This window comes from Pongo pygmaeus, chromosome 16 (genome assembly GCF_028885625.2).
Source record: "Pongo pygmaeus isolate AG05252 chromosome 16, NHGRI_mPonPyg2-v2.0_pri, whole genome shotgun sequence".
Classification (NCBI taxonomy): Eukaryota; Metazoa; Chordata; class Mammalia; order Primates; family Hominidae; genus Pongo; species Pongo pygmaeus.
Window position 1 is genome coordinate 52169509 of NC_072389.2, and position 1153433 is coordinate 53322941.

Below are 1153433 nucleotides of genomic sequence, written 5' to 3' on the forward strand. Positions count from 1 at the left end.
TGCCACAATTTCAAAGCCTGTTATTGGTCTATTCAGAGATTCAACTTCTTCCTGGTTTAGTCTTAGGAGGGTGTATGTGTCGAGGAATTTATCCATTTCTTCTAGATTTTCTAGTTTATTTGCATAGAGGTGTTTGTAATATTCTCTGATGGTAGTTTGTATTTCTGTGGGATCGGTGGTGATATCCCCTTTATCATTTTTTATTGCGTCTATTTGATTCTTCTCTCTTTTCTTCTTTATTAGTCTGGCTAGTGGTCTATCAATTTTGTTGATCCTTTCAAAAAACCAGCTCCTGGATTCATTAATTTTTTGAAGGGTTTTTTGTGTCTCTATTTCCTTCAGTTCTGCTCTGATTGTAGTTATTTCTTGCCTTCTGCTAGCTTTTGAATGTGTTTGCTCTTGCTTTTCTAGTTCTTTTAATTGTGATGTTAGGGTGTCAATTTTGGATCTTTCCTGCTTTCTCTTGTGGGCATTTAGTGCTATAAATTTCCCTCTACACACTGCTTTGAATGTGTCCCAGAGATTCTGGTATGTTGTGTCTTTGTTCTCGTTGGTTTCAAAGAACATCTTTATTTCTGCCTTCATTTCGTTATGTACCCAGTAGTCATTCAGGAGCAGGTTGTTCAGTTTCCATGTAGTTGAGCAGTTTTGAGTGTGTTTCTTAATCCTGAGTTCTAGTTTGATTGCACTGTGGTCTGAGAGACAGTTTGTTATAATCTCTGTTCTTTTACATTTGCTGAGGAGAGCTTTACTTCCAACTATGTGGTCAATTTTGGAATAGGTGTGGTGTGGTGCTGAAAAAAATGTATATTCTGTTGATTTGGGGTGGAGAGTTCTGTAGATGTCTATTAGGTCCGCTTGGTGCAGAGCTGAGTTCAATTCCTGGGTATCCTTGTTAACTTCCTGTCTCGTTGATCTGTCTAATGTTGACAGTGGGATGTTAAAGTCTCCCATTATTATTGTGTGGGAGTCTAAGTCTCTTTGTAGGTCACTCAGGACTTGCTTTATGAATCTGGGTGCTCCTGTATTGGGTGCATATATATTTTGGATAGTTAGCTCTTCTTGTTGAATTGATCCCTTTACCCTTATGTACTGGCCTTCTTTGTCTCTTTTGATCTTTGTTGGTTTAAAGTCTGTTTTATCAGAGACTAGGATTGCAACCCCTGCCTTTTTTTGTTTTCCATTTGCTTGGTAGATCTTCCTCCATCCTTTTATTTTGAGCCTATATGTGTCTCTGCACGTGAGATGGGTTTCCTGAATACAGCACACTGATGGGTCTTGAGTCTTTATCCAATTTGCCAGTCTGTGTCTTTTAATTGGAGCATTTAGTCCATTTACATTTAAAGTTAATATTGTTATGTGTGAATTTCATCCTGTCATTATGATGTTAGCTGGTTATTTTGCTCATTAGTTGATGCAGTTTCTTCCTAGCCTTGATGGTCTTTACAATCTGGCATGATTTTGCAGTGGCTGGTACCGGTTGTGCCTTTCCATGTTTAGTGCTTCCTTCAGGAGCTCTTTTAGGGCAGGCCTGGTGGTGACAAAATCTCTCAGCATTTGCTTGTCTGTAAAGTATTTTATTTCTCCTTCACTTATGAAGCTTAGTTTGGCTGGATATGAAATTCTGGGTTGAAACTTCTTTTCTTTAAGAATGTTGAATATCGGCCCCCACTCTCTTCTGGCTTGTAGAGTTTCTGCCGAGAGATCCGCTGTTAGTCTGATGGGCTTCCCTTTGATGGTAACCCGACCTTTCTCTCTGGCTGCCCTTAACATTTTTTCCTTCATTTCAACTTTGGTGAATCTGATAATTATGTGTCTTGGAGTTGCTCTTCTCGAGGAGTATCTTTGTGGCGTTCTCTGTATTTCCTGAATCTGAACATTGGTCTGTCTTGCTAGATTGGGGAAGTTCTCCTGGATAATATCCTGCAGAGTGTTTTCCAACTTGGTTCCATTCTCCCTGTCACTTTCAGGTACAGCATTCAGATGTAGATTTGGTCTTTTCATATACTCCCATATTTCTTGGAGGCTTTGTTTGTTTCTTTTTATTCTTTTTTCTCTAAACTTCCCTTCTCGCTTCATTTCATTCATTTCATCTTCCATCACTGATACCCTTTCTTCCAGTTGATTGCATCAGCTCCTGAGGCTTCTGCATTCTTCACATTGTTCTCAAGCCTTGGCTTTCAGCTGCATCAGCTCCTTTAAGCACTTCTCTGTATTGGTTATTCTAGTTATACATTCGTATAAATTTTTTTCAAAGTTTTCAACTTCTTTGCCTTTGGTTTGAATTTCCTCCTGTAGCTCGGAGTAGTTTGATCATCTGAAGCCTTCTTCTCTCAACTCGTCAAAGTCATTCTCCGTCCAGCTTTGTTCCATTGCTGGTGAGGAACTGCATTCCTTTGGAGGAGGAGAGGTGCTCTGCTTTTTAGAGTTTCCAGTTTTTCTGCTCTGTTTTTTCCCCATCTTTGTGGTTTTATCTACTTTTGGTCTTTGATGATGGTGATGTAGAGATGGGTTTTTGGTGTGGATGTCCTTTCTGTTTGTTAGTTTTCCTTCTAACAGACAGGACCCTCAGCTGCAGGTCTGTTGAAGTTTGCTAAAGGTCCACTCCAGACTCTGTTTGCCTGGGTATCAGCAGCAGTGGCTGCAGAACAGTGGATTTTCATGAACCACAAATGCTGCTGTCTGATCGTTCCCCTGGAAGTTTTGTCTCAGAGGAGTACCCATCCTTGTGAGGTATCAGTCTGCCCCTACTGGGGGGTGCCTCCCAGTTAGGCTGCTTAGGGGTCGGGGTCAGGGACCCACTTGAGGAGGCAGTCTGCTGCCTCCAGATCTCCAGCTGCATGCTGGGAGAACCACTGCCCTCTTCAAAGCTGTCAGACAGGGACATTTAAGTCTGCAGAGGTTACTGCTGTCTTTTTGTTTGTCTGTGCCCTGCCCCCAGAGGTGGAGCCTACAGAGGCAAGCAGGCCTCCTTGAGCTGTGGTGGGCTCCACCAAGTTCGAGCTTTCTGGCTGCTTTATTTACCTAAACAAGCCTGGGCAATGGTGGGCGCCCCTCCCCTAGCCTTGCTGCCGCCTTGCAGTTTGATCTCTGACTGCTGTGCTAGTAATCAGCGAGACTCCATGGGCATAGGACCCTCCGAGTCAGGTGCGGGATATATTCTCCTGTTGCGCCGTTTTTTAAGCCTGCCGGAAAAGTGCAGTATTAGGGTGGGAGTGACCCGATTTTCCAGGTGCCATCAGTCACCCCTTTCTGTGACTAGGAAAGGGAACTCCCTGACCCCTTGCACTTCCCGAGTGAGGCAATGCCTTGCCCTGCTTCAGCTCATGCACTGTGTGCTGCACCCACTGTCCTGCGCCCACTGTCTGGCACTCCCTAGTGAGATGAACCCGGTACCTCAGATGGAAATGCAGAAATCACCCATCTTCTGCATCACTCACGCTGGGAGCTGTAGACCAGAGCTGTTCCTATTTGGCCATCTTGGCTGCCAGACCTCCAGCTATATTTCAAAGGATGTCACGAACAGCTTGGGATACCAGGTAAAGACTTGTTACAGGGGCAGAGCCACTGCAGAACACCCTGATTAGGGCAATGACAAGCAAAATTGTGGGGCCTGGAGCCACCACATACAGGCCCAATTAGGGCAATGCCTCATGGAGCTGTGGGAGTGGGGCCACTCTCTAGACCCCAAAACTGTAGAGCTACTAACTTGCAGCATCATCCTGGGAGAGCTGCAGGCCTGGGATTTCAACTCATGAGAGCTATTGTGTGGACTGAGTCCAGCATAGCCGTGGCGGTAGAACTTCCTGAGGCCTTGGGACTCTCAAACTCATTAAAATGTGAGCAGGATGCGTGATAGGGAATCAACAAAGATGACTTTCCAGCTTTCAGGCTTTAGTGTTGTGCACCTTATCAGGATTTGGACTTACTTTGGACCTGTGACTCCTTTTGTTTTGCCTATTTCTCCCTTTGGAATGGGAATGTCTATTCTATGCTTGTCACACCATTGTATTTGAGAAGTATTAACTTGTTAATTTCACAGGCTCACAGCAGAAGAGGAATTTGCCTCAGGATGAATCATGCCTCCAATCTAACATGTGTCTCATTGGATAAATCTGAACTTTGAACTTTTGGTTGATGCTGGAATGATGTAAGACTTTTGGAATTATTGAGATGGATTAAATGTCATTTGCATTTAAATAAATACAAAGAACATAAATTTGGGTGACCAGGGAAAGAATGCTATAGTTTGAATGTGTCTCCCAAAGTTCTTGTGTTGGAAAGTGATACCTAATAAAAGGTGATTAGGTCATGAATGCTCTACCCTTATAAATGGGTATGATAGTTAATACTTAGTGTCAACTTCATTGGATTGAAAGATGCAAAGTATTGATCTTGGGTGTGTCTGTGAGGGTGTTGCCAAAGGAGATTAACATTTGAGTCAGTGGGCTGGGAAAGACAGACCCACTCTTAATCTGGGTGGGCATCATCTAATCAGCTGCCAGCAGAGCTGGAATATAAAGCAGGCAGAAAAATGTGAAAAGGCTAGACTGGCCTAGCCTCCCAGCCTACATCTTTCTCCCATGCTGGATGCATCCTGCCATCAAACATCAGACTCCAAAGTTCTTCAGTTTTGGGACTCAGACTTGCTCTCCTTGCTTCCCAGCTTGCAGATGGCTTATTGTGGGACCTTATGATCATGTGAGTTAATACTTAATAAACTCCCCTTTACATATATATAATAGGATATATATATATCCTATTTTTAATAAACTCTACATGTATATATAGATGTTTATTAATAATAGGATATATATAATATCCTATTATTTCTGTCCCTCTAGAGAACTCTAATACAATGGGTTAATGTCATTGCTATTGGAGCAGGTTAATTATCACAAAAGTGGATTTGTTATAAAAATGAGTTTGACCCCCTCTTTCTCTCTTGCTTTTTCATAATCCCTTTCTCTTTTATGCTCTCTTGCTCCTCCACTTTCTACCATTGTATGACACTGCATGATAGCCCTTTCCAGATGACAATACCTTGATATTGAACTTCCCAGGCTCTAGAAGTATGAGAAAAAATTTATTTTCTTTAAAAATTACCCAGTTTCAGATATTCTGTTGTAGCAGTAGAAAACAGACTAAGAGAGTATCCATCAAAAACATATCTCAAATGACATATAAAGCTCACTAAAATGCCTATAAGCAAATGATGGCACTTCATAAAATATCACCCACATACCCATTGTTAGAAACATGTGACAAAATATCATGGGGGAGGAGAGGTTGAGACATCACAGAAACAAACTTCAGGTCATCTAAATATTAGAGTTTCAAATTGGCACTTTAAACTAATTCTGATTAATATATTAGAATAAATTACAAGTGGGAAATTGTATCAAAGGACTCATACTGATAAAGAATAGCAAATATAAATTTTAAAACCTAAAATTACTACAAATGAAAATGACAATGTAGTATATCAGATTAAAAACAGATGAAATTCAGCAGATAAAAGCATTAGTGAATTGATGATAATTCAATAGAATATATTCAGACTGAAGTACAGAGATAGCAAGGTATGACCAATAAAGACAAGACAGAAAAAGACATGTGGGTTACAGGCAGAAAATTGAGAAGACTTGTAGAAGTTTCAAAAAGATAGAAAAAAAAATAATGGGTTAAAAACAATACATGAAAATATACTGTCCAAGAATTTTCCAAAATTGATGGAAAAAAACAGACATTTAGAATTTTACGTAGCTCAGTGAATTGTATTAGGTTGGTGCAAATGTAATTGCAACTTTTGCCATTACTTTCAATGGCAAAAACACAATTACATTTGCACCAACCTAACAACAACAACAACAACAAAGTACAAAGAAAACCAAAACGAGGCAAAGAGCCAACCTGCTGAAAACTAAATATAGTTTTATTGTAAGCAGCCAGTGAGAAAAAAATACAGACATATAAACTTCAAAGAACAACAATCAACTCATCGTTTACTTTCCAACAAAAATGACGGATGCCAGAAAAATAAAAAGCCATTTCTTCTAAGTGCCAGAAGAAAAACACTGCCAAACTAGAATTCTATATGCAGTGATATTATTCTACAAAAATTAATGTACAACAAAGATATTGACAGCAAAAAGGAACACTGGAAGAATTTATTCCCTGCTGAACCCTCCTAACTAGAAGACTTACTAAATAAAGGAACAAAGTAAATTCTTTTGGCAAAAGGGTAATGATGTCCAATGGAAATTTAAAAATAAATGATGAACAAAGAAAATGGTATATATGTGGTTAAACATAAATATTGACTGTATTACACTATGATATTATTTAATTTAATATAATATAATATAACATTGGTGTATGACTAGAACATATGCCCCAAAGCACTTTAGTAGACAGATAAATGGACTTAAGTATTCTAAGTTTCTTGCTTTGACAAAAAAGATGTAAATGTTCAATTTATTTTAAGCTTTAATTAGTGAAGGATTCATGCTATAATACCTTGGGTAACCATTGTGAAAATAATTTTAAAATTTATAACTACAAAGTCAACAGTGTAGAAATACAGAAATGGATTAATAATTTATTAATCCTAAAAGAAAACAAGAGGGGAAAAAAAAGGAAAGATGGTGCAATGAAAAATAGTATGACGACAGATTTAAATTCAAATATATCTGTAATCATATGTAAGTAGATTAAATTCTCAAATTAGATTTTAAAACTATATTGCATAAATTTAAGAACACAGAAAAGTGGAAGATAATATAATGAAAAACATATTGGATGAAAAAACTAATCAAATAAAAGCTGATATTGCTGTACTAATATTAGTCACAGGACACTTTAACATAAAAACCTTATTAGGTATGACAAGAATATTCATTATTAAGTATAAAAGTGAATAATGAAAGGTTGCTTTATCCAGAAAGGTATTATAATCTTTATGTACCTAATAACCTAATTTCAGTAGTAAAAAGAGATATAGGGAAATTCAAAATCATAGGGAAAGATTTTCACACGTATTATTTAGTATTTAATAAAAAGAAAAAATGTGTTGATAAAACTCAATTCAATTGACACATATGGAATATTGCACCCAACAAAGGCAGAGTACATATTCTTTTCACGTGCACACAGAATATTTACCAAATATAACCAGGTACTTAAACATAAGAAAATGCTCGATGTTGCTTTCTGACCAAAGTAGAATTGAACTAAAAATTTGTAAAAAAAAAAAAAAAAAAGTACATATATATATATATACACACACACACATATGCATATAGATAGATAGATAGATATAGATATAGATATCTAGATATATCTTCAGAAAAACCTCAAGGTGTGTGTGTGTGTGTGTGTGTGTGTGTAACCAGAAAAACCTCAGATGTATGGATTTTTTTTACGTGGTTGTTTTTTTAGAGACAAAGTCTTGATCTATTTTCCAGGCTTGAGTACAGTGGTATGATCATAGAAGCCAGATAATTATTCTTTTTCTAAACTATTATTTTAGGTCCAGGGTACATGTGCAGGTTTGTTATATAAGTAAACTTAGGTCATGAGGGTTTTTTGTACAGATTGCTTCACCACCCAGGTACTAAGCCTAATACACAATATTTATCTTTCCTAATGTTCTCCCACCTTTCACCCTCTGCCCTCAAGTAGGCCACAGTTTTCTGTCCTTCCCCTCTTTGTGTCCATGTATTTTCATCATTAAGCTCCCACTTATAAATGAGAACATGTGGTATTTGGTTTTCTATTTCTGCATTAGTTTGCTAAGGGTAATGGTTTTCAGCTCTATCCATGTTTCTGCAGAGGACATGCTCTCATTCTCTTTTATGGCTGCATAGTATTCCATGGTGTATATATACCACATTTTCTTTATCCAATCTTCCATTGATGGCTATTTAGGTTGATTCCATATCTGTGCTATTGTGATTAGTGCTGCAATAAACATGTGCATGTGTCTTTATAGCAAGATGACTTATATTCCTTTGGATATATACCTAGTAACGAGATTGCTGAGTGAAATGGCATTTCTGTTTTCAGCTCTTTGAGGAGTTACCACACTGCTTTCCATAATGGTTGAACTAATTTCCATTCCCACCAAGAATGTGTAAGAATGTCTGTTATTTTTTGACAGTTTAGTAGTAGCCATTCTGACTGGTGTGAGATGGTATCTCATTGTGGTTTTGACTTACATTTCTCTGATGATCACTGATGTTGAGCTTTTTTTAATATGCTTGTTGGCCTCATGTATGTCTTCTTTTGAAAAGTGTCTGTTCATATCCTTTGCCCATTTTTTAATTGGGTTTTTTTTTCTTGTAAATTTGTTTACGTTTCATATAGATGCTGGATATTAGACCTTTGTCAGATGCATAGCTTGTAAGTGTTTTTTTCCCACTCTATAAATTGTTTAAGCAAGGTTAGTTCAACATATGAAAATCAATAAACATAATTCATCAAATAAACAGAACTAAAGACAAAAACCACATCATTATCTCAATAGATGCAGAAAAGGCTTTTGATAAAATTCAACATCCATTTATGTTAAAAACTCTCAATAAACTAGGTACTGTAGGAACAGACCTCAAAATGACAAACCCACAGCCAACATCATATTGAATGGGCAAACCTGGAAGAATTAGCCCTGAAATCCAGCACAAGACAAAGGTGTCATCTCTCACTACTCCTGTTCAGCATATTATCAGAAGTCCTGGCCAGAGCAATCAGGCAAGAGAAAGAAATAAAGGGCATCCAAATAGGAAGAGAGGAAGTCAAACTATTTTTGTTTTCAGATGACATGACTTTATATCTAGAAAACCCCATAGCCTCAGCCCAACAGCTCCTTTAGGTGATAAACAACTTCAACAAAGTTTTAGGATACAAAATCAAGGTATAAAGTTACTAGCATTTCTATATACCAAAAACAGCCAACCCAAGAGCCAAATTAGAAATGCAATCCCAATCACAACTGCCACAAAAAGAATAAAATACCTAGTAATACAGCTAACCAAGGAGGTAAAAATCTCTACAATGAGAATTAAAAACACTGCTCAAATAAATCAAAGATGATGCAAACAAATATATTAGGTTTCTGTAAAAGTAATTGTGGTTTTGCCATTACTTTTAATTGTTTTAATAAAAACATTCCATGCTTATGAATAGAAAAAATCAATATCATTAAAACAGCCATACTGCCCAAAGCAATTTATAAATTCAATGCTATTCCTATCAAACTACCAATGACATTCTTCTCAGAACCAGAAAAAGACTATTTTAAAATTTATATGGAACCAAAAAGGAGCCCAAGTAACCAAGGCAATCCTAAGCAAAAAGAACAAAGCTAGAGGTATCATGTTAACCGACTTCAACTATACTAAATGGCTACAGTAACAAAAACAGCATAGTACTGGTACAAAGACATATAGACCAATGGGACAGAATAGAGAGCCCAGAAATAAGGTGACACAATTACAACCATCTGATCTTTGATGATGCTGACAAAAACAAGCAATGGAAACAGGTCTCCCTACTCAATAAATGGTGCTGGGACAACTGGCTAATCATATGCAGGAGTTGAAACTGGACCTCGTTCCTCAAATCATATATTAATATAAACATCAACTCAAGGTGGATTGAAGATTTAGATGTAAAACGCAAAAACTAAAATAACCCTGGGAGACAACCTAGGCAACACCATTCTGGACATAGGAACTGGCAAGAATTTCATGATGATAACACCAAAAGCCACTGCAACTGTTTTACTCAGGTCCATTTATCAAGTGACTTGAAAGGCTGCCAGTTTTGAGTGGGGTCCAGAACAGAAGAAGGCTCTGCAACAGGTCCAGGCTGCTGTGCAAGCTGGTCTGCCACTTGGGCCATATGACCCAACAGATCCAATGTTGCTTGAGGTGTCAGTGACAGATAGAGATGTTGTTTGGAGCCTTTGACAGGCCCCCATAGGTGAATCACAGTGGAGGTCTCTAGGATTTTGAATCAATGCCCTGCCATCTTCTGCAGACAACTACTCTCCTTTTAAGAAACAGCTCTCGGCCTGTTATCGAGCTCTGGTGGAAACTGAACATTTATCTATGGGTCATCAAGTCACCATGTGACCTGAACTGCCTACTGTGAACTGGGTGCTTTCTGACATATCTGGCCATAAAGTGTGATGTGCACACCAGCATTTCATCATCAAATGGAAGTGGTTTATATATGATTGGGCTCCAGCAGGTCCTGAGGGCACAAGTAAGTTACATGAGTAAGTGACTCAAATGCCCATGGTCCCCACTCCTGCCATCCTGCCTTCTCTTCCCCAGCCTGCACCGATGGCCTCATGAGGCATTCCCTATGATCCGTTGACAGAGGAAAAGAAGACAAGGGCCTGGTTTACCGATGTCTTTGCATGATATGAAGGCACCATCCAAAACCGGACAGCTGCAGAACTACAGCCCCTTTCTAGGACATCCCTGAAGGACAGTGGTGAAGAATAATCTTCCCAGTGGGTAGACCTTCAAGCAGTGCACCTTGTTGTGCACTTTTTTTGGAAGGAGAAATTGCCAGATGTGCAATTATATACTGATTCATGAGCTATAATCAATGGTTTGGCCAAATGGTCAGGGACTTGAAAGAAGCATGATTGGAAAATTGGTGACAAAGAAATCTGGAAAAGAGATATGTGGATGGACCTCTCAGAGTGGTCAAAAACTGTGAAGATATTTGTATCCCATGTGAGTACTCAGCAGAGAATTTTAATAATTGGATAGGATGACCTGTTCTTGGACACCATTCAGCCTCTTTCCCCAGCCATCCCTGTCATTGCCCAATGGGCAAATGAACAAAGAGGCCATGGTGGCAGGGATGGAGGTTACACTTGGGCTTAGCAACATGAACTTCCACTCACCAAGGCTTACCTGGCTAAGGCCACTGCTGAGTGCCCAATTTGCCAGCAGCAGAGACCAACACTGAGCCCTCAGTATGGCACCATTCCTCAGGGTAATCAGCCAGCTACCTGGTGACAGGTTGATTATATTGGACCTCTTCCATCATGGAAAGGGCAGTGGTTTGTCCTCACCGGCATAGACACTTACTCTGGATATGTGTTTGCCTATCCTGCACGCAATGCTTCTGCCAAGACTACCAGCCATGGACTCATGGACTGCCTTATCTATTGTCATGGTATTCCACATAGCTTTGCCTCTGACCAAGGCACTCACTTTATGGCTAAAGAAGTGTAGCAATGGGCTCATGCTGATGGAATTCACTGGTCTTACCATGTTCCCCATCATCCTGAAGCAGCTGGATTGATAGAATGGTGGAATGGCCTTTTGAAGTCTCAATTACAATGCCAACTAGGTGACAATACTTTGCAGGGCTGGGGAAAAGTTCTCCAGAAGTCTGTGTATGCTCTGAATCAGCATCCAATATATGGTACTGTTTCTCCCATAGCCAGGATTCATGCGTTCAGGAATCAAGGGGTGGAAGTGGAAGTGGCACCACTTACCATCACCCCTAATGACCCACTAGCAAAACTTTTGCTTCCTGTTCCTGTGACATTATGTTCTGCTGGCCTAGAGGTCTCAGCTCCAGAAGGAAGAACACTGCCATCAGGAGACAAAATGGTTCCATAAACTGGAAGTTAAAATTGTCACCTGGCCATTTTGGGCTCCTTTTACCTCTAAGTCAACAGGGTAAGAAGGGAGTTACAGTATTGACTGGGGTAACTGACCCAGAATATCAAGATGCAATCAGTCTACTACTCCACAACGGAGGTAAGGAAGAGTATGTTTGGAATACAGGGGTTCCCTTAGGGCGTCTCTTATTATTACCATGCCCTGTGACTAAGGTCAATGGGAAACTATGACAGCCCAATCCAGGCAGGACTACAAATGGCCTAGACCCTTCAGGAATGAAGGTTTGGGTCACTCTACCAGGTAAAAAACCATGATTTGCTGAGGTGTTTGCTGAAGGCAAAGGGAATACAGAATGGGTAGCTATTATCAGGTGACCAGTTGCAGAACTGAGGATTGTAATTGTCATGAGTATTTCCTCCTTATTTTGTTAAGAACATGTTTGTGCATATATACACTTGTACTAAGAAAATATCTTCATCTTATTCCCTTTATTTTTCCTTTATCATGTGACATAAGATTTATTGACTTTATATCAACATTTAAGTGTTGTTAACTTTATGTAATAGCATTGGAGTTGGGGACTGGTGCATTTCTGGTTATATAAAGGATAGCTGTATTATGTTAGGCACAATTATGACCTAAATATTGTCTTTATTTGAAGTTTATATATGATTTCAGGAGATGTGTATGGGTTCAAGTTAACAAGGGGTGGACTTGTGATGGTTAATATTGAGTGTCAACTTGATTGGATTGAAGGATACAAAGTATTGTTCCTGGGTGTGTCTCTGAGGGTGTTGCTAAAGGAGATTAATGTTTGAGTCAGTGAAGTGAGAAAGGCAGACCCACCCTCAATCTGGGTGGGCACCACTTAATCAGCTGCCAGTGCAGCCAGAATAAAAGGCAGACAGAAGAACATGAAGAGACTAAACTGACTTAGTCTTCCACCCACCTCTTTCTCCTGTGCTGGATGCTCCCTGCCCTGAACATTGGACTCCAAATTCTTCACTTTGGGACTCTTGGATCTTCAACCACAGACTGATGGCTGCACTGTTGGCTTTCCTACTTTTGAGGTTTTGAGACTCATACTGGCTTTCTTGCTCCTCAGCTTGCAGATGACCTATTGTGAGACCTCACCTTGTGATCCTTTGAGTTAATACTCCTTAATAAACTCCCCTTTATATATACATCTATCCTATTAGTTATGTCCCTCTAGAGAACCCTGGCTAATCCAGCAACAAAAGCAAATATTGACAAATAGGATCTAATTAAACTTAAGCCATATACTTTTAAATAACACAATAGCTTAAGAAGATAACAAAAAGGCATTAGAAAATACATTAATTGAATGATAATTGAAATGTTACATAAAAATAGAAAAACTTTGAGCTACACAGCTAAATCAGTGCTTAGAAATATAGAAGTTAAAATGCATAAAATAAATAAAGTGTAGAAATTAATATAAGAATCCATTTCAAAAAGTTCCTCAATAACAGCAAAATTTTTTGAATTTTCAAAGAAAATTCATAAATTGAAATAGGAAAATGACTGAAGCTATGAATAAAAAAGATAAATGTACAATTGGGAAAGTAGTAACAAATGCTTGGTCTTTGAGAAGACCAATACAATTGATAAATCCACAGCAAGGCTAATAAAAAGAAGAAATCACAGATGATGAGTATCAAGAATTTTTTCACAAGAGAAATCCCTGCAGATTCTAAAGACATGAAAACAATAATAAAAGTAATCTTTCAGGAAAAGTAGCCAATAAATTGGACTAATTCACTTTACTACAGAAAACTGGCTTAGGAAGAAAATCTAACCCTATTTTATTAAATAAATCAAAATCACACATAAAATGTTTTTACAAATAGAGCATAAGGCCCAGATGGCTGCCTTTTAAGTTCTTCCGAAGTTTTTAAAATTAAATAGTGTAAACCTTCTAAAACTTCAGAATACACATACATATACACACATTTAAAAAAACATATTATACACACATTAAAAAAAGACAACACTTCCCAACCCATTTTATGTGGCCAGCATGAATTTGATGTCAAAAGCTGACAATAATGTGAAAAGAAGCAAAAATTTCACACTAATCTCCCATTATTAACACAAATTCTACTTCAAATAATAGTAAATTGAATTTTATAATATATTTAAAATATGAACATTTGAGTTATTCCATGAGTGCTAGTTTGGTCCAACATCAAGAAATAATACTACATAATACAACTCACTGTATTATCAGCAGAAAACAAATCATGAAACCATTTCAACATACACCATAAAACTCTTCATCTATTTCAGCATCTGTAATACAAACTCTTAGCAAACTATGGAGGAAAGGAACTTGCTTATACTGATAGAGTTCCCACAAAATATGTTATACTTAATGGTAAAAAATGGAATTTAATCCCTCTGAGACAGTGAACCACACAAGAATAACTTGCTATCACCACTTCTATTTAATATTGTATAAGAGATAATAGCAAGTGCAGCAGGTTAAGTAATAAAAATTATAGGTAGACATGTGAAGCAGTTTTGAACCCAAATGTCATCCAGGAGATGACTGCAGCTGATCTCAGCCAAGCCTAAAAGAACTATAGCCTACTTGCACATCCACGAGAAGGAATTAATGCTCATTGTGGCAAACAAGTAAGTATTGGATTATTTTTATGTAACATTATTTCAACTGAAACCTGAACAATACAGCTTTCAAAGATTTAATGGACAAATGGGTAATTCTTAACTTAAACCTGTAAACTCATAAGGCCTTTGAGAAATTGAGCTAGAAATCATAAAAAGACAGGAAAATAATACTGGACAGTTAATGTAAAATTATAGTATTTTAAATTAATTAATATATTTCTATTGCACGTCATTGTTCTATAATTTTTCACAATTTTTTTTCTTTTTCAAAAAAATTTACTTTAAGTTCTGGATACACGTGCAAAACATGCAAGTTTGTTACAGAGGTATACGTGTGTCATGGTGGTTTGCTGCACCTATTGATCCATGCTCTAAATTCTTTCCCCTAGCCCCCAGCCCCCAACAGGCCCTGATGTGTGTTGTTCCTCTCACTGTGTCCATGTGTTCTCATTGTTCAACTCCCACTTATGAGTGAGAACATGTGGTGTTTGGTTTTCTGTTCCTGTGCTACTTTGCTGAGGATGATGGCTTCCAGCTTCATCCATGTCCCTGCAAAGGACATGATCTCATTCCTTTTAATGGCTGTGTAGTATTCCATGGTGAACATGTACCACATTTTCTTTATGCAGTCTATCACTGATGGGCATTTGGGTTGGTTCCATGAATTTGCTATTGTAAATAGTGCTGCAATAAACATATGTGTGCATGTGTGTTTAGAGAAGAATGATTTACATTCCTTTGAGTATATACTCAGTAATAGGATTGCTGGGTCAAAAGATATTTCTGGTTCTAGAACCTTGAGGAATCACCATACTGTCTTTCAAAATGGTTGAACTAATTTACATTCCCACTAACAGTGTAAAAGCATTCCTATTTCTCCACAGCCTCGCCAGCATCTGTTGTTTCCCGACTTTTTAACAGACGCCATTCTTACTGGCATGAGATGGTATATCATCGTGATTTTGATTTGCATTTCTCTAATGATCAGTGATGTTGAACTTTTTTTTCATTTGTTTGCTGGCTTTGTCAATGTCTTCTATTGAGAAGTGTCTGTTCATATCATTTGCCCATTTTTTGATGGGGTTGTTTTTTTCTTGTAGGTTTGTTCAAGTTCCTTGTAAATTAGACCTTTGTCAGATGGGTAGATTACAAAAATTTTCTCCCTTTCTGTAGGTTCTCTGTTCACTCTATTGATAGTTTCTTTTGCTGTGCAGAAGCTCTTTAGTTTAATTAGATCTCATTTGTCAATTTTGGCTTTTGTTGCAATTGGTTTTGGCATTTTCCTCATGAAGTCTTTGCCCAAACTTGTGTCCTGCATGGTATTGCTTAGGTTTTATTCTAGGGTTTTTGTAGTTTTGAGTTTTACATTTAGATCTTTAATCCATCTTGAGTTAATTATTGTATAAGGTGTAAGGAAGGAGTCCAGTTTCTGTTTTCTGCATATGGCTAGCCAGTTTCCCAGCACCATTTATTGAACAGGAGATCCTTTCCCCATTGCTTGTTTTTGTCAGGTTTGTCAAATATCAGATGGTTGTAGATGTGTGGCATCATTTCTGAGATCTCTGTTCTGTTTCATTGGTCTATATGTCTGTTTTGGTATGAGTACCATGCTGTTTTGGTTACTGTAGCCATGTAGTATAGTGTGAAGTCAGGTACCATGAGGCCTCCAGCTTTGGCCTTTTTCCTTAGGAGTGTCTTAGCTATACAGGCTCTTTGATTCCCTTTGAAATTTAAAGTAGTTTTTTTCCAATTCTGTGAAGAATGTCAATGGTAATTTGATGGGAATAGTATTTAATCTATAAATTATTTTGGGCAGTATGGTCACTTTTATAATATTAATTGCTTCTATCCATGAGGATGGAATGTTTTTCCACTTGTGTATGTCCTCTCTTCTTTCCTTGGGCAGTAGTTCTCCTTGAAGTAGTAATCTATTCTTTCACTTGAAGTAGTTCTCCTTGAAGAGGTCCTTCATGTCTCTTATAAGTTGTATTCCTAGGTATTTTATTTTCTTTGTAGCACTTGTGAATGGAAGTTCATTTGTGATTTGGCTCTCTGCTTGTCTATTGCTGATGTAAAGAAATGCTTGTGATTTTTGCACATTGATTTTGTACCCTGAGACCTTGCTGAAGTTGGTTATCAGTTTAAGGAGTTTTGGAGCTGAGGTTGTGGGGTTTTATAAATAAAAAGTTATGTCATCTGCAAACAGAGACAGCTTGACTTCCTCTCTTCCTATCTGAATACCATCTATTTCTTTCTCTTGTCTGATTGCCCTGGCCAGAACTTCCGATACTATGTTGAATAGGAGTGGTGAGAGAGAACATCCTTGTTTTCAAAGGGAATGCTTCCAGCTTTTGCCTATTCAATATGATATTGGCTGTGGGTCTGTCATAAATAGCTCTTATTATTTTGAGATATGTTCCATCAATACCTAGTTTATTGAGAGTTTTTAACATGAAGGAATGTTGAATTTTATTGAAGTCCTTTTCGGCGTCTATTGAAATAATCATATGGTTTTAATCTTTGATTCTGTTTATGTGATGGATTTTGTTTATTGATTTTTGTATGTTGAACTAACCTTGTATCCCAGGGATGAAGTCAACTTGTTCATGATGCATAAGGTTTTTGATGTGCTGCTGGAATTGGTTTGCCAGTATTTTATTAATGATTGTCACATAAATATTCATCAGAGATATTGGCCAAACATTTTTTTTTATTGTGTCTCTGTCAGGTTTTGGTATCTGGCTTCATAAAAATGAGTGAAGGAGGAGTCTCTCCTTTTCAGTTGTTTGGAATAATTTCAGAAGGAATGGCACCACCTCCTCCTTGTACCTCTGTTAGAATTTGGCTTGAATCTGTCTGGTCCTGGGCTTTTTTTGGTTAGTAGGCTATTGATAACTGCCTCAATTTCAAAATCTGTTTCTATTCAAAAATTTGACTTCCTCCTGGTTTAGTCTTGGGAGCGTTAATGTGTCCAGGAATGTATCCATTTCTTCTAGATGTTCCAGTTTATTTGCATAGAGATGTTTATAGTATTCTCTGATGGTAGTTTGTATTTCTGTGCAGTCAATGGTAATATCCCTTTTTGTTTTTTATTGCATCTATTTAATTCTTCTCTCTTTTCTTCTTTATTGGTATAGCTAGCGGTCTATCTATTTTGCTAATTTTTTCAAAAAGCCAGCTGCTGGATTCATTGGTTCTTTTGGAGGTTTGTGTGTTTCTTTGTCTGTTTTTGTCTCTATCTTCTTCAATTCTGATCTGATCTTAGTTATTTCTTGTCTTCTGTTAGCTTTTGGATCAGTTTGCTCTTGCTTCTCTAGCCCTTTTAATTGTGATGTTAGGGTGCCAATTTGAGATCTTTCTACCTTTCTGACGTGAGCATTTAGTGCTATAAATTTCCCTCTTAACACTGCTTTAGCTGTGTCCTAGAGATTCTGGTACATTGTCTCTTTGTTCTCATTGGTTTCAAAGAACTTCATTATTTCTGCCTTAATTTTGTTTTTTACCCAGGAGTCATTCAGGAGCAGGTTGTTCAACTTTTATGCAGTTGTTTGGCTTTGAGTGAGTGTGGTTGTTGTTTGGTTTTAATCCTGAGTTCTAATTTGATTGCATTGTGGTATGAGAGATTGTTTGTTATGATTCCTGTTCTTTTGCATTTGCTGAGGAGTGTTTTATACCCAATTATATGGTCAATTTTAGAATAAGTGTCATGTGGCACTGAGAAGAATGTATATTCTCTTGATTTGGGGTGGAGAGTTCTGTAGATGTCTATTAGGTCCACTTGATCCAGAGCTGAGTTCAAGTCCTGAATATTCTTATTAAATTTCTGTCTCATTGATCTGTCTAATATTGACAGTGGGGTGTTAAAGTTAAAGACTCCCACTATTATTGTGTGGGAGTCTAAGTCTCTTTGCAGGTCTCTAAGAACTTGTTTTATGAATCTGTGTGCTCCTGTATTGGGTACATATATATTTAGGATAGTTAGCTCACCTTGTTGAATTGATCCCTTTACCATTATGTAATACCCTTCTTTATCTTTTTTGATCTTTGCTGGTTTAAAGTCTGTTTTGTCAGAGACTAGGATTGCAACCCCTGCTTTTTTTTGCTTTCCATTTGCTTGGTAAAGTTTCCTCCATCCCTTTATTTTGAGCCTATGTGTGTCTTTGAAGGTGAGATGGGTCTCCTTAATAAAACACACTGATGGGTCTTGGCTCTATCCAATTTGCCACTCTGTGACTTTTAATTGGGGCATTTAAATGTAAATAGAGGTAGCCCATTTACATCTAAGGTTAGTATTGTTATGTGTAAATTTTACCCGGTAATCATGATTCTATCTAGTTAGTTTGCACAATAGTTGATGCAGTTTCTTCATAGTATCATTGGTCTTTATATTTTGGTGTATTTTTGCCATGGCTGGTACTGCTTTTTACTTTCCATATTTAGCGCTTCCTTCAGGAACTCTTGCAAGGCAAGCCCAGTGGTGACAAAATATCTTAGCATTTACTTGTCTGGAGAGGATTTTATTTCTCCTTGCTTATGAAGCTTAGTTTGGCTGGATATGAAATTCTGGGTTGAAAATTCTTTTCTTTAAGAATGTTGAATATTGGTTCCCAATTTCTGCTGGCTTGTAGGGTTCCTGCTGAAAGGTCTGCTGTTAGTCTGATGGGCTTCCCTTTTAGGTTACCTGGCCCTTCTCTCTGGCTGCCCTTAACATTTTTTCCTTCATTTCAATCTTGGAGAATCTGATGATTACGTGTCTTGGGGTTGATCATCTTGTGGAGTATCTTAGTGGTGTTCTCTGTATTTTCTGAACTTGCATGTTGGCCTGTCTTGCTAGGTTGGGGGAAGTCTTCCTGGATAATATCCTGAAGTGTGTTTTCCAGCTTGTTTCCATTCTCCCCATCTCCTTCAGGTACTCCAACGAATCGTAGGTTTGGTCTTTTTACATAGTCCCATATTTCTTGGAGGCTTTGTTCGTTCCTTTTTATTCATTTTTCTCTAATCTTGTCTGCATGCCTTATTTCAACAAGGTGGTCTTCGAACTCTGATATCCTTTCTTCTGCTTGGTTGATTCTGCTATTGGTATTGTATATGCTTCATGATGTCTTCGTGCCATGTTTTTCAGCTCCATCGGGTCATTTATGTTCCTCTCTAAACTGCTTATTCTAGTTTGCTGCTCCTCTAACCTTTTATCAAGGTTCTTGGCTTCTTTGTATTGGGTTACAACATGCTTCTTTAGCTCAGTAGTTTTTTATTACCCATCTTCTGAAGCCTACATCTACCAATTCAACCATCTCATCCTCCATCCAGTTCTGTGCCCTTACCAGGGACGCATTGTGACCATTTGGAGGAGAAGAGGCACTCTGGCCTTTTGGGTTTTCAGCTTTTGTCAATTCTTTCTCATCTTCATGAGTTTGTCTAGTTTCAATCTTTGAGGCTGCTGACCCTTAGATGGGGTTTTGGTGGGGGCTTTTTGTTGTTGTTGATGCTGTTGTTGTTGCTTTCTGTTTGTTTGTTTTTCTTTCAATAGTCAGGTCCCTCTTCTGTAGGGCTGCTGCAGTTTGCTGGGGGTCCACTTCAGGCCCTATTCATCTGGTTCGCTCCCATGCCTGGGTGCCTGGAGGTGTCATTCAAGGAGGCTAGAGGACAGCAAAGATGGGTGCCTGCTCCTTCTTCCAGTATCTCTGACCTCAAGGGGCACAAATCTGATGCAGGTAGGATTGCTCCTGTATAAGGTGTCTAAAAACCCCTGTTCAAGGGTCTCACCAGGTTGGGTTCATGGAGAACAGGACCCATTTAATGAAGCACTTTGTCCCTTGGTAGAGAAGGTGTGCGACAGTTGGGGGAGGCCCACTCGTCTGGGCTGCCCAGATTCCTCAGAACTACCAGGAGGAAAGGCTAAGTCTGCTGGTTCACAGAGACTGTAGCCACCCCTCCCCCTAGGGTCTCAGGCCCACAGAGATCAGCTTTCTGTCCCTGAGCCTCTGACTGGAGTTGTTGGAGTTCCTGCAGGGAGGCCCCACCCAGTGAGGAAGGATGAGTCAGGGTCAGGCCTGAAGAGACGCTCTGGCTGCAGTCTGCCACAGCCGGAGTTTTGGGCTGTAGGGGACACCTCTTGAGACCAAGCTGTCCAGCCTCCCTGGCTCCAGCAGGGAAAAAGCACAGTCTGGAGCTATAGAGATGGATGCTGCCCTTCCCTCGCCCAGGGAGCTTAGTGTGTTAGGCAGTTATGAGTCCCAGTGCTGGCTGCTGCCACTCCCACAAGAGCTCAAAAGGCTTAGACAGCAGGTAGCTACAGCTGTAGTGCTAGTCTCCCCTCCTCCCAGGAGCTCCGCAGGCTTAAGTAATTCTAGCTGAGGGACTGTTGAGAATCTACCCTGCTCCAGGGTTGGGACCCTAGGCCCTGGTGGCATGGGTTTGCAAGTGGGATCTTCTGATCAGTGGGTTGCATAGTTCCATGGAAAAAGCAGTTTCCTGAGCTGGGTAGCATGCTCCCTCACTGCCTCCCTTGGGTGGGGGTTTGGGGGTCCCCAGCCCCATGTGGTTCTCAGGGGGGCCGCCACACCACACTGCTCTTCCTTCCTTTCTGTGGGTCATGCCAGCCAAGTAGTCAGTTCTGATGAGAGAACCTGGATACCTTGGTAGCTGGTGCAGGATTCACAGGGTATTATGGTTCTTTTTAATGGAAGCCTCTGTTTACCACTGCTTCTAGCCAGCCATCTTGGCCCTGTCCCCCTTTTTGCAGTATTTCAGTGCATTGACACATAGAAATATATGTGTGATTGGGGAGTGGAGTATTTTCCTTCAGTAGAATGAATGCAAAACTTCCCTTTTTCCCTAGTGGATGATGAAAACATTGACACGATTCTTTTGCTTCTGGTGACATTTTGACTCCATCCCTCTCTTGTGCTAAGTATACACAGAGATTGCAAGAAAGTGCATGAAGAGCCTGAGAACAGATATAAGAACTGAGATCTGTGCTTTTCTTTGGAAGTGTATGGAACAACACAAGCTACATTTTCAGCACGCACACATATGCACACATATCTATGACTCTGCCATAGCCTTCAGTCTAATTGCATGATTTTCACAATTATGTTTCTTTTCACATGTAGTCCAAGATACAAAGTGCCAGTTTTTTCCAGCTGGGAGATCCCCAGAATTATATCCACCAGAACTGCTGCACAGATATATTTTTATTACCTCTTCCTCTCAGTGCTGCCAGTAGCAAATGATGTAGTAAATCCATTCCAGGCTTTCACAAAAAAAGTCCCTTAGCATTTTGCAAGGCCGAAACACAGATGGGCACTATTTTTAATTTAAAAGTACAGTCAGATATTGAAAAGAAAAAGGGCTATTCTTATAAAAGGATCAAATAAATATATTATTTTAAAAACTACTTATTTTTTCTTTGTCCCAACTTATAAAAACCATTCTTATTTGTAAATATTGTCTTAATCATGATTATCTACATTCTTGTTTCATGCATTTTTTTTTGACAGAGTGTTACTCTGTCACCTTGCTCTGCACCTGGAGTGCAGTAGCATGACGTCAACTCACTGCAACCTCCACCTCCCGGGTTCCAGCAATCCTCCTGCCTCAGCCGCCTGAGTAGCTGGGATTACAGGAACCCACCACCTTGCCCAGCTAATTTTTATATCTTTAGTAGAGACAGGGTTTCACCATATTGATCAAGGTGGTCTCAAACTCCTGACCTCAGGTGATCCACTCGCCTTGGCCTCCCAAAGTGCTGGGATTATAGGCGTGAACCACTGTGCCCAGCCTATGCAGATTTTTACACTTATTTTGTTACACAAATATGGGAATCACCACACATTCCTGCTATAGAGCTTCCTAATAAGATGTCAACTGAAAGAAAAACAGACTTCTGCTAATGCCAGATACTTAAGGGGTCTACAGAAACAAAAAAAAACTTTTATAACATTTAATATTTGTAAGTATACAAATGTTTTTAACATCTTTAAACATAGGAAATCCTGCATATCCAAATGTATCTCTTGTAGTTGTAAATAATTATGACATTCATTCATATAATCAATACCCAATCACAGTATATCCTTGGTAATCTCGTGGCTCTGTATTTTATTCTGTTGAGAAGATGAAATTAGGGATACTTTGAGGTTTTCTTTAATTAAAAAATCCAACAGATGTAAGTAGGACATGCTTTTTTTCAAATTAAACCTTTTATTTTAAGATACTCATAGCTGCACATGCTATTGTAAAAAATAATACAGAGAAATCCCATGTACACTTTACCATTTCCCCAAAAAAGAATCTTGCAAAACCATAGTATACTTTCACAACCTGGATCCTGGCATTGATACACCCAAGATAGAGAATACTACATTATCACAACCAGGATCCTGGCATTGATACAATCAAAATAGAGAATACTACACTATTACAACCCAGATCCTGGCATTGATACAATCAAGATAGAGAATACTACAGTATCACAACCTAGATCCTGGCATTGATACAATCAAGATACAGAACACCTCTATCACCACAATCTTTCCTCATGCATTTTTTTTTTTAAGAGATGAGGTTTCTGTTGCCCAAGCTGGAATGCAGTGGCACAATCATAGCTCACTGCAGCCTCAAACTCCTGGGCTCCAGTGATCCTCTACTTCAGCTTCCCAAGTAACTGGGACTACAGGAGCGCACCACTACCCTGGCTAATTTTATTTTTTTAGAGACAAAGCCTGGCTATGTTGTTCAGGCTGGTTTTGAACTGTCAGCCTCAAGCAATCTTCGCACTTCAGCTTCCCAAGTAGCTGGGATTACAGGCATGATCCTCTTGCATTTTGTAACCACACCCACTTTCATCCACATCCACCTTTTCTTCAACCCCAGGCAAAATCATTAATGTGTTCTTTATTTCTATAATGTTACCATTTAAAAAATGTTATTATAAATAGAATCACGCAATATGGAACTCTTCAGGATTGGCTTTCTTTCCCCCTTTTAATTCTCTGGAGATGCATCCAGGTTGTTGCATGTATCTAATTTGTTCCTTTTTGCTGCAGAGTGGTATTTCGTAGTGTGGATATACCATACTGTGTTTAACCATTTACATTCTGAAAGACATCTCATTCTTTTTCCAGTTTAAGCTATTATGAATGAAACTGTTAAAAAGATTCTTGTACAGATTTTTGTGTAAACATGTAAGTCTTTATTTCCCTGGGGTAAATGCTTAGGAATACAATGCTAGGTAATAAGGTAATCACATATTTCATTTTTAAAGAGATTGCCAAATGATTTTCCAGAATGAAATCAGCTTTTCATCCCTGAAATAAACCTAACATGTTCATAGGGTACAATCTTTTTTATATATTATTAGATTTCATTTGCTAAAATTTTAAGGAGTTTTGTTTCTATATTTATGAGGGATATTAGTCTGTAATTTTTTTTTTTTGGCATTGGTTCTGCCTGGTTTTGAAATCAAGGTAATACCAGCTCCTAAAAATGAGTTGAGAAATCTTCTTTATTATTTTTTGAAAGACACAATGTAAAATTTGTTTTACTTATTTTTAACATTTGGTATATTTCTTTGGTAAAACCAGTGAAACTCACTATGGTCCCAGAACCAAGCTGGGTCTGACTGTTTTTTCTTGAGGCCCAATAACAAGAAGCAGAAAAACTAGGAAAGAAGGGAATTCATTGCTGTAACTGGATACAGGGAGAAGGCTGGAGATAATTCCACCAGACCAACTCAAAGTTGTGCAATTTTCTTAGTGCTTATATTGGTTAGCGTTATGTGCCTAAGTACAGTATAGCATTTGCCTAAGTCTACTGGCAACTAATTTTGTTTCAACTAGAAGGTCAGAGGCTTGCTAAGTTTGATTAAGCTGGGAGAGCCTCAGTACCTTTAAGGCCTGTCTATTGTGTTACTGGGGTGACTATTTCTATCTTATCTCTTTTACAGCTTGGTCTGGAGAGCTGCCTTAGACTCTCCAGTGAATTTATTCCAACAGTTGCCTTTGTGCTGCTGTGTTTTGCTTATCTAGGAGAGAGAGTTTCTGTGTCTGTTCCCAGACATCTTCTTGCAGCTGCAGGCATTCCAGCCCCCCAGTCCCCTTACCCCCGTGTCCACTTCTAGCTTCCCTATACTGTTAGTCTGTGCTGCTCTGTGGAAATTTGTCTGTGTAACTGAAGTGCTACGCAGGCCTGTCTGTGTGATTGTCATGCAGGCCTGTTTGTGTGGTTATTAGGGAGAATTGGCCTGCCACAACTGAGCTTGTAGATTTTTTTTTCCATTGGTATTTCTTAAATTATAAATTTTTTAATAGTGATAAGGCAATTAAAATTATCTATTTCAAAATAATGAGTTTTGTAGTTTGTATTTTTAAAGGATTTTTAGTATCTAAGTTGTAAAATTTTGTATGTGGAGAGTTGTTTGTAGTATTCCCTTATTATCCTTTTGCTGTTTACAGACTCTAGTGATATTTCCTTCCATTCCTGATATTGTCAATGGTGCTTTCTTGTTTTCTGTGTAATTCTTGTTAGAGGTTTGTCAATTTTATTATTGTTTTTGAAGAACCAGTTCTCTGTTTCATTGCCCTTCTCTATTATTTCTTTTCAATAACGTTGTTTTATGGTATTTTATTTTCATTAATTATTATTATTATTAATTTCCTTATGTTAGCGTTGGATTTGGTTTGTCCATGTTTGTTTTGGTTGTCTGTGCTTGTGGGATATTACTCAAGACATCTTTGCCTAGACCAATGTCCTGGAGAGTTTCCCCAATGTATTATTTTAGTAGTTTCATAGATTGAGGTCTTAGATTTAAATCTTTAATCTATTTTTATTTAAATTTTGTATATGATGAGAGATAGGGGTCTAGTTTCATTCTTCTGTATACGGATATACAGTTTTCCCAGCACAATTTATTAAAGAGGTTGTGATTCCCCCATTGTATGTTCTTGGCTTCTTTTTCAAAAGTGACTTCATTGTAGATGTGTGGATTTCTTACTGGGTTCTGTATTCTGTTCCGTTGGTCTATGTTTGTTTTTATGCCGATACCATGCTGTTTTGGTTACTATGCCTTTGTAGTATAATTTGAAGTCTAGTACGGTTGTTCCTCCAGTTTTGTTCTTTTAGCTCAGTATCGATTTGGCAATTGTGGGTCTTCATAGTGGTTTGATATAAATTGTAGAATTATTTCTTCTATTTTTATGAAGATTAAAATGGTATTTTGATAAGATTGCATAGAATCTGTAGATTGCTTTTAGTAGTATAAATATTTTAACAATGTTAATTCTTCCAATTCATGAAGATGGAATATCTTTCCATTTTTTGTGTCCTCATCAATTTCTTGCATCAATGTTTTATAGTTATCATTATAGAGATCTTTCACATCTTTGGTTAAGTTTATTCCTAGGTATATTATTTATTTGTAGCTATTGTAAATGGGGTTATGTTTAAAATTTCTTTTTCAGATTGTTTACTCTTGGCATATAAAAATGCTACTGATTACTGTATGTTGAATTTGTACCCTTTAATTTTACTGAATTTGTTTATCAGTTCTAACAGTTTTGGGTGGAATCTTAAGATTTTCTAAATATTAAGATCATATCATCTGAAAACAAGGATAATTTGACTTATTTTATTCCAATTTAGATGTCTATTTCTTTCTCTTATCTGGTTCCTGTAGCTATGACTTGTAGTACTGTGTCAAATAACCATGGTGGAAGTGGGCATCATAATTTTCCAGATCTTAGAGAAAAGGCTTTCAGTTTTTCCGCATTCATTATGATACCAGCTTTGGGTTTGTCATATATGGCTTTTATTGTGTTCAGGTATGTTTCTTGTATTCTCAGGTTTTTAGAGTTTTTATCATGAAGGGATGTTGAAATTTAACAAATGCTTTTTCAGTATCAATTGAAATTATCATATGTTTTTGTCATTCATTCTGTTGATAGAAATCACATTGATTAATTTGCATATGTTGAACCATCCTTGCATCACTGGGAAAATCCTACTTGGTCATAATAAATGATCATATTAATGTGCTGTGGAATTTGGTTTGTTTGTATTTTGTTGAGGATTTCTGCGTCAATGTTCATCAGGGATATTGGCCTTCAGTTTTGTTTTTTTGCTTTGTTTTGTTTACTTTAAGTTCCGTGATACATTGTGCTGAACGTGCAGGTTTGTTACATAGGTATACATGTGCCATGGTGGTTTGCTGCATCTATCAACACATCATCTATGTTTTAAGCCCTGCGTTAGATATTTGTCCTGATGTCTTTCCTCCCCTTGCCTCTACCCGCTGACAGGCCCCGGTGTGTGATGTTCCCCTCCTTGTGTCCATGTGTTCTCATTATGCAAGTCTCACTTATGAGTAAAAACATGCAGTGTTTGGTTTTCTATTCCTGTGTTAGTTTGCTGAGGATGATGGTTTCTGGCTTCATCCATGTCCCTGCAAAAGATATGAACTCATTCTTTTTTATAGCTGCATAGTATTCTATGGTGTATATGTGCCACATTTTCTTTATGCAGTCTATCATTGATGGGCATTTAGGTTGGTTCCAAGTCTTTGCTATTGTAAATAGTGCTGCAATAAACATACATGCACATGTGTCTTTACAGTAAATGATGTATAATCCTTTGCGTAACGGGATTGCTGGGTCAAATGCTATTTCTTGTTCTAGATCCTTGAGGAATCACCACACTGCCTTCCAAAATGGTTGAACTAATTTACACTCCCACCAACAGTGTAAAAGCATTCCTATTTTTCCACACACTCACCAGCATCTGTTGTTTCCAGACTTTTTAATGATTGCCATTCTAACTGGTGTGAGATGTTATCTCACTGTGGTTTTGATTTGCATTTCTCTAGTGACCAGTGATGATTAACTTTTTTTTTCATATGTTTGTTGGCTGCATAAATGTCTTCTTTTGAGAAGTGTCTGTTCATATCTTTTACCCACTTTTTGATGGGGTTGTTTGTTGTATTCTTGTAAATTGGTTTAAGTTCCTTGTAGGTGCTGGATGTTAGACCTTTGTCAGATGGATAGATTGCAAAAATTGTCTCCCATTCTGTAGGTTGCCTGTTCACTCTGATGATAGTTTATTTTGCTGAGCAGAAGATCTTTCATTTAATCAGATCCCATTTGTCAATTTTGGCTTTTGTTTCCATTGCTTTTGGTGTTTTAGACATGAAGTCCTTGCCCATGCCTATGTCCTGAATGGTATTGCCTAGGTTTTCTTCTAGGGTTTTTATGGTTTTAGGTCTAACATTTAAGTCTTTAATCCATCTTGAATTAATTTTTGTATAAGGTGTAAAGAAGGGATCCAGTTTCAGCTTTCTACGTATTGCTAGCCAGTTTTCCCAGCACCATTTATCAAATAGGGAATCCTTTCCCCATTGCTTGTTTTTCTCAGGTTTGTCAAAGATCAGATAGTTGTAGATATGCGGCATTATTTCTGATGGCTCTGTTCTGTTCCATTGGTCCATATATCTGTTTTGGTACCACTACCATGCTGTTTGGTTACTGTAGCCTTGTAGTATAGTTTGAAGTCAGGTAGCGTGATGCCTCCAGCATTGTTCTTTTTGTTTAGGATTGTCTTGGTTATATGGGCTCTTTTTTGGGTCCGTATGAAATTTAAAGTTTTTTCTAGCTATGTGAAGAAAGTCAACGTAATTTGATGGGAATACCATTGAATCTATAAATTACTTTGGGCAATATGGCAATTTCCATGATATTGATTCTTCCTATCCATGAGCATGGAAAGTTTTTCCATTTGTTTGTGTCCTCTCTTATTTCCTTGAGCAATGGTTTGTAGTTCTCCTTGAAGAGGTCCTTCACATCCCTTGTAAGTTGTATTCCTCTGTATTTTATTCTTAATGTAGCAATTGTGAATGGGAGTTGACTCATGATTTGGCTCTCTGCTGCTTGTCTATTATTGGTGTTTAGGAATGCTTGTGATTTTTGCACATCGATTTTGTATCCTGAGACTTTGTTGAAGTTGTTTATCAGCTTGAGGAGTTTTTGGGCTGAGACGATGGTGTTTTCTTGAAATCCATTTGTGATATAAGTCAAGCTACTCTTGCTCTTTGTTGATTTCTATTTGAGTGGAGTATCTTTTTCCACCCTTCAGTTCTGCTCTGATATTAGTTATTTCTTGTCTTCTGCTAACTGCTGAATTTGTTTGCTCTTGCTCCTCTAGTAGTTCTTTTAATTGTGATGTTAGTGTGTTGAGATCTTTCCCACTTTATAATGTGAGCATTTAGTGCTATAAATTTCCCTATTAACACTGCTTTAGCTGTGTCCCAGAGATTCTGGTACATTGTCTCTTTGTTCTCATTGGTTTCAAAGTACTTCATTATTTCTGCCTTAATTTTGATTTTTAACCCAGTAGTCATTCAGGAGCAGGTTCTTCAGTTTTCATGTAGTTGTGCAGTTTTGAGTGAGTGTCTTAATCCTGAGTTCTAATTTGATTGCACTGTGGTCTGAGAGACTGTTATGATTTCTGTTCTTTCCCATTTGCTGAGGAGTGTTTTGCTTCCGATTATGTGGTTGATTTTAGAATAAATGCTATGTGGTGCTGAGAAGAATGTATATTCTGTTGATTTGGGGCAGAGAGTTCTGTAGATGTCTATCAAGTCCATTTGGTCCAGAGCTGAGTTCAAGTCCTAAATATCTTTGTTAATTTTCTGTCTCATTGATCTGCCTAATGTTGACAGTGGGATATTAAAGTCTCCCACTATTATTGTGTGGGAGTCTAAGTATCTTTGTAGGTCTCTAAGAACTTGTTTTACTAATCTGTGTGCTCCTGTATTGGGTGCATATATTTTTAAGATAGTTAGCTCTTCTTGTTGCATTGATCCCTTTACCATTACGTAATGTCCTTTATCTTTTTTGATCTTTGTTGGTTTAAAGTCTGTTTTGTCGAAGACTAGGATTGCAACCACTGTTTTTTTGTTGTTTTTGTTTGTTTGTTTTTTGCTTTCCATTTTCTTGGTAAGTATTCCTCCATCCCTTTATTTTGAGCCCATGTGTGACTGTATGTGTGAAATGGGTCTCCTGAATACAACACACCAATGGGTCTTGACTCTTTATCCAATTTGCCAGTCTGTGTCTTTCAATTGAGGTGTTTAGCTCATTTACATGTAAGGTTAATATTGTTATGTGTGAATTTTTTTGGTATCAGGGTAATACTGACCTCATGGAATGAGTTTGAAAGTAATCCTTTGTCTTCTCTTTTTCAGAATAGTTTTGGTAGAATTAGTATTAGCTCTTCCTTAAATGTTTGGTAAAATTCAGCAGTGGAGCCATTGGGTCCTGAGCTTTTCTTTCTGAAATATTTTTTATTATGTCTTTGATCTCACTGCTTTTTTAAAAAAATCTTTTAACTTAGGTTCCATGGTACATTGCAGATTTGTTATATATCATATAACAGAAATATTAGATTTGTTATATTTGTATATATATTTGTTATATAGTTAACCTTGTGTCATGAAGATTTGTTGCACAGATTATCCACAACCCAGGTACTAATCCTAGTTCCCAATAGTTATTTTTCTGTTCCTCTCCCTCCTCCCACCCTCCATCTTCAAGTAGACCCCAGTGTCTGTTGTCTCCTTCTTTGTGTCCATGAGTTCTCACCTTTTAATCCCCACTTACAAATGGAAAATATTGCATTCGGTTTTCTATTCTTGCATTAGTGCGGTAAGGACAATGGCCTCCAGCTGCATCCATGTTCCCACAAAAGACATGATCTTTCTTTTTATGGCTGCATAGTATTCCACATTTTCTTTATCCAATTTGTCATTGATGGGCATTTAGGTTGACTTCATGTCTTCGTTATTGTGAAAAGTTCTGCAATGGTCTAATTACTTCTTTTTGGTCAGTTGGGATTTTGTGTTTCTTTATGGTTCAATTTTGGTAGGTTATATGTGTCTAGGACTTTATTTTTTCTAGGTCTTCCAATTTATTGGCATACGGTTGCTCATAGTAGCCTCTAATATTCTATTGACTTTTTGTAATATCAGTTGTAGTATGTCCCTTTCATCTCTCATTGTATTTATTTGAATCTTCTCTCTTTTTTTCAGTTAGTTGGACTAAAGATTTGCAAATTTTATCTTTTCAAAAAAACAACTTTTCATTTCATGGATTTTGTTATTGTTACTTTTTGTTTCAATTTCACTTATTCTGACATTAATTATTTTTCTTCTACTGATTTTAGCTTTAGTTTGCTCTTGCATTTCTGGTTCTTTATGTGCATTGTTAGGTTGTTTACTTAAAGTTTTTCTACTTCTTTTATGTAGGTGCTTATTGCTATAATTTTTTGCTATTAGTACTGCTTTTGCTGTATCCCATAGATTTTAGTATGTTGTGTTTCAATTTTCAATTATTTCCACAAATTTTGAAATTACCTTCCTAATTTCTTCATTGACCCACTGGTTATTCAGGAGTATATTGTTTAATTTCCATGCACTGGTAGGTTTCCAAAATTCCTCTTGTTATTGATGTCTAATTTCCTTCAACTGTAGTTAGAGAAGATACTTGATATAATTTTAATATTATTTAGTATTATTTTGTAATTTAGTATTATTTTGTAATTATTTAGAACTTGTTTTGTGGCCTAACATAAGGTCTACCCTTGAGAATCACCCATGTGCTGAGGACAAGAAGGTGTATTCTGCAGTTCTTGGATGAAATATTCTGTAAATATATATTAGGTCCATTTTGTCTACAATGCAGGTTAAGTCCAAAGTTTCTTTGTTGATTTTCTGTGTGGATGATCTGCCCAATGCTGAAAGTCAGTGTTTAAGTCTCCAGCTCTTATTGAATTGGAGTATATCTCTCTCTTTGTTCTAATAATATTTGCTTTGTATATCTGGGTGCTCCAATGTTGGCTGCATATATATTTATAATTGTTATATCCTCCTGTTTAATTTATTCCTTTGTCATTATAAAATGACCTTTTGGTTGCTTTTTACAGTTTTTGTCTTGAAATCTATTTTGTGTGATATAAGTCAAGCTACTCTTGCTCTTTGCTGATTTCCATTTGAGTGGAATATCTTTTTCCATCCCTTTATTTTCCATCCATGTGTGTCTTTATAGCTAAACTGTGTTTCTTCTAGGCAGCAGATCAATGGGTCTTGTTTGTCTATCCATTTAGCCACATTCTATGTCCTTTAATTGAAGAGTTTGGTCCATTCCTCTTCAATATTATTATTGATAAGAAATAACTCACCCCTCCCATTTTGTTATTAATTTCCTGTTTTATTTTTTGTGGTCTTTTCTTCCTTCTCTTACTTTCTGTTTTTCTTTTTGTAAAGTTGATTTTATTCAGTGTTGTGTTTTAATTTCTTGCTTTTTGTTTTTTGTGTGTCTCTTGTAGATTTTTTATTTGAAGTTACTATGAGGCCTACAAATAGCATCTTAAAACCTGTTATTTCAATCTGATGCAAACTTAACACTGATTGCATAAACAAACTCGCAAACAAGCAAAGAGAAAACTTATACAAATTCTGCACTTTAACTTCATCCCCTAGCTTTTTAACTTTTTGTTGTTTCTATTCTATACTATTATAGTATCTATGTCTTGAAAAGTTGTTGTAATTTTTATTTTTGTTAGGTTTATCTTTTAGTCTTTCTACTCAAGATATTCGTGGTTTACACACCACAATTACAGTGTCATAATGTTCTGTGTTTTCTGTGTTTTTCTGTCTACTTACCATTGTCAGTGAGTTTTGTACCTCCAGGTAGTGTCTTTATTGCTCTTTAATGTCATTTTCTTTTCAGACTGAGGAATTTCCTTTAGCATTTCTTGTAGGACAGGTCTGGTGTTGCTGAAATTCTTTAGCTTTAGTTTAAGAAATATATTTCTCCTTCATGTTTGAAGGATATTTTTGTGCTATATTATTCTAGCATAAAAGGAGATTTTTCCATCATCAATTTAAATATGTCATGCTACTAATTCCTGGCTTGTAAAGTTTCCACTGAGAAGTCTGCTGCCAGATGCATTGGAGCTCCTTTGTATGTTTTTCTTGTTTCTTTTCTCTTGCTGCTTTTAGAATCCTTTTTATATCCTTGACTATTAAAAGTCTTGAGGTAATCTTATTTCTACTTGGTGTTCAATAATATTTTTCCTTTTTTTTTTTTTTTTCTGATAGAGTCTCATCTGTCACCCAGGCTGGAGTGCAGTGGCACCATCTCAGGTCGCTGTAACCTCCACCTCTCAGGTTCAAGCGATTCTCCTGCCTCAGCCTCTGGAGTAGCTAAGTTTTGTATTTTTAGTAGAGACAGGATTTCACTATGTTGGCCAGGCTGGTCTTGAACACCTGGCCTCAAGTGATCCACCTACCTTGGCCTCCCAAAGTGCTGGGATTACAGGCATGAGCCACCATGCCTGGCCCAAACCTTTTCTACTTGAATATTCATGTTATTCTCTAGGTTTGGGAAGTTATCTGTTATTATACAGTTGAACAAATTTTGTACCTTGATCTCTCTCTCTACCTCCTCCTTAAGGCCAATAACTCTTAGATTTGCCATTTTGAGACTATTTTCCAGATATTATATCCATGTTTTATTCTTTATTCTTCTTTTGTATCTTCTCACTGTGTATTTTCAAATAGTCTTTCTTCAAGTTCACTAATTCTTTCTTCTACTTGATCAATTCTACTATTAAAAGTCTCTGATGCATATTTCTGCAGGTCAATTACATTTTTCAGCTCAAGAGTTACTGCTTGATTCTTTTTAATTATTTCATTAGCTTTGTTAAATTTATCTGATAGGATTCCAATTCCTTCTGTGTGCTATCTTGAATTTCATTAATTTTCCTTAAAACAGCTACATTAAATTCTGTGTTAGAAAGGTCACATATAGAGCTTTGTCTCTCCAGGATTGGCACCTGTTGCCTTATTTAGTTCATATGATGATATCAGGTTTTCCTAGATATTGTAGATGTTTGCAGATGCTTCTCAGTGTCTGAGCATTGAAGCGTAGGTATTTATTGTAGTCTTCACAGTCTGAGCTTGTTTTGTGCCCGCTCTTCTAAAGAAGGCTTTCCAGGTATTCAAGGGGATTTGAGTATTGTGATATAAGTCTTTTATCTCTGCAGCAATATCTGCATTAGGGGGTACCTGAAGCCCAGTAACTGTGTGGCTTTTGCAGTCTCATAAAACTATTGCCTTGGTGTTTAGGGGTAATATCCAGAATTCCCCCACATGACCAGGCAGAGACTCTTGTTCTCTTCCCTACTTTCCCCCAAACACAGTCTCACTGTCCTGAGCTTCCTGGAGCTGGGGGAAGGGTGATGCAAGCACCCCTCTGGCCACCACTTCTAGGACTGCACTGGATCTCACCCAAGGCCCACAGTGACTACTGCCTGGCTACCACCTATGTTCACTCAAGGCCCAAGTGCTATGTAGTCAGCAAACAGTGAATCCAGCTAGGCTTGTGTCCTTCCATTCAGGGAAGCAAGTTCTCCCTGGCCCCAGGCAGTTCCAAAGATGCTTTCCAGAAGCCATGGTCTGGAATCAGAAACCCTAGGAATCTACCTAGTGCTCTATTCTATTGCATCTGAGCAGGCACCCAAGTAACAAGACAAAGTTGTTCCCACTCTTCATTCCCCTTTTCTCAAGCAGAGAAGTGTCTCCCTATCGCCACCAACACCCCAGTTTCATAGCAAGTACTGCCTGGCTACCACCAATGTTCATTCAAGTCCCAAGGGCTCTGTAGTCAGCTAATGGTGAATGCTGCTAGTCCCAAGTCTCTCCCTTCAGGGCAGTGGAATACTACCTGGTCAAGGGCAGTCCAGAAGTGCTGTCCAGGAGCCAGATCCTGGAATCAGGGAACCCAGGAACCTTCTCTACCCCACAGTGACCAAGCTGGTACCTAAGCTTGAAGACAAAATAACCTTTACTCTTTCCTCCACTTTTCTCAAGTGGAAGGAGACTCTCTCCACAGCCACTATAGCTGGGAATGTGCTGGATCACACTTGAGGCCAACATGGCTTTGAGTCTAACCCAAGGTCCATGACAAGGACTGCATAACTACCACCGCTGATTTTTCAGGGTCCAAGGGCTCCTTAGTAAACAGACAATAAATCCTTACAGGGCTGGGTCCTTGCCTTCAAGGTAATGGGTTCCCTTCTGGCCTAGAGTGTGTCTAGACATATCATCCTGGAGCTAGGGCCTGGAATGGGGGACTCAGAACTTTGCCTGATGCCCTATTATACTGTGGCTGAGCTGGTATCCAAGTTATAAGAACAAAGTCCTTTTAATCTCCCCATCTCCTCTCCTCAAGCAGAAGGAAGAAGTCTTTCCTGGAGCTGCAAGCTGCATGTCCTGGGGTTGGAAGAGGAGTGATGTAAGCACTCCATTGGCTGCTCCAGCTGGCTGGTATCTTAGTAGGTTACATGTACCCCAAGTCCACTGGTTCCAAGCCCAACACAGCATCAGGACTTGCCCAAGAGTTGCAGTCTTGGTGGCTTAGATTGCCTTTTAGGATTATTTAGGACCCCAGAGCTCTTCAGTCCATGGTGGTGGAGCTTGCCAGAACCCAGATTCTAACTACTGGTATGGAGGATTCACCTCTGGCTAGGGGTGGTCTAAGTGTTCCTCACTGTCACCAGCTGAAGTCTGCCTTGTGTTACATTATACCGTGACAGGGCAGCACTGTGTTCCAATGCAAAATTCTACAATCACTGTGCTCTCCCTCCCACACATGCACCAGATTATCTCTTCATGCCACACGTCCACTGTCAATATTGTTGCAGACAAAGTGAGCTCACATCAGAATTGGAAAATACTAAAATTTCCCTTTTGTTTCTTAATACTTTTAGACAATTTACTTACCTTTTATGGGCCTAGTGACTATAGTGATGATACATACTACACAATCTTTTGTCCTTGGGTTTCATACATAACATAAAAATATATATTTCTTTATTTTGCAGACTCCTCAAATTCACCTGTAAAATGTGAAAGCTTGTCATAATAAATAAATCCTAAAATAGAAAAGGGAGGTTTTTGCCCACAAACTCCCACAACTAGTAGCATGGATTATGAAAAACGAGAGGTTGCAACAGAAAATATGATCGGTAGTATGGTTTACATATTACTTGCTTTGCTTTTATAAAATAATCAATAATATAAAAATAAACATAAGAAAATAATCAGGGAGAAAATATCCTTTTTGTATGTATATTATCTTCTTTTGAGAATTGTCTATTCATGTTTTTAGCCCATTTTTTGATGGATTTGTTTATTTATTTTTTTTCTTGCTGATTTGTTTGAGTTCCTTGGAGTGTCTGGATATTAGTCCTTTGTCAGACGGAGAGTTTGCAAAGATTTTCTGCCACTATGTGGGTTGCTTCTTTACTCTGCTGATTATTTCTTTTCCTGCACAGAAGTTTGTAGTTTAATTAGATCCCATATATTTATCTTTGCTTTTGTTGTATTTGCTATAATTAAGAAATCAAAAAATAATAGATGTTGGCATAGATTTGGTGAAAAAGGAACACTTTTACACTGCTGGTGAGAATGTAAACTAGTACAACCACTATGGAAAACAGTATGGAGTTTCCTTAAAGAACTAAAAGTAGAACTACCATTTGATCCAGCAGTCCCACTACTGGGTATTTACCCAGGAGAAAAGAAGTTATTATAAGAAAAGATACTTGCATACACATATTTATAGGAGCACAATTCACAATTGCAAAAATATGGAACAGCCTAAATGCCCATCCACCAACAAGTAAAGAAAACGTGGTATACATAGAGCATGGAATACTACTCTGCCATAAAAAAGAATGAAATAATGGCATTCACAGCAACCTGGATGGAGTTGAAGACCATTATTCTAAGAGTAACATAGGAATGGAAAACCAAACATCATATGTGCTCACTTATAAGTGGAAGCTAAGCTATAAGGACTCGAAGCCTAAGAATTATACAATGGACTTTGAAAACTTGGGGAAGAGGGTGGGAGAGGGGTGGGGGATAAGAGAAAACACATTGGGTACTGTGTACACTGCTCGGCTGACAGGTGCACCAAAATCTCAGAAGTCACTACTAAAAAACTTATCAAAAAAGAAAGAAAGAAAGAAAGCTGCTCATATATATACATATATACACATGTGTATATATGTATATATATATGCAACTTTACAGGATTTCATTGGGACAACTTTCCCTATTATTAGTGAGTACATTTTTTATGACTTATTTATCTATATATTTTGTGGGGGTTTTGTGTGTTTGTGTGTACACACGCTGTTTCTCTTCTGTTTTTATCATGGGAAGACGAGAGATAGCAGCTGCACATAGATACAATTTTTTTTAGGGAAGTCATTTGAAGAATTCTTTTTAGTGTTATGGGTATATAACTGTGTAAAGCAAATATTCGCAAACCTTATTTATTAAGGCATTCTGACATGTTGAATTCCTAAAGATCTGTAAAGAAATCTTCACTTTCTTCCATTCTGTTTTAATAATCTTAGCTAATAAGAGGAGGAACAGAAATAGTGCCCATGATCTCATCTTACCAAGATATCTGCTAAGAAACAATCATGTGATCATCTGTTTGGCTATCTAACAAAATGAGATTTTGTTTGAATTTATAAATTTAAAGAAGATAAATGTTAGTTAATGGAAAGTATGTGAGGTTGGGGGAGGCTAAAGGAGGGAACTGGCATTTATATCTCCTGACTTCTAGGCACTGAGTTAGAAATTAATCACTTACTCACTTTTTTCTTATTTACATTTTAAAGGTAAGTTGAAGAAGGAAGTAAACAACCTGGCCCAATATTGCACAGCTAGTAAAAGAGACTTGCCTGAAAAGCTCATGATTATTCCTTCTTTTTAATATACATATAAGCCATTTGGGACGTGTGATGTTTAATTTTATGTTTCAGCTTGAATGGATCATGGGGTCTCAGATATTTGACTAAACATTATTTCTGGTTGTGTCTGTGAGGGTGTTTCTAGATGAGGTAAGCATTTGAATCAGTTGACTCTCTAAAGCAGAGTGCCTTTCTAGTGTGGCTGGGCATCACTCAAGCTGCTGCATAGAACAAAAGGCCATGGGAGACAGCTCAAGGCGATAGGCAGAAGGGGTACAGAAGGCTGTTCATAGAACTACCCAAAGCTCAGGCCAACAAAAAATATAAACATTGCTATGCATCCCAAAAGGTTGAAGAAGGAAAGATAAAATCTCAGAAGGAAAAAGGAAAGGGACATTGCTTCAGAGGGCCTCCAAAGTCAGGGCCAACGAATCTTTGTTTAAGACACTTTACTAGCTATGTGACTATGGGAAAATTGCTTAACTTTTCTGAGTCTGCCTTCTCATCTGCAAAATTGACTCTCCTAAGAACTGAATGAGATGTTAAAATATCATAATGTGGTATGCTGTGAGCACTCAGTAAATGTTTATTATTGATCAAGAACAGCTTGTTGAAGACTATAAATGTGTGATCTGGACAGCAATGTGATTCTGTTGAGTGCATCCCTGCTTCCTTTGTCTCTTCATATACTGCAGTCAGTGCTATGAGCAATGTCCAAAGCTTCTGTAAAAACAGGGTTGCGATGCTGCTGGCAATATAGTCAGTCCTCTGTCTACTTGGGTTCTTCATCCACAGATTCAACCAACCATGGATCAAAAATATTTGAGAAAAAAACAATAAAAAATAACATACAACAATAAAAATGTAATACAGATGAAAACCAATACAATATAACAACTATTTACATAGCCTTCACATTGTATTAGGTACCATAAGTAACCTAGAGATGATTTAAGCTATACCGGAGGATGTGGGTAGGTTATATGCAAATACTATGCCATTTACACAAGGAACATGAGCATCCTCAGATTTCGGTACTAGGGAAGGTCTTGGAACCAATTCCCTGATGTATCTTAGGGACAACTGTACCTAGATGCAAAATACGTCTGGCAAGAATAGGAATGTCCAGGGCTGATCAAATTTCTCCAGGCTTTCTCCCCAGTGATGACATATCCTATTGCTGGGCCTCCAAAACATGGTATTTGAAGCCAAAACACAGTAATTGAAGCTACCACATCCTCCCACACCTGCAAATTACATTTTCACTTGAGGAAAGAGTGTTTACATGTGAAAAAGTTGGAAAATAAGTGATCATCAGGGACAGTTTTGATGTTGCTGCTACTCTGACTTGTGACTGTTGGTCAAATTTTGAAATTTATGTCCTCCATCAAATTTGCAAAAATGCAAACTTGGCAAAAATATATATCTCTAAAATAACATTCTGAAAAAAATGTACGATAGAAATGATAACCAAAGAAAATCTCTTGGAAAGGGAAGAATGAAAGTAATATAGCCATGTGTTACATAGCAATGTTTTGGTCAATGAGGGACCATATATATGAAAGTGTTCCACAGAATTATAATATTGCATTTTTACTGTACCTTTTATATGTTTAGCTATATGTAGATTTAAAAGTACCATTGTATTACAACTGTCTACAGTATTCAGTACAGTAATATGCTGTCAAGGTTTGTAGCCTAGGAGTAATAGGCTCTACCATATAGCCTAGATGTGCATGCAGTAGGCTATCAGTATGTAGGTTTATGTATGTACACTCTACGATGCTCAAGCAAAGACAAAATTGTCTAACAACTCATTTCTCAGAATGTGTCCCCATTGTTAAGTGATGTATGACTGTACCTATTGATATTTCTAATAGTATAAGATACTCAAAACAACATACAATGAGTATTTCTATTCTGTTTTAAAGATGTGGAAAGTGAAGTTGAAAAGTAAGACACTATCCAAAGCACATAGCTAATAAATGGCATAAAATGAATCAAACTAAGTTTATTGTTTTAGAAAACCTCAAAAGTGCACAAGAAGTTATTTACTAGAGAAAAACTTCAAAAATAAGTAAATAGAAGAAAATAATCACTCCCAAGTAAAATAACCATTTAAACATCTTCATGTATAGTTTCTGTTTTACTATCTCTCTCTCTCTCTATATATATATATGTATGTATGTATGTATGTATGTATGTATGTAAATAAAAATTGAATATATATTCAATTTTTCAATTATATATATATATATATTCTATTTTTATTTCCATAGATTTTTGTGGAATAGGTGGTATTTGGTTATATGAGTTAGTTCTTTAGGGGTGATTTGTGAGATTTTGGTGCATCCATCACCCAATTTGTAGCCAATTATCCCTCATCCTCCTGCCACCCTTTTCCCCAAGTCCTGAAAGTTTATTGTATCATTCTTATGTCTTTGCATCCTCATAGCTTAGCTCCACATACAAGTGAGAATACTTGATGTTTGGTTTTCTATTTCTGAGTTACTTCAGTTAGAATAAGTCTCCAGTTCCATCCAGGTTGCTGCGAATGCCACTAATTCATTCTTTTTTATGGCTGAGTAGTATTCTATCGTATATATACACCACAATTTCTTTATTCATTCATTAATTGATGGACATTTGGGCTGGTTCCATATTTTTGCACCTGAGAATTGTGCTGCTATAAACATGTATGTGCAAGTATGTAATGACTTCTTTTCCTCTGAGTAGATACCCAGTAGTGGGATTGCTGGATTGCATGGTAATTCTACTTTTCATTTTTTAAGCAACCTCCACACTATTTTCCATAGTGGTTGTACCAGTTTACATTCCTACCAGCAGTGTAAAACTGTTCCCTTTTCATCGCATCCACATCAACATCAACATCTCTTATTTTTTAATTGTTTTTATGTTGGCCCTTGTTGCAAAAGTAAGTTGGTATCGCATTGCGGTTTTGATCTGCATTTCTCTGATTATTAGTGATGTTGAGCATTTTTTCATGCTTGTTGCTTATTTGTATATCTGCTTTTGATAATTGCCTTCATGTCCTAAACCCACTTTTTGATGGGATTGTTTGCTTTTTTCTTGCTAATTTATCTGAGTTCCTTGTAGATTTTGGATATCAGTCCTTTGTCAGATGGATAGATTGTGAAGACTTTCTCCCACTCTGTGCGTTGTCTGCTTACTCTGCCGACTGTTACTTTGCTGTGCAAAATCTCTTTAGTTTAATTAAGTCCAACCTATTTATCTTTGTTTTTGTTTTTAATAAAATATATATTATAAGTAGGTTTTTAAAATGTATTTCTTCACTTAATATTTTAAGGCAAGACAAGTATATCATATCAGCAAATGCATTTCAAAGCACCACTTTAAATATCTATATAGAATTATCTTGTTTCATTTTACCAATTCCCCATTTTTCTACTGTAAATAACACTCTGATGAACATCTTTATAGCCAAATACTTGGTAAAATTTCACTTCTGTTCCAGAAATGTATTATGTTGAAATACGTGAAGACATAAGGCAAAGCAATAGGCAACTGTATATATAATATTTTTAATTCTTGGTACCAAATTATCTTCTTTATTATATTAATTTTATATTAATATTATATGCTATTATGCCAGTACAATACCAATTTTTATCAGTATATAAAAGTATATTTTTTTAAGATGGCCGAATAGGAACAGCTCCGGTCTACAGCTCCCAGCGCGAGCGACACAGAAGACGGGTGATTTCTGCATTTCCATCTGAGGTACCGTGTTCATCTCACTAGGGAGTGCCAGACAGTGGGCGCAGGTCAGTGGGTGAGCGCACCGTGCGCCAGCCGAAGCAGGGGCGAGGCATTGCCTCACTCGGGAAGCGCAAGGGGTCAGGGAGTTCCCCTTCCAGAGGTGACAGCCGGCACCTGGAAAATCGGGCCACTCCCACCCGAATACTGTGCTTTTCCGACGGGCTTAGGAAACGGTGCCCCAGGAGAGTATAGCCCGCACCTGGCTCAGAGGGTCCTACGCCCACGGAGTCTCCCTGATTGCTAGCACAGCAGTCTGAGATCAAGCAGCAAGTCGGCAGCGAGGCTGGGGGAGGGGCGCCCGCCATTGCCCAGGCTCGCTTAGGTAAACAAAGCAGCCTGGAAGCTTGAACTGGGTGGAGCCCACCACAGCTCAAGGAGGCCTGCCTGCCTCTGTAGGCTCCACCTCTGGGGGCAGGGCACAGACAAACAAAAAGACAGCAGTAACCTCTGCAGACTTAAATGTCCCTGTCTGACAGCTGTGAGGAGAGCAGTGGTTCTCCCAGCACTCAGCTGGAGATCTGAGAACGGGCTGACTGCCTCCTCAAGTGGGTCCCTGACCCCTGACCCCCGAGCAGCCTAACTGGGAGGCACCCCCCAGCAGGGGCAGACTGACACCTCACACGGCCGGCCAGGTACTCCAACAGACCTGCAGCTGAGGGTTCTGTCTGTTAGAAGGAAAACTAACAGAAAGGACATCCACACCAAAAACCCATCTGTACATCACCATCATCAAAGACCACAAGTAGATAAAACCACAAAGATGGGGAAAAAACAGAGCAGAAAAACTGGAAACTCTAAAAACCAGAGTACCTCTCCTCCTCCAAAGGAACGCAGTTCCTCACCAGCAATGGAACAAAGCTGGACAGAGAATGACTTTGACGAGCTGAGAGAAGAAGGCTTCAGACGATCAAATTACTCCGAGCTATGGGAGGATATTCAATCCAAAGGCAAAGAAGTTGAAAACTTTGAAAAAAATTTAGAAGAATGTATAACTAGAATAACCAATACAGAGAAGTGCTTAAAGGAGCTGATGGAGCTGAAAACCAAGGCTCGAGAACTACGTGAGGAATGCAGAAGCCTCAGGAGCCGATGCGATCAAATGGAAGAAAGGGTATCAGCCCTGGAAGATGAAATGAATGAAATGAAGCGAGAAGGGAAGTTTAGAGAAAAAAGAATAAAAAGAAACGAGCAAAGCCTCCAAGAAATGTGGGACTATGTGAAAAGACCAAATCTACGTCTGATTGGTGTACCTGAAAGTGATGGGGAGAATGGAAACAAGTTGGAAAACACTCTGCAGGATATTATCCAGGAGAACTTCCCCAATCTAGCAAGGCAGGCCAACATTCAGATTCAGGAAATACAGAGAACGCCACAAAGATACTCTTCGAGAAGAGCAACTCCAAGACACATAATTGTCAGATTCACCAAAGTTGAAATGAAGGAAAAAATGTTAAGGGCAGCCAGAGAGAAAGGACGGGTTACCATCAAAGGGAAGCCCATCAGACTAACAGCGGATCTCTCGGCAGAAACCCTACAAGCCAGAAGAGAGTGGGGGCCAATATTCAACATTCTTAAAGAAAAGAATTTTCAACCCAGAATTTCATATCCTGCCAAACTAAGCTTCATAAGTGAAGGAGAAATAAAATACTTTACAGACAAGCAAATGCTGAGAGATTTTGTCACCACCAGGCCTGCCCTAAAAGAGCTCTTGAAGGAAGCGCTAAACATGGAAAGGCACAACCGGTACCAGCCACTGCAAAATCATACCGAAATGTAAAGACCATTGAGACTAGGAAGAGACTGCATCAACTAACGAGCAAAACATCGAGCTAACATCATAATGACAGGATCAAATTCACACATAACAATATTAACTTTAAATGTAAATGGACTAAATGCTCCAATTAAAAGACACAGACTGGCAAATTGGATAAAGACTCAAGACCCATCAGTGTGCTGTATTCAGGAAACCCATCTCACGTGCAGAGACACACATAGGTTCAAAATAAAAGGATGGAGGAAGATCTACCAAGCAAATGGAAAACAAAAAAAGGCAGGGGTTGCAATCCTAGTCTCTGATAAAACAGACTTTAAACCAACAAAGATCAAAAGAGACAAAGAAGGCCATTACATAATGGTAAAGGGATTAATTCAACAAGAAGAGCTAACTATCCTAAATATATATGCACCCAATACAGGAGCACCCAGATTCATAAAGCAAGTCCTGAGTGACCTACAAAGAGACTTAGACTCCCACACATTAATAATGGGAGACTTTAACACCCCACTGTCAACATTAGACAGATCAACGAGACAGAAAGTCAACAAGGATACCCAGGAATTGAACTCAGCTCTGCACCAAGCAGACCTAATAGACATCTACAGAACTCTCCACCCCAAATCAACAGAATATACATTTTTTTCAGCACCACACCACACCTATTCCAAAATTGACCATATCCTTGGAAGTAAAGCTCTCCTCAATAAATGTAAAAGAACAGAAATTGTAACAAACTGTCTCTCAGATCACAGTGCAATCAAGCTAGAACTCAGGATTAAGAATCTCACTCAAAACCGCTCAACTACGTGGAAACTGAACAACCTGCTCCTGAATGACTACTGGGTACATAACGAAATGAAGGCAGAAATAAAGATGTTCTTTGAAACCAATGAGAACCAAGACACAACATACCAGAATCTCTGGGATGCATTCAAAGCAGTGTGTAGAGGGAAATTTATAGCACTAAATGCCCACAAGAGAAAGCAGGAAAGATCCAAAATTGACACCCTAACATCACAATTAAAAGAACTAGAAAAGCAAGAGCAAACACATTCAAAAGCTAGCAGAAGGCAAGAAATAACTAAAATCAGAGCAGAACTGAAGGAAATAGAGACACAAAAAACCCTTCAAAAAATAAATGAATCCAGGAGCTGGTTTTTTGAAAGGATCAACAAAATTGATAGACCGCTAGCAAGATTAATAAAGAAAAAAAGAGAGAAGAATCAAATAGATGCAATAAAAAATGATAAAGGGGATATCACCACTGATCCCACAGAAATACAAACTACCATCAGAGAATATTACAAATACCTCTATGCAAATAAACTAGAAAATCTAGAAGAAATGGATAAATTCCTCAACACATACACCCTCCCAAGACTAAACCAAGAAGAAGTTGAATCTCTGAATAGACCAATAACAGGAGCTGAAATTATGGCAATAATCAATAGCTTACCAACCAAAAAAAGTCCAGGACCAGATGGGTTCACAGCCGAATTCTACCAGAGGTACAAGGAGGAGCTGGTACCATTCCTTCTGAAACTATTCCAATCAATAGAAAAAGAGGGAATCCTCCCTAACTCATTTTATGAGGCCAGCATCATCCTGATACCAAAGCCTGGCAGAGACACAACAAAAAAAGAGAATTTTAGACCAATATCCTTGATGAACATTGATGCAAAAATCCTCAATAAAATACTGGCAAACAGAATCCAGCAGCACATCAAAAAGCTCATCCACCATGATCAAGTGGGCTTCATCCCTGGGATGCAAGGCTGGTTCAATATACGCAAATCAATAAATGTAATCCAGCATATAAACAGAACCAAAGACAAAAACCACATGATTATCTCAATAGATGCAGAAAAGGCCTTTGACAAAATTCAACAACGCTTCATGCTAAAAACTCTCAATAAATTAGGAATTGATGGGACGTATCTCAAAATAATAAGAGCTATTTATGACAAACCCACAGCCAATATCATACTGAATGGGCAAAAACTGAAAGCATTCCCTTTGAAAACTGGCACAAGACAGGGATGCCCTCTCTCGCCACTTCTATTCAACATAGTGTTGGAAGTTCTGGCCAGGGCAATTAGGCAGGAGAAGGAAATCAAGGGTATTCAATTAGGAAAAGAGGAAGTCAAATTGTCCCTGTTTGCAGATGACATGATAGTATATCTAGAAAACCCCATTGTCTCAGCCCAAAATCTCCTTAAGCTGATAAGCAACTTCAGCAAAGTCTCAGGATACAAAATCAATGTGCAAAAATCACAAGCATTCTTATACATCAATAACAGACAAACAGAGAGCCAAATCATGAGTGAACTCCCATTCACAATTGCTTCAAAGAGAATAAAATACCTAGGAATCCAACTTACAAGGGATGTGAAAGACCTCTTCAAGGAGAACTACAAACCACTGCTCAAGGAAATAAAAGAGGATACAAACAAATGGAAGAACATTCCATGCTCATGGGTAGGAAGAATCAATATCATGAAAATGGCCATCCTTCCCAAGGTAATTTACAGATTCAATGCCATCCCCATCAAGCTACCAATGACTTTCTTCACAGAATTGGAAAAAACTACTTTAAAGTTCATATGGAACCAAAAAAGAGCCCGCATCGCCAAGTCAATCCTAAGCCAAAAGAACAAAGCTGGAGGCATCACGCTACCTGACTTCAAACTATACTACAAGGCTACAGTAACCAAAACAGCATGGTACTGGTACCAAAACAGAGATATAGATCAATGGAACAGAACAGAGCCGTCAGAAATAATGCCACATATCTACAACCATCTGATCTTTGACAAACCTGACAAAAACAAGAAATGGGGAAAGGATTCCCTATTTAATAAATGGTGCTGGGAAAACTGGCTAGCCATATGTAGAAAGCTGAAACTGGATCCCTTCCTTACACCTTATACAAAAATCAATTCAAGATGGATTAAAGACTTAAATGTTAGACCTAAAACCATAAAAACCCTAGAAGAAAACCTAGGCAATACCATTCAGGACATAGGCATGGGCAAGGACTTCATGTCTAAAACACCAAAAGCAATGGCAACAAAAGCCAAAATTGACAAATGGGATCTAATTAAACTAAAGAGCTTCTGCACAGCAAAGGAAACTACCATCAGAGTGAACAGGCAACCTACAAAATGGGAGAAAATTTTCGCAACCTACTCATCTGAAAAAGGGCTAATATCCAGAATCTACAATGAACTCCAACAAATTTACAAGAAAAAAACAAACAACCCCATCAAAAAGTGGGCGAAGGACATGAACAGACACTTCTCAAAAGAAGACATTTATGCAGCCAAAAGACACATGAAAAAATGCTCACCATCACTGGCCATCAGAGAAATGCAAATCAAAACCACAATGAGATACCATCTCACACCAGTTAGAATGGCGATCATTAAAAAGTCAGGAAACAACAGGTGCTGGAGAGGATGTGGAGAAATAGGAACACTTTTACACTGTTGGTGGGACTGTAAACTAGTTCAACCCTTGTGGAAGTCAGTGTGGCGATTCCTCAGGGATCTAGAACTAGAAATTCCATTCGACCCAGCCATCCCATTACTGGGTATATACCCAAAGGACTATAAATCATGCTGCTATAAAGACACATGCACACGTATGTTTATTGCCGCATTATTCACAATAGCAAAGACTTGGAACCAACCCAAATGTCCAACGATGATAGACTGGATTAAGAAAATGTGGCACATCTACACCATGGAATACTATGCAGCCATAAGAAATGATGAGTTCATGTCCTTTGTAGGGACATGGATGAAATTGGAAATCATCATTCTCAGTAAACTATCGCAAGAACAAAAAACCAAACACCGCATATTCTCACTCATAGGTGGGAATTGAACAATGAGAACACATGGACACAGGAAGGGGAACATCACACTTCAGGGACTGTTGTGGGTTGGGGGGAGGGGGGAGGGATAACATTGGGAGATATACCTAATGCTAGATGACGAGTTGGTGGGTGCAGTGCACCAGCATGGCACATGTATACATATGTAACTTACCTGCACATTGGGCACATGTACCATAAAACCTAAAGTATAATAATAATAATAATAATAATAATTACAATAAAAGAAAAAAAAAGAAAAAAAAACTTAAATCATTGGGTTGAATTTATAGTAAATGACTGATAAAAATGTAAATTCATACATATATACAACAACAACAACAAAAAAAAAGTATATTTTTTACAAATGGTAAGAAGGGAATTGTTTTTAAACAAGTTTTAGCAATTTGACCGTGAAATATATAAATACACATTTTAACTGGTATTTTCATTCTCAGAAAAAATATGATTTTAAAATATGTTTTCTGGCCAATTACATTTTTCCTTAATGAATTTCTTACTTATATCATATGTAGATTTTCTATTAGGTTGATTTTTATTTTCCTAATTAACTTATTCATAATATATTTATTTATAATTTTAATTTTTTTCTTATGTAGTCAAATAATCTTTATTTTGCATGACTTCTCTACTTGATCTCTTTCTTTTAGGATTCCTCTTCATAGTTAAATGACGCAAATAGTTATCCTTATGCTCATTTCTCTGTGTTTTCCATGCTTAAACCTTTCATACATTTTGAATTTCTTTCATCATAAGATGTAAGATAACAACATAATCCTAAATTTAAGTCACCTGGCTGTCACATTTTAAATAATCCACCCATTTGTCATTAATTTAAAATTCCAATTTAATCATATATTTAATTCCTGTCATTTAAGCTTATATGTCTATTTTAATTATTATAGCTTTATAATGAGTGATGCCCAGATAATTTAGTTTTTTACAACCTTTGAGACCAGCTGATAGAGATGCTACTCTTTACCCCAACTATGCCAGCAAGAACTCATTTCACTTGGGTACCTGATGACTGTTGAAACAGTTCTATCCCTCTTCCTTCCCTTTGTCTCCTCTATTAGATGTGTTTAAAGTAATGGAACACCCTAAAAATTAACTTCCATCAATGACTAGATATCTTCCTCCTCCTTCACCCACTAGTTTATAAAGACCAGTGACAGTACTAAAATATACTCATGCTTTATCAAAACTTTTCATGTCTCCATTCTCTGTGAAAGTATTCAAGTTAAGAAATAAAGTTAACATCTAAAACAAAAAAGTTGGTTCTTATGCAAATGCTCACTTTCACTACCATTTTTTTAGGAAGAATTTCCAGACAATTTGATAAAACTGATCCTCATGCAATTTCTTATTCAGTGTAAGACTCTTCCTTTAGATTGTAATTTCTCTGTGGGCAGGGTCTTGTCTATCTTGTTATCCACTGTCCCTAGTACCTCACATAAGAACTGTAATAAAAAGATACTCAGTAACTATTTTCATTCATTATGCTTTACTATTTGATTGGGGATTTTTTTTGCCTTCATGAGATGTTATTTAATCAAGTTCCCCTAAAAATTAACTATGTAGTTTTAATTGAAAATACTATAAATTTATTCATGTGCTTTGTTGAAAGAATCAAAATCTTTAAAATCTTGACTCTTTCCATTTGGGGAAATGGGATATGAGTGTCTATCCACTGAGGTCTCATTTAATGTATTTCATAAATATTTATCTTTCCTTTCATGTAGTTTGTTCACAGTTGTTGTTACATTTAAATCTAAGTAGTTTATAATTTGTGTTGCTATTGTGAATGAGACTTTTTCTTTCATTATCTTAGCATTTGTAATCAATGTAAATTATAAAACATTATTATAATAAAATAATAATTGTATGTATTTATATGGTAACTGACCATATAACTGAAATCTCTTTTTAGTTCTAGTATTTATACAACTTTTTCCCTTCAAGTTCCTAGAAATACAATTACATAATCTGCAAATGATATTATTTTTATATGTCTAAAAACTAGTATAGTAGTAAGTACTTAGGAAATATTGCTGAAAAATGTGTAATACTTATATGTTGGTTAAATATTTGTTAAATGAATTAATAAATGATTGAATACATATTAAAGTATAATCAAAAGGAGAATATTAAAATTATACTAAGAGAAGTACATTGTTATTTTGCGTTATATTTTGCATTTGTTTTATTCCTCTGATTCGCTAGGTTACATGTACAAACACTAGTTAAAAGTAACTGGAGGGGATCAAGTAACAAGCGAAGTTCTGCTTCCACATAGAATGCAAATTCTTGAAGAAAACATCATACTAACAGTGAGAATGTTCCAAATAATAGACAAAATATTCAGTGCATCAGAGTATTGAGATGATTAAGATTCTAGAGTGAGAAACTATTCTAGTGAGAGGTAGATCACTCATCTCTTTTCCATTTGACATAGCATAAAAAAAAGTAGCTGTCAAAAATAAGGTAAAAACATAATACCTGAATTTTTGACAAATTCGTGAGTCCATTATGGCCTAGCATGAAAATTTAAAATCACTGAAAGCCTCAGATACATAGTTCACAAAAATTCATCAGATTTTTTTCCAAGAGCCTTCCCATCAGAAGCTCATAAAGAATTGATGTCAAGGCAGGAGGCCTGATAGAACCTTCCTCGAGGTCATAGTCACCCACTCATATCCTCCCACATCAACAAGAATTCTGTACCCAACCACAGACAAAAATCTCTTTGTGGGAACCCTTTAGATTCAAGTAGGAGGTTGGGATATTTCAGTGAGCCCAAGACCTAGAAGGGTCATTTTGAAACCCACACCCAGGTGGCTGACTCACTGATTGTGGTCTCAGCTTCAGACCTAGAAACAACCCTGTTCCCCAAAAGGCATGGCTACAGCCTGTTTGGCCTTGAGCCTGCTACCAATATCATCCTTCATGGAGTCTGGAAGGAATAACACGTTCTAGTACCTTGGCAGACAGGCTCATCTACCTGCCAACATCAATTTCAGCAGTGGACCTGAAAATTAGTCTATGACTTAGTAGTCTGGGAACTGTCCTTCCTGCATAGAGATCTGCTTGGAGTCTCACCCTTGGTACCATTGGGTTGAGCTTGCCAACACAAGTCTCATAGAAGACTTTTAAATAACCATGAAGCTCAGTTTCAGCCCCTCCAAGAAGTGGACTGGGAGTGTTTATACCCACCTGGAGACCTGGAGGGAGATACACCGAGGAGTGCCCCTGAAGGCTGATGCCCTGACCTCAGTCACATTATGCATTTTAAAATAACTCATAGCCTTTCTCAGCTGCAGTCTGAAAGCATAACTGCTCACCCAGGAAACTGGAAAACACACCTATCTGTGACACTAAAGACAGTCCTGAAGACCTTGGTGTCAGCTGTGGATGCTAAAATGACCTCATGTTTCAGTTCCAGTCTGTCTCAGCAACAGACTAGGGCAGTACAGTGCCAGCCCAGGGGCCCATCCGGTGATACAATGGGATCTCTCCCAGAGACCTAGAGGAAGCCACACCCATTAGAACACCTGGTAAAAGGCCTGCCATATGTAAGCCCTGAAAAAGATCCTCATCCCAGGGCCAGCACCACAGACCAAGGTCCTGTAGACAGTCCAATACACCTAGGGACCAAATAGTACCCACACCCACTAAAGTCTCTGGTACCAGCCCTGCAAAACTTTCTCTCCAGTATGGACCTAGCATCAACTACAAGACCCTTATCCAGCCCTAAGTTATTGTGATCCCACAGGCAACTTCATCAGCCCAGAAACCTAACAGGAGAAGAATTTAACATGCCAAAAAACTCATCTGTGAAGATGGAAAGATGGGTTTTCCCCTTAAAATGCAGAGATCCAATGTAAGGTTATACAAACTACAATAAATTAGACAAACATGACACCACCAAAGCAAATTAGTAAACTCCAATAACTGACCCTAAGTTACTGGAGATATGTAAATTGCCTGAAAAAGAATTCAAAATAGTCATCCACAAGGAGCTAATGAGATGTAAGAAAATACAGGTAGACAACTAAATAAAATTAGAAAGACACGAACAAAATGCTGAGCAAAATGCATAAACAAAATGTGAAGTATAGGAGAAAATAAAAACCATAAAAAACTAATGAAGAATCCTAGATCTGAAGAATATAATGACAGAACTGAAAATCTCAATGGTTTCAACAACAGACTTAATCATGTAAAAGAAAGAATTAGCAAATTTAAAGACAGGCCATTTGAAGCCAACCAATTAAAGAAACAAAAAAAAAAGAGAGAGAGAGAGAGAGAAAGAGTAAATAAAGCTGCCAGGTGCGGTGGCTCATGCCTGTAATCCCAGCACTTTGGGAGACTGAGGCTGGTGGATCACCTGAGGTCTGGAGTTTGAGACCAGCCTGGCCAACATGGTGAAACCCCATCTCTACTAAAAATATAGAAAATTAGCTGGGCATGGTTGTAGGCACCTGTAATCCCAGCTACTCAGCAGACTGGGGCAGGAGAATCACTTGAATCCAGGAGGCGGTGGTTGCAGTGAGCCAAGATCACGCCATTGCACTCCAGCCTGGGTGACAAGAGTGGAACTCCAACTCAAAAAAAAAAAAAATGAATAAAGCATAAGAGACTTATGAAACACTATCAAATATGTAAACATATGAATTATGAGAAGTCAGATGGAGAAAAAAAGAAAAGGGCAGAAAGCTTATTTATAGAAATATCTGAAAACTTCCCAAATCTTAGGAGAAATATGGACAAAGAAATTCAGAAAACTCAAAGAATCTCCAGCAAGATCAACTCAAAAAAGAATATTCTGAGACATGTTACAATCGAGTTTTCAAAAGCTGAAGACAAATAAGTAATTTTAAAGGCAGCAAGAGAGAAAAACTTAAAACATATAAAATACATCCCATAGGCTATCAGCAGACTTCTCAACAGAAAATGCAAACAAGATGGGAATGGAATGACATACTCAAAATGCTAAAGGAAAAACAAAAATGCCAAGCAAAAATACTATACCGAGCAAATTTGTGCTTCAAAAATATAAAGAGATAAAGATGTTCCAAAACAAACAAAAGCTGAGGAAGTTCGTCACCATGAGACTAACCTTATAAGACATGCTAAAGAGAGTTCTTCAAGTTGAAATGAAAGAAAGGGCTGGGCGCGGTGGCTCATGCCTATAATCCCAGCACTTTGGGAAGCCGAGGCGGGCAAATCAGGAGGTCAGGAGATCGAGATCATCCTGGCTAACACTGTGAAACCCTGTCTCTATCAAAAAAAAAAAATTAGCTGGGTGTGGTGGTGGGCGCCTGTACTCCCAGCTATTCGGGAGGCTGAGGCAGGAGAATGGCATGAACCCGGGAGGCAGAGCTTACAGTGAGCTGAGATCACGCCACTGCACTCTGGCCTGGGCAACAGAGTGAGACTCCATCTCAAAAAAAATTAAAAATAAAAAAAAGAAAGATAAGTAACAATATAAAAACACAAAAGTGTAAAACTCACTGGTAAGGGAAATATATAGTCAAAACCAGAATATTGTCATACTGTAGAAGCACTGTGTAATTCACTTTTAGTATCAGAGTTAGACAAATATATTAAAAACAACTATAATTGTAAACAATGAACAGATACAAAATATAAATAGATGTAAAGTGTGACATCAAAAGCATAAAATGTGGGATTGAAGTATAAATTTAGAATCTCTGTATATGATTGAAGATAAGGTACTTCAAACTGAAATTAGGAAATTTAAGCTATAAAAGCTATTTTATATAAGCCTCTTGGTAACCACAAAGAAAAAAAACTTCTAGTAGTCATACAAAAGATAGAGAAAAAGAAAGCATACCACTAAAAAGTACAACATATCACAAAGAAAGACACTAGGATTATAAGGAACAAAATAACTATAAAACAATCAGTAAAAAATCATCAAAATGCCAGTAGTAAGTCCTTACCTATTAATAATTCCTTTAAATGTAAATTAATTATCCAATCAAAATACCTGAGTAGTTAAATGGATATAAAAACAAACAAGATCCAGCAATATACTGCCTAAAGACACTCACTTTAGCCTTAAGGACTCACAAACACTGAGTGAAGAGATGATAAAATATATTCCACACACATAGAAACCAGAAGAGACCCAGGTGACTATACTTTTAACAAATAAAATAGACTTTAAGTCAAAAATGGTTTTAAAAATGTTTTAAAAGGTTATTTTATAATAATAAAGGGGTCAATTCATCAAAAAGATAGAACATTTTTAACATATACGTACCTAACATTGGAACATCTAAATATGCAAAACAAATATTAATAGATCCAAGAGTGAGATAGACTGCAATACATAACAGTAGAGTACTTTTGATAATGGATGGATCAACCAAACAGAAAATCAGAGGGAAACAGTGGACTTTAATAACATTTTAGAACTAAAAGGCCTAACTGACATACACAAAACATTCCATCCAATGGCAGCAGAATACACATTCTTCTCAAGCACACATAGTCCTTTCTCTAGGATAGATGATATATTAAGACAAAAAACAAGTCTTAACAAATTTAAAAAGATTGAAATTATATCACATGTCTTTTCAGCATACTAGAATTAAACTAGGAAACAATAATGGGAATTATTTTGGAAAATTAACAAATACGTGGGAAATTAATCAACATGATCCTGAACAACCAATGGGTCAAGACAAATTTTAAAGAAAAATTTAAAAAAAAATTGAGACAAATTAAAACTAAAACACAAAATTCCAAAACATGATATGCAACCATAGCGATTCCCAGGTCATAGTCGCTGTGGTTTGTTTGTTCCCACCAAATCTCATTTTGAAATTTGATCCCCAGTATGGCTGTGTTACAAGGTAGGATCTAGTGGCAGATATTTTGGTCATGGTAGAAGATTCTTTATGAATGACTTGGGGGCAGTTTCATTGTAGCGAATGAGTTCTCATTCTTTTGAGGCTGCATTGGTTCTCGAGGAAACGGATTAGTTCCCAAGAAAGTGGGTTGTTATAAAGAAGGAAACCTCTGGATTTTGTCCCTCCTCACACATGCCCACTTCCCCGTTGACTTTCTTCACCATGTTTTGATTCAGCACAAAAGCCCCTACCAGAAGCCATGCAGATACTGGTACCATGTTTCTTTCACAGCCTGCAGAACCATAAGATAAATAAAGCTCCTTTCTTTATAATAAATTACCCAGCCTCAGGTATTCCTATATAACAACAATAACAGACAAAGGCAGAAGTTTGTAGAAATAATTGCCTATATCAAAAAAGAAGAAAGATTTCAAACAAATGACATTCCACCTCAAGGAATTAAACAATAAAGAGCAAACTAAGACCAAAGTCAGAAAAAGGAAGACAGTAATAAAAATCAGAACATAAATAACTGAAATAAATCCTAAAAAGATAATATAAAAGATCAACAAAATGAAGAGTTCATTTTTTAAAAAGAAAAATAAAATCAATAAACTTTTAGTCAAGGAAAAAAGAGACTAAGACTTAAATAAAATTAGAAAAGAAAGAGCAGACATTATAATTGATAAGACAGACATACAAATGAGTTTAAGAAACCACTATGAACAATTCTATACCTACAAATTGGACAACCTAGAAGAAATGGATAAATTTGTAGACACATAAACCTCAAAGTCTGATTCAAGAAGAAATAGAAGATCTGAACAGTCAGAGTAAGGAGGGTGACTCAATAGTATAACAATCTCCCATCAAAGACAAAAGTCCTGGACCAGATAGCTTCACAGAAGACTTCCACAAACGTTTAAAGAATAACTAATACAAATGTTTCTCAAACCTTTTCCAAAAAATCAAAGACTATGAAATACTTCCAGACTCATATTTTGAGGCCAACATTGTCCTAATACCAAAGCCAGAGAAAGATACTACAAGAAAATAAAAATTATAGGCCAATATCACTGATGAACATAGATGCAAAAATCCTGAACAAAGTAATAGCAAAACAAATTCAACAACAATTTAAAAGGATCATTCGCTGTGATCAAGGGTGGTTTATCCCTGGGATACAAGGATGGTTCAATGTCTGCAAATAAATAAATTTGATAACCACATTAATGGAATGAAGGACAAAAACATTACAGTCATCAAAATAAAAAGAAAAAGCATTTGACAAAATTCAAAATGCTTTTATGTTAAAAACTCTAAAGAAATTAGACATAGAAGGAATCTATATACAATAAGGGCTATAAATGAAAAGTCCATAGCTAAACTCCCACTCAGTAACAGATAATTAAAAGCTTTTCTTCTAAGATCAGAAACAAAACAAGGATGCCTACTCAACTATTCAACATATTAATGGAAGTTCTAGCCAGGGCAATAAACAAGAAAAAGAAATAGAAACATTCAAATAGGAATGGAAGAAATAAAATTCTCTGTTAATGACATGATCTCCTATACAGAAAATTCTAACGATTCTACCAAAAAACTATTAGAATTGACAAATTAATTCAGTAAAGTTGCAAAATACAATATAAACACACACAAATTAGAAGATTTATTTACATTTTCTTAATCCAGTCTATCATTGTTGGACATTTGGGTTGGTTCCAGGTCTTTGCTATTGTGAATAGTGCTGCAATAAACATACATGTGCATGTGTCTTTATAGCAGCATGATTTATAATCCTTTGGGTATATACCCAGTAATGGGATGGCTGGGTCAAATGGTATTTCTAGTTCTAGATCCCTGAGGAATCACCACACTGTCTTCCACAATGGTTGAACCAGTTTACAGTCCCACCAACAGTGTAAAAGCATTCCTATTTCTCCACATCCTCTCCAGCACCTATTGTTTCTTGACTTTTTAATGATCACCATTCTAACTGGTGTGAGATGGTATCTCATTGTGGTTTTGATTTGCATTTCTCTGATGGCCATATAATAAAAAAAAAAGAAAAAAAAAGAAGATTTATTTACACTAACAACAAACTATCTTTAAAAAAAGAAATCAATACAATTCACAATAGCATTTAAACATGAAATACTTTGGAGTAAACTGAAACAAAGAAATGAAAAATCTGTATATGAAAAGCTATAAAATATTTATGAAAAAAATAGTAGACAGAAATAAATGGAAAAACATCTCACATTTATGTATTAGAAGAATTAATATTGCTAAAATGGCCATACCACTCAAAAAGAACCACAGATTTAATGTAATCCCTATCAAAAATTCAAAAACAATTCTAAAATTCATCTGGCACCACGAAGACTGCAAATAGCCAAAACATCTTAAGCAAAAAGAACAAATTTGGAGGCATTATACTTGCTGCCTTCAAGCTCTATGTCAACCATTTAGTTATCAAAACAGAAATGGTACTGGCATAAAAACAGACACATTGGCCAATCAAACAGGATAATGAGCCCAGAAATGAACCCAGGCATTTATGGTCAATTGATTTTCAACAAAAATGCCAAGAACATGTAATGGAGAAAGGAAAGTGTTGGTAATAAATGCTGTTGAGAAACCTAGATATCCACAGGCAGAAGAATGAAATTCAATTCTCATTTTACACTGTATACCAAAATCAACTTAAAATGGATTAAAGACTTAAATGTAACACTAAGGCCAGGCACAGTGGCTCACTCCTATAATCCGAGCACCTTGGGAGGCAGAGGCGGGTGGATCACTTGAGGCCAGGAGTTTGAGACCATCCTGGCCAACATGATAAAACCCCATCTCTACCAAAAATACAAAAATTGGCCATGAGTGGTGGCATGTGCCTGTAATCCCAGCTACTTGGGAGGCTGAGGCAGGAGAAACACTTGAACTCAGGAGGCAGAGGTTGCAGTGAGCCAAGATTGCACTACTGCACTCCAGCCTGGGCGACAGAGTAAGACTCCATCTCAAAAAAAAAAAAAAAAAAAGTAATACTATACTAGAATAAATCATAGTGAAAATCCTCCACAACACTGTTGAGGCAAAAATTTCTTTGGTATGATACAAAAAGCATAAGCAGCAAAAACAAAAATAAACAAATGAGACTGCATCAAACTAAAAAGCATTTGCACAGCAAAGTAAGCAATTTATAGAGTGAAGAGACAACCCTCAGGAAAAAATAATTTTCACATTGTAGACTTGATAAGTAGTGAATATCCAAAATACACAAAGAATTTGAACTTAATAGCAAGAAGAAAAAAAATTTGCAAAATGGGCAAAAGATCCAAATAGATATTTCTCAAAATAAGACATACAAATGACCAACAAATATATATTTTTAAATACTCAACATCACTCATCATTAGGGAAATAAAAATTCAAAGTACAATGATATATCACCTAACACCTATTAGAATGGCTATTATTTCAAAAACAAAACAAAACAAAAAAAAAACACGGCCAGGGTGGTGCCTCACACTTGTAATTCCAGCACTTTAGCAGGCCGAGGTGGGTGGATCACCTGAGGTCAGGAGTTCAAGACCAGCCTAGGCAATATGGTGAAACCCCGTCTGTACTAAAAATACAAAAATTAGCTGGGCACAGTGGTGCGTGCCTGTAATCCCAGCTATTCCGGAAATGAGGCAGGAGAATCATTTGAGCCTGGGAGGCGGAGGTTGTAGTGAGCTGAAATTGTGCCATTGCACTCCAGCCTGGACGACAGAGCAAGACTCCATCTCAAACAAATAAACAAACAAACACAAAAAACCACACACACAAAAATTTACAAATGTTGTTGAGGATGTGAAGAAAAAGAAAACCTTATATACTGCAGATGAGAATATAAATTAATACAGCCATTATGGAAGTAGTATGCAGGTTCCTTAGAAAACATAATAAAATTACCATATAATTCAGCAATCTCACGGCTGGGTGTATATCCAAAAAAAAAAAAAAAAGTGGAATCAGTATGCTGAAGAGTTGTTTCCACTTCTATGTTCATTGCAGCATTCATCACAATTACCAAGTTGTGGATTCAACCTAAGTGCCATCAGCAAAAGAAAGAAGGACACACAATTTCAAGATGGTTGACTAGAAGTGGCTAGTGTGCACTGCTTTCATGGATAGGAAACAAAGTGGTGAGTAAATACTGACTCTTCAGGTGGATCACCTAAGAAACCATGTCAGGATGTATCAAGGGAGTGAGGGGACACACAGAGAACAAAGAAGAGCAGAGCTGGGCAGCCATGTACCTGGGACCAGCATGGAGCCAGGGGAAGCTACCTGACACAAAGAAAGGGTGAGAGAGTAAGAGCCAAATGGGATCCACACTTCCCTTGGGGATCTGTGCAATCCTGGGAAAAAGAAAACCTTCCTGACTTGCCTGGGTATCTACACTGATACAAAGAGCCACACACAGTTTTTGCAGAGGCACTGCTCAAGACTGTGGGGAGCCCCACAAGACTTGGATCCCTGAGGAGCCTGGCACCAGCTGCCATAATACCAATAGAGGCTGCAATCATGGTGACAGGGTGCCATAAGATCACTCCACGTATTTCCAGGAAAGACCTGAGTCTTGCTTACAGCCCAGTGACGCTGCTCATGTCTGAAGTCTGGCGGCATTGCAAAGAGATGCATTCCCCCAAGAAACCCCTAGATGCCTGACCAGGTGACTCCAGGCACCACTGCTGCTCCTAATCAGGCCGGACTCACTGGCTTGGCCTGCCAGCACAGTGGCCCCACCAATTTCTGTGTTTCTCCAAGAAAAACCTATACAGTGAACCAGATGAGTCTCCCCACCCACACTTCGTCTAGCCAGGCAAGCCTCACTGGGTTGGGCAATGTCCAAGCAGGGCAGGAGTCTCCACTCTCAGAACACTGAGAGGAGTGAGATACCTGTAATCATGGGCCCATAGGGGAATGAGGCATGCCTCACTCCACAGGGCCAATTCAGGAAGGATGTGACCTGCCTGCCAGTCACAGCTTCTGCCTGAGGGAGCCCCATAGCTTGAAATACCTAACAAAGGAAACACAGGCATGGCACCAGTGATCAGAAGGGACTTCTCCAAGGCGCAGGAGTAAACCCAGTAAGGGGATCATCACTGTCCTCCTCCACAGAGCACTACTGTGAATTTGCTGAAATACAAAAGAATGCTACCACTAAGGAGCCCATCTGCCAGCCATCACTCTTCAGTGCCATCTACTGGATTACAGCCCAAACAATGACACCAAAAATTTGCCAGTAAATAGTATCTGTGAAATCTAAGGCAAAAATTCAACCATAAATGAAGATCCTATATGAGACCTGTCCCCCTTAAAGTACCCAGAAATGAAGTCAACTGATCATACTCATCTTACATCACAGTCAAAGAAACATCAGCCCTCTCAGATAAGAAAGAATCAGAACAAGAATTTTAGCAATTTAAAAAACAACAATGTCCCCTTACTTCAAATGAATACACTAGCCCCGCAGCAACTGTTCTTAACCAGACTGAAATGATAGATATAAAATTCAGAATCTGGATGGCATGGAAGCTCATTGAGAGCCAAGAGAAAGTTGAAAAACAATCCAAGGTATCCAGTAAAATAATCCAAGAGCTAAAAGACAAAATAGCCATTTTAAGAAAGAATCAAACTGGGCTGGGTATGGTGGCTCACACCTGTAATCCCAGCACTTTGGGAGGCTGAGGTGGGTGGATCACTTCAGGTCAGGAGTTCAAGACCAGCCTGGCCAACATGGTGAAATTCTGTCTCTACTAAAAATACAAAAAATAAAAAATAAAAAAATAAAAAAATAAAAATTAGCCAGGCCTGGTGTGGCAGGTGCCTGTAATCCCAGCTACTCTGGAGGCTGAGGCAGGAGAATCGCTTGAAGCTGGGAGGCAGAGGTTGCAATGAGCTGAGACTGCACTATTGCACTCTGGCCTGGATGACAAGAGCAAAACTCCATCTCAAAAAATAAAATAAAATAAAAAGAACCAAACTGAATTTCTAGAATTGAATAATTCACTATAAGAATTTCTGATATAGTCAGAAGCATTAATAGCAGAATAGCCCAAGCTGAGGAAAAAATCTCAGAGCTCGAAAACTGGTTCTTCAAGTCAACTCAGTCAGAGAAAAATAAAGAAAAAAGAATTTTAAAAAATGAACAAGACCCCCAACAAATATGGGATTATGTAAAGACACTAAATCTATGACTCATCGGCATTCCAGAGACAATGAGAGTAAGGAACTCAGAAAACATATTTGAAGATATAGTCCATGAAAATTTCCCCAATCTTGCTAGAGAGGTGGAGATGCAAATTTGAGAAATACAGAGAACCCTGTGTGATACTATATAAGACAACTATCCCCAAAGCACATAGCCATCATATTCACCAAGGGCAATGCAAAAAATAAGATCTTAAAGGCAGCTAGAAAAATGGTCAGGTCACTTACAAAGAAAATCCCATCAAAGCAGCAGCAGACCCCTCAAGAGAAACTTTCCAAGCCAGAAGAAATTGGGGGCCTATGTTCAGCATCCTCAAAATAGAAATTCCAGCCAAGAATTCATATCCTGAGAAACTAAGCTTCATAAATAAAGGTGAAATAAAATCCTTTTCAGACAAGCAAACACTAAGGGAATTCACTAACACCAGACCAGCCTTTCAAGAGGTCCTTAATGGAGTAATAAACCTGCTACCACAAAAACACACTCAAGCATATAGCCTGCAGACAATATAAAGCAATTACACAAACAAGTCTACCAAACAGCCAGCTGGTATGATGACAGGTATGGTATGATGATGGTATGGTACAACACAGGACTAAAACATCACATATCAATACTAACACTGAATGTAAATGGTCTAAATGTCCACATAAAAGGTATAGAGTGGCGAGCTGGATAAAAAGACAAGACTCAACTCACTGCTGGCTTCAAGAGACTGAATTAACATATAATGACACCCACAGGCTTAAAGTAAAGAGATAGAGAAAGATTTACCATATAAATGGAAAATAAAAAAGACATGTAGTTGCCATTCTTATATCAGATAAAACAGACTTTAAACCAACAACAATCAGGAAGGACAAAGAAAGAAGGGCATTACATAAAGGTAAGGGTTTCAATACAACAAGAATACAGCTATCCTAAATATATATGCACCCAAAATTGGAGCACCAAGATTCATAAAGCAAGTTCTTCTTGACCTACCAAAAGACTTAGTCATGCAATAATAGTGGGAGACTGCAACAGTCCACTGACAGCATTAGACAGATCATCAAGGCAGAAAACTAACAAAGAAATTTTGGACTTAAGCTCTACACTTGACCAAATGGGTCTAATAGACATCTATAGGATATTCCATCCAACAAACACAGGATATACATTCTTCTCATCCACACATGGAACATATTCTTAGATTAACCACATGCTCAGTCATAAAGGAAGTCCCAATAAATTCAAAAATAAAATAAAATCATACCAAGCATACTCTCAGACCACAGTACAATAAAGGTGGAAATCAATACCCAGAAGTTCTCTCAAAACTACACAAAAACATGGAAAATTTTAAAACTTCCTCCTAAATAACTCTTGTTGAACAATGAAATTAAGGCAGAAATGAAAATTAAATTCTTTGAAATCAATGAAATTATAGAAACAGCTTACCAAAATCTTTGGGATTTGGCTAAAGCACTGTTAAAGGAAAGTTTGTAGCACTAAATGCCTTTATCAAAAAGTTAGAAAGATCTCAAATTAACAATTTCACATTGCACCTAGAGACACTAGAAAAAAATTAAAAACAAACCACAAGCTATCAGAAGATAAGAAATAACTATAATCAGAGAAGAACTGAATAAAATTGAGAAACAAAAGTCCATACAAGGGGTCAATGAAACCAAGAGTTGATTCTCCAAAATAATAAACAAGATTGGTTGACCATCAGCTACATAACAAGGAGAAAAAGAGAAGATCCAGATTAGCACAATCAGAAATGATAAAGATGACATTAAAACCAATGCCACAGAAATACAAAGGATCCTCAGAGACTATTATGAACACCACTATGCATAAAAATTTGAAATCTAAAGGAAATAGATACATTTCAAGAAAACACGACATCTTAACATTGAACCAGGAAGAATGTGAAAACCTGAACAAACCAATAACAAATTCTGAAATTGAATCAGTAAAAATTAAACTACCAAACAAAGAAAGCCCTGCACCAGATGAATTCACAGCTAAATTCTCCCAGACATACAACAAAAACCTGGTACCAATCCTATTGAAACTATTCCCAAAAAAATCAAGAAGGAAGAGCTTCTCCCTAATTCATTGCGTGAAGCCATCATCATCCTGATACCAAATTCTGGCAGAGCACACTGAACAAAGAAAACTTCAGGCCAATATCTCTGGTGAACTTAGATGTAAAAATCCTCAAGAAAATACTAGCAAACTGAATCCAGTAGCATATCAAAAAGTTAATTCACCACAATCAAGTAGGCTTTCTTTCTGGGTTACAAGTTTGGTTCAAACGCACACAAATCAATAAATGTGATTCATGATATGAACATAATTAAAAACAAAAATGACATGATCATTTCAATAGATACAGAAAAAAGCCTTTGATAACATTCAACATCCCTCATGATAAAAACCCTCAACAGGCTAGGCATCAAAGGAACTTACCTCAAAATAATAAGAGTTATCTATGACAAAACCACAGCCAACATCAAACTGAATGGGAAAAAGCTGGAAACATGAGAACTGGAACAAGACAAGAATGCCCACTTTTACCACTCCTATTCAACATAGTACTGGAAGAGCTAGCCAGAGCAATCAGGTAAAGGAAAAAAAATTCAAATAGAAAAAGAGGAAGTCAAACTATCTTTCTTTGCTAATGATATGATTCAAGGCATAGAAAGCCCTAAAGACCCCTGGAACTTTAAAAGGCTGCTGGAACTGAGAAATGACTTCAGTAAAGTTTCAGGTTAAAGAAAAAAATGTAAAATATCAGTAGCATTTTCATACACCAATAATATTCTAGCTGAGAGCCAAATTAAGCCACAATCCCGTTTACAATAGACAGACGCAAAAATGAAATACCTAAGAATACATCTAAGCAAGGAGGTAAAATATCTGTACAAGGAGAACTATAAAACACTACTGAAATAAATCATATATAACAAAAATAAATAGAAAAACATTCCATGCTGATGGATAGGAAGTTAATATAGTTAAAATGTTCATACTTCCGAAAACAATTTACAGATTCCATGCTATGTCTATCAAAATACCAAGATCGTTTTAGACAGAAGTAGAAAAAACTACTCTGAAATGCACCCAGAACTAAAAAAAAAAAGAGCCCAAATAGACAAAGCAATTTTAAACAAAAAGAACAAAGCCAGAGGCATCACATTACTCAACTTCAAATTATATTATAAGGCTACAGTAATCAAAACAGCATGGTACTGGGACAAAAGCAGACACAGAGACTAATGGAATACAATACAGCACCCAGAAATAAAGCTACACAGCTACAACTATCTGATCTTTGACAAAGTTGACACAAATAAGCAATCAGGAAAGGACTCCCTATTCAATAAATAGTGTTAAGAAAACTGGCTAGCCATATGCAAAAGAATAAAACTAGACCCCTACTTTTCACCATATACAAAACTTAACTCAAGATGGATTAAAAGATGTAAATGTAAGAGCTAAAAGAAAAAAAAATCCTAGAAGAAAACCTAGGAAATACCCATATTGACATCAGCTTTGGCAAAGAATTCATGGCTACATCCCCAAAAGCAATAGCAACAACAACAACAAAAAAACATGGACAAGTGGGACCTAATCAAACTAAAGAGCTCTGCACAGCAAAAGAAAATATCAACAGAGTAAACACGCCCATTACAGAATGGGAGAAAATATTCACAAACTATGCATGCAACAAAGGTCTGGTAATCACCATTTTGAACATTTTTGTACTTAATATATAAGTGAGATCATGTGGCATTTGTTTTATTGTTCCTGGATTATTTCACTTAACATAATGCCCTCCAGGTTAAGTCATATTGTCATAAATAACAAGATTTGCTTCCTTTTTCAAGCCAAATAGTATTCTATTCCATATATATACACCACATTTGCTTTATCTATTCATTTATTGATGGTACTTAGGTTGATTTTATAACTTTCTATTTTGAATAATGTTGCAGTGAACAGGGATTGCAGATATTTCTTCAGTGTAATGATTTTGATTTGAACTATTTTGGATAGAATGGCAAAGTGGAATTGCCAGGTAATATGTTAATTATATTTTTTAACTTTTTAAGAAACCTCCATACTATTTCATAATGATGGTACCAACTTACTTTCTAATCATCAGTGTACAAAGTTTCCCTTTTCTCTACATTCTCACTGGTACTTGTTATCTTTTGTCTTTTCAATAATAGCCATTCTAACAGATGTAAGGTGATATCTCATTGTAGTTATGATTTGCCTTTCCCTGATGATTAGTGATACTGAGTATTTTTCACATAACTTTTGGTATGTATATGTATTCTTTTTTGAAATATATATTCAAGGCCTTTGCCCACTTTCTAACTGGGGTCTTTGTTTATTTGCTGTTGAGTTGTTTGAAGGTCTTACATATTTTGCATATTAATTCTTTATCAGATGTATGGTTTGTAAACATATTCTTACATTCTGTAGGTTGTAGATTGTCTGTACTCTGTTGATTTTTTTCTTTTTCTGTGCAGGAGCTTTTCAGTTTGACACAATCTCATTTGTCTGTTTTTGTTTGTATGTCCAAAAATATCTTTACCTTGACCGATATCATGGAGTTTTTCCTCCTACGTTTTCCTCTAGCATTTTTTAGTTTCAGGTCTTATACTTAAATCTTTAATCCATTTTGAGTTGGTTTTTATAGATGGTGTGAGATTAAGGTCTAATTTCATTTTTCTTCATGTAGATATCTGGTTTTCCAGCACTATTTATTAAAGAGACTGTCCTTTTCCCCATTTTATGTTTTTGGCATCTTTATTGAAAACAAATTGATCATAAATGCATGGATTTATTTCTGGGCTCTCTATACTATTCTGTGTGTCTATGTGTCTGTTATTATACCAAAAATATGCAAAAAAACACTTAACAACTCAAATATAAGAAAACCAACAACCTGCCTTAAAAATAAGCCAAAGACCTTAAGAGACATCTCACCAAAGAGCATAATAGAGGACAAATAAGTATATGAAAAGGCATTTCACATCATATGTCATTAGGGAAATGTAAATTTAAACAACAGTGAGATATAAGTACAGTCTTATTAGCATAGCTAACATTCAGAACACTGACAACAACAAATGCAAAGACGTGGAGCAACAGGTACTCTCATCCATCACTGGTGGGAATGCGAAATGATGTAGTCCTTTAGCAGGACACTGGCAGTTTCTTATAAAACTAAACATACTTTCACCATACGATTTAGCAATTGCACTCTTTGGTGTTTACACAAAGGAGTTAAAAATGACCACACAAAAACCTGCACTAAGATTTTTATAGCAGGAGAGGTATGAACTGGCCGAGCACAGAAGATTTTTGGGGCAGCAAAATCACTCTGTATGATAATACAATGATGGACACATGTGATTACACATTTGGTCAAATCCATACAACACCAAGAGTGAACCCTAATATAGACTTTGCATGAGAATGATGTGTCAATGTAGGTTCATCAGTTGTAACAAATCTACCACTGTAATGGGAATATTGATCATGGAGGAGATGATGCAACTGTAGGGGCAGGGTATATATGGGAAATCTTTGTACCTTCCATTCAATTTTGCTGTGAAACTAAAACTGCTCTAAAAAATAGTCTACTAATAAAAAAAAGTCACACAGATTCTACCTCAGTAGCTCTGAGGTGGCATCCTGAAATCAACATTTTAACAGGCATTCCATATGACTCTGATGCATGTGATCTATGGATTTCACTTATAGAAGCAACTAAGCTGCAACTCTAATGAATTTTCATAGAGTAGGCATATTTTGCTGATTCAATGATAGTTTGTACTTTCTCAATTATTTATACCAAAACCAAGTACCACCAGGTTGAGTTGGTAGAAGTCATGAAAATGGCAACTGTGGTCTAGAAGACATGACTCTTCTGGAATATAGTGGAAAAATCTCACCAACCCCACCTCTAAATTGAGAGTTAAACAACAAATATCTACTACTACAATACTAGTGTATACTAACCAAAGACTCACAGCTAAAAACTCGTAATAAAGGTTTTTTATTAAGTGGTAGTGGTAGAATCTAAGGTGCCCTGAAAGCTCAGTGGGTAAAGCTATTTTTAGGCAGGCTGTCTTTATACTGTTAGGCAAGTTGTATTTCATGGGGATCTACATATTTGTCAAGTTGATCTTGATTACTCTATCTTACTGGCACTAAACAAAATTAAACAGAGCTTAAAAACCACCAAATTTCTATCAGCAAGCTACTGCAATCTAAGAAGATGCTAGAGATGAGAGTAAATGCAATGAGATACATGGCATTAAATTACTAGTATTTTATTTTATTTTACTTTATTTTATTTTATTTTTTATTATGAGACAGAGTCTCGCTCCGTCTCCCAGGCTGGAGTGCAGTGGCACAATCTCAGCTCACTGCAACCTCCGCCCTCGGGTTCAAGCAATTCTCCTGCCTCAGCCTCCCAAGTAGCTGGGATTACAGGAGCACGCTGCCATGCTTGGCTAAATTTTTGTATTTTAGTAGAAATGAGGTTTCACCGTGTTGCCCAGGCTGGTTTCGAACTTCTAAGCTCAGGAAATCCGCCTACCTCAGCCTCCCAAAGTACTAGGATTACAGTCGTGAGCCACCGTGCCCGACTACAGTCTTTTATATCCTCTTTCCCAATCATATTCTTTATAATGAAATTTGTCATCTACTTGATTTTAAATATTTTCTATCTTTGTAGCTGCATATTTTTCAGCCTGCTAAACAATGAATACACAAGAGAGCTCTGAGTATAAATTTCTTTGTTTTGAATGACAGTTTGCATCTTTTTAGTAACACATACTTAAATAACACAGCATTATCTATCCTAGGAGAATTTTCCTTGTAGCTATTTCCTATATTGTGTGAGAAAATTTGCAAACTGAATGCCACATTAACATATTCATTTAATAAGGTCATGAGATAATGTGTAAAGCACTGTCTGCCCCTTCTCTTTCAAATGTTTAAATGGAAAAATTTCCTTTTCAAATTCCAACTTTCAGGTTTTCAGGCAAATGACATCATGCAGCAATTTAAGAGTAGACTTGGTATTAGCAATAATGCTGCTTTGTCATCTCACCTTTCCCTCAGCACTGGCAAGTCAGGTTCTGCAGCTGAAAGGACTGAATGACTCTTGAGTCACAACTTTTTTTTTTTTTTTTTGGTAAAGAAAATAACATTGGCTTTATGATGATTCAGAACTACAAAGCAAATAATGTCCATCTTGTAGAGTCCTGTTCTGTACCACTTGACTTTCAGAAGCAACCATTTCATAAAAGTCCTGTTTACTTTTCCTTTAATTTACAATTATTGAAATTTTCATAAGGATTTTGCAACAGCACTAGACATCACATCCTGCCAGGAAAGAATTATAAGTTTGTTGAAGCCTGAACTGACAGCTAACTCATAAAAATGAATGACATTCTATATCATAACATCTCATAGGCTGTTCAGAATTTTAATGGCTTACTTCATCTTTCTTTAGCATAATGAGGCAGACAGTATAACAATATTCAACATGAAAATGAAGATCAAGAAAATATGAATTGAGGCAGGAAAGTAACATTTAATAAGATTCAGACAACATTCAGATTAAAAGTTTCAATCAGCAAGCTTTTTATCACAAAAAAGCTTTGTTACCCAAGACCAATTACTATTTTGAAAAATGTTTATCTGTAGACACACTTAGCTCTTCAGTCTCTGTTTCTAATATGTCCCAAAGTTTCTTATCCAATTCAGCACTGCAAGATTCATTGAATCAGATGAAACTATAACAGGTCATTGAGCTAAAATGATTATAAAATATATTTTAGACATGTAACTGAGGTAATATTTATGTCTGTGAAAATGGTTCTCTAATCCAGAAGCCTTGTATTTCTACATTTTAAAAAATTCTGCAGTTTGTATTTGGATTGAACTTATTCAAAAGACAGTTGAGGGCATGTGAATTTAAATATATGTATTATATAAATATGTCTTATATAAATGTATGTTTATAAATATATAAAATATTGTTTTAATATTTTTATGTATTTATCATTTTGAATGAAAAGAGCAATAACCACAAAGAATGGATGAAATAAAGTCAGATTCTCATAGTAGCATATAAATGAAACAAAGTCAGATTCTTATAGTAGCATATAAAACTTGAAACTGGTCACTCATCTTTGCAAAATTGTACTACAATTTGCACCTAAACAGGGTATTTGGGGTTTTTGTATTTTTATATAGAATCAGCCTAGTTAGAGATATTTAGTTTGTCATCTTTCTATATATTTGATGTATCAATACAACAAATTCTTAGTTAGTTATGATGCCTGAACTGACCAAATGAAGTAGACAGAAAGAGAAAGTGGTTAAGGTCAGCATCAGATGGGGCAAATGTGAATTCTGAAGCTGAATACAAATTGAGGGAGGTGAAAGTGACTAGGGACAAGTTAGCTGTGCCTGATATACTGCCTATGAGACAATGAGTAAGAAAATAATAATGTAACATATTTGAGTGTTGCCATATCTCCTATATAACTTATTCATGGTGTCAGAAGACACCAAAATAATAGAAAACAAAAATGTGTTCTTCACATTTTAAAATAACGAGATTTATTGTAGTCTAATTAAATTTTGCTCCTCACTTTTCAAAATGTTAGATCACTGCCAAAACCCTTTAATGAGTTCTGTATCATTAGTAGTGATTTAAGACTTCTAGAAACTTGTGTGTTTAGTTATATTCTTTAAATTTATCTTTATAATTCTTCTTTAATTTGGATGACATCTAGTTTTTTTTTAGATAAGTGCAGTTTCTTGACTATACCAACTAAACTTTTTTGTTGTTGTTTTTCTGAGTCAATGCTAATTGCACATGTGTTTTCATGTATTACCTAACTGTCTCAAGGTCTTCAAATTACAGCTTGAATTTTCACTCAGTGCTTCAATTACTATGGACTCTTATGGGTATATTACAAATTTTTTAGTGGAATTACTAAATAGTTGTAGATTTAATGATTTGTTGAATTCTTTGAATTTATCATATTGTGTTAATTTTATCTTGGAAGGTTTTCCTATATTTATCCATTGTATCTAATATTTGTTCCATTAATAATTATAAATTCTGGTATGGGTAACTTCTAATTATAAATAAAAGTAATAATTACTTCAATTTTCTTTCCTTTTCATGATTGCCCTAGTTTTTTAGACCAGGAGCCACATTGTGTTTGTTTTGGATCCTAATCTTAGGAAATCAAAGTTTATGCTTTTTTTTTTTTTTTTTTTTGATGCAGAGTCTTGCTTGTTGCCCAGGCTGGAGCGCAGGGGCAAGGTCTCCGCTCACTGCAACCTCTGCCTCCCAGGTTCAAGCAATTCTCCTGCCTCAGCCTCCCAAGTAGCTGGGATTACAGGCACCCGCCATCACGCCCAGCTAATTTTTGTATTTTTATTAGAGACAGGAGTTCACCATGTTGGCCAGGTTGGTCTCAAACTCCTGACCTTAGGTGATCTGCCCACCTCGGCCTCCCAAAGTGCTGGGATTACAGACATGAGCCACTGCGCTGGGCCTGTTTATGCTTTCTTTTTAGAGATGAGGATCTCTGAACTTTATCTTTTTCTACAGTGTTTTAAGTGAGACTTGCTGTTGTTAAATAGTGTATCTTTGAGATCATGCAATTTAGTGTTTCTTTTCACAAGGTCAAGAAAACATATTTTGAAAGGATTATAAAGCAAAGGAGAGACTGGGCCTCTTTTCTGGCCCTAGTTGTCATTCATGATACCTATATAAGTGGTTTAATATTCCTGCATATGAACTTGTCTCAGAAACAAAATGGACAGATTCTTTGTTTTACTTTTTCACTTAGGTTGATCCATTTTTCTTCTTTTTTGTCCAATTGAAGCAAAGTCTTTAAACTTACCAAATTTCAAAAGAGTAAAGCAACTTTCAGGAATGGTATAAGCCAAATCAAGGAGCGCAGATGCTATAAAAGGGTGGTGCAACCATTTGAGTTAACAGCCCAGAAACAATAAGGAGCTAAATTCTCAGGATGACCCAGAAGTGCATTCAACATCCTGGTTATGGCATGGGTTTTAAAAATCATAGTTATAATACAGATTTGAATCACATTTACAGTGCAGCTTTTGACCTATTAACTCTTACTTCTTTGTGCCTTTTTTTCCATAAACATAATAGGAATAGCAAAACCTGCTTCTGAATGTTGACATAAGAAGTAAATAAAATAATGAAGGAATGTGATCATCACAGTATTTAGCAAATAATGGGAATGTTAAATAGTAAGCTATTTGTATTCATTTGTACTGGCCTTCATTACTTTGATATTTCATGAAAAGATAGTATGAAACAAGCAAAACCTACCCTGGCAGTATAAGCAAAAAGTGACCTTTCTGTTTCAGAATATTTTAGTGAATTTTCTCTCCATATTTAAGAGACAAGCATTTATGTAAAATTCAAACAACTCACATAAGAAATAGCTCAAATTAACCCTTGTGAAAAATGCTCCTTTCTGGAAGAAACCGCTTTGAAGATGATAAATGTACAGCTGTCTACATGTGCAAATCTAGATGTGCAGTTTTCTGATGCAACTGCAGAATTAATCTGGTAAAATAACACTATAAATCATGGCAAACGTGCACTGTGTAAGTTCTAAAAATTAAATTGACATTCTTGTCTGAGTTGTGAAAATTATGTATTATGGTTTAAGTTATGTCATGTAGTAAATGTTTCTGGTGGAGTACAGGAAGGAAAGGCATAAATCAAATATTTTTGATTAATGATTTAAATAAAGGTATAATTTGATTTAATATGAATTTCATTTATTCTAACTCTAGTCAATTTCTGATTAGCTGCAAGTATAGATGCACAAGACAAACAATTCAAGTAGTTTAGGAACTGATGTAGCAACTGATGTCATGTCAGTCAAGGAGCCTCTAGTCTTCTGTTCATTGAAAAGAAATAAATTGGGTACATATTGGAAATTATGGACTAACTTTGGTGGGATTCCAGAGACATCTCCATAGGTAATGACAAATTAGACTTATCAATTAAATGAATGAGTCATAGGCAGGTCTATGAGAAGAAAAGAACTTTGCTAGCTTATGAAATAAAAGTTTTTTTAAAAAAGCACTTAAGAATTCATAGATATACAATCTAGAGAAAACTGTGTTGGGCTGCATTCTGGTTTGCAGAAATACTCCCTGGCATTGGAACCAGTCCAAACTAGGTTTCAATCCTGATACAGTCACTTATTAGCTAAGCTATATTAACCAACTCACTTAACTTATCTGAGCATCAGCTTGGTCATCAATAACAATAAGTAGGAATAATAACACTTTATTTAGATTGTAAAAAGGATTGAAGAATATATATGCAAACCAAATAGTAAGTGTTAAGTAAATGGTAGTTATTACTATAAATTGATGATGATGATGATGATGATGATTACCCCTTGCTTGCCTACAAATTGCCCATTTTTGAGAACCCTTATAATTGTTTTCACCTAGGAAGGTGTCCTTGATGTTTGTTTTAAGCAGATTTCACTTACCTGTAAATAAATGGAAGGAGAAAAGAATGTAATCTGAATTTCTAGAACCTCATATTTTTACTCTTATCCCTCAGCCCCTACCCAGGTTGGTACTATAAAAAGGGTAGGAATCTGCTTAGTACATTTCCACTTTCAGTAAGAAGCCATCCAAGAACAGAGAAACCAAACCTTGATGGCTATATCCTACAAAAGAATAGAATAAAGTGAACATATTTAGATATGACAAAGTATTTTCCATCTTATAACCACAAAACAAGGTCATCTTATTTGTCAGTCCTTAAGTGACAATGACTCAAGTTCCCATCTCTCTACTCTATAGTAAGTACATTTCTTCTTTCTTTCTTTCTCTTTCCTTCTTTCTTTCCTTCCCTCTTTCCTTCTTTTTCTTTCTTTCTCTTTCCTTCTTTCTTTCCTTCCCTCTTTCCTTCTTTCTCTTTCTTTCTTTCTTCTTTCTTTCTTTCTATTCTTTTTCTTTCTTTCCTCCTTTCCTTTCCTTTCCTTTTCAGTTTTTTTGATTTGTTCATTCATCTTACTTCCTCAAATACTTTTTGGATTCCCCAGAACAGGCTTATATATTTCACACATCTGTAATGATGTCTCTTGTGGCTCAACCATCCATTTGGCTGGCTCCACTGCTGACCACTTCAACAGTTTCTGAAGTACTTATGTACAGACTAAAAATCTAAGATTACTTTTGTTCCATATGAGGGGACAAACACTTTCCCTAATTTTCAACAATGATAGCTGGAACAGTTTTCCATATTTAAACAATTTTTGCAAAAGTTCAAGAATAACGGAAGAAATATAAGTACAGCACAGGTAGTAAAGTGCTGCTAGATGTGATCAGCCCACATGCATGTAGATTTAAATCCAGACTCATTCACAGATCAAATAGGGTATCCTTGTCCAGGTCCCTGACAACTGCTCTGAAGCAGGGGGTGAATTACTTCTGTAGAATGATGTATACTCTATTTGGAATCCAAGGTGATAACCACAAATTCAGAGAGAGGGGGAAAAACCCCTCATCACCAGAGTGCAAGATTTTCCTTTTTAGCCCATGTTTTTTGTCCTCTCTTCCAAGAATGATTTATGGTGGGTATTTCCAAAGCTTTCAGAACACCCACTTATCCTCACATCCTCAGACAATCTTGATTGATGAGCATCCATGGAGTAATCCAGCAGCACATAATTGCATGATAGGAGCATCTTCCCTAAGCCTGGGTATTCAGTCATGCCTGAGGCACCATCAGACTGCTCCAAGTTAAGCCTCAGTGGTCCAGGCCAGTCCTTTTTACTATCTTATCCACTGCCTTGGGATGAAAATTGGGCTTGCACATTTTTTTTCTGTAATCTCTGTGAGACTACTTGCCTACCTAATAAAATAACTAGTTGAAAAAGATTAAACACAGGCATTCCCTCCAGGATTAAGGGATGATTTTCAGAGATAGCAAAGTCTAAATCCTTACATGAAAAAAATAAACCATTAGCTGACCTCAAAACAGAATATCAGCATATATGGACACCCATTCACATTTACCGACCATATATATATGCAGTAAAAGGATTACCACAATTGAGCTAATTAATGTATCATCACCTCATAATTACATGTGTGTGTGTGTGTGTCTGTTGAGAACACTTAAGATCTATCCTCTTAGCAAATTATAGTAAACAATACGATATTAACTATAATCACCATGATGTACTTTAGAACTCTAGAACTTACTGATTCTGAATAATTAAAAGTTTAAATCCTTTGACAAACATCTCCCCATTTCCTCCTCCCCGTCCCCCTCCAGCAACGTTCATTCTATTTTCTGCTTCTATGAGTTCAACTACTTAAGATTCTTTATGTGAGTGGGATCATGCAGCATTTGTCATCCTGTGCCTAATTTCTTTCACTCAGCATTTCTTCAAGATTCACTTGTGTTGTTAGCAAATGACATAACTTCTTTCTTTTTTCTTTTTTTTTGAGACGGAGTCTCACACGATTGCCCAGGCTGGAGTGCAGTGGCGTGATCTTGGCTCAGTGCAACCTCCACCTTCTGGGTTCAAGCAATTCTCCTCCCTCAGCCTCCCAAGTAGCTGGGATTACAGGCACCTTCCACCACACCCAGCTAATTTTTTGTATTTTTAGTAGAGATGGGGTTTCACTATGTTGGCCAGGCTTGTCTCAAACTCCTGACCTTGTGATCTGCCTGCCTCAGCCTCCTAGAGTGCTGGGGTTACAGGTGTGAGCCACCGTGCCCAGCCAACTTCTTTCTTTTTAATGCTGATTAATATTGTCTATATATACAACATTTTCTTTATTCATTCATCCATCAGTGGACCTTAGGTTGATTGCATATCTTGGCTATTGTGAATATTGCTACAATAAACTTGAGTGTGCAGATATTTCTTTGACATACTGATTTTAATTCCTTTTGATACATACCCAGACATGGGATTGCTGGGTAATATGCTAATTCTATTTTCAATTTTTTGAGGAACCTCCACACTGTTTTTCATAATGGCTGTACCAATTTACATTCCCACTAACAGTGTATAAGAGTTCCCTTTTCTCCACATCCTCATCTATACTTGTTATTTTTTATCATTTTGGCAATAGCCATTCTAAAAGGTGTAAGGTGATATCTTGTGGTTTTGATTTGCATTTCCTTGATGATTAGTGATGTTGAGCATTTTTTTCACATACCTATTAGCCATTTCTATGTCTTCTTAAAAAGATTCTTTTTAATGTAGCACATGCTTTTCCCTGGAATAATGGGTGAATACTCATATATGCATAATTAAATGACTTTTTTTGCTCTTTTTCAGAAAAAAAGGGAAAACGTCAAAGGCAAACTCATGTGACAACCTCCTTGGAACAGAAATTTGCCCAAAATTTTGAATTTACTGTCTTTCCATTTAAGTTTTAGAAATTAAAAAAGAGCGCAGCACCATATGTAAATGTATTTAAGAATCTTTATAAAAATATGCTATTCATTACAAACACTCATGTCTGTAAGGGCAGACCCTTTGAAATGACATGCAGCTATCCCAAATAGCTTTCTTGATGGACTTGGAGAAAGACAGACTCTCCAGGTATATACCCTCCTCAAGCTCATAGCTTACCTCACCTAAGTATTCTTTATAAAATTAGAAAACGAGGTTCATTATCTGCTGCAAACTGCTTTCCAGCAGTCCCAGTTCAGTGTCCGGAGTTGGAGAGCACAGCATTAGTGTGATTGTGCTCCACTTTCCCCATTGATGGGCATCCTCATAGAAGATGCAACCTGTAAAACCTTATGCAGTGGCTTTGCATCAGGACAGCAGGTATAATTGTGGCATCATGTATGTTATTGGGGATCTCTAAAACTTATTTCTCCAAAGCTAGAGATTACACTTTTAGGTTCCTACTTATAATAAAGTATATTTATTATGTTAATTTAGAATTTTGTGTAAGTAGTATGACCATATTAAATTACTTTTTAATCAAAATAATTGGCTTCCTTCAAATTCAAATTCTGAATTAGACATTAACCCAGAGTTCAAGGCTAGAAGCAGATGGTGAGAGGGCACTAATAGGAAGGAAAATCAAATTTATCCACTAATTGCCAGAGACTTTCATCATTACAAAAATTGTAGAGAGCAAGAGAAGCATGGGGGGGCGGGTGTGGTGGCTCATGCCTGTAATCCCAGCTTTTTGTGAGGCCAAGCCGGGTGTATCACCTGAGGTCAGGAGTTCGAGACCAGCTTGACCAACATGGAGAAACCCCATCTCTACTAAAAATACAAAATTAGCCGGGCATGGTGGCACATGCCTGTAATCCCAGCTGCTCAGTAGGCTGAGACTGGAGAATTGCTTGAAGCCGGGAGGCGGAGGTGGTGGTGAGCCGAGATTGCGCCATTGCACTCCAGCCTGGACAACAAGAGCAAAACTCCGTCTCAAAAAAAAAAAGAAGAAGCATAACTGAAAACAATCAAATTTTCTTTAACAGAAGAATAAACGAATTGTTGTTTATTCATACAATAAAATACTATTGTAAACCAAAAATAAAATTCTAAGGTCCCCCAACCATCTGAATGGATTCCCTCCTCAGCCAGGGCACTCTACAATTTAACCTGAAAGACTGGTTGGAGCCGTGATGGAAAGTGGAGGTCAAACACGCCTCATTATCATACCCCGGCAGCATTAACATCAACAGAGACCTTAAGTCTCATAAGAAATATTTATGATCTATTTTCTCTGAAGCCTGCTACCTGGAGGCTTCATCTGCATGATAAACCTCTAGTCTCTACAACCTTTTATTGCAACCCAGACATCTTTTTCTATTGATAATAACTCTTTCAACCAATTGCCAATCAGAAAATGTTGAAGTCTCCCTATAACCTGGAAGCCCCCTCTTCCTTTGAGTTGTCCCACCTTCTGGACCAAACCAATGTAGTTCTTAAATGTATTTGATTGATATCTCACATCTCCTTTATTAAAAGAAAAACTTTAGCCAAGTTAAAGGAGTTCAATTGAGCAATCAATGATTCACAAAGACGGCAGTCCCCAGAATCACAGCAGACTCAGATACACTCCAGTGCAGCCACATGGTGGAAGAAGATTTATAGACAAAAAAAGGGAAATGAGGCACAAAAAAAGGAAAGTGAGGTATAGAAACAAGTAGATTGGTTACAGCTCAGTGTTTGTCTTATTTGAACACAGTTCGAACACTTGGCAGTGTAAGAGTGGTTGAAGTATGGCTGCTGGGATTGGCCAAGACTCAGCTATTGTTACAGATGCCTACTTCCAAATTAGGTTTTCAATCTTGTCTACCTATAAATCAGGTTGCAGTTCATCCAGAAGGACTCAAATATAGGAGTATGGAGTCCTCAGGCCATATTTAGTTCGCTTTAACAATTCCCTCCTTTTGGCCACTTTCTCAATTTTAAGAGATTGACCAAAACTTTAGCCATTGATGTAACTGTTACCATTGCAAATGTACTTATTTGGTCTTAAAACCCACTGGGAAAGAGTAGAACAGTGAGTTTTGTTAAGGTAGGAACAAGGACTGAGTAAAGGGTAACTCCCTTATGCTGGAACGTCCTGTTTATAGGGAAAAACAAAACCTGGTCTGTTCTAGGATCTATGTGTTTCCTTAAAGAGTTAGTTTGATTATGGCATATTTAGCACGAGTGACTCCATTTTGATTTGGTTTGGTCATTTGGGGTATAATGTATGAGCTCAGTCTAAAACAATGCCATCTCACAATTTTGTTTAAAAACGAAGTCCCCGTTTTTGGCCAGTTTCTCACTTAGGTGAGAGTGTGACCAAAACTTCGGGCCTTAGTGCCACTCTTAGTTACCATCATTTTGGTTTTCCAGTCTCATTATGTCAATCATAGGTTATGGTGCCCTCATGGTTGTACATTTCTTTCAGCTCTTGTCATTACAGTTGAAGAGACACCACCATGGCTGTATGCAAACATTTAAAACCTTTGATGGAATATAGCACACAAAAGAGACTGTTATTGTAACTATCGGGAGGATAATACCAAGAGTTTGGAGTATGCTTTTTACCCAGGGTCCCAATAATCCTTACAGCATTTAGCAGACCTAATATCTGAACTAATTTAGACCAGATATCTTTATTTTATCAATAATTCTTAAAGCCGTTTTTATTTCCCAAAGATTACTAGTTACGTGAATTAAAAGACATTAGACTTTTTTTCTTTCAAAATATTTAAGTGCTTAGTTTTCTTTAAGCCGATTAATTAGAGCTCTTTTATATAAACATTATACATAAAACACATATATAACTATACAGACAGAAGAAGAACCAGTAGTTGTAGAATTTTTCATTTGCCAGTTTCTTAATTGGCTTACTGGCCTCAGGGTGGAGCCCTTCGAGAAACAAAGCTAGGAAAACATGCAGTTTATAGGGACTAATAAGCAGGCACAGCTGGAAGACAAAAACAGATCCCTAAAATTAAGGGTCTCATTTTTATATCAGATCTTAGATCCCCCCAAAGAGGGAAATGTTATAGGAGAAGACAGTACAATGCTTTTACCATGCATTTTATTGCACAGCTACCCAAAACCAATTAGCCTGTTTTTTTGCACATAGCCCATCCCCCATGGGAGTCTTATTTTTCTTTGGGGGTAGGGATGTCACCACACCTTGCAGGTGGCTAACAGCATGTTTCTCTGATTCAAACATGGAGTCCCATAATCCCCCCATAACTGCCATTAGCCATCACTAAAGGTATATTTAGCCTTAGATTTTCAGAGGGATCTATCCACCTCCCATTCCTGGAGTTTCATGAGGAAAACAGAGGTTTTTTTCCAAAACGGAATCTGTGGTGCCTCCTGTTTCTGCCAAGGAGTCCCAGGCTATTAGAGCTTGAATATCCACTTTCAGTTAAGCTGCCTTGTAACCATAGTGCTCTTTTAAAATGTCCTTTTAAATTTATTACTGGACTATAGCCATGCCAAACTGCCAATATTTCTGGCTTTTGAAGTTTACCAAAGGTACCCTCCTAGGTGCTCAAAGAAAAATTCAAGATGGTTTGTGGAGGGGAAGAGAATCAACAAATGGAAAAGATTACACAGATATCGAACCAGAAAGGACTCATTCCCTAAGTCAGAAAAGACACATCCCTTAAGCTGGGAATTGAACCCTGGCCACCGGTGTGAAAAAACAAAACCTTAGCTACTGAGCTATGGCACTTGGCAGTCTCCACTGCCCTTCCTGGAAGGAGTCTAGAGTAGTTATTTTTGAGCTTGCAAAGGCTTTTAACTACTCAAGATAATTTTTAGAGCTAACTATGACATTAAACCCTAAAATTCGTGTTCCCTGGAAGGCAGAGACCAAGAGAAAGTACTGCCACATGGTTACAAGGCCAAACTCCCTAAGACATAAAACAAGATGGAGACCTCATCCAGTTTTTTTGCTTGTTTGCTTCAGGGAACTGCAGCAAAGTTTGTTACTTACCAGCTTGCTGGGCCATCTTCCACAGTGAGCTTATGGGATCCTAAGCCCATGTTCTATCCTAAGGTACCCCTCTTCATGACAGAACAACACAGAAAGACAAATTCATAGCACAAAATACACCAGATTTGCTACAGCTCAAGACTAGCCTCAGAATTATTTTTTGCATTAATCAAAACTTTACAGAAGAGATAAACAGTGATTGTTACAATTCATTTAACTGGTTTGCACAGAGAGACACCAGAAGTCTAACTGGTAGGAAATTCTTACCCTTTTGCTGGCATGTCAGATTTCTGGTTTCCCCTTCCCTGAGTGGCCCTAGCGATCCTGCTCTCCACATAATAGCTCCAGGGGCCAAGCTGCATCACAAAGGAAAATGATGGAACCATAGGCAAAATCCTCTCATTTTTGCAAGATGCTGCCCAAGAGTTTGCATGGAGTAACCAAATTAACATTCTCCATTCTGGCCAGAGCAAAATACATGTGACAAAACACAGACATTAGCCACTCTGCTTAGCACCAATTATTGAACTGGTAAGGCTCAACTTGCTTCCTGTTGAGCCACATCATCGTTAATCCACTTTTAACCAAGAGAGACTTTACTGAGGGGAGGGCCGCTAAACCAATCCCTTCCTTTACTCAGGTAACATGTACCCCATTACTTAACTAACATCAGCCAATTCGTGCTGCAGTCTATTTCCTTTGGATCAAAATAGTAACTAAGCTAAAGGGCAGGCAGATTTAATTTTTAATCAATTAGTCACTTAAGTTTTTTATTTGCCTTTCATAAAGTCTTTAAATAAAAATATTGAAACCCTTTTAGAAGCTTCTGCATATCAATAGGCATCCCTAGACGACACTAATGTGAAAGTCCTCATTCTTAAAAAAATGCACTTCAGTGCATTGTTGTTCATCTGGAATGTTCCACTGTAAGTTATCTTTAGTAAGATTGGGCCATTTCTGTAAGACTTTGCTGCCTCCTAGGCCTAATGAATAAGATGGAAGGAACTCAGACTTTCAAAAATTAAGAAATCCCATTTTTACCTAAAATATTGGCTTTACTCTTAGGTTCCCTTGATTGACTTAGCCAATAATTTTTTTCTACCTAAGTGCACAAGAAAAATGAAATGAAGGGGTAGAACTCAAAAATCCCTGTGCATTTCTAAAAGCCAAATTTTACAACCACTGCAATATTACCATTTACTAATAGTTTCTTTATGACTCAGCCAAAGGTAAAGAGGCCTCTTACTGGGACAGGCATGGTGGCTCACATCTGTAATCCCAGCAATTCGGGAGGCCTAGGTGGGTAGATCACTTGAGGTCAGGAGTTCAAGACGAGCCTGACCAACATGGTGAAACTGTGTCTCAACTAAAAATACAAAAATTAGCTGGGTATGGTGGTGGGCACCTGTAATCCCAGCTCCTCAGGAGGCTGAGATGGTAGACTTGCTTGAACCCAGGAGGCAGAGGTTGCAGTTAGCCTAGATCACGCCCCTCTACTCCAGCCTGGGTGATAGAGCAAGACTCCATCTCAAAAAAAAAAAAAAAAAGAGAGAGAGAGAGAGAGAGTCCTCCAGCTGGATCCAAATCAGTTAATTACCAGACCAAATACGATCCTAGACCCAGTTCAGTTTCTGTCCTGACTTTCAAACTGTTTGGATCACAAATTTGTTCAAAGAAACTCGGAGAGTTCCAAATAAAAATCCATGGAGTTCTGAAATCTGAGAGAACTTACCCATGATCCCCAGCCACTTTGAGAGATCAAGGGACAAAAGTAGGTCCTTGCAGGTACCTTGCTTGTTCACTCAGCACTCCTGGGAATTGTTAAGGTGCCACTTCAGATCTCACTTCTGACACCATCTGTTAAAAGAAAAACTCCAGCTGAATTAAATTTAAAGAAGTTTAATTCAGCAATCAACAATTCGTGAATACGGCAGTCCCTGGAATCACAGCAGTTTCAGAGAAATTCCAGCACAGCCACATGGTGAAAGATTTATAGACATAAAAAGGGAAATGAGGTACAGAAATTGGAGGTGAGGTACAGAAACAACTGAATTGGTTACAGCTTAGCATTTGCCTTAGTTGAACACAGTTTGAACACTCAGTAGTGTAAGAGTGGTTGAAGTACATCTGCTGGGATTGGCCAACACTCAGCTATTGTTACAGGTGCATACTCCTAAGTTAGGTTTTTCAATCTTGTCTACCTATTAAGTTAGGTTGCAGTTTGTCCACAAAGATTCAAATATAGAAGTATGGAGTCCTTCTCAGGCCATATTTAGTTTGTTTTAACACTCTAAAATGTAGAAAATCAACCTGAACCCCAACCACCTTGGGAACATTTTCTCAGGGTCTCCTGAGGAGGGCTGTGTCACAGACCATGGTCATTCATATTTGGCTCAGAATAAATCTCTTCAAATATTTTACAGAGTTTGACTCTTAGTCAACACTGTTCAGTAACAAAAGATAACCAACTATCAAGACACAGAGCAACAGACAAATTTCCAAAACTTTACACTGAGTGAAAGAAGCTAGACCCAAAGATTACATGTGCTATGGTTTCATTTATATGAAGTTCAAGAATTGGCAGAACTAACCTATGGTGATAGAAACCAAATCACCAGTTGCCTTATGTTGCCACAACGTTGACTGGAAAGGGGCATGAGAGAAGTTCATGAGGTGAAATAAATGTTTTGTGTTCAGATTAAGATGTGCGTCACATGGGTGTATAACTTTAATATGTGTATATTTCACTCTATACATTTAATTCCTCATAAAATAAAACAAAAAAACTGAAGAGAAGTAACTAAGAGTACAATGTCTTTATGCTACTCCAAAGAGAAGGTTTGCCTCCAAAAGCGAAGCACGAGAGGTTTGCTTTGAACTACAACAAAAATAAGGTTTCTGAAGAAAGAAGATATATCAGACAGAAAGTGGTTTCTCTAGGAATTAAAAAAGCAGAAATAGATTTAAAAAATTATTCTTGTGAATTTAGTGCATAGCAAAGTATTACTGCTTTTAGTGCTGATTCTCTTTTCCCCTAAAACCTGGATATGCTGTATTCTTTAAACCAATTTCAAGAAATAAGTGAAAAATCTCATAGGAAGAAAGAAAGGAAAATCTCTCTTTGAGTATACACTAAAACCTGAATGTACAAATGGTACTTATCAGTGTGCTAGGGAAAATATACAACACACTTAAGTTGTTTAATTTAAATAGTATATAATAAAAGAGCAATTTAAAAGCTGTGGATAGAGTATAGATAAACCAAAAGGGATAATTCTCTATGTACCCTGCAACTGTTACCTTCTCTAGGCCTGAAGGGATGAAGGGCAGTATTAGTTATCAAAACTTGAAGACAAAAAGTCCGTGTGGAAATAACCACCTTTAAGACAGTGACCCAGGACATTGGTGAGAGATAAAAGCATATGGCTCAGAGAGGAAAGTTATAGAAAGATTATTAGTGGAGACAAGACAAGCCAGTGGGGAAGAAAAATGGTGAAAACAAAGAGCAGGGAAGAGGACAATAGTATGTACGATGTGTCCAATCAGGCACTGGGGACAGGGAAGTGGGTGTGATTTTATTTTATTTAACAACAAAATAGATAGAGAAATGAAAGGCAGTGAAGTGCACACGAATAAGCTGGTTTCTACTGTGTGCAGCTAGGGTTCAGTCATGCTGGAGACTGTGAAAGATGTAGAACACACCTTTATAATTGGCCACCTGAGGAATGAAGGAGCTGTGTACATAGTAATTTCCTGATTTTATCTATGGACTAAAGGTTGTATTAATAGCAAAACCCACAATTAATTTTGCACCAACCTAGTACCTTGAACCATTAACTTCCTAGCATTTCTTGTCTGCTAGGAAGAATACTCAGAGAGTGGCCTCAGGCTGAGAGATGTTGAGATAGAAAGCTCTTTGGAATATATGAGAACCATCAACTGAAGTTGCAGGTGATTTCCAGAGCAGCCTTTAGAGATAGGAGTGAAGAATGCATAGCTTCTGTTACAGGTAGTAATCAAGATACACAAGCTCTTCTGCGGACTTCTAAGGTGTGGGAGTTGATAATTTCTGAGAGCAAAGAAAAATGACACAAAAATAAAACAGAAGGTGATAAGGAATGACTAGAGGATAGGCTGTAGGAAAGAAGGAGAAAGAGGAAAGGTCAGTTTAGGTTCAGTTATTTAAGAACGTCTCTTTGAGGAGTAGTAATTTGAAACCAGTTCTGCAGAAACCTAGGGGTAGAACATTCCAAACAGAGCAAAATAGAAGAACAAAGACTCACAGGCAGGCTCAATCTTGGCAATAAGCTCAACAATCAGGAAAAAAAAAAAAAAGCAGAATAATGAGGGGATACAGAGTGATAGGAGATGAAATTGGAGAAGGGGTCAGATTACATGAATTTTATAGGACTTGGTGATTTAGATTTCATTCTAATATGTTGAGAATCCACAGATCATTTTAAGCAAAAAAAAAAAAAGGGCATGATCTCATTCATATTTTAAAAGTCAGTTGGGTTTCTCTGTATAATACAAATTTTTACGGGGCAAGAAGGAAGGGAGTTGTTACAGGTACTGGAGAGGAAAGATGATGTTTGCTTGACTAGGTCGGTAGCAATAGAGGTGGGAAAAAGCAAGCAGATCAGAATAACTTTTTGATCTTCAGTTCACTTAAAGTGTTGATACATTGGAGCATAAAAGATAAATATTTTACTTTTCATCCCTAAAAGGCAGAAAAATATAGGGGCAAAAAATAGAATGTTGGAAGTTTAGGAAATATGGTTTTTGACTTGACCTTAAAATGTTCTAGCTGTATATGATCTTAGGGCAATCACACAGCTGTTTTGGCTGCGGCTTCTTCATTTCTGAAATGGCATTAATAATAACACTCCTATGGCCGAGGTGTTAAAGATTAAAACTGTAGAGGTAAAGCAGTCTTGAAAATTTCAATGTAATACCTAAATTTAAGCTATTATAGGGATGCCCTAAGTTGCTTTTAAAAAATGCTATGTTATTACATGCTACTCTTTAATAACATTTTATTTATGATAATTAATGTAATTAGTGTGCTAATTTTCTACAGTTGCACCCTGGGGCAATCGTGCAACAGTTGTAATTTTAAAAATTGGGCAAATAAGTAAATGTCAATCTGTAATAAAATCCAAATGAGTCCATGATGAATGTTGATGGTGACTGGTAATTTACCTGATAAAATATTGTAACTGCCCAGTTACCTTGGAATAGCTGATTTCATAAAGTAATTACCATGTTCTGCATAGTGAAGTGTCATCAGAGCAAATTTTAACACACGGTGATCATTTTTAATTTGGTGATTTAAATATCATATTGATTAATGAAATAGTAGTATTTTAATTCAGACTGTTAAGTCAAAAGAGAGAGATGTTTATCACATACTATACAGTGTACTGTTGTGTAATAATCGCTCATTTCTTACCTGTTTTTAACTACTATTTAAAAAATATCATTCCTTCTGATAAAGATGAAATCTTACTGGAGTGAAAGTTAAAAAGCACTTGGACCCAGTCTCCTACCTAGAACCTGATCACTCTTAAGCCTAGGACGTCTTTAAGAAGTCATCTTTACCTTGCTGTTTTCTGAGAGTCGTATGTTATGATTTCATTAGATCCTCAAGCAAACAACAGAAGCATACTACTAGTATGGTATTCTAACATTTGGCATGATATTGTTCATCAAATTGTTAACTTTTGGTTAACTATGTGTTTCTTTGTTTGCTTTGCTTTCCAAGAATATGTTTCACAGACACTATTAGTTCAAGAAAGCTGGGGGGAAAAAAAAGTTAAGATCCTGACTAGAGAATGAATTAGAGAAAGCCAAAGTAATTGCCTGGAAAACATATGTGGGAGGTTGGGTCAAGTTTAAAGGTTCAGAAGTAGACTTTGAGACATGCATTTTTCTGGATATTTTGAATTATTTCCTAAAGATATTATTCTTTGAGATATGACCAAAAACATATAGCCAAAGATAAATTTTGTTTTGGCAAATCCAGTCCAAGAAAATAAGTTCTCTAAAGGCTCAGAAGTGCTTTGTCCTAGTAATCAGTAATCAGAACTCTGTACCAATTATTGGTAAGTAATATATGTAGATTATCAGATACTGCAGTTTCTGCCAGTTTGTCTGAATTAACCCTTTCAGTGTTTTGTGAACTTCAGTTGTAAAATATTAGCAGAATATAAAGTAATTTTAAATTTTTAAAATTTTAAAGTAGGAAAAGATTTGAGCAAACACTTAACTAAAGAAGACATACAAATGGCCAGTAAGCATAGGAAATGATCAACATTATTATTCACTAGAAAAATGTAAATTAAATCCACAATGAGATGCCCCTACACATATAACTAAATTGGCTAAAATTTAAAAATTGTAGACAACTGAAAGTATCAAGTGATAGTGAGGATGTGGACCACAAAACTCTCAGTTTGCTAGCGGGATGCAAAATGATACTTTGGAAAACAGGTTGGCAGTTTCTTATCGTTTTAAAATATTATCTTACATACAACCTAGAAATTCCTCTCTTAAGAATTTACCCCCAAAAAAGGGAGCAGGGGAAGTTCATGTAAATCCCTATATGCAAATATTTATAGCAGCATTATTCACAATACCTTAAACCTGGAAACAACTCAAATGTACATCAATCAGCTAGTGATAAACAAAGTTTTCTATATACAGATAGTAGGTTAATATTAGCAATTTAAAAGGAAGGAACTTAAAATCCATGAAAGAACATAATTTTGCAAAAGACATGAAAGGCAATACACTGTTTCATTCCATTTATATGATATTCTGGTAAAGGCAAAACTATAGAAACAGATCAGTGGTTGCAGGATATATAAGTAGGATTTGGAGACTTAGTACAAAGGAAATTGAGGGAATCTATGGGGATGATGAGAGTATTCTGTATCTTAATTGCGGTGGTAGTTATATGATTATACACATTAATCAATAATCATCAAACTGTATATCTAAGAAGGGTAAATTCTAATGAATGTAATTTATCAATAATCATCAAACTGGATATCTAAGAAGAGTAAATTCTAATGAATGTAAATTATACATCAATACATGTGATTTTTAAAAATTTAAGGGTATGAACAAATTTTGGCAACAATTTGAAAATTTAGGAAAAAATGAACAAATTCTAAGAAAAATACTACTTACTAAAGCAGACACTGGAAAAAAAGAAAATGTGAGTAATCTGATTTATATTAATGAAATTAAATATTTAACATATTCAATTTTGGAATAGTCCATGCCAGGATTTGCCTGCAAATTCTTCTAAAGATTTAATAATGGAATAGTAATTTTTTTATAACACTTAGAGTTCTATAACACTTAGTTTCTATAATTGCAGAAACCCTTTCCAACACATTTTGTGATGGCCACATTATCTTGATAGGAAATCTTCCAGGGCAGTACACGAAAGAAAAACAAAATCCAGGCTTCATATACAAATTGATGTAAAAATCTTATGCAAATTTTTAAACAAATTCAGTAGCATATTTTAAAAGTTTAATGTAGACTAACAAACTTCCTTTAATTCCAGAAATGCAAGGATGTTTTAACATTAAAAAATCAATGAGTAAACTTTTTTGATTTTGATAATTATACTTTGGTTATAGGGAGATGTCCTTTTTTTAGAAAGTCAAATTGATTCATTTGGAGGTATGTATCAGTCAGTTTTCATGCTGCTGATAAAGATATACCCAAGACTGGCCAATTTGCAAAAGAAAAGAGGTTTAATAGACTCAAAGTTCCACATGGCTAGGGAAGCCTCACAATCACAGCAGAAGGTGAAAGCCACGTCTCGCATGGTGGCAGACAAGAAAAGAGAGTTTGTGCAGGGAAATTCCCCTGTATAAAATCATCAGATCTTTTGAGACTTATTTGCTATCATGAGAACAGCATGGGAAAAACGTGCCCCCAAGATTCAATTACCTCCTACTGGGTCCCTCCCACACATGTGGGAATTCAAGGTGAGATTTGGGTGGGGACACAGCCAACCCTAACAGGGTAGAAGGGCAAATTTGACATATTAGTCTTAAATAATTTAAAAAAAGAGAAGAATGAGAGAGGAGGAAAAATCATAAATAAATGGAGCAAAACATAAACAACTGGTGAATCTGAAAATCTCAGTAAAAATATTCTGTGGTTTCTTATACTTTTCTTGCAACTTTTGTGTTTGAAAGGTTATCCTCCTTCTGCTCAAATTTGCCAAAAACATTTAAAAGTCTATTAGTGCAATTTACTTCTGAATAAAAAGAAAAATCAGATGTTTGTCTAAAATCTCTGATAATAGTATTTTTTAGAATTGAAAACCTCAGCAAACTGTAGCATTTTAATTTGATAAACATAATCTTCAAAAAAAAAGAAAAAAATCTGCAGCAAAATCCTTCTTAATGTGAAATGTTAAACATTTTGTCTGCAAGATAAAATATGAGCCTAGATAACTTATTCTCATTAGTCCATCCTACTTTATTTTAATCAATTCATAGCCAGTGCAAGAGGTCAAGGAGTAAAGACTAAAGACCAGAAAGGTAAAATGCCACTCCCATTTTCACACTATACATTTGTGTTTATGAAATGTCCAAGATAATTTTCTACTTAATTATTAGAATTAATATCACAGTTTTGTTTGGTTTCTGATATAAGGCCAATATTTTTAAAATTGTATTTCTTTATACAATAAATAGAAGATTAAAATATAAAAAATGATACCCGTTTGAATAGCATCAAAACATCAAATACTTTAGATAAGTTTAATCAAATATATGCAAAATCTCTACAGAACTATATAACTTTATTGGGTAATATTGAATGAAACCTAAATAAATGAAGAGATAGAATGTGTTCATAAATTGAAAACTTAAATTTATAAAGATGTCCATTTTCCTAAATTCATCTGTTGATTACAATATCAATCACAGTTCCAAGAGGCTTCTTTATCTTCAAAAATTGACATGTAGATTCTAGAATTTAGATGACAATGCAAATTGCTAAGAACAGCTAACATCTCAAAAAAGAACAAAGTACTTACAGTCCCAGATATCAAGGCTATAACATAAACCATAGTAATGAAGAAAGGTAAATATCACAAGCATAGATAGACCAATATAACAGTATAGAATCCTGTATCAGTATGGAAAAAGAAATCTAGATTTTTATCTCACTTCATTCACAAAACCATTTCGTTCATGTAGATCTAAATGGGAATGGAAAAGCAATAATTTTATAAGATAATAAAGAATATCTTCAGGGCCTTGGAAGGCAAAGATTTCCTAAGCAGGATATGAAAAACATTAATGATTTGAACTGTATTAAAATTAAGTGTTTTCTTCTCTAAAAAGGCACCAGTAAGAGAGCAAAAGCAAGTGAAACTAGATTATTTGCGGTTTATATAATTGACAAATGGCTTATATGCAGAATACATAAAAATTCCAACATTAAAAAGAGAGGCAACCCAATAGGAAAATGGGCAAGTATGTTGAAAAAGCAGTTTACAAAAGAGATTATACAAATATCTAATAAACGTTTTAAAAGACGTTCAACCTCACTTGTCCTTAAATAATAATTAAGTCCATCGGGAAAAATACTATACATTCACCAGAAAAGTTAAAAGATAGGAAACAATTTAAAGTGTTGATGTGGTTTTGAGGCAACTGGAAATCTCTTACAATGCTATCAGATGAATTTCAAACAACCACTTTGGAAACAGGTTTCATATTATCTACAACATTTGAACACATGAGTCCTGTATGATCTAAGAATTTTATTTCTGGGTATGCATTCAACAGAAACGTATGCACATATGTAGTCATAGAAACTTATAACAATGTTCACAAATCGATTATTTAGCCACAGAAGGAAAGCAATGTCCAGCGAGACAGGAAAGAATATGGTATATGAATAGATTGTGCTACTTTACATCTATCAAAATGAATATTATAAAGATACACACAATAACATCTGTGAATCTTGATCATAATTTTGAACAAGAGGAACAAATACAAACACTTTCTGTATTAGTCTATTTATAGGGGGTAAATTATTCTTTGCCATTTGGCATTAGGACAGGGGTTACATTTTGGGAGAAGGGAGAGGGAAGTAATGTGGTTGGGGCATGAGGAGCCTCCTATGTCCTTTGAGTGTTTCTTGACCCAGGTTGGTAGTTTCATGGGTGTGTTCACTCTGAACTAATTCCTTGAGCTATACAATTATGATTTGCACAATTCAATTATATTATATTTCAGTGGAAGCTTAAGAAAGAGAAACATTGCTGCTAAAATTCATTAAGTGAAGGCTTATGGGGAAGTAGACCTTCATAGCATCCCATACTTGCAAAAGGGGCAATCTAACTGAAGGATGATATCAGTATCAGATATCAGATATCACACAAACCAATGATCACTCTTACTGTCTCAACTGTAGGTCAACCTGAGATTACAAATTTTCTGATGTAGTACTACATGAGGTACAAAATTTCACCTGTGATTTATCTAGTCAAGCATGTTTAACTGGCAGCCATTAAGGTATTAGGTGTAAATTTAGACACAGAAAGCAATCAAGCAAAGCCCTAAGGTATGCCATTTTGTAGGTAAATTGGCCTCATTCCTTTAACAAGTCAGTACCACTTAAAAAGGGGGGTAATTCTAGATTTTAAAAAAATTAAGGGACGGACAATTAGATATAATGTGCAGGACTGCACTGAGACTGGTTTAAAGAAATCAGCCCTAAAGAAAAATGTTTAATTAATTAAAATCATCTAAATACAGCATGGATATTATATATAATGAAAAGAAAAATGTGAAAATTATTGATTGAAAAACAGGTTACAAAGTGTATATTTGATGAAAAATAACATGTAAGGCTAGAGGCAAAGGTACTAACAATGGTGGTTTCTTGTTTATAGGACTATTTCAACACATTTTTCTCCTCCACATTTAAAAACTTTTCTCTGATGCACATATACTGTTTCTGTAATGATAAAATTATTTTTAAATGATTCAACATTTCTGAATAGCAAATTACTATATATGTATACTTTAAAATAGACAATTTATAGGGCTATACCCAACTGTGGCTGTGCACTGTCCAGTTACTATACATGTACTTCTTACCCTCCTTTTAAGATCTAATTATAAAATTCTGAATTCATTGAGGGCTATTAGCACAGCTACAATTGTTTATGCTTTGATATTTGTATGGTATTTTTAAAATTATATATTATGAACTTTTTATATATATTTGGGTATTTTGATATTTTAACTATAAAAATATACAATGTTTACTGAACAAAATAATAGAATCATTATTTTTAAAAATGTAGAAATTAACAATTGCAGGCAATATCACTTCCCAGAAATAATTTCCAGTTTGATTACATTGTCATCATAGACTAAATTATACACTATTTTTACTTTTTGGAGTATGCTAAGGTTTTCATTGAGGCCCAATACTTTGTCCACTTTGGCTATTATTCCATGAGTATTTGAATAAATATGCACATATTAGTTATCCTCCATTAATTGCTTATGTCCTCCTAAATCTCACTTATGTTTTCTCACTTGATCTTCCATCAGCTGAAAAATAGCATCATAAATTGTCTTTTAAAAAATGTTTCTGAAGTTTGTGCTTTCTGAATTTTGCATACATATTTAATAAATATTTATGACAGTTACTTATTTATATTGACCTCTTTATTGATACAAAGTGCCTTTGTCCTACTTCGTATTTTTTACCAATCATGAATAAAACCTATTTGTTCTAAATATTGTGATCTTTGCTTTTTTTTTTATAATTTCCATTTGCCTGTAATTCGTTTGCCCAAAGCTTCACTTTCAAGCTTTTGAGTTAATTTTTATTAGAGTTGCTGCTTGTATGCAATAAATCATTGGCTTTGTTACTGAATGTAATCCTGGAAGGAATTATGATTCCTCTCAGAGTTTCCACTGTCAAGAACCTAAAGAGTCTGTTTACAGAGATGTAGCTAGGGTTAAAAAAATAAGAGAGAGAGAGAGAGATGCAGAGGAACAAAGACACCAACCACAGGAAGCCATAAAGGGACAAGAGAAAAGATAGTATTACCAGAGCTAAGTGAGTTCTGGAGCTGCAAGGAAAGGTCACATAGCAGGAGTTCTAGCTATGGAGAGATGCAGCCCCTGGCAGAAGCACAGAACCAAAGCAGAGGGAATCGGGGAAGAAATAACCCATTCTCCTCTCCACCTAACTTGAACCCTACAGGAGCCTCCCACTGAGTGCCTTCTGCTGAAATTCAGGCTACGAAGGAATTTGGATGATGTTGACTGCATGGCTCTGCATCCATGAGCACAGAGCAAGTTAGACAAAGGAAGAAAATAAATCCATGAAGTCAATAGAAACTTACCAGAACATTACTCCGACTTCGCATTCATTCTTGCCTCTTGCTTAGATTAAGAAAATTGGATCCCCATTACAGGGAGACCACAGTCCTAGCATAATTTAAATTGTGGCAGGGTGTCAGCAATTCAGTCTTATTCCCAACTGGATTATAAATGTTAATGTCACCCACTATCAGTACTCTTTATATGAGATAGCAAGGAGAGTGAGGGGAAAGAAATATTCAGTTAACATAAATATGTAAATTAGCTACTACTGTTTTCACTTTTCGTCATAAGGTTAAATTTTATCATCATAATTTCCTTTTTCTACCATCCATCCCATTTTCAACCAACACTTTACTACTTCTGTAGTACAGGAATTACTGTCTCATGGGATGACCCAAATCCTCATTTCATAGGATCAAAGTCCCTAGTGATCCTGTCTTTATTTGGTGGCTCTTTATGGGACATATAAGTGCTAAAAGACTCCACAGCAGATCTCCTGGATTCCAACTAGGCCTACTTGCCTAATTTTCCTTTGTTAATCAGAATTAATCAATCCACTCAGTATAATTAAACTCTGTATTGCCAGTTAGGTCAATGGTATTAGGAGGTAAAAATAGCAAGGGTGCAATTTCAGGTCCAAATTTAAAGGAAACATAGCTATATTTCTTGAAAGAAATGTTCCTTCCTTGGAAAAGAGAACCTCCAAAGCTACCAAATACAAGTTTCCAGGAAGGGAAACAAAATTCCATAAATAGAATATTAGGCAAAATAATTCTACTTCTTAGTTCCTGATCCTACATATTCTGGCCTTTGGAAATATGGCTTATATATTGGCTAATAGTTTAATCTGTTAGGCCAGCACCACAATTTCAAACAATATTGTGTCACAGCTGGCATTGAAACTGAGCCTTTAGGAAGCCATTCCATCATTCTATCAGGCCAGCTGCTTACTGGTGATGGGACACGTGGGGAAACATGAATTTCATGGGCATGGATCTTTTGTGACAATTGTTTTGCTACAAAATGAGTTTCCTTGTCAAAGGCAATGTAGTATGGGATGTTACGGCAATGAATAAAGCATTCTATAAGGTGACATACAGTGACACTGGTAGAAGCATTGAGGGCAGAGAAGAGAAACACTTTTCTAGAATATATATTTGGTTTTATGTGGACAAATGATTGCTTACTCCACAATGTAAAGGATTCACTGTAATCACCCTGGCACCAGGTGACTGGTCGGTGTCCCTATGAAATGGTGTCCTATGAGGAACACATTGGCCGTTGGTATTAACAAGTTAGACATTCAGTGATAGTAGACAGATCAGGGTTGCTAAAGGGTAGTCCACTGTGTTGAGTTCCTGCATATTTACCGTCCATGCAACTGTGATTACTTTTTGCATGGTTCCACTAAGTAAGCACCAGTATCACTGGGAGAAAGCTTGATAGACATCCACAGGAAAGATCAGACACCTAATCTACCTGATTGTTGAGCACCTTCTCTTTAGGGGATTCCCGTGTTGAATATGAATGAGAGTTGAGGAAAATTTGATAACTAAGCAGGAATAGCTAACAAAGGTCTGAACCACCTGCTCGTTCAATATACTTGTGACTCCCCTTCCTGTTCAGCCTTAATGTCACCCATATCAATTCCATTATATAATAACCTGCTAATTTTCAAGCACAATTTTAAGATTTGATAACTTGGATAGCACCCAGTTGATGGTGAACACTTCAAATCACATAGTTACATGGTGACAAGCCAGACTTCTTAAATAGATAAAAATATTTGGCAGAAGGAGACATAGTTTTGTTTCAAAATCATTAGTTAGGTGAACTGTGATTGTCTTCTAGGGGTTACTTAGAAGCTTCAAACAGCATTACTCTAAGCCAGATACTTAGATCTACTGAGTCCAAATACCCACACAGCAGAGGAGCCTACAGCACAGACTGAACCTGCTGCAAAGAGCTCTTTGTTCTAAATGGGTAGACTTGTGAGTTAGCCTGTAAATAGGTTTGAATACACACAAATGTAGTAATGTTACTTCCAAAATCCAGAGGAGCCTCTCAGTCACTCTGCTCTTTCTGTGTGGTAGGCAGTACAAGGTATAGCTACCTGTTATTCCCTAAGAAAGAGATATTCTTACATACCCCATTTTGTAATAGCTTCTACATTAATTGGGACCCTTGTATAAAACAGAAATCTGCTTCAGGCTTGGTATGGCGGCTCACACCTGTAATCCCAGCATTTTGGGAGGCCAAGGAGGGAGATCACTTGAGCCTAGGAGTTCGAGACCATCCTGGGCAACACAGTGACCCTTCACTATTATTAAAAAAAGAAAGAAAGAAAAGAAAAAGAAATCTGCTTCAATAGTCCACAATAGACACTTTGGTGAATGGACTACTTACCTCAGTTAGAGCAGGATTTAAAACCCCAGCAAAGGATTCTGTAATACTCTGACACCAGGAACAGTGAAACACTGTTACCATCCCTAGACCTAAAGGGACAAGGTGTATAACTTGCATTATTGAAGCCTAGGAAGAGCTGGTGCTGTGGAGAAGAGTTATCTGGTAGAAACTATATTCATGCAGAATTAGGAAGAAAGTAGGGAATAGATATCAGGATTTCTCTCTCTCTCTCTCCTTCTGCCATCTGACCCACTGCCAGTGCCTTACATTAATCCAGTTCAACAATGAGCTAGCTGGCAGAGGAACCTGAATGATAAAGTCTTAGGAGTTCACCTCCTGGAGCACAGAACAAAGTACCGAAAGTCGGATAAAGGATTTGGGTGGAGCTAACAGAATTATCAACACATTTTTTCTTGTCCAACATAAGTCTTTTGCTTTAATTATTAATTTTATTTCATTACATATAACAGTGAAGATATGTTTAGTTTGAGTTTTGTCATCTTATGTAATGATCTCTGCTTTGAATGTTTTCTTTTTTCACCTTTTCCTATAACATGTTCTTTGTGTATATGTTTGCATTTGCCTTCCATAAGATTTTGTTTGTATATATGTGCATGTGTATCAGTTATGATGATACACAGCAGAAAAAATATTTTTAAATCTGCAAATATATATAAAGTAGAGAAGCACCAAATAAATATTTGGCCGAACACTGAAAGGCTGAGTATCAACATCATTATTCACCTGAAGCTGAATATTACCATCGTAGAATGAATCCAAAGTGTTATGAAATTCAATTTTGATTGCAATATTTGCTACTGAAATTTTGGTAATCAAAAATTTAAAGCTTGACATTATTGAAGGACAGTAATTTCTTGGCATTGTCAGCTGCAAGATTGTTCCTGTGATCATCATAGCACAGGCAGATGCTAATTTGTCTACCTTCCTATATCATACATTGGAAGAAATTCCCACCAAACTATTACACTTTGTTCCTCTATAATATTAAAAAATAAAGTATATCTATGAAGATTGTGGATCCTGAAAATGTAGTTGATGGTGATGATGCAGCTTCATTGAAGCAATCCACCAGCAACCGCAGCTTTGCACACTGACTATTTTTAGAAGCGGAATTAGAATTGATGCCTTGAAATACATATTTTATTCTTCTATTTTCCTGCACTTGTTCCATAATTACTTGAGAATATTTCTCTATAAACCTTAACTTTTAAATGTGGCAATGGAAAAGTGAAAATAGCTTTTAAGATAAAACAATTGTCTCTGAATTTTCAGCTGCATCTAAACTTCCATGATGCAAGCCAATTTCAGTACGTTCTCCAGTTTAGGATGACATGAAGAGTTTTACCACAGGTATCTTATAAGAAATATGTGCATTCTTATGGCATATTGTATTGGTGATTTCCTCAACAAATTATAGCAAACAAACTAATTTCTCTTTAAGCAACCACTGGATCTTAGTAAGTCCTGAGATGGAAGCTGTGCCATTAAGGTTTGTTCAAGCAGCCACTTTAATATGTGACCACTGCCAATTTACCTTGTATAGGTTCATAACAAAGCAGTTCCAAAATTGTATGCCTGTCATGTAGTATATCTTTAGCTGAAGGTTTTAAGATTTCACCTTGGTTAATTAACCCTTGAAAGTAAATACTCAGATATTAATAATAAATCTAAAGGATCATGAGGTGATTGATCCCATATAAGCTTAGGGATGCCAGAAATGTGGATGGATTAGATCAGTTTTCTAATCTGAACTCCCAAAATATGAGGCAAAACTAAAGGTGAATGGAGAACTGGGCTAATCCAGAGGGTAAACATGCACACACGTGAGTGCAAGTGTGTGCTTGCATGAGATATGTACCCTCCGGGGCTCTGAGAAAGTAGTGGCAGAGATAGACTTCTCAGGGACACCTGGGCACTGCCCCTGCCTTTACACATTTGTCAGGTATATCAGCTCATGGGCTCATTCTCTTTATCAGAGAAAGACTACAGGTTTCTAATATAAACACCAAAAGATCAGGTGATATATTATTGAAAGTTCACTGCCTATTATAGCCTGAGTAATATAACAAAATAATGGCATATGGATTGTCTGATGGCAATATTAGTTTCTTCTACTAAGTAGGGAAGGAGGTGCCTTTCTCTTTTTGTGAATCTGGGCCTTTGTTGTAAATCAGGAGTTGACATATTTCTGGAACTTAATGGAAAACCACATCCAACCAGAGCCTAACCTTTTAGTCCATCCAAGAGTTTACCTAATTCACTCAATTAAAATATGGATTCTCTACAATACCTATTCATAATCTCTTTAGTCCATATTTTCTCCATTATGTCCAACTCCCACCATTCAGCTGTTGATTTACAGTGAGAGCTATTTTTAAGTATGTAGAATTAATTACTGAAAATATGCACTCCTTAACTCTACAGACTCATAAAATCCATATTCACCTCTACATTCCAGTGACCAGAAAAAATATGGGGCATATTTCCAAATATAATTCCTTCACTGCCTCTTTTCAACAGAGCATAACAGAGTGACAGAATTGAAGGAAGAGGGCAGATAATTTAAAAATATTATATAGGGGGCCACCTCTTGAAAAGGAAGTCTAATGTTCTACAGGAAGGCTCTGGCCCTAGGTTTTCATCTGTAAATCATAGTTACTCTAACTCTTCTAGTTACCAGAAGGAAAATTTTCTTTATTCATGTTGTTATGTTGTTCATCCTGGAAAGGGAAAGTAAGAGCTTTGTAATAACACCTAAGATAATAATGGCCTCACAGATTACTGTGATCATACAGGACAGTATGTTTTATAGTTTTAGATTTCTTAAAATCTGGGCCACAAACAGAAAATATTTCATGTAAAGAGTAGAAACCAATCTAAGAATAAGAGCAAAGAAAAGCAACTAAAGATGCTTAGCTTGAAAGAAAGAGGACTTAAGGCAACATTAGAGTTGTTATCAAATATTTGAAGGCTTGCCAGTGAATGACCAAGAGACAAATTTTATACAGCCATTAAGGGTGAAGAAAGAAATGGTGGATACAAGTTTTAGGATGGCATATGTAAACTACTATAAGGAATTAATAATTATTATCATACATGAATTGTTTTAAGGGATGGGGGACACAAACAGAAGGGTCAAAACAGATTCTTATGGTTAGAAATACTTTAGAGAAAATATGGCCATTGAATGGGGAGTTAGACTAATTAAGCTGTATAGACCTTTTCAATTGTAATTAAAATTGTATGAGTTATATGAAATTGTATGAGATAGTACTGATATTTAAGGATTATTGTATTATTTTCCTATTTGTCAGGCTAACAAGAGTGAAGGCAATGCATGATAAATGTGGTATAGTGATGATTACTAAATTTGGAGTTGGAAACATGGAGCTTGAATTCAGAATTCAAGCTAGTAAATTAAACACTAGTAAATTAGAATAAATAATTAACTTATCTGAGACCCAATTCATTTATTAAACATAATGATAACTATACTATATACCTCACAAGATTATTATATGACTTAAATTAGGTAGCATGTATTCAGTATAACGAACCCTTAGAAATGGCCTAATATGTGCACTTGCAACTGTGACAAGCTGAGTTACAAAGATGAGAAAGTGGCAGTTGCAGCCTAAAATTTTGCAAGGTTTTTATAACACATACAGAGATAGCTATAATTCAACAGGGTAAATGCTATAACAGAGGTGAATTTAAAAGCATCTTATGAACAAATGAAGTTGGGAAAGGTTAATTTTGGAGATGAATTAGAAAAACATGCAAAAAAGAAGTGCCATAAATCTTGCAAGACAAACAGTATTTAGGAAGTATGTAAAAATATACCAGAAATAGTCAACATGAGCAAATGCATAGATATTGAATAAAAATCTGCCTAAGCCCTCTCTCTGAAAAAAAATATAAAATGTAAGCCCTTCATGGGGAACAACAAATAGTAAAAGCTGACTTGACTATGTATTTGAACACACCTGGTATGGTACATGGAAGATAGCAGGTACACAATATGTGCTTTTTTAAAAAACAGAGTGCTTGACTTCTGGTTCTGGCCATAATAAAATAATGGATTTCAGACTGATTCTTCTGCTGTAAACAACTATAAAACTAGACAAAATGTACGATGTGCCCATTTTAAAGCAATGTACAACACACAGCATAGAGTCGTGATCCTTGAAGTGAACTCCAAATTTAAAGCTGGCCTTTTATATAAGGCTACTTCCAAAACTGCAGAAAAGGAAAGAGGAGCCTAAATAGATAGTAGCAATTTTTCTTAATGGAGAAACAGATTGTAGGATGCAGCTGAGGTGGCTGGAATTTATGAAGAAGATTCCAGAGAAGAAAGAGTCAAACTGAGAAGGAGATCTAAAAATCTACAAATGAAGTCTTCTTGAATTTTTTGAGTGAACAACATACTACGCATGTACAGAGTAAGATTTCAGAAGGCCACACAGAGAACAGTTTCTGAGAGGCAATGAGCTGAACGAGGATTTCACTGGTTCAACAATGTTAAGAGCCATTAGAGTTTCAACTACCCAAAGTGAAAAGACTCACTAAGCATCTCCCAGTGTTTAAATAAGAATTCAGGAAAGTCAGCTTCCAAAGTAGGGCTCATCTACTCCTATCAGAAGAAATACTCTAAAATCAGCCTTAAAAACTTAAAAATAAACACCAACTGGATCAAACTAATGTGCCAGTAAATTAACTGTCTGCTCAAAATAAAATTCAACACACTTCTACCAAAGACAGAAGTCTAGAATCTAAATAATATAATATGAAAAATGTCAAATATAAAATAAAAACAATTATTAAACATGCATAAATAGTGGAAAACTATGAGAAAATTAGGAGAAAAATAAGCAATAGAAACAGACCTAAGATAGCCAGGATGTTGTTAAGAATAAAAACAAGCATTATTAAGCCGGTATTAAAATATGTCCAAGGATTTAGAAGAAAAGATGGAAGACAGTGGAGAGATGTAGAATATCAACAAAATAATACAATTCAAAATTCTTAATTGTAGGCAGGAGAAATGGCACATAATAGAAAAGGGAATAATGGTAAAAAATACTTCTGACTTCTCATCAGAACAAATGTAAGCTAAATGAAAATCTAAAAATTATTTAAAGTATAGAGAAGAAATAATAAGTCATTTCAGAATTATATATCCAGTGAAAATAATCTTCAAAAGGCAAAATTAACACTTTAATAAGGTTAAAATAATAGGTGAAAGAATTCGTTACCACCAGAAAAGCACTATAAGAAATGTTAAAGCATGCTCTTCAAGCAGAAGAGTAGTGATAAAAAATGTAAACTCTGTCTTGTGCCAGTTTTCAAAGGGAATGCTTCCAGTTTTTGTCCATTCAGTATGATATTGGCTGTGGGTTTGTCATAGATAGCTCTTATTATTTTGAGATACGTCCCATCAATACCTAATTTATTGAGAGTTTTTAGCATGAAGCATTGTTGAATTTTGTCAAAGGCCTTTTCTGCATCTATTGAGATAATCATGTGGTTTTTGTCTTTGGTTCTGTTTATATGTTGGATTACATTTATTGATTTTTGTATGTTGAACCAGCCTTGCATCCCGGGGATGAAGCCCACTTGATCATGGTGGATAAGCTTTTTGATGTGTTGCTGGATTCGAAGGATGCCCTCTCTCACCACTCCTACTCAACATAGTATTGGAAGTTCTGGCCAGGGCAATCAGGCAGGAGAAGGAAATAAAAGGCATTCAATTAGGAAAAGAGGAAGTCAAATTGTCCCTGTTTGCAGATGACATGATTGTATATCTAGAAAATCCCATCGTCTCAGCCCAAAATCTCCTCAAGCTGATAAGCAACTTCAGCAAAGTCTCAGGATACAAAATCAATGTACAAAAATCAATCACAAGCATTCTTATACACCAATAACAGACAAACAGAGAGCCAAATCATGAGTGAACTCCCATTCACAATTGCTTCAAAGAGAATAAAATACCTAGGAATCCAACTTACAAGGGATGTGAAGGACCTCTTCAAGGAGAACTACAAACCACTGCTCAATGAAATAAAAGAAGATACAAACAAATGGAAGAACATTCCATGCTCATGGGTAGGAAGAATCAATATCATGAAAATGGCCATACTGCCCAAGGTAATTTACATATTCAATGCCATCCCCATCAAGCTACCAATGACTTTCTTCACAGAATTGGAAAAAACTACTTTAAAGTTCCAATGGAACCAAAAAAGAGCCCGCATTGCCAAGTCAATCCTAAGCCAAAAGAACAAAGCCAGAGGCATCACGCTACCTGACTTCAAACTATGCTATAAGGCTAGAGTAACCAAAACAGCATGGTACTGGTACCAAAACAGAGATGTAAACCAATGGATCAGAACAGAGCCCTCAGAAATAATGCTGCATATCTACAAGTATCTGATCTTTGACAAACCTGACAAAAACAAGAAATGGGGAAAGGATTCCCTATTTAATAAATGGTGCTGGGAAAACTGGCTAGCCATATGTAGAAAGCTGAAACTGGATCCGTTCTTTACACCTTATACAAAAATTAATTCAAGATGGATTAAAGACTTAAATGTTAGACGTAAAACCATAAAAACCCTAGAAGAAAACCTAGGCAATACCATTCAGGACACAGGCATGGGCAAGGTCTTCATGTCTAAAACACCAAAAGCAATGGCAACAAAAGCCAAAATTGATAAATGGGACCTGATTAAACTAAAGAGCTTCTGCACAGCAAAAGAAACCACCATCAGAGTGAACAGGCAACCTACAGAATGGGAGAAAATTTTTGCAACCTACTCATCTGACAAAGGGCTAATATCCAGAATCTACAATGAACTCAAACAAATTTGCAGGAAAAAACAAACAACCCCATCAAAAAGTGGGTGAAGGATATGAGCAGACACTTCTCAAAAGAAGACATTTATGCAGCCAAAAAACACACGAAAAAATGCTCATCATCACTGACCATCAGAGAAATGCAAATCAAAACCACAATGAGATACCATCTTACACCAGTTAGAATGGCAATCATTAAAAAGTCAGGAAACACCAGGTGCTGGAGAGGATGTGGAGAAATAGGAACACTTTTACACTGTTGGTGGGACTGTAAACTAGTTGAACCATTGTGGAAGTCAGTGTGGCAATTCCTCAGAGATCTAGAACTAGAAATACCGTTTGACCCAGCCATCCCATTACTGGGTATATACCCAAAGGATTATAAATCATGCTGCTATAAAGACACATGCACATGTATGTTTTTGCAGCACTATTCACAATAGCAAAGACTTGGAACCAACCCAAATGTCTAACAATGATAGATTGGATTAACAAAATATGGCACATATACACCATGGAATACTATGCAGCCATAAAAAATGATGAGTTCATGTCCTTTGTAGGGACATGGATGAAGCTGGAAACCATCATTCTCAGCAAACTATCACAAGGACAAAAAAACCAAACACCACATGTTCTCACTCGTAGGTGGTAATTGAACAATGAGAACACATGGACACAGGAAGGGGAACATCACACACCGGGGACTGTTGTTGGGTGGGGGGAGGGGGGAGGGATAGCATTAGGAGATATACCTAATGCTAAATGATGAGTTAATGGGTGCAGCACACCAACATGGCACATGTATACATATGTAACAAACCTGCACATTGTGCACATGTATCCTAAAACTTAAAGTATAATAATAATAATAATAAAAAAGCTCAAAAAAAAATGTAAACTCATGTCTACCAAAGATGTGGAGTGCTAGTGGGGCACAAGGACAGATAGGTTTTCCTTAAGGAACAATGACAGCAACAAAGAATCTAAAGTTTCAACAGCAAAATACATAATTGTTGTTATCCTGAGATGATAGTTTTAGGTTAATATCCTGATTTAGTAATTGTCGTATCTGATTGTCTTTGTCAGAAAAACTAACATATTCAAGTTTTTTAACCCCAAAATATGAAGTCTTTTTATCATTTTATTGAGTCACGAGTGCTATGGTTAACAAGAGAAAAGATTTTGGAGCCCAAAGACTTCTCAGGCTTATTTTTCTCTCCATTTCTTACTTCTGTGCCTTTAAAGGTATTACAAAGGAATTAAGAGCACCCATTGTAGGGCAAAAGTGAAGAAAAAAATTAACTGTGGGTATGTTATGATAAATTGCTTGTATTCATTATGAAGCCAGGTATCTACAAGAATGTCCTTATCCAAACAACTGTACTTAGCATAAAAAATCCTGGAAAAGTGGCTTATCAATTTCAAAAACTTATCTCTGTAAATATTATATAATGGAATTTGTTTTCCAGTATCTTATATAGCAATGTCATCAAGTTTGTAAACTGGATAATCTGCTAATTATTTTATGAGAATGGCAGAAGTCATTTAAAGTGGCCACATTTAACTCTGAGTGTATATGTGCATATGCCCATCAAAATACAAGCAGGGCTCAATAGGTAGTTTATGTTTGTGGGCAGGTAATCTTAAAAAATATTTACCTAAAAATCAATATGACTGCTTAAATAAATAAATTGTACATTATTCTAAGAATACATGTTATGAAATATTGTCAAGCCTAGCAGTAATAAAGATAACAGTATAATTATTCTCGATAACCCCAAACTGAAGAGAACTCAAAGGCCCCTAAAATTGGAGAATGGATTGTAAAAAGCTGTGATATAGTCAAATAATTGAAAACTACTCAAAAGTACTACAAAAAAAGACACAAAAAGTATGTATTGTATGATCACATCCATATAAAGTTTCAGAATGGGCAAGATCAATCTGTAGTGACAGAAACAAGAATAATGGCTGGAGGGTGACAGGAATTGACTGGCACGTGGCATGAGAAATTTCTGGGGTAATGTCGATGTTCTGTGGGCTGTGGGTTGCTCAATCATATATTTTTATCAGAAGTCACTGAATAATGACTTAAAATCTGTGCATTTCACCATATCTAAAGTATACCACAATTAAAAACAAGCAAAAAATACTATCAAAAAATATGGAAAAGTAAACTTTTGCACATTAGTCTCAAAAACCAATGATTTCTGATATTCTTTTTACTCTATCAACATGTTTTTCGTTTTGAATCATCTAGGTTTTTCTGTATTATTGTGCTTCAGCTCAGAGAGTTAATATTTAACAAAATGCAGAGTATGAATTTCAGTGAAGTAATGGCCAAAAAATAGGCCATAAACAGATTATTGCGAGATTAGTATTTGTGGTATGCGCAGTAGCCTCCCAAAGATGTCCACATCCTCATTCCTGGAATCTGTGAATATAGCAAAATGGACTTTGTAGCTGTAACTAAGGTTATAAACCTTAAAATAGGGCGAGCAGCTTTAAGTATCCAGGTGAACCCAATCTAATCATATGACCCTTTAAGAGCAGAGAACATTCTTCAGCTGGAGAAAGAGAGGCTTGGCAGAGGGAGAAATTAGAAAGATTCCACCTGAGAAAGTTCGGAGGCGTCATTGCTGGTTTTGGGATGTAGAGGCTCACATAGGAAGTCTGGAGACAGGTTACTAGGAGCTGACACCAGCAACCACCAGTTGACACAGGCAAGAAAACAATGACCTACAACTGTACAAGATACTGGGAATGGTGATACAACTGCAGACAACTAAATTCTGCCAACAACCTTAATAAACCTGGAAATGTACTCCTACCAGAACTTCCCAATAAGATCCCTGTTGATTGTCACCTTCGTTTGGACCTTGCCAGATGTTGAACCAGGGGAGCTGGTTGAGCCCACTCAGACTTTGGACCTACAGAAGTGTGAGGTAATACTTTATGTTGCTGAAGCCATTAATTTTGTTGAAATTGTCATGGTGTCAATATAAAATAAATACATTATTTTAGAATGAGACTGGATCATGAAGGGCTTGTGTTGATTTTCAAGGAGATTGAAAAATATATCTCATAAATCTAGTGAAAACATGAAAGTTCTGGGGAGGATAAAATTGATAATATCTTTTCCGTTTGTATTAGTCCGTTTTTGCACTGCTATCAAGAACTGCCTGAGACTGGGTAGTTTATGACGGAAAGAGGTTTAATTGACTCACAGTTCTGCATGGCTGGGGAGGCCTCAGGAAGCTGACAATCACCGCGGAAGGCGAAGGAGAAGCAGGCAGCTTCTTCACAAGGTGGCAGGAGAGAGAGAAGCAGGAGCACAGGAAAAAGTTGCCTCTTTTAAAACCAAAAGATTTCATGAGACTCACTCACTATCACGAGAACAGCATGGGAGAAACCACCTGCCCATAATCCCATCACTTTCCGCCCTCAACACGTGGGAATGGGTGGGGACACAGAACCAAAGCATATCAGCCTTTATGTTAATTCTGCTGCATCATTCCTGTTAGACCATCTCTCTCTGTTTTGTTTTCCTAGAATATCCCATTGCTTGTATTAAAATCATTTCTAGGTATAAACTTTATTCTCAGTAAAACCTTGAGAATGTGAATATACTTGGCATTTTTACTTCATCAACATATAGGAAAATTCTGTACAAAGCCAAAATTCTTCTTTTGATTGCCCTAGTAATATAGGAAAAAAATGATGGAAATATAAATATTTTATATGAAAACTAAAATCTTCTGATATGGCCTCAAGGCATGTTGGTCAACCTCATCCCTTTCACAAACTGGCATCAGTGACTGTTGCTCTCAGTTTCCTTCCTTGTTTCCTCACATATACTCTCCCTATTCCTCCCCCAAAATCATTACTTCTAGTTAAAATAGATCTTTCTTTCCATTTTTCATTCTTGTCACCATTTTCAGGAAGGAACTATTACCCCTTTCTTTGATCAAAAGCAACTCCCCAAGTACAATGTTTTTTTCTTGCCTGGGAAGGTTATTTATTTTCATGTTGGAAAGAAATGAAAGATTAAAAACCAAACCACACACAATCTTGCATACTGCAGTCACCAAGGAGGTAACTTTCCACCATTACCTGAGACAAATGTGTGTGTGTGTTTTTAATCTAGTCTGATCTCAGAGCCTCTAAATAGATGAAGAAATACATGTGTAATTGAAAAAAAAAAAAAACTGTTCTCTCGGCCATTATTCAAAAGACAGTAGCTCAAATAACAAATCTTAAAGCTCTTTAAAATGGAAAAACATTTTCTTGGTAGAACATCAAATGATAGCTTATTCACATTAAAATCCATAATTACAACAAGCCCCAGTGAACAGGTCTGGCTATTTTTCATTGAAAACAAACAAGTATAACAATCGTAGAACACCTGAATTTATTGGCTTTAATTAAATGTGTTTGTTCTAAACTGATGTAATTTAAGCACAATCCATAGAAAAGAAAATCTATTGTATAGTCAGTACCGATTTGCCTGTCCACATAAGAATATTTATAGTCTAGTGAAAATTAGCCTGATGTTATATACAGAAAAATATAAAACCTCTAATAACATTATTTTTTTCATTTAAAGGCAAAGGTTTAAAATAAACTTTATATATTATAAAGTCAGCTAAAGTTATTTTTATTTCTCTTAACTAAATACATTGAGATTTTAGAAGCAAAAATATAAATTTCTGAAATTGTATACATTATCAAAACAATTTCACTGAAGATTGGGGTTTAGATCAGGAATCAGAGTGTTTCTAAGAAGCCTATTGATTACTTTCCTCCACCTATTGTAAGTAACTAATAAACTTTTTGTTGCTATGTTTGAAATATTAAACTAATATTAAACATAACTGAACCAACTCAATGGACGAACTCTAGCACTGAGGTAGGTCTATGTAACATATTTGTGATTATAGCAATAAAAGAAATGCATTTCAATTTTTTTTCAATTTCTACTATATACTAGCTAATGGATTAGCTTTGTAGTAGTAAGTTGAAGAATGGGAAGCAGAAATAGAGTAGAAAAAATAAATGACATTTATTAAGTCCATGCAGTGGACTAGGTGTATGATGGACTTTCTGTATATATTTATTTATATAAGAATCTTATAAATTAAAAATTATCCTCACTTAATATATAAGAAAATTGAGACTTAGACAAGTAAAATAACTCATTCAAGGATACATAAGTGGGCTTTCAATCCTTATTCATCTAGTTCCAGTGCCCATGACCTGGTTGTCTGGAAAGGAAACAAACTGAGGAAGAGAAAAAGTAAAATAAGCAATGAAGGCAGAAATTGCTAAACTCTGTAGTGCTATCAGGAGCACATAGGCATCTTCCTGGAACTAGCACTGCAAGAATGTAGCCCTCTCCCTACATCAACACCATTTCTTTGTAGCGAGCTATAGAGAAACTTAGAAGGCAAAACCTCGACTGCCTAAGTGGACATAAATGTAAAATTTTTAGGTCTTGTGCAGGTCCAGACTCAGAGTGAAGAACATGAAGACCTTGCTGCCTCAGGTGAGAAACTTAAATGGATGTCAAATAAACTCAGTAATCAAGGTAAATGATAATGTAATATTTTATTAAACCAAAACTAATGCAGAAAATCCATGATGAACAACATATTAACATTGTAAATTAAGACAAAATCAATATCACTGAGGTTCTCTTTTGCTTCATGCTTCCATGTGGCTTGGCAATGGTGCTGTGCTGTTACTGATCCTATTAGACCGCTGAGCATCTGCTAGAGATGGTAACAAAAAGAGTCAAAGGGTGAGTCAAAGAGTGCATGCATTTAAAATTCAGATAATAATCATATTTAATGACTACAGCTTGAGATTTTAAAATTTCTTCATATCTGTAGGTGTACTATCTTTTTCTATTTTAAAAATTTTCTTCCTTCTTTCTATTTTTTTTGGAAATTGTCAAAAGTGTATTGTATTGGCCTTTTCAAATATCATACTTTGAAAATATTTATCATGTACTCCTATATTTTTTGTTTTTTATTTAATAATTTTATGCTCATCAATTCCACCTATATCTTTTCTTCCAGTTAGTCTACACATTAGTTTTCGACCAGAAGTCCTTCTCTAAATGTCCAAGTCCTCTCACATTTTGTATGCATATTATAGTTTTTCATATTCTATTTGTGTTGAAAACTCTTATTCCAAGAGCCTTTACTCAGTAATTCTGGATGATGGATAAATTGTGTTGTGGGTGTTCCCATGGATTTTCTTTTGCATATGTGAGTTCCCTATTCCTCTGGGGAGTGTGTAGCTATGTATGTTAATAAACAAAAAGATTCAAGTCATTATAAACAAGACAATACGTGAAGAGTGCAGGCAATATCTTTAATAAGAATAATTGGCACTGACATTGATAACTCAAATTGGAATAAAAGAGAATTAAAATTTCACTATCATGTAGTGATTCCTTAAAACAAGGAAGGATTTGGATATAGATTTATAGGGGAAACATGCTACTGGGACATTCTTAAGAAAATAAGAGGATGGCTGAAAAAAATTATGTAAAACCAAAATGGTCATTCAAGCAACAAATAGACATAAAAGGTCTCAGATAACATCACCGCAAAAATCTAGCCAAAGAATGGGCCAAAATAAGGATAAAGTAAATAGAGACATTTTATGAAATGACAGATGAACAATAAGTCCTATAAGTACAGCACAAAGATTAAGCAACTAAAGAAAACTTCTTGCAGACTATAGAATAAAAAGCATAAATTTTGGTAAAATAAGAATAATGCAAGTTACAAAACTCCAGAGGTTGCAGAAGAGAATTAAAAAAAAAACTGTCCTGACAACATGATCTGTTATAAAAAGATGTAGACAAGCAGTCTAAAAGTAAAATCTGAAGGTAAAATAGAAACCACAGGAACTTCTACCAGTAACTGCAGATTTGTAATTGATATCAACTCTCCCATGGAACACAACAACAAAATTTTCTTCAAGACACTAAGTGTTAACAAAGCAATGGAAAATTGCAAAGCCCAGATACAATAGATGAGCTTGGCATTGAGCATCACTTTTCAGCTCAAGATTTTTACTGATTCTAGGAAGTTAAAAAATAGATTGCAAAACTAAGGAATACTTTTGGCAGCCAAATGCATGTAACTGTGTTAACTGTGTGAGTGTGCAAGGGAATGTGGTGGGGAGAATTGGAGTACAGTACCCTCCAGGCTTTGAGTTGGGGGCAAGGACTACACTCGATAAAGACCAGCCCACTCAGGGACATAAAACTAGTGTCCAATTATCTGTACACTTATGGGTGCATTAAAGTAACCTGCTAGTGCCTTTAGCTTACTGCAAAGAGCAAATGTAATTCCTCTCTAGAGAATGTTAACATTTCCAGGGCCTCAAATTACTTTCAGTTTTTTATATATAATGCCTAGTACTCAATTTAAAAGTACATGTAAATAAATACATGATGAGATATGATGAAGAAATTATTGAAAAAAAATGAGGATGATATGGTTTGGCACTGTGTCCCTGCCCAAATCTCATCTCTAATTGTAATCTCTATGTGTTGAAGGAAGGACTTGGTGGGAAGTAATTGGATCATGGGGGTGGTTTTTTCCATGCTATTCTGGTGATAGTGAGGGAGTTGTCATGAGATCTGATGGCTTTAAAAGTGGCAGCTTTGTCCAGTGCAGTGGCTCATACCTGTAATCCCAGCACTTAGGGAGGCTGAGGTGGGTGGATCACTTCAGATTAGGAGTTCAAAACCAGCTGGCCAACATGGCAAAACCCCATCTTTACTAAAAATATAGAAAATTAGCTGGGTGTAGTGGCACACACCTGTAATCTCAGCTACTCGGGAGGCTGAGACACAGAATCACTTGAACCCGGGAGGCAGGGGTTGCAGTGAGCCGAGATCACACCACTGCACTCCAGTCTGGGCTACACAGCAAGACTGTCTCAAAAAAAAAAAAAAAGTGGCAGTTTTTCCTGCTTTCTCTCCTGCTGCCATATAAGATATGCCTTGCTTCTCCTTTACCTTCTGCCATGATTGTATGTTTCCTGAGGCCTCTCCAGCCATGCAGAACTGTGAATCAAGTAAATCATTTTAATTTATAAATTACCCAGTCTGAGGTAGTATTTTTATAGTAATTTGAAAACTGACTAATACAGCAGACATATAAGAGAAAAATCACCACCAAAAATGTTTTTCCTGGAAAAAAATAATGAATCTCTTTATAATTACCTAATTATAGTACAGAGGTTCCTCAACTTATGATAGGGTTACATCCTGATAAGCCCAATATAAATTGAAGATATCATAAGTAGAACATGCATTTAATATGCCTAACTTGCCAAACATCATAGCTTAGCCTAGCCTACCTTAAACATGTTCAGAGCACTAACATTAGCCTACAGTTGGGCAAAATTATCTAACAGAAAGCCTATTTTATAAGAAAGTGTTGAATCTCTCATGTAATGTATTGAATATGGTACATTATGTTGAAATTGTGATTGTTTTGCAGCATTGTAAAGTTGAAAAATTGTAAATCAAATCATCATTAAGTCAAGGACTATCTGTATATTTAAATTATTTTATACAGACACACACACACATACATACATACACATGGAGAAAGAGGAGAAGAGAGTGACAGAAAGATAAACAGTGAGACAGAAAGAGAGACCAGAAATTACCAGTGTGAGAAATTAACAAAAGAGAGGACATCACTACAATTTCTATAGACATCAAAGGAAGTATAAAAGATTTCTAGTGGCCCCAGCTAGTGTGATAAGGCAATTAAAAGAAGTTAAATTTGTAAATATTGCAAAGGAAAGGTAAATGCTATTTTGCAGGTACAAATGTCAAAAATTATCTACAAACAGTTAGAAATAAAAGCCAGTTTAGTAAAGTGACTGGATTTATAACAAATGTATAAAAAGCAAAAATCAATTGCATACCTATTACACTTTTTGTTTGATAAGGTAGAAATAATGCATCACAATCAAGGACAGAAAGGAAAGGGAATAAATACATCCTTAAACTGTGTACCCTAGATGCCTCTCTTGCTTCACACTAGTCTCAGTTCTGATGAAAACAGCTCATTATTTGTTAGAGAAATTTAAATTGAAACTGTAATGACATACCATTCTACACATACTAGTTTGTCTAACATTAAAAGACTAACAATAACAATTACAAATGAAGATACAGAACAAGGGAAATTCTCATAGACTGCTAGAGAAAAAGTAAATGGATGCAGCTACTCACTTACATATTTATACCACAAGATACAAGCAAGGATGTTCATAGCAGCATTATTTGTTTTTTAAAAAAAGGATGAATTTTAAAAATTGCCTACTGAATACTATTCAGCAATGAAAATGAACAAATTAGAACTACATGTAACAACATATGTCAATCTCACATGCATAATGTTAAGCAATAAAAGAAAATAAAACTGTGTGTATTTGTTTCCTGGGGCTGTTGTGACAACTTATCACAAACTTGGTGATTTAAAACAAGAGAAATTTATTCTCTCTCAGTTAAAGAGACCAGAAGTGCAACATTCGTTTCACTGACCTAAAGTCAAGGTGGCAGAAGGGCTGTATTCTCACTGGAGACTCCAAAAGATAATCCGTTCATGGCCTTTTCCATCCTGTGGGCCTTCCTCCATTTTCAAAGCCTGCATCACAGCATCTTCAAACTTCTCCGTTTCCATTGTCCTATTGCCTTCTTTTTTTTTAATAGTCTAATTTAATAACTTTATTGTTTTTTATCTTTTTTTTATTTATTATTATTGTACTTTAGGTTTTAGGGTACATGTGCGCAATGTGCAGGTTAGTTACATATGTATACATGTGCCATGCTGGTGCGCTGCACCCACTAACTCGTCATCTAGCATTAGGTATATCTCCCAGTGCTATCCCTCCCCCCTCCCCCCACCCCACAACAGTCCCCAGAGTGTGATGTTCCCCTTCTTGTGTCCATGTGTTCTCATTGTTCAATTCCCACCTATAAGTGAGAATATGCGGTGTTTGGCTTTTTGTTCTTGCAATAGTTTACTGAGAATGATGATTTCCAATTTCATCCATGTCCCTACAAAGGACATGAACTCATCATTTTTTATGGCTGCATAGTATTCCATGGTGTACATGTGCCACATTTTCTTAATCCAGTCTATCATTGTTGGACATTTGGGTTGGTTCCAAGTCTTTGCTATTGTGAATAGTGCCGCAATAAACATACATGTGCATGTGTCTTTATAGCAGCATGTTTGTAGTCCTTTGGGTATATACCCAGTAATGGGATGGCTGGGTCAAATGGTATTTCTAGTTCTAGATCCCTGAGGAATTGCCACACTGACTTCCTCAATGGTTGAACTAGTTTACAGTCCCACCAACAGTGTAAAAGTGTTCCTATTTCTCCACATCCTCTCCAGCACCTGTTGTTTCCTGACTTTTTAATGATTGCCATTCTAACTGGTGTGAGATGGTATCTCATTGTGGTTTTGATTTGCATTTCTCTGATGGCCAGTGATGGTGAGCATTTTTTCATGTGTTTTTTGGCTGCATAAATGTCTTCTTTTGAGAAGTGTCTGTTCATGTCCTTCGCCCACTTTTTGATGGGGTTCTTTGTTTTTTTCTTGTAAATTTGTTTGAGTTCATTGTAGATTCTGGATATTAGCCCTTTGTCAGATGAGTAGGTTGCGAAACTTTTCTCGCATTTTGTAGGTTGCCTGTTCACTCTGATGGTAGTTTCTTTTGCTGTGCAGAAGCTCTTTAGTTTAATTAGATCCCATTTGTCAATTTTGTCTTTTGTTGCCATTGCTTTTGGTGTTTTAGACATGAAGTCCTTGTCCATGCCTGTGTCCTGAATGGTAATGCCTAGGTTTTCTTCTAGGGTTTTTGCCCATTCAGTATGATATTGGCTATGGGTTTGTCATAGATAGCTCTTATTATTTTGAGATACGTCCCATCAATACCTAATTTATTGAGAGTTTTTAGCATGAAGCATTGTTGAATTTTGTCAAAGGCCTTTTCTGCATCTATTGAGATAATCATGTGGTTTTTGTCTTTGGTTCTGTTTATATGCTGGATTACATTTATTGATTTGTGTATATTGAACCAGCCTTGCATCCCAGGGATGAAGCCCACTTGATCATGGTGGATAAGCTTTTTGATGTGCTGCTAGGTCCCATTGCCTTCTGCTCCCTCTGTCTCCTTTTTACAAGGACACTTGTGATGGCATTTAGGGCTCACTCAGATAACGCAGGATGATCTCCTCTCAAATTTCTTTCTTCTTCTTTTTTTTTTTTTTTCTTTTTTGAGACAGAGTCTTGCTCTGTCACCCAGGCTGGAGTGCAATGGTGTGATCTTGGCTCACTGCAACCTCCACTTCCTGTGTTCAAGTGATTCTCCCTGCCTCAGCCTCTCGAGTAGCTGGGATTACAGGTGCCACCACCATGCCCGGCTAACTTTTGTATTTTTGGTAGAGACAGGGTTTTCATCATGTTGGCCAGGCTGGTCTCGAACTCCTGACCTCAGGTGAATCCACCTGCCTCGGCCTCTCAAAGTGCTGGGATTACAGATGTGAGCCACTGTGCCCGGCCTCAAATTTCTTAACTACATCTGCAAATGTCCTACTTCAAAGAAGGTCAGGCTCCATGGATTAAGACACCGAAATGCCTTTAGAAGGCATTATTGGCCTGCCACAGAGTGGGTATATAAATATCAAAACATTAAGAAAAGTAAACTCCAAATAGTGGGTATCTTTGAAGGCAAATAAAGGAGAAGTAATCTATGTTGCGAAAAAAAACCAAAAAATATTATTCTGAGTGGTAGTTGTGGAGGTATTTGTTTTGCAGTAATTCCTTAAGGTATATAAATTTTCTTAGGACTTGACCTTACATATATATGTTTATGCACAAATTATTCATAGATATATATATAATTAAAATTTAAGAAAGAAATTATAATGACTTAATCTTCTAATATTTTTAAAATTTTTTTAAATGTGACCTTTTAGGAAATAATGAAGTCACATAAATAAATTTAATACTTCCAGTTAAAAAAACAGATACAGTATTCTTTTATTATAAAATTATTTTTTATCTATTCTGCTAGCTCTCTCTCTCAATATACATATAGTTATGTATCTTCTATCTATATCCAAACTTTGGAGTATGAAATTTAAAACACATATAACTATTTTATAGCTATTATAATAATTGTATATGCTTATTCCTTTTAAACTTGAATAGTACCAAAAAGTGCAAAGAAGAAACAAAAAAAATTCACCCAAATGAATTCCACTAACTGTTAACATTGGTTGTTTCTGAAAATTTGGGGTGATTTATTTTGTTTTCTTTGTACTCTTTGGCATGAAGTATTTTTATAAAATAAGCAAAGTCATTACTATAAAAATCACTGAAATAAAACCTATGCAGAAATTGTAATAATGAAGATAACAGAGGAATCACTGCTTACATAGCCATTTATTTAGTGCTTACCATCTACTATGTATTATTCAGTGTGTATTACATTTTGTTTTTCATCATCACAATAATTTTTCAAGATATATACATATATATAAAAAACAGAATATTGTATCTGTATTCATTATAGATGATAAAACAGAGGTGCTTTGTGAGTTTAAGTGACAGCCAGCAAACAATATTGCTTCGTTATGGTACCCAAGAGTTCTGGCTTCAGTGTGAAAAGAAATATTCAATGTTTTCCACTGCCACTCAGGATGATTCTAATTCAATTATGACTGAATCAGATGGGTGTATTGACATTTCAGAAGTGCACATTATTCAATGAAACCATGTACGTGTACATGTTTGTTTTCTCCTCAAATCTTGCTCTCCTTCCTCGTTCTTCCAACCAACACCTAATACCTCCCTGAAAACACACAATACACACAAACACAACTAATGCCTTGAGAGCTGAGGCCATAGCTGACACATATTTCAACACCAGAGTCTAACACAGAATCTAGCACTAAAAGTCACTTCCAGAATGTTTACTATAAATAAATTAGTGATGAGAGACTGCAGCTTAAATCCATGACCATCAACTCTGCTGCCACACTTCCAAGCAAGAGTTAGGTTCCTCACTGAAGCTATGTAGCTGTCATTTATGCAAAAGCTTTGTAAAGAAAACCAGAGCTTGGGTAGCAGGTAGCAGTAATCTCTTCTCAACTTCCCCTATGAAGAGAAAAACTCATTGCAGTCTATAGCTACCAAACGCAGAGGTCACAAGATTTCTGTGACAAGAACTCCCATTGCTATGGTCTTCCACAAATAATGCTAACAGAAACAGAGAGGAAAAACAATTATCAAACAGAATCAAATAAATGTCTGACTGCATGCTCTCTTTCAAGATTTTGCATCTGAGGATATCAGAAAGGAAAGCAATTCAGAGGTAATCACATGCCTAATGCAAATCAATAACATGCTGGTCTAAGGCTCGATTTCATGAGATTGCTGTTATATAAATGTAGGGAAAAGCAAATAATCAGGAGCCAAAATTGTCTCTTATCAGGGAAAGTTCATAATTAGTTTGCATTTTCACAAAATTCCAAATAGTACTGATTAATTAAGCCAATATGTATTCCAAGCAGCAACAGCTACAATAGTCAGCCTGTGTGGGGAGAAGCATAAATCCAATGAACTCAAATTTAATACCCCTAATTGTACCAATGTAAGTAACAGTCAATGACTGAGCATAAAGCCCTTTCCCTAGACAATCTCTAAAATAGCTTTTAACTGAATTTTGTGAACAGTATGTAGAGAAAATCTAAGGAAAAAAACCACAGTGAAGGCAAGAATTCCCAAAATGCAAATCAGAAAACATTAAAATAACATTATGAAAGCTTGGTTTTCACAATTAGGGTATTTTTCAAGTTCAATTCACATTCTCATTGTTGTATTTTTCTTTTAATTTTTCAATTTCTAGACATATAAAATTATTTGTAAATCTGTCTAAATTCTAGAAAAAAATTTGCCCATTTGAATGTCATAGAAACAGAAATATAAAAACAATTTTAAGATATAAATATTCTTGAGGATTTATAACCAAATATTTTTATTCCTTATTCAACTAAAAATATTCCCTTATATCTGTGCCCCAATTAAAATAAAATTGAATAAAATGAATATTTTAAGATACTGGTTTTCAGCATTTTCTTACTTTTTTGTAAATGGCACAAAACTAAGTAACTAGTTCTCCTTTGCATAAAGAACTGCTCACCACTCTCCAAGAACAGCTGTTTAATTCTGACAAATAAGAAAATAATACAGATACACCTTTCACTCCTCCAGAACAAAGCAAAGAGAAAGAGATCAGATTGACAGAGAGTGGGAAGAGAGATGATTTGTTCTTGAAGACAGACATGAAAGGTCAAGATATGAATTTTAGATAGACAGGGTAAGAACTTGAACAAGTGAAAAGAGAATCAACTTTGTGATCTGTTATATACTTGCAATGTCAGAAAAAATAAGATATTATGCTTCAACTTCAAAGTATCAAGTATAGTACTGTGGTTGATGCAAGGGATGTAGGTTTTAGGAAGAACAAAGAGACCATGAGCCAGACTTGACTGCCCTTCTGCCAGGTGTTTTTTTGTCATCTTGATCAAACTAAGGCTCCTGTATTTTTGGGATTCATTGCTAGAAGTTTAATTTGCCCCGTTGTTGCCTTTCATCTGCTTCTTTGTTGCCTGAGAAGTAGATTGATTTATCGATTTTGATTTTTAAGTTCAAGAAGGATGTTTTAGTGCCAAGCAAAAGTACCTAATTTATAAGGTGCTGAAAATGTGTGAAGATGCCACCTTTCCACTGAGTTTCTAAAGAACTTAATTGGCCTACTAAAATAACAGGCTTGATTTTGAGTCCTGCCTGGCAGGTTACAAAGTGCTGGCTGGCTCAGATCTGTCCCTTTCAAGCTTAATGAACAGTCTTTGTTCAACTTCCAAACATTCCATATGGTTAGTGCTTGATGGAACACAATATTTTCACCAAGAATGAGAAGTTCAATACATTTACTCATAACTGCTAACTAAATAGCCTATATAGAGTCAAAATTTAGCCTACGTGTCTCTAATTATATATATATATAATTTATATATATAATATATTATATATAATTTATATAAACTATATATAATATATTATATAATAATTATATATCTAATATATATAAATTATATAAAAATTATAATATATATAAATTATATATATAATATATATATGGAGAAGTTCTATGTTCATATATTATATATATATATATTTGGAGAAGTTCTATGTTCACTAGCTACTGTACTCTGGGGAACTTATATAAAATGGGCTGCCAGAACACGCATGATTGATTTCGTTTTGTTGCTGATACCCACAAAATCTTGATTCCCCTTGACTTTCTACTCAGCAAGCTAGTAAATAAATTTATTAGTGGCAATATCATAGCACTTTTCTCTGATGAGCTCTAAGTATTTTCCAAGCATCTCCTCATTAATCCTTACAATATTTCTATGAAGTTAACTAGCAGAGATATATCTATTTTAAGGTAGAGATCAAATTGTTTTATGGATAGGTGAGTTGTCCAGAATTGTATAGATTATTACTGGGGAAGAAGGAAGAAAATTAGGTTTCCCATATCTCAGATAACCACATAATTTATTCTGCAAACTAGGAAACTTCTGAAAGTGATAGGGACACTATTAATAATGATGCCAGGAGAACACTGACAAACTGAGAATACAACCATGCTACCTATATCCTACTGAATGGAATAGGAAGAAAATCACAATGCCTAGTTGAAAGTTGTAAGCCAAAGGATTTGTTTCATTATTTTGAGTTGCTGTAAAATAAAATTCTACTACAAATAGTTTGTTGCATTTACTTCCATTATTTTAATATGTAATTTTTCAAACATACTTGGGATTATAACTTACATGTAATTTTTTATTCAGGATTTTTAATTGGACTCTTCAAATTGTTTTGCTAATATACTAACAATGCTTTATAAACATTTACAAATTGCCACATTATGTTAACATATATGGATTTACCTTAATCAACATAACCATAGCCCAGTTATTATTTATAATTATTTAGATTTATGAATAGTGCTCCAATGAGATTTTTAGCATACATTTTTCATATAGCTTTAACAATCTCCTTAGGATATATATTTTTTTGATTGCCTCCAGTTATATTTTTAATCTTTATTTACAATTTATTCTAATTTTTAGGCTTGAAGTTTACCTTTTGGGGGAATTTATTCTTTAACCTTGTTAGAACTTGTTTTGGTGACTGGTAGACGGGAACAATCATGAATGGTGTCATTATTTGTCTTAGTCAGCTCGAACTGCCATCACAAAATACCACAGACTGAGTGGTTTAAACAGAAATGTATTTTCTTACACATCTGGAGGCTGAAAAGTCCAAGATCAGGCTCTGTGAAGGTTTGCTATCTGGTGAGCGTTCTCTTGCAGACAGTCAAGTTCTCTCACTCTGTCCTCACATTGCAGGGAAAGAGAGAAAGCCCTCTGGTGTCTATGTTATAAGGGAACTAATTCCATCATGAGAACCCTGCCCTCATGACATCATCTAAACCTTGTTACTTCCCAAAGGCCCTGTATCCAAACATCATCACATAAATTCTGAATTTTGGGTTAAATTACATCTATCTCATTATAATACTATTTTATTAATATTATTTAATTGGTAATATATGTTGAAGTTTCTGGAGATTATTGTTTTTCTATTAACATGATAAATTATAGTAAACTATTTCCTAATGGTCATCCATTATTGCTTACTAACGTGAACACTACTTGATTATGAAGTATGATTTTAATGTGATTGCAACTTTTAATTGTAAAGTATGGTTTTAGAATATTTGCATTAATATTTATTAGTGAAATAGGCCTGTATTTTATTGTGTGTAATGTATATGAGAGAGATGAAGGGAAAGGGATGGGAAGAGAACACATGTGTTCAGCTTTGGTCAATTTTATTATAAATACAATATTTATTCATAAATATATATTTGTAAGTATTTTTATTTTCTGTACATGGAAACATTTAAAGCTATAGATTTCTCCTCTCCCTCTCACTGTCACTCTCGCTCTTTTTGTGTGTGTGTGCACGCGCATGTGTGTGCATTACATGCATCATTTAGCCCTGCTGACTGATATGCCTGGTTGTTTATGATCAAAAGCCAGACATTGACCTAAGAGAAAAAGTCTTTAGATGGAATCTCCCTCCAAAGAAGTTGTAGTTTTCTTCTGGCTTAGAGGTAGATCCTCTTGGTCCAATCAGACTGAAATGCCTTGAGGCTAGATTTCAGTTTTTGTGGCAGCTGGTGCATTTCTAGGTTGCCTTTTCAGCTAGGGATTAGCTTTTTAGGGGTCTCAATGCCTAGGGAGATTTCTAGGTCCTCTGTTCCTTGTTGAACTCCAATTTTGTCTATCCTTTTGCTGAGAGGTCTGCTTAACTTCCTTTTAGTCGGGTACCTCTATTTTATGCTAAGCTTCTTAGTTGCTCACCTTCTGCAACTAAAGAATCAGAAAATGCTGTGAAGGAAAAACAAAACAAAATTGTTTTGTTTCTACTGGCCCTTTATCAAGCCCTGGCCACCATGATAGTCATGAATTCTAATTTTTGTCTATGCAGGCCTATCAGATTTCTAAAATCTCTGAGCTACCATTTTCTTCTTAGCTATCTGCTCAGCAAATGCATCCAAATGAAAGGTTGTGGAGAATGCTGAAATCACTTCAATGTGTTTCTCTTCTTTCTGGGAGCTTAGACACTCAAGTTCTGGATGCTTTGATTGCTATCGGAAGCCCTTAAATAGCTACTTATTTTTAATTAATTTTATCCAGCTTTCATAATTGTTCTTGCCAGGTGGGATGGCTTGATACAAATTAACTTGTCATAGCTAGAATTAGAAGTGGAAAACTTTAAATAGCATTGAGTTATCAGTACTTTCATGTCTTGATACATTTCTCCTTGAAAATGTTCATGCCTGCTGATTTGTCTGTTTGTTGAGAGGAGAATGTTCAGAATTTTATATCTTCAACATCTTTTTCTGCATTAATAAGATACTGAGATTTTATAACTCTTGTAGTCATTTTGGTCACTTATATTTTCATATGGAAAAAAATCATATAATCCAGGGTTTCCAATATATTTGTGTAAAATTTAAAAAATGATCTTATCTAATTACTTGATCAATATCTGTGATTATATTTTCATTGCCTTACAATTTTAATATTTATTCTCTATTCCTTCTTTATCTGGATTGAGGTTCTGATTAATTATTTTAATGTTGCAATTGTTTTCACTTTTTCCATAAAGTGAGTTCTTGAGTTTATTTCTTTACTGCATCATTCTATTTTCAAGTCATGAACTTCTGCTTCAATTAAAAAAAAAACCTCACCATTTCTATGAAATTGTTTTGTTCATATTTTATTTTTTATTTACTGTATAATTCAGTATGGAATATATAATATTATAAAATGTGTAATCATAATAGGATAAAAAATAAGATATAAAAAGTAAGGGGTGTCAGTTTACAAAATTATACTTGCTGATATGGTGAAGTAACTCTGACCAAACTAACCTTCCAGCAATAAAAACAAACTTGGAAAACTGGATAAAATATACATGGTAACATATGTTAGGTCAGCTTTGTCTGTCTTCAAACAACTATAAATATTGTTCTACCCTTGTTATTTATTTATTCTTTTCATTTTGTTTTGCTCAATTTTTTTCTTACACATGATTTATTTGAGTAAGTTTTGAAAATATCTGTTCTTCATTTTTGCTGTTTCTAGTGTGGTATATATTTCTCAGATAAAATATATTTATTTTCTCTTTTATCTTTTCCTAAGCTCACGCTACATATATTGCATTTATCTTATATCTGCTTTAAAACCTATTTATGTCTTTTTAGGTCACTTACATCAGAGGAGTTGTATTGGTGCGGGTAGGGGAGTTTGATTTAATGAAACAATGCATTAAAAATTTGTATTCACTTTGTGACTCAATGATAGTCAATGTGGCATGTAATTTTTTTCTGTGTTTTAATGTTATATTGTCTTTTTTGCTTTTCTCTAACATCAAATATATGTTACACAGGCACAGTGCTGGTATCTTTTCTATTATTATCTTTGAATGGGACTCATTATTGTCTGAGCTATTTATTAAAATGGTGAAGGAAAAGATCAGTAAAGTAAATTATGTCAATAGGCAGTATCAGTTTGGATCTGTTTTCCATGAATATTTTCTCAGCAACTGTGGTGTTATGATATATATTGGTTTTCATCCACAGTTCCTGGTTTACAACTCCCCTAGCCCTTGTTACAGTCTTTTGTTATAATATTGGGTGTGTTAGGTCCCAGGAGCAGGACTCTCACCTTCTCATGGCCTTTTTTCATTTTTATCTTCCTGCCTTTCTGGTTGTGGGTCTTAAGACCATCTCAGGAGAGAGTCCCACCCTATACCCTGGAGGAAGGAATGCTGATATCATGAAACTTCCATGAAAATCCAGGAGGACAGGGTTCAGTGAGCTTCTGGATAGCTGAACACATGGATGTTCCTGGAGGGTGCCCACCCAGGGATGGCATGGAAGCTCTGCTCCCTCCCTCCATGCATTGCTCTAAGTGTCTCTTCGTCTATATCCTTTGTAATATCCTTTATAATACACCAGTAAATGTAAGTGTTTCCCTGAGTTCTGTGAGCCACTCCAACAAATTAATCAAACCCAAAGAGGGGGTCATGAGAACCCCAACTTGAAGCCAGTAGGTCAGAAGTTCAGAGGCCTGGACTTGTGGCTGGTAGGTTGAGGGTGGGCAGTCTTGGGAACTGACCTGTGAGATATGACACTATCTCCAGGTAGACAGTGTAGTGTCAGAACTGAATTAGAGGACACTCAGCTGGTGTCTGCTCCTTGGTGTATGTATGGAGGAAAAAACCCACATATTTGGTCACAGAAGTCTTCTGTGTTGCTGATTGATCTTTGTGGTGTGAGACTAGAGAAAAAACACAGAGAGAGTTTTCTCTACACAGCAATTATATAATCTGTGGGAACATCTCTTTTTACACCTAGCCCTACATCTGTCTAGCTACAGTCATTTATCTGGCCTTGGGAAATGTGACCACAGAATCAGATAAACATATGAGATTAAATAATAAATTTGTATGTCATTCAAATATCTAGAAAAGTTATGACTTCACCAAGTATGAAGAATATAAAAAGAACTCTGTCAAGAATCATACAGTAAATAGATTTTTGAAATTAATCTAGTATCTAAACAATCAGAGTAGGGAGGTTAGATATTAAAATCAGGCTAAAGATATAGGCAACATGGATCTAGAAAACATGGATTGCATGGCCATCTCACTTAGAGTTCGTGGGCTTGGAATGTCTATTAACTTTTACAGCGTTAGAATTTGTTCCCATATTAATGAGGGAAAAACAAACAATTACCCTGAGTATCTGAAGCTCCAGATCTCATTTTCCAGTCAAAATCTCTGATGGGTAAACAACCTGAAAAAGTAGCCACAACTCACTGAGGTGATAACCCCATTTGCTTAAGAGAATGTAATTGTTTTTATAATTTTTTTTTATCCCAGGGAAACATTGAAAAAAAGTTTAGAGATGATGAAGTATATCAAAACTATAATATTTATACTTTAGAGATGTGATATTTATTCATAATTGTATTAGTATTTAAATATAGATTAGCATTTTACATTCCAATTTTAAGTGTGTAACAGAATATTTTAGATACTATTTTTTTTAGTTGAAATTATAAGCAGTTTTACCAAGTTGCCAGTAGTGGTTTAACATTTAAGATAATTTAAGATTCATGATTTTGTGAGTTTAATTTATTAGCTCTATAAGGGTTGTTTAAGTACTCTGAAAGGTTTTGTTAGTCCAATAATTAAAATGTTCACAAAGATAACTGAACATATTAAATTTATAAATGTAGTTTAAAATCTTTAAGGGAGTTTAATTAACTAAGTCATAAATGGAAGCAAACATTAATCAAAGTCCCCCTTAAAAATAATTTTAAATGTGCTAGATTTATAAATAGAACAATAAGATTTCTAATTTAAACTCAAAACTTTAAAAATTGGTTAAAAAATTTAACATAATATGCTGCACATTAATTCAAAATATGAAATCTTGTAAATAGTCCTTTTTACATTCAATAATCACATTGATAAACATCACAAAATGCCCACTGGTAACCACTATGAAACTCTTTAAGCGATAGGTCCTGTATGAATTTTATTCCTCATTATTTGAAGATTATGCATAAATTCATTCTTCTTGTTATTTTGTTTCCAATTTAGTCTTTACATAGACAAAACTCCTATAACAGAAAAACTTAAAGCAAAGAGGGTGTGTTCCTTCGCTTGCTTTCTGAGGACGCCCTACCCTAAAAGGCAGTAGCTTTCAATAAACTGTCTTCTTCTCATTGTACTCTGTGACGCACGTTGAATTCTTTCTTGTGTGAGGCCCAAGAATACTCTCTTGAAGTCTGGATCAGGACCCCTTTTTCCAGTAACACTAGTACTGTTATAATTAGGTAAATGTTACTCACACCTGAAACATGGAGCATAAATGATTGAATTTCATTTCTACACAACATTTTTTTCCCTTAAACTGACAATTTTTTAAAATTTTTGTTTTGTTTGGTTTTCTATGTACGTATCAAAGTACTAACTCCAAATTCTACCCCAGTTTTCTAATGAGTCTCATAATGCATTCAGAAGCATTAGACATTTTATCAGATTTATCTTTTTGAAAAATTTTTTTCTAGACAGCTCTAATTTACACAGATTGCTGTGTACACATACCATACATCTAACAACCAAGAGATTCCCTGTACTTTATACCCTACTCTTTCCTCATTTACTTCCTCATTTTACTGAAACTCTTCTCCAGTAAATTCCTGAGATAGGATGTATTGGATGTAGAGTTTTAGAATCTTGTCATGCTGTAAATGTTTATTATTGTTTCCTCCTATCTGATTTATGGTTTGGTTGGGCATACTATTCTGCATTAGAAATAATTTGTTTTGCAATTTATAAGGCTTTGCTTGTCTTCTAGTGACCATTTTTATTTTTCTTCTCTAGAAATTTGAAGTATCTTTTTTTTTTTTCCGGAATGTGCTGATTTGTGTGTGTGTGTGTGTGTGTGTGTGTGTGTGTGTGTGTGTGTATTGGTCTAGGTCTATTTTCACCACTGGCTTGAATTCTGGTGGACACATTCAATCTGAAATTCATACACTTTAACTCATATCCATTTCAAAAAATTATTTATAAATATCATACTTCATTGTATTTTTTTCTTTTCCCAAATGCCTGTATTTTGTTGCCGGCCCTATAAGACCAATTATTTAATTCATTAAACTGTCCCTTTCTCATTCCCAGCTCTGTTTACACTAACTTTTCCAGGAGATGCAGTCAGCTTTACCTTCTAAATCTCCCATTAAGTTATACATTTCTGCAATAAATTTCTTAATTTTTAAGAATGCTATTTTTTTGAATATCCATTTTATTTCACACCTTGTTCTTGTTTTATTATCTTATCTTCCCTCTCTAAGGAAATTAATAATTACTTTTTTCCCACACTGTATAGACTCTGTTTACTTCCAGTTGTTTCATTTATTTTTTGTTTCTGTGTTTGTTATTGGCTGTACCTAGAATCTCATGGTTGTTGGTTATCTGTTTGTGTTCAAGAGCAATACAATAAACGTTTATGGTAAGCTTCAGGTTCTTAGGTAATAATTCTCAACTGTGGCTTCCAGATAGGGCAATCAGGTCGAGAAGTTTTCCCAGAAAAGCCCCTCATGACATACCCATTGGTCTATTCCTTTGGGCTGATCATGATCTTCCAACTAGAGTCTTCCAGTCTTCTCTGAGGATATAAGACTAATAGACTGTTATGTTTTGAATCTAGATAGAGGTGAAAATTGGGGAGATCTAGCTTTCAGTAGCTACTGTTCATTTTGCCCCCCTAATTTATGTATAACCAATGAAGTTGATATTGCCAGTACAAAGATTCCCTGTTACCTCTCTAGACAGCAAATGTCTACTTTTCCACAAGCAGAACCTAGAGGCATTCACGAGGCTTGATGCAGTGGGCATTGGAAACAGTCTTCCAACCAATCTTCCTGGGTTTTAGCCCTACCTTTACTTCTACTTTCACAGGTATCCCGTGCAACCAATTTATGAACATTTTGCAGAATCAGATTTCCCCGCTACTTACAATTTTGTACTTTTTGGTAAGATAAGTCAGTTACCAGCCATTTATGGACTTCCTATTTTCAAAACTGTTGCTGTTTTCTTTTTATATCACTTCAGTAAGCCATTTGCCATCATGTTATAGTTTCAGGTGGGAAAATAAGTCTCTGTATGTGTTTCACATGCCATATTTGCTCAGGTGTCTGCATCTACTCTCACCACATTTTGAAGAGAGGCTAAATTGTTATAGCAGTAACAACTAGTCTTCAAAGTTTGGTTTAGAATTTTTAATGGTGTTTATTTTTAACAAAATTGGTGGAGTTTTTTTTCTTTGTACATTGATTTTTCTTTTGGTTTTCAGTTGTTTTAAGAAATAAATGGAGGGAGAGATATGCTTCCTTTGCTCCCATTAACCAAAAGAATAGTTTGAACAACACAGGAATTAACTTTTCCATTAAGTTTAAGAGGACCTGCTTGAGACACAGCTGGGCTTTGAGCTTTTAAAGGTGCTATAACTTTATACCTGTTTCATTTTTTTCTATTGTTGGTATCTTCAAATGTTCTCATTTCCCTAGATTTATTTTTATAGTTAAATTTTCCGTAAAAAATTAACCTCTTCATATATATTTTCAAATATAATGACCAAAAGGTACATACTGCATTCTTTTGAAACTTTTCAATTATCCAGTTTTCCATTTTTCTTGTTATATTTTAATATGCTCTCGCTTTTTTGTCATCTAATTTATTTGTCTTTTCAAAGAAACAATTGTTTGGATTTATTGAAAAATTCCATTGCTGTTGGGATGGGAGAAGATTAAATCCTTTAAATAATAGGCCAGGGATGGTGGCTCACAACTGTAACCCCAGCACTTTGGGAGGCCGAGGTGGGTGGATCACTTGAGGCCAGGGGTTCAAGGCCAGCCTGGCCGATATGGTGAAACCCCTTCTCTACTAAAAATACAAAAATACAAAAATTAGCCAGGCATTGTGGTACGTGCCTGTATTCTCAGCTACTTGGGAAACTGAGGCACAAGAAATCACTCAAACCCGGGAGGCGGAGGTTGTAGTGAACGAAGATTGTGCCACTGCACTCCAGCCTGGGTGACAGAGCAAGACTCTGTCTCAAAAAAAAAAAAAAAAATCTTTAAATAATAGTATATTGTTTTGCAGATTATAAGATCAATAGACATTTATTGTAGAATGCACAAACAGTGCAACCTTTCTTAAAGTAGACAGTGAAATATTTCATGTTGCCATGTTTCTCCAAGAGGTACTATTGGGCCTTCATATTAAGCAATTCTTCCTTACATAGGACTGTTTGTCTCAATGCTCTGTTTGACCCAATGCATGCTGCTTGTGAGCTCTACCCTCTGCTTGGTAAATGCTTGTCATGTCCCCATCATTGATACAACCAAAAATAACCTACATTTCCAAAATCACTCCAAAGGAATGGTCCTGAGAAAGAGTCGAAAATTCTCAACTCCTCAGATTAGATCTCTATTAAATAATTGAACAAGTGTGCTAACTAATATTTGTAAAACTGTTCATTATACAAGTTTATAAAAAAGTGCAAAGATGGTAATGTCTTAAATTTTCAATAGATATGTTTTATAAAAATAATGGTAAAAATTAAGATTTTATAGTCATTTTAAATGATGGAAACATGTCCAATGTATTTTCGAATAAAATATCAGGTAACTACAAATCATAATTAGCATAATCCAATTTTTTAAAGAGGTACACATATGCCTTTTATGAGTGAAAGTATTTGAGTTCTAATTAAATTTTTGTTGGTGGATTTCTAAGGAATAGAGGAAATGGTGAGGCAAGTGGGATTGTAGAGAGAGGGAGATTTCAATTCACATTTAATTCACTCCTGGAGTGTTTGAGTTTTTGTAATAAAACATTATAAAATGTTATATCATTTACAGTATGATCACTTATAAACTTTCATTTCAATTAAAAGGAAAATTTTAAAAATAGGAGTACCAAATAACTACTGCAGCCATCGTAGTTTCATAAATGACTTTTTCCTTCCTTCATGTTGTGTTAATGGGTGCCTACTAGGTCAAGACCCAGATTTGACACTGTGTACAGTCAGGATATAAGTATCAAAACAGAAGATTTCCTATCTGGGTACCCTAGCTTCCCCATTCCTGAGCAAGCTGGGAAGCCATAGGGTCCAACTCTCTTTATATGTACTACTGAAACAGAGATACTTTTGTCAGAGGATATTCTTCTTGATGGTAAAAATATTAGCTAACATTTGTTAGCTGACAAAAATGAAGTATATTAAATATGCTAAGGGAAACTGTGGTTCAAGTGATAGATATTTTTAATTCTTTTTGAGATCATGTAATTATACCCATGATACAAGGTAAGTTTGATTCAGAATAATTTCTGCCAAAATAAAGGATGCTGTTGATGGCCTGCTCGTCCGCTGCCTATTGACTGTTATTCTCAAACTAAAACAAAATGAATTTTTAAATAACAGGATAAGAAATATGAATAAGCTCTGCCTTTTATGGGACAGGTTGAAAGTACTGAAGAAATTCAGAAAGGATATAGTCAGGAATAGATGAGAAAAGAAAAATATATATTATGTTGGCCATTGATATGGTTTGGCTCTGTGTCCCCACTCAAATCTCATCTCGAATTGTAATCCCCACATGTAAAGGAAGGAACCTGGTAGGAGGTGATTGGATCATGGGAGCAGCTTCCCCCATGCTGTTCTCATGATAATGAGTAAGTTCTTCCTTCTTCACATGCTTTCTTTCTCCCTTGCTGTCGCCATATAAGACATGTCTGCTTCCCCTCCCACCATCATTGTAAGTTTCCTAAGGCCTCTCCAACATGCAGAACTGTGAGTCAATTAAACCTTTTTCCTTTATAAATTACCCAGTCTCAGGAAAGTCTTTTATGGCACTGTGAAAACGGACTAATACGGCCATGAAAAATGAATAATGGTTAAATGGCAGGAAGAAGAAAGAACATTCTTGGCCTAGAGAGTACAAAAGGAAAACCATGGGGTTGGACCTAAGAAGAATACAAAGGAAGAGGAGAGAAGAGTTACTCATTGTGCTCAGGAGCTGAATTGGGAAATTTTTTACAAAACCAAGAAATACCAAACTTAGTGAACTATTGTGGGACCAGTGAATAAAGAAATATTAAAGCGATGAAAAATAATTTAAGTAAATATAATGAGAAGAAAAATTAAGAATATCTATATATTTTTCATCAAAGGATGTAATGATTAAAGTTACATTATAAATCATTCTATCTATGGAATTATGGATTGAAAAGAATAAAAGTCAGACAAACTATAAACTTCTCTCATTCTTTATTTTGGAACTTAAAGAACTTGTGTATCTAAGTTAATGAGATATTTTTATGTTATTTTTACAAAAGTACCTATGCATTAATTTAGAAAGATTTTTATTGCATGTTTTCTATAAAAATAAAGTGTAAGATTTTACTACTTCAGATAACATTTGTTATAAGTCAATCTATCTCTTCCAAGAAAATCTCTTGGTCAGGGCTCATACTTCACCATGTTTCAGGTTTGATTTCTTTTCAGAGAGGTAAGATTTGTTACTGTGTCCCCTTAAATTGAAATAGACGTAATTAATGTGGCTATAGTGAGATTCATCTTCAATATAGTAATTGTGTTCTGAAACATTCATCTTAAAATGAAATATTTTCTCCTCTAACTGGAATCTTTCATTTACAATTAACTTAAACTTTTAGTCTTTACACTGGAGACTCTTCTTTAAAGAAGATGTGACTATTATGTTCTCATAGAAGCTAGACTCGTGGAAAAGACAGAAACTGCAATGGCAGGAAGATTAATGTGGGTCCTAGAGTCTAGAAAGTTGTCTAGAGACTATTTAAAACGGTTACTGCAAGAAAGCTCAAAAAGAGAATAATCATTCAGAATAGGAAGAGATAGAAACCCTTAAACAATTAAAATAACAACACTAGGTGTGTATAGTCAGAGGAAGAGATTTTGCCCGTATTATTCTGGGGAAAGAAAGAAAATATTTTTGTATAATATCATAGAAATGTAAATGGAGATGTTTTAACTTCTCCAATGGGTAGTTTGAGAAAATTTTTAAAAATTGAAGTTATTTTTTTTTTTTTGAGATGGAGTCTTGCTCTGTCACCCAGGCTGAAGTGCAGTAGTGCCATCTTGGCTCACTGCAAGCTCCACCTCCTGGGTTCATGCCATTCTCCTGCCTCAGCCTCCCAAGTAGTGGGACTACAGGTGCCCACCACCACGCCTGGCTAATTTTTTTTTTTTTGTATTTTTATTAGACACGGGGTTTCACTGTGTTAGCCAGGATGGTCTCAATCTTCTGACCTCATGATCTGCCTGCCTCAGCCTCCCAAAGGGCTGGGATTACAGGCACGAGCCACCACACCCAGCCAAGATTATTGTTTTAAAGTGTGAAAATTAATATTGAATTATTGTGTTTATATAATATGGTGTCCCATAATTTCTGTTTGGAATATAAAATCAGCAACTAATATGTATTTTCAAAACATTATAAATAAAGAGTGCTAAGTAAGTGACTTCAGTGTGAAATGTAGTCATACAAAGAATATAATAATTCTACTGGATTCTTTTTAAATGGACTGTCTAACATTATATTAAAAGGTTTCCCCAGTAATCCATTATATCAAAATGGTCCAGGCCAGGTGTGGTGGCTTACGCCTGTAATCCCAGCACTTTGGGAGGCCGAGGCGGGCGGATTACTTGAGGTCAGGTGTTCGAGACCAGCCTGGCCAACATGGTGAAACCCCGTCTCTAATAAAAATACAAAAAATTAGCTGGGTGTGGTGGTGGGCAACTGTAATCTCAGCTAATCAGGAGGCTGAGGCAGGAGAATTGCTTGAACTTGGAAGGCAGAGGTTGCAGTGTGCCAAGATCATGCCACCCCACTCCGGCCCGGCCTGGGTGATAGAGCAAGACTCAATCTCAAGAAAAAAAAAAAGCTCGAAAAATGTTTGCTTATTTTGGTAAAATTATTCATTGACTATGCTCAGAAATCAAGCAAACTGTCCATATTTCATTTTTAGAAATTACGTATTAAAGATCTAAAACAAAGGATAAAATATATGCAAAAATATTTGTATTTCTGGATAAATTAGTTTCCTGAGTTAACTCCTTGACTGTTGACATTGAATCTATTTTAAATTAAACAAGGTGCTGATAAAACAAAAGACAAAGAAAGAAATTCAAAATAAAATTGAAAGATGAAATCAGAGCTTATCTGAGATAAAATTTCCTCTACAGTGTAAAAGAGATCTTCATACAAAAAGCAGAATTTATATAGTCTCTTTCCAAAAGACCATAAAACCAATCAGTTAATAGTTGATTTCTATGTGAAAAAAAGAGAGTATAAAAGAAAAAATAATGACACCAAAATCCCTTTTAAATTCAAAGAGTCACAAAGTTTCAAAAATGTAATTTAGATAAGAAATTAATGTCAGCTACATTCCTCCACAGTAAAGGTCTGCATCAACTTTTCACCTAACAGTTTTAGCATTCATTATAAAACTTGCTTCAACCATTATATTACTAGGTGTTATAAGAGAGTACTACATTCTTTCATTTTTTACTTCATTTATTAGCTGGAATAATTTTTAAAAGAACATTTCCTCCCAAATGTGTATTGATTACACCAAAACACAGTTTGGACGGGAAAAGCAAGATAAATAGACAAATGCTTGATTTTTATTCCCCTCCCTACTTTTCACAGTAATGAATTAGTGCTTCAACAAACTTTAATAGTGATTAAAAGCTTATTTCCCATAATACAAATTTTAAATATTTGTAAGTAAATGATAAATAATAATTTACCCAGTATTTCATGAGTACCTATAATCAGCCAGGATCCATTCTCCAACAATGCGGGGAAAGGAGCCCAGCTTAAAATTCCTGTCAGGACACCAGCAAGATGATGAAATAGAAAGCCTCAAAGCCCCTCCACCCCACTCCACCCCCAAGGAGACACCAGCTTGACAATAATACACAGATAAATCCCCTTTGTGAAAAGTACAGAAACGAATTTAAAGACTCTGGATTCCCTGGTAGGCTTCAAGCCAGGCACATCTAAACCAGCAGATAAATTTGTGGCACTCACTCATCCTCCCTCAACAGTACAACGCAACAGAGAGAAAGCTTCAAACTCCCAGCTTATCTCTAGGGAGAGAAAGAAAAGTCTAGACCATATGTCGAACATTTTGACTTTTTGGGAGGGTAGGGCTGCCCAAGGAACTAGCACCTATCTACCCTGAATTTAAGTGCTAACAGGAAAGGATGCCAGATTGCATGCCTGCTGATAAAGCCACAGTTTGGACTGTCACTCAGTCACCATCATTCCTCCTGTGACTCAGTATAACAAGATTGGGAGAATACTCTACAGTTCCTGATTCCCCCAAAGGACTGAAAGAGAATACTGAAACACACATTCAATGTTCAGACTTCAGGGGAGTTGCCAAGTGATTGTTTTCTGTCTTGCCTGAATTTAAGTGCTAACAGGAAAGATTTGCAGGTTGGGGATATTAAGAACAAATGAGTTGAGGCAGTTTGGGTTAGCATACATTCACTTATCATACTCTCCTTCCCTGGATCAATATGCAATGAGTGGGAGAAAACCCTCAACTCCTGGCTTCTCCTTGGAGAAGGAAAAAGCTGGAGTGTGCACCCAGAATTCCAACTTTTCCCAGTCAGCCTGAGGGACTGTTTTCTGTCTGACCTGATACTCTTGATGTCTGAGGACTGCTGAGAACAAAAGAGAGCTAGGGGGTTACAGCAACTCCAAAGAACCTACAGTACTACAGATGGATAACAAAGAGGGCAAGAGATTACAAGCGCCTGAAGAAAGACCTGCAAATTTTTCTAAGAATTTGCACACAATTCCGGAGACAATACATTCACAGAACAGATTTGACACACCTCAGAATCTCTAACTGGACTGACTGGCGAAAGAATTTCCTAGTGCAAAACCAGTCTGTAAAGACAGGGAGAAATGATTATTTTTTTCAAATCCTAGAATCGCAACACAAAATTAAAAGGCACACAAGGAAACAGGGAAACATGGCCCAATAAAAGGAACAAAATAAGTTTCCAAATATCAACCCTTCAAAAATGGAGGTATATAAATTATCTGGCAAAGTGACATACCCTGACACATTCTCCAGGATAGAGCACATGTTAGGTCATAAAACAAGTCTTAACAAATTTAAGACAAAGGAAATCAAGAATCTGTTTTGACCAAAAATAGGATGAAGCAAAAATTCAATAGTAGAAGGAAAACTGAAACATTTACAAACATATGGAAATTAAACAACATACTATTGAACAACCAATGAGTCAAAGAAGAAATCAAAAAGAATGTCACAAAACAAGCTGACAAAAAAAAACCCACACACAACATAGCAAAACTTAGAAATGCAGCAAAGGCAGTACTAAAGAGGGAAATTTATAGCAATAAATGCCTACCTTAAAAAAGAAGAAAGATCTCAAATAAACAACCTAACTTTACAACTCAAGGAACTAAAAAAAGAAGAACTAAGCCCAAACCCAGCAAAAGGAAGGAAATAATAAAGATTAATGCAAATAAAGGATATTTTCACACACATACTTTCATTATAACCAGAAAGTAGAACCAATGCAAGTGAATAGATAAAAAAAACTGTGGTATTACTATACAATGGAATATGGCAGTTAAAAAGAGAAAAGACTCAACCAAATAAAATTAAAAATGAAAAAGTAGACATTGCAATTGATGCCACAGAAATAAAAAAGATTATAAGAGACTGCTGCGAATGATTATGGTAGTAATTGGATAACCTAGAAAAATATCAAATTACTGGAAATATACAACTTACAACACTGAATCAAGAAGAAATACAAAATATGAACAAATCTATAGCTAGCAAGGTGTTTAAATCAGTAATCAAAAATCTTTCAGAAAAGAAAATCTCAGGTGCAGATGACTTTACTAGAGAATTCTGCCAACATTTAAGGAAGAATTAATGCCAATATTTCTCAAACATTCATAAAAAACTAAAGAAGAACAACTCTAAACTCTTTTTGTGAAGCTAGCATAACCCTAATATCAAAACCAGACAATGGCACTACAAGAAAAAAATTAAATATTCCTAATGAATGTAGATGCAAAATCCTCAACAAATACCAGCAAATTGAATTCAACAGCCCTTTAAAGTATCATCCACCGTAATTATGATGGATTTATTCCTGGAATGCAAGAAGGGTTCAACATGTGAAAATCAATACAATATGCCATGTTAACAAAACAATTAAAATCACATGTTCATCTCCATAGATGGAGAAAGAGCATTTGATGAAATTCAACATTCTTTCCTTAGAAAAACACTTGAAAAAATAGGAACAGAAGGAAATTATTCCTACAGAATAAAGGCCACATGTAAAAACCCACAGCTCACATCATATTAATGAAGAAAAACTGAAATCTCTTTTTCTAAGATCAGGATCAGGAACAAGGCAAGGATGCCTTTATGAAGTACATAAAGTCCTAGCTAAAATAATTAAGCAAGAAAAAGATATAAAAGGCATCCAAATTGGAAAGGAAGAAGTAAAATTTTTTCTATTCACAGAAAACATCATCTTATATCTAAAAAGACCCTAAAGATTCAACAAAAAGTTCTTAGAACTAATAAAATGAATTCAACAAAGTTGCAGGATTCAAAGCAAAGATTCAAAAAAACACAAACAGCAAACATTCTGAAAAGGAAATTAAGAAAGCAATCCATTTGCTTGCAATGGCATCAAAATGAATAAAATAATTGGGAATATACTTAGCCGGTGGGAGGCGGGGAGCACGGGAGACTTGTACACTGAATACTGCAAAACATTGCTGAAATAAATTAAGGAAGACACAAGTAAATGGAAAGACATCTCATTTTAATAAATTGAAAGAATATTTTTTATTTATTTATTATTATTATTATTATTATACTTTAGGTTTTATGGTACATGTGCGCAATGTGCAGGTAAGTTACATATGTACACATGTGCCATGCTGGTGCACTGCACCCACTAACTTGTCATCTAGCATTAGGTATATCTCCCAATGCTATCCCTCCCCCTTCCCTCCACCCCACAACAGTCCCTGAAGTGTGATGTTCCCCCTCCTGTGTTCATGTGTTCTCATTGTTCAATTCCCACCTATGAGTGAGAATATGCGGTGTTTGGTTTTTTGTTCTTGCGATAATTTACTGAGAATGATAATTTCCAATTTCATCCATGTCCCTACAAAGGACATGAACTCATCATTTTTTATGGCTGCATAGTATTCCATGGTGTATATGTGCCACATTTTCTTAATCCAGTCTATCATTGTTGGACATTTGGGTTGGTTCCAAGTCTTTGCTATTGTGAATAATGCTGCAATAAACATAGGTGTGCATGTGTCTTTATAGCAGCATGATTTATAGTCCTTTGGGTATATACCCAGTAATGGGATGGCTGGGTCAAATGGAATTTCTAGTTCTAGATCCCTGAGGAATCGCCACACTGACTTCCTCAATGGTTGAACTAGTTTACAGTCCCACCAACAGTGTAAAAGTGTTCCTATTTCTCCACATCCTCTCCAGCACCTGTTGTTTCCTGACGTTTTAATGATTGCCATTCTAACTGGTGTGAGATGGCATCTCATTGTGGTTTTGATTTGCATTTCTCTGATGGCCAGTGATGGTGAGCATTTTTTCATGTGTTTTTTGGTTGCATAAATGTCTTCTTTTGAGAAGTGTCTGTTCATGTCCTTTGCCCACTTTTTGATGGGGTTGTTTGTTTTTTTCTTGTAAATTTGTTGGAGTTCATTGTAGATTCTGGATATTAGCCCTTTGTCAGATGAGTAGGTTGCGAAAATTTTCTCCCATTTTGTAGGTTGCCTGTTCATTCTGATGGTAGTTTCCTTTGCTGTGCAGAAGCTCTTTAGTTTAATTAGATCCCATTTGTCAATTTTGTCTTTTGTTGCCATTGCTTTTGGTGTTTTAGACATGAAGTCCTTGCCCATGCCTATGTCCTGAATGGTAATGCCTAGGTTTTCTTCTAGGGTTTTTATGGTTTTAGGTCTAACATTTAAGTCTTTAATCCATCTTGAATTGATTTTTGTATAAGGTGTAAGGAAGGGATCCAGTTTCAGCTTTCTGCATATGGCTAGCCAGTTTTCCCAGCACCATTTATTAAATAGGGAATCCTTTCCCCATTTCTTGTTTTTGTCAGGTTTGTCAAAGATCAGATAGTTGTAGATATGTGGCATTATTTCTGACGGCTCTGTTCTGTTCCATTGATGTATATCTCTGTTTTGGTACCAGTACCATGCTGTTTTGGTTACTGTAGCCTTGTAGTATAGTTTGAAGTCAGGTAGTGTGATGCCTCCAGCTTTGTTCTTTTGGCTTAGGATTGACTTGGCGATGCGGGCTCTTTTTTGGTTCCATATGAACTTTAAAGTAGTTTTTTCCAATTCTGTGAAGAAAGTCATTGGTAGCTTGATGGGGATGGCATTGAATCTGTAAATTACCTTGGGAAGGATGGCCATTTTCACGATATTGATTCTTCCTACCCATGAGCATGGAATGTTCTTCCATTTGTTTGTATCCTCTTTTATTTCCTTGAGCAGTAGTTTGTAGTTCTCCTTGAAGAGCTCCTTCACATCCCTTGTAAGTTGGATTCCTAGGTATTTTATTCTCTTTGAAGCAATTGTGAATGGGAGTTCACTCATGATTTGACTCTCTGTTTGTCTGTTATTGGTGTATAAGAATGCTTGTGATTTTTGTACATTGATTTTGTATCCTGAGACTTTGCTGAAGTTGCTTATCAGCTTAAGGAGATTTTGGGCTGAGACAATGGGGTTTTCTAGATATACAATCATGTCATCTGCAAACAGGGACAATTTGAGTTCCTCTTTTCCTAATTGAATACCCTTGATTTCCTTCTCCTGCCTAATTGCCCTGGCCAGAACTTCCAACACTATCTTGAATAGAAGTGGTGAGAGAGGGCATCCCTGTCTTGTGCCAGTTTTCAAAGAGAATGCTTCCAGTTTTTGCCCATTCAGTATGATATTGGCTGTGGGTTTGTCATAGATAGCTCTTATTATTTTGAGATACGTCCCATCAATATCTAATTTATTGAGAGTTTTTAGCATGAAGGTTGTTGAATTTTGTCAAAGGCCTTTTCTGCATCTATTGAGATAATCATGTGGCTTTTGTCTTTGGTTCTGTTTATATGCTGGATTACATTTATTGATTTGCGTATATTGAACCAGCCTTGCATCCCAGGGATGAAGCCCACTTGATCATGGTGGATAAGCTTTCTGATGTGCTGCTGGATTCTGTTTGCCAGTATTTTATTGAGGATTTTTGCATCAATGTTCATCAAGGATATTGGTCTAAAATTCTCTTTTTTGGTTGTGTCTCTGCCCGGCTTTGGTATCAGGATGATGCTGGCCTCATAAAATGAGTTAGGGAGGATTCCCTCTTTTTCTATTGATTGGAATAGTTTCAGAAGGAATGGTACCAGCTCCTCCTTGTACCTCTGGTAGAATTCGGCTGTGAACCCATCTGGTCCTGGACTTTTTTTGGTTGGTAAGCTATTGATTATTGCCACGATTTCAGCTCCTGTTATTGGTCTATTCAGAGATTCAACTTCTTCCTGGTTTAGTCTTGGGAGGGTGTATGTGTTGAGGAATTTATCCATTTCTTCTAGATTTTCTAGTTTATTTGCGTAGAGGTGTTTGTAATATTCTCTAATGGTAGTTTGTATTTCTGTGGGATCGGTGGTGATATCCCCTTTATCATTTTTTATTGCATCTATTTGATTCTTCTCTCTTTTTTTCTTTATTAATCTTGCTAGCGGTCTATCAATTTTGTTGATCGTTTCAAAAAACCAGCTCCTGGATTCATTTATTTTTTGAAGGGATTTTGTGTCTCTATTTCCTTCAGTTCTGCTCTGATTTTAGTTATTTCTTGCCTTCTGCTAGCTTTTGAATGAGTTTACTCTTGCTTTTCTAGTTCTTTTAATTGTGATGTTAGGGTGTCAATTTTGGATCTTTCCTGCTTTCTCTTTTGGGCATTTAGTGCTATAAATTTCCCTCTACACACTGCTTTGAATGCATCCCAGAGATTCTGGTATGTTGTGTCTTGATTCTCGTTGGTTTCAAAGAACATCTTTATTTCTTCCTTCATTTCATTATGTACCCAGTAGTCATTCAGGAGCAGGTTGTTCAGTTTCCACGTAGTTGAGCGGTTTTGAGTGAGTTTCTTAATCCTGAGTTCTAGCTTGATTGCACTGTGATCTGAGAGATAGTTTGTTATAATTTCTGTTCTTTTACATTTGCTGAGGAGAGCTTTACTTCCAACTATGTGGTCAATTTTGGAATAGGTGTGGTGTGGTGCTGAAAAAAATGTATATTCTGTTGATTTGGGGTGGATAGTTCTGTAGATGGCTATTAGGTCTGCTTGGTGCAGAGCTGAGTTCAATTCCTGGGTATCCTTGTTGACTTTCTGTCTCGTTGATCTGTCTAATGTTGACAGTGGGGTGTTAAAGTCTCCCATTATTAATGTGTGGGAGTCTAAGTCTCTTTGTAGGTCACTCAGGACTTGCTTTATGAATCTGGGTGCTCCTGTATTGGGTGCATATATATTTAGGATAGTTAGCTCTTCTTGTTGAATTGATCCCTTTACCATTATGTAATGGCCTTCTTTGTCTCTTTTGATCTTTGTTGGTTTAAAGTCTCTTTTATCAGAGACTAGGATTGCAACCCCTGCCTTTTTTTGTTTTCCATTTGCTTGGCAGATCTTCCTCCATCCTTTTATTTTGAGCCTATGTGTGTCTCTGCATGTGAGATGGGTTTCCTGAATACAGCACACTGATGGGTCTTGAGTCTTTATCCAATTTGCCAGTCTGTGTCTTTTAATTGGAGCATTTAGTCCATTTACATTTAAAGTTAATATTGTTATGTGTGAATTTGATCCTGTCATTATGATGTTAGCTGGTTGTTTTGCTCGTTAGTTGATGCAGTCTCTTCCTAGTCTCGATGGTCTTTACATTTTGGCATGATTTTGCAGTGGCTGGTACCAGTTGTGCCTTTCCATGTTTAGTGCTTCCTTCAGGAGCTCTTTTAGGGCAGGCCTGGTGGTGACAAAATCTCTCAGCATTTGCTTGTCTGTAAAGTATTTTATTTCTCCTTCACTTATGAAGCTTAGTTTGGCTGGATATGAAATTCTGGGTTGAAAATTCTTTTCTTTAAGAATGTTGAATATTGGCCCCCACTCTCTTCTGGCTTGTAGGGTTTCTGCCGAGAGATCCGCTATTAGTCTGATGGGCTTCCCTTTGTGGGTAACCCGACCTTTTTCTCTGGCTGCCCTTAACATTTTTTCCTTCATTTCAACTTTGGTGAATCTGACAATTATGTGTCTTGGAGTTGCTCTTCTCGAGGAGTATCTTTGTGGTGTTCTCTGTATTTCCTGAATCTGAATGTTGGCCTGCCTTGCTAGATTGGGGAAGTTCTCCTGGATAATATCCTGCAGAGTGTTTTCCAACTTGGTTCCATTCTCCCCGTCACTTTCAGGTACACCAATCAGACGTAGATTTGGTCTTTTCACATAGTCCCACATTTCTTGGAGGCTTTGCTCGTTTCTTTTTATTCTTTTTTCTCTAAACTTCCCTTCTCACTTCATTTCATTCATTTCATCTTCCAGGGCTGATACCCTTTCTTCCATTTGATCGCATTGGCTCCTGAGGCTTCTGCATTCTTCATGTAGTTCTCGAGCCTTGGTTTTCAGCTCCATCAGCTCCTTTAAGCACTTCTCTGTATTGATTATTCTAGTTATACATTCTTCTAAATTTTTTCAAAGTTTTCAACTTCTTTGCCTTTGGTTTGAATATCCTCCCATAGCTCGGAGTAATTTGATCGTCTGAAGCCTTCTTCTCTCAGCTCGTCAAAGTTATTCTCCATCCAGCTTTGTTCCGTTGCTGGTGAGGAACTGCGTTCCTTTGGAGGAGGAGAGGTACTCTGCTTTTTAGAGTTTCCAGTTTTTCTGCTCTGTTTTTTCCCCATCTTTGTGGTTTTATCTACTTTTGGTCTTTGATGATGGTGATGTACAGATGGGTTTTTGGTGTGGATGTCCTTTCTGTTAGTTTTCCTTCTAACAGACAGGACCCTCAGCTGCAGGTCTGTTGGAGTACCTGGCCGGCCGTGTGAGGTGTCAGTCTGCCCCTGCTGGGGGGTGCCTCCCAGTTAGGCTGCTTGGGGGTCAGGGGTCAGGGACCCACTTGAGGAGGCAGTCTGCCCATTCTCAGATCTCCAGCTGCGTGCTGGGAGAACCACTGCTCTCCTCAAAGCTGTCAGACAGGGACACTTAAGTCTGCAGAGGTTACTGCTGTCTTTTTGTTTGTCTGTGCCCTGCCCCCAGAGGTGGAGCCTACAGAGGCAGGCAGGCCTCCTTGAGCTGTGGTGGGCTCCACCCAGTTCAAGCTTCCCAGCTGCTTTGTTTACCGAAGCGAGCCTGGGCAATGGCGGGCGCCCCTCCCCCAGCCTCGCTGCCAACTTGCTGTTTGATCTCAGACCGCTGTGCTAGCAATCAGCGAGACTCTGTGGGCGTAGGACCCTCTAAGCCAGGTGCGGGCTATACTCTCTTGGGGCACCGTTTCCTAAGCCCGTCAGAAAAGCACAGTATTCGGGTGGGAGTGGCCCGATTTTCCAGGTGCCGTCTGTCACCCATGGAAAGGGAACTCCCTGACCCCTTGTGCTTCCCGAGTGAGGCAATGCCTCGCCCCTGCTTCGGCTGGCGCACGGTGCACTCACCCACTGACCTGCACCCACTGTCTGGCACTCCCTAGTGAGATGAACACGGTACCTCAGATGGAAATGCAGAAATCACCCGTCTTCTGCATCGCTCACGCTGGGAGCTGTAGACCGGAGCTGTTCCTATTCGGCCATCTTGGCTGAGCTTTCCCAAGAATATTTTTAAATTCTAATACTAGCCAAAACAATTTACAGATTTCATGTAATCCCATAAAAATTCCAATGATAATTTTAGAGAAATAGAAAGGACAATTCTAAAATCCATATGGAACCACAACGGACCCTGAATATCCAAAACAATCCTAATAAAGGAAAACAAAGTTAGAGGCCTCACACTTTCTGCCTTTGAAATGTACTACAAAGCTACAGCAATCCCAATAGTGTCATATTAACATAAAATTGGTCATATAGATGAATGGAACAGAATAGATTAGCGGAACAGAATAGAAAGTCCATTGGGAGGCCAAGGCAGGCAGATCACCTAAGGTCAGGAGTTCAAGACCAGCCTGGCTAACATGGTGAAACCCCGTCTCTGTGAAAAAAACACAAAAATTAGCTGGGCGTGGTTGTGGGCGCCTGTAATCCCAGCTACTTGGGAGGCTGAGGTAGGAGAATCGCTTGAACCCAGGAGGAAGAGGTTGCAGTGAGCCAAGATCACACCACTGCACTCCCACCTGGGTGACAGAGCAAGACTTCATCTCAAAAAAAAAAAAAGAAAGAAAGCCCAGAAATAAACCCACATGCATATAGTCAGATGATCTTTGATGAGGGTGCTGAAACTATACAATGGAGAAAGGATAATTTCTTCAACAAATATTGTTGGGAAAACTGGATATCCATATGCAAAAGAATGAAAGTGAATCCTTATCTTACACTGTTCACAAATGTTAACTCCAAATGGATTGAAGACTTAAATGTAATACCTAAAGCTGTAAAACTCCTACAAGAAAACATAAAGAAAGTCTTTATCACATTGGTCGTGGCAATAATTCCTTGGATTCGACACCAAAAGCACAGGCAACCAAAGCAAAAATACGTTAGAGTGATTACATCAAGATAAAATGCTTCTGTGCCAAAAAGGAAACAACAGAGTGAACAGGCAGCCTACAGAATTGGAGAAAATATTTGAAAACCATACATGTGCTAAGGGCTTAATATCCAAAATATATAAGAAACACCTATAACGCAAAAGCAAATAAACAGATAACCCAATTTTAAAATGGCCAAGTTCTTAAATAGATATTTTTCAGGAAGACATGCAAATGACCAACAGGGATATGAAAAGATACTCAACATCATTAATCATCAGGGAAATGCTAATTAAAATCACAATAGGATTTATCACCTCATAACTGTATGACAATTTTTAAAAAAAGAAAGTAGCAAGTATTGATGAAGATGTGGAGAAATTGAATTGGAACCCTATGTACTGTCAGTAGGAATGTAAAATGATAGAGCCATTATGGAAAACAGTATGGAGGGTCCTCAAAGCATTAAAAAATAGACCTACCATATGATGCAGCAATCCCACTTGTGGGCATTTTTCCAAAATAATTGAAAACAAGATCTTCAAGTGATATTTGCATTCCCATGTTCATTGCAGAATTATTCACAATAGCCACAAAGTAGAAACAATCTAAATGTCCATCATCAAATGAACAGATAAAGAAAATGTGGTGTATATATATATATATATATATATACACACACACACACACACACACACACACACACACAATGGAATATTATTCAGCCTTCAAAAAGGAAATTCTGTCATGTTTCAATATATATCAATCTTAAGGATATTGTGCTAAGTGAAATAAGCCAGACACAAAGACAAATATCTCGACATTCCATTTATATGAGGTATTGAAAGTAGCCAAACACATGGAAACAAGATAAAATGGTAGTTGTCAGGGCCTGGAGGAAACAGGAAATCTGGAGTTGCTGTTCACCAGCTATGGAGTTTCAGTCAAGCAAGATAAAAACATTCTAGATTTCTGCTGTACAACAATATGTATGTCATTAACAAAATGTTCTGCAAACTTAAAATTTTGTTAAGATGGTAGATTTTTTGTTATGTGTTTTTTAATTACAAAAATTTCTGTCTGTATTTAGTTTACATTTTAATAAGGAAAGACAAATAAGCTGATAAATGGTAATGATAAATGCTGTAAGGATATGTAGAGCAATAAAAGAAGTTATGGATATGGGAGTATAATTTTAGATAGTGAAGATTTCTATATTAAAATGCCATATGGAAAAAGGACTAAGGGGAATGAGGAGATGAGTCATATGGAATGCCCAAGACACAGAACAAGGCAGGCAGAGAACATAACAACGCTACAGACACTGAAGTGAAATCATGCTTGCTATATTTCAAAACAATAGCAAGGACACTAGTGTGACAGAGCAGGAGTGACCAATGGGAGGTTGGAGATTTTGTCAGATATATAGTCAAGGCTCAGGATCATACAGGGACCTGTAAGCCTAGAAAGCACTTTGAATTTTATTCAGAATGAGATGAGAAGCCATTGAAAAGTTTTTAAGCAGATGAGTAAAATAATCCACCTTGTATTTTAAGAGGAACGTTCTACCTGCTCCGTGGAATAGAGAGGTGGAAGGGCAAAGCTTGAAACAGAGAGAGCAGTGAAGAGTGTACTGTAATATCATGCGAGAAATAGTGGAGGGAATGAGAGGTGGTCAGCCTTAAACTGCCATTTGCTCTCTGTATCAGGGCTCAGGGACTTTCAGACTCTCCAGGGATTCCTTACAGTTTTTACATTTGTTTCTCAGTTGCAAATATAATCTCTTCACTCTATGAGAACTCTAGATCTGAATCCTTGTTATGAGTCAGGAGTCCACTCTAGTTTACCCTCTTGTCAGTAACTAGACTTGAAATGTTTTGATATTAATTGATATAGTAATAAGATTGGTTAGAGAAATAGTGAAGAGAGAGCGTCCCCATCCTATGACCATATCAGCACCAGAAGAGAAAAACACATCTACACAGTTTTTCCATTGGCATAGGCCCTGGTATTCTGTTAGGGAACAGGTTATAAAGGAAATACAAAGGGTCTTTGTAATTACTCTCAGAATGTATTTTCTTTATCATGAAAAGAATCCAAGGCCTTTTCGTTTCTAATTGCTTCTTGTGTATCTACTACCATCCCTTGCTAAATTATTGACACGTTTCCTCAAATCTCGGCATGATGTCCTACATTCCAAATTTTCAATAGCTGAAAATTTCACCTTTTCAGTGCCTTCATGTTTATCTTAGTAAAAAGTTGAGAAAGACTGTAATAGAGTTATTTAATCAGATTTTTTTCATCTGCCATAATTTTTGAATAAGGAAAAATGTCAACACTTTTTCTCCTTACTTGGCAAATAATTTCCATAGAGAAAGACTGTAATAGAGTTATTTAATCAGATTTTTTTTTCATCTACCATAATTTTTGAATAAGGAAAAACATCAACACTTTTTCACCTTACTTGGCAAATAATTTCCATAGAGAGGAAAAAAACAATCAAAACAGGTACAAAACATTACAAAACCAAAGGACCATGTGAGGTGAAATTTAAAATGAGAAAAATGTCCAGATTACTTTGTGCAATGCAACTCCTGGGAAATAGTAACTCAGCACTGGAGAGCTAAATAATTCTACAGGACTAAATATATATTCTGGTATTCAGAGGGAAAATGACATCATAGAGAGGTTAGGTCTATTAAAACATATTTGTAGATGTGTCGGTATAAAAATTGCTTTTAGAGCTGGGAAGAGAAAAAAAAACTCATTTGTTTAACAAGTTCTGTTGGGTGCTTTTCACTAAAAGAGAAACATCATATGTTTATAACAGTGAGGATGTAAATTGCAGTACATTTCAAATTACATGAGAAACTAAAGAAAATATCTGTTTCAGGTCACTGAATAATGCATCCTTATTTAGTGTTTGTCCCTAATTTCTGTGATTTTATGAATAATTCAGAGCAATGATTTTACGTTTCTCTACAGCTGTATTTGGCAAATTTCCACATCATTTTTGTTGCAAAGATGCAGCCAAGTTTCTTATAATAGGAACAATGTTTAGAATGCATTTTTTCCATAATGAAAAATATTATGGAAGGGGCAACTAAGATATAGCTTACAGGGTTCTCTATTGTGATAACTAAAACAGACTTAGCCTCAAGTAAAACTGATATCTTGATAACTGTTGGTGGTGAAGGAGAAAAAAGACAACATTGAGCCAGACTGGGGAAAGATGAATTCAAATTAGTTAGAGATTTGTCACCCAAAGCAAAACAAATTCAAGCTTGAACTGAGTTGACATTGATAGTTATTATGAACCGCAAATCCCTCAAATTCGTATGTTGAAATCCTAACTCTCAATGTGTTGGTATTAGGAGGTAATCCTTTGGGAGGTAATTAGGTCATGAAGATGAAACCCTCATCAAAGGAAAGTAGTGCCCTTCTAAGAAGAGATACAAGAGAGATTTTTCTCTCCTCCTTGTGAGGATAAAATAAGACAGCCATCTGTAAACCAGGAAGACAGCCTTCACCAAGAACCCAACCATGTTGACTCCCTGATTTCAGATTTACAGCCTACAGATCTGTGAAAACCAAATGTTGGTTGTTTTATCCACTCAATCTATGTTTTCTGTTATAGCAGCCCACATTGACTAAGAAAATACTAAACCCTTTATTTGATAGATGAAGATAGTATCAGACAAGGTATCATATGAGTAAAAACCTAAGATTTATGTGTGATCATTTTACACTGGAGCAGCTACTGAAACTTGAGACCAAAACCACTAGCTAACATCAGTATGTCAACCCAAAACATTTGGGACAGTAATGAAGATACAGCAAATGAATTGTTTTAATATATAATCAAGGCAAAGTTATCATCAGAATTATAGAAAAAAATCCACTAAATTTGGTTTATGAGAAATTCATGATTCATTGTACACCTTGATACTGGGCTTAAAGCAGCAATCCTAATTCCAGATCTACCTTCAAGTCTGAGTCAGTGTTCTCAAACACTGCCAGTTTCATGTCAGGACTGGCTTAATATTGAAGGTAACTGAGCATTGCTAATGTCTGACTGAAGCTGAAAGAGGTCAAAAGCAGGGTTATAACTTTGGAAAAACTGACCTGGTGTTAACTTCCATCCCTTTCATTTCAAATGGGAAGGTATCACAATTATAAGCTATTAGCAGTATTTATCTAATAACTTGTGGATAATTCCTTTTTTTTCTTTTTTTAAGAGTCAGGGTCTCACTCTGTCACCTAGGCTGGAGTGCAGTGGTGCAATTGTTACAGAATCTTTGGGGTGTCGATTTTCTGGTTGGAAACCTCTGTGGTTGGTGGCATCTTTGCCCGAGTTCTTGTCCTGCATCCAGGAAGAATGGTGTAGGTAGACAAGTGAAGGGTGAAAGAAGAGGAGCTTTATTAAGTGTTAGAACAGCTCCGAGGAGACCCATAGTGGGTAGCTCCTCTCTGTAGGTTGTTCTGTCGAGTGTTCAGCTCTCATCAGACAGGGAAGCCCTGGAGAGGGTTGCTCCTGTCTGCAGCTGGTAGTTCCCAGGCATCTCTGCAGGTCTCTGAAGCATTCAGCAGAGAAAGTAGCTGGCCCTCTCATTGTCTCCAGCTATTAGAAGAAAGGATAGCTCCTTTCTGCATCTAGTCTTCCCTCCTCTGTCTTCTGCCCTGTTCTGGCTGAGTCCTGGGCTTTTATGGATGTCAGAGGGGAGGAAGTGTATGCCCATTAGTCCATGGGCAGCCATGGGCGGGCCCAGGAAAAGCACCACGAGTTTCCCCTCCAGTCTGCAGGACTGGCAGCCTAGCCTGCAGGTGGGGCTTCACTGGGGACCCACCCCTTTCCACCCAGGAGCCTGTCTGCCTCCCACAGCCATCCATGGCACCTAGGCTGCTGGCATCAAGGGGCACTTGCAGGCCAGTGCCTAGCCACCCTCAGACCCCCTCAGCTTCCCCTCCCATGCTCCTGCTCCTCAGTGTTCAAAGTTCAGAGGGGGCTGAGGTGGCAGGGGGCTGGCATATCATCACTGGTCCCAGTGTGTGCACACCTGGCTGGACTGTGACAGTGCCCTGCTGGGTCCCAACCCCACTCTGAGATCAGAGCACAGAGCCAGGAGCTGGGAGAGACCAGGCAGCAGGAGGAGGCACCTCCAAGACTGCAAGGGGCAAGGGGGGTGTTCCCAGGCTCCCCAAGAGTGCAGGGATGCCTGAGTCTGCAGCATTGGTTTGGGTGGCTGGGTGGTGGGCTGGGGCGAGGGCAGTGTAGGGGAGTTGGATAAACTCCTGTCTGCTCCATGAAGTGGGAGGTCCAGGTCTACAGCTACAGCTGCAGTTTGGGCAGCTGCAGCAGCACCCAGGGAGCTCCCATTCCAACTCGGAAGGGGCAGGGCTCCCACTTGTCGTCGTCCTGCCAACTCCAGGGAGCATACAACCCCGGCCGCACCTCCCCCCTGCAGCTGGCATGATGGCAGCAGCCGCTGCCATCACAATCACAGCTTATTGTAGCCTCAAACTCCTGGGCCCAAGTGATCTTTTTACCTCAGTCTCCCCAATAGCTGGGGCCACACGCATGTGCCACAATGCCCATCTAATTGTTTTTTATTTTTTGTAGAGAGGGTGGTCTGGCTATATTGCCCAGGTTCATCTCTAATTCCTGGCCTTAAGCAATCTTCCTGCGTCATCCTCCTAAACGGCTGGGATTACAGGCATGAGCAACTGTGCCCAGCTCCTGATAAATCCTTTCTTAATCAAAGTCTTCAACAGCAGCCTTACTTACCACAATCTTCCCAGATGATCTCAAGTATCCAAAGAAGTTAAAGGTAGCTTCTGCTGACAAAACTGTTGGGTTCCCTGATATTGTGTGAGAATAAAATTATGCTAGGTCTTCCGTTAGCTAGCTCTTCTGTAACAGTCTCTTTCTATGTATGAATCAAAACTGATGAAACTTTTTAAAGAAATATTCCTAGAAACTTTCTCCCTTCCCAGTCAGAATTAATGTATTATTTATCCATTTAAAGACTATATAAGTAGGACATGGTTTGGGTATATCACAGCACTTATGGCCATTTACTTTGTGGTTCAGTGATTTCTGTGTGCTTCTGACTTGTATATACTTTCAGCCCTTGTAGATGTAGTGGTTGTAGTTTTCCCAACTTAAATCTATCTTTATCATCCACCTTTATCCACAGTTCTCCTCATGATTAGCACATTGTCAAGAAATATTTATTAAGCTGAACCAAAAGTTTTTATTGTGCATAAATACTAAGATGTCCATGTCCATGGTCATGCAGGACAGCAGAAGATAATTTTTTTTACCAGTGTTTCTATTGCTAACAATTGCTTCAAGGTCAGGAGCCAACTCATGTATTAGACATGTAAATCTTGTGAAAATATTCATACTGGAAACGGCATGTAGCAAGTGCAAACAGAACTAAATAAATCCTTTAATTTATCACAGTCCCCTCAAAGTATGAATTCTTCTTCTAGCATTACATCCAAATTTGATAAAATCCAAAAATATTTTATCTCAATGTTTTAAAAGTGTTGATGCTGTATACATTGAGTTATTATACAATTGAATGGAACCCACATTCAAAGTTTTTCCTCAATGTTAAAATTAAATGGTTCTCTCTGTGATTCTTTCTGTTTGCAGTTCTTTTCATTTCATTGTTAGAATTTGCCTCTACTAATGTAATTCATTTGGCATTCCAGATGTTCTGCTCTTTTCAAATGTGTATTTTGACAGGTGCCTCAAACATTCATCCTTGGTTTGTGCTATGGGCTGAAAGTTTATATCTCTCCAAAATTCATATATTGAAATATAATTCCCAATATGTTGGTGTTAAGATGTGAGGCCAGGCTGGACACAGTGGCTCACACCTGTAATCCCAGCACTTTGGGAGGCTGAAGTGGACAGATCACAAGTTCAGGAGTTCAAGACCAGCCTGGCCAACATGGCGAAACCCCATCTCTACTAAAAATACAAAAATTAGCCAGGCGTGGTGGCACATGCCTGTAATCCCAGCTACTCAGGAGACTGAGGCAGGAGAATTGCTTGAACCCGGGAAGCAGAGGTTGTAGTGAGCTGAGATTGTGCCACTGCACTCCAGCCTGGGCAACAGAGCAAGACTCCATCTTAAATAAATAAATAAATAAATAAATAAATAGGGGAGGTCTTTGGGATGTGAGTAGGTTATGGGGGGTGGGGAGCCCTTATGAATGGGTTAGTCCCCTTATAAAAGAACCCTTAGGGAGCTACTTTGCCCCTTTTGCCCTTATGCTGCATGAAGATGCAGCAGTAAGTTTGAGAAACAAACCTCACCAGATAACAACTCTGCTGGCACCTTGATCTTGGACTTCCCAACCCCCAGAACTGAGAACAACAAATTCTGTTTATAAATTACCCAGTCTAAGATAATTTGTTACAGCAGTCCAAATGGACTCAAACAGGTTGTAAACACTTGAAAAAAGTGAGTATCTGTATTGAATCACATATTTTAACCGAAGTTTGCTTGTAGGAATACAGCCTATGGCCAAAGAATTAATAGCTGACTCTCATTTGAATGGCCAAGATTTGTTCTCTATTTCCAATATTTTATTTTTGTGCCTGTGTGTTGGACATAGGCAAATTTTTACAAAACAAACCAGAAAAGTTCAATAGTCTTTCATTCTTTTTCACTAACTTCTTTTAAGTATATTTCAACAATTATCTTAATATTGTCACCAGTAGATTAAGTTTACTGTTATAAACACTCTATTTCTATTTATTCAAAGCTTGAATTGAGCTAGCTGCTAATAACATTTTTTGATTAGCTTTGCAACCATATTCACCTACCGTATTTTTCCCTCTCCTTTGATTTCTGGGCCATTACTCACTTTCACAATTTGTATGTGACTCACCATTCTATACCTACTTTTGCCTTACCTTAAAATATTTTTTGATTTAATACATTTACATTTTTTCTCCTTTTGCTTTTGGAATTGTATTACTGTCATGGGGGGTTTTCTTTTCCTTTTTCAAGAATTTCTCAAAATTCTTGACCAAAGCCCTATCCCCTGAAGTGAGTAATATTCTTCACTAAATTACTGCATCACATGTTTACATCTGGCTAAAGTAAGAAACACTAATCGTATTCTGTAGCTAATTGATAATTGTTAAGATAAATTTAATAATTTATTATAATAAATTATAGAAAATGATCATTTTTAGGTTCCTTATACTTGTAATATTTGTAAATAATATGAGTTATCACCTCTTTCTGTAGTTAATTGTATAGGGAGCACATGCAATTAGTGGCATGTTTCTTAACACATTTCTCATATCAAGAATAATAAATACAATGCAGTGGCGAGTGGAGAAAAGAATTAAGTGTGGCTACATCTGCAAGTAACAATTGGAGCCACTTTGTCAAGGGTAAAACAATCATCAATGAGCTATACAGATTGTTTGTCACCAGAATAACTGAATCAAGAGGTTCCAACTCATTAATTTTTTTCATTCCCATATGCCTGAACATCTGGGACATGAAGAAATAGTGTATATTTGTTAATAGGCAAAGCTGTAGTAATGACTTCTATCTATCAGAAGCAGTTATCTATTTTCCTGTTACTATCTAATTTTTACACAAAAATACTTCAGATGAATCTTGACAGAAACTCAGAAAGAAATATGGCGTAAACTAATATAAAGGTAATGTAGTAATGGCAGAAAGTTAAGAGTTTTAAAGTTTTTACAATGGGAAGATTATTGTAATAATGGGAGCCATGTATAAGTTTGTTCTGAAATGGTAATGTACAGCTAAAAGAGTATAATGCTCAAATTTTTGTATATGTAGTTTTCGTAATTCAACAAGTAGGGTTAAAAGACAATAAGAATTATACAGAATGTTGGATTTTATTTCATGTCTGTTCCTCTTGTCAGACATTGCCATCTTTCCCGTGTTTCATCTGGTGTTCAGTAAGTTAACAACATTCACTCTGTGAAAATTACCACATGATTTATTGTATAAATATAGTTGGAAATACACTGCGGTTCCTCATATTCTGAAGCTTATAATTCAGTTTGGAGACTACACTATATAAATGTAGAAATGCCATAATTATGCTTATAAATTAACTTTTTAAAACATGCAAATTAATATGGTAGAAACTGAATACGTAAGTATGGGGGTGCCATATAAAGTAATGATCAATGCCAGTGGGATTAATCAAGGCAAGTTTCTTGGGGAAGTGAATTCTAAACAGAATTTGATATATTTGTTTATTTAGCACTCATTTTATGTTTTCTAATTATAAATATAATGTATTCTCATATTCTCAAGGTAATAAATTTGCAAATTTTAAATTAGTAGGAAGAGTAAAAGGAACTAAGATCCCACTGTCCAAAGGTAATCATTATTCAGGTTCTGCTCTTTTCCTTCCGTTTGGTTCTCTGATATTTTCTTCATGGTTGCCATTATATCACATATTCAATATTACAACCCACTTTGTGTTTCAGTCAGTGTCTATACATACAGACTTTGAATGATACAAATGTCTCCCAGAAACTAAGTTTAATCAAATCAAGAAACTAAGTTTAATGCCAATCTATATCAATGTACCGTTTCCTTCTAGCTAAATATTTAGGCTTTTCCAAATTTTGTTAACATAAATAACTCCAAAAATATTTTTGTTAACATTTTTTCTTAGTGTTAATTTCCTAAGGTAGACTTTAACAATTTACTATAATAAATTATAGAAAATGATCATTTTAAGGTTCCTTATACTTGTAATATTTGTAAATAATATGAGTTATCACCTCTTTCTAGTTATTTCTGCTTGATATTTTATTGCATTGATCAGAATTCCCAGAATTGTAACATAACACTAATTATTAAATCTTACATTCCTTCTCATGTTAATCGTTATTATTTTGTAAATATGATGCTATTAGCAATTTTTAGATTGGCATCCTTAATATATTAGTTAGATATTAGTAATTCTACTTTTTCCTATAACTGTATTTTTCTTTTTAATCAGAAATCAATCTTGAATTTTGTTCAATAATTTTATGATATTTATTCTGATTTTTATATTACTTTCTATTAATATATTGGTAAGGTTTTCTAAGATTTTCCATATGTTTATCTGAAAGCAGTTCTGTAATTTTCTTCACTGTTGCCATTATCAGATTATATATCAGATTTACAAAAGTTTTGTTAAAAATTTGGTTTCCCACCCATTTTTCTATGTCATTGAACATTTTGTTGACATTTCACATTTCTTGATTATTGAAGGAAATATATAAGTCCATTGCTTGTAAAGGTTTTTTTGGAGGAAAGTTACTCTTTTTTAGTATGTACTACTTTGTTATTGCTATATTCATCTATTAAAGTTAAATTATCTACTTTATTAAGACTTAAAATATTAACATATCATAGTATTAACTTATAATGTAAATATCTTCACGTCTGTTGTTATATGCTTTATTTCTACTTTTTAAATGTGTAGTTTATCTTGATTAAATTTTATTGAAACTTATCTATTTTATTATTGTTTCTTTTTTAAACAAGCCAGTCAGGATTTCGCAATCATATTTTTTCTGATTTATGATTTTATTGTTATTGTTAACCTCATATATCTTGCTTTTTTAAATAAATTTTTATAACTTCTTAAATTTGATGCTGTTTATTTGCTTCTTTTTTTTTAAGTATACATTTACCTATTCTTTCTTCACCCACTTACGTTTGAGTCACCTGCAATGTGTCAGCTTCTACATTCCCTGATCTTCCTTGCTGCCCTCCTTTATTTCTTCCTACAATCCAGGTACGATGATCTTCCAGTCGGCTCTCATGGCACCCTACACTTCTGTTAGCACAGCACATGCTATTCTATTGTGCAAATGGATGGGCAACTAAGAGCACTTTCAAGACTTTATCATAATATTGCAAAGTCATATTTTTTTAAAGAGACAGGATTGTGCTCTATCACCTAGCCTGGGGGAGTGCAGTGGTGTAATCATGGTTCCCTGCAGCCTTGAACTCCTGGATTCAAACAATCCTCCCACCTCAGCCTCTAGAATAGCTCGGACTGCAAGGGTGTGCTGCCACACCCAGCTAATTTTTTGCTTTTTATTTTTGTAGAGATGAAGTCTCACTCTGTTGACCATGCTGGTCTTGACCTCCTGGCCTCGAGTGATCTTCCCACGTTGGCCTCCCAAAGTACTGAAATTACAGGCCTGAGCCACCACAACTGGTCTGAAAATTCTTAAATCCACGCATGGGCTATCTTCTAACTGTTCCCTTCCTCTATTTATGTCTCCAGTAAATTTCAACTCATTCTTCAAATCTGGCTTCTGAGTGACCTTTTCAGAGATTCTCCAGTGTATCCAAGTAAATAAAATAACTGCCTTCTATGTTTTTCCATTTTATTTTATGATTAAATCTCAAAATGTTGAAATAAACAATATATCCTAAGTAGTTTTTGTTTCTATCTCAAGTTCTAGATTTTGAGGCCTTTGAAGATAGAAACAATGGAGCCAGTTCCTTGAACACAGGAGTTAATCAGTAAGCATTTGTTGAATAAACAATAACAGGACATCTTTCCACTTCCCTAAAACTCACCAAAGAATTGTTACTCATTCTGATCCATGTTCCCTTATGATGAGACCAAACCACTCACTGTGGTCAACGGCATTCAAAAATAAAAAGTGGGGGATTTCCAGAGGTAAAATTGTAGACAAAACTATTTGAAATATTCATGTACTTATGAATTTATTCATTAAAAAATTCTCACTATTAATATTTGGTAAATGCCTACACATCATTAGGGACTGTAAGTATAGCAGAGAACAAAACAGAAAAATTTTCTGGCCACGTGAAATCTATATTCTAGAGGACAGAAGAAATGGTCTGATAAGAATCAGGAAAGAACAAGGTATGTCCAGATTAAATCATAACCTTTATGTAGAATAAGAGTGAAATCACTGTAAGCTATGTTGATATTTGACCAGGCTACTTGAACACTTTTAGATAGATAAGTGCTTTAAAGCCATTGGTGGCTTTTGAACAAGGAACTGCTGTGGTCACTGAATTTCATGACAGAGTGCAATAGAATGGAAAATGTACAATAAATATTCTCAGGCCCCAATGTGCCATATCATGGAAACTTTGCAGTTTTCCAGATGACAGAGAATAGAAATATGAGACGTGACAATGGAAGTTATAATAAAAGGATGAATGCTAAATACATTGCAGAGGAGTAAGAACTGGCAAGAATTGACAAATGATGAGTTAAGCAAGGTATGAAAAAATGAGTCAGGTGAGTAAGAAGGGAGGGGGAATAAAATCATGCATCACCTAATAACAGATACTTTCTGAAAAATGCATTGTTAGGCAATTTCATTTTCCTGCACACATCATGGAGTGTACTTACACAATCCTAAATTGTAGCCCACTACTACACAACTAGGCAATATGGTATAGCCTATTGCTCCTAGGCTACAAAACTTTATAGCATGTTACTTTAGTGAATACTGTAGGCAATTGTAACACAATGATAGATATTTGTGTTTCTGAACAAACATCAGCATAGAAAAGGTACAGTAAAATACAGTAAGATAGTCTTATGGATCTACCATTGTATATACAAGTCTGTCGTTGACCAAACATTGTTACTTGGTGCATGACTGTAATATGGTATCATGTTGAGCAGAAAGTCTCAACCTTCACAGTTGAGGCACACTGATAAAAACTATAATAAGAAATGTATTACTGGTTACAAAATCTCATAATTATGAGTAATTTGTTCTTTCATAAATTTAAGAGAATTCCTCCAGAATAACAACACTCACTTTCATTTCTGTATGCTTGTTTTTAAAAATAGAAAGAAAAGTTGGTAAAAGTATGGCTAAAGTTGGAACTTCTCTCTCTTCTACCCTGGCTGCAGCATTAGTGAATAAGTACAATTTTTATGACTGTAACAATTAAATATTTCTCTTTCTGGACTTTACTTTTCCAGAAGGAGAATCTTCGGAGGAAAAGCTGATCTGTGAGGCAATAAAGGAAAAGTGATAACGTTTATGCCATATGTACCTTTAGAAGGAAGTCATTTTTTGACGGAAGCTTGCTTGTATCAATGCATCCATGCACGGAAAGAAATATTCTCTTCAACATCCCCATGTCTTTTGTATGCTGTTCTATTCCACCAGCCCTGTATTTGTGCTTTTGCTCTGCAGCTAACTCTCTCAAGTTCCTCTTTCTGAAGTCCGAATCTCTCTCTTGAATGTTTCTGGCCTCAGTACCTACCCTGTAAACACACTAAACCTGATCCATTTACAGACTAGATAGTTTTTTGGTCCAAAAGATAATTCATGGAATTTCCCTAATAAATGTATATTAATTTGTATTACTTTAACAATTGATTTTCATTGATCCTGATGAGGATTGGCTATTAGTTCATTACTATGTGTATTTTATAAAGATATACATGGCTGGCAGAAAAGAAGATATTTTAGGCCATAAAATATTATGAGACAATTTTTTAAAAATAAGACTATGTTTTTCCTGAAACATGCTATTTCTATAAACATATGCTTTCATGAAATTTTATTTCTCATGATTTTATTTCTTTATGATTACCTTGTTGTATGCTGACTATATTATATTGTTTTATTTCTTTATGATTACCTCGTTGTATGCTGACTATATTAATAAAGTTAGAGATTCTATGAAGTTTCAAGAGATTTTCTCTCTTTTATTTTTTTTTCTTTAAGTTCTGGGACAGAACATGTGCAGAACATGAAGGTTTGTTACATAGGTACACATGTGCCATGGTGTTTGCTGCACCTATCAACCCATCATCTAGGTTTTAAGCCCCACATACATTAGGTATTTATTCTAATGCTCTCCCTCCCCTTGCTCCACACCCCCCGACAGGGCCCCGTGTGTGATGTTCCCCTCCTTGTGTCCTTGTGTTCTCATTGTTCAACTCCCATTTATGAATGAGAAAATGCAGTGTTTGGTTTTCTGTTCCTGTGTTAGTTTGCTGAGAATGGTGGCTTCCAGCTTCATCCATGTCCCTGCAAAGGACACGTACTCATTCTTTTTTATGGCTGCATAGTATTGCATGGTGTATATGTGCCACATTTTCTTTATCCAGTCTATCATTGATGGGCATTTGGATTGGTTCCAAGTCTTTGCTATTGTAAATAGTGCTGCAATAAGCATATGTGTGTATGTGTCTTTATAGTAGAATGATTTATAATGTATTGGTATATACCCCATAATGAAATGGCTGGGTCAAATGGTATTTCTGGCCCTAGATTCTTGACGAATTGCCACACTGTCTTCCACAATGGTTGAACTAATTTACACTCCCACCAACAGTGTAAAAGCATTCCTATTTCTCCACAGCCTTGCCAGAATCTGTTGTTTCCTGACATTTTAATAATCATCATTCTAACTGGTGTGAGATGGTATCTCACTGTGGTTTTGATTTGTATTTCTCTAATGACCAGTGATGATGAGTGTTTTTTCATATGTTTATTGGCCGCATAAATGCCCTCTATTTTTTTTGAATCGGATTTTCACTCTTGTTGCCCAAACTGGAGTAGTAACGGCACGATCTCGGCTCACTGCAACCTCCGCCTCCTGGGTTCAAGTGATTCTCCTGCCTCAGCCTCCCAAGTAGCTGGCATTACAGGCATGCATCACCATGCCCAGCTAATTTTTTGTATTTTTAGTTGAAATGGGGTTTCACCATGTTAGCCAGGCTGGTCTTGAACTCCTGACCTCAGGTGATCCGCCCACCCTGGCCTCCCAAAGTGCTGGGATTACAGGCATGAGTCACCATGCCCAGCCCTAAATGTCTTCTTTTGAGAAGTATCTGCTTATATCCTTAGCCCACTTTTTGATGGGTTTTTTTTCTTGTAAATTTGTTTAAGTTCCTTGCAGATTCTGGATATTAGACCTTTGTCCAATGGGTAGATTGCAAAAATGTTCTCCCATTCCATAGGTTGCCAATTCACACTGATGATAGTTGCTTTTGCTGTGCAGAAGCTTTTTAGTTTAATTAGATTCCATTTGTCAATTTTGGCTTTTGTTGCAATTTCTTTTGGTATTTTAGTCATGAAGTCTGCTCATGCCTACATCCTGAATGATATTGGCTAGGCTTTCTTCTAGGGTTTTTGTGGTTTTAAGTCTTTAATCTGTCTCGAGTTAATTTTTGTATAAGGTGTAAGGAAGGGGTCCAGTTTCTGTTTTCTGCATATGGCTAGCCAGTTTTCCCAGCACCATTTATGAAATAAGGAATCCTTTCCCCGTTGCTTGTTTTTGTGAGGTTTGTCGAAGACCAGATGGTTGTAGATGGGTGGTGTTATTTTTGAGGTCTCTGTTCTGTTCCATTGGTATATATATTTATTTGGTACCAGAACCATGCTGTTTTGGTTACCGTAGCTTTGTAGTATGGTTTGAAGTCAGGTAGTGTGATGCCTCCAACTTTGTTCTTTTTGCTTAGGATTGTCTTGGCTATATGGGCTCTTTTTTGGTTCCATATGGAATTTAAAGTGGTTTTTTTCTAATTCTGCGAAGAAAGTCAATGGTAGCTTGATAGGAACAGCATTGAATCTATAAATTATGTTGAGCAGTATGTCCATTTTCATTATATTGATTCTTCCTATCCATGAGTATGGATTTTTTTTCCATTTGTTTGTGTCCTCTCTTATTTTCTTGAGCAGTGGTTTGTAGTTCTCCTTGAAGAGGTCCTTCACTTCCCTTGTAAGTTCTATTCCTAGGTAATTTATTCTGTTTATAGCAATTGTGAATGGGAATTGACTCATTATTTGGCTCTCTGCTTGTCTATTATTGGTGTATAAGAATACTTGCGATTTTTTCCCATTGATTTTGCATCCTGATACTTTGCTGAAGTTGCAGCTTAAACAGTTTTGGGGCTGAGATGATGGGGTTTTCTACATATACGGCCATGCCATCTGCAAACAGAGACAATGTGACTTCCTCTCTTCCTATTGGATACCTTTTATTTCTTTCTCTTGCCTGATTGCCCTGGCCATAACTTCCAATCCTATATTGAACAGGAGTGGTGACAGAGGGCATCATTGTCATGTGCCAGTTTTCAAAGGGAATGCTTCCAGCTTTTGCAATAAGTGTTTATTGTGTTGAAGTTTTGTGAAAATAGTAGATTAGGTTTTTCTACTGGTTGGGTATCTTAAAAAATCATTTAGTACTCAGTTTTTAAGCTTTAAGTAAATGAGATCACAAGTGACTAATTAAAATAATAATGAGAGTACTATAAGTATTCCAAAATAGTTGTTTCTAGTGGTAATATTTAGGGTGTATATTTGATTTGGATTTTGTGCATATGTATTTCTAAGTTATCTACAGTGAATACGTTTGTGGTGTAATTTTAAAAGATCACTTTATTTACATCAAACACTCTATGTTTCTTTTTTTGTGATAGCTTGTGCCTGACCTAATTCTAGTGAACAGATTGAAGAAGTGAAGAGACATCAGACAGATATAGACACTTCGCCAAGGAGTCCCCCTGCAGTGCCACAGGGGCAGTAGGCTCACTTATTCCATATCCTTGGCATTTGCAGGGATAGACATACACAGGGAGGCACAGGGAGCTCCTGAGGAGCAAGGGCAGATGGTCAAAAAAATCTGGTGGGAAAAAGTTGCAGTGCCATAGACCCTCTTTTTTTTAATGGAAACTCAGGGATGGATAGTCTGGCCATAAACTATTAATAGTACCTCTGGGAAATAATAATACTCAATACAGGGCCCATCAAAACTGTTTCTCAAATCTAAAAGAGCCACAGGGTTGCAGAACAGGGACTTAGAAATAGTAGAGGCAATTATATTTAAAATGATGGTCACAAAACCCTGATTCTGGGTTAGTATGGTTTGCCTCCTCAGTAAATAAGACACGGAATCATAGCAGTAAAAATATTTTGAGCCTTGCATCTTACACATAGAAATGTGAATCCATTTTTACATTTAAAAAATGCAAATCAATAGAAAATATGTGGTTTTATACATGGGATTTTGGTTTAAGGACTATATTTTAGTGCACAGTCTTCTACATAACAAAATACATCTGCATTCAAAACAAATTATCTGCTATGAAGCAAAGAGTGAAATTTATCAGGGTCTTAATATTGTAAGTTAAATTTTATATTTTGAGGTTCTTACCCTGGTTTGGATTTTGTACATTTACACACCACCTTATAGAAGTGGTTTTCAAACTGTAATATGGGACAACTGAGTGTCCACAAACTCAAAACTATTTTTATAATAAAGCTAGGACTGTGCAAGTATAGAGCAGAATTTTGCAAAGGCTATATATGTGTATTATCAGAACAGATTGAATGCAGACACAGATATGAGATTCCCATTGTCTTTATTTAAGCCAAACATTAAGGGCATTTGCAAAAATATAAAGCACTAATCTTTTAACTAATTTTTTGCTTTGGGAAATATATTTTTAATGAAAATGTCATTTATTTTAATACGTAATAAGTTAATTTTATGAATTAGTATTTTTAAGAATTAATTTTGTTTTTAATTTTGAATATGATAAATATAGACAGATATAACCAATATATATTAAAGTTTTTTCATTGTAAAGAGGTCCTGACATCAAAATGTTTGAGATTCCATCTACACCTCCAAGGTTGTATCTGTTGTTCATATAATTAAACACCAATTGACAAGACTATTCATTTCTTATTTTTGTAATATTAGATCCTTTCTTTAGACCAGGGATCAGCAAACTTTTTGTAAAGGGCCGTATGGGTCTGTAAGTATTTAGTTTTCATGGGCCATACAGTCTCTGTTGCAACTAGTCAATTCTATCATTATAGTGCAAAAGCAACTGTAGGTAATATGTAAGCAAATGAGTGTGGCTGTGTTCAAATAAAACTTTACTTACAAAAACAGAGGGTGGGCCAGATTTATTTCACAGGCTCTAAATTGCCAATTCTTGCCCTAATTCCAGCTCTTTCCCTGGTCCCAAATGTGTGCTTCAGAGTGTGTGTGTGTGTGTACATGTGCACATGCACATGGGGAGGAGGGAGTTACAAAGAAAATTAATATTTATTGATCATCTATTATGTGTTTGGAATTTACCAACAACTATATACTTTATATATTATTTAAATAGTTACATTTTTGTGTATTCATTTTAAACAGTAATATTAAACCTCATTTTACAGATAAGGAAACTTGATATAAAAATGTGACACACACTAAATAGTGACACACATTTAGCAGAACAGTAATTTAGGTTTGTATTCCAGTGTGTCTGTCTTCCAGGATGCCATAAGGCTTGTCACCACTATGAGCACAAGCAGCAGCAAAAGCAACAGCAACCACTCACATGTTCATAGTACATTTTAGAACACAAAGTACATTCACATTGATTACCTCATTTGATTTTCACCCTCAACCCCAGAAAAAAACCTCCAGAAAGACCAGATAATAGTATCCTCAATTCATAGATCAAGAAAATAGGATTCAGATTATGTGATTTGCAATTATTAAGTAGCAGAGCTTCAATTCTGACCAGTATTTTTTGATTCTCAATCCAAATGTCCTGTTTTTCCAGAGGACTTTGTAGAGTTTGCCAATTTTATGATTCCTGATAATCAAACATTTCTCTTTCTTTGTCCCTAATCTCTAAGCACGTCACTTCAAAGTTATAAAATTTTTACTTGTCCAATAGAGATGTACAGAATGGAACACAGAGTGGAAATATGCATTTTATCTCCATCACTATGAAATAAAACTTGTGCTGAATCAATGGGGAAGCATCAAAGGTCAAAGAAATGAAAAAGACCTTAGTTCAGAATTAGTAACATTTTCAAAGATATATTCTTCTTTGAAGCAGAAAGTAATGGAGCTACTAGGCTACTTGAATGACCCAGAATTACAGTAGCTTTCTTATCTTTACATCTACAATAAATGAAAGTAGAAACTATAGCTTCCCAAAGAACCTTGACAATAAACTGTGAACCTCTTCTTGACCATTTATAAGTCCCACAGTTACAAGTGGACTCACCTCTTGGTGAGAAGTTAATGTTTTCTACATGATAAGAGTTAAAGATCTGATATGAGTAAATATTTACTTCAAGAAAGAATAGTTTACAAACATATACGTTGAAATATAGTTAATAATTTTTTTCTTGAGCAACGATAGTTAATGCAAGAAAAAATTAAACCAAACAGTGTAAAACCCAAATTGACGGTAAGCTTTAAAAGAAAAGTAGCCAATATCCCATTTGGTAATAATGCAACTGATAAAGGAACTATTCGAGGTTCCAAGTTTCCCCAGAATATACCCCTCTGGGATCAACTTTAGCTAAAAATGTCTTTAGAAGCTTTCTTTCACTATTTCCTGTACTAAACATTCCCATGCTGCCCATCAGCCATGCAGACATTCTTCACTGTCTAGATTATTCCTCCTCTCATTTTATCTCACGTGCATCCCCTGCCAGCTCCAAGCAGGCCTTTTGGTATAATGGCAGTGGGGAAGCATGACAGCTCACTTCTAACTTTTATCACTTCTTCTGACATCAGAGACCAAGAGAAGACAATTTAATGAAAAGCTGGCTTATATCACTGGAGTCTGTAGAGGGAAACATAAGGGAAAGAAAAGTTAATTTACATCTCCAGCAGATCTTTGATCCTACAATAACTATTTGATTGTGGAAGACTCAGTCAAAAGAAAAACGAAAGTCAAATTGCTTGAAGCCCTGAACTCAGCAAAACACTCAACAACGTACCACAGTGGCCAACATCTCTCTGGCAGGGCTGAAGCCTAGGTGGTCTACTATGTGTTTTGCATCATAATTTTCATGTTTCTCTGATAATTACAACTTTGATTTCTTGCTATGTTATTATCTTCATTCTGAGAAACTACTTAGAATTCTTAAGTGAAAGCCTGTAGCAATCAAGCCGAAAGGACTGTGAAAGGAAATGGTGAATGCTGAGATATTCAGCCACTTGTGATTATTTTATTTAAAGCCAGATATTAACTGAAATTTTTTGACTGGTTGTCATTGCGGTGTTTTAATAATTCCTCTCACAGAATTTCAAATTGAAGACAAACATAACTTTAGAAATGGTGCAAATAGACAATGAAAATGCAGTAGCTGATTTCTTAAGCTGATTTCTACTCCAAGAGTGAAATCCTTGGTGCAGAAGAGTTCAACTTAACAGCCTATCTGGCAACCACGTAACGGACCTGCCTCAAAGTTCAAAACACCCTTAAAATGAGATAACTTGAGACAACTCCATCACCTCAGAAGAATTCCAGTATTAGACTTCTTATGACAATTTCTGCTTTAGAAAGCTTTGGTTTTCAAAGTCCACCATGCCTAAAAATTACCTGGCTTCAAAAATAATATGCTAAGGGACAGAAACCGGAAACAAAAGTTTTCTTACTATAGGTTCCATTTTTATGAGGCTCAGGAACGGAAATAACCAATGTATGCTGAGAAAAGTTAAAAATTCACTTAGCATAGTTGGTATATCGAGGGGAGTTGACTAGAAAGGGGCAGAGGAACTTTCTAGAATGATGGAAATGCTTTATATCTTGGTCTGGGTATCCATCACACATTATCTTCTACATGTAATTATGTTTCCATGAAATATTATTTTTAAAATAATCCACTGGATACCCTGTTAGCAATACAAATTCCTGAAAGGCAACTTCAGAGATTCTGAGTTAAGAGATTTAAGGGATTGGGTCCCAGAATCTACAATTTAATTTCAAACCAGATAATCCTTGGATCACACTTTGAAGTTTGCTAATAAAGTGAATAGTGCTTTAGTTTTAGATAGAGCTGGTCTGGGACATTCCTGAAGCATATTGGAGATTTCTGTTCAGCTTCAGGAGGTTATACTAAGTTCTCTTCCTTCATTTCTGCATTAAAATTAGGTGGATCGTTCTGCTGCTACCTCTAGTCTCCTGGGGGTAATTTAGGTGGAATAATCATTCCTGTCTACTGTCTCGCTGATGTATGTCTTTAGTTGTGGGTTCTCAAATGGACTGCTCCTACAGTTGAATTCTAATTTTGATGGCTTACACCAGAGATGCTGCATTTCTTGTTTTCAAGCTGCTAGAGTAATTGGCTGAGTTGTCAAGGGTCATGAGAAGATGATGAAATTTTGGAATATTGAAGATTATATATGTATGTGCGTGCACATATGCATATATACACATATAAATGGAATTATTATTTTCTTTTTGCAACAGAAACTTCTGTTATCTGGAGGCTAACAAATTTTAAAGGGAAGGCTGAAAAGATAACCATTATAATGACATAATGTTTTTCATTTATTTTTTAAGATTTTATGTATTTAAAATGATAAAAATGCTTTTTATATGTATTTTAAACAAAAAAGCAATTTCACGGTAATTTGTTAAGTGTTTGAGACTAATTACCAAAATAATTATTACCAAATACTATGCATGCATGAAACAAGAAAGCTTTATATAGAATTTAAGACTCTAAAATTTTATAAAGAAATTATCTAATTTAATCAAATCATGAAAATATGGCTTTTAATAATAGCATTAATAATTAGCATTTTACTGCAATTTTAAAAATTATTTATTTTTTGTCTTTTTTATTTTTGTATTTTAAATTTCGGTGGGTACATAATAGGCATATGTATTTATGGAGTGAATGAGTTGTTTTGATACAGGCATGCCATGCATAATAATCGCATCACGGAAAATGGAGTACCTATCCCCTCAAACATTTATCCTTTGTGTTATAAACAAACCAATTATATTCTTTTAGTTATTTTAGAATATACAATTAAATTATTGTTGACTATAGTCATCCTGTTATGTTATCAAATACTAGTTCTTATTCATTCTTTCCAACTATTTTTTTTGTACCCATTAACCATCCCACCTCCCCTCTCACACTCCCACTACCCTTCATAGACTCTGGTAACCATCCTTCTCTCCCCTATGTCCATGAGTTCAATTATTTTGATTTTTAGATTTCACAAATAGTGAGAATATGTGATGTTTGTCTTTCTGTGCCTGGCTTATTTCACCTAACATAATCACCTCTAGCTTCATCCATGTTGTTGCAACTGATAGGAACTGATGCTTTCTTATGGCTGAATAATACTCCATTGCATATAAAGTACATTTTCTTTATCCATTTATTTGCTGATGGACACTTACGTTTCTTCCAAATCTTAGTGGTTGTAAACAGTACTGCAACAAACATGGTAGTGTACAGATTGCTTCAATATACTGATTTCTTTTCTTTCGAGTATATACCCAGCAGTGGGTCTGCTGGATCATATGGCAGCTCAATTTTTAGTTTTTTGAGGAACTTCCAAACTGTTCTCCATAGTGGTTCTACTAATTTACATTCCCCCCAACAGTGTATGAGGGTTCCCTTTTCTCCACATCCTCACCAGCATTTGTTGCTGTGTCTTTTGAATATAAGCCATTTTAATTGGGGTGAGATGATATCTCACTGTAGTTTTGATTTGCATTTCTCTGATGATCAATGATGTTAAGCACCTTTTCATACGCCTATTTGCCATTTGTATGTCTTCTTTCGAGAAATATCTATTCAAATATTTTGCTTGTTTTTTTAGTTGGGTTATCAGAATTTTTTTCCTATACAGTTGTTTGAGCTCCTTATATATTTGAGTTATTAATCCCTTATCAGATGGATAGTTTGCAAACATTGTTTCCCATTCTGTTTGTTGCCTCTTCACTTTGTTGATTGTTTCCTTTGCTAGGCAGAAGCTTTTTAACTTGATATGATCCCATTTGTCCTTGTCTTTTTTGCTTTGGTTGCCTGTGTTTGTGGGGCTATTACTCAGGAAATTTTTGCCCTGACCAATGTCCTAGAGAGTTTCCTTAAAGTTTTCTTATAGTGGTTTCATAGTTTGGGGTCCTACATTTAAGTCTGCAATCCATTTTGATTTGATTTTTTGTGTGTCATGAGAGATAGAGGTCTAGTTTCACTCTTCTGCATATGGATATTCTGTTTTTCCAGAACTGTTTATTGAAGAAACTGTCATTTCCCCAGTGTATATTCCTGGCACCTTTGGCAAAAATGGGTTCACTGTAGGTGTGTGGATTTCTTTCTAGGTTCTCTATTCTGTTCCACTGTTCTATGTGTCTGTTTGTATGACAATACCATGCTGTTTTGGTTACTATGCCTCTGTAGTATATATCAATATTTTATTTATTTATTTATTTATTTTTTGAGACAGTGTCTCGCTCTATCACCCAGGTTGGAGTGCAGTGGCGCGATCTCAGCTCACTGCATGCTCCATCTCCCGGGTTCACGCCATTCTCCTGCCTCAGCCTCCTGAGTAGCTGGGACTACAGGCGCCCGCCACCATGCCCGGCTAATTTTTTTTTTTTTTAAGTTGAGACGAGGTTTCACTGTGTTAGCCAGGGTGGTCTCAATCTCCTGACCTCGTGATCCACCTGCCTAGGCCTCCCAAAGTGCTGGGATTACAGGCGTGAGCCACCGCGCCCAGCCATTTCCCTGATTTATCAGTGTGGAATAAACCAAAAGAAAAAATTATATCATTTTCTTCTTCCAAAAGTCTTCTTTTTTCCCTCTGATCAGACCTGTCTACGCCATTCCTGTGATGAACCTGATCTCAGAGTGATTATCACAGATGTATGTTCTGTACGTATTAAAATGGATTGTAGAGGATTCTGGGAAGACTGGGCTAGGAAGTACCAGAAATCTGTCTCCCTACCTGGAAAACAATTACACTGGTAGAATATTTCTGATGTAACGATTTTGGAACTCTGGAATCTATTGAAGGCTTGTAACTTCTGGGGAAGGCTTAAATAATACATTGTAGTTAATGTCAGTCGATTTCAGTTTTTAGTATAGTAGCAGCTACCCATCCTCCACTCTTCACTCCTATGGTAAGCATCTGTGCAAATGTTCTTGGAACACCTTGCCCACAGCTTGCAGGAGCTAGGGTAGGCGAAAAGTACCCTATTCTCCAAATATCAGGTATCTGTGCTCTGATTGCTGATTGCTACTTCTGATCACAGAGGTGCAGAGCAAAAAGGCAGCAGCCATTGTTGTAACACCGTCCTTCTTTGTTGTAAGCCCTGCTCCATAAAGCTGACTTGATTTCAGGGGATTTAAAGGGCTGGCACCTTTTTGCTGCCCCATCATTTTTCTCTTTTTCTCCTTTTGTAAGCCAGACATTTAAGACTAGGACATTCAAAATCAGCTTCATGTACAGGAGGAATTATAAAGTTACCACTTATGCCAGGGTAAGGTACAGGCTAAGAAAAGACCTGAGAAGGTTTTAATACCTCAGATGGGTCCTTGGCACAGAAAAAATCTAAAGCAAATTTTTAAAAAATAAAAAGAAAACAGCAAACTCTGGGTAAGGGGGAGAATCTGATATCCAGAGAAAACACATTATTAGATGTATAGTATAGTTTAAATGTATTAAATGTATAGTTTTCAAGGAAAAATAATCATAAGGCACACAAAGAAATAAAAAGTTATTGTTCATTTAAAGAAAAACACCTAAAACTGTCCCTGAAAAAAATCTAATGACAGATATATTAGACAAAGTCATTAAAAGTACTGGCTTAAAGATGCTCAAAGAATTAAAGGAAGTCATGGAGAAAACCAGTAGCATGATGTATGATCAAAATGGAAATACAAGTAAAGAGATAGAAAACCTAAAAAGAAACCAAAAAGAAATTCTGGAGCTGAAAAGTACAACAACTAAAATGAAAAATTCAGAGGATTCCGAAGGCAGATATGAGCACATAGTGTAAAAATCTAGTGAAATTGAAGGTAAAACAATATAAATTATTGAGACTGATGAATAGAAAAAAACATAAAGAAAAATGAACAAACCCTAAGGGACCCATAGGAAACCATCAAGTGGACCAACATATGCATTGCAGTTATGTAAAAAAGAGAAGAGAAAGAGAAAGGAACTAAGAGAACATTTTTAGAAATAATGTCTGACAATTTCCCAAATTTGATGAAAGACATGAATATAAACATCCAGAAAGCTCAACAAAATCCAAATATGCTAAATCAAAGCGACCCATTCCAAGACACGTAATAATGAAACTGTCTAAAACCAACGGTAGAGACTTTTGAACACAGAAAGAAACAACTCATCACATATAAGGGAGTCTCAATAAATTTAGCACATAAACTAGAAAATCTAGAGGAGATGGATAAATTCCTGAAAATATACAATCCTCCTAGATTAAACCAGGAAGATATAGAAACTGTAATCAGACCAATAACAAGAACCAAGATTGAAAGGATAATGAAAAAGTTAGCAACAAAAAAAAGTCCAGGACCAAAGTGATTCACAGCTGAATTCTATCAGACATTCAAAGAAAAATTGGTACCAATATTATTGACAGTATTCCAAAAGATAGAGAAAGAAGGAATCCTCCCTAAATCATTCTCTAAAGCCAGCATCACCCTAATACCAAAACCAGGAAAGGATAAACACAAAAAGAAAACTACAAACAAATATCTCTGGTGAACATGGATGCAAAAATCCTCAACAAAATACTAGTGAATTGAATCCAACAGCATATCAAAAAGATAATCGTGGGTTTCATACCCGGGATTCAGGGATGGTTTAACATATGCAAGTCAATAAACACGATACACCATATAAACAGAATTAATAACAAAAATCACATAATCATCTTGATAGATGCAGATAAAGCATTTGACAAAATACGGCATCCCTTTGATTTAACCCTCAACAAAATTGGCATAGAAGGGACATACCTTAAGGTAATAGAAACCGTCTATGACAAACCCACAGCCAACATTATACTGAATGAGAAAAAGTTGAAAGCATTTCCCCTGAGAACTGGAACAAGACAAAGATGCCCAGTTCCATCACTTCTGTTCAGCATAGTACTGGAAGTTCTAACAAAGCAATCAGGCAAGAAAAAGAAATGAAGGACCATCCAAATCAGTAAAGAGGAAGTCATACAGTAACTGTTTGCTGATGATGTAGTTGTATTCATAGAATACCCTACAGACTCATCCAAAAAGCTCCTAGAACTGATAAACGAATTCAGCAAAGTTTCAGGATACAAAATTAATATACACAAACCAGTAGCTCTGTTATAAACCAATAGTGACCAAGCTCCTGGGTGCAGTGGCTCATGCCTGTAATCCTGGCACTTTGGGAGGCCGAGGCAGGCAGATCACTTGTGGTCAGGAGTATGAGACCAGCTTGGCCAACATGGTGAAACCCTGTTTCTACCAAAAATACAAAAATTAGCTGGGCATGGTGGTGGGTGCCTGTAATCCCAGCTACTTGGGAGGCTGAGGCACAAGAATCACTTGAACCCAGGAGGTAGAGGTTGCGGTGAGCCGAGATGGCACCACTGCACTCCAGCCTGGGAGATAAAGCAAGACTCAGTCTCAAAAAAATAAAATAATAGTAATAATAATAATACTTCCAATATTATGTTGAACAGAAGTGGTGACAGTGCATATCCTTGCCTTGTACTGGATCTTAGCAGGAAGGTCTTTAGTTTTTCTCCATTGATCATCATATTAGCTGTGGGTTATTTATAAATGGCCCTTCTTATGTTGAGAAAATTTCATTCTATACCTAAATTGTTAAGAGATCTCTATCAAGAAAAAATGCTGCATCTTGTTAAATACTTTTTCTGCATCAATTGAGATGATGTTTTCATCTTCCAGTATGCCATTATGAGATATCACATGGTTGATAAGTGTATTTTAATCCAGACTTGCATGCCAGGGATATATACACTTGCCCATAGCATATAATCTTTTGAAGTGTTGTTGAATTTGGTTTGCTAATATTTTATTGAGAAATTTTGCATCAATGTTTATTTGGTTTCTTTCCTTGTGATTTCTTTGTCCAGCTTTAGTATCAAAGTGATGCTGGCCCTATAAAATGTGTTTGGATGTGTTTTCTTTACCTCTATATTTTGAAAGCATTCAAGAAGTATTGGTAATAATTATTTGAATGTTTGGTAGAATTCAGCCTGAATTCATCTAAGCCATCTGGTCCTGATATTTTCTTTGTTGGAACATTTTTAATTACTTCTAATTTCTTTTATTTCTTATCAATCTGTTCAAGATTTCTATTTCTTCTTGATTCAATCTTGGTAGGCTAAATTTTTCTAAAAATTTATTCATTTTCTCCAGGTTATCCAATTTGTTGGCATATTAATGTTCATAATAGTCCCTTATGGTTTTTTTAAATTTCAGAGGCATCTGTTGTAGTGTGTCCACTTTCACTTCTTATTTTATTTTTTCCAGTCATCTGTCTTTCTCTCTCAGTCTAGCTAGACATATGTCAATTTGTTTATTTTGTCAAAAAATTTCCTAGTTTTATTCATTTTTTTCTGTGGGTTTTTTTATTCTCTGATTATTTCTGTACTTTAATCTGCTAAATTTGGTCTCATCTTATTTTTCTTATTCTAGCTTTTTGGGACATAATGTTAGGCTATTTATTTAGCATTAGTCTTTTTTTAATGAGGCATTTATTTTTATAAAATTTTTCCTTTAGAACTACTTTGACTGCATTCCATAGGTTTTGATATATTGTGTTTCCATCATTGGCTCAAGATATTTTAAATTTTTTCATATGAATTCTTATTTGACCCATCAGTAGTTCAGAAGCATGTCGTTTAATTTCCATATACTTACACATTTTTCAAGGTTCCTCCTATTATCAATTTCTAGTTTCATATCGTTGTGGTTGGAAACAATACTAGCTATGATTTCAATCTTAAATTTGTAAAGACTTGTTTTGTAGCCTAACATACGGTCTGTCCTGGAGAATGTTCCATGTGCACTAGAGAAGAACGTATATTCTGCTGCTGTACAATGGAGAGTTTTATACATGCCTGTTAGTTCCATTTAGGTTAAAGTGCGGTTCAAATCTAATATTTCCATGTTGATTTTCTGTCTGGTTGATCTATCTATTTTTGAACGTGTATCGTATTCTCCTGCTATTATTGTATTGGTACCTATTTCTTCCTTCATGTCTATTAATATTTACTTTATATATTTAGGTGCTTCAATGTTGAGTGCATATGTATCTACCACTGTTATAGTCTCTTGATAAATTGATCCATTTATCAATAAATAATTATCTTCTTTGTCTCTTGCAACAGCTTTTGACTTGAAGTCTGTTTTATCAGATACATAAGTATTGCCACCTCTGATCTCTTTTGATTATTATTTACATGGAATATCTTCCTCCTTCTTTTCCTTTTGACATACGTGTGTCCTTAAAGCTTAAACGGATCTCTTGTAGGCAGCATGTAGTTAAATATTGTTTTTTAATCCATTTAGTCACTTTGTCTTTTGCTTGGAGAATTTCATTCATTTATATTCAAGGTTATTTTTGATAGGTAACAACTCACCACAGCCTTTTTTGTTTATTTCTGATTGTTTTGCATCTCCTTTGTTCCTTTCTTCCTCTCTTATCATCTTCATTTGTGATTTGATAATTTTTTGTAGTCCTTAGCTTTAATTCCCTTCTCTTAATAATTTGTATATCTGCTGTCCGGTTTTTGTTTGTTTGTTTGTTTTGTGCTTACAATGAGCTTAACAAAAAGCCTCATATTAGAGATATGTATGATTTACATACTGTCATTACAATATTGGAGTATTCAGCATTTGACAATGTATTTACCTCTACCAGTGAATGTTATACTTTCATATGTATTCATTGTAGTACAAATGATCCATGTCTTATAATGGTGATACATCCCAGTAAACCCATTTTAAGTTGAAAATCCTGTAAGTAGAAAATGCATTTAATACCCCTAACCTACCCAACATCATAGCTTAGCCTAACATACCTTAAATGTGCTTATAACACTTAATGTTAGCCTACAGTTAGGCAACATTATTTATAAAAAGCATATTTTTATAATAAAATATGGAATATCCCATCCTGTCTTTTCACTTTGTTTCTTGTTTCCTTTGCTGTACATAAGCTTTTTAACTTGATGTGATCCCACTTGTCCATGTTTGCTTTGGTTGCCTGTGCTTATCGGATATTGCTCAAGACATGTTTGCTCAGACCAATGTCCTGATTTCCCCAATGTTTTCTTATAGTAGTTTGAGTTTTCATAGTTTGAGGTCTTAGATTTCAGTCTGTAATCTATTTTGATTTGGCTTTTGTATATGGTGAGAGATAGGGGTCTAGTTTCATTCTTCTGCATATGGATATCCAGTTTTCTCAACACCATTTATCGAAGAGACTGTCTTTTCCTCAGTGTATGTGCTTGGCACATTTGTCAAAAATGAGTTCACTGTAGGTGTGTGGATTTGTTTCTCGGTTCTCTATTCTGTTTTGTTAGTCTATGTGTCTGTTTTTACACCAGTACCATGCTGTTTTGGGGTACTATAGCTCTACAGTATAATTTGAAGTCAGGCAATGTGATCCCACCAGTTCTTTTTACTTAGGATAGCTTTGCCTATTCTGGGTGTTTCATGGTTCCATATAAATTCTAGGATTGTTTTTTGTATTTCTCTGAAAAATGACATTGGTATTTTGACAGAGATTGCATTGAATCTGTAGGTTGCTTTGGGTAGTATGGATATTTTAACAATATTGATTCTTCCAATCCATGAACATAAAATATTTTTCCACTTTATTCTTCCAATCCATGGACATAGAATGTTTTTCCTTTTTTTGTGTGTGTCCTCTTCTGTTTCTTTCATCAGTGTGTTACTTTTTTCATCATAGAGATCTTTAACTTCTTTGATTAATTCCTAGATACTTAATTTTATGTGTGGCTATTGTAAGTGAGGTTACTTTTTATTAATTTTTCAGATTGTTACCTGTTGGCATATAGAAACGTTATTGATTGTTGTTTGTTGACTTTGTATCCTGCAACTTTCCTGAGTTTATCAGTTATAGTAGTTTTCTTTTGGAGTCTTTAGGTTTTTCCAAATATACAATCTTATCATCTGCAAACAAGGATAACTTAACATCTTCCTTTCCAATTTGGATGTCTTTTTTATTTTTCTCTTGTCTGATTGCTCTAGCTAGGTCTTTCAATAATAGTGATTACAGTTGGCATCCTTATTGGGTTCCAGATCTTAGAGAAAAGGCTTTAAGCTTTTCCCCATTCAGTGTAATACTAGCTGTGGGTCTGTCATATGTGGCTTTTATCATCTTGAGATATATTCCTCCTATCCTCAGTTTTTGAGGTTTTTTTTTTAATCATGAAGGGATGTTGAATTTTATCCAATATTTTTTCAGCATCAGTTGAAATTATCATAGGGTTTTCATCCTTCATTCTGTAGATATGATGTATCAAGTTGATTGAATCAATATCACATTTTGAACCATCCTTGCATCCCAGGGAGAAATCCCACTTGTTCATGATGAATAAGCTTCCTAATGTATTGTTGCATTCAATTTCCTAGTATTTCATCGAGGAGTTTTGGATTAATATTCATCAAAGATACTGATTCATAATTTTCTCTTTTTGATGTGTCTTTGCTTTGATATCAGGGTAATACTGGCCTTGAAGAATGAGTTCAGAGGTATTTCCCCCTCCTCTATTTTTCAGAATAGTTCGGATATGATTGGTATTAGTTCTTTAAATGTGTGATACAATTCAGCAGTGAAGCTATTGAGTCCCAGGATGTTTCCTTTTTCATTTCTGATTTTGTTTATTTGGATTTTCTCTTTTTTTTCTTATTCTGGCTAAAGGTTTGTCAATTTTGTTTAACTTGTCAAAAATGCAACTTTTGGTTTCATTCATCTTTTGTATTTTTTTATTTCAATTTCATTTATTTCTGCTCTGAATTTTATTGTTTCTTTTCTTCTATTAATTTTGGGTTTGCTCTTGCTTTTCTGGTTATTTAAGATTCACTGTTAGGTTTTCATTTGGAATTTTTCCTCTTTTTTTAATGTAGGCACTTATAAACTTTCTTCTTATTACTGCTTTTGCTATATCTCACGAATTTTGGTATGTTGTGTTTTTATTATCCTTGATTTTAAGAAATTTTTCCATTTTCTTCTTAATTTTTTTGATCCAGTGATCATTCAGGAGAATATTGTTTAACTTTTATGTATTTGTATATTTTCCAAAATTCTGCTTGTTATTAATTTCTAGTTTTATTTCATTGTGGTCAGAGAAGTTTCTTAATTTCATTTCAATTTTTTGAATGTTTTAAGACTCATTTTATGACCTATCCTCTGGTCTATCCTTGAGAATAATCCATGGGCTGAGGAAAAGAATGTATATTCTGTAGCTCTTGGATGAAATGTTCTGTAAATATATATTCAATCCATTTGATCTATAGAGTAGATGAAGTCTGATGTTTCTTTGTTGATTTTCTGTTTGGAAGATCTGTTCAATGCTGAAAGTGGGGTGTTGAAGTCTCCAGCTATTATAGTATTGGGGCCTATCTCTCACTTTAACTCTGATAATATTTCCTATATATATATGTCAGTGCTCCAGTGTTGGGTGCATGTATTTGTATGATTCTTATATCCTCTTGCTGAATTGACCCCTTTATCATTATATAGTGACCTTCTTTGTCTCTTCTTATAGTTTTTTTCTTGAAATGTATTTTTTCTGATGTAAGTATAGTGACTCCTGCTCTCTTTTGGTTTCCATTGGCATGGAATATCTTGTTTCCATTCCTTTAGTTTCAGTCTATGTGCGTCTTTACAGATGAAGTGTGTTTCTTGTAGGCAACAGATTAGTGTATCTTGTTTTTCATCTCTCCAGCCACTTTGTGTCTTTCAATTGCAGAATTTAGTCTATTTACATTTAATGTTATTATTGATAAGTATGGCCTTTTTTTCTGGTTGTTTTGTGGTCTTCTCTTCCTCTGTCTTTCCTTCCTATCTTCCTTTAGTGAAGGTGATTTTCTCTAGTGATATGCATTAGGTTCTTGATTTTAATTTTTTTCTGTATTCATTGTACAGTTTTTAGTTTGAGGTTACCTTGAGGCTTGTAAATACTATAACACATTATTTTAACCTGATAACAAGTTAACACTATTAGAATAAACAAACAAAAATAAATAAAAACTCTACATCTTAACTTTGTTCCTCATTTTGTAACTTTTTAAACTTGTTATTTCTATTATATCTTATTGTACTAACTATGTCTTGAAAAGTTGTTGTAGTTATTATTGTTGATTGGTTTATCATTTAATCTTTCCACTTAGGATAAGAGCAGTTTACACACCACAGTTACAGTGTTATAATATTTTGTGTTTTGCTGTGTACTTACTATTATCAGTGTGTTTTGTACCTTCAGGTGATTATTTTTGCTCACTAAAATCCTTTTATTTCTGATTGAAGTAGTACATTTTGCGTTTACTTGTAGAATAGGTCTGGTATATGAAATCCCTCAGCCTTTGTTTGCCTGGGAAAGTCTTTATTTCTCCTACATGTTTGAAGGATATTTTCACCAGATATGCTATTCTAGGGTAAAACTGTTTTTCTTCAGCAACTTAAATACTTCATGCCACTCTCCTGTGGCCTGTAAGGATTACACTGAAAAGTTTGCTGCCAGATGAATTGGAGCTCCATTGTATGTTATTTATTTCTTTTCTTTTGTTGCTTTTAGAATCCTTTCTTTATCCTTGAATGTTGGGAGTTGGGTTATTAAATGCCTTGAGGTAGTCTTCTTTGGGTTAAGTCTGCTTGGTGTTCTATAACCTTCTTGTACTTGGATACTGATATCTTTCTCTAGTCTTGGGAAGTTCTCTGTTATATCCCTTTAAATAAACTTTCTTCTCCTATCTCTTTCTCCACCTCCTCTTTAAGGCCAATAGCTCTTAGATTTGCCTTTTTGAGGCTTCTCTAGAACCTGTAGGTGTGCTTCATTGTTTTTTATTCTTTTTTCTTTTGTCTCCTTTGACTGTATATTTTGAAATAGCCTGTCTTCAAGCTCACTAATTCTTTTTTCTGCTTGATCAGTTCGGCTATTAAAAGACTCTGATGCATTCTTTAGTATGCCAATTGCATTTTTCAGCTCCAGAATTTTTTTTAATTATTTCAATCTCTTTGTTAAGTTTATCTGATAGAATTCTGAATTCCTTCTCTGTGTTAACCTGAATTTCTTTGAGTTTCCTCAACACAGCTACTTTGAATTCTGCCTGAAAGGTCACATATCTCTGCTTCTCCAGGACTAGTCCCTGATGCTTTTTTTAGTTAATTTGGTGAGGTAATGTTTTCTTGGATGGTGTTAATGCTAATAGGCATTCTTTCATATATGGGCATTAAAGAGTTAGGTATTTATTGTAGTCTTCACTGTCTGGGCTTATTTGTAGCTGTCTTTCTTGGGAAGAACTTTTCAGATCTGTGAAAGGACTTGGGTGTTGTGATCTAAACTGTATCTGCCTTAGGGTGCAACTGAAGCTCGGTAGTGCTGTGGTTCTTGCAGACTCACAGAGGTACCACCTTTATTGTACTGAACAAGATCCAGGAAACTCTCTGGATTACCAGACAGAGACACTTGTTCTCTTCCTTTACTTTCTCCCAAACACACGGAGTGTCTGTCTCTGTTCTGAGCCACCTAAAGCTGGAGTGGAGTGACACAAGTACCCTTGTGGACTCTACCACTATGACTCCACTGGGTCAGACCTAAAGTCAGCACAGCACTGAGTCTCATTCAAAGCCTGCTTTAACCACTCCCTCGTTACTGCCTATGTTTGCTCAAGGCCTTGGGGTTTACAATCAGCAGATGGCAAAGCCAGCCAGGCCTGTGTTCTTCTCTTCAGAGAAGTGAGGTCCTCCAGGTCCCAGATAGGTCCAGAAATGCTGTCCAGGAGTCAGAAACTGAAGTGAAAAACCTTAGAAGTTTACCCCGTGTTCTACTGTGTTGCAGCTGAGCTGGCACTTAAACCACAAGACACAGACCTTCCCACTCTTCTCTCCCCTTTCCAAAGGCATAGGAGCCTCACCCCATAACCATCACCATCCCAAGCCATCACCAATGTTCCCTTAAAGCCCAAGGTCTCTTAAGTCAGTTTGTTATGAATGCTACCTGGCCTGGGACTCACCCTTCAGGGCAGTGGGTTCCCCTCTGGCCCAGGGCAGGCCCACAAATGCCATCCAAGAGTCAACTCCTAGAATCGTGGACCCCAAGAGCCTATCTGGTGCTCTGTCCCTGTGGCCATGCTGGTACCTAATGTGCAAGACAAAGTCCTTTTTTCCTCTTCTTTTCTCAAGCAGAAGAAGTTTTTCCTATAGCTACCACAACTAGTTATGTGCCGAGTCCCACCTGAAGTCACAAGTCTCAGAGGCTCACTAAGACCCTTGATGTAGTACCTGGGTATTGCTGCTGGTTATTCTAGGCCCAAGGGCTCTTCAGTTAGCAGGTGATTCATGCAGCCAGGATGGTTCCTTTCCTTCAAGGCAGCAGTCTCCTTTACGGCCCAGAATGTATCTAGACATGTCATCTTGGAGCTAGAGCCTGGAATGGGGGCCTCATGACTCTGACTGGTGCCCTATCCTGCTGTGGCTGGGTTGGTATCCTAGATGAAAGACAGAGTCTTCACACTCTTCCCTCTGCTCTCCTCAAGTGGAAGGAAGGAGTCTCTTTTGGAGCCGAGAGCTGTCCAGCCTGGGGGTAGGGAAGGTTCAAGCGATTCTCCCACCTCAGCCTCCTGAGTAGCTGGGACTACAGGTGCATGCCATCACATTCGGCTAATTTTTGTATTTTTAGTAGAGACAGGGTTTCACTGTGTTGGCCAGGCCGGTCTCGAACTGACCCCGTGATCCGTCCCCTTTGGCCTCTCAAAGTGCTGGGATTACAGGCATGTGCCACCGCATCTGGCCTTTTTTTTTTCCTGTTAGATACTTGTTAATTTGGTGTCTTTGCTGGGGGTGGGTGGTGAGAATCAGTGGAATTTTCTATTCCACTATCCTGCTTGCACAAACTCTCCCATAATCAAAACCAGGAGTTCTCAGCAGACTCCCTGAATTGAGGAACTGGAGTTTAGAGTCCAGGGAAAACAAGGCCTATTATAGGAGTTCACAAGAAAATGTACGAAAGAGGAGACAATAGCTCAGAGAGAGAACTCAAGAAATTGGCAGAGAGTCCCCTCGAGTATTTAGCACAACACTGATTAGTGCATGTGTGTAAGAAAACCAACCAACACTGGGGAAAGAACCACCCAAAAGGATTAAAACAGTGCCCATACTAACACAGAGCAAGAAATAGGTCTGTTCCCACAAGCCAAACCAGAAAACTTGTAGATTCACAGAACATTGATTGGATATGGTGAGAGAAAATGTTAAAAAGCAATAGAATCTACCCAAAAGGAAACAGAGAAAAGAAAATATCACCTCTTCCCAATAATGAATGAAAAATCAAAGATCACTGGAACAACTTGAAGCAGCCTAATATGTGTATAACTGAAGTTCCCCATGGAAAAGAGAGAAGTAAAGGAGAAAATATTTAACAAAATAACCAAAAATTGTCCACGTGTGATGAAAAGTCAAATCAAAGAAGCTCAACAAACTCAAAAGGGACATTAAAAAAAATCTATGTACATGGCAATCAAATTGTTTAAAATCAGTGACTTTAGATTTTTAAACATTAAAAGCAAAAAAGAAAAAAACACATGTAATGTACATAGTAACAAAGATCAGGATGACAACAAATTTCTCACCAGAAACAATGCAGGTAAGAAGATAGTGGAAAAAATTGTCAACCCACACACTGAATGAAAATATCTTTCAAAAATGAAGAGGAAATAAAGACTATTTAAAATATACAAAATGTGAAAGAATTAAATACCAGCAGAACTGCAGTACCAAAAAAAGGGATAAAAATAAAGTATTTGAGGCAGAAAGAAAATGATATCAAATGGAAATATGGGTTTTTGCAACACACAGCACCAAACACTGTAACTACATCATAAATATATTTTTCTTAATATTTAAAATTGTTTAATGATAATTGACCATGAAATGAGAAAATTGTAAAAGTACTGTAGAGATGTTTATAGCATATGCATAAGAAAAATATGTTACAATTCTAGAATAAATGTTGGGTAGGAAGAAATGAAAGTAGATTATAGGATGTTTCTAATACTATAGGTGAAGTGATATAATATAACTTGAGATAGACTATAGTAGGTTAAAAATTTATACTCTGAATCCTACAGCAACCATTAAAAAAACAAAATGAAGAGTTATAACTACTAATAAGACAAAAAAAGATGAAATAGGACTATAAGGTACTCAGTAATTCTAAATAAAGGAGGCAACAAAGGAGAGATGGGAGAAATGGAAAAGAAATAGCAAGACAATAAATCTAACCTGACCATACCAATCACTGTGTTGCATGTGAGTGGTCTGCATACCCTAATTAAAAGGCATAAATTGGCAGACTGGATAGAAAGATAAGACTTAATTATGTGCTGGCTACAATGTAAACTCACTTACATGTAGAGACCAATAAGGCTAAAGTAAAAGGATGGAAAGAGTCCTACTATGTTAACACTTACCTATAGAAATTTGGAAAGGCTATATTATATCAGAGAAAGTATATTTAAGAGCAAAAAAATTCTAGCAGGGGTAAAAATGCCACTTGATAATGATACAGAGGTCAATTCATCAACAGAAAATTACAGTTCAAGCATTTATGCACCTAATATCAGGGATTCAAAATACACGAAGTAAAAACTGAGAGAATAGGATGTGAATATTCACCAAAAGTGGAAAACAAACAGGCACTAGCACTTAGAAAAGTCACAGTTAGATTTATTCTTAGCCAAGTTTGAGGACTTAAGCCCAGGAACACAGATTCAGTATAGACTGAGACTATGTCCCAAAGTAGGCTGCATGAGGCACTGTATATATACATTTTCTAACAGGGCACAGTAAGTTTTTTTAAACTTTAATTTGGTTCTGGATATTTAATAATATATTAATAGCCATTATATGATCTGCTCCATGTTTTCCCCTATAAAGTAAATTTGAAAACTTGGTATAGATATCAATATATAAAACTCTAGTAACGCTATCAGATTTGGTATAGATATCAATATATGAAACTCTAGGAACTCTATCTTATTCTAAGGTCTATCTTTTCTAAATATATTCCCATAGCAAAGTAACCACATAATCACACATTTACAACTAAACACTCATGTAAGTTAAAGGGGTATTTTTCCCCTGGAAGTCATAATGATATATTGCATTAGGCAATTACAGATTTGAAGAACAGATAGTGCCCCATTCAGAGTGGTTACTTAGGACATTATAATGGGAGTGTCACATTTATCATGGCATATAGGAGACACGATGCTTAAATACAATGGAAAGGCCATTAATGTAGAAAGGTTTTAAAACTGTCATCAGATCCATTAGAGTTGATACCAGTATTTTACATAAAAATTGCCTGCTGTGAGGATAAAGGTATCTGAGATCAGATCACTTGAAGAAAATCAAATAAGATACTTGATTGCTAGATGACGTGGCTGTTAAAAGAACAGACACAAATATATATGAATAGAAGCTTAATGCACTGAAGACAGAATGTCAAGAGAAAAACTTCCTTAAAAGTAGGCTGATTCTTTGGTTAGAAGCCAAAATAAAATGGAGATTCTCTTTTCCAGAATAGTCTTGGGGATAATGCTTTTTGTCTATAATAAAAGAATATTCATCAACATATTCAAACACTGTGGGCTCAGTCAAGTAATCCAGTCAAGTATATCATCAAAGTGATCTTTGGTGTCTTCTTTCTTAAATCTTAATGTGGAAAAAAATGCCACTAAAAAGTTCTTTAAACTTTTAGTATCTCTGTGCTTCAAAATCAATATTAGATTTATCTTTGTATATTCTGACATTGACTAAGGTGTGTATTTGGATAAAGATTCAATATAAACAGATTAGTGCACCTACTCTTCAATTTTTAGTAATGAGGAGGTTATCAGAAGGACTTCTGTCTAATACAAAATCACACACAACTAGTGTCAGTCTGAAAGTAATCAGCTTTTTGAAGTTCTGAAATGAGTTTTATCTTCGGGGTTATATTCAGTGTTAGTGGAATTGTTAGGCAACTACTTTTCTTATGCTTACAAACTAATTGACATTTTGTAAGACGGCAACTGAAAGAAGAAGAAAAGTTCTGCCTAATGGGTTAACATGATAGGATTTTAATATATTTATGGCACGACTGTGACCCAATCTGAATAGTTCTTGAGTCATCCTCCAACCTACTTGAAATTTTATTCAGACGTCCTCTGCGTTTTGCATTACTAACCAAAATGAAGGCAAAATCCCATGAGGAGCTCAAGGATCCTCACTTAAACAGCTAGAATCTAAATGCCCAACACATGAAAATGAAAATATAATGAAATTGGAAAGGAGTGTGCCAAGAAAGCATTCTTGCCTAGAAAAGCAATGTAGCTGGGTTTAACAAGGTCTAATAATGGTCCAAGTTATGCCTTCTTGTCCCTGTGCCTTCCCCTCAATTAAGAATGCTGGCAGTACATAGGGTGGCTCACAAGTGCTCCCCTCAATTTGCAGTAACAAAGTGCTGACACCCCCTGTGCCCTTCTCCAACCCTGTGGTCATTTATGGTATATGTGTGGATTTACACTTAATCACACTTGTCTGTATTTAACCAACAGAGTAATCATATGAAGATATTTCTCAGAGGCATTCAAGCCACTTAGCATATCAAAATGTTCATCACTGAGGGAAAAGATCCCAAGTCGTTCTTTCTTTTTTCTACTTTACTTCATTTTCAGAATATTTCAAATAAGCTGGATTTATTCTAAAAGAGAAAAAGTTAAAGGAAACTTTAAAATAAGGTGCATCTCCTTTTACACTGTTGGTGGGACTGTAAACTAGTTCAACCATTGTGGAAGTCAGTGTGGCGATTCCTCAGGGATCTAGAACTAGAAATACCATTTGACCCAGCCATCCCATTACTGGGTATATACCCAAAGGAATATAAATCATGCTGCTATAAAGACACATGCACACCTATGTTTATTGCAGCACTATTCACAATAGCAAAGACTTGGAACCAACCCAAATGTCCAACAATGATAGACTGGATTAAGAAAATGTGGCACATATACACCATGGAATACTATGCAGCCATAAAAAATGACGAGTTCATGTCCTTTGTAGGGACATGGATGAAATTGGAAATCATCATTCTCAGTAAACTATCACAAGGACGAAAAATCAAACACCGCATGTTCTCACTCATAGATGGGAATTGAACAATGAGAACACATGGACACAGGAAGGGGAACATGACACTCTGGGGACTGTTGTGGGGTGGGGGGAGGTGGGAGGGATAGCATTAGGAGATATACCTAATGCTAAATGACGAGTTAATGGGTGCAGCACACCAGCATGGCACATGTATACATATGTAACTAACCTGCACATTGTGCACATGTACCCTAAAACTTGAAGTATAATAATAATAATAAAAGAAGAAGCCAAAAATAAATAAATAAATAAAATAAGGTGCATCTCAAATCAGAGTAAACTCCTTTTAGATTAATAAAGCCATAAAACAAGCAACGTCGCTCATCAAAGGGAAATTTCTAAACAGACATCATACGTCTTTTCTAAGACTATTTGTGTGCATCCTGACACAAAATAGGAAGAGGAATGACCTATGTCTGACTAATTGCTACAGTCTTCCAGTAAATATCTCTAGTTTAGGTCATTGTTTCCTAATTTATTATTTTATGTAAATCAAATCTCTTTTACTTCATATTCGTTTGAAAGAAGGAGGAAACCTAGATTTCAGTTTGTAACAGTTTTTGCTGCAGACTGTTTTGCTTTTGTGGTCATTCTTGGGTACAGTCTCATGAGCCAGCTGGTATTAGTATGAGATAGTGCACACTAATGAGACGGCAGAATCCTCTTGATAGGTTTAGCCTGTGATAACCTTCGCCTTAATTCTGTTTTGTGGTCTGGAAACTATTTTGAACATATGCTACTTTGGGAATTTTACTCTCTCCAAACCATTTTCAGTTTGACATTTTATATTAGAAAATTGCTATGGGTCATTTATTAATAAAATCTTATTAGGATTACACAGTTCTTAGACTCATGTGGTCATTAATGGCACCAAATAAATTATGATCCATCCTTACTTCGATTATGATGGTGAAATAAGATGTAACTTTTGTTCTATTTTAAAGTTAAGTTCATAATAGGAACAGTTTGATTTTGCACACACAGATTGTGTGTGTGTGTCTGTGTGTGTGTGTGTGTGTGTGTATTTGTGTGTTGTGGAATAATGGGTAACTTAATTATATCCATTTATTTTGTTTTAACTATCTTTATTCTCTTACTATTATACTTTAATGCCCATTTAAGCTATCATTTCTAAATAGTCAGTTGGTATTAAAATCTCAAATGATGCATACTTCAATTAGGAGTGAAGATTCCTTTGATTTGTTCATTAAAAATACTTTTAAAAATGTAACAAAAATACGAACTTCCTGTCTTTTACATTTTGGTAAATTTTTCATTAGCTTATAGCCATTTGCATTTCTATTCTTCTGCCAAAGCTGAAAATACTTCTATTGAAAAAAAAAAGAAAAACACCTGTTTTGGGTCTAATTATGAATTGCAGAGAACTATCATTCCTAATTACTAAATAGCTACAGAATTCCCATTTAAGTCAAATCAACTACACTTGAAAATAAACCTAGAATTTAAATGTTATCATCATTTATAATTTATTCTACTTCTGCACAGAAAAAGAAGGCTCAATTCAAAAGAAAGCCTTGGATAGATGTGTGCTTTATAAACCTTGCTTGGTGGTTTTAACACAGATGACACCAAATTTTGAAAAATTTAATGAGAAGCAGCTTTTTTTTCTTAAAGCACATTTTGCAAATTAATCTTAACTTATTCTTGATAGCTTCTTCACCTCCCACCCAAGAAAAGACAACCTGCAATAATTCTAAAAATATTTTTATATTACCATTTAAATCTTCTAAAAACACCAATATGAAGCCATATTTAAGAAAATTTTGCACATAAAATAACTACTTTTAATTCAAGATAATAAGTATAATTAGATCTCAAAGACTGAAACAGATAACATCTACTACTCTATACATTAGTAGAATCAATGACCCAAAGAAATCCAATGCTAATTTCTCAGGCAAAATTACTGAGAGTATGACTCTTAGACCTCAAATGCAGTTATAATTCTCCTAGGGAAGACTAAATTCTCCCAGCATCCATCTTTAATTTGTAGACATAGTTCAGTTTCCTCCTGGATACTACCAATCAGTACCCCCAATGTAGGGAGCATTTATGTTGATTTTAAGTCATTTTAGGCATTAATTCATGCCATATATCATAATGCATATATTATAATTATATATTTCTTTAAAAAGGCATTTAAATATGAGAACAATATAGCTGCTAGAAGAAATTCTAAGGGAAGAAACCAATAGCCACTTTGCTTAGCTCTGTTTTGTTAGCCAAGCCTTCTTCTGTAGGTTATTTTAGACATGTTTGTTTATGGCTACTTCAAATATGGTCACAAATAACCTTGCTGATTCTCTTTCTCTAAAAATCACATGATATAGCACATATTCTGACAAAAGCACACATTGCAGTATTGATTTACAGAGGAATATGACAACAGTCCAGGTTAGGTCGATGGCAAGGTTTAGCATTCTCTTAGGATTTTATGTGCAAATGATGATTCACAATCAGTTGAGTGCATCTTAAAATATATGTGCATCAACAATAAAACCATAAATTGCTGTGTTGTGATTTTTTTTCACTTTACACATCCTTTGTTTTTCTTCTTTTGGAGTTTTCATGTAAGGTAGTATTGGTTTTAATCCCACAAAGAAAGATAATGGAATCTGTAAGCCTGTTTTGGGAATCAGGATAATTCTAGAAACCCTCACTAATCCTTGGTAGAGATAAAACAATACCACCTCTGTATTTTTCTCACATACAGCTCTGGGAAGGAAGGAGCTCAGTATATATACTTTATTTCTAACTCTTTCTCTAATAGTAAAGAAATTGTTCAAACACAGACTTTGGAATTGGGAGAACTATATTTGAGTTCTGGCATTTTCACTCACTAAGTGTGTGACTTTGGGCAAGTCACTTACATCTTTACATCTCCATGATATCCCCGACAAGAATGGGGATAAAAATTGTATCAAACTCTTAGTGTACATAAGATAATTTGGTGAAACAGTACATGTAAAGAAATTAACAGCTGATCCAATGTGCAATAAATGTTACTGTTACTATTATTTTTGAAAGTCATAATTTTTTGTCAGCTTTATTACAATAAAATTCACCCATGAATTTTTATCATATGTACAGTAGCCTAACCACGGCCACAGTCATGAAATTGAACATATCCATCATCCTAAAATGTTATCACAGTCATAGACTTTTAAGACTTGAATAAAATTTAGTACCATCTAGTCTAATTTTTATTTTATATGTAAGAAAACTAAGGTTTTTCTGAGGTGCAGAAAATTGTTCATACTCACTTATCTCAGCAGTATCAAAGTTCATTAAATATTTTGTTTCTTTCCTCTGGACTCAGTTCTCTGCTCCTTCATCACACTGGCTCTTTTGTGGTCAAAAGTTTTCTGGGTGTGGTAGAACAGGCTACTATGCAGAGTAGAGATTTCACGGAAGGATAGGAATGAGAGAGAGATTTCCAAAGAAATAGAGAAACATGTGGGCAATGCATGAGTGACCAATAAAATGCTGTCTGCTTCCAAATTTGAGTGTGTGAAAGATTATTCGCTCTTTCAGTCAAGACGCATTCACAAAATTTTCTTTATCATTGGAATTCAGAAATTTCAATAGTGTATCCGAAGTACAATGTAGTAAAGGGAAAATAATATGCACATTAAACAAATAAACTATAAAATTTGGGAGTGAGGTGGGTGTGTGATAGAATAAGAAGACTGTATTAGAGAAACAAGAAGGACTTCACCCACCATGGAAACAAAACAAAAATAATATGGACATTTAAAAAAATATATATAAAACTCTGTTCTTCTTGGGAGGATCTGATGATTTTTTGTTGCAGACTTTAGTTTATTTTACACCAAGTTATGATGGCCTTGTGTCCTAGCTCTGATTGCGCTTTTTAAGCATTATAGAGTTTGTCATTCAGAATCACAGAATTTCAGCAATTCCGGTTCTCTTGAGATAAAAGGGCCTCACACCTCCTGCCATCTTTCTCTTATCAAAAGCCTGGGTAAGAGAAATGATACCTACATACAGTAGATAAAAATAGTGGCTTTCTAACATTTTATCATTAGATACTCTAAAACAATTTTGAAAACTATGAATCATCTTGTACATTTGAAGTTGACATCTAAAATTTTCCATCATTTTAACTTTAGTTTCAAAGAATACATAAAAGCTGTTTTTTAAATTAACACTTTAAAATAATACTGGTAGATCACTATTTGAAACATTTTCAATAAAATGTGATTGTTACCATGATTTCATACCCACCATTATTCATTAAAGGAAAATATGAACAAGGTATTTTCACAAATCTAATGTCATTCCATTTTGATCTTGATGTTTTTTTATTCCCCCTCAACATATAATCTTATTCTTGTAAAATATATTTTATGTTATGAAAATATTTTCTAGATTACACTATACTATTTAATGGCAGCAAATACACACACATATAAATAAACATCAATTTTAAAATCATTTTCTATAGGCATCTATGTTGACCAACAGAAAATCCATTTATTACAAATTTTGATAAGTAATCATTAAGGACAATAAGTAAAATGGCATTAGAAATGTATTTTTTAATGAAATAAATTAAGCTCTTGTTTCATTTGAGTTTGTGTACCCTCCTTGAAAATAAAACAGGGTTCACATACGTTCTCACTCCTGCATGGAAGCTAAAATAGTTGATCTCATATAAAACAGTAGTATATTGGTTACTAGAGGCTGGGAAAGTGGGTAGGAAAATAGAGGTTGGTTAATGGATACAAAATTTCAGCTAGATAGAATAAATAAGTTCCAGGATTCTATAGCACTGTATGGTGACTATAGCTAAAAATAATTTATTGCATGTTTTCAAAAAGCTAAAAGAAAGGCTTTTGAATGTTTCCAACACAAAGAAATAAATGTTTGAGGTGTTGGGTATGCTAATAACCTAGTTTTGATCATTACACATTGTACACATGTATCAAAATATCACTCTGTATCCCATAAATATAAAAAAAAGTCAATTGAAAAAAATTTAAAAACTAATTAATTTTTAAAATGAAACAGGATTCAGATCAATTATAGACATATGCATCAAGATAAATTGTCATATGTAAGTAGATTGGAATTAAGAGTTTTGTTATAGCAGTGAAACTCAATTCATTAAACTCCTTTCAAATTGTAAGACAAAAATTGATTTTCATTAAAATTTATCTATAATAATCCAATTGCTAGAGTAGTTCTTCATTCAATTTTATTGAGAAGGAAGAATTAGAACCCAGATGATTGTCAAAATAACTTATTTCCCAGTCATTGCTATCATTTAAATTATCCCTTTTATTGGGCCCTCACCCACAGGTAAGGTATCATGTACGATTTCCTTTGTGTGAAATCTATGGCTTTCGTTTGTAAAGTGAGAAAAAAATTATGAGAGGGAAATTAGTTAAAGAGAATAAATGGGAAGCCTCTAGCGTAGTTGACCACTGGAAAATTGCCATGCAAATCAATTCTAGGAAACTACACATTTGGCAGTTTAAGATTTGGAAATGGATTTTCTTAAAACTGTTCTGCCAGGGTGCCTAGTGGAAAGTGTAAATGGACCCCCTCAGGGGAAGGCATATTCCAGTATAAACAGCACTGAAGTAAGAAACCTAAGACTAATTTTACCTATGAAATTTTTCTTATGTTGCTCTTTAGACCTCTACTAAGTTACATCATCAGAAAACTACATGCATCCTCAGTGAGAAACATTCCCACTGAGATATAAGATAGTCTTGATATTTTTGAAGGCTGAAAGAGTGAAAAAAACATATGCCATTAGCTAGAAATAAGATTAACTCAAGACTGCACTTGTGGGCTTATAGAAAAAAATTATTTCAAGATAACTTTAGGGTTTCCAGTTTCTGGCCTGACACATAAGGACCTTAGAAGTTGCTGCTCCCTCATAATAACAAGTAAAATTTGAAAAAAAAAAAACTGAAAAAAGAAGTTAGATCTATAAGAGAAGTGAGGTCACAGGGAAAAGCTCCCAAAATTAAAGAGATGGGCAAATGGATACATAGAATCACAATTTAACTGGGGCAGAAATCTTCTCAAGGAACATTACCTGAGTAAGAAAACCTGAACTTTAATTGATGAATTTTTGGAGGCTCAGAGTGGACAATTCTGAAAGTTAAAAATTCAAGAGGGAGTAATGTCAGACCTCAGCAAGACAGTAGAATAGGAGGTCCCAGCCTTCAATAACCCCTGAAGAAATGCACAGACACCAAAACAAGGACACAAGGATTACAATGAGAAACTAAGAAAACTCCAAGACTGGGCCCTAAAGAAACAGATATCTGTGAAATTACAAGCAAATAATTTGAATAATCCTTGTAAAGAAATCCAATTAACTGTAAGAATATACAGATTTTAAAAATAAACATTTGGAAAACAGTACACAAAGAAAATTAAAAGTTTGACCAAGACATATTAATAATAAAAAATGAAAAATCTAGGCATGAAGAACACAAGGCTAAACTGAAAAAAAATGCAATAGAAATATTTAATGGAAGGCTTAATAATCTGAAAAAAAATAAGTGAGCTTGAAGACACAACATATGAAAGTATAGTCTGAGGAGCAAAAAGAAAAAATAATAAGAAAGAATGAAGAAAGCCTACAGGAATTATGGGACATCATAATGAGACCTAACTTCACATAATAGAAATTCTACAAGGAAAAGAAAGAGAAAAAGGATCAGATAAAATATTTGAAGAAATTAATGACTTCCCTAATCTGGGGAAAGATGTCAACATCCCAGTACAGAAAGCACAGAGGCCCTCAAACAAATTTCAACTGTAAGAAATTTTACCAAGACATATAATAATCAAACTATCAAAAATCAAAGGCAAAGAAAAAATTCTGAGAGTAGCAATAGGTAAGAAACACATTACATACCAAAAGTCCTAATACAACTATCCATGGTTTGCTCAACAGAAACCCTGCAGGCCAGGAGACAGTTGGAGTATATATTCAAAGTGCTGAAGGAACAATAATTATCAGCCAAGAATATTTTACCCAGCAAATCTGTTAATCATAAATGACGGAGAAATAAAACCTTTCCCAGACACACAAAGACTAAGGGAATTTATTACCACCAGGCTTGCCTTACAGAAATTGTTAAAGAAAGTGCTTTTAGCAGAAGAAAATAAGACTAATAACAAAACTTAAGAAAGACAAAACTTAATGGCATAAGACAGAGCTATATTGGGATTACTCTAGGTCTATAACAGTGCGGTGTAAAGCAATTTTATCTATAGTGTGAAGGTTAAAATACAAAACTATTACCAACAACTATTGCTAAAATAAAGTGTCAAGGGATACATATAATAAAATTATGTCAATTCTGACATCAAAATGTGCATGGGAGGAAAAAATCATACAGTGGTATGTAAAGTTAAGCTGTTATCAGCTTGAAAAATACTGTTATAAGTATGAGATGTTTTAATGTAAGCCTCATGATAATCACAAAGCAAAAATCTATGCTAGAAGCACAAAACAAAATTAGAAAGAGTTCAAAGCACACCATGACAGAAAACCATCAAACCACAAAGGAAGACAGCAAAAGAGGAAGAAATATTTACAAATAAAACAGAAGACAGTTAACAAAATGGCAGTAGACAGACTTTACCTATCAAATAATTACCTTGACTACAAATGGATTAAATTATCTAACAAAATGGTAGAGTGATTGCATGGATAAAGAAATCAAGACCCAACTATATGCTGCCTATAAGAACCTTAGCTCACTTTTAAGGACAAACATAGATAGAAAGTAAAGGGATATATTTCACACAAATGAAAACCAAAAGAGAGCGGAGGTAGCTATGCTTATATCAGACAAAATTGACATTACATCAAAACCTATAAGTAGAGATGAAGAGGGATATTATATAATAATAAAGGGGTCAGTTTATCAAGAGGATACAACAATTATAAATCTATGCACACCCAACATTGGAGCACCAAAATATAGATTACAATACAATAATAGTAGGGGGACTTCAGTATCCCACTTTCAACAACAGAGAGATAATCCAGGCAGAAAATTAATAGAGAAACATTATTATTTTCTTGAGACTTGAGAAACACTTTAGACCAAACGGACCTAATAGACATATGCAGAACATTCCCTCCAATAGTAACAGGATGTCTGTTCTTCTTAAGCACACATGGTGCATTCTTCAGAATAGATTATATGTTAGGCCACAGTAGAAATATTAGCAAATAGAAGAAGATTGAAATCATATAAAGTAGCTTTTTGACCACAATTTTATGAAACTAGATATTAATAACACATGAGATTTAGGAAAACTCATAAATATATGAAAATTAAGGAACATGCTCCTAATCAACCAATGGGACAATAAAGAAATAAAAACAAAAATTTCAACATATATTGAGACAAATGAAAATGAAAACACAATATTTTAAAACTTATAGAATGCAGCAAAAGCAGTTTTAAGAGAAAGTTTACAGCAATACATACCTACATCAAAAAAAAAAAAGATATAAAACAACTTAATGTTAAGCCCCAAGGAAACAAAGAAAGAACACACTAGGCCCAAAGTTAGCAGAGGAAATAAAAACAATAAAGACAAGAACAGAAATGAATGAAGCAAGGACTAGAAAAATAATACACAGGAGAAAGAGAACTAAGAGTTGTTTTTTGAAAAGATAAAATTGAAAAAGGAAGAAAGACTCAAATAAATAAAATCAGAAATGAAACAGAAGACATGATAACTCCTCTTATAATAGAAAAGATCAAAACAGACTATTATGAATAACTACATGCCAATAAATTGGATAACCTGGAAAAAATGGGTAAATTTCTAGATACATACAATCTACCAAGACTGAATCATAAAGAAATAGAAAATCTGAATATGCCAGTAATAAGTAAGGAGATTAAATCAGCAATAAAATGTCTTCCATCCAAGAAAAGCTTAGGACCCAATGCATTCACCATTGAATTCTAACAAACATTTAAAGAAGAACTAATACCAATACTTCACAAACTGTTCCGAAAGAAGCAAAGTGGAGAGAATACATCCACACTCCTTCCACAAGGCTACCATTACCCTGGTACCAAAGGCAGACAAAAATATCACAAGAAAACAAAATTACAGGCCAATAACCTTGATGAAGACAAACGCAAAAATCCTCAAAAAATAATAGCAAACTAAATTCAACAACACATTAAAATGATAATTTGTCATGCTCAAGTGAGATTTATCCCTGGGATGCAAGGATGGTTCAATATATGCAAATCGTAAATGTGAAACATCACATTAACCATCTGATTCTCTCATTAGATGCAGAAAAAGCATTTGACAAAATTAAACATCCTTTTATCATAAAAACATCCATGCATGCAAATTCTATTTTACATAGTATTGAAAGTCTGCCAGAGAAATTAGGCAGACAGTAATAAAAGGGCAAAAAAAAAGAACTAAAAAGAAAAAAATTTTAAAAAATTCATATAGAATAAAGAAACACAGGATGTCCAAGGTAATCAGGAGCAAAAAGAACAAAGCTAGAGACATCACATTAACTAATTTCAAACTTTTCTACAAAGCAATAAGCAATTATGCCAGTACAATGTAATACTGGCATAAAAATAGATACATCAACCAAGGGAAAAGAATAGAGAGCTCGGAAATCAATCCACACATGTATGATCAATTGATTTCTGACTAAGGTGCCAAGAATGCGCAATGGGAAAAGGACAGTATCTTCAATAAATGATTTTGGAAAAACTAGATATCTATATGCAAAAGAATGAAATTGGACCCTTATCTCACACCATCACACCATATACAAAATCAATTCCAATTGAATTAAAGACTGAAATATAAGACATGAAACACTAAAACTATTAGAAGAAAACAGCAAAAAAAGACATGACGTTGTTCTGGGTAATGATTTTTTAGATTTCACCCCAAAAGTACAGGCAACAAAAAGAAAAATAGACAAATGGGATTACAGCAACCCAGAAGTCTTCTGCACAATAAAGGAAACCATAAAGATAAAATTGGAGAATATTATGCTAAGCAACATAAACCAGGCATGGAAAGACAAGTACCAACAGTTCTCAAAGATGTCAGATGCTATTTCATTATTTCATTGTGGTTTTAACTTGCATTTTCCTCATGATTAGTGATACTGAGAATTTTTTCATATATCAATTTTTTTTTAATTTTAAAAGAAGCTAGAGGTAAAGAAAACAACTTACTTATGAGTTCAGCATTATCCTAATACCAAAACCAAAGATGTTACACAAAAACTAAAAATCAATATCTTTGGTTAACATAGGTATAAAAATCCTCATGACAATATCAGCAAATTGAAACCAACAATGTATAAAAAGAATTATAGACCATGACCAAGTAGATTTTATCTCAGGTATGTAAAGCGTGTTTAACATTTGAAAGTCAATTAATGTAATTCCTCGTATCAACAAGCTACTGTAAAGAAAAATCACATGGTCATATCCATAGAAACAAAAAAAGAGAGCATTTGATATATATTCAACTTTCAGTTTAAAAAAAAAAGGAATATAGGAACTTTGTCAACTTGATAAAGAGTATCTGCAGAAAGCCTACAGCAAACAACATACTTAATGGTGATAAACTCAAAGCTTTTCTGCTAAGGTCAGGAATGAAGCAATGATGTCCCCTCTTACAATATCATACTGGGGGTCCTAGCTAATACAATCAGATAAAAAGCAAACAAAACATATAGATTGGGAAGGAAAAAATGAAACTGATTTTGTTCACTGATGATATGATCTACATAAAAATCTGAAAAAAATTGACAAAAAAGCATTGGGAACTAAAAAGTGATTACAGCAATTTTGCAGGATACAAGGTTAATACACAAAGGTCAGTCGTTCTCCTATATACCAGCAATAAATAAATGGAATTTGAAATTAAAAACCTATTATTGTTTATATTAGCATCTTCAAAAATTAAATAGTTATAAGTCTAACACAACATGTGCAAGAGGTACATGAGGAAAGCTACAGAACTCTAATCAAAGACTAACTAAATAAATATATGCTCCATGTTCTTAGAAAGGAAGACCCAATATTGTTAAGATATCAGTTCTTTCCAACTTGGTTTACAGATTCAAATAGATTCAATTTAATTCCAATTGAAATCCCAATAACTTGTGTTTATATCAACAAACTAATTCTAAATTTTATGTGGAGAGTCAAAAGACCCAGAATAGTTAACTCAATATTGAAGGAGAAAAAACAAAGTCAGAAGACTGAAACTACCCAACTTCAAGACCCACTATAAAGTTACAGTAATCATGACATTGCAGTGTTGGTGAAACAGTAGACAAGTAGAACAGTAGAACAAAATGGAGAGTCCACAATTAGACCCACAGAAATATAGTCAACTAGTCTTTGACAAGTGAACAAAGTTAATAAAATGGGACAAAAACAGTCTTTTCAACAAATGATGCTGAGACAACTGAACATTCACGTGCAAAAATAAAAAGAATCTAGACACAGATATTAAATCCTTCACCAATATTAACTCAAAATGATAATAGAGCTAAATTAAAACATAAAACTATAAAATTTTTAGAAGACAACATAGAAAAAAAATCTACGTGACATTGGATATGTCAATGACTTTTGTGATACAATACCAAAAGCATAATCCATTAAATAAATAATTGATAATTTGGATTTCATTAAAATTAAAAACTTCTGCTCTGCAAAAGACAATGTCAAGATAATGAGAGGACAAGCCATTGGCTAGGAGAAAATATTTGCAAAAGACAAAACTCTTAGGAGGAGAAGAGAAGGAGGGAGTGATGAGGAAATAGGAAATATTTGAAGAGATAATGGCCAAAAATTTTTCCAAAATTAAGATGACGGTAATCCATAGACCCAAGAAGTACAATGAATGCCAACATAATAAATATTAAGAAAAATACTCTTAGAGATATAATAGTGAAAATGCTAAGATCTAAAGATAAACAGAAAATTTTGAGGGCAGCCATGGGTGAAGGGGGACATTGCAGTGGAACAAAGCTGAAATTATGCCTCAATGCATCTTTGAAACCCTGGTCACAGGAGCAGCTCTCACCTTTTATATCCTATTTAATACCTTAGGAGTTTCTAACACACTACGAGGCTAAGCTGAACCTTCAGACACCAACGATTTTAGCACCACAAGAGTCACCATTGACAAACGTTTCCATCACTGGTATAAACTTCTATTTCCACTGGAATCACCTTCGTGTTTGTAAAATGCCTGTACAGAGCCTCAAGAGAATGAGAAAACAAACAAGATACTGGGAAAAAATATTTGCAAAAGACTTATCTGATAAAGGACTGTGAGGCAAAATTTACCAAGAACACTTAAAACTCAAATATAAGAAAACAAAATGGGCCAACGACCTTGACAGATACCTTACCAAAGATGATATACAGATAGCAAATAAACATGTGGAAAAATATTTTATAAGTCATCAGAGAAATAGAAATTAAAACAATGAGATACCACTACACACCTATTAGAATGGCCAAAATACAGAACACTAACAATACCAAATGCTGGAGAGGATCTGCAGCAGCAAGAACTCTCATTTATTGCCACTGACAATGCAAAATGGTCCAACCACTCTGAAAAACAGTTTCACAATTTCTTACAAAACTAAGCGTAGTCTTACCATAGTATTCAGCAATCCCTGGATCCTGCTCCTTGGTGTTTACGCAAGGAGTTGAATGTCCACACAAAAACCTGCACAGGGATGTATCCAGCAGTTTTATTCTTAATTATTAGAACTTCAAGGCAACCAAAGCAAGATGTCCTTCAGTAGGTGAATGAATAAATAAACTAGGGTACTTCCAGACAATGGAATATTACTCAGTGTTAACAAAAATGAGCAATCAAGCCACGAAAAGACGTGGAAAAAAAAAACTAAATTCAGATTACTAAGTGAAAGAAGTCCATATGAAAAGGTAACACTATATGATTCCAAACAGGTGACATTCTGAAAAAGACAAAACTATGGATATAGTAAGAAGATCAGTGGTTGCTGTAGTTATAGGGGAAAGAGAGATGAAGAAGGAGAGCCCAGAGTATTTGTAGGGTAGTGAAACTATTACGTATGATACTACAGTGGTGGATACATGTCATTATATCTTTTTCAAAACCTTCAAAATATACACCAAGTGAGAACCTTAATGTAAACAGTGGACTTTGTGTGATAAGGATGTGTCAATGTAGATTCATCATTGTGACAAATGTATCCTGACTGTGGTTGCTGGTTGAGAAGGGTATGCATGATTGGGGTCAGTGGGTATGTGGAAACTCTCTGCATTTCCACTCAATTTTTCTGTGAATCTACATCTACTCTAAAAAGTAGTTTATTAATTTTAAAAACCAAGGGTACCTTGAGCATTTGCTGTAAAGTTGTTACTGGAAAAATTCACTTATGCTTCTTTTATTAAAGCCTCTTACATTAAATTCTTTAGTCATTGGTACTAGGAAAACTTTGTCAATATTCAATAACAAATATATTTTATTTTGCTATGGAAAAAGGACTATATGACATTTTGTGATTCTACTTTTTCCTTGACTGTTAGTATACTCAGAGTCCAATTTAATGTTAATTCACTGTCTATATTCCTTAACTATAAAATACACTTACCTTATTTTATGGTTTTATAAGTGTTTCAGCAATCTTATTACCTATATGCAGTTTACTTAAATCATCTAAGTCTTTTCTTTCAAGATTTAGAGTATAGGTAGAAGGATGAATTACTTAAAATATAAATAATTAAAATATCCACAGTCTAGCTATTTAGCTGGTGTGTTAGTTGTTCTTGCATTGCTACAAAGAAATACCTGAGACTGGATAATTTATAAGAAAAGAGGTTTAATTGGCTCAGAGTTCTGCAGAGTGTACAAGGAAGCATAGCACTGGCTTCTGGGGAGGCTTCTGGAAGCTTACAATCATGGCAGAAATTGAAGGTGGAGCTTACACATCACATGCTGAAAGCAAAAGCAGGAGGGGTGAAGGGGAGGTGCCACTCACTTTTACACAACTAGATCTCATGAGAATTCACTCATTATTGGAGGACAGCACCAAGCCATGAGGGATTGTCCCCCATGACCCAAACACCTCCCACCAGGCTCCAGGCTCCACCTACAACACTGGGGATTAAATTCAACATGAGATTTGGCGGGGACATATATTCAAACTGTATCAGCTGGAGAGGCTAAAATTTGTTCTCATGACAGTTACTTTCTGTTCTGAAATTTGTAGTTTATCTTGTTTGTCAAATTATTGTGTATAGCTTTCATGTGCTCATTAGATAAGCAGGAGACTGCTTTTCCATATACGGCCAGTCCTCCATATCCATCCAGCTCTGCATACCAGGACTAGTGTTATTTTCCATTCTCAGTTGTTTGAATACATGGATGTGTAACTGGCTGATACAAAGAACTGACTGTACTTCATCTATAGAGTTGATGCTTTTCTGTAAGCTTATAACTTATCTAATCCTAGTTATAAACATCTACTGGTCTCTGATTGGAACAGTTACCAGAACTGCTAACAGGACTCAGAGCAACAAGACTAAACACAGCTGGAAACAACAATGATAGAGAGGTCACATTGCCTTGCAGCTATTTCCCACCAATATTGAAAGAAAAAGTCTGCTACCTTTGTCTAATTCACATGGTTGTCAAGGTGTGAAGTGATCATCTTTGGCATTATCCTTCATTAAGGATATATCATAATTTATTGCTTTTTAAAAATGTGAATTTGAAGACTCAAAAGCCCAAGGTAGAGCCTTGAGTCTGTCATTCAGATCTCATCAATGGGTTCTCAAATTCCAGGTTCTATATTATGGCCCATTTAAAAAATAGCTAGATATATCAGATTAAATATCCATTCATAGTGTGTTTTAGGTAACAGGCTTTGAGCCAGTCGAAATTCAGTAACTAATTAATTATTTTTCTAGTGTATTAACAGATTTCTGAATGGGTACTAATAGTACTAATTGGAAAACAACTATTACCACATTTATTATGGCTCTAGTTGTGCATCTAACAAGAAAGATGGTTGGTTACAGATTGGGTGTAAACATACTCACTAAGTGCAACTTTATGGGGAAAATATTTTTAATTTAGGTTAATAAGAAAATTAAAGACCTTGAATTTAGACATAACTTGTGAAAAATAATTTTTTAATTGATACATAACTCTGGGTTTTAAACCATTAGAGATCTGAGTTCAAATAAACAAGGATTATAATTTACAATACAAGAATAAATGTAGTGTTAATTAGTGAGTTGGCTTACAGCCTACTCCCAGACTAATGTCCTGCTTATTTCTTTAGTCCTATTAGACATATTGTGCACAAAAACGCCTCAAAAAATGTCATAGCCTATATAGACCATATGATCTCAACTCTGCTCTAAAAAAGTGCCAGTGTACATGTGTGTATGTGAAAATATTGGAAGACCACACTGATATAAAATATTAGTGGGTAATAATACAGTAAATTTTTATTTTTATTTTGTGCTTTTCTGTATTTTACAAATGTGCTATGTATACATAATTGTCATTTAACATCAAAGAATAAAAATAGACAAATATTTTTAAATAATAACAAGATTTTAACTGACAATTTTTTGTAGAAGTCAAAGGCATGGAATTGACTGTAGTTTAAGTTCCGACTCTACCATTTGTGGCTATATGTTTCATAGGATGTTGCTTTATTACAATGTCCTTTTGCAATACTGGGAGGATGCATTGTAGGAGAAGTGGCTGTGTGCCCCTTCAGGATCTTCTGTATGGAGTTTCACTTCTGCAATGGGCTGCATGCTTATGGGTTACATATAAGATAAAGCATTTCATGCCCAACCTGTCCCCCTGTCTCTCCAGTCTCCTTGCTATTGATTTGAGTGTCCTTTCTCTAGAACATGCAAAATATGCAATTATACCAATGAGCAGGAAAGTAATTAACTGGAAAATAAATATGCCCAGAGTCCATTTTAGATGAAGATTTATCCCAAGAATTCAATTAGTTGAGAGTAACGAGGAAGGAGATAAGTAGGCCTCTAGACAGTCTAATAAGGTAAAAACAGCCAGGACAACCTCCTTATAACACAATAGGAACAAATACAATTATGATAAAGTCATCCTGGGATATTCAAGTTTAGATGATAATTTTAGCAAGTCAAACTCTGGGGCCACCTTTAAATCCTGCTAGGCCTGGGATATTTGAGAAGGTCCTGTCTCTAATCTCTGCCCCTGGTAACAGATGTTACACTGTTAAATAAGTGCACTAATCTCCAGAGAGAACACAAAACAACCTCACAATATGAATACTAGCTCAGGTGGTCATGACTTGTATAACAACATAGATAATCAAATTCTTAAAAGTGTGTATAAGAGTATAACTTTTCTAATTGATTATCTCAAATCTGTTATCCATTCATACATTTGTTCATTCATTCATTTACTAAACATGCATAGAGCACTTTTCAGGTGTGAGGTACAATTGAGAGTTTTGAGGAATAATTTTAGAAAGCCAAGAATTTTGAGTTTGGCAAATTTTGAATTTGAATTCTGGTTCCGACATAAATGAGTTTTATGGGGCAGATCCAAGTATGTGGAGCCTGAAGTATATATAACTTCTGGGGTCTTCTTTAAGAAAAAGAATACAAAATTTTGATGACAGGCTTATGCAATTGAGGATCCCAGAAGCTTAAGCTTTATCAACTTCATAGAAATTCATGTCTGTAGTTGGGTTTGACCTTGAGCTTCAGTGTGATATGACCTTAAACAAGTTATTTAACTTTCTTGAGACTGTTTTCTCCTATGTAAAATGAGGATAAAAAATGTCCCTTACATGATTGTTGTGACAGTTAGACGGGACTATCAATGTATGTAAGTGCCTGGCACAGAGTGAACTCATGCTAAATGGTAGCTGATGGTGCCGTCAGACAGCAGGCCGCAAGGTCAGCCTTCTGAGTAATTTATATAGACCACAACAGTCAGTAGCTGCTTCCTATATTTTTCATCCCCCAGAAGAGTGCACATGCTCAGTTGATTTGCCAGAAGCCCAGACAAATGCTGGAATGACCAAGCAAGTTTAAACAATACAGCAACTCTCTGGGAGGGAATAGCAGAGTATACCTGGCTTTAGGGAGTCTTTACTGCTCAATTAATTGGATTCACTGAACTGGCTTTCACAATGACGAAAAGCAAATGTTTAGGATAGAAAACTTTCCTCAGTGGAGCAGAGCACCAACATTTCAAATAAATATTTTGATCCAACATTTCATCACATAGATCCTGTTTGCCCACAAAAACGCTTCTGCACCCATGTGCACTGGTTTTCTTCTTCTCCAAATATTTGCTTGCCATTTTCTGGACAAAGAATGAGAGCATCCCCACCCCTGCCCCCCAAAAATAACACCCAAAAATCTAAACAAAAAAACTTTTTCTTTTATTTTTTGTCTCTCTTTTTTTAACCATGAATTATCCAGACTCACCATCATTGCTTAATAATGTTTTTAGTATTTATTTGATTAAGGCCAATGGTACATGATGAGAAATATTTCACCCTGAGTATATAAAACACACTTTTAATTATGACCTCTGGTTTACTTTCTTACTTTCTTGCTTGAAACTCATGTTCTGTCTCCTTCCTCCAATGCTCAGGCCCAAGTTCTGCATCCATATCTGCCTTTTTCATAGGTTTCATCGTCTTGATTCTCTTATCTATTCAATAAAACTATTTTCTACATAGTGTTTTAGACCCAAAAATAGAAAAACAAATTAGCTAGAGTCTCTTCTCTCAAGCTGCACAAAGCTTAGTAGAAGAGATTAACAAAAGAGTAATGATTTCACTATATTATGAAAAATTCTGTCATAGAGACACACCCTGCATCTTAAGGAAGTACGGGACAAAAAGTGCTTCAATGTACCAGGGAATCGAATAAGGTCAGAAGGGATCAGGACAAAAAAAAAAAATAACAGTGAAGCCAAGTTTTAGGTAGTAGATAGTCTTATTAAGAGAGTACAAATGGCCATTAATTGCCAAGACGGAAGAAAATGCAGAAATCTCCCAGCAAGAAAGTGCATCAGAGGAAGTAGAAAGAGCTTGGTAAAGCTGAAGCATGAGGTGTGCACGGGGCTAGAAAAATAGACTGTGTCTGGATTTTTAAGACTTTTATGTCATGCTGAGTTTAGTTTTTATTCTTTAGAAAATTAGGTAACTTTGGCCGGGTGCGGTGGCTTACGCCTGTAATCCCAGCACTTTGGGAGGCCAAGGCGGGAGGATCATGAGGTCAGGAGATCGAGACCATCCTGGCTAACATGGTGAAACCCCATCTCTACGAAAAATACAAAAAAATTGCAGGGCTTGGTGGCGGGCGACTATAGTCCCAGCTGCTTGGGAGGCTGAGGCAGGAGAATGGCATGAACCCGGGAGGCGGAGCTTGCAGTGAGCCGAGATCGCGCCACTGCACTCCAACCTGGGCAACAGAGCGAGACTCAGTCTCAAAAAAAAAAAAAAGAAAGAAAAATAACAGAAAATTAGGTAACTTTTAAACATATTGAGGTGGGATTTGTGTTTTGAAAGATCAGCCTGGCTACAAATTCTGTGGAGGTTGAATTGGCACAGAAAGAGACAGGACAGGAAAACCCCTTGTAAAGCTAACATAGTAGAGAAAAGATGAGAGTTTGAGCCAAGGTAAACAAGATGAGAATGAGGGAGAAAAAAGAATAAATGCAAATGTTACCTAGGAAGCAGAAGGAAGAAAAATGAGAGACGGCAAGTGCTAGTTGATTTCTGGGTTTCTACTTCTTTGTGTGAGTCTTATAGGGAAATTGGACACATACGTAAATTACATGACTCTTAAAATACACTGGGTGTATACATTGCACTAAGAATTCCTAAGCAAATTACATCAAGTGTGTTTAACCATTTACAAATGTGTTATTAATATTTTATTATTCTATTCTCAATAGAACATGAAGCAAGAAAGTGTCACGGCAATTTTCAGAAAATCCTAATTTTTACAAATTTTTTACCCCATAAGAAAGTTGCCAAGGTCTATTAATTTCTTGAGAAGTTGTTCATATATGAAATTTTAGTCCAGCCATTATACGAAGTAGGACTACAGCTTAATATTTTCCCATTTCTTTTCATTACAATGTTATTAGTGTGTTGATTTTAAATTGTTTTATTAATTCTTAAATATATGCAAAATTATATTTATAATATATTGAAGGCAAAAGCAATAATAATAAAATGAGTAGCCATATAATCCCTTATTCAGCTCTAGAAATGGAACATGACTAACACTTTGAAACCCCTGGGTTCTCCCCACTTATCCCATCCCATCTTCCCTGCACCCACCTCACTCTCAGGTGACTTACAAATCTGTTTATTTGGAGTTAGTTGTCTTCTTATCTTTAATCTCCAGTTTAACTGCATATATATCCTTAATCAATCATGATCATTTTGCATATAAATTAAAGCCTACTTGTGCACTCATGGATATTTATACTTTTTGCCAAACAATATATTCCTGAGATTCATCCATGGTGATGTATACAGCTGCGTTCATTCCGTGACTCTGATGAGGAGTATTCATTATGAACATATCCTGATTTGTTTATTCATTCTCCTATTTCCCAGCCTACTAGGAATATCCCTGCTTTAAACATTTTGGGGCATGTCTTCTAATGCATATGGTACATAGAAATCCTAATCAGCTGTTTTTTGCTTGAATTCCAATTATTTCTTTTTTTATCATTCGACTTTCAAAGATTTGAGAGTCCTTCTATTTCAAGGATATATCTTATTAACTATACATATACAATGCTTCTCAGTCCATGTATCCCAAACTTATATAAATATATATTTTATATTGTCTATTAACTGACAAGTTTATTAACTCCTGGAAGAAAAAAACTGCTATCAACCAGAATTGGAGAGTTGATGCTATGAGAAGAAATGAAAGGTGATGCTACATTTAGGGAAAACAATTCAACTTGATTAACATGAGATTTATACTCAGAAACAAGTAAGGGTCACTAGGAAGAAGCAGAGTATAAGCAGGAATAGTTTGTGTGGAAATGGTAGCATTGATTTAAAACGCAGTGGTTGCTGGGAGGAATCAGAGCCTTATCTGGAGGAAGAAGGAAAGGAGGTGCCATAAATAGGGCCCATACTTTTCTGGAAAAGGCTTGCTAGGGAAGAATGCACTTTTCCTGGAAGACTGCACAGGAATGCATCCAGGGTAATAGAATGTGACAATGGACATACAACTGTACACTGGCCTAATAATGTATTGGATCCTAAGATTAAGTGAAAATTGCCATAATCGTGAGTCAATAACACCTCCGAAGATTCTAGGAGGTTGTGAACATGGACTGGTCTAGAAAAATTTGTGAAGTAGAAGTGTCTTTCTTTGCCAGCATCACCTTTCTTCTTCCTTTGTGACTGTCCATTCTCAGGGCCTTCATGCTGCCTGCTGGCTGTACAGGACCCTTATATCTCAGCCAACCAACTACACATCCTTCCATCGAGCAGACGCTTTCATTTTTCAATTTTCATAGCAAACTTGCCCATCATCCAAAATTAGAAATTTTCCATCTGTGTACCACCAATTTTGATCAAAGTGTAGAATTTATTCTCATAGACAAACTCCTCTCACACTGACTTCTGAGAGATGCAACATTGTGTTGCATAGTTTGTGAAAGGTAGAGAGAACAAGGAAAAAGAAGTAAGCATGGCACAGTGAAGTCAAGCTGAGACCAGTGAAAGATAGGATGTTCATTGGATCACATGAAAACATTGTCTCTTGATGATAAAACAGAGCTTAGTCCAGAGATTAAACAGTTTTCAGAAAACAGAGGCATGGTGCTAATGAATTTTTGTGATAATCATAAGCACTTTTATAGACAGTCAGTTTTACATTGTGGCAGTGATTGCGTTATGAACATTTAAAATTATTTTAGGCTACCAAAAATTCCAGCATTTGCAAGTTTATTGCAAGTAGCAGATGACTGAGGACCTCAGGAGTAGATGTAAATTCTGTTAGGGTGGTGACCGTGTCCAACATATTAAACGAAGGCACACAGGCAGCGCTAGATAGTTTTCTGTTGAATGAATGAATGAATGCTGTCTCTTCCCACGTTTTCTACTAGGGCCTATCTGATAAACATATTTGAGGTAACTTGTTAAGGCTGATAAAAGGTGATAATGTTTAACTAATAGTTAAACATTGAACAGAAACTTGCAAAGCCTTATTACAAAGAATCCTATTTAGATTGTGTGGAATTGCAGACAAAGGTACAAAATCTGCAGGGAAACAACCAGGAAATGGGATAATACAGAAATTCAACCCAATTCCTAAACAATGAAAATCAAGGACATGAGATTAGAAAGAAAAATATGCAGCAGAACTAATTTATCAATTCCTTAAATACATATTAATGCATACTAAGGGCAGACACTCTGACTTAATAGGAGGATACAGATAATAAATATAAGTAAACAAGGAAATTTTATAATATGTTAGAAGATATTAAATGCTGTAAAAATATTTAGAGTGAGGAAAAGGAGTTCAAGACAGCAAAAAAAAAAGTGAAAAACCCATTCATTCATTAATTCATTCATTTAGCCACTCAGCCAGCAATTCCTAAGCATCTTTGTCTTCAACACTTGGAATCTAAAGACAAATTAGACATGGCCCTGCTTAGCGTAGTCGACATACATGAACAATAGAAAGAGGCAAGCTCTTGTTTTGTAAATGCTGTAATAAAAAATGGGTGCTTTGGGGACTTACAATAATGGCTAGCAATTCAGGGGAGGCTTTAGAGAACAGAAAACATTTTCATTGGATCTTAAGAACTTGTTATGATTTAATCAGTGAACAGGAGAGAAAGGACATTTCAGGTGGCAGAAACAGCTAATGCAATAGTATGCAGTTATGAAAGAGGATAGCGATTCAAGGCGAGGTGAAAAGTTTTGTAGCTAAAGTATAATTACAACAAAAGGCAAACTAGGGATGTGTGTTGGGGACTGGTGGGGGTGAGCAAGTAGCTTTGCAGGAGATGAACCTGGAAAGAAGCCAATCTCTCCAGCACACATTAACAGTTTCTACATACACTGAATACATTTTTATGCTGCCCTATATTTTGATCCTACGAAACAGCGGGCTTAAAAGTGCTGTGGGACAAAGCAGTATACTTTTGTTTTTACCACGGGTATGCTTGACTTTAACTAGACCCAGAGTGCAAAAATCCAAATTTACAAAACAGATAAAATAGAATGTGATTATTTTGTGAACAAAGGGATTCTTAACTCTATACAAAGATTTACGTTCTTTGTTCTCAAATCAAAACTAGTGCCTGAACTTGCCAACTCCCGGGATGTGTCAGGATTCTCCCATAATGGAGCTATTCCTGACACACTTCTGACTCTTCAGTAGGATTAATTTTTCTCCTGCTTTGTCTTTAAAGTTCTGTATATTCAGAACTTAAAACCAATTATTTATGAGACATGAATTTGTATTTCTACTGTGGTTTTGGTAAATACTGTGAGGTTAACTTCCACCCAGCACACCTCCCCTTCCTTATAGATAAACAAATTGAAAGGCAGAAAGAAAAAGGAATCATTTATATAACTCTCATGGGGCCAAATCAGAACAACCCAGATCTGGGACTGGTGGAGAGGTGACACATGAAACTCATAAAGGGGATGTGTGCCCCTGAATCCATAGCGGGCAGGAATGGGGCCACTGGCACTGTGTGTGACAACTGACACCAAAGATTCCTGGTAACACATGGGGATTGGGGCACAGGCAACATGAGGATAGGAATGTCAGAATCTTGATCTTCTTGTTTGGAGCAAATGGGATAGTGAAGATCTCCTAAGGGGCATATGATGCCCCCAAATCTCATAAATGGCACCTGTATTTTGAAGATAAGCTTACCAAGGACATTAGAATAGTCGTATTTCCCGGGATGATAGCATTGTAAGTCCATGTCTTTATCAATTGTTACTCTTTCCTATTTAAACTTTTAGTGAACCAGTGTGTTTTTTTTCTATAAAAATAAGACACAAAAAGTGTGGGAAATGACCTTTTCCAGATACTCTTACTACCACACTTCTCGTGACAGTAGGCTTAATGACTGAGTTTGTTAAAGTTTAGTATTTGAGCTTAAAGATATTATTATCTGAAAATTAATATTCCAATATATTAAGAAGTGTTCAAATACACAAATCATTTACCTTACTGGCCAAAACTCTACGTTTTCCATAACATTAAAATGCACATATTTGAGTGTGTGTGTATTTTGAATATCTAAAGCTAACATACTTAATGGCAAAAGACTGAATGTTTGCCCCTTAATGCTGGGAAAGGAGACAAAGATGTCTACTCTTAAAACTTCTAATGATATTGTACCACAGTTCTTAGCCAGTGCAGTAAAGCAAGAAAAAAAGGACAAAAGATCAAAGCAAGTTGTTCTTTATCCATAAATTATATGAATGTCTATATAGAAAATCCTAAGTGGTATTTTTAAAAATCCTTCTAGCAAAGTAAGTAAATTCAGCAAGATTGCAGAATACAAAGTTGATATTTAAAGTCAGTTGCATTCTTATATTTATACATATTAGCAACAAACAATTGGAAACTAAAACTTTAAAAAGACATTCTCAGGACTGTAATCCCAGCATGCTGGGAGGCCGAGGCGGGCGAATCATGAGGTCAGGAGTTCGAGACCAGCCTGGCCAACATGGTGAAACCCTGTCTCTACTAAAAATACAAAAACTTAGCTGGGTGTGGTGGTGGGCACCTGTAATCCCAGCTACTAGGGTGGTTGAGGCAGGAGAATCTCTTGAGCCCGGGAGGCAGAGGTTGCAGTAAGCCGAGATTGCACCACTGCACTCCAACCCCAGGCGACAGTGTGAGACTCCATCTCAAAAAATAAAAAATGCATTTATAATAGCATCACAGATTTAAATATTTAGGAATAAATTTAATATAGCAAGAACAAGGCCTCTATATTTAAAACTAAAGAGTATTGTTGGAAGACATTAAAAGAATATGTAAATATACAGAAAGATAAGCCATTTTCAAGAATTGTAAGACTCAAAACTGTTAAAATGTTAATTCTCCCCAAATTGATCAATATATTCAGTGAAATTTTAATCAAAATTCCCGCAAGCATTTTTGATCAAAATTGATAAGATCATTCTAAAATTTATACAGGAAAATCAAAAGCAAGTTAGTTACTTCCAAGATACAATAGGGGTACAGGCATTGGATAAATGCTCCCATTCCAAATGGGAGAAATTGGCCAAAACAAAAGGGCCAGAGGCCCCATCCAAGTTCAAAATCCAACAGGGTAGTTATTAAATGTTAAAGTTTCAAAATGATCTCCTTTGACTCCATTTGTAAAATCTGTAAAGGATCTAGAATAGTCAAAACCATTTTGAAATAGAAGAAAGTTGGAGGATGGACACTACCTGATTTCAAGACTTACTATAAAGCTACAATAATGATAGCATTATATTGAAATAAAGGTAAACCAACAGATCAATAAAAGAGTGTAGCGATTCTATAAATAGACCCATAAATATGGTCAAATAATTTTTGACAAAAGAATCAACTCAATTCAATGAGGGAAAAAGGCTTTTCAACAAATGTGCTAAAACAACTGGATATCTTTATTGAAATAAATGAACCTCAACCCAACATCACTTTGCACACAAAATTTAATTGGAAATGAACCATAAACCAAAATAGAACAGCTAAACACTAAACTTTTAGCAGAAATAGAAAAGAGAAAAACTTCATGACTCCAGATTAGCCAAATATTTATTAGATAAGATGTAAAAAAAAAAAAAAAAAAAAACTATCTATTGATGAAAAAGGGATAACAATTTTCTTCAAAGTTAATATCTACTTATCTCCTGTATTAGTCCATTTTCACAGTGCTATAAAGACATACCTGAGGTTGGATAATTTATAAAGAAAAGAGGTTTAATTGACTCACAGTTCCACATGGCTGGGGAGGCGTCAGGAAACTTACAATCATGGTGAAAGGGGAAGAGGCATGTCTTACATGGCAGCAGGCCATCTTGAATTGTAGTTCCCATAATCTTCAAATGTCATGGCAAGGACCCGATGGGAGGTAATTTAATCATAGGGGCAGTTACCCTCATGCTGCTCCTGTGATAGTGAGTGAGTTCTCACAAGATCTGATGGTTTTATAAGGAGCTTTCCCCTCTTTTGCTTGGCACTTCTTGCTGCCGCCATATGAAGAAGGATGTGTTTACTTCTCCTTCTGCCATGATTGTAAGTTTCCTGAGGCCTTCCCAGACATGCTGAACTGTGAATCAATTAAACCTCTTTCCTTTATAAATTGCCCAGTCTTGGATATGTCTTTATTAGTAGCATGAGAATGAACTAATACAGATAACAATAGACACCAGAGATTATTTGATAAGGGAAGTTAGAAGGAGGATGAGCATGGAAAAACTACCTATTGGGTACTATGCTCATTACCTGGGAGATGAAATCATTTTTATACAAAACCCCAGCAACGTGCAATCTGCCCATGTAAATAAACCTGCACAGGTCCTCCCTGAACCTGAAATAAAAGTTGGGGTAAAAAATCTACTTATTTGGAAAAAGCAATGAAAAGTACTTTTTTTTTTTTTTTAAAGCAATTAGAGTAGTAGACATTGAATTAAGCAAGGAAGACTTCCTGGAAGAGCTGATCTTTGTAAAACAAACTCATGGTCTAGGGTAGAGAGCTTACCATGGGCCAGACATTGTGCCAGCATTTAATAGTAGACTCAGGACAAGTGCTGGTAAGTTATTCTCTGTGAAAACACCTGTGCTAGAGCTCCTGCCACACAGTCTTCTGATGACTTATCATGGCCCTTCATCCCATTGCGAGCTCCTTGGAGTCAGGGGCTATATCTTGTTCCTTTCTGTATCTTAAGCACAAGACTTGGCACTTGGTAGGTATAAACTGAAGTCTGTGACAATTAACAGAACACTTAAAAACAAACGAAAGGTTAAGGTTTATTGGGGAAAAAGAAGGTTGAACAATTGTTTAGAAAGAAAACTTATTAGTGCTGGCAGTGTCTTAAAGTTGGTGAGTTCTGATAGATGAATGTTAGTAGTTGTGAAGCAGGATTTATAATCTTGGAGTTATGGTTAGGAATTTTTAGTTTTGGATTGGGTTCATGAGAGAGTTTTTGAAAGAGGCAAGTGTTTTTGTAAAACATCTAGCTAGATTGTTTTGTGTTGTTAGTACTTTGACATCAACATAATCTGAGCCCTTGGTTTTTCATCATAATTATATTTGGTGGTAAGAATTCAGTGATATGACATCAGCAAAATCCAGTGGAGTGGAGGCAGAGAAGCCCCACAAATAAAGGTAATAAAGTTTTAATGTTCATTCTGCTGCTGTACATACCCACCCCATTACAGTGTTATCATTTAGTTTTATGGCATCACAATCATATAAATGCTTATTGCAGTGATTCATGGTTTTTGTTCAATCCAGAAAATTTCCCAGTGCTATTCATTGAAGAGCAGACTGATTCCATACCAAACCCAACAGAACTGGGTTGGGAAATTTACATGGACTTACCCAAATAGACTGACAAAAAATGCAATCTCTTTACTGGATAAAGAAAAATATGCATATAATTATTATATTACTTTATTTGAACATTAAATTTAATTAGAACATAATTATTGGATTACTGTTTTATTATACAGGTAAGTGATGTCTATTAAATCAAGCCTCTTAAATGCCATTCGTGCTTGCATAATACTAAGTTCTTGCTAGTCTTAACAGAAAAAAAATGCTATACATAGACACATTCCTGACTTTTAATGATAAAAAAGTCAGGAAACTTTTTTATCCTGATAAAATGATAAAAAAATCAGGAAACTGTCATTAAAAAGTCAGGAAACAACAGGTGCTGGAGAGGATGTGGAGAAATAGGAACACTTTTACACTGTTGGTGGGACTGTAAACTAGTTCAACCATTGAGGAAGTCAGTGTGGCAATTCCCCGGGGATCTAGAACTAGAAATACCATTTGACCCAGCCATCCCATTACTGGGTATATACCCAAAGGAATATAAATCATGCTGCTATAAAGACACACGCACACATATGTTTATTGCGGCACTATTCACAATAGCAAAGACTTGGAACCAACCCAAATGTCCAACAATGATAGACTGGATTAAGAAAATGTGGCACATATACACCATGGAATACTATGCAGCCATAAAAAATGATGAGCTCATGTCCTTTGTAGGGACATGGATGAAATTGGAAATCATCATTCTCAGTAAACTATCGCAAGGACAAAAAACCAAACACCGCATGTTCTCACTCATAGGTGGGAATTGAACAATAAGAACACATGGACACAGGAAGGGGAACATCACACTCTGGGGACTGTTGTGGGGTGGGGGGTGGGGGGAGGTGGGAGGGATAGCATTAGGAGATATACCTAATGCTAAATGACAGGTTAATGGGTGCAGCACACCAGCATGGCACATGTATACATATGTAACTAACCTGCACATTGTGCACATGTACCCTAAAACTTAAAGTATAATAATAATAAAATATAAATAAATAAATAAATAAATAGACACATTTCAAATTACGCCAAAAACCACCCTCAAATTTATAAACTACATCATTACAAGTGAATCAACTGTATTTCTGTTGATGTTCCAAGCTTAAACTTACTTTTTCTGATTATGAAAGTAATATGTGCTCATAAAAAAGGGTATGCAAAGTATAAAAGAGAAAAATTTTCACTTAATTAAATGATTCAAAAGAAATCATTTTTTAAATTTTCAATGCTACTTTCCATCATTTTTTTTCAGTAACTTTTTGGTGATACATTTGAGATCATGTGGTAGATAAATTTATTTATGCTACCTTTTCTATTTGCCAATATATAAGTAATATATTTTAATACCTATTTTATTCTAATTTTAGAATTATCTTGTGAAACTTTTTAAACAATACAGAAAATTATAAAGACAAAAATAAAAATCTATATATTCCCACAGCCAAAAGATGAATTTTATTGTACACTGTTGTATTTCTATTTTTTTCTGTGCTTTTTATAGCTATTTCATGTATGTATGAAGTTTTACATCCTGAACTAATTTAATTTTGTAACTATAGTGTAAGAAAATACATATTTTATCACATCCCTTACCAGGACTGGGCATTATAATTTTTAAAGCCCCTATCAATTTTATTGGTGATACATAGCTTCTGTGTGATATTTCCATTTTTGTGTTTTCAGTGAGGTTAGGCATATTTTCAAATGTTTTTTGGTATTTTCCAGTGGGGTTTGATGACTTTCCTTAATAATTTATAACATTTACTTAGAAATTAAGGATGTTAACCTTTGTCATATTAGGTGTAAATTTTTTCCCACTTTGCCTTTTAATATGCCCTGTCTTTATTCATAGGTTTTAAAATGCTTTAAATGATTAGACAATTCAGCAGGTCTTCTGCTCTGTAATTTCATCTGTTGCTTTCATGTTTAGAAAGCCCTTACATATCCAGCCCTTTGTTGATATTCACTTATATTTCCTCCTAATTTGTTATACAATTAAACATTTTAAAATCTCACTAAGTCTGTTTTACATTGCATTTTGATACTCCATAACATATGTTAAGATTTACATGTATTAGCATCCATTTTGATGCTATCTGTTCTACTCCATTTATCTAATTTCCAGTTCTGATACACAGAAAATAATACTTTAATTATTGTGATTCTATAAGACCCTAAAATATGTACTAGAGTAAATTCTTTATTGTTAATATTCATAGCTACACTTATCTGTTCACTTTTGTCAAAGACTCACAGAATTATTATTTTTTCTATTGCCAAAAAATCCATTTGGGTTTATAGAAATTGTTTTAAAGTATAAATTAATTTGAAATGGCCGAAACATCTTTACAATATGGAAGAATGTGGTTTGGGTTGCATTACATGCAACCATGTAATCTAAACATGATTGTATTGAAAGCCATTATATCGTTTCAAATTTTAAGCCATCCTTGCATTCCTGGGGAGGAGTCCTGTGTAATTTGGGTTAAGTGTGCTACTAAATATGGGTTCTTCATATGTTATTTTTAAGCTTTGAATCTTTATCATCACTGGGATTGCTGTATACTTGTGTTCTCTTGGACTTTTTGTGTTTCACTCTGAAGGTAGCTTAACAAAATAGTTTGGTTTGTTTTTCAGGTATTTTTTAAGCTCTGAAATATTTCATATATAACACTATGATTATCTGTTTTTTGCAAACTCAGAAAAAGCTTACTTGTAAAACTTTCTTGACCAGATATTTTATAGCTACATATATAATAAACATTTCAATTTGTTCTACTCTGATTTATATTTTTGCACAAAATTAGGATTACCTTATATATTTTTATTCAGCCATGCATTTTTTTTATGTAAAGTAAAATATCTTCCATACAGGTTTTTACATTTACTTTATTTTTATAAATTGATTTTTTAAAATAATTATGTTTCCCAGAGGTGTCCATGAAAAAAATTCTTACAAATCTCTATCTATTCACTCTATTTTTTTTTTTCAGTTTACACACAATTCACTCCTTTTTCCTGCTTGGGTTGCCTTCTTTAAATATCTCTGACTTCTTTTAAAAAGGACAGTTTTAAGTTCACAGCAGAATTGAGAGGAAAGTCCAGTGATATCCTCTATGTCCCGTTCCCCCACAAATGCATGCCTTTCCCATTATTAACATCCCTCCCCAGAGGGTATATTCATATAGTTGATGAACACTGACACATCGTAATCCTCTAAAATCCATAGTTTATCTTAGGTTTCACTCTTGACATTGTACATTCTATAGGTGTAGACAAATGTATCCATCATTATAGTATTATACAGAATATTTTCACTGGCCTAAGAATCCTCTGTATTCTACCTATTCACCCTTTCCCCTTCCTAGTTAATTGTTTTTATGTCAAATTATTTCTAACATTGTGTTGCTATGTTTTGTGTGTGTGAAAATGTATTACTGTTATCTTTCCATTATAGATTTTATCAACAGAATTGCCCACTCAGCCACTTAATGTTTTCCCCCCTTGAGTTCCTTTTTGATATTATTGTGACCTCTGTTTACACGTCTTTCTTTCTTTCTTTTTTGCTAATAGGAATTTTAACTCACACATAAATGTCACAGTCAATATATTTAACTTTAATTCTATATTTTTGTTGACATTTTATTTTTTTGTTTCCCAGCTACTTTGGATTTCTGTATTTTGCCTTGTAGGCTTTGTTTTCTTTGCTTTGTTTTTATTCTATCCTTGTCAACTAGAAATTTTTTGTTTTACTGTAAGTTGTCCTTAAATTTGTCAAATATTTAAACATATATCTTATTTTTTAAGGTAATTGCTTAGAAATGTGCATTTAATTAAAATGAAGTTATTTAATCTGAAACAAAAATTCTGCTGTACAGAGTTGAGATAGGGCAAAGTATAATGTATGGATGACACATTTCAGTAAAAAAAACTGGAAAATGCAACAAATTATTATGAAAATAAGTATTTGGTTTGTAAATAAAATATTCGTTATCACTGTCACTTTATTAGTATTCTTAGAAGGAACAAATAATCAAAATTATAATTTTCTTGCCATAATTTCCCAACAAAATGTTACATATTCTCTTTAGGACCATGCTGCAAAGGCACCAGCTTTATTTCAACTCACACATTCAAAATATATTTTATGATTTCTTATTACATGTTAGGCAGCCATGAAAAAAATCAGACATGGTTCCTGTCATCATGGAACATACAGCCAAGTTGGAGAAATAGATAATAAACAAGTAGATAAGGAATGCACACATGCATGCACCCACATCCCTCCTGACTTTTGATCACTTTTCGGATGTATTTTAATGAGGCAGGAGGAGATATAGCCACAGCAAGTAAGCCCATATATTAACATGGAAGTTCTGATATAAATTTTGTCTTCAGTGATGCTTAATCTACAATGCTTAACTTCCAACCAGTTAAGATTCTTAATATATTCACTTCAAATTTCCCTGACCTAGAATTTCTGCTAATACTTTAATACTTTGTATTTTACAAAGAATGAGACAGCTTAAAGGGACCTTAGAGCTTAATTAGCCCTAGGGTGGTAAATACAAGCATCAATGTCATATTCCCACCTCCTGTGCACACTGCAGACATTGTCAATCAATCTCAATAACTATTTATTTTAAAGCTGGAAATAGCTCCAGAAATCATTCTCATTCTCATGGCAGCATTTTGGTTTGCAGTAATCACCTGAAGTTTTTTAATATGAGAGGTCTGTTGGAAAAAATTTGTGTCTTAGAATGAGGAAAATTATTGCCAACTAAAACTTAAAAATATACAATTCTTAGAAGATCCATATTTTAAAAAATTCCTCTGAATAATAACTTAATAAGTTGGGATTTTGAAATACAAGTTAAATTTAAAGGGAAGAAAATAAAAATTTATTCGGTCATACTGCTCATTCCTAGCCCAATTCCTTTCCCAACTCTGACAAGTTTTAGGACTATTGGGAGATCTTGAACTAGACCTGTGGCATTAAGCATATGTTTCCTACGTATATTAGCTCAGAATAACATTTTCTTTTGGTGCAGACTCTTCCTCTATTTTTTTAACACAACTTACTATTCACTTCTCATTAGACATGATGCTGTCTTGTAACTACATAATGCAAAAGCTGAACATCAATGTAGTCATTGAAGAATTATTTAAGAATAGATGTTGCACAATTGACAGCTGTATTAATTTATTCAACAAATACGTATTGAGTGTCTTCTAAGTACTAGGCAATGTAATAGGCTTTCGAGATACGTCAATTAACAAAACAGAAAAAAAGATTTCAGGCCCTTATAAGAGTTTCTAGTTGAAGAGGGCAGAGATGGAGATAACAATTAAGGTGACAGTAATTTATGTTGTATATTAGAAGGTGATTTTTGTTATACAAATGGAAAAGGAGATGAGAAATATAGGGAACCCTGAGAATGATGATGGGGTACAATTTGAAATAGTGCCTTACAGAGAAGGTGACATTAGAGCAAATATTTGAGAGAGGTAAGAGAGTTAGCCTTAGCCATGCATACAGCTGGGGAAGGATGTTCCAGGAACTGGGATCAGCAAGGAAAAAACTCTTTTTTTAGACAGAGTCTTGCTCTAACACCAGGCTGGAGTGCAGTGGCGCAATTTTGGCTCACTGCAACCTCCACCTCCTGGGTTCAAGCGATTCCCCTGCCTTAGCCTCCCGAGTAGCTGGGACTACAGGTGTGCGCCACCATGCCCAGCTAATTTTTTGTATTTTAGTAGAGATGGGGTTTCACCATGTTGGCCAGGATGGTCTCAATCTCCTGACCTTGTGATCCACAGGCCTCAGCCTCCCAAATTGCTGGGATTACAGGCGTGAGCCACCATGCCCGGCCGGAAAAAAAAAATCTTAAATCAGGAGTGGTCCTTATGTATTTGAGGGACAGCAAGGATGCCACTGTGGCTTGGGCAGGGAGCACAAGAAAGAATACCAACAGGAGATGACAGAGAAGGGGAAGGGCATATAATTTAGTGCATGTCGCTTTGCACAGGCAACCAAAATTTTATACAACAGTTAAATAAATATTAAATATGTTAATGTAATTCATATATGTGATTTAGTTAAGTATATTTAGTTAGGTTTTAGGCCAAAGACAGCAGGAATCTAATTACCTACAGGAATCCCCTCTCACTTTTGAACCCTTTAAAAATGTTCCCCAGGGCTCACTTAATAAAACAATAGATCTCTATTTATAAAATTTTGATTTCCCCAGTCTTTACAAACCATCTGAGCCCTGCCCACCACTTTTCTAAATGCAACCTACAGAACACATTTTCACATTCAGAATTTGTGTTTTTCGACATCAAACATAATTACCTGTGAACTATTTTGTGATATTTCTGCAAAATAAATTATATTACAATGCATTTTGGACTCCATTAACTACATAAAACAATTTATTTGAGTATATTGCATCCTTAGCATGGTGATATAAACTGAAATAGATGTTATTATAAATGCTAAAGGTGCCTTATGTGTACCCTTCAGGCTTCTCTAGTGGTGCTGAAATGAGGTGATGATTCCATAAAAACTCAACTAGCAACCAGAGTATCTTTATACATCTCCTGCATTCATTACAAGAAGAATGGATTTCAATTCTCAGGGAGGCAGAGTCATACCTGAAGATTTAACTGACATGAGGCGGACACAGCCTCTTTCCCACCACCCTCCAGTGACAGTCCTGTTCCAGCCTAGCTTCAGTGGACAAAGCATCCAGTCACAACATGTGCAACCATTGTATGCCACAAGGACGCTTCCTTGTGCTGTGGAGGATACACAAAGGTAAGGCAGTTCTTACATATTGAACATTCAGAGTGTTTTATAAATTTCAAATCACACTCATGGTTATATGTAAGAAAGCTGCAGAAAATGTTGCTTTTTTTCTAATTGGAAATAATTGAAGAGGCAAAGCTTAAATATGTAAAATAGAGAATAATCAGGTTCCAAACTATGCAGCCCCAGCCATAATCTCATTCTCCCAGTGTGAAGGCTTCCTAACTCGTTTCAAATACTGATTCTAACTAGCTAGTTAGAACTAGTTTCAAATACTAATTCAAATACTAATTCAACATACCACTTAATAAATCCATGACTCTGGATAAATTGCTAAAACTTCTTGTGCTTCAATTTCCCTATCTGTAACATTAGGATATTAAAAACACCTTTTCATTCGTATGAGGATTAAATTAGATAATCCTTGTAAAGCATGCACCCAAGTGTCTACGTCAATAAATATTACAACTAATATTATTATTCTATATCAGCCATTTTCTATTTCTGTGAGTAACAGGAAGTGGGCAGGTTTCCCTCAGAGAAACTCTATTTATCTGTAATAAAACTGATGAATATTTTTCTTCTTTTTAGATCACTATCTGCTTTTAACTCAACTATGAGAATATGCTAGCTAGTAACAAAAATGAAACCTGAAATAGAAAAGTGAATATGACAAAAATGTGAAAAAAATGAGATTCCATCTTTAAATGACATTCTTTATTTGAAAGAATACTCCCCAGCTAAATAAAATTGCTTCTTTAGGCATTGACTGCTGGGGAACATCAGGAGGAGATGGAGCAAAAATGCAGTTCAGATAGTGCCTTAATCTGCTCAGGCTGCTATAATAGAATCCACAGACCAGGTGGCTTAAACAACAGATATTTATTTCTCATGGTTCTGGAGGCTGGGAAGTCCAAGATCAAGGTACTGGCAAATTAGGCTTCGGGAGAGGGCCCTCTTCCTGGCTTGCAGACAGCCACCATATTGCTGTGTGCTCACATGGCCTTTTCTCAGTGGATGCAAGTGGAAAGAGAGAAAAAAGAACTCTCTTGTCTTTTCCTCTTATAATAGCACTAAACCCATCATGAGGGCACCACCCTCTGATGACCTCATCTAAACCTTATTATCTTCCAATGGCTCCACCTCTAAATACCATCACTCTGGGAGTTAGAGCTTCAACATTGTGACTTTTGGGTGGCAGGGAGAAACAAACATTCAGCCATCACAAATCATGTGCTGTATTTTTGACTTAGCAAGTCAGCGATTAAGACAATGATGTGCCCAAGTGAGCCACACTTATTGATAGTCACAGTCTTGTGAATTTATATCCTATATTAACACTGGGCTTAGCCATGCTACTTAGTTTCACTAATTGAAAGTTAGCCAGAATAATGCATTGAGATACTTAATAAGTGTTTGCACGTTACAGCTTGTTTCTTTTGGAAGCAAGCCACCATGTTGCACAGAAGCTCAGGCTGGGCAACAGGATAATGAGAGGCCAGATAGAGGGAGGTCTACACAATGAGACCATCTTGGACATCTTGGACATTCCAGCCACAATAGATCTCCCAGCTGGATGTAGTTACCAGAGTGATCTCAGCTACACTATGGGGAACAAAAGACCTACTGATCTGCTCCTAGCAAATCCATGGAATTGTGAGAAAAAATAAATCATTGTTGTTTTCAGCTACTAAGTTTTGGAGTGATTTTTAGCTACAATTGATAACTGAAACAGTCAACATATCATTTTAACGAAATATTTAAGCCACTTAGATTTCACTTCTGCAACAGATTTTTATTATACTCATTTGGATGATAGCATATCAAGGCGAAAAGAGGTCTATGACTGGATCTGAGAATGGATACAGGAATGAGGTGAAATGAGGTTAATGACAAAAATAAATTATTAGTATCTTGCAGTAGAATTTCTCCTGGTTTCAGAATTGCATTTGTTTAGAAAAAAGAAAAATCCTTAGTAAGTGTATCAAGTTGGATTAAGTCTGGCCGCATGCAATAGAAAAAAACAACAACATAATAATGTCAGTAGCTTAAATGACATAGATGTTTATTTTCCTTGTGTTTATAAGGAAAATCAAAGACAGACAGTCCGGGGCTGCTAAGGTCTTCCTGTGATTTTCTGGGACCCAGGTCCCTTTTATGTTGATGCTTTACCATCAAATGGTATTGTTCCATGGTCTGTGATAGCTGGTCAAGCTCCGGAATTCAGGTCTGTATTCTAATCAGCAGGAATAAAGGGAAGGTGCAGAGGGAGAAAAAGACTGTACCAAACTTCTGCTTACATCTCATGGAGAGAGTTAAATCAAAAGGCCACACATAGCTAAAAGAATGAAGAAGTCTTCTATATTGCTAGGTAACATGTGATGTGAGCACTAAATATGGTCAATAGGTCTTAATAAAGACTACTTTATTTAAATTACTTTTGTGAAAGGATTGTGTGTGTGTGTGTGGGTGTGTGTGTGTATGTAAGTAATTTGCTGAATAGCTGAGAGTCATGTATGGAAAAATGTCTGAAACAGTGGCATTAATGTGAAAGATCCCTGAAGTAGAAGTGACAAAGACAAGGTAATCCTCTTGGAGTTTTTTGAACAAATTTTAGGGAGGACTTTATACTTCAGCAGATTGCAAAACAAAGATTCAAGCCAATCATGTCTTTCTTTACTTTTTATTATTTAAAATGTAAAGCACACACAAGATCAGAATTAATGATATAATGAAGCCCCACCTAGCCATCACCCAGTTTCAAAAATTTCAACACAGAGTTAATATTGTTTCATTTGTACACCACTGACTTTTCTCTGTCTCCAACACTGGATTATTTTGAAGCAAATACCAGACATATCACAAGCTAATCTTTCTTAGATCACAAAGGATCAAAGACCCTGAAAGCCTCTGGATTAAATGTGGGAAAATGTATAAAGTCAATCACTGTAGGGTCAAAGAGCAAGATTTGGATAGATTTAGAGAAAATGGTAGATAGTATAAGCAGTTTAGAATTGAATAAAAATAAAATATGTAAAGAGCTACAAGATGATTAAGTAAGCCAAACATGAGAAAGATGGAATGACAACATAGAGAGTGGTAGTGGATTTGTGAAATAGCTAAACATATGCAAAGGAAAAGAGGAGAAAATTATGCAGGTTACAGAACCTTCAAGGAGTTGCCAATGGATAAATAACAAACCACAACTTACAAGATGAAGATGAAAGGAAAAGTGAAGAGGTCAATGGCAAACACCGCTGGCTATTTGGCTAATATCCCTTCTAATTGTTTGCCTTAGTAATAGACCCCAGTTGTATTCATCTAGTAATGCATCCTGCTAAAAGAAAATTCCTAGCCTCTCCTTGCACATAGAGTAGGTGAAATTCATTGAATAGGACAAGGCTCTTTAAAGGAGACCGATTCAGCTGGAGAAGCTCACTTTTTATCCGTTACTTTCTATTTCCAGTTCCTAAAGTCATGATTCCTGGAGTCTCAACAGCCATCACGGGCTAAAACCAGTGCAGGGTGTTGAAGTTTGTATCACCTTGCATTAATGACTGTGGTGACACCACATTAGCTGTGGCCAGCTGAACTCTGCACTGCTGATACAGGAGACAAAGAAGAGCCACTTGTGCTGAGAAGAGTGGGGATCTCTATTAAATGTGGCCAGACTAATTTAATTGACATAGGTATCGTAAAAGAGATAGAGTAAAAAGTATTTGAAGGATGAATGGGAATTTTTACTGAGCAAAACTGGATGAATGAAACATTTTCCATTGATCAATAGATGTTGCTGTTCTGTAGACAGTGTCTCTCTCAATTGAATTTTTGGATAAAAAAGACAAAGACTCAAACATTTCTGGCAGAGCAGCTCTCCAAAGCTGAGCCAGAATCAAAGACTCAGTGGTGTCGCCCATTATTACTTATTAATTATTACTGTTAGTACTAACCTCTTAAAATTCTACTATACTTTGTCAATTTTACAGCACTTTCATATAAATTACCTTATATCCATTCATTCATTCATTCATTCATTTAACTAAGATGTTTTGAGCTCTTATGTGTAAATCCTCATAGTAGGCATGCCTGGGGGATAAAGCACTGCATGGAATCATAGCAGGTGAGGCCCCAAACATTGTTGCCATATAGTGATTGAGTACTCTATGCTGAACATTTTACAAGGTTTATGGTCTATTTCTACAGAGGAGGAAACTAAGTCTCAAATAACTTAGTGATTTCCTTGACTTTGTCCCTCTCGTATTTCCAATACAGGCCACATAAATTATTATCATCTCTGCCTTTGCCCTTTTGTACACTTACTATACATCTTGCTGCCAGCAGTTATGGGGGAAAGGGTACAAAGGGGCAGAACTATTTACTTACTGCTGGCCAGAACTATTGTACTAAATTCAAAAAACTGAATGGGGTTAAAGTAGTTCAAAAGGAAAAATACGTTTCCATCCTAATCTGATCTACTGTTTGTATGTTAAATAGTGGCATGCTGAACATTTGGTATAACCTAATGGGAAATCCCTCATGGGCAGAATAGACTTAGACTCTGTGAATACATCTTAAGAGAAGTCACATCATACCCTCTTTTCTGCTATGTAAGCAAGGCACCACCAGCCCTAGACCAGTAGTGAGGGGTTAAATCTCGTTTCAGCCCTGCTTTAAGTGAACATACATTAATCCCAGTGAAGGCTTGGGGAGAAGGGATAAAATGGGAAAGGCATGAGCATTTGAAAAATCAAAAATAGGGTTGTCAGTATATCAAATAAAAATACAAAGTACCTACTTAAACTTGAATTTCAGATAAATAATGAATGACTCCTCAGTATAGGTATGTTCCCAAATCCCATCGATTGCATGGTCAACAACAGGTTGCAAAATAGAGGCAATTTATTGTCTGAATATTGCATGGCACATGGACTCATTCTGAAACTGTTTATCTGTAATTTGTATTTAACTGGATGTAATTTGTATTTAACTGGATGTAATTTGTATTAACTGGATATTTTATCTGGTGGTCCCAGTTAAAAACAAATATAATACCTTTATCAAGGTTCTTAATTTAACATACTAGAGCATCTCAGAGGTCAAGAGAGCCTGAATTACATTCTAGAAGAATTTATATATTTTTTCATTTTACAAATTAACACTTTTAACTATAATGAATAATGCATATGTTCACTAGATAATTATAGCATACATATTTAAAATTAAACCAGATATTGATTTTTTATATTTTATTTTATTGTGGTAAGAACACTTAAAGGAGATCTTACCCTCTTAAATTTTTAAGTGTATAATACATCATTGTTGCCTATAGGTACGATGCTGTACAGCAGATCTCTGGTGCTTGTCCATCTCACTTGACTGAAACTTTATGTCTGTTGATTAGTAATGCCTCCTTCTTACTTACTAGCAGTAGGGTAGTTCTGGCACTATTATACAAGGATACTAAAATCCTAAATAAAATATTAGTAAATTTAAAAAATTGTAAACTATCATGTACTTTAGGCAATATGGTTGGGCAGTGAGCAACAAATTTAAATTTTCAAGTCTACTTTAAATCATATAAGTATATCCCAGTTATTGTATGTATTTATTATTTGGAGATAATGGCAAAGTCTAGATTGGAAGGCTTTTATATAATATGCTGAGAGCTAAATGTTCCTTTCTGCTCCTCCTTCCCTCCCCACAAATGATTGGCTTCATTGGCCCCAGAAGAGAAAATTGACCAATTGCTTGAAATATCTTTTTATTTCATCCCCAGGTATTGAAAGTCATCTTCCAGATTTGGAAACTGTATTTTCATTTCCTTTGGCTGTTGTAACAAATTACCACAAACTTGGTGATTTAAAACGATATACACTTATTTCTGTACAGTTCTGGAGGCCAGAAGTCCAAAATCACTTTCACCGGACAGAAATCAATATGTAAGCAGGACTGTACTTCCTTGAGAAGCTCTTGGAGAGAATTCCTTCTTTGCCTCTTCCAGCTTCTGGTGGCTGCTGCCATTCATTGGCTTGTGACTGCATCATTCCAATCTTTGTCTCTGTGGTCACATTCCCTTTTCCTCTTCTGTGTCTCAAATTTCCTTCTGTCTCCTACTTAAAAGGACCTATGATTGCACTTAAGGCCCACCCTGATAATCCAGGATAATCTCCCCTTCTCAGGATTCTTAATTTCATCACATCTGCAAAATCCATTTTCTTCCATATAAAGTAACAGAGTTTCTAGGGGATTAGAACATGGATATCTGTGGGGGCCATTATTTAACCTGCCACAGGAACTGACATTGCTCACTGCTGGGTCCCTGAAGAACACAAATTGGCTTGTTGGTGGGCTTGGCCAGGAATCGGTTTAGCTGGAGATGCCTTTCACTGATTGTGAAGGAGGTCCTAGAACCCAAACGTGAAGGCTCAGTGATCTGTCATGCACACCTGATGTCATGAGCATGGACCATGTCCCTCTCATGTTTCAAATACAGGCCACAAGGCAGGGTCCATAGTCCCACCACAGAAAGCAGTTCTTGTGGTACTGAGGTCAATTATATGTCCTCAAAAACCTGAAGTTCTACCCATTTCATTACTGTCTCTTTTTCCTGCTATGATGCTAAGTGTGGATGGGTAAACATTCATTATTTTTAAAATGCTCATTAACATGTATTAGGTGCCAGAGATTATGGTAGGCCATTTAAAGCATGGTGGTCGAGGGAGCAGCCTCTGAAGCAGATTGCCAGGGATCCAATTTCTGCTCCACTAATTACTGGCTATGTGATATACCTCTATGCCTCTGTTCCCCATCTATAAAATAGGCTCTATCTCACAAGGATGTTGAGGATTAAATGAGCTATTATGTGTTAATGCTTGGACCAATAGCTGGCTGCTACCTGATCTTTGGTCTCTCTAACTTAACAAATGTTAACTACTATTTATTTGAATGGAGAAACCAAAGAGATATGGAGCACTGTGTGAGACACAGGGATAGCTAAGGCAAGATATGTGCATAAAAGTAATTTTAAGTTTAGGAGTTAAGACAATAAGTTTAACAAGAGGCCTGAGCATTGAGAGGTGTTTGTTTATTGTTTTTTAGAACTCTGACTTAAGGGAGTCAAGCAAGAGAAGAGAAAGAGGGAGGGAAAAATAAATGCTATTTTTGGAGGAAAGATGGTTGGGTAAGCTCTCTGTGGTACTGGTAGGCAGGTTTTGCATGTGGCTAGGTAGCTGGGCAGTCAAGTGCTGCATTAACGCCAGCCTGATGCAGCTTGGGCTGGTGTGAAGAACCATGGGATCTCTAAGGCTTAGGGGTCTTCACATTTAGTGATCACCAAGTTACCAACCTGAGTATCATCTTAGAAAAAGTGAGTAATATTTACAAGGAAGACTTGTTTCAAGGATTAAAGGAACATATGAGCAATCATCCAGCTAACTCCAAAATGCTTTGTTTTCCACAGGACCAATTATATGGGATACAGGCCAAGCATACAAATTGAAGTCTTCCTTCCTTTAAATACCACATAAAACCACCAAAGCTTGCCTCATATTTAATGCACATTCACTCCTTGAACATTGTTTGGATACGTACTGTATGCCAAGGACCACACTAGGAGCTGTTGACAAAGTTATGAATATGAGTATGAATTATTTCTGCCTGGAGAAACTTACAGACCAAAAGTTCTGCCTAGAGAAACTTAAAGACCAGTAGTAGAGGAAGTAATCCAAACAGGAAAATGTCACATGAGTGATAGGTATTATCATGAAACTAAGAACAGAATGCTGAGGGAAGCCCTTAGGAACTTCTCATTGTCTGCAGAAACAGGGAAAAGTAAATATAAAAATATTTCCATAACAATAACAGTGAGGAAGGGGGCTCATTAGAAAATGGCACGTTTGGCTTGGATTGGGCTAAAGAGGGTGTTCTGGAACTTTGTGGGCCTTTTTGCATATGGAGAAAGCTGGGCTGACAGTCTAACTCCAAAGGCCACTGAACAGCGGTTAGATGATTAACACCTGGGAATACATTTCTACAATATTAAAAGTGATATGTAGCTCATTTAAAGAAATACATCTTAATATGCAGTACACAATATATCTAAACCATCGCAACGACAAAATCAAACCAAGGTCCTTTGCACCGAAGGGCCTGGGGAGATGTGGGCGAAGACCCCAGGACCTTTCCCCTGCTCAGAGACCAAAGGGTTTTCAGAGCGGAGGTGGGGGCTCCCGGCAGGGGAAGTTAGAGCGAGGGAGCGGCAGGAGCACGTGGGCTGAGTGGGGGTGGGAGGACGCAGACGGCGGAGTAACCGGTGGAAGTGTCAAAGAGGAAGGAGTGGAGGGCTGCTGAGGTGACAGGGTGTGGTCTGTGAGGGAGCGGACGAACCCGGAGAAGAGAGCAGAGAGACCCACCAGGACTAGGAGGCAGTGGGGAGCGTGCCTGCGTCGCTCGGAGCGGTGACAGCAAGGAGCGCAGCGCGGGGGCCGGGCGGCAAGGGGAGTTTCCAGTCCTCGATAAGTGGAGTCCCTGCTCTGCGCTGCGTCAGCGCCTTCCGCCTGGGCCCGCGGTGCCAGACACCTGCCGAGTGCGAAGCGGGAGTGAGGCTGAGCCTTCGGCCCCCAAGTAAGTCTTCCCTTTTCTCTCCATTTCTCCTCCGTCGCCTCTACTTTATCTGCGAAGCGAGGAGCTGCAGACGGAGGTTCTGCGCGAAAAGCGCACCGGGGAGCTCTGGCGGCGTCCAGGATGCTCCAGCCTCCGGGCACGCCGCGGCCGGCGCAGGGACTTGACTGCGAGGCCCGCCGCCCGGTTCCCGTGCGCAGCATGGCCCGAGGCGGCGGCGGAGTTGTTGGCACTGATAAGACCCGTCTTTTGTGTCTTGCCCGATCCCAGAGCTGTGCCAGGCCGGGGGGAGGGAGCGGAAGCCACTTTATGGCTCCTGGCCCCACCTCTTGCCCCCACCCCAAATCCTCCGGGATTTCAAAATGCCGCGGACTCGGGCGCAAGTGAGCGCCAAACCCGCAAGCTGGGCGAGTTGAATCCGGGTGGGCAGCCGGCTGAACCGCCACGCCGCCCCGCTTTTTTTATTTTGTTTTTAGATACGGCATCTAATTGGTGGGTGCTGGGAGGCAGGGCTGGCTGGGTGAGCACGAGTACCTGGGTGTAGGGAACGACCTACCTTCTTGCTTTCCTTGGGGTTTAGAGGGGAAGGGGTGGGGGCACCCAGAGCCCCAAGCCCGGAGCGTCCCGCGCTAGCGGGCTTGCGCGCGGCCGGCGAGCAGGCGTTCGCTGGGTGGGTCCCTTGTCTGGCTCATTGTTCGCGGTGACTGTTCTTGGGGCCAGGCTGAGCGACACAGACACCGCTCACCGGGCTGTAAATAAAAGTGACGACTTGGAGGAGTCGGGGTCAAGGCTGCCGGGAGGGAAAAGGCTTGCCCATTTTAGAAACCCACTTCGAGCTCGGAAGAGCAAACGTAGTCGACAGAGAAAACCGCTCCTGAGTGCGAAACTTAGATCTGACTCTAATTCACAGAGACAGCCTAGTAAATTAAACCCTCAGAAACAGGGCACGGTATTTCCCCCATTGAAATTGTTTTCAGAGTAACGAAGATGGAGTTTTAAGTGTTATTGACAGCTGGCCGCTTTCTCTTGCTAGCACCTGTTTCCTTTAAAGATTCCTGGGTGGGGTTTATTTCTTCGCCCCCTCCCTCCTTTTTTTAGAATGTGCATTTATTCCATTTGTGCCTTCAGCTAGTCGAATTGCATGGTGCTGGGAGGAGAATCCATTTTTGAAAGCAAAGTGCAATTTCCACTCTACAAATGGCCAAACACTGGTGTAGACGTCCATTGCTCCCCCACCCTGGCCGCATGCTAACATTCATGGAGGCAGACATGTGTGCCCAGAATCAGAGGGAGCCGGTTATCCTTAGTTGGAGATCCCAAAAGACTTCTGCATACAGTTCCTTTCGTTGGATGCTAGATACTCTTATTTGACTTTCTTCTGTTCTTTAAATTACAGTGGTATCACCTGTTCATGGTGCCTATTCCTTAGCCCACTACAAAGGAGGATGCATTTTGCTGGGAAAAAATGCTCTTTTTCTGAGGTCCGTGGGTAGAATTCAGAATAAGCTCTTGACGAGAAATTATTAAATTATTATGATTTCATATATATGTGTGTATATATAAATATATATGTACACGTTTACAATATTGTCTACAAATATACAATATTTGTATATATATGTGTGTATATATGTATGTATGTGTGTATGTATATATATGTGCGCATATATATATATACACACATATATAGTATTTGTAGCTGGTTGTAAATCCCCGTAGTTACTAATGCATCCAACTGACCTGGTTATATTTCACTTTGACATTCCTGATGGACCTGCTAAGTGTATCAATCTGATGAAGCCTGGAGTTCCAGCCCTCAAGAGAAGTACTTAACATGAACACCTCTCTGTGACGGCAGTCTGATTCTACAGGGAAAAACCATGCAGTGGGAGTGTTGTTTAGGGTATGGAAAGCTGTATGATTTATTCCAAGGAGAGAAGAGAGAGTTAGGTAGAAGAAAATAAAAATGGAAACTGGGTAGGCATCCAGACCATACTCACGGTTCGACAAATATGTATGTGGGAAAGTGTATTTATTGTGTTCACTCGCTCTCTTTTATCATAATGTTTATAACCTTAATGCTTTCGTAGCAGCATTTGTACCTCTTGTTTTTTTTTTCTTTGGCTTAAAAACCATTATATTTTCAACTCTATTATTTTACATTTTCAATGCCATTCGTTCCCACTGAATGCATTGAATTATCTTTTCAATTGTTCTTTTGTCTACTTGTATACCATGTCCAACTTAGTACAGGACCACATGAGCAATGAATCAACCAGGTTCTAATGAAGAGTATTCACAGCTATGTATAAACTGTATACACATTTAACCATCTTCCCACATGACCAATTTTAGCTAGTAGCTTGTTCATCTTCTGAAGTCTCCAGACTCCAAATTCTTACCCAGATTGATTACTGCACTAAATCTTGATTGTGCAAAAACAGAACTTAATTATTTTGGTCTCATTTATCAGTCAGCAGTATTTAGTGTTGCCAAGATAATTATATCATTGAAGTTTGCATGACTTTAAAATATGTTGAAAAAGGTCTTTCTAAACTTGTTCATAAAGAAAAAAAAAAGTCCTTGTGAAGCCATAATTTCACTGCTGTAGGCCCCCTGGTCATTCGCGTTTATTGAGTTTACTCTTCCACATGAAGAATGAACCATTGTTTTGTTGTCTAGGAACTGAAGGAAGATGGAAAGGGGGCATAGAAAATGAAGCACTTGTAAATGTTATTATTTTCTGTATTTGGAAAATAAATATTTTTAAGTAAATAACGATTATCTTCTTAAAGATACACTAAAACCTTATTAAGGGATCTGAGAAAAAAATTTTCAAAATAGAAATGCTAGCTGCTTCTAAATATTCATAAAAGGTTGGTGTTTACAAACACATGTATTTTTGAACCAATCTCAAGATTTTTATGTCTTTCTATGGAATTATGAAGTATTATTCAATTATTGTTATTAAAACATTGAAATCTCATCAAAACTTATATTTAAACGTACTGTCTTTTTGCAAGTGCTTTAATTGTAATAGCCTGTTTGTTGAGATTAAAAAGAACATCATTGATGTCATGGTGTGCTTTGCATTTTAAAATAGTAGCTAATGAATTACAAACATTCATTACTCAACAACCACTTGCTGAAATTTCTCAGGACCCCCAAATAGAGATTTATTTGTACTATATACTATCATTCATGCCCTTGCTGAGTTTATGTTGATACCCTTTTCTTCTTCAAAATTAATTGCCTTTTAAATTAATACTATGTTGGGTCTGACTCTTTTGTTATTTTTCTCCTATGTCATAAATTTATGTGCAAATATCTCTAGCATTGTCTGGTTAGAGAACTTACTGTTGAAAACATGTGGGAATTAGTGGGGGGAGGGGTGAAGAGAGAAGGAGAACAACTTTTATTAAACCTGGAGTCAGGACTTAAGACAGGAAAAGAAGGGCAAGTTTCATTTAATAAAATTCACTGACGAATTTGTCTTTGACCTTTAAAAGTCCGAGCTGTGTAGTACATAATATACATTTGGGTAAATCAGGCACTAACTTCATATAGCATAAGGCAAAATAAGAGAGTTTCATGGTGCCTTTGCTTTGTTACATTTGAATGGTGGCTTTAATTCCACTCACTTTTTTATTTTTGGGGGATGCTGTTCTATTTATGTAAAAATGGAAATCGTCAATGTTTATTTTGGGAACATTTTATTTTAAAAGCTTGGTTTCTTCTATGAGTTTAGCTCTTATTAAATGTTTACTAAGATGATGTTTGATTCAGTTTTCCTAACTAAATGCAACTAGAAACACATTGATTAAGTGATTCAAATGAGCCCATTTAAATACTAAATTTAGTCTTCTCTTTCACAAGCCATTGTGAAGAAAATGTTTTGAATTATATTTTTATTTTAATAACCAATATTCATTTATATTTCCTGTAACGTGAAGACTAACATTAATGGGTAATAAAAATGAAACATTTGTGAAATGAGGAGATATAAGACAATGCAAATTAGTAATTGTGTGTACTCTTGATACCTAGCTTTTTTTCTGATAAATTAGTATTTTTAATCTCAGGGGTAATGTAGATTTCTTAACTGATCACATTTTCTTTTTGCTTTAGGCACAAGAAAGCTCAGAGCCCACAGGAGATTTAATTTATTAGTCATATAAGACTCCTTGGAATGAATATATGTGTTATCTTTCCAAATGACCTTACTTTATTCTACTTACATATACAATTTCTCTGTCGTAATGTCTTATTTTGTTTTTCTTTTTCAATTGTGGAAGAAGGCAGATCATCAAAGTTGTTATGAATAAGTGTTTAGAAGTACAATCAAGCCTGCAAGTAGTTATTGAGGTCTAATATTGCAAATGCTGAGGGGACATGAGACAAAGGAGGCATGATTTCTGATCTAAAGATACTTGTATTCTGGCTGGGTGGAGAAGCCATAAACTCCTAAGGAATTAGCTCAAAGTAAGTCAACATGTGCATACATCTGTTGCACCAAACCCTGACTTTAATGACATTCAGTTTCTAGAAAAACACTATTATAGCACCAATCAGAAAAGCCAAGTAACCAAATCTTTTAATTTTCTGGGCACACTAAAACTTAAGTAGTCTGAGGATATCAGGGTGGAAATAAATGTGGAAAAAGTTATTGTTATTCCATGGTAGTGGAAACTCCCATACACTTCTGTTTCCCTTTCTCTTTCTTTTTTCCTCTCTTCTCTTTCTTGATTCCTCTGTCTCTCTATCATTGGCTTTCTCCTTGCTACCCTGGCAGACCTGATTGACAGGTGTGACAATTCCCATGGCAAGCTAATCCCACCAGGCTGCCAGCTTTTGAAATTTCTGTCTATGTAAATACAGTATTTGTTCTAAGTACCACACTTAAATACAGTAGTTAACGTTTAAGCACCCACAGGTTGTTTCTCTTTGTACTTGAATCAACAACCATTTTCAGCTCTTAGAAGAAGGGACCACCCACAAAACTGTATTTTTTGACTGTAGAAAAACTCAGGGAGAAAAAAAAACAAAATAAAATAAAATGAAGCAAAAAGTTAAGAGAAAAAAAAAAGCCAAAAACCACAAAACTAAATTATCACTAAATTATTGACCCAAGGAGGCATGGTTAGGCTAAGGCCAAAAACTGTGAATTAAACTTCCACATCTAACCAGCTACCTCTAGATGTAAACCTGATTTTCATCTTCTCTGTCACCCACATAGACATGACTTTTTTTTCAGACATCTTGATTACAGTTAATGTTAAAATAGCTTCAAGTCTAAAATGCAGATGTGTTGTCTTGAACTGAAACGAACTATCAAACAGACAATGATAAATAATGATCATTTAAACTTGGCCTTTTAGAAAGCACATTGGATACAATAAAAATCAGTGTATTAGTACACTAAATGTGCTTCCAGTTAAGATATAAATAGTGCATAAAGCTTTAACATTTTCATCAAATTAGTGTATCACTGACATGCAAATTAACTACTGACATCTATTGTGTATGCCATGTGATGATTTCTAATTGGCAAGTGAACCTCGGAGGATTATTTATAGATTACATTGCAACAAAGTGCTGGAGTAAATTCGCATTGTGCAGCTCAATTCAAATTGGTGTTTGAGCTTTGATTCTCTTCACTTTTTCACACCCCTTTTGATCTCCAAAGGCTCTCAGAAATAAGCTAGCTAAGGTGCTAAATATCTAATTAATAACATTTGGGCAGAGAATTTGTCTTCAAATGATCCCTAAGAGATTTGGAGACCAGTTAATATCCCTCACTAGCTTGTTCAGGTATGAATAACTCTTGAGGCTGTTGAGTTTGAACTCCAAGATTTGGTAACATCCATTTCCATCCAAAGCACGTAAGATAAATGTTCACACAGGAAAAGTGAAGAGGAAACTTGAAAATTTACCAAGTGAATTAATTTTTAAGAATAGCTGCTTCTAAGGATCTAAGTGGAAATCCTATTTTATTCTCTAATGGCAATTGAGGCTTCTTTTATCTTTACTTTCCATTACAATTTGTGTATGAAGAATGCAGTGAGAGAATTACAATGTATCTGCAATTCCCATACTATGTTATTAGCTCCAAGTTTGGCCTTTCTTTATTCCATGTCTGTGTCTCCCTAAAGGTAGAATGACCAAATAAAAAATGAAGAAGTAAGTCCATTTATTCTGAACATTTTCATTTATTATGTATTTTATACATAACCTCATGAGGCAAAGATACATTAGTGTAAATTCCTGCTTACAAAGATCTAACTTATTAAATAACTTTATAATGTATTAACCTTTTCAATATTTTCTTCATGCTATATCCCATCCTGGAAGGTACAACTTAGCCTACCAAATTGGTTAAATGTCTATCTTTTCTTTAAGATTTGTTAAAAAGAAACTCTCTTCTTGAAGGAATCTCCATAGCTGGGTTTAAACTTGACATCCTTGATTGGGTGAGGTGGCTCACACCTGTAATTGCAGAACTTTGGGAGGCTGAGATGAGAGGACTGTTTGAGCCCAGGAGTTCCAAACCAGCTCTGGCAACATATGGAGACCCTGTATCTATAAATAATAATAGTAATAATAGCTGGGTGCAGTCATGCACGCCTGTACTCCCCGCAACTTGAGAGGCTGAAGTGGGAGCAACTCTCCAGGCCTGGGAGCTTGAGGCTGCAGAGAGCCATGATTGTACCACTGCACTCTAGCCTGGGCAATAGAGTGATACCCTGTCTCAAAACATATATATATATGTATATACTTGATATTCTTTTTGTAAGAGCTTGTGTTTGTGGTGTGTTTTATAGTTTATATTGAAATCATGAAAATATTTAGACAATCTAAAAAAATATACAAATACAGTATTTATTATAAGTATTACTATCATCCTAAAGCTGAGGAGATAAACTAAATATTGGATACAAGCAACACATGGAAGTAAATACTTGTGTTATTTTTAACACTTTTGAATAATTTTTTCTTAGGCCTGTTACCTTTTATGGAAAGGTGCCTTCGCTAGTAATGAGGCTATGGCATGGGTATGATCAAGGCAACTTGATTTCTTGCTGATAAAGGTTTATAAGGAAATTTATCTTTTGATTAGGAAACCTCACTTAATTTCATTAATAAACATTGAGTGAGGACTTACCATGTCCCAAGTATTGAAATAAGAAATAAGTATTAAAAAGAAAAGGTCCCTGCTCTGAAGGTATTTAGAATACAATGAAAAATTAAAGGTATCAAATAAATGTGTAGATGAAGTCATACATATTACAGGGTGTTGGGGGAGCTATAATGAAGGGTGTATGTCTCAATTTAGGAGATGGTATAGAAAAGCTTAATGGGAGAATTGAAGCTAAAAGTCAGGTATAAATTTTGCAGATGAAGAAGCAGTAGATAGTAGTCTCTGTTATAGAGTTGCTAGAGAGAAGGCAGAAAAGTGAGGCACAGATGGAGAATCAAGAAAGTCCAGCAGGAAGTATCATATATTAGGCTAAGGTTATCATAGCATTCTGGACCAGAGATGAAGATTTAGAAGTATAATCCTGAATCCAACGTTCTTATACTTTGCCTACATCCATGAAGCTGAACATACCTAAGGGAAATACACAACCATGGTGTCATTTCATACTCATTAATCTTAAGTATGTTCTTAAGGTTATCAGATGATCTTACTGTGCTTCCTGAGTCTATATGATACTTTCTCCTCTCTCCTTAAACACTCAGTGCCTCTGTCTACACCCTCACTCTCAGATGAAGGCCATGCTTCCTATTCACTGATAAAATGGAGAACATCAGAAAGGAACTTCCATTGACACTCACTGCCACATCTATCCATCTACCAGCACCTGCTCCCACATAATCTACCTTCTTGCAAGTTTTCTCACAGAGCCCTGGTGGAATTTTAACAGTTGTATCTTAGTAGAATGCAATGTAGAAATGGGTAAATGCAATTTGCCAATGAAAAAGACTATTCCCTTAGACCTAGAACTTCTATTTTTATTTGTTTAACCTTAGGAAATAATCTGGGTTTCAGTCAAAAATTTATATAAAGAAAGTTTCTTAGAATAACGTAAAATTGGAAACAATACATCTGCCCAAAGATGGGAAAAAAGCATGTTTATCATCATTAAAAAGCATTATTTTCAAAGAATAACTATTGATAAGGTAAAAATGAATGATACAGTGTAAAAAGAAAAATAATACCGTACATAGTATATCTTACAATTTTTTGATTGTACATAGAAATGACCAGAAAAATGAACATTTTGGAAGGCTGCCCTATCAGATGTTGAAATGGAAATTGTTCTCTGTAGCAAATCTATTGAAGATACACTTATCTTGGAAGAGATAACTTGATGGGAAGATTCTGGCCACACAGAAAATGTCTACTGAATAAACACAATAGAAAAATCACAATAGAGAAAACCTTTGTCCTGTTTCCAGCAGGCATTTCTCTTACCTAGCATATCCAATCCACCAAGTTTCATAGAATTAACTGCTAAAAGACATGACAAATTAACTTAATTCTTGACATCTCCACTGCTATCCTTCTGGTGTAAGAAACCATCATTTTGGGCCTGGATCGTTGCCTTACCTCCCAGCAGTTTCCTCTCATGCATGCCCTTGCAGAAACAAAGATCTGAGAGGCCATATTGCATGGTGTTTGAAGCATGGACCCCATGGATGGGCTGCCTGAGTACAAGTCCCAGAGCTGCCCCTTAATAGCTGTGAGACTTGGGGCAGGTTACTTCTCTTCCATTTTCCCATAAATAAAATTGACGATATTAATACATATTTTGTAAGGTTGTTATGAGGATCAAATGAGTATCCCTGATATGAAAATACAAAATACGAAATGCTCCAAAATCTACAACTTTTTGAGAACAGACATGGTACTCACAGGAAATGCTCATTGGAGCATTTTGGATTTCAGATTTTCAGATTAGGGATGCTGAACTTGTAAGTCTACTGCAAATATTCCAAAATCACCACAAAAAGCTCTAAAATCTGAAACACTTCTAATCTCAGGAATAAGGAATACTGAATCTTATGTTTTAGCTGTTTGTCAAGGCCAAAATTAGATTATACTCTTCTCTGCTTAAAACCATCCAAAGGCTTCTCATTACACTTTGAATGGAATCCTTATAATCACATACATCAACTTCAATTCTCGCCACTTTCTGCTTCCTTGATATTTCTATGGAAAAACAAAAAACAAAAAACTCTTGTTCTGTCACAGGGCCTTTGTGCATGCTGTTCCCTTTATCTGGGACACTTTTATCGACTCTTCATAACTTCTTCCTGCCCTTCATGTCTCTAGCTCTGCCTTCTTGAAAAGCCTGTCCGTGACTTCTATTAATCTACAGAATATCTCTTACTCTTTTTATTCACTCTTTATTCCTTATTGTCTCTTTAATAGACCTTATCTCAATTTGAGCTTTTCTTTTGTTTGGTTAACTCTTTTCCCCTCTATTTCATGACTAGATTTTAAATTCTGTGAAACAAGGATAATGTCTGTTGTGATTACATTTGTTTCCCTTAATACTTAACAGAGAGTACAGCATATGGTAGACAACTAAATAAATATTGGGTGAGTGGGTAGGTGGATGGATGGATGGATGGATGGATGGGTGGGTGGATGGATGATTGGTTTGGTTGGCTGGCTGAGATTCTTACTATTAAGATCATGGAATTGTATTTCTGAGAGAAGCTAACAATATTTACAAGGTCAAATATATATGTCATATATATGTCACTAAGGAGATACAGAAGGTTAGGTTATTAACACTCCTTATCATTTATTTCTGGCACCTAATGTCTTAAAAACACTTGTCAAAACACAGGTGCATTTTGAAAGAGTTAGAGAGTTTGAGAGGGAGAGGGGGGAGGTAAGTGGAATGGGGGACTAGACTTGAAGATACTTCAGGCCAGGGCAGACCTATGGAAACTGCAGTGTGGGGGCTAGGGAGTGGGCTGGGTTGAGGTGGAAGTATTAAGGTGTTGATAGTCCAGGCATTCAAGAGGAAGTATCACATCAGCATTTCACAAAGAACCAGATCAAAAATACTAAAGTAACTTCTTAACTTCTTAGCTTTAGAGAATGTTCAGTAGGGCCTTGCACACACAGTACCAAAATATGTGAATGAAAGATTTGTCTAGGAAATTACACTAGTTACCTGATGTCATGACATAAAAACAAAACTGTTGTCTTTCTTTGACTCAGCCAGTTTTTAAAATGGCAGTCAGTCAACTGCAGTATGTGTGTATGTGAGTGTATCTATCTTTACAGACAAACTTTTTGTTCCACATAGGAAGATACTTCATATGGAAGATGTTTTCATGTACTGCTTTTTATCATAAAAGTATAAAGGCATGGAAAGTTTTGTGTTGAACGATGTTCTCTTTGTCTTACCAGGAGGTGTCACTACAGCTCACTCAAACTTAACTAGTGCATTCTGTAGGGACCAACCGGTGTCAGCACTTACCAGAATAGCATTACCTGCCTACCAAGTTCTCCACCAAGTTATATAAAGGAAATTTGATGAAAAAAGAATCATTTCCAGATGCCTATTTCTCCTTCATACAAATATTCTCATCATTAATTACCTGAAACTTAAAAACTTGTTTAATATTCTAGAAACAAATAGCATTTTTACTTTCCTTTGAGTGTTGAGTGGGGACAGTGGAGAAAAAAACAAAGAGCAGAATGAAAAGAGGAAAGATGGACACAGAGAAACATGAAAAGAAGGGTAAAACAGAAGTGTTTCCAGTGACAATGTGCTGCGTGAAGACCCCAGAGCACATTGCTTTCTCACCTGTCTTACTTGGACTGCATCATCCGTTCCCTGCCCTTTATCTCTGCCCAGATAAGTCTAACTTTCTCTGCCAGAGCTGGGATAATTAGAACAAAAATGATTATCTGATGTTGAGCTAATATACTATCACAGATCTTTGACATATATAATTTTCTATCTCCCCTGATAACATTATAAAATAGGTATTAATACAAAAATTTTCCAGGGGAAGAAAATGAAAATCAGAAAGTTTGCATGATTTGTGGTTATAATTGTGTATTTCACCATGGACTTACCAGATGTCAAAACCACACTCTTGTTCTTTTCATGATGCCTCTAAAGGATCACTCTCACGGGAGACTTTCCTAATGTCCTTTAACTCCTGACCCTGACCAATTTAGGTATCTCTTCTCGGGGTTGTGTGAACACTCATCATGAATGAGCACAGCCTTCTATTTTCTTGTCTACCTCTTCGTCCAGAGTCTGAGCACTTTGAGGGTGGACACGATGTCTTGTTGAAAGAACAGAATGTGAGACCCCCCATTAACTGGATGGGTGAGTAAGAGGAAAGGCTCACCTACATTTGGGGATTCAACGTGGGTGAGGGTATGGATGAAGGACAGCAGGGAAAGCAAGGACCCCCCAGGCCACCTGCCTTCACCCACCGCCACTGGCCCCAGGTGCTTCACAGCAACTTATCAATAAAGAGGAAAGTTTCAGATTTTTTTTTTTTTTTTTTTTTTTGGAGACGTGAGAACAGGGTTAACTACCCAAGAATCAGGCGATATTCATCCAGCATAGCCCACGCATTGTAGGTCCACTAGGACTGGAGGGAAGTAACTGGCATCTGAGGAGCTGTGTGTTCTGCTCTCCTCCAGGTGGCAGCATGGCCCAGCTGTTGGAGACGAGCTCAGTTCTTGGACATCCCTAATGCTGCCAGACTCAGAACTGTTCTCAGGGCGTTTAGTGCCCTGGGAATGATTAATGGCTCTGCCCGTTCACTGCACCCGGAGGGTAATTGAGCCTGCAATATTTTGGAGGCTGCAGAGAGGCTTTCTGAGCCACTGTCTGATAGAAGGGGCTGCAACATTTTGGACATTATATCCCTTGGGAGACCTCCTGGAGGACATTTGTGTGCCAAAAGAGATCTTTGGCAGAACTCTTTAAAGAGGAAAAAAGACAGCCCCCCTAAAATATGGGGAAATTGAGCAGTTTTAATGTTTTTTCAGAAATTTGGTTTGCTATATGTTCCATATTCTTTTTTCCTTCTTTGGTTCTGAAATAATATTCCTTTCCACCTGACTTAAAGCAAATCCTTTGGAAGGTAGCTTATGTTAATTGACTGAGTATTTTGAAAGCATGCAGGCAGAGCTATGTAAAATGTCTTAATTTAAATCAGCGCTAAGTCTTTTCATATTGTAAGCTGAGGTATTTAAAAGTAAGATGATTGGAAATTTCTAAAGTTGCACACGATTCAAGAGAATGCGAAACATGTTAGAAGGAGCTACTGGCACGAGGCTACAGCATCCATTTATTCTCAATATACACATAATATCAATTATAGAAGACAACCAACAAAAGATCTTAAGCTTGTCGGGTTGGGTTTGTGTGACTGCTTCTTTTCATTAGAATTTTGAGTAACTGGGAAAAATGCCAGATTCTGAATGGTTTCTTGAACAGGATGTACTAGGAGATCTTAGCACTGTTAAGAAAAAAAATCACGTATAAATTCAGAAAACCTTTGCTCATCTATGTGGCCAAATGGGGAATCTAACCCTTCTCGTTTCTGTAGTTTGGATTTAAGTACCTGTGGTGGTGGTTTTGTAGCTTCTTCTGTGGATTCTTTAATATCACTTTGGTACTTTTAAGAACAGTTGTTCTTCCCTAACCTATGAGATTTTACTCTCCATCATAGAAGAGTCTCTCCTGGTAGCCTGTGATGATTTGAAGCTGTACCCTGTATAAGAGGTTATCTTCCAGATGTTTAGAGAGCCAAACTTAACTGGTTCTCTGTGTGCCAACACTTTTAAGTTTTCACAGGCAGTGAGTTTAAGGTCTTTAAATCACTGGAATAGAGTAGAAAATCAGAAGAACAATTAGGATGGCCTCTCAAATTCTGTTTTTAAATTAGATTACAGATGTGCATAGACTGCTATTCTATCTTGCCTTGCTTTGTTAAATTTATCTGAAAGATTGAACTTGCAAGTGTCTTTTTTTTTTTGTAATGAAGACCTAGGCTAAAGATTGAAAGAAAGGAGTGGAGAGGGGGAATTAATTGAAATAAACCCACAATAGTTCATTCATAGCCTCTAATTTAACTACCACAACAAAATTAGTGGGGAAAAAAAATCCTAGCATTAAGTCTTGTTTGGTGATTCATGACTCACTGAAGGGCTTTTCTCAGCCTACCAGTTTCTTTGGCTGTTTTGGATAATTTATCAGAAATGTCCTGAAATGACCTCTTGATGTGGAGATCTGTATTCCCATGCCGTCATTAATTATTGCACTGTTTAATATATACACACTACGGAGTACTCTAAGTATTATTGTTTATATTTCTTATCTTTTCGCTAATTTTTCAAAATACATTACAAATTTCTTTCTGTGTCATATTTTTAAACTAATAATAATTTTTGGATATATTTAAATCATTTCCTTGGGGAGTCAAAAGGCTTACTGTCCTAGAAAAGGACAGAGTTGGTATTACCTGACACATGTAACATAATGCTCTCCAACTTCATCTGTGTTGTTGCGAATTACAGATTTTCCTTATTTTTTTTGTGGCTGAATGGCACTCCATTGTGTATATACCTCATGATCTCACTCACATGTGGAATGTAAAAAAATTGATCTCATAGATGTAGAGAGTTGGATGGTGGTTACCAGGGGTTGGTGCAGAGGGTGGGAAGATCTTGGTCAAAGGATATAAAATTTCAGTTAGACAGGAGGAATAGGTTCAAGAAATCTATTGTACAAATGGTGACGTTAGTTAATATACTGTATTCTTGAAAATTGCTGAGGGTGGATTTTAAGTGTTCTCACTACAAAATATGACAACTCTGTGAGGTGATGCATATGTTGGTTGGCTTGATTATACCATTCAAAGTATATATTTTTCAGGATTTGATATTGTGCAATATAAATATATACAATTTTATCTGTCAATTAAAAAAATAAAATAAGATATGGATCCCATTGTGTCTAGGATCATGTTGTTTCCTAAAGACAGAGCTCTAAGGAAGTGGATTAGGTGAAAACAATAACAGCTTGGCCTCCTTCTCTGCTTAGAAGGGCTCCTGTGTTGTTTAACTCCCAAATGAATCTTTCACACCGAGGGTCGACCAAGCAGGGACCTGGATTCACACTTGCAATTGGATGAGATTTTTTTTTTCTCTTTTCTTTGGGGAGGATAAGGGTTAATTAGCAAGAGAACCAGGATTCAAATTTAACTTTTTCTAAACCCAAAGCCCAAAATTTTCATTCTACTTCCTTGACACCAATATTTTTGACGAACTGTTCATAGCAAAGGATCACAAAATTATACAGTGACAGGAGGGAGGACACGTATACGTCAATATGTTTTTGTGCTTCTCTGAAACACCTTAAGGGAAGAGATTTCAATGGGTACAGTTTGGAGTCCTTTCCTGGGAAGGAACTTCCCTTAAAAAGCATCAGTCTGAGGACTAAACAGGAAAAAGGAAGATGTGGAAGAGAAAAACATTGACAACTACTTTACACTTTTCCCCTACTGGTTTTGCCTTTGTGCCTCAGCATCAGCAGTAAGTAATTGGGCTTTAAGATCATTAAAAGTTTCTGTATGTAAGTCCACTTGTTTGTTTGTTTATCTGTTTTTGTCTCATTATTTCTAATCTTTCCACAAAATATTTCAGGAAGCAAATCTGTTAGGATAGTTAAATAGACCTATTGGCTAATGAAGAGGTTTATATTAAGGTGGAGAAGAAAGTTATGAAAACAGATGGTTTCAGCTGCTCTCATTACCAGCCATGAATTATACCACCTGGAGAACTCTGCAATTCCTGTGAATTCACAATACATTTCCAGCAAAGTGTTTTGCTAAGTAGTCTTGCTGGGTGGAGTAGGTTTTGTGGTTGAGTAAGGCAAAGGTATAAGCAAGCCACTTAGAACTCTGTACTCTGGGAAGAGTGTGTGTCTCCCCTACAACGGCAGAAAATAAAAACATTCCTGTTTTACTTGGAATATGTTTTAGAATGAATATTTAAATATCTAAGTGGATATGTACGTGGGTCCTTGTGTATGTGTGTGATATTTCTGCAATTCCTTCCAAAAAAATGATGTAGTCCCATTATGAAAACCTAACTACAGAAGAGCTAGAAATTTATTTATTCCATCTTGACCTGTGCTCAACTTTTCCGTGATAAAACACTCCTCAAGCCTTCCTTTGCAAGAACAACTTACTAAACTAAAATATATCTCTCCTCTCTCCTGCCTTCTCAGCACCAAAGTGTAGGATTTATTCTAGAGTATATATGTGTGTGTGTGTGTGTGTGAACTGAGATGTCTAATAATACAAATAAATGGCATTTACCAAATTCATGCTGTGCATCTTGCAGTGAGCTAGGTTAGCTAGTTACATACATTATTTCATGTAGTTCTCATTATGAAAGTTACTATTATTAATACTGTTTGACAGATTTAAAAAAACAGAATCTTTGAGAGGCCAAGTAGCATGCCTAGATTTCAGCCAGTTGCGGTAGAACTGAGGTCATCCTCAGAGAACACACTTTTATGATGTATATCTATATGTCTTTGTCTATATACTCCATATCACTAGGTTCTGCTCAAACCAAAAGCAAGATTACCCAATGAAGGAACACTGAAGATTATCTGTGTACTTAAGTTGCCCTGAAATAAGAGAAAGGGCGAAAGGGCTGTGGAAATCACAAGACTCCAGTTTTGATTTAGGTCCCCCTGCTTCCTCGCTCTATATCTGATGTGCTGATCTTATTAGCTTGTTGGGAAGAAGACCAACTACATTTGTGAAAAGTGTTATAAGACTGTAAAGGACTAGGAAACAAGGTACAACTAATCAGATAAACAAATTTAAGTGGTACTTGTTTGAGGGAGAGTTGGCAACCCTTCTTTGGGGTCGAAAAATTATATTTTATAAAATTCACATATCGGGAACAAAATGTGTACTCAAAAGCATAAAATAAGCCTGGAATAAATTCAAGTGCCACTTTTAACTATAATTCTTAGCATTTTAGTCAATGTTAATTATTACTATTTTATTCTAGTGAATTACTAAAATAAAGAAATATTAATTATGCACTATTCTAACCAGCTTTAAATTTATGTAGTAAAGTCATTAAAAATTTCTATCTGGTACTAGGATAAAAGTACACATACAATTTCACTCTTTTACTAAGGCTGACATTTTGAGGTTGAGTTAAAACTGCAGGGCAGTTTTCAAAAAATTGCCCTACAAACATCATATAAATACATTTTACACATTTATAGGTAGAAAAAGAAAGATATTTCCAAAAGTTAACCTAGAATGCTTCCCCAGCATTTCCTGATTTCTATGCTTAACAAAATCATTCTTCATTGATTTAGAAAGTTACCAAAACAATATGATGACTTAAGGATTTCTTGTTTCACCAGAGCTGCATGGTTTCTTTGAGCGTGCTTTAAGAGAGAGGGAGAAGCCAGGGTGGGCATGAAGAGCCAGTATGTAAGCTGTATTCAAGGTGGTCTCTGTCTTTTTAGAGCTAAGGGAAACTGTCTTTTGCCTTGTCTTATTCATCTATTTAGTAGAAAGCTCATGTGTGTTTTGTATCTTGGAATATTCAGTCTTTTAAATTTACTTCCAAATAATTTGTTTCTACATTATGCTGCTTTGTTTGTAGAGAACAATACTTACACAAGTGTTTTATGAAGTAAAATGAACCAACACTGCACTCTACAAAGAGAATTTCAAAATAAAAACCATTACGGATGAATGGCATACATTACAGACATCTCTACCATATGTCTTAATGGGTCTGTTGTACTGAGCTCATTTACAAAATTCATAGGCAGTAATTTATCTAAGAAATAGAGTGATAATGCTTTCAAGACAAAGACAGAAGTAGAAATGTGGTAAATATAAAAGACACATTAATAATTTTTCCTATGACCCTGATTTCTGTCTTTTCTTTTAAATTATTCAGAGTCATATCAGAAGGATAGTTTTAATAATACAGACATTATTCAATATCAGTAGAAGTTTGGCAACATTACTTCCTAGAGTAGGTGGTTTTGAGACAGAGTAGGGACAGGGCTTGGCTTCACCCCCACTAGAGCATTCTTTTATGCAGTCTCACTGATCACAAAACCTATACCACTGCCTTACTGAAGCCATAATGTTTAACCATACCTTTTACTTAATTCCAGAAACTGGCCTTAAGAGATCCAAATATTAAACCAAGATTGTGGAGTGTCCCACCTCAGGAAGGAATGCTGAACAATTGATTTACAGCCTGTTGCCGGTGGTCAGACCACCAGTTGGTCCTTTATTGAAGATAATTTCTATACCCTACTCCTCACATACTTTGCCCAGCCCAGATGACATACCTTATTCCTGATATCAGTTCCCACACTTTGCCTAATAAAAAAACCTCTGCTGGCTTTTTTGGGGGGTCAGCTGGAGGATCCTTGAGCTTATGCTGTCTTCCTTATGCTTGAGCACAAGCCCCAAAATAAAAGCTGTGTTCGGGAAATTGCTTGGCTTCATGTTAAAATGTTCATTACATGGGGAGCCACAAGCCTGTGGTCTGTAACAGATTCAGAGGATGGGAGAACTTCCGACACCATTATGATACAGTAGGTAGCTAGTCAGGAATGAGCAGGTCAGGAGAGGGCCTCCCTGACCCCACCAGGAGTGTTAGGCAACCATCAGGTGATTGTCAGGAAGTTGTTACACTGCATCTCTAAAATAATAATTGGTCACAGCCAGTACCTGAGAAAGGCGGTCTCCCAATAAATAGATACACCTGAAACTGGTGATCAGCGGCTTCCTGATAAGATCTCAGGAGCTGGGCGGGTGGCCTCAAGCAGACACATTAAGAGGCAAAATGACAGAGTTTAACTGATGTATGATCTTCCAGGGACATTCGACTGGTAAGGGAAGAATGCCTCAAGTGAGCATGTGTACAACTCCAGTAGACACACTGTACATGCTCACCTCCCAAGCACTAGCAGGCCACTGCACATATAGACAGCATGCCTCCTCCCAAGGAAAGAATCAGGAGAGAAGAGATGCAAGACCCTGGAAGTATGTCAGCATACAAAACCCCAAGTCAAACGGTCAAACCATGCACTTGATCTCTCAAGTCACCTTCGTGGCCCTCTTCCAAGTATACTTTACTTCCTTTCATTGCTGTTCTAAAGCTTTTTAATAAACTTTCACTCCTGCTCTAAAACTTGCCTCAGTTTCTCTTTCTGCCTTACGCCCCTCAGTTGAATTCTTTCTTCTGAGAAGGCAAGAATTGAGGTTGCTTCAGACCCTTACAGATTTGCAGCTGGTAACAATTACACTTCTAAGAGCAAAAAAATGACAAAGTGTAGGAAATTCTGTAATGAAGGAATTTCTGAGATGTAGACTCTATCCACCATGGTGTATAAAATATATCTGAGAGATATCTCTCTCCAACAACATCTCTTTCCTTCCTTTTAGTGAAAACAAAGAATGCAAAATATTTATATAATTAGATCCTTAATTGTTTTTTAAAAAGTTATTTTCAAAAAGAGTCTGAACTGTTGTTTCTTCACCTTCCTTTTCTGGATCTGCCTGTTTGAACTGACTCAGTTGATACCACCTTTCACTATTAAAAGTTTTGGGGCTCAGAAGGCAATACCCCTAAACTGGCACTTTGACATGTTGAGAGGTCTTAGAAGCTGCCTCAGAATCAAGTTCCCTCTAACCTTGTCCTATTCCCCCACCCCCAATTGCATGGAGGGACTCTTTCTGGAATTTCTTATCTGACTAAGAAAGCTTCTTTCCAAAAGAAAGGCAATTGTCTTAAGATCCTCTCCCTAGGAATCTCATCAAATAGCTAGGAAAGATCAATCACTGGAAAAGAGAAGAGACTGGAAGTCCATCACCACACCCAGGCAGATTTTTCATCTGTTCTTCTGAGGGCAGCTCTGAGAGATTGTCTAGGAGACTTTATATGTCTAAGAACAAGACAACCTTTAACCTTTGTTCCTGTGCCTTTCCACCCTTACAGGCCAATCCATTCCCCCATTTTTCTCTTCCCTATGAAGAGGTCATTTAAGCTTCAACCATCTGGCCCATCTTTGAGCTCATACTTTATAGGACTGCCATGCTCATGTGTGTATGTAAAACATTTGTTATGCTTTTCTCTAGGTAACCTGTTTTTGTAATAAGAGTGTCGACCTTGACCCTTTATGATAGGGAGGAAAAGGATCATCACCTTCTTTCTGCCCCTGCAAAAGGAAAATACTTTGGGCATGTTAAGAGTTACTGAATGAATCTAATTGTTTTGTGGACATGAAAATCCACACATTCCTATTTGTTAATTTAAGAGACTGAAAATTTTATAAATCAGTGCTGTGTACCAGTATGTTTACATAGAAGTTAATTATTTTAAACAGAAAATATTCATGGCATAGATAATACAAAATAATTTGACAATAAAATATTTAGCAGTAACCATAAGCTATTAATTGCAAACCTCCTTTGACTTGAGAAGAGAGTGGTGGACACTGGACTGCTGGAACTCAGAGCAGCTGCAGAGAAGGAAGAGTCGAATTATTACAACAATTCAGTTTCTATTCTTATAGGTGGCCACACAAGGTGATTTGTGAGGAACTATCACTCTGGCTACAGTTCCATCAGTGATCATCCTAAGCTATTCAAAAGCATTGAAGCCAAATTCAGTGAAAAATTTAACCTCCTGTGGTGCGCTTGTCTTCCAAATACAGTATTTGGAAGACTGTATTTGGAAGACAACGGAGACTTGGTACTTTTCCACTGTGAGGTATATAAAAGTCTTCTGTCTCAAAAAATAAATAAAAGGTAAATTCTCTCACTATGGACTATTCAGTTTGTGTGGAAGATCATTAATGAGACACTATAAAATATGTGGCCAGAGGTTACTGTTTACAATAAAATTGAGGTTATATCTTCATACTATTTCATTAAGTTAATCGCTGGAAAGGGTGACTGGTTAATAACGACCATGTTTAATCACCTGGTCAGTTGAGGTCTGGGTTGAATTGACAGATTTGACTACTTATTTGTAGGTTTTGGACCTTTCTCTGGAGTTGGGACACTAGGAAAATGCAATATAGAATCAAAGGGGAGTTTAGAGATTAGCTAGATAGAAATCTCAACACGTGTCAGCTCTGTGACCTTGGTTATATAACATCTCTGATAAATTATAGAACTTCTATAATAAACGGAGATCAAGTAGATCATATATGAATTAAATGAAATAATATATGTGAATCATCTATTGTGTACAGCATATTTTAAGTGCTCAATTAATGATGTTTATGGTTGTTTTTAGGGAGGATTATAATTGGAGAATGATTAAACTTGTTAAAGTATGGGCCTATGTAGAATTTTTCAGGTAAAGGGATTTGAACCCAAAAAAGTTAGTAGACAACCTTGGGGGGAAAAGAGAAAGAAGCTGTAAAAATGTCAGATTTATTTAGCACCTACTATGCTTTGGACACTGTAGTAGGCATGTGGTTGAAGAGAAAGCTGTATAAGAGGACATAAGAACATCAAAATTAATATTTACCTGATTATAGTTCTTCCCAATTCCTTTGCAAAAGTTTCTGCCTCTGAAAAGAATCTGAGTTGCAATTTAAAAGTCGTTTGCTAATTTGTGGCCTGGATTACAAAACCAGTTCCAATCATTGTAGATACCTAGTATATTTTGTTGAAAGTATGCTACTAAGGAAAAATAATGAACTATTTATTGTCTTCTCCTTTTTGCTCTTATGAATTTTGGAATTTGATGTGATTAACAGTTTCCACGTGTGTCCTTCTATATATTTCTCTCTTTGAGAAAGTGAACCCTCAAAGGAAGGTATACTTCGTATAGCGAGGTTCTAACATATTGTCATTACATAGTTGTGCATGGTGACAAATTTGGAATTAATGAGTGAGAGTCAGTTAACAAATAAGTAAACCTTCAGGTTAAGATCAGTGGTTTAGTGAGCAGGGTCAAAAGCATATTTGCCAGACACATCAATGTCACTCTGCCAAGTTCTGAAATGCATAAAATATTATATTATAAAAATGATTACTGTCAAATATAGGGAGGTTCTGGTAAAAAAATGCTGTGTACATTATTTGCTGATGGCATTATAAATTGAGAAACCCTTTAGAAAGCCACAGATATATTTATATGCATGCCATTATATATTCTCTTATGAAAACATTTGAATAGACCATAATAAGCTAAAAATTAAAAATATTTTATTTTAATCAATATTAATAGCAAAAAGAGATACAAGTCCAGCAAAGTAATTATTTTATGTTATAGTTTATCAACACATATACTGCAACAATATAAATATAGCATGCATGCATAGGTCATATGCATAAATAAAAATAGTAGTTGGATAAGTGACTTTTGCATTTGAGCAACATTTATTTATCTTATTTTGCCTTTCAATACACTTCTAAAATTATCCCATTTTAATGTCATCAATAGATAACGTAGACACAACTGTACCTTTTCTTCTGATAATTCAGTATCTTTAAAGGCTCATCATTAGTTTCCTTCATTTCAGTATCCTTATACTAAAATTTTGGAATACATGGATGACTGGGTTAAGTGGGTATAATATTATTAACTTCAAGCCACATGCCTTGAAGGTTGTTTTAACAAATAAATATCCAATATGTATTAATGTTCATATATAGTTCCTTTTACTTACTAAAAATCAATATAAGGTAAAAAGTCAAAGGCCGACATGTATATGTGTCTTTTTTGGCATGTATATGGAATCTGTTGGCAGCACAATATAATGAAACAGAACTCATGGCCAACAGGTTGGTCGTGTTGATTTTACAGATGAGAGAACCCTGGGAGACAGAGAAATGAAGTGGTTTGTTCAGGGTTACAACACCAGTTGAAGGCAGAGCCAGGATTAGCATTTACAGGTTCTGAGTAAGTTCAAAACTTTTTTATTCACCCCTTAGGCAGAATGCTTTTCCCATCACCCTGAAATGAACTCTTAGCTTCCTTCCAGCCTCAGAGCCCGTGAAGATTTTTCTCTACCTGCAGTGTCGCATTTGCACTACATTTCCATGTCTAAGGAAAACAGGAGCTTCCATCCTAGCCAGCAGTTACTATGTTGTGCACAATTACACAGACATAATAAATGCATGGTTCTCGGGTGGTCATGTGTGCATGTTCTCATTGGCTGCATCTTCTCAAAATCAGGAGTTCTGCTCCTCAGCTCTACAGTATGAATGTGTTCACTTAGCCAGCGGCATTCCTATCTGTCACAACAGCGTTTCTGCAGCCCTCTCCCCACCATCCGCAGGCAGAAATCCTGGTCACAGCAAGCTGCTCCCACTGGGGTAGCTTCCAAAAACCAACAAAAGCAAATTAGTGTTCCTGATTTGCTTCAGAAACAAACAGCAAAGAAGCCTCTCCAAAAATGCCTTAAAAAACAAAAAATGAGAGAGAGAAAATAACTTCAAGGGAAAACCTACCACTACTCATGAAGGAGGCTCCAGGATAAAACTTCAAAAAAGATAAATGGTTGCTGAGGACTGTTTGCCCATTAGCCTGTGGTGGGCAATTAGGCAGCAGTGGAAGAGAGAAGGAGTGGCTCAGTTCACTTGAGGGTCCTAGGGAACCAGCCTCGAAAGAATTTTAAAAAGAATACAGTCGCTTGATTTAATTAATATGATGAAATGAACGTTGGTTATATTTAATCTCTCCATTGACTTGCAGTTTTCCCATCATTTATACATGGCTTCCTCCTTTGCTCCATTTGTGCTTGACCTTCTTATTTCCTCCTTTGTGCCAGTATGGTGAAGAAGCCCTCCTGCTATATCTCCCATTTACAATGCGGTGAGAGAATTTCTGGGTTTTAAAAAATCATGAGGGCAGTAGGCAATTATCAGTCAGAAAACTCTTCTGAGTCTCTTTGGAAAACCATTATTTTATTACCCTTTTCCAATAATACTGACCTAGAAACCTAGACAGTAAATATTAACTGAGAACCTATTTATGAATCAGGCACAAGTCTAGCCATCATGGGAGGTCCAAGTCTAAGTAGTGCTTTGTCCTTGTCCTCAAGAATTTCATGGTTTGAGAAGGGAATGTGAAGATTTGCTGGTAAGGTTCCAATTTAGCAAATCTGCCCGGCTACCCTATTTGTCTTTTCTCCTCTTCTGGCTCCTTGCACCCAGGCCATATTTTTGATGAAAAAGGCAGTCCTCTAAGAGAAAGGGCTCTAAATTGTGGCTCCCAAACACGGGTCCTTAGAGCAGTACCTCCAGAATAACCACTGTGCTTTCTGAAACTACTTAATCTAGTACAAGATCGGAGTACCCTGGAGAGAGGACTAAGATGTCCATTTTGCAGATGCCTTCTAGGGAATTCTGGTACTTCACCAGGTTGGGAAATCAGCATCAGAGGTACCAATAATGTACAGGAGGGAATGACTGTGGAAACAGGTACAGTAGCCACCAGCAGACACACACACACACACACACACACAAAATACTGTAATGGTTAAAGACTTTCAGCTGTGGAGTCAGATTACCTAGGTTTAAATTCTCTCTGCCACTTAGAGCTGTGAGATTTGGGGCATGTTTTAAAACCAACTGATCTTTAGTTTCCACATTTTTTTTAAATGAGAAAAATAATATGACCCACCTCATGGGATTATTATACTGATTAAATTAGTTAACATATTAAAACCATTTAGAATAGTGCTAGAGATATAGAAAACACCCAATAAGTATTACCTATCTTTATTATCACTATAATAAGGAAGTTTATGCTTAGAGTCTTATGAAAATACAGATGAGATACATCTCTATTTAGTCCTCTGTATTAAATAAAGCATTAAAAACCTGCTGATACAAGAGACCTTCTAAATACTAGGTGATTTTTGAATTGTGTTTCAGAAGAGGCTTGTAGGCTGTTTTGTGTTTTCTGTGTTCAGCAGATGGTGATAACTAGCCACTACCCTCATCATTACACTATACTGCTATACATTCTATTGCTTTCCATTTCTTCAATATAAAGATCTCAGGAACAATCAAAATTATAAAGCATAGAAGAACATTAAACAGTTTTTAAATCCCATTAATTGTCCATTTCTCATCATGGTCTTAAGTGAGCCCCAGAGTAATAATGTTCAGTTATATTTGAGTCAATCAAAAATATTAATATTTCTGCTTATCATTGGGCAGAAGTTGGTATTCTCATTCCAGGACTGTTTCTGACTACCAGGTTGGTCTTGGGCATGTCCTGTAACATCTTTGGGCTTAGTATTTTCACTGATAAATAAGATTGGGTTGACCTCTTGGGATAACTAGAGTCCCTCATACTGCCTGTGGTTTCTTTCACTCTGCTGTTTGTCCAAATTTGAGTAACAATAAAGGAAGACTCTTCACTAATAAGAAGGAGTTCAGTTTCAGGATGTTGATTGGACCACATGCGTAGCTTGTAGATCCCTCCTTTTTACTCTTTGAGATATTCTTTGTTTTCTGCAATAGCTAGACCCAAGGCCATTCCATTATTTCTAATAGGTAGGATAATCTCATGTTTCAAAAGTATCACCTATATATAGTATAGTTCAATAAAATATTAATACATGGGGAATAAAATATTCAATAAAATATTAGTACATGGGGAAATATTTCCATGATAATGAAAGATGGAGACATGCCATGTTAAATTGAAACTGGTTCTTTTTTTATCTACTTAGAATCTGAACATGTGAATGTACACTGAATTACCAATAGGAGAATATAGTATAAAATGCTTCCAAAATATTTTGATCACGGAACCCTAACTTTCGAGAAATATTCCATGGGATCAACATTTCAAAGAGTACAGTTTTGCAAATGCTAGAGGAGTTTTGACCGTTTTTGACTTTCTAAACAAGTATCAACCATCCAATAATCTAGTTTTCTACCTGAAGTTCAGTGAAAAGTAATGCCCAAAGAATCATTCATCAAAAATGGCAGATTGAAAAACTTTATATTAATTTATTCACTGCTACACTGTAATATATTCCACTGTTTCAGTTCAGAGATCTCAAGAGTAATGTAAATTTTCTGAATATTTCATTTAAGAATGTATACAAATGTCAGATGTGAGGAAGAAATCTTAAGCTGAAATCATTCCCTGGTCCCCGTTGCCTCTCCAGGTCTGCTGTGTTGATCCTCAGTAATGCTCATATGCCAAACAAGGCTTAACTTCCTTGTTTCTAAGGAAGTTTCTCAAATGTTGCCAATCCTAACTTAGTCTTTATGTATAAAAAGGAAAAGATTGAAATTCTTATGAATGCTTTTGATTCATTGGGCCAAAGGAGCAATTGCCAAGGCCCTATGAAGCCCTTAAAGTGGAATGACCAACAGTTCCTGTACCAGTGTGAATGTTAGGTTTTTGTCCTAAATAAAAGAAAACTACTACATTTTCTTCTTAAAAAGGGAATGGGATAAAGAAAATGATATAAGAAGTCTTTACTTCCAATAGATGTCCTATTTCTGGAAAGATGTTAGGCCTTTTACCCAATGACCTACCCTTTAAGTTTCAAACTTCAGTTTTTAAAAATATGTTTAACTGATTAAATCCCATACCATTTTCTTAAAATAAAGGGACTTTTCACTAGCTTTTACTGTATGTGGACTTTAGTGGAACCCTGAATGGGTTCAAATAATAATTCATCCAAGCCAAGATTTCTTTTTCTGCACATTTCTATTTCTATTTTGAGGCCAGGGGAACACACAAAAGAAGGTGGGGTTTCTGGAAGTCATCATAAATAAATAGAGGTTGTTATATGACCTCCCTTTCTTAGAAGATACAAGCTGCGATATTTTTTTAGGTTAGATATACTTGGCCACTTGATATTTCTTTGATCAATTTATGTGCCGAAACCAGAATTGCTCTATTTTTGTTTTAAGACATCTATTTAAAAATCCAGGCCGGGCCGGGCGCAGTGGCTCACGCCTGTAATCCCAGCACTTTGGGAGGCTGAGGCGGGCGGATCACGAGATCAAGACCATCCTGGCCAACGTAGTGAAACCCCGTCTCTAATAAAAATACAAAAATTCGTGGGGTGTGGTGGCACATGCCTATAGTCCCAGCTACTGGGAAGGCTGAGACAGCAGAATCTCTTGAACCTGGGAGGTGGATGTTGCAGTGAGCCGAGATAGCGCCACTGCACTCGGCCTGGTGACAGAGTGAGACTCCGTCTCAAAAAAAAAAAAAAGAAAAAAAAAATTCCAGCCATTGGCAATGTGAATTTGGCTGAGAAAATGATGATCCAGTTAAACCTTTCATCGGTAATACTAAAAGTCCTTTAAACATAACACATACTGTGGTTTTTGCTTTTAATATGGTGTTTTTTTGTTTGTTTGTTTCCAGAGACGTAGGAAAACAATAGTGGATATAATGTCAATGCTCATATATTGGCTGATAATTTTTTTAAAGTAACACATGTATATAATTAGAAATTTTAAATTGTACATAAGTACAAAATAAATTATAAATATCTTGCTACTGTACCCTCTGTAGATGTAACTGCTACTAACAGTTTTGTGTGTGTGATGCCTAATGATGCCAGTAATAGTATAATAATGATTGCCATCATCTATCTATACTCTCTCTATGTTTTTTTATCTTTCAGTTTGAAAGTCATTCAAATTTACAGTTTTCTGAAAAAAATTATATAGCATGCATACACTTGTATACCTGGCCATTTTCACATAACTATATAGCTTGCATCTCTTTCCACACTAATAATTATGGATTTACTTCATTCTCTTTAATGGCTACATAATGTTCTGCTATAAGATCTATCATAAATTAATCAATGGGGACAGTTTATAAAGCTACTTTATGCACAAAATAAGGATATATTTTCCTGATCTTGTTTTAGTCCATTGCTAAGACAAAGCAGTATATTTCCAATAATGTATTTCCTTTTATTAAAGTACAAATATATCCTTTAGATGCATGATCCTAAACTGACAGTTTTTTGAAATGTCTGTAGCCTAAGTATACTGTGGCATAAATAATAATTAGACACTATCTGAAAGTCAGAAGTGTCAGTTATTCTCCAAGGCCATATTTATATAAGATTTGGAATCAAAAATTTAAAATTCTATCATGACCTTTTATCAAAGAGGAAAACATTTGGCCAAATTTACTTATAATCACAACTTAATATTGAAATTACTGTCAAGAAGGTTAGACTAGGAAAGGAAAGAAAAGAAACAGATAATTATTAAGTGGGTTTTATGTGCCAAGGATTGGGTTAGATGGTAACATACATTATCTTTAATTAAAGATTATCATTATTGATTATTTAATAATTAGCTCCCCTGAAGTTATTTCCAGCCACCGTGAGATAAATACTTCAGAGAGTCAAATCTTTATTACTCCCTTAAATGTCCTCCTATTGTAACAATTCTGCCCTTATGAATGATAATGAAAACTGCTAAGAAGGAGATAATATTAAGGAGGCCAAGGTGGACTGAGATTCCTTCTAATATTAACAATAAACTGACAGGTCACCCACAAAAATGTAAAAGGTACATTAAAATTAAGTAATTCACCCAGTCCCTAGCAAATTTCAGTGATAGCCTTGAGAATAATTGTGGTCACCAGCTACAAAGCTTAGGAAAAATTTAGGACATATGCAAGGATAATTAAGAAATAGGCAAGTTAAAATTGAAATGATGATTTATGACAATGACAACGCATCTCTTCACTGACTGCTATTGGGTGGTATCTATTCCCTCATCACTTTGTTGTGTATACCTATGAGAAACCTTTGAGAAATTTCACTTCAGACGAAAAGAAAGAGGTTAATGAGTCAGACCTTTCTGCTTTTCCCAACTGTTATTTTATCTCTGACGGTGACGTTCTCGCCTGAAATTTGGCGAGTGGGTGATTATGAGCATGACGTATTGAGCACAGGAAGAATTCAATAAATGATTGCTATTGTTAGGATGATCACTATTACTACAATTTTAGTTATGGCAATTCAAGCATTTCCAGCTTCTCTTAATAATAAAACTATCAATTATCCACTCTCTGTAATTCTATTTCAAGTCTATACTGTTTCTCAAAGCAACACATTTTCTGTTTGCTGTCCAAAACATAAAGTAGCATTTCCTTTCTTTTTGCATGTCTTAATGACATGACACCTCCTTGTTATCTCTTTTCTGATGAGACGAAGGTGACTGTATGACTATCATGATATAGAGGCATGGAAAGAGGTGTCAGGAAGATGTGGATTCAAATCTTTTCCTGCCTCTGCTGTTAGATGAATAGCAGTTCCTGAGGCTGTGAAGGTGAAGTGACGTTACACATGTAAAGCAGGTAACAGAGTGCCTGGCAGATAACACATAGTCAGGAAATCGTATTTTTCCACTCTAGCACTATCCCTGTCTCACGTATTCTTCCTTTCCCTCCTTTTCAGACCCCACATAAGGGATCCCTTAGTTCTAGAGAAGCGCTATCCAAGAGAACTTTCTGAAGTGTTGGCAATGTTCTTACCTATGTAGCCATTAGCCATGTATGGCTATTTAAATTTAAATTCAACTTAATCAGAATTACATTACATTGAAATTTCAGCTTCTCAGTTACATTTCTAGTGCTCAATAGCCATGTGGCTAGTGGCTGTGTATTTTGGACCGCACAAATGCAGAATACTTCTATCACTGCATAAAGTTCTGTCGGACAGCATTGCTCTTAAACAATAGGTTACAAATGAGGTTTAGTGTGGCTACAGAGGTGAATTTTTACATTTTATTCATTTTAATTAATCATAACCTAAATTGAAATAACCACAAATGGCCAGTGCTACCACATTGGACAGCACAGTTCTAGAGTGTGCCACAACTGCCTTGCAGGTTTTAATTGGCATTTTACAGTTTTATCTGAAGCCAGTGATTCTGAGGAATGGGTGGATGATTCCGCAACTCCAAGTATTTGTAAAGCATTTTGGTTCCCTCTCCTCCACTATGACTAGGCTAAATCAACCCAAATCTGATGGTCTTACATGCTTAGCTATCCCCAGGTTTTTTATTTGAAAACTCTTGTATATCCCATTGGATTTTACTAGCCTCACTTATTTTATTTTACTACAAAATCAATAAAAGATGTTTTGTGGTGTGCCTGACATTGTTTGGTGAATGACAAGGTTTGGAGGAAGTATATGGGAAAATGACAGCCTGTAGCAGAAGGTCTTAACCACAGAGACTCAACACATTGAGGTGCTGTGATCATTTCTGAGGTGTGTGGCGAGTAATTTGTTGCTATTGATAAAGTGTCAACATTTGCAAATTATTCCCTCTTTTTATTTTAAGAAATTAAAAGTTTTGACCACTGAGATAATAATGTTCCATTATTCATTTACATTTTGGTGTGCTCACTTCAATGAGAAAAGTGATGTGGGGTTGCGTCTGGTATGCTGGTGGTGGCTCGCAGACCTGGGCTCATTTATGAGATTGGGTCATTGATCAGAATGTCATCCATGTGTGTCAGCATGGAGAAAACTGTTAAAAGCACCATGAGCAATAAGATGTCAAGCGATACATTATACTGATGCCTGGTCATGGAGACTAACCATATCTCTCTCACTGCCTGAATCTTGGTTAAAAAATTAGATGGTAGGGATTTAGTAATTAGACTGTTTAAATGTAAAAAGTACGACTTAAACGTGTTTTCAAGGTGATACAGGGTCAAGGATTCATCTTGTTGACAGAGAGAAGGGAAAGGTGATGCAGTGGAAGGGGTATTAGCAGGGATTAGGACAAAGTGGAAAAGCACAGTCTGGAAGGCTTCACAAGCAAAGAGAGATTTAAACATTTAATGGAAAAGGAGGAAAAGGTCACACAAAGACACGTCTGAAGGTCAGGAAGTAATATAATAATGCTAACAGCATGCAGAATGATTATTTAACTGAGTTCCGTGAATGTGTTCAGGTTTTTGTTTGTAGATTCTGAAGACACTTGTGTTTAGAATACACATAATGAGGGAATTTGGCATCTGTTCTTGTCTGCTTCCTTTGCTTTACTTATGGGCAGAAGAAAATTGTTATGCCACGTTAGAAATTCTCTTTGGACTCTCTAATCTTTCTGCCCTGATACAAATAAATAACCATCTACAAAAAAATGTTTTATCCTGAGGGAAATTGTAATCACTTCTAATTCACCTTGTTATTAAGTAAACTTAAAAATTGTTTTAAGGTATAAATCAGAAAATGTATACCTGTACTTACCAGTTTTCTTAGGATAGAGTCTGAGTTTATTCTAGAAAATGGCAGATGGGCACAAAGACCACATCAGAACTTCTAACGTTGGAGAAGAGTGAGTTTGGCTAATATAGTATCATCTGCACATTTAGTTTGTTCTTTCTTTGCTGACAGTTACATGGATTTAAAAGCCTATTAAGAATGATCATGATCTGTCTATAAGCAGTGGAAGCACATGATCTGATGACTGTTCTATAAACAGACCTAAGCTTCATTCTAGACAGAAATAGATTTTCACTTATTTTGAGGTTAATTATAAATTGGAATGGTATTCTTTTTGATGGACAATTCAATTGCATTTAAATTCAAACAAACATCTGCTGTTTATACTTTATATCGTGCAATCTACCTGAATCTAAACAGAAGCTATTAAAGATCTGTGGCTAGAGAATCTTTGTTCTCTGAAGACTTTAACGGAAAAAAGAGCATTCTCTAAACTCTCATTATTGGAACCAGGTTATAGTTGCCCTTGAACATCAAGGATGCTTTTCTTTGTCCACAGTTATATTAAAAGGGGTTGTGCACAGTTACCACAAACACATTTTGCTATGCAGGGATCTGTTAAAAATGTTGGGCATTTTTCAAATAATATATGTGTTTTAAATGACTAACACAAATATGCTATTAATATATTTTTGTTCAGATACTGTTTTATATATGACTTTAGCTCATATATATTTACAAGAACATTTAAATTCATAGATATATTAATTCTGTTAATACGGGAATTCATTCATAGCTACACCTGATATATATGAGACACATATTCATACATGGTAATATTTATGGAGAGATGGATATATATATATGTATATAATAAATCAGTTTCACAAAATTTCAAAACTGATGAGAAATAATTAGCTACAGCTTCTACTTTTGGATGTTATTCTTTATTCTAAACAAATCTCGCTCACCTATAGAACACCTGATAATATTATAGATTACATGGGGACTGAGTACTCACGTGTTGCCAAATGCTTGAAGAATGTTTGTGGTTTTCACCTGAGAAGCATGTGAAGTACAGTGACAGAGAGGTAGAGGAGCAGTGCCCAAGGATCATTACAAAGCTGTGGTCAAAGACATATAATATTTATAAGTGTTAATTTTTTTAAATTATAGAATCAGACAACTGGCATTTTCCTCACAAATATTTAGGCTAAATTTGTAAAATGACAGGCAGTTCTTATGAAATGATACTCTGTCTAAATTAGTCCTGATGTGTAACTTACAACTTTGAAGAGGCAACTGATACTATTGAATGGTTCTTTTTTTCTTTTAAAAATACTACTAGGATGATATACCTTGTTATTTGAGAAGATTTTCATGTTAAATCTGCATAAAATTATAAAAACATTTTTTATGAGCATGTAGCTTTAAGTAACACTTCAAGTTCTTCACATTATTAAAGTATTTATTTACTAATTATTTGTTTGACAGACTGTAGTTTTGAAGCAGCAAAATGTGTAATCTATGTTAACTCAAATTAAAGATTCAAAAACAAACACGCACAAGCATAGATAATACTTGGTAGTATATTTAAAGCCGTTTGCCAATGTATCCCTTCACAAAAGAAAATATAACGTTATACATGTTACGCATCCCAGAATATGCCTAATAGCATAACCAGAACATGTTCTTTTCCAAGCCAATTTAAGAGGAAGCCAAACTGTAATCAGAAATTTGCTTTAAAAGGTGAAATTGAAGTCAAAGAAATTGCTGCTTTGTGAAAAATGTTTCTTAAGAAAATAATATGCAATACACATGAAAAACAAAGAGTCAGTTCCTTAATTTTCAAAGAGCTTGTAGAAATCAATAAGAAAAACCTAAAACATCAATGGAAAAATGGACAAAAAAGATAAATACTTGAAAAATAAAAACAATTCACATAAGTTCAAATGACCAGTAGAGATATAAAAAATATTAAACATCAAATATAACTAAAGAGATGAAAATCAGAATAAGATGCAATTTTTAATCTATGAGTTTGGCAAAAAAAAATTAGAAATTTGCTAATACTTCTCATTGGTTAGGATGTGAAGAAAGAAGCTGCAATGATCTGAATATTTGTGTCCCCCTAAATTCATTTATTGAAATCCTGACCCCCAGATAACGGTATTAGAAAGTGGGAGCTTTGGGAAGTGATTAGGTCATGAGACCCAGAAGATACCTCTTCCATATAAAAACACAGCAATAAGGCACCCTCTACAGTCTAAGAGGCAGCAGGCCCTCACCAGACCTGAATCTGCCTGGATCTTGATTTGGACTTCTCAGCCTCTGAAGATGTGAGAAATCATTCCTGTTGTTTATAAGTCAACCCGTGAATGGTATTTTGTTATAGCAGCCCAAACAGACTAAGACAGAAGCCATGTCAGACATTATGAGTGGAGCTATAAATTGGCACAATGTTTCTGAAGGAAATTGGCATGATTAATCAATATTTTAAATTCATAGTACCATTAACCCAACAATCTCACAGCTCAGGATTTACCCCAGTAACATGCTTGCAAAAGTTTTCTAAGATATTTGAACCAGGTATACCTTGTAATAGCAAACAACTGGAAAACAAAACAATTCCTATCAACAGGAAACTGTAGGGAAATTGAGTTTTAATGTATTGAACTAAATACTCTGCATCTGTGAAAAGAATGGGTTAGCTGTTGTTGCTGATGTAGAAAGAGTTCTAAGATGTATTATTAAGTGAAATACAAAGCACACGTGCGCGCGCGCGCGCGTGTGTGTGTGTGTGTGTGTGTGTGTGTGTGTAATCCTCTGGGAGTATATGTAATAGTCATATGTATTTTACTAAAGATACAGACAAAATTACAGGTCGTGTGAGATGTTTAGCTTTCATTTTACACCTTCCTGTACTATTTGAAAAATGTTATGCCGTTTTCCTGGATTTCACTTAATTAAAGTTAAATGTATTAAAAAATATATATTTAAATATATCATGCGTATGTGTATATGTTTGTATATACACATACACACAAATACATGCATATACACACACACCCCTGCTTCCTGCTTGCATGTGCACACACACACACACACACACACACACTTTTATAAAGTATCCCTTAGCTAAATAACCTGAAGGGCTTCTCTCCACTATAAGGAAGGTATCACTTTGAAGTCTATATTAGCGGAAATTTTGTTTTCTGAGCACTTCTTGATTGGGTCACTGACTTACTTAATTCAAAATCCTCTTCTGCTTTTGGTATTGCTTGTTATGTGACTTTGGACCAATTAATTAACCTTTTAGAGCTTCTAGGTTGTTATCGTTATTGTTTGTTTTTATTGGAAAAATGAAGGAAATGCCTGTTTCAGAGATGCTGTAAGAATTGTATAATAAAACGATTATGCACATAGTTCAATGCCTGGACCCTAAAGAATGCACCATAGCTGTTGGATTGTTGCACACATCCAGTTCTGTTTTTGTCTTTTTTCCACAACACCTCTTCTCCTGGTCTTCATTTGCCTGTCTCTTCTACCACATGAGGCTCTGCTTCTGGAACCCAGAGTTAAAATGCTTCAGTCAACCGTATTGTGGGTTGAATATACTCTTCCGAGGTGGCTTGAGAATCTAACCACCATCTATAAAATTGTTTCCAGAAAGTGACTCACACATTAAGTTTTGGAACACAGTCTGTTGGAAATTGGAAGGTACCTGGACTGTGACTAACAGCATCAAACAAAGATGCATTATTCCTCCATTTTGCTTATTGTCTACAACTCAGTCATGCTTTTCACTGCCTTCAAAGGGTGTGATTGAGCTCTTGATAAAACCCTTTCAATTCAAATGCTATGGTAGCCAAAGTAAAGTATTCATGGAGATTATGCTTTGCCTTCAACATAGGGAACTAGAAATGTAAATTTATTAATTCTTGCTCTGTGCCAGACACTGTGTCAATTGTCTGATACGTGTTGTCTAATGGTCACAGTAACTCTAGGAGGCAAATATTCTTCTCTCCATCTTGGAAAACAGGTAAGAGGCTCAGGGAGGTTAAGTAACATAGACAAGGTCATGTAGCTTGTTAAGTGGCAGAATCAAAGTTAAATCCAAGTCATCCATATGATGCCAAACCCATGTTTCTTCTGTCGGTTGCTAACTAATTGAGGTTTTCTACTCCAGTGACTTCTATATCTTATTTCCAAAGCTGTTCTTTATATTTTTCTGACTGTTGGCATTGGCATTGCAACATTTAATCCATTGATGGTCCTCCTATATAGCTTTAAACTTGGTACTTGAAGAAGTAAATCTTTTTGACCCTGGTAGAGTAATTTTTCAGTGACCATCTTATAGAATACCTTTTTGGTTGTCAAGATCCATTATTGTTTGGATGGCTGCCATGCACTTGTTAAAGAAGCTGGATGGAGTTGGGAGTGGACTTTCACTGTCTCAACATGCTCACTACTCTTCTCCATAACTGCGAGAGATGGACCATGGATCCTGAGATGCCATTCACAGAAGCACATTCAATAAAATTCTTTTAGGTGGTTACAGCTACCAGGTCATAAGTACTATTTCTCTAACATGGCTAAATACAAGATTTTAGGAAATACAGGATCCTTAAGAATGGGTTTCTTACTGCTTTTTTCTCTTAAAGACTGTGATTCCCATCCTCCTGATATGTTGTACCTGGGTCTCTGTTTACTTCATTAGCACTCCCAAACACAAATGTGAAGAGTTCAGAGTTGATTTTTTAATGCCGTGTTCATTCTCTACTTCCTGTCAAAATCCCTTCATTTTTCAAATAAGAAACATGGTGTTTTTTAACCTTCTCTTTCTTCTTTTTTTTAAAATTATTATTACACTTTAAGTTTTAGGGTACATGTGCACAATGTGCAGGTTAGTTACATATGTATACATGTGCCATGCTGGTGTGCTGCACCCATTAACTCGCCATTTAGCATTAGGTATATCTCCTAATGCTATCCCTCCCCCCTCCCCCCACCCCACAACAGTCCCCAGAGTGTGAGAAACTTGGTGTTTTTATGCTACCCACCTTCCTTACTGTATTATTTGATAAACTGGGGCTAGATAGAATTATATTCTGTACTTTATCAATTAGCTATTGCTACATAACAAACCACCCTCAAAAGCGATGTTTGAAAATATCATCCATGTATTTAGCTCATAATTATGTGAATCAGCAATATAAGCTCCGATCAGCTGACTACTTTTTCTGGTCTTGGCTAGACTTCTTTATGAATTCATGGTCAGCTATAGGTCAGTTGTAGACCAGCTTTAGCGATCTTAGTTGAGCTCTCACGTGTCTAGGGCCCTGGGTGGGATAAATGGTGTGGCTTGGCTCTAATCCACGTAGTGTCTCATCCTGCAGCAGGCTCACACAGGCTTGTTCACGGCAGCTGGGCAGTGTTCTAAGAGAGTGAACAGATGCAGGCAAGGTCTCTTGATACCTAGGCTCAGGATGAGCACACTGTCATCTCCACTATATTCTGTTGGCCAAAACAAGTTGCAGGGCCATTCTAGCCAGAGGAAGTGGAGAAATACACTCTGCACCTTACAGAGAGGAGCTGCAAAGCCACTTTGCAAATGGTATGAACACAGGAAGAAGTGGAGAATTGGAGCCCTTTCTGCAAGCGATAAACCAAAACTTCCTCTTTATTGCTGTTCTCTATCTCTTGCCAAAGTGACTTTTAGTTCTTCATTAATCGTGCCAAGGTGCTGTTGTCGTGAGCTAGGGGATTATAGTAACAGATATACAATGGTTTATTTGTAATGTTTAAAAGATGTATTTTGAAAGAATTTGTGGTTAGAGTGGCTACCACAAGCCTTTCGACAGTGGAAAGGCTGCAGAACATGCTTATCTGCACAGGAGTCCAGCTAATCATTTGTTGTTTCTGAACTGCTGGTCTGAGGAGTTTGGAGTTCCTGAGCTAAGCATGAGGGGGAATGGGCTCGCTAAACTGCTACAATGAAATGGACTCTTTCTCAAATTATCTTATTAAAAAACAGTAAATTATTAAGGTCGTATAGACATTTTCCTTCCACATGTTTATTCTCAACTCTCACTGCTGCCTAATAATTATAGCTGCTCCAGAAGTTAGGTCTTTCTGGTCTCTCACAGGTATTTGCTAACTAACGTGCTATCCTGGCTAGACAGCTAAATCACTTGATGCAGGTAAAATACACATCTCTAGAAAATTCTAAAGAAGCATTTGCAACTTTTGTTTTACAGAAGATTAATCCTCTTTGTTGTTCCTTGAAAAATTGATTTTGAGATGATAGATTTGATAAACCCTCCTTATTAAATTAATCATTAATACTTGCATTCAATAACCACAATGTTAATATATTAAAATGTCTGGGAAAACCTGCCCTAAAAAGCCATAGCTACTTAATGGACTAATTTTTCTGCTGTTCTTTCCCACACTAATCCTGAGATCTGCTTTCCACCCTCTGTGCACTTCTGTAGGTCCCCTGGAATCTAACCCCTGTGCAACACATCCAAGCTCTGTGCCCCCTGATTTTTTATTGGGTTTGGCCAATAGAAGATAACCTGTAGAAGATAAAAGAACAGGAGGAAAATAGATTTTCCTTCCCTGCATTTTTCCTGCTTTGGTGCCAATTCACCTACAGTAGCTGGGCTCCTCTATGAATATAGCTCTTGCAGGGCAGGCCCTCGCCATGGCTCCAGCTCCCCCTGGGCTGTAAGAAACAATATTTCTTCTTCGCCCACTTCAGCATCAGGGATGTTAAAGGCTTCCCTGTTATTGCAGCTCCCTCGGGGTTTCTCCAACCCTTGATTATTTCATTAAACCTGCGGGCACTTCTTTAAGCAGTTCCTTCATCAAAGTCTGTTCCTAGGAGTTTTATCCTGGGGTCCAAGGACCCCAATGACATCTGTAAATGGAAAAGGGCTAGTGAACTTGGATAGGAAAAAAAATAAACTGTGAACTTGTGTAGTTAAAAAAAATTTACTCCTTTATTTTCGCTAACTTCTAAAATAAATTTAGCACTTCCTTCAGTTATGAATGTAAATAAAAGACAGTGGCAGTATCTCTGATTTTGTCATCAACAGGTATCGCAGGTATTTTCATGTCATATTACAGATTTGTAGACATCTTGAAATACTGTTTAATCGTTATTACTATTTTGAAACTGTGTTAGTAATGAGGCCCAATGTTAGATCACATTATTTAAATGGATTAATAAAGAAAGCACATTTATTCCTATACTAGAAATTTGTCTTTAAAATATTTTGTTAACTGAGTTTCAATTTAATTTGTATCCTTTTGCAATCTTCATGCATTTTATTTTATATATTTTCTGAAATGGGGTCCATAGGCTTCACCAAACTCCCAAAAGCTTCATCACACATGCACAAGCAAGCACACACACACGCACACACACACGCATGCACACACACACGCACACAAGTGATTAAGAACTCCTGAACCAACTGAGTGGATTATAATTCTGCAAGGCCATGACTGATATAATACAAGTTCCCAGTCTATTTGACCAGGGAATCCATTTTTTATGTTTGTGGATTAGGATTTTATGGGACTAGTCTTTCACAAAATACACTTAGGAATAGACATCCTACAGAAATGACCCATCATATGAGATGTCCAGAAATGGAGCAAGCAGTCATGGAGCTATCTGGTCAGAAAGGGACTGTTGCTTCCTGAGTCCCACTGGGTACAGGACTTGTGCTTCTCAGACCTTCTTTGCCTCTTATTTTTTCTCCCAACCTGTTTTCTTTCCAGATACCACAAATCTTTTTCTTAGGTTCACTACTCTTGCCATCCACCACTTTTCCCTTCATAGCCCCTGGTTGAAATTGTCTCCCAATGTCCTGAATCCTATTTCATAAATCGTCTGTGTTTATTCCCATGGTGAGAAAAGACTTATGGGGTATAATATTTGACTACAGGCAATCACACCAAAACAAAACAGTGATTCTGTACCATCAAGAAGGTACAATATCCATTTTCCACCTGGGAAAAATCTCACAGCTTCTCTGCATTTGTCACTGGAAATATGATTTAGTCCTGTCAGGGTAGTCAAACACATCTTTTTATTATTTATCTCTGGTTCCCTACTAATTAACCATGCAGAACTGGAGATGACCGCAATTGTGCTATTAACAAATGCCCAGTCTCTTCCATTAACTGTGCTCTTCGAGAGTGACATTTTCCTTTTATTTATTTTAGTATTCTCAGGTCCTAATACCAGGAGCTCAATTATGCTTATTGGATGAATAAATGAGATGCAAATGTAAGCTGGGGCAAGAAGGGTTTGCTTTGTCAACAGATTTAGTGACTAAAAAACTACACTGAAGGAAACTTAAGGACAGCATTCATATTTTATTCATCATTAGACCCACTAAGGACCATGGGCATAGTGTTGGCTGCTTACTGACTGGGCCATGATCCCAGGTTCCATCTTATACTCCTGAGAGGCAGAGCCAGAGTTAACACATTTAGCCTTTAGAAAGACACACCATAGTGCTGACCATTCTCCCTGAAGATTTTGGTTTTCTGCAGATATTTACAAAATCTTCACAAGGATTGTGACAATCTTCTTTGATTTTTTTGGTCCCATCAGTGCCAAAACTTATCAATCTATGTTAATAATATATGCAATTTTAGGTATATGTATTCAAAAGTCTTACTAAAACAATTACTCTTTGAGGAGTATTTTCTACTTTTCGTCGGTTTTCTCTGTTTTAAACCTGTAACTTTTCTGTCGAAGAGATTTGTAGTCTTTTTTTTCCGAAAGGTTTTTAAGGGTCTTCCTGAAGTTTGAGTTCTCTTCACGTTTTCTCCCTTTGATTTTTATTTTTTGTCACCTGTGGCAGTACTTTTTAAGGATTTTTTTTTTTATTGAAGTCACCATTTTGAACTGTGCTTCATATGGCCAGTTTTCTGACATCAAGCTTGCGTGTTGTCATCTTATGTCAGCTGGCTCCAAGTTAGCCTTCAGCTTTGAAGAGGAGGCTTAAAATCAGCTTCCTGTGCATGAACTTTAGCAGTTGATAAGTCGATCATGTACCCCTGTCTTGCCAGCTTTGGTCATCACTAACTTTATCGTAAAGCTCAAATTTGGTCTGGTAAGTAAAACTGTAGAGAACTTGGGAAGAGATATTGTCATGCAAAATGTTAATTCTTGAATTTATAAATGTTACATACATTTATTTGAATTCCTCTTTTTATTTCTTTGGTTACATTCTCTTACTCTATGCTTCTGCTTTATCTTTTGAAATAATGTCTATTATAATTTGTGAATCTTAGCAATAACTACAGATTCTTTTTTAATGTTTGCTATATGGTTGTTATTAAAATGACAAAGCATTTTAATTCAGGACAACTTCAGTGTTAACAGAAGAAAAGATGAAATACTGTTTGCTATTAAATTTACATTGTTTTCACTCTTTTCGTGACTCTGACTTCAAAGACCAGGTTGAGTGTTATGTCTTTGGTGAATCCCTTCTTATACTTTTTACCACTGGAATCGATTCTTTTTCTGTCCTCTGTGCTATGGATGTAATCATAATAATGATAATCGCACCCATTGGGCACTTAATGTTTGCCAGGCACTGTGCTAAGTACTTTTCATATAATAGCTAACTTAATTTTAACAATAACCCTGTGAGATAAGTATTACACTATTCTTGTCTCCATTTTACATATAGGGAAACTGAAATGTAGACTGTGAAAATGACGTTTTATCTCAGATCTCTTTAACTTCAAAACCCTAGCAACCACTCAGCACTGTTGCCTTAAAAGAAAACTATACCTTATACCTCCTTTCATTCCAAGTCACCAAACTTCTTGTCACACAGTAGATGCTCAATAAATATTTGTTGAATAAGTGACTATGAAAGAAAATTCTTCACATCAATGACAGTTATTCAGTTGAACTATAAGTAGAAGTCTGGAACCTGTTAACATCCACAACTCATCAAAAATTTGCTCTTTTATTCTCCATTACTCCCATCTTGATCTCCTACTTCCTGTCACTCTAAACCAATCATTTTACCTTCCCTAACTTCTACTTGGTTGTTCCCTCTCCTTCCTTGCTGCTCAGTGAAGACATGAGAATGGCAGAGGGAACCCTGCTTGGTTTGTGTAATAGCAGCAGATCCTTGTTCTGATATCTGAGGTCATGAATACCCACTTTTTTCCTCCCTGTTGCGCCCTGGAGAGCCCCTGGCATTTCCCAATCTTGAGCAGAGTAGAACATCAACCCTCAGTCTTATGGTCTTCTCAGATTTGGTAGATCTGCCGTTTATCACTGTGAATGTCACCAACTCTGGAGACTTGAGGAAGAAGATACAAAGCTATTTCATATACACCCTGCCCCCTCCATGTGCTTCTTACTATATGGTAAGAGTATGTTTTGTTTTGTCAGAAACTGTCAAACTGTCTTCAAGGTGGCTGTATCATTTTATGTTTGCACCAGTGAATGAGAGTTCCTGTTGCTCTACATTCTCACCAGCATTTGGTGTTGTCAGTGTCCTAGATTTTAGTCATTCTAGTAAGAGTGTTGTGGGATCCCATTGCTGTTTTAATTTATGTTCCCTGATGATACATGATGTGGAGCATCTATTCATATGCTTATTTGCCATCCATATGTCATTCTTGGTGAGGTGTCTGTTGAGGTCTTTGGCCCATTTTTTAATCGGGTGTTTTTTTCTTGTTGAGGGTTTTTTTTTTCTTTTTTTTTTTTTTTTTTAGACGGGGTTTTGCTCTGGTTGCCCAGGCTGGAGTGCAGTGGCGCGACCTTGGCTCACTGCAACCTCCACCTCCCAGGTTCAAGTGATTCTCCTGCGTCAGCCTTCCCAAGTATCTGGGATTATAGGCCTGCACCACCAAGCCTGGCTAATTTTGTATTTTTTTAGTAGAGATGGGGTTTCTCCGTGTGGGTCAGGCTGGTCTTGAACTCCCGAACTCAGGTAATCCGCCCACCTTGGCCTCCCAAAGTGCTGGGATTACAGGCATGAGCCATCATGCCTGGCCTTCTTGTTGAGTTTTAAGAATTCTTTAACTGTTTGGTATAACAGTACTTTATTGGGTATGTTCTTTTCAGAATATACACACAGACATACACACATATAGTAACACAATAATGTTGCTATACGAATTGAAATGTGTCTTTCTAAAAGATATTGAAGTCCTAATCCCCAGTACTTGTGACTGTGATCTTGTTTAGAAACAGGGACTTTACAGATGACCAAGTTAAGATGAGGTCATTGGGATGGAGCCTAATCCAGTAGAACCACATCTTTATAAAAGAACACAATTTGGATAAAGAAACACATGTACGAAAATAAAGGTAGCTATTAAGGTAATGCATCTTCAATTTGAGGAATGTTAAAGATTTCCAGCAAACCACCAGAAGCTAGGAAAACACCATGGAACAGATTTTCCCTTCACAGACCTGAGAAGGAACTGCCTTGCCAACATCTTGATCTCAGATTTCTAGCCTCTATAACTGTGAGACGATAAATTTCTGTTGTGTGAGCCATCCAGTTTGTGGTACTTTGTTATGGAAGACCTAGAAAACTAATGCAATTATCTATGCAGATTTAGCCATCTCCCCATCTAAAACATAAACACAGACATCAACCAAGAAGGTATCTGAGTAGTGACAATAGATGCCATAGAGGTCACAGACGCAAAGTCTAATACTTTGTTATCAATAGGCATGCATGCAGAGCCTTTTCATTCCTTTTAAATTTCCAATTCTATCAACTATCTTTCTGCTTTTGAAATCCATAAATCCATAGCTGCAATGGATGAGTCAAGGACCAAGAAGAGTTTCTGTATAGACACTGATTGGAAGGTACCAATCACTGATAAGATAGCAGGAGAGGATCAAAGAACCTGCGAATAGTAAATAGTGTCAGAAACAATCAAGACATATGCCTGCTTGCGAAGAAGCCACAAGAAGAACAAGATGAGCAGGGTCTGGCTCTTCAGCTGTAGACTTTGCCCTGGAGTCTCCCTGTTTCTGCATCCCCAGAACCCATTCCTTCATCTCATTCCACATCTCTGCTTTGGTTCACATCAGATATTATGCCAACTTCTTTCATCGCTTTATTTTTCTAATTGTCTTTCATGGCTCAATCATGTTATTCATTCTGAATTTTGAACTTGGTAAGCCTGTTGGTTCAATATGTGTCCTATTCCCAAACAAGCTTTTCCTCCAAGCTCCTCCTGCCAGCCAAAGGTGTAATAGGACGAATTTGTTAAAATGTCAAAGACCACAAAAAGCAAAGTGATCAGGAGCTCATTAGCGTAGAGGCATACACACATTAGCGTAGAGGCTTGAACACATGATTATCATCAGGGCATCATTGTATTATGAAAGTACAATATGATTATTTCATTGACTCTGAGCCATAAAAATGTCAAGGAAACAGCTACACATAAAATAATACAGCTTAGAAAAGCTCCTACTTTTGTTGTACAAGTTGTTAAAAGCTTAGTTGCTTTAAAGTCATGATTGTCCAGATTAACTCCTTATGATTATTGGAGAGCTATTTCTGGGTTGCTCTGATTTGTGATCTGTCTCTTCCTTTTCCCTTCCTTTCCTCTTTCTCTTCTCTTCTACCTTACATCTTTTTTCTTTTTCTTTCTTTCTTTTTTTCTTTCTTTCTTTCTTTCTTTTTCTTTCTTTCTCTTCTTCTCTTTCTTTCTTCCTCTCTCCTCTTCCTCTCTCTCTGTCTCTCTCACACACACACATACACACACAAACACATGCATGCATACATCTTCTTCTAAAAATGTGAGGCCAGCAGTGCGTGTGTAAAAGGTAGCTATCTGCACTCAAGATGCAATTTCAGGACTGAAACAGGCCCACCTGACAAAAGAATCCCTACATCCACCTTGTAGCCCTTGAGTACTTTGCAACCTTCTTTTCTACTATAATTCTAATGATATTTGACATTGTATGAATAGGAAAGCATGTTGGAATGAAGTCACTGAAACTGACATTAAAAAGAAATTGAATCCATACATTATATATTTTATATATATAAGAATTCATATATGTAAATTCTTATATATATAAAATATATATATAAAACCTTTTGTTACTTATTGATGGATATGTCATACAAGTGATTGAGTCGTACCAGCAGCCTGGAACCATGCCTGTAGATCAGCCGCTTTATCAGGAAGAACATTGGTTTTGTATGAAGACAAATCTAGATTACTCCAGGCACTGGTACTTTTGACCTGGGGCAAGTTTACTGCTTATTTCTTTCCTTGGGTTAATCTATGAGGACTTAATAAACTATTGTCGGAAAATGGTTGCACAGATCAAATAAGATGTTACATGATAGCTCTGTCCCAGAACCAGTAAGCCTTGGTAAATGTTTATTTATTTATCTCTTTTATTTGTTACATCTCAGTCAGTTTCTAGTTGAAGTCACTCATATGTAGAGAAAAAATAACTGATGTTCACTGTTACATTGCAGGTAACTCAGATGTAGCTTCCTCCTTTTTAGTTTAGGGCTTTGACATATTTGAGTTTGTCAGATGAATTAATTGTCACCCTGGAAGACTGAGACCAGGACGCCCTACTGAATTACAGACAAGTGGAGTTTCTTTAAGGGGACTTAGAAAAGAGAGTAAAATAAATATAGAAGAGAGGCAGGAGACTGGCTATAACAAATCCTGGCAGTCTGAGTTCACGCAGCCAGAGACTAGCCCTCTATGGAGTGCCAAAGTGGGTCCCTGTATGTAAGGATGAGGTTTCACCTAGTGACAAATAAATGACCATGAATAAATTATTCTCTCTGTATCCATCACAGCTCCTAGAAAATTGCCTTGCATATGGCAGTTCTCAGTATTTAATGAGTGAATGATTTATTCAATTAATCACTGAATTTTAAATGGAAGGGCCCTGAGAGGTCATATAATCCCAAACTGTTACTTTACACCTAGGAAACTGAAGCTTACTTACTGTCTTACTGAGAGTATACTAAAGAGACTAGACTTGGGTCTACTGACTCCAACATGAGGCTCTATGCTACTGCTTTGGGGATACAGGATGTACAGAACCTTCATTTCAAACTAGAATCAGATAAAGAGTTGACTTCTTCCAGCTGCTGCCTTTTTCTTTCTCCATAGATACAAATTCCCAGGTATCTTTTTCATGGCTCTAGGACTAAAGATCTATTTATTTTCTAATTAAAAACACTCCAAGCATCAGATGCTATTTCTTTGTCTTAAGGGCTCAGAATATCTAGGTGCCCTGTGGTGTGCTATGCTTTTAGGTCTCTCCATGTGGTCTTAAAAAAATGGGGGATGCAGTTTACAGTCATGGATACATATTGAAATTTGACAAGGGTCAGTAATTATGCCCCAAGATGCCTTGTGCTATACAGGTTGTGAGGGTGTGCTGGTGTGCAGATATTGGCTCAGTCTGTCACAGCCTATCTCCTTTATTTCCCATTTGTCTGCTATCATTTGTCCAGACTCTACACTTTATATGCATGCTGTTCACTTCTTCTGCGTACCTTTGGTACTAGCTTTTGGCTAATCAAATCCTAAGATGTCTGCAGGACTAGCTGAAGTCATATTTGCTGGATGATGAAGCTCCTGTTCCTTGACAATTACAGTCATATTGGTCTCCTTCTCCACTGCATTCTTAAAACCTTTGCAGTTTGACCATCCTTTATTCTTTATTATGTGTGGGACAGAATATGTTCTATGCTTCTGTCTTCTCTAGAAGACTGACAACATATTAAATGTTCATTGAATGTTTGGTCAAAGTCTGCTTTGGTTAGCGTTGCCAGATAAAATATAGAACACTTGGAACACTTAGTTAAATTTGAATTTCAGATAAAGAATGAAAAGCTTTTTAGTATAAACCTGTTCCAAATAGTGCATGAAACTTTATTGTATTAAAATTCATTGTTTATTATCTGAAATTCAAATTTAACTGAAGTTTTATTTTTATTTGCTAATTTTGGCAACTCTCTTGGAAGTGTTTTTACTTCAGGCCTCTCTTAGAAAAATTCTTCTTTGTGGCAAAGAATATTTGAGGATTAAGCAATCTACAAAACTTTTATCATAACCTATAAAGCATAGGTCTGCCAGGATTTTTTGATTAATCTGCTCCAGTTTTTGCCTTTGTAATCCTCACACTCTCATTTAATAAAATTTATTGTAACATAAGTTTTATTTTTCTTATACAGAATATAATCTATGTAAAGTTGTATATCTTGAATATACAAATACTTTTCATGAATGCTAGATTTCCATGGTTACATATAAGAATAATTAGCATGTAGAATTCAAACAAGAAAGCACCACCAATAACTGACATATAAATGCATAAACATCACTATAGTGTCAGTTGTGTGAGAGTAATGATTTGCCTGTGTTTCCTTCTGTCTCCCATCTCCAGTACCTAACACAAGTGGTAGGTGCCCTATAAGTAGCTGGCTCTTACTCTTACTTCTGTATCTCATCCATCCTTCTATAGACATTGGAGTCACAGGTCACCAGGATTTCTTCCTTTATACTCTGCTTTCTAAGTCAGTGGTTCTCAAAGTGTCATCAGTCCCTTGGCCAGCAACTGTTGGCCACACCTGAGAACTTGTAACAAATGCACATTCTTAGGCCCCATTCCTGAGAAAGGGATGAGAAACTGCCTGAGAAACACTAGGGATGAGGCCAACAATCTAGGTTTTAACAAGCACTGCAGGTGGTTCTGATGCACTCTTAAAGAACCACTAGGAGAACCAATGGTTCCCTGTGTTTTTATATATAAAATACAGATAACGGATGTGTAGGTAATGATCACACTGCTGAAATGAACTTGATACAAATAAATCTTAGTCACTAGTGAGACTTTAACAGGCCTTTCCTCTGTTTTACTTTTTATCCCTCTTTCCTCCCCTTTGTCTTTGTCCTCACAATCTAAGGCCTTGTTTCTTCACTTTTACCAAGTAGTATGTTGAAAAGAAAAGGCCTGGCCATTCGTCTCCTCCTCCCCTCTTCCTCCTCCTCTTTGCCTTCCTTGTTCCCTTCCTCCTCTGCTTTCCTCTTTTCTCCCGTCTCTTTTTCTCTCTATTTTATTTGGCTTGAATGTCGAATTTAGCCGTTGAAATCCTTCAACAGGCAGTTCTCTCATCCTGTCTGTCACTCACATAAATGAGCCTGGACTAGCATTGTCTTGACTGATCCTAAAATTTTATTTTCAACACACCTAAACGGTTACTCTGACCAGCTTTTCATATCCGCCTTCTTGATTCTTTAGCTTCTAAACAGTTGTCTCTTCATCCATTCCTCTTTCTTAATCTTTCAGATCTCTGCTGTTACTTGCTATTCTTGAAGGTCATTACCCAAAGAGCACGCCCCATTTGATGTATGCATTACCTTCACTAAAATCCACTTTTCTCCGCCATTCCTCCCACTCTTTGCAGGCAGGGGTGCTTTTCAATACACACGCATATTTGAGGAAATGAAATTTGTTGCGTATACTTTCCAGAATTGGCCATTTATTAAGATTCTATGTATCTAATTCATAATTACTTTTGTTTCTTGCATAGGACAATTCTTCTATTTCTTATTACATAAAACTGTGCCCCAGCAGTTTATCCCTTCAGGAGATGGCAATTAGGAGAAGAAATATTTTCTACTTCTTACCCTGCTTTCATTGTTTCTAAAAAATCTGTCTGAGGGTAATCCATAGGCTAAACAGAAATTATAAACTCTCTTTGAAAATTGATTCTTTTTTTAACATAAAATTCACATAACATAAAATTTATCATTTTAACAATTTTAAAGTATGAATAATTCAGTGGCTTTTAGTACATTCAGAATATTGTGCAAACATCACCACTGTCTAATTCCAGAACATTTCCATCACCCCCAAATAACTCCCATACCTGTGAGTAGTCAATCCCAATTTCCTTCTACTTTCAGCCCCTGTAAACCACCGATCTACTTAGTGTCTCTACAGAATTTCCTTTTTTGGAGATTTTATTTAAATGGAATCATAGAATATGCAGCCTTTTGTGTCTGGCTACTTTCAACTAACATAGTGTTTTGAAGGTTTTTCCATGTTGCAGTATGATCAATACTTCAGTCTCTCATATGACTGCATCATAGCCCACTGTAAGGATATACCACATATTATTCATTCATCAGTCAATAAACATTTAGGTTGTTTCCGCCTTTTGGCAACAGTGAATAGTGCTGTAATAAACATTTGTGGTGAATTTTTTGTGTGAATGGTTATCTTAGTTTTTATATACCTGGGAGTGGAATTGCTGGGTCATATGGTAACTCCATGTTGAAATTTTTGAGGAACTGTCAAAAGTGTTTTCTACAGTAGCCGTAGCAGTTAACATTCCCATCAGCAAGGTGTGAGGCCTGGAATTTCTCCATATCCTTTCTAGCTCTTGTTATTCTATGCGGGGAGGGTGTGTGTGTGTGTGTATTTTATTACAGCCAAGGTAGTGGGTATAAAATGGTATTTCATTATGGCTTTAATTGGCATTTCTCTAATGAATAGTAATTTTGAGCATTTTTAAAAATTTATTTTTTTCACACTATTGCTGGCTTGAAGATTGAACATCTTTTCATGTGCTTATTTTCCATTCATATACTTTGTTTGAAAAAATGACTGTTCAAACTCTGCACGTTTTTAAATTAGGTTTTTAGTATGATTATTGTTGAGCTGTAAGGGCTATTATATATTTTGGGTACTAGACCATCATCAGATATATGAAGTGCAGATATTTTCTTCCATTATGTGGGTTGTCTATCTACCTTCATAGTGTTCTTGGACACACACACACACACACACACACAAATTAATTATTATGAAGTTAAACTTGGTAATGTTTTTGTTTGCTGATTGTACGTTTGGTGTCATATTTAAGAAACCATTGCTTGATCTAATGTCATAAATATTTATACCTGAATTTCCTTCTAAGAATTTTATTATGCTCTCAGCTTTTGCATTTAGGTAATTAATCAATTTTGAGTTAATTTTTGTATATGCTTGAGTCTGGGGTCCAAATTCAAAGTTTTGCATGTGAATATCCAGTTGTTCCAGCAGCATTTGTTGAAAAGACTATTCTTTCTCAATTAAATGGTCTTGACATATTTCATTGAGAATCAGTTGATCGTAGGCATGGGTTTACTTCTGGGCTCTATTCCACTGATCTCTATGTCTGCTTTTATGCCTATATCACAGTATTTTGATTACTGTACTTTCACAATAAGTTTTGAAATCAAGAAATGTAAGTCCTTTAAACTTATTCTTTCTTTTCAAGATCATTTTGGCTATTTGGGAATTTTGAATTTTCATATGAATTTTAGAATTAGCTTGCCAATTTATGCAAAACAGCAATTAGCATTTCAGTAATGATTGCATTGTATCTGTCAATTTGGAGAGTGAGGCCATCTTAATGATATTGAGTCTTCCAGTGTATGAATGTGGGATGTCTTTCCATTTCTTTAATTTATTTCTACAACTTTTTTTGTAATTTTCAGTATTTAAATCTTTTACTTCATTACTTAAGTTTGTTCCTGGGTATTTTATTCTTTTTGATACTATTGTAAATGGGATCATTTTCTTAATTTTCTTTTCAAATAGTTTGTTGTTAGCTTATAGAAAAGCAGCTGATTTTGTATGTCGATTTTGTATCTTACAACTTTATTGAATTTATTTATTTATTAGCTTTAACAACTATATGGCGTTTTTGGGATTGTCTATATATATAAGATCAAGTCATTCACAGACAGATACTTTTACCTCTTCTTTTTCAATCTGCATGTCTTTTATTTCCTTTTCTTGTCGTATTGCATTAGCTAGGAACTCCAGTACAATGTTGAATACACGTGGTGAGAGAGGACATTCTTGCTGTGTCTCTGATCTTGCAGGGAAAGTTTCCAGGCCTGTTCTAGTGTCTGCTGCCTGAGAAAATGGATAACAGTTGGGACAAACAATATACCAACCAAAACTCTTGGGAGGAAAGGCTGGGAATGAGATGTTTTGGGAATAAGGGTTTTGAAAATGTCTGACGTATTTCTGGGATCTCAGTGGTCAAATGCAGTCCCAGACGCTCAGGAAAGACCTAAGAAGACCCAAAGCAATCACCTCTGGCAGACCTCTAGGCTCTGTGAAACCAGGATGCAAAGTCTAAGGCAGGGACTAATGCATTTATGCTTGTAAATATTATACATACATATATAAAAATATATATTATTTTAACATGTATTATTTCAGTAGCTTTTGGGATACAAATAGTTTTTGGTTACATGGATGAACCGTATAGTGTTGAAGCCTGAGATTTTTGTATACTTGCTGCTTGAGCAGTGTACATTGTACTCAATGTGTAATCTTTTTATTCCTCAGTCCTCTTTCACCCTTCCCCTTCATGAGTCTCCAATGTCTGTTATACCACTCTGTATGACTTTGCATACGCATAGCTTAGCTCCCACGTATAAGTGAGAACATATGGTATTTGATTGTTCATTCCTGAATTACTTCACTTGGAATAATGGCCTCCAGCTCCATCCAAGTTGCTGCAAAAGACATTAGTTCATTCTTTTTGTGGCTGATTAGTATTCCATGGTGTATATATTATCACATTTTCTTTATCCACTCATCAGTTGATGGGCACTTAGGTTGGCTCCGTATCTTTGCAATTGTGAATTGTGCTGCCATAAACATTCATGTGCAGGTGCATTTTTGATATAATGATTTATTTTCCTTTGGGTGGATACCCAGTAGTGGGATTGCTGAATTGAATGACAGATCTACTTTTAGTTCTTTGAGAAAACTCCAAACTGTTTTCCATAGAGATCAGATTAATTTACATTCCCACCAGCAGTGTGTAAGTGTTCCCTTTTCACCACATCCACCCAACATCTACTGTTTTTTGACTTTTTAATAATGACCATTCTGATTGGGATAAGGTGGTATCTCATTGTGGTTTAAATTGCATTTCCCTGATTAGTGATGTTGTACATTTTTCTCGTGTTTGTTAGCCATTTATATATCTTTTGAGAAATGTCTATTCATGTAATTTGCCCACTTTTTATGGGATTACTTGTTTTTCTCTTGCTGACTTGTTTGAGTTTCTTGTGGATTCTGGATATCAGTCCTTTGTCAGATACATAATTTGCAAATATTTTCTTCCATTTTGTGAGTTGTCTGTTTACTCTGTTGATTTTTTTTATTATGTAGCTTTTTAGTTTAATTAGGTCCCATTAATTTTTTTTTATTATGTTGCATTTGCTTTTGGGGTCTTAGTAATAAACTCTTTGCCTAGGCCAGTGTCCAGAAGTGTTTCCCCTAGGTTTTATTCTAAAATTTTTATGCTTTTGGGTCTTAAAGTCTTTGATCCATCTTCAGTTGATTTTTATAGATAGTGAGAGATGAGAATCCAGTTTCATTCTTCTACATGTGGCTATTCAATTTTCCCAGCATTATTTATTGGATTGGGTGTTCTTTCTCCGATTTATGTTTTCCTATGTTTTGTTGAAGATCAGTTGGTTGTAAGTATTTGTTTTTATTTCTGAGCTCTCTATTCTGTTCCGTTGATCTATGTATCCACCTTTATGTCAGTACCATGCTGTTTTGGTTACTATAACTTTGTAGTATAATTTGAAGTCAGGTAATGTGATACCTCCAGATTTGTTCTTTTTGCTTAGGATTTATGCTTGTAAATTGCTTTTGACAATGTTCCCTGGGGTAACAGCTCTAGTACTAGGCAATTTCCCAGTCAGGTTGATAAATACTGGCCTTTTGAGTGGGTCTTCCAGGGAATCATTACTACATAAGAATTCTTTGTTACTTTGTTACATTCTGCTCCCTCAGATATTGGTACCTGGAATGATGACTGTTATTTTCAAGACTGCTGTTGAGCTGGGTAGCAAGGGATAGGACTAGGGTAAATCAAAACACAAATTCCTGCTTCTTACAGAGAGTTAGCCAGTTTTTAGTTTGCATGCTTGTGTTAAAAATGTTATCTGGATTGCATCAATCTTTTGGTTAGATTCCAGAGTTCTGAAAAGGTTGATTCCAATAGTTTTGGCCAGATTTTTTTATTATTTTCAGGGAGGATCCTGTTCTTAGAGTCTTTTAATCTGCCATTTTCTATAACATCTTGGAATTGATTATTGAAGAACAAGATCTCCCCTTTCCTGGATAGCTTGATAAATGGATCACACCCACTGGGCATGTTTAGTCTGGCCAGAAGAAAGAGGATTCATGTCAGATTCTCTCTACCCCCATGTTGCCATATTTTTCCAGAGTCAATATAATAGAATTCTAAGTATTTAATATTATGACTCGTAGCATTTTATGTAACCAATATCAGTAATAATGCAATTAAAAAACGAATGCTAAATTTATACAGCAGTTTTAAAATGGTAACAATGGGGATGTATATTATCAGTTTATTTTTCTCCCTACCATACTGTGTAAGAGGGGTTTTTATTAACCTTCTAACATAAAGGATGAACAAAATTATGAGTAAATAATTCTGACTGTCTTCAAATGAATTCTGCTGTTGCTAGAGGTTATCAGAAAGAATAATTGATTGAGTGCATCCACTATAGATGTGGTTAGGCTAAGGGTCAATCACTTTCTATAAAAGGTAATAAGAAAATGCTGAGGAATTCTTTGCCTATCTTGGATATCAGCTAACATTTCCTTTAGGAAGGGGAAGAACATAGATTATGAAGCAACTTGGGCAAATAGCACTGGACTGGGATTCAAGATATAGTTCAAATCACTAATTCTATGTATAGCCTCTAAGGCTCTCTAAAGCTTAATTTTCGTATAATTTCTGAAGGGATTTGTTTAGGCCTAGGTTGCAAGCAAGTGACAATGACATTGCATCCTCCTGCTGGATAATGCTTGTGTTCTGTTGAATCAAATGGACACATACACAACAAGATTATCACCGACTTTTAGAATTTTTGTGTTCTTGAACAAGGTTTATCAGAGTTATTCAATGGCATTGGGTAGAATTAGCACCACCAATAGGAAGAAGGTTGAACTAGAAATAAGTCTAGCTGTACTATACAAAATCCTGGTCAAGTTCTCACTGTGGTCATACTTATTTTGGACTGCCAGAGCTAATGGAATTCCATACAAGGAATTTTATAAGTTCTATTACAGGTCTAAGAACATGGATAAGACATCTTGAGGCTCGCCATTTTACTTTACTGGTTCAATATGCAATAGTTATTCCACTTAAATGATCACACTGTGATTTTAGGATTGTCTGGCAAACCCCAGAGGAGTTCTATTTTGCCACGTTGGAAATGAGACTGTCATGATAAATGTTTCTAGTAATTTTTTTTCACTTATTCTTCTCTCAAATTGCACTATGTAGAGAGGCAAGAAGTAGTGTACAATGAGCAATGCACTATGACCGAAGGGATATGAGTGTTATTTTCAACTCTGCCTCTAACTCGGTGGCCTTAGCTACTTGAATTGGCTTGGTTGTCTGGGTCCTCCTCTATGAAATGGATTGGATCAGTGGCTTTGCAAGTGTGATGTGCAGAATTCAAAGGGCTCTGTGAAGTTGCTTTGGGCTGCTCTAGGGTGTGAGAGTAGGTCTGTATAGGTAGGACTCTACACCCCCTTTTAACTATGACCATTTTAATTGTTTGTTTTATATATTTGAGCCTCTGAGCACAAAAATCTTTGAGGGAAGATTCTGAGGCCCTGAAGATCTGTTTCTGGAAGACTGCTTCTACAAATCTCTTTTGCCCATTGTCACTGAACTCCATGTTTCTGACTTAAGCACAGCAAAACTGTACAACTTTAAAATTAATGCGAGTTCAACAAGTAGCAACCAAAGAACTAGCAGCACTCTTTAAGAAAGGTCAGTGGTTACAGGGAATTGTGGGATGGTACAGTGTATGGAGCATCCTTGTCAAGTGCGCATTTATTGGTAATGATGATGACACAAGTATTCTGACAGTAGCTAGATATTTTTGGTATATACATGTTCTTTTTCACTGTAGTGCATTTTTATTTTTGTCATATTTTGCCAAACAATAAATAATGACATCATTAATATTCATGAGAGGTTGCAGGAAGAAAATGTTGAGTTTGTTTTGCTTTCTGGGACACAAACCACTGAAGAGAATATGCTGTAAACTCGTCATTGGAGAATAAAATAGCAACAACAACAATAATGATCTACCTAATTCTCCAGGGCACACTAAAAGCACACAGAGTTGCGTAAACTCATTTATGAAAGTGAAACACATTGTAAGGCCCCATATTTCACCTTTATGTGCTTTGATTTGACCCCCCACCCCCCAGAGTATTCCTGAACCCATTCTAATTTTCTCACATATAGCAGAAACTTAAACTTAGATACAGAGCCAAAAGGGCTCCTTGGTACTATAATAGGAATTATATTTTGCTGCCAATATTTGTATTTTATCCAATAGATTGTGCTTTCCTTGGGGCCAAGGAATCTGTGTTCCCAAGAGTACCTAGCACAGTATTTTGCCCATAGTTGAAATTCAATACGTGATTGTCAAAGTGAAAAGTTAAGGGACGTTTAGACAAAAAAAAAAAAATCTAGGTCACAAAGGCATTTTTGCAGAACCCATGTAGATTTTCTGGCCTGAGTTTGCTGGCAGCCATGCTTAGGCTGGGACCAGTGGAAATGGGTCTAGAGCCTGCCTCAGAGTGGCCGACAAGTCATTTGAAGAATCAAGATGAGAACTTCCATTTCAAGCAACAGGGAAGGTGCTCCTCTCCTCCTTAAGGATTCATTGACACTTAGGAATAAATATGCAACTCAACTGAAACCTCCTTCAGTTTGCATACATGAGAAAATGATCACATTCTTCAGTACAACGATCTGTAAGCCACAGGCCATAGGCTGTTACTGCGCCACAGACCAGGTACCTGGCCACATAGCAGGAGGTGAGCGGAGGTCAAGGAGCTAGTGAAGGTTCATCTGTATTTACAGCCACTTCCCATTGCTCACATTACTGCCTGAGCTCTGCCTCCTGTCAGATCACATGTGGCATTGGAGTCTCATAGGAGCGTGAACCCTATTGTGAACTGCGCATGCAAGGGATCAAGGTCGTGGGCTCCTTATGAGAATCTAATGCCTGATGATCTGTCACTGTCTCCTGTCACCCCTAGATGGGACCGTGTAGTTGCAGGAAAACAAGCTCAGAGGTCGCACTTATTCTACATTATGGTAAGTTTATAATTATTTCATTATATATTACAATGTTATAAAAACAGAAATAAAGTGCACAGTAAATGTAATGCACTTGAATAATTCCAAAACCATCCCCCAACCCCACAATTTTTTCATGGTCTGTGGAAAAATTGTCTTCTACAAAACCAGTTCCCTGGTGCCAAAAATATTGGGGACAACTGCTTTAATAGAAATCTGACTTCCCAAATGCTTCCCTTATTATTCTAAAGAGCAGACAGGATTGAGAAACATGAAGATCTGGAAAGAATATGGGCTTTGGAGTCCAAGTCTTAGGTTCAAATCCTTCTGTGTCCACTGGCTGTCTCCATCATACTGAGTGTAGAGCAGTGCGTAAGAGCCTGGCTGGCTCTGTTACCATTGCATTGTGTGATTTTAGAGCTCTCTCTATATCAGTTTCCCATATGGTAGATGGGTGTAATACTAATACTTGCCTTATAGGGTTGTTGTGATGATTACAGAAGTTGTATGTGTAACACACGAGTAATATGTGATCAAGGACTTAGTTCCTGTCTCATTGTAAATTCTATACAAGTAATTTGTATTATTGTTGTTGTTATCTACCCAACTAAGCTTCAGTTACATCATCTGTAAATGGGGTGGTAATATTTATCTTTAAAAGTTATGTGAAGGTATAAAATGACATTTTAGAAGTCCTTGATATATCATAAATATTCAATAAATTTGAGCTTTTATTTGTATAACATGATTATTATCTATTTGGATCTCAGTAGTTGATAAAAGCCTGTTCTATACATACAGTAATTGGTCATCCTAAAAGAGAGGCACACAAGTGGTCTTACTATTCCCCAGTTGTCTATGTACCAGCTTTCTACCATGAATTGTTTCTCTCAGAAAGAAAAATTTGTTGGTCAGCTTGTTGGCATTTTACTACTGAATATAGGATTTAGGCTCAAGTAGACTTATAGGTTTTTGGCTTGATCTCTGAACGAGGACCTCTGATACAGAATCTGGAGTTTGATCATAATCATATCACTGAGAAAGGGTAAATTATTTTACTTCCCTGGCTTTCAGATTATTTTTAGGTAAAATGAAGGAACTATAATGGAGCTATGATGAAGATTGAATACCTGGTGCAGTAAAGCACTTAGTACAATACCTCTGGTTGCTTAGGAAATTTTATTTTCCTCCTTTCTTCATCTATAAAGTCAAGCCTTTTCACTAGATTTCCTTTTTAAGATCATTTCCAACTTCAGCATTTAGTCTCAATATGATTTTATACATCATGTGTTGGGATCTCCATGGAATTTTTGCATCTTGATATCTTATGTCATTAGAGGAATTTTAGTGCAACAAAACAGTACTCTAATGCTGTTGAATATTAACATTTATTTTCTTATGATTAGTTAAAATTAGATTGCCTTGACTATGCAGAAAAGGGCAAATATTTGAATCATGTACATAATGATTGGTATTTGCCAAAAATTCAAATTCATTGATTAATCAAGGCCAAACATTTTGAGATCATCCAAGGATCTAGAGAAATTAATCCCATTATATGAATATGTTTTCTTTGTAAATCCTACTGATGACTGTTTGGGGAAAATAGTATATTAAAACATAAATATGGTTCAGAGAGAAGTCTTTTAAGCCAAAACATTCTAAAAGGTTTTGCTATAGTGTCCATCCAGACATTCTGAAAGGCAGGTTAGATGTGTCATCCTTGTTTAACCACTGAGGAAATTAAAACACCAAAAAGAATGAGAGCTTCATCTATCTACTAGCAAGGAAGGGACCAAGCTGAGATTAGAATGCAAATGGCACTATTATCTAGACTTAAATAAAACAATGTGTAACCCAAAATATGTATTTACAAAATATTTCTAGAGTTAAATGACTCTATTGGAGTGTATTTTCCCACTTACTATTCAATATTCCATTCGCATTTAACTCTAGGAGACACTGTAAGAACCACAGAGTGTTAAACTTGGGGCTTGGGAATCAGAGTCCATCCTTGAATTTCACAAAAGAAACGACTGAAATCAAAAGAAGGCAAGATACAGGTGTTCGCATTTGCAGACCTGTGTGTAAGTGGTCACCACCTATGTGGTACAGAATGCGACATGTTTTTGTTGTTGTTGTTGTTTCGTTTTTGGTTTTTTTTTTTTTTTTTTTTTTTTCTTTTTCTTTTATTATTATTATTATTATTATTATACTTTAGGTTTTATGGTACATGTGCGCAATGTGCAGGTAAGTTACATATGTATACAAGTGCCATGCTGGTGCGCTGCACCCACCAACTCGTCATCTAGCATTAGGTATATCTCCCAATGCTATCCCTCCCCCCTCCCCCCACCCCACAACAGTCCCCAAAGTGTGATGTTCCCCTTCCTGTGTCCATGTGTTCTCATTGTTCAATTCCCACCTATGAGTGAGAATATGCGGTGTTTGGTTTTTTGTTCTTGCGATAGTTTACTGAGAATGATGATTTCCAATTTCATCCATGTCCCTACAAAGGACGTGAACTCATCATTTTTTATGGCTGCATAGTATTCCATGGTGTATATGTGCCACATTTTCTTAATCCAGTCTATCATTGTTGGACATTTGGGTTGGTTCCAAGTCTTTGCTATTGTGAATAATGCCGCAATAAACATACGTGTGCATGTGTCTTTATAGCAGCATGATTTATAGTCCTTTGGGTATATACCCAGTAATGGGATGGCTGGGTCGAATGGAATTTCTAGTTCTAGATCCCTGAGGAATCGCCACACTGACTTCCACAAGGGTTGAACTAGTTTACAGTCCCACCAACAGTGTAAAAGTGTTCCTATTTCTCCACATCCTCTCCAGCACCTGTTGTTTCCTGACTTTTTAATGATTGCCATTCTAACTGGTGTGAGATGGTATCTCATTGTGGTTTTGATTTGCATTTCTCTGATGGCCAGTGATGGTGAGCATTTTTTCATGTGTTTTTTGGCTGCATAAATGTCTTCTTTTGAGAAGTGTCTGTTCATGTCCTTCGCCCACTTTTTGATGGGGTTGTTTGTTTTTTTCTTGTAAATTTGTTGGAGTTCATTGTAGATTCTGGATATTAGCCCTTTGTCAGATGAGTAGGTTGCGAAAATTTTCTCCCATTTTGTAGGTTGCCTGTTCACTCTGATGGTAGTTTCTTTTGCTGTGCAGAAGCTCTTGAGTTTAATTAGATCCCATTTGTCAATTTTGGCTTTTGTTGCCATTGCTTTTGGTGTTTTAGACATGAAGTGCTTGCCCATGCCTATGTCCTGAATGGTAATACCTAGGTTTTCTTCTAGGGTTTTTATGGTTTTAGGTCTAACATTTAAGTCTTTAATCCATCTTGAATCGTTTTTGGTTTTGTTTTTTAACTCTGGAAGCTTGATTTTGTTTGCCTGGAGCCACAGTAGGGTTTGTTCTCTTCATCTCCTCCTCCCCTTTCTCTCCCCTAGCTGATTTCCATGCATTCTGGTTCCAAATACATTCTAAGGCCAAGTACATTGAAGAGAAATAATGCATACATGACCCAGAGTGGAGCTTAACTTAGATTGTCAAACCAACAGGGAGAGGAGAAAGAGAGGTAGGAAGTCAGGGAAGGAGGGAAGAAGAAAATGGTGGAAAAAAAAAAAACCTCTTAAAAATCAACCTGTGAAACAAAACACTGCTTGCCAAATATGTGTCTGGCTCCTGTGGACTTTCTAGTTCTGCCTGATTACACATTTCCCCAGTAGATTCCTGAATCTAAAAGAATTTACCTAGCTGAATGTAGGGGCAGGTTGGATAGAAAATTATGTTTAACACATGAATTTCCCTCCCTGTATTTCTGGCCCTTGTCCTTTGAGTTTCCTGGCAGAGTCAGGATTACCCAATCTGTACAAGCTTTGTGTAAAGGAAGGAACTTGAGTCTGGAGTAAGGCAGTCATGGGTATGAATTCCGGTTTTGCTATTTAGGACTTGTGTGGCCTTGGACAAGTCATTCGATCACTCTGGAATTTGAAACCCACCTTTAACATGGAATAAAGATAATTTCTTTTTTACAGTGTTCTGACTATAACAGATAATCTGTATAATGCCCTGAATCAAGGGCTATTCCAGATTAGGTACTTCATATTTACAAGGGATTACTATTAGTTGGTACAAAAGTAATTGCGGTTTTTGCCATTAAAAGTAATGGCAAAAATCACTATTTTAATATTTTTTTTAAAAACATGCACTTGGCTATTTTGAGGTATCAACCCATTTTTGCCTGATTATCTGAAATTACTGTCAGTAGTTTCTTTACCAAGGTTTTAAATGCAGAACAGCCACAGGATCCTCAAAGCTGAGCTGCTTAATCTGAATTTTCCTCCCAGTTGTTCCTTTGTGTTCTGCATAATACTTTGTAGACCTGGGTCAGGCTCAATCAAGTAAAACTTCATGCTAATGACTTAGGGTTGGTATGTGATGAAGAAGGAGCCATAGGGCATATGCATATGTATGAAAACTTGGGGGTCAGGCTTTTGTTAAATCTGCAAAAAACAGATATTGCATTAAACTACAAACTAATGACAGTTTGCTCAGGGGGTTGAAGGAGAAAATGTTATTGGTATCCTTATGGTCAACTATATGCAGGATTGGAAATATATCTCTTTTTAAATAATATTATTTCTGATTATAAAAGCAACCCCTGATCATTATACAAAATCTGGAAATTTTAAACAAGTAGAGGTGACTCTCATTAACAGGAGAATACATTACATTTTAGTACATAACTAGGTGAATGTACTATGCATAGTATAGATGTATACCTACTATGTAAACATTTCTTAGAGAACTGAGGTTAACCCCTATTATTAAACAGCTGTGGTCTATTACTAAAGCTGTTGGTCATAGTTTGTTTGAGGATGTACTAGCTCTATATTACATTCTTGAAACTTCACCGTGTATATGTTCAGCATCCTGGAAACACACACAATCATTTATATATATTCACAAAGCTATACTGAGCACTATTGCTTTGTGGGCTGCCTGAGAAGTTGGAATCTCCAAACCTAGTGGGTTTGGAATTTGAGAAGCCAACCAGTGAGAAATACAATTTTAGTACAAAAGGTGGAAGAGGATTTGAAGTAGAAGAAATAGCAAACAGTAAAACCTAGACTAGGAAAGTTCACTGTTGCGCATACCCAGACTTCACTCTCAAAATCTCCTTGCATCTCACAGCATCAACCCATGAACTGGTTATTTGTGTCCCAATATAACTTCTTACATCATCATTATCTGTGTTAGATTTTAAGAGCCCAGGAGGCAAGAATTGGGGCAATTTGACTTTTTCATAATACCATGCAGAAATTGAAAAAAAATGGCTTGTAATGATTTTATCGGAACCCAGCCCTTTGGGGAGTATTGATTTTAACTTGAATAGTTACGTGGTAGGAAGATAATGGAAGTTTTCATTAGGCAAATTCAAGTCAGTATTGTTTTGTTCAATATAAAACAGACAATAATAATTAGGATTTAAGACACACCAGGAAATAAGAAAAAGTGGCAGAAAGTGTTTTTACTGCTCTGTGTACAATGCCTTGATATGGAAAACGATTTTAAATGGCAGAGCATAATAAAGTGGAGATCTCTGGTGTGTGAGTTTTAAGCTCTAGCAACTGGTGTTTTCTTGGGAAAAGAAAGCAATAGATATGTTGAGTGTTCTTGTTGAGTGCACTTGTCCAGTACTTGTAGAAGGACAGAATTTCATTAATCTGCTCATTCATTTATTTTTCATGAAAATGATTGTTGAACACCTACCATGTTCTAGACTGCATTCTACATGCTATGGATATAGCAATGGACAAAATTTGGCAACAGTCCTTGCATGGAGTTTACAATCTCAGTGGGGAAGGTGGAAAATAAACTAAATATATAATATGATATCAGGTAGTGATAAGTGGTATAAATAAAAATAAGGCAGGGAAAAGGTTGGAGAGTATGTGGTTGTGCTAGTTTAGATAGCATATTTGAATGAAGGAGAGAGAAGAGTCAACAGTAACCTAAGGAAAATGAACCTTGGGGGCACTGACCAAACATTGGGAAGGGCCATAAGAAGAGCTGAGGAACTTTGTGCTCAGAATAGAAAGGTCACAGCATGGGGGAGTATGAGTGGCATGGACTTTAGAATCAGGTAGATCTGTATTTGAATCTTTTCCATTGAGCAAGAACTTTGTGACTTAGGCCAAATTAGTTAAACTCTGTGAGTCTCTGTTTCATCATTTGCAAAGAAGAATATCTTTTCTTCAGGGCTACTAAGGATTAGTCATGCATCAAAATGGATAAGCTTAGTTTTCATTCTAATATCCTCAGCCCATTTCTTGATTATAAGCATGCATTATAAAGTACCTTACAGATATGATCTCATTTAACCCTCAGAACAATGTTGTGATAAATAGTATTATTACTCTCTTTATACAGATGTGTGAAAACTTAGGCACAGAGAAGTAAAGTTACTTGTCCAGGTTTGTACAGTTAAGTGATAGTGTCATGTTTAAATGCCCAAGGAACCTGACCCTGTCATCCAAGCCTTTAGGCACTAAACCTGCCTGCCTACCTGCCACAGCATTTTATTTTTAATAACTTCAACTTTTATTTTAGATTCAGGGGGTATATGTGCATGTTTGATACGTGGGTATATTGCATGATGCTGAGATTGAGGATACAAATGATTCTGTCACCAGATAGTGAGAATAGTACTCAACAGTTAATTTTTCAACCCTCTACCCACTCCCGTCATCCCCCTCGCAGTAGTTCCAGTATCTGTTGTTGCTATCTTTATGCCCATGAGTAACCAATGTTTGGCTCCCACCTATAAAAGAGAACATGCAATATTTGGTTTTCTGTTTCTGCAATAATTCGCTTAGGATAATAGCCTCCACCTCTATCCATGTTGCTGCAAAGGACATGATTTTGTTTTTTTTTTTTTTTTGATGGCTATGTGGTATTCCATGGTATATACTTACCACATTTTGTTTATCCAATCCAATATTGATGGGCACCTAGGTTGATTCCATGTTTTTGTGAATGTGTATAGTACTGCAATCAATATACAAGTGCATGTGTCTTTTTTGTGGAGTAATTTATTTTTCTTTCGGTATATACTCAATAATTGGGTTTCCGGGTCAAATGGTAGTTATGTCTTAAGTTCTTTGAGAAATCTTCAAACTGCTTTCTACAGTGGCTGAGCTAATTTACAATCCCTCCAACAGTGTATAAATGTTCCCTTTTCTCCATAGCCTTTTTAATAGTAGCCATCCTGATGGACTTTACTGTCCTCAGTTATGAAGTGAAGGCACTGGAAGAGATGGTCCCTCAATACCATCCATTCTTGTGTTCTCTGATCTATGGGCACAGTGAGGAAGAAGTAGGTGTTATCTGAGAAGCAAGTCAGAACTCTCAGATGGGGCCAGAATATAGTTATTTGTAAATGTCAGCTTCTGGCTACAGCACAGAATGATCTAGAGCATCTGGACATCTGTGCTAGTAAGGAAGATGTTCTACTGTTATGTATCCGTTTTATTATTCACAATCTCTTTCATGAACCTGCCAATTTTCTGCATGCTAAAACATGGAGTATAGTTTGGTGTGGACAAATTGGTGATCTTTGTGATGCTTATTCTGAAATTTTGATCCTCTTGTTTTCAGAGATCTGTTTGTATCCTGAATATTAAATACAAAAAGGTGAGAGAGGATTCTAAGCATAAGAAATTGCAAACACAGAGAGTAAATATCCATCAAGAAAAAAATACTTGTGTACAGATAGCAGTAGTGGAATGGTGTGAGTGGAGAGGATAAGGACACAGGGACATCACAGAATTTAAAAAATCATAAACATGCTTCGTGGGAATGGAAAAGTCATGAGAATCTGAAGCTTCTTTCAGGGGTCAGATGGTTTCTCACCACCTTTCCCCTGTCTTTCGGATATATGCTCCTCTCTCAAGTATACATGAACTTTTAGCAGCCTTTTATAATGCTTTAAAGAAACAAGGCTGCCCTAGTCTGGGTCCTAGCAGGGAACAAATTTACCCCAGACTGTTAAAATAAAAAATGTATAGTGAGTGACTACTAGCAGAGGTGTTGGCAGCATTAAGTGAATAAGCAAGGGATAGAGATGCTTCCAGAAACAAGCAACTAGTGGGGAGCCATGGGTGTCTCTGAGAGTGAAGGGGTAAAGAGAGAAAACGTAGGATTATTAGAGCCTAGTTGGAGCTGGATGCTTGAAGGAGGAAGATTCAGCCAGTGGGAGCTAAAGCATGAGGGACACAAGTACAGCCTACAGTACAGGGCTGAAGGAGGGAGGGATCAGGGAAGAAATCCACCCATTATCTTATATCTTTGTAGACTAGAAGTTCAACATAGTCATAGCCAAGGTGTCCAACAGGGTTGCATTCCTTTCTGATGATTCCAGGGGAGAATCCATTTCCTTGCTTTTCCAACTTCCGGAAACTACTTACATTCCTTGACACATGGCCCTTTCCTACATCTTCGTAGCCAGCCATGCAATAGAGTTGAGTCCTCTGACCCTTCTCCCATCATTGCGTCTCTTTCTCTGACCACAGCTGGGAGATGTTCTCTACTTTTAAGATTGCATGTAAGTACCTTGGGTCCACCCAGATAATCTAGGAAAATCTCCCTAACTCGGTATTCTTAACTCTAATCACATCTGCAAAGTTGCTTTTGCCATTCTGAGAATCAGGGCATGGACATCTTTTGTGGGCCGTTATTCTGCCTACTATTGCAGTCTCCTTGTGAGGGGATTTCCTCACGAGGCACATAGTAGGACAGACAGGGAGAAAACGGGTCTGGGTTTGTGGTGGCCAAATGACGAATAGCCAGCACAAAGGCAATTTGACATCTATTTCTCATCTCTAAAATGTACAAATAGGTTGAACTTGGTTAATTTTAATGTTATCAATCTATTGACTTTCATATTTATTCAGTTGTTACTTGACCACCTATTATATAACTAGACCTTTGCTAACTGCAAGTAGAAAAACTACACTAGAAATATAAGATCCAGTCTTTAGTCTGAGAAGTGTGTATCATCTAACTAGGTCAAGGGCTGTTAGACCTGAAATGACTAATAAGAGATTGAGGCCTGAGGTATTGGAGGAATGAGGAGGAATGAGGAGAAAAGGGAGACGAGAAAGTTCTGTGGGAATCATGGAAGGTATTTCATGCAGGTTATTTAAATTCATCTGAATCCTGAAGCACGATTAGGATTTGGGTTGTCAGAAGGGAGAAAACATTCTGACAATCTAGAAAAAGAAAGCAAAAAATGCTGGAATGAAAGTATGAAATTTGCATATATTGTTCCTCCTATATAGCAAAAGTGAAAAAAAAACCTGTCATCCATTAAATGGCAGTCATGCTCATAAAAATGTATAGGAGCCTACGGAGTATCATTAAGTTTAAGAAAATATGATTTTACATGAATTACTTAGGAATTATATTGAATATTCACTTCAGCTGACAGTGGAACTATAATAGTCATCACTGATAAACATACTCTTATTTGTTTTTTTATCTATCTTCTATAAATCCATAAATACTGGCTTTTTTTCTTTGTCTCATTTGACAGTGCTTAATTTCTTCTAGTTCCCAAACTTCTAGTCTTTGTGCATGTGTGTGTGTCATATTTGATTCTAAATATATGAGAAAAAATAGTCTAACTCTAAAAATTCCATCAGTCACTTTACCATTTGTGAGATTATCAGACCGTGTGGGGTCAACTAGTTTTTAATAACCCAGAATGTTTGCAGAGGGTAGTGAGCTGGAAACTGTGTCAGACTTGAGGGTCAAAAGGCAAGGGAAGGATTTTTAGTCCCCTCCATTGACTGTGGGGATGTGGACCTCCTAACCTCAGGTTCAAATCTATAAAACATGTAAAATAATGACAGAATTAATATGAGAAGGAAGTGGTTCACAGTAATGACATTACTCCAAAAAATTCAAAGTACCTTATAAATATATGGTAGTCAGCCAACTGAAGCATCATTACCTAAACATAGCCATGAACCCAGTGGAACCCAAAAATAGTTGTCAAAATATCAGCCCAATGAAAATCAGAGACAATTCATTCTTATTTATTCTTAAATCAAAAAAAAGCTAAGTTCCCCATTTTCTAAGCTTTATCAACTTAGAAGCAAAAAAATTAAAAACTATTCAGGAAAGACAACAGCTGTTATCCAACAAAGCATTGTATCTCATTATCAGGAAACAAATGAGAAAAACATTAATGAAGAAAACACGCAAAAGTAATGAAAGACAGATACCTGTGGGATTAGGGAAAACCCAGCATTCATGGTCATTCCCTGTCCTACAGAAAGCCCAATTTACCCCAAAGTGCCCAGAAGACAGCACTGTTTATATGTACTGGAATAATGAATATTTGTAAAGATTACATTAAATTACACAGAACGGTTAAATTATGTTTGCTATAATTTGCCTAAGACAACAGAGATATACCTAATATATTCTAAAGAGATATTAATTCTAAATGATTAAAATTTTAATGACATTGGGAGTCTTCTGCCGTTTTTTGGAAAACTTAGCTCTCAGATACTTAGAGTTTTATTATATTATTCCACTGATTTACAATGTAGAATATCAGACATGACAACCATTCGTGTGCCTGACACCCTAATAATTACAGAGTTGAGTAAGAGATAACAGTGGCCTCCAAATTCTAGGGATCCTGTCACTTCTCTTGGACCATTTTGGCTGGCTTTGGCTTTAGAACTGGGGAACCTCAGTGGCATTACCAAAGTTGAGCAGCTTTATCACATGGACGCTTAATAACAGTTACCAACTTCTGAAGCTTCAGTTAACAGTGGACTAGGCCAGGCATGGTGGCTCACGCCTGTAATCCTAGCACTTTGGGAGGCTGAGGCGGGTGGATCACCTGAGGTCAGGGGTTCAAGACCAACGTGGCCAATATGATGAAACCCCATCTCTACTAAAAATACAAAAATTAGCCGGGCATGGTGGTGCATGCCTGTAATCCCAGCTACTTAGGTGGCTGAGGCAGGAGAATCATTTGAGCCCAGGAGGCAGAGGTTGCAGTGAGCCAAGATCACGCAACTGCACTCTAGCCTGGGTGAGAGAGTGAGACTCCGTCTCAAAAACAAACAAACGAACAAACAAAACCAGTGGACTAGCTGTGCTCTAGGACCTTATAGTTGGCATGCCTCATGACAGTTCACCTGTATTACTTATAGTTCATTTGCACTCTTATTAAATATTCATGAGTGCCTAGTCTCTGCAGGGCTCCGTGTTAGGCCCTGGGGATGCAAAAATGAATGGTGGGATAACCTGAAAACAAAATCATGTTTTTTTTTCTGTGAATTCCTCATCAACCACCCCCCTACTCTCAACCCACCCCCCATGCTCCAAGAAGTTAAGGGAGATGGGAGTGTCCTGGGTTCTAGGGTTTCTTATGTTCTAAGAAAAGGTTCAAATACTTGTGATTCAAGGAAGCACAAGGATAGGCTGTGGACTAGGAGCCTAAGTGTGCTGAATCTATTTCCCAGAAGGTGAAGGAACCAGAGAAAGGATGTGGGAAGAGGCAGCATAGAATAGGTGGTGGCTAATCTTGAGAAACATGGTGAATAAAGGTCCTTAGCTAAAGGAAGCATGGGGAAAAATATTCTGTGAGAAGATGGGTTCTTGCCTTTTCTAGGACTGTTTGAATTTGGTTAATAAACCTCTCAGCTACAAGCTCAGAGGAGTAAAAACAGACCACTTCCCACATTTCCAGACAGTCTAACATCTTGGGACTATCAAACAATTCTGGGCCAGTGACAGTCTCGGCAGGCACCTAGTGAGGATTTGGAAGAAGATTTAATTTGAATTTAAAACACAAAATAAGGTGGTATTTCATCTACCTCAGAGTTATGAAACAGATTCATGTTCATTACAAGTGACCAGGTCATGGATCCTGCTCTAGAGGAGCTTGTGGTCTACAAGGATCATTTCTACAAAATAAAACTAATCACTCTGTCAGACTTTTACTGGCAGGTTTTCTAACGTTCACAATAATCCTGAAACACAGGAATGATTGTCTGTATTTTGTAACTAAAGGAACATCCACTATGATATATCTATTAATGGGAATGGATACAAGTCACAGAAGTAGCACAGAACAAGACACGACATACTGTGCCATGGAGCAACCTAACTCTCTGGGATGTCTAAACTTAGAGCATTAAAAGAGAGAGAGAGAGAAAGAGAGGGAGAGGGAGGGAAGGAGAGAGAGAGAAAGAGAAAAAGAGAAAGAAAAAGAAAGAGAGAGAGAAAAGAAAGAAAGAAAGAACCTTTAGCAAATCCTGAAAGAAAACACCTTTGATTGCTATTGTGGAGGAATGACTCTATTGTGTATATTTGTTTAAAAACTTTCTTTACGTAATTTTTCGAACATTTGGAAATTGTATAAAATGAGTGACAGCTCCTTTAAATAGCAATTGCTATCACTAGCCCTCAGTTTAACTGAATGTTATCTTTAAGAAGTGAAAGGAGTAAACAGTTTCTGCTGTGACTGAAAGGTCTGCCGTGGAAAGTGGAATGAACCACCCCAGATTGAGAGCTGAGGACCAGAGGGGACAAAGGTCACTGCGTGGGGCTCTCTTCTGTCACATGCCGAGTGCTATTTGACGCAGTTGTGGAAACTCTAGCATGAATAGTTGCCATGTTTTCACCTTAGAAATTTTCCAGTTACATTTTCAAAAAGTTGGAAGGGTGACATGCAGCGAATCCTTTATCTGGTTCATAATGTAGAAAGATACGATTTTAAATAATTAATGCATTAAAAGGTTTTGGCACCTTGCTTCACATTTGCTTTTTATTTCCATCTTGAAGCATCAGATCAAAGCTACCTAAGATCTGTCTTTGAGAGAGCAGTTCCCAGAGGTAGCAGGTACAAAGGGATAGGTCAAAAGGTGCCAGAAACCCCCAATACAAGAAAAATTGCAAATAAAAGTAGTCAGAAACCTTTCCTTTATGAAAAACAGATTTCTGTAAGATAGACTATAGCAGTTCACAATTCTAGCCTCCTTCTGAACTGTAGCCATCCTTTCTACAATGTTCCTAACATAAAGGTTTTCCTGCCTCTGCTTGAACTCATCCTTTGTGAGGCAGATTCGTCATCAGGAAATCTGTATCTGTCGCCATGTAAGTTCTACTTATGAGTCTTGTTTCTAGAGCATAGCTATAATATCTACTCTAACTTCTATATGAAAGCCCTTAAATAATTTAAAGATGACTGTGATCCTTGTTCCCAAATACTTTAATTTAGGTTTCCTCAAACATGTCATATTGGCTGTTCTCTTCTGGATGTGCTACCATTTCCAATTTCCATCCTAAATCATGTATAAGGGACTCAAGATCTCTGACTCAGTTAGTATAGTAGAATTATTGCTTATTTTGTTATTTATTTTTATTTTCAAATTAATGACTGATCTTTTGAATAACACATTATGAAAGTTCAAGTCATCCAAATAAATACAAAGAAAATAGCAACAACTGTACCTATAAAATATATCTCAGCAATGTCTACTTATTTTCTTCTGTATTTGTTATTATAGCTATTCTGATAGGTAGGTAGTTTTATTTTGGTTTAAATTTGCATTTCCCTGATTATTAAAGATATTGAACCTCTGTTCATGTGTTTATTAATATTTGCCATTTGTATATCTTCTTCAGTAAGTATCTGTTCATATATTTTATTCACTTTCTAATTGGATTTAAAAAAATTATTATTGAGTGTTGGGATTTCTTCATTTTAATTTTAATTTTGTTTATAATTGACATAATAATTGTATATGTTTATGCTATATAGTATGATGTTTCAATACATGTGGACATTGTAAAGTAAGCAAATCAGGGCAGTTAGCGTGTCCATCACCTCAGACCTTTATCATCTCTTTGTGGTGATAACTTTCATGATTTACTTTTCTAACTATCCTAAAATACACAACATACTGTTATGAGCTATACTCACCCTACTATGCAATAAAACGTTAGAACTTACTCTTCCTATCTAACTGTTACTTTGTACCCATTGACTTACCTCCTTTACTCCCCTCTCTCCACCCCTCCGCAGCCTTTAGTAACCACCACTCTACTCTGTAGTTGCATAAGATCAACTTTCCTAGATTCCATATGTATGTGAGATCATACAATTTTGGTCTTTCCGTGTCTGACTTATTTCACTTAACATTATGTCCTCTGGGTTTATCCATGTTATCACAAATGACAGGATTTCACACCCTTGTATAGCTGAATAGTATTCCATTGTGTATATATGCCACATTTTCTTTATCCATTCATTCATTCATGGACACTTGTTGATTTCATCTCTTTGCTGTTGTGAATAGTGCTGCAATAAATATGGGAATGCAGGTATCTTTATGACACACTGATTTCAAATCCTTTGGATATATATGCAGTAGCAGAATTACTGGGTCATATAGTAGTTCTATTTTTAATTTTTTTTTAGGAATCTCCATACTGTTTTCCATAATGGCTGTATTAATCTACATTCCCACACCAACAGTCAAGGATTCCTCTTTCTCCACTTCCTCACCAGCATCCTTTATTCCCTGACTTTATGATAATACCCATTCTAACTGGGGTGAGGTGATATTTCACTGTTTTGATTTGTATTTACCTAATGATTAGTGATTTGTATTTGTATTTACCTAATGATTAGTGATTTACCTAATGATTATTTACCTAGCGATCAGTGATTTTGCTATTGAGCTTTTTGAGGTCCTTATACATGCTGCATGTTAAACTCTGTCAGATGCATAGTTTGCAAATATTTTCTCCCATTTTGTAGGTTGTCTCTTTGCTTTGTTTATTGTTTCCTTTGCTATGCAGAAGCTTTTTGCTTTGATGTAATCCCATTTGTCTCTTTTTGCTTTTGTGGCCTGTGCTTTTGTGTTCCTATTCAAAACAATACTCACCCAAGGAAATGCCATGAAGCGTTTCCCAAGTGTTTTCTTTCAGTAGTTTTATAGTTTCAAGTCTTACATTTAAATATGTAATTGATTTTGAGTTGATTTTTGTATACGGTAAGAAATAAGGGTCTAGTTTCCTTCTTTTGCATGTGGATATCCAGTTTTCCCAGCACCATTTATTGAAAAGACTGTCTTTTCCCCAGCATATGTTCTTGGCACCTTTGTCAAAAATAATTTGGCTGTGGATTTTTCTGAGTTCTCTATTCTATCCTGTTGGTCTGTGTGTCTGATTTTTTTGTGCCAGTACTATGCTGTTTGGGTTACTGTTGCTTTCTAGTATATTCTGAAGTCAAGTAGTGTGATTCCTACAGCTTTTTTCTTTTGTTCAAGATTGCTTTGGCTATCCGAGGTCTTTTGTGCTTCCATACGAATTTTAGGAGTGTTTTTCCCATATCTGTAAAGAATGTCGTTGATACTTTGACAGCAAATGCACTGGATCTGTACATCACTTTGGGTAGTATGGACATTTTAATGATATTAATTCTTTCAATCATTGAACATTGAATATCTTTCTATTTCCTTATGTCCTCTTCAATTTCTTCCTTCAGTGTTTAATAGTCCATGGTTAAATTTATTACTAGGGTATTTTTTTTATGTGTGTAGCTATTGGAATTACTTTTATTTCTTTTTGGGCTGTTTCATTATTGGTGTTTAGAAATGCTACTGATTTGTGTATGTTGATTTTGTATTCTGCCACTTTCTTGAATTCATTTATTAGTTATAATAGTTTTTGGTGAAGTCTTTGAGATTATATATATATACACACATATATAAGTGTGTATATATAGATGTGTATATATATGTATATATGTGTGTGTGTATATCTGTCTATCTATCTATCTATCTATGATTGTATTGTCTTAAAACAGGAACAGTTTTACTTTCTCCTTTCCCATTTGGATGCCCTTTATTTCTTCCTCTTGCCTAATTGCTCCGGCTGGCACTTCCAGTACTATGTTGAATGAAAGTGGTAAGAATGGACATCCTCATCTTGTTCTAGATCTAAAGGGAAAAGCTAAAATCTTTTGATATTAGTTGTGTGTTTGTCATATGTGAACTTTATTGTGTTGAGGTGTATGCTCCTTCTGTACCTAATTTGTTGAGTGTTTTTGTAGTGAAAGATGTTGAATTTCATTGAATGCTTTTTCTGCATCTATTAAAGTGATCGTATGGTTTTTGCTTTGATTCTGTGAATGTGATGTATCATGTTTACTGATTTGCCCATTTTGAATCATCTTTGCATCTCTGGGATGAATCCCACTTGGCTGTGGTGAATAATCTTTTTAATGTGCTGTTGGATTTGATTTGCTAGTATTTTGTTGAGGATTTTTATGTCTGTGTTCATCAGGGATATTGACCTGTGGTTTTGTGTGTGTGTGTGTCCTTGTCTAGTTTTGGTACCAGTGTAATGCTAGCCTTGTAGAATGAGTTTTGAAGTATTCCCTCTTCTTGATCTTTTTGGAAAAGCTTAAGAAGAATTTGTATTAATTCTTCTTTAAATGTTTGGTAGAACTCAGTAGATATGTACCATCAGGTTCTTGGCTTCTATTTGATGGGAGAATCTTGATAACTGCTTCAATCTTGTCACTTGTTATTGCTCTATTCAAGTTTTTTATTTCTTTATGATTCAATCTTGGTAGGTTGTATGTGCCAAGGAACTTACCAGTTTTTTCTAGATTTTCCAATTTGTTGATATACAGTTGTTCATAATAGTCTCTTGTGATCGTTGTATTACTGTGGTGTCAGTTTTAATGTTTCCTTTTTCACCTTTAATTTTGTAAATTTGAGTCTTCTCTCTTTTTTTCTTAGTGTAGCTAAAAGATGTGTCAATTTTACTTATTTTTTTTAAAAAAACTCTTTGTTTCATTGATCTTTATTTTTTTAAATCCCTATTTTGTTTATTTTTGCTTTGATCTTTGCTATTTTTCTCCTTGTACTAATTTTGGATTTAGCTTGTTCTTGTTTTTCCAGTTCCTTGAGACATAACATTAGGTTATTAGAGACCTTTCTACTTTTTTGATATAGGAGATTTCTTTATATATTTTGATATTAGTCATCATATATGTGTATTGTAATTATTTTCTTCCAGTCTGTAGTTTGTCTTTTTATCCTCTCAATGTGATTTTTCACAGAGAAAAAGATTATTAAAAATTTATCAAAATAGTTTTTAATTGTATCACTTTTTCTCTTTATGGATTATTCATTAAGTGTAAAGTATAAAAATTCTTTGAATAGCCCTAAATCTCAAAGTTTATATTGTGCTTATCTCTAAAAGTGTTATAATTTTGTTTTACGTACATGTCTGTAATCTATTTCAAGTTAATTTTTCTGTAAAGTTTGAGGTTTTGATTGAGGTTCATAATGAACCTGTTACCAATGGATATCCAGTTGCTCCGGCAGCCATTTATTGAAAAGGCTATCTTTGCTCTCTTGAATTGCTTTTTCACCACTCTAAAATATGAGTGGAGCATTTTTTGTATAGGTCTATTTCTGAGTTTCTTAGTCTGTTCCATTAATCTATGTGTCTGTTTCTCTACTAACACCATAATATCTTGATTACTGTAGCTATATAATAAGCCTTAATATTGGGTAGAGTTATTCTTTTCACATTATTCCTCTCTGTCAAAATTGTTTTAGCTATTTTAGGGCAGGGGTCTTACCATATACATTTTAAAATAACCTTGTCTCTTACTAAAAGAAAAAAAATTTCAAAAATGTACTGAGATTTTGATAGAAGTTGCATTAAACCTGTAGATCAACTTAGGGAGTATGGACATACTATGTTGAGCTTTCCGATCCATGAATATGGTATGCCTTTCAGTTTATTCATGTTCTCTTTCTTTTATTATCAGTTTGTAATTTTCTGTATACAGGTCTCATAACAGTTTTGTTAAGTGTATACTTATGTACTACATATTCTTTGGAGCAGTTACAATTTTTCAAAAATTACACTTTCCATGTGCACATTTTTAGTATATAGAAATTCTGTTGATTAATGTGCTGATCTTGTATTTTGTGACCTTACTGAAAGCATTTAATAATTCTAGGCCAGGTGCGGTGGCTCACACCTGTAATCTCAGCACTTTGGGAGGCCGAGGTGGGCAGATCACGAAGTCAGGAGTTCAAGACCAGCCTTACCAACATGGTAAAACCCTGTCTGTACTAAAAATACAAAAATTAGCCGGGCTTGGTGGTGCATGCCTATAATCCCAGCTACTCAGGAGGCTGAGGCAGGAGAATCGCTTGAACCCGGGAGGCAGAGGTTGCAGTGAGCTGAGATTGTGCCATTGCACTCCAGCCTGGGTGACAAAGTGAGACTCTGTCCCAAAAAATAAAAATAAAATGAAAAATTCTAAAATGTTGTGTATACATTTATTTGAAGTTTCTATGTATTACATCATGTCATTTGCAAATCAGAACAACGTGATTGTCTTTCCAATCAATATGATTTTATTTATATTTCTTACCTTGTTATACTGTCTTGACCTTTCAGTATTAGGTAGAATAACAGTGAGGAGAACAGAATTCTTTTTTTTTTTTTGAGACAGAGTCTCACTCTGTCACCCAGGCTGGAGTGCAGTGGTGCAATCTCAGCTCACTGGAAGCTCTGCCTCCCGGGTTCATGCCATTCTCCTGCCTCAGCCTCCCAAGTAGCTGGGACTACAGGTGCCCACCACCACGCCCAGCTAATTTTTTGTATTTTTAGTAGAGACAGGGTTTTACCATGTTAGCCAGGATGGTCTCCATCTCTTGACTTCGTGATCCACCCGCCTTGGCCTCCCAAAGTGCTGGGATTACAGGCGTGAGCTACCATGCTCAGCCAATTCTTTCCTTTTTCTTTAGGTAGGAACTTCAATTATTGATTTGAAACTTTCCTCATTTCTAATGTAAGCCTTTTGTGTTACCAGTTTCCCTCTCAGCACTGCTTAAGATACATATCACATATTTTGATATGTTCTATTTTCATTTGAACTCAGTTATATGTGTATTCAATAGACTTTTTCTTTGAACTATAGATTATTTAGAAGTGTGTTGTTTAGAGGTTTTCCTGTTGTCTTTCTGTCATTGGTTTCTAGTTTGATTCCATTAAGGCTGGGGAACACAATTTGTATGATTTCAATTCTTTTAAATTTGTGAAATGTGTTTTTTTAGGATAGGATATGGGTCTATTTTGGTAAATGTTACATGAGAACTTGAAAAAAAAATCCTGTGTCCTCGGCAGTTTGGAAGTGGATTGTTCTATTTATGTCAGTTAGATTCTGTTGGTTGATTGTGTTCTTCAGATCATCTGATTTTTCTGCTGAAGAAGAGTGTTAATGTTCCCAACTATAATTGTAGATTTGTCTGTTTCTCCTTTCAGCTTATCAGTTTATGCTTAATGTATTTTGAAGTTATGTTTTTTAGTGTATACACATTTAGAATCATTATATTTTTATTGATTAATCATTTTATTATATTTATCTCTAATAAATTTCTTTCCTCTGTAGCCTACTTTATTGGATATTAATACAGCCACTTGAGCATTTTTGATTAATGTTTATATATCTTTCGCCATCTTTTTGATTTGAAGTAAGCTTTCCATGCTTCACTTAGGGTGGGAAATTTTAAATATCAGAGCTTTCTTTGTTAGCAGCATATAGTTATGCAATTTATTTAAATCTGCAATGCCAATCTTTTTTTGATGGATGTGCTTAGACCACACATTTAAGATAATTATTAATATGTTAGAACCGAATGTGTTTTGATGATTAGTTTTTATGTGTCAATTTGACTGAATTAAGAGATGCCCAGATAGGTGGTTAAAACATTATTTCTGGGTGTGTTTGTGAGGTTGTTTCCAGAAAAGGCTAGCATTTGAATCAGCAGACTGAGTAAAGAAGATAAAGATAATACTCGTCATGTGTACAGGCATCATCCAATCTGCTCAGGACCCAAATAGAACAAAAAGGTGGAGGAAGAGTGAATTATGTCTCCCTCCTTGAGCTGGGACAGCCATCTTTTCATGCCCTCAGATATCAGATCTCCTGGATCTCAGTACTTTGGTCTCTAAGACTTATAGTAGTATTATCACATGCCCTACCCTGTCTGACCCCCTCTCCAGTTCTCAGGCGTTTGGACTCTGACTGAACTGTGCCACCAAGTTTTCCTTGCCCTCCAGCTTGCAGACAGCAGATGGTGGTGGGGCTTCTCTGCTCCGTAATTGTGTGATCCAATTTCCGTAATAAATATCATACATATTTATTATCATATACATACACTTGGCTCTGTTTCTCTGGGGACTCCTGACTAATATATATTTTTATATTTTTAATGTCATTTTATTATTTGTTTTCTGCTTGTTTCCTTTCATTCTTCCTCTGTTTTTCTTTCTTGCCTTCTGTGTATTACTTAACACTTTTTAAGAATTTCATCTTTATTTATTTAATGTTTTTGAGTGTATATTTTTGTAGAGTTTTTGTAGGGGTAACCCCCTGGGTATTACAGTATACATAGGTGATTTACTCTATGCATATGAACGTTTTACCACTTAAAGTGAAATGTGGGAAGCTTTCTTTGGTTTATGTCTTTCTCAGTTTTAAATATCATTTTGTTGAGTGTCAGATGAAGTTATAACCTTTATTTCAGTCATCAAATCTGATTTACAAAAAATAATGAAAGAAGGATAGTCTATTGGATGTACCCATACTTCTGCTCTTCCCATTGTTCATTCTTCCTTCCCAATGCTACAAGATTCCTTTATTTATGATTACCTTTTTGTTTAAAGAAGTTCTTTTAGTGAGTATTTAAGGATATGTCTGCTCATGACAAATTGACAGATTTTTTACACTTCTTTAATGTCTGAGGAGGTCATTGTTTCCTTTACTTTTCTGAAGGATAATTTTGCCAGATATAAAATTTATAGTTGAGAGTTCTTTTTTTTTCCAGCACTTGAAAAATGTGGTGCCACTTTCTTCTGGCCTCTCTGGTTTCTGATGAGAAATCCAACTGTCATTCAAATGGTTTTCCCCCAATAGGTAGTGTGTCATTTCTCTGTAGCTGCTTTCAAAATTTGTTCTTTGTCTTAGAGTTTTCAGAAGTTTAATGATGATATTTCTTGGTATGTATTTCTCTGGATTTATCTTATTTGGCATTACCAGAGTCTTGAATCTGTACATTGGGTTTTTTACCCAAATTTGGGAACTTTTCAGCTGCAATATATGCAAATATTCTTACAACTCCATTCTGATTCTCCTTTTCGTACATATTGATGATATGAATGTTGGATTTTTTGTCGTTGTCCCATAGGTCCCAAAGGCTGTGATTTTTTTTTTTAAATAGATTATTTTCTCTTTGTTGTTCAGATGGGGTAAACTGAGTAAATTATATTGATCTCTCCTCAAGTTCATTGATTCTCTCCTGTCATCTCTATTGTATTATTGAGCCCATTGAGCATGTTTTTTTTTTTTTTTCCATTTTGGTTATTGTATTTCCAGTTCTATAATTTCTATTTGGTTCTTTTTATAAAATTTATATTTCTTTGCTGATATTTTCTATTTTCTATTTGTTTCAAGAGAGTTTATAATTGATTTTTTTAAATATTATACCTTCAAAATCCATCTCAGATAATTTCAACTCCAGATTCATCTCATCTTGGTGCTGTGTCAGTGCTTGTCTTTTCTCATTCAAGTTGGAATTTTCTGATTCTTGGTATGGGGTAATTTTCTGTTGCATCATGGACATTTTGTCTCTTATGTTAGAAAGCTCTGCATCTTATTTAAATTTTTATTTTAGCAAGTAGTCATCTTGTATAGGTTTAACATGCAGATTCTGGTCTATTTTGTGGGTTTTGGTTCCAATCATACCTTAATTTTCATGGTCTTTGTGATATTATTTAGGCCCTCTTGGTTTAGTTGGTGTACTGCGGACCCCACTGATCCATGCTAGTACTGCCTGAGGTGGTAGAAGTTCTTTCCCCACCAGCAATCCCAGTGTCTTCTGGAGGAGAAAAGAAGTCTCAAAGAGATTTCTGTGATGTGATAGGATTTTTCTGCCTGTGTTATTCATTCAGTCATTGTGATGTCTCCGTACAGGTTGGAGGGATCTCAGGCCCATTGGGCAAAAAAGGCTACCATGCTGAGCCACTTGTGGAAACGTCTGTCTTGCTTGTGTTGGTGATTGTCCTGGTATTTCTTAGAGGGGAGGGATGGAATGGGGGAATTTAAAACCTGGGAGGGAAAAATAGTGCTTTCCTTGGACACTTACCAATAGCAAGACTCCTGATTGATCCCTCTTGCTAGTGGTGCCAGTCTCATCTGGTGTTATCAGAGGGACAGTAAGCCTAACTGGCTACCTTTTATTGCAGTTTCGCATCAGAAAATACTGAGGGTGGGTAGGCTTTTTCTGTTGGGAGGAGGGACCTAAGGTACTGTATTGCTTTGCTGTTCCTTTATTTCTGCTGTCCCAAACGATTTACCTTCTTATCATTTTTTATAGTTATCCTTTGGTGGCCTCTGGATATTATTTCCAGGGTTTATAATTGTACACAGCAATGAGGAACAGGGAGAAATAAGTCTATGCCAGAAGTCCAGCTAGTGCTATTTTTAATTGGCTGTGTGGCTTATTTTACTAACCGAGTTTTGCCTTGTTTGTTCACTCATGTGTTTGATTATTGTCTAGTGCTCCCCATTTTATTAAAAACCTGAGATAGAAGGAACCACATCTGTTTTGCTCTCTATTGTATTGGTAGCACCTGTAACCCGACCTGCCAGGTTAGGTGAATATTACTAAAAATTATTTCATTTGCTTTCCTCTTGGTTTGTGCTTCTGATTTCCTTTTTAAAAGCCAGGCTTTCTTTTTAAAAGTGCATTATTTTCCTTTTCTTTAGAAACTATAATTTTCTGAGGTAGGTAGAATTTTTAGTATTTAAATGCATTTGGTCTCAGCTCTTTTTTATTTGATTTTGCTTTTTAATGTCTTCATTGATATATACATCACCCATTTAAAGTGTATAATTTAATAATTTTAAGTGTATTGACAAATATGTCCAACCATAACCACAGTCGATTTGAAAACATTTTCATCAACTCCTAAAGGAAACCTATACCCTTTAGCTATCACCTATTGACCTCCTTATTTCCTCCTCCCCAGTTCTAAGAAACTAATGAATTCCTTTCTGTTTCTATGGATCTGCCTATTTTTTACATTTCATGTAAATAGAATAATATAATAGTAGTGTGTTTTCTGATTATCTTCTTTCACTTAGCATAAAGTTTTTGAGGTTAATTCATGTTGTTGTATACATCAGTACTTCATTCCTTTTTATGGCTGAATAATTTTTCATTATATGAATATACCATATTTTGCCTGTTGTTTGTCTATTCATCAGGTGGTGTACATTTGAGTTTTCACCCTCTTGTGACTATGAATAATGATACTATAAACAATCTTATACAGCATCAGTGTACAAAAATCACTAACATTCCTATACACAGAAAACAGTCAAGCTGAGAACCAAATCAGACACGAATTCCCATTCACAATTGCCACAAAAATAATGAAATATCTAGGAATACAGCTAACTAGGGAGGTACAAAAAATCTGTACAAGGAGAACGACAAACCACTGCTCAAAGAAATCAGAGATGACACAAACAAATGGAAAAATATTTCATGCTCATGCATAGGAAGAATCAATATTGTTAAAATGGCCGTATTACCCAAAGCAATTTATAGGTTCAATGTTATGCCTATTAAACTACGTATTAGTCTGTTCTCACACTGCTATGAAGAAATACTTGAGATTGAGCAATTTATAAAGAAAAGAGGTTTAATTGGCTCACAGTTCCATATGGCTGGCGAGGCCTCAGGAAATTTACAATCATGGTTGAAGGCATATCTTCACAGGGAGGCAGGAGAGAGAATGAGGGCTGAGCAAAGGGGGAAGCCCCTTATAAAACCATCAGATCACATGAGAACTCACTCATAATCACAAGAATAGCATGGGGGAAATGGCCCTCATGATTCAGTTATCTCCACCTAGTCTCACTCTTGACACATGGGGATTACTACAACTTAAGGTGAGATTTGTATGCAGACACAGGGCCACACCATATCAAACTACCATTGGCATTCTTCACAGAACTGGAGAAAACTATTTTAAAATTCATAAGGAACCACAAAAGAGCCCTAATAGCCAAGACAATCCTAAGCAAAAAGAACAAAGCTGGAGGCATCACACTACCCGACTTCAAACTATGCTACAGAGCTACAGTAATCAAAACAGCATGGTATGGGTACAAAAACAGACACATAGACAAATGGAAGAAAATAGCAAACTCAGAAATAAGGTCATACACCTACAACTATCTGATCTTTGAATAACCTGAGAAAAACAAGCAATAGGGAAAGGATTCCCTATTCAATAAATGGTGCTGGGATATCTAGCTAGCTGTATGCAGAAGATTAAAACTAGACCCCTTTTTTACATCATATACAAAAATCAACTCCAGGTGGATTAAAGATAAATGTAAAACCCAAAACTATAAAAACCCTGGAAGATAACCTAGGCAATACCGTTCAGGACATAGGGATTGGCAAAGATTTTATGATGAAGATGCCAAAAGCAGTTGCAACAAAAACAAAAATTAACAAATGGATTCTAATTAAACTAAACAGCTTCTGCACAGCAAAAGAAACTATCAACAGTGTAAACAGACAACCTACAGAATGGGAGGAAATGTTTGCAAACTATGCATCTGACAAAGGTCTAATATCCTGCATCTATAAGGAATTTAAAGAAATTTACAAGAATAAAAAACACAATCCCATAAAAAAGTGGGCAAAGGACATGAAAAGACACTTTTCAGAAGAAGGTATACATGAGGCCAACAATCATCTGGAAAAAAGGCTCATTACTGATTCATCAGAGAAGTGCAAATCAAAACCACAATGAGATACCATCTTATACCAGTCAGAATGACTATTATTAAAAAATAAAAAAATAACAGATTCTGGCAAGGCTGTGGAGAAAAAGGAGCACGTATACACTGCTGGTGGGAGTGTAAATTAGTTCAACCATGGCGGAAGATAGTCAACCATTGAGGAAGATAGTGTGGCGATTCCCCGAAGACCTAATGGTTGACTATCTTCCACAATGGTCTCCCGCTCCATCCATGTTGCTGCAAAGGACATGACCTTGTTCTTTTTTATGGCCACATAACATTCTATATTGTAGATGTATGACATATTCTTTATCCAATTTGTCATTGATGGGCATTAAGGTTGATGGGATCCATTACTAGGTATATACCCAAAGGAATATAAATCATTCTGTTACAAAGATACATGAATGCGTCTATTCATTGCAACACTATTCACAATAGCAAAGACATGGAATCAACCTTAATGCCCATCAATGACAAATTGGATAAAGAATATGTCATACAACTACAATATAGAATACTATGTGGCTATAAAAAAGAACAAGGTCATGTCCTTTGCAGCAACATGGACGGAGCTGGAGACCATTATCCTTAGCAACCTAACACAGAAACAAAAAAGCAAATACTGCGTGTTCTCACTTAAAGTGGGAGCTAAATGATGAGGACACGTGGACACATAGAGGGCAACAACACACACTGGGTCCTATTGAAAGGGTGGCAGGAAGGAGAAGATCAGGGAAAATAATTAATGGATCCTAGGCTTAATATCTGGGTGATGAAATAATCTGTACAACAAACCCCATGACACAAGTTTACTTATGTAATAAACCTGCTCATTTACCCCTGAATTTAAAAGGTTTCTTTTAAAAAAATCTTGTGCAAGGTTTTTGGGGGACTTGTATTTTAATTTCTCTTGAGCACATACCTTAGTAATTGAATTGCTGGGTTATATGCTAACTTCACGTTTAATCATTGCAGAGGTGACAGAATAATATTCAAAGTAGTTGTACCATCTTACATTCCTATCAGCAGGGTACGAGAATTCTCTCTCTTTATATCCTCTTCAACAGTTGTCATTGTATATATGTGTATGTGTACATGTTTTATCATAATCATTCTTGTTGTGTTTCCCTGGCTAGAACTTCCAGTACAATATTAAATAGAAATAGCAAGAGTGGATACATTTGGTTTCTTTCTTTTTTTAGAGTGAAAGCATCTAGTCTTTTACCATTAAATATGATGCTACCTGTGGGTTTTTCATTAATGTTCTTTATCAAGTTGAAGAAGTTCTCTTCTATTCCTAGTTTGTTATGTATTTTTGAAAAAGTATGTCATAAAAAAGTATTGGATTTTGTTAAATACTTTTTCTGTGATTTTTGAGATAATCTTTAAAAAATTTTTCTCTATGGATTTAGCATGATGTATTGCTTTAACTGATTTTTGGGAGTTAACACAGCTTTGAATTCATGGAATAAATCTCATTTGATCGTGATGCACAATTCTTTAATATGTTGCTGGATTCTGTTTGCTAGAATCTTCTTGAGGATTTTATATCCACGTGCATAAGAGATACCGGTCTGTAGTTTCCTTTTCTTGTGATGTCTTTGATTTTGGTATCAGAGTGACACAGGCCTAAAGGAGTTAGCTGGGATGTGTTCTCTTCTCTTCTATTTTTTGGAAGATTTTGTAAATAACTGGTATTAATTCTTCTTTAAATATTGTGTATTACTACAATAAAATGGGGAAGCCATCTAGGCCTCGACTTTTATTTCTGGGTGGTTTTTTTATTGATAATAAATCTCTTCATTCATTATAGTTTATTCATATTATTTCTCTTGAGTCAGTTTTGGGAGTTTGTGTCTCTCTATGATTGTATCCATTTTATTTAAGTTATCTAATTTATATTTCAGTTATTGTACTTTGCAATTATAGAAGGCCAATGTGTTTAAAAATAATTTATATTTCTTTATTAATATTCTCCACTTGGTGTGAAATTGTCCTCATACCTTTTTTTTTATTTTAATTATGGTTTCCTTTAGTTCTTTGGACATACTTATGATGGCTACTTTAAAATCTTCTCTGTTAAATCTAACATCTGTTTACTCTCATGGGAAGTTTTTGTTAACTTATTTTTCTTTGTATTTTTTTTCTTTTCAATGTATAAATTGTAGTTTCCAGTTTCTTTGCATGCCTCTCAATTTTTTTTGTTGGAAACTAGACATTTTAGATAATAAATTATAGCCATTTGGGGTACCTATTCCCCCCACTGTGGGGATTGCTATTTTTTACGTGCTTGTTTACTTATTTAGAGACTGGCTGGATTATTTTAGTGACATCTATATCCCACAGTGTTAATCCTCTGCTCTTGCTCCTCAGAGGGTGCAACCTTTGTTGTAACCATAGTCACGTTGGGATGACAGTGGTTTTATCAGGTCTCTCTGTCGCTGTTTCTTTCCTTAAACAGACTCAGTCTTGAAGCTCCACTACTTGCTGGCTGATTCTTCTATTGTCTGGAAATGTCCTAAGGCATAAGGTTCTCAGCAAACTGATGTAATCAAATGCAGTCTCTTTTGGGGGAGTAATTCTTGAGGTCAGTTTTTGAGACTGGATCTGATCCCAGCAGGGCTCTTCCCTGTTGTCACTTTTCCCCATTCTATCTGACAATCTGCTCCACAGTTTTGCCTGTCTCTCCGATGAATCTCCTAATTTACTGCCAGTTGTCTTTTTTTTGCCAGTTATCTCTTTGACTACACTTTTTTTTTCCAGAGCCCTTTAGACTTGAACTTCTTCACACCGTGTTGCAAATGAAGTCTGCTCCTTTGAAAAGAGATTAGTAACTGTCTGTTTTAGGACTGCTCTTCCTCTTGGACAAAATCTCTAGATTTTGCCAAGGCTCTAGAACTGTTGGTGGAGACAGTGCTTTCCTGAAGTTCTTTTCTCTAAGTGACAACTTTGTTTTTGGAACTGAATACTTGGTGGGATGGAGTGGGCAAAAGCCTTAAATCTTTTTTGGTTTGCCTTTTCCAACATGGAACCACTGCCTTATAAGCCGTGATGAGGGCAGTTGGGGCCCCAGTATTCTCGGCAACACCATGCTTAAGACAGACCTACCATCCCACAAATTGGGGCTGGGCAGAAGAAGGGAACCCCTATTTCTCATCCACATTTGCCCAGGGCTTAGCCTGAGCAACAAGTAGATGGTCCAGGATAAGAAATACTGATATTCTGCCCCTCCCAGGAAGATAACCATCTAGGAGCTGAGGGATGTGGGAGCCTATGTTCTTAGACATGCATGGTCTGGATTGGAATTTCTACCATGCTGAGCTGGAAAGGGAAATGGAAGGAGCAGATTCTTGTTCAAATACCGTAGATTTTTGTTGTCCTGTCAATTTTAGTAGATTTTTGAATAAATGTTTTCTCATTTTCTCTATGCACTTAGGACTACTTCTAGAGACTTTAAATGTCGTTTTAAAACAATTTTCATCTGTTTCACTGGGAAGCTGATTTATGGAGCTCCTGTCTGTGTCATGCCAAAAGCAGAAACATCTCCAGTAATTCTACTGGGACTTTCTTTATTTCTGAGTTCCTCATTTTGCTTTACGCCTTGGTTGCTGGCATATCGTCACTGAATCATTTGTTTCTTTCAAGAAGAATTCTTGAAGATTCTCTGAGTTTCTTAATGATCAAAAATATCTACGTAGTACTTTTGCACTTGAATGAGATTGGACACTTCAAATATTCTTGATATATACTTTTGTTTTATTTAAAACTTTGTAGACCTGTTTCCATTGTCCTTGTCATTAAAGGCTGTTTTGGGGAAGTCTCTTTTTTTTTCTCTTTCTACTTGGAAGTAACTTCATGTTTTTTTTCCTGTACCTTTTTTTCTTTATCCTCAAAATTAAGTAACTTATTAAGGATATATATTAACTTTGACTGCTTTGCATCCTGGTCTATGTTGTGTCTTTTCAAGCTACATATGTATTTATTTTTTCTTCATTTAAGAGTACATTTCCCATATGTCTCTGAATGTATTTTCTGGTCTACTTATGGGATTCTTTAATTTTTAGACACCAGTTATCCAGATTGAATTATCTGTATTCTTTGTATCTATTTTTTGACTTACATTTTTTTTTCTTTGCACAGATATTTCACAATTCTAATCTGGTTTTTGTTGTTAAAAGAATTTTAGATATCTGTATTTTGGTTCTTCATCTTTTCTTCTTAGCTTGGCATTCTCTCTTTTCATCTTTTTATCTGTTGTTTTATCATCTTCTTTTTGAACTTTTACTCCATTCAAATTCTTACTAAGTTCGAGAGCACATAGCACTTTTCCAGATTCTGCTATTCTTAGATTGGATTTTCTTTACAGAGGGATTATTTGACCACCTTTGATTTTACGTTACTTATCTTTTTTTGTTTGCTTTTTTTCTATTAAAGAAACATAACTGCATAATTTCTATGCTTTTCTCTTTGTATTTTTCTCAAGTTTTCATCATCAGTTCTGTCTAGGCCCTTGCTACCCATAGTGCAGTCTTCAAACCAGATATACTGGTGTTACCTGGAAGCTTATTAGGATTACAGAATCAAAGACCCCACCCAAGACCTACTGAAACAGAAACAGCAGTTTAACGAGGTCCCCAGGTGATCTTTATGCACATTAATGTCTGACAGGCACTGCTGAAACTTTATTGCACATTGAAATAACATAGGGGAGTTTAAAGAATACTAATGCCTGAGATTCTCACTTAATTGCACTGAGATATGGCCTAGGCCTGAGAATTATTCTAAAATGCAGCAAAGTGTGAGAACCACTGACCTAGACCTTCCATTTACTGCTAATATTATGTAAATCACTTCTTTTTGTCCTTTTTATTATTTCATTCATTTTCTTAATTTCTTTAGTTTTGTCATCTGTCCCTTCCATTCTGCCCTCCTTTGTGCACACCCAACAAAGAATATTGCCTTCTATTTATTCTGTAATCTGCAAGTGAGTGTTAGGAGGGCAGAGGTGGTAAGCAAGGAGGGAAAGTTAGCTGTGAATGGTAGTAGTGGGTTCATATCTTTCTTTTGAGATTCCATTAAATGTCTGACCTCACCAGCCAAGGATGCATCCCACCTCTGTGTATGTTGTCCTTGGAAATGGCCAGCGCTTATGCCCATCTTCTTGGAATGCTACTAGCTTGCTCTCTTAAATATTGTTCCTTTCCTTATCCCATGACTGCCCATGCAACTTGGACCTGCTTCTCCTTTAGTGAACAATTCTTAGGATTTGTGGACTTTCTTTTCTTAATACCAATTTTGTGGGTTGATGGTGGGGCCAGGAGTAATTTTAAGCCATTTCATAACTGAATTTTCCGCTTTGAGTAATTATGTCTCAAGATTGCCTACCACCCTACCCTTTTATTGCTGATGAATTTTTGCTTTTTTTCCCTTTACTTTAATAGGGGCTTGATTAGAGAGGCCTTGCTTAATTTTGCTATTAATCTAGATGTTACATGGCTATTCACACAAACTAAATTTGTATTAGTATTTTCAGCAAAAACAGCTGACATTTGGGGCATACATTGAGTAGTAAGCTCTAGACTGTAGTCAGAATTGCCTTAAATCCCAGCCATTTTATATATGATTCTGAGAAGTTTTATATTATGTTTTTATGTGTGCTTTATTTTTTTAAATGTTAGTTTACTCAAGAAATGTAGGCCTGTTTTCCAATTTATAAATAATGTATGCCTGTGTATGCTCTGTAGTAAATATGTAAAAATAATCTGTGTTTCAGAAAGGGCTACTTATATATTTAGGAGTGTTTATATTAATCCTATTTTCAGTGCACCAGATGAGCTCTATCCAAGCACCAACAAGTCTTATTTAGAACTTAAGTAACAATGTAGCTCATTAGAAAAAAAAGAATTATAGTTAAAAAATGTAGCTCAATGTAAGGTAAAGAAGCTAAACATACTGATTTTTTAAAAGCAAAGCAAATTTTATTACACATAAAATTAATATATCAATATACAATAAGTTACAGTTTTATCTTACTGTACATTAATTCAAGAGGCTGTTTTTACTTTATCTTTAATCCCACTTCTATTTTTAATTATATCCGTTTGATATTTTATAAATTAAATTGTTTTTAGCTTTTGGTAAAGTTTTTCTGGGGTTAGCAGGGTTTATCAGCTGCATTTCTAATGAGTAAATGTTTAGTAATGTATCTGAGGTCACTGACAAGACATATGGAAATAGATGACACGAGATACTTCATTCATTCCATGTTGTTTCTAATAAGGTAATTCATTGCTTTAATTGCGTTTTATAATATCAGCAGATTAGATAAATCCTTTCAAGTAAAAGCTAGATTTTAAACATCTCCAAAGTTTTTCACAATATGAATTAGCTCATATGTACATTTTAATGTATCTTTATTTTATTTTTGCCATCATAAGTCTGAGGTCACTTGAAATTTAGTTGCAACTACAAGTCAGTTTGAGGAGAATTAACATCATAATAATATTGAGTTAGATAAATTTATTTAGATCTTTAGTTCTCTCAGATACATTTCATAGTTTCTAGATTACAGAGTTCAAACATCTTTCATTGTATTTATTGTAGTTTTATATTTGTTACATTTTATTTAACATATTTATTTATTAAATAATATATATAATAAAATATGTTATCAATATATTTATTATAGTTATTTATTATATTTTATTATATATGTTATATTTATATTTGTATGTATATGTATATATGTATTTGATTTTGTCAATGCCATGTAAATGCTATTTTAAGAATTTCATTTTCTAATATTTATGATAGTATATAAAATTATATTTAATATTCATATATTGACCTTCTATCCTATAACCTGGCCAAGTACACTACTGCTAGTAATTGCTTTATAAATTCTTCAGGATTTTCTACATAGATAATCATAGCATCTGACAATTAAAATAGTTTTCTTTAAATCTCAATCTTCATGCCTTTTCCTTCTTTTTTTTTCTTATGGCACTGGCCTCCAGTAAAAATTTGAATAGAATGATGATGTAACAGAAGATATTCTTGCCTTCTTCTCAGTCTTAGTGGAAAAAAATTTAATATTTTGCCATTAACTTTGATGTGAACACCAATAAACTAACCATGTAGACTCTGTAATTAGTCTTTTACTATATTTGCTTTATCACAAACTATTTAGCAATTCATCTATGAATGGATCAACCCATCTTTTTAAAAAATATATATTACAGGCCGAGCACGGTGGCTCATGCCCGTAATCCTAGCACTTTGGGAGGCCAAGGCAGGCAGATTGCCTGAGGTCAGGAGTTCAAGACCAGCCTGGCCAACATGGTGAAACCCCATCTCTACTAAAAATACAAAAAAAAAAGCTGGATGTGGTGGCGGGTGCCTGTAATCCCAGCTACTCAGGAGGCCGAGGCAGGAGAATTGCTTGAACCCGGGCAACAGAGCAAGACTTCATCTCAAAAAAAAAAATATATATATATATATATATATATAAAAAACAAAGTAAGTTACAGACATCTAATACCTCACTCCAAACAGCTAAGTGTACAAAGCATTAACTATGTATGGTTCATTGCTTATTTACAGTCCTTATTTTGTCTTTTGTGGTAAAATCTATATTTAATGAAATACACAAACCGGAATTGTATTATTTCATGATTTTTTGACAACTCCATACACCTCCATGTAATCCAAACTCTATTGTGAAAGACAAAAATGCAGTGGAAGATTAAGGAGATGATTTTATTTAGGCTGTTACAATAGGGAAAACATTAATTAATGAGAAACATTTCAAAGAAAAGGAAGTGGGCCAGGTAGGTAAACAAGGAGGTCATCCACAAGTCTTATGAGAGCCATGAGGACGGACAGGGCTGGGTCTTACCTGGGAATATGCAAGGGAAGGGTGGTCACTGGCAGTTAGCTGTGTCTAGGTAAATAAAAGTGTGTGTGTGTGTTGGGGGGTTCTTAACCATCTCTGTGTTTTGGGAACATAGGGCTCAGGTAAAGTTCAACATTATCAGCCCACACTTTTGTTTAAGAAGAATGTTATTTGTTGCTGTACAGCTCAGAGAAGATAATAAACATCCTGAGTGTGGCAAAGAAGGGTCTGAGAAATAGTCTCAGAAACAACTCTTGTTGGTGCTGTTCCTGTATAATCAGTTAAAGTCATCTTTTGAGAATTGGTGGCAAAGGTCAGTTGTTTTAGAGCCCCCCAAATCAGGCATGTTTTAAAGAGGGATGGCAGAACTGAAAAAGAGAAAATATTAATATAAAAGGTTGTATTAAAGAACCAGGAGTGAGACTGGTGGTTATCAGTCTAGTGGATTCCAAGAGGTCAGTGGAGGAAAATATTTTCATTACACAGCACTGCTCTTGCTTTCAAGCTGGAATATTGATGCATTTGATAATGTTCACATTCTTATGTAGGGGTTTGTATGACCCAAGCATTTCACTAGACTTTCTTTCCAGGAAGTGTTTTGGATCATCCATCATCTTCTGTTGTGGTGAGTCTTTTCAAGGCTATATCAAGTTTCCAGAATTCAGCTCACAAGCCTTCTTCAGATCCCAAGTAAAAGGGCCAAACACAAAGCTGCTTAGAGCCAAGTTAGAGATCTGGGCAGTTGGATTTTAGGTGTCTGATGATGAGCCAGAAAGGAGAGAGAAAAATGGAAAAGTTAGTTTGGAGACATGTTGCCAGATACTGAAGAAAACTGGAATAAATGAAAATTTGGTAAGGACTTTTAAGTTTTACAAGTAACAGAATTCAAGGCAACTTACAACTAAGTACTAAAACTATATTTTTCCCATAGTGGGGGAGAAGTCAATTAAATCTCTACTCAAAAAGATGGACTTTGCCTGTGTATCTCTTACCTGCAATTTAAAGGGTTGTAAAATAGCACAAAGACATTGAACAAGGCAGATTCTGATCACTCAGAAGAGTGTGCTATAGATGGTTCATAGTTTTGCATTGTAGTACAACACCTCTCTACAGTCACCCTGCTTTTGATCAAAAGTAATATCAAAGAAAAATCATTCTTGATCACAGAATAAGGCTTATCACATTACATTTGGCTTGATTATTTACATAGATGCAACAAGAATGGTAATTTACAGATGTGAGGGTGATCTGGCTGCAACATCTGTCACCTCATTGATTGCCAGGGTTGATTCGGCTGATCTGGCTGGCTAGGCGGCTGTCCCCTTCTTCCCTCATTGCTCCATGTGCATCCCTCCCGAAGCTGTGCATTCAGTGGAGGAGGACGAACATCCCCAATAGAGGAAGACCAATAGAGAGTATACGAGTAGCTGTGCTCCCCTGCTAGAACCTCCAAACAAGCTCTCAAGAATGGTGATTTACCATGTAGACCTTAAATTTGCTTTGCTGGAAATTTTTGTGAGGAATTTCAGATTGGACTTTTAAAAGCCTCTTAAGGATAGGAGGACAAGCCAAAGATTTGCCATCTAATTTCACCTGTAATACCTGTAAGTTTGCAGGAATTTCTTCCCAAGATCCCCTCAATTTCCTAAGTTTCCAGAGCCTCCTAGGACATGACCTTCTTTACTCGCCTGTAAGGTTGGGAACCCTGTAAGTTTATTCTTATTTGTGCTATTGTTTGTTTCACTACTTTGTGGCTACACCATTTGTTGTGGATCTTTTAGGGAATTCTAAGGCAAGATGTGCTCTTAGTTTTGCCTTTTGTTTCTAATGTTGATGCCCCAAGAGTGAGATATCCCTTCTGAAGTGGGAGCCTTCTTTTGTCTTGCCTTAAAGAAAATAGGACCACAGAAGTCTTTTGTACTTACAGTGCCCAAGCCAGTTGCCCAGACAACAACATCTGTACTCTTCCCCAACAACATTAATTTTAATAGAGACTACCTGGGTTTGGGTACTTAAAACTTGTGTTAAGAGGACCTGAGAAAGGATAGAAATCAATAGTCTCTGCTGTCCCCGTTGAATAAAAGCTTTTGATAGTGCTAATAGCTATATGAAAGGCAAAAATCCTCACTTAAATGATCAGTTGGGCTTGAAAATAACACTGAATCAACATAGATAATTTCTATTTGTTAATTTTTTGCAGTCTTTAGCCAGAATTCTATCCTTAGCCAGAAAATATGTTAGTCTCCACATCAAATAATAAGCCTGCTATAATTCCAAACCACTTAGCAACCTTTTCTGTGTCATTCAGGTGTAAATTAGTGAATGTTATATTTCCTAATCCGAGTTGCTATCATGATGTATTAGCAGGGAAAGCTAATTGAATAGCAGAATTCTTTGTGTGAAGCAGCTCTTTCAATTGGCACTGGCTTACCATATCATGGCAGTATTTCATTAAATCTTCATAAAGTACAACTTTATTTAAAATGTAATAATTGACTGTCAGTGGAAAATAAGTGGTAGGCATAGTGGGGAGTAAGAGAAACTTCTGCCAGTGACTATTCTACCTGCTGCTTTTTCTCACAGTCAGAACATCTCTTTGGTATGGGAGAGACAGAAACTGAAATGTACCGACTTCTTTGTAGAGCTTGGGGGTATGGACGTAAAGGCTTCAGAGAAACACAGCACATGCTGAGCAGCCCACAAAGCCCCCATTATTGCTGTGTGGGCAACTCCGTTTGCATCTCATTGAAAATGTTGTCTTGCACATCAACATACGCAATTAAAAAATAAAAGAGGAAAAACATCCGCCTGCTTGTTTAAGATGCTCAGCAAAAGAAGGAAAGCTTGAGATTTGAGAGAAAAGGGAAGGTTTGTAGTATCAAACTTCCATCCTCACCCCCCTACTGAAACTTGCCTGTAAAGCTACTTTTTAAAAAGCCTTGAAAAGAAGAGGAGAGAAAAGCTCTGAAAGAAGCTTTCATGTCTGCCAAAATGTAGGTTCATTAACCAGTATATAAAGAAATGAAATTTTGGTTCACTTGCTGTAATATTAACTTAAAAATAAATTGAATACAATGTATTTAATTTCTCATGCTGTTCCTCCAGGGCACAAGCACTATTTGTGAGCTCAATAAATACATAGTAAAAATCTGGATTGATAGAGAAATCGAAATAAAAGCTAAGAAAAGTTGAAAAGGAATCAGAGAATTAGGGAAAGGAGGTAGACTGTGTGAAAAGAAAACAGAGGAGAAATTAGGGAATGAAACCTCTATGAGGTTTTCAGAAGTTGTATGTAAAGTGTTGCAGTAAGGGAAAGTATCTTAGATGTTGCCTTCACTCTCTGCCTCACCTCTTCTGCCTCTGCCTCTCCAGCTTTGGGTAACTGAGTTCCCTGATGTTCTATCACACCTCCCTCTCCAGGGGCTGTTCATCTCAGCCTCCTGGACCATTCATATCAATCAGGAAGTTTGATGGTCCACTCTTTCAGCAGGTGAATTTGTCTATGAAGATAGGGAATCATTACCTGAACTCCACCTAATTTCTGCTAGAGGGCAAGTTCTACAAATGAGCCTATGGATGTGTTCTACCCACTTGCTCTGAAGCTGCAATTTAGATTTATTGGGGAAGGTGAGAATGGATGAAAATGAAGAAGATGACATATGCTGGATGCAGTTGACTGAGAGTAGGAAAATAGAGAAAGGAACTGTTAACAGAATCATTGATATCCAACCCTGGAAATGATGGCAGTGGTGGTCCAGTGGGAAGAAACAACACTAACAGATTTTGTATTTGGAAATAGGGTGTCATATTTAGCTTCATGATTGCCTGCATTTTCTGTGATCAAGAGATGCAATTGCCTTGAAAAATACAGTTATAATCACAACACAAATATAGAATACATATGTGCTGACTGAGAAAGGAAAAAGAATAAAATTAACATTATTAGCAGTCACTGTTAGTATAAGGATACCTTATCTTACTGCACTCACTTTATTGCACTTTGCAGATGTTGCATTTTTTACAAATTGAAGGCAACCCTGTGTTGAACAAGTTTATCAGTGCAATTTTTCCAACATGTGCTCACTTCATATCTGTGTGTCACATTTTTGGTAATTCTCACAATATTTCAGTCTTTTTCATTATTATTATATTTGTTTTGGTGATCTGTGATCAGTGATCTTTGATGTTACTATTGTAATTGCTTTGGGGCATCATAAACTGTGCCCATATTAGGTGGCAAACTAATTGATAAAGTTTGTATGTGGTCTGACTGCTCCACCAACCTGCTATTCTCCCTTCTCTCTCTCCTCGGGCCTCCCTGTTCCCTGAGACAAAACAATTTTGAAATTAGGCCAGTTAGTAACCCTACAGTGGCCTCTAAGTATTCAAGTGATAGGAAGAATCATGTATCTCTCACTTTACATAGAAAGTTAGAAGTGATTAAGCTGAGTAAGTCCTATCAGAAGCCAAGACAGGCCAAAAGCAAGCCCTCTTGTACCAGTTAATCAAGTGTCAAAAGCAAAGGAAAAGTTCTTGAAGGAAATTAAAAGTTCTACTCCATTGAACACATGAATGATATGAAAGTGAAACATTTTTACTGCTGATATTCAGAAAGTTTCAGTGGTCTAGATAGAAGTTCAAACCAGCCACAGCATTCCCCTGAACCAGAATCAAATCCAGAGCAAGTCCATGAATCTCTTTGATTCTATGAAGGCTGAGAGAGGTGAAGAAGCTAAGAAGAAAAGTTTGAAGCTAGCAGAGGTTGGCTCATGAGCGTTAAAGAACCTCTGTAACATAACATAAAAGGTCTCCATAACATAAAATGTCAAAGTGAAGCAGCAAATGCCCATGGAGAAACATCAGCAAGTTATCCAGAAGATCTAGCTAAGATCGTGGAAGAGGGTGGCTACTCTAAAAAACAGATTTTCAATGTAGCTGAAATGGCTTTGTATTGGAAGAAGATGTCACGTTGGATTTTCACAGGTAGAGAGGAGAAGTTCAAGTCTGGATTCAAAGCTTCGAAGGACAGCCCAACTCTCTTGTTAGGGGCTGATGCAGCTGCTGACTTTAAGTTGAAGCCAATGCTCATTTGCCATTCCAAAAATCCTAGGAGTCTTTGAGAATTATGCTGACTCTACTCTGCTTGTGCTCTATAAATGGAAAAATAAAGGCTGGATGACACTACATCTGTTTACTGCATGGTTTTAGTGAATATTTTAAGACTATTGTTAAGACCTACTGCTCAGAAAAAAAGATTCACTTCAAAATATTACTGTTCATTGACAATGCTCCTAGTCACCCAAGAGCTCAGATGGAAATGTACAAGGAGGTTAATGTTTTCATGCCTGCTAACAAAACATTCATTCTGTGGCCCATGGATCAAGGAGTAATTTCAACTTATAAGTGTTATTCTTTAGTAAATAATTTTGTAAGGTTATAGCTGCCTTAGACAGTTATTCCTATGATGGATCTGGGCAAAGTAAAGTGAAAACCTTCAGGTAAGGATTCACCATTATAGATGGCATAAAGAGCATTCATGATTCGTGGGAGGAGGTCAAGTTACCAACATTAACAGATGTTTCAATGAAATTGATTCCAACTCTCATGGATGACCTTGAGGGGCTTAATACTTTAGTGGAGGAAATAACTGTAGATGTGGTGGATATAGCAATAGAACTAGAATTATTAATAGACATGAAGCCTGAAGCTGAGACTGAATTGCTGCAATTTCATGATATCATGTTAATGGATGAGGAGTTGCTTCTTATGGGTAAGCAAAGAAAGTGATTTCTTGAGATGGACTCTACTCCTGGTGAAGATGTTGTGAACATTGTTGAAATGACAACGAAAGATCTAGACTAGTACTCAAATGCAGTTAACAAAGTAGTGGCAGATTTGAGAAGATTGATTCCAATTTTGAAAGGAGTCATACTGTGGGTAGAATGCTATCAAATTACATCACATGCTACATAGAAATCTTTCATGAAAGTGAGAGTCAATCCATGCAGCAAACTTCATTGTTGTCTTATTTCAAGAAATTGGCACAGCCACCCTGGCCTTTAGCAAATCATCGCCCTGATCATCAACAGAGAGGCAACCATCAGCAGAGAGGGAAGACCATCTGCCAGCAGAAAGATTGTGACTCAGTGCAGACTCAGATGGCCATTAGCATTTTTAGAAGTAAAGCATTTTTAAATTAAGGTATGTATATTATGTCTGTGCATCTAATAGAGCACAGTATAGTGTTAACATAAATTTTATTTTTGATGGAAAACCAAAATATTCATGTGAATTTACTGCAATCTTTGCTTTATTGTAACATTCTGGAACCAAACCCACAGCATTTTTGAGATATGCACATTCTTATTATTTTTCATTTCTTTATATTTCCACGATACACCTAAATATAGATATTTTATCCCAATTTTACAAATAAGGATATTAAAGCATATATAGGTTTAACCTAATTATAGAACTAGCAAGTAGCTGAATCATTTAATTCAGCTTAGTTTTACACTATACCCTATCCTTCCTCCATTACAATACTATACTGCCTGGCATGGAAGAGTAAGAACTGTCCTTATTACTGTAAATTATGTGATAATAATGTGCTTAGTGTCCTACTCTCTAAACATAAAGAATTCATGTGTGCATATACATGTATAGGTACTCACTGAAAACAGGACATTGGCTAATTTTGACATAAAAATTATTGTTAGGAACATTATCAACTCCACTTTGTCATGATCCCTACCCTATCCCCACCAACAATAACCACTTTAATGACTTCTAGTAGCATAGATGCTTTTCATCTGTTTCTGAATTTTGTGTAAACGGCTTTATGCAGCATGTGCTCTTTGTGTCTGGCTTCTTTTGCTCAACATTAGGCTTGTGATATTAATCCTCATTTTCACAATAGAATACTATACAGCAGGGAGAATAAATACTCATGGTATCCTATTATGTTTTAACATAAGTTATCTATTCTACTGTTGATGAGCATTTTGGTAATTTTCAGGTGCCTACTATCATGAGTACTGCTTCTACAAACACTCTTGTAATAGTATTTTGGTAAATGAGTGGACACATTTCTGTTGGATATATGCCTGCAAGAGTATGCATATATTCAGTTTTTTTAGCATTTTTTAAATGTCTGGAACAGTGTAGACTATTGTATTTCAAAGTCACTCAAGGAAATTGTACAGAACAGAAGGTGATAGCACATTTGAGGGTCAGTTATGTGTGGGACACTCTACTGGAGGCTTTTCTGGCTACTTTTAATGTAGATGATGCTATGATGCCTTGTCTGTATCTTTCCTTTGCCATTGTTCCTGAAATCAGCCCCGAGGTTCAAACCATCTTTTCCCTTTTCTAGGTAGACGCTTACCAGCACTGTTGGGCAGCAAAGTATGCTTTTTATGTGACCTCTCTCCCAACATTCTCATACCACTTCTCTGACTGCTGTGCCCCCTCTCCCCTGCCAGCCAAGCTCCTTCATGTCCTCACTCTCCTATCCTCCTTTTTTTTTCACTATGATTTCCTGATGTTGAGCTTAATAGGAGCTAGCATTTCTAGACTCCAGAGAGACTTTTAGTCCTGGTTTCTCAAAGGCCAGACTGTTGGAAAGCCCTTCACAGTGGTTTCCTTTCTGTCATTTGAGACACAGTGGTGTCCCCTATTCCACCCCACCCTCATCTTCCTCTTTTTTAAATTCCTAAGCCCTCTAAACCCCAAAGTGGCAGGACCTAGAATGTGGTTGTTTGGCAGACACACCAGGCACAATCAGCAGAAGGAAAAGTATATGCGTACGTGTGTGTGTGCATGCACGCATGCATGTGTGCGTATTTGTTTTTTCACTCAAGCACATGCCCTATCCTGAATCATTAAATTTAAACACTCATGGAGGCTGTGACACCACAAGCTGTTTGGCATTGCGAACTCTAGGCACATACTGATTAATTGGTTGAATTGTACTTTGACTTTCCGTTGGAGGTTTTGGTGTTTACTTACAGCTTACATCTGTCTCCTCTCACTCAATTCCTGCCACTTTTCTTTCCAAACTCTCATTTTCTTTTCCTACAAATCTCTTACACTGGCAGTTTTCACATTCTACCCAAGGTGGCCTGAGGAACACTTGAGCCTTTTCGACTTCAGAAAGAGAGCCAGGCCTCATCAGTAGTGGGTGGGCTGAAGCTCGGGTTGTTGCCTCTACTTTCCCACCATGCTAAGAGAAATGTCCAGCTGGAGACAATTTGAGGCTACACCAGAAACACAGCAAGCACACCAGCTTAACACTTCTTATATGTGTGAGCCTGTCTCAACCCTGTGTTTAATCATAGCCCACCTACCCACCCTTGCCACAGCTGCCACAGGCAAACCATTCACAGACAGCAGGAGCTCCAGGCTGTTGCACAGACAGGGTCCTGATCACATCTGCTGCCGCTGTTGCCCATACCTCACTCGGATAGGAAGTCCTGGGTCTATAACCTCCATTTCTATTTGACCTTCTACTTTAACTCCCTTTCTTGGTTTAGTGGGCTTTGGCTTCCTTTTTCTGTCATCACCTCTACCCACTGCTTTTGGTTCACTTGAAGAGCCAAGATCCTAGGAATCCCACAAAACTAGCCATTGCCACCAAAAGTGTCTCCCTTACACACAACACATCCAATTCAGGAAGGTTCAGACAGGAGTCCTTTTTAAAAAAAACTCCATAAGCAAGAGGCATACCTCAAATAGATCACATAGTATCACAGATTTGAAGATGTTTGAGCATCTGCCAGAAGATGTGCTTTAACCTGTTGTTTATATGGTGACAGTTAAACACTTGTTATCACTCACATCATATAATTTTTAAAAGAGAACTTTAAGTCACAAAGTGTAATAGAAAGAACACTGGGTTACACTGAGTCTACAGTTGTGGTCCTGTGTCACTGGGCCCCTGTTTCTTAACCACTAACATGTTTATTATGATGGTTGATTCCTAAGGTCCTTTCTAGGTTTTTAAGTCAGCTGTACTATGAGTCTATTAGTAAATGATTGTGCTGCATGATCTAGGTTGTACTGTAAATTTGAGATTCCACTGTAAATTTTCTGAATTCTCTTCTCAGTTTCCCTAGAATTAGAAAAGAATAAGACCAGTTTTCTAAGATAATTACAAAAACTATGTCCTAGTGAATGTGCTACAGAGTTATGAAGAGTTCTGAAGCACTGTCTGCCATGACATTCTATTGTCGGTTTTGCATTATTTTCCATATCTTCTTTTTAACTCAATTTCTTATATTTTCTAACAGAAATGGGACAAGGTTTCTTAAAGTATAACAACCATGATTTCCTTTATCATTCTGTGCTTTAGAACTTTGCTTCAGGTACTTTTAAATGAGCAGACCCGAAATCTTGAAATTAAACTGCCAGTTATTAGAGATGATATTTCATGCCTCACATGGGGTGCACCTCCTTTTCATATTGCATTTGTGATAGACAGTTTCTTGCATGAATAATAGAATGGCCCTGAATGAATTCACGTCAGCTCTGCCTCAGGGAGAAACGCAAGGTGAGCTCCATGACTCCTAGTGTGATCCTTTGCCTGTTGACATTACTTTTAAACTTTTCTTCCTAAGGCTGCAGCCATGTGTATTAAATAAATGATAAACACCATTTCTCTCACAAGGCTGGCTCACCATTTGAGCTACAGAGAATGCTTTGCAGGTAGTTGAGAGGTTAATATGGCTGAATTATTTATTCTGTGTAGTTTAAACATTCCTATTTTCTGCCTTTCCTCCACTCTCTCTCTCTGTCTCTCTGTCTTTCTCTTTTTTTTTTTTTTTTAACTGTTCTAGTGGCTGATTCAGAGTAGAGGAAATATATAATCTCCAGCAAGGACAGATCACAAAGATGGCCTCTGTCTTTGGTTGAAAAGAAAAAGAAGATGGGTAACAAACCTTGTTTCTTACTTTATTGGAGAGGAGTTCACAGTTTGTTTGTTTGTTTGTTTGTTTCTACAAGAAAACAGTTTGAAGAATATAGATGTTTGAAAAAGAAAAAAAAAAGGGAAGGAGAAAGTAATAGGTGATCCTACTACACGGACAGACCCTGAAACTGTGCAGATCTCCTGAAACCCCTGTTGTTTATCACCTACATCCAGTCTGCTATTGCATTTTTTGTATAATTCAGATGAAAAGTGGATGAACTGAACGAGGACATTCCTGAAGGGTAGACAAAGAGAAGAAGAACTGCAAAAAACATCACTTACCATGAGGAATGAAGTTGCCAGGTGACCACTCCAGAAATGTCTTGACACACTTGTAGAAGTCCTTCAAGCATCCCTAAGTTTGCAAATGAGAAAATCATTGCACAGGTTCCCACCTTTTTCTCTAGTCTCATTTCTATCCTGACTTCATACTTCAGGTTATACTCTTCTTTTTAACTTTTACTTTTACAAACATTACTTTTACTAACTTACTAACTTATTACTAACATTTTATTGGATATTGGATGATTTTTTTTAAAGCAAAGGTTCTCTGATAACTTTTATGAGTGATAATTAACTAAGAACAACCAAGCTAGGCTTATTCGCCATCTTAATCATTCCATCCCATGTGTTGACTCTATGCCTCATTCAGGATGCAGGTTCTTAAGAGGACGTGTCTGAACTTTAGGACTCTGGATTGGACCTGTCTAGCCTTCATGGTGCCTTATCTCCTCGGTCTCTGAAACCACTTGTCTGACCTACAGAGAAATGGGAACTTAAATTCTGAGTAGATTCTTCCAGTCTACAGAGATTCTGAAGCCCCATTTCCCAGAATGAACTTGCCCAGTGTGCAGAGGGTCTTAGGGCTGTATGGCTGACTTGAATTGGTCTGGAAAGTTCTCAAACTTTTGGTCTCAGTACACCTTTACACTCTTAAAAATTATGTTTACAGGACTTCTATCAATACCATATTAGATGTCAAATTTCAGATTATAAAATATGTATTGATTCATTTAAAACAATAATAAACACATTAATATGTAATGTATTATTGTGAAAAATAGCTATTTTCCAAAACAAAAATATTCCATGTGAGGAGTGGCATTGTTTTACAATTTTTTTGCCAATTTCTTTCATATTAATATTTGATTTAATAGAAGACAGCTAGATTCTAATATCTTCCTCTTCAGTTTAATCTACTGCAATATGTTGTGTTATGTGAAGTACATAAAATTTGGCCTCCCACAGATAGGCATTTGGAAAACGGAAGACTTCATGAGTGACCTGAAATGGTCTTGGAGGTCTCTAGAGGTTCTAATCTCTCACTTTGAAAACTGCTGGTCTCTTAGGGAATATCCTCTAGCTCTCAATGGGCCAGCTATCTTTTTTGTCATCTGAACCCCTCCCTTATATTCACTGTCCTAACCATTAAAGTGGCTCATACCCTATCTTCTGCATGAACCAATGTGATATTAAAGAGATTTAAGCCACCTGTTTCAAAAATGGAGCTATTCAACCCATCAAGGTGTCTAATGGAAGACATTTCTAGTGTTCTCTGACATACACTTCTCCCCCTCTTCCAAGCACATGGAAGAGTGTAGCTCTCAGACTCTGTCTAATGAGCAGGGCCATGTGAGTTAGTTCTGATAAACAAGCTCTAGGGAAACGTATGTGTAATTTTAGGACTTAGGCAATGAAAGTTCATGTGTCTGTCTCCCCTGATGTGGGAAGAATAAAAGATCTGTGTCCCAGGTGGTGCATTTAAGAGATGGTGGAGTCCCTATCAATTGCATCATTGAGTTCCTGTGTACAGAAGAGCTCCCCAACCTGCACTGGACATGTAGTAAGAGCAAGAAATAAGCCTTTGTTAGGCTAAGGCAATGGTATGTAGTGGCTGATTAGTTACTGCAGCATAACCTAGCTCATACTTAAAAATACATATAGTCTTTGAAGGAAAGTAATCCTTAAAAAGAGTTTATAAAACCAATGCTAAATCTTTGAATGTCAGAGTTCTAGCTCATTTGAGCAGCCTAGATTCTAATAACTCCAGCTGACTCCATCTATTTCTTCACCTGCCCCTGCTGTCTCCATTGTTCTAGGTAGCTGGGTTCCATAGCAGAGTAGAAAAAGGCAAATGGAAGTCAAAGTGATGGTCTTCATTGTTATACCCCAGAATCAGCTCTGGTCCCTATACTTACACCTAAATTGTTCCACATCCACAAAGTAACTTCCCTTCCTTGGTTGCTAATTTCTCAATGACACCACCATTCTCTGAGATCATCTAAGCTTAAAACATCAGAGGCACTTTGACAATTTTCACTTATTCACATTCACCTCATTCTGTTCATTTTTTCTGGAAAACCATTGGTTAGGCCATTCTTGCATTGCTATGAAGAAGTGCCTGAGACTGGGTAATATATAGAAAAGAGGTTTAATTGGCTCATGGCTCTGCATGCTTTACAGGAAGCATGATGCCGGCATCTCCTTGGCTTCCAAGGAGGCCTCAGGAAGCTTATCATCATGGTGGGAGACAAAGGGGGAGACGGTTTTTCGCGTGACAAAAGCAGGAGCAAGAGAGAGAGACAGAGAGAGAGAGTGCAGGGGGGTGGGGGCACACGCTTTAAAATGACCAGATCTTTTGTGAAGTCAGAGGGAGAGTTCACTTATCACCAAGGGTATGGCCCAAGCCATTTATGAGGGATCTGCCCCCATGATCCAAACACTTTTACATTTCAACAGGCGATTTGGGCGGGGACATCAATTCAGACTATATTAACAAGTCTCAAGTCTGTCCATTCCTCTCAATTTCTACTGCTGAGATTCCATTTCTATCTTGGCTTGCTGCTTGAAATATGGCTCCATGTCCCAAACTAGTTAATGCACCATCAGCATGTCTCTCACATTCCAGTGCCCTGTGGTAGAGGGGAAAGGGGACTAACTGAAGATCTAACCTGGGCAGTGACTATAGTAGTTGTTTTGCTTGCTCTGTTTTACTTAATCCTCACAATATCTCTTTAAGGTAGATATTGGTAATTTGATTTTACCAATGTTGAAATTAAGACTTGGAAAGTTTAAGAAACTTATCTCAGTATCACAGTGCTAGTAAATAGTGGAGCTAGAATTGAAACCAAAGTCTGATTTATCCCTCCTCAGAATTTCTATAATGGCCTTTTGCCATTCAATAAATACTGAATGGGTAAGTGAGTGAGTTAGTGAATGAATGCATGAATTCATGCATGAATACATGAATGAGAGGAGTAGTGGGCAAAAGACTTATAATATGATTTTGTGCACTTTTGCAAGCAGAGGACAGTTACTTTTATGGCTGTAGTAGCTGCTGTCACCACTGCTGTGAATATTCCATCTTCATGTCTGTGACCGTCCTTCTACCTGTACACTCCACAGCCCACACTCTTACTTAGGACAGCCGAGCATAACTTAATCAGCTAGTATTGAAATAATTCTGATTAGGAGCATACTAATACTTCCTTCAATTAGTTTCCTCCAGAGTTAATCCCATTTACTTTTCCTGTTTGGGCAACCAGCTGTTTAAGGTTGCTGGGCAACCCAGAGTTGAAGGGCAGGAGGGTGGAGAGAGATTGAGGCCCAGAAGCTTCAACCAAGGTGAAGATTAAATGAGACTCTAATGTCAGAGAGGATTTATTTTAAGGCACCAACCGATTATTCCAAAATGAACATTGAAAAGGTGAGCTAACACGCCTGTAATCCCAGCAATTTGGGAGGCCGAGGCAGGTGAATCACAAGGTCAGGAGTTCAAGACCAGCCTAACCAACATGGTGAAACCCTGTCTCTACTAATTTAGTAGAGACAAAATTAGCCAGGTGTGGTGGCATACACCTGTAATCTCAGCTACTCAGGAGGCCAAGGCAGGAGAATCGCTCGAACCTGGGAGGCAGAGGTTGCAGTGGGCCAAGATCGTGCCACTGCACTCCAGCCTGGGTGACAGAGCAAAACTCCGTTTCAAAAAAAAAAAAAAAAAATGAGCTAAATTTAGTTCAGCACATTTGTTTTTCAGTATTTATAATCTTAAGGTAATCTAATTTTTCTTCTGAAACAGTGTAGCAACAAAGAGCCAAAGGGATTTGATTTTGAGTGAAAGGCAAAAAGTGAGGCTTCAGGGAAAGCAAGAGTGGTTGTGAAATGGCAGCTTTCCTCTGGGATGGCTGTGTTGTTTCTATAGAAGTGGATTAAACAATGGAGTGTGTTCAGCCCTGCAGAAACTTCCCTAGCACAAAGCAGGGGGCCGGATATTACAGAAAATACTAATATTGTAGAGAGGCAGAAAGAAAAAAATCACAGGGGTGAGAAAATCTTAGGGCATTATGAGCAGACACTAAAGATCAGAGAGGAAATGGAATGTGAGCACTCAGCCCCAGCCTTATGCATTCTAGGTCGCCATCTGCAACCATGACAGTCCTGGGAGTGTTGCTGGTGGCAGGCTGATGCTTGAGGGGTGGGGAGTGCGCCACTGTAACTTCATCCTGGGAGGACTGAAATAATTGCTGGGCTCCTTTCAGATGCACTGGGTGAATGTAAAAAAGAAGAGCTGTTCAGTAATCTAAAAGTAAAGAAAAACTTCCAGGTGATCTTGAGGAAAAAAATGTCCTTCTCTTTAAAGCCTCTGCAATACTTCTGCAGCATACTGCCTATGGGACAGAATTATTTTTCATCTAAGAAATACAAGGATACATTCACATCTCTGGTTTAAGGCCTATACATAACAGAAATTGAAGGGATCGCTGTGAAGGTTTCAACGAAAGCTAAAATTCCAAATCCCACTGGAGTCATTATGCCACCTTTGGCAAATCAGTTACTAAACCCAGATTTGAAAACAATGCAACATTTTTTTTTTTCCTGAAACTAAAGTAAGAATGTTTCATTTAGCATCCAGTCTCACATTCGCAGAGGGCAATTATTTCTAACACTTTCATGGGAATTAAACTGAAATGAGAGAGGAAGAGAGAGATTGAGAAACTGGGAGATGAAGAATTGTTCAGTTCTGTGTAAGTAGAAGAATGACATGGCTGAAAGAAGCAGACATGTTTTTTAATAAAATAATCATTGAAACATTTTAAAATCCAAACTTTAAATACATATAAATCATTTTATATATGTATATCACTGGAAATGATTTATATTAATTACAAATATATAACATAACATCAATTTAATTATATATATATACACACATATATTCAAATTTAGAGTGACATCCTTTCTATTACACTAGTGTCATATCAATTATTTGAACAGTAACTGAGACATCAAGATGAGGCAATAAAAATGACCACAGTCTCGTGAATGAACACTTTCTGTTAGTCTTCTCTCCAATACGTACAGCCAATATGTGGGACCAGAAAAACAAAAACTTAACCATTTGCATGGGTGCATAGAGTAAGTAAAACATTTATTGCATGAGGTTATTTAAGAAATTTGTAGCCAGATAACAGAGTTGTATAATTCAGGTTCCTCTACAAAGACATGGAAATAGCCCTCTTATACAGAACCATTTATGCGATACCATCTCTTGTAATGAATTTGTGTTTTGGCAAATACAGTCTTTCAGTGATGTATAGCTAGGCTAATCCATTACGTTTCAGGTCTTCATTCAGAGTAATAGAAGAAAGATCCACAGCATAATATTCCTCATATCCAACTTGGATACTTAATTGCAGGCAAATTAATGGAGACAAAAAGCCCCAAGTCTAAGATGGAAACTGTTGGAAGGGCCATGAAAATTTGAATGATCCTATTTGGAGTTCCTCAGTGCTATAAGGGCAAAAAGGTCTCCTTTTCGATATAAGATTACTAAACATGTATTGCCTTTGTGTTCACATGTTGTAACTGGAGAAGAAACTTGGATGATGCCTGAGGTTGTAAGTCTGTTATCTGAGTTTCTCTACCTCCCTCCCTCACGTTCAGAAAACTGTCTCAGGAAAAAGGGGACTGAGGATAAAGCCTTAGAACTCCAGCACTGGACTCTCACCTGCAGATGACATCTAGGATCTGACTGAAAATGATGACTGGAGCCTTTATTAAGCCCATGTTGTTGTCTGTCTTTCCCTCTCTTCCCTTCCTAACCAGCTGCCTTGATTTGAAGCATTTGTCTCAGTTTTCTATGGGAATTCTAGGGAATGGGACCACGTCCTTTTAAACTGGTACCAACTTCACTCCCAGGTATTTCTCCACTCTTCCCTACATATGCCGCTGTGTTGTCCCGCTATTATCTATAATGCTTTGATTTTTCTCTCTAAACCTCCTTCTAGCACTCATATCTTCAGCATTGTTACAGAAAGTTATTTTTATCATTATAATGTTTTGATAATACCATAACACTGTGATAGGCCTTTTGTTGTGTTTGGTTGTCTATCTAATCTATATCTGTCTTCAGCTGTTCTTTCTTTCTCTGTCTCTGTCTCTCTCTCTCAAGTCAGAGTATACAGCAGTAAGCAAAGTTTGGCCTCTGTTCTCTCATGAAATCAAGTTAACATGCTCCACCTGTTGATATGTTTGTAAGAGAAATCTCGTGTATATGCACATATGCAGAATTTCTGCTCTTTGCTTTTCAGGAAATCTCTTTTCTCCAATGTAGGAAGAACACATTAAAATGAATAAGTCATGTTATTTTTAGAAAACAGAAAAGCAAATAAATGTGTGAATAGAATATGCACTTTCTCTTCTTGAAACATTGAACATTGAATATTGATTGAAAGGCCACCATGAACTTTGAAAGACCACTGTGTTCAGAGAACTGTGATAGAAACTAAAAGAGTATAAAAAGATGTGATACTTTCATTTTCAGAGGTTTACAGTGGGATGCAGAAAAAAAGAAACCTGTAAATGTGAATGGCAGGTATTTGGTTAGTACCTACTGGCTATATAAAATTGCTTTTGGATGTGTTTCACGATTCCTTATAAAACGAAGACTTAATAAGTTTACTTGGCAGCTGATGGGCAAAGTTTAAAAAAAAATCAAATGAATTTTTTGTTTTCCTTTAAGCAGTTCCTGGCAATGCTTTTTTTTTTTATTTCAAACAGATCAGTTTTTAAAACAATGATTGCATTTAGAACCTTCAAGAAAGCTTGTTAACCGTAGATTTGATGAGCTGGGTCCTGAGATCTGAACTGGGAGCTAGCTTGGTGCACACATGGCAGGGCCAAGGAGGTCTTGGATTTCCATGTAAGGGATACACAGACAAATGAACATGATAAGGGCAAATGTTAGCCTTGCACCCTTTGAATAGCAAATCACAGCGTATGTTGTGTAGTCCGTGAAGGCTGGTGTCATCCATCCCAGGGCCTGGGTACTGTGTACAGGGTGAACAATGACTTAGATGGAGAAAATATTTATCATTTGTTTTGATCGCTTTTTCATTGCAACCACATTTCCTAAGGGAATGGGTATACCAGTTCAAATATTTGCTCTTCATTTCATGCTGCTTGGCAGTCTTTGCATCCTTTGCTCTCTGACTTGTTCGCCTGTCTGTGCAGTCTGTTTCCCAAGAGTGCTCTTGATGAGATATTTTGTCTTTATCAGGAAATTGATTTCTTGCATCTTTTTCTGAGATTACTGAATCCAATATTAGAGTAGAATGACTCAATTCTTGGGAAAATGTCTAATTTGGGACTCTGGTGGTTGATTTTTTTTCCAGAGGGTCAAAGCCGAATTTGAGCATGTTGGTGGGAGAGGCAGAGGAGATGCCTTGCGGCCCACCTGGTTCTTCCTTGCATGAAGCTCTCATCCTCCTCCAGCAGTGTGCCTCATCACACCGCGCTCTGGGTGCATCTTGCTTCCACTGGAGAGAGCATCCTGCTCCAGTGTAGCTTTTCACTGTTTCCCTAGTTCTAAATCTTGACTGAGGTTTCTTGGTCTTATTCTTTAGTTCCTTAAGCATCCTGGCAGTTCCTTACTGGGCTGTCTGCCTTTACAATTGTGCATTGTTGCGTTTTTGGTGAGATTAGCCTAAATTCACCACTCTTCCTTGGTGTCAAGAGGTGGCTTAGTGGCCTAAGCTTTGGGTTAATAAAGGCTGGACTCTTGAGTCCAGGACTAGCACAGCTGTTTGCACTCTGTGTCTTCCCATAAGAGATGCACCAAGCAGTTTTATTATGTGTAAGGGCCTTTGCCATGATACTTTTGAGAAGGGCGATGTGTATATTTATATTTCACCTTGATGTTTTATTCATGACCAATACTTGTTTAGTCTATGATGGCAGTAGGAAGTAGGAAAGCAGTCTGTGTGTCTGAGTCTGGTTCATTTAGGTCTTAAACTCAGAACTGGTTTAATGCAGCACGTGTATGTAGTTATAAACAATGATGGCAGGAATGCACAATTTTCTGCAATTAAAATGCCCAGTATATTCAATTCACTGGATTTTACCCTGTGACCACTGTGCTGTTTCTCTCTATGTGAAGAAATGTACTCAGTTAAGTCTTGCATAATGTGAGCTTTGTCACTCCAAAAAATTTTTTCAAGTTGCTTGTGGTGTCATTGGTATTTATTCTGCAACGTCAGCAGTGCTTGCGGGCCAAATGCAGAGTGCAGGCTGTGGTTGAAGCAACTTTTTTTTGTTGTTGTTCACATTCCAACATTCTTAAGAACTGCCTGAAAAGAAATGTTGGAACTGCTTTCTAAAAGTACTTTTCAGAGCCGTGCACTATTGGAGAAGTTAAGAACCTTACAGTTCCGAAGGAAAAAAAAGAAAGACTGTGGGAATCTCTTTTATTCCTACTTTGTGACAATGCTAGTTTATTTAAATCTCTCTCTCTTTTCTTTTTCTTGGAGTCTTTCTCTGTTGCCCAGTGCAGTGGTGCGATCTCAGCTCACTGCAACCTCTACCTCTCAGGTTCAAGCGATTCTCCTGCCTCAGCTTCCCAAGTAGCTGGGATTACAGGTGCATGCCGCCATGCCCAGCTAATTTTTGTATTTTTAGCAGAGACAGGATTTCAACATGTTGGCCAGGCTGATCTCAAATTCCTGACTTTGTGCTTTGCCCACCTTGGCCTCCCAAAGTGTTGGGATTACAGGCGTGAGCCACTGTGCCCAGACTTAAATCTCTTTCTCAAACCTAAGAAATAAAATTTAAAATGTTACAAAAAGCGTTTCCGTGTTCTCATTTTCTGACTTCCTCCTGAGGTAGGAAAAGAATAACTCTTGTAAATAATGAAATGATTCTGTCTTGCACAGAACACAAAACAAAACATTCCAGTGCACTCTTGATAGCATGCCTCTGGGTCCCTTCCTGCAGGATTCTCCTTCTGTACTTTCCAGAGACCTTCGTTTTTTCCCTACCTACAATTGAAAGGCTACCTATAAGGTGAAATGTATATGTTGTTTAAATGTTTATTCTTTTCAGCTTTGGCCAACAATTGACAAAGGTGGAGATGAGAAGCAACAATCTTAATATTTGAGTGTTCATTCTCTTTTTCTCTGCCCAGTCTGGAACAAAATCTGAAGCATTTAGTTCTCTTGTGCAATATTTCCTTTGTCCTAGCTGCCTCTGAAAGGAATCATTAATACCCTTTTAGCCTTAGCTTAGCCCTAGGCTTTAACAGAGTAGGGAGAGCCAAAAGAAGGAGAAATACAATAGGCTGGCAAGAGGGGGCATCAGGTTTGAAGTCCCCGTTGCTCACTTCTCACTAGCTGAAAGGCCTGTGTTTGTTCTCTGCAGCACATTTGTCAGCTATAAAACAAAGGTAAATACAAGTACTTATGTATCTTATATGGAAGATATTTGTTTATATTTTTTAGTCTTTGTTGTATCTTTGCAGGTTTAAGAGCATCAAGTGAGCTCATGTTTGAGAAGTTATTTTTGAAAATTATAGATTAGATAAACATAAATTATTAATCTTATTTTTCCAACTTCAGCGGGAGCCAGGATTCCACAGTTTGAAAAATGAAGACACTCTCCTTCGACTCTTCTTTTCCTCTCTGTAAAGTAACAGTGGGTTAGCATGAGAAGTTTGGTCCTTTTCAAGGCCTAATTTTACTGTGAGTTTATAGAACCAAACTTCTTAAAGAACTATGAGTAGATCTTTAGGAGATTACACTCCTAAAGAGATAGCAAGACCTATCCAGAGAAATAACCACTGTGGTGTGAAGGAGGAAAGAAAGCCCCTGTGGCAGGGAAGTGGAGATCTTTAAAGCAATGATTTGGGAATTGTATTTAAAAAAAAGATACAGAATGTTCCTTTATGGTAATGTGAAAACTTCAATGTTAGAATTAAGCACAGAGTTAAAATGAGATACAAACATAATCAGAGTTACATTTAAAATTTGCTTTGACATATAGTTGGCCCCACAGTTAAAAGCCATTTAGTTGGGAGCCAAACCAAATGCCAGAAGAGCTTGTTTCTCCTGAATTTAGCTAAGAGATTTTTCTTAGTCTTTCAAACTCACCTGTCACAAATAGGTTCCATTTTTAGCTCCATCTCTGAAACATTCTGTGATTCAGGTGCCCAGTGCTGCCTCCATGACTAGCCTGTTGCTCTTCTGCCACTCCCAGAGCCAGAAATTTGGTGGTGCTTTTTCTTGGGTACATTCACAGAATCTCCCTTGGCCTCAAAGGGCCCAAGTGTCAGTTTTCTGATGTAATCAGAATATAAGTCATGTATCAAGTTTCTAGTTTAATTAAAGACTTGCATTTCAAATTGAGTTCCTTTCCTCTACCTTCCAACCCAACCCCATTTTCTTTACCTGGTTGTTTATGTGTAGGAAGACTTGCTATCCAATGTAGGAGGTCACAACAGTTACAGACAGGAATAATCTGATGATGGGTTTTAGAGAGATGAATGGAGAATGGTGAATGTGTGGATATAGTAATTGGCCTAACTTCATCACAGCATGCCTGCTTTTAGAAATAGCAGTTGCCACCATCTTGCCCCCTTTTCAATAGATACTTGCTTTATGACATTATGAAAAATCAATACAACATAAGTGTGGCATGCTGAAAATTAAACAGTCACAAAAACCCATGGCTGTGTGTGCAACTGAGCCTGTCCAGATAACCAGCTGACATTTATACATTTTCTTATTCATTGAAGCCTGTGTAGGTGAAACAGAAAATAAAGCAAAGGGGAATGTTAACTGAAAAACAGTTTATATGCCTGAACATATTTTATAACAACATAAAAGTGAAGAACCAGATACACTGTTTTAACTGGGGATTCCTTCAGAAAGGTGGAATATAATCTGGTGAGCGTTTTATCAAGATATGAGACTTGTAATAGAAAAATACTCTTTCTTTTGTGGATGAGCAAACTCTGCCATAAATATTCACACAATTGCTTACCAAATATAATTTAGGGCCATGTTTGAGGAATATTTTCCATATGAATATGTTTCAACACCTGCATCTCTTTAAAGCTCACTGTTCAGTAAGGGGAGTTGGTAGGCACGTGGCTGGGTGGAAAAGGAGAGAAGCAAATGGAATTCTAAACATCATCTTTACATTTCTGTCTGTAAAAAAGAAAATAAAATGGCTGTAATTATAACACAGCCCTTTCCTCCCCCTGCAAAACAGTTCTCAAGCCCATTTTGAGAATTTCTTTCCACTTGCAAAATGAATCATCAGAGAGAGGATATTTTGTCTTATTCAAGGGCACACAAACCTCAGCCAGAATTCCCCATTGCAAGCCAGTTTGGTGAACAGATTACCATCAGTTGATGTATAGTGGAATGCCGAGTCAGATTCTTTGAAAAGCAATAAATAATAAATTTAAAAATATATTTAAAAATATATTTGTCTTGGACTATTTAGGCCCTAAAGGCATAAGACATTTTTATGATTTCTCAATTGCTTTATAAAACAGACATTTCAACTACAGATGTCTGTTAGTCCTCGGTTTGGTTTTTTGCACAGGATTTCAGAAACTCTCATTTAAGCCACTGGTATCAGGTGATTTAGCCCTCGTCAGTTTGTCTAGCCTTTTCATATAACCCATTACTTTTTTTCCTCTCACTGTGATCTGTGCGATACTATTTCTCCCCCCACAAAAATGTTCATAAAGAGATCATGAGCATAATTATCAAATGACATGCTGTTTTGCCTAAAATGGAAAACCTTGAAGGAAGCATTTATTTACTCATTCGTTGAATACTTAATTCATGTTTACTCAATTCCAGGCACTGGCCCAGGTGCTATGGCCACAGCAGGGACTTACAGGTTTCTCTCCGCAAACAACTACAGTTATTACAAAATAAGGAAATAAATACACAAAATGAGTGCCCATTGTGATAAACACTCTAAGGCTGACTATAATACTGATGAGGTAGAGAGTTACTAAGGGTGTTAGCTAAGGGTTCCTTTGTGTAGTGTGATCAAGGGAGCCGCTCTGTGAAGGGGTCATTTAAGGTGAATACAAGGATCCAGGGGAGGGGGCAATGGGGTGATAGTTTCATGCAGAGAGGAAAGCCAACACAAATGAGAAAGGAAGGAGGTTGGCATCTTGCAAGGACAGAAGGTAAATCATTGTGGGGCTGAAATGAGGGATAGAGGAGTTGTGGATGAGTTTGGAGATGTGAAGAAGGACCAGAACATTCTGATCCTTATAGCCTACAGTAAGAGTTTTGGATTTTACTCTAAAGTGTAACGGTTCTGTGTAAGTAAAATGACATGATCTGATTTATACTCTAACAGGGTCACTTTAAAAGGGAACAACTAATGACTAAGGCAGTATTGGTAAGTAATGGGAATGATGTAGTGAGAAGAAACTCATGGAGATGTGACCAGAAGCCCACCAGGGTTAGGGCGGAGCTTGCACTGGGAATAAGACTGTGCCTGCACTGCCATCTCCTAGCCCTGTGGAGCCCCCAGGTCTGGTTGTCAGTGACCGACTTGTAACTTTCTAAGCTCAGCTCAATATAGACAAAATGGGTTTTTTGTCTTTTTTTTTTTTCTTTTCTCATTGAGCATACACACCTATATTCTAAACATCAATAAGGGGGAAGTCAAAAATACCAAAAACATTTAGGACAGCTTGCAGCATGAGTCTACCTACAGGAAACAACTGTTTGATATGGAATAAAATGGCATATAGAGTTCCCAGCAGTGTGACTTAATGACTGAACTGTGTCCACTGGATGGAACATTCACCCCAAGCCTTTCATATAAGTCATTGTGTTCTTATTCGCCCAGTGATAAAATGACCCATTATGTCTGTGCAATGCTCCATCAACTCTGTTTTCACATCTGCCGTCCAGTAGGCTGCAGGGGTGGTGAGAGTGCCAGTTTACGGTTGTGTGTTAAGCCTCGGTCTGTTGTCTCTCCTCCTGTTGCAAGGGCTTCCTTAGCTCCTTCTGCAATAACCAACTCTTCTGACCCAGCTCTGGGCCCAGCTTCTCCAGCATGTTGCTACTACTTTGCTCCTTACTTTTTGCCAATTTGTGAAGAGGATAATGAAGATAATAATATTAACTTATATTAATTGAGTCTTTACCTTGCTTTAGACATTGTGCTGCTTTACCTACATTGTCTCATTTATTCTTTAGGGCATCCCTAAAGGTGTTCTCCATTATCCCCATTTTAATAGTGAAACTGAGTATCAGTAAGATTGTGACTTGTCCAAGGCCATGGAATAGGTAAGGAAGCAAAGAAGTCCAGAGAAGAGACAAGGATGTAAGCAGAAGGTGCAGCGGGAAGGCTGGGATGGCAGATGTCAAGGTGACTGCTGGGTGGGTGGGCATCAGGTGAACATATGGGTTAGTCTAGCCACAGTGACATGCAAATGAATCATAAATGAATCAGTTGGTCCTTAGAGACCAAACCGACCAGACACACCATTGCTTTCCAACTAATCCTTTCAATTTCCTGTGTTGGTCCACACAAAACAACCAGTTTGGGACAAAATTCAGTTTGCTTGGAATAATTTCAGTCATTTAGGAACCTCCGACCTACTTTATAAGCCAAATTTGCCTCACAGCACATAACCTTCGAAGACTGTTTTTATCCAAATTAAAACACAAATGGTGCTCATCCAAATTTTCATTCAGTGTAATTTTGGATTCCTTTTGGGTATTTACCTTTGGCAGGGAAAGTAAAGCTGATCTGCTCGGCCAATAAACAACAGTTGTTTCAGCAGGGACTGCAGGAGGGCTTTCAGTTAAATGAAGATGAACATTTTAAAAGTAAATTCAGCATACGTGGAGCTGCTTCAAAATATGGACTGGTAAGGAAATAATTAATGAGGCTGACATAAATCAGAATATGTGTATTGTTATTCTTGATGACAAACTACCCTGGGTGGAATCTATTAAATACACTTGAGTAACCTACATCCATCAAAAAGCTGTTTTTCCCTTAGAAGCTACTGTCTACCAGAAGCCATCTTGCAACATAATAAGATCCTGTACGTACTTGATGAAAAATTGCAGGCACATATGTGTGAGCACTAAAAACAATACAGAATTAGTGTGGAGAATTATTAAAAACATTTCCATTAGTTTTCTTCTTAAGAAACCCTAGCAATTGTACAGAGGAGCCAGTCTCCTCAGCTAATGACTGTGGGGCGTATACATTAACAGATTAGCATAAATTTATCCTTGATGTAGCTATTAGTTGGGTGTTAAGGAGCCTCAGAATATTTGGAGAGTCTGATTAATCTGAGCAAACTTGGAGAATAATGGGATGGTCAGATCACTGGGAGCAGCTTTTTCCCGCCTGGTGGGTGCCCTCCGCACCTCGGCTGCAGTGCTTTCCTCCTCCTCACGCTGAGGACTTTCTGCAGCAAGTGGTTTTAATGTCTGTTTTTCCCGTCTTCAGGGCATTTCATTCTTGGCTGATTGCTCTTGTATTGTCTGTAGTACCAAGTGAACCTGGGCCACTTGAAAACTTATGAAAAAGGGAAATGGAGAGTTTTACCCATTTTAGGTCAGTATAAAAGAATGCAGTCAAGTTTAAAACAGGTATTGAGTGCCTGTTATGTGTACTGCACAGTGTTGAGTCCTGGGGGGGTGGGCCGTGTTGGGGGAGGCACGATCATAAATAGTAGAAAAAATAAAAACGTGAATAAAACGTGTCCCTGCCATTAAGCTATACACAAGCTTATGTCCTACAATCCTTTTTCTTCTTATATAGCTAGGTGCTTTTTTAACAGAACAGATAGATTTGACATTTTAAAGGATTTCCTTTGAGGCTCCTATTCTGGTACTCATAGGTTTTAATTTGTTAATCAGTAATAGGGATTGTTTGGGAACATGGAAATTATGGATCCATTTTTAAAGAGGTTCAGGGAACATGTGGACTTGCATTTCCCCTGGTCACTCAGCAACTTTTCCTTCTGCCACCCATCTGCCTTCTGTGCAGTCCCCAAAGGCTAGGCTTAGGCCAACACAGCTGTTGTATGTCATGTAGCCACCAAGCTCAGTCCATGATGCTGCATCTTAAATATGGTATTGTCTCTGACCATCCTTGCCATTGCCCTAAACCACCTGCAGAGGACTGCTGCATCTTATTGCCTGCAAGAAAATAATTTTAATACTAAATTCTGGAAATAACATGCTACTCACCTGCTTCCTCCATGGAAAAATTATATCTTGAGATACAAGGACAAGCAGCATAGACTGTGGGTATAGAATTCGGCTGAGGCTGCATGAGAAAAAAAGTTATTGGGAGCTAGACAAAACGGGGTTCCAGTTCTTGTCTTTGGGAAAATTGCTGTCTCTTTCTAGGCCTTCATTTCCCTTTTTTAGGTGGTTGGAATCAGCGATTTCTAAGACATAAATCGAACATTCAGTGGCTCCATGATTCAAGTCAGCAAAGGTCAGAAAGGCAAATAGTGTAAATAGTGACAGCTAGACCTCCATTCCCCTCAAGAGTGAACATGCGTCAGGACATGCTAGAGGGAGCAGAGGCTCCTCAGTCTATGCCATCCAGACTATCTACTGTCAGAAACTAGACATACAGAATCTGTAGTGTTGGGGCATCTGGGGCTTAACACCAGGATAAGAGATGGACTTGAGGCTTATCAGAAATGGAGCAGAAGCGACAACAAGTAGCTACTGCTCTTCCCTCCACCTTGGCCGTTTGTGAAGAGGCAGGTGGCCCTGAAGGTCAGTAGGCAGATGTCCAGCTGCCCTGGGGGAAGCCTGATTTTGAGTGTTGCTGCTCACCTGATCTAAGCTCATTGCTGCCTTTAGCAGGAGGCAGGAGCTGTGGCTGCTGGGCCACAGCCTTTCTCTGCACTGACAGCTGCTGCTGCCACTCTCTGCCAGGTGATTTTCCCTCTTAGCAACAGCTGTGAGAGGGAGGAAAAGAGAGGGGCAGTGACCATAGGGCAATTCTCTTAAAAATAACTCCAGGGTTTGTGCCACAGCATACTGATTTGGCCTTTGGGTGGATTCAATTTGCGTAGCGAGTTCAAGAGTCCCCCAAACTCTGAAGGAGAGAAAAACAGCAATATTTATTTGGGTCAAATGCAATATATAAGACTAACCTGTATAGAAAATATTTTAAAATCTAGGCTTTTATTCAGAGACTAGGGGAAGTAGAAAGCAAGTGAAAGAAAAAAGTTGACAATCACAAAAACAGCAACAACAGTAACAACCAAGTAAATGCTCAATATGCACCAGCCCCATGTTAGCCCCTACTGCATACAGTTTATCCTCTTAATTCTTATAAAATCCCTGAAAGGTTAAAGAAACTGAGGCTCAGAGTGGTTAGTTAATTTGCTCCAATTTACACGTTATGAGAATGTGTCCTAGGTGCTGTGATTGACTTAATTCTTCCACTATTTCGTTCTTTTTAAGATCCTATAGTCGTTTGCTGCCCTTTTAGGGTTATATTATCCTAGAAAATAGTTTTTATTCTAATAATTGTCCATATGTAAGCCCTTTTCTGTCTCTTGCAAGTTTTGCAGTGACTAATGCAAACTTTTCTTATACAATTTAGATCAGATCCTGAAAAATGAAAAAAGAAAAGCAAAAAACAAGAGAAAAGCATACTTACTGTGGGAAGCAGAATAATGTCCCCAAAATATGTCCACATCTTAATCCACAGAACCTATAAATATGTTGCCGTACATGGGATGAGGGACTTTGCAGATGTGATTAAGTAGGGATTTGAAGGATATTCTGGATGAGTGGGTGGATCCATGTAATTTTAAGGATTTTTACCAGCGGAGAAGGGAAAGGGAAGAGAGTCACCAGTGAGAGAAGGGAATGTGATTACAGAAGCAACGCCAGAGAGATACAGTAGGAGAAGGATTCAACTTGTCTTCGATAGATTTGAAGATGAAGGAAGAAGGCAATGAACAAAGAGATGGGGGTAGCCTCTGGAAGCAGGAAAAAGCAAGAAAATGGATCCTACAGAAAGTAATGCGGCCCTGTCATTGGAGCTTGATTTTAGCTTGGAGAGACCCATGTTATACTTCCGACCTACAGAGCTGTAAGAGACTACATTGGTGTTTTAAGCCACTGAGTACACAGTACTTTATTATAGCAGCCACAGAAAGGTAGTACACTAACCAAGAATAGGCAGTGTAATTTACCAGAGGAATTCATGGCAAGGACACACCACTCTGCCAACTGAGCTGGGCTTGGGCCTGTGCTGCTTGTTTTAGGGCAGACTGAAGATTCTGATTTAATTCGTCTTACTTCTCCAGATACATGTGGGAAATAGCCTTTTCTTTTAGAAAAAGGGAGAACAGGAACAAAAGTATGCCTAACAAGATGTCTAAAGATACGTAGAAACAGACCTTCATCACCGCCTTGTTCCCCAAAAGTCTAAGACAACTGGTGAACTTGTGGAAATATTGAAAGCACATTTCTTGACAAAACAATCTGATATTATGCATAGGTTTCAATTTCGAGGTAGGTGTTGGTGCCTGTATGGCAATGACTTGGATGCTATATTTCTAAAGATCTCTCATGGTCTCTGCATTTACTGTTCCAGTTTCTGGAATGTTCTTTCCCATGACTTTTACATGGTTTACTTCCTCACTTCTTCAAGTCTTTGCCTAAACATCACCTTCGTAGTGGGGCTCCTCCTCATCAACCTATTTAAAATCATGCACCCTTTCTTGTTTTGCCTTCCTCTGTGGATCACCATTGGATGTAGTAAATGTCTGACATTAATTTTCTTGGCTACTTCTGTCCTCCCATTAAAATATATGCTTTATATGGGCAGGATTTTCATCTGTTTGGTTTGCTGAGGTATTTCCAGCAGTGTCTGGCATTTAGTGGAAATTCATTCTATATTTATTGAGTGAATAAAGAATTGTTAGACTTGGAGGGAGTGTTGGTGAAGTGTAAACCTTCCCTGAATGATGGCACCAGTATATAAGTTTATACTCAGTGTTGATGATGGCACTGTTTCTTCAGTTCCAGGAATGGCCAGTCAGTTCTAGGAAAGGCCAAATAATGAGGCTCTGAACTGTGCTTATGCCTGAGAGCTCAGATTAGATTTTGCTGTCTCTCCTGATGACAAAATAAGTTTCCCACCCTCTCCCAGATCTGCCTCTCACCCCTTCATCACTGTCTAGTCAGAACACATGGATAACTACATAGGTTACAAGTCTGATCAAATGTGGAGGGTGTTCATTTAAATACACCATATTAGGGATTCAGATTAGTTAGAGTGTTTTAGCATGAGTTGTATACCATTATGCATACATTTTTTCTCCAGAAAGGGGTTGTCATGTTATCTTAGTTATACTATAAGTAGCACCTCTGGTAATTCTGTGTATAAAAGTTTCTCAGCCGGGCACAGTGGCTCATACCTGTAATCCCAGCACTTTGGGAGGCCAAAGTGGGAGTTCAAGACCAGCCTGGCCAACATAGTGAAACCCTGTCTCTACTGAAAATACAAAAAAATTAGCCTGGCATGGTGGCGGGTGCCTGTAACCCAAGCTACTCAGGAGTCTGAGGCAGGAGAATAGCTTAAACCTGGGAGGCGGAGGATGCAGTGAGCTGAGATCATGCCACTGCACTCCAGCCTGAACCTTCTATCTAAAGAAAAAAAAAAAATTCTCTTAGTGTAAAGGCACCTATTCTTTCATAAAAAGGAGCCAGAAAACAGACACAAAGAAATAAAAATGACCACAAGCACTTTAATATTGGTAAAACTACTCCAGGTCTTGTCCGTATTAGGAATGTCCCAAGATGATCCAAAATATTCCAAATTTCATTTAAACTGTTGCTATACAAGTTAATATTTCTTATATACCCATTACTTGTAAAACTCAAATTGCTAGAAAGTCTCTTGTTCTGAGGATTGATGTATATTTTTTTCCTAAATTGCATTGAGTTGAAATTATGAACAGGATTCTTATCTGAGCTACCACCTCACATAGGCTGCTGTGGTGACTAACATTGGACTGATTATGTGAAATATAGGAGAATTTGCCTACAAGACCTGCCAAGTTTGCAATCACTCAAATATATTCAACAACAATATTCAGTCCTCCTGAATTATTAATGAAGCAAAGCTGAAAGACTCACCCTGACCATCTCTATTCATACTTAGATGAGAAATTATTAGGGAAACAAAAATATATGCTGAGTGTTGTTGTATTGCACCTGTTTTTCATTTATGTCTTCCATAAAGATTAGAAATAATCATCTGGGTTTCTTATGAAAAATGTAAATTCACGGGCCTCTCTCCAGACCAACTAAATCAAATTATCTAAGAGTAGGGCCCAGAGAATCTGCACTTTTAAACAAGTTTTCCAGGTGATTATTATGTCTTTTAAAATTTGGCCAACTGACTTAGAATATAGTGTGACTCTCTTCCACTATAATCACTCTCCTTGGGTTGGTGATTGGTGAAGTAGATAGAGTGGTGTGGCATTGCCATGTTACTGTTATGAGTGTGGCCCATGGGATGACCTGGTGATCAAGAAATGATCAGGAATATCTATATAGCAATGTGGCATTGACTACTTAACTCCATCTCCTGAGCTGAACCAAAGCTTCTTTGTGAAAGAAGCCATGATCCCTCATGGCCATTGCCCTAGTATTAACACCATCTGGAAAAAGAGAGCAAGAAGAGCATTCCTTTCCTTGGTTACCAGACTGTGTTCACTAAGAATAAGGCTGTTTTCTATTGTAGAATGCTATAACTCAGAGCTGCTTGTTTTGTCTCATCTAAATTTTTGCATTTTTATACTACAGTCAATTAAGTAGAATTAGTTTAAGGTAGTATTTTTTTCTTCTGAAGCACATGTTAATGAAGAATGTCCCTATCTTGCCAATTGTGCTGTCACACAGTGAAAAAACATTGCATGTTCTGACGTTTTCTGACCACATGGCAGTTCTGGCTTTTGGACCACAGGCCAGGATACCTCTGTGAAGGTTGAGATGCCAGCAAGGCAGCCAAGATAAGTTCTTCACCCACGAAGTAGATCTTCTCATATTGGCCAGAGCCTCCTTTGATCCAAAGATAAGTTCTTCACCCACGAAGTAGATCTTCTCATATTGGCCAGAGCCTCCTTTGATCCAGGCCTTCACAGATTTTACATTCTCAGTGCTAGCACCTGCTATTGGCCTTCTTTCCTACTTTGTATCACAATAAATAATAAGAGGTTTAATGGTAACTCATCTTTTTTTTTTTTTTTTTTTTTTTTGAGATGGAGTCTTGCTCTGTTGCCAGGCTAGAGTGCGGTGGCACGATTTTGGCTCACTGCAACCTCTGCCTTCTGGGTTCAAGTGATTCTCCTGTCTCAGCCTCCCCAGTAGCTGGGACTATAGGCACACACCACCATGCCCAACTAATTTTTTTTGTATTTTTTAGTAGAGATGGGGTTTCACCATGTTGGCCAGGATCGTCTCAATGTCTTGACCTTGTGATCTGCCCACCTTGGCCTCTCAAATTGCTGGGATTATAGGCATGAGCCACCGCGCCTGGCCCAATGGTAACTCATCTTCTAGCTGGCTCTGGTGTTAAGGGGCTTTGCAAGGAATTTTTTTTCTTTCCTCTTTTATAATGTTTTAATTACAGAATTAATATGTATTCATTGTGAAAATAAATAGAAAATACAGTTAAAAGCAAGTAAACATAAGTTGATGGCCAGGCATGGTGGCTTATGCCTGTAATCCCAGCACTTTGAGAGGCTGAGGCGGGCAGATCACCTGAGGTCAGCAGTTCAGGACCAGCCTGGCCAACATGGCAAAACCCTGTCTCTACTAAAAGTACAAATGGGTGTGGTGGCACATGCCTGTAATCCCAGCTACTCAGGAGGCTGAGGCATGAGAATCACTTGAACCTGGGCAGTGGAGTTTGCAGTGAGCTGAGATCGTGCCACTGCACTCCATCTTGGGCCACATAGTGAGACTCTGTCTCAAAATAAAATAAAACAAAACCATATATTGATACAAATAAACAATGAGGTCAATCATAATCTCACCAAGTAGAGCTATCACTAACATTTTCATTTCTAACAAATTATATACATATCCTTCTTAATATAATTTTTAGAAGATCTGCAACTCTTCAACTCAATATAGGTATGCATATCTTCATTTTGAAAAATGTTTTTTTGACAAAGCAGCTTATATATGTGCATATGCCACTTCGCTAGTGGCAATGTATTTTAGTATTTAAGTACACAAGCATGACATTATAGTTTTTACATACACAACCCAAATGCCTGTGTTTGAATCCTGGTTTCACCTAAGGTAGTAATTTAAATTCTCTGTGCTTCATTTCCTCATCTGTTTAATGGGGATAATAATAGCATTTATCTTATTGGGCTGTTGTGAGGATTAATAAGATAATCAATTTTCTGTTGATCACTTAGAATAATGCTTTACACATAGAGAACAGTCAATAAAATGTTATCTGTTACTATTAACAAATTCCTTGTTGTTACTGCACATTCATATTAAAGAGTTTATTAACTGCAAATTTATGATATCATTTGGGCAAACCAAACCTCTTAGAATTAGTCTCATCACTTTTTTGCTAGGAGCTGAAAAACCATCAAATGACAGGGAACCTGGAAAAAGATTAAAAATGTATCCATTTGATACACACTTGAGGAATGAGTGGTGATGAAATGGGTGGTAATTCTCAGATTTTTCTTTGCCTTGACAGGTCCTTCTTTTTTCAGGCCTAAGGAAAAATATGAATTTTCTCAGCCCAATTAACAGATGATTTTTCCCTAATTTCTGCAGGAAGCTCACAGATGTACTAATCTGACAAAGGTAATGGCCAGACTTCAGAACGTAAAGCGGGGAATTCAGTGACCATCACTAGGAGCAGTGTTCATTCTAGGCTATGTCTGATATGAGCTGAAGTTAGTGAAAGGGGGATACAATGAGGAAAAGAAAGCAATTTTAATGGTTTTCGTCTATATCTTCCCTTCATTTTCTAAATGTCTTTTAGTTTCCTTGCAAGTGAAATACAATGACTGACTGTTACTTGCAAAATAGCAATTATACTAATTATGCTTCATTACTTAAAACCATATTCTCAAAGATATTTACAAGAATTACATAAAAGAGATTTGTATGCCGTGACATACTTGTTTGATCAGAGTGTATTTTGTTTACCAATTTAATCAAGAATCTTATGATGCCCAGAGAAATTCTGGTGATTTTTTACATGTTTATTGCCTGCAAAAATTTCAGAATTTGGCCTTGCAATTTTTTTTTTTTTTACAGATAGTTGAGAGGTAAGCCACTTGACACTAAGTCTTTACATTTCAGGGTATATTTTATAAAAAAGGAAGCATCTTCCAATATTTAAAAGAACAATCTTCCAATATTTAAGTACTGGCCCAACTGTAGCCTTTTTTCTCTGGTGTACATATTCTACATAGGTGAAAAGACCCTCTGTTCAAATTCCAGCTCTGCCACATAGTTGCCACATGGTCATTGTATGTTGTTGGATAAATTACCCTTCTTTCCAGGCCTCAGTTTCCTTACATGCCAAATGGGAATGGGCCATCTAGAAGTTAAATGAGAATAATATATACTGCATCTGGCATAACTTCAGGTATATAGTAAACATTCAATAAACATTAAAGCATTACCCTTCTTTATCTTTGGAGTACTAAAGTATTATACTTTACCTATAATCTCTAAAATAAGTGAATATTTGAGTAGAACCTTCTTAAGTAAGCCAAGAAAATCCCCTTGAAATCTTCAGAACGAATCCCCTAAGACACAGATAGGTCCAAAGGCTCTTTGGCAGAAGAGTTTCTCAGAGAAACCTTTGGAAAAATGGCCCAATGCTCTTACAGAACAAGGTTGACAATGTCGTGAAGAGTTGTGTTGGGCTCTTCATGCATCTCTGTAAAAGAACTATAATGATCACTGACAGAAAGTTGAAATCAAAATGTTGCCCATTTCCCCTGTAACTTTAGAAGGAGGGTTCATGGGAGAAATTACATGAGTGCTAACTCATCTCTCTTAGGTTGGAACTATTTTGGACAGTAGCTAAAATCAAATAAGTGAAGCTACTCTAGTTACTTAAAAGCTCTACAACTAACCCATTTGAACATTTTTATTTTCTTTTCTGTCAGTTATTGATTTGGCATCATATGGAGTAAACAAAGTTAAAACACACAGCTGCCAAGTCTCTTAACATCTTCCAAGGTGAACACTTAAGTTGTGTCTCCAGCATTACTGTAGGATTGACATTTATTTTTAGAGATGTGCTTATAATTACAAAGTGCAGATATTTCTTGGCTTACAATAGGATTATATCCCAATGAACCCACTGTACATTTAAAATAAGTTGAAAATACATTTAATACAGTAGTCCCCCCCATCAGTGGTTTTGCTTTTCACAGTTTCAGTTTCCCCATGTCAGTCACCATTTGGAAATATTAACTGGAAATTCCAGAAATAAACAATTAATGTTTTAAATTTCACACCATTCTGAGTAGCGTGATGAAATCTCATGCTGTCCTCCATCCTGTTCTGTCCCACCTGGGATGTGAATCTTCCTTTTGTCCATTGTATCCCTGCTGTGGACATTGCCTTAGTCACTTAGCCGTCATCTGGAATATCTGATCAACTGTTGAGGTATCACGGTGATTGTGTTCAAGTAACCCTCATTTTACTTAATAATGGTCCCAATGCACAAGAGTAGTGATACTGGAAATTTGGAAATGCCAAAGAGAAGCCATAAAGTGCTTCCTTTATGGGAAAAGGTGAAAACTCTCAATTTAACATGGAAAAGACACAGTGTATTTAGGATGTTTTACTATCCATGGTTTTGTCTATCTACTGGGGTCTTGGAACATGTGAACATATTGCCCTTGTGTAAGGGGAACTACTGTACACCTGACACGATGTACATCTTAGCTTAACCTAGCCTACCTTAAGCATGCTCAGAACACTTATATTAGCCTACAGTGGGCAGACTCAACTAACACAAAGTCTGTTTCATAATAAAGCGTTGAATATCTCACGTAATTTATTGACTACTGTACTGAATGGGAAAACAATGGTTGGATGCATACTCAAAGTATGCTTTCTACAGAATGTGTACTGCTTTCACACCATGGTAAAGTAACAAAACCCTAAGTTGAACCATTGTTAAGTTGGGGACCGTCTGGATATCATTCTTGAGGAGAAAGTAGGGCCATACTTCTCAGAAGATAGCCTTGACTGGCTGTACAAGAAAAGGGAACATGGTTCATCTTCTCACTCATTTTCAGCTTTCTCACTATAAATTCTAAATTTCTGGTTCTGTGTGGTGTGAGAAAGATTCTTGTGAACAAGTCTTTTCAGGTTTGTGGCAGGTGGAAAAGATAGATGAAGTGCATCTTTTTCATGTGTTAAGTGTTTACTCAGCACCAACAAAACTACATACCCAACACTTAGCAATGAAAGGGCTGTAAGCTCAGCTTGGGTTTAGAAACTATATGCCCCATCACGTTATGAACTGAAAGGTAAAAGCAGCCAGTTTCAGAGGCTGTGGGATGGGGCAGGAGCTATGGCGCTAATAATGGGAAAGATGTTAGATTTCTAGTCCAGGTTGTTTTAAGCTATTGTTTGTAGAGTAGATATGACTTATTTTAAATAGTCATTACTTATTTGCAATGAGCCAATTGCTCTTTTCACGTTTGTTCCCGTGGTTTGTTCAACTTGTAGGCTACTTTGGAGGAGTTTATAAAGTCCTGAAGGAATTGCATGGGGACAAAATTAATGCTGTCAATATATTCAAATATAGTTCATGATTTTTTTAACTTAAACTTAAGTACCTTTTATATAGTGGTAGTGTTATTGTTATGGATATCTGGGTACTAGAAATTTTTGTCTTGCTTAATTCTCACAACAGTCATATGAAAGAAGGAGTATTTTCTGTATATTATCCATGAGAAAACTAGAGCCATACACAGCTCTTTCCAAATGTTACACTATATCATAGTCTATGGGAGTACTCAGGTCAAAACAGAAGGAAAGAAATATCTGAGTATTATCTGCAAAAAGTAGACATGTAAGTTCTAGTTCCTTCATTGTGCCGTTTCTTAACAAATTCATGCAAGATTTATGGTCATAGTTTAACACAGGATTTCTTGTTTGATTAGGATCAATTATATACTGCCTAATTTCTTGGCCAAAACTGAACAAAAGTACAACACAATTCATACTTGGTAGGTAAAAATTCCAAACTAAGCCTGATATTACTTCAATTTGGGATTTCAATCAAAGCTCGATCATTAAAGCCTCATTGTCCTCCTACTGCCTGTTCAAGATATTTTATCAACAGAACGTGAGACAGATCAACCCAAGGAGATTGACTTTTGTTGCATCTTTCTACACATGCAGTTACTTGATCTGTTTATTTAGGCAGCAAGAATGATGTATTATATGTTCTCTTCCATAAAAGTTTATATAGGTAAAGTAGGATTCGGTTGCCCATACACTCAAACTGAGACCCTTTGTGAGAGCTCACATCAGGTTTTCTTTTAAGGATTCAGGAGTTATTAATGTAATTGCTGTCTCAGAGACACAGCAGTCGTTTTAATACCCTTATTTGTCAAGTGTTTTCACCTCTTGATTCTTGAATATAATCTACTTTAGAGCCAACAGGGGATCATGGGAGGACACTGAACGTAATGCCCGCCAGAGGGGTTATGTGGATTTTTTTTTACATATATTTTGATATATTCAGTTCCAGAATCAGGTCATTTTGTAGATTAGCAGAGTGATATTTACCCTGAAGTAAAGGGTGTATTTCCATTTCTTTCACAAATTAAAAGTTATCTTTTGCATTTGAAAATTTTAGATTTGAAAATCTTTTTACTTTAACTTTGGGTCTCATTAAAATTACAGAAACAGGAATGAAGAAAATCTATATATAGCTTTTTCTTCCACACAGCAGTTAACAACAAAAGTCAAGGAGTACCCTGGGCTGTTCCTATTTCGTCCTTGCCTATGGGAAATCTCTTTCGGTGGGTTTTATCCTGTGTCTACATGAGGCAAACGAAATGTCTGTAGCAGCTAAAAGCCACGGGGGGCAGTTCCTGGCAATTGGTCTTAATTATGGAGCTATCTTCAGTGACCTTGCCATTTCCTGAAGCTCTGTGTAAGGAGACTTTCCAGTTTGCCATCTTCAGCAGTTTTTATACAGTAAAGCACCTTACTGGTATTAGCTAGGGCAGAGGCAAGGTATGGCTTCACTTCTCCGGTGCCTCAGCTCTGACTGTGATGTTGGCCTGACCACTCCAGTGATGGGCTAAGGTTTAAATTGCAGTTGCAATTGACAGCACTCATTTTTGCTTAGGCATCTTTCTAGGGTTTTTCTTTTTTTTTTTTTCCCCATTACCATTGTCCTCACCTAAAACACTTCATTTTGCTGCTGGACGACAGCTATAGCTCTTTCTGTCTTGTGTTTAGTCTCTCCCTGTCTCCATCATGTGAATTTACGGTTCTTCCTAAAACAGTGTTCTCACTCCGATATTGCCCTTCCTAGTTGCTCTGTGTATTCCACTGCATATATGATTGAGCATAATCTTTCCTTATTCTCTATAATTGAATTCCTTTCTTTTTACATGTTTATCTTTATGCACATCTGCTCCAGTCAGGCTGTTTTCCTCTCCATGACCTGTCAAAATGATAATTAGTCATTTCTTTATGGATTCTGCCTTCTCAGTTTCTTGTGTTAATCCCTGAAGAACCTCCGGACATGTGCCTGGACTGTGCTTGCTTCCCCTCTTTACATTCTTAACCTTGCCATAGTGTTAAGGGTGGAGTCTTTAGATCAGCGCTATCCAACAGAAACACAACACAAGCTGCATAGGTCATTACATGTGCAATTTTAACTTCTCTAATATCTATATTAAAAAGATAAATTAAAACAGGAGAAAATAATTTAAACAATATTTTTATATAACCCAGTATATCTAGTGTATTATTTAAATGTATACTCAGTATAAAAATTATTAGTGTGATATTTTACTTTTGTTTATAAATCCAAAGACTTTTTTTTATAAGGTATATTTATACACTTATAGCACATCTCAATTCAGATTAGTCACATTTCAAGTACTCAGTTGCCACATGGGATTGGACAGCAGAACTTTAGACCATTTTAGGCCAAATATTTTCTCCTTTTTATAGACTTTATTTTTTAGAGCAGTTTTAGGTTCACAGCAAAATTGGTAGGAAAATACAGAGATTTCCCATGTACCCCCAGCCCCACACATGCATAGCCTCCCCCATTGTCAACATCTCCACAAGAATGGTACGTTTGTTTCAGCTGATGAATCTGCATTGACACATCATAATTGCCCAAAGTCCATAGTTTATGTTAGGTTTCTCTGTGCTACTACTGTACATTCTGTGGGTTTGGAGAAATGTATACGGGCATTTATTTATAGTATCATACAGAGTATTTTCAGTGCCCTAAAAATCTTCTGTGCTTTGCCTTTTTATCCTTCTCTCCACCTTTACCTGATGGCAACCACTGATCTTTTTACTGTCTCCATAGTTTTGCCTTTTCCAAATGTCATGTAGTAAGAATCATACAGTATGTAACCTTTTCACATTGGCTTCTTTCATTTAGTAATATGCATTTAAGCTTCCTCCATGTATTTTCATAGCTTGATAGCTATTTTTTTTAGTGCTGAATATTATTCTATTATTTGAATATACTGTAGTTTATGTATCCATTTACCTATTGAAGGATATCTTGGTTGCTTCCAAGTTTTAGCAATTATGTTTGTTTATTTATTTGTTTATTTAAAGCCAGTGTCTGTCTCTGTTGCCTAGGCTGGAGTGCAGTGACACCATCGTAGCTCATTGTAATATCAAATTCCTGGGCTCAAGCAGTCCTCCCATCTCAGCCTTCCATGTAGCTGATACTAAAGGCGAACACCACCATACTCAGCTAAAAACTGGCTGAGTATAGTGAGAGAGTGCTGCTGTGTTGTGCGGGCTGCTCTCAAACTCTTGGCTTCAAGCAATCTTCCTGCCTTGGCCTCTCAAAATGCTAGGATTATAGGTGCAAGCCACCATGCCAGGCCCAAATTTTGGCATTTATGAATAAAGATGCTATAAACATGCTTGTTCAGGTTTTTGTGTAGACTTAAGTTTTCAGCTCTTTTGGGTGAATACCAAGAAATGTGATTGCTGGTTTGTATAGTAAGAATATATTTGGTTTGGTAAGAAACTGTCAAACTGTCTTTCAAAGTGGCTGTACATTTTTTATTCCCACTAGCAATGAATGACAGTTTCTGCTGCTCCATATGCTTTTCAGCATTTGGTGTTTTCAGTGTTCCAGATTTTGGTCATTCTAATAGGTGTGTAGTGGTATATCATCTTAATTTTCCTTTATCTGATGACATATGATGTGGACCTTCTTTTCATATGATTATTTGCTAGCTATATGTCTTCTTTGGTGAGGTGTCTGCTAAGATCATTGGGCCATTTTTTAATTGAGTTGTATGTTTTCCTATTAGTGTTAAGAATTCTTTGTATATTTTGGATAACAGTTTTTAATCAGATACGTCTTTTGCAAATATTTTCTTCCAGCCTGTGGCTTGTCTTTGCAGTCTCTTGACATGGCCTTTCATAGAGCAGACATTTTTAATTTTAATGAAGTGCCAATTATCAATTATTATCTCATGGATCCTGCCTTTGGTGTTGTATCTAAACAGTCATCATCAAACCCAAATCATCTAGGCTTTCTTAATTGTTATTTTCTAGGAGTTTTATAATTTTACATTTTATGTACAGATTATGTTTGCATTTTTTACATTTTGCATTTTGAGTTAATTCTTGTAAAAGGTGTAAGATTTGTGTCTAGATTCATTTATTTTGCATGTGGATGTCCAGTTGTTTCAGCACCATTTGTTGAACAGACTATCTTTGCTCCACTGTATTGCCTTTGCTCTTTTGTCAAAGACCAGCTGACTACATTTACGGGGGTCTATTTCTGGGCTCTCTGTCCTCTTCCATTAATCTATTTGTCTGTTCTTTCACCAATACCACACTGTCTTCATGATTGTATCTTTTCACAGTAAGTCTAGAAGTTGGTCGGTGTAAGTCCTCCAATTTTGTTCTTTTCCTTCAATATTATGTTGTTTATTCTTGGTCTTTTGCCTTTCCATATAAACTTTATAATTAGTTTGTCAACATCTACAAAATAACTTGAAGGGATTTTTATTGGGTTTGTGTTGAATCTGTAGATCAAGTTGGGAATAACTGACATCTTGATAATACTGAGTCTTTCTGTCCTTGAACATGAAATGTTTCTCTATTCATTTAGTTCTTTTTTGACTTCGTATGAGAGTTTTTAGTTTTACTCTTATAGATCTTGTGTATATTTTGTTAAATTTTTACCTAGGTATTTCATTTTGGAGGGTGCTCATTTAAATAGTATTGCATTTTTAATTTTAAATTTCACTTGTTCATTGCTGGTATATAGGAGAATAATCAACTTTTGTATATTAATCTGTGTCCTGAAACCTTCCTGTATCCTTAGTATGATAGCTTATTGGTTTTGGGAGGGGTTTTTTTTGTGTGTGATTTTCTACATATATGATCATGGCATCTGTAAACAAGGACAGTTTTATTTCTTCCTTCCCAATCAGTATGCCATTTATTTCCTTTTTTTTTTTTTTTTTTTTTTTTTTTGAGACAGAGTCTTGTTCTGTCACCCAGGCTGGAGTGCAGTGGTGTGATCTCTGCTCACTGCAACCTCCTGGGTTCAAGCAATTCTCCTGCCTCAGCCTCCCGAGTAGCTGGGATTACAGGCACCCACTACTACGCCTGGCTAATTGTTGTATTTTTTTAGTGGAGACAGGGTTTCACCATGTTGGCCAGGCTGGTCTCGAACTCCTGACCTCAGATGATCCACCTGCCTCGGCCTCCCAAAGTGCTGGGATTACATGCTTGAGCCACCGCAACTGGCCTCCTTTTCTTATCTTATTGCATGAGCTACTACTTCCAGTATAGTGTTTAAAAGCAGTAGTGAGAGGGGACATCTTGCCTTGTTCCTCATCTTAGTGGGAAGGCTTTAAGTTTCTCACAATTAAGTATGATGTTAGCTATAGGATTTTTTGCGGGGGGTTGTAGATTTTCATTATCAAGTTGAGGAAGTTCTCTATTCCTGGTTTACTGAGAGGTTTTTTTTTTATCATAAATGGTTATTGGATGTTGCCAATTTTTTTTTCTGTATCTGCTGATATGGTCATCGATTTCTTTTTTAGCTTGGTGATGTGTAGATCACATTGATTGATTTTCAGATGTTGAAATTGGACCAGCCTTGCATAGTTAGGATAAATCTCACTTGGTTGTGGTTGGTTTTTATACATTGTTGGATTCTATTTGTTAATATTTTGTTGAAGTTTTTGCATTTATGTTTATAAGAGATACTAGTCTGTATTTTTCTTTTCTTGTAACATCTTCGGTTCGGGGACAAAGGAGAATGCTGGCCTTATATAACATGTTTAGGAAGTAGACCCTCTGCTCTAACTTTTGAAAGAGATTGCAGAGAATTGGTATGAATTCTTTCTTAAACACTTGGTAGAATTCACCAGTGAATCTGTCTGGGCTTGGTGCTTTCTGTTTTGGAAGGTTATTAGTTAATCAATTTCTTTATAGATATAGGCCTGTATGATGGTCTATTTTTTCTTGTGCAAGTTTTGGCAAATTGTGTCTTTCAGAGAACTGGCCCATTTTATCTAAGTTACCAAACTTGTGGGCATGAAGTTGTTCATGGTATTCCTTTATTATTCTTTTAATGTCTTTGGGACTGGAGTTGTGGCCCCTCTTTCATTTTTGATATAGTAATTTATGATGTCTCTTTCCCTCTATTTTCTTTTCCAGTTTGTCTGGCTGGAAGCTTGTCTTTTTTACTGATCTTTTCAAAGAACTAGCATTTTGTTTTTTCCTCTGTTGCCTGTTAGATCAATTAAGAATAAGAAAAATAATGTTTTTAGTTCTACTTTCACTTATCCTTCTCTAGTGGTCTTCCTTTCTTTATGTAGATTCACATTTTTGATCTATATCATTTTGGTTTACTCTGAAGAACTTTTAGCATTTCTTACAAGGCAGGTCTACTGGGAAAAAGTTCCATCCATTTTTGTTTGAGTAAGTTTTTATTTCTCTTACACTTTTGAAGAATAATTTTGCAGGGTACAGAATTCTAAGGTGGTTGGTCCCCTGTTCCCAACTCAACACTGTAAATATTTCCTTCCATTCTCATATTGCTCGCATGGTTTCTGAGAAGTCAGATATGATTCTTATCTTTGTTACTTTTTAAGGGTAAGGTGTTTTTTCTCTCCGGCTACTTTCAAAATTTTTTCTTTATCTTTCTTTTTCTGTAGTTTGAAATGTATCTGCCCAGGTGTAGTGTTTTAGGCACTTATGTTGTTTGCTTTTCTCCGAGCTTTTGGGATCTATAATTTTGAGTTTGTCATTAATTGGAGAAATTCTCATCCTTATTTTTGTCACATATTTCTTCTGTTCTTTTGTCTTTTTCTTCCCCTTTGGCATTCCCACTTTATGCTTACGTTACTCTTATTGCATTTGTCCCACAGTTCTTTGATATAGTTTTCTTTTCTTTTTTTTTCAGTTTTATTTCTCTTTGCTTTTCAGTTTTTGAAGTTTCTATCAACATATCCTCAAGCTCAAAGATTGTTTCCTCAGCCATGTCCAGCCTACTAGTAAGCGCCTAGAAGGAATTTCATTTTGGTTCTTTCTTAAGATTTCCATCTCTCTGCTTACATTGACCATAAGTTCTTGAATGTTGTCTACTTTATTCATTGAAGCCCTTAGCATATTAATCATAGTTGTTTTAAATTTCCAGTCTTATAATTCAAACATTTCTGCTGTATCCCGTTCTTGTGTTTGCTCTGCCTCTTCATGTTGTGTTTTTTGCCATTTTGTATTCCTTGTAGTATTTTCTTGATAGCTGGACATTTTGGACTTGGTAAATGGACAGCTGTAAGTAGGCTTTTATTGGTGCTAAGATGTGGATGGAGGACTCTATAGTCCTATAACTAGGTCTCAATCTTTAATGAATACATTGGTCTTTAGACTGTGAACTGCACAAGTATTTCTCAGGTTTTGTTTTTCTCCCCCCACCCTGGGGAGAAAAAAACAGGACAGGGTAGAATAGCCAGAGTGTGCCGGTGTTGGATATTTCCCTCCCCCCATTTCAGGTAGGCTCTGATAAAACCCCGGCAGGTTAGCTTCGGGTTAATTCGTTTCTCCTGTGGGCACACCTTGTTAAGAAGAACAGAGTGCTCTGGTGTATTTCAAAATGGTTCCCTTTCTCGTCTTCCTGCTTGAAGCATGAGGGGATTATTTTTTAATATTTACTATAGAAACCTGGTTGAGCTCATGCAGGTAAATCTCACAATATTGTTCCCCACCTGTGCCTATGACAAGTTCCCTGGAGTTTTTAACTTTCAAAATTGTCCACACTGAGCTTTCGGCAATTCATCAATTACAGTTTGGGTTTCCTACCTGTCACTGGTTCCCAGGGCACTTTCCACCTGTGAGTCTCTAAGCCACAACTCCCTATATTCACCTGTTTGTGTCTCCTGTCTTAAAGTCAGTGCTTTGTCCTGTTCCCTCCTCTCTCTTGAGAATCTTTAAAAAAATATGTTCACCTCTTTATTTGTTGTTAGGACAGAGTGGTATCTTTCAAGCTCCTTACACCAGAAACCAAAGCCCTCAAGCTTTTTATTCCCTCTGCCTTTCTGTTGCCTGTCTCTGACTGCTCAGTGGATATCTCTGTAGGGGATGCTCAACAGTCTTCTTCAGCTTATCATATCCAAGGAGACCTCATGAGCTTCTTCTCTGCATTCCTCACTACAGCACCATCCTCTTGGTATCCCTGGCTAGAGACCTTAGAATCAGTGTTCAGATTCTCTCTTTATTATAAAGAGTCTGTCATTAAGATATAATAGTGTTCTGATTTTGTTTTGCCTATTGTCCCTGTTCCTTATTTTATCAGTGCAGCAACAAAATTTGTATCACCCAATTTCACTTTATATGCAGTGATTCCACATTACCTGTTTTTAAAGCTTTAGCTCTCCAACATGTTATAAAGGTCATCTTGCCCTGGTCCTGTTAGCTTTTCCAGCTTTAACTTCTGCCCCCTTCTCCCTATGCACCATGTACTACAGATGTCCACATGTTTTGTAACTCCTCATACCTTACCTCTTTCATGCTTTACTAACTTAATGCATGCCATTCTTTAGGCCTGCAATGCCCTTTCTCCTGTCCTTTTGAAAGTAATTTCACTTTATCCATTAGGCTTAAACATTACCTGCTCTCCAGAGTCTCCCTCTTCCATGCAGGAAGAAATCAAGTGTCTCCTATTTTGTTACAGCACTTTACCACCTGTATTGCTTGTATTCCTTTCCTAACTCTCCAGCCCGCCCCCCCACCTTAGATTTACGTATTCCTTGAGAGTAGAGAGAGTAAGTGTTCACCTTTGTATTTCTATCATCAAGCACTTCCTGTTACCTGGATAGCAGTGATTCAATACCTGGGTGTTCACTGTGCTGCTGATTGGCTTATTGACCTCACTATGTAGCTTGATACTTATATACACTGTGATTACTTTAGAAATATTTTTCCCTCTATGTAAGCTATTTCATAACAGGGCTCTATCTCTTTATTACTCACACAGTATTAACCAAATAAAAATTAATTTGAAATATATATATGTACATCCCTGGTTTCATCCACTTGGTTCAACCAAGGGAAGCCCATCTTCCTGGTAAAGAGTATCTGGTACAGTCAAGGGATTCCCATCTGTGTGGTCTCTGCCTTTCACTAAATCATGTGCGACAGAACTGAGTATTATCCAAATTGCAGACTTTGGATCTTCCCCAGAAAGGAACACAGTGACTAATATGAAATATTTTATTTGGACACTTTAGATATAGATAATGAATACATGTATTTCATTGGCCATCCTTTATCAATATTTATTGTGTGTCTACAAAGTGAAAAAATGTGGGCATTAACCACAATCTCAGAGTCAAAAATAAGAGGTCAATGTCTGTTATAATTTTTTAAATTTCCGTGAAGAAATGATTATGTAAGTTATGTTTTTTGTCATCATTTTAATTAGAAGAATATGTACATTTTTTATATTCCACATAAGAAATGATCCAATAGTGCAGATAATATACATTTGAAGAAGTGTTAGTTCTTTTTGAGGAAAAACTTCTTTTTACCTTTCAGTATAAGGAGATATAAGCATGTATAGTTGTTTCATGTTACTTATATTAATCACCACATATTTACATGTCTAAAACTTCTTTAGCTACTGGTTATTTTTATTATGATGATAGTTACAGAGAGTGGCTACCTACCATTTCAGTCCTGTTTTATTGGGCTATTTTTTAAATGCTTAATAAAACAATCTTTCTCCCACTCTGCTACTCCCCAGAGAGCTGGAACGCCCCTTCCTCATTGGAGGACATCATTAAAAACAGTGGGGGGCACTATCAATTTATCAATTTAGCACTATTGATTGTCAAAAGTCTCTTTTAGCCATTTTGTTGAGACTTAGGGTAAGTCTATGCTTAGATAAAATAGAAAACTGTATTTGAAGACTTGAAAGCTCCTTTAACATCTATGGAATAAGACTCCAACCCAGAAGGCAGGCGGATGGCAATTTTCCCCCATTTTAAAAAGCTTTATTTAAAAAATAATGTTATGCTTATTGAAAAGTTGCAAAAATAGTACAGAGAGTTCAGTTAATATACTCTTCACTCATTTTCCCCTAATACTAGGAAATTAACTTTGGAAAAATACTATTAACGAAACTTCATATCTTATTAGCGTTCACTAGTTATTTTTTTTCTTTGCCTAATGTCATTTTTCAATTCTAGAATCTGATCCAGGATCTTATACTGTTGTTTCTTTAGTCTGTCCCAATAATTTGTGACAGTTCCTCATTTCTTCCATGTCTTTTATGATCTTGATACCTTTAATGAGTTCTTGCCGGATGTTTTGTACAATATCTATCAATTTAGGTTTTTCAGGTACTTCTCATCATTAGATTGATGTTATACGCTTTTGGTGAGGGATACCACAGAAGTAATGTTGCAGCCTTCTCAGCGAATCATATCGGGGGTACATGATGGCTATACATATGTATTGTTACTGGTGACATTAACCTTGATCACTTGTTTAAGATAATGTCTACTGGGTTTCTCCACTGTGAAGGGCCTATTTTTCTATTTCTAATTGATAAATATCTTGGGGGGAGATACTTTCAGTTAATGTTAACATCCTATTTCTCCTCAAACATTTGAACAATGATTTTAGTGTTAATTGGTGGATGTTGCCTGCAACTGTGATATTTCCCAAATGGTGATTTTGTATTTCCCTCAGATGGCAATTATTTTTGTGTTTTCCTTCCCTAAGAGAACATATTTCTACATATACCTAGATTCCAAGGGAAAAGTCTAATTAAAAGTTGATGTATTTGCAAAATTTGTTACCACATAAATTTTTTAAACCTGCTCATTTTAGTCTCTTAGTCTTTGTCCATCTATGTATCTACCTACCCACCTACCTATCCATCTACCTGTCTGTTTATAAATTCATATTTGTCAACTCATATCATTTACTAGACTGACTATTATAGCTGATAAATATATATCTCTCATCTTTCCGTATTGTCTGTGTAAGTGTTACGGCTTTTTAGCTCCTGTAGTTCGGGGAGTAGGAGGGAGTGGTGCCCAGCGGCTTCTTCTCTCCTGTTGTCCAGCTAGTAGGAAGGAGTGGTACAGCCCTTTGACTCCCACCACCCACAGCTCGGCAAGCAGGAGAGCTACAGCTCTTTCACTCCTGCATTTTAGCATGTTCCAGGTTCTTATCCTGCTATCAAGAGGAATAGGGTACGTGAACACCGGAGAGTGAGTAAAGCAGAGCAGAATTTTATTGAATGACAGAAAGAAAGAAAGCTCTCAGCATCAAGAAAAGACTCAAAAATAGGAAGCCATCTGTAAGGCTGAGTCCGGGGTTTTTTATGGGCTTAGAATGGGGGAGTGCATGCTGATTGGTCCATGAGTGGGCTTGGAAAAAAGCACCATTCGACTGGTTAAAAGGCATCATTCAGAAGGAACCAATGGAGAGAGAGAGTGGATAAGATGGGGATGGAAGTTCTCACTCTGGTAATGGATTCTAACTGAAACTGGCAGCTTGATTTTCAGGCTTTAAACTATCCTTGGCTTGAAGGCAGGATTTCACCAGGGATTTGTCCTTGTCTACCTAGGAATTTGTCTGTCTCCTGTCACTGTGGTAAGGAGATGTGGCACATATTTATGCTTTAAAGGCTGACTGGAGTCTTAGAAGTTAATACAAAAAGAAAAAGAAGAAATAAAAATAATTAACCTGTTTCTATTTTATATCTCCTAAAATTATCACCTCTCCATTTTATTATTTGAAGAGTCAAACTGCTTTCTGAGTTAACTAATGTCATTGTCAAAAGGAACAGGCATGAGGAAAGAAAAGAAAGACAATAAATTCGTTTGGGGCACAATTGACATATACAAGTGGCAAAAAAAAAAAAAAATCCAATGATAAAACTGGAGTTTTCCAGATGTTTTTGATACCATGGCACCTAAGAAGAAAGCTCACATCTAATGTTACAGGTGTTTTGCTTGGTTTGCTGTAGTTTAGTTTTCTTCTTTTTGTTGAGTACATAGACTAGAGGACCAAAAGAAACAAATCTAAAGACCAAACAAATGCAATCAATACATCAATATATAACACAAGTTCACACAAATTTTCACAATCCAGATATAGCCATATTAATACTTTGTTATACCTATTTACCTATATATTTCTCTTTTATAACTATGGACTTATAAATATATAAAAAATGTAGTTCAGTGTCTTCATTTTTCATTCTTCCAGCAAAAATGGCTTGACCTGTATTTACCTAATTTTGAGGTATATATCTTTTAAGATGCCATGTCAGAAAAGCATATTGGTTTCAAATATAAACACCAAATAAAAAACACTTAGAATCAGACCTTAAAAACTGCGGACTTCAACACTTCATAATTAACTGCACTCCATAGGGAAAATGTTATTGGCAAGTTCTAAGATCGGTAGGAGCAACAATTTATTTAACAATGGTTATTTATTCTCTTAAGCAAATACAGGGAAGCCAACTGGTATATGAGAAAAAGATATACACATATATATGTGTCTATACATATATATGTATATATATAAACTATTATATTTAAATATATGCTATTTATACTATCTACATATCATATACTTTATATATATATATGCATATGAATGTGTGCACATATGTGTGTATATATATAGTAATGTAGGCTATTATACATGTGTATGTGTTTTTATATATCCAGGTATATATAGATATAATGAGTGTAAGATACACTGTTCTGTATTCTGCTTATTTCACTTAGGACTATATTGTGAACATCCTTCCATGCCAGTAAATATAGTTTAACCTCATTTTTTAAAGGCTGTTATCCCATTGTAATGAGGTTCATTAATTTATTTAAAACCATGTATATATTGGTATTTGATTTTGGCTTTTGTATTTGCTATTGCAGACAATCCTTTGATGAAAGTATCTTGTGGCACTTCCCCCAACTTATTCGATCAGTTGTTTTTGTATAGAGTAGGCAATATTTAATTATCCATTGTCCTTAACTATTACATGATCCTTTCAAAATAAGAGCACAGGGTGAAGCGTTTTTTTTTTTTTTTTTTTTGAGAGTCTCGCTCTTGTTGCCCAGGCTGGAGTGCAGTGGCGCGATCTCGGCTCACTGCAACCTCCACCTCCCGGGTTCAAGTGATTCTCCTGCCTCAGCCTCCCGAGTAAACTGGACTACAGGCGCCCACCACCAGGCCTGGCTAATTTTGTATTTTTAGTAGAGACGAGGTTTGGTCATGTTGGCCAGGCTGGTCTCAAACTCCTGACCTCAGGTGATTGCCCGCCTTGGCCTCCCAAAGTGCGGGATTACAGGCGTGAGCCACTGTGCCTGGCAGGGTGAAGCGTTTTAGATCCAAGCTCTGTCAATATTATTTCCTTTCACATATTGTAATGAACTGTGACAGAAATGCCCTTTAAAATGCATTACCTTCCAAGGCCTCATCTCTAAAAGTAAAAACAACCTTAAACCCTCTTTCCCATTTAAATCTCCTTTATGTTGTTCCCTTGGCTACCAATACATTCCTTATTGTCCCTGCTCTCTTCCATAGTGGTTGGGTCTAAATGCTCAGTCTCTCCATTTACCATACTGTTTTCCTCCTTGCATATCCTCTTTACCCCCAGTTGCTAAGTCATTAGTGAAGAGACTGATTTACACCTTGATATTTCATTTGCCTTTGTGATTGTTGTTTTCAGGGCAACTTCTGGAGTTAAAAAATAAAATTTAAATGCTCATAAGAGATATAAATTTGTTACCTCAAGCGGTTGCCCAGGTACCAGGAAAAAAAAAAAAAAAACTTACGTAACTAGTTATTAGAGCCTGCATAGTTAATTGGATTTGGATTTGTAGGAAATTTCAGAAAAGTGCCTGCTACTAAATTACTTTGAACATTAAGGGTCCGAATCAAAGCTGCTGTCCACTCTTCCCAGTGAAAACCTCCCTAAGCTGTACTGCATTGGAGGGGAAAAACCGCATGTTAAACCATTACCGAGACGGATTCTCTAATGCAATTTTCACTAATTTCTTTGCTGCTGGCCATGAAAATAACTGGAACTCAATTCTTTCACAATCGTGCTTAAAATCTCAAATCAGAACAAATGTAAGGAGTTACAGAAATGTTATAATAAATGCTATTTTATCTTACTTATGGCAATAATGACTGCTTTTAACAAGTGCAGCAGTCATACTGCCCTCAACCAGAAAGAAAAAGAGATCATTTTATTCCATTTGGCTTGCCCTGTTGAAAGCATTTGATATGCACATTCTTGTTCAAAAGGTGTTGCTTTTCTAAGGCATTCACTTGGTGTGTGAAGATCAGAATTGCAAACAGGTCACATAGGAAGCACATCTTTCTCTTCTTCCATTCTCAAAATTTGCTTATTGTCTTTATTAGGTTGTAGCCTGGTTTACATTTACATTTTTGTTAGTAAGTGCTGAGTTGTTTACAAGCAATGTTGCCGTGCGAACCTTAAAAATAGATCTGATGGGGAATTTTGAAAGTGCCAAGCTGAAGCTCAGAATGTGGAAATCAAGTTTGTAACATCTTGGTTGTTAAGCACCGCTTGTTTAAGGCAAGTCAGTGACTTCCTTGGAAGTATGTGTGTGTTGAAGTAAGTGGGATTTGTCATTTGTCAGCGCAGAAAGAAATTCTTCTCCCATGCCAGATTCTGTTTGCTCCCCTCCCCACCAAAGCCACACAAGCCTGGTTACTCACATGACTACAGTTAGCAGGTCACTGGTGCCTCCCTGGAAAATTCTAAATACATAGCTCAGATTCTGGACCTATACTCTGGACATCTGGAAGTGCCATTTCTAGGAGACTGGCCTCATTAGCCAGAGTTTTATGCCAATTCATTCCCGGACAGTAGAAGTCAGCCCAGAGACAGGTGAGACTGTGCATCTTGGATGATCAGGTAGGTATTGATTATATTAATGATGCCTTTGGAAGGCAGATACTACTGTGTGGTTATCCTGCTCAGGCCTTGGCATCCCCTAGAACTGGGCCAGCATCCTGGCTTCTCGCTTACTAGCTAGGTGACCTTGGTTTAAGTTATTTAGCCTGTTTTTTCCTGAAGTTTCTTCACTTGTAAAATACTGATAACCACTTCTAACTCATAGGTTTATTGTAAGAATTAAGTCAGATAATAAATGTAAACCAGTCAGTGGCTTAGTGCCAGGCAATTGATAGGCATAATATAAATAGGAGTTCTTTTTATTTCATTAATTGCCATGCCCTCATATTTTCTAACTTTTTTATTAAAATCCACAGTTGTGGGACAATCTGTTCCCTTAGTCACGTTTCAATGTGAGCAGGCACCTATATGTTTGAATTGAAGGTTGCGGTAAAATTATTTTATATTTCTATGTTTAAATATTTTAAAGGTATGTTAGTAGGAAGCTTATCTTTGTATTTACCATACAAGCCTTCTTCAGATAGTGCTTTTTGTCTTTCAACTTGGAACTTATAAGTAGAAAATATAAAAACAAGGTAAATATTAGATGGTACACAAGCCACCACAAAGAACATTTCACTTAGTTGAGAACTTCTTTCCTCATTAAGGAAAACATGGCATGCTGTGTTGGACTGGGAAATACTGTTGGTGGTGGTGCTTCTCCCTATCGGAGAAGGACTGCAAAATTCTCCATGTTTAGACACTCAGGAGTGCTTTGCAGGCAAGCTAAGACTTTTTCCAAGAGAAAGGGTGGTGGTTGTCAGGGGAAGTAATATTTATTGAATGCCTACTAAATGCCAGGATCAAGGTACTATTAATAGTTTCTTTCATTTAATTATCTCAGCATTATACCTATTATGTTTGTTATCATTATCTCCATTTTATAAATATGGAAAATGAGGCTAACTTTTTTGTTCATGAATCTACTGCAAGTGAATAAGAGAATACAAATTTGAATCCAGATGTGCTAGCTTTGAAATATATTATCCTCCAGAGTGTTGATCTTGGCTCACAGATGGAAAGAAAGCTGCAGAACAAATTGTTAAAATCTGGTAATTCAGGCACAAAGACAAAAACCAATTTTAAATTTCTATTCAAAATACCTTAGATGAAATAAAGAAGGCAGGAAACATAATATTTCTTAGGATAATCATGTAGCTAGCAAGGGTATGTGGGCTCTTCTTTGATGCCAAGTTGACGTGAATTCTAAACTCTTTACCAAGGGAATCTATCAGGATATTTAGGGAAGCTTTTTCAAACACTTAAGCTTGGACGCTGTTCCTGAAAATCCTGATTTTCCCACCCAGGAGAAATAATTATGCTGTTGGGCAGTTAACTAGACATTACGGAAAAGACAAAGCTTTCTTTAGTACAGATCAAGGTCCTGATGGAGCTTGAAGGCATAAAGGTGCAATTCCGAGTACCTCAACTGCTATAGATGAAGGGACAGCATTTGCTCTAGATCATCATCACAGCATTTCCTGGTATTCTTTCAGGTAGATGACCAAAGCTCAGCCTGCAGCTCCTCTGACCAGGCTTCCAGCTCAGGTCCTGCCCACAGAGGTGGTCCACCTGATGCAGCTGGCCAGCCTCTGTCTCCTACCACAATAAGCTCTAGTGCACCCCTGAGCCCAGTAGCCTCTTCATCCTCTCACCAGCTTGCTTCTGTGACTCACGAAAAGGAGAAAGGAAAGAAATGGCCCACCAAAGAGAGATGGTGATGGAGTCCACTGTTGGGGAAAACAGTCTTATTATGTCTTTCTTTTCATTTTAATCTTCAGTATCTTCTCAGTTAATTATTCTCCATTGAGTCATATCATTGGAGTAGACTTTCATCAATAAAGACATAGTTCATTCATCACTATAATAAATGTTAAGCTTCTTATTTCATGAGTCTCGTTTTAGCCAGATTACCTTGGTGTAGATTTTAATCAATGAAGATAAAGCTTATTCATTCTTTGGGCAAAAATGTTTGAGAACTTAAAATGTGCCTGACATGGTTCTTGGTGCTGGCCATACACAGCTGAACAAGACAGATGATACTCTGTACTTATGGAGCTTGCCCAGTGGCAAGCAAGGCAGAGTGAGAGTAATTTATTTCAAGTACTACAAACACCAAGGAAAGGAACTGCAGGACGCTTGTGCAGCAGAAAGAGCTGAGGGGTCAGGGAAAGCTCTGTGGAAGGAGTGTTTAAACAAATGGAGAAACCGCCTTCTTCTCATTTTCTTAACCTGTTCACTAATAAGCTGCACAGCTCATAGCATGAACCTGTAACAAAGTCATCATGGTTCTTGTGGTGATCCTGTATGTACTGACTATAATAGACAGATATTTAGAGATAGAAATAGATGAGAAACTAAACAGGCGTATAAGGTTCTGGCCTCATTACCTCAAGCCAGCAAAGTAATACTAATGTCAGAATATTTTAGCTTAAGTAGAGTAAATCATTGGGATTTACTTTAGTAATTGCAATATAACAAAGTATGCATTGTTGGGTGCCTTTAGATAATTTAGTTCTTGCCTTTTCCTTCCCTGCCTCTGTATCTCTTTTCCCTACCTTTGCAGCATTGTTTCTTTTAGGAATGGCCTTCAGACCTGCCTCAGATTCCAGTTGGGTGGATGCTAAAAATGTTGTTTCTCAGCCTCTACCACAGACTCACCAAATATATTTAGGGTTGGAACTATCTATGTTTTTTAACAAGATCTTTCCTGCGCACTAAAGTTTGAGAAACAGGACTTGATAGTCATATCTTTCTACTGTTGCCTTATTAACATAGTCATCATCTCCACAACCAGCTGATAAAGATGCTGTCTAAGAACTGCACACCACCTTTGTGATCAGCTTCCTGCCTCCAGGCTGCACACTCGGTAAGGTGACAGATTAAAACCGTGCTAAACTGCTCATGCTGTACTGCCTTGATTTATAATGAGCATCTGGTGGCACCTTTGCTGATTGTATATTTACCTCCTCTCTCTCCCACCTGGGGATCCATCTCTCACATAAAACATGCACAGTCTCTTGTTAGGCTTTTCATTTTATATTCTGCTTTTCCCATTTTACTCTTCTTTTTTTTCTCTCTTGGTCTTGCCTAGGACTGAGCATGTATATGTTTGCATGTGAATACAGAAATGGGTGTCATCTCTATATGTATGTATTTCTAAGTGTGTAGACATGATGGAGGTGACCCATAGGTAACCAAGCCCTCTGTTTTCTTTCTGCCTTGGATAAGGCATTCACAGACATGCACTATCTCCTAGAAGGGATCATTAAATAGGTGAGACCTTCTATGGAGTTGGTGAACAGTGGTGATAGTGATGAGTCACTGATGGATGGGTGAGGCTATCATGGCTGAGGAGGCAAGCACTAAAATGGCATCTCTGCTTCCATATTTTCCATGTTCTAAACCTGGCTGAGAAGCTTGTCAGGGTGCGCAGGGGCGAGGGAGCCATAGTTCATGGTATTAATATCCCAATCACCGCTCATTAATTCAGCCAACATTTATTGAGTCCCTACTATATATCAGAATCTTTGGACTCACAAAGGTAAGTAAGACATAGTCCCTGTTTTCCAGAAGTATTGTTTGAGAGTGAACTCCACACGCAAGCAATGAATTCTCAAGAAAGAATGTTGTGGGATCTCAGAGGTAGCCATGATTTTTTGGAAAGATCAGGGACGGCTTCTCAGAGGAAGTGACTTTCAAGTGGGCTTTGATGAGTATGTTGTAAAATTCCAGGTAGACAAGAGTGTGAGTTGCTGCTTATAGGACATGAGCTATGGACACCTACAGAGGTAATGTTCATCAAGAATGCATACCTGCTTATGGATATGAAAGGATGAGACACTATGCTGGAAGTAAGCCTCCTCCTCCATTTGACACAGTCTTGTTTGTGTTGCCCTATTTCAGTCTTTGGCTGTGACAAGAGCATCAAGGTCACAGTAGTACAAGACATGAGTTTAATTTCTGATTCTGTCACAGATCTCACTGGCAAATTCTACTTGCATTTAATTTCACAGTATACTCTACCACATCTCAGGCCAAAGTGAAAAAGGGTCACCGTAGGAAAATCTGGATAAATATCACCTCAATAGTCCAAACCTTGGGCAGCTCATATTATTTGGTTAAATTTTCTTGAGTTAACACCTATGAACATTGCCCTGATCAACGATCATATATTTGTGTGTGTGTGCTTCAAAAGGGCAGGCTTTAAGGAAATAATACATGTATATGCAAAGATATATACGGAAGTATATTCAGTGCAGCATTATTTAGAATAGTGAAAAATCAGAAACTAATAAATTATGAACAACTTACTTAAGTAAATATTGTATATTCATATGATAGAATGGGATGCAATAAATATATTTTTAGTCTTAATTATATAGGGAAATGTTAACAGTATATCTTGGGAAAAACATGTATAGTGTTATGTGCCTGTAAAATACATACAGTGTTATATCATTTTTTTCAAACAAAATAAAGCATAGACATATGCATAAACATGTGGGTGTGGAGACAGAATTACTTAAAGAAATGCAACAAAACAAAATAACAGTATCTTTGGATGGTGTAATTACAAGTGGTTTTTATTATCCTCTTTATGCTTTTCTACATTGTCAAAAATTTCTTTAATGCAAATACAGTTTGCAAATAAAAAGACTGAGGGGTAAATAAAAACAGAAGCCAAAAATAGATCTGTGGTAAACATTTCTGTCCCTTGCCATTATGAGAAGAGACAACATAGAAAAACATGCAAACAGCCAATAATCTATGTTTGTAGTTACTTAGTGTGTTTACAGTTCTCGTGTTGCATCAGCAGAAACCTAATAGAGTGATGGCTGAGTCGTTTACATGGTCTTGGAATGAAGAGCTCAGTGAAACATTCCTGCCTGTTTCCTAAAACCGTGTACAAGTTTGGCACAAAACTCACCTCTCTTTGTCTCTTTATTATTATTCTTCCAATGTGTTAGTGTTTGGAATGAGAAGTGCTGAGTGTGTTTCTAATTAGTTTACTTATCTGAAGAATGAGTGTAAATGGCATTAATGCACCTAACAAGACATCTTTGGTAATTCTACTTTTCCTTAACTAATAGCACTACAGCATGCGGCAGTGCCAACAAACACTGCCCGCTTGTTTACATAATAACTGAGCTTGAATTGGTTTGTGCATATTTATGTGACCTTGAGTGGAGATCAGAAAATGCTTGCACAATTGAAGAAATACTCAGGTTTCCACTCTAGCCTTGCACATGTCGGCCAAGGCAGGCTGCTGAAATGTTGAGTCTGAACAGTGAGTCCGTGAAAGAAAGGGTTCCTGTCCCTAACAGCTTATCTTTAAGTTCAAGGCTTTCACCTAATTGTCTGTTGGTGTTGTTGCTCTGGTTATACATAACCAGAAGGAACTTGGGAACATGTCCCTAGGTGGCACAAAACGGGGGAGATGACAGTTTTTCTTTTACCATGCAAGCTGTGTTTCCCCACTTTGGGATGTAACTCAAGATGATTTTCTAAGTCCACTTAAGCTTTAAATGAAAAACAACACTTCACTCTGGAATCTAGCTGTGGCTGTGGGATCATTTTTTCTTAAGGAGTGATATGGGTGAGAGAGGCATGCCTGGCCTTGATCTTAAGAGCCTTATCTGCCAGATTAGGCTTTAGGGCTGTTCACAAGATAATCATGCTTTTTGAATAAAGGATTGTGATGGCAGATTAAGACCCTAAGTGGGAGGGTCCTGAATCACAAAACAGATCTGCATATGTACACAATATAGTGCCCTAAACATAGGCACCATTCAGCCACAGGCACAAGTACACAGTCATTTATCTAGTGTTACCACCCCCAACAACTAGTTCCCATCTATCGAGCTGGAAAGACAAAAAACAGTGAAAGTCACAGCTCAACAGAGTCAAACAAGAACTTATTGTAACCTAAGATAATTAGATAATAGTAAGATAAGAACTTGTTACATGGAAGCTGTCACTTTCGTCCTTGTGTATTGTTTTTACTGGGAGGAATTTGTAAGCGAGGTGAAAGAGTAAGTTTGGCCACCTTTGATTATTCTTTATGACTCTTAAATTTCATGATTTAAAATGACCTCTGTTCAAATCTACAGTGCTTATTCTGGCTAGATAAGCCACGATTAACAGATTACAATTTAATGAGTGAATATTTGTTGTTTGTAATAGTCCACATTGTTGTGAAGTGTATATCATAATGTAAAATAGAATAATTGATCAAAACCTAAAGAAAAATGGGTTAAAAACTTGAAGAAAAATTTTATGGACCATAAATGATGTAAGTTGAGGCATGCTAACATAGTTCCCCTTTAGGGAACATAGCTTTGTAGTTCAGATCAAAAGGCCATACAAAACACCCCACTTCCATTTTGTAAGGGCTTATTTGAGTATCTAGATGACAATAATGTCATTAGTCCCAAACCCAGAAGTACCACCTAGAATTTGATGGCAGGTGTCAACATGTAATGGGATATTGGGAAGTGAATTTGATGGCATATATCATTCACTCAGTCAGTCAGCTAAGATTGATTTAGTACCTCCTCTTGTCAGGCACTATTCTAGTTGCTGGGGACCATCAGGAAACAAAACAGACAAAACCCTTAATATCATGGGCATTACATTTTAACTGGGGGAAGGCAAACAATAAATAAGTAAACATATCCATGTGTGCTGAGGTGTTATGATAGGTATATTGATTTTCATCCACAGTTCCTGGCTTACAACTCCCATAGTCCTTGGTACAATGTTGGGGCACTCGGGAAACATAATCTCTCTCTGACCTCCTGTCCTCCTTTCACCTGCTGAAGGCAATCTAATCTGATTGTGGGTCAAAAAACCCTCATTCCAGAGGTATTTCTGCTCCATACTCTAGAGGAAGGAATGCTAACCAGAGAGGCCAAGAAAGATCTGAATAGTTAGGTCTTGTTGGGTTAAATCATGCACTTTTTATTTTATCACATTTCTACGTGGTTGTCAATTTGCCTATGTAATAAACTCTCCATAAAATGACAAGAGTACTGGATTTGTAGAGCTTCCAGATAGCTGAACATGTGGAAGTTCCTGGAGGGTGGTGCACCCAGGGAGGGCATGGAAGCTCCACGCCCCTTCCCACATAGATTGCCCTACACGTCTCTTCATCTGTATCCTTTGTAAAATCCTTTATATTAAACCACTAAATGTGTTTCCCTGAGTTCTGTGAGCCACTCCAGCAAATTAATCAAACCCAAAGTGGGGTTTATGGGAACCCCGACTTAAAGCCTGTCAGTCAGAATTTCTGGGGCCCAGACTTATGACTAGTGTCTGGGAGCAGGGAGAACAGTCTTAAGGACTGAGCCCTCAACCCATGGGATCTGACACTATCTCCAGATAGATAGTGTCAGATTGAATTCGAGGACACCCAGCTGTTGTCTACTGCTTAGTATTTGGGAAAATCCTCCACACATTTGGTCACAGAAGTCTTCTGTGTTGATTACTGTTATTTTGTTGTGAGAACACAGGAGAAACATGGTTTGAGTTTTTCCTACACAATTGTTGTCAAAAGTGGAATTTTCTAGAAGGGCCCTGGCTGACAGAAACATATGGTTTGGAAAGAAAAAGGATGAAAGAATGGAGGATGAGGAATTTAATTGCTGGGTGGCTACCTAGTCACCCATGGTACAAAACTGTAGTTACACTGCATTCCATTACTAAAGGTAAACGTTACCGGTGGAATTAAGGGATGATGGTAGTCTCAATTCCTGAGGAATTGGCTTATTGGATATGCAAGAGAATTCAAAATAATAAGAACCATGGTAAATACACTATCCCTTGGTTATTGCTATCTATAATAGCTAAAATGAAAGTAAAAGAGAATTCTGAGTCAGGCCTTGAGGCTGGACTAAGGTCAGATGTGTGTCTCTTTGAGCTCAGGCCTCTAGCCTGAAATCTACCCACAAAGGCGAAAATTATGTCAAGACAACAGAAAGTACCTCAAAGACCTTTTTTTTGGTCACCAAGAAATTAGTCAGTATGGGGGAAGGGCAAAACCAAGAAACTGTTGAAACTAGAGGGTATAGTGTAAAGGAATTATTTCATTTTGTGGATGGGTATCATAAGCTCCCTGAGGAACCTGTTTTAAAATAGACTGTGAGAGTAACTAATTTAAGAGCAATGTCTTTGGTTTTAAATGCTGCAGAGAAGAACATGTTTGGGTTGATGCAGAATCCACATCTGTGAACAATCACAGATGGATATATATGATCCAGATACACAAGAGTTTATTCCCAAGGAAACAGCCAGTGTAGTGAACTGAATAAAAGCCACTGTAAAGTCAGTTTACAGTGAGAGGAGGGACTGCCCAACTCTCCCTATAAATGCCAAGTGGAGCACCTCAGATGAAGCAGCTGATATGCTTCCTATGCAAACCGTGTTGGACTGGCCTTATGATGACTGGGATATTTGCCCCCTGAATATGTCTGTTACCCAGATTATGGTAAATTCTGTGATTAAGGAAGTGCCTTCTACATGGGTGCCCCATATGATGTTATTCCTGCAGAAATGAACAACAGTTCAAGAAGCCTTATCTGATTTGTGGTCTCAGTTTCCACATATGGGTCTCATTGATACTAAGGACATTAAAGTGATTAAAAATAAAATGGGAAGAGAAAAAGGAGAGAGTCATAGGACTCATCCAAGCAGGGTAGAAATATTTAACTGGTTACTAAGAAATGGCATGAATAAAATGGAAATTGATAGGGTTAAGACGGAGCTCTTACTACAACACTGTGGAAGGTCAAGTGGACCAGATGGAGCCTGTGATGTTCCCCCAGCATAAAAGGGCCTTAAACCAGTTTGCGATATTCCCTCCAGTATGGAGAAACTTAAAAAGTCAGAAGGCAGAGATTACAATGAGAAATCTGATCTGACATTGCCTGAGGCAGGTTAATCAAAATACAGATTGGCAAAAGGGCTAGTGTCCTTTGGCTCAACCCCTGGCTGGGCACCTAAAGCTTTTTGAACAAGAAAGAGAAGCTCCTGGAACTAGAACAGAAAAATGTAAAGGTTTATGTGATTATGAAGTTGCTATATTTCAGCATGGTTTGTGTGAAGTGGTTGTGTCTCTTTTACCTGATTGTGTTGTGGGAATGGACATGGTATCTGATTGGGGAATGTTTCCCCTACCTAACACTGTAAAACAGAAGGCCTGTAAACCTGTCCTTCAGACAATTGGATATGCTAACTGGGAATCTCAGGAAGATTGCCCAAGTCCGCATAGTGCAGAGTAGAAGCTGGAGTGCTGGTAGAGACAAATTCTCCACTTGATAATTATCTGTGGAGCTGCTACTGGGGCTCATGGCAAAAGCCTGTGAGCAACCTCCCAGCAACAACTACTGGGACTTTGGACTGGAGAATTTTCACTAGAGGTGCATTTACTACCTTGTTATCAGACATTAACTGAAGCTACCCCTATGACTGAAGGACATTGAAATTTGAAATACTCAGGATGCTTTGGGTGATAGCAGAGAAATGCTCTAATAGGGACGGCAGTGTCCAGAAATGTTTTGTAATACAATGGAAATGGTTTATACAGGAGTGTGCTACCTGGAGGATGGAAGGAGGAGATATTTACAGGAAAGGAGCCTCTTTACCCCAGAACTGACTCTGAAACGGTGTGGGGTGCTGTTGAATTCTATAGACATTTGGACAGTGCACCCTGACCATCTTTCCACTGGAGCTGCTTGGTTTACTGACAGCAGTTTCAAAGTGAATGGACAACATCCTGTTTGGAAGCCTGCTACTTTGTCCAAAGTAGGTAAAAACAGATCAGCTCAGTGGGTTGGACTGCATGCATCCTGTTTTCCTAACAGTAATGGAAGAGTTTAACAGTGGTGGAAGTCCCTGTGTTTGGGTTTTTACTGACTCAAGAGCAGTGACCAATGGCCTGGCCATACACTCAGGCAACAGGGTGATGGAAATCTGGCCTATTTAAAGGAAATTTGAGGGGTGAATTAAGGTAGAGCAAGTAAATGCCCATAAGAAGAACCCTAGTCCAGTTTTGGAAAGTGACTGGAATCAACAAGCAGATATCCCCATGTGTTCTCTTAAGGCAATGACCTGGGTCCATGAAATCAGTGGCTATGGGATATGGGAATATTGCAGTAGTGCAGAGATGGGCTGAATCTAGACATGTTACTCTTGTACCCTCAGGCACAAAATGCCAATAAAAACTGTTTTGTTTATCAGCAAAAAAGACAGAGAACGTTGATGGCCATGGGGCAGATTCCCCGGTGGAAAGGCCCTGATTATAGCTGGCAAGGGAAAACTGATGCTGATAACCCTGAGGGCTACAAATGGGTCTTGACAGGAATAGACACTTTCTCTGAAGTGGGCTTTGCTTACCCAATGGAAGATGAAATTTTTTTTTAAAAAAACAGAATATATTGCATGGATTTGGATGGCCGACCATCATTTCTTCAGACCAAAGAAAACACCATACCACCCATAATTTCCAACAATGGGCAGAGAGATATGCTCCTTAGAGTAATAGTTTGATAGAGAAGTAAACAAGCAATGGAAGCATCAGTTGTCTGAAACGGAGAGATGAAAGCATGAAGGCTGTCTTGCATGCCTGCATGAGTGTGCTCACACTCAGCGTGGGGAGGACTCAAGGAGTGCCCCACTAGATTTTTCTCTGTTTTTATAGTTGATCTGGGGAAAGGGACTAGGGAGGATGCTGCTAAGACTATGCAATGCTTGCCAAGGGAGGAGTGTAATGATATAATGAATACATATATTTTTTCTTTATTCCCCAAATCACCTCAACAATTTTTTCCTTCCCCCAGAACTCCTAAGGACCTGATGGAGGTCGGTTGTGCCTTTACCCCATCTAGAAAAACTGAGACTAAGAGTGAATGCAGCTATATTGCCTGCAGGCAAAAATAGCTCACTAGTTTTGCACTTGTGTAACCTTACGCTATCTGAATGGAAATGGACTGAGGAGAAGGCACTTGCTAGAGTAGCGGTGCTGCCTACAATCTAGACTGACAAGTAGCAATTCAAATGTCCCTTCCAAAGGGGAAAAAGTTTGGGTGTTAACGGAGAGAAGGAGAACTAGTAGCTGAGAGTAAAGAAATGAATAAATGGGTTGTTAATTTGGGAAACCCAATATTAACACCTTGAAAGAGGTTCAGACCACTGTTTGGTATACTTGTCTCTTAACTCAAGTATTCCAAATACCTGAAAGAGTGAAGTTATATGTTTGCTGAGACCACTTCTGTTTTTGGATGCTGCCAAGATTGAAGGGGATAAATGCTTGAGGGGATGGATACTCCATTCTCCAGGATGTGCTTATTTCACATTACATGCCTGTATCAAAACATCTCATGTACCTCATAAACGTATACACCTACTATGTACCCACAAAAATTTTAAAAATTAAATTAGAAAAAACTTATGGGAAAGTTAAAAAAAAAAGATTGAAGGTAGGCCTGCAAACCTGAGTAGCCTCACCCTGGGAGACATTAATACAACATAATGGACTGGAATAGTTATTAATGATTGAATGAGATTCTAGTAATGTGGCAGCATCTTTTGAGTTGTATATTCTTTTGAGGTAGGGGATCCGTGTTCAAAAACTGGGGGGCAGCCTGTGATGTTATGATAGATATATTGGTTTTTAATCCACTGTTTCTGGGGCATTTTAGGCCTTAGGAATAGAATCTCTCTCTGTGACCTTCTGCTGTCCTCCTTTCATCTGTTCAAGGCAGGATTCTAATCTGATTGTGGGTTAAAATACCCTCATCTTAGAGACATTCCTGCACCATACCATAGAGGAAGGAATGCTACATAGAAAGGACAAGAAAAATCTGAAGAGACAGACCTTGCTGGGTTTAGATCATGTACTTTTTGTCCAATCACATTGCTACATGGTTTTCAGTCATGCCTATGTAATGCAGCCTTTATAAAAACTCAAGAGGACTGGGTTTGGAGAGCTGCTGGATAGCTGAACACGTGGAGGTTCCTGGAAGGCGGCACACCCAGAGAGAGCATGGTAGCTCCGTGCTGCTTCCCCCATACCTCACCCTACACATCTCTTCATCTGTATCCTTTATAATAATCCACTAAATGTAAGTGTTTCCTTATTTGAGCTGCTCCAGCTAATGGGGTCATGGGAAGCCCAGCTTGAAGCCAGTTACTCAGAAGTTCCAGGGGCCCAGACTTGTGACAGGTATCTGGTGGGGAGGGGTCTTGGGGACCTCTTGGCCTTCAACCCATGGGATGTGACACCATCTCCAGGTAGTGTTGGAATTGAATTGGAAGATACCCCACTTGGTGTAGAGGGGAAGCCTCTGCACATCTGGTCACAGCAGTATTCTTCTGTGTTGATGATTGTTGTTGTGGTGTGAGAGCAGAGAAGAAACATGGTTTGAAAGAGTTTTTCCTGACACATATACTATGCCAGATGTTGAAAATGCCATAAAGAAAAATTGGGCCGGGTGCGATGGCCCAAGCCACTTTGGGAGGCAAGGCAGGCCAGCCCAGGAATTAGAGACCAGACTGGGCAACATGGTGAAACCCTGTCTTCATTAAAAATACAAAAATTAGCCAGGTGTGTTGTCACATGCCTGTAGTCCCAGCTGCTGGAGAGGCTGAGGTGGGAGAATCACTTGAACCTAGGAGGTGGAGGTTGTAGTGAGCTATCATGCCAATGAACTCCAACTTGGACGACAGAGTGAGACCCTGTCTCCAAAAAAAGAAAGAAAGAGAGAGAGAGAAAGAAAGAGAGAAAAAGAGAAAGAGAGAAGGAAGAAAACAACAAAAAAAGAAAAATTCAATGGGATAAGGGAGACAGAGAGCGTGGGAAATTGGAAGGTCACTGATTTTTAGAGAGTAGTGTTTAATCACGTGACCTTTGAGAAAAAACCTAAATAAATGAAGAAGCTAGCCAAGTGGTTATCTGCAGGGAAAACATTCTAAGCAGAGGGGACATTAGAAGCAAAGGCCATCAGGTAGAGGCATGCTTGGCAGTTTTGAAGAAGAGCAGGGCTACGTGGATGGAGCAGAGTAGGTGGAGATGATAATGCAGTCTCAGAGCTGAGTGGGAGCCAGCTGATGAGTGATAGGCCTTTATTGGAGATGTTGTCTGGAAATTAAGGAGAACGGAGAGTGAGCCACGTAAACCATTCTTCAGAGCAAGCGTTGCCTGTGAACCAGGCAAAATAACTTACTCAAGTGCTAACTTAAAAAAAAAAAAAAGTGTCAAAGAGAAATGTGCCTGGAAGAATGTGCAGTTGGAATGGTAACTGCTGCAACCGTCTCTGAGGAGAACAGGGAACCCTCCAGCCTTTCCAGTTAATCATGGATCATTATCTACTGTCTGTTTCCCTTTTCACGAAAGTAGTCAGCTCCTGCTGTCAGGAGAAAAGAATATATATCTATGATTTTACATTCATAGTTAAAAAAAAATCATTCTTTCTAGAAAATATTTACTTTTTCCAAGGGTCTGATCTAGAAGCCATCAGCTGAATCCCAGGAGTGGATTTCAGCTGGCTGATGAACACATCATGCCTACGTGAGATTAGGGAGTGAAATGATGTTGTGGCGTCACAGCCCCAGGCTTAAAATAAACTGTCCTAAGAAAAAGAAAAGTAAGGAGTAGGAAAGTACTGATTCGAATAGATAGAGAAACACCACCCTCACTCTGTCGTTTCTGAGGTCCTGGTGTTTCCTGATGAAATTCTCAATATCTCCTGGTGCCATTAGAATGGGAGGAACTGTTGGGAGTGTTAAGTGCTGAGATATTTATAACTGCAGCTTAAGTGATCATTCCAAAACTATCTAGAATAAGTAGAATTTTTAACCCACTCTGAATCTTAATGCCTTAAACCCTTCACACAGAAAAGAAGGTTCATGTATATGAAATTATTTTAGATTTAGAGACCTCTCATGTCAGTCAGTGGATTCAGGTTGTTTTTTAACAATACCAAAGGATCAAAAATAGAGTTAGGGGCTGGGCGTGGTGGCCTGTAATCCCAGCACTTTGGGAGGCCAAGGTGGGCAGATCACTTAAGGTCAGGAGTTTGAGACCAGCCTGGCCGACATGGTGAAACCCCATCTCTACTAAAAATACAAAAATTAGGCAGGCGTGGTGGTGGGCGCCTGTAATCACAGCTACTCAGGAGGCTGAGGCAGGAGAATTGCTTGAACCCGGGAGGTAGAGGTTGCAGTGAGCTGAGATCGCGCTACTGCACTCCAGCCTGGGTGACAGAGTGAGACTCTGTCTCAAAAAACAAACAAAACAAAACAAAAATAGAGTTAAAAATGAGACCCCGTCTAATTTCTTATGTTGGAAGTAACACTTGCTTAGAAGACAAAGGTCTGTTTTCACTTCTGTCTTGCCACTGAGCAATTGTATGATTGTGGACAGGTTGCATTCTCCCAGAACCTGCCCATCTATAATATTGGGATAATTATAATTCTCTGTCTGTAAATTTTTCTGAGTATTAAAGTTGAGATGTGACTGAGTACTTTTTTTAACTATAAAATTATAAATAAATATAGCTCTGTAGGATTGAAAGAATCTGTCTGTCGTGATTCTCATACACAGTTTCAATGAGGCACTTGTTATTCCAGAAAATATTACTCAAAGTAAACTCTCTAGCTATAGGGCTTCAGAGGGCACTGCTTTCAGACTCATGATATTCTTTGTGCCTTCTGGGAAGGTCAGTTTCCCCAACAGTGAGCTCATTTTTAGTTTGCCTCTCACCCCTTTCCCTCCTTCACCTGCAGATCTGAGAGATCACCACAGTGCCAGACACTTTTGAGCTACTCCAACTCTGGGCTTTTAAATTCAGTGAAATCATTCCATATCTTCCCTAGCACATACTTTACCCTTTTTTTTTTCTTTGTTTCTTTTTTGTTTGTTTGTTTGTTTTCAATAAAATCCAAAAGGAAGACCATTAGCCTGATACAGCCCAGTGCTTTAGGTTCCTGTGTTAGCAGACTGGAGGCTAATACAAACAGTACAAGGAAACTAGAGACCCAACTAGTGAAAACCAACAACTAATCTCTAACTAGCCTTTCCACTCTAAACCAATCACATCCATCTCCTTTGTCTTCTTTCCGCCTAAAAGTTCATTGCCTGCACTGCAGCAGGGCAGTCTGAATTCCTCTGATTGTGAGTGCCACTAGATTCATGAGTTGTTCTTTGCTCAGATAAACTCTATTAAATTTATTTTGTCTGAAGTTATTCTTTGTAACAACTGCTAATCAGCTAAGAAGTAATGAGCAATAACATCTTGTTCTGTAGTTTTCAAGAAACACTGTTAAGATGTTCTGAGTGAATAAGTTCTGCAAATCTGTCTTACCTCCTTAAGCAGGAAATTTTAACAAGTGTTTATTGTTAAAATGTTTCAAATGGTTATTGTTTTAAAAATGTACTGCCATTACTCACTTTAGCATAGTATTCTGAACATAGTTTAACCTTTTTTAAAATCTAAAATTATCATTATGAGGAACAGTTATCTTAGTGCAGTGATTACTAAAATAACTTTTGCTGGGTGCTTGCATCATTGACCCTACACTAAATCGCTCAAATTACTGTTTTTTTTATTTTTTTAAGACAGTGTCTCCCTCTGTCACCCAGGCTGGAGTACAGTGGCACAATCTCAGCTCATTGCAACATCTGCCTCCCAGGTTCAAGTGATTCTCCTGCTTCAGCCTCCTGGGTAGCTGGGATTACAGGCACATGCCACCACACTCAGCTAATTTTTTTGTATTTTTAGTAAAGGCAGGGTTTCACCATGTTGGCCAAGCTGATCTCCGACTCCTCACCTCAAGTGATTTGCCCGCCTCGACTTCCCAAAGTGGTGAGATTACAGGCATGAGCCACCGCGTCCAGCCCTCAAATTACTTTTAAGACATCTAATATGTTTGCTTCTTTGTTTAGAGTTACCTGTATCTTCCCTGTTGATTTCCTTTTAATGTAAGCCCTCATCTATCTCTACTTGAACCCCTATTATGGGGCTCCCCAAATTCAGAGATTTCACTGAAAAGTCTTCAGTTTTTTTGCCACATCCATTTAATCTCCACTATTATACACAATTCATTTTTTTAAAAACGATGGATTAGTTGGATTATTGTTATTATTGTTATTATACTTTAAGTTTTAGGGTACATGTGCACCACGTGCAGGTTTGTTACATATGTATACATGTGCCATGTTGGTGTGCTGCACCCATTAACTCGTCATTTAGCATTAGGTATATCTCCTAATGCTATCCCTCCCACCTCCCCCCACCCCACAACAGTCCCCAGAGTGTGATGTTCCCCTTCCTGTCTCCATGTGTTCTCATTGTTCAATTCCCACCTATGAGTGAGAACATGCAGTGTTTGGTTTTTTGTCCTTGTGATAGTTTACTGAGAATGATGGTTTCCAGCTTCATCCATGTCCCTACAAAGGACATGAAATCATCATTTTTTATGGCTGCATAGTATTCCATGGTGTATATGTGCCACATTTTCTTAATCCAGTCTATCATTGTTGGACATTTGGGTTGGTTCTAAGTCTTTGCTATTGTGAATAGTGCCGCAGTAAACATACATGTGCATGTGTCTTTATAGCAGCATGATTTATAATCCTTTGGGTATATACCTAGTAATGGGATAGCTGGGTCAAATGGTATTTCTAGTTCTATGGGAGAAAATTTTTGCAACCTACTCATCTGACAAAGGGCTAATATCCAGAATCTACAATGAACTCAAACAAATTTACAAGAGAAAAACAAACAACCCCATCAAAAAGTGGGCAAAGGATATGAACAGAAACTTCTCAAAAGAAGACATTTATGCAGCCAAAAAACACATGAAAAAATGCTCACCATCACTGGCCATCAGAGAAATGCAAATCAAAACCGCAATGAGATACCATCTCATATCAGTTAGAATGGCGATCATTAAAAAGTCAGGAAACAACAGGTGCTGGAGAGGATGTGGAGAAATAGGAACAGTTTTACACTGTTGGTGGGACTGTAAACTAGTTCAACCATTGTGGAAGTCGGCGTGGTGATGCCTCACTTGGATTTTTTTTTACTTAAAATTATTTTAAAAGGGAATTGTATCACTACTGTATTATCAGTATAGCTGCCATTTATATTTTAGTGCACATTTAAATAAATATCTGAGGACTTCTGCTTCTGGCCAAGATAAAGTAAAAAGGAATGGATTTACACTCCTTTGTGAAACAATCAAATAACAATGGGTAAAATATATGTAATAATGGTTCTCAAGATACTGTATGTCAAGTAGTGAAGGACAGTGATTCCTGAGGGGTGGGGAAAAAACAAGGTAGGGCCTATGAGTGCTCCGGCTTACTCTTTGGAGAGTTTCCAGGTCACTGTGCAGGGAGGGAAACCAAGGAAGATCATGGTATGCTCCCTCTGTTGAGGATATGAAACTGAGAGTCTGAGAAGACCAAGGTGGCTGAAGTTCCCAGGACAGAAGTCTTGAAAAGAGAAAGCCACATGGAAGAGAACACTAGAGATCTGCAGAGGATCTCTTTTGAGAATTCAGTTAAGTATTGGTCAGTGCAATGTTGTACTGGATGTTCCAACTAGCAAAATATGGCAAGAAGAAAAGGTCATCTTGGAAGGAAAAGAAGAAGTAAAACTCTTTTGTTTGCAGACAACATAAATATCTATGTAGAAAATCTAGTGGAAAAAGCTCCTTGAATGAAGAAGTGAGTTTAGCAAAGTTATATAATAAAATATCAGTATACAAAAATCAATTACATTTTTGTATACTAGCAATTTTTTTATTTTTTTATTTTTATATTTTTTATTATTATTATACTTTAAGTTTTAGGGTACATGTGCACAATGTGCAGGTTAGTTACATATGTATACATGTGCCATGCTGGTGTGCTGCACCCATTAACTCGTCATTTAGCATTAGGTATATCTCCTAATGCTATCCCTCCCACCTCCCCCGACCCCACAATAGTCCCCAGAGTGTGATGTTCCCCTTCCTGTGTCCATGTGTTCTCATTGTTCAGTTCCCATCTATGAGTGAGAACATGCGGTGTTTGGTTTTTTGTCCTTGCGATAGTTTACTGAGAATGATGATTTCCAATTTCATCCATGTCCCTACAAAGGGCATGAACTCATCATTTTTTATGGCTGCATAGTATTCCATGGTGTATATATGCCACATTTTCTTAATCCAGTCTATCATTGTTGGACATTTGGGTTGGTTCCAAGTCTTTGCTATTGTGAATAGTGCTGCAATAAACATAGGTGTGCATGTGTCTTTATAGCAGCATGATTTATAATCCTTTGGGTATATACCCAGTAATGGGATGGCTGGGTCAAATGGTATTTCTAGTTCTAGATCCCTGAGGAATCGCCACACTGACTTCCACAAGGGTTGAACTAGTTTACAGTCCCACCAACAGTGTAAAAGTGTTCCTATTTCTCCACATCCTCTCCAGCACCTGTTGTTTCCTGACGTTTTAATGATTGCCATTCTAACTGGTGTGAGATGGTATCTCATTGTGGTTTTGATTTGCATTTCTCTGATGGCCAGTGATGATGGAAATTTATATAAAAAGTTAAAGCCATTTAAAATAACATCAAAAATGTGGACTTCGGAATAAAGCTGAAACAAGTATGCATAATTGAAACCCTGAAAACTAGGTTTCAGTTGGCTGATAAAAACTACAAAATATTGCTAAAAGAAATTAAAGAAGACCTAAATAAATAGGTAAATATACTGTATTTATGGGTTGGAAGACTATTTATTAAGATATCAATTTTATCCGTATTAATCTGTACAGTCAACACAATTCCAAGTCAAATTTCAGTAGACTTTTTGTAGAAATTGACAAACTGATTCTAAAATCCATATGGAAATAAAAAATGATCTAAAATGATAAAATGGTTTTGAAAAAGATAAACATAAGGGACCAACACTAACAGATTGTAAAGCTTATTATAAAGCTGCAGTAATCAAAACTGGTATTGGAGTAAAAAGATCAATGGAACAGAATAGAATGTGCAGAAGTAGATCTGCTCATGTATGGACACTTGATTTCCAATACAAGAGTAAATACAATTTAACAGAGAAAGTACAGTTTTTTTCAACAAATGGTGCTGAAATAAATGCCTAGCCACATGCAATTTTTTTTTTTTTTAGTATTAAAGAACTTTATTTTTTTTATTTTTTTATTATTATTATTATTATTATTATTATTATACTTTAGGTTTTATGGTACATGTGCGCAATGTGCAGGTAAGTTACATATGTATACATGTGCCCTTTGTAGGGACATGGATGAAATTGGAAATCATCATTCTCAGTAAACTATCGCAAGAACAAAAAACCAAACACCGCATATTCTCACTCATAGGTGGGAATTGAACAATGAGAACACATGGACACAGGAAGGGGAACATCACACTTCGGGGACTGTTGTGGGGTGGGGGGAGGGGGGAGGGATAGCATTGGGAGATATACCTAATGCAAAAAAATTTTTGATTTATACCTCATAGCATACACAAAAAATTAACTCAATATTGGATCAGAGACCTAAATATAAAACCTAAAACTATAAAACTTCAAGAAGAAAATGTAAGAGAAAACATTTGTCTCCTTGAGTTAGGCAAAGATTTCTCAGATATGACACCAAAAGCATGACCCATAAAGGAACTAATTGATAAAATAATAAAGCTGAGTTAAAGAAGCCACAGCAAAAAGAATCTGTATTGCATGATTATACTTCACAAACATGTCTAAGGAAATTTATCTATTGTGATAGAAAACAAATCAGTGGTTACCTGAGGATGGACAAGTGTGGGGGTGACACAAGGAAACATTTGGGAGTGATCGATATGTATGTTCTCATCTCGATCATGGTTATGGTTTCATAGGTGTATGCACATATGCCTAAATTTATTAGGCTATACCTTTTAAATATGGCCATTTTATTATGTCAATTATACCTAAAACAGCTATTAAAATATTCAATATATAACTGTTATGAAATGTTTGTACCCATATTACTAAAAGTCATCTTGTGCATTACCATCAGGAACCCTGTTGCTACCTATGTCAGATTTAGAGTTTCCCAAAGGAAGAGTAACACAAAGACTTAGGTTAAAAATTCTGGTTTTGCTAACCTTATTACATAGGTGAGTTTGGGTTGACAAACTCACGGGTTACGTTCATGTCTCCTAGTAAGTGTTAGGACTCCATGAGACTAGCTTTTCATGTAGCTCAAGGTTTTTCCTTTCGAAGGGAAAATGGAGGCTTGGAAGGCCATGGAATAGTATCAGGAGACCAAGGGTTTTTGGCTTGGCAGTACCGGAGTTTTGTCTCCATTTGTTCCATGTGTCTAAGTCACTTAATATCATCTCTGGGCCACATGTGGAAAACAAGAAGCTTAAATTTAATCCCTAAAACTTTTTCCATGACTGTCCTTTTGTCTCTGGGCTGTAGCTGTGTTGTAGAGGGCTGAGATGACTGGAAGTTCAATTACCAGATGATAGCACAAGGTAATGGGAGAAGAGTTACATGACTTTAAATAAAATTCACATAAAGCCAATTCAAATTTAGAAACAGAATGATGATAGTGAAATTCTATGGTGACATAGTAAGAGCCGAAGAAAAGAATTGCTTATCTCTTTCTCTATTTTTATAAAAAGAGTTGTAAAAGCACATCTTTTCATCTAAGAATGGTCCCAGGTTTCTATCTTAAGTAAATTTTTATACATTTTTTTCTTACAGAATTAAAAAAAGAAGTTAATACTGTCAGAGCTCTCCCTAACTCTGGCAGAGAACTGATGACTGTATAATTGATGACAACTTGCAATCCTACTATGGGTTTTGTGATTCCACTGAAGTATATTTCTTTTTATGTTTTCTTTTTCTTTTTCTTTTTTTTCTTTCTTTCTTTTTTTTTTTTTTTTTTTTGAGATGGAGTCTCTCTGTCACCCAGTCTGGAGTGCAATGGTGCCATCTCAGCTCACTGCAACCTCCCCCTCCCGGGTTCAGGCAATTCTCCCACCTCAACCTCCCAAGTAGCTGCGATTACAGGCACCCGCCATCATGCCCAGCTAATTTTTGTATTTTTGTAGAGATGGGGTTTCACCATGTTGGCCAGGCTGGTCTTGAATTCCTGACCTCAGGAGATCCGCCCGCCTCAGCCTACCAAAGTGCTGGGATTACAGGCATGAGCTACCACGCCAAAAGTGTTTTTCTTAACATAGTCTAAGGTAAACCAAATTACCTTAGAATATCAGGGACAGCTTTAGAGTGACGGTAAAAATTAAAATCTAAATTAAAATCCAAACCTCACATACTTGATACTTCTTCCAACAAATGGACACCTATTTGCAGCTAGTGTTGAAAATTACAGTAGACTCTTCTGAAAGAACGTAGCCTTGTCCCTCCAAATAACAATTGAGACTATTGACCAAAATTTGTAGTCATTTCAGACTGCAGTACTTGTTTTAATGACCTGCTGGGCATCCATAATCACAGTGCAGGCACTAGAAAGCTGGAACTAACTAGAGATATATAAAAACCCACAGATAATAAAAGTGTTCAAAGTAATAATGCTTTATTCTCTGTTTTTTTTTTCTTTTTTTTTTTTCCCTAGTAAAAATCTGCTCCTCTCCTGAAAGGATGAATGCATGGTATATCTTGGAAGCTAGATATGAGATGTGGAATCTTTTCTATGTCCTGTCATTTCCTTCATAATGCCTTTTCCCTTTTACCAAATCTGTCATTGGAAAACAAGTGGTCCCAGATTCACTGGATCTCTCTGAAAGAAATGGGAGCTACTACACCCAGAAAATTATTATTAATAATAATTTAGCGTGAATTAACTTGGTGTGGTATTAAGAAATTCAGTGGCATTTCTATAATACAAAGTAAAATCTGTGGTTCTATGGGGTCATTGTTTGGGACAGGAGAGTTTCTGAGTCCCTTCCATCTTGTGGCATAAATGCTTCCATACTGTTTCCTGGAAGTCTCCACTCTTTGCCCTGTTTTTCTTCCATTAAAATCTTGTTCATTTGATGTAGCTCAATAATAATTTTCCCAGTCAGAATAATTTCAACCTGCATCCTAAGTGATACACCTAACACACATATTTAGGTATAAGGCTGAAATATTTGCCTCATTCCCTACAGAGAACTTGTTAATTTGCTCTTCCTTTACTTCATTTAACGAATACTGATTGTGCTTCATGAGCTCTAGAGCCAACCAGAATGCTTGGGTTTAAATAGAGCTAATGTCAGTTACTAGCAGTATGACCCTGGAAAAGTTACCTAACATTTCTCTTCCTCTCCTTCCTCATCTGTAAAATGGAGACATTAGTACTTCATCATAGGGATGGTATAAGGATTTAATGACTTAATTTATAAAACTCTCAGAACAGAACCATACACACATAACTACTGCATATGTTGGCTATTTTTATTACTGTTGCTACTATAGGTTGAGCATGCCTAATCCAAAAATTTTAAATCCAGAATACTCCAAAGTCCAAAATTTCTTGAGCACACACATGATACCACAAGTGGAAAATTCTACTTAATCTGTATTACTGTGAGCCAGGCAACAGGAATTCAAAGGTGTACAAGAGAACTTCAACTGTGAAGCCAGTACATACGTGATTTCATGAAGCCAGGCCACCTTGACTCAAGAGTACATCACACACACACACACACACACACAGAGAGTGAGAGAGAGAGAGAGAGAGAGAGAGATTTTTTCCTGCTATACCAGACCAGATCAACAGTGATGAATTCTATGGGAGGACTCATGGAGAGCTTTTAAGAGGAGTTAATATTTAGGTAGCATCCTGATGAGAGTTGTCCTGTAGAGGATGGAAGAGGCATTTGTGGTAGAGGAAACAACATGATTACAGAAATTAGATCCCTTCTGTGGCTGCCCTTGTTCTTAGCCAAGCAGTTGCTGCAGCTACCCTGTTGATCTGCTCTTCAAGGATACAGGATAGGAGGGCTGGAGCAAGGTACCATGGCATCCATGGGCATAATCTACCAAGCTTCATTCTCCCCACCTCTCCCAGAGCAGACCTAGATGAAGCTTATCTTTTTTTTTTTTTTTCTACACAGTATAAACACAGAGTGGTTCAGCCATAGTCATTTATCTAAGCCTGCTTCTCCCATACAGCAGGGAGTCATGTTCATTAGGAGCAATACTGCCAGGAATATTGATAACAACTTTGTTCTGAAAAGCTGAAGGCACTTTTTGTGGATTTGGTTTTATTTCATCATCAGAGAATGCTACTTGAGATTTTGCAGGTGCAGGATAACATCTCTGTGAGGCAGAGGCACTTTTGTTTATTTGTTCGTCCTTCATGACTCTACAGGGCATGTTGGTGCATCTGGTTAAGCCCAGAGAAGAGACATTCGCAGACGTGGGCCCCATCACCAATTCAGTATGCCAAGATGTATTAGATATAAAGACAGACAAATATTACCCAGTGGTTCCCAGTAGTTCTGCTGCTTGAAGGGCCTTTGTCTGATTGTTTTAAAATGTGAATGCTATTTTCATAGCCAGTATTGTATGGGGCTGTAGTATAAATAAGGTGCTACAATGAATTTTAACTGCATTTAAGCAGAGATTGCTATTACCAAAAGATGCGGAAAAGAAAGTGGAATTGAGATCATTATAAAAATATATGGATCTAGAGATAAAGCCTAATAGAAAAACAGATTTTGGTAACTTCCTGGAGTAAATTGAAATTTGGTCTCAATGCTAATGTGGTAGAATATATTCAAGAATAAAATACTGACTTAATCTTGGTTATTACTACATGGAGATAAACTCCTCATCCATGGAAGATGAAATAACCTTGGAAGTTCTCATGCCATTACTGTGTAGTGTACAACAACAACAGCAACAACACAACAACAGGAAATTAACTAAATGGGGTCTCTTGTTGGAGAATGACCTTTTGTCAGCTTCAGAACAGTTGACTCATTTCAGAAATCAGCATAATACAAGAGTATTTCATTTGTTAAACATCATTGGGAAAATTTTTGTGTGTGCACATATAAGTATGTGGTCCCATAAGTGTTTTCATTATAACCCGGTCATGTCCCTTAATCACAAATCAAGTTTCCACTAATTTCAAATCAAGTTTCTAATAATTTCTAAAACAAATCAGGTTTCTAATAATTTAACTGCTCTTAGATTAGTACACTATCAAAATAGTCCTTTATTGTTGTCAAACCTGCTCTGAACTCCTTAACCAGAGCAGTCACTAGGCCAGAAACTAAGCAAATAACAGGGGCTTGCATACATCAGCCTCATGCCCTGCATAGAGCATATAAAAATAAATGTTAGAAAGTTTAATTTCGAACAGTAACTTGAACATGGGGTCAAATATTTGAATATCTTTGACATTGGATACTCAAGGTATTCTGTTAGCAGGGGCTTATTTTCACATGGCCACTTTGTTTCAAATGACAGCAGCAAACCACAGACCCTTCTGTCATTTCTCTGTCCCTTTCCACCAGCCGTCTCCATATACCTGGGCTTTCCACTTAAACACGATTTTGATGTTGGTTTTCGTGCGGAGGAGACAAAAATCCAGATGTTTCCAATGCAAAAGCTTGTTCTCATCTTTATTATTAAAAATGGTAAAGCTTCATTTGTATTTTATTAAAACAATTGGACAACTAGTATTTTTAAAAGAACTGTAGCTGTTTTGGCTTTAGCTATTGAGCTTAAGACAGATGTTGTGGGTTCAAATTGTATGAACGTTAGTGAAAATATGAATGTTAAGGAAAATAGTATTATGAGTGGCTTCTTTATCTTAACTCATGAGGCCAGTCTGTTGGTAAGGTTTTCTGTACCTGTTCAGAGGTGGAACTATATCATATCTATGACATGCTGGTTTGCTTGTATGATAACTTTCATTGCCAAACTCCTGAAGTGTTCTATATTGGCTAGAGTCAGGGTCAGAATCCAGGTCAGACATTTTTGTTGGATTGGTATTAGCAGTTCAGCCTGACTCTTCATTAAATACCCTGCCCAGCTGTCAAGCTAAGCAGCCTCTTATCTCTCATGAATACCCAATGTTTTCTTGTCTCTGTTTCTCTGCATATCGCCTTCTTCCTAAAGAAAATGTTCTTTCTCCTCATTTCTATGTGTTTATATCATATCTATCCTTAAAGGGTCAATTCAAATGTCAAAATTCTTTGAAGAATTCTGCAAGTATGACATGATCATCTTCCCTATCTCTGGATAGATAAAGGTGTGTATTACTGTTTTTACCACTACTCATTGTAAACAATTGAGTTCTAAAGGTTAATCTAGCACGATAATAAGCAGTTTAGTGCATCGTCTCATTTTGTGATGGTTTTGTTTCTATTCTAACAATAATGATGATAAATATTAAATCTGTGTTCTTTAATATGAAAATTTCCTCATGTACATTATCTCATTTAATCTGCAGAACAACCCCATAAGGTAGGTGCTATTATTATTCCTGATTCAGCTAAGAGGTAATCCTTAGAGACGGCATAACAGTTATCCAAGGTCAGGTGGCTAGTTTTAGACCTTCTTCCTAACCAATAGGCTGGACTCTCCCTCAAACCTGCACCTCCTTTACCATATCACTTGCCACTTCCCACTTGGTTGTGTAATTACCTATGACCTGAATTACTGTACTTGTTCCTTGAGGGCTAAATTTATGTTTGAGTCTCCCTGGTGTTCTAACCATGACTCAACTCAGTGCCTTACACAAAACTAAGGGTGTTTCAGAACTATCTGGTAAACAACTGAAAATTTAGAACCTTTCATGTATTCTTTTATAGCTCTGACATGGAAGATTTCTTGAGAGGAAAGTACTATGTTTAACTGTCATCCAAATAAAATGGAAAATATAGCTTTGACCAAAAGAAATGATGTGTTCTAAGAGAATAAAATTAAAACAGGATTTTAAAATCTGTTATCCAGTAGTTCTGAAAATAAATAAGAACTGTCCTCTTACTGAAGGAGTAAATGCCTTTAAACTTTCACAATCATCATATATTACACATAAATGTGGAAACTGGAAATCTGTTTCCCACTGAAAGTAAAGAAATTGTGTTTGAATAAAAGAAAAATTAATATTAGTGAAACAATGACTACTAAAAATGATATTGTAGTAATGAACACAAAGTGAATAACATTATCTTTTTATCTTTTTATTTTTATTTCTTTACATTTATAGTGTACCAAACAGTTGAATAATTGACTGATTTCCATCAAGATGTTTGTCATTGAATTGACAAAGACTCTATTAAAGTAGGAGAAGGTGTTGAAGATAAGATGTCTTATCTAGAGACGAATAACCTTTTTATCTTTAACAAGCTGTCTTATCTTTACTACCCTGCCTTGGAAACTCAAGAGAGTGGCAGCCTTGAATACACACTGTCATTTCCTCCTTCATGGCCTGAGACTGATTCAGAGAGGAAATGCCCCATCAGAAGGATGGATGTAGTTCAGGCTAATGAGGCAGCAGGTAGACCCATGAGGAGCTGACCTCGAATGGATGAAGAACTTTCTATTCTGGATCAATTATCGTAATTATTCTAACTCCATCCTCAATTGTACATTGGATGCTAAAGAGAGCTAGTTAGAATTCTTTTAGCCACCTCCAGTTCATGAGATAAAAAGAGATAGGGGTGAAGGCTTTAGTTGATTGACAGTTTTTAATGGTAGTTTTGAGGGTCGAATTGAATAGTATATACTGCAAGACTTTCTGAACGTTAAGTATACTCCCAGTATTGGATATATTATGCTAATAGACCCAGTCCCCCAAGAGGGTTTATCTGGTTGCTTCCTGCCTATGCAGTTAACATCATGTAGATACAACAAGGCTGATAGAATTTCATGAAACGGTTGTTGAATGTGCATAATTTGGATACTGGGACCTTAATATCTAACATGTGATCCTCTATACAAATGTTTATTTAACTGTACACAGATGTCGTGAGAGGTACTATTAGAGTCTTGATTTGTTTTCATTTTCAAATGGTAGTTTATTTTGTGTGTGTGTGTGTATGTATGTATGTAAATTTGAATCTCATTCAAATTCTATTCATAAAGAAATCTTAAGAATTAACCTTTTTAGGCTACCCCAAGGGCCTCACAAAAGATCCTGAGTTTTATGATGGTGAATTACACTGACATTTCCTAAAGAGTTACATGTTTTGTCTTTGTAATGGAGGCCTTAGATTTCTTTAGAACTGCATTCTATTTAGAAGCCCACCCGCTCGTGCCCTCCCCATTTCATAATGAGAGCAAATTCAAGGGCTGCCTAGAGCCAATGAAATAAAAATTAAATTATTTTTCCTGTCATTCATGGTAGAACATGATTTTTCTTCCACTTTTCCCTATACCGTATGCTTCTAACAAAGAGTTGCACATTCCTTGCTTTCTACCTGGATACCTTTCCACATGCCGTTCCATTGGGAATGTGTCAACTGAGGTCATACGTTACCTTCTTCCTGAAGAATTCTATGATTTCATCCAGACGAATTGACCTCCTCATCCTCTAAACTTTAATACCATGTTACATCTCCTTGTAACCCTTATCATAATATTTTAAATTTTAATATCTGATCTTCCCAGCTTGAAGATAAACTGCTGGAGCCTGGGGAATATATTAATCTCATCTTTGAGTCCACCACAGCTCCTGGGTCAATGCCTAAAAATGGTAGTGAGTAAACATTTATCCAGAAAGAATGAATGCACTGTCCTTTTCCTGAAGGCAACAGTGAAGCTGAATTTGTATCATTTGTATAAAACACTGGGTAAGGTTTTAAAGACTGTTACATGCAGAATCTTTTCCTTTTTTATTGAAAGCATTGACTTAGAAACGAGATATGCAGGCAATTATGAAGAATATATCTTAAGACAAGTTTCAAGATTTTGAAAGATATGTTTCCTAAAAAAACAGAATTCAAAATATTATTTAGTTCTTTTCTGTGGAATTCTTAAGTCATGCCCACTTATAAGCTCTCTCATTCTCTCTCTCTCTCTCTCTCCATATATATATATATATATAGAATGAGAGAGTGTATATGTATACATATATATATGGAATGAGAGAGTGTGTATATATATATGGAATGAAAGAGCTTATATATATGGAATGAGAAAGCCTCTCTCTCTCTCTATATATATATGTATATATATGCATACATATATATGGAATTAGAGGTTAAAAGTGGAGATGACAAGAATTATATATATATATGGAATGAGAGAGAGCTTATATATATATATGTACACACATGCATATATATGGAATGAAAGAGCTTATATATGGAATGTGAAAGCTTATATATATATATGGAATATGTATATATGGAATGAGAGAGCATATACATATACCTATATATATGGAACAAGAGAGAGTTTTTAAGTAGAGGTGACTTAAGAATTCCACAGAAAAAGAACTAAGTAATATATATATATGGATATTATTTATATATATATACACACACATATATATGTAAGGAGTGTGTGTATGTGTACATATATGTATATACACACATATATATGTATATATACACATATGTACATATATACACACATATTTCTGAAAGTTTTCCAAAAGTATCTCCCTTCAATGAGGAGGGGTTAGTGTGCATCAGCTGAATGGTGCCCACAGTGATACAGGCTCATGGTAGTTCTGGCAAATGTGGCTTCCTGCCAGTCTGCACCAAGCCGACTTGCATGGTCAACAACAGGCCTTGCAATCCACACTGTCTCTCCATTGCTGGCAGCTCACGGGCAGGAAAAAAAGGTGACAAAACAAGTTTACTTAACAGCCTTAAGCTGCCTTAAGTGTGTGTCTTCAGCCCTACGGGACAAAATCACTCAAAAATTTGTGAAATTGTTCCCATGAATTCATCAGATGTGTTACATAGTATTTGAAATCAACTTAGGACAAGATCTAAGAGGCCAGAAAGGAGTACTTAAACACGGAATTAAAGATGGCAATGCTTTAGTTTTTCCATCTGGGGCACCAAACTCTAAATTGTGTACCCTAGTTCTGTGTTCTGAAATTATTTTCTTCAGAGGTCTAACTTGATGTTCAAGTGGTAGAGAAAAGAGGGAGAGGCTAAGGGAGCTTGAGACAGAAGTTGGGGCAGAAGGAAAGGGGTAATGAATGAATGATTCCAAAAACGGAATTCTCTATCAGTTAAATACAGATAAGAGGACTAAGAAACTAAAATGTTGAAACAAAAATTAAATTAAAAAGAAAATAGTACATGCAGATGATAACTTTACCTCCTCTAAAATTTCTTATTGTAGCTATTATGTTTCTTTTGTTTCTAGATACAAATGAAAAGCTTCATGTTTTGTTTATAATGATGTTGCCTAAGAAAGACATTCAGAAATCAAAGATCAGAAGTGGGAAAAATAATTTAGATTTGAGGATTGGCAGAGTAAAGACTGTGTGTGTGTATGTGTGAGAAAGAGAAAGAGACTTTCACACATGTCAGATGTGTTTTACCATTGTAGTCTTTCTAGAGACAAACATCTGGTTTGCTCTAACTCCTTTTTCTGTGTCCTGTAACCTTCCTATCCATGTGCTTTTTCTCTTAGGACCACACTCACCTGCTTAAATAGCTTTTAAGCCACTTTGGGAAGGAAAAAATAAAGAACCCAATACACTTGACTGCAGAGTTAGAGAACTGCTCTCTTAAATCTAGCAGCCTTTTCTAATGATTTATATTATAACTCAGAGTGTGTCAGACCTTTGTGCTAGAAGGGCATGTAAATTAGAAGACCATGTTTTCCCAGTGCAAAGATTATAATTACAAAAACAATTTCAGGGCAACATTTTGTTGTTCTAAATTGCTCTTCCAAGTCTCTGTTTACAGTATTTCTAAACATGACATTCTATACTGTATACCGTGGTAGGCATAGTGAGCTCTGAGAATTTCAGAGCTCCAAAGAGGGACAGTCTAACCCAGAGGGAAATTCAGAGGAATCATGGGAATTGGCAGCCCCCTTGGGTATTTGGTTATTCCCATTTTACTCAGTCTTCCCTCTTTTGGTTTTTCTGTCTTAATATTATTTTCCTTTTCTCCTCTTCTTACCCTTTTTTAAATATTCATTTGAGAGAGTCAGAGAAAAGAAAAGAGATGGCAAGAGACAAAATAAGCCTAAATCCCTCAGGGAGGGTAATCCTTAAAACAGAAGGAACAACAAATGATAATAACTACTAGGTTTCTACCCCAGTTCTGAATGAGTAAGACAAGAGCTCTCCTGTCTCCAGAAAAGAACAGAATTCAACAATCTAGAGACTATGTGAAATATTCCACGAACACTTTAAAACATGAGAAGTGCCCCACAGTACACATGGAGGCACAAATGAGAGCACAGTTAAAGCTGGGAAAAATCAGAAGATTTTGAGTCTAGAGTTGAAGGATCTGTTTACCAAAGATTGTGCTGTGGGAAGATGAGGAGGAAGAGGAGGAGGAGGAGGAATTTAAAACACCTATATAAATAGAGAAGAGAGAGAGAGAGAAAAAAATCCTTACAAAGGTGTGTGTCATAGGATGTGAGGGCTGGACCATGCCTTCATCCCTCTCATTTCACAGAAGGATAAAGAACAACTGAACAAAGTTTCCTATTGCAATTCAAATACAGCTGTATAAGTAAGACATCAGTTTTGCAGGAAATTCTTCTGTCAAGGCTGTCCACACATGCATTTATCCTTCCATCTGCCTGTCCATCCACCATTTCATCCATCTCTCCTAAAGGCCTCAGAATGTGTTAGGGGAGCCAACTCCCTGAACTCTCTGCCCAATGCACATGTATAAAACAGACCCAAACCATTTAATTTTATTTTATGCATAAATGAGAATAGAACCAAATCTCAATTGTTTATAATCATATAGGGGAATAGAGATATTGACTACCCCAAATGAGCAGATGATCTTCAATTCCTCTCTATTTGGATTGTGAACATGCATTAATGCTTACATTAAATGGGGCTGTGCGGCTGGGCGCGGTGGCTCTCGTCTGTAATCCCAGCACTTTGCGGATCACGAGGTCAGGAGATCGAGACCATCCTGGCTAACACGGTGAAACCCCGTCTCTACTAAAAATACAAAAAATTAGCCGGGCGAGGTGGCGGGCACTTGTAGTCCCAGCTACTCGGGAGGCTGAGGCAGGAGAATGGCGTGAACCCGGGGGGCGGAGCCTGCAGTGAGCCGAGATCGCGCCACTGCACTCCAGCCTGGACGACAGCAAGACTCCGTCTCAAAAAATAAATAAATAAATAAATAAAATGGGACTGTGCATTATATATTGGCAAAATACTCCAAAACAAAACAAAACAAAAGAGAGCCACCCAGTAAAAGCAGTGTCTGGAGGAGCCTAAAATATGCTTAAATATATATGGTCTCACAATAGGCTGTCTGCAGGCTGAGGATCAAGGAGAGCCAGTCTGAGTTCCAAAACTGAAGAACTTGCAGTCTGATGTTCGAGGGCAGGAAACATCCAGCACGGGAGAAAGGTGTAGGCTGGGGGGCTAGGCCAGTCTCTCTTTTCACATTCTTCTGCCTGCTTACATTCTAGCTGCGCTGGCAGCTGATTAGATTGTGGCCACCCACATTAAGGATGGGTCTGCCTTTCCCAGCCCACTGACTCAAATGTTAATCTCCTTTGGCAACACCCTCACAGACACACAAAGGATCAATACTTGCATCCTTCAATCCAACCAAGTTGACACTGAGTATTAACCATCACAGCCATTTATTATGTTTACTTGGTAATATCAGAGACTGAAACATTTTTACTCTTTTAGCAATGACATCAGGTTGTCCAGCCAACACAGAGGTGATTTTGGTGGGGAATTTTTATCACAATTATTCTTAATAGAAAGACATATTATAACAATGTTTATTAATATATTTCAGATTTACTGAATGTATTTAAACATAGCTTTGAAAAAAATCTCCATATTTCTGTAGACTTCTGATAGTTTTAGAGAATCATTTTCTCAGAGCCCTAGAGTTTATTCTAGACCAGGGCTCTGAGTTTTTCCTTAAGGCAGATGATGCTGTTCCCCAAACTCTTCATTTTCTTGTCCAAAGATTGTGTGGCTACCATATGTGAATGGTGGGCCCCTCAAGTCTTTGAATAAAATGATGTTAGTGTCCCTGGATGGATAGTGGCTGCTTTCCTGCAGGGAATGATTACTATGACTTATGGAAGACCCACTATGGATGTCATGATAACTACCATTTATTTATTGGCCTTTTTTGTTAATAATTTGTTCTTCTTTTCACAGCAACTTTGGTGCCTCCTTTCCAAGTTTATTTACAAAACATTTTTCTAAAGTAATAAAATGACTGCCTATAGTTTTAGCCTTAGACTGTAATTGCTTCCTAGTGAAGATCCTCTTAAGCATGGGAGCTTATCATGGTCTTTTGGGGAAAAGGTAAAGGAATGAACTGTGATGGTAGGAAATATGATTCCTACTCCTTTACCCTCCAAAATCATCCTTAGTCATCTGTTGAAAGGATCATCTTGATGTGTTCCACTTTCCTGGTTTCTGAAATGCATAGGCGACCACCTTGCTGTGATTTATTTCATGGGACAGAAGTAGTAATGTGCTAATGGGGCTGTGTCAGCACCAGTGTGCATGGAGATCTGGACATTATCAGTGCCAGCGGAAAGCTCTGGGGGGACTCAATGAGGCAGGGCCCTGAGTTGGGCATCATGGCTACAGCTGTTTCATGCACAGGAAGATTCAACTATTTTATGAGATTATTTTCAGTTTTTAAACATGAATTCTGGGTGTCCATCTCTAGGGAATGGAGCCCCAATCCTTTGGTCCCCACTTTGCTGTGAACTGTGGGCCTTCCAGGGAGTCACAGAACAGAAGAGAAGGCTTTTCACACTCATACTGAGAATAGCTTTAGTTCTTCCTGACCATACTTGATCTGCTGTAGTATCTTTTATGAAGTTTATCATGTCATGTCCTTAGGTATCTAGATGCAGGTATTCCTGCACTGGACTGGACATGTTTTAAGGGTGAGAACTATGCCTTATAGTACCCAGTACAGTGATTTATATATGTCACTGTGTGTATATGTATTTCTGTATATAGTGATACGTATCACATATTTGACTGTATATGTACATGTGTACATATCTATACATATGTGTATGTGTACATATGACACCCAATTAGTACTTATTGAATTGAATTAGTCTTAATTAAATAATTGGTCTTAAATAATTAATTTTTACTCTTTCTGTGCTTGTTTCCTTAACTGTAATAATAATTTCATAGAGGTTGTTGTGAGGATTAATGACTTAATAAGTGTAAAACTCTTAGAAAAGTGCTTAGGATATACTGAGCTATTGCTATTTGCCTGGGACATAGAAAGTGTGAGGAGACAGAGTAGGGATTCCTCTTTCTTCTGCTGTCTAGGAACGAAGCAGAATGCGTGTAAAGACTTAAGGTTCTGAGACCAAGATTCTACGAAATTAGAAGACATAGTTATAATAGATTTCAAGCACTGGAAGTTACCTTAAAATTCAGATACCAACTAAAATAATCTCTCCAGGGATTAATATCTACTAAGTTCACTTGAAAGAACGAAAGTAGAAAAAAGAAAGCAAAAGAAAAAAAATGCTCCTAACATTTTTACCGGAAATGTGGTATTTCTGGTAGAATAGCTTTTCATTCAGAGATTCTTTTTCAGAATTAGCTCCAATCTTACGTCAAGGTGATTAGGAATACTAAAAATTTAGCATAGTTTTGAGGGGATCAATTAGAGCTGGGGAAGGTGGGAAAAGCTTTAAAGGAGATTCTAATGTGGTTGTACTGAAAGATGTTAGGGCAATACTCGATTACATTCACTTCCTCAGGCATTGCTTGGTGTGATTCTGGTCCCCCAAAAAGATTTCAGAAGTGCTTTGTGTTTTACGTGGGCCTTCAGGCTGAGAGTTTCTTTTTTCTTCTTTTTTTTTCTAGCTTTCTACACAAGGACATAAATTTTCCAGAATGTTCATTCTGCCTGTAAAATAATGTGACACAGCTAGCCATATCAGACAAGTGCATCCTGCTCATCAGTGAAGGGATTCTAAAACTTAATAATCCTTAAGTCCACTAATGGTGTTGGATGTTCCTGAGGCTATTATTCCAGATTGCTTCTGACATTTGTGTGTTCATATCAGAGTAAGTTTGTATCATTCTTCAGTTTCCCCCCAGTGAATGTTGAGCCTGCATAGCAGATAAGCGTAAGTCTATGGGAGCAACATGCTGACAGAACCCCTTAGACCCATGCTCTCCAATGCATTAACTATTAGCCACAGTGTGACTTTTTACACTTAAATTAATGCAAGGTAGGTAAAATTCAAAATTCAGCTTCTCAGTCACACTGGCCACATTTCAAATGCTCAGTCACCACATGTGATTAATGGCTATCATACTGGATAGCCCAGATGTGGAACATACCACTATTGTAGAAGGACAGTGCTTCATGAGACTACAGGCATAAGGTGAGATAATTGATCAGGGGCTAATAGAGAGCAAGGGTGTCCTGTTTCAGGAAAACTCAACCTGTGAACATGCAGATTTACACAAAGGAAAATTTAGGAGGTGTCCATTCTCCTCATATGGCAATTCAAAAAACATTTTTATCCAACTACCTCCAGTGATTAAGTGTTTATGGATCCCTAATGATATTTAGAGAGTAGTCAGAAAAATAAAATGAATATGAAAGAAAGTAAACTAAAATGTAAGGCTATTATCAAACACTAAATCACAAGAAACCATATACTGGGAAATTTTGTCAGAGGGGTATAGTGGATATTTGAAACATATGTTTACATCTGTCTTTGAAACCAGCCAACCTGGATTTGGGTCCATCTTTGCCTCTTGGCTAATGGCCCCATGAACAGAAGCAGGCAGAACTCTGCAGGTTTGTCATGAGGATTTGTTGTGGAAGCATATGTGCATAGCAGCACATAGTAGGTAGTTTGTAACTACTAGGACTTCCCGTCTTCCTGTTTTCTTCCTCACCTTCTCCTTTGGGTCTTCTCTTCCTTCTTCCTTTCTTGCATCCTAGGAGCCCAGAACCTGTCAGTTCCACACTCACCACTCTGCATTTTAGGGGTCCAGCTATGTGGAGAGAGAAATCCCTCTCTTTTTCTGTGACAGCCCCCTGAACAGTCATCTCCTCTGATAACACCGTGGTTTCCTTCAGTCAAAATGGACATATCCCCTTGATAAGGGATACTACCCATGAGGCCACTGATGGAGATATTTTAGACAAGTTTTATTATTCCCTGAGTCACATCAAAAGGGGGAAGATAGCATCAAACTAGAAATTAGGAGTTCTGGATATGTTTCAGCACTGACAATGATTTCTACAAGTCCTATACTTCATGGGCTCCTATTCCTCATCTATAAAATGGAAAGGTTGGAGTAGAAAGTCTCTTACTGACTCTTTCAGCTCAAACCTAAGTAAGAACTACTCACTGCCTCCCAGCTAGACTAGCAGCTCTGTGAGGGCAGGGACTTGGGCTGTCTGTCCCTGTTGTAGTCCCAACATGCTAGCTCAGTGTATGTCATTTATTCAATACTCAGTGCGCATTTGAGGAACAGATGATGAGAGGAGCCCAATCTGCCTCCCTCACACATGCTCTGGTGGGGGCCCTATGCCTCTATTGCAGACTACCTTCACTCCACTCAGCCTCTCCCCGCCCCTCCACTCTCTCCAGCATTATGGCTGCTGTTCTCTTTATTTGTAAAAAGTTGCAGCAGCTCCACTGTGTTACTCTACCATTTCTGATTTCTCTGTAAAGCTGGGGCTGAGAAACAAACTGTACTGTGTAATTATCCTTGCGACACTCTCTTCGAAGACTTCCAATTTAATAGAATTACCAAGATTTAAAAACATTAAAACAAAAATGAGCTTGTTAGAGTAAATTAGACTTCATAAATGTGTTCTCCGTTTATTACAAAACATTGATTTCTGTGGTCACCTTCTCTAAATTATTGAAAGTTGCGTAGACTGCCTTAATTGGCAAGGAGAAATGTCACCAGCCAACTCTCATAGAAGTTGGGGGTTGGGGGCATGCATGGGATGGAGACAGAAAGAAAGGGGAAGGAAGGACAGGGCCCAGCTGGCTACATAGTCAAGTGGAAATCATTATGGGGAAACAACTCACACCCGCCTTGATGAAGCTCTGTGAGAATAGCAATACTAGTCTGGGAAAGGAGTGGATAAATAGTATGCTGATGGTGTGCAGTATAAATATAGAGCCTCCTGATTCCATAGCAAGAATGGAGATGCTTGTTTCCTAGGCAGGAAAATCTTTTTTCGTGATACTGGAACCTGGCCTAACACAGATTAACCAGCAGAGCTGCCCTGGGTTCTCAGTTCTACTCCTGACCGGGATGACTTTAAACTCTGGCCTCTCCGTGTCCCCATCTCACACGGGCACTGATGCCTGCTGACTACAACTCCCCAGGCCTCTTATGTGAGCTTGCCAGCCCCAAAGAAATCTACTCTAGTCTCTGAGCTTCTTGGAGATCATAGTAATCAGTGGGAAGAGAGCAGAGTGCCCTCTCTGGAGCCTCCTAACCACCGGTTTGGAGAGGAGAGCACTGGCTGTGGCCAGCCATAATGAAGCCCCCACAGTGGCTGGCCTGAGGAAGAGGGGGAGGAGGCAGCTGCAAGCCTCTGAGCTTCACTGCCAGTACTCCATCATTTTCTTGTTACTGAAGAACTGGCAGATTGAGAGGCTGAGTTTGTCGAATTATAGAGAGTGTGAGCTTCCAAAGGCAACAGTGTCATGCTGCTCATTTGCTGTTGGGGAAAAGTATAAGGTCTTCCATGCTAATGACTATACTGTGAAGCCTCTAAACTAGTCTGGCTTTTTTAGCAAACCTTCCCAAAACTGCTGCCCTTTATAGCTGGTCAAGTTTAATTAGAAAGAAAAAGTCTCCAAATAATAATAATAATATAATAATAATTTTAAGAGTATTCACTTACTATATTCCAGAAACTGTTCTATGAAGTTGTACTGTAACTCAGCTTATCCTTATGAATGCTTTAGGAGATAGATAATATTATTCTGTTTTACAAATGAAGATCTGAGGCATAAAGAGGTAACCCATCCAGGGTCACAGAGTTAGTGGTGGATTCTGAAATTCAAAACCAAGTTATTTGGCTTCAGAGACTGGACTCCAAGCCCCTATGTTAAGAACACAATCCTAAAATTGAATAACCATGAAACACTTATTATGAGCTTAACACAAAGTAGACCTTAGGTGTGTGTGGGGGGGGTCTATGAATTTGAGTTCAGCTCCTAAGGTAAATTACATGTGGGGTGGCTTTTTCCGAACTTTTGAAGAATTTCAAGATAGTAATATTAATCTTTAGAGAGTTAAACTGGGCATGGGACCCTTCTCAGCACAGGTGACAGGCCAGTGAATATGTCCCTGTTCTCAACTCCCAGAAAAACAAAACAAAACATGACCTAGAATACAAAGCAAGTAGAATATTTGTAAAAAGAAAGTGGAATGAAAGTGCTGACCAGGGGGTGATTTCATCACTCTGCCAGTGACAAGGGCAAGGTAAAATCTGTGATACAGATGGCATACAGTCAGGAAAGTGAAGGTCATGGCTACCACAGGAAGGAAGCTGTATTCGTTTAGTTTCATACTGCTATAAAGAAATACCCAAGACTGGGTAATTTATAAAGGAAAGAGGTTTAATTGACTCCCAGTTCTGCATGGCTTGGGAGGCCTCAGGAAACTTACTTATAATCATGGCGAAAGGCGAAGGGGAAGCAGGCACCTTCTTTACAAGGGGCAAGAGAGAGAGAAATGCAAGCAGGGGAAATGCCAGGCGCTTACAAAACCATCAGCTCTCCTGAGAACTCCCTCGCTATCAGGAGAACAGTGTGGGGGAAACCACTCCCATAATCCAGTCTCCTCCCTCCCTCGACACATGAAGATTACAATTTGAGATGAGATTTGGGTGGGGACACAGAGCCAAACCATATCAGAAGTTGACTAAATTGAGACATTGACTTCTGGGTTAGGAGTCAGGTTCAGCTGAGCCAGGCAAGACAGTGCATGTTCATCGTATTAATCCTAGCATCACTCAGTTAGACTTGCTCTGAAACAAAACTTCTTTAAGAAGTCTTGTTAGGAGGTTGTGGAACTATTTTCATACCTTTGAAGCTGCAGGTCCGAACCACCTGTGACTGAATGCATGGAGCAGCAGGAGCTCAGCTGGATTATATTATTGCAGCTTCAAAATGACCAAGGCCTTCATGACTGTTTGTCTCATAATCAGTCACTCGAAAGATGCCAGAGACCATAGAAGAAAAGGTCTAAAGGGAATTTTTAGTTCAAATAGGCTAGCTCCAGGGACCTGCTCAGGGTCAACATGCAAGATGCTGGAAAAGAAGCAGCATAATTACCATTATTTATAGCTGTGCGCTGCAAATGTGGAATTTCGTACAGTAGCTGTGATTTGTTTTCTATGTAACCAGCATAGAATGCAACATAGAATCCAGTCCCCTAAAATACATTGCTTAACACCGTGAGTAGAGGAGGCAGCCAATCATCCTGTCACTCCACGGCCTCTCTCCAGTGCCCCTCCCTGCAGTGCTTTCTCATCTTCAGCCTCACATGTACTTCCTATCCCCTCCCCTCATCCCCCTACTGCCACCTCCTCCCCATCCCCCAACCCAGATTCAGGACACAAATGATTCCGGCCATCTCAGAACACTCTTGCTGTGGTCTGTGTGCTCTGAGCTGTATCTCAATAGGATCTGGGCACATCTGGCTGCACAGTAGGAGTATTGCACTCCAAAGTGCAAAAATAAAACCACAAAAGATCAAAAGAAAAGCATGGTAGGCAAGAAATTACCCTTATCTTTATCTCCACAGCATCCATCAAGTACAAGCATCTGAGAGATGGCAGGCAGCAAGATAACAAAAGGGAAGCTGGGAGGAAATTAAAAGCAGCTTCCAATCATTAGCCCTTCAGCTGGCCTGGAAGGGCCTAAAAGGCTCTGAGAGGATATCCCACAGACAGAACCTTCGTTAGGAATGGACCTGAGCAAAAGAGACGACCTGCTGATCATCAGGCCTTAAGATGACAGCCTGGTGAGGCAAGGTTAAAACCAGAAAGCCAATTTTATTTATGCTTTGCACACAGTTTGGATTGTTTTCTCCCTTGCTTAACATATGCACTTTTGCCTCTTCCTGGGGTTTGAAGTTTTGCTTGATGAAGTGTGAATAATCTTCATGTCCCTGCCCTACAACGGTGCCCAGGGACTCCCGCAGGTGGATCACCCCCACTGCAGCCCAAAGAACTCCTCTGTGGTGATTAGAAGGGCTGTGAATATCTCTTTCCCAGATAGCAATTTGTTTCTAAATCAGCATCTAATCTCTTGACTGGGTCAATTTTCCGTATATTTATGATGCAACTAGTCTGCTGATGCCTGAGCCGTGTTAGACACAGTGTTAAAACCAGAATCCGGGCCGGGCATCGTGGCTCACGTCTGTAATCCCAGCACTTTGAGAGGCTGAGGTGGGTGGATCACCTGAGGTCAGGAGTTCAAGACCAGCCTGGCCAACATGGTGAAACCCTGTCTCTACTAAAAATACAAAAATTAGCTGGGCCTGGTGGCAGGTGCTTGTAGTCCCAGCTACTCAGGAGGCTGAGGTAGGAGAATTGCGTGAACCCGGGAGGCAGAGTTTGCAGTGAGCTGAGATCGCGCCACTGCATTCCAGCCTAGGCAACAGAGCAAGACTCCATCTCAAAAAAAAAAAAAGAAAGAAAAAAGAAACAGAACCCACCACGTTTTTTTTCCAGAGCATATGACATTTAGGAGATGTTTGACGATGACCTGGGTCAGTTATGAACTGACCTCCTTTTTTACAGGGTCAGTGTTTTATTCAAACTGGGACAAAACTGATCACAAATGATAAAGATTTGGACTCAAAAATTCAAAATTGTGTCACTCTGATCTGTTATTTATACATAGTACATGCCCTGTGCCACAGCTCTTAGTCTATTTGTATCATATGCATCCCTATTTTTAAATATCTTACTGTTGATACCAGGCTGTTGTGTTTGGATGTACAGAGAGTGCACTGTGACTCCAGGGGAGCCATTCATATTGTATTATTAAGGGTGGCATCTTCTGGAGTTGTACAGTGTGAACCTGCAAAGCCACGTGTGGCAGCTCTGGGTATGTCTGTTCTTCAGGGACAAAGGCAGTAATCTGTTCAGTAACACATAGTAAGAGTTCCGAGATGAGGGTATAGTCCCTGCCTGTTAAAAAGTACTCTGTGTCAAAGGGAGATAAATAAAGACAGGAAAATTACACTGCAGGCCCTAAGACTATATTTGAGGTATGCACAGAGTACAGTTGGGAAACAGAGAAGAGAACTATTAACTTGCTTGAAAGAATCAAGGGAGACTTCATAGAGGAGATGACATTAGACCTTGGTCTTGGGGGATGAGTTGATATTACATAGAGTGAATGAAGAATTTCAGGAAGAGAAATGTTTGTGTAAAAAGACGAAAGTTTATAAAGAGCACAGCTTATGGAGGGCAGAGATTCCTCAGCGCTAAAAGCAATGGGGACAGTGAGTGTAGGCAAGAAAGGGTATAAGGAAAGATACAGTTAGAAAGGTAGGGTAGGGCCAGATCACATAGAATCCTTGTTAAACTCTTTGGAGGCTAAGGTAAAATTTATCAAGAGATGGATTCAGTACTGACTGCTTAGCCAGGTGGGCTCTGGTCAGAAAAATGACAGCCAATAAGGCTCTGTCTTGCTTGTGGTGGCAGCAAAAGAATGTTTCAGAGCATGGACTCTAGAATGGGCGTGCATGACTCATCTCTTAAGGTTATTTAGCCTCTGTTTACATCCGTTTCATCAGCTCTTTAACGGAATTAATAATAGCATCTGCCTCATAGAGTTGGGGTGAGTTTGACATGAGACAATGTTTGCTGTAATTCACCTGCCAGAGTGTCTGCTACTTAGTAATTGCACAATAACTGTTGGTGGATCTTCCTATGCTTCTGCTTCTTCCTTTTCTCTCCCTGACTGTCCTCCTTCCCCCCCTTCTTCAAATTACTGTTATTATTGCAAATTTCACAAAGCCTGCAGTCCAGATTTCTCCATAATCCTACTCTGAATAGATTATTAATAACTAGTCTGCATTTGCTAGACAGCAAACCTCAGGTCATTTAGAGACCTACTTGGTACTGGCAACACTGAAATCAGAAGATAATCAGCAAATCCTAAGTATTTTGTCTTCTCACATTAATTAACCACATTTTTTAAAGTTCTACTGCCTTCTTGCATACTCAGCTATGGGGCATTTAATTTCTGGTTTCTGTTCATTGCTTTATTATAATTTTATTTTTTCCTAAACTATAGCTTAAAGTCGCCTTAAGCTATTTTGGAGGGAAATGGAGGAAAGGAAAACTGTTAGTCTGTGATTTTGCCGTTATGAGTGTTCTCCCCTTCCCCTAAACACACGCACATGCACATACACACACACACACACACACACAGAGAGTTTAATACAATTGGCTTCATTATTAAATAATACTGCAATCTATATTTAAGTTGACAACATAGGCATCTCTTTAACATTTTAATTAAAGAATGTTGGAGCATTGCTTTCTGCTTTTTTGATGAGAAGTCTTGGCTCATAGTCAAAAATTCCAGTTTAGCTTTGACAAGATGAGGACACTTCTGGGAGACCAAGGGCCCCCTGTGGCTTAATGCTCCTTTTTTTTTTCAGAAGAACATTTGGTGTGTGACTTGAACATAATGTTTGAGTCCAACATAAAATAGTAGAAGAACAAGCCTTTTATTAGCCTTTCTGATCTCTTTCCAAAGGTGCACTCAGCATTTCATCTTTGTATTTAGCTACCAGTGTGCAACACTGAAGCCATTGCAATAGTCATTTCTAAGACATGAAATACCAGCAGCGCTGTGCCAGGCTCCCCAGCTTTGGCAAGCCCCAAGCCTCTGCCCATGCAGTGATTCAGGGAGGCAGCTGGATGAGATGAAGGCAGCTCCATTAGCTGGTGGTCAGAAAGCCTTGAGTCTCATAGCCATAAAAGCATCCCATAAATCTCATTCTCCAACACCATCATTAGGCAACAAAGTAGGTTTTCCTGGCTCCTTTTTTCACTTCCCTCACATACCCACTCCGCACAATCCAGGCCACTCTTTTGGATATCTTTTGCCTTTTAACAGAGGGCAAGAAAATTAGCCTTTATTGAACTACATTTTGGGCACATAGTAGGAGCTCAATAATACTAATCCTTGTATTATATTCCCAGACCCTACAATTTCCATTTTTACAAATACATAACTGAAAGCTCAAAGTCTGTACCAGAGTAACAGCAAGAATTAGAGAGTCATCTGATCAAAAGTGTCTGACTTTCTTCTACTTCCCAGCGTTGAACATTTCCTCAAATTTCCCCTGGAGAGACATGCAGTCGTCCTTAGAGATGCTTCTTGATCCGTTTAGAACCTCAAGGATCACACTGAACATCCCAAATCATCTGTGGGTTCTTGGCTGGAGAGCTACACTGTTACTTTAATCTATAAGTAATTTGAAGGAAACACATTGTGGGCCAGTGTCATAATGTGAAGCAAAATAAGCCAGATAACTACCTATGGTTCCATGTATAAAAGTTAAAACAGGCAAAACAATTGCTGGTGTTAGATATCAAGATAGTGGTTATTGTCAGAGGGTAGGAAATGAAAGGGCATTTAAGTGGCTTCTGGGGTGCTGGTCGTAATCTAGAACTGGTGACATGGGAGTGTTCTGTTTGTGAATATAAATTAAAAGATGTGCCTATGATTTCTGCACTTTTCTGTATGTGTGTTATAATTCAGTAAAAACATTGTCGAAAGTTGCATCTGGCTTAGAGCTCAGAGGGTTTTGAAGCAACTTCTTTGAATTGTTTGACACTTTCACAATCTACTGAAATTTTCAAGGGGAAAAAGACAATAGTTTATGTATTTTTAAAAATCTTAGAAAATTGTCCTCCCACATCTTTCCATTATTGCTGATATTTCAGCTACTATGTTGGGCTTAGAGTGAAAATTTGAATCCCAATCTGTTGTCAGGACTTTAAATTCTCCCATTAAAATTCAAAAGTAATGATTCTTCTTTTTCCTTTTACTATAAGATACCGATTAGGATGAAATGTGATTCATTTTTGAACTTTACTGATCATTATAGTAATCACTGATACGTTTTACAATATACATAAAAGGTTAGTACATTAGAATTGTGTTGGATTACCAGCACCTGCTAAAGTATATGTTATTGCCATAAGAATAAAGGAAGTTCCTAGCCATAGAGAAAATCTTCAGATAGTGAGATACCATGATCCTGACTAGATAATCTACATACAATGAGCAGTAAGCAGTCACATTTTTTTCATGAGGCATCTACTGCAAAATAAATATGAAAATAGCTTGTGCTAATTGAATGCTTGAAAACCAGAAATGCTTGAATACCAGCAACTGTTTTAAGCACATTGCATTGGATTGACTCAGCTCTATGAGAGAGATGCTCTTATTATCCCCATTTTGCAGATGAAAAAACAGAGGTCCACATATGTTATGTAATCAGCCTGATTATACAGCCAGTAAGAGGTAGAACTCACACATAAACCAACTGAGTTTGGCTTGTTTCTTCTGGCAAAGGGCAACCTGGTCATTCTCAAGGTTTCAATCCTTCACTCTTCAATACTTAAAGTCTTTTGGGATTTCAAGAATAACTTGAAAAACAGTGAGGGCTTGGCAGGTTTATGATGAGAAAAGTAGGGAGAAAATTTCATAAATTAAAGGGTAGTGATCTGTGGTTCACACCTGTAATTTCAGCACTTTCGGAGGCCGAGGTTAGTGGATCAGTTGAGCTCAGGAGTTCAAGACCAGCCTGGGCAACAAAGTAAGAACTTGTCTCTACTAAAAACATAAAAATTAGCCAGGCTTGATGGTTCATGTATATAGTCCCAGCTACTCAGAAGGCTGAGGTGAAAGGATGGCTTGAGCGTGGGAGGCAGAGGTTGCAGTGAGCCAACATCGAGCCACTGCACTGCAACCTGGGTGACAGAGACAGACTGTCTCAAAAACAAAAAAGAAAGGTAGTGATAATGATATAAAGAAGGTATTATGGGCTGGGTGCGGTGGCTCACGCCTGTAATCCTAGCATTTTGGGAGGCCAAGGTGGGTGGATCACTTGAGGTCAGGAGTTCGAGACCAATCTGTCCAACATGGTAAAGCCCTGTCTCTACTAAAAAAAAAAAAAAAAAAAATTAGCTGGGTGTGGCAGCATGCACCAGTAGTCCTAGCTACTCATGAAGCTGAGGCAGGAGCAGGAGAATCGTTTGACCCCCTAAGGCGGAGGTTGCAGTGAGCTGAGATCCTGCCACTGCACTCCAGCCTGGGTGACAGAGCGAGACTCCATCTCAAAATAAATAAATAAATAATGTATTATGTTTATTTGATGGTGAGGAAAGACTGGAGGATAATGTGGAAAGGAACAAAGGGAATGATGTAGTTCAGGGTTGCTTTATAAAGGACTCTGATACAGAAGGTAAGACGTCCCGCCAGTCAGTTCCCAGATGCTGGGCATGACCTGTTTAGTGAGTCCAGTGCCAAATGAAACAAGGAATGTCAAACATCATATTAGCTTAGAGTTCCCCTAATCAATATGGACTCTCATGTACTTTTCCCTTAGGGCCACAGTTTATGAAAAGCCAGTATCCAGGTATTTCATTAAACTAAGTTCTTAGCTTAGGATGGCATTTTGCTGTCCATTGTAATGCTCATTCATTACAAAAGTGCCCTCACAGTCCAGCTTTCTGCCAGGTAAGGATGACACATGTTTAACTCCTATCTTCATGTCTTACACATAGGCAGAAAAGTCTGTTGAACAAAATAAATGAACTATTATGTGATAGATTAATCAAACAAATGAATCAAACTAATGTGTCTGCTAACCATCATGCTTATGAAATATTACATGTGTTAATCACTCTCTTCTCCCAATTAAGATCCCACTCCAAATTAATGAAATGATACACCTTCTTAAGAAAACTCTTTTTAAAGTGGTGCAAATGCCAGAAACTCCAGGAAGGATAGAAGGAAGACACTGTTCATGTGTAGGAGCCTCAGGTACCCTTCAGTGCTATCACATATGCACTATTTCTGTCCCTGCATATGCGGTACTGAGCAACTTATTGACTCTTGTGTGCCATGTTTCCAAGATGAGAATATCACCATACAACTTGTGAGCCATTAAAAAAAATCTGATCATCTTAAGCATCTAGAGATAATGCTTTAGGTCACTTTTTCTGCTTCTTGCTCTGTTTTGCATTTGATGATGATCATCATCATAGAAAATATTTATTGAGTGCTTAGTTGCTTGTCAGGCCTGTGCTGAATGCTTTACAAATATTTTCTCATTGATGACAACAGTGCAGTGACATAGAAGTTATACTTTCCCCATTTATAGATGAGGAAATAGAAGCTTAGCCAGGTCCAGTAACGTGTTTAAGGTCACACAGCGTGTTAGTAGTTGAAGTCAGTGTTGAAGCCCACATTGCCAGTCCCCATGCAGGCACTGCCAACCACTACAATGTAGTGTATCCGCCTATAGCAATGCTACCTTTTTCAGTTTCATCCCCAGTCCTCAGCTCTTCACTGATTGCTTGGACTTGGTGAAAGCTTTGGCTGCAATGGTTTTGACTTTAGAACTCTTGCTTCAGATGGCACCCAGCCTCTAGCTTCATCTGTTTATAGTTCTTCTTAGTAGCCATATACTGCTAGAATCAAATTCAGACCTGGAACCCCAGGTCATTTGGTTGGCACCACTCCCAAGCCTCTCCTCATCTTCAGGCAAGGAAGACATCAGACATATATGGCCTGGGACACTCTCTGACAGGAAATCTTAAAATTTGACATACTCAAACTGATGGGTGAAATAACATAGACATTGCTTTGTTCTTTTTATTTGCAAAGGTAGAACTGGACCCAATGAAATAGATGGAAAGCAGAAGCTGACTCCATATTTAGTTAGCCTCAAAATACGCACAACCTGAGAGCTCCCTATTTAGCTCACCTTCCTCCCTCTGCTGCAAATGTTTGCTGATGCTACAGCTTACAAAGCACACGTCTGCAGGGCCTCTCTGAGCCCCTTTGGTACACTCTTTCCCATGATTAGGTAAATGTCAGTGGAAAATCACCATGTATTTAGTGTTTTAATAAAACCACAATGTTGTTTATTTTGTAACCTCAGGTTCCAAAAGGGAAAGAATCAGCCACATTAAACTTTGCCCCTAAAACTCCAGCAACTCCCTCCAGGATGCTTATAAATGTTATCCTACTGCCACCCAAGCTATGTTTTCACTAGACCATCTTCCACTGCTAATTCTAGTCGATAATCATAGGACTGCCCAGGGTCATTTTCAGGCTTAAGGAAAGAAATAGAATCGAGATTGTGTGTCACAAGAAACATAACTTTAATTCCTAACTTCCAGCTCTTTGATGACAAGGTCACCAAATGCCAAACTTAGATCATGGAACAGTAATTCTACCAAGAACACACAGGCATGAAATCTATCTCAGCTTTTACTTCCTCTGCCTAGCTTTCAGAGAGCTTCATTGCCACCTCTAATCTTATTGTGAAGCACCTGCTTGGTGCACTGCATTGTCTGGCACAATGACAATAATCAAGGGGTGAATAACCAGGGGTATGTGATTTTAGAGCCCATAATATCCAGGTGGTTCTAAGGTGCCATCTCAGGTGCTGTTGATATGGCCACCCACTTGTGCTTGTCATAGTTGCCACATGGGCAGTGGAATTTTAGTAGACAGGAGAGCTTCTCTCCACCCTGCCTTTGCATGTTTCTCGATGCTTGCATTTTTAAAAGAAACTTGGACAGAAGCCATAGATAACTAAAAATGCAATATACCCCATATTTGACATACATAATGACATATATTAACTCTTACGCATGACTATGATCAGCATCTTTTCAGAGAGTTTCTTGTTTAAGAGGGAGGAGAACCCAATGTCATTGGATGCTGGAGACCTGGAGTGAGCAAACGGGCCTTCGTAGAGGATGAGAAAGTGAGAAAGGGAAAAAACAGTGTTCCCCTATCCCACTTTTCTAATAAACCCATCCACATACACATTGAATTTACCTTTATAGTACATTATGAGATGTCCATATGTGATGAGAAAGTTGGGCGTTTCTCAACCTTGTAACTGAATATTATTATTTAATTTATCACATAGCTACTGAACTATTGTTATTGGTGATGTTTCCTGGCAAATTCCAGGCTCTGTTTCATACAGAGTTGTTGTTGTTTTCTAATTGTTACCAAAGCCTGTGTTTTCTCTAGTATAAAAGTTTCCCTAGCTTTTGAACAAACAATCTAAATGGAAAAGCTAACCTTTTCGTTGGATAAAGGCAAGTAATTGGTTTCTCTCATTTCACTGGGCCTTTTAGGCATGACCATGAGCAGGGTTCATGGCGAAACTCTGTTCAGCAGTAAATAACTTGTTGTCCATGTAATAGCTAAACACTGAAGCACAGCAGATGTCCAGATTAGCTGGCAGAAAGCAACTTTATTTTGGACATGCACTAGGGCAAAGAATGCTGAATACTAGCAAATAAAAAGGATAACATTTGCTGGAGCTCCCAACTTATTCACCGTCAATATTAAGTACGTATGTTAATAATGACTTCTCTGTATTATCCATAATAAATGGGAAGAGTATTAAGCTAAGGAACTGAAACATTTATTTGGAAGAGAAAACAGTGGGATGAGAATCCACAAATTGGCTCATGGAAGAATTCCCATTGGAGTTGCAGGGGGTGGTAAAGAGAAGTCCTCAAATCTCTGGTTACCCTTCCTTGCATCTGTTAAAGGGATAAGAATCAAGCAGAAAATTGTGGCCAAGCTCATTGTCAAGGTGAGGGCTGAATCTTCTCCATTCTTTAGGGGGAGCTGTTTAGTCAGCAGGAATGGCGGTGAGTAAGCACAAGCTACATACAGCTGGTGAAATTCATTGCCTCCTTGATTCTGTTGGACTCAGGTCTCTTCCTCCCTCCTTGGCTTCCCTGGAAGCAGAGCTCTCTATTTCCTCTCTGTCTAGAAAGCCCCTATGAAGGCCAGTTGTCAATAGATGTTAAGGCTTGATTTGGCTGTGTCCACTACATATGAGGCCCACTGCATTAAGATAAGGGTTTTCTATGTGATTGCTGAGACCTTTTAGCATCTGTCCTCAGACCCAGGGTTATTGTGCAGAAATGAAGAGGAGGAGCAGCAAGGACAAAATACAAATGTCTCCATTTTAGGGCTAGATGCCTTATTACTCCTGCCATCTAAATCTCCAGGAACCAGATATAGAAACATCTATTAGATCTGGGCACTGAGGCTGAGTGGGAAAGGTAAGAAAATGACTGCTAAAATGTCTTTACTCCTCCTGATCAAATGAAAGGCTAGTTTCTGCAGCTCTGTTGTAGACCTGTTGCAGAGGCAGGATGAGTAGTTAGCCCCAGCTACTTACTACTCTCTTTCTTGTTTCCCACAGGGCACTTCATAACTTTTCACCTCTGATCTTATATAGTGTTTGCAATCTGTGTCATTCTTATTTCTTAACTATATTTTGTTCATATTTCTCCTTGTGACATGTCTGAAAAGCTGACTAGCCGTGCTAGGGAGTCTAACATTTAAGAGATTAGACGTCTCCAGGTGGTATAGATGCTGTGAAAACGAAATTTACCTGGCTCCGAAAAGATCAGTCAAGTTGAAGCTGGGCACAGCATGAGTATAAATCTGAAGGTCTAGGAAATTATGGGATGGTGTTGGTGTTGAACAACTACAATCTTGGGAAGAAAGTTTTTCAGCTGCCTGTTTGTCAACTATGGAGCCTCATACTAATGTCCCCTTTCCCTCTCCCATTCCTCTTCCTTCGTTTACTCTCCCACTCCACCTCCATTTTTCTGTTTTCTTTTCAAAGTCTCCTCCTCCTTTCCCATGTACCTCCTGTATTCTTATTTATATCAAATAAAACTACTTGTTTTAATTTTTTTCCTTCAGTATGCCTGCTGAATTATAATATTGATATATATCTTAGTTATGTTAACTGACTGCTGAACAGAGGGCATCACTTCCTACCCAGCTGGAGGAGATTTTTTAAAAAGCCAAATTCAGTTTTCCAGGATTTCAGCAAAAAAATTCATCTATTGACCCAGTTACAATTCTAATTCTTATAAGACAAAGAAAAAGAAGTGGATTTACTTATAGAAGTCTGTTAAAAATTAAATTACTATGGGTGCATAGCAAATATAGTTTTATTCAACTAATAAATTGTATAGGTTGGAATTTTTATGCATTGAAAATAATTTAAAGGACAATAGGCATTACATATACATTTATGTTCTGTTGTATTAATTGGAAAAGGATGAAGAAGATTAAATGCTGGTGCTACATATATATGGAAAAAAGAAAAGGAAAAACTGAGTGCATTCCCAGAATGGGTTCGAATCCACTCACATTGCCTGTTCCCAGCCTGTGGTTGTAAATTGTTTACATTATTAGCTACAGGAGTATCCTACGTAAAGAAGGCAAATTATTTAAAATGGAGTTAGTACTGTCTTCAAACAGGATGCACCATTAAAATAAACTTTGAAGTCGTATTAGTCTCTTTTAGAAGAAAACAGCTCTATAACACCTGATCAGTTATTTCCAGGGACAAGCATTTCTGGTAGCCCACCGAAGGGTTGGGCAGTGCTTCCCTGGCAGATCTGCACCCCTTTGTGGCAGTTCTCTCATTCCAGTCTCCATCTGCCCTTCCTTTGACCAAGCTGTCTTTGGAGTACTGCTTTAACTTCCTTTCTTCATCTCAACCTGCATTTGGATATAACTAATTCAGCTTGCTGCTTGATGCTGAGCACAGCAAGAAATCCACCTCAGCACCCCCTGCACAAACTGACTTCTGCTTTTACAAAACCAGATACCAAACTGGTTTCACAATGGAGATGTTGAACATAAAAGTTGGCTCCATCATAATGTCCACCCGGTGGTTATGTGAATGGTTGTTTATAACTTGTGTTCAGCTTTCTAGCCAAGCACTAGTGTCGCCTAAAATTGCTACTGTGAGAAAACCAAAATGCTATTTTGTAAACCCAGACTGTTCATCTAAGTTTTGGAAAACTGCTCTTCTTTCTGCAGAGCTTGCTAAAGAAAGATAAACAACTCTACCCAGACAATGGGAAGCTGGGGAGCACTGGCTCTTTATTAGGTTACACGTTACTGTAGGGATGGCCAGAAATGTGTGCTTAAAAGGCATTTGCCTTCTTGTGGGGTAAAATATGTTAAGTACCAGCAATCTCCTCAAACCCCTGAGTTGACCCTTTGTAAATTTGTTACTGAGAAATTGTTCAGCCCCTTATTTTTCCCATGATCACATCAGAAGTACAATTTGGATATTAAGGCATCTAGTGTTCTTCTACTGTAACTGTAGTTTAAACAACCTATTTGACTTAAATTAATCCCAAACTGATGCCTGATAATTAATGATCAGTGGCCCCGTATTCACCTATAATTACTTGTCAGGCAGCCTCTTGACTTCTAAAGAAGCTGTATACGATGAGTAATTGCATACCTGAAGATATGCTGAATTTGTGTCTCAGGGCAGAATACAATTGTAAATAATTTATTTGACCACCTTGAATTATTAAATTTTAAATGAGCAAATTAATAATAAAACCTATGCAGGATGATAGTAATAATCTAATTTTTCCATGTAGCATGGATTTTGAATCACATATATAATTTACATGGTGATAATAAATTTGTGTCTTAACGAATGAAATGATTTCAGGGATTGGCTGTCATCTTTGGAAACATCGGAAAATAGGTACAAGTGGCCACATGGGGAAATTCAGTAATTCCTAGCAATTCAATGAGATGGAAATAGTAACCTTTTGTAGCTGCTTCTAAGCACCTCCTAAGCTACAGGGATGAGAAATAGAGAGTAATGCTTGGGATCAGGGGTGGATGGGGTTAAGCTTTTTCCTGGAGACATGTATCAGAGCCCATGAGTCCTTTCAGGGAAGCAGTGAAGGATATGTGGGAAATGAGTCCTCAAAAAATGAAAAACAAAACAAAAACAAAAAATCATTACTCAGTAAGTGGGAGGATTAGACGTTGTCAGTAGATGTTCTACCATCCTGTGGAGTCAATTTTGAAGTAAGGGAGGCAAGGAGTGGCTGAGTCAGAAGCAGGAAAGTGTCTGGGCATAGAAATGGAAAATTTGTCTGGAGTCTAGGAAGTAAGTGTAGTCTTATGGGTGGCCTCTAGTCCCTTCCCTAAGAATGTAAGAGGAATATTAAGGTTTTTATGGCCGCTGAGAAGGGTAGGAACATGTCATAAAATTACTTCTGCATGTCATTTTAGTCAGAAGGTGGTATTTGTCCAGACTGGTGTTTGGGATACCTATTTGTTTTCTGAGACTCCTCCATGTTTATATTAAAGTTTTTAGGTGAAAGTTTATACCACCTGGTCCTTTTCCATTGAATATATTACCTGGAAATGGTGTTCATGGGAAGGAAACCTAAAAGCCCATACTTGAACCGTGAAAGTAGTTTGGAAGCAGCTTGATTGGTAACAGAAATAGAAACACGATTCTCTCCTTTATAGAAGCAGTGTCCTTAGCAAGGGTGGCTTCCAAAAGAAGTGTGTTTAAAGTAAATGTTGTTTTCCCTCTGCTTCCATTTAAAAATCAAACCCACATTCTCAATGTTGAAGATTGAAGGGCCAGGCACGGTGGCTCACGCTTGTAATCCCAGCACTTTGGAAGGCCGAGGCGGGAGATCACCTGAGGTCAGGAGTTCAAGGCCAGCCTAGCTAACATGGAGAAACCCCATCTCTACTAAAACTACAAAAATTAGCCAGGCGTGGTGGCACGCACCTGTAATCCCACCTACTAAGGAGGCTGAGGTAGCAGAATTGCTTGAACCTGGAAGGCAGAGGTTGCAGTGAGCTGAGATTGCGCCACTGCACTCCAGCCTGAGTGATGGAACCAGACCCTGTCTCAAAAATAAAATAGAATAAAATTCCCCTGGGTATTCTCTGCGCCTCAAACTTGATGACCACTTCCAAGACAAACTTCTTACTAGCTTGCTTATTTCAGCTAGGACAAAGTATTGCATAAAGATGACTAAATACATTATTTTCCACCAAGTGCTGCCTCCGAACCCTAATGTGCTATGGTTTGGAAAGATAAAATTCTGCTAAATGAATCCAGATTTGACTTAATCAGTTCTGCAATCTGTGAAATGGGATTACTTGAAATGACAGAGAGCTCTATTAGAATTAAACTCTGTTCTGATATCACAAAATTTAATAAATAAACTGCTCTCTGGGCCAGTTCCTAAGTTTATATCTTGCTTTCAGACATAAGCTGGACATTATGGAAACCACATTGACTCTCACAGTCAAGGTAAGCAGTTTGTCGTCAGTTGGCAAGGGATCTCGGAAGACATACACTTCATTTTCTCAGATAATTCTCTTCTCCTCCAACCAGAAATTTTGTTTTAAAACAGAGACAGAAAGGGTACAATTATGTTGGGAGATTTTTTCTGCCTCTATAACTGCCGTAACCTGGAACATAATTTCCAAACCAGCTGTGAACTTTTGAACTTATAAAGCCTTTATTGACACGGTTAACTGGTTAAGACCTCTTTTATATTATCTCCACCAATAAATTAATTCAAATCTTTTACATTTCTCTGACCACATTTTTATAGCTTTTGGGATAGAAATAATGTGCTTGAGGGAGCTGCTTATGCCTTCCTCAAAACTGGGATTTGAAAGGAAGGAAGATATCTGTATATATTGTCATTTATTTAATCCATTCAATTAAATCTCTAAAATAATAGGTCAGTAAAGATACATCGAGTAACCTTACTTTATAAAGGGTACCATCAAAACACTAAGGGAAATTTCAAAGTAGAGAAGAAGCAGTATTTGCCTTAGAAAAATGTGTAGTCTATTTAGGGAGACCAACCAACCTCACAGATAAGAAAAGCATATAATACTTGGAAGAACATAAAAAGAATAAGCAACTGAGATGAGGCAGATTGAGCCCATGTATGCTAAAGGGATATAAGGCAGAGGCAACAAAAACACAGATGAGATTTATCAGAGAAGTCTTCCTAGAAGAGGTGAACTTTAAATAGAATTTTGAAAAACGAACAGTGGAGAGGAATTTTTAATGAGAGACATAGTCTTCACGTGAGACATGAAATGTAAAGTGCTGAGCAGAAAATAAGATTTTATTTTTTTAATTTCATTTAATTTTATTTTGAGATGGAGTTTTGCTCTTGTTGCCCAGGCTGGAGTGCAATGGCACGATCTCGGCTCACAGCAACCTCCACTCCCTGGATTCAAGCAATTCTCCTGCCTCTGCCTCCCAAGTAGCTGGGACTACAGGCATGCCCCACCACGCCTGGCTAATTTTGTACTTTTGGTAGAGATGGGGTTTCTCCATGTTGGTCAGGCTGGTCTTGAACTCCCGACCTCAGGTAATCACCTGCCTCGGCTTCCCAAAGTGCTGGGATTACAGGCGTGAGCCACCATGCCCGGCCAAGATTTTATTCTGTAGCCTGGGTAAGTTTCACATTTAGAAATATAGAAGAAGCACTTATATCTGCCATAGTTTGATTAATTAAAACTAGAGCTGAAAAAAGGAATTACAAAATATAAAGCACATATACCTTAAGCATTTTCTTTTAACTTCAAACCTATAAACATACACCCGATCACAAATTTTCAACATAATGCCGGAGCGTTTTCTTTGAGTTCAAGTCTGTCTTCTTTCTAATGACTCTTTTGCATTAACCACACCCACATGTATTATCCTCAGTTTCCAGGTTCAGTCCCTTGGAAGCAGAATCAGAACTCTAAGGCACTTGCTAAGCAATGTGGACACAGTCTTCTACTCTGGCTTTTATTTTTCCCCCAAAACGTTTGCAGTTACATTACCTTTACAGAATTTGTTGGCAGGTTCTTTAGGGACATGCCTTCAGAAGAATCCACATCAATGCAATTTCCATGATAACAGCTGTTTATTTTCATATTCAAAATTAATTGGTTTATTTAATCCAATTTTATAAATGCTATAAATAAAATAGCCACATAAGCAGATTTAGGAACATATACAAGCGACTACTAGAACGTAGACAACTCATTTTATGGGCATGGAAGTATACAAGCTTACTAATGAGAATCTGCTGAAGGAGAGAACTTAACATGTGGAATGTCTCATTACATGTATTTCAGATTTCAGTGATATATTAAGTCAGTTAAGTAAAGATCAGTTGATATAAAGATATCTATTGAAATAACTATTGTAATAAAATGATGAAAGCAGGCTCAAAGATGACCCTAGACTTAAAAGTCAGTTGAAAGCAACTCTAGAGCTTCCAGTCAAAATAGTTGGAGGTGATCATACTTCACCCATAACTCCAATCCCTAGTGATGATAAATAAAATGCTAAAAAGAGAAAATTAAAACAGCTGCAATTAAAAAACAAGAAAAACATCTTTGTGGCCAGAAACATAAGAGAAATGCAAAAATGTGAATTAAGCCAGGCTGAAGCTACCAGCCTGCAGGGCTGAAGGCCAGAATTCTTTGGTAGATTTTACACTTTGAACATCTGGTTCAACATTACTGCAGCAGAAAACTTGGACTATGTCTACATGGCAAAAATTACAATGGACTGTGGTAGATTTACAATCTCCAGAATAAACCATTTCAAAGCCAATTCACAGGTTCAACTAGAAATTTGAACAATCCAATTAGAGGCATCATATTCGTGGCTTTAGCTCATTACTGGAAACAGCCAACAGGTGCTATTTTTATTTTTTGAACAAGAGCTCATCAGAGATAACCATTGCACAGTTACCACGAATGACCTCAATCTGTGGGATCTTTCTTACCCACATCAGTCTCTAGAGTGACACCGATAGCATAGTTCCTGAAACCAACCTAATTCATGCTGCAGACCCAGGGACACACTAGCTACACCTGTGGCCCTGGGGATATTCCAATAAAGATCAATGGGAAGAGGGTCCTTCTGTAACAGGAGTGACTTGAAGGGCTTTCTTTAAAATTTCGAGATGGTCTATCAAAGGGGCATCCTGGAGTTTATTATCAATGAAAATATTTTTTAGCAGAGGAAAGATGAGTAAAATAACAGTTGTGACCCAACTCTAAAAGAAGAAAACATACAACTGTATGTAAATGCAAGGTAACGTGATATTAATATAAAGTTATAGGAAATATGAGTTGTAAACTTTAACATTTTACATTGAACTTGTAGCCACCATGAACAAACCTTGTGAGGGGTGACTAAGGAGTCATTGGGAACATATGGGCTAACTCCTCTTGTGCATAGTTAGAAATGGTCTTTGTCCTATCTGGCCCCTCTCTGCTCTTCATTCAGTGAAGATATGTTGAATATTTAGTCTGGGTCAGAGTCTGTATTGGGTTTAGGGAGGGCACAGGTGGATAAGACCATGTAAATGTTCTGAGGGTTTTGCATTTTGCTTTTCTTCTTGGCAAGGAAATATTTGATGAAATAAATAAAGATACAAAGAGGTAAAGAATCACTATTGCTTGCTTTTTGTAAAGTATCACCATATTAACATGGCAAAAGAAATATAGTAATAGTATTATTATATAAACTATCTATCTTGCAAATAATTACATGATGAGTCAAGCCTTTTAAGAAGGGGATCACTGCTGGGTATGGTGGTTCGTGCCTGTAATCCCAGCACTTTGGGAGGCTGAGGCAGGCGGATCATGAGGTCAGGAGATCGAGACCATCCTGGCTAACATGGTGAAACCCCATCTCTACTAAAAATACAAAAAAAATTAGCCAGGCATGGTGGTGGGCGCCTGTAGTCCCAGCTACTCGGGAGGCTGAGGCAGGAGAATGGCGTGAAATCAGGAGGTGGAGGTTGCAGTGAGCCGAGACTGCACCACTGCACTCCAGCCTGGGTGACAGAGCAAGACTCCGTCTCAAAAAGAAAAAAAAAAAGAAGGGGATCACAAAGCTGTGTTTATACAAAAAGAGATTTCTTTAAAAACCAAGTCCGCAAACATTTATAGAACTGTATAAGATCATACAAATGCTGCTCAATATAGGTAGAATATAGACATGGCTAAGACAAGGTTTCTGTCCTCACAGAATGTGAAGTCTACTAGTTGAAACAAGAGAAAAGCATGGGATCAGAGGGACAACCCTCTACTTGTACTTAATTCTTGCTTGTTAGTCCTGTAGTACCATTTGGTGAAGACAAGTGACAGAGTCTTGTTCTGTTGCCCAGGCTGGAGTGCAGTGGCATGATCTTGGCTCACTGTAACCTCCGGCTCCCGGGCTCAAGCGATTCTCCTGTCTCAGCCTCCTGAGTAGCTGAGATTACAGGTGTTTGCCACCACACCAGGCTAATTTTTGTATTTTTAATAGAGACAGGTTTCACCATGTTGGCCAGGCTGGTCTCAAACCCCTAATCTCAGGTAACCTGCCCCCCTTGGCCTCCCAAAGTGCTGGGATTACAGGCATGAGCCACCACCTGGTCCTAATTTTTGTCTTTCAAAATGATCCAGGTAACTTCCCTTTGTGCCTGTCCTGATGAGGACAGAGTATCTTAGCCATCTGGCACTTACAACTTTGATGCAACTAAGTGGTTCTAAGCTGATCCTCTATTTCCAAGGACATAGAAAACGGTGATTCCCTATGGTTGAGGAGGTATGATCCTGGTTTCTTCATGCCTCAGCTCATCTGGGAAGAGTTGTGGGCAAAGGTTTCTAGCAGAGCTTCTGATTCATCTTGATAATTCATTAACTCAGATGGCACATGTGGAAAGTACAGGAGGATGTGAGACGATAGTGCCTCCCATGCCGAGGGAAAATGGGCACCAGCACTATGATTGGTCTCTAACTCCTATCCCCTGGCTCATAGTTGATTTTGAAACCGGCCAGTGCTGGCCTTCCTCAAGGGGTCATACTCTTTCACTTTGAGATCAGGCTTCTGGTATTTCCACATGTGGCACTGCCAGGGGCCTGGTACAACACAGCAGTAGTAGTAATAATAATAATTTATTGATTGCTTTCTATGGGTCAGGCAATGAGCTATATGCTTTACCAGTTTTAACTCATAAGGACCCTGAGTTAAATATTAAAATCACCCCATTTTGTAAGATAATAAAAATTGAAGCTTTGAGCTTAGCTAATGCCCAGATTGAAGCTAGAGAGGTCAGCTAGTGGCCCAGATTGACATATCAAGGAATAAGACTGGTACTCAGACTCTGCTATGTCTGATTCCAGAGGCAGGTCTCTAGCATGCTAAGAAATTTTAGCACACATTCAATTTCTCATGACAATTGTTCATTGTTCTCAAAAGCATCTCTGTGTATCTCATGACCCAAATTCAAGCTCCTGCTTCCACAAAGCACATGCACATATATACAGATTCACACACATAGAGTGTTTTTCCACGATCTCATTTACAATAGGCTCCATTATTGCTTATACCCAGTTTCATTTTTGGCTGGGCCTTTAAATACTTTTTAAATGTTAAGAATTCCAGGGTCCTTCACAAAGACCAAAGTAGCAGGGTTTAAGTTTTCCCGCAAATCAGAATAGGCAACTGCCAGCTTTCACACGAGGTCCTCCCAACCCAGTGACAACAGTTGTATTAAAGGAATAGAAAAGCCCAAACATTGTACGCATGTTTAGCAGTGCATAAGAGCTACTTTAAAACAGATTTAGAAAAAAAGGGCAAATTCAAAATATTTGCTGCCTTTCTAGCGCCTGTTCACTAGGCAGTCTCTTGTTGTTTTGAGCTCAGAAGCTTGGTTCTTTTCCCACTTCACCTTTCTCTTTTCCCTGAAACATCTTTATCTGCTTCCCACTCTTCCATCTGTCAGAGGTTCCTGTTTGCCTTTGAAAGGATTTCTCGGCAAGCTGACCTCTGTGGATTTCATCAGCCCTGCGTGCTTGCACATGCTGTGACTCATGTTCACTAATTTGTGCAATGAGCAGTGAGCAGGGGCCAACAGAGGCCCTGCAGCCTGCAAAGGACTAATCAGCTACCAACTGTGGCATATGAGGATGTCTGAGTGGAGAGCTCCAAACGCCTACACGCCTCATGCCCAGAAGCTCCTCCCTCTGTGTCCCCCACCCTTAGGTTTTGCTCTTGAATAGGAGGCATGAAAGCAAACATCTCTAGCCCGGAGTTAGGCTCACACTGCCAAAACCATATAGAGGAGTGTGTAGTTATTTTCCCATTTATCTATTTCAGAATTAACATTTGATTACTAAAGTGTTGTTGTTTTTTTTTTTTTTTAAGAAAAAGAAATATGTTTCCTCTAGTCCTGGCAGATCATTTGTTGTTTTTTCTCACTCCTCCTGCTTCTCTCAAGTGTATTTGCAAAATGAACGAAGGCTGATTTCTAGCAGAGGATATTTCATGGCTTAGTTTCTCATCAAGATGATAAATCAGACTAGGTGCCTGAATAATTACATTCATGGAGCTGGACTGTAATTTTTTTTTTTACCATAGAACTCATAAGGCAGCATTCTGACTCATTATATACAACAGTTTTCATAACTCATGCAAATATTGCATCCAACTTTTGGATAAAGGGGTAGTTTTAGGAATTTTCATCAATACTTAATAACACAACTTACACTACAAACAGAACATTGTAATAAAGAATTCAAGAGCAGATAAGTGCCATCAAGTCAAGTAAGGGGCTTCATAGACCTGGTTTCCATTTACAATACCTTGTCTCAAGACACGTGAATATACATGTTGGTATAGTCGTAGTAGACATTATGCTGTTTCATTCTGCTATGAAGGCAACATGGTCTTTGCTCTGGGAACTGGGAGTACCGAATTCCATTTTAATTTCCATAACCAAATTGCTATGTGAATTTGTAAAAACTCATTTCTTTTTGTTTTAACAGAGAAAAGCACCACCTGGCCTCTGCCTTCCCTGAGATTATTTTTCATAGCCTGCTTTGACTTTGACAGAGAAATATATCTCTGTGTTCATATGCGTCTGAACTCAAAGCATACAGGTCCAGAGGTTCTTCCTTGCTTTTTATATCTGCTTACTCCTCCAAGAAGAAGACTCATGTACATTAGAACTACAGCAATAAAGATTTTTTTTTTAAAAAAACAAGAATTATACAATAAATTTGGAACTGGGAAATGATAACTGTAACTGAATCCCAAGTCAAGGACATCTGCTCCAACCAGGCATAAAATTTAGCCTTCTGCTTCCAAGGAGTTAAGATAAGAAATAGGATGAGCTACCTAGCACTTACTATGTCAGCAAGGAATTTTGACAGGGATTGAATAATAATTTGAGCACAGGATTTAGTCTAAAAGCCTAAATTCAAAATAAGTTTTAACACTAACTAGTTGTTCAGCATTGGGCAAGTCATTTAATTTCTCTGGGATTTAATTTTCTTCTCTATAAAATAGATTTGATAATGCATACCTCACAGAGTGTTTACAAGGACTAAATATATGTGTAACATATGTAAAACCATAGGACAATGCCTGGCATAGTGTGATATAATATATCAATAAGTTTTGATGCCATTAGGTTCAAGGGGCTCAACATCTGGTAGAAGAGATAAAATATCTACACAGATAACCATAATTTAAGGTAAAATAACTTATATATCCTCAAAGTGGTGAAGATAAGAGGTAACAGGAAAAGCTTCCAACTGGGGGTAGGGACTTGGGGGAATCAATTATTGCACCATGGGGAAGGTCTGAAGGGTGGAATTAAAAGAAAGCTAAGCAGAAGGAGACATCATAAGCTGAATTTGCCCAGGGTCTTCACAAAGCAGACACCAATATGACATTAAATGTATGAGCATTCAGTTAGTGGAATGCCTGTGAGCAAAAATGTGGAGTTAGAGGGGGCTGCTGGAAGAAATGTCAGACCTTAATCCAAGATTGGCTTCAGGGAAGGAGAGGGGAAAGGTCCTAGATAGGCGTGCAGTCTAATGAAAGTTCGGCAAGGCCATCGGGGAGTCCTGGAGCCAAGGTTGGCTGTTAGCAGAATCCATATCTCCTAGGCATGGACCTGTTTTAGTATTCCTACCTGCTCAGGCATTGGCTGGCAGTTACCTATGGGAAGCGTGACCTCTGGGAACACCTGGTGCCAGGTTTCAGAGGGCGGTAGCTGGGGGCCTTGGTCATTTCCCCTTTCACTAGTAGAAGTTTCTGCCAGGCACGTTCTTATAGCCATTTCATAAGCACAGAGGCTAGAATGGGTTGTTTTAGCCAGAATTAAACATCCTACAGGCCAGTTGGGCTTAGACACAGAGCCAAGAACATTTACCTGTGTTTTTGTTTATTTGCAAATGCAATAGGGTTAAGGGATGGCAATGAAGAATGCAGTGGCAACGACGCTGCCCCTGCAAACACTGTCATTGCGGGTGTTGGCCCACACTGAGGCTGCCCATCTTTGTGCTTCACTGCCCACGGGCCCTGCTGCCTGTGTGGCTCCATCATGCTCCCAGTGGCTTCCCCTTATCAGAATAACTCAAAGTCAGCTTATAGATGTGACCACATCCCCAGAGGTAAGTCGCCTTCTAGGACACCAAAAACCCTTTGTGAAGAGTAACCCAGAAAAGGCAGTGGGCAATAAATTCCAAAGCATATCCCTATCTGATAATTATATGTGCTCATCTCTAGCACTCAGTCAAGGAAATTTAAGGGAAGCCTTGTTATTCCATTTTACTGATATTAAGCTTGAGGTGCATTAAAGTTGTAATTTTCCCAAGGTCATGCTTATACTCTACTAGTGGAACAAATGGAAAGAAAATAGAACATGAACTTGGAGGAACTCACATTCAATCCTAGATTTGCCCATTACTAGTTTTGTGACCTTGTATTAGTACCATAAACTTTTTGAGTCCCAACATGTTCAAGTTTAAAATATGAACAATATTATCAACTTCGTGAAATTGTTGTGAGGTTTAAATGAATAATGTTGAAAGTGCCTAGTTCCACACCTAGTATAAAGGAGAAATTCAGTAAATGCTCATTTCTTTCTTCTAATTATATGACTGACTGATTAATTCAGGTAACATCAGGACAGGCAATGGTAAAAAGAAAAATCAGAAATAATTTTAAATAAAGTTGGGATCTCATGATTCCAAGAATATGAGAAACTATTGTGTGGTTAACAACACAGATTTGCGTGCTCAACAAACCTAGTTCAAAATTCAAGTCTGCCACTTACTAGCTCTGCATCATTGGAGAAGTCGCTTAACTCCCTGAAACCTGTTTCTTCATCTGTAACCTGTGCATAATGAGAGTAGCACCCTCATAGTGTTGTTTTTTAAGAATTAAATAAAATAATTTTTTATAAACTACTAAGAATAGTGCCTAAGCTCTAATACTCAGAATAGTAGTAAGCACTTAATAAGTGCCATTATTATCAAAAATTATATTAGTATTTTAAGAATTATTATTTTTATTATTTAGTAGTTGTCCTAGGGCTCCCTGGGGATAGGTAGGAAAGGAGTGGGGCTGGGGAGCTCTTTCAGGCACCATTTCCTGATCAAATCCATAGAATATGCACCACGTTAAAAAATTGGAAATGGTAGAGAAGGTTGTTAATAGCAAACAAACAATCAATGAATACATACCCATAAAATTTATCCTCGGGAAGTTGTGTACATAGCCTGAGTTGTTTTTATATTGATATTCTTTTTTTTTTTTTTTTTTGGCTTCCCTGAGTCTGTTTGCAGTCGTCCCTCCCTTACCTGTTGTTTCACTTTCCACAGGTTTAGTTACCTACAGTCGGCCACAGTCCAAAAATATGAAATGGAAAATCTCAGAAATGAACAATTACTAAGATTTAAATCTTGTGCCCTTCGGGGTAGTGTCATGAAATCCTGTGCTGTCCAGCTCCATCCTGCCCAGGTCCATCCTGCCCAGGACTTGAATCCTCCCTTTGTTCAGTGTATTCACACTGCAGGCACTACCCACCTGTTAGTCACTTAGTAGCTGTCTGGCCATCAGATCAAAAAAACGTAGTATACTTAGTATATCTAGGCTTTGGTGTCAAGCATCCACTGGGGGTTTTGGAACATATCCCTTGTGAATAAGGGGGAGACTCCTGTACTTATTCATATCTCTTATGGTCAGGAAGCTTTCAAGGATATATAAAATCTACCACTGTATAAATTAAAATTAAATGTGAAAGAGAAAAAGAGATAGGAGGAGGCATAATGGAGATGCAGGAATGAAGATAAACATGAATGGCATAAAGATTTAGACATTTGCCACAAATGAGTTAAACATTTGGCTCCAGATTTTCTAGGAGGTAGAACTTAATCAGTTATAAAATCTTACCAGTAAAAATCTGCCGTTTGCTTAGGAGCAACACAATGATTATTTGGTACAAAACTCATCAGATACAAATCTGCCATTTCAGTAAGCATAAGGATTATTTGGTGCAAAAGTAAGTAATGTTTTTTTTTCTTCGGGTCCAAATAAGGTACCTATGGTGAACAAATGCATGAAACAAATGTCTTAGCATCATCTGTACCACAGACACAGTGAATTCTGTAAAGCTGTTCATGTTCTTAGAAGCAACTTAGCTTCTCTCCCTCAGTTTTCTCGTATGTAAAATGGGAATAGTATTTGTCTCTATAGAACTGTTGTGAGACTAGATTAGTTAATGCATATATAAAGTGCCTAGAATAGTGTCTGGCACATATTAAACATCATATAAAGGTTGACTATTGCTATTATTAGGAGCCGCCTTAGGGAGACTTTGACACTTCACCAAAGCAAAATACGTTGTTCTTTGTGAAGGTGTTTCTTCCACATTTCACATTCTACTTTCTGCCTAGAGGAGAAATGAACTCTGGAGAAAAAAAAAGACATCACTGAAATGCTTTGACCCACTTATTCCATTTCTAGGAATCCACTCACTCACCCCCTAAAAAAGGCATCTAAAATACACAAAACTTTAATGTACTTAGAGGTTAACTATTGAGGTTATGGTAAAAGATAAAGCTGGATGCAAATCAACTTTCAGTGCAAACCTTCAACATAAAGTAATGATTAAGTAACTTACCCTATGTCAACTGACTGTATAACCATTTAAGTTATTATTGTAGAAAAAAATAGCAACATAGAAAACCCAGTGTCTTAACTCTCCACCCAGTTGTTTAGGCTGGAATTTGGGAGTCACCCTTTAGTTCTTCACTTTCCTCTCTCTGTGTATGTAACTCATTAGTGAGTATTATTAGTTCTGCCTCCAAGATTTATTTCAAATATATTCACTTCCATTTTACTCCTTGCTACCTTTCTATCCAAAAGGACTATTCCACTATTTTCTCCTAATGGCCTCTCCCAGCAGCCAGAGTGAGCTTCAACAAACATAATTCATTTTCTATCACTCCCTACTTAAAACACTTCAATTGTTTTTTCACAAGCTCTTTTAGATGATCTTTATATACTGTCTCTGTTAGCTATTCCCATAGTAATACTGACCGACAAACTACCCCAAAACTCAGTGGCTTAAAGTGATAATTATTTAATCTTATTTAAGAATCTGGAAATCAGTTGGAGGGGGCTGATCTCAGTGGGGCTTAGCTGGACTTGACTCCAAGCTGCATGTTGGATCCATGTCTGCTACACATCCCTCATTCTCCTGTTACCAGTGGACAATCTAGTATATGGTCTTTCACCACAGTAACAGAAGAGCAATAGAGTCAGCCCAACTGTGTAAGCACATTTTAAACCTCTTCTTGTATTATATTTGCTTAAGTCCCCTTAACTAAAGACATAGCTGAGCCCAAACTAAAGGGTTAGCAAACTGTACTCAGCCACCATGAAACCAAAACAAGTCACATGGCCAGGTCCAACATCAATGAAGTGGCCAAGTATATTCATTTCATGAAATTGGGTAGGAAGGAGGGAGTGAATATTTGCCTAAAAGTAATCCACCACGTATGCCTTTCCACCCCCATTTGAATTGTTTACCTTGAACCAGCCTCACCGGTTTTTTTTTTTTTTTTTCAGTTCTTCAAACAGGACAAGCTCTTTCATACCTCAAGACATTTGAAAATGTAATTCCATCAAGCTCTAAGTCTTTGCAGGGCTGTTCTTCCTAATTTTAACTTAAATATCGATTCCTCAGGTCTTTTGTGAAGACATTAGTAGGTGATAACCTCCTGTGATTCTCTCAGCATCTTGTTTCTTCATAGCATTTATATCAGTTTGTTATTTTTTTTACTAGCTTTGGAATCTGTCTTCCCTACTAGACCGAGTTTTTCTTCCATTTTTCGTATCGTTTGCAATTTTACCTCCCATTTGCAGTTAATAACCGAGAAGCAGGAGGATGCAACTCAGAAGCAGGGTCAAGAGTTTGCAAAGGTGCACATGCAGCTCAAATTCTACAGTCGCCCAATTCTCATTATTTCCAAGAAGATTCTTGCCTCCAGTATGAGCTTTCCTTCCTAAATTTGGCCCTTGCTTCTTCGTTTTGCTAGGGTCTAATAAGTTAACCCCTTTGCCCTGCCTTCTCTTTTGAGGATATTTCCTCTTAAGTTGTGAGATATTCCAAGTCCTCTACCAGACAGCAGTTCATAAAAACTTCCCCCCAGTAAGTAACCAGTAACCCACACAGCCAGCCTCCTTTCCTCTGCTCTCTGAGCTGCTCTTTGGTCCATACACACTGGATACTGGCAGAGCTATGACCAAAGCCAGGCCTCTTGTCTACCACTGTGGAACTCTTTCTTGGGATGGAAAACATCCTAAATGCTAGGTCAGTTTATACCAAGGCTTCACTCAGCTCTAAATAAGTCCTGATAGTAATGAGTCTTCCAGCCTTCCTGCTGGAGCTTATGTGATGGTTCCAAGGATCAGTCCATCAGACAATGGTTTCTATTACTGGTTAAAAGACAATGTCAAGCAGACTGAGGAGAGGTGACTCTGTCTAACTGGAGTACTTTGGTTTCCAGTTGGCTGGAAATTAATACTGAATTGCAGTAAACTCACACTGACTGGAATGACCTATCAACACTAAATTGAACTGCACATTTCACAAAGAGGCCCAAGATGAAATTTAGGGACAGAAACAACTATTGATTTTTTTTTTTTTTTTTTGTAAGAGGAGTGAAACTAGCTATTGTATGATTTCTACACAAATGCATTTTTTTGCCGAATGTTTCTTGTGGGAGTCTCTACTGAAGTATGCAAGGGTCATTAGAATAAAGGCTAGATTTTTTGAAAAGAAAGAAAGACAACTTTGATAGTTGGTACATTTTTAGAAAAATTGGAATTGGAACCACCAGCTATTCATATTTACACTTTCCCCCACCTCTGTTCCCTCAATATCTCTCTCTTCATAGATATATTTACTCCCCAAAATGCATCTTAAAAACACCACCATATGCTTCCCTGGGCTCACACTTAATTCCCAACACCCACCTCCTTTGCCATCCTTCTCTATCCAGTTTTTAAAAAAACTGTAAAACTACTGTCCCTGAAGAATCTCATTGCCTGTTTATTAAAGGTGCTGTTGTCACCATTTCCATCAACCACTCGTTCACAACTGAAGTTCCTCATCTGAAACATAGGGCACAGAAAACGATCTGAATGACAGTTTTTCTCAATTCTTCTGAGGATGACACATAACTAGCACCATTCTAGTTGCACGGAAGAAAAATTTACTACAAACGAAGGATGCCAGAATAATGGCCTCCCCCCGCCAAAGATACTCACTTCCTAATCTCTGGAACTATGAATCTGTTACTGTATATGGCAAAAGGGACTTTGAAGATGTGATTAAATTGAGGATCCTAAGGTAGGGAGGTGATCCTGGATTACCTGGGTGAGCTCAGTCTAATCACATGTGTTTTTATAAATCAAAGAAGGAGACAGGAAGGTCAGGGTCAGAAGCAGGGACAGATGTGAATACGCTATGCTGCTGGCTTTGAAGACGGAGGAAGGTGAAAGATTACCAGAAGCTGAGGAATGCAAGCAGCCTCTAGGAACTGCAGAGTGAGGAAATGAATTCCCTCTATCCCCCAGAACCTCCAAAGGGAACACAGCCCTGCTGACATCTTGAGTTAGCCCTGTGAAATTTCTGGGCTAAAATTCTGACTTCTGACTTCCAGAAGTCGAAGATAATAAATCTTATTGGTTTTAGCCACTAACTTTGTGATAATTTTTTATGGCAATAGCAGGAATGTAATACAGATGCTTTAGAGAGTTCAGGCTTAATTCTCTTCAGAAACTCCAGTTAAGAAAGGTTGTCACCAGGGAAACAAAGGCTTCCAGTGAAAACAAGGGACATCCCCAGTTGCCATTGGCCATTCAGATAGCCACGACTTATGTCTCTAGAGGGAGACTCCTTTCCTGCAGGGATGTTATTTAGTCCTGTTTGGGCGCCTGCATGTGGCGTATTGAGAACACTGCATTTCTGAATTGCTGCTAATCAAGAAGTCTTCAGCTGGCCCCCACAAATGGCTTCGCCAGTCCCAAAGAATCCTCAATGGCAGAAATGTCTCTCTCAGGTTAGTAGGAAAACATATATGGGCATTAGAAAATTCTGGTATTTCATAAGCATTCACAGTGGAATCTAGAACCTACATTATTCTAACATCATGACAGTCTTATCCTTCAGGCATATGCATTGATCGTCAAAAAGTTAAATTGAAATATTCTGCATTGTCTACAGAGAGTTTTCTTGGGCTCAGTTAAAGATGCAGACTCATGATATTACCCTAGGAGATACTCAACATCATACTTACTTAAGGACCTTGATGGGAAACCAAATATGCCAGCAGGACAACCTGAGGTATTTCTTTTCTGTGAGAGTCTTTGTGGGAATTCTGTGCAGCACAGCCCAGGTGCAAGGAGATGAGATCCACATCGGCCAAGTGCCTAAAAGCCTCATTCCCACAAGAGCCATTATCTGTTGGGGTGACAGCAACGTAGGCATAATTTCCAGGGTCTTCACAAAGGCCATGTCAGTTACAAATTCACCACACTCAGGAAGACCCCAAGTGTGACTTCCTATCAAATATATACAGCTTATGTATAGGCCTTCCAGTGTTAATCATGGGATTTGTGTTACCGTAAACAACACTGGTTAGCAGCATAACCAACCTTAACAGGTAAACCCAGCATGAAATTTAAATGAAGGTCAAATTCTCATGCGGAAGGGAAAAGGCTATCTTAACTCTTTACTCATAAATATGTTAGAAGTTGTCCATTTCCATGCGTAACACTGCATTATTAACAATGTTGTCATTGTTATTCATAGCTTCTGTTTTTGAAGATGAACATTTATGTAAAGCTTTGTGCTTTATCTGCATTGGCATGTTATATAAATCTTATGGAGAAAGTATAATTAATGCTATCTTTTCATAAGGACGCTGAGATTCAGAGAGGTTGAGCAAATTTCTTAAAGTCTTTTAGCAAGTGAGAGGCAGGATAGATATTTGGACCCCACTCTCCCTGGTTCTTATACCTGCTCTCTTAATCAGTTTGCTATCTTCATCCTCCTGGTTGCTAAAGCCAAGCTGTAGCCCTTGTCATGGGTACATTGTCTGCATTTAGGAGGACTAGGTTCCCTCAGTACTTGGGTAGCTTTCTTGGTCTATCATAGTCCACATGGCCAGTTTCATTAGCTAAAGAGGGCATTCGCTCTGTAATAAATGTGCCCATAAAACAAAGAATGAATTTGCACATGCTTAGTTTCTCAAACTGAAATGGGCTATCTTTAATGGTTTACAAAAAAGAAAAGAAAAAGAAAAGAGCTGGGGACATTCAAACACTTGAGCAGTTTACAATGGTCTTTTCTCAATTACATTTAATACTTAGTACAACTTTGCAACCAGAATGCAGGCAGATTCTGAAGAGTGCTGGATTCGTATCAAAAGAGTGGTAAATTAGTTGGGGAGAACAGCCTTTAACTTCATGTGCAAAGGAAGACTTGAATGTGGAGGTAGTGAGGGTCAATGGTATTCACTAATCACTTCCCTCACAAAAAAGGCTGCTTTCAGTTCTTGCCGACATCAATGGGAATCCTAAATCCCTCCAGAGCATTTCAGCTGATTCCTTTCACAGCAGGATCACTACTGTTTCACCTCACTTTTGAAATTCTGCAGTCTTCACTAGCCATTTGGTGGAGTTATAAATGATTGTCTGTCTAAATCAACAAGTGGTAAATCTCCTTTAGTTATAATTTGATTTAAATTAGCTTACCTTGGGAAGCAGACCGCCACACGTGCAAATTACCGTAAACAGCAGTCCTCTTTGATGATTTACATAATTAAATGGGAGAATATTAAGACATTATGTGAAGTGGCAACCTATGATGCCTATTTTTTTAAGTGAAGAATAGGATAATTCTTCACTTCCCTGTTGTCATTTTATACCAAAGCAAACCTCATTATGATATCTGTGGTCTTAGAGATACATTTTTCTGAGATGCCATGTCCCCAAATATATGCAGCTTTCCTGGACAGTTTTAAAAATTGAGAAATGAGGAAATTCCCAAATACATAAAGGTATGTCTGATCTATAAGATTGCATACACAATAGGTATTTTGAAATGCAGAAAACTAAAAAAGACAAAGTACTTCAATTAGTTGTACTTTGGAAAATACATTATACTACATTGTTCTAACAAGCACTGTGAGGGGGAAGAGATTTTCTTCAGAGGACTCTTGGGATTTAAAAAACACTTCTGCTTTTGGGGAGTGAGAGTTTTAAAATGTCATTGGAAAGTTGTGAAATTTAACATGCAAAATCTTCAGTGGCTTTGTCAATGGAGAGATCAAATGAAATAGTCGAATCCTATGGAACAGAGCAAGCCCTGTTTTTCAAACCGGAAGGCTGTGCATAAGACATTTACTGTACATCATTTTTCTTTTTCAATCATTTCATGGATTGTTGAAAAGACCCTTCATTAATTATTGAGTGGTGTAAATATACCCCATTATTTTGAAAGGAAAAGAAAACATCTAGGTGTCATCACCTGCTTCTCTGGAGAATACACATAGTCAAGAGAGGACCTGTCCAGCAGGCAGGAGCTATCATGTGAAGAAATGCCCTGATGCAATGGTATCCTCCAAGTCCACCACCAGGCAAGCTATACCAGCAGTCCTGGAAGACAAAGACCAAATGCTGATACTCAAATCAACTTAAAACACACAGGAGAAAGCAAGGAGCATAGAAATGCAGTAGGTTCGTATGCCTAGCATAGAGGGCAGGCACAGTGTAAGGGTCACTTCACCTACATCTCATTTGTACAATATTCATATACAGGATCAGCTACTCAATATATGGAGCTGTTATAGATTGCATGTTTACATCACTCCAGAATTGATATGTCAAATTAACTCCCAATGTGATATTAGTAGGAGGTGGGGCCTTTGAGAGGTAATAAGAATTAGATGAGGTCTTGAAGGTGGAGCTTCATCATGAAATTCATGGTTTTGTAAGAAGAGGAAGAGACACCAGCAAACACCAGAGCTTTTTTTGTCTCCCATGTGAGGACAGAGCAAGAAGGCAGCCCTCTGCAAGCCAGGAGGAGAGCCCTCACCAAAACCCGACCATGCTGGCACCTGATCTTGGACTTCCAGTCTCCAAGACTATAGGAAATAAATGTCTGTTACTTAAGCCACCCAGTCTACAGTATTTTGTTATGGCTGCTCAAGCTGTCTAAGTTAGGGTCTGTATTAGTCAGGGCTCTCTAAAGGGACAGATTTAGCAGAATAGATGTATATATGAAGGGGAGTTTATTAGGAGAATTGACTCACATGATCACAAGGTGAAGTACCATGATAGGCCGTCTGCAAGCTGAGGAGCTAGGAAGCCAGTCCATGTCCCAAAATCTCAAAAGTAGGGAAGCTGACAGTACAGCCTTCACTCTGTGGCTGAAGGCCCAAGAGCCCCTGGCAAATCACTGGTGTAAGTCCAACAGTCCAAAAGCTGAAGAACTTGGAGTCTGATGTTCAAGGTCAGGAAGCATCCAGCATGGGAGAAAGATGGAGGCCAGAAGACTTAGCCAGTCTAGTCCTTCCGCATTCCTCTGCCTGCCTTTATCCTAGCTGCACTGACAGCTGATTAGATGGTGCTCACCCAGATTGAGGGTGGATCTGCAGCTCCCAGTCCACTGACACAAATGTTAATCTCCTTTGGCAGCACCCTCACAGACACACCCAGGATCAATACTTTGCATCCTTCAGTCCAATCAAGTTGATACTCAGTATTAATCCTCACAGGGGCCCAGTGCAAAATTAAAATACAAAGCCTTTTGTTTAAAAAGCAGGGGGGAATGCCGGCATATTAAAGGTACTAAAATATCAAGATTTGCCTTTGATCTGTGTGTCTCCTTTTCTAACATGTGCTCCATTGTACCATCAAACCTCCCTTACAAAACACAAGTTCAAAGAAAAAAATTATTAAGGATATTTCAAGACCACAGAACATTACAACAAGTGTGGGGTCCTCTTGGGCCTATTTATAAGCCCCTTCTCTTCCCCATCAAGTATTTCTGCTGATGGAGTTGAACCATAGTAGAGGTTGAAGCACTGAGGAAGGAATGGGGGAAATGGCCGGCTGTGATTTGGATAGTTATTTAGAAAGCCAAGCCCTCTTAGACATCTGTGTAGACAACCTGTGGATCTTCTTAGGCCTAGGTAGTATGTGGGTTCTGTGCTCATAGTAGAGGTCAGGCTAGAAATACCAATCAGAAATTAGTCTGCATGTAGAGCTTATTTAAAGTCATAAACCAAATGAAGTCACATAGAGATGTGTAGACAAGGGAGGGTTTTTCTCCCTAGATTGCAGGCCTTATGAGGGCATATAGTGTCCTTTGACTCTTTTTTTTGCAGTCCTATCAATGAACAAAGAGTCTTACGTGTAACAGGTGCTAAATAAGTGTTCAAGAAATGAATAAAGGTGTAAGCAACTAGTTATTCAAGAGTCTTATTTTTCTCTCAGAGTCTTTCTGAACTCCTTCTAATTTGGAGAGGATTTGCTTTTCCAGCAGAAATTGTACACTGATATACTATATGCATGCTTGTTAGAGGTGATTTTATTGTTTTATTTCTGTAAGTAATTAACCTGTTTTCCATGCTTTCTGTGATACTAATGAAGAATATTTAGTGTGGAATAACTCATTCAGATGAAACTACAGCATTTCCTTGCTTTGTACCACTTGCCATTGAAGATGTTGTAACATAACTATGATGTCATATATCCATTATCTCCAGGAGCTTCATAAGCAATTTCCAGTGGCTGTTTGCTTCACAGTTTGTTGAGATTTTTTTCCTCTGGAAAAATTTCCATCGCTGTTTTTTCATTTCCTTTAGAAAGGGAAATAAAAGCAAAAATAGAATAACAGTATCTTTCAAAATGTGCTTTATAAACGAATATGCTTATAAACCCTGGGTTCTTAAACTGCTACACAAATTGAAAGGGTGTCAGCACTCCCTCCATTCCCCAACCCCCAACACTTTCCCTAGCAAAAATCCGTAGCAGTTTCTGCCTTAAGAAAGATCATTTAATCCAAGCCATAGCATTTGTGACTTGGCTAATTATGAAGTACAATTAAAAAATGATTAAGAATTTTTCCCTTCTTAGCCAGAACTCAGGAAGTGTTCTCTTTGTTCTCACTTATTTAATCACCTTTGCAGTCATTTCCAATCTAGCGTTACTCCTTTTGACATATCCCAAAATAGCCTGTTTAATTCTGGCCGGAGATGTTCTTTCTTCTTATCTGATCTGGCGCTGTCTCTTGCTTTATTGGCTGCTGTCAAATAAGATACCCTTTTAAACCATCTAAAGTCACAGATGCCTCACTCTTGATACCATACATCTCTGGACTTCTGCTTTTCTTTGGTGAGCCTTCAGGGTAGGACCACAGGTCGTAGGGTCTGTGTCTATGCCAATAAAATAAACAGGGTTTTGGGAGAGGGTTGGTTTTGTGGGCATTTTTTTTAACATCCTGGAAATGCTGATGAAATTCAGTTACCACTCCCTGTGCCCCTGAGGATTCGGCTGAGAATTTTAAAGGAAGGGAGAGATTCGGTTTGGCACGGAAGAGGGAAGATATCGTAAATTTAAGCATAGAAAAAAGGCATGTGTGAAGGCTCAAAAGTAGGAGAAAGGAAGTGATATCAGAAAGTGCCACAATCACTCCTTTGTCCTGGTGTCAGGTGAGAACTCTGAGTAGCTGTCATCAATCTCTCAGAAACCAACCTGATGCCTTTGCCTTTCAAACTCAGATAAGCCACTGTGACTGTAAGGACCCTCATCCGTGGAGGATGTGCACCATAATGGGAAGGAACACTGGCTCAGGAGCCACACTTCCTGGATGACCTTCCAGCAGCATAACCTTGGTCAAGACACTTAACCTCTTTATCCCTTAAAAAAGGCCGTCAGAATACATTACTGAAATACTGATTTGAAGATGTCTTAATCAACATGTATGAGCCACCACCTTGCCAAGCACTTTCACATAAATTCTTTACATGAGAATAGTTTACAAATTCAAAGGCAGTCTAAAAATATAAACTTCTGTATATTTCCTCAGTTAGAAAAGAAAATCTCTTTGCAGTTTTTATTATTTCCCATTATTATCTGCATTTTGGAGATGAAAAAAAACAACAACAGAGAATAAAAGAGGTTAAGTGATTTGCTCAAGGTCACATAGCTGATAATTGCAGGCCTCAAACCCACAGTGAGCTTTCTAGTCCACTGAGATTCCCATGACAACTCAGCTCCCAACAATCTGCTTGTAATCAAGTGCCAAAGCAACATTAAACTTTCCAATTCTCTTACCAGCCACCATCCTGCTGAATCTCTCCAGAATCTTACTCCACTCAGGGCTTGATAAGTGTACATCCACCATCTGAACCCATCTTTTCCAAAATTCTGACTTCCTAGACTTCGATTCCTTTGACTTCCTGGCTAATGCCTTGGATCTGAATTTCTGATCCTACCAAATGTGGAGGACCAATAAAAGAGGATTTGCTTTTGGTGGCTTAAGAATATGACCTTCCACAATTATTACTTGCCATTGTCAGCCGAGAGGAACTTATGCCCCTCAGCAAGGCTGACCCCAACCATTGTCTTATGCTGGGGAACATGTGGTTGTCCTAGCCATGGCTCTGCAAGGAGAAGCTGGGCACTAAAGGACAGAAACAAATTCGGATGATAATTATATTATCTCACTCATTAAAGTGAACTTGTGTGAGGATGAACATCAAACAAAAGGACAGAATGTCGGAAGAAAAGACATCTGAAAGAACATCCCTGAGAGATGAAATGGTTAGTGAGGTCAGTGAAAGCATCGATGTGTCAGGCTCACCTGGTCCCAGATTTGAGTAAACACAGGAACACACTGCAAAGTGTTGTTGGATCCTAAATCAGAGAAAGCTTTAAATAAGAAGAGTTAGAGTTTAGGTCATACACTGAGTTGTGTTTGTTTTGAATAATTTTATTTTTATGATACCCTCCTCGCCATCCTTAAGCTATTTAAGAGTTCAAGTTAGCCCTGTGAAATGTTTTCCAGAATTCTAGAGACCTCATGTTGGAAGATGGTGCTTTAAGTAAAAGAACCAAAATCAGAGCAGCAAAAGCTACTTCCAAACAAACACACTGTAGAAATCCTTCCTGTAGGCTGAGCATGGTGGCTTATGCCTGTAATCCCAGCACTTTGGGAGGCCAGGGTAGGTGGATGACCTGAGGCCAGGAGTTCAAGACCAGCTTGGCCAACAGGACAAACTCCCTTCTCTACTAAAAATACAAAAATTAGCCCGGCGTGGTGGTGTGCACCTGTAGTCCCAGCTACTCTGGAGGCTGAGGCAGGAGAATTGATTGAACCCAGGAGGCAGAGGTTGCAGTGAGCTGAGATCATGCCATTGCACTCCAGCCTGGGAGATAGAGAGAGACTCTGTCTCAAAAAAAAAAAAAAAAAAAAAAATCCTTCCTATACACTTTTATTTAACATTGCTTGCAATGCTATGAGGCAGGCATTATTCCCATTTTCTTAAGAGGAAGCTGACATTTATAAGGACCTAACACAAAGTGAGAGATTATTACAGGCTGACTGTGGTTGAGAATGCTCTGGAATTGTAGTCAGGTCTTGGTTGTCCAAGGAGTCTTTTGAACCTACTCGTCGAAGGATACTCAGTTTATCAAACAACTAGCTGTTTCTATTTAGATGGCCCGTGGCCTATTTCTAAAGCACACATACTGGCTTACTGGCTTTCATGGCATGAGAAAGTTGTTTTGAAGACCTGTACTTAAATAAATGAGTCTGACATCATGCTGTGGGGTGAAATAATTCATACAATATCAGGCAGGCTTTTGTCAAAGAACTTCTAACAGAGACCGAACAGCCTGAGAATTAACGGTACAGATTCAAGAGCCAGATGTCTGGGTTTGAATCCCACTGCTGTCAATTATTGGTAGTGTAACAAGTTATTTAATTTCTTTATACCTTCGTTTTCCCATCTGTAAAGGAAAGCTAGTAATGGTAGCCTACCTGATAGGGTTGCTGAGCAGATTAAATGAATTAGCTTGTTTAAAATACTTGAAATTATGCCCAATAGGTAGTAAATACTCAGTAAATGTTAGCTGTTATTTTAATTATTATTATTAACATTAGTAATTCCTTTGTGTCTTCTGTGTACAATACAGTCATTTTATTTTACTCCTCAAGCCTTTTTATAATCCCACATTTCTTATAGAATAAATGGTCACAACTTTCATTTTTGAATGTTTGACCTGTGCCATGCACTATGACAAGCACGTTGTCTCCTTTAATCCACAAAACAATCATAAAATGTTGGCAGTACTATTAATACCATTTTATAGATGAGAAAAAATGGAATTTAAAGAGCTGTTTAAAATTGTCTACAATAATAAAGCTAGCAGTGGATAATTTGGAGCATAAAACCTGTTTTGTAAAACTTCAGTTCTCTGACTACTGTGTTACAATGCGTAACCCCTCTTCTTCCTTCCACCTGCTCACCCAATACCCATGTCTGCTACTTTGTCAGCCTGCTCTCACCCAACTTCCCAAAAGTTTACACTGTTCTCCCCCCAAGAATGCTGAGGGACTTGCAGTTCCCCGTGTGCAGTAAGCTCTTCCCTGCCCAGTGACTCTGCATATGCTGTTCTCTCCGTTTCTAGTGCCCTTTCCACTTTGTAAATTAGGAAAGTCACTACACGTCCTATAAAAATTGCATCAGCTGTCCCCTCTGCTTTGAGGTCTTCTCTTACTTTTTAAGTCAAAGCTAGACGGTTTTGTGTCTGTGCTTTCATACCACCTGCAGCACATTTGTCCAATGTTTTTTCCTTTCTAAAATATTGTCTTCCCCACTAGACTGTGAGCCCTTCAAAAATAGTTAACTTTTACTTTTGATTATTGCCTCCCAAGCCAGAATTGAGTTTTTTAAAAGTAAACAGTTCACAAAATCATAAGATAAACTGGTAAATAAATAGTTCAGATTACTTCCTGAAGCAGCACTGTCCAATAGAATGTTCTAGGGTGATGAAAATGTTCAGTGTCTATACTGCATGGTAGCCACTAGCCATGTGTGTTAATGAGCTCTTGAAATGTAGTTGATGCCACTGCAGAACTGGATTTTTAATTTTATTTAATTTTAAGAAATTTAAATAACTACTGTTTAATATGCTGGGCAGCACAGTTCTAGAGTCAAAGCTGGAGCAGCCTTTGATTGAAGGTTCTTCTTGAGTATTCCTCATCCATATTTCCTTCTCTATTATATAGTGTATCTTGTAGTTGTTTGAAGTCAGAGAGTTGCATATGCTGGAGAGCAGAGTTCAAGATGCTGTAATGAGACAGCAATGATCTTCTATTAGGACAATGGCTCTTCAGAGGGGAAATTTAAGCTTGTAGTGTCACTCACGTAACCACAACAGTGATTTATGCAATAGGGCTAGCATCTTCTCAAAGAGCATTTTCAAATTCATAAAGGATATTTGCAGCCAGAGGAGGATATCTGTGTTGGGGCGCTTTCGGGTTCTCTGCACAGCTAATAAGTGGAAAACAACATCAGCTTCTCTTTATCTGCTTCCACTGGGCCCCTCCAACATTGTACATATAGATCTGTTTTCCATTTGCATTATTATACTGTCATTTGTTTATGTTCTGTCTTCGCCCCATCCTAAGTAACTTCTTTGTGAACCAGACTTTTTTTTTTTTTTTTTTTTTTTTTTTGGTTATGCATCTTTATTTCCCTAGGACTTACCATAGCATTTGACATAAGGAAAAGCGTCAATAAATGTTTGATTGAATAGATAGATGAATCAAGGACAAGCCAACAATTCCTGGGACCTCAAGAGGCAAAGCCTCCATCATAAAGTAATGGATATTCCAGAGGGATCTGAGCCTGCAGCACTGTTCTCACTAGGGAGGGAAACATGCAGGAACAGAATCCTGTCCTGTTCACAGCACAATCACAAAGAAAAGCAATTATGCATTCTGGGCTAGTCCAGACAGCTAGATTGGGTAGAGGTTCAGTCAAGCTGGCGTACTATCTTGCAGTCCACCTAAGGAAGTTTGGATTTAATGAGTAGGAAGTGACAAGATGCTTTTAACAAAAGCCTTTTTTTTCCAGAATCCCTGTGTTGGCTGGAAGGCTTGCCCAGCCTCCCTAGGTTTTGAAATAAAATGGACCAGTAAATGCACAACTCTTCTTTTTTGCATAATCTCTGTTAGAAAAGAAAGGGCCCACGGAAAAAGTGCAAAAGTGATGAGAAGACCCCAGCAATGACTGCCATGCAGACACACATGCAAACAGTGTGCACATCCTAGTAGGTAGTAGAGCAAGGTAAATGATTTAATGGAGCATGAACAGGGTATCATCTCAGTTCAATTTAGTGCAGGTCAATAAAAATTTAGTGAGCATCTACTTTATGGGGAGAAACATGAGTGATTAAGACACAGTCTCTTCCTTTGAAGAATTCACAATCTAACACAGAAGTAAGACTCATGAGCTAATAACTTGCAACAGAATGTGATGAATGCACAAACAGAGGTGAGTTAGGTACACTGGTGGCACAGAGGAGCAGACAGTTAACTGCACTGGAGTTTGTCTTGAATGATGTGTAGAAATTCTTTAACTGCATGGGGATGGGGAGAGGTTAGGGAAAGAAGGGCCCTTCCAGTTAGAAGCAATAACATAGTCAAAGGCACAAGTGGGTGAAGCAGTGCAGAGTGGCCGGTGTGGGAGATGGGGCTGGCTCTTCCCTTGGTGACTACTGAGGTGCCCATTTTATCAGAAGTTCACTCTGTCTTTCTGGAGTTTGCAAGATGATTCTTGCTGTTATATACAGGATGGACTGACAAGGATAACCTTTAAATAGGGAGGTCAACTAGGAAGCTGATAACAGTTTCGGGATGAGAAGTTTATGGTCCCAGCTAGAATTATGACTGTGAAAATAAAAAGCAAGACTTGAAAAAGTATGTTCTAGAGAAGTAATTGTCAGCCCCTTTTGTGTCTGATAACTCCTGAGAAAGAAAACATACATCTATCAGTAAGAGTGATGGTACGCTACAGAATTGTATCTCAAAAGGGATATGGGGATATCATTTGGAAAATCACCTTAAATGATTCTGGTGTGGAGATCACCCTCTAATACCCTAGCAAGGAGAACCTGTATTCTAGAGGAAGAGCAAAACTTTGTGGGGACCAAGAAGTGGAAGGGGTTAAGGCTGAAGATATAAAAAATAAATGTTACCATTTATTGAGAACCCAAAATGAGCCATCATCTTGGCAGTTATAATTTTATTTTGTTTTTACTACTGTAGGGTAGGTATTATCCTCCTCATTTTATCAAGGAGAGACCTGAAATTCAGCTAGATTCTGAACATTTTTCCAGCTCCAGTTGCTACTGGTAGAAATGCCTGGATTCGATCACAGGACCATCTGATTGAAAAGCCTGAGCTCTTTGTAGCACAGACCACCACCTCTCTCTAAGACCTTTAATGCTGTGGCCTGATTGGCCCCTAACATTGTATCAGAGGAGTGCCATTAAAAGGGAAAATGAAGTTACCCTCAGGGATGGGCTTTAAGAGAAAGACGCCCAGCTAGTACTCTGATCTTCTGTCTCTTTTTCTCCAGTATCATCACTATAGTGTGTCTCAGAGAATGATAACAGCTCACATGCTATTTTGCTAAAAGTGTGTGGGAGAGAAATTAGTGAGTAATTCATTCATTTTCTTTCAATCAACATGTATTTATCAGGCTCATATATGCCAGGTATTTTGCTCAGTGTAAAGGATAAAAAGGTATATTTGCAAGCATTGCTCCTGCACTCCAGAAATCTATAGTTTCATACATGCTAAAATATGTAGCATAGAATTCTAGTGGAGAGTGCTAAGTGGTCAAGTAGAGATGTGTGCAAGGTGTCATGAGAAAGTGGCAGCTGCTTCTTAAAGAATGAGTAGGAAATTTTCCTAGGGGGAGAAGTGAGAAAGGCACTCCAGGAGGAGCAAGCAGCAATGCAAAGGCAGGGCATATTGGAAGTGTTTCAGGAGATGCGCCGTGTAGCAAGAGCTGAAAAGAAGGACAAGGCTGTTCAGGGCTCTGTGTTCTCTTCTGAGGAGCAGACATCTAGTCTCCTGAGTGGAGTGTGTTAGTAGCAGGGAGGAGGGGTGGAGACTGTAAGGGATTGGAGGGGGTGGCATGAGCTTAGTGTTTCTGAACAAAATTTGGAGAGCTGGTGGGGAAGGATTTGGTTGGAGACAGAGTGGTTCCAGGAGAGGCAGATTCCAACCTGTTACAAAGTCTCATCTCAGACAGGGTCAGGACCTAGTCTGAGTCCATCCTAAACATCACCCTCCTCCACCACCCCACAAACTCATTCCACCACCTCAGAGGGCTAAGTCATTTTAAGGGTCAAGTGGGAATGGAGGAGGAGCTTCACCTAACTTACTAGCCTGAGGAGTCCAGGATCAGGGCTGTATACCAGCCTATAAAATGAATCAGTGCCTCAGGGCCTTTCCCATAGCAACAAAATTAGTCCTTGACACCTAGACAGTTCTTGCTTCCTTTGTTTTCTGCTTCTCGTGTTGCCTGAAGGCATGCCTCTTCTTTTGACTTGTATAATTCCCTCATCTAGCTGGGGGCCTCATATAAACTCTGCTGCACTGCTAATATTTCAAAGTCATTTTCAGCTCTGTTACATCCTTCTCTCAATCATTCTTTAGAGCAGGAGATGTCATCTAGAGGGGTCTGCAGCTTGCATAAATGAGTTATGAATCCTCATAATTTCAAGTGGGTTACCAAACCTCTTCCCAGCAGAACCAGGCATCTGGTAGCTCCAAAGTGTGAAAAGGACATTATGCATATGTATGCAGAGCCACATGCCCTACAGCGATTCAGAAGTACTTGCCACACTTTCACTCACGAGGGCCATATGCAAGGAGACCTGAGAACTGCTCTTTGAAAGGAAGCTGCTTTAGCATATCCTTTCTGTTCTCTATTCTGTGCACAAGGCTTCAACTTTCTTTTCCTGAACCCATGAAAGGAGTGAGGAAAAGGTTTGACTGAGTGTGCAAATTATCTGTCTTATACAACTTTGCATATATGTAGTTGGCTAACTTTACCATCAGCAGCTACTGGAGAAAGTGAAAAAGCAACAAACTCAGTCTATATGAACATAGCGAGGGCAACAAAATCAGGGACCTAGATGACTCTGACATGGATAATGTTGCCTGAAGAATTTGGAATGGAGGAAAAGGTTCGACTGCTGGTAGCTGTTTGACCTGGCTTAAGATACTTATCCCCACTGAGACTTCCTGCACCTGTAAATGGGGCATAATAATAGCTCTACTGAGTAGTGTTTTCTGAGAATTAGATTAAATAACAGATTTAAAATAGCTTATAAAAACATACCAAAGAACAAAAGCTAACAAAAATATACTTTCCATTTCCTTCCTTTTGATTTATAATAATTTATTAATAATTACTCTGACTTCTAAAAATAAGTCAATCTCATAGTGACAGAGAGTAAAAAGGTGGCTGCCAGGGTCTGGAGAGTAGGGGAAAAGGGGAGATGTTGGTCAAAGGGTACAAACCATCAGTTATAAGATGAGTAAGCTCTGGAGACCTAATGTACAGTATGGTGACTATCGTTATTAAGAATGTATTGTATACCCGAAGTTTCCTAAGAGAGTAGATCTCAAGTGTTCTCACCACTAAAAAAAAAAAAAAAAAAAAAAAAAAAAAAAATGAAGTGACTTGTGAGGTGATGGATAATGGATATGTTAATTAGCTTGATTGTGGTAATAATTTCACAATGTATGTCTATGCCAAAACATCATATCGTGTACCCTAGATATGTATGCTACTTTTGTCAGTCATACCTCAAAAAACAAAAACAAAAATAAAAACAACAAAAAAAAAAACAGAAAAAAAGAAAACTGTAAATTTAAAAACAAAAAACTGTCCCAGTCACTTTATGTAGTTTTTGTGGAGGAAATTAAGTGAAAATAGTGAATGTTGCAGGCCGGGCGGAGGGTGGCTCATGCCTGTAATCCCAGGACTTTGGGAGGTGAGGCAGGCAAATTACCTGAGGTCAAGAGTTTGAGACCAGCCTGGCCAATGGTGAAACCATGTCTCTACTAGAAATACAAAAATTAGCCAGGCATGGTGCATGGTGGCAGATGCCTGTAATCCCAGCTACTTGGGAGGCTGAGGCAAGAAAATCGCTTGAGCCCGGGAGGAGGTTGCAGTAAGCCGAGATCGTGCCACTGCACTCCAGCCTGGCTGACAGAGCAAGACTCTGTCTCAAAAAACAAAAACAAAAACAAAACCAAAAACAAAAATACTTAATAAAGTGAACAATTCCAAACAACCAGAATGTGTGATTATCATCATTATTTTGGAGGTACTTAGGCTGTCATTGTTACAAAAATATTTGGAAATGTTTACTGAAAGTAGATGTAGTATTGTTACTGAGGAGCAGAGAAGTTGATGCATTCATCTGTCAAGCCCAGTTCCTATCCACCTTCTTGGTGCAAAAAGTTGCCAAATACCTCATATATGTATAAGGTGGGTAGTGTTTGGAAAGGAGGATTGGAAGGTGCCCTTTAAAAGTGGTATACACAAAGTGCAGACCTGCAGTTTTTACATTCCACAGCTCTGAGTTCTTATCTTTTCTGGGACTTAAAGATTTAGCATGATTGTCAAGGCACATTGGATGGATAACCAGCCAGAAGCTCAGATGCTTGCAGATGATGCTGTCAGTTTGCATCATCCTTTCGCGGGGAGATGGCGCTCTCACCCCTTCTCCCTCCTCTCTGCACCTTGGTGGTGGTGGTGGTGCTGGGGTGGGGGTGTTGGGAATCTCCATGTGAAAGGATGTGGTGAAGACTGGCAGAGTCTGAGGTTGGGCCTCAGAAGGAGGGCAGTAGATAGGACTCTTAACCAAGTTGTCAAGGACCTGTGGTTTCTCATTTGCGCTGTCCAAATCCCCTTTCTCAGTAAATTTCAGCATTTTCTCCTCCCATCCTCGTGACCTGGTGTGGAAGTGGAGAGAGGTGGTGGGTAAGACAACTACCTTGGCATGTTCTGGCATCCTCAGACAGGCCTGGGATTGAGCCCCGTCTCTGCCAGCTACCACTTGTAGCTGTTTGACCTGGTTTAGTTTATTTATCCCCACTGAGACTTACTGCATCTGTAAATGGGGCATAATAATATATCTACTGAGTAGTGTTTTCAAGAATTAGATTAAGTAATATATTTAAAATATCTTATGAAAACATACACAGAACAAAAACTAACAAAAATATACTTTCCACTACCTTCTTTTTGATTTATAACAATTTATTAATGACTCTGACTTCCTTCTATATCACACTATCCTTATCTATAAAAAAGGGTAAACTAAATAACTTATAATGCCTTCACACTAGTAAAGGCTGAAAATTCTTCCACTTCCAGTGCTATAACCAAGAAATAAATGAGGTTGCTCTGTATATTCTAAGGTATGTTGAGATAAAATTGCACAGAGAGATTAAAAAGGGGGAATCTGATCTAGGTATTATTGGACAAGTAAAGTGTTAATAAGCAAATAGGTATTGACACAATGAGGAAAGACACACAGAGCCTGATGCTGTTAGGATTAACAAAAGCAATTTGGATAAACTGATTCATGCTAAGATAATAGAGATTCTCCCAGAACTATGTTTGTAATTTAGAAGAGGGCAGCTCGAAGGAAGCATGAGCCTCTCTCTTGGGGAGTAGGTGCTTCTCCCTCCCTTCCAAAGCACACAGGCAGGAGTGCAGCAGAGCTTGCAGGAGGCTATAGTTCCCCACTGGACACTCATCTGCATAAGTGCAAGGACTCCGTCTGTTTTGTTGCCAGTTGTACAGTTCAACTGAATGTTGAACTTTGGATAAATAAATTAGTATCACTGATGCACTTCAAGTATTAATGTCTGAGTGTGGGGTAAAATCCAGGACAAGAGAACCTAGTGATCTTTTTAGAATAGCAGTTCTCCTGGAACACTTCCTGAAGACACCTCAGAGCACTTTTGCAAATGCTGATAGTTTATTTAAGCTTGTAGACAGCTTTTTCTTGCCTATCGTACAGCTGTAAGTGTGGGAGCACAGTTCTCTGGGGACCTGGGCATATGTTCTCTCCTGGAGAAAATCTGGGAGAGAGCCCCAAGGAACACATTGTACCCCTCTCTCTGCCAAGAAAAGAAAATCCTGCCTGAAATGCACCCTCGGCCAATGAGAAAGTATGAGCTGGAAACAGAGCTTTAGAAACTTAGCTGTGTATTAGAATGAAGACTGAATTGGTGGATGAGTTGGAAATTCTGGGTTCCATTTTTGATCTTCCACCATAATGATATCTCCCACATACTACAGAATTATGGTAAACTCTCTGGACTTCAATTCCTCCCCTGTAAATAAGGAGATTAGTCCAAAGACATGTTAATGTCAAGATACCTTCTAGCCTGTTGCTCCCAATTTTATTGGCACTTCCTAGAATTGTGAAGCTGGAAAAATATTCGGATTTTTCTAATTCAGCTTTTTTATTTCATAGATGAGAAAACTGAGTTGTAGAGAGGTGAAGTTATTTGTCAAAAGCCACCAAACCAAGTAGAAGCCAAGCTAAGGTTAGGACCAGTATCCTCAGACCACCAGTCCAAAGGCTCTTAATCTGTTGAATCATAGTCCACCTTAAAAATCTGATGCAAGCCCTGGACATGCTGGGAGTGGGGAAGGGATGGGAGGAGCAAATGCATCACAGATAAATTCATAAAATTTGCAGACTATTTTCAGGGTTGTGGGGGGGCGGGGAGGTGGGTCTTAGATTTCAGGCTAAAAGCTCTGTGCAACACTTTATTTCTGAAAGTCTGTGTTAGAACCAAATATTTAAGAAATTTTTTTTTAAGCAGGGTCTGACTCTGTCGCCCAGGCTGGAGTGCTCAGCTCACTGCAGCCTCAACCTCCTGGACTGAGGTGATCCTCTGACCTCAGCCTCCTGAGTAGCTGGGACCACAGGCACGTGCCACCATGCCCAGCTAATTGTTTTTGTATTTTTTTTGGTAAAGAAGGGGTTTCTCCATGTTGCCCAAGCTGGTCTTGAATTCCTGGGCTCAAGGGATCCGCTTGCCTTGGCCTTCGAATTGCTAGGATTACAGGCAGGAGCCACTGCACCTGGCTAGAACGTTTTTATATGTGATGGGAAGTGTGCCTCTGACTTCTTTGGCTTAATAGCTTCATTTGTGCAAGAAGCATCAAAACACACTGGAACAAATTTAGGTTTATATCTGCCAAATAAGTGTTACTCACATGTTTTATTGATGGCAGTTTCTGATTTGTAATAATCCAGTTCCCCTTTTAAATGTTATAGCTGTTGTTCCTCTTACAAATACTTCTGCTAAATTCGGTGCTCCTCATTTGTCAACCATAGTCAGATAATACAACAAGGGGCTGGCTAAAACAAAAGTTTTTCTCATTAAGTGAATCTGAAGGAGGCCTCTACTAATTAGTTATTGAATTGGATCTTTGGGGTAGGTGCATTAAAATGACCTGTTCTTCTTGAAAATATATAGCATATAGTCCTGAACCCCAGCCCAGACCTATTGATTCAGAATCTTTAGGAAGTAAGGCCACAGAATCTGTGTTGTTACAAACTCTCCAGAACCTCTTATGCACACATTTGAAAACACCCATTCTCAATACTTGCCCAAATATTTTCAGTCTTTAACAAAACTGACCTAATGATAATACTACCCTAAATGATTCTTTGGTCTTTGAAATGGTGAAAGCATGCAGTATGCAGACCATAATACAGGTATGGAAAACATACCATTGAATTTTTTCAAAGAAAATATTTTTTCTCTCCACTTAAATACAAGGGGATGAGTGGCTGTGGCCTGATTCATGCCATGGTGGACACGGTGTAGGGTATCTAGGGTATCAACATTTCTTCTTGGTGGCCCTCATTTTCCAGATGATTCCTTAGCTGAGTTTTTTTTTGTTTTTTTTTGTTTTTTTTTTTTTGACAGAGTCTCACTCTGTTGCCCAGGCTGGAGTGCAGTGGCGCAGTCTCGGCTCACTGCAACCTCCGTTTCCTGGGTTCAAGTGATTCTCTTGCCTCAGCCTCTCGAGTAGCTGGGACTACAGGTGCTTACCACCACGCTCGGCTAATTTTTTTCATTTTTAGTAGAGATGGGGTTTTGCTGTGTTAGCCAGGATGGTCTCGATCTCCTGACCTCGTGATCCGCCTGCCTCAGCCTCCCAAAGTGCTGGGATTGAGTTCTTGTTTTAATATTCACAGTTGCATGCATGCCTGCCATTGAAGAACTACCCCTATAGTTCTGCTTCATTTTATTGAAATACAGAAATATCAAGTGTGTTATTCCAAAAAAATACTTCAGCAGATGTAAACATAAAACTTGTATCTCCTCTTAGCATCAAACAAGCTAACATACACACTCATATACCGGTAGAACAAAAACTCATCTAAGAATGACAAAGTCTGACATTTTCTAACTTTAAAACACCTTGCTCTATTTCTGAAACTAAGGTTTCTCTGGTTTTCAAAGAGGCTTCATAGAACTCCTAGGGATATTAATTCAGCTGCTTTTCACCCCCTCTGTCTTCAGGTTTGGGATTCTTGGGTGTTTCCATGGGCTCGCATTCCTTGTGTGTCTGTGTAGCCACTTCTGGATTCAGATCCCTCTATTCCAGTAGTGTGGTCAGAACAAGATAAATTCACTCCAGCCCTCAGAGCCTCATCTCAAGGTCAATAGAGGGAATTTGGAAACTTCTCTTGAGTAAGAGTATAGGTTATCCTTGTCCACTGTGACAACGGACTCAGTGAAAAAGCAGTTGCCCTCCACTACCCAATGTGTGGCCCACAGAATGTGCACAGACTTTGCAGTCATGTAAGCACATACTTCATTAAAATTGGGTTGGTTACTTTTTTCCCCCACAAAGACCATGTCCTGATTGCAGTTTATTAAAACTACCTAGGCAGTGTACCATTATTTGTCCTGCTTGTATTCATGAATGGCCTGTTCGCAATAGGAACATCCAGGTAGAGATCAATAATCAGTCTCGTAGTTAGGGCAGAGAGAGGAAGAAAAGGAAAATCCACTGGTGCACTGCATTCAGCTGTGTTTAAGAGGTCTTATCATTAAAGCAACAGCAGGCGTTTATAAACCAGGCTTGCCGGCAGTGCTGGGCAGACAGGATTAGAATAATCATCCATCAGGCTCTGTTTCATGAATGTTTTCCTTTGACTTTTGGCAGGATCTCCAACCTGAGCATATGCCAGTTGACATGGGAACACTGAGGCCAGCAATTTAAGGATTTCACATTTGCTTGCAGTGGTAAGATTTAAATATATAACAACAAAGGACGATAAATATTACTGGGTTCTGGCTTTTTCCATTAGATGTGAAACTGAAGTTGTTTAGGTGTATCTTTTTTGATCAGTAAAGATATCTACTTGCAAAACCATAGCAGACACAAGATAAATCCATAATCCATAAATATTGAACATAGTGTTTGTTGGTACGAGTGAAAATAGGGAAACTAATAATTAGATTTTTTAAGTGTCTGCATCATTGGACTAAGTGGAGGAAATGGTTTCCATTTTGAACAATGAAACTACGTGTATTCAGAAGAGATATGATTATACAGCACAAAGAGACACAGAGTTTAAGATCAATGGGGAGAAAGAAAGGGAAAATCACTCTGTTTTCAATTCTGCATGGGACAGTCATACTCTTAACATGGGTCCAGATATTTGGTTTCTAAAACAACCACATTTGTAGTTAGTTAGGAGATTACGTAAAAGTGAAGACTCTCTGAGGCCGATGACAGTGCACCTCCACACACTGGACACTTGCTGCCATCAGAGACATCTGTATGCCATTACTTAAAAAGAGAGTGATAATGGTGACTGTTGACGGATGGCAAATTGTGTTACTGGAAGATCATTTTGAAAAGGGAAGTCTCCCACTCCTCTGTGTGTATGTGTATTTACATATATGTGTGAACAAACGTATACTCCCTCCCTTAAATCTCAGGCCGAAATATAATATTGAAAAAAGTAACAATTAAAATTTACATTCATAATAAAAGAGAGCACCATCTCTGGAAACATTTTCAATATAAAGTAGAAATTGCACCATGATAGGGTTAAACAGTCAAACAAGATCATCTAGGCCTCGGTGGATTCTTTGGACCCTGTTTTGTTTAATTTAATAGGTTAAATTAAAAAAATAATACCCATTCCATTACCATCTTCCTTTAAGCCAGATCTTCATGGAGTGAGGCTGTATTTGGTACATTCAATTCTCTGAGAGCTACCATTTTAATATATTTTCTTTCTTTCCTTCTTTCTTTTTTTTTTGAGACAGAGGCTTGCTCTGTCAGCCAGGCTGGAGTGCAGAGGCACAATTACAGCTCACTGCAGGCTTGAACTCCTAGGCTCAAAGGATCCCCCCACCTCAGCCTCCTGAGTAGCTAGAACTACAGGCAAACACCACTATGCCTTCCTAATTAAAAAAAAAAAAATTATAGAGATAGGGTATCACTGTGTTGTCCATGCTGGTCTTGAACTCCTGGCCTCAAGTGATCCTCTTGCCTTGGTCTCCCAAAGTGCTGGGATTACAGGGGTGAGCCACTGCATTCGGCCACTAATATAGTTTCTATATGTTTCTTAGTCCCTGTTTTCATGTGGTCTTATAGCAGATCCATGGTGCACTGAGCAAAATGTGACTTTGAACAGCCTGATTTGCTCATTCTTGTATACTGACCATGGCCTTACATCTGTGAATTTCTGAAGGATGTATTTTGGAAATTCAGCATTCATATTTAGCCCTTTTAGTATATTCTTCTCAAATTGCCTTGCTGCTGTATTCAGTCATATTATTACAGTAACTTTTAGTTTAACAGCTTGTATTCTCAAAATCTATTTATGGAACAATGGAAGAATGATTTTAAAATAGCTTGGAAGATGCATTACCTAAACTGATACCTGGAAGTGATGATATAACTTCACACTTTTATGCATATAAAAGTAAATGAATATATCATTATGGTTTCTTTTATCTGAATATTACATTCCCCTTGAAAATTAAATAACTTTGCACTTGAGTTTCATGTTTTATTTCATGATTTAGAAGTGCTTTCTAGGAACTACCACCAAAGCCTAACTTCTATACGTAAGTCATGGTTTCCTCATACATACATGGAATTTAAGATAACATCCTAATTAGAGTCATTAAATCTTAGATGTCAGAAGGGGCTGAGTTAAACTGAACAGGTTAAAATCCCCAAGGTTGAGCAATGTGAGGAGGAAAAAAAAGTAAGAGAAACATGCATGTGATTGGCCTTAATGAAATTATAAGCCTCCAAGGAAGTGACCTACAACTCACATCTGGACCACAGAAGTCATCATTTCATCTGAACTGTATATATCAAATTATGCTTTTTGTTATCAAAAGTGAAAGTCTGCAAAAGAAATCCAATAGACCATGCTAAATTGAGTTACATCATTTAGAAAGTGGGAAGATTTCCTTAGAACTAGCCTCGGAGCCTCTTGTCTCTGTAGAGAACTAAGGACCATACAGAATCCTGTTCCACTTCTGCATATGAGGACACTGTTGAACAGATAGACTTGTTTGAGAAATAATATAATCATGTAGAGTGACAGAGTAGAAAAGCACTAATGTAGACACCAATGTACCTCAATCTTAATCCTAAAACCATACCTGATTTTGCTGGATAGGATTTTTCTTCTTTTGTCTCTAAGATTTTAAATAGTCTCTTAAATGTCAGGCCTTAGTTTTTAATTTGTAAAAGGGATTTAATATTTACTCTATTCTCTGTAGACTTAGCTGGGGATAAAATAAGTAAAAAATACTTTTTGGGACTTAAAATCACTACACAGAATTTAGTATTGCTAGAAAGTTGATTCCTTATTAATAGCACTTGTCTGATTTGAACATTAGGTCAAAAAAGCATATTCATCGATCTGGTCTATGTTTTTACATTGAATAAACAGTTGCTCTGAGCTCTAATACACTTGACTGTTCTTATTAAATTATGATAACAACAAAATGCAGTCATTATAACTTTCCCTGAATTGTGTGTGTATCTCTTTTTAGTGTTCTTAATGCACTGATCCAAAATTTCAGTGTTCTAAAATTACTCCAGATGAGAGTATGGGAGCGTATAGAGGAAATGTTTACAATACGATCCCTGTCAGTAAGGCGAGTGGAAAGGGTCTCTGGGAATGATCCTTGTGGTAAAGCCGTCTTTCTCAGACCTCCTTTTCTCTAATTCTTTTCAGATGTAGACTTCCTACCACAGCAAACCCTGTGTATCTTCCTGCCCCTTCTCCTCCTCTCTACCCCCTCCTGTCTACTTTCTCCTCTCCTTCACACCTCAGAAAGTCCTTTGATTGTTTACAATCCAGGTTTTTTTTAGCTATTGACCCACAGCCCTCTGCTTCCATAAATCCTGCTTTAAGTGTTTGATCTGTAAGACAAATATACCCCCATAGCCCTGAGTTTACTCTCTGACTCTGTTTCATTACAAATGTTGTAGACAATCAATATGAGTTGGGGGTGGGGGGAAATGTCTTAGGCCAACAAAAACAATTTGCTGGAACATACCATAATCTTTGCCCTTGCAAAGAACTGTTGATTACACATCCTTTAAGAATAAAGCCAAGTTGTTGGAAAATGTAACTTAAATAATACACAGGAAATTCCAACAATTACACATGACATAAAAAATCTTTCAGAGCTCCCAGTTCATGTACTAATGTTAGAAGCAATCAAGGACTATGAATAATGGATGAAGTTAAACATAGTGGCCCAAATTTTTATCCAGAGTGCTAGAGAAGAACGTTAACATAATGGATGTGGGTCAAAGAAATTGCCTGACATATGAAATACCAACCAAGAGTATCATCCATTTATTTTTTATTTAGGAGTAAAGTTTGCACACCATGCCAAGGTCACCATTGTAGAGATACTTACTTGTGTGCACTATGGTCCTCCCTAGTGATAACGATATTCTTCCCCAGTCCCAAGACCCCCAATCACGTGGCAGCATCATTTGTACCTTCTGTGACAATTAAAAGCCACCCTCATTTCTACCAATGTGTTCTCCCAAGAGAACAAAAGTAACTAATAGCTCCTTCAAGCCTGGGTATGGTCTATTTTGTCCTCATGTTAGAACTTAATTTAAACCTTCCTTGGTCACAAAATTCTGAGACTAATCTGGGAAAGTAACCAAAGAAAATTAAGATGAAAATAAGGTTAAGTATGGGAAATGTTGTCCTAAAATACTCCACCCAAATTTCCATGTGTTTATAACAGACTCAATTAGCTTGAAAATTAGTTTGAAATCATCATAGCAGATCATAGTACTAATAACTCAGTCAAACAGTGTACTCACAATCTGGCGGATCTGGCTACGTCTATTTCTAGCATTCCCAACTCAAAAGGTAATTTCTCTTTTCAATCACTGACCTCTGTTTCTCCCCAAAGCCAATGTGGAGGTAAGATATAATCAGCAAAGAGACCTCCTTAGGACCCTTCCCAGGAAGAGGATCAGGAAATTATATAAATTGACAGAGATTCTAGTAGGGTCTCTAAAATCTCAGCTATTTTTATTAGCATTTTGTGAAGCTCCAGAAAACTGCAAGTATTTTCTATTCTAGTCACCCCCTATTACTTTGCAGCTGATCAAAATAGCCCATGACTAACAATAGGAACCCGAGAACCGCCATAACTGCAATGGTCCCCTCTATCACTCAGACATTTTTGGTGTAATAAAGTCAAAAGCAAATTTTCTTCTTTTATTTTCAAGTTTTGCATCTGACAAAATGTCGTTAGAGCTCAGTGACTTATGAAAAATTGGGACAGATTGAGAGCCTCTGATAAAGGCAGTCTTTTTTATCACTAAAGGATTCTGCTAAATTGAGGGGAAAGGGGAGTTATAGTTCTTAATAATGTGTTTTATCAACCACCTGCAAAAATTTTTAATTAAATATCTAAAGATACATTATAAGATATTGTTGTAAAAGGCACAAACATGATTCCAGAAACATTTTAAAAGCTTGAATATTTAATATTTATTTGTTTTAGAGATAGAGGGAAAGGGGAGATGAGAAACATAAATTGTGTAATCATATTATGATTTCATCCTCATATCAGGCAAGAAGATATGCTCTGACATACCATCCCATGGTTATGTACTTTACCTTTTAGACTCTATCTGCTTTTACTGTGTGTGTGTATATATGTATGTATGTGTGTGTGTGTGTGTGTGAGAGAGAGAGAGAGAGAGAGAGAATATCAATGTCTGAGAAAGTAAAATTATCAAAAGTAAAACTTTCAGAGGTTGCCTGAAGGGGCAAGATTTACCAAATATCTATTGTTTAAGGAGTGACAATTACTGCTAAGATTAAAAATAGTAATTTTAGAATTGTTCAGGATTTGTATTAATTCTTAGTGTTGTTTTGGTGTGTTTTTCAATGAGCTGTAGTGCCATATTGTCATGGCACTACCATGACAACTGTTGTATCCTTGGATCTCCTGAAATCTTGATTTCATAAATGGACGATATCATGGTAAAAATAGACATCTCTAAATATTAATTTTCCATGTGAAAGACATTAATCACTTTTTTCTTTTCCTAATCACTCATGCATCCATTTTTTTTTTTTTTTTGCAATTCATCCTTTGAACAAATGTTTATCGATCACCATATAGGTATTGCTAGACATTGTTTTGTGTATTGGGGTTACTGAAGTAAACTCAACAGATAAAAATGTCTGCATGCAAGGAAGTTAGTTTTCAATGGAGGAGATAAACGATGCATGGATAAATATATCTAAAATATAGCATTTATATATTTTATATGCCCAAATATGTTTTATATATAGATGAGTGCAAAAAGAAAAAAGAGGAGATATGAAATGGTATATGGGGCTGAACTTTACATGGAGTGGCGTGGTAAAGCTTTTCTATGTAGATACCTTCTGAGAAAAAGACTTGAAGGAAGTGAGACAGCAAGCCAGGCAGAAATCTGAGGAAGATTGTTCTAGGCAGAGAGAATAGTAAGTGCAAAAGCTCTGAGACAAGAGAATGGGTAGTATACTTGAAAATTAGCAGGGAAGCTATTCAGTCTGAATCATTACAGGGATCACTCTGGCTGCCATGCCGAGAGTGTGTCAGTCTGTTCATGCTGCTATACTGCGTGGCTTATAAACGAGAAATTTATTTCTCACAGTTCTGGAGGCTAAGAAGTCCAAGATCAAGGCATCAGCAAATTCAGTGTCTGGTGAGGGCCCATTTCCTTGTTCATAGGCCGAGCCTTCTGTTTGTCCTTACATGGTGGGAGAGGCGATAAAGCTCTCTGGGATTTTTTAAATTGCAATAATCCCATTTTGGGGGGCTATACCCTCATAACCTAATTACCTCCCAAACACCCCACCTCTTGATACCATCACCTAAAGGGTTAGGATTTCGACATAAGGATTTTGGCGGAACATGAACATTCATAGCAGAGTAGGAAGAAACTCAGGGTGGGTAGGGAAGGCATAAGTAGGTAGACCACTTAGGAGACTGCTTCAATAACTTCAGGAAGAGAGGATAGGGTCCTGTGCCTAGGTGGAGAAGGTGACCTTGACTAACAGCACAAAGAACTTGTCTGTAAGAACAGGAAAGGTGCGGATAGGTGGGAAGAGATGGTAGTCACAGGATATGAAAGTTCTCTTTTGATTGTTTACCAAATGTCAATCACATTAGACTGCGTAAGTGCAAGCATACAGTGATCATCTGATTGAATTTAAGGAGGATTATGATTCCACCAGGAAAGTTCACCAAGATAAAAAGGAGCTGGGAAAAGATTATAATGATCCTCTACGGAATTTAAGCTGGAAAGGAGAGAAGAGGGAAGAGAGGATTTCATGAGAGAGCTATGTCTCAGAGACACAGAGAGTGAATTTCAGGTCCTTGTGGGATTTTAGAATTGTAGGAGTTGGGGTGTTAGAAGGAGTGATCAGGAAAAATAAGAGATCATGATCATAGAAGAGAATATTTAAAATTGAGATTTTTGCAAGGAGTGCAGTTATTGATAACCACAAAGTCAAGTGTTTGACTGTGTAAGTGAGTGGCTCAAGAAGGATGGCTGATGAAATCTCTAAAAGCAAAGTAGTCCAGAAACTGAGAAAGAGGATATTGGAAGGATCATGCCATTGGATGTGAAAATGGCCAAAAATTAAATAGGGATAGTATTAGAGAAAGTGATAATGAGCCATGTGCTAAAATCTCCAGTGAATGGAGGGGGAATGAACTGGAGGATGGTGGAGGAAGCACCAACAAGAGAAGGGGAGTATAGCCTGATGCCATGAAAGAGAAAGCTGGAGTTTTACTGACGAAGAAGGACAAAAGGCCTGGACACAGTAATGAAGAACACAGAGGACACCTACTATACTTTTATGCTCCTTGGTAAGAGGGATCTAGGAGAGTAAAAGCTACCTCTTGAAAGGGCTTTAGTGGAATGAGTGTTATCTGGGAAGTCAGATTTCAACTAGTGCAAAAAGGTGAAAGAGAAGTTTCCATAGGAAGTAGAGAATAAACAGATTTACTGATGATTGACCTCAAGTCCCAGAGGATTCAGTGAAAGACTTTCAGGAGGTGTATGAGACCAAGATCAGAACAAGTAGTGAACAAAGCCACATGGATTGTGATTAGAGAAGAGGAGATAAAAATCTCACATGGATTGAGGATTAGAGAAGAGGAGATAAAAGATGATCTGGAAGTGCTCGGCTGGTGTGGTGACTGATCTGCCATGGTCCAATAATAGCTGGTCTGTTGGTCCAGGGCAGGTGGTGGTGGTGAGGCTATGAGCGTTGAGAGGAAAGAGAGTTAAGTGCAAGTTTTGGGGGTGAGACAGACCTTTCCAAGAACATGAAGAGCTCTCAGGTGATGATTGACTGTTGCTGAGGAGACTGTTATCCTTCAGAAGGGTGATGTGCTCAGAACACACAGATACTCTCTTAAGTTGAGCCACAGTGGCCTTCAGCTCAGTGGTCTTACACTGAATGGGCTGGCTCCCTCTGAGTTCATCATTGCAGAGCCCAGTGGCTCAACTTTAATCGGAGGATACCTTTACCTTCCTTCAATAGTAGAACATTGTATTTTGGGCTTGTCATATACAGACTAACTGTGAAACTTATTTTTGTCATTTGAAGCATTCTTTTGAGATCTTTGCTGTTTCTCCCATCAACCTATTTATAAACCTTTCTTCCCCCTCCCCTAATTTTCTCTCCTAACCTGTTCTACTCCTTGATGCTGTGAATGAATGAATAACTGTCTGTATGTCCATTGCCTCCAATGTCTCTGGAAGTACTGCCTTCTCCCCCTCTGTGCATGCTGGTTGCCCCATAGTTTTGCCCATCTTCTATTTTGTGCATTCTGAGCTGTGTGAAGGAAGGTGTGTGCATTGCAGGTCCTAGTGGCCCTCTCCTTTGTTTGTCCTGACCTTCTGCCTTTGCTGATCTGATGTGAGAACTGTTGTTGTGTCATAAGTGACTGTTAACTTTTCCTCTTTTTATCTAAAACAATTCTAAAAAAACATCTTTTTGGGAAGGATGATAATATTCATATAGTTTTTGGAGGCACTACCTGTGATCAGTCATTCTATGGGACTATATAATAAAATGCAAGTTGTAATGAAATCTAAGGCCTCAGGCCCACTATCTCCAAAAAGTAATTTTCTGTTTGTGACCTTAGGGGTAGCTATTCAGTTCTCTTGAACAAAAAAATGTACATATGAAGTAGATATGGATAGAATTAGGATCACAATTAGTGACATAGACCATCAGTACCATTGGGGTTATCATGAACCATAAAATTGCTATTTATCTTCTTCTCTTACAATGTAGAGATATTGCAAGGATTTTAAAGTCTAATATGTTTGGAGTTTTTATTGGAAGTAAATGATATGAGTCAGTGAAGAACACATGATTTAGATAAATGAACTTTTTTTAACAGTTAAAATTATTCACTTTTCATCCTCACCTGTACCATTGGTTATTTCTTTATTGACATTCTAGGACAAGATTCAGTCCTTTTGTTATACTCCTCATTCTCCCTTAGGTTCTCAATCTCAGGTTCTCACCACCTGCAGTTTCTGAGGCAGTGCCATATAGAGTAAGAGCATTGGATATGGCAAGAAAGGACTGGTGTTTAAAGTCTGGCTTTGCTACTTACCAGCTATACAATGCTGAAGACATCAGTGAAGTGCTATTATCCTCTATTTTCTTATCTCAGGGTTGCTATGTTTAACTACCCTCATGTATTTGAAAGTGCTTAGCACTTATAAAGAGTAGGCCCTAAATAAATATGCACTAATAATTTATGTTTATCATCTGCTCCTTGGTTTTGGCTTCAGGTGATAGATTAATTTTAATGCTTTGTTTTTGATACTTCTGTTTCTCTGGCATCTGCAACTGTTCATGCCATTTTTCTGCTTAAGGATTTTTTTGCCTTTACTTTCCACTTGACTGATGAGTGTGTACCATATTAGATTAGATTTGTGGTTGGGATGGGGAGGTATTAGGAGCCTCTCTTTTAGATAAGGGGGGATCAGAAGTAAAGGTGCCAATGACATGTATGACAAAAACTAAATATTTATGAGGTCGAAGGGAAAGATGAGATGATGGGAACCTGAGTGTCAGTTGATGGTAAAAAGTTTTCATAAAGTTAACCTCTAGCAATGTCCATAGTGTGTAGGACTACAAAGGGTAAAATAACATTTGACTGTCTTTTCTAGAATCTATAAATAATCAATTTAATAAAATAAAATTCTATTGTCTCCACACAATTATAGATATGTAACTTCATAGTGTGTAATTTTGATTTCTTCACACATCTTCCTTAGCACATAGAGCACAGAATGTTTAAGAACTAGGAAGACCGAAACTGTTCAGCAAGAACTAAGAACCACAATGTTAAGGGGGTCCATTGTTTATTTTTTTTTTCTTTAGAGGATGAAAACGAAAGGGCAGGTGATTTAATTTAAAACTAACACTCTTATTTTTTCCTTCCTTCCTTCCTTCCTTCCTTCCTTCCTTCCTTCCTTCCATTTTCTTATAACTGCATATTGTTGGAGTCTTCAGTCAGGTATCATTGAATTAAAAACCAAACCTAGTAATCACCATCTTTAAGTGATGAAGTATGTGCAATGAAACTCCAAACAGTAGAGACAGTTGAAACAGATAAGTTTCCAAGCTCAGTTTCTTGATTGATACTACCTTTTCAAAACAGTTGGGTATTCCATGTCATTTAAATGGCAAAAAGAAAAAGAGAATATATTCTGCCTGACTGTGTCTCTTTGGTCATCTTTTCACACTCCATTAGAGGCTTTATCCAACTTTTGTATTCAGACTTCATTGTATTTTTCTGGTGCTAGAAGAAACTTCAATGAGGACATGATGAATGTTCATATTAAATTAGATTCCCCTCCCGTTTCAATTAAGTTCATTTAAATTTAATTTTGTAATCTTACTTCAGTAAACCATTTGACTCCAGATGTTGGATGTACTTTTTCTTATTTCTGCTTCCGCATAATCGTACCTGTAAAAGATTTATCACTGCAAGAGGCATTTTGGAACCTTTCAGAGCATTTTTGGCATATGTTTCATGGATGGCTGGTAACATGAGCAATTAACATCCTAAAATGTTCTTATGCTCTCCAGAATATTTTTAATGGGATGTTATTATTAGCCTGAACTTTAAACAAATAATCATCTTAAAGGAAACATTATCATCAAAACAACTCAGTTGCAACAGAAACCCAACACTAAAGGAAATTGGTAAGAGTGAGAAAAAAAGACCTTTGGGCTAAAACAACCTTTAACAAAGATATATAACTAAAAGGCAAGGCTTGGCCTTTTGCTAAAATAAGAGTTATAAGCAGAGTTCCTGTTCCTTCCGACTGACTCTGAGTCACTTCTCTGTTTGCTATAATGCATATATTATAAAGTGATGGGCCACACCTCTTATGCTTAGGGAACATTTAACTCTGGCTTTTAGTGATAGAACATTCAGATCAATCAGAACAACTCAAGCACTACCTGCTTTGCACACCAAAAATAGAGACTCATACAAGTGTATTTGAGAAACTATAGCTGCCTTGGAGCCTAGAACTCAGACTTACTCCACTGATAAATGATCTTCACCATCAGCCCCTATCAGGCATTCTTAGCCACATAAGAGATTGCTAGTAAATAGCCTTTCTTGTTCTTGGAATTATTTGAATGCTTACAATTGTTCTGAATCTGCCTTCTTGCTTCCTTAAGTCAAAGCTTATTTAATAACATACTTGATAGCCCTCCTGGGACCTTGTCTAATGAAACTCCTAGTTCTCATCAAAGAAACATAGACTACAATTCAAGCTTTAGATGACATACTAAAGAAAAACAGCAACTACAAATACATAGGATAAAGAAATCAATTTTTTTCCTCCAGTGAAAAATTATACTTCATGTTTTGGATATACAATAATGTGTCTTGATGTATATGAAATATTCACCACTACAGTAAACAAGTTAGAGCATGGATTTTTCCTCAGACTTAAGGGACCCAGTAAGCAAGCTCTAATTTTATTCTTTTACAGTCTTGTTTTGCAGGGACAGGTATGTGTGTGTGCATTGGTGGTGGGGTTTGTCTAAAACCCACTACAGTTTAGCATTTACTGTTTCTAAGTGCTTTTCTTGCTCAAAGTACTAAATAATACTAAAATCATTTAAAGATGACAGTTACCATTGTGACCAGGCATAATTTGTTTGTCCATAATTGACAGACAAAGAACTCACGTTTTCTGCATATATCTAATATAACAAAAGCTCAGAGAATGATTCTGTGAGTCATGGAATTTTGCAACTTTATTAAATTTTAAATAGGGAATCAGTGAAGGCCTAGAGATGAAAAAACATCTGAAGCAGCAAATGGCATGTATACAATTAATAAATTGTCATGCTACACAAGAGTAGCTATGCTAACTAGGAAAGTGCACTCGAAACAGCCTCTGATTGGAAGACTACTTAGTGACTATTTGCCAATACCTCTAATTCCTGCTGGTAATCGAAAATAGATGTCTAACATAGAAATTTAAAGAGAAGGATTGAGAATATATACAGAGCCGTAAGATATTGCATACATTTCATGAAATAAGAAAAAAAAAAGAAAATTAGTTTTGAAAAGAAAAAATTCATTGTGCTTTCAATTGCTTCTATAGATCAATTATGATGAAATAAAACAGATTTTAATGAAATAAACATTTTGTCTACCATAAGTGTCGGTCAAAGTAGAGCCTATTGGTTTGTAATAACTTGGAAAATAAGTTCAGAATAAATATCTGATACATTGTCTCTATCCTAGAGTTATTTTTTAATGTATTTATTCATTCATTCATCCCCCGACAATGTAATGAATATCCTTGGTGCAAAGCAAGTGGTAGAGCTTGAGAAATCTGAAAATGAAAATCAGAGCTAGGTCCTACTGATGTAGGTGGAATAAGTTTGAATAAGATGTATGAATTGTAGGGGCAAAGGGAGTTTTTCCCTCCCACCTCTGAAGGTTCAAGTCTTCTGAGATAAGCTGACAATAGATTAACAGGAGCAAAAGCATGCAAACGGATTAATGTGAACGTGTACATGGGAGTCATACAAAATGTGAGACTCAAAAGGGCCAGATGGTTGAGGCTTACGTAGCCTCTTTATTTGGGAGAGGGAGGTGGGAGATGCAGGCAATTTTGAATGGTAGTAAATGATTTTTAGGGGAGTCAAATGAGCCCCAAAAGCAGAAAATGGTCTGAGACAAGGTTCCTCTGAGCTCTGGAGGTGATGGCAACCAGTTGTGGAAAGGTGAGGGGTGAACTACACTGTGAATTTGTCTTGTTATGCAGATAAAGTTTTCCAGGCAATCTCCCGGAGCTTCCCGCAGAGGAATCATTGAAAAGTCTAATTGTGATGACGACTTTTAGTCTTTTTTCTTCTCTTTGGTAACCAGGGAAGGTGGGTAATCCTTCCCTGGTTATTTAGTGAGAGTCTTAATGAGGAAGTTTCAAGACAATTGCATTATTTTGGGGGAGGAAAAAGTTTCCTCAGCGAGATAGGGGAGCTTTTCGAGTGATCCCCTGTCTGCAGTTGGTGAGTGAGAAGAGAAACCTGAGACAGAAAGTCCCTGATTCTGAGGCTGCCTCTAAGACCTTTTAATTAATTAATTAATGTATTTATTTTTATTTATTTTTAGTTCAAAGTGCTCAGCAAGCCAAAGCACCATACTTTGGGATATTGCTTTCTGACCCTCAACAGAATCCTATGTTTGATCCATGTTGGCCTACAAGGCTAATGGGCTAATCAAGGACACCCTCAAAAGGAACACTAATTCCTTGTACTGTGCTTTAGCTTTTTTACCCCTTGGAATAATACTGCTGTGGTTTTATATGCCACACCTTCTTCTTAAATGCAACTGAGATTTGTTTCACTGTGCCTAAATGGTAAAGATACTTTTTTTTTGAGACAGAGTTTCACTCTGTCACCCAGGCTGGAGTGCGGTGGCACGGTATCAGCTCACTGCAACCTCTGCCTCCCAGGTTCAAGCGAGGTAAAGTGAGGTAAAGTTACCTTTTCCTCCATTTTCAAATTTTCACAGAATCCGGGGACACTTTTAGGACTGGGAACGAATTTATTCTCTTCCATTTATAATCTAAAGTCTCCCTTCTAATTTTCCAGCCTAATAAACACCTGTTCTAATTACTTTTAATCATTTTCTGCTAGAGATTTTGTGTGTATATTGGCTATAGGCAGGTGTTTTGTAATAATTAGGGGAAATAGCCTATAAGACACTCCTTAGTTATGCTCTATATACTAATAAATGCTACTTTGTCTGTTTGTCTCATGCCTTGAAAGCCTTTTGTGTGAATTTTTGATAGGTTTCCAAATTCTACAAAAATATACACATGGATTTTGTATTACTTAGGATCTGAGGTAGCTTAGTGCAAGAGTTTTTTTAATTTATGTTTTCAGAGATGAGATCTCACTATGTTGCCCAGGCTACCTTTGAATTCCTAGGTTCAAGCGATCCTCTTGCCTTAGCTTCATGTAGCTGGTACTACAGGCATGTACCACCATGCATGGCTTTGGTGCTAGAGTTTTGTTATTTTGTTCTATTTTATTTGATATTGTTGTCTAATGGGTCCCTGTTTTATCACAAGAACCTGCAGAGCTTCTGATGCAGAGCAAAACAGAATAGTTTTGATCATCAGTACCCTGCAGGCAAGTATTAGGGTTAATTGAATCACCTGTCTTCTAGTCCTACATTGTGGGGTACGTGAGGATGTGGTCTTTATGTAGGGAAGGATAAGGCCTTAGAACCACTGCTAGTAAAATCTTTTGTCCCAAGAGCTGCTAGTTTAAAAGCACAGGAATACAGAAGGAAAGATTTGAAGATAGATTTTGGTCTTTTATTTACATTTTCATTATCATATAATAGCACATCCCTGATGTACTCCCTACAGGGTATAGAAACTCAAACTCTTTCTCTCACACACATACATATATAACACCAAATATTTTTCCCCCAAGTAAAGCCCAATGCTAGAAACGACTAGTTTTGAATATGTTTTATAATATCCTAAGGGCTGCTGTGATTTTTATTCTTGTTACACTTGTGGTAATGAACTGTATAAATTACACAGTTTTTGTCTGCCAGATGCAAGTCATAAATCTGAAGAGAATATTTTCTGTTAAAAAGACATAATGATCATTTTACTGATAGGGTTTAAATGGTAGAAATCACATGCTTCTTTATATGGGTTAAACTATTGTAAAAAGGAATGAATAAGTCAGGTACCAAATGCAATTTCAAATACCAGTAGGGTGTTATAAGACATATTTGCATTTTCTTTTGTGATTGTATTGAAGTAAAGTTCATTTACAGTGATAGCATCATTTAATTTCATTTGAAGACATGACATTGCAAGCATCCATAATATGAACAACTTTAATGGGGAGAAAGGAGGCACTGATGGAGATCAACATTGCCCACCATGTGTGTTCTAGGACACAAACTGCAGAAGGTGTTGATCAATAGAGTGATCCCTTGGTCATGTAAGTTTGAGAAACACTGCACACGAACCTGCTGTATACTGCATACTCCACAGCCACTAGGTCTGGGAGATGCTATGCATTCATGTACAGTCACAGCATGCAACCATTAACAGCGGCAGGTTAAATGCACTGAGAAATATTACACTTTAACGTGTTTTAGCTTAGCATTTTCCAAGCTTATTACACTCCTTTTCATTCTGTCACATTTTATAACAGCCCATGGAATTATGATTCTGTGGAAAATTCTTTGGAAAATCTTGATCTCAGAAATACTATCTTTTATATCTTAAATGAATTTATTTCAAAAAAGAAGAGAAATGTACACTTGGGAAAGGTCACTGGGTGTGACATTACAAATATTTGCTAAATATGTGACCTTAGGGATAGCATTTAAACTTGCTGTGAAGTGGGAATAATGTTATCTTCTTTAACTCACAGTGGGTCATTGAATCCAAAGTCTAAAAGAGATGGTGCTTTTATAAGCCTTTTGTAATCCATGAAGCACTCTTATTTGTGGTATTTATCCTTATCATTATTGTTATTAACTTTAAGAGTTCTGCCCCAGAAGTAGTGAAGAAATTCTTATTTATCCTATTGGAACCCTTCTTGATTTCCTAAACTCTCTTACCAAAGTTCTTACTCTTTCTTTCTCTGAGGAGCCTAAGAAATTGTATATTCTTCTTAGGGAAAAGATAAATAGAATGGGGTATTTGAAACAAGATAATCTAATAAATTGCTTTCAGACAAATTACTTTGAAATAGCTCACCAGAAAATGTGCAAGCTTTAGATGTTTCATCATGTTATGCAAGAGATCTACCCTTAAAAAATGTAAAAAAAAGAGAACAAGCTGAACATTATTAATAACAACAATATATAGATAAATTTAGGTGTAAAATGGTCCATCTACCTGCTCATATTGCAATAGAGGCAAAGATAAATAAATCAACCACTGAGAATTTATTTAGCACATATTATATGCCCAGCACCATGACATATAAAGAGAAAAGAATAATGAGTTTATGTTGATCAAAGGTTTTACAAGCTCATTGTAGGGCTAATATGAACACATGGTGTAAATATACATCAATCGACTCCAGCTTTGCAGAAGACCAGAGTATTTTTAATTATAACTGGGTACTGCAGTTACAAGAACAAAAGGAGTTCTAAGGATGGAGAGGTAAAAAAGTATTTAGGCACAGATCTACCCTTAAAAGTGGGTAAAATGGGGCAAGGTGCAGTGGCTCACACCTGTAATCCCAGCACTTTAGAATTTAGGAGGCCAAGGTAGGTGGATTGCTTGAGGTCAGGAGTTCAAGACCAGCATGGCCAACATGAGGAAACCCTGTCTCTGCTGAAAATAAAAAAGATACCTGGCCATGATAGCGCAGGCCTGGAATCCCAGCTACTCAGGTGGCTGAGGCGCAAGAGTCACTTGAACCTGGGAGGTGGAGGTTGCAGTGAGCTGAGACTGCACCACTGCACTCCGGCCAGGGTAAGACTCTGTCAAGGAAAAAAAAAGTGGGTAAGATGGGTTTCTTATGATTTTTGTCTCCCCAGCAATTGGTATTTACGTACCTTGTGTATTGTCAGTACTCAGGTACTCAATACAGATGTGTTATGTAATTGGATGAATAGAAAAGAAAAGAAGTGGAAAGAAGGAAGGGAAGGGAGAAGGAGGAAGGGAGGGAGGGAGGAAAGAAGCAAGGAAGGGCCAAAAGAAGGAAGGGAGGAAAGAAGAAAGGGAGGGAGGGAGGGAGGAAGGAGGGAAGGAGGGAAGGAGGGAGGAAGGAGGGAAGGAGGGAAGGAAGGAAGGAAGGAAAGAAGGAAGGAAGGAAAAGGACAGGAGGAAAGGAAATTCCAGTAAAATAGGGCATCCCACTAAGACCACAGCAAGTACTAGTAAGTGTAAGCCCTCCTGAGAAGAGAGGTATGTGAGTTGCCTGCCCAACACCCAAATGCAGGTACCTAGAGGGAACAATGATACCATGCAGAGAGCACCAGAGTTATCATTGGAAGTTATAGGCTGGCCAATTCCTGGCTCTGCGGCTTACTACCTGTGTGACCTCAGATAAGTTGCTTAAATTTTCCAAGTCCTCTTATACAATGAGGTGCTTTCTTTTTAGCATTCTTTTAAGAATTAAAAAAGGTTTTGAAGTTAGTAAAATGTTAGACAGCTGTGAGATAACGTTGTTATTATATATGGAAATGAGATGAAGCTCCAAGAGGTCATGAAGTAACAAATCTAGCCAGTTTTTTAAAAATCTGGAGTAAATTGCTAAGAGGGATTTTATCTGACTTAGGTTTGCAATATCTTTGAGCATATTGTGTTATCACCCTATTGCATATTTGGTGGTAAGGCAACAGAACACCAACAACATTATGCATTGACCATAAGCACTTGGCTCTCCAGCCAACAACTGCCTGGGAAGGAATGCAATGGGGCAGATGGTATTTTTCTGAATGAACTATTATTATATAGTATGGTTAAGGCCACTGTTCTCTGTCCTGTCAAAGTCCACTGATGATTAAAATGGTTCAAGAGTGTTTAAAGATAATATATATATATATATTTTTTTTTTTTTAAAATGTCTATTCTTGTCTGTGGGAGTTTTGAAGTTTTCAGAATTTTTGTGATCAACTCAGTTGACCTTCTTCGATGACTAGAAGATTACAGTTTGGGGACCTCAGTAGCAACTGAGTGGCCACCTGTGAAAAGTTTCTCTTACTTTCTTGCATCTTTAAATGATGTAACACAGACCAAGCATCTTATATGTTGGTTTGGAGTTCATCCACTATAAGGCACCCATACAACTACATCTGAAAGTAAGAGGCTCTTCCTATGTGCTTTCCAACCTGATTCCCTTGAGTACTCTGTCTGAGGTGCCAGAACTTTCTCAGAGTGAGGGAAAATAATAAAAATTCAGTATGCCAACCACTCTTGAACTTTAGCATTAATTCCTTACACATCTTTCCTTTTTTCCCACTTCACATCATTCCCCCAAAAATCTCCTCCTTAGTAGGGAAAACCATTTTCCCTGCTGTAGAGAGAAAAAGAGAGTTCGTTTTTGTTAGCATAGGAATCTACCACAAAGGAGGAGGGAAACACTCCTGTTTTTCCTTGGGGACCATTTTTATTTGCATGATTGCTGCAAACTCTGTCCCTTTTTTGATGTGGGTTTGCCTTTTGTCTGTGATCATCCAGGGAGTTTTTTTCTTTCTTTAGCATCTTATCAGACTGGGGGCAGGTCTGGGAAAAATAATTGTGCTTCCTCCAAAATAAAATATATTTTTTTACTCAGGCAGATGAAAGGGCAGAAACATAGGCACAGAGACAAGCTAATGTGGGCTGTCTCCTGGGTGGCAGGTTAAATTGTTCAGTGTCTGCACCTGGAAATACTAAGACCGAGCAGACAGACAGGAAGAAAACTTGAAAAGTGACCAAAACGAAAGAGCATACGTTTCCTCTCAATGTTATAACTTGCCATCCTGCCCCCATTTCTACTCTATTCCGCCACAGGCCCAAGGTAATATCTCAAAGTCCAGGTGTCATCTCATGGAGAAACTACCAAGACCAAGTCAAATGCCACCACCCCTCCTCACTCTTCACCATCCGTCTACCATTTCAGCAGTGTAGCCTCTTAGATGGGGTTGGGTGGAGGTGATGAATTGCAGGAGCAAGGCTTCCCATCTGGGAAGCCCAGGTAAGCCCAGCAAAGCTCAGATGGTCATGAGCCCCAGCCACGGAGTTCTTTTGTGAGGCAAGTCATAGCAGCCAGTCCCCTGGATCATAGATGGTGGCTGTTTCTATAGCTATCAATAAACCCCACAAACTCTAGGTAAATTACACTCTCTTGTTGATTCAAATAAGATTTTTTTCTCATTTAGATTGAACTAAATTTTTACTTTTGTTTTTCAAAGAACACAGATGAAAACTATTGGGCTCATGGTCTCATTTTTGAGGATGGATGGCTATTTGTATGCAAGGTTTATAATAATGTGAGTCTTAAGATTTCTCTTTATAATATTTGATTTAAGGGACTTTTATCATACAATTGAATATCATTTTTATTTTATTTATTAAATTAAATAATAAACCAAATAAAATATGTTTAGAAACATGCCCTTCAAATTAACACCTCAAAGCACAATTTGAGCATAACACCGTAGTTTAACAGTTCCCTTCCCATTTCAAACATTACATGGAGCCTAAATAGCTTCAAACACAAATCTTTACCCCTTTTTCTGTATCCTCATTATGAACATAATTTTCTCTCTGTAACTCTTCTCACTATTCAACAAACCTACATCCTCCCGCAGTGATTCCAGATTTTTCACTAACCATACCTTCTTGGTAGACATGGATGGAGTTGTGGGCTGGAGATAGGGTTGACTGGCAGAACTGCCACTGTGGACAGCAGGAACACTGCTTGGTCATTGCCCCTTGAGGTCTAGCATGTGGATATGAGTGAATCAGGCTGGTCCCAATTCCAAGGCCACCCACAAAAATGCTTCCTGTGTGATCTGTTTTGAATGCCTTCTCTTGATTCACATGCATGAAAGAAATGCACAGTTTAGACTTCAGATACAGTACAGTTGAAAATGCTTGTGACATCATGTCTTATGTGACTAAAAGATATCTTAGTGTTTCTGTTGAAACAAAGATAATAATTCTAAATAAGCCTCTTATTTATTTCATTTCATAAGTGTCTTCTGTGTATGCACAAGCCTTTGCATTTATTGAGACAACCTGGAAATGTGATAGATGTATCAATGGTTTCTTTTTATTCTTCTAAATATCCACCCCCAATCACCCGCAATGTTACATGGCTGGGCTGGGGTGATGTTCCAGGGCATTAAGCAATGTGTGAGGCACTGAGACCTAAAAAGATATTTTCTTTTTTAAAAGGAGAGCTATGTGTTCACAAAATCATTAGTGAACCCTAAAAGAACCAAGAGCAACTTCAGACCTGTTAATACACTGAAAATAAATGGCAGGTCAGACAATGTCCATGCCATAAAACTATGTAGATATCATTCTTACGTCTTCTGTCTTTATAACATAGAGATAAGAAGAGAGAAGGAGCAAAAAATGCTTTCCTGAATAAACATGATTTATAAATATGGGTCAATAGAAACATGAAAAGTAAATTTTGTTGAGACTGGTGAAATTTTAGAAGGGGAAACAATTTTCTTATTAAAACCTAATTGTTCTCTGATTCTTTGTCTCCTCTTCCCCCTGTTTCTCTGTCTTTTTCTTTCCATAAACACACACATTTATTTGTATATATATACACACACACAAAGATACATATGCATATACACATACACATATGTGTTATGTGTATATACATATATGCATATGTATATACATATACACCTATATGCATATGTATATACATATACACACACAATTAGTAAGTACTAAGCCCAAAAAAGAAAAAAAATGGCAAAGTAACTTGACTTGGTCTGAGAGGAAACAGAACAGGCAACTGAGCTGAAAAGATTGTGTGACCACACTTGAGATGAAAAAGCAACTCTATAATTAACCACTCCTAATTATGATCTGAGCATCACTTAGGAGAACCACTGTGTGGAAAAACTAAAAGTGCAAATGATTAAATGTAAGTCATTTTTGCTTTGGTGAGAAGTGTGCATTTTTAAGATGTAAAAATTATTTTTCAAACTAAAACTACACTGTCAGTAATTCATCAAAAACTTAATGAGCTTTTTTCTTTTTAAAGATTGGATAAAATGATTTTATTGCTTGTGAAGGAATCCTTCCCATATTTATAGGTTGCTCAAAAATTTTGACTAATTCCGCAAAAATTTCCTGAGCCTTTGTGGCAGACAGTGTGCTAAGTGCTGATAAATAGTGGTATATCCCTCCTTATAAGCTGCCTATAGACTATAAGCTATATTTACTAATTTTGATAAATGCTATTGGTTCTTTCTAGACATTGTCACTTTCTTCTTAGTTATGTTGTTAATTTCTGTTGCTGAGCTCTTTCCCTAGATAACGCAAACATAAACTTGAATTAGGCTCTTCAATTATTTGTTACTGGGATACTAATAAAAGGTTGTACATTTATTGATCTAGAGGCATTATCACCAAGTATTTATATATTAGACATATATCCAAGTATGCCATTATAAAATGTGTCTTCTAAACAACAGATTGTCATGCAGAATAACAGCAATAAAAACCACAGTAGAGACTTCGATGACTTTTCATTAACCAGTCAACCTCTCCAGCTAAAGTAAACTATGATTTTGCTTCAAAAGAATAGCAGGTTTTAGATTTCAATAAAAATTGACCCCTTGTAGAGATGTTTATGTGACTATTACATTTAATTTATTTTTTGCTTTATTTTATCAGAATCTTTTTCTGCCAAACATTGCAATTCAGTGTTTTATAGATCACACATTCTGAGACCGAGTTTTAGTTGAGGTTAATGATTAATTTGAAAAATAAACTCGTTGAAGTTGCAGAGTATGAGAGATACCTGATTTATAGACATAGAAAAACATCACCAAAACTTTGGAATTCCTGGATAACTCTTAGTCTTTTTCCAGAGCACAATGGGGTAAACAGAAAATATGGCTTAAATGTCACATTCAGTTCAATTGTAAGATGTGAAAGAGATGAAGATAAAGAAATAATCAGTAGTAGAAGCATCATCTTCTATCCAGAGATCCCTTATGCATTTGAAAATATAAACTATGAGATGAACTTTCAGTAACTACATCTACATACTGAATGTTAAGGTTTTCAGCAAGAAGTAATGTAAGTTTTCATCATCTCAATAAATTCCAAAAGTTGGCTAAAATCATAAGTGGTGGTGTTGAGGTGGCAGAGAAAAAATGAGAAGGCCACAATGACAACAATCTAAGTAAGAGATGATGAGGCCTCCACTGAAAGAAAGTCAGTGTTATTAGAAAGTGAGAAACAGTGTGCAGTAGCATTGGACAGAGTGATTCAATTTGGAAGCTGAGGGAGAAAGGGAAGAACAAGGTAACTGTGTGTTCAAGCCTGGTGATGAATACTGAAAAAATGGACAGAAATGAGCAGTAAGGAAGCAGTTTGGAAAGAGATGCTTAATCCTGTTGAAATGGGTGCATTCTGGGTCATGCAGATTGAAATATTCAATAGGTTGATGGTGATACAGAATTTAAGTGGAGGGAGGAGGGTCCTGGCTCTAAAGAAGTGAGCTATCTGAGTCAAAGCAGATATTTTTTTTCTTCTTCCACCCTCCACTCTGTCTCTTTTCTTGCTACATGCTATCCTGACAGTTTTCTGCTGTTTTCCTTATTTTGGAAGCTTCCATGATCAGTGATATATAAACATAACTTTTTTTTTCCTTCTCTGTCTTCAGAAGCATAGACTATAGGCAAGTGATACACTATTTGATGGAAGCTACTTTGTGAGTCAAGTCTGTATTCGATCCAATTTTGTATCCTACACAGCACATACATAATGTCTAGTACATAGAATCCATTCTACAAATGGATAATGTGTGGTCCCACATGGCATAGCTCCTTCTGAATCATATGTGAGGACTCATTGACTAACCCAGAATCAATCCAGGAACAAGACCTTAGTGCACAAGAGGAATATGTGTGTTTATCTCAGTGCGTTCTTTGTAAGAAATATGCCAGATGGGAAGAAAATGGGGCTGTCCTTTGACCTTGAAGAGGGACTAAACACAGCTGGTCATCAGAAACAACACACACTCACATACACACACATAGACCACAGTTCTTTGACAGCTTTGTCTTGATCCCAAAGGAAGATAATAAAGGTTAAAAATAAATCGCTGAATTGTAAATTCTTAAAAAATGGCCAGATTTTAAACTTAACCGTGTTGGAAACATCACATTGGATTCAAGTTTCAGTTTCTTTTTATACTATATTTTAACTTATTCTTCATAGATTTTGCAGTTAACAGTAGGTGGTGGGGAAGCTGGGCTTTTCTTGAAAGAACTTACTTGAAAACACCATTTTTTTAATGGAGAAGGAAATATTCTAAACAACAGTCTAGAATTCCTGTGAGGTTGCTATTGTAAAAGCAGTCTGGTTTGTGAATCATCAGTCCCTATATTTGATTCTGTAATTTTCCAAACTGTTAGTAAAATAGAGTAGGTTCTCGCTCTACTCTGTCACCATCTTCCATAACAAAATTTGGCTTCCTAGAATGGTAGAAACTCTGTTTTTCCTCCTTATGCCCTGTAATATACACTCTCAAATGTCCTCATGAGAAACACTGACTTGCACATGGCAAGTCTAATGACATGTGGCTCCCTACCCAGTTGGGCCACGTTCACCATTTTCTGAGCTAAGGGACGTCTGTGGCTGCTGTGCGCTGGCCTCTTGAAATGCTCCAGCTCAGTGTGGCCAATTCTGCTCTGGCTCTTGAGAGATGCAAGATTCATACTGTATTCTTTCTGGGTAGAGGCACTACTGACTGAGTTAAGTTTACCCTTTTCGCTTTCATTGCGAGCTTAGACATTTTTTAAAAAATTGTTTTTCATTGATTTCTTTATATACTTTAAAGAAAAATCATGTTTTGGGCCACTAAGACCCTATAGTCGTATTATTGTGTTTCAGTTTCCTTAAAAATAAACAAAAAGATAGCATAGAAAGGACAAGTGCTTGTCAAATATTCCTTGTATTTCCCCATACTTTGTGGTTTAGTAGGGGCAATATGGTTTGCTTTGGCCTATGGGCTGTGAAGGGAAGTGTCACTTTCAGGCTAAGGCAGTAAGAAATCCACACTTAATGAACCAGTCTCTCATCTTCTGAGGGGGTTGAGTGTTCCAGCACTTTGGTCTTTTGAATGACTCTATGGAGGAAAGCCCTCCACCATATTAGATATGTAGCACAAATTAAAAATTTGACTTTGGACCCATCGCGGTGGCTCATGCCTGTAATTCCAAAACTTTGGGAGGCCGAGGCAGGTGGATCACCTGAGGTCAGGAGTTCGAGACCTGACTGGCCAACATGGTGGAACTCCGTCTCTACTAAAAATACAAAAATTAGCTGGGTGTGGTGGCAGGTGCCTGTAATCCCAGCTATTTGGGAGGCTGAGGCAGGACCATCGCTTCAACCCAGGAAGCGGAGGTTGCAATGAGCTGAGATTATGCCAATGCACCCCAGCCTAGGCAACAAAAGTGAAAGTCTGTCTCACAAAAAAAAAAAAAAAAAAATTACTTTGGCTGTATTAATGTGCTGAGATTTGGGGTTGTTACCATGTCATTGTTAGCCTGACCTGACTAATACAAATAGTATTTGTGATGCTCTAATGACACTAAATTACTAATATATATATATGTATTTTATATATTTATCTCAAGTAGAAGTTTAATGTTCTTAATTTTATGATGCAGAAAAAATGCTATGTAAAAATGATTACTTGGTGCCAACATTAAAAATGGATATTTTAGGCTGGGCATAGTGACTCATGCCTGTAATCCAAGCACTTTGGGAGGTCAAGGCCAAAGGATCCCTTGAGGCCAGGAGTTTGAAACCAGCCTGGGCAGTCCTATCTCTATTAAAAAAAAAAAAATAGCTGAAAGTGGTGGTGCATGCCTATCTATAGTCCTAGCTACTCAGGAGGCTGAGGTGGGGGGATCACTTAAGCCCAGAAGGTTGGGGTTGCAGTGAGCTGCAATTGTGCCACTGCACTCCAGCCTGGATGACAAAGCAAGATTCTGTTTCAGAAAAAAAAATAAAAGAAGAAAGGAAGGAGGCAGGGAAAGGAAGAGAAGGGAAGGGGAGGGGAAGAGAGGGAAAGGAAAGAAAAAAGAAAAGAAAGAAAGAGAGAAGGGAGGGAGGGGGAGGGGAGATAGGAGAGGAGAGGATGGTTTGGTTGTCTGTCTCTCACTGACACTGAAAAGAAGATTCCATTCCTCAGCATGAAAAAGAAGTTTCCAGTGGTTCCTTTAGTCAAATATCTACTTAGCCAATTGCTGTCTTGTGCCTAATCCAAATTGTATTATGTGCCCATTCAGATTATCAAAAGGAACATCTAGCCTTCTTACAGGCTTGGAAAGTTCACAGTGATCTTTAGGGCAAGGGTCATGTCTTATGATGTTTTTACTCCCATCACTAAGAAAACCTGTGATTTGCAGTAGGCAGTAATAAAGTTTACTGTTAAATGAATGAATATATCAAAATTGTTAGTCATCTACAAGCATGTCAGAAAGGTTTTTGAATACTCAGTTCCTGCTGGACTGAAAATAAATTGTGTAAATTTCCCTCAGAACACTTGCCTACATAATATTAATCCTTTTCCTTCATCCCAAATCATTCCCCACCCACAACAGTCTGAAATTAGCAAAGGAATTAAGCAGTATCTAGTTAGTTAAACTGTGAAAAGAAGTGTCTTTCACCTTGGATACCAACCGCCTGGACTGGCCCTTAATCACTGTCATTTTCTCTGACTAAAGGAGAATCTCCTTCAGGAGACCTGGGCAGCATTAATTTATCTGAGTCATAGCCTGGTGCAGGTGATTCAGCTAATTTGCTATAATTACAAATTTTCTTTTCCTAGAGGTAACACTCAACAAAAACCTTGGACTCTCTCTCTCATGTTTGTCTTGAAAGCACCAAAAATAAGCCCTTAAAAATTATTTTATTCATGAGCCTGTTATAGAAATTTTCTTTCTTATTTGGTACCTTGCTGTGACTTAACTTTCTGGCAAAATCTGGGATGAATTGATGTGTGTGGTGGAGGGAGTTATAAAGGTAGTGTCATTCTTGGGACTTCCAATTTATAACTGCTACCAGATTTGGTTGTGTGACTGAATTGTTTGACTTCACATGTTCTAAAGTGAATTTCCGATACTTCCCACAAAGGTTATTCAGCTTGTAGTAGTCATCATCTTAACTGCTCACACCCAAACTTCTTGGAGTTATCCTTGACACCTCTCTTCTTTCACATCTCACATCTAATCTATCAGAAAATCCTATTGACTCCATATTCAGAATATATACTGAATCCTCCCACTTCTCATGGATTCCATTGCACCACTCTGGTACAGGCTACCATCATCTCTTGACTGTAGTAGCCTCCTAAGTCATCGCTCTTCTTTGTCTCATGATCTCCTAGAACCGATCTCAACACAGCAACCACAGTGATCTTTTACACTATAGATCAGATATTACTACTTCTCTACTGCAAATCCCCATGATGGAGTTTCACCTTGCATGCAGTAAAAGCCAACATCCGTATAACAGCCCACTATGTCCTATGAGATTTGACTCTTTGTTACCCATCTCTTCTCCTCCCCTAAAATCTCCCACCCCCTATTCACTATGCTACAGATCACTAGTTTCCTTCTTGTTCCTGAAACCCACGTTACATGGCTTCTGCCCCAGGATCTTGGCAGTTGCTGTCCTTCTGGTTATGTTCTTTCCACAGATGGCTAGCTCCCTCATCTCCTACAGGTTTGCTCAGATATCACCCTAGTGGGCCTTCCATGATCTTTTGCACCTGCCCCTTCCCTAGGTATACTTATTTCTGCTTGTTCAGGTAATTTTCTCCTTCATTTTATTTATTATTTGTTTTTCCTTCTAGAATTTAAACTCCATGCGGGAGAGAGGTTTTTGATTTGGCTCTCGATTGTGTCCCAAATGTCTGGAACAGAATCTGTCGCACAACAGATGCACAATCAATATTTAGTGAACAAATGAATTTTATATGGCGCAATCTCCCAGCAAATACCTTGCAGCTGGTAAACAGTTGGTATGGTGGGATGACATTTGAGGGAAGAGCAGAAGGAGAAAGAATGAAGACATTTGAGTTCACCAACTAAAACAGATAACCTGAAAAGTCATCTGAGAACTGTAGCTTTTGTGAATTTTTAATTTCTGATTTCTGTGCAATGAAGTAAGAAGGGAATCCCCTTGTATTCTTCACATATTATAATTAGAGCATGGTGCCAATTAATGTGAGCGTATACCCAGAAATTTCTTTCATTAGCAATGTTTTATTTTTGTAACCAAACAATAGCTATGTACCAATAAGTGAATAGTTTGTGTACATGTTTAACAATGTTTGTGAGTCAGCTCAATTCTACTTTTAAAAGCTTATATAAACTCAATACTTACAGTCTGTATTTATACAGATCAGGCCCTTAGAACTCTTTAATTATAAGATACTCAAGATTCTGTACTTCTGTTTATATAGTTACTAGAAACAACTGATACAATTTGGCCTGAGCTGTGCCAACGCTATAATTTTGAATGTACTTTCTTCTCTGGATGTGTGAACTCTCCTTTACAGAGAGAAGTTATCATGTGACCTAAGTGATGATATGATCTGCACAATATCCTCTGGGCCATGGTGTATCTTTTCATTACAGGCTTTTCTGTGTGGGATTTCTCATTCACTTTGCAAAGGCAGAGCTGAAAGCAGACAGTGTATTATTGACTAAGTGCTGATGCTATTCTCACAGCTGAACACTTTATACCTAATTTCTACCCTGTGGGTTTAGAGGCCAAGTTAAGCAGACAATAACAATCAGATGAAAAGTAACTTGAGGTCTCAAGAAAGCCAGACTCACTTAAATTTGTAAAAATCCTTCACTGGGATACTGCAAAAAATTTTTCCAGAAGATCACAACTGCCAAGAGGAATTTGAATACATGGTAGTTTCATTTGAAAAAGCATTTCAGGCACTAAAGGAAAAAGAGGAAAAAAATACAATGCATCTGAGACATAGTCTCAAGTGACAGGAAATGTCAGCCTCCAACATTTATGGAGCACATATTTTGGGTTGAGTTCAGAAGGTTACATAAAAGCAAGTGGCTCACATGCCGGAAAAGTTGAACTTGGGAGAGCAAAAAGAAGGATGGAAACCAGGGAGGTTGTGAATATGCTAAGACAGTTGTGAACGTGTTAGAGACTTAATGAAAGCAGTGGTTTTAGAAATAGAGGGAGGAATGTGTCTAAGACATATGAGCAAGAGAGGAATACAGGGACTTGGCAGAATGAAGACATGAAAGAGAGAACTTAAAAGATGGCCTCCCATGAGTTAGGACACAGGAGGTAAGAGATTATCCTCACCATCAGTAAAGCCAGACAAAATGACATGACAGTGGGCATTGCAGCAAATCGGGGATAGGGATTTTAGGATGAGCTTGGCTGTGGTTATTTTTAACTAGTTATTGGCAAGAAATCTATGTGACAAAAAGCTATAGTCAGTAAGAAATAATGGGCTGAGGGTTGCCTTAGTAGAGTCAGATGCAAGCATGTTTTTAGTGGTGGTTGTTAGCTGGAAAGGAACAGAGCACTGGGGAAAGAACACAAGACCCCCAGCTAAACTTCAGAAGAGAACTGCCATTCATGCATGAGGGAGATGGAAGGACCACTTTTTAGGATCAAATTAGAAAGAAAAGCAAATATTCAATGATGCTGAAGATAAAGTTAAAAAAAAAAAGACGGGTGTTGAATGATGACTTAACATAGAAGCGACTGAACTCAGGAACAGAATAGAGGATTTTGTGTTGGTCAATAAGAAATGCAGCCAGGTTGCCTGGATGAAAAACATTAGTGGTGAGGACATGAAGGCAATTTAGAATATATGCATTCTAATAGTTTAGCACATAGAAAGGAAACAAGAAAATGAGAATCGTGACACATTTTTATGAAATCTGCTGGATAATCTGTTGCTAGGATTTATATTTATAATTCTTTCTTTGACCTTTAGGTGACCAAACGCTACAATCAGGCTCATCTGTTTGTCCTCACCTTGTGTGTAACTTGCTCCTTCTTCCTTTTGCCTTTGAAATGTTACCATTCCCCTGACATTCCGTTTGACACTTAACCTTACCATGGCAGCCTTGTGAGGTTAATCTTAAATCGAGTCCTTAAACACTCACTTTGCATACTATTTTGTATTTCTTTATGAGTCTCTTTTGGTCTTTCTTATGTTTATTTGAACTGTGTCACCTAAATAGATCACCCGTCCTTCCAGACAAGTGTTTCCAGTTCCTGACCAAACACTTCTAATTCCAAAAACATATTCTTCATCTTGTCATTGACATTTAATGAAAAAATAATCATCTGGAAGGTGAAAGACAAGTTAAACAGAGAAGTAAATAATGCTGGGGAGAAACCAAAGTGGACAAAAGTCAAAAGTAAAAATAAATTTGTAATGTAAGTTGGGAGGGTAGGAACAAGGTGTGTTGAGAAATGACAAAATGCAGTGTTCCTGCTAACAACAAGCAAGACAAATGATATGTTTATGACTGTAAAAGAATGTAGACACAATTTCATTTATACAATAGCTTGATGTACCATTTGTCTTCTAAATGTTTACAGGCAGGAGTTTCAAAATACACAGCTGTCTTTTCAACCATAGATGCTGCATAAGTTTTGGCAACAGCAGATCCCAGTTTTCTGAAAAGAACTGGCCTTAGAAGATTCCAATATACTGAAATGTTTTATGGAATCATAATCAATACATTTTATTTTTTTAATGAGGTTGATTTGAATGTGTTTCCAACCATAATATTGTATGAATATCTGTTAATATGAAGCCTTTCATCCAAGAAGTGGAGAAGAGAAAGCATTTGTAGCCTGTAGATGGCTGATTTCCACGTGGTTATTTGGGTCAGGATGGATGGAGCGTGAGTGGGTGACTGCCACATCTCTATACTCAGAGATCTCCTGTAACCTCAAATTCCTTAGTTTATTATTGATATTATTATAACTCAATGAAATAATTAACCAGGTTTTTAATCCATGAATCATGAGCACTTTCCAGCAAGTTTACCACACCTCCCTCATCGTATACAATTTCAAATGTTATAAAGGCAACTAAATTCATTCTAATTTCATTCAATATATTATAATTAGAGTAAATAGCTTGGGGAAAGATTTTGAATACCTATCAAACCTTGTTTGTGTTCACAATACATTGACAATATTTCCACTCAAGTGTTTAAAATCCATTAATAATATTCCTTATATGGTGCACATCAAATTTTGTGAGTCCCCACTATTTCCAAGATGTGTGACCTACTTGCCAATCCTTGAGACACTTAGATCCTTCACCCTCCTCTTCCTATGTGGGGAAGTGGGCTATAACCACCCTTGAAAAAGATACCTTCCATTATGTACAGAAAGGGGAGACTTGGCTGCCTCTTCTTTCTTTTTTGGCATGGAAAATTTTACATCTGTTCTATAATGCTAAGTAGGAAGGAACTTTAGCCTGCATTTGGGGATCCTGAGTCCTTCATGCTCACTGCCACCAGCTAGTCATATGACCTATACCATTTGATTCCATGGGTCTCTCTCTTTCTTCATGATGACTGAGGGTGATGTCTGCCTTAGATAGCTGTAGTATAAACAGCAACATCTGTGGATGTGCTTCTCACAGTTTAAAGCTGTAAATATTATGTTGACATTGTTTGGGTTACTAGCCATCTTCCAGACTGGAAAGTGCTATACAAGTCCATATTACTGTTATTTGTTCAGGTCTGGAATGCCTGGGTTGGAAGTGCATTTGCCATGGTATTTCTGGCATGGCCTCCTTTTCAGTGCACCATGACAGAGTCACCTTTTGTGGGTGTTGATTCTTTGTATAGAAAAAAACTTTGTTGTAAAATAGAGAAAAGCTTGCTGCTACTCTAGTATCCTAAAATCTACAGATGTCTATGAATTTCAAATCAACTAGAAGTATTACTTATTGTCCCCTTCCCTCTAAGCCTTAAGTGTGTATACCAAATAGTATTCTCCAGAACCCAAACAGACAGGCAAATCCTTCTCTAACCAGGAGTAGTTTCAGATTATTACAACAGAGAGCACCAACTAGAAAATTAGCCTTCTGCCAGTGAGGGCAGGAAAATGCATTCCAATTTAGAAAATTCAAATGATTTCTAATCACACAGAATGTAATGATAGATATGTCACCTTGTGGCAGATGGTAGTTTACAAAAAAACTTTATAGCTACAACAATATCTCCTATCCCTACACACCTCTCATTGAGAGGTACAGTCTGTGTACCCTCTCTTTGAAACTTGGCAAGCTGTTATAACTGTGTTGGCCAATAGAAAATAGTGGAAATGACTTTTGAGGCTAGGTTGTCAGATGCAATGCAGTTTCCGTTTTGCTACCTGGGAGTAGCAAAACCTTGGGCTACTATTTAAATAGTCTGACTGCTCTGATCCCATCATGCTGCAAGGAAGTCCAAATTAACCCACATGGCATGACCATATAGAGGTCCCAAGACTACAAGAACACAGAGCCATGCCCAGGCATCTCCCAGATGTTCTCACACCTGATGTCCCAGCTCCACTCACCATCTGACTGCAGCCTCATGAGAGACTCCAGCCAGAACCACCCAGCTAAGACCTTCTTAAATCTCTAATTCTTACAAACCATGGGAGATAACAAAATGATTATTGTTTAAAGCCTCTTAATTTAGGGGGTGATTTTAGTGCAGTAATCAACAACTGGAATGCACTAGAAAATATCAAAGTAAGTGCAAAAATAACTTTTAAAGAGAAATTTTCATCAATATACAGTTACCAAACTTTAGCAACTTCAGAAGCCCCTTGGCTTTTTTGGGAAAAAGACATCAGGCTGTTTTGGGAAATTAATGAATTATGGCCACCTACCGTGGAAAATTGTCTTCTTGGCACATCTAAGAACAGTATATTTTTCTAATAGCTCACCACCATTGCTAGACCAAAATGAGTGCAAAGGTTGCTAATAATAATGATAAACAAATCGATGATTTAGAAGACAGTCATGGTATCTTGGGGATGTGGTCAGAATCCTAACCAGAGAATCACCTACCTTTAGAATAAGCCACCTGGCTAAAATGTGGCTGAGTAGGCCATTGTCTCTCTCAACAACTGTATCTTGGACTTTTTTCCCTGTGTCTGTTTACCATCTACAGGACACTGTGAGGAGCAAGTCATGAGAAGTATACAAAGTCTCATGGAGTTTATAATCATGTGCACATGCACATACACACCCACACACGCAGTTACTAACAATACAGGGGAGATTGTGTCCCCCAAATAAGTAGGACTGACAGGCTGTGGATATTCACAAAGGAGAAAGTTCATAATAGCTAAAATGGGCAAGGATGACTTTCAGTGGAGATGGGATATTTTAAGCCTGAAATAAAGTGCTGGGGAGTAAAGAATAGCTGACAGTTTGGGATCAGCAGGTTTTCTTTAACTAAGCTAAGATCAGGCCCATGATGCCTGGATAAGATTTCAAGGATGAAGCCTGCTTTGCTCCCTCAGTACTTTGAGTAAGTATCAGAAGGATATGTCATTACACAGATAATGGGGAAAATACTCAGTTGCATCCAGAATGAGCTAGACTAGTTTATTGCGAAAGGAATAAAATTACTCTAAGTCAGACAAAATTCCTGTTCAAATAATATTAAAAAGTATAAAGATTTTCATCTTTTTGGCCACCATGTGCTCAAACCCCTTACAGGAATGGGTACACGCAGACAGGCAAGTGCAGGAGCCAGAGCAAGCACTATGGGCTCCTGCCCCATGGTAGTGTCTAGGAGTGGGTGTCTGTAACTCCTGAAGCCCATGTGGGCGTGTGTTACAGTGCACTCTTTTAGCTTTGCCATCCGCAGACAGCTTAAAGTTAACCAGCTCAGTGCCCTCTTGGTAGCCAGGTCCTTGTCCAGCATCCAGGAAAAATCAGGTCACACATGGACTTGAAGGATGAATGTGGGGGTTTTATTGAGTGGTGGAGGTGGCTCTCAGCTGGATGGATGGGGAGCTGGAAGGGGGATGGAGTGGGAAGATGATTTTCCCCTGGAGTTTGGCCATCCAGCAAACGATCTTCTCTCCAATCATCTCCAGCCAAACTCCTGTTGGGATTCAGACGCTCCTTCTCTTCTCTCTGCTGTGCCATTCTGCCATTCTTCTGCGCTTCTGTTTGTCTCTCTCCATGGAGCCTATGGTTTGCGGCTTATATGGGTACAGAAGAGGGGGGTGTGGTGGGTAAAAAGACAACTTTTGGGTGAGAAAAGAGGAATACATGTTCTCACTGAGGGCCATGAGTTTCCAGGCTTGCTGGGGGGCCTCTGCCAGGGAACCACCCTCTTCTACCCAGTATTTGCCTGTCTCCTGTGTATCAATTTGGTCATGATATTATCATTATATTATGATGCTGTCCTTAAAGAAAACTTGTGGAAAATAGGGAAGAGAGAAAATAAACAATACATACCCATAATCCCCCCACAGTAATACAGCAACTCTTCATTTTAACGTATCCCTGCTTGGGGCTTAACCATACCTGCATCTGTTTCACATACTGATAATTATGGTGTATACCAGTTTGAACTCTACACTTTTGATTTCACATAGAATTTTTCTTAGCACTAATTTTAGCCCCTGCATAATATTCCTTCTTTCTATGTGTTACCTATTGCTGAACCATTCCCCTTTTATCAAATGTTTAGATTGTTTTCAGTTTAGTAAGAGGCTTTTTTTCACTTTTTATTTTTTACTATTCTAGTTTAAATTTTCAACTTAAAAAAAAAACAGATGGTATTTTAGAAGTCAAGGCATGTCCTCCCCCTCAGCATATGTTCATGTACCCCATTCATGCTCCATATCTGTGACAAATATCGCCACTTTCAAAAGGTTGTGTTCAAAATGTGCGACAGCTCACCTCGGACGCAGTTACATCAGCCACGTGCTGGCAACACAACACAGGTTGGGGGATGGGGCTTAAACCTAAAAGCACTTTGGACTCATGATAAATGCACAGTGATCACCTTTCTTTTCCCTTCCCCCTCAAGGAAAATCTGTAATCCTTGTGCAAAATAAAATAAATAGTTAAGCATGACAGTTTTCATCCCTGCATGCACATTTCCCTCATTCTTCACCCACCTCTGTTCATGCTGCCCATCTGCCCTGGAAGAGCAGGCTTGCTGGTCTACTTCCTCCAGACAGCCTGACCCTCACCCCCACTCCCACCCTGCTAGGTGGAACAGGGAGGCAATGATCACTTCTAAAAGAAGAGGTGACGTCTTTTTAGCCACTGTGAGGGTGACCTGGGAGAAAGGGCCACAAGCCTTGGGGGAAGCCAGCCCGTACCAGTCGGGGGCTGGCATGGGATGCTCTGTTCTTTATGGGTCCCAAGGATGAATATGATTATATTTGTGTTAGTGCACATATTATTATGTTCTGTAATTGCATTGCTAAATTGGATGCATACACTATATAGAGAAATTATGCATACAATCCAGTTCTTCAACTAACAAGATATAAGTTTAGACTTCTTAAAATAGGATCTACTAAAGCAAATATATGTTTAAACACTGGTGATCACTCACTATCATAATCCAGTGGCAGGCCTCAATCTGGTGTAAAGTGGGTGTTTAGTTACTAATAGTAATTCAGTAGTAAACTTCACAAATTGTTTATTTTTCTTTTCAATGTTATTTTAATAATAAATCTACCATGTTTGCTTGAAATCTGTCCTGCATCCTTCCGAAAGGGAAAGAAACAATGGAGGTACAGCTGGTGTGCTGGAAATTAAACAGAGCATCGCCTACCTTAATTTTAACAACGTTTCATGAAAGCTGTAAATGGGAATATCATATGTCATGTCTGTTGTAGCAAATTTGAGAACATTTTTAAAATGGCCAGCAAAAAGATAAGGTATTCAGCAGGTCCAATGCATTATAAAATGTATTTCTCCTCTTAAAAACCTTCAGTGATTTCTGTTTGCACGCAGGACAACATCCAGAAATCACGACATGACACACAGGGCCTTGCCTCATGTCTGGTCTTTTCCTTTTTTTTTCCTTGCCTCATGCCTGGCCTCTTTCTGGAGCCTCATCCCTGGGCACACCCCTGCCATATCCATGCTGAAGGGCATTTGCCTCATTCTTGGGCACGTGCTCTCCTCCAGTGTGGGATATCTTCCTGCTTTGACATCCTGGCACTGCGCCCAGCCTTCAAGATCCTCTCAGTTTTGTCAGCATCTCCTTTCTCAGAGAAACTGAGTATGATATTGTTTGGAATCTTCAAAGTGGTAGGTGTTGTTTTGTAGTCTAATGAGTTGACTGGTGGCTGGTAGTCCCTAGGCAGCTTCAAGGTGAGTCCCTGGCCAGGATTAGAGGGTTGTAACTTTCATCCCACCCCCAACCTCTGGGGAAGGAAGAGGGGCTGAAGGTTGAGTCTGTCACCAATGGCCAATGATTTAATCAATCATGCCTGTGCAACGAAGCCCTCCATAAAAACCCAAAAGGACTGGGCTTGGGGAGCTTGTGTATAGCTAAAGGGGTCTTCCAGGAAGGTGAACAAGAACACATCCACGCTCTTGGTGGGTGGCACACCCAAACTCCACAGGGGCAGAAGCTCTTGTGCTCAGGACCCTTTCAGACATGGCCCTATATATTTCTTCATCTGGCTGTTTATTTGTATACTCTAAAGTATCCTATGCAATAAACTGGTAAATGTAAGAGTTTCCCTGAGTTCTATGAGCCATTTTAGCAAATTAATCAAACCGAAGTAGGGGGCAGTGGGAACCCCAGTTTATTGCTGATTGGTTAGGAGCACAGGCAAAATAGCCTAGGGCTTGTGATCTGCATAGACGTGGTGCTCAGTCTTGTGAGACTAAGTCCTCAACTTGTGTGATTTGAGGCTACCTCCAGGTGGACATTGCCAGAATTGAATTGTATTGGAGGATGCCCAGCTGGTATCTGCTAAAGAAATGATTGCTCACTTGGTGTCTGTGGGAAAACCCTTACACATTTGGTCACAGAAGTTTTCTTTATTGATGGTTGTGGTACAACATCAGAGGAAAAGCAGTTTGGTTTTTCCAATATACTCACCCAGAAATCCACCCAATTACAATGTATTTTGGAAGGTCACAGAGGCCACATTTGCTGATGGGTGTCCTGCCATTGGCTTTGCACAGGCTGGCTTGCTGCTGTTCATTGTGCTGTTTCTGCACTCACTTGTCACCTTCTATGGTTCTCCACTCCTTTGTACATACCCCTAACCCAAACATTAATGCGATTGTACCACGACACCTGGGCTGGCATCTTTGTTCATGCCTGTGTGACAATGAAAGGGAGAATAGCTGACTATTTTCCAGAAAAATAATCTCAGTATGACCTGGGCGCAGCTGATCTGGTCCAAGACATGAATAGAAATTGTCTTGTGAGGCTTCAGTGATTTGTGGCGCGGCCTCAGTCATACTTGGGAGGCCTGGTTATTGACACCTGATCCATTAGTGATGGGGCACACACTTTAACCAGTTAGACCTTGGAGAAATAATGCCTGATCCATCACTTATTTCTCAACCTGGCACCTTGTTGGAGCTCAGTAATATTTGTCCAGTAAATGGATGGATGAATCTATTTCACAATATTTTCCTAAGCAGGGCATCCTTGTTGTGAGAAGAAAGAAATGAGGTCCATGGCGACTCAGTCTACTTAGAGAGGGGAAAAGGCTGCAGAAAGAGAATCAAATGGGGTTGAAGTAAGGGTCCTGCTTTAAAGTTTTGCCTACAAGAGCATCTTCATTGAGAAAGGGACCTGTTCTGCTTGTAGAAGCCACTGAGGTGAACATTTCCTTCCAATAAGAGAACTCGGTCTTCATCTTTGTTCTGGAACAGCCCCTGCCTGTGCCTCAAGCAGGGAGCTGTGGAAAATCCTCTTCATCCTTCCAACCTGTTCAGAACTTTCTGGGAGTCATGGTGCTGTGTTCATCCAGAATCATCTTCTAGCAAACAAATGTGAAAAATCATCATCTCCCCCATTCATAGCTACTCTTGTGATCATCAAAGAGAATTGCTAACATGTGTCACCATGGCTTACAGACTTTGACACCCTCCTATGCATGTTCTGAAGAGACTTTGATGAAGCAAGAAATGTCCTATACAGGACATACTAAATGAGCATGCTTCCTGTCTTGGTGACTTCCCAAAACCCAGGAACCTGGTGATTTATTGAGGCATAAAGGAAAATTTTAGCACATATTCTCATGTTTTATTGAAATATAAGACATGGATTAAGCTTTACCAATATTCAATATATGTAGCTTAAGAGTTGAAAATAAATATACAGTACTGAAGATGTGTGTATAAAAATATTTCACTGGTGGAATCCATAATAAAAATAATGCTGGTGTCCATTGGTCTAGACAATGTTAGGGTGTGTGTGCTCTGAAACAAGATGGTCTGACTGGAGAAGGGGTTACAGGAACCTAGGTAGGAACTTGCTGCGTTTGGCTATCTGCATCTGAAGGCAGGTTCTTTCTCCCTTGTAGAGTTGTGGAAAGGCTTCCTCTTACAGACTGCCTTGAACCTGGATGACCCAGTTCATATCAATTGTGTTTCTCCATTTATGGGGCTGACATATGAGCAATTGTATTGAATTATTTATGAAAAAAAAAAAGTATCCCAAGCTTCTCACCACAGACCTTGTCTTTATGAAGAATGGGGCTTCACATCGTACGTGGAATTTGAGATTCTCCATGCCTTACTGACAGTATCTCATTACCATCTCTTATGAGACATCCTGGTCTATCAGTAAAATATCATTAATTTTTTAAGAGACGTATAATGCAATAGAGCACATTCCTTCCAAAAGAGTTATTATAAAGCTCTTTATTTCTTGCAAGAAAATCCCTAAATACATATTTATAATAAGTATTAGAAGTCTCAAAATGCATATTTAGATGACAAGTTATGTGTTTAGCCGTCCCTGAGTACTTATTTTAAAATGTTACAGAGAATTAGGGAAACTCTCAGAGACACATCTCGACTTCCACAACTGTGATCCTAGTGAGAGTTATTTTAAGAAGCGGCTGACCTTTTGTACATAGGGGATAGTTGGGCACCATTCTGATTGCCTTTTAAAAAATAAGATTGGAAGTGAAGTAAACAGAATGAGTTCAGAGCCCATTGCACAGGCAAAGACCCTCCCAAGGTGGGCTCACATTAAATGCATGTTAAATAGATAAGATAATCTCTATTAAAATAAACCAAAGTATCTGACTTTTTCATTCCTGTTCTCCCTTTTCTGACCAGATAATGTCACAGAATTTCCTTCTTTTCGTGCATTCATTCCAGACATATTCATTTATTCATTGCCTATGATGTGCTAGATGATACTGGAATGCAATGCTCCCACCTCCAGTATACTGATCAGGACATCACCATGCCTCTTACTGTCCCTGGGGCCTTAACAAACTCACCTCACCTTGTTAGTGTGTTTCCAGTCAACTGGTCACTAAAGCAGAGTTGTGCGTCCCTATGGCAGGGCTGTCTGTGAAGGCCTGACTTAAAGGAGCTTTCTCTTCAGAAACTGGCTTCTTCAAACTGTTTACATGTCAGGGCGTTTCTCAGTTTTATGGGCTTTTCAAATGTCTGGATTTTCAAATGTGTGTGCTGGATATCTCATAAGGTGACCTCAAGTGTCCCGCATATTTTATTTCAATTATAAAAGTGGAAGGGTAGTTTGACTTAAGGGAAGGTGGGAATAGGACAAGGGATCCTAGAATATTGAGCATAAAGGTACAATCCGGTCCCTTCTCATTCGAAATATGAGCATACTGGGGATACCTAGAGAGGTCTGTGACTTTCTTGGCATTCAGCCATTGTTACTGGGGAAAAACAGGACCAAGGGGAACCCTACAATATCCTGTGTTCTCTCCATCTTTTGAAGCATTGATTCTCAACAGGTCACACATCACTGCCTTCCCCACAAGCTTTTCCTCAGAACAGTATTTCCCTGTGTAAAGTAGTGGAAGTCTCCACTTCCAATCCAGGGAAGAACAAAGTGTTATAAAAGGCAAAAAAACAAAACAAAAAACAAACAAACAAAAAACTCAACAAAAAATCAACAACCCTGCTTTGCAGCTAATGTGAGGCTTAAAAGCAGTGATGCAGAGGCTTTCCTGATTCCTTTTGCAGGGTATGAGATGTATCTACCTGGTTTGTCCAGTGAAAGAAGGTGCAGAAAACACACAGGTTATGGCAAGGATTTTACCTGAACACCAAGTACACCCTTGGGATTCTGGGAGTGGGTTTCAGGTGCCCTGTGAACCTGAAATCAAATGCAAAATAGTTGACGTGCATACTACTGGGCAATCAAAAGCTTCCTCAAAGAGGCCTGTGACCCCCAGAAGTCTAAGAAGTACTTGAGTAGAATCTTGGTGAGGATGCATGGACATGGAGGATGGTGGTTGGAGCTACCAGTGTGATCCAGATCGATCGCAGCTTCCCAATACTACAGAGCCCTACTGGTACCATTTTTATCCTATAGATAAATATAAGTGCTGGATGGGCCTAAGGTTGGTGACTGGATGAGGAGTGAGAAACCAGAAAATGACTTTGGGGAAGGAATAGAAAGGTTACAGTGGAGAGCAGGTGGCTGTCCCTTTCCCCACAAACCCAAATCATTTTTCCCTCCTGGTCTGAAAATTTTATTTAGGTTTATAACCTGGAATTCTAACAATTGGGGAATTCATCTGATTTAAGTCCTCCTTTTGTTCTCACTGTTTCCTTTGCCCTCTTTGCACTTTCTCAATTATCTAAATAAACCCTTCTGGATCAGTGGTAGTGTGAGGCCAAGAGTGGGAGAAGAGATTGACTGAGGGTGCAGGCAATGGACATGCTGTTGGTCTTGATTTTAGTGGTCATTGAATGGTACATTAAAAATGGATACATTCTGTTGTATGTAAATTATACCTTAATATAGTTGATTTAAGACAAAAACCAAACATTGAATTGCTGTTCACTCCAGTTCCCACCTGATCGCGTCTTTTTGTGAAGGCCATTGGTACTTAGTGTTGGTGTCTTGTGTTGTTCATACGTAGACCTCAGTTACTATTTCTTTTCCTGGATAACTCCCCTACTAACCTCTTAGTCCCTTAAAGCCTGGACCAGAACTTAATTTTCATCACTCTTCTTTGAGTTCTTCATAGCAGCAAGCACTAAATTAAAACAAAACAAAACTCACTAATGATAATAACGATGAGGCAAATCAATAATTTTGTTCAAGGAGCTCTTCAGTGTCCATTCAGTCTTATAGAAACCTATCCTCACTACTTTTGCAGGAATTGAGTTAAGGGTGTGTTTCTTTATCAACCAAAAAAAAAAAAAAGAAACTGGACTCAAAGTCACACGACTTGTGTTCAAGTTGCAGCTTTGACACTTAGCATCTGTGTAATCTGGGCAAGTTACTTTATTTTTCTAAGCTCCAGTTTATATCTTTACATAGAGGAATAAGAAATATTTGTTTTATCTACCTATGGTGATGTCTTCAAAAATTATAAGACCACATGCAATTAGTGGTTTTTGTAGTGTTTACATAGCATAATAAAACCTTTCTTTTATCATAAAAAATACTGACAATTTTAAGGAAATAAATCTTGAATTTTAACGGGATGTTTTTGGGTTTGTTTTATTTTTTAAATAATATTTTCTGAAACTTCTGGAATATTTTTATTACATGATTATGTTATCAAGTATGAAAAACCATTTTAAATTACCATAGCAAATTCTGCTTGACCTACTTCTTCTCTTTGGCACATTTTGGAGATCTTTACTTTGTTTTATTCCCATTAATAGGAATTTCAATTTGGTCTTCTTAATAACAGATATTTCAATTTCTGTTCAGTAATTTATTATGGTATCATGTCAAATAATAGTATTTATTGAATAACAACATGAACATTTTTTATTTTTAAATGAATGTATTTACAGTTGAAATTACCCCCATGAGTTTTTTATTTGCATTTGTTTTAGTTGATTGTTTTATGATTGCATTACCTTCTCATTTGTAGTTCATTTAAAAAGAAAATGTAAAGCTCATACCACAGCAGATAAATCTCCAGAATCATTATCACTTCCTGTTTCAAAATTGAAATGATTTTTAAAAACAAATCTGTGCTTTCTCAACTTTGTTCAGAATCTAAAATAGTGTCAATGTTTGCCAAGCTAGAAAGTAAAATATTAGGATAAAATTTAATTTCCAAGTTCCCAAAAGGTCATGGAGAGGCAAATGAGAAAGATAAATTTAATTAATTTATTTTAAATAAAAATGACTTAAGTGCCCTTTAGAAAAAAAAAAAAACACCCTTTCAACAAATGTGTTTTAAACAAAAGTGACAATTTCTATCGCTTAAAGAACAGATATGAAAAAAGTAAATCAACAATGCTAAACCTCACATAGAAATCCACAGTGAATCTGTAGAGGTTATGACAACAGCTATTAAAATGATAGCTATTACATTTTACAAATCAGCTATTAAAACATCTGAGTTCATTATGTGCACAAAAGCTTTACATCCCACTGAGAAGAAAGAGCTTGGAATGGTACTTAGGGTCTATCTGTATTTCGAGGTCAGGGAAGAGTCCAAATTTATGTAGTAACAGCACATCTGCAAGTTTTCAGTTTGCTTCCATGAACTAAAACCAATAGCCCCACTCCACAAAGAGGCAGAATCAAATGTCACTGGTTTGATCTACTTCAAAACAGGAGCCACTTCTAATAGCTCTTTTCAAAAAGATGGCATAGAAGAGAGATCAAGAGCCCATGTGGATACCATCTTTGGCCAGAATTTCTGGCATGCCATACACAGGCTTGAAAAGTATTGCAAATGAAGCTACAAGATAGAGTGATCCCAAACACCTCGAAAAAGGAGCCCTCCTCATCTGAGGCCCAGACAGCCCATGCTCTTTATGAAAGCTTATTTTCTATTGATGCTCTTTTTGGCCATGTGAATCTGACACCCCAATGATTGCGGCTGCCACTGCTTCATGAGACTAAAGAATGATCAAGCAAAAGCATACTGCTATCCAGCTAGTGTTGTGAGTAATGCAAGACCTGTGGTGTGGTTGGTGGAGAACATATTTAAAACAGTACAGTTTTTCCATGCACTTGGTGGGCATTTCTGGAGAGCCTGGTGGATATATACAAGGCTCTGTGCTCATAAGATACAGATAAGAATCAAAGGCTGTGAATTCTTGCCTTCTTCGAGTTTATAATACACCTAAAAATTTATGGTTTAGTTTTAATAACTGAATTTCTACCCATTAGTGCTCCTTAGAGTGAAGCAGCTTTTTCTCTGAATGTCGCTTAATTTCTAAGGCAATTTTACAACTTGTCATTTTGATGTTCCCAAGTTTTATTCTTCTGGTACCAGAATACAGTTTCATGCCACAAATGTGTATTGAACACCTTTGTTAAGCAAATTTCTGGGGCAATAGATAGATTGCTGCCCATGAGGACTGCATGGCATCTTGTGAAGACTACCCAGCAAGAATGCAATGAGCTATCTTGAGATGGGCACTGGACGTGAAATCACCTAATTCACTGTGAGACAGCTAAGGATGCCTTCACAGAGAGGGTTTACCATCCTTGCACATGTGCACACGTGCACACACACACACACACAGAGCTTTTTACTCCATTATTTAACTCACAGGACATACTGACGTTATATGGTAGGATTCTTATTCACCTCAGCAACCTAATATGCCAGCTTTTCACGTACATTTTTTTGAGTCCTGAAGACTTTTCACTACAGAGTTACCCCTTTTAAAACGCAGATGCTTTCTGAATGAATCACGCCTGAATTGTATTTCCACTACAGCCAGGAAGTATGGGGACTCAGTGGTTTTGAGCTCAAGCTCTGCAGTCAGTGTCTAAATTTGAATCTTGGCTTTATGACTTATTAACGATGTGAACTGGGCATGCTAACTGGATCCTGTAGGCATTGATTTTCCACTCTATGATAGAAGGGTTAATAATACCTACATCAAGGGAATGGTAGGAATTTGAGATGATATCCTTAAAAAACATCCCAGAACCTAGCACATGGTAAGCACTCAATAAATGTTAGCTATTATTATTATTATTATTATTATTATTATCATCATTATTAGTTATCCACAGACACTCCAGTTGGAACCAGAGGAATAGGAGTCGGGCATTAGAAGGAGGGAGGATTAGGAGACCATAATTGGCGGAAGAATAACAGGAGTTGGCAGGACAATTGGAAAGGCACTGAAGAAAAATTTAGCAGATTTCCTTCCCTGTTCACCCCTATATGTCCCTCTTTCCACAATCCCAGCATTAGAAAATACAAGATTCAATAGTTAAAATTCAAACAACTTGTAGCAATATCCAGGTTCATTATTTTCTTTCATTCTTCTTTTTAAATTTTTATTTTCACAAAATTCTTGGAAAATGAAACCACATTCATGCATTGTTTTGACACACTGTGTGGAGCATCCACACTAGGTGATAGGAATAGAGTAAGGAGTAACATAAGCGGGACCCCTGCCTTCCATTGATACGTTCTCTGTCACTAGTCAGCTCTGATACACTTGCTGTTGGGAATATAGGGAAAAAGAATCTCTGCAGAACTTAAATACTCATCCTAAGCCTCCAAAGGTTGAGGTCAGGCCTGGTAGTGGTCCTCGCTTATCTTCATTGCCCTTCCACATTTCTCACCACCATTAACTCCACTTTAACTGCTCTGGCATCATGAATAACTGATGAATTATGAAGATGAGAAAGAAGAGAATGGCAGTTAGAAACAGATTTATCATGATTTAATGAAGATTAAGTTTCAGGAATGCTTACTTGCCCATGTGGCTTCAAGACCCTGGGAGAGATCCTGATATAGTAATAGGTTCATATAGTCATGAGTTTTCATAGGATTTGCAAAAGGAAAATATTTAATTAATTTTTTTTAAAGAGGGGACCCTCAAATTCCATAGCTTCAGCCCTCCTCCAAGATGGTTCCCCTCTGCCGTGATGATGATGGCAATGATGATTAATAGCTAATGTTATTGTGATTATTTTGGGCTTATTGAATGCCAAGCACAATGGTAACTGCTTTACCTATTATCCCACTTAATCTTATTGTTCTTTAGGAGCTCACTGACAATTAGGATATAGAACCAGCAGGAAGCTTGACCAAACAAGGTGTTGGAGGCAACAGATTCTGTGATCTATGACTTGTCCCCAAAATTGAAGAACCAGGGGGCTTTCTCTACACAATACTTCTTATCATGGAGTCCATACACCTGCATGGTATTCATGGAAAATTCAGGAGTCCATGAACTTGTATAAGAAAAATGAATCTTTATTTTCACTTACCTCTATTTGAAATGTAACAGTCCTCCAATTATTAATGCAAGATTCAAATCTAAGTAGTATTAGCAGTTGCTGTGATTTTATCGCCAAAAAAATATTTTAATATCACATACAGTCATTAGAGATATCTGGAAATATTATTTGTGCTCAACACTGCTTCAAATTATTAGAGCTGCCGCTAGAATTTCTTTCAACATTATAATAAAGAAGTACATATAATAAGGTACAAAATGAAAAGATTCACTTCTACTTTTAGCAGTGAAGGACCAGAGACTACATTTGTGCACTCATCTTAAACAAGTAAAGAAAAAAATAATATTTCCAAAACAACAGTTTTAGGATACGCAATAGGCAGTGCAAATGGTAATATCTGATAGAAGGGAAACAAATGAGGTAATCACTGAGATTGTCTCAGTTTACTGCTCAAGAGTTTCCAGGAAGGAGGGTCTGAAACAGATGGCAGTAGTCCCTCTGTACTTAGCAGATGGATTTGAGAATTCAGGGAGGCCACAGTCTCTAGACTTTGTAAGACAGAGTACTGAAAAGAAAGAGCTGCACAGAGAGAATGCTTTTGAGGTCTCCATAATGAGTGTTCCCAAGTCTTCTACTGCGTTCTCATCAATATGAGGGTGTGAGGAAACCACCCACATCTTGAGAAAGAACCAATAAAGAAGTGGGTGAAACAGTCTCAAGAGATCACATAAGGCTGGTAATAATTTTCATCCTTCAAGCCAGAGTGGAAAAACTTTGTATTATACAGGGCACTGGTAATGTACTTGGAACTATATTGCTTTAGTAGCAATAAAAAAATTATTCCTAAAGACTGCTCTGGTCTTCTATAACAAAGATTATAAGCAAGGCTTGAAAAGCTTACCAAATAATTTATTTGGGTTTCAGAACAAATCTCAAACATACTTTAAAGAATAGAAAAATATCCAGCATTCAAAAATATAAAATTCAAATGTCAAGCACCCAATACAAACTTACTTATACACACAAAGAAGAAGAAAAAATACACGTTTTATTAGGAGAAATAACATCAATCAATACAAGAAGATTCAGAAAAAAAACACAGATGAAAGTATCAGCACACAAGGATATTAAGCAGTATTATAAGTATATTCTATATGTTCAAGAAAGTAAAAGAAAGCATGAGCATGCTAAGCACAGATATGGAGGATAATTAAAAAGACCTAGTTCAAACTCGTAGAGATAAAATATAACCGCCCAAGATTTAAAAATATGTAGGAAGAGATTATCTGAAGATTAGACACTACGTAAGAAAAGGTTAGTCAATTTGAAGATATTCCTTTAGAAACTAACCAAATTTCTCACACAGGATAATTTGAAGCAGGCTAATATATTTGTAATTAGAGTACTCAAAAGGTAAGAGACATGGAAAAAAATATTTGAGGAAATAATGGGTGAAAATTTACAAATCTGATGAAAAATATAGACCCAAAGATCCAAGAAACTCAATAAATGCCAAGCACAAGCACAGGAAGAAAATTGCACCAAAGTATATTGTCATCAAATTGCTGAAAACCAGTGATAAACAGAAAACCTTAAAAGTAGCCAAAAGAAAAAAAAAAGCCACAATGAATACAGACAAAAAGAGAACATAAAAATGACTGCAGACACTGAAAACAATGCAAGCCAGAAGACAGAGAAGAAACCTCTTAAAGTACTGAAAGAATAAAATTGTCAACCAAGAATTTAAACTCAGCAAAATATCTCTCAAAACCAAAATAAAAATACAAAATGTTTCAGACAAACAAGAGCTGAAATCTAGATCTATACAAAGTAATAAATAACACTGAGAATGTTAAAAGTGTGAGCATATATAAAAATACTCTTAAAAATCTCTTTAAAATACAATTGGTTATTTAAAGTAGAAATTATACTGATGTATTGGAAGTTTTCACCATATATGTGGTAGTATGAGAATCATAGTTGAATATTTTAACAATTTATTTCAATAAATAACAGGAAATACACTAAATAAGAATATAAAAGACTTAATCAATGTTATCAACTAATTTAACCTAATTGACATTATGGAAGACTCTCTCCAATAACAAAAACACATATTATTTTCAAAGGCCCGTGGAACATTTACCAAGATAGGCAATATTCTGACCATAAGAGAAGTCTTATTAATTTAAAAAGAATTCAAACATAACAAAATATATTCCCTAGCCACAATGGAATTAAATTAGGAATTAATAGTAGAAAGATATCTGGAAAATCTCCGTGTATTAGGAAATGAAATAACACACTTCTAATTAACCTGTATGTCAAAGAAGAAATCAAAAGGGAAATCAGAATGTATTTTGAAATGAATTAAAGTAAAAGCATGAAAAATGAAAATGTGTAGGATGCTGTTATCACAGTGATTGGAAGGTGACTGATAGTACTAAACACCTTATTTTAGGAAGGAAGAATGGTCTCAAATCAATGGCATATGCTTCCATCTAAAAAACCTAGAGGGACAAAAACATCTGAAATCAAAGTAAGCAAAAGAAATAAAGCTATGAGTTCAAAACCAAAAATAAATAAATAAGTAAACTATTAATAAGGAATATCAGTATAAATGTTGCAGACAGACACTAAGATAAGCCCCAATGATTCCCACCTCCTAGTATTCATGGCTTTGTGTAATTTTCTACCCTTGAGCATGAATGGGACCTGTGACTTGCTTCTAACCAATTACCTATAGTAAAGGTAATGAGATGTCATTCCTGTGAATAGGTTTTGTTATATAGCAAAGGTGATAGGATACAGCCCCCATCATTATGTTGCATTATGTGAAACTCCATCTCAGCAGACTGAAGCCAGAGATTCTTCTTGTAGGCTTGATGAATTGAGTGACCATGTTGGAGTAACCCATGTGGCAAGGTGTGTAGACAGCTTCTACCCACTTCTGGTGGCCTCTAAGACCTCAGAGCAGCCTTCAGACAACAGCCTGTTAAAAAGCCAGGCCCCTCATTCAAATTGCTGTCAGGAAATGAATCCTGTCAACTGCCTGAATGATCTGGGCATCAGATTCTTCCCAGTTGAACCTGTAGATGAAAACACAGCCCACCAATACGTTGATTACAGCCATGTGACATATTTTGTAGACTGACTTGCAGATGGCTTGATTGTTGAATGCAGGATCATCTGAGAGAAAGAGGAGAATCAAGAAAAACCTAGCTTAGTTTTGCACTGGGTGGTGGTGACTTACTAAACAAGACAGACCACGGAGAAACAGGTGGAGGGAAGTAACAGTGGAAATCAAAAATTCTGTATTGACTACACTAAATTTGAGGTGTTTACAATATCCATAAGTGGAAATATTTAAAATTAAAAACTTTTATAATAATCTCAAAACAAACAATAGGTTTTCTCCCCTCTTTCCCCTGCAGCTTTGCACTTAGACCAATATTAAATTCTTAAAAATTTCTGGTGGAGAGTCTATTAAATTCTACTTAAAAAGATTTCATCTCTGGGTGATAACAGAGATAACTATCTGGGGGAAAATGTGGAGTAGTGCAGAGTGTTTAAAACATATTGTATTTGGTTCTTCTACTTCAATTTCCTAAATAACACATGAATTTATTAAATAAAATCCATTCTTAAAAATCAATTCACTAACTCCTCCATTGACCTTTTAAACTCTTTAGATCCCTGTATTCAAATCCCCTAGTCAGGGAGTTTCAAAATCTTACATACAAACTTAAAAAAAAATGCCTATTTTCTAGGTTTTATTAAGGCATAGCTAGGTGAGGTTAAAGTCATCTAATCAGCCATCCCACTACTGTGTCTCTTCATTTGCAACTGAATGACACTCAAATATGGCGAGGAATTCTCCTCCTGTGAATTCTCAGAAATTATTTAGAAATTACTTAGAATCTAATTTTTATGCCCAAGGAGCTCAGTAAGAAGGAGTCAGTCTCATTACTGCTTATCAGAAATTACTTTTTGTCTCAAGTCTTCTTTACCCTGAAAAGCCAATTTTGATAAGAAGTGAAGATTTAAGCCAACAAGAAGGGGCAAATCATTGCAAGCAGTGATCAATGAAGTTGGGTTAGGCAGGCTTATTTAGAGTAGTCCGAGAAATCATCTTGCTAATGACCAAATCTTACAAAATGATGAGTACCCGACTCTCAATGTGCTTTGAAAGCACTGAAGGGAAATCATATATCTTCTATGATTAAGAACTACATCATGATGCTGTGTGCTTGAGGACAGTGCATAAGAAGGAAGAAAGACAGCTGGAAATCAGTGATTCATTAGTGTTAGGTGTTAATGTAATTGTGAATGTTTTTCTTTGTTTTCCAACCTTTTGTGCAGATAATATTGTGAAAGGGGAATGAGGAGTATTTAAACATATTGCAAAAATTTCCTAATTTTTATTTAAACTATAATAGAATCATCAAACTGGGTGAACAAACAAATCCCAGTTTTGGTAAATGTTATAGATTTGGTAAACGTTGCTTATAAGTAACTGAGATGTTTTATTACCAATAAGCACTTTAACATAAAACAGCAGATTTAATGACCCAGAAACTAACTCAACTAAATATGCCTTGATCTTGTGAAATTACTGTTGGTATTTGCCCTAAACAGGCATGTTGGGTCCTGTATGTGGCCCACAAGTCCCCAGATGGTCTGACTCCTGCCTACTTCCTCTTCCTGCTTCCTGCAGCCACTTCCTCTCTCTCTCTCTGCGCAGCCCTCCTGACCTTCTTTTTGCTCCTTGAGCAAGCTCATTTCTAAGCCAATGCGTTTGTACTTGTTCTTGTCTCAGCCCAGACCACTCTCTGCTTGGTCTTCCCATCACTGCCTTTATTTGATTCTTACTTCAAACATGACTTTCTCAGAGAAGCCTTTGGTGACCACGTTGCCTAAAATAATGGCATCTCCACCTGCACCTTATCATCTCATCACACTATCATTATTCCACATGTAGAAACCTTGCACTCTGAAATTGCCTTTATTCATTAGACTACTTCTTCATTGTCTCCCCACAGCCACCACCACACACACACTCTTGAATGTATGCTGTGTAAATACACAGACCTCGTGCTTTCTCCCCCACTATTATATCTGAAGCACTGGAAACATCACCTAGCATAAAGGAGTCATCTGTAATATTTGTTGGACAAATGATTAAGTTGAATCTAGTAGACCAAGAATCTGAGGTTTGTCCATCAGAGTTAAATTTCATGGTTATTACACATAGCGTAGAACAGTATTTCCGTCATTAAAAATAATATTAATAATAAAAATGCCCATAGCAATTTTTAAATTGGTAAAGTGAGGTGTATAGGATGTTCGGAAAAAGCTTCATCTTGGAAATTTAATTGCTTTCTGCTCTTCAATGAGTCATTCTATTTGGGATGGAAAATCTAGTCCTCATGTGTTAATTTATTTAAGAGGGATGAGCTAAGACCAATACAAAGCGAAAGATAGTCCCAAAGGGATAAATTCATAAGATTAGAACTTGAAGGGCAAATTTGTAAAATATGTGAAGAATGTATATGTTTCTGCTTGTATATTCATATTTATACTGGGATGAAAGAACAATGTTACTTTCCAGTGTGCTCAGGTCCAAGTCAATGCATACCAAGGTTTGATCCTGCCACATGAGTAAGACGGACCTGGTGTGTTACCAGAAAATACTGAATATTTCATAAAGTTACTATTTGGTGATTCTAGATACTGATGTTTTTCTCCTTTTACATCCTGTTAGCGTGATTCATTTCAAATCTTGGAACTACCATGGAGTTTTTCCAGACCACGCCAGTGTGATACACTCTTCCCATTTTTCTGACATCCTGTAGCAATTATTGGTAATTAAATATGGCCTGCCTTTTGCTATTTTTGTTATCTTGAACTCTTACTTGGGGTTCTTTTTGTTTTGATTGTTTGGGGCTATTATTTAAAATTTAAGTCATTATGGCTCGTTTCACCAACAAGATTTTTAATGCAGGGATGATGCTTTTAACCTTTTGTGCTTTCCACAGGTCCCAGCACAGTGCCTTACATAGCAGGCAAGCACTACATATGTTGCCTCACCAGCAATTCTGGAGGGCAAATGCTGCACGTACCGCAAATGACCCATCTCGGCCTCTCTCTTCTCAGACGGGAAATATATAGGTTTTTTTTTAAGGAAACGGAACCTCCTTCCTACAGCCCTTTTGAGTATTGATCTGGAGTGATGCTGTTGCTACCCTGGACATAAACGTATTTCTTGTTTCCCTGCCATCAGAGATTAAATCGTTGCCTGTAATGAACTAGAATTCAAACTACCAGGTTCTTCGGATTTTCAGATAGAAAGAAAAACACAGTAGTTGTGGTGGTGTGTTGTTATTGTTTTTTTTCCTGTTTCTGTGAGCCATAGCGAATTGTGATTACTCTGTTCACAATGAATAGATAAAAGGCCTTCTCTTTTTCATTATTAAGGTTAGGCAAGAGTGCAGGTAATTTTATCTCATAAAGATTACTTAATTCACCTTGGGTGAGGGGAGAAGGGCTGAAATAAAGCTAAAACCTGTTCTGCAAGAACCCAGCCTTTATGGCTCTATTTGTCCTAGTCTGGCTTATAATTCATTAGATCTCTTAGCAAAACAGATGTCATTGAAAGAGGCACATAGACAGAGAGAAAATGCCTGACCATAAAGAGACGTAGCTACAAGACCAATTCAATGATGAACTTGGATATGGGAAGGACTTTTTAAAAAAAATGAAGAAAAGGATCTTCAGTAAGTAAATAAGACTACCTCAGTTTCCTGAAGGAATAGCAGCAATCCATGATAACAGTAACAAAAACAACCAGGATCTAAATCCACCTAGTTTTTCATTTTGGTGCAGTATTTTCAATTGCAAGCTGGGTTCCACAGTGAACTCTGCATGAAGCTTGTAATTTTCCCCTTGAAATATTGTTCAAGCCTTCAGTGGCCCTAGAATATTCAAGCTGGTCCTTCACAATTATCCACATACGTGCACCCTTTTCTTCACAATTCAAAACTTTCTTCTCCGTAAATCCTTTGCTGATCATCTCTGCCCATGACAAGTTCTCTTGACTCAATTCCTATAGCCCTGACTGCATATATGTCTCCTTTAAATCTTAACACATTCAGTACATTTGCGTTTACAAAGGAAAATAGGCTCAAACACCAAAGTTTCTCAACCCTTCACAATGTATTTCCAAAGAAAAGGTGGTGGTGGCTGAAGCACATGTATGTGTCACGGTAGGCCTAAGAGTTGTAGAGTGTGTTGATAGTATGTCAGGGGGAATCCCCGTGGGGCCCAAAGAGAACACACTTTAAAGTTGGACAAACTTAGATCTGAAACATGTCTTTTGTAGTTTACTGTGCGACTGTATTAGTTTCCTGTGGCTGCTGTGAGCAGTTGTCAGATAGTTGGTAGTTTAAAACATAAGTTTATTCTCTCCCAGTTCTGGACGCCAGAAGTCTGAAATCAAGGTGTCCACAGAGCTGCACTCCTTCTAAAGGCTTTAGGGAGAACCCATTCCTTGCCTCTTCCAGCTTCTGGTGTCTCCAGTCATACTTTAGCTTGTCGCTGCATTACTCCAATCTTCATCTCTGTGGTCACCTTGCCACCTCCTCTCCTGTATATCTTCTCTTCTGTTTATCTGTCCCCCAGGCTCCCTCTGCCTCTCTCTCGTAAGGATACATACACATGATTGCCTTTAGGGCCCGCCTGGATAATGCAAAATGGGCTCATCCCCTTTTTAAATTTACTCATTCACATATTTTGCCATATAAGGTAATATTCACAGGTTTCAGGGGTTATGATCTGGACATATCTTTTGGGGGGCTGCCATTCAACCCATGTAGTGACCTTAAGAAGAGATTTTAACTTTTTTTTAGCTACAATCCCTCATCAGTAAGATGAGGTTAATAAACTTTTATTGTCGGGCAGTTAGGAGAAATAAAGTAAAATATATTTTCCATGTTAAGTATGTGTTGCAGGATCATGTAGGGTAAAAAGTCTTTCTCTGGTTGCTATTGTAATAAATTCAGCCCCTGCAGCACCCCCTCCATAGAGGTGTCTCATATGTGCTCATTAAGAAAAGGCACCCATCCTGCTTCAGGTGCCTTTGGTGATACCCGTTGTCTCTGCCTCATGCCAAACCACTGCCACCAGTGTCCAGTCCATTCCAAGGACTCCTACTGCTCCCAGATCAGCCATCAGTGTATTCCACATCTGGGCCTGGCTTTTTGCTCTTGTAAGATGGTTGGTTTGAGGAGGTGCCAGTATGCAGGCATGGTAGCTAATTCCCTGCCACCACTGTGGTGTGGCTGATTTAGTCAAGCCCTCAAGGAGCTAAAATTTTATTGAATTATTTATAGTCCTCCATGTGCACAAACCACCCTGCACCCTTGTCAAAATGGAAAGACTCTCTCTCTCTAACCTTTTAATTTAAATACCTCTTAATGGATGAGTACCATATGTTAATATATGAGTCCATACAAAGTTAGGTCAGAACACAAATCAAAGTAACAGTCCCATGGATTGCTCCACCCCACTGATAAAAGAGGCACTGTCATGGACCAAGTGGGGCTTTGCCTGAATTTACTCTATTAAGATACTCTTATGTTTCTTCTGCAAGTAATCAGGTAATTTCACAAGTTTGCCAGATATGTGTGAATCCCAGTGATAAATTAAAGTGAACCTCAAACTAAAATACTCCATTTCTCTCCTATTACACCTCCTGGCCCTCCCTGACTCCCCTCACCATTCACAGACACACAACTAAATGTGCCTTGCACAGCACCTAGAACATAGTAGGTACTCGATAAACACAAGATCATCTTCTGTCTTGTACTCACGGTGCTTTGAACACAGCAGGTAGTCAGTAGATGCATTTTGACCAATAAGTATCTGGATTTGTAATGTGTAAGAAATATTGAAACATTCCTCATAAAATTTCAATCATTTCAATTTGGCCTCTAACTCTAACCTTTTTCACTATTAATTGGTTCTTAATAATAAGCCCCTAAATATAGATGTTTGTACAAGAAGAAGTGGGCAAATAGTTGTCCACATCCCAGTTAAAATTATTCTGCCTAGACTTAGCTTTGCAACATTGCTAGGTGGCTAAACTCTTGTATAACTTATAAAGGGGAAAGGTTTCTGACTTTATGTTCTAAACCCAGTTGATATGGTTTGGATTTGTGTCCCTACCCAAATCTCAAGTCCAATTGTAATCCCCAATGTTGGAGGAGGGACCTGGTGGGAAGGGATTGGATTGTGGGGGTGGACTTTTTCCTTGCTGGTCTCATGATAGTGAGTTTTCATGAGATCTGGTTGTTTACAGGTGCATAGCACCTCCTCCTTCTCTCTCTTCCTCCTTCTCCTGCCATGTAAGATGTGCCTCCTTTCTCTTTGCCTTCCACCATGATTGTAAGCTTCCTAAGGCCTCCCCAGCCATGCTTCCTGTATAGACTGCAGACCTGAGTCAATTAAACCTCTTTTCTTTCTAAATTACCCAGTCTCAGGTAGTTCTTTATAGCAATGCAAGAATGGACTAATTCACCAGTAAAGGGTCTTGCCAATTCTGCAATAATATTACCTATTGGTTTTCTCCAGGGAACTTGACATGCTTTTCTGATATCAAAATGTTCATATTTGTAACTTTTCATAGAAAAGATAAAGAAAAGAATGTATTTTTATTTTCTCCCAGCTTTATAGGTGGTATAATTGACAAATAAAAATTGTATGTATTCAAGGTATGCAAAATGATTTGATGTACATATATATTGTGAAATAATTACAATCAAGCTAATTAAGATGTTCATCACCTCACATAGTTACCATTTTTTTCTGTGTGTGGTAAGCACACTTCAGATGTACTCTATATGCAAATGACAAGGATGCAGCACATTATTATTAACTGTAGTTTCCATGTTGTATGTTGGATTTTCAGAACTTAGTTCATTTTATAGCTGAAATTTTGTACCCTTTGACAAAAATTCCTCCATTACTCCCACCCTCTAGCCTGTAGCACCCACTTTTCTACTCTGCTTCTATAGGTTAGACTTCTTTAGTTTTTACCTATAAGTGAGATCATGCAGTATTTGTCTTTCTGTGTTTGGCTTATTTCACTTAGCATAGTGTCCTCAAAGTTCATTCATGTTGACACAAATGGCAAATTTTCCTTTTGTTAAGGGCTGAATAATATATTCCATTGTAAATATTTATCAAATTTTCTTTATCCAATCATCTGCTGGTGAACACTTATGTTGTTTTCATATCTTGGCTGTTGTGAATAATGCTACAATAATGTGGGAGTGCACATATCTCTTTAATGTATCATTAATAATTTCATTTCCTTTGAATATATACTGAGAAGTGGAATTGGACTGTATGGCAGTTCTATTTTTAGGTGTGGGTTTTTTTTTTTTTTTTGGTTTTTTTTTTTTTTTTTTTTTTTTTTTTGGAGATGGAGTCTTGCTCTGTCTTCCAGGCTCTCCAGCTTAGAGGAGTGATCTCGGCTTACTGCAACCTCCACCTCCCAGGTTCAAGTGATTCTCCTGCCTCAGCCTCCTCAGTAGCTGGGATTATAGGAGTGTGGCACCACACTCGGCTAACTTTTTTTTTTGTTTTTTTTAGTAGAAGTGGGGTTTCACCATGTTGGCCAGGCTGATCTCAAACTCCTGACCTCAAATGATCTACCCACCTTGGCCTGCCAAAGTGCTGGGATTACAGGCATGAGCTACTGCACCCAGCCTATTTTTAGTTTTTTTGAGGTACCTTGACACCTTTTTCATAATGGTTATACCAATTTAAAATTCCACCAACAGTATACGAGGGTTCCCTTTTCTTCACAAGGATAATAATTTTTATTCTTGTTTAGAAATGGGAACATGAAGACCTGGAAAACTGTGAGTTACCCATATCAATGTAAAAGGCTTGTGCCCTCCCTGCTGCAAGGCTGGGATCATTTCAGAAGTGATATGCCAAGTTTCCAAGCATTTATTGTAATTTATGTTTCAAAGACCAGTTATCATTCCCCACTCTGGAAATCACTGTGGATTGACACACTCTGAGTCTGGTTGGGGCCAAGGAAATTAAAGTAATTATGATGTAAACATGTCGGTATTAATGCTAATGCTTGCTAGAAGAGGCAATGTAGAGAACGTAGATTGACATAAGGCCATATACCCTGTGTATTCTCATTAAATGTTTAAAGGCTGAATATGCAAGAATGTTGGCAAATTTCTGGAAACTACTGGAAAATGTTAGCTAAATGGTAGAATTAGAAGTAGAGGAAGGGATGGAAAAAAAAGCTGTTGAATTAGGGATAACTTTGCAAGCGCTGACTTAGATGCTTGTGAAATGGAAGTGTAGCTGTTTCTCTCTTTTTTACACATCATGGCATTTTGCTAGGGATTAACTCGTTGTCTTTTTTCTTTCCCTGCCAGGATGCTAAGAGAACATTGATATAGTTCTTTATCACTGTCGTAATTATTTCTGTAAGGCCTACACCGGCAGCATCGGTGCCATTTAGTTAATGTGCCTGCTCCAGTAGGAAGCAGAAAGAAGACCAGTTTGAACTCCTTCCCCTACTAGCGATGTGATCTGGAAGAATTGTCTTTAATTTTATGGCCTTAGTGTTTCCCCTCATCTGTATTATAAAAATAGTATTATAATAATATTATAATACCAACAGGATTGTTTTGAGACAGTTAATGTCACAGTGCTTGGTGAAGCATAGGCCAGTACATATGTTATGTAAATAATGGTCTTATGCCACTGATTGTCACTTATTGCACTAGATTTGACTGCCTTCTTGTTGGAAATACAGTACAATCAAGAAAATTAGCAACTTCAGCCTTGTTTCTAATTTAAATATATGTTACTGTGTGTGTGTGTGTGTGTGTGTGTTCATACCTATGTTTCTTCATCATTGAAAATGCAGTTACAGCTGAAAGTGATTTCCATTATTGGTGTTTTCTTATGATAGCAGAATTTATCCTGAATTAACAGCATTAGTAGAAATGGAGAACTGTTTCAACCACTGCAATCGAAGAAGTGGTAAAATGGTGTGGAAAAAGTGTCTGAGCACTAGCTCTGCAGGGAAACAGGCAATGAGGAGCAAGAATTGTCCAACTCATGGTACTCAGTATAAGTGGGTGAAAGCTCGGCTCTGAGAAAGGACACAAGTCACCAAGGGCCATGTTCAGCCACGATGGCTAACCTCAGAAGAGGCAGCTGTAGATATGAAGTGAGCTGTGTTACGTGGAGCGAGTTCACAGCAAAGGGGGAGTTATCAAGAGCAGCTGACCCAATACCTTCCGAAAGATCACCTGCTTATCGAAACCCTTTATTTTACATATTTAGCTGTGGACAGGCTGTGCAATTATTAAAGCGGCACTTTTCCTTACTTATCTTCTACAGAAAAGATCAAGAAAGCACAGATTGAATTGTCAATATCCAACATCCAGGTTTGAATAGTACAGATAAAATTGCCCGCAACTGTTAGACACTCAGGCTAACGGGAGTAGCCCTTCCCATGAGCTGCATTCGCTTACCCTCATCAACACACTAGGAAGCCATTCAGAATGATTTCCAAGACCAATTCCTCCTATTCCACCCTGTCTAGACTTTCTTGGAATGTTTTATGTAGAAAGTCCTGGATTTTCCTTTTCATTGACCCCTGAACTCTTGAGGTCTTTGGGTACGGAAAGTCTGTCACTGCCAAATTTCCTGTCAGCATAATTTCTTACCTGTTTTAAGTAAATAACCCATCTTTTCTGAACCCAGTGGCATAGTGAGTAGTGGGAGCTATCTGCCCAGAGGAAGGAGTATTTTATCACTGACATGATTGAGAATTATCAGTGCAAGGTGGTGATAAAAAGCAAATCAACTTTTAGTTGAACTTTATTATGATTTTAAAACTCTTAATAGGCAGTGCACCCCCTTATTGCCTGAACCTGGGGCGGATTTCCTGCCTTGAAATGCCTGAGGACAATTGCTTTAAGGGGTGTGTGTGTGTGTGTGTATATGTGTGCGTACGCGTGCGCATGTGTGTGTGTGTGTTTAGTCGGGGGAGGACTTCCAAATTTTCTTCAGTTTTTTTCATTTTCCTTTTCTTTTTGAGAAATATTAAGAAATCAGGACACTTCAACCTGTTCAGTTATATATGTGGTAAGTATTCCCAGAGTACTGTTAGATTAACAATTCCAGATATTAGAATTACAATAATAGGCAAGCCCAGTTTCATGCCCATCAGTAGCTCAGACATTTAAACATCCTCCGGATTCTCCAGAAAGTGTTTATTTGCTCATCTATTGAAAAAGTATTTATCAAATACCTATCATATGCCATGTACTTTGCTAGATATTGGAGATAAAATTAACAAAGAAATCCTTGACTCTGTCTTCATTTAGCTTCCAATCTCCCAGGTATGCTTACCTGCCTTCTTCATGAAAGTTCTATTTCCCAAACTCAGTCACTTATTACTACCTTTAAGATCTTTCGTATGTTGATATATTAAAAGTGTTATTATTTACTTAAGATTTACTTTACTCCCACTTAAGTTAAAAACCATTTTATAAGGAAATACTTTATTTCTGCTCTCAGAAAAATGTGCACATGATTATAAACTCCACGAGACTTTGTATACTTCTCACAACTTGCTCCTTACAGTGTCCTGCAGATGGTAAACAGAAGACATATAAATACAAATGCAATGAAAAAAAATCCTATTAATAAATTCTAGTTGAATCTTGTCTGCCAATACCCAAATTAGTTAAAAGAGAAATTAGTACAGTTTAGAGACATACCTTAACCAAAATAAGACTTTTCCTGTGAACTAATTGTAATTATTGGAAAGGAAATAACTTTGCTACGGTGTGCCTTGGTGTTACCTTATTCCATGTCCTTGTTCCACCTAATGGTCTTGCTTACCTACAATAACCATGCCATATGTTTTGTCAGGCCCTGGTCAACACTGTTGGATTACTTATTAAGTTTTGCATGGAGAAATCTTTTTGATTGAAGGCCTAGAATTGCTTATATCAACTGGAATTATGAACCTAATTCCAATTTATTTTCTCTTTTTTTAGTAGTCTGTAGGTGACACATTTTCACAGCATTTGTAGCTATCCCAATATATTTTTCTTCTTTTTTTTCTATTTACTGTAGAATGCATAATCCTGGATCTCTTGTTCGCAAATCGACAGCCTGAAGCCCTCTGGAAGCCCAAGACTCCTGGAGGTAAGGCATGAACTTTTTTGCAATTATGTCTCTTCTGCATGGAATGATACTGCTGTTTGATTTAAGTTTGAACTTGGGAGATTCATTCCTTTAGGGAAATATTTAACCTAATCTTGATCTTTGCCTCAAATTGGCATTAAACGAGCTTGACTAAGTGGTCAGATTGGGTTAGCTTTACAGATTGGATTCTTGATTTAATACAGCTCAAACTACAAGCATTATTATTATTATCTAAACCCTCTTTGCCAATTTAGAAAAAAATACAATAGGAGGAGAATAAAGATAAATAATAAAAGCACTACCCAAGCACCCGTTTGAATCATAACCTAGGTCAGTGAGTTGCATGCCATACACTGACAGTCCTCTGTGGGGTGTTTCCAAATTTTATTCAATGTAAAGTGTGTTCTTTTCATAACCAAATGTGTACACTGTGATGGCCTTGTCTGTTAAGCAGCCACACAGGAAGGCAAGTTGCATGATGCCTATAAATGGAAATACTCCAAATTATGACCAAGTGATGGGAGAAGCAGCAGCCAAGTGCCAGAGAGAGTCTGTGAGTGGACATGTGACTGCTGTTCCTCATGAATGTTGGTGGGAGCAGGGCCAGGGCAGTCAACAGTTCTACGCACAGAGTGACGCAGCGTTGGGTGACTGGGTAGACTTCATCGTGACTTTGCTTTTACAAACTCTGTGAGACAGTGACGCACTGTCCTAGTCATTGTGTTGAAATCATTGCTGACTCTTAGTGAAGTTTTCAGTTTGTTCATCTCCATAAATGTATCTTCAAGATTCTGGTATGTTTCAAACTCCCACTTCCCCCCCCTAGAAATGGGTCTTTCTGATTCAGGATTCACCTTCTGTCGTAAGTCATACTTTATTAATTGTTACTTTTTGAAATCAAGTTATGATATACACCTTGCTTAAACATTCAGCTCCTTCAGTAATTTTCTTGATATTTTCAGCCTTTATGTCCTACACAATCTGTCGTAAAGACTGCTGCTCTGGCAGACATGAGCCTTTATGATTTCTGTCTCCTGTGAGGGTCTGCACCTACTGAAAGGTTGATTCTCTGAGAGAGGCTGAATTACCATGAGATGGCAGTAGAGAGCAGCCTGGCAGATAGGCCCATATTCCTTGGTATTTGAGCCAGACTAGGGGCTGGGCCTAGTGGGAGGAGCTAGATTACAAGGTAGGCTGCTTTTGATTTTTAAGTGTCTTCTTGGAAAGAGAGCGAGGCATGTCTATGAAAGAAAATGCCGGTAGTAACATCTGAGGTTAACAAATGTGTGTCAGGAGAATGGAAGACAACTCCTGAAATATACCAACCTCCGGTGATCAGAGTTCTACCTGGCTGTGTTCTCTCTCTCTCTCTCTCTCTCTCTCACACACACACACACACACACACACACACGCGCGCGAAAAAGAGAAAGAGAGAGAGGGAAGTGGGAAGGGGATGGAGGGAGAGAAAAGAGAATGGATAGAGGACACAAATACTTTATCCTTGGAAAGCAAGGTTAAGTGAGATCAGCAAAAAGCAAGAAGGCAATTGTGACTGATAGAGAGCCACGCAGGACAGCTGAAGTTTGAGACCATATTACCTTGGCTTTGCCATTTCAATTCTCAAAGGGGCCAAAGTGCCTCCGGATTAGACACTAGCGTGGGCTCTAAATCCTGTGTATTTTAATAGCTCCTATTGTATAGAGAAATCAGAACAAGTTAAAGATGGATGGCATTTTTAAAACTGCTGCCCAAAATGTGCCATGTCTTGCTTAAGTCACTTAGTGCACTACTGGCAGTATTAGAATTAGAACCAAGTCCACATGCCCTAATTATCAGTAGGCCATGCTTTCCAAATCACAAGAGCAGGACCAGTTTATTTTTCCCTCAAACAGAAAAGATATTAAAAGGGAATCCAAAATAACCCTAGAACTCTATTGGAGGAATGTGGATGCCTCCATGTAGTAGAAGGAACACGGGGCTTTGTGGCCAAAGAGAACTGGTATCAAATCTTGCCTCCATCTTTTATAATCTGTGTGGCATTAATCTTGTGGTTTGTATATCTTGATTTCTTCTGAGCTTTAGAAGAAATCAATAGCATATTAAAAATATCAATAAAAATACCAATAACATTGATATAAAAAGTAGAATTGAGGATTAAATGAGATACACGTATATAAGGGAGAGATAGGTGAAGACTGAATCCTGAAATTGTTCAATGTGGAAAATATTGATTTGATTTTTGGAACTGGATTCTGCAGTCTAAGGTAGGAGGTAGAATCACTTTTTTTTAGGTCGAAGATGCTTTTGTCCTGTCAAGGACTACTTGCCTGGTTGCTTATAGTTATGCAGATAACAGAGCAAATGACACTCATTTTTCTGGAGAAAGAGAGCTCCAATGTTTTGTGTAGTACCTGCCATTTGAAACTGTAACTGTGATAAGTTAGATAGCACTCTGCTCTCAAAAGAGTCATGGGAACTTCCTGGAAAAGAGACATTCAGACTCTACCTCTTCTCTAGGGTCAGTCTGAGGAAAAGAAAATGCTCTGCTAATCCTTTGGACAGCCGTGAGACTGGGGACGTAGATGAGAGGAGGAGGCAGGCCTCCTTGGAAAGGAGTGGCAGCCTCACCCTCACTTCATAGCTGGCAGTACCCACTGCACTTGGGGCCTTTCCCCTCAGCCACTGTAGAGGCAGCTTTGGTTCTAGTCCAAAACTGGGGCTAGAGAAGATTTAGGATTTGTGGAGCCAGTGGACCCTTGATAATACCAGGCCAAATCAGAGAGTCGGTACCTCTTGAGAGAGGGTCTGTGGCTGGGCCAGGGGAGTTCCTGAGCCAAGAGACACCAAGGCCAACTTTGGAAGTCATCTACATCACCCGTCAAATCCAGTAATTATGCTCAAGCCCCCTGACTCACATTACACACTCTGAAAGAAAGAGAGTCACTAGCTGGCTCTCCATCAAGTCCTCAGGAAGTCTATATGTAAAATAGAGATTTGGTACCAGCATTATGCCTCTTCATAAAGTATGAACTTAAATTTTTCTTGCGTTAGAGAATTGGGGTTAATGCTTAAAAAGAAAGCTTCTCATAAAATAAAACTAATGAAATATGGCTCTGAACGGATTTCAGAGACACGTCTTCCAGACTTCCTGGGGTCCCCTGGAAGGAAAAGGTTTGCTCTTATTATCAGCAAACTATGAAAAACCATAACTACACTGCTCGAAACTCATCATTTTCTTTCTTTTTCTTTGACCCAGAAACTCCTTCTTTCCCCTTGGTCTCTTAAAACATCTATTAGTGACTATATTGTGATGGTGGCTTTGTAATCTCGCAATTCTGGCTCTTACATGGGGCAAGAAAAAAAAAATTGTTGGCAAGCTCATCGGGTTCTGGAAAGGCTGTGCCTTTCCCAGCTGGCCAGGGGAGCTGGAAGCCTGGGAAGGCTGTCCACAGGCTTTCTGGCAAGGGTAAAGGAAGAAAAAAGGAGAAGGAGGCTTAATTCCTAGCTGGCTGGACCTTGGAAGGTGGCCTCTTTTCCCTTTGGCTCATGAAGCAGAATAGAAGGCCAAGAATTCTAGCTGAGTTCCTGTCAGCTTGTCGCCTTGCTTTTGGACTCATGGAGTGAACTGAGTTGAGAAGAAGCTGAGGGCTGCCTGAGGCAGGCTTACCACTGAGCCATGAGGAAGACAGACCCTCCCTGTCACCATTGGAGTCAGAATATCTTAGCCAGAGGCCTCTCTCCTTTCAATTTAGAGAAGTAGATTAAAGAGTAAATGGCCTAATTAATTGTAGAATGTTTGCTCAATATTTGTTTTTTTTCTATTATCCCATGAAATTACCATAAACAAAAACTACACTTTTATTTCTAGGCAATGAAAACCTTATTGCACAAAGGGTACATGGCATTAAGTCTTAAACTTACAAGTATATCTTTTACAGCAAATGTTACATGACTTTAAAAATCATCTTAAAATATGATTCTTCTCAAAGTGTCTTGTGTGACTTCAATGAAATACTCATATGTGCAGCCTCCCTCTAGTAGGTACTGACTTATTAAAGCCATTTAACACCTATGCAAGTTGCTACATGCAAAGAGGCACTAAGTCTTCATTATATTTGTTTCTTCAGTGCTTAATATTGAGGCAAAAACAGTGATGCTCAGCAAATGGTCCCTTTGTCATTTTCCCTGTATTCCTTGGCCCTTTTGCAATCAGACAGGACACTGTGACCAACTCTAGACAATGACGTGTGATTGGAGGTAATACGAATGTCACTTGCAGACTGAGAGAATGAAAGCTCTCATGCAGTGCTTCATGATTCTGTGGTACAATGTTGTGGCATGATTTCATGGCCATCTAGCAGGCATGTGTTCTGGATGATATAGCTACAGAGTGACAGAGTCTCCTTCAACTTGGATCCTTGAGTGACTGTGTGGAGCAGAGTCCCTGCTGACACCTCACTGGCTATAAAATATGAGCAAGAAATAAGCCTTTGTGACATAAAGTCACTGATATTTAGGAGTCAATTTGTGGCTTGCATAATGGAGCCTAACCTGACAAGTGCCAAGCAATTAGTGTACATTCAATTAATTTTTGCTGAAAAAAGAAAGCACTCTCATTTACCTAAATAAAAGCCTAAATCATAATCGTACCAATACCAGTATATTTGAGCCCTGTTTGTGTGCCAGGCATTGTGCTAAGTCATTTACATTTATAATTTTATTTATGTTGTATAACAACTCTATAAAGTATCATCCCCATTTTTCAATGAGGAAAATAAGGCCTAGAATAGCTAAATCTTGTCACAGAATGTCTTGAAGGTTCTATTCAAACTCAAGAATTCTGACTGTAGAATCCTTTGCAGCGTATCTGATTTTCATTTTTCGGTATCATGTATCACTTCCTTTGTTGGCAGATTACATGTTTGTGTAGGCAACCTGAATGCTAGCTGGAAAGCCCCCATACACTCAATCCTTATTCCTAAATTCAACAAGTCTTCATGTTTTAAATCATTGTAAGAGAGCTTGCAGTTCCTGATAAGGACAGAGTTGCATGGCAGAGTTCAGCAGAGGAATAGAAGCTGAAAGAGAGGAAAGTTGCCAACATCCCAGTTCATAGTAAGTCAGATCTTATTAGATAACTTAATTATTTTGTTTGAAATTAGGTCTGAAAACATGATATTAAATCAGTTTTATCTATAAATTTAAAAAAATAGTTACTTTTTCCAAAGTTTGGATGATATATTGGACTGGATTACCCTTGCTTCAATTTCCCCCCTTTCTAACAGTCTAATAATGCCTCTGTATTATTTTATTTATTGCTTATTTATTAAACAGCCCTGGCTAAAGATCAGAAAGAATACGTGAGCACTTTGCTTGAGTTGTCTCGTCTATGACAGTGCTGCTGAATGGAGGGCCTATAGTGGGGAGTTTGGGCAAAGTGTGGTGAAAACAAAGAGAATTGTTGGCGAAACCTGTGCCACAGGGGAGGGACATTTATCATGGATCCTGAAGGAGACAGGAACATATTCCAGGCAGAGGAAGTAGGTTGGGCATTCTCAGCACAGGCAGGTAGACAGGAAAGAACTCTGTATTTGAGGTGCTGGCACTTCATTTATTCATTTAACTTTACTGAGAATGCTGGGAATTAGTTGAAGCATAGATTTCATGGAAAGATAAGTATAGAAATGAACTGCAAAAGTTATTTAGGATCAGGTTGGGAAGGGATATGTTTATCTTGCTAATTTGAAGATTTCATTTAAGAATCCTAAGTGAACTTTATAATCTTAAAATGTAAGCTTTTATTTAATAAAAGGAGATGGACCTAATTATTGTACTCATTTTATGTGTGTGAAGCATCTGAAAATTTCATATATGTTATTTCCAGGTTTAATTAAACAGAAACCAATGGTGGAGCTTAGAAACAGCTTAGAATTATGTACTATTTCTTCCACTAATGGTGGAGCTTAGAAATGGCTTAAAATTATGTAGTATTTCTTTCACTTATCCATGATCCACTTTAAAGCCTTCCTCATGCTCTATCTCCTTCAATAAAAGCCTAAAATTGTTTAGAGACAAACAATGGGAATGGCGGTGGGGGGAGCATGAGTCTAAAGCAGTGCTGACACACCCCAGGCGTACTGTCTGATTTAATTCAGTCCGTTGTTTGTTTCTCCCATGAACTCAAGCCATTTACTCTGGCCTAAGACTCCTTTTTCTCCAGTTCCTAGACTTTTTGCCTGACTCTGGTCAGTTCATTTTCTTAGCACCCCTGTACTTCCCTCCTTTTCTGAGAGCCCTTGGTGAGGTCATATCTTTAAATACAAATCTATCTTTCATCCAAAAATGTGTCAGTACTTGAAGAAACAGGAGACTGTAATACTTAGTAGTCATGTAAAAGGATCATATTGTATACTTATGAAAAGTCCGTGGTGTGGGATCAATGTTGATGAATCAGAAAACTGACATTTCATAATGTGGAATATATTTTATGTTTCCCAGCATGTTAATTCATTAACCAAAATGTATTGACTAGATTCACAAACTAGATATTTTTTTAAATATCAGGAAAATATTCCCTTTCCCTGAAATTAATTGCGTAGCACTTGTTTTTGTTTTTGTTTCCTCTGACAAGATGAGTGTTTTTAAATACCACATGAACTCTTGCTGGAGGCTGCATGTAAATTATGTTATCAGTCCCGTCCTAATAACCTGGATAGAGTATGCAATGAGGAGCACCTGGTGCTCATACACATTACCTTCTTGGGATTATCTGGTTGGGGCCATTCATTTTAGACACATTAAAAATGCCTTTCCATAACTATAAAGAGCTTACATGCCCAACCCTGGCCAGCTGCCACTCAAGTGTTGCCATTAATCTGTAGCAGGGAAAGATCAAGAATGACCTGGAATAACCCACTTTAACAACAAGAAAAAAGTTTGAATCACAAATTCCAGTAATTAAGGATTGAAATCATCATTTTATATTTGGAAGAAAGCATATTGCTATCATCATAAATAGATTTAGTGTATTTAATGTTTTAATAAGCAAGAGAATTGTGTTGGAACTATCTAAACCAGCCAACAGCCACAGAATTTGATTTTTTGCCAATTTTTTTTTCCTTTTCTTTTTGGTTGGGTAACACAGTGAGAAGTATTTAACTAACCATTCTCTATACAATTCATTTTCTGAGGCTTGCAGTGTACTTCATTGGTAAAGCTGGATAAAGACAATAACTGGATAAACTGTTTTTTGTACCAGATATTGTGATGTAATCTAGAAAAGTGTGCTAAAGAGAATATTGGCTTAGCCTCCTCATAGTTCAGCTCTTTCTATGTAAATGCCCAATCAGTTGTTCATAAAAACTAAAATTATGACCTTCATTTTCTGTAGCTTGAAGTTACAGCAAAAGTGTTCCATCAATAAACTCCTCAATAGTTTTTCGATCCTCATAATATCACCCAGCAATTCTCTCCTTGAGTTGAGATAATAGCAGCAATTAGGCAGCTTTTATTTCTCAACCCCTTTTAACTTTTGCTGTCTTATAAACGAGCACACGGCATATATATGTAACCACTATAGAAGGAATGCTGGTCAGTGTCAGGAGCAGGAGAAAACAGTTAGCCTATTCATGAATTATACTTTATTTTTCACTTTAGCCCCAAAGGTTAAATGTGAATGTGCTTGGTTTGCCTCTCTCTATTTTGACTGCATGTGAAAGCCTCGGAAGAGTTCTGTAGATGGGCAAAGAATGTAAGGTTTATGAAAATCAAACACACTTGCATTTATTAGTGGTCACTAATGGCATGTAATTAAAGTAATTACAGGAAGGCAAGCAGACAATTAACTTGTTGGAAGTGTCAACAAAGGGTAATAACAGAGTTTAAAGTTCTTGTCTGCATGGTTCATCTTTAAGTCCCACAAATATTATAGAGAAAGGGTGATGCTAACCAGAACGGTCAGGCTAATATTAGACCTTTATGAAGCAACCCTGAAGTCTGTGTAGTAAAATCAAAGAGCCAAGGGCAGGGTGTTGTGGTATAGCATGGGGTAGAAGGAAGGGAGCTGGAACCAAAAACAGCCTTCAGAAATAATGGTGGCGTAGTCAGAGCTTTAGCAAGGATTGACTGCAGCAGATGGCAAGAGAATAGTGAACACAGAAGCCTTCTTTGCCATTGTATTAGTCCATTCTCAAGCTACTAATAAAGACATACCCAACAATGGGAAATTGTGTAATGAAAAAAAGGTCTAATGGACTCACAGTTCCACATGGCTGGGAAGTCCTTGTAGTCATGACAGAAGACGAAGGAGGGGAAAAGGCACATCTTACATGGAGGCAGGCAAGAAAGAGTGTGCAGAGGAACTACCCTTTATAAAACCATTGGATCTCATGAGACTTATTTATTCACTCTCCCAAGAACAGCATGTGAAACCCCCCACCACCCCATGATTCAATTGCCTCCAACCTGGTCCCTCCAATGACACATAGGGATTATGAGAGCTACAATTCAAGATGAGATTTGGGTGGGGACACAGCCAAACTATATCAGCCATCATTCTATGTATTCAAAGTGTAAACCACATTCTTCATCTTTGCTTGGTCTTGGTCAACAGTTACTTCATACATATATAATTTTTTTATTACCAAGTGGGTTATATGCTCCTGGGGGACAAAAATGTCCATTTTTGAAATCTTCCATGTCTTCTGCCTTGCTCAGTTTGGAGCACAGCATCAGTTGTTGGATAGGAGCCTCCCTAATTGCCCATCCAGGATCTCCATCCTCAACCTGTTTCTCTATGCTAAGTTCAGTAAGAGGCAGGCTTGATGCTAAATACTAAGAACCTTATTTCAGTTTTGAGGTTGACTTTTTCTGAAGGCTAGGACCAGTCACTGATACATAAGAACATTGCTAGTAATACTAATAAATGTGTAAGCACCAGTTATCTTGTATATACTACCTACTTTATTATCTCATCAGGACAACTCTATGAGGTTGTCTTCAAGAGGGTGAGGCAATCTCATTTGTATTATGTCTATGTAAAATAAGTTGGAGTTTTAGAGTAGTGACTTGGAAACCAACCCTTTGGGAAGAGTTAATTGGAATATCTTTTCTTGTTAATGGAGTGATTATAATATTCTAGGACTAGGGGCCATTTGCTATCAAAGGAATGAGGTTATAAAAAGAGATGCTACTTCCCTAACCTCTGCCCAAATGAAAGCATACATCTACAGACAAATGTAAGTGGTTCGCAATTTCATTAATTACATACTGCACCATTTCTTAAATTCAGTATTTTCTTATCATTCTTTTTTTTTTTTTCTGAGACAGAGTCTCACTCTGTCACCCAGGCTGGAGTGCAGTGATGTAATCATAGCTCACCGCAGCCTTGACCTCCTGGACTCAAGCAATCCTCCCACCTCAGCCTTCTGAGTAGCTGGAACCACAGCATAGCACCTGATTAATTTTTTTTTTTTGTAGATATGGGGTCCCATTTTGTTGCCTAGGCTAGTCTTGAATCCCTGTGCTCAAGTGATCCACCCACCCTAGCTTCCCAAAGTGCTAGGATTACAGGCAGTAGCCACCGTGCCTGGTCCTATTTTCTTATCACGCTTATTGCACTTCCTGTGTTCTTTTTATTTCTCACCTACATGAAAGTAATAACTTCCAGAACAACTTCCCCAATTTTATCTCTTCCATCTCCAGATTATTTTAGGTACTTTTAGCTAATGGATGTCTCCTATCTAATGGGTAACTCTAATCATAATACTGTCCCACCCAGAAACCTTCAATGGTTCTCCATGGTCGACATGACAAAGTCGAATAACCTCACCCTGACAGTCAAGATTACCCACAAGCAAGGCCCAACTTGGCTGTTGAAACTGATTCCGCATTATTCTCCTTCAGACCCTCTACATTTCAATTTCAATAATATTCTTCATGAGGCCTCTGCATTCATTAGCTTCCCCACCTTTATTCCTTGGCTTATGTTATCCCAAATATTTGTTTTCACACCAAAATTCTGCCTTTATTTCAAGATCTACCTCACATGTCACATTAATGACACACTCTTACCTCATCCACTCCCCTCCACCCCCTGCTTCTGCCACTGAACTGCTAAGGTTCTTATCTGAACCATTTTAGCTTGTGCTTATTTATTCTTAGACCCATCTCATCAGTAATACTACAACATTTTTGAGAAGACAGAGTCATCTTACTTCTCTTTGTATCCTTGTAACAAAACCATAATAACATAAACACGGTTCCTCCAACCCTGTTGTCTTTCTTCACCTGGTGAACTCCTATTTAAATCTGAAGACCTATTGTGGATATCACCTCTTCCAGAAAGCCCTTCTTAAGACCTCAGGCTGGGTTATGTGCACCTTTGTGTTTTCATTGCCCTTTGATCGTACTTTCATCTTAGATCTATACCATTATAGTCAAATTATATAATTATAGGGCTGCCTCCACCATTAGATTAAAAGCATCCCCCAAGGAATTATCTAGCATTAAGTTCCCCGAGTCTTAAATGATGGCTGTAATTTTGCAGGTGCTCAGTACATTCTGAATGGCTCTGTAAGGGCTCAGATCCATGATGGCTTTCTTGGTAGTGTTGGAGAGAGTGTCTCCAGTAGATGAGGGCGGTTTAGATAAGATTTAGAGAGACCTTTTTGAGGTGAGCAGCCACAAACTCTTCCAGTTGCAGGGTTCTAAAACTATACTCAGCTTTGGCTGTGTCATCTTGAACTCCAAAGCTGTCCCCATTTATAGCTGCAGAGTAGCTCTGTACTTAAGTGCATGAAGAGGAAAGTATCTTTGTAGATTTAAAGAGAGTTAGGATGGATTTGAGAAAGTAGCAAACTTTTTAAACTCTTATGCTTTTTTAGACACCTGAACCCCAGTTATGTGTAGTGGGATAGTTCTCATGATTCTCCTCAAACCGACCTTGACTGAGTGTTCCTAAGAATTCAAGATTGATGGATACAAGACTGTTTTAGGTCACAACCATTGCAATTTTCAGACATCTGGCCTTGAAGTGAGGCCACAGACAGTCCCATCACCTCCAACTCACAAGTCCATTGAGCTCTATTACTGAGTATAACTGCAGTGCTCTGAACAGGAGGGGAAGATTGTTCTGCCTTAGACTGTAATCAGCATGGACTATTTCCTTTTATGTGCTAAATCCTAACCCTACTGCTGGGAAGGAGCATAAATGCATGTCATGTATAATTCAGCCTTACCTGTTTAAGATACAGCTCTATATTTGTATACAAAATTATGTTAAGACTGAACATAGGATTTCTGAGGCTGTATAGAGTGGAGCTGTGTCTCACCAGGTCTGGTTAATTACAGAAAGCCTCCTGGAAGTTATTTTCCAGAGAGGTGAGAGAAGTATTTGGCCAGGAAAAGGACAGCCGTTTCAGGTACAGCGTGCAACCTCATGTAACGAGAGTTGGACAGAGTTGAGCAAGGCATTCAAGGAAAACAGTCAGATTCTTTGGCTAGAGCAAGGATTCTGAGTGGGGAAAACAAATGATTAAGTCTCTGAGGATGGGGAAGGAAGGTTCAGTAATTGATCTATCTAGAATTTAGATTAAAGATATATTTTGACATAATGACAACAGGGAAACATTATAAATTATGTGTGGGAGAGAAGCATGATTAAAATATTTTTGAGGAAGATTTTTAAAAACTTTTATATTAAAGATAGTAAAGAGGAATGAACTAAAACTTGGACATCATGAAGGGGTTTGCTACATTAAATGTATGAGCTGATGAGGCATTAATCTGAGGATGACATGCCATCATTACCTGTTCCATGACATACATCCCTATTCAAATGCAGAATGCTTTCAGAGTGGCACCGGAATCCTTGTCAACACAGTCCTCTGGGTACCCTTTACTGATCAATTTCAGTTGGCAAGCCTCATGATACCTAAATGCTATCCATGGTTTAGAGAAATGATACAACAAGGGCCATTATGTACCAGTCACGTGCAGGATATGTATTAACATTAATAAGATGGCATTCATAGGATACCATTAATATTAGTGTTAATATTAATTAACATGAATAGGATGATATGGACATAGGGTATGAGGAAAAATGATGAATAGGAAATGAGTGAAACTTAGAAAGCTAAGCGACTACAAAGAGTTGTTCCAATAATGTAATAGAAAAATGTGGGAGGATTTCTTGTTTTGATAAAAAACAAGTGAGAAGTTATTTATTAATCCATTAGATCTATGTTAATGGGAACATATTAACTAGATAGAAATGGCTTAGAGAGAGAATAAAATATTAAGGTTGATAACTATTATTTCAACACTTTCAATAAGTGTATATTGAGAAATTACTCTGTATTCGGCATATGTTTGGCAGCTTGGAATATATCAGTGAAAAAAGTAGATATAGATACTTGCCCTTGTTGGTGCATGAATTCTAACAATGGGAAAGACAAACAATGAACAAATGATATAACAAATAATCAGTAGTTTATTAGAAGTTGATAAGTACAGTAAAAGTTAGAAAATGTATAATAGAATAAGGATTATTAGGAATTTGGGGGCATGGAGGGAATTTGGAGTCATTCATTTATAAATCTTCACCATTTGACCTACTGTCAGAATATTTGCTGGAAAACCTCATACAACTTGAAAATATTTATAACTAATTTTCTCCTCTCTAATCAGAGACTCACTAGCCATAGACCCTTCAGACTGCAAAGGTATGTGCTACGGTTTTTTAGGAGACCAGAGACTGATCAACTTGATTCACATACTGACCTTGTCACCTTCCAGGAAAGGAAAATTTAGGTAGTGGTTGATGAGGACAGAACATTTGGCTCATTGGAGTCTCCATGTTTTTTTCATGGATGAATTTATGAAATTTGTGGCTGCTCATTTTCTTTATTCATCCAGAAGATGAAGAGAGCAGCTTGCCTGGTTTTGCCTACTCAGGACATCAAAGTCTTAACTGTAATAGTCAAGTTTATAGTCCATTCAAATATCTATCAATTACAGTACCAGGATGTGATTTTTAACTCGGGGTGTTTTAAAAATCATAGAAGGATTTGTTGGAGGTTTAAACCTACTCTCTGGAATGAGAAAACTATACGAATTTTAGTATTCAGTTACCATGGGTACTATATTTACTATAGAACAACCATAAATATCAGTCAGCGGAGTTCAATTTTCCATCTTCATGCCCATCTAAGTAAGGATCTGTTAAAAATCTCTTCATTTTCATGGCCAAGGAATATTGGCTGTGCTATCTCGGACTCAACTCTTCCCCTCTCTTATTGTTTCTGTTTCTTGGAGCTTCTTTGGTTTGCTGAAAATGCCCTGCTTTGTTTCTTTCATACCAGATGTGGGTTTCTGATTTCAGGGCCCTTGTTGATACATTCTTGGTCTTCCTGTGTGCAAAATCTTAAAGTGCACTTCATGTTGAACCTTTGCAGAGATATTTGCTTATCTCACCAAACTGCAGGTTGCCTGCTTTACTTGTTAGCCTCAGAAGTGTCTTGGCCTTGCAACTCTTCCCACACAGGAGGACTCCCTTCTCTCTGTTCCTTTTGGCACAATCAATATTTTCTCTGCATTTTGTAGCATTCTAAGCATACTGTGGCAGCAGGAAAGGTATTTTCAGTCTCTTTTTGGCAGTAGGAGTTATCTTCTGCGTGGCACCAAGCTGAAAACATTCTCCTTCGTGCAGTACTTTGACATTATTTCAGCAGGAACAGTGCAGAGGTACTTCCTGTGTTGCACCATTAAATATCCCTGCCTCACCAACAGCCATTTAGGGACACTTCCTGTGTAGCATTATCAAAATTCCTGTGCCAGCAGTAGCAAGGCAAGGATATTTCTGTGGTACTTTCAAAACACCTCCTATGTAACATCACAAAGAGGATTAGCGCGGGTTATGGTTTTGATTAAACATTTTGTTTCAGAGGCCACACAGCAACTCAGAATCCTATTGTTTATTTTATTTCCAATATTGTTGGAGTTCTTCACAAGTATATAAGATACTATTACCAGTTAGTTCATGAATTTAATATTTTATCCCCTAATCAGAGTCACTCAAGCTGTGAAGATCCAGGCAGGTAAATGGAATCCCATCAGATTTAAGGCCCCAAGTAACCTCTGAATTTATAGTAGCATTCAAGAAGGAGGCAAGGCCTACACTATGTATATCCTGTTTTCAATTCTGTTTCTCATTCCTTAACAATAAATAAAAATACAGTCTAAATTTTATCACTCTCATGAGAATAGTCATTTTAAAGAGAAGTTTCAAATTGTACAGTTGTGGGGATTGGAGAAGAAAATGAATGCCATGTGATGTCCTGTGGGATAAATCCCAATTCTAGTTGATTGATTTGAAAGGTTGTTTTTTAAGCCTTTTCCCTTTATTTGTCAAGGGTTACATAAGGATGTCTATAGCACAGCACACTGGACAAATACATCTTAAAATAATGTAATGATTTATGAATACTTATGAATCTTTAGAGAACACTTCAAATTGGCATTTATGTGTATGTGGCTTTTATGCTACAGGAGATTCACCAATGTCTTAATGATATAAATGCCATATTTGTGTCACTACGACTAAACGAATTATTATACATGTGGTCAAAATCTGAGTCATTGTGACCTGGAAGGCAGGCACAAAAGAGATAAATATTTATAGGTCCATATTAAAGTAATGGTCACATTGAATGAAACCACCTAATATAGTTTTGGTCGTATCTGTGTTTCTCAGGATATCTAGACGTGGTTTATTTTTTGAGAAGTAGTTAATATTTTGGAAGACAGAATAAACACAAAATGACCACAATTATATAGAAACATAACTGACACCAACCCCCATTCAAAAAAATGAAGATCACCAGGAACAGGCACATAATAAAATATTTTGCAGAGAGAGTGAAATAGTCTGGATTAATCGCAATTAAATATATACCAAAGAGAGTCATACAGTACTTAAGCCAGAGACAGTTATGGCAGGCTCAATTATATTATATATCCAGCTGTCTAGAATGATGTCATTTAAATTGAGTTAGCTTGACCACTGTCCAGAACTGATGACACATTGCAAGAAAAATAGCAGAAAGCCCAAGAAAGCTAGCCTGTAACTCTCACAAGAGTGGCAGATAGGCATAGCAGCTGAGCCACAGTGCTATGGCTGTCTGTGCCATGTTTCATGTAGCCAAGAGATGTGGCACCACTCTCTACAGTGCACCCAACTTTGTGAGCACTTTCATTAGCCACTGTTAATATGAGGAAAATAATATTATTTTTCAAAAAGAGCCGGAAAGATTCAGTCCACAGAGCCAATAACATTGCTTATTATAAGTCCACAATATTAGACTGTGTTTGTATAGACAATGAAAGGACAAGATGCCCAAAAAACCACTTTGTAGTAAACTAAACCAGGGCAACAGGGCCAGGTATGAGAGTGTGGTTAGGAGAATTATCTCAAGTGTCTAATAAAGCCAAAGTCTGCTAAAGTCCATAGTCGTGGCTACTGGGAAAGTGGGATTGTGGATATTTTGTGACCAGACATAAGAACTCATTTTTAGTTAAAGCATTTTAAAAAAGTATACAAGGCAGAGTTGCAAACAGTCTCAGCCTATGAAAAGGACAGCTGCAGTCAATGTTCCCACTAATATTTTCCATCCGTGCACTGAGTGAATTTGTAATGTGCAACTCATGTCAAGAAAATAAACAGATGTGCACCACAAGCGGAACAACAATGAAAGAACTTACATAGATTTTTATTAAGATTGAACTTTTGATGTTGATTCCACTGGTAAGAGAGCACTGTAGGCAAAGGTCTTGTATTTATAAAGTTGTCTCCTATTGAGGAAGATGAAGATGTCGACACTCTCCAACAGAATGCTTTGAGCTCTTTCTAGTGGATCTGTGCCAACTCTGAAATACCCTCTCACCCATTCTCATTATGAGCTCAAGTGCAAGGTTGCCAGACAGCTGGATGTGAATTACAATGAAGAAAACAGACCTACCAAAGAACTACATCTGTTATCTTGGCCTCATATGCACCCTGCTGAAACCAGCTTTTCCACCTGGCCGAAGACACGGGAGAGCACACTCATATGTTAGTGAATTGTTGACCTTAGGAAAGTCTTTGTAACTGAGTATGTACATTTTTGTAGGAGAGAAGAATTTAAACTAAGGATTTAATTGATGACACAGGTGCTAAATCTGTACTACCATTGACTACAGATGTAATGCATGGTTTAAAAATTTCTTCATAACTTTCCCCCGTACATGCTTACAGCCTTTATTAGCCCTGCCATTACCTGAGCATCCTACAGCCAAGGGATATGTACTATTTAACTTTCCCAGAACACACTGTTATTTTTAAATAACTATTTCTTGGGCGACTACTATGTAACAGGCATAGTCTCTGTTTATACTGTAGTCCTTGCCCACAAGTCTAGTGAGGCAAGGCAATATTAAATAAACAAATATGCAAATAAATATTTAAATCAAAGTGTGACTTTTTATACAAGGAACGCATTAATACATTCTCTTTGTAAAGACGATCAAACAATATACAAATACATAGAGTGAAAGGGAAACAGCCTAGATTGACCAAGACTTTCAGTTGCAAGTGACATTGTGCAAGAGATGTGTACTGTAATTGGCATCCCCTAAGAACCTTAGAGAATGAGGGAAGAATGATCCCCTCAAGGAAACTGCAGGAAATGCTAATTGCTAATCAAGTAGTTCTATCGATGCCCTTCCCTCCAACCCCACTTCTTCTAAGAAACTCACCAGCATAAAAATTCATGTCTTTCCAAGCCTTTATCCACACATTTATAATACATGTACATGTATACATGTATAGTTACATCTGTACATATGTATTCAGATATGTGTGTCTACACATATGAGACTGTATGCATATGCATATCTATACATGTATGTGTATGGCTTCCGTTTTAAAAATCATAAGTTGGATTACATTATATGTATTGCTAGTTTCCTTTACTTAACAACACTATATGTTACTTTTCTATGTCACTAGATATGGATCTATTTCATTCTTTTGATGGCTGAATCATTTGTCATAGTAAAAATGTATGACACTCTACCTAATTCTCTCCCTATTTATAGATATTTAGCTTGTCTCTAATTTTAGGTTACAGTTCTTCACTGACCATCCTTACAGATGCTTCTGTATGCACATATGCAAGTATTTCCCTGGTGTTGTTATCTACACATGTTATCTAGCCTGTGTTGCTTATGAAGTGTCTTTCAACCTCAATATTATAAAATATATTACCTTATTTATTTTTCTTTTATATATGCAACTCTTTCCTTCATCTGGGTTTTGGTGAGTGGTTAGAGGCAAGAATCTATTATCTGCACCACCAAATTGCCAGTCAACACCATTTATTGAAGAGTTGTCTTTTCCTGGCTGAATTGAGGCCTACCTCCCTCACACACTAAATCTCTGATATACATGCACCTGTTTATAGCCTTTCTATTCTGTTCTGTTCATCTATTTGTACATTCCTGAATCAGTCATACTGTTTTTTACGTTTTTGTTTCTGTCATCAGTATTTTTGTTACTGATTATACTGGTAGTGTCTTTTTGCACATGGTTGAAAGGGAGCAGAAATACCAGAGGAAACATGAAAAACCCTTTCTTTCTCTCATTACTTCCCCTGCCTTTCTCCCAGCTGTCAACAGTTGGGAGATATTATTCTGGTGTCCTTTTTATCTGTTTCCATATGTACATGAAGATTTATAGACATGTCAGGTTTTAGTCTTTTTATTAATATACGTAGAGTTATGCTATACATGTGATTTTCAACTTGCTTTTTGTCACTTAACACTCTTGGAGATCTTTTCATATCAAAGCGTACAGTTAGATCTCATTTTTGAAAAAAAAAAAAAAAACAACTGCGTGAGATTCCATAGTATGTACTGTGAGATATTTACTCCTCTTTTTCTGAAAAATACTGTTTTAATTCATGGAGCTTTATAATCTTCAAATGTGTAGGGCAATAGTAGGATGACTTCTGATTTGAGAATCAGGAGAGAAAGCCTGAGACCTGAGGAAGGGAGGAGTTAGCTAGAGAAGGAGTGGGAGGAAGAGCATCTGTGGCAGAGGAACCAATGTGCAAAGACACTGAGTGTGAATGAGCAGGGCCTGGAAGAAATTCTCAAAGATGCCTTTGTGACTAGAGTGTAGTAAAGGAAGAGAGGGAGACAGTGAGATAAGGACTGAGAAATAGACAAGGGTCACATTCTTAGGGTCCTGTTGAATGTTTAAAGGAATTCATATTTTACCCTAAAACAGTAGAGAGTAGAGAGTAATAGAAGACTTAAGCATGGAAGTGATATTCTGTAGTGGGTTGAACTGTGGGTCCCAAGAAGATATGTCCAAATCCTAATCCCTTCTGCATGGGAATATGAGCTTATTTGGGGGGAAAAAAAGGTCTTCACAGGAAAAATCAAGTGAAGAATCCCAAAATGAGATAATCCAGGATTACCCAGGTGGGCCCTAAATCCAATGAGAAGTGTCCTTATAAATAGAGGAGACACCCAGAGAAGAAGGCCGTTCAGAGACACAGGCAGAGACTGGAGTGACGCTGCCACAGCCAAGGAACACTTAGAGCTGCCAGAAGCTGGAAGGGAGAAGGACAAAGACTCCTCTCTGGAGTCTTTGGAGGGGTCACCGCCCTGCCAACACCTTGATGTCAGATTTCTGGTTTCCACAACTCTGAGAGAATAAATTTCTGTTGTTTTAGGCCACCAGGTTTGTGGTGCTCAGTTACAGCAGCCCAAATAAACTAATAGACATTTTTTCCTTTTCTTTTTTATTCACTCACTGAGATATTTGACGAATGTCTATGAAAGTACTCACTATGTGTCAAAACTATTCAAAGTCGTGGGGATGGATACAGCAGTGACACCAGCACACATGAAAAGTCCCTATGCATTTGTCAGCTGTGTCCCTCCACAATGCATCTCCTCTCAGGTGAGACCCTGGGGGTTGCATTCCCACAGTGCCTCACTTTCCTTTACTCATACCAATTGCATGTCAAGTTTGATTTTACTTGCACGTGTTTTTGTTTTTTTTTTTTTTTTTGAGACGGAGTCTTGCTCTCTTGCCCAGGCTGGAATGCAGTGGCACGATCTCGGCTCGCTGCAACCTCCACCTCCCAGGTTCAAGCGATTCTCCTGCCTCAGCCTCCTGAGTAGCTAGGATTGCAGGTGCCTGTCACCACTCCCAGCTGATCTTTGTATTTTTAGTAGAGATAGGGTTTCATCATGTTGGCCAGGCTGGTCTCGAACTCCTGACCTAAAGTGATCTTCCCGCCTGGGCCTCCCAAAGTGCTGGGATTACAGGTGTGAGCCACCACTTTCAGCTGCACAGTTTTTCATTATGGTTTCTTTTATCACTTAGCCTTGGCATATGTTAATAACCTTTCTTGCAATTGTTAAGTAGTAGCTTAGATATTGCATCTGCTTTTGTGAAGGTTTTCCAGTTGTGCTCAGTACATTTTTTGCTGTCTCTATCATAGTAGATATCATACTATTTTATAATCACTTACCTGTTTGTTATTCTCCTTAGACTTTCAGTTCCTTGGGAGAAAAGACTATTTTGTTTTCATTTTTGCATCTCCAGGACCTGGCATAACCCATACACATAGTGAGTGCTCAGTATGTATTTAACTTATTTGATTTATAAAATTATAACATAAAAGAAATTTTGATAAGCTAGACTTTATTAAGTTAAAAACTTTTATTCCCTAAAAAACACTTTGAAGAAATTACATCCAGGCATGGTGGCTCACACCTGTAATCCCAGCACTTTGGGAGGCCAAGGCAGGCGGATCACAAGGTCAGGAGTTCAAGACCAGCCTGGCCAATATGGTGATACCCTGTCTCTACTAAAAAATATAAAAATTAGCCCAGCATGGTGGCATGCGCCTGTAGTTCCAGCTACTTGAGAGACTGAGGCAGGAGAATCGCTGGAACCCAGTAGGTAGAGGTTGCAGTGAGCCTAGATTGCGCCACTGCGCTCCAGCCTGGGCGACAGAGTGAGACTCCATCTCAAATAATAATAATAATAATACAGATCTACAAACTAGTGCAGCAATATTTGTAAACATACAGCTGACAAAGGATTAGTTTTCAGAATTTATAAAATATTCCACCAAGCAAATAAGGAACACACAAATGCTACAAATAAAAAATGAATGAGAAAACTCCATAGGCATTTTAGAAAACAGTAAATATATTTGATTGATACATATATGAAAATATGCTCCATCTAATTAATAATCAGAGAAATGCAAATCTGAAATACAATTTTACTTCCTTTCAATTGGGAGAAAAATGTGCGACACTCAACAGAGTAAGTGTTGGAGAAGATGTGGTTCAGTGAGTGTTCATTGAAATTGCTAGTGGGAATGTAAACTGAAGCAATCACTTTGGAAAGAATTTGGGATTATCTCATGAAGTTGAACATTCACATACCCTATGATCTAAAAATTACACATATACACGTACGTACATATAAGTAGAAACAGTGATATACCATGCAGACATCTATACCTTAATTCTTCAGCAGTAAAATAAAAAAAGTTTTCTACTTTTCCTGCTCTTTGCCCACCCACCTCAAATAACCATACAACTAGAAACAACCAAGATGATAAGACACTTTGACAAGAGACTGAATAAATAACTTGTGATATATTATCACAGTGGAATATTATACAGCAATGACAACACATAAACTAGTATTACAGACAATGCAGATGACTCTTAGTAACATAATGTGCAATGAGAAAAACAAGTGTCAGAGGACTACATAGTTTGATACTGTCATCACAAAGTTCAAAAATAGGCAAAAATAAGCAGTACATTGTTTATGCAAATATATGTGGCTTCAAAACAATATTCTTTAAAAAGTAAGGAAACTATAAATGTAAAATTAGAGATATTGCTTACTTCTTAGGGGATGGTAAGGAATGGCAAGGTGCTCATTAATAGATGTAAGTGAATGGTAGTATTTTAGTTCTTGGATTGGTAGTGGGTTTGTATTATATTTTTAAATGGAAATAAGGTAAAAGAGAGCTATGCATATACCAATAATATCATACAAAGGAAGACTAAGATTGATCTAATTAAGTCAACTAACTTGAGAATATAAATATTTCAAAATGAGCTTGGTTAGTAGTTTTGCCAAAGAAATCTCATTCTATGTAATTCATCTTCTCTTTGGTCAGTGCTCTAATTGTTCCTCATGGTTTGTGCCTGTCTAGAGCAGAAGGAAGATAAAAAAAAGTAAACCCCAGTGGTTGAATTAATTAATAAACTCACAAATTTGGCTTCTACTCCTTTCTATTATAGCTAGTTATTAGCTTTGTAAAATGGTGGGTCTTAATCATGAATGCTGGGTATGAGGCTTCAGAGTTTTAGATCCTGCTGTGAAATTCAAGATGTAGAAATTCAAGAAGATGGTAACTTCCCAATTAGTGGTTATGATAGAAATAAAGGCAGATTATCTTAATGTAAGAAAACACAGGAGAAACCTAGGTCATAGAAGTGTAAGAGTTCCCTAATTACAAATGTTCAGTTCAAATGCTGCGACATGAAGTTAAACAAACTGAAAGATAAAAGTCCAAATTAGACTGAAAAGCAGATAAATCTAAATTAGATTGAAATTAAAAAAGAACAGAGATGTTTTCCATACTGCAGAGTCATATTATGGAAATATAGAATTGTCTCTACAATTCCTGGCAAAGGGAGCAAAACTGAAAATGCTATTAATACTTTAAAAGTTCTCTCTCACTCCCAGTCCGCAAGGGAAGGAAGTACACATTTCTGAGGCAAATGTACAAATTGCTTGTCCCAGCTCTTTGAACATTTGATCTTTAGCCAGGACCTTAAAATGTGTATATTTATTACACAGCACTGCCTGTATTTTTATACCTTTCCAAGCAATATATAAAGGTGTTTTGAAAAACTGCTTGAGAACCTGAATATGGCTTTGTTTCTTTTAAGCATTTAGAACACTCTGGAAATACCTCAAGTGAATTCTTAAAAGTGTACTTATGATGATATTTGGAATGCCATATTCTGTATCTACATATGTTTTTATAGGTAGCTAACAATGTCTGGGTACTAGGGGTTTTATGGTAGAAGCATTGGCATAACTATAACCACTGCCTCTTAAATGGAAACAGCACAGTATTACAATAACCTTACAATGAACGTTAGGAGAAAGAGTCAACATTTTGCATATATTTTTGATAGTTGTCTCAGTCCCAACTTTGACTTAAATATTGTTAAGTAAGACTCTTCTGAAGAGTCTTTGGGGTATTAAATTCTTCCATATCTGTTACCAAGGTCCTCTGATCAGGACAGCAGGAGAAACAAGAAAAGAAACTAAGAGCTTACTCCTGCATCCAACCCTACATGCTAAGCTGGAATGAAAGACACAGATTTCAAATCAAAAAGCTTGTCTGCAGAACAGGAATTGAGCCATTAGAGTAAGAACTGACCACAACAATTAAATTCTCCAAATGTCCACTAAAGGTCCCCATAGGAGGGTCTCATCCCTCATGCTTGACATACTGTAACAGGGATGGTGGGCACATCAGCAATAGGCACAGGTGAACAACAGCCCATTCCTGGAGTTTGATATTCACATGGGGAAAACTGTGGCCCTTGGAAACACACCTCTGTGGAGAAATACACTATGTGAAATTTTGTTAGCAACTCTCACCTCTCAGTCTTTCCATTTTGTGGTCTTTTTGTTGGCAAGTAAAACCATCATCAGGGTCAATGTGGAGGCTTCTCTTTAGAATTGAAAACTTGCTCTATCACGATATCTTAGCTAGAAAGGCACTTTACAATATATCTGAAGCAGTTACCAATGCTGGGCATTGGAAGAAGATTAGCCACAACCCAGCATTCACAGACACCCTTGACGGAGAATCAGTCATTACACTGAACGGTAATTTACATAAAAGTCATACATATGTATGTGAGCTGACAATTACACCACCTAGCAGTTTTGAGTGTTTTCTATTTGTCAAGAACTCTGTTACCTGCTTCATGTGTATTGTTTCACTTATTCATTATATTTTTGGGAGGTAAAATTACTACAATCTCTCGTATAAAGGTGAGAAAACTGAAGCTAAGAGAAACAAAGTAATTTATCCAAGACTGATCCCAGGTCAGCCTCACTCCATAATTCATACTCTCGATCATTTTGCTATTCTGCCTATCCTAGGCTTTCTGTTGGAAAGTGCACTGGAGTTCTTTGTAAAATTCATGGCCAAACTGTTGGAAATGGAAGGTAATTTGCAAAACAACTTGAATAAAATCTGCAATGGACAATTCAAGTCCTAAATGTATGCAATATGAAAACTTCAACAAGGCAAAGAAAGTCAGCCAGAATGATATTATGCATATGTGTCACATATTCTTCAAAGTCGGTTCCATTCCAAAAAGCAAAGAAGCTTCCCACTTGGAAGTGTATTGAGTATCCAAGTGCTTGCTGGTTCACGCCTGTCTACAGTCAACAGTGTGTACTACCAGTTATTACTGTGGCCTAAACATCATCTTGGTGTCACCCTCTCTATTATTCACAAATGTCCATCAACAGTAAATACTGGGAATTACTATAAACAGCAACGGTGCTGTTTTGATGACTGTCGCTTTCTATATTCTAGAAACGTCATCTTATGCACTACCCTAAAATTGGATATAGCATATGAACTCTTTCAATCATGCAGAAAGTGAAAATGTGTGTTACACAGATCACTGCTGTCTGTAAAATAGCTGATGAAGAATCACAAAAGGAGTTCTAGATGTCCTAAAGAAATTTCTTAAGCAGCATTAAAATCTCAAGTAGAGAACATTCCAAAGGTTTTTCTCTACTGAAATTCAGGCTTTAAAAGTTTTCCCATTAAGTTTTATGCATCTTGAACATAATTTGTTAATACATAATTTTGGGAATTTTGAATATATATGACCAGTGAATAGTTATTATAATGTATTTAGCATGATGAACAGTTGCTGAAGGATTTGGCAGCATATTTTATTATAATTCAAAATACTTAAATTCTTTTCTCTTATTTTTCTTCTAACCTCTAAAGTACATTTAAAAATCTGGAGAGCGGGATATGTATGTATATATCTCCAGATACACACACACACACACACACGCTAATTCATGAATCATTCTGCACATGATTGCAAGCCATTGTTTTGATTGCTAGCATTTATATTTGCATTTAATCACAAACACAGTCAGTTGTTGGAAGAGAAATGCAGTTTTTTGTGGAGGATGCATTTGGCTTTGGGGTTTTATAATGTTTAACTATTCCCACGCTTTGATTACCATACCAGTATCTCAAGGGAAGAAAATACAATGGACAGTCAATAAAAATACTGAATATTTAAAAGGTCAGCTCCATGAGGGACTAAGTTTCTGATGCCTCACCATTTTCTTGTTAAAAATCTGTTTTGAATAGGAAAAGAAAAAACTGGAAGTCATTCTTATGGTTGTGCATGATTAAAGAAACTCTATAAATAATTTGTGCAACTGTGTATTCAGGGAAAGAATGTAGCTTTCCTTTACTATAATTTTTTTTTTAGAAAAGAAAGAAAACTTCTCTGATTTTCCATTTGTTAATAAGTTCTATTCTCCCTTAAAGCTTGTGTTATGCGTTATTGTAAATCGAGACTCATGGAGCTGATTCAACTTTGTACTGATGCCAAAGAACTTACTTTTTAAACTGAGGTTGTGGAGTAGCAGGGGTTAGCTATTGCATGTAGTTCAGAGGTAAATTTCCTTCCTTTCCCCTAATAGATCCATTACTATTTATGTTAAAACTCTTGTTATTAGGTCTTGTTTATGAATCCATGAATCGCAAATGTAGAATTTGGGAAACATTAAAAAAGAGAAGGAACATTCTAAAACTTCTAGTCCGAATGTGTGTTTATGTGTGGGGTACTACTTTCAACTTCCCTTTATTCTACGGAACTGTCTTCTAGCCTGGTTTGGCATATCATTCTCTTCATAAATATTTTCACAAATAAAACAAATATTAAGTTATTTTTAATTCTGAGTAACTGAAAAACAAAAGTACAGAAATAATTACATATTTTAAAATTTTGAATTCTAAATTTAGTCTTATAAGTACCCAATTCTCATAAATTTCCAGAGTATTTAAAAGGTGCCCTTCATTGAACATACAAGTATTTTTCAGCTTTGTAGAGTTTAAAGATCTTCCTAACACTCTTAAAAGGTTAATCACATTTAATGAGGTTGTTAAACTAATCAATATTTCTTTTATAGACACACTTTTCACCTGGTCTCTGAAAGGAAATTCTCTAAGGGAGACAGAAACAATATTCACTAGAAATAGAGTATAACAAAACGCTAGGGACTCACCTTCATTTTTTCCATTAAACTTCTTTTTTAGGTTTCTGATTACTGATGCTAATATATACTAATGGAACACTGGAGCTAATTTATATACTTTCAGATCCAATATTTTCTCTAGCTGGTCAAAGACTAAGTAGTGCAGTGATTTTCCATGACTTCCATTATTAGACCTGAACCATATTTTGTTGTCTCTGAAAGTGCTGGTGCTCTTTAAGCAGGGGCCATTCAACCACTGATTCACAGAATGGAGGACGTATTTTCTGAAGGTATTTACCCTTGGTGTGTTCATAACATCTTCTGCATTATCTCATTCAAGATCCATCAACACTTTCCCGTGTCCTCAGTGACTTCAGAACCTAACTCTTAGTTACCCACTCTACTGTAAGCTCACCCTCCTCCCTAAATTTAATACATACTCCTGAATACATACTCCTGTTTTCAGCTCCACAAGCTTATGTTTTCATTCTACCTCCGACACCAGTGACTCAGTCACCTTTGATCTCATCATCATTAAAATGGCCCTAATTCACCTCTGATAACCACGTCACCTAAATCTGATGTTGAAAAGTGTTGAGAAAATCTCAACATTTTCTCTAGTACTTGACTGCTCATTTTCCTGGTTTGTTATCTTTTCCCATGTTTTTTTCTAATTTCTTATTTGCCTGGATTCTCTTTTAAGAATTTGCAATATTCTAGTGATGATGATTCAAGGATGTCTCACCTACTTGACCTTCACTCCTCTCATCTAGCTGATCTCCAGTTCCAACAATTTTTGGATGCATTGACGTCTGAGCCACCAAAAACCACTTGGGAAAGCCTTCAAAAATGAACACTACTTCGCATTAGGAGATATACCTAATGCTAAATGATGAGTTAATGGGTGCAGCACACCAGCATGGCACATGTATACATATGTAACTAACCTGCACATTGTGCACATGTACCCTAAAACTTAAAGTATAATAATAATAAAATAAAATAAAATAAAAATGAACACTACTTTTTGCTGCCTCTCCTCGCTTGGACCAGCGCAGTTGCACTGCAGTCCTTCAGTGCACCACTAGTTTGTGCCAGCCAAAATCTCAACAATGATTTTAAATACTCCATTGTCTCACAATACCAGTCTGGGACCTTTCTTCACTCTCTCAATAGTTGCGCTCATGTCTGCCACAATCCTATAATTTTCTGTCTTCTGTCTTGTGAGGTATCATTCTTTTGTCATCTCTTCCTTTCTGCCTGTGAGAAAGAAAAATTCCTCTTTGTTGCCAGAATTTATTCTTTTTTCTCTGTGTTTGATTCTATTTCTTGCTGCTTCTGCCAGCCTCTTCCTCCATAAACCACTCTTACTTTGGCATTTTCCATATAATTTTTAGACTGTTGTCCTCCACACCAAACAAAAAGGAAAAACAACAAGTTTTTTTTTTCCTCAAGCTTTTCTCTTCCCCAAGCTGATGCTTTATTTCTTCGTTCCTTCCCTTCAGTGAGAAACAAAATCTATACCCTTTTTTCCCCTTCAGTCATCTTTTCTATTAAGTAATCATTTGCTTTGATTACTGCTATTTAGTTTCTTTTGAAATTCCTACTTTCCTAGTTCTCTTCTTTGACTGCCTCTCCTCCCATAGATATGTATTCTCTCCCTCAGCAGATTAATCAATTCTGTTGATGGCAAACATCTCCCTAGTAGATTCTTAAAAATATTTGTATGCCTCAGTCTCCTTACACAGCTCCAGATTTCCTTCCCAATGCACCTTGGCCAACTCTGTAACAGCCTTCCTGGCACCTTGACCAACATCTGTAAAATCCCCAAATCCACCTTCTGTTATAACTGGTATCTTCTAGTTCTGTAAACTGCAGTACCATACTATCATTCACCACCACTGAAGGCTTGGAATCTTTCTACTGTTTCATCTCCCTTTCTCTTGTTTCCCTCTTTGGCCTTCTTTGGCTTCTAGTCAGTTTCCAGTAGGTTCTACTTCTGCAGAGTTACCTTCATCTGTCTAATGCAAACACTACATCAGGACCTCAGCGTTTCCCATAGGAACCATTGCACAATAAACTTCTTCCCTTATTTTCTATCTCTTTGTATACTGTGGTCAGACTATTCTCTTAAAGCATGGTTCTAATACCACGAAAACACATTGATTCCCTGCTGCTTTTAAAACTAAGTCCACACTCTAAAATGTGACAATCATTGTTTTCAGACTTTGATCCATTCTGTTTTAACAAAGCTACGGCCTACAACACCACTTTAAGATCATGCATTTCTATAACAATAAAATGAGTGGCCTGATTATAACCTGGATTTCCACAATGTGGTTATCATTTTAGGTTTTCACTTAGCAATGGGGACAGTAGAACTTGTACCTTATTCCTCCTTCCTATTCTAAGGATTGAGAGTTATGAACCAGCTTGAAGCAAAACTGCAAAATAGAGAAATTTGGTTTTGGTACCTCTTATCCCCTTTCTTGCATCTCTCACCAATCTTGATAAATACATCAAATTATCAAATTCTTGTCTCAAGGCTACTAGGGGAGATATATTTGAATGGGAAAGAGAGGTGCTTTCTCGAATCTTGTTTAGAATGAGGAATTTCAGGAGTCCATGTCCTTCCGGTTTATATATATGTGTATTATTTAGGAGATAATATTGTGAATTAATGCCAAGAAAAGTGCCTGCCTCTGTTTTCATAAATTATGCAAATGCATATATTTTCACCAAATTTGAAGGATACGTTTATCAAGGACTGATTCAAAATATATGTTATAAATTTTGTGAAAGATTTACCTTGGAGGGGCGCTGAGAACATCTCAAAGGGATTGATGTTTTTCTCCTAAAAAGCTACCTGAGGCACAAGAGGCCCTCATGACTGCAGATCAGGAGAATCATGAGAAAGACAGAAATGACAGTGGGCTCAAATATGAGCTACAAATTAACAGTCTCAGGGTAGATATTCCAGGTAGATTTCTAGTAGCCCTGCTCCTGACATTGTCAACTATTTATACCATGTTCTGTAGTATGTAACAGCAGACTTTATTTACTGAATGATGGTTGTTCTCTTAAGTAACTCAGTGGAGACCAGCAATTAATAACTGTATAAAGTATTGTTGTTGCCACTTTTTGTGCGCTTGCTGTACACCTTGCTGATCACTCTCTATGCATCATTTTAATTTAGCCCTTAAATGATTTCATGAGATTTTATGTATTGGTACTTTCAGAGGAGGAGACTGAAGGTCATGAATTCTACGAAACTTGTTAAAGGTTGCACATCTAGTGAATGGTGGGATGGAGAACGAGACTGAGGTCTAAGACCAAAGATCTTTTCTCCTCTCTAGTCCTCTAATCCGTCCTCAGAAATAGTCTTTCTATCCTGGCTTCTACGCCCTTCCCAGGCTCATTTAACCAACCTCCCTCTTGCCCTCTCCCTCATTCTCTGCATAACTGCCATGGCTTACCTGCAAAGCCAGATGAGACCAGCCCCAAGATTTATGTTAAACATTTATGTTATTTGTATCAAAAATTAATTATGGATCTATTAATTCATAACTTCATAAAATTATAACTCATGGCAAACGTTTGAATAGGATTACTAATGTCATGGTATTTTGTATTTAAATATCTTGCTTCATAAAGTATGATGACTAGGTCATGCTTTCAGAACCGTCTTAAGGTAATTCTAATACTTTCAGTTGTGTGATTTTAAGTCACATGTTATTTCTCAGAGTTATATTCCTTATGAAACTTGGGGTTCAACTTTACCTATTGCTTATAGTTTCTTAGATGGAAACAAAAGGTTCTTTAAATGAAAGATAAAGCTATATCTGGAGGGCTTGAAATTGCAATTCTAAAGCTTTTGCAGGTAAATCTTGGGTTGATAGCCTGTTATTTCTCCCCCATAGAGCACCAGGCTCACAGATGGTGGTGTGACTGATTGTCTCAGTGGGTCAAGCTTTTTTTGTTTTAATCTTCAGTGCTTAAAGGCAATACCAGTACTCCTACCCATGGAGGTTCTTGACATTATCATGGCCACTTGAAGGATAGTTGCTAACACTCTGGCTCTTAATCCCTCAATGATAAGCTCAAACACTCCCACCTCTGCAGCAAAAATCTCTTTTTGACACTGCAATACTACTAGACTTTCTAGTTTCTTGAGAAGGCATTTTCATAGCCAGTTCATAGCCAGTCAGCTGGGACACTAGTAGAATGACCCTCCTGATGAAATATAAGACTTTTACTGGTTAGAAGCCGCTTTGCCCTTGAGAAATCTCTCTTTGTTTAACAAACACTTGCTGGGTCACACAGACATAATTACACTCTCATGGTGCACTTTCATTCTTTCTGTAACTATTCAACAAATGCCACCAAATGTAAATGAAGCTAAATTATAAATGGGAAAAAAATATAAAGATACCAACATCTGCTGACAATTTCTAAATTTTATGTTTCTATGGCCAATAATTGTGACTTTATTACATATATTTATATAATTTAAAATAATTAAGACCATAATATAATCAATGCATATGAATTTATTCCATACTTTTATCAAATGATGATTGAAGTCATTTTATATAAACTTAATAAAAACAGACATCATACAAATTTTCTTCTCCACTGTCTTTAAAATACCCTACTCGCCAGGATTATATTTTACTCATTTAGCAGTTATTAGAATTGCTTGAAAAATTTTGTTAGAGGCCAGCCCAGGTCCCTCTTACAGTTTCTGACATCAGCAGTGTGATGTGGGACCCAGGTAGTTGTAGATCCGTACTTTGATAATTTGTCACTTCTGCTCTTCTAAATCTATTTCAAAGGCTTCCCTTTAACAACTAATAGATAAAAAAAAAATAGTTTGCCTGATCTCTTTGTTTAACAGTCAATTGGTTCAGATTTACATTCAGAAAGGTACATTTGCCTATGCTTACATATAGATATTCTATAGAGGAGAGAGTGTCTTAGAGCGTTGTTAAACTTTCCTTTTGACTTTACTTTGCAAAAGCCAACACATATGCCTCAGTTTCTTCACCTGTGAAACAGGTATGCTATTTTGTATAAATAATTCTGGTTATCTCAGTTGTATAATTGCTTCCAAGCAGTAGAGGGAAGTATTGTTCTGGGTATTTCTAGAAAAGGCAACAGAAAGAAGTGAAGGTAATTCTGGCCCCTGGGCAAATGGGGAATCCCAGAAAAAAAATATTTTCTTCTCATCGGTTCAAAAAATTTTTTGAGTGCTTTCATTTGCATTAGAAATGTAGCTTTCATGGTTCCACTCCTGAGATTAAATAGGGACCTTTCTAAGTGCTAGAGAGACATATCACTGTCTGGAGTTATTTTCAGAGGTGGAATTTTCCCTTCCCATCAAGTTTATTGCTAGCTTCTCACTTCCCTTCCTCGTCTAATGGGTTATTTCTTTCTGTGCTTCTTTAGCAAAGGAAATGAAACAAATTATACATAGGAAAATACATGAGGACACATCAGGTGTAGGCCATGTAGCAAAAACCTGCAATGGACTTGGGGGAAAGGTCCTCCATGGGACCAAAATAGATTTTCTCCAGTACCTTGTAAATGGGACATCATTCTGTCTTCTTACTTTACAAGTTAAGATTTAAGTTTTAGACATAAGGTCTAGTTCAGAAACTAGGTCTATATCTGCCCTTGCTTAATATGTGGGATCAAGTTCCCCACTTCCTCTCATTTAGGAAGATGAAGATGTCAGCAGAGGGTTTCTGGAAACTGTTAGCAACAGTAACAAGTGAGCTGGTCATCCATGGCCAAGGAGCTGAATATGAGTTCTTTAATAAACCATTATTTGATGCAGCAAAAGAAATTAAATTACATCAGTTAAATTAATTGACAAAGCAATTAGCAAGCTGTCCATAAAGCCCAAAATAGCCAAACATTATAAATTTTGGTACCACCTACTGGCTGGAGGAGATTTTTGGTTTTGTTTTGTTTTCTTTTACTATAAGCTTCATTTACATCATTATTTCTCCAGCAACAATCAAACCTCTGGCCTGTAGATCTTTCCATCATTGCATTGCCTCCTTGGTTATCAATTATTCAGGTTCAGAGACCAGAAGTTAATTTTGGCTTCAACTAGCTGAACTCAAGAGTAGTATAAGGAAAATATCTCCCCATGTTTCCTCAGTATTTAGCATCCACGCTAACAACAATTTCAGTATTTATCCAGAGACAGATGAAATTATGAGCCTAGCAAATCTGTACCATACACATATTTCAGCAGTGACCATAAAACAACATCACACTTATCGTATTCGGCTCTGTTCCCAAAATACATTTTTTGACAGAAGACAAATTGGATCGTTGCACTGCATGGTGATGGGACCCATCTCTCTACAAGGGTTTGATTAAATGCCTTTGACCCGTGTCATTGACCAAGAAAGGAGAGAGAGAACATAAATAAATTCTTTGACTTAAAAGTACACTACAGAAAGTGGGCTCCTCTGGGAATCTGGCACATTCAGCTGCATGGTCTCGGTTGTTTTGTTTTGGTCCTGCTCCCTAAATGAAAGGGCTTCCTGGGTTCAGGCCACCACATGGAAAGAAAGAAAGATGCTATGCTCCCACCTCCGGCCTGAAGTGCAAATGGAAAAAACATTGATATGGCATGAAAACACTAAAGGCTATACAGTAATTGGTAAACTCTGTGACCCAAGCCATGTGAAAATGACAAGGGCATGTCATATCATCTTTGAAAGATGGCTCCCTTCTATTCCAATGAATGGAATGTCTTTTGTAGCAAATTTTCAAACTCATTTAGATCATAAAAATGTCCACTGGGACATGAAATGTCTCTTGACTCTACCTCCATGTATTAATACTCTTCCTGCCTTCAACCATTCCTGAGTCCTATGACCCAAGCTATTAGGTTGAAGAAAAAGCATTTGATATTCTCATCAAACATGTTCTCACTGTGATTTCTCCATAAAAGACAAGCCAAATAAGAATGGAAAACAGGGTAGACTGTGATCTTCCCTCTCCTACGACCAATCTCATTTTTGTTTAAAGCCTGGTCTCATTTTGTATTTTCATTTTGACACTTGATATGAAATATCAGTAAATGTAAGTGACAATATTTTTTGCCTTGAGTGGTGTCCACTTTATTGACTATACACTATCTTATACTTGCTTTGTTCAAGTAATACAATACAAAAATCTCTGTCAACCAAATATTTGAAACTCAAATTGTATGTTAGATATCCTAGGGAAACTTGACCTTTAGTGATATATTGTGATGAATTCTGAGATAAAATTCCAATATCCAATATTTTCCTGCTGATATATCTATTTAAGAAAAAAAATAGCTTTCTGTATGATGATTCTCTTTGAAGTAATATACACCTGAGTCACCATTCATCATATTGAATCTTCATTCCAAGTGTAAACTCTTCTTTTGTCAGAAAGAAAAACAAAGTGAGAACACACCAAATCCTGGTAAACCTGTTGTTCATAGAATTTGTGAGGTTATCTGTGTGGTGAAGTCAGAAGAAAGACTGGTGTATTCCGACTGATTTGTCCTTAACCAGCTAGATGACTATGGGCAAGTCGCAGTTCCCATAGCTGTAAAATGGGACTAGTAAGTAATACAGAGTGTGAAGAAATTTTGTGAGTTCTTTCATTTCCATTTCCATTAGTAATGTAGCTTTCATGGTTCCACCATGTAGATATGGCATAAACATTAATGTCACTTTTGGGGGAAACATCAGTATCTTTGCTTGTGTCTGTGCACATGCAGGTGTGCTCCTCTCTCTCCCTATCACACACACACACACACACACACACACACACACACACACACACACACACACACATATATTCACACAGATCTCTGTATGTGACAGCTCAAGGCCTAGGCTGCGCCACCTCTGCTTTTGGATAAGTCTTCTTTTCCTTCCATTTCTTCCCACACTCGGAAGTGAACCAAACATCATTTGGGATAATTTAAAGTCTTAGTGATGTAACCAAAAGGCCAAGAGACTCTAATCCTTGTGTTTACTGCCGCTTAACCTTTGTCACATCCCCCTCCCCTGACTGACAACAGGCCATTTTTCTAGAAAGGACAGCTCCAGTCACCTCCTGGTAAAGGAGCCAGAGAACCTGGTAGGAACCCCGAGGCTCAGTTTCCATGGCAAACACATCAGCATTGGCAGCTGGACATGAAGCCCTCTGCTCCTCCCTCTGCAGACTGGTGGCCTCTTCTTGGAAGTCCAGAGATGGTACATTGCCAGGCAGCATCAGCCGGGTTTGCCTTTTCACCAAAGGGTTTGAAATAGGGGCTTCCCCCTCCATTTTTATCCTCTCTGCAACTGCTTAGCAGAACCCGGCCTCTCCTCCCACCTTCTGAATTCTTCCTGGAGTCTCTGGGCAGACCAGCCAGGCAGGACTCATCTGAAGCTGGCTGGCTGCCTTTGTCCTCACCACCCCCACCTTGACTGAGCAGCCCTGAGTTGTCCCTGTTGTCCCACAGCCTAGGCAACCCTCTCTCTTCTTCAGGAGAGAGGAGTTCAGTGCAAGCATAGTGCTCATCCAACCCGGTGGTGAGGGACAGCGAGGGACGTAGGAAGCCTGCATTGCTCTATCATGGTTAATGCTCTGATAGAAAAGCAGGAGATCCAGGGAGCCAATAAAGAAGACCCCCTTGCCCTCCTGAGCTAGGAAACAACAGGGAATTACAGTCATCAGACAGATAAACATCAAAATAGCAGCTTTACTTTTGATAAAGCTAATTAGAGAATGTCATATGTCTTTGATGTGCCACGAAACGGGTGCCTTAATATGCCCTCTAAGTGGAACTCATCCCTTCTCACTGCACCCACCACACACACAAACACACACAGGCAATCATGTGAGCATGCAAGTGTGTCTTCTCAGACAGGCAGCCTGGAACAAAAGAGGAAGAGGCTAATTTGGACACTCAGATTCTTCGTCTGGTTTTACCAGTCACTTCCCCGGGGAGTGTCTGTGGGAATCATCTCCATAGTGTTTCTCTTTGTGGAGGAGAGTGGAAATTCCCTTCCTTCCTTCTGTGGGAAAAAAGAGGCATGGAGAGTAAAGGCTTGTCCCTATCAGGAAAATTTGCCTCATTCCTGTCATCTGACCCTGTCGGGCCACCCAACAAACTCACAGAAAACAGAATTACAGTGGCTCGGTGTGGCTGTTTGCAGAAGTGGAGGGGAGCAAGGTCAGTAAGAGAGGAGATCAGGCCTTCCAGCAGTTAGATCTGTGGTTGTGGGGCCCCTAAGATGAAGGGAAGAGAAAGGACCATAAATATGCTCTTCTGCCTCACCTCTTCTAGTTGGTCCCAGACAGGATGTCAGGAGAAATGGGCTCCCTCCTTGCAGCTCTGCCAGCAGTAAGCTGTATGGCCTTCATCAGGTCTCCCAGCACTTTGGTTCTTCATTGTTAAGCAGGACTGAGAACTTAAGCCTTAACCACATACAGGGATGTTTGGGACCATTAATGAAGGACCAAAAGTGACAACACTGAAAGTTTAAAGCAATAGGCACATTCTGCAAAACAACTGGCTTAGACCTTCCGTAAACAGCAATGTCCTACATGAAAGACTGATAAAGGACATTTGGGGACAATATGAACATGGGCTACAGAGTGGCTATGAGTACAGTATTAATGTGATGTTTCCTAAGTGTTGTGATTGTCATTGAGGTTATCTAGCTGACATCCTTGTTCTTAGGACATGCATGCAAAGATACTTAGGAGGAGAGAGTCAGAATGTCTAATTGACTCTAAAACAGTTCAGCAAGAATAATGAAAATATTACATATACCATATGTGTACATTTATACACACATATACAGAAAGAGAAAAGGAAAAATAAAGTTAATATGGCAAGATGCTAATAACTGGTGACTCAAGGCGAAGGTTATAACTGGATCATCCTTTATCATATTATTCTTGGAGCTCTTCTGTAGATTTGAAATTCTTAAAAATAACACGCTGTGGAGAGCCAGGGAGAAGCACTAGAGAGGTTGAGGGGCCAATCAGGAGGAAAGGCTGATGTGTGGGACGTGATTGCAGAGAAACTCCAGTCTGAAGGTGTGGAGAAGTCAGGGGGTGGAGGTGGTAATGCATTGGAGGATTTTGATCTGCTAGAAACTCTACCCAAGAAACAAAGTCGGGGCAGGAGAGCAGTGGGAATCCAAAGGGGAGTGGGAGAGCATGAGAAATGTATCTCACCCCTCTTCTCATTGTTTCCCCAGGGCCAGGCCTCTCAGAGAGTATAACCCTTCACTGCTACAATGTGTACTCTGACCTCCAGGGAGAAAATTTCCTGTGTCAAAATTTAAACATTACACAAGGCCAATTTTATCCCTGTGCTTCAAAAATGCTTAGCATCCCAGGCCATCTGATCTTAAAGAGGCACCTTTAGGTTTGTTTTGCCTTTTCCTAAATCCATCAAGTAACGTGTCTTCATGTTAGACTTTAGTATCGTTTTGTGTCTGTGGTGGCATCGGAGAAACCTTTGCTAAATTTAGCCTTGTTGCTAATTAGGAACAGAGGACATGTTAAGCTTGAGGCTTAAATACAGAACTTGGCAGGATACCAAAATATGGAATCAAGTCGTCATTTCAGGCTGGGGGAAAATCCAAGCCTGAATTACCTTGGCGACTCACCCAGTGTATTGTTATTTTAGTCTTCAAGGCCTCCTAACTACATGGGCATTTACACACACACAAACAAACACACACACACACACACACACACACACATACACACAGCATTATCAACTGCCTTGCTCATCCCCCAGTCCCTCATTTTGTAAGTAAAAGGCAGTGCAGTGGAGGGATAGAAGCAGGGTTTAAGAGAGTGTCTATGTTGACTTTACATTGGAAGCTATTATTGTATGGAGTGCCATACCCATTGAGAAGAGGTATTGACCACATTCTTAGTAACATTACTGCCAGAGTTACATTATTCCTGTTGCCATATTTACATCACTTTAGATCCAGACAGCGACTGCAACAACAATAGCTACACTCATCCTCTAATCCAAGCATAAAGTAAGTCTTTCAAGTCAGGCTTTAGGCATCTACACAGCTGTATCTAATGCTACAGTGCTGCTAGTATTTAAAGAAAAAAGGGAGCACTGCCTGAGCTATTTGTCACTCTAGGGTCTCTATCATTTAACCAAAATAACTTGAAAAGGGTGTTGTTCTCATCTCTTGGAGCCATGTGCATTTCCCCAGGGCATTACAGGGCTTATGGAGCTGTCAGCCTCTACCCTGTCTTCCTCCTTTCCACTGAGTCCACCGTATTTGGCCCAATGATGAGAAAACTAAACAGGGAAATAAAGCAAAATGGAGACTAAATGAGAAGGTAGAAAAATAGAACACAGAGGAGAAAGAAGAGTTCCAGTTGTTATTGCCTTGATATGCCTTTTCCTTCCAAGGCAACAGCTTTTCTGGGCTCTCAAGTGGGACACCCCCCCACCCCCCCCGGGCCAGATGCTGCCTGAGTCGGAGACTGGCTTCTGGCCCCCACTGCAGAATTGCCATTTCAACTGGGTTTCTAAGTGCCAGAGCCAGAGCAAGAAAAAGGCAGTGCGTTGAAACCAGGCCTGCCACTCCAATGTTGTTCTCAGGCATGCCTACGGAGGAGTATTTATCATAAAGGAAGAAAACAGTAATAGCCCAGAACTGTCTGTTTGTTCAACTCCAACTTGAATGATACCAAAGATTAAATCTTGATTTCCAATTGTTTCATGCCAAGGCTGTTATATTTAAGGTCCAAATATGTGCACCATATGTCATACTGTAGCTTGACAATTACCTCAACAGGCAGTGTCAGACAGATGGTAAACATTACTACCAGGCATACGTACATTTAGAATTAGACATTTAAATAAATTCAGGCCTATCTTAAGCTTATTAAAAGGATTTGGGTCTATAAAGCCATTTCGGGCCTCTGCATATGCTAAAGTGTCTTTTGCATCCTGAACAGATTCGGTTTGGTTCAAGTACCTTCGGGCTACAGATGGCAAGTGACATGCTTTCTCTTTGAGCCCTGTACCTGCAATTAGGCCAATAATGGCAATTAAGGAAAATGTAAAGAGATTTAAACTTCAGTTGTTAATATCATAACCATGCAATACTGCCTATGAAATGACAGAAAATCCTCTGCAGGGAACATCACCAACCTCCCTTAAAAGCCCGTGAACTTCAGAGAGAGAGATTAGAAAGCTACAAAGGTACCCGCCTCAGGACCAAGCCAGATTCTCTCTAGTTTAAACCTCAGGCTACGGCAAGCTTTTGACAGGAATCTCACAAACTGCAAATAAAGGTTAGCATTCCATGGGAGAATTGAAAGAAGAATTCAGATGAATGTGTTTTTAAGATATTTTTCCCCCAAAAAACGATATAAAAGCCCTCTGTACACTATCTTCTTCCAGGGGGTTTGGATCCTGTTTGGCATTGCAAAATGTTCAGTATGGTTTGTGATAAGAAACTAAATGAGCCTGGAGATAAGGTCCTGGAATTTTATTAAGTTGCAAGTGTAGCCAGAGCTGCACTCCAAGAGGATGGCCCCATGGAGCGGCTAATTTTTTTGAAAACCCTGTGTCCTGTCCACATATGTAATTCACTACTAGAATTATTTCCCTGCTTAGAATAGTTTATTGGCTTAACTTTTTAAAAGCAATTTCAATCTGTGCACAGTGCTTGTCACATCATAGATGCTCAATAATTTGAAAGGAAAGAAGTAAGTAAGGAAGGAAGAAAGGACAGACGAGAAGAAGGCATAAGACAAATCAGGACTTTATTTTTCTTTTTTTTTTTTTTTTTTTTTTTTTTTTTTAGAATGTATATAATATATGTATTTTTATTACATTGCCAGCTCATGAACAGCAAACTCAGTTATGACAATAATTAAATTTTCTTTTTTTTTTTTTTTTCTTTTATTATTATTATTATTATTATTATTATACTTTAGGTTTTATGGTACATGTGCGCAATGTGCAGGTAAGTTACATATGTATACATGTGCCATGCTGGTGCGCTGCACCCACCAACTCGTCATCTAGCATTAGGTATACACTCTGGGGACTGTTGTGGGGTGGGGGGAGGGGGGAGGACTTTATTTTTCAAATGCAAGTGTAACCTCAGAATTGTTACCCCGCAGGGAGTACACTCCTAGTGTAGTGGCTAACTGCATAAATGCTGATTCTTGGCCTTTCTGAGTTCAAATACTGGCCCCATTTCTTACGAGCTTTGTGATCTTGTCATCTTTCTTGACTTATCTATGTCTTGGATTTCTCATCTATAAAACAGAGATAATAAGCATTCCTGTTGTGAGAATTAAATAATATATTTATAATGCATAGAACAGTGCCTGGCACTGTATGTCTGCTGGTTTTTTTTTTTTTTTTTTTTTTTTGGGAGACAGAACTGAAACTCAGTATTTTTTTTTCAAACAGAGCCCCATTAGCAGGTTTGATGCCATTTTCCTCCTCTTCAGTTCCATTTGGTATGTCCAGTTTTATTCTGGACACCTCTTGAGCTGAGAGAATCACCTCATCATTGGAATCTGATAATGCTTCCACACCCATACAGCTAGCACCAGGCTAAACCTTAACTTCAGGGCTACAGCCTCCTTCAAACAGATGAGTGGGGAAGCATTTGCTAAATTCTGGTGTACCTGTGTGTTTGTGTGTGTGTGTGATAATAAAAGCAGAATTTCAAAACCCTGCACTGTGACCAAACTGAGGCCTTTGTCCTGCTCACTCAGATAAACTCCAGAAGCATATGGAGTGGCTTTTGGAAGAACACATGTCTCAATTCTATTTTGGTTTCCCCTTAATAAAGACAGCTTGGTCTAGTGGCTTAATTATCAAACCCTCTAGTCCATTCTGCCATTGCCTCCTGTTGTCAGCCCCTTCTTGGAATCTATGTTCACCACTCCCCATATTCTCTATAACCTAATAAATAATCCAGGCTCCCTGCCATGACATTGAAGGCCTCCAAAATATTGCCCCCAAATTCTGGTAGCCTTGTATCTCCATACAGCTACTTTCTATCCCAAAACATTGTGGCTGCTTTCATATCTCTACACCTTCACTCATCCTGTTTACTTGGCAGTGTCCTCTTCCACTCATTTAAAATAAAAAGATGAAAAAAGCTGCTGAAATGCTGTTTGTTATTTCAGGCCTATCTGTCCCTAGTCCATTGGTTCTCAAAGTATTGCCCCTGAACTAGGAACATCAACATCACCTAGGAACTAGTGAGGAATGCAAATGTTCAGGCCACATCCAAACTGAGTAACACTTTGGAGGTGGAGCTCTGCCATACGTACTCTCCAGGTGATTCCAATGCATGCCAACATTTGACAACCACTGCCTTAGCCCATCATTTAAAATGTATTGCTCTCCTCTTTGGATGCAAAATATTTCATTCTTTTATTTGTCATGGCCCTTCCACCTTAGTGATTATTATAAACATCTCTCTCTTTCCTTCTCCTTCATAAATGCTTTTAAGACTGAGATTCTGTAGTCCAAGAGTCTCCAATCCCTGGGCCATGGACCCATACCAGTCCGTGGCCTATTAGGAACCAGGCCACACAGCAGGAGGTGAGTGGCGGGCAAGCAGGCAATACCACCTGAGCTCCGGCTTCTGTCAGTCAGCTGTGTCATTAGATTCTCATAGGAGCAAGAATCCTACTGTGAACTCTGCATGCAAGGGAGATAGGTTGCACCCTCCTTATGAGAATCTAATGCCTGATGATCTGAGGTGGAATAGTTTCATCCTGAAACTGTCTCCCCCTGCCCCCCGGTTTATGGAAAAATTGTCTTCTATGAAACTAGTACCTGGTGCTAAAAACACTGGGGACCACTGCTGTAATCTATTGTTGTCTCTCCCAACTTGGCCCATAGTAGACTCTCAAAAGTCTGTGAAATTAATCTTGTTCAATATATATTTGTGGAGCACCAAATATGTGCCAGCCCCCAGTCCTTGCAGAGATAAAGGAGAAATGTATCATGGGATCTTGGTCTGAAGAAGTTTTCAATTCAGTTGGAATGTCAAGACTTGCATATGTAAGATAATTACCAAACAACATAAGACGGCCAGAATGCAAAGGTGCAGTGTGAGGTGCAGCAGTAAGTGCCACAGGAAATCAGGAAGAGAAGAGATTGTGGGTGAGCTTCCTGGGGCTCCTTGTGGAGAAATGGGGCTTGAGCTAAGCATGGAGGGCAGAGAGTTTCAGTGGGCCTGGAAGAATGATGATGCTTTTCCTTGAACAGGAGCAGGGAGACTCATCTATGGACCTCACATCTCCTTCAACACCACCTTCCATATGGCACTTGGTTCTTAAAGGGATGAATAAGATCCATAAATACTTTATTTTTATGACTTAGATTAATGTGATATTAATACCTTGCTAGAATTAACCAAGTACATTATAATCTAATTTATGAGATGAAAATCTGGGTGTATAATAGGTATTCACAAGTGCCACCTTCTGAATGAATGCCAACATGTAAAGCTTCAAATTTCCTTCAGTTTTCAGTGGTGCCCATGAAACCACCTTTTCAATTACACATGCTGTTGTTGGAGCTCCTGCTTTGCAATTAAGTGTTCATCTTCTTTCAGAGCAGCCTTGGGGAGAATTGTGAAGGAGGTGGAGTTGGTTTGGGGCAATTCCTCATACTTGTTGGGAATTCCTTCAGCATCAGTTTAATCTGTGTCCTTGTTCTGTTTGAAGATCACCACCTTGGCACTTCATGCAGAAAAAGCTTCAACTTCCCAGATTTATAGTTTGCAATTTTAACAGTGGCAAGTGCTCACAAATCATTTAACCTAATTCGTTCATCTTTACAGTTGAAAGGGCAGACACCTAGAGATGTAGCATGACTTGACCAGGATTGGACAGTTTGCCAGCAGTATAACCTCTATTGGATCCCACATCTCCTGCTTCTCAGATCAGTTTTCACTACCCACCTCCTGCCACATGTATTAGGTTGCTCCTACATCTTGACACTATTGTCTCTCCCTTCCCTCCTCCATAGAGTTGGCCGGTAATATATCCCTTCAGAAACTTACATGTGACTCATTAAGACAATAATGATGATTTGTGTTAAAATGAATACCTAATAGGTTTCCAAGATAACAGTTTTTTGGAGGGGTAGAGAGGAAATCAAGGGAGCTGAGTAGGATTCCAGTTAATCCTAAAATTTGACTTTAATGGTGAGGAGTCTAGGATCTCTGGCAGATGGGAGGAGGAGATCATTGAAAGCAAGAAGGGCTTTTGGCACCCCTCAGGCCACACATGTGCTGTGTGAGCCATTGCAGTCTGAAATGTGCACTGCATCATTTAGGATTTTGCCACCTCTCCTGGGAAAGCAGCTTGCCTGACCTTGGTGAGAAAAAGTTTTAGTCTTAATGACTGTTACATTATTTAAATACCAAGTGTTTGAGGTTAGGCATATTGCCTCACTTTTTTCCTTTGAATCTGACCCTGATTTTAGGTTGTAATTAAAGTTTATTGAACTTTTAGTCAACATCTGCACACGTAAATGCTAAAGCAATACATATGCTGACAACCACTTCATTAGCTACAAGCGCAGTGCTTTAGATGTGCTGTTAGATTATCAAGCAGTGGTTAGCATCAGGTTTGCTGCACAGCACAACTCTAGAGGGTGCTATTTATGTTGTGATTTGCTGCACCTTTCCCACATTGCATATGGCACCCTCTTCAATTGAGCAGTTGTGATCTACAGAGCAGTAAGCAGTGGCTTAGATTAATATTCTTTATTTCTCCTGCATGGGTGCTCATGATAGAGAAAATGACCATGCATCACGCACAATATCCACAGTTAAACCATCAACAACAGGAGGATCCAAGAGGCAATGAGTGTAAAGGGTCAGATGCCCAATATCTGTGTAGTCCTGACAGGTGGGCAGAGCACAGAAATGTAAGATCATCATGCAGACAGACATGTAGACAGGCAGCATCAGGAGACACTGGCAATTCAGGGTTTGTGGAAAGGATTCCCATTTTGCAGGCAGATGCTTTAGGTGTGAGGAAGAATGGCTGAGACTATTCTTAAAAGGCCTAGAATCCTGGACAGGTTACCAAATTGGGGACTTGGATACAAAGGATCAAGACAAAGACTGTGAAGCCACCACTGGGGCACAAGGTGGGAAGCTGATCTCAGAAACAAGACAGAAGCTCACTTGTAGAATTGGGTCATACAGTCTGACAGAATTGGTGACTATGGTGATTTGCCTCTGAGTCAACTAAGTGTTGAAGCACATATCGTTAAGTCCTTGTGATTAAAGACAGGATTGGTCCTAGATCCTGGGGCAGGGATTAGTCTATAGATGGGAGAAATGTGTTCCATGCAGTGGGGAGAGGTGGCCATGAGAGCACAAAGCAAGGCAGGCCTCGACAGATACCTTTTGCACTGTCACTTCCCAGTGATGCATAAAACACTGTCATTACCCCCAGGAGGTGGCATGTTCTCAAATTTCAATAGCTTCTGAAAAGGTATAGGTAAATTCATGGATGAAAGACCCAGAGTGAACTATTAATGGAAATGGGGAAATTATGGGGGCACACATTTAACCTCTGGGTGGATATTGGGGAATAACAGTCTTCTCCCTTGAAAAAAAAGTGGCCCCCATCATCTGAGATGGAACACAGGCAGAATGGATTTGTATCTGTGATACATATGTATCATGTATCTATAAATTACATTATAATATTAATATTTATGCTACTAGTAACCCACTTCTATGTATACATCAAAATGTATATTCACATATAGATACTCTGGCTGATTTGTCATGCAATCTTACAATACTAATCTCTATTCCACTACAATTTCCTTGAGGAGAGTACCTAACCAGCTCTAGTCCTAAATAAGCAGGGAGCCTACAGCTTTGCCCTTCCTTGGTCTCGGGAACTGCAGCTGGCCTTAGATATGGGTAGAATGGAGCCATGTATTCCAGGAAAACAGACCAATCGAAAGCAATCTAAACTCCTATTAACAGGGTAGCAGTTACAGAAAAGAAGGGTACCAAAGGGATAAATCTGCAACAGAAGCTTGGCCAGATGGAATGAGCAGGTTTGAGAAGTTGATCCAAGATAGATTCCCAAGGGTAATAGATGATGATGATGGTGTGTGTGTGTGTAGTTTGTTTTTCTTGAAGCATATCAAGCTAAGCTCAGCAGTTCAGGATACCGAACCAGTAATATGGGTAAGATTCATAGGTGATTCTTCTCTGTAACTTCTAAATTGTTTAGGCAAGTACTTACACATTGTAATGCACATTGTTGAATGCATTAATAAATGTTTGTGCTGCCACCTCAAATGGATGTTTGCCCTGGACCTGTTTCAACAAATCATATAGGGACTCCAAATTGTTGACCGTTCACAGGATAATCCTTGAAGAGGGATGCAGCTCCACCATAGAAACTGAGATTCTAGAGGGTGGAAAACTGTACCTTTACACCCACTCTGCATTTGTTCCCAAGTCATTGCTAAACGGACAGTGTGGTCTCATTACTTGCATGAGTGAGATGTGGTATGGGAGACTTGGAAGAGAATCCAAACACTCAATCCAGAGGAACTGCTTCCAGCAAAATTTGAGAAAGAATTCCCTTTCAAGTCTTCCTCTATGTTTTTTCCTGGGAGCAAGAGACTCTCTTAGAACAACACCAGGAAATGAGCCAGTTGGAGTGCCACAGGGCCACGATTGGTCTATTCTTTTCTATGTGCATTCACTCCCTGGGTGATCTTATCCGGTTTCATGGTTTCAAATATCTTATGTCAACCACTCCCACAGTCATATCTCCAGTTCAGCTCTTTCTTCCAAGTTCCAAATTTTGCCTCCTTAACATCACCAGAGGTATTATGGACAAATGAAAACTCCTAACCTACCTCCCAAACCATGTCTCACTTGCAGCGTTCCCCATTTCAGTTGATTACCACTCCTTTTTTCAGCTGCTTTAGTCAAATACTTTAGCATAATTTTGATTCTTCTCCTTCTATGACACACAATTTCTGACTCATCAGAAAACTATGAAAGCTATATCTTCAAAACATGTCCATAGTCTAACTGCTTCCACTAATACTTTCTTGACCCAAGTCCTCCTGCTTTCTTGCCTTTATTACAGTAGTCTCCTCACTGGTCTCCCAATTTCTCTTCCCTGGCCACAGTCTATTCTCAACACCTGAAAAAGCTTTCAGTGGATCCTCACTGCGTTCAGAGTAAAAGTCCTTTACAATGGTCAGAAATCCTCCTGCTCAAAATATGTTCCATGGAGCAGCAGCACCAGAGGCACTAGATTAGAGATACAGAAGCTCAGCCTCAGACCAAGTGGATATGACTCTTCCTTTTCACATGATCTCAGTTAATTTATATACACTTGAAAATTGAAGGTCATTGTTCTGTAAGCCCCACATGATCTGTGTACCTATTATTATTTGATCTCATTTCCTACCCCCATTCTTTCCCTTGCATTCGCCTGGCAGTGTTCACATTGGCCTCCCAAACTTTCTCAAATATGATGGGCATGCTCTTGACTTACGGCTTTTTCATTGGCTGTTCCCTCTGCCTAAATGACCGTCCTCCAACCATCAATATCACTAACTCCCTCACCTCCTTCAAGCCTTTGTTCAAATATCACCTTCTCAAAGAGGCCTATTAATAAGCCAGAGTACCTGATTCCGCTTGTTAACTACCTCTTGCTCCACGTACCTAATCTCCATATCTGTCTTCTGTTACTTTTTTCCTTAGCTTTTATCACCTACTGATATATTATATATTTTAGTTATTATGCCTGTTTTTATCATCTGTTTCCCACTGCCCCCTTCCATGAAAGTCAACTCCACCAAGACATTCAGTGATACATGTGAAGTGCCTAAAATCACCTTTGACACATAGTAGGCTCTCAATAAACACTTGAATAAATTGATGAATGCAATAGAGATATTCTGTCACCTGATGCTTTGAGAAGAGTGGATATAAACTTTTGTAGCAACCCTTCCAAAACAGTAGGAATTTTTTTCCCTCCCAGAGGAAGTACAAAGGTCTGAAAGAAGTAGGAAAGACCCTCTCCTGGAGGCAGCCTTCAGCAAAGGTAGAGTTTGTGGAGAGCATTTCCTTTCCCCTTGGAGAATATTTGAGGAACAATGTTAGCATCTTCCTAAAATATGATCTGGCATTTGAAGCATATGTCTCCAGCTAGTAAAAGGCATGAGCCCTGCATGGTTCAACTTTTCAATGAGGCTGCCTTACGACATTTTAATATATTTTGACTCTGTGGGCCAGATGTGGAGCCGAACCAACAAATAGGGCAATTACCTTTCAAAAAATACCGTTTTCTCACTATGCAGTCATTCTCCCAACGCTTTTTCACAGCCAAAGCTATAATTTGGGTGGGTCTGAAAAGGATGACAGAGGTAGTTACTTTTGGAAACCAGAGAGACACACTTCGAATTATGGTTGGCTGCAGAACTAAGCCTTAGACTTATAATCTCTTATAGGATTCTACTTGCACAGTCGTCCCCATTGAGCCATGTGGAATGGATGGCTTTTGTTATGGGAGCAACATTGTTGTTTATAATGACTCTGCACATCCTGGTTTCTGGAGTGCCAGATTAATTTTTTAGCCATGGTGACTTATTTTGGCACCTAGTTACCTCAGTGTAAACTTATCTCATTAGTATGCTGAACCACCAGGTACTTTTGTACAGTTTCACCAAATAAGTAGCCAGGCCTTAAAGTAACTTAAATGCAATTACAAAAGAATCTTTTGGAATGAAATGGTGAATTCTGTCCATTTGCTCCCAAAAGATCATGGCAGCCCATGGCACATCAAAGTGACTAGTCAACTTACTTTTCAATGCTATTGATGATCTAGTTTTGAATTTAACCATTACTGTCAAACTGAGTGGAATTAACAAAAGCCTAATTTACTGTCTGATCAATTTGTTGTACCTTTCCAGGATATAGGAGGAAGCCTTGAATACTAGTTGCTCAGAGCTCCAGAGCTCCTCCCCATTGTTGCCCTATGGACAGGCAACTAAGGGACAGAAAAGCCCCTTCAGTGTCCTTGATGGGGACACTGAATTAATATGTATCATAGTAGTGTGCCCTCAGCTGCAGCTGAGTGAGGTGCCTCACTTCTTATAAGAAATTACTTGGAAGAGGACATCATCAAAGTGATGCGTATTGATGAGTCATAAGATTTGCTCTTAATTACCAAGTGCCAAAATATTCTCCTAGAGCTAATCCAGAGCCTGGTGTCCCCAGGATTTCAAGGAGTCCACACTCAAAAGTAGCTGTTTTGAATAATTCATTTTTTTGTAAAAAGAAGAATTAATTTAAAAATGTAAACTTTAAATGCCCAATAAGAGTTAACACTTATTGACAGATGTGCTGAACTGAAACAATTTCCTTGAGTGCAGAGAGCTGCTTTCTAGAGAAACATGATTTTCAGGAGTCACTACTACTCTCTCGTTTTGTAGCTTCTAGCTGCACTTCTAGAAAAAGTAATACCTCGGACAGTAGGGTTTTTAGTTCTTTAGCTGTACAATGAATGGGAAATGAACTGTCATCTATTACCCTTAGGTCTTCAGGGGAAATACTTCCCTGGGGAGGCAGTTGTATGGCTGCCCCTGAATCCCTGGCTGCCTGATTTTTCCATTGTGATCAGTTACTGCTTTGAAAACCAGGAGTTTTCAAGATGGGTATGTTAGAAATTAGATCATATATTCTCAGACTAGAAGGCAGATGTCTTTGAGGTCTCTCTGAAATCCTCCTAGTTGAAGGACTCTGGCATGAGAGCTGAGTGTGTGTGAGTGCGTGTGTGTGTGTGTGTGTGTGTGTTTATATGGGGAAAACCTATTTGCTCCTCTCTATGCATTCATTACACATCTATATTGTAGTCTAAAAAGTGTAGTGAATTCTATTTCAAGCTTCCTTTTTCATTTTTAGATATATCTCAGGAAACAGACTGGCAACAAAATATAACCTGAAAAAACAAAGATGTCATTTTTGTTTTTGTTGGTTGTGTTGTTGCTTATTTGTTTCCTCTTTCTTCCTTCCCACTCAGGAAATCTTTACCTGGGAGGGAACTTTTCTTCTGACCTTGGAATATTCTTAGCTGCTGTATTTCCTTCATGCCACTTTTTGTTTGTTTGTTTGTTTAAGCAAAGTGGCCTCCACCCAATGTTTCTGGGTCCTCACTCTGAACTTTTTATAACCCTCAATAGACTGACTTCTACCCTTAACAAGTAATGAAACTGCTTTAACCAGCATTAACAAATTGGGGAGCTGTCTTTTCTCAGTCTTCTGGAAATGTCTCCCCTGTTGGCTTCATGCTTTTCTCCCCACAATGAGTCATTTGGCCCATGCTGACCCACTATTTTGTTCCTTTTTTCCAAGCTGGGCCACACCAACTTATTTCAAAAAGCAGATTGACCTGAGTGCATGGCTTGCTTCAGCTTTCTTTGACAAGTACCGTGTCCTGAACTTCTTAGAACTCATTAAATGTTGATAATGGTAGAGAGATTAGGACAACTGCAGCTTCCAGGGATAAGGCTATTTATTTACATTTTAAACTGGAATTACATGTGCATTTGTGGGGCTATGATTTAGAGCACAGAATAGGAATTTAATTTTTAATAATGAGGAAAAAACAGGAAATACAAGGACAGAAGGGAGTGAGAGAAAGAGCAGAGAAGGAGATATTTAAGCTAGAGAAACACTGGAAGAAATCTAAGTGGTGAAATACAGGATAAGGCTTTGTATTATCTATTTGCTAAAGGATCATGAGGATGGAAAGCTCTTTGGTTCCCTTTCTTTTAGACAAAAAATTGAACAGTGATGCATCATTTAAGAGCAGGGATACATTGTAAGAAATGTGGTATTAGGTGATTTTTGTCTTTGTGCAAACATCATAGAATGTACTTATACCAATCTAAATGGTATAGCCCATTGCTACTCAGCTACAAACCTGTATAGCAAGTCACTGTACCGAATATTGCAGGCAATTTTAGAACAATGGTAAGTATTTATGTATCTAAATATATCTAAACATGGAAAAGGTATAGCAAAAATATGATCTAATGGATAAAAAATGATATACCTACATAGGACATTTACCATGAATGAAGGTAGCTGGACTGAACATTGCTCTGAGTGAGTCAGTGAGTGAGTGGTGAATGATTATCAGTATCATTGTCTTCCACCTCCACATCTTGTCCCACTGGAAAGCCTTCAGGGGCAATAACAGACATGAAGCTGCCTTCTCCTAGGATAACAATGCTTTCTTCCGGAACACCACCTGAAGGACCTGCCTGAGGTTGTTTTGCAGTTAATTTTTTTTTATAGGTAGAAGGAGTACACTCTATAATAATGATAAAGGCCGGGCACAGTGGCTCACGCCTGTAATCCTAGCACTTTGGGAGGCCGAGACAGGTGGATCACTTGAGGTCAGGAATTTGAAACCAGCCTGGCCAACATGGTGAAACCCTGTCTCTACTAAAAATACAAAAAAATTAGCCAGGCATGGTGGTCAAAAGCAAAACAAAACAATAAATAAATAAACGTTAAAAAATTAAATAAAAATAAAATGTATAGTGTAATAAATACATAAACCAGAATGTAGTTATTTATTACCATTATCAAGTATTATGTATCACACATAATTGTGTGCATTAGACTTTGTACAAAGGCAGCACAGTAGGCTTGTTTACACTGGCATCACCACAAACATGTGAGTAATGCATTGCAGTATGACATTTTGATAGCCAGGGCATCACTAGGTAACAGAAATTCTTCAGCTCCGTTATAATCTCATGCAACCACTGACGTATATACAGTCCATCATTGACCAAAATATTATGAAGAGCATTACTGTAGTTGTTTATACAGATGACAATCAGAAGCTTAAGGGGAAATCTAGTAATCACTAGTTTGTGGAAACCAGGTTTTATTCCGTAAACAACATCAGGACAGCAAAATATGACTTGAAAATATGAGACTAGACAGGCCATAATCAGTAATAAATCATTGTCCAAAGTGCCATTTACAAAACTCAGGTACACCTACTTGCCCAGGGATGTAGCTTCTGGCCTGAGACCGGGTCACATCCCCTCCCTAACTTTCACTGTAGTTGCTGTTTGGTTACAAGTGACAATGAACAATGTATAAGGCTCTCATTCGATGTGATGGTTCACTCTGCTGCTGCCATTTATATCGTATTAGTACCTGCCTTTTCCTTCCTCTTGGGGAAGTGGCAAGGATGATTGATGTGAGGCCTACGAAGTTCTTTGACCTTCTTGGGAGAAATACATGGTGTTGTCATTATCATCATCATCACAAGATGCTTGAAAATGTTTTCATGCCTTGCTTGGTACTAGGATAGACCCTCTTTTCAGCATTGGATTCTCAGCCTATGCTAATCTTTCCTCATGCAGCCGATCATCCAAGTTCTTTCCTAAAGGGGATTAGGAAAGAGAGATGAAAGAGTCCTCATGAAGCAAGACCTTGAGAAAAATGATCGACAGAATCCTCAGGTCTCTGTGTGTCTGCGCATGTGCAGTTCTATGTCTCCTTGATACCTGGGCTATTCTCACAAGTCCAGATAAGGAAGAAACCACTGGCTGATACAAAATCAATTTTCCTTTGGTTTTAAAATACTTTAAGACTTACTCTAAAGAATTATGTCCTGGGAATTTATTTCACATGTATCAAATCATAATTGTAAAGGAGTGCTATGGGGAAATTGAGATCCAAAACTGCTGAGTCCCTAGGCCCTGGGCCAGGGGCAGAGTGAGGAGTAGGAATCAGGTCCCCTGTGACACAAAGTAGTGGTCTTTTTTTTTTCCTCACCACATCGCAGTTTCTCAACATGAGAGAACATAAGATGGACAGAGATGCTTTAACACCTTTTTGCTCACATCTTGGACAAGACCTACAGTAATGTCACTGAGCTACCAAAAGTTTGAAATTAAATTTTAACCTCCAATGTCACCTGTCAGAATACATTGCAAAAAAATAAGATTAGAGATATTGCACTGTGCATTGGTCTTCAGAAACTTCTGGAAGCTGGTTGTTTCTGAGAAGTATTCCATGAACACCTGTATTCTCAGCCACAAATGTCAGAGCCATGAGCGAATGGTGTGAGACAGAAGAGTGGAGGTTGAGAGGTTCAAAGATCAAATAATGGGGGATTACAATGGAGAATCTAACATCAAATACCAGGCATGTATGTTGGGGAACCCCAGCAAAGAGGAAGGGAGGGTGCCACAGGGAGGCTAGAGTCTGGCAAAAGCGGATGTGCCTGTTTGTGGTGTCCTGGTGCCGGCCATGTTTTTGAGGCAGAAGAGAGTCTCCAAGAATTGAAGAGAAATCTTGGATTTTGTATTTCTTGAGCTTTAGTTACCCAGCTTCAGACAGGCTAGATGTGTCTGAAGATGGGTTGGGTGAGTAGAAAGTTGCCTTTTTTGTGTTGTTGGAACCAAAGTAGAACCACCTCCTCTCATAGGTGTTGGCTTGGAGGGCCTCGCTGACAAGATGGCGGTTGTGCCCTTCACAGCTCCATCTTGAGGAGACGTGGGTCAACATGGACTCATTCAGTTATGCATTCATTCACATGACCTGGCTGAACACAGGTTGCAATGCTCTCTAATGGCACCTGGAAGGGAAGAGGTGTCATAAGTGAGTTCCTGGAGGGGCAGCGGTGGAAGCAGGGACCTGCATTCTGTGGAAGCATCAGGCTCCATGGAACCTTGTAGAGAAGGCATTTTTTCCACCTAATATTGCTCAAGGTTCAGGACATTTGCATTTCTGAGGGTTGCTTCTTCCCCTTCCCCAAATTCTGGACAATATCTTCAACTAAAATGTAAACTCCTCTCAGACCTGCCTGCCTTGTGTCCACTTCTACTTGCTGTGTGCCTATGCCAGAGCTGGCACATGGCAGGTATTGAACAAACGTTCCTTGAGTAAATGGATGACTCCTACCATGGTCATTTCATCATGCCGTTTTAGAAGGAATTTCGTTCTTTTTGACTACACCACCATTTGCGATTACTATCTCCTTAGAACAGTGGGCAATAATACATTGTTGTGGATTTCTAAAATCCTTCCTTTAAACTAGGAAACAAACATATCATAAAGATTCATGGCCGGGCGTGGTGGCTCATGCCTGTAATCCCAGCACTTTGGAAGGCCAAGGCGGGTGGGTCACGAGGTCAGGAGATTGAGACCATCCTGGCTAACACGGTGAAACCCCGTCTCTACTAAAAATACAAAAAATTAGCTGGGCATGGTGGTGGGTGCCTGTAGTCCCAGCTACTCGGGAGGCTGAGGCAGGAGAATGGCGTGAACCCGGGAGGTGGAGCTTGCAGTGAGCCGAGATGGTGCCACTGCACTCCAGCCTGGGCAACAGAGCGAGACTCCGTCTCAAAAAAAAAAAAAAAAAAAGATTCATTAGCAGTAATGCCCTTTAAGGGAACTATATCACTTTATCTACCAGCAATCTGATTGTACTTGACCAACCCAGCTCCAAAGCGCAGGTAGATAGCCCAGCTCTGTGGGCACCAGATCAACTATACACATGTCCAGCGGAGCTGACACAAAACCAGGACATTCCATGCACTTGGAGTTTAGAGGGAGTCTCAGAATGTCCTATGCTTTTCAATAACAATGCAAAGCATTTGTAATCACATTTCAAACTCATGTCTATTCAATGTTTTAAGTACATAAATCTATACAAGAAATATTTTTATGTATGAACTACAGGATATTCTCGGAAATATCCTGGCACCATGCATTTCTCCCTTGTGCTATTTCCCACAATTATAAATCATATGTCTTATTTGTGGTCTGATTTCCCTATCAGTCTATAAACTCCATGAGGTAATGTACCTGGCCTGTCTCACTTACACTCTATCTGGAAGGGCAAATGCAGGGTCTCAATAAGCATTCATTGAATGAGAAATAAATTAAAAGGCAGGTAAGTAAGCTTCGTTGCAAGGGTTTTTAATGTTTTATTTCCTCTAAAAGAGGAAGCCAAAGGGGGTCTTTAGAAGGCATGAGTGGTGGTCCCAACAAGTGTTTATGGAGTCCGCCCACTATACTGAGAGGATATGGTGTTAGCGACACTGCCTTTGTGGCCTTTGTGTGGTCTGTTTTGTTCACCATGGTCCCTTCTTCATGATGGCAGATGGTAGAATCAGGGAAGGAAAGCACGTCAGTTGGTGTCCCAGCAGAAAACAGATGACAACTCTCAAACCGAGTAATTAGGGAGAATTTAATGAGTGGAGCTTTATCAAGATATTTACAGGTTAAGGGAAATCTATAAGGGATGATGAAGCCGCCTGTACCCAATCATGGAAGGGAGTCATTACTACCTTTAGGTTTCCATGGAAGCAGAGCCTCTGTGTTAGCACAAAGCTATAGAACATTGTCAAAAGGACCACAGCTTTTTAATAGAAATACAGAGCCAACCCACCAGGGAGGCAGTGGGGATGGGGCTGGTGGTAAATATCTGCATCCCATTCTCCTCCCGTCTTCCATCTGCTAACAGTGCCCTTCATTGGCTGAATCCAACTGAAAGCCAGAGAGCAAAGTGCTTGGGATCCCACTTGGGAGGTCAGCCTCCCAGGGCACAGAACAGGGTACCAATGAGTACAAGAGGATATCCCAAAAGGCAAATAGAACATCCAGCAAAGATAGCCATACCTACCCAAAAACTTACGTCTGCTGGAGAGTGCTTGTAGACATCTTTGTGGTCTTAAAAAAGAAATCCCCAAATAACACATTTCAACAACAAAGTAAATCCCCATAATTTGGATTTCTCCTTTCAATATGCATTCAGTAAATATTGATTGAGCCTCTCCTCTGTGCCAGGCATTCGGAAGGCTCCTAGAGATAGAAGAGTGAATGAATAAAGCACAGTGCTTACCTTCAGAGAGCTCCCAGTCAAGTGGAGAGGGCTGTGCTCTAAGAGGAGACAGGTGAGGAACCTGCTGAGAAAGCACAAGGAGAGGATTTCCCCAAATTCTGGCTTCTTCACCAGGAGGCTTCCCAATGGAGGCCAAGTTTCAGCTGTGAATCAAAGGCTGGGAAGGAGACAGAGTGGGGCAGGGGAAGACAGGAAGAACAGTTGGGAAGAAACACCAGTGTTCCAAGCAGAGGAAAAGGGCAGGTGCAAGGACAGGAAGTGAAAGAGCTCATCGTCCTCTCATGGAACTCTTGAAATGATGCCCAGACTTAAACAGGAAGGTTTGGTGATTCTCAGGGTTGGCTATTGACTCAACAAAGCCTGCTCCCAATTTTCTCCTAGAAGGTAGATAAAGAAGACTTGATGGGTCCACCATCTATTTTTGAAAGCCTGGTATTTGTGAGCATTCCCTTCTGTGGATCAACCAGAACTCTCCTAGACACCCCTTCTGTGATGACTGTCATCTCCTCTAAGTGTAAAAGGAGCCAGAATTTCTGCCTATTATTTTCAGATTGCTTCCTCTACAGGAAATTGTGTCAATTCATTTGGACATTTGTGGTTTCACTGTACTCCCGGGCCATTACATCATTATGTGGTAACTCAGAACTCCAGTGGCACATTATCAGAGCTGACTATTTCTGGAAGCCAGGAGATAACAAACAAAGCGGTGTCATTTGGCCTATAAGCATGTTAAACACCCTCGGCAGAGGACAGCAGAATACAAATATGCCTTCCTCCTGACTTTTATCAAGGAGAGGCGAGGAACGTGGGATAGATATAAATTATGTGCCCTGCTTCAGTGAGATATCTGTCATAAAATCTATTGCCACTGATACAAACTGGCTTCAGTGTATAATTTAGTGACAGTTTTGTGCATTATGTCTCCTCGCTGACAAGATTGCTGCATGGTGAATGTTGCCATATCTAGGTATGGATGGAACTGCCTAAAGATTTAAGCCATTTTATTCCATCCTGAATTAACATGCTCAACCTAATCCTCATCTCCCCGGGAGACTGGGAATTGTGCGGGAGAATGAGCAGAAGCCTTTCCATGCAGGTGGCTGGGGCCTGTGTTTCCACTTGCCTGCATACCGTTCCCCCTTGTGAGGCTGCTGATTGAAACTTACTCTAAGATTACCTTGCTAATAATTTGAGCCTTATCAGGGAAAAGAAAAAACACAACAAATTAATGAGATTTCTGCCAATAAAGAAATATAAAGGGCTTACTTTCCTAAAGATGCCTGATACCATGGATAAATCATAGACAAATAGAAAGCTTGCTGTAGTTTATGCCTAATTATAAATGACTTAATACCAAGTCAGACCCAAGAGATTTGGGGGTGTGATCTCGTTAGAGGGAGACAGAACTACAGTATCAAGATTTTCATTAATGCAAGGAAGTCTCTTCTTCACTGCTCATGTTTAGCATTATCCTTGGGGCAAATAAGGAAATTTACCTTCCCACATAGATGAGTTGGGTTCAGGCCACTGAAATTACGTTGCTTAATAATTGCTTTTTGGACTAGGCCAGGACACTGGATGTTAGGGCCCTTCCTGAGACCAGCAATCATAGGAGGTATTTATGTCTTGCTACTCAGTGAACCAGGTAGGGCATGAGCATATTAATGAGATTAAAAAAGGGTTCCTTCATGAAAGTGCTCACGGACACCTGAGCATCTCTACAGACCGCTCCCGTCCTAAAGAGGGACTGGCTGGGTAGGAAATGGGCTTTGTTTCTGCCTTTGTTCCTCTCTTTTCGTATTCACAGAGTGTCTCTTTCTCTGCCCACTTCGGGGTCTTCATCTGTCATACTTCCATGTGACTTTGCCCCCTGCCTACCAGTAGTCTCTCTCTCTGTCCTTCTCCTCTTGTATCACAGGTGATCTGGATCAATGAGTCTAGATATTCAAAGAGATAGAGAAGACGAAAAATGATCACCTCAAGGGTAGCAAGAATAAGATATTTATAATTGTCTGAAGATGGCTTAAAATCACCATGGGCCTTTTATGGAAACATAGCTATGCTTCTCACCTTTTTGCAAACAACTGCTTCACCATGAGACACTTTAGAAGGTGCCCCAAAGCTTTCAGGTCAAGCCACAGTGAAACCTCTGCTGCATAGTTGGTCACGTGGAGGACATCTTCAGGGCTTCCTCTTGGACTCTTCAAATTCTTCTACCACCTGGGTAAGAAGTCCTCCTTTTCCCTCTCTTTCTCATTGTCTTTATGCTTTCTATTTCTCTTTTAATGAATCCTGCTTTTCAGGTTAGGTTTTAAAAACTCATCCACAAATAGGAATGGGAAGTTGAAAATAAGTATAATCATTTTCCTAGGGAGCCTCACTTCTAATATAATTGCCATCGACTACTCATCTGCTAGAGAGATTTTAAAAAGGCCCCTGAATTGGCTGGACCCTGATTCAAAATGCTCTCAGAGGTCCGACCCCACTGTAAAGTCCTGTAGTTCTAATTGTGCAATTTCAGCCTCCAGTGAGGGTAGAAGAGGCACGGGAGCCTTGCAGGGGTCTCTGAAATCAGATAGGCAGTTTTTTATGTCATTTACTTAGACAGCAATTTAAAAGAGTAACAAAAAACAAAACAAAACAAAAAAATAAAAAAACAAAGGCGAAACAAGTCCAGTAGGGCAGCAGAAGGAAGGGAGAAGGCCACCCACTATAGAAGCTCTCAGCACCTATTGGAGAACAGGGGGAGCCTCTCCCACCTCCTCTTTGGTAAGTGGTGGGATTTTAGGAAGTGTAAAAAAGAGAAATCCTGGCTTTTAAACTAGTTTCTTCACCAAGGTAAGCCTTTGTGTCTAACTTCAATATGTGTATTTTAATTCTTCATTTTCATTCTTGTTGCTTCCTTCCCTGCTACCAGCTGTACCCCATTCCTGCAGGACTTTGCTCTCAACCAGCTGTCCCATATCTTTTCTTCATTCTGAATGGCTAAGGCCTATTGACCATTTTTCTTAGGGCTATTTGCCTTTTATTAAGGAATGTGAATCTTTCAAAGCTCTCATGTACTACAATTGAGAGAAGGAAAACTGGAAAGGGGGGTTCTTTTTGGAGGCTGAATACCGAACAGCATCTCTAAAAATATTTCCCATGAGCAAATATGTATTGGTAAAAGGCTAGTTTTAAGGTAGGCCATGACTTGAGGGGCACTACTGGGAACCTGAATATTATTAATAATCCTCCCAAAAGACCAGACTTATTCAAACCAAAGCAGCTAGCCAGTATTGGCCATGGCCAATATTCAGCAATGCCTTCTAGAATGTGCATATTTAATTTGGAATCTGTAATCAGTAGATAAGTACCATCATATGGGGGTGGGCAGCCAGCTTTTCTCCCCTGCCAGAAATGGTTTATGTTTGCTTGCTTTGGTTTTGGCTTTTGTTGGTGGTGGTGATGGTGGTTGGCACCAATATGGAACCAATAATTATTATTTTTTTTTTTTTCTGAGACAGAGTCTCACACTGTCACCTAGGCTGGAGTGTAGTGGCGTGATCTCGGCTAAGTGCAACCTCCGCCTCCCGGGTTCAAGTGATTCTCCTGCCTCAGCCTCCCGAGTAGCTGAGATTACAGGCATCTGCCACCATGCCTGGCTAATTTTTTTGTATTTTTAGTAGAGATGGGGTTTCACTATGTTGGTCAGGCTGATCTCGAACTTCTGAGCTCGTGATCCACCCGCCTAAGCCTCCCAAAGTGCCGGGGTTACAGGCGTGAGCCACTGCACCCGGCCTGAACCAGTAATTCTTAATTGGGTGGTCCTTTGTGTACTCATTGTCTCGGGACTTTGCTCAACAACAAGAATTCTCTCCATGAGGAGTGTTTGCCAAACACTTTAAAGTCCTGTGGGTTAACTGCACTTTTCTAATAAAAAGACAAAAACAGACAAAATGATCCCCTCAAAAGAAAAAGAAGAAGCAGCTCTAATTTTGAAAGTGGCAGTGACACACTAAATATATACATTTATTAAGAAAAAATTTGGAAAAAAAAATCAATGTTTAACTTATACAAGTGTTTTAAAAATGTATGAGTATCTTGGATGCATATTTTTGCAAAAGAGTGTTTTGACCAAAAGTTATATGGAAATGCCAAAAAAAATTCCATGATAGCACATATAGATTGTTCTGGAACTTGCTGGAGATCTATTTCCAAAAGAAAACCAGCCTCTCAAAGATTTTCTATGAAATTAATTGATGAAGGTGTTCATGTATATATGTGTGTTTCTGTGTTTGAGATTCTTTTCTTACAGAAAATAAAGTGTTTTACTGAGTTCATAGCATAAAATAAGGAAGGTAATTTTGTATGCCAATCTTATAAAACTCATAGCCTCTTTATTTCCTCACCATGTGTGTTTTCTTTAGGGCATTTTGAGCAGTGGAGAAAAAGGAAACTAAATTTATATTCCTCCTTAGACGCTTCCTGAAGAAAAGGAAAAATAAATAAATACTGGAAAATGCTTGTGAATTTTTTTCGTGAAAATTTCTGTAAAATAATCCACTGTTGAAACTGCTAACAGCTGTTTTTTCACACTCTATAACCCCCAGCAGGTCTGAAAATCCCCTGCAGATTTCAAGATATTGCATGTCAGTAGAGTAAAGCACAGTTCTTTGTTACTATTATTTTAAGGCCAGGTTTCCCGTATTACTTCAACATGAAAAGCTCCTGTGCTATGTAAGTAAATGTTTTCTAGCTGGCAAAAGGTAGTATCATTTTATTTCCATCCAGACATGGGGTGGGAGGATGGCCACTTCAGCTCCTCATGCTTGACTACACCCAGAACAAAACCAAGGAAAGTGTAAGGCACCTGGTTGATGTAATCCTGAGTCTCTGTTTTAAACTTTAATGTGGACACTGCATTCATTTTTAACTGAATAAGGACAATGCTTCAGCTCCTCCACACTTATTCACCATATCAGTGTTCAGAGGAATAACCAAATTCTTATGCATTTTTAGTTTTCTCTTTACTTAAGCTGTAACTAAGACGAAAATTCCCAAGAAGAAAGCCCCACATCTAGATCTTGCTCATCACTTCATGGCTCCTAAGGGCTGATTGTCCAATTTTTTTTTAAGGTAACCAAGAGTACAGTCCTCAAACTTTAGTCAAAGGCGTGCAATTTGAAGTAGAGTTGGAAAACAGGCAAGTTGGTCTGCGGGGCCATTTAACTTGTATCTTACTTTTATCATTTCGTTCCTCTCCATCCTTCTCAGTTGGCCAACATTTAGAAGACTGGATTTTCAGCCTCATACGTAATTGTGGAATGAAGGGATATTTTTCTCTTTAGCATGTAGCCCTGATATGCATGGTTCAATAAGGCCCACCACCAGGTAGCAGGATAGATAAAAGGAAAGGCCCTCCTTTAAGGTTGCTACAGGGAAGTTTGACACATTATTTCCTCTCATATTGCATTAGCCAGAACTAGGCCACATCCAGCTGCCAGGGAGGCTGGAAAATGTAGTCTTTATCCTGGCTGTCCCTTTGAAAATACATACAGTTAACCGTTGACCCATGAACAATTCAGGGGTAAGGGGCACCAACCCCTAACACAGTTGAAAGTTCACATATAACTGACTCTCCAAAAACTTAATGAATAATAGCCTACTGTTGTCTGAAGTCTTATCAATAACATAAATAGTTGCTTAACACATATATACCATATTCTTACATCAAGTAAGCTAGGGAAAAATGTTATTAAAAAATAATAAGGATGAGAAAATATAGTCTTATCGTTAACATAAATAGTTGATTAACACACGTTTATGTTATATATATTATATACCTTATTCTTACAATCAAGTAAGCTAGAGTGAAGAAAATGTTATTAAGAAAAGCATTAAAAATAAAATATATTTACTATTCATTAAGTGGAGGTGTATCATCATAAAGGTCTTCATCTTCCTCGTCTTCATGTTGAGTAGACTGAGGAGGAGAAGTAAGAGGAGAGGTTGGTCTTGCCATCTCATGGGTGGCAAAGGTGTAAGAAAGTTGAGAAAGTGGGAGGAGAGGCAGGTGAGGCAGGTACACTGGCATAACTTTTATTGACAAAAATCTGCATTAAGCATATAAGTGGACTGGCACAATTCAAACCCATGTTGTTCAAGGGTCAACTGTATTGGGCAACAAGGCTTTAGCTGGAAGGGGAGGCTCAAAGTAGGGATGATAAGAAAAGGGAGGCTTCCACACAGGCTGTCATCTACTTTCCTAAGCCTAACCTAGTCACACTCACGAAAGAGATTCAAATTCTTCTGGATGTTTCTCCATTTTAGCTCTAAGTATCTGTAGCACTAAAAAAAAAGTCATCTTCACTTTGAGGCACACTTTTTTACTTTTCTTAATTTATTTTCTCAATATTTAATTAGTGATGGCTCCACTAGCCCTATTTGGAAAGAGCTTTGTTCCACAAATGAGAGTCATTGATGTAAACCTTGTGGAGATGTTACGGTTTTGGGGAAGGCTATCATATTTATTTGTCAAAACCTACATTTTTCTTATTTTGTAAGTGATTTTATATGAAGGGGTGATCGTTCCAGCCATTTGCTGCTAGTTTGAAAGAGCATGTTCCAGGAAGATATTTAAAGCCTTCCATATTTCATGTTCATGTTCATGTTCATTCTTTGGGTAATAGTCACAGTCTGAAATGCAGCTCCTACCAAAAGTCATGATTCAGCCTGAGCTTACCAAGTTCTCACTGCCATAGGGAGGAGGAAGCAGTCACCATAGCTCCACTCAGCAGTCAGGGCGGAAGCAAAGGTATCACATCTCTTGTTTCCTGTCATGCTTTGGGCTGAGAAGATGCTCTTTTGATGATCCTCTCAGGCCCTGACTCACATGGCAGAACAGGAGAAGCTATTTGCTTTGATAGATACGTACCACAGGTGTAGAGGACCCAATTTAGTTGAATCTCCTTTAGAAATGGTGGACTTCATGTTTTTAAAATCTTCCCTGTATTTCTCTTTGTCATGACAAACACATTCAGACAGAAAATCTAACTTGTGAGTAATCCAAAATAATTTGAGCAAGTGCATTAATAGATTTCATTCTGAATACCACATACTGGAATTTAAAACAACAAAATTAGGAACTTCGTAATTAGCCAATAGTTCCCTAAATTGGGGCATTTATATAAAAGACCATTGTTATATAAAATATATACCTAAACTCAAACCTTCCTTCTCTTTTAACAAATCCTCTATGATTATTTCTTTGACATACTTTTTTTGCTAGTTTACCTAATAAAGATCACAAGATTTTTAAAGAGACCTCAGACAGATTTTGAATATACTGTGAGGAATAAAGGGCATTTCCAGAAGTCAGAAATCTGAAGAGATAATTTTAAGATCAAAGCTTTCCCAAATACAAATCCTAGCTTAAATCACCTGAGTTTGTAGGAGATGTATACAGGAAAAGTGTGGGTCCGAAGCCATGATGAAGGGTGGAGACAGACAAATGTGGGTTGAGTCCTGCTGCTGCTACTTGTTAACTAGATGATCTTGGAGGAGTTATTAAAACCTCTCATAGCCTCAGTTTCCTTGTCTATAAAATGGGGCTAAGAATGGTGCCTGTCCCATAGGGTCATGGATATAATTAAATGAAATAATTCAAGTTAGTAACTCAGCACACTATCTGGCCATAATAGGTATTCAATAATTGTTCATTATTATTGTCATAATTACTTCACTATATATGTATTTATATATGTATTTATGAATAATGACATATTTATACAAGAAATTAAAAATAAGGAATAATGAATCATGACAGTCTATCCAATTTGCCTTTAATGTAACCAAAACAAAATCTAAGTGAAAATGAAAATGGGTCAAAGACATATACTCTTTATATGTATATGAAAAGTTTCCTACCAAGTTAGACTCCAGGGAAGAAACCATGTATTGTCAATTTGCTATAAATACACATATAGCAAATAGGCACTTTAAAATTATATGTGCAGAATATCAGCTTGGCATTAAGATTGTGGTTTAAAGTGCAAAGAAACTAGGATTCAAACAGGAAATCCTCATCATAACCTCACTCTGCCCTTTTGCCTCCATATGCATAAACAAATTATATTTGGTCTTTCATTACGTGGCCACACATACTGGATTCTGTAACATAGTTTGTACCAAAATTATCAGATATTAGAAAATAGCTGCCCATTTGGCAGATGCTATTTTAAAAAAGCACTTTATATCATTGAACATATTTTCAGGTAAAGGCACTATATATATGTGGATATGCATTTGTGATGATCTCCTTTTTGACAAATGAATTCAATGATTTAGTTGGCACTTACTCTGTGGTTGTTCATTAGAACAGAGATTGGTTGAGAATTGTGGGAACATTACTAGTCTCCCCCCAGACTCATCCCCTCCAAGGGGTCAGTGTCAGGACACAATACTTTATTGGGAATCAGTGGGAGAGAAAGCTCTGGCTGGTTCCAGCCTGCCTTCTCTTCCTGCAGTCTCCCCCACGCCCATAATTATTTATTCACTTTCCTAATGAACTACCAATTAGAGGTCATGTTGTTATGGACTGTTCTTTGTATGTGTTGGAGGGGAGGGGATTCTTGTTCTAAAGCACCCAGTGGACTAACAGAATGTTCCTTGTGGTATTAGGTTGGTGCAAAAGTAATGGCAAAACCACAATTACTTTTGCACCAGTCTAATACAATGGCACCTCTGCTCTTCTCTTCACACTATACACTCCAGCCCCACTCCCAGCAGTTAATTCCTCTGCCTCTCTTTTTGGTATCCAAAGACCTTGACCATGGCAAGATCCTGGAGAACATTCTCAAGCCTCAATGTAAAATCAAATTACAGTCCAGGAAGTTTTCCTGTAATGGTCATAAATATATTTGAATTCTCTGAAAATTAGCCTGTCTTGGTTGACTGATGTCTTTTTCAGGGATAATTTATTTGTAAAGAACTTCCTTCCATCACCATCAAAACAAAAACAAAACCAAAAAGCTCTCAATGAATGAAGACATTTATTGAAAGAATACAGTAAAATCTCCTAAAATCTAATTGCATGAAGTGCATCTGATTTTCTTGGAACCTCTGACAGTCTCTCTCCCTCCTCCTCTGGGTTTGCACCGTTATTCATCTCTGCTGTACATTTGACATATTCCTCTCACCGCGCATTGACTTTTCCTCAGGGTTCTTGGTTCCAGCTCCCTGTCGCTTTGGCTTACATTAAGCTTTGAGTTGCTATGGCACTGATTCTGGCCCCAAACCTTTATTAGATGTCAAAGTCAAATCCCAACCTTTTCATTCTGGGTCTCTCAGTACAAGTTCTTAGGATGGAGTATTCAGTTGGTTGCTGGTTGGTGAGAGGATTGATTCTCATGGGGCCTCTTGTGCACTGCTTGGCCAATCCACAGTGGCTGGTAGAGATCCTGTGGAGATACATCCTTCAAGGCTGCTATTGATGGCAGATATTGACTAAGTATCTCAGTTTCATTGAAATCTTTCATTTAGCTGAATATTCCATATCTCAGTACAGCTGGATACCAGGAAATTCACTATATATAAATTTCAGGGTGACCTCATTGCCTACTTTTGTTGGCATGTGTATAAAGAGAAGTGTATACCACCCAGCATAGTGAAGTTTCAATTTAAGCTTTAAATAAAAATTGTTTGATGATATTGATGATGATCATCATGATGAGGCTACCAAGCCTGAGGAAGAAACAGCCCATCTTCCATGGCACATTCACAAGTAAAACAGAAAAAAAAAGTCCTCAGATGTTATTAATACTTTAAGTGCCACCACTGATAACCCGTAGGATGGCTGTAATAAAATAGAGAAGTCTTTGGTGCCTAAAGTTTTTATCCCTGAGATAATGTGTTTATTTTTCCTACCTGCCTAATGCATCTGTAGATGGTAAGAAATTATAATGATTGCTTGGGTGAAAATTTTCAAAAAGAAAGCATGAATCTAGTTCAGGCAGTATAGGTGTAAACCAATAAACTCAACAAAAAATAACATTGCAGCCTCTACTCTCTTCTGGAAATCGTTAATAAAGAGACGAAAACTTTGAGCATAGACATGGTGATAATGAATTTAGCACAGCATTTATCTGTAAAACATATTGTGGAGATTATTCAATAGCTGTTTATGGCTATTTTATCTTTTGGAATATTGTAGAGAGTACAATAGTCAGCAGAAGTGTTTTCATTTGGTCATTTTCTTTAAAGTTCAAAATGAAGTCTGTAGATTCACTTTCTCTAGGGTGTGTGGGAAGCGCGGGAAGTGAAGACAGTGGAGTGACAGTTGACTGAGCCGAGATGAGCTGTCAGGGTGGACGTGTGACTGAGGGGATGAATGATGGCTATTAGTATTGCCAAAGCTGCACCCCTTGACTGTGCCCCCACCAGACCATTATATTCTACTTGTGAGAGGACAGGGGGCCATTGGAAGAAGAATGTGCAGAGACAAGGTTTTTGGCTTCTTAGATGGATGGAGGATGGATGGAACTTGTTTACTGAGTTTAACATAGAAGCTAAAACTGGGATACCACATAGGCTTGTGCGACTCACACTGAATGCGCTATGGTTCCTCTGATTGGATGAAAGAATCAAAATTCAAAATGGCAGAATTGTGTCAGATTTATGAGTAATGTAAGTGCTTTTTAAAAGTTTCATTGTAAAATGTTACTGATACATTAACTTTAACCGAGGTGCAAAGACAGAGACATGTATTTAATATGAAGTCATCACATATGAAATCAACCCAGAGTTATATAATGCTTTGTGGCACAGATTGCCAGGGTGCCCATCACCTGGAAGGAAAGAAGGACACTGAGAATGTGCAAATGTACTATGTGTGTCTGTCTGTGGAACACTACTAGCAAGAAGGTATCTAAGCCAAAAATGCCTTTTTTTTTTTTAAATGGAGACAAGTTATCACCTTGTCACCCAGGCTGGAGTACAGTGGCTTGATCTCGGCTCACTGCAAACTCTGCCTCCCGAGTTCAAGTGATTCTTGTGCCTCAGCCTCCCTAGTAGCTGGGATTACAGGTGTGCTCGGCTAATTTTTCATATTTTTAGTAGAGATGAGGTTTCACCATATTGGCCAGGCTGGTCTCCAACTCCTGGCCTCAAGTGATCCACCCACCTCGGCCTCCCAGAGTGCTGGGATGACAGGCATGAGCCACCACACCTGGCCAACAATGACTATTTATTCCCTAAAGGTAAACGCTAATGCAGCCTAATGAAATAATTTTCATTTAAAATAAATAGAATAGTTACTAACATTAATACATTTATATTAAGTATATGCCATTCTTGACTTTTATAAACAAATGCTCATGTAAATAAGTAGCTTGGTCTGGCAGTATCCCACTGTTGAAGAGATCACGTAATACTTTCGGGGATTTGAGATTCTTGAAGAAGTTTCCTACGTAGAAGAATTAGTTTTTCTCCCCATATAAATTTTTGCTCTAGCTCATGCTCCCTTACCTGCATGCACACACACAAATTCCTTGTATAATACTGTTTCTAACACAGCACTGCCTGTCCCTGCCACACTGATGAAAAACCCATTCATCATTTACATATTACATATCTGCCACTTTGTTCTTTATGTAAACACTAGTCTATGCGTAGCAAATGTAAATGTAGGTATTTGTAATATTAAGCTCAGGAAAACTAGAAATAGACATAATGTAGAACAGCTTTGGGGGCAAAATTATTCGATACCAGAGAATTTCAGAATCAGTCAAGCAGGAGGGATGAGAGGATCAAGAATGTGACCAAAAAAAAAAAAAAAGAGAGATGACAGGAAAAGACCTTTCAGAAAATTAGCAATAGAGTCTGAGAAAGCTGCTCTGAGGGATTGAGCTAATGCTTATGTGATGCTTACTGTATACCCGGTGCTGCTCTAAGTGTTTACATGTGTTACATGTGTTACTTGTTAAATTCCAAACCCTGTGGGGTAGATACAGGTGTTCACCTATCCCACAGATAAGAACATAAAGTAGACAGAAGTCAAGTAACTTGCCCAAGGTCACTGAGTAGGAAGAGGCAAAGAGATGTGGGATATGGGGTATGGACTCAGTTTGCTTCAAAGTCCCTGATGTTAACCACCACATGAAACAGCCCCTAGGCCTTGTCCCTAAAATGGGGCAGTGGATCTAGATATTTCTTGATTCTGAAAATCCATTCTATTAGCAATTCAACAAGTACTTTTTAAGCACCTACTGTACATAAGAGCTAGTTACCTTAGGGGGGTAAACAACAAATCAGGTAAGTTGATACCCTAAAGGGAGTTAAGACAGATACAAAACCACTATAATACTAGATAGAAAGTGACAAAAATACAAAAAAAAAAAATTAAGACACAGATAAATGGTATGGGAGTTTTCAAAAGACAGTATTTCATTTCCAGGTAGCACAGGATGAGAGATGTGGGCAGGGAAAGAGAGAGGATATGAGGGAAAGCCTCATGTCGTGCACATTTCAAAGATATGCTGAATTTGTAAATGTGAAGATTGAATGAATCTTCAGGTAAGTGAAAGCAGCACACTGGAAGATGTTAAGATAATTGGGGCAGATACAGAAAGTAGCTTGTTAGCTTGTCTTGTCTTCATGGGGAGGAGTGGGCAAGAAGGCAGGAAACGTGAGTTAAATTCAGGCCATCAAGAGCCTCAAATGCTGTGCTGTAGGATTTGAATTTTATTTGGTTGGGAACTATGAACAGTTTTTGAACTGCTTTGGAAAGATTGATCTGTGATTTAGAATGGTGTGATTCCTTGAAATGCTAATGTTCCAGGTAGATAAAGCTTTCATTTTTGTTCAATTCAATGTAACAACCATTTATGTAGAACGCTTCTACATAACCATAAACTCTCTACACCAATGTACCATTACATTACCTCTACAAAGGAGGAGTTCCACCATAAATGGTGGTTACTTTGGTTTTGTGGTGGGTTTGAGGAGTATAGAAATAAATAAGGTATTGTCTTCAACTTCAAAGAGCTTCACATAGGAATTCCAAGTGCTATTAAGAGGTGCAAAGTTCTATGAAGGCCAAGAGGAAGGGGTATCCATTCTTACCGGGGCCACAATGAAGGCTTGGGAGGAGCCCCTTGGCTCTCTTAGCTATTGCAAGTTCAGTCTCAGTCGTCAGATTGTACCATTGGCTTCCAGACTCAGACTGAGTTAGTCTTAGAAAGGTCTAGGTGTTCATCACTGAGGGTCTAGGTGTGTACAAATCGGTAATGATATCCATGTCTTCACCTGAAAAATATATCTTATTATTGGTCCCATGTTGTCTTTTCCAGGGTAAATATTGATTATGAATATTGAGAAAATAAAATGTAGTTAAGAACAAAACATACAATCAGCTATTCCATATCCATTACAGCTAAGCCAATCATAATGTATTTAGGTCACTAAAATCCATAATTCCCAAAGATGGTATTATTGTACAAGGCAGAAGTCATAGAGAAACCTAAGAAGATGGAAAAAAATAACTTTAAAAGTTACCCAACTCACACAAGCCATCACTGAATATTTAGGGAGTAATTTCTCCATGTAAAAATACTTCATGCTCTTTGCCTTAATGAGTCTTTATTATACACTTAGATAACAATGCATGAAAATATTTAATTAAGAAAACATCAGTGTGATGCATCTATAAGCAGTTAGATACAGAAGTCAGATAACACCAAGGTAGTATAAGAAGCATCTTAGAAGAGTAGAGCCAGTGATTCTCTTAGAAGAGTAAAACCAGGAAATACTGGTTATGACAATCTCTTCCAGCATAATTTGGAAAAATCACAATAAATAAGAATTAATTTTATAGTCAGAAAGTGAGAAAAACAAACATTCCTCTTTTCACACTACAAGTAATAGAGAGTAAAGCTTGATAAATGTATCATGGCTAGGAGGGATGGGTTTGAACAGATTATAAAACAACAAAGCAGACCCTCCTTAAAGAACGAATACAACTTGTATGGATTAAGAGGATAGGGCAAGATGCTGTTTGGTCAGGAAACATGGTAAATAAATGTTCAAGGTAGAAGGTACAGGTTAGCCCAGGCTAAGTGGGAAGCAGTGCCTCCCTCTGCTTAGCTGAGGTGGCACTTAGGTTGAAGCATTATGAGATATTGGAAAGTTAGGCAGAGTTTAGATTAGGTGCTATAAGGCATTGGGAAGGCACTATAAGTCTTAAAAAGGAGAAAGACTTTAAAATTTTGTTTATGTATATAGAATGAATTAGAAGGAATAATACTGGTTCAAATGCTCTGCCGTGAGTTAGGCTTGAGCTACATGGGTCTGGGCAAGGATGTTGGCAGTTGGAATTAGGAGATGGAACAAATTTAAGAGTTGCCTCAAAGGACCAATCATGAAGCTTGGTGATAGACTGGCTATGGAGGTGCAAGGAAGGAAGTAATCAAGGATAAATGAAGTGTGTCTCAAGAGTTGCTACCTTTGTGTCTGGGATAATACATGGCTGTCAGTGGGAATGGGAATGCTGGGCTAGAGATTCTGGAGAGAAGGGAGAATGTGTAGTTTGGTTTCGAATGTGTGGAGAGATGACAAGAGATTATCCAGATATCAATCATAGGCAGCGATGTAGGAGAACAGTTAGCATTGGAGGAGCAGACGTGGAAGTGAGTAACATGGCTGTGGGCACAGAACATGAGACTGGATGTGCTCTTCAAGGAGATGATTCAGAAAGAAGCAAGGCAGAAGATCAAAGCTTGAGAGCATTACACAGAATTAGGGACCGGGTAGAGAGACTAAGATGTGATCAGAGAAGAAAAGGACAGTGTGATGAGATATTTTCTCAAAAACTATAGTAATTTGATAGAAGCTACACATTTTCTGATTGCTCAGGATCCAGGACATTCCTGATTACGGTCAGTTGTTCAAATTTCCACTTCCTCATATTATATTCTTCACATCTAATAGTGTCTGGTCCAGGATAGGTATCAATAAATATTTACTCAAGAAAGTTTGAAGAAGTTGGGTGTTGATACAATGGGGTTAAAGGCTTTTGCAGTATGTCCTGCCCTCCACTCCAGTTCCCACAGGACCTAGCAGCATGTCAGACAAGTTGAGGTCTGGAAGAGCCCCATATGTCTTGTATCTCTTTGGGTTAAAAATTCAAACCAAGTCCCAGTAGTAATGTTAGAATATATCAACTTCAGAAAAGCCAGCATCTTAGCAAAGATATCTTATAGAGTCAAATGAATTATCTGTACCAGAATCCACTGGTCTGTTGATTGGTGTGTGGGATAACCACAGTGGCTATTGATACATATTATAGTACATGACAGAGTGTGGTTGTTTGAAACAGCAATAAATAGGTTTATTTCAGGCAAGCTTTAATGTTCTAAAAAAATAAGTCTTTTTTATTGAGTTTAGTAACAAATAACCTTTCCAGAATTTTCCAACTGTCAAAAAGTCTACATAAAATTATAATTTCATGTCAGAACTTTGATGTATGTATAGGGGAAAAATTAACTTTAGAAAATTTGGTTATTTAAAGAGGATAGAAAGAACAGGCACACCTTTAACAACCATGCAGAAGATGAAAACCCAAAGGAAAAAAGGAAATAATTTGCCTGGTATGAAGAAGATCTACTTAGAGCTCATGGGATAAGATTAGGAAAAGGCACATTAAGCTAAGGATCCTGAAAAACCCTCTTCTTATTGAGAATGTTCACACTGTGACTTAAGCTTCAGGGAAATTGATAACCACGCCTTTCCCGGACAATGTGTTAGAAAGCATATTGCAAGAAACATTCTGCTTTGCTGAATTTTATTATCTAGCCAAATAATGTAAAACATAACAATTTTATTTCAAAGTATTTCCTATATTGTGATGTGCTTGTCATCACCTGGTACTGCCACTGAAATTTCTACTAACGTGTTTACAACTGTGTTGCTAGCTAACATATCCTGGTGACAATTAAAACACTGTAAATTTATTCCCAAAAGAAATAGGCTCACATAATTAAAAGATTTATAATGTTATAATAATGCAATTTTAAATGCCTCTGAGACAAAGGTCATTTGCCATATAGTCCCTGGCTCAGTTTTTTTTTGTTTGTTTGTTTGTTTGTTTTGTTTTGTTTTTGAGACAGTCTTGCTCTGTCTCCAGGCTGAAGTGCAGTGGCGTGATCTCAGCTTACTGCAACCTCTGCCTCCTGGGTTAAAGCGATTCTCCTGCCTCAGTCTCCTGAGTAGCTGGGACTACAGGCAAGCACCACCACACTTGGCTAATTTTTGTGTTTTTAGTAGAGATGAGGTTTCACCATGTTGGCCAGGATAGTCTCAATCTCTTGACCTCGTGATCCACCTGCCTTGGCCTCCCAACTGGCTCAGTCTTATACCAGGGAAATAAATATACAAACAGGAGCAAAGAAAGGAACTACAGCTCTTGATTATTTGTGCTTAGCACTGTGGGAAGCACAGATACAACTGCAAAGAAATATAGCCAAAAATACAAGTCCGATCCAGGAGTTGGTGGATCTGGGCCCTTCTCTATCATGATGGAGTTGCATTTCACTGGGGAAATCATTGATCCTGTTGGTGTCTGTTTTCTCATCTGTGTAAGGGGATGATACAAGCCTCTCTGGTCTCACAAAATGCATTAGACTGCACTTTGAAGAGTCTGGAAAACTACTCATGCAAGAGATGCTCAGGAGCATGATTTGAAAGACTTTTATATTTAGCTGTGTGTGTGTGTGTGTGTATGTGTGTGTTTGTGTGTGTGTTGCACTTACATTTGAATATGGATGTGTCTAGTGCTCTGGGATTTCAAAACACTTCAAACCATGTAATGAAGCCACACTGTGAACACTTAATTAATTTAGAGTAGGTGCTAATTCTTAATAAGAACTTTAAAACGTGGTTTATTGTGAGTAAGCCATAATTCAGGGAATCCACTCACATATAAAGGAGATTTGCCTGTAGCTTAGAAAGACCTACTTTAAACAGGATCTGAATAAAATGTCAAGAAACTTTATTTCCAGGTTTCTATGGTGGGTGACCTGTGAATGTGAGATAGCATTTCAAAATTAGCAAGGCATCCTTTGCCACTAAGAAACAAATGAAGTTACTTCATGAACTTGTACTGAAAAAAAAAAGCATGCATTTACTCATTTATTCATTCATCAATTGACTCTCTCCATTTGTCCAGTAAACAGTGAATGAATATATTGTAGTTCCTGGCAACGCAGGCAGGCTGCGCTTAGCCAGTATGCACCAGACGGAGGAACTGGATGTGTGTGTGGCTGGTGTCCTAATTGGTCAACAGCTACATAGCACTTCCGAATACAAGAATGAAGAGATAAGACTCTGGCCTCAGGGAGTGCGCCATCTCATTGACAAGCAATATGATGAATCTTAAAATGAAATAATTCATACCATCCTTGGGGAAAACTGGGGAAGGGACAGGTAGAACTGCCCTAGGGAAGTTGAGGAATTCTTCAAAAGGAAGGTCAGAGTGAACTGAAAGGAAAAATAGAGTGTCCCAGGCAGCCAAGAGTCAGAGTAGGGAGCACATTTCAGACAGAGAGTACAATTTTTCTAAAAGCTGAGAACTGTAAGCAAATTTGGAGTGTCCCAAGAGCAAGAAACTCATTAGTAATGGAAAAGAAAGCTGATGGAGTAGAGTATAGGACAGAAGACCGAACCAGACGTAAGAATTAGGTGTAAATTACAAGATAAAGGGGAACCATGGAAGAATTTTAATGACGTGATCAAATTTATGATGGGCACAATACAGAGAGGCTGTGTTTGAGAAAAGATGTAGACCCTCCCTTCAGGGAGCTTTCTGACATTCTTGGACGTGACAAAACATTCATGTGCGACATAGTAAAGAACATTGCAAATAAGAAATACTCAAGTGTTTGGTTGAAAATGCTATTAGGAAGGCTGGAGTTGGGTTGAAAGTTTTCCAGAAAGATATTTTAGCTCCACTACACTAAAAAATCAACAATGTAATTTGACTCTTACAGTATCTAAGTGTTTCTACAAAGACGATATCAGCATAAACAATAATCCCCCAAAAAAATTCAAGACAAAAGAATCCCTATAGTAAATAAAAAACTTTCATGCCCAGAATCATCCAGATTCTCTGTTATTGTGAGCCTCCAAAACATTGCTTGATCTCTACTTGGTTTTGCATGGACTCAGCCAAAACTGATGTTTCTAACAGCATTTTCTATGTAGTAAGATGGTGCCGGAGACACAGGAGAGAAATGGTAGAGGGAGGAAAAAAAGAACTGTGAATGAATCCTCTCTGAAATTCTGGCATTTCTTCAGAGATGTCCGTGGTCTTTCCCCTTTGCAAAATACCATTCAAAAACAGAATCCTGTATCTACAGATGATCGGGGGAATAGCCCAGCTGTGCTTTTCATATATGCACCTAACTTATTTCAAGGGTGTTGCTGTTTTATTTTTACAGCTGCAAAGTGTTAGCAATCCAAAAAGAGCTGCCAAGATTACAATCAGATGAATTAACTTAGGGCTGTGTTCTTGGTAGATTCAGAGCTGTTCTAAATCAGTTCTCTGTGCTGTTGCTGAATGCTCTGAGTGATCAGAGCTGTTTCCCAAACAGAGTCGGAATGGTTATTTCCCCATTTGCAGCTGCTTATTTGATTTTTAAAAAGAACCTTTGAAACATTTTCACATTTCCTTAAAAAAACTTTTATATATGCATATATACAGAGCAAGATTGCTGTTATAACAAGAAAAATGAAGACATTGACAGTCAGTGAAATCCTGAAGACCGATCACAGAACTGAACTGCAGGTGCACCTAAGATTCTGGATATGTTACAATAATCAGCCAATAACAAATTTCTCTGATATTAGATCCTATTTTCCTCTGACTTCCACTATAATGTTCAAGAAATATTTTTTTCCAAAGCAAAATAACCCAACAGTCTGACAAGAATATTTTTTGATGAGAAACTAATTAGACTAAAAGCTAAGCCTGTGATATTCTGGAATATATAAACCTTGGAGAACTTATGTGCCTTTCTAAATTGGCAACAAGTCACCATCCTTAGGATCTCTGTTATGTTATAGGTGCTACTCCTTTGAGCAGACCATAGAAATGTGTTTTATTCTCAATTCTACACATGCAGTTCTGGACTCTGGCCCTATGAAGCTACTTGTTTGGCCTGGTGATTTACAATGGTTGGCCAAGCTTATGTACAACTCACAAGCAATACACTATTGAGCAAGAGACCTGTTTTGGCTTAACAACTTATAGGTTTCAGTATTCCTACTTTGCTTCCCTATCCATTCCTAATGTTTGGAATACTATTTTGCTTCAAGCAGTACTCTTTTTTTTCTGAGATGTGCATTTTCTTTTTAGTCAATAACTTGTTTCTGCTAGTTATAGCCAATACTGTATAGAATATGCCAGTGGAATGTCATAAAAGCACTCGTGTGGCTTTGGGGGAAACATACCCGAGTAAGTCAGATGCTCTTCCCAGCAATGACTGTGTGTCTGTTCAAGTTAGCTATGAGGCTCAGGACAGAAGCCAGCTGAGGTGTCCAGATGCTCTTCTAGCAATGACTGTGCATCTGTTCAAGTTAGATATGAGGCTCAGGACAGAAGCCAGCTCAAGTGTCCACCTTGACCTCAGGTCAAGTTAGGTGCCCTGCTGGATGTTCCCACAATGTCCTGTACATTTACCGTTGATAGGTAACTGTTTAGACCTTTATCATGCACATTAGACTGTAAGTATCCTGAGGGCAGGGGTAGGACACTGGGATGTCATCAGTTTTATATCACTACATCAGCAATGCTTTAACAATGTTGACACAGTATAGATGTTCAACAAAAATGGTTTTCGAATAAAGTAAAGACTTCATGGCTCATGATGAAGCATAGTGCTACAGAGGAATCCTGGAATAGGAGTGATATAGTTTGGCTGTGTGCTCACCCAAAGCTCACCTTGAATTGTAATAATCCCCATGTGTCAAGGGCAGGGCCTGGTGAAGATAATTGAATCATGGGGGTGGTTTTCCCATACTGTTCTCATGATAATGAATAAGTATCAAAAGATCTGATGATTTTATAAAGGGCAGTTCCCCTGCACACACTCTCTTGCCTGCCGCCATGTAAGATGTGACTTTGCTCCTCATTCGCCTTCAGCCATGATTGTGAGGCCTCCCCAGCCATGTGGAGCTGTGAGTCTATGAAACCTCTTTCCTTTATAAATTCCCAGTCTCAGGTATGTCTTTATTAGCAGCATGACAACAAACTAATACAAGGAGTTAAAGGGCCTAAATTTTAGTCTACACCTACTGTGTCACCTGTGGGCTAGTTATTTTAAGACAAATGTTTTTCCACCTTTTTGAATTATTTTTTTTCCACTGAAGGGTTTGAACTAGGTGATCTGCAGTGTTTCCTTCAAGCTCTGGAATACTATAACTGTTGGAGTGTTATTTCAGTCCCATGACTTTGTGACAAGAAAATGGTAACCTGCTAAATTGATTCTGGGTACTTTCACTGTGCCCAATTGGAGAAAGAAAACCCATTATTCTAAACAAGTAAGAGTAAAGTTTATAAAGATGGATAGAAGAGATCAGAAAATGAATAATTTGCTAGACCAGAGTGAACTTCCAGAGTGAAACCATGTTGGTAGACTTGCCTTGGAGTATTTGAAAGTCTCTGCCATTCATCAGAAACTTTTCTGTTCATCTCCAATAAAATAATTAAAGAAGTTTGGTTAATTTTGACCACGAAAATAAACTAAAAAAGTAGGCTTAAGGCTAAATATTTTAAATTTTATTAGAACGTTTTGATTCTTACTAAGTGGATGCAACCAGGTATTATATAAAACTCTGTTTTTGTAAAATTAATTTTATTAGATTTTCCTATGGTGGATCAAACAGTCAATAACTTGCAACATTCAGCATACTTTCTGGAGTTCCCCAATCCCAAAATACCCAAAATAAAGTGTGCTCTGAGTTTTGATGACAACATCAGCATGGAAACCTTTGGGTTAACACTAATACTCTTGTTAGAATGTGAATAAGTGTCGTTATCATCTATTCAACAAATAGCTATTGAATACATGTTTATTGGCTCGAAATGGAATATCTACTATTTGTCAAGCACTGTGCTGGAAATTTAGGACTCAAAAGTAAGTTAAAAATACTGTGGTCAATTATATTTTAAAATATGGAATTGTATTTTAAAATATGGAAGTATTAGTGCATCAGACCACTGTAACCCATTAACCTCTAAGGTCAAACAATTCAGATTAGTACATGTCATCCAAGAAGTCCCGGGGAAATGGAACTCAGGATAGATAAGCTATGATGGAGAAAGGAACCAGGAAACCTTCTGGAATATGAAGGACTTCAGAAATAGAGAGAAAGAGAAGAATGGGATGCTCCCATATGTGGCTCTGGGAACACAGATAACAACTTTAGGGGAATCAGAAAGATTAAACAGAGAGGGAAACGTAGGGGTGGGGGGACTTGTAGTTTTTGGGGGTAGCCTTCAATGCAATTATAGCCTAAAGCAAGTATTTTTTATCTTGAGAGCTTAGATCAGCAATCCGTTAAACCATATGAATGGCTGTGTTGATCAATAAGTGGAAATAACTTTTAGAGATAACTATATGAAAATTTCTAAACCTGGAGAAGGGCAAGTTGTCATTAAAATTACAGACTTATCTAAAACTACTATAGTGGGAATTGCTATGTATGAAATGGTTTCTTTGCAAGATGGCATGGGATGAGGGAAGAAGAGGTAGTCAGCCAACAAATCTACACCTTAGAACTTGCTTAGAAAATGTAGACATATACCAAAGAGATGAGTTTTTATTTTCAAGATAAATAATACTTTAGGATTCTGAAGGGACCCAGGGTGACACGTCAATCTACTTTGATTGAAAATTAACACTTTGGGGGAAAAAAAGTATAACCAATTGAATTGCAAATTAAGGTAAATTAAAGTAGGCTGCTAAATTATCCATCACTGGGTGACTACAATGGGCACTCATCAATTTCCACTGTAACTACCAAAACCTATTCTGGATCAGATGACCAGTTACTAAGGTTGTTGGTTGTCTGTCCTGAAAGATACATCCTTTAGGCTGTGATACCAAACCACGTTATAATTTGTGTCATGATACAACAACCTTACCACAGAGCCAGAGTAAGACATCACATTATCTTGACATTAATAACTAATAGCTCAGAATAGCAACATGTATTCCCAGACTGTCAGTTTCTGAATTGAATTCTGTAGTCTTCTTTTACTTTGCATGTCCACTATTGGATTAATCTAAATCTAACTTCTAAGATTTAAGTAAATATAATCGGTTTTTAATATAGACTCAAATTAAACTCAAATATATGCGTTTCCCTCATATATTTCATGAAAGAGCTAGGTGGAAAATAATGTCTTCTGTTACTCAGAGGACAGAATGAAGGAAAGAAGCCCTGGAATGAACATCTGAGGACATTCTATTTTGTTCCAGTTTAGATTTTGTCTTCCATCTTTAGCTTGTGACATCATCTCTTCCTAATCCATCTGCCCTCTTTATCATTTTTCCTCTCCCAGTGTGGCAACATTCTAGGCTACATGAAAGGCCCTTTCTAGATAGGAAGCAGAAAGATGCACAAAACTCAAGGTGGAAAAGCTTAGGGACATGAGATTAAGTACTGCCTGAAGCTCTAACCACAAGAGCTACTCACATGGACACACACTTGCTAGAGTGCATTTATGCATAAGCGAGCAATAGGGAAGGATGGAGCTAGCCCTACTGGAAGGGGTAGGGAAACTTTCAGCATTGTTATTTGCTGGCATAGAAAGTTTTCTTTTAAGGAAACTTAAAACTCCAAAACCACGGAAGTAAAAAGAGGTGAAAAGTAGTGTGAGGCAAGACAAGGAAGAGTTCAGAGTATCACCAAAACCAAATGAGAAAAACACGTATATCAGACATACCCCATTTTATCCTTTGAGAATCCAAGACTCAGTAAATTATCAAAGTTTCCCAAGGTTACACAAGTATAAAGTAGTATAGCACTGGGACTGTAACTTAAATTTACCTGATTCGAAAATTGAGTTTCTTTTCACTGCTTTATCTTGTCTGCCTAATTAAGAAAATCTAGCCAATTAACCCACACTGGATATATGTAGGTATATATGTATCTGTAAGTGCATTATATCTCCAAGTATTTTGAAATAGAATTCTCTCTCAATGCAAAAAAAAATGATTGCAGACTAAAAATGAAATCTTAACTTAAAAGTCTCAATGTAGATGACCTAGAAAATAAAGCCATGGAACACAGAGAAGTTTCCTCCCCCAGCCCCCTAACCTTTTGCATTTAGGACCCATGACCAGCACCTTGTGACCATGAAGGAGAAACCCACCATGGTGGGGCATGTACATTTGGTGTGTATCTCAGTGGACATGACTGATCCTACTGGACCATTCACATTCAGGCTTCCCTGGAGATCAACCATAGCAACCTTCCAGTCAGATGAACAGGGGCATCTGTGCCCCTAAGACACAGTTGTATCCCCATTGCAAAGCTAATTGGAATCCAGCTTGCAACCTTGGCCCTGTCACACCATATTCCAACCCAATTCTGTCTAGTGCTTGTGCATTAAGAGCTAGACATCCTAGCTGACAGAAATAGTCTGTTTCCAGCTTGGCCTGCATGAGGAAGAGTCAGTGGTGGATCACAGCTTACAAAAATACACACAAACACGCAGATACTTCTGATGTTTATGTGAACCTATGAAATGACAAAATTTTTTTTACATTAAATCAACGTATACATACATAAATACTTCTTGGGAAGATTATTATTTCTTATACATCTTTAGCTATGTGACTGGAGAATCAAGCCAGTCTTAACATGTAGGGAAAAAGTGTTGAAAATTTAATTAAAATTTCCCCAAATTAAAACCCACCAGTTTATAAATCTTCATACCACATAAGCACCTGATATTTTCCCAGAAACGTTAGCAACACCACCATCACCACCAATCACAGGAAAATTGTTGTGAGGCTTAATTTTAATACTCACTGATTAGCTTTATATAGCCTAAAGCTTGGGAAAGACCCTACTGCAGAATAAAATGTCTTGCTTTTCAACTTTACTAGTAATTTTTGTGAAATATCTCAACTTTGGTTTTGCTTTCGTTTTTGTTTTAAACATCAAATATTCTCGCAGAGCCCCTGTTTCTATGCTATATTGGTTCTTAACTTTTTTTTAACTTTCAGCATTTGGTAAGTCCCAATAAAATGAAAGAAAATGTATTCATCCATTTTTGTTCTCCTTTAATAGAGATTTGTTTCAATCATGTTGTTATCTGCATTTGAAAATAGCAGGCTCATAGAATCTTAGTTTGAAGCTCAAAAATGTGCATACAGCATAAAGGAAATCTTAGAAAACCAGCCAGTTGGCCTAAAGCCTCTTAAAACCTTATAAAAATGTATGTCTAAAGCATTATTAACATTCGTCTCCTACCTACATGAAAGTAATCAAAATGAAGTCAAGTTTCAGCTCACTGTGGCTCTCACCCACGCTAAGCAGATACAGAAGAAAAGACAACTCCATTTTCTCACCTACTTTCATCCTAAGTTTAGTCCAGGAAGAGAATATTCTAGAATTTCCCACCTCTAAAATGAAAACATGTTTTTTTCTCTCAAATGCATAACTGCTGACACATTATCTCCCTTGAGCCAATGGTATCCCTGTGTCTTTTCATTTGCCACAAGCTCTTTGAGAAAAATGAGGTGCTTAAGATAAGATGGTGTGCTCTACCTACCACAGTTGATGGCAACTGATGTGGAAATGAAGGGCTTTTCAAACTTTCCTAATTTGGTGGTTGGGAATCCCCAGCGATGGGCTAAGTGGTAAGAAGATCAAATGGTTGGAAACACAGAAGTGGGTCTGCTTAGTTTTTGATGCCAAGAACACTTCCAAAGTAGGCTTTAGTAGGCAGCGTGGAGAGGCAGCTGTGGCTCAGCTGAGGGGACTGCTGGTTGTTACATGTTTTTATTATCTTAAAATCCTTACACCTGCCAGAAACACCTCCCCCTGGAACAAGTTCAGCTCTTTCTTGGCCCTCTCCCTTCTGGAAGAAAACACAGAAATGGGGAAGTATACGAAGTGTAGGCAAGGGAATTTGCACATGTTCAAAAATATGGAACAAGCCATTGCTCTTCTAATGTAGCTTTCACAGAACTCTCCTGAGTCGTCCTGGTTGCCATTTGGACCTTCTTCAAAGCAAGCACGAACACTCTTAGGACAGAACATTGTGCTCCATAAAAAAAGGTTGCAAAATGAGAGAATCCCCTCCAGTATGCCCTGAAAAACTAGGGATTTGGTTTTTAGGATGTCAACTTTAGAAAAACACACACACATGTGCACATACACATATATATGCACATATACACGTATGTATATATACAAATGCACAAAGTATGTATTTGTGCACGTATGTGTATAATGTTCTGAATCTATAATAATGTGTTTGTGGTAAACATTTAGAAAAATGCAGGAAGTTATGATATCATATAATTCTAATGGACTTTCCTGGAAGATCTTCCTCTCTATTAGTATTATTACTAAATATAATATCAGTATTATCATCAATATTATTAATAGCAACAAGTGTAGATCATGAAGCAAGGCATCCAGGCTTTTTAAGCCACCTCATGAGTTATAAGGACACATTGCTGAAGACCATTACACTTTTACCTGAATCAATTCATGCAGACCTAGGAGCTGAAAATGACCTTTATCACTTTGCTATGTGTATTACAGGGGATTCTCCAGTCCCGATGGAGCCAACCAAGTGCTTTTCTCCCATAGCACCTGACAAAGAAAACAGATAGCAAGAAAGCCTGAAGTCAACTCTGGGAATGGGGATGGAGGCCCCAACCCCAGCCTTCTCTGCTTAGAGGAAACAGGAAACTCCGTACCAGCTGGGTGCATGAAGGGAAGCTTCTTCACCTTCTTGCAACAAAGTCAGAAGTGAAGATGTGACCCTGAGGGTCCCAGAAGCCCATCTGCTGTACAGAGTGGCTGTGGGAGGGCTGAAGTTCCTCACGGTAGCCTTGAGGGACCTTTTCTTTCCCCAGCACAGTCTGGTTATTTCCTGTGAAACTGCTCTCAGGGCACGAAGCCACTGTATAGTGAGCCTGTGGTGACTACAGTGCTATTCCATATCTTGGCGGTATTATTGGGAGAAATCCCTTAATATCATCTTATATTAAATGGAAGAAATGTTTTAAATAGGATTTTTAAAAATCTAGAATACAAACACATTTTCACCATGGGTTTTTCTTGGACTAGGAAATAAATTCATTTCTGTGCTACCAAATATCATAAACATCTAGGTCTACTAACCACTAATAACTAGAAAACTGGCTTTAAAGTTGTTGAAATGAAGTTGATTATAAACACTTAAGGTATTGATTTGTACAAACCTTCCTCTTTCTGAGTTCCTTTAAGAAAATTAAAAGGATTCTGGAAATGTGAAAAATGGATCTTTTTTCACTACAGCCCTAAGCAAGTATCCTTCATTCCTTGGATTAAAGTCCCAATACTTGCCTAAAGTTGCACAGGCAATAGTGACAAAGGTCATTGGAAGTTGGATACCCCACCCAGTTTTCCCTTCCTTCACCCTAAAACTGCTCCATGGAAGATCTAAATTCTCATTAAAGAGAGAGTAGAAAGGTGTCTTTGCCCAAGTATTGGCCTTTTTGAGAGACTAGAGAACATGTTGCTATGGTGTGGTGCTTTATAACCTTTCAAGAGGTTTTACTTTTATTATATCATGGGAAGCTAAAGTTGAAACAGTGAGCAAAAGTGATTGAAAAAATGAATTTTAGAGTTAGGGTTTCCTTTACTTCCAAGTTTTGAAGTTTATTTGGTTTTGATGCAGGGCAAGAATAACCAAGCATCTTCTCTGGGTCCATTTTTTAATGTTAATGGTATAAAATAAAACAAAACTCAAATATTTCTCTAATACCACAGGAGAGGTGTAGAGACAGAATTAACAAGGAAGAGGGGAGAAAGAGGTACTTTATCTTGCCCTCATTTACTTCTTTCTATTAAATGACAAATGGCACTATGTTATTTGCTTCTGCTCTCAGTTAATTTTATGTATAGATATTGATAGAACAACACCTTTTTATAGGATACAATATGTATTCCCTAATGTGAGAACTAGACTACAGCCAAGGAATCTGAGTGTGTTGTCAGGAGAACCTCCATGATTTTATTCATCTCCATGGCTGATCCCTCCATGTTGTCTAAGCTTCTTTTCCCCACCTACCCATCCATCCATGCGGACTCAGTTCTATGCAGTGATGGACAAGTGAGCATCATACTCACCAACTGTCATAGCAGTTCCTTTTTCCAAGCTCAAGTAATCCTCAGAGCTCATTTGCAAGAATTTTTCAAGAGGTACATGCTGCCTGTATTATTGTCTCAATCATTCTCCCGTGGCTGAGAAACCAATGTCCTGTAAACCTCAACGAGCTCACAACTTGCGATTACTGTCCCAAGCAGAAACATCCCCAAATTGGGGCGAAATTCAATGTGGGAGAAAATGTAAAAGTAAATATGGCATTATCATTTTTCAAAAGTGCACATTTGCCATAAAATAGGCATAAATTTCCCATAACATCATAATAAAAATTAGACTAGAACTATCATATATGAAAGGTTAAAGCTGTGATTTTTAATGAGAGCTAGGACAACTCAGGATATCAATAAGCTTTGCACCTGACACCTCCAGTTACATGAAGGTTTTCACCTTTTGGTTGCATTGATTCAAACTTATTTCTGTCTTGGGCTCCTGAGTGACCTATATGAGATGAGTTGCTGGCTGTGATCCATTCTCTCATGATTAGATGACCACACCTCATGATCTGTATTGGTGGATACTCAGAGAGTTTGTGCATTGCTTGGCCAGCTGGGAGCACACTTATCTCCTGAGTTATTCCTCAGTTCAGAGGCCTACTCCATTTCGTTGGGGGCAGGTTGCAGAGTTGGGGGAAGGGATGGACTGAATGTACACCTTTTCACTGTGACCTTAGAGGCAATTAGACTATGACAAAAGGCCAGGCGGACCAATGGTAATACACACAGACTGGTGTTATGCCATGAATAAAAGAGAATACAACCTCTGCAGGACCTGGGGCCTAGGATGGAGGCAGTGAGCTGGTTAAAAGAAGAGGGGAGAATGAAGTGACGAAGAGGAGGCTGAACCTCACATACTACATTTCATTTTCCTTCATATCTCTGTGCTTCCAATACACAAGGGCAAATACTTGACTGATGTCCCTAGCCCTCACCTCCATCGATGTCTAACATCTGGGACTGTGTGTGTGTGTGTGTGTGTGTGTGTGTGTGTGTGTGTGTGTGTGTGTGTGTGTGTGTGTGTGTGTGTGTGTGTGTGTGTGTATGTCCCCTTATGCACCTGCATTTGAATGCTGTGCTATTAACATCCATTAAAGCCACGTGACCAAAAAGACTTCAACCAGGGCCAGAGATTCAGAGCCATAGTAAATGCTTTAGAATTATGTATGATTTCACTGAAACCATACAAATAAACATGTTGCTATGAAATTGAAATACACAGAGGTATGGATGAACTTATATATTGCTAGAGGTCGTACAAATTGATAAAACACTTTGAAAAGGAATTTGACCTTAGGTATCAAGAGCTACCAAATTAAAAGTGCATGCATTTTGACCTAGTAATCTCACTTGTGGGCTTGTGGGACTCCAGCCCAAGGAAACAGACTAAAAAAAAAAAAAAAAAAAAAAAGACGGTCATACGCATATGTTCATCACAGCACTATGTACAATAGTGAAATACTAGAAACCATCTAAGTGCCCAATAGTAGAAGAATAGTGCGATGAACTTGGCGCAGACATTCCGAAGAATATTTTGCAGCTTGTTAAACTGGTGGCTCTGAAGTCTATGTAGCAATACTAAAAATGTGCAATATAAAATACTGAGGAAAACCACAAAATTATACATGCACCATGGTTGCAATTGTGTGAAATGTATATGTACATGGGCAGAGACAAAAAAATGACAATGAGTAACAATAAAATAGCTATGTAGAAGATATGGTAGTAGGTGATTTATTTCCTTTTCTGTGGTTTATGGCTCTCAATGTACTTTTTAGCAATAAAAAGGAAAGAAAGTATGAGCTTATTCTTATCAAGAAAATGGCAATGTGTGTGTGTATGTGTCTGTGTGTGTGTGTGTGTATATATATATACATATATATACATATATATATGTATACATATATATATATACACACACACACAGACACACACACACATATATGGCAAGGCACCAAGAAGTGTATGTATATGTGTCTGCCTGTGCACATGCACATATTTTAGGTTTCTCAGGGAGCAGTGACATTTTTAAATCTCAAATTTCAAAATGCAGTTGTTTAGAAAGTAAAGATTTTGAGCATGAGAACTATGACTGAGACATTTCATCAGCACAAAATTACAAGTAAAAGATAGGTTTGATATTGTTTCACAGTGACAACCTGTTTATATATATATATTTGAGATGGAGTCTCACTCTGTCACCCAGGCTGGAGTGTAGTAACCTCGATCTCGGCTAACTGCAACCTCCGCCTCATGGGTTCAAGCAATTCTCCTGCCTCAGCCTCCCGAGAAGCTGGGATTACCCAGCCCACCTCCACACCCGGCTAATTTTTGTATTTTTAGTAGAGACAGGGTTTCACTATGTTGGCCAGGCTGGTCTCAAACTCCCAACTTCAGGCAATCTGCCTGTCTTGACCTCCAAAAGTGCTGGGATTACAGGCATGAGCCACCGCGCCCAGCCAACCTGTTTCAATTTTATGTCCTTAGTCATAAAAATCTTTCAAAAGTTACAGGTGAAATTCCTTAAAAAATTGTCACACTTTAAATGACAGTTTTGGAGCTCTAAAGAACATAAATGTTTTTACTTTATCACATAATTGCCTCTAACTACCAGTTAATTTAACTATATGGCTGTAAAATTGTTTTCTAAAGTGACGGTGTCCCAGCAGGATTGCATAAAACACCTTTTGCCCACACCCACACTATCAGCCTATCACCTTTTTCCTTTTGGCTGGCATATTTTAGTCCTGCTAATAGTTCACATTTCCTGCCTGAAAGAGTACGTTTAAAGGCTACTGATGTATTATACCAGTGAATATTAGACTTGAAAGAGAGCACACCAAGGGGCTAAAAAGACTTTAAAATCATGATTAGAAATGAAGTTGAGGTTTTGTTTGAAGGTGCAAACCAGGCTGTATTCAGCTGTGTGTCAGTACAAAGGTTTTTTTCTCCTACACTTGTCCTGTCTTAAGCAGGGCATTTCAGTGTTGTTTGATAAGAAGGCAAAAAAAAAAAAATTTAAATGTCTGTGAATTAATGCATTACATATGAGGGACTTTCCCAAGCTCTGCTATAAAAAGTAGGTCCCATTTAAAGATTTGTATGTTTTTAGAGAAATATAAGATTTCAAGAATTAGGGGAAAAACTATCCCAAGAGCAATGCATTGCAGGTGCACTCTGCTCTTAGCAACTCATTTTAGAAGGATGACAGCCAGAGTGTGACCACAGAAAAAAAGATGAGGATGAGACAAGGTATAGAAAGGCATGGGAAAGGAAACCAACTTTGTTGAAGCACATACTTTGCACCAGGGGATCTAGGCATTATCTCATTTCACCCTCTCTGAGCACTCCATGGTGAAAAAGCTATAAATGTCACCACACTCTCTGATAAGAAAGTTGAGCAACAGGAAGATTGGATTACTTGCTCAAGGTCACACAGCTTTTGTGTGGTATGGGCAGGATTTGAACTCAGACACTCTAGTGTAGAGTCCTCTATTCGTAGCCTCTGTACATTCTGGAGTCCAGTTCGTAGCCATTGTGTTCTCCAGCTGCCCTTCACAGTCACAAGACAAGAGTCAGAAGACTGTAGCTGCTTAGCCTGGAGAAGACAGGGAACAAGGAATGAACTCAAGTTCTAAGTGAATGAGTGCAGTTCACAAGTACAGTGCTACAGACCCAACGTGGGCACTTTGAAAGCGGAGACTCTCTTTGCAGGGATCAATGATGTAGTCATGGAAGAAAACAAACTTTGTCACAGCACAGATGATCCTGGCCTTCCATAGATGGGAAAATGTGTTAGCAAGTCACTTCAGCATTCAGTTTTCGTTTCCCAAGAGAGCACCTTTATGTTTTTCTCCATTTTGTCATCCCGCTGCTCATTTTTAAGCAAGACATGGAGCTGTGAAGCCAAGTCTACAGTGACACACAGATAATGAACAATGATGTTACATGGAGGGCACACAGACCCTTTAGTTCTTTGTCATGTGTCACTGCTGTAGGTAACATCTGTGATACATCTCAGGTAAGGTTCTGTTTTGGTCGTGTAGCTTCTCTATTTTCTCTAATAAGCCCTCTGTGAGGAAGTGCTAAAGCAAGGCGGTCTGTGTTCTCAGGGGGATTATGGTGATCCCAGGATGAAACTATGCTCAGCAGGGCTCAATCCAGGATAAATGATTTATAATTATACGGGAAGATAAGACTTGAGCTGCACATGATTTTCGCTCTGATTGAAAATATCTTTGCATGCTGTAAGTAGGCAGTGCTTTTTCTGGACAACAATTGAGGCTTCCAAGCAGGCCCGCTTTAAATGTAAATCCCTAATATATTCAGAGAATGGATATACCAATCGTATGCATGCAACAAGTAAAGGTAGACTTGAGCCACTTCCCCAGGAGGATGTTGAACCGATTCTAATGAACAGAATTCTGGCTCAGGTAGTCTAAGGGAGGTAAGATATTTTGCAGAGCCCAGTTGTACCCCTTTCAAGAATGTCCTAATGCTGCTCTCTCCCAATCCCAGAAACCTCTGTGGTGGCCTCTGCCTCCCCACAGTCATGGTTCTTCTTCTCATAACAGTTATCTGTTGTTAAATTCTCAGTTCCCAGGCCCTAAAGAGAACTCATTCATGCCATGAAAACTGACAAATTAATTCAATCTAATATATTAATGGCACATAATATCTTAAAACACTACCCCTTCCATACAACACATTTCATTTTAATAACTTCTTGTTTTAACCTGAAATAGTAAGCAAGTAATATGAACTAAGTGATTCTTCCTGAAAAAATAGGGTGGGAACATTATGTGGGTATGTGTAGTCCAAATTACTAAATTTATTGAACATCAAAATCACGTGGTGGTGGGGAGTCTCCTACAACATAGATTGCTGAGGCCAGCCACATAGTTTCTGATTCGGAAAGTCTAAGGAGCCAGAGTATGTGCATTTCTAATAAGCCCCCCAAAGTTTCTACTTAGGAGACCATATTTTGATAATGATTAATAGCACTGCAAGGTCTACTCTAAACTAATGGATTTCAAATGGCATGATGTAATAGGTGATGAGCACAAATTGGGTCAAATTCTCTTAGGAAAGCCAAAATATAGATACTTTCCTGATAGTCAGAATAAATTATTTAGAAATGACGCACAGAACCATACCTATCAGGCACGCATGAAACAGAAAATCATCCCATGGAATAGCTGGGGGTACCCCCAGGGCCACTCATCATCCCTGTGTTAAGATGACCCTCATCAGCGTTTCTCTCCTTTAACACAGTTGCTTGGGGATTGATTGCACTTTGTGACAGTGAGAATAAAGACCTCGTTAGAAGCCAGAATTCCAGCAGAAATAGAAATGCTACATTTATGTTTCCTGGTGGTTTTGGCACATACCTTTACATGTTTTCTTTTTAATTGGTATATACTGTTATACTTAAAAAGATTATTTATCGCACAAACAACACCATAATAGCTTTAACAGGAATCAAAATGGAAGAAGAAAATTATCCTGCAATCCCACCACACCAACAAATTATTGCTTCCATTTTTGTACTCCTTTCCGATTCCCCATATACGCCCATAATTTTTCTAGTTGTAATCATAGCATGGATAAAATTTTGTTCTCTGCTTTTTCCGCTTAACATTATAACTGTGTTTGAGGAATAGACAAGGATTATCATATGAAATAGACCAAGAAATAAATTTTTCTGAGAACCCTTGCTTATCAAAATGTCGAATTTGTTTATGTTGATTACCTGTTATGTGTGAGGTACTATGATAGGCATTGTGCATGTAAGACTGTAGAAAAAATGTTTCTTGGCCTTCCTAGTATTTTTATCTATTTTTTTATTGTCCTATTATTTTTGTTATTGTCTATGGATCATGCTACAGAAGTGTGCGCCATCCCTAAAGATATTTTGGACACACAGAACTAAATGAGAAAAATTATGCAAAGTCCCTTTTCCCTCACTGCTTTTTCCTGCTGTGGAGCCTCCCTTCCCAACAGAATGAGCCCTAGGGAACCATAACATGGCTGGGGCTGTGTGCTGCTTTTCTCACAGAATTGGACAAAGTAACTGGGGATGGTGTCTTTGTGTGCCCAAAGTCAAAATCAAGTTTGAAAGTATTAAAGCAAGGTGTCAGTGCAAAGGTATCATGTGTCCAAAACTTGTCTTTCTCTCTTATTGCTGTGTGACTGAGCATGCCAGTTCATCTTTCTCAGTCTTGAGTACCTCATCACTAAAATGTACATAACAATGCCTACCTTAAACGACTTGTCATGATTAAAAGAGACAATGGAGAGCATCTGATAGAGAACCTGACTTGTCATACAGTGTCAAGAAGTAAAAGCAGTTATCATTACTTATAGTACCCTCGGAGACTACAGGAGGGGCCAGTGTGGTGCAGAGGAGCAGAATGTGGAAAGGGAAAGAAGACCTAGGGGAAACTCAACAGTCACTTCATGTAAAATGACAGGAGTAAAGTACATGTCTGTGGGGGTGCCTGTCACATAGCAGGCACTCTATCACTGCACTTTTGCAAAGTTCTCTCACCTGGTTAAAATGAAAACATAGACTTGACAGTTAGCTACCTACACCTGGAGAACCTACAGTTGTGATTTTACTATTTATTTAATTTGAGGTTAACATGCTCTTAGACATCAACACTTTCACAAACATAATGCTCAGTATGAACCAAATGCACAGATAAGCTTTTTTCTTGAAGTTGATGTCTTGGGTGCCACCTTCATTAAATACAGCTAGAATGGCCTGCATTAGCTCTCTAGTGCTCGGCCACCTGCCAAGTGCAGGGAAATCAGCCTGAATTCCAATCTTTATAATAGATGAACCAAGGACTTACTACTCCCCTCCTCAAGCAGAACTGATATTGTCATTAAGTTTAGTAGCTGTGCACTTCACAGAGAGTGTATTTGCTGTGTTTTGGTTAGGGAAATCACATCAGGTTTATATTTTCTTGTTAGTTTTGAATCTACTTCCTTGTTAAAGGCCAATCAATACATTGGAGTATATTAACATCTCTTCATCAAAGGGAAAGTGTTGGTTGTTGGGTCTGGTAACTCTGCTATTAGAACGGGCCTGTTAATTTGTTACCCTACAGTGAATGCAAGGTCCGCTGTACTGTTGGTGGCAAAAGGATTTGTATATAAATTCCTTGCCATGAAGAGAAGCACTAAATGAAACCTACAATTCTGATGAAGCCTGTAGTCTCTTGGAATGTGCAATGCCAGCTTTACTCTGCATCCTTGGGTTTGGAAGAATGATCAAAACCGTGCAAAGCAATCTCACCGGCCATCCATAGACCTCTGCTACTCATTACTGGACACATCATTTTACTTCACTGGACCTCAATGATCCCATATGAAAAGGTACAACCGTGCTGAATCATCTGTAATTTCTTTTACAGCACTGACCTCCTCTGACTTCATAGGACATACTGTCTATATTCTATCATTATATTCTACAAACTAAGTGAAATTGGTAGAACCAAGGTTGAGCTTTATTCATTCATTCATTTATTTACTATATAATAACTGTGTCAATTGCATACCAAGATATTCTGCCAATGAGATAAATTACAGAGATAAATGCTTGTCTGAAGCCAATGCTCATATTTAACAGCAAAAGTCATGTACATAAAGAGCAGTGATTCGGGACAGAAAGTGCCAAATAACCACAGGCAAAGTGTAGGATACACTGCAAGTTCAGGAAGGAGAGAATCATGAAGGGCGTCATGAAGGAGGTATTTTATCCAGAATTTGAAAAATAGGGTAAATTAGGCAAGCAGAGACTTGCACAGGGTGAAGAGGAATGTAAAACATCTTTTTATGATGCTAAGTGTCCTAAAAGTACAGGGCATGATTATCAATCAGGGAATCATTTACTCTATCATATTCAATTCAATGTATTAACTCTAAATTGTGCACTAGATATATCTAGGATTTCAGTAAAATCTATGAGACATGGAAAATAATAACAGCTTTGCTTCTGCCTTCAATAAATGTGATTTCCCTGGGGATATTAAAAATAATAGTGCATAAAAAGAATAGTTAGGAGAAGAGTATAAGATAGAATCAGTGTAATTTCCAAAAATAATGGCAAAAATTAAAGCCAGAATGTCACAGAGAAGGGAAGTGGAGTGAGTTGAAGTAATTAGGAACAACTTTATAAAGGAGGCTGATTTTGAGCAGAGTCTTGGAGCAGCGATGGGTTTGAAAGGGAAAAGATACAACATTCTAGAAAGTGCTAATAGATGAGAAAACTCATGGAAGCGTAAGTAAGCTTATGATTTTGAATGGATAGATTAAGAGATTAGAAATGAAGATTCGATCCATTTTGTTTCTCTAGTGTATCTCCCAAGCTGCTAGAACCAAAGGGAAGATACCATTGTAAAGACACAGCAAAGAGTCCATGCTCAATGCTGAGGAAATCAAGGACATGACTATTGAAAAAAAGTCTTAAAGTGTTTCTCTTCAAGCATGACAGAATGGGGAGGCAAACAAATTCTCTCCCAAAAAAGCAACTATAAAACTGGACAAAATCATGAGAAACAATCATTTAATACTCTCAAAATTAACCGAAGACAGACAACAAATTAAGAAGCATTTATTCATGAAAAATACTGAGCTTCAGGTCAGAAGAATGTAAGTTTGTGGTTTTCATGCCAGTGGCTGCTCCCATCTCCCTCTCAGCTTTCTTAGCTCATGAAAACAAACAGCCCTGCTACCATGCTGGAGAATTATACATATTGGAGCATTGACAGTTAAAGCTTAGTAGAAGCTAATAGGGAGGTCTAGGGGCTCCAATGATGTTGCAGTTCTGTTTGAGGTAGTCAATGGAGTGGAGCCAGAGATTTAACAGAGAGTTCTGGGAGATGAGATAGGATTAAGGGGACTGATAAGCATTCCACATATTCGGAATTGACTGGAGGCTGTGTGGATGTGCAGGAAAGACTGGGGAAGGCTCAAGCCACCCAAAAATACCAGGTCAATGGAGCACGCACACATTCTCAGAGGCAGTAGAAGACAGTCTGGAAGGAAGAAAAAGATAGGACAAATGAGAATGGCCTAAAATTTGAATGTCATTCCCAGCTAACACCCAGAAAATGGAAGCCTTACTGGCTGAAGGTGTGTGAACACAACTTTTGACCAATCTTGGGCTGAAGTCAAAGTTATGCAGACACAGAGATGATCCCTAGGAAGTTAGACTAAAAATAAAACAAAATAAATGATAATACTGAGTAAGAGCATCAGCAGCTATAGTTTACAGTGGAGGGAGACTTCACAGATATAGTCTATGTAAATTACTAAACAAACAAATCAAATAAAAACAAAAATGATAATATTCAGAGGAGGAGAAATCAGAACCCAGAGTTGCTAAAATATATTATCTAAAGTGTATTCAACCAAAAGTTCCAAAGCATGCAAAGAAACAAGAAAGACCAGTATTCAGAGACAAAAAAAAAATGCAGTAAATAAAAACTGGATTTAGCAGAAAAGACTTCAAAGCAGCTTTTATTAATAAGTCCCATAAACTAAAGAAATCTGTTTAAAGAACAAAAGGAAAGCATAATAACAGTGACTCAACAAATAGAGAATTTCAATGAAGGGAAAAAAATTATTTTTAAAAAACAAAAGAGAATTCTACAGTTGAAAAGTATCTGAAGTGAAAAAAAATTAATAAAGGGCTCAAGAGCAGATTTGAGATGGAAAAGAAAAATAAAGTACAAAGTTGAGAATAGAGATTATCCAGTCTGAAGAACAGAGAAAAAAATGTTTAAAGAAAAATGAACAGAACTTCAAAAACCTGTGGAACAACATCAAGCATATCATCACATGCAACTGGAATTTTTAGAGGGGAAAAAAAGAGTGAAGGGGAATATTATGGGGTGAATTCTGTTCTCCAAAAAGATATTAAAGTCTTAATTCCCAGAACCTGTAAATGTGACCTAATATGAACGTTGAGTCTTGGCAAATGATCAAGATGAGGTCATTATCTCTGTGGGCCCTCCTAGTCCAGTATTATTGGTGTCCTTATAAAAGGGGGAACTTTGGACAGAGAAGAACCTGTGTAGAAGAAAGATTATGTGATGATGCAGAGAAGGCAAAGATTGCCTCAGTCTAACAGCAGCCAGGGAAGAGGCATGGAGCGGATTCTTCCCACATCCCTCATAGTGAACCAAGCTTGCCAACACCTGCTTTCAGATTTCTGTCTTCCAGAACTGTAAGACAATAAATTTCTGCTTAAATCACCCAGTTCCTAGTATGTTATTAAGGGGGCTCAGGAAACTAATACAAAACAGAAAAAAAAAAAAAAGAAAAAAACAAGTTTTGAGGAAATAATGGTTTAAAACTTCCCAAATTTAATTTAAAAATTATTAACCTACAGATCCAACATTAATGAATCTAATACAGAAATACTCAAGGAGATTCACATCTGGACACATTACAGGCTGTTTATGGCCAAAGAAAAGGAGAAAATCTTGAAAGCAGCAAAAGAAAAATGATTCATCACATACAGGGGAATGATTAACAGCTGATTTATTGTCATAAACAATGGAGTTTAGAAACCAGTGGAATGACAACTTCAGCTGAGAGCAAAAAAAATCTTGTCAACCAAATCTTCTATATCCAGCAAAACCATCCTTCAAAAATGAAGATGAAATAAAGACATTTCTAGATAAACAAAGATCGAAAGAATTTGTTGCTATCAGATATGCCTTCTAATGAATATTAAAGGAAGTCATTCAAGCTGAAAGGAAATGACACCAAAGAGTAACAGCAAATCCTAAGAAAAAACTGAAGAATACAGGATATTTTAAATATAGGTAAATATATTTAAAATATATAGGATATTTTAAATATAGGTAAATATAAGCAATTCTATAAATGTGTTTTTCAATTTTTAAGGATATTTTAAATATAGAATATTTTAAATATAGGTAAATATAAACAATTCTATAAATATGTTTTTCAATTTTTTATTAATTTTAAAAAATTATGTAAGATTTTATTAAACAATAATTAAAACACTGTGTTGGGTTTTAAGATTCAATATATAATGACAAAATTGCATGAGAGAGGAAGATATATCACAGCAAAGTTCCCATGTTTTACCAAATCCAAGTTAGTATTTTTCTAAAGTATATGGTGCTAAGTTAAGCTGCGTATTTCTATCATTATCCCAACAGGCTTTTTAAATAGAAATTGAATAACTTATTATATAATTCAAAGGACCTACAGTAGCCAATACAACATTAAACAAAAGAACAAAATACCTGATTTGGAGGTATATTATTAATATAAAGCTACAGTAATCAAGAGAGTTGATATGGTCATAAAAACAGATAATTCAATCAATGAAGCAAAGTAGATAGTCAAGGAATATACCCACACATACATGGGCAACTGATTTTCAACAGCAGCACAGAAGTAATTCAACAGAGAAGGCATAGTCTTTTCAACAAGTAGTGCTTGATCAATTAGATGTCCACTTGCAAAAAAAATAAAATAAATTGTAGATCCTTACATTAACTATGCTAAAAAATTATTTCAAATGCATTATAGACCTAAAATGTAGGAACTTAGACTATAAAAATTCTAGGAGAAAACTTACGAGAAAATCTGCATAAGCTTGGTTAATCAATGAGTTTTATATTCAACATTAAAAGCCATAAAAAGCTTGACAAATAGGATTTATTAAAATTAAAAACTTTTGCATTTCAAACAATAGCTTTAAGAAACACAAGACAGAAACTGAGAAAAATATATTTGCAAATCATATATCTGGTAAGAGTTGAATAGACATCATACCTAAAAAGACATCCATATTGCCATAAGCACATGACAATGTGCTCAATATCATTAGTCATTAGGGAGATGCAAATTAAAATCACAAAGAGATACACGCTAGAATGACTATAGTAAAAAAGACAGATGATACCAAGAGTTGGAAACTAGAAACTTCATACCTTGCTGGTGGAAATGTAAAATGGTATAGCTACTTAAAAACAATTTTTTAGTTTCTTAGAAACTTAAATATAAAGTTTCCATAAAACCCAAAAATTTTTGTAAATTCAGTAATCTACCTAAGAGAAATATTTAAAACATATATCCAAACAACAATTTGTTTGAGAATATCCATAGTTTTATTCACAATAGCCAAAGATTGGAAACTACCCAAATGTCCATCAGTTGATAAATGCATAAACATGAGATGGTATATCCAGTCAATGGATTACATTCAACAGCAAAAACAGTGAACTGATGATACATGCTACAAACTGAGTGAACCTGAAAAATATATTCTAAGTGAAAGATGCTAGGTGTAAAATACTACATAATGTATAATTTCATGTATTTCATTTATTTTGTCTTTTCTGAAAAGGCAAATATACAGTCAATAGATTAGTGATTGCTTAGGGCTAAGAAATCGAAGCTGGGATTGATTACAAATGGGCTCAAGGAAATTTTATTGTGTGATGGGAATGTCCAAAATCTGGATTGTAATGACTGTCGTACAACTTTTTAATGATTTAAAAATCATTGAAGTGTAAACTTTAAAAAGTCTAAAAGTTCATTAAAATTCAAGAAAACAATTTGAAGAGTTAGGGATATAAATATATGCCACAAAAAGGCCACTCTTCTCATCAGGAATAATAATTTTTTAAAAGGCTGAATGCCAACTGTTCTTGATATGTTATGTCTCCTCTACAAGGAACACCTTTCTTCCTACCTCCTCCATCTCCAATCCTACGCTTTCTTCAGTAATCATCTCCACAGCCCTTCCTGAACTTTCTGATTAGATGATCATACCATTAGTTCCCAATAGCACTTTATTTATAGTTTTCTTCTTACATTACTCATTCTCTTCTCTGTATTATAATTAAGTCTTTGTGTGCTTTATCCCTTCTATTGTCTCTTTCTTTTTGAGAGCATTATGAGGACAGGAAATAAGTCTTTCTTATTTTTAAGTACCCAGTGTGTTCTAGGACCATAACTGTCATATAGAAAATGTTTAACCAATACTTACAAAATTAATAAAAGCATCACATTTACATAGGTTATGTATCATCATAAAGAGCCACACAGCTGGTACCTTTCCCAAAGATAACTCTTCGGCCAATGTCCTGTGGCAAAAGATAAGTAACTGCCCTCACATCTTCCTTCCTACTCCCAGACAAAGGCAAGTGCTGGCAGATGGAAGGCTCTACTTACTGCAAGTGTAAATCTGTGATCAGCATCTCCTTTGTCATACTTCCTTGGAAAGATTTCTGACCACCATTTAATTATGAGTTCAAAGAAATGTGACCCTACATCGATGACATCTCCAAACAATCTTCATGCTCATTTATAAATCATGGAATGTGTTTACTCATAGGTCTTGAGACTGTGTATAATGTATGTAATGCCCATGCAAGCTCCTCTGGAAGATATTAAAAATACAAAAGACAAAAGTCAGCCTGCCTATACAAGCTTACCCGCCATCTTCTTGAGAGAAGAAATCCCCTCCCTGGAGGCAGTAATGAGGAAAGTGGTGGTATTGAAAGTTGTAGTTTCCAGCCCCATTTCTGGCATGATACTGTGGGTACTTAGGCAATTACTTAAACTCTAAGCCTCTGTTTCTTCATTTGTGATGTGATAAGAATACAGGATATTAATGTAGATCCCCAGTCCCTTATCTGCAATTGCAAATTCCAGAAATCTCTCAAAACAGAATTTTTTTTATAACTTGTTTGATGTTAAAACCTGACCGGATCTGAACTTACTTGAACTGATATGAGACTATTTATAGTCTTCATCTAATCCCACTTAATGAGAATATGCATACTTTTGGCTGAAGAAACACAAATATGTTTGATTACAGGATGCTAGCCTAGATACTGATAGGGACAGGAGGCAGAGAAATTCTAGGGAGAAAAGGGCGGGGTCCCTGGTGAAACCCTCAAGCTGAAAAGCCTGAGACCACGGCCCAAAGTGAGAACTTATATCCCTGTTTTCTCACTAGAATGTTGCCTTTTCCTAAACCACCCATGACCCCACCCTACCCCATCCTGTGCCTATAAAGACCCCAGACTCAGCCAGCAGAGAGGAAGAAGAATCTAGACATCGGGACAACTATGGCTGGATGTTGGAGAGAAGCAGCTTGACTTCATAGGGACAGCTTGACAGTGTAACTTCAGAAAAGAATGCCGGACTTCAGGAGAAGATTACTTATATCCCCCATTCCTTTTTCAGTTCCCCTTCCCCCTTCCCACTGAGAGCAACTTTCACTGGCAATAAAATTCCCCACATTTACCATCCTTTAATTGGTTCATGTGACCTCATTTTTCCTGGATGCTGGACAAGAGCTTGGGAGCAAGTGCAGATACAAAAGGGCCCACTGAGCTGCTAACAGTTAACCTTTCTGAAGACGGCAGAGCTAAAAGAGCACTGTAACATGCCCACTGGGGCTGCAGGAGTCACAGGCACCCCATTAGAGACTGCTGCAGGGCCAGCACAGAGTTTGCTCCTGCTGGCGCCCAAAAACGCTCACCCCAGCTCCTGCACCCACTCACCTGCACACTCCCTCCCGTGAGGGGTGGAGCACAGCAGGTCTGAGTGAGTGGAGATCATCCCTGCCAGTGCTGAAGGGGCCAGCTGGTTCCAGCACTCATGTACTCCAGTTCCCACCTCATTGGCTCGCACACTCCCTCCCGTGAGGAGTTGAGAGCAATGGGCTGAGTAAATGGGGCACCCTTGTCACGAGTCCTGCAAAGGGGTCAGGGAAATATCCTTCTTCAGTACTATTGAGAATGTTTTGAAATGTATGATACATGCACTCTGTTGACTTTCTAAAATCTGTACAATTCTGAATCTGGGAGGCATCGAACCACAAAGGTTGTAGATAAGGGATTGGGAGGCAATTTCTACTTCTTAGGTTTCTAGGGTGGGGAGGAATTAAATGAGATACAAATGTGTAGTACATAATGTATTGTCCTCTCCCCTTCCCTTTTCTCCAACTCTATCATTGTAAAATTCCAGAAAAGTAGAATTGGAAATGCAAAATATGTTTTATTCAGTGCAAAGCAGGAAGTCGGCAAAATTTTTCTTCTTCATCACTGCATGTGAGTTTGAGACCCTCTCTCCCTTCACTTTTGGTGTTTCTGTCTTCATCCTGTCACTACTTAATTTTTTTCCTTAGTTTACAACTGAGTTGTAGAAGTTTAAATATTTTTTAAACATCGCAAAACCCCAAGGAAAGACTCTAATCATGTAATAAAAGAAGCACTTATTATACAGGGATATAGGCCTTCACAGTTACTTTCCTAGCATATAACCTTGAGTTGGTCACATAATCTCAGAGTACCAGTTACCTCATCAGCAAAATTGAGATAATGTCTGACAACTGACAGCGGCAGATGTCTGGATGAGGTCATTCCTTGAGGTCACTGCCGGCTCTGAAATGTGTGATTTTGGGATTCACAAGAGTCAGAGGATATTCCCAAAGCCTTTGGATCCCAGTGTTTGGGTCACCACCTGCTTTCACAGATTCATGCTAGGCCCACTTTGGCCTTGTTGAGTAAGAGGGAGATTCCTTCTTCCAGTAGTAATGAGTGGAAAGAGTAGGAGGCAGACAATGGGGAAGAGGAAGAGACAATGGCAAAGTAAGGCTGGAGTGTGTTCACTTGAACTGAGTGAGCTTTGGACCAACTGTATGTTATCAAACTGCAAAGTGTGCATGCATCAGATATTCAGAGCCCAAGGAGAGTTCCCACATCTGTAGGGACAAGAAGTGTGTCCCTGGGGCTTCCCACGGTGACAAAGAACATAGAGTCATTTTCAAGAGCTTCTTATATTATTTTGCTTTATGCTAAGTGGGAACTCCTTTGAAATTAGAAACACCTTAGAGATTAGAAAATCTGGACTGTACCACTTACAGACTGCATGACTGTGAGCAAGTCATTTAACCTTCCCCAACCAGAGTTCCACATACGGAAAGGGCAATGAATACCTCGCTCCTGAAATTGTTATGAGAATTCAGTGAGCTAATGGATGAAAAGTGTTGCTTCCAGTGCCTATCACGTGATAGTGTTTAACACAGGCTAGCTGTGTAGTCCTGACAAAAATATGAGGAGTTCTGAAGGAAGACGGAAGATGTTTTTGCTTTGTTTGTTTAAGAATAAAACAAGAGGGTGTTACAGAGAAAAGAAAATGAATGAGCCTAACCTTTTACTCCTTTGGACAAGGCATGAAAATATCAGCCTCTCTTTACTCTTCAAAAAGAGGTCATTGTTGGAAGCTGAAATTTGTTGTTTGGAATTATTCTGCCACCAGTATTTATAGTGGCTGTGGAATGGCATGAAAGAATAGACAGGTCTTAAAGTAGGCTCAAAAATTCATCAGAGAATTTCCCATTGAAGAGTTTTTGTGTAAACTTCTGCTTTTAATTATAATTTTCTGCATATTTGGTCTACATTCTCCATTGTTATTTGAGAGAGGTAACATGATAAAACAAACAGGATGTGAAATTTTACATTGGAAACCCTCGCTTCAAACCCTGGCTTTTATGTTAGGAGTAACAAATTAGAAAATTTAAGAAAAATTTAATAGTGAGGAAAAATATGTATGCATATTCAAATAAATAAACTTCAAACAAATTAGCAAATAATGTTAAAGGACATAGTACATGGTTGAAAAAATGATTATACTAGTTAATGTTCCTTACATCTCAAAATTGTTCTTTCTTCCTCATGATCTTTGCTCTCATTTCCTAACCATGAAATACTTTTCTTCTAAATCTTCCCAAAGTTATTTCCCTCTCTTCATTTCGGTTTCCATCAGAATGTGACCTCTTTGAAAACCCATTCCTGGACACTTTTTTCTATGTGAACACACACATTCTCACTATTCTCCATTTTCCTTCAATTTGTATTTCCTTCTAGTTATTATCACTGTCTAATATTACAGTATATGCTTATTGCTTACTTTCTTGTGTTTGCCTTCCCGCACTAAAGTTTACCAGGTATGGGACTCAACAGGCTCCTAAAAGTAGGCCTGGGATATGGTAGGCCCTCAACAAGAGATTATTGTACAGATAAATGAACAAATGAATTAGTGAAAGAATGAATGAATGAAATCACTAGGGAAAAGCCAACCAACTGAGAAATGTACAAAAAATTTAAATAGGTGATGCCAAGAATGAGAAATCCACATGGCCAATAAACATGAAATAAGGCTGAATGTCATTAGTAATAGAGAATTCCTATTTACAACAATGTGCTGTTATTTAACCCCAGTGAAATTTTTAAAACAATTTAAAACTAGTCAATTCAAATTTCAGAGGTAATGTAGTTGTATCAAAGCTTGTATACACTGCTGGTAGAGATGTAACTTGGAGACCAAAGTGGCAATACCTAGTAAAACTGATTATGCTCATCAAAAAAAAAAACTGATTTTGCCATTTAAAAAAAAAAAAAATGACGAAAACTGCAATTACTTTTGCACCAATCTAATAACATTATTTCCTCTATAGAAACTATTTCAGTTATGGCTATGATCATCTTTGTAGCAATGTCTATAATAGTATACAGTCATAAACCACCCAAGTGTCCATTGGCAAGAGAAAGGATAAATTAATTATAATGTGATAGAATGATGCAGTACTATTATATATTAGTAAAAATGATTTAATGTTGAGTGACAATGTGAGTTTACAAGCAATTCTATATATCATTTTTAAATAAAACAAGTACCTGGCCCATTACATTATATTATATTACATTACATTAATTTTATTGGTTCCTCCGCAGAAAAGAAAAGGAAAGGAAAGACAGAGGAAAGCATAGCATTATTTATCTGTAATTTTTTACTTCTTTAATAATTACATCTCAGGTAATTTGATAAAATGTTAATAATCATTCATTTCTGGTGATGAGCATATAAGTATTTATTATGTGTCCTCAGTGAGTTTCATATTTTGTTTTATTTTCCCATATTAAAAATCAACAAAAATAGGCACCAAACTTACTTGTACTGTGCCTAGGGCAAGTTGCTTCATCTTAAGAATTAGGATATCTACTTCCTCTATTTTAGGTTACTGCAGATACTAAGTGAGCTAACACACATAACAGTGTGTTATCTACTTCCTCTATTTTAGGTTACTGCAGATACTAAGTGAGCTAACACACATAACAGTGATTTTTAAACTATAGAGCAGTATATTATTATTATGAATAATATTATTAATATTATTATTATGGCCATCAGTAATTCTCCACTAATGGATGCTAAGTAGAACACAGTTTTCAAACTGTGCTCTATGGAATTCCACAGACCTTTATGGACCTCCAAGTCCTCTGTGAAGCTTCTTGGGTGCTGTTTGGGAAAATGAGGAAACAGGGCTTCAGGCTTTAGAACCCATTTCAGTTTGAAAGGCTTTAATTTTGATCTGTTTTCATGTTGGACCTGGAAATAAGGTTTCCATTAAAGAAAATGTATATAGCTTCATGGTAATTACACCTTTTCACCTGTTACATGAAGCTGTTAAGAAATGTCGCATGACTTCATTTTTTTTCACAATTAAATTAAATGTGATTCTGATTCTACATCTGCATTCCACCTGGCTGCTGGGTAATTCAGTATCTGTTACTACTGGCTCTCCCTTTCTGCCCTGCCCTCTGTTCTCTAGAATCATGCAAGTTTCTAGGGGTCTTATAAAGCAAAACCTTTCAAGAGAAGACTGTGGCCTACGGTGCCCATGGTCATTATTGATATGCTTTTCATACAGGGTGATGTGAGCCCTTAGGTCATTCCGTGGATCCCGAACCACGTGGGGCACAGGACATTTTCCGCAGTGAGAGAACAGGTACTTGGGTCCAGCCAGCCAAGGAGACCACACAGCAATTCCCCTCAGCAGACCCGATAGCATTCTAGGGCACCCTGTAGGTCCCCAAACACATTCCCATTCTAGTGTCGGGAACTTCACTTGCCCAGGACTGACTACTTCCACCTTTAAAGGAATACAAAAGCTGGACACTTTCTTGGAATGGAGGAGGGAAATCCAGTGAGAGAAATATCATAAATTAATAATTTAGTAAATTATCTTGCTATGGATCCTTTTATAAAGATTTGAGGCCAGGCGCAGTGGCTCACACCTGTAATCCGAGTACTTTGGGAGACCGAGGCAGGTGGATCACCTGAGGCCAGGAGTTCAAGACCAGCCTGGCCAACATGGTGACACCCCATCTCTACTAAAAATACAAAAATTAGCCAGGCGTGGTGGCGGGTGCCTGTAATCCCAGCTACTCAAGAGGCTGAGGTGGGAGAATCACTTGAACCTGGGAGACAGAGATTGCAGTGACCTGAGATCGCACCACTGCACTCCCAGCCTGGGCAACAGAGGGAGACTCCATCTCAAAAAAAAAGATTTGAAATTTCTGACCTAGAGCTATATCTCCCTGAGTATCGTTTGGTTTTCTTTTTACTGTGAAGTCTTTTTATTAAAATCAAAAAATTTCAAAATCTGGCGCTGCCCCACCTCATTCTGACATCCTCAATCCCTGCTCCGACTGCCCCAGCGATCTTTTGTGCCCTTTGATTGAGGAAATGCGGAGACCTGTGGACTCATAAAGGCTGGTTCCAGGCTGGATGCCCTGCACCGCATGTAGGTGGCCCACGGCCATTACTCACCTGGAACAAGCTTTTTGTTGTAAATCTTATAATCATCTTGTGAGTGGTACAATTACATGGGGTTTTTGTGTGTGTTCAATGTTTTAGTTTAGTTTAAAGGTTGATATTTAAATATGTCACAATTGGTGAAACTTCTTTTTGACGTTTTATTTTTTAATATATCTTTGACTGAAAAAGAAGTAAAGTATTTACCACTTGACACCTGAGATTTCCCTAAGTATGTCTTCATCAAAAGGGACTGGAACTCTAATTGGATTATTGCTTTTGTTCTCAGCCTGGGCTGGTCAGCCCCAGTGCTGCACCCCAGCAGGCCCGGCGCCAGCCTCGTCTGGTCAGTGAGATCTTCCCTCCACTACCCAAGGCACACACAGTTCAGTCCTGAGTCCAGGAGGCTGTTCCTCAATGCAAGACAAATCAGGGTACTTTACAGCTCTTCCCAGACTGTGCCATCCCAAGTGATTAACTTGTGGCCAAAAGACACAGCAAGGTCCAACCTAATGCATTAGTGGGTTGGAAGAGGCCAGGGGTGTCTCAGTGATGGAGTGGACTGATGCTGTGAGAAATGCTCCATATGTTTCAGATAATCTGAAAAGAGGTACAGACATTTTTGGGCTCTCCAAAATATGCATCTAGGGCTGGGGAGTTTTAGACTCTATGAATAGATCCAAAAGCTGACATGCATTTCAGACTGTGTAATACAAAATGCTACGAAACAGCAAACTTGATCTGAATTCCCTCCCCTCCCCACTCTTCTCCTGCCTGCCTGCAAGCTGTGGCTCAGTCTTTATCTTACACATTCACTGTGACTTTTTTTTTAATTGACAGGGTCATAAGTTCACTTCTGATGGAGAATTACTCTTTGGCCCACTTGCTTAAAATATATTTGAGGCCAATATTAAGAGCATAGCTGAACTCACTCTGTAACTGGAAAAGAAAAAAAAAATTCTGAAGCCCAATTTGGAAGAAAGCATTTGAAAATAAAACAAGAAATATTTTCAGAGGCTAATGCTCCTGGAATTTATTCAAGTGGCTGCCATGGCCATTGGCCTCAAGAATGCCAATTACAGATGCTCTGCTGTCTGATTAGACCATTCTTGAGTCCAGAGCAGTACATTAAGTCAAAGGGTAAGTCTTTGAATTCTGCAATGAATTTGATTAACCATTTACAATTATAGAGTGATTTTAAAACATCCCAGAATCATCATCAATCTTCAATCCAGGTTTAAGAAAGCAAAATATCTGATGCTGAGAACTATTTTGTGGCTGGGATGGTTTCCTGAAAAAGCACTGTAGAAAACATTCTGCTGAAACTTTTACTTAACAGCTGTGGTTTAGGCATATTTAGAGTTCTGTAGGCCTCATTGGATAATGATTATAGGAACCACAAATATTAAGGTTTTGCAAGATCATTTTTGGTACAAAATAGGAAATTGCCCAAATTTTGGTTAAATTATGAAAATGCGGGTCTCAAAATTTGGCTATACACCTGTGTGTCTGTGTGTGTGTGATGTTTGTGTGTACATGTACATCCTTTAGTTCATCATTACTTGAAACAAACAAAGAGATGATTTTTTCTTCTGGCAACAAGTCCTTGAAAAACAAAACCTATTATTTTCTGGTTGGAATTGAGTTTCCTATCCAGTAGTTAGTTTAAAGTATTATAGAAACAGAAGCCAAATCACACATTGTCATAGGTTCAGATCGACATCACTTCTGATCTAGATGAGGCTGAAAATTTCAGTCTAGGAAACACCTCCTTGATCACGAGGCAGTACAGGTTTCTGAAAGTAAAGGCCATTGGGTCAGTACAATCATCTCTGCATTAGATGTCATCCCTAGGGAATAACTAGTTCTAAAATCTTTCTTAAAATGTGTCTGTAATAGTGGCTAGTTTCCTCTGATCAAATGTATATCAAATGAGGTTCATAGGTTATTTTCAATTTTTGAAAGACTTTTTATATCAGCTATTTTTATATAATAAATTATTTGTGTATTAGTCTTTGTGATTTTTTTGAATTGGCTATTGTAATGGAACACACATACAGAAGAGTGCCTTAAATTATTTTATAATCATTTTCCTCCTATTGTTGGTGTTTTGAAACAAAATGTTTTATTTTAGATGGCAGCTTCTGTATTCAGCACAGAAACTGTGATAGACCCTGGCCCTTCCTTTATGGGTCTGCCTCTGCCACCATCTGTTCAGAAATTACCTACCACCCTCTCTTCTGCTTTCCTTGATAGCTGGGGTCAGCCTTCAGAAACAGGCATTTCTCTACTGACATATTAAGAATCAAATCACATGCATTCTCACACATATACACGCAAACACACAAACACATATATACAACACTTTCTTCCAATACAAGAGAAATACAAACACAGAATGTGTACTACTGCTTTTCCAGGAAATCTTAACCTATTCAGAGCTCTGGAATTATTATTTTTAAAAATAAAATATTTATTCAAGCAAATAAATCATTAATTTGTTCAATGAATGTGTTTTGAACTTTTGCCAGATACTATGTTAGGTTTTAAAGGTGAAACAACATCACATATGCAGGCTCTGTCCTCATGGAATTACATCCTAAAGGTAAATCAAAGCAGAGCATTTGAAAAAAATATTAAATATTAATATTTTTCAATGCTTGACACTTGAAAAAAAAAGTTTTATTTTTAAAAGCAAATTAATCACTATAACAATAAATGTTCTGTGTGCCTGGCAGTTTGGTAAGCATTGTGTGTGATACAAAGAAATGAAAGTGTAAGACTAAGGTATCTTAAACTCAGGAAGAAACAACCAGCACAAAATAGTGAAGGCAAAAGTGAATTTGTAAGTTAAATTAAAAAAAATCATTCAAATGTTTTGATTTAACAAAAAAATCAGCAGCTGAACTGAACAAAATACTTAATTAAAAACAAAATAATAATAACATTTGTTTTAAACAACTCACAAAGTGTTTATTCTCAAAAAAAATCAAAAAATAAGCTAAAACAAAATTAAACCTTATAAAACAGGCAAGATTTAGTCACAAAATGCATGCTAAAGAAGTTATTCAAAAGTTCTAGAACATAGAATTATTTTTACATGACAAACTTCCATTGAATTAAATACTGATCTTATATTCACTCTAAAGTGGCCCTTACGTCAATCAGTTAAGCTCTATCATTTCTCCCTTGGGAATATCTTAAGAAATCATCCCATTTTGTTCATTCCCTCTGCCACCCTCCTAGTCCAGATGCTCATCTTGAGTCTCATGGAGACAACTGTGGTGCATCTTTGCTGGTCTTTCTTTCTTTCATCTCTCATAGTTAACATGGCATTAATCTTCCTAAATTGCCACTATTAAAACATGTCCCATGCTGAACATCAATCAGCTGAACTCGTTATACCTAATAAGCCAAGTCTAAACTTAGCCTGGCTTGAAATTTCCACAGGAATCAGCCCTGCCTCTTCAACTTTATTTTTCATCTATCCCAGCTGTCAACACTTAATCTTATGATGTTGACATCTAAATGACATGGAAGTCACTTTATCCTACTCCATACATCTGATTTCAACATATCCCTCATTTCTGATGCCATCTCTACATCAATATGTCTCTTCAGTGCAAACCCATCAAATCTTCTATGACAAAGCCAGTCTACCCTGGGCTGTTCTTTCCACAAGACTTTGATTTCCCACAGAGTATGCCATTTTCATAAGATTGTTGTTATTTCATAGGATCCAGGCAAGAACTTCTTCTCTGGTGTGAAGCCAACTGGGTTTCAATTCTGGTTTTGCCAATGCTTATTGTGTACCTCTAGAAAATTCACTTGACTTTTGTCATCTGTAAAGATGAAAAGAATATTAGGACCTGTAAAGTTGGTCTGCTGTGCATCAGTAAGCTCTGTAATTGTTAATTATCTTTGTTATTAGCAAGAATTTGTTGGATTTTGCAGGCTGATCTGAGACTTCAGGTTGATTGTCCTCATCCAGTTATGATTTGGCTCTTCTGGAATTGAAAGGGAGACCTCAACTGGCTGGTCTGATGCATCTACCCCATCAATACCCCAGGTCCTGAATTGTTTCTCCCATTTGGTTGAAACCAATGTGGAGCATTGATATAAAATTCTATATACACATCAATTGAAACAACTCTATTACTTTTTCACCCCAAAAGGGAAGCAAATTTTCCCTCTCAAGGCTAGAGAACCCTCAGCAATAATTTAGCGGAATCTTGTATGCACAGGTAAAATGCTAAGAAATCCCATTCATGACAAAACAAGGCATTTCTAAAGAACAGTTATCTTTTGAGACCAAAACATTCCTATGCAGAGACATAAAATAATATTACCAATTTAACCTCTACTTATTTGTGCCATAATATATAATACTTTCCAGTATTGCTATATGATGTTCTTACATGTGGCACATTTAAATAAAACAATTATTGACTAAGATCTCAGTTCTTTTGGATAGAGCCTGATTTCATTCTCAGGTCTCTGCTATCTCCTCATTTCCCCACACTATTAAGAATAATCAGTACTCCTAAAGTAGTTTTTGTTTGGTCTTATTTGGGTCTAAATACACTAATCTACCTAGGAAATGACTGATCAATTTTAGTTTGGGCCAAATCCTGGCTCAAATTGTAAAAATCAAAGGATTGTCAGCTTTTTGACACAAAAATGCAATGCCACAGTGTGTACAAAATGAGACGACTTTCAAATGGTGTTTGTTAAGTTAGACCTATAAAGTGAAACCAGATCTAGGATCAGATCACTGAGCTGATGGAAACAAGGGCATCAGGGACACAATTGTCATTTCACTCATTGAAACAAATTAATTGTATCAATTATGTAGCAATCTATTCCACTCTGTCTCTTAATTCTTTTGAGGTTGCTGAAACAGGATCAGAGGATACATGGCTTTCTCCCAACACGTAGCCTTTCTGAAATAGAGGAAAATATTCTAAAGTGGTTAGGCAGGGAGGGGGTAGAAACAAGGTCAGTAAGAGACTCAACGGTGAGTCATAGCTGAAGCCACAGTAAAGCCCAGATATGGGGTAGGGTGAGGGCACAGTGCTTGGAAGGTGCAGGAAGGAGCAGCTTGAATGGGGGCTGGCTAGTATAAGAAGTCTGTTATGCCTGTAATCCCAGCACTTTGGGAGGGCGAGGTGGGCAGATCACGAGGTCAGGAGATCGAGACCATCCTGGCTAACACAGTGAAACCCCATCTCTATTGAAACTACAAAAAATTAGCCGGGCATGGTGGCATACGCCTGCAGTCCCATCTACCTGGGAGGCTGAGGCAGGAGAATCGCTTCAACCCGGAAGGCGGAGGTTGCAGTGAGCTGAGATTGCGCCACTGCACTCCAGCCTGGGTAAGACAGCAAGACTCCACCTCAAGAAAAAAAAAAAAAAAAGAAGAAGTTGGTGCTTTCACAGTAAGGGCTTTGAGTGGCATCCAGGTGATCTCTTTAAAAAATCAATAAAACATTGTGGTATCTCTCCTTTTTAGGTATGGAAGTTGGATGAGGGCATGCAACTTTAAAAATTAACACAAATGCACATGTAGTAGGTGCTCTGTACATATTATTTAAAAATACAGACCATCCTTTCTGCTCCCTAGTTTTACTGGTTTGGCTGGATAAGGAGCCACGATAGAGAAAATTCTAGATTTACCCAAATGAGACATTTGCATTACAAAATATTTTTATATGACAAAACGACTCACAATGATATTCCTTTAAATTGAAAGTTCCTGACAGCCTTACTAATTGACCATGATTTTTCTTTTAAGTTTCAGGAATCAATGTATTGACTGCACTTAATTTTAACTGAAAGCTACCTTGTATAATGTTCAGAAACTATATTGGAATTTATCTTTACAATGCAGAGTGATGGAGATATAGAACTGAAATAAAGAGAAACCAAAATGATTTGTTAAGAAAGACCACAGTCCAAATGCAGCTGACCCCAGCACATCTTCCCATCACAGGTAAAGGAAGGAGGCCAAGGAACCTCCCAGTACTTGGGAGTGGGGGCTAGAGCAGGATCTGGTGCTAAGGCAAGCCCATACCCCAAGTGAAGTTGTTGATGATTGAGTGTGGTGGAAAGACAGGTGGGGTGGTCTGATCAGCACCCTACCTGTGATGAATTTATCTCAGAACTTGGCTTTGCTGACATCCTGCATGGCCCCAGGTAAGGAATGCCCTTGTCTGAGCCTAGCCCATTAGAGGCAGCTCAACTGCACTAAATCACTCTATTCCCAGACCAGCGGTCACTGAGGCATTCATTCTGCTGGCAAATCTAGGATTGAATTAGAGAACTATTAAGGCCTCTTACAGTCCTGTAATTCTAAGATTTCTTTTATTCAATATTTACTCCTTGGACCCAGGCTAGGCACTAGCAGAACCTTTCCAGGCCGGGTTTTCTCTGGCTTGGTAGACTAATCCTCTTTAATACTCTCTCTGTCCAGTCTATGTCTTCCAAGCCTTTTCTTCATTGCTTATCTATCCAGAACAAAATGAGCCTTATGTGGCTCTTGGATCTGAGCAGTTAGATGTTTCCTTTTGTTCTTTGAGCTTTTGTTGCTTCTGCCCATATTATATATGCATGTATGTTTGTGTACCTACAGAAATACATCTTGGTACTTATGCACACATGGAATGCTTGCTATTACCTACAGAAGAAACCTGCTGTCAGCAAAAGCATTAGTTGTGTTTCTGTTTATGTTTCTATTCCCCAAGCTAGGATTTTTGTTTGAGTAGGAATTTGTGCCTTCATTATAAACATTAGTAAGTGAAAAATGTTTGCATTTCACAAATATATTTTCTGTTTCACAATCTTCATAGCAGAAAGTCAGGCTCATGAAATATAATATTTACTTGCATAATTTTCTCTCCTTTTCCCCTGATATTTTGACTTTAACAGCAAGGGTGAAGAAAGTTATGCAAGCATATGGGGTCACCCTAGCAATCATCATTAATCTTTGCTTCCCTCATCCTTGTTTACTATAAGACCAAGCTAAATTGTGTCTGGACTTTCTCAAATTTTTCCACAGCAGTGTTTCACATTTCTGAAAAAGTCACTTTCAGCAAAAGATGGCAGAAAAGGCACATGGCTGCATGAGGGCCTTTGATAAAAACAGATAATTTGCAAATGATGGGAGGCTGGAATTTATGTGTTCAAGATGTGTTTTAAGCTGGGACATGAACATCTCTAATTCAAGAGAAGAGGCCATTGGGTTGCTGCAAAATTATTCCCTCCCTCGAGGGATTGAAGGTGCCCTGGGAAAGAGCCTTATGCCTCACAGTCCAGGGAGGATGGGGGGAGTAGGCAAGGAGAAGTATGAGGGGGAACTGGACGGTGATTGAGGAATGATGGCTAAAATTAGTTTTTGCTTTCCCTCCCTTACCATTAGCAGACAGTCTGCCGCTCCAGCTGGCTTCTCTGGAAGTCAGAAAGTTAACCTGTTCTCTGCCTCAGCAAGGACAAAGCATGTTCTACTCTTGCCTGTCAGTGTGGTTGGAGTTTTCAAAAGTGAAAGGGAAGATATGTGTAAAAAAAAGTCTTACTGATTTTTCTTTTCAGAATATGCATGTGGAAGAAAATGTAAGTGCCAAACATAAAAATATAGTATTCTCATGTTTATTACATCAATAATAGCTTAACTTGTGGAGACCTTTATAGATAGTAACAGTGTTTTAAGCACTTTGGATGCATGATGTTGTTTTTTCCTCCAGGTAACCTTCTGAGATATGCATTGTTGTTATCCCAAATTTACAGATGGAGAAAGTGAGCTACAGAGGTCACTTGCCTATGGTTTCCTCATTAGTATATAGTGGAACAGGGATTCTCTGACTCCAAATCTTATGATCTTAACCATCTCATTGAACTATCTCAATTCAGCTAATGAGTCTGACATCAATGAGACTTATTGAATGAGTGGGTATAGGAAAATAAAATTACACTGCATAAAGTAAGTACTTAGTAAATATCTGTGGAAGAAAGTTTACCCTTGTTCTGATCATGAGTCAAATCCCTATTTAGTGTCTGGTCTTTTGAGGACTACTGTTCCTTCAGATTTTGTGTTTGTTTATGTTCATGCACATGGACGTACAAGAGCACACATTGACTAAACTCTAAAATCTCAACTAAATGGAACTCTAAAAGATCTCAGCTAAATTGAACTAATTGATCTAACCAAATGATCTATGTATAATAGAAAACATACAATAACACTTCCATGTCTTTATAAAAGTTGGGATTAAGGATGCTTCTCAAAGTACAATCTAAAAGGAGTAACACAAATTTGTGAAATAATCAAAAACAGAAAAATATATGCCACCTATATGGCACACGTGGACCCCATTTATAAAATTCCAATATATTTTGCCTGTTGTGTTTTGAGGAAATTCTACCTGTTAGAGCATTTTGTGGATGTGTACCTATGTGGCATACATTTTCAGCCATTTGATATAACTAAATGATCTATGTGTAAAAGAAAACAACATGTAATAACACTTTTATGTCTTTACAACAGTTGGGATTAAGGATACTTGTCAAAGTACAATCTAAAAGGAGTAGCACAAACTTGTGAAATAGTCAAAAACAGAAAAATACACACCACCTATCTTGCATATGTGGACCCCATTTTTAAAATTCCAAAATATTATCCCTGTTGTGTTTTGAGGAAACTACTGGTCAGAGCATTTTCTGAATGTAGGGCAGGTGTTCTCACTGTGGTGTACATATGAAGCCCCTGGGTACTTGGGCCTCACCTCTGAAAGTTACACTCTGTAGGCGTGAGTTGAGTGTCCAGAAATCTGTATTTTTTTTTTTTTTGAGACAGAATCTCACCCTGTTACCCAGGCTGGAGTGCAGTGGTGCCATTTCAGCTCACTGCAACCTCCACCTCCCGGGTTCAAACGATTCTGCTGCCTCGGCCTCCCAAGGAGCTGGGATTACAGGCACCTACCACCACACCCAGCTAATTTTTGTATTTTTAGTACAGACGGGGTTTCTCCATGTTAGTCAGGCTGGTCTCGAATTCCTGACCTCAGGTAATCCACCCACCTAGGCCTCCCAAAGTGCTGGGATTACAAGTGTGAGCCACCGCGCCCAGCCAGAAATCTGTATTCTTAATGAGCACCAACCTTTGCGAAGAGTTGATGTAGTTAATTGAGGAAATGCCGTATGTTAAGAAGGACTACTTCTGTTTCCTCTCCCAAGGCAGGAAAGTAGGCCTCTGTGCTTTGCTTCATAAAACCATATGCATCATTTTGCTTGTATTAAATAAAATTTTCACTGCATTCATTTTGCTTGGTAAGTGGCATGTGACTACAGTACATAGTAATTACATGTTCCTGAAGACTACTTGGTAATTTGCACTTAATAAGACCAAAAATAATTATCCTGTACTCCAATCTAGAAAACATAAATAATCGTAAATATATGGTACTCACCATGTAATTACTTTGCCACTCCACTCAACTCTCCATAAGATTGAGCAGTTACTGAGGAAGTAAAGAATCATCACAAAATATTCCCTATTTTGCCTGATAAACTAAAGCGACTCAACCACAACATTTGCATTTTCAGACACATTTTCTTAGGTTCAGAATTTAAATCAGAAAATTTAAAGGAAAGAGCATTCCTGAGCTCTTTGGGGACTTTCTGATTTGACCTTTTATGTAGTAGTGCTAGAAAATTTCTCTGAAATTTAAACAATTTTCAAACTCTTTAAAAATATGACATAACCCACCTGTCTGGGATGACCTTTCAAAGCTGCTTCTAATTCTGTTCTCTGAGTTAGTAAAGAGTGATTAAATTTTAGGTGTGAGACACACTTATATGGAGCAGAGGGACAGGAGCTAGCATTCCCCAGACAAACTTGCCTGCCTACATTTAGACTTGAGGTTCCTTTTCTTCCTAATGGGATGAACTCCAAAAGCCTTTCCACATAACATTATGCTCCATGTAGGGTTCCCAGGTTCTACTGGCATCCATGGTTTTCCACGAACTGTGCAAAGCAATCGATAGTTAAAATCATGTTTTTGTAATGAATACAGTTAGAGACCTTCTCCCATGACTAGCAAGGTGGAAGGACCTAGGTAGATATCTGAATCACTTGCAATAGATTTGTTTTGTTTTTTCGTGTTTGTGGTTGTCTTCACAAGCACAGTAATGTTGAAACCCTTCTTGTTCTATTACCTCTCACTCACCAACAGCAACTGCCACATCGATAAAGATTACTACAGCCATTGAAAGTGTATCACTACCATGTGCAAAGAGAAGTATGTCGGAAAAAAAAATTCATTCATTTATTCAACCATTATTGATTAAAAGCCCACTATGCACCAGGCTGCTTAGGTGCTGGCAATATGGCAATGAGTAAAACAGAAGTTCCCTGATCTTATGGAGATTAAATTCAAGTGAGTGGAGCAAATGCTATCAGATCCCGTATAATACTCGCTTTGAAAACATGAATTTGTTCCAGTGCGATGTATTAGGGAACAATTTGGGTGTAATGTGAATTTTGTGTTTGCTTATGCATGAGTTGTCCATGAGAAACACTGCAAGGTAGAAAACTGCACCCAGCTGAACTGAGTCACATGGGAATATACAGAGTGGACATGCTTAGGGATCTACCAGCTTCCTCAGTTCTCCATGTTATTATGAACCACATCCATCTGCATCTGGTATTACAACTGTTGATCCAGTTTCACATAATCCTTGTTCTATCACATTACAATCACTCACAGACTGCAACCCACCCCTGCCCCCAGAAGCAAACTTCAGACCTTTTTCAGGGTACAGTAGTATTTATGTATATATTGACCACTTAACATATATAAAACTGTGCTATCATTTTTATTGTTGCCATCTTTTCCCATAACATGTCCCTGATGAAGTTTTTGCGTGTTGGGCCCCCAACCCTATTTTCTCCATAAGTCCTGTGGTTTACATTGTGCAATTTCATGTGACATAGTGATTTTTAGGAACACATATGTCACCTTATAGCAGAACTACATATAAACAAGCAAACTGCCAAATAAACAAGATAATTCCATGTAATAGGAAGTAGTTTGAGAAAAATAAATCAGGGAACATAGTTGAAAGTACCTGGATGGAGTGGGAAGGCACTCCTTTAGATGGAGTAGCCAAGGAGGCCTCTCTGAGGTCACATTTGAACTGACACCTGAATAACAAGAAGGAGCCAGTCATGCAAAAATCTAGCTAAGAGCATTCTAGGAGGAGTGGTGGTGAGATTTGTGGGGGTAAGGGACGCAAAGGTCTTAAAACAGGAATAAACTTCAAATGTTAGAGGAACAAAGAGGACCAGAGCAAAGAACAGGGGGGTGGGAATAGTAGCTGGGTTTCAACTTGTATAGACATAGGAGAACATTGTAGGTCATAGGAATTTTAGATTAAGTGTGATGAGAAGCCATTGGAGGACTTTTCCCACTACTGATTGAAGCACCTGCTTTATTTACAGATGAATATCTGAGGTCTAGAGAGTTTATACTTCATGCCCAAAGTCACGTCTCCAGCCAGAGTCTAGGTCTCATATCTTTCCTCATGGGAATAGATACACACACACACACACACACACACACACACACACACACACACACACACACACACACACAGAGCCATTCCTAGATGAGTCCTTCATCTGAACTCTGGGAAAGAGAATATCGATTGAGAAATTTTCCCAGATTGTCCCAAAACAGATTCTGGATCCATTAAAAGCGTGATGATATTGGACAGAAGTCCAGTTTAATCAGGCTATGTCCAATGTCCTGTTTCATTCCACTGGTGAGAGAAAAATAGGCCAGATAAATGCCAGTAAGCCATCATAGGTGCTAGCAAGATTTGTAAGACAGCCAGTCTTGCTTAAGCAACTGCTGGTGCCCAGACCTACCACTCCTGAGGGGTGCTTTTGAGGAGTGCAATGATGTAGTCAGCGGATGTCCAGAGTGCTCCATGCTTTCCCACTAACTGACATGAGACATGAGGCATGAGAATCTCTTGACAGTGGATTACAAGGCCGCACAATGAGTCCCACAACTGAAAGAAGTTGTGGAATTTCTTTTCTTAGATGGATTGACACTTGTTCTTTATCAAAGCCAGTCGGAAGACAAAAGAATAAATTTAACTTGACGGTAGGCTAAATGCCACAGGGTAAATGCCTCAGCAAAAAGCAGGCTATTTGGGGTTCTGCTCTACACTAAGCAAAAGAGGCAGCTGCCTGTAGAGTGTGGTGTGAAGAGGCTGCTGGGTGTCCTGTGAGGGTCTGGAGCAGGTGGCCCTGGGTGCACCGCCCACAGCCCTGAGCTCACACATCCCTTGCTCCTCCTCAGTCCCGCAGTCCTGCCTGCAGCCCTCCATGTCTCTTGTCTCTAGAAGACTGGGGAGGAGACGGTGAGTGATGAGGTACTAAACAGGTCTGTGATTCTCAGGCTGAGCTTCAAAGCATGTTTTCCCTATCCCACCCCCACCCTCAGCCTGCCAGCCGCTCCAGGGCAGTGCAAGATCTGTAAGTGATTCCTACCTTCAGCTACAGACTTGTTCTCGACTGCCTCATTTCACATCTGCATAATCCAGAATCTTTCATGTAGACACTGCTATACCTTTATGCCTTTTACAAAGCTATATCATTTGCCACAAAATATTGCCAAGCCCTCCACTCCCACAGGATTCCAGGAAGCAGGGCAAGCCGGCATTCATTCATTCATCAAATCAGCACATATTTACTGAATAGCTAATGAGAGCTATGCAGTATTCTCAGTGCTAGGGATTAATCTATGAATAAGAAAGACCCAAGGTCTGCCCTCTGGACCTCCTCCTAGGATGTACATCCGTTTGGCCATATATCTCAAGGATGGCCCTAAGTCCACTTCAGCAGAGGTAGCTGTGACACTTGCTAAACATATGAGTTTCATGGCCCACTCTAGACTTTTTGTAGAAACTGAGTTTCTAGGATGGTGCCTTGGAATCTGCACTTTTTCAAAGCTTCCCCAGTGATTTTTATAAAAACTAAAGTTCAAGAACTGCTGCTCCACGGAATGAAGGACTATAGCTGGAGAGGTTCTTTCTGTTCCTTAGAGTCTGGCCTCAGAGCAAGGGGCATCTTCTGCTCTTGAGACCATTCAAGGATGTTCTCTGGGGATTCTGTGCCTTATAGGTAGTCAGGGCTGGAAGTTGTTCCGGTCTTGGATTTGAAGGCAACCACAAAGCCCTCACCCCAACAGGTGGTCTCCAGGAGCCATGTATTTTATCAGGCTTGCTTCCTTTGTGCCTAGACATGGCCCTCTTTTAAAAGTAGTCACCCCTAGGCATGGCTTGGCAATAAACAATGACCAGTTATTTCTACCTTAGTGTAAACCAGGGCTCCATACCCCAGCTGTCAGTGATGGCCTGCAGAGAGTGGACACAGATAGGAATGGGAATGTGTATTCCAGGACATGTGGCCAAGATGGCCTACAAGTCTTCTGGGAAAAGGGAAGCGTGGCAGCTGTGACAACATTAGGGCTTGGGAGGAGAGCAGGGGAGAAAGAAGGCAGAGAGTAGCCAGAGGTCAAAGAGGTTACTGGGAGAGTCGGGTTCTTCTTCACAGCTTTCTCTGCATCCTGATCTACTTTAGACTGGATGTCTTTAGGACACAATGAGCAAGTGCAGTCTCCCTGTCCTTCTCCCACTGCAACCAGCTCACAGCACGGATCCCGTCTATGGCTTATCCACACACACATCATTATCACCTGCCCTTGCCCCAGCCCTCTGCACTAGTCTGTAAACTTCTTGAGGGCAGGGCAAGATCCACATGTGATGCATGTTTGCCCCCCACACTCCGTAACAGAACTTTCACGTGTAATGTGCTGAATAAATATTTGCCAAAGTAACCCCAGCACTTTGGGAGGCCAGGGCAGATGGATCACCTGAGTTAAGGAGTTTGAGACCAGCCTGACCAACATGGTGAAACCCTGTCTCTATTAAAAATGCAAAAATTAGCCAGGCATGGTGGCACACGCCTGTAATCCCAGCTACTCGGGAGGCTGAGGCAGGAGAATTGCCTGAACCTAGGAGGCAGAGGTTGCAGTGAGCCGAGATTGTGCCATTGTACTCCAGCCTATGCAACAAGAGTGAAACTCTGTCTCAGGAAAAAAAAAAAAAAAAAAAAAGTGAATGAATGCAAATTGAATGGATGGAAATTTGCAGAGGTCAGAGCCTGGCTCTGCCTTATTTATTCAGCCCCTGGCATAGCATCTCATGCAAATAGCCATTTAATACTTGTGTTTGATGATCATGAAAGTGATAGTAAAACCCTGCAAGGGATGACTGAGAATAAGGCTCTTTATTTTTGGTTATCTTTTGTTGGAAACTGCCTTAAATCTGTTTTAGAAGTAGGCAGGGTACAAATAATAAATGAATGAGTGGATGAGGCTTTAAACCTCTGGGGCCTCTCTAGACTTTCCATTTCCTCTCACACCTCCAGGGCAAAGCAGCCTTCTGGGGATGGAAGGTGTAGAGAGTTTTTTCATTCATGCATGTATTCATTCAACAAATAAGTTTTGAAAACCAGACCATGCTTCTCTTAAGCAATCACCTTGCTCCAGGGTTTCTAGACCAGGTGACTTCTTGAAGTTTCTTTCAAGGCTGTGATTCTTGATTCTACTCAGAAATAGTGGGGATATTGAGGAAGTGATATTGATAAGGCCCCACAGGCATCGGAGATTAGGGAATGTATGGAGGCAGCAGGTCTCCATCGTCTTTCTGCCTATCTTAATACAAAAGCACTGGTGAAATTGCTTTAATGCTTTGTTTGGCATCTGTTTATGTCAAGTCAGATCTTCTCCCAACATCCAAATGAAACCTGATGTGGCCTCACATAATACAGCAGATGTGTCACCTTGTAACAAACCCTGCACAAAGGTCTTACTTGACGTTTAAGTGCATCAAAATGGAAATTATATATGATCAGATTTACCTTTCCTGAGCATTTTGCTTCCAGTGGTACCTAAATTATACCAGTTGATTAAAATAGGCAATCAATGTCTGCCTGTCGGTGGTGTCTTAACTTGCTATATATACTGTTGGTAAATATCACAACATTATTTTAATCTGTAAATCGGATTTGTCAGGTCTGATTTATTTAAATGGCTCTCATGTCCCAAATTCTCTCTGACAGCCCCAATGTGGGAGCCTATCCTCTTCTTGAAAAGGTAATATTGCCTGGGGCTTGTTGCTAGCTTAATAGAGGCAAGGACACTGTGTAGCAAGAAATAAGAGAAAGACAAGCCACCTTTTCTATAACAAGTTTCTGCAAGCCTCCAATAGCTCAACCAAGCAGCGTCTTTTCACAGAAATTAGGAGAGTACTAACTGATCTAGGGGCGAGGCCAAACACATATTATTTATGTCAATAATACTATTGATAACAATAACAAAAATTGATCCATCATTTACTATGTGCTATGCACTGGGCTAAGTAATTTTTTAAAATGCATTATCCTATTCAATTCCTACAGCAACCCCATAAGCAAGTACTACTTTATATATGCCAAAGCTCGAGTTGAGAAAAGTTTAGAAACTTGCTCAGATTTGTCTGGCACCAGCCTGCAGCCCTAACCACCAGGCACAGACACACAGCCTCTCTCCAAAGAGTTATTATGATTAACTGGCTTTTTAAAGGAGGGATGAGACCATGGGGGACCATTTGTTCAAGATTACATTCCTACCCAAGACCACTATGGTTCCTTCAAATTCTGTAATACTTACTTCAATAAACCTGTTAATTTGCTGTTTCTCAACCTTTTAAAATGAACAAGTCTTTCTACAATTAAATAATAATAATAGACACTTACTTTTAATATTTATTACACATAAAAATGACAAAAAGGTGCCTTTTAAATGAGTTCCATTATATGCTGTTTATTATGGCCTCTTAGATGTATTTTCGTGATGTATCCCTTATTTAGTGTACAAACAGTGCTTAGCAGGCAACGGAATTCAGGGACTTCTTACAAGAAGTGATAGGGGCCTATTAGAAGATGAGAGCCAGCACTCTAATTTAGAAGATGCATCAGGGATGCCAGGGAAAATGCCAAGAACTCAGAAATCATGGTCTTGCTTCATGTCTTTTTTGTACTGTAGGGCAGTCTTGGTTGGGCAAGGCAGCTAACTTCAGTGAGCGTTAATTAACTTATTTTTACAAAGCTATAACTTTTTATCTACTTCTCAGATTGGCTAGGAAGACCAAATATGGTCCTCTCTTTCATAGTGCTTTGTTCACTATGATGTATTACACAAATGCAAATAAATAAAAGGTGGTTATATCATCCAAATGGTCTCATATCCTATCATTGTATACAGAAGATTTTACTTTGGGAAACCAACAGCATTTTACAATGGAGTTCTATGAGTAAAGCGCCCCCCATACCCCAACAGCTGGCTCATAGTAACTGTGATTTGTGGAATTAGATGAATTGTCTTCAAAGAAAAATCCTGTAGAACGTATTCTCAAGTTCCACCCCCCACCCCACCCTGCAGCCATCAGTCTGTGAAGAAAATTCTGTTTCACTACTTATTTTTTGCTAGAACTGTATTTAAATGTAAGATTTTCAAAACGAAATTTGGCAGGTTTTTTTGTTGTTGTTTTTTGTTTTTTTTTTTCACAAGATCTGTCTGTGTTTGTCTTCAGCTCTCTTCTCCCCAGGGTGTTTCCAGTGGGCTGGGAAGGCTGCCAAAGGGTAGGCTAGAGGCTGAAGTCTCCAGGGAGTCTGGGTTTGAGGAAAGAGAGAGAAGAGTTATTGTAGTATAGGAGCAGCAGACGGGAAGAAGGAGCTTCAGCATTCGTTGATGTGCCCAACCCGCTGGAGGAAGCCTCTTCCTGGGGCTGGAGGAGCTTCCCTGGCACATGGGAGGAGCAAAGCTGAAGGAGGCAGGCTGGCTGGGAGTGCAGGAGGGCCCTGCAAAGCCCCCTCTGCCCTACCTCACCCCACCTGTCACGGCTCTGTCCTGGGTTTCAAAGTGGTCCCATCACCTCCTCTACACTTCTTCCATTCAGACAGTCCCTTGTCTTGTGTGCTCTGGCTCCATCTTACATTTCTGCTGACTGGAGGGTCCAAACTAGTCTCTGGTCCCACAGCATTTCAGACCTCTCTGAAGAGCATGATTCATTGGAAAATAAAGAAGCCTTAAATCTATACATATGTTCTACAGCTGTGAGTCTTATGTTGCAACCCTTACAGTTGTTTAGGGTTAGCTATAGCACAGATAAGAAAAACAAGTCCACTACATATGGTGCAAAATAAATTCTGCCTTCAGTGATCCGAAGCCAGAGCTGGCAAATGTTTTCTCTAAAGGACAACCTAGTCAATATCTTAGGCTTTGAGGGCCGTACATTCTTTATCACAGCTAAGCTACCCTGTCTTTGTAAGCAGCCATAGACCATATGAATATAGCGGTGTTCCAGTAAAACTTTATTTATAAAAACAGGTGGTGGGGCCAGAGATTGCTGATTGCTGGAGCAATAAAAACATTTTTTACTTTTACTTTCTTTTTTTTTTTTTAATTGAGATGTCACTTTGACATTTCGGATTTCAGTAAATGCTAGAAAGCCTGAATCTCCTCCCCTTTCTCCATTTGCGTTGTCAGGTGAGCTCACTGTTGTAGCTAAATGAGAGTTGAGATGGCAACATTGGTTTACTCAGACAGTTACCATCTCTCTGAAAAGAGTGGCTGGGAAGTTGCATGAGTGCAGCTACTTCTACAGGAAAACACAGAGGAAAGATAACTGGATGCCTAACTAATGAAGAAATTCCCCTGACACTCATAAAAAGACTGAGCAGAAAGGGCCTCTTCTCACTGGCTCCCTCCCACCCCCTATCCCATATACACTCCTAGTCCCTCTAATGAGAGTTGGCCAGCCCAAAGGATCCCACAAAGGACTCCAGCCATGACCCCAGTCATGTCTGTCCTCTCACTCTCCAAGATTTCCTGCCCCGCTATCCTTCCTCTGCAGAGACATTGCCTTTTCAGAGGGGTAATTAACTTCAGTGAAACTCCAGCAAGGCCATTTGTCTAGGGGACAGAACTGTAGCCTGTTCTGCCCCTATCTTTTAGAGAGTAGATTAAACTGACTTCAGCAGAGTCAAATCCCTGGTATTAGCCTTTCAGCTGCCCCCTCCTTCACAGACGGAGCCACAGGAGCTGCCCACTCCTGCCTTTCCTCTTTTGTAAGCCATGCTCCTCAGACTCCGTAAAAAAAGAGTCATTACTTGGAGAAAAGTTTTGAGTTAGCATAAGAACTGCACATATCTGAAACCACAAATCACGAATTTGAGACTACAGAGAGCCTCCCTTGCAGGCATTTGCAATTGCAGTTTGAAGACCAGCCATCTGGATGTTGTCTTAAAGTGTGAGTCTCCATTGTGGCTCCGTCTGCGAAGGAAAAAGTAAAGTCCCTGGAAGAATTTAGAGAGTGGGAGTAGGGGTTTAGAAGGCAGTTACACTTAGACATGACTAGTATTTCTTAGAGGACTGAGTTTTATAGTCCCTTAGTAATAAGTAAAGAGCCGAAGAGAGGGTTTGTCAGTCACAAATGAAAAGCAGTGGTTCTCGATCAGGGGCAGTTTGTCTGCCAAGGGGACACTTGGCAATCTGGAGACTTTTTTGGTTGCCACAACTGTCACAATGGGGAGGGTGCATACTAATGGCATCTAATGGGTAGAAGCTAAGGATGTTGCTAAACATTCTGCGGTGCACAGAACAGACCCCCAACAAAGGATTATCCGGCACCAAGTGTCAATAGTACTGAGGTTGAGAAACACTGAATGAAAGGTGTTTCATGTTCTGAGCAGCCCTCCACTGTGAGTGGTTAAACCATGAGTGGATATGCCGGCTGAGTCACATGAGGGTCCCGTCCCAGCAGGCTTCCTTCAGGGTGTGTGCATGGCTAGACAGCAGAGGGCACCACTCCCACCACACCACCTCCATTCTGGTGTCAAGAAAGGGTACATGGATGGGAAATACTTTCATGTTTCTTCCTCCATGAGGTGCTATTTTTTCTAACAAATGTAGGTAAGGGGGCATGTCTCTACCATGCTTTGCATGGTAAGGGAGATGGGGCAGAAACAGAGAGTCTGGCTCCAACTCTGGCAGACCTTCCTGATCCTGCTCCAGCCCCTGCTGACTCTGAATGTGAGTTCTCCCCTGGATCCTGCTGACAAAGCAAGTGTTTGCCCTCCCAGTGGTCCTCTCCTTGGCCTGCTGAGCCATGGGCTCCTTGGCCGTGTTTCTCTTTCTCTTTCAATCCAATCCTACCCACTTTCCATCTTTAAAAAACACTCCAAGTTTCTAGTCTGCTCATGTCCACCTTTTTTGCTCTATAGGGATTTAGTGAATTTATTCTTGCATACATATTTCCTTGGTCATTTCAATGGACTTTAGGGAGGCACAGAGGTAGAGGTATTGGCTAAAGGATCCCTCTAGAACAGCAACTCATCCACTGGATTGAACACCAAGACTGTCACTGGTGGCCTTACAAGAGCAACATCAGTAGAGTGTGTTGGCAGAAGCCAAATTGTAGTAGGTTGAGTAGATTTGAGTAAAGAAAGGCATTTTGGTTATCTATAGCTATGGGACAATCCACCATAAAACTTAGTGGCCTAAAACCTTCATTTATTATTATCTTTCAGAGTTTTTGGGTTGATTGGGTTCAGTTAGATGGTTCTAGATTGGGGTCTGTTTTGGGCTGGATTGTTTTCCTCCAAAAGATATGTTGAAGTCCTAACCCCCATTGCCTCAGAATTTGGCCTTATTTAGAAATAGGGTCTCTGTAGACATGCACATGTATGTTTCTTGCGGCACTATTCACAATAGCAAAGACTTGGAACCAACCCAAATGTCCATCAATGATAGACTGAATTAAGAAAATGTGGCACAGATACACCATGGAATATTATGCAGCCGTAAAAAAGAATGAGTTCATGTCCTTTGCAGGGACATGGATGAAGCTGGAAACCGTCATTCTCAGAAAACTGTCACAAGGACAGAAAACCAAACACTGCATGTTTTCACGCATAGGTGGGAATTGAGCAATGAGAACACTTGGACACAGGGCAGGGAACATCACACACCGGGACCTGTCGGGGGTGGGGGGCTGGGAGAGGGATAGCATTAGGAGAAATACCTAATGTAAATGATGAGTTGATGAGTGCAGCAAACCAACATGGCACATGTATACCTACGTATCAAACCTTCACTTTGTGCACACGTACCCTAGAACCTAAAGTATAATAAATAAATAAATAAATAAATAAATAAATAAAATAAATAAAAATAAGGAAATTAATACATAAAAAAAGAAACAGGGTCTCTGTAGATATAATTATCTAATATGAAGTCATAATGGAGTATGATGGGCTGTAAATACTATATGACTGGCATCCTTGTAAGAAGAGGAAGGAGACACACAGAGAGAATGCCATGTGATGACAGAGGCAGAGCTTGGACCAATGCAGCTGCAATCCAATGAATACCAAGGATCGATGGCCATCACCAGAAACTAGGAAAAGGCAAAGGAAAGATTCTACCCAGAGTTCAGAGGGAGCATGGCCCTGCCAACACCTTGATTTCAGACTTCTCACCTCAAAAACTGTGAGGAAATAAATTTTTTCTTTGTGAGCCAGCCAGTTTGTGGTACTTGATATGGAAGCCCTAGGGCACTAGTACAGAATCTCTCATACAATTGCAATCAGATCTTGACTTGGGCTGGAATTAACTTGTCTTAGTCCATTCCTGGTGCTATAACAAAATCCCTTAGGCCAGGTAATCCATAAGCAATAGAAATTTAGTGCTCACAGTTGTAGATGTAGGGAAGTTCAAGGTCAAGGTACCAACAGGTGCAGGTGAGAACTTTCTCTCTGCTTCATAAATGGCACTTTGTTGCTGCATCCTCATGAGGTGGGAGGAAAGCAAGGGCAAAAGCGACTAACAGACTCCCTCTTGTTCTTTTATTATATCAGAGCACTAACCCCATTCATGACATGGAGCTCTCATAACCTACACACCTCCTGTAGGCCCCGCCTCTTAATATTGTTGGATTGGGGATTCAGTTTCAACATTCAATTTGGAGGAACACAAACATGCAACCCAGTAGCACAACTGAAGGCTCTATGGGGCTATATGTCCAGAGGCTTCTCCACATGACAGGTGCTTCATCTAGGACGATAAGAACTGCTGGGGCCTGGCTGTACATTGTTCTCTTGCTCCTTGCAGCCTTTCCACATAGCCAGGTGTCTTGGACTTGTTTACATGGCAGCTAGCTTCCCCCAGAGCAAGTGTTCCAGGAGACCCAGGTGGAAGGAACAAGACTTCTATTGACCTAACCTCAAAAGTTACACAGTGAGAGAGGGGCTATGAGAGGATAGGCTCCAGAATTTAATTAGCAGGTTAAGCCTGAGACTGTAGGAAAAACACCTGTTTCATTGTATCAGGAGAGAAGCAGATGAGGATGGATAGTGACACAGCAAATGTGTGGATGGAGAATGACATATGGGAGTGAGTACAGCAGCTTCAGGATGTTGAGAGAATTCTCATATACTGGCATCTAGTGTCTGTGTGTCTGAAGAAGCAAAGTTATGTGCTGACACTGGTAAGAAAGAAGTGTGGTAGGAGAGAGAGCTTGGGGAGAGTGACATTTGGAAAGAACCACAGTGAAGAATGGGAAAGAGAGCTAACTACGGTCACATACACCACAAGACCCCAGCATCTGTCATTGTTAAATGATAAATTTTGGAAAGGGGAATGAGAGTGAAATCCTGGGGGAGCAGTTGTTTCCTGCTGTCAGTGGCATTCTTACTGACATTTCCTGAGTTTTCCAGCCCTAATCTAGGTCTCCAGCAGTCAGCGAACTAGATGTTATTTCTGAAATCAAGGTAATGGAAGCTGGGAAAATATGATCACTGCTTCATAAGCACATTTCATTAAAAATCAATATCTTCATACTTCGTAGGCCACAAGAGAAGGGAAGAAAAATGTGAAAAATAGTTCAAATATCTCATCTAAACATACTTAGAGAATGCCTTACTCTGACTCTGTGAACCAGTCCTTCCATGTTTCCCTTCTTGGCATACTACTGTATTTAAAGTGGGAAAACGGTACCTAACATATCAATTTTTCAGTCTCAGACTACACAGATTTATTGTATCTCATCCTAGAAAACAGCCATATTTAGTTCATTTTGCTGTGATTGATTAGCTGGGTGTGGGTGAGAGGCAGACCCATTTTCCTCAATGTTAATTTCAGTTGTGTTGAGTGTGGCCATTTTTGTCAATGATCATGGAGTGAGTTTCTGTGATTAGTCATTTAACTGTATGGTAATTGCAAGCTAAATAGAGTGTTTACAACAAACCCCTTGGTTTAGAGATGGAGACCATGTCAAATTGCATCATATGAAAATTGCATAAATAAAAATTTGCATCTAGAAGGGCCCTTCATGAAAATTATGAAAAGATTGTAGAATTTTTATTTGCATTGTGTAGTAGCTCTGTAATTGACAAATGAATACTAACTGTAGTCCATAATACATTGCATCCAATGATTATTCATCATAACTGCATATATATTGCTTTGCTCATTATGAAAAGTAAAAATGTTGGCAATCACCTTAATTGTTTTTCTTATCAGATTAGTAATAAAGTGCCATAATGAACATAACCTTCCAGAACATATTCACTAATGGAATAAACAAAGCTAGGTCTTGGCACAGTACAGATCATACAAAGACAGATTTGCCTTTTCATCTCTTCCTGAGAGCCACAGCAGTACCTCTCTTCTCTGTGAAGTGTCCTTGACTCTAACTTGGTCTAGAATTTCAGAAGCATTCATTACTTTTTGTCTCATGATTAGTCAAAAAAAGATCTGGCTGGGCGCGGTGGCTCACACCTGTAATCCCAGCACTTTGGGAAGCTGAGGCGGGTGGATCACAAGGTCAGGAGATCGAGACCATCCTGGCTAACATGGTGAAACCCTGTCTCTACTAAAAATACAGAAAAATCAGCCAGCTGTGGTGGCGGGCACCTGTAGTCCCAGCTGCTCAGGAGGCTGAGGCAGGAGAATGGCATGAAGCCGGGAGGCAGAGCTTGCAGTGAGCAGAGATCGCACCACTGCACTCCGGCCTGGGCGACAGAGCGAAACTCCGTCTCAAAAAAAAAAAAAAAAAAAAAAAAACTATACTGTCAATCCAAACAGAGAATTACATGAAAATTTCTAAAAATGAAGACTTTAAAGTCCCTGGGTTTGGACAATTGCCTGGAAAGACTTAAATAATCAGAAAAAAAAAAAAGCTTCAAACACCAAGACATTCTCCCTTCTTTAAAAATTTGAAGGAAAAGATTCCAGGGTGAAGTGGTATGTTAGTCTGTTTTTGCATTGCTATAAAGAAATACCTGAGACTGGGTAATTTATAAAGAAAAGAGGTTTAATTGGCTCATTATTCCACAGGGTGTACAGGAAGCATGATGCTGACATCTGTTCCACTTCAGAGGCCTCAGGAAACTTATAATCATGGCGGAAGGGGGAGTAGGTGCATCACGTGGCTGGAGTGGTAGCAAGAAAGAGGGCGGTGCAGTGCTACACACTTAAACAACCAGATCGCATGGGAACTCTATCACAAGAACACCACCAAGGGGATGGTGCTAAACCATTCATGAAGGATCCACCCTCATGAGCCAGTCACCTCCCACCAGACCCCCATCTCCAACATTGGGGATTACAATTCCACATGAAATTTGGGTAAGGACACGGATCCAAACCGTATCAAATGTCATCACAGTTGACAATGCCTGAGGCAATTTTAATTCATCAGTACTTAGATAACATAATTCACATCTCCTGTGCAACAAGAGGGACAGATGCTGTCAAGGCTTAAACACTATGAAAGGTAATATTTGTTTCTCTACAGAACTGAAATCACTATTATAGAACTCATTATTCTCATTTTCCCTAAGTACAAACAAACTTCTTCCTTTAAGAAGAGAAAGTTCATTTCTTTTGCCCTGGTCCCAGGTTTGGTTGGTTTTCTTTTCCTCCTCCTTTTCCTCTGTTTCCCTTTCTTTTTGCTCTTTAAAGGCCAGTACTTATTCTGAAAATGATTTCCTGTTTCTGAAGCTAGCATACCCATCACCTTACTAACAACTAAGTCACCTCCATGTGTGTTTCTCAGGGACACCTGCAGATAAATTGTAAGTAGGTAGTTCATGACAATCATTATACCATTGAGAGAATTTGCAGGAGACATTCAATTATTTATGCTTTAAATCAGCCATTATTGGGTACCCATCACATACTGACACTCACCGTTCCAGGACCTATACTTTGGGATATGAACTTCCCAGAACAGAGTAGGCATTGAATGTTTATTAAGTAAGTGGCAGTACCTGCTTCCAAGAAGCTCCCAGTCTAATGAGGGAGGTGGACCTTTACACAGAAAAGTATAATTTATAGTTTGATGAGTATTCTAGAATAGTTAGAAATAGCCAAAATGGGAGCACAGGGAAGGAAGTAACCAAGTTTAGGAAGATTGAGAAAGGCTTCACAGAAATAGTGTTTGGGGTAGACTTTGAGGGAGGAGCAGATGTTTGTCAGGTGAAAAGGTTGGGAGAATGGTGTCTGAGGGCATGTGTGTATTTGTGTGTAGAGGAGTGTGAACACCGGCATTCCAAGCAAGGGTAATGGCACATGTAAAGGCATGGAGGCTAAAGTGGTGTGGTGGATCCTGGAAACAGTGTTCACTTTTGCTGGAATCTGGGAGATATCCAGGTGAGGGGCTAATTGAGAAGAAAGATAGGTGCCAGATGTTGAAAGACTCTGTGACCTTCATTGCAGAGTTTTGGGCTTTGCCAATAGGAATCAAATGATGGTCTAGTAAAAAAGAGACAAAAATCACATTTATTTTAAAAATCAACTTTTCACCATTGAGGTTAATGTCAGCTGTAGGGTTGTTAAATATGGCCTTTATTGTATTGAGGTATATTCCTTCCATACCTAGTTTGTTGAGAATTTTTATTATGAAAACGAGTTGTATTTTTCATCAAATGCTTTTTCTGCATCTAATGAGATGAGCATATGGTTTTTGTCCTTCATTTTGCTAATGTGATATTTCACATCTATAGATTCACATATGTTGAACCATCCTTGCATCCCTGGGATAAATTCTACTTGATCATGATGAATCACACTTTTAATATGCTGTTGAATTCAGTTTACTAGTACTCTTGTTGTTGTTGAGGATTTTTGCATTGATGTTCATCAGGGATATTGGTCTGTAATAATTTTCTTTTATTGTAATGTCTTTGTCTGGCTTTGTTATCAGAGTAATGCTGGCCTCATGAAAACAGTTCCAAAGTACTCCTTTTTCTTTATTTTTTAGGGAGCACTTGAGAAAAATTCGTATTAGTTCTTCTTTAAATGACCTATGAAGTCATCAAGTCCTGGGCTTTTCTTTGATGGGAGAAAATTTTATTGTTGATTCAGTCTCCTTACTTATTATTCATCTTTTTAGATTTTAATTTTTTTTCTTGATTCAGTGTTGGTAAGTTATATGTGTCTATGATTTGCCCATTTCTTCTAGTTATCCAATTTATTGGCATATTATTCTTAAGATCAGGAACAACATGAAGATGCCCACTTTAACCACTTCTATTCAATGTAATATAATATTAGAGGTCCTTGCCAGATTAATTAAGCAAGAGAAAGAAATAAAAGGCATCTAAGTAAGAAAGAAAGTAGTGAAATTGTTGCTGTTTGCTGACAACATGATCCTATGTATAGAAAACCCTAACACCCTATCAAAAAAACTATTAGAACTGAAAAACAAATACAGTAAAGTTGCAGGATACAAAATCAACAAACAAAAAGCAGTAGTATTTCTATACACTAACAACAAATTATCCAAAAAAGAAATTTAAAAATTTTATTCTCAATAGCTACAAAAACTAAAATACCTAGGAATACATTTAACCAAAGAGGTGAAAGATCTCTACAATGAAAACTGTAAAACATTGATAAAAGAAATTGAAGACACAAATACGTGGAAATATATTCTGTCTTCATGCCTTGGAAAAATTAATATTGCCAAAATGTGCATACTACTCAAAGCAATATACAGATTTGAAGCAATTCCTATAAAAATTTCAATGCCATTGTTTCAGAGAAATAGAATAAAATCTTAAAATTTATATGGTATTGCAAAAGACACCAAATAACCAAAGCAATCTTGAGCAGGAAAAACAAAGCTGGAGGCATCACACTATTTGACTTTAAACTATATTACAAAGCTATAGTACATAGAACAACATCATATTGGCATATTACAAAGCTATAGTACATAGAACAACATCATATTGGCATAAAAATAGACACAACAACCAATAGAACAGAATTAGGAACCCAGAAATGAACTCACACATCAATGGTCTATTAATTTTTAACAGAAGTGCCAAGAACACAGTCAGTAAAGGACAGTGGCTTTAACAAAGAGTGTTGGGAAAACTGGATATCCATATGCAGAAGAATGAAATTAGACCCATATCTCTCTCCACATACAAAAATAAAATCAAAATGGGTTAAGGGCTCAAATGTTAAGTTCTGGAACTGTAAAACCAACTAGAAGAAAACATAGGAGAAAAAAACTATGCAACATTGGTTTGGGCAATTATATTTTAATTTGACCCAAAAAACTCAAGAAACAAAACCAAAAATAAACAAAAGGCATTACATCAGACTAAAAATCTTCTCCATAGCAAGCAAACAACAGAGTGAAGAGAAAACCTACAGGTTGAGAGAAAATATTTGCAAGCAATACCTCTGATAAGGGGTTAATATCCAAAATATGTAATAACTCAAAAACTCAATAGCAAAAAAATAAATAACTCAATTTAAAAAAGGGCAACAGATACATGAAAAAATGCTCAACATCAGTAATCATTAGGGAAATGATGAGATATTACTTCCGACCTGTCAGAATGGCTATTACTAAAAAAAGATTGAAGATAACAAATATTGGTGAGGATGGGGGAAAAGAAAATCTTTGTACATTGCTGGTGGGAATGTAAATGAGTACAGCCATTATTGAAAACTGTGTGGATATTCCTCAAAAAACTGAAAACAGAACGACAGTATGGTCCAGCAATTCCACTACTGGGTAGGTAGTCTAGGACTTAAAATTAGTATTATGAAGAGATAGCTAAACTCTCATCTTCATTACAGCATTATTTACAGTGTCCAAGATGTGGAAATAACTTAAGTATCAACCCAGGGATGAATGGATAAAGAAAATGTGATATATATACACAATGGAATACTATACAGCCTTAATAATGAAGAAAATCTGTTTTGTGAGGCAACATGAGTGAACCTAGAGGACATTATGTTATAAATGAAATAGACCAAGCACATAAAGAGAACAATTACATGTTCTCACTTATATATGGAGTCTAAAATAGTAAAACTCATAGAAGCAGAGATTAGATTAGTGATTACCAGAGGCTGGGGGTGGGGAGTGTGGGGAACGAGGGAGATGTTGGTCAAAGGGCAGAAAGTTGCAGTTAGACAGCAGGAACAAATGATAACTATTTAAGTTGATGGATATGAAATTAGCTTGTTTCAGTCATTCCACATCATTCATATATATATATATGAATATATATAATATATATGAATATTATATATATTATATAATATATATGAATATTATATATATTATATAATATATATTCATATATAAATATATATAATATATTCATAGATAATATATTATATATAATATATATATTCATATATTAATATATTATATAATATATTATATATAATATATATATTCATATATTAATATATTATATAATATATATTCATATATATGAATATTATATATATAAAATAACATCACTGTGTACCCCCATAATTGTATGTAATTATAATGTGTCAAAAATAAAATTAAATTTAAAAAACTAAATTTAAAAAAGATCACTCTGTCAGTGTTTCCTAGGGTAAATAACTTTTTTAAATGATGGATGAAATAAAGGTAACATTTTTCTTTATTTCAGAAGAACTCTGAATTTATAATATTGTGCACTAAGAATCTCTAAAAGGAAATTATACTGTAAAGCATCCAGGACCACCACCTCTTTGTTCCAAAACCAGGAAATCTCAAGGGGTGATAATATTGTGTTCTTTTCCGTTTATGCAAACTGTATGTCTATTGGAAAAGGCCATTCCACACTCAAGGACTTCATGTCACATATTTGGGCACTTCAGTGCCCTCGTAATATTAATATAATTGGAGGTTGAAGGTTTGTGCTGTCCCAAGCAAAGCATGAAATGTTTCATGAATTGGTGGAAAATTAAGACCAGAAGGATGTCATGTGTCCATTTCAGTGTTTTGGTTTTAGGGAAATCCAAGACAGTACATGATTGAATATGATTAATTGTATTTACTTACATAGTTCTCTTTGTGGATATTTTCATTCGAACTGGGAAAGCACAAGAATTAAGCAGACACCTTTGAATTATTCAAGATGATGGTTAAAATAGCCCATTAATATTTCAGATCACCCCCCTGTACAAAATAATTCCACATTAATTACAGAGGGCCACATTAATTACAGTGTGTATCACCTAAGCTTTCTCCCTTTTTCAGGAATTTACAGATCACCAAGGCAAATAATGCTTAAGGCAGATCAGATATCTGTTTGGAAACCATAAAGAAAAACAATAGCAAATAATAAACAGGTTTTACTTATATATTAAATACTAGTTTTCTCAAATTTAAATATTTATTATGTACTCTGAGATGAGATAGCGACTTAAAACACCTTTCCACTCAAGGCCTGGCACTTAGCACAGCCTGACGTCACTTTTCATATCATCCTAAGTCTGTGTTTCCCAAAGTGTGGTCATGAGACCACCTACCTAATCATACTCGCTGGAAAAGCTTATCGATGAACATTCCTGGGTGCTAATCTGCTAGGGATGCAGATTTCATAGAGCAGGCTAGAGCTCAGGAATGTGCATTGTTAATAAACTCCCCAACAGAATCTTATGCACACACATTTAAATACTACTTCCTCCAAGATGTAAATCACTGCACTGGGAGTATGGCCAAATAAATAGTAGACGAGGGTCTGAGGTAACATCAGAGTAACAGGGGATTAATACCACTGCGTCCTGGTAACTCCCTTCACTTCATTCTAGCCAATGGCAAGGAGGTCATTGCTCCTCTGTTTCACCCCTTGTCTTGTCTGAAAGGTAAACAAACTTTCCAGAAAGTAGTTTTACCAACAAGTGGGGGAAGGGAGCAATGGAGGTTGGAGATCTAATGGGGAAAGATCTGCCTTACGTTTTGTTTTTTTTTTTTTCTCAAAAAGTAGATGGAGTTTGGAGAAACTAAGGTGATTCCAGGGTTCACTGTATAAACTATCCAGATGGATTTAGAGATGATAATATGAGTACATTTGGAACTAAGGCAAAGAACCAGTACACATATGATAACTCAATACAACTGAAAACACAGCCATTTGATTTTTAATGAATACAAGAATTTTAATATGCTTCCAGACCTTGTTTTTCTTTTTTCTATTTTCTTGTATTTTTGAAATTCTCTGTATTCTTGAATGTGGACTTTTTTCTTTTATAAATCCAGTCCACTAATGCGTACAAAGCTCTGTTTCTGCCCTAAGGCTAAGAACATTCCAGGTGAACTAATCAATCAATTTTTGCCCATTAAGAAAGAGCACTAAAATAAAAAGAATCCTAACCTTTTGATGGATCTGCTAGTTGTTTGCTAAATACTTCCTTTTTTTAATGGCAAAACACCAAGAGGAGAAGCAGTCTTTCACCTTAAGGAGAGGAAAAGCTTCCAGTTCCTAGGGAATTTGTAGCATTTGGGGAATTTTTTTTCAAATCCTGGAGTATTGGTCAACCATAGCATCACTTGGTGATAGTGGTGTTATTTTTAGTTAAGTCTTTCTAGCCCAAGTTGGAACATGTGCATATCTGAAATGTAGAATAAATGCTTTTGCAAAACAAACTGAGAACCAGGCGTGGTGTTTGGCTTAACTGAATACCTAACTCAGCAATAGCTTTTGCACAGTGTTGTTCAAAATATCTTCCTTCAATTTTCAGATTCTTTGCCTTATATTATAGAATTGATGGAGTAACTGATTTATTTTGTAGGATCTGAAACTTCCAACTCGTTATTTCCAGGTTCTGAGTGTTACACGACTGAACCTATTGGTAATGTGTGTTCTTCCAGCCTAATTGTTAAATGAGAGAAGTTCATGAAGAAAAATGAGATATGATGTTGCATTTCATGAAACAGCTGTCTCAGCCCAAACAAATGTTTCTCTTATCTGTAGAAGAAGATAAAATAAGACATAGCTGACCAGAGATCTTCAAGTTTTAAAAGTTTAACAACAACAACAACAACAACAGAAAAAAAACAGATGTTTCACATGCACAGTGTCTAGCTTATCATGGTGTTTTACTCCGGTCTACTGGTGGATGCTTTTCCTCAGCTGAGCATATTCCTAACTAATAATGGAATTCAATAGAGAAATTGGATTCAGATTAGAATCCAATTTAGTTTAAGCCATTATTACTTCAAGCAAGAGATACATAAAATTAGAGAATGACAATCTGATTTACTAAATTAATAAGCACACCACAACTATGTTTAACTCAGTATTGTGGTTTTAAAGGTCAGAAGTAATGGAAAATCAATCCATTTCTCTTTTCTTTTTTCAGGTTTTTGAACAGACAAGCCAACCTTTTTCAAGGTAAACAACATTATACTGTTCTCCAATTTGTTGGCAAAATCCAGCAAATTCTTACTGGTTTTAGATAAGTTTTTGCTTATGTCATGAGTGAGACATTCAAATGGTGCTCAGAATTAGAGTTTACTGGTGATGTTGGTGATTCCAGCATGCTATGAATATTGCTTGACTAAGTACTGGTCTTAAGAGAAATTGAGAGAGAGAGAGAATGAGAGAGAGAGAGAGAGAGAGAGAGGCAGTGTGTGTATCTTTTTCTTGCCCAATCAGCCCTTTTATGATACAGCAGACTCTTTGTCTCTGATGTTCAAAAACAGAAGAAGGGTTTCTTTGTGAGCAGCTGTGGCAGGGCCTTGCACCTCTCCAAAGCCTATTTTGGAAGAATTAGAAAGCAAAGTGCCCCCAGCACAGCCCTAACCTTTCAGCTTTGGTGAGGTCTTCTTGTCCAACTCCAGCAGGAGATTATTAGCCAAGTTGTTTAACTTTCCAGGAGTATCTGTAAAAATTAGCAATTGAGGATGTGTTAATCATATTAAATAACATAATAGGGATCCTTTTTTATTTCATTAGAGAATCAGAATGCATTTGATGTGCACCATCTGGTTTGTGAATACAGGAATAAGTTTTCAAAAGGGCACATTTCCAAGTTCTATGTTTCATATGCTTCAGAAGGAAAAACCTGTAAGCAGCTCTATTTTTAATGAGAGCAATGCTAAAGCTAATAAGATTGGGGTGGATTTCTAGTATGTGCCATTTCTCCTAAACTACATGTGTTTGCAATACGTTTGGCAGATATGGCCTGTTGAGAGGCTAGGCTTCCAATTGAAAATTTTAAAGTTCTCCATGTGTTAATTGGAAAATAGAGAAAGCTATCATTGTAGTAGAGCATCTGGCTTCCTAGGTATTAATTATGGGTCCATCTACTCATAAAGACTAGTATTTTAAAGTTATCTCCTGTTACTTACTATGTTAATTCTAGAGACTGTAAGTTTCAGATCACAGAAAAAGTCAAGTTAAACTTCATTATGTATTTTATGCTTTTTAAAAATGTCTTTTAGATGCAGTTGCTGTTTGTACATAATAAACAGAAACAAAATAATAATAAAATACCAGATTTACTATTGCTACCCCCATATTGAGTTCTTAAAATGTATTTTTTATTTAAACAAAAATATAGCTCTGGAATGTAGTTATCTTACTCTATGAAACAGAAACATATTTGGATCACAAACCTGCTTTAGAGGAGTAATTCCTTCAGTTTCTTCCATAATTTTTACAATTCCATACAGTAACAAACAGGATTTGTGAGGCAATATAATGTTCTTCTTAACCTCTCAGTAATTGGAGGCATCTTCTGTATGTATTCCACAAGTCCAGCTCATGCTGATGAAGGAAGTATAATTACATTACAGGCAATCTCATCTAAGGTAATTACAATTGTCACCGTCAATCCAATTAAACAGGATAACTAACTCTACTGAGTCAGAAGCACCATAAAGCTTTCTGACTAAATCCAGGCTTTGGGATAAGAATGTGATTAGAATTTTGAGAATTTTCATTTGCTAAAATACTGTTGCGTATACAAATAGATAACAATGTTGGGAGAGGGGGCTGGTGGGGAGAGATTGGATATAGGTAGGCTTTTTTTTTTTTTCATTTACCGATCAGTTTCTTATTTCTAAGCCAGAAATCACTGTAGATTCTCAGCATCAAACTTCAGGCCACACAACATCATTATGGAAAGGTTACCCCAGCATCACAACATCCTAATGCTCTACTGTTCCCATCTGGCCTCTCGTCTTGAATCAAGCCTGGATCTCATTATTCCTTCAGAGACCTTTCATCTTGTTCCAGTTGTAAAGATGCAAAACACCATCTCCTGAGCTCCATCCCTGCCTTTGCAGGATGGAAGAAGTTGGCTCAAGTAACGTTCCCCCACCCCGGAAACTCTTGCACTGGTTTGTACAGGGTCAGTGTGGGAGGCAACGTGGAACATCACTAAGAATTACAGAGGTATAATGACAAGTGGATAGGATCCCCTTCTCAAAGATTTCACCTCTGTCTCTGTAGTCCAGGCAAGAGGATAAGCTTTGGATAACAGAACTCAGAGAATGAGAAATGGAAACGATATTGGGCACTGTGACTAAGATTGATAAAGGGCCCAAGTGAGATGGCATATGCTTTCATTGGATGGTACACTATATGAAGATACTGGTGTTTTCTTTATGGTTTTTCATATATAAAGAGATATAGGAGATAAACTTCTTTGTCACGGGGTAGGAGGGGAGAATTTGCAATCTGATGTCAATGGCTCCCTTAGTCACCCGTGACTCACCACTCAGCATCATCTCTCAGAAGCCCACACCCTGGCTTTTCTGTCCTGTAGCTGGGACCTTCTGCCTGTCTCCATTTCTTCTTATGTGTTTTTCATCCCTTTCACACTCCTTGCCACTCGTGGATGCCTCTTCTCTTTGTCCCTATAGGAACTTCCAATCCTGCTTTAGAACTTACTCCTTCAGGAAAGCAACTCTCACTGAAGTGTGGGAGTGGAGCAGAGAAAAGACTAGGTAGGAAGAGAGCCGAGCTCAATTTTATATTCCACGACTAACTGGTTCTGACTTTCTCAACAAGTCGCCAAAGCTAGCTGAGTCCAAGTTCCTCATCTGTAAAATAAAGATGTTACCATCTGTCCCGCCAACCCCATTTTACTTAATTTCATTGTAAGTGTCTAAAATGAAGTTATAAATGTGTGAAAATCCCTCATAATTTATAAATTCCATACAAATTTGAGGGAATATATATAATTATTATTCTTATTAAGTCCCCTCCCCCTCGCCCGGATTATTTCCTTCTGTTGATTCCTGCAGCCCTTGCAATTTAAATGGTACTTCTAAAAATGCCCTCTTTTATTTCCTGGTGTATTGTTTCTGTACTTTCTGTTTCCTTTTGAGTGTCTAAGAACCCAAAGGCTGGCACTATGTTGCTTACTTCTTTTCTGTTTTTCCTAACATTTAATTTATTTTCTGACCCCCTGAGATGGAGTGATTTGTCGAGGCATTGTATTGTGTTTATACCCTCTTTTGTTTTCCTCCCATGATTGCAAGCATACAGCCCAACTTAGTCTTGAAGAAGTCAGGCTGCAGCATCAGTTAACGAGCATAGAAAGGGCCAGGTAGGAACCAGAGACAGAGGCCTTCTGTGATGCTCTTGGCAATGACTAAGACCGTGGCCTGACCCTTGGAGATGGAGAGGAGGGAGTCTCATAGTGCTTGAGATAGATGTTTCTTATCTTTCTGAAAGGATAGAGATCAAAAACCAAATTAATTTGACTTTAAAAAATAAATAAGAGAGACATTTCTTTCACATCCAAGTTTGTGGACTAAAGCTTTACATAAAGAAAGTGCTTAACACATTGTTATTACAGTATGCAGTTCCTAAAAAGATTCTACAATCCATCCGGCCAGATAAACTTAAGAGAAAAATAGAGCCTAGAAAGTCTTAAGCTATTTCATTTCTTAGGGGTAGAAGTGGGTATCCTTCCACTACTTATTTAAACACAACTAAACAAGGATATGCTAATAGCTTCAATTAAAATTATGGAAGAAGTAGTCCAGGAGACGTCTTGAAACTTGAAACTTTGTCAAATTGAATTAACTATTTTAAATACTCAGAATTTTCATTAACATACAATATATGTTACACTTATAATATTTGTTGTGTTTGAAATTCAGAGAGTAATTTGTTAGATTCTTTCTCTTTTAAAACTCTAGGGTCCATCCTTGGTGGATTTTATGACAAGGCCTGTAAAATGGAGTAGCTATAAGAAGTTATTCACTGTAATAGTTCGCTGGAGTGCAGTGGCGTGATCTTGGCTCACTGCAAGCTCTGCCTCCTGGGTTCATGCCATTCTCCTGCCTCAGTCTCCCGAGTAGCTGGGACTATAGGCACCCACCACCACCATGCCTGGCTAATTTTTTTTCTTTTTGTATTTTTAGTAGAAACAAGGTTTCTCCCCATTAGCCAGGATGGTCTCCATTTCCTGACCTCGCAATCTGCCTGCCTCAGCCTCCCAAAGTGCTGGGATTACAGGCGTGAGCCACTGTACCCAGCCCCACTGTAATAGTTATCTACTGCTGTGTAACCAATATCCCTGAAATTTCACAGCTTAAAACAAACATGTGCTGTCTCACATAGTTTCTGAGAGTCAGGAATCTGAGAGCGGTTTTGTGCAAGGTCTCTCAGGAGGCAAATCTAAGATGTTGGTACCTCAGCCATCTGAATGCTGGGTTGGGAGTGGAGGGTCCACTTCCCCAAGGGCTCATTAACATGGCTGTTGGCAGAGCCCTCTGCTTCTCATTAGCTGTTACTAGGAGGCTCAATTCCTTACATGTTCGCCTCTCCATAGGCCACTTGAGTGTCCTCAAGGCATAGCATCAGATTTCTTCCACAATGAGTGATCTGAGACAGAGAGAAAGGATCAGATAGGAAAAGAGAACAAGCGATAAATCTAAGAGGCTTTTACTCGCACCAACCAACTCAGACACCAACTGGGTGTCCAACAATTCTATTCAATTCTGATACCAATTCCCAGAGTTAGTGCAGACACCCCTGGGTCAAGGGCTTAATCCCACAAGACTACCCCTACTTCAGATGCCAACTGCAGATGGAGTGTCTAGGCTACCTTTCAGAGAACAGCACCTCCCTGACTCGGACATTTCCCCGACCACATCCCCAATCCCCACCAGGCAGCCCAGGATCAGTAATTTGCTAGAATTGCTCACAGAACTCAGGAAAGCACTTTACTTGCTATTACAGGTTGATTATAAAGGATACAATTCAGGAACAGCCAAATGGAAGAGATTCATAGAAGGTATGGGGGTTAGAGGCTTCCATGCACTCTCCATGTGCACCGCTCACCCAGCTCCTCCATGTGTTCACCAACCCAGAAGCTCTTCTAAACCCCCATTGTTTAGGGGCTTTTATGGAGGTTTTATTAAGTAAGCACAATTAATTACATCACTGAGCATTCAAGATTAACTCAATCTCTAACCCCTTTTCCCTCCCTGGAGGTTGAGGGTTGGGGCTGAAAGCTCCAAGCTTCTAATCAAGGCTTGGTCTTTCTGATGACCTGCCTCCATCCTGAAGCTATCTAGAGGCTTGCTAAGAGTTGCCTCATTAGAACAGATATGCTCCTATCACCCTACTACTTTTTATATATATATATAGAGAGAGAGGGGTGGTGCAGGGTAGATTTAATTTACATAGTAGCAACTCAGGGGCCAGTTAGAGCTGGCAGAGTTGGGGAATCCGTAATCCTAAATGGCATCCCTCCTCCCCTTCCCCCTTGGAGACCAGTCCTTACATTTGGATGGGGCTCTCTGGGTTGTACAGAGGATAGTCCACTTGAAAAGAGAGAGAGATCTGAGAATAAGGCTGTCTCCAAGTCAGGGGAAGTCCAGACCTGGAGATAGTTCTCTGTGTGGTGTTCCAGGGGTTTGAGGGAACAGGGGTTCCTCAACAGGAGTTCTGTGCCAGGCACTATGGACAAAGACAGAATGTCTTTCTTATTATACCACAAAGCCACAGTACCTTTTATGACCTAGCTTCAGAAGTGACATGCCATCACTTCTGCTGTATTCTCTTGGTCACAAAGACCAATTATGATACATTGTAGGAGGAAACTGCACAAGGACTTGAATACCAAGAGGCAGGAATCATTGGAGCCTATGTTGGAGGCTGGCTACACATCCACCATGATTTTTCTTCCTTTATCTACAGGTGTTTCAAGGAAATCTGGTGTCCTCTTGAATGTGGTTTGAATATGCTCATAATGTGATTCCTTGGCTAAATGATGATATGTTATCTATTTACATTACTAAACTCTTGGTGGCCCTTGCACATGTGAGCTGTTGAAACAAAAACTTGCTTGAAATTCTCACAGGAATTCTCAAGGCCTGAAAATGGGCTATGTGTCCCATTCAGACTTCTGAAGGCAACCTCTGGCAATGGAGAGATGCCTGGCCCAAACCACAGGACCTGGGCTGTACTAATATTCTTGCTGCTGAATTGTGCCATGACCTCCGATTTCCCATCCTTAAAATCCAAGAATCAAGGGAGACGATCTACATTGAACCTTCTTGTGCCAAATTAGAAACTAGCCTAAGAAGGCTCAAATAAAATTGTTTGAAAATTATGATAAGGACCTCATCAGATACCTTTTGGCGAAGGTGAGATCAAGGATCTAGGAATATGTTTAGTTGATCTGTAGAACTTACATTTCTTTTTAAAAAGGAGTTTATTAAAATCATATATGACTTCCCCAGTCAGTCACCACATACTCTAATTGACCCATAAAATGTTATCTCTGGCATGACACTTTATAATTGACCAATATGGTTAGATCACAGATCATATAACTAACAAGCAGCCTTAGGAATGTCCTACTTTCTCAATTTATAGATAGACAAACGGAGGTTCATCAAGATTAATGACTGTCTCCAGGTGACAAAGCAAGCTAGTGGCAGCAGCAACGTGTAACTCAGAACGTCTGGATCCTTGTCCCTTTCCACCTACCTACTATACCAAGTAGTTGGTGTGTATTTCCTCTATCACTCTAAGTAAATATCTACTTATCTTTTATTTAAAACAAACAAGCACACAGTTTGAGAAGGAGAGCATTATTGGCTTGAAGGGAAAAGTGCCAATGTGTCTAAGAAAATATTTTCATTTAACAGTGCAGGCCTAATTAAGATGCAATCCTCTGTTTTATAAATCTTGCAAATGCGTAACCTTGTTCTTATGAGAAGAAGCTGCTTTGGAGAACCATGAAATATGGGCTTGTAGCCCATTTACATTGTACTCTGTGACATGTGAGATATTGATGAAGCATTGGAAGGGGTACACTGGCCTTTCTTTAAAGAGAGAGAAGCTGGTGGAAGATAAGTGATAATTCTGCAGACAGGCAAAAGGCCTAGGGAGAGGATGCCAGGAGTATGCTGGGCTTCTGCCAAACATGTCTCTGGCCACTTTGTTTTCCTGTCATTTCTCTTTGTCTTGTCTTATCCCTTTCATAGCTTTTTGCACTGTCTGTTTTAACTGTGGTCATAATTTGACCTAAGAGAGTGCTGTATATTCTCCACCCTCAAGATTATTATTTAAAAGTTTTCCAGCTTACATGTAAACAAAGACTGTTCTTTTTGCAGTCAAGATAATATCATTATGGAATGGTTCATTTGTGTGCCGAGTGGGAGTAGACTTGGATTTTCTGCCGTTTCCTTAAAGGAACATGATGGTAATTTACTTACTTAGATGATTTAAAAGATATAAAAATATTTAATCCATAGATTACTGATTCATAAACTTCTCTACCTCCTCCTCTGTCACTGGTAATTATATTTTCTAGATTAACCTAAATGAACTATTAATGACCAAAAACTGGACTAATTACATATACTGGGGATGGTTTTACTTTTAGAGGAATTTTCATCTGTAGACTTCAACAATAGAAAATGAGCTTCCTCCTTACCTGTTTTGGTGAGGAGAAAGCAGTTGTACAATACCTGATTTGCTAGATTTTCATTAAAATTGCAAAGTTACCAACTATTATCTGGTGGAGGAAAGCTACTATTTTTGCTTTTCCTCATTATTCCCTTCATAATTTCTCCTCCCAGTTAAATAGCGGTGTTTCAAGAACTCATAAGCATCAAATCACCTCCTATATTTGGGTATGAACATATATATGTCATTACCTATAAATGTATATTATGTGTAAATCATATATGTATATATAATCCTTATATAATATTTTCTCTGGATCCAAATTCAACAATAATTCAATCTCCTTCTGCCCAAAATCCATATTTTACTTATCTGTAGTATATGTATTTAAATCATAATTTCAGCACCTTGTTTCTGGTACAATTAAATGAACATTTGTAATGTTGAATCCTTTTACCTTTGAATGTCATTGTAATCTCCAATAATTTCCTACAGGACCAAGCTGTAAATTATACAAAAATAAGCATTAACACATTTTACTCCTGGAATTATTACAGAGCACTCTGCGTTTTTCTAGCCTGTGTTCATATATTTGATTCCGGTTCATACATTTATAGAAAACATTATAGGTGAGAATTTGATATGTTCTTCCTGTATTCATTGAACTTACATAAACACTCGATACAATAGCTTAAAGTTGTATCATGAATTTTCACTGATTGTCAGACTTGGGATGTTTAAGTGACCATATTAGTTGTGCCATAACACAGTTTCTGTAACAAATAGAAGAATGGAGTAGCCATAGGGTTTCTGGCTGTAACTTTTGCATCTATGTTACCTTTAGAGCCCATTACATAGATCTTAATAAATAAAACATTTGTAAATGAAATGAGAAGATACAGAGGGAAGGATATGAATGTATACCGTGCTGCAGTGGAAAACCCATGTTGAAATACATATTTGGGGCAGAATTCACTAGTTTATGGTGACCAGCATGTTCCTACATGTTTGGAGCTTGATGTAATGTACAAATATGAGTCTACAAGTTTAAAAACAGAAAACAGAAGACTTTTCAGAGGCCAGTTTTTTCTGCCTATTTAGGTACGTATTCGCTTAAGCTGCCCCTAAATTGAGGAGCAATTCCCTTAAACACTTGAAGGTACATATACACAGGTCTTAACTGACCCCAAAGGAGGCCTTTGAACTTCACTGCTTCTAAAACGTATTTAAAATTTAAGTCTTTCTGCACTAAAATAGCATATATATGTGATGTGTAAATCAAAAGACTTACTAAATCTTTGTCCCTGTAACCCAATTAACCTGGATTTATCCCCTACTTGCTCATGCAGGAAGTCCATGACTATAAATGTGCCCCTCTCCAAGTCCTCCCAGGCACTCCCAGGTGATATCGCATGTGTACTCAGAAGCAATTTTCTCAGCACCTGCATTTACTTTACTTGAGGCTCCACCAGGAAGGACACCCTCTCCCACTGCCTGCCACTGCCCCTGTGGCTTCAGCAGCCCTGCTGCCTTTTGCAGCATCCATTAGGTGCTGTATGTGTGCTCTGTTCTGCCTAATGACCCTGTCTTTCTTCCTGCTCGATCCAGCCTGGTCATTATCTCCTGGTGGCTGCTTTGAGGATATCCAGACTTTCCTGCAGCCTGCAATAGAGTAAGGAGGATTGATTTCTTCTGTGGTTAAAGAGGGGTCTTACTAAGGAAGTATTTCTTGACTCTCAGTGAGTTAGACAGTTTAACACAAAGGTTCTATTTTTGCTTCTAGCTCTTTCTTCCTCCAGGACCTAGCCACTTTTCAGGATACAGGCCATAGGCTGACTTCCTACTCTTCACCAATGCCTAGGAAACATATATAAGCAAGATTATCTCCACTGGCTCTCTCTTCCATTAGGGTGGGTTCTTCCCAGGAAGATAATTAGTGTCACAGCCTAACCCTTCTAGACTTCTACTGGACCACCACATAAGTTCGACACACATGCCCAGCTTTATTTGAATTCCAACAGTGAATTCACCTTTAACCACATCTCCTCATCCTCAAGAAAAACTCTGGGCTCTATTTGAATACATGTTTTTTTATGCCCTTAATACCTGTGTGATGAAAAGTTGCAGACGTGTCTAAACCTTAATGATGAAGAGTAACAGGCTGAAGGTCAGGCAAACGCCCCTGCCACCATGTGTACATTTATCATTTTTCACTCTTTTGAAGAAATCACTTTCATCATCTGCTTCCTTCCTAGACATATCTCACTCATTCGGAGTATAATAATTTAGTCTTGGCACCATTTTTCTCTTCCAAACTCTTAATATAAGTAGCAATACTCTGTGCTAAAATATTGAAAAAAGAAATTTTCCCAGCACTTACGTGTTTTTCCACTGCTGAAAATATAGTTAATAAGCTACAGAAATGCCCAACATGATTGTTTCCAAAGTAGAGAGCAGAATGAAAGAAAGCAGGACAGGAAAGGAAGCAGATACTCCTATAGCTCATTTCGAAGTGGATTAAGTTATTTAAGGAATGACTATATGTTATATGGCAGTTAAAAAGATTTTAAAACAGCTAGATATGCTCAGAGCATATGTCTTTATATGGCAAATGGCACACAAATGACTGAGACTTTATCGTCATTCCTAATGTAGGCAGCACCTAGTGGTGAGAACATATGAAATCCCAGCCTAAGGAGGCAACAGCAAAGGCACCTGAGTCAAGGTTGCACATAATTGATTAGCCTACCCACCACCACCTTCCTACACACACACACACACACACACACACATACACGCACATGCATGCACACAAGCACACACAAACATGTAGGAGTCTAGGACTTAGTTGCAGAATCTGTGCTACAGATACCAGTCTTTACATTTGTCTACATTTCAGCTGCAAGATACCTTGCCTTTTTTATACCCTAGATGCCTAATAATAAATGATTTAGTGATGACAACATACTATTATATGTATTAAAAGATTTTCCAATACATTTTTTTAAAATGGGAAAATAGTCAAAATTTTTAAGATGTGGGAAAATACTCAAGCCAAAACATTAAGTGAAAAACCAGATTATAGCACTTTGCATACAATATAATGAATGTGTGTGTGTGTTTATATGGACAAAGTACACAAAATATACTTATCATTAGGCTGACGTAATTACAGGGAATGTTTTTGATAGATTTTTCTATAGGGTCCATATTTTCTGTAATGAACGTATATTAATTTGGTAAAGAAAAAATGGGGCCTTGTATAGAAACGTAAATCTTAGAACAATGTTTACAGATAGTTAAGACATAAAGGATTAGTGCAAATGTCACAGTCCTGGAGCACTAGAAAAAGCATTAAATAGTTTCCAAGGAAGGAAAGCTCATCCCATAAGAGCCACTAAAGTGAAAGTTGATAAATCAATGTCAAAAGTTATGTTTTTGGAGAGACTGTGGTTTTGATTAAGCTGAAACGAAGTGGCCACATTGAAGTGGAGCCAGTTCACGATGGAAAATACATGCAAGAACTGCTTAACAGTGGCATTGAGAAAAAGGTGCAGAAATAAAGATGCCAGGTGAAAATAGAGTGTGAGGGAATGAAGGGGAAATGAATGGAACAGAAAGGAGAGATGTGAGTTTCTGCTCCTTGGCTTTATCCTGAGTTTAGCTAATCATGTCTATGAAATGGAATTAGTTGGTTAGGAGTTGAAGCTGGTTGGTAGACATTGGAATGGTTGTTCTGGAGAGAATGATATACTCTCCAGAGTATAAATTTCATAGCAAAAGCAATGCCCTTTATGCTGCCCCTGAGGCCATACCATTGTCCCTTTGCATGTTTGGATTTGTAATTGGCCCCTTAAAAGAATTGAGCCTGCAGTTTGGTGACCAACCTAAGGGCTCATGGTGACTAAGACAGAACTTTCTACTGAGAAAATAAGCAATTTTGAGAACAAAATACAAATACAATGCAATCATCAGTCCCTTGCCTACCTAAAAAGAAGAAATTCAATGTGTTTCTTCCTTTGGGGCAAAGTTAACACAGTAAATTATTACATTAGAGAGTAATGCCATTAAAAATTGGTGAGGCGTAAGAAGCTCTTATCCAAAATGATGCCATGAGGGCTAAGGTTGTAGATACCTCATGCTCCTTTTCATAGTTATTACTTCTTTTCTCTAATTTCCTGGATTTCTACTGTGGTTTCTCACTGTCTCTAGTGGTCCCCAAACCCTTCTCATTTGTCCCTTGCGTTGTGTCTGGGCTTAGAAAATCTTTGTGTCAGAGAGCAAGGGCTCAGTGAACTTTCTTGTGAATGAAGGGCATGGGCTTTAGCACTCAGACTTTTGTGAAGATGGTTTTGACAACTCAAAGGCCTTGTTTATTTTTTATTTTTTTGGTGTCTGGAATGTTGAGATTGACCAATAGGTGAGTTATTATAAATGAAGTGATATCAAACCATTGTTCTCTTGGCAACTTGCTATAAATCTGCAACTTTTACAACTTCTTTTCTAGATCTTGTAGTTACAAATGCCTTAACAATGCTAAGGTAGAATTTAAAGCATAGAACACATTTCAGAATGTTGTAAATGTTTTTATGAAAAACATAATGTTGGTGAATTTTAAACTCTATGGAGCCTACCATTATACTTTATTTATTTTTCCATTATTTTTGAGATAAAGAATACCTCTGATTATTCTAAAATCTAAGGAACTTCAAATATGTGCATCTACATAATTTGGAGCTAAATAACTGTTTGCAATCACAGCATTGAGAAAGCCTCTACCCCCACACATACACCCTCACACAATAATCATATTTCACCTCAACTCACTCTTATCCTGCACCTTCAGTTGGTGGAAGGGTAGGTTTGAGCCTCATTTATTCATTCATTAGGTTACATTTTAAGTTTCCACTGCATTTTCAGCACTGTTTTAATGAATATTTCGTGCATTCCTCATCAAATATTTATTGAGCCCCTGTATGCATCAATCTCCTCCCAGGTTTTGAGGATACAGTAGTGAACAAGACAGACAAAGCCTCCTCAGTCAGAAAGCTTAAAATTCTCTTGGGGGAAGATAGCAAACAAATGCACTCATAATACCAAAAAAAAATACCAGGTAGCACTCAGTTTTAGGGTGATACTAAGATGAGTAACATTTAACATTTTTCCTTTGTCATCATGGTGCTTACAGGACAAATTGTAAGTAAAGAAAATATTTATAAGTACAGTATATCTGGACCATTAAGAGACCCCCAAAACTTTTTTTTATTTTTTTATTTTTTTATTTTTTTATTTTTTGAGACGGAGTCTTGCTCTGTCACCCAGGCTGGAGTGCTGGAGTGCAGGAGTGCAGTGGTGCGATCTCAGCTCACTGCAAGCTCCGCCTCCCGGGTTCATGCCATTCTCCTGCCTCAGCCTCTCTGAGTAGCTGGGATTACAGGCGCCTGCCACCATGCCCGGCTAATTTTTTTTTTAATATTTTTAGTAGAGATGGGGTTTCACCGTGGTCTCGATTTCCTAACCTCGTGATCCACCCACCTCAGCCTCCCAAAGTGCTGGGATTACAAGCATGAGCCACCGCGCCCAGCCACTTTATTTTTAAATGAATCTTATTCTTTCAAGGAATATTTAAATTTAGTACCATTTGTACAACTTAATGCCATTAATACTAAGTGACAGTTAAGCCTTTTTATATCCAGTTCTAATTCATTACAAAATGTCAGCTACTCCGTAAGTAGAGAGGCCCCAAAGATCCCGTTACAGAAATTAAATAAAATAAAACAAAACAAAAAACAAATGACGAATGAATCAGGTGAAAAAAAGAAACACATACACAAACAACCTGCCTCAAAACATAGTTACAAAGCATGTGCCCAAACCACTTCCCTGGCATCTCTCTGGATGATCAAGAATCGCAGTGTCCATTGCAAACACCTCATGCAGCACACTTAGGAGTTTTGTCAGCTCCCTCCAGTCATGGCAGGCAATACATAACCATTCAGATGGTTCAAATGGGTCAGCATTGCTGCTGTTTGTTGTATCAAGTGCCAAACTCCTTCTTTAAGTTGACAACCCTCATTTAATTATTTGCAGTTCAAATCCCTCTTTCTCTCCAGCTTCTTGTTCCCCTCTGAAAGAGCTGAGCTTCTTGTCTGAAGTCATTTGGATCCCAACTGGAGACATGAGACCTTATGCAGTCAGCCAGTCAGTCCCTCCTCCCATGTGTATTTTACACATCTATCTTCATAGTCCTTCTGATCTCACTAAGTACTTTGGTGCACGTATCAACTCCCCAGTATAATTTGTGTTCCCTAAGAGTTCCCACCCTCCAATCTCTGTAGATCCAGGACCTAGCATGGTTTAGGATCTACAATCATTGAAATACAAGGCTTAGGAGTCAGACCCTACTGGGCTTGAATTTAGACTCTGCCACTTAGCATGTGTGACATTGACAATTTACTTATTCCTTGGAGCCTCAGTGCCCTCATCTGGAAAATGGGGTTAATAACAATACCCATCCTACAGGTTTAATCTAGTGATTAAATGAGATAACATTTCTCTTAATGTCTGGCCAATTTTCATCAATTATTTTTATTATTGTTTCCTCCATACATTCAACGGATACATTTTTCAAGGCCCTAGTATGTGCCAACCACAACCTGTTAGGGAATAAGCCTGAAATGATTGGAACTCAGGGTGAATCCCAGGGGCATTCTAAAAATGTTTTCTTCAACCTAATAAAGGTGACCTTCCATATACACGAATTATGTATGATTCGACCAACCACAGGTCAAAAATATTTGGAAAATAGCAATAAAAAATACAATAATAAAAAATACAAATAAAAACAATGCAGTATCACTATTTACATAGCATTTACATTGTATTAGGTATTAGAAGTAATCTACAGTGATTTAAAGTATATGGCAGGATGTATATAAGTTGTATGCAAATACTCTGCCATATTATATAAGCAACTTGCACGTCTGTGGATTTTGGTATCCACAGGGGTCCTTTAACCAATAGCACAGATACCAAGGATGACTACACATGACAACTTCCATGACTCTAGTTTTCTCACAGTTATTTTCTCTTTTTGTAACTGTAAAAATTAAGGCTTCATTTATACACACACAAACGAGTTTTTTTTAAAAAAAAGACTGTCTTCTTGTGTTTATTTTGCAAAGATGAGGAAGTTTTAGGGTTTTGTTTTTCACCTATTGCAAAAAAAATCCTTATCAAAGAAAACAAATAAGGAATGCCCAAGGGTCACGAATTCTAATGTATTTGAATAGTTGGCTTCGGGACCTTTTATTACCACATCAGTCCAAATGAGTATAATAAAAGGAGAGAAAAGTGTGCCACACATAAGAAGGAAATTCTATTTTATTTGACACTCATGCAAGCCCTGTACAGAAATTGTCTCTTTGTGAAAGCATTTGCATTAATAAAGCAAAAATATGAAAACCATTTCAGATGGATTGTTAAAAATCTGAAATGGACATGAGCTTTGCATTTTAAATCAAAATGTATACAGTGCCATGAATTATCCAGTTACGGAAGAGCACATTTTTCCTCTAAATATCTGGGAAACTCCTAACACATGTTGAGGCCCAATTCAAATACTTAAATAATACCTCCTCCCTGAAGTCTTCCTGTAAATTAGCTGCATCCACTTTGGGTCACTGTTAATCCTTTGTGCATATTCAAGTATGATTATGTCTTATTTGAATTAATATTTACTGATCTCTCACCCTCTTTCAAGTGTTATATACTCAAGTGTCTAGACCTTGACTTAAAAATCTTTTTTTTTTTTTTTTGAGACAGAGTCTCTCTCGCTCTGTTGCCCAAGGCTGGAGTGCAGTGGTGCAATCTCAGCTCACTGCAGCCTCCGCCTCCCAGGTTCAAGTGATTCTCCTGCCTCAGCCTCCTGAGTAGCTGGGACTACAGGTGCATGCCACCACGCCTGGCTAACTTTTTTGTATTTTTAGTAGACACAGGGTTTCACCGTGTTAGCCAGGATGGTCTCGATCTCCTGACCTTGTGATCCACTTGCCTCAGCCTCCCAAAGTGCTGGAATTACAGATGTGAGCCATCGTGCCCAGCCTAAAAATCTATATTTTCAGTGCTCTACTTGGCTATGACACAATGGTAGGTGTTTAAAAAGAGAGAGCGAGTATAAGAATTATTGACTGTATGTGATTGCTCTCCAAAGAGGAAAAAAAAAAAACAACAAGATGATCCTAGACAAGGTATTGTTTAAGTGTGTAGGTATTTATGTGGGTAAATGATGCATCTGTGAAAGGTTTGGCTAAGACAGAATTTGTGTGTACTTTCTGCCTACTGGGACTCCGAGTGTCTATGATGGAAAAGTAGATGTTGGAAATAAAAGACTGTACACCCAGTGTTGTATAGACTGTACACATTTCTTTCTTAACACCGCACTCCCTTTCTCCTTTATGGAATTCAAACCCCAGCCCTCTTACCTTCTCCCAACAGCTCTATGACTTTTAGACAGCATTGCACATATGTTGAGAAGTATTTTAGATCTCCTTAGCAGTTTCAACTGAACTGCTAAGAAATAGCTGGTTTGGGCATACATGCTTTTTTACACCTGAATTTCTAGTCACATATTAGCCCAGGGCCAAGACTTGCAGCAGCAAACTTAGCTCCCAGGCATGATCGTTAGCGGGAGTGAGCTGTTGCCTTCTATGAGCTCAACAGTGAGTTGCTTGCCAAAGTCATCACTCCACGTTGATCTCCTGGTTAGTTGAGTTCAGTCAAGATTTCCCTCAGAAGCTGGAGCTCGTTACTGTTTCTCCAAAGTCTCTTCCAACGTTACCTGCCTTCTATGGCAGAGGATAAGGAATTCATCATCTTTCAGACTGCAGTCTGTTGCTTGGAGGCTTGGAGGAAACTGGCTGAGAAAATCATAGTTAGTCGTTGATAACGGGCCAATGAAAATTAGCGAGACTAAGGGGACTATGAAAAGTAGTTGCTAATGGGACGAAGTTTTACATGTATTGTGTGACGAAATTCAACCTCTTTGTGGCCTCTTTAGGAAGGGGTCAGTAAAAACTTCTACTATTTTTAAAAGTTGCCACAAACAAAGTTTCATTTGCTTTGAATGTGACACCATAACAGAAGTAGGCTTTCAGGAAAGAGGAAAATGGCCAGTTTTGTATGTTTGGTTTGGTTCTGTTTCTTTGTATTTTTTTCCCACTTTAGAACATACAGGAATATTGTAGAACATTCTCTCTTTCTTTGAGAAACATTTAGCACAGTTCCTAAATATACCCGCAGAGTTAAATTCCTGTGTTTGGTTTAGAATGAGATCTGTTGACCTAAGGCAAGACTTTGACAGATTCAGTTTTTCACCTGTAAAATGGGATGGTACCTACCTCTTAGGGCTGAGCTAGAGATTAATTGAGTTAATCTATATAAACACTTAGAACATTGCCTGGCACAAAGCAAGAGCTAGATGCTGTATAACTGTTAGTTACTCTTAACATCTCCCTCTCATTTGAGTTCATTTCCTCCAACTGATATTTCACTGGGCATCCATTTGGTATGGTCCTGATAAGAGGTCTGGTCTAATTCCTTGTCTGTTCTCCCTTGATTGAGTTGATTCTCAAGGTTAATGCATTTTTATCGATTTATTCTTGGGAACACAGAAGACGGTTCAGAGAATATTCAAACTAGGAGAAACAATTTTGGACCCAGTGTAGCCTGCTGGGTGACCTAACCTTTTCTGGGCTTTAATCCCCTGTCTGTAAGATGGGGATAATACTTATTGGCACTCTTTCAGTGCTTAGATGGCTAACAACAACAATAAAAAGCCAAGTAATTTGTAAATATAAAGAGTTAATAGGTACTTCATAACTGAAATAAGACTGTCCTAAAAGAGCGGCTCATTTATTTGAAAAACCATACAATCCGAGGAGGTTTTTGCCTGACCTAGGCAAGCCACCCTCTGACCAAGTCTCTAAAAGGACTGCCCTGGAAAGCAAAGGAGGCTGGACCGGCAAAGCAATTGGCTGGTGCCATGGCAACACTTTCAGAAGAGACTTGCCTGTGGCTCTGTCTACACAAGCCTCTGAAAAGTAAAGCATTCAATCAATGAGTTGCATTGTCCACTGGACACTTCAGCCGATCAATGTGGCTGATCTTGTCACTGAATTAATTGGGTCACTTTTCTGTGATGTAGCTTTAGGGATTTTTGTGTGTTTTTCCCATTATAGAAATAGTAGAGTTAATCTCCAGTCTGTATTTAGCTTCACGTTTGACCTTTGCCACCTCTCTGTGTTGGAAAGGGCAAAAAGAGGAACATAACTGAATAAGAATAATCTCAGAAATAAGTGTATGGTGCAGCCAGAGTTGAATGACTGCTATAATACAGAATAACTTCATAGGTAACATTGAACATGTTAACTGAGTGTAAATATCAGATTCTTCATCAATACAATAGGGCTATAATAGTAACTTCTTAGGGAGGTTTTGAAGATTCAGAGAGATGATATGTGTGATTAGGCTTTGTAAAATATGTAGTAGTCAGATATTATAAAAGGAGCCGCTCTCTATCCATCTGGGTCACTTTCCAGAGGGAGGTAAAGCTGGCATTTCTGGAGTTGAACCTATGGGCCAGAAGGGCTGTGAACTGGTGCACTTTTGGGTAAAGGATAATTGAAGGGGAACTCAGCCGACGTTGCAGGACTCAAGCACAGGCATTTGTGCAGGCCAGGTAGTTTCCAAGGCAGTAGCACCCTGGCAGAAAGAGCCAAACCACTAAGGGAAGACCTGTGCTAGTCATCATTTAGGCTAGACCAAAACGACTTCCTTGCCTCCTTGTTTCCTTTGCTCTCCTTTGGAGGGAATTAGGCTCCTCACTTGTGTGTGTGTTGGATGAGTGGTGGAAGAGAGCATTATATTCATCTTCAAACCTTTAGCTAAAGCAACACAAGAGGGTGGGGTTCTCCACACCCATAGCTGACATCTGCTTTGACAAGCAGTGGAATGGATGGTGGCATTAGATGACAAGTCACACTTGGCCAGTGGGCCTGCAGGCCAGAGCCCAGGTATGAGGATGTGTACCTTGGTCCTAGATAAAATAAGCGGAATAAGTACAAAGTAGTGAGCTTTAGCCAAGCTAATTTTCTTTTCTTTTTAGAAGTGCTCCTTAAAGTGTGGCCTACAGACCAGCAGCATCAGTATCACTAAGGAACTTGTTAGAAAGATTAAATTCAGGCCCACTAGACCATATGAATCAGCATCTTGGGGAGAGGCCCAGAAGTCTGTTTTTAACAAGCCATCCTGGTGATTTGGTTTGCTCGCTGAAGTCTGAGAATCACTGACTTAATGGAGTGCTCTTTAGTGTGGATTTGAGGCACCAAAATGACTTTTAAAAATGAAATGATGATGAAAATGAATGGAATTTTTGTCCATGTTATGACATCCTTACTTGGAAAACTATAAGATTAGCAACCCTATGTCATGTTTATTGCCCTTGGAAATCCAAAGGTCAAAAGAAAAATTTCCTTCAAAGACCTTCCAAAGCTTAGATTTTATTATTTTAATTGATTTAATTGATTTTTGTCTCCCTATTAACATTACATCTGCTATTCAATACAGGATGTGACTGAAAGGATGTGTCTTAGAAAAGGGGTGGCAGTGACAGTGGAACCAGGGGTTACAATATGACACCCCGGCCTGAACTCACCACTTGAGACATGGTTCTAGCAGGTCATAGCACAGTGATCCTCTCATCCTTTGCCCAGACAGCAAGCTTCTGTTAATGTCATCCAAGACTGCACTCCCTTCCTAAAGGGCAGTCTCACAAGATCAGCGCCTTCTGCATGCCCACCCTGTGCACATGCAGTGAATGTTTTTGAATTTTCTAAATGGATATGTCCATTTGCAAGCGATCTTACCCCTGGGAGTGCCAAGCAGGGAGAGTCCCTGAGTAGAGGGCATGTGCCCAGACTCCTCACACCCTCTGGAGGCAGGGGAATGAGAGTATCTGCTTCAGCATGTCAGCACTTGGTTCACTTTATTCTCAATATCAAGACAATGGGGACTTGTAATTTCAGGGCACGGGGGAAAGAATAACTAATATTTAAAGTTTAAAAATTAAGATGAACATGCAGCCTCTGGTTACTTATTGATCTGGTCCTGGGATGTTTTTTAAAAAGCAAATCAGCCAGCTGTGCTGACGCTCCGTATATTCATCTTCCTTACTTCATCATCCTGTCAGTGTGTCATGATCTAGTGGGTACTAAAGGCAGTAAATTAGGAAGTGGTGGTTGTGGCTGAGGGGTTTCACTTGCCTTTAAAAAAAAAATATATATATATATATATACACACACACACACACACATATATTCTTTATTTGTGCAAATATTATTTTATTGTGAGTATGGGTTTTTTTAACCTTTGGATTAGTGGGGTTCAGAGGAATATGTCTTAGCTACTCATCTCTCCAATGTGGCAGAGGGAAGCTGAGGCAGATGAGACTCCAGTCTGTCCCCAGGCTGGGGTCTAGTGACCCAGGTTAAGTGCCCTGGTGCATTCCACCTGTGACCCAGCTCTTGACAGCATGGAATCCTGCCTTTGTAAAATAGGAGATCCCTAATAGAAGAAGAAGAACACACAGGATGATGTGAAAAAAAAACCTGTGTTGCATATACAACAGGCATATAGACTCATAGAGATGGGCTCTTACATCCTTGTTAGTTCACAGTCAGTGGTGAGAAAATAGCCTAGAACTAACCTACCCTGTTAAAGTTCTAGATGGTAGCATTTTCTGAAACTTCCCCTAGGTGAACACATGTGCATGTATGCTCAAGCACCCACTACAACAGCAGGTGACAACCCCACCAGCTAAAACATGCAGGGCTCACTTGCATCATAGATGCTTGTCTCTGACTTTTTGCTAAGTAGAACAAAAGGATCGCCAAATGTCATAAACTGCAGTCATGATCAGAAATAGAAACGTAGGAGTTATAAGCACTGTATGTCCAAACTCTTCCCCCAGGACAGATTTTTTTTTTTTAATTTTAGTTGAATTAGCTAAATACATAAGCCCGGTGAATCAACAGTGATGACTCACTTTAGATCTTCCTTGGCAAGGAAGTCTAAACCTGTGCAAAGAGAGCAGCTGTGTCTGGTAGAGCCAGTTTGGAGCTATGGGCAATTTCCGGGGTCCCAAGAGTGCCTGAGTTCATAGCCACACTTTACGTCACTTTCACCTGCAGCTCTTGCAAGCTCCTGAATCCCTTTGTGCCCTAGAGCATGAAAAGTGGTAAAGGTCTTCCTCCACACCAACAGCCCCACCCTCTCTGCACAGGAGATCCTGATTTGGCTCTCAGCTCTACATCTTCCCTTTTATGTGGCTCTAAGGACTTCACTTAATCTTTTTGCCTCAGCTTTCTTACCTGTCAAACAGACATAATTCAATCAACTCCACCTTCTTCACAATATTGTTATGAAGCGCTACCAAGGTAGTACATATAGAAGACATATAGAAGCAGTCTGTAAGCATGAAGTATCTTATGAAAGCTAAGATATTATTAGCCTTCAAGCACAACACTTTAACCCCACCCCTAATTTTCAGAGGCTATGAAAGCTAGTGGTTGCTGTCTCCTTAAAGTGTGGGATAGTAACCTGGAGGGTTCCATTCATGAGGAGGAAGTCCGTGGTGGCACTACTGAGAGGGGTGATTGAACAGGACCAAAAACTCACCTAGGAACTCATCCGGGTAGATTGCTCGTGGTTGAGGTTATGAATAACTTCCTGACCAAAACTTTTTGAGGTAACTTTAAATCAGTGAGTCTTTTGAATCTATGCATATGCAGGTCAAACCCAGCCAAAAAAAAAAAGAAATGAAAATATGGGAGGGATTGCTGACTCAGCTACCTTCATTCACAGAGAGTCTCAAAATGTGGGAATAAGAGTAACCAAAGTTCAGCTTCCTCAATTGCAAATAAAGCTGAAATTCTGCCTGATTTCCATGAGGTTTCCTCTAATGTTACCTCTTTCCTCAGCATGGAACCGGAGTATGCTAAAGCCGGGAAATTCAGCCTATCCAAAGGAAGCAGCACAGAAGCCACTGTAGAATCAGCCAAATCTGCAGGAGTTCAGTTTGTCTTTAGCATCCTTGGCCTTTTAATGCATCTCTTCAACTTTGCTTCTCCTTGCTCCTGATAGCCTCTTAGGAATTCTGCAGAAGCAGACCCCGAAACCACCATTTGGGTATGAGCAAGTTACTAAGAAAATACTCCTAGGGCACACCAGTAAGGGAGAGGGATTGCAGGACAGGAAAGGAGAAGTCAATCAAGTGTGTGATTTTGGCCAAAGTCCTAGCTCAAGCATGATCCCCAAGGGGAGCTCTGGAGCATAAATTACACTTTAACATTTGTTCCACTGAAGGCTTGGGAGCTCAGCTTTCAAAGGCATGCAGGGGTTGGTATTGATAAGGCCACCTGTGGGGTTTGTAAACTCTCAGAAACTTCTGGCATTCTGCAAGAGCAGTTCCAGAAGTCCTTGGAAAGTCCTCTCAAGAGAGTTGCGGGCATGGCCCTTAGAAGTAAAAAAAAACACAAGCTGGGGAAAGAGTGCATGGAATCAGTAGAAAGGATCCCAGGGGATCTAGAGAGAGCTCAACCAGTCCACCACCCACTGTAGTGACTACCCCCTTTCTCCAAAACTGCCCTTCTCTTCCCCCCTCCCTCTCCTACGGCCCTGTCTTCAAGTCAAAATAGTGATGTCAAGTTTCTATCTGTGTGAAAGGCATAAGTAGCTTTATTTGTAGAGTTCTGTCCAAGCTTCATATCATGGTCCATGAGCCCCTCACCTTGCTAGGCCTGCCTTCCAAGGCCCAACTATTGCTCTGCCCAGTCTCAGCCTCATGTGTTAGCTGGGTCTTCTGTTATTTGTAGCTAAAATAACGACACTGATCACCACACAATAGCAAACATTCATTGAGTGCTTATTTCTGTGCTAGTTTATGGACTTTACCTAAATTAACTCATTTATTCCTTCCAATAACCTCTTTTATATAGGTAAAATTATCATCCTTATTTTACAGATAAGGCAACTGATACAAAATAATGTTTGTTGTCAGTAGTAAAATTTATCTTGATTTGTAAGCCAATATAATAATTAGTTTTAGAAAAATACTAGGGTGCATCATCAAGCAAACAATTAGCAACTGCTTGGAAAATGAGAATGGTGTTGATACTACCAGCAGTAGTTTGTGAAGAGCAGGTAAGTCAGATCAGTTTCATTTTCTCCCATAATAGAATGGTAGCCATGACAGACATGGGAAAAGGTACGGATGTGATGTATCTTCTTTCATGTACTCAGTAAAATATTTTCAAGGGCTTCTGTGAGGTAATGGAAGGGAAACAAGAAACAGACCTATGTCCTGTTTCAGAGTATTTTGTAGCCCAGAAGGAAAAATAAGACATCCATATAGATCATTGTGATATACCTGTGCTTCAAATCTTGCCCTCTCTATAATCCATTCTTCACACTGAAGGGAAAATAGTTTTTAATTTTCCCATGAAACAAACTGAGAATGTCAGAATCCTGCCTTAAAAATCCTTCAATGTCTCCCCACTGGAATCAAAGTCTAGGCTCCTGACCCTGACTGACAAAACTCTTCGTGAGCTGGCCCTGCCAGTCTCTCCAATCTCCTGTCCCACCAGTTCTCCTGATCCCCCTCTGTCATTCAGAACTGCTGTCAGTACCCAGGAGAAATATGATCTGTCCTCACCTTCAGACCTTTGCACCTATTGTCTAGAATGTTCTTCATGCCCTTTTTGACCTGGTTCAGTTGTACTTGTCCTTCATATCTCACTCAGCATAGACATTGAGTGTTCTTGGAAGACTTCCTTATGCCCCAAGGCTGTGTTAGGAGCCGTACTTGCATGCTTCCCTAGCTTCAGGTATTTGCCCATATGCTCACACTTATTCCACTGCCTCGCACATTTCTTTTAGCCTAGGGGAATAAGATAAAAAGAGTTATTAATGGTGTTTACCTGAGAAGCTCTATCAAACACTTTCTGGTAGAGACTGTGTCATTTTTTATCACCTCTGTGAAAAACTTACAAATATAGTAATCCAATTTGTACATAATATGAAATTAGATGGGGTTACCAGAATTCTAGATATGGGGAAAAATAGAAAGTGTTCTTGAAAGATTAGAAAATGATTTCATCAACAAAGCTGAAATGTAATATGGCAAATGCGGCAGTCATCCTCCAAAGAACACAAATCTTGTAACACAAATATAGGATGGCTAAGCAGAAATATAGTGGAAAAACACTTAGGACACATAACTAACCATGAGATAAATGTGAGTCAGCAATGAAGTGCCATTACAGGAAGAAAATGCAGGACAAATTCATATTTCCCAGATGCGTTAAATGAGGCTTGATATATTTGGCTGGGAATGGAATTTTACCTCCACCGTGGCTTTAGCAGAGTAAGGCATCTACTTTCAGTCTCCAAGTGATAAACTAATGAAATATATTTTAGCAAAATAGTGAAGAAAATTAGATAATTTCACATAGACTGGAGAAGGGAATTATTGTTTCTGAGACTCAAACAATGCGGCTACATCACACTTTTAAACTGTTTTCCAATTAACAACATGCTGCATTAATGAACATCCTCTCCTTCAATTTTTACAGCACCTTACAGGTTAAACATGATTATCACCATTTTAGAGATTTTTTAATAAGAAAGCTGATTTTTTTTTTTATGTTCAGAAAAGACCAAATGAAGTTAAGATTCTGGCTGACAAATCACTTTTCTCCCAAAGATTTTTTGGAGGGAGAAAACCTTGCTCATGGAGAGGAATAAAAATTCTGAGCCAAAACCCAGTACCTAGCTTATGGCCTAATTGTTATATGCTATGATAATTGTTAAGTGGTTGAAGTGAATGAATGCATAAATACAGGAGTGATAAAATATTTAGACGAGTTATTACTGAATGTTGAAAAATAAGAAGAAAATAGGCAATCATCTGCCGTGCATGGTTTAGATGGGTGGGCTTCACATTTTTTATGTTCCATCTTTATCAGTAAAATGCCTATTGAAAACATGCACAACAGGACCGGGTGCGATGGCTCACGCCTGTAATCCCAGCAATTTGTAAGGCTGAGGCAGGCAAATTGTTTGAGCTCAGGAGCTGGGCAACATGGTGAAACCCCATCTCTACAAAAATAAAAATTAAAAAAAAAATTAGCCAGGCGTGGTGGCGTGTACCTGTAGTCCCAGCTACTTGGGAGGCTGAGGTGAGAGGATCGCTATACCCCAGCCTGGGTGACACAGCCAGACCCTGTCTTAAAAATATTAATAATAATAATAATAAATTTTGAAAAAAGAAAATATGTACAACAAATAGGAATGTTTATTTATGAATTACATGCATGATTATGTACTGTTAAACTTTATGCAACATTTACAAAAACTTAATTTAAAAGGGTGTGATAAAATATAAATATGACTTCACTATTTTCTTCCTGTATTCCAATACAATCACTTTCATAGTCCTAAAGTAACCATATCTTATTTTGAAGGCCACTACTTAAAACATTTTCTAGCTGAAGATTTCTCAGGGCTTGAAGAGACCAGGGATTGTGAACAGACAGGAAGGGGGCCTGGGGCAGGTGAATGAGATTGAGCCTTAGTAGACTTTTAAAATATATAACTTGTGCCCAATTTATAGGCTTTCTAGGCAGGTTGAGTTGGAAGACTTCTTTGGTCAGGAATGACTAATAAGACTTAGGGTCCTAAGAAGGCATAAGCACGGCTAACCTAGGAGTTGTGAGATGTGCATCACAACCGTGTGGGCTCTACATGAAGTCAGGGTTCTGTCTAAGGAAACTTCCCCAAATGTCCAAGGACGGAAGAGCAGACACAGAGTTCCCTGGATGTACTTACTAAGACACTATGGTTCGTGGTTTATTCTTTTACGAGAATGTGAGTTCCCTGAGTGTGTGGCTGCCCTTCCGTGGGCATGTCACTGCTACTTCCACTCAGAAATGCTCTTCTTAATCAAAGTGGCCAGTAACCTACATGCTTATCTGAGTGTGGACTTTCTGAATCCCTATTGTCATCGGCTTCCGAAAGACTTGGAGAAACTGAGGACATTCCATGAAGCCCTACGTTTGTCATCCTATAAAAACAAAAAGAGTTTTCAGTGTCTTTATTTGACCAAGAAAACAAGAAAGGTGGATTAAAGAAGGGCTCTGAAAAACAGTGGAGTTGTTATTGTTGCTGCTGCTTTTATTTTTATGTTTTTCTGTTGCCCTTCTACACAACACCTTTGTTTCTGAGCTTTTCCTTGTCCATTCTGTACTCTTTTAATTTTGAAATTGAATAACAAGTCCCCTTGTTTGATAGAGTGTTAAGCAAGTGAAATGAAGTCAGCCTTGAATTATCTACCAAAAAAGAAAAAAAAAAACAACTCTTTGGCTAATGGGGATGTTCCAAAATGCATGCAGTTTTGTGTGTAAGGAATGTTCTGAATTTAATTTAATTTCCTAATAGTTACAATCATTTGACTGAGAACAGGAGGCACAAAGGAACACTAACAATAGGGATGTCATATGAAACAAGAAAGAGAGTATCGTACCAAAGAAGTTTAATTTACAAAAGCAAGTTGGTGAGCAAGAGAGAATGTGACCCATCACCAGAGCCAAGCCTTCCTTGTTTGGTACAAGAATGGTAATTAGCAGGACAGCCTTCTCAGATGGCGGCCCTGACTTGCTAAGCATTTACTACCCACCTTCTCCCAACCTGGTGATATGATTGAAGTAGGAAGAGTGGGAGGAAGGATAAGGAAACAAAAGCCAGTTCATCTTTGCCTTTAACATGATTATTCCCAGATCCATTCCCAGATCTCCATCTCAAATGCTGCTTTGAAATCAGTCTAGATCTTAAAGGAACACCAGAGAGAGTATTTAAATGTGCCCAATAAGCAAGAATTATGGTGATGTTGAAGTAAGTAAACAAATCAATTAATTGATTTTTTAGTTTGGCCAAGGTTAAAATTCTAACCCTGCCTCTATCAATCAAGTTTCCTAAATCAATTTAGTTCTCATCTCTGAGCCATCACTGTTTCTTATCTGTAAAATGGGATAATAATCAGAGATATGATGAGAATTTATGCTATAATACATGAAAAGCATTTAGCTAAGTCCTAAATGTATAATAAGTACTCAGTAAATGCTCTCACTTGCATTTGATTATTTTTAATTAAACTTTTCATTTTGAGACAATTGTAGATTCACACACTCTTGTAAGAAATAGTATAGAGAGATCCCCTATACGCTTTACCCAGTTTCCTTTAATAATATCTTATAAAAGTATAATGCAATATCTAAATCAATGTCAACATTGGTACTGTCAAGATAAGAGTATAGCTCCATCACTGCAGGGACTCCTCCTATTACCCTTCTGTAGACATATCCAACCCTCCCTCCCTGACCACTGACCCCTGACTCTGAGCAAACACGCTCACCTGTTACTTTTGTCATTTCAAGAATGTTGTATAAATAAAATCATACAGTAAGTAACTTTTTGAAACTAGCATTTTTCACCCACAAATATTGCCTGAAGATTCCTCTTTATCATTGAATGTATCAATAATTTGTTTGTTTCGCTGCTAGGTACTGTTACATGCTATTAGTCTACCCCTCTGCTAATACCACACACTAGATTACATGCTATGGATATGATATGATATATGGATTGTTTAACCATTCACCCACTGAAAGACATCTGGGTTGTTTCCAATTTGAGGCTATTATAAATAAAACTATTATAATACTATTATTATAAGATAAAACTATTATGGGCATTCATACATGGATTTTATGTGAACATATTTTTTCATTTCTCTGAGATTGAGGCACTTGCAGGGTTATATGTGAGTTGTATGTTTAGTTTTCTTTATAGAAACTGCCAAGTTGTTTTACAAAAGAATAGCTATACCATTTTCTATTTCCACCAGCAAGGTATGTGATCCAGTTTCTCTGCATCCTCACTAGCATTTGGCGCTGTCACTACTTTTTATTTTTGTTATTCTGATGGGTGTGAAATGATAGCTCAGCACAATTTTTATTTGTATTTCCCTAATGGTTAATGATGTTAAACATCTTTTCATGGGCTTTTTTCTAACTATATATCCTCTTCAGTAATTTTCCCATTTTCTAGTGGGATTGTTTGCTTTTGACAGTTTTTAATTGTTTCGACATTTTTAATATGTTCTAGATGCTAGTCCGTTGTCAGCTGTATGTATTGCAAATATTTTCTCCCAGTCTATAACTTGTCTTTTCATGCTCTGTACAAGGTCTTTTGCAGAGCAAAGCCTTTTAATTTTGAAGAGGTCTTTTCTTCTTTCATGGCTTGTACTTTTAGTGTCAAGTCCATGAATTCTTTGCAGAATTAATTCAAGGTTTGGAAAACTTTGTCTTATTTTTTTATAAGGGTTATAGTTTCACATGTAAGTCTGAAATTCATTTTGAGATAATTTTTATAGAAGCCATGAGTTTTAGATCAAGATTCTGTTTACTTGCTTAGCCTATGGATGCCTACTTGCTCCAGCACATTTGATGAAAAGCCTGTCCTTCCTCCATTGAGGAAGCACCTTTGCCAAGAATCCACTGAGCATATTCATGTGGGTCTATTTTTAAGTTCTCTATTCAGTGTCATTGATCTATATGTCTGTCCCTCCTCTAATACCACACACTCTTGATTACTGCAGCGATATAATAAGTCATAAAATTGAATAAATCGATTCTTCCCAATATGTGGTAGATCCTAATGTTGGAGATAGTGACTCTTTCCACCTTATTATGCTTTCTCAATATTATTTTAGCTAGGCTAAGACTTGTGCATTTTCATGAAAATTTTAGAATAAGCTTATCTATGACTCTAGAAAACTATTGCTAGAAGCTAAATGGGAATTGCATGAAACCAATAGGTCAATTTAGAAAGAATTGATATTCTTACTATGCTGAGTCTTCCAATTCATGAACATGGTATGTCTCTAGATTTAAGGTTTTTTTCTCCTTTTATTGATATATGATAATTTACATATTTATCAGTACATGTGAGTGTTTGCTACATGCATAGAATGAGTAATGATCAACTCAAGGCATTTGGAGTACCCAGCATCCTGAGTGTTTATCATTTTTACATGTCAATATAATTTCAAGTCCTCTCCTCAGGTTATTTTGAAATATATGTAATATTGTTGCTAAGTATAGTCACTCTAGTCTGCTGTCAAACATTACAACTCGCTTCTTTTATCTAACTGTGTGTTTGTACCCATAACCCACCCTTTCCAATCTCTGGTATCTATTATTCTGTTCTTTATGTCCATGAGATCAAGTTTTTGGCTTCCATTTATGAGTGAGAACATGTAATATTTGTCTTTCTGTGCCTGGCTTATTTTACTTAATATAGTGACCACCAATTCCATTCATGTTTCTGCAAATGACATGATTTTATTCTTTTTTATGGATGAATAGCATTCCTTTGTGTATGTATACCACATTTTCTTTATCCATTCATTAATTGATGGACACTTAGGTTAATTCCATATCTTTATTATTGGAAATAGTGCTGTGATAAGCATGTGAGTACACCTATCATTTTGATATACTGATTTCTTTTCCTTTGGATAGATATTCAGCAGTGGGATTGTGGGACCATATGGCAATTCTATTTTTAGATTTCTGAGAAAACTCCATACTGTTTTCCCTAGTGGTTGTACTAACTTACATTCCCACCAACAGTGGCATATAAGAGTTCCTTTTTCTCTGTATCCTTGCCAGCATCTGTTATCTTTTTGCTTTTTTAGCAGTAGTTGTTCTAACTGTGGTGAAATGATATCTCATTGTTGTGATTTGTTTCCTTTAATTTTTTCTTTCTAATTTTTGGCATACATATTCTATACATATTTTGTTGAATGCACCTAAGTATTTTATTTTCTTAGGAGTGATTATAATACTGTGTTTTTATTTTTAGTATCCACATTGTTCATTGTTATATAGAAATGAGATGATTTTTGTATCCTGTGACCTTGCTGAACACACTTATTAGTTCTAGGACTTTTTATAGATTTTTTTTTTTGAGATTTTCTCCGAAAACAATTACATCATCTGTAAATAGGGACAGTGTCATTTCTTCCTTTCCAGTTGGTATGCCTTTTATTTCTTCTTCTTGCCTTATTGAAGTGACTAAGACTCCCAATACTGTGTTGAATAAGAGTAGTAAGGGCAGACATCCTATGATCATGTGATTTTTTTTTTCTTTTTTAGTCTGTTGGTTTAGAGTATTACATTGATTTATTTCTGAATGTTTAACCAGTCTTGCATGCCTAGAATAAATACCACTTGCTCATGGTGCATAATTCTTTTTATACATTGCTGGATTTGATTTGTTAAAATTTTTTATAGATTTTACATCAGAGTCCATGAGAGATACTTGTCTGTAGTTTGTCTTGTTTGTGGTGTCTTTGTCTGGTTTTGGTAGCAGGGCATTATTAGTCTCATAAACAAGTGGTGATGTGTTCCTTCTTCATCTATATATAAAAGAGGTTGTATAAAATTAGTGTTAATTCTTCTGTAAATCTTTGGTATAATTCTACAGTGATAACTCTGGGGCCTGAAAATTTCTTTAGGGAGCTTTTAAATTATTCCATTTCTGTAATGGTTATAAGACTATTTAGGTTGTCTGTGTTATTTTGGTTTGAGTTTTAGCAGTTTGTGGTTTTTGAAATCCATTTATTCTAAATTGTAGAATTTATGAGTATAAAGTTACCTGCTGTACTCTGTGGTAAGCTGAATAATGGCCCCCAAAGATATTCCTGGAAATCTATAAATGTTACCTTATACACACAAAAAAAAATGAAAGAAAAAGGAAAAAAAGGCTCTGCCTGTACAATTAAGTTAAATATCTTGAAATAGGGAGATTATCCTGGACTATAGAGGTGGACTATAAATGCAAACACAAGTGTCCTCATAATAGGAAGGAGGGGGAAGATTTGGCCAAATAAGGAAAAAAAGGCAATGTGAAACTGAAGCAAGACACTAAGCTGCTGACGTTCTAGAAGGTGGAATATCAAGGAAATAGGTCTTTCCCTAGAACCTATTCTGTAGAACCAGAGAGAGCCCCAGTGAAACTCATTTCAGACTTCAGATCTCCAGAACTATAAGAGAATGAATGTGTGTTGTTTGAAACCACCAAGTTTGTGGTAATTTGTTACAGCACCCATGGGAAACCAATATATTCTTCTTTATTATAATGTGTCTTGGCATGGATTTCTTTTAATGGTAAGCATTTCTAATGTAAGCATTTAGTGCTATATAATTTCCTCTCACCACTGGCTTTAGCTGCATCCCACATAATTTGATATGTTGTATTTTCATTTTTATTGAGCTCTCTATTTTTTTTTAATTTCCTTTGAGACTTTCACTTTGACCATAGGTTATTTAGAAGTGTGTTGTTTAATTTTCAAGTATTTGGAGATTTCCCTGTTGTCTTTCTGTTTTTTGTTTTTTTGGTTTTTGTTTTCTTCCTAGTTTGATTCCATTTTGGTCAGAGAACACACTCTGTATGATTTAATTTATTTTAAAATTGTTGAGGTTTATTTTATGGCACAAGTTATGGTCTATGTTGAAGAATGTTTCATGGTTACTTTTTTTTATAAAGTCTATTCTGCTGTTTTGGGATAGAGTGTTCTCTCTGTGTTGATTAGGTCCTACTTGGTTAATTGTATTGTTCAGATCTTCTATAGCCTTGTTGATTTTCTGTCTATTAGTCCTGTCAGTTCCTGAGAAGGGAGTGTTGAAGTCTCCAGTTACAATTGTGCATTTGTTTATTTCTCCTTTCAGCTTTCAGTGGTTGGCTCATGTGGTGTTTTATATGTACACATTTATAATCATTATGTCTTCCTGAAGAATTAATCTCTCTTTGTCTCTAGTAACTTTTGTTGTGAATTCTACTTTACCTAATATTAATATAGCTACGCCTGATTTTTTATTTTTTGGTTACTAATTTTCATAGAATATCTTGTTTATATTTTTATTTTCAACCTTCCTATATTATTGAGTTTGAAGTGAGTTTCTTATAAGCAGAATATAGTTAAGTCATTTTTTTCCTTTATCCACTGCCAGTCTTTATCTTCTGATTGGCATAGTTAGGCCATTTACGTTTACGGTAATTATTGATATGTTAATGCTTAAGTGTTTCATTTTATTATTTGTTTTCTACTTCCTTTGTTTCTTAGTCCTCTATTGTTTTTATCTTATTTTGCTGTTATTTGTTACTTGAATCTTTTTAGAATTCCACCTTGATTTATTTATGGCGTGTGAGTATATCACTGTGTATAGTTTTCTTAAAGGTTGCCTTAAGTATTATACTACACATATATAACTTATCATAGTCTACTGGTATCCATGTTTTACCACTTCAAGTGATAGGTAGAAATCTTATTTTCACTTAGGTTCCTTTACCCTCTCCACTTTTAAAACATAATTACCTTAAGTATATTCTCCACGTATGTGGAGCACCACATCAGATGATGTTAGAAGTTTTGCTTCAGCCAGCCTGTAAGTTTTAAGAAGTTCATGAGAAGCAGATATTTGATAATATTTACTCTTAGGTTATATTTACTCCCATTCCAGTATTCTATCATTTTTGAGTTTCCAAACTTTCTTCTGTTATTATTTCCTTTCTTTAGTCATTATTTCCTATTTAGTCATTGCCATTTTTAAGGGTAGATTTTCTAGCAGCAAATTATCTTAGTTTTCCTTTGTCTGAGAATGTCTTTATTTTCTCTTCATTGATAAAGGATTATTTCACTGGATATAGAAATCAGAGTTGACAATTCTTTTAGTATTTTTAAATAATGTGCAATTTCTCCTGGCTTCCATGGTTTCAGATAAGAAATCCTCTGTCATACAAATTAGTATTCCACATGAGTTATGTATCATTTATCTGTAGTTGCTTTCACAGTTTTTGTTTCTTTGTCTTCAGTTTTCAGAAGTTGAATTGTAATGTATCTTGTCGTGAATTTCATTAGGTTTATTCTATCTGGGGTACATTCACCTTCTTGAATCTGTAAGTTCATGTTATCTGTAAACTTTGGGAAATGTTCTACTTCATTTAATTGAGCAGTTTTCAGTACAATGCTCTCTTTCTTTTTCTTCTGACATCTAAAGATACAAACGATAGCTCTTTTGTTATTGTACCACAGGTTCCAAAGGTCCCCATTAATTTTTTCAGTGTTTTTTCTCTGTATTGTTCAAATCAGGTAAACTCTATTGAGTTGTCCTCAAGTTCATTTGTTCTGTCCTCTGTCATCTCCACTCTACTACTGAGCCAATCCAGGAAGTTTTTCTTTTGCTTATTACATTTTTCAGTTCTGTAATTTCCATTCGGTCTTTTTAAAATAACTTCTATTCCTTTGCTGAGATTTTATCCTTTTTTTAATCTATATCAAGAGAATTTGTAACTACTTGTTGAAGCATTTTCCTGACTGCTTTAACATCAATGTCAGATAATCCCGACATATGATTTCTCTTGAGTGTGGTATCTTTTGAGTGTCAGCTTTTATGAAGGCCAGGTCGGTGTGTATGTTTAACTTTCTGTTGGGCACCACCAATAAAACACCAATAAAAATGGGTCACTTACTCATAATGCCTCATTGCAAATAAGTGGGGTGAACATTCAGCTCTCCCCTTGGTGCTGCTGACCCTTCCTAGCAAAAGCAGGGCACCAACTTGCTTTCATTGTCTTGATTGTCTTGAGTTGAGGTAGAAGATCACCTTCCCGATGGTCTTCACTGCCACCTGGGAGAAGGAGGAGGAGGGCTGAGTCACACAACTTTGTTACTGCACAATGGTGATATTCAGCTCCCTTCTGGGCCCCAATGACACCATGACAGTGGAAAAGAAGAAGCTGAGTGTCACCAGCATGTCTTCAAAGCACCTCATTCCACCTCATTGATATTAAGTGGGAGTGGAGGCTTTGCTTCCCACTGCACTCTGTTGATGCAGCAGAGGTACGTAGACAGGGGAACAGAAATATCAACTAGGCTTATTCAGTGTCATTGTTTCAGGATCATTAAGGAGGCTCAACCCACCACTAGACCTTGCTGACATTACCCTGGTGGGGGCAATTATAGCACTGCCTCTGTCTGTCAGGCAGGGAATAGAAGATCAGTTTCCGTGTCCATGGACAGCACCATAGTGAGGAAGAGCACTGCCTGCTTCTTTGGGGGTGGGGGCGGGGTGGAAGTTCAACTTCCCGCTTGCCTCACTGGAATCTCCTAGGGGATGATGGTGCAGGTTTTTCCTGCATGTTTGACTGGCATATGGAAGGTATTGCCAAAAAAGGTTTTCTGCTTTTACGCAAGCGCTTTCCTGGTGTTTTGGCTAGGAGAACAGACCTTTTTTGGAGCTTTTCAGTCAGTAACAGATAGTACATCCAAGATGGAGCCTTCTTCAGCTCCCTGTGAAGAATATGCGGGAAATAATCAGGAAACCAGAGAACTCCCCACCTTGTCACTCCTCAAGTCCTGACCTCGCTGTAAAGTCTGCCTTCTCCTTCCACATTTCAGGGATACATGGGAAAGACACTATGATAATCAGAAGGCAGAAGACAGGAACTAGGGGAATGTTTATGCCACTGACTTTATTGGGGTTTCTGAGAAAAAGGCAAGACAGGACAAGATAGACAGTTTGGAATTGGCTGTAGGGATGGTCTCCTGTTGCATAGTACCTGGCCTTGGGGTGATCAACACAGAAGAATGTTGTCTCTTAGGGTGTACTGGCAGATAAGGGAGGCATGACCCTAGATTGGTTAGTTTCATATTAAAACAGCTCCCAATAGGGTCCTTTGTTGTCTCTAAGAATGGGCTAGGCCAAGAAGAGATGTCTTTCCCCAGCCAGACAGATGTCTTAAGATGCCAAAACATTGTAATACGTAGGAAATTTTAAAATATTTACAATACATGGTCAGTCAGAAGTATGGGAGGCCCTGGACTTGCGACTGGCATCAAAAGATGAGGGCAGTCTTATGGGATTGAGACTTTAACCTGTGTTGTCTGCAATAAGTCCAGGTGTTTAGTAAGTATCAGAATTGAATAGAATTGTTGAACACACAGTTGGTATCTGGAGAATCAGTTGACTGTCAGTATTAAGAACCCTTCCCCAGCCCATACCAAGGCACCCAAATGTGTGATCACAGTTGGATACCTGAGCTTTGGCAGGCAGGCAGTCATGTCACCAGGTGCACATGACAAATGTCATGCATGTTTTAACTAAATACAAGGTGAGAGTCAGAAATTCTGTTCTGGTGTTTAGTATCAATGAAGACTGCACCTGACCAAAAAATAAAAATTCACAAAACTTAAATGCTAAAAAAAAAAAAAAAAAAAAAAATTTACCAAAGAGAATCTTTCTATTTAAGGGCCTCAAACACACAACTTTTTTCACAGAAGCCATCCTGAATGTTCAACATACATAGATTGCTTTTGGTCTCAAAATTGAGAGATAGGGAGCAGGATTGACTAAACCAGTAACAAAAAATATTTTAGGGATGATAGAAATGTTCTCACACTGAATTGTGGTGATGGTTGCACGACTTTATACATTTACTAAAAATAATTGAACTATGAAAATACAAAATAAGACTAATAAAATGAAATTTAAAAGTACCACAAATAGAATCTGCTCATTTCTGAATTGAGAGCAGGTTTTCAAACTTGAATTATGGTCTTGAAAAACAATATTGATCATGGCTGAACCAGTGTACAATGCAAAGAGGACAATAATGCAACCCTTTGTCCCTAGTGAAACTCTTGTTAAAACCAGACATGAGCTGAATTATGGTAGAGGTTCAGGCTGTTTGCAGGGCTCCACTTTCCAGCATGGATGATGGCTATCTCCTGAATTTCCTACCCCAAGCTTCTCATCAGGGTGGACCTGTTCTCTTTGGCTACAATCCACTCTCAAGATGCCCCACCCCTGCGATTACCCACACCCTAGACATTATCTTCTAGCCAATCCTCTTCTATCATTTCCTCTTAAGATTCCACATCTCCTAACATCACAGCAAAGGCAGGATATTCTCCTTTACCCCAGGGCAGCTATACTGTTCTCTCAGTCAGCACTGTCCCAGCATCCAAGGGAAGAAGGCAGTATATTGGCATCTGTCCTGTGGCAACACTACTGTAGAACCAGGGCCTGCAATACAGAAGGGCCCTAGAACCCTACCCGATGCATGTAAATATTAATCTCATATCCATGTTTCTTGCTATTCTCTCCTTGTTAGAGGATCACTAAATATTTTTTCACCAGGCCAAAGTGTGCTCATGGCTACCCTAGGCTGGGCTATGTGAACACACTTAGTAGGTTAGTAATTTGATACCTGATGAAATTGGTGTTTTTGAAATAGTGCTGAAGCACTTATGTAGACATAAGTATGATGCTCGTGAAAAAAAGGCAGAGAAGGGGCCCAGGAGTGCCAGGCTTAGACCACATATTTGGCTCTGAGCAACTCAGCTCTGGACAGAATTTTTGCACATCTTCTCAGCAAAAATGTCTGCTTTGATCTGAACACATTCTCTTCAAAGCCAGTGTGGCTATCACTTATTGTTACTGGAACACACTCCAGGAGACCTCAACTTATACTCCAAGAAGCTAATAAAATATTTCTTTCCACCCCAAACAGTGCTTTCCCTGAGATAGCTTCTGGCAAATGTGGGTTTTGAATTGTATTACTTTTCTACCCATGTCTCATTCATCACCCCTTCTGGGTTAGAAGTCAGGGCAGCTGCTTGGCTGGTCCTTCCACTAATCTGATTATGTCCTTAGAGCAAGATTAGGGCTCCACGGTAAGTCACTTGGCTGATAGAAGATACACTTTTTTTCTAGCATATCAATCAATAGCAGACAGCCCATGGGCTTTCCTCAGTGCCCAGGAAATTGGGGAACATTTCACACTAACCTTCTGTGCTCAGCATCGTGTCAGTTTTTCAATGTGAATGGTTTTCATGCTGGGAATCACAGACCAGGTAGTAAATAGGTGTAATGCTGTAATAAGCTTTTGGAAGTAGTTATTTTCAGGAAGGCTTTTAGACTCTTTCAAATCATGTAAATAAAGTAGTGGCCCAATACAAGTACAAGTCGTGGCCTAATAAAAGTGGCCTGTCTGCTAAGGGTCTCCCACTCCATTACCAAGTCTTCATGGGGAATATCCAGTGCTTCCATGCCACCCTTGGCAGTCCTCATTGGTGCCACACGTTCCAACAAAGTTAAGGAGCCACTTGACTAATGAAATCCCCAGACAACACATAAATCACAAGACTTTTTTACTGTCTGAAATAGTCAGCTAACCATAACTAGAATAATATCTGAGTAGAAAGGTTATGTTGCTGGCACAGATTACCTGGAGCATATATATTGTATAAGCAGATTTGACCAAAAATATGAAGGGAAAAAACTTATTTAAAATTTGGTGCAGTAACTAGCTATCTTTGCTGCTTGTTTTATAATTTTAGTTTGTGTACCTTAGACAAAAAACCCCCATTTCTTAATTCCCTGGATTCTACAATAGCAATTTCATAACAGTTTCTCTCTGGGATCATCTTGAAAAATGGCCGTATGATGTGTGATGATGCTGTCCAATTTGTTCTACAGTATTCCCTGAGAAACTGATCATCCTGTCTGTGGGCCTTGGTAAAGAAGATTGGGAGGGGTGAATAAGATGAGGCAGGATGTGAAACGCGTTGAGACCTTCCAATGACAAGCACAGTAAAACTCAGGAATATTGTAGCATTTTGTGTATGACTCAATAGTCTTCATTAAACTTGAGATTTTTAGAATGATATCAGACTACTCAAGTCACTGCATTAATAAAACAGATACTAGCACCCCTTAGCAACGTAACAAATGTGTATGAATCATTTATATGATTTTTTTCTCTTGAACAATGTTTGACAATAATCAGATGATAATGAAATGTATAATTAATAACAAAAATGCCAACATCTGTTAGCTTGTTATTACAGACTGATTTTTCAATGTACTATTTCAAATGTGTCAGCATTAACCTAATTTATATTAAAATCTGCTAAATACAATCTGCTTTCATTAGTTGTTAATTTGGATTGGCACATGACACCAAGGAGACGCTTCCTCTCTGCTCTCCCTCCCCATTTGTCGCTTTTGTCTAAACCAAAGATTACCCCAAATGTCTTTTAAACACCGGCTGCCTCAACTCAGATGTTCTGCCAGCAGATGGATCAGGTTGGCTGGTTGTTTGCTTTCAGCTGTGAATGATCAGTTCATTGATTCTTAAAATGTGGCACTTGGTCTCAGGAAAAAGGCTGGTCCCCAGCTGCAACCACTTCTGATATTCTTCTGTCCAGTTGCCTGCTTGTCTGTGGCTTCCTCTCACATCCGTGCACTATGTCTGTCTCCTGGAGCCTAGCCCACTAGCAGGGAGGACACAGACTCTGCTCACGTGAGGTACCCTTCTGCCTGGAGTTTTAAACTACATGCCCTCTAAGGCTCAAAGGTTGAGGGCAGATCTCTTTAAAGGGATGACCACCAGTGACTGGATGTTTTCTACAAATGAAAAGCACGTGTACAGCATGAGCCTGGTGCATCTTGTAGTGTCAGAAAGTAAGGAAATGCTCTGAAGAAATACAATGGTGGGATATGCCAAAGGAGCACAGCGTGTAACTGAAAAAGCTCTCAATGGACCAAGCTGGAACAATTTAAGGAACAAAATAAAGTAGTATTGAGTTAAAACCCAAAATATAAAATAAATATCCATGAATCCATGCACTTATACATAAAATGATTGAATACATTAATAAACTGGAAATAAGACTCAAGTCTCCCATGCAGATGAATTCCAAATAATTAATGGAGGTTCTCTACCCTCAAGGAGGGAAAGAATAACTCCTCAGTCCTCAAGTGTGGGCTGCACATACATAGTGACTTCCTTCCAAGGAGTGCAGTATGGAAAGGAGAAAAAAGAGAAGTGTTACAGTGGAAAAACCTGACAAACACTACCTCAGGCACGTGATCTAGGCCGATATCAACAGTCAGAAGTCATGTTGATGGCATGTAACTTTGATATGATGTGATGAAAATGGCACTTTACTTCTCCAGTCTTCCTCTCAATAATCCATAACCCTAGTCTTATCATGAGAAAAACATCATACAAATTCCACTGGTGGAACACTCTTAAAAATACCTAATGAGCACTCTTCAAAAACTGTCAAGGTCACCAAAAACAAAGAAAGTCTGAGAAACTGTCACAGACAACAGGAGCTGAAAGAGACATGATTTATACATTTAATATGATTTTCTGGATGGGATCCTGGAACTGCAAAAAGACATTGGGTAAAAACTCTGGATATCGAAATAAACTATGATGTTAGTTAACAATAATGTATCAATATCAGTTCATTAATAGTAACAAATGTATCATAGTAATGTAGGATGTTAATAATAGGAGACACTGGATGTAATGATCTTCTAAGCTTTTTTGCATATCTATAACTGCTCTATAAAATAAAGTCTATATTTTTAAAAAGCACATATAATTTTTGGAAGAAATATTGGACACCAGGGATAATTCACAGTGTGGGGAACCAACAGCCTTGAGTGGAGGAAAGATTCCCATGCACGAGTCCTCGCACCATCTGCAGGGAAAGCCCTGCAGATGGGACTAACCAAGGTGTCTCAGGAAGAGAATATATAAAGAATTGGCTTGTCTTAAGACACAGATATATCGGTCTGTAATCTTCAAAATCTTGCTTGCTGTGTTTTCTAGAGCAGCTCTTGAGATCCTGCTTATCTTCACCTTAGAGTGAACGTGTGAAGTTATCTGAGCCTGAACGGAGCTCAAAGAAATGCCCCATGCGCTAGGGAAATTGGTGATTCTCTTACAAGTAGGAGGTCAGTACTCTTGAAAGAGCTTCCAGTGCACTTAAGGGATCACCAAAAAGAAAGGTGCTTATTAATTGATAAGAATGAATTTTGTACGTCTATGAGCCTCAGTTGATGTATTGGAGGTATTGTTTTCTCTCTTAAGAACTGAGGGTCGTCAGGGTGGCTGACTCCTCCCTAGTGCTGAAGCAAAAATGTTATATAACACGTTTCTTAAGTCAGCGTTAACTAGTCACAAAAAACATCCTAATCATGTGCACCCAAAGGAATATGATATTAACGTTAAATATGGCCACAGGCCAGTCTGGAAGGAAAGCTGAAAATTACATACCTTTTTTTTTTTAAATCGCTTCTTGAACAGAAAGTGGTAATAATAATATTACACACCTACACAGCCTATTATATTCAAGAAACCTCAAAGTCCTTCACCAATTAGTCTTTATATCCACAGGGCTCACATTTCTTGGGAAAGGAAGTCACTAGTGATAAAAACCTGGTCCCCAGTGGTCGTCCTTTTCAAAGCCAAGTTAAATGGAGCGGAGTGGGAGGGGGAGGAGTTGCTCCATTTCCCCGAGGGCTGCCGCAGTATCCATTCCTCTCGCATCCCCTTCCCACCTGCATGTGCAGCTTGAGGATCAGGGTGAACTAATGAATGGCCATGGCCAGCAGCAGGACAGCAGGAAACGAGAACCACGTCTGGAAATATCATGGCTTTAAGCAGATTTTTAAAAATCAGCTACTGTTCAAGATGCAGGGCTGAGAAAGTGTGAGAACTGGGTGTATTGGCAAAGGATCTGACTGTGATTCGGGCCCTGTTATTTGCTGTTCTTGTCTGCATGGCCTTAGGAATTTTGGTCTCCCTCTCTCTCTCTCTTACTCTCTCTCTCTTCCTACAGTTTCTAAAATCCCTGATTTCTAATTCCTCCTTTGTGCTTAGGGAAGTACCTGGGGTGAAGGTTAGAGGAATCTGCATTTTGGTGAGGCTTGGATCCAGGCTAACTGGGCTCTTCCAAAGGATCCAGAAGTTTGGGGAAATGTGGGTCCTTTTATGAAGAGGGAATTGCCCTGGCTTGTACCAGCTTAATTCCTATTGTGTGTTGCAGGACATCACAGGCCCTTCCACATTGCTTCTTCCTCCTCTACAGCCATATTTGCCTTTACACCTCTTGCCCTTCCGCCTCACTGAACTGTTTTTAGTTCCTCCAAATCATAGGTCTTGAATCCACCACTCCCTCTGCCATAAAACATCATGCTTCCCACACTGCCCACTGGTATTCCTCACTCTAAAACACTCACCCAAAATGTCACTTTTTGATAATCCCCAGTCTGGCATTGGGCACTCCTATGTGGAGAGCTCTCTGGATGTGCCCTGTTGTAACACAGTGTGTGTACTGTGCTTCACTTTGTTGCCTTGTTGGCCTCCCCTGCTAGCCTTAAGGGTTGTATCTCCAGGGCTCAGCACAGTATCTGCCACAAGGTAGCCACTCAGTAAATGTTTGCTAAATGAATTACGATCTGTTTCCCCAGCCTTCTTCATGGAGGAAGCCCACCTAACTTAATGATAATGACAGCATCAAATCTTTCTGTAGTTTAGAGACAAATTGATGGCTATTACTTTTTGGTACAGATATGTCACATGCCTGTTAAAGTGGATTCTGAATCAGTCAGTGCCGGTAGAAGCATTAACTATGGACAATAACAGAAATAGAGCAAGTCTGGGCTGGAAAGAAACATAAAGATCGTTAGTTCAGCCCTTTGCTTTTACAGATGAGTAAACTGGGGTGCAGAGATTAAACATCTTGGTGAAGATCATTCAGACTCTACTGTGATTTTTTTTTACTCAAAACCCAGAGCTTTTTCCACTCTTCTGTACCATGTGACAGAAACAGATGCACACACACACACTAGCTGCTGAGCATACACTGTGAGTACAGCAGAGGGTATGCCTTTTCGGACACCCAAAGTCACATTCCTTGCCCTCAAAGGCTTCACTGTCTAGTTGGAGAGGCAAGGCTTGCACACATCTACATAGGAGCAATGTAGGAATCTGAGAGGAGACACAAGGGGACAGAAGACCTGGAGTGGCCCAGCCGGGATTCTGTGACAGAAACCACAAAGGGAATGATGTTGTGGAGCAGCAAGAGAGGGAACCATCACTTCTGGGGGGACAGGACTGAGTATATGATGGCTGAGAAAAGAATGCCATCTCAGAAAGGGCAGGAAGGCAGGAGGAGTTGGGATGATGTATGGTTTTATCCTGTGATTTTACTGTGAACCACTTCAAATAGTGTTTTGGAAAATGGTGGAGCAGCTAGATATATTGAGAGAGATAGAGTTGTTGATGAAAATGGAGAAGGAAATGCAGGAAGGGCTAGGGATTGCAATGGAGAGTAAGACAGAGATGAAGATGGAGATGGAGATAGCTATACAGACAGAGATGGAAATAGGGAGAGAGAGAGACAGAAATAGGAATAAGAGAGAGAGAAATAGGAACAAGGATGGGGATTATTTCACAATTCATCTACAGCAAGGATTCTTCAAGCGCATGAGGAAAGGAGGTGCAAGTTTCTACTATGTCTTTTATGTGAGATGTCTTTTTCAGTAGTAGCTGCACTTGTACTGACAAGAAGACCTCCTGTTGAGTATACCATATGCAGTAAGTGCAGAGGACTCTTTAAGACTAATTACTGTGAATGAACTTTCCTTTCTCCACTACGTAAAGTATCCAGGGCCTGCATTTCCACTGCTTTGGAAGATCTGATGAACAGAAGAAAATATATCTTGTTGCACAGTGTAGACTCTCAGTGTCTGCAGCATAGCTTCTGATGGCAGGCTTGAAAGAGGAAGGGGTGAGGCTTAGCTACAGGCTTCAAATATGTAACCTAGCTGTAGCATGCAACATGATAGAGCAGGTCTTCTCAAACTTTTGTGTACTTGCTAATCACTTGGGGATTTTAGTAAAATGCAGATTCTGATTCATTTGGTCTAGCATGGGGCCTAAGGTTCTGCATTCATTACAAACTTCCAAGGAATGTTGACCCTAGACATAAAAGCAAGATCCTAAAGCATGTCTTTTTATTGACAGGCAATAGTCATACATATCATGGAGTACAAAGTAATATTTTGATACAAGTATACAATTTGTAATGATCAAATCAGCATAATTAGTATATCTGTCACCTCAAACATTTATCATTTCTGTGTGTTGGGAACATTCAAAATCCTCTTCTGTGGCTATTTACAGATGTACAATAAATTGTGTTAGTTATAGTCACTATACAGTGCTATAGAACGCTAGAATGTATTCCTTCTAACTAGCTGTAATTTTGTATCCATTAACCAACCTCTTCTTGTTCTCCTCTCCCACCCTTCTCAGGCCCTAGCAACCACAATTCTACTCTACTTCTATGGATTCAATGTTTTTAGCTCCCACATATGAGTGAGAACAGCCAATTAATTCCCCGTTGTCTAGACTAGTGAGCTGCATCCCTGGCTATATACCTGGGGAGCTTTTAAAAAAACATCTGTGCCAGGTCTCATCTTAGTTTTTCTGTCTTATTTGCTGTGAAATGGTTAAAAAAAATCAAAGATCAAAGTGTGTGCACCATTCTTTATTCTCCCACTTAATATTTACTCCTTCAAATATCATGTAATTTTAAAAAATCATCAGTGTCCTGCATATTGTGGACTTGCAATGCACAGTTGAAAAATGAGTGAAAATGGTATACAGATGTTAAGTGCATACACAATTGCACAGTTGTCATTCAAAGTCATTGTGTCATGTATAATGCCATATTCATGTAAGTAAAATTGTTTACTTATGATAAAATCGAATTGCCTCAACTATGCATTTTGAAGCAATTAATTCTAGCTTTCTGCTCACTTACAATAAGGTGGTTACTATGGTTTGAATGTGTCCCCTCAAAATGTAGGTGCTGCCAATGTGATAGTGTTAAGATGCAGGGCCTTCAAAGAGGTGATTAGGCCATGAGTGCTCCTCCCTGGTGATTGGGGGTAGGTGCCCTTACAAAGGGCCTTGATGGAGGGAGTAGCTTGCTCTCTTGCCCTTCTGCCTTCTGCCTTTTGAGAGTGTAGCGAGAAGGCCCTCGCCAGACACCAAATGCCAGTAGTTTGATCTCAGACTTCCCCTCCAGAACTATGAAACATACATGTCTATTCTTTATAAATTACCCAGTCTCAGATATTCCATTATAGCAGCACCAAACAAACTAAGACAGGGGCTTTCCCACATCAAATAGTTTATACTGGCAGGTCTTAGAGATAACTGAAGTGGTTTGTTCCTGTTCCCACCAACTATCAGTGTTTCTTTTGGGGGCCTGATTTAGTCTCTGAGGACTAAGTGAAGCTTCATAACATTAGGACAAGGACTAAAATTAGCATATTGGAGATTTTTCAGGGACACAGCATGCTGATCTGTGTGTCTCTAAAAGGGCACACACATCTGTTTCCAAGACAACAAAAGAACATCCACTCTGGTGAAGATGTTGACATCAGCCTGTCCAGGAAAGAGAGCATGTGGGTACCGGGGCGTCATCTGAGATTTGGTTGGGCTCCAAATCTGTTTCAATGCTGGCAGCCTTGATGATCCAAAGAGGGATAAAGGAAGTTTGGCCTAATTATGTGATGCTTTAGTCCCTTATTGGAAACATCTTTAAGGAAACAGTCAAGTTGTGGAAAATGAGCATCATTTCTCCCTCTCTGAAGGCACCAGGGTGAGCACAGGCCACCATGGGTATTTTATAAAACGTTTAGGAAACAATAAAACCTTCCACAATTTCTCCTTGTCCAGCCCACTCCCTGGCCTTCTCTCCTAGCCTTCTCTTTATATAGACTAACTTACTTGGAGATTGGCACCAAGGTGCTGGCAGAATGGGTGTGGGATGTTCTTTTAGATAGGAAAAAATAAGCCCAAAAACAAAGTTGGAGTTTTTTTTTCTTCTTCTTCTCACTTACACAACTCAACACAACACTTCTGACACCAAATGTGTGGGGGTTTTTCCCCACACACCAAGCAGTACCTCAGCGGACACCAGCTGGATGTACTATAATTCATTCCAGCCCTGGCACTGTCTACCTGGAGATAGCATCAGGTCACACAGGTTGAGGGCTCAGTCCTACAAGACTGTCCCACTTCACGTGCCAATCATAAGCCCCGGGTGGTTGGCCTGTGCTTCTGACCAACCAGTTATACTTTGGGATTCCCACAACTCCCTCCTCAGGTTCCATTAATTTGCTAGAGCAGTTCACAGAAACCCGGGGAAACATTCTACTGTTTACCCGTGTATTATAAAGGAGACTAGAGAGGACACAGGTGAACAGCCAGATGAAGAGATGCATAGGCTGAGGTATGTGGGGTGAGGCACCGAGCTTCCGTGTCCTCTCAGGGAGCCCCACTCCAGGAACCTCCGGGTGCTCAGCTATGCAGAAGCTCTCCTACCCCATCTTTCTGGGTTTTTATGGTGGCTTCATTATGTAAGCAGGATTGATTACATCATTGGCCATTGAGGATCAAGGCAAACTTCAGTCTTCTATCCTCCCCAGAGGTTGGGGGGTGGAGCCAATAGTCCCAACCCTCTAACCTTGCCTCAGTCTTTCTGGTGACCAGCCCCCATCCTGAAGCTATCTAGGGACTCCCAGCCACCAGTCTTTCATTAGCATACAAAAGATATTCTTATTACTCTGCTGACTTCAACAGTTTTAGAAGCCGTATGCCAGGAAACTTACCAAATAAATGTATAGATTTCACTGTATCACAAGTGTGTGCCAGGCAGCCTGAAGGATGTTTGAGATCATAGTGCCTACCTAGACATGAGAATGGACTGAATACATTTAGAAATATCTCCATTTTTAAATAAGAAAAAGACACTTAAGAAGAAGGAAACATTAGTGGAATCATTTGGGTGACAGAGAAAATCTCCTGATGGCATTTTCAGGATTTTTAGAGTGGAAAGAAGAAAATCAAATCGCTGTAGCTAAGCCGGAAATGTTCTGGGGACAGTGTGATTCTGAATCACTGTACTTCTCCCTGAGCCCCAAGGGCTGATTATAAACGGAGCCATATTCATACTTGAGACCAGGCCTTCATTTTCTCGGGATATGATGTCAAAAGCAGCCAGGGAGTTCAACTTCAGGAAAAAAGTGGAAGGAAATGACTGTTTGTGTGCATAGGACTGGATTTATGTATTCAGTAGGTAAATGTGTCCCCTTTGGCAAAATATGCCACGAGCTGAAAAATGTATCACTAGCCACCATCTTCTCTGAGAGAAAGCTGTGGTAAACAAATTTCATGAAAGAACAAGATTTTCAGAGACTAAAAAAGGTTGGCATTTAAGTTTCATCCAAACTGCAGCTGTGACCAAAAATAATCAAGCAGAACTGTGGTTAATTGTGCAGCAACCTACACCCTCCATACTCTGCTAAATCCCTAGGTGATTGTTTTGGGGTTTTATTTTTTTCTTTCTTTCTCATCACCGCTGATTCAAAGACAGGTACAATTTTAGCTTAGTACAAGTTTTCCAAAGACAAGACAAAGCAACATAGTTTGGCTATGTTGTCTAAACGTTGTAATCACAATTTTCCTATGAGAGCAACATTTTGGATATAAAGTGTACTTTACAATGTAATAGGCTTTAACTACCAGGATATACACGTTTCTAAGTAAGTCCTATTAAAACAATTTAATAGCATGTCAACAAGTACAAACAGAATTGTGCGATTTGTTTTCACGCAGTGAGCTAGTTTAGCCAGGGTCTGTCAAGTGCTATTGAAGCTCACTTTGAACTAACAGGATTACATGATTGGAATTGTATTCATGGAAGGTCTTTATTCTTAGTGCTGACAGATGAAACGCATGATAAGTTATGGGGGTTACACTAAAGAAGTATTGAGTATTTTTGTGTATGTGCAAAATGTGTAGGTTCACATACATTTCCATACTTAACAGACGTATTGATATTTTAGTGGCAAAGCACATACATTTTAAAAAGAGGAGAAAATAGAAACATGTTCTCTCTTAAATCAGCCTGGTTAATTGCAGATAAATCTAAATTCGCATATTTTGACTCTTTAACGTTCTATTGAATGGAGTTTTGCTAAATCAGAATTTACAACAGGCATGCCCAATTCAATTGTGGGCAAAAAAAAAAAAAAAAAAAAAAAAAAAGAATCAGCACTGACAGCCTTCTTGGAGGCAAATTATTCAATGAATCCAAATAGCCTGAAATATTCTACAGATTTTAATATACGGCTAGCTTCCTATACATATTTGCTCAGAAACAAAGCTGTGGAACACTCCCTAACTGTGGAGGAGAGACTTAACTTTCCATCCCTAAGCAGGGACAGAGTGATAGTGGGGTGCTGAATCATCCTTTCCGCACACTCACATATTCTGGATGATTTGGAGCATATGAAACCCAACAGAAATGAAAAAGAAAAATGTAAACTTACTTGAGGATACAAAACACAATATTTATATGTAATATACACCCACCTGTGTATTTATGTGTAAGTAGATACTGTATGTCTTTTTTGGGCCTGTTTTCATATGTCAGTATAATATTGATGATATAAAATATATACAGCAGGTCCTCAGATAACATCATTTTGCTATGATGTTGAGAAAAAAACATCTATGCCAGCCAGGGCCACTGTCTGTGTGGAGTTGGCACATTCTCTCCATGTCTGCTTGGGCTTCCTCCTGGTGCTCCGATTTCCTCTCACATCCCAAAGATGTGCATGTTAGGTGAAATGGCATGTTTGAAGTGTCCCAGTCTGAGTGAGCATGGGTGTGTGCGAGTGTACCCTGAGATGGGGTGGCATCCTCTCCAGGGCTGGTTCCCATCTTGCACCCTGACCTGCCGGGGTAGACTCTGGCCACCTGCAGCCCTGAACTGGAATAACTGGGTTGGAGAATGAATGAATGAATGAATGAATGAATGAATGAATGAATGAAAATTTGTAAAGTAGATGGCAATCATACAAATGCACTTAGGGAGCACGCCCTATTTGTAATTGCTTGTTTTTGAATGTGTGATCATAGGAGATGCTCCTGACAACTTTCGCTTCACAAACATTTATTCCTTGATGCAACCCAGCACCTCTACAGCAGCCGGCACTCACTGATTTACCAAAAATTGAGTAAATAATTTTTAACCTGAAGTTTTTATGACTTGTTTTTATTAATCATTCTTAAATGTGTGTATAGCTCACATTTATTTCAGTATTTAATATTAGAAGGTTTTGAGTCTTTAATTAGAAGTTCGGTGATGTTTTTGTGACCAGAAATATCCCACAGGAACTTAAATCTTGTTTATATCAATTACTTTTTTAATATGTGGTTTTACTTAAAGTTGCAGTTTCCAAGAAAATATTGACAACAGCAAGTGAGGGCCAACTGTATATGTAGTACATCTGTATTTGTATTTATATGTGAATACATATGTATGTCTATGTGCATAGGACCGGATTTACATATTAGGCCGCTTTCAGTGGGCCTATTTTAATACGTAATATTGAAGTTATGACCATAAAGAACCCATTTAAGGTCCTTCCTGCAGCTCTGCGTCTGTTTATAATGGCATAAGGAAGAGAACAGCTATGGGAGAGTTTAGGTATAAAGCATTGTGTACAGGGCTTTACGTGTCACTTAAACAGAAGCATTGAGCCAGATAGATGGAAGAGACACATCTCAGATACATATCTGTGGGAAAAATGTACTAAAAATAAATGTTTGACACAAATGTCACCGAGTCATTCAAAACTGAACTACACAAGCCACTGGGACATTATTAGCTAACAAAACAGACATCTAACACCAATCAAAGTGGCCTGCACAGGAAGGGGCTTCCCTCAGAGACCTTCACAAAAATAAGAAGAAAAAAAAGTACGAGCCACAAGTCATCAAAAGACAGTGCTACATAGCCAGGTGTTGTGGCGTGTGCCTGTAGTCACAGCTACTTAGCAGGCTGAAGCCAGAGGATCGCTTGAGCCCAGGAGTTCAAGGCTGAAGTGCACTGTGATCACACCTGTGACTAGTCACTGTACACCAGCCTGGACTACAGAGCAAGACCCTGTCTAGAAAGAGAGGGGAGGAGAGAGAGACAGAGAGGGAGAGAGAAAGAGAAAGAAAGAAAAGAATACAAGTTTTGTGCAAATGGTTGCAGGACCAACAGATGGCGGTTCACTTTCATAATGGAAGCCAAATGCCTACAACTTTTCAAAGATATTGCTATACAATAGCTCCTGGAGGCAGTTTCCAAAATGAAAAGTGAGGGCTAATAGTGTACTCTTAAAACTTCTCAACTAGCTTAGAGTCTTCACTGAAGAAATGTTGTATGAAGAAGTATGGGTTACACTAAAAGTATTTCTTGTGAACATAGCTTCTTACTATCCCGAGGGAATAAAACAGAATTTGGAAGCTGGATTATTGGCCCCACATGCCCTCTTCTCAGCTACCACCACCTCAGCATAGACAACATATACTGAGCGCCTGGATGTGCCAGTGATGTGCTGAGTGCTCACAGGCATCATCAGATCTTATCCTCCCAGCAATCCTGGGAAGAAGGTTCTAGTATTGGGTTAACTGACTTGTGCAAGGTTACATTGCTTAGTTCAGGGCAGGATTCAGTAGACCCATGTTTCTAGTTCTCTAAAAACCTAGTCCATAAAAGCTGGACTGGACACTACCTCATCTAACAGTCCATACACCAGGCTGTAGATGAAGATGTCAGCATCACCTGGGGAGGGGCCTTTTATGCAAAAAGCATGGCAACCTCTCTGTCCAAGAAACCACTATAACTATGTGGGAACTCACAGCCGAGTGACTTTTGCTGAATTCACATTTAAAGATATGCCACCTGGCACATTAAAGATGCTCTATATAAATACTAACATTACATACGTATATAGCAAAAAAATTCTAGGCATAGCTGACACCAAGCTCAGTAATGAATTGCTGATTTCCCTGTCAATAGATTGAGGTACAATGAATTTATATAGTGATTGGCAGAGCAGGAAGCTTTCATTTCAAATCTCACATTTATTAACTCGCTTTTTTCTTCAAAACAACTTTGTGACATAGGAGAAACAGTTATTCTAGTTCCCCTATAGAGAATAGGAAAATGCAGATTAAAGAGATGAAGCAATTCACGAAAACAACAATGCTAAGTACCACACTGACCTGGGGCAAAAGTCCAGGGTGGTATTGCTTTCTCTGCCGCATCTCAAGTCTGCTCAATTCATACTACCCCACTGAGAAACAGGAAAATTACACTCAAATTTCCTGACATGGTATAAGAAGAAACTTAAAAATTATCTGGAAGTCAGTGCTGATCACACTGCATCATTGATTCATTCGACCAGTCAGTGTTTGCACCTGTTCTCCCTTTACTGCTTGCCAGTGAGGGTGCTTGTGATTGTCTATGTGCTATTTCTTTGTTTCTGGGTACATTCATAATTTTCAGACAGAGCTTTACCTTAATGACATGAGTGGCAAAGGTCTATTTTCCTTTTCTTTTACCGAATCCTATGAGCTACCAAAAAATTCCTAAATTTGTCCTGGGCATGATGGCTCATACCTGTAATCCCAGCACTTTGGGAGGCGGAGGCATGGGGGTCGCTTGAGGCCAGGAATTTGAGACCAGCCTGAGCAACAGAGCAAGATCCCATCTTTAAAAAATAAATTAGCCGGGCATAGTGACATGTGTCTGTCATCCCTGCTACTTAGGAGGCTGAAGTGGGAGGATCACTTGAGCCCAGGAATTGGAGGCTGCAGTAAGCTATGATCATACCGCTGCACCCCCAGCCTGGGCAACAGAGCAACACCCTGCTTCTAAAAAAAAACTAGTAAACTTCTGTTAGTACAGGCAACATAAATCCTGTCCTCAAAGAGCTCCTATCAATGGAAAATAGCCTGATTCCTAATCCATTCATAGCTGATCTTATTGGGACCTTAAAACCAGAGTTAACCCATCCTTGCTTGTGAATCTTAATGCATAAAGAGTGTTCTAGGATGAGGCAACCACCAGGTTCTTCACATATCGTGCCCCTGTTTTCAATCCTGGTTTATTATCAGGGCATGTTCTAGGTCAGACCTGATTCAGCTAAATCTGATATTCGATTCATGTCCCATTCTAGATTTGACAACCTTTGTGATGTTCATCTCAGCAATTTTGCACCTTTTGTGCCCTGCACATTTTGTGATATACTGTTGAGAGTAACATTTCCAATTGTTTCCATTTAAGACTCTTTGCTTTGGTATCTGGTCTCCAGGTCACCTGTGTGATCCTTCCTTCAGCCCAGATGTACCAGTCACTCCCTTATGCTTTACAACAACCACATCTTTCCCCTGCCTGGATATATCTTGGATGATCAGAAGTCTATATGTCCTTCAAATATGGCCTGCTTAAAAAAGGAATGTTTCTCTTAATTTCCCAAATCAGTGGTGATCTCATCCTACTCTTAGTATTCATAAGCTTATTTTCTGAATCATTTTTTGCCATACATAATATACCGTTCTACCTTTACTGGGAAATTATAACTCCTGGTGGTCAGGAAATATTTCTTAAACTTGGAATTCCCTGCTGTCCTTAAAAAGTACTTTGCATGTAGAAGCTTCATTCAAGTAATGTGGAGTGAATGAGTGCTTCTGATATATAGAAATATGAGAGACAAAGAGGAGAAAAAACCCAAAATCTATTATTTTCGAGAGATATTCCCACCTGGTCTTTGTGTGGTTTTCTGTTTATAGGGAACTAGTACCTTAAGGGTTAAGATCAGTTTTACCAACAACAGCAGCTGTTCCTGGAGGAGCTCAAGGACATTATGAGATTAGCAGGAATAGGACTTTGAAGTCTGTGCTAGTCTCTGGAATTCCCCAGACCCCCTCCTCACCCCGCCTGCCTACTCCGCTCCCCTTCTTCAAAACCCCACCCATCTCCAATTTCCCGAGAGTGTTAAAAATGTAACTGTGGAATGGTGTAGCTAGATAATGTTGAGTGTTTTTGCATCATATATAAACAGAAAAGCCTTGGGGGCATTATTTAGTCCACTTCACGTGTTGACTGCTTTCCCTTGGCACTCGCCATTGCCCAGTGAGACGTACAGACTTTACATGTGGCTTGTGCCCAGCCTGTCTCTAAAGAAAGCAAGGTCCAAAGGAAGATTCAAGAACTGGCTCGGTGCTATAATTGGCTCATTGGTGTTTCTCTTATTTAAGGCAATGATCCTTTTTGTCTCTGCTTTGCTTCAGAGTTAGATAGACACTCATAAAGCTGTTCCCCATCAGTGAGTGGAAGTATCTTTGAGGAGCTCTCAATCCAGCTACAATAAAGCTAGGGTTAAATCAAATCATTTTTCAGTGACAGCAACCAAGATGATATAAATTTTGAAACATACAAGAGCCTAGCACTTCTCGTACCTGAGCTTATGGTGCCAAGAACTTAACAATGTTGATGGACTTACTCTCCATGCGTACTTATCACTCCCAGTTCTCCTTGGCTAGGAAAGGGTATGATAAAAATAGTTCTGTCTTCTTAGCAAATAAACATGCCTATACACCTGGCAAGGTATAATTGAGACAAGATCAGTTTGCAAGGAAAATGCAAGATAATGAGAAATTTTCTTAAATCAAGGCTGAATCACACTTTACATAGAAACACTTCAAATAGAACTTTAACCTGAAGCTATTCGCATGTAAGCATGCTTAACGTGTGATGGAATCTGCACATAAAAAGAAACTTGACTCTGCAGGAAATAATAGAAACTCTTCAAATATGCAATGAAAATAAAAATCACAAAAAGCAGAGAAAATCGACTGCTGGTGCTCATTCCCTAATACTCACGCATTCTTCTCAAACCCAGAGAAAATGCCAACTCTTTCATAGCAAGACCTGTAGAGAACAGAGCTGATACCTCTAAGTGTTTCCTTCATTTGTTGAATGTTCCTTTGATTGACTTGCTCCTTTCTGCCTAGGCAGAGCTTAGTGGTTCTCTAGGAGCCACTTAGAGACCCAGAGCCATTGCAAAGCTTTGCCTAAACAATTGCCCAATGCTTACTATCTTTGTGATTCAGTGAGGTGCTTTTAAAATAATTATTTAACATGGATTACTAATATTTCATATGCCTTGCCCATGCAACAATAATATACTTCTTAGTAGTAAAAACATATCTTGTATTTCTCTTGTATGCTGCATAGTAAACAGCCACCCAGAGGGCACATATGTACACAGAAGGCATGCTTGTCATATCCACGAATAAACGAATGGAAAATTAATCAAGGATTAAAGGCCCTTGCCGTCATTCATTTCAGAATCAATGCAATGCCTCATTAGTATATTCAGCACAAATCTAATGAGACTTACGTTGTTCCTGGCACTGTGCTGGGATCTGGGAATTCAGTGGTGAGCAAAATGGCGATAATCCGTAGCCTTGGGGATTTATAGTGATATAAAATCTTATCTTCCATGTTGGTGTGATTATAAATCTTCTACAAGGGTCCCACAAAATTAGTGTTGTCTTCACCTAAAATGAAGAAGAAAGAAGGGATGATGATCATTTTTCCACCCCGAACTGCAGGGCTCTTCCTCTTTTAGTTTAATTCAGTGGTGCTAGATCACCATTTATACCACTTTTTAACCAGTTTTGTAATTACAGTTGACCCTTGAACAATCAATGTGGGGCTTACGTCTGCCAACTCCCTGGTGCAGTCAAAAATCCATGTATAACTTGACTTTCCCAAAACTTAATTTCCCAAAACTTAATTATTGTGACCAGAAGCCTTAGTGATAACATAAATAGTTGATTAGCACATATTTTGTATGTTATCTGTATTCTATAGTGTATTCTTATAATAAAGTAAGCTGGAGAAAAGAAAATGTTATTTAAAAAATCATAGGAGAGAGACTATATATATACCATTCAGTAAGTGGAAGTGGATCATCATTGATATAGTTTGGATATTTGTCCCCACCCAAATCTCGTGTTGAATTGTAATTCCCAATGTTGGCGGTTGGGCCTGGTGGGAGGTGATTGGATCATGAGGCCGGATTTCTCAGGAATGGCTCGGGCCATCTCATTGGTGATAAGTGAGCTCTCACTCTGAATTCCCAGGAGACCTGATCATTTAAAACTGTGCGGCTCCTCCCCCCACTGCCTTTCTCTCTTTCTCCTGCATTTGTCACATTAACATGCCTGCTTCTGCTTCATCTTCTGTCATAATGGTTAAGCTTATTGAGGTTTCTCCAGAAGCTGAGCAGATGTTGGCACCATGCTTCCTGTAAAACCTGCAGAACCATATGCCAATTATACCTGTTTTCTTTATCAGTTACTCAGTCTCACATATTCCTTTATAGCAATGCAAGAATGGCCTAATGCAATCACAAAAATCTTCATCCTCATCATCTTCTCAGTGGGTAGGCTGAGGAGGAAGAGGAAGAAGACGAGAGGTTTGTCTAACTGTCTCATGGTGGCAGGAGCAGAACAATAAGTGGACCCATTCAGTTCAAACCCATGTTGTTCAAAGGCCAACCGTATATGATACATCTTTACTCTTTCCCTCCATACCTTTCTTGATCTCTTACTGAAGAAGATGAAGTGAATTTTCTTGAATGGTTTCTACATCCTGCAGTTCAATGGATCTGAACCTAGCTGCACATCCAAATAAACTGGGAAGCTTTTAAATACATTGCAGATGTCTTGGCCTTCCCCATAGGGATTCTGATTAAGTGGCTTGGGCCAGCTTTGGACATTTATGTGTATATTTTTAACTTCCCAGGGATTTTGATGTGAAACCAGGGTTGAGGACTGTTGTCATAATTTCTCTCTCCATAATTATATTATTAAATCTCTCTGAATAGAAAGTCAATAACAACAAGAAAATAATATGTATATGTGCATTCTTGCTATAAGCACTTACAAATGTCTTAAATAAGACCACAAGAAGTCCAAGAAAATCAATATCTTGTTTTAAGTGAGCATTGCACCTTATTTTAAATATTGCAATTACATTCACTTCCTTCAAAGAAGATGAATTATAAGTTCATTGTTAATATTTAGAAAACGTGGGAAAAGCAAAGGTCTTAGAATTACACAAACAAAACCTTACAAATTATTAATGTGTTCTTGAAGCTCTCTATTAAAAAGCATCTCTACACCTTAGCTTTTTCATCTGTAAGCTGGGGATGCTAAAATGAAAACTCAAATACAGTTCATCCTCATTATTCACGGATTCAGTAGTTGCGAATTCACCTACTTGCCAAAATGTATTTATAATTTCAAAATCAATGTTTGTAGCACTTGTGCAGTCCTTTCTGGATATGCACAAAGTGGTGAAAAATGTGAGTTGCCTCACGCATTCATTACCAGCTGAGGTTGAGCAAGGTGATGCTCTGCCTTTTTATTTCAGCTCTAATACTGTAAACACATGTCCTTTTCACAGTTTATTTAATGCCACCTTTTCACATTTTGCTGTCTTAAATGGCTCCCAACCATAGTGCTGACATACTATCTAATGTTCCTAAGCACAAGAAGGCTGTGATGTGCATTATGGAGAAAATATGTGTGTTAGATAAGCTTTGTTCACATTTGAGTTATAGCGCTGTTGGCTGTGTGTTTAACACTAATGAACCAACAATGTATACTAAATAAGGTGCCTTTAAATAGAAACACATATCAAACAAGGTTATGTATTGATCTGTTGACAAAAATGTGACCAGAGGCTCACAGGAATCTAACCCTGTAGCTCCCCTAAGAACAATGGTTCAGTATTTGCTAATGCAGTGTTTGTGGTGACTTTATAGAACACAGCTACCGTGAATAATGAATATTTACTGTGTAAAATGTCCAGCATGGTACCTGGCATATAATTCTTAGCTAGAAAATTTGGTTTCTATGCCCTTGTAATACAATATTAGGATTTTCACCTTAAAATTATTTTAAAAATAAGTTCAAGTAGCAGTGAACACACTTACTCTGTTTGTATTTAACAGTGTATTGTTTCTTTGTCTGTAAGGATAACTCCATGATTGAGCTTTTGCTGTCCAGAATTGAGCCTCTGGAATGGCCAGGCTTCTAGGAAGCCTTCAAACTCATAAATAGTTCTGTTAGGTTTTTTGTTGTTGTTGTTTGCTTGTTTTTAAAACTAGAAACTTTTTAGTGGTAAAGCATTATCTCAGCATCAAATGCAGTTGATATAAGCTGCATGCACATGAGACCCCTTTGCCCTGTGGAAGGGAAGAGCCCCTTGATGAGCAATACTAAGCTTGCCTTTTGCAAACAGCTACAAAATATGTGCAAGAGAGGATGGTGATCAGCATGGTGGCATCAGTTAGAAGCAGAGACAGGAGTGGAAACCAGTATACACTCAGATAGTGGAAAATAATGAGTGACAAAAGTGACAGAAAGAGAACAGCTACATACTATTACGAGGCAGAGAATGCCCTGTGTAATGTCTATAACCCCAGAAAGCATCAGGCTGTGTTGTCAAAATTGTATCAAATGCCAGATTCACCTGAAATATGCTACTCGGTATAATGGGATGTATGTAATCTCTGCAGTGGATCAGAGCATTGAAGAAATTGTACAGTTTGATTCGTTTTCCTTTAGTGAAAAGCAAAAAGCAGAAATTAAAAAGTTATACTAACATTTATAGAAAAAAGTGATTGAGCACAGACAGATGATAATGAGTGAACTGAGTAGTAAGTTTTAAGTCCTACTGTTAAAATTAAGAAGAGAAAGCTGTTAAACATTTGTAGGTTCTGAGTGCCTTAATACTTAAGAGTTCTGTATAAAGAAACAATATGATTCTCCTTGTGTATATGCTTTATATATTTGAGCAGAATTTCATGATTTTCTTCAACTCATTTCTACTCATTTTTAGCTTTTTCCTACGTTTTTAATATTATTAATTTTGTCATGAACAGATTTTTCTTCCATTTTAACTTTGAACTAGGGATTACAGGTATATAAGGAAGTTACTAATTTTTGCATTTCCTAATTTTCTTATTACATGTATTTTACAATTTAATTCAGAAAGAAAGAATATATCTAAAAATTATAATGTATGTTCTCCTTTTTCTCAACATGTATACCTTTTTTAATCATAGGATCAAAACTTTTTTATCTAAATATAGGCTAGGATTCATACAAAAATGTAATCCATTTAGTGACAGAGGGCTTCATTTCTTTTTTTTTTTTTTTTTTTTTTTTTTGAGACAGAGTCTTGCTCTGTCGCCCAGGCTGGAGTGCAGTGGTGAATCTCGGCTCACTGCAAGTTCCGTGTCCCGGGTTCACGCCATTCTCCTGCCTCTGCCTCCCGAGTAGCTGGGACTACAGGCACCCGCCACCACACCCAGCTAATTTTTTGTATTTGTAGTAGAGACGGGGTTTCACCTTGTTAGCCAGGATGGTCTCGATCTCCTGACCTCATGATCCGCCCACCTCAGCCCCCCACCTCCCAAAGTGCTGGGATTGCAAGCGTGAGCCACTGCGCCCAGCAGGGCTTCATTTCTTTACCCTTACTTTAATGTGATATTTGTAATGTCTTATTATAAGAATGATGGTGGCAGTTGGTTTGAGATATTTTTATGATGCAAATGAAGTTCTATTCTTTATATATCATGTTATTGACTTATAAAAATAGTAAGATGTTAAATTTTATCCAAAATTTTCTATACCTCTTAATAATTTCTTACATTTTATCCTTTTAACAACAGAAGTAACTGATCATATTAATAAATAGGCTAAACTATTCTTGCTTTCCTAGGATTAGAGGTAGAAACCTATATGGCTATAATATAGTAATGTAATATTTTTCTCAACTCTTACACGCCATCAAGTATTATGGTAAGGGATTTTTCAGCAGGAAAAAGAAACATTACTACAAAAGATATATAGGTGGACTATAAGATGCTTCTCAATTTCAAAAATATTAAAATGTGAAAAAAATATGTAGCTTAGACTTAAAGAAGTGATATAAGACCCCTGAATTTAAGTTTCAAGCATTTATTTTGAATTTTAGCAACAATATTCATAAACGATACTGGACAAAGGTACTTGTGTCCAATTTTGATGTTGGACTGTGCAATCCTTCCCCCCTCAACTAACATCTAAACATTCGGTCTGTCATTTTCTAGTGTCTGTTATGATATCTTACATAGCAATTGTTCATCACATTAGTTAGTCACAATAATCCACATAAGAGTAGCAATTTGTATTAAAAGAAGAGCTTAAATTATATTAAGCAAATTATATTTAACAAGGCATAGGAGGCTGTCATTTAACTTCCCTAGATCCACAAACACACACACATATGTGCACACAAACGCACATACCCACACACACAACAGTTTAGAAAATATAAAAGAAGAAAAGATATCCTTTTAAATAACAACAAAAATGGTAAAGAATATGCTTAACAAGAAAGCTTCATGATTTTTATGAAGAAAACTTTAATATTCTATTGAGGACTAAAAAGGGCATACTTTATCAGTATTGTAAATAGGTCGGTTTTCAAATTAATGAACTTATGGAATCCAAATTAAAATACCAATGTAATATTTTAAATTAGAGAAACAAAATCTAAAGTTGTCATGAAAAAATTAACACATATGAATAATCAGAGCATTTCCAAAAAATACAAATAATGTGATATATCACTCAGTTAGTATAAAAATGTATTTGTACATTAAACAATTTGATTTTAGCACATTATATACAAATGGGTCAATAAAATAGGATAGAGTCTGGTAATAGATCCAAGTCTATTGAGAATATTTAGTATGTGATAAATATTATATTAAAATCAATGAAGAAACAGGAATTGATCAATGCAATTGCATTAGGAAAACTAGCCAGTCATCTGCAAAAAAATAAAAAATAAAAATAAAATACCTATGTCTGTGACTAAATACAGATAGATATATGAATCCAAATGTTAAAAAAATTAAAGTATTATAAGAATAAATAGGATCATAATTTTTAAAATGTTTTTATTTTTGTCATTTACAAACTTGGAGTGGAGAAGTTCTTTGTAAACAAGAAAATGACGACTAATAAATTTGTTTATAAAAATCAAAAGTTTTCATGTGTCAAAAATATTTCTAAAAGAACAAATGACAGATTTATATTTGCAGCCCATGACAAAGGTCTGATTTTCCTTTACATATACAAAGTTCTTAAAATTCATGAAAAGAAAGGACAAAGGTCATGAATACACAGGTTACTGAAAAAATATGAATGGCTTCTAAATAATGAAAGATGTTTAACCTCACAATTTAAAATGTGCAAGTTGAAATAAATTTTTATACCCACAAATTAGAAAAGTTTGATTATACATATTGGTAAGAGTATTTGAAAACAGATAACCTCATTTTAATTTGATGTCCCTTCTTGAAGAGTAACTTAAGTGATACATATTAAGTTTGATCATTACCAAAAGCGATTGTCATTGTCAATCTTGCTATAACCAGTCATTGTTTAATCTCATAGGACTCCATTTTTTTTTTTGTATTATAGACTCCACTTACCTGAGCATGTTGTGTGGCTACCAAGACAAAGTAAGAATATTAACACTTAAAAAGGAGGAAATAGTTGCTGAATAGACAATCAAAAGTGTCTGCCTTAGATATATGTACTACTGTTATCCACAATCAACATACTAAAAAAAAAAAAAAAAAACCTGAGAAATAGGTAAAGTCACTTTGTATGTGGTCATACTTCTTGGAAGGGACCATAAGATATTTCTTGAAAAGTTATATTAAATGCCTGGGAATAATCTAAATGTGTATGAATAGAGGAGGCCTAATTGAATAAATTGCAGACCTCGACACAATGTGATAACTTGCAGTTACTTTTTTAAACATGGCAGATCTATATATAACTATATACAAAAATCTATAGTATGTATCTAAGGTTAAAAAATAAGAGTAGCAAGGTACAGGAAAGCATATATGGGATGTGGACAAACACGTAGACCCAGGCAGATGCAAAGGCTTGTATGGGATCTATTTGCCTATTTCTGGATAGATAAACAAGTAACTATTAACAGAATTTGCTCCAGGAAGTGACTGGAGTCTTGGGAAATCTTACTTTCTGATGGACAGTATTTTATAATATTTGATTTTTTAATATATGCATGCATTACTTTATCAATTAAAACATCTTGTTTATTTTAAAACTTTTTGATATTAGAAGTGATTTTTTCTGAATCTAGAGTGATTCATAAATTTGCTGAAGATCTTGAAAAGTTGATTTTTCATTTTATTTCTTTACACTTGCTTGGACAGCATAAGGGAGCGCATTTTCAAATGAAAATTTGAAATGAAATGAAAATAATTTGAAAAGCAAGCAAAGTCTGCTGCTTTCATTTCTTAATAAAGTTAGGTTTTGGATAAAGAAACACAGTAGCATTTGCCTAATGTCTTCTTTGAGCAAAATGGAGCAGGTCGGTTTTGAACCCTCAGCCACAGTTATCAGTTCGTTTCCATATTCACTTAATTTTCTAAAAAAAGCAACTAAAGGAAAAGTGGACCTTCTTTCTTGGTCAACTTTAGATACCACCTTGTTTCTTGCACATTTGTTTAAGGAAGATTTACCTGACAGGCCTCTTCTTCCCTTCCTGCTCAGTGACATCTCCAATATGCAATTCCCTGGGGAAACTGTTTCCTAAGAAATGTATACAAAGATTGCGCTTGACTCTATTTGGTTTTGAGGTAGCCTGTTGTAAATGCCTCCTTTTACCTACTTTCACATCCTTCTTTTTTACTACTTGAACAAAAACAAAATAAAAGTTGGTGATGATGCAAATAACTGATGATGTAATCTCTGCCTATGTCAGAGTTAAGATTTCTGAAATATATTTTAGAATTAAGATTTCTAAAATACATTTTGGCTTTGATACCTTGGCACTGCCCTGCTAAATCTACAATCCTTAAGATTTTCTGGGTGAGGGGTGAAGCTATGGAAACTGCATGAAGAGCTGGCTTCTCCCATTCTCTCCTGAAGGGAGGAACTCAGAGAGAAAAACAGTGTTAGTGAAAAGCTCATTCCAGGAAGCGAACAGAGGAACTGAAGCTTTGGCTCTGTGGGAAAATGGAGACTTTGAAGGTAAGAATGTTTGTGCGTCCAAGAAGAATAATGACCAGCTTGTGTCCTGAGAAGGTGATGCTAGAGTCCTTTTGTGCAAAGCAAAACCGCGTTGCCTAGTTACAGAGAGATTTTTGCTCTAAATGTCAACAAAAGTGCAGGCAGGAGTAGAATTAGAACCCATGTCTCTAAAAGGAAGCAAATGTTTTAGAAAGCAATGCTAACACAGGTATTTGAGTTATTCAAACACTCTTATTGTCCCAATTGGAGAATCAGCCTAGATATCTTACACAGATCACTGTTGAAACTGCTCAGTTGCTTCTTCATTTCATTTCTGGCATTCCTAACAGCAGCAATTAATGGAGGCTCCTTCCCAGCCAGTTGTTAACTGTCTTCAGATGTGGTCTGCAAATCCCAGCTATGCATCTGACTTGCCTCACTGGAAGCAGAAATGGAGTGAGTGGAGCTATATGTTGGAGTGTATCAGTGGGTGTCTGCGGTGTCTGGGAAAGCAAACATGGAGGGCAGTAGGTTGCAGTAGTTCCAATAGGCTCTGCATACAGAGATGCAATGTTGGAGTGGGGTTACTGCCACCATCACTGCCCCATCCCCTCACCCCCCACCCCAACAAACACACACATTGGCAGTCAGAATACTGTGCATGTGGCTGTGTTGTTTCTTCATAGTCTTTGAGTGACATCTCCAAGAGCAGGCCTAGAAGCGGCAGAATGACAATGGCAAATCCAGTTCTGTGATTTTTGCCATCTTCTTTGAGTGCACCACTGAAACTTCAAAATAACCAAGTCTCTATGCTATTCCATATGCATTCATCTCAGTTTTATCTTCTAGTGACAGTGTTTTACAATCAGGAGGGCCAGAAAATTCTGTTATTAGTTCATCTTTCTTAGAATTTATAAGATTTTTTTTTATAAAATCTTTGTGCATCTTTCTTAGAATTTATATTCCTCTGTCTCTGAAGGGAGCCCTAAATATGTCCAAATACATTCCAGCAATAACCTGCCCCATTAGGCATTCTCCACGTATACATATTTACATCATTTTTTAGGAGTTCATTTCTTCTAAACTTACACTTTAAAGAATACACGACTTCAGTTCAACTCAATGCATATATTTTGGATACCACTCTTTGCAAACTCTGAGTTGAGTAGAGCACAAAAGACTGTTATAAGCAGATGGCATTTCACCTAGATTGAGGGGGTAGGTTGTGGGAGAGAAAAAGGAGATAGAAGTAAGCAGTCATTATTCATGCGTGTATGAGCACACACACACACACACCATGAATCATATGGAATAATAAAAGTTATAGAAATGGCAAATCAAGGATGTGTATTTTGGGCATAACAAATAGTTTAGCCAGGATGAAATAGGCCATACTACATGTTGGCAAGAAGTAGGCTCAAAAGGTAAGTTGAAACCATACGCCAGAAGGCATTGAAGATCAGAGTAAAGTACTCATAATTAAATTTCAAAGCAATTTTAATGGTCAACATGAGATAATATATTTAAAAACGTTTATAAAGCATCTAACAGTGTATGTTACAGTGCAGGTACCCAATAAACATCAACTCCCTTAATTCAGTGGGCAGTGGGAGTCCTTAAAGATTACATAGATGCTAACAAATTCCAGGAGGAATGTTCCAAGAACATTGCTCACTGTGAAAAAGGCTAAGTGTGTTCAGTAATGGAAAATTACTTTGTTCCAGCTAGTAAGATGCTTGAAATGTGTAATTCCTTTTGGCCGGTAAACTGTTTATCCTGACTCAATTCAGTGTCACTAGAACCAAATTACCTTATTTCCTGATCCTGAATTAATCTTGGATTGATCTCTGAAGTAACAAAATTAGGATTTTGCTTTGTTTTGTTTCTGCGATAGTAATAGGGTTAGGAGCTTTGAAAAGAGGCATTTACTTGTAAACTATTGCTAGTCCTAATGGTGCCCAGAAATGAAAAAAATATACAACTTAGCAACATAGAATATTAGAACTAGAGGGGAGTATAGGGAATACAGTGATCATAGTTCTTCACCAGAATTCTGGAAACGACACCCCTCAAAAGATCCCAATATTTTGTGAATTCGAGGCGCCTGTGAATGTAATTCGAAAACGGAGTTGCTAGAAATTCCAAGATATTCTAAGAGTTTGGATAGGAGAAGAGAAAGAAAGCTAGAAAATGTCACTCTCTTTCAGAAAATCCAGGCACATGGATGTGGTAATTAAATTCATCTAACCCAGCTCTTTTGTTTGGAGATGCAGAAGTTCAGCCCTAGAAATGTAAAGTGGTGGCCTGTGGACACTCAGACTACTAGGAGCGCTTGTGGGATCAGAACCTGAGTCTTCTGACTTTTGGATCTATTCTTGTTTTACTACCAGACTTCATCAAACTTTTTCATTTTGATGAAGTAGATATTCTTCTTATGAATAAAAAATCCAGAAATCAGTGTTAGAACAAATCTGAAGATAAACGGCATTGAATATATTAACAGAGCCTCAAAGCAAAACAATTTTCATCCCATGGTATTATATCTACTGCAGATACCATTATTTATTTATAGCTATTTCTGCTCAACTATCATACATTTATATATACACATACACATCAAATGATGACACTTGTCTTACTTTTTTAAGGTGCCTATCTTATGCTTTACAAATACAGGCACAACAGAGGAATTTACTCTGATTGGATTATTTTGGAAGAGTCTTCACCTATATAATAACTGAGCTCTGTTTATAGAATATTTAATGAGCTCTTACCACATGTGTCAGGAAACATTCTAGGTAATGATGATTCCACTTAAGAAATCTTCTTAACTTAAAAAGACAATAAAATAATTATTTAGACCGGAAACCACACTGCACTGTGAACTGAACCACTTGTCATGTATCACAGCTATACAGTATTCAAAAAGCATGCAGATGTCACTATAATGTGTATCACAGAAATGACCATCCCTCCTCACTGGGGTGTGACGTAGGTGGATCACTGAGCATCCGTGTGAGGGGAACCTCTCCAGAAGGAATGAGACCCTCCCTTGGTCCTACTTTATGCCTCCCTTTTCCTTCCTGCCCCGTGTGTACCTCTCCTGTCCTCTTCACTTGAAACATGCCAGTCTGCGGTGATTAGCCACTTCCCAAGATTAGGACTGAGCATCTGATTGCAAAGTTTTCAAGCTTTCTCTTTGCAGTTGTTCAAAGCTCATCTTGAGAATTGAGTTCCCCCAGTCAACTCTGCGTGCAGTTCATAGTCTCTGCATTAATGAGGCAGGTAGGCAAATGTTGGGCAGCCCCAGTGAATAACCTCAGCAAGCATGGCTGCTACAAACCTCCCACTGCAATTTTCATGGGAGGACTATATTTACCTGCCCCACTTTAATGGAGGTGGGGGGCGTGGGTAACAATTCCAAGGCTGAGTATTACCGAGAAGATCCTCTCTTATATTTCAGAAGCTCGTTATTCTTCCTATTTTAATGTCTTCCTCTGTCAAACATACCTATAGTGGTAGCAAGTACCTGTTGAGTTGGTGGGGTTTCTTATTTGACTTCTTTCTTTAAGTCATAGTAGGAATGATTCTTGCTTGATATTATCAGCCCTTGAGTAGGAAGAAAGCAGGGACAAAGAAAATCTATTCTCTTTTTTTTTTCTTTGCAGCTTTACATCATTTCCTCTACGTTTAATTGTTCTAAACTATTGCTTTCCATCTTCCTTTTCATTCTTCTTGCCTTTTCTTCCCTTTCCTATCTTTATTTATGCTTTTGTCTTTTGTTTTCTGCATTTCCTTTCCAGTCTTTCTTTATCCTGTAAGCTTTTCAGGAAGCCGGAACAGCAACTAATCAAATAATAAGGTCGTGGTTAGAGAAAGGGCATGGGCAGACTTGGGCTGGACAAAATACATTCAGTCCCTATTTAAGAAATGTTTATCCAGGCATGGTGGCTCACACCTGTAATCCCAGCACTTTGGGAGGCTGAAGTGGGCAGATCACCTGAGGTCAGGAATGTGATACCATCCTGGCCAACATGGCAAAATCCCATCTCTACTAAAAATACAAAAATTAGCTAGGCGTGGTGACATGCGCCTGTAATCCTAGCTACTCAGGAGGCTAAGGCAGGAGAATCGCTTGAACCCAGGAGGTGGAGGTTGCAGTGAGCCAAGATCGATCGTGCCACTGCACTCCAGCCTGGGCGACAGCAAGACTCTGTTTCCAAAAAAATAAATAAATAATAGTTTACTCATAGTGACTGGCCTAAAATAACTAGTCAGCATTAGATCACCAATAACACTCCCATTTTTGCAGATGAAGAAACAACCTCAGGAGGCTGCATTTGGCAATAATACAGACAAGAGTATTGAGAATAAACTCGGAGTTCCAGGTTTTTTCTGTTGTTAGACATGTGTCCCAATTCTTCGACTGCAAAACATTGCTATCCTAAAGTTAGATGCTTGCCAGTAATAATGGATATCCCCAGCAGCATGAGAGTTCAAATATCTCGAACATTTCTGGTTAAATTTTTAGCCAGCTGTTAAAGGAAATTTCGTATGACATCTCAACCTACAAAAATGTTTTGCATACAAACTTCTATTCAGATTTCCTGCTCAGCTAGTGTTTACATCTTCACTGTGCTGTAAGAGGCTGTGAAAAGAAACGAGAAATTAAACTGCCTTCCTGTTTCAGGAAGCTGGGCCCAGACACGTCTCTATATGTAATGGCAAGAGCCTTGCCCTAAGAAAACCTCTATTTTGCCCCTGTTGAGTAATTGTGCTAGGAATTATATTTAGGACCAGCCTGGCTGAGGGCAAAATTGTGACATTGAAGGAATAATCTCCTGCTTAGTCACCAACTCCTTGATTTTTATTTAGGAGGAGAAATGGGGAGACTGCAACTAAGAGAATGCTTTCAAACAAAGCAAGCCTTACTGGTTTGATGGCATCTTTCTGAAACCAGAGCTGTGTAGGGGGAGCAAGACAGACAATAACCATAAGTATATATACCACTAAGTGGGTACACTACAGTGCCAAATTTCTGTGTTCTTACAGAATTTTTTTCTTAGAGTTATCAAAATACAGCTAAATTGCTCTCACTATGATCCACGCCTGAGAATTCCCTCCTTGTTTTGTTCTTTCTCCCTATTTTTTACTTCGAGGGAATGTATGTTCCTCACATGAACAGCAAATGAAGCTACTCAATGTAAATGTGTTTTAAGTGTTTGAAAGAAAAGTGCTTTCCAAATTATCATCCCATGGCCTTCACATGGCTCTTACATGACCCTAAATAAGTTACCATGTAGGATGTCCAACTACCCTGAGGCTACCATGCTGGGAGAGTGCCCAAGCCACATGGAGAGGCCGCTCGTAGGTAATCCAATCAGTAGTCCCGACTGGACTCAGCATTGAAGTCACAGGAGCCCACCCATCCAGCGTAAGAGTCCAGAAGCCTCCAGAAGATTCCAGCAGCGAGCCATCCCATCCCCTCAGCCTCCACGTCTTCCCTACTGAAGCACCAGAAACCGCAGAGCACAACCAAGCCCCTTCTGCCATGGCCTTTCCAAATTCCTGACCTACAGAATCCGTGGGCATAAGAAAACAGTTATTTTACACCATTAAATTCTGGAATGGTTTGTTATAAAGCAAGAATAACTGGAACCATCACCATCATCAACAAGTTTTGATTTTCTGAAACACTAAGTAATTGTACATAACACTGGGAGTAAGTACAAACACCATTCAAACACAGTCACGTAGATTTGTGTAGGGCTACGCATATTCTCAAGCACGTCAGGTCTCAGGCTTCCTAGAGGGCTGCCTAAAGAGGGCAGCTGACTTGCACTGGAGAAAATACATTCTGATAAGAGATACTGAGAACACACTATCCCCGCTGCGGTATTCCCATCAAATAATCCTTCAGACAGTATTTTAGTCTGATCAGGCTGTTCTAACAAAATACCATGAACTGAGTAGCTTATAAACAATAGAAATTTATTTCTCACAGTTGCGGAGGCTGGGAAGTCCAGGACCGAGGAAGACTTGATGTCCGGTGAGAGTGCATTTCCTGGCTGATAGACGACCATCTTCTTGCTGTCCTCACATGGCAGAAGGGCTGAGGGAGCTCACCAGTGTCTCTTTTATAATAGCACTCACCTCCCAAAGGCCCCACTTCCAAATACCAGCCCATTAAGGATCAGATTTCGACATATGAATTTAGGGGGATGTAAACATTCAGTCTATAACATTTAGGGTGAACCTGTGAGAACCCAGATAGCTTCGTAAACTGGAGCACTGATGCAGGTTCCCAGGATCCTAGAGCTGCACTTGGGCAGGCACCAAGAACAGGAAAGTTTTTCCTTCTCTATTTATTCCTATATATTTATTCTCTGTATGAATATATACCATTATTACATGAAAATATTTGAATTCTTTAAAGTTTTCTGAAACAAATACAATTAGTTAAAATTTTCTTGAAAATTTCTTTGGAAAAATGAATGCCTTAGAGTACAACTGTGGGGTATTTCTTTATCTCTAAGATTACTTAAAAGTATCAGACTGAACTTCACTGACTTTATTTCCCCTTTCATGTACCTAGTGGCCTGGAATTAACTCTGTTAAAATAATAATCTAAAATAATGCACACTGTCAACAGCTTTCAAATAACTTGGGTCAGCTTGTTCTTTCTTGTACTATAAACAGCCAGTAGATCTAACGTTGGGAAACATTAAGACAAAAAACAGTCTGACCTATTCCAGCCTGGTCATGGCCATCTAATTTCCACTCCACTGTTTATAATGTATACACTATTCCAACATCTTGGGTATAAAGAGCTGCATAATATATGGGCTCTATTCTGCTCCTCGCTGCTTACCCTGGTTTCATACATCTCAGAAATTACAAAATCAGTGAGATAAATGCCACCCTAGCTTCCATTCCCCCTTCTCTGCTGCATGCTTCACTTCAAGAAGCCAAAGGCATGCCTGAACCTACAGAGTGAGACCCTCTGAAGACTGGAAAAGAAGAGTCTCTTCCAACACCTTGATATCATAGTTCCGTGACCTAGCGAATGGTCCTCTTCCTACCCGTGTGTGGACCCTCTCTGCCTCTTCAGCCTCATCTCTCCCCTTCCTTCCCCTTGTACCTGGGGTTCTAACCATTCTGAATGTGGGTGCCTGCAGTTCCCACCCAGATTGAGTGTTGCCTCTGGGCCATCGTCACTGCTCTTGTGGCAGTACCCATCTTCCAGCCCCACCTCCACCCTCCGCCCTTGTGTACTGGCAGGAAATAAATTACCGCAGTGCAATTCTCACGTTAAGGTACATCTTTTTGTTGGCTCTCCTTTTTTAGTTTTAAAAAAATTCAAACTTATAAAAAAGTTGAAAAATATTATAATGAACGCCCACATAGATTCACTAATGGTTATCTTGCTACGTTTGGCTTTATCTCTATTTTTCTATCTCTCTTTTTTTTCCCCCCTTTCGCTAATGATTTGAAGGGAAGTTGGGTAGAGCCATCAGGCCATTTCATCCCTATATGGGCAAGTAGGTCCTTAGAACAAGGACATTTTTCTAGTACTACTTCTTGAAGGCCTTCCTGGCATCCTTTTCCTCCACATAAATGAATGCCTTACCACTTATTTTAAAATTCCCTCTCCACATTTTTCACATATACATCTTTATCTCAGCACTTGTAACCCTTGCATGGAGTTGTTTATAAGTCTGTAACTTCTTCATCAGCTGTAAACTCCTATGGGCAGGGCTTCTTTTATTTTTCTCTGGATCATCAGTGTTTGGCATAATGCCTGGCATATGGTGTGTGTTTAACTGTTAGCTAAATGAATGGCTGAATGATGATAGCCCTCCCTTGCTTTCCCATCCCAAAACTCCAAAGCCCCTGCTCCCCTTGGCCATCTGCTATGGCTGCCTTGACAATCCATAGAGACTTCCTTTATTATTCTCCATGGCTACTATTCAAAACTCTTATCCTTCTCTTACCCCAGCCTTTTCCATTTCACTTTCAAAAGATGACTCCACCGATCTCCTTATGCATAAATATAAATTCCTTTGTCAATCTCCTTCTCCTCCATACCTGTATCTGCCCTTTCCTTCTCAACACTTTCAGAGAAAGAAATGTTCTTCTTCCTCAGCTGAGCCATACTTCCATCTGTGCTCGATCACATCCCTTCTCATGTGGTCTACAACAAACCGCCTTGAAGTCTGACCTGGACTTGAAGCTGAAGTCTAACGCTTAGCAGCTGTTACCAACCCATCTTCTTCCAGGCGAAGGGAATTGTATTGTTCTAGGAAATTGTGAGGTTTTGATAACTTTTGTAAAACAACTCCTGACATCCAGTCCCTGTCCTTGTTCAGTTCCCCAGAGCACGTCAAGTTCTTTCTGTCATTCCTTGCCTGTGGACACACTGTCCTCTGCCTTTGTTCTTCTCCAACTGGAGAAATTCTGCGCATCCTTCAAGACCTTGTTCAAGTGGCATACTGGCTGTGAAGCATTTCTGGAGCATCACTCCCTCCTCTTGGCCACCCTGGCGCAAAATAGAATTAATCAGTCCCTTCTGTGTGCTCCCTTAACTTCCCATAAATACTGTTAGGAAATATTCATTGTGTTCCGTTGTGAACATCGGTTGAGGGTCTGTCCCACACACCACACTATGAATAGTAATGTGTTCTTCATGGCTGTCTTACACACACGGACACTAACTTCACCACAGAGAACATGGTACCTTATCTGAGAAGTAATCAGCCCTTAAGAAATTTCTTAAGTAAGAGGGCATGATTTCATGATTTCATTGTGTCTGTCCTTGCCTGCTTGGTGCTGTGCCTGATCACAGAACCAAGGTCAGGAGTCTTGGCTAATGCATAGCAGGAAGCAAGCAAGACATGGGGGAGAATGCACATGGAGAAGGCATTGCCTTAATGATTTCTTCCCAGCAGTGTAGACTCTCAATGAGGCTTAGTAGGTTTTCTGTTCCTGTGATGAGCACAAGAAAAATCTTCAAGGGATTAAAGTAGTTAAGGGATTGAGTTTGAGGAACAAAAGGAATTTCCAGTGCCTTTTTCCCATACAAACACTTCCACACTTATAAATCCTCTCACCTCCCTCTTTCCTGACTCCTCATTTTTAAAGAGCTCTATTAAATTCCCAAGTCCAGTGAGAATTTTACTAGTGGATATCTGGTCTTTTCTACTACTCTGTCAATTTCTAAGCATTAGGCAATCTTTTCGTTGCAAGAAATATTATGCAGTAATGTTTTGTAGGGATTTTGGTTTCCATTTAATTACTTTCTATAAGTATATTTCCTAAACCAAGTTTATATTCTTAAGAAAAAAAAAGTGATATTGTTGAGATGATAGCTTTGGATTTAGATATTTTGATAATAGAATACAGAAAAAAAATGTGTTTTTATTCCATTTTCAAAGAAATCAGTTGTGGGTTTTTTCCTTCTAATTTAAACATTTCCCTGCAATGTTGATAACTCAAAGCAAATCTCATTACACATAGCACATAGGAACCAGAAAATGATGCTGAATTGAGTTGGAAAAGGAAACTGAGTAGTTTCAGCTAGATATGATAGTTGTTCTAAGATCATATCTTAGAATAGTAGGTTTGAAATACCTACCATTTTGTTTGTCACTATGCTGGGCAACATAGAGTTTCCAAGAGAGCTGTCAAAAGTGATCCAGATCCTTAAAGGTGTATACAAAATGTGGACATAATGTAAAATATAAAGTGATGCAATCTAGTATTTGTTCCTATTGGCAAGTATATAAAAGGTGTAGGAAAGACCTACAAGAATCAACATAATGAGAAAAGCCTAAGGGCTAGGAGGAGAAACTTAAGTAGGAAAACAGGTAGGATTCAAATAGTTAGACAAACATCAGACAAAGGAAAAGTGATCATGACCACTGGGAATAAAGCAGCCTGGCTGGAGCACTGGATAATGGAACATATTTGGGGACTACAAATGGAAAGCTTCAGTTGATAAAGAATCTGGACAATGGATTCAAGTAGTCAGTAAGCCGAAAAAAAAAAAATCATGTTTTTTAATACCACAAAGGATGGATTGAAATGGGAAAAGTTTGAAGGCAGGAATAGCAGTTTGAAGGCTATCATGATATTTTAAGTTTGAAAACCTGGTGGTGGTAGCAGTAAAACGGAATCAAAGAGATGTGAAAGAAGCAGCGATAAGGCTTGGAAACAAGATCAATATAAGGGCAAGCAAGAGAGATATAATGTGAATGTCAGGGAGTAGAATAGGAAGTAAGGACATTCTGCTTTGTGGACGTGTGTGGGTGAGGATGTTTGTAAAAATAACAAATACTACTATTTATTGAGCATTTACAGCATGCCAAATAGTCTGCTAATAATGTTACAAACATTTTATATTGTGAGCATTGTGTACCAAACATTGTTCTAAAACCATTACCTCTATGAATTCATGGAAGACTTCTAACATCCCTCTATGATATTATTATCACATATAAGTCTTATAATATCCCTTTGTGATATATTTATCTCCATTTTTCACATGGGGGATCCAAGACACGGAGATGTTAAGCGACTTGCCAAAGGTCTCACACAGAGCCAGTATTCAAAACCAGGAAGCCTGGCGTCAGAGCCTGAACTCATACCACCGTGCTTTCCTGCTAAGCATTTTGTGTCTGACGTTGTCATACCACTGCATAACCCAACTACAGTGAGAAATGGCTTTCCTGATCATCCCCATTTTACATATCAGAAACGGATTCATAGAAAGTGAGGTATTTGCCAGAATATCCAATATTCTGTTGACTATAGACCACAAAAGCTTATAAGAGAAGAAAAAGCCAAAGTTATACATAAAAGTCAATCACATGGTAACTTAAACTCTAAATAGTGTAAATAGGAAGGTAGGGTTACATCCTCGATTTTAAGAAAAATATTATATATGCCAATAGTATTTTAATTAACTTGAAATAATTATATTACTGGTATAATTTATTCTATCACCAGGTTGTATTAAAATTTTTATCAGCAATCTTAAGTATGTGTATTAATGATATCAATAAAAACATTTGGACTAGGCTTTCTTTTCCTAATTGCATTCAGCTTCTCTTTCTGGTTCAATAATGGTAATTATATAGCATCAATACGAAAATTTCACTCAACTTGAGGTGCTCTTTTTTATTTTTCTAGTCCAGGCAATGTATTAATAATTAGCATAACAATTCAGTGTAACACAATAAATATAACCTAATAATATTTAATCATATTAATAATGTAAGTGGCAAAACCTAAATGATATTTGGAAATGTTCCTAAAATTTTTACAAATTGGTTGGGCTACCCAAAAGGCAAGAAATTTTTTCAAATGGGATTTTTATTGTGAGCCAACCCCTGTAGTTTCTGGTGCCTACGGCAGAAAGATCCTTCATTTCCCTAGTTGCTGTCTAAAACACAGGAGGACCATTTTCGTGGGTTTCATCAGGTCACGAATGACATATGCCCCTAGCTTGGTGACTCTTTTCTCACCCCAAGAAAATCCCCCAAAGGCCAGCTATCCACTTGAGCCACGTCCCTACAATTACTCCTTGCAAAGGGAAAAAAGAACTAAATTATTTGCAAGAGTAAAATCTGTACCCAATCATAAGAAGCCTGAGGCTAAAAATCTGTTGTATACTTTTCTTCTTTCTGAAATAATATTAAGCTCAGGCATATATAATTATACAGGAACCACCAGGCTGTGAAGGATGAGAAAATATAACACAATTATCTCTTCACAAACCTCAGCTGAAATCTGACAGAATCAACATGCGCTGAAACACTCCTCCCCCTCCTCCTTCCCCTCTCCAACTTAACCCCTGCCTTCGAATGGCTGTCTCCCAGAATCCACGTCTGGGAATGCTGCCTACATGCTGCCTGTCACAGAATGACCGGGCAGGTCCAGAAAACATTCAGTGGAAGATGTCACGTTCCATCCAGGGATAAGGTTTGCAGGGGAACCTTGTTTTGATGCAGTGGGAACACTGTAAGCTTCATAATCAGCTGAAAAACAACCCAGTCTATGGGGCAGGACCAGCCCTGCTCAGGAACTTGCAGCAGGAAGGAAAAGGAGGGAGCTGTCACGTGGGGGGAGAATTAGCCCCAGAATAACTGGAAGAAAGATTATGGAGAGAGACCAGGGAATTAAGTCTGCAAACTAGCCTGATGCCTGCAGAAGTGCCCTCCTACCCCCAGGAAAGCTTACAGTCATATCACCGTAGAAAGGCCTCTGCAGGAGGAGTAATGCTACGCTTCCATTCCTTAGGCTATGTCCTCAGGCTGTGCCCTCTGTGCAGTGCTTTCTCAAGCTAGTATTTCTATGTCTTGACACCTCTGCTTCTTATGTCATTGTCTCCTATCTGATTCAATCTTTGCATCCAATCCTTTTGGCGGGTTTGTCTCATGTTGTCCCCGGACACTCTCTGTCGATCTCTCTTCAGGCTCTGCAGCCCATGGGACAGCCGTGTCTCAACACAAAACCAGCACTGGCTCCTGGGACCCCATCTCAGATCAAGTGCCCCAGATCCTTTTGGGTCTGAGCCCAATTAAAATAAATATTGAGCCCAATAAAATGAAATAGGGAGAATATGCTGTTGGCAACAGAATATTTCCAAATAAAAACTTCAGAAATCAGTTTTAGGGTAATTTTCACATCTGAAATGTCAAGCCTGGCTTTCTTTCACAGAAAGGTGAGTGTCAAGGCAGGTTGGAAGGAAAGACGTAGCTTGTGGGAAAAGCGACTGATTCCTCAGACACCGTTATTGTCATCAGAAGTCACTGGGGCCATTTTAAACCCTTGTAATTCAACCTGACTAAAGCATGGTCTTTGAGAAAGCTTGATCCGTGTCGAAAACGTTGTCAATAAACTATTCTTTGATTAAGAGGATAACTTGAAATTTCTACCCACAGGGTCACATTTGCCTCCTTTAGTGACATTCTGACTGCCTCTGCTTTCTCTTATTCTATGTGCAGCCATTGTGCTTGGAAGGGTGAGGGTTCTGCATATCACCACTCAGGATCACTCATTAGACCTTGCCTTTTAAACTGAAAGGCTAAATTACGTCTTCAGAAGCAGTGCTGTGTAGCCAAAAGCAAGCTTAGGGGAAAGGGCTGGCAGCTGGAGGAGGATGGCGCTTTTGTAGTCTCAGAAAGAATTGTGTACATGAGGATTAAGGTGCAGCTAATTATAGGAGCAGACTATGGAACTGACACCATTTTGCAGCTGCCCCTTTATTGAGGATTCACTGCGCATCCGAATCCCTTCCCCAGCAGAAGTGGGAATTCCTGTTAGTTGAGGGGTTAGCCAATAATTAGCACCTGCCAAATTCTAGGTCTCTTAGAAGACCTCCTGGCTCAGTGATCTAAGTGAAAACGAATGGTGAGCCTCCGCATGAGCAAATAAAACAGGCTAAGTTACATAACAGCGTATCAGTAATGTAAGATACAGAGGTGTTCGATCCAGGAGTGACCTTGGTGTCATAAAGCCACATAAAAATGTTTCTGAGGTTATTGGCTGTTTGGCACTATCAACACTATTATTTTCTAGTTGGCATACATAATGTAGGATGATTTAACTCTCCAACTTTCTGATTCTTTTCCTTGGCCCTTGTGATGGGTGAAATTGTGTCTCCCTCGAATTTGTATGTTGAACCCCTAATCCCTAGGACCTCAGAATGTGACCATATTTGGAGAGAGAGAGCCTTTAAAGAGATAATTAAGTTAAAATGAGGCAATTAGGGTGGGCCCTAATTCAGTCAGACTGGAGTCCTCACAAGAAGAGGAAACTTGGACACACAGAGAGACCAGAAGGGCACACACCGAGGAAAGGCCATGTGAGGAGCACGGCAGGAAAGTAGTCATCTGCAAGACAAGGAGAGGGACCTCAGAGAAAACTAGCCTGCTGACACCTTGATCTGGGACTTCCAGCCTCCAGAACTGTGAGAAAATACATTTCTGTTGTTTAAACCGCCCAATCTGTGGTATTTTGCTATGGTAGATTTGGCACACTAATGTACTCCCCTCCCTAAGAGGCATTGATATCAATTAGTATTGTGTTTTTCTTTATATAAGAAAAAAATCAGAATAAATGACAGCTTGCAGAAAACCAGCATTTATTTTGTATGGCAATTCCATGATCATCAGAGCTCAGCTTCCTTTTGTCTTTCTGTTTCACTATCTGGCACTGGCTTCTGTGGTGGTTCTGGGCTTATTTGCCCTCAGAGGCATCCCTACCCCTTTCCCTGATGTGCCCTGTACTGCAGGGAAGCTGGCCTCTGTAGCTTGTATTGCCCTGGTTCTTGAGATTATTGGCTTCCTGCTGAGTTTTGCCAGTGAGAGGCATTGGCCAGAGTTTGGTGGACAAGGGGAAGGGAGAAGCCTTTCTGCCTTGGGCTGCCCCTGGCAGTGGCTGTGTCTATTTGGGGCTCTGGCTTCTACAGGCTAGGCCCACTGTGTTTCAGCTTCTGTTGGGTGACTGCAGTCGGCTCCAGCAAGACTGTCTCTCCTTTGCCTCCCCCCTAGCATTCGTAGTGGCTAATTTCTTGCTAATCTCTAGGTTTTCTCACCATTTTGTTTGGCTTCTCAGCTCTTCCAGGATCTGTGTAACCACTTCCCCCCTTTAAATTCAATCAACATTAAATGTGAAGTATGATTTTGCTTTCCTGGTTAGACCCTGCCTGATGCAACTTCTATACTGGAGACCACCTCATTATCCAAGCTAGCTGCTAAAACTGCACCCATCATGTCTAGTTCTAGGACAGAAGGAGAGAGAAAGTAACGTAGAATGAAAAGGTCTTGCTTCTTGCCTAACTCAGCTCCTTTAAGCAATCTTTTGGAAAAATCGCACACATTTGTATTTATACCTCATTGGTCAACAATTAGTGCCATGACTACCCCTAGAAGCAAAGGAGGCAAGTTTTCCATATAAGCAAAAGATAGGAAGTTACAATTTCTGCAATTTTAGGAATTCTGACATTAAATTGTTCCTCCAGTCAAACTCAAATTAACAGCTCTCACTTGCAGCAATTGAAATACCCTGCTAATCCCAAATAGTTTACTCAGCAAGAAATAGTGTGAACCCGAGAGCCAATGCAGGCTAGGGTGCTGTTCAAGTTACCTATTGCTGCAAAACAAACCACCCCAACACATAGATCTTGAAACAGATATTCATTATCTCTCATGGTTCTGTGGGTAGGCTGGACTCAGAGAGTTCTCTCCTGAATGTTTCATGGGGTCATAGATGGTGGTTGGGGCTTCAGTCTCCTAAAGCAGTAGTCCCCAACCTTTTTGTCACCAGGAACCAGTTTTGAGGAAGACGATTTTTTCATGTGGGGTGGGTGGGTGGTTCCAGGATGAAACTGTTCCACCTCAGATCATCAGGCATTAGATTCTCATAAGGAGAGTACAACCTAGATCCCTTGGAGGCATAGTTCACAATGGGGTTTGCACTCCTCTGAGAATCTAATGCTGCTGATCTGACAGGAGGCAGAGCTCAGGTGATAATGCTCGCTCACCCACCACTCACCTCCTCCTGTGTGGCCAGGTTTCTAACAGGCCACAGACTGGTACCAGTCTGCGACCTGGGGGTTGGGGACCCCTGTTGTAAAGGTTGAGCTGAGATGGATGTCCAAGAAAGCTTCACTTCTTGACTAAGAGTAGGTGCTGGTTATAGGCTGGGAGCTCAGCTGGGGCTGTTGATTGTATTGCCTGTATATGGCCTCTCCATGTGGCTAGAGTTTCCCATAGCATTGGGGCTGGGTTCCAAGAGGCATCCCAAGAGACCCAGGCAGAAGCTGCTAAGATCCCTCATGACCTAGCCTTTCATTTTCCAATGTCACTTTTGCCACATTCTATTAGTCAAGGAGATTCAAGGAAAGAAGTGTTAGCCTCCATCTCTTAATGGAAGAGTGGCAAAAAGCACATTACAGAGAAGCATGTGGAATGGGAGACAGTGTTACAAATATCTCTGAAAAAGGCAATTTGCCATAGTTACTGCTTATCAAGAGATCTGAAGTCCATTCCTGCTTGACCTTGGTTTAGATGCTTTCCCTCTCTGAGCCCCAGGATCTCCTATTGTTAAATGATGGCATTGAATGAGATACTTTTTACAGGCATTCACATTTAAAAATTCAGTGTTTGGCTCATTGTGAGCACCAGTATCTGTATCTACCTAGCCATAGGTCTTGAAAACCAAAAAGTCATATGAAAGGAAAAGCTTAAATTGCTAGCAATTCTCATGATGTCGCTTTTAGACAGAGAATGTAAGAAATTAGATGATTAAAGACTTTTCACAAAAGCACACCCATGTTTGAAAGTTGTAGAGCAGCAAAAAAGCATTATAATTCAACTAAATTAAAAACCTCAATAGAAAAAAGGGAGTGTGAAAATGGGAAGTATCCTTTCTCAGCAAGAACCACCCTGTGAGCGTTAATTTTCTCCTGCAAATCTCAGAGCATTTGACACATTCACTAGCCTAAGGTTTTACTATTTCCTTTTTATTGGAGAGGCACCACTGGCAGAGAGAACATAATTTTATCATAGAAAATTAGAGTTGAAGGGGACCTCAAGGTCATCTCATCCAATGCAGTGACTCTGGGCAGAAGAGTACAAATTATATACACCCACTGAGATAGTCATCTAGAGATTAAATTATTTCCCCAGCATCAAACAATGAGTCAGCAGCTGAGCTGTGGCAAAAAGGTAAAGTTCTCGACTTTTCAGCCACAGACAAGCAGAAGTCCCCAGTCACTGACAGTCAAAAAATGCTTTATGGTTTTCAAGTGTTTTCATAGCTTCCCTCCCTCCCATCCTTTCTTTCTTTCACAATATTTTGTTATGGATATATTATATATCAGAAAATGCTGTCCAGGTTATTTTGTTTGATCCTTACATCAACACTATGTTACTTCTAAATACTATTGTTTGCATTTCACAACTGAGGAAAATGGAGCCCATTCGAGTTCAGAGACTTCCCAAAGGGCACATAGCTAGTAAGCAGCAAAGTGCCATAGATGTGAGTGGCAAAGTACTGATTTCTTATCCTAACCTTTTTGTTTTTTTTAGCACACTTTCTATTTCCCTTTAGCCATAGTATTTGTTCTAATGGCTAAGATTTGTTTAGTCCTTTCTGTGTGTTGGGCTCTGTGTGAGGTACTTTATTTTTAATATTTTATATGTATTTATGTTATTTAATATTTATATATTTTATTTGTATCATATTTTATTTGATCTTCACATAGTGTTATTGTGGGGTGTTTGCTATTATTGGCCCCATTTCCAGATGGATAAACTGAGGTAGAGAGAGGCTAAATTAAGATGTTAAAATGGGAATAAAAGCCAGGATGTCTGACTCCAAATGTCAGCTATTCATAAGATATTTTCTATCCTTACGAATGCTGGTCCTCTGAGAAGGTGACATTTCATACTTACATTTAGACTCTTCAAAATTTGATATTAAAATACGTCCGATGTTATACACTGTGTATTCATGCACATAGAATTGATTAATATTTGCTGCTGCTACAAATAAGTGCCTAGACTAACTTTTATACTACAGATGTGTATTTTGTTTTACTATAAATTCAGTTGACGTGAGATTAAAACATTGGATTGAGAATCAGAAGACCCAGTCCTGGAACTGAGCTCTGCTGCTTGGGGCTGTTTGACTGTGAGGGAGTTAATTGCCCTCTTTGGTCAATTAGGCAATTGCCTTATGTATAAAATAAAAGGATTGGACTAAGTAGTGATAATTACTCTGAAATCCAACAACATGATATAGTTTTCTATACATATTTTCTGGCTGAGAAATAAAAAAAAAAAGTACTTCTTTGGCCTTAGTTCTTTTATTCTTCCAAGTGGGTCTCTTCCGTTTTCACCAGGAGAAAAGAAAATGCCTGGTTTCCCAGGAGTTTCACTCTAGCCTCTCGGCAGCCCTGGCTCCCTTGTCCTGCTGATTTTTAGCCTTGCAGAGAGGCAATATCTTTTTTGTTTGTTTGTTTGTTTTTGTTTTGTTTTTTTTTTTTTTTTTTTTTTGCTTTACAATTTCACTGTTCACCAAAGTGCTTCACAGTGTATATTTTATTTTTTAACTTGATGAAAATTGAAATAAATTTCTCCATGGGAAATTTTGCAATGTTGAGACATCTGAAGGAAAAATAAGCACAATGCCCATCAGTAATGTGGCTGTAACATTCTGCAGATATGAAAGCACTTTTGCAATCTTTGGCTGTTTGGTCCCCATGCCAATCCTGGTTTCCATAGAAGGGAATACTGGAGATCCAGTTGCTTTAGGTGATTTGCCTGAGTGGCCACCCAGATTGTCTCATGTCCCCAAGCTATTAAATGACAAAAGTGGGCCTCAGAGCACCACAGAATTTGGATTTCCATGCTAAGGGTTAAGGGTCTGAGAATCACCAGATATTCCCTTTCATAGAATTGCCCACTTACCTGCATGAGGACCCCAAGAAGCCCCATTACAAAGTGGTTCCCACATAAATCTGATTAGAGTGTAAATAGGCCCCTGTGCTGTCTGGGGTAAGATTAGGGAAATCAGTTTACTCTTATCAGGACAAAATGACAAAAATTTGCCTTTGTTGCCCTTTTCATCACCTGCCCTTAGTAGCTCCTAGCATATCACATGTTCATAATCTTCATATTATTCTTCCTACTGTTTTTTATAATTCAGAGGCCCTCACTGAAATCCATCCCCATATCCCACAGCCTGTCTTCCTAGGTATACTTTATGCTTAACTGGCTTGATACACTTCACTCACCAGATTTCTCATCTTTGGGGTGACTTCGTTTATGAATCCTGCTCTGAGCCAAATAACAGGATGGAAAACTTGATTAATGAATTTATTATTATACAAGAACATAGGTACTAATTGGTTAGCATATTGCCCTTTCCTGGTAATATACATGCATTGAAAAGACTTTTTACCCTTACCCCTCAAAAAATGAGGTTGATGACACAAATGTGGAGACATGGACACATCAGAAAATCAGATCATTATTGACAACATAGAGCTTTGCCTATTGCTCAAATGACTCAATCTAAACAATTACTAGATGATGTAATACAAAAAAAATGTGTAAACCATATATCTGAAAAGGGGTTAGTATCCAAAATATATAAGGAACTTACACAACTCAATAGCAAAAAATAACCTGTTTTTAAAATGGGCAAAGGACTTGAATAGACATTTCACCAAAGAAGACATGCAAATGACCAACAGGTCTGTAGAAAGATTCTCAACGTCACTAATAATTGGGGAAATGCTAACCAAAATCACAATGAGGTATCACCTCACATGTTAGGACAGCCATTATCAAAACAACAGAAAATAACAAGTATTTAGAGGATTTAGGGAAATTGAAACTCCTCTGAACTGCTGGGAATGTAAAATGTTGTTGCCACTATGGAAAACAATATAGAGATTCCTCAACAAACTAAAAATAGAACTACTATATGATCCAGCAATCCCACTTCTGGATATTTATGCAAAGGAATTGAAATCGGTATGTCAAAGAGATATTTGCACTCCAATGTCCACTGCAACATTAGCCACAATAGCCAAGACATAGAAACACTGTAAATGCATATGAAAATATGAATAGATGGATTTATGAATGGGTAGAGAAAATAGTATATACATACATTGAGATATTATTCAGCCTACAAGGAAGGAAATCCTGTCATATCCTGCCATATGGATGAACCTTGAGAAGATTAAACTACGTGAAATAAGCCAGTCACAGAAGGACAAATACTGTATGATTCCATTTATCTGAGGTATCTAAAGTAGCCAAACGCATAGAAGCAGAAAGTAGAATGGTGGTTTCCAGGGACTGGGAGAAGGAGAAAATGGAGAGTAGCTGTTTAATTGTTTAATGAGTAAAGAGTCTCAGTGATGCTACATGAAAAATTTCTAGAGCTGTACTGTGCAACATTGTATTTAGAGATAGCAATACTGTACTATACACTTTAACATGTTAAGAGGATAGATCTCATGTGCTATTTAGCACAATAAAAAAATAGAATGAATGAATAAATGGATAAACGAATGTCTGCTTCAGACCAACCTTTATTAGTCAATCACTATATGACATTGGACATAATAATTAACCTCTCCAGTCCTCAAATAGCAATATCTTCTTTACAGTGGTGATATGAGGTTGAATTGAAATGATGATTAATTGTAAAACATTGTGAAATAAAAAGTAGATGTATTGTTGTTATCATAAATTGTATAACTGCTTCTCCACCTGAAGAAGAGATCATCATGGGGATATAGTTGATGTTGGCAAAATTTCTCAAGTGTAATCAGTAATAAAAATATTTGATCATAAAAATTACTCTCTAAGAAAAAGCTTTTAGGTTCAATGGTCTAGTTGTTTCAAATAATATTCAATTTTTATAAAAGCCAAGTTTTAGCTCCATAACATTAATCTTCCAAAATGTCACTGAGTAAGGCATGATTTAGGGGATGTATGTAAACCCCTAAAGGGTAAATTTAGCCCGAGATCTTTTCTCAACCAGTTACTATGTGAGGAGACAGTGGTGCACAGCCTGATCCAAACAGTGCCACTTTTTTTTTTTTTTTTTTTGAGACTAAGTCTCACTCTTTTGCCCATGCTGGACTGCAGTGGCACTATCTCAGCTCACTGCAAGCTCTGCCTCCCGGGTTCACGCCATTCTGCTGCCTCAGCCTCCCGAGTAGCTGGGACTACAGGCGCCCGCCACCACGCCCGGCTAATTTTCTGTATTTTTAGTAGAGATGGGGTTTCACCGCGTTAGCCAGGATGGTCTCGATCTCCTGACCTCGTGATCCGCCCCCCTTGGCCTCCCAAAGTGCTGGGATTACAGGCGTGAGCCACCGTGCCTGGCCAACAGTGCCACTTTTGTGTCAGTTATCTTTGCAATGCTCATATCATTCTGACGTATATCTTCAAATCACAAATGAAAATATGTAAAGAATTGGTAACCTCAGTGACCAGCTTCCCTCTTTATTGCCCCATTTACAGGGCTTGGTTTACCCACCCTGCTTACCAAATCTTGGATGCTTCTTTTCCAGGATGGCTTTGCCATCTTATCCCAAATGAGTAAAAGACCAATTAAACTACTGCAAATCATTCGGTACCATTGCTCTAAGAATAGCAGAGCTCTGCCAAGTAATAATATTCTAGTTAAACTGACTACTCATTTTTTTTGAAATGAGTTCATTTGCCCGCAGTGCATAAAACCCTCCTCACAAATGTCCACTGGTAGAGATGAAGATGGAAACCCTGGATACCACACAGACACCATTTGAGAGAAGAGGGACAGATTTCCTCAGCAAAAGTGCATGCTCATCACTGATGCTAAGCACATAAGTGCTGTTGATTGGTTTCCTGAATACAGTGAGCACGTTCGGGTTTAATTCTCATGGCTGCATTGAGACTCTAAAGGGCAGACCATGAGTAGAAATGATTAGTCTGTGCACATATTTTTTATATTTTTTATAGATTTGGGGGTACATATGAAGGTTTGCTACATAGATAAATTGCATAATTGTGAGGTTTGGGCTTAGAGTGTACCTGTCACTTGAAGAGTGAACATTATACCCAAATGGTAATTTTTCAGTCCTCGCCTCTCACCCACCCTTCCCCTCTTGGAGCCCCCAGTGTCCATTATTTCCCTCGGTATGTCCATGTGTACCCATTGCTTAGCTCCCATTTCCATTTGAGAGCATGCAGTATTTGATTTTCTGTTTCTGAGTTATTTCACTTAGAACAATGGCCTCCAGCTCCATCAGTGTTGCTGCAAAGGACAGGATTTCATTCTTTTTTATGTCTCCACATACATTTATGTCAAGATTTCCACCGAAAAGCACTAATGTCCAAGTTCTGGAGATGGAAAAGCTAGTAGTTTATGAAAAATCTCAACATCCTGAAATTTGCATCATATTATAAACTCTGTACTTGGAAAACTCAGTGCTTTTATGTTTTGTATCTACTGTTTTAACTGAATGTGATATATTTGGTTAAATATCTTGTCTGCATTTTTTTAGAAAAAAAATCAGCCTTGCACATTTTACTTAATTTGTATTGATATTTACCCTGTTTTCACAAGCAAACATCATATATAACACACACAAAAGAGTTATTTAAGTATTACTAGTATTAGTATGGCTTTACCAGCACATGAATGATTCATATTCTCTGGGAGTCCAGGCATTGAGGCCATGGCTGAGTGAAATATTGACTGCACAATGGGAAGGCATTGTGTCTTCACTGAGTTCAGGCCTTATAATGTATAACTAGTGTTACTTTTTTTCTATCAACATGCGTTTAGTGACCCTCCTCAAGTTTAATACCTAGTGATAGCAAAATCCAAAAGCTGCAGAAGATAGATAATAAAGAGGCAGGATTCTTTAAAGGGATGGATTAGGTTTTGTGTCAGTTGATATGGAGACATCTTCAGGATGGCAGACTCAAAGGTCTTCACATCTAAGCAGATTTGGCAGAAAGAAAAGCATTGTAAGCCCCATTTGCCTCTCCCTGAAAGATGCTGATGCCTTCCTAAGGCTACATCAAACACTGCCTACACTAAAATGGGTGTTTGTGTTTGCGTTATCTTCATGTGGATTATACAGTTTTATGGAATATGCCCCAGTCTGCTTAATGATGACAATAATAAAAAAAATTAACGACAATAATAAAAAAATTAACAACAATAATAACACTACTAACATTCATTAAGTACTTACTACATGCTTGATACTGTCTTTAAAACTGGAAAATTATACCTATATATGAATTATATATGATCAAGATATATATGTTCTTCAAGATTATATTTAGTTATCGCTGTATCAGGTATCCTCATTTTATCTTTTAAAAAGGTTGAGATAGGAACTATACTCATTTTACAATTCATATTAAAGCACAGAGACATGATATAGAATGTAAGCTCCATAATAGCAGTAAGGTTTGAGTATTTAGTTCACTGTTGTGTTTCCTGGAGTTTATAATAATGCCCAGTACATACCAGGAGCTCAATGACATTTGCTGAATAAATGAATGAATGAACATATTTTACTCTAAGGTTACTATGCTAGCAGTTGCCCTATAATAATTTAAAGTTAAATACTTAGAAAATTGTAAGAACTTTTAAAATGGTAATTCCCTTTTTTAAAAATGTGTGTGAATTGGAAGATTTATCACAATTAGCATCAGTTTCAATTATTCAATCTTTATTAATTTTGATAGAAAAAAATGAAAGGTACTCCGTTCATTCATTCATTCATAAATTGATTTGGAAATATTCACTGGCTTTATTCTATACGCCAGGCTCAATGCCAAATACCAGAGACATGGGGAAACTTACCATGGAAACCAAGGCAGGGAACATAAATGATAAAGTGAAGTAATGATTATATCACAAAAGAAGAAGGAAGAGAAGGAAGAGGAGGAAAGAGTGGACTAAATTTCAACATTAAATATAGTATTGAAAAACTCAGAACATATTCTAGTCCTCTTCAAATGTTTCCACTGAAGAATCCCTAAGAGCAGATGAGATCAAACCTGTCTTTCCAAGCGGTCTATTTCTCTTGAAGAGCCCATTGTGAGCATTAAGTATCTTTGAAGAGTCATATTTTATCCTAAAATTAATGAAACTTTTGTGCAATACCATCCAATAGGTTTTCCCAGATTCCCTAGAAAACAGTGCCTGAGGCAAATGCTTTCTCACTGACACTTTGCTGAGTAGCACAATCCCAGAGAGGCAGGAGGGAGAGAGAAGGGGGATGAGGCAGATTAGGTGGAATGCAGATATGAGGAACATCACCAAGTTAGCCTTCCCTTTGTAGCAAACAGAGTTGATTGCCTGGTCTGCTGGATGTCTTTTCAAAGGCCATGTGGAGACTCTGTCATTGAAGGGGTGAGGAAGGAGTTTGGGAGGGAATTTGTGCACTGGGTCCATTTCATATTTATCAAACTTTGCCCAGTGGGGAGTTAACACTTCTGCATTCTGGATTAGGGCCACATGACCCCTTCAAGACACCACAGAGCAAGCCACATCACCCATAGGGGAGGGACTTCTTTGAGTCTAGAATGGTAGGAGCATCCTGAGACCCCTAGTGGGAGTCTCAAACCAACCCAGCTATGGTAGAACATGTGAACAAGGATCCTGGAGACAGGTTGAATCCCGGGTATCTAGAGCTGACCATATGAGGAATCTAATACAACCTGTGAGCAAGATTGACCCCAGAAATTTGTGCCATGTTCCTGTTATGGCTTTGTATCGCCACCAGACTCAATACCCCTGGGAGAACTCAAAACCAGAGGGAAACATTGCCTGATTAAAAGATGCGTATCTGAGATTTAAAATAGGGGATGAATGTGATTTCTGACACAGAGAGCCCACTGGAGAGCAGGTGGGTGTGGATTTGCAGAGAGGAATAGAAATTAAAACATTGCAGACATTCAGCTACTATCAGGTGGGGAAAAAAATGAGTAGTACTCTCAGCTACTATCCAGGTGGAAAAAAATGAATGATGCATTCCTGTGCAGTGGCAACATATATTAAGAGGACTTCAAGTCATTTATTTACTTATACTCTACCTGTTCCCAGTAAAATGTCATATTATAGAATCATTTGCAATGGTTCACAAGTAAAATAAGAACTAAGTCATGAATTAAGGCAAAAAGAAAAAAAAAACTTTAAATATTTAGATGTCTCAGAAGAATTACTTAATGAAGTTCTAACCCTCTGAAACTTTCTTTAAGTGCTTCCATGACAGTTTCAGTCCTACATGTGAAGACTTACCTATCTAACCAACTTCAATTTTGACGAACTTCAAAAAATTTTCAGAGGAAAAATACATACGATTACATGGTATGAGCTTCTGCAAGAAAAGCCATCTCAAAGAGATTTAGAAAATTCTCCATCATCGTGCAAATGCACAGTACCTAAGTTGCTAACATTATGGATAAACAAAAGATACCACACAAATTTACTCTTACCAAACTTGGTGAGACCCTCAGGATAGTTCCAGTGTCATTTTCTCCTTCTTCCTGGTCACCCACCCTCTCAGGCCCTCCAACACTCCAATCATGCATATTTCTTAGCACATGATCTCATCAGCACTTCAACATGTGTGTCAAATTCCTTGAATGAACACACAAAAGATAGAATTATCAAAATTGTAGATGAGTTAAAATTGTAGATAACTTAAGCCAGGCATGGTGGCTCACACCTGTAGTCCCAGCACTTTCGGGGACTGAGGAGGAAGGATCACTTGAGGATGGGAGTTCAAGACCAGTCTGGGCAACATAGCAAGACCCCATCTCTACAAAAAATGAAAAAATCAGCTAAGAGGGGTGGCTTGTACCTGTAGTCGTAGCTACTCAGGAGGCTGAGGCAGGAAGATCGCTTGAGCCCAGGATTTTGAGGCTGTAGGGAGCTATGATTGTACCACTGTATTTCAGCCTGGGTGACAGAGCAAGACCCTGTATCCAAAAAAAAAAAAAAAAGTATTATTAATTATGACATACAGGATTCCCAAAAAGAGCATGGAAAACTTCGACTAGATCTAGAAATATGAAGGTTTTGTAGAGATAAAATGAAAGCTCCTGGACTTTCTTCTTTCCGTGAATAATTTTGAGCCTCTGTGATATGCCTGCCACTATACCAGGCACTGTGGATACAGTGGTAGGCAAGACAGATGCTTCCGTGCCCTCGAAGCACTTAGAATGCGACAGGGAAGGCAGATATTTAAGCCAGCAAAATTAAAATGTGTGGCCAAGTGTTATGATAGTAGAAATAGTGCTGGGGTCCCTAACTTAACTGGGTGATGTCTTCCATGCCCCAAGAAGCAACATTTAGGCTGGAATCTAAAAAAAGAAAGAGAGAATATTTGGAATTAGCCAAGTGAAGCAGAGAGATAGATATTCAAGGAGGTGGAAAACGTAGCAAAATCAAGATCATGAAAGACCCCCTTAAGCCATATTAAACGATTAGATCTTATTATAAAAGCAACGGAAGCACACTGAGCAGTTCAAGCGGGAAAGTAACATGATCAAATATGAGCTCTAGAAGTATCAATCTGTAAGCATGTGGAGAATAAGCATGTTCAGGAGGGATCCCGGCAACACAGGCTGACAGCCAGTAACAAAGAGAAAAGTAGCAGAGAGAGATTTGTGGAGTAGAAGCAACCAGATGTGGTAAGTTTTTGGATTTGAGATGTGAAGGATGGGGAAGACATTGATGATACTTATATTGAGATTTCTGACTTGAGTATCTCATTATAGGATGGTACTCTTTAGGGAGATGAAAATATTGGAGGAACAGCATTTCAAAAGAGAAAATAAGGGCTAAAATTTAGGACATGTAGAATTTTGACAGCTCATGTTCCTGTGCTCTATACAACTACAGATGACCAAGATACAGTTGAACATAAGAACCTGGAGCTCACAAATGAGGTCCAAACTAACTTAATGAGGTACATATTTGAGAATCAACATATATGTAGTAACTAAAACCATGGGAATAAATGAGACAAGAGAATTAGAGATAGAATATTAGAAATGAGTTTGAATTTACACTAAGTTCATAGAGTCCACAATGTGATAGTGTGATGATAGTATGTGTTAACCCAGTATGTATTTGGCTCTAAAATAAGGTAGGGACAGTTGTATTTTCCTTGAAGCTGATCAGGTCATGCTGAGCATCATACTGACTATTGGGTACCATTCTAGAAGCAGCTTCAGAAGAGAGTCCTGGCATCTGTGGAAAGCAAAGGCAGTGAAGGTGAGTTGAAAAGTCCTCAGGACTTATCCCCCTTCTGGAAGGGTAAGAAAAAAATTCATATGTATCAGATTTAATCTGATAAAATACTCCAGCTATCTGTAAAAAAAAAAAAAAAAAAAAAAAAAAGAGTGATGAGGAGGCTGAAAACCGAGATAAAACCTAAAAACTATTGAATCAAGCATGAATGTTCAGTCTAAATACAAGAAAATTCTTCAGATATTAAAAGGACAATCATAATAGAAGCTGGAATAAAATTAGTATGCCTTCATTCATTCAACAATTATTATTGAAGGCATTGTCATGGGAGTATTTAAGCATAGGCTAGGGGAAGAGCTGTTAAGGGTTTTGTAGAGTATGAAAAGATCAGATAAATGAGTAGGTTAACAAACCTTTAAGGTACTTTCCAACCTTGAGACTCTGATTCGCATTGACTAGAGATGGGAGGGACATTGATGAGGCAACATAATTTCAGCAGACTACTTGAAAGAGGACTTCTTTTCAAGTTTTGAGTCTACCATTTCATAGTGTAACCTGGCAACTTCACCAAACTGTACTTCAGTTTCTTCACTGAAAGATGAGGGATTGACGACATCTTTGGTAAGATCCCTAATGAGAGTTTCTACACACATTACCAATATATCTCAGTTATGTAAATTTTTCACATGCATATTTTGGTTGGATGAAAGGACTGTTTAAAAAATGAGGGCTTCCAGGGAGGCAAAGGAAATGACTCATGAGCCATCGTGCAAGTTGGCAAAGACAGTGTAAACCAATTTTGAATCATGGATAAACAATTTTGAATCATTACAAATATAATGGATTTAATATTCCTCAAAGATCCACCCAGGAAAAGGAGGGTCTGGGAGGCAGTGGCAGAAATATGGATCATACAGTAATGCCCTTCCCATACCTGGAAACAGATAGGAGCTTAGACTTTACATGGCATAATTTATCAGTAATATCTGTTCACATTCACCATGCTCAACAATACACTCATATTCAGATTCTTAAAATATATCCTTCTTGTTTCAGTCACCCCTTTGAATTTCATTTTTATATGGATAACTGGAATATCTCTAGGTTTGATAACCTGTTCAGAAAATGCTGAAATCCTAGAAGATGCTATAAGAAGGCAGACTTGGACAGCGTGTAACTGAATTCAATAGTAAAAGCAGATTGGCTCTTTCATAAATAAACACATATAAAATTATACCAATGAGATGGCAATATCCAGATAACTTTGTCATGCTTAGCCAATTGGCTATGTCTTAGAATAGGAATCCTGGGCTTATGAATCAGCTTCTAGCTCAGTGAGATGATAGGAAAAAAGAAAATAAGCAGACCTCTGCATTACTTTCTTCAGGTCTTGCTTTGGACACTGGGTAAAATGAGGAAGGGCCTCTACTTCCTTCAGAGCCTTTAATAAAGAGCCCCAGACAACCTAAAGGCTCTAACAAGAAGAGAGACTGGTCTTCAGGAATCCTAATTTTCTCCGGCCCTGCCACCACCTTCACATGCCCTGCCAACACACTGAGAGATGAGGACTTCCTGTTTCATAGCAAAGTTCTTCCTCCATTCCCTCCCCTTCTCCTGGGCATGTCTCTCCGCAGAGGACTGACTTCCATGACAGTCTGATGAAATGAGCTTGCCGGGGCACACAGCTTTTTGGTATGCATAAATTTGCTCATCATCATCTCTTTCCTATTCACAGTTCCTCAGGGGTTTCCTGGACAGCAAGAGATTTGCTACGGGTGGGGAAAGCAGGGATTTAGAGCAAAATGTTTCCTGGGCAGGCCAGTTCTGCTGTTAAAAAGCCCCTCCATGGCCATCCGCCTCCCTTTCTCTATGCAGGGGAGTGTTCCTGTCACAGGGACAGAGGCTCTGGCTGCTCCAGCAATTACACGTTGCACTGCCCATCTGCAGACGTGGTGTTTAGCCCGTTTATGAAGTTAATAGGCAATAGGAAACAAGTTGCATCTACTGAAAAAGTCAAAAGCCTCAAAACATAAGTGATTCCCTCTTAAGGCCTTGAGAGGTCATTGTACCCAGAGGCTAGCTCCCAATTAAATTATTTTGAGATTTTTTTCCTGGTCTATTTCAGGTAAAGGAATAAAGACGGGAAAGGAATAGCATTTGACTTAGTCTTTAAGGATAGATGGAAAAAAAACACAAATATTAAGAGATATTATAGTTGTAAAATAGACAATTAGCATCCGCTTCCTTTCTTGATTTCAGACTTTGTCCACTATTCTCCACAAAGAACTCATTTTCCCAATAATGCATTTAGAAATGAGGGGTCCAAAAATTGTCTGTTTCCCTTCAGATGTGCACAGATGTTCTCATTTGAAAAATGATTTCAAAATCATTTTTTTCTTGATTCCTACTCTAAGAGACCAAATAATAACAAAGCATTACTACCTTGTGTCTTCAGAATCTGCTAAACAACTTCTGGCACTACAAGGTGGTTCCCAGTGTCAAAAATTTATACAGAGTCCCCAACTTACATGCAAGCTTGTGCTAAACTCCCTTTGGGAAGCTATTGTTTTAGTTTTTAGTTTTTAGAAATTGGAATAGTCTTTTGTAGAAACCATGCTATTTTTTAACACTTCACTTTGTAGCAATTTTAAACCTTAAAAAGGTATAAAAATATAGAGAGAGTCCCATGATACCCTTTGCCCAACTCACCCTCATGTTAAGATTGTATATAACCATAGGATAATTTAGTTTCATGTCGCCTTAGTCTCCTCCCATCTGGGACTGTTCCTCATGACCATCATACTTTTGAAGAGTACTGGCTAGTTATTTTCTAGAATATGCCTGTTTGGGGTTGTCTGTGTTGTCTCGTGCTTAAAATGTGTTTATGCATTTTTGCTAAGGATACCAAAGAAGCAATATTCAGCCCATCTCAAAGCATCCCATCAAGAAGTACTTGATATCAGTGTTTTAATATTGATGATGTTAACTTTGATCACTTGGTTAAAGCAGAGTCTTCCACATTGCTCCACTGTAAAGTTACTGTTTTTCCCTTTGAAACCATGATTTTTCAAAGCCAGCATTTCAGGATGATACCTGAAGGCCTGTGTAACCCATGATAGTAATCACTTTGCCCCTCTGGGCTTGAAAAGAAGGGAGGGCAGGAAGTCAAATCATGCTGTTTCTCCTTTGGATCTACATTTACTAGAGGTGGTAGGCAGTATAAATACTTTCTCCATCTTTGTCACTGTAGTCAAAGAGGAGTACAGAGACTCAAGGGACAATTGTTAGTCTCATGATGAAATGAGAATAATATGGGTTAGATTGTCCAAGGTTTGAATCATAGGTCTGCGGTGTTGGACAAGTCTTTAACCTTCTCTTTAACAAAATAGTGATAATAGTTCCTATCTTGCATGATTGATTTGAATATTAGAGATTATAAATATAAGGTTTCCATGTAAGGCCAGACCAAGAGTAGCTACTTAATTAAAAGTATTAGCCATGTCTTTTGGGAGATGGGATAGATGTCTCTGTCCTGGTGTAACACAGGTCATATTCATGAACTCTTTGCTAGCCTAGTTCATTCATTTATTCAAAAAAAACCTATATTGAGTGCCCACCATATGCCAGGTGCTGGTTTTATAGTCCCAGCCCTCATGGAAAATATACCTTCATGGAAGAAAAGACAGTTTAAAAAAAATGGAAAATACACGAAATGTGAAATGCTTTATAAAAGAAAAACGGGAGAGGGAACATATTTAGATGGAGTCGTAGAAGAAAACTTCATTCAAGAGGCAACATTTACAGTGAAACACAAAGGATGGCAAAAACTGCTGTATGCAAACAGCAAGAGGAAAAGCATTTCTAGCAAGAAGAATAGTGAAGACAAAGACCCTGACATGGGAAAAGAGCCCAGGATGTTTGAGAAAATGGAAGAGAGCCAGAGTGGCCAGAGCACAATGAATAATTTAAGAGCTATGGGTACTTAATAGCCACAACTATTTAGGAGGCTTATATGCATATTTGTTCCTTAGCTAATGACCATCTAGACTTCTGCCCAGTTTTAGACATTTCTGTAAGTCATTGGTGGTAAAAATGTACTTTCCTCCTGACTCCAGCCCATACCTTAATTCCGCTTATAGTTGAAAGTGTTATTTATTCCACAGAGGTTTCCTTCCTCTACTGTGAACATATCAGAATATTAAATGTGCACCTACTTACTTTCTTTGCTTTCCCGCATCTCCCATACCAACTCTGTTCTGCCGACCTGGTAACAATCTTGCTAAGGTCCACTTACTGATTGCACAATTTGCTCTGCTTAAAAAATCCCTAAGCATGCTGCAAACATAGAATCCCTTCAGCCCAGAGAGTGAAGCTGTAAAAACAAGGTTGTCTAGTACCTTAAATATTGTCACGTTACATTAAAAACATATTATACCTGATTCTCCAATGCTCAAAGCAAAGCAGACTCATGTAAACCTGCTGGAGAATTATTGGCTGGCTAAACTGACTGAAGTTTCCTTAGGGTCTGTTTGCAGACATGGCTGATGATGTCTCCTGGATGGGCTTATCACAACAGGTGCCAGTGACCTTCTCTTTTCTAGTTGTGTAGCAATGACCCTGGGGCCTCATTCTAGTATCTAGCAGCTCTGCTTCAAAAGCATCATATGAGAAGTTCAGAATCTGTAATGATAGGCTGAAAAGGCAATGTTTACAAAAGACTGACTTTCTATTAATATGATTAGGAAAGGCTCTGGTTTTAATGGGAAATCTTGCAAAAAGGAGTGGAGAGTATCCCTCTCCCACCCTCAAATATTTTCAGCTTTAGAGCAGAATTAGTGTTATGAGTTGAATTGTACCCCTATTCCTCCAAAACTTATAGGCTGTAGTTCTACCTCTCGGTACTTCAGAGTGTGACCTTATTTGGAGATAAGGTCCCTACAGAGGTAATCAAGTTAAAATGAGGTCGTTACAATGGTCCCTAATCCAGTATGACTGTTGTCCATATAAAAGAAGGAAATGTATACACAGAGACACACACAGGGCAAGGCAATGTGAAGAGACATAGGGAGGAAACCACCATCTACAAGCCCAAGGGAGAGGCCTGGTACAGACTCTTCCCTCAAAGCTTTCAGAGGGATCCAAGCTTGCCAACACCGTGATTTTGGACTTCTGGCCTCTAGAACTGTGAGACAGTAAGTTTCTGTAGTTTAAACCACCCAGTCGATGGCACTTTGTTACACCAGCCCTAGCAAACTAATATAATTGTTTATAACCTTAGGTGGAAGGAACAATTAGATGGCTAAATATATGAAAGTGAAAGGGATCACCTATCCCCCTCCATTCCCCTATCATACTATCACTCTGACAGTCCCCAAGCCCTAAGACAGTGATTCTCAGTCTTTCCTGCATATTACTAGAATCACCTGGAAAGTTTTGAAAAGTTTCAAATGCTTGGGGACCCCAGATCAATTAAACTCAAATTTCTGTGGGCCAGATGCCGTGGTTCACACTTGTAATCCCAACACTTTGGGAGGACAAGGAGGGAGAATTGCTTGAGGCCAGGAGTTGGAGACCAACCTGGGCAACATAGTGAGACCCCATCTCTACAAAAACATTAAAAATTTAGCTGGGTATGGTGGCTCATTCATACCTGTTGTCCCAGCTACTTGGGAGGCTGAGTTAGGAGGATCGATCACTTGAGCCCAAGAGTTAGATGTTCATTGAGCCATGATCGCACCACGACACTCCAGCCTGGCAACAGAGCAAGATCCTTACTCTAGAAAAAACAAAAAAATCTGAGAGCAGAGACTAGCAGTTGATATTTTCAGAGCTCTCCAAGAGATTCTAACGTACAGATAGATTTGGAAACCCTTGCATTAGTTTAAAGGAGTGGTACTCAAAGTGTGGCTCCCAAACTAGTTGCATTAGAGACAACTGGGAACTTGTTAGAAATGCAAAATCTTCAGCCCCACAAACAGAGCTACGGAAACAGAAACTCTTGGGGCAGAGTCTAAGAATCAATGTCTTAACAAGCCCTCAAAACAATGCTGAGAAATGCTCACATTTGAAAAACATTAATCTAATGCATCAATACTTTATATGTTAGAAGGTCAAGAGAATCTGAAAAATTATGGGACCTTCCCACACACATACACAAAGTATATGTGCAAAAAGTCTATATTTAATATAGAAATTCATTGGTCTACCTCAGTCAGGTTCATGACATCTTAATGTCTTTAAGGACCCCAATTTGAGAACTTAAGACTCCTTGCCTTCACCTCCAACCCACCAAACCATACATTTAGAAAAAAAGCTGCTTCTTTCTTATTACAAAATAAACCTCCAAAGGAGAAGTCTTTCTTCCTGTGCCCCTCTTCAACTAATTCAGGGCCTGCTTGGGTGAAACATATGCCTCCTGCTTGTGGCCATCAGTCTGCATGCTGAGGTTTACAGGCCTGTGGCTTAGCTGTGTATTCATTCACCTGATACAAATAGCAATATTTTTCCTAGGCTCACATGAATACAAACAACCCAGCTGTGAAAAGATCAAGGCATGTGTCTGTCGTGACCAGTCAACTGCAAGTTATTTTTTGCAGCAGGGCACGGAAAGAATACGGCAGCTTTTCTCAAATCAGATCATTTTTCTATGATAGTGACAAAAATGAAAAGTCATGGCAGGGAAGGTTGGTAATTAAAATACATCTGTGTCCAATTAGAGTATGTGTTACAATTATTGAGATGGTAGTGATATATGCTGGTACCAGGGAGAGGATCCGAAGCCCTGAACACCATAGGCTTGTGAGCAGGCATTGCCTTAGGCAAAAATTAAAGTCAATATGGATGGAGATTATTTATTTATTGAACAGCAACACTGTGCCTGGCATATGTCCCCAGGGCTTAAGACCTAAGTTACATAGACAGGCAGATTGCCTAGCCACTAGGTGGTCCATGCTTGTTGGTGGGCACACTTAATGAAGTTCCTCATCTGTGCCCAAATGTAAATCAAACTTCTGTGGACTCAAGCTGATTTATAATATCAATGCCAAAACTGAATTCTCGTTTTTCAAAGGCAGAAAAGAAAAAAGATAATGTGTCCCTGTTCACCTTTAAGAATTTTGCTAGAATAGCCGTGCAAATTAATATTCTTTTCAATGAAGCTCTGTATTGTTTCCTAATAGGTTATAGGGACAGTTTGAGCATCTTCCTTCCTTTGCAAGGTGCCAGTAATCATCTCAGCCAACACCAGCTGGAAGAGATTTGGTGCTCCTGGCTTAGCTTTGTTAATCTGAATTATGGAAGCCCTGCTAACTTCTACATAGGAAGGAGGGAGATGTTACACACACACGCACAGACACACACACGAACACATGCACACACACACACACAAATTTATAGGCTAGGTCTTATTAAATGAAGTTCTTAATTCATATTATCATCTGATGTCTGCCCTTTGACTATCAAAATTTTCAAAGAAATAGAAGCATAATATTTGTTATTTGTTATCTAACAAAATACAAAATGTATTTTAGTCCCCAAAGCTAGTATAGGAAGGGAAAATGAAGAGTCACATGACTGAAAGTACAATTGGTATGATATTTGAATGCCTGGATGTGACAGCAAGTTGATTTATATTGGATTTTATATATTCTGGAGCATGTAATGAGTTATTGATTTGTGATAAACCAAGCTGACATTTTTGTAAGCAGTAAACCATCAGTATATCCAGTAAGCATGGGTTTCACTAATGTATTGTTATAACCTGGTCATTGGTAGTCTTAGTACACATTTAAAACAGTTTTTGCAAGAAAGAACATAAACATATTTACAGATGTGCGTGTATGTTTATGCCGTTTAATTCTCTCCTTTACCTACTAGGAAGTCTATTATTTCCTTAGCACAAACAAAGGTCTTCTCTTCACTCACCCTTAACGCGCTTCCTTGACCTAAGTTGATGATGGATTACCAGGGTGATCTGAACTCCACTTTTCCAAGATTTTGTTAGGGACTGAAAAACTTGTTTTCAATTCAAAATTTCATTAGATGACTCAGTCTTCAAATCCACCCATTTATAGTATCTACTCCAAGTGTAGTTGGACATTCAGCATTCTCTGCCTCTCTCTGCAAGCCAAAGTTGTCTCACATTGCAATTCTGTAAGTCTCCTGAGCAATGGGGTTTCTTGCTAAGTTCACGCAGAACAAGGGACGTCCGGGAGTATCTTTCAGTCTGAACAACACACTTTAGGGACTACAAGTCTCAGCAGTTATTTTTAGAAATAGGGGCTGTGGGGAAGGAGAGAGAGGGTCTCTCCATGGTGATATCGCCACTTGGCAAAAGCCCCTAGTGACTTGTCTTGCTGCCAAAGATGAAAAGAAAGGATGCAGGGAGTGGTAAGGACCTGACATCTGCTGTGCAGCTTCTTGGCAGCCAAGTACTGTGACAGGCCCTTCACCCAAATCCTGCCATGGGGATGGGGGTGTGGGGATTGTTACTTCAATTTTGTAGGTGAGAAACTGAGGCTCCAAGAATTCAGTTCTTTCCCCTACATCACACAGGCAGTGACAGAGCTGAGCATTTGGAATTCTGCATTAGGGACTGGCTGCACAGTTCATAGATGTAGGTATAATGCTGGTGATAGTAATTTCTGTCTCGTAGATTTGAAGTTATGTCTCATAGTTATGAAGATTAACATTTATAAATATCCAACTGAATATTTGACACAATAAGGACTCAATACATTGGAACTGCTATTATTGTCATCATTCTTGCGGTTGTTGTCATCTTCATTATAATCATCATCATCTTTTAAGTCCTACCTAGGCCTCCACTGCAATGGGATCAGATGGTTGGCACTTCATAGGGGTCAATAAATTTTTATGAAATTGTTGAATAAGGGAAAAAATGTATTTACTGCTCTTCTCACCTTCCTTCTTGGCACCAGATTTTAAAGAACTTAGAACAAATCAGCTGCATTTCCCTTCGGTAGGAAGGGCAAGGGCAAGGGCAATGCACATCTGTCAACTTGCAGGAAACAAGGGAGCAGGATGGAGTGCCCTGAATATCTCTCCTCACTGCCAGAGCAGAGAACCGCAGGAAGGACATGTCTGTTCACAGGTATTCATATCTTGATAGGAATTCTGGCGTTTAATAGTTATCCTGCTCTCCCAAACAGCAAGCCCTGCCTTGATTTCCTCTCTGAACTCCCACAAGAACTTCTCAGGACACTGGAAGTATCCACAATAATGGTTTGTTGCCCCAATTTACCTCTTGCCTCCTCCTCTCCCACTAAGAAAGGCTGTAGCAATTTTGCCTATTGGTTGAATATTGACTAATACTTATTGAATTCCAAGATTCATTCTATTTTTACTTCTAAATTCTAATTATTTTTAGGTAATAATTTAATAAACTGGATTTGTTAGAAATCAAACTCCAAAACCCTTTTAGCCCATTGTTTGATATTTTTAATTGTCCTTTAGTCTCTTTCAAAATCTCTTTCTATATAGGGAAGGTCTGATGAATTTGAAATTAATTCTAATTAATCTAATTCCATCACTGATTAAAGCTTTCTGATGTTTCCATCTCAACCTGCGCCCCCACCTCCCCCCGCCTTAGGAGAAGGGCTTCTAGCATCCTCAGCACGTACACCACTATCTCATGTCTGACACAGTTCTTTTGAAGATCAATAACATTTGTTGGAAAATACTGAGAGCCATGAAACTTAGATTCCATTCCAACCCAATTCTTCCCTAACTTGCTAAGGCCAAAAGATTGCCAACTGCTCTGGGTCGCAGTTTTCCCATTAGTAAAATAGAAGACTTGGCCATAGGTGATCTTTTAGAATCCATTCAATTTTTTTATTCTATCAGAAGTCACCTAATCTTTAACATATGCTTGTAGGATAATTCACTTTTTCATTTCTCCTCAAAATGGTTATTTCCCATTACTAAAATATGAGTTTAGGGAGATCCCTTTGAGATTACATATTTTTTCATTATCCAAAAATAACACTTAAATATTTCTCATGGTGAAGTGAGGAATGGTCAATAAACAATGAAGTGAAAGCTGTTTTAGATGTTCTGACACTCTATGGAAGTAAGTAACCAATAAAAGAGATGAGAAAAAAAGGGCCAGTATAAGCTTAGGTATTATTTAACAGACAAAATGATCAAATTTTCCAATGGCAAGAGCAAAATTTTATAAATGCTTTTTGCTGCTACTGCAAAACCTCTGGCAATAAAAATAAAACTCTCTTAAGACTTCTTCAAGGCATGGCTTCCAGGCTACTAAAATCTTCCTACCAGGGAAATCTTCTCAAGAGGGAAATGAAAAATGTGTTGATATAGATGGGACCTAAAAATGTGAATCTACTAAATGAGAAACATTTATAAATTTGATTATTCCCTTCCTGCCTGGAAATCACCTGTTACTTTTTCCCTTCTTCCATCTTTTCCTCTGATGTAGCTAATTCACATATATGAAGTAGAAATACATGGCACACAGGTATCTAGTCTGTCTTGCTAAACCCAGGGCAGGCATAACTAATTAATGATAATACGCTTTTTGCATGAGTTCTGCTGCAGCCACAGCATCTTTGTCAATGCAGCATTCCATGCAGTCACTATCAGAGTTGCCACAATATACTATACTTACTACTTACTTGCCTCCCATGAACTAGAGACAAACTAGATCCCTAAACAGTATGATTTTCCAGCCACTGTCATAACCTACCACCACCACTCCAAGGAGTAGCTATAACATTCTCCATTGTATGATTCAATAAAGTTAAATTTAAAATGGCTGTGAGAGCAGAGGCAGGCAAAGGGAAGTGACTGATTTTAAAAGAAGGAGAATATGAAAGAAGAATAATCCCTAAGTTGCTTTTTTATATTAATTATCTATACAATTTATTGAGCACCTGCTCTATACCCAGTCTAGTAAGGACAAGAAGGGTGAGCCTATGCCAGCTTTTTAAAGGCCTTTATTTTACTTCTCCTTTTATTCAATACTATTCAATGGGAACCTATATTTTACCTCAAATTAACCTTCACACAATCATAGGATTTAGGTCAAAGAGCAAGACAACTAATTTATTACAAGCCTACTGTGTGCCAAGCACTGTGCAAAGTACTTTGCCCTTGCTATTTCATTTGTCTTTTACAATCCTATGAAGATTAATATTATCCCTATTTTATACATGAGGAAATTAAAACTCATCAAATTAAAGTGACTTTTCTGAGGTCAAACAGCTATTAAGGAGTGAAGTTTGGCTTTACTTGTCTCTATGCAGTGCGTTTTCACCACATCAAATCACCTCTGAAAAAGACCTTAGACATTTGTCATTCTGTTTAATTAACAGATCAGCAAAGCAAATCTTGAAAACGTAAGCTACCAGCAACAGACGGAGGATAGTGGCTGTCCCTCCATGTCGTGCCTAGGCATATACCTAAACTGCCCTCCTGCATTTCACATCAATTCCATTGCAAAGGAAGGGGAATATTTGTGGGAGAAAAGAAAACAAAAGAAAAGCAAGCAAATTCAAGACATTTCACTTTCCCCATGAAGACCAAGACAAGACAAGGATGTCGCTTCTCGCTACTGCTTTTTGACACATACTGGAAATATTAGCTATTGCAATAAAAACAATAATATGAAATAAAACTGCTTTTGCAGATGACATGATCATTTATGCAGAAAATCTGAAAGAATTGATGAAAAAACACCTCCTAGAACTAATAAGCAATTATAACAAGGTTGCAGGATGCAAGGTTAATATGCAAAAGCCAATTGCCTTCCTATATATCAGCAATAAGAAAGTGGAATTTGAAATTTAAAACACAGTACAATTTACATTAGCATCCCGCAAAATGAAATACTTAGAGATAAATATGTACAACATAGGTACAAGATTTATTTGAGGAAAACTACACAACTTTATTGAAATAAATCAAAAAGGAACTAAATAAATGAAAGGATATTCAATGTTCGTGGATAGGAAGACAATATTGTTAAGATGTCAGGTCTTGCCAAATTGATCTATAGTTTCAATGCAATCCCAATCAAAATCCTACCAAGCTATTTTGTAAACATCAACAAACTGATTCTTGGGAGGCCAAGGTGGGAGGATCACTTGAGGCCAGGAGTTTGAGACCAGCCTAGGCAATGTGGGGAGACCTTGTCTCTACAAAATATTTTTTTAAAAACAAAAATTCGCCACGCATGATGGCACACACCTGTAGTCCTAGTTACTCAGAAGGTTGAGGTGGGAGGACTGCTTGAGCCTAGGAGTTCAAGGTTACAGTGACCTATGATGAAACCACTGCACTCCAGCCTGGGTGACAAAGCAAGATCCTTTCTCTAGTGAATAAATAAATAATAAGTAAATAAATAATTTTTTAAAATTGATTTCAAAGTTTATATTGAAAGGCAAAAGATCAAAATAGCCTATTGAAGGAGAAAGTATAGACTAGGTGCAGTGGCATGCACCTGTAGTCCTTGTTATTTGGGAGGCTGAGACAGGAGAATCACTTGAGCCCAGGGGTTTGAGGCCAGCCTGGGCAACATAGCAAGCTCATATATCATTTTTTAAAGTATAGTATTGGCAAAAGAACAGACAAATAGGTCAATGTAATGGAATGGAGAGCCCAGATATTTGACAAAGAAGCAAATGTAATACAATGGAGAAGAGACAGCTATTTCAACAAATTTTACTGTAACAACTGGATACCCACATGGAAAAAACATTAATCTAGACAGAGACCTTATACCTTTCACAAAAAGTCACAGACCTAAATGTAAAACTATAAAATTTCTATTAGATAATATAGGAAAAATTCTAGATGACCTTGGGTTTGGCAGTGACATTTTAGATACAGCACCAAAGGCACAGTCTATGAAAGAAGGAAGTGGTAAGCTGGAATTCATTAAAATCAAAAATTTTTGCTCTGTGAACAGCACAGTCAAGGGAATGAAAAGATAAACCAAGGATTGGGAAAATATATTCCCAAATGACATATCTGATAAAGGACTGTTGTCCAAAATATATAAAGAACACTTAAAACTCAATAATAAGAAAACAAACAACCCAATTAAAAAATAGGCCAAATATTTCATCTGTATGTGAAATCTAAAAATGTTGAACTCATAGAAGTAGAGAGTAGAATGGTGGTTACCAGGAGCTGAGGGGAGGGGGATTGGGGAGATGTTGGCCAAAGGATACAAAATTTCAATTAGATAGGAGGAATAAGTTCACGATATTTATTGTACAACATGGTGACTATAGTTAATAACAATGAATTCTATTCTTGCAAATTGCTAAAAAAGTAGATTTTAAGTTTTCTCACCACCAAAAAATGGTAATTACATGAGATAACCCATATATTAGTAAGCTCAATTTAACCATCTGCAATGCATGCAGACTTTAAAACATGTTGCACAGGATAAATATTCACAATTTGTATTCATCCACTTATAAATAAGGTTAAAATTAAAAAGACTTTTGGTCCGGAAAGTAGGTGAAAGTAGAAATATGTAATGTAGCATAGCAAAAATTTCCTCATATGGTATTGGAGAAGCTGCTTTAGTGATGATATATCCCCTTCCATGGCTAATGGTATGAAATGCAGGAAGCCTTGCTTTGGCATCCCCCACCTGGTTCTTCAGGCACAGTACTGCTTTTAACAATGAAGTTCAGACACACCTCTCTGAAGAACAAGGGAAACCTAGGGAAGCTGTACCCTCTCACCCATCCTTATTGTGAGCACATCCTCTGAACTGCTAGTTTGCTGGTTCTACAGTAGACAGAAAAAGTGGCCCACTGCGGTCAAAACTAGTCAAAAGTGTTTCCTATACTCAACTTTTTTCTTCTTTTCAGCTAAATTTTTATTCAGAAATTTATATTAGCTTTAATTTTTCTTGCTTAAAGAAACACATTTTCCCAGTGATTTTTACCTACAGCCAGACACTGATGGTCATACTTGGCTGATGGATGCCTCTGACACAGCATTAATGTCTCTTCCCCATTCCTTGCCCCTCAATAAAACGAGCCAAAACCTTCAGAAACACCTCACCAACGAAGATATACAGATAGCAAATAAACATATGAAAAGATGCTCTACATCATATGTCATCAAAGAAATGCAAATTAAGCAGCAGGATACTGCCACACACCTATTAGAATGACCAAAATTCAGAACACTGACAACAAGAAATGCTGGAAAGGACGTGAAGCAACAGGAACTTTCATGCATTGCTGATGGGAATGCAAAATGGTACAGCCATTTTGGGAAACAGTTTGTTGTTTTCTTACAAAACTAAACATATGCTTACCATACAATCCAACAATCGCACATTTTAGTATTTACCCAGAGGAGCTGAAAACTCATGTCCATGCAAAAACTTGTATATGGATATTTATACAGCTTTGTTCATAATGGCCAAAACCTAGAAGCAACCAGAATGTCCTTCAGTAGGTGAATGGATAAACTATAATACATTCGGACCATGGAATATTATTCAATATTAGAATGAAATGAGCTATCAATCTATGAAAAGACATGTGGGGAAATTAAATATATATTATTAAGTGAAAGAAGCCAATATAAACAGGCTATGTACTGTATGATTCCAACTATGACATTCTGGAAAAGGCAAAACCAGGGACACAGTGAAAAGATCAGGGGTTGAGAGGGGAGAAAAGGAGGGATGAGTAATCAGAACATAGAAGATTTTTTTAGGGCAGTGAAACTGCTCTGTATAATACCATAATAGTGGATACATGTCATTATGCATTCATCCAAACTCCTAGAATGTACAGCACAAATAGTGAACTGTAATGTAAATGCAGTGTGTAAGTGTTTATACAAAAAAAAATAGATGGAAAGATTTTGTACATAGCTGTATGTGAAAATGAATTTATTTATTAAGAGCAGAAATATGCTTATTTCAAATTTCCACATACAACTTTTTCAGAAAGACACGATCCATTGAAATAACCCTCCAAAAGAATTTCTATAATCTATAGCAGGTGTACATGTTTGTTAATCAAGTGCTTAATGTTACTCGAGCTAGCCCATTAATTTTAGATCACTGCAATATGTGGCATGGGTGAAATTATATTTTTATAGGCTATACATTCATTTTATTGTACTTTGGGGCCTTTTGTAAAATCAATAAAAACATTTTCATGCTTTTTTTCTAAGACATGAAATACAAGTTTGCTATTTAAATATAAAGGTGCACATTTGCATAGTTAAATTTATGACATAGGCTCTAACTGTGATTCATGCCACAGTATCAATAATAACATATTTTTGTCCAATATGCAAACTTTCACGTGCATCACTATTCCTGTGGAAAAAAAAAATGAAAGGAACCCACTACACAGCAACCCAATTTGTGACAATTTCCAGAAACTCCTGCAGAGAAAAATGATGACTGTGAAAAACAGTTCCTGTTCTTTGAATTTGCATTTACATAAAGGAAAATAGAAAATTAATATTATTATATAGATAATTCTGGCAAAAGAAACCACAAAAAAACCCTGCAATATCCAAATCAATAATGGAGATAAAAAGTATGGTTAGATCCAATACTAAACAATGGCCCAGTTCTCTCTCTTTTTCAGGGCAAGGGGAGATAGGGAGGTTTAACTGTGTGTGTATTTACCATCTGATGTTGGAATATTTTGAAAAGTTTTACAAGGCTTCAGATTTTCTTAATAAAGATTAAGTTGTTTGCTAATAAAATTAATTACTCTTAATGAAGGAAAAACCTTTTCACAGTACATGGGAGTGTGTAAAAGAAAGAAAATTATCTGTTGCCAAAACCCAGGGATTTTTAATGTTTTGATATATAGCTTTACACAGACACACATACATATGCGCTCATATATGCAGTCCTCATTTTGCTTTTGCTTTTCAAAAATGGAAGCACATGAAATAAGCTCTTCTATAGCATATTTTTATCTCTCAGTATATAGTGGATATCTTTCTTTCTTTCTTAAATTTTTTGTAGAGACAAGGTCTTAGTAAGTTGCCCAGGCTGGCCTCAAACTCTTGAACTCAAGCAATGCTCCCTCCTCAGCCTCCCAAAGTACTGGGATTACAGTCATGAGCCACCATGTCCAGCCTACAGTGGATGTCTTTCTGTGCATTAAGTGTTAATATATACCATCACTTTATATTTTTAAAATATTTTGTATAGTTTTAATATATACCATCACTTTAAATAGTGAGTTTTTGCTGCCAATCTCAGAATATACATGATAATTCATATTTTGGGGCCAGGAACAGCAGCTCACGCCTGTAATCCCAGCACTTTGGGAGGCCAAAATGGGCAGATCACTTGAGCCCAGGAGTTCAAGACCAGCCTGAGCAACATGGCCAAACCCCATCTCTACAAAAAATTAGCTGGATGGGGTGGCATGTGCCTGTAGTCCCAGCTACCCAGGAGGCTCATGTGGGAGGACTGATTAAGCCCAGGAGCTCAAGGCTGCAGTGAGCCATGAACATGCCACTGCACTCCAGCCTGGGCAACAGAGCCAGACCCTGTCTCTAAAAAAAAAAAAAAAAAAAAATCTTGTCTTACTGCATTGATTAACACCTTCAGAATAACGGTAAATAACAGTAGCAATTGATGATTGATATCCATGGCTCTTATTTTCTTTAAAAAAAAAGGATTCTTGTATTTTACCAGTAAGAACTGTTGGATTTTGAAATGAGAGGTTTACATTTTAACATGGCAAAAAATTATCCTATTCTAGTTTTGTATAAGAGCTATAATCAAGATGTACTTAAAGTTTTTTTTAAAAAATGTTCTATAATAGTAAAAATTCACTTTTCTGGTAAGCGTCTTTGTGTTACCACTCAAGCCATCCATTCAATAAATATATATTTAGCTAAACATTGTCCTAAGCACTTGGGATAAATATAAGTCCCATGCTTTCTAGCACAGTTGAAGGCAATTACTTTTACTCTGAATCACCTATGGGACACAGCACAACAGTGAGGCAGGAGAGCAATGGTACCAAACGGAGAGAGGGGGACACTAGAGGGGCTTATTGTAATGGAGAAGGAAGGGAGGCAGATCAAAGCACCCCCAAGTGATTCTGATATGGCCGCCAAATTGGGCACTGGACTTTGGTAATATCTAACTTTAATTTAGGGTTTTATAGTTTTACTTTATAAAACTTACACGATGTTTTTACCAACATCATTTACTTTACCCCTAACAATAAACTTCACGTTAAACATTATCTCAACATTACTGAAGAGGAAACTGAAAGTTGGAATTGTTTAGAGCTCAAAGCTAAGCCGAAAATCAAAACTTGTACTCTTCGTACTTACCCTTGTAAAATAATTGAATAAATGTAATACATGACTTAATAATTTTCATAATTTTTGGCAGTGGGATCTAGAATTCATTCTTCCCTGATTTTTTACCCAATCTCTCTCATTTCCTCCTTCAAGCAGAGAATCACCTCTTAATCACAACAGGCCTTTCCAACCAGTGTTTTTCCCAGTACTTCTGAAGTACAGGAATACCTAAGACCAGTTCCCCAGGAAATTCCTGGGTTCTTGACGCACATTGACTTATGCTATCAAGAGGTAAGAGAGGAAGTGCAGGGCCAAAGTTTGTGCTGCACTGTGAAGCATTTTGTCTTTCTATGAAGCCCTCAAGGCTTAAGGCCATTACCAGGGAACCAACACCTTCAGTGGATAGCCACACTCCTATGGCTTCCAATCAAGGGCAGCCTGTTCCTTCTCCAGAATGAAGACTGCTTCAGTCCCAGAGCCCTTGTCCTAATCTACCTCAGTTACAGGGCACACGTGAGAGACTGTTTGGGCAAAGGATGTTGTATTTTTCTGCCTCTTTGCAACTTAAGGAATATGAGAGGAAGAAAAGTGGTAGAGGGAACTCAGGAGGCCAGATCAGAAATTCAGTCTCTGCTGAAAACTGCCCCAGATCTCACTGCTAAAGTGGGATCTTGAGAGCTGTCTGGCATATTAAATATTCATCAAAAGCCAAACACTATTTTTTCAACATTTGACTGAATAAAAGTATAAATTTGTCCCATCTCTACTCTTGGATTGCTCAGTTATACATAGCACTAAATTACAGTTTTAATGAAGTCAGTTTAAAAGATGAGGAAAAAATCCTTTGTAGTTTATTCCTGCCTTTCATTTTCTCTTAATTTAATCATAAACTAAAGAGATTCATAAATGTTTATGGAGGGTAATAAAGTGATATTTTTAATACAAAGGTTGCTTATGTAATTAAGCATACATTCTATGACATTCTATGTAAGTTGAAATGGTTTGCATGAAATTGACAAGTACTTATATCTGTTTTATTTCTCTCTGCATTAATGACAAATCATAAAACAAAAAGAAAAGAAAAGTAAGTTCCCGGCAATGTAAGTACCTACAGTTCGCAAATTGAAACTGCAGATGCTGCTAAAGACTATCTTTTTCTTGGAAATGTTCCATTAAATTTAATTAGATTTCTCATTTGCTTTCCTTTTCACTCTGTCTCTGGACCTCTCTCTCTCTCTGTCTGTCTATTTTTCTCTCTCTCTCTCCTCTAGATATTAGGAGAACACTATATAAGTTGTTTTAAAATGACCCACATAATATGAATGAAGAAACAAATCACCATAAGAAAAAAAAGTGCCCATTTTGTAATCCTACAACTATTACATGATAAATTGTCCTGAACGTACTGCTACCTCAAAGCACCCTAACCATTAAATAATACCGTGATGCTCATGATATCCATACTCACTTTTCATAAGCTTTCCTTTTCAAAATAAAATGGAAAACTCTGCTTAAAGAATTAAAATTATATCCTATATATTTCAGGGGGTTTTTTGTAAAGAGAATTGGAAGTGATCTAATCTTTTATTGTTATAGCATTTTATCATCTGGCTGTCAAGAGGTGATTCTTTTTCCCCTGAAATGATCTACTGTCTTTTATGTTTCATGTTAGCATTTCAAATCAAGTAAAATGACATGTTCATGTTGTCCAAGAAAATGGAGAGAAGCTACTGAACTGTGTTTCCCTAAGTTCATTTACACTTTAGCAGCAAATCTTGATGATCAGAGCCTAAGGATGCCTAAGTTTACATGGAGTGGTAATGGTTAAGTAAATTGATTTGGGCAATTTTTCAACCTCATCTACACCACACTAAAACCAAAGTTCTCTTAAAATTTCTGAAATAATGATTTTTATATAGTTTCATTAAAAGTTTTAAAAGTATCTATCAGCATTTTCTATAAAAGTGTCAGGCTGAAAAGATATCACTAAACAGTCAGCTCAAAAAAGATAGTAGATAAAATATGATGAATTGCCACGTCTGCATTTCCTATGTTTGCAAGCCGCCAGTAAGACTGCATGATTTCCAAGTTGGAGGACAGAGTCTAGGAATGTGAAGGATGAAGGGTTTCTTGTGCACGTTCTCTTGAGCACGTACGCCTTCAGAAGGTAGATAGGCTAACCTGCATCACTGGATAAAAACTGGATTTCCTCTTACTTTTTCGTATGTATGTGGCTCATGTAGATTTTGGTATTTTTCTGGAAAATATGTTCCCCCAGTCTACTGAAGTAACTGTGTAATAATTTCCTATTTTCTGCTGGGCATCACCTCATGGACACCATGCCAACCCTTTAAACTCCATTTACCCAAAACCATACTCAATTATCCCCCCATTAATTAACCTTTTCCACCTCATGTTTCTTTTATCAAAATTCAACTTTTCTTAAATTTGGCCAGACTAAGAAACTTGGAAAAATCTCCCACATCCCCTTCCCTGACACTCAAACATCTACCAACTCTGCTGTGTCTTCTGGTTGTATGTTCCCACTTTTCTATTGATTCTACCTCCATTAAAGTCATCTTCTGTCCCGACCCCTACACTAGCATTCTTACGTCTGAAACCTCTTGCTTCTCCAAGCTGTATATCCTCCAGCTTGAGACAGCTTGAGAGCTGTCTCTCACTCAAAAGCATTACAATCATCTTTTCCTAAAAAATCTGTCTTCTAAACACATGAGGAAAACGTTCAAACTCTAGCACATGCCAATTAAGGAACTCGGTACAATGATCTCATCCTGTCTCTTCCGTCACATTTCCTGTTACTTGCCTCCAAGAACACTAATCGTGGCCCCAGTATACCATCCCCTATCACCCTCCCCTGATTCTGTTGCCCTCTCTGCCCAAAGTACCTCTGTTAGAGTTTCTACCTGTAGATATTTATCTTCCAGCGTGACTCAGCTTATAGGCCCCACATCATGAAGCTTCTACAACCTGCAGTATTATGCATTTCCCCTTGTCCTATACATCCAAAGTACATTTTCTCTACCTCTGGGTTTAGTATTTACAGTATTCTGCTACATGTGATGTTAACTCTTTGCACATCTGTCTCTTCAGTCAGGTTGCGTGCTCTCTCACTTATTATTCCATCCATCAAAAGTCTCCTAGGTTCCTATCTCAGCCTCTAATTCTAGACAGTAAGGATACAAAGACCTAGTTCCCTCTCTCAGGGAGCTCTATCTAGTAAGTAATAAAACATGTTAATAAAGTTACATGGTGAGATAAGTGTAATAAGGAAGTCCAAAGGGCAGAGAATAGGGAGACAGTGTGATAAGCACCAGACTTAGATTCAGAAGACCCAGGTTCAAGGTCTGGCTCTGCTATGTAACTGGGTTATCTTTATAATAGGCAAATTTCCCAGTTGCAGCTTTCTCATTTGCAAAAGGAGCACCCCTACCACATAGTGCTCTATAAGGACCAAAATAAAATTAAATAGTAAATTTCCATTTGTGCCACGAGATCTACTCTTAATCCTTTTTTCACTACTCCCTAGGGGTTGACCATTAAGGACTGCATCAATGGGCCTTCTTGCCCTTTGTCTTCAAGTGAGGTTGAACCAATGAAGAGCACCTGCAGGGGATCAGAAAGAGGGAAGAGAGTGGGTGGTGATATTTATTTCCCCATCCCCTTCCTACATGTCACCCCAGGAGGAGAGAGTCCCTTGACTGAAGGACGCAGCTGCTGCAAGTGGGTCCTCTCTACGGTCTTCATATCTCCAGGTTCTGCTGGAGCAATTACCTCCCTCATCTGGCTCCTTAGGACCTAGAGGTAGTAAAGGCCCCAGAGTAACTGGCCCCTATGGTCTCCCTGTACTCTACCCACACCTTAATAAACAGTCCCTTTATTAAAGGCTCCTTAAATTACCAAAGTCAAGTGTGCCATCTGTTCCCTGCCACAACTCTAAATGACGAAACTGCTTTTGAAATTTTAAGTTGCTGTCTAAACGCAAGGTATTTCTCGTTTATCTCTGTGTAGCACTTTACACAAAGCAGATTGCTGCTATTAATAATAAATGGTGAAATGAATATATGCAAGAATGAATGAGTGAATGATCCTGCCCCCTTCCACTTTAGTTACAGTCTTATGCTGGGGATATATCCTTGTCACCTTGATTAGATTTTGTAATGCCCTGATTTGATTTGAGAGGTCCCCTTTTCCCTTGGTACTCACTGTCTCTTAGACTGTCTGCAGAAATGTCAGCCCTTGTATATTTCTGGTGGTTTAACTTGAAAGGGCAAACTTTGTTTCCAATTGCTAGATATATCCCCCTTCTCTAGGCTGCACATTTACTTGATATCTAAAATAGGTTACTTATTTGTTTATTCATATTTTTTCTTCTTCAACATAAAAACTGGCAGAAAAAAAAAAAAAAGTCAAAAGCAAGCAAAGTGATTGTTCCTTTACTACATGGGAACCAAGATCATATTTAAGGAGTCAGTAGCCCAGACTGGGGTAGTTTTCTCAAAGCACAATAAATAAACATCAGGCAAATAAGTTCCTCTACTGCCCCCTTTTACAAGCAAAAGCCTAGCCAATGACTGGGCAATTGGATAGCCTAACCAAAAGATCTAAACAAAATAAATCACAGAATCCAGTAGCTTGATATTTATGAGGAACTGAAATAGTGGCTGATGGATTAGCTTTTTATATTAAATTAACTTATTTCCATCAATTATAAATTATCCTTGTCTCCTGAATGCTCACCTATCTCAATGATATAAGAGACAAGCATTTCTTCTTATTTTAATATGACAGTTACTGAGGTTGATGGCTTATAAATGAGAAAGCGACCCCTGGAAACTGTCTTCAGAAAACAAATTTTTGAGTAAACATATTTAATAATATGCCTTGGATCTGAGTGGGTATTATTCATTAGCAAATAATTGCATAACTGGAATTCTTAATTAAAATTTGTGACGAGTAATGAAGCTGTTTATTTTATAATTACGACCCAGAAATTCAGAACATATTGTGGTAGTTTATGAACATAATTCCAAAGATTTTATTATAGCAAAAGAATTCATAAAGCCTTAAACAGAAACTCTTGGAGGAAAATACACACACATGCACACACACAAACACACACACACAATGTGTGCAATGATATAGTGGCAATAAGATTTGAAAAGCCAGCCATCGAATACAACTATAACCAAAATATTCAAATTTAATGGGTGCGTGATATTGTTAAAAACCTCTAACCAGTCCTTCTGGACCTTTTTGGATTTTCCAGAAAAGCTCTCAGCCAAGGAGGTTTTCATTTTAGCTGTGTAAGTGAAACACAAAGGCAGACGACGGCAAATTCTGTGAGGCTCCTGTTTTAAGCTTTCCTTAAAAATATCAATTTGAAGTGATTTTTTCAGCATATATCACAATTCAAGCTTCTAGAAGACAGCCACCAAGGAACATACCCTAGCAATTGTCAAATGAATCCGATAATGTTTAAATCTAACTTGGTTGCTGGGGCCAACCTACTAATAAGAAAGTTTGTTGTAAAAATGTATAGGCCTGAATTATTTTTACTCGATGACTGGCAATTGATTAGGTTCAAAGGCCAGAGGGGTTTGGGAACCAGAACTTGAGCAGTACACTTTGTGGAACCAAAGAAAAGTTAAACAAACTAAGTTTCTCTTGAGCCTCCTTCTAGGACATAAATGAACCCCCCGTAACTGGGACTGGTGGAGGGAGCACTTCTTGCCACTTCACCACAGCTTAAGAGGGCATTTTGGACTTCAGACAACCCCTATTATTAAAGCCAAACTCTAACAGTGTTTGCTTTTGATTTTTATCCCAGAAGATCAGCTGCTTCCTGTCCCCCTAACACACACCTCCCTTCACTCCCTTGCATATTAGCAGTGTAATTTTAATAACTTCAATATATTCAACGTTAATAAAATGTCCATAATAGTAAATATCCTATCTGAGAAGGCAAACAGGAAAAAAAAGATTGTTTTCATTTAGTGCCTCTTATTTGGAAAGATGGAAATTACCCAGAATTCTATTCTCTTTTCCTTAACCAGTAGGTGGCACTAGTGGTTTCTGGCAATGAATCAGCTCTCTGTACCCATAATGTAGGGGTTTTTGTGTGTAAAACATTCAATGATTAAGATTTCGGGGAAGATGAGGAGGATGTGAACATATGGCCCTAAACATTAATTGAAACATTTATAGCTTAACCAAAGAGGTTTATTTTAATATAAACCTGCATGATGTGAAATAGGTCTTATTATTATTTACAAGTGATTCAGAGCAGTTATATGAATAATAGAATGTATATAATATACAGAGGTTTAAACTATGCTATGAATCCTATCGCAGATGTCCTTACACTGGATTTTATGTGACAAGCAAAAATTATTAAAAATTTTGACATTGAAGCACACATTTACTTGCAGTCTAGCTTTGAATATCTAATTGTGGGTTTTTACTTTTATTTCCTGTGTTATCCAAGACATAGTTTTTAAAACTTGTGCTTATATCATTTTTCATAGAATGGTATATTAGAAAAAAAAATAAGGATTGAGGGGCAAACAAACCTAGATTAGAATCTAGGCTACCACCTACTAAGGCAGAAAACCCTAATAAGATAGTTATGAAACCAAGCCTAGGTTTCTTTGTTCATAAAATGATGTCTGTCCCAAGAGCTGTGGTGAGAATTAATACTATTGTATCTGGCCAGGATCTGGGATGAAACAGGTGTCCAGTCAGTTCCTTCTCCCTTTGTCGGTTTGAATTTTAAGGTTGGCAGAAGCAAATAATAATAATAATAAGATTAGGTGGGTAGGTTTGTTTTTAGAAACTAAGTTTTAGGTATATATTTTTAAAAGTAAATAAACTTTTAATTTCTACCACTTTTAATTAGTTTCATTATCTTTCTCCTTGGTTAAGATATTCTAACATTTAATAGGTATTATTCAGCTCCAATTCTTCAAGGTCAGAGGCTTGGTTACTGTAAATTTGTAGAGAGAAGTCTGTCAGGAATTTGGACTCTCAGCTTCCTTTGTGTTGGGATGTAAGCTGGCATTCCAGTATCCTAAGTATTCCTTTTCAAAGTACAGATAAGCACAATTTAGTGACTGACTGAGTTGCCAGCTTTTTGTATGACCCACCCTTCAAAAAGTTCGTTTTGCTTCTGTTTGTTCAAAAGATCTTTGATAAAATGATAGTCTTCATATCTCTTGTCTGTTTGCAAAAGAGCTAGTGTTATTGAAGGCTGTTTGCTGTTCATCTTTCTTATGGAAATAACAATATTTTTTTAAAGCCTGATTCTTATTTGGCTTGGGCACTCAGTGTCCTTCCACACAGTGACACCTACAGAATCATAAGCAAAATTAGATAAGTAACTGATTTATTAGTTCCATAAATGCACAGTGTATTCCCTTTCCTCAGAGTGTAGAGCAAAAATTATTCATGCTGAGGTAGAATAATCAAAATGACTTTAAAAAGCACATTTTTATCATTCTAAACGTAAGCATTGCTGTGGTGGTATACTATCATAGTACATAATAATAGAAATGAATTATGTCAGTAAAATCTTGAGGCTTAAGATTTACTGTGATAAATATTTTTCATTAAAGTGAAATATCTTGGCAGAGTCACTTTCATATGCAGACTGTTGACACAAGGAGGCCAGCTGTGCCTATGCAGATGCCGAGATTTGGGTCTATATTATTAATGATTTATCATGTCATGGAGAGCTTAGATTAGTTTTGAAAGCAATCCCTTGCCACAAAAGCACTTTCTATAATGTGTGAACGCAAGGAATACTATATGTGCATTCCAAATTAAAGTAATCACAGAAGCTGCAGCAACCTTTGAAATTTCATTACCTCTTTTTATTTTGAAACATGAAATTCTACATCCTAAATTTTATTATTCATTAAAATTCATACAAAATGTTATTTCATATCAACTGGATAGTGAGTGGTGTGTGTATCAGAATTAATAGACATATACACATAGATAAGAAAATGAAGGAGATGGAATGGAACAAACATTTATTGCAAACCGATTGTGTAGTACGGACTTTTGCCCTTAATCTCACATTTAATGTGAGGTTGGATTAAGTTTTGAATTCAATTCTGCAGGATCCCAAGATTCTGCTGCCTTCAGAGAATCTGTAAAAGCATTGTTTAATATTTATTCAGTGCTTGCTTTGTTCCAGGTCAGATGCTAAACACTTTACATGCATTACCACATTCCGTTTTTATAAAATCAATTTGAATATTATTATCATCATCCCTGTTTTCCAGATGAGAAGACTGAAGCATGTGTGGCTAAATAAATTATCCCAAGTCACAAGTCTAGTGAGAGGAGGAGGCTGGGTTTCAATCCAGACTAATATTCCAAAGACTTCATTGTCATCTATTGCTTTTAACTATGACCTCACTATTAACTACTATTACAACTAAGTAAGGGGTAGAATTCAACTCCTACTTGGTTACTACTCTATGACATTAGGCAATTCACTTAAACTCTCTAAGTTTCAGTTTTCTCATCTATAAAAATGATAATAATAATAATAGTACTTACCTTGTAGCATTGTTGCAAGTTAATATTTGTAAAATGCTTAGAACAGAGTTTGGGTGCATATTAAGTACTGATGTTTTGTTTAATAACTAACAGTTAAGAAGTTGTACTTTCTGATGACTGATGAACTTTTATTAACAATTACACACACAGATTTTCTGTAATTTTCAGATGACTGTTATGCTTCAAACTAGACTTTAAACAAAATGACTGCTTTCCACTGATGGGAAATGTATGTAGATAATATTTAAGCATAATCACTAACCATGTAAAGCATTGAGCCCTTTACAGTTTCTTCTGGTGAAAACACTCAATTATCTCCATTCATCCATACCTTCCTTCTTTTACTCATTTAACAAACATTCTCATGCCAGTACTTTGCTGAGTACTGGGGACACAGGATGAATAAATGGAGAAGCATCCAATCTAGAGCTGACTGTATTCTCTGGTTTAGCACATAAGGGAGTGTGAGAAAGTCGTAGGTTCCATTGTTAGATCTGTTTAACAAGTATTTATTGGGCATCCATTAAATGCCAGGCACTGTGGTAGGCACTGGGACTGTCTAGGTAAATAGAGATTTCTGCTGTTAAGGAGTGTTGAGTGGGGAAGACATGCTAAATTGGTAATTTCCCTTCAATTTACTTAATTACATAAGTGAACTGGTTAGGGGAGCACAGAAGAGAAGCACTTATGTCCATTGTAGGGGCTAGTGGGATGAGGCAAGTTTTGACATTTAAACAAATTGTTGGCTAGAAGTCAAGAAAAGCAGAAATTAAACTACATACCAATATGGGGATGGAGTACCCAGAAAGCAGAGACACCATGAAACAGTGTGGCACAGTGGTGAACCGCAAGTTTCTGGGTAATGCTAGCATCTAAAACATAAGGTAGGGAGAGGGGGGAGTTGGGCTGGAGAAGTAGCAAAGTTAAAAGGTTAAAAGTGTGTCAAATCAACTGATGAGACCAAATGCTAATAAACCACAGCAATGGTAGCTGCATAAAGAGTTAGCAGTTTTCCTTAGACTTCTTTCCACTAAAATCCAAATAAAAGGAGTGTTGTTTTCCTATCAAGATTCTTGGAACCAGGGAAATGATAAATGCTTAAAAGTAATATTTTGGTCTTGGCTAGAAGGTAAAGGATACCATTCTTACCATGCCACAGTGAAGAGCCTACTTCCTGTCTACTTCCTACCTCTCATCCCCAGCAGGCCAAATACAGGGATCGACTCCGAGGTCTTCACTGATAATGTAGACTGAAAACATGTCTAATCCATGGCTTGAAATGACCTACCAGCATATCCTTCTGCAATCTAAAAGTTTCTTTTTTCCTGGATTTAGGAACTCAGTCTAGGGCAAATTGCACTCTTCAGGTGGCACTCTGGAAAGCTGGCGATTGTGGAATTTTAGCAAGGAATTTAGGAATCTCCAGAATTGAATTTTTTTTTCCTCTTTGCTGCTACTGCAGATGCAGGACAACTCAAGAGCTTTCTGTCTCCAGGTGGGTGGCGAGTTGACTCCTCATCAAGCCAATGGCCACCCCCTTGCAATCTTTATGCAATGCACAGTATCCTCTGCCTGCAACGGGGGCTTGCTCCCTTGATGGAGAAAATACAGAATAACTGGACGCCAGGAAACAGGCACAGCTTTCTGGGTCAGAAGTTGGCTGGGGAAGGGCCCTGACTGCCAAGTAACTTGCAATGATGTCAGAGCCCAGCACAACCAGAAAACACCAACTAGCCAGCCAACAAAAGACCTAATAACAACAGGAAAAAAATCACAGAGCTGTGTTGCCAAAGCTGTTCTTTCCGCCCCCTACTCTTTTCTTCTAATTGGAAGAACAGCAGGAAAGAGTATATTTTAAAAGACTCCTCATCCTTCTCTCCTCTTCTTTCCTTGGGTTACGCAGTGTTAACTAGGGAGGAAATAGTCTCCGGATGAGTCCTGCAGCAGTTGCTTGGGGTGTCTTTTTTGAGTTCCTTTTCAAGGCTGTCCTTGGAAGTTTCAGAAACAACGAGGACCAGGGTATTTTTCCTAAATGTAAACATGTAACTGTGTTTGAGAGAAAGCAGGAACCATTGAGGAAAGGAAGTCCTTTCTGCGCCCCTCTCTTCTCTCTTTCACGGTAATTAACCATACTCAAATGAAAATTAAAAGTTTGGCGGAAAAAGCTCTCTTCTTTCTTTTTCTTTAAACAGGGGCATCATGGTTCATTCTAGCTATTTAGAGCCCTCAGTGATCCATAATTCAACTGGAAATTAATAAAACACAGCCCGTTCTTGGAAATGAAGTTTGAATTAAAATCCTCTTGTTTTGGAATATATGACTTTTTTTTTTCCTTTGATTTGTGACAGTCAGTTTTAAATGATGTCACTTCAAGGACATTTTCATTTCTCCCACAACATATTACACGAAACACTTCCCTGTAAAACCGGCTCATTAGCCTGCAAAATTATACTGTACAGAATGGCTTTCATTCAAAGTAGAAATGGGATTTTTAGTAGGCAATTTCTGTATTTTATAAAGATAAAGCAATGTTTGATTGCTTTCTTCCCAGCTGTTTTGCTTAGTGGTTATAAAGAGAAATGGGGGGCGGGGGGGGCAATGTGGGGGCGGGTTTGTAAAGATGTGCTTAAAAAATAAATCTTACACTGGAAAACTAAGGCAGAACTTCACGGAACAACTGCGCCCGCAGCTCTCCTGGGCTGCTGCAGTGATTTGTCCTCTGGGTGTCTGGAGGAAAGCTCTGAAAGAAGTGAGCGAGAAGGAAAAAGAGGGAAAGAGGGAGGGAATCGAAAAGGTTGCTTCGCAGGCTGCAGCACCCACCGCGAGCTGGATGACTGAGGCACTGGGAGTTGCTAGAAGGAGCAGCTCCTCAGAGGTGGGGAGAGGGAGGGTGCGCAGCAGAGCGCCGGAGAGGAGGGACGCGGAGGCCACCGAGGGGTCAACAGGGCCGCGGCGCCAGGGTGTGGGCCTCCAGGCGGCGCTGGGCACGGTTCACCCGCGAGGGCGAGCGCGCCCGGCCGGCCGCGCCTCCTGCCGTCCGTGCCCGGGGGTGGGACCCGCGCCGGGAGCTGCCGAGTGCGTGAAGGGAGCCAGGCTCCGGCTCGCCTGATGGATTGACTTGGAGATGGATCGAATTACACCATTTGCCGTGCATCGGTTTGTTTTGCTCCTGCTCTGTCCCGCTGCTGCTGCTGCTGCCGCTGCTGCAAGGGGTGGTGGCGAGTTTCAGGATTCTATCAAGGAAGCCAAGACCTAAGGAGACAGAGGGATATCTATTTTTACAATATTTTTCTTTATTTTCTTTCTTCCTTGCGCGTGGCAAGCTTTTTTTTTCTTTTTCTTTTTTCTTACCAGCCTCCCCACAATGAGGTAAGGCCGTTTTCAACAATTTGCTAATGCTCTTGTGGCGCCCGGTGGGGGTCGGAACCTGAGATCCCGTATCGCTGTGTGTGTGTGTGTGTGTGTGTGTGTGTGTGTGTGTGTGTGTGTGTTGCCACTGGACAGTTGATTTATTTTCCAAGCTGCTCTCTCTGCCTGCCGTGCAAGGGACGCGCAAAGGGCTAGAGAGGTTTAGCGGACGCGTCAAAACTGGCAAAGCTGGAGGCTTAGGGGGAGGGGCAAGTGGACTTGGAGGCCCTCCTCCACTGTGCACCCCCTTGGAAAAAAAGCGGCGGGGGCACCAAGTAAAAGTTTCTTGCCAGGCAGAGCCAGCCCGGCGTCCCCCGCACATAGCTGGGGGGAGCAGGGGTTGCTTCTGTGCCGGGCACAGCGTCTCCAGGAGCCAGCCGGGGAGAGCTGAGCCAAGGCCGAAGGAGCCGCCGCGGGCTTAGCCGCCCCCTCCCGCCCGTTGGCCCCAGAGCGGACACTGGGACGCCCGGGGTCTGGCAGCTCGGGGCTCGGCTAGGAGCGGGCGGGCGAGCATTCGCCTGCGTCCTGGAGAAGGGGCGCAGCGCCGCAGTTGAGGCCGGAGCAGCCCCTCGCGGGCGTAGGTTACCTGTCAGTGAGCCCCCGGATTGCACGGCCCCCGGGTAATGCCTGCCGGCGAGGGGCGGGAGCTCGGGTGACTTGGCCATCCCCATCCCCGGCCCCCCGGGCCCGGGCACCGGCTCAGGCCCGGAGGACGGCCACTTCCCACCGTCCCTCTCCCCTTACTGGCAGAGCGCGCTGCGGGCGGACTCCCGGGCCCGGAGCAGCCCACCGCCCACCCGGCGCCCGGTGTCTCCTCCCGGCCGCTCTACCCAGCAACTTTCCGTGCTTTGTTCCCCGGCTGGAAATGCTTTACGGAAGCGTCTTGGACAGGGTCTCCGCCAGGCGGCAAGAGCTCGGTGCTGAGATGTGTTACGTTCTCATCTCCCCATCAATTATGGATGGAAACAAATAAGGAAGAGTCAATTTTGCATGAGCCCCTTCTTCGGCAACGAGAGGCGTCCTGCAGCCGGGAGGGAGCCGCCGCTCGCGCAGGCAGCCGCTGGCAGGGGCATGGTGAGGAGAAAGGTAGGGAAACTTTTATTTCCCGTCTTGACAGCGGCGGTGTTTGTCCCTGGTCTGCAGAAACTGATACAGCAGCCGCCTTCCTTGGGTAATTTAGGAGAGCTTGAAGCTTCTTCTGTCATGTGTAATTCTTGGATTGAAATGAAAGGTCATAAAGGACTTGGAAGTGTGGACGAGAATTGGGTTTGAAAAATTTGTTCTCCATCCACTCTTGGGACCATTGCTGTCAGGTGATTGTTTAAATCCTGAACTTGTTAAAAGGCGAAATGTCAGGGAGCTGGCGGGGCTGGGGGTGTGGAGGGGGATTGAAGTCCCGGTATGAATCGCAGTGTTTGAGGAACTTAGGGCAGTACTCCCTGTTCTGGGGTGACCATTCGGTAACTGATGTTCCAGCATCCCGAGCCCTCAGCGCCGTCAGCTGGATGATCTCACACGGAAGGCGCAGCACATCGTTACTATAGATATATAGACTTCGTCAACAGTCATTGGACCTTATGTCTGCCACTACAGCGGGGGCTTTCCTTTAAAAATAACTGTAGTGTTTCCTGTTACTTGGGGTGAAAGGGCAATGAGTAGGACGATTTTTCCCCAAAACTTCTGGCCAGTAAGAATTTTAAGTCTGTAGTAAAAATTATGGGTGCTTTTTAAGGTTGCCCTTCCCCCTACTTGATATTTGGGGCCATTAAGTGGATTATTTTGTTTATTCCAAAGCTGAAGTCCCTGGGAAAGGTCTAACATTTTTCTAAACTGGTTTGATCTCTGTCCCTTAGAATAGGAAAAATACTTGTTTGAAGAAAATTTTCAAGGTTTCTTCCTTGTAGTATAAAGAAATCTCATCTCAGACCGCTCAAGGGAAGGATTTTATTCTCCTTTGGTGGCTTAAAAACAATAGGTTTTGGTACTGGTTTACTCATGCTGTTAAAAAATAAATCCCCTTACTCTCTTAGGTGTCTAACTCAGGAAATTAAGTTGTGTGTAGTCATGTTTAATGTAGTGAGTGACAGGCATATTCTGTCAAGCTGGCAGATATTACACAAACATTTACTCTGGCTTAGATAAATAGAAAATGCCAGATAAGCTCTGAGATTTGGGTCTATATTACCATGAACCTAAACATCTAGAGATAAATAAACCATAGCTCAGCCATAGCTGAGTTTTGTTTTTTATAGTTACTGTCTGTGCTTTGTTTGGTTTAGGTCTCTTAGAATGTACTTCTAGAAAGACAGTTAAATAGATAACCCTAAGGCTTCCAAAATGTGTTGTTGAGCAGACTGTTTTCTTTCATTGGCACATTTTGTTAGATTCCTACCTGGCCTTATTCCTAGTAGGGATGCTATATCGATAACCTTTCTTTTTTTTTTTTTTTTTTATGGAACATTTCTGTGACTCAGGAGAGTATGCCAGAAATATTGTGACTTCTTCATCACCAACAGCTGGTTAACTTGAGTTTGATTTAGATTTGTGGGCATTTTGCTGTCTTCCTCTTCTTTCTCTCTTTTTTTCTTTTGGTGCCCTCTAATAGCACCATCTGGTCATGTCTTCCCTGGTTTGATGGGTTGATGGATTTGAAAGATGGCTGTGATGTAAATCTGTTAGTCCTTAGAGTGAGGGCAACTTAGAAATCCAGAAGACTTCAGTTCTCTTCCTTGCTGCACGCACAGAAAGGCTCTGTCCAGTAACTGTGATTGGGGTAAGCAGGCCCGTACATCAATGTCGTGGTTTCTATCGCTTGAAAGGCCACAAGCAAGTAAACAGGAATCAGAGCCTTGATTCACAAAGATGGCCATAATTGCTAAAGACTTATTGAAACTGGAGAAGTTCTTCACTTCTTGCTGCTCCATCATAATAAACCTTGGTAATTAGCTTAGTCATTGTTCTTGCATGTGAGTTTCACTAAGATACAAAGAGTGAAAAATGCATCTGAAATAGGGTCATTTTTCACCCTTTTGATGCATTTTATGCAGAGTTAAGAGCCTGGCTGAATGCCTAACCATTAGTAGTGTAACCATAGGAGGTGAACTCTTTCCTTGGCATACTGCACGACAAAATATTGTCTTTTATTTTAATTAATAGACTTTAAGCCTGCATATTCTAGATTCCTTTCTAGAGGAAGCAAGAAGCAGTTAGGGTATGCCAACTAGGCAGTATTTATTGAATATTTATCATTTGCAAGGAGCTGTGCTAGCCAGTGTTCCAATACCAGGTGAGCCAGATATGTTTCTTTGTATTTTCAATAGAGCAAAAATAAAAGGAAATAAAGGATGGGAAAACAGACCTTTTGACAAGAAATGTAGATATGCTTCTTTCTTTAGAAGTGTATTATTTTATTCTAGAGATTTTACAGCAAGATTATCCATACCAGATATTTGCAGTGGTGCAGCCTACCTGCCTTTAACACTAGTGAATGATTCAATGTACTGTTAAGCATAATTCACGCATTGAATCTGTCCTTAGAGTGAGAGATCTCACTTTCTGTGGCTCATGTGAATGGAGACTTAGTGTTAATATCTACCAAAGCTAGTGTCTTGGGTTGCCGCTGATTTTGTGAACAGCTGCCAACTTCCAATTGGGAAAAAAAAAAGTGTTCTGATTTATTCCCATGACACATGGAGAGAATAAAAATCACATAACTATTTTAAACATACCATAACACTCTCTAGTTGAGGTGGCTATTGTCAGGTGGAGTTTTCCTCCTCACACCCTGACAACACTGGCAGTGCCACTGATAATTGAAGCTGCTTGCATTTCTCCCAACAGGAAAACTACTAGACGTTCTTACTTTGAAAAACAACCATTTATGTAACCAAGGGTGATCAAATCAGTGGTCCACGCAGATACCACATGAGGTGTACTTATTTCTCAAACTTTCCTTTTCTATTAAGCTTTTGTTAACTCACCCAGATTAGCATTTTAACAACCCTGAAGTGAACTTCTGCCATTCTCTGTGCTTGGACACAGTATGTAGATCATCCATCATCCTGTCCTTGGCTACAACAGGCTGCTGGCTCTATCACCATTTGGAGCTACATGGAATCCATCCGACTGTGAACAGCACAGCTGGCTACAGCAATTTTTTCTTCCACACCACTGGCAGTATTGTCTGCCTGTGGTAACTAAAGTTAACACCCAGAACGGGAAGTTTCCATTGTTTGGCAACCTGTCCCAGGCCCCTTATCCAGTTCTGGGGTCACACCTACTGAAAGGCCTTGCCACCTTGCAGTCGTGTGTTCCATTTAAAAGGAGGCTTGCCCCAACCTTATACCCCACAGGAAAGATTCTTGAGGCCTGTAAGATCAAACCACCAGAATCACAGGATTAGAAGGAGCCATTCAGCCACCACTCGTCTTACACCTTCGGAACTTAAGTCTACTTGAAAAGGGGAAGAAAGGAATGAAGTAGCCTTCAGCCTGTGATCCCAAATGACTGAAGATAGAAAAAAAACCTTTTTTGGTGAACTGAGCAAGTTATTGCTACATCCTTTTTCACAAAGAACACGCGATGTACCTAAATATGGGGCCCATGTCTACTAGAGCCCAATACTTTCTGTCGCTTTTTTTTGTTTTGTTTTCTTCGTTTTACTCAATAAGATATCTGTTATAGTAGCCATTGCTTGTTAAAGCAAGAATAACATGAATTAGCTGGCCACATCTGTAGGTTATGTTGCCAGGCTTTTTTGTTTGGATGTTTGAACTTTCATAATTAGGAATCCAGTTTTTGGAAGTTGATGTGTCAAGGGGAGACTGCCTCGTGTTTGGGTGTGAGTTAGCATGTAGTCTTTCTTCTCTCCGTAACATTTACTAGTGAAATCAGCCACAAAACATCTGAAGGATGATGGTGATGATGATGGAGGCAGAGGAAGAAGAGGAAAAAACAGCAGCAACCACAATACTTAACACTTAATGTTAGCTTACTAAATTCTAGGCACCATCCTAAGGTCTTTATATTGATTATATCATATAACCCTCAGACAGCTCTGTAAGGTGAATTCTGTTATTATCGCTGCTTTATTGGTAAACAAAGTGAGGTGCTGAGAAGCTGTCATTTTCCTGAGGTTACACAATGGAAAGGTGGTAGGGGCAGGATTTGAACTTAGGCTTCCCGGCATCTCAGCCCACTTTTTCACCACTGCACCGGATTGTTTCCAAGAACACAGACCACCCTGCAGTTTTCTGACTTCCTAATATTTCTGACATTTGCTTTTCAATGAAAAAGTCATGTTTTGGGGAAAAATTGCATACTGAGTGAAATTATATGTACAGGGTGGATATGCTCTTAAATTACCATCTTTTTTTTAATCTAAATCACATTGTTATACTTTACTTTCATTTTTTATTTCCATTGGCTATATAATTATTACACGCCCTTCTTTTCAAGCATCCTAGAACGGTATCTTCTCCCACCATTTTTCTCCATGTTAGGCTTTCCTGTCCAAGATTACAGTGGCATAGGACAAATGGCAATATTCATCACTCTCCACCAAAAAGTGCTTCTGCGTCTGGGTGCGATTGACATTCATTTCCCTAATCTTGGCAGGTGAAGATCCATTATGTATCTTTGTCCCATTTCCCAGGAGTATTTATGGGCCCCATCAGCAAAGACAGTGAGAGCTGCAGCTGTTCAAGCATTAGTGGCACCAGTATGGAAAGTGTATTACTGAAGTTAAAGTCTCTATTAGATTGTACTATACATTTTTCTTAGTTATGATGGAGAGAAAATCTTTCAATCAGATACATTGTTGAGAAATTCTCTCTCATGCATCAGCATTTTTTTTGTTCTTTTTTTATTCAGGATCTCTATGAGAGGAAACAAAAAGGGAAATATGCATGACCACTACACATAATACTGAAATATAAGGTTCTCAACATATATTTACAGGAAGGAATATGGGTTTTTAAAGCCCAATATGTTGGTACATATATAATAAGGCCTCAGGAAGATCTGCAATTACTTAGCCTATTATTGGAGTCTGTACTTAAAAATAACGTCAGGAGTTTCTACTCAGCTGAGGAACTGGCACATAAGAACCAGAGCAGACGAAGCTCTTTGAGAAAATAACACTTCCACTCCCCAGGAGCAGGCTGTCAGCAAAGCAGGGACTGAGATTCCCCTCTCCATTGGCCCACGCCTCACTTGTTAGTATAAGGGTCTTTGCAAGCTTTTTTTCGTCTACAGAGTTGTCTTTATTTATCAATAAGTCTTCAGGCCTCCTCTGGGTAATTGGTGGATCAAATAAAGATATTTTTAAAAGCTACAGAGGGAGAAGAGGAGGCAGAAGAAGGAATAAAGAATGTTGCAGTTGTTCTTGCCATTGCTGGCACTAACATTTGTTCATTCAGCTAACTTTTACCCTGGGTCTACTCTGTACAAGTGGGTACAGGGCAGGAGAGGGCTCAAAGAGGAGCATCACACAATTCCAGAGGTCAGGGATCTTACTGAGTGCTGTAGGAAAAACAAGGTGTACAAATAGCTGAAACGCTGTGTGTTTTAAGTGCCAGAAAAGATATACACAGACTTAGGGAAATTGAGAAGAGTGAGAGGTTATTTCTGGCTAGGGTGGTCAGGGAAGGCTCTGTGGAGTCACTGATATTTGAGCTGGTTCTTGAACTAGGTAGGATTTGGACAGGTGGACAGTGAGGGGTGGTGGGGGAGGTGTTGAGAGGGAGGGAATTCCAGGCATAGAGAACAGCTTAGGCAAAAGCCCACGGGTGGGGTGGGGGTGAGGGTCTAGATCAGTTGTCCATATTTATGCCCTTACCTACGACAGACTTGTAATTCAGGTGTGAAGAGGCAGTTTGCCATGCAATCCACAAATATTTATTGAGCGTCTCTGGTCTACTATACTTAGCCATTCAGCAGATGGCCCTACAGCTTAAGCCATCAGAATGAATAGGATCAATCTTGTGGCAATTCACTAGATTGCTCCGTGATCAGGACTAAAACCCGCACATCAGCTGCCAACTGGTTCAGTGATACACATGAACGTTGCAAGGAGTAAAATGATTTGCCTCAAATTACCCAGCACCAAGTTCCTCTCATAGAGTTGTTTAGCAGAACCAAACTGGAAGTCTGTGGCTTCACTGGCTTCATCTTTTTTCTTAAACTTGAAAAGGCTTTAGACGTAGATTCTAAAATAAAGAATACGTCGCATATGTATATGAGGATTTTTGGAGGGGAGAGAAGGGAATGTGAAGATAGGAAGTGGAAGAGAGGATAGATACGTATTGAAACCATGTTTATATGAGTTGGACTCTAGGTGCTGCTTAGACTGCAGGTTCTTTGAGGCTATATTGCGTGCTCATCACTGTAAGCAGAGGGAGTGACACGTAGTAGATATGCAGCAAGTGTTTTAATAAATGCGCTAATTGAGTTTAACTTTTATTACATTGCAGATATAGCTTATCATGGCTGGTAAACTGAAAGGAATGAGGTTGGAGCTATGACAACCTTTTCCTAATAGAGAAAAGGGAAATGACTTGCAACGTTTTTAATACTTCCTTTTGGAAAATCTCATTTTAAGGTTCCCAGGGGGAATCAGCACCCCTTTCGGGGCCTGAGTCTTCCAGATAAACTCATCTGCCACTAACGGTCCCCAATCCCCCATTTTCCCACCTCCCTCACCTTCTCCCTTCGTCCTGCCATACTCAACCCCCTCACCCAAGATAACCTGTTTAGACATTAGAGTTTCCAAGCCATCATTAACCCTTTGATTAACATAAAGTATAATCAATCCATGGTTAAGTTTAATAGCGGAGGTAATAAGCTTCATGACAGGAAAGACCAGAAGTTCTGTGTAGTATAAGTATGCTTATTAAAACACATAATAAAGGAAAAATAAAATGAAAACAGTTACATTAGGGAATGATCAAGTCAATTGCTTTGCCAAGAATTGCTCCAGTGGTTCAATTTTGCATAGTATATTTGAGTCTGTTACAAGTTAATAGTTATGTGACAGATAGTCTTAGAGATGAATCTTAAGTCTGAAGAATCACTGCCAATTAAAGATCAATCAGAAATTATAAAATAGGTCAATAGGGGAAAAAGGATTAAGCGTATACAAATTCAATATTGGGAACTTTTCAGGAATATTCGAGTGACATAAAGCAGAGAACCTGTTTAGTTTAGTAATTGGTCTGGCTCCCACCCAGTTGCTTGTCGAAGTGAAGGGCAAGCTGCCTCCCCCTGCGCAGAGCACACTTGCCTACAGACGGGATCTAAAATAAACTGGCCTGGTTCAACTAGACTAATAATAACAGCTAGCACTTAGTGTGTGCTTACCATGTGCCATGGCACAGTGCCTAGCACTTCAAATATGTTATCTAATTTAATCCTCACTCTACCTCTGGGAGTATAGGACTAATAGCTAACTAAGAGCCAACATATATTGAGTGCTTACTATGTGCCTGATACACTTTTAAGAACATGTATTAAATAATTTGATCAGCATTCTTTGACATGAGTAACATTATTAAGAATATTCTCATTTTGTACAGGAGGAAACTGAGTCATGGGTGATGAAGTCATTATCCTAGGGTCAAACAGCTAGTGACTAGTGGAACCAGGGGACTTGGACCCATGATAGGCAGTGTGAGTAAGAACATGAACTCTTGGAGTCAACTTGGTGGGGGCTGTGAGTCGTGGAGTATGATTGATAAGCTGTATAATCTTGAACAAATTACTTCACCTCTCTGAGACTCATTTTCACCTTATAAAAGGTGGATGATGATGGTAGTACCCACCTCCTAGGGGTGTTGTGAGACACGGATGAATTAATATTTGAACAGCACTTATAATAGTGCTTGGCATGTAGTGAGTGCTATAAATATATCAGTGTCTGTTAAATAAAAATAAATGCAGGCTGGCTCCAGAGCCTATGCTTTTAGCCCTTGTACTGTGCTGTCTTTTCACATGTGATTTTATCCTATTTCTTTAACTGATATATGTACCTTGAGGCCAGTTCCACAACAGCTACCCTGCACTCCCACTCAGTATACTTGCCACACATTCAGCCAAACTGGAAAGGGGAATTTAGAAGGAGAGGTTCAGTGGGCTGGAGATTTACCCTAGACCTTGGCACCTTTTTGAAGATCCCTAACCCTGATGTCAGCTGTTTCAGAATTGTGGTGTCAAAAATCTGGCTTCCACTGTCGGTACTGTTGAAGGACAAAACATCGATAATTAGCACATGTTCTGTGCTGGTGGCCCTGGGGCTATTAAAAATCTGAATAATGTCATAAAAATTTAAGCACACTCCAGGCCATCTCTGTCATCACGCACATCTTCGATCTCCACCAGTGGTCTTCAAACTTTAAATTTCATCACAATCATATAAGGGTTAAAATGCAGATTCCCAGAGCTCCAACATCAATGGGTCTGTTTTGCTGCATCTGGAATGAAGCCCAGTAGTCTGTGTTTTTAAGGAACACTTCAGGTAACTTGTGCCCATTGTCCCTTCACCACATTTTGAGAAATGGTGCTCTAGTGTAGCCAGAGCTCCTCAAACATCAGTGTGCCTACAGATTGCCTGGCATCTTGCTAAAATGCAGATTCCCATCCAAGCAAGGTGCTAGACTTCAGGGCTACTGTCGGCAGGCCACTCAGTAATAGATCTAAGACCTCTTGCCTACGGCAGGAAGAGAATGATTATGAGCCAAAGACATCCCACCTAGCTCATGAAAGACTAAAGAAAGTAATAAAATCTGCTCAGAGCTAAAGTGGCTTCCCCCCCAACCCCCCCCCCCCCCCCCCAGTTTGCAAAGGATCTTTATAGTGAGCAGAAATTATGAAAGAAAAAGGACACTCACTTATTTCTGCTGACTGGCCTATATCATTTCATAAATGAAGTCCTGGGCCAGTATTCATAGCAACAGTTTTTGATTTAATGATAAACTGAGATAAGGGTAATCAAACTTCATGCTTCAGGGCATAAGGTGATTGCCTGCTGCGGTCAGGATGGAATTTTTTCCCTTGTGCTTTGCACAATTGACTAGATGCATTAGAGAGAGTGCTCAAGCCGTGCTTGGAAGAGCTGGAGGCCCAGCAGAAAGCTCCGCTGGCTGAGATCATATGGGAAATGGTTTGGGTTGCAATGAACAACCCCCATCATCATTTGGCTTTATCATTTTTGTTTCATATTAAGATTCTGTGTACCGTATGTGTGTATTTCTATAAGCCACACAATGAAGCTGGGAGCATACTGCATTTGGAAGCAGCTGCCCTGTACTCCAGCCCTGGCCAACAGAATGAGCTTCTGAGTTACCTAAGGAAAGCACTCCCCACTTGGAGACTCAGTTTCCTCACCTGTGGATGGATCCCTTACTCACCCTGCACAATTAGAATGCGTATTAAATAAGACAGTATGGATAAAAGTGCTTCATAAAAACCAGATAGGTGCTGCTCTAGTGAAAAGTGTTATTATGATACAATGAAATATACTTTGTGGAATCACTTTATTATAATCAGCCATATATAAATTCATACTCTGTGTGGTGACATCATAAACATAATGAAACATTTATTGAGTTCTTAATCTGTGCCAAGCACTGAAGTTTTGTTTACATTCTCTTATCTAATGCTCATATCAGCCTTTTGGGGCACATACTTTTACCTCCCATTTTATAGATGAGGACACAGATGCTCAAGGAACATCACTTAGTTTCCGATCGCTGTTATAATGAATTTCCACAAACATATTGGCCTAAAGCCACACAGATGTATTATTTTAGTTCTGGAGGTCAGAAGTCTGAAACGGGTTTCCCTGAGCTAACATCCAGATAGCGGCTCCAGGAGAGAATGTGTCCTTGCCTTTTCCAGCTTCTCAAGCTGTCTTCCTTTCTTTGCACATGACCCTTTTCCTCCATCTTCAAAGCCAGCAATCCTATGACTGAGACTTCTTCCAGTCACTTCTCCCTCTCCGACTCTTCTGCCTGTCTCTTCCATCTTCAAAGGACCCTTGTGGTTAGCTTGGGACCACTCAGATAATCCAGGATAATCTCCCTATTTTAATATCCATTTCTTAATTATAATGCAGAGTCCCTCTCGCCATGTAAGGCAGCATATTTACCCATTCCAGGGATTACGGCATGGACATCTTTGAGGGGTGTGGACATTATTCTTCCTCCCACAGTGAAGTACCTTGCTAGAAGCGTGCAGCCAGAGTCAGAATTCACACCCAAGGCTGTCACTTCAAAGTCCACCATCTCAATTACTCACTATAAACCGTTCGATTTAATCAGTGAAGGAAACAATAAAATCATAGAATGTGAGTGGTGAGAAAAGCCCTGTTGCTTTTAGAATAATCCATTGGGGACTTTTAAATATAATCATCATAGTAGTAACAACACAAACATTGACCTCCTGATCTTCAAGTCCTGCTTTGTACTAAGCATACTACAATGGAGTCGCTCATTTATTTCTTCTCGGTGTATATTATTTATCCGATTAACCGGATTTACAGGGATCCCTGAATCCATTTGTCTTTCACTGGATAACTGAAGGAACAAGGAGCATTTTGGGGGCCAAGGGACCACTTTGGAGGTCTATAGGAATGTGTTTTAATGGAACTACTAGTTCAGCCAAGGGTAGTTGAAGAAGGATGGCAGGGGCAGTCGGGCCATCATTTTCTGGCTCTGGCACTGCCCCTTGGCAGATTGGATGGGGTTTGTCGGGTAAGACCACCCCACTCCATCCACTGACAGCCAAGTCCATTTCCAGCCTGCAAGGATTGATACCCACAGAGGCCAATCAGAAAATCAGGAGCCTGTATTCTGCTAGGTTTCCAAAGAACTGTAGAAAGCTATCAGAGATCCCTCCCTCACTCTCTTACCCGTCTCTCCTGCTCTTCTCTTCACCACACACTTAGCTAATCTCTAAGGTTTAATGTAATTCTAAAGTTCAAAATGTGTGCTCATTACTGAAAAGGCTGTCAGAGCAATTTGAAAAAGGAGTAGGAACACAGAGCTGAGAGTCTGGAAAAACACAGCCTAGCTGAACTGTTAGACAACCAGATTATCTGTGGACAAGGACTGGCCTTGCTAGCCTTAGTTTTCTCCTTAGAACAAAAGAGAGGTGGTGATGGGCGGGAGAGAGTCTATATGACCTCCAGAGTTCTTTCTAGTGGTAAGATCCCTTAACGCTATGTTTATCTTCCTATTTTAATTACCTAAGCAGTACAATCAAATACCATGCTGATTTTAGAAAATATGAATCTACTTCATGAACGTGCATGTAGCTACCTGTAAAAAGAGACAGACACACAGATAGTCCAACTTCTCAAATTTATTATTGCCATTTACATTTTACAACACTTTGCCCTTTTCTTTTGGGATCACTTAAACTTCATTGCTGCTAATATAGTTTTGAGACTCAATTTTCAGAAATACACAGATAATATTTTCAGTTAGCAGTAATTGCACCTCATTCAGCTTTCAGGGGTTGATGCCTTACCATTGCACAATTTCCCAGTAATTTTCAGTTATATCCCCAAAGAGCCACATCAACCCCCCCCAACCCCCCAGGTTGAACACATAGAACTGAGAGGGTAAATGAGTTTCAAAGTAGAGAGCCAAACCTGACTTACTGGTAGTGGCTGTTGCAGCTTGTGCTTCAGAAATTTGTAGGCCTGCATCCAAGCTCAAAGAGAAAGAGAATGCCTTCATAGATTGGCAAAGTGTTCTATGAAAAAGGGAGAGTGTATGGTAGCCCTCATTGAGCATGGCCTTTGTACAGGTTGATAAGTGTCTAATGCAGATGTCATCTGAAGTGATGTCCCAGCTAGCTGCAAGAACAAAGCTTAAATTATCTGATCCATGGGAAGGCAGATAAGTAACTTCCAATGCATAAAAAAACTTGGTAATTATTACTTTACCCAGTTCTTGCCATTTGATTTATTTTGTTGCCTTTTTCCACAATTATTCCTGCTGTCTTTAACACTCCATCAAAGATTCAAAATATATGATAAATGATTATGCTACCATAGATATCACTTTCACTACACATATATGTATATGTAAGTATGTACATATGTCCATGCTATACATGGGTGTATGTAAATATAGACATATATAAAAATACATCACACATAGACATGGGCCCCCATAGAGATTTTAAATGATAGCCTTCAACGTCAGACAGACGTAGGTTGGAAACCCATCCTGTTTGCTTAACAGATTTGAGAAACTGGGTATATCACTAGACCTCTGAGTCTAGTTTCCTTTTCTGTAAAATGGAGAAAATATTCTTAAAGAGATGTGAAATCAGTCAAATATAATGCATGGAAATTGACTGTCACAGTTCCTAGAACACAATAAGGTGCTCAGTCATGTTGGGTTTTCCATTGTTACTATGCTTTGGACTACAAGTAAGAGGAAACCTAATTTAAAATTGCTTAAACAATTAGGATCTTATTAAGTCACATAATAAGAAGTCCTGAAATGTGGTTGCTCCAAGGTTGGTTAATTCTTTGGCTAAACAAAGTCATCAAAGACTCAGGTGTTTTCCATGTTTCTTCTCTGCCATTCTCAACCTGTTAACCTCCTTTGCTAGCTCCTTTCATGTTCCCAGTAGGACTGGTACATTCGAGGTGAGAATCCAACAGATCATGAGACAAACTCTCCCAGGAAACCTTTCCTAGTAACAGATTTCCCCGGGCTCTCACTGGATAACATCATGTCACCTGCTCATGTATGAAACCTAAAGCAGTCTTGGGCAGGGGAATGGGACCACCTCAGTTGACCCAGAAATGGGAGAGATTGGCTTACCAGTGGATACATAAACAAAATCACTTTTTGTTATAGAGAATTACACATTGTTATTTATACATATTACCTACACACAGTGTACATTAAACACATTTGTGAATGTGCTCAAACTATTCAAGGTTTGGTATTTGGCCAGCAATATTTTTCTGCATGATTTGAAAATTTTGCATACTTGGAACAGAATTTGCATTTGATTAGGCAATTAAAAAAAAAGATATGACATTGCAAGAAAATGCTACAAAAATGTAGGCAGGATTCATAAAACGACTTCGCTTTCACTATACTTCCATATTTTTTTTCCTGTAGCTTCTTTTAAATGAGAAATAAGATAGCCCTGCCAGATTAACACTTTGAAACATCATAGTAAACACGAGCCGTAATTATGAAGGCACTTTTATCTCTTGAGAGGTGGAGACACAGACGCTAACTCGATTCTCTTCAACTCTGTAAGACATTTCATGATTATAAATTCACATTTTCTCATGGTTCCTACTTCAAAAAGCTCATTAACCCTTAAAGCTCTAAAGTTAAAGTTTCATAGTGTTTCTGTTACATGTGATAAATTCTGTATCTACTGAGGACAGGTACCCACTCACTTTTTTTTAATCTTTCTTATCACTTAATGAAATACACTGCAGACTACCTGAGTGGAACTCGTGGCCTGGCTCCGAGTCCTCCTTCACCCTGTCCTGTTTAACCTCTTTTCCTGGTACAATAATACAGTAAATCAGTCCTAAGACATCATAAAATATGGGTGAGGAGGCTCCTCCTTTACCTCTCTTTGTACAGCTGATGTTTCTTTGCAAGAAGCTGTAAAAATTAACCACCTAGATTTTCAATATTTGAAATTTCTACTGTCAGTGTTTTCTAGTTGCATTTTTGTTCACCAAGGTAAAACTTCACTCAGGCTTTATTGAATACGAGTCTTGTTCCTTAAGGGAAAGCAATAACCCTTGCTTCACTACTCTCTCTATATTCAGCCTGCAATTTTCCTTCCCAACTGTGCATCCTTGTGAGTCCAGAGAGTCCGGGGTTCAAATTCTGAGTCTGCCACTTAACCCCTCGGAGCCTGGTTTTCCTCACTGGAAAGTTAGGATAGTATTTCTACCAAATAGGGATGTTACTAGGTCTTCAGGAGGACATACGTGCAAGGTACTTAGCATGGTATCTGACATAAACTCAGTACGTTATAGTAGTTTTGGTTTTTATATTTACTATTTTCAAATCAAGGATGTTTGGCAATATATGAAATATTCATATAGGAAAGGCTTATGGATTTTATACATGGATTGGTTCCTCCCCCAAAAAAAGTATTTGGATGGCTACTTCTAAAAGCATAAAGAGACAGAGAAAATATAAGAACAATTCTGCATGTGGCATTTCTTGAGCCCATCAGAGCACAGAAGCAGCACCACATGTACACACGGCCACTCGTTGTTGAATCTGATTCTGGAGACTTGTTTGTGATGGGGCGGGAAGGTTTATCATGTTGTGAAGTATTTTCAGATGATGAATTTTGGAATGTAAATGATGGACTAAGTACTCATAGTAACTTTCTGGATTAGCTCAACCTAACCCTCAGTCTTAGTAGTAATTTTTGAGATGCCTCTAGGTATAGAAGCATCTTACTCACTCACTTATTCATTCATTCATTTATCCATGCAACAGATAATTTTAAAGCATCTTCAGTGTTCACAGAGCTTTTCTTCCCCTTTGCCTTCAAAGCATCAAAGTCCAGTAAATCATGGAACAACTGCATGTAGCATCAGTTTCCTGAGTATGTGACCTGCAGCTGCATTTGGTCCCAGGCTTGGAATGTTCTGCTGTTGCCATCTTGAAATCCTTAATTTTTTTCAAACAAGGAGAACCACACTTTTATTTACACAGCGCCCTGCAAATCACGTAGCTGATCCTGACTTCTCCTTTTCACCAATGACATTTACTCTGTATTGATCTGAGTAAGCAGACATGAGTTGAAAAGAGCCACAGACTTTGGGTCTTGAGTTTCCACTGTGTCACATACTCAGGAAGATACCTAATTTCTGGTCCTTGGTTTTCTCAGCTGTAAACTCAGGCAGACTACACATGGTCTCCAAGAACATGGCTGGTAATCTTGATACCTCAGGAGAATAATACATAGGTAAAATAATGCCAGGCCTGGGTTTGAATTGTACGTGTGGTGACTCTGCTTTCAAAACTAGAAATTATGGGGATTATGGGAATTATGGGACCAAAATAAAAATGGAAATTAGCAGTCTTCTTGAGAAAGTTGAGCTGTGTGTTGGAATCTTTGACTTCTAGCCAAGGCCTACATGCAGTTTGGTGGTTTTTAAAATATAAAATCAAATTGATTGAGCACTGGTATTATTCTGCTCATTTCATTTGGATCTGTCCTTTTTTTTCTGTAGATTTTAGGCTAATTTCCCAGAAGAGACTTAACTCAGTCCTGTACTTTTGCCACACTTAAAAAAAAATCTATAGCCAAGACCTTAAAAATCTAATATACAAATATTGACATCCCTGAGGATTTTCTGATTTTCAGCCCAAGAAGTTTTGTGTGTTGGGAGATTATAATAAAAATATGTTGCCAGCCCTCTGGCATGGGCACTAACCAATCAAAACAGACCCCACAATGTGGTACCAAGTGATTGGCAGCCCTACAGTCTTACATGACAACAATAACTTTTAGAGACGGCACTACGGTATAGTTATCATGGCCCAAATATCTGTTCTCCAGTGACCCAGACTCTCCAAGATGCAAGAAAGAGGTACCACTAAACACAGTGAGTCTGTATTTATTCAGTGTGTATTTATTCAGTGTGGGAACCAAGATCTCTCCTAGTTCAGTCAGCTTGCACCTCTGCAAGCATTGCTACAAAGTCTGTATTAAAAGTTATAGCTGTTTAATGGCAGACACAGACTTCAGATGCACTTGTTTTTCATCCACTTAAGGTCACTGACAAATGGAAATGATAAAAGACATTTCAGAGAAAACAAACAACTCCAAATTAACTGAGATTCTGCAATCATCATTTTTAGATACACCTTCAGTTCTGCTTGAAGCCATCATTTACTTGAGCAAATTTGAGATCACAAGAGAATGTGATGCTCAGAGTGTCTCTAATCACCCGCCTAAACGTTTGCATCATTAAGTTGGTCTCTCCACTTTACAAGCCTGCTGTCGGCCTGAAGAGATGGGGAGCTTTTCCATAATGGTGAAAGCCCACAAACAACTCCAGTGTAAGTCACAGTATCAAGCCAATTAAGATCAAACCTATGATGCTTAGTTCTACACATTTCATCACTTAACTATTAAGCAATTTTTACTTTGACACTAATCAAGAGGTGTTAATGCAGATTCTTTTAAACAACTCAAGTGATTTAGGGTGTGTGTAAGAGACGGAAGGAGAGAAAGGGAATGATTGTCTTTTCTAGTTTCCAGAGCTATCTTTGGGCCTCTTAAAATTTGTTATCCAGTTTGTGGGATTTGTTTATTTATTGACTTAGCTTAATTTAATTGTATTCCATTTATTTTTATTTTATTTTGGTGGAGAACATGCTGACTTGAGTCTGTTGGTCTGTTTTATTGTGTAGCAGTAGGCTGTTTAGCTTAGAAGCCTACTAAGAAATGAAGGAGTTTACATTTTAGCTCCCAAGCCCCTAATGGTTGGCTAACTAATGTGTTTGCGTTTGTATTAGCATTGAGTGGGCTGATTTGAAAAGAGCCACAGAGATGAGAGAAGTCTGACTCCTTGTTGCCCTGACAGAGGCAGAATTGCAGAATCACCCTTATCTGCTATGATTATCTTATGACTGAGAAAAGTGCTCAATGTGACCAAATTTTGAAATAGATTCAGTGTTCCAAGCAGCTATGTATCTTCAAAGTAAAATATAAACAAGTCATCTGTAGAAATTTGTTTATGAAAACACAGATTTACTGTTTTGCTACATATTCAGATAGGAATTTACTTAATGCTTAGTTTGTCGCTTATTTGGATCGTGGTGATGTAGGGTGATTACTTCAGCTAAGAGCAAGAAGGCTGGCACAGAAAATGTCCTTACTTCCTGCTGTCATACACACAGGACTTTAAGCGGGATTTTGGAATTTAAATAAGCCAGGTCTTCCTTCTCCATTTCCCTGTGCATGTTTTAGAGTTGAGGAAGATCTTAAATGCCAGTATTTGAACAACTAGGGTACAAATGTTTTTGGCTTTAAATATTCAAGTACACAATTGCAGTCAGTTTTTCGTTTGCTTTTACTGGTGTAGATTTGACCACTGAGAAGTTTAAGCCAGGTTTTCTTTCTCCTGTGTGACTGTAATTCTTAACTTTTAATACAAAAGACAATCCCAGTAATACCAGCACCAAGAGAACAGCAGTGATTTTGAATTGGCATGGATCTTTGTGAAAATCAGATTAAAGTTCACTCTAAAAATAGGAATTGCTGTTGCTAATTTTATTTTAGCACTTTATATTTCAGAAGCTTAGGAAGGAAAAAGTAGGAGGTAGAAAGGAAAAAGTAGGAGGTAAGAAGGAAAAAGGGAGCAAAAATTATAATATGCTAATTTAGCTGAAATCTCTTAATTACCTTCGTGATTTCTTAGGGTACACCCACAGTACAAATAAAACAAAACATAATCAAGGACTTGTTCTTTAGGAAGTTATCCTCTAGAATAAATTACATATTTCAAAAATCATATCCCATAGGACCCCAGTACTAGTTCTTGGTTTTATTCAACAGACAGATAATAACTGTCTTCACCAAGAAAATGAGCTGTTTATTTGGATGGAAGGTAACTTAATGTTTTTTAGTGAAGCATCTACCCATCCTCCCATTTTTAAATGTTAAAAAAATTATAAAGTATTACTTTTAAAGGGGAAAAATCTAAAATAACTTAAATTTATAAAAATCTATTTCCTTCTAGTATTTGTCTATATGGATCTCCGGTTTCATAAAGTTGTGATCAGTGAACATACAACCTTATATTCTGATTTTTTTTCCTTCCTAGTATTGCATCATAAGATGAGGATTACTGGTTTTCATTATTATTATCTGAATGATTGCATCATATTTCATGAGGCTAGTGTAATATACTTTTAACTACTTCTCTGTGTTTACAATTTTAAGCTGTTTCCAGTTTGTTCACCATTATAAAATAAGTTTCATTTTTTTCCTTCCTACTTTAGACTATTTGCTAAGGGTAAATCACCAGAAGTAAAATTACTAAGTCAAAGGTTAATTTTCTAAGTGTGTGTTGTGTATATAGGAGCATGTGTGTTACATATTGCCGAATGTTTTCTAAAATGGTTGTACTAATTTACCCTGCCATGTGCAATATATTGATTTCATCCCAACTTTACCAGTATTATCTTTAAAAAAACAGAAGCTAATTTCACCAGTGTAAAATTGTGTCTCCTTTGTAACAATTTGCATTTCTAGTATTGGTATCAAGAAGCCTGATAAACTTAAAAAAAAAAAAGGGTTACATATGCAGAACGTACAGGTTTGTTCCATAGGTATACATGTGCCATGGTGGTTTGCTGCACCTCTTGGCCCGTCCTCTAAGTTCCCTCCCCTCAACCCCTACCCCAAACAGGCCCTGGTGTGTGTTGTTCCCCTCTCTGTGTCCACGTGTTCTCAATGTTCAGCTCCCACTAATGAGTGAAAACATGCGGTGTTTGGTTTTCTGTTCCTGTGTTGGTTTGCTGAGGATGATGGCTTCCAGCCCTATCCATGTCACTGCAAAGGACATGACCTCATTTCTTTGTATGGCTGCATAGTATTCCATGGTGTATATGTACCACATTTTCTTTAACCAGTGTACCATTGATGGGCATTTGGGTTTGTTCCATGTCTTTGCTATTGCAAATAGTGCTAAGAAGCCTGATTTTTTAAAGAGACTGGGACAAGACATTTTAGGGACAAGTTTCTACTGTGTGACACATAGAAAAGCAATCTGAAGACTATTACTAGGGAATTGTCATAACATCTGTATTCTGACCAAAGACTCTGTGTTTCTCTGGAATATTTCCAGCTCTGACAGCTAATTTCAATCTTCAGCTGGACTGACAGGAAAGCGCAGAGGAAGCAGGATTTCAGGATAAAGAGAGTGCTGAGGGGATCCAGGGAAGGGTTCATTTACCCAGCCACCTAAGACGCCATCCCACAACCTAGTGCTTAAAACTACCACGATCATTTGTTTAGCCCCTGAATCTACAATGTGGGCAGAGCTCAGCAAAGACTCATCATTACTCTATGTAGTATCAACTGGGGTGGCTCTAGTAGGTGAGGGGGACTCCAGTTCTAAGGTGCTCATTCTCATGGAAGGCCAGTGGGTGCTGCCTGTCAGCTCAGGGCTCAGCTAGGGCTGAGAGCCATAGCCTTAGCTCCTCTCCCTATGGGCCACTTCATGAGGATGTCTTCACAAGCAGCTTAGGCTGTTTCATACTTCAGTAGCTGGGTTCCAACAAGTGTCCAAGAAATAGGAAGTGGAAGCTGCCTATGTATTAAGTCCTGGGCCCCAAACTGGCACAGCATCACATCACCACATTCTATTATTCAAACACTCATAGCTCAGATTCACAGGGAGGATATATACACCCACTTCTGAATGGAAACAATATAAAAAACACTTAGAGATTGTATTTATAAACTGCCATACAGAATTTTCAGCCCTTCGGGAAGCTGAAAAACTAGATAGTTGGAGCACAGTGGACTAGTAGATATTATAGCACCAACCTCCACCTATGCTTTCCAGAGTAGTCCAGGGATGGGTTCTCCATTAACCTAGTCTACCTTTTCCACAACAAAGAATTCGGCCAGGTGCCTCTTGGACTGACTTTTGCACTGTGGGGAATCTGCAGTATTCCACCACCCCACGCCCACACAAGCAGTCAGGTCTCAGCACTTTGAATCATCTGTGTAGTTGCTCTTTCCTATTAAGATAGATTTTAGAGGTGGGTCTGAGCATGTGATACATCTCAAGAAGAATAATGACATTAGGCATATTTGGTCCATGTACACTGGCAAGATGCTTAACTTCTAATGTGTTGACAGCCACATGAGAATCCCGCCTGATTGCTGAGTGGTTGATTTAGGTGTCTCTATTACTAGGAAAAGGGAAATTACTTGAACTGCAGTTTCTTGGTCCAGTCTTCCAAAGAATATTCCAAGAGAGAATTTGGAACATAGAAGAAGATATTGAAATCCTCAGAGTGGTCTTCAGAAAAGGCTAGAATATGACAGGGCAGGGGACACAGCAGTGAGGAAGCATAATGATGCTAATAATAATATCAACACAATAACCATAATAATAGCTAATACTAATTGTACTTATTTGCATAAGTTTAAGTTTTCCGTATATTAAGTCTACAACCCTGGAAACAACCATTTTAGATAGTTCCAATTATTTTCTACTTTTAATAGATGTGAAGTGAAGTAGCTTTTCCAAGATCACACAGCTAGTGGGTGGTGAAGCCAAAACATTCATAAAGTAGAGCCTGCTTTCCCATTGGTTTATATGAGGGTACTTATCCTCCGGTGTGGTGAGAGGATGGCCATCAGACAGGAACTCCTGAGGGTTTCATGCATTGCCACTCCTTTTTCAGCCGTTTTGTCAGGTTGGATTACAGTATTTTTGTTGATAGTTGAAAATAGAAAGTAAAAAACATGGCCGGGTGTGGTGGCTTATGCCTGTAATCCCAGCACTTTGGGAGGCTGAGGTGGGCAGATCAGCAGGTCAAGAGATCGAGACCATCCTGACCAACATGGTGAAACCCCATCTCTACTAAAAATACAAAAAACTAACTGGGCATGGTGTCACGCGCCTGTAGTCCCAGCTACTCGGGAGGCTGAGGCAGGAGGATCACTTGAACCTGGGAGGTGGAGGTTGCAGTGAGGCAAGATTGCGCCACTGCACTCTAGCCTGGTGACACAGCAAGACTCCATCTCAAAAAACAAAACAAACAAACAAAAAAACATAGACAAGCCTTCCAGAGATAGAGACTTGCCTTCTGATATACTTTTCCCTCATATCCACTCTGCCTGGTCAGCGAGATACTTAAAAGAAGGGTTTCAAAGGGAGCCTGTCTTTAACTTTGAAGGGCCCAGGAGCCAGAGGAGCGAGCCGTGAGCCCTCAGTTTATTTCCAAGCAAGAGCACCTGAGCAGGGAGGTACCCAATATACTCTTTTCCCTGACCTTGGGGTAGGTCCCTGCTGTACCACTGCCCTGTCATGCCTGGAAACAAAGGCTTGATGTTAGGTCTAGGATAATAGGGAAGAGGCCTCTGACCACTGGTGACCCTTAACTTCAAAGATAGATAGGTAGGAGGAAGAGGTAGAAACCAATACTTAAGATTTAGGGAGGCAAGATCCTTGCTAGCTCCCTGCATGAATCTTCTCAATTACTTGACTTTTTCATAGAAACTTTTACTTATTTATTTTTCTGACACAGTTACCTGCTAGACTATTAGACTAGAAGGGGGAAATAGTGATGTTCATGTCTTAAAATAACAATCATAAAATCAAGCTAAAAAACTATGACAGTATTCTTATCTTAATAAATTCTTAAGTTCCTCTTTCTCCTCTCTGTTCCTTTTCTTCTTTTACCTTTTTCTGCTGCAGGGATTAAGACTACAGACATTGGAGTCAAACTGACTTAAGCCCCATTATTTAGTTTTGTGACCAAAGGCAGATTACTTCTTTATTTCCTCATCTGCAAAATAGCACCAACCTCCTAGGGGGTGCTTAGCATAATGCCTGGTGCTTTGTTAGCATGCAACTCTGGCTTGTTATAATCAGCTCTAATTTTCCAGTCTGTGACATCTACTTATTACACCTAATTCCAGGTGTGTCCCATGAAAACAAAATAAGGCCGGGCGCGGTGGCTCATGCCTGTAATCCCAACACTTCGGGAGGCCGAGGTGGGCAGATCACCTGAGGTCGGCAGTTCAAGACCAGCCTGACCAACATGGGGAAACCCCGTCTCTACTAAAAATACAAAATTAGCCGGGCGTGATGGCACATGCCTGTAATCCCAGCTACTCAAGGCTGAGGCAGGAGAATTGCTTGAACCCAGGAAGTGAAGGTTGCAGTAAGCCGAGATTGTGCCATTGCACTCCAGCCTGGGCAACAAGAGCGAAACTCCGTCTAAAAAAAAAAAAAAAAAAGAAAGGAAAACAAAACAAAAACAAAATAAGAAGGTTAGCAAGCAAACTCTTTTCTCTTAGTAGAGCAGGCATGTGAAATATTTTCTATTTGGGCCTGGGAAGTTATTTCTACTAATAAGCCATAGATCCTGCCTTCGAGGAGCTCACAGTCTAAAGAGGAAGACAGGAGGTAGATGAGCAATTCTACCCACTGTGGCAAATCCACAGTAGAAATGGATAGAGTGCCCTGTGAGGAGAGCAGAGAGAGGGATGGAGAGGGTCTCAGACTGGCACTGGGTCCTAAGGATGACTAGGAATTTGCCAGTCAGAGGAGCTGCAGAAGGTGTTCCAGGTTCAGAGAACAACAGGAGCCAAGGGCAGGAGGCCTCAGCTGAGCTGGCCACTTGCAGAGGAACTGCAGCCATGGAAATAAGCGTGTGAATACTGATTTGAGCAAAAGTGTAAGCGATGTCAGTATACCAGGGTGATGCAAACTGCAACTAAATAAAGCAGTGATAATAATACTACTTCTTCACACTTGTATAGCACCTTTACAATTTTTAAAGTATTTTTACTCACATTTTCTCACTTGTCCTTTAAAAAAAACCATGGTGAAAGAGGGAGTCAGCAGAGATGCATCCTTCCCTCATCTCAGAAGAGGTGAGGTAAGGAGGGAGTTGGGAGCAGCCAGCAGTGCCTTGCTGCACGGGAGGGATCCCTCCTGTCCTTCACACTGGCCTCCATTCCCTCTTCTCCCTTGGGCAGCTTGGATGCTGCTGAAAGACAGTAAGCAGAAGGTATAACTGACCCACTTGAGATAGAGCCTAGGGCTTGGGGACTGGTGATTAGAGCACCTCATAAACCAGGCCAGGCCTCTTGGGCTGGGGTTGTGTTTATGTTAATGGCTGCTTCTACTTGTTGAATGTCCACTGATCTGAAGGGTGTCTGGGACTTTCAGCACATATGACATGAAAGAGGTGGCTCTGCCTCTCTACCCAGCTTGGAATAGATGCAGCCCCTCAGGAAGAAACCCACAGGTCCCTCCAGTTCTTTCCCCCAGTCCTGCTAGAACGCCTTTCTTACTCTGGTTGTAATCCTTCCTTGTCCCTGTATCCTTCATACAAAGGACCCCACACCCTCTGTGTTTCCTGGTTTTGTAATCCTTTCTTTTTTGTCAAAGAGCTGCAAGTCTGTATAGTGAGAGTAGGTGGGGAAAAGGAAAAACTAGTCACACTTTTTCCTCCAAAGATAATTAGGCTAATTTCTCTCAATCTTTTCACCAATGTTTAGCCTGTTTGCATGTCTAAAGAAAGCAACATTCTTTTTTCTCTATACCTCCCCAGGATGCCTCCTATGATTAAAATAGAATTTGGGGCCCTAGGTCCAAGGCATTGGTCAATTTAGGAAATGGGCCAGACAATATCACTGGCACACTGCTAAGTCCTGTATGTCCTTCCCAACAATCTCAAAATCAAGGGAAGCCCAGATCTCACTATGGTCACATCTGCAGCTGTAAGGGGAAATGCCTACCAGAAATACTGCTGCATAATTTAATGCTTAATTTAATAATTTAATGCATAATTTAATATGTTGGTGTGTGTGTATGTTCATTACTGGTGATTGTGGATGACCTGTCATTAGCAGTTCACCATCAGTGGGTAAAGGGCTCTGTGGAGATTTTTTAACTTTTTTTTTTCTTGAGAAGGCACAGGGTCGCACACAGAAATTCATTCAACAAGAACTATTAAAACCCTGTGGACTACCCACTTTTTTGGGAGTTTATTTGTGGACATAAAAGACAGTTCCTGAACTCAAAGAAACCTACAGTGCGGGGCAGTAAGTTCTGAAAAGAAGGAAACAGACTATCACGTGATATGTGCTCTGATGAAAGTGAGCCCAGATTTTCATGGCTGGAGAAGGAAAAGAAGGAAAATCCTGGTGGGAAGTGATTTCTCGTGAGAAATCAGTCATGAAGAGGAAGGGACCAGAAGAGCATTCCAGGTAGTGATGGGGACAGCACATCCAAAGGCAGAAAGGTAGGAGAAGCTGAGTTTGCACTGGAATGAGGGGGTGCTTTACCATGCCTGAAATATAGGGGGTTCAGAGAAGTGGCATCCAAATGCTGTCCTCTGGTCCCTCTTGGCCCCATAGCTGTAAGACCAATGCTGAATGTCACTGTGGAACCTAGTTTTGATTTTTGTCAATGCAAATCCATTTTGAGCCTCTCTGAGATTAGCCATGGAGGTCATAGAGCAATGGACCTGGAGACACATGACCCAGAAGCCTCTTATCAGCAGTATGACCTCCAGCAGTTCTTTAACTCCTTGTCTGAAAAGCATCTATTTACTAATTCAGCAAATATTTACCAAGTAGATAGTGAGTTCCAGATGCTATGGTGGGTAATAAAGATAAAGTAGAGAACAGACAGACATGACTTCTGTTCTCCTGAAGCTGACATGAAGTTCAGTGGAGAAAATAGCTTCTGCCCTAAGCCTCTAAGGGCAGCTTTAAGGACTAGAGTAGATAGACATATTTGCTTTGAAGAACATAAAACACTATAAGTGAAAAGCTCTTTCCCCAAACCCTGGTCTAGGCTGAATATCGATGAGAGCTAGGCACCCCAATCCTCACCCACACACAGAAGTTTATTAAATATCAGCTGCAAAGTACATTGGGAATGCAGAGAGAGGCTAAGAAACCTAGACAGAGGTCCTGAGTGTATGTGAACTGAGCTTCCCACAGCACATCCTACAATTTAAAAAAGAAATTGGACATGATCTGCTAGCCTGTGGGAGCACCTCACCCCTGGGTCCAAGAAAACTCGAAGAGACACTTAAAGGACGTGTTTCCCAAGGCCACATGGTTGTGGGGGGGAAATGCACCCTCTGCCATTTCATCTGGGACGCCATCAGAATGCCAAGTCCACATTCGTAAGTGCCAGTGGAGGCTCGGTCCCTGTTCAAGGCATCAGTCAGTTTGTAGTACAAAGCCCATTTGTGGTTCGGCATCACAGATCAGAGGCAGCGATCGTAGCGCTCTCCTGTCTCAGGGTACAGAGGGAGCACATGCACTTTGTATCCTAGGCAACAGCAATGCTACAACAAAAAACTTAGAAGTGTGAATTGGGAAGAATTTTACTTTGAGTGAAGAACCTTTTCAACGCAGGCACCAAACTCAAAATCATAAAATGTCACAACTTGGAAGGGGCCTTGGAGATCACCTGCGTTCTCATTGTATAGATTGGGAAACCGAGGCTGGAAGAGGCAAGTTGGCTTTCTCATGGTCTGTCAGATCCTTAGAGGCTGAGTTAAGAGTAGAATCCAAATTTTTTACCTCACTATTATCTCCAGGTGTGTTTAATGTCTGGGATAAGATTAACATCCCCCAAGGTGATTCATAAGGAAGGTGAGAAAACATGTAGATAAGGGTAATATAATAGTGTTTGAAGCGTAATTATCTCTGGCATTAGAACCACACACCCTTCCTCAAGGTTGTACCTTTAGCCTTGAACAGGCTTCCTGGTACTCACCTGGTCTAATAGTGATTTTTGTGGTGCTTACCATGTGCCAGGATCTCTGGTAAACTCTTTCAAGAACTCCTTCAGTCCTCAGCAACTCTATGAGTAGCTGCTAGTGTGATCCTATCCGCAATGTACAGGGTAAAGGAGGGACCAAGTGGTGAACTAGCTCGCCCAAGGTCAGATCACTGATTGCACAGCAAAGCTGGGGCACCTACCTGGGCAGCCTGGCTCCAGAGCCATGTTCTCTACCCCGTACTCCACTGCTCAATGCTTGTCAGGCTCCATCCCTGACAGCAGCAAGGGCTGAGTTTGCTTAATACCCTCTTGGTCTTGCATCAGTTTAGTAAAAATTAGGAACTGAGATTTTAAGAACTTGCATGGATTGACCTAAACTCCCATTTTGCCTCTGTGGACCCAGAGGTTTCAGAATTTCATAGTCCATCAGATACGGAGCCTAGACAAAAGGCTGCAGGTAAGGCACAGGCGCACTGACTCAAGCTTAGCCTGGGACCTCTCTGAGCTTCGCAGGACACAAAATTCACCTGGGCTGTTTATTATTCTCATTCTTGGTTACAGCTCCATTTTTAGTCCAGATCTATCAAATGGAACCTAACTTACCATGGGCCACATTTCCATCAGTAGGACAAAATACATTAAAAAATAATTATTTTGAAATAATTATGAACTCACAAGAAGTTGTAATAATAGTACAGAGAGTTCCATGTACCCTTCACCCAGGAAGTACATTTTAAGAAACAAGTTAGGATTGACTTACAGAATCCTGATAAGGTTAATGCTCTAGATCCTTCTGAGCAATCAGTAATCTTTCTCTACATTTGTTAGAGACAGGCAACTGTTACTGTATTTGCAAATACAGAAGGCAAATATTAATACAAAGGCCTTATTTTTGGTGACCAAAAACCAAAGGACTTGGGACTAAAAATTCTTGGCTTTTAAAATTTCACTTCTCTTCCTCTGGGTCGTTAGAGTTTTAACCCTTCTGTAAACTCATCACCAACTGTTTTAAAGCATGACATTACCTGAGAACCTCTGATGAGGCACTTTGCAGAATATCAAGGCTGAAGACGTGAACCTTTTAAAATAGAGTGAAATCCCATTGTTGTTGGCAGTGTTACTAACATAGATCATTGAACTCTGTTGTGACATCTGGGTTCTGCACTGGCTTCACCACTCCTGGATCATAAGTCCCTTAATTTATCTGCTTGACCTTCGTCAGACAGGAATAGGAGCAGCAGCCCATCCTCAGTCCTTCTTTGCCAGGGTATTGTTCATTTCTTTGAAAGCCTGGAAAGGCTCCATGGAGTACATTGAAAGCTATGGCTACACAGTGGTTGCATCAGACAAGTCAGTAGCATCATAACAAATATACTCTACTTCTGTCATCCCAGCCCAAAGGGCAGAACCAGGCATAGACCCAGGCCCTATTATCCTGAACAGAATGTCACATGCAGGCCATGTGGCAGCCTCAGCAGGTCATCTGGTAGAATAAGCCAGTGTTCCACAGACAGGCTGAGTCCTTTGGCATCTGGGTCATCCCTTGGAACCTTGAGCCCTTCCTTTGTCTAGAATGGCACCTTTTCCTGGAGGCTGAAGGGGAGGAGCCCGGTCTGGCTGGGATATGCGTATGGAGGAGATAACCAAAAAAGAAGGCTTTTAATTTATCTTGTCATTAGTTAGCCTTGAAAACCCTTCGGTTCCCCTGAAAAAAGGAGACACCATTGTTCATTTCTGCCACAACAGTCTCTTGCTGTGTGTGTATGTATATATATGTATATATATATATATATATATTTCGACTGTAGAAGGTTCCTTTTGCATTATACTTTCACAAAGCAAGTTATTATATTGATGTCTTAAGAGGCTTATATATTTTGTCATCTTCCCAGATAGCAGATTTTCTGCTTACATATCAGGCTCATATTCTCATTAGTTTCTTGTATTATTTTCACTATTAATGAGGATTGTTTCTAGGACAATTTTGCTTTAAAATGAATGTTATTCAATTTGAGTTAGGGCAGAAAGGCAAAAACTTGTAGACAAATTGTCGCTAGAATTATGGTCCCCAGAGCAGTGGTTCTGATCACAGATCAGATCCTGGGATTCTTGTCCAGGTTTGCTTGGAATTGGCAAAGACAGGTTAGATCCTGTTTTCTGTCCCTTCCTACCTAACTCTTTTTAATTTCAGTTCCTTTTTGAATTATTAATATGTAACCAAAGTATTACTGATTCAGATATTGGTGTGCTTTGCTTTAAGAAAATCCAGACTTAAAGTGAAAACCTTGCATAAGAGGTTTTTAATTTTCAGAAAACTTAAGTCGACAGCTTTATCATGTACATAAAATATAACTCAAATAAAATTGATCCAACTTTGAGGAAAACACTGATTTTAAGAGCAAGGCATTAATAAGGATCACCCAGACTTCCATAGCCCCAGCCTCCTCTTTCCTCTCTCCCATAGTATCTACTGCCACCTGCGCTTTTTTCTCTTCTGTCAGAATCCAGCATGTTCTGATATGCTAGGTAAGATCAGATCTTACAAATGTCTTCATACTGGTTTCTGGCTTATGGTATATTCTATCATTACTTAATTTATAACTGGAAAAAAGGCCATTGGCCAAAGAAAAGAATTTCCCATTGCATAATTTCAGGCATAACCCAGCCATTAGGCAAGCTGATTTTCATTTTATATTTGTTTGTTAGGTAGTGAAGAGTCATATAGGATTCTTCTCTGCCAGTCCCATATATCCACTCTCTAATCTCAGGAATAGCCCTGCTTTCCTTCCCTTTGCTCCGGGAAAGCTGCAAAGTAAGCAGGAATTTCAGTGGTGGAGATGGGGAGGTTGACAGAAATCATTTAGTTATTTGGCCTGTGTTGCCCATTTCTGGTGGGCAGTTTGTTAATGATGGGTAGGTGTGAAAAGAGGCATCTGTTGCCTTATAGAGAACCTCTTGGTTTTGCAGCACCTGAAGCTCATGAACTGGAGGCTAATGAGGATGTTGTGCCAGCGCTGGAGGAGAATGATGGTAGACTCAAGATTCGCTGTTGGGTTGATGGTGGAGAGCTGTTCATTTTGATGTGGCCTGTGTGCCATTTTAGCGCAGTCCTGTCAGTGTTCTACCTTCTTTCTTTATTTCTTCCTCCATTCATTAAGTATTTACTGAGGACCTGCCGGGTGCCAGGCCCTGTGCCTGATCGTGGCAGTAAAGAGGAAAATGATCCTTTAAGTGGCATAGCCCAATAGAGAAAATGTGAAAATCAGTAACACTGCTGTGGAGTGATAAGTTCTGCAATAGAAGTATTTATACAATATCATAGTATGACTAGCTGTCCTGAGCAGAGCAGTGTGGCTGAAGAGGGAAGAATGAGAAAGGGGAGAGGGCCGGGTAAGTTCTGAGCTGGTGAATAGACAGTTTTCAGGAAGGACATCTTAGAAAGAATAGCGTGTGCAGAAGACACTGCTTTGGGATCCAGGTGGGGAAGTATCATTAGGTGAGATGGAGGAGCTAGCTAGAATAGAATTGTGAAGGATCTTGTAAATCTTGGAAATGAATTTAGACTTTACACATAGGCCTTCGGGAACCATTAAAGTGCTTTTGGACAGGGATGTAACATGATAGCATTTGTGTTTTAGAAAGATCATTCTGGTGGCACTGTGGAGAATGCACTAGAAGTCTAGGAGAACAGAAACCAATGAAGAGTCAATTCTACACAAATGAAGAGATAGAAGCAATGGGATGTACTGACAGGTTCAAAGGAGAGGATGATGGAGACGGGGCCGTCTAGGAAGACTCCCAGGCTTAAAACACAAGTGCCTGAGAAGGATATGAAAAATAGCAATAACAATAATAATAGTTGTAAATCTTTTTTTTTTTTTGGAGATAGAGTTTCGTTCTTGTCACCCAGGCTGGAGTGCAGTGGCACAATCTCAGCTCACTGCAACCTCCACCTTCCGGGTTCAAGCAATTCTCCTGCCTCAGCCTCCCGAGTAGCTGGGATTACAGGCACACACTACCATGTCCAGATAATTTTTTGTATTTTTACTAGAGAAATGGTTTCACCTGTTGGCCGGGCTGGTCTTGAACTCCTGACCTCAAGTGATCTGACCACCTCAGCCTCCCAGATTGCTGGGATTACAGATGTGAGCCACTGCACCCGGCCTAATTACTGGGTTCTTGTCAGGCGCAAGGGGTTTGGCTACATGCTTTATATAGGTTATCTCATTCAATAATTGTAATAATATTAGTGCTATTATTATCCTCACTGCAGGCAGGAAAACAAGAAAATTTGAAAGTTAAGTAACATGCCCAAAGTCACATGGCTTGTAAATGGTAGTGCTTACGTTGGAAGCCAGGTACTCCGAGCTCTAAACCTGTGCTCTGCAGGAAATTCAGCAGGAGGAAAAGTCAAGGCAAAGTATCTTAAGTTCAATTTTAGACTACTGAATTTAAAATGCCTATATTTTACGAAGGTCAAAATATCTAGCAGGGAGTTGGACAGCTGGATTGGAACTGGTGTGTGGTGGACGTGTGATCTAGGATTAGTGAATTGGTGGTAGTGAAGAAGGTAGGTGTCATGTGAGCACATCCCTAGAGACCCGGGATGGAACTGGGAAGAACCACATCCAATGGGCAAGCATGTTAAGACAAATTTGGGAAGACGATGAAAAAGAGCAGCTAGGGAGGTGGGGAGAACTAGGGGAGTCACAGGTGGAGTTTGAAGATCTGGTGGAATGACCACTGAGATTAAATGCCTCAGGGAGATGAAGGAAGATTTAAAATGAGGATTGCCTTGGATTTGGCAATTAGGTGGTTGATGCATAGTCATTAAAGTTAGGCTAGAGTGGGCTACAAATATAATGAAAAGTGAGAAAATGGAGAATATGGACTCAGGCTTCTCTTCAAAGAAGCCGGGCGGAGAAAGGAAGTGGGAGAGAGAGAAAGCAGAGGCAGCCTCAAGGTCAAGGGAATGGCGGTTTGTTTATGATAATAGTGACTTGAAATGCTTGGATATGGAGGAGAAAGAGCCTGGAGCAGTGGGAATTACACCAGGATGTTTATCCCACTAGATAGGGAAGTAGGAATCCCTCTAGCCATCAGGAGGAGAACATGGATTCTTAGACAAAAAACAGGTTTCTACAGTTTTAATTTAGCAGCCCCCTTGTATTGCATAAAATCAGTCCAGATTGGCGAAGTGACTTGTCTCTGGCCACCTAGCTAGCCAGTCTGTGACCCCAGATCTCCTGGTTCCTGGCCTCTTTCCTCTCTTGCTGCCAGTGTTGGTGGGAGAAGAATCATCCCTGATTTGTTCCTCATGGTGTGAGTCTCCACTGCTCCCATCAGGCCCTTACTTGCTCCTTTAGAATGCACATTTCACAGATTCTGATGTGTCAGCAGGGCTTCAGCTGTGTGGAAGGTGAGTCACAGACCTGCTTCGTCATTTCCTCCACATGCCACGGGGCAGAGTTTTAGACGGTTAATTATAAAGTGTCAGAAACATAACAGTGCTAGAAGCCTCTTCCTCTTACCTGGGAACCCACATTCCTAGAAGGAGGAAGGGTCTCAGAGTCGGGGCCTTTCAGCAATCTCCTCATGGCCCACAGTGAGAGAGGATGTATTTATTTGTTCAGATGTGGCACCTGCACACAGAACCTGCATGCATGAGGTGGAGGGTGGGGTAGCAGTAGCGATTCCTTAAATGAAAAAGCCTCTGCTCCTTTAAAACACCACATCAGCCAAGAGTTACTTGGTGAGACTGGAGGCAAGGAGCACCCATGCTTTTCAGAAGGGCCCAGAGTAGCCTGCCCCAGCTCTACTTTGGGGTCTCCTGGAATCTGTATATATAGTGATGATTAATAATCTAGTCTTCTTACCACATATGGAAGGTGAAAGAAGGCCTGCAATTCAGTGGATATTACCTTCTTATATTCCAAAGCTTGTGGTGTCAGCCAAGCTGTCATACTATTCTCATTAAATACTGATGGTGATCATTAAGATCTAAAGCCCTGCCCAGAACACACTGCTTAGAATCTAGGCACATGAACGCTATATAAACCTAAACCTCCCTTTTATAATTGATCTTCAATTACAACCCTCCTTGTCTTGATAGGCTCCAAGGTATAGCAATCAACTTGCTTCTCTTTCGTCTCTCTCAACTTACGTAAACCCACTGCTCCTTTTTTGTTTAGTCTCTTGGGGCTCTCATGACCCATAGTTCGTAAATGGATAATTCCTGTGACGCCAGGTGCCATCATTCTCATTGACTACAGTAAGAGCAGTGCCCCTGAAATGTCATAGACTACAGAGTGAATGGTGCTCTTTGTGCCACAGGTCTAGTTCCACCCCCTCTTCTTCCTTTAGTTACAGCATTCTCAGCTGAAAGAGTCCATGCTCTTGGGAAGTGGAAGCCCCACGGGCCCATCCCCCCTGGGTCTGCTGCCCTCTGTTGTTTGTTTAGTGGTACCAAATCAATCTAAATTAAACTGGAGTCCAAAATGCTAACCTTGCGCTAAGAGATTCAGCGGGGATATGGTGATTCAGGACACGTGGTTCATTCTTCGGCTTATTCCTTTATTCACAGTTGATTTACAGTTGTCTTAGGAATTGACAACTGTGAGATATACTTGACCCAAGGGACTGAAGAAAAATCTTCCCTATTTTCTAAAAAATTAGGGGGACTTAACTAGGACAAGGATGGGAGGCAGAAAGGGCCATCATAGAGGGAAAGGAGGAGCAAGGCTTGGTAGGTGGCATGACATGACATATTCCAGGGCTGAACACAGAGGCAGGGTGGTAGAAGCACAAGAAAAAAGGGATAGAGGCCCGAGGTGAGACAGGACTCCTTGTGAGAGGGGGCAGGACTCAGAACCTGAAAAACCTTGAAGGCCACATTTAAAAGATTTGGGCCCCATCCTAGGAGTAATAGAAGTTTACTGGAGGATTATGAGATGCCGTGATTAGGTTTATATTCTGAAAAGATCATTCTTGTATCTAGAAAACTAATGGGGGACAAACAGGCAGACAGAGAGGTGGGTAAACCATCAGAAGAATGTGGTATGAGGAAAAGCAAGGAAAGGCAGTGTTTGGAAAAGCTGTGAACTGTCAACTGCGTCTAAAGCTACTGAGCAGTCAAATGAAATAGGACTGGAAAATGTCCATTGCCTTTAGGTACTTGTAGCTCGTCAGTCTCTACTGACAGAGGAACTAGAACATAGAAAGTAGAAGAATGAGCAGGAGATGAGGAACTTATAGCAGTAGAGCAAAATTTGTTTCAGTGCCAGTGAAGAGCAGTGAAGAGCAGTGAAGAGCAGTGAAGACCCAGGTGATAGCTTGAGTGGGATCAGGGCTACAGTAGGTATTTTCCTTTTGTGTGTGTGATGATGGAGACAAGGACAAATTTCAGTGCTGATGGACAGTATTTAATTGGTTAAGAGTTACAGAAAATACCAGAAAGACATAAATGTAATCAACATCTTTTTATTCCAGAAAAGAGTGAAGGGATTGAATTTAAAGCAATCCAATTGCTTTAGATTGGGGCCAGGCACAGTGGCTCATGCCTGTAATCCCAGCATTTAGGGAGGCCGAGGTGGACAGATCACTTGAGGTCAGGAGTTTGAGACCAGCCTGGCCAACATGATGAAACCCCACCTCTACTAAAAATATAAAAATTAGCTTGACGTGGTGGTGCACGCCTGTAATACCAGCTACTTTGGAGGCTGAGGCAAGAGAATTGCTTGAACCTGGGAGGCAGAGGTTGCAGTGAGCCAAGGTTGCATCACTGCACTCCACCCTGGACAACAGAGCAAGACAGTGTCAAGAAAAAAAAAAAAAAAAAAGCCCATGGGAAAGAGTTGATGTATTTGGCAATGGGAAAGGAGAAAACTGAGGAAGCTCCCGTGTTACAGCTTTCATATTCTATGTGAAGTAGCCGTGGGGCAGGAGGGAGGAATGTAAGTAGCAGAGTGTGGAGACATAGCAGATCAGGGCCTTGAGGAAAGTGGGAAATTTACATTTGTGGATTTGGGGAGTGTTCTAATTTAATTGAGGAACATAGGATCTCCATGGAGTTTTTGATGCTATTTGTAGTTGATGACAAAGAATTCTGTTACATTACTAGCGAGTTGTCCTAGAGTGTGCTTGTCTCAACTAGTGCTCAGCTGCTCTGGAGAAGGTGCAGAAGGTGAGTGGCAGAGTTCATCCAAGGTTAAGACTTTGCAAGAAAAGCTGACAAGGACTCAGAGGATGAGGCAGTCAAGAGCACAGGCAGAATAATGGACATGATTGACCATTGACAGCCTAAGATGGATAAAGAGGTATGTCAAGATCAGAGAAGACTGACTAGCAGAAAAGAACATGAGACAGTAGAGCAGTATGAGCAAGCTGGAAGGAAGAACAAGAGGTTAGCATCAGAGCACACAATGCATTGCTTTATGATTTTGAGGCTGAAGTCTCCATATGGAACCATGGGCTGAGGCTAGTAAAGTCTTTGTAAAGCTAGAGAAAATGACTGGGAAACTATCAGGTAAAAGAGAGGAGGAGGAGCAGGACTTCGACCAAAGACTTTTTGTAAGATCATGGAGGCCCAAGGTCTGGAAGAGTCATCGGGAAGCTAAAAGGAACCAACTCCATATTCAGATCCTGAGGCAGGTGGAGTTAGGAGAGTCTAAGCAGATACTCTTTGTATAGTGGCATCTTGGAATGGGAGCTAGAGGATAGCTTTCAAATCAACATGGTATCTCTCTGGGTTCTTTGGGCTAGTGATAAATTAGGTCTACCCCATTTCTACATTCTGATTTCCTTTGAACTATCTAGTTTTCAGGGAGACAAAGACTATATACCACTTTCTCTATCTGGGATTCATTGATTTCAAATTTGGCTACTATGCTATAACCATAACAAGAACTTGTGGCCAGATATGATGGCTCATGCCTGTAATCCCAGCACGTTGGGAGGCCCAGGTGAGAGAATCACTTGAAGCCAGAAGTTTGAGACCAGCCTAGGCGACTTAGTGAGACCTCACCTCTACTAAAAATACAAAATAAATTTTCTTTTAAAATTTAAAAATTTGCATTAACCTTCACTATAAATTCCCCTGCCTAAAGAACTCTCCTTCAATATTTCTTTTAGTTTGCATCTGGAACAACAAATCTGAGTTTTTATTTGCCTAAAGCATCCTTATTTTGCCTTCATTTTTGAAGAATATTTTTACAGGTTGTAGAATTCTAGGCTGGAAATTTATTTTCTTTCAGCAACTTAAAAATGTCATTCTATGGTCTGCTGGCTTCCATTGTTTCTACTGATAAGTCAGCTGTCCGTATTTTTCTTGCTTTTTGGAAGGTAATATATCTTAGTGTGTAATATTTTTTAAAATTTTCCTTGTTTCAGCATTTTTACTATGATGTGTCTAACTTTATTTCCTTGTATTTAGAACTTAGAATTTCTCGAATCTGTGGCTTATAATCATGTCAGTTTTGAAAATGTGTGCAGCCATTATCTTGTCAAATATTGCTTTTGTCCATTTCTCTCTCTGCAGCCTCAGGGACTCCAGTATGTTAATTCTTTCACAAAATTCTATGTCTCTTACTCTCTTGTCTGTTTCTTTCAAACTTTTTGCTCTCCATATTTCTGTCTGATAATTTCTATTTGTTTGTCTTCTTACTCACTAATCTTCTCTTTACTTCTGACAAATATGTTGCTAAACACATCTATTAAGAAGATGTGTTATTTATTGTGCTTTTTTGTTGTTGATTTTTTTTTTTTTTTTTTTTGAGATGGAGTCTCGCTTTGTCACCTAGGCTGGAGTTCAGTGATGCAATCTTGGCTCACTGCAACCTCTGCCTCCCAGGTTCAAGCGATTCTCCTGCCTCAGCCTCCTGAGTAGCTGGGATTACAGGTGTGCACCACCATGCCTGGCTAATTGTTGTATTTTTAGTAGAGACAGGGTTTCACCATGTTGGTCAGGCTGGTCTCGAACTCCTGACCTCATGATCCCCCTGCTTCGGCCTCCCAAAGTATTACAGGCGTGAGCCACTGTGTCCAGCCTTGTTGTTGAATTTTTATTTAATTCTTTTTTATAGATTCCAGTTTTCTGGTGAAATTCTCCATCTTGTCATCTTTTTTTCTTGCACAAAAAAAGCACAGTTATTTTCAAAACATATGTTTGGTAACTCTAATATCTGGGTTACCTGTGGGCCTATTTCTATTGTGTTTTTTTCTCTCTCTCTTAGCTGCAGTTTTTGGAATTTCTGATAATTTCTACTTGAATGTTGGGCAATGTATGTAAATAATTGTAGTCTCTGGATGATGTTATCCTTTTCTAAAGAAGTGTAATCTTATCTTTTCTGGCAAGCAGCTAGAGTGGGAGATTATATCCATTCAGTCTGGGACTTAGCTTATTGGATTGGATTGGAATTTTTGTAAAACATGGTTTACCTCACATTTTTCTCCTCTTCTAGAGTGTAGCTTGTCAGAGGCCCAAATGATAGCCTTTGGTTATTTACTGGTACTATTCCTTCTTGGTGGGACCTAAATTTGTGACTGCCAGAAATTTGACTTTTCTTTATAGCTATACTCTCATTTTTATAGAGCCTTAAGCTCTATGAAATTAGCAAATATAAAATTATAAAAATATAACAATATATTATAATATAAATATAACAATATATTATGAATAATAATATAAGTATAAATATTATATAAAATCATCAAGTCTCCATAAGGTAAAATCAAATGCTGAGTGTGGGGCTAAGCTCCATGTACCTCCCTTCTCCCAAGTATCCTGTCACTCACGCCCTGGTTGTTCTGGCAGCTCTGAACTCTCATTAAGAGCTTTCCTCATCATATTTAGTATTTAACATTAGGAATGTATGGGAGAAGTTCATATAAAATACCAAAAACTGAATAAACATAGCTAGTCAGGCATCCTTGCTCTCTGACTGTGTCACAAACAGGAATGACTTCATGTAGGAATGTTCTTTACCCTAAGCTTGCATGTGAGGAAGATGGCTTTCTCTTTTTTGGAGGCCTGTACATCTGTGAAGGTGTGCCTTATCCTCTAAGAATGCCCCTGTCATTGTTAGGACGGTATACATAAACAGTTTAGCAAATAGTTGTACAAGATGAAGGAATGAACATTGCTTTTTTTTTTTCCACCTTTTTGCCAGACAAGACGTAACCAGAATAGACATGATGATATTCGTTAAAATTTACTAAAGATTTACTGTGGAGCAGGCTCTTTGTTAGATGCCTCATACTGATTATCTCATTTAATCCTAAACAGAGCCTATGAGGTAATAAAGATAATTATTCCCATTTTACATTTGATGAAACTGAGGCTTAAAGAGATAAAGTTAATTTAAACAGGGCCCAAGAGCCAGGAAGTAAATGGCACAAGCAAGTTTGAACTCAGATTTTTCTAATCTCAAGATCCATGTTTTTTTCCAACATTTCATCCTGCTACTTGGCCTGCCCTTTTTCAGCATAACTAGTATCATGATTTCACTGACCCCTGGACTCCTGATGTATCTTCTTATGTAAAGTCAGAGCTAAGTAGTCTGAGGGGTTTACATGCAAAGACATCCCCTTCCTGGTACATTGCTTTCAGGTATTTCCAGATTCTTCCCTCCCTCATCCAGCCTTTGAAATATGTATCACATTAAATGCCTCCATTTATAACTACTATGGCAAGTCTGAATGTAATTTTTTTTTTTCAAAAATACAGCTTTATGCAGAGACAGGAAGCAGTTAGTGGTAGGGCTTTATTTTGGGAGGATTAGAGTGGTAGGGGGTGGGGCATGGGGATAAATTGCTTTCTGCAGTGTCAGATGAATGAGTTATAGGAAATGATAGCTCAGCCAGCAGCTTGGTGCTTGCTAGTGAGTCAGCAGTGATTCCATCCTCAGCCCCAGTGCTGGGATCACAGCTGAGAGACACTCTTCCTGGTGAGGGCTCCTCCCCACCCTGCTGTCTGGGACATGGATGTTCTGCTTACCTGATGTGAACCATTCAGTTACCTGTCATGGAGGAGAAAGACACAGAACAATCTTTTTGTTTTAATGCAGATGTTTCTACACTTCTTTGGGATTAATTGGTATTTCTAATTATTTTTCCTGATATCTAGCAGAAAGAGTCAGTAATTTTCTATCTAGAGGATGATGTTTGGGAGTGGTGTCAAAGCAGAATCTAGTTCTTAGGGCAACATTTTATACTTTTATACTACTTCAACTTTAAAAGGTCTTTATAAGTGATCAGAATAGTATGGAAAAGCAAGACAGGAAGACACTGCTTCAGAAGAAGGGGTAAATGAAAACAATCTTGTCAACACAATGGAAACCGTGTAGATGTAGTAAAAAACTAGAACCAAATCATTGTGGTTGTTGAGGTAGGATAGTAGGATTGTTGGTGATTGCTTTTTTGTTTTGTTTTGTTACTTTATTTTCCAGGTCCAATACATAGGCACAAGTTGTAAAATTTATTCTATAAGTAGTCCTTTAGTGCTTTAAAGTAACTAGTTGTGAAAAACAACTGGCCAAATAACCTTAATATTTTAGGATATCTTTTCCCCAGGCCCTGATGAGACTCTTAAAGTCAATCTGGTCATACCCAGGATTCTCCAGTAGGAAATGGGTAGAGAGGTCTAACTTTTCTCAGAATTTCCTGTGTGCCAGGCATTTGCTTCCTTTTCACTCTGAGAAGGTGCTATTATCCATATTTTATAGATAAAGAAACTAATGCTCAAAGAGATTGAAGGAACGTTCCCAGGCCAATTAGCTAATATGTGGTATAATTTCATCCATGCCCAAGTCATTCTGACTCCAAAGTCCATACTCTTAACTTTAGTACAAAATGATGCCACCGCAGTTTCCATTCCACCTGCTTTTTGTAAGGCAGTTTAAACATGTGAACTTACTGCTGGATTGATCATCCACGAAAAAAACTGCTGCAATATATTCTCTTTTTGAAAAACTAGGACTCTAAAACTCACATATACTTGACTTGTACTTCAGTTAGAGAAATATTTAGAGCATTGGATAGCATGCATATCTGTGTGCTTCACCTGAAGTCCATAAAAAAGGTACAGTAAACACCTGGTTTAGTGGTTGGACTCCCCTGGAATTTGCAGTGACTCTCATAATCTCTCCTAAAGTTCTTAGATATGTAAGACTGAGGATAAAGCTAAATGTTTTGTTGTTCAGAACAGTAGCTGGAAGTGACAGTTTTGGTTGAGGGAAGGGTGTTATTGTTGCAAAGTAGAACACTTACAGCTTCACAAAAATATCCATCTCATTGACCCAACAGGGCCCTAATTTATCTTTTTAATAAGCTAATAACATTTAAAGATCTTTTAAATTTTTTACTGTTACTATAATGCAATTAATGCTGTGTTTTGATAGCTTTATTGAAGTAATGATATGTAATAAACTGCATGTATTTAATGTACAATTTGATTAAATTTAACACCTATGAAACATCACTTCAATAAAAACGATGAATATATCCATTTCCCCAAAAAGTTTTTTGTAATGCTGTATTTTTGAAGGAGAAAAATCCAGTCATTTATGTTCTCCTTTCCATTTGGTGAAAAGAGCCTGGACAGGGACCCAGATTATGTGAGTCCGGACTCCAATCTTGCCTTAACTAGCTCCACACAATTCAGTGAGTCCTTTAATTTTTTTGGCCCTTGGATTTTCATCTCAAAAATGAGGGGGTTGGACTAGATGGTCCCTGAGGACCCCCACAGCTCTGAAGTTCAATAAAGCTAAAAGGACCAGTGTACTTAGGGTATTGGTTTGTGTCCAAATGGTTTTATGTAAAAACGTAGACTTCCCTGGTGGCCTGGTGTCAGCTGTGCCACTTCATCCCTGCCTTGCTTTGCTTGATTGGTTATCATGAAATCATTGTATTTCTTTTAATTCCCTTTCACCCTGATTCAGGGTCATTCATGTCATTGTCTCCATGTTGGTCTTAGTAAGCATAGGGAAATACTCGACTTAAGAATTTAGGGCTAATGCTTGGGTAATGCTGGGAATTTGGCAACACCATAAGCAAAGAGCTAAGGAGAGATTATGACAGGATCATCAGCCCTCTGGCTATTTTTGAGGCAGCTTGAGTATTTTATGCGGGGCAGAGACAAGCTGTATTAGATATATTTCAGGACTGGGGGAAGGGAAGAGGATTGGAATTTAATTAAAATTCTGATCCCAACTTTGCCCATCTTCTTGCCAAGTCAGCAGCTAGCATTTCTGCTCATGGTTCTGGTGGCTCTGCTGTGATGACATACGATTACCTCCAAAATTCTTGTGAATTTGCTGAAAACTTCAATATGCTCAACCAGATGCTTTAATCAGGCCTGGCATGTTGCCATCTTTTCCCTTTGTTTTTGGCGATACCTGATCTACCACTGCCAGCATTCCTGGTGGAAGAGGGGCTTTGGAGGGAGCTGATGGTGAAAACTGAGCTGATTACAAACAAGAAAACCGCTTCATTGCAGCATAGAGATCTTTCCAAACTGCTTCTGTTTTCCAGGTAGTTCAGTGGCATTTCTGAGCAGGGGCTACCCTGACTTCACCTTGGCCCACCATGAGGGTCTTCCTGCTTTGTGCCTACATACTGCTGCTGATGATTTCCCAGTTGAGGGCAGTCAGCTTTCCTGAAGATGATGAACCCCTTAATACTGTCGACTATCACTGTAAGTCGTCTCAAGAACAGTCTTCTATTCTGAGAAGGGAAGCTTTTCTGTTTTTCATTCTCTAAGCATGTTCATTTTCAGAAAGAGGCAGAGATTTTTTATGTCTTAACCTTGAATTTGCATCTGAGTTTATCAGTAATCATTTCCTAGTGTCTGGAGAAAACGGGGCAGTTTTGTTGGGTGCTTTTCTACGGCAACCTGTATATAGGTTATATATTTTGAGTTAAAAGAAAAAGACCATTTGCTGACATTCATTGCCTTTTATTCATTTATGTTCAAGACCTTAAGAGAGGAATTTAGTTAAAACCCTTCTACAACAAGTATATACAGCTAATCAATGCTGTTTATTGATCCCTCAGCTCCATAATCCTGAATGATGGTTTAGCCCATTTTTACTTGCAGATTCAAGGCAATATCCGGTTTTTAGAGGACGCCCTTCAGGCAATGAATCGCAGCACAGGCTGGACTTTCAGCTGATGTTGAAAATTCGAGACACACTTTATATTGCTGGCAGGTAATTTTCCTCTCATTGGTTTATTAGATTAAAATTCTTTTCTCTTGTGGTGCTTGCATTAATGTGTCTAGTTCATGAAAAACTAATATGTGATTGTGATCAAAAATTGCAAGTAGCCAGAAATATTCACTGAGAAGAGTTAGTGTTGTGTACCAGGAACAAAATACAGAGCTCAAGCTTTCAGCGGTGCTATTTTATTACTGCCATCAAGAAATCATACACCATTCTTTTTTCCTAAAGCAGCAGGGGGGAAAAAAACCTTTCTTTATGCGTTTTTAACTTAGAATTATTCAAGCAAATATTAGAAATATGTCTATGCTAATACCAAGTAGCAGTTTGACCCATGCCTGGAGAGAAGAGCTTTCTTTGCTCTCTGACTACAGTGATATGTAAAAGCATCTCACTAATGAAAAAGTACTCTTTGTTGACTTTGTTTGAGACAGAGAAAATCCAAATGATCTCTAAAACACAATAAAGGCAGATCTGTAAAAATAAAATAAGAAGCAGCTTAACATTTTTATGTATTCACGTGATACGTTTTATTGCCTTATTTCCAACAGGGATCAAGTTTATACAGTAAACTTAAATGAAATGCCCAAAACAGAAGTAATACCAAGCAAGGTGAGCAACTGTAGTTGGCAAATTTATTTACATTCCCTCTGAACCTGATTAATTTTCCCACTGCCTCCCCCAAAAATGTTCTCAGTTAAAAACTGAACTTTGGTTTTGCTTGATTAATACAGAAACTGACGTGGCGATCAAGACAACAGGATCGAGAAAACTGTGCTATGAAAGGCAAGCATAAAGTGAGTTAAACAGACAAATGTCTGCTAGATTTAGTCTTTCTGTGGGCTTGATACCACAGTGCTAGCACGTTTGAATGTCTGATATTAATGTAACTACTACTTTCTTTAGGATGAATGCCACAACTTTATCAAAGTATTTGTTCCAAGAAACGATGAGATGGTTTTTGTTTGTGGTACCAATGCATTCAATCCCATGTGTAGATACTACAGGGTAAGTATATTTTATGTGATATGCTTCTTTTGATCAACTTTTCTCCCTTCACTGGTATGCTGTTAGAGTTGAAACCTTTCTGCTTTCCAGTAATTTGTTTTATCTCTAGTGCTATGAAAGAATAAAGACAGAATTCTTCAAATGGAATTTTAATACGAATAAAACAGTATTGCCTTCAAACAGGCACATTGAATAGATATGACACTGGCTATTTATTTTTCTTTTGTAGTTGAGTACCTTAGAATATGATGGGGAAGAAATTAGTGGCCTGGCAAGATGCCCATTTGATGCCAGACAAACCAATGTTGCCCTCTTTGCTGGTAAGATCCTTTAGCGTAATGAATATAAATGATTAATGACATTGAAGGCGAAAAAGGAATTTAATGGAAGAGTAAAAGTTAGTAACTTGGATACCCACCTTGATCTAATGTTCGAAAGGCTAAAATCTATGCACAAATTTCCAAAAAAAGAAGAAATTAAGGGCAAGGATATTTGAGTGCACACTACAAGTATTATGACACCCTGTTGTTAACTAGGCCAGTGGCCCCAGATAAGTTGCTTAACTTTTTGATGCCTAGATCCCTGTAAAATTAGATAATATCATGGCTAACCTGTTACACGTTGATGGTGAGCATCAGGTGTAGCCCTATTTGTATAGATAATGGTAATACCAGTGAGAGCACTTCAAAGGGCATAACACGCTGCCGAAGCTAACACACTGCAGGATAATTATGGTTATCTTACCAAAATTATAACTTTGGTTTCAGATGGGAAGCTGTATTCTGCCACAGTGGCTGACTTCTTGGCCAGTGATGCCGTTATTTATCGAAGCATGGGTGATGGATCTGCCCTTCGCACAATAAAATATGATTCCAAATGGATAAAAGGTACCTTTGAAGAGCAGTGTCGTGGGGTCACCAGGATAGTGGATGGCCCAAGTGGGGACAGCAGCCATGGCCATGAAGAGGTTCAGCGCATGACTTTATATTGTTTATTTAGAACAAGTACACACTGCTTTGATTGTGAACAGGAGCATTGACAGGGAATGAGGAGGCTAGTAGGCATGTCAGGAGAGTAAGTTCATCCAGGTGTTTATCCTAGGTGACCTCAAAAAAAAAGCGGGGGAGATTTCATCTCTGTGTGTGCCAATTTGTCTAACTTTCTAAACGCACGTAATACTACTTGCCATCTACCCATCTTGGAAAGTTAACAGTGAGAATCGATTAGTCCATATGAGAGCCATTTTGTTCTTCAGAGTCTAGAAATCAAGATTTTTTATTTTCAGTGTAAGAGGTTTTCTTCCCTAGTTAAATAGGTTAATGAATAAATCTGTTGAAACAAAGACCTTTGCTGTAGTTCAGTTCCCTGTAGGTCTTTTTACAGTCCATTAGCTGACTTTAGAGATGACGGGTTCCCTGAAGCTTGAACACACCCATATTGGGACTCCTCAAAGTCATTGGCAGATTGGAGTTCTTGTTGGCTTGAATGTAACTGTGCAACATCTGTCAGTCATGCTTTGCAGTCGGGGTCTTATGCTAATTGAATTATCCTTTAGGAACCAGTTTGTTTTTAATTTTTCTTTCAGAGCCACACTTTCTTCATGCCATTGAATACGGAAACTATGTCTATTTCTTCTTTCGAGAAATCGCTGTCGAACATAATAATTTAGGCAAGGCAAGTATATGCATTTGGCTTGAATTGTGGACTTGTACTGCATGAAATTGAGACCACTGTGATAGAGTTTAAGGATGCTCCCTTGGCATGTTTTCCAGTTCTCAATTCAGTATACATAGGGCCAACTGCAGAGAGGTGGGTTGCTTATCATGAGAATAATTGCTGGAAAACATCTGAACAATAACCTGAGTGGGAACAGCAGCCTTGAGTTTTCAGAAGGTTTCCTTTTTTTCCTGCAGCCACAGAGAGTGTTCTACAGGTACCCTTGAGCTACAGATGCTTTTTTTACTCTTTAGAAAACCACTGATAATCTATTCTTTCTCAGCGTCAAAAGACAGGATAGAAAGTAGCGACCCCATTCAATTTTTAGTGTTTCAGTGAAAGCCCATGTGATTTTAAAGTATTGCAACCCCTTCTATGCCAAGTTGAAAGATGACACGTTTCATTAACAATACAGGAAGCAAAGTTGGAGACCAAGTGCAGGGATGGTTTTCATTCAGCAAGGCAGATAGACAGCTCACTTCTTGGGGAGCATGTTTAGCAAAACAGGAAAGTGGCTCTTTTTTCCCCCACAGGTGAATCTAGTTTACCTTCTTACTGAACAGACCCCTAGAGAGAAGACTGCAAGACTGCTAGATTCTTTTGAACCAGATGTATCTTTAGCATTTTTTGTCCCTCCCTTAAACAGTATCATTTTGTTTCCATTCCTTTCCATGCTCATAACCCCATTGCTCTGCTTCTGTCCGTTGGGCAGGCTGTGTATTCCCGCGTGGCCCGCATATGTAAAAACGACATGGGTGGCTCCCAGCGGGTCCTGGAGAAACACTGGACTTCATTTCTGAAGGCTCGGCTGAACTGTTCTGTCCCTGGAGATTCGTTTTTCTACTTTGATGTTCTGCAGTCTATTACAGACATAATACAAATCAATGGCATCCCCACTGTGGTCGGGGTGTTTACCACGCAGCTCAACAGGTGAGAGCAGAACCCTGGCACTGCAAAGATATTCTCTACATGCCTGTCAGAACCAAGACAGGCTCCATGTCGCCAGCCTCTTCCTGATGATTTTCTTCCTTTTCAGCATCCCTGGTTCTGCTGTCTGTGCATTTAGCATGGATGACATTGAAAAAGTATTCAAAGGACGATTTAAGGAACAGAAAACTCCAGATTCTGTTTGGACAGCAGTTCCCGAAGACAAAGTCCCAAAGCCAAGGTAAATAAAAAAGTAGAAAAGGGTTTTGTCTTCAACAAAACCCTCCGGTCATTGGAAGCATCCCTCCTCAGGGAGCAGCTTGGCCAACCTCCCACACCAGGAAGGGGTCCCTCTCTCTGCAGCGTCTCAGACAGAGCCAGCAGACATAGACTTGTGACCTGCAAGCCCATGAGTGTGAATGGAGAACCCATTGAATTCAGGGGCATAGCATTGCTCCGTTAGTTTCACTCACTCTCCTTCCTCTCTTGACCTCTTCTCTGAGAATATACACTTATTCCTTAGATACAGTACATGGTGTGGCAGGGGCAGCCGAGAGCATAAAAGAACGCTGTTTTCCTTTCAGGCCTGGCTGTTGTGCAAAACACGGCCTTGCCGAAGCTTATAAAACCTCCATCGATTTCCCGGATGAAACTCTGTCATTCATCAAATCTCATCCCCTGATGGACTCTGCCGTTCCACCCATTGCCGATGAGCCCTGGTTCACAAAGACTCGGGTCAGGTGAGATTGAGTGGGAAACACTCCTGCCTATTCAACGTTTTCTCTGCCCGTTGGCCTCGTCTTCTGATCTGTGCCGCCTCCTCTCGTAGGTACAGACTGACAGCCATCGCAGTGGACCATTCAGCCGGACCCTACCAGAACTACACAGTCATCTTTGTTGGCTCTGAAGCTGGCGTGGTACTTAAAGTTCTGGCAAAGACCAGTCCTTTCTCTTTGAACGACAGCGTATTACTGGAAGAGATTGAAGCCTACAACCATGCAAAGTAGGTATATGTTACGAAAACGCCCTTCAGCACTGCTCAAAAATTTTCGGCGTGTATTTCATCTAGTCATGTCCTTTTGGGCCTCTAAAGTAGCAGTGGTTTGGCATAATAGTGTCTTGTGCTTTTTTTCTCATTGAAATAAATCTTGGGTTTGTTTTTTTCCCGAGCCTGCTAGGGCAAAGAGGGTAAACAGTTGATGAGTTTAAAAATAATTCAGCCCTTGTTTTTCACCTGTAGAATATGAGAACATTTTAACAGCACCTCTCTTATCTTGCAGATATATTCCAAGATGCTGCATGCAGCAGACAGTTGTGAGCTTGCATACACACACACAAATATACACGCACATACATACACAGAATGTAGTACTAGTTAAGCGTTTCCTTCCTATCTTTAATATGTATGAGAATATTTAGACCATTTTAAAAAAAAATAAGAAATAGAAGAGAGAAATGGAGCAAAGGGGACTAAGGAGAGAAGGAGAACCATCTAACACAGGAAAATTTATATGCATTAAAGCACGATCCTTTTTATTTCTATAGTCAAATGTGGCTTTCGCAAATGCAATTCACTTCTATGAGCATAAAAGGAAAGCAATCTTTAAAAACCCTTTGTCCAGCCTGAAATTTAACCAACCATGCAGAGAAGTAGAAGATGAATCACATAATTATTATTTCCCAAACTATGTACTTGCCTGGTTTGTTACCAAGAATATTCCTTATGATTTCCCAGCTCTTAGTAATTGCTAAAGCAAACCACACTTGACTGACTAAACATATGGCTTCAAAATGTATCCCACAAAATAGGTGCAATGCTGAGAATGAGGAAGACAAAAAGGTCATCTCATTACAGTTGGATAAAAATCACCACGCTTTATATGTGGCGTTCTCTAGCTGCGTTATCCGCATCCCCCTCAGTCGCTGTGAGCGTTATGGATCATGTAAAAAGTAAGCTCGTGTTTCTTTACTTACCCTGGGTCTTGCAGCATCAAAACCTTTGATGATGAGAAAATCCAAGTTACATTCTGTTTGGTTTTACACAGGTCTTGTATTGCATCTCGTGACCCGTATTGTGGCTGGTTAAGCCAGGGATCCTGTGGTAGAGTGACCCCAGGGATGCTGTAAGTATACTTTGTCACATGAGCTAGGAGGAACTATCCTCTCCAGGGTCTCTAAAGCTAGAAATTGTAGAAAACTTCCAATTATACTACTTTTCTTTTCTTTTTTTTTTTTTGTTATGAGAGAAACAGGAAAAGGAAAACCAGGAGATGTGAGAAGGAAGGGAATAATAATACTTAAGGGAAATAGTGAACCTAATAATACTTAAGGGAAATGGATGGAGAGAAAAAGCCAATTCTCTTCTGTTCTCTTAAACATTCTAGTTCACCAGTTTTTAACAGAAATAGTCATTTTAGCAAGTTATGTTAAAATGTTGCTTTTTTTTTTTTCTCTCTCTCTGCCCATTCTTACTAATCAGTCTGTGTTCTTGGTTCTGCTCTGGTTGTCACTTGTGTTCCTATGAAGGCTGTTAACCGAAGACTTCTTTGCTTTCCATAACCACAGTGCTGAAGGATATGAGCAAGACACAGAATTCGGCAACACAGCTCATCTAGGGGACTGCCATGGTAAGACAGAATCTTCCATTCCCACCTGGAGCTTCTTTTTGACCATATTTGCACATGGACATTATTTTACAATCAGTCTTTTTAATGACTCAGGACACATACCACCTAGCATTTAACTTAAACTTCGCAAAAGCTGAGCTGTTCAGTCATGGGGATACATTAGAAAAGAGGCTTACTTTTTTTTCCTTCACCATTTACAATTTTGTAGGAAATCTAGAGAGAGGTAGTCTAACCAGTAGGTTAATCTTTTTAATTTATAGTATTTTTTTTTTACTTTTTTAGTTAATTGGAATTCATAAATTTTTGCTTTCTTTTGGTTACTTTTCACTGATTACTTGTTCCTTTAATTCTTTTAGAAATTTTGCCTACTTCAACTACACCAGATTACAAAATATTTGGCGGTCCAACATCTGGTTAGTTTTTTTTAATTTTTTTGAATTAACGACCTTTTCTTTCCTTCAGTTCAGCATTTTCAGCCCCTTCTCCCCTCCTTTTGCGCAGTTTGGCAGCCCTTCATTTTTCCGCTTTGACTCATATTCCCACTGATGGTACCAAAAGACTTTTCTTACTGAGCACTTCACCCTTGTATAGCATGTTAACACTTCATCATTGACCAAGCCACATCCTTTAAGAAAATTCAAATGGGCTAACATAGACTGCATTCCAGCTGCACGCACGCCCACCCAAGCTTTCTTCTTTCTCACCTCTTTGCATTGTGAATGTTTCTTCTGGTCATCTGTATTTAATGGATGGCGGAATTTCATTATTTTTCCCATCTCTCCTCACCTTTCCTATGACCTAGTAAACAAATACACATTTCCCATAAATGTGTATTTATAAGTTTTAGAGATCTTTGAATGGTTTGCGCTAATCCTGGGAATCTTTGAATGTTGTGGTCTCAGTGGTGTGAAAAAGGCTTCAGTGGAGTGAAGCTGATTTTTGATGTATTAAGATGTTCAGTGGGCTCTCTAAGCCTCTCTGTACCTGTTTGGAGCCTCCTTCTGTTAACTGTTGCACCAGTCAGAATTGTGGTCTCTGAGGTTTTAGCTTAAAAGCATAGGCTTACATTTTTAGGGAAAATCTATTTGGAGGAAATCAGTACTAGACATGCTGAAAGGTTAAGTTACTCCCGGTCCTATTGCTGCTTCTAAAACTCACCAGCAATTCCTTTCCCCAGGGGGAGAAAAAGATGGTAGATCTTATGGATCAGAATATCCTCATTCAGTTTGTAAATGCCATTGCCTTTGCATTAGGTTCTGCTAACTCTTTGGAAGAAACTCCCCAGCAGTTTTGGAGAGAGTACAAGTAGAGTCTGTCCCCTCCTTCGTTGTTTTACTGTGGATGGCAGAACCTCAGTATACTGAATAACCTACAAATGGACAGGGGCCCCTGGTAACAACCTCTTAGGCAGAGCTGGTTTATCCCATCCAAAATCAAGTATTTTCATAGACTTAACTAGATATTTTCCAACAAAGTTCCATCATAGCTTCTTCCCCAGTAAAGCCTATAGATTTTCTAACCATCTGTGAAAGTGCTTTTAAAAATGCATAAAAAGAAATGAAATGATGTCTCACAAGAGAAGGAAGAAACAGCAACTGATCTGCCCTGGGAATTATATTACCTTTTTCATGAGTGTCATTAGTAACCACAGGGGCTTTCCTAAGAGCCTTTCGAGTGTCTTTAATTTTGAAATCTGCTTAATATGTCTTTACTGTTAATTTTTTAGTTTTCATTCTTCCCTTGAAAGGAAGGAATTTGATGTAGCTTCCTCGGGCGTGTTTTTACAAAATCCTAGAGCAAACTTTCTCATAAAATTTACTCAAACTTTATTTAAAAATGCAACAGACCAATCAAAAAAAAAATCTTGACACTATCCATATTAATAAAAATCTGTTTGCCACCACAGACATGGAGGTATCTTCATCTTCTGTTACCACAATGGCAAGTATCCCAGAAATCACACCTAAAGTGATTGATACCTGGAGACCTAAACTGACAAGCTCTCGGAAATTTGTAGTTCAAGATGATCCAAACACTTCTGATTTTACTGATCCTTTATCGGGTATCCCAAAGGGTAAGGCCTTAGCAGGGACCTCATCTCTAACTGCATGGAAACCTGATCCTTAATATCACTGAGGAGTATGTGGTTCTCTAGAGGTGAGCCTCACTGGAGCTTCTGCGGTTGTACCTCCACCGCCCCTTGCCACAGTCTCTCTGGCTTTCTGTGGTTATATCTGAGTGCATTCCATAAAAGATAAAAGAGGTGGAAAGCTGTTGGAGAAAAGGCTGGTAAAGCAGCCACTCAGACAATCTAATCTGTGTTGATTTCTGTCTGAAGAAGCAGAGAGCCTGCTGGATTTCAGGGAATTTCGAGGGTCACCGCAGCAACATCAAAAAACAAAACTCATTAATTGCAAATATCCTGATATCAGATGTTTTGTCTAGGAGGCTTTCCCAGACTCTTGTTTAGCTTCAATTCAAAATGCAATCTGAAAAGGATATGTGAGATGCTAACTTGCTTGAATGCCGCAAGCAATAAAACATAACAGAGTGCTCGTCCATAACTATCATTTTCAGCCTGTAATAGGAGCAGTTATAAAATAGCTGCCTGTTGAGTTAGCTTATTAAATATATTACTCTAGGAAAAAAAATCTATTCTTTAGTACTTACTAAACTATGGTATCAGGTTTCCAATCAGTTTTTATGGCAGCACATTGTCATTTATGATTTATATTGGTTGATTTTCATTTTATATGTTTTCGTTGTAAACAATTTTATAATCATTCTTCTTTCTGCTTTGCTTTCTTTAGTAACACCATTTTTTTTCTACTTTTCTTTCTGTCTTTCACAGTGCCACTGAATTCCATAACATTAATTAAACATTAATTAAAAACAACTAATGTTCAAAGGCCTTAGTGCTAACTTAAAGCAACACAATCTTCAAAATCACTCTGACTTACCTTACTCTGGGATAGCTGTGTTTATAGCATGTAACAGACTTGAATACCTCTTAAACTAACTTTTTTTTATTAATTGTTAGATGTCTGTGGTTGCATTAAAAGGTTAAGTTTAATTTCAATAATTACAAACTAATTTGCTCTTCTTTTTCTAGGTCTAATTTAAATATTTTCAAATGTCTTCATATAATTTGACAGTTTACTTAACTAATACGTAGTATGTTTCCTTAGACTGTCTGGATTTCTTACATAGTCGGTCATTCAAGAGTGCTTCACCCCAAGATGGAATGAAAAAAAAAATCCAAGCAAACATGAAAGTCTCTATTTATAGCTAACAGTGATCAAGCAGATATTTTTGGTTTGTGAACAAATTATGTGTTCTTATTAAAGTTAGTATAATTGTATTGGAGTAATTATTTTAGCATAATATATGTTTATGCTAATTATTACATTTTTCTGTATCCTAGCAGCTACCTTTTAATCCTGAATTAAGAGAAAATTATGAGACAAAACATATGAGTTTAAAGTTAGCTATTTAGAAAATATGCACTTTTAACTTTTTTAGATAGAAACTCTTACATTTCTAACATATAACAACTATTTATGAGAACAGAAGAATACAGATCAGTAGGAGATTAGAGTTATCCTGGCATTTGCAGCAATCCCATATGTCTCTGGGGATCCTAGTTTGATTAAAGACAAAATATACAAGGAATTTTGGAGTCTACTTGACCCTCCAAGCTAAGCATATGAACCATGTGAAGGTCGTGTTGGCTCACTGAAAGCCATTTGCTATTTATTATTATTTTTAAAAAGCACCTCATTCACACTGTCCCATGTGTCTATTGCAGGTGTACGATGGGAAGTCCAGTCTGGAGAGTCCAACCAGATGGTCCACATGAATGTCCTCATCACCTGTGTCTTTGCTGCTTTTGTTTTGGGGGCATTCATTGCAGGCGTGGCAGTATACTGCTATCGAGACATGTTTGTTCGGAAAAACAGAAAGATCCATAAAGATGCAGAATCTGCCCAGTCATGCACAGACTCCAGTGGAAGTTTTGCCAAACTGAATGGTCTCTTTGACAGCCCTGTCAAGGAATACCAACAGAATATTGATTCTCCTAAACTGTATAGTAACCTGCTAACCAGTCGGAAAGAGCTGCCACCCAATGGAGATACTAAATCCATGGTAATGGACCATCGAGGGCAACCTCCAGAGCTGGCTGCTCTTCCCACTCCTGAGTCTACACCCGTGCTTCACCAGAAGACCCTGCAGGCCATGAAGAGCCACTCAGAAAAGGCCCATGGCCATGGGGCTTCAAGGAAAGAAACCCCTCAGTTTTTTCCCTCTAGTCCGCCACCTCATTCCCCATTAAGTCATGGGCATATCCCCAGTGCCATTGTTCTTCCAAATGCTACCCATGACTACAACACGTCTTTCTCAAACTCCAATGCTCACAAAGCTGAAAAGAAGCTTCAAAACATTGATCACCCTCTCACAAAGTCATCCAGTAAGAGAGATCACCGGCGTTCTGTTGATTCCAGAAATACCCTCAATGATCTCCTGAAGCATCTGAATGACCCAAATAGTAACCCCAAAGCCATCATGGGAGACATCCAAATGGCACACCAGAACTTAATGCTGGATCCCATGGGATCGATGTCTGAGGTCCCACCTAAAGTCCCTAACCGGGAGGCATCGCTATACTCCCCTCCTTCAACTCTCCCCAGAAATAGCCCAACCAAGCGAGTGGATGTCCCCACCACTCCTGGAGTCCCAATGACTTCTCTGGAAAGACAAAGAGGTTATCACAAAAATTCCTCCCAGAGGCACTCTATATCTGCTATGCCTAAAAACTTAAACTCACCAAATGGTGTTTTGTTATCCAGACAGCCTAGTATGAACCATGGAGGATATATGCCCACCCCCACTGGGGCGAAGGTGGACTATATTCAGGGAACACCAGTGAGTGTTCATCTGCAGCCTTCCCTCTCCAGACAGAGCAGCTACACCAGTAATGGCACTCTTCCTAGGACGGGACTAAAGAGGACGCCGTCCTTAAAACCTGACGTGCCACCAAAGCCTTCCTTTGTTCCTCAAACCCCATCTGTCAGACCACTGAACAAATACACGTACTAGGCCTCGAGTGTGCTATTCCCATGTGGCTTTATCCTGTCCGTGTTGTTGAGAGGATGATGTTGTAAGGGTACCTTAAAACAAGAGACTCGCTTGTAGTTTAAGAGAACCAAGTGGCCAAAGAAACTCTTTCTAACTTTGGCAACATCAGAACTTGCCACATGTAGCTACTGCAGCAAGGCTTCTGTGTACTTGCCTGAAAAGAAAGGAAGGTGCTGGTCATTCCATTTCTTTTGTTTGAAGCTAAAGAGATGTGTAGCTCACAGGGGCTACCTTACCAGTATAAAGAGCTGATAACAGTACTCAGAAGAATCTGTGAACAAATACTTGAAAATGGGTTCAATGTAGACTGCCATTATGTGTGGTCTTCCCATTAAATGTGAACATTTTAATATGTATGCATTCACCTTGCCTCTTGCACAAATGTCAAAAAAAAAAGATGGTAATGTCTCAAAGAAATGAACTTGTAGATTACCAAGCAGTTTGCTAAAAATTCAATCTTTGACCCAAGCTGTAGCATTTTTTTTTCATGTGTGGCATTTTTTTCATGCCACCAAGAAACTTGTTGCGCGTGTGTGTGCGTGTGTGTGTGTGTTCTGTACCCACTAGGATTTGTTTAGGTGCCCATTGCATCTTTTTGTGCTATGGAGTTGTTTACATTAAGCATGACTGAACGAGAGACAATACTATTTCCCACAGGAGTCCATTGGGTTCAGCTTTGAAAGAGGAATAGAATCGAGGCTCCTTTGACCATCAAAATGATGAACTTTACTTATGTGGTACCCAATGCCAGAATGTAAGAGTTGCAAGTGATTTTGTGCTGCTATTCATTAAAACTTGTATTCCAGTCTTGCCAGCTTAAGGAGATCAAGATATTAAGAGGTATCATTGATTTATTTTCCAGTATTCAGTAGTAAAATTTTCCTGTCCACTGTGAATCAAAGCCTGAGTCACTCTATTTAACCTTGGACACACTAATAAGGTTTTGTTTTGATTGTGTTCGTTTTTTCCCCCGCATAGTAAAATTTCTCCTCCTTTAACTCCTCCTACCCCCCAAGGTAAGAAACAAAAAACAAAAAAAAAAAAAATAGAAGACGAAAGACATATGAAAGGAATTGTAATTGGCTTAACAGAAACAATCTGTAAAAACCTAACAGTGGTGCAATCATGTTGTCTGTGTTGTGTTATGTGAGAATTTTCTCCTAAGTCATGCAGGTAATGACAATATACTGTAAATACCACATGTGAGTTTACCTGAATCTGTGCATTTTGTGCCTTATTCATGAGAATGATGGAAGTACTAAAATCTATCAAGTGTTTTCAGTATAGCACATTATTTACTGAGTGCCAGTTGTAAATGTTTTTCAACCAGCACCTGAAAAGACTCTTTTCAAAAAATCACAGAAACAACCTAGAACAATTATTTGTTACATAATCCAACTTCATAGCAGCATTACATTCTTTGCCATGATAAGCATTCCACTCCTGCTTTCCTAAGGATGAAACAGTGATAATGTGAACTCAAATGAGGTTTCCTGGGTAATGTGACACCTGCAGAAACTATAGAGCGTCATTTATACGTAGTTTGGCAGAAACCACTTACGGCTGATGATGCGCAACCCTGCTGACTGTTTCAGTTAATATGCTGCACACCACACACTTGTTTAGTGAACCAAATCTAGAAAGTACCAAGGCAGAGGAATGCTCCTGCTGTAGTCAGGCAAATGAGTTCAACTGGATTTCTTTTGACAATACTGTTGGTACCTATTACTTGGGGGAGGACAGGTTGCAGAAGACCAGATCATTTTTATACAGAATGTGAAATACTGATACATTTATTCTTTTTTTTAAAGAACATTGTTTTATAAAGAACGTGATTTCCAGTGATCTCTGGAAGTGCTAAAGCTAAAATTTCTGTTCTTGAAACACTTCAGCTTTGCAACTAAAATATTACAGATTAATAATAAATTAAACCAACCAATGATAAACACTACTCAGTCCACCAACAACAAACGTGTTTGAATTCACCTTACCAATATTAATCCCAGCGTGTGTAAAACAGAACAGTAACTCTATGTGACCCCAGATAACATTTTGTAACATTGTGCTTCCTTGTAGTTTGTAATGTGAGTTCAATCAGTATTTATGTTGAAATTTCTAACATTAAATCTAGTCTCTATCCTGTTAATTTAATTTTTAAATGCTTTATCCATTTGTGCAAAGGTAAACGCAGATTGTATCTTTTTTAATGGTACGGCATAAAAAGTAACCCTCAAGTGAAGTGGCTCTATACTGTTTTATAGAGTACTTTAACATGTATAGATACCTTGTAAACTTGTATTGTGGATGTGTAAATAATATGTACTTTGGGTTTTTAACACCGCATGTAAAGTCAAAATAAAATATACAAATCATTATATCCTGCCTCTTGATATTGAAGAGGTTTATAACATGTTATATTTTTAAGTCAATCAACACCAGTAAGAGTTGCTTTTAAAAATCTGCCAAAATATTCTTATCTGGAACAGTTGCTCTCCAGTCATGGTTACACTACCATTCTGTCCTTGGAAGGCTGACACTGAAGGTCAGAGACCCTGAAAAAAATGAGAAACTGTTCAGAAAACCAGTTGAACTGTACTGCGTCAACAGTCAAATACTTTAGGCAAACAGTAGTGGTTCACATTGTCCATGGATCTATCTAGTTCAAGAGACATTTTAAAAATTCATGATTTGTTTTCCTGCATGAAATTTTTCACGTAATAGTTCAAAATTATAACTGGCAAACAGGGTTCCTGTGAACATTTCTTGCTATTTGGTATAAGGAGTTCCTCAGTTCCCTTGTTTTAAACGAATAGAATAAATTAGGAGCTCTCTTCCCTAAATATTAAAATGAAAGGTAACAATATGATTCCATGGCTCTTTCTTAACACGTAACGAGTTGGTGGCTGCTGTCATTGCTTTTCGTGTATGTTGACAGTGGCAAGCCACTTCTGAGAGAGACAACAGGGGTGGTTGCAGCAATCCCTGCCCTCTTGTTTCTAGCTGCTACTCCTGGCCAAAGCCCATCTGCATGCAGCTCCCATGTGGTCATGTTTTCTCAAGGAGCCTCAGCAGCATCTTTGCTGAACAGCAGAATGGCCATATTCCTGTCTCGAGTCTTATTCTCCTTGATAGTGTCATCTGATTAGGGGTGCTTCATTTCAGTGTCCATGTAGTGGTATCAGAAGTCCTTGTTTATTCCTATCGTGGCATGCAATACTCCAGAGACATGAGGAAAAATTTGCAGGAATCTTTTTGTGAGGGAAGAAAACCAGTGGATGGCCTATTTGCCCCATTTCAAAGCTCCCGGCACCACAGGTGCTGCCACCAGCCACAGAACCTGACCTTGGCCTTCCAAACTACCCTATCATTGGAAGTCCTTGTAAGTGCACACCATTATAGTGCTGGAGAAGAGGGTGGAAGGTGTCTCCCATCTCACTGACTTGCAGAAGTCAATTTGTAACTCAGATTTCGAACAAATGGATGAAAGAAGACACAAGGGAAATGCATCTTCAACCTTGTCTCACTCTGTCGCCCAGGCTGAAGTGCAGTGGCATGATCTCGGCTCCCTGCAACCTCCGTATCCCCGGTTCAAGCGATTCTCCTGCCTCAGCCTCCTGAGTAGCGGGGATTACAGGCACAGGCACTCACCACCATGCCCAGCTAATTTTTGTATTTTTAGTAGAGAAGGGGTTTCACCATGTTGGCCAGGTTGGTCTCGAACTCCTAACCTCAGGTGGTCCGCCCACCTCAGCCTTCCAAAGTGCTGGGATTACAGGCATGAGCCACCACACGCAGCCTCTTCCTAGGCTTCTTTAGCATTGCATTATCATTCATTTGCATTGCCTGTTTCCATTAAATTGGTGTTTATTTTACCTACTGCCTGTTTACTAGTTTTTCTGAGTTCAGCGATTTTTTTCTCTTCTAAAAAATGCACCTTTCTTCTCTCCCTTATAGAAGTTCTTAGCCTTATTCCATCATAGACATTTTTGATAACTTAATGAATGCTATGGACTGGAAGGCGCATTTCCCTTTCCTCTCCAAGATATTTACAGTCCCCTAAAATCACATCTATGAATCCTCAAGATAAATGCTCAGATCCCATTTGAGAGAAGTAGGGTAAGGGAACTTGGGATTTTTTTTCAAAGGGAGCACATAAAACCAGAGAGTAATGGGACAAATACAATAACCAGGACAAGGCACTGAGCTCTGGTTCCAGAAATTCCATCGACTAAGCACTTGGTTACCCTGGGAAGGGGCAACTTTGAAGCCAGATGGAGCACTTGAAATGCTGATACAGGCTAAGAAGAAAGGGCATCTCTTCTTCTGCCAGGTAGTGGCATGATGGCCCAGGTGCTGGTCTGGCACCAGGAGGACTCGCCCTCCTGCCATCAGAAAGATTTCAACTTTCTCATCTTCTCCCAGCTGGTCTCTCTCATCTTGTCAGAGGATGGCAAAGAACAAAGTGTCCAAAGCAGCCCTAGGTCCAGGTCCAGGGAGCTGAGTTCTAATCCTCACTCCATCACTCATCTAGTGATTAAAGGGCACTCCACCTCTCCTGACTTTGGTAAAGAGATGACTTGACATCCATTTCTCTGACAGTTCTATGGTCTGTGTCAACTCTGCAATTCTATTATTTTATGAATGCTATGCTTAACTATTACAAGTTCAATAGCTTGGTTGGTAGTATGTTTATGGATGCATGAGGCCTGCTCCCTGTTAGATATAAGACATATGTGAGATTAACAAGTGAGTTATGATAAACAATGCACTTTAATCCATTTACCTTGGATCTATTAATGTATTTGATGCTTACACTTTTGGCATATATAACACGTGAAACACTTAAATCTCTGCCAGTGTTGCATTTTTTTAATCAAATAGATGTGATATCATAAACAAAGAGGAATGGACCTATAATAAAATTAATCTTTAATTCTTGGGGGGATGGAGGATGCAAGGCTGGAGTGGGAGGTAATGTCTTGGTCATTCAAATGGTGAATCAACTAGAATTCATATATAAAGAAAAATAGCATATTTTTAGCCCCTGTCTCATGATATAATTCTTTTTAAAAATTAGGTATTGATTACTGGTTGATAAATCTCATTTTAACATGCACTTGAGTACACTTAGCCTCATATGCAGGGTTTGGGTAAAGGAAAGTATGAAAATACAGCATTATATATGCGCTGTTACTTGTGAGAGTTCTTCATTAGTGTGAGATGGACCTACCCAATGCTACTGTAAAGACTGACTTCAGACCAGTTAGAGCAGTGGTAAGAAGGAAGATTTGTCAGTTTCAAGCAGCCCTGTGCAGTGGAATGTTCCATGCTGATGCAGGTTCTAAATCTGTGCTGTCCAGCCTAGTAGCTTAGCATATGTGGTTACTGAGTACTTGAAATGTGGCCAGTATTTGTGAGGACTTAACTACACTGGGCAAAGCCATCTACAAGGCCATCCCTGCTCTGGCACTACTGTAAGAGGGTAGGCTATGGTTCTGAATACAGCAATTTCATGAGGTATTTAACTGATTAAAAGATAAAACATGCCTTGTACATTTTGTGTATCTACTCTGGGGCTTCACAGAGAGTTGAACTTACAATTGATCACCTGATCAATCACAGATCTAGTTTGAGGTCTGTTTTCTGATTTAGAAACTGTAATAAGCACATCCATTGACCGCTAAGAAAGCATCAGCACTTGGCTTATGTGGACAGACTTCTCTTACATTTTCCTGGTGCTTTTGAGCCCTATTCAGTTAATCCCCAACATGCCTTTTTTTTTTCTTTTTGAAAGGGATAAGATTGTCATTCCCATTTTCAAGGTACAGAAATTAAGATTACTGTGACAACTATGGACATATAAATGACAGTCAATTCAAAAATCAGGGCTAATTCACATATTCTCACACTCATGCCCGACGCACAAGCTAACACCTTCTGTGAGAGGGTTGAAAAGGGAATATCCGTGTTCAGTCAGTAAGGATGGCCTCTCTCCAGCACTTCATGTATAATGAAGAGAAACAAAAAAGGTAGAATAATTACAGTATCCAGGAATACATGCCAAACTTCCAATGAAAAACGGAACATTCAGTGACATCAGTCACATGCTGAGCCATCATAATGAACATGCCAAATCAATTATTTGAAAAAAGAATCCACGGGCTGAATTGACAAGGTGTAGGCTGAAAGCAACCAAAAGGATGCATTCAGAGATATTACAAGGAACTAACCTGATGTGTCCAAATTGTACCCATCTAGGTTTCTGGGCATCTTACCAGATCTACACCTGTGGACTGGCAGAGAGTCTCTGGGGAGAATTTGTTTATTTCTTACTTTGGAATTTCTTCATACTGAGCTGTGGTTGTGTATTGGGAGTTAAACACAGTTACGATTTTTCCACTGCTCCCTATGGTTGAGAGAGCTTTAGGAGTCGGACTATCTTAAAGATAGACTATCTTAAAGTTTTCTGATCATTTGAGCTGCCTAGCCTTCTGTGAGGCATTAGAGTAAGCACACAAAAAAATCTGTTGAAGAAACAAATTTGGTGATTGCCCAAGCATCTTATCTTAAGTCAGGTGGCAGGGCCTTGCCAGACATTTGCAACTGTTAATGCTAATAAGCATAGTAAAAGCATATATACCTTCTTAGCATTTGCAAATCAGGTTTTCAAATAAGAGGATTATAGCATTCTTTAACCATTCTCAAAGGAGCATTCCATGGGTTTGGGAGACAGCTTTGGAAAGTATAAGAAAGAAATGGAACCCTTGGAGTACATTTGCAAATGTGAAAGTTTAGAGAGCATTTGGGATATGAATTAGGCTCCGAAGTTCAATGACATCTCAGGTTCAAAGACAGAGTCAGGCAATTTGGAGTTTTGTTGGTATGTATGTTACTGGAGTGACTCATAAAATTGAGATCAATTCTTAAGATTCAGTCTGATCTGATGATAGCCTCTTCTGGCTGCCCAATTAAGGCTTCACCCTGAAAAATTCCATCGGCTTTTCAGAACTTACTAAACTATTATTTCCAACTACCTATGGAACCCACACTTCATAGAGGTAGAAATGATTGACATCATATGGTTTGCTTAATTTACATGAATATCATAAATGAGAGAAAAGAGCAAAACACTAAAATGGAAGAAAGCAATAGAGTTCAAATTATTTTAAATATATATACATATATATGAGTCTAGAAAAAACATACAAAAATATTAAAAACTGCTTAGAATCATTAAAAGTGACATGTTTTGAAACATGCTTCATTCAAACATACATTTTTGAAAATTCTCTGTACATTTTTTTTCTAAGTTTGTTTTAAAAAGGAAAAAAAAAAATCCTGGAAACAGCCCCTGACTTTGTTTAGTTATCTAGTCTCAAGAAAAGATGAAATCTTTATTTACCACTGAAAACAAACTCCCAAAAGGTTTGATTTTGCTACAAGGAAGGTATCTATGATTATGATCGACCTTGATGTTCTTTGGTTCCTAGAGTGTCTAAATAAAATGTTTCTCTTTTTTTTTGCTAGAGATACTGGGAATAACCTGATGAAATGTGGAAATTATAAAAAAAACAAACAAACAAAAGACAGAACTCGGGACAGAACTAGGACCCAGGCAGAATAGCCAGGCAATGGCAGAGCACGGTGTGAGTACATGGCTAGCGTCCAGAGCAGGAACTCAGAATGGAGATGCTGTGGCAGCCTGGGCCTTCTCTGTGTCTCAAAGGGCAACCACACAAAAAGCTGGAAACCCCCATTTTCTCCTTTGTCTTTTCTTTCCTAGATTCAAGAATAACAGAAAGCAAGGAAGCAGATGAATAGAGAGCAGGTAGCTTTGAGGACAATGAGATTATTATGGTAATGACAACTTGGGAAAATATGAAATAATTAGTAGAGCAAAATCCTCTCGTCTGTGACAGCATGCCAGTTAAGGATGTCAGGAAAACTACACCCCTTTTGCAAAGTTCCCTGCCATTCCTCCCCTCCCCCTACTTTTTAAAAAGTAAATTTTCTCAATTTAACAAGTTCTCTTTTAGGAGAAGTAATTCTGCTCCTCCTTCTGTTGTAGCTATGGACTACCTTAAGGAGAGGAAAGATGTTTTGGGGTAATCTCAACCAGGCTAGCCAGCCAAAATGGAATTGGCATTTAATGGCCTGGTTGTATGTCGTACTATTTCATTAGGGTTTCCACGGTTCCAACTTACATCAATAATGTCAATACCAAGACCATTCAATAGGAAGATCTTATTTCCTGAAAATGAGCCTAGGAATCAAAAGGCATAAAGCCACCAATAGAGAAAATTACCCCATTTTTGAAAAAAATTAAGTTATTGCAAAACTGGACATGTCAGAGGCGTTCAAACCAGAGCGACCCCATTTTAAGTGAGGGCTAGGAAAATGAGGCTGGGACTTGCTGAGCTGCATTCCCAGAAAATTAGGCATTCCTAGCTTCTAGATGTTTACAGTTAAGGGAACAGATTGATAATGTTTACTAAACAGACTCAGACTTGGGATTGTCCTAAAATCCTGTTATCTTGAGAACAAAAACATCCCTAATTTTGCTTGAAAGATAATAATATCAATTCTTAAGAAAATTAATCCCTTATCACAAACCTTTGTAGCAGAGCACATCTCCCCATAATCTTTTTTCATCATGTATATATATGCGCACACACACACAAGCATTGTACCTAGGGTGGATGTGTTTCTCCTACTTTTGGAAGCACCCTACTCTGTCTATGGAGTAGCTGTTCTTTCACAACTTTACCATCTTAATAAACTTGCTTTTGCTTTGCACTGTGGATTCGCCCTGAATTCTTTCTTGCAAGAGATCCAAGAACCCTGTGTTGGGGTCTGGATCGGGACCCTTTTCCTGTAACAGACGTGTATCTCTTGGTTTTAGATTAGTCACCCACTGCCAGGGAATTAGGAAATAGCTCTGGAGTTAGAATGCTTTTACTGTACATATGAAATCTCCCGAGTTGAACAATTTCTAAATCTCCAGTATCTAAAATGTGTACCCTGGGAACACTGAAAACACACTGGTTACATTTTGAGACCCCTGCTGCACTGGGCCTTATACACATTTGGTGAGAATCGTGTCAGGCTCTAGCCTAACAAAGTTATTGCCCTATGCCAGAATTGATGGTGGCCAAGAGCTACAATATTTTGCAGTTTTTCCCTTTGAATCTTTTATGTCTTTGCCAGTGATCTTATCTTTTGCTTCTTTTCCTCTCATGTTTATTTGAACACCAGTATATTTACGTAGTTATTTAGAAGACATACAAGAAAGATTCAGGTTGACTATGTTTGACAGAAACCTATAAGATAATCCCTGTATAAACGTGTCTAACAACTATTTGGTTTTGTTCACATCTGATTAAAACTTAACAGAAAAAGTCACAGTTCGTAAAAACAACACAACAAAAATTCTTGGCAGAATGGTTGAGTTTTAGAGCTTTGTGAAAAAACTCCCTTCAGCGTCAGAATAAACACTGAAAAGGAAGGCAGGGAGTCTAGAAAGAATGAATTCCCCTTCAGCCCTATAATTAGGATCCTTCCACCATGTGAGTGGCAAAAGGCATGGGGAATGTGGCATGTTTGGAAATGTAAAATATCACTCTGAGGTCTTATATTTCCCTCAGGAGAGAAGGTAGCTTCCAGAAGCTTAGGAGGGACAGATTAATTACAGGCTTTCATTGGGAAAGCAGAAAGAGAATGAAGGATCTTAGAAACTAAATGGGAGTGTCAGAAGACCCTGAAAACTTCTCTAAGAGCAAGCAATTAGTTGAAAGACAGAAGGGCACGTAGAGAACATTCTGCTTCATAACTACGTTACCCTGACATCCCAAACAACAAACTATGAGGGAGGCTAGGAAGCTCTGTACTCATGCTTAGCTGGACTCTTTGATAAAAGTTGAAGGAGATAGAAAGGAAAGTTGAATAGGAAGGAAAAGTGGGAGGAGCTGGGGAGCAGTGATAACATTTAAAGACTAGTAAGCTAGAGACCTAAGTGTTTCTACATACTTAAAAGGATTGTCCTAATATACTGCATAATATTATTTTGGTAAATAAATAATGACACACTTCCATTCTATAAGTATATGTATATTCTATGATTTATGTAAGCATTGAGGAAATTATTAAAGGATAAACACCAAGTGTTAACGTATGTTACTGAGTAAAGTGCAGGAAGTCAAAATGGCAATAACAACAATAACAGAGCATGACAGGGAGGATGACCATAGTAAAGAGCATGTATGATATCATCCCATTCCTGAGTACATATCCATATCTGTATCTATATAGACACACAAATACTGTGTCTTTATATCAGGATAAAGAGATATGTGGAGGATCAGCATATTTGGCTGTCTACCTACTAACCATCCACCCACCTACCCCTACTTCTAACTTGCTGGGAGTGGTCACCTCCACCTACAGAGCCTGAAAATGCAAAATACTTCCTTTTCCAGTCTCTCCTACAGTGAGAGCATAGACACGTGACTCAATTCTGGCCAGTAGAATCTGAGCAAAAGTGTGGGAGGGCTTTGAGGAAGGTGGTCTTTTCTAAGAAAAAGGGAATACATGAAGAAAAGTCTTCTTTCCAGTAGTGGAAACAACAGATGGTGCATGGATCAGCAGCTGCCATCTTGGTACCATGAAAGCAGGCTGGGGGAAAGGTTCACCTGCTGAAGATGGCATAGTAAAGAGATTGAGAGCCCTCAAGTCCTTAATGGCTATGTAGAGCTGCTAAACTCACCAACTTTGAAGACTCTCAGGTTTGGATTTCCTGTTACAGGAGACATGAATGTTTTTATTTTGTTTTGTTTTGTTTTGTTTTGAGACAGAGTCTCACTCTTTTGCCCAGGCTGCAGTGAAGTGGCACAGTCTCGACTCACTGCAACCTCCACCCCCCAGGTTCAAGCGATTCTCCTGCCTCCTCAGCCTCCCAAGTAGCTGGGATTACAGGCTCCCACCACCACGCCCGGCTAATTTTTGTATTTTTAGTAGAGATGGGATTTCACCATGTTGGCCAGGCTGGTCTCGAATTCCTGGCCTCAAGTGATCCACACTCCTCAGCCTCCCAAAGTACTGGGATTATAGGCATGAGCCACCATGCCTGGCAAATGTTCTTCTTGTCCCATTGTTGGTCAGGTATTGCTTCTTCTAGTCAAAAGCACCCTAACAGAGTAACCAACACTTTCAAGATGGTCATCTCACAGTGGATGGATTAAGAGGGAAGATGGGGTGAAAATCTCCCCCTCTCTCTTATCTATTTATCTGTCCTATATAATTTGTCTATATTGGTGCTTTTCAAGCCTGGTTGTACATTAGAATCATCTGGTGAGGTCTTTAAAACCACCAAGGCATGGACTACATCCCAGAATAATTAAACAATTAAATTAGCATCTCTAGGGTGGGCCCAGGCATTGGTATTTTAAAAGTGGTCTCCAAAAGATTTTGATTTAGAGAGTTGAAATCCCTGCTCCATGTTATGTCTTTTCTATGTATTGTAAAAATCTTCATGTGTATATTTGTCATCTATTGTTGTGAAATAAACTCTTGTTTTTGTTTCATATTGCTACATAATGCATTAGCACAAACTTGGAGACTTACAACACTCATTTATTAGTTCACAGTTCTGTAGGTCAGAAACGGGGGCCAGCTGGACAGCGTTCCCCACTCAGGATTGCACAAATCTATAATCAAGGTGTTAACTGAACTGTGCTCTTATCTGGAGGTTCTGGAGAAGAATCTGCTCACAACTGTCTCAGACTGTTGGTAGAATTCAGTTTCCTATGGCTGTATGACTGAGGTCCCAGTTTTCTTGCCGGCAGTCAGCAGGGGCTGCTCTTATCATCTAGAGGTTGTTTTACTTCTTGTCATGTGGCCCTCTACATCTTTAAGACAGTAAGGCCATATCAAATCCTTCTTTTTTTTTTTTTGAGAGGGAGTCTCGGTCTGTCGCCCAGGCTGGAGTGCAGTGGTGCGATCTCTATAATCTCTGCTCACTGCAACCTCCGTCCCCCGGGTTCAAGCAGTTCTCGTGCTCCAGCCTTCTGAGTAGCTGGGATTACAGGCACGTGCTATCTCACCCAGCTAATTTTTTGTATTTTTAGTAGAGACTGGGTTTCACCATGTTGGCCAGGCTGGTCTTGAACTCCTGACCTCAAGTGATCCGCCCATCTCGGCCTCCCAAAGTGCTAGGATTACAGGCATGAGCCACCATGCCCGGCCTGAAATCCTTATTCTTCATATCCCTATGAGTTTTTATTCTGCTATCAGCCAGAGAAAACTTGCTGCTCTTAAGTGCTCATTTAGATAGCTTATAAGATCACATAAGGATCATATTGGAAGGTCAATGGACTTGGGGCTTTAATTATATTTGAAAAATCCCTTCACAGGAGTACCTAGATTAGTATTTGGTTGAGTAACCAGGCAATGGGAATCTTAGAAGGGCCATCTTTAGGATTCTGTCTACCACAATAACCTCACATTTGATGGCTGACAACAATAACCATTTATTTCCTTACAGTTCTATAAGTTGACAGTTTGGCAGGGCTCATTTGGGAGAGCTTACCTCTCCTCCACAGAGTGTTGACTAGGCTTACTTATGCATTTGCAGTCAATCAGTTAGTAGATTTGTCTGTGAGGTTGGTTGTCACCGATAGCCTCATATACCTTGGGTGTTGGCTAGGACATCTGGGACAGATGGATCTCTATTGTCAAATGGTCTCTTTCACTGTCTCCCTGTGATCTCTTAACCTCAAAGAGGCTGCCTAGACTTCTTTCAAAATGCATTGTTCTAAGAGAATGAGAGAGGATGCTCCCAGGCCTCATTAACAAGAGGCTTGGAAATCGCACAAAATCACATCTGCCACCTCTTTTTGGTCAAAGCAAGTCACAAAGCCAGTCCAGATCAGAAAGTAGGGGAAATAGGCTCCACTGCTTGATAGATGAGCTGTAAAAAATGTATAGCTGTATATATCACAGTGAGTAATCAATATTTATGATGATATATTAACAAAGAGGTGTTTGAATGGTTTTACAGGTGCAAAAAATTATGGGTAGATGGATTTGAGTTATTCTCTGCTATAGCCCAACATATTTCAGTTGGCTCTGACTAAGAAAATCCCAAGCGGTTAACTAAAATAGCATGTTAAGGTGTGACCATTAGATGCCAGCTGTTCAGATGGCCAAAAACAAACAAAACAATCTGCTTCTTCAAGTTTAACTTTTCAAACCTTAGAGTGGCTACAAAAAGCTGACAATTTTAGGTCCAGCACTTTAAAGAGCATTGTTTCTTTCTCAGAGGGATGTTTAATAAATGAGAATGGGAACATATCTCTTTCCTAGTCTGAAGATAGTCTTGTTTTTTGCAATTAAGAACATGGAAGATCTTTGAGACTTTGTACTTTACAGAAATGACAAATAATTGAGCACATTTAGCTTATACTAGTCTCATGAGGACATGTTGTCTTCTAAAACTGTACAACACCTTTAGACCATGTAAGCTGGGTAAAGTACATTTGTTCCCATCAGTAAGCAATAGAATTAAGGCAACCATACCTATGTTTGAACTTAAAGCCCCTTGTTCATTGAAGTTTTCACTGTAACTTTTTGAAAACAACAAAAGCTTAGACATACATCAGATTTATCACCACAGCAATCCATCTTCTACATAACCATCAGAATAATCTTTCTAAAACAGCCTTGACCACTAAATCATTCACTGATTACTCAAAATGCTTCAGTCATCCCCTATAGCAAAAAGAATAAATAATAAAACTCAACATCCTTAGTCTTACATACAAGGCCCTTCCCAACATGGCTTTCATGTTGAGAAGGGGCTTACTATTTCCCATCATTTCCCTAAATTGGCTTAGAAGACAGGATTGTTTATTCAGTGATTTAGTTATTTATTCCTTCAAACAAGTATGCATTGAGGGCCTATTATGGACCATATATAGTCTTCTAGTAGCTGGAAATTTAAAAAATAATCAAAGTATTGTTTCTTTCCACAGTGGGGTCAAGGCTTATTGGAAAGACAAAGATAAAACCAGCATGGCACATGTATACGTATGTAACTTACCTGCACGTTGCACACATGTACCATAGAGCCTAAAGTATAATAATAATAATAATAGTAATAATAATAAAAAAAGAAAAAAAAATAATGAATGGCAACTCGAGTACATTTTGTATGATAATTATGATGATTCTTTAACCCAGATACCCCTTTGCAACTATTCATTTATTCAATGTGCATTTATTGAGTGTGTACTGTTGAGCCTCATGAGAGCACCTAGAGAAATCAGTGGAAATGCATTGAGCTTAAGTTTTCCAATTTAACCGGGCTTTGATGATGAATAAAGAAACAAAAATGAAAAACACAGAATAGGCCAGGAGAGTTTATGTATCTTTTCTTAAGTAGGGCTGATCCATGCAGAGGAAGGGCCTCTAGTCTGGATAATTGTACAGCATGCTGGAAAGTACTGCTGCTCTATCACCAATGAGAAAGCACCTGGCTCAAGAACAAGCCAGGCTGTATACATTGGTGGGGCTGTGAAATGAATCAGTTGTTCCCTGAAACTGGTGGTGGCAGACATGGCCTCTCGTCTTAGAAGGACAAACGACAAACTCACATTCTCTAAAATCTGTCTCCCTTCTGCTTTCTCATGTTTTCTGCCCCTGGTTCTTGGGAAATGGCGAGAGAAGCAGTAGAACTGGGTTAAACGGATAAAGTAAACAAGCTTTGCTCTGGGATCACATTGTTTATTTTTTTCCCATCATTTCCCATCATGTCAAGTGATCCCTGGGATAAGACTGAGTGAGAGCTTGGGAAATCTAGGTTGAGCATGCATTTCTGACATTCCACAGAACCCCACTCCACTCCCATTTGCTCTTGCACTGAAATGCTCCACTCATAAAAAAGGACAATGGAAAACAAAAAAGAGAAAGTCAACAAAAGAAAGAGAGAGAAGATATAGGTTAAAAGAGGAAAGAACAGCATGAGGGTGAAGATGGACAGATTCACAGAAACAGCAATCTCTAAATCCCTTTCATGTGCCAGAGGCTCCAGTCAAACTAAGATTTCTCTTTTCTACACATGCAACCAGAGTTTTTCAATCGCCAGCCATTTGCTTATCCTGTTTCATTCCCTCCACTTAAAATGTGCTTCTGCCCATCACTGCTACACGTCTGAATATCATCTCTCTCCTTTGAGGTCCAGGGCACACGCAGCCACCTCCTCTATGGCAGTTCCTCTGATCTGTTGGCTGGAAGCAATCTGGCACCTGAGAACTTTCTAGTCTTTATCTGAACTCCTCCTATGATCCTTAAGACTTCCTACATTTCAATCAAATTACGTGCATATGTGTTGTTTTCCATTCTTGACTGTAAGCCTATTGCTGGAAGACTCCATAACTAACACACTTTTGTGATCCTTGATAGTGCTGAGCCTAATCCTGCACATAACAGACCCTCAAATAGCTCAAGACCAACAGACTGAAGGTTTTAGCTCAGTCAGGCCGCCCTCTCCACATGGCTTTCTCTGCCTCCAAGTACCAGTAGCCTCACTCTCCTTTCTCTTTGGGGTCTGGAGTTGGTCATCACTCTCTGCTCTTACTAGATCCCACAGAATTCACTTCCCTTCTTGTTTCCAATTTATCCAAAGTTGCACAGCTTTAAAGTCTCAATTTAAATAGCACCTTCTTACAAAAGACCTTCCCTACTTAAAATAATCGCTTCCTTCTGAGCCCTGCAGTCACTCTTTATCCCCTTCATAAAACTCATCATCATCAAATATTCTCTTACTTGTTGGTGTATTCGCTACTTGTCTTCTCCAACCAGAACGTGTGTTCTGCAGAAACAGGGCTCTGTTTCCTTCATGGCTTTATCCTCGTATTTGACGTTCAGGAAATATGGGTTGCATAAACAAGTGATTCTCCACCTTCAGTCCTGTGCTCTTCCCTCTACACCATGTCATCTGCCACAATAGCCTGGGATTATTTCCTTTCCATTTGCATCAACATCTTCAAACCCAGAGTAGAGATCAGTCAACTCTATCCGTATCAAATCCATATCAACTCTTTGTACCAAATAGAGTCCCAAAATTGATTTTGATGCCTTAAAAGGAAAATTAAAGTGCCAAGGAGTAGTGTGTGTGTGTGTGTGTGTGTGTGTGGATGTGTGTGTTTGTATAGGGGTGGGGGAGAGGCAGGGAAGAGAAGCGGGAGGAGGAGAAGAGAGAGAGAACAGGAGGAGACAGGGAAATTCTCCAGGGCTGCAGCTGTACTGAGAGCTCTTTGTGGGCCTCTGATAAGGAGCAACAGGCCTGAGCACATGCAAGGCCTGGTGAATCGCTGTCTGAATTGGATTAAAGATTGCAGTCCTCTGGTAACTCACAGAGCAATACAAACTCTTCAAAGACCTGTGCCTTAAAGAAACAACAAAGTAAAACTAGTCATAATTTAATAATAAATACATAAATAAATAATAAATACAGTTAATAAATAACCCTGCAAAAATTTAAAACCAAGCAACTCACTATGTTGAAAAAAATTAAATAGGAATACCATATGTAGTGTATATTCCGTAAACACTTTACGATCTATTCTGTTTCAGAAGAAGTTTCACATTCTCTATTAAATTTACTGCTTGAAAGTATAGGATTTCACCTTTAAAATATCACTTTCACAATTTCACATTTAAAATATTTTAAAATTTCAATATAAAAGATTTCAAGTTCTTATAATCCTTAGTCATTTTCAAAACAATCAATTTTGGACATAAAAATTATTGTCCATTTTTTGTTCCATAAACTACTCTTTCTGCATAGAGCTGGTCCCTGCCTGCTGGATGTTTGTATAAACCCTTGTTCTGAGCTTTCTCTGTTTAGAAAAGACAGGATTAAGTTAAACTGTCATTTCACCATTGTGTATTCTCTGTTCACCACTTCAAATTTCCCGTGTACATCATTGTAAGGGCATTCCCGGGAGTTTTCCAGCAATAATAAGCTGTAGTTCTCCAGGCTGCAAGTCCTAAGCGCAGGGAAGGAACCTTGCCCAGCGCTCAGCAAATTAATGGCACTCAAAACTATCAGGTTATCTGGCTGGGTGAACTCAGAGCTTCCTCAAGAGTCTAAATAACTCCCTTCTATCATATTGTTTTCTTTCCATATAAAAGAAGTTATGGCCTGTTGGCAGGCTCATAATTTTGATACTGTGTTAACTGGATAACTACAAGGACCTGTTGCTCTTTAAAAACTGCTTCTTAGGAGACTGGCATGGTGACTCGTGCCTGTAATCCCAACACTTTGGGAGGCTAAGGCAGGAGGATCACTTGAGGCCAGGAGTTCATGACCAGCCTGGGCAGCACGGCAAGACCCTGTTTCTACAAAAAAATTTTAAAAAATGCCGGGCACCGTGGCTCATGCCTGTAATCCCAGCACTTTGGGAGGCCGAGACTGGTGGATCACGAGGTCAGGAGACTGAGACCATCTTCGCTAACATGGTGAAACCCTGTCTCTACTAAAAATACAAAAAAATGAGCCAGGCGTGGTGGTGGGCGCCTGTAGTCCCAGCTACTCGGGAGGCTGAGGCAGGAGAATGGCGTGAACCCGGGAGGCGGAGCTTGCAGTGAGCCGAGATCGCACCCCTGCACTCCAGCCTGGGCAACAGAGCGAGTCTCCGTCTCAAAAAATAATAATAATAATTTTTAAAAATCAGCTGGTGTAGTGGCTCACACCTGTAGCCTCAGCTACTTGGTTGGGAGGTTGAGGCAAGAGAATCACTTGAACCCAGGAGTTCGAGATTATCAGTGAGCTGTCATCGTGTTACTGCACTCTAGCCTGGTGACAGAGTGAGACCCTGTCTGGGGAAACAACAACAAACTGTTTCTGGACGAATGCAAAGGGAGAATTAAGCCCCTGGAATTAGCACTGACCACAACAGGTGTTTGGAGGGAAACATCATAGTTTCAAATGAGAAAAATGGGACAGGAACAGACCTGAGCAACTCTGTCTATTCATACATAGGGCAATGAAGCCAATCGCTACTGAAAAAGGACCAATGGTTAAAGATGAACACCACACCTGTGTAAGTGATAAAGTGACTCTTTAGCAAACCTAGGTAATTTATATAAAGTGTTGTTTTTATTCTTGTCAAATCCTTTATTTGTACTGCACCTAAAATCCTTGTATATTCCATAGAGATATTGTCACCAGAAATCCTTGAAACCCCTGAAGTGACCACATTATCATCATTTTTGGATAGGAAGAAACTCCACACTGCAGATATCCCAACGATGGACCGTGCCATCTATCCCTCACCCTGATAATGAGGATGCAACTCAAGAAGGGTCACATATTGCTGAGGGTAACTTGACTTTTCAGGGAGTCTCTGGGCTGAGCCCATCTGTGTTAGCAGGTTCATGGCTATGCCAAGATCTCCAGGGGTAGTTTTAAAAGGGGGAGCTTCACAGAATCTGCATAAAAATTGTGCCTGTCAAAGTGATTTGCCATAGCTTGAATTAACATCACTTTTGTGTCTGGGCCAATAAAACTTTAAATTTTTTCTTTAAACGAAATAAACACAGTAGTATGTTTTGAACTGTCCTCTTACATATCTTCCAAACAAATTCTAATCATGACCTTGAGATGAATCCATTTTATGTCCCAGTTGTGGATCCAAAAAAAAGTTACCAAAGAATGGGGATGCAGAGCGTATTCCATAGAATATCGAGCTCAATGGGTGTTTTGTTTTGTTTTGTTTTTAATGCAGCATGGCAACATGGTGTAGATTGATGTGCACAGGACTGGGGCTCAGGAGACTTGGAGCTAGTTTCGTATTTGCCGTGTAAGTTTAAAGTTTCAGTTTCCGAAGAAACAAGAGGTTGCATCAACTAAAATAACATTTATTTCATGTCTTTGCTTTTGTGATAGTTTTTGCAGGTGGGTGGGAGGCTCCAAAACCAGTGGGCCTGCAGTTATATCATGATCTCTGCCACTTATTAACCTATACGCTGTATGAATTTGCCCTCTGCCAAAGACTAAACTATACTCAGTTTCCAAATCTATTAAATGGAGTCAATAACCATATGTATCTCTCTTAGGGGACTTGTGAAGATTAAACTAGTGTTTAGGCAGCATTGGCACTAGTAAGTACCCTACAGATATTAGCTACTGATATTTTAATTATTATTATTTTGTCTTCATTGAGGAAAGCTGAACAAAAGCTTCTCATGGTAAGGAAAAATTCAGGCAGAATGATTGTATAAGTGCGCACACAGGCATGGGCTTGACTAGTAAGGTTTTTGAGTAGGGGCTTCAGTTTTCTGACACCTGAATGATGAAGACATGAATGTCCTTGAAATGCTGCACAAGCTTTCACAAATGCAACCTTCTTCCCAGGGAAGTCACTTCTTTCTGGATAAACAAGTCAGGCCCCATCCAGTGGCAACACTCCAAGTGAAGCCTCTTTTTTTGGTGTGATAGGAGTCTGAAATAAGCATTTCAACTAGATTCATTAAGACAGTTATTACGTGGTAATTGAATAGCAACAGATTGCAAAGGAACACTTACTGAGGTCTAATAAGTATGTAGGAGAGAAATCTTCTCCTTCTGTAATTCCATCAGCTATAAACCAGTGTAATTAGATTCCTACTAACACATTCAAATTGAAGGGAATGTTGAGGCATGTAATTGGCACTTAGGAAGATACCTGTATTATGTTAGGGTGACTTCCATTTACATACTTATTAAGTGTCAGTTTAAGCCCTTAAATAATTGAGACTAGTGGACAGTAGTAAGTCAAGTAGTTAAGCAAGAATTAAATTCTTAAACATATTAATAAATCAGGGTCAGATATAGCTTAAAATACAAAATGCAACTTTATTATGTCCATAACTTTGCATCAATATACATACTATTTTGATGCTTCTCATGAACAAATTCAGGACTCTGAATTGATTTTCTCAAGTATAATAGGTACATTTACTTATTTACTCATTCATTCATTCAGTTGCAATTATCCTTTGAGAAACTACTATTTGAAAAAAAAAAAAGCATGTTGTTTGCCATCAATTTGATGATGGAGATAATGGTTTATATGAAAAATCTATAATTGGTCTCACAAGCAAAGTGTGCTTGGAGAGCAAAATCACAAGAAACAAACAAATTATTTTCATATTATCTCTTTTAAGTGGGACACTATTCTTTCTAGAATTTCAATTTCCCATCAGTGATAGAACTAGGTATTTGCACCTCCCAAATCAAAGTACAAACTTCAACAATGGATCCTTATTCCTCATTGTTTTCAATGCAAAAAGATTACCTGGTGCTAAGTGTATATAGCAAGTTAAATTAAGTACTTATAAAACCTCATATAACTTTTTGTAATTAAAATGTATTTAGTTGTTGGAGAACTTATCTTTAATTCAGTTATATTAATAAATAACCAAAATGTAGATAATCTAGTTTATCTTTTATTGAAACCAATCATGAGAAAATGTAATTTCATTTTAAATATAAGAGTCTACCCAAATCCAATCCCACAGAAAATTTATAGGAAAACACAGGAAAGCAAAAATTGCTGCACATCTGTGGTTGTTGTGAATGATTCAGACTCTGCATTTGTAAGACAGAAGGCTCACTTGATAGATGACTGGGGCAAAGTGCCACTTTTGTTATAAAAGCCCCTGTAAGGCAAAGAAAAGCCAACCGTTAGTACCACGCCCGCTGCTACACTCACACCAGAAAGTAGGACTGGATTAGATCCATTTTTGATGTACTTCTAATGAGTGAACCTTGCCAGAATATGTACATGTTGCTAAAAGTTGTCATTGCAACATCTTTTTCTGTCCCCCCCCCCCTTTTTTTTAGCTTCCTACTTATCTAGGAGAGGACAGAGAAAAAGAGAAAATGTCTTCTTTACTATTCTGGCACCATTTTGATTTTATTATCAGAGCCCTGGTAATACCACCACCTTATATTTATAAATCCAACTCCTTATCTAGCAGACCAACCTCTCCCCTCTCCCTCTTTGTCACAGATACCATTGTCTCCCTTGTCTTTCATGCCCACTATCATGGGCCTGCATCTGACTCTACCCTTTTCTCCCTGTCACTAAGAAATGGATGTCACTAAGCTTTGTCACTTTTCCCCTGCAACATATCTAAAGCTCCATCTCAGCTCTCTATGTCTCTAAAATCTTTACCTATGTTTTATCCTGTGTGAAGACATAAAACGGGCTTATGTGACAACCAGGGATTTATCTTGAATATAAGGGAGAATTTCTTGACCATGAAACATTAGAAAAGGCTCCTGAGAGAGCCCGCTGTGATGTTTAAAAATGAGAGACTCACCTTGGACGGGAATCATTTTAAATTTTCTGAACCCCTACTCTACTCATCTACTTACTTGGGATCATTCTTCTCTCCCAGATGCCGCCCTCACACCCCAGCTCCTTCAGTTCTTATTCCTGCCTTCATTATTTCTCCCTCAACTAAGTACATGAATTTCTTTACTGCTGATACCTTAGAATTTCCTTACACATTCTCATGAACATCCTGCTAAACAATCACTTCAATGACTATTGTAATAGAGGCTAACGTGTATTAATCTCTCACAATATGACAGGCTCTGTCATAAGTGTCACAAGCATTTTGTATACATTGTCTTGTTTAATCTCACAGCAACCATGTAAGGCAGTTATTAGCATTATCTGCATTTTCCAGTTTGAGGAAATGAGACTTAGGTTAAACAACTGGTACAAGTTTACGTGGTTATTAAGGGTAAAACCTGGGTTTACACGTAGAAAGTCTGACATCAGAGTCCCTCTCTTTTAACTTTCAGGGCACCAAGAATGCTAGTTTATTAAATTTCAGGTTTGTTTCCAATAGAGCAGATGTTTGCTCCTTACCTATCCAGTATTCATTCCCACTCTTTTTTTAAAAAACATTACCGAGAATTTTCATGGAAAATAAAAATCACTATCCCCAAACTGTCCTGAGTACTTGTTAAGAAACAGAACTTACTCAAAGCTCCAACTAGCGCTTGTTGGTTGAAGCCAAAAATGACATTCCACTTCCTTGTCAGTTATAGCAGTGGGCATTGACATGTCTGAGCCTTGCAATTCTTGCTTAGAATGCTGGAATTGAGGTGTTCTTTCTGTTGCTGAATGTGAAAAAGGAAACATGCCAACTGCTACTGGCATCCACCTATGACCACAAGAAGAACCAGTCTTGAAATAAAACTACTATATTCTCAGTCTGATTGCTAGGGAAATATTTATTTATATATATAAAAAGGCTACCATCCAGAAGGCAGAATAGAGACATTAAGAGAAACCGGTCGAGTTGTTTCAAAGCCCACTTAACCTTTGCATTTCTTCTAATGCAGCCCAGTGAATCTCCTTTATTGCCTTAAGACAACTTGAGTTGGGCTATTTCAAGGGTGGAAATGCATCCCTGTTTGCCTAGGGCCGTCCAAGCCTACACACCTGCTGTCGTGGTGTAATTGTTAGTAGTGTCAAAGTGTCCTCGTCTGTATAATAAATCCTACAGCCACCCTAGTTTTTGTGTAACTAGGAACAAGTCCTAATGAATGCATTCAATTCGCCTTCATCCAGTTTGATTTCTTTTTTGGGCTTTTGGCTAATATCCTGCAACTTGATATGAAAAGACAAAAAAAAATTAACCCACCCCCCACTCTGATAAATGAGTCATGGTGAATTTGACACATCAAATTCCTGAACCCTTCTTACTTCTGCCCAGCTAAGAAAAGTTGTCTTCCTGCCCAGATGAAAAGGTCATCTGAGAATCTGAGATTCAGTGAGTTCCTGCCTGCTATAAGCCATACCTAAACTTAGCTGATCACTGCTCACAAGCATCTATACCAGAAATCTAGAAGCATCTTATCCACATTCATTTTGTCAGCAGGTGAACATTAGGCTGTTTCTTGCTGCTCTATAAACAGTCAAATATATCCCTTAGAATAGAAACAACTATGCATCACTGAACATCATATTGATGTCCTCAGCATAGTACATCAATGCAGCCACACTGGGAGCCAGACAGAAAAGGTGTTCTTGGCATCTGACTCAGAGCTGGAACAGTGTACTAAGTTAACTACAGAGCCCTGGTAGGAATGCTAATTTTAGCAGGGAAAGAGAAAGAGAAAATGAGGAGAAAATAGTTCTAACAGAGACTAATAATTGAGAACTTTGGGATTTATTCTGAAATGCAGCACAGGGTTTAGGATGTGAGCTTTGGGGAAGAGAAAACTTAATGATTACAAAGAAAAAATAAGGAAGACTAAAGTAATATAATTACTCATGCATTTCCCATCCTTGAATAATTCCTTCCTCTCAAATTCTAAGAAGAGCTTTGAAAAGATGTACTTTTTTCTCATGATCAAACCTCATCTCCTAACCTTTTACAAAACTTATAAAAGGCAACTTATAAGTTTTATAAACTTATAAAAGGTGATCATGGCAACTAATAAAGTACATGAAACAGGGTGTCCTGCCTGGGCAGAGAATGGAGCTCCATTATTTTGAGTGTACCCCTTTGCATGTAGTAATTGAATCTAGTAGGGGAAAACTTGAAACTCATCTAATGAGGCTGGTTGGTCTCAAGGTCCCCACAGATCTGCACCCAGTGGAAAGAGTCTGGAGAGGAGGATGAGAAGCGGAACTGCTCTTAAAAGGGGATGGGAACTCTGAACACAGCCTGGAGGACCCTATAATATTTGTCCTTAACTAGGGCTCCAGGAATCTATGTTGCATAATAGGTTATTCCAAAACTTGATAAGTTAAAATAAGGATCATTTTATATGGGTCAAGAATTGGCTGATTTCTTTGCATCATGTGGAGTTGACTGGGGTCCCTGTTACTCAAGTGGTGACTGGGCTGGGCTGGAGGGTCTACGGGCTTCACTCCACATGCCTCAGTCCTCTTCCTCTCCATGTAGGCTCAGAGCCTCTCCACAAACTTTCTCAAACAGGATACTAGTCAGGCACAGTGCTCAAAGAAGCCAAGGCAGTGGCTACCAGTCCTCTTAAAGGCTAGGCTTACATCTAACATAGATTCACTTGCACTATACTCTATTGGTGAAACACTCACAGGCCAGCCCAGATTCATGGTGAGGGCAAATAGCCCCCACCTCTCCATAAAAAGCCTGTGAAAGAACTTGCCACCATCTCTAATCTGCTGCATCCAGCTACAGTGGCAGCGTGTATGCATGTGTGCATGCATGTTTATGTACCTGAAAGGATTACATATCTCTAAATACTTGAGAGCTATTCATGCAACCTTGCTCTGGGAGGCTACCTTCCTTTCCAAACTAAAAGTGAAGCCATTTTCCCCCTTTTACTTCAAAAGTATTGCCCTAGGCATGTCTGGTACACCGCTTTAAACCTCAGGTAGTGAAGAGATAGTCACTGTTATAGTGATGCATGCAGATCTCTGCCCTCAGAACTCTGAGAAACTGCTTGTCTATGGGCTACTGATACAGGCTTAGATCTACCACCTAGAGAGAAAGAAAGAGCTGGATCACTAATTGCTGTGATATTTTGAGGCTCAAGCTGAGTTTCTGCAGGAAATCCTGCCTTCCTCCCTCTTCTTCTGACTTTACAAGAGTGGTGATTAGGATCTCTGGCATCAGGGCTTGAGGTAGGCTTCCAGTTTCATTGACATGGAGAACAGCTAATGTTCAATTACTGCAGGATTCGGGGAACAGTAGTAGAGACTGGAGCCATATTCTAGAATCCTAACAGTCTCTCTCTAGAAACATCAGGGCAAGGCTTCAGAGTCTCCAGGAAATACTGAGTACAAAATTAAAAAGCAGGCCAGTCACAGTGGCCCTTGTCCGTTATCCCAGAGCTTTGGAAGGCCGAAGTGGGAAGATCACTTGAGCCCAGAGCTGAGGCTGCAGTGAGCTATTATTGTACCACTGCACTCATGTCTGGGCAACAAAGCAAGAGCCTGTCTATTAAAAAAAAAAAAAAAGATAAGGCATAACAAGTCCAATTACCCTGGAGTGGGATGGCGCATGCAGTTAAATATAAGCTAATGGATTTAGGTGTTAAAAATTTGTGCTTACTGGCCGGTAAAGCCTGAGATGGGCATTATATATATATATATATGTATATATATATGTGTATATATATATATGTATATATATGTGTATATATGTATATATATGTATATATATGTGTATATATATGTGTGTATATATATGTGTATATATATGTGTATATGTGTATATATATGTGTATATATGTATATATGTGTATATATGTATATATATGTGTATATATGTATACATGTGTATATATGTATATATGTGTATATATGTATATATGTGTATATATATATACACACACACACACACACACACACAGTGAAAAAAATCATTAAAGTAAAACATGAGCTAGCTATCGATACTTGACTTACCAAAAGGAAAGATGAACATTATGAGAGAGTGATGCAAAATAATCCCTTTTATTCTGTTCCATCTACCTTACTTCACTTAAACAGTTTGTGTTTCAGTCCCAGTAGGGAGTGGTAGTAAGTATTTGTGAGCTCCAGTTACGAGGCTTTTGTAGAGGTCCCTGGGGCATCCACACAAGAGTCCTGCTTCATGCTGTAAACTGGGGCTGAGCAACCCTAGAATTCTTTTTTCCCTTGGGTTGTAAGTGCTTAAATTGTAGATCTGAAACTTGAAAGGAATGGAAATTCTTAATGGAAATATCATGTGTAATCATCTCTTGCTACTGGCCTTTTCTGGTTTATTTCTCAGAAATATGAATACCGTATTTCACTATAAATGGTACTTTCATGAAGGGGAGAAATTATTAAAGAAAGAGAAGCTATTTGATCATCTTATTTTAAACTTCACTTTGAATTGTGGTATAACTCACTGTCCCTTAATAAAGTGAAAACTTTTAATAACAGTTATTGTGAATTAAAATGCACTTAAGGCAATGCTGTGTTTAATTTTTTCTTTTCTTTCCCATTTTTAAGATGAATTTTTCAGACAAAAATATCTATAATAGTTAGAGGTATTATTTAAAGACAGCAACTGTAGCACTGAGAAAAGAATAAATGAAGTCAAAATGATCTTATTAAATTGGACAGGTGTGGTGGTGTGTGTCTGTAGTCCTAGCTACTTGAGGTGGGTGGGAAGAGGCTGAGGTGGGAGGATTGAGGTAGGAGGATTGCTTGAGCCCAGGTGGTCAAGACTGCTCTGATCGTGCCACTGCACTCAAGTCTCAGTGACAGAGTGAGACCCTGTCTCTTTAGTAAAAGAAATAAAAGATCTTATTGACTGTCTTATTGACTAAATGTTCCAATGTACATGAGGACACATTGAAAAACTGTAAATGTGTGTGGGGTATGTGTGTGTGTATTTGTGTGTATACATGTATACACACATACATACATATATTTAAGAAAATATTAATAACCAATTTAGCCACCCCTTTTATGAAAGTAAATTTCTCAGATAACATGATGAATAGTTAATTCATCTTTTGAAAAGAAAATGAAAACAGGAAAAGAAAAGATTGTTATTCATTGTATAGATAAAATTGGACATAGAGCATATCCTCAACCCATTAAAATTTTTTTGAAGAGTCTCGTAATAATTAGAAATATCAAGTTCACCTGAAGTGGAAACTCAGGGGTTTCTTTCACTCCATCCTTCAGAAACAATAAGTACTTTTTATGTGTCAGGCTCTGTGCTGAGTGTAAAATGAATTGGGCATGAAAAGATGAATAAAACCTAGCCCTTGACCTCAAGCTAACAATCTATAGTAGGAAACAGGCAGAAAACCATTACTGTGCAGTGAGATAGTTAAACTGATAAGCACAGGAATAGGAGCACCTCCAAGGTATGTCTGTTATGGAATGTGGATGTGGTGCTGAAGAGAGAGTGGCAAATTCTGTGGAAGGTGATAGTTTTTTAGGTGGCAAGAAATGTGGAAAGATATCACAGACCTGAGTAGTATCTTAAAGTATAGCATACAGACAAGGTATGGAAGAGGGCAGAGGGCAAGAGGCTGTAATGATTCAGGGAAGATGTCATGATGCTCTGAATTAAGGAAGTATGCCTACTAGAATGGCTAAAAATAAGAAGACTGGCCTAACCAAGTTTTGGAAAGGATGTGGAAGTAACTGGAACTCTTAGATGCTACTGGTGGAAATGTAATTTAGGTGCAACCATTTTGAAAGACAATTTTAGAGTTTATTTAAAAGTTAAATATTTCACACCTAGGTATTTATCGAAGAGGGATAAGATCATGCAAATATTTGTACACAAATCTTCATAGCAGCCTTGCTTGTAAAAGCCATAAACTGGAAACGACTTAAATGTCCATCATCAGGTGATTGGATAAACAAACTGTGGTATATCCACAAAGTGGAGTGCTACTAAGAAATTAAACAAAATGAGTTATTGATACCCACAACATGAATGAATCTCAAAATAATTAAGCTGAATGGAAGAAGCCAGACAACAAAGAGTACATACTGAATCATTTCCTTTATATAATTTGAAAATATGTAAAATAATCTATAGTGAAAGCAGATCAGTGTTTCCCTGGGGATGTGAAGGAGGAGTAGAAGGAATGACAAAGAAGCACAGGGAACCTTGGAGGTAATGATTGTTTTCATTATCTCAATTATGGTCACTCTTTTCCAGCTGTAAACACATATCACATGTATCCAATAGTACCCCTCAAATATATTATGTTTATTGTAGGTCAGTGTTGCCTCGATAAGCCTACTAAATAGAAAAAAACAAAACAAAACAAAACAAAAAAACTACCTGGCAAGCGGATATAAGAGTTTGCAGCACAGGAAAACAATCTTAATTGAAGACAGCAATCGATACGTGAATAGTCCTTAAAAACTTTGGATGTAGATGAGTGTAGATGAGGGAAAGGAAAACAGAATCCTATGGGAACGCCGACAGGGGACTGGCAGAGCGAGAGGACTCACGATGAAGGCAGGGAAGGCACTGCAAGAAACATCTCTTTATTTCTTAGATTGTGGTCTTGTTTTTGTCATCCTTTCATAGTTGGACAATCCATAGCATAGTTTTGAAATCTATTCTCCAACGCTTTTGTTCTCAAGTTAGGAACATAGACTTCCCAGTTGGGTCACTCTGTCTACATGGGACACTGGCTCTGATCTTGAGTGAACTACCCCCAAATAAAAAATGAAACCAGGAGAAGAATTTTTCCTTTTCTTGGGCAAATCAGTGATTTTATTGATTAAACCTCATTTCTTTTTCACACGACACCACAGACTCATTCATTACCTGTAAGGTGGGCAGTTTGGGTTCTCCACCTTGAACTACGATGGCAAGAGTAGAAGCAGATAGCCCTGATTCCTCCCCACAGCATCACCTGCTGCCCCAGCATGCTGGAGTTATGGTTGACTCAAGCACGGTCTAAGCATGAGTCCATTTATATGGCATTTTCCAACCAGCATAGTTAGGTTTTTGTTTTGTTTTGTTTTGTTTGAGATGAAGTCTCGCTCTGTCGCCCAGGCTGCAGTGCAGTGGCACAATCTCAGCTCACTGCAACCTCCGCCTCCCAGGTTCAAGTGATTCTCCAGCCTCAGCCTCCCAAGTAGCTGGGATTACAGGCGTGTGCCACCATGCCCAGCTAATTTTTTTATTTTTTTAGTAGACATGGGGTTTCGCCATGTTGGCCAGGCTGGTCTCAAACTCCTGACCTCAGGTAATCCACCCGCCTCAGCCTCCCAAAGTGCTAGGATTACAGGCGTGAGCCACTGCACCCAGCTGCATAGTTTTTAACATTCTCTTTGGCATTATAAATATTATAAAAATAAAGGAATTGGCTGCTCATGGTGGCTCATGCCTGTAATCCCAGCACCTTGGAAGGCTAAAGTAGGTGGATCATCTGAGGTCAGGAGTTTGAAACCAGCCTGGCCAACATGGTGAAACCCCATCTGCACTAAAAATACAAAAATTAGCCAGGCGTGATGGCACATGCCTGTAGTCCCAGCTACTCAGGAGGCTGGGGCAGGAGAATTGCTTGAACCCAGGAGGTGGAGGCTGCAGTGTGTGGAGATTGTACCAGTGCACTCCAGCCTGGACGATGGAGCAAGACTCCATCTCAAAATAAATAAATAAATAAATAAATAATAAAAATAAAGGAATTAACACAGAAATGAAGATGGTACTCATCATATCTCTTGCCATCATTTTCTTCAATTTGTGGAGGATCTATAATGTATGAACAAAATAGATAAGGTAATTGCTCTCTAAAGCTCATATTCCAGTGGTGATATATACAGGAGCAAAGAAAAAGAAACATTAACAATATGCTTCCAGTAGCAATAGGCCTAGTGAACATTATAATATGAGGGTGGTATGACAACTTGCTTGACATAGTGTGGTCAGAGGAGGTCCTCTCTCTGGACAAAATCTTTGAGGTCTGTTCAAAGATTAGGCTTCAGCAGAGAAAGTTAGCCACGTGATCCTGGAAAGAGAGTTTCAGAGGGAGAGAAGAGGCCACAATGAGGCCCGTCGATGGGAGGAGCCCATGGGGCTGGAGTAGAGTGAGTGAGTTGAGAAGTTTTCATTCATTTAATGAATGAATAGGAAGACGCAGCGGTAGAGAAGGAGACAAAGGTCAAAGTTCATGATGTTCTGTTTGGACTTGGAGTGTTTTTAAATGCGGAAGGGGAGAGATCGCAGTGATAATCTGAGAAGTGGTTTTGAGAAGATCACTCTGGCTTCTTTGTGAAGGGCAAGACTTGTAGTAGGGAGGCCAGTTGGGGACAGCTATAACCTAGAGGTGGTGGATCAGAGCAGTGTTGATAAACAGGAAGTGCAGTGTGCACACATAAGACATATTCTGGAAAAAGAGCTGACAGGCCTTGCGGATGGACTGCATGTAGGTGTGATGGAAGGCGGCATTCGGGAATGACTTCTGCCTGGGATTTCAACATGAGCAACTACATGGGTGATGATGCTTTATCCTGAATTGGGAAAGCTCCCTGAGGGAGAAAAAGATTCTGTCCCGGTGGAATGATTAACAGTTCTGGTTTGAATGAATTAAATCCTTCTCAGGACACAAGACCTTCAAGTGCCTCTAACTGCATTGCCTTTTTGGTTCCAGGGTCAAGGAAGCAACAAGAAAAAGGATGCTTGCCACTTAGATTGACATCTAGGTGATAAAGGATCAGGAGAGCAAAACTCAGACACAGGGCATTGGATCCCATGCCAGGAGCCCAGGAACCAGGAGACACAACAGAGCTGCAGGGGGAAGCTGACACGGAACAGACAAGCGCGGGCAGATCCCTGGGACACAAGCCAGGTTGACAGGGAATTGCAGCATGGCTTATGTGTACAAAGAGGAAATGGGCATGTCAGAATCAACATGGAGAGGCCAGTTATGCCCAGACAGATGTCCTATACAACCTTCTATAAAATATGCCATACTTACCTGATGCAGCTCTAGGGCCACCCTCTGGAAGGACATAAGATCTACTGGAGACATAGCTTATCCCAGTTATTCCCTGCCCTGACAATTTTACAGAGAGATACCTAGAACCAGCTTCATAGATATCTTTTCCCACTGCCACATGCAGGCAGGCTGAGAGACTTCCACTGTGAAGCTTAGTGCACCCCTTTTGAAGCCATAAATCCCAGGTACCTCTGCAGGGCAGGTGCCTAGAGGGATTCAAAGAGCCTCTCCTGCTCTCCCACCTTCCCTCAGGTGGAAGGTGCTGGCAGGAGGAGTCAGCATAGACTATAGGATATGATAAACTTAATGGGCTCTGCCACAGCACTGAGACCTGAAGCCTAGTGTGTTGGTAGAGGAGTGGAAGATATACCCATTCTAGAACCCTGCTGCTGAAGCAGAATCCACAGACCAACAGTGTTGGGCTCACCTGGGAGCTGGTTAGGAACTGCAGACTGTGTGGACCAGTCACCTGGGGGGCTTGTTCAATGCTGGACTCTGACTCAGGAGGTCTGGGGCAAGTCCTGAGAGTGCATCTCTCCCTGATGACTCTGCTGCTGCTCATTCTACAACAAGCATGGACACCTGGTCATTTCACTGCAGGTTACTCTCTCCATTTTTAAGGAAATGTTTTTAAAATTGGAAAACATGGTTCGGTATTCTCGGGAAATCCATCTCATTATTCTAGGGACAAACAAGGCTGAAGTTCGTGAGGGCAAGGGAGTAATAGTAGAGGGAGCAGTAGGTTGAGAGGAGAGAATTGTTAATACTAATAGTTGTTCTGAATCCAGCTGTTTACGCATGAATCAGACTTGTGCATGTCTTGTAGTAGTCAATTCTTTCCATCTGTCAGGTGCTCTGTGTTTTTATATTGTTCCTGTTGTTCATTATCATTATTATGGCAGTTAGGATATAAGACTTGGGGAGGGGTCGGGGAGACAGCTCCCCTAGTTACTAGTTGTGTGACCTTGGGCAAGTCACTTAACCTCTCTGAGCTCCAGCCTTCTCATCTGTAAAGTGGGGATAATAGTTATGCCTCCCTCCTTGAGTTGCTGTGAGACTGAAATGGAGTTAAACAGACTATGGGTTTAAGCAGTAATGATCTAGTCAGATGTTAATTGTTGGTACTGCTATTAGGTATTATACTACACTGACATACTTGTCCTGGAGAGGATGTGAGATGCCTTTTCCTTAAGCAGTAGAGAGAAATTGAATCCTTGATGTTAAAATACAAAGTCTATAAACAGGTCAGAGTAGGGGAATTATTGGAATAAAGTAAGCAATTTGTCTGAATTAAGTAGGTAACTACTTCTAAAAGTTTGACATGCCTCTGAGAATACATTCACTCAGTGGACTCTGGAGAAGAATTTGCCAGGTTTGAGTATCCTGACCTTACTTTTTGTCCTTGTCAAGTGATGAGACCACAACTGGACTCTCTTTCAGTGGCCCAGTAGTCAGAGCCTGGTCCTGTGCCTGGTTCATGGGACTCACCTGATGCCAAAGTCCTATGTCATGTTGCTGATTCAAGTGCGAAGAAATGATGCTATCAGAAGAGGATAGAAAAGAATATTTAGGAACGGACAAGAAAGTGAATATGCCCAACTCATGTCAATATCCCATTACTTCTTTCTATTGCTTGTTAAAATTTGGAATAGAAGGGAAGAAGGACAGGGAAGTAAGATCTGATTTACAGTACTCAAAGAGTCCATTTTAGATGCTATTATCCCATTTAATTTTCACAACAACATTATGGGTTAGATAAAATTTCCACGGTTTCAGAATTGAGGAGACTGAAGCTCACACAAGTTAAATTACATGTTTGTCTAAGCTAACACAGCTTGTAAATGATGGGGCTGGGATTCAAACTCAGGTCTGGCCTGACTCCGAAGCCCATAGTCTTTCCATCATATCTCGCTGCTTCCTGAGAAAGACACCAATTTGAGACATGAACAGCAGCTACACAAATGGTGTCGATACACTGTGGGTTCTCAAAGCTTTATGTAAGGCAATTGCTCTCAAATATTAGCATGCATCAGAATCACCCGGATGGCTTGTTACAACACAGATTACTGGGCTCATCCCCAGGGTTTCTGAATCAGTCTGCTTGGGGTGGGGCCAGAAAGTCTGCCTTTCTAACAAGCTCCCAGTTGATGCTGATGCTGTAGTCCGAGGACCACACTTTAAGAATCAGTGGCTTATAGAAGTGGTTTCAAACTTGACTGCACCTGAGAATCACTTTGGGAATTTAAAAATGTGAATGTCTAGGATGCACTCCATATCAATTACATCAGAATTTTTTTGGGTAGGACCAAGACATCAGTGATTTCTAAAACTCCCCAGGTGAGCCAGGAGTGGTGGCTCATGCCTGTAAAAATACTTCCAGCACTTTGGGCGGCCCAGGTAGGAGGACCACTTGAGGCCAGGAATTGAAAACCAGTTTGGGCATCATAGTAATACCACTTATCTACAAAAAAACAAAAAAAAAATTAATCAGGAATGATGGTGCATGCCTGCAGTCCTAGCTACTTGGGAGGATGAGGCAGGAGAATTGCTTAAGTCCAGGAGTTCAAGGTTACAGTGAGCTGTGACTGCACCGCTACACTTCAGTGTGGGTGACAGAGTGAGACTCTATCTCTAAAAAGAAACAAAAAAAACTCCTCAGGTGATTCAAATGCACAGACAAGTTTGAAAACCTGTGACTGATGTATGGACATGACAATCCAATCAGTGGATTTAGCTGAACATCTGTGAAATATTGATAGATTGTTGTTCTTAAAGTTATAGTATAGGGAGGAGGAGCAAGACTGTTTTTTCTAGGGAGGCTACTTGGATGGAGAAACCCACTCAGAATCTATGAATGGGAAGTTCAGTAAGAAAAAGCTCTACTTCACCACGTTTTCTGTTTCCCATTCCATTTTGAAGGAAACCAGTAGCCTGCTCTCTCCAGCCTCCGTGAGCAACTTCTTTAGCAACTCTCCTGCGTTCAGGGCTGGAGCCTGTGGTTTAGAAGAAATAGAGTGCAAATCAAGCTTAATTGCAGTCTTCAGCTCATAAACTAAAAGTAAGCAAACTTGATTATGCTAATGCCATGCAGAACAGCGTGACAACACCCAAACTTTGTGGTAGATTTAAAACCAGAAATGTATGTTGTGTTTTTTTTCCCCAATCTTGCAAGCCTTCCCTGCCACACTGTTTCCCTCCTTTTTCAGTCATGTATTAGAAGCTTATGGGTTCTTAATTTTTAATAAATGAGATATTGATTTGTTTTGCAAAATGCTCCAGCAGGTAAACTTTAATTGACTGTTCCTAAAGACCCAGGTTATGAAAAAGCCATCAGACTCCACAATTACACTTCGAGTGTTTTTTCTTTGGACTTCAGGAGATGTTAAAAAGCATTCCTGCCTCAGTGGCATCCTTTGGAATCCTTTGACCTCCTTAAGAACAAAGCTGTGCTCATTCCCAGAGGAGCTGTCCAATAGAACTCTGCCCTCTCACATCCCGTCATTTCCAGAGTGACTTTTTCATCTCAGACATTTCAGCTTGACTTGCGGAGGGTAAGAGCGGGGTATCTTTGCTCTGTTCAAGATCACACATTAGGGAGGAGAAAAAAGGCAGCAATTTTCTAGGGCATCTAGAAGTCAACTGCTTCATGCCGATCAAGGAAAGGGTGAGGTTTCAGAATGTGAAGAGATTCTTGGTGCCTGGTGGCCAGCTCACTTCAGCAGATCTCTCTATGAGATACTTTGTAAAATCACATCCTTGCTTTGCAACTTATTGAAATGGGTTGCTCATTGACAGCAAAGAAGGGAGACAGAGGAGGTGGCAGGTCAGAGGGTAGGGAGGATCATCTGAGCACTACATTCCAGACTCTGCAGCTGTATTTTCTGTCTGATAATTAAACATTAACTTTTGACACTAAAATTTGAAAATATGGCTATTAAACTAATGCACGAGGCCATCAGGCTAAATAGGAAAGCCTATTTGTAGTTGCATTCTTGATCCTGGGGCTATACTTTTGGGTTTTGAGGCATGGACTGAAATGTGCATTTTTCAAAATATGGCAAAACCCAGGACTCAATGCCATCAGTAAGTCCTAAACAGTTTATGAATCGGTTCATTCAGGAGGCCCCACATTCACACTGCAGTAACATTCTAAGTGGCCCTCAAGCCGTTCCCAGCCAAATGCTCTGCAGACATCCTGAACAGATTAGTGCCAGCATTTGGTGGTGGGTACACGTAATTGCCTACTTACTGTTTCCTTAATTTGATTACTATCTTCCCCCAGTTTGGCCTACCTGCTGTAATAGTGGTTATCCTGTCAAGAGGAATTATTTCATACTGTGCAAAGATTCCGTCAGGGCAGCATATGGTGCTATGCAAATGAGTAAGGACGCTGCAAATCACCTCAAGTGGAACCTAAACGGGATGACATTGGCTGATACCATCAAGCCAGGAAACCTCAATTAAACAAACTGCCAAATAATCACTAGCCCCTGGTAAGTGAAACTAATATGATTTTCTTTGTTTTCTCAGATAGACACATTCACTTTTATATATTTGTAAAAATGATAGCTGCTGATGGAAAAAAAATTCACGCAATAAAGAGTACAAAGAGCAAAGTAAGGAAATCATGGGGAGGCACCCCAGCTAAGGAGCCTCTCACAGAGGTTTTAGGAAACTTTAGGGACCATGATTCTGGCTATCTATACACAGATAGAAGGAAGGAGGTTGGGAAGCAAACTTCACAAAAAATGAAGTTACTGTGCAAACTATTTTTATTAAAATATATTAAGCTTCATTTATCTAAATGTTCATAATTTATAAGCAAATAAAGTAAGATAAAGTACATTGGTCTTCACATAAAAGAGTTTCAAGTTTCTAAAAGATGCCTACGGTTTGAAAGAGAAGATTATGGACAGCATTAAGAGACTGAGAATAATTTTTTTTTAAGTTCTCTATTCTGGCTGGGTGCTGTGGCTCATGCCTGTAATCCCAGCACTTTGGGAGGCAGAGGTGAGCAGATCACTTGAGGTCAGGAGTTCGAGACCAGCCTGAACAGCATGATGAAACCTGTGTCTACTAAAAATGCAAAAATTAGCCGTGCATGGTGGCACACGCCTGTAATCCCAGCTACCTGCAGGGCTGAGGCAGGAGAATCACTTGATCTCAGGTGACACAGAAAGACTATGTCTTGCAAAAAAAAAAGTAAATAAAATAATCCCCATTTTGACTTTAGACAGTGATTATTGATCCTTGCAATAAATTATAAGGAAATTAACATACAGTTCTCTCTCCATCTCATGATTATTATTGGTTCTATGCTATGTGGTCTGGCTTTAACATTTGTGAGGTTGTAGCAATGGTAAAATGAAAACTCACTTTCCCTATGCCTAAACACTTAAATGTTATAAATGCTAACTGTTAAATGAAATACACTTTATCCTCCTACCTTGACAAATATACCTTTATAATTACAAAATTGAAAAACACGTGTATGTGTAAAATGATAGTTTTTTTTAATATGGTTAAAAGTTGGGAAATATTGTAGAGAAGCAAATATAATTATTTTTAATCCTACTGATGTATTTCAATGTTTAAGTAATAAAATGAAGACATACATAATTTACCAAGTATTATGTATTTATTTTTTGTACTTTAGAAAAATCCCATATTATGTTTTTATAATTGAGATTTTAACTTAATTTGTTTTCTACTGGCAGTAATGAACCAAAGCATTCAAAATAAAATGTAATTTTCATATAATACATGAATATGTTTAAAGCCAAAGTGTAAATTAAAGTAGACATAGAAATTAAAAATCAAAATTATTTTTCATATGGATTTTCCCCTGAGTTGTCAGTTGTAGTTTATCATTGAATCCTATCACTTAGGTTTTTTTCTTATAGTTATGATTTGCTTAAATGCCATAAGAGTCTTGCCTTATAGCGTGAGTTACTTGGATATAGAAAATGTCATATCTGTTTTTTGCTGACACAGTGTTTTGCATTGCCTGACAATAAGTGTCACATAATATCTTATTATTACTACTAATATCTCCATAAGCATTTCTTTGATTATATATTTGAACTTTTTTTTTTTTTTTTTGAGACGGAGTCTCCCTCTGTCCCCCAGGCTGGAGTGCAGTGGCGCGATCTCGGCTCACTGCAACCTCTGCCTCCCAGGTTCAAGCAATTCTCCTGCCTCAGCCTCTGGAGTAGCTGGAATTACAGGTGCCCACCACCACATCCAGCTAATTTTTGTATTTTTAGTAGAGACGGGGTTTCACCATGTTGGCCAGGATGGTCTCAATCTCCTAACCTCGTGATCCGCCCGCCTCGGCCTCCCAAAGTGCTGGAATTATAGGCGTGAGCCACCACGCCCATCTCAATATTTGAACATTTTAAGACTCCATTTGTTTTGTATCACATAGGAGAGGCAGTATAACATAGAAGTTTAGAATATGGACCCTGAAGCCAGACCACTGGTTTCAAATCTCAGCTCTGCTGTTTACCTCAATGTGATCTTGGATAAGTTACTGAACCTCCTTATGCCTTGTTTTCCTCACCTATGAGATGGAGACCTACTTTCATAGGGTTTTTATAAGGAGTAGCATATATAAGATAAGTCATATATATCACATATATGTGTCTGCCTTCCATATTTATCATTTTGTTGCTATTACTTTATTTTTTAAATTCAAAATTAAAATTAAATTTTTATTGTTATTTAAGATAATTTCATCAAGTGTGTAAGCAATGTCTCTGACAATGCTTATATCCAATTTTTTTTCTAGTTTTTGTTTATGTGGACTTCCTCTTTGCAATAGTTCTATTCTCTCTTCCATTTCTTTTCTATGCTCTTCCAGCTCAGTTTTCAACTTTTTAAGTGGTCTTACCCCATCTTTTCTTTGATATTCCTATTTCTTTTCTTTTTGAGCTTTTTTAACTTCAGAAAGTCCATGCCATCTTTCATTTTTCTAAGGCTCTAGGGCACCTTTTTGTGAACTCTTCTGCTTTCTATGATAATAAATTGATTTGTACTTATGTTAGATACTCTACTCAAAATAACTAAGTGTAAAGGGGCATGCATTTGCTCATAGCACTGAAAAGTCCTAAGGCAATGTAGCTTTAGAAATATCTGAGATCTCTACTGTTTCTTAAGCTCTTTACAACTGATAGCCATGATGGCTGCTCTTAACCCAAGACTCATATTCTACTGCTTAGCAATGCAGTTAAGAAAAAAGAATCTTTTCTCAGAGCACTGATAGAGAAATGCCAGGGAAGGCTCTGCTTGGCCCAGATTTTGTCATATGCCCATTCCTGAAGGTATCATCTGACTAGGCAAATGGTTGTTTTGATTGGTCAGATTTGGGTTACATACTTCTGGCTGGAAATGCAGGAGAAAGAGATTGGTAATCACACTGGAGCCACATGAAATGAGAGGGGTTAGTTCCGAGCTCAAAAAGTGGGTACTATCAGTAAATTTAGGAGAAGGAACATGTTGACTATGTGCCTTTGCATATGTTTCTTCCCTGGATTTCCACCACAAGAATCAATGCATACGTTCTACATGGGTTCTTTTCTGTTTAATGACAATCTTTGAATGAAGCTGTCTCCACTGAAGCCAGCTGGAATATCACCTAGAAAGGGAGGACGAGTGAATTGGCCAAGTTCATGGTTTTAGTCGGAATGTGCTATCTTGATGATTCTCTCACTGAATTTGCTACACCTCCCCAGGAGTAAGTCATCCTCCTGTTTTCAGTAATTCTACCTTCTGAGAATGCAAGAAGTCAGTGAAGTTCACAGTAATGCCACCCAAATCTCAAAGACCCTCTGTGTGATTATTGCTTCCCTTTCTCTGTCATCTGAGCATATTTCTTGTAGTCTCCCATTCATAATAGACCCTTGCGTGGGCCTGAGCGCTTTTTCCTTTGTATCTACCTATCATGTTGATGAGGAATTAATCCATATTGATACATTTCCTCACTATTCTAATGGCCCATCCAGGCCCCTAGATTATTGAACAAACCTTTTAGGATCGTGACATGTTTAGAGAAATTCGTGTCCAGACAGGCATGATGGCTCACACCTGTAATCCCAGCGCTTTGGGAGACCGAGGCGGGCAGATCACTTGAGGCCAGGAATTCAAGACCAGCCTGGCCAACATGATGAAACCCTGTCTCTACAAAACAACACAAAAGTTAGCTGGGTGTGGTGGTGCACACCTGTAATCCCAGCTACTCAGGAGGCTGAGGCATGAGAATCACTTGAACCCAGGAGGTGGAGGTTGCAGTGAGATGAGATTGCACCACTGCACTCCGGCCTGGACAATCAAGGGAGACTCTGTCTCAAAAAAACAAACAGAAATGCATATCCTTCCTATAGGTTAGAGTACCATATATTGGTTTTTAATGCTCTCTCACATTTTATCCCAAACTTCATTGTATAGTGTACTAGGTGTCTGTCCCATGTAAAAAATTGCCCCAAAACTTAGAGGCAAAAAACAATAAATATTTATTACGCATAGTTTTGGGGAGTTAGAAGTTTGGAAGTAGCAAAGGGTCTTTATCTCGTGTCAAGATACCTACTGGGAGGGCTGTCATTTGAAGGCCTGATGGAGCTGAAGCATCGACTTCCAATACGATTCACTCACAAGGCTGTTGGCAAGAGATCTTAGGCCTTCACCACACTGGCTTACCCATAGGCTGCCTCAGTCCTCATGCCATGGCAACTGGCTGTCCCCAGCACCAGGGATCCAAGCACACAAGCTAGAAACCACACTGTCTTTTATGACTTTACTTCAGAAATTGCACTCCATCCTTTCTGCAGTATCCTTTTGGTTACAGATGTCAGCCCTTTTCCATGTGGGAGAGGATGCTAACAAGGGTATGAATCCTGGGTCAGCTCGGAGGCTGCCCACCACAGGCAGATAGTCCTCATGGTTTAATAACAGAAACAGCTTCAAGGCTTTTCTCTGTCACTTACTAGCTCTTTTTGTTACTATAGAATGGGCAGACAATATATCAAAATTTGGAGATAAATGCAGTGCATATCCTGGAGATGACTAAAACAAGTTTCATGTTAAACCTGCACCAGTCTGTAGGCATGCCACACGTGGAAGCAGGTCCCTAGCAGAGACTAAGAGTATCCCAGTTTGGAGTCACATCCATTATATTTCCCCATAAGCAGAAGAGAAACTAGAGTCTCACTTGAGCCAGCACTCCCTCTTTCTCCCTTTCAAACCAAATTCAAATGTGTGATCCTAGCTGCTGGAGGCTGCTGGCTGAAGGGACAATTCCCTGTCTAAACACATGTTGTGTTTCCCTTCGAAACTGGGGGCTTGAACACCACCCATCAGCTTCCAGATAAAGTTCCTTTTGACCCCATATCTGGCCTGCATATACCATCCACAGGCAGGGCCAGCTACAAGCACCCTGTGGAAGCCTCCCCTCTCAGCACCTTCCCCCTCCTCAGCACCCAACTCCCTGCCCTCCCAGGTGCCTTTTCTGTTTTCTTTTTTCACAGATCTTGTTTTCAGCTAGCTGTCATTTAGCTGTCAACAAACTTCCTGGAGGCATTACCTGATGGATTATACATACTTAACTCACTCAGAGGCATTACATTTTAATAGGGCATATTTAAGGCAAAGTCGTCTTCAATACCCAAGGAATACATCCTAAACAGTGAATTTTAAGCATCAGGACTGAAAAGGGTACTACATAGGACCAGAGAGAGATTTCGTAGTTAAAAGGCTATAATCATTGCTTTTCCAGTCACTGGCCACTGATATAATTTGCTTTGGGAGCTTAATCTTCATCCCTTTGTCTCCTATGTCCTCATTCACAGCTTGGTTTCCAAACCCAGGGCTCACACACCATTTCTCCTCCAGAGTCTGTTCCAGCTCTCCTGGACAGCTACTCACATCCATTTGTGCCTTGCCCTGAGAAATGCCTCTCTTTCCTATCTCTCTACCTTCATTCCAGCAGTGCCTTCCTCATCTTTCTTCCTCCCTTCCCTGAATTTCAAAATTTGATCCATCTTCTAACTTCCAACATAAACATCCTCGTCTATAAAGATTTCCCCAAATTCTCCCAGGCCAATCTCATGACATCTGCCTCCCAGTATCTCCTCCTAATACCCCCTGCCCCCACACCATACCCTCTGAAGACTTCAATGGGCCACATGCTTCCAGGAAGGGGAGGTCACCATGCACTGTTGCTCCTGCTCACCTTGGTATACTTGGCTCCCAGTATAAGCTTTAACACTGTCCCTATTGCCAGTGATCCAAGCACATAAGCTAGAAACCACACTGTCTTTTATGACTTTGCTTCAGAAATTGCACTCCATCTAGGCACCTAATAGAAGCCTCATAGGTGTTTTTGTTTGTTTTTATTTTTTTTAAATCAATACTTCTAATTTCTGCCATTAATTAGCTCTGTGCATTTAGTCAAATCATTCCCATTTCTCTGGGCCTCAGGGTCCTCCATTTTAATATGAGGAAATTGGACAAGGATATTCCTAAGCCCTTTCCAAAGGATAAAACTCAATGTGAGAGAGGTTGGGCTTCATGTCCCAGTCTCTCCAACGTGAAGAATTCATATTTTCTTCACAGTATAAGAAGAGTGAGTTTGTTTTTAAGAGTACTGTTTACACATGTTTGTACAAATCAATTAACATTCCCATCTCTACTGACTCACATGGCCTGGAACGCACATTCACATACCAAAGAGAACTGAGAAGGGAGATGGGGGAAATACTCTCCAATTTATCTAGGTAGGAGCACCACTCCTATTTTCACTCCATGAGTCTTAGGCAACATCAGCCTCCCCCTCTGCAGAATGGGAGAGTTCTGGATGACTTCTCTGAACAGCATGGGGTCAAGGATGACTGCCAAGTTATCAGATGTCATCACACCTGCCTTTCTCCTGGATGTCTTTGCTTATCATTACAGTTGAAATGCAAGAGAAACCCTAAAAGAAATGTGAAGCTGAGAAGGACACAGCTCTCTGACCATGACCACAGAAAGTGATAAGTGCAAACACATTCCTCTGATGGTTTCACATCGTTGCCTTTTCTGTCCAGCCCTGATGGGTCTGAGCAAACACCCATTTTTAGGAGAATAAGAGGCCTGACATTTGCTGTCTCTACTGCTAAACCTTTTTCTTCTTTTGCACCCATACTCTGTGCCTGGGGTAGACACTTGGGTGCTTGGGGTCTGTAGATGCCAGACCCAAATCCCTTTAACTGGCTGGTGACTTGACTTTACCTGCTGTGAGGGGTGTGTGCTGATGGCTCACAGCTTCCCTCTTCTCCAGATAACTGCCCTCAGAGGACAGGAGCCATCTCGCCAGCATCATTCCCCCAAGGCCCACAGCCAATGCCTAAAGGACATGGACTATAAAGGCCAACCTCCTATAAAGGGATAGCTGTTCTGTGTGGTGTGGGCTCCAGAACTTTCCTCCCATGGATCAAATTAAGACCAGGCCTCAACCAAGACCAGATCCTTGCTATGCTTCTCCCACTGCCCTCTGCTGTGTCAGGCTCTGCTTCTAAGACACCCAACCTAATTTAGCTCGTCTTTCTTCAGTCTGTGATTCCATAGAACCCCCTTGTAGAAAAGCTATTTTAACTGGCAGGCAGACTGCTTTGCTCCACAGCTGCCCTTTGGAGGTTTTGTATAATCCTATTAATATTTGTCTGTGGTTAATTTGTATTTAAAGGGCTAGTGGGTTTCTAGTAGTAACATCTGTAGATCACTGGAGAGGAGGAACCGGAGGCAGCATAGACTAGCAGAAAGAGTGTGCCTTGACACTGAAGGGAACTGAGTCCAGCTCTACTCTCAAGGGTCATTTTGACCAGGGGTCAGTTGATGTAGCTCTTAGGTCACAGTTGACTTCTCTGTCAAGTGGAGAGAGGACAGGGATGAACCCTAAAGTCTCTTTATGTTCTGTTGGGTGTTCTAGGACTGTAAGAGTCATATTCTTCTCTCCATTTTTACCCAAAAGGAACATGCAGAGAGAGATGCGCATATGCAGGAAGGATACATGTGGACAGAGTGGACCCTAAACTCAATTATTCATTTTCTATCTCCAAAGCAGAAAAGCCACAGACATATTTTAGTGATATTTGTTCAGCACATAGTGCATTCAAAGAGCTGGTTTTAAATAAAATGGTCTAAGCACCTGCTTTTTGGTGGGAAGCTGGCAGCAGGGCTTCCTCATTTCACTCTGGCAACCACTCAACATCTGCTCTCCTTGGCTGTTTGCATTCATAAAACTATGTCAGCGTCTGTTGAAAAAGACAAAACCTGCTCAGATCAGTGCAGGACTCATTTGTAAAAATGAAAGTGCTCACTGAATCAATCATAGACCACGTTGTTCATTTGAAGAGTGGAGACTTCACTTGCTCTTCCTTTCCTTTTAACTTTTCGAAATGTTTTCCCATTTACTTCTTCATCTGGTCCTTCTGGCAGCATCATAACATACTATCTATTTGTATTTGGAAGGAAACTGAGGCAGAGTGTGGTTGTATGACTTGATTTTTAAGTGACCAAGAGTTAACGTCAAAGCAGGCCCAGAGCACCCTGTTTAGGCTCTCAGCTGCCTGAATTCCTACCACATCACACTGCCTTTCAACACGGTCTAGAGTTTGCCTCAGTGTTTCTTAAGAATTGTGCACAGGAAGTTTTCAAGGAAGGGGGATAATTGTTATAGAAAAAGGAATGGTTTCCCATGACCTAAGTTTGGGAAATGCTGCAGTAAGCAGGCTTCTTTACAGTGAGACATCTTGGAGCCTTGGATGCTGCTGAAGTGTTCGAAGATTAGGCATTACATGTAGGATTTCCAAACATACTGGACCACACCTCCCTTTATTCCCAGATCATCTCGCATCTTGGAAAGCATTCCAATAAGTCAGACTCGTTCGTCTATATGATACCCACAGTTTGGATATTTGGATGATTTCTGGGACCAAGTAGGCATAGTCTACTATTGCAGCTATTTCAGCGATCAGTAACCTAATAGCTTGGTTTTGTTTGCGTGTTTGTGTATGCATGAATGCTGACAACCCTACTTGTTGCAATGTGAGGAGTGTCATCTCTAGCCCTTTGGCTTTGAAAAGGTTGCCATAAAGAACTTACTGATCACTCTCTTGTAGAATTAATTCAAATCTCAAACTCTCTCAAAGTTTTCAGCAGGCTAATGGGGCCTCATGACTTCCAACAACCTAGATATTCAAGGTATAGCAGTTTTGACACAGCCTGTAATCTCTTGGTCTTAAACTTAAGATTTATTCAAGCTCTTTTTTTCTGAAAGGTTCTATAGCTCTCCAAAACAGATTGATATTCATCTATAATTACAAGCACTTAATTGCCCATATATAATAAAATTTCAAAGACTGCAATTATCCCCTCCGCATAGACATATACCTCTCACAATTCGAAACCAAATACCTTTGTTGGATTCAGATTATGTATTAATACTTCCCCAGATCGCTCTGCCCTACTTGTCCCTAGGTCTTGGATTTTGCTCAGTGGGGATCCGTGGCTGCTGTCTTCCCATTTCCTATCACCGCTGGCAGCAGCTCAGGCATCCTATACAGACCTTACTCGATCCATGAAAGCCTGGGACCTCTTTATTTTGGGGAAGTGAATGAAACCAGCCATGGAGATGGGGATTAGCCTTCTCCCAGACAGGCTGAGTAACACAGGCTGCCAATAGAGGGGAGGCGGGTGGAATTACCTCAGTAAGACTCCTGACCAGTAAGAGGTAGGAGGCAGAAAGAAGCCAACAGGAAAACTCTGCTCGTATCCTCCTGCTGACAGGTAGTTCTGAGGTGCAGTGGTTCCTCATGCTACCTCCAGAGCCCTCCAAAAAAGTGGCTGTGTGTGTGTGTGTGTGTGTGTGTGTAGCTATGGCTGGCTCAGAAACTATCACCTTTGACTTACTGTGTCAACTTCCCTTGACTAACTCTTTATGCCCTGGACTTGTATCTCCCAAGGAAGCATTAGCATTCAAACTCTTCCTTAAGCTCTGTTCTGGGGAACTCATGCTAACAATTCCATACATATCCAAGAGTTTTCTCTGTTTGTAAAGTTATCATAATCATAGCTCATGTATACCGAACCTTACTATACAGACTATTCACACACAATACTTCCCACTGCCCATGAAAACAAAATTGTGATAAGCCACTGTCTATAACACATTGTTTATTCTTATTGGTCCTACAGTAGATCTATTTCAAAGTCTTTTCTGCAGGTGATAGATGTAAATGTTCATTAAGAAAATAATTATGCTCTAGACAAGAATGCTTCCAGATTTCTTACTGTTTAAGTATGACTAGCTCATGATTTTCTACCCCAATACTATTCAAGGGATAAAATGTATTCAGATAAAGAGGGGGAATAGCATATATACTATATTGTAGAGTTTACAGATTGCATACAAACCTAGGAAGAAAGACAGGTTCATTTAATCATATATTTTAATAAAGCAATTGAAAAAAGTGGTTAATTCCCTATCCCTCCCTGGCACAATCAATATAAAGCTAAATTTGTATAAAACTTGGTTCTTTCCTGTGGTCTAGATAATCCACAGTTCCCTGGACTGGAGATGAGACCTTTTCAAAACCTCATCTGGAGAGATGTCCCTACAAACACAGATTATCTCCATGAAATGCACTTCCACTGGCAACTAAAAGTCCCTATCTTCCCAGACGGGATTGTGGGAATCAGGAAAAACAGAACAAGCTGTGCTGCAGTAACAAACAAGCCAATTATTTTAGTGGTTTATAACAGTAGGAGCTTATTTCTCACTCTCCCTACATGTCCATCAAAGGTTGGCAGGGCCTCTAATCCAAGTCATCCTCCCTTTGGCAGCAGCAATCACCGAAACCATCGCCAGTCCCCTTGGCAGGTAAAAGAAGTGTGAATTATGTAATAACTCTTAAAGCTTCAAACAGAAGTGACATAATCATTTCTTCCCACATTTTGCTGAGCAAAGCAAGTCAGATAGTCAGACGGCCACACCTTATTTCAAAGAAGGTAGGGAAAAAATAGTTCTACCAAAAGTTCTGAAGAAGGAGGATCAGAATATTTGCTTACAGCTCTAATGACCAAGGCTCTATGCACTGTCACCAAAGGAAGAATCTATCCTGGGAAAGGACGGTCAGTAGAGCAGTTTTGCCAAGTGCAGCTTGCCCTCTCTGAGGTAACTGTAGATATCCAGATGTTCTCTAATATTGAAAGGTGGTGTACCACAGGTGTGTGACACACTACTATTACCAGCTCGCTCCGCCCCTGACTCAGGCCACCTAGTGTAAATGTGTAAACACTTGTTTAAAATCCCCATCTAAGAAGGAGGCAAACTGAGCTCTTCCTCTCTGGGCTAAGCAGCTTGGATAGGGGAGAAGTAGAAACTTGCCAGCCCCATTGTGGGGCAGGATGGTATTCAGAAGTCATACCCTGACATACCATCCACTGTGCTGAAGGTTTACATCTCCTGTTTCTGAAACTGAACCCTGCCAGTAGAGTGAACTCCCTAATGATTTGGCATCCAGAATACATCATCTCCAGATTCATCAGCCTGCTCTGGAAGCCTTTGCAAATGCAATCTCCAAGTCCTCTGCAGAGAGCATCCTGTCAACCTGGAAGCTGGCTTGTTTTCTGTGGTGCTTTCTTAGCAAAGACCAAAAGCTATTTTCCAGAGAGTTCCTTCGAATGGTTCCTATAAATCAAAGATGAAAGACATTGTGGCCAGAGGCCTTTTAAATAAATTTTTGGTCTTTCTTCTCCAAGGTTTTAAAAGACCACATCTTCAGAAGCCATTTTTTAAAAATCTATCTAGGGCTAAGTAAAGAATAACGTAGAGCAGAGATAGAGGAGAATTTTCCAGAAAAAAAAGAAAGAATAGAACAAACCATAAAGAGTTTTTAGGTACAGGAACCTAGAAGCATCTATACTGGACACATTTTTACAACTATAAAAATGTCATTGTTTCTTCTTTAACCCCATTAAATGGGGCAAAGGAGAAAAGCGCATTTCCCATTTTCTCCTATGAAGTGATTCCCCCATTATGCTGTCCCTGTGCCCAGAGGTTACTGCATTAGCATGACCAAGCCCTGAAAGGTCACATCCTGCTCAGAGCCTCTCTGGCTGCTTGGAAAGCAGGCAGCAGTTTAATGAGACAAGTTCCCCTTGGAGACTCCTCTCCCCTCGAGGAATTTTGTAAGTGCTTTATATAAAACAGTAATAGGATGGTTCAGCCAGACTCTCTGGCTCAGATACACTAACTGGTGCTCCCTTTGGGAAGGAGGAGCAGGTAGCCGAGTGATAAGACCATTACCACTGACTGCGCCCTGTGAGCTGGTAGTCCCTGAAGCCACTTTTCTTGCCCTTTGTAAGCATGAAAGGAAGTCGGTGAAAGGCTGATCAGAACAGACTTCCTGGTGGGAGATAAAGCTGTCTATGGACAGACTCTGGATGATAATGGGCAGAGAGTGATTTAGCACCATGATTACTTCTGAATAGAGGCTGCAAGCATTGGGCCCAGGAAGCCCAGTGGAGCTGCGGAGGAGTGACCAGAGAGAAATCCGCTAGGCTGGACACACATAGGAGAGCTGAGCTGCCTACCCTGGCATTAGGAGGAGGCAAGAGAAACCTCTAGGAGGCCTTAGCAACACCTCTCAGAACTCTGGGATGCATCAGATAAAAGAGTCCCATCTGTGGAGAATTTCCCTCCTCTTTCCATATACACTTTACCCGTCCTCTGAACTCACAGATTTTTAGTTTTCTTATGACTCCAGAGTTCAGGGGTACCTGAGCCTCTGCCTTATTGTTTTTGTTTTGTTTTGTTTTGTTTTTTCTAACAGGTTGGAATGTTGTTGAGATTTACTAATGACAGATCAACAGCTGGAGTTAGGGAGAAGTTAGTGAAAGCTATGAGCAGTGTCAGAATGAAATAAGATCTGCTGATGGGACCTGAGATGGAAGTTCATGAGGCAGGATAAGGAGTGATCTGAACAAAGCTGTGCTTTTATTTTTCTTTTTCTTTCTTTTCTTCTTCTTCTTTTTCTTCAATGTATGGTATTGATTGAGATCTCACTGTCAACTGCACCAATTAAAAATTCTATTCAACCCGTGGAATAATTTTAAGATATGTCCACAAATTCTTTGATATTCTTCCCTTTAAGAGTTGGAGACTAATTCTCCTCTGCTTGAATGTGGGCTGACTTCATGACTTGTTTCTAACAAATGGAATAAAGCAGACATGACAGTGTGTGACTTTAAAGACTAGGTAATAAAGCTTATTGTGGATTCCTACTAGCTCTCTTTCACTCTCTCGCTTGGAGCACTCATTTTGGGAGAAGCCAGCTGCCATGGCACGGGGACTCTTGGGCAGCCTATGGACAGATCCACTCCGTAAGGAATTGAGGCCTCCTGCAAAGAGCTATGTGAGTGCACCATCTTGGAGTCAGATCCTCCAGCCCCAGTCAAGCGTCATTTGCTGCGGCCCTTGTCAGCATCTGACTGGAGCCTCACAAGAGATCCTGAGCCAGACCTCCCAGTTATGCTGCTTCCAAATTCCTGACCCACAGAAAGTAAGTGTGAGATAACATGTATTTCTTTTTTTGGGATGATTTGTTATGCAACAATAGATAACTAAGACAACTGGGATTGTAGTTTCTATGGCACAGACAGTGGCCCGAAGTAAGTAACAGATGACCAGAATAAAGTCTGCACCATTGTTCTCTAGTTAATGCCACAGTTTATTAGCACTTGCTTTTATAAAACACTGAAAATCTGAAGGCAGGGGGAAGAAAAATGAGGCAAAAGCTTTCCATTCTGTGCATGGTGTTGGCCAAATGAATTTATTATTTTAGAGCATCACAAGGTTTGTTTCTTTGTGCCTTTCCCTGGGTCATGTGAAAAAGTCTTCCAGTTGAAGTGTTCCATTCAAAGCAGTGGTTACGTATTCATCCAGTCATCATTTTAAAGTAAATTAGAAGACGTATTTTTCTATTCTGTATTTAGACGTTAGATTGGCTAAATTGGAGCAGAAAGGAAGAGAAGGAAAGCAGGGAGAAATGAGTAAAAATGAGAACTATAGTTTATATTAGTTTGTCTATGAAGCATCAAAAAAGTCAAGAAATTTCATATTTTAGCAGCTAGAGAAAAGGTGTCCTCCCGCAATTCAAGTTTTTATGAATTTTATCCCTAAGCTTTTCATACCCACTTTGATTTATTAGCCTTTCTCAGCATTATATCTTGTGGACCTGACAGAAGAACATAGTGCAATGAAACATCTGGTAAATTTTCCCAGATCCTATTATGAAATACCTTCAATTTTCAATTCAGTGAAAAGTAAACAAGTCATTGTCTTCCCCAGAAGTGATTCACTTTGCTGTCAGAACCCACGGGCTGTAGGCGATAGAGGTTTCAGAGTCCTTCCTCGGGCTGATGGGTACACAGGGCCCCATCTTTTGCAGTATGGGTGAGCTGGAGGGGTCAGGTAACTCTTGGATGCTTCACCTAAACAAATACGTCTGCTTGCTCAGTGAAGTGATTATTTTTTAATTTTCAAGTGATGTGCTTTGCTGTTGTGCAGAGGTCACTTATGAATTGACATTACATCAGCAAATAGTAATTGCTTAATTTCTGCAAAAATACCTCTTTTCATTTCCATTCCAACTTCTCAACCCAAACACACACACACACACACACACACGCACGCACACCCCATGGCTAGGCTTGAAAAAGACAAGGCAGATAATGTGGCCACCTACGGCTGCTTGTTGTATTACATTGCCAGCTTCTTTTTCAAAGGAAAGTATTCCAGCAGATCTTTCTGACAGCAGTCTGTCCTGGATGTAAATTACAATGCACATTTCTGAAAACTTTTTATTCATTAAACAGAAAACAATGCCCAATAGCTGGAAAAGATACTATCAGGTTGGTATTTCGGGAGATTCTTTTTTCAACAGGCGTGTTTATAGACATAACATATAGAGATACTAAGCAGATACACTTGACTGACAGACAGGGAGGACTGAACCATAAGGACTTCAAACAAGCACGTACTAGCTTCAAGTGCTCTGAGCATCTGCCAAGAGACTCAATGACTCAGAACCAGATGATTTTATAACAACACATATGGAGAAACTGAGGTCGAATGTGGGAAAGAAATTTGGTTAGCGTTTCACATAAGTGATATCAGTGTGGTGCAAACAATTCAGATGTAGAAAGTTGGCGGGGGAAAAGGCTAAGATAAATGCTTCCAAAATTAGAGTAGGTTAGCTTGATTCTGAAATCACTGCAGCAACTCCATTACAGAGGCTCAGAAATGATCCACAACAGGACATTTGAACTGTGGCTAGCATCTGATCCATTGGAATCGTCAGAAGCTGTCTCAGCAGTTTAGCAAGTGGAAGGGCTTCTTTCACAAAGATAAGCTCAATGATTGAATCTCATTAATATCACTCATATCAATTACAGTGCTGGCCACGTAATACACATTCAATAAATGTTTATGCAAGAAAAGGTGGAATTGTTTTCATCACTTTGGATCATACCTTCTACATTAGCTATATACTTCATGCTTTTCTTCTTCCATTTGAAGCTGAATGAAGACAGAGGGGGATCCACCCCTCCCTAAATCTTCTTGCTTGAAACAAATGAGCCTGCTGGAAACCCTCAGAGTCTCTAGCACCATTGTTAATACAGTTTCTCTGTCTTTCTCTCCTTTTGATTTCACCTTAATAAGCCCTAAGCCTATTAATGCTTCCACCTGGGGAAGCCACCAAGGGGAGAAGAAGGACCACCATCTGCATTTTGCCCTTCCTTTTCTCCAGGAGCCAAATTATGTTATTTTTGTAAAAGCATCTCTCCTTTTTTTCCTAGTTATCTCTCGGAGATGACGGTGGATCACCTCCGTGTGGGAGCTGCTTATCTTGGTGGGGATCTGGTGGTGGGCTTTTAAAGTTGGCCCAAGCTGAGCTGGCCGGCTGCAATTCTTTGTGCTATTTATTTAAAAAAAAAAAAAAAAAAGGAAGAAGCTATTGCTGTCTCCTCTGGTGTGCTGGTGTAGAAAATGTGAGTGAACATTTTCATTTTCAGCTCCAGTTTCTTAATCCCTTCCAGTGGAAGAAAGACAGTAGGCCAGTAAACTCAGAACTTCACAGGCCTCACACTCATGCTCAGCTTTATGGTAAATATTGTAATACTGCCCCAGGAAAGTAGGACACAGGTATGGGAGAATGTCTAAAGGCAGTCTGAGTGTGCTCCAATCAGTAGTATTTTCTTCTATGACAAATAGTTATCCTTTTGGTGAAACCTGCTTTAAAATGCTAATCCAGGTTTGTTTATAGTTGGCCTTAGCCAGCAAGCCTGCAGGCCTCCCAGGCCGGGCAGCCATGTGTGACCCTGCTCCTTGAAAACAGCTTCACCCAGGGGTCAGGCGTCTTGTGGAAGAAGGGTTTGCTACATTATAAAACCAAGGCAGTGGAGGTCAGAGCTAAGAGCAAGTGGCCTTGGAGTTTTCTTATTTGATATGAAAAAATTGGCAAAGCCTATTTTGGGGGGAAATCAGGGTTCAAAAAACAGTGGTCAGGAAACACTGGATAAGGCTAAACTTAGTGGGACAGAGAACTTTTGATTCCTCCACCAGCCTTCTCATGTGGAATCAGATAGGAGAGCTGGTGTAAAAGCAAGCAGCCAGCGGTAAAGTGTTGAATATGAATGTGCGGGCTCATCACGGGCTGGCTGCTGAGTGGGGTCATCTTTGTGGCCAGAACTGCTGTCTGTTAGCTCAGTTCGATTGCATGGGCCTTGCTGGCCTGGAGGAAGCAGTGACAGAGGCAGACCCATGCTTACCCAACTTCAATGCCCATAATAGAGAAAAATTAAAGAAACACCTGAAAAATAAAAAAATAAAATAAAAAGTGGCTACACAGCCAGGCAAGAAGGAAATGAAGACAGGATGGCTCTGAGCTGTGTACTCTCCTTTTTTTCTTATTGTAGGTTAAACTATGTTCTATAGAATGCTGAACTTCTGCAAACATCTAACCTAACTATCCCCTGTAACAGGAAAACAAAGTCAAAGTTCATAAAAAATGAATTAGAAGGAAGCCAAAAATACTATTTTATGAAACTGAAGGCAGCTTTTTGAGTATAATGAGTAGGGTATCTATGTGTGCAAAGATTAAGAGTGAGGGCAGGTAGTACACTTTTATTTAAAGGATTCCCGGTTAGAGAGGCAAGGGCGTGGCCAGGAATGGGGTTCTCAAGACAAGAGAACCTAAATTACTCTGCACAGTAAGGCAATAATAATGACAAGAGCTGTCATGTGAAATGAGGTTTTCATTTCCTCTGTTCCAGTCTCAGTAACAGGGTGGGGAAGAGAAGAGTGGAAAGGAGATTCAGTAAGGAAAGCACAGGGCTCAGCAATAAGACGAGGAAGCCAGGGCCCAAGGAAGGCGCTCTCAGGACAGGATGATGGGGATCTGCCAATACTGAGAGCTCAGCAACTGTAACATTGCACAACTGCTGTGGTTTGAATGTGTGTTCCCCCAAATTCATGTGTTGAAATCCCAACCCTGCTGGGATGGTATTGGGAGGTGGTACCTTTGGGGAGGTGATTAAATCATCGGGCAGAGCCCTGATGAATAGAGTTAGTGCCCTTATAAAACAGACCCCAAAAGCTCCCTTACCCCTTCCACCATGTGAGGTCTCAGCAAGAAGATGGCCATCTATGAACTAGGAGGTGGATCCTCCCCAGACACCAAATCTGCCTTGATCTTGAGTGTTCTGGCCTCCAGGATTGTGAAAGGTAAACATCTGTTGCTTATAAGCCCCTCAGTTTATGGTATTTTTCTTACAGCAGCCAGAACAGACTAAGACAACAAATGCTACAATCACTCTCCAGCTTTCCTCACGCCTTTAAAAGAGCTTGAAGAGCCATTAAGTTTAGGATCCACCTGGTGACAAGGCCGCTTTGGGTACACTGTGCTCACACTGCAGGTCACAGGGACCCAGAGGCCAGAGAGGACTGAGAAAGTGAGCCAGGTAGGGAGAATGTTGTCAGGTGACACCAGGACACATGGGGACCATCTAGGAATTCTCAGAAATATCCCCAAAAACAGTTAAAGTGTGGTCATCAAAATGAGGAATGAGCTGAAGCTATCTTACTTTAATAGTTAAGCCAAAGCTAACCCGGAAGTCTGGGACTTGGGGAAACCGTGTCAAATGGCCACGGACACTGCTCATATTGATGAAAAACACAGAAACCATGTTGTTCTGTGAGTACAGTGGTGCCCATGTGCACACCAGGGTAGACAAACCACACCTAGTTTCAGAAATGCTGATTCGGCTACCCCTACCGTCTTCCATAATTCCTGGCACACTTCCTCATCTCCCTGCCTCCTCTCCTATAATCTTCTCTTCAAACCTGCCTGGCTGTGTAGCAATTAGCAAGCCTGGCGGGTGCAGGTCCTGCAGAGCCTGGCGGCTACACCGTCAGTCAGCAGCTTTATGCCAGCCAAGGAGCGTGGGAGGCTGTGATGATTTATTGAATTTATTGTTTCTACTAATATGAGTAAACAGGCCAAACTACTTTTAAAAAGCCAGAAGTGAAACTACTTCTCCTGGGGAATCATTAATATAAAATAAAATGATTGGTGGAGAGCTTGAAAGTAATATCATGCTAAATGTATAATAGTACAAGGTTAAATTGCTTTCTGCTATCTGTTCTTTTTGTCTTACAGTCTAACACTCTGTATGATATTATCATTAAACCACATAAAATGTTACTTCCTCATTGTCCTGAGACTTGATTAAATACTTCATTTTGGTTCTTTAAGTGGCTATTTTTTTTTTGCGGGGGACAGGGGGGTGGCACTTATTTCTATTTTTAAAATTTATTATTACTGAATTAAATTTACATATAGATAATGAGCTTAGAAAAATATCTTCACACGTGAAAGCACTACCCTAATCAAGACATAGAATATCTCCATCATCCCAGAAAGTGGCCTTATGTTCCTTTCCAGTTACTCCTAACCAAATCCATCCCCTGCAAGGTCACCACTGTTCTCATTTCAAAGATTAGTTCGGTCTGTTGCCGAACTTCCTATAAACAGGAGCATACTGTATGTAGTCTTCAGTGTCTGATTCCTTTGCCTAACAGGTTTTTAATATTCATTCATGTTGGTGTATGCCTCAATGATTTGTTCATTTTTATTGCTGAGTCCTATTCCGTTATATACATGTAACACAATGCGTATATTCATCCTACTGTTGATGGACATTTGGGGAGTTTCCAGTTTGGAACTATTGTGATTAAAAGCTGCTATAAAGATTCTTATGCAAGTCTTTTTGTAGGTATGTTTTCATTTGCCTTGGGTAGGAGTAGAATTGCAAGATCAAAGAGTAGACGTATGTTTAACATTAAAAGGAACTGCCAAACAGTTTTCCAAAGTACTCACAATGTTTTTCATTTCTACCAGCACAATATGAGAGCTCTGGTTGTTTCACATCCTTGATGCCTTCTTTGTTGTTAGCCATTCTAGGAGATGTGAAATGACATTTTGTTGTTGATGTAGTGATGTAGTTTGTATGTTTGTCCCCTCCAAATTTCATGTTGAAATATGATCCCTGGTGTTGCAAGTGAGGCTTAGTGGAGGTGTCTTGGTCACGGGGGCAGATCCCTCATGAATGGCTTGGTGCCCTACTTGCAGTAAAGAATGAGTTCTAACTCTATTAGCTAATGTGAGAGCTGGCTGGTTAAAAGTTTGGCATCTCCTCCTCCCTTTGTCTCTTGCTCTCTCTCTCACCATGTGACATGCCTGCCCCGCCTTCACCAACCACCATGATTGTAAGCTTCCTGAGACCTCACTAGAAGCAGAGGCCGGCACCATGCTTCTTGTACAGTCTGCAGAACTGTGAGCCAAAATAAACCCCTTTTCTTTATAAATTAGCTGGGTAGCCTCAGATATTCTTTTACAGCAACACAAAATGGACTAACACAATTACAGGCTTAATTGTATTTCCCTTATGATGATGTTGATCCTATTTCCATGTGATTATTGGTCATTTGCATATTTTGTTTCGAGAAATCTCTAGGCAAATATTTTTTCCATTTCATTATTGAGCTGTTATCTTTTTATGCTTTGGTTATTTATAGATATTTTTACACATTCTAGATAAAGTACTACCATGTTCTCCAGTCTGCAGCTTACCTATTTATTTTCTTAACAGTACTTTTTAATGAGAAGTTTTTAGTTTTGACAAAGGCTAGTTTATCAACCTTTTTATTTTATATGTAGCATTTTTTCATTTCCTCTAGGCAATCTTCACTTGCCTGTTTGAGTGGTTTTTCAGCTGAATCTTAAAAAAAAAAATTTTTTTTAAGTGTTCTTAATAATAAACATTGCCAGATTACCTATGTTTTTAAAAATATACCTCTATTTGTATTATTTTTATTTTAGTTACCCGAATGCAGTGGTGTGCTGGTAAACTGATTTCAGATTGGGCAGGGGAAGCCCTGATTTATAGTATTTGTCAATTTCCATGGTGTGCATACTCCCACCATGACGGATTTTAAACTGTGATTTAAAAACTGGGTCACAAAATTCCTGAATATTTGACAATGGGCTCTCATTAGCTATTATGAGCCCCTCCAGAACACCACTGCAAATGCTACATGAAAACATGTGGCCAAAGATAAATCCTTAGGGAAAGGTTGTTCCCAGGAACACTAGAAAGATGCCATGTTTTGAGAGACACTTGGCCACCCAAATTGGAGCAACAGTGACCATGACTGACCTCAGAGCCAGATCTGACTTCCAACTATGGTTCATATACACAGAAGTGCAGATCAGAGTGATGTGAAAGCCAAAAAATTCAACGCTGAAAATGATGAACCCACTGTCCTGGTAAATTAGTTTAAGAGTAGAGGGTCTGCTGATATTCCAATTATTGGTAAGACAAAGAGGCAACTATCACCTGAAAATGCTAAAAGGAAACTGTATGGGAAACTGGAGGACCTCATACGCTGGGGCAAGAGGATAGTCACTGACACCATAGACAAAGGGAGCAGAGTAGGGACCGATAGGGAACAACTCGGGAAGCCTTGGGACCCATGGATGTATCTTCTACTAGTAAGTTCCCCTGGAGTAGGAATTCAACATTAAACCACAAACGCCAGTGAGAAGGTAAGTGGATATGTATCATCCACCCCTGCTGTGGTGAGGTACATGCTGATGTTAAGCCACAAGAAAGGACCATGGGCTCAAAACACCTTTGAGTAATAAGGAAGAGTCTCATACATCATTTTCTTTTCATCAAAAAGATAAGAAAATTTATAGTAATCTCCTACCACGGTAGTAAAGAAAAAGAGGCATTTCATAGCAATCATTCTGCAACGAATTTTCATGTTACAGTGGGGAAAGCCTGGAGATTTACAGCTGCATATGGTTCTCTGTAGCAGCAATAACAGAAACAGGGAGCAGGGAACACATTTTGAAAAATGTGTATTCTTTCAAAACTAAGCTTTGACCAATTATAGACAGATTTAGAAGCATTTCCAGTTTAAATATATTAAAGTTATTTCATGAAATATACTATATGTGCATATATATACACATATTTATATTTAACTTAGTTTAAATCATCATAATAAAATGAATCCACTTGTACTCACTAACGAGCTTACACAGTTTTCCCTCTGTATTCGTGGGTTCAGCATATGCCTGCAGATTCTGCAATCCATAGATAACAAATATTTTAAAAAACAATTAAAAATAACGATACAAAATTTAAAATAATGCAAATTTTAAAATAGTACAAGAACTATTTTCATAGCATTTACATTGTATTAGGTATTATAGGTAATCTAGAGATGATTTAAAGTATACGGGAGGATGTGCATAGGTTATGCAAATACTGTGCCATTTTATATAAGAGACTTGAGTATGGGGCATTTTGGTATCCACAAGGAATGAATCCTTCATGGAATACCAAGAAATAACTGTATAATAAAACTTCCCCATTGTCAATACTTGATATTCATCCCTTGATCCCGTTTCCCCACTTCCCTCCGTTCGTAGAGGAAATTTTTCTTCATTTCAGGCCCCAGTGGTTTTCCTAACTCTACTATCTGCTCAGCCATGAACTAAAAAATGTTGTTGTTGTTGTTTTATAATTTATCCCACAGTTTCATGTGTCCTGTATTAAGACATTTCTTTCACACTAGTGTGTCAAATTTTTAGAAACAGGGAGTCCATATATTTTTAGGATCCCTAAATAATAGACTTGTAGGGGACCTGCTCATCAAGGTGCCCCCATCCATGTGCTCTTTCTCAGAGAAGCTGCCCCACCCTCTCCAGCTCAGCAAGCTGCAGAGCCTGGACCTCATCCACACCCCACTCCTATTTACAGCTGATTACATGAAGCTTAGACACCGGAAACAAGCAGAGCTTGATAGCAGGAAAATGGAGATCTAGGTAGCTCATCTTGGCCACTGGGTTTGAGACGTTATGTAGGACTGGGGCTGAGGGTACTGCTTTCTGTCATATTTACTCTCTTCTGCAGAGAGAAAAGATGAAGGGGAGGAACTTTCTAATCTAACTCTCTCATGATTCCTAGTCGTACTTCTTGCCTATTGGTAATGCGTGCTGCTCTTTTATCTTTTTAATGACTGCATCTTTTTTACATTTTTGTTTGAAAAGTTTTAATGGGGTTCTGTTTCTTGAACTAAGTTTCTCTGATAAAGGCAAGCTCATGTTGGCTTGAGGAGAAAGAAAATGCTGATAGAAGCTACAGTGGCCCAATGTGAGAATAAATGAGAGTCTAGCCAGGAAAACATCAACTTCTTCAAGCATTTCCAATAGACAGAATTTAATGCAGGGAGGTGGTAACCCAAGTGATAAAGGAGCTGAGCACCAACCAGAAGATGATGAGAAACCCAGAGATTAGCAACAGCAGGAAGCCACTATCATGCCTAGGCTAGAGGGACAAAAAGAGCAGGGGGTGTTACTGGAACCAAAGGTTTGGGTTTTATTGGGAGATGGGGTTTTGGAACCATGAAGGGCCTGTCTGGTGAGGGATGTAACCAAGAGGGAGGCATAGCTACTGCCAAATAAACCATCCACGGCAGAGTGGGAGGGGAGAAATGGACTTCTGGACTTCCTCCTTTCCCCATTCTGCAATTTTCCTGTTAGTGTCTTCCACTAGGTGAATTCAGACAGAAGCCAACTGACCCTGAGTACTATAATGTGGAGAAGAGCAGAGGAAGGAAAGAAATGAATCTGAGGTCCAGGACTGGTACAGTGTAGACGCAAGGCATTCTTCTCTCTTTGTAAGCAGAGTAAAACAATCATGAATATCATGTATACGGAAACAACTTAAGTGGCCAATGATAGGTAAATGGTTAATTTGTTATAAAATATTATGTGGCCTTTAAAAATAATATTAAAAAGAATTTGCAATTATATGAGAAAACATTAAAAGTTGAAGGTTAAGTAAAAATTTAGAAAAATATTATGTATAATTTCAGCTACTTAAATTATACATAGAAAACAACTGCCAAGTATGTATATCAAAAGGTAAATATTGTTCTATTTTAGGATAATGGATCTTTGTATTTTCTTATTTATATATATATTTTTTGTATTGGGAAAATTATCAACATTGAGCATCTATTACTATTATAACTGGAAAAGATTATCTTTATCACCAGTTGGAATATGGAATCCACTGGGGAAATGAACACAGCTCCCAGGAAGTTTATCTGCCATTTGGTGACATGACTATTAGAAATGATAGTCATGATGCTCTCATCTTCCTATAGTATTTTGCATTTTATGAAACACTTGTACTATTTTTTCTTTATAATCTCATGAGCTTGCTTTTCCTGTCTTGCAGAGAAAGAAATAGAAATATTACTACATAAGACTAGTACTAAAAGTAAGAGCCAAATTCAGAGCCTTGGTGTCCTTTGCCAAAGCACTCTGGGAGTCAGTACTCTTCTCCAACTACTTCAGAGCTTCCTCTTCAAGACACATGGTAGGAATATACTTTTCCACTTCCTGGGAAGTGTGGTCATGTGACTTGCCTTGGCCAATGAAATATCAGCACAAATAATGTCTTTTACTTTCTAGTAGAAACTTTAAAAGCTGGCATACAATTAGTGACAGTCTCTTTCTACAACCATGGTCATCGTGGGAGCACATCTAGAATGAAGCCTCCATAAGCCCAGGCCTTTGAGAACCCCATCTAGTCACCTGCTTTGGGCAATAATATAGCATGAACAAAAAATAAGCTCCATTGGGTTAAGACACTGAGATTTCAAGGATGTTTGTAAAGTCTAACATAACCCATTTTGATCAAAACAGAATTTATTTTCTTCAAAGCACTAAAATGTGTATCTGATATTTCTATTCACATCCAAAGATAATTGAGTAGTGACTACTTGTATAAACAGTCCATATACTGTACAAAAAATAAAAATATCAGAGCAGAATAGTCAAAGATGTATGTTTTAATTGTCTAGAATAACTTTATAAGTGACACAGAAGTAATTGTGTAAACTCAAAAAGAGATGGAAATAACAAATGTGGTTTGGAAAAAATCTCCTAAGCACTACTTTTTTGCTTTCTCTTCCTCTTCTCTTCTTTAAAAAATGTAAATTGGTTTCCTTCCTTCCTGTACCAAAAAGCCATTAAGGCAGACCCAAATATGTAGGTGATCTGAAGTAAGCAGGCTTAAGTAGGGGTTGGCCTTGCAAGCAAGGAGGGGGGCAGCTGGGTGGGGTCAAGAGATTGATTACATACCAGGAGACTGAGGTATTGGGAGCACTGGGTTACAGCTTTCTTACTGTCAAGGAAGAGAAGTACAAATATGAAAAGGAGAAAAGCTAAAATAGACCCTGTGGTATTGGATTGGAATTGGAAATAGCAGTGAGAATTCACGATTTTCAATGTAGTTGAAAAGTATAGAATGAATGTTATCTACACAGACACACACACACATACACACTCACACAGACACATACACACACACACAGACACACACACACACACACGACTGATCCTCCGGTGTCAGGGGAAGAACAGGATGTGTCTGAAAGTGAGTCTGAAACACCTTTTTGGGACCGAAAGTAAGGAAATGGTCAAAGAATGATGAGGAAATGCCCGGAGTTCACATACATAGGGTCTTTTATTGGCCAAACTCGGGCAACTTGAGCATCAAAATAAATAATAAGAATTGTTTATAACCCATTGAATTAACTAGAAAGCCAAGAGTCTAGACTGATATAAATAAAGGAAAGAATAAATTCATCAGTGAAAAGGGAAAATTCTTCCTTATGACGGGAAGCCAACTAATAAATGTAGAAGGAATGACAATATTGGGAAACAACCATTTAGCAACCATCACAATAATCATTAATTTGGACAAGAAACATATTGACGGGTGCAAAAACATGTGGTTAATGACTTCAAACTAACTACAAGGCTACAGTAACCAAAACAGCATGGTATTGGTACTGAAACAGACATATAGACAAATGGAACAGAACAGACAACTCAGAAATAAGCCCTCACATCTGTAACCATCTGATCTTTGACAACCCTGACAAAAACAAGCAATGGGGAAAACATTCCCTATTTAGTAAATGGTGCTGAGAGAACTGTCTAACAATATGCAGAAAATTGAAACTGGACTGATTCCTTATACCTTATACAAACATTAACTCAAGATGGATTAAAGACTTAAATGTAAAACTCAGAACTATAAAAACCTTAGAAGAAAATCTAGGCAATACCGTTCAGGACATAGGCACAGGCAAAGATTCCATGAAAACAACATCAAAAACAATGGCAACAAAAGCAAAAATTGAAAAATGGGGTCTAATTAAACTAAACAGCTTCTGCAGAGCAAAAGAAACTATCATCAGAACAAACAGACAATCTACAGACTGGGAGAAAATTTTTGCAACTTATCCATTTGACAAAGGTCTAATATTTAGAGTTTACAAAGAACTTAAACAAATTTACGAGAAAAAAAACAAACAACCCCATTAAAAAGTGGGCAAAGGACATCAGCAGACACTTCTCCAAGGAAGACATTTGTACAGCCAACAAACATATGAAAAAAGCTCAACATCACTGATCATTAGAGAAATGCAAATCGAAACCACAGTGAGATACCATCTCACACCAGTCAGAATGGTGATTATTAAAAAGTCAAGAAATCACAAATGCTGGCGAGGCTGTGGAGAGATAGAAATGCCTTTACACTATTGGTGGGAACGTAAATTAGTTCAACCATTGTGGAAGACAGTCTGGTGATTCCTCAAAGACCTAGGAGCAGAAATACCATTTGACCCAGCAATCACATTACTAGGCATATACCCAAAGGAATATAAATCATTCTATTATAAAGATTCATGAGCATGTATGTTCATTGCAGCACTCTTCACAATAGCAAAGACAAGGAATCAACCCAAATGCCCATCAATGATAGACCGGATAAAGAAAATGTAGTGCATACACACCATGGAATATTATGCAGCCGTAAAAAGAAACAATATCATGTCCTTTTCAGGGACACGGATGGAGCTGGAAGCCATTATCCTCAGCAAACTTATGCAGGAAAGGAAACCAAACACTTCATGTTCTCACTCATAAGTGGGGCCTGAACAATGAGAACACATGGACATAGGGAGGGGAACAACACACACTGGGGCCTGTTGGGAAGGGGCGGGGAAAGGGAGAACATCAGGAAAAATAGCTAATGCATGCTGGACTTAATACTTAGGTGATGGGTTGACAGGTGCAAGAAACCACCATGGCAAATGTTTACCCATGTAACAAACCTGCACATCCTGCACACATACCCCAGAACTTAAAAAAAAATAAAAAACCTTGGCTGGGAAATAGAAAAAAAAAAACAACAAAGAATCGTGGGTAAAAGCTAAATGAGGAATGGGATTTTACATTATGTCAAAGTACAACCCATATTATATTTATTAATAACAAAGAAAGAATAATTTTACAGTGAAGAAATCTGGCAGGCACCATTTCAATCAAGTGATCAATGTTAACACTGTCAGTAACATGACAGACATTGTGTGCCACTTGAGAGAATGCATTGCAAAGAACACAGCATTCATGGTATTCCCTCCATAAAATATATCATTGATATCTAATCATGAGGCAACTTTGGAAAACTTAAATTGAAGAAGATTCAACAAAATGACTGGTCTACAATCTTCAAAAATGTCAAGGTCATGGAAGTCAGGAAAGACTAAGGAAGAACATATGGGAGGTTTTTGTACTCTTCTTGCAACTTCTCTGTAATTTGGAACTGTCAAAATAAAATATTAAACAAATCTATCAGCACAGCACAATAGGTTCACAGCAGCCACTAGAGGAGGGAGGGTCCAGTGGAGCAGAGGGGGACACTGTGCCAGAAGAGAGGCCTTAAGGCATCATCAGCATTTCTCACAGTATCACCCAACAAAATCAACCCTCTTGTGAACTTCCACTGTTCCATTGCAATAAATGGGTGATGGGCACTAATAGTGGTGCTGGCTGGGTAAAGATGCTTTCCAATTTCTGCAAATTCCCCATTTGGAAGAGTCAGATAAAAGAAGGGAATTCAGTGAGTACAGGCCAGGGAAGCAAGAGGAGAAGGGCACAGCAGGCGAACGAACCAGCATCCAAGAGAAGCTGCAACCCAAGCCACTAAGCAGACAGCAGCCCTGATGAGAAAAGCAGGAGCACAGAGGACATGTCAGACGGTAGTGAAAGAGCTTGCAGCTGGGGATCCCTGCAAAGGAAAAGAAGTACAAGGTAGGGGCTGAGAAGCCACCACCAGATAGCCAGGGTGCAAAACTGGGGGAAAGGAAGACAGATCAGAGAACCAAAGCGAAAATATGTAAAAACAAAAGTCAAAAAGTAAAAATATATCAAGTTGATAAGAAGCAAAAGGTCAGCAGGGCCTCACAGAGATACGTGGATTATTTATTGGTGTTAGAAAGTGAGATTACAGAAAATTGAAATAAATTCTGTGCCTGAGAGTTTATGGGAAAGGCTGGCAGATGGGAGACAGAAATATAAATTCCGGGAAGAAAAAAAAGGCACAGCTAGAAAAAGCAAGGGAGTGCACATGTTGATAATATAAAGATTATACTACCTGGAATGTGATAAAGCATCAAATTTGGAGAAACCATAGTCTAGTGTTGAAAATTGGCAGGGAAAAAGTAGTGACATTTCTCTTTAAAATTGCACCCTAAAGACAAGAAGCTGTTCTTACTTTGTAAAGAGATGAACATGCTGTGCTCAAAACATCATTCTGGAATCAGAGGAAGTAAGAAGAAAGAGGGAAAGCCTCATCTGACATTCTTAGTCGGGAACCTCGGTCTTCTGATCTGACTAGTGGGAAGACACACAGAATTTACCTCCACAGCCTGAGGGCATTCATCTTAGCATCCTTAGTACCTGATACAAGAGCCAGTCACACAGCAGTTGCTCAATAAGTTTTTTCACTATCTGAAGGGTGAAAGTTTTCCCCAAAGGATAAAGGCAAACAATGAACAAAGGGAAGAGTCTCTATTATTAGGCGAGATCTCTGGGAGAGTACCAGGAATAAATAATTATGGAGTAAAAAGTTGCATTAAGGCTACCTTTCAGGATTTCATTTTAAAACATTTTGAAACAAACTTGCAAAGATTTTAGTCAGCAATTTACCACCGTAAATTGTTCCTGTAAAACTCCTAGCAGATGCCAATGAACGTACCCAGAACAACTCCTACACGTTCTTCTGTGAAATGCATTTCCCTGGTCTCTTTCCCCCTCCCAGTCCTAGCTTAGGTTGGAAGTCATATTACCTGGATATCCAGATGTAGCAGCGCTAGTGGTAGCCCACCTGCAACTGCTCAGTCTACCCTAAAGACTCCTGCAGACAGTTGCCCTTCACGTTGACTGCCCACTGTAGCCCCTGCCTAAGGAAGAGTCTGGCTGGAAAACAAGTTTAGCCAGAGTGCTCAGGTAGCAGAATGCTTGAGAGGTAGTGTCTCTGGAAGGAATGTCCAACCAGCGAGAACGGAAGATGATGGCTTAATAGCCCAGTGTCCACACCCTCCGCTGGGGGCAATTCTGAGATGTACTTCTCACAAACTCAGAGGGTCCTCAGCATGGTTGAGCTGTGGATGCCAATGTCGTTACCAAATTCTGTACTGATCCTCTTCCTGCCTCACTGCTCCACTGCTTCACAGTGCTCCCTGGGACAACGCTCCCAAATTAACGACCTGCATTCAAACCCTTATATCATAATCTGCTTTGGGGGAGAACCAAACTAAGACATCAAGGATGGCAATGTGACCTAAACAAGGGCAATCACAGTCCTGCCTTGAATGTTTTCAGATTAGAGCTAAGGGAATAAAGGCTCTTCTTGTTGGAGAATTTGGGAAAATGCGAATAGTTGCTGGTGATAATCAGGGTTCCAGTTTGGCAGAGAAAGCTGGTGTATTAGTTCATTTTCACACTGCTATAAGGAACTACCTGAGACTGGGTAATTTACAAAGGAAAGAGGTTTAATTGACTCAGAGTTCCATATGGCTGGGGAGGCCCCAGGAGGCTCACAATCATGGCAGAAAGGGAAGCAGGCATGTCTTACATGGCAGCAAGCAAGAGAAAGAGAACATGTAAAGGAGGAACTGTCAAACACATAAAACCATCAGATCTCATGAGAACTCACTATCGCAAGAACAGCGTGAGGGAAACCACCCCCATAATCGAATTACCTCCCATCAGGTCCCTCCCTCGACACATGGGAGTTATGGAGATTACAATTCGAGATGAGGTTTGTGTGGGGACACAGAGCCAAACCTTATCAGCTGGTATGGGTGAATGAATCCATATGCCCACCCAGGTGTATTACATTGTACATTCTCAGCAAGGTCAGTAGGATGTGAGGGGTTACTTCCCCTATTTCTCTAAGTTTCACTAGAGACCCCAAGGCTCAATTTTAATAAAACAGATGTCAGAGACCCTCCCCCAACCCCATTTTATTGAGCTCCTCAGCTCAGGAGATTTAAAAAACGCTTTGCCAAATATAAGTTGTATAGGGAAGAAGGCGAATAATGCATTGAGGTTTCCAAAAGTTGTAGTGCTTCAATGAACCACCACTACACACCCACTGGAGCAACTCAAGTTAAAGTGCTGGTGAGGATGTGCGCATCTGGGACTCCTAAACACTGCTGGAAGGGATGTAAAACAGCGCGACCACTTTGGAAAACAGTTCAGCAATTTCTTAAGATGTTAACTATATAGGCATCATACAACCCAAACATTCCATCTCTAGATATTTATCCAGAAGAAATGAAAGCACATGCTCACACAAAGACTTGTAGGTGAATTCTGATAGCAGCTTTTTATGTAATAACCCCAACCTGGAAGCAACCTAAATGTTAAGTATGGTACACCCATACAATGGAATACTACTCAGCAGTAGAAAGGGACAAACTTTCCAAACACACAATAACCTGGATGAATCTTAAAATAATTATTCTAAATGGAAGAAGACAAGCCAACCCTCCCACCTCCCCAAAACAGAAAACCAAACCAGACTGATTCCATTTACACAAAAATCTAGGAAACATAAGGTGAGGAAGCAGATCAGTGGTTGCCTGAGGACAAGGGTCAGGGAGGCATGGAGCACAGAGTGGCATGAGAAGACCTTTGGGGTGATGGATATGTCATCATCATTATTGTAGTTTTAGTCAAGCATGTTTGTGTATGATAAATCCATCAAATTATACATCTTAAGTATGTGCAGTTGTTTTGTACATCAATTATGCTTCAATGAAGCTATAAAAGTGCTAGTGCAGATATTTTTAGAGACAGTTTATGTGCCATATATTCCCTCATAACCTCCCCTCTGAGGACAAAGGTGCATCCCCCTCTTTTTCAGCCAAGTGAGAAGGACTTGAAAGGACCCACTCAGAAAGTTTCATATATGCCCTCCGGAATTTGAGAGATGAAGAGGATGGCACCTAATCTACACCTAAAAAAAATCTGAATGCAAGAAACTGTGGCTCCATCAGCCTAAGGGGGCAGAAGAAAGAGAGAAGAGGCCTGTATAGGAGATGGATGTGTCTCCACCAAAGGCGGGCAAATGAGTATTTCTTGTGGGCCAGATAAGGACTCTAGAGAAAGGAGCCAGACTAGGTCATCTTGCAGGAACTATACAGATAAATACTGTAGGGCGACATAACCCAACAGACAGGCTGTGTATGCTACCTGCCCCTAACAATTTTGAGGGCCTGAGGCCCACAGTATATAACTCTAAACATTAAAAATCAGGCCTGACACAGTGGCTCATGCCTATAATCCCAGCACTTTGGGACGCCAAGGCAGGAAGATTGCCTGAGCCCAGGAGTTCAAGACCAGCCTGGGCAATATGGTGAGATCTCATCTCTATAAAAATAAAAAATAAAAAAAAAAACATTTATACATCAAGCTAATTAACATAAGAAAAATGGGTTCCAGCCCCTTATCTTGACAAACATGCCTTCATCAGTATCTTGAAGTCTAGGTTTGCATTTAGAATCTTCAGTCATCTCTGAATCCTATACTAGAAAGTGATGTGCAGAGAGCCCAAGCTCTTCATTTTTGGTCTCTTGGCCATGATGAAGGGTCATGTAGTTCTTCTCCTCTCCTCCGTGACCCGATTCCATCCCTCATTATGACAGCCTTGTAGGCACACTTGTAGCTACCCCCACCGCACTTCCAAGCTCCATTCCATGCCCACAAACAGCCACCTGCTGGATCAGGAGAATGGACAGCAGAAGCAATCTGCCTTCAGGAGGAGGGGCACAGGGAGAGGCTTGCTCAAGCCTTAGAAGCAGGTTCAGGGACACTGGGCAGGAGGCTGGGTTCCAGGAGCATGGTCTGAAAGTGAGGAAAGGGTTAGACCACGTGCCACATGCCCCTGGCTCCACCAACTCCTTGCCCCACTTCCTGTCTCTGGTCAGGAGTGGACTTTGCGGCCTGGACTCCTGAAAGCCTTGTGTTGATGGGGTGCTGTCAATGTCCAGTGGGAGACAGCACTTCAGGGAGTTGCAGTCAGAGGTCTGATGGGAAAGTACCTGAGGAAACCACAGACATGTCCTACAAGCAAAAGAACCAGTACATTTGCATTGGCCACACTCAGAAAATACAAACCCCAGGTACCAAGGGCATGGTGCACTTTTTCCTGTTACACTCTTTACTCCTTGGGCTCAGTCCTATCAAGGGGGAGGAGGGGGAAGAGGAAGACAAAAAGAACTACATGCCCTCCCTGCCCTTCTACGCGTTTCAGCTAGAGATGGGGAAACATTTTAATTTGGATGAAAGTTTACAGTTTTGTTATTAGGCTGAGCTGGACATTTTATTACCTGAAAGCAATTGCAAAAGCTCTGGATCCTGCAGAAGATTTGACCAGAGGGGATAACTGTCAACAGAGTGGGTTTGCAAGAGAGTGATGAAGAAGAATAAAGCTTCTTCCTGCTTCATCTGTACTGAGTTCAGCCTATTCTATGTATTTACATTTATCTGGGAGGGGGAGATACCTGATGATGATCAGGTCCCTGCATCCAACTGTCCCTCTCCGTTTTGCCTGAAGTAGAGTTGGGGTTTGATCTCTTTTATTCAAAAGGATTATGTGAAACCCAATCTGTCTTGCTGAAGCAGGCTATAAATCTGTAGGTCTCGTACCCATTTCTAGCCACTCTTAAGAGCGTACTTTATGAATTTTCAAATAGACTCTGACTACAGAGAAGAAAATAAATGATTTTGTAGAGAAAGATCTTTTTTTTTCCTTTTTGTAAAGGCAAAATAGAAAGCTATGCCCTTCTGATAAAAAAGACTTTCAAGGAAGGCTCAAATTCAGGAAAGACAGAATCTTGACAGTCATAGAGAAGAGTTGACCATCTTGAGAAGCAAGAAGGCTGGCAGGGCTATCAGTTAGACTACCTCTGTTGATGGGGAAACACTGGAAATTGAGGTTAAATGACTACAAGGAACTAGAGATCAGATTGTCCTGAAGTCACAAAGCCATCGTCGTAGCATGATAAACGAATGGTTCAAAGAAAATGAATCAGGATGAATCTGAAAGATACATTGTATTATAATCTGAGGTTAAGAACATACTAGACCATAACTAACAATAAAAGGCACAGGATTATAGGCTAAATATGTCTTTCCTTAAAAACTGTTTTCCGAGTGAAAAAAAAAAATCAGCCTCTTCTTTCTCGGTGATTTGACAGGGAAATTAAACCAAATCTGGAGAACCATGCAGGCATATACTGATTACAAAAGTTCTAGAAACGCAAGACTCAAACAAATGGTGACAAGAAAAGCCACTGTGAGAACAAGTTTCATTAAAAAACCTAAAATATTAATTGAATTTCGTTCAGTAAAGTGGAGAGCTCTCAACATGAATGAATCAATACAGAACCCAATCTTCCCTTCCTCTTTCAGAGCAGAATTCGCTCCTTAGACTGGACTGGCTTTGTTGTCCTAAAATATAGCTCTGGCCAAAAGGCTGGATGGAAGCTGCTGAGCAGGTGGGGCCTCAGCCTGCTCTGAAGTTCTCAGGTGGACTGACTCCTTGGAGAGCCATGGATGGAAGGGAGATGAGAAAAGACATCAGAGAAGCCAAAATCCTCTGCAGGATCACATGGTGGCCCTCCAGGAAAATCCTTTATTAGACAGGATCACGAGACACTAAGGTGGAAGGAATTCCCTCCTGTATCTCTGTTCTCAACAAGCAGTTACTGAGCAAAGCACTATTCTTGGTGCTCAGGCACTGTTCCAATCTTTGAACGCTGAGCAGATGTCATTGTCACCGATGAAGTGTGTAGCTGAATCACAGTGAGAATAGGAAGGCAGACAGTGAAAGCTAAGATGAAGGGAGGAAAATGGCTTTTCTCTGTCTGCTAAGAAATTTAAAAATTAAAGTTCAAGTGTTAGGGTGCATGAATAGTAGTTGCTTTGCAATCAGCATTGATTAGGGAAGGACCTTCTTTGCATTTTGAGGTAATTTTTTTTGTTGGCCTTTCATTTTGGGTGGCTTACTTACTGCAACACAGGGTAATGCACTAGATAAACTTTTGAAGTTACTCCAGATTTAAAATTCTGTGTGCTTATGTTTTCTATTTTGTCTTATTTTTAGACTGTTTCTAATCTGACATATGCCTGTTTTACTGCATTAAGCAACTTGAGGACCAAACAATAAATGAATCACAGCCTCTAATTTTAAAGGAGTCATAGATGGAGATAAAACAAGTGCCCAAATGATACCCTATTTTTAAATTTCTTTCAAAAAAAGTAAAAATAAAGCACAATGGAAAACTACTCCAGACGAGTAATCATAAAAGTTGTAGTAGAATGATTGCAAAAGTTTTTCCAAGTTTTTATTCTTTTCTCCACACCCTTTGTGATGTAACTTTGCAGTTTCTCCCATAGAGGGATAGAGTCAAGTTCTCTAAGCCTTGAGCTGGTCTTGTGACTTGCTTTGGGCCACAGGATGCAGCAGAAGTGATGGTGTGACAGCTGTCAGCCTAAGCCTCAAAGAAATGGCCTTGCCATTTCCTCCTTCTTTCACAAACCTGTCTCCACCATGAGACCAATCCTAAGTTAACCTGCTAGAGGATGAGAGGTCATGCAAAAGAAAGCATAGCTGTCCCAGCTAAGGCCATCCCAGGCCACCTCACAGCCAACGAACCCCTTGCATATGAGAGAGCCAAGCCAAGATCAGGGGACCTTCCTGCCATCACACAGCTGTCTTCAGATCCATGGGTGAAACCAACTGAGACCATAAGAACCATGCAGTTACCTTGTAGGCAAAAAAAATAAATGTTCATTGCTGTATGTTACTGAAACTCGGTTATTTGTTATGCAGCTTTATTGTGACAATTGATAACCGATACCCAAGGCTTGATGAGACAAGCGTCTTTCAGCAAAGCCATGAAGCATGAGGAGGATTGTATCAGGGAGTTTAAATACAGGTCCAGGCCAAAGGAATAGCATCAGTAATACCATGGAGTGAGAAAGCTGAAGGTATTTCCACAGAATGGCAACAACCCAGTTTAATGAAAAGAGTTCAGAATTTCAAAATGACTCCTATCATGATATCAAGTAGAAGAACTGATCCAGAGAGTGGTCATTCTCTAGATAAGCTGCTCTATTGAAAGAGGGTTTGTTCTGACATTGGGCCCCCTAAATGCCGGGGCTATGGAGATACAGATTGCACTCCTCACTGGGCTGGGCCAATAAGGTGCAAGAAATGGAAAGAGTCAAATCTTGTCATTGCTGCTGTTTTAACACATGCATCTGAGCAGGGCAAGAAAGGAAATACTTTCTTGAAATGAAAATAACATGATTGGATGGTGGAACAGAGAACTGGAATGAGTGAATACAGGTGTTTTAGCTGAGACAAATTTTTTATTTCACTGAAATTTAGAAGCACTCAAATCAGATTTTTGTATCGGCTTGTTGTTGTTCTGCCAAGAAATTAAATCTAGGAACTTGCAGGTGTTACTGAGGTGCTATCAAGTTGGACTGCCTCAAAAATCTTTGGGGAAGTAGGTAGCATATGAATAATCAATACATGGCTAATCCCTTTTTAAAGAAACTGGAAGAAAAACAAAGACACAGTGTTGACTTCCTCATATTGATTGTTTGCTTTTACTTTATGTTCCCTCTCCCATTTCCTGTTATTGCCAGGATGCTAGGTGACCTTTCTGTGTTTAATTACTCAAAAGAAACACACAAGAAATGAATGCCAGGGGAAAAGAGCTTCTCTATCCCCGAATGTCTTGTCAGAATAACCACCCCCAAGCTCTTTCTTCTCTGTGTAGGATAGGCAATGCTTGTTTGAAATGAACAGAAAATAAAATGGAGAAAGCATATGGCTGTAAGGCCAGAGAAAGCAGAGTACAGTGGCAACAACTAAGCACAAACATGTTTCTCCAAGTAAGAGGTTTGGTGTCATTCTTTGGAATACAGTGGTTCCTAAATGGCATATTCCTGGGAATTCCTAAAACAGAATTCTCTTAAAATAGAAATCAGACACTTCTATCAGGGGACTCTGAATAATTAGATCCAGTTATCTTGCCCAACTGCATGGCTATTCCCTACCTAGCTATTGCATAGACAGAGCCTCTGATATAAACAATGCTGAAGAGAATAAGAAAGATGTGACACTCAGTCAAGTGTCACACACCACTCTCTCCAACAAGCACAGAGGAAGTAATATTAATTTCTTCTCTCATTATTTTATTTGTACCCAATGCCTTCGGTGCCTAATAAAAGCTACTTTACTACAGTGGATTATTTTCTGATTTAGTGACTATTTTATTTCACTATTATGAGGCTTGATAAGAGGCGCAGGGAGTGACACAGGAGAACTTCAATTTGAATTATAAGATTTCTCATTTGCAGTTTGGGCACCGAGACAGAACAACTTGACTCAATTTCACAGCCCTCGAACCAGAGTCCACACTGACAGGGAGGCAGTTCAGAGGCCTTGAGGGGGAGCATGCCAGGGGGCACCATCCAAGTCTATACAGAAACAACTTGGAAATTAAAATCTTTCAGTGAGAGTTAGAACAAAGCAGTGTGGGAGGGGGTGAAGTGGCAAAGAAAGGAATTATGTCTGTGTTAAGGACTCTAATACTTGAGATATTCATCTCTATTATGCCATCCTAAGAGCAAACAGTATGAAAGGGCACACTTCAGTGTATATGCTTAATTAGCCACCTCAGTGCTATAGGTTGAATGCTTGCATCTCCCCAAAATTCACAGGTTGAAATCCTAAGCCCAAGGTGACAGTAGTAGGAGGTGGGGCCTTTGTAAAGGTGGTTGGAGCAAGAAGGCAGGGCCCTCATGATTGGGGTTAGTGCTCTTATAAAAGAGATCCCAGAGAGCTCCCTCACCCCTTTCACCACGTTTGATCAAGGACTGAGCAAGAAGACTGCCATCTAGGAACTAAGAAGCAGGCCCTCCCTAGACACCAAATCTGCCTTGATCTTAGACTTCCCAGCCTCCGTTACTGTGAGAAATGAATGTATGTTGTTTATAAGCTCCCCAGTCTATGATATTCTATTATAGCAGCCTGAATGGACTAAGACTACTCAGTGACTAACCCAGATTTATGAATGTCACCAAATAGATGCCAGTCACAGGCTGGCTCCCCATGCCACACTCTGTTAAACTCAGACCCAAACACCTAGCTGAACTACTTCACATTACTTTCCCTTTGTCTTAGCAGATTATTAGTTGAGCTAAAGGAAATGAACATCATCATCTTTCCTGCACTGGACATTTTATCTCGGGGTACCAGCCACTGGAGGAAAGATGACCACAGAGTTTCTTGATTAAACTCATGATCTCAGCTTTTCTCGTCACAAGAACTAAAAGTCCCATCTTTAAGTGCTAGCCTGAGAACAACGCAAGTGCCAAGATTGCGCAGGAAATGTGACTTTCTTATCTTGCTCACAAAAAAGGCATTGTTGTTAAAGCCGGCCAACAAAATTGATTTCAAGGGCTGAGATAGTGATTTTTCACCTGTGCCAAGAGAGCAAGTACTTTTTTCCCAGTGTTTTTTTACAGACAATCATTTAACTTTGCCTGTAGATGTCAGTGTCCCAGTAACCTCCTTTGGACATGTTAGAAATGGTGTTGAGAATAGACTTCATAGTTTCTACCTTCTGCTTATCACTTCCCCAACAAATGCCCCCTTGTCTCTAATTTCTACATACAGGAATATCGGTTTTCATGTCTCAGCTTGAGATCCTTGATTTAAATCCTTGATTTATTTTTACTCGTGTCCCCAGTGCCAATGTGGGAGAGTTCAGACATGTTTTCATATTCACTGAGATGTCAGAGAAATTAAAGAAGAGACAGATTTTTCATATCAGTCAAAGACTAATTACAACTGTGCTTTCCAGCAAACCAGTGATTGTAGGCTAATTTTCGGTTATGAAACAGAAACTGAGGTTAATGAGGCTAATTGTGTTTACCAGCATTTTCAAATAAAAGAAAAGAAGCCAACTCAATTTTGAAGAGAATTCTTTGTCAGGAACAAATTGGGGAAAATTGCTACAGTTGTATCAGCGTTTCCTAAAACTGCTAAGTGCCATGCTTGGGAAACTAACATCCTTGAACAGAAGCTAGCAGTCCAGAAAATCAGGTCCTTAGACAGTGAGGCTTTCCTGATCCAAAAGGTATTGCTGCATGACAGTGATAGCCGAAATCTTGAAAGCAATGCCACACAGAGACATTCAAGTGGCTAGCCCTCCATTCTGTCTTCTTGGGTAAGGGCGAGAGGCAGTAGGAATAAGCATATGTTGATGTCTGATAAACCAATATTCTGGCTTTGCTGACTTCTAAAGTTTGAGGGAGGTGACACAGGAACGGAATCACCTGAGAAGAATACTGCTTCCAGCAGGCAACTAATGGGGAACTCTGACACCCGAAATGTGAAGTCACTGCCTCATGTTTTGGGTTGCTCACAAATGGTAATCCCTACTTCCCAGCAATTCCAACAAGGAAGAAGATTGGCTGTAAAAACTCCTGGGGAAAATCATCAATCAAGAGCCAAAGTTTCCTGAGGCTATGAACCTCCACCAGGTAACAGTACAAGTATTATTTAAATACCAAGTTCATGGGGAAAAAGAGAAATGAAAGGCCAACATTTCCCATGTGGGCCCTATCGGCTTGATGTGAAGGCTGCTCCCCTTCGATTATGCTAGACCATATGGCAGAGTTAACTGTGCTCTAGAAGAGGTTGATATGTGGCCACCAACATTAGATTACTTTAGTTCTAAATTTAGGTTCCAAGATCTCAGTGTTTTAATGAGGCCTGTATAAAGGATCCTTTGGAGGCATTAGGAAGACTCTAGTGGTACAGTAGCTTTAAGAAGGACAGCAGTATTTTGAAATGGATCACATTGACTATTATAATTCTGTACAACATACCCTGTTTTAAAGGATATCTGGGGTCCTTCAACTTCGAATTGTTTGAAGTAATCACAAACTATTGATATTTGTAATGATGGTAATATGTCCACGATCCAGCTAGGACTAGTGGAGCACAGGATGTATGCCTGAGGAATACAAGAAAAAAAGATGACAGGGCTTGCACTAAAGGAGTTTACTCTCTTCCAGGGAGACCAATCCCACCCACAGTTGACAAAATTGGGCATGAAATAAATTATATGTTTTAAAGGATGGTCACATTAGGTGTAATTACTTGCCACAGTACAAGATACAGCAAGTGCTAAACACAATCAGAAATCAAAGATAATTCACATTCACTAAAGCTCTGTTCAAATGCAATTTCTTTCGTGGTCTCATCCCTCTAGCCACTGTTAGTCACCTTTTCCTCAGGGTATACTTGTCTATCTAACTAGTTTTTTCTTTAAACTGTAAGCTCTTTGAGGATAAATATCCTAACTTGCCCTTATATTCTTCACAGCACATAATAATGACATAAAATATACATTCAATAAATATTTACTAAAATGCAAATTAAAAAGGGAAGATATTTGTGTTTTCTAGAGGTTACTGGGGAAAGAGTTATGGAGAATATAAAAAATAAGCCAGAGCCACAAGAGCTAGAGGGAGACAAATTTAGGTAAGAAAAAAGAAGCTGACTGAGCAAATACAGAGAAAGTAACCAACTTGTTTGAGTGGTAGGGGTGGAGTGGGGATCAATAATGAGAAATCTGATGATAGATGAAGAATTGTCATAGATGAATGAAGAAAGCTGAGACAGAGTTTAGAGAAAATAGTTAAAGTATAAGAAGCTTAGGTTTGCCAAAATTCAACTCATTGATCCTTTATGTCCTTTTATGAAATGCATAAAGGTGTTTCTGGGATGGGCTTATGTGAGCTCAGAAAAATGTTTATGACTGTGAGCTTGCAAGGCTGGATGCCTGCTGCACTGATCCTTTAGAGGCTAGAGTAGTAGGCTGCTTAGGTCAACAATGGAGGTTCAGAAGTAACCCTATGTACAAGGAGTGCTTATCAAAAATCAGGCCAAGAAACTATTTATTGTGGGGATCCAGGCTGTGTCTGTATGCACAAAATATCCTGGCCAACTCTGATTAGCCTAACCTGCCTGGCAAACTAACATGGTCTTGGCTCATAGGATCAAAGTACTGGCTCTCCAGAATCAACAAGGTTAATTAGTCATTTTCCATTGTGGTAACTTTTTGGATATCACAACCTATGCAAGGCACATATTTTCACATTAGATTTTCCTACTTGCTCATAGGATCTGCAGGCTCAGTCCAGGAGAAAACAAGCCTATGGCCACACTGGTGTGCAAAGACTGAAAAATCATCTAGGGATGGTGGGCTGACTACTTTGTCTGTGGTCACAGGCCTGAGTGTGAACATCCCTATTCATACCAAGAGCCATTTGGTCACAATAGGGCTTTGAGGTCACTTGAATTCTGACATTCTACCCAGCAATCTCCAGAGTTCTCCACAGCAGATCCAGGCCATGGGTAGTTCACAGTGGGCACAGAGCCTCAGCTCATTAACATTTTATGTGTATGAGATAACTGCATCTTGTTTCTGAATAGAAAACTAGTACAGAGTGGCACCCAAATTTCCCCATGTCCAGGCATTCTATGCACTATTGTTTGCAAAATTATAACAAAATCATGCATTCCTACTGTTTTATAACAGGAGGAGGACAAGGAGGAGGAAGATAATTGAGGAGAAGAAGAAGGAGTAGGGGAAGAAGAGGAGGAAAGAGAAGGAGGAGGAGGAAGAGGAGGAGGAGGAGGAAGAGGAGAAGGAGGAAGAGGAGGAGGAAGAGGAGGAGGAAGAGGAGGAGGAGGAGGAAGAGGAGGAGGAGGAGGAGGAGGAAGAGGAGGAGGAGGAGGAGGAGGAGGAAGAGGAGGAGGAGGAGGAGGAGGAGGAGGAGGAGGAGGAGGAAGAGGAGGAGGAGGAGGAGGAGGAGGAAGAGGAGGAGGAGGAGGAGGAGGAGGAGGAAGAGGAGGAGGAGGAGGAAGAGGAGGAGGAGGAGGAGGAATAGGAGGAGGAGGAGGAATAGGAGGAGGAGGAGGAGGAGGAAGAGGAGGAGGAGGAGGAGGAGGAGGAGGAAGAGGAGGAGGAGGAGGAAGAGGAGGAGGAGGAGGAGGAGGAGGAATAGGAGGAGGAGGAGGAATAGGAGGAGGAGGAGGAGGAGGAAGAGGAGGAGGAGGAGGAAGAGGAGGAGGAGGAGGAGGAGGAGGAATAGGAGGAGGAGGAGGAATAGGAGGAGGAGGAAGAGGAGGAGGAGGAGGAGGAGGAGGAAGAGGAGGAGGAGGAGGAAGAGGAGGAGGAGGAGGAGGAGGAGGAGGAATAGGAGGAGGAGGAGGAATAGGAGGAGGAGGAGGAATAGGAGGAGGAGGAAGAGGAGGAGGAGGAGGAGGAGGAGGAAGAGGAGGAGGAGGAGGAAGAGGAGGAGGAGGAGGAGGAGGAGGAGGAATAGGAGGAGGAGGAGGAATAGGAGGAGGAGGAAGAGGAGGAGGAGGAGGAGGAAGAGGAGGAGGAGGAGGAAGAGGAGGAGGAGGAGGAAGAGGAGGAGGAGGAGGAGGAAGAGGAGGAGGAGGAGGAAGAGGAGGAGGAGGAGGAGGAGGAGGAGGAGGAGGAGGAGGAATAGGAGGAGGAGGAGGAATAGGAGGAGGAGGAAGAGGAGGAGGAGGAGGAGGAGGAAGAGGAGGAGGAGGAGGAAGAGGAGGAGGAGGAGGAAGAGGAGGAGGAGGAGGAGGAGGAAGAGGAGGAGGAGGAGGAAGAGGAGGAGGAGGAGGAAGAGGAGGAGGAGGAGGAATAGGAGGAGGAGGAGGAGGAGGAGGAGGAGGAGGAGGAGGAAGAGGAGGAGGAGGAGGAAGAGGAGGAGGAAGAGGAGGAGGAAGAGGAGGAGGAAGAGGAGAAGGAAGAGAAGGAGGAGGAGGAGGTCGGCATTACTGTGGCCACCACTGCCAAAATGTATCCTGATTGTTCTCATATTTTCCAATCCAACATTGCAGAAGACTTTCTAATCTCCATATTTATACTTAGAATTTAAAAATATTCTGAAGGTCAAGAAAGAAGTAGGCAAATTCCCAGGACAGACCCAGCCCTTATGCTCCTCACAACCTGCCCACTCTTGGCTTTTGAAACCTTGAGTTCAACTCCCATCACTTCATACCACCTGTCACTCCCCACACATGCTCTGTGCTTTCCTGCTTTGTTCCCTCTCCTAGGCTGCAGCCCCTCACCCTCTGCCAAGTTCTAGAAGTGCACAGCATTCCTGAAGGCCTGGCTCAAATACCATCTCTTCTGGGAGGCAGGCAGAGCTCATCACTCCCTCCTCAGCACACCCATCCCTGACACTGAGCACACTTGTCCACTACCTAATTTGTCATGTTGTCATGAAGTTAGTGTTCTGATGAATGTATCCCTTGCTTCTTTGTGAGCTAAGTAAGGACATAGAATGGGGTTTACTCTCATAGGCTGGCATAAAGTAGGTATGCAGAAATAACATTTACTGGATGAATCAATGCTTGCATGCATGAGTGAGTGTATTAAACAATAAAGTTAAAGAAAGAAAGAGCCCTCCATTTTCATCTGAGAGAAATCCTTTCTAAATAAGACAAGGATAGATTCTTCCATGGCTGTAAACTACTCTTTGGGCATAGAGCTAAAGGTTTTGAACTTAGTCTTAGAGGACTCTGGTAACTAATATGATACAAAGAACCTAGGAAGATATAAAAAGAACCAAAGGCATTCTGTTACCTCACCTGAGAACAGAGAGAGCAAATTTTCTGGCTTAACAGAGTAGACTCCTATTGCTGCATATTTTTGTATATGTGAGTGTGTGTGGGGGGGGGGCAGTGTGTGTATATGGGGCAGGAGTCAGGGCATAAGGATTGAGGAACACATGGAGAATGTATCTGAGTTGATAGAGTTAATAACAGACTCTACACAATTACAGGAAACACTTGCATACTGAAAATAATCACAAAAAATATAGAAAATTTGGCCAGGCGTAGTGGCTCATGCCTGTAATCCCAGCACTTTGGGAGGCCAAGGCAGGCGGATCACGAGATCAGGAGATCGAGACCATCCTGGCTAAGACGGTGAAACCCCGTCTCTACTAAAAATACAAAAAATTAGCCGGGTGTGGTGGCGGGTGCCTATAGTCCCAGCTACTTGGGAGGCTGAGGCAGGAGAATGGCGTGAACATGGGAGGTGAAGCTTGCAGTGAGCTGAGATTGTGCCACTGCACTCCAGCCTGGGTGACACAGCAAGACTCTGTCTCGAAAAAAAAAAAAAAGAAAAGAAAAACGAAAATTTGCAGATTTCTAGAAACAACTTTGACCCTTAGTCCTTTAAAAAAGCAAATAAAAATATGGACTGCTTATGACTGCAAAATTCACTCTTCTTCATATTATCAACTTCTTTGTATTCTTCTATTTTCAAAAAAAAATGTTAATATTTTGTCTCCCGGGTTAAAAGCAGGAGAATTCCTATTTGTCTAGCTGGACTGAGTTCTGTCTTCTCAGAATTAGGAAGGCAAGAGCTTAGCATCAGACAGGCTTAGACCTCACAAAGTCATTCCTAGCAGCAAACAGGAAGTAAAATGCACAGATTTAACAATATGAGACGTTGGTATAGTAAGTCAGTATTTACCAGGTTGACTGCATTATGCAGTATAGAAAATTGGTCTATTTGTGAATATTGTGTAATTTCATATGCGATTATGTAATTATAATTTCATTTTAAAAACAAGCTGCTTAGCTGGGTGTGGTGGCGAGGGCCTGTAGTCCTAACTACTCAGGAGGCTGAGGTGGGAGGATTGCTTGAGCCCAGGAGTTTGAGGCTGCAGTGAGCTATGTTTGTGCCACTGCACGGCAGCCTGGGCAACTGAGTGAGACCATGTCTCTAAAAAAAAAAAAAAAAAAAAAGTAATAATAAAACTTAAAATAAGCTGCCATCTCTAACATACATTATACAGATTATAAATGAGTCTAACATGCTATGGAGGGAAAAAACTCATGTAGGCCTAGTTCATACTAACAAAACTGCAAAACTGCAGTGTGAAAACAAGTGGTTAAAGGGATATCCCTTGCCTCAAATGTTTTCACTATTTTTTCTCTAAAATTATGAGAGTAGTTGCCTAAGTTCTCCAATTCTCTATGTATGTGTAGCTATAGATGAAAACTTGTTTGCTCTGGAAATAAAATGCTTTCTAAAGCATTTGCTAATGCTTTCTAAATGAAAGTCAAGAAAAGAAAGAAAACTAGTATGTTTTGTTGGAGGAAAGTTTCAAGTTTAATTAAATTATAGAATCTCATGATTCAAAGGGACTTCAGGGATTGTCTGATAGAAGTCTTCATTGAATTATCAAATCCTGGCCCAAGTGGACATCAGCCGCTACTTGGCTCTTCTAATGACAAGAAGTGCAAGAGAGAGTATCTCATTTGTTTCCTGAAAGTTCTGATTGTTTAAACTTCTAAGTACAATCTGCCTCCTGAATATTCCACTGCAGTTCTTTGATCTGGAGCCGCACAAAAGCTTCCTCTTTTACATGTCAGCTTTACACACCACCCTCGGCCTGGAGGAGAATTAAAGTTGCTTGGAATTTGTCACTCAAGGAATCATATCCTACCTGAATGATAAGATCCCACTAGGAGAAAATCAGGGCAAGCTCATGGTCAGTGCCAATAAACCTTTCAGAAGTTATGGACCAAATGTCCAAATTCCTATGTTGAAGCCCTAATCCTGAATGTGAAGGTAGTTGGAAGTAATTAAGTTTAGATGAGGTCACAAGGATGGGACCCTCATGATGGGATTAATGTCCTTATAAGAAGAGGAAGGCACCAGAGTTCTCTCTCTCTTTCTGCCATGCCAGGTCACAACTAGACGTGGCAGTCTGCATGCCAGGAGGTGGGTCCCTACCAAGAATTCAGCCATACTGGTACCCTCATCATGTGCTACCCAGCCTCCATAACTGTGAGAACAATTGTCTGTTGCTTAAGCCACCCAGTCTATGGTATTTTGTCATAGCAACCAAGTAGACTAATATAAGAAAGAGCCTATAAGCCTGCTCTGTCCAATATGGTAGTCATCAGCCTGCCAATTGTGATTATTGAGTGCTTGACATATGGCTGATCTAAATTGAGATGAGCTGTGGGTGTAAAGTACAGAGCAGATCTCAAAGACTTATATGGAAAAAGAATGTAAAATATCTGATTAATTTTTTACATTGATTACATGTTGAAATAGTAATCTTTTGTAATGTTGAATAAATTAAAATAATTTACTAAAATCAATTTCATTAGTTTTTTTTGTTGTATAATGTGGCTGTTAGAAAATATAAAGTCATATAAGTGACTCATGCTATAGTTTTATAGAAGAACACAGCTCTAAAGGCAAGCAGCTGTTCACAGATGTGACAAATCCAAGTCTAGCCTGCCCTCTGCTTTATCCTTTCTTACTTCTGCCTTTCCCCAATCCCATTGGCCCATGTCCCTTCTTTTCTGCATGTTTGTAGCAGGGTTCGCCTTTGTCCTCACTAATGTCAAATCAAACCTCAAATTTTTATGTGGCTCCTCAGTTGAGTACTCAAAACTCAGGACCACATGTTTGAGGACTCTAATGATACAGTAATTGTCCCTCAATAGGCTAAGCTCCATTCACTCAAACACTCAACAATTTTTTTTGCAGTTATCACATGCTAGGTATTCTGTTGGGAACAGAAAAATGAATGAGATAAAGTCCCCTCTTGTATGGAACACATGTTTGACTGGGAAGATAGATGTTAGACAAATATACATACATGCACATACAATAACTTGTCAGTTCAAATTGTGATAAATTCTATGGTGCAAGTAGTATGACCAGAGGATCTTGTATACCTTGGAAATCACAGGGAGCGTTTTTAAGGAAGTGGTAATGAAAGGAAGATTTGAAAGGCAGGAAGGAGTAATCCAGGTGAAGACGAAGAGAAAGACCTTTTTAGGTGTGTGATGGCCTCAAAGTGAGAAAGAGCCTGGCCACATTCAACTAAATGGAAGGAGGTTGATATAAGCAAAGGGCTTGGGGTCAGGAGGAGAATGGGCCAAGATGAGGTTGGAGATGGAGGCAAGGCCCATATCAAAAACTGCTGCAAACCATGTCAAGAAATTTGTACTTTAAGTATACTGACTGCCAACTGAAAGATTTTAAGCTCAACAATGACAGGATGACAACTGTGTGGGGGTTTTTTTGTTTGTTTCTAAAAAAGATTACTCTAACAATCATGTGCAGAATAGACTACAAGGGTCCAAGAAAGAAAGCAAGAAACTAGTGAGGCTATTTTTGGTGTTTAGGAAAGAGATGTAGGTGGCTTAGTCTCAAGGGAATATAAACTTAGCTAGTGGATGGACTCAAAATAAAATCTATAGAACTTGGAAGAGATTGTATAGAGTGAGTGATGAAAAAATAGAGATCAAGGATTGCTCCAAGTTCCCAGCATCAGCATTTGGATAGATGAAGATGTCTTCACGAGCAGAAGAAGACAGATGAAGGAACAGTGAAGAGAAAGATCAAGAGTTCAGTTTAGACAGCCCAAGAAGTCTGTTCTTGGCAAGTCATGAACACTATGATTAAAAAGGGCCAGGTAGGGTGGAGGTCAAGGGTACGGTGAGAAGTAGTAATAGTCATGACCTTTCTCACAAATAAGAATGGGCAAATGTTTTGACCTATCCCACATTAACAACAGAAACTAAGAGGCATGATTCGTCAAAGGTTTCAGAAAGAATTTTGAAAAACATAAAGGACAGTCTTTTGATGACTAAAATTATGACCAGGAGTGAGTGTGTGAAATTAGCCTGACTGTTTTTGGGTATGGCTGCCTAACTCATGACCAAGGGAATGTGTGTTCACCTGAATGCAACAGGATTAAAGCTGGAGGCACTGGAACTATCCATCAAGCTTAGTATTTGTCTTCAGAGCTTCTTCTCAAATATTTACAAAAATGGTTAAGAATCCTGAGCCTAAGGCTGTGCACAGTGGCTCACTCCTGTAATCCCAGCACTCTGGGAGGCCAAGGCAGGCAGATCACTTGAGGCCAGGAGTTCAAGACCAGCCTGGCCAACATGAAGAAACCCCGTCTCTACTAAAAATACAAAAATTAGCCAGGCGTGGTGGCACACGCCTGTAATCCCAACTACTCAGGAGGCTGAGGCACGACAATCACTTGAACCCAGGAGGCAGAGGTTGCAGTGAGCTGGGATTGTGCCACCGCACTCCAGCCTAGACAACAGAGTAAGACTCTGTCTCAAATAATAATAATAATTTTTAAAAAGAATTATGAATCTAACATTGAAGTAAAGAGGAAGCATTAGGAAAAAGTGGGAGTACTAGAAAGCATCTTACTCATAGCATGCATCTCCTGGGAAGCTTATAGAAACTGGGTTCTTTTGTGCTTTCTAGTTGGAAAGAAGAGTAAATTCCTTACCAGGCAAACCTAGAGTTCTTCCTAAGTCTCTCACCCTGTTGAAAATACAGGAAACCCCACAAAAGAGGACAAGTCTACTAACTTCCAATGAAATAAAGTAGGCCTATGCTGCTGTATCTTTCTTACAGCTGCAAGGAATGATCCATGGAAATGAGGAAGCAACCCCAAAACCCAGTCTGTTGAAAGTCGAGTTTTTGATGATTAAAAAGGCAGGTACGGCCGGGTACGGTGGCTCATGCCTGTAATCCCAGCACTTTGGGAGGCCGAGGCGGGTGGATCATGAGGTCAGGAGATCGAGACCATCTTCGCTAACACGGTGAAAACCCGTCTCTACTAAAAATATAAAAAATTGGCTGGGCGTGGTGGCGGGCACCTGTAGTCCCAGCTACTCAGGAGGCTGAGGCAGGAGAATGGCTTGAACCCAGGAGGCAGAGCTTGCAGTGAGCGGAGATCGTGCCACTGCACTCCAGCCTGGGCGACAGAGTGAGACTCCGTCTCAAAAAAAAAAAAAAAAAAAAAGAAAAGGCAGGTACCACCCTGTATGCATAAGGAGGTTCCCTCCTTGGGCCTTGGGCCCATTACATTGCCTGCCAAATCTGAAGTCCCTACTGTGAAGGAACTGTGAAACACTGACTCCAGATCCAGATTTTCTTGTCTTCTGGAAACACAGTGCTGCTCCACTCCCATACTTTAGCAGACTTCTTCTCCTCCCTGCACATTCAATCCCCATATTCTAACCATTGGTACTATTCCAAAATCTTACTATACTTTTATGCCCTTGTTTCCTATACTATGTTAAAACTTCTAGTTAACTATGCTGTCCATATTCTACACATTCACATGTCTTAAATAAATACATTTTTTTAATATTGGAAGTTCCAAATTGCCTACAAAACAATTACAAAATATGTCAAGCACACAGTAAGGACTAGTCAAGTATGAAATAGTAGAGTAAAAGTGTTTCAAGGCAGACAAACTGACCTAAATTCACAGTCAATTGCTCTGCATTGTTAGGACTTCACTAATGATCGCATTTGTTCCATCTTGTCAAGGTTGATCTGCCATTTATGCAATCCATTGATCTACAGACAAGAATTAATTTCGAACTCAACAACTTCTGTCAAAGTAAGGAGCTTAGTTTGAAAATATAGTTTTCTGTTGCAGATCTTTGCTGATATCTTCTAAAACTGAAATTCAGGCAGTACCAACACCAAAATAGAAAACAAATCCAAACAAAAAATCAACTCCATGCAAATGTAGGCTTAAATGTAGGATGAATACGTTTGTATCCTACCTTTTCCTCTACCTTTTCTCCTTCCACCCTTTACATGCCTCCCTGTCACCTATCCATTAGCATTGTCAAAGTTGTTTACCTTCTGTCCTGCAATCACAAGCAAATGTACTTTGTGTAAACTGATAGAAAACATTGGAAACAAAAACAAAAACCTGTTTACATTATCATGATCATGCAAATGCTGTTCATTCCTGTATTGAACAGCATGCCAGGATTACCTCTTCTTTGTAGGTCTCACTTTGGGATCCTTGAGTCATTGGTAGGAAAAGTTTCTAGCATCAAAGCTAAAAGCGTGTTTTCCCATTATACTCAATTAATTCTATAAAATCAATTTACATTTGACTTTGCTTCACGGTTGGACTGTTACTCTCCTTCTTTTGTTTTCCTTGGAGTTTCTAATTTTTTTTTTCATTTCAGTTTGTGCTTTTACCTTGAACATATCACCAAACATGTCCAAGCTATCTTGCAAAGACATTTCTAAGTATTTTTATACTCAGAACCTAAACTCTCTTTCTATGTAGGGGAATTTTCCACAGGGTGTGTCTTTTGGAGTCAAAGCCCAAGTTCCTTTATTGAAAGCTCAAAATGCCCCAGTCTACTTCCCTGATATCCTTTGCATCTAGGCCATGAACAAGTTACCTAGAATTTGCCTATCAAATTTTACTACTGAAGACTTTAAATTAAGAACTAATGACTCAGAGAAGTGGGCAGTATGAAGTGTTAAGTCTGGATGGTAGGGTTGGCGGCAGTGGCCAGAGTGATGAATTTCTATAGACCCCAAGACAGTGGTATTAGGGTGCCTAGTGCCCAGGCCCAGTAGCAACCGTGAGACAAACTGCATGTTCAGCCTTCAATGGAGGTGGGAGTGGTGTCCCACCGGTCTAAAGCCATGGCCTAATTTTGGCAACTCTCTCTGGCAGCTGCTCAGCTGCCCCTTTTCCTCCACTTTTCTCAACCTGATATTTCAAACTTATCAGTAATGAGATGTACATTTTCTAAATACTCACCGTCTAAAAGGCTTTCTATTCTGAACTCCCCATTGAGTGGACATAAACTTTGAGCTTCAGTATAATTTTCCATCAAATTTGAAGTTTCTTGCTTCATTGTCTTCTACCTTCCAATCTTGCTTTTTGAAAAGGCTGATGCCAGTTGCATTCTTTTTCCTTTGTAGGGATTTGGGAAAATAATTTCTGAAAGATTTACAGGTCTTCTCTTTATCCCTGGTGTTCTGAATTCACAAGGCTATGTCTAGAAAAGGTTTATTTCTATTATTTGGAATCAGCACTTTGTAAGTCCTTTCCATTGGATGGTGCCAGTATTGCGGCTCTGAGAAAATTACTTTTTTTATTGATTATTTACTTCCTTTTGTTTTCTTAATTCTTTCTTTCTAAGAAGATTATTAATCCAATATGCACTCCCTGGATGTTTCCTTTCCCTATGTCTCTTATCTTTTCTTGCATTTTTTCCCCATTTCTGTCTTTTTCTTCTATTTTCTGAGAAATACCATCGACTTTAATTCTTTTATTGATTTTTTGGTTGCTTTTGGCAATTGTATGTTAATCAGCAGAGGCTTTTTCTTTTTTCTTGTTCTCTCAGTGTCTTTTTATGGCATTCAAATCTTGTTTTGTGAATATATTTTCTAATCTCTCTGAGCTTATTACTAAGGAAGGGTTTAAATGCTTCTCTTTCATTTTATGAATCATTTCTTTTCCCATAGCCTTTTGTTGTATGATTTGGGTTCTAATAGTTCTCCTCATTGGCTTTGTGCTTTTTACTTTCCATTACTATTTACACAGAAAACTGGGTACAAAAATGGTGTTCCTCTGATACCATAAAAGTAAAACTGCACCTGGCCAGAATAAAATACAATTCATATTGGCAAGGCTTTCCTATTTTTTGGCAATAAGAAGCTCATGAAATTATAATTAATGTGTAATTGAAGTAAGTAAGGTGCTTCTCTGGACAAGGTGTTTCCATAAAAACTCATCACAGAGCAACAGGATGATGTATATTGTGAAGCCAGAATACAGGCACAAAAACCAAAATACATTCCATCTGAACCAGGCTCCAGGCCCATGATGACAATACTCACACTTTCTAGGGGTCTGAAAACCACCTTCCTTTACTGCAGATGGACCTTCCCTACTGCTTCTGTCTCCAGTTGTAATTGACCTTTAATCTCTCCGAGTGACCTACCAGCTACTGAAGTTAAGGAAACCTTGTTTAGCTTGGTGGTTTTTCATTTCTTCTAGGTCACTGACTGCTTTGAGTGTCTGATAAGAACATCAGCTCTTCTCCCCCAGGAAAATGTATATACTTAAAATTGTTTGGATATAATTATGAACATTTCAATTCATCCATAAACCTTGTGGCCCAGAGGTGAGAAGCTCTTTTCTATGTTATGAAAAGTCCAAATTTTAACAACTGACATACTATCCAAAAGCCAATGCAAACGTCTAACCACCATATCAGAAAGTGTCCTGCTATCAGCATTATTCTAAGAGTAAGCAAAGAAGTGCCATAATAGTATTTTATCAAAAGATCTTCCAGTGACTGAAAACTAGAGCTTAAAAAGCAACTCAAATATCAAGGGCACAAGAGCTGGAAATTCCAGTCCCCTGATGAGGAAATCTATGCTACGTGAAAAGATGCTTGAAAATTAGTTCCCAGATTGGGCTGGGCACGCTGGTTCACGCTTGTAATCCCAGGAATTTGGGAGGCCGAGGCTGGCAGATTGCTTGAGGTCAGGAGTTTGAGACCAGCCTGAGCAACATGGCAAAACCCTGTCTCTACAAAAAATTTAAAAAATTAGCTGGGTGTGGTGGCACGTGCCTGTAGTCCCAGCTACTTGGGAGGCTGAGGTGAGAGGATCGCTTGAGCCCAGAAAACAGAGGTTGCAGTGAGCTGAGATCATGCCACTGCACTTCCAGCCTGGGCTACAGAGCCAGACCCTGTATCAATCAATAAATCAATAATTAATTAAAATAAAATTTTAAAAATCAAGAAAAATTAGTCCCCAGCTTGATTTTGTGCCACTGGCCCAAGAATAAACCAGTTTTCCTGTCTGGTTACACACAAGACAACTCTCTGGAATTGATGTGAAGACAGAGCTGGGTTTGGTTCACAGAAGAAACTGTGCAGGTGGGAAGTCAGTTCCGCAGACTCGCCATGAGTCTGACCCAGCTCACTGTTCTCTATGAACTCTTCTTCGTCTTGTCCCTGTGAAGAAAATATTCAACCTGGTCTGTCTTCTACTCTTTGGGTCTGGAGAGATGGGGTCTTGTAGTCCACACAAATGGAGAGCTTCACAGCAGGGCAATACAATAAGATCAAGAGTCACTATTATCCTTACAGATTACATCAAAAGATGTAATTTATCTTTTTGGAGTTTGAATCCAGAAGTGTCAAGGCAGCAAGATGAAAAGCAGGAATTTATACAGCATGTTCTTGCCCACTTGCCCTCATACCTGGAGGAATGAGTCCTCTAAAAGTTACATACTATAGCCTTAACTCATATACCTTAACTTTTATATGGAGAAGTGCATAATCCTTGAAATTGATTCGTTTGGAAATAATGACTAACTAGCTATAAAAGCAAATTTTGAATTGCTAATTTAAAAGTCCACAGGCTGACTGACATTAAGATGTAAATACAAATTTCCCAGTACACACCTTGCATTTGACAGCTACATGACCACTATGTTCCAAAGAAGTCTAACAGCCACAGGCCATTGCTGGGTGGCAGAGGTAAGAGACTCCATGGGGTTATTTGGCTATATTTTATTACGGAGCTCAGGACTTGCTTGTGCCAGAACCAGGAGATGTTGACCTTTTATAATTGAGGCAATCTCCTTAAAGGTCAACCTTGACAGAAAAGACTGTAATTGTGATTGGAATTGCCAACTCCCAGGGCTACGTAAACTCAGATGAGCATTTGCTGTTTTCTTTCACTGCTCTTTCAGCAACTCTACTCAGGCCACGTGGGGTTTTAATATCATCAACTGGGGGGAAATCAACCAAATACAACAGCTGCCACTCCTTGAGGGCAGGGATTGGGTCTTTTTCCATCATGTTACCTGTAATATTTAGCCCAGTGCCCAACAAGTTTACTAAATATTTGTTCTCTCACTGACCAACTAAACAAATGAACAAATGTTCTCACAGTAAATAGTAATGAAATGCCAGCATTTTCCTAGAGTTTTCCCAGAGGGATGTATTCAATTTTACCATTCCTGGAAACACTGAGGGCTCTAAGCTACCTAAACCTGGAAGCAAAACAGAAAGGTAAATTTTCTTGAGCCAGTACATGTTTCCCACAGTCTTATCTGAGCTCCCCTTGATGAGGAATATCCTGTCATGTGCCTTAAAGCCTCAAAACCGCAACCTCATATAGGTTATGATGCTAATTTTACAGATGAGGAAGCGGAGACTCAGACTGTTTAAAGAGCTTTCCAAGAACCTACAGATAAGTACACGTGGATCTGGGATTGGAAGTCCAAGTCTGTCAGATTCTGACATGTAAAGCTTTCTCCCCCACACAGTCCCAAGGGAGCATTTGGAGTGGTTCTTCTTGTCCTCAAAGACTCTCACTTCCTCTGAAGTTCCCTTCACCTATAAATGACAAAGGTGACCCCATCAGGCTCCAATTCAGACATAGCATAGCATTTATCTAATGTGGGCTTGAAGCCCTTCACTGCTAGCTCTCTGTTGAGTCAAATTTCAGTCAAAGTGAACATGAGTGTGACATGTGTGCAGTAGATTTCGGCCAAGGGTGTAGACTGTGAAATAAATGCCTGAACTCACAGAGTGCTTCTTAGGTGTGTGACACTGCATTGAATCTTCCCTTGCTGGTGCAACAGGAGAGCCCAATCCAGTGCCTCTTCTACTACCTAATGCTAAATGTGTCCAATATCCTTTAGAGGGCAAGGTTCTGTGTGATGGGGAACACATCTACCTGGAGAATTGCATGAACACCCAAGATCAGAAGCCAAGATGTCAGATCAACAAAATGCCACGGGGCAGTCACTGACCTCAGTCTCTCATTCTGAAGGGTGTGCAATTCCAAGTGGAAGTGGGACCCCCAAACCAGCTGTGAATTCTGAAGGCAGCTGAAAAGCCCGGAGATTCACAGCATACTGTCTCTCCCCAAGGTGTGGATGCAGGTTTCTCATTCGGGACATTCTCACCTCCCACTGGAGTACCTCCCCCAGCGTGCAGCAAAGTGCAACAGGAGGTCAGGCGCTCCCAGGAATATAATTCATTATCTCTCTCCCTACCAGACAGGGATGATTTGATCTGGTTCCAGTCCAACCCAAAGCTACTTCAGTAAACAGTGTTTTTTTTTTTGTTTTTTTTTTTCTGAAGATTGCCTATTTCTGTCTTTTACCTCCCTTGCATATGGCAAGGAGAAATAAGATAATATATGTGCAATGCTTTGAGCTCCTTGGGAAAGCAGCACTCTTTAAGTGCATGATATTAATAATAGCAATATTTCTGTTACCACGAAGACAAGCTGAGTCCATCTTTCACATGTCCTTTTAAGTCATTTTCCCTGCGGCTGCCTTTTCTGGTAAAATGGTTCTAAATGAGCCGTACAAATTTCTAGTTTTAAAATACTCATTTGGGGAAAATGCTGGTTAGGCTCTATCTTACCTGGAAGGAGAATATTCCTATGTTTGTTTCTTGAAATGATGATGATTCTGGTAGGTCAGGAATGGGAGGGCAGTCAACCACCAGGAAACAGACTTGTGAGATATGCAATTGGTGTGGAAAATAGAAATCCACAGATACCCTGCCCACCATGGCCAGGATTCCAGGCCCATTTCCTGCAGAGCAATGTGAGCAAGTGACAAGAAACTCCTTTTCTGAGAGTCATAAAATATAAGTATCTAGCAGCCAAGCCCCTCATTCTGTTAGAAAGAGACCTGATATTACTATTCCCAATATTAGCAAAAATACTGTGATGATGATGACAACAGGCATCATTTATCAAAATCCTGCCTCATTCAGAAATTGTGCGAAACTCTATGTTCCTTGTCTCATTGTATTCAATCCTCCCAATAAAACCACGACAGATATTATTATCTTTAAAACTCCGAGATGATTAGTAACTAGTCCAATGTCATACAGCAATAATTTAAAATTTGAACTTCAAATTAAAAATAATATGCTCTGGTTATTTTTTAAAAAAATAAAGAAATAAGTGGAACCTGCTCCTTTACTGTACCCCCCAACACTCCTCTCCATCCATCCAGATGCATTTGGTGCTTGGGATGTTTAATTTTATGTGTCAACTTGACTGGCTCATGGGATGCCCAGATAACTGGTTAAATACTGTTTCTGGGTGTGTCTCACCTTCAGTGTGAGCGTGTTTTTGAAAGAGATGAGCATTTGACATGGTGGACTGAGTACAACAGATGGCTGTCCCTAATGTAAGTGGGCTTCATCCAATCAGCTTCAGGCCTGAATAGAATAACAAAAGGAGCAGAGGGTGGGGGGAGATTAAATTAACCCTGCCTAGTTGCTTGAGTTGGGACACCGTCTCCTGCCTTCGGTGTTTCTGCTTCTCAGGCCTTCAGATCTAGACTGGAATCTATCCCATCAGCTCTCTGAACCTCAGGCCTCTGAACTACACTGCTGGTTCTCCTGAGTCTCCAACTTGCCAAAGGTAGATTGCAGATCATGAGACTTCTCAGCCTCCATAGTCTCAAGAGCCAATATCTTATAATAAATATCTTCATATATATGTGGGGTGTGTGTGTGCATGTAGACAGGCAATCAGACACACACACACACACACAGAGAGAGAGAGAGAGAGATCCTGTTAATTCTGGAGAACCCTTACTAATACAGTGCTTTTTGTATATTTGCTAGTCACTTTTAGGTTCTGGGAATACAGCAATAAACAAAGAAAAGTATCCATCCTGGAGAAGCAGGGTCCCACCCCAAGTGATAATTTGAGGGCCTGGAGCACCAAAGTGAAGTTCATGTTTCCTGGTTTTTCACTAGTACAACCAAACAAATGACAGTCTGTGAGCCTGTGGTTTCCAAACATTTAGCCTCTGATCCTGGGCTCTGCTCTGCCTCCAATGCCTTTCTCTCTTAGGAGGCTACAAATGTGTTATAAATAAAACCAAATAACAGGGTGAAGCCAAGGGTCCTCTCACCCTTGGGCCTTAGAGAGCACAGTCTTCAGTATAAATTAAAGTTGTGTTTTACCTGTAAATCTATCATCTACTTGCTATGTGACCATGAGGAAGTCACAGCCTCTCTGAACTTCAGTTGTTCATCAGTAAATGGAAATAATATTACCCATGGCAAAGGGTGGTTGAAAGCACTGAATGAGCTGCACTTAAAGGGTCTGACAAAGGGCTTGGCAGCTATGTGAACCTCATTTATGGTAAATGCTCTTACTGTTGTAAAATCCAAGAAGAATGTGCAAAAACAACCAGGCCTTAAGGGTAAAACCTACTGGAGACTGGTGAAGTGCCAGCATGACCATTTTGAAGCCTGTGAAATCCGTAATAGAAATCCTTCCAGCATCCACACTTGTCCAAAACTCGTCTGCACAGGAAGATTGCTAATAAAATGGGAACAAAGGAAATCCTGAGGAAACCATCCATTCAACAACCAAATAAAGCCAGCGCAAAACCACCCACTGCCCCCTACCACAACAGACTGGCGGGTCACAAGGCAGGGGGCCCAGGGTTGCTGCAGAGCCCCCTTATTAAACAGAGCCCTGAAGAGAGGCCATCCATTCACAGGCTGCAGCCCCTGGGGGGCTCTGGATTGTCCACCCTTTCCTTGCAAGCACTTACATCTTCAATAGGGGATTGACACAGCATTGGGCATAATTAACTGCCTTCTAATTCACCCCAGCACTGGGCCTTGTTCTCAGGAAACTGAGAATGAATTTGGTATTTAGCCTTAATGAAGGAAAACAAGTCTAAGTGTTAAGAAGCCCCCAACTTCCTTGTGTGACGGGCAAGTGTATCTCGTTTTATTCATTCACAACAACCACATACTCTATTTTTCTTTGCTTGCAGAAGAATGTCATCGTGAGGCAGACCAAATATGATAATTTAAATGCGTACCCCAGGGCTTAAGTAGCACAATGCCAAAAATTTTAGTGATCGTGGTAGATACAGACAGTCTGACCCCCAGCTGCAGACCTCAGAAAAGGAGGCTGTGCTGCCCAAACACAAAATAAATAAGATCTCTTTTGTAAAGGATTCTGTCAAGTGTCTTTTTTATTTATGTTGCCTTTTGTCACACTCAATCAGAAGTCAGAATATGAAAACTCTTTCCTGCTGTTTGCCTATTTTCCTTTTCTCACTAAAAATTTTTCTTGCTTCATGTTAAAAAAATACATAAACATATGAAGTTATTTATTTTAACGTAGGGCTATAAAATAACAGGCAATGAAAAAGAAATTAAGCATCCTAGAATAATTATTAGCATAAATAGTAGCAATCTTAGGAAATTTCACGAATATACCAAAGACACTGTGGCTGGTGCCTGGGTATCAATGGCCCTTCTTCCTCTCTGATGGGGACCAGATTTGGTTGGGTGTCCTCTCCTTCTTCTCATGAGTCACAGGTACATTCTGAATTGCCCAAGCAAGTGATGCAGACTTCCTTTGGTAGAAACAGGCTTAGAAGTGGGCAGGGATGCCAGTCCTGGCCAATGAAATGTGAGAAGAGGCCCACTGGGAGTCTTCAAGGAAAGGTTTTAAAAAGAATTAGCAAGCCTGAGAGCTACTCTATTGTGTAACATTTTGTTTGTAAGATTTTTTTTCCTTATTCTTTAAGACTGTTGAGTTGGAGTTTTCCTATTTGTCACTGAAAACATTCAGACTGATAAATGATAACTGCTCAAATCGTTTTGTAATCTTCTCTATGGAAAATGCTGTCAAAATCAATTTAACACCATCACAAGGAAAATTCTGTAGTAGTTACCTGTTGCTTCTGCTCAGCATCCATTCCCCTTTCTTAGTAAGAGTAATCGGTGTTTCTCAAAAATGAATGTGCAGATGAGTCATCTGGGGGTCTTGTGAAAACACATGTTCTGGTTCAGTAGGCGTGGAGTTGGAACTGAGACTCTGCATTTCTCTCTGGTGATGCTGATGTTACTGCTCCCTGGAGCACTCTTTGTATAATAGGAGTCTATATTTCCATTGGGACAACCAGTCTTTTTCCATAGCCCAAAATATTTAGGTGAAATTATCTTAAGGTAGTAAGAGAAGTCCATTTCTGGGCTACAGTTGTTGGTTCAGAGATGGGCAGTTCACTCAATATGAGCCCAAAAAATGGGAGATGTTTGCTGGAAGCCATTAAGAAAGAAGGCTTTTCACTTTCCGAGAGAGCTATTGGGAGAGTTTTCTTTGGATGATATATAAAAGGATGTGGTGGTTGGAACTATGACAGCCAATTCTGCAGCAATGAAGGGAGCCAGGTGAGGACAAAGCCCACTCACTGAAGAGGGCAGAGCTGAGAGAAGCATAGAGATGTAAAACCCCTGGGGATAAAGTTGTAAACCTCTGGGGTGAGCTCCACCTGAAATTAAAGATTCTTCCAGATTCTTTATTGACATGAGCCAATAAGCTCCCCTTTCCCCTTTGCTTAAGCAATTTTGGGCTGGGTTTTATATTAATTGCATGAAAACAGTCTTAAATAACACGATTAGAATCAATGCTGTAGATTACAGCAGGGGCTGCAGACTATAGTCAGAAGCCTCTGTATGGCCCTAGAGCTAAGACTTCTTCTTACCTTTTTAAAGGATTGTAAAAAAGAGAAAGATAAAGAGAGAAAGAAAGGATGTCAGCAAGGAAGGAATGGAGAGAGAAAGGTGAAGAAGAAGGAGAGGGAGAGAAAGATGGAGATGAAGATGATAAAGAAGAGGAGCAGGAGGGATTGGGAGAAGAAGAGGAAAAAGAAGGTGGGAAGAAGAAGATCAAGAAGAAGAAGAAGAAGCAGGAAGAGAAGGAGGAGGAGAGGGAGAAGGAAGAGAAGAAGAAAGAGGAGAAGGAAGAGGAGGGGAGGAAAAGGGGGAGGAAGGAGAGGAAGAAAAAGAGGAGAAGGAGAAGGGGGAGAAGGTGCAACATAGAGAGCATATGGCCCTAAAGCAGGGATCAGCTAGCTTTTTCTGCAAAGAACCAGACAGTTAATATCTTAGGCTCTGTAGGTCATATGATAACTACCCCAACTACGCAACCTGCTATTGTAATTGAAAGCAGCCATAGAAGATATGTAAATGAATGTGCATGGCTGTGTATCAGTAAAACTTTATTTACCAAAAAGTAGAAGGAAAAGAAGAAAATAATAATCTAATCAAATGCCTTATTCAGTAAACTTGTTTCCAAAAACTCAAGGAATGGTGAACATTTATGTTTGATAGGGACACTACAAAAAATGAGCCAAAGATCTTGAAAGAGCTCCAGCAAAGGAGTGACTACACTTGTAAGCAGTGACTGCATCTGCATAATAAGTGCAGTCTTTCAGATATCTACCTTGAGGCTTCTCCATAGCCACATGAGCTTTGGCATGTTTGTAGAACCCATATTTTCCAGGTCCACCAGCCTGCAGATACAAATGGCTAACAGCTACAAACTCAACACAGGATTTCTCTGGCTTGACCACCTCACCACATTTATTCTGTGGGAAATTTGTCCCTGATATGGTTTGTCTCTGTGTCCCTACCCAAATCTCATCTCAAATTGTAATCCCTATGTGTCAAGGGAGGAAGCTGGTGGGAGGTGGTTGGATCATGGGAGCAGTTTCCCCCATCCTGATCTTGTGATAGTGAGTGAGTTCTTATGAGAACTGATGGTTTTAAAATGCCGGGCAGTTCCCTTCCTCCTCTCTCGCCTACCACTGTGTAAGATGTGCCTTGCTTCTCCTTCCCTTTGGCCATGATTGTAAGTTTCCTGAGGCCACCCCAGCCATGTGAAACTGTGAATCAATTAAACCTCTTTTCTTTGTAAATTATCCAGTCTCAGGTAGTTCTTTATAGCAGTGTGAAAAGGAACCAATATAGTCTGTCTTCAAATCCTCAAATGGCTTGCATAGCTATAATCTCTGCAGGCTCTCAGTCTTTTTGGCTAAATTTTAAAAAATTTCTTTCTTTTCTATTCCAGATTGCTACAGTAATAACAATGGTGGAAGCTAAGCACATGATTATAATACTGTCTTCCAAGCTAAGTGCTGAGTCCAAGGCCAAGAGCACTGATATTTGAGACAAAGGTGCTTACATTGTGAATAATGACTTCAGTGACTGATATTAAGTTCCCCAATACTGCTGCTACCCTGTTTTTGCTCCTGGTTGCTTAGCCCAGTCTACCAGTATCCAGACTTTAAAGACATGGCTTTTTTCCCTTGACATTCTTATCACAACTTCCTTGACCCCAAATTTAGCAAAGTTTTGCATTTGGTCCTTGCGGTACCCAAAAAATGATATCCAGGCCCTAATCACCAAATTTTTTTTTTTTTTTTTTTTAGACAGAATTTTGCTCTTGTTGCCCAGGCTGGAGTGTGATGGCATGGACTTGGCTCACCACAACCTCTGCCTCCTGTGTTCAAGCGATTCTCCTGCCTCAGCCTCCCGAGTAGCTGGGATTACAGACATGCACCACCACGCCAGGCTAATTTTTTGTATTTTTAGTAGAGACGGGGTTTCTCTGTGTTGGTCAGGCTAGTCACAAACTCCCAACCTCAGGTGATCCGCCCGCCTCGACCTCCCAATGTGCTGGGATTATAAGCGTGGGCCACCATGCCTGGCCACTAATCGCCAAACTTTTTGAATGTTACCTTATATGACAAAAGTGACTAGTGATTAGATATAATTAAAATGAGTATTTTTGACACAGGTAGATTACCATGAATTATTTCAATGGGCCCTAAATGTAATCAGAAGTGTCCTTATGAGTGGGAGGCAGAGAGGTCTGAATACAGAACAGGAAAAAGTGTTGTGACAATAGAAGCAAAAATTGGAATGATGTGACCATAAGTCAAAGAATGCTGGCAGCCACCAAAACCTGGAAGAGCCAAAGCATTGATTATCCCCTGAAGCTTCCACAATGAACCAACCCTGTCTACATCTTGATTTTACCTCCATAAAACTCACTTTGGACCTATGGCTTCCAGAAATGTAAGAATACATTTCTGTCATTTTGAGCCCCTAAAATAACAAATAAAATATTTGTGATGATTTGAATAAGAAACTCATACAGGCCTGGAGATAATCCTTGTGTTCAGAATCCTCCATTCCTTCCAAGTTCCCTTAATCAACTATGTTTCCTTAAGATGCTCTATTGAAGACACTCCTGCCAGGCACACCCCACCAGTCCTTTGAAAACAGCCAGATACACCTAAATACCAACTAAGGCTAAAGCAAGAAATCCTGATTCTTATCTCATTATAAATATGTTATTCCATTTGTGTTGCTTTAAGGAAATGCCTGAGGCTGTATAATTTATAAGGAAAAGAAGTTGATTTGGTTCCAAATTCTGCATATTGTACAACAGGCATGGCACCATCTTCTGCTTCTAGTGAGGGCCTCGGGAAACTTCCACTCATGGCAGAAGGCAAGGGGAAGCCAGTGTGTGCAAATTACATGGCAAGAGAGGAAGCAAGACAGAGGGGAAGGGTGCCAGGTTCTTTTTGACAACGAGTTCTCAAGGGAACTCTCTTAGAAGCTAATAGAGCGAGAACTCACTCATTACTCTGAGGACAGAATCAAGCCATTAATGAGGGATTCTCCTACATGACCTAAACCCCTACCATTAGGCCCCACCTCCAGCATTGAAGATCAAATTTCACTGTGAGGTTTGGAGGGTCAAATATTCAAACTAGAGCAATGGTAAATCATGCCACCTTTGTAAATGACCCTGGAATGGTATCATTTGAAAATTTTCCTGTTGCTAATTTTCTCCCCACTTTCCCCACTCTCAGGTTAAATTCTACTAGTTAGAATAGAGAGAGAGATGGTCCATCTAGCTTCTAGCTTCTGAAGTTCCTTCCAATTCTATGTTGCTATGGTTCTATCTTGTAGAGAGAACTAAAAACAATGAATATCATTCTTCCCAAGGGTTAACATCTGTACCATGCAACGCAGAGTGGCCTTTTAGGAAGAAGCACCCTGGTGCTATAGAGAAGGAAGCCCAGCCAATTTGGCAGAAGGTTTCAAAAAACTTTAAAAAATGTTTGTACATTTTCATCCAGAAATCCACTCCCAGGAATGTGTCATAATCAAATTAACCCAGATGTGCATGATGTATCTGCAAAGGTGTTGGTCACAATTTACTTTATAGTTGCAAAAAGGAAGAAATAGAAGAAATAGATAGAATATCTTATAACAGGAGAACTGATAAATAAATCATGGTACTGCCTTAGGATTGACTGCTATGAAACCATTAAAATGATGTTATAAAAAATTAATGACATGGGGAATACTCATATGAAATTATGAAGAGAAAAAATCAGGTTGTAGAAAAATGTTTGTGTTTGGTTCCTATGTGTATATACAAAGATAAAAAGGCTGAAAAGGCATATGCTAAAATGTTAAAAATGGCTATTCCTTCATGATGGGGTTAAGAATGATTTCTATTTTCTTGTACATGTCTGTATCTTTAAAATCTTCTAAAATAAAAATGCTACTTATGTAATATATATTAAAAGTATTCATTTAAAAATTAGAAATAGCCCTAGTCTGAGAGTTAGAATCCTGAGTTTCATTCTTTTTGTTTAACTTGTATCTCTTAATAATTAATAGCATATCATCAATGTTAAGGAAACAATATAAAGCCTAAGATACATATAATTTCTTATCTAATACCTGACTCTTCTATAGCAGGCTCTTCTCACCCTAAACTTTTTTTTAATACTTGAAGTTCTAGAATACTTGTGCAGAACATGCAGGTTTGTATCATAGGTATACATGTGCCATGATGGTTTGCTGCACCCATCAACCAGTCATCTACATTAGGAGTTTCTCCTAATGCTATCCCTCCCCTAACCCCCCACCTCCAAACAGGCCCTGGTGTGTGATGTTCCCCTCCCTGTGTCCATGTGTTCTCATTGTTCAACTCCCACTTATGAGTGAGAACATGTGGTGTTTGGTTTTCTGTTCTTGTGTTAGTTTTCTGAGAATGATGGTTTCCAGCTTCATCCATGTCCCTGCAAAAGACATGAACTCTTCCTTTTTTTATGGCCGCATAGTATTTCATGGTATATATGTGCCACATTTTCTTTATCCAGTCTGTCACTGATGGGCATTTGGGTTGGTTCTAAGTCTTTGCTATTGTGAACAGTCCTGTAATAAACACACGTGAGCATGTGTCTTTATAGTAGATTGATTTATAATCCTTTAAGTATATACCTAGTAATGGGATTGCTGGGTCAAATGGCATTTCTGGTGCTAGATTCTTGAGGAATTGCCACGCTGTCTTCCACAATGGTTGAACTAATTTACACTCCCTCCAACAGTGTCAAAGTGTTCCTATTTCTCCACATCCTCTCCAGCATCTGTTGTTTCCTGACTTTTTAATGATCACCATTCTAACTGGTGTGAGATGATATCTCATTGTTGTTTTGATTTGCATTTCTCTAATGACCAGTGATGGTCAGCTTTTCTTTCATGTGTTTGTTGGTGGCATGAATGTCTTCTTTTGAGAAGTGTTTGTTCATATCATTTGCCCACTTTTTGATGGGGTAATTGTTTTTTTCTTGTAAATATGTTTAAGTTATTTGTAGATTCTGAATATGAGCCCTTTGTCAGATGGATAGATTGCAAAAATTTTCTCCCTTTCTGTAGGTCCCCTGTTCACTCTGACGATAGTTTCTTTTGCTGTGCAAAAGTTCTTCAGTTTGCTTAGATCCCATTTGCCAATTTTGGCTTTTGTTGCCATTGCTTTTGGTGTTTTAGTCATGAAGTCTTTGCCCATGCTTATGTCCTGAATGATATTGCCTAGGTTTTCTTCTAGGGTTTTTATGGTTTTAGGTCTAACATTTAAGTCTTTAATCTATCTTGAATTAATTTTTGTATAAGGTGTATAAGGCCTATTTCTGAGGCCTCTGTTCGTTCCATTGGCCCATATATCTGTTTTGGTACCAGTACTGTGCTGTTTTGGTTACTGTAGCCTTGTAATATAGTTTGAAGTCAGGTAGCGTGATGCCTCCAGCTTTATTCTTTTTGCTTAGAATTGTCTTGGCTGTATGGGCTCTTTTTTGGTTCCATATGAAATTTAAAGTGTTTTTTTCTAATTCTTTGAAGAATGTCAGTGGTAGCTTGATGGGGATAGCATTGAATCTATAAATTACTTTAGGAAGTATGGCCACTTTCATGATATTGATTCTTCCTATCTATGAGCATGGAATGTCTTATCTTCATCAAAAATCTGCCGGGTGACCTTGGGTGATTCATTTCGTCTCTCTGGGATTTAATATCCTCATCATGGTTTAGAGCCATTAGGGTTCCACACAGGTGTCCAAGGAGCAGCTGAGTAGGTGAATACTGTGGACCTCCATCTCTGCTCTCATCAGATCAGCTGTGTTTTTCTCTGTCTAAATATCTGTCATTGACCTTATGTTTTGTTTGAATAAAAGAGGTTAAGATCATTTATTAATTGTTAAACATTACTGATTTAGATAGCTGCCAAAATCCCTTCCAGCAACAACATTCTTTAACCTAGTCATTATAATTTTCACACCCATTTTCATAACTATTTCCCAAACTATTCAGATCATGTTCTGCTTGAATTGGAGGCTGCCACCAAGTGGACTTGAGACAAGGTGCGAGCCCCAGAAAGATAATAAATATGTTTATCTGTCGGGTTTTGGCATGTGGCTGCAGCAGACTCAAAAGGTGATTTTGAGTCTGAAAAATGCATACTACTAATCTACCCCCAACTTCGTGCCCTCTACAAGTGAGGACTGTAGCTCCTTGTTGGCACACTCTGCAACCCTCTATGTGTTCTGCAGATGGCAGATTTTCCTGGGTCTTTCTTGTCCTTTATGACAGCCAACATGGACAACCAAACTTGTGAGTGAAGACACCTCCAGATGATTTCAGTCCCAGCCACCAGGTCACCTTTGAGTCTTGCTAGCTGAGGCCCCAGACATCACAGTGCAGAAGAAAGCTGTCTTTTCTGTAGCCTCTTTGAATTCTTGACCCATGGGAAGTATAAGCAAAATAAAGTGTTTGTTTTCTGCTACTAAGTCTTAGGATGATGTGTTACTCAGCCATAGTAACTGTTGTGTCCCTAGACCTCTTCAGCTATAGATTAAAACGAAGTGTTAATAACTTCAATACACTAAACATCCTGCTTTTACACCCACTTATTCACACAGGCCTCCTGCTACAGTCTACATGTTTTTCTCCTCCAAAAATTCACACGCCAAAATCTAATCCCCAACAGTATTAAGAGGTGGGACTTTTGGGAGGTGATTAGGTGATGAGGGCAGAGCCCTCGTGAATAGGATTAGTGCCTTTATACAAGAGGCCCCAAGGAGCTTGTTTGCTCCTTTCACCATATAAGGATTGCAGAGTGATAGTGCCATCTGCAAAGCAGAGAGCAAGTCTTCACTAGAAACTGAATCTGTTGACACCTTGATCTTAAACTTTCCAGCCTCCAGGACTGTGAACAATAAATTTCAGTTGTTTATAAGTTACCCATTCTATTGTTTATAAGTCTTGTTGTTGATATTATTTTGTTATAACAACCTGAATAAATGAAGACACCATCCAATCCCTGCAAAATCTTGAGTTCTCCAAGGGAATCCTTGGACATTTTCTCTGGCTTCCTTTCAAACCTCTGTTGATGACCAATCTTGTCCCCTGGGCATTCACAGTGACCCATGGCCAGCCGCAATAAACTTAAGAACTGGAGCTTCATTCCAGCAAGTAAAGTTCTGCTTCCCCTTCTTTAGGCCTTCAGTGAATTAAAATTCTGGCCCCAGACCCTTATTTGCTCTGATTGCTACCTGTTCATGGTTTTCCCTAATACTCCTATCATCACTGAAGATCCTTGCTGGACCTCTGTGATAACAATCACCACCTATCTCAGTCGAATTCCACATAACACCTGTGTGACTGTACCCTCCTCCTGCTGGGCACAACCTGTCAGTCTAGACCTTCCTCCATACTACCCTGAAAATCTGCCCAAGTTGTCTGAGCCTCCCAAGTGGGTGTATGCTCAGGGTCTTGGCCTCACAATCTGGCCTGTCTGAAACCAGCCAAGCCCTGGTTCTGGCTCCATGCTGAACCCTAATAGATAAAATTGTAACTATAGTGCCCATAACCTATGTTTTACTTCAGTGGTCATTAGTGGCCAGTAGTTGTAGATGTATCCCAGACTGGCTCATCTGAAATGGGGAAGGGAAAACTTTGACTTTCATTCCTTTGTTTATGACTCAGACTCTCCTCTGGCTTATAAAGCTCCCCAGCCTCTGCCTAGCAAATACAAAGCTACCATCTGCTAGCTCATGAAGTACCAAAGGCAGGAAGCTGGCACCTTGGCTTGGGTTCAGATTTGCTGTGTAATTTTGAGAAGCCACTCTTCTCTTGTCTGTACTGGGGCTAATACCATCTACCTTCCAGAGTTGTTGGGAGACTCAATGTGCTGTTAATCTCCACAATATCTGGAAAGTTACAGCTACCATTGATTATCAGAAGAAAAGCATATTTTCAACAGCCAATTACAAACATACATGGAATCCAGATAATTATGCAAAACAGGTTTTATTATCTCCCATCCAGTTGCCCATTTGACCATACAGACCCGGACCTGGATGGTTGTCTGTTATCTCCTGGATCTCCACTCTTTTCCCTTTTATTTCCCTCTGCTCCTCACCCAGAGAACCCTGGCCCCATGTTTACCAGGAGCCACATCATCTAACCATGGTGACAGTTTTCCTAGCTCCAGTCTGATAGGATGTGTGAATGCAAGTTTTCTCTATCCTGTGATGACAGTGACATGCCAGCAAAGCTTAAAAGAAACCTCAGACCATTCTGTCAATCTTCTTGGCCCCATGAACTACTTCCCGCCGGCATCTCAGCACCCTTCATCTCTGTTGACATTGTCTCTCTCCATGTGCAACTGTCAATCACATAGGTTCATTTCACCCCAGCACACTGGCATGGGGCCCAGACTGACCACTGAGACCTTATCTTAAAGGATTGCTAAAATGTTAGGTAAGAAAGGAGCTCTGTGTGCAAGGACACCATCTAGGTCTGGGACTACTAGTGCCATGTTGATGGCATATGGGAAGAATTGGTCTGCAGATGAAGCCAATACAGAGGGGTGGAAAGAGTGATGGGAAGTATTTGAGTTTTGCTTCCATAGAAGAAAAACCTGAGATGGGGATTTTCACTGAACCTATTTATTAAGAAATTAGTTTCAAAAAAAAAGTGTGAGTGTGCATTGTGGGGGCAGGTGAGGAAAGTAGGCTAGGACAAGAAATTAAGCTAAGTAAGGATGTGGTCTCCACTGGGGTCCAGCTTTCACCTGATCTCACGGAGAACTCTGGAGCAAGCATTGCTCCTCAGAGTTTGTCATGCTTGTGGTAAGGGAACCAACCTTTTGTACCTCAAGTTGATCAGTTAGTAACTGTGAGCTACTCCAGAAATAAAGAGGTAATGGGGCAGTAGGGTGAGAAATAACTTCCAAGGTAGAAGAGGAAGCCATGAGCTGTCAAGGGTCAACACTGACAGTACTGAGGGAGTATGCACTGCTGGCTCACATGGATCTGGTGGAGTGTCAAGAGTGTCTACTACAGGGAAAGAGAAAGTCCTGGTGAAAAATTCAGGGACTAAGGACCTGAGCTTTGGAGTCAAAAGCTCAAAAGCTTTGGGTTCACATCACATTTCCTACACTTGCTCCCTGTATCATCCTGGGGAAGTTACTTAGTTTTTGCACCACAGTTTCTTTATTTGTCAAGGGAGGTTACAAGTAATACCTACCTAATGAGAAAATGTGTGTAAAGCACATAGGAGAGTGCTTGCCATGTAGAAAGAACAGTGCTGTGTCCCTGCAGTAGAGAAACGCAGCCCCTAAGAGAGTCAGTTCCCAGGACATCTGATGAACTCACACTAGACCCCAAAGCCTGCTCTGTTTCTACCGTATATTGAATGTGAGAAATGAAGTAAACAACAAAAATATCCAGGACTCATGCATTACTGGGGCTGGATATTACCAGGAACAAGTGTCTCTAGAGAGGCACTTTTCAGAGACACTTAGCAGAAGAGGGAACGGGGAAAAGCAGAGTTGTTCACTGGGCATTCCCAGGAGTGATTTCTGAGGGTTCATTTCTAAAGGCAAATACAGTAAACTGCCCCACTAAGGAGTGACCCAGTGTACCAGAGGCTCTGGAAATATGCAGATGGAATTTCTGGGATTCATGATCTTGCAATGGGTTGTTTTCCCTTTTGTCAAGCGGTAGTCCCAAGGGGACTGGCAGCAAGCTTTTCTCAGTACCACAGATAAGCAAAGAGCAGCTGAAAGAGGCTCTCTTGCCAGTCCCTGAGGTACAGGCGGTCAGCTGAGAGTCCTAGCGAAGCACACAAAGGGACACAATTGGCATTTACACTAACGATGCGACGGAGCTCTAATCCTCTGCCCTTTGACCCTGTACTATATTCCGATAGGTCAGAGCATCTTTGCTTGGCTTCCCTAATGCACATTATCTTCTCTGGTCAATAAAATTCCCCTCTGTCTCTGCTCTGACAATAGATGTGAAGGTCAGCTCGCCCCCTCCAGCTGCAACAGTGTCTGAGCTGTCAGTGGGAATTTAAATTAAGGATATAGGTAATCATTTCATTGCTTTTAGGCAAAAATGGAAGATTTGTTGCTCTGGCTGCAATCAGATTCTCAAAAGAAGTGAAAAGATCTCTGAGCTCCCAGGGGAAAATATTTTAAAGTGCCTGAGGGGCTAAAGCACACGGTGGCCTCACACAGCAAATCTCCTAAGAGAAAGAAGCTATCCATTACATACTTCCTGTTGCAAGCCACCTTCTTTTTCAGCTTTCACTGTCAAACACTGTCACGTCTAGTGGATGGGCAAAGTCATAATTGGAGTGAAATGAATTTTGAACAGAAAGAAGTTCAAGAAAAGAAAGGCAAGCATAAATAAAGGAGTGGCTGAAGATCTGGGAGGAAGGGAAGTTGCATGTAGGTCTGGGGGCCTGAGCCCTAGGCCAACTTTGGAACTTTGCTGCTGACCAGTTCTGGGACCTTGGGTAGGTCCATTTACCTCTCCGGGACTCAGTGTCCTTATCAGCAAAATGATTTGATTGAGGTTAAAAGTCCTCTAAGATCCTTTCTGGTCCCAGTATTTCCTGAGCTTAGAAGTCATTTTGGCTTGTAGCTGTTTATGGTACACTAGTCTCATTTTAGAAAGACAGGGGATAAGAGATGTGGTTTACCCTCAGAAGCCTCAAATCCTATAAAGTTGAGCTGGAATGGAGCTCCACAGATTATCCTGTCCAACCTCCTTATTTTGAAGATGGAAAAACTAAAGTGAGTTTTCTACTTGGTTTTTTAAACCAAAAACTTTCTCTTGATCTTTTCTCTTTTCCTAGCTCTCTTTTCTTGACCCTTCTTTTAGACTATTGATGGAAGATCTTCAAATTTAGTTCCAATTTTTTCTTTCAAGGCAGTGAGAAATAGAGAAAAGGATTAGGAAGAGAAGGAAGCTAATTCATACTTCTTTGAAAAGAGTCAGAAGGAGATTCCAATTGTGGACTTTATACACAAAGAATTTCCAGGACGATTAGAGATTTAATTGCAAAAATCAAAACAACTTAGTACTAGATGCAAATGCACACACACACACACACACACACATATAGAGCCTTGTTATGGGTGAGAATATGATGCTTAAGGTAGAAAAAATGAATAGACCAATATATTACAGTCACATAAAAATTAAGAAGAATCGTACACTCAAAATACCTACACAAAATTATACGTCAAAAGAAAGTCATGAAAAAATGTGCAATTCATGGAACAGATAGAGTTAGTCTTCTTAATATATGAAGTTTTCTTACAACTTAATATGAAAAATATGAACACATAGTAAAAAGAACAAAAGATATAAATTGGCAAGTCACTGAAGAAATAAAAATACTCCACCTCAATAAATACAAATAAATACCAACTTAAAAAAATTGTCAGATATGTTTCGCTTATGAAGTTGACAAGTTTATATTACTTACATTTTTTATAGTGACAACAGCTCACTTTGGTAAATGTGGTAAAAATCTCCTGGTAGAAGTGTAAATGGGTATTGTTGGTAACATGGCAACACATGTAACGCTCTTTAAAACTGAGAACACCCTCTAACCTAGAAATCCCAACTAGGAATTCCATATATAGGAAACAATCCAAGAAAATAGTCAGGGATGCCTTATTAGATCCCCTTTCAGCAGCTTCTGTAGAGTGAAGTTCCCCCTGAGTCTAGGGTAAATGGGCTCTTGTCTATGCAAATCCACAGGGCTGCCCAGAATAGACAAGGCTACGTCTCTACTCTTTACCCTAAGCTTACCAGTAACACCATGAGTGACCCTGCATATTGGTTTATTCAGCTGCCATAACAAAATGCCACAGGCTGGATGGCTTAAACAAAAGAAATAAAGTTTCCCACAGTTCTGGAGGGTCAAAGTCCAAGATTTCTGGTTTCTGGTGAGGCCTCTCTTCCTAAATTGTAGACAGTTGCCTTCCTACTCTTTGCGCACACACACACACACACACACACACACACACACACACACACACACATCTCTTATGTCTCTTCCTCTTGTTATAAGGACATCAGTTCTATTGGATTAGGACCCACCCTTATAACTTTATTTATTCTTAATTACATCCTTAAAGGTCCTGTCTCCAAGTCATTGTGGGAGTTAAGACTTCAACATATGAATTGGCAGAGGGGAGGGCAATATTCAGTTCATAACACTCTAAGTGAGCCTGTTTATTTGCTCATTCAATTGTTCATTTAGCATTTATCAAGCAACTATAATTGGGAGGCCATGTGCTATGTCTGGGATGTGTGTTTGTTATACTTGTCATTCTTCCCGGCCCATGGGTTATATGAATCGGGGCTGAGATTTCTAATATAAATTATCAAAGTTGTGTACTAAAAAACTGAAAGGTAGAAAACCTATTTCTACACTAAAACCTGCACAGGAATGTTTGCACCACCTTTATTCATAAACTGCCAAAACTTGGAAGCGGCCATGATGCCCTTCAGCAGGTGAGTGGATAAACAAACTGTTACTTCTACACAATGGAATATTATTCAGTGATGAAAAGGAATGAGCTATCAAACCACAAAAAGACCTGAAGTAAATGTAAATGCACATTCCTAAATGAAAAAAAAAATCTGAAAAGTTGGAATCATACAGTATATGATTCTAACTACATGATTTTCTGGAAAAGGCAAAAACTACGGAAATAGTAAAAAGATCAGTGGTTTCCAGGGGCTGGCAGAGAGAGAGAGAAATAGGTGGGGCACAGGGAACTTTTAGGGCAGTGAAACTATTTTGTGTGAACCCTAGTGGTGGATACTTCTTAATATACATTTGTCAAAACCAATAGAAGGTATAAAACAAAGAGCGAGCCCTAATGTAAACCACAGACTTTAATTCATAACAACATATCATTATCAGTTTATCGATTACAACAAATACTCCACACTGATGCAAAATGTTAATAATAGGTAAAATGGGAGGAGGTGGTGAGTGGGTGTAAGGTAACTCTCTAGTTTCTGCTCATTTTTCTGTAAACTTAAAAACTGCTCTAAAAGATAAAGTCTATTAATTTATTTTTTAAAGGCAAAAAATTGAAGGGTAGAAAACATTGTTCTCTCCGCCCTTCCTCTCCTCCATCTACACATACACACTCATCTGCGGTCACTGAAAGGGCTTCCAGAAGCTTCAAATCTGAATATTTCAATACCTAGAACCCTGTCTCAGGCTGTTCCTTGGGAATACTCCTTTCCCATTCACCCTGGCTGGACTTTGACTTGGCATGCTTGCTGTGGTAACACTTCTCAGACATTATTCTGAAGGGAAATGCAGCCCCTTAGCAACATTTATTGCTATCACAGTTCAGAACTGGACTGATAAAATGACTCCAGGTTAGCTCCTGGTGTGGTAAGTCAGCCCAGAAAACACCTTGTGAAAAAGATGACCCCCACCTCCTTAAAGCTGCCTTTGTTCTATAAATCACTTAGAGACAGGAGAGTTCTGTCAAGTCACAGTGGAGTTTTGCTTGCAGGTCAGACATAGCAGGAAAAAAAGAAAACTGAAGAGAAAATTGCTGAGGGTTTCAAGTTAGCCAATCTTGGGATTTTCTTCTTTAAGTTGTGTAATAGAGATCCATTGTCTTTTAGAATAGAAAAATCTGAGTCTCAACTTTGATGCTTTATGAATGGGACCAGGAATCTGTTACATAATATGACGATTAAATTTTCAAAGACTTTTCTATTAGATTCCAATGCCTGCCACTCCACGTGATCATCAGACCTTCACGTGGGTATCATAAGGCATGGCTCATTTCTCCACGTCTGGATGGCAGCTGTGGGTGCTGGGCTGACCTCGGCTCATCACCCCATTCCCCAGGCCCCACAGCCAGCCCTCGGGATACTGTGTAAGGAAACATTTAGTGCAGTCTGAAAGGATACAGGACAAGGAGCACTGTCCCTCTTCCACTTCTCTCTTTCTTAGACAGGAAAAAAGCATTCAATAACCAATGCCATTCTAGCCTTAAGGGGAGAGAAATAAACCCACTGACAAGCAAAAAGATACTATGTCCAAACTGGCTTTTGGGTATTATAAAGTTACTCTAGGTATTTTGGCCTTTAAAAAATACTGTAATCATAAGAGTCCAAACTTATATTTTAAGTAAGGCCAAACCCCCTTCCCTGTCCCACAATAGACCATAATATATGAAGGCCACTCCCCCCTGAAAATGGCATGATTGGAGATGGTTAGGAGGATGTCAGAGGCCAAGCCAAAGTGGCATTTCTCTACCTCTCATGGAAATGGTTATTCTGCTCCCTTGCAAGTGTAAGAGTGCATTACTGTAGCAATAATGCATGAAATGGTATTCTAAGTGGCGTTAAATAGTTAATAAACCTCTCTAAGCACCTAACTTTCTTCTGGGGAAGGATTCAGACACAGGGGATAATGGGACCTATAGCTTATTATCTGTACCACACAGACTCCAGATAACCAACGGAAGCTCAATATCTAACCCCTTTATAGTATCACTGCAAATTGGAATGCATTGAGCATCGCCATCTCTAAACTCTTAGTCAAAATTGAAGCTGTGTCTAATCAACTGGAACGACAAGACCATTGAGCAATAGAATCTGTCACTTTGGATCACCATGGCCTGTCTATTCAATCTAGATGGATGTGCCTCAAGTCCCTGACCGCTCAGAGAGTGATGCGCTGTGGAGATGGAAGATGGTGTGGTGGTCAGCTCAGTGATGTCTCAGGCTGGTCGTTTCATTGCAAAGACGCCTGACCTTGAATCAAGCCATTTATTCTTAATGTCTGGCAAACAGTGTTCAAATTTTTAAGTATTTGAATTTTTAATCGATGGCTCTCTTCCCCTCCAAATTATATGCCAGAGAAAAAAGAATTATGTCTTAGAAATAATGTTCATCTGTCCCAAGTGCTATGAAGTTAACGTCTTTATGTGAAGGTCTGCATAAGGGGAAGAGGGAAGTGCTTTTGTCCATTCCACAGACTTACACAGCTGTCCTGGATAAATTGGCCCTAAATGACCTCTGCCAGAGCCATGGCTTTTTATTCCAGTCTGCATTATCTACTGTCTATTTGTCCAGTTTTGCTAGTAGGTGACAGAATGGAAGGGGAGTGAGATTCTGCAGAGACTAAAAGTCTTACGTTCTGCCAAGCGTCCTGGCTTCATGGGTCTGGCTCCTTCTGCCAGTCGATTTTATTGACATTGTTGTTTGTCCCAGTTTCAGTATGTAATTGGCTAATTTTTTATCTGCGACTGCGAGTCATTTGTTTCTCTTTGATGTTAATTGTATGGAAAGCAGTTGAAAGGAGAGTTCTGTGTTTCTTCTCTAACAGGAAGCATGCTTGAAAGTCACAATAGAGGAAAATGGAAAATCAGATTCGTCAAATGTACCTTTGGAAGATAAATGACAGTCATTCATTGTGCTAGAAGATTCGATTTCCAAATGATTCCCAGTTCTCAGAAGTGTAGCACAGCACTAACTCCATTCAACATCTCATGGCAGATCAGCAAATGATCAGCTTTCAAACAATAACAAACTCTGATAAGAATATCTGTGGAAAAGGTGACTCGAAGCTCATCCGTCTTCACTCAAAAACTATCTCTTACTTTTTGTTCACTGAAGGTCTATTCTGATTTGGGAAATATCCAGATGAGGTGTGCCAAGTGTGCAAAACATATGACAATTTTAAACTTTACCTAGGGATGAATTGGTGTCACTGAAAATCAATATTTCAGAGACCACAAACGCACAGAAAAACCTGGAGAAACTTGCAACTAGACAGCTTAAAACATACTTGTCTTTTATTGTTCATTTGTTTGCCTTAAAAATTTTTACCACCTATAGGATACAACTCTAGAATATGACCCTTTGACTTTTAATATTTGCTGTGATCTCCTGCTTCTTAGTTATGCATGTCTTTTCCTGAAATCTGCCTACCAATACCCTAAGAAGTATCCTGTAAAGATAGTTTCTCCATTCCCCAAGCAATCACACTGGGAAATTTTCAATTAGGAAAACAGTGATTGGAAATTGAACTCTGCAAATCTATGGAATTCTTTTGAAAATACCTAAACCCAGTCATAATACTTTTCATGTCTCAGATGTAGAAACTTATCATGAATTAAAGAATGTATCAATGCTTTAGGGGAAACTTACAGTAATGGAATAATATGTGGTGCAGTATATGAGGACCAAGATGGCAATATACAACCACACAATTGAGAGAAGTCCTGTTTTCATTTTCATGAATGATCAGACTTTCACCTAATTATCATATCTAGCCTATTTTTGTTAGTGTTCACACGGTAGATTGAGTGCTTGATTGACTAATGATTTACACTATGCAACTGCTAAAGATCATGATAGTAGCAATTCAGAAGCATATCAGTGCAATTCGTTTGTTGTGCTAAATCAATCAAAATATTGTTCCCAGTTTTCCTTTAATGGTTTTACTGAAACAATTTTACATACTCTGCCATTAGCCATCCATCTGACACTTTCCCTTTTGAAGCTACAAAAGAATTTTAAATTTAGGGTTTGGGTAGAGGTGTATGGAGTCACACATATAGGAATCCATTCTTGTTTTCAATAAGGCATTTCTATTAGCTTTGTTCTGTAGATGATTTCTGTAGATTTGATCTAATAGATCTAAATTCGATTAGATTTGTTTCTGTAGATTTGATATTACTTTGAAATGGAAAGTAGCTCTATGAGGGATCACACTGTGTTTGGCTAGGCTAGACCTAGGACTCAGATATTTCTGATCAATAGAATCAGTAAGGAATACCTTTTAACCTATATATATGTACCCCCTGCATTACATAAGAGCTCAAGAGACTCCTAGGGGCATTATGAGCAAAAACACACTGTGGGAAAGAGATATTAATCAGTCACAAAAATGAGTTTATGATTAAAAACTATAATTAGCGCCATTACCGAGCGAACTACAGAGGATCAAGAAAGACTTTCTGGATAAATGATGTTTAATTAACAGCTAAAGAAGATATAGGAATAATTGGTTGAAGAGGTACAGTTTGAGGATAGAGGTATGTGAGCAGAAGAAAGAAACTATGTGAGCAAAGGCCTTATAGTAGGAAGGGAGTATATAGCATTTAAAAATGTGGAGAAGTCTACTATGCTCTCCAGGACTAGGAGAGGATGACAAAGATGGAGACTCATGGGCAGGCTCAAGATACCTGGGAGACAGAATATACAGGCTTGGTGAGGGACATCATATGGTAGGAAGGTAGTTGAGGCAGATCATTCCCAGCTTTCTCACTTGCATAACTGGATGGCTGTGATATTTAATGGGCTACAGAACCCTGAAAGAGGACTAATTTTGGAGGGAGTATGAATTTGTTTTGGGATAAGTTAAACTTGAGATGCTCATGAGGCATCCAAGAGAAGATGCCATGTAGGTAATGGCCTATAAGGTTTAGAACCGAAAGACAAGATATGGACTATAGATATGTATTTTGATATGACTGGCACATGACTAGTAATTAATGGTTTAGAACCCAAAGACAAGATATGGACCATAGATATATATTTTGATATGACTGGCACATGACTAGTAATTAAAGTAGAAGACATGAATAAGTTTCTTAGGAAGAATATAGAGAATTAAAAGAAAAGAGGGCTAAGGTTCAATCTTGAAGAACTCAAATATTAATGGTCAACGGAGTGAAATATTCAAGAAAAGGCTTTAGACGAAGAGATCGGATAGCTAGAAGGAATATAAGAAGGGTGTGCTATCACAAGGACCAAAGAATAAGAGAGCTTCAAGAAAAAGGAGTATGGACAACCGTGGAAGGATTGCCAATAGATGAAATACAAAGGGCATTGAAAAAGTATCCATTGTACTTGGTGACCTGGAGGCCATTATCAGAACTGCTCTCTAAGCCAATGGGGTCAGAAACCAGCCTGGGACAGGTGGAGGAAAGGGACAGGAAGTAGGGAAACAGAAACCTCAGGTAGAGAAAACCTTGTCAACTTGTAAACCCTTGTGGGGATTCCTAGGAATAATTAAGGAAGGAGACTGTAAAAGTGTCAAAAGCTAGTGAAAACTTAGACTGGTGAGAACTAGGTGTGAATGTTGATATTAATTGTATCTGTACTGACTTCTTGTTGAAGCTTGATTAGTATTCCACAAAAGCCAATAAGCCTTAAACGAGGGGCCCCTAACCCCTGGGCCATGGACTAGTATTAGTCTGTGGCCTGTTAGGAATGAGGCCGCACATCAGGAGGTGAGCAGCAGGCAAGCAAGCCTTACTGCCTGAGCTCCACCTCCTGTCAGATCAGCGGTGGCATTAGATTCTCATAGGAACATGAACCCTATTGTGAATTGCACATGCAAGGGACCTGGGTTGAATGCTCCTTATGAGAACCTAACGCCTGATGATTTGAGGTGGAACAATTTCATCCTGAAGCCACCCCCCACCCCTACTTCCAGGGAAAAATTATCTTCCACAAAACCAGTCCCTGGTCCCCAAAAGGCTGGGGACTGCTGCCTTAAACAATTAACTAAAATACGATCAGATCACATTTTGTCATCTTAAAAACAAAATTAAGTCATAGAGCACAGCAAACTAATTGATTACTTGGCACTTGGCCTATAAATAATTGATCCAGGCAAACATATAGTTTTGGCTCTGAGTTGCCGCCCTCATAAGCACGGACATCCATCCATACACAGAGGCATTTAATCCTGGCTAACATATAAGAAGGTAAAAAAAAGAGAGGTCTTTATGAGAAGGGTGCCCACAGTGGCTGGCAAGTAAAACAAATGATTAAAAAGCAAGCAACGGTGGAAAATTAGAGGTAGTGTGGCCCCTCGGGTTGAGGCAGCTGCTACTCTGTTTGAGCTGATTATATTCATGGGAGATGCCAGATATCCAGAGTTCTATGTGAAATCTGCTGATAGACATAATATCATGTCAACATTTGAAAGGTATTTCTAGCCTATGGCCTGCCAATTTGTGACTTCTGTTGTAGAACTACAAACTTAAATTTAGTGGATGTTTTACAAGCACTTGCTAACTGCAAATGCCTATACAGGCTCATGGAGAAGTAGAGATGTCATGGCCCAGATCTCTGAGAGGTCATTACCAAGCAGAGAAGCATCTCTACTTCTCCATGAGCCTGTATAGCCGTTTGCAGATAGCAAGTGCTTGTAAAACCTTTAAAATGGAATGAGCAGTTAATTTTGGCTGGAGAGAGGGCCATCACAAGACTTTATGAAGGTGACACTTGTACTGGGCTTTGAAGAATTTCAATGGAGAGGAAGGGAATCAGAGGAATAAATAATTTCTCAGCAGTACGCCAAATCTTCTGTTACAGTATGTAGTGTAACCTTCAGAATCAAAACAAATGCCAGCACAAGGCACAACTTTTCTAGGTTCAAAAAGCTTTGTTTTGACATGCTAACAGCCCCAGTGCAGATAGAATCACTCTATTAAAGAGGTGATTACTTAGCAAATGACATCATCTGGTAATTTGCTTGTTGCTCTTAATGGTAAGAGTAGCAACCAACATATGCATTGATTTATAGTTTACCTACAGTTCTTACCCCACCTCATTCAAGGGTGCGATTTAGCCAAGATGCTCCCAAGCCTGGATGGCAATCTGGTGTCATTTTCGATGCCATGCAGGGACTCCTTGTAAACAGTCCCAGGGCTAGTCTAGTTCTGTTGTCTTTGGACACTGTCTAGATCCTTTCCATGGAAGAGGCCAGGCATTTTTGCAGTCATTGAAGATAGTCTTTCCATATTCAAGTAAAATATAGTGTGTGGTGGGGGAGGGGAGGAACCCACCCAAGTTCAGGTTCACAGGAGCAACATATTCTCATTGGCCCTGAATCTCTGAGCCTCCATCTCACTCCTGTGACAGAATGTCAGCCTGTGAATTCCCTGAGTCATGCAGAGGGCAGTGTTGAGTGGGATAACTCAGGGATGCCATAGTTCTTGTCCTGCTGTTCTGCCTTCTTCACCTCTGTGGTAGCTTCTGTCCCACAGGGTCAATTCCTGACAGGCGTAGCTATGTGCAGGCCCTTCTCAGGATTTTCTGAAGAATATTGTAAGAAGCCTTTTCTGGAGGAAAAATGCTTATTTCTTCATTCTAGTGGCTACAAGAACCTACTAGGAAGGAAACAGCAGGAGCACCTTGGGTTCAAAGTACCTGCTTCTTGTGTTTCATCATGACAGCAGAAACAGGTTGGTTTAAAAAAAAAAATTGGGACAAGTACCAGTGGCTCATGACTATAATCACAGCAGTTTGGGAGGTCAAGACAGGAGAACTGCTTGAGGCCAAAAGTCTGATACCAGCCTGGGCAACATAGCAAGACCTTATCCCTACAAAAATAAAAAAATTAGCTGTGCACAGTGGTGCACACCTGTAGTCTCAGCTACTGAGGAGACTAAGTGGGGAGGATCAATTGAGCCTAGCAGTTCAAAGCTGCAATGAACTATGATCCTGCTACTGGACCCCAGCCTGGGTGAAGAAGTGAAACCCTGTCTCTAAAAACAAACAATAAAAACATGGACATTGAAAGGTGGTCTTTTCACACAGAATGTAAGCAGAATGGTGATTCTTAGCAGCAACTTTAATAACATCTGAAATCAAGCCTCCTTGCCCTCAGTCCCCACCCCTTATCTCAATGGTTCTCAAACATTCGAACATTTCTGTGCCCAAAACAGCCACCTAAGCATTGTAATAAATGCAAACTCCTGAGACCCAGTCCAAAGAGACTGACTTACAAGGTCTAACATGAGCCTCTAAAATCTGAATTTCTAATGGGAATTTCAGATCATTCTGAATCAGGTGACACTTGACTTTGAGAACCACTGGTGAGAACCACCTATTTTTCCAATCACTTCCCACTGCTAAGATTTATTCAGCACCATGAACTGGTAGAAATGAAGTAAACCTATCAGAAGAGTGACAGGTGTAGTCTCTTGTGCCCAGGGGCTCCCATTCAATGTGAATTGTATTTTATAATATACCAAGAGCCCCCAAACACAGAAGTGACCTGGACCTCTCTCAGCCTCTGTAGAGGAAGCATTTTAGAAAAGCAGAAAATAAAAGGTAAACTTTCAAAACTGTTGCTTTGTAGAATTTTAAATACGCACCACTAAACTAGAGTCATTTATTTTGTCTCAGAGTCTCAGGCTTAGCATGGCTGAATTGCTTCCTGATTGTACCATAGTACAATAGGAATTTATCTGCCTTAAGATGAGGAAAATAACTTTTCACTCTCAAAAGCTGAGCCAGAAGAAAGGCCTTTCTCTAGTGATCACTAAGCTGAGCTGTCTCTGGACAGATTGTAATAAAACATTCATTCAGTTGGAAGCTCTAGAACATTTGCTTAAACTTGCTGCATGTTTACCATCTATTTATGTTCTCTCCCTCTTTTTCTCTTCCCTTCTCTCTCTCTCTCTGTCTCTCTCTCTCTCCCACACACACAGAAACACACACACACAAACACACACACACAGATACAACAACTAATCTTTCAATTGATATAGTTGGTGCATCAATGATATGAGCCATTTCCTGCTGCTGATCCCATGACTTCCAGAATTCTAGAGGGCAACTCATTCCACTATGTTTTCTTAGCAAATTCCACACGGAGACACCCATGGTGGGTATTTAGCAGAGCTGCATAGGTAATGGGATGCTGGGCAATTTTTCTCAAACTAGTTGTTTTTGGTTGACTTATCTGTAATACTGAGGGAGCTACACAATGTTATCTGTTTGTAAATAATTGGAAATACTTCCTGAGCTTGCAGGGGAAAATGCTTTATGGCTAAATGGTGTCGATTCCCCTGGTAGTTTAGTTATAAATCTCCTTGCTGACCTCAAACTGATATCTACCTTTTCTCATCCTTTTTTTTCTCCCTAGACGGGGAAAAGCAAATAAACGAAACCACACTTGCTGGAACACAATAGTTTGTTAAGAGTGAGCTAGATTAGCTGGTGATTACTGTTGTTTTAATCAAATAGGATGCAAAGATGAAACCCAAGGGAGGTTATTTACCTGCAAAGGAAATGAATTTAGAGAAAGAGATTAGTACAAAGGGGAGAGATTTTTGTATTGTGGTTCGGTAAGAGCTGTTTTTTAGGATTATACCCAATTTGGAGACCAAGGGTATTTAGACAATTTTTAAAAATTTAATTCCTGGGGTCAATTAAAATAACAATCCTTTGCATTTGTATTATGCTTTACAGTTTACAGAATGTCTTAAGGTAGTTAAGTTTCAAGTTTTTCTTTCTCGGTATCCTACCTTCAAGCATCAAAGTGGGTGGCCTTTATCCCATTAACAGCAATTACGTAAGATAGATGTCCCTAGATGAAATCTTACAGTTCTTTTAAATGAGTTTCTATAGAAAACAGTATCTTAAAAATATGTGTTAATTTTACTTAAAATACTTTCTTTATATTGGTGTACATTTTCCATTGTGCAATTTTTAAAAATCCGCCACTTGAAAACTATATCTGGCTACATTTTGAGCCCAAACCAGTGAAGATAGAAATAAAGCCAAACTTTTCCGAAGCCCTCTGCTTCCTTGTAACTCTGAGGGACAGGTAGTGGAAATTATGAGCACACTGGTAATTTCCAGTCTGGGGAAGGGAACTGGCATTGGAACATGCATCTATTAACCATGAAATGGACCTGACTCACAGTGTTAAGTAACAGCAAATTCCACAGAGGGACACCCATGGTAAGTTCTTAGCAGAGCTGCATAGTTAATGGGATGCTGGGCAATTGGATGCTAGAAAAAGGAGCCTCCTGTGACAGAGCCTCAATGCAAAGGGATGGATCCCTTTGTATCCATTCTGTGTGATGCAGTTGCCTTCCAGGACTGACGGGGTCAGAGGAGCCTGGTAGCCCAGAGTGGCAGGGGGTGGGAAGTGGGGTGGAGAGGTGAAGAAAAGCAGCAGCCCACTGGTTTTTGGGACCCCCAAATAGGAGTGTGTTTTCTGTGAAGAAAAATGAAAATTAATATTGTTATAGGTAGTTAGCCATGAGTGGGGCAGGAGAGAGCTCTCCCCTGACCCACTAGAAACGTCGGGTGATGGTTCAGCAATTATTGCACTGCCGCTCTAAAAGTGGTAAATTGGAAGCCAATGCCAGGGAGAGGCCATTTCCTGAAGGTCTGCACCTGTTAACATGTTAACTAAAGGCAGATCCCAGGGAGAAGCAACTTCCTGGGCACGCACATTAAGAGACAAAAATGGTGAAGTATATGATCTTCCGGGTACACTCCACCAGAAAAAGGAAGAAAGCCTCAGATGGGCATGCGTACAATTCCCTAAACACACTGTGTGTGCTCAGTTCCCAAAGGTAAGGAGTACCGCGCATGTGGAAAGCCCTATGGAGAGAATCATGGGGGAAAAGCGAGCCTATACAATCACAGGATCAAGGCTAAAGGCACTTCTTTTCTCTCTTTGACCTTCAGGTGACCACTTGGCTCTCTTCCAAGGGTTCTTTCCTTTCTTTCCTGTTCTAAAGGCTTTTTAATAAACTTCCACTCCTGCTCTGAAACTTGCCTCAGTCTCTTTTTCTGTCTTATGCCCGTCAATCGAATTCTTTCTTCTGAGGAGGCAAGGACTGAAGTTGCTGTGGAACCATGTATATATGCTGCGGGTAACTCGGGGTAACTCGAATCTCTGCCACTGCTAAGTATATGAGGTTTTGTAAAAATTCAAAATAGGCAATAAGAAGTAAATAAGATAGAACTGGGATCACAAAAGGAGAAATCAGATCTAGATATAAGTGTATTTTGCTGAGGTCACCCATGTTCTTCATTCAGAGAAAATTAGCTTTAAAATCACAATGTCAAGAGTTCATAGAAATACATTTCCCAACACTCTCTGCCCATGTTTCTCTGTCTCGTTCTGGTGCCACAGGTTGGCAGTCCACTCAAGGCAGGCAGTTATAGTGGCAGACACATTCCAGATGGAAAGATCATTTTGTTTCTAGACACTGTAACAAAGGCTTTGGCAGTTGGTGAGCAACCCTCCTGCTGGGAGCAGGTGTCTTCGCTCTGACAAGATTGCATTTTATACAGAAGAGCTTGAAATGGACTGTAACTGGTATCAGGTTGAACAAGTCGGGATTTTGAAAAGGCTTGGCTAACCAGCTTGAGATGAGGAACAATGACATGGGAAACGAATTACTTGTTTGCTAATGTCACAATAATTCAGCCATTAGTCTTGAGTGGAGCATGCAGCATTAACTCTCCTCACTGCCAGCCTCATGTTCTAGTCACTAAAGGCTCAATGGAAATTGTTGGCTGGGAGGACACTGAGTTAGACACACGCACACACACACACATACACACACACACAGCCCCACACCGAAACATACAATACTGTCCTCAGGATCGGAAATTTTGGAAAATAATTGCAACATGTGAGCTGGTATTTTCCCTTAGTGGACTATACCAGATCTCTAAAATATGAGTTTATTCCCTTTGAGTTAATATTTCCTGCAAACAATTTGACACTATAAAATATCTTTAGAATAACTACTCAAACACCCAATATATTAGTCCATTTTCACACTGCTATAAAGATACTACCTGAGACTGGGTAATTTATAAAGGAAAGAAATGTAATTGACTCACAGTTCTGCATGGCTGCGGAGGCCTCAGGAAACTTAACAATCAAGGCAGATGGCAAAGGAGAAGCAAGTACCTTCTCCACAAGGCAGCAGAAGAGAGAAAGAGAAGGGGGAAGTGCCAGACACTTATCAAAAAATCAGATCTCCTGAGAACTCCCCCACTATCAGGAGAACAGCATAGGGGAAACTACCCCCATGATCCAATCACCTCCCACCAGGTCCCTCCTTTGACATGTGGAGGTTACAATTTGGATTACAATTTGGGATGAGATCTGAGTGGAGCAAAGCCAAACCACATCACCCAACAACAATAAAATGGCTAAATAGTAATAGAATCGCACAATAAATGAACAATTATAAATATATGCAACAATATGGATGATTCTCACAAGCACAAGAATGAGCAAAAGAAGTCAGACCCCCAAAAGGGCATACTACATCATTCCATTTATAAGAAGTACGCAAGAGGAGATAAGATGCCAGTGTATGTGGTTGGAAGGCAGGGAATAGTTATTACTCTGGGGATTGGAGAGGATAGTCCAGTGACTGAGGGGCCAGAGAAGATGCTAATAATGCATGGTTTCTTGGCTTAGGGTTGCTTACATGAATGCATCCAGTTTGTGATGATTCATCAAACCAAACACTTGTATGCACTTTCCTTGATGTACCTTCATTTAAAGTCAAATTATTAAATATTCTTATCACATCAGATTTCTGATAAATAAAATCATGTTTTACTTTTTTTTTTTGAAATTTGGGATATTCATCTGCTGAACTGCAGTAAAAGGATAACTTAGACTTTCGATCTTGTTCTTTATGTGTGATGGCTTTTTCCGTGGTTCAGAGAGTCTTGGATTATGAACAGACTTGAGACATGAGGCATCTGAATCAAGCAATGAGTGTCTTATGGGTTAACTTCAAACATATGTTTTCAATTCCCTCCCCAATCAAATTCTAACCATGACCTATTTTGGGTTAACCTTAAACTGGAAATGCATTCTACTGCTGTCTCATGTTGAATGTAAAATCCTGCCTGGTGTAAAAAAATAAATTATGTTTTTAAAGTATGTACCTGAGCTTTGGGGACAAAGTTAAATTGAACCCTCCTTTTCCCTAGATTCTTTTACTTTCTCTTGCATACATATTGATCTACCAGATCTTTTTCCCACTCCGTAGATTGTAAGTTGCTGCTATAACTTGATTTTTATTAAGTAGTGAGTTGTATCACAAAGCATGCAGTGGTAATGAACTTAGACGCATGCTGGCAGTGTTGATGTCAAATCCCAGCTCTTCCACTCTCTTACTGGGATCTTAGGCAAATCATTTCCTCTCTTGGAGTCCTCAGTTTCTTCATTGGTAGAATGAGCCATTTGATCTGAATAATCTCTTAAAGATTCATGGATTAACACAAATAAATAGACAAAGATTTGACAAAGCTTTATACACTATTGTAAAAATACCCCCCAGAGCTAAAAATTAAAACAACTGAACCTGTGGAGATAGAGAGTAGAAGGATGGTTTCCAGAGTCTGGGAAGGGTAGTGGGAGGTTGGGGGGGAAGTGGGGATGGTTATTGGGTACAAAAAATAATTAGAAATTATGAATAAACTCTAGTACTTAATAGCACAACAGGGTGATTATAGTCAATAATAATTTAATGGTATATTTAAAAATAACTAAAGGAGTATAATTGAGTTGTTTGTAACACAAAAGGTAAATGCTTGAGGTGATTAATACCCCATTTATCCTGATGTGATTATTATACACTGCATGCCTGTATCAAAAGATCTTATATACCCCAAAAATATATATATATACCTACTACCTACCCATAAAAAATAAAAATAATTTTAAAAATCCCACCAGAAGGGTTTCTACTGGGTGATTTTAAGGGGGATGGGGTATGGGTAAAGGGGCAGAAAGGCCCTAAAGGTTTACTGGGTTATGGCAAAGAGTTTCCTCACTTATCCCAGAATAAAAATTATTTCAAATAGCATTGGAATGGTAGTGGAAAGTTCAGAAGTTATGACTAGGTTTTTCTCAGACCTCAATTCTACCTTTATCCTTGGGTATTACTTGTTGTTGTCCTTACTTAAAGCATGGAGTTCTAATAAACAGAAAAGAAAATAACCTCCCAGAATGGAACATGTCAAACCACAGTGACATTTGTCATTCGAAGCCAAGGAAGTAAATCTTAACTGAAGCTCAGGAACTGTGTAATTATAGTGAATCTTTCCCATCATCTTGTAACTGGGATTCTAGTATCAGGAGAAGCCATATTCCCATCCCCCAGAGGAGGAGTGGTTATGAAGTTCTGGCATGTTTGGGGTTCAGAGAATGCTCTCAACTGGAGTAGATACCAAACTGAGCAATACTATGTCACAAAGGGGCCGTTTTCAGCACTGTAAAATTTCCTTATTTCTTCTACAACTTAGAGCTGGTGTAAGGTATAAGGTTATCAGAAGAGAAGATTTAAGTCTTTCTGGGCACATAATTCCAGCATAACATGAAAAATGTCAAGTTTGGGTTGGGAGAAGAGCTGCCACGTCAGATTAGTTCAATTCTTTTCTACCTGGCAACTGTTGACAATTGGCTGCTGTTTGTCATAGATTCATGGAGAACTGAAAAACAAACAAGCAAAGAAACAAAAAACAGTGTTTCTGAACTAAATGCCTCAAACTTCAGGTCATTTTAAAAGGAAAAGTCTACTTTAATCACCCTGTTTGGAGTTCGGCCCTCTGAAGGCAATTTTAAGGTATCCCATTTGGGCTGTTTATTACAGTAAAAAAAAAAAAAAAAAAAAAAAGTTGAGGGTAACCAGCTCTTTGATAGCATGTCTATGAGATTTGTCTCTTGACTTCTTAAAGCTGTCTTATCTGAGTTAGAAATACTCTCCAGAAGAATTGCCTGTGAAATCATTGGAATCGACCCAGAATCCTCTTCTGGCACATGACCTCAAGAATCTCCTTAAGGGATCTTTTCTGGTAGCTGAAGGGAAAGCAACTGAATAGATGGCTTGGACTGCCCTGGGTTTTTATAGTTGCTTTTAAAAAAAAATTGTCAGATTAGAACCTTGCATGGCCCACTAATGAAACTTACAAAGCCTAATAGGAGAAGATGATTTACCTTATCCAAGTTACAATAGCTCATTCAGAGGGTTTTTTGGACAGAGACAGAAAGACTTTTACTGGCTTATACCTAGGTGAATTAAGTCAATTATTCCTGTCAAAAGAAAAACTTTAGACAAAATAAACTTTACAGGGTTTATTTGAGCAAACAACAATTCATGAATGGAGCATTGCTCAATCGGAAATAGGTTTAGAGAACTCCACTGCAGCAGCCTGGGTAGCTGGGAACTTGTAAATGCAAAAGGAGATGCTGTCTGGCCCTCAAAACATATCCTTCTCTTACTAGATCTATAATAAATGTATAATTCATTCAGAAATAAATTATACATTTGAACATTGCTACCTGAGCTAATCTCACTCAAACTAATTTCAGATACAGGGTCCGAAGATATCCCATATTGTTATTGTTCAATTCTAAAGTTGGTAGTACAAATGGTACATTACTAAAAGGGTAGATTGTGTCTGTGTTGGAGAAGAGATGGTATAACTGATGCCTTTATTCCTGTTTAGAGGAAAAAAGACTAAGGAAAACTGAATAGAATCTGAGTCATGTAAGTATGCATAAATATTCAAGGGGCAGTGCTAAGTACCATGGGGGATTATCTGTTACTAAAATATTGACATGCAGATGCTCCTTGACTTATGATAGGGTAACTTCCCAATAAACCCATCAGAAGTTGAACATATTATAAGCTGAAAATGTATTTAATACATCTAACCTATGGAACAACATAGCTTAGCCTAGCCTAACTTAAACATGCTTAGAGCACTTACATAAGCCTACAGTTGGGCAAAATCATCTAACAAAAAGCCTGTTTTATAACAAAGTGTTGAATACCTCATGGCATTTATTGGACACTGTACTGAAAGTGAAAAACAGAATGGTTGTATGGGTATTCAAAGTATGGTTTTTATTGAATGGGTTTCCCTTTCACACAATCTTAAAGTTAAAACATCATGTCAATCTCTTCCAGGTTTTGGTATCAGGATGATGCTGGCCTCACAAAATGAGTTAGAGAGGAGTCCCTCTTTTTCCATTGTTTGGAATAGTTTCAGAAGGAATGGTACCAGCTCCTCTTTGTACCTCCAGTAGAATTTGGCTGTGAATCCGTCTGGTCCTGGACTTTTTTTGGTTGGTAGGGTATTAATTACTGCCTCAATTTCAGAACTTGTTATTGGTCTATTCATGGATTCAACTTCCTGGTTTAGTCTTGGGAGGGTGTATGTGTCCAGGAATTTTTCCATTTCTTCTAGGTTTTCTAGTTTATTGGTGTAGAGGTGTTTATGATATTCTCTGATGGTAGTTTGTATTTCTGTGGGATCAGTGGTGATATCCCCTTTATCATTTTTTATTGTGTCTATTTGATTCTTCTTTCTTTTCTTCTGTGTTAGTATGGCTAGTGGTCTATCTATTTTATTAATCTTCTCAAAAAACCAGCTCCTGGATTCATTGATTTTTGAAGGGTTTTTCATGTCTCTATCTCCTTCAGTTCTGCTCTGATCTTAGTTATTTCTCTCTCTTTTTTTTTTTTTTTTTTTTTTTTGAGATGGAGTCTCGCTCTGTCACCCAGGCTGGAGCACAGTGGCGGGATCTCAGCTCACTGCAACCTCCACCTCCTGGGTTCGCGCCATTCTCCTGCCTCAGCCTCCCGAGTAGCTGGGACTACAGGCGCCCACCACCACGCCTGGCTAATTTTTTTTGTATTTTTAGTAGAGACGGGGTTTCATCATGTTAGCCAGGATGGTCTCAATCTCCTGACCTCATGATCTGCCCTCCTTGGCCTCCTAAAGTGCTGGGATTACAGGCATGAGCCACCGCGCCAGGCCAGTTATTTGTTGTCTTCTGCTAGCTTTTGAATTTGTCTGCTCTTGCTTCTTTAGGTCTTTTAATTGTGATGTTAGGGTATCAATTTAGATGTTTCCTGCTTTCTCCATTTAGTGCTATAGATTTCCCTCTAAACACTGCTTTTGCTTTAGCTGTGTCCCAGAGATTCTGGTATATTGTGTCTTTGCTCTCAGGCCAATGTCCCTGATGAACACCGATGCATGCAAAATCCTCAACAAAATACTGGCAAACCTAATCCAGCAGCACATAAAAAAGCTTATCCACCACGATCAAGTTGGCTTCATCCCTGTAATGCAAGGCTGGTTCAACATATGCAAATCAATAAATGTAATCCATCACATAAACAGAACCAATGACAAAAACCACATGATTATCTCAATAGTTGCAGAAAAGGCCTTTGATAAAATTCAGCACCCCTTCATGCTAAAAACTCTCAATAAACTAAGTATTAATGGAAAGTATCTCAAAATAATAACAGCTATTTTTGACAACCCCACTGCCAATATCATACTGAATGGGCAAAAGCTGGAAGCAGTCTGTTTGAGAGCCGGCACAAGACAAGGATGCCCTCTCTCATCACTCCTATTCAACATAGTATTGGAAATTCTGGCCTGGGCAATCAGGCAAGAGAAAGCAATAAAGGGTATTCAAATAGGAAGAAAGGAAGTCAGATTGTCTCTGTTTGCAGATGACATGATTGTATATTTAGAAAACCCCATCATCTCAGGCCAAAATCTCCTTAAACTGATAAGCAACTTTAGCAAAGTCTCAGGATACAAAATCAATGCGCAAAAATCACAAACATTCGTATACACCAATAATAGACAAACACAGAGCCAAATGATGAGTGAACTCCCATTCACAATTGCTACAAAGAGAATAAAATACCTAGGACTGCAACTTACAAGGGATGTGAAGGACCTCTTCACTGCTCAACGAAATGAGAGGACACAAACAAATGGAAAAACATTCCATGCTCATGAATAGGAAGAATCAATATCATGAAAATGGCCATACTGCCCAAAGTAATTTATAGATTCAATGCTATCCCCATCAAGATACCACTGACTTTCTTCAGAGAATTGGAAGAAACTACTTTAAATTTCATATGGAACCAAAAAAGAGTCTGCATAGCCAAGACAATCCTAAGCAAATGCTAGACTGGATAAAGAAAATGTGGCACATATACAACATGGAATACTATGCAGCCATAAGAAAGGATGAGTCCTTTGCAGGGACACGAATGAAGCTAGAAACCATCATTTTCAGAAAACTAACACAGGAACAGAAAACCAAACCCCGCATGTTCTCACTCATAAGTGGGAGTTGAACAATGAGAACACATGGACACAGGGAGGGAAACATCGCACACCAGGGCCTGTTGGGGAGTGGGGGGCTAGGGAGGGATAGCATTAGAAGAAATACCTAATGTAAATGATGGGTTGATGGGTGCAGCAAACCACCATGGCACGTGTATACCTATGTAACAAACCTACACGTTCTGCACATGTATCCCAGAACTTAAAGTATAATAATAAAAATAAAATGGTTATGCTAAATACAATGAAGTGTCTTGGATCAGATCTTGGAACAGATTAAGGATACTAGTAGAGAAAGAGTGGTAAAATCTGTAGTTTAGATAATATAAATGTATTGATGTTAATTTCTTGGTTTTGACAAATGTACTGTGGTATATGAGATGATAGCATTTGGGGAAACTGGGTAAAGGGTATGCAGAAATTTTCTGGGGTATCTTTGTGATTTTTCTGTAAATCTAAAATTGTTCCAAAGTAAAGTTTATTTTAAAAAATGAAAAAAAAAAATCATGTCAATCATCGTAACTCAGGGACCATCTGTACTTCCTTCTTAACACTGAAAAAAAGCCTCTCCCCTCAGCCCTAAAGTGGCTGCCTCAGCTCTTTCCTGAGGATGCCAGAACTTCCCCACATCCAGAAATCAAAGGGATTTAACTGGCGCAGCAAGGAGCCTCCAGTACACAGCTGGTGCACTATCGCTTTAATCAGGCTACCTGATTAAACCAGGGATCTTCAATAAGCCATGGCCAGCGTGGATGTATGGATGTGCTATCAATTAATAGCCTGGAACCAACATTGTTGTTCCTCCAATTATTAGCTAGACAACCTTGGGCAAGTAACTTAATCTTTCTATGCCTCAGTTTCCTTATCTGTAAAATATCAATAACTCCATACAGTTGATAGTGTTTCCTTATCTGTAATATCTATAAGGATAATAGTATCTACTCCAAGGGGTTGTTGATACAATTAAATTGAGTATATGTATATAAAATTCTTAGAACAGGGCCTAGGTAAGTGTTGGGGATGATGATGAGGAGGAGGATGATGATGAAAATGATGACTGATCTAGACATGAGCATGGTCACGTGTCCATGAGGCAAATCTCTGATGAGGTTGAATGTTTGATACTGAAAGGTGAAAACTAACCTGGTCATATCATCTCTTTTGGGAATTATGATTATTGATTTGCACTGAGATGACTCATTATTTCAGTCTGAGCAATAATTCAAACACTGGTGAGCTACCATTCTTAATATCCATGAGGCAAGGTGCATACACTACAGGGTATAATAATAAACCCCCATCATCAAAAGTAGTCTGGGTTTTTCTCCTTTGTGCTGCCTGAAAGAGCATAAATAATACAACTAGAAGGACATTTCTGATCACCAACTCACATATCTATATGCAAAATGCTTATTATAGGAATCTTTCAAGAGAATATAAATCCCTAGGGCAGTGGTTGTTGCCCTTTCAAATGAGGTCTACTGGTCTCATGGTCCCCTAAACTACCTGCTGACTGCCAAATGTGGTATTTTTGGCCTATATGAAGTCCATGGCCAGTCTAAGATTTAAAAAAGAAGAAATAAGAAGTTGGGGGTGGGGGAAGAAAGAAGTTTTGTATCTTGTATATCTAGAGTAATTCTTCCCAGCAAAGAGTGAGTTCTCTGGATGGATTCAAAGCGAAGTCTTAACTATTTTTACTGTTTTAAATGGAAAGTATGCCTTACAAAGGACTGTAAGATCCTTTGAGATTAAGGTAAGGAATATTGTCCACAGGTTAGGAGAACAGGGAATACAACAGTATGGATGAATAAAAGTACATCTGCTGGGCTAACCTAGGCCCACTCTGAATTTTCATCTTTTCTCTATTTCCCCCTCTCCCCGTCCCTCCCATTTTATTTTCCTCCCAGTGCACCACCAGGAGACAGAAGCCTAAAGTGAAGTAGCAGGAAATGACTAACCGTGACTGGAGAGGGTCAGAGGGCATTACCCTTGGGATTGGAGACAATTGAAGTAAACACCTGCTCCCACGACAATGCCTCTATGGCCTTGGCCCACTTCCTCTGCTGTGACAAGCATCTTCACAACAGATGAAGCAGGAACTTCATTGCAAATAAGGCCGTGTGGCCCCCATACTGGAGAAGGCTATTGTAGAAAAATTAAAGTGTGTTTTATGGTTCTGAGCCATCACAGACAGCCAGGTAGGGAAAATACCGGTAGGGAATAAAAGACCACAGGGAATAAAAATGTGTGTCATTGAGACATTCTACCTACGTGGCATTACCCTTCTCTAGTCATATTCCTCAGTTGCAGTAAGATTACATCTGAAGGATGGAAAACAGTGGGCTCAATGCACTCAGAATATTAATAACATGTTTTCTTTGCTCTGCACCTTTATCTGTTAAGAGTTATTTGCCAAATTGGGGATCACATGCCTTTGCCATTTGTCTTGCTTATGTGTTTTCAGATTTCTTGACCCACAGCACTACAAAGAGAAAACAAGTTCACTTTTGGTGTGAATGAGAATTATATTTATAATTTTCTAAATTATATTAACTAAATAGTCTAACAGTACGAGTTTGAATGGGAGAAAAATGCAGTTACACTGCTGGAATTCGAATCAAGAGACTTTCTTGAGATATACAACAAGAAAGAAAGAGTGGAGTAAGAAAGTAGTTTTGTTATGTATGTGGTGAGCCCACCTTACCTCTGATTTGTGCAGAAAATGCTGACAGTGATAGAGCATTATGAGAGAGGAAGGAAATATAGTTAGCAAATTTTCTTTGATTCAATATGCAGTCTTGACAACCCTGAACAGAGTATCGAATGTTGGTCATCAAACTCAAAGCTCTGAAAAGATATAAAACTACCTGAGGGATCCTTGCCCCCAAATGTTTTATCCATGGTAGAGTGTTTTTTTCATTAAGGGGCCAAGGAATGAGGCAAAGCTGTCAAGAAGACAAAGATTACCCCTAATTGCTAAGAGCGGATGGTGGCTAATGGCAAGTGTTTTTAATAGAGCTTTATTGTTCCAGGTTGAGGCATTAATACGTCTCTATGGGGTTTTTCTGGTTTTATTTATTTATTTTTTATTTTAAAAAGTCACTTTGTAAAATGACCATGTGACATGCGTTGTAATTTTTGCTTGCACTGGCCTTTCATGTTGTATTAATACTTGTCTCTCATTTTCCTGATGTGGGGATGGCATTTGGGATCCAGCCAAAAGCAGGTCTGTATTATTTTGAGCTTTCACATTAAAAAGGAAAGCATTGATTCTTCCAAATTGGAGCAAAGACTTGTCCCCCTTTCCTGAGCAATTGCAAGAGCTTTGAAATAATAGTATATATAGCCTGTTTCCACATGCTAAATGGGTTTGACATGACTCAATGCAAACAGTCCCAAACTTGTTTTTGCCAGCTACTACTGTTTAGTAGCCTCAGAAGAAAAGAAAGCTTCTTAACACTTTTATTTCTCTAACAAAGCAACTTCAGTCACTGCAGATTTAAATCTGATTTCTGAGTGATTATCTTTTTGTTTGATTTCTAAATCCCAAGTATGTTTTTGGACTCCATCTAGTCGTGACTAAAGCACAGGGCAGTTGATTAATGCCAACACAAAAGAACACTGAAAACAGAGAGTCTGAAGCCCATTTTATACTTTCTTTGCCATCAGAGTCCATCCAGTTATTGATAGAGGGAAATTATAACTGGTGAGAAACTAGCCTTCTCCCCATCCCCCTTGCTCTTTCCAGGGATCCAGGGAGTCTTTCATACTCAGAAGCCCAGCCGTAGATGTGACCAGTGGAAGTTAGGTAACAACAGCGGCGGTTAGGTAGCATTGTGTTTCCTGAATCGCTGGAAATAATTCCTGGGCACAGTCTGAAACACATTTTTAGGCTCTAGAATATTCCTTCTCCATCCCTCATGCCCCACATCAAGACATGTCTTTGTCTCTTTGTACAACTAGATGCAGTAAACTTGAGATAAAGGATCCAACTAGCAAACAGCCTTCTCTGGCTGTTATTGGATTGCTTGGAGAGAGTAGTAGGAAGGAAGGGTGGGTATCTATTGAACTTGGGGTATTTTTTCCATGTTGGCAAAAACTTTCAGAGCAAGGTCCTCCTAGAAAAGATATTCTGGAGCAAGCCCTTCAATCTCAAACAGGCATCTCCCCTGCTGCATTGAAATTCATTGGAATTCAGACCAGCCCCCAAAAACCAGCCTCAGTGTGTCCATGACAGCTTCGCAGTTGGAAGCCTGAGATCTATGGCCACCAACTGTTTCCAGCTTTAAAGAGAAAATAACAAACAAGCAAACACAACAGAAAGAAAGATCAGGTTCCTTATTTGGCACTTATCAGCTGCTTAGACTTGTTGTATTCACTCAGGAAAAGTTGTAGAAAAATCTCCCTCCCTTTTAAAATTATAAAGCAAACAGCTCAACCTCTTAGACTCCAATATTGCCATGAGGTAAAGGTACCAAATAAACACATTTTCCACATCCCACCCTCCTCCCTGCAGCGCCAAGTGTCTTGGACTTTGTTTGTGCCTGGAGAGCAAAGGAAAAAAAAATCAGGGAATTTTGTACTTTTGATGCAGGCAGGAGCCCTATTACTAATTAAACCACAGCAGCTTCTTCTTTTTGAGCATGGGATCACCAACTAGTGGGAACTTGATACCTCCAACAGAGTTAGAAGGTTCCGTTGAAATGGGTAATAGAATTTTGTCCCTTAAATAAAATCCTAGAAATAGCAGCAGCCTTCTCATCTCCTCTTTACCACTTTTTCCCCTACCTAGCCTGTCTGGGAAGAGTGAAGATATCTTAAATCCTTTCTGCCGTTGGCCTTCAAATCTTACAAGGTCCAGTTGAGCAGTGATTAAGCCAAGACCCTCAATGATTGCTATTGTATCAATTAGGATGACTTGGGCTGTAAAAGGCAAAAAAAAAAAAAAAAAAAAAAAAATCTTACCTTACCTGGATTAAACAGTAAGGGCATTTGTGATCTTACATAACAAGAGTCCTAGCATCAGGTGGCACTAGGATGGCTCAATAAAACAACTCAAGGATATCGGGATCTTTATTCATTCTTTTTGCCACTATACCAACCTCAATATATTGGCCTTGTCCTTGACAAGCTCCTCAAACTTGCAAGATGACATCTACAACTAGAAGCATCTTTGGCAAACAACAGCATCCAGTCAAATGAAAGGGATGTTTATTATCATGTGTCTCTCCCTCTTTTTTTTTTTTTTTTTTTTTGAGGCAGAGTTTCACTCTGTCTCCAGGCTGGAGTGCAGTGTCATGATCTCGGCTCACTGCAGTCTCCAACTCCCTGGTTCAAGCAATTCTCCTGCCTTAGCTTCCTGAGTAGACTGGGATTACAGGCACAAGCTACCATGCCCAGCTAATTTTTATATTTTTAGTAGAGATGAGGTTTCACCATGTTGGCCAGGATGGTCTCGATCTCCTGACCTCATGATCCACCTGCCTCGGCCTCCCAAACTGCTGGGATTACAGACGTGAGCCACCGAGACTGGCCTTGTCTCTTTTTAAGAAAGAAGATTTCTTTGCTAAAAAACTCCCACCAGATCCCCCCTTACTTCTCATTGGCTGGGTCACATGCCTGTTCCCAAGCCCAGTTACTTGCTAGGGCACTGGAACAACAGTGATTGACTGAGATGAATCAGGATTTTCACCAGACTATGTTGGGAAAAGGTAGAAACCTGAATTAAATCAGAGTGAATGGCTATTGGGCATGTAACCAACATTCCAGTCCCAGCTTCAATAGCCAAATTGGCTCCTGAATACTTTTTACTTAGTATTTCATTAAATTCTCTCTGCAAAATGTAGCAATAAAAATAAGAAATGCTTACTTATAAATATTTTCTGGTTCCAGTGCTCACAGGTTAAAGATGTATATAAGAATACGTAGAATAATCGAGCAGAACTAAAAATACATATATATTCATTTCTCTAGGTTTATTTTTTCACTTTGAAATCTTTGGGATTTCAAAGACATTATTCTTGTGAGATTGTCTTTCTTTCAATAATTATTTCCTTCGAAATTCTTAGAAAAGCAATATGTTCCTTTTTTCCCTACTAAATAACTCCAATTACCCTGTATGGATGGGAGCCTCCAAGTCATTCTAAACCAGCACATGTGGACCTTGCCCAGCACAGAGACTTTTCTTCAGTATTAAGGACCAAAGACTGGAATTCACCTTCTTCTCTAGGTGATCACCTTTTCCTGAACCTAGAACATTTCTGGATGGGGCACATGTGTTGACCCAGCCAGAATGAGCCACAGCCCATTCTCATAGAGATAGGAGAAAAAATCAACCTGGAGCTGGAGGGCTGATCAATATCACTGTTTGTAATAAACAAATCCCATACCTTATATATCCCATGCCAAATTCAATGATTTTTCTCAACTACCGAGGCCATAAGGAAGAATTTCTTGTATCTGTTTCATTAAACAATAACTATATTTTCTAATGTAAAGGATAACTATAGAAATAATTTATAGAAATCGTAAATCACAGTGTTTGTTATTTGGCAAACCCATGTGTTCCATCATCTCAAATCATTCAGAACTTGCTGTATTTTACAGACTTTATAGGCTGTGTTGCTGCAGGGCCAGGCAGGCTGGTCAAAACTTGTTGTGGGAGGAGTTCAGGTTTGGGAAATATGGTAGATGAAGATAATGTGACACTTCTCCAACTACAAAGACTTAGAAAATGCTTCAAAATGTAATAAAATGAAATGTTTAAATGCAGAATGAACTCACAAGCAAGAGGAGGAACACCCAAGCTGTCTGAAATAAAGGAAGAACTAAAGCAAGAGTCAGAAACACATGAGTGAATGGGTCAGGAGGGCCAGAGTGTGGCGAGGTGGGGACCATTTTAACGCTATATGCCAGGATAGAAGATAGAGTCTTTAAAGCAAGGGTAAGGACAGTGGGAACCAACCCTCTGGATTAAAGCTGGGTGTCTCCAAGGGTTGTAGCCTCAGTGGAAATGAAGACTTGAGAAGTCCTAAATGACTTGAGACGAACACATGGATTTGCCAAATAACAGATACTGTGAGTCACTATTTCTATAAATTATTTCTAAAGTTATGCTGTACATTAGACTTGCAGATGTTACTGTGGTAAGGGGTGTGATATAGAAACTTGTCTGTCTCTGCCTGAGCTTTGGGTAGGAATGCAATTTTTCCCGGAGGGAAAAAAAATAAAAAGCAGGATAGTGCTAAGGTGGTCGATCATCTTGGTTTGCCCAGGACTGTCCCAGTTTTAAGTCTGGAAGTCTTGGATCCTGGAAATTCCCTCAGTTCTAGGCAAAGCAGTAGAGTTGGTCACTCTTCCTGTTGCTTGTATTATCTGGAGTCCAAATGCACACTACCATTTCCAGGAACACCCCACACCAAGAAGCTGGTGATAACCTCTATGGTACTTGACAGAAGAAAATGCAGATCCTCTCAGGTCTCACAGGCCAAGCCATAGGGATTCCCGGCATGAGGTGGAGCATGGTGATAGAGTGTCTATTAAAGATGAGCCAAGCATGAAAATAATAAGTACACAAGGCAACAATCCACCACATCACAACAACCTGGAATGACAGGACAAGAATGTGGAAGAGAGTATACAGTGAAAATATTAAAAATTACTAAAGATGTATGTGTGTGTGCATGTGTGCACCCTGGGAAAAGCACTAGGCACAAAGTGAAAGCACAGGCAGGTTTGAAAAGAAATCAATATGGCTATATATTTGTTATTTTCTCCTTGTAAGCCTGTCAATTTTTTTGTGTATTTTGATGCTAAGTTGAAATTACAAATTAGTAATTGTTATATTTATCACTGCTAATATTCCCTTTTAACATTAAATTATGATCTTCTTTATTACTAATAATGCATTATGCCTCATAGTATTTTGCTAGTATTAATATAGCTATAACAGTTCTTTTTGTTATGTTAGTTTTATTTCCTTTTGGGGGGTCAGTGTATTTTTCCATTCTCACATTGCTGATAAAGATATACCCAAGACTGCCATACTGCCCAAGGTAATTTACAGATTCAATGCCATCCCCATCAAGCTACCAATGACTTTCTTCACAGAATTGGAAAAAACTACTTTAAAGTTCACATGGAACCAAAAAAGAGCCCGCATCGCCAAGTCAATCCTAAGCCAAAAGAACAAAGCTGGAGGCATCACGCTACCTGACTTCAAACTATACTACAAGGCTACAGTAACCAAAACAGCATGGTACTGGTACCAAAACAGAGATATAGATCAATGGAACAGAACAGAGCCCTCAGAAATAACACCACATATCTACAACTATCTGATCTTTGACAAACCTGAGAAAAACAAGCAATGGGGAAAGGATTCCCTATTTAATAAATGGTGCTGGGAAAACTGGCTAGCCATATGGAGAAAGCTGAAACTGGATCCCTTCCTTACATCTTATACAAAAATTAATTCAAGATGGATTAAAGACTTAAATGTTAGACCTAAAACCATAAAAACCCTAGAAGAAAACCTAGGCATTACCATTCAGGACATAGGCATGGGCAAGGACTTCATGTCTAAAACACCAAAAGCAATGGCAACAAAAGCCAAAATTGACAAATGGGATCTAATTAAACTAAAGAGCTTTTGCACAGCAAAAGAAACTACCATCAGAGTGAACAGGCAACCTACAAAATGGGAGAAAATTTTCACAACCTACTCATCTGACAAAGGGCTAATATCCAGAATCTACAATGAACTCAAACAAATTTACAAGAAAAAATCAAACAACCTCATCAAAAAGTGGGCAAAGGATATGAACAGACACTTCTCAAAAGAAGACATTTATGCAGCCAAAAACACATGAAAAAATGCTTATCATCACTGGCCATCAGAGAAATGCAAATCAAAACCACAATGAGATACCATCTCACACCAGTTAGAATGGCAATCATTAAAAAGTCAGGAAACAACAGGTGCTGGAGAGGATGTGGAGAAATAGGAACACTTTTACACTGTTGGTGGGACTGTAAACTAGTTCAACCATTGTGGAAGTCAGTGTGGCGATTCCTCAGGGATCTAGAACTAGAAATTCCATTTGACCCAGCCATCCCATTACTGGGTATATACCCAAAAGACTACAAATCATGCTGCTATAAAGATACATGCACACATATGTTTATTGCAGCACTATTCACAATAGCAAAGACTTGGAACCAACCCAAATGTCCAACAATGATAGACTGGATTAAGAAAATGTGGCACATATACACCATGGAATACTATGCAGCCATAAAAAATGATGAGTTCATGTCCTTTGTAGGGACATGGATGAAATTGGAAATCATCATTCTCAGTAAACTATCGCAAGGACAAAAAACCAAACACCGCATGTTCTCACTCACAGATGGGAATTGAACAATGAGAACACATGGACACAGGAAGGGGAACATCACACTCTGGGGATTGTTGTGGGGTGGGGGGAGGGGGGAGGGATAGATTAGGAGATATACCTCATGCTAAATGGCGAGTTAATGGGTGCAGCACACCAGCATGGCACATGTATACATATGTAACTAACCTGCACATTGTGCACATGTACCCTAAAACTTAAAGTGTAGTATTAAAAAATAAAAATAAATAAATAAATAAAAATAAAAATACACACAAAAAAAATACCCAAGACTGGGTAATTTATTTTAAAAAAAGAGGTTTAATGGACTCACAGGTCCACGTGACTGGGGAGGCCTCACAATCATGGCAGAAGGTGAAAGGCACATCTTACATGGTGCCAGGCAAGAGAGAATGACAACAAAGCAAAAGGGGTTTCCCCTTATAAAACCATCAGATCTCGTGAGAATTATTCACTACCATGAGAAAAGTATGGGGGAAACCATCTCAATGATTCAATTATCTCCCACTGGTTCCATGTCATAATACATGGGAATTATGGGAGCTACAATTTAAGATGAGATTTGGGTGGGGACACAGCAAAACAATATCATATTGCCTGTCCCAAATCTCGTGTCCTCACATTTCAAAACCAATCATGACTTCCCAACAGTCCCCCAGAGTCTTAACTCATTTCAGCATTAACTCAAAAGTCCACAGTCCAAAGTCTCATCTGAGACAAGGCAAGTCTCTTCCACCTATGAGCCTGTAAAATCAAAAGCAAGTTAGTTACTTCCTAGATATAATAGGATACAGACATTGGGTAAATACAGCCATTCCATATGGGAGAAAGTGGCCAAAACAAAGGGGCTACAGACCCCATGCAAGTCCTAAATCCAGGGTGGGGGGTAGTCAAATCTTAAAGCTCCAAAATGATCTCCTTTGGCTCCATGTCTCACATCCAGGTCACACTGATGCAAGAGGTGGACTCTCACGGTCTTGGGCAGCTCCACCCCTGTGGCTTTGCAGGGTAAAGCCCCACTCCTGGCTGCTTTCATAGGCTAGCATTGAGTATGGCTTTTCCAGGCTCACAGTGCAAGCTGCCAGTGGATCTACCATTCTGGGGTCTGGAGGATGGTGACCATTTTCTCATAGCTCCACTAGGCAGCATCCCAGTGGGGACTCTGTGTGGTGGCTTCAACCCCACATTTCCCTCTGTACTGCCCTAGCAGAGGTTCTCCGTAAGGGCTCCACTCCTGCAGTAAACTTCTGCCTGGGCATCCAGGCATTTCTATAATCATCTGAAACATAGGAGGAGGTTCCCAAACCTTAATTCTTGACTTCTGTGCACCCATGGACTCAACACCTGTGGAAGCTGCTAAGGCTTGGGGCTTGCACCCTCTGAAGTCATGGCTTTAGCTATACCTTGGCCCCTTTTAGCCTTGACTAGAGCAGTTGGGACACAGGGCAAGTCCCTAGGTTGCACACAGCAAGGGGGCCCTGGGCCAGGCCCAATAAACCATTTATTCCTCCTAGGCCTCTAGGCCTGTGATAGGAGGAAAAAAGTCTCTAGCATGCTCTGGAGACATTTTCCCCATTGTCTTGATGATGAACATTTGGTTCTTTGTTATTTATGAAAATTTCTGTAGCCAGCTTGAATTTCTCCCTAGAAAATGGGATCTTCTTTTCTATCATATTGTCAGGCTGCAAATTTTCTGAACTTTTATGCTGTTTCCCTTTGAAAACTGAATGTTTTTAACAGCATCCAAGTCACCTTTTGAATGCTTTGCTGCTTAGAAATTTCTTCCACCAGATACCCTAAATCATCTCCCTCACATTCAAAGTTCCACAAATATCTAGGGTCGGGGCAAAATGCCACCAGTCTCTGCTAAAACATAGCAAGAGTCACCTTTACTCCAGTTCCCAACAAGTTCCTCATCTCCATATGAGACCATCTCAGCCTAGATTTCATTGTCCATATCATTATCAGCATTGTGGTCAAAGCCATTCAACAATTCTCTAGGAAGTTCCAAACTTTCCCCACATTTTCCTGTCTTCTTCTGAGCCCTCCAAATTGTTGCAGCCTCTGTCTGTTACCCAGTTCCAAAGTCGCTTCCACATTTTCAGGTATCTTTACAGCAGTGCCCCACTCCCAGTACCAATTTACTGTATTAGTCCATTCTCACACTGCTGATAAAGACATACTCAAGACTGGGTAATTTATTTTAAAAAAAAAAAGAGGTTTAACAGACTTACAGTTCCATGTGGCTGGGGAGGCCTCACAATCATGGCAGAAGGCAAAAGGCACATCTTACATGGTGGCAAGCAAGAGAGAATGAAAAATCAAGCAAAAGGGGTTTCCCCTTATAAAACCATCAGATCTCATGAGACTTATTCACTACCATTAGAAGAGTATGGGAGAAACTACCCCCATGATTCAATTATCTCTCACTGGGTCCCTCCCACAACACATGGGAATTATGGGAGCTACAATTCAAGATAAGATATGGGTGGGGACACAGCCAAACCATATCAGTCAGTGTGTAAGTCTGGGCTCTCTAGCCCTCCAAGATGACTTTAAAAATCTAAAATAATTGTGGTTTTTGAGAGAAAAGTTTGAGGAAACTGGGAGAGACTGGAAGAGTCATCAGATCTCTATGCAAAGCTGACCCTGAGGGAAGGAGAGAAGAAGGGAGGGAGGAAGAAGTTTGGGTAGAAGCATCTTAGACTGAGGTACAGCCTAAAAGATGCTTGACCAGGCCATTAGAGAGTACTGGAGCCAGAGGAATCTGTCAGAGGAGTCCCATGTCTCCCAGGAACTGGCCTGCTGAAGGAGCCCTGCCACATGGAATCATTGGTTGAAAGCAGCCTATGGGAAGCATGAATTCAGAGCACAGCAGCTGGGGCCCTTGGTTTACTACGCTACCTCCAGTTGAAGATCCAAGAGACAGGTACTCATGACGGACACAGCTGGCAATGGACTAGTATTATTTAAAATTTTCCTTTACTTTTAATTTTTTATTACCTGTGGAGGGCATCGTTTGTAAATAATTTATAGCTGAAGTTTTAAATTTCCAGTCTAAGGATCTCTAACTTTTAACTGGTGAATTTAGTTCATTTACAACAGTTATGATTACTGATACATTTGACTGTTTCTTTCATAATATTTGTTCTTCTCATTTACCATATACTTTTCTTTGCCTCTTTTTCTCCTTAACTACATCCTAATGATTATTTGTAGAGTTTGTAAAATGGATTTGGTAGTAAAATAGTAAACATATTAACATGTAAAAAGACAGTATATGATTATAGGCCGAGTGTGGTGGCTCACGCCAGTAATCCCAGCAATTTGGGAGGCAGAGGTGAGTTGATCACCTGAGGTCAGGAGGTTGAGACCAGCCTGGCCAACATGGCAAAACCCCGTCTATACTGAAAACACAAAAATTAGCCAGGTGTGGTGACACACTCCTGTAATCCCAGCTACTTGGAAGGCTGAGACACAAGAATCTCTTGAACCTGGGAGGTGGAGGTTGCAGTGAGCCAAGATTGCGCCACTGCACTCCAACCTGGGCAACAGAGTGGACTCCATCTCAAAAAAAAAAGACAGTATATGATTATAAAGATGCCAATTTAATAAACTATATTTTTGTTATCTCCTTTTTTCTTTGTACTCATTTTGAAGTTATATATTCCATTTCCATTGTTTAAAATAGTTACCCTTTGAATTTTAGAGTGTGTACTTATCTCAGCAAAATTCAAAATTGATCATTTTTTCCAGATTAATCTAGAAATGTAATACAATTACCATAAAACTGGCAGACTTTTTCACAGAACTTAACAAATGTACTTTAACACTTGTGATGTGATTCTAAAATACTGTATATATGGAATAGCAAAAAAATAAATAGCCTAGGCTGGGCATGGTGGCTCACTTGTGAAATCCCAGCACATTGGGAGGCCAAGGCGAGCAGATCACTTGAGGTCAGGAGTTTGAGACCAGCCTGGCCAATATGGTGAAACCCCGTCTCTACTAAAAATACAAAAGTCATTTGGGTGTGGCAGTGCGCCCTTGTAGTCCCAGCTACTCAGGAAGCTGGGGAAGGAGAATCGCTTGAACCTGGGAGGCAGAGGTTGCAGTGAGCCGAGATCGCGCCACGGCACTCCAGCCTGGGAGTCTCAGTGAGACTCCATCTCAAAAAAAAAAAAAATTGCCTAAAAATTTTTGAAGATGAAGAAGAAAGAGAAAGGAAAGAAGTGATTTGTCCTCTCAGAAACAAGATTTGCTATAAGGCTCAAGTAAATAATGTGGTATTGGCAAAGCAACAGACAAACAGCAGAATAGAGAACCCAGAAAGGATCTCTCCTCCTTCTTTTTCTTTCTTGCTTCCTTCTTTCTTTTCTTTCTTTATTTCTTTCCTTTTCTTTTTCTTTCTTTCTTTCCTTTTCTCTTTTCTTTTTTCCTTCCTTCCTTCCTTTTTCCTTCCTTCCTTCCTTCCTTCCTTTTTCCTTCCTTCCTTCTTACTTTACTTTCTTGCTTACACACACACACACACCCACACACTATTAGTGTATGACCAAAGTGGCATTTCAAGACAATGAGGAAATAATAGTCTATTTAATGTATGATGCTAGGACAATTAGGTACCTAAATAGATAACTTTATAGAAAAAGGTGAAATTAGATTTTTAATTAATTCTATAAAAACACAAACATACACAATTTTAAAAGAATTAAAACTCAAATGTGAAAAAAGCAAAACTTAGCATTTCAGAGAAAAAATACAGAAGACTCACATTATAAGACTGTCATAAGAAAGAATTTTTAAATAAGATACAAAATATGTAAGTTGTAAAAGAAAACACTGATAAATTTTACATTAAAAATTAAAACCAATGTATGATTTTTAAAAAGCCTTTTTAAAAGTTGGGAAAAAACGTTTTAGGCCAGGAGAAGGTATTTGCAATCTATTTTAAATAAACATGAAAGTAATATCTATAAGGGATGTTACAAATTATTAAAGGTTGGTGCAAAAGTAATTGCAATTTTTGCCGTTACTTTTAATGAGAAAAACTATAACCAAGTAGAAAACAGACGATAACTTTGAAATTCTGCAATTTGCTGCAGAGGAAATGGGAATGACAAAAAAACATTTAAGAATGTGCTCATCTAAACTAATATCCAGAGAAATGCATATTAAACAGACAAATGAAACACCACTTCACACGCATCACATTGGCAAAATCGTCAGATAACACTGAGTTTTAGAAAAATGTGAGGAAATGAGAATGTGTATATTGTGCTGCTAGATATGAAATATGTTTACAGCAATGTTGGCAAACAGTTTGGCAGTTATTAGAAGGGTTCAAGATGTGCTTACCCTCCACCGGTAGAAGTCTTCCTTTGGAAACTCACTGTGTATGCACAAGGAGCACATATAAAGACACTACTACAGCACTACAAACCAAAGACTAAAAGAATAAGCCACCAGCTTGTCCAAGAGAAGAGATAAATAAAAGTAGGCTTATTCATACAATGGAGCACCATATAGCAGTTAAAGTGAATTAGAGTGAGTTAGAACTAAATGCTTAAAAAACTAATGCATGACCTAGGTATACAACAAAAAGAAACAAAAACATCTGTCCACACAATAACATGTACATAAATGTTTACAGCAACATTATTCCTAATAACCAAAAAACAGAAATAACCCATATGGTCATCAACTGATCAATGGATAAACAAATTGTGGTATATCTATATGATGGAATATTACAACATAGACAGACCTTAAAAGTATATGCTTAATGGAAGAAGCCAGTCACATAAAAATACATATTATTAGATTCGACTTATGTAAAATTTCCAGAATAGGCAAAACTATAAAAACAGAAAGTAGATTAACGGTTGCTTTTCATTGCAGAGGGGCAGGTAACGAGAAGTGATAGCTAAAGGGTATCGAGTTTCTTTTTAAGGTGGTTGAAATATTACAAAATTGACTGTGCTGATGATTTCAATTATCTGTGAATATAATAAAACCCAGCAAAATTGTTTTGTACTTTAAATGGATGAATTGTGTGTTATGTGAATTACATACCATTAAAGTTGTTACAAAAAAGGTGTAGACTAGTATAATATTTAGGTAAGTAAGTAAAGAAAAGTAGATATTGTTTGGGGATACACATACACATAGTAAAACTTCAAAATATGCATTGCAGTGATACCCATGAGATTCAGAGTGGAAGTTGCCTTTGCAGAGGGAAGCTGGGGAATAAATGGGAGGGCACAGTGCTTCTTTTAAAATGCATATTACAAGAAATATAGCACAATGTTGACATAAGTTTACTCTTAATAATTCATACATAGATACCATTGTATAATTTTCTGGGTTGGGAATTCTTCATAACTTTTTAAATTTAAACCCAAAATATTCTTGTAAGCCTGTTAAATTAATTAAAATGCAACTTTAACCTTCAAGGATGAAATAAAATATTTCATTTCCTTGCTCTGATCTTATAGACAATAAATCCATCCTCTTTTTCTTTCTTGGGCTATGTTTTACAATTGTAGAGGGTGATCTCAGGAGATATGTGTTTGAGTTCACAAAGTGAGTTTTGCATTAATCACACGCCTTTCAAAGGAAAGCAGTATAATTCCAGCAGCAGGGAACCACAAAATGATGTTTTTGCCTGTTTAGAACAGATATTTTTATCCCTTTAAGAATGATATAAATTAAATAATTCTTCCCCATAATAACATGGTAGCACATTTTAGTTTCAGCTTGTAAATGGGTCACATTGGTTTGCTTTTCCAAAATGTAGGTTATTGGATGGCAATGGTGGTGGTAAGAGGAAAACATGCATTTCGGATGTTTTTGAAAACTGAAATGGAGTTGGGAGTCTCTTTACATTCAATCCGTAAAGATGACAACTTGTTGGTTGTGAAAAATGTAAATATTTTGTAGTTCAACTAAATCCAAGTTTGAAATGTGAAAGCCACATAAAAATCATTATTGTGCTCTTATCTCAGGAAGGACCACTTTTATTGCCAACTGTAAAATAGATTCAGCTACTCTAGTCCTTCTGAAATGGCATATTAAACTGGTATCTGCAATGATCTGAGGATATCGTGAATTCAGCTAAGTAAATGATATAAATCTATGTTGTATAACAAAAGAAAACTAATTGCAAAATGTATACCATCCTGGGATTACTTTTGTCAGAAAATAATAGGAATGGCTGGGTAGATCTTGTTTGAGGAAGTATTTATGGCCAATCCCTGGAGTGTCTGAAATCACTGATATAAGATGCTGGCAAAATCCACTATGCTTACGGGCTTAGCTGACCATCACACCCAGGAGGAAAGATTTTTATGGAGAAAAGTCTTTTAAATATGTGGCTGACTGCTAATAGACAGAACCAATTACCCAAGAAATTAAAATGAATAGATGGTTAGTCATCACTGCTTGGATTACTGTAATAGCCTGTTTGTGACTAGGTCTTCTTCCTGCATAGATAATGATATCCCCTCTGAGGATGAATCCCAAGTTCTACAGATAATTAATAACTCATAATTTCTTTCACTGGAAATTACAATTGGTGGACCCTTCTGTGCCTCTGTAATCCACCAAGATAATGGTTTATAAGGAGCTTTAGCGTTCCCTGTATATATCCCTTGAATCAACCAGAATGAAGTCTACTCTTTTTTCCTGGACCACTTTCAAAAGAAGTTTTCAAATCATCAGCTTGGTCATAAAATTAATCAGATGGGTTTCTAAAACAGCCTAAAACATTTGATCAAGTATATATGGAGCTAATGTTTGAATCACATAAACATTCCCCAGGTCAACTAATTAGTGCAGCAGTCCCAAGAGCCTGAATAATTAGTTTCAGATGCAAACAACTTTTACTTGCAATATATAAAAGTATTGAATTCATTTGTGCTTTTATAATTGACACCAAATTCATGTTATGTCAATGAAAATGCTGAAAGGAATGACATTTTCTCATGTAAGTGAGAACTTTCTGAAAATGTTCTCTAGATTAACAACTTGAAAAGTAGGATCTGATATCCCTTTAAGATAACTATTACTAAACTAGTTAGTTAAAATTCAAATATTATTTAGATCATCTTTTTCCAAAATGTGTTCAAGATCATGCAAGTGAAGCTGAAATTTTTTTTTTCAGGAAGGAGCACACTCTGGCCTTGTTTTGGAAATTTCTAATATATATTAGCACATTAAGGACTCTGAGAAGTCCTACAGCAAAGAAAACCCTAACTCAACATTGTCTGTATTTATTTAACTTGTGAATCTTATTTTTGCCTAACACTTATTCCAAACATTGCACATTGGAAAACACCAATAGGGACTGATCTATCCCCTTATGGATAAAGGCCTAAAGAGTTTAAAGTACTTACCCAAGATCACATGAGTACTAAGTTGAAGAGTGAGGAGACTGTCTCCCAATTCAGGGATCCTTCCTGGGATGATCTAATAAAGGACGAGATTGTCCAAATAATGCCCCCAATTTGTATGAACTTTTTTTAAAATAGTAAAACAACAACAACAAAATCCAGTGATTTAGGAATCATCAAGAAATCCAAGAAACCAAAAAACCTAAGAATATTTAGGCATTGTCTTCCTTCTGGTTTAGAAATAGCTTGATAATGTGTAGGAGAAATTGGGTAGAAAACTACACTGTATAGCAAATAATATCATCTCGCTTTGATTTGAAGCAAACCAAAGGTCTCTCCCTCCTCGTCTCTACTCTCTCATTATCCATATTCATACTGCAGCTCCAAGACCAGCTCTCCAGTGAAATAATTTTTTTGACCTGAAAGAGTGGGCTCAGATCGCAGAAACAGTGAGGGGAAAACTGAAACCTTGATAACACAGAGGGCCAAGACTGGCACTGGTTCTCTTATTTACATCATACTTCTAATTATATATCAGTACTTGTTGTGGGAGACCCTCAGGAAAATCCCCTTCTGTGCCTGAGACCCTCTGACTTCACTGTGTAACCATTTTTCCTTCCCGTCAGAAGCAGATGGAATTAATAGACTGTGACAATTGTCTATTGTTCTAAACGAGTTACACCATGATCTGTTTGCCTCTTTCCCAGAAGATGGACGACAAAATGCAACGATAAATGAGAATGTGTAATGTCTGAGGTTTTCCTATTAAAAGTCCCTCTTTGTTCAGAAGTCATACTAGCTTGATTTTCTGTGTTCTATTAGATAATATAAAAATCTTTCCCCTCAGTGTCCCTGATGAAATTAGAGAATCAGGATGGAGTGTCCTCAGGGTCTCACAGTTTCCTGCCTTGAGGAAGCATATTACAGAAGTCAGAATGAACGTCTCCTCCCTTGGAAAGGAATTTCTTCAGGACTAAAGACACCCCGCTACAGGGCAGGACACCCCATTTGTCATCGGCCCTCCACTGAGACAGCAAAGTCAGCCAGGGCTCAAAATCATTCAGATAATTTAAGAGCCCACCTTCAGAGGGAGGGCTAGAAGCCATGTGGGTAATATCTGACATTTTAAACTTAATCTTTGATAGTTTAGTTACTAATTTCTCTGAAATCTCTACCCCATTTTAGATAACCTAGGCACAAAAGGAAAGTCACCTCCAATTCATGCAGTTTCTAAGTCAGTATGATTACATTTTTCAGTGATTTGTTATATAGTTCATACTTCTGTGTTAATAAGTAGTGATTTTTTAATAGGGAAAAGTCTAGCTTGTGGATATCTGCTAAGATCAATTATTAATGCTTGTGTACCTATTGCACTCATAAAACACCTGCCTAGAGCTCCAGAAGGAACTCAGGAAGGTGGAATAAGATAATATTTATTTAGCATCTACTGTGTCAGGCCTTCCATATATTCTTACTAAATTTAATTTCAATCCAACTTCAGAAAAGTAGCCTTCATTGTTATCGCTATTACAGATGCTAAACCTGAGAATGAGAAAACATGCTTTATTCTATTCACTCTGCAGTTATTACTTATCTGAAGGAGGAAGAGGAGAAATCAGAGAAGCAGTGAGGCTGAGATCATCTCCTCCATTGCTCTTCAGAGTATGGCACACATGGCATCACCTAGACACTTGCTGGAAATGCTGATTCTTGGGTGCTCCTGGAACTACTGTGCTGGAATCTGTGTTCCAACAAAATTAAACAAAATATCAGGTGATTCGTGTGCACTTTAAAGTCTGAGAAGCAGTGTCTATACAATTAAAACTTCTCCCAGAGGAAAGGAAAGGGACAGGAAGAAGACAGTCTGTATGGGCAAGACAGAGAGAGATGGAGTTGAGAGACACAAAAGAACAAAGGAGAGCTTGCAGGCCATTGTGTTAAGTTGGGAGACTGAGAGGGAGGTTGGGAAAGTAGCATTGTGATAACGTTCTCCTGCGGCTTTTAAATTAGATCCCTTTTAATGTCTTTTAGGAGAGTCCAATAACCTTTTAAATTTTGTTTTCAATTATTCTTGATTTCTGGTCTGACACTGGCCTTTCACTGTGCCATGATGCTGCCCGACTTTCAAATAGGCACCACCTAATTAAGCTTCTGAGCTTAATTGGATTGAAAGACCACATGAGAGTTGTTGATTCTGCAAAAGAAGCAGGGGCTTGTGGAGCTCATGTCTTCTCTCTTCCCCTGGTGTACTAGTGGGGAGTGGAATATTGGGTGCTAACAATCTTTATTTTGCTTGGACCTACGTTGTCCAAACTGCACGTGGCCCAAGACGGTTTTGAATGCAGCCCAATCACATGTTTATAAACTTTCTTAAAACATTATGAGATTTTTTTTTAGCTCATCAGCTATCACTAGTGTTAGTGTATTTTATGTGTGGCCCAAGACAATTTTTCTTCTTCCAATGTGCCCCAGGGAAGCAAAAAGATTGGACACCCCTGGCCTAGACCACACAGAAGTCAAATTCTGGGCAGGAAGTTGGGGTCTATGAACTGCTCAGAGCTCAGGAAGATGTACCATTTAACCCAACCTATGGCCACCATGAGGTCCCATTGAGCCTTGCTACTCAACCTGTGAATGAAGGGACAAGCAGCATTGACATTACCTGGGAACTTGTTAGAAATGCAGGCTCTGGGCCAGGCACGGTGGCTCATGCTTGTAATCCTAGCACTTTGGGAGGCCGAGGCAGGTGGATCACTTGAGGTCAGGAGTTCGAGACCAGCCTGACCAACAAGGTGAAACCCCATCTCACTAAAAATAAAAAACTAGCCGGCCATAGTGGCAGGCACCTGTAGTCCCAGATACTCAGGAGGCTGAAACAAGAGAATTGCTTGAAACCGGGAGGTGGAGGTTGCAGTGAGCTGAGATCACACCACTGCACTCCAGCCTGGGTGATGGAGCAAGACTCTCTCTCTCTCAAAAAAAGAAAAGAAAAGAAAGAAAGAAAGAAAAGAAAAGAAATGCAGGCTCTAATCCCTCTCTTCAAACCTTCTAAATCACTTTATGCACTTACCAATATGCCTGGGCTACTTGCGTGTACTTTAAGGTCTGAAAACATTGCCTTAGCAGTAACCACAGTATTTTTGACAACCTCTTACCTCACATTAATCTCCCTTCCTGAAGCTGCTCCCTCCTAAGCCTGTGTCCTAGGCACGCACACAAGGACTTAGTTAATTTTTGGTATATTTCTCTACAAATATCTCTGAGGCCAGACCTCCCAAAGTGCCTCAGGAGATAGTATGATCCTGAACAGATGCCAAATGCAATTTTTGGCAGAAGTCAAGAAAAAAATCTTGGATTATCTACTCTAACTGGGCTAGAGGGCAAAAATATTACCTTTTCTGGGTTTTGTTTACTTAATTATAAAACCAGTTATGCCATGGCTGTTCCAGCAAATCTGGCTCCAAGTTTTGAATCTAAATATGAAAGATTTCACTACTATCTAATTTGGAGCCTTAGGGATTTTCATATTCAATGTCTAATTTGGTTTTAGTGATACTGATAGAAGAACCTTCTTTGCATAGCTATGTAGAAAAATGACTGGCTTACTGCCTGACTCAGTAATTCCACTCATATGTATGTACCCCCAAAAATGAAAGTATATATCCGCACAAAATCTTGTATGTGAATATTATTGGCAGCATTATTCTTAATAGTCCCAAAGTGGAAACAACCCAAATGTCCACCAACTGATGAATGAATAATTAAATGTGGTATGTCTTAGTCCGTTTTGCAGGGCTGTGACAGAATACCTAAGACTGGGTAATTTATCATGAACAGAAATGTATTTTCTCATGGTTCTGAAAACTGGGAAGTCTGAGATCAAGGGCTGGCATCTGGTGAGGACCTTCTTGCTATGTCATCCATGATGGAAGGTACAGGGTGCATGTGTGAGAGAAAAGGGGGCCAAGCTTGTTCTGTAACCCACTCCTGCATAATGGCATTAATCCATTTGTGAGATCAGAGCCCCCATGGCCTAATCACCTCTCAGTAGGCCCCAGTTCCCAAAAGTGTTGCAGCCAAGATTAAGTTTCCAACACATGCTTTCTGGGGACACATTCAAACCATAGCATAGTATATCTGTATAATGAAATGTTACTTGGCCATATCATGGAATGAAGTACTGATACATGCTTCAATAAGGATGAACCTTGAAAACATTATGCTAAGCAAAATAAGCAGACACTGTAGGACAAATATTGTGTGATTCAATTTACATGAAATGTCTACAATAGGCAAACACATAGAGACAGAAGTAGATTTCTGGTTTCCAGGGGCTAAGGGAAGGGCAGAGAAAGAGGACTGGAAAGAGACTGCTAACCAGAAGGAGATTTCTTTGGGGGATATTGAAAAATGTTCTAAAATTGACTGTGGTGATAGTTGCACAACTCTGTGAATATAGTAAAATACACACACACACACACTGAATTTTACATTTTTAAAGGGTGGATTTTATGATATGTGAATTATATAGCGATGAAACTGTTTTCAAAAATGACTGGCAAGGAAGCAAGAGCCACTCTCAGTATGAGATGGAAGCCTGCTGGAGGGTGGTGTGTAGCCCTTGCCCAAGACAAGGGACGAGGAGAAGTGCAGCCCTTATGGCCATCTGTTTTCATCATCCAGGCCCCAGCATGGACAGCTGAACATGGGAGCTGCTTAACAACCAGGTCCAAAAGTGGGAGCATTCTCAAGGTAACACCCTCCTCCCTGACTTACACAGGTATTGCTGACACTTTTTTTTCTCCTCCCAAATGAACCTTACTTAGTTTTTGATTAAGTCACTTTGCCAGGACATAAGTGTCTAAATTTATTCATCGTAAAAAGAATAATTATTATTGGAAATGTGTTAATTCTCCTCTGTTACACATTTAGCTTAAGCCCCTTTTTAGGAGTTACCATACCCTGTGGAGAAAATGCTCTCAAAGTGAATCAATTCTACAATGCAAGGTAGGTCCCATTACAGATCTGAGATAGGTAGGATAGATGGTAGATATAGGGCCAGCTACATTCTTGGTGGGTTTCAGTACAAAATGAAAATGTGGGGCCCCAGTTCATAAATTATTTAAAAATTCAAAGCAGTGCAGAAGAGCAAGCACAGGGACCCTGTAAGTGTGAGACCTTGTGGGACTGCACAGCTCACACCCATGAAGCTGGCCCTGGAGAGATACATAGGGGTGTGTGTGTGTGTGTGTGAGAGAGAGAGAGAGAGACAGAGGAGAGAGAGAGAGAAGTCCCCATTTTATGTACTTGAAAAGAATTTTATGTTCTTTATTGGACATGCTATTTCTTGTTAATAAAAACTGCTTCAAAATGGTATATTTCTAATTTTAAGGAGCTTTCCTAGTATTTCATTAAAACAGTCCATTTCACAGGGTTTTAATTTGCAAATTATTTTATTTTACCTCCCAACATTATTGTGATGTCAAAAGACAAAATTTTAGCATCCATTTTACATATGGGGAAATAGTCATGCAAGGCATTCTAGGGAGATGTCCAAAGGCAGAGGACCACAGTGAAAAAGGCAACATATTATGTTTCTCTCATATATTTTTATAGTGAGTGACTGTATCTAGGATAGTAGTATGGGAAGACTGAATATTAATTCATAATACTGACATGTCAGGTATTAAGGATGATAATAAACATAAGTAAAAAACATATTATCAAATGTTTATGACACACAAGGCACAGTGTTTATCCCTTTATATATTTTATGGTATTTGATTTTCATTCCAAAACTCTTACCCAAATTGATCATGTATACAATGAGAGGTAAATACATGTCTCTGTCAGTCTGTGTGTGCGTGTGTGTGTGTATGCGTGAGTGTTGGCAGGGTACAAACCTAAAATTAGCTTTAGTTAGTAGTTATTCTATTGAAACAGAAATATTTTATGTAAATAGCTCCAAAAGTACCCTCGAGTTTACCACGAATTACATTGTGAGCCTAAAGTGGCCCCCTGTTTCAGAGAGGCAGTGGAGAATGATGGTGAGAATGTGGGCTTGGAAGGCAGCATGCCTGGGTTTGAATCCCAGCCATCTTGCTCACCAGCCACGTTGCCATGTGCAAGTCAATTTCCCTCTCTGTGACCTGATCTTCCGCTTTGTAAAATGGAGGTTACAACAGCTCTCACATAGGCTTGTTGTATGGACCAAATAAGTATACATACAAAGTATTGCATTACACCAGTGTTAATGCTGCTGCTTCTGTTTATTATTATTTTTGTTATTACACAGAAAACCAGAATTTTAACATCACAGTAATCAGTTGAGATTGTCCATCAGCCTGGTCCATGGTTCTCATGTACATAGCATGTCTTTTTTTTTTTTTGAAAAGCAAATTTTAATAGGTAAGAAACTAGTGGCTTTTAAGCTGACAATATATTTGTTTGAATAAAAAATATTATTACTTTAAAATAATCAAATTAGCAAAATACAAAAAAAGAACATTTCACATGACATCTCAATTTTTGGTATGTGTTTAAATATCAGGATATTTACTCATATTCTTCATAAACAGAGTCATAAGTCTTAGTAGATGCTGCCATGTGTAGGCAGGTTGTCTTCTCTAATTATCCTCATGTCTTTATATTTGATTAAATTGTATTTGAGTACAATGCGTGTTGGTTCTCCAGCCACATATAGGGGCAGAATTTGTGGTGGGAAAGTGGGATGTAGATGCTGACTCCTGGACCAGGAAGAACAGAAAAGAATAGTGCCAAACTATTTTAAATAGTATTTAAGCCACTACCAATGTCAGTCATGATTCAAATAACATTTGGCTTCCAAGTGGGGCTTCCAATTGGGCCAGCAAGGGACATGGACCCAAATCCAGAGAACAGAGTCCTGGAAGACAGATAATCATCCTGCAAACTCTCTCTGTGGGGAGTAGGATCCCAGCAACTAGGCTGGAGTCAAGGATAAAAATTCCCACCCCAGAGAGGAGGAAATATCATCAAAGGTAAGGCAGAATCATAGATCCTTGAGTCCAGGGACCAGGCAATAGAAAAATTCTAGTCCTAGAAGGGCAGGAGCTGGGCAGAAGGCAATTGTAACTTGCATAAATCTCAATCTAGGCAACACTCCAGGGGAACTCATTGGTCTGGGTACGATCAGTGAATAGAGAGCAATGCTGGGAGTCCTGCAGGTGTGTATGGGCCATATGACCCCAGGTGCCTAATGGTGATGTAAATCTGGGTGTGTAATCCTGGTGGAGAAAAGACTACGGATATACTCTTCAGTTGGCATCAAGATTGGCAAAGAGCAGGACCAAGATGGAGAATGCATGTGGGGGGGACTCAGTGGTCCAGCTGTGAGAAAATGGGAAGCCAGGGGCAGAGGAAACAAGATTGCCAGCACTACCAGCTCAGCTGCGCTTGTCACCCATGCCACCCTGACCCCTGGTCTCCAGTCTGACCCTAGTAAGCCTTGTGAGACCAGTGTGTTGTGGGCTCTTTTGGAAGAATGACTTCTGTGGTCTTCACTAAGAAGAACTGTGCTTACCTTCAAGACTAACCTGAGACGGTATATTCTGTGCTGACCTTGCCCTGCTCCTCTTCTTCTCGGGAAGAGCCCCGCCAAGGACCTGGCAGTGACTAAGAAAGGACACATGTGAGGGCAAAGGCGGTGACTCAAGAGCTGATGCTAAACACTCTTGAGTTTCGTGGGTTATTCTAGAACCTCCTTCCTTTTTTACCTGTAAACCCCAAAGCCACATTTGAGTAATACAGGTCAGTCCTCCCCCATCTTCACATTGGCTCTGCAGTCTGTAGGTTGTGTTTATGCTACTCTTTCTACATTTCAAGTTAGAAATTAATTTTAGCCTACTCTTGCCTGTATAAAAATATTAGAGAGAGGAGGATACAATTGGAAGAAAATACAATATAATTAGCCTTGGACCTGAATCTCTGAAACGGCCTTAGCTAGACTTTTGTACCTCAGGAGCATAGTAGGAACTCCAAAATGCTTGTTAATGAGTAACTGGATAAAAATCCTTTTTAATATTCTGAGTTTATAGTGGGCTTTCTAATGTCTAAGGGCTCTGTTGAACATGAGAAGAATCTGTGTGTTAGTGTAATAATTTACATAATGAGGCTTAAAAAATGCTTCGTACACCTTTGAGCAGAAATCACCTTTTTCTTGAATGCTGTGTTATCATCCCCATGGTCCAACTTAAGCCTAAAGAGAGAGGCAGAGGGAGAAAGATTCAAGGCTTCGATCTAGGACAGCGTTAGGAAATGGAAGCCTTTGGGTAAGGTACATCTGAGGCATATAACCGTGTATTTTAAATTCCCCAAGTTGCTTAGACAGTTTGTCCACATGTATCATGCCAGCTTATGTAAAGCTCATGCCCCACACCACAAAGGGCAGACAATGCTGAGCACATCCACTGACTTCACAGTGACAAAAATGAAACGTGACGTTGACTTCCTGAGAGCTTTGTGAACTGACATATTAAAACCTGCCTATTGGCAACAACCGAAGTTGTGGGGGGGTGGGGGATGGTGGTAAGCAAACTGAGTGTGTGACGTTTATTGCAATCTACAGTTTTAGCAGCCTGTTTCTCAAAAGCAGAATGTGCTAAAAATCCCTGTGCCTGAGGTTTACCTCAAATAGTCAAACCTGAGGTCATTAAGAATAACTTTCAGAAAAGTTAGATAAATTCGGCAATATCATCAATTTAACCTCCTAGCCTCAGAATGAGCAATGACCATTTGGGGTTCAATAAAATGATGACATAAAAAACACACACACATATTATTTTTAATGAACTATAGCCAGTTTAGGGTGGATATTCATCAGTCAATAGGTCAGAAATGTTACTGGCTCCTACTCCCCAAGTGAAAGAGTTGAGAGTTTTAAGAGATATGGAGTTTCTATTTGATGTATAATGAATTCATGTGGGAAAGAAACCAGAGTATGAGTTGGAGTCTGTTAAGTCCAGAATGGTTCTCTTTTGCTGATGCACATAATTATGGTCCTAATCGTTTCTGTTTTCTTATCACCTCCTAAAAGTATGAATTGATTGGCATGTTTCCTTACTGTCAGAGGTGAAAGCTTTGAGTTAGCCAATATCATCATCCTCCATGCATGCTGCTCAGATTTTAGAAGCTACAACAGAAATGAACTGTTCATGATTTCCCACTAAGTCTTTTAATGTATGTGCTCTCATTTAATGTGGTTTTCCAGGGATAATGATAGTTTAGAATTATTTTTGTTTTCCAGGAGTCTAATGATATACCCTAATGAATGACTCCAATGTCTCCCATGGAAGAACTAAATCATTGACAATGGAGATATTTGTGACTAAGAATATATAAATGTGTTAATTAATTTAGTCAATAAATATCTAGTCATTAAGAGAGGCATAATGAAGTCTCAATGTTTTGAATCCCTAGGCACATCTGTGCAAAACCAGGATATATAAACATCATCTTGAATGCTCATCAGCAAATAACAAACACCCACATGTGTGAAGGCAAGGTTGAATTATATCAGTGAACAAAATGATGACAACAAAAAGTCTATTAAATTGTTTGTAGAAGTAGGATATATATATATATACACATATATATATGTATGTATATAGCAGGATATATATATAGAGAGAGATAGATGGATAGATAGATATAATAGCCCAATTTCCTGATCCAGGCAATTCCAGGTGGATCCCATCTCATCTTTCCCTGAGAAAAGTCCAGCTAGTAGCAGCAGTCACATTTTCATCATCTTTTTTGCAGCAGCAGCCATTGGTCATGCTTGTTAGTCAATGACATCAGCCCTGACCAGAGCTACTGGCATGGAAATGCCCTTCCTATACAATTCACAGCCAGCAGTCACAAACTTGGAACATGATTTGAAGATGGCCATTGACCTTTCACTCTCTTGTCCACCTTACAACTTCTTGCTCCTTTCTCCAAAACTTTCAGAATAAATCAAGATGTTCCCATATGCACTAAGGCTTAGAATATCACAATACTCTGGTAGTGTTGGCAAAAAGAAACAGACCAGAATACCTTTCCAAGCTAATAGTGTTTTCAACCTTGTTTTCTGGAGGTCATACACATCTGGATCACTTGTAGCTGAACCTGAGCAGCCAGCTTTGGATTGAAGAGGCTTACGTATTCACTCTAAAATCGCTTTCTCGGTGGGGGTGTATTAATGACATATAATATCCTAGCCAGGGATCTTTTTATTGCACAAAACAGAACTACACTCAAAACAGGTCAGGCCAAGAAGACAATTTCATTGATGGCAACATCTTCTAGGATCCAACTGGCAAAGGTCAAGAAATGAGACTGCCTCCCTGTATCTGAATGAACTCCATAGGCTTTGACTTTTTCTCTACTCGTCTCTTTGCAGACTGAGACTCTTCTGTTTCCCCAAACTTTCAGTTTGCATAAGATTTTTCTTGGCCCCAAATGTATTTCACTTTCACTTCATATTTATTTCATTATATAATTCGGGGCTCCTCAAATTGTGTCCTCAGACCAGTCTGTGAAAAAATTTTTGCCACTCTGTTATAAGAAAAGTACAGAAATTGAGAATAAATGTTCAATCAAATAGCAATTTGATCTTGCCCCACCATCCAAGTCCATGATGAGTGGACCTGCCTTGTTGAACAGGATAAGGACCAGTGTGGGCATTGCTAATCTCAGCTGGTGAGTTGTGTGGGGCACACAACACATGCAGCAAGGCTATGTTACAACATGTGATAGTTTAGGGTTAGTTTTTCACTGCGACCTTTAAAAAGATAAAATCCAAAATTTATTTCACTCACCAAAAAAAATTTAATTTTAATTGTAAATTTACAGGTTAAATTTTTGGAAGTGGCTACTGAATTGTATGGAAGATGAATTTTGAAAATACATTATCACTTCACTTTGGATAAAAGTTAATATCCTAAGCTGATGTAAATTGCTTTAAAAACATCTTCCATTTCCATCAGCCTATTTCCATAATATTGGCTTCTCTATGACTGCTATGAAGATAAAACACAGAAGTAGTTTAGATACATGTTATCCCCTGTGAGTAGTAGTATCATCCAACCTAGACTAGATTAGTTAACAAACAAGAAGCAAACTCATTTTATACATTAAAAACTTTAAATATTTATACACATGGTATTTAAATTTAAAACAGGTATGCACTGTGGATAATCAATACCAAAACCATAACTTTTGTTTAGCTGTGATTATGGAACAACTAAAAGTTACAAGTGTAATAATGATTCTCTATAATATTTACCTGTATGTATAATTCCAGTGAATAATATATACATTTTTATGAGTACTTAGGTAGACATAGAGATGTACAACATAGATTTCTCTTCAAGAAAAGACTTGGTGGCCTGCGGCAGGTAATGGGGCCCCAGACAGCTTCTAGCTGTCAGTCCCTTCATGGTCTGTCTCAGCTGCAGAGGACTGCATTGCCTCTTCCTGCAGGTGGCCCAGGAAGGGTGTCCTCTTCCTGGGCCATCTGCATTCTGCTCTTAAGTCAGGTGGGGTTACAAAGTCCCACCATTTTGGCCCAATCCTGGGCACTCTAATGGAAAATATTCTCTCTAGAGCTCCCCACTGGGTTGGCCAAGGTTTTATCTGTATCATGGCTTGATGTCTTCAACCAGTCCTGATTTGTCTGTCTTCTATCCATAATTGTTGATCCTGAATGAAAATCTTTTACCCTCAACTCTATATCTGTGTCTGCTTCTGGAGAATCAAACCCACCCATTGCCATTTTAGCCTGACACATGGGGCTGGAGGTCGTACATATCTGGATCACCTGTAGCTGACACATAGGGCCATGTGAGTCCAAAGCAAGGGAACTAATTCAGAGCTGAACCAGGGCTGCTATGAAAAGACTCTTCAAAAAGGGATGACATTTCAGTTGAATCTGGGAAAATGAATACAAAATTGATGCAGGGAGCAGAGCAAAGTGACTACATTCCCCCAGGTAAAGGAAACAGATTGTGTAAAGGCAAGGAGGCATGTCCCTGGCATAGCAGGCTCCTGTCACTTGGGCTCTGTTCAACTATCACCTCCTCCAGAAGACTCCTCAGACCACCTAATTTAGAGTTGGCAGCCCTGCCCCTGTTAAGAAGTACATCTGGCATGGTAGGCAGGAAGAGATCAGAAAGGGCTGGTTGGAACTTAATCCTGAAGGCTGCAGGAAGCCTTTGGGAGACTGTAAGTGCACTTCCTTTACCATCCAAACTGTGCCTTAGAAATGCACTTGGGGGCTGCATGAAGATGTTAATGAAATGGGGTGAGAATGGTGATTGGAGGATGGGTTTGGAGACTTTTAGGACAATACTGATTTTTAAAAAAATTGTGATATGTTGTGCAAAACAGTGGTTCTCCAATACTAAGGTAGCTTCGAATCACCTGGGAATTGTTAAAATACCCATTCTGATTCAAGATGTCTGGGGTTAGGCTCAAGGCTGCATTGCCAACAAGTTTCCCAATGATGATAAACGCTGGCAGTCTACAGGGAAGTCAAGACCTAAGAATCAAGCCATTAAGCAGCAGGTGATATGTGCCAACCTAATAGGGAGAAAGATAGAGATGTTCATAATTCTGTAGGCATAGTCACACTCTCTGAAACCAAATGCTAGGAGAGATAAGCATAGTCTTTGATGCATAGATAGTTGGATACATACCAGGCAAAGAGATGGCTAACTCATCCCAAGTGACCATAAACCTCTCCAGGTATGAGATGCAGATATGTGGTTCGTTTAACTACAGCTTCATGTCGCCTGCTATTGACCAGGAATTAGATCAGTTAACTACAAATGAATTGAGTCAGCTTTTGGCTTCTGCTAGAGCCCTAGATTCATCACAGTTTTAGCTGTTGTTCATTCATCCGAAATGTGGTTTTCACAGGAAAAAATTCACAGCTATCCAAATTCTTCCCTTGGTTACTATTATGCAACATTATTATTAAAGCTAATTATCAAACATACCTTCAATTTGCAATTTTGGATGGGTGCATCTGAGTACTTAATTCTCCTAGTAAAGTAAGCTATGAATTGCACTTTTTTATGGTCACACATGAGGAAGGGTACACCAGCCTTAAGTAACATTGCCTATTTTTAGACTAGTTAGTGTTTTTCCTCTCCTCTCCTTCACCTCCTCTCACCTCACTCTACCCCCATATCCATTAGATATTTGTCACCGAACAGAATATGGAATTCCGGGTACATGACATTGAACCTCAATTATTTTGAAACTGAGTTTTTTTCTTCTCTGTCTTTATATCTGCTTGGAGAAAATTTGGAAAAGCTTCCAATTGTTAATAAATTTTAAACTAGTATTATTTCCTTATGCATATATATATTGCTGCCAAGTAAATGAAAATTGCCTCTCATATTAATCACCTATAAAACTGCATGATGCAGTTTATATATTATATATAAATATATATTAAAAATATGTATTATTTGAATATATATTAATCATCTATAAAACAGCGTGATACAGCAATATATGAGCATGTGAGCACACACGTGTGTATACAATGAAATTCTTCAAATTCTTCTATGGAATTTGATTGGATTCACAAACTTCAAAAATTTTAGCTTTAAAAGTAAGATTTTTAAAAACAGTGACTTTTGGGGGAGAGATCAATATATTTACCAAAAGTATGCAGTTATCTAGATTTTATTTTTTAATTGTCTCTTCATGAGAAATGAAAAGTGCCATCTTGCTAGTCTCAGTTCATGTATGGTGGCACACAATCTATAAAGAACAAATATCTGACAATACTGTGCAGTGCCCCTGGGACAGGCAATTTCACACAGAGGGAAAGGACAGGAAGTAGTAATTATGAGGTTGTGATTCAATTTGGAAGACTCTGAGGGTATTGTCTAAATTTAGAATAAATGTGCCATAGAGTGTTAGTAATCTGCCCCCACTGCTGGTCATTTCCGTTTATATCCCAAACTTGCTTTAATTAAGAATGAACCTTGTAGACTGAACAACATATAATATTCTTTTAAAAGCAAACTATGGAAGGACCACAAAAGTTTAAGAATAAAATTGGAAATTCTATCTTGGGCCAACAGCCATTTCTGATGCAAAAATAGTAGTACACGTAGGTTAATGTGTATGAAACCGCATTGAAAAGCATAAAAAGTTATACAAATAGCTGAGGCAGGAGAATGGCGTGAATCCAGGAGGCAGAGCTTGCAGTGAGCTGAGATCATGCCACTGTACTCCAGCCTGGGCGACAGAGCGAGACTCCATCTCAAAAAAAAAAGAAGAATTTTGTGAAAGGGAGTGAGGTCTCATAGTGGGAGAATCATAAATTTTCAGCAGGGAAAATAAAATAAATGCATACCTCTGGCAGAGCAAACAATACAAATGTAAAAACCAAACAGAAGCCAAGTGAACCCATTCACATATCCACGGCTGGAGTGTCTTCCTGCTCACCATTTGGATGTTACAGACAACAGGAGCTCAGATATGCTGGGGTTATCATGAGGGAACTTTTCATTTCCATGAAATATTTCCTGAATGTCCATGAACGATGCACATAGTGCTATAGTAACACTATTGCACAGTCCCCTGGGATTTGCATACTGTGGTTAGTGGTGGCTTTAGCATGGGGTTAATAAAGCTAAAACTTCAAGCCCCTGCACTTGCATGGGCCCCTGTGCCTGCTGGCAGTTTTAGAGTGTTCTGGGTGCCAAGGAGAAGGCAGGTTGCACTCAGGAATCATTTCGGTGTAAGCATTTCTGGTAAGTTGCCTAAAGACATCAGGAAAGGAAAGGTGCTGAGCTTCAGGCATTTGTCATGGTTTATTTTCTCACTCTAAATAAATATGCACATCCATATCTATCTTTGTATTTGAATCAAAGATGAGGCAACTAACTTGATTTCTTTTCTTGGATTCATACTTCTGTATGATGTTTAGTAAAAGCTGACCTGTCTGTTTTTCAGTGAAAACTCTTTAAGTGCCCGCTCATCTAATTTATCCATCAATCATCAAATTGTTATTGACAATATATACTAGTCAATAGGCTGCCTAGAATGGTCTAGGTAGGCTGTTTTGCCCACCACACCTGGTGTCATGTACCTGGGAAGCATGTCACCTTGACTTCACCTGGAGCTTGCGTCATATGCCACACTCTCAGTCATCAAGGCTTGCTCATTTTCCTTTCATTTCTCTTCACATATGAAACCTCTTCCTATTTGCCATGCCCTGCTAGCAGTGTTTTGTAGATATTATTTTGCAACAATCCTAAAAGATAGAGCTTAATACCACTTTTATTTTAAAGAACTCACAGGAAGCCATCAGCTGGTAAATGGTTTGGTCATGATTCAAGACAGGCAGTCGTCTTCACAGCCTGAGATCTTAGCCAAGGGCTGCACTACCTCAGTGACTGTAAGCCCTTATAAACTCCTACCCATGTCTCTTGTCCCAGTGCATCTTGGTTCCAGTCCAACCATTAAACCAGTGGTTCTCAACCACGAGCAATTTTGGACCTCAAGGAACATCTGGCAATGTTGAAGACATTTTTGATAGTCACAACTAGGGAGGTGCCACTGCATCTAGTGAGTAGAGGCCAGGGATGCTGTTAGACATCCAACAATGCACAGGGCAGCTCCTGCAACAAAGAATTATCTGGCCCTAAGTAGCAACAGTACTGCTGTTGAGAAATCCCATCTTAAGCTAGTACCCAAATAATCCATCTTAAATACATCACCCCGTTTTAATAACTTCTTCCTTTCCAGATAAAATTGATAATCTTTGAACTTGAATTCTATGGTTTCTGTAAGATGTCCTTTTCTATTTTTCCACTTCTTTTTTTTTTTTTTTTTTGCTACCGCCATTTTGACTCCAACATATTCTGTAGTAGATACACGGAGCCAAGACACAGAACACCTGGGCTTTGCTCCTGGCTGTGTCATACTATGCTGGCATGCCACACAGTCTCTCCAGGCCTCAGCCTCCTCACTGTGAAGTGATGGAATTTAGGCTGTGTGATCCCATGGACCCCTTCCAGCAGGCCACTTGCTCCAGCTTCTCTCAGCAGGAAAAGGTGTTCCCAGCCAAAGGCCAATCTTTTTGCTGAGCACCTGACTGATAACCAGGATTGCCACTGGAGCAAGGAGGAATAGAAGCACACCGAGAGCAGAGACCAGAGCTGTAGGCAGGAAAGGAGGCAAGAGGTGGAGAGCCATGGGGACGGGAAGACTGAGCTAGAACAAGGTTGAAAACTCACAGGGTAGGTCACCAGCATAGAAATAATGGGTTACAGTAAGAACGACAGGTGCTTGTTCTTATCAAGTGTTAGACACAGCATGGCATGACATGTGCCAAGACTGTAAGTAGGCTCCTTGGGTCTGCGCTGCTCCTGGAACAGCCCAAGGTGACAGGATAGGGGAGGCTTTATGCGTTTTCAGGCGCATAAAGATGTGATGAGTGATGATGATCAGACATTGGTGTGATCCAAACTCACCCTGGCAGCCCCACCCAAGTCAGTCTTAGTGGGCCTCACCAGCTATAAACCCTGCTCCCCCATTGTCTGGTTCTCTGCTGTCTTATTTTTTCAGAGACCCCCTAAAGGAGCTGCCCTGAATGGGAGACTCCATGTTGGCTTGTAGCCATTCTCTCTGCCACAACCTTAGAGATGAAGAAATTTTCTTCTTAGGTTCCCTGCCCCTGAGCCTTCCACAGCAACACCTTTCCTTCTTTATGGTCCTCAATCATAGTACTGTAAACAACTGAGGTGTGTGCGTGCGTGTGTGTGTGTGTATCTGTGTTTGTGTGTGTGCGTGTGAGAGAGAGAAAGAGAGAGAAACAATCTCAAATGCACAGAATTGCAAGAACAGTACAAAGATGTTTTGTGTAAACCACCGAAGAGTAACTTCTTGACATGATGCCCTATTACTCCTGAAGACCTCCTGTATCATTCTTACAAGGACCTTCTCCTATATAAGCCAATACAACCATCAAAACTTGGAAAGTAACATTGATAGACTACCACTATCTAATTCTCAGGCCCATTCAAGTCTCACCTATTGTCACAATAATGCTGCTTAGGGCAAAATAATCCAGTCTGAAAAAACAAGTTGCATGTAGTTACTATGTATATTTAGTGTCCTTTCATTTGAAAGAGTTTTTCAGTCTTTCATAATCTAGACATTTTAAAATTACAGATCAGTTATTTTGTAGACTGTCCCTCAATTTAGGGTTGTCTGATAACTGGTTATGATTAGATTCTGATTATGCATCTTTGGCACAAATGCCACTGAAGCGACACTGTTCTTTTCACTGCATCCTGCAAGGTGGCACATGATTTCAATTTCTTCCATCATTGGTGATGTTAACTTTGATCAGCTGATTAAGGCGGAGTCTGCCAGTTTCTCCACTGTGAAGTTAATCCTTTTTTTTCCTTTGCATTTAAAAAGTATTTTATAGGGAGGTACTTTGAGACTTGATAGATATTCTATTCCTCATCAAACTCTCAACTTATGAGGTGGGTGCAGTGGCTCACACCTGTGATCCTAGCACTTTGGGAGGCTGAGGCAGGAGGACCACTTGAGGCTGGGTCAGTGGGAGTCAGAGCAGCAGCTCCCTTCCTAGCAGCCCCTGCCCCTTCCACAGTGGCCTTTGGACACCTGAAAACCAAAAAAAGGGCCCCTAAAATGTTACTCATGTATTGGGAAGTCAAAGCAAGAGACCTATTGCTACCACTGGTGTTTCTTGACATCCAAGAAGCAATTCTGGAAATTGCTGCCAAAAAACTACCACCTTTCCAACCAGTGCTAACAATCTGAAGCTGCAGACAGATTCCATTTTTCTCATTTCATATTCTAAAAGCCCCACCCACAAGTGCATCTCATTAGAGGAAACTAATTCATGCAGGACTCTAGCTTCAAAGGGTGCTGGTAGGTGTTCTGAGGTGCTTGTAGATATTTGTTTGGTTTGTTCCTTAGAGTTTGTTTATTTGTTGATTCCCAATTTACTCAAGGAGAGAGAGTAAAATGGAGGTGAAGGGGTTGATCCCAGGACCTCCTCTTTCTCATGCCATCCCTCACCATTATGATATCCAGTGATTTACCCTGTTAGAAAATCTGTATTTTACGGGGCACTCAAAGAAATATTTGCATTGAATACACAAAATATTCAGATCTTTTCATGGATTTTCCAAACATATACATTATTTAATTTCTTCAGCCAATGCTTATATTGTCTTATAAAGTGAAACAGAAATAAGACCTACAAGAAACTCCAAATCCTGGCCACAGCCAATGTGGGCCTGTGTGATTCCCTTTTCTGCTCCCAGACCTGAAATTCTCCTAGCCACCCAGTCTCCTAATGCATCTCCCAACCAGTGCCTCTGGAAGGAAAAATGGATGTTTGTACCATCAGTTTCCTTTTTGTTTCAGTTTCCCCTCCACCCACTTTGACTCTTCCCCTTTGGCTTTCTTTTGCATTTTCAAGTTATCCCCACGCCTATACAGATATGGACAAGAAGTTTTACCCTTTATGATTCACTTTTGGCTTGAAAACATAGCCCCATTTACATTTAACACTCATGGGATTGACTTTGCCTAAGGCGGTTGTCGATGGAGTTGTCACTCACAGCTGTGCAGGGTTGCCTGGTAGTCACAGGATGCCTGGGGTGGGAGATGCACTCAGTGCTCCACCCTGATGCCTTCACATCCTTTGACCATTGTGTGCACACCTGTCTTCCGGTGTGTTTGCTCTCCCGGTAGGCAGCACCTTCATCTCTTTGTCAGACAGCTGCCCTCCGGCTGCCGGAACCCACTTTGCCAGCTAAGAGTGAGAGTCACCAGTGCCTAGGAATGTCCACATTCTCTCCTTCAAGGCCTTAAATAGTGACTAAAGATGAGGTATAAATACTCCAGCTCCGTAGGCCCCTGTTAAACTCTGAGATGTGGCTTACACTGCCTGTCTCCAGAGCAATCCTCCCAGGCTAAGCCACGGTTCCCATCCATTCCGCTTCGCTTGATACCACACACTTGCTTCGTCTCTTTCCTCTCCCACTCCCACTTTTCCACTCTCCTCCTAACTTTTCACTTTCAAATGTATCCTCTGGGGCTGATTCTGGGAAACCCAGCCTAAGACTCGTGAAGAGATTGAGTCTATTCTCTTAGTTCCCTTCCAAACAAGATATTTTGTAGCACAAATCCATGTGTTAATGCTTCTACTTCTATCAGTACAGGCTTATCTGTAATAGTAACTATTTAATAGTTATAATTTCTGGTTGGAAGACCCCTTTATCATAATTGAAATGAGTGTCAACATTTGTAAAACAATATGAGGGTCTAATAAGGTTCTCAATTTGCACATGATTTTCTTTAAAAAATCTGTTTTCTAACTAACTGATAAAATGAAAAAATCTTCACGTTCTCTAGAAATAAAACAATACAAAGCCAAAATTTAATACTATTTTTTGCTTCCAATTAGCAAAGATTTTGAAAATTATCTCATTCAGTCCTGGCAAGGGTGAGGTGAGATACACTCATTTGCTGGTGGTGGGAGTGTAAATTGGTACCACCCTCTGGAAAGGCAATTTGTCAAAACATGTCAAGAGTCTTACAAGTGTTCCAGCCCTTTGGCTCAGTTCATACACTTTCAGGAATCTATCCTAAGGAAAATAATTTGAATTTTGGATAAAGAGTTATGCATAAAGGTGTTTATCATTCAGCACTGGAAGTAAGCAAATACTCAGAGTGCAATAATTGAATAGATAAAGGAACAGTTACATGATGAAAGAATTTTATGTGGCTGTTAAAAGTTATGAGAGGTGTTTAATGATATCATAAAGTATTTTTTTAGAAAAAAAAGCAGTTTAATAAGTTGCACATACCACCTAGAAACAGTAATTCCACTACACAAAAATTTAGCCTTAGATAAAATGATAGGAAGGAAATTTAGCAAAATCCCAAATGAAACCATCTCAAATGCACAGAAAAATTGCAAGAACAGTGCAAGGATGTTTTGTGTAAACCATTGAAGAGTAACCTGTTAACATGGTGCCCTATCACTCCTGAAGACTTTCCTATATCCGTTGTACAAGGACCTTCTTCTATATAACACAATACAACCATCAAAACTAGTTGACACACTAGTATTTATAACTGTCTGCTTTTGGGAGAATGCAGATTTTGGATAACTTACTTCTTTCCTTCCCTCCTTTTTTCCTTTCTATAGTGTCAACACTTTCACAATAGGTATGTATTAGTTTTCTAATTTAAAAAACATATTTTTTGTTCTCATATGTGGAAACTAAAAACATGGATCTCATGGAGTTAGAGAGTAGATAGGTGGTTACCAGAGCCTGGAAAGGGTATGAGGGTGAGGGGAACAAAGAGATTGATTAATGAACTCGAAAATACAGAAGAAATAAGATCTAGTGTTCAATAGTTCAGTAGAGTGACTATAGTTAATAATAGTTTGTGGTATATTTCAAAATAGCTAGAGAAGAATCCGAATGTTCCCAACATAAAGATAAATGTTTGAAGTGATGGACATCCCAGTTGCCCTGATTTGATCATTACACATTGCATGCATGTATTAAAACACCACATGTACCCCCAAAAATATGTACAACTATTACGTATCGATTTTTTTAAGAGCATGCCTTTTGGTAAATATTGAAATACATATATATACATGACAAAAACATGCTTTAAATCATCACAAGCTTTCACCTTCTGAGTGTCTCCAGTATACACGTTATTGAACTTTGCTTGGTTTCCTATTTTTTTAATCCCATAATACCACTTTTAGCATCTACTTTAAGAAGAAACTGTCTTGTAAAGAATTAATTGAAAGGCATGTGATACTCTATATTCCACTCTAAAGAAATATTGTGATGCATCTCTGGGTACGAAGCTCTTTTTGTATGTGAGTCTTACTTTTGCTCTTCCTTAATTATACATTTATATACAAAGAAAGTTTGTGGAATTTTAAAAAGTATGCCTCCATTCCTAGTGCCTGTCCTGTCACAAAAACTATAGGAGTTATTACGTAAGTCATGCAATACAGTGATAAGGGCTTCTCAATCTTCTTATCTGCCAAGAGACAACAGAGGCCAAGACAACCAGAAAATGCAAAGTTTGAGGAAAAAAGTATTAAAACAATAATTATGGAAAAAATAATCTATGTAAAATGAAAATTGAAGTCCTATTTCCATTATGAGGTTTATCAAATTTTCTTATGGAGTATAAACATTGTAAGAAATTGTGTGGTTTGTTCCTATTAAACAATTATTAATCATTAATTAAATTGCCTCTGTGTATAATGCAAAACAGGCTTTTCAGTGGTAAAATTCCCAGACTTCTAATCTAAGTAAGTCTCCTGGCTCCATTCCCTTCTAAGCACCTCAGAAAAAATAAAATAGTAAAATAAATCCCTTTTTTAAAAAGATCTCAATGAAAATTGCCATTCCTTCCAATTCAATATTCATTGGAAATAGGCTCTGATTCTCTTGATGGATGAAAACCATTCACTTTAAAAGCTTTGGACACATGAAACTAGATGTAATGTGTCATCAAGGACTGGGAGGCAAGAGGACAATAAGTGAGGAAATGGCCGTGAGCTGCACCTGGGCAGTGGGTCCCCGTAGGAGGAGGATGCTGGAAAGGCAGGATCAGGGCAAAGGAAGAGGCAAGCCCAGGAGAAGGAGCTATAGTGGGTGGCCGAGAAGTCAGCAGCTGGCGTTTAAGCACAGCCAAGAGAGAAGAGGATACAAAGTACTGAAGAGGGACTTGAGAGATTGAGGGGCCTAGGAAGAGAAGTGTGTTCAGAAGATCCTGGGAAGAAATCCAAGGGACTAGACATTAGGTTAACAAGGCCCCAGTGGCTGCTAAGAGCAAGGATTTGGCCTGGAACTGAGGGTTGGGCTTGGAACCCTATAGAAAAGAACAAATAATCCCAATAAAGGACAATACTAATGTCTAACCCTATGGGGCTGGGGGGTGGGGGGAGGGAGAGACAGAGAGAGAGAAAGAGGAATTCTTTATGTGGTCAGCTCTACATTATATGGTTCTAATCTAAATCAGTCAGCCAGTAGTCTGGGTCCATGTGGTTTGCCTTTGGTGGCCAATATTTCTTTGACCCCCTTTGGTTTGAGGCATCTCTAAATAATAGGTGATGCACAATGAAGAGTAGAAGTGGTTGTTAAGTTTTCTGGAACTCTGAAGCCCAACATCACACAGAGAGTGAAGCGCTTTCTCAAGCAGCACCCTGGTAAGGTGCCCAGAACTTGTATAAATTATCGCTTTCAGCCTGTGGTGTGTTAGCAGGCAGGAAGGGGCCTTGAGCAAACTGAGTTTGTGATCATGTGTAATCGGCTGCCTTTCCCAGGCCACTCAAAGGGACTTGTCTATAAGCTGGAAATGATTTATTCCTGAAGGGAACATGAAGCCAAGACTTTGTTCTCCAGCTCATAATGAGAAAAGAAGAAAACTACCTAAGCCCTTGAGTAATTCCTGTTTGAGAGTGCCTTACTCACTCTCTTCCCACAGAGTTCTACACTCCAGAAGGAAGGAAACGATTTAGAGCCCTGAGCAGAGATAAACCCGCTTTCAGCTCTAACCTGGTTTGCTGTCAGCGTTATTTAGATGAGAACATACAGCTGGTCCTGTATCTCCTTGATCAAGTTCCTCAATAATCCCAGCAATCTACATAAGTCAAAGGGGAATTAAGCACATTTGCCCAAGGGCCAGAATGTTGGCAGGGATTCATTCAAGCCTTTCTTTGCAGCTAAGGTGTGACTCCCATCGAGTTATATGCTAATGCATAGCCATGGTTTGACAAATGGAGGGGGTAAAAAGATACAGGTCCTAAGAGACATGTGAATAGAGTGAGAAAACACAGATGTTGAGATTCTTCTATTTTTACCTGGCAGTCAGGTTGTTTGCCTTGGGACATGTTATCTGTTATCCAGTAGGGAAATGCCTAGAAGTTCTCCAAGAAGTTCAGTCTGTAGCTCCCTGGGATCATTATCTATCAAGGAGGCAAAGGGGAAGAGGATGTCTTGCAAAGACGGCATGCTCTGGGATTAACTTCGCATGGGAAGTCAGGAAAGGGAGAGGGTTGTGCTGACATTTCTCCGAATCTAGGCTTGGCTTCTTCCACAAATGTTAAGGGAAGATGGGTGAAGCAAACCAAGATTGCCATAGGTATCTTCCTCTTTCTCCCATTTTCCTATCTATCCCATGTCACCCACGTCACCCAGGACTCTCATACTGGCTTGTCTGTCCTGAAACTCTTTATGCGTCGGTCCCTCATTTGAACATGTATTGAGCACTGTCTAAATTTGTGCTGATATAACAAAATACCTGAGACTGGGTCATTTATAAAGAACTAAAACTTATTTCCTCACAGTTCTGGAGGTTGGGAAGTTTAAGATAAGGTGCTGGCAGGTTCAGTGTCTGGTGAAGGCCCTGTCTTCTGCTTCCAAGATGGTGCCTTCTTGGTGCATCTTTGGGAGGGGACTAACACTGTGTCCTCACATGGCAGGAGGCAGAAGGGCAGAAAGGATCAATGCCAGCTCCCTCCAGCCATTTTATAAGGTCATTAGTGCTAGTCTTGAGGGCTCTGCCCCCACAACTTGATCACCTCCTAAAGACCCCACTTCTTGATACTATTATATTGGTGATTAAGTTTCAACATATGGATTTTGGAGGACACATTCAGATCATAGCAAGCACCTAATATAATCCATGCATTTTGGCCAGTCACTAGAGATATGAAACTGAATGTGAAACAACCCGTGCTCTTTGGAAGCTCACAATTTGGAAGGGTGCTAGGCTATAAGTCTTAGAATAACAGTATAGACATGTTATGGGAACACAGAGTTTGCCTGTCAGAAAGCTAGAGTCTAGAGTTGAGGAGTGAAGAGTCTAAGTGTGTCATTTGAAAAGAAGACATTTCAGTCAAGAAAGGAGTGAATCTAGGGACCAGGCTTAGGACAGTGTGCAAGGCACTCTGGGAAGACAGGGCCAGCCAGGGAGGCTAAAGCTTGAGAAATATGGGGTTGGGACGAGGGGCAGAGAGTCGCCAAGAGGGGAGTCTAACTGGGAGGTTTGAGTCTTTGAAGGTCATATTCTATAGACTGGACGTAGAATAGATGGGAATTTGAAATAGGAAAGTGGCAGTAAAGATATGAGAGAGGGACTATTCGGAAAGATAGTTCAGACAGAATTCTCAGGACTGGTTGATCACAAAATATGAGTGTTGAGAGAAGTTGGAATGTAAGATACCTGTGAGGTTTCTGGCTTGGGCAGTGATTAGAGTGACATGTCCCTGGACTGAGACAGGTTTGGTGAAAATGCACAAGGGAACTGATGAGTTTAATGGAGGCCGGTTGATTGCAGGTGTCTAGGAGATGGGCAGATGAATTGGGGTTCAAACTGGAAGAGAGGGCTAAGAATGTAGATACCAGTTGGAGACTTATGAGTACATTGCTGAGAGATGCGTGAAGGGAATAGAAAAGATCAGCTGGGAGGGCCTTTCAGCCTTACCTTAGGCAGTGTCTTATATTTTAAAATTACTTCTCTCCATCTCTTCTATGAATTGAAACTCAATCCTGCCCCTGCCACACTCTTAAGAAGAAAGCGGATGCTATATTGGAGCTAACTAAAGGAAAAATGACTGATTGCTAGGTTGGTGGATTAGTTTCCTGAGGAGTATTTGCTTTTGAAGTAAAGTCCAAAATCTCAAGGACGAGAGTGAAAAAGCTGCAAAAAGAATAAGAATACAATGTACATACTACTTGAACACTACCACCATATAATCTTATAACACTCTTGGGAGGTAGGTGGAACTGATATTATTAGTTTTATTACATAGATGAGCAATCTAAGGCTTAGATTAATTTAATGACTTCTCTGAATTTACATATGACAGAGTTAGAATTGAACTGGTTTCTTACATCCCAATCCAATGGGTTTAACTAGTTTCCCTTACACTAGTCTGCTTTCACAAACAATAAGTGGAAAGGTGAGTATTACTGAATGCTGTTGGGAGTTAAAAAGTGTCTTCCTTCCTTACTGTGGAGGGGGAAGAGGAAGGTCAGTGGAAGGTTTATGATGGCAAAAATGCCCAGGAAGCAACATTTTGGTAGTAAATCTCCAGATTTGCTTCGTTGTAGGATTTCAAAGATGAATGAATGCTTGTTTGCCCAAAGGTGTGCATCTTGACGGCTGGGCTGTGACAACTGTGGGGCTTCTCAGGTCACAACACCAAGGTGCCCACTCCCTCAAAGATTTGCCCTGTCTTTTAATTCTCAATTGAATTGTGATATATCTATGCATATTTCCAACCAAAATCACTCAAACTTCAAAGTTAAAATGAAAGGCTAGCACTTTTAGAGTTATGCATGTTGTAAATATTCCATGGTTTTTAGCCCCAGAATAAGAAATACAATAGTTTTTCATTCTAATGCCCTATTACTTACCTGACCTGACTGGAAAAAGAGAAAGAGAAAGACCTTGACCTTTTGCCATTTGCTTAAAGCGTATTTTATAGTCTGCATAATAAGGCAGTGGCTGTTTCAGTGATATTTTGTCCTGAAATCGATGTTAGAGATCGCCTCACCAGTGATTTGCAATGGAATTTTTATTTGATTTGCATTTTTACATTTACAATGCAATTTTCTCTGACACGTTATTTTTCTTGTAAGTTGCACTGAAACACGATATAAATAAGTAGATTACATTGCTAAATAAAGGACAAGAAAAACATTTAAAACTAGAATCAAATAATTAAAATTTTTAAAAGACTGGGTCAATATATAAATTTTATTATGTTTGGAAACATATTAAAAGTTAAACAGATATAAAATACTCATAATTTTGAAATGATTTTGCAAATTGGGAAGCTATAGTAACAGAATAAGTTCTTTAAAAATGTATATCAGTTTCACCATAACTTCACTGGCATTTGTTCATTCAACAGATATTTATTAAGCACTTACTAAGTTTCTATCACTGATCTGGGTGCCCAGGATAAAGCATTCGATCACACAAAATAGTTTCTCCCTCATGGAACTTTTACAACCTGGTAGGGTAGAGTGAGTGTGTGTGTGTGTGTGTATGTGTGTGTGTGAGTGTGTGTGTACACACACATGTGTGTGGAGATACTCATATATGGGCACATATACATATGTAAATATACACATTTACATCTATAGTTTACTAACTTACTAGTTTAATGGGGAGATTGGGAGATTGCATCATTGCAGCTTCAGCTGACACTTGATTTCTAGTGAGCCTGGGCATTCTTTCATGATTTCTGTCAGTTCTACTTCTAGAAACATTTGCTGTTCATATCTGCTTCTTACTTTAGGCTTAGTGATTTTCTTGTCAGTTTGAATGATATATTTATATAATCATGCCACATTTACTGACAATGTTTTCCAGCCTTATATATATATGTGAAACATCTGTCTATATGAATGTACACAAGTTATTATGTAATCAGTTTATCAATCTTTTCCTTTCTGATCTGTGTTCTTACTTCCAAACTTAGAAAGTCTCACCCAGCACCCCTTCATCCTCTCCTTCCGCTAACCTGGGTCCAACAGAGGAAGAGGAAGAGAAAAGATACAATTTTTTAAAACCCTATCTTTATGTAAACTAACTTACATGTATGTGCTATTTACCATATATTGTTTCATAGGTAAACATTGGATCATAATTTTCTTGCTATCTTATAACCTGGGACTTTTATCTTTCTTAAAATAACAACATTTTGCCATGTTAATAAATACATATCTAGTTCTGTTTGCTAATTTTGGTACCCTCCAATTAACAAATATTTATATTTGTTTTTGAGGTTTTTTCACCATTACAACTATGGTTGAGATGGACATCTTTGCTTACATATTTTTTCTTGTATTCTTCCCTTAGGATATATTTCTATAAATACATATTTCTATAAATAGAATTTTGGAGTCAATTTTTTTTTAGATTTTTAAATACATATCTCCAAAAAAAAGTGGCATTATCAGAGGACAGCCAGGTTTCAGTTGGGGCTGGAAGTGAAAGGAATCTTCTGTGAGAACATTGGGAATGAGAGAGAAGAAAGGAAGGAAGGAAGAAAGGAAGAGATGGAGGAAGGGAGGGAGGGAAGGAGGGAGGAAGGAAGGAAGGAAGAAAAAAAGGAGGAAGGAAAGAAGTGAGGGAGGGAGGGAAGGAAGAAAGGAGGGAAAGAGGGAGGAAGGAAGGAAGAAAAGAAAAAAGGAAGGAAGGGAAGAAGTGAGGGAGGAAAGAAGTGAAGGAGGGATGGAAGGAAGAAAGGAGGGAAGGAAGGAGGGAGGAAAGAAGGAGGGAAGAAGGGAGGGACGGAGGAAGGAAAGAAGGAAGGAAAGAAAAGTAAGAAAGAAAGGAAAGAAAGAAAGAGAGAAGGAGAAAAAAGAAAGAAAGAAAGAAGGAAGGAAAGAAAGAAAGAAAGAAAGGAAAGAGAAAAGAAAAGAGCCAAAGTCACAGAGTGCCTAAGTTAGCTAGTATACTAATGGTGGGGAAAATGGGATGGAGGTGGGTTAAGAACAATAAGGGAATGATAATATGAAAGTTATTAGGTGGGGTGGGGAAGGGAAATGAAGAATGAAAAGGAAGTGGCCACCGAGCTCATCTGTGAAGCGGGATGAAAACCTACCTGAGTAGTATCCAAGAAGAAAAGTCGAATTCAGGGAGCCAAGAAGGAGAAAAAACACTTTAGGAAACACAGAGTAATCAACTGTGGCAAACGAGATTGAGAGATTGTGTAATTCAAGTGCTGGAAATTGACCATTGGATTTAGCAAGATGTAAGTTGCCAGTGGTCTTGACAGAATCGATTTAGCATTGTGTTGGGATTGAAAGTCTGAAGAGGTAAGAGGAGGTAAGAACGAGTTGACAGTGAGTTAGACCAAATTTACTGGGGAGCTTTGCTTTAAAGGAGGGCATTTCTAATAACAGGGTGAGAGATGGAGAAAGACAAGATCTAGGCAACATTTTTAAGATAGGAGATTCTGGGATTTGAGAGAATCCAGTAAAAAACATTATCTTTATATATGACCAAATTCTGAACCTACCGAGAGATAGGAAACAGGCAGTCAAAGATCAAAATATTATTTTCATTGCTGACAAAAGTGTTGGTAGGTGGATTTAAGTCTATTAGCTAAAATACAATTAATAATATTGTACCGAGAATTAAGCAGACTTATCTGCCCAGTTCCTGGTAGCTCTGAACAATTGTGGGCCTTCCCCATGGGGGTCTACCCTTTTAAAACATAATTTTAAGAAAATAAATAGAATGTGGGCTTTCTCCAGGCAGGGGGAGCCCAAGGAGGAAAGTGAAAGGAAGAAAGATCTGAGCTCAACTCCTCCATTTACCAATCACAACATTTACTTTTCCTGTCCTGGGAGAATGAATGAGGAATTCTTCCCTAACAAGAGATATTCTACCATGTGTTCTCATTGATGGAAATGACCTAATAGAAAGGGAGAAACTGATGATGCAGGAGTGAGGGGGAGAATTTCAAGACCAGAGTCCTTGAGTAGTTTACAGGAGATGAGATCCAGTACCCAAGCATTTGATAGGAACTAGGAAAGATTATCCCACTTACCAGGAGTGAAGGCAGAAGACAGGGGTACAGATATATTTAGACTGACAAATTTTGTGTTGAAAGATACATTTTCTCTTCTGATTGTTCTTATTTTTCAGTGAAATAGGAAGTGAGATCATCTGCTCTGAGTGAGAAGGGGATAACAGGTTTGAAGAGACAGAAGGTGTGAAATAATCTTCCCAAAGAGTGGAAAAGCAAATTGCCTAGAGAGACGAAGAAAATTGGTTGGGCAGTGCTGAGGGTTTGTTTGAGTTTTGTGGTTTAAAATTTCAAGTGAGTCCATGCAGCTTAATAGCAGATTTTCTTTTCTGGCCATGCTCTGTTCAGATGCAAGGATAGGGGATGTGGAGAGTTTTAATTAATCAAGTTTGTGCTCTTGCAAAATGAGTCCTATGGAGAGAAAAGGAGAAAGGTTGTTTAGGTTGTATGCAAGGGAGTGATGGACCATAGAATTTAGTCTAGTTTGAAAGGATGGAAATGAGAAGAGAGGTTTGATGTAAAGGAAAAAGATGAATGGGCAACGAACTGATGGTCTCTGTGGGTCAAAGGACTTTTGTGGTTTGAGTACTGGAATAAATATGTTAGAAAATTAGGAGTGATTGTCAAAGATTGGAATGCCTGAAATTGATATTTGGAAAAGTTAAAGGTAATAATGAGGTCCAGAGTTTAATTATGAGAGTGAGTGGAGTAAATGGCTGAGGTCGATTGTTTGAAAACATCAAAGTAAAAAGATCTGAGAGGAAAGTTGTTGAATGGAAGATCTAGATAATTGTTGAAGTAATCAAGAATGATTATTGGATATTCTGTAGGCTGAGGTGGGAGGATAGCTTGAGGCCAAAAGTTGGAAGTTGAAGTGAGCTATGATTGTACCATGACAGATAGAGACCCTATGTCAAAATAAAAGGAAAGAGAAAAGAGAGAGAGAGGGAAGGAAGGAAGGAAGGAGAAGAAAGAGAAGAAAGAAGAAAGAAAGAAAGAAAGAAAGAAAGAAAGAAAGAAAGAAAGAAAGAAAGAAAGAAAGAAAGAAAGAAAGAAAGAAAGAAAGAGAGAAAGAAAGGAAGGAAGAAAGGAAAGAGAGGAAAGACAGGAAAGAAAGAGAGAGAGAGAGATTAAGGAATATTGACAGAGATATACCATTAACTAAGTGCTAAAATCTTCAATAAGTTGTATGACCGAAAGGCCAGAAAATGATTGCAAGATGGAATAGTAGAAGGTAGTTTAGTCTAATGACATATGCCTCAAAAGATTTTTGAAATAAAAAAGAAAAGACCTAGAAAAACAATGATGAATAAGAAGGGCTCCAATCACCGTCTCTTTAGTTTGTGATGTGGGCATTGTGTGGGGAAAAGAAGATACCCCTAACAGGGTTTCAAGGAAAGTAGTGTCCTCCTTTTAGGAGACAATTGGGTTTTAGATAAATCATAAAATAAAGGAATGAGTGTTCAAAGGACAGACTGAGGATGTGAGAGATTATTCCAAAGAAAGGACAGGCTAGGCATGGTGGCTCACGCCTGTAATCCCAGCACTTTGGGAGACCAAGGCGGGTAGATCACCTGAGGTCAGGAGTTCGAGACCAGCCTGGCCAACATGATGAAACCCTGTCTCTACTAAAAATACAAAAATTAGCTGGGTATGGTGGCTGGTGCCTGTAATCCCAGCTACTTGGGAGGCTGAGGCAGGAGAATAACTTGAACCTGGGAGGCGGAGGTTGCAGTGAGCCGAGATCGCACCATTGCACTCTAGCCTGGGTGACAAGAGCAAAACTCCATCTCAAAAACAAAAAAGAAAGAAAGAAAGAGAGAGAAAGAGAGAAAGGAAAGGAAGGAAAGAAAGGAAAGAAGGGAAGAATGGAAGAAGGAAAGAAAGAAAGGAAGGAAGGAAGGAGGGGAGAAAGAGAGAGAGAGAAAGGTGGAAGGATTTAGATGATTAGAGAATATAGATCTTTATATATGGAGACATTTCTGCATGTTCTTTGATGATATGGGTTCTCAAATTTGTGAAAGAGATATACCTTTAGTATTGAGGTATATGAGGCATGATGGCATTTATTCCTGATGATTTCTTAGAGAAAAGAGAGACATCTCTTTCATTTACATTCATTTTTGGTTACAATAGAAGAGAAGTGGGCAGTGTCTAATGGTGAATGGTGATCTTACCACAGTCTTAAAGAAATCTGGGAAGTTCCTCAAATTCAGCTATGGGTAGTATTACAGTACATTGAGCTACCCAGTTTACTCATCTCTTTCCAGAATTTTCTTTGACATTCTGGTCTGTTTAGTCTATTGGATACAATGTAATACTACGTTGCAAGGTTTCCCAAAACACGTTGTTGATCTTGACTAATTCTTATGATTGATTTGGAGCATAGTAGAAAAATATTGGAATCTTCCTCTTAATTCCACTCAAAGGTAAATTCTCCCCCTCTTCTGAATTTCCCATAAGCCTTTACCTAAATCTCTCATATAACATTTTTATTGTAATTATTTTTATGAGTATCTTATATCTATGACTTACACAACTTTCTATTACACTACAATGCCCAACACTGTACCTTACACATAGAGGGTCTTTAATAAGTATATGTGGAATGAATGAATTTTAAAAGCAATGAACAAGATGGAAGTCAGACAGTCTGTATTCTCAAATTATTCTGCTTCTCACTATGTATGTGACCTTGAGCAAGATATTCAACTTCTCTTATTTACATCTGTAGGGTGGGAATAATAACTATCCTGTTTACCTCACAGGCTGCTGAAGTTGTGAAAAGTGTGAGAGCTAGAGGCAACATTTGCAAATGCTTTGAACACTGATTGCAAATAAGGTAACTCAACGCTCAAATACAAAAAAAAATTATCATCTATTACAAGACAATTTGATAACTTGGAGGAAGCCCTCCATTACATATACAACAATTATTTTTGGCTTAGATATATCTGAAAATAAAATGTCTAGATAGGACTCATATGATAATTAGAGTCTCTCATTCTGCCATCCATAGAACAGAAGTACGGCTGAAGGCAGCAGCTATGAACTGACTAGCCTCGACTCCAAATTCAACAAAAATTTTCTATGGCTTCATATCATAACCAAAATCCCAACATTTTTAATTTATTCCCTGGAACTAAACATTGTCTTTATTCTTTGAATTCTAGTTCAAACAAAATAGAGGAATGGTACAAATCCCAGCTTTGTGATTAGCCGGGTCTATGACTTTCACAAAGTTTCCTAATTTGTACAATAGGTACAATATTATCATCTTCCCCTTAAAGTTATCATGAGGACAAAATAAGATAATGTAATGATACCTATCTCATGCCAGTCCCTCAATAAATGTTAGAGATTCTTCATCATAAAGTCTCTAATAACAGTGAAGATGGTAGATGAAATGGAAAACAAAGTTATCGCACAAAGAATCAAAAAATATGAAAGACGGCTTAGGAAGAGGTTAATAGAATAACCAAACCTATGGGGAACTCAGTCAAGAGAAAAATCAAGGAAGAACACACAGAAAATGCTAGAAATGAAAAAGCCCTCTAACTGCAGATACTGCATAGATTAAAATTTAATAAGGGAGTATAGTTAGTACTTAATGGCAGTAAAAAATTATGTTACCAAGTTTATAAGAATAGATATTAATACATTTCTAGAAAAAAATTATGAATTTCCACGTTTATAAGAAACAAAGTTGGAATATTCCTATAACCATAATTAGGTACCCATAACTAGAGGAGTGAATATGTAAGATAAAGTAGCTTCACATTTTGGAGTTCTTTGCAGCAGTTAGAATGTCTAGATATGCATAAAAACACCTAAATATATGTGAAAAACAAGGATGAGAAGAAAAGAATAAGAAAGAGAAATGTATTATGCAATATCATTTAAAAAATTAAAATACATGCTAAAACATATGTTACAATAACACAAACCAAAAGATTCACATCAAACAAATTAGAATATTTGCCTATGAAGAGAGAATGGGGAATGGGGAAAGGGAGGGAAAGAAGAAGAGAGGAAAAAGGAAAGGAGGAAGGAAAAAAGGAAGATAGAAAGCAAGGGAGGGGGGAAGAGAAAAAGAAGAGAGAAAGGGACAGAGGAAAGCAGGCAGCATGTTCAAGGATCCAAACAATCACTATTGTAAGTACATTCATTCTCTCCAAATTGATTTGTAGATTTGAGAAAATTCTAATATAAATTTGTATTGGGTTCTTAGTGGAAGTTGACAAGTTGATTCTAAAATTCATGTGGAAGAACAAAAGGTTAAGAGTAGTTGTTATAATCCTAAGTAAGAATAATAAGACAAAAAGACTAACAAAAATCATAACTTATTGCACAGCTTTAATAGTTAAGAGCGTGATCTTGGCACAAGTGTAGCAAATAGATCCATGGAACATAATGTGGAACCCAGAATGGAACTCTGTATAATACAGAACCCCACATATATGGAAACCTGATATGTGACAGAGGTGGGAGACGGGGGAACGTACACTGTGCAGTAAATAGTAATGTGGTGAGCCATTTGTTATGGATAGAATTGTGTCCCTCCAGAACTATGTTGAAGCTCTAACTCCTCATGTGACTGTACTTAAATAGAGATAGGAGCTATAAGAAGGTAATACAAGTTAAATGAAGTTATAAGGATGGAACTTTGATCTGACAAGACTGGTGCCCTTATAAGAAGAGACAACAGAGATCTCTCTCTCTCTCTGTGAGCACAAAGAGAAGAGGCCATGTGGAGACACAGGGAGAAAGCAACAGTCTACAAGCCGGGAAGACAGTTCTCACCAGAAACCAACTTGATGGCACCTTGGTCTTAGACTTCTAGCCTCCAGAACGGTGAGAAAATAAATTTTTGTTGATTACTCCACCCACAATACCATGTCGTAATATTTTGTTATGGCAGCCAAAGCAGACTTATTCATCCATTTGAAACAAAAAATTTTTCTTCCCATGCCATGCATAGAAACCAATTACAGATGTATTAAATACTTCAGTGTGAAAACAAAACTTGAAAACTTTTAGTAGGTGAAGCAGAAAAATACTGTTATGATCTTGATGTCAGGTATGATTCCTTAAACATGATGAAAAAGGTAACCACGGCAGAAAATATATTTTGACTAAATAAAAATTTAAAACTTCTGTTTATCAAAGGGCATAATACAGAAAGTAAAAAGACATTTATCACCTGGAAAAAAAAACAAAAAGAATATAGTTTTTTTAAGACTTATATATCAAATAAAAGACAAAAAAAAAAAATACCCCAAGGAAAAATAGCCAAAGGACATGAATGCAAAAGAGGAAATATAAACAACCAATAAACACATGAAAAGGTGCTCACCCTCATTAGTATTCAGAGAAGTACAAATTAAAATCCCAATGACGCGCTCTTTCATACACATCAGATTGGCAAGCATTCTAAAGTCTGGCAACCCCAAATGTTGGCAAGGCTGTAGGACAGGCTGATCTTTCATACATTGCCAGTGGGGATGTACATTTATACAACTACTTTGGAAAACAATTTGGCACGAGGCAATAAAACTGATGGTGGACCTACCCCATGGCCCTGCTCTTTCATACGTATTTTGTGCCCTAGAGAAAATTCTGCATATGTGCACAAGGAATCAGACAGGAGAATGATCACAGAAGCACTGGTCATATTGGTATGAAACCAGGAGGAGCACAATGCCCATGCACAGTAGAATGGGTAACAAGCTGGGGTGCAGCTATAGCATAAAATGCTATACAGTGGTAGAAATGAATACTACAGTCATGACTGTTACCACAGATAAATCCCAAAATCATATCGAGTGGAAAAAGCAAATAGCAATCACATAAAGTATTCTATTTATGTAATTTTAAAAACACATAGATGTAACAAAGCTATTTTAGGGAAACTTACACATGTAACAAAATGCAATAAAACAGGAGGGAATTATAAACATTAGGAGGAGAGGAACAGAATTCAACTGGGGTTGCATCAAAGATGTAGGTAACCTATTGTGGTCCTTTTTGTCTGAAGCAGTATGCTACGTATAAAGTGTTTACTTTATGTTAAATATTATAAACAGATACATATACACACAAATGAGAATGTGTATATAAATACATATATGTTCATTCATATTATACACATTATATTCCTTCTTTTGTATGTTTGTAGTATTTCATAGTAAAACTGAAAACAAAGGAAGAAAAACAGAGAAGTAAGCTTCTAGTCAGCATATAAATGGTCTCCAGTGTAAGCTATGAGAGGTGGTGCTGATTTCTTCTCCAAGCCTGAATTCACCCTAACTTCTGCTTTTACACAAAGATAATTCCAAAAAGGCCGTGGCTGGGGACACGAATGTTCATGCAGATCCACAAAGACACCCACGCACGCAAGCACACACACAGATTGCAGCCATAATTGTCACCTTTCCTTCCTCTTTTCCAGAGACTCAAACTAGACTAGCAATTTAGCAGGCTACTCTCATGAATGGAAGTGGAGGACCATGGGTATCAAAGATTAGCCTTGAAATGAACCATCTAGATTTCCTCCTTGGCCTGAAGGAGAAGGAGATGGCTCAGGTCTGGGAGGGGAGACTTTGCAGAGCCCAGAAGGTTGTCATGCAGGAGGGAGCTGTCTGAAGAGGCTGGGAACGCTGGCCTGCGGGGAAAGCATGTGTGGAGTTGACCTTCAGAGAGCACTATCAGGCGTATCAAATGCACTCACCCTTCTGAGATTTCTTCTTCCCTTTGACATTGCTAAAAATAGAATCAGCTGCAAACAGTATGTGACTGTGTATGGTAATTTGCGTAAAGCTTGTCAAGTGTAACATTTAGCCAGAAACATGGTACGGTCTGGGATCGAAATATTATTTTTAAGATGAAGTGGAATAGCATTCTGGCAAGCCAGTGAAACCCCAGAAGACCAGCCAACCCTTTAAAAACTTTGCTTTCTCCCCAGACACCTCTCCAAGCCCTTGCAGAGGCTATGAAGGGCTTTCCAGTAGCTTGCCATGCTGGAGGTAAAAACACATCACTCACTCTGCTGTAGGCACAGCCCCTGGGGACTACCTCTTACTAACAGGACCATGTCATTCCCCAAGCAAAGTCCGGTGAAATCCAGAACTGAATGTCTTTTCAGAGTGATTACAGCTGGTGAAGTCACCATGTTCTTTCTACAATTTTTTTTTCTTGTGAATTGAGACCACATGGCAATAGAACAAGTTACATTTAGGCCTTTCACTAAAAGGCAATTTCTGAGGTGATTTGTCTGCCTTTGGCTCAGAGTTAAGTTTACCTCTGTTAACAAGAACATTTAACTTTACATGTTTTGAATTGAAGAACTGGAAAACCCAGGAGTCCTGCCCATCAGCTGCAATACATTTATATTAATTCTAGAAACTGGGAAGTGTTTAAAGAAAGAAGAGCTCTTTGGGTTTTCTCTTAATCATTCGTGTGTATCACCGGTTATAATAAAATCATACCACATAGTGCTTTATTTTGCTACAGTGAATGCTAACCTTGAGGAGTGTACCATGACATGCCTGAGTAATGGAATTAGCTTGAGTTGAGCCTGGATTTAATGCAAACCTGAGAAATGGTTAGCATGGCCCGGATCCCAAGTTGGCGTGGGTTACTTCCCCAACCTCTTTATTGCTTCTGCTGGTTGTATAGCACAAACATATTAGGGAATATTTTAAAAATAAGGAAAAGGAGAAAGGAAAAATGAACAAGAGAATGAAGAAAGAGATAGAAGACAAAGATGAAATGAAGAAAGTAAGAAAAAGGGGAAAAAATAGATGTGAGACTAGTAGGGGTGGAGGGAACAGAGATGAAACATCAGCTTAGGCTGGGTGTGGTGGCTTACGCCTGTAATCCCAGCACTTTGGGAGGCCGAGGTGGGTGGATCACGAGGTCAGGATATCGAGACCATCCTGGCTAATATGGCGAAACCCCGTCTCTACTAAAAGTACAAAAAATTAGCCGGGCGTGCTGGTGGGCGCCTGTAGTCCCAGCTACGCGGGAGGCTGAGGCAGGAGAATGGAGTGAACCCGGGAGGCGGAGCTTGCAGTGAGCCGAGATCATGCCACTGCACTCCAGCCTGGGCGACAGACTCTGTCTCAAAAAAAAAAAAAAAAAAAAAAAAAATCAGCTTAGTCCCTGAATTGAGCAAGTTTCTGCAAGCCTCAAGGAGGCTCCCAGGGACACTGCCTCCTCCCTTAAGTAGAAGCCTCAAGTCAAGGCTTTCACTGCAAGTTATTTTTGCTTTTTTTCCCCTAGAAGAAAGAGCTCTATTAGATTAATGAGTAATTCGAGCAGGGGCCTGACTGTCCTAGTCTGATTAAGATCAAGATCCCAAAAAGCAAGGCGCAGGACATTCTTTCCTGAACCCACATGCTCCTGCTTGACGCTTTGACCTGGTCAGCAAAGTTCAGAATGACACAAAGTGGACTGCTCATGCCCGAAGTTTGCAGAAACAGAATTAATCTCAAAAGTATATGATTCCCCCTCACCGACTTTTGGTTATTTGACTTAAAGGAACGCATACCTGCATACAGGCGCGCGCGTGCACACACACACACACACACTACTTGAACTTAAGGCTTTTCAAGTAATTAAGCACAGGCTGCTTGTACATCATTGTGTCTTTCCACACACAATTAACATAAGAGTGTATTCAGGCCACTGGTGACATCCCTTCATGATCTCTATCACAGGACCATCCCGCTGCATCATCACTTGCTGGTTGACTTCAGAGCCACATCTTTTTCTCGTGTCAGTAGCCCTGAATGACAATGTCACTCTTTCTTATGGTTCTGAGGACACTCAGATAGGGAGTCTGTTATTTATTTGCTGAACAAAAAGAAAAGCTAATTTCCAAAGCACACAGCAAAGGGGAGCTGGGCCATACCAGCTAAATCCTACTTTTGTATTTGATGAGCTTTATTGGGGATTTGCATACTCAGTAAGGAAAATTGACAGACATGCACTCTGCACAGTGTTATTATTTCACATCCCATCACTGCTTCTCTTTTGTCTAGTTTGAACCCTGGGAATATTCTCTTATTTTTTAAAGTTTTGTCATTTGTCATGGAGGTAAAATATTGGCAATGCCACCAAAATGAAGTGGTCACAGATAGATGATATTCTTTACCAATGACATTGGAAAGAAGAAAAGGTATTCCTGGTTCTATGGCTAATGCTAATAATCTAGCATTTATTTAACATTAGATTATTTATGATTAGATTATTGGAATATTATTAGATTATTATTTAAACAAGATAACAAAGGGTTGCAATACATAGTTCTATGTAACTCCTACTTACTTTGTACCAGTCATTGTTTATCTCTGTTAGTCTTCAACGCAAAACCAGGAGACAGGTATCATTACCTTCATTTTATAGATGTATAACCTGAAGCTTAAAGAAAGGAAGTGACTTGCTAGAGTCATCGGATAGTAAGCAGAATAGCAGGGATTCAAACCCCGCTGATGGGCTCTCAAATGATGACCCTTATCTCTGCCTAGCCCATGTCCTGAATTAGACTATATGGATTCAAATTCTGGCTCAGCTGTGTTATATATATATATTACTGATGTATGACTGTGAGCTGATCACTAAACCTCTCTGTACTCAGTTCCCTTAACATAAAATAAAAATAATGACAGGAACTGTCATCATAGAGTTATTGTGAGAATTAAATGGAATGTACAAGTTAAGTGCTCAGAACAGTGCAATTAACTGTGCTCATGATAAACCTCCATACATGTAGCTGTCATTTCCAATGTTTGTAATTGATAGATATAACTGCCCTTTGTTGTATGGCACTTGTTTCCTTATCCTTGTTTAACAAATCTATGGTACACATGCCTTTTATTGAAAGCCCACTCAGATCTGTTTTGGAAGTAAAATGGGTATAAGTAACAAACGCTTGAATGAATTTCTGATTTTCCTCCATTGAAGGGCCTGATGCAGAAGTGCTTCTCCTTCCCCTTGCCCCTGGACCTGAGCCGGAGCTGTCTATCTACATGTGGACACCATCTGGCGACACTGAAATGTTGCCCTCACTGTATGCCATCACCAGGAAGACAAGCAATAGATGATGAGTGAAAATAAAATGTTTCGTTGGAAACTATTTGGGAATGGCTTTACATTCACATATGGACACAGCCTGGCTGGAACTGGGGAGATCTTCCCTTTTTGGTGTCTTTTCAAGGTCTTGAGATGAGCTGTAACGAATATCTCAGGCCATCTGGCCTAGTTTTTCATAATTGTGACTCCTAAATGTAAACACGGTCCGAGAGAATATCGGGAACAAAAAAAAAGGCTAATGAAATTCTCGTAATTTAACGGAGTTGTTCTGAGTCTCATTCAGTTACTTAAACATCTTTTTCTTTCATTCTCCCAGTCATCAATCCTGGAAAATCTATTACGTACAAAGAGTTATTCTGGTGTGGGAAATTCAAAGATGAGTATCTTAATAGTGACCATTTCTTTAATCTGTTTATTTAGCACCCCGTGAGGAACAGGAAACCCTATTCAAAGTAGCTTAAGCAAAATAAGAAATTGACTAAAGCTCATAAATAAAACATGCAGGGGGTAGATCCTAGCCTCCAGCAGGGCTTGATCTGGGGCCTCAAGTGGTGTCATCAGGACCCACCTCTGTGCCTCACAGCTGTGCTTCCCCCTGGGATCGCTTTAGTCTCTGCAGACCTGTTTATCTATTCAGAGCTTCCAGTCTGTGTCAGGCAGGGCACTTCTCTTGGCCAGTTTCTCCAGTGAAGTCTCAGGACTTGCTCCACTTTGATGCGTTTGGCCTGGCTAGAATGATATATCACTCTCTGACTGGCTGGACCTGGAACATCTGTCCTACCCTGGAGTCTGGAATAAGATTCACCTGAAGCTCATGGATTGCAAGATGGAGAAGGACGGTGCCCAGAAGAAAAGCAAATTTCTGTAACTGGAAAAGGGGAAATGCACGATAAAACAATAGATGTCCATTATGGTTACATAGCAGAGAAAGCAGATCCCTAAATTCATTCTCCTCTGATTTTTAGTTGGATTCAAGGCCACATAGAATTACAGATTATATATTACACACCTTCCCTGGAAGCTCTACTTTCCCTCCAGGTACCGTCCTTAAAACACTGCAGGTCCTTGCCCTTTGCATCTCTCATGCTCATCTCTCCTCCTTTCCATCGCCTGGCCATATTCTGAACCACAGGCAGATGGCCACACCCTAGGGCCAACTGGAAGGAACAAAGAAATGCCAAAGCCAGAATTCAAATAGAGAATTGTTTGACTCTCTGTCCAATGCTCCTTCCACTGTGCTGTTTTATCAAGACTTTCTACACAAATAGTTTACTCAATAAATGACATAAGACAAGTGTACAAAGAGACATCAGAGTGAAATACTAGATCATTGCTCAGTATTGACTTTGTGGACTTTGAAGTGAGAAGCTCTCGTACTTACTAAGTATAAATTATGAGCAAGTAAACAAGATTTTCTTAGCCTCAGTTTCCACATCTATGAAGTGAATAATGATGTTGCAAAAATTAAATCAATCAATGTAAAGTGCCTAGCACAGTTCCTGGCACATAAATTATAGCCCCATCCCCACTTCCCATCTTCTCCATTCTTTTCCTCTTCCTCCTTCTCCTCCAAGTTAGAATACGATAAGTACCACAAGAAAAGCATTAAGCATTTTAAAGAAAGAAGTTAGTTCAAGCCGAGTCTTAAGAATAGATGTATTTCCATTTGTTGAGATAATCAGGCCTTATCTTTAGAAATTCTGGGGTTGGGATAAGGAACCTGCATTTTAACAGTCATCTTTGTTGATTCTTCTTCAGGTGAACCACAGACCACATTTTGGGAAATACTTGATTAGGAGGTAATATTGGGAAAATAAATAGAAGGAAGGAGGGAGAGAAGGAATGAAAGAAGAGGAAAAAATACAGCCTGAAGATTGATACTGTAAAGTCCTAAAAGTTAGGCTAGAAAATAGCCAGGGGAGTCATTCAACATTTTTCAAATAAGTTTTAACCTAACCTTTGATTTAGGAAAGATAACCTGGTAATTGTATGTTAGAACATTTGAAGGAAGGTAGCTAAATTAGGCATTTCCTGTATGTGCTGTTTTGAGCCTAGGTAACAGAAAGAACAAATAGAAATTGGAAATATTTTTTAAATGCTATTTTGAGGGTGAATGATGAAGAGTTGGAACTTCAATGGGATCTATTTAAGATGCCATCAGGACACATAGTGGCCAGTGAAAAGGCTAATAATCTATAGTTGTTAAAGGATAAGTCAATAAAATACTATTATGTCATTCCTTTACTTTGGAAACTTTTTCCTTGTTAAATAATAACAACAATAGAAATAATAATTTCAGCAATAATCTGTGGCTATTTCTACTTAGCACATGCAAGTATAGGTTGGAGCAAAAATAATTGGGGTTTTTGCCATTACTTTCAATGACAAAAACCACAATTACTTTTACACTAACCTAATACGTTGAAAAGGTTCATATTGTTGGCTCAAACTGTCACCACTATCAGTTAGTGAGTAACTGAGCTGCCTTTAAGGAGTTGAAGGGCAGAGAAAAGTGGAATGTATGTAACCCAATCCCTCCAGTGAAGCTGACCCACAGAGCGCATACAGTTGCCTTAGTTGAGGCCATATGTCCAAGTCTTGTAACTCAATAACCTTGTCAAGCTAATTGTCCACAGGTGATCCACAAAGCTGAGCAAACAGCTGAGCCTGTTCACTATTTTTGAGGCTGTCTTAACAAGTTGCTTGAAATTGGGTGTTTATGATCTCTCCACTCCATTGGTTCTCAACCAGCGGTGATTTTGCCCCTCAGAAAACATTTGGCAATGCCTGAAGACAGTTTTTATTTTCACAACTAGCGGAGATATTGACACTGGCATCCAGAGGGTAGAGGCCGGGGATGCTGCTCAACACCCTAGGATGCTGCTCAACATCCTAGGATGCTGCTCAACATCCTAGGATGCTCATGACAGCCTCCTACAACAAATAATTACTTGGCCCAAAATGTCAATGGAACCAAGGTTGAGAAACTATGCTCTATTAAAACGCAGATATGGGTTCTGGGTCTTCCCCTCATAATTTATTTTGTTTAGCAGAACACAATGGCTGTGTGATAATCAGGAACCAATGTAAAGACTTACCACAGTCCTGAACTTGGAAAAGGTATTCATGGGTCCTGAACTTGGCAATGGAAAAATATATCTAACCTCATCTGTCTGTGTGTGTGTGTGTGTGTGTGTGTGTGTGAGAGAGAGAGAGAGAAGGAAAAGAAGGAGTCATTGTGAAAAATAATTTGCAAGCAGAGACAGCAATCCAAATCTGAACAAAGAAAATCATTTAATGCTAAGCCCCTACAGCACATGCATAGCAATGCCAGGCTAGTGAATGAATGGGATGAATCTAACCCAATAACTTCCAATAAAATGTGCAGAAATTGTGTGCAAAAAGCAAAATCCCCCCAACAATAAACAACAAAAGACAAGTATGCAAATTCAGTCCTTCACAAAAATTCATCCTGTAATTTTCTACAGATTGGCAGTGATCATAGGAGTCGCATAACAAGAATATTGAAAGGGCAGGGAAGAAATGGCATTCCAGAAGCAATCAGAGTCGGCAGCACTTGGCCTCCACGATGGGCACTGGGAGTTTCCTGATGGGTTGTATATTATTTTCCCAGTGGGTGGTCCTGAAGTTGCCAAGAGGGGAGGACTCAGCAGGACACAAAAAATGATAATATGAACCGTAGTCTGTAGCACAACTCTTGTTTTAATCTTAACTCCAGGAAGTCTGTAGGAATGAAAGCTCTGGAGCTGCAGTTTGCAAAGAGCAGAGGATGAGCAAGTCTGGAGGTAATGCGACTGGATTATGTAGGGAGAAAGTTGGCCTTTCCTACCGCATTGTTTCTTTACCACTAACCTTACCCCTTGATGCAGTGTCAGGAAAATGGCCCTAGCTTCTTTAAAGGTGGCTAGAATACTCCTGAGAAAAGACTATATAATGAATCAGCTCTGGAACCTGCCACCTTGGAAGTGGCGACTGCCACTGAGGAAAATGTTCTTAAGAAATTCAAATGGAAGTTGCCAGTAAACTTTCCTTTTCAAAAGGAAACATTGTCTTCTCCTAGGACATTTCTGCTCCTCTCACTCCTGTGATTTTGGAGTGCTTTCCTGCTTTACTGCTTTGGCATCGGTGTTAGTTTCCAATGGCTACCATAACAAATTACTGCAAACTTAGCATCTTAAAATAAGTCAAATATATTATCTTGCAATCCTGGAGGTCAGAAGTCCAGCATGGGTCTCACTGAGCTAAAAATCAAGGTGTTGGCAGGAATGCATTCCTTCTGGAGGTTCTAGAGGAGAATTTGTTTCCTTGCTTTTTCCAGGTTCTAGAGACACCTGCATTCATTCCTCGGCTTATGCCTCCTTCCATTTTCAAAGCCAGCAATGGCCAGTGGCATCTTTCTCACATGGCATCACTCCAACACTGACTCCTCTGCCTCCTTCTTCTATCTGTTAAGAACATTTGTGATTACATTGAGCCCACCCAGATATTCCAAGCTAGTACTCCTATTTTAAGGTCAGCTGATTAGCAACCTTTATTCCATCTGCACACCTTAATCTTCTCTTGACATACAGCATCACATATACATAAATTCTGTGATTAGTATATAGACATCTTTGAAGAGGCCATGATACTTCCTATCACAGCTTCTCTGTTTGATCTCCCCTTTGCAATTTTGGGTTGGTTGCTCATTGAGGGTATACTTGGTACCAATAAGCTTCTATGAATAAATGTATGCTAAGTGAGTAAATTAATGACTGCACGAGGAAGTGAAGTGTTAATATTCAGCTTTCTGTCTTAACTTTATAAATCTTGAAAACAAATGTAATTAGTAGAGCTTCTGAACTCTCACCCACACACTAATAAAAACCTTCAGAGACCATGTGTTCCACACTCTGAACAGCTTAGCCATGTTTCCAACTTCTGACTTCAGTGACTCGCCTTTTGGCCTTCTCAGGATTTAGTAGTTTGAGACCAGAATGGGCAAGATCTGTTTCCCATCTTCCCCACATAATCAAGATGCTCAGTTATGCAAACCTTGTCCTCTCATAGCTCTACCCTTTATCCATTTGTTGTTTTAATCACTTTGATTCAGGATGTGTCTTAAAAAAAAATCCCATGAATTTATTCCAACAAATTAACCTCTTTTCCATTCGCTTGAGAGTTTGGGTTTAGGAGCAGTGCATGAATAAGATCAGTCAGTCAGTGTAGAGTTTTTATTTACTAGACTCCTCTGGAAAGTATTGAACTCTTCTGGATTCGGATTTATTTTCCTATTAGGTTTTGTGAAGCTATAAAAATAACTATGATGCTAAAATAGAACATATATGTGTAGAGCAAAAATATTTTATCCTTCCTCAATTAAAACAAATGATTTGCCCTTTCATGCGGGAGGCTATTAAACACACATTTAACTCTCTGTGTTCTGCAGGGGACTATTTAATCAATGGAGCTCTTGCTGTAAGCATGCCTCCCATGCTGTGTCCCCTCCACCAGTCACTTGTGTTAAAAAAACTCCTTCACTTAGATTACTGATTTACAGATGCTAATTTTTAATATTAGTCTAATCAAAATACATTTAGGATTTTAATCTCCTATCCTCCAAAACAACATTTATTCATTCCCAAAATATTGTACTTATTTTTCTAATTCTGTCATTCAACCCCTTTCCTCTGATAAGATTGCTGTAAAACAGAGGGAATTATGTAAACATCTGGCTACCAGCTGTGACAGTCATTAATCTTAATAAGTTTCACACCCACATTCATTAAGGAACAGCATTTGGCCCAAAGTTACCCAACAATCAGTGACAGAGTTAATTGGAAGCTACATCTTCTCACAATGGAAATTGTGAGAAGTCTGACAAAAAGCTTTATCAGCACCAACCAACTCCCAGCAGTAGAACTGGATGCGTGGATAGTAAACGTCACTATTGATTGAGCTTGGGCGCTTTCTGGAAATCAAGCCCTCTGAGATACTTGGAGTATATTTTCACTTAATTTTCTACTATCATAGGAGGTATGTATTATTGTCCCTCTTTTATAGGTAAAGAAACAAGAATTTGGAGCTTTTGAGCAATTTGCCCAAAGTCATACCACTAAAAAGTGGCAGAGCTAGAAACTTACATTTTTACAGCTGACTTAAAAGTCAGATTATTAACTGATTTTTTTTAATTCTTAAAGCTATGTTTACTATTCTGAAATAAAAAGGGGAAGTAAATAAAGATTATACTTGAAATTATTTTCATACTGGGAAGGGAAATATACTTACAAGATCAAAATTTTAAGCATTATTTTAAAAAGCCCTTTGGATAATCCCTTGCTTTGTATTTTTGAGTCTTTCTGCTGTTAAAATGGCTAGTTAGGATATGCCGTATGGGGTTCGCTCCATCTTCGGCTTTCAATTCCCAAGCCAATGCCCTTACTTCACAGTGTTCCTTGGTACTGATTAAACCTGCATTTTCATTATTGGGAGGGCAGGGGTTTCCCTACACATTGTTAATGGTCTCCATCTCTGACTGGTGGCATCAGTCAGTTCCATCTAGCCTTCTACTCTCTGACCTGTCCCCCACACCCTTTCTGTGCTTCCTTCTCTCCCCTTCCTATCCTCTGCCCCATCTCCAGCCTCCTTTGCCACTCCATTCTTTCCTGCATTTCCATTTCATTTGTCTCCTCACATTCCACCTTTCGTGGCCAAGTCCCAGCCAACTGTTACATTCTGCTGTCTCTCAATTCAGCACAGTTCCATTAAAGGCTGCTTGCATTTGCCACTTTTTCTTCCACACTTTCCGATTTTTCTTCTTCTTCTCTTTTTCTCACTTTTCTGTCACTGCACAGCTTTTTTTCTATCAAGCTCCAATAATTAGTGATGGGGTAAGTGTTCAGACCCGTGTGTGTGTGTGTGTGTGTGTGTGTGTGTGTGTGTGTGTGGTGAGAATTGTGGTCCACGACTGCTTAAGCATTCACATGGCTCGTGGGTCATTCGGGGCCCTTTCCATCCCTCTGCTCTTCCTCCCTCAAGTCTACAGTATATCTTTCAAAATAGGGTCCAGGTGTATTTTCTTTTTTTTTTAACTTTTATTTTAGGCTCAGGGGTACATGTGCAGGTTTGTTATATAGGTAAACTGCATGTCACAGGGGTTTGGTGAAGAGATAATTTTATCATCCAGGTAATAAACATAGTACCCAATAGATATTTTTCTGATCCTCTCCTTCCTCCCACTTTCCACCCTCAAGTAGGCCCCAATATCTTCTGTTACCCTTCTAATATCCATGTGTTCTTGTTGTTTAGCTTCCACTTGTAAGAACATGCCATATTTGGTTTTCTGTTCTTGTGTTGGTTTGCTTAGGATAATGGCTTCCAGATCCATCCATGTTGCTGCACAGGACATGATCTCATTGTTTTTTATGGCTGCATAGTATTCCATGGTGTATACGTACCACATTTTCTTTATCCAGTCTACCACTGATGGGCATTTAGGTTGATGCCATATCTTTCTTATTGCGAATAGTGCTGCAATGAATATACATGTGCATATGTCTTTATGATAGAACAATTTATATTCCTTTGGATTATACCTAATAATGGGGTTGCTAGGTTGGATGGTAACTCTGTTTTTTTTAGGTTCTTTGAGGAATCACCCAACTGCTTTCTACAGTGGCTGAACTAATTTACATTCCCATCAGTGGTGTATAAGTGTTCCCTTTTCTCCACAACCTTGCTAGCACCTATTATTTTTCAACTTTTAATAATAGCCATTCTGACTGGTGTGGGATAGTATTTCACTGTGGTTTTAATTTGCATTTCTCTAATGATTAGTTATGTTGAGCATTTTTTTATATGCTTGTTGGCCACATATATGTCTTCTTTTGAAAAGTATCTCTTCATGTCCTTTGCCCACTTTTTAATGGGGTTGTTTGTTTATGCTTATAAATTTAAGTTCCTTACAGCATCTGGATATTAGACCTTTGTTGGATGCATAGTTTGCAGATATCTTCTCCCATTCTGTAGGTTGTCTGTTTACTCTGTTGATAGTTTCTTTTTTTGTTCAGAAGCTCTTCAGTTTAATTAGATCCCATTTGTCAATTTTTGTTTTTGTTGCAATTACTTTTGTTGTCTTCATCATGGAATCTTTGCCAAGTTCTACTTCCAGGATGGTATTTCCTAGGTTATCTTCCAGGGTTTTTATAGTTTTAGGTTTTACATTTAAGCCTTTAATTCATCTTACGTTGATTTTTGTATGTAGTGTAAGGTAGGGGGTCCAGTTTCAATCTTCTGTATATGACTAGCCAGTTATCCCAGCACCATGTATTGAATGAGGAGTCCTTTCCCTATTGTTTGTTTTCGTCAGCTTTATTGAAGATCAGATGGTTGTAAGTGGTGTGACATTATTTCTGGGCTCTTTATTATGTTCTACTGATCTATGTGTCTGTTTTTGTACCAGTACCATGCTGTTTTGGTTACTATAGCCCTGTAGTATATGTTGACATTGGGTAATATAATGCCTCCAGCTTTGTTCCTTTTGTTTAGGATTGCCTTGGCTATTCGAGGTCCATTTTGGGTTCCATATCAATTTTAAAATAGTTTTCTCTAATTCCACGAAAAATGTCACTGATATTTTGATAGGAATAGCACTGAATCTGTGAAATCTGTAAATTGCTTTGGGCGGTATGGCCATTTTAATGATATTGATGCATCCAATCCATGAGCATGGAATATTTTTCCAATTTTTGGTGTCATCTATGATTTTTTGAGCAGTGTTTTGTAATTCTCATTATAGAGATCTTTCACATCCCTGGTTAGCTGTATTCCTAAGTATTTTATATTTTGGGGGGGGCAATTGTGAATGGGAATGCATCCTGATTTGGCCATCAACTTGGATGTTGTTTGTATAAGGAATGCTACCGATGTTTGTATGTTGACTTTGCTGAGGTTATTTATCAGATCACAGAGCCTTGGGGCTGACATTACAGGGTTTTCTAGATATAGAATCATGTTATTTGCAAACAGGAATAGTTTGACCTCCTCTCTTCCTGTTTGGATGTCCAGGATTATTTTCAACAACACTTAGCTTAACCCAGGGTACTAACCGACTGTAATGTTCTCACAGACAATATCATCACTTACAATAAAAAAGATGTTAATACTGGCAAGAAACCTAAAGATAATGTGGACAGTAATTATTTACTGTAGGTTTTTCTTATTTGAGGAAAAAATTACCCTAACTCTAGGAAAACCTTTCCTTCGCAAACTTGAATAGTACCTGTCCATAACCTATTCAGGAATTGTGTTATCGCATAGAAAAAAATATATTTTTAAATTTTTTTCCATAAAAGTATAATGCTTCTAAATGAGGCACTCTATCCATTCATCTATCTAGCCAACAGATATTTATTATGGCCTTTTATGTACAAGACACAGTGCTAGGGATAATGCAGGGAGTATAATGCAGGGAGTATAGACTACCCTACTCTTGCCCTAAAAGACTTAACAGAATAGAGTACAGGAAAATAAATAAATACACGAAACAAAAACATATATTGCAACTTGAACATTCTGATGCAAACAAGATATTAAGAGAGATCCTCCCAGCATAGCATCTTCTAAACCGAATTCTCTGAACATGCAAGTAGCCATAGTCATTTTTTATTTTTCTATCACTTAGGGCCTCACCTCAACATGACATTTGGCAAGGCCTTGCCCATTTGGCTATGAACAGCAGTGCACAGGGACTGGGTACAAGGGAGTTTCAGTCTCTGCTCATTGTTCTGAGAGATGACTTTTCTGTTTCCATCCCAATCAGCTTCATTCTATTATCCGGGTGCCAGAAGCAGTGGCATCCTCTACTGAGAGCATAGATATGAGGAGGGCATTAAAGAGGAAAAATAAATGTTTCCTGGAAGGAGTGCCCAAGTAAGTATGGCCAAGACCTCCACAGATGGAAAGGGGAAACACTACCCTCTCCTTGTGCTTGCACCATATTCAGTAACTAATTAGGGCTTCCTGCTCAGAGCTCTGAGCTGCCCTGGGCCCTTCCTTGCTCAGACTTATGACCACGCCAATCTTCCTAAAGCAGGAACTCCATCCTTCCCTTCCGTCTGTAAGATTTTTTTTTCTACTAAAATGCAAGTACTCCGTGAGGATGACTCTTGTAGGTAGAAGGAAGCCATGGAATGAGACCCCAGAAACACATGCCCCTACTTCACCATTCTGCTCACAAGCAGCTCTGCTTGTGAAATCCACTAAGAAGTCAGCAATCTAAGTATTTCCCTCAATATGACTCTAGATATTCCATTGTGTTGCTGGCCGGTCTTTTCTTCTTCACATTCATCCTTGGTCCAGAGCAATCTGTATGGCCAGCTATTACTTGAGAGTGACTCTACTCCCACAAAGTGACTTCCTCCCTAGAGTAGATTGTGGTTTGAGAGAGAGAGAGAGAATAGTCATACCTGTTCCTTTTCTTAGGGGCCAAAATTATAGCTGTTATTTCTTCTAGGGGCAACAAGGACTAATACAAACCTCCCTCAGCACCTTACAGAACTGGCTCAAAAAAAAAAAAAGTGAAGGGTGACTGAGCTCGACTGAGCCCTGCCGGGTGTTACCCAAGAGGCAAGCAGATGTCATTTCAGAAAAGTCAAAAAGGCTCTAACAATGTAGGAAGAAGAAGCTTTTGTGACACTAAAATGGGGTTGAATAAGGCAGACAACAGCTACTGCACCAATCATTTGAAAAGCCTCTTTCTCTGGTGAATGACTCAGTCAGGGGATGTTCGAGCTTGTAAAAAATCACAGGAAGGAATCTACTGACTCCAAGTCCAAGGTGCAGGCCTGTATTCTCCCATGGGCCAAGCAAGACTTCTGGGAAAAGATAAGACACCCTTGTCCTCATACCTTCATCTTCTCCGTTGTCAATTACCATTGCCACATAATAATTCTGAAAGCGAAAATCAGCTCTCTTGTCAGTTCAGCTCAAGCATAGCCTTTTCAACGCATCCATCAGACTTCTCTACTCTGCACTGATCTTTCTTCTTCCTGAATCCCTTTAGCACTCATAATCTATTGTTCACTAATAAACAATTAAAAATGACTTTATTGGTCATCTCAGATTCTTTTTGGAATAAGTCAGGGCATTATTTAATGTTCATATTGTCCTTTGTTCCACACATGATAATCTTCTTTCTCCACATTAGTAACTCTGTAAAGGCAGAACAAATATGATTATTTTAAACCAACAGGAATCTTATTTTCTGAATTAAAATTTGGCTCATGTGGGTCTGCAAGCACAGGTCCATGCAAGAGAATAGTGGGGCAGAATATTCTACATTGGATCTGCCTATGAACATCCACGTGATCACCACAGTCTGTTTCCTGGGGTCATACTCCCACACTGGAGCCAGCACACTGCTGGAGTCTCCACTGCCTGTTGGGAAGATGAATAGCATCTAGCAAATATCTTCCAGGAGCATTGGTTTTATTCCATGGTAAATAATCTACATATTATTTACACATGAAAACAAACATATTTTCAAGAGTAAAATGGAAGCCTCACGTTATTTTCTAAGATAAAATTTGAATGAAATTTCTTGAAGTTTCTTGAATCTTGGAGTAGGACTTTCAGGCTGCACCAACAAACCCCACCCTTCCACAACCCCCTCCTCCCCAAGCCCATGCCAGGCTCTTCCTGGAGCCCAGGTCCAGGCTTTCCTGCTCTTAGTTACCCTGTGTTCACACTTAAGAAGCACTGCTCTTCCACTCCTACAGTAAGGCAGAGGAGAGTAAGCGCTTGATAATTATTTATTGACATATTGATTCATTGTTTCCTCAAAATTCAGAGCAGCAAAAGGGAGTTGAAATCAAATCTTCTTTTAGGTGTAGGTGGAAAGGTCAATCAATACTGGCCTTTCTGGCACTGGAGAAACATCCTACCATCCTACTAGAGATGTGTTCTACTTTGTCACTGTAGGTAGGAAGACAGTAATGGCTCCCTCAATGAAATGGTGATAAGAACGAGAACATGGTTCAAGAGAAGAAAAGAAAAAATTGTAGAAGGGTAGAACTGGCTGAATGGCAAGGCACCTATGACAGAAAAGAGAAAGAACAGAGCAGAGCAGAGCTCAAAGAGACCAGTCTCAGAGAAGCAAACATGTTCAAGCAAAGAAACTGGCAAGTCTTGTTTTCCCTCCAAACCCAAACCTCCTAGAAACTAACAGGTGGTTTTTTATTTCTTTGGGCTTTGTTTTTGTTTTACTTTTGTGTCTCAGAAAGGACCAGAAAAATACAGGAGCTCAGGTGAAACCTTTATGTCAGCAGGAAAAACAAGACTCAGAGAAACCACCTTGGCAGTGCGCCCTCCAGCAGCTCCCAACCACAAAGCGAGCATCCTGTCTTGTTTACAGAAGCCCCAGCCAAAAACAAAATTGCCTAACCAACTTTGCCAAGGGGAACTGGGGTTAACAGTTTTTCAAAAACCTCATAATTCGATAATTTGCAAGTTACCACGACTTCCTCCATAAAACTGGGCCCCCATGACTAAGAGGTTTCGTTTCAGTTGCGGTATGAAGAGAAACTTGTTGCTGGGCACCATTTGTGCAGCATAAGCCCTGGGATCCCTACAGCGTCTCTCAGTAGGATTAAAATGTCTCAGGAAAGGGGTGGAGCTCATCTGGGTTTCCACGTTGGCAGCCAAGGATGCCCAGTGGAGCCATCTTCTCAGATCAGGCATCCTGGCTGTGTTAGTACTTCTAACCACTATGCAATTCACCCAGGCTATCAACTTGCCTGGCAGAAATAGGTCCTTCAAGGAAAGTACTAGAACTCCTCTAGGCTGCCAAGCCTCCATTTCAGAGACAGGTGGCAGAGGCTGCAAAGAGTGGCCCAAGAAGCACAAGGGTAAGATGAGGATGAGCAGAGTGAGGCAGCAGCCATCCCCATGTGTGCTCTCCTTGTACGCCCCAGGAAGGATCTTAGGGATCATCCAGTCCCCGACTCTCATTAGACAGAAGTGAAAGCTGAGTCTTAAAGAGGTGAATGGTTGACTTAAGCTAGACAACAAGCTACTGGTGGGGAATAGAGGTAGAAATTAATATTGCTTTTGCTTTTGGAGAATACTCTCAATATGTCAGTCATTTTTCTAGATGTAATTCATAATATATATTTTTAAAACTTCAAAAACCTATAGGGTACGTAACATCTCTATTTTTATAGCTCTGTTTTATAAAGAAGGATATATTGTCTGAGAAGTGAGTTCAATCTGGAGCCACATCTGTCTACAAAGCCCATGCTTTTTCCTCGCCGTACCTGATGCTCATTCCCAGCTCAGCAGGATTCATGAGACCTTCCCCATAAACTAACCCAAAGGGCAAAAGACTGGGTCACCATGCCCTGTGGCCATGTTGACGGTGGTGAGAGGGAGAGTGGCTATTCTTAGGGCTGCAAGTTGTACCTAAGAATATATTCGTGCATAGGAATAATTTTATAAATTAATGTTTATGTTTACCATGCAATGACTAGAACCATCATGGGTTAAATATTTTTTGACCCTGTAGGAACTCAAAGACATGCTCTGAGTTCCCAATAACTGTTTACCTGTAATGTGCCTACTGGTGATATCATTAAAATGTAGATTTAAATTCAGTAGATCTACAGTGAGGTCCAAGATTCTTCAATTCTGTAAGCTCCCAGCTAATGCTGATGCTGCCAGTCCATGGACCACAATTTGGGCCACATCCAATTCACAAATAGAGACTCACTCTAAATCAGAAGTTGCTAATTAGGCTGGAGTACCCTTTTTCTTTTTTAAATATTGCTGACCCCTAAGCGAGTTCTCCTTATCTGTCTGAAAATTGTTGCTGTTTCCAGTGCAACAAGTCACTGTTTACAACTAATATTCCACCTTCTCTAGGACATATCTAGGCTCTGCAAAAAGATGATCTTCCAAAGCTCCACAAAGAAATGCCGTTTGTGCATGCTCAGGCACACCTGTGCCTGCTGGCAGCAAGCCATTGACTTTTTCCAACAAGCAAACCAAAGCTTAACAAATTCCACTGTGGAAAGGTGAGCAGTGTGCCCCCTGCGGGCAGCTTCCCACTTCCCCTCCCACAAAATGAGGACCTTTCAGCCCCACCTTCTTAATGAAGTGTTCAGCGAACACTCCACCGCATCCACCTCCCTTCCAACTTGTACCTCCCACAAACATTTGCCCTGTAAGTTCCTTTAACCAAGTCATCTTTTTTGTTTGCACGTTTTGTCTCTCTAGCCAAATCTTAAGTTCCTTGAGAGCAGAGACTCTGTCTAATCTCTCATTGCATCTTCCCACAAAGCCCAACCCAGTCAGTGTTGTGTTCAAATTATAGGCTAAAGAAACATGTCTTCATTCCCGGAAAGTTTTATTTTCCTATTGTGTAAGAATGCAACTTCCATTGGGCTTCCAAAGAGTGTCTGTGAAGATCACACAGGAAGGACTCTACAATTATTATGAGTCGATAATTAACTTCTTACCAATGGTAGTGATGGGATTGTATAAATTCATGCCAGAATTCACATCAATGGTATACAAGGATCATATGAGATAACGCATGTGAAAGCCCTTGGTAAAGTACAAAGCCCTCCGTAAATGTAAGGTATTATTCTGTTGTTATTATTACTTAGGGCGTATGTTTCTAGCAGAAGTGAACAAACACAAGATCACCAAAAAATGATAGACAGCCTTTGTCTACACCTCAAACCCACTCCGTATGAAAAGGGATTCTTTGTCATTCATTCATCCTTGAATTATAAGTCAGTAAACTAAGATTCGCTCCTGAGCCAGGAAATTGAGGTGAGAGAAAAATATTGGGGTGGATCTGCAAACCTAATGCTAGTATCACATGGCAACTCCCATTTCCTGAAGCTCAGGGGGAGCCAGGTACAATTTAATATGATCAAGGGAGCTATTTCATGGACTGAAGGAGACAGTGAGAATGAATGTCATTCACAGCAGGACAACATAATAGCATCCATGTGTTTGTCCGAATAGACACAGGCACTCCATATGCACAGCACTTTCACCTTATTGAATAAGGCAGGCTCCCACTTGCTTGCCTCCTGCCTGCCCAGATGTTCCTCCACTCCCTGACCCGACTTTCCTTCTCACCACAGTTTCTTTATCATCCATGTCTTGGAGTGATTCTGGGCCATACATCCTGTGCATTCTTCTCCTAGAACCTCAGCAGCATCTCCCAGCTCCTCTCCCTTTGAAGACTCGTATCCCATATACTTCCACAGGTTACCTTAAACTCTGGTGTGTGTGTCTGTGTCAAACTTTCCCCTTTTATGAGAACACCAGTCCTATCAGGTAAAGGGCCTACCCTAATGCAGTATGATTTCATCCTACCAGCTAATCACACACTATTTCCAAATATGGGTACACTCTGAGGTACTAGGGGTTAAGACTTTAACACATAGATTTGGGTGGGGGAGGGGGGTAATTTAACCCATAACACTTGGTCTTGGTTACTTGGGAATCTCCAACCCCCAGCCCCGCATCAGCCAGCTCATGTAGCACATGTGGATCACACAACAACTCTGACTGTAGTCAAGAATGTCCATCAATGAAGCTCTGCTCATACAACTCTCACCATCTCATTTTATTTTCCATGGTGTTTCACTGACCTTTCCAGATTGGTTCCCAGACAAATGGCAAATCTACTTTATCACGCTTCACCTGGGAGTCTCCTAGACTTTCTCCCACTCACTCCTACCATTCTTTGATTTTCTCTCCTAAATAGTCCTCAAATTACTCTCTGCTACCAGTGCCTTAACTCAGGCTCTCATCACATCTGACTTCGATGAGAACAATAGTCTAATTTTTCTCCTTCCTTCTAGTCACCCCCGCCCCCACTTCCATCATCTCTAGTCTCCCTGCACCCTAGGACCTCAGCAGCAACTCCCAGCTTTTCTCCCTTTGAAGATTCATATCCCAAGTAGACTTTCGTGAGTCACCTTAAACTCAGCGTGCCCTAAGCAGACACCAGAAGTACTTTCTACAGTCACACCTGACAAGCCACTCCCACATTTAAAGCATCTGGCGGCTCCCCACAGAGCAGATGCCATGCAGATGCCTTTGCTTCTGCACCCAGGGCCCCGTGTAACCGAACTCCTGCCTGCCTCCCTAGCCTCACATTGTTGTCTCCCGTTTCAGCCTTTGCAGGTGCTGTTCTCTCCACCCTGGGTTCCCTTCTCCTCATTGCTTTCAAACTATATTCCTCCTTATCCTTCAAAACTCAGCTCAAGGGTGACTTCTTCTGGGAAGCTTTCCCTCCACCTGCAGACTGATTTATTCTGCTCCCAAAGAACTTCACGCTATACTTACTGCAAATCAGTGTATACCTTATCTGTCTCTTCCCACTTGGTTAGAGGACAAGATCATGAGCCACCAAAAACTGTCCCCACAAATGCACTTTGGGCTAGGCGTGGTTGCTCACGCCTGTAATTCCAGCACTTTGGGAGGCCGAGGCAGGCGGATCATTTGAAGTCAGGAGTTTGAGACAAGCCTGGCCAACATGGTGAAACCCCATCTCTACTAAAAATACAAAAATTAGCCAGGCATGGTGGTGCACGCCTGTAGTCCCAGCTACTCAGGAGGGTGAGACAGGAGAATCACTTGAACCAAGGAGGCAGAGGTTGCAGTGAGCTGAGATCAAGCCACTGTATACCCCAGCCTGGGCAACAGAGTGAGACTCTGTCTCAAAAAAAAAGCACTTTGTACCCCATTTTCCCTCATTATTAGATGTGTATCCTGAGGCAAGTTTAACCTTTTTAAGCCAAGAGTTTCTCCTCTGCAATATGTAGCTAATGAAAGTGCCCACTCATGAAGTTGTTATTAGTCTTAAATTAGATAATTAATACAGAAAGCTTAGCATAGTGCATGGCAAGTGGCATAGAATAGCCAAAACTGCTGCTGCTGTTACTGTGTGGTTACTGTGCTTGTTCTTGTTGCTATTGATTTCAGAAGCACCATAGCCCCAGGAAGCAGAATGTGGGCTCTAGATTTGTATTGCTTGAGAGTGAATTCTGGTTCCAAATGTTTATTAATCGTGTGTTCCCATGCCTGAGTCTCACTTTCTTCATGTATATGCAGATAATAATGACAACTACTTCATAGATATTTGAGGATAAAATAAGCTACTTTTGAAGCACTTGGAACAGAACCTGGCATCTAGTACGTGCTTAGTAAATACTGGCCTCTAATATAACGGGCTGTCGTACAGTCCCAACAGGCTTCATTCACAACTGCAGGAAAGATTGAAAGTCAGTGCCCTAGTCTGTGAACTCCTTGACGGAGAGATCATGCACGAATCTTCGTAATTCAACCACACAGTATGCAGAAGGTGCTCAAAATTTTTTGAGAATGAATGAATGAATTGTGAATTGAGTAACAAATGCCAAGTTAAATAATGTCACTTTTTAAGAGGTCACAAATGGAGCAAACTCATTTCTTGAGAACATGGCTGGGAATAAGGAAATGGGAAAAATAGATGTTCCGAAAATGGCACATAAAAGCCCACATACTTTATTCAGAGGAATCATAAAATGTGCAAGCTGGACTGGACCTTGGTGATGATCTATTACAGCTCTGTCATTTTGTAGATGAGGAAAACAAGCCAGGCCTCAGAACTGATTTCCTCTCCCTTTATACATCATTCTCAGAAGCTTTGTTATCTGGTTTCCTGGCCAAAGCACATTGAAAGGAGCAAATTTGGAGAGGAAAGGGAGAGAATTAGAGCTGTGTATACCTATGATAAGTATCAAGAAATGAAATTCGGGCTTACGACAGGAAAGCTACATAAAAAGCAGACATAAAAACTGCAAAATCACCTGGGCCTGCAACAGTGGCACGGCTGCAAAGGTGCTCACTCCTCAACAGACCCTCTGTACCTGGCTGCGAGACAGCCCCAACCATGGAAAAGATTGCATGGTGCTTTATAAAAGCAAGATTTGCAAGAAATATAACTTTCTTTCATTCCCAATCATTTCTATTGGGGGCTCCTATCTCACCGAGTTGATTAGGAATCCAAATCTCAAGCTTTTATAGTATCCTCCCACCCATTCTAAGGTTCCATCAAAGATTCCAAGAAAGGGTCAATAATTTCAAAACATTGGGGTAAGTGGAGAGCAGGTCACCAGGTCCTGGGCCATGTGCACGCCCAGGTTAGTAGTGAGCTCTCTGTGGCTGGCCAGCTCCCCAACCCCAGCTGTGGCTCGCTGCTGCTCTGACCTGGTCTTAGAGGGTAAAGATCTTTCTTTACAGTGAGGCTGGGTGCACACTCAATGCCTGTTTCCCTTCCAGCCTCATGATGTCTTTTTGTCCTCGTCCTCTACCTCTGTCCTCGGCTCCCCTGCTTTCGCTCCCTACCTCCTCTTCACTCCCTCCTATCTCCTCTCTCTGCCCAGCAGTGCCACTATTTGTAATCTGGGAGATTACCCTTCTTTTTTCATGGCTCTGTATCCCCAAATCCTCTTTCGTTTGCCTACTCTGTGAATTCTCTGTGTTGTTCTAAAGGCCTCGGTTTGAGGAACACAAAAGCCAGACAGACGTATAGGCTACTTCGGCCTTCCACCCTGTCACCTTCTTACTCTGAGACAATGAACCAAAGAAGGCTGACCCTGCTTGGAATGGGGAAAGGAAGAAAGAGAAATGCAGGGAAGAAAAAACTCTGGGAAAGGAAAAATGGATGCACAAAAAATCAAGAAAAGGAGTTATTTTAAATGTTATCAAAATGTTATCCCACCACATACGTAATACTAATGCAGTCTAGTATTCAAGAGAGTTTGTGTTCAGTTATCCAGAAAACGCATATCTGTGCAATAGTTTATTCTTATGCATCCTAAGTAAATAAGTACTTATTTATATACTGTAATATGCATGTTACTCTATGCCTATAATAGCACTGAGCATCAAGTTCCAAACCTGTTGCATGGAACACTCAGTACTCTCAATTTTGGCTCAGGAAGAAAAGTCTTCTGTAATCAAAGCAATTTTTAAAACACCATTCTTCTTGGAGATTTAGAAAGTATCTTATAATGTTAAGGACTCTGAGAAGTCTAAACTTTGTCCTGCCCTATTTGACTGCAGGAACTTGATTGGATTAACATCCCTTGGAACTGATGTTATAAGGAATACACATTAGAAAGATCTGTCTGATTTTCATGCTGATGACCAACTCAAGGTGAAGAAAGGAAAGAAGTTTTCTGTGGTGTGTATTGAAAACAGAGATGCAGATTGTGTGAGTCACCACTTCCAAGGGGGCAACAAGCAATAACCCCTGGAACAGGGAGCCCTTATTTTCAACCTCAGCCTGAAGGGTTTTGTAGCCCAAGGCTGTACCTGTCAAAGCTGTCAGGTCCACTTTCTAGTGAGTAGCACAGGGGATGCTGAGGCTCATGTTGCAGAGCTGCAGAGAGTGAAGCCAGGGCACAGGCTCTTGCTTGGAAGCCACCCTCTCTCCAGCCAAGATGATAGCTATTTGGATCTTCCAAAGTCATTACAGCCCATACCTGTTTGGATGCACAAGAAATCAGGAAAAAGAGTTATGTCAGATGTTGGTGTCTCTGGCATTATGTTCAAACAGAAAAAGCAGTTATGTGGATTACCTCATCTTCCCTTTGTGCAGATAGGAAAATGCTCAAACTCAAAAAGAAATGGCAGAGTTGTTCTCTGAAAAGATGAAAGGCAACAAAAACTATTTAATAATAGGTCAAGAAAGGTGCTAAAATGTTCCGGCAGCTAAAACAGTAAGCTCATCATAAATTTACAGGCACCAGTTCAGAGCCTCCTGACACATACTCCATATACTTGTAATTTCAGTTCAAGAACGATTATATGGATAACTCATATGTGTTAATATTTTCCTAGGCACTTTAAGGATCATAAAATACAAAATTCAAACTTTTTACTTTGCCACCTAAGGCTCTTCATGATATAGCCACGGTCTAAGGAACTTGGAACCATATTTTGAGTCTTCCTTTTTTATACCCTACGTTCCAGGTTTAGAAGTATTTCTGCAGTTCCTTAATCTCATTGTATTTTGTTTTGTTTTTCACCATTCCATGTTATGGTGTTTCTGCCAAGGATTCCCTTTTTCTCCTGCCCACACTTCAGTCCATTGAGCAAATTTGTTTCTCCTCCAAAATGCAAATGAAATATTAGCTCCATTGTGAAGACTTTGTAGAGTGGCTTCTGTTCCCCAGAGATTTGGTTTGTTTGTCTTCTTGGTTCTCATTTATCTTATAAATATATCTATGGTAGAAAGCATAGTAGAATTTAAAAAGTAAATGAGGTTGGGCTCCTGCTCTCACACTTGGCTGTTTAATATCAGGTGAGTTGCCTAACCTTTTTCTATACATTAACTGCCTCTTCTTTAAATTGTGAATAATTCCCCCTTCATGTGAAGTGTAAGTGATGTAAGAATAGGTTTTTCACTGTGTCTATTACATATGAACATTCAACCAAATCTTTGGTTATTATATCGTAATTAGTGGTTTTCCACTCTTTGTGCGAGCCTCAATTTGAAGTGCTGCCATATTTGTTTATATTCTTAATTCTTAGCATAGTGTCTGACACACAGTAGGCACTCAATAAACAGCTTCAATATAACCATTAATTAGCTAATTAATTGACGGAGAGATGGATGGGTTATGTTTCTAAGGGGGCATAATCTCTAGGAAACAAGGCAAGAATAAGGTAATGAACACACTGGGACAATGGGCTCTGAAGGTCAACAAGAGTTCAGAGCCCTGAAATGCAAGACAGGCCATGGAGCTCAAAGAAGGCACCTAGGGGAGGTCCAAATGAGCACCTGAAGAAAGGACAGATTTGAGGATGTAATTTAGTAGAAAGAATCTGGTAAAACATTCTAAGCTCATTATACATGAAGGCCCAGAGCTGTTTCAGGATGAGGGAGGCCGATGCATAGTTGAAGGCTTTGGAAGAAAAGATCCACTGGGGAGGGAGATCTGAAGATCCTGGTGATGAGCCATGAAAGGATGAGAGTGCAGCCTAAGTGCTCAGAGACAGTCAGGGTTGAGGATACAGTGGGAAGCCTGCCCAGTGGGACAGGAAAGCACCGCTTTCTAAGACTAAAGTGTGGAAGAGAGAATGGCTTTGGAGGCCAAAAATACATAACATAGAAGGAGAAGGTGGGTAAGAAAGCCCATGTGTTAGATGGACTTGATCTTCTTAGTGACATAGGAAGCAAAATTGTCTTCTGAGCCAGTGGGGATGTGAATATAAAGAAGTGATCCAGTAGACTGGTCAAGAACACATACCCTACCCCCCAGTGTCGAATCCCAGCACCAACACTGACCCGCTGGGTGGCCCCAGGAAAGTTCCTTTAACACCTCGTGACTTCGTTTCCTCATCTATAAATGGGAAAGATCATAATACTATTTATCTTTTAGGGTCACTGGGATGATTTAATGACTTAATAATTGTTAAGCACATGTGGAATAGCCTGGAATACATTAAGTACTATAGTAGTATTTGCTATTGTTGTTATTATCAAAGGAGCCTTACAGATATTAGGACATGATTGGACTAGCCATTATGAAAAGTGCCCTAGGAAATCAATAGGAAATCGTTACTGGAAAACACATGAATGTACAGTGGACATGGCCAGTGTGATCCTGTGTTTATCTTCAGCAAGCAGGGAACAGAGGCAGACAGCAGAAAAAGTAGGAATTTCTTCCTGGGGGGACTGGGACAAAGCAGTGTAGACAGAATGCAAAGTTAGAAGACAGGATTCTAGAGTAGTGATGAGGACATTAAATAGCAAATGTGAAGTTCCAGCCAGGCAAGGAGTCAAATGAAGCTAAGTGTGGACTAATGGACTGATTAGGGGCCCATGGAGTGATTCTTATCCATTTATTAAGGATAAAGTTAATGGATTTTATGCTGTAGTATAGGCAGTCTCTAATGGAAGTGTCTATTGAAGTTGGCAGTGAGAACCAAAAAGTTATTTGGCCAGGAATAGGTGTGAGCAAAGGGGTGGCTCTGGAGATAGACGGTATAATTATTCTAGACTTCCTTCCCATCCATGCTTTGTCTCTCCTTCTCATCCTCACTCTGGATACACAGACAAAGCCTCAAAGCAAGACAAGACCATTATTCAGAGGAATGGAAGAACTGCTGATGCTGAGGGACGAGTTCCATCCCTGATACAGTAGAGAAAAACCTAGTCAGGAAGGCTCAGTTGGGAGAGAGGGGACATGAAGTACAAGATCTTGGCAGGTCACCAAAGTAGGGTAGGGCAGGGAACAGTGAGTCAGTATTGGCAGACAAGCCAGCAACATGATGGCTAGCATGAAGGATGGGAGGAGGGGCCGGGCAGAGTAGGCACCGGTGGCATTGGGATCTAAGTGGTGAAAAAAGACACCTCTTGTGATCTGGGGTAGATTATATTAACAGACACTGAACTAGAGGAGGAAAGAACAAGGTGACTCACTCAGTGAGACAGATGTGGACTGGGGACAAAGGAGCAGAAAATAGACAACATGTTCACTACTAAACAGTATTTCACAAAGTCGAGCAGGGAATCTTAATTTCCCTAAGATTGTTTAATGCATTTGCCTCAGCAAAATCTAGCCTTCTTCCTTCTCTGTCTCGTCTCTGGTCATACAAAGATCCCTAGCCTCTGACCTCACTCATCACACATCTCCAAAACTCAATAAATCCCCACTAAATATTTGTTGACTGACTATTGTGTCCTCCAGACAACACCCATGCCCTGAACCAGTACCTCCCAGAAAAGATCTAAGGCAACAAGAAAGATAAAGGAATAATGCATGTGAGAATCCATTGAAAAGTACAAAAACCCATTCAGATTCAAGGGATTATTATCATTTTCCCAGGGCTTTCTTCTCCATTAGGAGTCCCATTTGAAAAGGAAGTTCATGGACTAATTCATACCAATGTGTTAATGGTTCACCATATATTAGGCTATTAACCCACACTGAGTCGCTGGATTAATCTTTTTCCTCATTTTAGGAAAATGCGAAATATATTGAGGAAAAATGTTTAAATAAAAATAAAAATCACTCTTATTTTTATAATTCTGAAATAACTACAGCAACATTTTGGTGACGTAATTATTTCAGTCCTCCTGCTAGATCCAAACATACATATTTGCAACATATTTTTACATAGTATGGTAAGCAGAATAATAGTTTCCTTAAAATTTCCACATTTCAATCTCCAGCACTTGTGAAAATGTTACCCTTACATGGCAAAAGGGACTTTTGTAGATATGACTAAGGTTATGGGCATTGATATGGGAAGATGTCGTGCTGGATTATCCAGGTGGGGCCAATTTAATCCTACGTGTCCTTACAAAAGGGGTACATTTCCCTGCTGAGTCAGAGAGATAGGATAAAAAAGAAGAAAAAATTCACAGTATTTAAGGAACTTGACCAGACTTTGCTGACTTTGGAGATGTAGGAAGAGGCCATGAACCAAAGAATGTGGGTGGCCTCTAGAGCTGGGAACTGCTGTCAGTTGACAGCAAGAAAACTAGGATCTCAACTCTGCATCCACAGGGAACTGAATTCTGCCAACAACCTAAACGAGCAAGGAAATGGATTTGCCCCTAGAGCCTCCAGAATGAAACACAGCTCTGCTGATACTTTGACTTTAGCCTGGTGAGACCTATGTCCGAACTGTAAAATAGTAAATTGTGTTGTTTTAAGCCATTACATTTGTGGTAATTTGTCACAGCAGCAGCAGAAAACTAATATATTTGTTTTGAAGTATACTTTATAAATTTTTTTCTTGCTATTTTTAACATCAAATTATATGAGAACTGTTTTCTCATTTCGTGTGTTTTGTGTTTTTACATTGCTTTATAGCAGTCCATCACACAGGTTTATTGTGATTTATTTCACCATTCCCATCATTGTTTGTTTAGGCTGCTTCTAATTTTTTGCTTTTATAATGAACATCCTCATATGTGCTGTTTCAGTCCACAATGCTTCTTATTTTCTTGGAACTGATTTCCAGATGTGTAATTACCAGAGCAGCTCATAGGGACATTTTTAATTTTTTATTCTCAATTCTAAAATGAGTTTCTAAAAAGTACCAAGTTGTACACCCATCCAGAGTTTAGGAGTGTCTATTTTATCTTACGATCACCTGAGTTCCATTTGATTGGTTTTTAAATGCCAATTTCTTACATAAAAAGTCATTTTATTTTGCATTTCTTTGATTGCTCGTGACGTTGCACATTTATTCATATGTGAACTACCTATTTTTTTTTACTGATTTTCCAATGAAAGTCTTAGAGTTTTCATATTGATTTGGAAAAGCTTTTTATTCCTTTATGATATCAGTCCCTTGGCATATTTAATGCAAGTTCCCCCAATTTGACATTTACCTTTTAACGGTGTTTATAATCTATCTTGACACACTGAATTCCTAACTTAATATGTGGTTAAATCTACCTTTTTCTTCCATATTTTCTTCTATTGATTTACAGAGATTTTTCTGTCTCGAAATCAAGTAAACATTTACCTATATTTCTTCTTGTATGTTAAGGGTTTAACATTTTTCTTTTTACATTTCAAGTACTGCACAAGCCTGGAAGTTATTTTGGTTTATGAAGCTACGAAGGGAGGATTGTGTTTTTATTATTTTCCAAATATTCACATAATTTTGAATAATTTTTTTTGCCCTGTCTATGAAAGGCACTGCTTCTTAACTAAAGACGTCAGGAGACAAGATATCTCCCCCTCAAAAGAAACTAACATGCAATTTCAGGTTCTGTGATTAGTGGTGAGTTAGATTTCATCTTTTGAAAGGGTGTAGGAGGAGGTGGGAAGGGATTTTTCAACATCTCTCAGATGATCCCAAGCAAGCTTTACATCAGTTTCCTGAGGGTTGACACTCACTTCACCACTGTTCTTGCATTTAAGATCAAATATAAAGGAGAGTGAGACATGTGAGTTGCAATATCTGAAAGTAGAGCCTCAACAGGGACTCAAGTCTAACATGATGTCCATTTGGTTCAGGAAAGCATACATGCATCCTCAAAATAGGATGGGCTGTGTCTGCAGGAGAGTAAGCTCCCCAAAGACAGATACTCCTCTTGTATTTCCACCCTCCAGCTCCTCTTACATAGTCCTCTGTAACCCCCAAACTTGCCCTCCTGACTTATTGAGAGTTCAGGATACTGGTGACCAATCCTGAAAACTACTCATTGGCTCCAGACCCACCCTGTCTCAACCTCATATGCTTTATTTTTTGTTCCCTTAATTCTCCTCCTCCATGCTCTCCCTCCATCTGGAAGAAGGAGGTGCATTTGTGAGCATTTATCTTTCCAGGAATAGCCTCTGAAGCTCAGAAAAGGGAACAGGCAGAGGAAAGAATGGCCAAGCCTATGGTCAAGTAGCCAGGTAGGACTGCTAGGACATGAGCCCAGCTCTGAGCTCATCAGGGCAAGATGGCAGTTGCCAGTCTGTGGCTGCCAGCAGAGAGCAAAGCAGAGAGAGCTGGCTTCTCCCCAGTCACTTTCCTGGGTGACAGTGAGGATTGCTCAGAGCTGAAGTATGCTAGACATCAATGATCAGAGGTAGCTATTTAAAGTCCTGCTTTTCTTATTGATGTAACTAGGTTTAGGGCATGATAGGAGGGTTTGGGGGTGGATGCAAGGGAAAAGGAGTGGTCTGAAGCCAGTGCTGGACCTGTGAAGCGAGAACCTTAATTGCTGCTTAGGAAGGAGTTCTGATGTGTAGAGGCTCGGCTACTTCCCTTGGCTGGGGGCGTGCCCTGCCCTACTTCACCCACACAGAGTGATAGGGACTTACTTTTTCAGACGGAACAGGAAACCAAGTAGGGCTGCCCAGAGTTGCCGTCGAGACCTGCACTCCTGGGTCCCTAAAGAAGTTTGAGAGGCAGGGCCAGACACCATGTTCCTCAGCAGGCCAAAGGGCTCTGTGGATGGGGGCAGGTGTGCATAGTGAATTCATCAGGCATCAAATTCCCAAAGGAGGGGCATCTTTTCCAGCATCCACTCAGGGTTTGGGCTTGTGCCTGTGCCCCTTATTTCTCAGCTTGAGCTTGATATCTCTATGAAGAAGTACCACACTCCTGCTTGAGAGAATAATAGGAGTAGAACAAGGCCAGGCAAGGAGTCCTAAGAAGTGATCTCCCCTCCATCCTTTTGTATTTGGCAGCTTGAAGGCTGCACTGCAGCTGAGGGCACAGTAACCATGGTGATAGGGCTGGCCCCATAGAAAGGGTAGGCTCCAGGGAGGGGTCAGCTTTGGGATATGTTTAGAGGGGAATCAGAAACACTTGCACTGATCTTATACAGATTTCTAAACTTATGTTTCTCTCCAGTTACAGTCAGTGGAAGCCCCAGCTAGCATTTTACCTAATGGCCTTTCATATTCATCAAGATTATCCTGAAAACCTTTAAGAATTAGTTCATCAAATCAAAATAGCTTTTTACAAGCATTTACATGGGTGACACTCTCTGTATAACACACAAAAATACATAAGATCCAAACTCTAACTGCAGGAGGCTTTTATAGCAAGGAAACCAAGGTATTAAAGTCTTAAAGAGCTGAATATAAGCTCTGAATGACAATGGAAGATAGCAATAGAAAAATAGTAACAATGCAGCAAATGGTTAATTGTCAATGAATAATATAAACAATACTTTATTGAAGGATTCATACTGGGGAGTCTTGGAAGGCTTTACAAAGTGGGCAGCATTTGAGCTGGGTGCAGGATGGGTATGATCTGTCTCCTTGGCTCAGAAGACTGGAAGAGGAGGGGCAGTCCAGGAAGAAGTGAAAGCATAGGGCAGAGAGCAGAATGTGTGCCCAAGAACAAAGGGTAAACACTCTGACTGAAGTAGGGGCTTCAGGTGGGACCTATGAGGGAGATGAGTTTATTACAGCAGCTCCAATTTGTGGGAATGAACATGAAATTGGGCATATTTGATAGCAGGATGGGGTGTGAGCCTGGGATTTAGAATGAGGATGATCAAGACCATCAGGGAGGAGCTCCAGGTCCCCAAGGGACGAGAGCACCAAAGAAATCAGTGAGCCATGAAGATAAATTTACTCAATTTTGTAGCTTTGCTGTAGACCATTCCTGGGGATGAGAAGCCAGTAACACATTCATTCCAGAGCAAGCTCATCAGCATATAGAAAGGAATTGCTTCTGACTGTCTTGGGAACCTAACTCATGCATAATGAAGGCTAAATGCTGCCTTTAATAATTTTATAAATACAAAGCATGTGACTTGTCTACAGAAAACTGTAGAAAATATCCTGTTTGGAGAAATCATGTGTAAAAAGGTATGTGTACATATGTGTTCACAAGAATGCAAGAGCTATCAGAACTTCAATATGTATGTGCAAACGTGATATTGAGCTCCAAACATCAACTTATTATTGTTTCTTGGTTAAATATCCTCATATATTGTTTCAGAAGCAATTTCAACATCTTGACCCCAGAATCTTACAAAAGACAAATCACTTTTTCTCCAGCAAGATTCTGTGGTATGCCCAAGCCTGCTTTTGTCTCCTTACCAACAGTGGAGGGAATCTCAAGTTGAATCTTGAGAGCCCAGTATTTCAAGTGAAATTCTGTTTCATCTTTCATGGTCATGAAACCTTTTTTCATGCTCCTGCCCACACCAATTTTTCCAGTTTTCCATAGATTAGATATATAATGGTACTTAGTTTTTCTGATTTAATATATATGAGTTGTTGCCCTATCAAGAGTATGGGATCTTGTCACCCACAGTATGGGTATCACTTGAGAAATTAGAAATGCAGAATTTCAGGCTCTACCCTAGACTAACTGAATAGCATCTGCAATTTAACAAGACCTTGAGAGATCTGTGTGCGTATTTAGTGTTTGAAAGACATTTCTCTAGGAGACAGAGAGCGTATTTTGCATTTTACCCATATTCACATCCCTTTGTAATCTCATGGAACCATGGCAGCCATGAAGTAAATCGAACCCATTCTTACTGAATTCAATTAAAGCAATCCTCAATGGCCAACCATTCTAACAAAGAGGTAGTGTTGTCATCAGTTTATCTGATTCAAACAACCACCCAGGGAGACAGGCAAAACACACTGTTTTATCCCCGTTTTACAAGTAAAAAAATGGAAGCTCAGAAGGGTTTCATTGTTTCCTAAGGTCGAACAACTGAAACTTAACAATATTAATTTTTTCAACTCATGAGCATGAAATACCTTTTCTTTTTTTCTTTTTCTTTTTTTTTGTTGTTGTTGTCCTCTTTAATTTCTTTCATCAGTGTTTTACAGTTTTCCTTGCAGAGATCTTCCACTTTTTGATTAAATTTATTCCTAGATATTTTATTTTTGTAACTATTACAAATGGGATTACTTTCTTGATTTCTCTTGCAGACTGATCATATTAGTGTATACAAATGCTACTGATTTTTGTATGTTGATTTTGTATCTCACAACTTTACTAAATTTGTCAGTTCTAAGAGTTTTTTGGCAGTCTTTGGGTTTTTCTAAATATAAGATCATGCTGTCTGCAAACAAGGACAATTTGACTTCTTCCTATCCAATTTGGATGCCCTTTATTTCTTCCCCTTGCCTAATTGCTATGCCTAGGACTTCCAGCACTAGGATGAATAAAAGTCACAAAAGTGGGCATCGTTGTCTTGTTCCAGATCTTAGTGAAAACACTTTCAACTTTTCCGTGTTCAGTATATTAGCTGTGGGCTTGTCATATATATTCTTCATTGTGTTGAGGGCTTTTGATTATGAAGGGATGTTGAATTTTATCCACATCAAATACCAATGACATTCGTCCCTGAAATAGAAAAAAAATCCTAAAATTCATATGGAAGCACAAAAGACCCTGAAACTGAGGGCATCACACTACCTGATTTCAAATGATATTACTAAGCTATAGTAACCCCAACAGCATTGTACTGGCATAAAAACAGATACATAGACCAATTGAACAGAGCCAACCCCTTTTTGGCAAAGTTGTCAAGAACATATATTGGGTAAAGAACCATCTCTTTAATAAATGCTTCTGTGAAAACTGGATATCCATATAGAGAAGAATGAAACTAGACCCCACCTCTCACCACATACAAAAATTAATTAAAAATGGACTAAAGACTTAAATGTAAGAGCTACAATGAAACTACTAGAAGAAAATATTGGGGAATCACTACAGGACATTGGTCTGGGCAGATTTTGAGGGAGTAAGACATTAAAAGCATAGTCAAGAAGAGCAAAAATAGACAAATGGAATTACATCAGGCTAAAAAGCTTCTGCACAGCAAAGGAAACAATCAACAAAGTGAAGAAACAACCTACAGAATAGGAGAAAGTATTCGCAAACTATCCATCCAACAAGAGATTAATTGCCAGAAATTATAAGAAACTCAACTCAATAACGAAAAAACACTCAAATTTAAAATAAGCAAAACACCTAAATAGACATTTTTCAAAAGAAGACATACAAATGGCCAATAGGTATATGTAAAAATGCTCAACATCACTAATCATCAGAGAAACGCACATCAAAACCACAATGAGATATCATATCACACCAGTTAGAATGGCTATTGTCAAAAAACACACAAAAAATAACCAATACTAACAAGGATGAGGAGAAATGGGAATGCTCATACACTGTTGGTCAGAATGTAATGTAGTACAGCCATTATGGAAAACAGTATGGAGATTCTTCAACCAACTAAAAATAGAACTACTATATGATCCAGCAATGCCACTGCTGGTATACACCCAAAAGGAAGAAAATCAGTATATCAAAGACATATCTGCACTTCCATGTTTATTGGCTCACTATTCATAATAGCCAATATATGGAATTAACCTGTGTCTATCAAGGGATATTGATGGATAAGGAAAATGTGGTGTATAATACAATGGAATATTATTCAGCCATGAAAAAGAATAAAATCTTGTTATTTGCAACAACGTGGATGGAACTGGAGGTCATTGTGTTAAGTGGAATAAGCCAAGGCACAGAAAGACAAATATCACACGTTCTCATTCATAAGTGGGAGCTAGAAAAGTGGATCTCATGGAGGTGGAGAGTAGAATGGTGGTTACCAGAGTCTGGAAAGAAAAGTAGGAAGGGGGGTTGAAGAGGAGTTGGTTTAGGGGTACAAAAATACAGTCAGATAGAAGGAATAAGCTCTAGTACTTGATATTACAGTAAGAAAATTATAGTTTACAATAATTTATTGTATATTTCAATATAACTAGAAGAATTGTAATGTTCCCAAAACAAAGATAAATGTTTGAGATGATGGATGTCATAGTTACCATGATTTGATCATTATACATTATATGCATGTATCAAAATGTCACACATGCCCCCAAAATATGTACAACCATTATGTATCAAAATGTTTTTTAAATGATTATTACAGACAGATGACTACCAAAGGGAAAGAAAGGAAAATCTAGAAATGATTAGAAAGCATATTTGCATTTAAGAAAAAATTTACTCTGGTTTATCTTGTAATCTTTATTTCAAATTTTTTTTTTTTTTTTGAGACAGTTTCATTCTGTCGCCCAGGCTAGAGTGCAATGGCACGATCTCAGCTCACTGCAACCTCCATCTCCCAGGCTCAAGAGATTCTCCTGCCTCAGCCTCCCAAGTAGCTGGGATTACAGGCATGCGCCGCCATGCCCAGCTAATTTTTGTATCTTTTGTAGAGATGGGGCTTTTCCATGTTGGCCAGGTTGGTCTCCAATTCCTGACCGCAAGTGATCTGCCCACCTCAGCCTTCCAATTTATTGGGATTACAGGCGTGGGCGACAGCGCCCAGCCTTAATTTCAAACTTTTGATCTCCTTTGCATGCTGCACATACCCAAAAGAATGATGAAGAGACTGTGGAATTTCGTTTGAGTAGATATACTCCTGGGCCCTGGACCACATATACAAAGCCTGATTGAACCCACAGAATATGCTAAATTATCTTTGGTCAAATATGGAATAGAAAGATTTATCATCTGTTTTGTGTTTCTAACTGCCTTGTCCCAAAACAACCTTGCCTAAAAAGCAAAACGTCTTTTACTTAAGCTATCTTTTAGGAAGGAAAAGAGGATCTATAGTTTTTCTCATCTTGGTTTTCTCTGGATGAATGGAGACTATTTTCAAAAGGAGGATGCCTAGTACATTTTTACCTACTTTTGAAAAAAGCATAGCACTAGATAGAAATGCTAATGATATTTATTTGAGAAAAATACAATAAATTTTCCCAAAAGGTTGATAACAATTTTTAGGAAAAAATAAATATAATGATCAATTTCTTTCTTTTACACCCATGACAAATAGCTAGAGACAAAATTAAAAAGATTCTACTACAATTGAAACCATTAAATGCATATCTATTTAATTAACAACATAAATGATTTAATTATTCAAATAAAATTTAAAACTCCTAATGGGAGAAATAAAAGATGAGAGGAATAATTGAAAAGATATACATTGCTTCTTGTTAGAAAGACCAAATACCCTAGTAATGACAATAATTCCTAAGCAAATATTTATAGATTTTATGCAAAACCAAGATCCCAGATGAATACATTATAGACTCAGACAAACTCACAGAGTAATTCATCTAGGAGAATAACCTATCAGGAATATTGAAGCATTCCTTTTAAAAAGATAATTATAATGGCTTGGCATACATGATTTTAAAACATGATTTATAGCAACAATTACAAAAACAATCAGTTATTGGATTAAAAATAAGAGAAGTTGACCAGTATTTTAAAATAGTGTTTCTAAATTAGATATCTAATATCTAAATAACTAAAGCAACAGTCACATTACACTGGTGACTTACATTAAATTTACTGTCAACCGAAAACTCAAATCATTTTCATATATATTATTTACCCAAGTCTTTCCTATTCTCTATTTTGTTAAAGAATAACTTTCAAAATGAGGTAAAATCATGACTCTCATATAAATAAAAAGTGAACATGCATTAAAGATTGTATTTAACTCGTTATTTTATAAGAGAACCAAGCAGATGCTGCTACCTGTTCTAAGGTGAATCCAAAGAACAGATACATTTTAGATTAGAAGGCGTATTAAAATAAAATTGCAAATAGATACAAAACTGGCTAATCCACAGTGTCACTTGAACTTACACAGGACAGAATTTATTTGCAAGTCTATATATGAGAATTATTTTGCACTGCTGTGGGTTAGCTATAATTTACGTAATTTAAAAATAGCTCAAAGGTAATGAAAGGTGCGGAATGCCCATAGAATCAGAATCAGTTAATCCAGAAGTGGGTGCTCTAAACAATGCAGGTTACCACTGAAGCACAAATTTTTCTCTACAATTTGAACAGTGGGGTTTTTATTGTACCCAGCCAAAGAGTGTTACATTTGTGTGTGTTAGATCCGATATTGACAGATTCAGCCTATCATATTCTTATACTTCCTGGCTTCATGCATACACGTATTGGAACAGGACATTATCAATGTCATTGTCCAAACCATTAATTTAAAAAAAAAGTTGAACAGGACGGAAAATCAAAGTATCTCAACCATATGTATCTCAACCAATGTATCTCAACCATAAAGACAGTATATCTTTCTTTAAATTGAAAAAGTAGAGATGACCATCTGAGATAATAATGGTAGAGAAATATCTTTCAAATGGCAGAATGAGATAACCAGAGAACAGAAAGAAATAGGACAAGTAAAACGGAAGTGTTATTTCATTTATGCAACTAGTGTTTTTTGAGAACCACTGGTGCCAGGTATTGTGCTAGATGCTGACGACACTGAGACAAATGAAAGGCAAGCCCCTGCTCTTGTGGAGATTTATAGTCAGGAGTGGAATGGGGGAAATGACATTAAACAGACAATTTATACATTGGTGCAATGGTAAGCGATGTACCTAATGTGGTAAGTGATACCAGGAAGAGTTACCCAGCTGTTAAGCAAGTGTAGCGTGAGTAGATATGAACATACTAATCATTCTAGTTAGTTTCAACCTTGTAACTATTAGGTCTTTATCTTTTACTTTGTTTGTTTGTTTGTTTGTTTGGAACATGTAAGGATGTTTGAAGTGGAAACAAACAAAAAACGATTTGAGAGTGGAAATATAACTACTATTTAGCAAAATAAGAATGGTCATGGCTTGCCTCAATTTTCTCCTCCTCCTGAACAATCAGACAGTACCAATCAAGTATTTCCTTTATGTGGGATGAACATGATGAGGAAAAAGTCTTAGTTCAGATTCTGTTGTGACCAACTGAAATGAACACTGTTACTACAAGCCAGACACTAGCATATAAAACAGTTTTGTCATGCTGCCATGGGAATTTACTTTTTCTGTGCACGTAAAGCTATCTCTGTATATGCACGTGATTTTAAATTCTATTAAAAATTAAAATTTAACTCACAACTAGTAGAAGACATTTGCTACATATCATAATTGACAAAAGATTAATATAGAAGATACTTAAATGATCTCTAAAATTAATAAGCTATCCCATAAAACTTGGGCATATGAACAGGCATTTTATGGAAGAAGAAATACTTAGGGCCAAGAAATGTATGAAAATATGTTTAACCTCATCAAAAGGGAGAGTACAAATTAAAACCACAACTATCTTGCTTCCACTCAATTGGCAAAAATGTAGAAGTGTGACAACAGCCAGTGTTGAAGATGGTGTGAAGCAATCAGAAATCCTACACACTCTGGTGGAAGTGTAAATTGGTACAACCACTCCGAGAAACAATTTGCCATTATCTAGTCAAACTGAAGATGTCCATTTCCTACTGCATGACCATTCTGATCTTGGGAGACACATGCACGTATGCTCCAAGAAACATGGACCTGAATGTCATACCAGCATTTCTGGAATGGTTGTATGTGGGAAGAGGCTAAATGTCCATTGACAAGAGTCTGTATAAATAAATTGTGGTATATTCTTATAATGAAATACCATGTAGCTGTGAAAAAGAGTTCTCAAAGCACAAAGATGAAAAGGGAAAGTTCCAGGAACACACACACACACACACATATATATATGAATATGTATATATATAGCATATATAGTATATATATATCATATATAATTATATATACACAGATAAACAACATATATATGAATATGTATATTGTTATATGTATATATGTATATTGATAAAAGAAAAATTTCAACCAAATTATATTTAAAGGAGTTTAATTGAGCAATGAACAATTCGCCAGTCGGGCAGCCCCCAGAATCACAGCAGATTCACAGAGGCTCCAGCGCAGCCACGTGGTGGAAGATTTATATACAAAAAAAGTAAAATGATGTACAGAAATCGGCAGTGAGGTGCGGAAACAGCTGGATTGGTTACAGGTTGGCGTTTGCCTTCTTTGAACACAGTTTGAACAGTTAGCAGTCTATGAGTGGTTGAAGTATGGCCGCTGGGATTAGCCAAGACTCAGTTATTGTTACCGGCAAGTGCTCCTAAATTAGGTTTTCGATTTTGTCTGACTGTTAAGCTAGGTTACAGTTCATCCACAAGGACTCAAATATAGAAGTATGGAGTCCTTCTCAGGCCATATTTAGTTTGCTTTAACAATATACATATACACATACATAACATAATATACATAACATCATTCATAACAAATTCCATTTGTACAAAGCACAAAGCTAAACTATTTGGGATATAAATGTAAAGAAAAGCCAGAGAATAATAATAAACACAAAATTCAAGACAGTGGTTAGCTCTACGGAGCAGGGAGAGAGATTAGAGCAGTACAAGCACACAGGGGCATCAGGCATATTTCTTAAGCTTGTTGGTGGCTACATTGCTGTTTATTTCAGTATTGCTCTTTAAACTGTTCATATAAATTATATATGTATTCTATTTTATATGCATTATATTAAAATATATAAATATGGATATATTTTATTAATATTACATATTTATATATAATGTGTATATACATCATATATATAATTATATATACTAAGATATATACAAATCACAAATATTTGTTACCAATATAGTTACCAATGCTTAGAGATCAGCCTACAAAGAATGTGGGGTTTGTGTGTGTGTGTTTTATTTGTTTTTTTTTTTTAATTTCAATAGGTTTTTGGGGAACAGGTGGTGTTTTGTTATATGAAAAAGTTCTTCAGTGGTGATTTCTGAGATTTTGGTACACTCATCACCTGAGCAGTGTACATTGTATCCAATGTGTATCTTTTATCCCTCGCCATCCCCCATCCTTTCCCCTGAGTCCCCAAAGTCCAATGTATCATTCTTATGCCTTTGCGTCTTTATATGAGTTCTCATACATGTTCTCCCACATATGAATGAGAACATACGATGCTTGATTTTTCATTCCTTAGTTACTTCACTTAGAATAATAGTCTCCAGTTCCATCCAGGTTGCTGTGAATGCCATTATTCTGTTCCTTTTTATGGCTGAGTAGTATTCCATGGCACATATATATATACCACATTTTCTTTATCCTCTCGTTCATTGATGGTCATCTGGGCCAGTTCCATTTTTTTTAAGTGTTTCTCTTGCTCTAGGTATTTTGATAACTATTTGTTACTTTATAAATCATGGAAAGCTGAAATTCTCCTAGTTTGTTTCATTCCAACATGAAAATATCTCTGTAAAATAATTGCCATAAAATGCCTTCTCTTCTGCATTGCTATGTTGGGAAGCTGATATAAATTATGTTAGCTTTTAGATTAAAAAATTAATTTCTAATATGACTGCTATCTGGAAAGCTCTTCCTGCACATTCTGAAGTTCTTTATGCGATTTCTTGGGTCATACTATCAAGCATAGCACCTGGCTGCAGCAGCTGTGGATAAAACCTGTCCACCTGCATTCTCAAGGGGTTTGTGCTGTTTAATATTTTAATTCCCACCTCAAATGGATCTAACTAGGTGGAGTCATGTCCACGGGTCTTGGGTCTCTCCCTGAGTTACTGTTGGGATCTGCTCTCTGTCTCTCTCTAGTCTGAATGCCTATCTACCAAGTTCTGTGGGCTGCCTCATGCTGTTCACTGCTTCCTTATAGTCTCTACCTGGAATTTTTAGGGAAAATTAATCTCATTAGCTCCCAAGCAATCAGGCATATCATCAACATCTCTGCTTGCATGCGAAATAAGGCAGCAATGGGCTTTTCCTTTAAAGATTTTTTTCAATACTATTACATAAGTTCTTTTCACACCCGTAAATGCATTGGCCACAGTGAGAGGGCTTATCAGGCTCTGTCAGTCATTGTTAGTAATTCCCTAAGTTGGATGATCAAGCCTTACCCACATTATGACACCTTTCCAACACCTTTGGCATGGAGCTGGACAGCCCTTCTCTAAAAGACCGCATCCTGTCAACCCCCGTTTTCTCTCACTTCATCCTCATATCACAGGAAACACAAAGACATGTTACTGGGGATTATCAAGGATATATGTTCCCAGGGATCATAAGAGATTTTCCAGCACATTCCAAGATATACATGTCTTCAGTCCCATTGTCTGCCCTGTACATATGACATAATGAAAGAGTTGACCACTCTTACTAATTGACACCAAATATATGCAGAAACAAATTTCTCACATTAAAAAATCAGACATGTTCAAAAAGTTCATTTTTAGGTCAAGTGGTGATATTTGAAACTCACTTTCCTGTAAAAACAGTGTTTGTAATGCTTATGCTGACCACAGGCTTGACCCCAATACCCCATCTAACCCGCAGAGTATCAGAAATAGCATATGATTGCAGTGAAAATACATGAAACACAACATTTTTTACTCTGCTTTGTTGCAATACTGATAATAAAATATGACAAACAACAGTGAGAAAGAAATAAGAGAAGTAAGAAAATAAATTATTTTTAATTTTCTTGTATTCTGATGCTTGAGGAAAGGTAAATTCGTCTAGGAGAGACAAAAATGTAGATGAAAATTTCTGAATACTTTAAAGGGAAATTGAGGTAACTTTCAAGGATTGCTAGAACCTGATGAGAATGACATTTTAGAAACAGTAGTAGAAGAAGAATCATCATCACTATTCACGGTTTTGCTTCAACATTTCTGTTTTTCTTTTCCTTGGTACAAACCCATCACTTGTAGAACTCAAGCCATGTGTTGGCTCACAAAATGAAATAATAGAGAGAAGGGGAAGGTTGAAATTGAGAAAAGAGGGGCTTTCCTAAGTAAGCAAAAGAAAGTACCTTGCATAGCATTAATTGATTTAAAATCCATGTTTAGCATGCACTATCTGTCCAGTTCTACACTGGGTCTTGCGGATATAAAGAAGAATCAAACAGTTGCTACCATCATAACACCGACCTGTTGTAGTAGGTGGTGAAACAAAGTGAGGCAGGGGCTGGGAGTCAGAACAGGCAAGCACACCTGCAAATTACACTATAATGTGCTGAAAGCTGTCTTAAAGGATGAGCAAGGTGCTGTTTGTGGAAATCTGGAAATGCTTCCCTAAAATGACATTTAATTCTCAAAAATGAATAGAAATTTTTCAGAAGGAACAAAATGTACAAAGGCATAAGCACACAATCATTTTGGAAATGATGTGGGGTTCAGAGTAAATGCAGGAAAGGAGAGTAAGACACGGCAGATGAGGCTGAATAAATAAGAGGAAAATGCATCCTGCAGACTTTAATGCCCAAAGAGAGTTTAAATTCAATTCTATTGGAAACTCGGAGACAACCAATTCAATTTGAATGTTAGAACAATGAAGGAAGATTAACTGAGATGCAATTAATTGATCTTTGCATGGCTTAAAAGAGAGAATACAACATCAGGAAATCATGGTTGCCCCTGTGGAGACAGAAAGGAGGTCAAAAGTCATTAGATCAGAGTGTTCTCCGCCAAGGCAGCAGCTGAAAAGTGGGGGGGTGGCATTAAAGGAAAAGTGAAGTTAGGGAAAGGAACTGGCCCTGGGGTCTTTAGGAATAGGGGAGACAGTGCTGGATGTTTGCAAGTGCATGTCTGATACTCATACAATATGATTTAATTTTAGGATTAAAAGTGGAGTTAATTTTATATCTTTATGTCAATGACTACTGACGAAATGGAACTCATGTACCAGCAGGTCATCTGCAAGTCGTGGGTCATATGGAAATGAGGAGTTCACGTTTAATAATTGACAGTAGCGGATGAACAATCACTTACTTGTTTGTCCCACCCTTTGGCATTTCTGCAACGTGGTTCCTAGAATCATACTCTTCTCTTTTCCTTCCTCCTTGCCCCAGTATTTCACCCATGAAAGGGTGTTTTGGCAGCTAGAGATCTCTTCAGTGAAGAATGTTCTCTTACAGTAAATTCATAGCATTTCAGCATTTCAATACTTCTCTGTATCTCTGATTTCCGGCTTTCCAGAGATGTTAAGTCTTAGAACCTCATGCAGAGGATAAAAATGTAATTAGTTAAACAAGAAAATAAGAAAAAATTTTAAAACCTCACATGTTAATTCGGAACAGTAGTTCTCAGAATGCAAACTCCAGATATCTGATTCGGCTGTCCCTGGAGGGGCTTTCTTGGGCAAGGAGTAGATGGCCCAGTATCTAACACTGTATGCATTGCAGCCTTCTCAGCTACTCAGGAAATGAAACCAGGCATGTAGCTGTGTATAGAGAAGGAAGGCACTGCCACCTACAGGTTGTAAGATTATGGACCTAACACAATCACATTTAATTTGTAAAAGAAATTATTTTATTAATGTAATATTGTCATAGCCTTAAAAACCTCAAAGATAGTTGGTCTATCCTCCTGCCTTTGGGCAGATCTGTTTCTAAATATTCACGAACTTTCGTTGAGATTAGAGAAGTTCAGCTCTCAGACAATTAAAATCTAACCAAAGTCAGACTTGCCCTGCAGGAATTGAGGATTAAGCTAGGCTTTGCACAAGGTAAGCGGTGAAGGGGTGGTGGGCAATTGCCTTCTAATGCAGTCTTTAAACTCTGAGATCTTTCTGGGCCTCAGTTACTCTTTTGTAAACTGACGTGATGGCCTAGATCTGTGGTTCTCAAAGTGTGGTCCCTAGACCAACATCAGCAGCAGCATCCAGGACTGGTCCCGCTGATGATTTATCTGGCCTTGCCCTGGGCCCCAGACCTACTGAATTGGAAACTCTGTAGGTGGGCCCCGGCAATGTGATGTAACAAGTTCTCCAGGTGATGGTGCTATACATAAAAGTGTGAGAATACCTGTGTTAGATGATTTAGAAATGTCCCATGTGCAATTCCACACCATTGCAGGTGTTACCTGCAGTTTAACCATCTGTCTGTGGAGGAGCTGTCTGCCCAGGAAGATTGACCTGGGGGTGGTGGTGCAGGGGAGAGCAACTGAGGAAAAGTTAGAGCTGAAGAAACCAAGGTTCACCAGTCTACTGAATGAAAATTCAGCCTCTGATGGACCGTCCTAATGGTCAACTGAATGTCTAAAGACCATTGTTCCAAGAGAAGATTTCTCACCCTATTTCATCAACATATAAGAGCAATGGACTCTCACTCTGCTTTGCCATCCACTGTCTGAAAGAATGCATTTCCCCTGGCTGCACCCCAACTACCAAATAACAAGGCTCAGGTTTCCCCTCTTCCTCCACAAAGACTTTTGTGAATGGCAGTAAGTCCATATTTTTCCTCCCTTCCTTTCTTTCTTTTCTTTCTTTCTTTCTTTTCTTTCTTTCTTTCTTTTTTCTTTCTTTCTTTCTTTCTGTCTTCCTTCCTTCCTTCTTTCCTTCCTTTCTTTCTTTTCTTTTTTTCTGAGACAGGGTCTAGCTCTGTTGCCCAAACTGGTGTGCAGTGACACAATCTCAGCTCACTGCAGTTGCCACCTCCCAGGCTCAAGCGATCTTCCCACCTCAGCCACCTAAGTAGTTAGGACTACAGGCATACACCACCATGCCTGGCTAATTTATTGTTTTTTTGTTTTGTTTTGCAGAGATGAGGTTTCACCATGTTGCCCAGGCTTGTCTCAAACTCTTGAGCTCAAGCAATCCTCCCACCCCAGCCTCCCAAAGTGCTGGGATTACAGGCATGAGCCACCATGCCTGGCCCATATTTTTCTCTTTCTATCTGAATCCCCTTGTCCCCAATGTCCATAGCAGAAAATTGAGTACTTAATGACATATCATATTGGAGTATTTTCAAATTGTTCCCATGATTATCTCATCTCACTCACCAGAGCTTGCTGAGGATTTTTGCTTATGTGGCTCATATACTCACCCCCATGCTTCTGGCAAGTTTCCAGAGCAACTCTGGCACAAATTGGTGTTTAACAAATTATTGATGATTGATTTTATATAGTTATCTGAAACTACAAATGTGAATACATTTTAAGCCACCACAATTTTTCTCCTCTTTTCCTCATTATGATCCTAAGGGATTCTGTAAAACAGCCATATTGACTTAAAAAGGGCTAAAACCCACAAAAAAAACTGCAAACGTGAAAGAGGTGAGGTGGTGAGGAATTCTAAGAATAATATTAGACCCACCTGGGTAGATCAGTGGACCAGTCACTCTTCAAATTTCCTCTGTTATGGGTCATGTATTTGAGCAGTTGAAAAAAATAAAATCTAAACCACACTGACCAAAAATTTGAATCATCCTTTTAAAGAAAACTTAATAAAAGTTATGCGCAGATGTAGCTAGTCCTAGAAAATAAACCAAAATGTCAGCAGTCATTTTTAGTATTGTGACTATAAGCTTGTTGATGAGTAATTATTGAAAACCTCCCTGAATTTGTTCTGGATTTCCTTTCAATAGAAAGGAGAAAACTTAGAACAGACTGAGGCGTCTGTCCCTTGGTTGCTAAAGCTGCTCTAGAAGGGTACTCTGTAGAAAGCCCTGTCTGTTATAAAGAAGAAGAGTCAGGGGTCTGACACTACCCCAAGCCCTTTTCTTTTACATAGGAAATGTGAACATATGAATGTGTTTGTACAGCGTCTCCACACCCAGTAGTTCCACTAGACACTGAGGTCAGAAACTACAATTCATGTTTGCCTCCCAGCTGCTAGCCAGCTCGCACATAGCAAGGCCTTCATTGATCTGAATTAGGCAAAACATACTAATATCCATAGTTATTTGGCAACATGACCACGTAAAGTTTATCCTACCACTCTCAAGTTTTATTTATACAACTGTCACTTTAAGAGGCCTATTTGTTTATGGTGAAGAGACCACTTTGAGTAGGACAAAAAATGGACAGGGTCAAAGCTGGTTCTTCGTTGCAAAACAAACCAACATCATTTTAATGGATTCAGTCTGGTTTTCTGAGGATTGGTTGGAAAGTTGGTTTTGGTTTGTGTGTGCATTTTGCAAAAGTCCACACTTTTTCTATAACTTGTAGACCTCGATGTCCTTCTGAACTCTCCTCCAGCTATGACATTCTAAATGACCTAGGATTGAGAGATGCTTTCTGTACAGCCCAGAGCAGCTGTCTGGCAGCTGCATAGTGGAGGTGGTGGCATTTCAACAGCGCAGATCAGTGAAAGACCCTTTATTATCTAATGGCAGAGGACCAGGCTATAAAGTGGATTGTGTGCTCAGGAATCCTTTGAGATGAAAGGTATGGAAGACGGAGAATGGGCTCTATTCAGCCTCATGGAGGGCAGATATGTGCCTGAGAACAGAGACTGTCTTCATTGACTTAGTGCTTTGGGTGGAAGGGGGCACTGGTAGCAGAGTCTTGTGGGCGCAGAGGGTGAGGGACCCTCCTGTGACTCCTCTGGGTGGCTCTGAGTCCAGGCATACAAAGACATTGCTAAAGAATCACTGCCCTGTTGCAAGAATCTTGTGAGGTCCCCCTGAAACAAGAAACATTTTCTGTGTTCCCACCCAAGAGGGCGTGCAGAGTTCTCTCCTAGGGGTAGAGGGTGGGGACCACACAAATGGAGGAAGCATGATGCCCCTCACCACTCCCAGCCCTTCCCAGATGCTGGTTACTTTCAGCAGCAGACCTCACGGAAGGCCTGCAACACCTCTGTGAAACAGGGAGGGCAGGGATTAGTATTTCCATTTAGTCGAGGAGGAAAATGAGATTCAAGAGCTTCAGTGACTCACCCAAACTTATGTGCCAAACAAATCAGATCTGGGGCCAGAACTCACATCTTCTCATCCCAGTTCAGTGTTTTTCCTCCAACACGAGGCAGCTGCTCCGAGACTGCCTTTCAGGCATGCGTTAGAACAAAAAGCCACATGGCCCCACAGCATGGGGAGGGCTGCTTACCAACCCGCCCTGCTTCCCACCCACTTGACTCCTTCCTGCTTTCCACACCAGGTCAAATACGCGCTTATGACAGTAGACTCTTGGCAGCAAGGTTTGGGGGGGACTGGTAATAAGGCAGGACATTAAGGTGACTATAATGGCAGCAACAAAGGCACACTAATGTCTTCAAAGGATCCACAGTACTGCCTTTTAAAGTAGAGCCCAGGCTCCAACCCCAACCCCAAGGGCCTTGTGAAGCCTCTCAAATGTCAAGCAAAGGCAGACCAGAAGGCAGGCTCAGGTACTCAGTCTCTTCTTTGGAAGGGGCTGGAGACACTCTAGCTCCACTGAGCCATAATAAAAAGGAACTTTACAAATAAGCACAAAGTAGGCCAAGATCTCCCACATCTCCAGTCACTCCAACAGGCCTCCAATAGTACTCCAGTACTTTAGAGGGTGTGACAGAAAATAGTTCCCTTGATGGTGAAATGGGCCTTTTTGGTATGATTTTACAGAATTTCTGCATTGGATATATCCTGAAAAATGCAAAACCCCCATCACTCTGACTCTTTTGGATCCAACAGCTGAGTGGATGGGGACAGTTTCCTTGACCGCCATGATGAAGACTAGGGATTGAGCACCTGCTTTGTGTTCTTCACAAAGGCAGTTGTATGTGCCATAGGAAAAGAGAACACTACTTGCAAAATTGCTCTAAAATATAGAGAAATGGCCAGGTGCAGTGGCTCATGCCTGTAATCCCAGCACTTTGAGAGGTCAAGGCAGGTGGATCATTTGAGTCCAGGACCAGTCCTGGACTCATGAGTCCATTTGAGTCCAGGATCATTTGAGTCCAGGAGTTCAAGACCAGCCTGGGCAACATGGCAAAACCCCATGTTTACAAATAAATACAAAAATCAGACAGGCATTGTGGTGTGCACCTGTAGTCCCAGCTACTTGGAAGGTTGAGGTGAGAGAATCGCTTAAGCCCAGAAGGCAGAGGTTGCAGTGAGCTGAGGTGCCACTGCACCCCAGCCTGGATGACCCCGTCTCTGGTAAATAAATAAATAAATGTAAAATATAGAGAATTGACTGTTTTTTCCTTATTAGTGATAAGACAGAAACACAATGGCTGTCAAAGAAGAAAACTCTACATTACTGTCACCTAGAAAGGTAAGCCAAAAACTATTTGTTTCATTTCCATTTACATTTTTTTGAATGAACATAAGACACGCTGATTCTGAAATTTTAGCTAGTATCAGAACCTCCTGGAAGGCTTGCTTAAATACAGATTGCTGGGCTTGGCCTCAGAATTTCTGATTCAATAGGTCTGGGGTAGGACCTGAGATTTTTATAGTTCTGACAAGTTCCCAGGTGATCTCTAGGCCACTGGTCTGGGGATCATGCTTTGAGAATCACTGACATGGAGATTTATTTATTTTTTTTTAATGGAGAAAGGGTCTTGGTTAGAAGGTTACTCCACATGAGGACCTGAAATCCCAGCCAGAGTGACTGAGGTTGTTAGAGTCCAGTTTGACCCTGGATGACTTTGGGGATGGAACAGGCAGTTCCCACCTTCTCAATGACACTGCCTACAGCAGTGCAATCTGTTTCCAATTTAAAGAAGAGGGCGAGTGCTCCGCAACGCTCAGCTCAGTAAGCCTGTCATCCACAGGCGGCTCTGCACCTGGAGCTGAGCTGGCATGATGATTACGGGCTTCAGAGAACTTTGTGAAGATTATTACTGCCTTTACTCTGCAAGGGAGTTTGTCATGAGTATTCTAAACATCATTCCCAAACCAGCTCTAGGGAAAATTATTATTTGTTATTCTTCTACCTTCTCAGGGTCTTATCTCCCTGCTTCCATAAAACTCATCTCGCTCTTCGTCGCCTGCCTTTAGCCAATGCTTCTCAAATATAATGATACCCCAAATTGCTGGGGGATCTTGCTGAAATGCAGATTCTGATTTAATAGGTCTGATGTAGTGGGGCCTGAGCCTCTGCATTTCTATCAAGTTCCCAGGGCTTGCCGATACTTCTGGTTCCCGTACTACACTGTGAGTAGCAAGGCATTAAATAATTTGAGGCTTCTTAAGATTATCTATAAATTTTATCTTTTATTCCCTGGCTACCCTTCTGCTAGGTGTCACTAAATGCTAATGGAAAATCGTATCTACTGCTGTTAGTATGTGAGTTTAGCAACCATTGCCTCTCCTGGCAATAGTATGCTAAAATGTGTAGGATTCTGAAGCTCCTTGAGAATGACACAGTAGAGACTTTCAATCCAGGGACTGGCCACTCAGGTAAAATTTTAGAGTTAGGGCCAGTTCTTATTGATCTCCTTTTGCTGGTGAAGGAAGCAATCCCTAAGGCAGGATGAATTGACTCAATTATTTATTTATTGGCAATTTATTTCCTATCTCCTAAAATGGGTTTAAAGCAGTGATATCTGATTTAGGATCAGGCTATCTAACTAGTAAAGTCCAGTGTAAAATTTTCCTTTATGTTTTCAACTGTCTTTTTATAAAGAAGAGAACAGGGAGGAAGATGGCAGGGAGAAAAAGAAGGAGAAGGAGGAAGACGGGGAAGAGGAGGAGGAAGAGGAGGACGAGCTGCTCTTTTCTCCGGCTTCCCTATGTGGATACACCCAGTCATTCTTTTACTTCTCAGAAATTTCATTGCATCAGATCAAAATCTCAGTTATTCTCTTCCTTTTATCTAAAAAATGCCCAGCTCAAATAAAAGTAACCTAATGCCAACAACCAAATGAAAAACGTGGTATATCAGTAAATGAGGGAGCTTTCTTTGACCCTTCATTATCCCCTGTCTCCTTTGCCCCATCTGTCACAGAGTCCTTGCTGTTCTATCTTTCCCGCTGCTCTCACATTCACTCTCCCTACCTCACTTCTTTGGCCACCAAATAGTCCAGCCTTATGACCTCATATAGAACATTACTATTAATACCCGGCATATACTGGCAATCTGCTTTGGACCAGCCACTCTACTAAGAGTTTTTTACGCATTTAACTCCCACTGTAATGCTATACAATAGGTGTTATGACTCCCATTTTATAGGTAACAAATTTGAGGCTTAAAGGTGAATTCACCTACCTAAGTTTTCATAATTAGCATGTAATATAGTACAGTGGGTTTCAAACTCAACCTCCAGAGCCAAAGTTCTCTCCCACTATTGAAAAAAACCACCTCCTGCACTTTAGATGCATCTGTCTGGCTGTGAATCTGTCCATGTGCTTATTGGTCTAGCTCTGCTTACTCCAAAAAAGAAAAAAAAAAGGAAACTACTTAGAAATTATTATCTGTATAAGACCTACAGTTTTCTTCTTTTAGTGAGACATAACGATAAGGTAATCAGATCTCCTACTCTAAGTTGGTAAGCTCAGAAAAACTTTCCTACCATCCTTAGGCAGCCCCTCTCGTTTGAGTCTCTCTTAAAAAATTTATCCGCAAACTCTGGCCAAATCACCTTCCCTGAAACATTGCTTTCCTCACATTGCTCCCCAGCTTCAAGAACAAACAGGGTTCAGGAGATAACCCTTCTCATATATTTTATTGTCCAGTATCTGAACCCCATTTCCAATGTTGAGGAATCCTCCATCTTAAGAAGCAGAGTCCATTGCTGAAAGTGACAGAGAGCTGAATTGCTAGTCTTGCTTGCAACTACAGCCTGGGCATGTAATCTAGGACCCACCATCTGACAATACCACCCTAAATTTTAAATTGGAAAAAGCCTGGGCCTTGGCAAGGCCGTTTTAACGAAGAGTGGCAGCAGCTATGTCTCTGCTGCAGTTTTAGCATCAGAGTTGAGGACTGTGGTGCCCTGGAGCAAGCCATGCCCTGATGCCCGCTTGCAGTGAGAGAAGAGTCTTCTCTGACCAATTCGATTACAACTGGAGACACAACTTCTGAAGCTTCCCAGAAAGTCTCAGTGATTCCTGCTAGTGTTTGATCGTATCTTGTCAAACAGCCAGAATTAAATTACTCAGAATTGGGGTTAGGGCCTTGCTTCCAAGTACGCTGCCTGCTACAAAGTCCTTGCCTCATCAAGCATGAGGAGCAGCCACTTTGGCCCAACCATCACCTACAGCACTCACACCTTAGAGGTGGAGCAACAGAGGGAGCCCTGTGAGAGACAACCCTTGACCTCTCTTCTCTTTTGTTATGTCATTTTCATGACAAATTTATTTAAATTGACCTGCCGTGCCCTGTTCCAGTAAGGAGGGGTCGTTGCAAATCTGGCACAAGCATCTGCTATGACTACTGACCTGCAGGATGGGCAGAAAACAGGCCAGAGCCTCCTGGAGCCACCATGCCTAGGACTTGGAGCCTTGGCCCCCAACCCTACTGCCTGGAAGAGAGGCTGGGGCAACATATGAGTGACAGAACCCCGCAAAATGTGCCTCTCATCTTCAGTGCACTCATATTTTGGGGGCAGGTGTCTGCCCTGCCCACAGCCCTTCTGGAGCACACCTTGTGGTAACCACATGGGACTGAGCCTCCTCTCCCCTCTCACAGGGCCCACAGCTGGCATCTGTGGCACATGACCCATGGGAGTCAATCCATGAACTTCCCAGTGACCCACAGCTACCGAGAAAAAATGACTTGGTACAAAATGCAACAGGCTGGTTCAATCAGATTTTCTCTTTGGGGCACTGAAATTGAAAATAAGTACAAATAAATAAAACAGATATAAGCTGGCAGGAAAAGCCATGCTATAAGACAAGACGTGGCTGGGCACGGCGGCTCACTCTTGTAATCCCAGCACTTTGGGAGGCCGAGGTGGGCAGATCATGAGGTCAGGAGTTCAAGACCAGCCTGGCCAATATGGTGAAACCCTGCCTCTACTAAAAACTATAAAAAATTAGCCGAGTGTGGTGGCACGTGCCTGTAGTCCCAGCTACTCAGGAGGCTGAGGCAGGAGAATCGCTTTAACCCAGGAGGTGGAGGTTGCAGTGAGCTGAGGTGGCACCATTGCACTCCAGCCTGGGCAACAGAGTGAGACTCCATCTCAAAAAAAAAAAAAAAAAAGACAAGACGTGAGAGGCCATTGTGGACCATTAAAAGCCAAGTTATGAAGAGGCAGTAAACCTGAATGAGTAGAGGAAAGGCAGATGAAATGTGAGGGAGACTCCTTGTAGAGCGAGAAGAAAGCCGATGCTGGGGAGGTGGCTGAGTCTTATTAATGGGGGAGATAAGCGTAAAGTCCCAGGAACTGCAACAAGGACAATAGCCACTCTGGGTCTGGAAGACCCAAAGTCCTGCCACTTTTCTTCCAGGTCACTTGGTTTCCTTAGGTCACTGGGCACAGGCATCCTGACCACAGAACCCCCAGGATTTGAGGTCATTTGAGGGCAGCTATGTTTTTTTGACCAGAAGAGAATATCTGGACATATGGACACATGCATCTGCCAAAATGGGGCTCTGCTTCCCAAGCACCCAGAATTTAGGGATGGCTTCTTCCTCCCAAAGGCACAGAAAGAACCCATAGGCCAGCCATTCCAAATGTAACTCACGTATGGAGAAGCATAAACATGGCAGATTAAGGGATGCTCCCTTCTAAGAAAACGATATTGGGGAGATAACAATTAGCACTGTTAAAAAATAGCATAGCATTGTGTCTCACATCTATTGTTTCACTGTGTTTTAAAATTATTTCAGTTTTACTTCCTTCTCTTTGTTCTGTGCAATAGTTTAGTGACTTTGCCCTCTGCCTTTGTACATAAAATCATGGTTAGACACTGAAGTTTAGCAACGGCGTGTGACTAAATAAGGTTTGGCCCATGCCTTTTGAACAGTTGCTGATCCCTGGGCTTCCGTAGTCAAATCTAAACTCTTCTGCTGGTTTTCAAAGTCCTCCTAGCCAGGCTCTACCCTCCCTATCCAGCTTTATTTCCCTTGTCAATAAAAACCCATTAACTCAGGCCCAAACTTCCATTTTTATAAAAGGGCTCATGTAGATTTGCCACAAGCAGCTAATTTGTCATAACTTCTAAGCACATTATATCCCCAGGACAAGGCTAGAAAAATAACGTCTGGGTCCTTGAAGATATTTCTTTGCCTTGCTGTTGTCACAGCTAAATGGAGTGATTCATTAGCCTTGTGAGAAACGCCTGACTGTCATTCTTAGAAGATATTACAGTTACTATGCAATAGCAAGTCAATATTCAAAGAAAATTGAAATCTCTCCCTTCTCTGAACTCCCGTAGTACTTTGGGTTTACAATTCTCATAGTCCTTATCATACAGAGCTTTGTACTGTGGTTATTTCTGCACATGCACAGCTCAGCTCCCTGCTGGACTCCACTCTGTGACAACTGAGACAGGTGTAGGCTCTCCTGTCTCTAACTGTGCCTGGCACTGAGAAGGTAATCCATAACTGTTTGTTTTTACTAAAATGAAACATGAAACTTAGTTTTTCTTTTTTCTTTTTAAAGAAACTACCTTTCTTGTTCCAGACAGGGGGATAAATGATGTATATATTCTGTGGAATTGTTTCCCTGAATCCTCAGAACAGACTTATGAGGTAGATCTCACTCATTGTCCTTGTGATCTTGGTTAACATGAGCATTCTTTCACTGGTAAACCCACCTCCTATACTGTTACACTTCAGGTGATTAAGAAAGTAACTGAGGCCTTTCAAGTGAAGGAAGAATGCAACTTAACTTCAACAGCAAGCCATCTAAGTTAACCTCTTCAACTTTCAACACTTGAAGAGTGTTTCCCCCATGTGTGGTCCTCAGAAAATAGTAGATTCACAGATATGTTAGACTAGAGTTTCTGTGAGTCATTTAATGTACAATCAAAATGCAGATTCCTCAGCCTCACCCCAGATCTACCTGACCAGGAGCTTTGTAAATGAGGTTTTAAAATACACCTAAGGTGATCTTTATGTGCATATAAATTTGAGAAACTGTCTTAGACTGAGTCTGCAAATCAGTCAGGATGGGCTAGGTATGCTGTGGTAACAAGCAATACCAACATCTCCTCAGTGACTTCATGCATGAAACATCAATATCTCACTCACACCAAGTCTTCTGTGGGTATCAGTAACTCTCAGGGAGGTGTCCTCCATGTGGTGACTCAGCGATCCAGGCTGTCCTGATCCTGTGCCCTTCATTCCAACCTGAGGCTTGAATGTTCACTGTGTCAGAAGAAGGGTACTTGTCTACAGAGGGTGCTGTGCAACATATTCTATGTTCCTAGTCTTAAGAAAAAAGAAATTGAGAAATACTAGTGATCACCAGTAAAGTGTATGTTAGGTAAGCTGCGTCTGAGTCTCCATGAGCATACTTCACCTTTCCAAGAAACCTTAAGTTTGCTCTCTAGTTGAGTGAAATCTTAGAGCAGAAGAGGAGAAGGGTGTGTAAATCAATATTTGCATCTTCCAGGAGCACTGCAGACCTCCAGAGAGGAGAGCAGAGCAAAAGGCAGTAGTCATATTCCTCACTATTTTCCTTTCTTTGTGTTTCTATACCAAGAAAACTAACTAGATGTAGAAATTTCATGTAATGTTGACAATAAGGATGCTTATTTCTATGAAAATCCAAAGGAAGCCTCCTGATGCTGCACACTTAACTGGAACCACTTCCAGTCCCTGCAGAGGACTTAAGTATATTTCTCTGGTAGGTCTCAGGTTTTCAACTACCTATTTATTTCCTCTGCTCTCTCTCCTTATTTCCCCTGAGTTTTCTTACTCCTTGTTTTACCCTGGAACAGGCAAATCTATGCAGTTTCTTTTCTCTCACCTGCCTGAAGACAGCACATAAGCTCTTTTGTTTGCCGGCTATGTTTCTGCTCAACATAATAATGAGGAAAGGAAGGGAAAGAAAATTCCTTCCTTAGGAAAGGGCCCAGTAAAGTGGAGGTCACATAAAAAGTTATGTTTATGCCTGAATTGTCTTCTGTCTCTTGGAGGAAGGGACCACATGCCCATTGGCTCAGTGGAGTCTGGATGGAGAAGGTCAGTGAACAGAAGACGGAGGCCTACTGTGTTTCCAATTACATCTCCAGAGGAAGCCAGAGACTCTAGAACAGGGACGATGAGAACCTTGAAAGGACCTTTGCAAGTTCTATAAGTTTGTCATTTTTCTTCTCCTCAGCTTGGAGGTGGCCTCACGTGCTTCAGCCAGACTTAGATGTACTATGTATGTATGTACTAGAATGCACTATAAGAATGCCAGGAACCAGTGTGTTCTGTAAAGGGGGCCTCAGTGTAACGCTGAGAGAGGCTCATTGGCAGCTCCAATAGGAAATTATAAGCTGAATATTATATATATATATATATATATACACACACACACACACAATATGCATACACACAGTCACAAACACACACACACATACACGCACACATTTTAAAAGCTTTCTGCAATAGCCATCCAAAGTCTAAATTGAAATAAAACTGAAGCTAGGACTTAACAGTGCTCTCCTCCTCCCCTGATATATCTTTAATTTTTCTTCTGGGGGTTTGGGTTGCCCAGACCCTCCATTTCAGATAAGTCTCTCTGCATTTCCACAGAGTACTGAAAGAGAGCTTAGGGACTGAGTCTAGAAGCCTCATTTTACGTACAGGAAACAGGAACAGAGATGTGGTGAGAGGCTGAGACTAGATGGAAAGAAACTGGGGCTTTCAGCCCAGGTCACTTTTCTAACAGCCCACTGCCACACAATCTCAGGAGGACTGCAGCCCAGTGTGGAATTGTGGAAATCTCTTCCTCTTATTCTCGGGATGGGTTTCTCTAAGTCTTCTTCTCTTTAGTGAGAGTAACTTATCCTTTTCTCTGTGATGCAGCAATAAATAAGGCTAATGGTAGGTAACTGCATTTGTCACATCTCACGCTCAGATCCTAGACTCAAGGTGCTCATGGAATCTTTTTTGTTTCTGGCAAGAAAATGGTGCGTTGAGTCACTGACAGGGAAACACGATGACAGGCCAGGTGTAGGGTCCATGTTTACCTTCTCTCCTCCTCCCCAGCAGTCTTCTGCGGACTTCTTAAGGCTACATTGGCCAACTTAAGCCTTTGTATATGAGGAAGATTAAGCCAAAACAGTCTTCTCTCCCTATGGTTCTTCCTCTTAGCAAGAAGTAATAGTACTGAATCTTATTCCAAAAAAAAAAAAAAGCCTAAATAAATATAACCATCCAGTTCCTTGTTTCCAGGTTGTCAAGATAAATCAGGCTCACTGTTCCTGCAGAGTCCCTTAAACCTTGTTTCACCTAAAGAGTAGCCGACAGTTCCTTCAGCTTCTTGCATCCAGCCTGGCCTGCCCCTTATGGCCAGGGAAGACCTGCACATCAGCCTGGAAACACAGAAAGACTTCTCTGAAAATAGAGCCTTTGTTCATGAAGACCATTGCCACTGCTTGTGGACTTCCTGAGTTTTTTCATCAGCTATTGAAGACCCTTGATTCTCACCCAAAACAATGTCAAAACTGATGCTGGTAGAAGAAACTATGCAGGAAAGGGGAGAAATATATTGTTGGGTATTTTTTTAGCACTAGAGTTTTTAATCAACTCTTTACCCAAAGCCTGATACCAGATCAAACCTTAAATTTCATTCCACCTTTATAGACATATGGCTTAATGACAATATATTCCAAACTTCTTCATGTGGAAGCAAGGCTGTTGACTGGACATGCCAATACTGGGTACAGCCACATCCACAGCTCCTTCCAAGCTGACCAACTCACACCCCTTGGTAGAAGGAAATTCACCATATACTAGTTTTGTGAACTGCTGAGACTTAGTTTCCTCATCTGTTAAGTGACGGTAATCATAGAACAACCTTATGGGATGATTAAATAAATATGGAGGTGAAGAAATGAATGTTGACTAAATGGAGATAATGATTAAATGAAATAATATATGTGAAATGCCTAGAACAATGCTAAACAAATCTTAGTGACTGTTGACTGTTATATTATAGGACTCTGCTTCTTCTGCCAGGCACAGCCAATTGGGCCACCATTGTGTATCTGAACACAATTTGATTCATACATTGGACAGCAACTTATGCTACTCAAGTTCCATGGGGTACAGATTAGCCTCCTCCTGCAGGGGAACCCCTGGAGGGTAAGTTATACCTCAGAGTGTGTGGCCCATCAGAAAACGCTTTCTGGTCCAATCACCTCATCCTGGAAATCTGAAGTCAGACATGTGGAAGGAAGGAGGTGGGTAGAAAGGGGAACTGAAGGTGAAACTAAAGATAGTAAAAGGCTTGGGTTATAGAAGAGGCCAAGAGGGCTTCAGCAATAAGAGTTACAAGGAGGCAGAAGCATGAGTCAGCAGAAAGCAAGATAGACAAAAGCACACAGAGGAGAAGGGGAAAGAGTAAACCCCTCCAGGTGGAGTTAGAGCAGATTAGAGCAGACACAGGAAGCCATAGCAGTGGCTTCACTAGGGTGAAGATCTATGAGTCCTGCTTGTTCTGAAGTTCCAGTTCCTCAAGATCTGTTATTTCTTATTTTTCCTGCTCTTCCTGGGACCAGGCCTTTCTTAGGTTCCCAAGCACATATATTTTTAAAATAAGCCATCTGTTATTTGAGATCCTTCTAGTGGATCTCGTTTCCTTGCAATCAAAAGAACCAAATTACGAAAACAAACAAACAACAAAATAAAAGCACACAATCTGATGCTTCAGCCTGCCTTTGCAAGCTCCTCTCTCAGGTTTGTACTTCCTACCAGACATAAGGTCTCCCATCCCTAAACACACCCTCAGTAGTCATGCTTCAGGATGTGTTCTCATGCTATTATATAACTGATGCCTGCAATGCCCTTCCCACCCATCTCAAATTCCCCTTATAGATCGCAGATGGAGTGGGCACTGCTGGTGCTTCTTCCAGATTCTCTCAGAGCTCTGTAATTATTTCTGTACACCTGGTGTCTGGCTTCTGGGTGCTTTTGCTTCCAATGGACCACATGGCAACTCTCTTCAGAGGCCCACCTTCTGGCAACTGGAACCAGTTTGCATATCATTTCAAAGATCAGAAGTGTCTGGGTCAACATAGCTTCCCAACCCTGCCCACTAAGACCCTCAGTCAAAGGCCGACAAGTGTAAGGCAATAAGAAGCCAGTTCCTTTGCTTGGAAACCAGGGGCAGACTGTGAGGTATAACTTACCCTCCAGGGCTCCCCTGCAGGATCAGGCTAACCTGTCTTCCATGGGACTTGAGTAATCTCATCCTTACCAGAGTCTTCTCCTTATCCTCCCTTGCTCCCTACACCCCCTTTCTGGTTTCTCTCAGGAGCACTTCCTTAATAATCCATTTGCCCACTGTCCTCACAGTCTGCTTCTAGGGAGGCCAAGCTAAACAGCAAGGTGTTTACGCAGGGTAAACACCTCCTCTCAGATTTCCCTTGGCAGTTCCCTCTTACCACTAGAACTCTGTACGACATTACTATAACTGATAGCACACTTCCTGGTTTTCATGTCTGTCTAGATTATGAGTTCCTCAAAGGGGAGGGTTTTGTCTTGTTAATGTTTATTTCCCCAGTGCTTAGCATAATTCTTGAAAAATATACTTTTAAAAACATATTTGTTGTATATCTATCTACAATTACCCTAGAGCTATGGAAATGAAAAAATTATATAAAGTCCCTGATTTCTAAGAGCTTTTGGGCTTCAGTTTCCTCATATTTGAAAAGAAGGTAATTATTTCTAAGGTTTCCCAAATCTATGATCTTATATTTGAGCAGGATAATGACAATTTCTCATAATCAGCCCTGCCAGTTAATGTCTCATATCAGGAAAAACTTGAAAACCTGAACGATTATCTTTCACCTTTGAATCAAGAGATCTGATTGTCCAGGGAGAATTTACAAATCCTCAATTTTATAAATGTCTATAAATGAGTCAGACAGCTGCAAAAATATTTTTAAAACTTCTGCATCACATATTCATTTATTACTCTATCATCGAACAAATGTTTATTGAATGAGTATTATGCCCAAGGCACTGTAAGCATTGGATGAAAAATCAGGCTTGGATATACCATAATTAAAATATACATAATCATTTACAGTCAATAATGCTTATATGTGCATTTACTCAATGCATAACAAACTGTGAGGTGATTAATATGATCTCCATTTTACCCAAGTCTCACAGGGAAGTGAAGTGGCTTATCCAAGATCACACAACCAATAAATGGAGACCTTAAGTCCACCAGGTCTTTTGGCCTCAAACCTTATCCCACTTCCACTCCACCATGTTACTTTCCTTTGCAAAATATCCACAGGAATCAGCCCTTTACTATATTTTCTCATTTACTTTAGCTCTAAAACATCTTGAGATGTTCTTGAACATCATCATTGATGGTCAGACTGTTTTAAATGTTGAAAATATCTGTTTAATAAGGTAGATGCTACTTGTACTCATTTAACCTCTACTAAGTCTTCACAAATGATATGATTTCATTCCCAGGTAAAAATGACTCTTTCTTTATTGGGCATACATACCAATCCAATACAAATGTAGACACTTGATAGTAGATCATACCTGTAAATAAAGTTATATATTTATAGATGTATTCAGTTGTAATAATAAGTCATACATAAACATGCATTTAGTTATAGAAATATAAACATATGTTTATATAAAATGCCAACATATTTCTAGATAATGGTATCTAGCAAGAGTACAAAAAGCTTTAAAACACTTGTTATGTATTCCTAGGAAACCAGGATCATGCTCAGAGCATTCAAAGAGTAAGGTGGGGAAAAATGGCATAAAACCCAGACATAAAAAACACCAACACAATAAAAATACAATGAAATAGCTAGAGTCAAGCAACATACAGTGAGAATTAGGTCTGTCAGCCACCATAAAGTGAATCCAAGTTTTCATTTATGTCAGAATAAAAAGAAACACATAAACCTGGTTGGGAGACTATGTGCTGGATGTGGTGGAGAATAAACGCAGAAGAGGGCCAACTTTATAAGAGAGGAGGCCAAGTTTTGGGCTAAAGGAATAAGGACTAAGGCTTTAGCAATTAGAATGTCATCAAATTCAAATGTTAAGCTTGCAAAGATGTCTCAGCAGCAATCAAGTTGCTTGTTTGGTGACAAAGAAAGATCCAGTTTCAGCAGAAGTATAGTTTAAGGCTTTCTAGAATGAAGCACTTAACCACAGAATCAATGCCCTGTGTGCATGAGCTGGGCCTATGAAGATGAGCAGGGCCTAAGATGATGAAGATCTAATCTTTCATTGGAAGACACTTGGGTGATGCTATAGGATAATGAAGATTTCATCTTCTGTTGGAGGATATCTCAGATGTCCAGATCTTTAGGTCTTTTCTTTTAGGTAAGTTTCCCTTGAAAGGAATCTTCCAATCTCCTACCTGGGATACTGGGTAGAAACCTGGGTTCCAGAAATCTAGGAACCAATTAGAAAAAAAAAAAAATGATGGGATCCTACTGTTCAGCGTGCAAACTTTAATTCAAGCCCTTATTTCTATCATTGTGTCTCCCCAGGCTTTGGCTGTATCTGGCATATCTCAATCCAGAAACTTTCTGGTCCACATTCTGCACAGCACACTTAACTCAGGTGGTCTGCTGAGGTCCACGAAGGGGTCCTGTAGCTGAACTGGAAAATGGAAAAGGCTGAAGCCATTCTTCTTTCTGAGGTTTTGCAATGAAAACTGTCTTGTATTTTGTTGACCTCCCACTGCCATTGCTGCACCATGCTCTACACCCACACCTCCCCGCCCCACGACACTGGGCTTCATGTTTCTCTGGTATGCCTGCTCATTTACTCATGGTCCATCCAGTTTCCATCACCCACATTTTAGTTGAAATCCTCACTCCTCTTTTTTTTTGTCCTTGTAGATTTATAATTCTCTATTCTTCTGCTTTCATTTTGTTTCTAGAGAACATGGAGTTCAATTCACCATCTTAATTCAGAAGTATAATGATTTAAGAAGGCTCAGCTGCAGATATGTAAAGAGAGATTTGCAAAGGCATAATCAAGTCAAGTCATGGCAAGGTTGTAAGAAGCAGTCACAAAAGCAGCAGTAATTTGAGTGCGAATGGCAGTTTTCATCATGACTATGCCCGTTCACAGGGACTCTTTGAAGCAGAAGTTTGGTTGGAAGGGTTTCCAGTTCTGCTTGTGGCAGGGCATGAAAGCGGCACAGAGGCTATGGATGCATTGTTCCCCAGGCCCAGGCTCCTTCCTGGCTGTGTGATGATGAGCAAGTTGCTGGCCCCTCCAGTTGTGTCTTTGGAAAATAGATGTAATTGCACCTACCTCATTGGCTTATGCAGAAGATGAATGAGATCATGCATGAGAGTCTCTAGCACAGTGCCTGGCACACAGTCCCTCCCATCAACAGTAGTTGAAGCACATTCCCTCACAGCCCTTAGAATCAATTGTGGGCCTAGAGGGCTTTCATTTGTCTCTGCTTACAGTTCTTTGCCCCCTTGGAAAAGGAGTTAGAAAGAAAGAAAAATAAAACAATAAATCACACAGGCTGTAACCTTCAGAGTCTGAAGAATGCTGCCCCAGGCAACTCCCGCACCACCAGGGAAAGTGTGCTTGGCCTCCCTGCTCACCCCCATTACCCACAGAAGGCTGTGCAAGAGTGAAGGGTGGGAATTGAGAGAGGATGTTTTCTAAGCTTTCAAGCATGATCCTACCCCTTAGGATATGGGTCAAATGACCTCTTGGGATGGGAGAAAGGGAAGGGAAAGGCATTCCATATTCATGTGACTCTTGACCTACTTAAAGGTTGCTCCCTGAGTTACATCAGCCGCTTCTTGGGAACACTTAGCACCTGACTATAGAGGGAGCGGCTGGCCTCTTCTTTCTGATTTAATTAGTTCCCCATGGGGTGGTTGGCTGAAAGCCCAAATTCCATACAATCTCATAACTGGAAGGAACATTCAAGATCACCCATTCAGTGCTTAACTCTCCTCTACAACATTCTCAACAAGTAGCTGTTTGCCTTATTTGAGCCCCCAGTGAGAAGAAATTTTGGAAAAGTCTATGCTGTCTGTGGACAGCTCTAAAAGCCACAAAGTTCTTATTTAAATCAGTTCATTCTTTCACTGACTTTTAAATGAAAAGTTAAGAGCAGCAAAGAACATTAGAATCCATCTCAGCCATCAGGGACCTGACAGTAAGGGAAGGAAATGGACATTAAACACATTAAGAAGTCTAGAAGTGTGAAGAATATGATAGTGTTACAGAAAGAAAAATGCAGAGTGTTAGGGGAACATTAGTCTAAAGTAATGGTCCTCAACTGGTGGGAAAGGAGGGAGACAAATTTAGCCCCCAAAGGGCACTTAGCAGTATCTGGAGACATTTTTTATTGTCACAGCTGAAGAGACGCTCCTGGCATCTAGTGGGTAAAGGACAGAGATGCTGCTAAACATCCTACAATGCACAGGACCGCCCCCTCTACCAGAAAGAATTATCTGGCCGCAAAGGTCACTAGTACCACTGTAGAAAAACCCTAGTTTACAAGTTTCAAGGAAGGCCTGAAGTTTCAAATGTTGCCCAAAGGATGAGTCAAGATTATCCAGGTAGCGGGAAGGGAAGGAAAGAGTGTCTTAGCAAAGGGAACTACATGCATCTAGAACCAGAGGCCATTCAGCAGGCCTCCAGAGAAGAAAGGCAATTTTGGAATTGGATGTATGATTTGGCCCAGTTCTACCAACCAGGATCTTGTAGGGCAAGTTCAGTCCTCCTTCCTCCAGGGAACGCTTCAAGTGTCTGAGGACAGATGTGCCAGCCTTGATGAAATTCTTCTCCTGAAACTCTTCAGCACTGCTCTAACAGCTTTGTGACTCTTCCAATCCCAGTCAATTCTTGTTTACCTAAACCCCTCACTCAGGGCCATGCTGCTAGCCAAGACATTCCCCTAGATGTGAGATGATGGGCAGGGAGACAGGTGGACCCATTACCACTTCCAGAGCTTCAGGCAAGATTCTGAGGCTGTTTCCCGGGAGGCAGTTTTCTAGGTTGAATGAATCAGCCCTGGAGAGATCCCTGTAGTCACATCAAGTTTGTCCCGCTTGTATAGAAAATGACCCCTGGCTATAATTAACCTGAAGTGTTTCTTAAAGCCCTGCCCTGAAAAACTTGAATAGAAAAGTTGTGCAGGAAGGGTGAGCCAGCCAGAAATGCAGATCCTCAAGCCTGTGTCCAGGGGCAGGAAGGAGGGACAAAGGAGAAAGGGGGAACTTTCTCCTAATACCAGTCCTGACCTTCAGCCTTTCCAACCAAGGGTGCACACTTACGTGGAGCCACCACCTTCAGGCTGCCCCTCTGCAAAAATGCTTTTCCAACCCCTTTCCTGGCCAGGGCCAGCCTCTGCAGACTCAGGGCAGAACACAGCAGTCAGGTTGGGCTGCAGAGAGGGAAAGGGAGCAGAGTAGAGAAGTAGATGGATCAGGAATGAGTTTCTTCTCCTTATGTGGGGAAGGCTGGGCCAGCGTCAACCCCAGGGTACAGGGAGAGTAATATGTAGGGATGGCTGGGAAAGGTTCTCAGGACCTAGCAGTCATAGGATGGCTGGGCGGGACAATCTTTGTTCATGCAGATAGGTCTAACATTTAATTACATCTCTGAGCTACTACAAACAGCCAATTTACCAATGGCCAATGTGGACTTAGCCTCGAGACAAGCCATTATTCCCTCTTCTATTATGAGTTAAATGTGTTTATTTTTCAGTGTCAAAGGATAGAAGTTATTGGTGGAGATATGTATTGTAGTTTGAACTGATACATTCAATAATTACTATTTTTAATCAGAAGAGAGTCTTTTGAGGAGGTCACTCAGAAATAGTTCAGTAAGTCAATATAAACTTAACTCAACCCACAAGTACCAGTCACTTCCCCTGCATAAGACTCTGTATTAGCTACTGGGAGGGACAAAAAGATGAAAAAGAAATTTATCCCAAAAGCTAACATCTACTCTCATGTATGATGGTTAAGTAAAAATACATAGAGGTACGAAGTGCCTGAGAACGCAGAGGAAGGAAAGGAATTCTGAGAAAGAAAATCAAGAAAGATGCCATGAAAAAGGTATTGTGTGAGCTGGGCCTTGGAGGATGAGTACGGATTTTGATGGAGGAAGGGAATTTTAAGCATGTATGAGGAAGGGAGGAAGCAAGGAAGGGAAGGAAAGTAGAAGAGAAAGATCCAGTGTGGATGAAGGAGGCAGGTTTTCTTGTTCCAGCCATTAAGTTGACAGGGCTTAAGCCAGGAGAATTTTGTCAAGGCAAGAGCCACATGGCTCCAGAGGCACTGGCATGTCTTCTTGGGGCAGAAACTGTGCTCTACCTCTCTATGGGTTCTGAGGTGCTCCTGGTACAGACATTTATTTCCCTACAAATATCCAGGCTGACTGGGTTCACATGTCAGGTGCCCTGGTTCCACTTCAGCTTTCCTTGTGCAATTCCAGGTGAGATGAAAGCCTAGTTCTGCACTCTTTACCTTGACTGGTCATCCCATTTACCTAAAGAATTTTAAAGAATGGATATGCTGAGGCACATCTGAGACTTATTAAAACCCCAGGCTGTGGCCCAGGTAACTGCACTTTTGAATCAACTTTCCAAGTGTTTCTGATACCTGTCAATGATTCAGAACCACTGCCCTGGTTGGAAGGCCATAGAAGACACCTGTTCAGTCTGTCCCCTCAGGGCCCAGTCATAGTTGGTATTTAGCAAATGGTGTCAAAAGAGCACCTTTGGGCCTAACTCAACATGAGGAACAAACAAGGAGGCAGGTCACCTGTATTCTAGTTCTGATCCTCACTTTTCTGTATGAGCTTGAATAAACCTCTAAACTCTCTGTGCCTCAGTTTCCTCATCTAATAAATGGCATCTAGTGGGTAAAGTGGGTAAAGGACAGAGATGCAGTTGTTTGTCACACCTAGTGTGAAAATGGAATGGGATAATGTTTGAAATAAGTGTACTGAAATGCAGAAGCATTCTATGCATATTTTGTTACAAGGAGTTATCATTGACTCACCTGATTCTAACCCCTTATGGGCAAAGAGTGCTAGTGCATTCCTTTAGAAGGAGACATCTGATCGAGTTCTGCACACAAGAGTCTGTGGTGGGACTCTAGCAAATGAAAATCCACTGAGCTAAGGCTATCCTCTGCCAGCGCACTAAAATATCTCCTTTGTCTGTGGGTAATAACTGCAGTTACTATTTAATTAAGAAAGACTTCCAAGGAAGAACAATCAATTTGCAAATTATGTTGGGTAAAAAGCAGCCAAGGAATTGCTCAGCCATCATGGTAGCCGATGCATAATAAGTGAGGGGAGAGTTCTATCATGCAAGGCCTGCCTGGCTTCTCTCTGGCTTCGTGGATTTACAGTCTCCAGAGTTCATCCAAATTGTCAGCTCAGGAAATTTTGTTGCATCAGTATATTTCTTAGGTCAGGGGCCAAATCCACTTGGTAGAACACTGTCCCTTTATCAGTGGGAGAAACAATCAATCTGAAAGAGAATATATAATTCATGACCAAATAGAGCAAAGCATTAAATCAGGAAGCCGACACCAGCCCAATTTATGACATTGCTCTACTAAGTGTATTCCCCACTGTGTCATCCAACGGCCCATCTTGATCTAAAAACGCCTGTTTTGGAAAGTGAGGTTCTCTTCAGTGCTGGGAGAGAAAGGCAAAAAGCAAATTGCTTCAATCAGCAGCCATTTCTGTTGATGAAAAACCTTGTGGCCCTATGCCAGCAACATATAAAAGTAAATAAAAATTGAAGTGCAGGTCTGAAAGAAACAGCGACACAGTATGGCTACATTAAAATATTTATGCCTTCAGACTTTTAGACATCCATTATCTACAGTATGTTAATAAGAATGCTGAACTGACCTTGGCTGGGACACAAAACTTCCAGCGCCCTGCAAAACAACTCTGTCCTCCCACACGCCTTCAGGTATAGAGAAATATGCAAGGGAGAATGTGAACCCAGACATCTGACTTGGGTTAACACTCTTGGCCTACATTGGTGGGGGAAACTCGTGACTGGAAGCAAAAGAACTGTATGTGAGTTCTGCTTCTGCCAATAATTAGCTGGTGACATTGGGAAATGGCTTCACCTCTCCTCATGTGCCCTATGGGAGGATTGCCAAAGATCAGCAAATTCCAAACCTGGCAAATTGCATTCAGATTTTAAATGAAATATTTGAGCAGGCAGATTGCCAGGCCCCCTCCCCAGCTTCATGGGAATCAGAAGTGGGTGGGTTTCCCCACCTTCACCACTATGTTCCTGATGGTCCAAGAGCAAAGGGAATCCTGGAATCCACATCCTCTGCACTGCTTCCCCACACTAACCGTGTATGACTGAGTCCTACCCAGTGATATTTCTAGGACATACACCTACTCACGGTTCTTCACTAAGAAAAACTTAAAATATTTCTCCTTGCCTGTGGAATCAATGGCTCTGGATTTGGTTCAGACTCAGGATGACATCCAACGCCTTCTTCAAATTTGGCTGCAACCTACTCTCCTAGCTCCTTTCTTTCCAAGAAACTCTATGCTTCTGTAACTTGGGATTACTTACCATTCCCTAAGCAAGTCATTGTATTTCACACTTTCATACATTTACGTATGCATTTCCTCGAATGCTTCTCCCGTTCCCTCAAAATTCTTAATCTTTCCTTCAAGACTTGGTTTCAACATCTGCTTCCATGATTGCCTCAAAGTAAACCAAACCTCTTCTCTATTGTATTGTTGTCATTTGTTTGTATGACTGTCTCTCACACCAGACTTTGTGCTCTCTCCCTCCTCTTTCTGATGGTATGTACATAGGAGCATGTGGGTGGCATGGGTTTCTCAAATGTAGGCTGGGGGCTCACAAAGTCACAGGATATGCATGACATATTTAACTGGAGCAATAGTTTTCTCCTAACATTGGTGGACATTTTAAATATTTAAACAAACACGAATATATTAAAAAGCCAAGTGCAAAATGTACACGAAATTTTAACTAAAACAAAAGCCCTTGAACAAATATCAAGGGAGATTATGGCAAGACAATTCAAATTATGTGGCCGCTGTCACCACCACCAGCAGCATCTCAAGCAAAACCTCTGTTTCCCATTCTCCTTCAATCTCTTTGACGGGCAGGGCACTTCATGGAAACATGGGAACAGCATTGCTGAGCCAAGCATTGATGAGCCAAAAACATCACTGACGTTTCCCATTCCTCATCATCAGCACTATGCCTGGCACATCGTAAATGCTCAATAAATTTGTACTTATTGATTAATTGCGTGAGACAAATAGATGAACAACTTATGAGCATCACTGTTCATTTGGGGGAAAAAAATCATTCCTTTATGTCAAATTTCACCAAAGTGTCAAGATATCTTCATCCCTCAAATTCCAACCTCCATTTAATATAATGAAAGTAACATGTACTGTCATTGCAGGGCAATTGGCACCAACATCTTGAAACTTTAATAGGCTGGGCTGGGCTAAGTCACTGTTTAGCCCTAGTTGAAAACTTGCACAGATTTGTGTGAAACAAAATCTAGAAGAAGGAAAACTGTAGGTTGAATAGTAATCTAAATGTATCCTAGTATGATACAGGAGGGGAAGTTTTGGTGCCATAATGTCTCCCTTCACTGGTGTTGAAATGTATTTCTGTTGAAGCTTCAATAAAAGTTTAGTTGATTGTCTAGTGTCATTAAAAAAAAAGTGAAAACTGCCGGCAGACCCTCCCCACCCTCACAATTCCTGAAGGCACCTCTGTGGGCAGGTGAGACTATTCTGTCAGGAATAAGCCTAACCAACTGCCTGAGGGCAGAATGGTCAGTGAATGGAAAACAACTAAGGGAAAGGTTCTGCGTAACCTCAGGCTAACTACACTTGCTAGGTCATTGGTGAAAGTTAGTGAGGAGAAAGAGATAAAGGGGGATGGGGAAATGCTGCCTATGACCAGCAATCCACATGCCAGAAGAGGAGGTGGAAACCCAGAGATGAAGGGCCAAATATCCACGCCCCCTCAGCCGCCCTCACTCATGCTCATATACACGCAGACCCCCAAATCAAACAGAAAACTGAACCCAGGAGTTAAAATGCGTCACACAGTTAACCTCCAAAGCAAAATTGCTAAAAGTTGACAACAAATTGGCCAAATCAGGCTTAGCACAGTATTCATAGGTAGATGGAGTAAAAAATGAACTGCAGCCTTCCTGCCATTCTCTCCCTGTTACCTGCCGACTCCGCCTCCTCCAACCCCAGCTTCTACCTTCACTTCTGTCCTTCCTGGCCTCCTGAGGGTCCCTCACTACTTCCCTTCTATCTCTCTACCCTCATAAGCAAACCTCCAAGGCTTGCCTCTTCAGTGTCGCTCAGTGTCTCCAACCTCCCTCCCTCCACAGCTGTCATTCTAGGCCAAGACTGCCACCTTCTCTCTCTGAGCTGCAGACAATAGCCTTTCTGGAGTCCCTGAAGAGATCAGGTTCCCCCTCTGATTCTTCCCCAATCCGTAACCAGAGTAAGTTTCAAGAGACAAACTTCAGGCCTTTGCTTAAAACCCCTTCATCCTCTCATTTTTGAATAGGCATAAAGTCTAAAACCCTTACTCTAATCTACAAAGGTTCTTCCCTTTGTCTCCAATCTCATCTGATCTTGTTTCTCCTGACTCTCAGTACTCTAGATACTGTCTTTTTTCAGATCACCAGAGTAGGGGTGCCTTGGCATGCAGTATTTCCTTTGCCTGGAAAGCTCTCCCTGCCCCATTTTGCATGTTATATCCTCCACTCCTGCTTCAGATCTTCCCTGACCTGGTTCCTCTCCTTTGTAGCGCTTGTTGCTGGTGTATATGTCCATTGCTGGGACAATTTCCATTCATGTATCTCTTTCACAGTGAATTGTAAACTCCATGAAGGCAACAATTATGTGTTCCTGCTCACCATTTTGTCACCAATATTTTGAACAATCTGTGGCCCACAATAGACATTCAATAAACATTTGTTGAATGAACAAATGAAAGCATGGATGATTAAATGAGTAACCAGGAAGCATCCATGGAGCCATGGCAATAGCAGCTATTTTCATAGTCTCACCAGAGCTGAATCTGACCTCTCCTTATAAGGTAGTGTCAGGGGCCACGTGATGAACAAGGAGAGGTGGCCCCTGTCAGCATCTGCTGAGGCTGGAGCTGGACGACTCTGCAGACTGCATCATCTTGTTTGCCAGTGCACTCACATAAACACACAAGAGTGGTTCCTGATCCCAAACACTGTCCTGCTTTCCACCAATTCATACCTTGGCCAAATGTACCTCTCAAACTTGATTGTTTGTCCTGGATATACTAACTGCAGATCTTGAACCACTCCAGGTCCAGCCTTGGGGCAGCCAGTCCTGCTTCCTGGTGAGTGCAGATGCTAGAAGCAGTGAGACATTTCCTTTATGGAGCTCACAAAAAAAATCCCCTTCCAGTGTAAGTTTAAACAATATACACATATATGTATACACGTATACACACATATATGTATACACGTATACACACATATATGTATACACGTATACACACATATATGTATACACGTATACACACATATATGTATACACGTATACACACATATATGTATACACGTATACACACATATGTATACACGTATACACACATATATGTATACACGTATACACACATATGTATACACGTATACACACATATGTATACACGTATACACATATATGTATACACGTATACACACATATATACGTATATATATATACACATATATATACATATATATATATAGAGAGAGAGAGAGGGAGACAGAGAGGTAAAGATGCATATATACATATGGATATAGATAACAAAGATGAGGCTCCAAAGAAGAAGGGATTTACAAGTTTGTAAACTCCTGAGGACAGAAACGGGTGAATTCTATACACTGCATGGCACTTAGGATCCTACCTACTTATCTTAGTATCGGTTAAACTGAATTGACACAAAAGACATATGGAGATTCTAGAATGATATCCCGTCAACCGAAGCAACCAAACAACTGTTATTTGTCAAGTCCTGGGCACATGGTGTCACCTGTTCCCTAACTACTGTTCTCTCTCAATCTTTCTCTCTCTCTGATGTGAATGAATGAGACAACATCTAAGCTCCATGAGTTCTTTATTGCAATTGTTAGTGCTAGAATATTATTGTCCTAGTCTGTTCATCCTGCTGTAACAAAATATCATAAACTGGTTGGCTTATAAACGACAAAAATTTATTACCAACCATTCTGGAGGCTGCAAAGTCCAAGATTAAGTCACCAGCAGATTTGGTATCTGGTGAGGGCCCGCTTTCCAGTTCATAGATGGTGCCCTTTAGCTGTGTCCTCACATGGTAGAATGGAGGAAGAGTTTCTTGGGCCTATTTTACAAGGGTAATAATCCCACTTGGGCTCTGGGCCTCTACCTCATGACCTAATCACCTCTCCAAGAACCCTACCTCCTAATCTCATCACCTTAGGGGTTACAATGTCAATATATGAATTTTGAGGGGACACAAACATTGACTATAGCAATAACCACAACAGGATTTTGGAATTGGAGGGATTTTAGAAAGGCATCATTCAACTCAGTGTACATTTTTTTCCTCAAGGAATCCTCTGTCTCATCCTCCTCCAACACTGACACCCTTAGACAGGTTGGTGTGAAGCACTGAGAATTTGCACCGTCCTCTGAAATTACAAGAGCAAGAATCGTGAAACCTGTTGACCAAACCAAAGAAATTAAAAATGTACCTTCCAACTCCAGTAGCTATAAGGATAATGATTCCATGATAACAATTTTCACTTACATATCACTCCATATTCACGAGCTCATTTGAAATCCCAGCAGAATCATTATTATCCCTCACTTCACAAAGCAAAAAATTAAGACTTACAAAGGTTAAATGTATTGCTCAAGATCGTCTACCTAATTAGTAGAATAGCCAGAATTCAAGCCCAGATCTTCTGATTTCAGAACTAGGACTCTTTCCACGATGCTCTGCTTCCCAGCAGGAGAGAATCATACTCATCTCATTAATATTATTAAATTAAGGCCTCATACATACAGCTTTGTAATAAACACCCTAAAATTTTAGTACTAAGGAAATATCCAGGTATCTCGAAGGTAGTAGCTGCTCTCCTGCAAAGAAAAAAAAAAGTCATGTCCTATCAGTTGAAAAATGCTTGCCAGTTGGCACTAGCCAAAAAGAGGAGAAAACATGTCGGTAATGCATCATAAGTATTGAAAGCTGTCAGTTTTCCTCAGGTGAGTGAAAAATGCTGGTCATACAGGGATGAATTTTCTCCAGATAGCGAGACATCGTACTAAATACCAACTTCATCTCACTTAAAATGCTGGGCCAGAAGTTCCTACAAGCCGTCAGTCAAATTAAGCCTGCAACAGCCTCTGTACTTGAACTGATGGACCACTTCAGGGTCCTAAGGAAGAAGCAGAGGGAGGGAAGCTTATGGCTCACATACACTCCATTTCAAAACAGATGTAAAAGGAATTTTAGACCAGGCCATAGAGAAGCTCACACATTAAAGATAACAAATGTTTTTGTTTGGGTTTGAGGGACTTTTAAACTGCAGTAGTTAGGTTCAAAAGATGGCACTCATGCAATTGTGGTCTTAAAGAGAATTGACTACCAGGTAGAATGAAGGAACAGTGCCACCGAAATCTTTATGAGTAATTTGAAATGAAATGCTTTAAACGAACTCACTTCTCAACCAGGACTGTGCAGATGCTACACAGATGACATATTTCTTATCATAAAAATGATGGAAAGCGTACAATGGAGGTATTCAAAACCAAAGATTACCAGAGATCACTTTCATTAGAAGTACAGCACAGACCCTGGACTCCATCTTGGATATTACACATTTTGTCTCTTCACAGCCACTTGGTCTAAACAGCCATTGTGAATTTTAAAAGTTATGACTATGGAATCAGCAAACCAGAACTGGTGGGGTTCAGACACATACAGATGCAGACCTTATGCAGAAAGACCATTCATACTTCCACCAAGGGACAGAGTATAGATAATAGAAAGAGAAAATACATGTCTCACATGCTTTACATTCTAACAAGAGTGCTGGCTTAGCACACCTGAGGTCAGGTGACGGAATCAGGACTTGAACTCAACTCTTCTTACTTGAGATTATGTTTCCAGTACAACAAGTTGCCTCTGTGACCCACAACAGCAAGTAACTGTAGCACTTGCCTTTAGCAAATTATAATTCACAAACCCTTCATGTTGTACTATCTCATTTATGCTCTCAAAAAACACAGAATACAGAAGTGCATTTCCACCCAGATGACTTCAACTTCTAGCTAGGATGACTACAAGTGAAACTATTTTCCAGATAGATTAAATTGGTGGAGAAGTAGAATGGAACTTCTTCCTGAACTGTTGCTGGAATATTCATGTCTGTACCAAGTGCACACTACAGGATAGCATAGAAGTCATCATAAGAACCTGTAAAGCATAAATATTTGCACTTTTTTAACTAAGCCCTCCACATTTAGTACCACACCACAACAGAAGACTCCAAGGTCTTCTCCTAAACTAACTAACTTGTTGACAGTCCAAGTTATTATGAGCTAGGAAGTAATAAAAGTGCACTCCTTTGAGAGACACTGCATGATTTCTGACTGGCTTCTGGCCTGGTTAATGTAAATATGAGTCTCCTGGTGTGCAATAATATCTCACATTAGACAATGCTTGCAGTTCACAAAATGCTTTAATATACATGATCTCATCTGATCCCGCAACAATATTATGGTGGGATGTTACTGTTGGTGAATGTGTATACTTGAGGTGATTGAGGTTTGAGGACACTAGGTGATTTGCCCATGTTTATGCAAGGAAATTTTTCAAAGCAGTTATCAGACCCTGAGAAGTAAGCCCTGAAGTCGTCCATGAGTTGAACACCCCTCACTTCCCAGCTGTCACTGATTAGATCGATCTTACATCTCTTGAACCACTCTCTTTCATTTCCTTTTTCGCTGTGCACACTGCTTTTCTTTAACTTTCTTTCAATTCCACTGGTCCTCAATCTAAGCTACTTGTACCTTGTATGCTCTTCATACATCCTTCCTGATCTCCTTAAGAAAATTTTCCAAACCCTAACTCCTTCTCCTGATCGGCCTCTCTGATTCAAAAGAAGCAAGATGTTTGCCTGAACATGAGCACCTGAAAGCATGGGAAACATGTGAAAACAGAAATAGTGAGTAAAAGTGCAAATGTTATCAATCTTTCTCAAGCCCTTTGTGTGTTTTGAGAGTTGTGCCTAAGGTGTTGCCAGCGATGGCATCAGCTGAAGTCATTGCCGCTAGGCTTGCTGATTTTAATTTTCCTCCAGCATGTTCTTCCTCATACATGCTTTCTTGCCCTTGTCCCCAAGGTCCAAGGACTCTCTGAGCAAGTTGAGCCAGGCTGTCGGAGTGAGGGAGGAGCCCTCACTGCTGGGAGAGCACCGCTTGCTGCCAACAGCTATGTAAACTTTTCAGAGGACACACTGTGCCCTGAGAGATGAACCTCCACGGGAAGGGGAAAGAGTAGAGGTTGGAAGGCTCAGAAAATCTCTCCCAGCTTGGCCTGGCATGTTCATACAAGCCCTGGCAGCTTACTGAACACAGCAACAGTCTCAGTTACCTTTTAGAAAACCACATTTTCCCTCAATGCTCAGGAAGCACAGAAAGATTTGGTTGCATCCGACACCAGGCAAGGGAGCAGTCATCAGCTGCTAAGTGAGATTTAAAAGTCCGAAGACAATAGGCCACAGATATTTCCAATTTAGGAGTTTCAGGATGGCCTTTGTCCAGGCCTTTTATTACTTCCAATAGTCATTTGATACGAAGTAAAGTGACTATAAATTAGTGCCTACTAATTCTTGATAATAGAAGAGAGGTCAGTTTGTCTTTTGAAAAAAGCACAGGCTTAGAGAACATATGAATCTGTTCCCAATGTCCCCGCTGACTTTCTGAATAATCTCGATGGGCAATGCAACTGCTCTGAATTTTGGCTTGAAAGGAGAAAGGTCACAGCATCCTCTGAGAAAGAGAAAATGAAGCCATGCAAGTAAACTCACCTAGTCATGGGGCATGGAAGCTGTGGCCTAACTAAACAGGCAGAAAAGCAACAATACTCTGATACTTAAAACAACAAAGACAACAACAACGGAAATTTGTCTTTGTTCTTTTTCGTGGGTCTACAGAACCTGAATGAGCGATGACTGTGTCTGGAGACCACGAAGAGGAAGCTGCACCCCTGTACTTCTTTGAGGACTGTGGGAGATCAGTCCCAAACATCTTCTTTCAGCTTGTAATTTTCCTGCTTGTAACTCATACAGGACAGTCCGTGAAGACCTTTCACCAATCTCCTGAAAATGCTTGGTTCTGGCATTCAGTTAGGCAGCAGGCTCATCAAGAAGCAGAATAGGCTCTGCAGGGCTACAGACTGCAACATGCCCACCTTCCTTCCTTACTGCCTGGCATCCCAGCCCATATACCTGAGTCGAGAGCACCACCATATCTTTGACCTTGTGCACCGGACTGAGGTTATGGCTCCAGTGCAGGAGTGTGACTCTAGCAAAGGCTGACCACCCCCGGTTCCACCCTTTCTAGCGTTATCTACTCCATTTCCTTTCATGTTTCCCTGGAGTTGAACTCATTGCTTTCTATTTCTGTGTCTTTACTCTCTACCCCAAATGGTCTTCTCATCTTCCTGATCTTTACAACCCTGTTCTCCTGCAACTGGCTTCATGAGACTTTCCCCAATTCACTCCCTGCTCAGACTGTCAAAAGTAATATGGGAATTTTAAGAAGAGTATAAGAGTACTATCCCTACCCTTAGAATATGTACAGTCTACTTGTGGAGACAATAAACTAATAAAAAGGACAAAGTCATTTGGGATTCACTGCCAGGAAGAGCTGTAGAGGTCATGACAATTACTGTGTGTGGAGTGCTTACCATGTGCCAGGTGCTGTGCAAGAGCTTCATCCATATTATTTTAGTTAATTCTCACCACAGCTCTAGAAGATGATAACAGCACTTCGTAGATGAGGAAGCTAAAATTCAGACATGTTAATACGTTATCTACGCATAGCTAGTAGATCACAGAGCATGAGCTCTTAGAAACCACAGCACATTGCTGTCTCATTTTCACATGTTCATAGAATGCCCATTGAAAAATACATTGAGGATTAATAACCAAATTTTAAAATGGACAAACGATCTGAATAAACACTTCTCCAAAGACAATATATATAAATGGCCAATAAGCAGATAAAAAGATGCTTAACATCATTAGTCATTAGGGAGATGCAAATCAAAACCACAATGAGATATTACTTTATAGCCACTAGGATGGCTGTAGTCAAGAAAAACATACCTGGCTGGGCGTAGTAGCTCATGCCTCTAATCCTAACACTTTGGGAGTTTGAGGCAGGAGGATTACTTGAAGCCAGGGTTTCAAGACAAGCCTGGGCAACAAAGGGATACCTCATGTCTACATAAAAGTTAAAAATTAGCCAGGTGCTGTGGCATGCACCTGTAGTTCCAGCTACTCAGGAGACTGAGGCAGGAAGATTGCTTGAGCCCAGGAATTTGAGGCTGCAGTGAGCTACAATTGCACCACTGCACTCCAGCCTAGCCTGGGCAACATAGTAAGGCCCTGTCTCTAGGGGGAAAAAAAAGCACACCATAAGAAGTGTTGATTAGGATGTGGAAAAACTGAAACCGTCATACATTTCTGCTGGGAAAATAAAATGATGCAGCTGCTGTAGAAAACAGCTTGTCAATCCCTCAAAATGTTAAACAAGGTTTCCATATGACCAAGCAGTTCCACACCAAGGTATGTACATGATATGGTTTGGCTTTCTGTTCCCACACTAATCTCATCTCAAATTGTAATCCCCATATGTCGAGGGAGGGACCTGGTGGGAGATGATTAGATCATGGAGGCAGTTTCCCCCATGCTCTTCTCGTGATGGTGAGGGAGTTCTCATGAGATCTGGTTGTTTGATAAGTGGCGATTTCCCCTGTGCTCTTTCTCTCACTCCTGCTGCCTTGTGAAGAAGGTGATTGCTTCCTCTTTGCCTTCTGCCGTGATTGTAAGTTTCCTGAGGCCTCCTCAGCCATGCGAAACTGTGAGTCAATTAAACCTCTTTTGTTTATAAGTTGCCTAATCTCGAGTAGTACCTTTATAGCAGCGTGAAAATGGACTAATACAGTACCCAGGAGAAATGAAAACATACATCTACAAAAAAAAGTACACGAATGTTCATAGCAGTATTATTCATAATAGCCCAAAGTGGAAACAACTTAAACATTCATCAACAAGTAAATGGATAAATAAAATGTGGGATATCCATACAACTGGATATTATTCAGTCATAAAGAGAAGTAGACACATGCTACAATGTGGATGAATCTCAAAAATATTATGTTAAGTGAAAGAAGTCAGACACAAAATTTCATACATTATATGATTCTACTATATGAAATATCCAAAATAGGCAAAATCTATAAAGACAGAAAGTAGATTGGGGGGTTTTTTGGACTAAAAGGGGTGCAGGGGCAGGGAAATAGGGAATGACAGCTAATGGGTACAGGGTTTCTTCTTGGGGTGATAAAAATGTTCCAAAATTAGATTATAGAGATAGTTGCACAATTCTGTTAATATATTAACCACCATTGAATTGCATACTTTAAGTAGGTGAATTGTATGGTATATAAATTATATCTCAATAAAATTGTTAGCATATATTGAGTTTTAGGGATAAATAATGTTATACAACAAATCCTTTTAAAGCTGCCTCTAGAACTCTCAATTCTCAGTTTGGGACCTGTGGATGATATCATCAGAAGACTCAAGAGTTCTATAATAATTTATTTTAAGTTGGTGTCTTCGCTTGATCAAATATTAAACCCAATTTAAAGCCCACAGTGTATCTGGCAGATGACTATAAGAAAGTACAGCCCCATAATTTGAGAACCTGAATCTGTGGAATAATGACATTTCCTAGGGCTGCAGAAACAGAGCTTTCACAGCAAGGCAGCAGAGTGGAGTAAGGATGTATCATCCATCACAAGGCACATGATTGTTCCAGCATACCAAAGTGCCTGCTCAGAGTAAATGCTGTGTATTCACACTGGCCAGGTGCAAACCCAGGCCTCATCTCTGCAGCACTTCAGGAGGCTTTAATGGAGCAAACCATAAATGTAAGTGATAAAATTTTTTGGCAAAAGGTATATTCTTATTAAATTTTACTTTGAGATGTCTTATTAAATTGATTGGTTCATCAAACTCATGAATAAAATTTAGTCACTGTTAAAAATAACCATGATAGTGATTCAAATGATATCCTCATAAGCAAAAGAATGAGGTCAATAAAGAAGATACTAAGCACATGCAGTCATGCATCACTTAATGACGGAATATGTTCTGACAAAAGCATCCTTAGGCAATTCGGTCATTGTACAAACATCATAGAGTGTACTTACACAAACCTAGATGGTATAGCCTACTACACACCTAGGATATATGGTAAAGCCTGTTGCTCCTAGGCTACAAACCTGAACTGCATGTTACTGTACTGAATACTGTAGGCAATTTTAACACAATGGTATTTGTGTATCTAAACACAGCTAAACATGGAAAAGGTACAGTAACAATATGGTATAAAATAAAAAAGTGGTATGCCTGAATAGGCACTTATGATGAACACAGTTTGCAGAACTAGCAGTTGCTCTAGTGGTGAGTGAATGTGAAGGCCTAGGACATTACCGTGCACTGCTGTAGACTCTACAAATACTGTACACATAGGCTACGCTAAAGTTATTTTTTAACAACCTTTTCTTTCTTCAATAATAAGTTAACCTTAATTTACTGTAACTTTTTTTTCCTGCAAATGAGAGTTACTATCTCTATTCTTCATCTATTCTTTTTTTTATTATTATACCTTAAGTTCTCTGATACATGTGCAGAACGTGCACGTTTGTTACATAGGTATACATGTGCCATGGTGATTTGCTGCACCCATCAACCCATCATCTACATTAGGTATTTCTCCTAATGCTATCCCTCCCCTAGCCTCCCACCCCTTGACAGGCCCTGGTGTGTGATGTTCCCCTCCCTGTGCCCATATGCTCTCATTGTTCAACTCCCACTTAGGAGTGAGAACGTGCAGTGTTTGGTTTTCTGTTCCTGTGTTAGTTTGCTGAGAATGATGGTTTCCAGCTTCATCTATGTCTCTGCAAAAGACATGAACTCATTCTTTTTTATGGCTGCATAGTATTCCATGGTGTATATGTGCCACATTTTCTTTATCCAGTCTAACATTGATGGGCATTTGGGTTGGTTCTAAGTCTTTGCTATTATGAATTTGTCAACTTTTAATTTTTTTACAACTTTTTGACTCATAATAACACTTACATGAAAAGAATCCTCATTTAAAATTTTCACCTTGATGTTTATTTATCCTTTATATGAAAATACATTCAGATTTTGTCTATTTGGAATACAATTAGATTATTAATCCTTTAGATGATCACTATAAATAGGACCCAAATTATGTGAAAATCACATAATTGATGACTTTTGCTAAAGTTAAGAGAATAAATTTTATGGAACAAATATATGATAATTTATGTATTATGTATGTCGTCATTTATTCTCATGCAAATGTCACCAATTCACCAAAATAATCCTCAGACATGGATGTTAATGATTAAATTCAGTCATCTTTGGTATTTCGCAGACTTTCAGTCCTTAAAAAGAAGCTTAAAAAACCCACAAAGCTTTACATATATTTGGTATTGCCACAATGAGGATATGTTTGTCCTGGTAGGAAGATAGAACGTGTTTCATAAAGCAATTTGTTAGCTTGATTTATAATTTTTAAATATGTAGGCATACGTTATATGAGCCTCCATTTGTACTCTAGTCCCAGGCCTCATAAATGTTAGGATGGACATGGATTTTTGTAGTCCCCCAGTGGTTTCTCTTTGGTAATAGCTTGTGTATTTATGAGTGCTTCCTTTGTGTAAGGTACTGTGTGCTTGATGTGGATGAACAGATGCCTAAAACCCAATTCCTGCCTTTTTGAGGCCTAGAGCCTGGCAGGTGACATAGAAGTAACTACACAGTAAAGTTAATAGAAGTAACTACACAGTAAAGTTAATAGAAGTAACTATACAGCAAGAAGAGTGTATGCGGTGTAAACACCTACAAAAAGGAGTGGTGAATTTTATCCAGGAACATCAGAAAAGGTGTTTCAAAGAAGACGAAATGTGAACTAGGTTTTGAGGGATAGAAAGGAGTTCACAAGGAGAGACAATGTGGGTGAGGGAAGAGAGAGAGAGCAGCAAGACTCCTCAGGGAACCGAAGCCGCAGACACACGGGGAGTCGAGAGGGCGATAGCAGGAGCCTTAGCTGGAGACAGGCCTGGTCGGCCACGCTCAGGCACTTGAAATGCATTTCTCATAGATAATTGAAGCTCTGAGGGCTTTTTAGCAAGAGAATACGATTAATATGCTTGAATTTAGAAAATAATATGCTGGAGGTTCTCTGAACAAATGATTAGGGAGAAGGGAGTTTGGAAACAGGAAGATTCATTAGAAGGTTTAGATAATAATCCAGGAAAGAGAGGACGCCAAGACATAAAATGGCACCAAGGATGGACTCCAAATGACTAAAATTGAGAGACACTTTAGCTTTCCAAGTTTCATTTGTTGTCAAATATAATGTCTTAACCCTTATCCCGTTTGCCCCAAGAATACTTACCGGCGCTTGAGGCTGCAGCGTTTACCCTGAGATAATTTTGCCATGAAATATCTCCCTCTTAATATTATTTTCACATCGTTCATTGACTTTGGAAACAAATGACATCATTCCATTTATAGCATTCTGGTTTTAGTAGTGGTACTTCCATTTACAAAATATAGTAATTCTCGAGTGCTGAAAATGTCAAATCCTAGAAAACGTACCATTCCTAAGCATGTTAATATCGTTCTCGAACAGTTATTGGCCAAGGATTCATTTGATGAGTCTGATTTTTCCAAAATAGATGATTCTGATGATTCAGACAATTCTGATGCTAGTTCTGTTTAGAAATAACTCCAAGAACAGTTTTTATATGTTATTTTCGCATTGAAAATCAGATTTGCTTCAGCCTCAAAGAGCATGTTTGTGTAAAATTACATGAGCACTGGCAGCAAGCTGCACTTTTTTTTCTAAATGGGAAAGGGTTAAATATACATACAGTTGTGTATGTCTGTGTGCACACCCATGCGGCTGTCTGGCTGAGCTGTTCACTCAATTCAGAAATCTTCCCTACAACATCTCAGATGGTCTGTCATCCAGGTTCAACTTGAAGGCCTGTAGTATAAGGTCCAACTATTTCCAGGGTTCTACCTTTAGACAATTTTGGTTTCTAGAAAATGGTCCTTTGTGTTGTTAAGTAGAAATGTACCTCTACCAAACTTTCACTTATTGGTCTAGTTTTATTTTTTGGAGTAATAGACGGCTAGCCACTAGAAATTATAACTGATAGCTCTTGCCATAATTCAGGTAACTATTGTGTTTCTTCTTCTCAGTTGTCTACTTCCAAGTTAAACACTTACAGTTCACCCTCTTCCCACCACTACCAGTAGCCTGATCAGACAACTCCAGATACATTCTGTTTTATTCAGTGTCTCCCTTAACATGCAACACCTAGCAATATGTCACAATTAGATTCATGCTTTTCCCTTTTCACACTTTTTCTCGTAATTAATGGAGATGACTGAGGTTTGAATGCAATTTTTTATCTTCAGGACCCATTTTTATGAGACTTACCACAAAGATTTCATTTCTATATTCAGAATATTTATATATATAAGATTTTTAACTTACTCCACCAGCAGGGGCTAGAGAAGGTGTGTCCTTTGTCAGTGATCCTGGGCTCCAGTGTACAGGTTCTGCTTGGGTTCATACCCTAGCTCCCAACTTATGACCTAGGATAAGTCTCTTCACCACTTTGAGTCTCAGTATCCTCATCTAAAAAACAGGGGACAATAGTTGCTACTTGCTATTTTGTGAATCTTACATAAGATTATACATGGAAAATGTTTAGCCTTTTGCCTGGAACATACTTGGGATTGCCAGATAAAATATAGGACACCCAGTTAAATTTGAACTTCAAATGAACAATAAACAATTTGTTAAGTATGCCGCAAATATGATATTATTGCCATTTTTACTTCTTCCCCTCATTTTTTGTCCTTTTCTCTCCTTCCTTTCCTTCTCCTCCTCCTCCTTTTCTTTCCTTCATCCTTTCTGCTTCCTTGTAACCTAGATCTAATCTTAAAACACATCAGAAGTAACATGATTACATTATAAGTTTTATTATTTTGGAACAACTATATCCTTTATTAGTGGACTAATAAAGAGCTAAGCTGACAGCTGACCAAGATGTGTGCATAACTCTAAAAAATTAAACACTTAGCTTCTCTGAGCTTAAATTTTTTAATTGTAAGATAGAAATACTTATAAACCTATATCAGAGGATTATTGTGAGAATTAAAGTTCTCAGGTAAGTGTCTGGGCCATAGCAGGGAATCAAGAAATGGTAAATTTCATTAGCATTACTGCTTCAGCCTAAAACATGCATTTACTATTATAATACAAAGAAAACTTTCTTCATTCTGATTCCTAGTTCGAAAACCGTTTTAAGATAAGGAATTTCACAGAGTTATTCAACAACCTAAGTGGCATAAAGGACTGTTTCCAAGACTTCCTGACGTGGAGGACTTTCCTTTCTCTTCCCACTTCCACTCTTGCATATCCTCAAGCAGCCGGTGAGATAGTTCCCATTTGCGATCTTATGTGGTAACGGAAAATTCAAGCTTACACACCTGAATACATCACCTCTGCCTTACCTTAATCAGAAATGGAAACTGTTGTTTATAATCTCAATCACAGAACACTTTAAAAATCAAAGTATCATAGAATATCTTTTCTTTTTGCCTGCCTTCTTGCATCCTTTTTTATTTTGCTTCTTCATTAAACCTCTAAACAGAGGGTATGAAGAGGAATACTCAGAAGTGCCAAAGCCATGCCTTCTCCACACACACTTAACATTCCTCCATTCCAACCAGGAAAAATGAAGTCCAAACCGTCCCAAGCTCATAGAGATTTGGCGTATTCCTAGATATACCCAAGGAAGACGATATGATCATTCTACAACCCTTGGTTCCAGACTTTAAATACACCATAGTATCATGGTCTTTCTGATATATGATCAATATCTACAACCCGATGAAACATACACACACACGTTTTCTCTTGTCTTCTTGCAAAAAGAAGAACAGGACCACCCAGGTTATGAAACTAATGAGAGTTTCTTCCATTCCCAGGATCCCCATTTTTAATCTGAGCATCCCAGGAACAGAGGGGATCCTCTACATATGAGTACATGACATCCAACAGGAGCACCTCACATTCCTACAATGAATTCTCCTTCCATTACTCAAGAGATCTGCAACACTCTTCTTTAAGGGGAAGAAAATATTAAAATGCTTCATTTCTTTCCCAGGATATACAAATTAGCATAGTTATTCTCTCAGAATAAAAACATGTTTAGATGGATTCAGGACACTCCATTTAAAATATCCGTTACCCTCAAATCAAATTTTCACTGCCGTTGAGCAGCAAGGGGCGATGCCCTGGGATCAGTGAGCTGCTAAGATTTCTTCTGCTGAAGTGTTTAATTTCATTTTACTTTCCACAAATAAGCATGCTTGGAGCCACTGCCTGCCTTCCTCTGGAGTAATTGAAAAATTTAATTCACATTAAGCCAGAGAGGATGGTGTTTTTCCCGAAGGTCACCCAAGGCAAACATTTTAAACCTCTAACAGCCCATCATTCAGAGATGCCTGTCTCGTCTTTTCCTGATGAGGTGCTTCCGGGAGCCAAACACAGCCCAGCTTCCACCGCCTTGCCTCAGCCCCCAGGTGGAAGGTCACCCGAGAGGCTGGCAGACACATCTCAGATTTGGTCCCCGATGTAATTCTTACCATGTCTAAAGGAATATGTCTCAGGCACCCCTCCATTCAGAGATCTATGAGTTTTTAGGCTTCATTTCTGCTTAAAAGATTAACGTGAGTGGAGACCAAAACTTCTTTGCTACCTCAATTCGAACTGCAAGCAGCTTACTAGAGAATGAGTATTTCACCAGGGCTGGGTTATGCTTCAAATCTTATCATCCGTTCCCTAAAAACTAATAACATTTTGCACTTATGTGATGCCTTTCATCAGCCTTAGCTAATATATGCCACATTGCTCGAACTCAGAGATAAGTAAATCATTAATTGTTCATAACGCCCTGCATAAGTGCTCTCAGATCGTCATGCATAAGGATTCAATCAAGCACAATGACATCTATGCATATTTCTTTTTTATTCAGGTATAAAACATGTGCAATGACTTATAAACAAATTCCTCATGAACACAACCAAAAGCATATCATCACCAAGATGAACTCAAACCACAAAAGTAGAAGATACTCTGCCCATGCATCATGGTACTTTTCATGAGAAAGACCAAGGAGCTTCCAAGGAAAAGGAATAAGAAGGGATGTAAATATTTATAAATATTTATTTAGAAAAATATCTAAGACTCTAGATTTTTCCCTTTCAGTGTAGCATAACATTCCTCAGTCACTTCTTGCAAAGATAATACTTTTTTAAAAGGAAAATAAAGCTAACATAGTAAAATGCAGTGAGATCTGATAAGAAGAGTTCCATCTGATTCAGTTCCTGGATTTTTCCTTTATTTGCATTATAGAGTTAGAATTCATACTTTAAATACGGTGCCTTATCATCCATGCAGACACAGTCGCTCTGAATCTTTGTTGGTTTCAAAGTATCAAGAAGCATTCAGGAAGCTGGGAAGAGATGATGTTCACTAACCAGGTGACCTCCTATTATTCACCAGAAAAAATGAAAGAGCAGAGAGAATTTTCAATAAGGCAAACCAGCAGGCTTTGTGTCAGCTCCTATGGGGAAGCAGGTAGCCACGGCCTGAGTCACAGACTGTCCGGGGTGAGCAGGCCTAGAAAAAGCATGGAGGGACATTTGGAGAAGAGAGGGGTGTGTCTGTTTCTGTGGTCTCCTGTCTCGGTCCTAGGTAGAGAAAAGCTACGAGCAAAAAGATGCTTTACATTCAAACACAGTCTTTTTCAATTTGAGTTTGATAAATGGGTTTTGCTAATTATCCTCCATTTGAATCCAGATTCATTTTCTGCCCTTCTCATCTTGTGTAAGGTGCATTGCTTCATGCCACATCAGCCTTGGGGGATCTGTAGCATCCTAACAGTAGTGACAACACAGTACACCCCCCACATACTCTCCCATGAATCACAGAACCTCAAATCCCACCAAATCCCCTCCTGCAGGTTTCCCATAGATTTGCACAAGGCCGCAGTAGCCATGCTTTCCCACTCCTGGTGCCCCACATCTCCCCTGCTGCTTCCACTGTGGGCTCCTGGGAGGATCAGCTGGCGCCCTGCTCTTCTTGGCCTCCTGCCCATTGGCACCCCTTTCCATTCTGCTCCAGCTGTCACTGGGGAAGGAGCAATGGGTGACCTTTCTTCCCCCATCCACTGGGGATCCCATCACTAGAGTGTAAATAACTCTGCACTGCATCCTCAGATTTTCAGGATTTTAGGAGACTCTGGGAATGCAGCAGTTCTCTTTGGTCTCCTCTTTACCACAGCTATCAATATGACACCATGCTCTCATCGCCAACCTCTTCAGGGCTGTCCTCTAACCTAGGACTGGGCTGTACATACTCTAGAAGTAGGGACCCCTTTGTCTGCCAATAACAAAAACCCATTGAATCAATTTAAACAAAAATTAAAGTTTACCATATTACATGTAATTTTTTTTTTGAGACAGAATTTCGCTTTTGTTGCCCAGACTGGAGTGCAATGGCGTGATCTTAGCCAACCACAACCTCCACCTCCCGGGTTCAACCGATTCTCTTGCCTCAGTCTCCCTAGTAGCTGGGATTACAGACATGTGCCACCATGCCCAGCTAATTTTGTATTTTTAGTAGAGAAGGGGTTTCTCCATATCAGTCAGATTGGTCTCAAACTCCCGACCTCAGATGATCCACCCGCCTTGATCTCCCAAAGTGCTGGGATTACAGGCATGAGTCACCACACCTGGCTTACATGTAATTTTTAATATATGGTATCACAGCACCCCAGGGCAGGGATGCAGTGGGGCCTCTGGGATAGACCAGAACTTGTTCCTCTGAGTCTTTCATCTCTGTGCTTTCAGCACTGCTGTCTCCTGCTGCAGGTCAGCTTTCTCAGCTTCTCAGGCCACCCAGAGTTCCTGCTGAATTTCAATTCCAAATTTTCTGGAAAGAAAACCAGACTGGCCCAGCTTGGCTTGGGGGCTAGCCCTGGAATAATCAGCTGTGGTCAGTGGATCAAGGCCACATCATATAATACAGTTGCCATGGGAGTCACCACAGTGGAGAGACAATTTCCAGAAAATGCAGAAACTAAGCAAGCAACTCCATAAATATGTACAACAGATCCTCAAGTGTTGGCCTCCAACCAGGCTTGGTGTTTCAACTCTTCCTGCCTGCAGTAGAGAGCTTCCCCTGCATTATAAATGCAATGTCATGGAGGTAATTACTACCTAAGGACAGAAGAGTCCTCAGCCCCAAAGAGTCCATTCAATGTTGCTCCTGATGCATCCTCACCCTCCCTCCTTCCCTAATTCTAATAGCCCTTCCCTATGCCTGAGTGCAGCTATTCCATAATGGGTTTACACCTGCTCCACGCTTTAGGGTTAGGCCAGTCTGTTCTGACTTTGGTTCCACTACTTACCAGCTGAGGGTCTTAGGCAAGTTATCTACTCTCTCTGAACCTCAGTTTCCTCATCTACAAAGGGACATAGTAATACCCATCAAAAGGGTTGAGTTGAGATAACAAATGCCATATGGTTGAAACAGTGTCCAGTGCCATGTGAATGTTAAGTGCCTTTTCTTTTTCTTCTTCTTGTTAATATTAACCTTTACAATATAATCTACATGTGCCCTTTTAAAATAGGCAACTAATCTTCAGTTGGATTTCATTATTATAGACCTTACATCATGTTCCAAAAGTCTCAAATAACATGTTCTATAAAAGCAAAAGGCTAAAAAATAAGACAAAACTCAAAAAAAGGCAAATAGTGAATTTAAAGACTTTGTGTTTTGTTTGTAGTTTCTGATACCAGCAGGAATATGATCTCCTAATAAGAATTTGTGTAAGAATGAAAGAAGAAAAAGGATATAGAACACTGAGCGCTGTGCCTAGACATAGAACACATTTAACATGTAGTGGTGGTGATTATTACTATAACTACTATGATTACGATTATGAGTATTAGTCCTAAGGGGAAAAGTGCTTAAACGTTCATTCCAAATCTTGTAAGGTGATCATTTCATTGACTGCTGGGAAAAGTCATGAAGCTTCTTTTCCCAGTTAAGTTTGAATTGTATGTATATATGTGGGAATAGGTATAAATCAATATATAGAACACAAAGTAATTTCTTCAAATACTTGGAAAATAGAAAGGGAATCATTGATTAAGGCAGAAAAGAGAACAACACTTGTCCTGGGCAGCTGGCAGCCTTCTTAGTGGTATTGCAAGCAGTAGTTCCTGCTAAATTCCACACTACTTTCTCACTCAGACAGCTTTTTAGCTTCTGTTAGAAATAAGTGAGTGCTTTAAGCCTCAAGGCAAAATACATCACCCCCCGATGAACCTGAGCAGCCCATCCCAGGTACCTGTGGGCCAGATTCACCATTTATCCACGAAGGAACATGGTAAAGAGGAAGGAAGGAAGGTTTTCTTTAAAAACGTGGACTCCTCCTCTGCTCTGGGCCAGATCTCCAGGCTCATTTGCAATGAGTTCTAAGGGGATGCACAGGGAAGGGATTCTGGTTCAAGAAAGAAGGAGTGAGGCAAAGTGGGAAGGGGAGGTACATAGTGTAGACTCTATTGCAAAAATATTCCCTTCTGCACAGAAATCCACAGGCTGGCTGCAGTCATTACAGTTCTTTGCCAGGGCCTGCAGAAGATATCTTCTTTAGATGGGCACCAGGGAAATGCTGCCTATCTGGAGCTGTTTGATTTGTTCTCTGGGTTAGATATTGATTTTTCTTTCAGTGGAATAGCAAAGGCAAGAGAGCATGAAGGAGGGAGAGAGAGGTGGGTTCCCTTCCCCCATCACTGGCTCAGGGTGATGTCTCAGCGCACCTGTAAGCAACTCCTTATCTTTTACAGGAGTTGAGAAATTGAGCCAGGACTCTCCAGTAGTCAAACAGCTGTTAGAACCACAGTGTGCTATGACTGTGAGAAATACGCTAACCCCCTTCCTTATCACTCTGTCTCCAGTCACATACAGCCTATTTAGGGTGTTGATAACCGTATTAAAATCATCCACATACAGTTTCAATATGGATGAAAGCACAACTATATTTAGATTTGATTTTTCTTCCCTAGTCCTCACCCTCCCCAAACTCTCATCTTTCTTACTTCTTTAAGTTTCTCGAAAATTCTGCAAATTGTTAAACATTTATCAGAATATGTTTTTCATATCAAGACACATCCATACGGTAAAGGTTTTGGCTGAGCTGATCAGCTTCTCTGATGGGGAGAAATTGCTTCTGTGTAAGAACTAATACCCACCTGGTTTCAAACCTCAGCCGCTGGCAAATATGTCATAGCAAGAGACATTTCCTGTTTCTTTGACAGCTTGGCCCAAGGCTGAAATTTAATCTAGTATGTCAAAAGTGGTAGGTGGGGAGAAAACGCAGAGAAACTCTATCCCCACTCAGATTTTTATAGTCAACCTTGTTTGAAAGTAGTGTGGTTATCAGTTGGACCTGATAAGCAGTAATGGTCCGCATTATAAAATAAAACAATAAAGAGCCTTTATAGACCTCTAAATTTATTATTTTCAATGATAAAATATTCATACCAAAAGACAGATGTGGGGATTCACAGGCAAAAACCAAAATGATCTAGTAACAGACCTTACACCTTTCATAAAAATTATCTATGAATGGACCGTAAACCGAAGTGTAAAACTCAAAATGATAAACTCCTAGAAAATAATGTAGGAGAGAATATAATAGATGACCTCTGTTCAGTGACAACTCTTTAGATACAACACCAAAGACACAATCCATGGAAGAAATAACTGAAATGCTGAACTTCATTAAAACTAAAAACTTCTTCTCTACAAAAGACACTGTCAAGAGAATGAGAAGACAAGCCATAACCTGGGAGAAAATGTTTGCAAAAGACACGTATGATAAAGGATTGTTAATAAAAATATACAAAGAACTCTTAAAACTCAACAACAAGAAAACAAACAACTCTATTAAAAACAGATATTTCCTCTTGGCAGCCAAGATGGCTGAATAGGAACAGCTCTGGTCTACAGCTCCCAGCATGAGTGATGCAGAAGACGGGTGATTTCTGCATTTCCACCTGAGGTACCAGGTTCATCTCACTAGGGAGTGCCAGACAGTGGACACAGGACAGTGGGTGCAGCGCACCGTGCACGAGCCAAAGCAGGGCGAGGCATTGCCTCACTCGGGAAGCGCAAGGGGTCAGGGAGTTCCCTTTCCTGGTCAAGGAAAGGGGTGTGACAGACGGCACCTGGAAAATCGTGTCAATCCCACCCAAATACCGCACTTTTCCGATGGGCTTAAAAAACGGTGCACCAGGAGATTATATCCTGCACCTGGCTCAGAGGGTCCTACGCCCACGGAGTCTCACTGATTGCTAGCACAGCAGTCTGAGATCAAACTGCAAGGTGGCAGCGAGGCTGGGGGAAGGGCACCTGCCATTGCCCAGGCTTGCTTAGGTAAACAAAGCAGCTGGGAAGCTCGAACTTGGTGGAGCACACCACAGCTCAAAGAGGCCTGCCTGCCTCTGTAGGCTCCACCTCTGGGGGCAGGGCACAGACAAACAAAAAGACAGCAGTAACCTCTGCAGACTTAGATGTCCCTGTCTGACAGCTTTGAAGAGAGCAGTGGTTCTCCCAGCACGCAGCTGGAGATCTGAGAAAGGGCAGACTGCCTCCTCAAGTGGGTCCCTGACCCATGACCCCTGAGCAGGCTAACTGGGAGGCACCCCCCAGTAGGGGCAGACTGACACCTCACACAGCTGGGTACTCCTCTGAGACAAAACTTCCAGAGGAACGATCAGACAGCAGCATTCGCGGTTCACGAAAATCCGCTGTTCTGCAGCCACTGCTGCTGATACCCAGGCAAACAGGGTCTGGAGTGGACCTCTAGCAAACTCCAACAGACCTGCAGCTGAGGGTCCTGTCTGTTAGAAGGAAAACTAACAAACAGAAAGGACATCCACACCAAAAACCCATCTGTACATCACCATCATCAAAGACCAAAAGTAGATAAAACCACAAAGATGGGGAAAAAACAGAGCAGAAAAACTGGAAACTCTAAAGAGCAGAGCGCCTCTCCTCCTCCAAAGGAACGCAGCTCCTCACCAGCAACGGAACAAAGCTGGACGGAGAATGACATTGATGAGTTGAGAGAAGAAGGCTTCAGACGATCAAACTACTCCAAGCTACAGGAGGAAATTCAAACCAAAGGCAAAGAAGTTAAAAACTTTGAAAAAAATTTAGACGAATGTATAACTAGAATAACCAATACAGAGAAGTGCTTAAAGGAGCTGATGGAGCTGAAAGCCAAGGCTCGAGAACTACCTGAAGAATGCAGAAGCCTCAGGAGCCGATGCGATCAACTGGAAGAAAGGGTATCAGTGATGGAAGATGAAATGAAGCGAGAAGGGAAGTTTAGAGAAAAAAGAACAAAAAGAAACGAACAAAGCCTCCAAGAAATATGGGACTATGTGAAAAAACCAAATCTACGTCTGATTGGTGTACCTGAAAGTGACGGGGAGAATGGAACCAAGTTGGAAAACACTCTGCAGGATAGTATCCAGGAGAACTTCCCCAATCTAGCAAGGCAGGCCAACATTCAGATTCAGGAAATACAGAGAATGCCACCAAGATACTCCTCGAGAAGAGCAACTCCAAGAGACATACTTGTCAGATTCACCAAAGTTGAAATGAAGGAAAAAAATGTTAAGGGCAGCCAGAGAGAAAGGTCGGGTTACCAACAAATGGAAGCCCATCAGACTAACAGCAGACCTCTCAGCAGAAACTCTACAAGCCAGAAGAGAGTGGGGGCCAATATTCAACATTCTTAAAGAAAAGAATTTTCAACCCAGAATTTCATATCCAGCCAACTAAGCTTCATAAGTGAAGGAGAAATAAAATACTTTACAGACAAGCAAATGCTGAGAGATTTTGTCACCACCAGGCCTGCCCTAAAAGAGCTTCCGAAGGAAGCACTAAACATAGAAAGGAACAACTGGTACCAGCCACTGCAAAATCATGCCAAATTGTAAAGACCGAGACTAGGAAAAGACTGCATCAACTAACGAGCAAAATAACCAGCTAACATCATAATGACAGGATCAAATTCACACATAATATTAACTTTAAATGTAAATGGACTAAATGCTCCAATTAAAAGACACAGACTGGCAAATTGGATAAAGAGTCAAGACCCATCACTGTGCTGTATTCAGGAAACCCAACTCACGTGCAGAGACACACATAGGCTCAAAATGAAAGGATGGAGGAAGATCTACCAAGCAAATGGAAAACAAAAAAAGGCAGGGGTTGCAATCTAGTCTCTGATAAAACAGACTTTAAACCAACAAAGATCAAAAGAGACAAAGAAGGCCATTACATAATGGTAAAGGGATCAATTCAACAAGAAGAGCTAACTACCCTAAATATATATGCACCCAATACAGGAGCACCCAGATTCATAAAGCAAGTCCTGAGTGACCTACAAAGAGACTTAGACTCCCACACAATAATAATGGGAGACTTTAACATCCCACTGTCAACATTAGACAGATCAACGAGACAGAAACTTAACAAGGATACTCAGGAATTGAACTCAGCTCTGCACCAAACGGACCTAATAGACATCTACAGAACTCTCCACCCCAAATCAACAGAATATACATTTTTTTCAGCACCACACCACACCTATTCCAAAATTGACCATGTAGTTGGAAGTAAAGCACTCCTCAGCAAATGTAAAAGAACAGAAATTATAACAAACTGTCTCTCAGACCACAGTGCAAGCAAACTAGAACTCAGGATTAAGAAACTCACTCAAAACCACTCAACTACATGGAAACTGAACAACCTGCTCCTGAATGACTACTGGGTAAATAACGAAATGAAGGCAGAGATAAAGATGTTCTTTGAAACCAATGAGAACAAAGACACAACATACCAGAATCTCTGGGACACATTCAAAGCAGTATGTAGAGGGAAATTTATAGCACTAAATGCCCACAAGAGAAAGCAAGAAAGATCCAAAATTGACACCCTAACATCACAATTAAAAGAACTAGAAAAGCAAGAGCAAACACATTCAAAAGCTAGCAGAAGGCAAGAAATAACTAAAATCAGAGCAGAACTGAAGGAAATAGAGACACAAAAAACCCTTCAAAAAATTAATGAATCCAGGAGCTGGTTTTTTGAAAGGATCAACAAAATTAATAGACCGCTAGCAAGACTAATAAAGAAGAAAAGAGAGAAGAATCAAATAGATGCAATAAAAAATAATAAAGGGGATATCACCACCGATCCCACAGAAATACAAACTACCATCAGAGAATACTACAAACACCTCTATGCAAATAAACTAGAAAATCTAGAAGAAATGGATAAATTCCTCGACACATAAACCCTCCCAAGACTAAACCAGGAAGAAGTTGAAACTCTGAATAGACCAATAACAGGCTCTGAAATTGTGGCAATAATCAATAGCTTACCAACCAAAAAGAGTCCAGGACCAGATGGATTCACAGCCAAATTCTACCAGAGGTACAAGGAGGAACTGGTACCATTCCTTCTGAAACTATTCCAATCAATAGAAAAAGAGGGAATCCTCCCTAACTCGTTTTATGAGGCCAGCATCAACCTGATACCAAAGCCGGGCAGAGACACAACAAAAAAAGAGAATTTTAGACCAATATCCTTGATGAACATTGATGCAAAAATCCTCAATAAAATACTGGCAAACCAAATCCAGCAGCACATCAAAAAGCTTATCCACCATGATCAAGTGGGCTTCATCCCTGGGATGCAAGGCTGGTTCAATATATGCAAATCAATAAATGTAATCTAGCATATAAACAGAACCAAAGACAAAAACCACAGGATTATCTCAATAGATGCAGAAAAGGCCTTTGACAAAATTCAACAACCCTTCATGCTAAAAACTCTCAATAAATTAGGTATTGATGGGACGTATCTCAAAATAATAAGAACTATCTATGACAAACCCACAGCCAATATCATACTGAATGGGCAAAAACTGGAAGCATTCCCTTTGAAAACTGGCACAAGACAGGGATGCCCTCTCTCACCACTCCTATTCAACATAGTGTTGGAAGTTCTGGCCAGGGCAATCAGGCAGGAGAAGGAAATAAAGGGTATTCAATTAGGAAAAGAGGAAGTCAAATTGTCCCTGTTTGGGGATGACATGATTGTATATCTAGAAAACCCTATTGTCTCAGCCCAAAATCTCCTTAAGCTGATAAGCAACTTCAGCAAAGTCTCAGGATACAAAATCAATGTACAAAAATCACAAGCGTTCTTATACACCAATGACAGACAAACAGAGAGCCAAATCATGAGTGAACTCCCATTCACAATTGCTTCAAAGAGAATAAAATACCTAGGAATCCAACTTACAAGGGACATGAAGGACCTCTTCAAGGAGAACTACAAACCACTGCTCAATGAAATAAAAGAGGATATAAACAAATGGAAGAACATTCCATGCTCATTGGTAGGAAGAATCAATATCGTGAAAATGGCCATACTGCCCAAGGTAATTTATAGATTCAATGCCATCCCCATCAAGCTACCAATGACTTTCTTCACAGAATTGGAAAAAACTACTTTAAAGTTCATATGGAATCAAAAAAGAGCCCGCATCGCCAAGTCAATCCTAAGCCAAAAGAACAAAGCTGGAGGCATCACGCTACCTGACTTCAAACTATACTACAAGGCTACAGTAACCAAAACAGCATGGTACTGGTACCAAAACAGAGATATAGATCAATGGAACAGAACAGAGCCCTCAGAAATAACGCTGCATATCTACAACTATCTGATCTTTGACAAACCTGAGAAAAACAAGCAATGGGGAAAGGATTCCCTATTTAACAAATGGTGCTGGGAAAACTGGCTAGCCATATGTAGAAAGCTGAAACTGGATCCCTTCCTTACACCTTATACAAAAATTAATTCAAGATGGATTAAAGACTTAAATGTAAGACCTAAAACCATAAAAACCCTAGAAGAAAACCTAGGCATTACCATTCAGGACATAGGCATGGGCAAGAACTTCATATCTAAAACACCAAAAGCAATGGCAACAAAAGCCAAAATTGACAAATGGGATCTAATTAAACTCAAGAGCTTCTGCACAGCAAAAGAAACTACCATCAGAGTGAACAGGCAACCTACAAAATGGGAGAAAATTTTCGCAACCTACTCATCTGACAAAGGGCTAATATCCAGAATCTACAATGAACTCAAACAAATTTACAAGAAAAAAACAAACAACCCCATCAAAAAGTGGGCGAAGGACATGAACAGACACTTCTCAAAAGAAGACACTTATGCAGCCAAAAAACACATGAAAAAATGCTCACCATCACTGGCCATCAGAGAAATGCAAACCAAAACCACAATGAGATACCATCTCACACCAGTTAGAATGGCGATCATTAAAAAGTCAGGAAACAACAGGTGCTGGAGAGGATGTGGAGAGATAGGAACACTTTTACACTGTTGATGGGACTATAAACTAGTTCAACCATTGAGGAAGTCAGTGTGGCGATTCCTCAGGGATCTAGAACTAGAAATTCCATTTGACCCAGCCATCCCATTACTGGGTATATACCCAAAGGACTATAAATCATGCTGCTATAAAGACACATGCACACATATGTTTATTGTGGCACTATTCACAATAGCAAAGACTTGGAACCAACCCAAATGTCCAACAATGATAGACTGGATTAAGAAAATGTGGCACATATACACCATGGAATACTATGCAGCCATAAAAAATGATGAGTTCACGTCCTTTGTAGGGACATGGATGAAATTGGAAATCATCATTCTCAGTAAACTATCGCAGGGACAAAAAACCAAACACCGCATATTCTCACTCATAGGTGGGAATTGAACAATGAGATCACATGGACACAGGAAGGGGAACATCACACTCTGGGGACTGTTGTGGGGTGGGGGGAGGGGGGAGGGATAGCATTAGGAGATATACCTAATGCTAAATGACGAGTTAATGGGTGCAGCACACCAGCATGGCACATGTATACATATGTAACTAACCTGTACATTGTGCACATGTACCCTAAAACTTTAAGTATAATAATAATAAAAAAAACAGATATTTTACCATCGAAGGTATAAGGTAGCAAATAAGCATATGAAAAGATGTTCCACATCATGTTATTAGGAAAATGCAGATTAAACGAGATACCACTACGTAACTAGTAGAATGACCAAAGTCTAGAACACTGACAACACCATGCTGGCAAGGATGTGGAATAACAAAAACTCTCATTAATTGCTGGTGAGACTGCAAAATGGTACAGCCACTTTGGAAGACAGTTTGGCAATTTCTTGCAAAACTAAACCTACCCTTACTGTATGATCTAGCAATGGCCTTCCTTGGCATTTACCCAAATAAATTGAAACATGTCTAAACAAAACCCGCACAGAGATGTATATAGCAGGTTTATTCATAATTGCCCAAACTTGGAAGCAACCAAAATGTCTTTCAGTAGATGAGTGGATAAATAAACTGTGGTACATGCATACAATGGAATATTGTTTGTCTCTAAAAGAGAAATGAGCTATTAAGCTATGAGGAAACTTAAATGCATATTACTAAGTGAAAGAAGTCAGTCAGAAATGGCTACATAGTCTATGATTCCAACTTTATGACCTTCTGGAAAGGGCAAAACTATGGAGACAGTAAAATGATCAGTAGTTGCCAGGGGCTGGGGTAAGGAAGGAAAAATAGACAGAGCACAGAAGAGTTGTAGGGCAATGAAACTACTCTCTATGATACTATAATGGTGGATACGTGTCATTATACATTTGTCCAAACCCACAGAATGTACAACACCAAGAGTGAACCCTAATGGAAACTACAGACTCTGGGTGATAATATTGAGTCAGTGTAGGTTCATCAGTTGTAACAAATGGACCACTTTGGTGGGAGATGTTGACAATGGGGGAGGCTGTGCATGTGTAGGGGTAGGGAGTATATGGACAATCTCTATATCTTTTACTCAATTTTGCTGTGAACCTAAAACGTCTCTAAAAAATAAAGGTCATATAAAAGAAAAACAAAGATAAGATGGAGTGGCAATATGATGAAGTTCTTTCCTATGGGAGGGAGAAAGGAAGATGGGAAAGGAAGTAGAAAATGTACCAATCAGATTTAAAAGCTCAACTTACTGCTCTTGCAATGCTGCAATGAAGTCCTCATGGCACCAACCCCTTGTCTCTTCTTTGGTTGGCTCTAGTTTCCATGTCACCATCTCTCCTTTACTTTTGCTCTCACTTTCTGTTCTTTCTTGTCCTCCCTTTACTTCATCTTCCTATTTGTACTTGTCTCATGCTGCAGGTTCACATCTGGGTTCCAAATCCCCACAACCTTTCTAGTTGGCTGCCCTTCAGGATCTGGTTTCTGGACTCTGAACCTTTTGACCACACTATAAGTAAGAGCCTTGGTCTTTTTTCTGACTCTAAAGCAAGCACCTCCTGAAAGGTTGGAATAATAGTGAAGCTATCATCCTCACTACTTATATCCAAGAAACACTTTTTACATACTCACAAATCATCAGACTGTATTCTTAAAAAAATAGCAATTTTCAAAAAGAATACCTACACTGTGCTTGTCTTCAAATCTTTCCCCTAATTAATTCCATAAACTCTTATTGAGGTACTGAGGACATGGTTGCTGACCTTGGGGACAGGAGAGTTGTCTTTCTGACATGGAAGATAAACTTGTCCTCAAATAATTGAAGTCCAATGTGCTTAGTTCAACATTGGAGAAATATTCAGAGAAGGATGATTATAAAGAACATAATCTGAATTGCAAAACAATGAGAAAGAAAAGAAAGACTTTCCAGAGGATGGGTCCTTTCAGAGAAATCTAGAAAGAAATGACAATCCAGCTGAGGAGACAGCAAAGATTCAAAAGCAGGAAGGTACTGCAGTGTTGCAAGACAAGACATGCGGTGCTCCTGAGGCAGGTGCAAAGGGGGCATGGCAGGGATAAGGCTGGGGAGCAAGAGGCTAGATTTGGAAAGACCTTTTAGGCCACACTAAGGGATCTGGCCATCACTCTGCAAGAAGCCTTCGGAGGATTTTAGCAGAAAATGAAAATGGTGCTTTCTGGTTGGTTGTCCTGGTGGTGGGAGGAAAGAAATCCTGAATAGGAAAGCCACTAGAGGAAGGCCTGTAAGGAGGCCATCTCAGAAGGCCAGACAAGGATGGGGCAGCACTGCTGGTTGAGAGGAGAGGAGTGAGTTGAGAAATATGGAGAAAGTGAGAATCAATAAGATGTTTTCCTGGGGAATGGAAAGTAAGGGAAAACAAGGAGTCGAGAATGCACCGATATGTCTGGCTCAGGTGGCTAAACACATGGCTGTATTGTTAACTAAAATATTGAGCATGGGGACAGAAGCATGTGGACTTTGCAAGAAGATGAAAGATGCCAGTCTTTACATATGCAGTTGCTCAATGGATGAATTGATGAATCATCAAAGAGTAATATCTTGGTGAAATACACTTTTCATCTATAGTGTGGCATGTCCATATAGCGAGAACAACTCAATTTGCAGAATCAATAGACTCCAAGGGCTGGACACCATTATTTTAGAGCTCATTATCTCCCTGCTCCCTACTGACAAAAGCTCCAGCCTCATCTTCTACTGTGGGTGGCGGCCATAAGCCCTGCAGCACATATGCTCCCACTTCAGGTCAGAGGATGTGCAGGATATGCCGGCTTTCTCGCTTTCTCGTTTCTGATATGGAAATAGTAATGCCCATCACTCCACCCACCTGCTGCCCTTCTTCCTTGATAGCCATTTTGAAAAGGTAAATTATCTAATACATTGACCATATCTTGTATTGCAAAAGTAAACATGTTAATGTAAACCCGCCTAGGAGATGAAGAACGAAGCCCTCCATTTCAAATCGGGTTGCCTTTGGTGACACTCATTCTTTCATAACTTATTTCCTGCTAATAGTGCATAATCGCAGGTTTTATCTCCAAAATGTCTTTCTCATACATGCCACCATAGCTAATACCTCAGGCTGTTATTGTTGTTGTTGTTGTATAAACTAGAAATAATTACATAGCATTTGTTACTTGACAAGTACTATGCACTACACTACACAGTTGTAAGTGCTATCTCACAACATCATCCCATCATCACAACAATGATAAGTATCCCTATTTTACAGTTAAGGAAACTATGTCTCCAAAATGTTAATGAAAATTCCTAAGGTCTCACACTAAGTAAATGGAGCACCCAGGATTTATACCCAGGTTGACTAACTCTCCTAGTCACAAGGCTATACGTCAATCAAATGGGAAGTCACCCACTTTAAAACTGTCCAAGAATGAGAAGAACTTCATTTCACTGGTTAAAACCTAAAAGCATCTGGTAGGTTTTTCTTTTCCCTGAAGTTGCCTAAACTCTCCCTGCTTAGAAATGCATAGAACATTGAGGCAGACAATGTTTCAAAGAGACCTCAGATGTGCTATGTACCTTTAGACAGTGCAATTTTTACTTTTAAGAAAATAACAAGGCCACTTTCATCTATAACTTCCTTCAGTGGTCAGATTTCAATGTGTGTGTGTATGTGTATGCACACAGAGTGAAATACTACTCCCAACTTTTTATCTGCAAGGAGCTTCCATTTAAATGCAAGCTGACAGGAGAGGGAAGAAGGCATAATCACCTGCTATCTATGCTTTTTTTTTTTACCAGCCAAATGGGGCCATCATCTAAGCTGAGATTAATCCTGGCACCCAAAACCTACAAAGGAAAGTTTCTTTCCTCAGGAGACACTTTAATCAAGACCCTGTCTGATGTCAGATAGAAATATCAGAATACTAGAAAACTATTGCAGTGTGAAGCCTCGATTTGATCAAATGCAGCGCCCCTCTGCTCCCAGTCCCCATCTTGAAAACTGGCATTTGCTTTCCGATTTTCTTTCCCTTTCAATGTGTTTTCCTGTCAAAGGGATCACTTCTCCTATCCCCCTTTCCGGTAGTACCATCTGATTGAATTCCATTCAGAGCTCCTGGTGGTCCTGTTCTCCAAGCCTACTTGAGGGGGTCCCTTTGCCTGTTTCAAGCCATCCGTCTCTCTGGGCAATTGAAATTGTGCTGCAAATGTAGCACCACTTCTTGGGACCTTATTAACACATGTTCAGAGGGAATGGGCTTCAAGGGAGGAGGCATTAAGCATCTAAACCACACACTGAGACAGCGAAGACTCCAAGAGCATGGCAGACAAGGGATAAAAATCAAGTAACTGATATGAAAAAGCCAGGCAGTACACAAAGGGCCAAAGGAAGCTTTTCAATTTATATTTTTTGTGTTGATATCACATTTGTTCCTGCCTAGCAAAGATAGATCCTGAAATACAGAGATGTCAGAGAGTTTGTATGCTTCCTGGCATCTCTAGATTCACCTGAACTGAAGCCAGAAATAATATCATAAAACTAATTTAGCCATCACACCAATAGGACTCCCCAGCCATGAGACAGACTGGATAATTAGATGTTTCCTATAATTTCCGACACTTGACTAGTTTCAGCAAATGGCACTTCTAAATATACATCTTTTTGTTGCAGCTACCTCTCTACATCAGTTTTTCATCAAGCAAAAGAAATTGAACAAAAAGTTAATTGCAAAGATGAAAAATCCAAGTCATTGTATCAGAACAATCTAAATTAATTGACTCCCCCTGCCCCCCGCCTCCAAAAGTCCAATAACCTAAGTGATCGGGAAGACAAGATGATCAAGCCACAGGTTTGTAAAGTCCAGACGAGTTGTACCATGTACCATCTCAGGGCAGTCGCTTCACCTCTGGGCTCTCACCTGTAAATGAGGAGGTTGAACTAAAGATTCTCTGTGGTTGTGTCCAGTGTGGTACTTAATACCCTGTGAGCCACCATCTTGTCCCATCCAATTGTTTGTGTTTCTCTATTGTCTATATTAAAGCAGAAGGAGCTCTCTGATCTCTTATGCTGCTTTTCCATTGGATCCCCTGAGACCCTATGGAGAGATACCCAATGTTTTCAAGTGTCTTCTAAAATACATTTCAGTTCATACTTCCAGTTACACACACTACGAACAATTAACAGTGAAACCAAAAGCTCTTGTTTAATAGAACAGCTGATGTCGCTAAGATAAGGGTCGAGCTGAACCGTGAAAATGCCAAAGTCTCTGGCCAGCCCAGAAGGGCATCCTCCCTACTGGAAGATGCATGCCTAGCAGAATTTGCCCCACCTTCCACATAAAGAATAAGTGGGTTGCACAAAACTGCAGAAAAAAACAGCCAGTAGAATAAGTAAACATTTTTCTTGTCCAATGACCTGAGTAGAAAAAGATGTGTGGTGAAATATGGTTCTAATTTATAGGTGACCCATAAATAAGTCATATTTACTGACAGCTAATATGCCAAGCACTGTTCTAAGGACCTGCTTCCTCAATTCATTATAGCAAGGAATAATGAATGAGGAAGGGACTGTTGCTATTCTACTTTATAGATGGAAAACTTAGAACACAGAGAAGTTAAACACACTAGTAAACAGGTAGTAAGTGGAGGAGGTGGGATTGGAACGTAGACATGCAGGTTTTAGAACATGTGCACTCATGACAGTATACTGGCTATTGTGGAGACTTATTACACCCTTAGGAAACACTGACAAGAGCTACAGACCTAATGTGGAAAGCTGGAAAGCTTCCCATAAGTGCATAAGGCAGATCTCTATTAGGAGTGTGTACGCTTATGTCAAGGTTTCTGTATATTAATGACTACATATGTGAATTAGGGGCTGAATAGCAATAAGCACTCCTACAGCAAGGACAGGCAGAATGTCTCTGAATTCCAGGCTGAAGGAAAGGAGTAAGGCTAGGGAGAATAAGGATCTAGGACAGTGGAACCAGCCAAGAGAAGTGGACAGTTATACAGATCTTAAGTTCAAATCCTGAATCATTTACTGACCAGCTGTATAAACTGGGTATTTTGCTTATATTGCTACATAACACACCACCCTAAAACTTAGTATCTTAGTACAACAACATTGATTTTGCTCATGGCTCTGCAACTGGGGCCAGACTTGGCAGGGTCAACTTATCTGTGCCCCCCTAGGCTTCAGACTGGAAGCTGGCATCTTTGGAAGGTTTGGCCATCAGTACTGGGTGTTAGTTAGCTGGGACCTCAGCCAGAGCTGTTGCCCAGATCCACACGTGGCCTCTCCATGTGGCATGAGCTTCCTCACAACACAGCAGCTGGGTCTTAATGGTGAGTATTCCTAAAGAGAGAGAAAGGGCTAGACAAAATGTTACCTTTTACTGATATAACCTGAGAAGTCACGCACCATCACTTCCACAACATTCTACTTATTGAGACAATCATAAAGACCAACCAACTTTCAAGGAGAGAAAAAAATGTACTTCACCTCTGGGCGGGAGAGTATCCAAGTTCAGGATGTGCCTATGCTGCTGGGAACATTGCTGTGGTCATATTTTGAAGCTACCATCTGCCATACTTGGTTAAATTACTGAGGCTTCTAAGCCTGTTTCTTTGCCTGAAGAACTAGGATAATAAAACTTTATGGCATTTGTACAAAGGTTACAGATAATGTATGTCATGTGCTTGCACAGAGTAGGTGCTAAAAAGAAAGTCTCAGCCCAGATTAGGGGTCAGGCCTGGGTAAGCAGAAATGACCTATTGCTCTTGCAATGGTTGCTGAATTTCTCAGTGACACACCGGTACCTGGGCAAGAAACACAATTGTTTGAACTAAGAATAAAGTTAAAGGCCAAAGCACTCATCCTGCAGGCCCTTCCTAACTCCCTTTGGGACTTCTCACCAGGACCCTGTCTTAGGGAGGCATCAGCTCAGTTAGTTTCTCCCACATTATTGCATTTTGTTAGACCTTTTAGGCTGGATGTAAACAATAAGTAACTAAAAATAATGAGTTAAACACTAGGATTTAGAAGGAATTTTGATCTCATTTTTGGGTGTTTACTTATGTGTGTAGAAAAGTGCTTTATAAAAAGCCCTGACAGCAAAATAGGCTGGTTGGGTTATTCCCAAAAGCTAGTATGCGCTCCAAGTAAGTTTTGAACTTGGGATAGCATAGCGGCTCACAGCATACCAGATTAAAACATTTAAAACACAAAAATCTGGTGTGATAAACCTAACTTAGATTCACAAATCTCAAAAAAAAAAAAAAAACAACACTGTAAAGACAAGTCCATGATCTTTTGGGGTAACTCCATGACAGAGAGGTACAAATGAAATCTGAGCAGATGAGGCCTCCTGAAAAATCCACTAGATGTGATGGAAATCGCATTTCTGTACCTAAGTCAGTGGTAGGGATTCTTGGGAGGCTCCCTCTGCTGAGTTTTCTCATGGATCCCAACTTTCTATTCCCTCTGTAAATGGAAAATGGGAGAGAAGAGCAAGACAAATGGATAAAAATGCACTCTGTCTCAAGATAGTATTCATAAGGAGCCCTCTACAAAGAATTTCTTCAAAAGAGAGAGATGAAAGGGGGTCTGGTTTTTGCTGGCATTTGAGCTGGCATTTGCAGCATTACCATATGACTTCGAGCAGGGCATGAGCAGCTCTTTGATTGCCAAAGAACAGTTGCACCTCTGTCAGAACAGCCCTCATGACTCATGCGGCTTAGCGGCAAAGCAAGGGATAAGAGCAGATGTGAGGGGAAGATCACAGCCGAGGGAAAGTAGTTTGAATACCAAAAAAAGAACATATACAGAAAAGAGTACAAAAGAAGCGTGAGCATGAGGAAAGGTGAAAAGGACAAATTATTTGGTAGTCAGCACTGTGGCAGAGCACCTGTTGTCTTTAGACACAACAGCACATCCAGGAGGAAATGCACTGTTCTTTCTTCATCATAAAACTAAATGACTGCCTAGAAAGTGTATCCGTGGGAGCAAACACCTTCCTTTTCTGTTGCCCTCATGCAACAGAAGCCTGATCTATATTGCAGAGTGTGGGAAACTTACTCAAAGATTATTAGTTTGAAAATTAACACTTTTTAATAGTGCTTACTATGTGCCAGGTACTCTGCTAAACTCTACGAAAATGAAATCGTTTAATCTTCATGGCAACCTGAGAGATGGACAAGAAAACTGACGACCTTCTTTCTTTCAGTGACTCATCATGACTATCCTTATCTCCATCCTTCACCACTGCATTAGCAATTATTATTTTTTTAACCCTTACTATATCAGGTGCTCTTTACATCATCGTACATACCTCATCATTTTAGTCCTTTCAACAATGACTAAAATGCTGTGGGCACTATTTTCATTTCCACTTTCAATGAAATGTTAATATGATCATTTTACAATGAGACTTAGAAAGGCTAACCTACATAAAATGGTAAAACTGAATGGAAAGTTCAAGAAAGATCCTGCTTAGCCTGTCCTCAGAGCTGGTGCCCAGAACCACCATGACACCCACATAAGGCAATAAACAATTCATTGGCACTCTGGTGTATTTAGCGATATGAGAAATTCTGGTCCCAAGGAATTTCATGAGAGCCGTAAAGTTGCTTGCTACTTCCACTCTCTGGTGGGTGGGTTGCCAGACACCTGGCATCAAATCATAGGATATTAGAGCTCCCCATCTCTGCGTCACCCCCATTATATCGACAATGAAACTGCGGTACACAGTGCTAACTAAAGTCAGAATCAGTATTCAAAAACCACATGACTACAGTCTACCACCCTCTTTCAAGAAATTCTTGGCCCAGAAAAATGGATCTATATTAATCCAGTCAATTTTTACTGGATGTTTATGTCTTCACTGAATGACAAAGCACAGGACACAGGACTGGAACATAAATTTTGGCCCTGCTTTCATCGCTAACAGGATTAGAGGTCTTACTGTTCCATTTACTGACTGGTCTTGGAAAAGAATCTTATTCTGTCCTCTGTGAATAAACCTCACTTGATGAAATGACTTCTGCAAACTCCAGAAATGTTTTTAATTACATTAAAATTAATCCTAAATTACCAGAAAAGTCTACTTGAAAATGTTTGTCAATTATTTTATTTCCAGATGGCAGACAACCACAAATCAAATCCAAAATGTATGCTGACATCTTTTAGTAGCAATCCCATATTTGGCCACAATCAACTGACTAATTCCTCAGAAAATGTATTCATTTGTTTAAAGAAAACCAACAGCACTTACTGTGTGCTCTTTAAACCCTATGTAATGACAGAAAGTGAGTGGCACACAAGACAAGTTAGTTGCCCAGTTCCCAAGGAACTGCCTATATCACAAAGAGGACAGATATGTCTACAAAGAAAATTCAGCAGAGCATTCATACAGCAAGGTAATCAAAGACCTATATGCTTAGAAACCCTAAGAACAGGGATGTGAACAAAGAGGAGTTCAAAGATCTCTTTCTAATTCCATCAGCTGGCTAATAATCAAATGGCCATTTACCAAAATGATTTGAAATTGCAAAATCTCCTGATCTGCCTTCAGAATTAATGCTCAGGATAATGAATGCCCAGTTCCTTCAGATGTTTAATTACTGAAGGACCTTACTTTCCAAGAGAGAGACTAGATAAACTCAGGAAGTGACATGGAATCTTAATGAGATAGATCTTGAGATGTCATGTAATTTAGACTCCATCTTCAGGCAAGACTCTCATTTTTAAAGACCTCAGGGAGAGAAACTTGACAACCTTCTTTGTTGACAGTTTTGACAACCCTCAGAAGGGTCTGCAGCAGTAGCTCTTAAAGTATGTCCCTCTGCCATGGCCCTTATGGTCTCTCGTGGAAGCTTGACAAGGGCACACTCTGTGTTTATCCTGCATCTGGGACTGAGGTTTTGGTCCTCTTGGGTCTGGAAGATGGTCTGACTCTGCATCCAGAGGGACTGAAGATCGTGGGGACCAAACCAGGGCCAAGGGGACATTGTATTTTGGCGGGGTGAGATAGACCGGGCTCCCTAGAGCAGGCACAGTAGCTGAATCTTAACTTTTGATAACAATGAACATCTGGATAATTGTTAATTTGCAAAGTTTTTTGACATATACCACATGCAGCTTCCAAAGCAAGGTTGGGATAACAGCTTTGTAATGTAGATCATTGTCCCATTTCATCACATGGAAAATGAGATTCAGAGGATTTAAGTTACCAAACCCAGGTAGACATGGGACCACTATTACTCCTCCACTCCTCCTCCTAATAATAGTAATCATGATGATAATGATAAAAAACATGTATGTGTTCCAGCCATTTCGCATGGAATATTTCATCCAATTTTCATAATAGCTCAGCAAGGTAGGTAGTTTCTAAAAATCCCCATTTTACAGAAGATGAAACTGGAATTTAGAAAAGTTAAGTAATTTGCCTGTGGTCTCACAGCTAATGTGGCGAAATTGAATTCAAACTTAGGTAATTTGACACCTAAGCTCCTGCTCCTTCTATATGCACTAGCATTTTAGAAAACAACCACAATTTCTACCAAAAGAGGGATTCAAAACCCTAATAAGTCCATGTTAAGTATAGCTGATATTCTAATCCACTTGGACAGTAATAAAACCCACATCTCCCAATGTTGGAGACATTGCTGTCTCTACCCTCCTTGTTCCCTTTCACCTCTGAGAATTCCAGCGTTATCCTTACTTCCTTATGCATTAATTATGGTATGGGTTGATCATGTCCCTCCCCACCCGCAGGACACCAAGAAATGAACTGGGAGTATGGTCTACAACACCCTTGCCTTGAGCAGAAAGGAGGAACCTCAAAGAATAATACAGAGGCCATTGGTAATTTTCTTTCCAAACCACTTTCTTATCTATGATTCCTTTAAATTTTGAGTTTTATACAGGAGGTGCCTGATGAGACGTGAAAAAACTAAATACTTGCCTAACATCACAAAGAAGTTAGAGGCAGAAACAAACATATGAAAAAAAGCTCATCATCACTGATCATCAGAGAAATGCAAATCAAAACCAAAATGAGATACCATCTCAAGCCAGTCAGAATGTCAGTTATTAAAAAGTCAAGAAACAATAGATGCTGGCGAGGCTGTGGAGAAATACAAATGCTTTTACACTGTTGATGGGAATGTAAATTAGTTCAACCATTGTAGAAGACAGTGTGGTGATTCCTTAAGGATCCAGAACCAGAAATACCATTTAACCCAGCCATCCCATTACTGGATATACCCAAAGGAATATAAATCATTCTCCTATAAAGACATGTGCACACGTATGTTTATTGCAGCACTATTTACTATAGCAAAGACATGGAACCAACTCAAATGCCCATCAATGATAGACTGGATAAAGAAAATGTGATACATATGCACCATGGAATACTATGCAGCCATAAAAAAGAATGAGATCATGTCCTTTGCAGGGACAAGGATGAAGCTGGAAGCCATCATACTCAGCAAATTAACACAGGAACAGAAAACCAAACACCGCATGTTCTCACTCATAAGTGGGAGTTGAACAATGAGAATACGTGGACATAGCGAAGGGAGCAACACACAACCGGGCCTGTGTAGGGGTCAGGGGGAAGCGGAGGGAGAGCATTAGGACAAATACCTAATGCATGCAGGGCTTAAAACCTAGACAATGGGTTGATAAGTGCAGCAAACCACCATAGCATATGTATACCTATGTAACAAACCTGCATGTTCTGCACATGTATCCCAGAACTTAAAGTAAAATATAAATAAATAAATAAATAAATAAAAGAAGTTAGAGGCAGAGCAGGATCTTAAACCCAGGTCTCTTCACCCATGTACTATACAACACACTGGCCAACAAGTCAATTTAGTAAGCACTTGTGGAAAGGCTACTGTGATCCAAGTCTTGTGTTCAGTTCTCTAAAGCTTATAAGGAGACTCATGCATTTATTTAAGAAACTTTTACTGAGTACCTGCAAGGTACCCAGCACTGCTAGGGGCATTAGAAATACAACAGAAAACAAAAAAGTTATGCTATCAGGTTGGTGCAAAAGTAATTGTGTTTTTGCCATTACTTTCAATGGCAAAAACCACAATTACTTTTACACCAACCTAATAATTTCATGGAGCTAAGATGCTAGTGGGGGAAGAGAGACAAATATATGCAAAGAAGATCCAATGCAATTGCATTTCCATTTCTATCTTGAACAATCCTGACTCTAAATTACAAAGGCCAAAACTGAATATAACATTCTAGTCATGGTTTTACTGTGCTACAGAATTTCCAGATATATCCAATATCATGCTTGCCTCTTTGGCACACAGGCTAGATTACATTCTCATGACTGTTTGTCCATTATTAATTTTCAGCTCTTTTTTATGCAGTCTTGATAGAGTGACCCATCTTGTATTTACAGCTTGTTCCTATTAAATTTTATTGTTCATTCATGGACACTTATACAACCAGCCAAGGTCTTGGTCTAAACCGACCGACTTCTAGAACCCTCTCTGAGACCCCTAGCCTGAAGTCATCTGTGAAGTTAATAAGTGTAGAGACCTTATAAATCAGCACAAAGTTCCTGTGGGTTGTTTTTTTTTTAATCTATAGTGGACTAAAAGATAGTAACAATTTTTTTTCCTGCTCCTCTCAACACAAGGTGGATCTCTTTCTCCTTCTCTTGAATCTGGGTTGTCCCTGTGCCTTGCTTTGACCAATAGAATGCTTAGAACTGATGATCTGGGACTTCTGAGTTCAGGTCTTAAAGGAACTGTTAGCATCAGCTTTTTCTTCCTTGAAAGTCAACTGCCAAGTGGTAAAGAGGCTCAGGCTAGTTGGGCGTGGTGGCTTATGCCTGTAATTCCAGCACTTTGGGAGGCCAAGGCAAGTGGATCATTTGAGGCCAGGAGTTCAAGACCAGCATGGCCAACATGGCAAAACCCCATCTTTGCTAAAACTACAAAAATTAGTCTGGTGTGATTGTGCACGCCTGTAATCCCATCTATTCGGGAGGCTGAGGCAAAAGAATCACTTGAACCCGGAGCCAGAGGTTGCAGTGAGCCGAGATCACACCACTGTACTCCAGCCTGGGTGACAGAGCAAGACTCTGCCTCAAAAAAAAAAAAAAAAAGGCTCAGGCTAAATTCCCAAATCATGAGACACCATGCAGAGAGTATGAGAGACCATCTTGGATGTTCCAGCCACGGCTGACCTCCCAGCTGAATGCAGCACCTGGGTGACCTCAGCTACACTATGTGGAACAGAAGAACCATCCAGCTAATCCTAGTCAATCCACAGAATTATGAAAAATAACAAATCACTGTTGTAAAGCACAAAGTTTTCGGAAAGCTGGCTACTCAGCAATAGAAAACTGAAATACATTCTTGACTTGAGGGCTCATAGGAGGAATGCTGGGGAAGAAGGGAAAGAGAAAAGGCTGACTGGCCTTGAACCACACTGCAAACGGGTTATTAGTTGTATTTTTTCTTTAATGCACCATGAAGCCATTACCAGTAGTTTTCTAACATCCATCCTCAGACCAATGCTGACTGCCAAGAATTATCTGAGAAATTTAACTAAAATACAGATTTCTGAACCCTCCCTTTGGTAATCTGGACACAGTAGGTCCCAAATGGGGCCCAGAAATCTGTGTTCTTACAAAAGTCTGCAAGCAATTCCAACAAGCATGCATATTTGATAATTTGGGTTCTTAACTATGAATTATTTGAGGGCTAGAAGTAGGTTTATCTATCTATTTCTTGGCCTGTTACTGTGTCTGGCATATATGAGAACAAAATTCATGCTTAAGGAATGGACAAATAAGTAAATGAATAAATTGGGAAAGAACAGAGATATTTGTCCCATAGCCTGTTCTGTTTCAGATAATCTCTCACCCACTCTTGCACCCATGGTGTCCATGACAGTGCTATCACGTGTGCCTCATGCTTTCTTCCTCTTGTTGCTACCCAATGAGGATTTCTGTGGAGGTGGGAAGAATATGGACACAGTGTTAGGAAGGCCATAGGTGAGAGCTGTAAAGAGATACAGCATTAGGACAATGCAGGTGTGCAAAAATAAACAAAACAAAGCAACACCACACAAATGAAAACTTGGCAAAGTCCTTGAACTATTTGCCTCACTAAAATCAGCCCCTGGAAACTAGAAAATAAACTCTCATTTTCTCTCCTTACTTTCCTAGATGATTCTACTTTGGGGGGAAAGATACTCAAATTCAAGGACATTGTCAGTTCAGGGAGCGTGGAGGAAGGAAGGAATAGAGAAAAGGCAAGGGATATTTGACAGAGGAGGAAGGACAGCCGGACACCTGGGGAGATGGACGGGACCATAGGGATAATATCTCGGCCAGGGCGATTTGCTTCCTTTTTGCACCAAATTGTGTTCCTGTCATGCCAAGGAATCTCAGTCTAAGGCCTTCGAGACCTGCATTTTAAAAACCTGAAAACCTGAAAGGCTTCCTCTCCCACTTGGTCTCTCAATCTTTCCTGAATACAAAAGACTGAAAAAAAGTAAAGATCTTGAAAAACAGTCCCAAACCATTTCCTGCAGCCTAATTCATTCTGATCCACACCTACTCAAATTACATTGGTGGCTTTGTTCCCTGGCTGCTTTACTTACCAAATGACACAGCAAGTTCTCTAGGTAGAGGGAACAAACATACACAGAGAAGCCATGCACAAAAATAAACCAGGTTGAAACCAAAAAATGAAACAAACTCAAACATATTTTACAGACATTTAAAATGCCAAGCCCAGAATGGCTTCTAAAAAGCCTTCAGAATTAAAAAATCTACTCAAAACTTTGATATAAAGTATCACAATTTGCATTTTATTATATGAGTCACGCATGTTTATGGTAGAAAAATAAGAAGAGAAGGGTTAGTAAAAAAAAAATAATAATAATTTTTTTACAATACCAGAGGAAACACACACACACGCACACACACACACACACACACATTTTCTTAAGATAGATTTCTATCAGTAGCATTACAGGGTCCAATCTTTTGACAAATATTGTCAAATAGCTCTTTGGAAAATATGTACTACTCAGCACTCTTGCCAGCTTTGTGGAAGTAGCCATTTCCTCACTTTTGCCATTCCAGGATAGAATCCTTTCTTACTCTGCTTAAGGGCCAGAAGAAAAATGTTTCTCATTATTCAAATTATCTTTCTTTTTTTCCCTTCACCGTTAGGATTGTAAAGTTGAAACTCTTCTTACGTATTTCTTGGTCATTATTATTCTTCTTTACCTTGGGTTCCTGAATTTTCTACTGGGGTATTCACATATTCAATACTGATTTGTAACAAACCTTTTAAGACTAGAGCTAGTAACCCTTTGCCATTGATAATACAGGTACTTTTCCTGGGTTGTCACTGTTTTTACATTTGTTTATAGCATAGCAGTTTTGAACAGATGGATGGACTTGAATCTTTTCTATGTCCTTGTTTTGTGACCTTAGGTAGATTATTTGATCTTTCTAGTCCTCAGTTTCCTCATCTATAAAATAGAAATCATAATAGTACCTTGATCATAGGGTTAGATATCAAGTCATATCACATGCTGATAACAGTCTGGTATGTAATAAGCTTCAATCAATACTAGATTTATGAATTATAGTAGGTTCGTTGCCACTCTGACATGTTAACTTCATTTAAAGTTTTTTTTTTCTTTTATGAATTCTGACCTTTGAGGTCATGCTTAGAAAGCCCTTTTCCACCCCCATTATTATATTTTTTCTATTATTAAATTTTCTTCTTTACATTTAAATTTTTAATCCATCTGAAATCACCTGTGGTGTAAGTTTTGAGTTAGGGAACCTAAAATAACTTCATTGTTGTCACAATATCGTATACTGAACAACCATTCATTCCCTACTAGAACGAGAGACAACATGCATTATGAATCAAGCTCTTACACATGCAAGGGTTCGGTTCTGGGTTTGCATTTCTGATCATTGATCAATCTGTCTATTCCTAAGCCAATAATTTACTCTTTTAATGATTGTAGATAGCTTCACAGTATATTACAATATCTAATGAGGCAAGACTTCTTATATTACTCTTCTTGGTTAAAATTGTATAATCATTCCATCAATTGATTATTTCAGATAAACTCTACAGTTGGAAATTCTGTCCAATTTCTTCCATGTGGCAGATGCTGTGATGAGCCACCGAGATCCTCCTTCAGGAAGGAACACTTATTCCTCCAGCTGCTAAGAGTGCTACTGGAGGATGGCTCTCAGCTGTGAGCCCTCAGCTGAAGACAGTTGCCTCATCTTGATCAGACCTCCTTCCAGAAGTAGCCTGCCCTTGATGACAAACTGATTGGGCTGAGGGGAACACTATAAAGGCCAGTTCTCAGTCCCTATTTGATATGACTCTCAAGATTAAACCTAGTGCAGTGCTCCCCATGGGGACACGGGAAGGCTTCTTTGGGACTGGTTTGCAGATCACATTCCCCATCTGCACAGCTCTGCTTCTCCCCCAACCCCTCCATGGTCCAGGAGCTCTCCCAGATAAATGATCTGCCTGCTAACCTCAGTCCAGTTAGCTTTCTGGAAAGCCCAAACTGCAACATTTACTTATAAAAAAGTAACATTGTTGGGTTTTGGATGAGATCCATTACATCTGATTATTAACTTGGCCAGAATCAACATTTTTACTATAATATATTGTCTTCCCATTGTATATTTTTCTATCTGTTTCAATTTTTCTTATAATCTCAAAAACAGTTTGAACTATTCTTCACATAGGATCTGGAGCTTCTTTTTAAGTCTATTCCCAAGTATTTTTCATTTGCCATTGATATTATTAGTGAGCTCTAGTACATTTTCCTCCCTATGGTGCAAAATAAATTTACAATCCCAGATTATCTTGTAGAAGAAATTACATTATTTTGTGTGGCTTCAAAGTCCAGAAGTGGAATGATGGAAACAAATCACACTAAGACACCTTTTAGTTCACTATATGCACAACATTTCCAAGAACTAGGGTGGTCTACTTACTCCATCTCTGAGGAAGACATGAAAAAACCACCATCAGGGATTGAGAGTCCCGTGACCCTGGAAGCACATAAGAAGGAACCAAATAATTATTTCAGAGATGTGATAGACTAGACTCATGTGTATACTTGGACTAGATAATCTGAAACCAAGATTCAGCAACCAGGCTGCTTGAGGAAGGCTGACTTTACATCATCCACATTTCTCCCTCTCTGTTCTACTGGACAGAGCCTTACAAACCACCCTTCCTGTTCTTCTGGCTCTGAATCATGTCTTTATCTGAGGTCTTGCTAAAGCAAGAAGAATATATTTAAGAGTTATCTTATCACAGAAACATATCTAAGTAGAGAAGTAGGATTGATTCAAGAAATCTGTGACCACTTGAAATGTGAATTAAGCTTCATCACTAGCTATGAGGACCTGGAGCGAACTCGTAAAACAAAAACCAGAGAAATATAGTCTACAGAAAACAGGAACTGAAGAACATACTCATAATTTAAAGCAGGAATTGGCAGATGGCAGCCCAAAGACCCAATCCATTTCACCACCTGTTTTTTAAATAAAGTTTTATTGGAACACAGTTACACTCATTCATTTACATGTTCTCTACAGCTGCTTTTGTGTTACAGGCAGAGTGGAATAGTTGTGAGAGACACCATATGTCCTGCAAAATGTTGCCAACTCATTGCTTGGAAGCAAAGTAACCTAAATAATCCAGTGGTTAAGACATGAACTTTAGAGTCAGACTAAGCTTTGAATTTTGATTTTATTATTTTGTCATTGTATGACCTTAAGCAATAAACGTGTCATTTTCAAGCCCCAATTATCTCCTCTATTAACTTGGTGGAACTGGTGATAACCATAGTGTTTTTGACTGCTTAAATATGACAGCATTTGTGTGAGGTTCCAACCCAAGCTAGGGTCTGAGGGGAGAATGCGGATGGGTGGCGGGTAGTTGAAAGAACACTCGGGAGGCCATAGGCAGGTGGGACATGGCTTTTTTATGCACCTCCTCTCACAGTGTCAGTGATACATTAATGCACCTCACAGACAATAGTGGCTCAGAACCAGGTGATGAGCCCACCCATAACATGATTACATAACTGATTATACAATGCACAGGACTGTGCACCTGCACTCCAATCCTGCTGTGTCATGTTGCACTAGATGTTTACCTCGGCCTACTCTTGACTCCTGCACAGCCATTTTCCTTACGACTTGGCATAGTACTTAGCATGTAATAGAATCAATATTGTTATATTCAAAAGGAGTTTCTGGTAGATAGCACATGATTATTATTGCTGTTGTTTTAAATTCTGACAATGTCTGTCTCTTAATTGGTGTTCTTAGACCATGAAAACACTAATCAAAAGAAAGCTGGGGACAGGGGAAGGAAACTGAAGTAGCTATTAATATCAAACAAAGTGGACTTCAGGTCAAGAAAAATACCAGGGTAAAGAGAAATAGTACATGTTGATAAAAGGGTCAATTCACAAAGAAGACATAACAATCCTAATTAGGATTGCCAGCTAAAATAAAAATATTACATGAGATATAACTATACTAAAATTTTACTGATTTACTGTTAATGTAAAATTCAAATTTAACTGGGCATCCCAGTTGGTTTTTTTTGTTTTGGTTTGGTTTTTTATTTTGGTTTTGCTAAATCCGGCAACCCCATCCTGAATGGATTTATCTAACAAGAGAGCTTCAAAATATATGAAAAAAAAGAAATAGAAATGAAAGGAGAAATGAGTAAATCCACAGTTATACTTGGAAACTGTATACTCTTCTCTCAGTAATTTATAGAACAAGTGGACAAAAAATTGGCAAGAATATGGAACAACACTGTCAACCAACTTGACATAATTGACATTTATAGAACACACTCCACCCAACAACTGCAAGATATACACTGTTTGTAAGTATACACAAAACATTCTCAAAGATAAATCATATCCTGAGTTATGAAACAAACCTCAACAAACTTAAAAGAATCAAACCATACAGAGTACACTCTCTGATGCTAATGGAATTAAAATAGAAATCAGTAACAGAAAGAAAATTAGAAAGTCTCCAAATACTTGGATATTAAAAAGCGTACTTCTAATTAATCCATGGGTCAAATAAGAAGTCTAATGAAAAATTAGAGAATATTTTGAACTGAACAAAAATTAAAATACAACATATAAAAATGTGTGGGAGATAGTTAATTCAGTGCTTAGAGAGACATTCATAGCATTGAATGCTTACATTAGAAAAGAAAAACAGTTTCAAATCAAAGATCTAAACTTCTGCTTTCAAAAAGTAAAAATAGAAAAGCAAAATAAATGCAAGGCAGGCAGAAAGAAGAAAATAATAAATATATGAGAAAAAAATAAAATTGAAAAGAGAAAATAGAAAGGAAAATCAAAGAAACTAAAAAAATAAAACTGATAAATCTCCAGACAGACAAAGAAAAAAGCAAGAGGGTACTAATTACCAATACAAGAATGAATGATTATATTAATTATATTCACAAAGCTATTAAAAGAATAATAAGAAAGTACTACAGACAACTCTAAGCACACAAATTTGACAACTTACGTTAAATGGACCAATTCCTAAAAAGACACCAACTACCAAAATGTACCAAAGATGAAGAAGATAACCCCAAAAATTCCATAACTATTTTTAAAATGAAATTAATGTTTAAAATCCTCAGAAAAGGAAATCTCCAGGTCCAGATAATTTTATTGAGGAACTCTACCAAACATTTAAAGAAGAAATAATGCAAATTCTTCACAATCTCTAATAGGAAAGGAGAAAATTATTTCCAATTCATTTTATGGCTCCAGCCAAAACCAAAGGCAAAGATACCAAATACTGAAGATAGTAAAAGAATATTATAGACCAATCTGCCTCAAAAATATAGCTATAAAAATTCTCAACAAAACTAATTAAATATAAACCCAGCCATACATGAAGATGTAATAATAATGACCACATTGAATTTATTCTAGGAATATAAGTCTGGTTCAGTATTTGAAAGTTAGTCAATGTAATTCACCATATTAACAGACAAAGAAGTAAAACCTCATAATCACATTAACTTGATGCAGAAAAACTTTGGAAAAAATTCAATATACATTGATGATAAAATCTCTCAGCAAACTAGGAATAAAATTGAACTTCTTTAACCTAATGAAAGGTATGTTAAGTTAAGGAGTTCAATTGTATTCCTAGTTTGCTGAGAGATTTTATCATCAACATATATTGAATTTTGGAGAAATAATGAACTGAGAAAGATTTGATGCTTTTCCCTGTGTTAGTCAGGGTTCTCTGGAGAAAGAAAAAAATAATAGAATGTTTATAAATCCATGCTGGAGATCCAAGAAAGCCAGTGGTGTAGTCAGAAACCTGAGGGGCAAAGGATTAATGGTGCAGATTCCAGTAGACTTATGAAGGCCTGAGAACCAGGAGCACAGAGGGCAGAAGATCAATGTCCCAGCTCAAGCTGCTCAAGTCAGGCAGAGGGTGAGCAAATCCAACTTTCCTCTGCTTTTTTGTTCTTTAGATCCCCAATAGATCAGATGAAGCCCACACATACTGTGGAAGGCCACCTGTTATACTCAGTCCACCAATTCAAATGCTAATCTCTTACAGAAACACCCACACAGACACACCCAGAAATTATGTTTAATCAGCTCTCTGGGCATCCCATGACTCAATCAAGTGGACACATAAAATTAATCATCACACCCCAGGAGACTGGGAACAAGCCAAGGATGGCCATTCTCACCACCCCTATCCAACATTGTGCTGGAAGTTCTAGCCAGTACAATAAGACAAGAAAAAATAAAAGGAATGCAGATGGAAAAAAAAAGAAACAAACTGTTTCTATTCACAGATAACATGATTGCCATATAGAAAGTCCCATAGTAGTGATTTTTTAAAAACAAAAACCTCCTGTAACTAATAAATGAATAAAGTCTCAGTATACAAGGTCACGTGCAAAATTTGTTTTATTTCTCTATATAGGCAATGAACAATCATTGAAAACTGAAATTAAAAAATACCATTTGCAATAATTTCTTTTAAAACTAAAATGCTTAGGTATAAATATCATAAAATATGCAGGCTATGTAAGTTAAAAACTACAAAATGCTAATGAAATAAATTTAAAAAGAATGGGGAGACATTTCATATATATAAATTAGAAGATTCAAGTTGTCCTACTGATTTCATGCAATTGCAATAAAATTCCAGAAAGATTTTTGTTATAGACAAACTGATTCTAAAATTTATATGGAAAGGCAAAGGAACTGGAATATGGAAAGACAAAGGAACTACTTCTTCAAAATAATTTTGAAGAAAAGGGAAGATCTGGATAAATCATCCTACCCAATTATAAGATTTACTTAAATCTACAGTCATCAGGACCATTTGCAATGATGGAGAAATAGACATACAAATAAACTGAACAGGTAGAGAATTCAGAAATGTGGCTAATTGATTTTTGAGATAGCTGCAAAGGTAATTCAATGGTTAAAGGTTGGTCTTTCCAACAATTGGTACTGAAACAATTGGACATTCATATGCAAAAAAAACCTTTGACCTATCCCTCACACCATATACAAAAATTACTCAAAATTGGTACAGATATAAATGTAAAACCATGAGGCATATAGAAAAAAAATAGGAGAAAATCTCTAGGCAAAAATTTCATGGATATGACTCCAAAAGGCATGATTCATTACAAAAGTAGATAAATTAGACTTCATCAAATTTTTAGAAATTTGTTCTGCTAAAGACACTAAGATAATGAAGAAGACAAGCTACAGACAGGAGAAAGTATTTTTAAATACATAAGCTACAAAGGACTTGTATCCAGAATGTATACAGGACCCTCAAATCTCAACAGTAAGAGTACAAACAACAGAATTTGTACAGCAGCTCACACCTGTAATTCAAGCACTTTGGGAGGCAAAGGCAGGAGGATCTCTTGAGTCTAGGAGTTTGAGACCAGCTTGGGCAACATAGTGAGACTCTGTCTGTAGTCTCAGGATACAAAATCAATGTGCAAAAATCACAAGCATTCCTATATACCAATAACAGACAAACAGAGAGCCAAATCATGAGTGAACTCACATTCACAATTGCTACAAAGAGAATAAAATACCTAGGAATGCAACTTACAAGGGATGTGAAAGACATCTTCAAGGAGAACAACAAACCACTGCTCAAGGAAATGAGAGGACACAAACAAATGGAAAAACATTCCATGCTCATGGATAGGAAGAATCAATATCGTGAAAATGACCATACTGCCCAAAGTAATTTATACATTCATTGCTATCCCCATCAAGATATCACTGACTTTCTTCACAGAATTGGAGAAAACTACTTTAAATTTCATATGGACCGAAAAAGAGCTCGCATAGCTGAGACAATCCTAAGCAAAAAGAACAAAGCTGGAGGCATCATGCTATCTGACTTCAAACTATACTACAAGGCTACAGTAACTAAAACAGCATGGTACTGGTACCAAAACAGATATATGGACCAACGGAATAGAACAGAGGCCTCAGGAATAACAACACACATCTACAACCATCTGATCTTTGACAAACCTGACAAAAACAAGCAATGGGAAAAGGATTCCCTATTTAATAAATGGTGTTGGGAAAACTGGCTAGCCATATGCAGAAAGCTGAAACTGGATCCCTTCCCTACACCTTATACAAAAATTAACTCAAGATGGATTAAAGACTTAAATGTAAGACCTAAAATCATAAGAGCCTTAGAAGAAAATCTAAGCAATACCATTCAGGACATAGGCATGGGTAAACACTTCATGACTAAAACACTAAAAGCAATGGCAACAAAAGCCAAAACTGACAAATGGGATCTAATTAAACTAAAGAGCTTCTGCACAGCAAAAGAAACTACCATCAGAGTGAACAGGCAACCTACAGAATGGGCAAAAATGTTTGCAATCTATTCATCTGACAAAGGGCTAGTACCCAGAATCTACAAAGAACTTAAACAAATTTACAAGAAAAAAACAAACAACCCCATCACAAAGTGGAAGAAGGACATGAACAGACACTTCTCAAAAGAAGACATTTATGCAGTCAACAAACATATGAAAAAAAGCTCATCATCACTGGTCATTAGAGAAATGCAAATCAAAACCACAAAACCATCTCACGCCAGTTAGAATGGTGGTCATTAAAAAGTCAGGAAACAACAGATGCTGGAGACAAAGTGGAGAAATAGGAAAGCTTTTACACTGTTGGTTGGAGGGTAAATTAGTTCAACCATTGTAGAAGACAATGTGGTGATTTCTCAAGGATCTAGAACTAGAAATACCATTTGACCCAGCAAGCCGATTACTGGGTATATACCTACAGGATTATAAATCATTCTACTATAAAGACACATGCTCATGTATGTTTATTACGGCACTGTTCACAATAGCAAAGACTTGGAACCAACCCAAATGCCCATCAATGATAGACTGGACAAAGAAAATGTGGCACATATACACCATGGAATACTATGCAGCCATTAAAAAGGATGAGTTCATGTCCTTTGCAGGGACATGGATGAAGCTGGAAACCATCATTCTCAGAAAACTAACACAAGAACAGAAAACCAAACACCACACATTCTCAGTCATAAGTGGGAGGTGAACAATGAGGACACATGGACACAGGGAGGGGAACATCACACCCTGGAGCCTGTCGGTGGGTGGGGGACTAGGGGAGAGATAGCATTAGGAGAAATACCTAATGTAGATGACAGGTTGATGGGTGCAGCAAACCACCATGGCACGTGTATACCTATGTAACAAAACTGCACATTCTGCACATGTACCCCAGAACTTAAAGTATAATTTAAAAAAATTAGCCAGGCATGGTGACACACACCTGTACTTCCAGCTACACGGGAGGCTGAGATGGGAAGATCACTTGACCCCAGGAAGGGGAGGTTGAGGCTGCAGTGAGCCATAATGGCACCACTGCACTGCAGCCTGGGCAATAACGCAGACCTGTCTCAACAACAAAAATAAGAAGAATATAAACAACAAAATTTAAACATAAGCAAAAGAACTAAATAGACACTTCAACAAAAGAAATACATGGATGACAAATAAGCACATGAAAATATGTTCAACATCATTAAGGAATTGTACATTTAAACCATATGAAATACTATTATACTACAACAATACATCTATTAAAATGATTCCAAAATTCCTAACAATGCCAAGTGCTGGAAAAGATTCACAGCAACTGGAATGGAACTCTGATACATTAATAGTGGAAATGTGAAATGATATACCTACTCTGGAAAACAATTTGCTGTTTGTTACAAAGTTGAACATATTTCTCACATGACTTGGAAATAATGCTCCAATGTATTTAGCCTAGAGAAATGGAAAGTTATGTTCACACAAAAACCTGTTCACACGAATATTTATAGCAGCTCCATTTGTGGAATCAACCCAGCTGCCTTTCAATGGGTGAATGGATAAACAAACTGTGGTACATCTACTCAGCAGTAAAAAGGCATGAACTATTGAAATGCCTAACTTAGATGACTCTCAAAGGCAGCATGCTGAGTAAAAGAAACCAGTCTCAGAAGGTTACATACTCTATTGTTCCATTTCTGTGACATTCAGGAAAAGGCAAAACTGTAGTGATGGAGAATACTGTGGTGGTTGCCAACGTCTAGAGATGGAGGAAATGATTGAAAGTGGAAGCTTTATGGGGTGATGAAACTGCTCTGTGTCCTGATTGTGATGGTCATTACATAATCTATATATTTACTATGTGTTTAGTTAAAAAATAATAATTTTTAATGTATTCAATTTATTCAAGAAATACTTAAGTGTCTTCTCTCTTTGAGACATTAATTTGGATTCCAGCCCTCAAAGTGCTGAAAAACAACAGACAAGAGACAAGAAAATAAATAATCCCAATACACTATGTTTGTCTGCATGGCAAGAAGCTGTAAAAATATGTGGCAGGAGAGCCTAACTCTACCTTGAGCATGGTTTGGGCAGAGAGTGCACCCTAGAGAAAGTGACTGGAAAATTGAGTAGTAGTTTTCTAGTTTGGAGAAGCAAGCAAGTGAAACGTATTAGAAGGTGTTCCAAATAAAAATGAAAGATAAGGAAACTGAGGCTTGGAGAAGCTGAGCAGCTTGCTCAAGATTCTGTACATCTGAAACTGTTCTAAAATAAAAAGTTTATTTAAAAATAAAAGTGTGAGTCAGAGAAACGAACCAACAGCCTACAGCTGAGAACCATGGAATTATTCCCAGATCTCAATCCTTACTCAAGGAATAGTTGACATTTGCCCAGCTGGATTTCAGAATTGCTATTTCTGAAATACCAGTAACTGCTTTATGTCTCCCATTTTCCCTCCTTTTGAATAAGAATGATTATAGCAGTTATCATATGTTTGTCCTGCCATTGTATGTTGGGTGTGGAGAGCAAGTAGTAGTTTGTTTCCGTAGTTTCATAGGTGAAGAAGACTGTCGTTCAGCTGAGAAGCCTCATTTTCTCCTATATCTGATTAGATAACAAGGTTCTGAATTTCAAGGTCACACTTTAATGGGATGAAACTTTGGAGGAGTCATGATCAGGAATGAATGTATTTTGTTTGTGGGAATGATGTGAATCATTAGAGGCCAGAGACAAGACTATATAGTCCACCTCCATCATGACCCCAAGGAACCCACATTTTGTTATTCATACTCTTGTGTAGTCCTCTTCACATTGTACCAGTGTTGATATATACAGTATGCTCCCTCCAAGATAGAAGATATAACTTCTATCTTGGGCACTCTTTTGCTCACTCTGGAGGAAGCCAGTGCTGTTCCATGTGAGCAGCCACTGGAGAGGCTAGCATGGCAAGGAGCTAAAGCCTCCACCAACAGCCACGTTCATGATTTTGGAAGTAGACCGTCCAACCCAATTGAGTCTCAGGTGACTGCATCCCTGGATGTCATCTTAATTGCAGCACTATGAGTTCCTAAGTCATGATAACCCAAACAACCCACTTCATGTTTCCTGGCTCATTGAAACTGGGAGATAATAAATGTTTGTTGTTTCAGGCTGCTACATTTGGGGTCATTTGTTACACAAATAGATAATTAAAACACCACTCTCTATTGCAATCTAAACTCAGCCCTTTGCAAGGAACTCTGAGACTAAGGTGAGCAACTAAGTGCAAGAAGAAAGAGGAAGCTGAGTCAATAACAAATTAGCTGGGAGGGTAGCAAGGATACACTTAAAGCAAGACTTTCAGGAAATCGTGGATAAGGATCAATCTGTCTGAAGAATCATAACACAAACCTTGTTATAAATTAGGAGCCAGAGATTCCAAACTGTTTTCCAGAGTTAAAGAGTCAAGTAGAAGGTAGCAGGTAAGTTAAATGTAAATAAACGGATACCTCTCCAGTTCTCAAGCTCTAGGCTAATTGAAAACAGCAATAAATTTTTGAGAATGGGATCTTCATCACTGTCAGGGTGAAATGGAATTCAATTCAATCCAACAAATATTTAGTGGTCACTGTTTCTGCTGCAGAGGTAGTGCCTGATGCTCTAAGACAGAAATTGGATCATGAGTGGTATTGCTAAAGAGCATTTAATCACTCCACTGAACTGCCCCTCACGTTGATAATAAAAGTTATCACCTGGGCACATATACTTGATTATTATAGTCAGGATTAAAAAGATAGAAGTAGGACAAAAAGAGGATAGAGAATGGGGGAAGCCAGAATTCAGAAGACCTCAGAAAAAAATAGAGACAGAAAGATTTTTCCTATGAAGATGTAGTGCAAGGAAAACATCAAGATCCTTAAAATAGTGTTGAGGGTTGAGAAAAAAGTAATAGTCTTATCATCACCATCATCATCATCACCGCCACCACCATGATCATCATCACTGCAAATGTTAAATATTCATCTATGTTCTAGGCATTGTTCTAAATGGGTTTCATGAATTAATTTATTTAATCCTCACAATAACCCTATGAGATAGCTGCAATTATTTTCCTCATTTAAAAATCACTGAAGCATAAAGGCTAAGAAAATTTATTGAAATCACGGAGCTGCTAAATGGCAGCGCTAGGATTCAAATACATGCTTTCTAACCCCACAGCTGATGCTATGTTGCCTCTCAGCGTGTCAATGTGGACCACTGGCCTGTGTCATCCCTTATCACCTGCCCATCAGAGTGTGAGCTTACATTTTCACCAGAGAAACCCGAAAGTGAAAGGGTAAAACGGGAAGCAAAAGCCGTGGATCTGTTTTTTCTGCTCAGCAATTCTGAGTGAGATACGTGTGAAGTCCCATTTTAAAAATGCCTCTGACATCAGCCATGCATGGCCAGCTGCCACAGGACACCCCTGTCCCACTGGCATCTAAAGTTCACCCTTCCCCATCCTGGGACTCCAGTGAAAAGAAATCTCTTAGAGTGCACCCTTTTCTCAGGCCTCGCTGGGAGACCTGCCATTTGAACTCTGTCCAGAGACCCAGGCTTGCCAAGCTGTTTAGACCAATGGCTTTCAGATTGCAATACTTAAGAATTAAAGAATCTTTACTTTTTAAACTCCATCCCATGCAGGATATCTTTAATAAATAATGCTATAATAATACATATAAGAGAATTGATCATAAAGCAAACTTTATACCTGCATGTATAAACTGATACTAAGAAAAGCTGAAATATTATTACTACTAATAATAAAATAAGTAAAACACAGAATAGTTAACCTGAAAATGTAATAACTTATTTCTTTTTTTTTATCTTTTGGCTTCTTGTTTAGGTGATGGCAGAAAGAAATGTTTTTAAATTCTCTTATGTTGGTTATACATTTGTTCTAGTGACCTTAAGGAAGCTGGAAATTGTGCTTCTTTTATCATCCTCTCCTCAATGCTCCAAGAATATGCTGGAGTGCATCTTTACCTCTGTAATTTCATATGTCACCTGCTTGTCTCTTGTGTCAGTCCCCCTCTTAGGTCGGGGTGGGTAAATATTTTGGGCTTTGTGGTTCATGTCATCTCTGCCCCAAGTATTCAACTCAGCTGTTGTGACTCAAAAGCAGCCACAGAAATACGCAAAAGAATGAGCTTGACTGTGTTCCTGTAACACTTTATTTATAAACATTGAAATTTGAATTTCATGTAATTTTCACATGTTAGGAAATATTATTCTTTTGTGTTTTTGCTTAACTGTTTAAAAATGTAAAAGCCCTTCTTAGCTCATAGCTATACAAAAACAGGTGGGATATGGGACACGTCCCATGGGCCATACCCTGCTGCCTGCTGACCCTTGCCTTAGACTCTAAGCTGTTGACAGGCTGGAAAAGGGTCTTATTCATCCTTGCATCTTCAGTGCCAAATGCAGTGTCTGTGTCAGAGCAGGAGCTCAATATTCATGTCTTAAATAGCAGAATAAAGTAAGTTATAATTGTCCTTTGTGAAGACCTGGGTGTAGATCACTTAGTTCTTTGCCAATTTAGTTTTTTTTTTAATTCCCATGTTTCTAATTATTGCACCCTAACTTCCACCTCATTTTTGGTATACGGCTTATACCAACATTTGTTTCTTGTGTTTGTAATTGGATCCTGGTTCATCTTCCTGTTTATTTGCAGAGAATACTTGCTGCTCTACTTTAACTTAGTGTCATTCAGGTTTGATAGTGGTTGTATTCTTAAGGCCACCTGTGCAGATGTTCTTGGATAATCTTGTTTTCAAAGATGCACGTGTGTGTGTAATTGGATATTTTAGCCTGGGAGTTCCAGGACTTAGGGGCCCACCACGAGCAGAGGGAGGTGCCGCCACTCTCCTTACATGAACTGATGTCCTTAAACTTATATGGGATGAGAAGACCAGATACAGACAGGTCAGGTAAAGACGTGATTGCAGGGAGAGTCAATGGTTCTTGAGAAGGAGAATTGTAAGAACTGACTATCTATACATTGTGATACTTGGTGCTCAAGCAACCTGTACCCTCTGTGCTGGAAAAGGAGCACATTCACAGGAATGATACAGATCAGTAGCCCCAGGGAACATGGTACCATTCCAGGGGCACCAAGATCACATCCTGATGGATTTTCAGCCTCACCAGCATTGATGCTTTTGACATGCAGACAGACAGGGAAATGGGAGCAAAATTTCAGCTCATAACAGCTACTCTTCACATTGAGGCCCAAGTCTACAGAGCTCTAGCTTGGCAGGCAGAGCAACAGGCAATGACCAAAGTTCATCAGCAAACTCATGGGAGACACGTAAGCATTCCCAGGAATACTCAGTAACAGGAATACTCAGAGTCTCAGTAACACTTAGTTTCCCAAGTATATATGATCACCAATGTGTATGATTGTGAACTATCAGAATATCAACCATAGCACACGCCTGGTAATACAGTAGCTACTCCATCAACATTTGTTGGCAGAGTCATTGAATTCCATCTATGGGATGGTATTTTGTCTGTTTAATTTATATTGCATCCACCACTAAAACCATGCCTGGCATAACAATGGTACTCAATAAGCGTTTGGTGAATGAATTAAAGTCAAGTTTGTGCTTTTCCAGTTTATTTTATTGTTTTCTATAAATGTGATTTATTGAGAATACTTTTTAAAGATGTAAGTAAATTAACAAATCAGGGGGAAAATATGTTTTTCCTATTTCCTGATTTATGTTTGAAAACATGTGATCACTCTTTCTAATGTCATGCCTATGATCCACTTTCCTTTGAACCTGCAGCTACCATTATCCCCTCGTACAGGAGCTTATAAATTAGACCAGCCTGCTGTGGATAACAGTGCTGACGATGTTTGAATATCCATTTAATAGCAACTAGTGCTGGCGTTTTCTTAATGTGTTTTCTCTTGTAATTCTGACAGCTTTATGAATGCTCCAGTAACTTTCAGCTAAATCATCGCAGAGTTTCAATTTCCATCTTTAAGCCCCGGAGATAGATTCGTAGCCGTATTATGCTAATAAATAACTGCATTTTGGGTGGATGGTAGAAAATGATCTAAACGAATGTACAAGATAATAATGCAGGTCCTTAAGCCTGAGCCGGGCCTCATTCACTTATTTCCCCTTCAGTGATCAAAGGCATATTAGCCAATTAAAAATAAAATTGGTAAATGGTGCTGACATGATTTCATTCTAGCTGTTTACTCTAGAAAGGAGAACATTTCCGGTGAGTCACTGCTCTCCAGGCAGCCTACCACCGTCGCAAGCACGGCGGGAGAGTGGCAGGAATACATGGGCGGCTGTGTTTCTCAGTGACAGAAAGAGAAAAGGGACTCTCTGCAGTTATTGTTTAGGGAGCTGACTTCACATTTATGGCCCTGGCTACCCTATGTCTTAATATCTCCCTTAAAAAAAAAAATAAAAAGAACTCTGACCCTGTGGGTGCCTTTAAGTAGTCTTTAAAAATTTCTTAGATATGTATTATTTACTAGGCTGTCTTCCATTTATTTTAGGGACACTTGCTTTAAAATGCACTTTTTTATTCCACAGCACTTTAGTGTTTTGGAGCTCTCAGTATCTCAAATGTCCAATGGGATCAATTCGAAGTTTTCTATTTTTAAGGGAAAAAACAACAACGACGACAAGAAGAAACAACAAAGCTTGTTATGAACAACAAAATATCACATGGATGACTTTCATAGGGATCTTGGATTCCCAGCCTCGGAGTCTATCAGGAAAGCTTTTGACAGGGTTTCAGAATATACTGTGCTTAGTAAAATGAATTTAATGTATCCATCCAGTAAATTACATAACCTCTTTTGTTCCAAGTGCAGTTTACTTACAGAGACTTGCTACACCCTCCAGTCTCCTTGCAGTGAATCCAGTCAAACCCTCCTCTACTGTTTAAAAGGCCACTAGTCCATCAACAAAGATTTATTGAACATCCAGGGGCACATTCTCGTGCCAGCAAAGAATGCATCTTCAGCGCTGTGGGTTGAATAGTGGCCCCTCAAATGATACTCCTGTGTCCTAATCCCTTGAACCTGTGACTGTGACCTTATTTGGACAAAAAAGGTCCAAACTGAATTAAGCTAAGGAGACTGAATTAAGCTAAGGAGCTCAGAAATCATCCTGGACTTAACGTGGGCTCTAAATCCAGTGGCAGGTGTCCTTATAAGAAAAAGGCAGAGAGAGAGTTCAGACACTGAGACACACAAGTCAGACAGCCATGTAGACATGGAGGCAGAGATTAGGATTATGGAGTCTTCAGCCAAGGAATGTCTGGAACTACTGGGAACTGAAAGAGACAAGGAAGGATTCTCCCTTGAAGGACTTCAGGGAGAAGAATGTGGTGCAGAAACACCTTGAGTTCACACTTCAGTCTCCAAAACTGTGAGAAAAGAAATTTCTGTTGTTTTTAAGCCACAGATTTGTTACATCAGCTCTAGGGAACGAAAGCCATCAGGTACCCAGTTCAACACCTCATGCTTGGAGACATGTCTGAGATTTGACTCTCCTGGGTTTATTGAAATCTTTTTTGTTTTGAAAATCAACTCTCCAACTCCAACCGTCATCACCCTACCATGCCCTGCCAAAAAGGAAAAAAAAAAATCTATTCTTATATTTACTTTAATCATACTAACACATAATATTACCAAGAGAATTACTGGTAATTTACTGCTGATAATTAAATTGATTAATTGTTCCTCTTACTCTTGGGTGGTCCTTCTTGTCTTCTTATTTAGAATGAAAAAGATCCAGTTGTCATAATATTTCCAGTTGCTCCTTGAAAGAGAAGGAAGATCCAGAATGATGAAATAAAAGAGAACAAAGACTAACTTTGGCCTAGTCCTGGCCTTAACTATTTGAGTTTCCATGAATATAATTTTGAAACTTGGTGATTTCTATATATTTCCACGTATGTCTTGTCACCCACACATTTCATTGTTTCTAAACAGACTTTGTAAGGGAGGAAGTGAGATTTCCACCTCTTGGACACGGAGTAAATAAAGTCCTCTTCTCAAGGATGTGTTATTGCCAAAAATCAAAGCCCAGCAGTCATGTTTCTGGGCTGGAATGGAGAAATTGCCTCATCAATGACCTCTTGACAATTGACTAACAAGCTGGGGTGGCTTCTAGGCCCAGAAAGAAACCCAGAGCACTGTATAACTGAAAACAACTAAACCACAACTTCTAAACCACTTAATTAGATTTCCAACTGTTATTCTTGACTTCATTAACAAAACAAAACAAAATATTAGCTATAAACAAGGCTCTGCTCAGCCTACACTCTTTGGACAAGACCATGTAACATTCCTCAAGCATGCCCCATGTTCTTGGCCTCCTCACCTATACTCTCCCAGTTTCTCTCATCAGGAACGCTCCCCCCTACTTCCCCTACATCTGCCCCTCAGCTCCTTTCCCCGCTGAGACCTCCTTTCCATCCCTTAGCTCTTGTTTAATGTCCCCTTCCTTATTTGGCCCCTGTGGTTCTTTTTGGCTCCTCTGATCATGCTCAAACACTGGGATTCCTTGGGGGCTTAAGGCTGAAGAGTGGAGCAGGGGCAGTCTCTTACTCACACCCCATGTTAGGGGCAAGGGAAACAGCTGTGGAGTAAATCAAAGACAAACAAAGCCACCAAGCTATCCACACAGGTAGCACATGAACCTGGACCCCTTTTCCCTCATCCACACTTCGGGGAAGATATTGAATAGAATATTTGACCATCTCTGATTTTCTTTGCAAAAAGAATAGTGTGGACCAGCCTGGGGTCTCCTCTAAAGCCCTTTTCCATTTGGAGCAAGCATTGTGTTTTGTTCGCCTTTGTTCCTCTATTTCTTATTCTTACATGAGATACACAGTAAGCACTAATAAACGTGTGGGAATACTGAACTAACCTTCCCAGGCCACAGGAATCTCTATATAGAAGCACAGAATGACTTTTTGATACCTCTCAGCTGTCTTTGATATCCACTCCCCCCAAAAAAGTCCCCGCCAAGTTCTCAAATCCTGCAGTCTCCCTCAGGACATGCTTGATCTCTCATCTTTTCATTTCTATTCACACTGCCACCATCCTTTTCCTCCCAAGCTATTATGCTGATGTTTTTCCTGGTCTAGAAGGTGTGATTCAGCTTCCTAAAGCATAATTTGTTGTCACATTCACTCATCTGTCTGCTAAAGCTGGACTCCAGTGGTTCCTACCTGACCAAGTCAACTCAAAGCCCCTTGCCTGGTGGCTAAGGCCTTCCATAGACTTGCCTTGGCCAATTTTTCCAGATTTTTTACTCACCTTTCCCTTTCAGAAACCCCAGGCTTTAGCCAAACAGAACATTGTTCACTTCCTGAACGTGCCAGAAGCTTCCCATCTGCCTACCTCTGCTCCGGCTGACTCACTGCTCAGTCCTCACCTCCCCTGTCTGGCCACAGGGCCCACCTGTCCTTCAAGGCCAACCACAGTGCTGTCTCTACCTTGAGACCTCCCCAGATGCTGCAGCCAAGGAAGATTTTCTGATCCTTTCATGCTTTATGGATAGCATCTACACAGCCTTTAATTTTCTTATATGAGGGTTGCCTGATCCTATTTAAGAGCCATTCTCTGAGGCCCGCTCAAGCCCAGGCACTGTGTAAGCCATGGCCTGTCTCCTCCACTTCATTTGATCTTGTTCCCAACACTTCCACTCTAAGGCCCCAGGCAAGGTATGTTCTCAGTGAATACTCACTGAATGAAAGAATACATTAAAGTGTAAGTCATACATCTGTTCCTGCACAAAACAGCTTTGATGATCGGAGAAGGAACAGACTCTGTATCAAAAAGTTAATGACTAGTCCTAAAAGATAGCACCATCACCTGTGCCTTCCCCCTGCCCTCTTCCTGCCCTGGCAGTAAGGACCATGCGGGAGTCCAGTGGACCTTCCCCAGTTATGACTCCAGGCCTTGGGGGCTTCCCTGCACCACGACAGGGTGCTGAATATCACACTCCAAAAGTCACAATGCATCCTGCCCTGCAACCACTGCCAGCCTTTCACCCTCACCCTTTGTTGTAACAGAGGACAGAGCAAGGCAAGGGCGTCAGGGAGGAAGACAGGATCTGCTAACAGTGCATGTGGTGATCCCCAGGGGGTGGCAAACACAGCAATGAGAAACACCAGGAATGTCTGCCACTTGGCCAGTTCCTGTGTCTCCAGGGAGGTCTGCCATTTGGGGCTAGGCTCTGGCCCCAAGCTTTGTCTCTGACCTCTGTGTCACCACAGGGCATCTGTGAGTCCAGACTCACAGAACTCTCTCCCACCAGTGGTGAGGGCCGTAGTGCCTCAAGTGGAGGCCTGTGCCCAGGAGACCTGGTTGGGACAGCCAGACTAAAGAGGGTGGTTATGTGGGACTGTTTCAATCCCTGAACAAAGGCAGTGGGGAGGGGACCCACATCCTGTGTGGGCAGTGATGGTGGAGAGAGCAAAGTGGCAACAGAGCCATTCGGGGGAGCTGGGCCAAACACAGGGAAAGAGCCTGAACAAGATGTGGGGGGAGGGGGGTCTACCATGTGATGCAGGCCCAGTAGGTATCAGAGGCTGTGAGGGTAAGCACAGTATCTGACCACCAAGGGAATAAGATCATCTCCTCACTCACAGCCCAGTCATCCCTGGATGAGGAAACACCAGCCGGTCACACGAATCGAAGCTTCCTAGTTTCTCACAACTGGAATCCAATTTCCAGCTGAAAGGGGATTTCAGGTTGGCTAGGAGACAGGCCTGTGGAGAAGTCCCCATCACTAGCTCTGCCGCATGAGAAAAGCTGCTGGGTGAGGGGGCACAGGGGGAGAAGGCTTGGCAGAAGATAAAATGTGTAACATTAGTATATGGCCAGTCTAGGGAGGGCTCACCCATGGGAGGGGAAGACAGTTTTCTGGCAGCGGGGATAGCTGGGCACAGCCAGGACACAGGGAAGTCCACGTGTACTCGGAGGACACAGCAATTCCTCACACAAAGGTGAGAAAATAGAGGCCTTTCTGGTGGCAGAGTAAGATGTGGGCAGTGGGTAGAGTAGCTGAGAAGAGGCACAGTGGGCCTAAGTGATGGAAGATTCATCCTAAATTGGATGCCTGAGGAACTTGCTCCATAGACCAGGTTTCAGACCTGCTCAGGGCATTTAGTAAAATACAGACTCCCAGGCTTCTACCACAGAGATCTTGACTGAATAGATCTGGGGTTGGGTCTAGGACCTATAAACACCTAGAAGCTTTTGATAGGAAAGAGTCTGGATGTATGAGGCCAGGTCAGAAAGCCATCACAGAAAATACAGCACTAGTAGTGGCATTCCTAACAATAATAACTACTAACACCGTCTACTGAATGCAGGCTATGTGCCAAGCACTGTTGCAAACAGGTTAGTGTTACTCATTTGATCCACGCATTAGCCCTATCATTCCCATTTTACAGAGGAGAAAATGGAGACACAGAGCAGGTAAGGCCCTTGCCCAAGGAAGACTAGCAGCATCAGATGTGACCCTAGCAAGTCTGTTGCCAAAGCCCATGCTTTGAACCCCTTTCTGTTCTGGGAGTTATTCCGCTCCTTGGGGCTGGAGGCCTCTGGCATGATGAGGCCAGGTTTACGTCCTCCCCTTGCAGTGCTCTCCACATCAGCTCACTTCATCCTCTCACTCCCACCCAGCATGGCAGGGGAGATGAGGAGATCCAGGCTCGGGGAAGTCAGTGGTTGGTCCAGTCACATAGGTGGGAGGTGGCAGAGCCGGACAGCATTGTCCCCTCTCCTCTACCTTCCCTGTCTATTTGCTGAGGAAAACTAACGCTTCTGCCGGAGAATGTGCTATCTTTTCTTTCTGATGTTAATCTAAACAGGTCTCTTATTTCCTTAGACCAATTGATTGTGCAGGCCTGACAGCGAACAGTCCCAGAATTAAGCAACCAGAATCAAGAGATTAAACCAACCCTTACTTATCTAGGTCAGACACTTCTCCAGTTTCTCAGCTATCATTTGTATGGTTTCCCCTCTAGGGCTTCTTGAGGATTTCTTCCCATTCAAATATGTTCTGCTGAAATCCTTGGTTTTCCCTTGGGTTCTTTTACCTTCTCTCTAAGCTGGATGTTCTCCTCTATTGGCCTCATCCCCACATAACCATAAGGAATTTTAAACGGGGAGGTAATTCCCTCGGAAATTCAAAATGATCCTCAGGTTATCTTCAGAGCAGCTGTGGAATGAAGGGAGCAACCTAGGGCTTGAGACCAAAAGCCCAGTGTTGGGAGCCTGTAAAAGGTCTTATCTCAATGCCTCAGGCAAAATGGAAATGCCAACATAAGGGTTGAATAAAACGATGAGTTACATACATTCTCTGTAAGTAGTAAAGCACCATGCAAACACAAGCTATCATTTCCTGTAGTCCAGTGATCCTCTACAGGGCCAGGGTAGTTTATCTAAAAATAAAGTGTTCCTGCTTCTGGGTGGGATATATATGTTGTCTAACCACCCGCCAAGAGAAGGTCATTAGAGTCTAAGTTGAAGGGTCTCACCAGGTGCTCGGGCTGAGGGTCAGAAACCAGCTCAAACAGTGGAGTAGACCAGGAGGAGACTTTCAAGCACCTTTCTCACAGTTAACCTGTCCTTGAATATTTATGGGAGGCTGGGAGGAGTATCATTCTGACCACAAATATGATAAACTAGAAGACATATATTGCTAGGAGAATCTCAACCCTATCCCCTCCAATACAGAGATAGGACAAATTGCCCTATTTCATTCCAGTGGTATGTGGGATGCAAAGCCAGAGCACAAATTATGACAGTGCTTGGAGCTCCAGCCCACTAAACATCAGCACAGACAGCAATTGGAAAACACCTGTGCCCAGTATGGGTGATGTTTTTGAATGTTTATTAGGCTGGTCTAGGGCTGTTTTTTGCTTCCTAAGAGCAAAATTGTCTCATGAAGTTCTCTGCAATTGCACATATGAGTTCAGAATAAGAATATTAATGAAATAAAATGATACACCTTCCACTAAAACTTTATTTGTAGATTTTATTTTCTGCTTACAGGAACATTGATATTGGTGCTTAGGTCTTTGCTGCATTTAAAGTGCCTCTTTAAAAATCTCATTTGGAGTGAATATTCTATTAATGTTTTGTAGTGTTTGGCTTTGTTCCTTCGTGTCTTGGTTGTTTGCCTCCCCGCTTCAAAGGAGGAAAAGGAAAAGGGAAAAAGGCAGGCAGAATTCTCCCTATTGAGAAGACGATGTACACATAATCAGCCAACAGGACAGAATGAAATGGACAAAGCCCTACAAGATAAATTCTTGTTATGGCAAAGGTGAATCTTGTAGAAAATTTTTATTCTCCCCATGGCCCCCCCACTACTAAAAAACAATTCCTTTTCTTAATTATTTTCCGTATTTATAAACTTGTCTTGTTCCAGAATGAACTTTAGGTAGCTTCAAAGAGTTATTTTGATTGTTTATTTTGGTAGTTGATGAAATGATCTTTCCAAGTTCCCAAATCTTCGGCCAAATGCCTCAGGCTCCTTGGGAGCTGGGTAGGCTGTGAAGTCTCTTCTCAAACCAGTTTTGGTAACCCAGGTCAGACTTGCTCAAGAGCTCCTAAAAACAAAACTTGCAATTTGGCTGGAGTTATCCCAGCATTCAGATACAATACTCCATCACCCAGAATCTTTAAGGGAAACCTAATCATGTTGATATGGTTTGGCTGTGTCCCCACACAAATCTCATCTTGAGCTGTAGCTCCCATAATTCCCACATATCGTGGAAGGGACCCAGTGGGAGGTAACTGAATCATGGGGGCAGGTCTTCCTGTGCCGTTCTTGTGATAGTGAATGAGTCTCGAGAGATCTGATGGTTTTATAAAGGGCAGTTCCCCTGCACACGCTCTCTTGCCTGCCACCATGTAAGACGTGACTTTGCTCCTCATTCACCTTCCACCATGATTGTGAGGCCTCCCCAGCCTTGTGGAACAGTGAGTCAATGGAACCTCTTTCCTTTATAAATTACCCAGTTTTGGGTATATCTTTATTAGCAGCATGAGAATGGACTAATACAGATGTATTTGTCAGTTCTTTTCACCAGAACTCTTTGGAGGGTTGGGTAGTCTCTCACTAAGCACATTCCTGCAAGCCCACAAAGGCAAGAGTTTTAGTGGAAGCTGTGCCCTCCCTGAAAGCTATTTGAGAAAAGCCAGAGCAGAGGGGGCAAGAGCTCTCTGCTTCAGGAGGCAGAACATCCTCACCGTGCTCCTGGAGCAGAGAAAAGCCTTGCTCCATCCCCAGCCCTCAAAGGAGTCCATAGGAGCCCCAAGTACACAACCGAGATCTGATGCTTCTAGCTAGCCATACTATACAGTTCTACAGAGAGAAGAAAATGCCCTAGCAGACAGGTTCACACCAGGGCACACTTTGAAGTCAAAGTAGCAGATTTTTTTCCCTAAGTTCCAATCCTAATAGTTTCAGTGAGTATCAGAGTCAATTTGTTTATGGTGCACACTTTCTACTGAGAAGCAGAGAGAAGGTTCAAAGGTAATTCAGTAATAGGCTGGGAGACAGACATGGCTGGGAACAGTTTCTGCTACTCAGCATGACCATCTTCACAAGTAGCCCAGTCCCCTGGCTAGTCAGAATGTAAAAATCATATAAACCAAAGTTAATAACTTAAAATTGTTGAGAGTGAGGTTCTCGATGCCACCTCTATTGCCTCTCTGGACCTTTCAGACATACTATTGTGTTCTTTTCTATTGCAAAGCCTGTCTAGTGGTGGGGTAGGGAGGTGGAGGCCAGTCACAGAGGAGCTAACTCTCCGGGGGTCCTTCTCCCAGGCACTAGCATACGGCTTCCATGACAAGAGGGACTTGTCTGTGTTGTTCAGAACTAGACCTTGAATAATAGTAGGGTTTCTGGCACCTAATAAGTGAGCACTAAATCTGCTGAGTAAATGAGTGGCTGGAATCTACTATCAAGAGTAACCTAAAAAAATAACTACTCCAGTGTACCTTCTGTGGATTCACTTATGATTTTGGAAGGGAAATTCCAAGGGTCAGATGATAGAAATCAAGTGAGGCCTGAGTTTCTAGGAGCTGAAATAAACAACCTGAGACAGCTCAGCTGGGCCACCAGCCAAGGGTGGCAGTGAGCAAGTAAAGGAAAAGCCACATGGGGTCACCAGGGGAACCCTTATGCATCCACAATCCCAGAATCTAGGCTCTAGAAGGGAATGTCAAGGTCATCTCCTCCACGCTGTCTCTCAATAGCAGGACTCTGTTTCTGTAGGATTCCTCACAGCAGAATAGGATGCAACAAAGTCCTCGAGGCAGTGTTAAGGCTGCAAATACATAGTAAATGATTGCCTCCCCTACTCCCTCCCTGCCCCACCAAATCCTTTCATTTAAGAGTAATATCAGAAGGATGCTGTTGGTAGGATATTTGATTTATTCATTCAGTGAATACTTACTGAGTCCAAGTATTCTAAGGATACAAACATGATAAAAACCTAAGTTCTAGCCTCCAGGACGAGGACAGCTCTTGTTTTTGTAAAACCCATCACAGCTTACAAAGTACTTTATTCTGTCATATGGCCACATTCAAAGTTGCTAGCAAAACTGCTTTGGGGTATAGTCTGTTGAACAAAGTTCTTTAAGATGGGATTGGGGGTAGGGAGAGAGTGGCTTCCTCCTGGGGTTCCAAAACTTAATCACCCATCATACCTCAAAGTTCCCAGGGAAACAGCAGCAATCATTAGTCATACTCTATCCCCAAGTTCCTCCTCTTTGCCTTAATCCTTTGGATCTATAGTATAATCACTGCTCTAGTCTGAAGGTCTTAAAATTTCTATTTTTCTTGTTGATTGCCAGTCAATTTTTAAAGTTTATTTTCAACGTAATGATTTTTGTAGACAGATTTTCTGGTTCACTGGAGATTTTTGGTTTCATGGATTTAAAGAAACAAAATAATATCATTTTACCTGATTTTCTTTTGTGGCTTACAAATCTTAACTTGACAGTGTTTGCCAAAGGTGAGCTTCTTTGAGTATATCTGTTTCAATAACTTGTATTTCCTTGAAGTTATGAGAGATAGCTACAAAGAACAGAATTCTGTTCTGAAATAATAAGTTGGGAGTTTGAGAATATGAGGGCAGTTCCAGGAGTGAGTATAGACATGGATGTCATGAGGAGGATTAAGGCATAGTAGGAAAAACACAGTTTGGTTTGACTCCCAGCTCTGTGACCTTGGGTAGGTCATATACCTCTGCTGAATGTATTTCTCATTTGCTTAGTAAGAAAATGATGCCAGCCTGTATTAGTCCATTTTCACGCTGATAAAAAAGACATACCTGAGACTGGGCTATTTACAAAATAAAGACGTTTAATTTGACTCACATTTCCATGTGGCTGGGGAAGCCTCACAATCATGGCAGAAGGCAATGAAGAGCAAGTCACGTCTTACATGGATGGCAGCAGGCAAAGGGAGAGAGCTTGTGTAGGGGAACTCCTCTTTTTAAAACCATCAATCTCATGAGACTTAATTCACTACCATCAAAACAGCTCGGGAAAGATTTGCCCCCGTGATTCATTTACCTTGCACTGGATCCCTCTCACAACACACTGGAATTCAAGATGAGATTTGGATGGGGACATAGCCAATCCATATCACAGCCTAACAGGGATGTTTCAGGATAGGATTCTCAGTATTGTATGCAAGCACTGGATGTCTTGCTAGCAGTGGCTCTCACAGCAGGGAACTGTGTGGCATGGAACTGTGTGGGAACAAGCTGCATGGATGGTGTACCGGGCCCTGATGTCCATGGAAAGGCTTTCTTCATGGGGTTATTGGTACCCCCAGCTGTGGTCATCCTAATGTGAACAAGCCTCTGGCATTTCATGAAGACTGAGGCGAGGATGTTATGTAGAGGACCATGAGGTTTATCTCAGTTTCAGAGAACTCATAAGAATCTTAAAGACCAAGAAGCTTGTATTAGTCTGTTTTGTGTTGCTATAAAGGAATACCTGAAACCAGATAATTTCTAAAGAAAACAGGTTTATTTGGCTCACAGTTCTGCAGGATGTACAAGCATGGCACCAGCATCTGATCAGCTTCTGGTGAGGCCTCAGGAAACTTACAATCAAAGCAGAAGGTGAAGGGGGAGCACGTGTAGCACATGGCAAGAGAGGGAGAAAGAAGGTTGAGGAGGTCTCAGCGTCTTTTTATGAGACCATCAGACCTCATGTGAACTTATTACTGCAGGGAGAGCACCAAGCCATTCACAAGGGATCCGCCCCCATGGCCCAAACAACTTCCACCACACCCCACCTCCAACACTGGGGATCATATTTCCACATGACATTTGGAGGGAGGAACATTCAAACTACATCAAAGCCCACTAGGTAAGTAAGGTCAGCTGTCTGCAGAAGGGCTGGAACCTGACATTGTGCCCATGTGACCCAGAGCTGTTTCCACTCTGTGTGCCTGCTCCCTTCTCTTCCTCAGCCTCCAAATCAGGTGAGAAGGCAGAACTCCCTCCCAGGTCTACATTTGCCTCTGATGTTTTAAGCGCCTCATGTGGGCTGTCAGCTCACACAACTCCCACGGAAACTTCTCAGCACATTTTGGGAAAATCCAGGGAGCACGGTCTATACTGACAGCCGTAACAGGGATTTTCACCAGCCCTCACATTGCACTTGGCCCCGCTTGGCATGAAAGTCAGTTTGAGTTCAACCTACTGCTGCTGGCTGTTTCTTAGCTCCCACCTAACTATGCCAGGGCCCTGCTTCTGGTTATGGGATGCTCCTCCCCATCCCAGTCCCAAGCCAAAGCACCCTTTCCACAGTGCCTTCATGCCCAGCCACCAATTCACCCCTGGGAATTCTTCAAATAGAATCTCTTCCATTTTTCCCAGTTGTGACAAGTCTGAATATATTTTGGAAAGAGGTTTATTTTTTTTTTTTTTTTTTCATTTTGCCCCCAACCTTCTCTTTGGACATCAGGAACTTTTTTTTGTTGTTGTTTGTTTGTTTGTTTGTTTTGCTCCTTCTGAAGAAATCTGAGTAGGTCGAGGATTTACTCACCTCTTCCCAGCCCCATTCTCTACAGTCTTTTTTTTTTTTTTAACTTATTCACATTTCCTGCTCTTGTCTTCCAGATTATAATTATCTCACCATCTTAAACAAACCAGGTCTAGGGAATTCCAGGTAGAATCTCATATTTTTAACACCTGATTTTAAAACCTTTTTTATTTATAACACCACCTTGGACCTTTCACTTCCCCACCACTTATCTTCAGCATCTTTTCATCTTAGGATGCCTTGAGACACAATGGGAGGCCTGTCAATCAGATATAGTCAAGCACAATGCAAACCACCTTACTTAAGGTAGCAGATTCTAGAGGGGACAAACTCTATGTACATGACAGTACATAGAGTACATAGAGTACATAGACAGTACATACAGTATGTACAGTACATAGAGACAGTACATAGAGTACATAATCACAGTTCTTCATTACCTGAAAGCATGGGCTTTGAATCTGTTTCATCCTCATGTTCTACTCTTATTTCCACCTTCTCCCAGCCTGTCCCCCACTCCATTCCCCTATAACCACCTCTCTAACCTCAGCCACAGCATAGCATCCGTCATAACTCTGTATGTCAGTGGGGTGTACAGTCCTCCCCATCTGGTTTCTCTGTGTCTTATTGAATTGAGGTTATGCTGCACTCTAAGTCACCCTGCTATTGGGAGGAGAGATACTTACCTTGTTCTCTTCAGATTCCTTTCTGGGTTCCTCCAAACTCTAGATGTTCAGCCTCATCTCCACCCTCCAAACTTCATCTTGTCTCCTGCAGACATCCCTTGTCTTGTGATCACTCTTGATCATCCCACAGGCATAGTTACATCAACTGGCTTTCAGCTTCCAGCCTCTCAAAAATGTCTCTCCTATTCTTCATCTCTGCCCCATTTTAGGGAGGACTTTTTCTCAGGCCCAGAATCAAGGTCAGAGCTGGCACATAGGCACTTTGAGCCTGTTTCAAAAAGTGGCCCCTCTGGAAAGGCAGAGTCTTGGCAAGAGGAACAGAGGCTGGATTTCAAGCCATACCTTCCCCAAGTATAGACATCTAACCTACATAACTACACACAGAAGCCCTGCCTAAGACATAGACTTTGAGTTTTAGATGAGCAAGAGACAGTAGAAAGTGGAGTCCTCAAGAAATTGAGTTATTTTCCCAAAGTAATATGTCAGTTAAGGGGTCGACACAGAACTGAAACCTGTGTCTCATGAATCCCACTCTAGGGCTTGAGTGTCTGCAAACACAGGTGACAATCCTTCTCTCCCTACATTGCTAGCCATCATTTAGCATGCTAAACTAACATTTAAATTAACTGAGTTTGGCTGGGTGTGGTGGCTCACACCTGTAATCCTAGCACTTCGGGAGGCCGAGGTGGGTGGATTACTTGAGCTCAGGAGTTCAAGACCAGCCTCGGCAACACGGTGAAACCCCATCTCTACTAAAAATACAAAAATTAGCTGGGCATGGTGGTGCGTGCATGTAATCCCAGCTACTGAGGAAGCTCAGGCATGAGAATTGCTTGAGCCTGGGAGGCGGAGCTTGTAGTGAGCTGAGATCATGCCATTGCACTCCAGCCTGGGCAACAGAGCCAGACCTTGTCTCAAAAAATAAAATAAATTAATTAACTGAGGTCTCTGCCACTGTCAGATTCAAGTATACTCAGCAGAAAAAGTTGAGAGGTGGAATTTCCAAGATTCCCATATATAGATTACATCCACCACATCTCTGGGCCAGCCCACCTAATCTCCATGGAATAATTCTGAGGAGGGGAGTTTTCGTTTTGTTTTGTTTTTGTATTGGAGGAAGACAGAGGAAAATGAAGAAAGAAAGGGGGAAATGGAAGAATAGAGAGGAATGAATTTTCATTTCCTTTTTGAGTTAATTTTGTTATAAATATAAAACAAACTCCCATTTATTTTAACACAATTAAGTATCGATTTGCTTTTAGGAAAACAAATATCTAAACTGATATCTCTTTATGTTCTTTTCCTAAGTCAGAACATCTGTCTTTGTTTTGAGGTTTGGGATTTTTTTCTCTTGTTTTTCTTTTTCCTTTCTGTTTTTATAGTCCTCAAGACAGCCACCCCAATGCCACAGTGTCATTAACCCAGCTGCAGCTTTGACTCTGCAGGCTCTTTACTGCAGCTCCCACAGCTGTTGCCAGCTCATCGTCCTACCCTGCAGAGAGGTCAGCGGAAGCCATAATTCATGGGCTGTGGCATCTGAAGAGATACTAGGGAGCCATCATCCAGGCTTTCAGAATGGGCAAGAAATCTAAATGCTGAGAACTTTGCTGTGGCCAGGAATCAGAAAGGAGTATGCCTCTTGTCCATGTTGCTTGAGGAATCTCCCTTCCAACGGCCCAAGGAAAAGAGGAAGGCTGTATCTTGACAGCTGGAAAACTGGATGCTCTTAAAACAAATCACAGGAGCACCTGCTGGGTACTCAGTACCATGCTGGCTGCTCTACCCACATTATCGCTCATTATTTTCCTTATTGTCTTAAGATGAGGCTAAGAGAGAAAAAGTGATTTGCCTCCAGTCACATCACCAACAAGAGATAGCTTCACCTAAGGTGAACTTGCTAGAGGTGAATTAAGGTTAAAAGGACCCAGAAAACAGGGTGAGTCATTAGGAAATGAAAGAAAAGAGGAAAAGAGCGAAAATGATCCCACTCACCATTAGGTTAGAATTAGGTGCTGAGACATCAGTCCTTTAATAACTTGAACTTGACTTCCATTTTGTTCCCCGGTGCCCAGTTGAGATTCAAATGTCCCATGGCTCTTTTTGAAATCAAACTCTGGTGTGGCATCAGGTCAACTGAAGTGAAACAGCTGCCGCTGTGCACAAGGCTTGCTCCTTAGAACAAAAATTGTTCACATCTACTGTGTCCAGTGTTGCACTAGCATTTCAGCTCATTTCTCCTTCCCGCTCTTCAGGGAAGAGATCATTTCTCATTTGGGAATTGTTGGCTTTTAGCTTTTAGCCTGAGGCTTTATTCCAAATAGATTTAGATCTGTCTGGCCACCCAGGACAGAAAGGTGAACTCCTTATTTTTAGCTCACCCAGACCATCCACTCACTTTGCAGTAATATTGTCCTCTGGATCTGTGCTAAGGGATCACTTAAGAAAATGCTGCTTCAGTAACGAAGCCCTTTGATGAGAATTTAAGATGGATCCTTATTATAATTAACTTGAACTGATAGCCCATAAAATGGTGGTAAGATTTCAACAGAGCCCTAATTCTTTCTGTAAAAGGAAAACAAGAAGCAAATAGAAAAGAAAATAGTCTTGTTTATCTCCTAGATTCCAACAAAGACACTACATAAGTCAAGTATCAGGACAGGATTACCAACCAATTCACTGATCCCAGGAGTACTTATTGACTCTCTGGCATGCACAAAGTTTTCTAATAAAAACATCAGGAGATTACAGTCATGATGAACTGAAACCCTTAAGGGAAGTTTGAAGAAAAATATCTCATCCTTACTAGGCTTTTCTGGGGGTGTTAATTCTGCTGAGTAGGCTTTTTACTCTTGCCGGAGAGAGATTGGAGAGGAGAGGAGAGGAGGAGATGAGAAAGTGGGCAAAAATACTTCCCCATGTAGAAATTTGACTGTCTTGCTATATGATTTATGATAGACCTTCACTTCCAATGACTACCTCACAGAACTTTGACAATATCTATGTTTTCATCAACGTGGTAAGGGTTTGTGTTTTTCTCATGGGAATAATGCATTGAAATGTTACGTTGGCAGAGGCTGTTAAAAAGGGCCCAGCCGGCCAGGCGCGGTGGCTCACGCTTTAATCCCAGCACTTTGGGAGGCTAAGGTGAGTAGATCATCTGAGGTTGGGAGTTCGAGACAAGCCTGGCCAACATGGAGAAACCCTGTCTCTACTAAAAATAAAAAATTAGCCGGACATGGTGATGCATGCTGTAACCCCAGCTACTTGGGAGGCTGGGTCAGGAGAATCGCTTGAACTCAGGAGGAGGAGGTTGCAGTGAGCCAAGATCGTGCCACTGTACTCCAGCCTGGGCAACAAGAGCAAAACTCCATCAAAATTAATTAAATTAAATTAAATTAAGGCCCAGCCACGTGAGTATTGCACAAAATAAAATAGATCTGGTTCCTGACTTCAGGGAACTTATGATTAGGTAGAGATGGTTAAGCAATTGAAAAGTAGCATTGGTGCAGGAAAGACCTTTGTCAGGACCCAAGGTAGGTCTTTTGCAGTCAAAGCAGTTCAGAGGAGAGCTATAGAGCAAGAATCTGACATTGCTGAATTTATACCATAAGTGCCACCTCAGCACCACATTTTATTGCCCCATCTGGTAAAGTTGGAGGCATAGGGTGGGAGGGGGGAAGAATAGAGGAATAAGGTAAAGATGTCTGTTTTGCATCGTATTGGATATGACCTGGAAAATGTATGGTTGTAAAAGCAGTAGAGGATAACTCACCATAACCTTGGGATGGGGAGGACTTTTAAGCATTATACCAAAGCTAGAAATAATAAAGGAAAAGATCGATTCGTTTGACAACAATATCACACAAACACACACAAACCCACACTTAAAACAACTTACACAAACAAACAGAAAGACAAACTGGAAAAAAATTTGCAACGTATGTCACAGATCGTCATTTTTTAAAATTGCTTTAAGATTGCCTTGATTTTATACTTGGATTCTTACCAAGCGCTACCCTGCATCAATATAACGATAGTGTATTCAAATCATTAATAAAAAGATACACACCTGAGAAACTATCATCAATCAGTGGCAGCAGCAAAGACATGATCATTAAATGCAATGTGAGATCCTGGACTGCATCCCAAACAGAAAAAAAACATTAAGTCCCAATAAGAAAATAGACAAAGGATATGCAGAGATAATTCAAAAGAAGAGATAAATAGAAATGAAAGTGGTCAATGAAATATCAAAAGATATTCAAGCTTAGCAATTATCAAAGAAAGGAAAAATTGTATATATATAATACATACTTTAAATTATATACACTATGTACAACATGATATATATTAAACATACACATACACAATCACCTTGGACTGGCAATGGCAAAATTGACCAATGATATCCATTTCTGACGGTGGTATTGGTAAAATTGGTAAAATTGGTAAATTGGTAAAACCATAAAATGATCTGCTCTTCTGTATGTCTGCTTTGACTATCCTGGTCCAAGCTATGTATCACAGTCTGCAATTCAGACTAGTTTAAGCTATTATCATCTGTCACTTGGACTGCTGCAATACCCTCCTACCTTGTCAACCTGTCTTCATTCTTGCCTCTGTTCATCAGTTCTCTCTACTCAGCCGAATTTATCCTTTCAAAATACAAATATGATAGCTAAACCTTGCTTATACCTCTCCTTACTGTTAGAAAAACAGCAAGCTCTTTAACAAGACCTACAGATCTGTCTATGGTATGCTCCCTACACATGTCTCTAGCCCTATCTTGCACCACACTCAGCCTCATTTCTACTCCAGCCATCCCAGCCTTCTTCAACTCCCTGTCCAGCCACATTTATACAGGCATTGAATGAAGACCTTTTAACTCCCATTAGTCTAGTTATCTCCTATTTAACCTTTGGGATTTACCTGAAATGTTACTTACTCTAGGAAGTCATCCTTGAATTCACAACTAGATCAAATCCCTTTTATTTGATTTGGGGCAGGGACAGAGACCACATCTGGTGTTGCTCTCCATTGCAGCCTAAATATCTAGCATATAGTTCCTGGCATAGGTTATGTTCTCAATAAATATTGTTTAGTGAATTCTGAATCTTTCCAGAGATCAGTTTGGCAAAATATATCAACATTTTAAATATGCATATTCTTTGACCCAGAAATCTACTTCAGGAAATTTATTTTTTCTTTATTCTTCTATGCACCCACACCTGCACATCACACACATGTACACGTATGGGGATGAGCCCTGAGATTTTCCAATTTTTAAAGTATGTGCATATTACATACTTTAATATCAGAAAATACATGAATATATTTTCATTCTTGGTAGAAAATATAAGTTAATGGTTTGGCAAAAAGGATCATGTCAAGTTAGAGGAGGTGGCTATTTTCAACTGGGGATGGGGAATTGCGTGGAGTTCAAAGATGTCTTCAGAAAGAGGTGGCCTGTAAGGCAGGTTAGTATTCACACAGATGAAGAAGAGGGGAAAGGCTGGAGAGAGGACCAGCCAGGCAGCAGAATCAGCACAAAGAGAGATATGGAGATGGGAAGGTGCAGGGCAAACAGTGTGGTCATTTGGCCTGAGTGTAGGGAGTACAGAGGGAAGCAAGACAAGAGAGAAAAAGGGCAGGCTGGGGCCGGATTACAAAAACTTTCATCGCTAGCAGAAATCAACTGGGAGGCTTTAAGCAGAGGGTAAGCATGGCAGGCTCCATGCTTGTGATTGTTTTCATTTATTTTTTGAGTTGATAAAACATACTGTTACACTTAGTGCTGCAGCAAATATCTTTAGATTTCTTCAGACAAAAGTATAAATGAAAATGTAGGAGAAATTCTCAAACATGCAATTGATACATCAAAGGGTATGCACATTTCAAATTTTGATGATATTCAAAAATTTCCCTCTTTAGAGGTTGTTCTGTTTACATAACTAAAATATACGTATAGGCCAAGCGCGGTGACTCACACCTGTAATCCCAGCACTTTGGAAGGCCCAGGTGGGCGGATCACTTGAGGTCAGAAGCTCAAGACCAGCCTGGCCAACATGGCGAAACCCAGTCTCTACCAAAAAATACAAAATTTATCTGGGCATGGTGGTGCATGCGTATAATCCCAGCTACTCAGGAAGCTGAGGTGGGAGAATCACTTGAACCCGGAAGGTGGAGGTTGAAGTGAGCTGAAATCGTGCCACTGCACGCCAGCCTAAGTGACAGAGTGAGATCCTGTCTCAAAAAAAAAAAAAAAAAAAAAAAAAAAAAAAAAAGTATTTATGCCTATTTCCTCATAATCTTGTCAAAAATAGGTGACTGAAAATACATTTTGATCATCTTTGGCCACAAGGTGAAAAATACAGTTTTAATTTACAATTGCTTATTGTGTGGAGCCTAGGCATGTTTTCAAATATCTAAATACCATTTGTATTTCCTTTTGTGAGCTATTGGCTCATGTACTTTGCCAATTTTTCTATTACAGTTTTGATCTTTTTTCTATTGATTTGTAGAAGTTCTTTATATTTTAACAAATTAAGCCCTCTGTCTGACATGTTTGTTACAAATATTTTTCCCTGTTCAGAATTTGACTTTATTTATAGTGTTTTCTATCATGCAGAAATGTTTGGTTTTAATCATGCTTAGAAAGGCCTTCTCTACGCCAGGATCTTTTAAAAATTTTGATTGTTTTCCTAGAACTTTGATAGTTTAATTTTCATGTTGATAGTCCATCTGGCACTCACTTTGGTATAGAGGGTTAGGAGAGATACAACTTTATTGTTTTCCAGATGGCTCCCCAATTGTTCCAGCACTATTTATTGAATTGTAAAAATTGTCCCCATTGATAAAGAGTCACAAAATCTAAGAAATACTAAATCCTTGTAAGCATTGGGGTCAGTTTGATTCTATTACGTCTATTCTACTTGTTTATTCATGTACAGTTATTAAGCCATATTAATGGACAACATTTTATAATAATTTCAATATCTATTTGGGCTAGTTCTCTCTTTTTAGTCCTCTTTTTCAGAAATTTCCTGGATATTCTAGTATACTTATTTTTCCATCAGAACTCTCAAATCAGCTTGTCTGGTTACAGAAAAATAGTTTTTAAAACCTGCTGCTATTTTTATTGGGGACTCACTAAATTTATAATTTAAGGAGGATTTGCAGCTTTATAATAACTCATGCTCCTGGCCTTTCCATTCACAGTCTTTTTGTGTGTTCCACATCTGAAGGTTTCCCTCACGTTGATCTCACTGGTGGCATACTATATCAGGATTATTGGTTAGATAACAGGAGAAGAACATCCCATACAGGGGAGATGGTTAGTTAGGAGAGGCAAGATGTCATGAGCAACAGAGCCACGTGAAGGCAGCAGAACCCAAAGCAGCATAATATTTCAATTATTGGAGATTGGAAGCAAGGGAGAAAAAAGGAATCAAAACTTTCTCTAAGGTTTTGAGCTTAAGGGATGGGAAGTTTCGGGGGTAGTATTATCAGGAAAGGGAAACGAGGAGAAGAACCAAATTGTGAGCAGGAAGATGAGGTATTGGGTTTGGGAAATATCGGCCCTCCAGTTACAGCAGCTCCAGGTGGCAATGTCCATCAAGCAGGTGGAAATGAGTGTCTGAAAATACAGACATGGACTCAGAAGGCAAACCCATTGGGTGAGAGTCAAAGATTTTCAGAGGTAGTGCAAGGGTAGCTACAGAGAGGAGAACAAAGGTGGGACCTTGGAGACACCTTTGTTTGAGAAGAAGAAAAAAGAAGAGCTGGTAAAGGAGTTAGGATATGAACAGCAAGAGTAGTGGAAGAAATAGGACACAGCAGGACCAGTATGGTGGCTCACGCCTGTAATCCCAGCACTTTGGGAGGCCAAGGCAGATGGATCACCTGAGGTTGGGAGTTCGAGACCAGCCTGACCAACATGGAGGAACCCTGTATCTACTAAAAATACAAAATTAGCCAGGTGTGTTGGCACATGCCTGTGCCAGCTACTCGGGAGGCTGAGGCAGGAGAATTGTTTGAACCTGGGAGGCGGAGGTTTCAGTGATCTGAGATTGCACCATTGCACTCCAGCCTGGGCAACAACAGTGAAATTCTGTCTCAAAAAAAAAAAAAAGAAGAAGATAAGAGAAAAAGAAGAAATAGGCCAGAGCAGAGTCAGAAGAGAAGACAGAAGCAGTAAATGGAGGATTGCTGCATTGCCCATTCACAAAATGCTCAGACACTTGCATTAGAGACTAGCCATATGGGGCTCAATCTTGACCCCATCATCCAGGCGTTATACAACTCAGGACATGTTAATTAAGCTCTCTGAGCCTTAGTTTCTTCATCTGGAAAATGGAAATAACCATACTACCTCTCTCAAAGGGCCATTGTAATGATTAAAAGAGATAACCTCTGCAAAGACAGCGCATGCTCAGAAATACCAGCTCTCTCATGAGCATAGCTGCAGAATTTCAAATGGCAGAATTTCTGATTATTCTACACTGGAGTTGCCTCACTGTGAAGGAGCGAGTGATCAGCAATGGTCAGGAGTATCAAGGAAGCTCATGATTGGCAGTTAGGACATAATAGGTGAGCCAGTAGGGAATTTTTTCTATGGAACAACAGACACAAAAGCCAGATTCCGAGAGGCTGAGAAGCAAGTGGCTTATTCTCTCCTATAGACTCTGTCCTTGTTGTCCCCTCAGCTTACTTCTGTATGTATCCTTCCAAAGTTTCTTTGTATATACAAACAAATATTACACAGATTTAAAAGATAGTGCACTATCCGATCTGTTCTGCACCTGACTTGCACTAGCAAATGTCTTGGAGCTCTTTCCAATGTATGGTTGCATTGTAAGTTTGTCCTCTATTGATAAACATTTGGGTTGTTTCCAATCTCCTGCTTTTATAAATATGGATGAAATGATTAACCACATACACATGTTATTTCATGCAGCAGTTCTATCTGTAGGATAAATTCCCCAAGGTGAAGTTGCTGCAGGACAAAATCTTAATCCAACCTATCCAACCTAAAAAGAGAACCAGCTCCTACAAATACAAAAACCAAGGCTATAATTCTTCTGTGAGGAGTCCAGTGTAGCACAGGAACAGATAACTAAAAATCCCTACAGGAAAGATATTTCTTACTTCATCTCTTTATAAAAACAGAAAACAAACCCAAACACCCATGATGAATGTGGATTTTACTCTTCATTTAATGTGCTTTGCTCCAGATGTTATAGAAATCATTGAGTTTGATGTACTCTGTTACAATTTTTATTCACAATGCTGTTCAAAGTCTTTTGAACAACCTTAGGGAGGTGGCTGAGTTTTTCAGGAAAATTAATACACAGAAACCTGAGTTGGAGATGGTTACAATGACAACTTTAGGGCCATTTTATGATCACACGACCTCAGCAATCATATATTTCTAAATTGAATTTGAATTATTGAGTTAGTGGTTGGCAGACATGCAAGCTTAGATTCATATGGTTCCCCACTCCTTTCCTGGCTGTTTCCAGCACTCTGACCCCAAAAGCAACTGCATAACCCTCACTTTGTAACAAGGAGCCTCTTCTTCCAGGAGACTGAAAGCACTAGGCCAGCCAGTATGTTCATGGCCACTGGGAGTGAAGACTTGCCACTTCAATTGCATCGTGTGGAAGAGCTAGAAAAAATTAAGAGCCAGGAGGTGGCCTGTTCTCCTTATTTCTGACATCAATCATTTCCTTCTAGATGATTCTGACAGTAAGAGAATTGAGTTTCCCAGGGGAGCTCCATCCCAGGTCATATCCTCATAAAGCAGAATGAGCTGCCCTTCCACAGTCCACCCCAAGGACAAACCCTACAGGCTGAGCAGAAGGCCAGCCCAGACACCCCAAAAGAGACTACAGAGGGCCCTGTGCCTATGAGGGATTTGAAAAAAAGAAGATAGCCAAGTGGGTGAAAGTACAAAAATACCAGAGTCTTGTGCTTTGTGGTATTTCTTATCAAACTGAATAATAATGATAATAATAGCAAAAAGTTAGAAGTCTTGGCCCATGAGAAAGAAGCAGCAGGGAGCTAAGCCAGCAAAATTGGAGGCAGCTTACACTGTAGTGCTGAAGATGGTGCCACCTGGTGAAGATTCAGGGAGACAGCACAGGGTTAAAGAAAAAAAGCTCAAGAAACTCCAGCAAGCTAGGGGAGCCTGGAGAAAAGACATCAGAAATCGAAGTGCAGCTGCTCTTTTTTGCTGTTTAAATCATTATATATTAGCTGCAAATTTAGTTTGTTGGCCAACACTCAAAAGTGACATATGGCCAATAAAAGGTTTGGTGGAGTTTTCCATCTGCTGTTCAACTTCACTGTGGCTTCCACACATACAGCTCAGTATCAAAGGAGGCTGCACTTCAGAATCCTCTCGTGAGCTGTATGCAAGCCATTAAATGGGCACTATTCTAAGCTATTGTATGTCACCAACCATGCAGAATGTTCAACGGGTTGATGCGCATGTTCTCTGAAATCTGTTCCACTCTCAGATCCAAGCGCCTTCCAGGATCCATAGAACAAAAAATTGCCTGAACGGACAAGGCCCCTGGAATATTGCAGGTGGGGATGCCAGAAGTTCCACAAGTGGGGTTCTGAGGCATTAGCTGGATGCTCAGCAAATAGCTTGTGAGAGACAACTACACCCTGGGCACTCATTAAAACCCAAGCCAAATGCAAAGGAATTGGCAGGTGCCAGAGGCTCCATTTTAGAAACTGTATCCATTTTGCAAAGGGAAGAGGTTTATTTTCCTGGCTCTAGATTGTTCGTTTCACCCACCTTGGAACTAGAATTGCCTGCAATTTAACAAATCAAGGCTAGGTAGTCCAGTTTGCACTCAGTTTTCAGCCATCAGTCAGCCTGTATGCTCCCTGTAAATGTCAACCCGCTGCCCTCTGCAGCCAGTATTCAGACACATCAATGGTCTTGCTGCAGTTTTGTTTTTATAGCCACACTGCAATGGAGAACACATTTTTACCACAAAAACTTGGATTGAGAAGTATTCAGCTACTCAAAATTATTCTAATCCTTTTCTAATTGTTGTGGTCTTAAAAAGGAATTGGAGGATGAATAATATCCATAAGTGATTTCTTTGTTCGAATAAAAGAACAAAAACTGTCCCAAAAGATGATTTCACTATAACCCAGACGGATCCTAGCAGGAGAAATGATGATTCACAGTGCCATATTTGCTTGCATTCTGCATGATGCTGTCATTTCTCCTGCCTGTTCTGCACCTGTCAGAAATATAGTGCCAGAGGCAGAGTGAGATTCTGGGCTAGACTCAAAGAACGCCTGTCGCTGACTCCTGTTTTGAATTTGTTGGCAAAGAGATGGTAGAAGGGCAGGAGGGATACAGGGACAGAAAGGAGACTTTTGAAATACTTCATAGGAGTTGGTGTAAAAAATAAAAAGTCCGTAAGTCTGAGAGGAGTGGCACAAATTATAACAATGGATCATTTGCACAGAAATGGGCCCTCAGTTCTGACAGACAGCAAGGATTTAAGAAGATGGATTCCTCCTGGGTTCAGCGAGAAGCCAAGGCAAGGAGGCCAGTGGTGCTTGGGGTTTGGCAGAGAGTCACAGACTCTTCCTCCAATGTGCTGACTTGGCAAAAACTCAGTCCTCAAGGAGCCAGCCTCTCTGGAGACTATAATTTTTTTAACCCATGTGCATTTGAGGGAAAATTTAATCTGTCTGCCTCTGACTCATTTACACTTAACTCATCAAAAAGTTGTTTTGCTTTGTGCTTATTTGATGGTCAGTAAGTTAAAGTCTAATTTACAAACAGCCTCAGGTCCTGAAAAAAGACTCAAACCAAGACCCGAGACTCAGACCCAGCTTCTGCTTTGATTGCAAAGAGTGGGAGGTTATTTCCTTGGATAACACTTCAGGGAATGTGGTCTCTACATTTTAACATTTTCCCCTTGCTCCCATCACTCAATACATAAGCACACAAACTCACACTCACCCTCACATACACCCACTCAGCTAAGGAACTGAGTCTTGTCGGAGGTCAATGGGACAGGATGCCTGAATGTCTCTGTTGGCCATGGTAACCCTGATATTATCATAGTAATGGTCAAGGCACATCATCCTAAACCATGAACTTAAAGGTGCAGCTTCTGGAAGTAAATTGCCTTGGGTTCAAGTCCTGCCCCTGCCTTTTTCTTACTGTATTACCTTAGGCAATTTACTTAATCCATCTGGGCTTCAGTTTTCTCATTTGTAAAATGTGGATAATGATCATAGTACCCATTTCACAAATGGCAAGGCTTAGATACATCGACTTACAGGTAGTACTGAGCACAGTCACTGCATGGGGTGAATACTTCCTCAGGGCCTACACAAAATCTATGAACTTTACCGTTTTTTCTCGGGTGAATCAAACACCCATATGACACCTGCATGTGCCACTTCAGATCCTCTCAGCCTCACCTGACTTCTGTCCCAGTGGTCACTGCAGTGACCAGCTCTTCATGGTCTCTGAGAAGCTTTACACAGGTGCAATATGGCAGCACTCACTGCATGCCTGTGCTGTGTGCCTCTCACCTCTGCAAAGGCCTCTCTATTGCCTTTGGTTGAGTTCTCCCAGGAGCAGATGGCAAGATAAGAATTTGGAGGTAATCCTAGGAACATTAATAAGGGTCTAGGGAAGGGAGACAAGGGTGAGAAGAAAGACAACAAAGGATGTGTTTATGAGCCAGTTGTTGCAGTGAATAACTGGGACTCGATTCCATTTGACATCTCTGTGAGTCTACACGCACATGCTTCAAGGTTGGCTCACCCAAGGGACAAAGGCATTGGCATATTTACACACCCACTCTCAACTCCCAGGACAGTTAACTCCATGGCATGTGGGCCTGTCACGAACCTGCAACCAGGGAAAGCCTCAAGCAGAGAGCTGCAGGTGCTGCCCTAGAGAGCCAAGGCATGTGTGGAAATAGGGAGTGCTGAGGATCCGAAAAGAGCACAAAGTGGCTGCACCTGTGCCAATGAGTCCTGGGACTTTGAAGAAGCCCACTCAGGGTCTGGGTATGCAGCTAGGAAACCCAAGGGAAGTAAGAACTTGTGGCTCAGACCTTTCAGAGACTGGTGGGAAAAAAACAGGAGCTGGTGGATAAATTTTTCTCCCTTTCTGTCCTTAGGGTGGACTGTCCTGGGGCCCAGTTTAAACATCTTCATGGAGAATGATCTCATGAGATGATACGATCCATCTTACTTAGAGAAGGCTAGCTCTCCAACGCATCCTAATCTCTCCTCTCTTCCTCCATTCCTCATTCTCCTCAGTCCTCATGCCTGCTCCCTGGAATTAAGTTGTACCAATAAGCCATGGCCTCCAGCTTTGCTGGCTAAGACAACATAGTTAATTTCTTATAGTTAACTTCTTATTACAGTACTCCCCTCTTACCCATGGTTTCACTTCCCATGGTTTCAGTTACCTACCATCAACCATGGACCAAAAATATTAAATGAAAATTTCCAGAACTAAACAATTCATAAGTTTTGAATTGTGCATCTTTCTAGTATTATGATTAAATCTCCCACCATCCTGCTCTGTCCTACCTGGGATGGGAATCATTCCTTTGTCCAGGTATCCATGCAGCATAGGCTTCCATCCATTAGTCACTTAGTAGCCATCTCAGTTTTCAGGTGAAAAAACATTGTATATATATGGTTCGGTACTCTCCTCAGTTTCAGGCATCCACTGGGGGTCTTGAAACATATCCCCTGCAGCTAAGGGGGAACTACTGTAATCCCAAATTTCCATCACTATACCAACTTCATAGAACCGGATCTTCTTAGAGTGTTGAGAGGCACAATGTGAACTATCAAGTCATGTAGGCACCTTTAATAAGATAAGATCTCGGCCGGGGGCAGTGGCTCACACCTGTAATCCCAGCACTTTGGGAGGCCAAGGCAGGTGGATCACAAGGTCAGGAGATCGAGACCATCCTGGCTAACACGGTGAAACCCCGTCTCTATTAAAAATACAAAAAATTAGCCGGGTGTGGTGGCGGATGCCTGTAGTCCCAGCTACTCGGGAGGGTGAGGCAGGAGAATGGCGTGAACCCAGGAGGCGGAGCTTGCAGTAAGCCGAGATCGCACCACTGCACTCCAGCCTGGGCAACAGAGTGAGACTCCATCTCAAAAAATAATAATAATAATAATAATATATCCTAAGTCATCCAGGAGATAATAAGAGATCCCAGAACTTGGGTACCCTTAAGGGAAATACAGCTCCTAGAGAGAAGGGTCCACAAATGCAAGACCCCTGCTTCCCCCAAATCAGAGAAAGTAAAACTCAAGGAGGAGCCCAGGGTTTGTATTGAGTGGCTTCCTGGAATGGCGCTGAAGGCAGCGTCTCTCAGCCTAGACATTTGATCTTGTCCATAATAATCCCACATCACCCCTCCCCTAACCAGGGAAGAACAAAGATTGCATGATGGTCACTGGTCTTTCGCAAAAATATAATAAAGAAGCCGATACTGCAGTTAACGTCAAGTGTTGCAAGACTAATTTCAGTTTTTATTATTTTGAACATATTTTGAAGGGGGCCTTAAGTGCCTTCTTTGACGCAAAATCCATATCTGGTGAAAGAAACAATTCTCAAGAAACATTAACTGTCCCGTGCCTGTGGCATGGAGGCATGGTCCCTGCCTGACTGCTCACTTCTGCCGGCACAGAGATGACACCTCCACCCACTGCTTTCACATCAGGAAGCACTCTCTGCAAAATGAATAATACATCACTTTGTTTCTGTGAGGACACTTGTCACTTTTTCACTTGCCAAAGTGTAAATGAATATTCAGTGAGGACTGTCACCCCTGCTGCCCACTGTGAACGGACAGGGTCAGTAATGACCCATGTGACGTGATTTCAGAATGTGCCTCCTGCCCAGAGTCCACCCACAGGAAGGCACCCGAAACCTGCAGTAAACGAAATTGGCAATTTTTGAGCACCTATGCACCAAGTTCTGCACTAGAAGCTCTCTCTGGATTAACTGAGAAATCAGCAGTTTTTCTGCAAGATCCAGGCAGCAAATGTTTTATGCTTTGTGGTCTCTAGCAACTCTGTCCTAATTGCTCCACTCTGCCCTTCTAGCGCCAAAGCAGCCCTAGATAATAAATACACCAATAGGCGTGGCTGTGTCCTCATAAAACCTTATTTACCAAAACAGGATTTGGCCAGCAAGCCATAGTCTGCTGACCCCTGGGTTAGCTTACGTTGCCTTCATAAGCACTCATGGGTGTTAAGCATTGTCCTTGTGCAGTTTCTCTTCAAGTGCAGTCACTCTTGAGAGAAATTACACAGCAAATCCCAAACATCTTAGTATGATTTAATTCATCATTTGCTCTTCTAGAGATGAGAAGTGGAGAAAGAAGGAGAAACAGCTCTTCAGAGTAAACACAAATATCAAAAGATAGGAAAAGAAAGGCAGAGGGAGAGAAGAAGGGGCAGGGTAACTTAGGGTAGGGTGGATGAATCTAGGATGGGAAGGAGGGAGGACTTTAAGGACAATTTGTTACAAGGCCATGTCATCCCATCTTTAACCAGTATCACATCACAGTTAAAAACACCGTCTGGGGAATCAACTGCTTTATTAAAACTAGCTCTGCTTCTGACAGGTGATGAGACCTTAGATAACTTATTAATCTTGGGCACCAGTCTTCTCACCTGTCAAGTGGGGATTCATAAGATTGAAGTGAGGATTAAATGAGGTAATTCATGGAAACGGCTTGGCAAAGTGCCTGTAATAATCTGACCACTCATAAAGGTCAGCTGTTTTTATTGTTGTTGTTGTATTATTGTAAACTATGAGCCCACGAAAGCAATGGCTCTCAGAATGCAAATGCCAACTATAAATTTGTAAATGCTCTTAGTGCATAGTCTATAGGTCACCTCTCCCATATAATAAGAAACGTACCAGTGAGTCAACCGAACTGTCTGGACTAGTAACGAATTGTAAACAGCAACACACACTCAGCACAGAATATGTCCCCTGTATACACCTGGAATCCACCAATCCTTGCCCCTAAGGGTCTCCTGTCCCCAGCTTCACACCCTAAATGTATTGTGTGTTAGGAGTTGGTCACTAATGCTACAGAGGGTGCTTCTATGGTCAAAATCTGGACGCTGCAGCTTGTTTTTCCAGTCATTTATTTCACCCATGCTTTCATAAAGGCTTATTGAGGCTTGAGTAGAAACACAAGAAAGTGTAAAAATTAGATAAAATACAGTGCTCAGGGTACATAAGACTAATTGCTTTTTAATTTTCTCTATTTGCTTGAAGCCTGGTGAGACTCTCTTCACAGCTCTTGACCCTAAGGGGCCAACATATGACAAGAGCATTTAAGATGGGGAATCAAGTTTCCAGGCAAAATGTAGCCAGCACCAGAAAAACAGAAAATTGAGAATTGGAAATTCAATGCTTCCTGGGCTGAAAATGCTCATTTATTGTGGAGCCCTGCTGGTCTCATCAATCCCTCCCAGCCTTTGAGGATCCATACACGCCTTGCCTCCTGTAAGAAGGAAGCATGAACTCACAGCTCCAGCCTCTATGGATTTCTGGCTCTTCTTATTGCCTGCAGAACAAATAGCGGTGGCTCTCAGTCACTGATGCACACTGGAATAATCTAGGGTGCTTTAACAAAAAGCCCAGGGACTCCACCCAAAATTCTGACTTGCTTAGTCTGGGTAGAACTGGATATCAGAATAGCTTTCAATTTTTTTCTTTTCTTTTTTTTTTTTTTTTTTGAGACTGAGTCTCATGCTGTTGCCCTGGCTGGAGTGCAATGGCACAATCTCAGCTCACTGCAACCTCTGTTTCCCAGGTTCAAGTAATTCTCCTGCCTCAGCCTTCCGAGTAGCTGGGATTACAGGCACGCACCACCATACCTAGTAATTTTTGTATTTTTAGTAGAGACGGGGTTTCATCATGTTGGCCAGGCTGGTCTCAAACTCCTGACCTCAGGTAATCCACCCTCCTCGGCCTCCCAAAGTGCTAAGATTACAGGTGTGAGCCGCTGCACCCGGCTGCTTTTAATTTTTTAATGAAATAAAATATATGTACAAAAAAAGGGCACATAAGTGTTCAATACATTTTCAAAATGATACAAGTCCATGTAACTGGCACATAGATTGAGACATACAAGGCTACCACCACCCCAAAGTCTCCCTCATGTACCCTTCTGAACAACGTTCCTCCCAGGGGAACTATCCTGACTTCTAATAGCATACATGAATTGTGTCTGTCTTTGTATTTGATATGAATGGAATCATACAGCATGACTTTTTTATACTTAAGCAAGTTTTAAAATTTTAGAATAGTTTTAGAATTACAGAAGTGCAGACAGTACAGAGAGTACCGCATACCCTGTCCCATATTCCCCTTAACATCTTACATTACTATGGTACATTAAAGAGTGACCTGTTTCTATCTAGTTTCTTTCACTCAACATTATACTTAAGAGATTTATCTACACTTATTTATCTAATTTATCTACATTATTGTGTGTAGTTGTCAATCTTTCATCGTCATTGCTGAATGGTGCTCTATTATGTGAATAAATCCATAATTATTTATCCTTTCTACTGTTGATGTGCATTTGGAGAGTTTCCAGTTTGGGGCTCTTACAAATAGTGCCACTAGTATGAACACTCTAGTAGGCATCCGTATTTTTAAAAATCTCTCCAGGGATGCTAATGTACAGCCAGAACTGGAAGTCACTAATATTGATGTAGGTGAAATAGTTCATTCCACCTTGGATTGCTGTCCTGTAATTTCATATCCCTCAGCCTTTGTCTTCCCTGGGGCTCTTGTGCTCCCCAGTGTGTGGTATAGTGCTGAAAATAAAGGAGGTCTTCAACCAACACCTGTTTCTTGATGAATGCATTGATCATGCTTTCATATTTCATATCAGCCTTTGTTCTGGGTCTGGGGAGCCTGTTCCTGGGCAGCAGCATCTCTCCCACTGCTGGAGTAGGCTGTCCAGCACCCACTTTTACTGCATCTGGCCCCACAGAGCTCTTCTCCAAAAACAGGCATCCTCGTGATGCACTTGAAAGAGCAAACCCTGAGTACAAATGGAATGGACACAGCATGCACAATGAGCCCAGATCAACAAGGTGGCTATTTAGTGGCCATTTGTCATTCTTCCTTTGTATATTGATTGTTTCTTTGTTCACTTTTCCAATAGGCTTTTTATCCTTTTCTTACTGACTTTAAAATTGTAGCTTTTCATATATAAGAAAGTTATATATGAAAGTTCTCTTTTTCCTGTCCTATATGTTGTAATTATTTTCAGGAAACCCTACATCCAGGCCTTCTTCCCCTTTCCCTCATCTTCCTCGGTGCCCATACAAAGGTTTGTTTTGTACCTGGCATCATGAACATCTCAAATCTCAGCAGCGCATCAGACCCTGACCTCTGCTGGTAAATGTGACTGTGCCACTGCTGGGTTTATCTCTATCTTCTTTCCTGGGGCCACTTTAACAAATTGCCATAAACTGCATGGCTTAAAACAACAGAAATGTAATTATTCAAGTTCAGAAGGCCAGAAGTTCAAAACTGAGATGTTGAGAGACAACCCAGTTGCCTTATTCTGGAGGCTCTAAGAAAGAAACTGTCCCATGCCTCTCTCCTAGCTTCTGGTGGTTCCCAGCAATTGCTGCCTTTCCTAGGCTATAGACGCATCTCTCCAATCTCTGCCTCTGTCTTCACAACACCTTCATCTCTGCGTACCTTCGTCTGTGTGATGATTAATTTTGTCTGTCAACTTGGTTAGTCCGCATTGCTCAGATATTTGGTCAGACATGACCTGGATGTTCCTGTGAGGGTGTTTTTGGATAAGATTAGCATTTTTAGTGGGGGAACTTGAGTAAAGCAGATTGCCCTCCATGAGGGTGGGTGGGTCTCATCCAATCAGATGGAGGCCTTAATGGAACAAAAGACTGACCTCCTTCAAAGAAGAAATTCTTCCAGCAAGTGGTCTTTCCACTTGAACGGCAACATTTGCTCTTCTCTTCTTTAGGTGTCCTGCTGGCTGGCCCATCCTGCATATTGCAGACTTGCCAGCCTCCGTGATTGCACAAGCCAATTTCTTAAAATATATCTTTATTTATACATACTTCCTGTTAGCTCTGTTTCTCTGGAGAACCCTGACTGGTATAATCTCTGTGTACCCACACTTCTTATAAAGACACCAGTCATCAGATTTAGAGTCGATACCAATCCAGTATGACTTTATCTTAACTAATTACATCTACAAAGACCCATTTCTGAATAGGGTCACATTGTGAGCTTCTGGATGGACATGAATGAGGTGTTGGGGCTCTACTCAACCCGTACAATCCACATTGCTTGGAGTTACTGAATTGTAGACACAGTCCCAGGATCTTAGTCCATCCTAGCCCTATTTCCCTTTTCTTACTGATCCTGGAGCTGTCATGGCCTCAAGCAGTAGAGGCTGCTCACCTCCCAGACTTCCAGCACCAGCCTGGTCCTCCTTTTTCAGCCATTTCAGGTTGAACATGTCAATCTCAGGAATAATTGTTATCTTTGAGTTAGACCCTCCCTGACTATGCTGCCTAAACCCAGGATGGTTCCATTTATTCAAGCGTTTAATAATTCATCAAACATTTAATGGATTGAGCACTGAATTCCTGAGGACATGAGTGTGGTTTCTGGGCCCAGATGGTCTAGGTGTGAGTTCTGGTTCTAGCCTATTTAGTTGTGTGACCTTGGACTTGTTATTTGAACTCTCCCTACCATAAAAGATGGTTATAAATATTAAGCAACAAAAAGTCATAGAATGGCACCTGGCAATAAACTCTAGCTAAAGATAGCTATTATCCAGAAAATAGGTGATATGTGGTCCACACCAATGGCCCTCCTTGACCCACTTCTTTGGCCTCCTGGTTTGCATACCACATATTCCTCTCCTCTCCACAACCCTGCCATGGCCACTCATCACCTCCAGAATAAGATCTAGCCTGCTCAGTTTGGCAATGAAGGTTCTGGACTATCTAGTCCCCACAGACTACCTTTCCAAACTCTTCTTCCATAGAAAGAACCTTTACACACCTGCCCTTTACACACCCTGCAAGCTGCAATACTCACCGTTCCAAATCACAGAGGGTGTGTTAGGACACTAGGCTTTTGTTCATTCTCTTCACTTTGCGTAGAAGTTTCTTCTTCCTCCTACAGTTATTCATTTATTCATTTCCATGCTTAGCTCAATTTTACCACCATTTTAATGTATTCCTATTTCCTCCAACAACTTTAATTTCTTTTCATCCTCAAGTCAATGTCTTTTTTTTAATACTTATTTAACATTTACTTTATTTTATATCATCTTACAATTGCTCGGTTTTGTGTCTGTTTCCCCTAAGACAGGAAGTTGCTTGAGGGCAGAACTCATGTTTGATCTCCCCCCACCTCTCTGTCGTGTGCTAGGCATGCAGTAGGTGATCAGTAAAGGTTTGTGGTCAATTGAAAGGGCCACACAAGCTCTGGTTGCTGCATGCCAGCTTGATGTCTCCTCTGAGCTTCTCACTCATCTTTTTAAAATTTGTGTTGCATGCACTTCCTAAAATTTTCTGGAGCACCTTCTCTGAACATTTCTTCTCATACAGCTGTATCCCCACCTGCACTCACCAGGAAGGAGCCGAACACCTTGCCATTGCCACCTTCATCACATGCCCTGCTGGGTGGGGCTGAGTCACACCAGCACAGGTCAGAAGGGGCAAGTCAGCTACCCTGCAGAGCTCCGACATGGAACATCTCATCTTGGCCCATGACGTTGCCCTTGTGCCAACATTATTGTACAAACTCCTTTCCAGCCTACTTAGGAAAATCTACCTGTAAATGACAATCTTCACCTGCCTAATCACAGAGATCAACTAAATTCTTAACTCAAGGATCTAAAAACACAGAAACAGCTAAGACATAGCAGAGAATCCCAAAGTGCCTGAATCCCAATCCCCAAACAGATGGTCATGCTCCCAGGTAGCATTAGCAGAATGGCTACCTATATTTCTTAAGTCCAACATATAGGAAGACAACTGACACTAAAATTCTTTATGTCTTTGATGACAGATGATAAAGAATTTATCTTAATTATATCCCTGGATTCTTGGTGCAGCAATATTTAGGGCTCCTAACCAGTAAGCATAGTAGAAACAGACAATCCTGACTTCTGTCTTCAAATCATGCTCCACATGGTGAGCATGGATGTCATTCTCAACTCTGACCACATCCCTTTACTGATTCAAATGATGTGAGATGCAGTCCACACCAATGGCCCTCCTTGCCCCACTTCTTTGGCCTCCCGGTTTGCATACCACACATTTCTCTCCTCTTCACTACCCTGCCACGTTTCATACAAGGCCCCTTTCATGCAAGGCCCAGGTTTCCTCTAGAGAAATGAGTCACTCCATGCTGCTCACCCGCACCTTCACCATACCCCTACACTGTCCATTGTGCAAACATGCAAGGATCTGTCCCTCTTCCAGTCCTTCACTCATGCTATTCCTCTTCCTATAGTGCCATCTTCTCTTGTTCCACTGGAAAATGTAGTGAGTACATATATATATATATTCACATTGCAATGAATACATCACATTGCAATGAATCAGAACTAAAAGCTGTTGTAGACTTTGGGGGAGGCAGATAGAAACAAGCCATGAGAAAAATATTTCAAAAATATTCATGGCCTGTGGGCATGGAAAAGCTTCAATGAAGTCTGGGAGCTCATCCTACAACCGCCTCCTATCTTCCCCTTCTTCCTGCTGCTAAAAGCAAGGTTGCAGCGTAATCCCACTGGTGACGGAGGCTGAACCACACATGATGCCTTCAGTGATTACTCATCATCAGGGCTTAGTCACGAACTCCTGATATATTACTATAGGCAACCAAATGTCCCAATCGGATTCCAAGCTCATCTGAGGCCTGTCACCAAAACTTTGCTAACATAAAACAGGACTTTATGAAGCAACCAATTTGAGCTTTAAAAATTGGATTTTAAAAATTAATCGGCTCGGCACAACACACAGCCCTGATTCTTATCTCTTCTCTCATCCTCATCCATCTTCGACTCCCCAACATCCTTGCCCCTCCCTGAGCCTCTCAGCATCCCTATTCCCACCTTCCTCTTTATCTTATCCTTAATGGGGTAAGGATCAAAGTGTTGGTAAAGAAAGAACTGGTACTTGGGAGGAGGAGGAGTGCAGTGTTGCACTGTTCGTGGGAATTTTATGGTAACTGTTTTAAGGTGAAAGTTTAAAGCTTTGTTTTTTGGTTTCACTCGAATCAAGACATCACGTGACACAAGAAAAGGAAAGTAATCGCTGTGGCTAGCGGATGGAGGACAGAGAGACTATTCGTTTTTGGTATATCTGATTAATACCTTTTGCATTGTGTATTGTGTCATAATTATCTTTTAACCAAAACATGAATGAGTTTTCTTTAAGGTCGTGTATGCCCTTAGCAGACCCATTGCACTGGGGTCCCAGAGAATAGTGCACACCTACCCCAAGGGGGTGCAATATTAAAATCCTCATTAATTCCAGTGTATTTGGACCAGAGTTTTTTAGAGATTTAAATTTGAAGCCTACCTTAAAAGTGTTCTCTCCTTCTAAGCACCAGAGGTGAAGTCTAGAATTGGCTGTAAACTTGTAAATAATAGTAACACAGGATATAGGTTCAATATCACTCCCGAAGTTATCAAAATACATGTCTGAGAAGCAAAGGCATATTTAGGATTGCAAGTTCATGTTTTCTGATTGGTGAATAAATGTTGTAGTCTTATAACTCAACACACAGCCAACAATCTTGTAATAGTGGAGTTTCTTGGCTTATTTATTTTTCAGAAAATAAACCAGCAAAATACAACATGCTGCAAATTTGTTTCATTTACTCTCTTCAGTCAACTCCAGGCAAGTTATAAGAACATTACCGTTTTTTAGGCTATCAATAGTTTTTCCATAAGAAAGCAATTTTAATTTATTATTGATTTTTTTTAATGCCACTATCGAGCCAACACCCTATTGATGGCAGAGAATAAAAGAGAAGATATCTGGGGAAATGCAAGACATGAATTCTGTAAGCAGAGAACTGCTTTTGTTTTAATCTGATTTATTAAATTATCTTCTGATGCAAGTAAACTAAGCAAAATCTCCATTACCCACCAGAACACCAAGAAGCTAACAGAAATTCCCTATACACAAATCCCCTATACATTTATTTCTGCTCTTTTCTCCTGAAATCAGTCAGTCTGGCATAAGAATTTAGCTTTGGGGCTCTGGAATCTGACTTCAATGCTACACTAACTACTAGATAATAACCTTGGTCAATTTTCTTAACTTTTCTGCTTGTTTCCACATCTGTAAAATAGGGCTAACATTTGTATCTCTCTCATAGGGTAGTTATGTGGAATAAACAAGATAATGCATTATAAAGATCTTGGCAGCAAATGAGCACTCAATAAATATCAGCTAGTGTGTTTAGATAGTAATACAGTAGCCTGAGTCATTGCTAGTCTATCTGGTACCTTCTCTATTTCACCATTGCCTCACGGATGATCAGTTCATGGAAGGCAAGTTTCTATTGATTACCATGTCCCCCACATTTCACTGCCTCATTCTGCCTTGTAGTTTCCCCATGTCTGATGTTGTCTTTGTCTGTCTGTGCTGCTAAAACAAAATACCTGAGACTGAATAATTTTTAAAACAGAAATTTATTTCTTACGCTGGAAGCTGGGAAGTCCAAAATCAAGGCACCAACAGATTTGACCAACATTTGCTCCCAAGGCGGTGTCTTCTTGCTGCTTCCTCACATGGCTGAAGGTGGCCCTAGCGAGTTCCCTGAAGCCCTTTTACAAGGCATTAATCTCATGGAGGGTATGGGGCCCTTAAGACTTAACCCCTCCTGAAGACTCTTCCTCTTATTATCACATTGGGTTTTAGGTTCCAACATATGGATTTTAGAGGGACACAAACATTCAAACCATAGCAGGTATCCAGCAAGAGCAGAACAGCCTGGAGACATTACCTCTTTTCCTACACCCTTTTCTGCCCTGCTCACTGATAATGCTTTTAAGCCCAGGCAGAATAGTGTAGACCAGTGCAGTTTGATTTCAAGGGATAAAGGAGGTCTCAACTCTCCCCTTGTCCCCAATCATTCCTGATACCTGGGAAATGCCTAGACTTACATCATTGGCTCAGTTAAATCTTCAGTTTAAAGGAATGAAAAGGAGAAAGGAAATGAAATTAAAACTCTCCAAAAAAGAAATAGAACACAATTTTACCTTGTTCTGAACTACCTCAAACTCGGGCTTAAGATGTGATGGAAAAATATGGCAGATTGTGTTGCCTGTGGGATATCTCAAGAATCAACTTCTGAGGCTTTCCTTTCAATACTTCATCAAAAATAGATGTCTGGATAACCCCTTCTCCTTCTGCCTACCCATTATTTAAAACTATTCTACAAATATTCTATCTGGGAATAAACTCTTCCTTCTTTAAGTGCCCATAATGCCCTGTAACTTGAGTCTAGCCCCTGTTAATTCCTGCCTTATTTTAAGTTTATTCACAGGTTATAGTTGTTGTTGACTATGTTGCAACTTTTGCACTGGGCCAGCAGAAACCTGAGGTCAGGTCTCCTGCCTTTATTTCTCGTGCTTAGTTTGGAATCCATGTTCGTTTTCATGTTGTGTCATCCTTGTGGCTCCAGCCTGCATTAATAGCCCCCTTTGCTGCATGAGCAACAACCATTAGAGACCCATACTTGTAGTGACTGAGACACAGTGACATTATATCACAACCTCAGAAACCATGACATAAACCAAGGAATAATCAATGCCATAGTTTTTAATAGTGCAACTAGAAATGCATTGTCTGCTGCTAAGTATAGGGAAACAGTTATAGCTGGAGCTGCTACAGAGGGGAGGGATGATGTTTAATAATGTGATATAGGAAATATCACGATACTACAGAAATTGATGATCTATTCTTAGCTTCAACCTGCATCTGACTTTTCCCACATAACGGGGTAACAAACGCCATCAATAATCAGAGCCCTTAAAATATCAGCTTCTGGCCCTCAAATTACTAATCCTCACAGAGGAAAGGCAGCTCTCCAATCAGTCTCTTCTTAGAGTCACAAAACTCAGCGATCTACATGACCATAGGCAACATGATGGAGGGATACTGAAGGGAAACCAGGTCTTCTAAAGAATGTAACTGATGGACTCAGGGCCATTGACATCAGAGCCAGAAACATTGTTTTCTTTTTATCAACTTAAATCTGCCTAACCTCTCATGTTATTTGGGCCTGGGGACACATGGCCTCTCAGACTTTATTCCAGCCTATTTCTTCTCCAATATCCAGAAGATTTACAAAGAACCTGGAGAATAGGAACAGGTCCTCATTTCTATAATGGCTTCTTCTGGCGTCTTTAAGACTTAGCATCTCAAGGTTTAATGTGATTCCTTGAAGTCAGACTACCCAAAGCAGAAAGCCTAACCCCACTTGCCCAGCTGCCCATCAGTCTTTGCCCCTAGAGGTGCCCTCCCAGGGCACTGCTGGAGAGTAGGGCATGGGTTGGCCTTCAGACCCTACTGAGTGTCCGCTCTTCTCCAGGGTGCACCCTTTACCACTCTTCCTGCCCAACACCACCTCTCTGATTAGCTCAATACTTTATAAAGAACTGGTGGACTTTGGCCCTCAGGCAGCTCTCCTCTCTGCCCTACAAAAATTTCCAGAAAAAAGAAATATAAACAAATTTGTTTCCCATCTGCAACAAAGAAGAGGGAAAACAGAGACATACATATACCAATAAATATCTCAATCCTTTTTTCTTCCATAAACAAAGACTCTGTAATAAAAATATAGCAGGATACAGATATCCCAGGGCAGATCAGACCTCTTCAGATAAAAAGCAATGTGAGACATGGAGTCAAGAAACCAGTTCGGACCAGAGCTAGTTCGATAAAAGGTGATCTCAAAGTTCTTAGTGAGGAGGCAAAAAGAGAAAAAGGCTGGATCTGCCGCGTATCTTTCCTTTCCAACTTGACGTTTATACATCAGAACAGTGAATGACGTTTCCATTCCTTCTCCATGAAACAGTTACCATCTTCAAAAAACCAAGTTACAGAACCCTTCCTAAACATGTTAGAAACAGACACAAGGTTTGGGTGACATCCATTTGAACGTTAGAGTCAAAATAGCAGGCACAACCAGAAAAGCAATTCCTGCGGAGAGGACTGGATTACCCTCAGATTATTTCCATCTGTGTGTGCAGAATGTGAAAATCGCACAGTTTTTGAAAGGGAATCCAGGTGTCCGGGTGAAACTTTTGCACAGCATAGATGATTTAAAAAGTAGCAGAGGCTTTTATCCAATTTATTATACCACTCAGTTACTAAGGAAATGGAAATTCTGGAAGTTGGCCAGTCATGTTTAATCTAAAGATGTGTGCTTTCCAAAAAGTAATAGAGATAAGCTGAGCTTATCTTTCCCATCACAGAAACGGCCTACACAAGGAAGAAGTTTCCCAACCATAAAATATGGGCCCAAAACTTTATATCTTCTTCCCCCCTAGTTGTTGGCCTTGAATGGAACAATAGAAGAATTGTAAATAGGTGTGGTGAAGAGGCAGCCAGCCAGTCTGTACACACATGGAGAAATGATACATAGCTTTATTTTGCACAAGTAATCTAGTAAAACATGTTTATTATTAAACCAAAAAAACCGTAAAAATTATCTAGATAAACCAATAGTAGAAATTAAAAATTGCCCACTATCACCTGTTAATAACCACTATTAATATCTTGGTATATATTTGTCCAGACTTTTTTCATGCAGACACCTAAATAATGTATATATACCTAATTTTTATAAGAACAGGGTCATTGTACATAGTATTTTCTAACCTACTTTTTAATTTAGAAATATATTTCTATATAAACAAATAAACTTCTATTTAATCATTTTTATATCTACAGAGCACTCCACTGTACCACAATTATTTTATTAGAAAATGTAGGCCATCTCCAGTATTTATGTTATTAACAATGCTACAATGAATGAATATACTCTAGAAGTATTTCTGGCCATTCTCTCAGGACAAATTCTTTCAAAAGGAATTTGAGGTCAAAGCTGTTCAGATTTCATAGGTTGTTTTGATGTGAATTTCCAAATCACCCTTCAGAAGAGCTGTTCCAACTTGGACTCCCACCTGTGCAGTGTGAGCGTCCACGGCATTCCTCTTTACACTGTGCCACGAACTCTCACTGGCAGACCCAACTGTTTATGACTGTAAGAATCTGAGGCCCCTGCATTTCTATCATTCGGCACACAAGCACATCTTTGAAACAAAATGTTTACGTTGATAAGCAATATATACTTGTTCAACCAAAACAAAAATCCTCAGGAGATTCTCATTTGACAACAACCCCCAAACCACATTGTTTTTTAAAATCTAGTTTATCCAAGTCAGCATCTGAGTCTTAGGTTTTTTGTTGGCTAGATGTTCTCTAAGGTCCCTTCTTTTAGAAAAATCTATGGTTTCATTTCACAGACCACAGAAATGGAGGAGCCATCCCTCCTCCATTTCCCTTTGGGACATCTTCATGCTGCTGTGCTGTCTTCTGAATTAGTTAGGCCATTCCTGAATTCTGAGTCTTTGGACACACTATCCCCACAATCTTAAACCATTAACTTTATTTCCTTCCTCCCCTATCAACTTCTGCTTATCTTTGAAGGTCCACCCCAATAGCACCTTCTCTGGGACACCTTTGTGGATTCCCCAGCATTCACTCTGTTTCTCCCACCTCACCCCATTTACGTTTCTTTTGAAATGCTTATAACACTGAATGCAATCATCTTGTTCATGTCCGTGTCTCCCATGAGACCACGTGTTCTCTGTATCTCCTGGGTTAAGAATTATGTCATGCGTATTAAAGATGCTTCATAAGTACTTGATAAATGTGCAAATAAGCAAGTGAATGAACAGGTGACTCCATCTGTGATGTCTCCAAAAGTTAAGAGATTTACTCAAACCTACGTCAACTTGAAGACTGTCATTTTGTACATTTAAGGGCCAGGGTTTCTTCTGGGTCTTATCCCAGATCCAGGCTCCTCTTAATAGAATGCTCTTCTTTCCTTTTTATGAACAAACACCTACTACCAGTTCTCATCCCTGGACTGGGGAAGAAGGTGATTAAACCTAGTTCATACACACAGTGCCATGGAACCTGGTACTATCTACCATCCATATTTTGGATATCCATGAAGTGAGGGAAAGGTTACAGAAATTCTAGTCAAACAAAGGTGGGCTGGAAAATGTAAAGGAGACAGAGTCTTTGCACTCCTTTCTAGGAGCAACTACACATGGAAAGAGAGGAGATTAAAGGGAGAAGTGTGTTTCCACTTCTATTAACCTTATCATGTAGGACTCAGGCTGAGGGCACAATGTGAATTGCCCTTAAACAATGTGAGTATTTAGAAGTTCTTAACATTGCACCACACAGTTCCAAAAGACACTCCCCTCCACTATTTTTACCCAGCAAAAAAGAGCCTTAGCTGTTTTTCACATTTGATCTAAGCAAAGACATGTTTATCTATTTGCTGTGAAATCGCAACCCAGCCACACTGCAGTGGCCATAGCAAGAACACCACTGAACATTCGTGGGCAGCAAGCCCTGACCTTGGTAGCTGAAATTCCAGGAGTTGGGGTCATGCATTCAGATCTGCCCTCTAGGCTTGTGGTGGAATTAGCCCAGAACACTGAGGCTGTGAAGTACAGTAGCTGAAAGTGGAAGTTCTAAAGTTTGTCATCCCCAGGCTTGAATTATGGCTTCACCATTTTCTGTTTGTGTAACTCTTGACAAGTTACTTAGCCTTTTTTGAGTTCGTACTACCTCTTCTATAAGATGTATCACTGTCTCTTACTGTGTACAAGTCTCTTCTCAAATGTCACCTCCTCAGAGAGGCACTTCCAGACCACCCTGTCTAAAACGGTGCTTCCTGTCACTATCCATCATCTCCTGTCTTGCTTAACATTCCTCTGGATATTTATTACTACCAATATTCTGTAAGATTGTTTGTTTATTGTCCTCTAGTGGTAGGAAAGCATCAAGAAAGCAAGGATTTTTGTCTCACCCATTCTAGAAGAGTGGCCAACACATAATAGCAATTCAATATTTCTTGAATGAGTGAATGGGAATAGTTATTGCATCTATTATTTGATTACTATGAGGATTGAATAAATAATGCACAAAAAATGTTTAGCACGTTTCTTAGCATATTAGAAGTCCACAATGTCAGATAGCTAGTAGTTCTAATAATAATTATAAACATTCCATTACCAGAATTATTTTTAAAAAATCTAATTGTGAAAATATGACTTCATCCATTACCAGAGTTATTTTGTAAAATTCTAATAGTGAAAATATGACTTGATGTGGTCTTATTTTATATAGTCTTTAATAAATAACTTGGCTTCTCACAAGAAGGAATTTGAGGCAGCTTCTGAAAATACATAAAGTAACCTGTACCAACATAACTTAAACCATTCGGGAAGATTTTCACGGTCGTTGATAAAATTTTAATGCATTTTGTTTACTTATTCATACATCTCATGGCAAACACAATTAACAATCTCTTTCTCCTCATATACAACACTAAATGAGTTTAGTGATCAAAGCTTGGAGAAAGAAGCGTGCCGTTGTCCCTGACCAAATTACAAGCAACAATGTGGTCTCCACTCTACTGGTGGGAGGGCCATTGCTGAGCTGTACCCATGTATCTTTCTCTGTCCTTGCAGGCTTTGCATTTGTATTTGCTGAAAACAACTCTTGTAAAATATAGTAGGTGCTCTCAACCAGGGTTCCGGAATAACTGTTCCTATCATGACAGTATTTAATTGGCTTATTCAATGTATTTAATGACTCTCAAGTATCGTGTATGGTAGAGCTCACAGCTGTAATATGTTTCTTCTGTTTTTTCCTTTTATTTCCTTTCCACCATGTAGATTTTGTGTCCAGTATTCCTGTGTGGTTAGTCCTGTGGAATTTCACTTGTCTTCCCATTTCCATTAATTAACCTCTGCCTGCAGTGGCTTCTGTCCATATTTGCATGTTGATCCCTGCTTTGTTACTGCATTTGCATTTTTAGAAAGTTTCCTAAGTCTTTAACTCATAATTTAGTTATTTTTACATTTCTTAAATTATTTGGCTAAGCAAATTACATGTTCAAAAAAATTCATGAAGTCTCTTAATAAAGGCTCAGATAGGTTGCCTTTAATTGATAAATGCTCAGAAATACTTTACTTCTTGTAAGCAATTTTATGTCTCATATTTAGTCTAAAATATGTGACATGTTTAATATTATATGTTGTGGAAATTCTAAACTTAGCTGGAAAAGGTTAGCTTAATAAATCCTCAGAAACATGTATTACTTATAAATGGTCATAATCTGAATTTTACTGTTATGACTTATAAAACAATAAGCTTGCATTTCACGTGATCACCAGAAGCTTGCACTAGAGGCTTGCACCAGATGATGTGATCAAGAGAAAATCTCACCCAGCTGAACTTCAGAGAAACATACTTTAGCATTGAATTCTGGGGAAAGATCCTAGAATGAAAAAGGAAACATGAGAAGAAATTACCAAGATGAGGAAGCCAGGACAATCAGATAAAGCAAAGGGTAGAATTACTCCTAAGAAACAGATATCCTATTTTTCTACATATTTGCTGAGGTTGAGCTGGGGCCATAAATCTGGCTCTTCTGGGCAAAGCAAAGACGAAAACATATTTATTTATGAGAGTTACAAAAAAGTATCAGTTCACTTAGGAAAGTCACAGGTCTCCCTAGCAATGAAACCCTAGAAAAATTTCCTTTGTGAGTCCTAATGAAGGGAATATTGTGTAAGGGAGTGAACTACTTCCTCAGCAACCTCCTATATTAAATACCAAGGAGACTTAAACAGGATGCTTCTTACAGCATCCACAGCAGCAGTAATTGTCATTATCCACAAGACAGCTCACAAAAAGTGGTCCATATGGAGTCAAGACAATGGAGTCCCAGAGTGCAGCTCTCAATTCAGGAATAACTTGTAAAATTTTAAAAAGAATGGAGTTCCTTGTTCATTCGGTAAATATTTATTGAGTATTTGTGCGGGTCAGGTACTGTGCTGGGCATTAGGGAGGGAGCCGTGACAAGATAAATGTAGTTTCTTCCTGCAAAGAATAACAGACTTGTTGGAAAGATGAGCCAACAACCACAAAATATTGAGATGTGTGCACAATGAGAGGACCTCTAAACCCCGGGCTTGCAGCTCCTTGAATGTCTTATGCCCAGTTGCTTTTCCCTTCACTTCATTGTAGCCAATCTGTTCTTGTTATCACAAACTACCTTGTTGCTACTGCAATCAGCACCATCTCTGGAATCCGTTTCAGAAAACCCCATCTCCGACCCATACCTCCTCTCCTAGCTCCAGCTCCCTGACATAGTCGTCAGCCTCACCAGTATCCCCAAACCATAAACCACTTGCTCATTATCTAGCCGCCAGCTCCTGTTTTTATTTTCCTTCTTACTCATTTAGATCACAGGGCTTATCATCCCAATCACCTCCTTGAAAATGTCCTCTCCTCCTTGGCTCCTCTCTCTTCTGTCACAGTTTACTGGAATAAAACCAAGCCTGGCTGAGTCCAGTTTATCCACACCTGCATTTGAAAAACTGAGTATTACTGGTGGAAAACACAAACAGAATCCTGCTGACCAGATGCACTTTAAACCCACAATGAAAACCTGAACAAAACACTCAACACTCCCTTTACGTTTCCCTAGTTAATTAGCCTCTCCAGCTTCAAAATGATTCTCTTATATCTTCTGTAGTCTCTCTCCTCAAACCTCCTTCAAATATAAATTAAACATTTTTAAATGTTTTTATGATTAGAAAAATAGAAACCATCAGATAAGAATGTATGCATCTTCCTCCCCACCAAATCCATAAGTCTCCTTTATCTATATCTCTCTTCCTCCCCCTGTTTCAGTGAGAAAAACAGAGTTCATCCAACAAATGCCATTTCCCCTTGAGGCTCTGGAACCCTGAGCCCCAGCACCTCAAAGATTTCCTCTCTCTTTGCTGCATTTTCAATCTCTTTCTTGTTATGGGTCATTCCCATCAATGCATAAACATGCTGTAAGGTTTAGCATGGTAAAAACAAACACAAACAAACAAAAAACCAACTCCCTCACTTGATATCCCCCCTCCAGCTGCTATTCAATTTTTTCTTTCACATACAGTTAAAAAAAATTAATTTCCACTTCTAAGAGTTTACTCCAATTTTACATCTACCCAAAGGACTCCATTGAAACGTCTCTGAAAGACACCCATGTTCTCCGTGCTGGCAAACGTTAGGGGATGTTTCATATTTCATCTTAACCCCTAACTGCTCCCTCCTTTAAAGCCACCTGCCTTCTACTCTGGAAATACCACATTCCTCTGGTTTTGCTGCTGCCTCAGTGACCCTGTTTCTGAAATGCATTTGCCAGCTTCTCCTTGCCTGCCTGACTGCACCTCTGATCACTAGACCCCTACATTCAACTGCCCACTTGACACACAAGTGTTGGAAGGACAGTGGGCTGTAGGGTGGCAAGAGAGATGACAAGGGACAAGTCAGGAGGCTATTGCAGAATTCTGGGCAACAGATGATGGCGGTGATGGATATGGAGAGTGAGTGAACGCAAGAGAAGTTTAGGAAGCAGAGTTATCAGGACTCAGTCATTGATGGATGCTGTGAGGGAAGGGAGAAGTAGGAGTCAAGGATGACAACCTGGGCGGCATCATTCACTGAGATTAGAAATGGGGGAGAAAGATGGGCCACATATAATACATCCTTTAGAAATGTTCCAGAAACCTGGTTTCTCCCAACTGAGCTTTTAAGAGGTTTTATTCCCCTGCAAACAAAACAAAACAAAACAAAAAAACTGATATGTAGATACTGCCCATCAAGATCCACACACTCTGACCATCCTTGTCTTCCAACGTTACACGGACCATGTTTATTTGCTCAGCACTCTGTCTCCAGTGCTAGCGCTGCATCTGGTATACAGCAGGTGTTCTATGAATAGTTACTCAGTAACTGAAAACCTAGTTAGCAAACCCTTATGAACAGTTAGGGACTACACAAGAATGGGTGCCTCTTAACTTCTCTGTGCCTCTCCTTCCTCATATATAAGATGAGAATATTAGTGACAACTTTCTCCTAAAGTTATTGTGGGAATTAAATATCATAATAAATGTAAATGCTTAGAGCAGTGCATGCTCAAAAGAGCTATTTTGATTAATAATATATATAATTAATAATAATATATTTTAGGAAACTTCTACTCTGCCATGTAGAAGGGCCAAATGACTTTCATGATTTTTTTTTTTTTTTAGCAGAAAACTGTGGGTCTTCAGGAGAGTAAGACCTGAGACTTTGCTGAAACTTCTGAGCTCTGCTTCAGTCTCCTAGGCGCAAAGACCTGGTCTCTATGAAGCTCAGGGTCTGAGAGACGCTACTGTCAAGGCAGCCCCCTTTCATGTTTCTCTTGCTGACCTATCCTCTGCAAGGGAAGCCAAGTCTGCTTAACGGGGTGGGTGCCGTGTAGACACTCAATGTTGCAGTTAAACCACATCCCTTAAGAAGGAAACCTAAGGTGGCTGCTCATTTGAGGTTCTCCAGTGGCCACACCAATGATATGAGTGGGAGTCTACATGCAGGACGATTTAACGGCTGTGCAGTCATGCTCAAAAGATAAGCACAGAAGGCGCAGAAGGACAGCCTGCCATTGAAATGAAACCTCTTGTTCCCTTTGTATCCAGGAGGAAAATCTCATTAGAAAGATCCTTCAGAGGCACAAAAATAAGCACATGCGTCAAAAGGAGGGCAGAAAGCCTAGGACACGAGGGGGGGGGGGGCGCTGAGATAGAAAGATTATAGCTAGAAAACAGCCAACCCCACCATCATAGCTGCTGCCTCATCCCTTCCACACTTTCCAGACCCCCAAACTTGGCGGAATAACAGGGTCTGCTGAGGGAGACTACGAGGCGGACAGCCCAGTGCTCAGTGCACTGCCGCAGTGCTCTGCTATCAGTAACAACCAGCATTTGCCTGGTGCTCTGGAGTTTACAAAACTCTTTCATATATATATAATGGAGATAATGTTTTCACAATGCCTTCCAACTTTTTTTTTTTCATTTCCTTTTGCCCTATGGCTACCCACGCATTGAATCAATGGCATTCATTGCTTCAAGTAAAGGCCAAACACAGCACAGCCTAGAGCAAAGGAGTCATTCCCCAACTTCAAGTGTCAAATGCAATTTTTTTCCTTCTATCCACAGAGGACAACAGTTTTCAAAGCCAAGATTTGTTGAAGGAAAAAAAAAGCATTTTCTAAAATCTAAAACTCACTGTTTACATATCAAGAGTAAAGTTTGGAAGTCTGAGCATAGAACTCTACCAGGCTACCGGGCAGGCTGAGCCTATCAGGAAGATGAAGTCACTGAAGGTAGAGTTCTTCAGAGGCTGTCACTGAGATGAAGTTGGGAGTACAAGATATTTATTGGGCTCAGCAACTGTGAGAGGGAGCAGGATCGGGAAGTGGGAGAAGTCAAACTTCAAAGTTAAGTCCAACAAAGCCTCAGCTAAACCAGAGGGCAGCTCCGAAATGAATATTAATCACTAGAGCTGTGTGTCGGGCTGAAACGGCTGGGCTTTGTTGTCCCTGCATTACCTGGACATGGGCTGCCCTGTGAACCTCTTGCCCTCAGGTGAGGTGGCTCCCTGCTGCTGAGGAGTGCATGAAGGGGCTGTGAGATGGCACTTGCAGCAGCTGGAGTGGCATTCCTTCCTCAAGGGGGATCTGGGAGGCCCATATCCATGTAGACCACAGTGACCTAATAGTTTCAGAAAGAACTGGAAAACGAGGGAGAGAAAGGCAAAAGGGGAGATTTGTGTGTCCTCATGTTCTAGAAAAAAGTAATATAGTTCTAATTCCTTGGACATATCTAAAATAGTAGCCCAGCAGGCCAGAACACAAGGACCCTTTTCACAAAGACTTCTGCAGGTCATGCACTCAGCAGACAGACTTACTAGGAATGGCCATAGTCCCAATCCCAGGAACAGTCTTGGACTGCATGGGCATGATGTACTAAGCTACTCAGATTACAATGGTCAGTCTTTATGGTCAATTCTTCTCCTTGTTCTCTAGCCCCATACCAGCCTCCTCTGCAACAACAACTGCAACAACAACAGATATGACAACCTCCCTCTCTGATTGCTAAGGAAGGACTTCAAAGCACATTTAGTAATTTGCATATCTTATCCCAGGACAGAGAGAATTATAATAAAGCATTCGTTGGCTTTTTCTCTTCAGGACCAGAGTCTTGTATGTTCAGTTCTTTGGCTTTTGAGTTCCAACCCTGTAGGAGAACTTCTAAGCCCAGCAAATTTTGAAGCATTCCTGATGAATTCCTTCATCCCGATTATTTATAGTAAAGGCGGCGTTAATCTCCCCACACAGGGATGGCAGCCTTCACATAGACTAAGGAAAAATGATGGTGCTAACTCAGACCCTGAGGGGTTTATTATATTAAAGTGAAGGAAATAAATCTCCACGCTCTATTGTGTTTGAGTCAGGGCCCCTCCACTTGTTCTCACTGGCCCCCCCTCAGAACCCCCTGATGAAACAGAGCTAGAGGAGAAAATGGCAAAGCTAAGCAAGAGGCAGGCCTTTTTCCAGATCACTCCTTAAACCACCACTTGCTGAAACACTCAGGGAAGGCTTTTATTCAAACTCTGAGAACAAAGGCAGAGTAAGGCTAGCACAAATGAAGTAAGTGCAACAAGTATCAAAGAGCAGAGGCTAAATATTCAATTCCATTCTGTGTAAATATAGCTAATGAAAATGTCTTATCTGTTAATTTTTTCCCCAGCTGATGGCCTGCCCAATGCATTCAGTTTCATTGAGAGTTAAGGACTCTGCCAAGTTCTACTAACATAAAATGTGCTCTCATACAGTTATAGTACAGAGGGAAAAGGGGTTTATATTTTTGTTTTTTATCACACAGCCTAAAAAGCATACGGTATTATCCACATTGACTGTTTCAGAAAGAATGAGGAGGAAGAATTTAACCCAGATTTGGCAAGCTCTAAAATTATTTCCACTCTAAAATATTGTTTATTTTAAATAGTATTTGATCTGCAAAACTTGACTACTGCCAAAATAATTTAAACTCCCCCTTAGTATTTAGAGGACTAGAATATGCCTTCCAGTGAAGGAAATAAAAAGTATAACTTTGAGAAGACAGTGAAGGCCTCCTAGGAATTGAAAATGTTTTAGACAATTTTCACAGCATTGGAGCCATACAGCAGTAAAATTAGACCAATCTGAATTGGGTCGAAAATTAGGAATGTTCACTCATGCTCTAAACCAGTGCTGAACCCTGATTTTAGTGCCCAACTTGAGTCTGGGAAAGGACAAGGGTCTGGGGAAGTTGGCAGGTGCCTTGTGAATATGTGAACCATTGAGTGAAATGCCATTCAACACTCAGTCATGGCTGTGGCTCCGGTTAGAAACTCATGTGATGGTTAGAGACAAAAAAAAATGAGACTCAGTAGATGAGCTGAAAGCTCCTAGTCGAGCTGATGCCCACACTGGCCTCCTGTTCCAGGATCCTGAGGGAAAGCCGCCCGTGGGACAGCAGCAACTGAGGCAATGAAGGCTCCACATAACAATGCATTTACATTCAAAATCCACTCTACTCCACGTTGTTCTTAGCAATCACTCACTCATCTTGCTAAAGGTTACCCATGCGATCTGACTCTGCATGTTTCCATTGCAAAAGGTAACTGCAAAATATGTACATTGTCTTCTGCATGTATATTATATATTCCAGTAAAAAATTAAAAATAAACAAGTAATATTGACAAGCTGGAGTCAGAGTATGGGATAGCCCAAGCCATCTGCTTCCTTTCCGTGCCTTAGTCTTCATAGTGATCAGGGACACCTATGGAAGCCTTCATATTGAGTGATGGGGGTGCAGATAATAAAGTGCAAGGGTGATCAACGTTGCGAATTCTTCATTCAGTGGCAGAGTCAGAATGCCTTTTCAAAGGACAGACTTCAC

The 1153433-nt window shown here is 38.8% G+C and overlaps 1 protein-coding gene and 1 long non-coding RNA gene across 17 annotated transcripts; one reads left to right on the forward strand and one right to left on the reverse strand.

Annotated features, from left to right (window-relative positions):
* The first annotated feature begins 220181 nt into the window (after positions 1–220181).
* Positions 220182–805634, forward strand: SEMA6D (semaphorin 6D). Of its 15 annotated transcripts, XM_063652609.1 has the most exons (23): positions 220182–220521; positions 274981–275038; positions 443870–443949; positions 502048–502119; positions 633403–633434; positions 791158–791320; positions 791723–791834; positions 792395–792455; positions 792578–792640; positions 792750–792851; positions 793081–793171; positions 793619–793738; positions 794437–794525; positions 795280–795497; positions 795604–795735; positions 796079–796234; positions 796324–796497; positions 797304–797444; positions 797540–797617; positions 798021–798121; positions 798478–798534; positions 800028–800195; positions 801930–805634. In XM_063652609.1, exons 6-23 carry the CDS (start codon positions 791212–791214, stop codon positions 803216–803218), a joined length of 3261 nt encoding a protein of 1086 aa, XP_063508679.1. In that variant the 5' UTR covers positions 220182–220521; positions 274981–275038; positions 443870–443949; positions 502048–502119; positions 633403–633434; positions 791158–791211; the 3' UTR covers positions 803219–805634. The 15 variants fall into 15 exon arrangements, with proteins under 15 accessions (XP_063508679.1, XP_063508685.1, XP_063508686.1 ...); XM_063652615.1 differs by lacking the exons at positions 274981–275038; positions 798478–798534; positions 800028–800195 and having other exon boundaries at positions 220196–220521; XM_063652616.1 differs by lacking the exons at positions 220182–220521; positions 274981–275038; positions 443870–443949; ... (1 more) ...; positions 633403–633434; positions 801930–805634 and adding exons at positions 749480–750071; positions 801310–801418.
* Positions 632019–638994, reverse strand: LOC129014196 (uncharacterized). Of its 2 annotated transcripts, none has more exons than XR_008494165.1 (6): positions 638791–638994; positions 637695–637886; positions 635764–636721; positions 634661–634811; positions 633847–633924; positions 632019–633008 (listed from the first exon to the last, which is right to left on the reverse strand). It is a non-coding gene; the product is annotated as an uncharacterized LOC129014196 (long non-coding RNA). The 2 variants fall into 2 exon arrangements; XR_008494164.1 differs by having other exon boundaries at positions 637816–637886; positions 638791–638979.
* Positions 805635–1153433: the final 347799 nt, after the last annotated feature.

What these genes read in the sequence shown, in the direction of transcription:
- SEMA6D (XM_063652609.1), top strand. Translation starts at nt 791,212, where the DNA reads ATGAGGGTCTTCCTGCTTTGTGCCTACATACTGCTGCTGATGATTTCC. An exon ending in CTATGAAAGGCAAGCATAAA is followed by an intron (nt 792,641 to 792,749) that starts GTGAGTTAAACA and finishes TACTTTCTTTAG; the next exon opens with GATGAATGCCACAACTTTAT. An exon ending in AACATAATAATTTAGGCAAG is followed by an intron (nt 794,526 to 795,279) that starts GCAAGTATATGC and finishes TCCGTTGGGCAG; the next exon opens with GCTGTGTATTCCCGCGTGGC.